This window comes from Budorcas taxicolor, chromosome 1, assembly GCF_023091745.1.
Source record: "Budorcas taxicolor isolate Tak-1 chromosome 1, Takin1.1, whole genome shotgun sequence".
NCBI classification, from domain to species: Eukaryota; Metazoa; Chordata; class Mammalia; order Artiodactyla; family Bovidae; genus Budorcas; species Budorcas taxicolor.
The window spans coordinates 157244587-158398019 of record NC_068910.1 but is presented as its reverse complement, the minus strand read 5'-3'; the positions used below and the strand labels follow the sequence as shown (position 1 = coordinate 158398019).

General features: G+C 37.2%; 1 protein-coding gene, 2 non-coding genes and 1 pseudogene across 3 annotated transcripts; 2 read left to right on the top strand and 2 right to left on the bottom strand.

The window, feature by feature from the left end:
* Nucleotides 1-81612: 81612 nt before the first annotated feature.
* On the bottom strand, nucleotides 81613-81684 carry TRNAC-GCA (transfer RNA cysteine (anticodon GCA)). The gene has a single exon. It is a non-coding gene; the product is annotated as a tRNA-Cys (tRNA).
* Nucleotides 81685-288829: 207145 nt separating this feature from the next.
* NLGN1 (neuroligin 1) lies at nucleotides 288830-1044241 on the top strand. Its single transcript, XM_052661504.1, has 7 exons — nucleotides 288830-289322; nucleotides 289756-289815; nucleotides 518337-518396; nucleotides 524596-524748; nucleotides 1038221-1038433; nucleotides 1041826-1042615; nucleotides 1043419-1044241. The coding sequence occupies exons 1-7, from the start codon at nucleotides 288830-288832 to the stop codon at nucleotides 1044239-1044241; spliced, it is 2592 nt and encodes an 863-aa protein (XP_052517464.1).
* Nucleotides 505669-506107, bottom strand: LOC128068432 (peptidyl-prolyl cis-trans isomerase A-like; annotated as a pseudogene).
* On the top strand, nucleotides 765699-765770 carry TRNAC-ACA (transfer RNA cysteine (anticodon ACA)). Its single transcript has one exon. It is a non-coding gene; the product is annotated as a tRNA-Cys (tRNA).
* Nucleotides 1044242-1153433: the final 109192 nt, after the last annotated feature.

The window sequence follows — 1153433 nt, the reverse complement described above, 5'->3', positions numbered from 1 at the left end:
AAAGAATAGCAAGCTTTAAAGATAGGATATTTGAAAAATTGTTGATACTTTGTAATGGATTTCCTTCCAGATAAATTTTAACAATTTAAACTTTTAGCAGTAAAAGTTTAGCAATATGTAAGGATATCTATTTTAGCACACATAACAAATGTAAACAGTTGTAAAACTTTTCTCAATTTGACAGTTTAAAAAGTATATCTCTGGTTTGCATATTTTACTGCCATTGAAATTGACATTTTAAATTTTTTTGTATTTGCTTTATTTTAATTGAAGTATATTTGACATAATTAAGGTATAAACCATGTTTGTTTGATATATTTATATCTTGTAATATGATTGCTGTTGTAGTTATAGTTAGCACCTTCATCACATCACATAATTATCATTTCTTTTTTGTGGTGGGGATAATTAATATCTAGTCTCTTAACAAGTTTTATGGTTATAATACAATATTGTTATCTGTATTCACTATGTGGCACACTAGATCTCTAGGACTTGTCTCTTAGCTACAAGTTTGTACCCTTAAATAATTTCTCCCTTACACCCCTACCACCACCCAGCCCCTGGTAGCCACCACTTTACTCTTGTTTTTTTATGAGTTTTTTCAGATTTATTTTTTGTTTTATTTATATTCTGCATATAAGTGCTATCGTATAGTATTTATCTTTCTTTGTGTGATCTACCTCACCCATCATATGTTCCACCCACTCAAGCTCCGTCTATGTTGTGGCAATCGGCAGGATTTCCTTCTTCCTCACGCCTGAATACTATTTCCCTGTATGCACGTACCATATCATCTTTATCCACTCATCTGTTGACAGGCAATTAGGTTGTTTCCATGTCTTGTATATTGTGAATAATGCAGCAGTAAACATGGGAGTGCATATATCTCTTTGATATTTTGTTTTCATTTCCTTTCAATGTATACTTCCGTGTAGAATTGCTGGACCATGTGGTAGTTCTATTTTTAATTTTTTGAGGAACCTCTGTCTTGTTTCCATAGTGACTGAAGCAATTTAAATCCTACCAGAAGTGTACAATGGTTCCCTTTTATCCACATCTTCACCAATACTTACTAGGTATTGTCTTCTTGATGATAACAAAATAGGCCTTTTAAATAGACCTTTTGCAAAAATGACATCAAAATGGTTTCCCAAGTGGCTCAATGGTAAAGAATCTGCGTACCAATGCGGAAGTTGCAGGAGATGTGTGTTCAACCCCTGGGTAGGGACGATCCCCTGGAGTAGGAAATGGCAACCCACTCCAGTATTCTTGTCTGGAAAATTCCATAGACAGAGGAGTCTGGTGGACTACTGAGCATGTACACACACACACATACACACACACACACACACACACATATACAAACACACACACACACGTGCATACCTACAGGTGTATATATGCACATACACAAGTAAGAATCTAATATTATTTTGCTTTGACATAATTTCAGTTCAATTCAGTTCAATTCAGTCGCTCAGTCATGTCCGACTCTTTGTCACCCCATGAATTGCAGCACACCAGGCCTCCCTGTCCATCACCATCTGCTGGAGTTCACTCAGACTCACGTCCATCAAGTCCGTGATGCCATCCAGCCATCTCATCCTGGGTTGTCCCCTTCTCCTCCTGACCCCAATCCTACCCAGCATCAGAGTCTTTCCCAATGAGTCAACTCTTCGCATGAGGTGGCCAAAGTACTGGAGTTTCAGCTTTAGCATCATTCCTTCCAAAGAAATCCCAGGGCTGATCTCCTTCAGAATGGACTGGTTGGATCTCCTTGCAGTCCAAGGGACTCTCAACAGTCTTCTCCAACACCACAGTTCATAAGCATCAATTCTTCCACGCTCAGCCTTCTTCACAGTGCAACTCTCACATCCATACATGACCACAGGAAAAACCATAGCCTTGACTAGACGGACCTTTGTTGGCAAGTAATGTCTCTACTTTTGAATATGCTATCTAGGTTGGTCACAACTTTTCTTCCAAGGAGTAAGCGTCTTTTCATTTCATGGCTGCAGTCATCATCTGCAGTGATTTTGGAGCCCCCCAAAATAAAGTCAGCCACTGTTTCCGCTGTTTCCCCATCTATTTGCCATGAAGTGATGGGACCGGATGCCATGATCTTCGTTTTCTGAATGTGGAGCTTTAAGCCAACTTTTTCACTTTCCTCTTTCACTTTCATCAGGGGGCTTTTTAGTTCCTCTTCACTTTCTGCCATAAGAGTGGTGTCATCTGCATATCTGAGGTTATTGATATTACTCCTGGCAATCTTGATTCCAGCTTGTGTTTCTTCCAATCCAGCATTTCTCATGATGTACTCTGCATATAAGTTAAATAAGCAGGGTGACAATATACAGCCTTGAGGTACTCCTTTTCCTATTTGGAACCAGTCTATTGTTCCATGTCCAGTTCTAACTGTTGCTACCTGACCTGCATACAGATTTCTCAAGAGGCAGGTCAGGTGGTCTGGTATTCCCATCTCTTTCAGAATTTTCCACAGTTTATTGTGATCCACACAGTCAAAGGCTTTGGTATAGTCAATAAAGCAGAAGTAGATATTTTTCTGGAACTCTCTTGCTTTTTCCATGATCCAGCGGATGTTGGCAATTTGATCTCTGGTTCCTCTGCCTTTCCTAAAACCATCTTGAACATCAGGGAGTTCACTGTTCATGTATTGCTGAAGTCTGGCTCGAAGAATTCTGAGCATTATGTTACTAGCATGTGAGATGAGTGCAATAGTGCGGTAGTTTGAGCATTCTTTGGCATTGCCTTTCTTTGGAATTGGAATGAAAACTGACCTTTTCCAATCCTGTGGCCACTGATGAGTTTTCCATATTTGCTGGCATATTGAGTGCAGCACTTTCACAGCATCATCTTTCAGGTTTTGAAAGAGCTCTACTGGAATTCCATCACCTCCACTGGCTTTGTTCTTAGTGATGCTTTCTAAGGCCCACTTGACTTCACATTCTGGATGTCTGGATCTAGGTGAGTGAACACACCATCGTGATTATCTGGGTTGTGAAGATCTTTTTTGTACAGTTCTTCTGTGTATTCTTGCCACCTCTTCTTAATATCTTCTGCTTCTGTTAGGTCCATACCATTTCTGTCCTTTATTGAGCCCGTCTTTGCATGAAATGTTCCCTTGGTATCTCTAATTTTCTTGAAGAGATCTCTAGTCTTTCCCATTCTGTTCTTTTCCTCTATTTCTTTGCATTGATCACTGAAGAAGGCTTTCTTATCTCTTCTTGCTATTCTTTGGAATACTGCATTCAGATGCTTATATCTTTCCTCTTCTCCTTTGCTTTTTGCCTTTGCTTTTCACCTCTCTTCTTTTCACAGCTCTTTGTAAGGCCTCCCCAGGCAGCCGTTTTGCTTTTTTGCATTTCTTTTCCATGGGGATGGTCTTGATCCCTGTCTCCTGTACAATGTCACGAACCTCATTCCATAGTTCATCAGGCACTCTATCTTTCAGATCTAGGCCCTTAAATCTATTTCTCACTTCCAATGTATAATCATAAGGGATTTGATTTAGGTCATACCTGAATGGTCTAGCGGTTTTCCCTACTTTCTTCAATTTGAGTCTGAATTTGGCAATAAGGAATTCATGATCTGAGCCACAGTCAGCTCCTGGTCTTGTTTTTGTTGACTGTATAGAGCTTCTCCATCTTTGGCTGCAAAGAATATAATCAATCTGATTTCGGTGTTGACCATCTGGTGATGTCCATGTGTGGAGTCTTCTCTTGTGTTGTTGGAACAGAGTATTTGCTATGACCAGTGCATTTTCTTGGCAAAACTCTATTAGTTTGCCCTGCTTCATTCCGCATCCCAAGGCCAAATTTGCCTGTTACTCCAGGTGTTTCCTGACTTCCTACTTTTGCATTCCAGTCCCCTATAATGTAAAGGACATCTTTTTTGGGTGTTAGTTCTAAAAAGTCCTGTAGGTCTTCATAAAACCATTCAACTTTAGCTTCTTCAGTGTTACTGGGTGGGGCATAGACTTGGATTACTGTGATATTGAATGGTTTGCCTTGGAGATGAACAGAGATCTTTCTGTCATTTTTGAGATTGTATCCAAGTACTGCATTTTGGACTCTTTTTTTGACCATGATGCCTAGTCCATTTCTTCTGAGGGATTCCTGCCTGCAGTAGTAGATATAATGGTCATCTGAGTGAAATTCACCCATTCCAGTCCATTTTAGTTCACTGATTCCTAGAATGTTGATGTTCATCCTTACCATATCTTGTTTGACCACTTCCAATTTGCCTTGATTCATGGACCTGACATTCAGGTTCCTATTGATTATTGTTCTTTACAGCATCGGATCTTGCTTCTATCACCAGTCACATCCACAACTGGGTGTTGTTTTTGCTTTGGCTCCATCCCTTCATTCTTTCGGAGTTATTTCTCCACTGATTTTCAGTAGCATATTGGGCACCTAATGACCTGGGGAGTTCCTCTTTTGGTATCCTATCATTTTGCCTTTTCATACTGTTCATGGGGTTCTCAAGGAAAGAATACTGAAGTGGTTTGACATTCCCTTCTCCAGTGGACCACATTCTGTCAGACCTCTCCACCATGACCCACCCATCTTGGGTTGCCCAGCAGGCATGGCTTGGTTTCATTGAGTTAGACAAAGCTGTGGTCCTAATGTGATTAGATTGACTAGTTTTCTGTGAGTATGGTTTCAGTGTGTCTGCCCTCTGATGCCCTCGTGCAACACCTACCATCTTACTTGGGTTTCTCTTACCTTGGGCGTGGGGCATCTCTTCACAGCTGCTCCAGCAAAGCACAGCCATTGCTCCTTACCTTGGATGAGGGGCATCATTTATTTATGGATAAAACAGTTTTTCATTTATTTGAGATGCTTTTTATTATTTATTTTTTCTATAAAATAAAATCTCTGTGTGTGTTTTCTGTTCTTTAGATATATAAACACACATGTATCTAAAAAATTTTTAAGGCATCTATCATATTGAATAGGTTTAGAAAGACATATAAATGAAGCATCATTGAAAAAACTTTGAAGAAAGAATGAGAAAAATTATTGTAGCAGATAACCTGAGCAATGTTATTGTGGCAATTTAGTAGAAAAGCAAGATATGCAGATTAAGGTAGGAAGGAAAAAGTGTAGCATTATACATTTCACATACTAAACATAAAGATGCTGTTAACTGAGTGTTTACTACATACAAGATGTTGTAAAGTATATTACATGTATTATCTCACTGATTCTAATAAAATCCAGGATCTCCTTTTTACAAATGGGAAAACCAAGACTTAAAAACTTAATTTCCCTTGTCAGAAAAAGTTCAGAGTAGGCCTCAAATCCAAAGCTATCTGACTCCAAAGCCATCATCTTAACTGCTGTGCTATACTACTTTTGTGAGATTACAGAAAACATAAAAGTTTATCTAGTGAGACAAATACTGTCCTGTCCCTGTATTCCAGATGAAATTTATTATGCGGATGTTGAGTAACAATGATGGATAATGTCTTCAACACACACTTTACAGAAAATGGAGTAACATTTTAAAAATGGTCATTTCTTGTATCAGCTTTTGATAACAGCTTAGTTCATAACATTGAATTATAACTTAGTTCAGGCATTTCTATGGACAACAAGGCTGAGACAGTGCAGATATGTTGCTATCTGGGATCAACTTGGCTGAGGAATGTGTATATCATATGCCCATCCTAGGAAGGGCCATAGAATCAGAAAGTAGGGCTTATTTTTTTAAAATTATCAGGTAAATGGCAGATTCTATTAGAGAGAAAAACAAGTCATACAGAAAAGTCAATGTAAATTAGCAGTTATCTGTCTTCAAAACAACCAAGATAGTTTCCTAATGAAAGAGCAGAACTGAGAACTGAAGCTGGGTTGATTACTTGTTCTCTGTATGTGAAACTTTGAGTCATGTGGAATTACACGTAGCGCCAAGTTAAAAAGTGCCAAGATTAAAGGGTTTCAGAAGCCTGATTTACCACTATAGCCCAACACTCAGGAAATGCTGGGCATAGAACATATGTTAGGTAAATATTTGTGCAATAAATTAATTAATAATAGCATGAAAGAATGAATGGAGGATTTCCCAAGGACATCATTTTTTCTAAAGAGCTGTGTGTATCTTTCTGCTCAGTTTTGAGATCACATTAAGAACTTTGATAATATATGAAGATTTGATTATGTTTTCATTTTTATTAATAACTTTCACTAATGGGAGTTTTTCCTTCAGCTAATAATGTAACAGTTATATACATACACTGCAGTAAATTGTTCTTTGTACTTAACATCAATAAATCTTCATCAAAACCATTATAGAATTTATTTTTTCTTTTCACAGTTAAAAAAACGTAAAGGCCAGAAGGGTTAAGCATCTTGTTCTATATTGTACAGCTGTGAGTAGCTAGGGTTTTGTCTGTCTTCCCAAGCCCAAAACCTTTATGATTCTATAAACCAATTATGGAACCACATTTTCTCTATTTTGTGTCTTTGAGAAATGTTAACTATAAATGTTTCAAATTATACTAAAGTTTAAAGTAAATCCTCTTTTGTCATTTAAGGGGGTATATTTAAGTGAGAGAGAGAGATACCAAGCAAAAGGAGAGAACAAGAAATTTCCTTTTTTCTCTTTTCTCCTCTTTTCTTGATTGGCAACTGACTAGCACACAAGGACTACATGAATGTAAGTTATTTTTTTTTAGGGGTAAATCACACAGCCTAGCAAGAATGGCCTTACTGTTCATATGCATGATCTCTGATTTCAAATGAGTACCCAACCCTATTCAACATTCTATATTTCCCTTTTATACTCACTATTTTCAGAAATGTCTACTGTAAATATTTTCTTACTTTTGTAATTCATTCAATCTCTGCTAAGGTACCAAGACATTTCCACCTCCAGATAAGCTCATATTATAGAGAGAATATAAAAGTGATCATATGAGTGTTTTCTCTTATTCCACCACTAAATCTGCCAACAATCCTGGATCTGCTTCCATACTAGTTTTCTTGGGATTCGATGAAGGAAGAGCAAGACATTATGACTTTCTGACTTTAAAATTCATGAAAATATTTCTGTGGACCCTTAAAATCATTTGTCCCTTGAGAAGAAGTAACAACCCTCTCCAGTATTCTTGCTTGGGAAACCCCATGGTCAGGGGAGCCTGGCCAACTCCGCAGTTCTTGGGGTTGCAAAAAAGTTGGACACAATTTAGTGACTAAATCACCACCACCATAAAACCATTTGTAAGCCACTAAAACTCTTCCTACTCTGCTAAAGAGTAAGTGGGCTCTGAGGAAGAGCCTTTCTCACTATCAAATACTAATTCTTCTTAATCATTAGATTGCATATCCTCCCATTTGCTCAAAGAACTTTTTATTTTAGTTTCCGCTTCTCATTATATTAACCACTTTTTTAAATATTGCATTTTTATCACCAGTATGAAAACAAGCTTTAGTGTCTTCTCATTTTAAAACAAAGAACAAACAACAGAACATTTGCTTATTATCTTACCCCTGTTGCTAACCTCTGTTTCCACTCCCATCTAGAGATAAGCTTCTCTTAGTTCTGCCTTTCTTTGAGATCAAACAAATATTTTTAATAATTATTATTTTCTTCTATTTGCTTATAGTAATGCATTATTCTTTTAATTGCTACCCAAGGGACTTTCTAGTATCCTCTAGTATAAGTTGAATACAAATGGTGAAGACAGCCATCCTTGCTTTTTCACAATCTTAGACAGAAAGCATGCAATTTTGCACCATTACAAGTGATGTTAGATGTAGGATTTTTGGTATATGCCCTTTAACCAAAATCAAAGAAGCTATTTCCATTCCTAGTCTGCTAAGGGTTTTAAACACATTGCTTTTCCCACGTTTATTGAGATGATCATATGATTTTCTTCTCTAGACTGTTAATATGGTAAATTGCACTGACTGATTTTCCTCCCATTTTTTATTGTGGTAAAATACATATAAACTTTACTATTTTAATCACTTTGAGTGTACACTTCGGTGGCATCAATTACATTCATATTGTTGTGAAACCATCATCACCATCCATTTCCAGAAACATTTTAATCTTTTAAGATGAAAATTCTGTATCCATCCAACAATAACAATATCTATATTTCCCTGTATCCCCAACCCCTGAAAATCACTATCCTATTTTCTGTATCTATGATTGACTTCTGTAAGTACCTCATAAAAGGAAATACTACAATACTCATCTTTTTGAAACTGGCTTATTTCACTTAGTGTAAGGTTCATCCCTGTTGTAGCATGCTAAAGTTTTTTTAAGGCTGAATAAGACTTCATTGGCGCTTCCTGGGTGGTGCAGTGGTAAAGAATCTGTCTGCCAATGCAGGAGGTGTGGGTTCCATCCCTGGGTCAAGAAGATTCCCTGGAGGAGGGCATGGCGACCCACTCTAGCATTCTTGCCTGGGAAATCCCATGGACAGACGAGCCTAGCGAGCTATAGTCCATGGAGTTGCAAAAGAGTCAGACATTACTTCATAACTAAACAACAAGATTTCATTGAATATATATGCCACATTTTACTTATCTATTCATCCATGGATACTTGGATTTTTTCCACACTTTAGCTATTGTGACTAATGATACTGTGAATACAGGTATACAAATACCTCTTTTAGACCCTGTTTTCAATTCTTTCAAATGTATACTCCAAAGTGAAATTGCTGGATCATATGACAACCCACTCCAACATTCTTGTCTGGAGAATCCCCATATACAGAGGAGCCTGGCAGGCTGCAGTCAATGGATTTGCAAAGCACAGCACAGCACATGGTAACTCTACTTTTTTGAAACAACGCCATATTATTTTTCACGATGGCTGTATAATTTTCCATCCCACAAGAGTTCCAATTTCTCCACATCTTCACTTGTTCTTGTCATTCTTTTTTGATATTAGCCATCATAATGGGTGTAAGATGGTATCTGATTGTAGTTTTGATTTGCATTTCCCTAATGATCAGGCTGTGCAGCACTGGAGCAGCAAGCAGCTGAGAGGAGATACCCCACATACAAGGGCTAAGGAGAAGCCCCAGCAAGACGGTAGGAGGGGCGAATTCGCATTTAGAATCAAACCCCATTTCTGCCAGAGATGCTAAGAGGACTCAAACAAACCTTGTGTGCAGCAGGACCAGGGACCCCACGGAGACTGAGACAGAATTGTGTTTGAATATCTGCTGTGGAGGTATGAGTCAGCAGTGGACTGCCACAGGGACAAGGGCTCTGGGTGCAGCAGACTTGGGTGTGGCATAAGCCCTCTTGGAGGAGATCTCCATTAACCCCACCACAGAGCTGCCAGAACTTACACAGGACTTGGAAATAGACTCTTGGAGGGCATGAACAGAACCTTGTGCACAAGGACCCAGGAGAAAGGGGCAGTGACCCCACAAGAGACTGACCCAGACTTGCCTGTGAATGTCCAGGAGTCTCCAGTGGGTTGGTGGTGGCCTGCTGCAGGGTTGGGGGAACTGAGTGTTGCAGTACGTGCATGGGATCATTGAAGGATGTTGCCATTATCTTCATTACCACCAACATAGTTTGGCCCCAGGTAAATAGCGGCGATTGGAATGAAAACTGACCTTTTCCAGTCCTGCTGAGTTTTCCAAATTTGCTGGCATATTGAGTGCAGCACTTTCACAGCATCATCTTTCAGGATCTGAAATAGCTCAAATAGAATTCCATCACCTCCACTAGCTTTGTTTGTAGTGATGCTTTCTAAGGCCCATTTGACTTCACATTCCAGGATGTCCGGCTCTAGGTGAGTGACCACACCATCATGATTATCTGAGTCATGAAGATCTTTTTTGTACAGTTCTGTGTTTCTTTCCACCTCTTCTTAATATCTTCTGCTTCTGTTAGGTCCATACCATTTCTGTCCTTTATCGAGCCCATCTTTGCATGAAATGTTCGCTTGGTATCTCTAATGTTCTTGAAGAGATCTCTAGTCTTTCCCATTCTGTTGTTTTCCTCTATTTCTTTGCATTGATCACTGAGGAAGGCTTTCTTATCTCTCCTTGCTTTTCTTTTGAACTCTGCATTCAAATGAGTATGTCTTTCCTTTTGTCCTTTATTTTTGATTCTCTTCTTTTCACAGCTATTTGTAAGGCCTCCCCAGACAGCCATTTTGTTTTTTGCATTTCTTTTCCAGGGGGATGGTCCTGATCCCGGTCTCCTGTATAATGTCATGAACCTCCGTCTATAGTTCATCAGGCACTCTAGCAGATCTAGTCCCTCAAATCTATTTCTCACTTGCACTGTATAATCATAAGGGATTTGATTTAGGTCATATCTGAATGGTCTAGTGGTTTTCCCTACTTTCTACAATTTAAGTCTGAATTTGGCAATAAGGAGTTCATGATTTGAGCCACAGTCAGCTCCAGGTCTCGCTTTCGACTATATAGAGCTTCTCCATCTTTAGCTGCAAAGAATGCAATCAATCTGATTTACGTGTTGGCCATCTGGTGATGTCCATGTGTAGAGTCTTCTCTGGTGTTGTTGGAAGAGGGTGTTTGCTATGATTAGTGTGTTCTCTTGGCAAAACTCTATCAGCCTTTGTCCTGATTCATTCTGTACTCCAAGGCCAAATTTGCCTGTTATTCCCATTTTTTCTTCGCTTCTTACTTCTGCATTCCAGTCCTCTATAATGAAAAGGACATTTTTTTTTTTTGGTGTGTTAGTTCTAAAAGGTCTTGTAGGTCTTCATAGAACCGTTCAACTTCAGCTTCTTCAGTATTGCTGGTTGAGGCATAGACTTGGATTACCATGATATTGAATGGTTTGCCTTGGAAACGAACAGAAGTCATTCTGTCATTTTTGAGATTGCATCCAAGTTCTGCATTTTAGACTCTTTTTCTGCCTGTTACTTTGCCAACAAAGGTCCGTCTAGTCAAGGCTATGGTTTTCCAGTGGTCACGCATGGATGTGAGAGTTGGAATGTGAAGAAAGCTGAGCGCCAAAGAATTGATGCTTTTGAACTGTGGTGCTGGAGAAGACTCTTGAGAGTCCCTTGGACTGCAAGGAGATTCAGCCAGTCCATCCTAAAGGAGACTGGTCCTGGGTGTTCATTGGAAGGACTGATGCTAAAGCTGAAACTCCAATACTTTGGCCACCTCATGAGAAGAGTTGACTCATTGGAAAAGACCCTGATTCTGGGAGGAATTGGGAGCAGGAGGAGAAGGGGATAACAGAGGATGAGATGGCTGGATGGCATCACCGACTAGATGCACCAGAGTTTGAGTGAACTTCGGGAGTTACTGATGGACAGAGAGGCCTGGCGTGCTGCGATTCATGGGATCACAAAGAGTCAGACAGGACTGAGCAACTGAACTGAAATAGCAGGGAGGGAACACAGCTCCACCCATCAAGAGAAAATTGGATTAAAGATTTACTCTGCATGGCCCTGCAGATGAGAACAAGACCCAGTTTTCCCCTCAGTCAGTCCTTCCCATCAGGAAGCTTCCATAAGCCTCTTATCCTTATCCATCAGAGGGAAGACACAAAGAAAACCACAATCACAGAAAACTAACCAATCTAATCACATGGATCACAGCCTTGTCTAACTCAATGAAACTATAAGCCATGCCATGTAGGGTCATTGTGGAGAGTTCTGACAAAATGTGGTTATTGGAGCAGGGAATGGCAAACCACTTCAGTATTCTTCCCTTGAGAACCCCATGAACATTATGAACAGGCAAAAAGATAGGACACTGAAAAATGAAGTCTCCAGCTTGGTAAGTGCCCAATATGCTACTGGAGATCAGTGGAAAAACAACTCCAGAAAGAATGAAGAGACAGAGCCAAAGCAAAAACAACACCCAGTTGTGGATGTGACTGGTGATAGAAGCAAGGTCTGATGGCTGTAAAGAGCAATGTTACATAGGAACCTGGAATGTTGGGTCCATGAATCAAGGCAAATTGGAAGTGGTCAAATAGGAGATGGCAAGAGTGAATGTGAAGTAAGCCAGAAAGAAAAACACCAATACAGTATACTAACACATATATATGGAATTTAGAAAGATGGCAATGACGACCCTGTATGCAAGACAGGAAAAAAGACGCAGCTGTCTACAACGGACTTTTGGACTCAGAGGGAGAGGGAGAGGGTGGGATGATATGGGAGAATGGCATTCTATCATGTATACTATCATGTAAGAATTGAATCGCTAGTCTATGTCTGACGCAGGATACAGCATGCTTGGGGCTGGTGCATGGAGATGACCCACAGAGATGTTATGGGGAGGGAGGTGGGAGGGGGGTTCATGTTTGGGAACACATGTAAGAATTAAAGATTTTAAAATTAAAAAAAAAAAAGAAAAAAAATAATAAAACACAAATTTGATCATCTTAAAAAAAAAAAAAAGACTATACCCAAGCTGGGTATAAACTAGCAGTAATTTAGATGAGACAATAAACTTGATGTTTTGAAAAAAAATAAATAAATAAATAAAAGTGTTCCAACTTGAAAAAAAAAAAGAGTGAATGTTGACATTTTAGGAATCAGCGAACTAAAATGGACTAAAATGGGTGAATTTAATTCAAATGACCATTATATCTACTACTGTGGGCAAGAATCCCTTAGAAGTAATGGAGTAGTCATCACAGTCAACAAAAGAGTCCAAAATGCAGTACTTGGATGCAATCTCAAAAATGACAGAATGACCTCTGTTCGTTTCCAAGGCAAACCATTCAATATCATGGTAATCCAAGTCTATGCCCCAACCAGTAATACTGAAGAAGCTGAAGTTGAACGGTTCTGTGAAAACCTACAAGAACTTTTAGAACTAACACAACTAAAAAGATGTCCTTTTCATTATAGAGGACTGGAATGCAGAAGTAAGAAGCGAAGAAAAAACGGGAATAACAGGCAAATTTGGCCTTGGAGTACAGAATGAATCAGGACAAAGGCTGATAGAGTTTTGCCAAGAGAACACACTAATCATAGCAAACACCCTCTTCCAACAACACCAGAGAAGACTCTACACATGGACATCACCAGATGGCCAACACGTAAATCAGATTGATTGCATTCTTTGCAGCTAAAGATGGAGAAGCTCTATATAGTCGAAAGCGAGACCTGGAGCTGACTGTGGCTCAAATCATGAACTCCTTATTGCCAAATTCAGACTTAAATTGTAGAAAGTAGGGAAAACCACTAGACCATTCAGATATGACCTAAATCAAATCCCTTATGATTATACAGTGAAAGTGAGAAATAGATTTAAGGGACTAGATCTAATAGACAGAGTGCCTGATGAACTATGAACAGAAGTTCAAGACATGGTGCAGGAGACCGGGATCAAGACCATTCCCATGGAAAAGAAATGCAAAAAACCAAAATGGCTCTCTAAGGAGGCCTTCAAATAACTGAAAAGAAAAGAAGTAAAAATCAAAGGACAAAAGGAAAGACATACTCATTTGAATGCAGAGTTCCAAAGAATAGCGAGGAGACATAATAAAGCCTTCCTCAGCGATCAATGCAAGGAAATAGAGGAAAACAACAGAATGGGAAAGACTAGAGATCTCTTCAAGAATGAGAGATACCAAGCGAACATGTCATGCAAAGATGGGCTCGATAAAGGACAGAAATGGTATGGACCTAACAGAAGCAGAAGATATTAAGAAGAGGTGGCAAGAATACATAGAGGGCTGTACAAAAAAATCTTCATGACCCAGATAATCACAATGGTGTGGTCACTCACCTAGAGCCAGACATCCTGGAATCCAAAGTCAAGTGGGCCTTAGGAAGCTTCACTATGAACAAAGCTAGTGGAGGTGATGGAATTCCAGTTGAGCTATTTCAAATCCTGAAAGATGATGCTGTGAAAGTGCTTCACTCATTATGCCAGCAAATATGGAACACTCAGCAGTGGCCACAGGACTGGAAAAGGTCAGTTTTCATTCCAATCCCAAAGAAAGGCAATGCCAAAGAATGCTCAAACTACTGCACAATTGCATTCATCTCACACGCTAGTAAAGTAATGCTCAAAATTCTCCAAGCCAGGCTTCAACAATATGTGAACCGTGAACTTCCAGATGTTCAAGCTGTTCAAGCTGCCTTAGAAAAGGCAGAGGAACCAGAGATCAAATTGCCAACATCCGCTGGATCATGGAAAAAGCAAGAGAATTCCAGAAAAACATCTATTTCTACTTTATTGACTATGCCAAAGCCTTTGACTGTGTGGATCACAATAAACTGTGGAAAATTCTGAAAGAGATGGGAATACCAGACCACCTGATTTGCCTCCTGAGAAATCTGTATGCAGGTCAGGAAGCAACAGTTAGAACTGGACATGGAACAACAGACTGGTTCCAAATAGGAAAAGGAGTACGTCAAGGCTGGATATTGTCACCCTGCTTATTTAACTTCTGTGCAGTGTATATCATGCTGGATGAAGCATAAGCTGAATCAAGATTTCCAGTAGAAAAATCAATAACCTCAGATATGCAGATGACACCACCCTTATGGCAGAAAGTGACAAAGAACTAAAGAGCCTCTTGATGAACATGAAAGAGCAGAGTGAAAAGTTGGCTTAAAGCTCAACATTCAGAAAACTAAGATCATGGCATCCAGTCCCATCACTTCATGGTAAATAGATGTGGAAACAGTGGAAATAGTGACTGACTTTATTTTGCGTGGCTCTAAATTCACTGCAGATGGTAACTGCAGCCATGAAATTAAAAGACGGTTACTCATTGGAAGAAAAGTTATGACCAATCTAGAAAGCATATTAAAAAGCAGAGACATTTCTTTGCCAAGAAAGGTCCATCTAGTCAAGGCTATGGTTTTTCCAGTAGTCATGTATGGATGTGAGAGTTGGACCATAAAGAAAGCTGAGTGCTGAAGAATTGATGCTTTTGAACTGTGGTGTTGGAGAAGACTCTTGAGAGTTGTTTGGACTGCAAGGAGATCCAACTAGTCCATCCTAAAGGAGATCAGTCCTGGGTGTTCATTGGAAGGACTGATGTTGAAGCTGAAACTCCAATACTTTGGCCTGCTGATAAGAAGAGCTGGATCATTTAAAAAGACCCTGATGCTGGAAAGGAATGAGGGCAGGAGGAGAAGGGGATGACAGAGGATGAGATGGTTGAATGGCATCAGTGACTCAATGTACATGAGTGTGGGTAAACTCCAGGAGTTGGTGATGGACAGGGAGGCCTGAAGTGCTGCAGTCTATGCGGTCACAAAAAGTCAAATACAACTGAGTGACTGAACTGAACTGAACTGAATGATTAGTCATGTTGAGCACACTTTTGTGTGTTTACTGGCCACTAATATATCTTCATTCCCTTCTCCAGTGTACCACATTCTGTCAGACCTCTCCACCATGACCTGCCCGTCTTGGGTGGCCCCATGGGCATGGCTTAGTTTCATTGAGTTAGACAAGGCTGTTGTCCTAGCGTGATTAGATTGACTAGTTTTCTGTGATTATGGTTTCAGTGTGTCTGCCCTCTGATGCCCTCTCGCAACACCTACCATCTTACTTGGGTTTCTCTTACCACGGTCATGGGGTATCTCTTCACCGCTGCTCCAGCAAAGCGCGGCCGCTGCTCCTTACCTTGGAAGAGGGGTTATCTCCTCACCACTGCCCCCCCCCACCCCCGACCTTGAACGTGGAATAGCTCCTCTAGGCCCTCCTGCGCATGTGCAGTCACCACTCCTTGGATGTGGAGTTGCTCCTCCCGGCCGCTGCACCTGGCCTCAGACGTGGGGTAGCTCCTCTCGGCCACGCTCTGTGCACCGTCGCAGCCACCTGCGCTCTGTCTGGTCCACTGGAGAAGGGAATGGCAAACCACTTCAGTATTCTTGTCTTGATAATCCCATGAACAGTATGAAAAGGCAAAATGATAGAATACTGAAAGAGGAACTCCCCAGGTCAGTGGATGCCCAATATGCTACTGGAGATCAGTGGAGAAATAACTCCAGAAAGAATGAAGGGATGGAGCCAAAGCAAAAACAATACCCAGCGGTGGATGTGACTGATGATAGAAGCAAGGTCCAATGCTATAAAAAGCAATATTGCATTGGAACCTGGAATGTCGGGTCCATGAATCAAGGCAAATTGGTAGTATTCAAACAGGAGATAGCAAGAGTGAATGTCGACATTCTAGGAATCAGCGAACTAAAATGTACTGGAATGGGTGAATTTAACTCAGATGACCATTATATCTACTACTGTGGGCATATTTTAGAAGTATAATTTCTTCTAAAATCCCTTAGAAGAAATGGAGTAGCTAATATGGTCAACAAAAGGGTCCAAATGCAGTACTTGGATGCAATCTCAAAAACGACAGAATGATCTCTCTTCGTTTCCAAGGCAAACCATTCAATATCATGGTAATCCAAGTCTATGCCCCAACCAGTAATGCTGAAGAAGCTGAAGTTGAACGTTTCTATGAAGACCTACAAGACCTTTTGGAACTAACACCCCCAAAAAATATCCTTTTCATTATAGCAGACTGGAATGCAAAAGTAGGAAGTCAAGAAACACCTGGAGTAACAGGCAAATTTGGCCTTGGAGTATGGAATGAAGCAGGGCAAAACTAATAGAGTTTGCCAAGAAAATGCAGTGGTCATAGCAAACACCCTCTTCCAACAACACAAGACAAGACTCTACACATGGACATCACCAGATGGTCAACATCAAAATCAGATTGATTATATTCTTTGCAGCCAAAGATGGAGAAGCTCTATATAGTCAGAAAAAACAAGACCAGGAGCTGACTGTGGCTCAGATCATGAACTCCTTATTGCCAAATTCAGACTTAAATTGAAGAAAGTAGTGAAAACCACTAGACCATTCAGGTATGACCTAAATCAAATCCCTTATGATTATACAGTAAATGTGAGAAATAGATTTAAGGGACTAGATCTGATAGATAAAGTGCCTGATGAACTATGGAATGAGGTTCATGACATTGTACAGGAGACAGGGATCAAGACCATCCCCATGAAAAATAAATGCAAAAAAGCAAAATGACTGAGGAGGCCTTACAAATAGCTGTGAAAAGAAGAGAATCAAAAAGCAAAGGAGAAAAGGATAGACATACTCATTTGAATGCAGAGTTTGAAAGAATAGCAAGGAGAGATAAGAAAGCCTTCCTCAGTGATCAATGCAAAGAAATAGAGGAAAACAACAGAATGGGAAAGACTAGAGATCTCTTCAAGAAAATTAGAGATACCAAGGGAACACTTCATGCAAAGATGGGCTCGATAAAGGATAGATGGTATGGACCTAACAGAAGCAGAAGATATTGGAAGAGGTGGCAAGAATACACAAAAGAACTGTACAAAAAAGATCTTCACGACCCAGATAATCACGATGGTGTGATCACTCACTTTGAGTCAGACATCCTGGAATGTGAAGTCAAGTGGGCCTTAGAAAGCATCACTACGAACAAAGTTAGTGGAGGTGATGGAATTCCAGTAGAGCTGTTTCAAATCCTGAAAAATGATGCTGTAAAAGTGCTTCACTCATTATGCCAGCAAATATGGAACACTCAGCAGTGGCCACAGGACTGGAAAAGGTCAGTTTTCATTCCAATCCCAAAGAAAGGCAATGCCAAAGAATGCTCAAACTACTGCACAATTACACTCATCTCATATGCTAGTAAAGTAATGCTCAAAATTCTCCATGCCAGGCTTCAGCAATACGTGAACTGTGAACTTCCAGATGTTCAAGCTAGTTTTAGAAATTGCCAAAATCCGCTGGATCATCAAAAAAGCAAGAGAGTTCCAGAAAAACATCTATTTCTGCTTTATTGACTATGCCGAAGCCTTGACTGTGTGGATCATAATCAACTGTGGAAAATTCTGTAAGAGATGCGAATACCAGACTATCTGACCTGCCTCTTGAGAAACCTATATGCAGATCAGGAAGCAACAGTTAGAACTGGACATGGAACCACAGGCTGGTTCCAAATAGGACAAGGAGTACATCAAGGCTGTATATTGTCACCCTGCTTATTTAACTTCTATGCAGAGTACATCATAAGAAACACAGGATTGGATGAAGCACAAGCTGGAATCAAGATTGCTGGCAGAAATATCAATAACCTCAGATATGCAGATACCACCCTTATGGCAGAAAGTGAAGAGGAACTAAAAAGCCTCTTGATGAAAGTGAAAGAGGAGAGTGAAAAAGTTGGCTTAAAGCTCAACATTCAGAAAACGAAGATCATGGCATCTGGTCCCATCACTTCATGGGAAATAGATGGGGAAACAGTGGAAACAGTGTCAGACTTAATTTTTTTGGGCTCCATAATCACTGCAGATGGTGACTGCAACCATGAAATTAAAAGATGCTTACTCCTAGGAAGAAAAGTTATCACCAACCTAGATAGCATGTTGAAAAGCAGAGACATTACTTTGCCAACAAAATTCTGTCTAGTCAAGGCTATGGTTTTTCCTGTGGTCATGTATGGATGTGAGAGTTGGAGTGTGCAGAAGGCTGAGCACCGAAGAATTGATGCTTTTGAAGTGTGGTGTTGGAGAAGACTCTAGAGAGTCCCTTGGACTGCAAGGAGATCCAATCAGTCCATTCTGAAGGAGATCAGCCCTGGCATTTCTTTGGAAGGACTGATGCTAAAGCTGAAACTCCAGTACTTCGGCCACCTCATGCGAAGAGTTGATCATTGGAAAAGACTGATGCTGGGAGGGATTGGGGGCAGGAGGAGAATGGGACAACAGAGGATGGGATTGCTGGATGGCATCACTGACTTGATGGACGTGAGTCTGAGTGAACTCCAGGAGTTGGTGATGGACAGGGAGGCCCGGCGTGCTGCGATTCTTGGGGTCGCGAAAAGTCAGACAGGACTGAGTGACTCAATTGAACTGATCTGAATGTATCTTCTTTGGAGAAATGTCTGTGCAAGTTCTTTGCTACTTAGAAGTTTTTCGTTGATTTTTTATCCAAAATTGTTTGACCTATTCTATGTCATAGGTACTTTTTCAATATTAAGGTTAGCTTTTTGATGTTTAGGGAAAAAACAGTGAGATTTCATTGGAATTGCTTTGGATGTGTAGATCAATTTGGAGAGAATCAGGTTAACATTATCGAGACTTTTAATTCATGAGAAGTATTGCATTTTGTTATTTATTTAGGTCTTCTTTTATTTCTGAAAGGAATTTAGTGCACATGTCTTATTTAATGTAATCTATATACTCATTTATGTGTTATCTTTCACCAGAGTTTTGGTTCAGAAGTTTATAAGTGTATAAATGGGGGAGGACTACAATGCTAGATTTTGTCTTTTTCCCTTGCCTCATTTTATACCATTATTTATATATCAAATACTTTAATCTGATGTATTTTTGAGCTGATATTAAATTATCAAGTCTATAGAGCACATTATAAATATTGTTGATTTATTTAGAAATTGAAGATTCAGACTGTGAATAGGTATTCTGCAATTTATATAGAAACAGCCTATTGATAAAAGACTTTTATATCTGTTTCAGTATATTGATCCTCTTTTGGAATTAGATCCTACTTCATCAACACAGATTTACTTTTCAAATCATTAAAATATAAGAAACATTGTCAAGTGCTCATTGGAAATTCCATTTAAAATCTCAATGTAGAGCATTTTGTTTATGTATACCAAGTCATCACATGCCATTGCATATAAATTTAAAAAATAAATAGAGTCCTTCTATTCTGAATAAAACCTCCCAAAATTATATTGCATTACACACCAACATATAACAATGAAACTATATTGTACTAACAGAAGGATCTGCAGTTTGAGGGGGTTTTTTATTTTAAAAAACTTTTATAAATGAAAGTAAACTTTTTATGAATCACATGCACATTCTCTTCTAGTGCTACTAATTGTTATGCTAATGTAGTAGACAAACCAAATAACTAGATTATTTCATCTATTGAATGCATAGCATATCTAAAATTTTATTTTCCATATTAATGGATGTCAGGATAGTACAATTTATTTACCACAAAAGTTAAAAAAATGTGAAGCATGATTATTATAATAGTTAAAACTGTATTACATATTTGAAAGTCACTAAAAGAGTAGATCTTAAATGTTCTCACCAGAAAAGAGAAATGGAAATCATGTGAGGTGATGGAGTGTTGACTAATGACGCTATAGTAATAATTTTGCAATATATCTTGTCATTGCTGTTGTTCAGTCACTAAGTCTTGTCCGACTCTTTGAGACCCCATGGGCTACAGCATGCCAGGCTTCCCTGCCTTTCACGATCTCCCGGAGTTTGCTCACTCATGTCCATTGAATTGGTGATGCCATTCAACTACCTCACCCTCTGTCTTCCCTTCTCCTCCTGCCCACATTCCTTCCCATGCAATATATCATCTTTCCCATGTAATATCCTATCAACACATTGTACATCTTAAATTTATAGACTATCTTATGCTAATTATATCTCAATAAACATGAAAAAAGTCAGCCAAATTAATTAATGTCATTTTCTTCATCCTTTCTTTGCTTTATACTTATACATGTCTCAGGACAAAGGCTGTAATAAGAACATTTATAATTTATATAAGTCTTGGGTAACTTCCAATGACAAGTACTTTCAGTGGTTGAAAATTATTAATATAAAAAGTAAGTTATGGGGTTTAAAACACCCAATTGAATTGATAAGAAATATTATTGAAACAGATAAAAAATACTTTATAAATTACCCATTAGCTGAAAGTAAAGTGGCTTTTTAAAATCACTTAGACATCGTGTTTCATCACAAACAGTTTAAAATCACTGTAATCTAGTGTCATAATTTTTTACACTAAGAAATTTCAAGGAGCAGTTTCCTGTGGTAAATATAGGAAATTTGGTATATTTAATCTTTGTTTTTAATGCATTTTAATGAATATAAATTTGCTTATTTACTTTCTTTGTTAATGGTAATTTGGTTTCCAAACATATATTAATTTCCTATCATTAATTTTAAATGTCAAAAAAGAAAACATTCCTAATCTGACATTCTCTACTTGCTACTTGAAAAAAGCTATTTAAATTTTGTGAATGAGGCATGTTTACTAGAATTTTTGAAATGGAATTAGATACATTCATTTGGACTGTTTTGTTTTGTTTTGTTTAGCCATAGCTTTCTTATTGTGTGTTTTATGTTTTTTAATTCAGGCATTAATTTGATTACTTGCCTTATGGGGTCATGTTAATCTTTTATTCCATTTTAACTGCTTAAGTATTTGTAGCCACAAATGTTTCAATATAAAAATCTGATTAGTCACTCATTTTAACTTTTGTGGTATTGTCATGGTATCTTCTATGTAGCACACTCTTCAGTTTCCTTTGTTTTCCATTTTTGGTTTCTTTCATTAAAGTATCACCTCAGCAGGGAAGCCTCTTGGTGCTAGTTCGAGTTAGTAATAATCTTTCTAACCTGACAGGCCAATGCTATTTTTTGTTAAGAAAACTTCTTTGTTGGCTTATCTGCAAGCCTTAATCAACCATAGAAATTCAAGAATATTGTTTGATGCAAAGATAATAATCTTCTGGCATCTGAAGTTGTAGATGGTTATAACATTTTGTTCATTAGTTATTGATGGGAAGCAATTTGATAAGCTGCTTATGTTTTCTCTGTTGACTAAAACTAAGCATTTCAACTTTTTTATATATCTAAAAATACACCTTCCTTTGAACAAGATCTTACATGAAACTGTAATATTTGAAAGAGATAAAATTTAAAATTGTTCTGGCTAAAACAGGGATGCTTGCTCCTCTTTCAGTCTCTTCACCTTTCTCTTAAAGAAATCCAGAGAGAGAGAGAGTGCAAGAGCACACACATGTGTGAGAAAGGATGAGTATGTATGTTGGTTTTTTTCACTCTGTTGTACTCTAATTTTTGGTATTTCTGTATTACGTGTATAACTTATATGATGAAAAACTATTTTAAAAAAAGAAATGCTGAGGGACCATGTAAAGTAAATGAAAATACTCCCTAAAAGTATAAAAGTTCCTGCATTTTTACTAAAATTTAGATGCTAAGATGTTGTGGTTACTATGATATCTTTGCAAAAGACTGGAAATAGGAGTTGTGTCTAGGGCTGTGTGCTTTAGATTAGCTATCTGATTGGTGTTAGGTGTTCTGCTGAGGTGCCTCTGGGGTGAGAGCAGGAAATGGAGGGAGGATGAGTGAGTGGGGTCCAATACATTCCTCCTTTTTTCAACTGTGCAACTTCATTTTGATCAGTTTATATAGTATATGTCTAGAAAAATACTTGAAAAAAGGTGTAATGAATCAAGTAAAACATGTCCTACAAATTCTTGAAGCCCATCAAGTCTGTAAAGATGACTCATCTGAACAAAAAGAAATACATGTGTCATGAGCAGAATAAGCAGTCTTGAAATAAATACTGCTTATCAATTTTATAAGACTAATTAATGAGACAATTCTTTAATAAGATCAGATACCATAATGACCCAAGATCCATTAATTATTATAGAAAAGGTCTCATTTGCACAGTGAATCTCATCAATTTCCTGAGTCTAAAAACAAAAATGATCAGATCACCTCACATGTTCTTGGAATTTAAGTCCAAAAAAACCCTGAAGTAGGTCAGTGCCAGTTTTCACAAAGCAACTTAATTTTCAAAAGACCTGTAGAATATATTGTCCCCAAAGGAGAGGCTTTTCCAGACACAACTCTTCGAAACTTATTTGCCAGCTCATGTTGGAGTCTCAGAGCTTCTTTGTGATGCTGAGATTATAAACCAGATGCCTCCAATCAAGATCAATTCCAGGAAATGCTGGCCCAGTTTACACTCAAAAAAATACTCAGAACTTTTTGGATTATACCCATCTATTCATGATGAGTTAAAATTAGAAGGAAAGAGGACTTTCTTTAGAAATCATTCCGTGTTTCTCAAAAATCTTCTTGTGGAATCACATGTTTATTTACCCAGGAAAGTATGAGAATTGAAAGTGGATTTATAGACGTTGGTGATTTTTCAGGGGTTCTGATTTCAGCTGGAGGCCTTGATAAGTGGCAGGTGCTTTATCATGACAACTAACTGGCATGTTGCACAAACAGTGTTTCCTCTCTTGTACCAAGTATCTTTCTGATGATATAGCCGGAGAGCTTTTCTCTTCAAATCACAATGATGGGATTTTCTAAGTGGCAGATAAATAGCCCCTTCTGTCTTTCAAATAATCAAGGCAAAACAAACCATCGAGAGAAAGACTCACATGGAAGTTTTAGGGTCAACAACAGTATAAGTAAGTAATGGTGTTAAAGGAAACAATAGTAGCATGAACAGAGCATTCAGAAGAATTAAACGAGATAGAACAGTACAATACCACAGAAACTGAAAGGGAAGAAAAGTGGACAAAGAAAGAAATCCAATATGAAATAGCATATTCACTAGAAATTCTTTCCTACCTAAAAATTAAGTAACTTGTAGAAGTCTCCCTCTGCAAGTTTGCTGCAAGTATAATACTGTAAGAGGAGACATAATTTAGCTGGCAAGATCTGTAGTAATGGTAGACTGTAGGCAAGAGTGTTGGGCCATGAAGTCAAGGAGTAGAATAAGACAAAGACCTCACTGTCTCCAGACCAGAAAACTGTTTTCATCTCTCTAGGGTAGATGGAATGATGGTTAAAATGAACTCAAAATTGTACAATTGTCTTATCCATATCAGTAATGAAATTGAGTACATTTGATTTAACTGCTTTATTTGACTGTAATTTATGTACACTTCAGCAACTAAAGAACTCTTAAATCATTTATCTAAGCCCTTGTTTAAGAATACTAAAGTATGTCTTGGTTTTTAAGGGTGCTTTGCTGTCACATTGATGATAATAACATTTCTGCTTATACTAGAAATGCATAAATACAGTTGGGTTCAATTGCTTTCATATGCTCTAGAATATTGACTGTTTACATTTTCTAGAAGCTAGTTCTACCTCGTTCTATAGAAGTAGCTAGGATATTTTACGTAGACTTTCTTTATCAGTGCCAGGTTCACACTAGACATTAGATAAATGTTTGTTGATGGAATGAAAGATTTATTCTTCCTCATACATGTGAAACTTTTCCATACCAAATGTTAGAAACTGTCACTTAAGGAAATTATTACTAAGTTTAAATAAATGTAGTGCTTGTGTTTTCCTTCTTGACTGAGGTTTTCTTACCAAGAAATTTAAACTGTTTAACTGCTGCATGAATTAAATAAGCTTAGAAAAAAGTTCTTGCATTTTTATAATTTCAACCTATTTCCAAAATGCATTTTGGCTGAATCGACTAACCAAAAGTCAGTCAATGCCTGGCCTAAGTTAACATGGTATGCTTGGTTTTAAAAAAGTAAAATAAAATGAAGTCAAAATAGCACCATTGATTTTAACAGTTGGCATAGCTGATAGCCACAGGGTTTAAGGTCTAAACTCAAATTTGCAAATGCTTCAGGAAAAAAAAAGTGGAAAAGCTACTAGTTATGTTTTTTAAAGTATATAGTTCATGGAATACTGCTTCACCTATCAATTCAGATAATTAGGGAATAGTGATTCTTTTATTGTATTAGCTGTCCAGATAACCTGTTTTAGTAAGTATAGCTTCCTATGGTATGGGGGCAGTGTAACAAGCTGACATAGTCTTTTCAAAATGTCAATAAAATTGTATTTCTTAAAGGTAAACCTAAGCAAGACTTAGTAAGCCAGGCAGTGCCCCCAAGCCAGCCAAGTCAGAAAGGGAATCTTGCATGTTACTCAACTACACCCACGGCAGGTAATTTGCAATCAAGGTCCTGCCACTTCTTCACCAACAGCACAGAGCTTTTACCTTTCCCCTCACAAATTATTAGGAGGGACTTCCCTTATAGCTCAGTTGGTAAATCATCTGTCTGCAATGCAGAAGACCCAGGTTCAATTCCTGGGTCGGGAAGATCCTCTGGAGAAGAAAATGGCAACCCACTCCACTATTCTTGCTTGGAGAATCCCATGGACAGTGGAGCTTGACAGGCTGCAATCCATGGGATCGCAAGAGTCAGACACAACCTGGCAACCTAACCACCACCACCAGAATATCTATATCTGTTGGCTTCTCTACCCCTGGGCAAAGAACTTACCTCACATGTATTATCACATAAGAGGTGGTGTCAGTCAGCAGCCATATTGTCAAACTTCCCCACATTTCCCTGTTGTGACCCTATTATAACTCATCTTCCTCAAATACCATTAGAAGTTAAAAGTGTTAAGCGTTCAGTCGTGTCTGAATTTTGTGACCCTGGGGACTGTTAGAAGTGTTAGTCACTTACTCGTGTCCAACTCTGTGCAACCCAATGGACTGTAGTCAGTCAGTCTCCTTTGTCCATAGGATTCTCCAGACATGAAGTCTGAAGTGGGTTGCCATTCCCTTCTCCAGGGGATCTTCCTGACTCAGGAATCAAACCTGGGTCTCCCACATTGCAGTCAGAATCTTACCATCTGAGCCCCCAGGGAAGCCCCTTTCTTGTTGTTAAAATTGTCTACACTTTGAATGAAGCCAGGGTCCGGCACTGGTGCCTTTGTTAATGCATTTCCCGGCTTTCAAGACTCACAGCTCTTTTAATTAGGGGCACAAATTTAGGTATAGAAAGCATAATGTAAAATTGAAACAGTATGGTAGTATTGCAGTTTCTCCTGCCTAGTGTAATTTTCTGCACAGCTCTAAACTGATCTTGAGGTTACCATATACTAACATACTGATGTTTTATCATTGCCTAACATATTGGCATTTTTATGATGATGTTAATTCAAAGATAATTAAAATTACATTGTTGTGTTTAATTATGACCAGAGGCTCATGAACACACTCATGATTTTCTATTAAAGAACAAACTAATTCCAGCATGGAATATAAACATTCCAGGTTATACAAATAATATTGTGTCTGTAATATTAAATAAGTTGTCAGTGCCTATTTGCTATCATTTCTATCAAAGTCAGTTGTGGATCATTCCACTAGTAGATCTTATTTTTGAGTAAGCGATGAATATCATAGGAAATAGAAAAGATGATTAATATATGGACTCTATCTTCAGGAAACTTACTTATCTAGTGGGCAGATGTATCTAATAAACTAATGAAATACAAATACTTCATACAGAAACCAAAAAAATGGGCACGAGAAGAAGAAATTATGACTGCTCCAAAGTTTCAAGTATCAGTGACTCAGAGAATTAAGTACTGATAAAAACAGATAGGTTAGTAGAAGGAACTGATTTCATGGGAGAGGAGGAGAGGATGAATTTGGTATTGACCATGTAAACATTCACTGTGAATGACACATCAGAATGGAAATATTCAATTTAAAAACCAGTTACATTTTTATGAATCAAAGAGTGGCAATGTTTGACTTGTGTTTTGAAGCTATAGTTATCACATTTTTTGGTCTCGTGATCCCTTTGTAGTTTTAAAAGTTATTGAACTCTCCAAAGAGAATCTTCATATGAGCTATACCTAACATTTTTTACAGTTAGAAATTCAAACAGGAATTTTAGAAATTAGTATAAATAATTTAAAATAATAATGAACAAGTCTTATATATCACCATATTCAATGTATATTATGAAAAAATAACCCCTATTCAAAAAAAAATCAGTGAGTAGAGTGATACTATTTTAATTTTTTGAAAATAGCTTTAATGTGTGGCTTAATAAAAGACAGTTGGATTCTCATGTCAGCTTCTGCATTCAATATGCTGTGATATCACACATTATGTAGATTCTGGAAAACTCCCCTCTAAATTCATGAAAGGATGAGAGTGAGAAAAAAGGCAAATATGCCAAATGAGCATGAAAATAGTTTGATCTTGGTCAGAGACATGCTTTGTATGACTTGAGCCCTTCCAATATATTTACACCTATTTTATTGATCTGAATATGGTATATTTTTGTAACCTTTCCATAGACATTTGAAAATAATTTATATTCTGCTGTGTTTGTATGAAATTCTGTATAAATGCCAATTAGGTCAAGATGGTTAATAGTATTGCTCAAATCTTCTATATCCTTACTGACTTTCTGTAAAATTACTCGGTTATTGTGAAAGCATTGTTGAAATATCTGACTATAATCATGAATTTGTCTACTTCTCTTTGTAGTTTTATCTGTTTTTGTTTGTGCATTTTTAAGGTCTATGATGAAGTATGGCAGTATTCAGATTCGTTCAATCCTCTTGAAGAATTTAACCCTTTATCACTATGACATGACCTTTATTTTCCCCTGCTGTTCTTTGCTTTGAAATAGGCTTTGCTATTAATATAACCACTCCAAGCCTTTTAAAATATTAGTATTTGTGTGTATCTTATTAACATTTACAAAATTTTCACCTATTTTTCTCATATTTAAAGTGTATTTCTTATAGGCAACATATACTAAGGAGTTGCTTTGTATTCAATCTGATGATTTCTATCTTTTAATTGGAATATGTAGACTACTTACTTTAATGCCATTAGGTTTGTCACTATTAGGTTTAAATTTATCATTTGCTATTTGTTTTCTGTTTGTCACATCTATTCTTTGTCTCCTTTGTCTTCATTTTCTGTCTTTTTTGTAGATAAATTTTATACTTTATTCTATTTTATCTCCTTTGGATTATTAATTATAGTTTTTTGTGTGTGTTAGTGGTTGTTTTAAGGTTGACAGTATAAATCTATCACAATACACCTTCAAGTGGTATTATATCACTTAATATACAGTGTTAAAGTCTTCAGTAATAAACTTCCATTTCTTCTCTCCTGACCTTTATGTAGTTATATTTTAGTTTTTGTTGTTGTTTAGTCACTAAGTTGTGGCCCACTCTTTGTGATCCCATGGACTATAGCACTCCAGATTCCTCTATCCTTCACCATCTCCCGGTGTTTGCACAAATTCATGTCCATTGATTCGGTCATACTACTAACCATCTCATCCTCTGCTGCCCTCTTCTCCTCCTGCTTTCAATCTTTCCCAGCATCAGGGTCTTTTCCAGTGAGTCAGTTCTTCGCATCAGGTGGCCAAAGTATTGGAACTTCAGCATCAGTCCTTTCAATGGATATTTGAGTCACTGATTCCTTTGATTCATTCATTTGCTTCATTGACTCATTGAGTCCTTCCAATGATTTCTTTTAGGATTGATTTGGTTGATCTCCTTGCAGTGCAAAATTTTAGTTTTATGTATGTTAAAAAACATACACTACATTGTTATTTTTGTTTAAATAATTTGATTTTAAAGAAATTTACACAAAGTAACAAGTATTTTATGTATTTATTCATGTAGTTACCACTTTCAGTGCTTCTAGCCTTTTATGTTGATCCAAATTTCCACCCAATGTCATTTTCCTTTTATCTGAAGACTGTTCTTAAAATTTCTTGTATATGAGTCTGCTGCTGATGAAAATCTCAGTTTTAGCAGGTCTGAAAAAGTTATTATTCTTCCTTTATTTTTGAAAGTTATTTTTATTGGTTACACAGTTCGAGGTTAATAGTTTCTTTCCTCTCTTGTTTGCTAGCTTGCACTGATTCCAATCAGAAATCTGTTCTTACCATTTGTTTCCCTTACACATAATGTGTCATTTTTCTCTGACACCTTCAAAAATTCTTTTTTCACTGATTTTGATTATGAGACACTTTGATGTAGTTTTCTTTGTATTACTTGTGTTTACATTTGTAGAGATTTCTATATCTGTGTGTTTTTTGTTTTCATTAAATTTGAAAAAAATTGTATTATTAAAAAAATAGTTGTTCTGTCCTTTTCCTCTACTTTCCTTCAGGGACTCCAAGTACACATTTAGTAAGTGATTTGAAGTTGGTCTGCCAAGTAGTCATGATCCAGTAATTTCTTTTTATTTTTTTTTCTTTTCCGCGGGCTGAACCCGCGAGAGCGGCGGCGCGGGGGCGCTCCCCTCGGCGGGGCACTCGGGTTATAGCCGCCGCTCCCCGGCTCCTCCTCCCGCGCCTCGCCGGTTCGCCGGCGCGGGAGAGACATTGTAATGGAACTGGGACCAATCCAGTAATTTCTTAAACGTTCTTTTCTTGGTTTTATCTTGGATAGTTTCTATTATTTTATTTTCAAGTTCATTTATTTTTTCTTCTGTAGTGTCTAATCTACCATTGATCCTACAGAATGTATTTTTAACTTTAGACAGCGCAGTTTTCACTTTTTAGAAGTTCATTTAAATCTTTCTGTCTCTTCCATGTCTCTACTTAGCATGTTTAGTTTTCCCAGTAGATTTTCCAGCTTATGGGATACAGTGATAATAACTGTTTGAATATCTTGATGTGATAATTGTTATAACTGCCAGATGTGACTTGGTTTTGATTACTTTTTCTTCTTCTTATAATTTATTCTATGTTGTATAACTAATACTTTTTTTTATTGAATGTCAGACACAATAAAGTTTGCCGTGTCGGTTCCTGGATAATTTTATATTACTCTAAATGGAGAAATACTTTTTCTCCATTTATTGAGATGTAATTGATATATGTGTGTATGTGCTCAGTCATGTCCAACTCTTTGTGACCCCGTGGACTGTATAGTCTTCCAGGCTCCTCTGTTCATGAGATTTCCTAGGCAAAAATATTGGAGTGGGTTGCCATTTCTTACTCCAGAGGATCTTCCCAACCCAGGGATTGAACCTGCATCTCTTGTGTCTCTGACACTGGCAGGCAGATTCTTTACCACTGCACCACCTGGGAAGCAATCGACATATAACATTGTATAAATTTATGGCGTACTGTGTAATGATTTGAAGTGTTTATCACACTATGGTTTGTTAACTCAACCTTTACTTCACATTTTAATGTTTTTGTTATGGTGAAAATCCTAAAGCTTTACTCACATAGCAACTTTCTAATATATAGTGAGTGCCTTTAACTATAGCCAGCATAGTGTATATTAGATCCCCAGAAGTTATTCATCACATAACTGAAAGTTTGTACCCTTTGGCCAATATCTTCCCAACCCCCATTATACTGTCTCTTTCTATGTATTTGACTTATTTGATTTTTTTTTTTAAGTTTCTACATATTGGTGATACCATGCAGTCTTGCTCTCTCTAGCTTATTTCACTTAGCATAATGCCCTCCAAGTTCCATTCATGACATATATCACATTTTATTTTTATTCATTCAACTGTCAGTAGACTCTTAGTTTGATTCCATGTCTTGCCTATTGCATATAATGCTATAATAAATGAAGGAGTGCAGATATCTAAGGATAGTGATTTCATTTCCTTTAGGTATATACTCAGAAGTAGAACTATTGGGTCATATGGTAATTCTATTTTTAATTCTTTGAAAAACCCCCATACTGAAATCATCAATTCACCAGGTTTTTTCTTGTCTCTGTATCCTGGTTGGTAGTTGTCATCTCTTGTCTTTCTAATAGTAGCCATTCTAACAGGTGTGAAGAGATATCTCATTATGGTTTTGATGTGCATTTCCCTGATAGTTAAGGATGTTGAACACTTTTTTTTTGTATACTTGTTGGTCATTTGTATGGGGGTTTTTTTTGAAAAAAAAAAAAAAGTCTATTCAAGTTTCTGTCATTTTTAAACCAGATTTTTTTCTTGCTATTGAGCTGTATGATTTCTTATTTTAGATATCAACTCTTTATCAGATATATGGTCTGCAAATATTTTCTCTCACTCCATAGATTGGCTTTTATTTTGTTGATTGTTTCTTTAGTTTGATGTAGTCCCACTTGTTGACTTTTACTTTTGTTGCTTTTGCTATTGATGTTATTATATCCAAAACATCGATTGATGTAAAGGAGCTTTTCCCTTAAGTTTTCTTCTAAGAGTTTTATAGTTTTAGGTTTTACATTTATGTCTTTAATCCATTTCAAGTTAATTTTTATAAATGGCGTAAGGGTCAGAGTTCAGTTTCATTTTTCTGCATGAAAATATCCATTTTTCCCAGCAACATTTATTAAAAAGACTATCTTTCCCCGTTATGACTCTTGGCTTCCTTGTCAAATATTAATTGATCACATACATATGGTTTTATTTCTGGGCTTTTGATTTTGTTCCTTTTGTCTATGTGTCACTTTTATGCTACTACTCTATGGTTTTTATTAAATTAGCTTTAAATAGAGTTCAAAATCAGGAAGTATGATGTGCCAGCTTAGTTCCTTCTCAAAATTGCTTTGGCTATTTGAGATCTTTCATAGTTCAATTTGAATTTTAGGTTATTTCTTCTATTTCTGTGAAAAAAATGCCACTGGAATTTTGATAGGGATTGCATTGAATCCATAGATGACTTCGAGTGGTATAAAACATTAATAATATTAATTTTTTAGATCATGAACATAAGAAATCTCATTTACTTGTGTCTTCTTCAGTTTCTAAAATCCCTTGTTTTTTTCTGAGATGCAGTTATTTGGAAATAGTTTGATCTTGGAATTTGCTTTTAAGATTTGTTATGCAAGACTGAGACAGGGCTCAGGCTAAATTTTCTGTTATCGAGGCAAGAGTGTTTTGAGTACTCCGTGAAGTGTCTGTGAATCAAGAGTTCAGTCTGTTTACTGGAACAAACACTGTCTCCAGCCCTGTGTGACTGTCGGGCACTATTCACTTTGTAGCCTTTTGAGTCTCTGGTAGTTTCTTCATTCATGCACTGAACTCCTACTCAGCTAAATGCTTGATGGGGATCCTCTGAAGATCTCGGGGGTTCTCTATTTGGGCAGCTCTTTTCTCTCTGATAGTTGTTTTCCCTGGTTATAGTAGCTGTGTAATATCTCCCCAGACTCTTAACTCTGTATCCTCAACTCAGGGAGTCCCACAGGCTCTGAGTCATTTCACTTTCCCAAGGCAACAGCCTGGATATTGCAGGAGCAATTAAGGAGCTCATATATTTTTTTTCACCTTTTCAAACATTATTGTCCTTTATTTTCATACATCCATTGTCTTGAAAATTATTGTTTCATATAATGTTTCCACTTTTTTTGGTACAAAAATTTTGGCAAGAAAGTTGCACCTTTAATCCCATTTTTGCTAACAGTACCATCAAATTTTCTGTAAAAAGATAGCAATCTTGTCTTCTGCTTTTGTTGCCCATTGCAATGGCTGTTCTCACTTCCAGTACCAATTATTGTATTGATTAGAGACCAGGAGTCACAACAGACACTGTTTTAGTTTGTTTAAGGAAAAATTGTTTTATTACCAGTTGTTTATCAATATAATTGAGAGGGTTAGAAAAGCAGACTCCAGTGAGTGTCTGGCAGCAACTCTTTAAGTCATAGTTACATCATTTCTATATGAATAGTAAAGCAACTTTTACTATTGCAGAGAAATATCAAATCTGTAAGTGCTAACTACTAAACTAAATTGCCTTTGCCATAATCTGCATTCCGCAGAATGGTTTCCTCATGTCCTCTGTCTCCTTCCGCTTTCATTTCTGAGTCCAATTCATGAGGTAGTATATTTAATGGAGAGGTATTTTGGACATAGCGATTAAGAACATGCAACTTAAAGCCATCTGGTTTTAAATTCTGCCTTCAGTGTGAATTTACAGTATCTGTAAAATAGAGAAAAATATTAGTACCTAATAGTACCTAAACAGCAGATTGTTATGAGAACTAAATGTTAAATGCTTAGAGCCACTTTTGGCACACACACACACAAAGGTTAGATAAGAGTTGATTGTTTTATTATTGTTGTTAGCAGCAGCAGTAGCAAGGGAATCTAGCTTTACAGCCTTTTCAGTATAAACAGATCCACTGATAAAATGTCAGAATATCTATCCAGTCCACTGTATTGGACTCCACAGTTCTTCGTACAAGAACAATTACATTCATTGATGTAAACCTAGATTTGGTATAGATATAGATATTAATTTGAATACATTTGTCTTTGAATTCTGTCTTATGAAACTCAAACAGATAAATCTCTGAAACTAAAGTGCCCTGGCCCAGTGTCAACTCTATAGTGAATTAACCAGAACAATATCACCATTTGGGAACCAATTCCCTAGATGGTATTTTGCATATTTTATTTTGTCCCTCCCTTTAACCATAATTGTGTATACATTTGGTAGTAGTAATAAAATAGAATATGACTGAGAAGAATAGGGAGATGAGAAGGACTGTGACTGAGTGAAAAAGGCAAAGTTAGAAGGGATGAGAAATGGGGAAAAAGGACCATACGTCTGTATGGGTTTTTTTTTTTTAACTTCTTTTTAATTTTTTTCAAATTGGAAGATAATTGCTTTATAATGTTGTATTGGTTTCTGTATGGTTTTGAGAGGATAACAGGCAGGAAGGCCAAGGTTCTCCAAACGGAGGAGAAATAGGCTGCAAGTGTCTCTTAAAATTCTGTGTTGCCATGACGACACCTGGTTCCACCTTAACTTAACTGTTCTCAAACCTTGAGCCAACCAATGCATTTTTCTTATGGAAATGTTGTTCTTAAGCTATGTTAATGAAACTATGATTTTGCTTTGGAATTTGTCATTTTTCAAAATGTTTCCACCTAAAGACTAACTTTTTTTCCTTTTCCCAAACCTTGGGCTGATAATAGCTCAACAAACCAATATTCATATCAATTGTTTCATGGCTGGGGGATGACACACCTCATGTCATCCTATCTCAAAAATGTATATTCTGGGAGAGGAGCCTGGTGAAACTCCATCATCCTTGAGGTTTCTCTCTTATCTGATTAATGGTTTTCTAACAGACATAAAACAGCTTGCTAAAGACTATCAGGAAGACACTCTCCATCCCCTTTCTGATGTCTATGTCACAAGCTTTCTCTGTCCCTTTTTCACTTTAATAACAGTCTGCTACACAAAAGCTCTTGAGTGATCAAGCCTGGTCCCTGGTCCCGAAGCTAAATCTTCTTCGGAGATCACGAATCTGACACTGTTCACCATAAGCTAACAGTTTTAAGAATTTTATAAACTAAGTAGTTCCAGTTGGTGACAGTTTAACAGTGGAAATTAATGTAGTGTGATGATAGCTATTGTATTATACAAGATGCAGTGGGAACAGAGAATTGTATTTAATCTTCCTGAGGAAGTTGGAACTAAGCAAACACCAAAGTGACTCTTTAGCAAGAAAGGACTTTGAGGAGATTAAAGATCTGTAGGGTTAAGGCATCAGAAGATACATCATAATTAATAGTGAGTTTATTGAAAAAAAAAATCAGACAAAAGTGACTATTTTTTAAGCAAGAAAAATAAATACATCAAAGAATGTTTTAATGGACAATACAAGAAATGTATTCTTATTTTTTTACAAGAAATGTAGGAGGCAGTGCAAAAATAATTGTTAATGTAAACAGTTATGGTAGCTCAAAGAGCATACATGTGTAAATGTCATAAATGGTTTTGATTTCTTTCTAATCTTTACAATGATGTGACAGGCAAGATGAAATCTAAAGAATTAAAAGTAAAACCAAGCTAAAGCAATGATCTAGCTTTAGAACAGAAAAATTTACTTTATTTCAGATGGATTTTTACGTACCTGTCAGTTGACCCAGACACACTTTATGACAATATAAACCTGTCCTCCATACCAGCTGCTGAGTAACTTCTTTGCTTTTTATCATACAAGAGGTCAGGAGCAGTAGACCTGATTAAAAAAAAAAAAAAAACCAAGATGAAGAATAAGCTTAAAGATTGCTTTTAAATCACACAAGGTGTGTTTATTCAAACATAAATGTGTTTTTCTGGGAAAAGTCTCATAAATGATGCAAATGAGTAAATTAACATATCCATTCTAGCATAAATAACTGTATAATGACTTATTGTAGTAAGAAACTGACAGAAAAAAGAAAAATATTTTTTTACAATAATTATGAACACCAAAAAATATATTTGAGGATTTATAACATGAAAAAGTAAGAGTAAGAAAAATGTTTCTTTCTCTCTTTCCTTTTACCAGAATTGAAAGATTTTTCTCCTAAGCAGCACAGAATTTCAAAGCTCAAGGAGTGTTAACACTGGAGTTAGAATTGGTCAGGAAAGTAGCTGTAGGCAATTTCATTATGCCTCTGTATACCACAAACTTTCTTATAATACCTATTTCATAGTTCTGTATCTCCAAGTTCAATTTACCTTTTACCTTATTTCTTCTAATTCTTACTAAACTGTTAGTTGCTCAGTCGTGTCTAACTCTTTACAAGTCCATGGACTGTAACCTGCCAGATTCCTCTATCCATGGAATTCCCCAGGGCAAGAATACTGGAGTGGTTGCCATTTCCTTCTCCATGAGATCTTCCCAACCTAGGGATCAAACCCAGGTCTCCCACATTGCAGGCAGAATCGTTAGCACTTGAGCCACCAGGGAAGCCCCTAATTCTTACTAATTGTACATAATGACAAGATTTCTTTGTCTTTCCAGTTTTTCTTTCTAATCTGGAGGGCAGTTTTATTCACACTGGTGGGTTATCTCATGCTCTCTGTTCTTTCTCGATGTCTCTTCCTTTCCTCTAACACAAATGCTTGACCTTGTCCATGGTTCCCTGTCTCAAGTCTCTTCCATCTCCTTGATTTCTGGCATCATCTTGCTTTTCTCAAATTTACCTGAGTCATCAGCAAGTTGTCATTTTTGAAGTATGATTTATGTAAAATAGATGCTCAGATTGATGAGTTTTGATAATTGTATAAACTTGTGCAACTACAACTTCAGGAAAGACAATTAACCCTCGGAACTTTCTTCAGGCCCCTTCCTAGCCAGTTTACCACCTTCAAGACATAGTTCAGAAGCATTTTTCTAATACTGAGCGTTAGTTATGCCTACTCTTAGCTTTCCTGTAAATAAGATCAAATAGTGTATACTCTTTTGTGTTTGAATTCTTTCACTAAGTATTTTTGATTTTATCTCTATTGTTAAAATTACCAGTACTTTGTTCATATTTATTTCAGAAGAGTATTCTGTATTGTGAATATACCACAATTTGTGTATCCATTTAACTCTTGATAGATGCTTGGGTGTTTTAGCAATTATCATGGAAACTGCTGTCAATATTCTTAGTATAAACAGATTAAGTTATGTAAGTCTTAGTATAAGCATATTTATTTTATCTTGGGTAAATATTTAATGGTAGGATTGCTGAATCATAGGGTAGATTTATGTTTAACTTTATGAGAAAATTCCAAACAGTTCTCAAAAGCAGTTGTACCATTTTACACCTGCACCATTAAAAAACAGGAGATCCAGTTGCTCCACAAACTTCGCAACATTTATATTATCATTCTTTTTTTTAAAATCTTAGTCATTCTACTGGATGTAATATGACATTTCATTATGATTTTAACTTATGTTTTCCTGAAGATCAATGATTCTCCAAAACATTTGCTGATCAGTACTCAGCTGAAGACTCCACAGGAACCCTCCATAGATACCTAAAGCTCTCTTTCTCTGTGCAGCCCTCTTCTCTAGCGTCCTTGGCCCTCCTTGTTTCCCACTTCCATCTCCTCGACACAGAAAGTTCTCAGCTTCCTGAACTGCAAGCTGGAAACTCTCTCCTGGCAGTACACTGGGAAATTTCAGATTTCAGCTTGTTTTCTCTCTCAGGGTCATTATCTTGTATCACCTGATGTTCAATAACTGATACTGCATTTTTAAATATATTTGTGTAATTCCATAGTTTTTTTAGGTGGGAGTTAAATGTGATTCATCTCGGCAAGAAGGATAATTTCTCCCGTTTTTTTTTTGTTTTTGATCTCCTGATGGTGCTTTCCACTGGCTGAACTCAAGCCAAAGACAGGGGGCCAAAGAGCCAGTTAATATAGACATGTGAGGTTAGTCTTATGCAATGTAAAGCTGGGCAGAGAAGGTCAGAGAGAGGATATGAAGGGCAAATAGAGGATATACAGGATAAATTACCAGTGTGATTTTCATCATAGCCACTTAAGGAAAGCTAGTCTCAGAAATAAACTGAACTAAGTCTTTTGGCCTCATTCTCTGCTTGAAGCATTCCAAGACTGTGCAACATATGATAAGCTCAATCATTCTACAACTTCCAGTTCTGAAAATACATATGAGTTTCCATTTACATGTTTTATTCCAATACATAATTTTGAATAGGTAGTCATTTTGGTTATTTGTTTATGCGTATTATTTAAAACAGAGGGGGACGTTTTATAAATTTAAAAGTTAAAAAGTGAGTCTCTTTTTTTTAGTGGTTCCTCAATATATACGGAAAAGGCAATGGCACCCCACTCCAGTACTCTTGCCTGGAAAATCCCATGTATGGAGGAGCCTGGTAGGCTGCAGTCCATGGGGTCTCTAACAATTGGATACGACTGAGCGACTTCACTTTCACTTTTCACTTTTATGCATTGGAGAAGGAAATGGCAACCCACTCCAGTGTTCTTGCCTGGAGAAAGCCAGGGACGGGGGAGCCTGGTGGGCTGCTGTCTATGGGGTCGCACAGATTCAGAAACGACTGAAATGACTTAGCAGCAGCAATATATACAACCAAATTCAGTATATGTATTCAATATATCCAAATAACAATAATGGATATGATTTAACAAGGATGTCTTTGTGCAAAATACATAGTATACTATTTACAGGTAATTTAAAATTCTTATAATGCTATAAAGTCATTATTATTTTCATGCCAATATCTAGATGAGAAAACTGAAATTAAACTGGTCAAGACTATTCACAAGGATCATATAACAAGTAAGTTGTGGTGCTTAGATTTAAGCCCTGGGCTTTCTGATCGAAAGCCTGTTCTCTTGTTGCCTCTTTCTGCTTCACAAAAGAACAAGAAAAAAGTAACACAAGTTCAAAGACTGTCTTCATTGTTAGAATCCAGGGGAAAAATGAAGAGAAAATTATTCATATTTTCAATTCCAATATGAAGGTTGACCCAAGTGTCCGTTTAGGCAAGCTGCCCAGACTCTACTGTTTCTTCTCTATAACTGCTTCTTTCACTCATTTGGCATCTCTCTCATATTGAACGATGGGTCCACTTTCAACATTTTCTTGCTAGTGAAAGAGGGAAAAAGAGAGTATTGAACTTCAAGTCTTTTATTTTGTTACAGTTATTGAAATATTTTTGGGAATAAAGCCTGCAGAACTGTACTTCAAAAAGGGTTGCTTGGCATTACAAAGTAGTATCATCTATGTAAAGCTGAGAGGATGCTATTTACAAATCTTCCTTAAGACAAATGCATATGATGTTTCAAGGATTCTTTTCATCTTAAAACTGAAATGCTTCTATTTTCTATCTACTACAGCATTAAAACTAACAAAAATAAAAAGCATGAATCCAGCTCTGATTTCCCATGCATTGTTATGCACAAGTCAGTAGAAGCCAGCTCCATCCATATTAGCATTATATGGCCTTACAGACCTATTTGCAGGTGCACAGTATTTTCTATCCATCTGCTGGAAAGAATCTGGAAAGAGGTGTGTGTGTGTGTGTGTGTGTGTGTGTGTGTGTGTGTGTAAATCTGAAATGAAAGAGAAATAACTGAGTAGCTGGTCAATTGTAGAAAAAAGAGAAAACAACCTTTTTTGGACCTGTTTTTACAGGGCAAGGAGAAGGAGAGGGACCTTTCATCATCTTTACCGCAAAGGCCTTAACAATTATCATTACCTGCTACTGACACCAAAATAAATGTCTCAAACAAGTCATAGAACCTGACGCCAGCAAATAGGCACATAGATGTCATATATAAAAAAGTGTCTCCCATGGGAGATGTTCTAGAAGTGAGACCATTTGGGGGATATATTGATCATATTGTACTGAAGTAGAGGTTTGATAGAATACTCAGAAATCCCTTACAACTTTCTTATTTTATGCTCTTTAGAGTTATATGGATTAATAAATAATTCCATCTGTATTACTATCCATTTGTGATGCTGATGGAAATTTCTGTCACTAAGGCAACAGTGTAAGTACATAGCATATTTCTGGCCTTCCCATTGCAATTCACAAAGGAAACAAAATTTTAGAATTGTGATATTTAAAAATCGTTACATTCAACAATTCATCTTACAGATGAGAAAACATAGACTTAGAGAAGTAAATTAGCTTATTAAATGTCCCAGAGCTATCTAGTCATAGACATGGTTATTAAACCATGAGAATTTAATCTAGAGCTCTATCTTCTGCATAATAAAAGTTTGTAGTTACAGTGTACAGGATGGGATTATGAAGTTTACTACTCTTAGAACATCACTATGTTACATTAGCTATTAATATTGTATACATTTCATTGCTCCATCAATATAATGAATAAACTAGTATCTTTTTTCCAGAAGTTGTATGAATATTGCTTCATATTAGTAATTTTGAAGTGATTATATGAAAGGTACTCCATATATTTCTATCTTATACTTCTATGCCTCAAGAAAGAGATGAAACAGATAATTTTCAAAAGCAGAGCATGAGTTTACAGGAAACTTCACTTTATTTGGATATTTATTAGATTGTTCTACTACTAGTAAAGTATGAATAATATACAGTCATAATTTAGTTGCATTACTGATTATCTCTAAGCACTTGGCATCAATAGGTTGTTTCAAACCTTCTTAATTGTAGACTTGATTATCTGAACCAAGGCCTTCTGATAATTCGTGATGATCCTACAACTGACAGTCAGCTGAGTGGCCCTCTGCTCCTTGGAGTTCTATATATTATCTAAAAGAGCTCAACTCAACTTCATGGCCAACATAAATCCAGGTCTCTCCCACGTTTTCTTCAGATTTGTGGAGGGTTCATATTTGCATGATCTCCTCTGTTACCCAACTTTCTGCTTCCACATGTTAATTTCTTACAAAATGCAACACCATTGCCAATTTCCACCCATAAATATAACAATTATCTACAACACCCACTTCTTACAAATCCTTCATGAAATTGATGTGATACAATAGTTTCTGAAGTATTACAGAACTTGGTAATGGGAAAGGGTGAAGTGGTCTTTGCCTGCTGCTGCTGCTGCTGCTAAGTCGCTTCAGTTGTGTCCGACTCTGCAACCCCATAGATGGCAGCCCACCAGGCTCCCCTGTCCCTGGGATTCTCCAGGCAAGAACGCTGGAGTGGATTGCCATTTTCTTCTCCAATGCATGAAAGTGAAAAGTGAAAGTGAAGTCGCTCAATCGTGTCCGACCATCAGCGACCCTATGGACTGCAGCCTTCCAGCCTCCTCTGTCCATGGGATTTTCCAGGCAAGAGTACTGGAGCGGGTGCCATTGCCTTCTCCGGGTCTCTGCCTAGCAGGTGGTAAACACTGTTAAGACTGAAATGAGACTTTTCTGTAATCCTATGGTGTCTTCCCCTGGCTTCCTCTCCATGTGCACTTCTGTCCTTCCCAGGGTTCTTTTTTCATTGTTCCCATTTCCTTCTCATTCTCCTTTGTTGTTATCTCTCTGAAGGGAAAAATAATCTCTCCTAGTTCCAAAGACATTCCAACTTCTGTTCTGAAGTCTTTGAAACACTCAAGATTTATAGCAAGCAGTTATTTATTTATTTTTTTCTAACCTACCAAAGGCAGTTTTCTCCCTAGCAATTCTGGAGTATATTTTATTTATTTATTTATTTATTTATTTATTTATTTTGCTTTTCTTTTTTTTTTTTAAATTTTATCCTATTTCTTTTTTTTTTAAGTTTTTTATTTTTTTAATTTTAAAATATTTAATTCTTACGTGCGTTCCCAAATCATTTGCTTGTCACTTTTACAGTTCCAAAGTACGTATAGGGAAGTTACAAGGGAGCTGGTAATCTAAAGTCAGCTAATGAAAGACCCCCAGATTATCGAGAGTCAAGCCTGGAGCAACCCCCAATAACCAGGAGCCTCCAGATCTAGGAGAAAAGAGATAAAGTTGGGTTTGCAGATGTCCATGTGCCTTCTTGAATGTTATTCAAACTATAATTTTATCAAGACTACTGTGCTTAATAATTTTAATGTGCATAACCTAATAATGCAAGGTGTTACTTTTATAAGAAAACATAGTATTTATTTTTTTAGAGTTGTTAAGTTATTTTATATATGTCATTTTACTTGTGCTTCACAAGAACCTTCTATGACAGATAGGTGAAGAAATATCATCAGGCTTTTTTTTTTAATTAAAAAAAATTTTTTTTTTTTACGTTACAATATTGTATTGGTTTTGCCATACATCAACATGAATCCACCACAGGTATACACGTGATCCCCATCCTGAACCCTGCTCCCTCCTCCCTCCCTGTATCATCGCTCTGGGTCATCTCAGTGCACCAGCCCCAAGCATCCAGTATCATGCATCGAACCTGGGCTGGTGATTCGTTTCATATATGATATTATACATGTTTCAATGCCATTCTCCCAAATCATCCAACCCTCTCCCTCTCCCACAGAGTCCAAAAGACTGTTCTATACATCTGTGTCTCTTTTACTGTCTGGCATACAGGGTTATTGTTATCATCTTTCTAAATTCCATATATATGCGTTAGTATACTGTATTGGTGTTTTTCTTTCTGGCTTACTTCACTCTGTATAATCGGCTCCAGTTTCATCCATCTCATCAGAACTGATTCAAATGTATTCTTTTTAATGGCTGAGTAATACTCCATTGTGTATATGTACCACAGCTTCCTTATCCATTCATCTGCTGATGGACATCTAGGTTTCTTCCATGTCCTGGCTATTATAAACAGTGCTGCAATGAACACGGGTACACGTGTCTCTTTCAATTCTGGTTTCCTCGGTATGTATGCCCAGCAGTGGGATTGCTGGGTCGTATGGCAGTTCTATTTCCAGTTTTTAAGGAATCTCCACACTGTTCTCCGTAGCGGCTGTACTAGTTTGTGTTCCCACCAACAGTGTTTAAGAGGGTTCCCTTTTCTCCACACCCTCTCCAGCATTTATTGCTTGTATACTTTTGGATCGCAGCCATTCTGACTGGCGTGAAATGGTACCTCACTGTGGTTTTGATTTGCATTTCTCTGATAATGAGTGATGTTGAGCATCTTTGCATGTGTTTGTTAGCCATCTGTATGTCTTCTTTGGAGAAATGTCTATTTAGTTCTTTGGCCCGTTTTTTGATTGGGTCGTTTATTTTTCTGGAATTGAGCTGCAGGAGTTGCTTGTTTATTTTTGAGATTAGTTGTTTGTCAGTTGCTGCATTTTCTATTATTTTCTCCCATTCTGAAGGCTGTCTTTTCACCTTGCTTATAGTTTCCTCTGTTGTGCAGAAGATTTTAAGTTTAATTAGGCCCCATTTGATTATTTTTGCTTTTATTTCCAGTATTCTGGGAGGTGGGTCATAGAGGATCCTGCTGTGATGTATGTCGGAGAGTGTTTTGCCTATGTTCTCCCCTAGGAGTTTTATAGTTTCTGATTGTACTTTTAGATCTTTAATCCACTTTGAGTTTATTTTTGTGTATGGTGTTAGAAAGTGTTCTAGCTTCATTTTTTTGATAATTGCACTTATTCATTTGTCTATGACTATGCTGGGTCTTCATTGCTGCACAGGCTTTTCTCTAGTTGCAGCGGATGGCGGCTACTCTGTATTTGCAGCACGCAGTCTTCTCACTGCAATGGCTTCTCTTGTTGTGGAGCATGGGTTTTAGGGTGCTCAGGCTTTAGCAGTCACAGCTCCTGGGCTCTAGAGCTCAAGCCGAATAGTTGCGGTGCACATGCTTAGTTGCTTTGCAGCATACGGGATCTTCCTGGATCAGGGATCAAACCTGTGTTTCCTGCATCGGCAGGTGGATTCTTAGCCACTGAGCCATCAGGGAAGCCCAGTTAGTTCAGTTTTACAGATGCCAAGAGAGTCAGCGATTTTTATACATAAATGAGATTTCAATTTAGTCCTTCCACATTTAGCTACTGTTATTTAACAACTTCTGTATCTAAGGCCATTACTTCCTAAATGGTGACCTCCCTCCTGTCTTGAATTTCTCCAATTCAATCTCCTTTTGCAACCAAAAAAATATTTTAAAAATCCAAATTTGTTCACTGCATATTCTTTTAAAAATTAAGTAATTTATTTTTCATTGAAGTATAGTTAATTTATAATATTGTGTTAGTTTCAGGTGAATAGCAAAATGATTCATATATATATTCTTTTTCAGATTCTTTTCCCAATAATTTATTACAAAGTATCGAGTACAGTTCCCTGTGCTATGCTGTTCAGTTCAGTTCAGTTCAGTCGCTCAGTCGCGTCCTACTCTTTGCGACCCCATGAATTGCAGCATGCCAGGCTTCCCTCTCCATCACCAACTCCCAAAGTTTATTCAGACTCACATCCATCAAGTCGGTGATGCCATCCAGCCATCTCATCCTCTGTCGTCCCCTTCTCCTCCTGCCCCCAATCCCTCCCAGCATCAGAGTTTTTTCCAATAAGTCAACTCTTCACATGAGGTGGCCAAAGTATTGGAGTTTCAGCTTCAGCATCAGTTCCTCCAATGAACACGCAGGACTGATCTCCTTTAGGATGGACTGGTTGGATCTCCTTGCAGTCCTATCTATTTTACATATAGTAGTATATATATGTTACTCCCAAATTCCTAATTTATTCCTCCCCGTACCTCCCCCCTTTGGTAACAGTAAGTTTGTTTCCTATGTCTGTGAGTCTGTTTCTGTTTTGTAAGTTCACTTGTATCTTTTTTATAAGATTCTACATATAAGTGATATCATATGATCTTTATCTGACTTACTTCACTTAGTATGATAATCTCTAGCTGCATCCATGTTGCTGAAAATGGCATTATTTCATTCTTTTATATGGCTGAGTAATATTCCATCATATATACCACATCTTCTTTATCCATTCATCTGTCAGTGGACATTCAGGTTTCTTCCATGTCTTGGCTACTGTAAATAGTGATGCTATGAACATTGGGGTACATGTATACTTTATATTCTTTATTGAATTACTTTAATGCCATCTCATTGCCTGTAAGCTTAAACTCTTTAATACGGCTTATCAGATCTTGCGTGTTCTGCCTCTGACTTGCCGTTCATCTTCCTACCAACTTTTCTCTGCATTGTAGGCCATGTAAAGTTTTTGTGATTCCTCAGTTATACCAAACTCTCCTTTAAGAGCCTTTTAACATGTTTTTATCTCTGCCTGCCAAGTGTTTACCTGTAATCTTCTACCTCCTTCTACTAATTATTTTGTCACAAATTACCTCACCTTTGCAGCTGGGTTAGGTATCGCAAACTATACTTCATTATGGCACCAGACACACTGTAGTACAACTGCTTTTATATTCATTTACCCCTGTGAGTAGACTAGTTATATGAGGACTGTGCCCATATTGCTTAAAAACACTTGAATGAAATCAGTTGTCAGTAAATACCTGTGGGCCAGACCCAGTCCACAAGCGAATAAGATTTTAAATTTTAAAGGTTGGGGTTGGGGGCTGGAGGGGAGAAGGAAGAGGAGGAAGTTATACATGGGCCTTGAAGCTAAAAAATTTATCTCTTTGTGTAAAAGGTTGTCACACTCTGAATTAATAAATGAGACTATGAACATGTTTTAATTTTAAATCCCTGACCCTTTCAATATACCAGGGTCTTCCCCAAATATCTTCCAAATATCTTTAAATCTTTTGATTATAGAAAGAAAGTTGCCATGCCTGTTTTATGCACATTCTAAATGTCAGCTCACCTCATTGATTAATAGCAATAATAAAAGCCTGTGATGTGTACTGCCAGGTTATAGTGGCTGCTAGTGGCATTAACCAGCTTCATGAGACTGATTCAAAAGAGGTGCCTTCTTATATCTGCCAAAAGTATGATAAGCTTGGCAGACTACACAAAAAGTAGAAGAAAACTGTTTTTGAGAGCAAAATCAACCTGGTAATTTTGACTCGCTTATGCTTTGTTTCCCAAAATATGTTATACGTCGATTGAGAGCCCATATGTGAAAGAGAAACAAAGCTTTCATTTCAGTTGGTGGCACATCCTCAACTGTTTTTACAAGGAAAGTGTGGTCTAGGTAGTTTTCAAGGGAAGAAACCGTGTTTTTTTTTTTTTTGCTGCTGCTTTTTAATATGTTTCCAGAACTGTTATTTTAAATAGCTGGCATTGTTAAGGCATTGCACATGCATTCAGCCATGTGCAACTTTATGTATTTTGTCCTTAGCAACCATAGTTTCTTTCTTGTCTGCATCAAAGTGAATATATTTTCCCCAAAATCTTTCACCTGCCCATTTTTCTGCTTATTAGATAAGTTTGCTGCATGATTGCTGATTCTTGAAAACATAATTTATAGATAGGGTGATTAAATAAAATAGACTCTTATTGGTAATTGATAATTCTATTTTGAAAAAATATTGGCCCAAGTGCTTTTTGTAAAATCATGAAGAGATAAATCAGTGTGTTTAGCCACTTCATAACAAAGTGTTTAATAGGCATTGGACAATAAATTATGAATGTTTAAAAATTTTCTTTATGCTATTTGTAGATTTGCTTACATGAGTAATGTCATTGGAAAACCATAGCTTGACAATTTTATACTGCAATGACTTAAAATGTATCTTTTTGTTCACTAGGTTGCTTATAGGAAGTCTATAAACTTTAGGGCATGATTTATTCTCTGCCAAGCAAGAGTAAAACCATTCAGACTGAAAGCCAGAAACCTAGCCAAACCTACGCTCTCAGGATGAGAGGAGGAGTGAGGTATTTGAAAACAATGATGAAATAGATTCGCTGTTGAAAACCCTATTTTTTTTTCAAACTTTAAAATTTGTACTTTGTATTGGAGTAGAGCCAATTAAAAATGTTGTAGTTTCAGGTGAACAGCAACAGGACTCAGCCATAAATATACATGTATCCATTCTCCCCCAAACCTCTCTCCTGTCTAGGGAGGCATATAGCATTGAGCAGACTTTGATGTGCTATTACAGTAGGTCCTTGTTGGTTATCTATTTTACATATAGCAGTGTGTACATGACTTGCCCAAACTCCCTAACTGTCCTTGAGATGTTAAACTTTCTACTGAGTATTTTATGTCTATTTTTTTTCCCAGTAAATCCTCTCAACAACATGATGAGTGGTATACTATTATTTTCGTTACTTTATAGATGATGAAACTAAAGCATTGAGATGTTAAGTAACTTCAAGCACAGACAAGCCAAGTATTGGTAGATAGAAGAGCTGAGATGGTAACCCAAGGTTGACTGACTCAAAGATGCACTTTTACTCACGATATTTTACACAAGTAAAGGCAAAATAAAGCTCAACATGATTATATTTGAAAAGTTAATACCAAAAGATGTAGACTTAGGTTAACATACTATCATCTGGGCAGAGTTACAAATATATGTTTATTATTTGAAATAGAGTTTGAAATCTTTAGTGTTGTTTTCTGTGAGATTTTTAACAGTCTGAATCCCAATTGTAAAATTTCGCTCTGTTTACTTACTCATTCTGAACTTGTGTGGAATCAAGAAGTTGAAATTTTAAGATACGGTGAGAATGCATTGTTTAAGACAAACCAAAAATTGAAATGGATGAATAATCAAGTGGTAAAAATAAAATATTTGTTTGTGGATTAGATTACATGATATGAAATCAAAATGCTAACTGGTGACTAATCTTTTTTCCCCTGATTCTCAGAAAAATTTATATATGCCTAGTTGCCAAGAGGCACTAAACTTGGGTCAATTTTGAACTTTAACATTCTCTTTTGCTTTCACACATGCCCCTTAACTACTTTGTGGGAACATGTATCCTTAGCACCTTGCCTATTCCCTTATAAACTCTGATTTTAAGATTGCCCTGCGTGGCTCATTATATCAGAGTGATCATTTCAGTATTCCCATGTTTCCTGAACTGTCTGGGGCCTCTCAGGACTCAGAAACCTAGTTTTACATTTTTACTAAGCCAAAATTTATTAGGTTGGTGCAAACATAATTGCAATTTCAGACCATGAATTTTAAATCTTTATAACTAGGCTCAACCACATCTGTATTAATCAAAATAGGAACCAATACAATCAACACATGTTGTTGCCAGTGAGAAATGTATTTGTTTATTCCTGTAGCATAAAATTCTGTGCTTTGGAATTTGACAAACTCATGCAAAGCATTTTCTGCCTCCTGCTGATTGTAGAAGCATTTTCCCTGCAAAAAAGTTGTGGAGATGCTTGATGAAGTGGTAGTTGGTTGGCAGGTTCAGTTCAGTTCAGTTGCTCAGTCACGTCTGACTCTGCGATCCCACAGACTGCATCTCGCCAAACTTCGCTGTCCATCACCAGCTCCTGGAGCCTGGTCAAACTCATGTCCATCGAGTTAGCCATCTCATCCTGTGTCGTCCCCTTCTCCTCCTTGTCAACTTCCAATGGCCGGACACTATGCTCCTCATCTTCAAGGCTCTTGCCTCCCTTGCAAAACTTCTTGAACCACCACTGCACTGTATATTCATTAGCAGCTCCTAGGCCAAATGCATTGTTGATGTTTCAAGTTGTCTTTGCTGCTTTATAACTAACTCATTTTGAACTCAAATAAGAAAATCACTCATTTGTGTAACATCATTTCCTTAGTCTAAATAAATATAAAGATAAATAGGAAGTAATAAGTCACTAGCAGAAAAACATAAAGTGATAAGTGTGCATTAAAATGATCTATAATATAACCACATTTATTAAGAGCATATTCCACTATCAAATGGCAAATTGCAACAAAGAAAAACTGCAATTACTTTTGCACCAACCTAATAATTATAGTATCTTTGTTAGTTTCCTATTGCTGGTAATAACAAGTTACCACAAATCTGGTGGCTTAAAAAACACATTTATTATCTTATACTTCTGAAGATCAAAAAACTGAAATGGGTCTTATGTGGGCCAAAATCAAGATGCCAGAACAGCTGCATTCCTTCTGCAGGCACTCAAGAAGAATCTTATCTTTTCCAGCTCCAAGAGGTGCCTGCATTCCTTGGCTCACGGCTGCAACATTCAGACCTCTGTTTTCTTTGTCACATCTGCTTCTCTGACTACTGCTTGCTTCTTTCCTATGCAAGGACATTGGTAATTACACTGGACTCACCTGTATAATCCAAGGTAATCGCACCATTTCAAGATCCTTAACTTAGACACATCTACATGGTCTGACCTTCCATAGTCTCTCCACACCCACATAGTCTCTCCTCCTTCCTTGTTTCAAAAGTTGGGAATAAAGTAACTGATGAAAGTGACTTTACATACTAAATTAGTTTCTCCCCCTGTCTTTAGTGATTTTATTGCTCACCAGTGAATACTGCTTTACACCCATCATAGCCCAAAGGGTCCAAATCACATGTCTTTCTTACATGTGTCTCAGAAATTACTCTGGTATCACAGTCCAGTAAATGGCACTCTGCAAACATAGGACTGAAGTTTGATCTTGCTTTCTTCAAACTTTTAAAACCTAGTAAAATTTTGAGGAAGTCCATCTGTTCTTGAGCATGACCCTTAAATAGTAATTTGGCCCTCCTAAATGTCCATCTCAGAGGTTTGTATTGAAGCTGATGTTTACTGAAATTCTTGGAACTCTAGTTCCTGACCAGAGGTAACTTTGGTCCTTCACCAGATGGTGCATAAAAGAAGATTAATGGGCTCCATACCCTTGATAAATTCTGCATTTTGAAACAGAACTTGAGCTGGAAGATTTTGAGGGTAGGCGTTATCAGAGTCATAAAATCTATGGTGTGGAAAACTGTGCAACTTAAGAAATGAGCTGTCCCCTCTTTCTATGCTTTGTGCCTCTTCAAAAATGCACTGGTGTGCAGAAAATATGAAACGAGGAGAGACTGCTTTGGGTTCCTTAGTGCTCCAGCATTTGTTTCACTTAAAGTTTTTACAGTGTCACTTCATTAATCCCTATTTTCATTTTGTTAGGGAATCATTAACATAGAAAAGCCATTTTATTATTACAGAAACAAGAGAAACTCTGAGAAATGTTTTATTCTTAAGAAAGATTACAGAAGTATATATTATTTCCAACTTTTTGGTTTTTAAAATGAAATAATGGACCTCTATGAATAATGTTTTTCATTTCCTTTAAAAAGAGATTAACCTAGATTCTTTCTGGGAGCTATTGTGCCAGTGAGCCCTTATCAGCTGAGCACTATGGAACCCTGAACATATGGAACATGTTCAATCAACAACCACTTAGTGCCTGCTGTCAACTAGGCATTCCGCTACAGACTAGCACTGCAAATACAAGTAAGACATAGACCCTGACTGCAAGATGTTTACATTCCAGCATAGCTTTCAAATTCTATTCAAATATAAGAATAACACTCTTGCCCAGTGGTGACACCAACTTAAGTAAGTTTGATTTCTCTCTTGGGAAGCTCCAAGTCTAACATGGAAGGAAAATAAGCAAATGAAAAATACAGCACGGAGTGTGTGTGTGTGTGTGTGTGTGTGTGTGTGTGTGTGTGTGTTAAGTGGAAAAGTCTTAGCAAGGACAGGGTCAGCAGGCAAGTGGCCTCATGGGATTCCATGGCTTGGAACAACTTACAATAGTTTAGAATGTGTTTCTCATCCTTGTAGGTCCATGACTAAACACTGAAGAAAGATGATTAATGCATGAAGGGAAGATGATTAACCTCTGAAACAAGGAAATAATAACTGAATTTTGGCCATTTGAGTAAATCATTGAAGATGTTCTTTGCCGTGGTCAGAATGCTCCTAATCCCTTTCTATGTTACTCCTCTTTCCTGTTATGGATAACAATTCCAGTGTACAAGCAATAAACACTGGAGAGGGTGTGGAGAAAAGGGAACCCTCCTACACTGTTGGTGAGAATGTAAATTTGCACAACCTCTTGTTCTTTGTACAAGAACAGTACAGTAGTTCCTTAAAAAACTAAAAATAGAGCTACTATATGATTTACCAATCCCATTCCTGGGAATATATCCAGGGAAAACCATAATCCAGAAAGATACATGCACCCCAATTGTCATTGCAGCACTATTTACAATAGTCAAGGCAAGAAAGCAGACCAAATGTCCATCAACAGAGGAATGGATTAAGATGTGTTACACATATACAATGGGATATTAGTCACTCATAAAAAAGAATTAAATAATAGCATTTGCAGCAACATGGATGGACCTAGAGACTGTCAAACTGAGTGAAACCAGTCAGACAGAGAAAGACAAATATCATATGTTATCACATTTAAAAATGGTAAAATTAATGTATGTATTAATACAAAACAAAAGAAGACTTACAGATATTGAAAACAAATTTATAGTTACCTAAAGGGAAACATGTGGGGGCTGGATAAATTAGGAGCTTGGGATGAACATGCACACATTACTGTATATAAGATTGATAACCAACAAGGATGCACCGTATAGCACAGGGAACTCTACTCAACATTCTGTGAAAACCTATAAGAGAAAAGAATCTGAAAAAGACTGAACATATGTGTATGTGTGACCTAACCACTTCGCTGTACGCCTGAAACTAATACAACATTGTAAATCAACTATAACCAATAAAATTAAAATTAAAAAAGAACAATTCCCAAGATTTATATAGAACATACTAGGGGTTACATATTTACTCATTTAACCTTCAATACAAACTTTTGAGGCAGAAAATATTATGCCCACTTTATAGGTAGGGAAAATGAGACACAGGAAGGTTAGGTAAGTTGCTTAATTTAAGGCTAGGAAATGGAAAAACCAGAATTTGAACTCAGTTTGGGTCTGAAATTGATGCTCATAACTTCTACACTATATTGCCAAGTCTTTGCAAGAAACTAATTAAACAGTGCTTTCGTAGAATAGGTTATTATTGATTAAACTGCAACTATTTCAGGAAGACATGTATCTTCAAATTACATGTTATTTAAATAGCATTAATTTTCAGAGGGTAACCTTGTTTCCCTGTGTCTTATTTCTTGCATCTCTAGATATGCATCAAATAAGAAGTAGAATAATAGAACTCTGAACCAAGTGTTGTGGAAATAAAACAGAGATATGTAAGTGTGGTTTCAAAGCCTTATCAATAGACACATGCAAATTAATGCGTATCTCATTTCTCTTATTCCAGTATGTGCTGTGCTGTGCTTAGTCACTCAATTGTGTCCGACTCTTTGCAACCCCGTGGACTGTAGCCCACCGGGCTCCTCTGTCCCTGGGGATTCTCCAGGCAAGAATACTGGAGTGGGTACAGCTTGCAATAAAATGCATTCAAGTGATGGAGGTGATAGCATATATTGATAAGAACATATTTATTTTCCTCATCTCCTGATTTGTCTGAAAGATCTCTCAGTGCCATCCAGCTCAAAAAAATGGTTATGATCCTTAAAAAACACTTGTATTTCCTTGTGTATATAAAGTTTTTGTCTTGATCGCAAAGTTAATGTTATTTCCCATTGTATCTATCAGCATTAATCTCTGTGTACAATTTGCTTATTATAGTAAAGCTTGCCTGTCTGGAGACCAGACATCCTAAAACCTCAGGCTTTGGTCCAGATCTGAAGACAACTGGAGAAAACATGCACGCATGGTATCACTTTGGCGCATTTCTTTTTTGTCATGGAGACCTATTTCCTGTAGTCACTTGAAATAAACAAATGAACAAGCCTGGATGAAATAAAAACCCAAGTTTAAACCCCATGTTGTTAAGAACCCCATTAGTTCTTCAAGAGGGAAAAAAAAGGTAGACTAAATTCTAGATAAGATGACACTTTCTGTGTGTGTATATAAGAAAGAGTAGCATGCAAAGGAAACAAATAAGTGAGGGAAGAGAGAAATGGAAAGTAATAGCATCTTTTGTCTTACTGATGCTGGGGAAAATGACTGTGAGGGGAGGAGGGGTCATTCATTGTTTCAGGGAATCTTAATTAAAAAGAGCATAATAAGGCCCGAGGGGCAAGATAACCCTAAAAAAATCTGTTGTAGAAATGGTCTAGATACTGAAGATGAGTGGAAGATTAGAAAAAATTCTTTATCTTCAAGTTAGAGATTAATATCAAAATCCATATGAATACCAGTATTTGAACTAGAAAGCGATGTGAAACAGAACCAAACCAAGATATAAGAAAAAGGAAAGAGGAGTTCTGTGAGATAGTTTATAACTCAGCAGCATTTGGGGTTTGCTTTTAGGTCAGCAGGAAGTTTTTGCAATGGTGGATGAATGAATTTTAAAGAATCAGTAATGGGTTTACCTGCAGCCACAGTGGTGATTACATATTAATGAAGTGTAACGTTAGCAGATACTCAAACAGTGATGAGCAGAGCTACTATCAAAAGGCAACATGATGGAATACTTCCTAAATCTCAAATTTTCATTTCCTAACAGTGTAGCCACTTGGACTCCAAGGAGATCCAACCAGTCCATCCTAAAGGAGACCAGTCCTGGGTGTTCATTGGAAGGTTTGATGCTGAGGCTGAAACTCCAATGCTTTGGCCACCTCATGCGAAGAGTTGACTCATTGGAAAAGATCCTGATGCTGGGAAGGATTGGGGTCAGGAGGAGAAGGGGATGACAGAGGATGAGATGGCTGGATGGCATCACCGACTCGATGGACATGAGTTTGGGAGAACTCCGGGAGTTGGTGATGGACAGGGAGGACTGGCGTGCTGAAATTCATGGGGTCACAAAGAGTTGGACACGACTGAGCGACTGAACTGAACTGAACAGTGTAGCATATTTTCACTTCCTAACAAACAAATAAACAAATCTGTTGCTGTCATGTCCAACTCTTGGCGACCCCCTGGACTGTAGCCTACCAGGCTCCTTCGTCCATGGGATTCTCCAGGCAAGAGTACTGGAGTGGGTTGCCATTTCCTTCTCCAGGGGATCTTCCCCACTCAGGGATTGAACCCGGGTCTCCCACATTGCAGGCAGATGCTTTACCCTCTAAGCCACTTCCTAACGGTATAGCATATTTTCATTTTCTGTGCTTAGTTGCTCAGTCATGTCCAACTCTTTGTGACCCCATGGACTTCAGTCCGCCAGGCTCCCCTATCCATGGGGATTCTCCAGGCAAGAATACTGGAGTGGGCTGCCATGCCCTCCTCTAGGATTTTCATTTCCTAACAGTATATATTTTGGCTACCTGATGCAAAGAGCTGATTCATTTGAAAAGACTCTGATGTTGGGGAATATTGAAGGCAGGAGGAGAAGGAGATAACAGAGGATGAGATGGTTGGATGGCATCGTTGGCTCGATGGACATGAGTTTGGGTGAACTCTGGGAGTTGGTGACGGACGGGGAGGCCTGGTGTGCTGTGGTTCATGGGGTCGCAAAGAGTCAGACACGACTGAGCAACTGAACTGAACTGAACAGTATAGAATATTATTGTGTGTTTGTGTGTGTCACTGTGTGTATTAATAACATCCATGCATTAACATTGCAAACCTAAAGGTATCACTGACACTTAAATGCAATTTGCCTTGAAAATGTTATCTTTTTCATTAAAATGTTGAAACCGCTTGTTGCATGTGCCATCAACCCCATGAAGGGTGAGATAATATGTTCAGTAACTATTGCTTAAGATCACTGCCCTGTTAGGTGTGAAGGCCACAAGACCTTGTTTGACTTTCCACCAGCTGCTGCTGCTGCTGCTGCTGCTGCTGCTAAATCGCTTCAGTCGTGTCCGACTCTGTGCGACCCCACAGACAGCAGCCCACCAGGCTCCCCCGGCCCTGGGATTCTCCAGGCAAGAACACTGGAGTGGGTTGCCATTTCCTTCTCCAATGCATGAAAGTGAAAAGTGAAAGTGAAGTTGCTCAGTCGTGTCCGACTTCGCAGTCCCATGGACTGCAGCCCACCAGGCTCCTCCATCCATGGGATTTTCCAGGCAAGAGTACTAGAGTGGGTTGCCGTTGCCTTCTCTTCCACCAGCTACTCCAGGCCAAATCATTGCTCATATTAAATCCCATGGTCAATCACTATAATACTTCCTTGTATATATGTTTAATTCTATTGGATTCTCTCCCTTTATCATCACAAAACAACAACCCTGGTTGAATCTAACTCTTGCCAGCTGTATGCCTGTCTCTGTACAGCTGAGTGTGATTGAAGAGAACACATAGTCACACAGGGTTAAATTCATACTGTAACCTCAAGTAAGTCCTTCATACCATGTCATAATAATATTATATTCCCATAATTTAATTATCTTCTCACTCTTCCAAGGTGAGAGCCATCTAAATCCTCACTTACTCAAAGCATGAGCCATGCACCTGCAGCATCTTCAGCACCTGGAAGGACCTTAGAAATGCAGAATCTCAGACTCCCAGCAGGACTTGTTGAATCTGATTCTGCATTTTTATAAGATCTCTAGGTAACTCATTGGAGAAGGCAATGGCAACCCACTCCAGTCAGACACAACCAAGTGACTTCACTTTCAGTTTTCACTTTCATGCATTGGAGAAGGAAATGGCAACCCACTCCAGTGTTCTTGCCTGGAGAATCCCAGGGACGGGGGAGCCTGGTGGGCTGCCATCTATGGGGTCACACAGAGTCAGACACGACTGAAGCGACTTAGCAGCAGCAGCAGCAGCAGCAGGTAACTCATATGCACGTGCATGAAAGTTTGAGAAGCATTGATCTTCTGACCTCTCTCTTACTCACTCTAACTACCCTGGCTTCCTACTATTCCTAAAATATAACCAGGCACACAGGTATCCCACATGATGTTAGCAGTAAAGAACATGTCTGCCAATGCAGGAGACATAAGAGACATGGGTTCAATCCCTGGATCAGAAAGATCCCCTGGAAAAGGGTATGACAACCCATTCCAGTATTCTTGCCTGGAGAATCCCATGGACAGAGGAGCCTGGTGGGCCACAGTCCATGGGGTCACAAAGAATCGAACACGACTGAAGCAACATAGCACACATGCACAATCAGGCACTCTCCTGCTTTAGTGTCTTCGCACTGGCTGTTCCCTCTGCTTGAAATCCTCTTCTCCTCAGGTATCCACGTGGCTAATCCCACCATCTCCTTCAAGCTTTGTTCAAGCATCAGTATCTCATTGAGTCCTAATTCAACCACCCACATTATTTGAACTCATTCTTCTTGTCATGTGTGACCACCCATTATATGCCCTACATTATTCATTTTCGTTGCACTCATCACTTTTTTCTCTTTCTTTTTTAAATTATGAAAGTATAATAACACATTTACAAGAGACTTGGAAAATACAGAACAAAGTTACATATAATTCCACTATTTAGTACAATTATTTCTTAAGTAGGTAAACTAGGATTTTTAGTTGGAGCTTCAATATCAAACACTCAAAAAATAATGGAATGAATATAAAGAAAAGTAGAAGGATATAGTATACCTGAAAAACACCATAAACCAATTCAACAAGACTAAGATTTATGCAATTTTTACACAAAAGTAGGATACAATCAAGTTCCCATAGACTATAACCTAGGAGACACTCCAGGGACATAAAACAAGGTGCAAATATTTCATGGTCTAAAGGTACTGAAATCATAAAGAGTTTATTCTCTTATCAATGTGGAATTATGTGAGAAATCAATATCAAAAAACACTTGAAAATAACCCACATATTTTCAAGTACAATGTGACATTTACCAAGAGAGATCTTTGGCTTAGCCATTGAAAGCTTCAATAAAATTAGAAGACTGAAAAAACACAGTGTGATTGCAGAGAAGAAACCGTTTAAATGTGAAGCTAATATCAAATGAGAAATTAATATCAAAGGTACTTTTAAAACTCCATGTATTTGGAAATTAAATGTCTACTTTTAAATGATGGGTGTATCCAAGAAGCCATAACAAGGAAAATTAGAAAATATTTGTAACAGAATAAAAATGAATAGAGAATTTATCAGAATTTGTTGCATGCTGCTAAAGCTGCTTAATGCAACTAAATACAATGTGGAATCATGAATAAGATATGAAACCAAATAATTTACACTGCATAAAATGTTGTGAAATTTGAACAAAATCTGTGCCTTAATTAATAATACTGTATCACATGTTAATTTCCTGTTTCTTTTTTTTTAATGACATAGTATTTCTTTATATTCTCAGAATTGGATTAGAAGTTCATTCAAATTTTTTTAATCACTAAGATAATAAATTTTATAGTCTTTTAGCAGTAATATTAGATGCCAAAATACATGAAACTGTATCAAAGTTTTGAGTGAATATAAATTAGAAATATAGCATTCTATTCATACTAAGAGGTTTCCCAGGTGGTTCTAGTGGTAAAGAATCTACCTGCCAATGCAGGAGACATAAAAGACATAGGTTCAGTCTCTGGTTTGGGAAGATCCCCTGGAGGAGGGTATCGCAACCCACTCCAGTATTCTTGCCTGGAAAATCCCATGGTCAGAGGAGCCTGACAGGCTACAGTCCACAGGGTCACAGAGTCTGACACCACTGAAGTGACTTTGCACACACACGTGCATAGGAAGCCAAACAAATGGAATCAGACTTTTTAACATACTATGCTATGTTCTCATTTGTTGTGTAAATCACCTATTTTCTGTCTTATCTCTTGAACATAAAACAGCATAAGAATGCAGTTTTTTGCCAGTTTAGTTCACCAACACATTCCAATCATTTAGATTGGAATAAATATTTGTGAATAAACAAAGGAAGACAATGTGAAAAGGAAATGCCTGGACCTAAGCCCCAATCTTTAAGTCTTTGGTTGGGGCTATCCTTGAGTGTGGTTAGGTTGAAGTATCCTAATTGTGGGCTTCCCTGTTGGCTCAGATGGTAAAGAATTTACCTGCAGGACAGGAAACTAGGGTTCAGTCCCTGGATAGGGAAGATCCCCTGGAGAAGAGAATGGTTACCCACTCCAGTCTTCTTGCCTGGAGAATCCCATGGACAGGGGAGTCTGGCAGGGTACAGTCCATGGGGTTGCAAAGAGTCAGACCTGACTGACTGACCATGTATACATACACACCCTCAATTGTACAAGGAACTAACAGAATTAAGTCCCCATTCCCAATTTTGCTGTTTTTACCTAGTCTGTTTCACCTACTTTTCTTCGTACAGGAAGCTGTATTCTGACTTAATTTTTCTTTCGCTTTCTCCTTTTCCTGAACCCATAGGACTCTGTGATCAAAACATTCCTTTATATTCCAAACCTTTTCAGAATATTCTCTCAACTTTCTTTTCTTACCTGAAAATTGGCTATCCCCTGAGAACACAGATTCTGCAGAACTCTCACTTGGAAGAAGTTTCTACTTTCCTAACCTGCTAACCTCAGATGGTGTTGGTGTCTTCTTTGCTCCCATTAGTGGCTTTCAGACCATTGTTCCTTCTCCATACTGGCAACCTCCCTGCTTCTGTGCAGTCTCACCTCTCTCCCCTGGATTGTTGTTAACCTCCCGATCACTCCACCTCGTGATTTAATGTCTGTGGCAAGGTTCACTGTGCAAGTCTAGATGCAGACTTCAGGGCTCTGGTCTCCATGCCCTCCATAGCCTCAGGGATATTCTCCATCTCTCCACCGCAGCCACCCAGCGTCTGTGGTCACAATGTTGATTTGTTATTTTCTCAAACTGCTTCATTTGTGACATCACTAATCCAAACATCTTACTCTTGGATGACAACTTCCTAAATTTAAATCATCTGCTCATCTACTTCCATTACAAGCTTTCTAGCATTATCAGGATTTTCAGGTGATAGTTCTCTCCATATTCTTCCTGTTAGTCATTTTTTATTGCTACTTCCATCTGTATCTGGTGTAAAGTCCATGGCCCATAACCTTAATCACTCTTTTGTCAAGACCCTGAAACCATTTGCCAGCTACCCAGTCAATGCAAACCTGCATGAACTCAACTAAACAGCTTCTTCTTTTTTTTATTTCTTGAATCCTGCTTGAAGAAACCATGCAATTAAGATTTTTTTTTCTCATTCTGAATTCATATTCATTAAGAACTGATTCCTCAGTACTGCCTTGGAATTCTATTATGTTTTATAGTCAGATCACTTTCCATTCCTTGCAACTATTATTTCGGATGCTCATTTGCTTTCAACTTGATGCTGCTGCCTAATTAATTAAGAAAAAAAGAAGGAACAAGTTTGGTTTTCTCAGTTAGGCTTATGTGACTCTCTGAGCAGCATTCTCTTTCCCCCGGACCTGCTTCAGATGAGGTTATCTACTGTTATTTTTTCTTTTAATTGATTAACAACATTGTGTTAGTTTAGGTGTGCAATAAGGTGATTCAGTTATGTATTTACACGGATCTATTCTTTTTCAAGTTCTTTCCCCACTCAGCTTATTACAGAATATTCAGCAGAGTTCCCTGTGCTATACAGTAGGTCCTTATTGGTTTTCTATTTTAAACACAGCAGTGTGTATATACCAGTCCTAACCTCCCAACTATCCTTTTACCCCCATCCTTCCCCCTGGTAACTGTGTTGTTCTCTAAGTCCATGTGACTGTTTCTGTTTTGAAAATAAGTTCATTTACATAATTTTTAAGATTCTGCATATAAACAATATATGTCTTTTTATGTCTGACTTCAATATTTCATTTCACCTTTCTTTCTCTTTTTCCATACATAATTTTTTAAATTGTATAATTTTTCTTATATTGGTGTCCTATACTAAGTCCTATGAGCTCTAGAATCTAGAACAGTATTTGACACATAGGGTGGACACTCAGTAAGTAAAGTAATGAGTGACCAGTCTACTGTTTCCTATAATTACAATGATAGTCATTCTTTGGTGACTGTAACAGTCACAATGTAATAATGTGACTTAATGTGTCATAATGTAACAATGTGGTTTGTGTTCACTACTTCTCTGCAAGCCTAACAGATACATTGCTATCCCTGTGTTACAAAAGAGTCAGGTTCTGCAAAGTAAAGTTGGGTGTACACACATGCAGGGTGGAGGTATGGCGTAGGCGGTGCACAGAGTCATTTGCTTCTAAGACATTGTCTTGATGGTCTTCAGTCTGCCAACCTTGGGCATATAGAAATAAGAGACGCCACGTCCTTCCTTGAGAAGCCTATAGTCTGGTAGAACAGTCCCTGTATATATATCATTACAATAAACTGGATCATTGGAAAGACACAGTTAATAAAAAGCTTACTAAGGTAGCCCACACATGGTGCACACTTCCCAATGTACTGAATAAGGAGCAATAATCAAGGAAGGATCCTATTGTGGGTGAAGACTCTTATCTCTCTGGTAACATCCTAAGCCATGAGACATAGAAAGCCTCCCTCCCTCATTAAATCCTCTGTGCATTTGCAATATATGTTAGGTATCTCTGATAATTAAATCTACAGTAACAATTACAAAAACAAAGAAGGGAAGAAACAAAAAGACTGTAATAATTTTGAAATCCAAAAAGGAGAAAAACAAAACAAGTGAAGAAAAGCTGTACACACTTTTATTTGTTCTTAATTTAATTTCTTTTTCTTTTTTTTTTTTTTTTCTGGCCCTGTTATAAGGTATGCAGGATCTTAGTTCCTAGTTCCCCAACCAGGGATTGAACCCAGACCCCCTGCAGTGGAAGGGTGGAGTCTTAACCACTTAACCATCAGGGAAGTCGCTGTATGACGGGAAGGCAATGGCCATGTGTGACAGAGCAAATGAGCAGACAGGCGCTTAGAATCAAAACAGGTTCTTGTCCCAGTCCTATAACTTCCTCATTGTGTGACTTCTTTAGGATTCCTAAGCTATCTGTTGAAAACTGGCAATGATAACAAATGCTTAATAATAGTACCAACCTCATAGGGTTGTTGGGGGGATGAAGTGACGTTACCAAGTATGTTGCTTGGCAAACAGTTAATAATGGGAGCTGTTATTATTAATTGATAAAAATATATATCTGATTAATGCAGATATATACTTGCATTAATATTTTCACTCTTAACTCTATCAGAGGCATTCAGAAAGCTTTAGCTCTGAAGAGTCTAAGACAGTGTGGCTCTGGGGTGGGGAACAGGCATCCGTATTTTTTTAAAAGCTCTGCAGATGGTGCTAGCGTAGAGCCAAGGCAGAGCTGCCTCCATGGGCTTAGGGACTGGTGACTTTCAACTCTGTGCAGAAGGGCCTCTGTTTAGCACCTTGGAATACAGATTTCCAGGCCCCTGTTCCACAGTATTTGTGATCTGTGGATCTGGAGTAAGATCCACGAATGATATGATGAAGAGGGAATCAGACATATATTGAAAAGCACTGGATGTTACTGGCTCCCTGTGAATGAATGTGAAGATGTAACTCAAACTCACTGGGAGGGTAAAATATTTTTGTGAACACACATCAACTAAACCATGTGAGTTTTGAAAGTTCACTTCACTGATTCGTACAGACTGAACTCAGAAAATCAGAGTTTGCTCTTCCCAATCATCTAGAAGAATAAGACTTGGAGGTCCCCTCAGCCCCCTGGATTTATTTTTGTCTATAACCTGGAGAAAGTGAATGCAAACAGCTAAGCAGTACCACCTGGGTAGTGCAGGCTGGAAAAAGTGTCAGACTCTGCAATCGTGTTTTCAGTCCAGAGACAAAGCCTTTGTGAGGTAGGACTCAACTCAGAAGCTCCAATAAGCTTTTGTTGAACAGAAATGGATCGGGCTGCCATCATCCTGCCAAAACATTTAATATCCTGTCTTACTACAGCTGCAGCACAGTTCAGAGGGGCCCAGAAATAGTCAGCAGGCACAAAGCAGGACATACAGAGCGGAAAGGCCATTCTCAGGCAATAAATGGCTGTGGCCAGCACTTTGCAGAGCTTCTGGAAGAAGTGCAAATCTTAAATCCCAGAATGGCACAGACAATGACGTAGATATAGGTTATAGGAATACCACTGATGAAGGCTCCAAAGAGCCTGAGTGTAAGGCAGCTCCATGCAGGGAGTTTGACAGTTTTCAGCTACACATTAAAATTGATAACATCTGTTCTGATCTAATGTGTGTCCATGCTCAGTGGCTCAGTTGTGTCTGACTCTGCGACTGTAGCCACCAGGTTCCTGTGTCCATGGGATTCTCCAGACAGGAATACTAGAGTGGGTTGCTACGCCCTCCTGCAGGGGATCTTCCCAACTCAGTGATCAAACTCCTGTCTCCTGCAGCTCCTGCACTGGCAGGCGGATTCTTTAGCACGGAGGCGTCTGGGAAGCCAGTTCTGAGCTAACATAGGACATAAAAAGTGTGGGATACCAAAGAGGTCAGCAGGTGGCAGCACTAGATGATGAAGCGAATCTAAGCGGCCGCAGAGAGAACTATTTCCCTTGGCCCTCCTGGCAAAGGTTTCAAGAAGAGTGTGCACTCACGGTGTGATTATCTGTGGTTTTCAATAAACATTCATACGCTTCTAAAAATTTGTAAGTAGAAAATGATAGTTTTATTCCTTTGCTAGGAAAAGGGAGAAACAGTGGGCTCTTACCCTTGAAAACTATGAAAACAAACACTAATAGTTTTATTAATACTAGGGCTCTTGCCCCCCCCTTTTCTAAATGTAAGGTTTTTATTTTTTAATACAAAGCTTTTCGAATACAAGGGCTCTTGCCCTTGAAAACTATGAAAACAAACACTAACAGTTTTTTGAATAGTAGGCATGGCTATTTTGTAGTCCATTTGTTCCATTATCCTATATGAATCCCTTTGTTTCTTCATGTTTCCATATAGATCATTACCTTAAAAAATCTTATTCCTTGCTAAGTGTGCTGAACTTTGCATAAGCACAGTCCAACTGCTGAGCAGTTTTATGGGGGGGGGGGGTGCTGACTAAAGCAGCCTTTTGGGATGTATTGGAAGAGAAAAATGGAAATTAACTATTTTTGTATAGAATAATTGCTTCAAATTTTTATGCATATTATAATTGTTAGAAAATATCATTGTCCTAGAACCTGCGATTTTGGCAAGCATTTTTAAGAATCTTGGAGGTTGTTCATGCAACAGTTAAAGTTCCCTATGATGATGGCAAGATGTGATGAAAGAGAAAATCATGAGTCATTTTATCTTAAGTTCAACAGAGGGACATGACCAGAAGGTCAATGAGTGATAGCAGCAGATTATAGTGCTACCAAATATTACATACCAAATGAGGAAATATTTTCCACTCAAAAAAGAAAGTAATATATCTAGAGGCAACAATGGTGAGCTAAGGGATCGCCAAAGTCCCTTCTGCTCTCTGAGCTAACAGAACCAGGATGTATAAGATATGAACAGGTTGAGAGATTTTCAAGGGAAGTTATTCCTTGACTTGGTTGTGGTTAGTGTAGGAGGTTTAAAAAAACATTAAGTGAGAAAGATGTAGATACATATTTTTACCACAGAACTAGGATTCTAGAGAGCACTAAGATGGATTGAAAATAAATCCATTTGGGGGAAAAAAAAAAAAAAGGGACTTAAAAGGAAGGAATTCCAGAGTTGTATGCGGATAGCAGGATTGATAAAGGGTCTTGCATTTGCCCAGTGACCAAGCATAAATGACAAGGAACATAGTTAAACTGATGGTCTTATTGATAGGCTGCCATCTTGGAATGACAGTTAAAGCTATTAGATTCAGTATACATATAGTGTGTGTGTGTATGTGTGTGTGTGTGTGTGTGTGCATGTGCGCAAGCACAAACGCTCAGTTGTGTCCGACTATTTGCGACCTTATGTACTGTAGCCCGCCAGGCTCCTCTATCCATGGAATTTTCCAGGGAAGAATACTGGAGTGGTTTGCCATTTCCTACTCTAGAGGATCTTTCTGACCCAGGGATTGAACCCATGTCCCCTGTGTCTCCTGCATTGGCAGGCAGATTGTGCCATCTGGTGTATTGCTGAATTTTTCTGTTTTGGTTTAGCGTGGTTTGGTTTGGGTTCAGAAGGTGTTTTTGTTTCTATCTTTGTTTTTGTTTTTAGGGTGAATTTTCCCTGGGCAATAGAGGAAAATATTTAGCTCTTGAGGTTTTTACCTCCAGGTATAATCCCAGTTGCTCAATACTCTGAACAAGCTATTGAGGACACTGAACTTGGATAAAAACAGCCTTTAATAATTATAGTTCTTTATGAATGGCTGGACTTCCCTGGTGGCTCAGACGGTAAAGCATCTGTCTAGAAGGCAGGAGACCCAGGTTTGAGCCCTGGGTTGGGAAGATCCTCTGGAGAAGGAAATGGCAATCCACTCCAGTACTATTGCCTGGAAAATCCCATGGACAGAGGAGCCTGGTAGGCTACAGTCTATGGGGTCACAAAGAGTATTAGTTCGATTTTGAATTTTTATCTCATTATTTCACTCAAATCCTAAACAATCTAGGAATTTAGATATCATAACCTATTTGAATGATGAAACTATAATAACAGTTTCAGCAAGAGAGACATTCAAGAAATTTGAACCTGTTCTTAAGGAAGGAAGTAGAGAGGTAATAGTGCCTGGATTTCTGCTCAAAGGAAGATTTGGGGAGAGTCTGGTGAAAAGCGTGGCCTAGGGTCATGTCCAGAGAAGGCAATGGCACCCCACTCCAGTACTCTTGCCTGGAAAATCCCATGGATGGAGGAGCCTGGTAGGCTGCAGTCCATGGGGTCGCAAAGAGTCGGACACGACTGAGCGACTTCACTTTCACTTTTCACATTCATGCATTGGAGAAGGAAATGGCAACCCACTCCAGTGTTCTTGCCTGGAGAATCCCAGGGACAGGGGAGCCTGGTGGGCTGCCGTCTATGGGGTCACACAGACTGGGACACAACTGAAGCAACTTGGCAGCAGCAGCAGCAGCACTAGCAGGGTCATGTCAGCAGCAGTTCAGCATCCTCTGCAGAGAGTGATCAAGGCTTTGATGGCTCAAGAATACACTTTTCTCAAAACTTTCCAGCAAAATATTTGAAACAATGAAGAGTATTTTAGTTTCATATTCATCAAAGAGCACATAAACCTGGATAACATGATGGCTGATAGAACTATTGATATATATTTTTAAATAATGGTGTTAAAAGTCCAAGGGATTATATAGCGACCGTGAAGAACATAACTGAAAAATTAGAACAACATCACTTGCCAAAACCTGTAAGCTAAATTTAAGTTACACTGCCCAGGAAATCACTCAGCTTTATGCATTGTTGTATCTTCATTAAAAAAAAAAAAAATAAAAAGAGCAAAAGGCCTCAAATATTTTAGAGGGGGAAAAAAGCCAGTATGCTATCAGACTTATATCTGACATTATCTGCAATGTACAGTAGAAGTTGTTATTTATGTTTCTATGCATCTCCCAGCTACAGTGGGTCTTTTACAACTATGCCTGGGGTAGGGGTATGGGTGACAGTTTTCAGCTCTTCCTCTAGTGACTGAAAGCTTTTGTTCCATAGGATCTAGGGTCTGGGTGGGGCTTCCTGGTTTTCCTGCAGCAAGGATGTTCTTCCCCCCTCCAGCCCTGCACTGATGAGTTCTCCCCAGTCGCCAGTCCTGCTAGTAATCTTTCATTAGCACCCACTGGAAGCCTTTAGAGAAGAGACTGCCAGTGGGTGTGGGTTGCCCTTGTGTCTATGGCTCCCAGGAGTTCTATTATCTAAAAATTGCCTTTAGCAGTTTGTGAATATGTTTAGCTGAATTCTCCTTACCTGCTTGTGTGCACCTGACATCCATCTCTTCCTCTCCTCACTTGAGGCCACAGGTGAAGTGTGCTCACGTTGTCTCTGCTTGCAGGACCTGTCGTCTTTTGGACTTCAGATTACTTAGTTGCCCTACAAACTTAGCTCTCTGATAGTTTCAAGATAATTTAGGATTTTGCAGTTTATCAGGATTTTGTCACTGTTGTCCTTAGTGCAGGAGCAACACTCTTTCCATATTTCTACATCCTAAACATAAACACCAGGCTCTGTAACTTTTCTGAATATTTAATATTTACTACCCTGTTCTTTTCCTGCTATGTTTGGGTGAGGGTCTAAATACTTTAACTGAATTTATCCAGTCTGGTGTTTTTTATTTCTTAGTTATTTTTAGTAATTAAGAGTTACTAAGCAGTCCTGGAAGTAACTGAGTAGTCTTAGAAGAAAGTTACAATTATTTAATATTACAAAATAGTAAATAATAGTAATATTTACTAAATATTAAATATTACTAATATAATGATAATTATATCTACATGTTTTTGAATTTTAGCTCTTATTTTTTGAGTGTCATTTCCTCCTCTGTCTCTTTGACAATATTAAATATATTTCTGTTAAAGTGATTTTTATTTATTTAATTTATTTAGCTGTTGGCTATGCAAGCATGTAGGATCTTAGTTCCCCAGCCAGGGATTGAACCTGTGCCCCCTGCATTGGAAGTGTGGAGTCTTAAGCCCTAGACTATCAGGGAAGTCCCTAATGTGATTTCTAGATTGCTCTGCTATTTCCAATTCACCAGCACCAGCAGTGAAATTGCCTCTTGGATTTTAATTTGTGTTAACTTTCTCAGGAATAATTTTTCACTTCGAGTATGAATTTGCAACCTTTTTTTGAGTAGTTCATTTCTCTCTGTGTGTGCCCATCAGCTGTCTCCAGAAACTGTACTGATGTCTCTATCCCTGGGTGCAGGCTCCAGAACAAGATCTTATTTTTGAAACGTGGCGGTCTTACTGCACGTGTGGTGGCGTTGCACATGGCATCTGCAAGCTGCTGGGTGGCCTGGTGCATGTCCAAGTCGCACAGCAGCTCTTACGCTTCCCACAGGAGCAGACCTGGGTAGGGGTCACCACTGTTACCAGTCATTATCCCTGATGGCTGATCATGGACAGACAGACACACACGCATACATATGCATGTATCTATTTGCTGTTTTAAATATTGATTGTTTCATCATTTCAAACCTGAAGTACCCCTTTACATTACATACTTCAGTACACATTTTATAGATATCTTTGGATCTCATGTCACCAAACAAAAGAAACTATTAGGCAGAATCTCCTTCAATTTCCCATGTCTACCAGTAAAACTATATGGCACTTATCTCCTTGTTAGAAGGGCAATATCTTTTCTCTTAGCTTTAGTGTGTAAGCCCTTTTACATTCTCAAGAACCTATCAATCTTCCCGCTCTTTGTTATCATTAATTTGACCTTCTCTACTATCTTCTTTCCATCAATATTTCAAAATTAATCTCTCCAATAATAAAAAATAAAACAGAAAATAAAAAATACCTCCTCTAACAACAGTTTCTCTCTTCAGCTACAAATCTCCATCTTTCTCTTGGCAGTCAGACTCCTGAGTGAATTTTCCATAGCTGCTGTTTTCATCAACTCTCCTCTCCTCTCCCTGCTGAATACACTTCTATCTGGCTTCTCTTCTAAATGCTTCACAGGAACTGTTTTCACCGAGGCCACCCACATCTCTGCTGGACACTTGAGTTCTCATCCTGATCTTTCTCACTAGTATCGGATACTTTTTACTCAATCCCCACACATCTCCTTTGTACCTAAACCCTAAAATTCTGCTGTTCCTTTGATTCTAAGTCCTTTCTAGTCCTTGTTTACACCCTATCCCTCATAATCTCTCCCAGTCACTCATATAGCTTCAATTACTACACACGTACTGACAGTTTCCCTATATATATCCACACCACTCTCACTCTAGATTCATAATCAATCGCCGAGTTGTTTTTTTTTAACTTGGATCTCACAGGCACTTAAAATTCAGCATGTGCAAATAAAATGAATTATTTTTCTCCCCCAAGCTGCTATTTCTTCAGAATTCTCTATCTTCATAAATGGTACAATCAGCTGCTCATTTCCTAAAGCCGGAAATCTGGAAATAATCTTGAATGCTCCCTCTTCCTCACTTTCTTTGCCATGCCTTGCTGATTCTATCTCCTGAATAGTTTTCATAATTTTCTTACTCCATTTCCACAGCTACCAGTCTAGTGAATATCACCATCATACTGGTGTGAAGATTAACATCACAGAGTGATTAATAACCTCTTAAATATTCTCCTTTCTAATGCATTTATTTTCATTCATTTATTCAGAAATGTTCTGTTTACATGTGCAAGATAACGCATGTGCCAGGCACTCTGGCAAATATTTTGTTTTTTAAAAAAAGCTTTATAAACCATTTTTCAAATAGAGTAAGTGAGAAATGCATAAAAAGTCAATGAGTCAAATAGTGATGCCTGCATCAAGGATACTACAGAAAAGTGCCAGACAAGTTCAGAATAAAAAGTGCTACTCCCTTCTTGAGGGGAAGGGGTAGGAGGTTTCATAGAAAAGGGATATTTGAGCTGAACTCTGATGATTTGGTCTTGAGAGTATTGAGCTGAAAAAAGATAAAAGGAGGGAGTTGTGGAAAGGAAGGAAGGAAAAAAGAAGGAGAATACAGTGAAGTAGGACCTGGAGAGTGCAAGGATGCACTTATTGAATCTGGACCCGGCAAGTTGCTGGAGGATATGCAGTATAAGTCAGCCGAGACGTAACACTGAACGTAATTCCCAGGAATGCATTGCTTCCACATTTCCTACCGCTCTATATATTGCATTTTGTTACAAATGTATAGAGATAGAAAGGGCCATGTATGAAGGTCTTAACAGATTGAAGGAGGAAGGAGATCCCTCTGGCCTCAAAAAATGAGATATAGCCCAGAATGATGAAATGACCTTTCAGAGCACATTACTCATCATGTCCAACAACTTCAGAGTCGCATTTTGTCTGGTTCCTTCCTCCACCTGTGATATTTACGAGAAAAAAATTACTTTTAGGGAATCCTTGTTATGATAGGAGGCTTCATTACCTCTCAGTACCTGTAGGAACAAATATCTACCACCTTCCAGTGATCAAAATGTTTTAGTTATAGCTCTAAGTGGCTGCTACATAAATTGAAAAAAAAAAAAAATCCATAGCATCACCGACTCAATGGACATGAGTCTGAGCAAACTCAGGGAGATAGTAAAGGACAGGGAAGCCTGGTGTGCTGCAGTCCTGGGGGTCACAAAGAGTTGGACGTGACTTAGAGACTGAACAGCTAAGTAACTGCTACATAAAAAAGAAAAAAACTTAGCGTATAAGAATATGGGATTGAGGTAAAACCTCTTCCTCTGCATGATTACAGCCCAAATATCGAGTTATTCTGATACATCTTCCATTGTGAGAGCACTGGAATAAATGTGAAACTGCTGTTTTAGGTTTGCAATCTGGTTCATGAATTTAAAAATTGGAATTATTATTTTAGGTATCAAATATAGTACTTTTATTTCTATGAAACAGAGTAAACGAGAAAGAAATGTGAGAGGGCAATTATCTCTAACTTGAATCCTAAGAGAGTTAAATCATCTCTTGTTTCCTTTGCACTAAATATTGATTTCCTAATTCTGTAAGGGACACTTAACACCTCTATTTATATATTAATGACAGGAAGAACAGTTTTATACTTTCAGCTGAAGGAGATTATTAAGAAAGAAGCACTGGATATTGTACAAGGAAGCATTCTTTTACTTTAATGTAGTCCATAAATTATAATTGAGCATATCTAAAACAATTATAAACAGAGAAATCCACTCTGAACTAATCTTTGCTATTTATATTTAAGTCAATTATTTAAAGAAAGGCATTTTCCAATAGAATTTTATGTTTCCCCCCTCCCCAAATCTATGTAAGATTTTTTTTACTCAGAAGACTAGCTTTAAAATACTCCATTTATTTTTTGAATTTATTCTCCTCATCTTTTTTGGACCTAAAATTTATATCTATCTAATTTTTTCTTAATGCTAAGATAATGTATCCTGTTTTGCATTTTTCTTCTTCAAACAGGCTGTTATCCAAATTAAAAAAAAAAGAAAACTTATCTTTTCCTGACTCTGCTACAGTTTAGAGTTAAAAACCTAATCTTTCTTCCTTTATGGAAGATCTAAATTTTATAAGCTTTTGTTTTTTCATTTGCATCATTTCATTCATTTGTTCATCTATGCATTCAAAACAAATATGCACTGAATTTCAACTACTTTTAAGAGCCAAATCAACTATTTCCTTCTTAATAAAGCCTTTTTTGAAGTCCATTTTCCCCTCTCCTAAGACGCCCTTGATCCTTTCCTTCCGTGAATTCCCATTACTCTCTTTAATTTACTTGCATTGTTTTGTTTCATACTTTGGTTATTTGTATGTGTGGTTTTTTTAACTTTCTAATTAAAAGCTCTTTGAGGGTATAATCTTGTCTCCTGAATGTCTAATGAATTACTTAGACAATTCCCTTCAATGAAGTTCATTAAGTACTTAAAATATTCAATGCATTAGTTTCTAAAATTTATGTTTCATCAGACAGGTTTAAGGAAGGAACTCAAAGTAGCATAAACAAATTGAACAAAGACTCAGAGATGGGAAAGCATGAAATGTGGTTTCACAACATCTAATCCACTTCTGGGCTCCCCAGACATCTTAGAGGTGAAGAACCCGCCTGCCAATGCAGGGGACAAGACGCAAGAGAGATGGGTTCGATCCCTGCATCAGAAAGATCCCCTGGAGGAGGAAGGGGCAACCCACTCCAGTATAATCCCATGGACAGAGGAGCCTGGTGAGCTGCATTCCATTGGGTTGCAGAGAGTTGAATGTGACTAAGCATAAATACACACACACACAGCCTATCCACTTCTGTTAGATAGAAGGACCTGGAAAGGAGCTAATGGGAGTAAAATTGGGAGCGGCATATGGAAAACTATATTACTATGGCCACTCTCCAGAAAGTCTTTTCACCTTTCTTCTGGTAACCATCCCAGGCCTTTCTACATTAGCCTTCACTGTATGTGTTAAGTCCCCTTAGCTGGTGTAGATGTACACCATGTGTCATGGGCTTGGTATAGCAAATTAACTCTATTTCTGGTTGCAGAAAAATGTCCTTCGTATGATTTGTTTTTTCCTAGAGTTAACAAGGTAATTTTCCCTAGGGATGCTGAGCTGAAAGGGCTTTTCTGGAGTTGCTGACAGGAATTCACTCCCCAGAGTCTGCCTGCTAATAAAGCTGAGGCAAGCCAAGGAATGAAAATAAGGGAAAGAAAGATAGTGACTTCAGTCAAGTCTCTGAATAGTCATGTGAGAGTTCAATGCATCATTAACTTCTCAGTTACATATCCCAACAAATTGTGATTTTGATTTTTAGGAGTTTGCTTCTTGTACTTAATTGGACTTAAGTTGAGTTTCTATCAGTTACATGATAAGGGGAGTGGATGATGTTGAAAGGTGGTCTGTATTTTTACTCTCAAGACGGGAGATCACTGAGGACTTTGAGAATCAGGAAATTGGAATTATATTAGCTTTTTATTTATCCATTCTTTGATTATTCTTCTTAACACCAGTGGTCTTTAACTGTTTCTTCTACTCAACCTTTTCCACAGAATTGTTACTAGATTCAAACCAGTTTTACTGTGTTTCAGTTGTGTAACCTTAAATGATTCATTTTAACATGGGACTTCAAATTCCTCATCTATAAAGTGGGGTTAGTAAATTTACCTCATAGGCCTTCCTGGGGGGCTCAGGGGTAAAGTATCCATCTGCAGTGCAGGAGATGCCAGAGACATGGGTTCAGTCCCTGGATGGGGAAGATCCATTGAAGGAGGAAATGGCAACCCAATCTAGTAATCTTGCCCAGAAAATCCTGTAGTCAGAGGAGCCTGGTGGGCTTCAGTCCATGGTTTCTTAGCAGAGTCAGACATGACTGAATGACTAAACAACAAACAAACCTCAGAGGTTAGTTGTGAAGATTAGAATAATAATAATAATAATAATAAATGCGGAGTGACTGAAATAGAGTAAAGGCTCAATGCGAAGTAGCTATATGGTATAGAAAGTAAAGTGTAAATTCTCACTCTTTCCCAATGGGTAAACACTGATAAAGTATTTGCAGTGAATACTTTCATGTCTTATTTTTACATTTATGTGCAGTATTTTAAATTTTTATTAATGAATCTTGGAGTGCAAGGAGATCCAGTCAGTCAATCCTAAAGGAAATCAGTCCTGAATATTTATTGGAAGGATTGATGCTGAAGCTGAAACTCCAATACTTTGGCCCCCTGATGCGAAGAACTGACTCATTTGAAAAGACCCTGTTGCTGGGAAAGATTGAAGGTGGGAGAAGGGGACAATAGAGGATGAGATGATTGAATGGCATCATTGATTCAATGGACATGTATTTTAGTAAGCTCTGGGAGTTGGTGATGGACAGGGAAGCCTGGCATGCTGCAGTTCATGGGGTTGCAGAGTCGGACACGACTGAGCAACTGAACTGAACTGAACTGATTAATGAATCATATATCTAATAAATAGGTTCTTCCTTTGAAATGTTTCATACGCACCATTTCCTTTCCATTCCAACTGCTATAACGCAATTTTTGACTTGAATATCTGGACAGATTTGTTAGCCCATATTGCTTCTCTTTTAGCCTATCATGTATTCTGCTATTAGATTAATCTTTCGAAAGCATGGTTTTTTTTTTTAAATAAATAAGAACTTGCATTTTTTTCTTACTACCAACCACCAACCGCACTAGGTATAAGTTTCTTTGTTTCATCTGCAAAATGTTTCATAAAATTTAACATTAGCTACATACCATTTCTTTACTTTTATTCAGCTCTGTTAGTGTATAATTTACATAAAATAAATTTCATTTGTTTTAAGTATAGAGTTTGATGAATAATGGCTACTGTATACAGGCTTAGAAACATGACTATGATTAAGGTACAGAACACATTCATTAGTCTTAAAAGCTCCCTCATGACCCTTTGACATTGAGAGACTGCCCAATAGATCATGCTATTATAATAGTTTTGCACTTTCTAGAATTTCGTATCAATGGAATCATGAAGCAAACAGTCTTTTTTTAAAAAAATTAATTTATTTTGATTGGAGGATAATTTCTTTACAATATTGTGCTGGGTTTTGCTATATATCAAGATAACTCATCCATGGGTGCACATGTGTCCCCCCTTCCTGAACCCCCCTCCAACCTCTGTCCCTACCCCGTCCCTCTGCATTGTCCACAGAGCACTGACTTTGAGTGTCCTGCTTCATGCACTGAACTTGCCCTGGTCATCTATTTTACATATGATAATATATGTTTCAATGCTATTCTCTCAAATCGCCCCACCCTCGTCTTCTCCCACGTAGTCCAAAAGTCTGTTCTTTATGTATGTGTCTGTTTCGCTGCCTTGCATTTAGGATCATTGTTACCATCTTTCTAAATTCCATATATATGCATTAGTATACTGTATTGGTGTTTCTCTTTCTGACTTACTTCACTCTGTATAATAGCCTCCAGTTTTGTCCACCTCATTAGAACTGATTCAAATGTGTTCTTTTTTTATAGCTGAGTAATATTCCATCATGTATACATACCACAACTTCCTTATCCATTCATCTGCCAATGGACATCAGGTTGCTTCCATGTCCTAGCTATTGTAAACAGTGCTGCAATGAACATTGGGGTACACATGTCTCTTTCAATTCTGGTTTCCTTGGTGTGTATGCCCAGCAGTGGGACTGATGGGTCATATGGCAGTTCTATTTCCAGTTTTCTAAGGAACCTCCTCATGTTCTCCATAGTGGCTGTCCCAGTTGAAGCAAACAGTGTTTTCTGTACCAGTTGAATCAAACAGTGTTAGACTTCTTTCAGTTAGCATGATGTTTTTTGATTTGTTATGTTCTTTTTTTGTTGCTAACTAGTACCCCCTAACTATGCATGTAATATAATTTGTTTATCCATTTACCAATTAATGAACATTTAATAACATGTTTCCAGACTGGGCTATTATTAAAAAAAACAAACAACAAACTGTTACTATGAAAATTTGCCTACCTATATCTGTGTAAACCTATATGTTTATTTCCTGTGGTAAATACTTATAAGTAAAACTACTGGTTCCTAAAACAGATCCTGGCATGTATAGTTTTATTGTTATAAAGTAGCACTAAAACTTTCCAAAGTGGATGCAACATTTTGCATACTACCAGCAACATATGAAAGTTCCAGCTAATATTTAGTCTTTAAATATTTTTACCCCCTTATTATTCTTCTCTTTCTGAGACTACATTATATATGTTTGTTTTCTGTCTATTTTCTCTGTTCTTTACCTAGGATAGTAGATCCCTGACTCTACTGGACAACAATTCTCTCTTTCCTCAGTCTCCTCCATCATTTCACCTTTAAGCTCATCTGCAGAATTTTTAATTTCATATATAGTATTTTTCAGTTCTTGAATATCCTTTGGTTCTTTTTATTATTTATATTTCTCTGTTTAAATAGTTCCTATTTTTTTATGTACAGCAAACTTAGATTCTTTTACTTCACTGAGGATTGTTATATCAGCGGTTTTAAAATCCTAGTTGGCTTATTTCAACATGCAAAATAATCTAGAGGTTGGTCTCAATGATTTTCTTTTTTCTTGAAAATCTATTATATTTTACTAAATTTTTATACATCAGATAATTTTGGATTCTATCTTGAACATCATGAATGTTAAGATATGGAGACCCTGAATTCTATTGTTTTTCCTCCAAAGAGTATTATTTCTTTTATTTTAGCAGGAAATTATCTTGGCTAGATCCCAGCTACAAACTGGGCAATGGCTTCCAAATTAACTCAGATCTATTTTCTTTAAGTGAACTGTTGTGGACCTTTCGCACCAACTGTTGTTTGGGAGTCCACCAAAGACACAGGCAGATAGAATTTGAGCATTCCCTTCACGTCCATATTCTCTTCCTTCAGATTCCCCCTCTTTAACAATTTCCCCTGGATTTGGTCTTCTGACTCCCCAAGCCAAGAAATCACTCACTGGTTTTCCTGCCACACTGATTGCCCCTGGCTCTAGGTTAACAGATGCGAAAAAGGAGAACTCATTCTGCAGAACTCTGTGTGTGGATTCCTTACAAGAATCTTCCTGGTTCTGTTTACCTGGTTCTGTTCCTTTATGTGACTGCATTTTTGTGTTATGTCCAAGAGTTTATGGCTGTTATCTTCAGGAAGGTCAATCTAATAAGATCTTTCACAGCCATTACCAGAAGCCAGTACTTCATATTTCTTAAAAATAGTAGTGTCAATCTAGAAAATAAATTTATTCAGGCCATTAATTCTTCATCCTTCCATCCACATGTTTAACTCAAATTGATCTTATAAGATACACTAGAAACTCAGTTCTCAATTGATCTTTTTCTAGCTGCAGCTTGGATTGCTTCTCTCTTAATCTTTCTTTTTCTTTCTGCTTCCTTTTCTTTCTTCCCTCCCTCCCATCCTTCCTTCTTTTTCTTTCTCTCTTTATTTCTCTTTTCTCTCTGTCTCTTCTATGTTTGTTGAAGTTTTGGACAATTCTTGACATCAAGCACACTAACTTATTTTAACTAATGACACAGAATATCTAAACTTCACACATTTTCAGTGATCTCCAGCTCAAGTATTTTTTTCCTGAACTCTTCCTTAATACAGACTTGACCAACTTGTATTTGAAAGCCATATTCTCATACCTGTTCATTCCTTTTCTGTTCAGGAGAGTAGTGTGATGGTGGTAGTTACCTGAACTTACAATCAGAGGATGTAGTACCAAATTTAAACTTTTATGCCTAGGATCTAATATCTCCATCTATGAAATAGGTATATTATGTGAAATGGCAGGGTGGATGAATCACAGGCTGAAATCAAGATTGCTGGGAGAAATATTAACAACTTCAGATACACAAATAACTGATAATAGCAGAAAGTGAAGAGGAAGAAAGGAGCCTCGTGCTGAGGGTGAAAGAGGAGAGTGGAAAAGCTTGCTTAAAACTCAGCATTCAGAAAACTAAGATCCGGTCCCACCACTTCACAGTAAATAGAAGGGGAAAAAGTGGAAGCAGTGACAGATTTTATTTTCTCAGGCTCCAAAATCACTGTGGATGATGACTGCAGCTATAAAATTAAAAGATGCTTGCTCCTTGGAAGGAAAGCTATTGACAAACCTAGGCGATGTATTAGAAAGCAGAGACATCACTTTGCCAACAAAGGTCTGCATAGTCAAAACTATAGTTTTTCCAGTGGTCATGTATGGATGTGAGAGCTGGACCATAAAGAAGGCTGAGTGCTGGAGAACTTATGCTTTCAAATTGTGGTCCTGGAAAAGACTCTTTAGAGTCCCTTGGACAGCAAGGAGATCAAACCAGTCAATCCTAGAGGAAATCAACCCTGAATATTCATTGGAAGGACTGATGCTGAAGCTGAAGTTCTAATACTTTGGCCACCTGATGTGAAGAGCTGACTCACTGGAAAAGACCCTAATGCTGGGTCTGAAGACAAGACAAGACTGAAGACAAAAGGAGAAGGGGCAACAGAGGATGAGATGGATGGCATCACCGACTCAACGGACATGAATCTGAGTAAACTCTGAGAGATAGTGAAGGCCAGGGAGGCCTAGCATGCTGCACTCCATGGGGTTACTGAGTCAGACATAACTTGGCGACTGAACCACACTCTTTAGTTGATTTAAGAATTAACTACACAGTGTATTATAAATGTGATTTTAGGTTTTTATAATTGCTTCTATAAATTTCAAGTTCTTTAGGGATCAAACATTCTGGGGTGGAAGTGTGGAGTCTTAACCACTAGACTGCCAGGGAAATCCCATATAAATTCATTTTTTTAAGTAATAACAACAAAAGAATTTTAGAACTTAAGAAAAAGAACATTACCTAGATACCTTATTTAAATAATAAAACTCAGGGAAATGAGCAAATGTGAAACCTATGTCATATGTAATAAAATACCATTGACTTTTAAAGAAGCAGATTATCTTTGGAAGTATGGTATCTCTGCTTTAGGAACACATTTGGGGCTAATAATGCCCATTCTAAATATTATCTAGGTTGTTTGCATGTCCTGGCTATTATAAACAGTGCTGCGATGAACATTGGGGTACATGTGTCTCTTTCAATTCTGGTTTCCTCAGTGTGTATGCCCAGCAGTGGGATTGCTGGGTCATAAGGCAGTTCTATTTGTAATTTTTTAAGGAATCTCCACACTGTTTTCCATAGTGGCTGTACTAGTTTGCGTTCCCAGCAACAGTGTAAGAGGGTTCCCTTTTCTCCACACCCTCTCCAGCATTTATTGCTTGCAGACTTTTGGATCACAGACATTCTGACTGGTGTGAAGTGGTACCTCATTGTGGTTTTGATTTGCATTTCTCTAATAATGAGTGATGTTGAGCATCTTTTCATGTGTTTGTTAGCCATCCGTATGTCTTCTTTGGAGAAATGTCTACTTAGTTCTTTGGCCCATTTTTTGATTGGGTCATTTATTTTTCTGGAATTGAGCTGCGTAAGTTGCTTGTTTATTTTTGAGATTAGTTGTTTGTCAGTTGCTTCATTTGCTATTATTTTCTCCCAATGGAGTATTACTCAGCCATTAAAAAGAATACATTTGAATCAGTTCTAATGAGATGGATGAAACTGGAGCCGATTATACAGAGTGAAGTAAGCCAAAAAGAAAAACACCAATATAGTATACTAACACATATATATGGAATTTAGAAAGATGGCAATGATGACCCTGTATGCGAGACAGCAAAAGAGACACAGATGTGTAGAGCGGACTTTTGGACTCTGAGGGAGAGGGAGAGGGTGGGATGATTTGGAAGAATGGCATTGAAACATGTATACTATCAGGTAACAAACGAATCGCCAGTCTATGTCCGATGCAGGATACAGGATGCTTGGGGCTGGTGCATGGGGATGACCCAGAGAGATGTTATGGGGAGGGAGGTGGGAGGGGGTTCATGTTTGGGAAAGCATGTACACCTGTGGTGGATTCAGGTCAATGTATGGCAAACCAATACAGTATTGTAAAGTAAAATAAAATTAAAATTAAAATTAAAAAAATATATTATCTAAAAAAATGAGGGCCTGTGTCCTTTTATTATGACTTTAATATATTTTAGGTAAGACATTTATTTTGAAAATATAACTTTCAACAATATCTGAGCAAATTCCTATGCCTTTATATTCCTATACCTTTATATTTGATTGCTGGGTGAGATCATGATAGTCTATAATTGTGCGCCCCTAAACTGCTACAATATTAACAAATCAAATTGATTGTAACCATTCATTCGTTCATTCAATGATTACAGACCACAAAGAGTCAGGCATATATCTTGGTGCTTATCATACAGTAGTAAACAAACAGACTAAATACTTGATTTTGTGGTGCTGCTGTGCTTAGTTGCTCAGTCGTGTCTGACTCTGTGACCCCATGGACTGCAGCCCTCCAGGCTCCTCTGTCCATGGGGATTCTTCAGCAAAGAATACTGGAGTGGGTTGCTATGCCCTCCTCCAGGGGATCTTCCCTGGAACGAACCCAGGTCTCCTGCATTGCTGGCAGATTCTTTACTGTCTGAGCTACCAGGGAAGCCCAGTTTTGTGGTACTTACTTTCTGGTGCATGTGTGCTTAGTGGCTCAGTACTGTGCAACTCTTTGTAACCCCATGGACTGTAGGCCGCCAGGGTCCTCCATCCATGGAATTTTCAAGGCAAGAATACTGGCATGGGTTGCCATTCCCTACTCCAGGGGATCTTCCTGAATCAGTGGCTGAACCTGTCTCTTGCTTCTCCTGCATTGGTAGGTGGATTCTTTACCAATGTGCCACCTGAGAAGCCCTATCTTTTAGTAAGGAGAAACAAATATAGTCAGGTTATAATATGTATTCTGAAGCAAATGTAGGAAGTTAAGAAGACAGGATAAATGAAGAGGAAAATGCTCTTTTTACATAGTTGAGTTGGTGAAGATATCTTTTGAAAATGACACCTGAGCAAAGACCTCATATGAATGTGGGATGGAGTCATAGAGCCAATTAGGAGGAAGAGAGACATTGGAAGAAGGGATAGTAAACGGAAAGGTCTTGGAGTAAGAGATTGTTTAGTATCCTATAAACAAGCTAAGAGAGATGAAAGATTCAGAAATAATGGTAACACAAGAGAGACTGTGCAATTGCATTATGGGAGGTGGACATTAGTTATATTTGGAGTAAATAAGGGAAAATAATTTCTGATGGAATGGATCTTTGAGGTAGTATTTTTGGAAGTGTTTAGTAGGTAGGGATGGTGGTGGACAGCCCAAGAAAAGAAATCATTAGAATTTTCCTTGGAGACCAACAGATTTTATCTTTTGGGAGAAATGTAGAGACTGGGAAGAGAAGTAATGAGAGAAGCTGAATGAAGATGTGTGGGATTGAGAGTATGTCACATACAGATTTCAGGATAAGGAGCTTGCATTTCACATAATAGGGGATACAGTTTCATTAAGCATTTTCAAGAATGGTTTGATTTGGTAAAGTGAAAGTGAAAGTTGCTCAGTCATGTCCAACTGTTTGTGATCCCATGGAATATACAGTCCATGGAATTCTCCAGGCCAGAATACTGGAGTGGGTAGCCTTTCCCTTCTCCAGGGGATGCTCTGAACCCAGGGATCGAACCCAGGTCTCCCGCATTGCAGGCAGATTCGTTGCCAGCTTAACCACAAGGGAAGCCCAAGAATACTGGAATGGGTAGCCTATCCCTTCTCCAGGGGATCTTCCTGACCCAGGAGTCGAACTGAGGTCTCCTACATTGCAGGCGGATTCTTTACTAACTGAGCTATCAGGGAAGCCTCTTGATTTGGTAAGGACTAGATAAAAAGATGAATTTGACCTTGCTATACAGACTGTATGGAATGGAGAAGGGTTTGTGGATGCACTAGCCTTAGAGACCAGGTGGATTGTGGCCAAATGGATACTAAACACTATCAGACTATGCTGGTAATTCTAAAAGTTGGGATCTGTCTTTTCTGTATTAATAGCATTGATCTTTTGTCCAGGTTATAATAAAACATTGCCAGGAAGCTGAGCAGGTGGTCTACATCGCCACAGTGTGACAGATTATAAGAGTTTATTTTTTATTTCTTTCAGAGCTGAAATATTAATTCTCATTGCCCCATGAGCTTTTTTTCAGTATATTATTTATATTTAACCTATTTTAACTAAAATACATATGTTTATGAGAAATGTTGTAGTAAAATTTCATCTAAGCATAACATTTTATTAATAATTTTTCTTCTGAAGCCCCTTAAAAGAAAAAAAAAAGTGCTAACCTCTCGCTGTAAGTCTTTGGTCTTTTCAAAGAATGGAGTAATATTCTTGCTTTTTCTTTACTTTAGGAGAACTTGCTGTTTAATTTTCTTTTTATATATAATTACTGGGAAAAAAAATCTTCCCACTTAATGACTTTCTAGACTGAAAGCAAACTGAGTCTACATACCACTGTATTGAAGTATCTGAAAATACAATATAATATTCACCCTCAAGCCTACATTCCTTTTCTGATATTTTCATTTTTATTTCTGAGAAAGGAAATTTTACCATCACAACAATTAACTTGTATACATACATTTTCAAAGTCAGTTTCACTACTCCCCTGGTAATTATTTCCCCCCACTTCCACTCAATAGATTGTCTCTTTTGAACCCTTTTTTTCCCCCCCCAGAAAATGCTAATACTTTACATATCTGTTATATTAACATCTTCTTTCACATCTATGGATCAACAGATATGTTTGGGAAATTTTCACAAGGTTTTTATTTGTAATTGACTTCACAGAGAGTTCCAATATTTATTCCAAATAGTATGTAACATGGTAAAAGACCATGAAATTCAGTGTGGTTAATGTCACAACCTGGAAGATCACATGATCTGCAATGTAAATTGAATCCAATTTCTTATATTTTATTGATGCCTTCGTCACCCATTCATATGTTTGTTTCCATTTTCTGTCTCATCTACATTTAAGATGCTCCCTTTCACTAAAATTAGCTAATAGAAGACAGATACAGCCCCATAAAGAAAAGAGAAAAGAGGGAGGGCCTAGGAATTCACTAATAATTCATTATTTTCATGTTATGGGTACCATAAATGCAACCAAATTTCATGATCAGCTTTTAACACTAAGCCCAAATGTCACTACATATATTGAAGTTTGACTCTGTGGAGGAAGCATACCACATAGACACTAAAAATAGAATGAACCCTGAAAAATTAGTTACTCATGTGTCATGAGCTTTATATGCATTATTTTAGATAATCCTCACAACATTCCTACAAAGAAGATACTATTATTATCTGTATTTTGCAGAGGTGGAATATGAGTTTAGAGAGATTTTTGCACCAGGCAATAACATATTAAGTGTAGATCCAGGATTCAAATTAGCAATCTGATCCCAGAGTCCCAGCTCTTAACTGCATATCCATATCCACAAATGAAGAGAAAAATAAAAAGCAAAATTTCTTGGTTTTTTAATTGCTTGTGGGATTCAGTGGTATGGTATGGGTTTATCTCCCTCAGGGGCTTTGATTGAGAAAGTGGAGAAAAAATAGGCAAGAGAATTTGGTTCATTTGCTTGTATTTACAGATAGTGATAAATGCTATTTGTATGACAATTCTATTGTGTTAAAATTCTTGAGTTTTTGCTAGATTAACATAAACATGAGATAGTAGTGCCCAGATGATAAAGTATAGCTGTGAAAAGAATAATGAAAAAACACAATAGAAAATATTTAGAATTAATTATACTATAAATAACAAATATTAAAAATGAAAAATGTTCAGTCATTACCTTTAGGATTCTGATATTAATTTCAATGGATGCATTTAGAATATGGTACCCATAGCCTTGGGAAAAAAGAAAGTATACAAAACTTTATATTCTTTAAATTGGGTTGGCTAAAAAGTTCATTGGGGTTTTTTCCCGTAAGATGTTATGGACAACATATCAAATCATCCTTATTTCTTTTTGAAAAAGAAAGAAATAAGGTTCTGAGGTTGTCATAATGATACCCTCTATCAGGTTACCTTAATTGTGTAATCCCATGAAAGATGAAAGTATTCAGTCAGGTACTTTCATTGATATTGGAATAGATACTTATTTCTCATCTTTTTAAGAAAATTCTAGAGAACTCTCCAGATTCCAGAGATCTTTCACAGGATTTAGATAAACTGGGCAGGGTAGATCTGTCACCAAGAATCAGATATATGTTTTACTTGAATGAAATTTCACTTTCCTGGGAGCAATATCAAAATCTACTATTTGTCAACACATCACCTAAACGTTACTTCAAAAGAAAACGGCAGGGGGAGGAGGGGAGGAGGAAAAGTTGACAAGATACATTGAATTCTAAAACTATGTCAGGAAAAATGCGGTATTAAATTCCTTTTAAGCAGGAGTAATATGTCATACCTAAAGCTGAAACTCCAGTACTTTGGCCACCTCATGCGAAGAGTTGACTCATTGGAAAAGACTCTGATGCTGGGAGGGATTGCGGAAGGAGAAGGGGATGACAGAGGATGAGATGGCTGGGTGGCATCACTGACTCGATGGACGTGAGTCTGAGTGAACTCCGGAAGTTGGTGATGGACAGGGAGGCCTGGCCTGGCGTGCTGCAATTCATGGAGTCGCAAAGAGTCGGACACGACTGAGCGACTGAACTGAACTGAACTGAAAATGTCATATTTAAGACTTTCTATTTTCATTGGTGTGTGTGTGTGTGTGTGTGTTTAGTTGCTCAGTTGTGTCCAACTCTTTGCAACCCCATGGACTGTAGCCCACCAGGCTCCTCTGTCCATGGGGATTTTCCAGGCAAGAATATAGTTGCTTTATAATGTTGTGTTAGTTTATGCTGTACAGCAAAGTGAATCAACTATACATATACATGGTGAAGGTGAAGTCGCTCAGTCGTGTCCGACTCTTTGCGACCCCATGGACTGTAACCAACTAGGCTTCTCCATCCATGGGATTCTCCAGGCAAGAATACTGGAGTGGATTGCCATATCCTTCTCCAAAGAAGGAAGGGGGCACCCAGATATGAACCGGGGACCTCTTGATCTGCAGTCAAATGCTCTACCCCTGAGCTATACCCCCACATATACATATATCCCTCTTTTTTGAACTTCCTTCCCATTTAGGTCACCACAGAGCATTGAGTTCCCTATACTATACAGTAGATTCTCATTAGTTACCTATTTTATACACAGTATCTGTAGTTATATGTATCAATTCCAATTTCTCAATCCTTCCTACCCCTCCTCCCCTCTTCCCCCTTAGTATTCATATGTTTATTCTTTACATGTGTCTCTATTTCTGCCTTGCACATAAGATCATCTATACCATTTTTTCTAGATTCCACATATATACATTAATATATGATATTGGTTTTTCTCTTTCTTACTTCACTCTGTAGGACAGTCTCTAGGTCCATCTGCATGTATGCTGCGTCCTTAGTTGCTTCAGTTGTGCTGGATTCTTTGCCACTCTATCAACCATCCCCAGGCTCCTCTGTTCATGGGATTATAAAGGCAAGAATACTGGGGTAGGTTGCCAAGCCCTCCTCCAGGAGATCCTCCCAACCCAGGGACTGAACCTGAGTCCCTTATGTCTCTTGAATAGGCAGGCAGGTTCCTCACCACTAATGCCACCTGGGAAGCCCTAGGTCCATCCACATGTCTGCAAATAACCCAATTTTGTTCCTTTTTATGACTAATATGTCATATTTAAAGATTATTTTTGAAAATCAGATCATATATTCTGGTTATTTATCATTATTAATTAATGAGTAATACATTAGAGCAACTGCATTCTACGTGTTGGTTAAAGTTCTTTTCTTTGACCTCAATTTTACAGATTAAAGCATACATGCAAATGAGAAATATGAAGCAAGCACTTAAGCAAAAACACTTTTCAAGACTATGTGTCACAGATCTCTCCTAGGGATTTCCTGCTTGTGAATTTTACTCTTATTAATATTATTACAAGTTGCAGTCAGTTATTTCAATGGTTCCCTTGGCAGGCCCCTGTCCCCTAACTCACTTGCATTTAAAATTCACACAGAGAAGCTGCTAGGAGGTGTGTAGGTGTAAACAATGTGGTATAGTGAGTCACACCCGTCACAAAAGCCAACACTGATTAGCTATGATGAATTCTTAAAAATCACCAATCCAGGGGCAGAAGACGTGGGTGCAACCAGCAGGAAGAGGCCAGAGGCAGTGGCTTTGCATTTACACTACTCCCACAGAGGAGACTACAACCAAGACTTTTAATTCGGAGCTTACTCTGCCTTTGGCTGGTGGAAACAGAAATCAGGGGCGAGTTCTGTGGCAAGGGATCTACCAAGGGGGAAGGGAAAAAAAAAAAAAAACTGAAGCATAGTAAAAGGCTGTTGCCTCCAACTCCTCACTCGCAGTCACCAAGACGAAAACGCCTGGAAGGGAAGCATAATGACGCCTAGAACAGAGAAAGTCATCGCATCTGAGGCCTCGCAGCTTGCCTGCCGCGCGGTTCACTCGCACGCTCTGGCGAGGGGTTTGGTGAACGTCACACGTGACGCCGGGGGCCCTTAACCCCTCCTGCCGCCGCGGGCGCTGCGGGTGCTGAGGGCAGAGGATGCTCGGTCGCTGCTAGAGGAGGGAGGGAGGAGGGCGGAACTTGTAAAAGGGAAGGACCACGACCCGCATTAAGTCTGCCACCGCTGGACCCATGCCCCCGAAGCCCAGCCCTACGGCGATTGTGGCTCCGGCCCGGGGGAGGGGGCTTGCAGGGAAGGGACTGCTGTGCAATAAACGGGGCGCAGAGAGAGTGGCGGGGGAGGGAATCGTGGCTCTGCGGGGGCGGGACGGGGTCGGGAGGATGGGTCTAGCTTGATTCAGACTCCTGCACCCAGCAACGCCACAGAGAGGGGGAGAGAGGGAGAGGAGGTTGTGCTGTGTGTGTGCCCGCGTGGGTGCGCGCGGGTGTGTGTGTGTGTGCGCGTGTCTACAGGTAGCAGCGGCGGCGGCGGCGGGGACCGGAGCAGGGGACGCGTCTGCAGCCACCTCCTCGACTGTGATTTTCGGAGGCGACTGCTCACTTAGCTGACGGATCTGTACCCTCGGGAGATCTTCTCATCCTCTCCATTTCCACGCGTCTTAGTCGTCTTCCAGTTTCAAGTGTGTGCTTTGGGTATTTTATTTTTAATGTTTTTTTCCTTCTCCCTCTAAATCTTCTCGGGAATTCTGCATATTGAAGCAGGTGGCTCCTGGTACGAAATCTTTGGATACATTTGGCTTGCCAAGTTTTTTCTTTCCCGTCCCCTCCCGCTTTCAGAGGCATCTGTGGTGCTTTTCTTTTTGGATTTATACGCAGAAAACGTATATATGTTTATATACCGACCGCATAATATATAAATACATAAACGCGTGCCCAAGCGCTGGGTTTTCGTCTCTCTTAGCGACAAAGCGGAATGTTTTGGAGCGGATGGATAACGAGAACAGTATTAACATTCTTTTGAGCCTGTTTTTTCAAAAGGGGAGGGAGAGTGAAGAATTGTTTAACATTCGGCCATCGTTTGGCTGCACACTAAGCATCACGAAGTATTTATGGTTGCAGATCAGGTGCAAACGGGGCTTAGAGAGAAAGGTAAGGGAGCTTCCTGCGTCCACCGACCTCCGGCGTTTTTCTTAATCTCGGGGATTGCCGAGAACTTCCTACTCCTCGCCTCTCCCTCTTCTACCCCACCACCACCCACCCTGCCCTGCTCTCTCCGTACGCTTAACCCTTTTTCTATTCCGTCGGGTTGGGGCGGGGGCGGGAGAAGAGGGTTGCTGGAGGTGTGAACGTCTGTTAGAGTTTAAATGCTTCTCTCTCCCTGCCCCCCCCCCCCCCTCTCTTTCCCCACCTCCTCCTCCCTCCCTTCTCCCTGCCGAGTAACTGAGTTTCCCAATCCCCTTTTAGCTGTTTTAGGAAGTCATTTCATCGTTTTGGAAAAGAATGCTACCTAGATAGCTGTTTTAAACGTTTCTTGGTGCCAAGCCCTCACCTCTATCCTCTGACGAAAATAAAAGCAATAAAAAATGATGAACTTGAACGAACTGGGTGGTTTCTTTAGCACTGGGGGGTCGTGGAACCTCCCAAATTGTTATTTTCCTGTAACGAACAGCCAGTACCTTTAGACGACTCCGCCGCGGAGGCAGCTTCCGTTTCTTTCTGTCAGTTCATTTACTTGGAGGGTCATTTACCAGAGTTGAGCGAGATGGAGCGGAGTCTAGCATAGGCAAAACTACACGACACTTAATTCCTTTTTAAATCCATCCTTCACAACACGATCAGTCCCTGTTTACCTCTGTTCAGGGGAAGCGTTTTCAGACTCGACCTTCTGGGGAGAGGTGGGAACTTGCCCTTATTTTCCCTTTGCTCCTTCCAGCCTCCTTCCTCCTCCGTTCACAGCTCGCGCCCCGGCACTTTGTAAATTGCCCCTTTTGCCCACACCTCCTGGTGGGTGTTCTCGGCTCTTCTCCGCTCCTGCCCCCTCCGTCCTCTCCTTACTGGCGTTCTCAAAGCAAATGCATCCCCTCATTTCCTGGGCTCCCTCTTCCCCCGCCCCGCGCCGCCCCCCGCGCTCCCCACCTGCCCCGGCTCGCCGCGCCCCTCCTCCCCACCTCCCGCGGCGCCCTGACCCTTCCAAGCCCGAGTCCGGGTCTGCGGGCTGGGGGGCGTCGTGTCGGCGCGCCGACGACTCGGCGGCGACGCGGAGCGCGAGGCGCGGTTGTGAGTACAGACCGCGGGGAAGGCGAGCGGGAGTCGGGCTAAGAGGCCGGGGGAGCCCGTCCGAGCCGGAGAGCCCCGAGACAAGGCAGGAAGCGAGAGCGAGGCGCGCACGTCGCCCGAGCTCCGGCGGACGAGTGCAGTCGCCTCCGACGCCTTAGAGCGGCGCCCCAGTCGCTGCAGCCTTTCAGCCTAGAGCGGTGTCCAGGGACCAGAGACCGGGAGCCGAGAAATCGGCAGAGAGGTACCGAAGCGTTAGGGAAAAGATTACCAGAGAGCGGGGAGGGTTTCCTGGCGAAACGCGGAGGCTGAGCAGATGGAGGAACAATGCCTCCTCCTCGAGAAAACCCTCGCTTGAGGCCGGGGCGGAGCGCGGAGGAGCTGTCTCCAGCCTCGGGCTCTCCCTCCCGGGCCCTCCGGCTCGTTCTGGGGCCGGTGCAGCCTCGTAGTTTGACAGGGCTAGGAAAGTTGCTCTTCCCCACATTTCCTGCCAAGTGGTTTTCAGATCTGCGTGGTTCCAGTCAAGATGTCACTCCGTAGATCCCCCGCGATGTGCAGCTAATAGATTATGTATTGTGGGGCAGTCGAGTCCCCGGGCAGAACAGAGAGGGTGTAGAAACATTTCCAGCCTTCTCCTTCGGCTCCTGACCGGCCTGCCCAATGCTTTGTGAGTAGAAATGAAAAGCCACCTGCAGTGAATTTAAAATTATTTAGGTTGAGATTTTCTAGTGGGAATGATTTATTCCAGAAGAGGTTGTTAGAGTGTTATAGAGATGAGGAAAATTTTGTGTCTAATATTTGATTCATTTGTGATCATTCTGAGTCATGAGTAGTTGCTTTCCACAAAGGTTTTATACTATATCTTTTTTCATTTCCAGGACCATAGTGATACATGTAGAATTTAGGAAACATGAATTCGGATAACTAACCCCGGGTCTGATACTCTGCCATTTTATAGATATTTCATATACTTTTTCCTTCTTTTTATACTGAAGCTACAGTAGACTATTTTTGCTTAAATAAATGATCGTGCCGACCATGAGGATTCCAATCATAATTATAAATAGGATCGTAGATATAAAAATATCACTTGGGGAAGGTGGAGGTACATGTGTAAAAGGTATAACATGCCTCAGCATTTCAATGAGCCTAACAGAACACCAGCTTTCAGAAATGAGCTCAGAAGCAAGGGCCATGCACGTACTTAAAATATTAAATGTTAAGTGCAAAACATTAGGTTTACCGTGCCCTTGGCCGAGAATGAATATAAGTATACCTGCTCTGCAAAGTGATTGAGTGATTCACAGAGCAACTGGAAGTTAATCATTACTCAGGCCTTCCGATTACATGGTTTGATGAAAAGAAGTAACTGTTATCTGTAAGCCTAGTCGTTCCAATCCTCTTAACATAAGCAGAAATTGAGGGAGTCAGTCTTTCAGCCTACTGTAGTAGACTTCCTGAAGTGTAGGTTTTAGAAAAGCCCTCTGAAGCAACTCTCCTTTCCATAGTCTCCCTCCTTCCACTCTAAAGTACTTTCTCTCAGTCTTTTATTCCCTTAGTGGGGCTTCATTTTGCGAAAATTTCCTTTATGTTTAGGTATAACATATTTTCAATTACAAATGTCTGAATTGTTTTGAAATTGAAGATGGAATATACATTCACAGAAGGTAGGCTGAGAACTCCATTTGCTACAGGTAGAGTATCTGAATGTTTGATGACTCTCTTCATGGTTGGCTGACTTCCCTGAATCTGAGGTCTCTTCCAACCCTGAAATTCTTATATTTTATTCTATTTTTATTATTTCCACATGGTTATCCAGTGACAGGGTCTGTATCATCCTTCACATTTCTCTAATTAGTTACAATTTTTATAGGATAGTGAATTAGCTATAGCTAGAGAATACAGATATGTAAACATATGCCCCAATGTTATTGGCAACTTTCTGAGGGACAGTATTGATTAGTGGGTATAATTGATAAATACTACTCTGGGTTTCCATGTGCTGAAACAAACCCTTCTAACATTCTTTAAAGCAAAGCATAATAATCATTTATTTCTAGAATTCTTTTTTTAAATTTTTATACAAAGGAATTATTTTATGAATTATCTAACAAATATTAATTTGTAGTTTTTGTAAGCAAAACACAATTGGAATTAGCAGTAACACCAAAAACTGCAACAGTTCAACTACACACTTTTGCCACATTTAAGTATTTTGAAGTTTGGAATCTATTAGAATGTAAATAGAAAGTTATGATTCCTCAATTGTATTTAATTATTTGTAAATGAAATCATCCGAGACCAGTTCACCTAAGTTACCTATTTTTCTAAAACAGGTATGGTCTTACAGATCTTTTATCAGCCATGGCCAGTGGCTCTTTATATTTTGGATGCTAATATCCGTAATTCTGGGGGCACTCAGGTCTTTTCACAATTTACTCCCCAGTCTCCTTTTTTAGATTAAAATACCTTCCACCTGGAATTCCTTCCCAATTTGCTCTTCATTCCATTCACGTTACTCCTCCTTAACCATTTTCCCCAATACTACTTGACATTTTAGGCTTCTGTGCTTTCCATATACTAATCTTCCGTTATGGATTACTTTCTACTCTCCTCTATGCCCCCCTGCCAGATACATCCTAACTGTAGGATGGGAAAACATTTGTTTCTTTAGAGTGCTCTTTTCTCTGTCACCCTGCTGTCCTTACTCTGAGCTCCCACAACATGTTATCTGTACTAGAAGTGGCGCACCTTTCACACTTGCTGATGGTTGGCTCCCTCACTGGAGAGTAAGTTCCCAGAGGTTAAAAAATATACCTAATTTATCATTTCATTCAGAATGCTTAGCTCCATGTTCGAATGTAAAGTAGACCATAAGTGAATGATAAGTGTATTGCTTATAAATACATATGGCTATGAGGCAACAGAAAATCTGGCTAATAATGGATCAAGTAAAGATTTATTTATCTCTCCTAATAATAAAAGTCAGGAGAAGAGATTTGCTCACGCATTTGAACAAGAGTCAGGCTTCATCTTTCGTGTTGGTGGTTTCCTGTGGTCCTAAGATCACCGCTGTACCTCAGGCATCATGTCTGCTTTAGACCCAAGGAAGGAGGGGGTGGGGGAAGCCAACAGGGTTTTCTAGCTCAGGATTTCTCAGCTTTGGCGCTGTTGTCATTTGGGGCTCATAAGTTTTTGTTGTGTGTGTGAGGTGTCTGGTACATTGTATTAGTAGGATGTTTAGTAGTGTCCTTGGCCTCTACTCATTAGATGTGGTAGCACACCCCACCCACTCACCCACCCAATTATGACAACCAGGACTTTCTCCACAAGTTGCCAAATGTCCCTCAGAGGTAAAATCATCCTGAGTTGAGAACTTGAGAATGATTAGAGTCTGGAGGAAGGAAATCCCTCATTTCCTACTTCCCCTTTTTCTTTGCACTGCAGTGTTGGTAAGGATCTGTTTGATTTTTGGTTAATAAATGGGAGAGGGCTCTTGATGAGATTAAAAAAAGAAAAAGTGGGAGAGGAAGGACCAAACAGGCCTTCTCCTTGAGCATTTTGTCTTTCTTGTCATGTGGACATTCTCCCCGTAGACTTCTATACCTACCAGAACTGTGTCAAATGGCTACTTCCAGGTACCTGACAGGTTGGGAAATGTGTCTTTCCTTTGGCATACCACTACCTTGGATTTCAGAATCTATGAAAAAAGAAGGGGAAACAGATCTGGGACTGGAAACTTAAGAGTTTTTGCCACTGTGAAAGAATAATGAATATATAAAAGTTCACCTAAATACTTCAGAATTTAGAAAGGAGAAAAAGTAAAGAAAAAAGTAAATAGTCATAGAAGAGGATAGATGTAATTTTTCCACATGCTAAATATTCATAAAATAACTATGATAAAACTGTGGTTTTATTTTTCCTCTGGATGATAGTTTAATTGGAAAAATAATGAGCAGAATGGAGGCATCTTACCCTTCCTAACTTTGTTTTTTCAGGGGTGTGTCAGAGAGCACCTTGTCTCCTTCAATCTGTTGAATAGAGCAGTAAAGTTTGATATTCATAATTATAAATTAGATAGTCATCAATTATGTTGTCAAGGAAAGAAAATACAGATCTTTTGTTTTAATACTCCTTCCTAAGGCTTGTATAAAGCAAGCACATCCCAGTGATGCCATTTGGTTAATAACGTTTTCTTGTACACAGGTGTGTTAACATGGACTATGGTAACTTTAAATTAGGTTGCTTAGTTATTTATCTCAGTGTAGGCTTTTTTTTTTTTTTTTAAGTTTTATTGGATACAATAAGTATGGCTTCCCTGGTAGCTCAGCTGGTAAAGACTCCACCTGCAAAGAGGAGACCTCAGTTCAATTCCTAGGGTGGGAAGATCCCCTGGAGAAGGGATAGGCTACCCACTCCAGTATTCTTGGGCTTCCTTGGTGCCTCAGTTGGTAAAGAATTCACCTGTAATGTGGGAGACCTGGATTCGATCCCTGGGTTGAGAAGATTCCCTGGAGAAGGGAATGGCAATCCACTCCAGTATTCTGGCCTGGAGAATTCCATGGACTATACAGTCCATAGAGTTGCAAAGAGTCGGACACGACTGAGCAACTTTTACTTTCATTGGTTACACTTATAGGGAAGAATTACACCTTACAAAGATGTATCAGTATTGCTGTCATGACCCATGATCTTATCTGATTACAATTTTTTTCCATGAATTTTTTGAATGCCAGGTTTTGCTTAGTTCTGTGTACAATATAGCAATATAAAATATGATGTTTATTATGAAACTTTTGCATGTAGGCACCAAAATACCCAATTAAAAGTCTAAACAGTAAAGACATCTCTCAGAACAAGAATTCCAAAGTATGCTGCTGCTGCTGCTAAGTCGCTTCAGTTGTGACCAACTCTGTGCGACCCCATAGGATGGCAGCCCACCAGGCTCCTCTATCCCTGGGACTCTCCAGGCAAGAAGACTGTAGTGGGTTGCCATTTCCTTCTCCAGTGCACGAAAGTGAAAAGTGAAAGTGAAGTCGCTCAGTCGTGTCAGACTCTTAGCGACCCCATGGATTGTAGCCTACCAGGCTCCTCCATCCATGGGGTTTTCCAGGCAAGCATACTGGAATTCTAGAGTATACTGGTCCACAGTTGCCTACCTCTGGCAGCCCTTGAACTGTCAGTGCTCTGGGACAGTTTTGCTATAATTTTCTTGGCTCCCAATTTTCGAAACAAACAATATGGCTACCACAGAGCCAAACATTACCTCTTCATATAGTCTTACCCAAAGTAAAAAGAGAGGAAGTCTTCTCGGGGAAATCTCTCTTTTTATCAAAAAGGATTCTTTTTCCCCTGAAGCTATCAGCAGACTTCTGTTTATGTCCAGTGGGTTGCCATTTCCTTCTCCAATGCATGAAAGTGAAAAGTCAAAGTGAAGTCGCTCAGTCGTGTCTGACTCTTCGCGATCCCATGGACTGCAGCCTACCAGGCTCCTCCGCCCATGGGATTTTCCAGGCAAGAGTACTGGAGTGGGGTGCCATTGCCTTCTCCGATTAAAACTGTGACCCATCCAAAGAGCTACATTGCATGACTGGTTTTGATCAACCATGGTCCTTTCCCAGGGCCTGGAGAAAAGGTCTGCTTTTCCCAAGGACATGGCAGTGTTACACTTAAAACCAGAGCTCTTGTTAACTGACAGGAAGGAAGCAATAGTTGTAACCTAGGGCACCTAATATGGTGTGCCATAAATATCACACACCCTGACCTCCTTGAAGTTCTTATATTAATAATATGGAATGTCTGCTGCTGCTTCTGCTAAGTCGCTTCAGTTGTGTCTGACTCTGTGCATCCTCATAGACGGCAGCCCACCAGGCTCCCCTGTCCCTGGGATTCTCCAGGCAAGAACACTGGAGTGGGTTGCCATTTCTTTCTCCAATGCATGAAAGTGAAAAGTGAAAGTGAAATTGCTCAGTTGTGTTCAGCTCTTAGCGACCCCATGGACTGCAGCCTACCAGGCTCCTCTGCCCATGGGATTTTCCAGGCAAGAGTACTGGAGTGGGGTATGGAATGTCTACACTGGAATTAAGTCCTCACACACACACAAGAATTAAGCAGTCTTTGGATCTGTGGATACAAAGTGTATACATGTCAGGCTGCAGGCTTCTGATATAGAATGATTTGCTTTCATAATGTTCCAGAGATTTTTTTTTAAAATATTTTCTGAAGAATCAGAAAATGTAGGAATGGGCCTTACATAGAAGAATTACAAACACCAAATAATACTATATTCCATGTATAAATCCCAAACCCTACATTTTCAACTTATACCTATATATCACATAACAGAAACCATAGTTAAACCAGAGCATGTTCTTCTTAGACATGATCTGTAAGTAGCATGTAAGATCTTCTTACATGTAACAAGCATGTAAGATCTTATCATTTGTCATGTGTTTTTCATATGATCTTATAATTGTAAATTAGAAATGTTATGAGAAATAGCTGAAACTTTTTGCCAGTTATTCTCATGCAGAAGGACTTGATAGCAGTTATGCCCAAATTGAATCACTCCCTGCTTTTGGTACCTGTTCACTTGGAGAGTCTAGAAGAGGGAACTAATTTTTAGCTCACATGCCAGTATCTTGTTGAACATGATAAGTCTTTTTTTTTTTAAACAAGGAAAGCCTTATTTTCATTTTTTTGGTCTGACTCCATGGAATCTCAGAGCCAGTTTTGTGTTCAGTTGAAAAAGGGGTCCTGAATTGTCTCCCTTTATCCTGTTTCATTATTTGAATCCATTCTTGAACTTAAACTTTGATTCAATCAAGATTTGATTGTATTTGGGCTTTTTATCATCAGTTCAGTTCAGTTCAGTCTCTCAGTTGTATCCAACTCTTTGCGACCCCATGGACTGCAGCACGCCAGGCCTCCCTGTCCATCACCAACTCCAGGAGTTTACTCAAATTCATGTCCATTGTGTCAGTGATGCCATCCAACCATCTCATCCTGTGTAGTCCCCTTCTCCTCCCATCTTCAATTTTTCCCAGCATCAAGGTGTTTTCAAGAGTCAGTTGTTTGCATCGGGTGGCCAGAGAATTGGAGTTTCAGCTTCCGCATCAGTCCTTCCAATGAACATTCAGTACTGATTTCCTTTAGGATGGACTGGTTGAATCTCCTTTCAGAACTCCTTTTTATCATAAGCTGCTTCAAATTACTTTTGGAAGGAGAAAGTAATATATACATGTATATATACATGTACAAGAGTGAATGGTATCATACATCACTCAATAAGTGTCTTTTTCCTGAATGAATATATGTTCAGAAACTAGACAATATTGTGTGCAGTAAACTCTGAATTATACTCCCATCAATATGTGCAGTAGGGTTTCAGGGAAGGAAGATGCTGGTGATGTCTGAGTCATTTTGACAGAGATACACGTAGTAATTTGCGGACAGGTGGAAAACTAAGGCAGGGTAGATGGAGGGTGGATAGCTGAAGTCATTTTGCTAAAGTATTTTGCTTTGTGACCAGTATAAAGGGTCAATGAAGCTTTAACACCAAAGCCGCAAGGTAAAAGAGCTGTGAACTAAGAAAGAATGGATCTGATTTCTCTTCGTTTCAAAGCAAATTTTGTGATGGACATTGACAATCCTCTCTGCTACCTCCAGCGTTTTAGAATGTGTGTTCAGAGTCACATCTTTGCATGTCAGTGCTCTATTTTCAGGCTCCAGGCCTGAAGCAGTTTGCCCTACAGTGACCACCTCTGACCTGGGCTCCTCGCCTCCAGGGAAACTGATTTTTGAATTAAGCCTAAAATGATAATTAGCAGCTCCATCTGTGTTTGGGGTCAGCAACAGATGCTTCTACTTTTTAAGAAGGCATATTTGAAAGTGAAAACAGTAATTTTGAGCTTTAAATACAGTAGTTCACATTTTAGTGGGCATGTTTGTATCAGGTAAAGATCATGAGAGGAGTGGGTGTTCCAGGTATTTATCTGACCACCTTTCCACTGGACGTGGCAGTGTCTTGTACTTCACCATACTCCACTGTGACATAATTATGGTTCACAATATTGGCCCCAAGGTACTGCAAGTTCTTGAAGCTTCTCTTAGGGGATAAAATGTTTAGTTACATTTAATACTTTACAAATATTTCATTTAAACAAAGAAACGACTGATTACAGAACACATCATTATTTTACGTGTGCTCTAGAAAGAAGAAACACCCCAATTAAATCGTTATACAGTATTTTTCTACCACTTAGAACATTATACTTTAATAAAGAGCAATTTAGACTTAAATGGATGTAGATTTTCCTAATATATTAATTTTGTGTATGTGTGAAAAGTGTATTAATTCACACATTGGTTTAAGAATTCAAAAAGTTTTGTTCTTTTCAGCTTCTCATTCTTTTGAAGAATTTTTTTGACTGAGTCATATCCATACCCATGTTTTTGCTGACAGTAGTCCATGTGTGTGTTACTGATGCACCCTTTCTTAAGAGTACTTCATGATTGTCTTCAGGATTTCATTCCAAGCAGCTGATAGCTTCTGAAAGGTTTGATGCTGGTGTTATGTTGATCTTGCTAGAATGTGACAATGGGAGATTTTCAGACGATAACCAGCTCTCATGTTTCTTCTTTCAGTTGTCCTGAAATGTCAGGAGTGATGGTAGTCTGGTCATGGCAAGGGAATGCAACCAATTTTTGCATGCAAAGTCAATGGCCTCTGCTGCTTCTTGGCTGTACTGAATTATAAAATGCGTCCTGATTCTAGAGATGTTAAAGGTTAAAAAAATAGTGTGTCAGAGTCAATGAAATATGACAACTTTAATGATATATGCATCCTCACTTTTAAACAACCTAATGAAATAATGATAATTAAGCAAACTGATTAATTTCTAAGCTTTTGGATAAGAGAGACTACCATGTAATTCTTAGCAAGCATGATTAGAATCTGATTTAACCCTTTTTATTCTCTTCTTACCCTCCCAGTTTGCAGTATAGAAAATGTAGCTAGTCTTCCAAATGGATAATGGTATGATTAAAAAAGCATAAGACTAGGAATCAAGAGACCTGTGTTTATAGAGCAGACTCTTCTAATAACCATGTGTGTCACTTCCGGTAATTCCTTCATCTCTCTGGGCCTTGGTTTCAATGTTTACAATATATAGTTGGGACAAATTGAAATTAAATGTATCTTTTGGCCCTGAGAATTGTTTTGCATAAAGATAATCAGTAATAAAGAATGTTCACAATATTATATATATGTATATTTAAACTGGCATTATATAAATATATAGTAATAGAAATATATTTCTCTAAAGTGATATACTTAAGATATATAATATGTGTTATATAGCTTTAAGATTTTACAGCTTTTTTGTGAGGTTTACACGTGCATATCTTATTTAGAACAACTGTGAGCTAAGCAGAAAGTTCAAAAGAACAGAGTTAGTATCGAGGAAACTTCTCAAACATTCTGAAATGGAAAGATTACTGAAAAAATCAAAGCCAAATAAAGGATGAAAAAGTGGGAAGAGGCAAGGTATGATGCATTTTCTATCAAGAACAAAGAAAACTTCCACAAGAAATTAACTATCACTATATACAAATGTTCTGCTTAAAAAGAGAGTCATCAGTAAAAAGCAGGAGGAAATTGGCAGGTAAAAATGAAGTTTCTTTTTTATTTTTTGTTTTATTGTTACTCAACCACATACTACTGATTTTAAAAGATATGAATAAAAGGAAAAGGATTTTCAGCTTAGATCAGTCAGATGCTACTATTTGTGGATATATCTTGACAGTTCTTACTGTGCAGTTCCATAGACAACAGTGTTTCTTCTCTGTATTGTATTTGAAAATTGCCACGGCTCTTAAGTGGCCAGAAAGCTGGATACTTACTTTCTGATAAATAACAAGCTCTCCAAAGGTGTCCCGCTCTCTTTTCTCTCATTGTAGCTGTAGTCACCACAAAGAAAACACGATATTGCCTTTTACCCACCTATTTTGCCATAAAAGTGAGTTGATTTATACAGTATGAAGAAACCCTTCCCTAGTTTTTTCAACTAGATATTCTTGAAACTTTTTTTTAAAAAGTATGGATTATATAAGATAGAGATTCAGTATTGTTGCAAGTAAATTTTTATTGAATGATTAAATTGTTTTAATCCTATATGTAGATCCATTTGTCCACAAGAAAAATATTTGAGATATGAGTATTTAAGATGGAGAATATTATTAATAGTAGAGTCTTAGACTGTAAAATAGGATGTTGAGATTGTGTTTGCATTGCAATGACTTTTTTATGGTTAAAAGAGAAAAATCACAGCTTTGACCCCAGATGATCTGTAATGCATGTTGTAAAAGAGAGTAATTTATTTTTAAAGCTTTCAGTAAATATTCAGTGGTATTTCCAGCTGAGAAACTGACTGGGCCATACTGGTTTTTTAGTCAGTTTTAGGGCATCGTTCTTAAATCGCAGGTGGCAAAACTGAGGTTGAGATAAATGACTTGCTCAGTACATACAATGATAGAACTTGCTTATGTACATGTGTTCATAAATCAATCTTTGTGTAATATCTTCTTGCATCAGTTTTATATACAGGACACTAGTACGTATACCAGCATCATATATGACATATCTGTGATTATAGAGTTATTAGTTTAGAAATATAGGAATTAAGTGCCAGAAGATATAAAGAAAAGAGTTTTATTTTTATGAAGATTTTGTGAAGAAAGTGTTACTTGAAGGAGATTGGAATATGAATAAATGGGTAAGAGGAAGCAAAGCATTGCTTAAAAAAAAAAACAGTGAAAATTAAGAATAGGATATGTGACAGAAGCAACTGGTCATTCTAGAGTTTTTCTAAGGGAAAACTAAAAAAACCCACACCAACCCACATTGAGAAATGTTACTGTAGAAAAGAAAGAAGTGTACTCACTGAGAAAATTCATCTCATTCTGACCTGTGTTCAGTAGTTTGGCTTAGGACCTCTGCAGATCAGAAATATCAATAATATATTTATCCTGAAATAAACAGGTTTTTGGAAAAACTAGTCCATATTGCTTATATAAGAAGAAACTCATTTCTGCCAGAAAATAAATTACATTATTTGAAATGGAAAATACAACTTCCTGAATGTGTGTTTATGCATGTAAGTGATTGATACCAAATCAACTTGAGATCATTTGACTGTTTGTCGTCAAATTCTTATAAGGAGATTCTTATCATAGCCTGCCTAGATAGTGTTTTCTGACCTGGGTTCCCTCTCCCCAGGAAGCACTGGCAACATTCTGTCTCTCCAAACATACCTTCTTTCCCAAGCTCCCTTTCAGTATAATGCTCCAGTCAGTCCTTTCAGATCTGCTGATTATAGCACACTTACTGAAATGTCCTATTTGCTTAAGAGACAGAGGGTCCAATTGGTGCTAATCTGCCTTTTAATACCCAGCAATCATCCTCATCATCACTTAAAAAATTGTTCCATTTCTAAAACCTAAGCGGTGCAATTTCAAGTGAGATATATTCCTCAGTTTCTACTAAATTGCACACGAAATCAACATGTCCCTCCTGACTTTCCTTGAATCCACTCTCTGTAAAAACAGCAGCTCATTTTGGGAATCAGTGGGTAGAATAACCAGCACCCAGGGAACAAGGAAGGAATCAGTCAGAAGAGCATGAGCATGTTTTCTATAGAACTCCATAAACAAGGTCATAATTTCTCATGAATCAGTGCATTACGACTCCGCCAGTCAGAAATACACTGGGAATAGCCTTGGTATTCAGCTTAGAATGTCATTCCCTCACTGGTGTTCTCTAAAACTCTAAAGGAGTATGAGGCTTCACAGAAGCACCTCTCCTCCTGGGGCCCTGTCTGTACCATGCACACCCATAAAGAGCAAGAGAGTGAGGCCGGGAAGATCAGTTTAAATTAGGACCATTGCCAGTGAGATGAAGCCTCTGTTCATGCCAGGTGCTTACCAGAAGAATCCAAGAGGCAATCCCTGCAAAGGATGGGGGATTGAGGAGCTGAGGCATGGGAAAGGGACTGAAAAATGAACAATACTGAGGAAAAGGAACTTATTCTGTCCCACTCTTTAGCCTCATTCATGGACAGACGAGACTGGTACGCTACAGTTCATGGGGTCGCATGGAGTCAGACACGACTGAGCGATTGAGCATGCATGAGCGCTTTAGCCTCAGAGGTGATCCTGTTGCCAAGCAGTACAAAATGTGTGATTCTGTGTAGTCTTCACTCTTTCATTGATTTAGTTTATGTATCTGTCCAAATACATGTGAGAGTTGGACTGTAAAGAAAGCTGAGCACAAAAGAATTGATGCTTCTGGACTATGATCTTGGAGAAGACTCTGGAGAGTCCCTTGGATTGCAAGGAGATCCAACCAGTCCATGCTAAAGGAAATCAGTCCTAAATATTCATTGGAAGGACTGATGTTGAAGCTGAAACTCCAATACTTTGGCCACCTGATGCGAAGAGCTGAATCATTTGAAAAGACCCTGATGCAGGAAATGATGAAGGCAGGAGCCGAATGGAACGACAGAGGATGAGATGGTTGGATGGCATCACTGACTCAATGGACATGAGTTTGAGTAAACCCCAGGAGTTGGTGATGGATAGGGAGGCCTGGCGTGCTGCAGTCCCTGGGGTCGCAGTTGGGCACGACTGAGTGACTGAACTGAACTGATCTGTCCAAAGGGGTTGATATTGTCAACTTCATATGGCTTTCATGAAATAATGTAATATAGCTTAAAAATGTCCAAAAGTGTTACTACCATAACACTCCATAAATATATAAAAACACAGTCTCTGCTTACTCAGTAATAGCCATTTAGTACACATTTTTTATATAACAGGTCAAACGCAGTGCTCAGCATAGTGGAGAAGGCAAAGATAAGTCAGACTCTGTCTCAAGAGATTAACGGGATCTTTCTTTGTGCCTCCTGAGCGTTTGAAATTAGACTGTAGAGTGTTCTACATCATTGTTTTGGCTAATGCAAGGAAGATAATGCTGTTTTTATTTTCCAAGCACATGGAAGGAAGGGAAAAGCATTTAGAAATGGTGAAATTGGTAGCTTCAAAAAAATTCAAGGACTCTATCAGCATTAGAATGTGAAAACATTTGAGTCATACGCTTGCTAGGGAGTGAGTGTTTAATAGGCGCCTTTGTAAAATCTCCAAACTAAGCTGTATCATTTTCTATACATGCATAAATCTCTTAATTACAAAGCAACTTTAATTATACATAAAGTATGCCTCTTCAATCATGTTTTAATCACACATGAAAAAAATGAAATTTATCCCAAAGTTATTTTCTGCATTTCAATTCTGATTTTTAAACTCTGGCATATTCTGTACCAAAAAAAATTGCATTAAGCTAATGTTTATGCTTGCACATAATCCCACACTTTCAAGGCAACACTTAAAATATTCAGAAGAGCTTCACAAGAGGGAGTAGTTTAATTCTGTTGTTGACTCAGAGCCATTGTTCTTCACAGTTACAGCTCCACTGGCATAGGCTACATATGGTCACTTGTTTCTCAGTGTACAGAGTGATAATGCATTAACATTCTGGCTGATGGTGGAAGCTATGGTGTGCTTTAGAGAAGTATATCAAGGAGGATGTACTGCTTCTTGGAAAGAAAGGAGGACAAGATCAACATGGGAGAGTCTGCAGATGGCAGATGGGCTTTGACTAATCACCGTGGCTTTACAATGCGGAGACTGACCTAGGAACCTAGACTTCAAACCTTGGCTGTCTGTGGGTAGAGCTTATTTTGAAAGAGCAGTCATTGGAGACAACTGTGGACCGCAGCCATGAAAGGAGATTTTGCCAACTGCTTCCCCACTGCCATTCAGAGATGCTGTTCTAGAGCCCTCAGTTGCCTCTTGCAAGACTATTTATGACCCCATGTTTGCTCTAATTACTACTATGTAGGTCACAAGTCAAAGTGGAGTCCAGGGCTGGAGACTTCATGGCTCCATGGAGGTCCATTACAAGTACTTAAATAGTTTCTTGGGGTATTAGCATTTTCAGCAACGACAACAAGGATGGGGGACTCTGGCCAGGGTTCAGTGAACATGACTTTTCTTTTACCTTTTGTAGTTCTCTTTGGTATATATGAAGTAAAGGAAAAAAGGCCAAGGAAGAAATTGTGTCTTCCCATATCATAAAAGATGTCAACCTTTATCTAATTGTATTCCAAGTGGGATTGTGTCCCAAGAAACCTTTCAAGTGATGCAAGCCCTCAAGGGCTTCTCCTTACCTTTTGCAGCAACTAATCTGGTTTCCATCTATGGCTGTGAATTAAAAGAAACAAAACAAAACTAGTACTATTAGCAGCACCAGAGGGAGCCACTTGCACAGTTTAGTCTGAAGCATCAGCAAAGCTGACACGAAGGCTTGATATTTAGAAATATTAAGATTTTATTGTTTTTTCTAAAAAGAATAGCAGGAAAGTTGATGATATGTAAAATCTGTTAGCAGCAATTCCAAATTATGGGACTAAAAGCAACCACTTCATTTCTCCCACTTGAAATATTTGCCAATGGTAATTGCCTGGCTGCTGTCCAGGAAGTAAATCATATTTCAAAATGTTAAATAATATTTGGAGCAAGAGGTATTCTCTCTGATCCTGCCATTGTCCCTTTGCAGAAAACTATCAGCAAGTTTGTATGTTTGAAATTTATGCCAGTTTACTGTTTTTGTGATATAAATGATGCCACCAAAAATAAAAATGAAGAATAAAATTCTCCATGCACATTCCGGTGCTCAAACACATACTCTCTGTCTCACACACACGCACACTCATAAACATGCAGACAGACACAAACACATGCACACACATTGTTGCACTAGTGAATTTGTTGTTAAACAATAGAACCAGGGTTACTTTTAGGACATCCGGTGAGCTTGTCTTTGAGTCCCATAGTGGGAAAGAGAAAAATCTTTACCCCAAAAAGAAAATAGAAGGCTCGTAACTTCATTAGCACACTGACCTTTTTTTATGAAGAAACAGTCAAATGCGTACAGTTCTGAGGATAGTCTCTTAAATACCACGCTGACAAAATATTTCAGGAAAATGTATTGATTCCAACTGTCTCATCTTGGAGGGGAGGTTTCTAGGTCTTCTACTGTTTTATCTTTGCCAGTTTTAATCCAAAGCATAAAAACACTGGAAAGGGGAAATTGCTTTAGTTCTTTGAACAAAAAAGGCTTTATTCTTAACAGTCCCCGGCACCCTCTAGCCTTGTCCACATCAGGTAAATCTCATTACACAGAATCACAAGAAAAAATGATTCTATAAAGTAAGATGATGTCTATTGGCTCAAGTATTGGCACTTTCTTGACTTGATTACCATAAAGTCTGCAGTCCATAATGCTGACAATGAATGCTTTCTTAGGTTCCTTTCCAGGTAATAGTCATCTTCTTCAAGACAGTACTTGATTATTTGTGGTTTGTGCTCCAGATGGAAAGGAGAAAATGAGAGTGAGGATTAGTTGCACTTGACTCTCTGACAGTGCTTATTCTTCTTTCTTTACAACCGCCTTTCATTCTCTTCCTGCATTGCCACCCCAGCCAAACTACTCCCTTGAGGAAGTACTCATATTTAATCAGGGGGGAAGTGGCTGAGGGCTGGGGGCAGTTAATGTGATCTGATCTAATATCCTTCTGCCTGTGGGACTTTAGTCATGCAAATTTGCCTCCAAGTCAGAGAAACAGGTATTGCTTACTTTTTGGGTGTTTTTCCTTCCTATCCATCTATCTATCTATCAGTGCATCCCTGTCTATTTTATATTTCATTTTTAAAATAATACTTCCAAATCCTGAAAGGGGGACCACACTCAGGAAAGGATCCACAGGAATTTTGCCATCTGCCAGGAGTCTGTCTGGTGTCCAGTAGCATGTCCCCATGGAGCCTTGGCCCCCAGATGTCTAGAGAAGTTCTGTGTCAAGTGAGAAGGCCTGAATCTGAACATATCAGGTGACCTACCCACTCCATGGGTAAGAAGGGAGAAAGAGACCTCCTCTCCCTGGGAAGAGGACTGGGGGGAGGGGAAGCAGCAGTGGTGGTAGGGTGGAAGGCAGTCATCAAAGGCAGAGGGTTGGTATGAGATTGGACAGAGAAGGTGCCTCAAACTGCCTCAGTGGTGTCTCCATTCTTAGGTTTCATGGGGACGTTTGACATATCAGGACAGGAAACCCAGAGAAGAGGGTATGTAGGACCTGAAATGGTCTTTCTCACACCTTGTTGTCCCCGAGCTATGTCTTACAGCAACATCTAGCTGTGCCACTGGCTTAAGAGAACAAGAGAGGAATGCCTGAACATTGATTTGCATATGAGGAAGCAGGTACTTATTATATTGTACTTGTCTTATTCTATTTGGGTTGCTGTAACAAAAATGCCATAGACTGGGTGGCTTGGCAAACAAAACTTTTTTCTCATACTTCCTGGAGGCTGAGGAACCCCACATCGCAGCACCAACAGATTCAGTGTTTGGTGAGGACTTACTTCCTGGTTCATAGACAGCTGTCTCCTAGGGTCCTTCTTATAAGGGCACTAATCTCATTAGTGAGGACTCCACCCTCATGAGCTTACCACTTCTCAAATCTTTTGCCTCCAAATATTATTACATTGGTGATTAGGTTTCAACCTGTGAATTTGGGAGGAACACAAACATTCTATCTATAACAGTATTTCCTGGAGAAGGGAATAGTTACCCACTCCAGTATTCTTGCCTGGAGAATCCCATGGATAGAGGGGCCTAGTGGGCTATAGTCCTTGGGGTCACAAAGAGTTGGACATGACTGAGTGACTTTCACTCTTATTGCTACTGCTAAGTTGCTTCAGTTGTGTCCGACTCGGTGCGATCCCATAGACAGCAACCCACCAGGCTCCGCCTTCCCCGGGATTCTCCAGGCAGGAACACTGGAGTTGGTTGCCATCTCCTTCTCCATCACTCTTATTAGTAGTATGCAAAAATTTGGGTGAGGGCAGAAGGCAGAATGAGTGGAAGGCCCAGTCTCTGCTCAGGAAAGATTAGAAGGTTATATTTGACTTGGACTGGAGAAGGAATAATCCTCAGACAGCTAGGATACCAATGGACTTCAGAGGGAAGTCAGGAGCTTTCAGTTCAGTTCAGTTCAGTTGCTCAGTCATGTCTGACTCCTTGCAACCCCATGGACTGCAGCATGCCAGGCTTCTCTGTCCATTACCAACTCCCGGAGCTTATTCAAACTTATGTCCATTGAGTCGATGATGCCATCTAACCATCTCATCCTCTGTCGTCCCCTTCTCTCACCTTCAATCTTTCCCAGCATCAGGGTCTTTTCAAATGAGTCAGCTCTTTGCAATAGGTGGCCAAAGTATTGGAGCTTCAGCTTCAGCATCAGTTCTGCCAATGAATATTCAGGGATAATTTCCTTTAGGATTGACTGGTTGGATCTCCAAGGGACTCTCAAGAGTCTTCTCCAACACCACAGTTCAAAAGCATCCATTATTCGATGCTCAACTTTCTTTATAGTCCAAGTCTCAGATCCGTACATGACTACTGGAAAAACCATAGCCTTGACTAAATGGACCTTTGTTGGAAAAGTAATGTCTCTGCTTTTCAATATACTGTCTAGGCTGGTTATAGCTTTTCTTCGAAGGAGCCAGTGTCTTTTAATTTCATGGCTGCAGTCACCGTCTGCAGAGATGTTGGAGCTCAAAAATAAGCCTCTCACTGTTTCCCTATCTATTTGCCGTGAAGTGATGGGACTGGATGCCATGATCTTAGTTTTCTGAGTGTTGAGTTTTAAGCCAACTTTTTCACTCTCCTCTTTCACTTTCATTAACAGACTCTTTAGTTCTTCTTCACTTTCTGCCATAAGGGTGGTGTCACCTGTGTATCTGAGGTTATTGATTTTTCTCCTGGAAATCTTGATTCCAGCTTATGCTTCATCTAGCCCGACATTTCGCATGATGTACTTTGCACATAAGTTAAATAAACAGAGTGACAGTATACAGCCTTGATGTATTCCTTTCTTGAATTTGAACCAGTCTGTTGTTCCGTGTCCAAGTCTAACTGTTTCTTCTTAATCTGCATAGAGATTTCTCAGGAGGCAGGTCAGGTGATCTGGTATTTGCATCTCTTTAAGAATTTTCTACATCTTCCCTGGTGGCTCAGAGGTTAAAGCGTCTGCCTCCAATGTGGGAGACCTGGGTTCGATCCCTGGGTCAGGAAGATCCCCTGGAGAAGGAAATGGTAACCCACTCCAGTATTCTTGCCTGGAGAATCCCATGGATGGAGAAGCCTGGTAGGCTACAGTCCACAGGGTCGCAAAGAGTCAGACATGACTGAGCAGCTTCACTTACTTACTTAAGAATTTTCCACAGTGGTGATCTACATAGTCAAAGGCTTTGTTGTAGTCAGTAAAGCAGAAGTAGATGTTTTTCTGGAACTCTCATGCTTTTTTGATGATCCAACGGATGTTGTCAATTTGATCTCTGGTTCCTCTGCCTTTTCTAAATCCAGCTTGAACATCTGGAAGTTCACGGTTCATGTACTCTTGAAGCCTGGCTTGGAGAATTTGAGCATTACTTTACTAGCCTGTGAGATGAGTATAATTGTGTGGTAGTTTGAACTGAGAGGGAGTCAGGAGCTTTAGATAAGACATTAGAATGACATTGTGTGTTGTGTTACTCTTTGTTTTATTCTTTGTTTCCCTCTGTGATTAGCAGTAAAACCCTTGAAAGGAAAATGACTCTCATGTTTATATCTTCAGGGAGAGCAAGGAAGGAGGATTTGGGGAGCAACGTCTGAGTTTGAAGTCAGATTTGTTGGAACAGGACTGCAAGTACTGAGTAGTGAGTAGTGTTGAGAAGGCTGAAGGTGTAGGACCTAAGAAGATAAACAGTATGAGATATGAAGTCTGACATGGGAAAGGATTCTGGGCATTCTTAGGGGAGAGTCCCTAAGACATCTGCATATGAAAGGTCCATCCTTGAAATCTAAACAAATAAATTGAAATAGAACTTACACTAAGATGCAGAAGGAAACAAGGGGCACTGAAGCAGGAAACTGCAAAATAGAACTTTTCTTTGGTCTTTGGTTCAGTGTCGGTCAAGCTAAATCAGAGTACTTGAAGTATCTTGAAAACCACACTTGGTTTTCAAGCTAATTGTGATTAAAGGGTGATTTTAGATATTTAGATTTAACATTCCTTCAAATAATTATAGTAACTCAGTGGTGTAAACTCTGGACCTTCAAGTGATGCTTTCAGCAGAACCCTCTTGTCAAGTGTAAAATGGGCAAATTTACAGCTCCCTATTATGTAGGCATTGCTATTTAAATCTAAGGAGATGGCAGGAGATTGGAGGGGGGCAATAATTTAAGACAATTGACAGGCATTATATCTCTTTCTCTGATCCTTATTTATTTATTTTTTAGTCCTCGACAAGTAATTTTAACAGTATGAAGACAAACTTTGGTTGTTCCTAGAAGAAGTCAGATGGAAAAGAGCTTGATGCATTGGATAATGCCCTGAACGTAAAGCTGAATGATGTACACATAAGTCCTAACTTTGCCATGTAGTAATGATTGGTGGAAGCTGCTTAACCTGGCTCAGTTTTTACCCATAAGATGGGAAAGACAACATGTCCTTGTCTGTCTCACAAAGCAGTTGTAAGGATCAAATGAGCCAGAGTCTGAAAAGGCAGTTTATACAGTATTAAACTCTTTATGAATATAGGATACTCTTGAATATAGCAGATCAGAAGGCAGCACCCTCAAGTGGGGTCAGGACGTGTAGTGATTCAGAGTATAAGTTTATGGTTAGAGGGGACCATTTGTGAATTCCAGCTCTTCCATCAATTTGTTTAACCTCTCTATGCATCAGTTTCTTTATTTATAATGAAAGATAAAGCTAATTCTACTTTTGGAGCATTTAGAAGTGTAAGAAATAATGTATATAAAGTGCTTGTCAAAGAGCCTGACACGTAAGGGTAAGTAAATAAAATGAATATTAGCTATTACTACATGTGATTATTGTGCTTAACTCTGTTGAGTTTATCTATCTTGGAAGTAATAAACCATTGAACCTCACAGAAAGAGACCTCAAAGCTCAAGCACTATATTTCTGTATAACACCCATGTCCGTTTATCTGGGTATGTAGCTTGGAAGAGGGAAGGGCTGAAATCTCTGTTTTACAACTAATGATGTATAGGAAGTACGTTATTTTTTTCACCTGGGAAACTTGGTGACCTGAAATTTAACGCTGGGATTTATTGTTGGGATCTGTCTGTCTCTCTGTCTAGTTTTATGGGTTGCTGCGTCCTTCAGCATCCTGTGTGCTATATCACTATCAGAAGGGTGAATGAACACACTGATTGTGCAGACCCATTTGGCCACAGTGAAGGAATTCTGAGAATTTCCCATCCCCATTCTGTGGCCCCAACTATGTTTACTTAAGCTGTGAGGCAGCAAAACCCAGATGGTGTACAAAAGAGAAGGGCAGAGGTGTTTCCTTTTACTCTTTGTCTCTGTTTTCCTGTTCTCTGCTATCACCCCGTTTTACTCTTCTCCTGTTCTTTTTTACCCTAGACTTGGTCACGTCCACATTCTTCCCATCCTCTGTCCTTTTCTTCTTTATCATTAGCATATGTAATTTTCTTTCAAGAAACATTATGAATATTATTTGTATATTTTGAATATTTTATAATCTTTTGCCAAATAAAGAATTTTTTTCTTGCAGTTGCTTATGACTTGGCAAGTTTGCAAACAGACGCTTAGAAGTCTAATGAGAGCAAGGGTTATTTTTTACCCTTGTCTCTGTTCACCTTTCCTAATTCCTAGCCTCTGCAGTTCTTTCCCAAAGCTAATGTCAGTGAAGCGATAGCTAGCACTCTAACTGTGGTAAGATACTGCCTTACTGCCTGAGAGCACAATGACATAAACTAGGTTCTTCAAAAGCTCTGGAATTTGAGGATGTGACACATTAGTGATCATTGGCCTTCTGCTTCACTCTGATGTCCCATTCTGATTTTGTTGTTCCTCAGTTGGTAAATGGATACCTGCCTTGTGCAGCTTTGACAGAGACGGGCCCTTGAGCCTTGCCTGAGAGACTGAGGTTCTGCTACCTGCTTTTAGCACCCGCTCAAGCCAACTCATCATCTGTGTTATGATACATGCTTCTCATTTCCCCATCACCTTGCCTGCCCTAACTTTGGGTATCTTATTGCCTCTGATTCCTGTTCTGCCCTGCCCCATGCCCAAGGCCATACTATGCTGTTGCAACCCGTTTCTGTCTGTCTCCTTCACTCTATCTGAACTCCATGAAAGGGAAGTGCTATGGTCCGAATGTTTGTGTCTTTCCAGAATTCCTGTGCTGAAATCCCAGTGCCCTGTGAGATAATTTAGGAAGTGGGGTATATGGGAGGTGGTTGTCATACAATTGGAGACCTCATGACTGCAATTAGTGCCTTTTTAAAAGATGTTTCAGAGTTCCCTTGACCCTTTTGCCTTGTGAGGATAAAAGGAGAAAATCTGTGACCTAGAAGAGGGCCCTCATAGAACAAATCTGGTGCTCTGATCTCAAATTTCCGGCTTCCAGACTGTGAGAAATTTCTTCTAATAAACCACCCACTCTATGATATTTTGTTATAGCAGCCAGAACGATTAAGACAGGCGGCCATGTGGCATTTAGCTTGATATTCCTAATATCAAGCAGATTGGGAGCTTAGTTTCGTGAGTTCTCAGTAAAAGTTTGGAAGACTGATGAACCACTCTGATATCTCCTGCCTCCCCCCATGGTTTGTTGCCACGCTACAGGAAGACTTCCTCTCAACCTCTGCTGGTAACATTTAGGGTTGTAAATGTTATCTGGTGATGATTGGTGATGCTGTGATAGAGAGGGCACCTGAATTTAGTCTCTAAAGGAGAGTAAGAGATTGCCAGTTATTGAGGTCTTTAAGTAGGTAATTCAAACAAAGGCATGGTGCTTTTTGTACCTATGGATTGTATGGTATGACAATCCTATTTTTTAAAAAATCCAGTTATATTTGACTCCAAAAACTTTTGCTGAGACTTATAGCGGGATTCTAGAAGGTATTGCTTTCTGAATTGCATGAGTGAGCTTTAGAATAAGATAGACATGATTTCTAATCCATTCTCTCTTTTCTGGTCATTTTATGGTCTCAGTTAAGTTAACTAACCTCTTTGAGCATCAGTTTGTTGCTAAGTGCCCAGTATGTTGATGTAGGATGAGCTCAATAAATGTTCATTCCCTTTCATTCTTAACTCAGCTTTTTCTGGGCAGATATTGACTTTCTTTCTCAGAAAGTGTGTTATACTTTTCACTAGCAGTTTGATAGACTGAATATTTTAGGTGACTTCAACTCTTTATCTTTTATTCTCATTCCTTAAGCTTTTGTAGAGATTTTTTTTTTTCATGATTCAGATCTTGACATTAATTTCCATGCATGGGCATGCATCTATCTTGATCATTTGTAAAAAATCTTTCTGGCATTTGTAATGCTAGGCTCAGTTCTAGGATCTTGGGCTACAAAAGTGAACTATACCAAAGAGAATCCCTGAGCCCATGGAGCTAAATCCTACTTTTGGGGAGACAGACTATAAATAAGATGAATAAATTATTTGTATAGGGTGTTCAGAGATAATAAGTACCATGAAGAGAAGGCGTGTGGGGAACTTTGAGGAGAGAAGGTATCATTTCAGTTCCAAATCAGACGATCAGCATACATCTCACTAAGAAGGTGATGTTTGGAAAAGACTTGAAAGAAGATCTCTTTAGGTGGAGAGACAGTAGTGCAGAATTCCTGCAGTTGACAGAAATATGCCTGGTGTGAACATGAAGGAAGCAACTAAGGCAGGGGCTGCTAAGGGGGAGGAAGAAAAAAGTCAGAGGTAAGGTCATAAAGTAAGGGAAGTGGTGCCGATCATGTAGGACTTCACAGGCCCTGGTATGGACATTGGGTTTTACTCTGATTAAGATGAGTTGGTTGAAAGATTGTGACTAGAAGAGTGATGGAATCTGACAATTCAAAAGGCTAATTCTGGGACTTCCCTGGTGGTCCAGTGGCTAAGAATCCTACTAACAATGCAGGGAACATGGATTTGATCCCTGGTCTGGGAAGATTCCATATACTGAGGGGCAACCAAGCCTGTGTGCCACAACTACTGAGCCCACGTGCCCTAGGGCCTGTGCTCCACAACAAGCAAAGCCACCGCAGTGAGAAGCCTACACACGTCACCTAGAGAGTAGCCTCGTGTGCAGCAACGAAGACCCAGTGCAGCCAAAATTAAATAAATAAATAACATAATAAAAAAAGATAATTCTGTTTGTGGTGTCAGTAATAGAATATAGGGAAGACAAGTTTTTAAGTGGGGAGACGAGTTACACCACTATTTGCAGCCATCTAGGTAAATAATGTCTAGTGATATGAAAGTGGTTTTTTAAAAAAAGGTTGAATTCTGGAAATACTTTGACAATAGAGCCTATAGGGTTTGTTTGTGGATTAAAAGTAGTTTCCAGGAGAAGCATTGAGTACAGGATAACTTGAGTAAGATTTTTGGCATTAGAAATTGGAAGGATAAATTTGGCATCTCCTGTGATAGAGAAGACTTAGGGTGGAACGGGTTTTGAGAGATGAATTTCAGGAGTTCAGTTTTGGATGTATTGAACTTAGTCTTTTAGGAATTCAAGTAGAGATGTCATTTGGGCTGTGGTACAAAGAATCCAGAGTCCGGGAAGAGATCCAGGCTTGCTATATCTGTGTGTGTCTCTCTCTCTGTCTCTATATCGGTATATATTTGGGAGTTGTTGACACACAAATGGCACTTAAGCCATGAGACCTGAATTAGATCACCAAAAGAGTAGGCAAAGATGAAAGCCCAAGATACTCATTACATTCCCCAGATATATGAACTATGTAATTTTAAGCAAGCCCCTTTTCCCTCTGGGTTTTATCCTTCATCTGTAAAGGAGAAGTAATAATCTTTTCCTCTTAACATAGGAGATTTAAGCGAGATAGTGTGTAGAGAACACATGGTACCACACCGAATTGATTTTGTTCTGTTCTTTCAATGATAACCCAGCCTACAAAGATGACATTGGAGGGTCAAATGAAAAACAAGGCTTAAACAGGGCATCAAAGAGCAGTATGACTTTTTCCCCCCTTAAATCACATTTGCTTTTGCTTTCTCAATTTCTAAATGACTGATTCAGTTCAGAAAATATTGTCTTTGATTACAAAGCAGACCCCTGTCAGGTATAATCCTGAGACTTTGCCCAGTAAAGCCATGTAAAAATTTACATGTTAGTAATGTGTTTACTTCTTACTTGAACACCATTCCAAAACATGAGGGAGTCAAAATTGGAAATAAGAGATAAACACATAAATGCTTGAAAATAATAATTGAATTGTTTAGACTCTGTATGATCAAATTGATGCTGGCATCAAGCATAAAGATTATTATCACTTTAAAGTATACAGTTGAAGTAAGTCTAATATACCTGTAAAAAGTAAAAGAAAACCCAGGTGTTCAAATATGTTTTTAGAATTTTTTTTAGAATAAGTAATTATGTTTCCATGCATTGAACTGTAACATTTCACCCGTCTGTTTTAATTCAAAGCTTATGTCCAGTAATATTAATACATGCTCTTATAATTATAAAATTAAAAATTTTTGTGAGTACAATGTAGTGACATTGAAATCCATTATTTGAAATTAGTACTTTTTGTTATGTGTTTATGCAGAGTGATCTGCATTTTGTATTAAGTATTGTATTTGGACATATTTTTCATTTCATAGTGTATTCCCAGTGGCTGATAAATTACTTCTGTATGTCATTTATGTTACTGAATTTAAAAATCCTATTTAAATTTTAAGTCTAAGAAAGTTTGTACCATAGAAAATAGATTAAATTAGTTTTTCTGATGATTTTTAGAACAGTGGTACTGTTTTTCCAATTTAAAACTATAGAATTAGACAATCATTTCAAAGTTTCAGTTCAGTTCAGTCGCTCAGTCGTGTCCGACTCTTTGTGACCCCATGAATCGCAGCATGCCAGGCCTCCCTGTCCATCACCAACTCCCGGAGTTCACTCAGGTTCACGTTACTAATTGAAATTATTTAAAATAGTTCTTGATATGATCAGTTCAGTTCAGTCCCTCAGTTGTGTCTGACTCTTTGCGATCCCATGAATCGCAGTACGCCAGGCCTCTCTGTCTATCACTATCACCAACTCCTGGAATTCACCCAAACTCATGTCCATTGAGTCCGTGATGCCATCCAGCCATCTCATCCTCTGTCGTCCCCTCCTTTTCCTGCCCCCAATCCCTCCCAGAATCAGAGTCTTTTCCAGTGAGTGAACTCTTCATATGAGGTGGCCAAAGGATTGGAGTTTCAGCTTTAGCATCAGTCCTTCTGATGAACACCTAGGACTGCTCTCCTTTAGAATAGACTGGTTGGATCTCCTTGCAGTCCAAGGGACTCTCAAGAGTCTTCTCCAGCACCACAGTTCAAAAGCATCAATTCTTCAGCACTCAGCTTTCTTCACAGTCCAAGTTTCACATCCATACATGACCACTGGGAAAACCATAGCCTTGACTAGACGGACCTTTGTTGGCAAAGTAATGTCTCTGCTTTTGAATATGCTGTCTAGGTTGGTCATAACTTTCCTTCCAAGGAATAAGCGTCTTTTAATTTCATGGTTGCAATCACCATCTGCAGTGATTTTTGAGCCCCAAAAATAAAGTCTAACACTGTCTCCACTGTTTCCCCATCTATTTCCCTTGAAGTGATGGCACCAGATGCCATGATCTTCGTTTTCTGAATGTTGAGCTTTAAGCTAACTTTTTCACTCTCCTCTTTCACTTTCATCAAGAGGCTTTTGAGTTCCTCTTCACTTTCTGCCATAAGGGTGGTGTCATCTGCATATCTGAGGTTATTGACGTTTCTCCCAGCAATCTTGATATGATAGTTCAACTCAATTCTCCAAATAGTCTATTTATATTTAAAAAGAATGTTTTCCTACTTTCTTAATTATTTGAGTCAAATATAAGCATTTCTAATTTCATGGAAACAGACATTCTCTTTATAAAATTAGTAATTCATATTTTATCATTGTGCATGCTCAGTTGCTTCAGTCATGTCCGACTCTTTGCAACCCCATGGACTGTAGCCTGCCAGCTTCCTCTGTTAATGTGATTCTCCAGGCCAGAATACTGGAGTGGGTTGCCATGCCCTCCTCCAGGGGATCTTCCCTACCCAGGGATTGAACCAGCATCTTCTGCATCTCCTAAATTATCTCTTGGAAAATATAATTCAAATACCAATGCTAAATCTTATGGGTTGCTTAGTTTTATATCATACACAGCACAGAAATGTACAAATTTATAACACTGCTTATAACAATGACTTGCAAATTTATAGACATGGTTTTGTATCCCTATCAGCTATGCAGTTCTTATGTAACAATAGCAGATATTTTAAATTTCATAACAGATAATGTCATACAAGGGGCTTCCCTAGTAGCTCAGCTGGTAAAGAATCTGCCTGCAATGCAGGAGACCCTGGTTTGATTCCTGAGTCAGGAAGAGCCCCTGGAGAAGGGAATGGCTATCCACTCCAGTATTCTGGCCTGGAGAATTCCATGGACTATACAGTCCATGGGGTAGTGAAGAGTCAGACATGACTGAGCAACTTTCATTTTCATTTTCAATGTCATACAAAATATGAAGAAAATGCAGTTTTAACTACATTCTTTAGATATTTTGAACTTCCCACATGGCACAGTAGTAAAGAATCCACCTGCCAAGCAGGAGATGCAAGAGAATTGGATGCAATCCCTGGGTCGGGAAGATCCTCTGGAGTGGAAAATAGCAACCCTCTCCAGTTTTCTTGCTGGAAAATTCAAGGGGGCAGAGGAGGACAGGAGAGAGGACAAAGAAGCCTGGTGGGCTGTAGTGCTTAGGGTCATGAAGAGTTGGGCAGGACTGAGAGACTGGCACTGGCACTTAGATATTTTGTTTCTTTATGGACTAAACATTTTGTACATATTTTGTTTCCATATTAAGATTCAGATTGTTTTCCTCACAACTTTTAAAATAGCTTTTATTATTTTTACTAAATAAGAAACACAAGCTAACTTTATAATCATTAGAAAAGAAAAATCTTACAGTCCTATCATCCTGAGATAACTTGTTTTATCCATTCAATTTGTTTCTGTGACTTTCTTTTGCTCTTTAATACTCTTCTTCTAAGAAATGTGTCACGCCCACTTTTAAATACAAAAATGACCTGTTAAGCTCTGCCATGGGCTTCCCAGGTGGTGCAGTGTTAAAGAATCCGCCTACCAATGCAAGAGACACAAGAGACGTAGGTTCAATCTCTGGGTCAGGAAGATCCCTTGGAGGAGGAAATGGCAACCCACTCCAGTATTCTTGCCTGGGAAATCCCATAGACAGAGGAGCCTGGAGGGCCACAGTCCATGGAGTCACAGAGTCAGATGCAACTGAGCATCCACACAAGCTCTGTGGTAAGTTTATTTCTCATATTTATATGTAAAATATAGGTGACATAATTATTAACTCATGCTTTAATGACATAGTTTAACAATTACTTGATTTTTAAATTGTTTCTAGTTGGTTTTTTTTTTTCTCCTTTTACCAACAGCAAGCATTACATATAGTTATTTGTATAGTTATTTGATTATTTCCCTAGGATAAATTCTTGATGGGAAATTTTTTTGGTGAGGCCTATGCACATTTCCAATTTTTAAATATATATTCCCAGTGTGCTCTCTTTCATGGTGGTGGCCATATGTAATTTTTCTGGCAAAGTTTTAGTGTGTGTTCGTTAATACCGGACATTACATTCTTTGCAATATTTGTCAATTCAGTAAATGTGATCTTCTTTCTCATTGCCTAAATTGGAAAAACTTTGACTACTAATAATGTAAACACTTTAAAATATACTTATTAGCTAAATGAGATTTACTTGCTTTTTCTAATCTATTGTCCCTTTATTCTGTTTATGGGAATATGGATCTCCTTTATGGTTTCTTTCTTTGACTTCAAGTTTAACTTCTGTAACATCAAATTATATATATATTAATATATATTAACCTATATTTTCTTTAGATACTTTTATGTTTTGAGTTTTTTTTTTTACAATTTTTACTTCACTATTTTGAAGTATGAGATAAGGATCTAAATAGCAGTATTGAAGAGCCTATCTTTCCATCCTAATTTGAGATGTGTTTTTTTTTAATGTACAAAATACACGTGCATGCAACTTCTGGACATTTTCTTCAGTTTTGTTGTTCTGTTTATTTGGAGAAACGCTACATTGTTTTATTTTGTTGTGTATTTTTCATAATGTTTATAATGTCAAGTTATACAAGTCCTGTGTATTACACTTTTAAAAATATTTTCTTACTGTCTTGTCCAGTCTTCTGGATGCAGTGTAGCACATTTGTTAAGTTAAAAATAATGTTATTAGAATTTTTATTAACTAGCCAAATGAATTTTTATGCTGTTGAATTTTCAGAAACAGGAACCCAGTCTACCTATCACTTTTTTCAAATCATTTTATACTTTTTATTTTGAAACAAACTTATAGAAGATTGCAAGGAGAAAACAAATACCCATTTTTCTTCAAATCCATTTGAAAGTAAGTTGCCCGTCTCCTCTTTTAAATATGTTAGTGTGCATTTCCTAAGAATAAAAAATAAGGATAAAAAAAATTAAAAAAAGACGTTCTTCTTCCTAATCACAATTTAGTCATCAAAATCAGAAAGTTGACATTGATATGTTACTGCAACTAATTCTCAAACTAGTTAGTTTTTATTAAGTGTTTCAGTAATGCCATTTATAACAAAATGATCCAGTTTAGAGTCATGTTTTGTATTTAGCTGCTATGTCTTTTTAGCTTTATTCAATCTGATACAGTTTCTCAGTTTTTTAATTTCATGACTTTGACACTTTTAATGATTACAGGGCAATATTTTGGTAGTCAGTCAGTTTATTTGATGTTTCCTCGTAATTAGCTTGAGAGCGTGAATCTTTGGGAAGAATATCATAGAAGTGTGCTTCCTGGGACCTAACTGGGAACCACAGCTTTGGGAGGTCAGGAAAGGCCAGAGAATACCACAGAAGAGATCCTGTGCTCTTCATTGCATCCTCTCAGGTAATACTTGATTAAGGTGATTGCCAGTTTTCTTCTCTGTAAAGTTACTCTTTTGCGCTTTGTAATACATAATTATTTTCTTGGAGATGCTTTAACATTACATAAATGTCTCATTCCCCGCTAACTTTTAATTAATTATCGAACTGATTTTTATCAGGATTTTCCCATGATATTCAGCTTTATTTAATAGGGTACAAGTTACTGTCATGTTTTTCTTTCTTATGCTCATATTTGACCAGTTGGAGCACTTCTGGATAGATCTTGTGATCTTTTGACATGTCTCTGTCATGCTTGGAGAAATAGTACCTTGCTTTCTGGCACAATAAGGTGTTCCAGGCTCATCTTGTATTTTCCCTTTTCCAGCCTTGAAGCCAGGTGTTTCTCCAAGGTACACTATTTCCTTTTTCCTCCTTTTTTGGTCATTTACACTTAAATATTTTCCTTCAGTCTGTAGCTCATTCTCTTTCACAAAATCTTTCAGAGAAGAAGTTTTTAATTTTAATGAAGTCCAAGTTATCAACATTGCTTTCATCTTTGATGTTGTCTCTCAAAAATCTTTGTTATACGCAAAGTCATTGAGATATTCTCTTATGTCATATTTTAGGAGTGACTATTTCCTTTTAGAGGAAAATAATATACAAAATGTTATATATTATACTAGTAGTATAGTAGTAATACATAGCACCCCAAATCTGGATACTACATATTACTACTGGAGTGTTACTCCCTCCAGTCTGTCTCTATAGACAGAGCTAGGGAATGTATTCACACACATTTACATCAATATTACTATATTTTTCTACCTATTTAAAATAGTGAGTTTACATTAATACTTCAGATTCTAATCAAGTACCACAGGATTAATTCTGATCTTGTTCCTTTCCATATTTGCAGTTTTCTTATCTGTGAGTCAGGTATATGGCTTCCGATATTCTTAAGATATGTACACATTTGATCAGTTTCCCTGTATGAAGGATATCCCACTGCTGCCACTTCTTCCTCTGTCTAGATATGCTCTCTTCACCCCACCAGTGCTCTGACATTCCTCACTGGGCTGTCCCCTCCTCCTCTCATTTGGGCTCCAGCAGCCTGCATCTGGGCTTGCCCCTCTGTGTAAATTCTCCTCACATGATGCTCTGACTGTTCACACAGGGTGGCCTCCCTATGCAAAACCCCTCCTCAATCTGCCAGGGTCTGACACCTTGCTCTGGGCCATCATGGATCTGGCCCTACCTTACTCTGCTTTACCCAGTTACTTTAGTGAGGAAAAATAAGGGGGAGAGAAGATAGCCAGATTTTTTACATCCTTCAGTAACATTTACACTTAGTTGTTGTTTTCTTTGGTCCGTTCCTAGCTGTTGTATGGTTGTTTTTATTGTGAATACTTTTTTTTTCTATTTTCGATAATGGTGAGTATATAAGAAAGTTTTATTTAATGTTGAGTTTAATCCATAACCAACCAAGTTCTTAAGCTCTTCCATTTAGATTTGATCATTTTCAATTTAGAAATCATAATTTCATCTTCAGATAGTGATCATTTTGCTTCTTCCTCATATATATTTAATTGGGCTTTCTCTGGAACATGAGTTTTCTTATCATTTTATGCATGGAAGTTTTCTTAAATAGATAAAAGTTCTTTGCAGTTGGGAAGCTCTAGCTTAGCTTGCATAATTTGTAATTTTTGGAAAAAAGTTGTTTAAATAAACATTTCTGTAAAATGTCCTGCTTAGTATTAAGATTTATTTCTGATTTATATTCTCATTAATTTACTGTATTGACATATATAAAAGTATTAAATTTAGAATAGTCAGGATTTTTAAAATATTATTTAAGAATCAGCTAACATCCTCTTTGATCATTAAGATTATTTTTCCTTCTGGAATATAGAAGTAGAAATCCATGATTACACAGAATTCTAGAATCTACTAAATTCATAATCCTTAGCCAGAAGGTGGAGGGTCAGGAGGGATGAGAAATTTATGAAATTAAAACTTATTTATTATGATTGATTCATGTTTGACAATTTTAGGCCTACTTAAATGACTCAGAATATCCTTTCATCAAGTTTCCATTCATTTCCTAAAATTTTCTAAAAGTATCAAAAGCATAGCAAAGTAGGTTCTAATTTTCATATTCTTAACTTCTGAACTAATACATGAGCTTTTTGTAGTGGTGGTTTTCAAATTTTAACAGGCTTATAAATTACCTGTGTATGGAGGCTGAGAACTGGCATTTTCATTAAACATTCCAGGGACTGTAGGGTCATGATCCTTACCTAAGAAACACTGATTTAGAGTGGGGCAATGTCTAAATAAATGTTTCAATAAATATGCTTTTGTTCCAGTGGAACAAACAGAAGTGTTTTTTCCCAGTGAGGGTATTGGAATTCACAGAATAGAGTGTATCGTGTAGTTGGAGTCAACTGCACTCCCTATATTTACTTCTTAAAATAGGCTTGATGGTTTTCTGGGACCAAGACCTAAGTTCTGCGAATGTTCTTGTCATTTTTCAGGTTTTTAGGAAAATGGCACTATCTAAAATAGTCTAAAAGGAGTTGCAAAACTACTCTAGTCTTTAGTTATTTATCCAGTTTTTAGTGTTTCAGAAGCTTTCTTCCAGACAAGAGTAAGTTCAAGATTATCTGTGAATAGCTACAAAATATTGGCAGTTGCTTCAACTTTCCTAAGTATAGCATGTGTTTTGGAGGAAATTATTTGGTCATTTAGCTTAATGTAAAACTGAAAAGGTAGCCTGAAGTTCGTCCAGCAAATTTAAATATGTGGGTGTTCAGTTCCGTGTAACTAATGCTCTACTTTCTCTGTTGGTCTTTTTGCTTTCTGTCACTTCTAAGAGCCAGAACTGTGAAGCTGGAGGCCACTCAGGTTCCAAATTTGTGACAAATTCCCCAGGGCTCATTGGAGTGGCAGTAAGTTCTCACAGTTTGATTTCCTTTCAACCATTGAAGTGTTAGAAAAGTAGCAACAAAGACTCCCACAGAAAACAGCAATTCCATTTCCTGACTGTCCGCCATAGTGATGACTTAACTCTTTTGTTCCATAGCTCTTTGTTGTTGTTGTTGAATAATTTTAATACTTTTCTCCATATGATGTATGGTATGGTTTTCACAAACTGGCATAATGCTTAAACTGTGCTTTGAGTGTAGCCAGTGTTTCTCACATTCTTCCTCTGTCTATCCCCATCATCTGCCACAGAAAAGTTGATTTTATTTTTAAAGATTTCTTTACCCTTTTCAGCTGTTACTTTCACTTTAAATATATGATGTTCTACATGTTATAAAGTTAGATACTCTTTTAATAGTATAGTTACGAATAAAAACCTCATGTTCACTGAAGCATTATTTTGTGATATTTTAGCATCAATTCAGTAAAAGAAAGATATTTTAAGAGAAAAATGCAGTATAGTCTATGTATTAGGTCAAGAAAGAAGGGTAACATTTTTAATGAAGGAGCGTATTTATGAGGGGGAAGTAATGACTTTTTGGTTAGGCAGAAACACCAGTACCAAGCTGCTCTGTTTTTTATAACTATGTTCAGAAAACTACTTATCTACAATGAGAAGGACTGAAGCAAACAACACATGATCTCTATTAGTAGCAGTAATATTTTTGTTTTGAACATGTCTAAAAGTCCCTTTTAAAGTAAACTTATCAAATACTAGGCACTTGATGAACAAAAAGGTAGAAATGATTATTATATACCCTTTGCTAAGAAATTAAGAAATCACCTTTAAGGGACCAGCATTAAAAGCAAAACATTTTTTCATCACCATTCAAATATATTAATGAAGAAACATGTAGAATCTATTTCCCAACAATCAAATCATTTCTGAATCTTTAGAAGTAAGCACAAACTGTTACTCATCACACATGTTCTGTTTGCTCTGGTTAATGGCTCCCATTCTTTGGCAAATAATGCATGGCACACATAGGGGTTCTGAAACATAGTTTAATAACTCTGGATTTCCTACCACTCATGACCCATATCTCATAATTTGGGGACCCCTTGCTACAGATATTTCAAATGGATAAAACTCTGTATCTGTGCTCCAGAGAATTGATTTCTTGGCATGGTTTAACTGAATGTGAAAGTGAAAGTCTCTCAGTCATGTCCGACTCTTTGTGACCCCATGGACTATACAGGCCATGAAATTCTCCAGGCCACAGAACTGGAGTGGGTAGCCATTCCCTTCTCCAAGGGATCTTTCCAACCCAGGAATCGAACTGGGGTCTCCTGCATTGCAGGTGGATTATTTACCAACTGGGTAAGTCTATCGGGACATCCCATTGCATGGTTTAACTATGCTTTCCATTAATGCTATAGTACAGGTACTGATTGTTTTCTGTTTATGACCCCACCTCACCCAGATCCATGTTCTGCCCTCTGTCTTGTTCTATGCCCTGAGAGGCTGGCTTTAACCTCTTTCAGCTACATTTTCTCAGGTTTCCTGGACAACTGGCTTCCTGTTTAAATCTAGCAGATGTCAGTCAATAGGAGGAGAATGCAGGGTAGTAGGAGAGACAGTTTGGGTTATATTTTCCCTGCTCTTTCTCTCTTCGGACCATGATTTCTAGCATCCTTCTGTGACTATGTGACTTTTAACAGGTTTTTTTTTTCCACCCTTCTGCTCTAACTGTACTCCAGTAACACTGTGTATTTGTCTTGTTCTAGGTCAGGAGATGACTTTCTTCTGTTTTTCTTCTCTAAAGATGTTGCCACATTTCCTTTTTGATTCCTTTACCCTGTCCACACCTCTATATGTGTCCTCTCTGAAATCTTCTGAGTTGGACTCTGATTCCTGTGTGACTGACACAGCATGAAACAGCAGTAAGAAGCACTACCTGTTCCATTTGATTGTCAAAATTTCATTCTCAGATATGGAAAAAGAGTGGGAAACCTAAGGAAGAGTCTTGAGGCCTAATCTACCTAGCAAATGCTTACATTTGATATAGCTTGACTATTGCTCCCTACTGCTCCTCAGCACCTGCTTTCTCAGTTACTGCAACCAGCTCCTCAGCTGCTGGCATTAACTACCACCCCTGCAGCTACAGTGCCTACTGACACAGTAACTGCTGCTTTCATCTTCTCTCCTACCGCCAGGTCCACATTGGCTAGAGTGATCAGCAGCCTTTTAGGTGGGATGAAAGAAGATAAGACCATTTCAGGAACAATAGTGAAAGGCAGGTGAGGCTGCAGGAAAGCACGGGTTGGAATTCATCTAGCACTCTTGTGGGCTTCTGCTGTAACTTTTGCTTTTAAACCTTGATGAATATGACTTTTTTTCTAATCCCAGTTGTGCCCCCTGGTACTTGGCTGATAGTTGGTTTCCCTATTCTGACCTGACTCGTTATTGGACTTACTGGACTTATTCTCTTCTTGTTTGTGCATTATTTTAAAGATTTATTTATTTTTGGTTGTGCTAGGGCTCTGTTGCTGCGCTTGGGCTTTCCCTGGTTGTGGTGACTGGGGGTTACTCTGTAGTTGTAGCACACGGGCTTCTCATTTGCAGTGGTTTCTCTTGTTGCATAGCACAGGCTCTAGAGCACAGACTCGGTGGTTTGGTGCATGGGCTTAGTTGCTCTGTGGCATGTGGGATTTTCTCAGACTAGCAATTGAAGCCATGTCCGCTGCACTGTCAGACCAGGCCTCCCGGTTCATCATCAACTCCCAGAGCATGCTCAAACTCATGTCCATCAAGTCGGTGATGCCATCCAACCACTCAGCCTTTGTCATCCCCTTCTCCTCCTGCCTTCAGTCTTTCCCAGCATCAGGGTCTCTTCCAGGGAGTCAATTCTTTGCATATGGTTGCCAAAGTATTGGAGCTTCAGCTTCAACATCAGTCCTTCCAATGAATATTCAGGACTGATTTCCTTTAGGATGGACTGGTTGGATCTCCTTGCAGTCCAAGGGACTCTCAAGAGTCTTCTCCAACACTACAGTTTAAAAGCATCAGTTCTTTCACACTCAACTTTCTTTATGGATGTGCTCACATCCATACATGACTACTGGATAAAACATAGCTTTGATTAGAAGAACCTGTGTTAGCAAAGTATCTTCTCATGGCCGCCCCTCCTGACCTTGAACTGGAGTATCTCCTCTCGGCCCTCCTGCGCCTGTGCAGCCACCACTGCTTGGACATGGAGATAACCCTCATCAAAGGTAAGGAGCAGTGGCTGCACTTTGCTGGAGCAGCCGTGAAGAGAACCCCACGTCCAAGGTAAGACAGACCCAAGTAAGACAGTAGGTGTTGCAAGAGGCATCAGAGGGCAGACACACAAACCAATCACAGAAAACTAGTCGATCTAATCACACGGACCACAACCTTGTCTAACTCAATGAAAGTAAGCCATGCCATCTGGGACCACCCAAGACAATTGGGCCATGGTGGAAAGGTCTGACAGAATGTGATCCACTGGAGAAGGGAATGGCAAACCACTTCAGTATTCTTGCCCTGAGAACCCCATGCAGAGTATGAAAAGGCAAAATGATAGGATACTGAAAGAGGAATGCCCCAGGTCGGTAGGTGCCCAGTATGCTACTGGAGATCAGTGGAGAAATAACTCCAGAAACAATGAAGGGATGGAGTCAAAGCAAAAACAGTACCCAGTTGTGGATGCGACTGGTGATAGAAGCAAAGTCTGATGCTGTAAAGAGCAATAATGCATAGGAACCTGGAATGTTAGGTCCATGAATCCAGGCAAATTGGAAGTGGTCAAACGAGATGGCAAGGATGAATGTCGACATTCTAGGAATCAGTGAACTAAAATGGACTGGAATGGGTGAATTTCACTCTGATGACCATTATATCTACTACTGTGGGCAGGAATCCCTTAGAAGAAATGGAGTAGCCATCATGGTCAACAAAAGAGTCCGAAATGCAGTACTTGGATGCAATCTCAAAAACGATAGAATGATCTCTGTTCGTTTCCAAGGCAAACCATTCAATATCACAGTAATCCAAGTCTATGCCCCGAACAGTAATGCTGAAGAAGCTGAAGTTGAAAGGTTCTATGAAGACCTACAAGACCTCTTAGACCTAACACCCAAAAAAGATGTCCTTTTCATTGTAGGGGACTGGAATGCAAAAGTAGGAAGTCAAGAAACACCTGGAGTAACAGGCAGATTTGGCCCTGGAGTACGGAATGAAGCAGGGCAAAGACTAATAGAGTTCTGCCAAGAAAATGCACTGGTCATAGCAAACACCCTCTTCCAACAACACAGGAGAAGACACTACACATGGACATCACCAGATGGTCAACACCGAAATCAGATTGATTATATTCTTTGCAGCCAAAGATGAAGAAGCTCTATACAGGCAGCAAAGACAAGACCAGGAGCTGACTGTGGCACAGATCATGAACTCCTTATAGCCAAATTCAGACTTAAATTGAAGAAAGTAGGGAAAACCACTAGTCCGTTCAGGTATGACCTAAATCAAATTCCTTATGATCATACAGTGGCAGTGAGAAACAGATTTAAGGGACTAGATCTGTTAAATAGAGTGCCTGATGAACTATGGACAGAGGTTCGTGACATTGTACAGGAGACAGGGATCAAGACCATCCCCATGGAAAAGAAATGCAAAAAAGCAAAATGGCTGTCTGGGGAGGTCTTACAAATAGCTGTGAGAAGAAGAGAAGCGAAAAGCAAAGGAGAAAAGGAAAGATATAAGCATCTGAATGCAGAGTTCCAAGGAATAGCAAGGAGAAATAAGAAAGACTTCCTCAGCGATCAATGCAAAGAAATAGAGGAAAACAGCAGAAGGGGAAAAACTAGAGATCTCTTCAAGAAAATTAGAGACACCAAGGGAACATTTCATGCAGTGATGGTCTTGATAAAGGACAAAAATGGTATGGACCTAACAGAAGCAGAAGATATTAAGAAGAGGTGGCAAGAATATACAGAAGAACTGTACAAAAAAGAGCTTCACAACCAAGAAAATTATCATGGCGTGATCACTCATCTAGAGCCAGACATCCTGGAATGTGAAGTAAGTGGGCCTTAGAAAGCATCACTATGAACAAAGCTAGTGGAGGTGATGGAATTCCAGTTGAGCTATTTCAAATCCTGAAAGATGATGCTGTGAAAGTGCTGCACTCAATATAACAGCAAATTTGGAAAACTCAGCAGTGGCCACAGGACTGGAAAAGGTCAGTTTTCATTCCAATCCCAAAGAAAGGCAATGTGAAAGAATGCTCATACTACCACACAATTACACTCATCTCACACGCTAATAAAGTAATGCTCAAAATTCTCGAAGCCAGGCTTCAGCAATACATGAACAGTGAACTTCCAGATGTTCAAGCTGGTTTTAGAAAAGGCAGAGGAACAGAGATCAAATTGCCAACATCTGCTGGGTCATCAAAAAAGCAAGAGAATTCCAGAAACATATCTATTTCTGCTTTATTAACTATGCCAAAGCCTTTGACTGTGTGGATCATAATCAACTGTGGAAAATTCTGAAAGAGATGCAAATACCAGACCACCTGACCTGCTTCTTGAGAAACCTATATGCAGGTCAGGAAGCAACAATTAGAACTGGACATGGAACAACAGACCGGTTCCAAATAGGAAAAGGAGTACGTCAAGGCTGTATATTGTCACTCTGCTTATTTAACTTATATGCAGAGTACATCATGAGAAACGCTGGGCTGGAAGAAGCACAAGCTGGAATCACGATTGGCGGCAGAAATATCAATAACCTCAGATATGCAGATGACACCACCATTATGGCAGAAAGTGAAGAGGACCTAAAAAGCCTCTTGATGAAAGTGAAAGAGGAGAGTGAAAAAATTGGCTTAAAAATCAACATTCAGAAAACGAAGATCCTGGCATTTGGTCCCATCACTTCATGGCAAACAGATGGGGAAACAGTGGAAACAGTGGTTGACTTTATTTTGGGGGGCTCCAAAATCACTGCAGATGGTGACTTCAGCCATGAAATGACGCTTACTCCTTGGAAGGAAAGTTATGACCACCCTAGACAGCATATTAAAAAGCAAAGACATTACTTTGCCAACAGAAGTCTGTCTAGTCAATGCTATGGTTTTTTCAGTAGTCATGTATGGATATGAGAGTTGGACTATAAAGCAAGCTGAGTGCCGAAGAATTGATGCTTTCGAACTGTGGTGTTGGAGAAGACTCTTGAGAGTCGTTTGGACTGCAAGGAGATCCAACCAGTCCATCCTAAAGGAGATCAGTCCTGGATATTCTTTGGAAGGAATGATGCTGAAGCTGAAACTCCAGTACTTTGGCTACCTGATGCAAAGAGTTGACTCATTAGAAAAGACTCTGATGCTGGGAGGGATTGTGGGCAGGAGGAGAATGGGATGACAGAGGATCAGATGTCTGGATGGCATCACCAACCTGATGCACATGAGTTTGAGTGAACTCCGGGAGTTGGTGATGGATAGGGTGTCCTGGCCTGCTGCAATTCATGGGGTCACAAAGAGTCAGACACGACTGAGCAACTGAACTGAACTGAACCGGCAAATAATGTCTCTGCTTTTTAATATGCTGTCTAGGTTGGTCATAGTTTTTCTTCCAAGGAGCCAGCATCTTTTAATTTCATGGCTGCAGTCACCATCTGCAGTGATTTTGGAGCCCAAGAAAATAAATTGTGTCGCTGTTTCCATTGTTTCTCCATCTGTTTGCCATGAAGTGATGGGACCAGCTCCATGATCTTTGTTTTTTGAGTTGTGAGTATTACTCCAATTTTTTCACTCCTCTCTTTCACTTTCTTCAAGAAGCTCTTCAGTTCCTCTTTGCTTTCCGCCATAAGGGAGATGTCATCTGCATATCTGAAGTTATTGATGTTTTTCTCGGCAATCTTGATTCCAGCTTGTGCTTCGTCCAGCCCAGCAAGAATACATACATTTTGTATGTATTCAATACATACACCATCATACATTTTGTATGGTGTACTCTGCGTATAAATTAAATAAGCAGGGTGTCAGTATATAGCCATTATGTACTCCTTTCCCAGTTTGGGACCAGTCTGTTGTTCCATGTCTGGTTCTAACTGCTGCTTCTTGACCTGCATACAGACTTGTCAGGAGGCAGGTGAGGTGGCCTGGTATTCCCATCTCTTTAAGAATTTTCCACAGTTTGTTGTGATCTATGCAGTCAAAGGCTTTGGCATAGTCAGTAAAGCAGAAGTAGATGTTTTTCTGGAACTCTTCTTGCTTTTCCTATGATCCAGCAGATGTTGGCAATTTGATCTCTGGTTCCTCTGCCTTTTCTAAATCCAGCTTGACCATCTGGAAGTTCTTGGTTTACGTACTGTTGAAGCCTGCCTTGGAGAATTTTGAGCAATACGTTGCTCACATGTGAGATGAGTGCAGTTGTGTGGTAGTTTGAACATTCTTTGGCATTGCTTTTCTTTGGGATCAGACTGAAAACTGACGTTTTCTAGTCCTGTGGCCACTGCTGAGTGTTCCAAATTTGTTGGCATATTGAGTGCAGCACTTTAACAGCATCATCTTTTAGGACTTGAAATAACTCACCTGTAATTCCATCACCTCCACTAGCTTTTTCCATAGTGATGCTTCCTAACGCCAACCTGAGTTCGGACTCCAGGATATCTGGCTCTAGGGGAGTGATCATACCATCATGGTTATCTGTGTCATGAGGATCTTTTTTGTATATTCTTCTTCTGTATATTTTTGCCACCTCTTAATACCTTCTGCCTCTGTTAGGTCCATACCACTTCTGTCCTTTATTGTGCCCATCTTTGCATGAAATATTCTCTTGGTATCTCTAATTTTCTTGAGGAGATCTCTAGTCTTTCCCACTCTATTGTTTTCCTCTATTTCTTTGTGTTGATCACTGAGGAAGGCTTTGTTATCTCTTCTTGCTATTCTTTGGAACTCTACATTCAGATGAGTATATCTTTCCTTTTTTCCTTTGCCTTTCATTTCTCTTCCTTTCTCAACTATTTGTAAGCCCTCCTCAGACAACCATTTTGCCTTTCTGCATTTCTTTTTCTTGGGGATGGTCTTGATTACTGCTTCCTATACAATGTCAAGAATCTCTGTCCATGCCCATAGTTCTTCAGACACTCTGTCAGATTTAATCCCTTGAATCTGTTTGTTACTTCCACTGTATACTCTTTAGGGATTTGATTTAGATCATACCTAAATGATCTAGTGGTTTTCTAGGACCTGCAACAGTTTTTCCCAACCTGGGGATCCGGCAAAGGGACTGAGAACCTCCAGGAAATTTTACTTTTGGAGGCAGACTTGCCTGTGAGTGTCCAGGAGTTTCTGGTGTTGTGTGGCTTCATCCAAACAACAGGGTGGAAACACAGCCCAGCCCATCAACAGAAAATTGGCTTAAAAAATTACTGAGCATGGTCCACCTATCAGAACAAGAGCCAGTTTCCCCCAGTCAGTCTCTCCCATCAGGAAGCTTCCATAAGCCACTTAACCTTATTCATCAGAGGGCAGACAGAATGAAAACCACAATCACAGAAAGCTCACCAAACTGATCACATGGATGACAGCCTTGTCTAACTCAATGAAACTATGAGCAATACTGTGTAGGTCCACACAAAACGAATTGGTCATGGTGGAGAGTTCTGACAAAATGTGGTCCACTGGAGAAGGAAATGGCAAGCCACTTCAGCATTCTTGCCTTGAGAACCCCAGGAACAGTATGAAAAGGCAAAAAAGATACGACACTCACGCCTTAGCCTCTGCTAATGCCTTTCTTTCACCACAGCCGTCCCCTACCCTTTCCGCTCCCTTCCTCACCACGAGCACACACTCCTGCTGCTTCCTGGTCTGCCATCCTTGCCTTGCTTGACTCTGCCTTCCCTACTGTCAGTCACCCATCAACGACTGCTACCGTCATCTCTGCCACCGACTCTGCATTTTGCACCAGCTATCAATTTAGCAGTCTGTTTCCTTCTGCAGTTCAGCCCTTAAACTGAACTCCCAAATATCTAGTCCCCACAGATTATGGAGTGCGGTGTTTTAAAATTTGCTTTTAATACTGCAGACAATATCAAGAGACGTTAGTTCTCAAGGATTCATTAGTTTGGGGTTTATAGCAGGTACACATTAATATAGTTTTCTCTTGAGGCAATAGGAATATACCTTTGATCACTGTTATTTTGAGGTAAATTTTGTTTTTATCTTCTTTCTTCCTTTGGACTCAGTTTTGAAACAGAGAAAATAGAGATTCATTTGACAGTGGAGAAAGTCTTATGTCCTGGATACATAAATTGTACAGTAAAGTTTCTATAATGGAAATCCAATTGCCTGGTTAAGACAAAAGTACAGTTTAAATAACGTATTGACAAGCTGAATCATATGCATATTGTCTTTCCTATGAAAATAATATAATTAAAAATGACAGAAATGAAGGAGATGAGCAAATGAAAGAGACCTGCCTACTTTCTTCAGAAAAAATTCTCTAGATTCTGGGCTATATCACTGGGGCTGGGATTATAGACAGACATAGTATGCAGCCTTTCCTAAGCAGTGTGTAACACTTAAAAAAAAATAACATGATCCTACAAAATGAACATGATCCTGATATCTGTTGCTAATTAGGAATCATTGAGAAAAGCTTTTACTTATTTTTATAGTTTTATTTTCAAAGTTTAGGGTTACCATTTTTAAGAAAGTTATAGACAAACTGTAGAAGATTTAGGAAGTATTAAAAATGACTCAAGAGTTTTAAAATGGGAGCTCTGACGAACGCTTAAAGGAATTAGAATTATTCAGTAGAGAGAAAGATGAAGGTACAATTGCCTTCAGGGGATTAATGGGGACCGAATGTTCCTTTTTCTTCTTTGAATGTAAGGAGAGGGAACAGTGATGTATGCTAGTGAGAAAAGTTTAAAAAAAAAAAAAAAAAGACTGTTTCCATGTGGACATTTTTAGAATTCTATTTTCTGAAGTTCTTCAAAAATAGACTTACCTGGAAACAATTTCCAGCATTTCCCAAATTACATTCAGTAGAGACATGGCTTGGGTTCATTTTTCTTAGATTTTCTTGATCAAAGATGCTCGAGAAATGTTACATACCCTATCCTCTCCTTGGATGTAAGCAAGGATGTGGGCATCAGCATATTGCAGGCTCTGAGAAGACCTGGAAAGATGAGCTTGCTGAGGTCTGCTTAATGCTTAGGGAACAATGTTTATTTGCAGAAAGGGAAAAAAAAATTTCCCCCGTAACACACATCTCAGACTTTAGTTTTCTGTCTAATACCTGTTTAGGAAGCACTAGTGTAAAGCTTGGAGAACGAACTTCCAAACCTGTTGAGGCTCACTATTGACTTTGAAGATTATATTACAAAATAGTTATAAACTTATGGAATTTAATCCTAGCAATGAATGGGAATTAAATTAGAAATATGTAGGAAACTATACAGAAGAATTTGGAGAAGGCAATGGCACCCCACTCCAGTACTCTTGCCTGGAAAATCCCATGGACAGAGGAGCCTGGTAGGCTGCAGTCCATGGGGTCGCTAGGAGTCAGACACAACGAGCAACTTCACTTTCACGTTTCACTTTCATGTGTTGGAGAAGGAAATGGCAACCCACTCCAGTGTTCTTGCCTGGAGAATCCCAGGGACAGGGGAACCTGGTGAGCTGCCATCTATGGGGTCACACAGAGTCGGACACAACTGAAGCAACTTAGCAGCAGCAGCAGCAGCATACAGAAGAATTACCTGGAGGTTGCATAATGTCTTATGCTTTCCTTCCTATGAAATATGTGTACCAGGATGGATAATACAAGGGGAAATGTGCTGGTTCCATGCATTTGGAGAAGCTAAAGTTTATTTTATCCTATTAAAAGCGCTCTCTCTGCACCTGCAAAATAGTGTATGTGAAGTGTATGTTAAATCTTTTAAGCCACCAGGCCCTGATTGTAAATGCCTGGATGCTTTCTGCATTAATCTAATTTTAGTATTTTGAAATAAACCTATTTTTATTATAGAAAGCAGAAGTGCATATTAGCCTTTTTAATTTCAAAATCATGACACTTGGATTCAGATTACATAAAAGTATGTATAAACAGCAATTAATTTAAAGTTGGAGGAATGAATATGTCTTTGTAGGCTGGAAAAATGCCAACAGCATTGGAGAACTTCATTTTGTCACTCAGTATTCTTGCAGTGACTTATGTTGAGTGCATTGTCACTTCACTCTTGATTTTAAGATCATTAAATATTTAAAATTTCAATGCTATAAAGAACTAGAAAGGATTTTCAATATATGAAGAGTATTTAGTTATTGTATTTAAAATGTATTGAGTGGTTATTTTTCACCTTTGAAATTTAAACCTTTCTCATTATTTAACCTTTTAAACCTTTTTCCATTTAAACCTTTCTCATTATGTTTTCCATTTAAACCTTTCTCATTACTTTCATTATAGGGTTAACTTGATTTAGTCTCTTCCTTTTAATAAAGTAGATCACATTTTCCTTGTATTCATCTAAAAATAATGTGTAACATGAAAAATGTGCAGTGTTCTCCAAGGAAAGAGAGACTCCTACAGAAATCTACAGAAGGAGAGAATAATTTTTGTAACTTTACTTTATTGCCACATAAATAACTGTATACAGATGTCCTTGTTAAAGGGTTTAAATTTCACTTCAGTTTTCTTGTATATTTTCAGTAATTAATGAGTCAATGTTAGATTTGAAACAACTATAAAATATAGTTTCATGGTTATATGAAAACAAAAAAAATTTATTTTTTTGAAAGGTGATTTATTCTATAAATTTTAACAAGATTTTATGATAAGGATTGGAGAGAAAATGAAACCCAGTGTTCTTGAATTGAAGGATATTAACATTTTGTCTCTTTTTAGTAATAGTTATAAATCTTCTAAAATTTTTACTCTGCCTAATTAATTATAGTATGGCTTGATTGAAAAGCTAGGATATACACACTGTGGTTCAATTGCTAAGTGGTGTCTGACTCTTTGGGACTCCATGGGCTGCAGCATGCCAGGCTTCCCTGTCTTTCACTGTCTCCCAGAGTTTGCTCAGACTCATGTCCCTTGAGTCAGTGATGCCATCCGACCTCTTCTTCTGTTGCTCCCTTCTCCTCCTGCTCTCAATCTTTCCCAGCATCCATGTCTTTTCTAATGAGTCAGCTCTTCACATCAGGTGGCCAAAGTATTGGAAATTCAGCTTCAACATCAGTCCTTCCAATGAATATTCAGGGTTGATTTGCTTTAGGATTGACTGGTTTGATCTCCCTGTTTTGGAAATTAGTTATTTTTCAAAAAGAACATGTAATTTATGCTACCACATAAGGTTCATTATTATTAATGTATGTTTTTAAAATTGGATGAGTTCAGTTCAGTTCAGTTTAATTGCTCAGTCGTGTCTAACTCTTTGCGACCCCATGGCCTGCAGCACACCAGGCTTCCCTGTCCATCACCAACTCCTGGAGCTTGCTCAAACTCATGTCCATTGAGTCAGTGATGCCATCCAACCATCTTGTCCTCTGTTGTCACCTTCTCCTCCTACCTTCAATCTTTCCCAGCATCAGGGTCTTTTCCAATGAGTTAGCTTTTCACATCAGGTGGCCAAAGTATTTGAGTTTCAGCTTCAGCATCAGTCCTTCCAATGAACATTCAGGATTGATTTCCTTTAGGATGGACAGGTTTGATCTTGCAGTCCAAGACAAGAGACTCTCAAGAGTCTTCTCTAGCACCACGGTTAAAAAGCATCAGTTCTTTGGCGTTCAGTCTTCTTTATGGTCCAGTTCTCTTATCCATACATGACTACTGGAAAAACCTTAGTTTTAACTACATGGACTTTTGTTCACTGCTTTTTAATACAGTGTCGAGGTTTGTCATAGCTTTTCTTCCAAGGAGCAAACATCTTTTAATCTTGTGGCTTATTGCTTAGGGAGGAAGAAAGTATAAACATTACTGGTAAGCTGGAAATTTTTTGTAGAGAATAATTTCACTGTTTTTCAGTAGAAAGAATATTATGCAAGTTAAACTCATAACCATTTAGTATTGAACATTGTAATGCTATAAAGAATTAGAAGGAATCAAATTCTTACAAGGTAATTCACTTTTGATGCTGGTCATTTGAACCTACTCATAATTATTCATGGATAGCATGTCACTCTGTAAATAATGAGTTAACTGACCAGTGCACATACTTTCTTGGCTAATAAGCTATAAATGATTGTGTTGATATTTTGGTATTTATTTGCTCATAATTATATAATTTTACCTTGAAAAAATCTTCAAAAAATACAGTTTGAAAAATATAACACATATTGTTCACCTTTTAGCCTATCCGGGAGCTATTATTGGAAAATAATACAAAAATTATTCAAATTCAAAATTATAATACTCTTCATAAAACTCTGATTTAGGACATCTTTTCAGAAAGTTCAGTATCCTCTTTTTAAAGTTATGAAATTTATTTCATATTTGATATTATGTTATATGTCTAATAAAATGATTGATAGATTTCTGTGGCTACTTGTCTGTGTAGCAGAAGGAGAGCAGGCAGTGCTGCTCATCAGAATGGATAGACTCTAACAGCCATAAAATGGAAGATGAAACTTAGGCTTCTGCTTGAGTTAAATGAGCCACTGATGTAATTTCCTGCAAGTCCAGGATACATTTATTCCACCTTTACTACTGCCATTCTCTTCTAATCTTGACAAGGTAACTTTTGCATAGTTCATTTATGATCCATGTATTATGACTGTTACTTTAAGTACAAATGTATAGATTTTAGTCTTTAAAAACTTCCTGCCCCTGACTCTTATCATTTTGTAAAAATAAAATCAAAAGCCCCAAAATCTATCTTGTTTATTTTACTTTCTTCAGTTTGGCTGCCCTGAAGTAAATGGGTAATGATCAAAATGGTTAATATTTGAAAATGGCCTTGTTCTATTATTTTATTTTTTTATTCTGCCTGGCTTCAAAAGCTATATATTCACAACTATAGGCTATGGAATCAGTTCAGTTCAGTTCAGTTGCGCAGTCGTGTCTGAAATCATACTAAGATGATTAATTCATATATATATTATTGTATAGCTTATTTATTTTATTTAAATTATTTAGCTTATTTACTTTAAATTAAACAGCTTATTTAAATTATTTAAATTTTTTTCTTTAGTGTTTTGTTCTGCTTCAGATATGAAAACTATAAGGAAATACATGAAAAAAGAATTACATGAAGAACCGTCATGGTTTCCTGTCAATCAGTGACTTTTCTTTCATCTGATATTATAGTAGAAAGATCTGTTTTATATGCATGACATTCCTAGGTTAGTTAAAATTTAATTCCCAGGCTCAAAATAACTCCTCAAAAAGGCATACATGTTTCAAATTATAGAAACAAAACTTGAGACTTGGAGAGATTAGGTATTTTGCTAGTGATCACACAGCTAGTATTAACAAATGACTGAGCTGACTCCAGTTCTGAACTTGTTGCCCTCCACATGTGGTGAGCTCAGTTGTTACCCTCTGCAGTAATACACTAATTCTTTTAGATCCTGCTGAGGTATGTTGGACAGTTTTCTTCCACACTAAATGGCTTCAGATTGCTAAGCCTTTGGAACCATTGTGTTTTTTATAGATCAGCAGCCTTCTTCCACATTCTTGGTTGATTCCATTAGGGTCTGTTTTCTTTGTGTTTGCACCAGGGCACCTGAGCACTGTTGAAGGAAATCAGAAAACAGAGAAGTTTGGGAACACTTTAAATTCATACTGATCAACCTCAGCTGAGCTCTCAGCATGGCCTAAACAATTCTCCTGCCTTTCTCTAGTGTCCTGATCCATGCAAAAGATTTCAGAGCCCTCAAAAGATTTCTCCACTTTTAGCAGATATTTGATCTGTCCATCCTCCCTATTATTGTCAACAGATGACCCCTCTTTCTGCTTTATGGAGAAAATAAAAGCTATCAGATATAAATTCTTTCAGCTTTCTTGCCAGCATTCACATTCAAATTTCTTCAGTTCAGTTCAGTTCAGTTCAGTCGCTCAGTCATGTCCGACTCTTTGCGACCTAATGAATCGCAGCACGCCAGGCCTCCCTGTCCATCACCAACTCCCGGAGTTCACTCAGACTCACATCCATCGAGTCAGTGATGCCATCCAGCCATCTCATCCTCTGTCGTCCCCTTTTCCTCCTGCCCCCAATGCCTCCCAGCTCAGAGTCTTTTCCAATGAGTCAACTCGGCACGAGGTGGCCAAAGTACTGGAGTTTCAGCTTTAGCATCATTCCTTCCTATGAAATCCCAGGGTTGATCTCCTTCAGAATGGACTGGTTGGATCTCCTTGCAGTCCAAGGGACTCTCAAGAGTCTTCTCCAACATCACAATTCAGAAGCATCAATTCTTCGGCACTCAGCCTTCTTCACAGTCCAACTCTCACATCCATACATGACCACTGGAAAAACCATAGCCTTGACTAGACGGACCTTTGTTGGCAAAGTAATGTCTGTGCTTTTGAATATGCTATCTAGGTTGGTCATAACTTTTCTTCCAAGGAGTAAGCGTCTTTTAATTTCATGCTGCAGTCACCATCTGCAGTGATTTTGGAGCCCCCCAAAATAAAGTCTGACACTGTTTCCACTGTTTCCCCATCTATTTCCCATGAAATGTTAGTGTAGCATTAAAATGAAAGTCATATTTTATTGAGAACTTGCAATATATAAACTGTATTTTATGCATTATGTGTATAGATATGAATAAGCCAAACTAGTTTTCTGGTCTTATGGAGTTATCATTCTATAGTAGAGGCCAAGAATAAACTCCCATATAAATTAAATATTAAAAATAATGTAAAAAAATGATAGTTTCCAGGAAAAGAATAAAACAGGTGTGGGAGAAGGCAGCACTGAATAGGGTGGCAAGGAATGATGTTTCTTGGGCAGCAATACAGCTTGGTGATTAAGAATATAAAGCAAGATCCAAATTCTACCACTTATTGACTGGGAAGCCTTGAGAAAGTTAAACTCTGTTGCTGAGTTTCCTCGGCATTTGTAAAGTTGAAGCCTTAATAAAACCTTTGAAAGATGGCAATGACGACCCTGTATGCAAGACAGGAAAAAAGACGCAGCTGTCTATAACGGACTTTTGGACTCAGAGGGAGAGGGAGAGGGTGGGATGATATGGGAGAATGGCATTCTATCATGTATACTATCATGTAAGAATTGAATCGCTAGTCTATGTCTGACGCAGGATACAGCATGCTTGGGGCTGGTGCATGGGGATGACCCACAGAGATGTTATGGGGAGGGAGGTGGGAGGGGGGTTCATGTTTGGGAACACATGTAAGAATTAAAGATTTTAAAATTTAAAAAAAAAAAACAAAACCTTTATACTAAGGTTAATGTGAAGATTAAATATATGCAGTGTGTTTAGAGCAGTGCCTGGATTGTAGTAATTGTTCAATGGTCATAGCTATTATATCTGTCATAGATCAATTAGCATACTCAAAAGAGTTCAACTGAAGAGAGTTTAATGAGCCAGGTGTTTGTAGAGGTGTGGGCTCAGCTAAGGGAACTCTCAGGACATGGCAGATCATCCAGATAATAGCAACAATAGGAAGCCATTACTGCCATTGAGCCTAAAGGGACAAAGAGAAGCAATGCTGTTACTTACCAGAGGCTATGGGAGGGAGCAATAACTGTGGTTGAGGATCCCCCTTAATAAGAATTGAGGTGACAGAGAAACTCTGCCACTGTTTGAAGAGTGTCTTGAAGTAACTTGAGATGGGAGTGTGGACAATACCTTGACCTCTCTTGTCCCACCCTTCAGTCTCTTGGCACTGTTTACGATCAGGACACCCAGAGCGTTTAGGTGGGGCCATCATGGGAGGTCATCTTTCCAAAGCACGAAACAAGGAAGAGAAGAGTAGAGAATAATTTGTGGAAGACAGTAGATGATCAGCTATCATCATCATCATTTTACTATTTCTCATTAAATATTAGGGGTGGGATAGATTGGGAGTTTAGGATTGACATGTACTCACTGCTATATTCAAATTTATTTTTTAAAGAAACAATTCAGGCTTTACTTCTCAACTTTTTAAGTTAGAGAAGTTGCAATAGTAATACAGAACATTTCTATATCCTTCATTCAGTTACCATTTTTTACCACTTTCTGCCATTTAAAAATTGTCATATTTCATCTTATTTAGTTTACTTTTTTTGATGTGATGTACATATATATTGGGACATTATTGTCATCATTACTAAGTATATTTAGAGCTGAGAAGTTAGGCCATTCAGAGATCAGGGGAAATAGTACCAGAAAGAGAGAAAAGTAAGTATCAAAGCTCTGAAGCAGACTGGCTGCGTTGGTTGTGCAGATTTTGTAGGGTCTGGTATTCACAGAATCTATATTCCCCAAAAGACCTGGGTTCTATCCCTGGGTTGGGAAAATCCCCTGGAGATGAGGTTTTAAATGAGGAAGTGACTTGAGCTGATCTGTACTGACAACTGTACAAAGATAACTTTGGATGCTACCCGGAGACTGAATTTTGGCCAGGGAAACAGAAGCAGAACAGTTGTCACAGTCCTCTGATGAGGGATGATGGTGGCTTGGACTAGAGTGGAGGTTATGGAGAGAGAAGTAGAGTGAATCTGGGTATGTGTAAACTAATGCCAGTAAGGCCTTCTGGTCGACTGATCAAATATGGGACGCTTTGGGGCTGTTGAAAAAGAGGAATCAGGGATCCTTCCAGGTCTTTGATTTAAACAAGCAAATAGATGAGACTGGTATTTACACAAGAGTGAAAGCCTGGAAATAGAAATCTCTGAATTTTGCATCTGTATGGGGAAGGAGGGAGGGAAGGTAATTGGTAATTGTGGATCGGGACAGATGTCTGTGAGGCAAAGAAGTAGACGTATTTAGGAGATAGTGAAGCAGTCAGTGGTGAATTAAGACCTGAAATAAACATTTAAATATCATTGGTATATTGATGGTAATTAAAGACTGAAGTGACTTAGCAGCAGTAGCAGTAGCAAAGCTATGGAAAGTATAAAGAAGAGGATTAAGGATTGAGCTCCCTTTGAGAGATCCTACAAAGACAATATAGGAGACAACATATAGACAACTCTCCTATAGACAACATAGGAGAGTAAGAATAAGCTGATAGTGAAGTAGGAAGGAAACCAGGAGTGTTTGTGACATGAATGTTAAAAAAAAAAAAAAAAAACAGAGAAATGAATAAAGAATATGTGGTACATTTATACAATGGAATATTACTTAGCTATTAAAAAGAAGGAAATAATGCCATTTGCAACAACATGGATGGACCTAGAGAATATCATATTGAGTGAAGTCATACAGAGGAGAAATATTATATGACACCCCTTACATGTGGACTCTAAAAGGAAATGATGCAGATGAACTTACAAAACAGAAGCAGACTCACAGACTTGGAGAATAAGTTTATGGTTGCTAGGGGGAAGGGATAGTTAGGGAGTTTGGGATGGACATGTACACACTGCTGTGTTTAAAATGGATAAACAACAAGGACCTACTGTGTAGCACATGGAACTGTCCAGTGTTATGTGACAGCTGGGATTGGAGAGGAGTTTTGGGGAGAAAGGATACATGTATATGTGTGGCTCACTCTCCTCCCTGTTTACCTGAAAGTATCACAGCATTGTTTGTTAACTGGCTATATCCTAATACAAAATTAAAAGTTAAAAAAATTAAATATTTTCTGAAGTATGATTCTTAAATTTAGCAAAGTGATTTTGTGGAAAAAAACAAAACAAAACCAAAAACCAAAAACAAAAACACAGCAAAACCCAGAAAGAAAGTGATTTAAGGAAGAGGGAATGGTATCTTGTGTCCTGTGGGGCTGTCCATACCCTCTCCTTTCAGTTTCATGAAGCTTTTGCTAAAGTTGATTATTTTTTTGTCTGTATCATTTGTCTTCTCTATATCGAGAGATTGTAAGGGAATTAAGATTTTGTTAGCCATATGTCCTTCCAGCCATAGAAGCAAGGACTTCCTACCCCAACAGGATGTCTTCTGGAATCTGAGACTGAGATGCGTGAGCGAGTTTGTTTTTGCTGTTCTGGTTTCCAGAAGGCTGGGCTTCTTGTCACTTCCATTGCATTGGATTTTCTTCATGTTCAGCTTCCAGCGCGGGAGCTTTCGGTGAGTTGGGCTTCTGCTGCGCTTGGCCTCCACCTTTAGGGGCCGAGCCAAGGTTATTTCAGCCAGGTTAAATCCGAGAAATGGAACCATAGATGTTGGGGGAGTTTGTAATTTCCCTGGTTCTGTCTCACTGCAGCAAAAATTTGAAGCAACGGATGGACCAGTGTTATAGCTCAGTTTTATTTGGCAAGTAAAGGAAAATGCATCCTTGAAGTGTGAGGGTGGGCCAACCCCAAAGACTTGAAGAGAAGCCAGAGGCTCAATTTTTGCTCCTCTTTTTATGTGTTTTTTCTTCTCCTCCTGAGCCTGCCCTACATAAATTGAGCTAGCCAGGAGGGCTGTTTGTTTCACCTGAGGTTCTCACTCCTGTCCTCAGACCTTCCTTTGTTCTATTTTCGTGGGCTTTTCCCTTCTTTGTCTTTTAGCCACTGCCATTCTGGACTCCTTTTTCCTATTTCTAACTTTTCTCTCTTAAAAGCAAAAATTAACCAACCAAACAAATAAAAATAAAAAATAAATCTCTTCCTAAACTCCAGATCCAGCAGGTTCCCCACTGTTCCATATTTCAGTCATTTTCAACAGCTGTCTAAACTCTCCATTTCCAGCTCTTTACCACCCAGGCAGTTGTTCATCCACTTAACTGAGATGTGATTCTTTTGGTAGCAAGTTATTAAATGCCCAGCTATAAGTGACTTAAAAATGATAACTTATTTTTCTACATCAGGCGATTTCTTTGTATACTTAAATATTTGTGTGTGTGTGAGTGTGCACACATGCTCAGTCACTCAGTTGTGTCCAACTCTTTGCCAACCCATGGACTGTAGCCTGCCAGGCTCCTCTGTCTGTGAAATATTTCAAGCAAGAATACTGGAGTGGGTTGCCATTTTCTACTCCAGGGAATCTTTCTGACCCAGGGATCGAACCTGCGTCTTTGTGTATCATGAATTGGCAGGTGGATTCTTTACCACTCTACCACCTGGGAAGCCCCTAAATATTTTTGAAAGTGAAAGTGAAAGTCGCTCAGTCATGTTGGACTCTTTGTGACCCCATGGACTATACAAGTCCAAGGAATTCTCTAGGCCAGAATGCTGGAGTGAGTAGCCTTTCCCTTCTTCAGGGTATCTTCCTAACCCAGGGATCAAACCCAGGTCTCCTGCATTGCAGGTGGCTTCTTTACCAGCTGAGCCACAATTTTTAATTTAACAACTCAGCCGTGTTGATATTATGTGATCTTGGTTTTCCCCTCATGGTCACAAGGCAGCTGCAGTGGATCTAAGGATATATTCTCAGATAGGACCTGTTTTGATCTCTCAGTGTTTCTTTCACATTTCCGTAAGGGATGCCAAACCTTTCAAAAAGCCACCAGCAGAGGTCACTTAGATTTCATTGGTCAGTGCTGGAAAACATTCTCTGCCTATGAGGAAGGCATCTTTAGCCTCAGCGGTGGGAGACAGGATCTGTCAACAAGAAAGAAGAGGGCAGTAGCCATTGGGTAGCAACAGTATGCTCTCTGCAACACCACTGCAGAATGGCTCCCACCAGGCCCCACCTCCGAAGGAGCTTAGATGTCGATTGGTGAGAGCAGCTTCACAGTGGTTTTTAGTTTTTGTTTACTTGATTGCCTTCCTTTTTCGAAAAAAGCCTCTTCCTTTGCCTTCAGCGACATCATGCTGTTCTGGAATTTTTCCTCATGTGTCTACTTTTTAATGGCTTCCCATTGTTCTTAGGATAAAACCAAATGTCTATACTAGCCTACTACCCAAGTTTCATTACTAGCTTACCCTGCCATTGCAACTCTGCCAAATAACTCATTACTCCTGATCTTTTCCCTTAGCTACATGGATCTGTGTTCAGACACTTGAACTGTGCTACCCTGCCTTAGAGCTTTCCTACAGGCTATTCAGTCATCTCCCTGGAGTTCTTCTGTCCCTTTATCTAGTTTATGCCTATTTTCCAATTTCAGTTCAAGAGTCACTTCATCGTTAATATTTCCTGATTCTCTCCACCTGCCCTGCCCCATGCTGCCCTCCTCTTCCAAGCTTGTAGTTTCCTGCACTTTTGCTTTGTTGCATCCATCAGTTTGTGTATTTATTAGATTACCAAAGAATGCTTACTAGACTAAACTACTTGATCTTTAGCAGTATCTGTTTTGTTTACCATTTTATTCTTTGTGCTCAACACATCGCTTAGCTCAGTTAAAATACAGTTGTTTAATGGGTGAATGAATGAATTTCAATGTGTCTTTTCAGTCAGCTATACTCAGTTTTAATTTTCTATTTCCACTTTGCTGAGGATTAACCAAATACCCAAGTCTGTATGTGTGTGTGCGTGTGAGTGACAACTCTTAGTAACTAAGGCACAAACTCTGACATATGTTTGGTTACTCAGAAGCCTTATATGCTAATTTTCTGGTTCTTGAGTTTGTTATGGTAAGCAGAGATTGGTATCTAGACCAAAGAGAGGTCTAGGCTTCCCAGGTGGCACCAGTGGGAAAGAATCCTTCTGCCAATGCAGGAGATACAATTATGATCCCTGGGTCAGTAAGATCCCCTGGAGAAGGAAACAGCAACCCACACAGTATTCTTGCCTGGAAAATTCCTTGAACAGAGGAGCCTGGCAGGAGTTCATGAGGTTGAGAATAGTCAAACACTGTTGAGTGCGCGCATGTGCGCACTCACACACATGCACACACACACACACACACACACACACACACACACATATACAGACCAATGAGATATTACTTAATTTCTTGTTGAAAATTAGATTATGAGAGAGTATGATAAACTTCCCTGTGTTCGTATTTTTCTCTAATAACTGAAGTAATCTGAAGAAATTAATATCTGATTGCACTTAAAGAAGAAAAGTAAAGCCATTACCATAACTATATTTATGATATTTTTATGCTATAATCATATGGCATAAACAGACTCACTTCAAGAGTCTTTATAATAGATTTGAATAAGAGGCAACTCTTAAACAATTTGGAGTTAAACATTCTAATAACACTTTTGTAAGAGTGTCACATACACATTTTAAAATAAAATAAAATAAAATTATAATAAAATAAAATTATAATCAGGGACCTAAAGCAGTTATTCTGGGTTACTGGGAATTTTCAAGCTTTTACTTAAAATAAAAATGTTTTATGTGATGCAATTAATTTTTTAGCCTATGTGGATGGGAATTGGCAATGCAGAATTATATTTGGTTATGAGAATTCTTATATACATACCCTAAATAGTATTTATAAAAATCAATATTTATTAATTAGCATTAATTAACACGTATTTAGAGAGCTACTAATGTAGGCTGGGCAGTGTGGTAATGAGTTGATTACAAATTTCTGAGCTGGAAAATGTGTTTTTATAAGTCATATAGGAATTTTTATGTGCTGCAATTATCTTTTGGACTTAAACAGTGTAATATAGGTATTTTTAGTTATTTGTGAAATACTTCTAAGCTGGTTTTGTGTGTGTGCAAGTGCACAGTCACTCAGTCATGTCCAACTCTTTGCAACCCCGTGGACTGTAGCCCACCAGTTTCCTCTGTCCATGGGATTTCCCAGGCAAGAATACTGGAGTGAGCTGCCGTTTCCTTCTTCGGGGCATCTTTCCAACTCAGGGATCAAGCCTGCATCTGCTGCATTGCAGGTGGATTCTTTACCACTGATCCACCAGAGAAGCAAGCCAAAAATAAGAAAGAGTAATAAATTAAAAAAGCCCACATGTTTCGTAACTAAGACAACCAGCATGTTCTCCAGAAAATTCTAAACCTTGAGTATTTCATTTTTTACACTCTGATATTTCTTCCTCCTGTAATAGTTCAATCAGCTAAGACTGAACTGTTAGAATGTTGGATGTTGTGACTCAAATATTACCTCAGAGTTCAAGAACTCAAGGCATGTTTTATTGATCTTTCTTGGGAACCAATAAAAATAGAAGTCCTAGTCAGTAGAGTTCAGCAATTGATTTTTCATTGATCTTTGCATTGTACTGTTTGCCAAAAGTTAGATGTGGTCTGTATTGCAGAATTTCTGTTTTCTTGGCCCAGACCAAAGTTGGATCTACAAAGGATAAAGAACTGTTAATTTGGTTGTGATCTGTTTTCTTGGTGTCTACATAACAATAAAAGAGAGATTTTCAGGGGTAAATCATCTTTGGGGAAAGGCATTAGTTACAGGCGACTCTGATGTTTCCATAGTGTAAGGATCTGTCTAGGAATTCTTTTTTCAGACCCAGAGTACATTTCTGTCTATTCTGTAACTGTCTTACAGGGTTGAGTTTGAAAGGAACTTAGGCTGTTTCCCCAGGGTCATCTAGACAGCATCAAACGTGAAAATGAATCAGAGAGAAAGGAGTATGAAGAGACAGAAATTACTCTAGAAATTATTGAGTGCCAGTGAGGTCCATTACAGGCAAGTCAGGTACATCAACTCCAAGCAATTAACACCTATATGAGCTTTGATGTAAGGAAATCAATCAAACAGATTGAATTGTCAATGCATGGCTGAAATCCTTGATTCTGATTTAAAAGGATGGTAAAGTACCAAATTCAGTTAGAGCTTTTAGTAGCATTTGGGGAATTTCACAATCTAGCTAACCATATGGTTATCTTGTCCTCTTGGGAAAATATAAGGCTCCTGAGTACACTTGTTCCTCCCACCTCATTTATTTTTGTTTTTATTTTTTGAGCCTTTGCACTAGTAAGACATTACACTGAGTTTTGCATGGACTGCATCATTTAATTCCAACTGGGGAAGATTCTATTCCCATGACCATTACATAGATTTGGAAACTGAGGCTTAGAAAAATTATCAGTTTACTTTGCTCAATTAGAACATCTCCTGCCCCCAAGGCCCAGTTTTCAGCATAGCCCCATGTCATACATGTAGTAGGCATTCAATACATAATTGAGAAAGAGAATAATAACTCACAAGTCAACAGTAATACTTTTAATTTTCAAGTTGGTTTTATCATTGTTCTATACACATTCATGACTTAGCCCACAAATATCGAACCAACCATGATTTGCACTCACAAAGGAGACTAGAAAGATTCACTCCTTGTGTGATACTTTCTTTATACCTTGAAAGTATATTGTTGTATTCTATGAAGAATTTCTCTCCTTCCACTACTGCTCATCCCTTCTCCTCATAGTGAAAGTGAAAGTGAAAGTGAAGTCGCTCAGTCGTGTCCGATTCTTTGCGACCCCATGGGCTGTAGCCCATCAGGCTTCTCTGTCCATGGGATTCTTGTTCTGAACTTATGTAGGGCTTCCCAGGTAGTGCTAGTGGTAAAGAATCTACCTGCCAAGGCAGGAGACTAAGAGATACAGGTTCGATCCATGGGTCGGGAAGATCCCCTGGAGGAGGGCATGGCAACCCACTCCACTATTCTTACCTGAAGAATCCCATGGACAGAGGAGCCTGACAGGCTACAGTCCATAGGGTCTGAAAGACTGGACATGACTAAAGTGACTTAGCACGCACATACCTGTGTAGGTTAAATTTCTTACTACTTCACAGTTGTATGAGTTTGCTCAGTGCCTATATTCTCTACCTGTACAGTGGCCCTAAGAATAATACAGCATGGCATAGCTTTGAGAAATAAATTAGATAAAGCTTGTGAAGTTGTAATTTTCAGACTGTCTGTGGTGAAGGACCGTTTTTGGAAAGAATGTTTTCCTTAAGGAAAAATTAAATAAAAAATCAAAAGAAGTTTTTATGATTAGATTCAGCAGATGAGGTTACTATGTCAAATGGCTATAACATTTTTGCAAAGGTTACTCTCATTTCTGTGCTTGTCTCACGGCAGACTGATAGGGGATAGATCCCTGAATGGTGGTAGTTCCTCAGTGCTGTTTTGAGTAACACTGATGTAAAGCCCATGAGAGTACCCCTGCATATGTTAAATGCTTGAAAAATGTTTGCATTTCCATTGAAAACAAGAAAGGTACCAATGGCACTCATAGTTCCTACATTTCTTGCCTGTTTAACCCTCTTTGTCCTCCCAAACTACTTGTTTCTTTCCAGATTTTCTCCCTTAGATTTTTAACTACTTCTTCTCTTCCTCTGCACCATTATTGCTCTTGTCAAATCTTCCTTAAAATGTAACCCTTTGGCTGGAGGCTCCCTCTTTGTGCATGCGTCTCCTTGGGTCTTCCATTTCATTAGAAGGTCACTTCTAAATCCCTATTACCTAGTCCCTTTTCCCTGCCTCTACCACTTCTACCCTAAGGATTTTGTCTTCCCATTCACTTAGTCTTGTCCGACTCTTTGCGACCCCGTGGACTGCAGCACACCAGGCCTCCCTGTCCAATCACCAACTCCCAGGGGCTACTCAAACTCATGTCCATCACATTGGTGATGCCATCCAGCCTTCTCATCCTCTGTCATCCCCTTCTCCTCCCACCGTCAATCTTTCCCAGCATCAGGGTCTTTTCAAATGAGTCAGCTCTTCGCATCATGTGGCCAAAGTATTGGAGTTTCAACTTCAGCATCAGTCCTTCCAATGAGTATTCAGGACTGACTTCCTTTAGGATGAACTGGTTGGATCTCCTTGCAGTCCAAGGGACTCTCAAGAGTCTTCCCCCACACCATAGTTCAAAAGCATCAATTCTTCAGCACTCAGCTTTCTTTATAGTCCAGCTCTCACATCCATACATGACTACTGGAAAATCCATAGCTTTGACTAGATGAACCTTTGTTGGTAAAGTAATGTCTCTGCTTTTTAATATGCTATCTAAGTTGGTCATAACTTTTCTTCCAAGGAGCAAGCGTCTTTTAATTTCATGGCTGCAGTCACCATCTACGGTGATTTTGGAGCCCAAGAAAATAAAGTCTGTCACTGTTTCCATTGTTTCCCCATCTATTTGCCAGAAATAGATGGGACTGGATGCCATGATCTTAGTTTTTTGAATGTTGAGTTTTAAGCCAGCTTTTTCACTCTCCCCTTTCACTTTCATCAAGAAGCTCTTTAGTTCATCTTCACTTTCTGCCATAAGTGTGGTATCATCTGCATATCTGAGGTTATTGATATTTCTCCCTGCAGTCTTGATTCCAGCTTGATTCCCTCCTTCCTCCAGCCCAGCCTTTCTCATGATGTACTCTGCATATAAGTTGAATGAGCAGGGTGACAATATACAGCTGACGTACTCCTTTCCTGATTTGGAACCAGTCTGTTGTTCCATGTCCGGTTCTAACTGTTGCTTCTTGACCTGCATACAGATTTCTCAGGAGGCAGGTCAGGCGGTCTGGTATTCCCATCTCTTTTAAGAATTTTCCAGTTTTTTGTGATCTACACAGTCAAAGGCTTTGATGTAGTCAATAAATTCTGCCTTCATGGTGAATTTACCCTTTAGCTTTGTTACTGGACTCCCAGACTAAGGTAATAACTCCCTACTGCTCTCTCTCTATGATGATTTTCCTTTGGTTTCAAATTATTTCCTATGCAGTAGTTATTATTCACCATTTTCATATCTCCCTCTACTTCAAAATGATTGCCATTTATTTTTCCTTTTAAAATTTCATTAGGAGTTGATAACAATATTTCAAAGCAAATTCAAAAATAAATGTTTATTTTCTCCTATGTTTTATTTTAACTCCAACAGTGTCTTCTACCCATTCTATTAAAAATCCAGAATCTATCTCTTAGTTTCTTCCATTTATCTATCCACCATTCATCCCTCATCTCTTCTCTGAAGACTCTTTATAATTCTAGTAATGGAGAATTGTTTTATATAAGAAAGGCACAATTTACACCTTGTTCTGATGCTTCTGGGACATTATCTTTGCTCAAATCTAGCTCTGTGAAGAAACCTATTGTTCTTAGACTATGGACTGAAGATCTTTGGGGAGTGCTATAATTTCTACTAGTGATCTGTGATTTTATTGGTACACCCAAGCATTGATATTATTAAATGTTCTGCATAATTAAAATTCCACTTACACTAGTAAGAATCATCTTGCTCAAAAACATCAGTAGAGCGTAATTCATTCAAAACTATTTGAAAACAAGTTAATACAAGGTATAAATACAAGTATGCTTTCTCTCAATTGCTTTTGGAAAATTTCACAACCCATGGTTCTTCCACACCTGAACCCCTCAATTTATCTCCATTTTTTTTCTTAGTTCTCTTCAGTACAGATGTATTACTCCTGCTGCTTGATTCTGTAATGATATTTCACATTGGTGAAATATCTGCCATGATATTTCACATATTTTACATTCTATTCCTCAACTTTCACCACAGATGTTACCATTGCCTTGAATGTTTGTCACTTTTCAGCCATTTAGTATTTGTTTATTACTACTTTTATCATTATTATTATCGTTGTCATTGTCGTCGTCTCTGATTTGGCTTAGTGACTCACTTCCTCCCTCCAAGAAATTGTCTTGAGTAACTTCAGGCAATCTGTTTTCAAAGTATGACCTGAGAATCCCTCAAAGTTCCTGATATCCTTTCAACTGCATATCTGTGTGTGGACAGATTTTCTTGTAATATATCAAGCAAAACAACATATCGCAACAGACTGAGTGCCGAACCAGATATGACAACCCAGCTGTCTTATAATAAGCCCAGCATTAAAGACACTTACAAAAGTGTAAACCAATGCTACTATTCACTTCTCACTGAATCTTTTGATTTGAAAAGTGTTTTATTTTTATAAAATATATATTGTTGATGTATATTAGATTTATTATTTTATGTAAAAATGAAGCAGTAAATACATACTTTAAATGTTTCAAAATTTAATTTATATTATGATAATCCATAGGTGTACCCTAAATATATTACTAGAAAGAGTTTTTGACATACTCCGTAATTTTTCAGAGTCTAAAAACATCCAAAGACCAAAAATTTGAGAACTGTTGTTTCAGGCATACAAGGGGTATTTTGTTAACTATCTGCTCGTACTCTCCAGCTGTATAAATAATAATAAATATTGTTTACTGAGAGTCTACCATAGAGATGCATGTTATTTTATCTCTAACCCATATAATAACTCTGTAAATTAGCTTTCTTATTCTAATTTTACAGATCGTAAACTGGAATTTAAAGAAATTAAGAAATCCTCCAAGTTCTCCCAGAAATTAAGTGGTAGTGTCAGACTACCACTTGATTCCAAAACTTTAGTATTTCTTACTATTTAATACCATCTTTCATAAATGCACGTTATTACTAAAACCACCTCCTGTGGCATGAGTTAAAACTCTATACACAAGGAGCTAATGAACAAAATGATTATTGGATAGATATGGAGAAAGGCAAAGGTTAATCTTCAAATGACCTGTTTATCTTTAGAATTTTTTTTTTTTGAAATTATTTTGAGTTCTGAATTGCCTTCTTTAGACAGTGGGCTGTTGGTTTCACAAATCAATATGTTTCAAAGAATGAACACAGTTCATTCAGCTTTTCCTAGGATGAGCTTTTGAAGCCTAATTCTATATTAATTCACCTGTAGTTGCTTAACTTGATCTGGAAACACTTCATAATTCCATTTCTTGATAATACGCTTAGTCATTTCACCACAGAGAAATTAAGATTTTTCAAAGTTATCAGTGCACAATTAAGCTTTGTTCAATTAACTGGCCTACTGCCATACTTGTAGGGTGCTGTGTCCTGCAACTCAAAAAACTAAAACAGCATCACAGAGGATATTTGTAGACTGAGCCCACATTTAAGATATAGTGCTCAGAAAAAAAGTGAATCATTGATTTTATTTGTTCCTGAGAATTTCGTGGAGGAAGGATCACTGCAGGACTGACTCATCTTGTAGGAACCTTATGTAAATTTGTAATGGAAAGATCCTAGGAGGTGAGACCTATCAGGACAGCAGGGAAAAGAGAAACACCCCAGCTTAATGCACAGAAACACAGTAGTTACCTGAGGAAGGGAATTGGTAAAACAAGGTAATGCATTTAGTTTTAGTCAAATTTGATGTAAAGACCCGACTTTCAAATGGAAATGTCCAAGGAGGCAGTTGGAAATCTCTGACTGAGCTTAAGGAAAGAACAGGATGGAATTTCTATAACTGAACAGTTTAGATTAGAAATGAGATATGAGGCCATATTTCTTTTGAATGGAAATCACAAAGAAATAAGCCTAAAGGGATGACTGCTAAGCATTGTACAAATACTGTGTCAGACTGAAAGATGAAGAAAAGAACAAGATAAAAATGGCCAAAATAAAATATGGGAGACATGCAATTACAATACACAAGTTCAAGTGAGAAAGAATGTCAGGAAAGGATATTTCATCAACAGTATAAACTGTTTCAGAGGAGGTGGAATTAAAAGAGAAAAAGAACACTGTGCTTGTCAACCGGAAAGTCATCAGTGACCTGTGAATTGTTGGTGTGAAGGCTAGATCCTCTAGGAATGAGAATGGAAATAAGATGATAGTTTAAGGAACTGATGGAAAGACAATTGTAAATAAAGAAATGAAAATAAACAGACAAGGTTTTAAAGTAGACTGATGTTGAGGTATGTTCCTTCTATTCCTGCTTTCTGGAGAGTTTTTATCATAAATGGATGTTGAATTTTGTCAAAGGCCTTCTCTGCATCTATTGAGATAATCATATGGCTTTTATTTCTCAATTTGTTAATGTGGTGAATTACATTGATTGATTTGCGGATATTGAAGAATCCTTGCATCCCTGGGATAAAGCCCACTTGGTCATGGTGTATGATCTTTTGAAGGTGTTGTTGGATTCTGATTGCTAGAATTTTGTTGAGGATTTTTGCATCTATGTTCATCAGTGATATTGGCCTGTAGTTTTGTTTTTTTGTAGCATCTTTGTCAGGTTTTGGTATTAGGGTGATGGTGGCCTCATAGAATGAGTTTGGAAGTTTACCTTCCTCTGCAATTTTCTGGAAGAGTTTGAGTAGGATAGGTGTTAGCTCTTCTCTAAATTTTTGGTAGAATTCAGCTGTGAAGCTGTCTGGACATGGGCTTTTGTTTGCTGGAAGATAAAAGCTATCTATAACAAACCCACAGCAAACATTATCCTCAATGGTGAAAAATTGAAAGCATTTCCCCTAAAGTCAGAAACAAGACAAGGGTGCCCACTTTCACCGCTACTATTCAACATAGTTCTGGAAGTTTTGGCCACAGCAATCAGAGCAGAGTAAGAAATAAAAGGAATCCAAATTGGAAAAGAAGACGTAAAACTCTCACTGTTTGCAGATGACATGATCCTCTACATAGAAAACCCTAAAGACTCCACCAGAAAATTACTAGAGCTAATCAATGAATATAGTAAAGTTGCAAGATATAAAATCAACACACAGAAATCCCTTGCATTCCTATACACTAATAATGAGAAAGTAGAAAAAGAAATTAAGGAAACAATTCCATTCACCATTGCAACGAAAAGAATAAAATACTTAGGAATATATCTACCTAAAGAAACTAAAGACCTATCTAAGAAAACTATAAAACACTGATGAAAGAAATCCAAGAGGACATTAATAGATGGAGAAATATACCATGTTCATGGATTGGAAGAATCAATATAGTGAAAATGAGTATACTACCCAAAGCAATCTACAGATTCAGTGCAATCCCTATCAAGCTACCAGCGGTATTTTTCACAGAACTAGAACAATTTCAAGATTTGTATGGAAATACAAAAAACCTCGAATAGCCAAAGCAATCTTGAGAAAGAAGAATGGAACCAGAGGAATCAACTTGCCTGACTTCATGCTCTACTACAAAGCCACAGTCATCAAGACAGTATGGTACTGGCACAAAGACAGAAATATAGATCAGTGAAACAAAATAGAAAGCCCAGAGATAAATCCACACACATATGGACACCTTATCTTTGACAAAGGAGGCAAGAATATACAATGGAGTAAGGACAATCTCTTTAACAAGTGGTGCTGGGAAAACTGGTCAACCACTTGTAAAAGAATGAAACTAGATCACTTTCTAACACCACACACAAAAATAAACTCAAAATGGATTAAAGATCTAAACATAAGACCAGAAACTATAAAACTCCTAGAGGAGAAGATAGGCAAAACACTCTCCGACATAAATCACAGCAGGATCCTCTATGATCCACCTCCCAGAATACTGGAAATAAAAGCAAAAATAAACAAATGGGATCTAATTAAAATTAAAAGTAAAGCTTCTGCACAACAAAGGAAAATATAAGCAAGGTGAAAAGACAGCCTTCTGAATGGGAGAAAATAATAGCAAATGAAGCAACTGACAAACAACTAATCTAAAAAATATACAAGCAACTTATGCAGCTCAATTCCAGAAAAATCAAAAAATGGGCCAAAGAACTAAATAGACATTTCTCCAAAAAAGACATACGGATGGCTAACAAACACACGAAAAGATGCTCAACATCACTCATTATTAGAGAAATGCAAATCAAGACCACAATGAGGTACCACTTCACACCAGTCAGAATGTCTGTGATCCAAAAGTCTACAAGCAATAAATGCTGGAGAGGGTGTGGAGAAAAGGGAACCCTCTTGCACTGTTGGTGGGAATGCAAACTAATACAGCCACTATGGAGAACAGTGTGGAGATTCCTTAAAAAATTGCAAATAGAACTGCCTTATGACCCAGCAATCCCACTGCTGGGCATACACACTGAGGAAACTAGAATTGAAAGAGACACATGTACCCCAATGTTCATCGCAGCACTGTTTATAATAGCCAGGACATGGAAACAACCTAGATGTCCATCAGCAGATGAATGGATAAGAAAGCTGTGGTACATATACACAATGGAGTATTACTCAGCCATTAAAAAGAATACATTTGATTCAGTTCTGATGAGATGGATGAAACTGGAGCCGATTATACAGAGTGAAGTAAGCCAGAAAGAAAAACACCAATACAGTATACTAACACATATATATGGAATTTAGAAAGATGGCAATGACGACCCTGTATGCAAGACAGCAAAAAAGACACAGATGTGTATAACAGAGTTTTGGACTCAGAGGGAGAGGGAGAGGGTGGGATGATTTGGGAGAATGGCATTGAAACGTGTATACAATCATGTAAGAAACGAATCGCCAGTCTATGTCCGATGCAGGATACAGCATGCTTGGGGCTGGTGCACGGGGATGATCCAGAGAGATGATATGGGGAGGGAGGTGGGAGGGGGGTTCGTGTTTGGGAACTCATGTACACTCATGGTGGATTCATGTCAATGTATGCCAAAACCAATACAGTATTGTGAAGTAAAATTTTTAAAAAAATCAATGTGAAAAAAAAAAAAAGTAGACTGATGGATGAAGTTGGAATGATGCATGGTTGACTCAAGAGAAAAATTTCTTTATCTTCAGCTTGTCTGGTCAGCATGTGAAAAATATACCCTTTGAGCACCTGTGCTATATGGCACTCTTCTCGGTGCTTGGAATACACCAGTATATTTTAACCCCGCATCCCTACACTGTGAGGCCTAATGTCTTTTTAAACTACATAATGATCTCCTGGCTTTGGGCTAATTAAGCACAATTTAAAGAATCATATTGTTGTGTACGTGATGTGGTGTGTTAGTAAACTGGCTTCCTGTGGGGAGGGGGACATAAAAAATGAAAAGCCATATTGTACTATTTGATTATTTCCATGGTGTAAATATTATATGATGGCCAGTTTCTAGCTACAATATCATACCACGCACATGAGTTGGGCATGTGCAGAATGGGTTCCTGAGAGCCAGTACAGCCAGACTTCAGCATGGTCCTGGCATGTCTTGTTTAGTGTTCTAAGTATATTGATATACTTCTAACTTGACTTTATTCACCTGTACAGTGGAGAAACTATTTTGCAATTATAGAGATGGAGTTCATTGCTGAATAATTTTGGTGGAATCAAAAACAGGAGGATGCAAGCTATCAAAAAGATCACCTTAATCATAGATCTTTATATGTGAAAATGATTTTAAATTTAGATGTGAAAAACAACAGACAATTAAAAAATAAACTCACAGATGGTAGACAACTTTTAGAAATACTGTAATAACACCTCATTTATCTAACACCATCAGGGGATGAGCTGTTTCACATAAGTGAATTTTCCTATTGAATATAACTTACAGATTTAAGCACTAGCACTTTTTAATTTTAAACAAGTTTTTGTGGAAACTTTAAAAATGGATTAGACAATTCCTTGCCTTCTTTATATTTATAACATATGTTGTGAATTCAAAAATAATATATGATCATTATATAACATTTTAAAATAGAGACATAGAGGATAAAATAAAATCTATTTTTAAGCTCATCATGTAGAGATAATTAATATTAGCATGTTGGTTTATTTCATTTTTATCGTATTTGCATTCATGTTTTTAACAAGTTGAATTATTTTGTATCTAGCATATGTCACATAAATTTATTTGTAAGCACTTTCCTGCATTATTAACTATTCTTGGAATACATGGTTTTTAATGGGTGCATAATATTTCAGCAAATGGATATATTATAATTATTTTAAATATATGCATACTGTTATTTCAGTTCAGTTCAGTTCAGTCGCTCAGTGGTGTCTGACTCATTGCGACACCATGAACTGAAGCACACCAGGCCTCCGTGTCCATCACCAACTCCCGGAGTCCACCCAAACCCATGTCCATCGAGTCGATGATGCCATCCAACCATCTCATCCTCTGTCGTCCCCTTCTCCTCCTGCCCTCAATCTTTCCCAACACCAGAGTCTTGTCCAGTGAGTCAGCTCTTTGCATCAGGTGGCCAAAGTATTGGAGTTTCAGCCCCAACATCAGTCCTTCCAATGAACACCCAGGACTGGTCTCCTTTAGGATGGACTGGTTGGATCTCCTTGCAGTCCAAGGGACTCTCAAGAGTCTTCTCCAACACCACAGTTCAAAAACATCAATTCTTCAGTGCTCAGCTTTCTTCACAGTCCAACTCTCACATCCATATATGACCACTGGAAAAACCATAATCGTGACTAGATGGACCTTTGTTGGCAAAGTAATGTCTCTGCTTTTTAATATGCTGTCTAGGTTGGTCATAATTTTCCTCCCAAGGAGTAAGCGTCTTTTAATTTCATGGCTGCAATCACCATCTGCAGCAATTTTGGTGCCCAGTCCACTGTTTCCCCGTCTATTTCTTATGAAGTGATGGGACCAGATGCCATGATCTACATTTTCTGAATGTTGATTTTTAAGCCAATTTTTTCACTCTCCTCTTTCACTTTCATCAAGAGGCTCTTTAGTTCTTTTTCACTTTCTGCCATAAGGGTGGTGTCACCTGCATATCTGAGGTTATTGATTTTTCTCTTGGAAATCTTGATTCCAGCTTATGCTTCATCAGCCCAACATTTCGCATGATATACTCTGCACATAAGTTAAATAAGCAATATACAGCCTGTGACAATATACAGCCTTGACATACTCCTTTTCCTATTTGGAACCCGTCTGTTGTTCCATGTCCAGTTCTAACTGTTGCTTCCTGACCTGCATACAGGTTTCTCAAGAGGCAGGTCAGGTGGTCTGTTATGCCTATCTCTTTCAGAATTTTCCACAGTTTGTTGTGATCCACACAGTAAAAGGCTTTTGCATAGTCAATAAAGCAGAAATAGATGTTTTTCTGGAACTCTCTTGCTTTTTCCATGATCCAGCCAATGTTGGCAATTTGATCTCTGATTCTTCTACCCTTTCTAAAACCAGCTTGAACATCTGGAAGTTCATGGCTCACATTCTGTTGAAGCCTGGCTTGGAGAATTTTGAGCATTACTTTACTAGCGTGTGAGATGAGTGCAGTTGTGCAATAGTTTGAGCATTCTCTGGCATTGCCTTTCTTTGGAATTGGAATGAAGACTGACCTTTTCCAGTCCCATGGCCCCTGCTGAGTTTTCAATATTTGCTGGCATATTGAGTGCGGCCCTTTCACAGCATCATCTTTCAGGATTTGAAACAGCTCAACTGGAATTCCATCACTTCCACTAACTTTGTTCATAGTGATGCTTCCTAAGGCCCACTTGACTTCACATTCCAGGATATCTGGCTCTAGGTGAGTGATCACATCATCATGATTATCTGGGTCGTGAAGATCATTTTTGTACAGTTCTTCTGTGTATTCTTGCCACCCCTTCTTAATATCTTCTGCTTCTGTTAGGTCCATACCATTTCTGTCCTTTATTGAGCCCATCTTTGCATGAAATGTTCCCTTGGTATCTCTGATTTTCTTGAAGAGATCTCTAGTCTTTCCCATTCTATTGTTTTCCTCTCTATCTTTGCATTGATCTCTGAGGAAGGCTTTCTTATCTCTGCTTGCTGTTCTTTGGAACTCTGCATTCAAATGGGTATATCTTTCTTTTTCTCTTTTACTTTTCACTTCCTGTGTTTTCACAGCTATTTGTAAGGCCTCCAGACAGCCATTTTTCTTTTTTGCATTTCTTTTTCTTGGGGATGGTCTTGATCCCTGTCTCCTGTACAATGTCACAAACCTCATTCCATAGTTCATCAGGCACTCTATCAGATCTAGTCCCTTAAATCTATTTCTCACTTCCACTGTATAGTCATAAGGGATTTGATTTAGGTCATACCTGAATGTTGTAGTGGTTTTCTCCACTTCCTTCAATTTCAGTCTGAATTTGGCAATAAGGAGTTCATAATCTGAGCCACAGTCAGCTCCTGGTCTTGTTTTTGCTGACTGTGTAAAGAGCTTCTCCATCTTTGGCTGCAAAGAATATAATCAATCTGATTTCGGTATTGACCATCTGATGATGTCCCTGTGTAGAGTCTTCTCTTGTGTTGTTGGAAGAGGGTGTTTGCTATGACTAGTGTGTTCTCTTGGCAGAACTCTATTAGCCTTTGCCTTGCTGCATTCTGTACTCCAAGGCCAAATTTGCCTGTTACTCCAGGTGTTTCTTGACTTCCTACTTTTGCATTCTAGTCCCCTATAATGAAAAGGGCATCTTTTTTGGGTGCACTGTTATTTAGGTTGTTTCAATTTTTTTCTTAATTTTATCTTTATGTACTTCTTTGACGTTCATGATCATAGATTCTTGGTAGTGGAATTAGTGGGTCAAAAGATAAGTTGATTGTTTTCAACTTTTAGTGGAATTAGTCAAATTATAATACAAATTGTTCAAACTTTGATCAGAAAGATTATGAAAATTAACACTTCCATAAAAAATGTATAAGAGTAACCATCTATTTGTGTTTTCACCGTGAACAAGTATAGCTATCTTTCTCACTGTTTTTAACCCATGTGCTGTATGTCATAACGACTCAGTCATCATCATTCACATAAGTGCAATAAATGAGATAAGTGAAAGCACCTAGTCTGCTCCCTGGCACAGAGTTATTGTTTAGTAATAGCTTCATAGGTCACAGTTATGGGTTCATGCAATAAAGATTTATTTCTCATTCACATTCAGTATGGGTCAGTGAGGGGCCTGCTGTATGTACTCAAATAGGCATCCAGGCTTCTTCCCTCTGTTGCCTCCACCATCACTTTGGGCCTCACAGTCCTCCTTTCCATTTCTTTTCCCCAGCTTTGTTGAAATGTAATTGACATATAAGAAAGTTTAAGATGTACAGCATGATGACTTGATATACATGTGTTGCACAGTGATTGTCATAATAAGGTTAGTTAACGCCTTCTTCTTACATAATTGCATGTGTGGTGAGAAACTTTAAAGTTTACTCTCTTAGCAACTTTCAGGAATACAATACAGTATGTTAACTATAGTTACTGTGCTGTATAGTGCATCTGTAATAAGTGAGTTCAGTCAGTGCGGTTTCATATTATGGCTGAAAAAACTGAAAACAAAACTTGTTCTAAATGTTATCCGCTGCAGTTCAATTAAAAGTATATAAAGGGAAATTCAGTATGAGTTCTGGAATTGAGGAACTGATCTGAATTGGTGTATGACTAGGTTATAATAGAGCTACTCTTGATTCCATAGCTACTAAATGTGTGGTCTTCATCTGAAAGATGTTTTATAATATTTGTTCTGTATCCATCATAAGGTTATTAGGCTTGAGTGAGATCAAGCATTCAAAAGAAATAAAGGTGGTATCAAAAAATACTAATATTATATTAAATAATATACTATTTATATTTGAAAGCTTTAAATTTTAATCATCTGTATTGCTTTCTATGTGTTGCTGGTTGGTTTGGATATATTTTACACAAAATTTCAATAATTTATCCTTGACATTACAATAGATAGTATAACTTTAAAATAGTTACTGAAACATGTCTTTAAAGAGAGCAAATTTGTCAATTTCCAACTGAGCATTTATTTGGTCACTAAAACGTAGCAGTACCCTTCTGTGTTGTTGAAAGTGAAGTCGCTCAGTTGTATCCAACTCTTCACAACCCTATGGCCTGTAGCCTGCACCAGGCTCCTCTGTGCATGGGATTCTCCAGGCAAGAATACTGGAGTGAGTTGCCATTTCCTTCTCCAGGGGATCTTCCCAACCCAGGGATTGAACCCAGGTCTCCCATGTTGCAAGCAGACGCTTTACCCTCTGAGCCACCAGGGAAGCTGTGTGTTGTTAACTATTAATAGTTCTCCTACTTCCACTTACAGTGATGGCTGTCTCCTCTTCTCTAATGGTTCTTAGGAAAGCAGTTCTGTTACATAGGCTGTAGTATGTTTGCTTGGCTGATTAGTCTCTGTCACTTAAAAATGCTTCTTGACTTGTGGCACTTGTACCCATATCTTTAAAAGATTCAAGAGAATATTCCCAGGGTAGTTGGATTGAAACTGGCATTTGAGGGATGTCTATAATGCAAAATTAAGTCCTCAAACTGTTGGTATTTATATATGTTTGAAAACCTAAAAAGAATCAGTAGCATTTAGTACATCCACAATGTTTTGCAGCCACAGCTTCCATCTTATTCTAGATCGTCCTTATTACTCCAAAGTAAAACCCCTTAAGTGATTTCTCCCTATTCTCCCTACTCTCTGACCCTTCAATCACCATTCCGAATTCTGTGTTTTTAAATGCTTTTTAATTTAGAAATAATTTGAAACTTATGAAAAGTTACAAAATAAAAATAGTACAAAAGACAGCTATTTGCATTTTATCCAGATTCACCTACTGTAAATTTTTTAACCCTTTTGCCTCTTTCTTTAAATATGTAATTATTATAATTGCATATTAATTATAGATATGTATTCTTATATAATTATACCCATGTGTATAGACATATTATAAACCAATTTGAGAGTAATCATTAGATACCTGTGTGGTTTGGACAGATTCCCCTTTAGAACTGACCTGTCCTCTTCTATAGGCCACCAGGGCTGCATCTAAAGCATAGACGTGGCTCTTATCTCTCATACAATCAAAACCCAATAAAAACTCCTTTTTGCCTATAGAGCAATCCACTTTGTATGGCATTCAGTCTACTCTACACTCTGTCTTCGATCTCCTCTCCCACTTCTTCAGTTGCCCCTATTTCCTTGTCTGTCATTAGCTCTATCCATACTGAACTGCCTCTGATTGCCTGTGTTTTGCATTATTTTTCTGGAAATTTTTTCTTGTAGATATATCTATCTCTCTGTCTCCTCGTTAGTTTCCTCCATGGCTCAGCTTAAATGCATATATTTGTGATGCATTATGCTTCCCTGACCTCTTCCCCCGACACATAGAACTTGTAGCATAGGGAATAAAATCGTGGATTTGTTTGGCTGAATCTGGGCCTATATTCTTTAGCCATGTAGTTTTCATAAATTTCCTTGTTGTTTCTTTTGCTGCTTACCTGTAAGCTGTTAGTAATGATAGTACTCATCTCCTGAAGCTGTTCATAGTATTAAATAAGATAACGCTTCTAGCTTCTAAGTGCCTGAAACAGTGTATGTTGTGTGTTAGTTGCTCAGTCATGTCCAACTGTTTGCTACCTTGTGGACTGTAGCCCACCAGGCTCCTCTGTCCATGGGATTTCCCAGGCAGGAATACTGGAGTGGGTTGCCATTCCCTTCTCCAGGAGATCTTCCCGACCCAGGGGTAGAACCCAGGCCTCCTGCATTGTCCGCATATTCTATACCATCTGAGCCACCAGTAAGACTCTGAAGAAGTGAATTTGCTCAGTCATGTCCCACTCTTTGCAGTCCTATGGACTGTAGCCTACCAGGCTCCTCTGTCCATGGAATTTTCAAGGTAAGAATACTGGAGTGGGTTGCCATTTCCTTTTCCCTAAAACAGTATAAAAGAGAGTAATGAGTCAGTAACGTGTTAATTACAGATTTTTGCAGCACACAACTCAGTATATTTTCATTTGTTGTTGTTGTTGTTTAGTCATTAAGTCGTGTCTGACTATTCTGCAACCCCATGGACTGTAGCCTGCCAGGCTCCTTTGTCCTTGTCCTGGGATTTCCCAGGCAAGGATACTAGAGTGGGTTGCCATTTCCTTCTCCAGGAAATCTTCCCAATGCAAGGATAGAACCAGCATCTCCTGCACTGGGAGACAGATTCTTTACCACTGAGCCACCTGCGAAGCCGATATTCTGATTAGTTGTTTATGTATCTGTCAGTCTCCCATGGAAGACTATAAACTTCTTAATGGTTAAGACCTTGTTTATTCTTCTTTATACCTCCAGCCCAGGCTTCAGTAGAGTTCACTCTTGGATAATAAACACTGCTGATTCTATAGGTAAATGCGCTTCTGACAGAATAGGTTGTAAGAGGCATCTTTGACATAACATAAAGCAAAGGTGTAATCCACATTGAGTCTTTAGCTCATAATTGCTTTTGTAATCTCAGCAAAGAAGAAGTCTAATGTTTTTCTAGGGAAAAAATCAAGTGAAAGAGTAAGTTGCTTTCCAGGAAAAAAGAATACAATAGAAGCCTTTGTCATTTTAGCAATTTACTGGAGGAAGACATTACACTTGGGATACTTCTGTTGGTTCAGATCATCCTCGAGGAAATAAAGGTAATTTCTAGGAAATGACTGTAATGCAGTGCAGGTAACAGAAATTGTGAAGGAAACAGATGACAAAGAGACAAAAATTCACAATAAGCTAATAGTACTTCAGAATCATTTACTAAGATTAAAATTTATCATAGATGTACTTGTTAGCTAGGGTGCCGTAACAAGTTATCACAAACTAAATGGCTTAAACAACAGAAGTTTATTGTTCCACAGTCCTGAAGTCCTGGATCAAGGTGTCAGCAGGGCTGAATCCCTCTGAGGGCTGTGAGAAAGAATCGTGCCTCTTACCCAGCTTTTGGTATTTTACTGGTGAACTTTGGTGTTTTTTGGCTTACAGACACATCACCCTGGTCTCTGCCTTCATGTTCAAGGTATTCTCCTTGTATCTGTTTAAAATCCCCTTGTTTATGAGGACTTGTTGTGCTTGTGTTTAGTCACTCAGTCATGTCTGACTCTGCAACTCCATGGACTGTAACCCTGCCAGGCTCCTCTGTCCATGGGGATTCTCCAGGTGAAAATACTGGAGTGGGTTGCCATGCCCTCCTACAGGGGACTTTCCCAACCCAGGGATCAAACCCAAGTCTCCCACATTGTAGGCAGATTCTTGACCGTCTGAGCCATAAGGGCGCAAGTCCTTATATAGACACAAGTCATATTGGGTTAGGAGCCCAACCTACTACAGTATGGCTTCATCCTAGTTACATCTGCAAACACCCTATTGCTTTTGCTGTAGGTCACATTCTGAGATATCGGGGGTTAGGATTTCAACATATAAATTTTGGAGAGACATCATCAACCTTCAGCAAAGACTTTAGAGAATGTGTTTAAAGTTTATTAAAGGCAGAATTTCAATGTGTATGATTTTGTCCTTCTACTGGACTTGTAATGGCATTGTTTTCATGCTGCTTTTTGGCACTTAGGTGTTGAGAACAAACACATTTAATGTTTCTCAACTTGTGTCTATGATACTTGCTATTCCTGTGCACTAGAGAAATTTCCTGTCTAAATAGATAGGTTTATGATTGCTTAGAGATCATGAACCTGAACTTTGCTGAAGCAGGCAGGTTTGCAAATTTTAGCAGTATTGACATTCCAAGAAAGAAGATAATGAATTCCAGCTTTCAGAAATTCAGATCTGATTATTAATGCAGAAGTTAATGGGGTTAATATAAAACTCACCAGAAGTAAAATATTTAGAACAACTGTAGAGCTGTGATAAAATTTAGGGACTTGGGGAACATGCTATCCTTCTCTTAAGAAAAGATAATTAGGTCCAAAATAAAGAACCCTGTATTCTCAGTCCCTAAGCACAGACACAGGATGCTGGTTACATTATACTGTAAGATAAATTTGAAAATGCTTAGCTTCTTAGTGTGCCCAGTGGTAATGTATCTTAAAATTTGACCATAAGCTTTAAAACTGTCTGTTTCTTTCTTCTTCCTTTTTTCCAACAAAGAAACAAATCTTCCCTATCTTCTCTGTTATTTCATCCTTTTCATTATGCCTTTATGAATGACTCCATTGTTTTACCTCCGTACATCTTGACCTATATAGAAAGTGTATAGGTGAGCCATATAGGGAATTGTGTTCTTTATGCAGAAAGAATGTTTCAAGAGAAAAATTTGTAGTTAGGAATTATATTAAATAGTTAAATAGAAAATAGCTTCTTTTAGCAAATTGTATATGAGTTAACCTTGAGGAACTGCCAGTATCTAGCATTGTGCCTTGGGTAGAAGGAATTTATTAATATTGCCAACCTCCTTAAAATTATTAAAATTATCCTCTATTTAATATTTTTCCTGAAAATTAATATTTTTCTCTCTTACTATTATTAATAAAGAAATAGTCCTACCTAGAATGTGAATACAAAAAATGTCACAGGGACATAAGTTCTTAGAGAATTTAATTACTATGCCTGCAGTATCTTGTTCTCAGCGTTTTTCAATTATCAACTTTAAAAAAATCTGTTATTTATGCTCTGTTAAGTTACTTTTATTTAACTCTTGAGTTTTTGACCAAAATAAGATAGTAAGTTGTTTTCATCTGTCCTCTCAGGAATCTTTTGAGTTGATGTATCTCTCATCATGAATAATTGAACAGTGTTGGATTGTAAATTCCATAAAGAATGCAGTATTTCAGAGATCAGTATTTATTTCACAGAAGACAGATATATTGAGGAAGCAAATCTTCTAATTCTGTATAAAGCTTACTTTCAAGTGTACAGTATAAGAAATTTTTCATGTAACCAGAAGTCCAAACCTCTGATAATCAAAGAGTCAGTAAGCACACAATAGAAATCTATTTATGGTCCAGTATCCTTCCTAATATTAAGATCTATGAAAAATGTTAATGCTATCTCTAAGTCTGTGAATTTAAACTGTTACAAAGTAAATACTGAAAAGCTGTATTTATAATTAGTGAAAATTGAGAATCTTTATTATCCTGGAAAGCATAGCAGGCCTTCCTAAAATAATGCCAGAAAACTTCAAAGAAGACATTGTTTTCTCTGTTCATTTTGAATGTTGGCCATTGGGTTAAAAGGAGGGCTGGTTTCCCCAACTGTGGAAAATGAGCTTTGAAGTTCTGTAAATTCTAATTTGCAGAAAAGATGTTTATAATGAATTCAACTTTCTCTGCTTTGACCTTCAAATGTACACCTTGAATACCAGAAAGAAAAGAAAAATTATAAACTTTAGTGAAATAATTGCCACTTAAAGAATTTTAATCTTGAGTATGACTCCTCACATACGTGATCCAACAGGGTCTTTTCCAGAAAACTCTCTCTCACCCCTCCCCTTCAATTTGCCCACTGCCAATGGTCTGTTAATAGGAGTATTATATAATAAAATAATGGATTTCTCTTTGCATTGGGCATTAATTCCTCATCTACTTTAAATGTGTGCATTCACTTTACAGTCCCCAAAGAAATATCCTTAAGTCAGCTTCTCAGCATGTTCTTACTGGTCAGGAGGAGAAACCTGCTGTGTGCTCTGCAGCTGCCAGGATGCCAGCAGGCTAATAACACAGGGCTGCCTTTAACAAGGTGGCAAATCTCCTACCTCTGAAAATTAAGAATGTTGGTCTCTGCAGTAATTTGGCAGAGGGCTGCCTTTCCTTATAAAATTTCTTCCAGGAGCAGCAGAAAGAGTGCCACTATTAGCCTCAAACCTAGAACAAAATAAAGGAAGTAAAAATATATGGTTAACTAGGCCAGGTCTCTAGTGAAGTTTTTAGTCCTGCGTGTATTTTTTCTTCTCCTCCTCCTTCTCTCTCACTTTCCCTTCTCCTCCTTCATCATTTTTTCCTGTTCAAGTTTAGTTTGTCTTCTTTCAGAGTTTTAGAACCACTGTTAGCTAGTATGAGATAGAATCTTTAGTACTTGACAAAAGAAATCATCTTTCTTTTACTTGAAAACAAATTAAATAAACCTGAGTCAGGAACTGATTGAACAAATTGTTCTGGAATTCTTGCATGGCAAACATGCCAGGTACTCTGTGAAATGCTACATCATCCTAAAAAATTAATTCCAATTTATTTCCTAAAAATACCTATGCTTTTATAGATATGTCCAGTTAGGCATACACATAGATGATACAGATTCAGACACATGCACACACACATATATGTAAATTACCTGCACATACAAATATGCAGCATTTAAATGAAATATAAGAACAGAACAGAAAAACAAGAAATCATCTTGTTAATGTTTTACAAGTCATTATGTGTAATTTGAGATACACACACACACACACACACACACACACACACACACAATGATAGCCACAATTTTCCCTGGTTATTTTAAACATAAAATATATGTATTTTTTATTATATGTTCTCATGAAATGGTAGAAGTTAAGTTTAGCAAGTTAACATGGTTTCTGATATTTTGATATTATATGTAAACTAAAAATAGTTTTCAAATTATCTTAAGCACAGAATGAAATTTACTGAAATAGTTACACCCTGGCTAATCAGTTTTCCAAAAATGAACAAATAATAATGATACTTAATTTTTTACTAGTTAACTTAGAATTTCAAGTCACACCTCTATAATTACTAAAATTTATGAAAAATAGAATATAGTTGCAAAGTAATGTTACTGCAACAACTTGTGTTAGTGTAGTCAATGTTATCTACATATGTAAAAAGTTACATATATAATGTTTTAAAAATTTTCTTTAATCATCCCATTGTTTCCTGATTAATAAACGCCTCATGAGATAACTATAATCTGTGTATATGCAAGTGTATATATACATGCCTGAACACATATATACATACATATATATATATATATATTATCACTTAGCATCTGATTACTCAACTCTCTTACCTGCCATTTATATGTAGAATTATTATTATTTTTATTTCCAACTTGTCACCAGTGTGTATGAATTAGAATCAGCTAATCAAAAGCAAAATATCTCATATGATTTACAAGTCTGACTCATTAGAGCAAACCTTTGGGGAGCAAGTACTATATCTTGCCCAGCACTGAATCCCCAGATCCTTACATGATGTTTGATGTAGTGGGAATCTAATAAATATTTGTAGCATGCATTAATGAATGATTGATTTACTTAGTGAACAATTATTACTAATCATTCTTCAAGTGTATGTTTTATCTTTTCTGACTAAGCCCATTACTCTTAGCAAGATTTATAAAATTGAAAAGTGATATAAATACTTTAATCTTTGCATCTGGATAAGTTTCTAAAAGAGATCAACTGGTAAATGTTGTTAGAAATCAGTTAATTGGATCCATTTATTAAGTAAACAAGCCTTGTGCCTTAAAAGAATTGGTATCCATTCCAGCTAATGGGATGAAAGAAAGGAAGAGAGTCATTTTATTCTCTGAGAAATTAGTGAAGTCGGCGTGGTGTTATGATATTTTATGACTGTAGTTCTCTGCCTCCAGTGCCTCATAAATATTGATTACTTGAGAGGAGAGTGAGATAAGCTGGAGAATTACCTAAGGAGAAGGCCAAGAAGAGAACAAAACCCCATGTGGCAGGAAGACATAATTCAATTGAAAGCAAGTGGATGTCTCCCTTTGACCAGCAGAACAGGGACTTTGTCCTCTAGAGACAGTAGTAACGCTGTAAGTTGAAAATAGGTTTCCAGGCAGGTATTAGCAAAAAGTCCAAATTTTATAATCTACATAAAATGATTTTTTTCCTATTAACCTGTATATGAAAGGAAAGTTTGGATATTCTTCGGTGTAATTTTAGAAGTTAAAACCATTAGGTAAGATAACTACATACATATTGTGAATCTGTTTATCAACTCTTTGAAAATTGCTCTAAAAACTGGTGAGTGTGTGTGTGTGTGTGTGTGTGTGTGTGTGTGTGTGTGTGTGTGTATTTTGGTGTTTTTGAGCTTTCTTGATACTGGAGTAGGAATTCCAGGAAGAATAAATAGGATGGGTACAGCCCTAGAGACATATGAGAATATGGGGCATTTTATGAAACTCTATAATTAATAGGTGTCACAGGTTGTGAAAATGGAGTGAAGATACAAGAAGGACCCTAAGATGAAGGGTCTCGTGTGCTAACATAAAGAATCTATACCTTATCGGTCATTAAACTGGAGTGGAAAATTAAAGTTGTATTTTGAAAGGTCATTCTGACATCTCTATAGAGTATGAGTGGATAGGGTTTTATCAAAGATAGAGAAACCAGTAATAGAATATTTCAGTATACTAGAAGAGATAGAAAATTTGTTTACTTGCATGTAGAAGGTAGCATTCATACGTATTGATTATAGATTGATTATGAGTTGGAGAAAGAGAGAAGAATCTAAGGTATTAACTTGAACCAAGGTCATTGTGGGGGCAATTGAATGGATGATAGTGACACTGACCAAGATAAGGAGGGGAGAAGGAAGAACAGAGGCGAGTGTGACTAATTCATGTTTTGATTTGTTGAGGTTGAGGTTTTCTGTAATATCTGAATGAAATGAGCATTGGCAACCATTTGTACATATTGCTCAGAATTCAGAAAGAAGATCTGGACTAGAAACATGGGCATGGGTGTCATTTACATATAAGTGGTAGGTGAAGCTGTGAAAAGTGAGATGAAGCCAAGAATTAAAATAATAATATCCCCAAGAATACATTTAAGGGATAGGCATGGAAAAAGATGCCCTGTAGGAATCTGAGATTGAATAATGAAAGAGGAAAAGCAAAGAGAATGGACCTTAAAGCCAAAGGAAGAGTAAGTTTCAAGGAGTTAGGAATCTATAATGTCATGTGTTGGAGATATACCACGTAAAACAAAGACAGAAAAATGAAAATTGGATTTGGAAAAGGGTATATCAATTTTAACTCTTGCGTATTGCATTTCAACAGAGTAAATAGGGCTAAAACCTTTTGCTAAAGTGGATGAAACAAGTATAGACTATTGTTTCAAGAAGCTTAATTGTGAAAGAAAGTAGACAGAGATGGAAGTTAATATAGCAGGATATGCCATGGAATCTGTCTTTGTTATGTGAAAAAATAAAATGAAGGCTGTGATGGAATGAATTGGTGAAGCAAAGTTTCTGAAATAATGAAAGGAAACCTTTGGTAAGAATGAAGATGAAGGAGGTAAGAAAATAGAGGAGGGAGACAGAGTGGAAGTGGAAGAGGGAGGAGATAGAACTGATACATATTTTAAAATACCAACCCAAAATATCACAAGCAAAAAGGCAATTGATTGATTCTCATCCTTGTGGGATCAGGGCTAGAACTGACTTTCATAAAGTTAGAGCCAGAGGATCAAAATCATTGCAGCTAGCTGTGACAATCATGGTCCTTCATGGTGCTGGTTTAATTCTGCACACAGGCTTTTTGTGTGTCATTAGTTTGGTGGTCTCTGAGAGATGCAGATTTTACTCCTTCCATTTTAGCAACCTCTAGGGAAAAGATTCTTCTGCTCTCAGTGTTGAAATATCAATCCAGAGAAGTTCTCTGCTTGACTTTTCCTGGCCATCTGCCAGAAAAAAGGTGGGGCATTACAGACAAAGGTGGGGGTGGGGAACAGGCTTGACAGCCTAGTTAAGACCACAGGCGATGGAAATGGGATGGGGGAGGAACCATCAAAATTATCTGGGACAAGGAAGAAAAATCAGCTGTCGTCAGAAAGAAGATTTGATATGATTCGAGAAAGGGCGTACGATTGAGGGAGTAAGCACACAATCATCTTTGTTTTTATCTTTTGGTGTGCATGTGTGTGAAGTAGAAAAAGACGTTATAAAAGTGACAAGAATTGAAAAGCCCAGGTCCAGACGGCTTCACAGCTGAATTCTACCAAACTCTTCCAGAAAGTGCAGAGGAAAGTAAACTTCCAAACTCATTCTATGAGGCCACCCACCCTAATACCAAAACCTGACAAAGATACTACAAAAAAAGAAAACTACAGGCCAATATCACTGATGAACATAGATGCAAAAATCCTCAACAAAATTCTAGCAATCAGAATCCAACAACACATTAAAAAGATCATACACCATGACCAAGTGGGCTTTATCCCAGGGATGCAAGGATTCTTCAATATCCGCAAATCAATCAATGTAATTCACCACATTAACAAATTGAGAAATAAAAGCCATATGATTATCTCAATAGATGCAGAGAAGGCCTTTGACAAAATTCAACATCCATTTATGATAAAAACTCTCCAGAAAGCAGGAATAGAAGGAACATACCTCAACATAATAAAAGCTATATATGACAAACCCACAGCAAACATTATCCTCAATGGTGAAAAATTGAAAGCATTTCCCCTAAAGTCAGGAACAAGACAAGGGTGCCCACTTTCACCGCTACTATTCAACATAGTTCTGGAAGTTTTGGCCACAGCAATCAGAGCAGAAAAAGAAATAAAAGGAATCCAAATTGGAAAAGAAGTAAAACTCTCACTGTTTGCAGATGACATGATCCTCTACATAGAAAACCCTAAAGGCTCCACCAGAAAATTACTAGAGCTAATCAATGAATATAGTAAAGTTGCAGGATATAAAATCAACACACAGAAATCCCTTGCATTCCTATACACTAATAATGAGAAAGTAGAAAAAGAAATTAAGGAAACAATTCCATTCACCATTGCAACGAAAAGAATAAAATACTTAAGAAACTAAAGACCTATATATAGAAAACTATACAACACTGATGAAAGAAATCCAAGAGGACACTAATAGATGGAGAAATATACCATGTTCATGGATCAGAAGAATCAATATAGTGAAAATGAGTATACTACCCAAAGCAATCTACAGATTCAATGCAATCCCTATCAAGCTACCAGCGGTATTTTTCACAGAACTAGAACAGATAATTTCAAGATTTGTATGGAAGTACAAAAAACCTCGAATAGCCAAAGCAATCTTGAGAAAGAAGAATGGAACCGGAGGAATCAACTTGCCTGACTTCAGGCTCTACTACAAAGCCACAGTCATCAAGACAGTATGGTACTGGCACAAAGACAGAAATATAGATCAATGGAACAAAATAGAAAGCCCAGAGATAAATCCACACACATATGGACACCTTATCTTTGACAAAGGAGGCAAGAATATACAATGGAGTAAAGACAATCTCTTTAACAAGTGGTGCTGGGAAAACTGGTCAACCACTTGTAAAAGAATGAAACTAGATCACTTTCTAACACCACACACGAAAATAAACTCAAAGTGGATTAAAGATCTAAACATAAGACCAGAAACTATAAAACTCCTAGAGGAGAAGATAGGCAAAACACTCTCCGACATAAATCACAGCAGGATCCTCTATGATCCACCTCCCAGAATACTGGAAATAAAAGCAAAAATAAACAAATGGGATCTAATTAAAATTAAAAGCTTCTGCACAATAAAGGAAAATATAAGCAAGGTGAAAAGACAGCCTTCTGAATGGGAGAAAATAATAGCAAATGAAGCAACGGACAAACAACCAATATCAAAAATATACAAGCAACTTATGCAGCTCAATTCCAGAAAAATAAATGACCCAATCAAAAAATGGGGCAAAGAACTAAATAGACATTTCTCCAAGGAAGACATACGGATGGCTAACAAACACATGAAAAGATGCTCAATATCACTCATTATTAGAGAAATGCAAATCAAAACTGCAATGAGGTACCACTTCACACCAGTCAGAATGTCTGTGATCCAAAAATCTGCAAGCAATAAATGCTGGAGAGGGTGTGGAGAAAAGGGAACCCTCCTACACTGCTGGTGGGAATGCAAACTAATACAGCCACTATGGAGAACAGTGTGGAGATTCCTTAAAAAATTGCAAATAGAACTGCCTTATGACCCAGCAATCCCACTGCTGGGCATACACACTGAGGAAACTAGAATTGAAAGAGACACATGTACCCCAATGTTCATCGCAGCACTGTTTATAATAGCCAGGACATGGAAACAACCTAGATATCCATCAGCAGATGAGTGGATAAGAAAGCTGTGGTACATATACACAATGGAGTATTACTCAGCCATTAAAAAGAATACATTTGAATCAGTTCTGATGAGATGGATGAAACTGGAGCTGATTATACAGAGTGAAGTAAGCCAGAAAGAAAAACACCAATACAGTATACTAACACATATATATGGAATTTAGAAAGATGGCAATGATGACCCTGTATGCAAGACAGCAAAAAAGACACAGATGTGTATAACAGAGTTTTGGACTCAGAGGGAGAGGGAGAGGGTGGGATGATTTGGGAGAATGGCATTGAAACATGTATACTATCATGTAAGAATCGAATCGCCAGTCTATGTTTGATGCAGGATACAGCATGCTTGGGGCTGGTGCATGGTGATGACCCAGAGAGATGTTATGGGGAGGGAGGTGGGAGGGGGGTTCATGTTTGGGAACGCGTGTACACCCGTGGTGGATTCATGTCAATGTATGCCAAAACCAATACAGTATTGTAAAGTAAAATAAAGTAAAAATAAAAATTTTAAAAAAAGTCAATGTCATAAAAGTGAGAAGAATTGGAATCAAATAGGAGACTTGCAAACAGTGATAGAAATTTGCAACTGTCATTGAAGAAAACTGGAAAGAAATCTGACCTGAATAGGTAAAGCAATGGACAATTTGTAGGGTGTTTCTTATATAAGACAGTTGAAAAGTTGCTAGATTTGATTCAGAGAGTTTGGAGTATATTCTAGTGCTGTCATATATTTGTGTGTTTAGGCGACTCCTCTTCTCGAACCCTCTATTATTTTCATTTTTTTTTCATTTGTGCAAATGAAATGTGTAAAGCACATGAATCCTGGGGCTGACCACAAACTGGATATTGCATTATGGATTTGCAGACTCAGAATCAGATGAATGACACTAAAGTGATAGGAGACAATGCATAACTTGCTTCTTGGAAAAGAAACGAATGATGGGTTTCTATTTGAAATTAATATTTAACTTTCACTGAACAGAAAATGTGAAAATAAAGTTCACTTTCCTTTCTCTAGTTTTGAAATATTTTTTAAATGAACATGTTATATTGGTGATGCTCTGCACATATGTGTTCAGATCTGAATAAACCAATGGAAAATATAAGAAGAATAGGTCCAAGATGTTACTCATGGGGTCTGGATAGATATTAAGACAGATTTATAGGAATTACTTTCAATGTCTCATTACATAATTACCCAATCAAGGACATCAACAGGATTTAGTCTGATTAGATTGGTAGTAAATGTGGCAAATTTTCTAATTTATCAATAGGAAATCTCTGGATAATTTGGCTAGGTGATAGTTCTAGCTTTTTAATTATTCAACTTAATTAGTCAATCACTTATCTAGGTCTCTAAGCTCTTTCAGTAAATGTTACTTGAATTTAGTAACTGCAGAGTCTTTGAAACTAAGCTGCAACAAAATTCTAAAATGTTTAGTTAATTTGTTCATCACTATAAGTAAAATAAAATCAATCGGGTATTAAGTAGTTAGTATTTCATGAGCACAGTGAGTTTGTGTATGTGCATGGGTACATGTGTAGGTGTGTGTGTACACAAACCCTTATACTCTACTTATTGTGACAGGTACTCTTAAAATACTTCGCATGTATTAACTCATTGAAATCTTCACCAACATGCCTGGAAGTCGATATTTGTGTTATTATTATTAGTCTGGTGGTAATATTCTGATTTCTCGATGAGGAAATTAAGACAGAAAAAGCTGGTGTTCAAACCAAGATAGTCCAGCTCCAGAATCCATGCTCCCAATGATAAAATGATTATGCTCTAAGTTTTTGCTATTTTAGAGACGTTTTGTACACAGAATTTTATTTTTTTCCAGAATTACTATTTTCCAGTGATGATTCATAGCAGCTACTGAAATATTTGTAGTAAGTACCTACTATTTAAAATAGCATTTATTATTTTTCTGACTATAACGTAATGTGAATCATCATGGGAAAATTAAAAAAAATATTACATATAAACTATCACACACAGCTATGAACTGTTATCAATTTAGTCTATTTTCTTCTGACCTTCATAATAAGACATTAATTTTTTGTTTTGCAAATTTTAAGTAAATTTCACCTTTTTCATTTAACTTAAATATATGGGAAGTGCATATTTTCCTAAATTTCTACATATTCTTTAAGTTTTTGGATAAAACATTTTTATATAGGTGTATCATGATATGGTCAGCATTGTGGCTCAGTGGGTAAAGCGTCTGCCTACAATGCGGAAGACCTGGGTTCGATCCCTGGGTTGGGAAGATCCCCTGGAGAAGGAAATGGCAACCCACTCCAGTACTCTTGCCTGGAAAATCCCATGGACTGAGAAGCCTGGTAAGCTACAGTCCATGGGGTCGCAAAGAGTCAGACACGACTGAGCGACTTTCCCATTTCCCATTCCATCATGATATATTACTTGTCTTGTATTGTTGGGTACTTTGTGAATAATCCAGTATTTTATTTACTTAAATATTAATGTGATGACAATTGTTACACATTTTAGAAAATTTATAAAGGTATTTACTTAGATGTTGAATTGCTCCTTAAAGTATATGAAGGTTTTAAGGCTCTTTGAAAGACATTCCAAGATTTCTCTCAAGGAATATTATTATGTCAGTTTACATTCTCACCAGCAGAGTGTGAAAGTACCCATCTCATCTCATCGCACCCTATTTTCATTTAAAAACACTGGCAGTTTGATGAGTGACAAAATTACATTTCATTGGTACTTTAATTTTCATTTCTATGATATTAATAAAATAAAGCATTTTTATGTCTCATGAATTGCTGACATCTTTTATTATTTATCTCTCTCTTATCAATTTACTCATAGTGACTTTGTTTCCCAGAACCTCTCCACTATTTCTAAATTGTAATTAGTCTTCCACTTTTGTTTGTGGTAGTGTTTGTTGTATTTCACATGTGTGTAATCAAATAAAGTGGTCCTTTATGTGTTAGTTTCAATTTTGATGGCACATATGGAAACATCTTCACTCTTAGATTATACTAATCTGTATATATTACTAGTGCTTTTATATTTTCATTTTTTACAATTAAATTTTAATATGCCCCCATTTCTCTTTTATATAAAGTCTGAAGAGGAGCTCATTTCTTTCAAAGTAATTTCAAAGTACTTTTGAAATTACTAATTTGACATGCAATACAAATGTTTTAATATACTTGATTTTTTCCCCCCCCAGTGTAGATTTACCTGTGTCTTTTGGTTTTGGTAATCTAATCATTTGTATTCCTAACACTATCCCCTCCATTTCTATACCTCTAATGCACTATCAAAATCTTCCTGGATATAGGTTTTTACTTTCTAAGTGAATTATAGGAATATTTTTCTGCTTCTTCACAATATCACGTAGGGATTTCAGTTAAAAAAAAATTGTAAACCCCTTGGTATTTTGAATCCCTAGATAAAGTGGTCATGGGATAGTCACTCTTCTCTTCTTCCTCTTTCTTCCTCCATTTCTTTTCCTTTGGGCATGCTGCCTACTCTCTCAGATAATCCTTATGGTGAAGACTTAGATGACAGCCCCTGTTAGCCCCAGGGAGCCAGGGAGTGAAGGGGAGTGGGTGAACCACAGGAAGTAGTGTCAGTCGCTAAGTAGTATCCAAGTCTTTGCAACCCCGAGGACTGTAGCCCGCCAGGCTCCTCTGTCCACAGAATTCTCCAGGCAAGCCTACTGGAGTGGATTGCCATTTCCTACTCCAGGGAACCTTCCCTACTCAGGGACTGAACCCAGGTCTCCCGCATGGCGGGCAGATTTCCTTACCTTCTGAGCCACTAGGAAAGAAGAGCCCCTAAGGGAGTAGAGTGAGACCCAAAGAACACAAAATAATAGAAAGTCTATCTTGTACAAGAAGATAAATCCTAGGATCAAAGCCTTCTCTGTTTGACCCTGAGGAGAAGCAGCATTAGGGGAAAGTGTCAGAATATGTGAAACAAAATCTCATTTTTACTTTCACTCTTCAGTTCAGTTCAGTTCAGTCGCTCAGTCGTGTCCGACTCTTTGCGACCCCATGAATCGCAGCACGCCAGGCCTCCCTGTCCATCACCATTTCCCAGAGTTCACTCAGACTCACGTCCATCGAGTCGGTGATGCCATCCAGCCATCTCATCCTCTGTCGTCCCCTTCTACTCCTGCCCCCAATCCCGCCCAGCATCAGAGTCTTTTCCAATGAGTCAACTCTTCACATGAGGTGGCCAAAGTACTGGAGTTTCAGCTTTAGCATCATTCCTTCCAAAGAAATCCCAGGGTTGATCTCCTTCAGAATGGACTGGTTGGATCTCCTTGCAGTCCAAGGGACTCTCAAGAGTCTTCTCCAACACCACAATTCAAAAGCATCAACTGAATTTTAACATTTCTTTAAATAATGAACATGTTAATAGATATTATCACAGTACATATCTCAGATGTTTTCAATGACTCTCACAAATGTTTTCATGCCGCTTATAGTTAGAGATATATATCTCAAGTATTATTTCTGCTTACTGTTATTTTGAAATTACAGAAGTTCTAGTCTTATTGCTATCACAGTTAATGCTTTATTTTTTCAAAAGCACACATAATGCTATACCATAAATACAAAAAAAATATTTTGATGGTTGAATTTCAATTTAATTTCTTTGTAATGCTATGTTAATGGATATTTTGAGATGAGGTTTATAGGTTCCAGCAGACTGTCAAAGGGGCTTGTGGCATACTAAAACTAAGAACTTTAGATTGTAATTATCAGTTAGGGATTTGGAGTGAAAGTTGTGGAGAAAAGACTTCATAAGTCTCTTTAGTACTCCTTCTATTTTTTTATTCCTTCACATACACAGGCTCTGTATCACTCAGATGTACTTCTTAGATACTGAGGAAGAGCTGAGTCACTGCCGCTCTCAGAACAGGCATTATGTGGTTCAAGGCAATGGCAGGAAAGAAGCAAGAGTATCATGCTAATTGTTCTTTACTATTTTATCCTTCAGTGCTCTTGAATGGCTGTCTCCTGCTTAAGATGCATACCTGAGCGATACGGTCCTCTTCAGTTTTGGAGTTTCTGTTTTCTCAGTTTCTTTTCACATAAATCAACTTTTGTCTGATTTATCCTAGTACAACTAATTTGCATATTTCATTAATTTTTGTTCAAATAGAATTTCCTTCTTTTTAATGATATCAAATTTTAATTTCTAATGTCTTAAGTTAGACTTTTACTTAGTTTTTAAAATCTACCTTCTTTTTTAGTTATTTCAAATTTTAATTTCCAATGTCTTAAGTTACACTTTTGCTTAGTTTTTTAAAATCTTTTTTCTTTTCCAATATATGCATTTAAGCTTATGAATATTCCTCTGAACACTGTTATTGGTGTATCCTAGAAAACATGTAGTGTTCTTGCTACTATTTGAGATCTCTAATTTACTAATTACCTTTGTGGTATTTTCTTTGACCCATGAATTATTTAAAAGTATATTTATAAATTTTCAGACTATGATATGGAATAGTTAAATATGTGTTATTTGGCTGCAATGTGGTTTGTATATCATTTCTTTGGTAGTAATGATTTTATGTGGTCATTTTTTGTAGATGTTCTATGTTTGTTTGAAATAATACTAATTCTCTAGTTGATCTGGCTAGAATTTTATAATTATTTATTGGATATCATTATTTGTCTTTCCCAAATCCTCTAAATCCTAGCTTTGTTTGCTTTGTCTGTCAGATATTAAGATATCGCTGTTAAAATTGCCAAATTAAATGTTTGTTTTTGTTGATTTCTTATAACCTACTCAAAGTTTACACTGGAAAGATATAGGAGGAATATTATTATGTCTTCCTAGTGAAGTTTTTTTTTTTTATCACTATGTAATTAATTATTCATTTTGATGCTAACATTTCTTTTTGTCACAAACTGTATTTTCTCTGAAAGCAGTATAATTGCAGCAGTTTTCCTAAGTATTTGCTCAGTTTGTTCTTTTTCGTTACTTTCGTTTATATTTTCTGTTATTATGGTTTAGTAATTTCTTTTTTAAACAGCATAGAGTTTATTTGAAATAAACTTTATTAGAGTTTATTATTTCTAATAAACTCTATACTCTATAGTCATTTTAAATAAATTCTAAGAGTTTCAGTCTCATCTAAACTGATGAGGTTATTTAATGTGTACTCATTGTAAATACTGATCTGTTTTAATTTTTTCTTTTTTATATGCTTCCTAATTGCTAGTTTTTATATTATTTTGTTTTGTGGGTGAGTTTTTTGCTTTTTCGTTCTTCTTTCATGTCTTCTATTTGATAACACTTTTGTTCTATTTTGTATGTTTTGTATTCTGTTTTTCAGTATTAAATGAAAGAAATTTTTTTTCTTATCGAAACAGTGCCTGATATTGAACAATAATTGTATCTTTCTAAAGTCTGACACTGTTTCCACTGTTTCCCCATCTATTTGCCATGAAGTGATGGGACTGGGGAGAAGGCAATGGCACCCCACTCCAGTACTCTTGCCTGGAAAATCCCATGGATGGAGGAGCCTGGTGCGCTGCAGTCCATGGGGTCGCTAAGAGTCGGGTACGACTGAGCGACTTCACTTTCGCTTTTCACTTTCATGCATTGGAGAAGGAAATGGCAGCCCACTCCAGTATTCTTGCCTGGAGAATCCCAGGGACAGAGGAGCCTAGTGGGCTGCTGTCTATGGGGTCGCACAGAGTCGGACATGATTGAAGCCACTTAGCAGCAGCAGCAGCAGATGGGACCAGATGCCATGATCTTAGTTTTCTGAATGTTGAGCTTTAAGCCAACTTTTCACTCTCCACTTTCACTTTCATCAAGATGCTTTTTAGTTCCTCTTCACTTTCTGCCATAAGGGTGGTGTCATCTGCATATCTGAGGTTATTGATATTTCTCCCAGCAATCTTGATTCCAGCTTGTGCTTCTTCCAGCCCAGCGTTTCTCATGATGTACTCTGCATATAAGTTAAATAATCAGGGAAATAGATGGGGAAACAGTGGAAACAGTGTCAGACTTTATTTTTTGGGGCTCCAAAATCAGTGCAGATGGTGATTGCAGCCATGAAATTAAAAGATGCTCACTCCTTGGAAGGAAACTTATGACCAACCTAGACAGCATATTGAAAAGCAGAGACATTACTTTGCCGACAAAGGTCCGTCTAGTCAAGGTTATGGTTTTTCCAGTGATCATGTATGGATGTGAGAGATGGACTGTGAAGAAGGCTGAGTGCCAAAGAATTGATGCTTTTGAACTGTGGTGTTGGAGAAGACTCTTGAGAGTCCCTTGGACTGTGAGGAGCTCCAGCCAGTCCATTCTAAAGGAGATCAGTCCTGGGTGTTGTTTGGAAGCAGTGATGCTAAAGCTGAAACTCCAGTACTTTGGCCACCTCATGGGAAGAGTTGACTCATTGGAAAAGACTCTGATGCTGGGAAGGATTGGGGGCAGGAGGAGAAGGGGACGACAGAGGATGAGATGGCTGGATGGCATAACCATCTCGATTGATGTGAGTTTGAGTGAACTCCGGGAGTTGGTGATGGACAGGGAGGCCTGGCATGCTGCGATTCATGGGGTCACAAAGAGTTGGACACGACTGAGTGACTGAACTGAACTGAACTGAACAGGATAAAATCTCAGAATGTTGTTTACCTTTAATGATGATCAAAGGTGACATGAATGCTATGTCACTATTTTTTTGTTTTATTGTTTTAACTTTTTTTTAGGTTTCAACCTCTTTTGACACATAAATACTTCGAATGTCTGCAGAAAAGTTGGACATGACTTAGAGACTAAACAACGATATATATGTTTGGATGAGTCAATTCAGCAATGTTTAAATGCAGAAAGAATTGAAAGTTACAAATGATAGCATTTTGTTGCCTTAAGGATTTCCCATAGATTTGGATGCTTTCCAGCTAAGGTTAAAGTTGGTGTGCATATCTATGGTTCATGTTTCTATTAAAATTATTAAATTGTAAAGATATTAGAATATAATAATTAAGCAATCACAATTACATAATAAGAAATAAAGTAGGCTATTTTATTAAAAAGTAGGATATTTTATAAGCATTTAAAATTATATATTTATTTATGGCTGAGCTGCATCTTTGTTGCTGTGTGCAGACTCTTTTCAGTTGCGGCTGTGGGTGGGGTGCTATTCTCTGGTTGTAGTATGTGGGCTGCTCCGTGGAATCACTTCTCTTGTTGTGGAGCATAGGCTCTAGGGCCTGTGGGCTTCAGTAGTTGTGGTGTACAGGGTTAGTTGCCCCAGGCATGTGGGATATTCAGAGACCAAGAATGGAACCAATGTCCCCTCCGTTGGCAGGCAAATTCTTAACCACTGGACCACCAGGGAAGTCCATGGGAAAATAAACATACTGGACTAGAATCTGTTACAAGTGCAATACAGTTGTCCCTTCATATCCATGGATTCTGCATTCTTGGATTCAAGCAAACTCATATCAAAAAAACATGGAAAAATTTCCATTAAGTTCCAAAAAGCAAGACTTGAATTTGCTGTTCACTGCTGGTTACATAACATTTAAATTGTATTTGTAACTATTTACATAGCATTTGTATTGTTTTCTGGGCTCCAAAATCACTGCAGATGGTGATTGCAGCCATGAAATTAAAAGATGCTTACTCCTTGGAAGGAAAGTTTATGACCAACCTAAACAGCATATTAAAAAGCAGAGACATTACTTTGCCAACAGAGGTCCATCTAGTCAAGGCTGTCGTTTTTCCAGTGGTCATGTATGGATGTGAGAGTTGGACTGTGAAGAAAGCTGAATGCCTAAGAATTGATGCTTTTGAACTGTTGGAGAAGACTCTTGAGAGTCCCTTGGACTGTGAGGAGCTCCAGCCAGTCCATCCTAAGGGAGATCAGTCATGGGTGTTCATTGGAAGGACTGATGTTGAAGCTGAAACTCCAGTACTTTGGTCACCTGATGTGAAGAGTTGACTCATTGAAAAAGACCCTGATGCTGGGAAAGATTGAGGGCAGGAGGAGAAGGGGATGATAGAGGATGAGATGGCTGGATGGCATCACTGACTCGATGGACATGAGTTTGGATAAACTCTGGGAGTTGATGATGGACAGGGAGGCCTGGTGTGCTGCAGTCCATGGGGTCGCAAAGAGTCGGACATGACTGTGCGACTGAACTGAACTGTACTGTATTGGCATCATAAGTAATCCAGAGATGATTTCAAGTATACCAGAGGTCATATGTGAGTTATACGCAAATCCTGTGACTTTTTATATAAGGGACTTAAGCATCCTTGGATTTTGGTATGGGGAGGCTACAAGGGATGATCCTGGAACCAATCCCTTGTGAGTACCAGGGGTGATTGTAATTCATTGCATCAGAGGACCAATAGAAAAGTAGAATAATTGGAAGAATATAAAAGAATAAATGAATCAGTAATCTTTGATTTATCTGCACTGAATTATTAAAAAAATGATATGTGAATAAATTGGTTTTAAGGCATTGAGCAACTAGGCAGCAAGAATAGTATCTCTTCAAATTTGCTGTTGGTAGTAAAATGCAGTTGTTTGTTTTTTTTTTTTTTAATACACTCATGCCTCTCATTTTTAAATTTTGGAGAGATAAACTACCTGAGAAGGTGATATCAGCTCAAATAAAATATTCAAACAATATGAATGTAAACTATAGACTACTATGCATAATCATCATTTCTTGAGATTTTTTTCAAACTTATTTCTCTCTGACAGTTACATAGTCTTTTGGTTTATTTTATAAAAATAATGAAGTAAAATAAACATAATATTCTCCATATGTGGGAATTTAATTTTACTAGTGCAACTCTCTACCTTGGGTTTAAAATATGAAATACTGATATTATAACATGACAATTACAAATATCTTCCTAACAGTCCTGGTAGAAAGAACCTTCTGGATTTTTGAGTCTATCATACAGCTGCAGGTCATTGTCAGACATGTTATTATATATCAATAAATATTTCTTAGATAGTAAAAAAATGAGAGCTCTACTTATTGAGTTTATATTATATGCCATATTCTGTACTAAAGTTTTACATATAGTGAATTTCATTTATTCCTCAATATATGCCTGTAGAGTGTTATCAACTTCATTTTACAAATGAAGAAATTGAAGTTCAGCAACATTAAATATCATGCCCCAGGTTACACAGCTGTTGAGTCACTTGTCTGAGAATTCAATCCAGGCGTGTTTATGAGGTATGAACCACAGTCTCTGCCTTCTGGATATGTGCCATATTTTGCCTGTGTAGTGAAGGAATTCATGCTTCCTAGTTCAAAGAATATAAAATGGATTCATTTCGGCATTTTATAACAGATTGCAATTTGTGCTTAGTAGATGAAACAGCTAATAAAAATGGGGATCAGTTAATCAACAATTTCAGTGTGTACTCTTGTCTGTTGCAAATACCTATGGACTGGATGATGTATTTGAGTTAATTTGTGTATGTCATATTATATAGCTGACATTTTTAAGTATTTATATATATATAAAGCCCAGTGTTTCCTTGGGCTTCATCCTTGGATTTAAAATTTAAACTTAAAAGTTTAATTTTTAAACTTTTTTTGGAAAGTTTCTAAATATTTATAAAATTTGAAAGAAAATTACTATAGCGTTCTATATAGTCACTGCCTCATATTCAAAATTACTACATTTCACCCTATCAAATGATTGTGTAGAATGTTCTACAACGTCGACTTGTCCGTTTGGTTCTTTGTATTTTTTTTAACTTGTTTTTCCAATTTTTTTATGTCTTTGCCAATATTTAGTGTTGCTAGATGGGGATGTGTATGTTTTGGTATTTTGTTGTTTAGTTTTAACCATTGTGGTCAGTGTAGACTTATAGTGACATCTTATTTTGTTTTTACTTTAAATTTAGCTCCTGACTGAAAATGTTGAGCAGTTTTTCATGTGCTAATTGGCCATTTGTAAATCTTTAATGGAGTGTTTCTTTCAGGTGTTTTGCTCTTTTGTTTTATTGGTTGTGTTTTTATTATTGAGTGTAAATGTTCTGTAATATATCCTTGATACTAGTCCTATGTCAGATTTATGTTTTACAGATAATTTTCTGAGTTTATTGCTTTCCTATTAATTTTCTCAATGTTCTTCTTTTTCTTTACTGAGCAGAACTTTTTGATTTAAGGAAGTCTAATATGTGTGTGTGTGTGTGTGTGTGTGTGTGTGTGTGTGTGTGTGTGTGTATATATATATATATATCCCTCTTCCTCTTTTGGTTTTTATTTTTTGTGGCCTACCTAAGAAATTTTGACTACCTTCAAATTATACAGACATTCTATATGTTTTCCAACAGCTTTTTATTTGCATTTTATGTTTAAATGTATGATCTGAGTTATTTTAGTGTATGATATGAGATAGAAGCTGTCTTTTTTTTTTTTCCTGTTATGAATATCCAGTTATTCCAGCACATTTACTGAAAAGACTTTCCCACTATCATTTGATTGCTTTTGCATGTTTGTCAAATATCAGATGACTAAATAAATGGGAATTTGTTTTTGAGCTTGTTATTCTGTATCATTGATCTATTAGCCACTTTTAATCCCGGTATTACTAATATTATTAGCCTTGATTACTGTAGAATTTTGCTAACCCTTGAAGTCAGATAGTATGAATCCTTTGACGTTGCTGCTGCTGCTGCTAAGTCGCGTCAGTCGTGTCCATTGCTATTCCTTGCTAAATTGCTTTCAATGTTTTAGACATTACCATGTGAATTTTATAAGCAGCTTGATAGTTGTTCTGGCTGTTTAAATTCCTTTGTATATACATATAATTTTTATAGTCTGCTTGTCAATTTCCACAAAAAAGCTGTAGGGATTTTATTAATGATAATATTGAATCTATGGATTAATTTTGGAGAATAAATATTTTTTAATTCACAAAATGGAATATTGCTCCATCATTCTTTAATTTATGTCAGCAGTGTTTTGTGATTTTCACTGTCTTGCATAGATCTTCCACAACTTTTGTTAAATTTATCTCTTAATATTTCATATAGTGATGCTATCATAAGTGGAATTGCTTTTAATTTTAATATCATATAAGGTCTTGATCTATATAAATAGAATATTTAACATTGGAAATTTATCCTGCTACTTTTAAAGAATCACTTTCTAGTCTAATAGATTTTGAATCAGTTCTTTATGGTTTTTTGTGCAGATGACCATGTTGTTGTTCACAATTAATGTTTTTACTTTTTCCCTTTCCATATGTCTCATTGCATTATTTTTTCTTAACTGATTCACTGAGTAATATTTCTAGCACAAACTTGCATAGAAATGGTAAAAGCAGATATTCTTGATTCGTTTTCAATCTTAAGGAAAGTATTCAGATTTTCACAATTAAGCAGGTTATTTGCCACAGTCGTTGGTTTCTTAAGAGGCTTAATCAAGTAGGAGTTTATTATTATTTTTTAAACATAAGACTGGAGATATGCTTCTAATTGCATTTATTTGGCTAGTTGACTGTACCAGAGGTTTCAGAAATATGCATTCATTTTTGCACTTATTTCTCAGAAATCTAAGAAATGCCACAGAAGGATATCAATACACATATTTTGTCTTGTTTTAAGCCATATACTTTTAAATAAATGCGCTGTATCAGGCTTTGGAAATTCCGTTTGGTTACTAAGTTGTTGAGACTTTTTTCTTTTAACCATAAAAGAGTATTGAATTTTGAGATTGTTCTTAAAAATACCTATTGATAAAGTCATATTGGCGTCTTTTTTAGTTACCAGAGTTAGTATGATTGATTACACACTGAATTTCAATTATTAAACCAACCTTGAATTGCTCAGAAAAGTTCCATTTCATCAAGCTGTATCATTTTTATATATTGCTGATTTCAATTAGTTAATATTTTGCTAAGGATTTTTTTTTTTCCATGCAGGTTTATAGGTTTGTAGATTTATTTTCTGAAAACGCCCCTCCCTACTTATTTGTTTTGATATTCTATTAAAGTTGGCTTTATAAGTTGTAAAGTTTTTCCTTCTTTTTTGTTTCCTGAAAGTTCTTTTATGGGATTGGTATTATTTCTTCTGTAATTGTTTAGTAGAATTCTTGAATGTTAAGCATCTGGGACTGGACTTTTATTTATGGGAATATTTCCGTTTAATTCAATTTCAGTTTAGTCTTGTATGGCCCTTAAAGACTGTGCCTTTCATGGAATCTGTCCATTTTATCTAAGTTGTCAATTGTATTGTTGTAAAGTTGTTTATATTATTCTCTATTACCCTTAATTTCTATGGTAACTGAGTGATATTCCTTCTGGCATTTCTTGTTATTGTTAATTTGTGTTTTCTTTCCATATTTCCTGATCATACTGATTTTATGTGTTTATTGATTGTTTTGAACTTTTCAAGGAAGAAGCTTTTTTTCTTCCACTGATTTTCTGTATTGCTTTATAATCTCCTATTTCAGATTTCTGTTCTTTATGATTTTTTTACTTTTACTTACTTTAAGGTCAATTTGTTTTTTAAAATTTTCTATTATTCTTAAAATGGACATTTAGATACTTGGTTTAACTCTTTATATATTTTTTTTATCATAAAGACATTTGAAACTATAGATTTCCTCAAAGCACTGCTTTCTGTTTTTTCCCCCTATACATTTTGTATGTTGTATCTTTCTTACCATTTAGTTAAAAATATTTTCTACTATCCCCTGTTATTTTGTCTTTGACCTGTAGATTTCAGTACTTTTAAAATTACTGTGATTTTGTTTTTAAAGGCCAACCACACGGTCTGCCTTTGTGAATGTATCATGTTCATCTGACAAATGTGCTTTCTACAATTTCTCTTCTATAAATATCAATTAAAAATGAAAGGGTTAAAGTTATTAGGCCCAAATATCTTTATGGAATATTTGTATTCCTGGTGAATAAATTCATTTATTATTAGCAAGTGCATCCATGGTAATACTGTTTATCTTGAGGTCTATTTAGAATGCTCAAACTACAGCACAATTTCAGTCATCTTACACGCTAGTAAAGTAATGTTCAAAATTCTCCAAGCCAGGCTTCAGCAATACGTGAACTGTGAACTTCCAGATGTTCAAGGTGGTTTTAAAAAAGGCGGAGGAACCAGAGATCAAATTGCCAACATCCACTGGATCATCGAAAAAGCAAGAGAGTTCCAGAAAAACATCTATTTCTGTTTTATTGACTATGCCAAAGCCTTTAACTGTGTAGATCACAATAAACTGTGGAAAATTCTGAAAGAGATGGGAATACCAGACCACCTGACCTGCCTCTTGAGAAACCTGTATATTATCACCCTGCTTATTTAACTTATATACAGAGTACATCATGAGAAACCCTGGGCTGGAAGAAGCACAAGCTTGAATCAAGACTTCTGGGAGAAATATCAATTACCTCAGATATGCAGATGACACCACCCTTATGGCAGAAAGTGAAGAAGAACTAAAGAGCCTCTTGATGAAAGTGAAAGTAGAGAATGAAAAGTTGGCTTAAAGCTCAACATTCAGAAAACGAAGATCATGGCATCTGATGTCATCACTTCATGGGAAATAGATGGGGAAACAGTGGAAACAGTGTCAGACTTTATTTTTCTGGGCTCCAAAATCACTGCAGATGGTGACTGCAGCCATGATATTAAAAGACGCTTACTCCTTGGAAGGAAAGTTATGACCAACCTAGATAGCATGTTCAAAAGCAGAGCCATTACTTTGCCAACAAAGGTCTGTCTAGTCAAGGCTATGGTTTTTCCAGTGGTCATGTATGGATGTGAGAGTTGGACTGTGAAGAAAGCTGAGTGCTAAAGAATTGATGGTTTTGAACTGTGGTGCTGGAGAAGACTGTTGAGAGTCCCTTGGACTGCAAGGAGATTCAGCCAGTCCATCCTAAAGGAAATCAGTCATAGATGTTCATTGGAAGGACTGATGCTGAAGCTGAAACTCCAATACTTTGGCCATCTCATGCAAAGAGTTGACTTGTTGGAAAAGACCCTGATGCTGAGAGGGATTGAGGGGCAGGAGGAGAAGGGGATGACAGAGGATGAGATGGCTGGATGGCATCACTGACTCGATGGACATGAGTTTGGGTAAACTCCGGGATTTGGTGATGGACATGGAGGCCTGGTGTGCTGCGATTCATGGGATCGCAAAGAGTCGGACATGACTGAGCAACTGAACTGAACTGAATATGGATAATCCTATTATTCTCTTGCATTATATATCTTTTTATAGCTTTTCACTTTGAACTATATCTTTTAAAAACTTAATTTATTTTAATTGGAGGCTAATTACTTTACATTATTGTGGTGCTTTTTTACCATACATCAACTTGAATCAGCCATGGGTGCACATGTGTCCCATCCTGAATGCCCTTCCCACCTCCCTCCCCAACCCATCTCTCTGGGTCATCCCAGAGTACTGGCTTTGATTGCCCTGCTTAATGCATTGAACTTGCACTGGTCATCATGGTAATGTACATGTTTCAGTGATATTCTCTCAAATCACCCCACTCTCGTCTTCTCTCGAATAGTGCAGAAGTCTGTTCTTTACGTCTGTTGTCTCTTTTGCTGTCTTGCATATAGGGTCATTGTTACTGTCTTACTAAATCCCATATATATGTATTAATATACTGTATTGGTGTTTCTCTTTCTGGCTTAATTCCCTCTGTATAATAGGCTCCAGTTTCATCCACCTCATTAAAAGTGACTCAAATGTGTTGTTTTTTATAGCTGAGTAATATTCCATTGTGTATATGTACCCAACTTACTTATCTACTCGTCTGCTGATAGACATCTAGGTTGATTCCATGTCCTAGCTATTGTAAACAGTGCTGCAATGAACATTGGGGTACATGTGTTTCTTCCAGTTCTGGCTTCCTTGGTGTGTATGCCCAGCAGTGGGATTGCTGGATCATTTGGCAGTTCTGTTTCCAGTTTTTTAAGGAATCTCCACATATTCTCCATAGTGGCTGTACTAGTTTGCATTCCCACCAACAGCGTAAGAGGATTCCATTTTCTCCACACCCTCTTGAGCATTTATTGTTTGTAGACTTTTTGAAGACAGCTTTTCTGACTGGCGTGAGCCGGTGCCTCATTGTGGTTTTGATTTGCATTTCTCTGATAATGACTGATGTTGAGAATCTTTTTATGTGTTTATTAACTATCTGTATGTCTGCTGTAGAGAAGTGGCTGTCTAATTCTTTGGCCCATTTTTTGCTTTAGTCTTTCATTTTTCTGATATTGAGCTGAATGAGCTGCTTATACATTTTGGAGAGTAATTCTTTGTCAGTTGTTTCGATTACTATTATTTTCTCCCATCCTGAAGTCTGCCTTTTCACCTTGCTTATAGTTTCCTTTGTTGTGCAAAAGCTTTTAAGTTTAATTAGGTCCCATTTGTTTATTTTTGTTTTTATTTCCATTACTCTGGGAAGTGGTTCCTAGAGGATCTTGCTGTCATTTATGTCAGAGAGTTGAACTGTATCTTTATACTTAAAATGTATCTTTTTGTGGCTGCTCTGCGCTTCCTTTCTTGTTTAATGCATTTTGAGAAAGTCTGCCTTTAATTAAAATGTATACTAGTCCATTATCATTTCATGCAATTTTTATCACATGAATCTGTGCATATTATTTTTATTATTTTTCTGTTCATGTCTTCTTTTTTGATTTTCTTTTTCCTTTTTATGGCTTTCTAGATTATTTAAAATACTTTTAGAGATTTTTTTTAAATTAATTTTTTACTGTACCATTTTCCTTTTCTTGCAGTTCCTGTAGGGATTCCATATAACTCTTCAATGTATTGTAGTCTGTGCATGGATGCATGCTAACTCACTTCAGTTGGGTCTGACTCTTTGAGATGCTATGGACTGTAGCCAGCCAGGCTTCTCTATCCGTGGGATTTTTCAGGCAAGAATACTGGAGTCGGAAACCATGCCCTTCTCCAGGGGATTTTCCAGGATCAAATCTTAATCTCTTCTCTCCTGCCTTGGCAAGTAGGTTCTTTACCAGTGGCACCACCTGGGAAACCCATATTGTAGTCTAATTATAGTTAATATTATATCACTTCACATACACAAAAAAAGAAAGACATCTGGAATCCATAAAGATCAAGCTATCCTTACCCCCACCATCATTTAGTTATCAGTTCAGTTAAGTTGCTCAGTCACATCCAACTCTTTGTGACCCCATGGACTGCAGCACGCCAGGCTTCCCTGTCCCATCACCATCTCCTGGAGAGTACTCAAACTCGTCCATTGAGTTGGTGATGCCATCCAACCATCTCATCCTCTGTCTTCCCCTTCTCCTTCCACCTTCAATCTCTCCCAGCATTAGGGTCTTTTCCAATGAGTCAGTTCTTCACATCAGTGGCCAAAGTATTGGAGTATCAGCTTCATCAGTCCTTCACATGAATATTCAGGACTGATTTCCTTTAGGATGAACTGGTTGGACCCCCTTGGGACTCCAAAGGACTCTCAAGAGTCTTTTCCAACACCACAGTTCAAAAGCATCAATTCTTTGGCGCTCAGCTTTCCTTATAGTCCAACTCTCACATCCATACATGACTACTGGAAAAACCATAGCTTTGACTATACAGACCTTTGTTGGTAAAGTAATGTCTCTGCTTTTGAATATGCTATCTAGGTTGGTCATCTTTTAATTTCATGGCTGCAGTCACCATCTGCAGTGATTTTGGAGCCCAAGAAAATAAAATCTGTCACTGTTTCCATTGTTTCCCCATCTATTTGCCATGAAATGATGGGATTGGATGCCATGATCTTAGTTTTTTGAATGTTGAGCTTTAAGCCAGCTTTTTCACTTTCCTCTTTCACTCTCCTCTTCATCAAGGGGCTCTTGTTCCTCTTCACTTTCTTACACAAGAATAGTGTTATGTACATATACGAGATTATTGATATTTCTCCCTGCAGTCTTGATTTTAGCTTGTGTTTCATCCAGTCTAGCATTTTGCATGATGTACTCTGCATATATGTCAAATAAGCATGGTGGCAATATACAGCTTTGATGTACTCCTCTGCCAGTTTGGAACCAGTCTGTTGTTTCATGTCTGGTTCTAACTGTTGCTTCTTGACCTGCATACAGATTTCTCTGGAGGCAGGTCAGGTGGTCTGGTATTCCCATCTCTTTAAGAATTTTCCATAGTTTGTTGTGATCCACACAGTCAGGCTTTTGTGTAGTCAATGAAGCAGACATAGCTGTTTTTCTGGAATTCTCTTGCTTTTTCTATGATCCAATGGATGTTGGCAGTTTGATCTCTGGTTCCTCTTCATTTTCTAAATCCAGCTTGAACATCTGGAGATTCTTGGTTCATGTACTGTTGAAGCCTAGCTTGGAGAATTTTGAGCATTACTTTGCTAATGTGAGATGAGCACAATTGTAAGGTAGTTTGAAGATTCTTTGGCATTGCCTTTCTCTGGGACTGGAATGAAAACTGACTTGAACATAATATGTCCTTTGTCTGTATCTGCTTTCAAGACTTTTTGTTTCTCTTTGTAGGTTTGGTTTATAATTTGTATTGTTATGTGCCTAGTTGTGTTTTTCTTTTTCGTATATATCCTACGTATTGTTTGTAAACTTCTTTAATAGGTAAATTTATATCTTTTACTAAATTGTGCAGTGTTCGGCCATCAAATCTTGTTATATTTTGTGCCCCTTGTTTGTCCTTCAGTCCTTTCAAGACTCTTATATGTATACTAGACCTTTAGATATCATCCCTGAGGTCCATAAAGCTCTCTGTTTAAAAATATTTTTCTTTCTGTTTTTCAGATTGTATAACTCCTGTTATTTTATCTTCAGATTTTCCTGTTCTTTCCTCTGTTGTCTCCAGGGTATGATGCAATGAATTGTTTTATTTCAAATATTTTATTTTCAATTCCATATTTTATTAGTTATCTTCAGTAGTTGCTTTTTTCTGAGAATTCTTTGATTTTATTTGAATATATATTTTCTTTACTTTGTGCATGGTGATAGGACTTCATTAAATTCTGCTGATTTCAGCCTCAAGATCATTGGAGCATTGGCCTTCATTATTTTCTTGAGAATAGTTTGTGCTTCTTGGTCTTTCATAGGCTGAGCCATTTTAGATATATACTGTACATTGTGAATGTTACATTGTAGAGTCTTTGAGCTTTATTATAATCCTCTGAAGTTTATTATTTTGTTTTTATTGACTTACTTGCTTGGATAGAACTAAAACTTTTTTGGGCTCCAGCTCAAATTTCTGTGTTATTTTTTCTTTCTTCTTTGATGGGCTATTAGTTTTTTTTTTTTTTAAACCAAGGGCCTCAAGCCTAGAGTTGAAAACATAACGGAACTTCTGCTGGGTATTTTTTAAAGTTTCTGCCTTTTAAAAACTTGTGTCTTTTAAAATTTCAAAATACCATATTATTTTGTACTTAATTTATGTAATGTTTATTTATTTTGTAGTGTTTTCCATAAAACTTCAGTTCTATATTATTAACCATTTTATTACTATTATAATAATCATTAAAATTTTTCTAATTTGTATTATTGGTTTTATATATTAACTCTTTCTTTTTAAAATTATCTTTTCTTCTTTTTCTGTAATAGGTTTTAAAACTCTTATTTTGCCCTTCGAGGTTTTGCTAATAAACTGTTTTAAACTTTCAACTCTTGTTGTTTAACGTATCTTTTTTTAATGTTTTTATGCAATAAATTGGAAGAAATCCATGTGGATTTAGAAGTAGACTTCCGTCTCACTTAGTAAGGAGGATTTGTATATGTTTGTTTCATTTTACTTTCTCCTTAATAAATCTATGCTATATATAACACCCATACCCAGCCATCTTCATCTCATTCTTGCAAATATGAACTCTAAACTTATAATCAGAGACATCGTCTTCAGTCATCTTCAGATATATTAATAATAATCATAATAAAAGTAATGTTTACTCTGTGATTATTATGTGAACTAATGGAAGCCACCATTATGGATTTTATTTGAAAGTTTCCTCTTTGAATGCAGAGAAAACTATTTTCTTAACTAATAACCAGGTTCAGTTCAGTTCAGTCGCTCAGTCGTGTCACTCTTTGTGACCCCATGAACCGCAGCATGCCAGGCCTCCCTGTCCATCACCAACTTCTGGAATTTTCCCAAACTGATGCCACCCCACTCCAGTGTTCTTGCCTGGAGAATCTCATGGACGGAGGAGCCTGGTGCGCAGCAGTCCATGGGGTTGCGAAGAGTCAGACACGAGTGAGCGACTTCACTTTCACTTTTCACTTTCATGCGTTGGAGAAGGAAATGGCAATCCGCTCCAGTGTTCTTGCCAGGAGAATCCCAGGGATGGGGGAGCCTGGTTGGCTGCCATCTGTGGGGTCGCACAGAGTCAGACACGACTGAAGAAACTTAGCAGCAGCAGCAGCAGCATGTCCATTCAGTCTAACCACGTCATCCTCTGTCGTCCCCTTCTCCTCCTGCTGTCACTCTTTCCCAACATCAGTCTTCTCAAATGAGTCAGCTCTTCTCATCAGGTGACCAAAATACTGGAGTTTCAGCTTCAGCATCAGTCCTTCCAATGAACACCCAGGACCAATTTCCCTTAGGATGGACTGGTTGGATCTCCTTGCAGTCCAAGGGACTCTCAAGAGTCTTCTCCAACACCACAGTTCAAAAGCATCAATTCTTCTGCCCTTCAGCCCTCTTTATAGTCCAACTCTCACATCCATACATGACCACTGGAAAACCATAGCCTTGGCTACTCGGACATTTGTTGACAAAGTAATGTCTCTGTTTTTTAATATGCTATCTAGGTTGGTCATAACTTTCCTTCCAAGGAGTAAGCGTCTTTTAATTTCATGGCTGCAATCACCATCTGCAGTGATTTTGGAGCCCCCAAAAATAAAGTCTGACACTGTTTTCCCATCTATTTCCCATGAAGTGATGGCATCAGATGCCATGATCTTCGTTTTCTGAATGCTGAGCTTTAAGCCAACTTTTTCACTCTCCTCTTTCACTTTCATCAAGAGGCTCTTTAGTTCTTCTTCACTTTCTGGTATCATCTGCATATCTAAATTTATTGATATTTCTCCCAGAAGTCTTGATTACAGCTTTGCTTCATCCAGCCCAGCGTTTCTAATGATGTACTCTGCATATAAGTTAAATAAGCAGGGTGATAATATACAGGTTTCTCAAGAGGCAGGTCAGGTGGTCTGGTATTCCCATCTCTTTCAGGATTTTCCACAGTTTATTGTGATCTACACAGTTAAAGGCTTTGGCATAGTCAATAAAGCAGAAATAGATATTTTTCTGGAACTCCCTTGCTTTTTCAATGATCCAGCAGATGTTGGCAATTTGGTATGTGGTTCCTCTGCCTTTTCTAAAACCATCTTGAACATGTGGAAGTTCACGGTTCACATATTGCTGAAGCCTGGCTTGGAGAATTTTGAGCATTACTTTTTAGGGTGTGAGATGAGTGCAATTGTGCAGTAGTTTGAGCATTCTTTGGCATTGCCTTTCTGGCAACTGAACAATGAGGAGAATCATTATCTGGATATATTTATTATCAGTGAAGTGCAGTCATAATTTCTTTTATAGTTACCTAGCCAGAAATGACCCAAGGATTGAGACCCTGCCACAGGCTCTACTTTCTTTATATCTGATATAGCATTTAAAATTGTGCCTTGCTTCTGAGACTGCTGGTAGATCAGTGGGTTGATGATGGTTTTTTGTCTTCATAGATGTTTTATGTCTATGCCATCAGTAGATAATTTAATTACAAAGGTATTGCATGATCTTCTGGATAAAAAGAATTCTATATTGAACCTAACTCCACTCTATTATTGTTAGAACAGCCATCTTTGGTGTAAAGCAGTGATTGATATTTTAGTTGATTTTACATCCACTCCTTTTTCTTTATACTTGTTACAAAACATCCAGGCACATTTTCTTAGTTACAGAGTACATATTTTGCCTGCCATTTAACTTGAGTATATAATTAACTTTTCCTGGATCCTATGGCAGGCTTTTCCTTATCTCTGGATAGCAATTAAGAAATATTGTATCCCTTCTTTTTGTAGTACCTACATTATTTATGACAGCTGTACGTGTACCCTATCTTTCCTTTTAAATGTCTTTCCTTGTCACAGTTTGGTGTTGTTGGTTCAGCCCTACTTATTTTTACTCTTTCTCTTTTGTCCTTTCCTTTTTTCTCCTCACCATACTTTCCCTCCTAATTTACAATGAATTCCAATAAAGTTTGTTTTCATTACTTAATTAATTACCTTTCTGCCATTTTGTTATTTCTCCATGTTGCAGATTCTCGCTGTAAAATTAATTGCTTCCCTCCAATTTCAAAGTTCACAATTCTAGACTTTTTTTTTTAGTAGACAGATCTATCTATGCTTTTGTTTTCATCTCCTCTCAACTTCCATGGATTTTGTGCCACCAATTATACTTGGATTTTTATATTTTCATGTCTCTTATGTTTCTTCCTAAAATGATTCTGTTCTCTCTCTTTGAGAATAGAGACCATATGTTTGTCATTCTGTGTTCATTAATCAGTCCTTTATTGATCGCCTATGGTGTGTCTGTATTGTTCTAAGTATCTAGATGCAAAGATGTAGTTCCTGTCTTTGCTTGTGTAGGATATGTACTCTTTCATCCCTCATCTTTACCACTGTCCAGTCCTTAACTAAATACTTTGCAATAAAGAGCAAATTACTAAACTGAATTGCTATCAACTATTTAAGTAGTCTATAATTAGGTATACCTTCACTTAAAATTTTTTGTCATTCTGTGTAGTAAATTTTGATTTAACACAAAATTTGAGCTAAACTAAACTTCCTACTTTATTGAAATTGTAATATTATTTTATTTTTTTAGCCCATAACTGTCACTGCTTGCAGTCCCTCAGTAGTTATCTTAACCTGGCAATTGAGACAGTTGTAAAATATCTTGGTAATTGCTCATCTGTAACAATGCTCACAAAGTTCTTAGAACAGTTTTTCATAAAGTTTAATGTACATATAAATTAACTGAAGATTCTGTCACAAGAAGGTTTTGGTTCAGAAAGTCTTGGGTGGGCCTGGGTTTCTGTATTATGGGCTTTAAAATAACACCTGCTCGTTCAAGAAGTTTCAATAGCAGACTTCCAGAGTATTCTGGGATACTGGGGACAGATAAAGTTTAGATCAATAAATACTCTCCCATTTGATACAAATAAAAATGTAATTTTATGTAAGCTTACAAAGTGTTGAAATTTATACTCATCAAGAAGGCAGCATATACTGCAGGTGAACAGGACTAAATTGAAGATATATACACATGTACTAAGTTTTATTTTTCTCTGTTTTCCTGAAATTTGGAACCAATTAGGTGATAGATATCAAATAAATGAATACTTTTAACCAAACATTGAAAAATCTGTGATGCATTGAAATTGTGAGCAGTGGAGAGATTAGCTATGTGGATTCTTCAGTCAGGGACAGACTAGCCATTCGGATGTTATCTCATCCCAATTAACAGAGATATTTTGATTGTGAGTTTGAAATATGAACATAAATGTGGCTGGCAGAGGAAAGAATAAAAGATTTTTATTTGTGAGAATAGGTAAAAATAGATTGATATAGCTATTAATATTATTCATGTTTAAATAGGATATATGCTTAAGTAGAGTAAGAGTTAAAGAAACACGATTTGTTGTTTTAGCTAGATGTCTTTTAATCTTTATTAATTACTAAATCCCTTCGTAATCCACGCTGAGATTTTGAAGTCCTGGGGCTTCTGTTACTCTACCAGCAGTTTTTTTTTTTTTCCTTTTTCTCATCTTTTCTTTTTTTGTTTTTTCATCTCTTTTAGTAAAGAGTACCAAGTACTTCCAAAACCGCAGAAAAAGAAAGTTATATAGTGCTGTGAGGGCACTGTTCTCCATTAAATACATTTTCTCTGGATAAAGGATTTTTGTTTTCTGACTTTGTCATTGTTCCCTCAGAAAGCCTTATTTATGTTCTCTCCTTGTCTCTATTTCTTGCTATACTGTGAGTGTCATAAAGGTTCTTATTTTCTTGCTGTCCTGTGAGTTTCATGGAGGTTCTTGTTTATTCCAACATCAATTACAAAGCTTGATTTGGGGTGGACACCAAAGACAATATCTGTTGCATTTCAGTGATAATCTTGAGTATGTACCCAACTTCTCAGCTGATGTCCTCCAGGTTTAACTCTTCCAATTAGATATTTCAGAGTTGTGAAAAGGAAATAAGATGACTTCAGAAGTCTAGTAATAATTATTTTGTAAGACCCTAGAAAATATTAAAAATAAACAAGCAAATAAAAACAAAACCCAAAGTCCAGAATTGGAGGGGACTTTCCCCACCTACTTCTCTCACTTAGAAGCTTTCTTTTATCATATGACAATAGTTCCATTTACTATTTGCTATTTATTTTACCACTATAATTAGTGATTTTCAACATTAGATTTTTTTTCCAGCTTTGAGAGATGTGAAAAAAACGTGAATGGAAGACAATTTTTAAAATATTAGTTTTTTATGTTAAGTGCATAGAAAAAAATTCTCAAATTAGTGTAAAGAATAGATATAGTTATACAATTTTTATCAGAAGAAAGTTGGCTTTCTCCTGGCTCATTAATTAAATGCTGAACAATCCTTAAGGACTATTGATTGGAAGAGTTCCAAATGGCTCCCTCATGGCTTAGGAGAGCCTGGCCTGCTGCAGTCCATGGGGTCGCAAAGAGTTGGATATGTCTTAGTGACTGAACAACAACAACTGCCCAGGGCACCCTCATGCCTTAGTAGAGTCATAGCCCTGTAATAATAAGACGGTGAGTCTGAGTACCCCCAGTTTGCAAGTCCATGACAGATGGCACCATTGTATCCTTTCATTAATTCTTGGTTTAATAATACCTGTCATGACCTAAACTTTGAGGTTGCCAGACACTTAATGACTTTAAACTCATACTGTAATAATTTTTCTACAAATATTTTTGCAAGTTGAAACTTTTTCAGTGATAAGTAGTTCATTTTGACAGGATTCAAACTCTGTTATCAATAGTGGATTTCTGTTCTTCAGTGTTCAGAAGTGATTATTAATTTTTTTAGCCATAAACATTAAGCTTGTTCTTGGCAATTTTCCTAGAGACTTGGGAGGAGAGGATCTTATGTCTCAAAATCTCTTAAAGTATATAAATAAATCTCCAGGTCTAAAGGGGGTGATTTCAATGAGATGTGATACCTTTATTCGTGTGTGAACTCTTAAATGACACAAATTAAGTTGATTTGAGGTTTGTGCCATGTCAAGTCGTGTATTTAATAAATGCTTCCAGGGAATATGAACTACTACTCTGATGTTACTACAATTCTTGGTTTTTCACAAGAGAGCTATAAGCTTTTCTAGCTAATATTTTTTTCATGTGCCCACCTATGTTTCAAGTATAGTGTGTGTTGCCAAATATTTAAGTTTATTCTGTATACTGAAAAATATATGGTGTTTTTGTTTTTTCTATGAAATAAGTCACCTGCAGGAGGGATATTAATAATTTGGTACAGAGTATAAATACTAAGTGTAGAACAACTGGGAAAGAGAAATAGCAAATGCCACACATCACTGAATTTTAATCTGCATCCTCTCCTCTGGCAGTACTTATAAGTTTTTACATGACCTTCACAGAGAGGTTTCATGTTAAAACATTTAGAGGAAGCAGTGAGCAGGTTAGCAGCAGAAGCTAAAATGCACTTCAAGTCTTAGAGCCTGCTTATATTTGAGTTGCTGTTTGTTGTAGTTATATAAACTAAAGCTGAATTATACATGAATTACATTATATTTAGTAATTATATATAATTTTATAGACCTTTTACAATTTATGAAGCTTGTGTATAGTATCTCCTTTTTTCCCACAATTAACATGCAAGAAGATATGGATGTTTGTATATATACATTATATATATGTATAATATAATTATATGTACATATTATATTTATAAAAATAGCCCTATTTACAATGAGAGAATTGACACTTAAGTACCTCAAATGACTAGCCTGAAGTTTCATAGCGATTAAGGCCTTTACACAACAACTTGGATACTTAAAATCTTAGTTAAAGCCTACTTAAGTAAATATATAAGAATTAAACAATCTGGCAATGAATAGAACATATCTAATAGCAAATATTTTCTGAGTGCCTACTGTGTGCAAAGCAGTGAACCTCATTTTCTCTTTGCTTAGTGGCACTTTCTAAACTCCTTGGCTGTTTTATAGTTGCATTTTCCATCATTATAAAGGCATGACCCTCTCCTGGGCTTCAAGCCAAATACTGAACAGCATGAGATAATGTGCAAAGGCTTATTCTTGTCATCTGATAATTTATAAAAGCAAAATTGCCCATGAGAAAGATTTCTATAAATATGCTTTACATAAAAATAATGTGTAAAATATTTTACTTTTTGAATTAAACCATTTGTTTTCACTTATATTTTAAGATTGTTCATCAATTTGGCCTACTTAGTTGTTACAGAAGCTGACATTCTTAGTGCATGCCGTTCTCCCTGGGAACGCTTGTCACTTTGTAGGAACCACATTATCTTTTTGAGGCCACCTGGGGATACTTTATTAATTTGTTGGTTTACCAGTCTCTAATTATCCTGAAATACTTAATGCCATTTCCAAAGGTGCTACATAGAACAGCACTGTAAATCTGATACTTGCTAATTTTCACTTTGTGATATCTTACCATGGGAAATTCTGAATGCATATCTAGAAGGCAGTCTTGGCTGGGGTTCTTTCTCCTTCACTTATTATTCCCCATTGAAGACAATTTGTTTCCTTTGCTCATTGAAGAGAAGAAATAACACACAAGAGTAATTGGCAGCAAAACAGGAAAATAGCAACATCAGAAATGTAATAATTAGGAGGCCTATAATGGTGCATATGTGTTGTAAACTGCCAATTAGTCTTGATTATAAGAAATGTAGTTGACTTCAGTTACTGATAATTCCTCTTCCAGAAGATACTGACAACCATCAGTGGTCAGCACAGTTTCTAATATGGCTTTTGTTTCACTGGACCACTATGGGCAAAGCTTTTAAGTTCAGAATTATCATCTGGAGACTACAGGGAATTATAATCCATGTATTTGTTTATTCATGCATAATATAGAACATATTTATACAGCACTTGTTGAATTCATGAAGAAACATATGGCACCTATTCCAAGACTTTTAAACTGATAGCTCATAAGTGTGCTTCATTTCCAGAAATAGTGTTTTGATTTCCTTTGCCTCAAATTTATTTCAAACTTTTTTTTCCCATCAGCTTCAATAACTCAAAATATAGCCTAAAAAGAGAAAAAAATGTAGTTTGTAAAATGCATATCTTGTGGTTCAAATGTTCTGATAGTATGAGGACCCTTGAAATCTCTTGACCTCACATTCATTCTCCACACTAGTCTGCTGCCATTCACAGCCCAAGGTTAAAAAAGACCTGTTTACATCCAACGTTCCCTGTCTTCTTTTCTCACTCACTCTTCAAACCACTCCAGTCCGGCTTCACATCAACTCTGCACCAAAATACATTTTATCAAATAACATCTTTCAGTCCTCTTTATTGTTGATCTCTCAGCAGCATTTGACCTCACTGGCTACTTTCGTTTTTCCTCATCTTTTCTTCCTATCACTCTCATTTCTTCTTTCAGAATTCCCTGCAGGGTTGTCTCCTCAAATATGACCATTTAATGTCAGAGTTTCTCAAGACCAATAACTCCTGGATGTAAACAGATAAGGCACCAATTCTGAATAGCAGGCTCAGAGATTCAAGAGCCAGCTTGATATTTCCAGTTCAGAGACATCTCATACATGTTTCCAGATTAACATGTCTGTAACTAAATAAAGTATACCTTTCTTCTCCCCTCTCTCATACACCACATACACACACACCCCACACGCACTACGCGCACACACTCCTTCATAGCAAGCCTTTCTCTTGTGTTCTGTCTCAGTAAATGGTGCACTTCTTCAACCATTGCTTGAGTCAGAAAATAGGAAAATATGCTGGACATCTGTCTTTTTTCATCTTCTTTATCTCAGTTATACATTTTAATTTCCAAATCTTCCTTGATTTGCCTATTTCCAGTTCTCATTGTTACAAGCTCAGTTCAAGTGACTTACATTTCTTGCCTGGGTTAAAATCTGCAGTGGTTGATGCTCACTGAACTCTCTGCATTAATCTAGACACTGCATTGCAGCCAAAGTGGACTTTTGAAAACAGAGATCTATCATGTAACTGCCTTACTTAAAACTCTATGTTGTTTTAATTTAATGCAATTTAATTATATCTTACAGTTCTTAGGGTAATGATCAAGTGTTTGATACATCCCAAGAAGCCCTCCAGAACATAATCCCTGCTGCCTCTCCAGCTTTACCATGCGCCACTCTTCTCCTGAGTGCCTTTCCGTGTTCCAGGTTTCTTTCTGTCTCAGGACTTTGAGATACTCCATTCCTTCCATTCTGACAACTTTCTGCACCCACTGAACCCTGTCTCATCTTCCTTCACCCAGTGAATAATGACCTGTTCTTTAAAGCTCAGTGAAAATGTTGGTTCCTCAGAAGCCTTCCTGACCATTCAGAATCCTCTTGTTTTAAAGTCTTTTTTGGCTCTCAATTCTTTTCTGTTGTTAAATCTACCACAATTATTAAATAATGGCTTAACTGACTACGTGTTTTGGCCTTCCCAGCTGGCACCTGGTGGTAAAGAGCCCGCCTGCCCATGCAGGAGACATAAGAGATATGGGTTCGATCCCTGGGTTGGGAAGATCCCCTGGAGGAGGGCATGACAACCCACTTCAGTATTCTTGCCTGGAGAATCCCCAAGGACAGAGGAGCCTGGCGAGCCAAGTCCACAGTCTCAAAGAGTCGGTCATGACCGAAGCGTCTTAGTATGCACAAAACTACTTGTCTGAAGTTTTTCTCACCTGCTATAATATATGGTCCATGGGAGAACAAATTATATTTATATTGCTCACTGCTGCACAATACTGAAATAGTAACTTGCCATGAAAGCAGTCTTCTGTGTATATATGTACCAGACTTTATTTTTGGGGGCTCCAAAATCACTGCAGATGGTGATTGCAGCCATGAAATTAAAAGACACTTACTCCTTGGAAGGAAAGTTATGACCAACCTAGATAGCATATTGAAAAGCAGAGACATTACTTTGCCAACAAAGGTCTGTCTAGTCAAGGCTATGATTTTTCCAGGGGTCATGTATGGATGTGAGAGATGGACTGTGAAGAAGGCTGAGTGCCAAAGAATTGATGCTTTTGAACTGTGGTGTTGGAGAAGACTCTTGAGAGTCCCTTGGAATGCAAGGAAATCCAACCAGTCCATTCTGAAGGAGATCAGCCCTGGGATTTCTTTGGAAGGAATTATGCTAAAGCTGAAACTCCAGTACTTTGGCCACCTCATGCGAAGAGTTGACTCATTGGAAAAGACTCTGATGCTGGGAGGGATTGGGGGCAGGAGGAGAAGGGGATGACAGAGGATGAGATGGCTGGATGGCATCACCGACTCGATGGGTGTGAGATTGAGTGAACTCCGGGAGTTGGTGATGGACAGGGAGGCCTGGCGTGCTGCAGTTCATGGGGTCACAAGGAGTCAGACATGATTGAGCGACTGAACTGAACTGAACTGAACTGATGTCATGAATGATCAGATGAACAAGTAATAATTTAAAAGATAACTGGCACAAGTAATATGTTAAAAGATAAAACCACTGATACATGGTAGGAACTTAATAAATGTTTATAAATAAATCAAAGTGTATAATTTTTAAAAGGTACTATTTTTGCTTAAATAAAGAATGTTCATGGAGGTCAGATAGACAACCAGAAGGACTGAGGGTGGGGGTGAGTAGTTCCTAAAAGATTGTTGGGAGTGTCAGAAGAAAGAGGAAAGGATCTGAGCTGACCAAACAAAAACCCAGAAATTTCCATTATAGGGTATGTGGAAAAAGTCAGAAACCTGACCCTGATTACCTCAGATGATGCTGTTGCACTCAGCCCCAGGATATTGGCAACCTGCTGGAAAGGAGGTGTCAGAGTCAAATGTAAAAGGAGAACCAAATTAGGAGTGGAAAGGCACATGAAAGAAGGAACAGCTACAAATTACCAAATGCCTGTTGCAGGCTGTGAAGATGATTAAGACTGATGCTGCCTCAAGAATACCAAAGTTTTGACTAAGTATTGCATTCTATTCAAACGCCCACCTGGGCTTAGTACTTAATACAAATGAGTGAAGTGGCCTAAGAGGCAAACTGGGGTGACCCCTCCTGAGTTCCAGCCTACTGTTTTTATCTGGACCCAGTATTTCCAAGAGAAGCCAAAAATTCATGTTTAAATGATTTTATATTTTTTATATGAAACAAATATTTGGGCCAAGCAAAATTCACTTGCACACTGGGTTTAGCTCATAGGGTATCAGACTGAGATCTCTGATTTCAACAATAAGTCAAGTAGAGACAGTAGATGTGTGTGCTCACTCGTGTCTGACTCTTCGTGAATCCATGGACTGTAACCCGCCAGGGTCCTTTGTCCAAGGGGTTCTCCAAGCAAGAATACTGGAGTGGGATGCCATTTCCTCCTCCAGGGGATCTTCCTGACCCAGGGGTTAAACCTGCCTTGCCTGTATCTCCTGTATTGGCAGGCAGATTCTTTACCAGGGAGTCACCAACTCCCTAGGACAATAGTAATTAGACTATAATTACCATATGAGGAGTACATATAAAGTATTTATTTAAATAAGTCAGATAATTTCCAGCTGAAGAATTATAGAAGACTTTGTGGAGGAAATCACCTTTGAGTTTATTTTACCAAAATGCTTCAGCTTTGTAGCCTCTATGATAGGAAGGAATGCTGATTCAGTTGTAGGAAATATTAGGTCTAAGACCTTCAGAATGTGGAGTGGCTCCTCTCTGCCCTCCTGCACCTGTGAAGCTGCTGCTTCTTGCACGTGGGGTTGCTCCACGTTCAAGGTCAGGAGGGGCGGCAGTGAGGAGATACACCTCATTCAAGGTAAGGAGCAGCGGCTGTGCTTTGCTGGAGCAGCCATGAAGAGATACCCCATGTCCAAGGAAAGAGAAACCCAAGTAAGATGGTAGGTGTTGCGAGAGGGCATCAGAGGGCAGACACACTGAAACCATAATCACAGAAAACTAGTCAATCTAATAACACTAGGACCACAGCCTTGTCTAACTCAATGAAACTAAGCCATGCCCACGGGGCCACCCAAGACGGGTGGGTCATGGTGGAGAGGTCTGACAGAATGTGGTTCACTGGAGAAGGGAATGGCAAACCCCTTCAGTATTCTTGCCTTGAGAACCCCATGAACAGTATGAAAAGGCAAAATGATAGGATACTGAAAGAGGAATGCCCCAGGTAGGTAGGTGCCCAATATGCTACTGGAAATCAGTGGAGAAATAACTCCAGAAAGAATGAAGGGATGGAGCCAAAGCAAAAACAATACCCAGCTGTGGATGTGACTGGTGATAGAAGCAAGGTTGGATGCTATAAAGAGCAATATTGCATAGGAACCTGGAATGTCAGGTCCCTGAATCAAGGCAAATTGAAAGTGGTCAAACAGGAGATGGCAAGATGAATGTCGACATTCTAGAAATCAGTGAACTAAAATGGACTGGAATGGGTGAATTTCACTCAGATGACCATTATATCTACTACTGTGGGCAGGAATCCCTTAGAAGAAATAGAGTAGCCATCATGGTCAACAAAAGAGTCTGAAATGCAGTACTTGGATGCAATCTCAAAAATGACAGAATGATCTCTGTTCATTTCCACGGCAAACCATTCAATATCACAGTAATCCAAGTCTATGCCCCAACCAGTAATGCTGAAGAAGCTGAGTTGAATGGTTCTATGAAGACCTACATGACCTTTTAGAACTAACACCCCAAAAAGATGTCCTTTTCATTACAGGGGACTGGAATGCAAAAGTAGGAAATCAAGAAACACCTGGAGTAACAGGCAAATTTGGCCTTGGAATATGGAATAAAGCAGGCCAAAGGCTAATAGAGTTTTGCCAAGAGAATGCACTGGTCATAGCAAATACCCTCTTCCAACAACACAAGACAAGACTCTACACATGGCCATCACCAGATAGTCAACACCAAAATCAGATTGATGATATTCTTTGCAGCCAAAGATGCAGAAGCTCTATACAGTCAGCAAAAACAAGACCAGGAGCTGACTGTGGCTCAGATCATGAACTCCTTATTGCCAAATTCAGACTTAAATTGAAGAAAGTAGGGAAAACCTCTAGACCATTCAGGTATGTCCTAAATCAAATTCCTTATGATTATACAGTGGAAGTGAGAAATAGATTTAAAAGTCTAGATCTGATAGATAAAGTGCCTGATGAACTATGGATATAGGTTCATGACATTGTACAGGAGACAGGGATCAAGACATCCCCATGGAAAAGAAATGCAAAAAAGCAAAATGGCTGTCTGGGGAGGCCTTACAAATAGCTGTGAAAAGAAGAGAGGTGAAAAGCAAAGGAAACAAGGAAAATATAAGCATCTGAATGCAGAGTTCCAAAGAATAGCAAGAAGAGATAAGAAAGCCTTCCTCAGAGATCAGTGCAAGGAAATAAAGGAAAACAACACAATGGGAAAGACTAGAGATCTCTTCAAGAAAATTCGAGATACCAAGGGAACATTTCATGCAAAGATGGGCTCGATAAAGGACAGAAATGGTCTGGACCTAACAGAAGCAGAAGATATTAAGAAGAGGTGGCAAGAATACACAGAAGAAATGCAAAAAAAAAAAAAAAAAAATCTTCAAGACTAAGATAATCATGATGGTGTGATCACTCACCTAGAGCCAGACATCCTGGAATGTGAAGTCAAGTGGGCCTTAGAAAGCATCACTACGAACAAAGCTAGTGGAGATGAGGGAATTCCAGTTGAGCTGTTTCAAATCCTGAAAGATGATGCTGTGAAAGTGCTGCACTCAATATGCCAGCAAATCTGGGAAACTCAGCAGTGGCCATGGGACTGGAAAAGGTCAGTTTTCATTCCCATCCCAAAGAAAGGCAATGCCAAAGAATGCTCAAACTACCACACTATTGCACTCATCTCACATGCTAGTAAAATAATGCTCAAACTTCTCCAAGCCAGGGTTCAGCAATACGTGAACCGTGAACTTCCAGGTGTTCAAGCTGGTTTTAGAAAAGGCAGAGGAACCAGAGATCTAATTGCCAACATCCACTGGATCGTGGAAAAAGCAAGAGAATTTCAAAAAAACATCTGCTTCTGCTTTGTTGACTATGCCATAGCCTTTGACTGTGTGGATCACAATAAACTGTGGAAAATTCTGAAAGAGATGGGAATACCAGACCACCTGCCCTGCCTCTTAAGAAACCTGTATGCAGGTCAGGAAGCAACAGTTAGAACTGGACATGGAACAACAGACTGGTTCCAAATAGGAAAAGGAGTATGTCAAGGCTGTATATTGTCACCCTGCTTGTTTAACTTATATGCAGAGTACATCATGAGAAATGCTGGGCTGGAAGAAGCACAAGCTGAAATCAAGATTGCCTGGAGAAATCTCAATAACCTGAGATATGAAGATAACACTACCCTTATTTCAGAAAGTGAAGAGGAACTAAAAAGCCTCTTGATGAAAGTGAAAGAAGAGAATGAAAAGGTTGGCTTAACGCTCAACGTTCAGAGAACTAAGATCATGGCATCTAGTCCCATCACTTCATGGGAAATAGATGGGGAAACAGTGGAAACAGTGTCAGACTTTATTTTTGGGGGCTCCAAAATCACTCCAGATGGTGATTGCAGCCATGAAATCAAAAGACGCTTACTCCTTGGAAGGAAAATTATGACCAACCTAGATAGCGTATTCAAAAGCAGAGACATTACTTTGTCAACAAAGTCCGTCTAGTCAAGGCTATGGTTTTTCCAGTAGTAATGTATGGATGTGAGAGTTGGATTGTGAAGAAAGCTCAGTGCTGAAGAATTGATGCTTTTGATCTGTGGTGCTGGAGAAGACTCTCGAGAGTCCCTTGGACTGCAAGGAGATCCAACCATTCCATTCTAAAGTAGATCAGTCCTGGTTGTTCTTTGGAAGGAATGATGCTAAAGCTGAAAGTCCAGTACTTTGGCCACCTCATGTGAAGAGTTGACTCATTGGAAAAGACTCTGATGCTAGGAGGGATTAGGGGTGGGAGGAGAAGGGGACGACAGAGGATGAGATGGCTGGATGGCATCACCTATTCGATGGACGTGAGTTTGAGTGAACTCTGGGAGTTGGTGATGGACAGGGAGGCCTCGTGTGCTGCAATTCATGGGGTTGGAAAGAGTCGGACACGACTGGGTGACTGAAGTGAACTGAACTGAACGGAAGACCTTCAGATGAGAAATCATAGGTCAAGGTCTGAGACCTCTGAGACCGCTGCACTGTAGCCCACCAGTCTCCTCTATGCATGGGCTTTTTCCAGCAAGAATACTGGAGTGGGCTCAGTTCAGTCACTCAGTTGGTCCGACTTTTTGCAACGCTGTGCACTGCAGCGTGCCAGGCTTCCCTGTCCATCACCAACTCCTGGAGTTTACTCAAACGCATGTCCCTGATGCCATCCAACTATCTCATCCTCTGTCGTCCCCTTCTCCTCCTGCCCTCAATCTTTCCCAGCATCCGGGTCTTTTCAAATGAGTCAGTTCTTTGCATCAGGTGCTGTTCCCTTCTCCAGGGTCTTCCCATCCCAGGAATTGAAGCACACCTCTCACATTACAGGAAGATTTTTTACTATCTGAGCCACCAGAGAAGCCCTGAGTTACACTTCGGTTTTTTTGGTTGTTTGTTTCATTTTGGCTTGTTTTTTAGTTTCTAAACTAAAAGCAAGTTTATTGTACCTATAGTCAGCAGAAAAAAGAAATAAAGAATACTCCAGATAAATATTGAAACCTGGCCAGATTATTAAGTATACCTTTTATTAGTAAAATGATGTTTGTTATTTTTTGTTTTGGCAAATGGATTTTTCTGTGATTTTAAGGCATACAATTCAAAGAAGAGAGCATGGAATGCTTGAATGTCAATGAACTAAAGCTGATAGTTACCATTTTATAGCTAGGAAGTTTTTTTTTTTTTTTTTTTTCCTGAAATAATCTATAAATTTCAGACTTTTACAAAATGGGGTTGAATAAATTTTCTGCAACTCTTATATTTAATTCACTTTGTCAGCATATTATTCCAGATATTTAAAGTAAACTCTCAAGACTTTATTGACAAATTCAGTATCCTCTGCTAAATTATAGCATTTCCTTTAATTATGAATTGAAGCACTATAAACACTAGAAGTGACTTTAATTGTGACATCATTACCTATAGAAATTAAAAACTTTTCCTGAGTTGCGGCAGGCATCTCGAATATCATTTTAAGTAATCTCTATTTTGAAATTATTGGTAGTTGAATTTTGTTACTTAATGCTCTAATAGACACATAAAATGTTACCTTACAAATTTGATTCATTTAAAATATTGATGACTATATATTGGTTCCTTTGAAATTCTGTGGGTTTTTAAAATAAATTTTTAAACATTATTCTGGGAAGAAGAATTTATCTTTTACCAGATTTCCAAGTATTCCACATTATAAAATGGTAAGGACTACTGCATTATTCTACTTTTTAAGTTTTGTTATTAATTGCATTTGGAGTTAATTCAGAAAAAAATTTTTTTTCAGAAGGAAACTGCAGTCTTCAAGGGAAGGGTCAAAATTAAAGAAGAATGCAGCAGATCCTACATTTAGATTTAGTTGTTAAAACTTTGGTTTTTTTCACTGTTTTGTAAATTCCTTGCTTTAACACATAATATGTTCTTTTCCATCCCTATCTTGTTTTGTACCCAAATTCTACTCATTTCAGGTTGTAACTGAGATTTTGAACTAGAGCTGAATTCCTGAACACTTGCTACTTCACACTTCTCTGCAGGGAAGTCATTCTTTTGGGCTAAAATCTTCTCTTCCACCATAGGGAATAAATACATGTTTTCTAATGATGAGAAAGAATTAACCTCTGGCTCACTCTATTTTGGGCTGCATAAGCCTATGGTTCTGAATGAAAGGAGGCTGCAAGAAGCATTCTTATTATTTTGTCCCACTGAAGGTGGAGGAGTTAGTTGAGGAATCTTTTCATGGTTGATAAGGGACCATCAGATACCTTCAATTAAAACTTTTAGGAAATAGGGGCACAGTTCCTTTCTGTTTTTAACTAGGATTTGTAGTTGTTGGAACTGAAATTTTCATTTTTTATGGTCATTATTATCCCCTAATAAGAGAGAATATATTTGAATCCTGTGTTTGCTATTGAGAATATAGTCACACTCAGTTTTTCTACCATGCAATAATGCCTTTAAACAAACTAGCAATTGACTGTTTTACTGCATTTTCTAGGTGATTGTTGACTTGTTTTTGTAAATGTAGACATTTTGTTTCATATTATTTTATTGATGAAATTACTTCTGAATGCATTACATCTTTCCTTGCTTTCTTAAAATGTGTTTGTTGAGGTGGTATACACATGCACATCCACAGACACATATCTTGTCTGCATTCTAAAATTTATTTTATTGTGACCATAAGTATTGCATTCTGTTAATTATGATCTACTTTTCCTGAGATTTTCAGATTACCTATAAAGAGAGTAAAGTGTTGGTATCTGGAAGGACACTGGCTTGAAGCAACACATCTGGACTTGATTTCTAGCTCTTCTGTTCAACAGTTTTGTGACCATGGACAATTTATTTACCCACAGTTCAGCTTACTCAACTGTAAAAAGAGGGTATTAATACTATCTCGGTAATCAAATGAAATAGGAGATATGCATTGAGAGGTACATATCTGGTACCTAATAAATGGTAGTGACAGGATTAGTGTGTTGTAAAAATTCTACCTTTAGGACGACTGAATCCTTTGTGCTTTTTTCCTGTATGAAAGATCTGTTAGAGTGCTCTTCTGTCTACTTTTAGTGGACGTAAAGTATATCTCTAGCATATCTCTGCTGAAAGAGTAATTATTGTACCTTGTTGCTCCTTCCTATTGCCTTCTGTTTTTCCTTCCTCGCTTTGTAATTTTGGTTCATAATTTTTAGTGTTATGATTTGCAGTGCTTTCATTTCATAGACAGCATTAGCCAGTGCACATGCTTTTTCAGTTTGATCAATGAACTAATGAATTATTCTTTGAAGCATGCGATTATTTTTTTCTCACAAATCCTGTTGTCTTTTTGGGATGATTTTATGTTGTTCAGAGGCTTTTTTCTTCTTTTCTGCTCTGTCTCTCTTGATATGATAGGAACTACCATGGATAAACAAATGTAGTCTGGGGCTGCCTTCCTGTGTGGTCCTCAGTGCCCCCTCAGCTCTGCAAGTCATACATCTGGGGGGGCATCACTACTTCTACTGTCCCTCTCTTCCTAGCACACTAGAGCTTTGGGGCATTTGTCAGTCTCCTGTGTTGTGTAACCTCCTCTTTTTGTCCTGCTAATTAAGAGAGAAGCCCACAGGTATATAGCGTGCTCCCCCAGGTATATAGTTCTCCAATCACATGAAACTGTTTTCTCCAAGGCAGAGAGCAGCCATAGGGTGACACTGAGGGATGCAGGTTGGGTCCTGGTGGGGCTGAGCACAACACATTCTGGCACCCTGCTCTTGCTCTTCCATGTCAACCAGCCCATCTCCACTGGATGTCTTCTTACTCCTTTTCTCACAATTTTCCTTGAGAGTCTTGCCATCTTCCTGGTATTCTGATGTCATAATTCCATCCTTCTAAGTCCATCAGAAAGATTGTGTTTCTGAAATACATTCAAATTTCTTTTCTACGGGGCCCATATTTAAGAATGTTGGAGACAGGAAGTTAATATTAGCTAATAAAAGGTTTTCTTCTTTTTCTTCCACACCACCCCAAACAAAGGAAAACTCAAATTCAACCTTCAGCTCTAGCTGAGTTAAAACTTACTGTTACAAAAGTAAGTTTGACAAATCTTGATGTTTTCAACATTTAGCTATTTTGAAGAAAGATTTAAAAGCTCATTTTCATCCCATGTGAAGCTTTCACTGTACATTTTTCCTATTACTCTGTCTTTATGAATTTGCATTTTTAAGTCAAATTTTACAGTCAAAAATGTGCTTAAATTATAAATAGTATTTCTATATTCATGAATTTTTCTTTTCAATAACAAGCAAAATTCAGGATATCATAGCAGTGTAATAGCAGTTCTAAACATTTTAGGTAAATATGTGCACTTGGGAATTGTACCTTGCATGAAAGTATAAGGTTCGTGTGGTGGTACTTTATTGAATTTAAAAAATACTAGGAAAAAAATACTGTGGTGTAATTTACTTTTCTCTGAATCATGAATTGATTGTATTCAGGTGTTTTTCATCTCTCGAGTTACTCTTAGAAGAATGGATTTGCTTTAAAAACACTACTGTAAATCTAACTTCAATGTTCAAATGATCCATAATGTGAAGGAGATAAGCATATGGAAGATGTTTCAGTACACAGGACAGAGTTTAGTCAAAGGGAAAGATTTGATAGGAATCACATTCAGCTGTAGTAGGAATTTACATGTGGAGCAGCGTAGCAAGGTAAATTCTTCACTTAGGGGACCCAAATGTAAAGCAGACGTACATAGCCTCTACGTTTGCTTCCTTATGATCGTGGTGGTCTTTCATCACCATCCACTCCTAGGTTTTATTCTGTGCCTCAGTGTGAAAGAGACCTTTTGTTTACTTGCTTCTTTTTGTGGGGTTTTTAACTGTTTTTTGTTGTAAGCTGTTTATTTCTTCAGTAATGTTTTATAATTTCATTCAAGAAACATTTATTCCATGACAAAATCTGGCAAAAGCTGTGTTAGTTTCTATGGAGCAACAGAAACGAATAAGGTATGAATCTGCACTATCTCCTAACCCGCTAGAGCAAATAAACATCTAGGCAACTAAATCACAGAGTGGAAGGAGATGAGGACTGTGACATGTGTGCAGAGGAACAGCGATAAATTGAGTGTGGAGAGGAATATATCTGTATTTCATGAAGAGATTCTTGAAAAGGAGGTGGGTTTATGGTTGCTAGACCTAGTATTCAATTAATAGTTTATGAATAATATGAGTTGTTATTAGATATTTATTTATTTTGTATTCAATCCTGCTAGATGAAAAAATAATAAAACTTTTAAATCTAAAAATTGTGACAGGTAAAAAATGTTTATAAGTATACATGTCATATTTGCATTTCTTTTGGGGGCAATGTGAAGTCAAGTCAGAGGAAAGTGACTATCTAAGGGGCTCTTTTAGGGATAACTAATATTTGAGTTAAATGTAGATAATTAGAGTCTGTCATACAGTATGAAGTAAGTCAGAAAGAGAAAAACAAATATCATATGTTAGTGCATGTGTATGAACTTTTTAGAAATGATACAGATGAACCTATTTGCAGGGCAGGAATAGAGCTGCAGATGTCCAGAATGTACTTGTGGACACAGCTGGGGAAAGAGAGGGTGGGAAGAAATGAGAGAATAACATTGAAATTTATATACTACTATGGGCTTCCCTGATAGCTCAGTTGGTTAAAAATTCCGCCTGCAATGCAAGAGACCTCAGTTCGATTCCTGGGTCAGGAAAATCTGCTGGAGAAGGAATAGGCTTCCCACTCCAGTATTCTTTGGCTTCCCTGGTGGCTCAGCTGGTAAAGAATCCCCCTGCAATGCAGGAGACCTGGGTTTGATCCCTGGGTTGGGAAGATCCCATAGAGAAGGGAAAGGCTATCCACTCCAGTATTCTGGCCTAGAGAATTCCATGGACTGGTATAGTCCATGGGGTTGCAAAGAGTCCGACATGACTGAGAGACTTTCACTTCACTTCAATTTATGTGTAAAATAGATCGTTAGGGGGAAGCTGCTATATAGCGCAGGGAGCTCAGATTGGTACTCTGGGATGTAACTTAAAGGAGTGGGATGTGGGGTGGGAGGGAAGCTCAAGAGGGAGGGGATATATGTATACATATGGTAGATTCACAATGTTGTACAGCAAAAACTAACACAACATTGTACAGCCATTATACTCCAATTAAAAATTATTTTTAAAATTAAAAAAATATATACCAGGTGGATAGAAGACTGCCTTTTATGTAGTAGGAACTATAAAAAAAGTAGATAATTACTTCAAAAGAATATAGTTTAAATATAGTTTGCACCCAAAGACATGTTTAAATTTTATAATCTATCTAGTCAACAGAAGCATGAGGTTTCAAATTGTTAAACACAGATAAGCATTCCTCAGTTGCCCTTTCTTGCCTATGTTTGTGGTTTCAGACAAAACTGATTGACTAAATCTGAATTTTTTTTTTTTTTGAGAATAAGTGAAACAGATTTTGAATAGCTTAGGAAAGGATACTTATTTTTATTATAGTACTTACTCTCCTGTAAGAAGTTCAGCATGTTTTATGGGCTTATCACAGGCATATTTAGAAATCAAACAGAGAAAAGGTTTTAAAGCCATGTTTCACAGTGTTTGTCTAAAGTGCCCACATAGCTATGAACTCAGCCCTAAAGCTGCTGCCATTTTGTGATGGTGGAACTTTAATAAATTCCTGCCTTTTCTAATTGTTAAGTCTGAGAAATATAATAATTGTCTTCATACTAAAAATTGTTAATTGCTCAGTCATGTCCAACTCTTTACAACCCCATGGACTGTAGTCTGCTAAGCTCCTTTGTCCATGGAATTCTCCAAGCAAGAATACTGGCATGGGTAGCCATTCCTTTCTCCAACCCAGGGATAGAACCTGGATCTCCCGGTTGCATGCAGATTCTTTACCATCTGAGCCACCAGGGAAGCCATACTAAGAAAAAGATACGTACAACATGGTAAATCACACAGCTAAATCCAGAAAAGAAAGCAATGAAGAATATGAGACCAGAGTCATTCCTCAACATTCTCTCTCCTCAGTACTGCACAATTTTAGCTTATTATATTTATTTCTGTACAGATTTTATAAATCTCTGTTATCTTTTGGAGGCATAGCTATCTTTGTGTTCCTTGCAATAGATAACATGGTTCTTCCCTATAAAAGACAGTTGGTGACTAATAGACTGAATCACATAAATTGCCCTTTGTCTAGAGTCAGAAATAGGCAAATACTAGTAATATCAAATAGTTCAATCTAAATGTTTTCATTAATGAAAAAATGAATGAATAAATTGTTCTTCCAACTCATAGTCTATAAACTTTTTATTACATAACCTAGAGCTTTCAGTGGATAGTGCACCTTACTGAGCTTTGTCTAAAACATTGCTCTCCAAGCTCTTTTGATCACACAGCCTCATTACTAAAACATGTTTGAAATGATACATTCAAATATATATTCTTATGATAATCCATCTAGTTAGATTTTATTACCATACTAAAGTATTCTTGCAATTCTGTGCATCATCTATCAGTTCCCTAGTATATGCATACCCCTTTTTGTAAACACACTCACAGTTGAGCTTTCTGCTTCTCACAGAGAATTACAACTATATTGTAACTGATTTTCAAAGTAAAATTCTGAATAATTCCAACTAAAAATACAACTTCTATGTAACGCTAACTTCTAATCAAAGTGGGGGAAGGATATTTCTCACATACAGACACATTAATTAAACAATAAGGGAACCCTCGTGCATCTTAGCAGATTCCCCTTTTTGGAATCTATTTTAATTCAATTAAATATGGCCATTTAAAAATTCCAGATCATGTTGTTTTAAATTTGTATCTATTCAGTCTGTCACAAATTACAATATATTCTACCTAGGATTTATGATTTATGAAGTTGATACTGTCTCATAAAATACCTTGAATACTTTAGTACTCAAGTACTTTGAATACTACATTTATTTCTTTTTAAAGATTCTAATGGCATGCATTGTTTAATTCAAATACCTGCAATCATAACCATATGCTGTTTTTGATGGGAAATCTAAGGAAGGGACAGAGGCTTGAACTGGATGATCTGCTAAATTGGGTGATTCTGAGTTTCTGAGAAGGCTTTTAGGACTTGAAGGTCACCTCTCTCAATCTATGCAAGCAATAACCACATAAACAAAAGTATTTTTCTATTTGATTTATTTTTTAAAAAAAAGCATGGAAAAGGGATGCTGGAGGAAAGTTAGAAAAATTGAGACTCTAATTCTGCCTTTAAACATGTTTCCTTTATTCAGTGTGAAGATTGATATCACTCACCTGTCATTTAACTTGATACTCTACTCTTGGCAAGGTTTATTCTCCATTAGGCTCAGGGGGTGATATCATCACTGTCCATATGATTAAATGACACTTAGTAATATGGATTTCCCAAATTGTGTAATATCTTCCTACTGTGTCATCACTATCCCCACTTTATAGCCTTAACACAGGCAAATTTGGCTCTACAATGAAGGGTTCAGATAGATAAATATGAGAAGGGGAGGTTTTAATTTGGCACTGGCATTGTTTAACATTCATAAAAAATTGTTTTACTGCCCAGATGTTGGAAATTTATTAATTATCATATTGGCTCTTGGGCCTGGTTCTTGCAAGAACTGTACTAGATGCCAGAAGCTAAATAACCTTTTGTCATTCTGCTGAATAAAGGATTGTTTGTGCTCTCCAGTTGATGAATTATCTCTGTGCCTTGTCGTTATAAAAAGAAACTCATCTTGTTCACTGGCCTGGCAGGAGATGAGAAGGCCCTAGAGAGAGCACAGAGGATTTTTCCTTTCACAAATCGTATGTAGCATGTATGCTGTGAGTACTGTCTGAAAATGAATGTTAAAGAAGCCAGGACAAAGCATAAAACTTTCATTGTCACTGATAGTTGATATATGATAGATCATTCCAAACTTGCAGGATTAAACATCTGCTTTTGCCTTTACTAAATTATCTTAAACTAGAAATCAGTTGTAGCACAGACAAATGCACTTTTGTGTGTGCTTTGGAAGTAGAGGGAAAACTTGAAATTCTAATAATGCTAAGCTAATACCAATAATTTTATGTTATTGTATCCATTTATGATAGATTTATGGAAACATTTGATATCAAAGAATATCATTGTGTATTAAAGAGAAAAAGCTGTTGTTCCTTAAAATCATTATGTTTCCAGTGAATAAAATGGGTGAAAACCTGCAATTGAATAAATTGCTTTGCTGTTTTTTTTTTTTTTTTAAATTAGGGAATAAACTTTATTTTTTTAGAGCAGTTTTAGGTTCTCAGTAAGGAATGATGCTAAAGCTGAAACTCATTGGAAAAGACTCTGATGCTGGGAGGGGTTGGGGGCAGGAGGAGAAGGGGACATCAGAGGATGAGATGGCTGGATAGCATCACTGACTTGATGAACGTGAGTTTGAGTGAACTCTGGGAGTTGGTGATGGACAGGGAGGCCTGGCGAGCTGCAATTCATGGTGTCACAAAGAGTCGGACACGACTGAGCGACTGAACTGAACTGAACTGAAAATTGATCACAAAGTCCAGACAGTTCTGATATAGGCCCGGTCTCCACATTGACAGTGGGTGATAGCCTCACCCACTGTCAATATCCCACACCACATGGTACGTTTGCTATTAAACATGAACCTACACTAACACACCATTATCACTCAAAGTCCATAGTCTATATTAGGATTCACTCATGGTGTTGTGCATCCTGTGAGTTTGAACAAATGTGTAATAGACATTTATCTACCATTACGGTATCATACAGAAGAAACTGAACTCTCTGTGGTCTGCCTTTTCATTCCTTCCTCCTCTCCCAACCACTGGTTACGACTAATCTTTTTACTTTCCTCGCAGTTTTGCCTTTTCCATGTTATTGAAACCTTACAATATGTAGCCTTTTCAGATTAGAATTTTTTCACTTAGTAATATGCATTTAAGTTTCCTGTGGAAGACTATTTTAAGGCTTTATAGCTCATTGTTCCTTATCTGGAGAAGGTAATGGCACCCCACTCCACTACTCTTGCCTGGAAAATCCCATGGACGGAGGAGCCTGGTAGGCTGCAGTCATGGGGTCACGAAGAGTTGGACACGACTGAGAGACTTCACTTTCACTTTTCACTTTCAAGCATTGGAGAAGGAAATGGCAATCCACTCCAGTGTTCTTGCCTGGAGAATCCCAGGGACAGGAAAGCCTGGTGGGCTGCCGTCTATGGGGTTGCACAGAGTCAGACATGACTGAAACGATTTAGCGGCAGCAGCAGCAGCTCCTTGTCTGTGGTGGTGGTAGTAGCATTTTTCAGTTACCCAGTCGGGTCCAGCTCTTTGTGACCTCGTGGACTGCAGCACGCCAGGCCTCTCTGTCCCTCACCATCTCTTGAAGTTTGCCCAAGTTCATGTCCATTGCATTGGTAATGGCATCCAGCCATCTCATCCTCTGATGCCCTCTTCTCCTTTTGCCCTCAATATTTCCCAGGATCAGAGACTTTTCCAGTGAATCAGCTGTTTGCATTAGATGGCCAAAATATTGGAATTTCAACTCCAGCATCAGTCCTTCCAATGAAGGATTGCTTTCTCTTAAGATGACTGATTTGGTCTCCTTGCTGTCTGAGGGACTCTCAGGAGTCTTCTCTAGCATCATAGTTCCAAAAATCAATTCTTCAGCGCTCTGCCTTCTTTACAGTCCAGCTCTCACAACCATATGTGACCACTGGGAAGACCATAGCCTTTACCATACGGAACATTGTCGGCAGAGTAATGTCTCTGCTTTTCAATGCACTATCGAGGTTTGTCTGGATGTACATTGGTTTATTTTTCTATTCACCTACTGAAGGACATCTTGATTGCTTCCAAGTTTTGGCAAGTATGAATAAAGCTGCTATAAGCATCGAAATATGGGTTTTTTAATGTGTGTGAAATAAGGGTTTAGTTTTGGAGGATAAAACTAAGGAGCACAACTGTGGATCTCATGGTAAGAGTATGTTTTTTTAATGAGAAACTGCCAACTGTCTTGCAAACTGCTGGTACCATATTGCATTCCTACCAGCAATGAATGAGAGTTCCTGTTGTTCAGCATCCTCCCCAGCATTTGGTATTGTCAGTATTTTTAGTTAGACTGTCTAGAAGTTAATCAGTTTTTTATCTTTACAAATTAAATTTGTTGATTTTTCTCTCCTGAGTTTATGTTTACAACTTCTTTCACCTTCTTTTTCTCTAGTTTTTGTTCTTTTCTTCTACCTACTTGGACTTTATTTGCTTTTTTTTCTAGTTTCTAAGGGGAAGCTTAGATTATTGATTTTTAGATCTTTCTTGTTTTTAAATAAATGTGTTCGATACTATAAATTTCCCTCTAAGTGCTGCTTTTACTTCATCCCACAAATTTTGATAAATCATGTTTTTATTTTAGTTCAAATATTTTAAAATTTTTCTTAAGATTTTTTTTCCCTTTGACCCATGTATTATCTACAAATGTATTGTTTAATCTCTGTTATTCAAGTATTTTAGATTTTTCAGCTTCTTTCTGTTATCAGTTTCTACCTTAATTTCATTGTGGCCTGAGAGCAGACCTTGTATGATTTCTATTTTTCCAATATTGTAGTGTGTGTTTACGGGACAGAATGTTGTCTGCTTTGGTGATTGTGACAAGCAATCTTGAAAAAAATGTTTAATCTGTTGTTAGATATACCAGTCATATATGCCAATTTTATCTAATTAAGTGATGATACTGTTGAGTATACCACTGTTCTTACTGATTATCTACCTTCTGGATCTATTTTTAATGGAGGGATATTATAGTCTACAACTATAATAGTGCCTTTATTTCTCCTTGTAGTTCTATCAGGTCTTGTCTTTACTAATTTTGACACTCTGTTGTTAGGTACATACTCATTAAGAATTGTATGTCTTCTTGAAGTATTGACCCTTTTATCATTTTGCATGTCCCCTGTTTTTCCTTCATCATTTGTCTTGCTCTTCTACTGTTAGCTTGTGGACTTAAATGAAGTAATGAGGAGAGAACAGAGGAGTTATGGCTTAAGTTTCAACGTTTATAGTTATGACTCCTACATCTATACTTCTAGCTTGGGTCAATCTGCATAAGCTACAGACCAGCATATTCAAGTGCTTACTGGACAGCACGACTGGGAAATATTTCAGACATCCTGAACTCAATGTATAGAATACTGACTTCAAAGATTTTCTCTAGTTCTTTTTCTGTGTCCCTTAACCTAGTCAATGATATTGGTTCACTGTAGCAGAGAAATATGGAATAATTCTTAACTCCTCTTTCTGATCTCCAATATCCAGTCATCAAATTTTGTGTATTTGAACTCCTTTGAATCTCTTGAATATATTCAATTTCCTCCATCTTTTCAAATTTGTGTTATTTGAATGGAATTGCCATCCTTTTTTTGGCTTCCCTGGTGGCGTCAGTGGTAAAGAACCCGCCTCCCAATGCAGGAGACATAAGAGGTTTGATCCTTGGGTTCGGAAGATCCCCTGGAGGAGGACACGGCAACTCACTCTAGTATTCTTGCCTGAAGAATCCCATGGACAGGGGAGCCTGGCAGGCTACAGTCCATAAGGTTGCAAAGAGTTGGACATGACTGAAGCCACTTAACACACATGCACGTTCGCCACCATTGTCTTCTAATTGGCTTTCCTCTCTCCAGTCTTTCTACTTATCCATTCTTTATCACACTCTGTAAATGCTGAAGTTTCAACCACTTTAAACTTCTTTCATAAAGGGCAATTGATCTCTTGTTTGTGTATACTCAGATTGTTTTCCTTGAATGGAACTCACTCTCATGACCAATTCCTTTCTAGTTATCTTACTTATGTAGCTTAAATGTTGATTTCTCTGGAAATCACTTTATGGACATCCAAAGTGTGTGTCCCTGATGGTCTGTAAGTTCCCATATAGTTCTGTATATTCTGTAGTGTGAAACTTACCGCAGTGTTTCATTATTGTCTGATTAGTTGTCCTCCCTTAGACTGCAAGTTCCATGACACTCCTTGCCTTTTTTCACTATCATGCCTCTGGAATCTGTTTGACATTGAATAGGTAGTCAAAAATATTTTCTTAATGAAGGAATGAAAACTAAGACAGATGGCAGAAAGCATTATAAATAATAGCAGGGATTTTTGTTTATTTGTTTGCACTTTTGAAGTACTTACCTATGAATATTTCTGTTATTTAAACAGGGAAAGGGGATGCTTTTGAAAATGCTTGAAAGGAAAGGAAGGAAGGGGGATGAACAGCAGGAGGATGCTTCTTAGGAAAGAGGTGGAAAGAAACATGTTGGAGAGAAGGGCTATCTCTTACATTAAATATATAAAATAGTTGTTTGTTTATCTTCAGGAGCTGATTTATACTCGCTATACAAAATTCAAAAGTATAACAGATTATATAGTGAAAAAATTAACTTCCTGTGTCACATGTCACACAGCCATCCTTTTCCCCACCCTTGGGATAATCACTGTGATCAGTTTTCTTCTTTTCCTTCTACATACAGTCTATATAATCCTAAACATCTATATATGTTTTTATGTATGATTTTTAAATATATTTTAGAGTCAGCAACCTAATATACACTTTTCTGTGCTTTGTTTCTGCTATTTATCTATTATCTATCTATCATGTGTTCATCAACATAACCTTTTTCTTTTTAAACTTTCATAGAATTCCATTCTATGGAAGTGTCAGATTTTATTTAATGTGCTGCACACTGTGAAAAATTAGATGGTGCTCTGTCTTCTACGATGACAAAGAACATTACAATGTATACCTCACGTAAGCATCATTTTGCTGACATGACATATAAACACTTAACAGAAATATTTTAATCTTAAAAAACCTTACAAGGTGCTTTCATTGGAAACTGCATTAGTTATACTCCCACCAACTGCATCTTCGTTTGCCTTTACAGGCACTGCCACCAAAGCAATTTGCTGCCAGACAGTTGATTTTTGCCAAATTAATCGGTTAAAAAATATCTCATTTTAGTTTTAATTTAAATTGCCGCTAATATACCAGAAAATACAGTGTTCTTTTCTATGTTTAAAAGCCATATGTTGTTGATTTTTTTTTATGATAAACAATCCATATGCTTTGCTCATTATTTTCTTAGTGGGCTATGAGTCTTGTGATGATTTATTTCAAAGTCATATATCATAAATATATATAACAATTATATTTAAATAATTATAACAGTAACTGTAATAATTATATATGTATGTATTCAGTTCAGTCGCTCAGTCATGTTGGACTCTTTGCAAACCTGTGAACCAAGCATGCCAGGCCTCCCTGTCCATCACCAATTCCCGGAGTTTACCCAAACTCATGTCCATTGAGTCGGTGATGCCATCTAACCATCTCATCCCCTTGTCATACCCTTCTCCTGCCTTCAGTCTTTCCCAACATCCGAGTCTTTTCAAATGAGTCAGCTCTTTGCATGAGGTGGCCAAAATATTGGAGTTTCAGCTTTAACATCAGTCCTTCCAATGAACACCCAGGACTGGTTTCCTTTAGGACTGGTTTCCAACTGGACTGGTTGGATCTCCTTTCAGTCCAAGGGACTCTCAAGAGTCTTCTCCAGCATCACAGTTCAAAAGCATCAATTCTTCAGTGCTCAGCTTTCTTTATAGTCCAACTCTTACGTCCATACATGACTACTGGAACCATAGCCTTGACTAGGTGGACCTTTGTTGGCAAAGTAATGTCTTTGCTTTTTGATATGCTATCTAGGTTGGTTGTCATGGTCTTTGTAGACTGGGACCTGGGGACTGAAGTCGATGAGAAGAGGGACGCAGGGGACCCAAGTCTCGAGTGAAACAAGCGTGCTTTATTTGTATAAATGCATGTTTATATATCTTTATACAAGGCAGCTTTAGCCAGTAAAAAAAAAAAAAAAATTGAGCAAAAACAAAGCCAAGCAAATAACAATCTTCAAAGGGCCAGAAAGCATTCAATATCCTGAGTAACAGGGGCATAACTGAAAAGGTCACTGAAGGGAGTCACTGAAAGGAATCCAAGCAGGTGCCCTTTTTCATGATCTCAGTCCTGAGAAGTGCGTGCAGCTCTGCTCGTTCCTGTTTTCCAGGAACTAATAAGGAATAGAGAGTCCTTGAGAAACAGCACACAAAAGAAAAACATTGGATCCCTTAAAGTTGAATGTCCCCTGACAGTTGGTCATAACTTTCCTTCCAAGGAGTAGGAGTGTTTTAATTTCATGGCTGCAATCACCATCTGCAGTTATTTTGGAGCCCCCCCAAAATAAAGTCAGCCCCTGTTTCCACTGTTTCCCCATCTATTTCCCATGAAGTGATGGGACCGGATGCCACGATCTTCGTTTTCTGACTGTTGAGCTTTAAGCCAACTTTTTCACTCTCCTCTTTCACTTTCATCAAGAGGCTCTTTAGTTCTTCACTTTCTGCCGTAAGGGTGGTGTCAACTGCAAATCTGAGGTTATTTATATTCCTCCCAGCAATCTGGATTCCAGCTTGTGCTTCATCCAGCCCAGCGTTTCTCATGATATACTCTGCACATGTTATCTTTTATCTTCTGACTTGGCTATGAAGTTGTTTCCCCTTTGGAGAATATTTTACCTGTGTGTAGTCAGATTTATCAGTTTTTCTTCTACTGCTTCTGAGTTATTTGTGATTTGGGAAGGCATTCCTTGTTTTAAATAATGTTTTAAAAAAATTGCTGTTTTCTTTGAGTAATTAACTGCTTTAAATTTACATCTAAATTTTAAATTCAACATAATTTCCGTTTGTTTTAAAATATGAGATTATATCCAGTCTATTATATCCAAACTATCTTCAGATAGCTTCCCAGATTTTCACAATGCTATTTAATGTATTGATATAACACATATTTTCTTCATTGACTTGAAATCTTATTCTTTATATGTATGTCAATGATGATTTGATCAGTTTTTATATGTGATTTATAGGGTTTTGATTGGATTCAGTTTGACTCTTCTTTCTACTTCTCCACTAGATCAAATATTGTTTAATTGCTAAAGCCTTATAATATATTTTGATATCTAGTAAAGATAGCTCTTTCTCATTAATCTTTTTTTTTAAAACTACCTAGCCTTGATTGTTTATTATTCTTTCTAGTCTTTAGAATAGTTTTTCTGGCTTTTACAAAACTTCTGTTGAATATTATTATTAAAATATATTAACTTACAGATACTAACAACTTAATAATTTTGTATCTTCCTTAACAGGGGCATGATTTTTGTTTTAATCCCTTTTTGGTCCTCAGGGGGTTAAAAATTATTTTCATACGTAGAACTTAAACTTTTTTCTTATATACTTTTCTTATTAATTTATTTCTAGATCTTTGACATTTATTGCTATCTGTGTGTGCTCAGTCACTTAGTCATGTCCGGCTCTTTGAAGCCCCATGGACTGTAGCCCGTCAGGCTCCTCTGTCCATGGAATTTTCCAGGTGAGAATACTGGAGTGGGTTTCCATTGCCTTCTCCTGGGGGTCTTCCCAATGCAGGGATCAAACCCATGTCTCCTGCATTGACAGGCAGATTCTTTACCACTAGTGTCAGCTGGGAAGGCCCATTCTGTTTGATACTACAGTGATAAACATGTGTCATTACACATCTGTCAAAAACCCGTAGAATGTATAGCGCTGAGATTCAACCCTAAAGTAAATGATGGCTTTTCAGGGACAATGATTTGTCAGTGAATGTTCATTAATTTTAACAATTATTGTTGCTATTTAAAGGGAATGTTTTCTTTCATTATTCAGCACAGCTGGGTTTTGTATGCATGCATGAAAGCTATTGATTTCTACATGTTAATTTTTTTTTAATAGTCTGTGATGTCTTTTTTTTTTTTTACTTTACAATACTGTATTGGTTTTGCTGTACATCAATGTGAATCTGCCACGGGTTTACATAAGTTCCCACTCCTGAACCCCCCTCCCACCTCCCTCCCCATACCATCCCTCTGGGTACATGTTAATCTTTTACTTAATCATTGATATTTTTTAATTTCCAGATAAAATAATTATAATAATAGGAAATGATGTATATTCACCTCCCTTTCAATTTGTATTTCTTTCCCCTATTTAATTGTGTTGGATGGTACCTCTTTACTTCTGTCAAAAAAATATATGTAAGAGAAAACATCACTGTATTGCTTCTGACATTAATGAAGGTTTTTCTATTGTAAATTTATTAAACTCATATTATGAGTTTATTGTTTCACATAAATATAGTTATATTTTAGCATAGTAAAAAATAATTTTCTATACTTCTCTTCTTATTAACAATTATATTCATTATCAACAATGAATTTTGATTTACATAAAACCTAATATACTATAAAGTGTAATATTGCTGTATATAATAATGATTTTTTCACTTTAGATCTGTTATGGTGAATTATACTAATACATTTCTCAATATTTAAATTTCTTCACATTTCTTGGGAGAAACCTACTTGGTAGGTAATATGCTGCTGAAATCCATTTGTACTTAGACTGATAGGATGGGAATGGATGGAAAATTATATTGAGATGGGAATGAGCAAATGTGTGTGCTTGCTATTAATATCCTTGTCCATTTTACTGAAGTAAGAGGAGTGATAATCTATTTAATTACCAAATGTTTAAATCCCATGCTAGGAGCAAGGATTGTGCTTAACACTGGGATCAAGAAGATGGGTAGGAGATTATTCCTATCCTCAAAGACTGGAACATAGATGAGTGAGTCAGAAAAACATTCAGCAAATTATAATGCACTGTTGTCAAGGTTCTTACAGTTGCAGCAGCCACAGAAATTCAGGGACCAGGACATTCTGGAAAGTTTGGGATTGTTGGGGAAGGCATAGCAGGTGGTAACACATCTTCTGGTTTAGAAGGACACGTTTAAGGTTTGTTATGGGAAGTGGAAAGAAAGAAACACAGGGTGGCATGTAGGATATCCTCATTTCATGATGATGTGCTGGAGACCGCAGTTTGATGTAAGAGATACTTGCAGCAGCAACAGGGTATGGTTTGCTAGGAAACAAAACAAAGATGGCTTCAGGTAGCCCGCACCTGGAAGGAAGTGCCAACTTGAATTTAAAACATATGTTTTTATAGAGCAAAGTTCAAAAGTAGAATTATTTTATAAGGGCTGAAGGGAATTTGAGACTTATTTCATTTATATAGCTACCGTGTTTGATAGCATTCTTTTCTAACCTGAGAGATGGTACATAAAGCAACCAGGTGTAACCAGGTGGTCAATATACACAAGAAATCAAAGTATACAAGAGTCTAGTGAGGTTCTGGGCATAATGAGCATTTCTCCCAAAACAGGATGAGAATGATTCCACTATGTAAAGAGAGAGGCATTGGGAATAAACACATTCTGATACCATGAGACAAAGAAAGAAATCAGATGAGACTGTGTAGCTAATACTTTACAAATACTTGCTGACTGTACGCCAGACATTCCATGTGTAATATCCCCTAATCTCCAAGCAATCCCGAGAGATAATTTCATAAGTGAAGGGTCAGACACACTGGGCCTCCCAGGTGGCTCAGTGGTAAAGAATCCGCCTGCCAATGCTGGGCATGTGGGTTAAATCCCTAAATTGGGAAGATCCCCTGGGGAAAGAAATGGCAACCCTCTCCAGTATTGTTGCCTGTGAAATCCCTTGTACAGAGGAGTCTGGCATGCTATCGTCCTTGGGATTGCAAAAGAGTTGGAGACGACTTCACTGCTAAACAACAGACACACTACACAATGTGCTTAAGCCACAAGGTTAGTAAGTGACAGAGTCAGGATTAGAACCCGTATCTGGCTGGTTTTGGAGTATAGTGAAACACACAACATCACAAATCTGAAGAGATGGATGCCTTGAGATATCACACAAGTCCTGGGCATGTCCATACCCTGTGGAAGGCTTATGTAAAGCGTGAGATCAGCATGGAGACATGAGTAAGATCTTCCTGTGGGACTAACCTTCTGTCTCTACCAACTGCCTTTGTAAGATCCCAGTTCTCCTTGTGGCTACTATACACCTACCAGTATTGAACACCCAAATGTAGCAGTGACTCTACAAAAGGGTGATAAAGCCTAGATTTGGCACTGTGCTTATAGTCTGATCTCTTGTTCTTCATTAGTTTTTAAGATGAATTCTTTACCCCTTTTCTGATCTCTGAGTTTTACCTGCTCTCATAGAAAGTTTAACCTCTATATATTACATACAACATCCCATACATTAGAACTTATTTCCAGAGCTTCCCAGTTCACTTATTATGAGTCTAATAATAATAATAATAGTGCTTACATAGCACTTATCATTTACTTGACACCATTATAAGACCCTTAGATATTTTAACTTATTTAATGCTCCCAGCAATGCTCTGAGGTAGGAACAGTAGCTTCTCAAGTGCATGCTACAGCCTCAAGACACAGCTCAGTCTTGGCTTTGAGGTGGGGTAGTCTCTGTGGTTCTGGTGGTAGGTTTCACTAGCCTTGTAGTCCACCAACCTCACTTGTGGTGGATGTGTTTTAAAAATAAAAACACTTCCGGAGCTGTAAAGGCCGTGTCAGTCTGTGCTGGTCTGTCTTACTGACTTATGATTATCATAAATAAACATTTTCATGATTAAAAAAAAGAATTAAGGTACAGAGCTTCTCATGGCAGAGCATGATTTGGGCTCAGATCTTAAAATGAAATTAATTTATTAAACACTTTCTGTGTTCTGAGATGCAGTAGGTGATTTATTTGCATTGTTAGCTTAAATTCTCACAGTACTCTGTGAGATGGGTATTATTATCCCCATTTGACAAATCAAGAAAGTGCACATTATAGAGGGTAAAGAAGTTGCTAGTAGGTAGTGAGTGAATCTGGAGTAATTTAAGCATAGGCATGTTTGACTCTAAACCCCAAACTATTGCCCTCCATCCATGTATGGAGTGTACCCATCATTCTGAACTAGCTCAATTCATCCATATTGGGCAGTGAGAGGGGAAGGAATAATGGGCACTGCTGGGTTTGACGGAGAAGGCAATGGCACCCCATTCCAGTACTCTTGCCTGGGAAATCCCATGGGCGGAGGAGCCTGGTAGGCTGCAGTCCATGGGGTCACGAAGAGTTGGACACGACTGAGTGACTTCACTTTCACTTTTCACTTTCATGCATTGGAGAAGGAAATGGCAACCCATTCCAGTGTTCTTGACTGGAGAATCCCAGGGACAGGGGAGCCTGGTGGGCTGCCGTCTATGGGGTTGCACAGAGTCGGACACGACTGAAGTGACTTAGCAGCAGCAGCTGGGTTTGATGTGCTGTCATACTGAATAATCAAGAGAGATGGTAGGGGGAATGAATGGAACAGAAGCTAAACTCACTTAAGGAAGAAATCTTCTCTTTTGGGCAGTAGTAGATACGCAATATCTCTTAGGCAAAATCTATTTGTGAAAGTAATTTCCAGAAGTGAGCTTAGTTGGACTACTTTCAGATTTTAGAACAAACTCAGAATTTCATCGGTTCTTACTGTAGCACTTTTGACTGAGAGCTGCTGGTGTTGGTCTTTTATCAGCAGAGAAAACATTACTGAGTTAATTGTCACTTAAGGTATTAATCTGCTGATTCTTTCATTTCTCACCTTTCTACTTGTAAATCTGGTTTGATGCTAAGTAAATGCTGCTTTTTTGCTATATTTCTGAAGATAGAGTCTAAATAATTACTTCATAGACTATTTCTTTACACTTCATCACTTTTCTTTTGTCAGTTTCTTAGTGTATAATTATATTTAAAATATTCTTTGATTTTAGTTGAAATTCTTCTCACTGCTTCATGTTCTTTTTTAAAAATTAAGCTTCTTGGAATATTTTTGATTGTCTTGGACTTTGCTTTAATTGACATAACCTTCCAGTTTTCCAGCTTTTTTGAACCTTTCAAAATCTTTTTTTTCTTTTTTTCCTTCCCAAATCCTTGTTATTGTTTTGGTATTGGGACCTATATAGCTCTTCAGTTTTAACATATACTATTAGCCTATTCAAAAAATTATATGCTAATATATTGTGACACTTAATTTTCTTTTTTTAAAACAATTTGCAAAAAATTTAATAGACAGTTAAAAATGTTTAACATCCAAAAAAAAAACTTAAAATAATGTTTTAAAAAATAAAAGGCTTTAAATGATAATATATTTTTCCTAATTTATAGAATAAAAATTATAGACATCTGAAAAACAAACAAAAAAAACAAATGTATTTTCATGACTAACTCTATAAAGACCCTATAAAGATATTTTATTTATTTTTTCTAAATATAGACATTATATTATATAACAACTTTATCATAATTTTCTTCTAACATAATGTTTTATATGTGAGGATACATGTATAATATTTATTTTTTCATTAACCTAACTTGGAGGCACACATTTCTATAAATCCTTATAGTTCTCATAAGAACTATACCTTTGCATTAAGTTTTTTTTTTAAAGGCCATTTAATAGTGCATTAAAAAAATTTTTTTTTTAATTTTTATTTTTACTTTATTTTACTTTACAATACTGTATTGGTTTTGCCATACACTGACATGAATCCGCCATGGGTGTACATGAGTTCCCAATCCTGAACCCCCCTCCCACCTCCCACCCCATATCATCTCTCTGGATCATCCCCGTGCACCAGCCCCAAGCATCCTGTATCCTGTATTGAACATAGACTGGCGATTCGTTTCTTACATGATAGTATACATGTTTCAGTGCCATTCTCCCAAATCATCCCACCCTTTCCCTCTCCCTCAGAGTCCAAAAGTCCATTCTATACATCTGTGTCTCTTTTGCTGTCTCGTATTCAGGGTTATCATTACCATCTTTCTAAATTGCATATATATGTGTTAGTATACTGTATTGGTGTTTTTCTTTCTGGCTTACTTCACTCTGTATAATCAGCTCCAGTTTCATCCACTTCATTAGAACTGATTCAAATGTATTCTTTTTAATGGCTGAGTAATACTCCATTGTGTATATGTACCACAGCTTTCTTATCCATTCATCTGCTGATGGATATCTAGGTTGTTTCCATGTCCTGGCTATTATAAACAGTGCTGCAATGAACATTGGGGTACATGTGTCTCTTTCAATTCTGGTTTCCTCAGTGTGTATGCCCAGCAGTGGGATTGCTGGGTCATCAGGCAGTTCTATTTGCAATTTTTTAAGGAATCTCCACACTGTTCTCCATAGTGGCTGTACTAGTTTGCATTCCCAGCAACAGTGTAAGAGGGTTCCCTTTTCTCCACACCCTCTCCAGCACTTATTGCTTGCAGACTTTTGGATCGCAGCCATTCTGACTGGTGCCTGAAATGGTACCTCATTGTGGTCTTGATTTGCATTTCTCTGATAATGAGTGATGTTGAGCATCTTTTCATGTGTTTGTTAGCCATCCGTATGTCTTCTTTGGAGAAACGTCTATTTAGTTCTTTGGCCCATTTTTTGATTGGGTCGTTTATTTTTCTGGAATTGAGCTGCATAAGTTGCTACATTTTGTGTTTAAGCATATAAACTAAAGAATTTTTGGATTTTGTCTTCGTCATTTTTTGTTGCTGTTATTTTTCCAAACACTTTAATGTCAGGACATGTGTGGGAAAACAGGTGAAAATATATAGAAGTATAGTGCTTGAAGACCTTGTTTTTTCAAGAATTTTGAAACTTGGGATAAACAGAAGAGGATATAGGCAAAAGATCATGGTTTGGGTATGGCAAAATCTTTTCTGGAATTTCTTATTGTTGCTTTTTCTATAGGATGTTTAAAAGTGCAAGTATTTATAGTATTCAGTTTTATGAAAAAAATCAATTATCATCTTAAAATTTTTCTTCACTCTTAAGTTATTCTTGTTTACATGATAGACTCAGTTTGATTCATTTTTATTTTTCCTAAAATTTTATTCAATTTTACCAGCATGAAAAAAATACATACACATTACTATAGAAATCATGTTATTAGCCAGTCAAGTTCTCATTTTCTTTATCCTAGCTAAATTTCCAACTACCTACAAATCCCATGCCTCCTTTCATTCAGAATCAAGGTAACCAATTATTTAAACATGTAGTTCTCAACAGATCAAAGATCTTACCTTTGATTGTCAGCCAGTCTAAAGCTCTACCTTACATTTTATTCCTCTAAGCCTCCAAATAGGATATATGATCCTCACCTAAGTCCGCTGCTCTTTTTTGCCCTCATGCCACTCATCTCCTTATAAAATCCTGCATTTCATTATTAGCTTCACACAGATCTGCAAATGGCTGTTTTCTCTTATTAAGTTTCCCTGGGCTCTTCAACTAAAATGGAGCTCTATTTCATAGAAATGCTTTTCTACTCTTACTCTTACTATCTCCTTTCACTTATTGCTTCAATTTCCTCCTCAGTAGATTTCTTTTGAATTTCCTTTAATTTGGTCCCTTAACTCATGAATCCACCAAAGCTACACTTTCAAATGTCGCTAATAATCATTTCTTGTAAAAAACCCAAAGCTTTCACTCTGTTGGATTTTTTTCACTCTTGATTACTTTAGACACATTTAAAACCACTCTTTCTTGCTTATATATTTTTCTCAGCTCTAAGACCCTATGAGCTGTAGATGTTTGAGCTTTCAGATATGTCTTTCAAACTTTAAAAAAAAAATGTCATTTGTCTTATTTGGTCTTTTGAGGACCAACTGTGGATATTTCAAGGTATATACTTCTATTTTCAGGAACTGGCCAAATGAAGGATAATTGGAACTGCATTTACATTCCTAATGCTTTTTTTTTTTTTTTTGCTTTTTTGTTCAGTTTTCACACTTTTCAGAGGACATATCCACTGGGATAAACCATTGCATCTTAAAGCAAACCAGAATTTACCAACTGTTTCCGGAAATGGCAACCCACTCCAGTATTCTTGCCTGGAGAATCCCATGGACAGAGGAGCCTGGTGGGCTAATAGTCCACAGGGTCGCAAAGAGTCGGACACGACTGAGCAACTTCACTTTCACTTTCCTATTTCTAACCCATTTGTCTTCCTGTGTTTCTTGAAGGAATTTTAGTGATTAATTAGATACTATATATTGTCTGTATCACCAGAATAAGTGAAATCTGCTCTGATGTAGTAGTCACTAGCTATGATTGGCTATTGAGCACTGGAAATGTGACTGGTGATTAATTTCACCTGTTTCTTTTTCATTTTTAGATGCAAATGATATATTTTGTATTTGTAGGACTAAATATTAATGAAATCAAATTCACCTGTTTATTTTGGCATTTATATTACTTATTTTTAAAGATTTTATTTATTTACTTGACTGCACTGAATCTTCACTGTTGCCTGCAGGCTTTTTCTAGTTGTGGTAAGTAGGGGCTCCTCCTCACTGGGGTGTGTGGGCTTCTTACTGTGGTGGCTTCACTTGTTGCACAGCATGGGCTCTAGGCATACAGGTTTCAGTAGTTGCAGCTCCTGGGATCTAGAGCATGACTCAGTAGTTGTGGCACATGGGCTTAGTTGCTCCATGGCATGAGCCATCTTCCTGGTTTAGGGACTGAACCCATGTCCCTTGCATGGGTCAGCAGATTCTTAACCACTAGACCACCAAGGAAGCCCTCCTTTGGCATTTTTAAATGCATCTACTAGAAAACTTGAAATTACATATGTAGGGTATATTTTATTTTATTAGGTAGTTCTGAGATAGGTTATGTTATGGTTACAACCCCCAAATCTTAGTGACTCACAGCTACAAAGGTTTAATTCTCACTCATGCTCCATGTCTATTGCAGTTTGACTGAAACTCATTTTCTAAACCCCTCATTTTATAATCTATATTCATGAAACAGCTACTGTCTCAAATTTAGCCAGTCAGTGGGACAGAGGAAAAGAGAAGTCCACGGGTTTTGAATGAATAATGAAATGCTTTAGCCTGGGAATGACTCACTTGACACCTCTATTCCTGATTCATTGATCAGCAAAGTTTGTATGGTCCAACACAGCTATGAGATCAGGAAGTACAACACTTCTATGTCCAGAAGATAGAGAACCAAAATCATATGACAAATAGCATTAATATACTCTACAGTCTTTTGGAAAAGTCTTTGTGATTACTTTTCTCCATTGATTATAGTCTCTTTAATGTAAAAATGACCTCAGTTGTCTATTTTCCCTTAGTTGGCTATTTGCAAATGCTATTTTGGCAATCATTATGTTTTTTATAGAATAATAGAAATAGTTATATAATCTTTAGCAGTACCTTGAATTATTTTCAGTTTCTGCTTAGAATTTACTCATTATTGGGCAAGTCACACACAACTGTTATAGTTCAAATTAAATATGTATTAGAAAATTTAGAACAGAAAATATGGTAATTTTCACTTATCCTCTTTGTTTATAGATTATTATACTCATGATTTTTTTTCCATATTAAAGGACTACACACACACACACACACATATATTTTTCATAGTTCTGTGTTTCCAGAGATGTGTTTCCAGTTTAGCAGAGGCTTCATAGCAATTAACACATTTTCATGAGTTGTAATCACTAGAATAACAGAAAATATTAGATTATTTGTTACCCCATGAGCATGGGGACAACCATTCTTTCTATGAGACATTGCTGGTCTTGGCATTACCTGGTTCTTCTGGAAAATCAAGCCTGTAATTTTATTTATCTAAGTTCACCTTATGCTTTTTTTTTTTCAGAGAGTTGATGTGTTTGAAAGTTATAAATAAACTCAGATAAAGGTAAAAAAAATAAAATAAAAATAAAATCCTATATGAGATGCTCACTCTCCATGAAAGTGACTAGACTATATTTTTGGCACAATCACCTAAGAAAAATCCCATAATATGCAATTCTATAAAAAGGTATAGGATGATAGTTAGAATATCACAGGCTGTGGAACAGACTTTTAGCCAAGAAGCATCTCCATGTCATCATTTGCTAAATGACCTTAGTTAAAGTACTTAAGCTTATTAAGCCTCATCTGCTCTGGAAAATGGGGGTAGTTCTTACCTTGTAGGACTGTTATATGTCTAATCAACTTCTGGCATGTATTAATTCCCCAGTAAATGCTAGTTGTTATGATAAGATCTATAATGTAACCTCATATCCTAATTGGTGACAACATAAACAGCATGTTACTTTTCACAGATAGATTCCTTATATAGAAGTGTTCTCATTAATAGTTTCTTCTTGAGAGCTTTTTCATTTTATTTTGAAATTGTATAATGTGTTCCAATTTGTCTTTTGACCCTGAGTCTTATCGTACCTTTACTATGTTTTCTCAAACACCTTAGGTAACCCTTCATTTAAATCACTGGAGGCATTTCTTCAAGCTGTCACCACAGCTGGGTCTCTGACTTTGATCACTTCTCTCCACATCTTCCCCTACTTTGCTTCTGCCACTTTCACGGCATTTATTACATATGCCCTTCTACTATAGTCTTATGTATAAGAGTTATTGCTCTATAAATTGTAGGCTTTTAAGGGAGGGAACTTTCACAGAAAGAATCAATTAAAAGTAAATGGAAAATACATTCTGTACTAAGATCTTCAATGCCGTTATCTCAATTTAAATCTCTGAAGGATGCAAAAAGGCAGATACTGTGTTATTCCTGTTTTATAGATAAGAGAAATTGAGGCTAAAACAGTTAGTTGTTGTTGTTGAGTCACTAAGTCGTGTCTGACTCTTTGCAACCCCACGGAGAGTAGCACACCAGGCTTCTCTGTCCCGCACTATCTTCTGGAGTTTGCTCAAATTCACGTCCATCGAGTCGATGATGCTATCCAACCATCTCATCCTTTGCTACTGTTTTCTTTGACTTCAGTCTTTCCCAGCATTAGGATCTTTCCCAGTGAGCTGACTCTTCCATTAGGTGGCCAAAGTATTGGAGCTTTAGCTTCAGCATCAGTTCTCTCAGTGAATATTCAGGATTGATTTTCTTTAGGATCGGCTAGTTTGATCTCCTTGCTGTCCAAGGGACTCTCAAGAATCTTCTCCAGCACCACAATTTGAAAGCATTAATTCTTTGGTGTTCAGCTTTCCTTATGTTCCAGCTCTCACATCCATACATGACTACTGGAAAAACCATAGCTTTGACTACATGGACCTTTGTTGGTAAAGTGGTGTCTCTACTCTTTAATATGCTGTCTAGGTTTGTCATAGCTTTTCTTTCAAGGACCAAGCCATCTTTTAGTTTCATGGCTGTAGTCATCATCTGCAGTGATTTTGGAGCCCAAGAAAATAAAATATGTTACTACTTCCACTTTTTCCCCTTCTGTTTGCCATGAAGTGGTGGGACCAGATACCATGATCTTAGTATTTCAAATGCTGAGTTTCAAGCCAGCTTTTTCACTCTGCTCTTTCACCCTCAATAGGAGTACAACAAGACAGTAAGTACCCATAGCAGTACCAATAGGAAGGATTCAAAGCCAAGTGGGCCTCTATCTACAAGTTCTAAACCACTACCCGCATGTCCTGTCCCACCTCTGCTCAACTCCTGTGGACCCCTTCACCCCAGTAACACTCAGCATACTGTCTTGATTCATGCTTTTACTTGATTAATAATTAAATTAAAATGTTTTTAACCATTATTACTTTTAATAGTAGTCAACTCATGTTATTCATGAAAACTGAAGGGATCAAAAGCATCACTAACTTAAGAACCACAGAAAATAATACCTTTCTTTCCATATGTTACATAAAGAAGACCAATCACAGAACATGCTGAGAGGGCCTGTTTAAACTAGGTATGAGCTAACTTCTAAGCTTCAGGGCCACAGTTTCGAGCTTCCTTCTTGGTGCATGGCCTGTCTACACTATAGATAACATTTCCTCTTCTGTCTCTTTATTATCTATTTATTATTTATATGTGTTTATACTATGTTTGAGGTAGCTCATAAAAATACATACAATTTAATAGAATAACAATGAAAAGATGTAAAAAGAAAAATGGAATAAAGGAAACTAAGGGTAAAAGAACAGATGCCAGGAATATGGTTTGTTTCACAAGGACACATCATAAGACCCTGGGCAGTGAGTGGGAAAAGACTGCAAATTTGTTGCTAATCTTTATAGGAAGCCAAGTAGAAATGTAATCAAATGTGAGGTTTAGTGTTCCTAATATGGAAAAGACTGCTTGCTCAGGGGGAGTTTAACATATGCAGGCATGTTTTGGTGTTGTGTAAAGTATCGTTTATTAAATACAACATTACTTTTTCCATGGCAACTTGATAAGTTTTGCTTTGTGTCACAGCAGTGAAACATAACTCACTTATTAAATGGTGTGTATTCTGTCTTTTCACTAAATGCCCATCTTACTCTCTGCGACATTTAGACATCAAGCGCTAAGTGACAGGACTGAGGAAAGAACCTGCAGTATTAAAATACCTTGTAAAATGATGGGGTAAAATGTAAGTAAGATTGTACTTAGTCTACCAAACTGATCAGACTCCAAAACTGGAGTGAGACGGTTGAACCAGACAAAACAGTGACCACAGATGTTGACTTCCTTTTGATGATGATCATAAGGCCTATTTTCAGGATGATTTTATACATTTTTAATACTTGCGCATACTTCAGTGTTGTTTCTTTAGCGTCCATTGCTAGCTTTTGGTTTTCTGTTGTCAAAATAAGTAGGAAAAACAGAAGGTTAACTGAATATGGCACTTTTTATTCCCCCAAAAGGCATGAGATTTGAATATAGCCAAGGAAGTGGACAGATGAGTTTTGACACAACTGAGAATACATTCACAGTCATCAGGTCAGCTGTCTTGATCTGCAACTTATTAACTGATTTACAGAGTCATGTGGCAAAAGCAAAGCACTGTGACTAGGCAGCAGAAGGGGGTTGGAAAATACAAACCCCGCTGCCTCTTGGAATGATCTTTCTGAGTGGTGTTGGGGCCTCCGGAAATTTTGCTTGGCAAATCCCTTTCTCTCTGGACCCCCCCATCTACTATGTATAATGACCTTTTCTATTGTGCCTCTAGAATGATACTAGTTATGTACAAACTTCAGAGAATGAAGAAAATTCACTTTTCCATATTTTGAGGTTCAGAGGAGGATCCTTATTGAGAAGTAGAATTAAAATCATTTTATTGAGTTTATAAATTTGGCATTCTTATCCATTAACACAGAGATGATATTGTTTAGGGCAAATTAAAAATTGGAACATAAAGATTGTCTTTTGATGTCTCAGAAGACAATTGATATTGAGAATTGTCTGTTTCAAAAGACAATTTATATTGTTTAGGGCAAATTAAAAATTGGAACATAAAAATTGTCTTTTGATTTTTCAAAATGTCTTATTATCAAAGTAGATCATGCACACGTTGGAAAAAAGTTTCAAGTAGCATTCTTCTGTTAATGTTTGCTGCAGTGAAAAGCAACTCCAAAATTACAGTGGCTCATAATAGCAAAGGCTTGTTTCTAGCCCATACTGAGCATCTATTGCAAGTTATCTGGGGGCTAGCTCTGAAATGTGTATCCTCATTCTGGGACTCAGGCTGATGATTAGCCCCTGGAGTTTCTGACTAATGTTACAAAGAAAAAGGGAGAGGGTGGTGGATTATGCCCTGGTTCTTAAGGTTTCTACCTGGAAGCGACACATGTCACTTTCACTCAGCTCCATTGTCAGGAAGTTCAGTCCTGCCATATGCTCAGGGGGCAGAGACTGGGAATATTTGGTGAATAGCACTAGTGATTACAACTTTATTGAAAAGCAAGTTTATTTTTAAACTCTTCCTCCTCCCTGATTCTGTCCCCAAGTGACAACCACTTCTGTTTCTGTGTTTACTTTTCTGATGTGTATTTTAAAATATGTTGATATCTCTTTATTTTTTTAAATCCACCTATACATAGTGTATTGATTTCCTGCAATGAAAGGAGAGTTTAATTTATTTACCCTATCAGCCTTCCCTCTGCTCCCTGCCCTTGACCTGTCCCCCAGCTATCTAGCCTTCTTTGGAAGTTAATCGAAGATGGTGGCTCAGAGGTTAAAGCATCTGCCTGGAATGCTGGAGACCCAGGTTCGATCCCTGGGTAGGGAAGATCCCTTGGAGAAGGAAATGGCAACCCACTCCAGTACTCCTGCCTGGAGAATTCCATGGAGGGAGGAGCCTGGTAGGCTACAGTCCATGGGGTCGGACATGACTGAGCAACTTCACTTCACTTATAGTAAGAAGAGGGTATACAAAGAAAGATGAATATATGATGTCAAGGAAAGAGTGGGCTTAACTTAGAAGCACAATCAAATGCTCTCCTACTATGATATCTATACTGCTGGCTTAGAAAAGAGTAGAACAACAGGTTTTGGGTGGAAGACTCTGGGGAATAGGGGGAGTCTATGAAATATAAAGAATGATCAACTACCTGTGCAAAAATGAGAATATGGTAAAGGGATTCGGTAGAGAAATGAAAAAGGATAATTCATTCTAAATGACACTGAAAAGTATTTTCCTTCTAGAAATATAAGGGCTGCTGCTGCTGCTGCTAAGTTGCTTCAGTCATGTCCAACTCTGTGTAACCCCATAAACGGCAGCCCACCAGGCTCCCCCATCCCTGGGATTCTCCAGTCAAGAACACTGGAGTGGGTTGCCATTTCCTTCTCCAATGCATGAAAGTGAAAAGTGAAAGTGAAGTCGCTCAGTTGTGTCAGACTCTTAGTCATCCCATGGACTGCAGCCTACCAGGCCCCTCCCTCCATGGGATTTTCCAGGCAAGAATACTGGAGTGGGTTGCCATTGCCTTCTCCGAATATAAGGGCTAGTGGGTTTATAAGAGATGAAATATAATCCTAGTATATGATTCAAGGTTGCAACTGACTACACTTGGTAGCAGCAACATCACGGTAATAATAATTACTAGGTATGAGAATTTGGAACTAATCAAACTACATAAATATAGAAGTAAATTTAAGGCTGTCAAAACTTGGGTAGAGCAAGGGAGAGGATGAGGGGATGGGAGCATTAATGTCCTTTCTCACTCTGCATAATGGGGAGTCAGTGCATATTGTTTGTGATTCCTGACATTTGAAGTGAAGGTTTAGCTACACTGTTTGAAATTGCAAAAGTATCAATGAAGGGACTGAGCATAATGATTTAATTATATGTATATTGAAAGATTAACTTCCTAAGAAAGGAAGTAAGAATGGTAAATTTTCTGATACTTTGCATCTCTAAAAATGGCTTTATTCTACCCTTATACTCAATCACTAGTTTCATTTTATATAGAATCTTTTTTTTGCATTTATAGTCCATTAGTTTAAATGTTTTGCTCTACTTGTTTTCATACTTGCGGTATTACTAGAATCCACTCTGATTCTTGTTCCTGCATTGGTGACCTATTTTTTTTTTCTTCATAAAATAATTTGATCCCATCCTTAAACTTGATGTTGTTAACTTTTACAAAGATGAATCTATACATGGATATCTTTTTCATTCTTTTACTCGTTACTTGATGAACCTTTTCAATTGAAAAGTCATGTCCTTCAGCCCTGGGGAATTCTCTTCTACTATGTCTTTGATAATTTTTCCCCTACATTTTTTCTTAATGTCTAGTTCTTGAATTCTGGTTAATCAGATACTGGACTTGCTTTTTTTACCTCCTACATTACATATTTTCTTTTATTTATTTCTTTATTAAATATACTTTTACTCTTTGTAGATTATTTCCTTTAATGTGACTTTCATTTCTTGTATTCAACTTTTATTTTGGAAACTTTATTTGCCTTTTTTCCAAGAGCTCTTATTCTTTTATTGCTCCATTTTTGTTGAATCCATTTCTTATTTTATACATTCAGTGTGTTCCTGTATCTTCTTTACAGATACTAATGAAAGCATCTTTTAAAATCTTATTCTATTCTCTAAATTTTTTCTCTCTTTTTTGGAGTTGACTTTTCCATTTGAATAGTTTGATGCCTTTTTTCTCACTTTTTTTCCCCCCCCTTAAATGCTCATTAGTGATTTGTTACCTTTAATGGTTAGAAATGAGTTATACAAGAGTTTCCTAGAAGCTCTGTAGATGTGGACAAGATTGATCATTAGTTTTATCTTTATGGTGAACAGGAAAAAAGCCAGCTATTGTACTGGGCTTCTGTAAATGTTAGATACTGATATCTCTTCTATTTTCTTTAGAGAGGAACTCTCTGATTTTTATTTTTGGCCTGGGATAAGTGATGGCTTCTGGGTAGTTTGCTGGATCTGGAATTCTCTTTAGAGACTTTCATTTAATCTCCCCATTTTTCAGTCCCATCCCTCAACTATAGAATTGTCATTTTTGTCTAAACATGTTGTTGCTGAAGATGTCAGCTATTACACTAAGAATAATTAAAAATCCATGCCACATGTCTGTTATCCTTCCATTCTGCTAACTATAGAATACTTCTCTTCATCTAAATGGTTGTAGCTGGTGTGATTTTTCTTCACAGTTTTGAATATTTTCTGTAACTTTTCTACCTCATCATACTCACATGGCCTGTCTTCTATTTTTCTTTTGCATCAGGTGGTCTAGTACAATGTATTAATGAAAACTCAGTATTTACGTGCATCATTTTATCTAGTTCTTTTGCTTCACTGGCTTTAAACAATTCAGATGAACATATTACCTAGCTTAATTTTGTCTGACTTTTTACTTCTATTTGAAATATCTATTATTGATTTTGTTTTGTTTTTGTTTTTGTTTTTGCACTAAAATGTCAGAAACTATGTCACTGAAACAAAACTATTCATCTAGAAAAAAAAATATTGCTTATACAGCTTCCAGCTAATTTCACAACATATGTTCAGATTTTCTACTTTTGTCTATTAGCATAGCACTTAGCAATGTACTACAAAGATAGCAAAAATGGATACACTGATGAAATCCATCACTTGAATGTGGGGCTTCCGTGACACAAGGACCTTCTTCAAGATAATACTTTATTTTTAGCATTAGTGTCCCTTTTTAACGGAGAAGGCGATGGCACCTCACTCCAGTACGCTTGCCTGGAAAATCCCATGGACGGAGGAACCTGGTAGGCTGCAGTCCATGCGGTCGCGAAGACTCGGACACTACTGAGTGACTTCACTTTCACTTTCCTCTTTCATGCATTGGAGAAGGAAATGGCACCCCACTCCAGTGTTCTTGCCTGGAGAATCCCAGGGACAGTGGAGTTGGTGGGCTGCAGTCTATGGGGTCGCATAGAGCCTGACACGACTGAAGCGACTTAGCAGCAGCAGCAGTCCCTTTTTAAACCAGTACATAAACTCCTGGTGTATATACATATGAGCATATCCATCAGGTAAATAAAGCCAGTTCTTGAAAAGTCCTGAAGTTTTTTGATGATTTTGACAGTGTCTAGTGAGTGGAACGTTTATCAAAAGATAGCAAGCATATTCTGATATTATCTTGTGTTCTGAAACATGACTAAACGAGTTTAAAGTCACATAAGTTAATTTTTTATGAATAGCCACAGAATCTTGAATTTCTGAGAATAAGACATCAGTAAGATTGATGATGATTCATTCACTTATATATGCAGTTAAATGTTTATTGAACTCAAAATCTGTGCTAGTCACTGCGTTGAAAGCTAGAAATAAAATGCCTCTGTCCATGGGATTTCCCAGGCAAGAATACTGGAGTGGGCTGTCATTTCCTTCTTTAGGAGATCTTCCCAACCCAGAGATCAAACCCAGATCTCCTGCACTGACAGGCAGATTCTTTACCTTAAGCCACCTGGGAAGCCTCATAGAATTTGTACATGCTAGTAATTTATTGGATATAAATAATGAGGAAAAACAACTCAGGAAGCACCATATTTCTAGCTTGGGCAACTACGTGGTTATCAGTACCATTCCCTGAAAGAGTACATGGAAATAATTGGGTTTGGAGAAAACCTTGAATCAAGTTTGAGATATATTGAGTTTGAAACACTTGTGGAACATCCAAAAAGAGGCATGTAGTAGTCAGTAAGAAAAATAGATTAAAAAAAAATATGCTTGACCTAGATATATAGATTTGGAAATTTTCAGTATATTGGTGGCAAATTAAGTCATAGAGTTGATGACGCAATCCATAAAGAGACTACAGAATGAAAAGGGAAACAGTCCATAAGAGAAAACTGAGAATCCTTAACATTGAAGACATGGGAGACCAAGACGTCCCTAAGGTCAGGAGAAAAAAACAGGAATGAGTATTACAGTAGAATCGGAAAGAAAGTGCTGTAACACAGATGGAGAAAGTAAGCAAGAGTACGGCATTGATACTGACAAGTCAGTATATGATGAAGAGTATGTTATCTGTTAGATTTAGCTATAAGATAATCATTGATGACTCTGCAAAAATTTCATTGTCAGAGACGAAGCCTCAGAGGTAAGGTAAAGGCAGAAACAGAAACAAATGTGCGCCTCAGAAGACTTATAACTCTAAGAAAGTATGTGAGCACGAGCTTTCTTTGAAGCCCTGTCATTTAAGAATAGAGAGATGTTAAGATAGGTAGATAAACAGATTAAATTTAAGTAAAATTTGAAACTTTCTCACAGGAGTAACCATAAAAATGCATATGAGTTAGAAATCACTGAATCATCTCTCTGGTACACATTAATATGATCAACCAGGACAGTTGGGTCGTGTTATGAAATCTCTGCATTATTGTTCAACTGACAGTAAAATTATAACAAATGTTCAATATCATCTGTTTGAAAATACCTGTACTTATACACATAGGTTGAGCAGTACTCACAAATCTGCAAACAAAAAATTATTCTGCATCCTAAATGAAGAAGAAAATAGATATCTTACCAAATTTCTTAACAAAATGAGCAGGGCTCTTTAAAATATTGTTTTAAATTAATACATTGATATGCTTTAAAAAAAGAGTACACAACTCAAAAAGTATGAAATAAAAATATAACCCCTTACATTAAGTTCCTGGAGGAAACCATCTTTTTTAGGAGAGGTTTATCCACTTTGGTGCACTTGCTAGTTCAATTTGGGGCTAGGCTTGTATTTAAATTGTTCTTGGGTACAATTACTATTTTCTCTTGTGACTTTTGCAGTACACACAGGTTTGCATCTGTCCAAATCTCAGTTTCATACCAGAAACCATCAGACGCTGTCATTTGAGTTCCCGCGCATTTTTAACTACGATCTTGTAAATCTTTTATTCACGCAACAGGATTATAGCCCATACTTTGAAAGAAGTACTTCATTCTAATTAGTTCCACAGCCACCTTTCTTTTAAAAAGGAAATAGTTTCCACACTGTCTCCAAAAGAATGTTTTGGGTCATTATCCCTTTGATAAATGAACTCACCACTGAGCTGGGGTTTCCCAGAAGGGTCTCTATGATGTACAGAAATGCTGTGTTATACATTTTGATCCATGATTGCCCCAATTTTCTCCATTTATCTAATATTATATCCATATATGCAGTCCCAGACCTCCAATGAACCACCCTGATACTTCTCTGTTAATTTTATGTACTTGTTTTTTTCTCAGGTTGCTACTGAACAACATAAGTTCTTCCTTCATCCTAGTTGTATTATGTGACAGCTTTTACGGAATCAGGTTGTTTATGGCAATGGTATGAGAGTAAAGTATTTATAGACAATGGATTAATGGTTTGAATTCTTCCCATGCTATCAGTAAGCAGAAGTTGTTAGGACTCCCTTGGGGTCAGTATAAAATGAAGGTGGTCTGATTACAATTCTAGGCCATTAAGAAGGAGCATGATTTCTATTACAGAGAGCAAGAACAGAAAACTTGGTAAGGAGACCAGACGTCTCCTTTGAATGGCCTGTTAAAACAAAACCTGAACATATTTGAATTTTTCCCCGTAAAGTTCTGTCCCTGGAGTAGTGATAAAATGTTGCATTCTTTCTTCCCAGCAATTTGCTCATACTATAGTAACTTCTCAATTACTGCTTTCCAACAGTGAAAACTCAAAAAGTTTTTTGAGATTGTGTCTATTTCCCTTGTTCCAAATTAATGCCTGCCATAAACAAATGGCACCCCACTCCAGGACTCTTGCCTGGAAAATCCCATGGACGGAGGAGCCTGGTAGGCTGTGGTCCATGGGGTCGCTAACAGTCGGACACGACTGAGCGACTTCCCTTTCACTTTTCACTTTCATGCATTGGAGAAAGAAATGGCAACCCACTCCAGTGTTCTTGCCTGGAGAATCCCAAGGATGGGGGAGCCTGGTGGGCTGCTGTCTATGGGGTCGCACAGAGTCGGACATGACTGAAGCGACTTAGCAGCAGCAGCAGCAGCATAAACAAACATCTTTGGCTCCTCACTTAACACCTGAAGTTACCTTGTTACTGATATTTCTCTGGATCTCATAGCTTATCATCCCATCAATTGATACCTAGAAATCTATGCTTCTCTCTAAAATTAATTGCTGGTCAATATATCAAAGGAGATTTATGTACATATGACCAAGTCAAAGTAGGATACAAAAATATATATTTGATGATTTTAAAGTGCATTCTGTTGTATTAGCCAAACTTGGAAGTTTGCATGCCTTAATATATTACAAAGATGAAAGAGAAAATATTGAGGAAATCAAACTGGGAACTTGAAAAGTAGAGTTTTTATTTGAGATCAGCACTTGAACTTTTCTTTTTAGATCATGTGATGCTTCTGAAGTAGTTACAGAAATAACATCATCTGTCTGGAGAGCAATGATGGTCAGTGAGTTTTAAGACAATTTTCTGAAGGAAAGTATAGTATATGATTTTAGTTTGATAGTAAAGCCTGGACTTTGATATATTTATTACAGGATTCTTCAATTATTTTTTACTATGGCCCACAAAACATGTATTATCTTATATTAAGATCCAGTATGCACAAGCACACTGACACATGTGAATATGTGTAAATATATATGTAAATATATTTAGACCCATATGTGCATGTATGTAATATGAAATGGAGATTTTATTAAATGAGTCTTACTTTAAAATGTACAATGCACAATGCCCTCTGATATATTCTATTTTTTCTGTTTTACTGTGACCATTAAAAAATAACTAATCACATCCCATTAGGTTTACTTCATGCTCAATTATTGGGTTACATATTGAAGTTTGAAAAACACTACTCTTTTGGGGCTTCCCTTGTAGCTCAGTCGGTAAAGAATCTGCCTGCAGTGCTGGAGACCCGGGTTCAATCCCTGGGTTGGGAAGATCCCCTGGAGAAGGAAATGGCAAACCACTCCAGCATCCTTGCCTGGAAAATCTCATGGACAGAGGAGCCTGGTGGGCTGTAGTCCATGGTGTCGCAGAGTCAGGCACGACTGAGCGACTGACACTTACTTACACTTATTGTGATTCCTTGAGAGTTATGAATATATATTTCTGTATTTTGTTCTTCCTACCACAGCTTTAATTTCAGAAAAAGATTTGTCATAAGATATGTTTATGCATTGGGGATTTTTTTAACCACTAACTCTGAATTTCTGTTAGATTAAGGGTACCACATGTTCTGAGTTAAGACTACAAATGTCGTTACTATTACTGTGGGTTAAAATAGCCTTTAACTATCCCTTTTTCACATAACTAGATAATACATCCGGATAAGCTATGTGTTTAAAAGGAGTATCAAGATTTTTCTTTTCACTCATCCCTATTTGTTTCCTGAATAAATGAAAGATTACATCCAGCACACTTACAAGTGCTAAATAGTTCTTAGCAAAAGACAAACACACACACACACACAGACACACACAAAACTTCAAATTTTGGCTGAGCAGAGTGATTACATAGTATCTTTCATGCTGTATATATTTTTAATATAGTTTCAATGAGCCAAAAAAAAAAGTCGCTTTTCTTGTTTACTAATCTATACTCCTGTGTCAATAAAAAAGTTGCCTATTATTTAATACTAAAATTTACTATCTCCCTGAATGAAAAAAAGACTTCCTCTTCTTAAACTATTTACAGGAGGGATGCTAACTCATGCAATGAATGTTTTAAAAGTTTTTGAACCAGTTCTTTGTGATACTTACATTACTAGAGAAGATAACCATGCATATTTTTGAACCAGATTTAGCCAGCTGACTACATTAATCCTGAGGATTTGGAGGACAAAGCAATCCTTTACAAATTATGTTCATATTCCCTTTGCCTGAAAGTAATCCAACATTGTTCCCTCTATTAGAGAAATCAATCATATAGTCTCTCCTAAAAACTAACCCTTCCCAGTGTGCCATGATTGGTGACATAACCGTATCTTCTACCGCAGTGATTAATTCCACAGGTCACTAGCAGGTGATAGTCTTTGAAATGCAGAAGGCGATGAGGAGGTTATGAGGATCTGCGTCACCTGAATTAGACTCTAAAAGGCTGAAAGGAGTCATGAATTCTGTTGTTGGCTTAGTCAAGATTTGCCTTTTCATATCTCAGTTGAACTGATTCTTTTTGCATTTCCCATACAGTATTGTAGTTTGTTATAATTTTTTTTTGGCAAACTTCCAGAAGATTTTTATAAGTGACATGTGAATGGTAGGTGTATTTAATCAATTAAGATGGAGAAAATTTTGTTTTTAATAAATACAAATGAGGTTTCCAGCAAATACCAGTGTAATTAGGTGTTGGGTTCAATAGATGTCATGTTTTGATAAATAGCATGTTTAGGCACGTGCACCTGGTGTCCTGGAAGAAACTTCTGCTTTTATGTCCTCCATCAGTCTTCACAAAGGACTGAAGTTTGGGGAGAGTGGGAAGAGTAAACTAAAGAACCCAAAGGAGTTCATCAACAAGAATAATATTAGATATCTGTCTTATTATTTCCCTTCAACACATTCATCACACAAAATTTTCAAATGACCTGAGAGTCACCATAGTCATCATATGGCCCCTTGATGTTAAGTATATTTCCTAAAACTACTGAAAAACTATCGAAAGTATTTGTTAAATTCTCAAAGTTCACAAACCACATTAGTAACCTGTAAAGTCTTTGTGTGAACATTATGTTACTACTTAGTAAAGTTAATTTTAACTAACATAAACTTTTCTGGTAGGCCAGTGAACTAGAACAGTAGAATGTAAACCAGGATATTATTATCAAACATCTTAGACATTGAGAAGTTCTGACTTACTAAAATATGTATTACAATTTAGTCACTTATAGCTATATCCCATAAGAAATATTTTTTTAATTTAAATTCCCTGACATTCTTCCAAATTTTCTCCCTACACATATTGTCATGAGTCTGAGTGAACTCTGGGAGTTAGTTGGTGATGGACAGGGAGGCCTGGCATGCTGCGGTTCATGGGGTCACAAAGAGTCGGACACGACTGAATGACTGAACTGAACTGAACTGACGCATATTGTCTGTTCTCATTGCAAACATTTCTATAATCAGATTTCTTTACTGTCACTTTATCTGAAAAAACTTTATTCTGGTTCTTTCATCTAATCACTTCCACTTTTGTCTTATCCTTATCTATAACTTTTGTCTTACCCTTATCTATGACTCACAGATTGACTTTGGGCTGGGGTTGTGGACATGAAGTGAGCTGATGACTACAGAAGGTAAAGGAATATCTGTGATAGGAAGTGCCATTTTCAGGTTCTTACCAAAGATTTTACAAATTAAAAAAAAAAAAAAGGAAGTGAAGGATCATTACATTTGGGAAAACAGCACTAAGTCAGCTCAGTGCTAACTTTAAAACACGTTAGTTCTGCTACTGTCTATATTATGGATTCATTAAATTGGCTACATTCTCTTTGCCACTTGGTTAATATGTGAGATTTAAAGAGCTTAAAGCCTGGAATAATTGTTTTGTGTTTTTAAAACTATTGTGCTTGGCATAAATTCTTTTCAATGATCTCTTGTCCTGAGGATTCACACTTAAAAAGATTCTTTTGTCTTTTACATAAAGTTTGGTTTGATATAATCCATCAGTTTTAAGGATAGTTACAATTACTTTCTTCAGCAGAAAATCTCTAATGCATTGATATGAAATCCCTTCCAGAGACAGGCAAGGTTTGCATTCTGATCACTGAATCAAAGCCATCCAGCTTCAAACCCCAGCTTAACCATTTACTACTCAGGTGACCCAACCAAACTATTTCACATTTATAAACTTTTGTTTGTTCATTTATATAATGGTACCAATTGTTCTTATTCAGATTTCTGTAAGCATGACCAGTGATGATACTTTGCAAGAAATAGGTACTCAATAAATGGTAGTAGTAGCTGTTTTATTATTGCTGTCATTAACAAAAGCTCTGCATATGGTTCCTAGGAACTACAGTAAGTTAGTAGTACTTACAATTGATATATAGTTATTTATTATTTTCTGGATAATAAGTTCATTTTCATACTTGTGAAAACACTGAGAATTCTTTTTGATGGCGAAAGTGAGAGCTGGCCACCTGAGAGGAAAGAAAGTCGAACTATAGAAATCAGATTCTTGTCAACAGATACAGGGAGGGTTAGAAAATTTATGGTGATTTTAAATATACCATGATTTTTGAGCAATTATTGGCCTCTAAATAATCCAACATAATTTGAAAGAATATTAATTTCCTAGCTCAAAGCATCCATACTTCATATAATAATTATCAATGGAGAACTAATATGATAGTCTGTAATTTTTCATATAAATTTGAGGGGTTTATATTAAATAGCATCATATTTATATATATACATATATATGCTATTATTGTTTTGCCTTAATCATATGTTTATAAAATACAATAGTGTAGAGAAGCACACTGTATTTTTGAAACTTAATGATTTCTATATAACAAACTTTATTGAGATCCTGTTATTCAAAGTATAATCTGTGGATCAGCAACAAGGAAGCTTATTAAAAATGCATACTCTAAGATTCTGCCTCAGAACTACTGAATCAGACATCGTGTTTTAGTAAGAATTCAGGTAATTCAGTGCACATTAAAGTTTGAGAGGCCTTGGGTTAGATCCCAAAGTTATTCCTGACTTTGGAGGTCTTTATTATCTCAAAATTATAAATAGCTGGAGATTTAGCCTTGTCCATCCAAATTTCCAGAGTGATGGGGATTATCACAGTTAACTAGTTCATTAAGAAAGAAATCCTAATTTAAAAAAAAAAAACTAAGTGCACATAGATATGTATGAAAAGGAAATTATATTAATTACCAAGGCTAATATCAAATCCAGAGCAATGACAAGAGTCTCTCTATATATGAAGGGCTGTCCGTTAGAAAAGGAATTGAAATTACTCCCTGTAGATGCAGAGAGAATTACTATGATCAGTGAATAGAACATATCAGGAAAAGAGATTTTGATGACAGATAATTGAATTGTGCATATGTGCATTGCATTCCTTCACAGGTAATATGTTTATCTCCCTTCCCCAAGCATAGGTTACTCAGTTATCCATCAGGAACATTGTTGAAAGAGTTTCTTGGATATGAGATTTAAACTAAAAGACCTCAGAAGAATGACCTCAGAGGTGACTTTCAACTTGAAAATTCTAGGATTTGTCCACTGAGGTACTAAAAATGCCTGTGAATAATTGGATATATGTGACAAGTGAAAAGAGAACTGTGTGAAATGAACATAAGTAGTGGTTAGGTTTAACAACTAATAAGAATTATCAGCTACACTGCCTGTGCAGATTTAAGAGGCAAATTACATGTTTAACAAAGCCGGCTAACAGAGGTGCTTTCAACTATTTTATGAGGACTTGAAAATTCTTTCACTGAGCCCTCTGCTGGCTGATATGCTGAGCACTAGTGAATTTTGATCTGAAAGGAGACAAAACTTACCCTCTGGGTGTAATCTTAGTTGGTGTTTGTACATAAAGAGAGGTACAAAGAGTGGCAATCAGTTGATTAAGATGGCTCGTGAGAGTTGCAACTTGTTTGGCTCTTGGAAATTTCTTTTTGATTATCTTCTTAATAGCAGCTGATTCAATTGGTGCCATGTGGTGACATTTGCAAATGACTTATCTATTTTAAAATATTTAAGCTGAATCTATTTTCAAAAAATTTGCCAAAATTTATAACTATATAAAGCTTTACAAAGTATAATTGATAACCGGCAGTTTCCTAAACTAAGAATAAAAGAGAATTCACAATTACTTTAGAAGAGAAGCAAACGGAGAAGGCAGTGGCACCCCACTCCAGTACTCTTGCCTGGAAAATCCCATGAACGGAGGAGCCTGGTGGGCTGCAATCCATGGGGTCGCTAAGAGTTGGACACGACTGAGCGACTTCACTTTCACGCGTTGGAGAAGGAAATGGCAACCCACTCCAGTGTTCTTGCCTGGAGAATCCCAGGGACGGAGAAGCCTGGTTGGCTGCTGTCTATGGGGTCGCACAGAGTTGGACACGACTGAAGTGACTTAGCAGCAGCAGCAGAGCAGAAAGTTACTTGACTATAGAGAATCTTTCTTGGTGATGTTATCTGCTGTAATAATTTCTCCCAGATATGTCTTGCAAATTATTATTTGAATTTAGTGTGTGTGTGTGTTTTATATGGTATTAATTAAACTTGTAACAATAAATCTGTTGAGTTTTAGAAAAAAAAAGAGAAGCAAAACAATGTAAAGGTTCCCCTGCTTCAATACGTTTAAAGATAGTTTTGTTTAAGACTGAATCAACAATGATGGTTAATTTACTGTCATTTTTAGGATGCAGCAGTAATATTGAGGGAGAATCCAGCACATGGGGGGAAATACCCCATTGCAGAATGTTTCCATCATCCTCCAAAGTTCCTTTTGTGCTTTTTCTCAATCTCTAACACCTGCACACCCCAAGAAACTACTTTTCTGAATTGAATCACACTTTAATCAGCATGGTTAGTATTGCCCGTCCTTCTTGAAGTTTAGTATAAAGTGGCTTCTTTGAGTCTGAAAGATTCATTCAGGTTGCTGACTTTATCAGTAGTTTGTTCCTTTTATTTATAAATAGTACTCCACAACTTATTAGTTCTCTTGATGGTGAACATTTAGCCTCTTTAAAGTTTTTGGTTTCTATAAATTAAACTGCTATGAATTCTTAAATTTCTCTTTTGTAAATAGGGAGTGGAATTCTAACTCAGTAATTGCATAAATTAAAAAATGTACAAACTGCTTTTCATAATAGTTGAACCTTCTGTATTCCCATTTGCAATGTCTGAGATTCCAGTTGCTCCATATCTTGTCAACACTTAGGATTTTCAGTATTTTAAATTTAAACCCTTCTGGGAGGTATGAAAATGTATTGCATCGATGTTTTAACTTGTTTTACTCTAATAATATCGAACACCTTTTATGTGCTAGAAGAGGGCGATGGCACCCCACTCCAGTACTCTTGCCTGGAAAATCCCATGGATGGAGGAGCCTGGTAAGCTGCAGTCCATGGGGTCGCTGAGAGTTGGACACGACTTAGTGACTTCACTTTCCCTTTTCACTTTCATGCATTGGAGAAGGAAATGGCAACCCACTCCAGTGTTCTTGCCTGGAGAATCCCAGGGTGGGCGGAGCCCTGGTGGGCTGCTGTTATGGGGTCGCACAGAGTCGGACACGACTGAAGCGACTTAACAGACCATTTATGTGTCTTCTTTAGTGAGTGCTGTGTTCAAATGTTTGACTACTTTTTATTGTGCTATTTATCTATATATTTTTGATTGCTTATTATCTTTTCTAGATATAAGTCCATTATCAGATCAGGAAAAATCCCTTTATTGTTAGTTTGCTGATACATATATTTAAATTACAAATGAGTATAAAGTTTGATACTTAGTTTTTCTTCATCAATTGAGATGCTTATATAATTTTTAACCTTTAATTGAAGAAATTATATTTAAAGGTTTTAAAACTTTTTTTGTGCCTCAGTACATATTACATCTTGGCAAATGTCCCGTGTACATTTGTAGTTTTTGTTTTAAATAAATAAATAAATAAATATCCATTAGTTCAAGATAGTTGATACCTAATTCAAGTTTTTTATAGACTTACTGACTTTTTAATATATGTGTTGATTGTTATTGAGAAAATAGGAATAAATTCCATAACATAATTATGAATAGATTTACTTCTTCCTGAAATAAGTTTTGAAGCTCATTTATTAGCTACATGCATATTCAGTTACTGTATCTTCCCAAGAAATTATTTTTTTATCATTATGAAAGGTTATTTTTATCTTTCTTAAAACTCTTTCTCTTAATGCCTAATTTTCATGATATTATGATAGCCATGTTAGCTCTCTTGTAATAAGGGTTTGCATGGCACATGTGTTTCTGTTTTTTATTTTTAATTTATTTATGACTTTATAATTGAAGTGTGACTCTTGTATACAACATATAATCCACCTCACCTTTTAACCTAATTCTAGTCTGTCTTTGAATGATTTAGTCCTCTTACATCCTCTTAAGTCCTCTTACATAGTTATTATAAGATTGTGTTGAAGTTGCCTGTTTTCTTTAATTATTTTGTTTACCTTATCTAATCCTTTTATTTTGTTCCTGCTTTTCTATATTCTTCTAATTGAGTGTATTTCAGCATTCCATTGTACATTTTCTGTTAAAATTTTAGTGAAAACTCTTTGTTTTGGTGATTACTTTAGAAATTGTAAAGTAAATTACTAACTCATCAAAGTCTACCTTAAATTAAGTAATTATTACTTATCTCTTCACAGAGCCCTTTCCCTTGTATTTTTTTCTATTGCTACATTTATTTCTATATTACTAAACCCATGACACTTCATTACCAGTTTGCTTTAATTGTCTTTAAACAAATTGAGAAATATCTGAAACTGCGGTGCACCACCCTTCTATTTCCAAAATTGTAAAATCAAAAAGTCAGAGTCAGCAGTGATGGTAGTTGGTACACCTAATTACAGATGACTTTAATCTAGTTAAATCTGAGTGCCATTGCCAGATCAACTCAGTCTGCTAGAATGCTGAAAGAGTAATCCCTCATATTAACTGCTAAGGAGAAGAAAAAGCTTACACATTGAGATATTTTCGATCAGTCCCTAACAAAACCTCCAAATCTAAGGTCATGGGAATACTATGTGTGATCTCTCAACTTGCAGCCCCTCCTCTGCAACTGCTTTCTTGGAAAAAAATCAGAGGGAAAATCTGATGGTCCAAACAGTTCTAACATTTAGATCTCTTTCAGATATAATACAATTTATATGCCCTACACTATTATCTAAGGCATGGTTGATTTGACCTTCTCTTTAAAGAGTCTGTCTGTCTAAGACAGACTGTTCTATCTCTGTCCAGATAAAGTATTTAACTCAGTGTATAGAAGCTGCTGTACCCATGGTTCACCTATTGAGTGCTTGCTCTTATCTGGAATTTGGTTCATCAGAGCTTCCTAGCAGCTACTATGTTTCATTCATCACACAGAATATTATGAATTTTTATTTGTCTAATTTCTTATTATTATGATGATGGTAGTGAAAGACCCACCAGCAGTAAATACTTTAAATCAATGCTTTCTTTCTCTGTAGGTATAACTAGATAGAGATATATATAGAGATAAAGACTTAGATATAGTCTTAAAGAAATATTTTAGCTTAATATGTGTTTTATGTTCTATGAATGCTAGAAAGCTTTATATATATATTTTATGGCTAGTTAAAGGAAAATTATATATTAGTAGATTTTAAAATAGTATATGAAACATTCTCTCTCATGAAGAGAATACATCTGATCATTAATAAAATACATTAAAGTATATTATCAATTGATTTCAGTGATAACATTATTTTGTCTAGGTCAACTTTATAGTTAATCTGAGCATTATGGTTCTCCTTAAGGCCCTAGAAATGTAGAATTATATGGAGAAAAGAGAGAGGGGCAAGGGAAGAGGGAGAGAAGAGGAAGAAAGATAGGCAGGAAAAGGGAGGACTGACTGGTTATTTACTGTTATAAATTTAAAGCAATCAATAGAATGATTTTTTTCTTGTTCAGACACACCAGTTTTGGGTCAGTGCTAGCTTTTCTGTTGGCCTGTACATTTTGGACTAGATTCTGACACATTAAAATAGTAGACGTTTATAAAACTTGCAGAAAATTTTAGTTAATTGCATTTACCCCAAGATAAAAAGGCAAACACTAGAAATGATGAAACAATTCAAAATTAACTGAAATGCCAAAATAACTTGCATATATATATTCACACATATGTATGTGTATATATGAGAATATATGTTTTGCCAGTAGGTAATGCTGTAAGGCGGCTTAATTCAACCACTAAAAACTGCAGCAACTAAAATTTATTTAGCAATTTACAGTCTAAAAAGTGCACTTACATATGCCATCTTATTTAGTCTGCCCATTAGTGGTCCTTGCTCATCACCCCTTAGTCTCCTTTGTTGGCTACTCCACTTCATCTAAATATTTTAACCCTGGGGTGTTCTGAGGTTCAGTTCTTGGTTCTCATCCTCTGTGTTTCCATTCACTACCTTTGTTATTTCATTCAGGCTCATGGCTGAAAATAGCACCTATATGCTATGGTTTCTCAAAGCTACATCTCTATTTCAGAAAGTGCCTTTGAATTCCAAATTTGTATATAAAGATACTCAGTACTGCCTACTGAACACTGCACAAAGATGTCTCGTAAACTTTACCTAACATATCTAGAGTTGCAATCCCTATCTTGTCACATCTTCCAAAAAAATTTTGTCTGTTCCACCTGTAGCCTCACCTCCTGAGATAATGTTGAATCCACCATTCTAATCACTCAGCTTGTAGTATGATATGTCACAATATTAGAGAAACCTGTTGCTGGCATGGGTCATCTGAGGATGTGAGCTGGCTACAGCACAAGGCTGCAGCTTTGTAGTCATCAAACATTGTGTGATGAGAACTCAGTGTGCCTTCTCAGAGTGAATGGCTGTGCAGTGAAAATTTGAAAACACCTTGGTATTATTGATAATGTACATGCATTTGCTAGTTGAAAAGCATCAATAGGGCCGTTTAGAGATGCTCCAAATTCATCTGAAAAAGTATTGCATGAGAAATTCAGAATAAACAGGTATATCTGTAGGAAAAGCTAAGGTAAGTTGAATATAGGGTAAATAGGCACCAAAAGCCAGGAATGATTTATCTACTATCAGGAGATATTTATTTACATCTAGTGGTAAAATTATATTCCTGAGGAGAAGAAAAGCAACAACTTTATCTAATTAAGAGCCTCTAGCATGATGCAACTTAGCAGCAGCAGCATTAGCAGGACTCCAGCTATTCTCCAATCTGCTTGTATATGTTTGCTCTCAGACAAATTTTTATTTTACTGAGATCTTTGAAAATGTGATAATATTAGGCAACAAGGTCACAGACCTTAGAGTCATCCTTGAGTCTTTCTTTTCTTCATACCCTCATATATTCAGGAAAACTTCTTGGGTCTACCTTCAAAATATATGAAAATCCCACACATTTCTCACCACCTCTATTACTCTCACTGCAGTTAGGGCTGTCAGTATATTCCATTTGAATTTCTGCAACTGGATTCTTCTCACTGGTCTTCCTATTTCCACCATTGTCCTTTTACGTCCATTTTCAGCACAGTAGCTTACTGATTTTTTTTTTTTTTTTCACAAAATAAAACTTATTCTTTCACTGTTATGCTCAGCATCCTGCCAGGGGTTCCCATTTCTCATAATAGTCGAAATCCCTACAATAGCAAATAAGATCCTGTGTCATCTGTCCCTTACTACCTGTTTGACCTCGTCTTCAGTCTCTTTCCCCTTTCTCTCTGCTCCACCAGCACTGGCCTCACTGCTTCTCCATGAACAGATAGCAAGAACACCAGATACTTGTTCTTCTATTTGCGTAGAATTTCTTTCTCCCCAAAAGAAGTTTACCTTTTCAAACACCTCTCACCTGTTGTAGGCACAGGCTTCTCCTAAATTCCTCTGCTTTTTCTCTGTGCCTTTTCTAAATCTGAGTGAAAGGACCACATAGGATATGGGATTAATAATGAAGAATGCAGATTTCTGTTTATCCACCTTTTTCAAGTAGAAAGACATTAATTTTAATTATGCTGATCCTGCTGAGAAATGAATGCTTAAGGATATCATCCTTTTTACTAATCGTGTAAAACATGACATGTGCTTATCAACATTTTTGGTTCTTGTCACCAACTGGGGCCATGGGAGGATTAAACTTTCATGCCTTCTAGGAGTTTGACTGTTACCATATAACTTATTTTGGTCATATGAGAAGATGCTAATGGTATGCTGTTTGTCTATCTAAGAGCTTGTATACAATTATCCATGCTTTCTTCTTCTTCATGAACTCTGAGTTCATGAAAAAATGGAAGTGTCACAAGATGGTTCAGCCTTTATTCTCTGATCACTTCAGTAACTCTGAGGACCAGAATCTCTACTGAAACCTGTTGAACATGGCATGCACAAGAAGTCAATCTTTATTGTTATAAATAATGGGGATTTTAAAGTTGTACTTATAGCCTAACCTAATCTTTTTTGAATAATATGCTATTGTTTTAATTCACTGATCATATTTACCAGGGTTACAATGAAGAGTTCAGAAAGGTAACAGGAATTAATGAGGAAAGTCTTTCATCTAGTTACTATGTATTATCTACCCCTATTGTCTGGATATTGGTAATATAGTGATAAGCAGGATTTCCTGTCTTCATAGAACTTACAGTCTAGGAGAAAATGGAGTCAAGTGTTGGGTAGAGGGAATTATGGGGCAAGCATCCTGCTTAATGGGAAACCCAGCCCAGGGTGATGAGGATGAGGGACCTAGGAGTGTGGCACAAAATTGGGAGGAGATGTCCAGCAAGGTTACAACCAGTGTTAGGTGAGGAACTCAGCAAAGGACCAGTACAACTTAGTCCTGAGAAATGAGGAATGTGAGCACTATGAGGATGTGGAAAAGGGTAGACAGCCAGGTGAAGAATTCAAGAGAGTAGTCAATTCAAAGTCATCTGAGTAGACTGAATAGGGTAACATAGGCTGCAGGCTGCCTTACAGGTGGAGGATGAGGTGGATGCAAAGATGAGAGCAGAATTGTGCAGAGGTGCATCATGGAGTAGGAAAAGTAGCTAAGCAGCAAACTTACATTTTCCAAACTTCCAAATCCCAGGACCTGGGCTGCTGAATTCCCACTTGTTCTGCTGTCCTGAATTTAGAAAAAGAGTGAGAGTACATTTAGAAAACTGGAGCCTTCTAACAATTTTGATGGACCTAGGGAAGGATGCAACTTCCCAGGTGGCACAGTGATAAAGAATCTGCCTGCTAATGCAGAAGATGCCAGAGAAGTGAGTTTGATCCCTAGGCCAGGAAAATCCTCTAGAGAAGGAAATGGCAAGCCAGTGTAATATTCTTGCCTGGAAAATTCCACGGACAGAGGAGCCTGATGGGCTACAGTCCATGGGGTCGCAAAGAGTTGGACACAGCTGAGCACGCATGCAGGATACGGAAGGATAGCTCATAAAACGATGGTGGAATAAACATGGGCAGTTCTTCAAAGAGATGACTTTCTTGTTCATATTGTGTGGGGGAAAAGAGGAAAGTTGTATGATATCTGTCACCACAAGAAAAGGAGGAGCAGTTCCAGAAACATGATTTCAAGACATGGCTCTTCAAATTCCTAGTTCCATGTTCTGTCACAAAAGATAAACTGATTCATACCACCACCTTGCCTGAAAGAAGTGCTCTGACTGACCTGACAGGTTCACATTTCAGCAGAATTAATTGGAGTGAAGATGGAGCAGATGTTACAATGAGAACTTTGTTAAGAGTATAGGTGTATGTATTGAAGAGCATTTCCTTTGGATGAAAGAAAACAATGCCAATTAAGGCTATTTTAAGCATATTAAAATTCCGTGAATTAAACTGATTTTTTCCATTAATTGTGAATAGAGATTTAATCCATCACTTTGTTAATCCTCTTCAAACTCAAAGCAAATAGAATTATTCATAGAGAAAGAAGAAGGGCTGAGAGTAGTGGGATTATGTAAAGAATGGACTATAAGGAGTGAGATATAATAGAGAGATGTAAGGCTATAATTAATGACACTCAGAGTGGCTGAGGTCAGGCAGCTATTACACAATAGTACTTTATTATTTCAAATTAGTCTAGAGAGAGCTTGAAAGCATCCATCACCATATCTTGTTAGTAAATGGGTTAACTGATCCACATATTTCATGCATCATGATTTCAATGGAAAATAGCTTTAGGATGGAGATTGAAGCTACAGATTATAGCTTTCCCCCCAGGCTTTTAATTGCTAGGCATTGTTCTTGACCTTCCCTCACCTCAACTTCAATAGCATTCAGACAAATTAGTTAATTATATGGGTTAGTAGGTCACCCAAACTTGTATAATTGAACAAACCTTATGCAAATCAAGACTAAATTATTTGAGAATTAAATAATGCTTGCAAAATTGGATTCTTTAGTGACACTCATTAGCAGAGTTCTGTGAATCCTTAAATTCAGAAAAAGAATTTGCTTTCTAAAATAATGTCACCCTCTACCCTAGTTTTTATGTAACTGATTTTCTTCTTTCCTTATTTCGCCTTCCTCAAGTATTTTCTTCAACAGCCTCTATATCCTCATCATACAAGTGATTAAATAGTTTCTTGTCTGTGTGCTATTGATAGCTCTGTTTCAGCAGTTATCACTTTTACTCCTACCTTTCAAAATTTATTTGTGTATCTCCATTCCTAGATTGCAGATCCTTTAGGATGAACTGTGGCTTGGGCATCTCTTTACCTCTAGGACTTGGCAGACTGCCTGGTACATAGTGTGTCTTCAAATTTATATTGCTTAAAAAAAGAATGAACAAATAAAACCGTAAAGAATTAAACTTTTTGCTGCTTTTTGAAGACTAAAAAATAGTCACTTATCTCTGTAGGTAAAAATGTAATGAAATATTCTAATATCATATGCTATCATAACATGATAATTATGTAGAAGGAAGGTTTATGGTGAGTTTCATTCTGTGCCCCCATAGTACCTTAAGAAATTAATTTAACCCTTTTATCTTTATCTGTTAAAAAAACATGGTAATACCTATTCCTCTTATCTTTACCTATTCCTCTTATCTAATTTAATCTTTGCTTTAATCTCTCAGTTGAAGAGAACTGAGAATTGAATAATTGTGTGTGTATGTGTGTGTGAAAATTCTGAAAACCATAGCACATTAAACATGTAAGTTTTCCATTGTGACTTTGAAAGTAGTCACCCTCTATCAGTTCAGTTCAGTTCAGTCACTCAGTCGTATCCGACTCTTTCCAACCCCATGAACTGCAGCACACCAGGCCTCCCTGTCCATCACCAACTCCCGGAGTTCACACAAACTCATGTCCATCAAGTCGGTGATGCCATCCAGCCATCTCATCCTCTGTCGTCCCCTTCTCCTCCTGCACCCAATCCTTCCCAGCATCAGGGTCTTTTCCAATGAGTCAACTCTTCGCATGAGGTGGCCAAAGTACTGGAGTTTCAGCTTCAGCATCAGTCCTTCCAAAGAACACCTAGGGTTGATCTCCTTCAGAATGGACTGGTTGGATCTCCTTGCAGTCCAAGGGACTCTCAAGAGTCTTCTCCAACACCACAGTTCAAAAGCATCAATTCTTCGGCCTTTTTCACAGCCTTCCTCACAGTCCAACTCTCACATCCATACATGACCACTAGAAAAACCATAGCCTTGACTAGACGGACCTTTGTTGGCAAAGTAATGTCTCTGCTTTTGAATATGCTATCTAGGTTGGTCATAACTTTTCTTCCAAGGAATAAGTGTCTTTTAATTTCATGGCTGCAATCACCATCTGCAGTGATTTTGGAGCCCCCCCAAAATAAAGTCTGGCACTGTTTCCACTGTTTCCCCATCCATTTCCTATGAAGTGATGGGGCCAGATGCCATGATCTTAGTTTTCTGAATGTTGAGCTTTAAGCCAACCTTTTCACTCTCCTCTTTCACTTTCTTCAAGAGGCTTTTTAGTTCTTCTTCACTTTCTGCCATAAGGGTGGTGTAGTCACCCTCTATAAAATAAGATAAATTAGAAAAGGCAGATTCATCAGTTTCAACAACCTCTATTTAATATCAAGGTTGAATGTTTGAACCTTGCATATATTTTATTATTCTAAATGGAATCATTTTTTTCATTAGAGGTACACTTAATCTCAATAAGTTTGAGATATTGATGAGAAAGATGGATAATTCTGTTTTCTCCCTTTAAAAAAATCTAGTATACACGGTTTATTAAATAGAAATGAGAGATATGTATCATTCAGATAAATCAAATATTTTTATGTTATCCTCCAAATTACTCAAATGTTTACATTTTTATATAATTGAAATCAGAGCACAGATTTAATTTTGAATACTGTTTCCTTCACTTGCATTGCATCTTGAACATTTTTCCATGTTGTTACATAATTCCCTAAAAATATTTATCAAGAATATTGCCTTATCTTACTTAAATATCCCACTAATTCTGGGTATTTTGATTGTTGCTGATTTTGCTCTTATAAACTATATTGCAAAGGATAGCTTTCTAAATAAGTTTTTCTTCTTTGGGATTATTAATTTGGATTAAACTTCTAGACAAGGGGAAATTAAATCACTGGCCTAAGTTTACCTCCAGTAAACACGTATAGAGGAAAGGGAAAATATTTTCTTTCTTAATAAATAAGTCTTCTGTTGAGCATCAACATCTTAAAGCTAAATTAAATGAATGACACATAACAGTCTGCGATATTTCAAGAATAATCAAAACCATTAAGTAACAAAACAAAAAAAAAAAATTTGGGAAATAAAGATAGCTTATCTTCAGGAAAAAAAAAGATTCTAGGATTTATTTCTTCAACACTATGTGTTTGTTTCCCAGTACTTTGGCCTGAGGTGAAAAATGTAAAAGTGCAATGGAAATGTTATGGTTCTTAAAAAGTGCAGTAAAATTGTTCTCCAAAAGGATTTCACACTACTAATGTACTAGTTTATCCTATCAGTTTCGTGAGTGTTGTGTATACTGAAAATATATTTTATTAGGCATAATTTTAATTAAATCATTATATTGTTTACCTTAAAAGCAAAAGAAGTAAAAGAAATCAAGGGCGAATCCAGGATTGTGAGCCTTCATTTAAATGTTTCTTCATAATCTATTATATATTAGATTTTAAAACACACATTTTCACTTCATTTTCAGTGTATGACTTAATCTGTATCCATGTGCATTTGGTTACTGAGGGCATCTATTAAAGTGTTCATTTCAGTGTTCAAATTATATAAAAACTCTTCTTTCTTTTATAGGTATATTTTCAGAGAAACCTATTTTTGCTTTCTTAAAACAGTAGTCCCTTGAGTCTCATAAAGAGTAACAGATAAATGAAACAAAACAAAACAAAACAAAATAACAACTTCTTTTTCTTTCTTTCTTAAATATTTATTTCCCCACCATGGTTTTCTTTCTTTTCTTTTCCTATTTAGTTATCTGTTCTTTTCTTTTTAATGCTATGGGTTTTCCTCAAATGGTTGCTGGTTCTGGTTTTCTGTTCAAATTGATGATTAAAAGATTAGGTTGTTTAATACAGATATCTGGCAAGGTTTTCCTCTTATGGTAATGGGTTTGAGAGCTGTGAATTAGGAGCTGCTGACGCTCATGGTTGCCCTGTTTCCTGGCGGTATGATGCAGCATGTGTAGCAAGTTCCCACTTCCACTGAAATGTATACCATGTTCTCCCATGTTCATGCTTTTTGTAAAAATCACTTAGAAAATAGCATTCCTTCATTCTTGCATTTCTTCTTTCAACAATTTGTTGTTGTTGTGAATTGGTTCAAAGTGCTAGTGAACGTGAAATTCCCCCTCAAAAAGCAATTGGTAAAAGTTCAAGCATGATAAGAAAAGGAAAAGTAAAATTTGACTAAAATTCCTCCCTAACATTGGGAGTCGGACCCATGAGAGGTGAGGTGGTGTCATGATCTCTAGAGTCAGTGCTAGGTTAACTTCTATTTGGTGGATCTGTACAGGTAAGAAAGGTGAGAAAGAGGGCTTTCAAAGAGAACTTTCCAGACAAAAGGAAAACCATGTGAAGAAGTCAGATGTTTGGCATGGTGGATTTTAAACAATCACAAGTAGTTCAGCATGCTTAGAGAAGCAGTGTGTGGCAGGTGCGATGGCTGGACACAAGAGCAGGTGACTGACTTAGAGGGGGTAACCAGGGCTGTCAACGCCCACGTGATCTAGAAGACATTTTAGAGTAAGGGGAAGAGCATTTGATTACGAATCAGGAGATGTGAAGTCACTAATTGAGCTTCTTGGACACATCACTTAGTTATTTTCTGATGTGTTGAAGGAGCAAGTGGCTTTCCAGTGGTGCTCTGAATTGCCCTCCTGTGGATGGAGGAGCACTGGGGCCAGGCCTCTTGCTCCCCTGCCTCCTTCACGTCTACTACATCAATTCTGTTTTTACCTGAAATCGTTTGCCTTATAATTTCATGTATTTTTTTTTTTTTGAGATCTTACCACTACCAAAAATATTCTGAGAACTAAAGGGCTAAGTATCTTGGGTCTTTCTGCCAATTTAGGACAAATAGCAACATGTACTATTAGAAAGACATCAAACCGGGAGTCCAGCATCTGATTTCTACACTTGAAAAACCCTTGTGTGGCCATAAAGAATTTATTTTTCCACCTAGTCCTTTTTTTCAATCATGAAAATGAACAGATATTATCTGCTTTCTTGTCTCAAAACTTTTTTTTTTTTACAGTGGAAATAAAATCAGATAGGCTGAAGTACTTAATACTCAAAACACAACCATGCTTATTGGTATTCTTAAGGAAAATATCACCTATACTGAAAGATGTTTCTGTGTATGAGTCTCATATCAACGATGCTCTTGGCATGAAGGATTTGGTTATTTAATGGAATTATCAAGCTTCTTCTGTCATACTTTTCTTGGTTCAAGTGCCTTTACTTAGAAGTGATATAAAAATCTCTATAGTGGACAATTTTCTGCACAGTTTTCAAGACACATCAGAATGGGTTTTATTTATTTAAAATGTTTATTTTAATAAAAATTAATAAAAATAAGCATTGTGTGGTTCATTGCCCAGTGATGGTAACCCTGTATCCCAGGATGTTTCCTTTTCTGTTGTTCTTTTTTTGTTCTGTTTTTGACTGTAGTGTCCTGCTTGTGGTATCTTAGTTCCCTGACCTGGGATTGAACCTGAGCCACCAAGGTGAAAACACTGAGTCCTAGCCACTGGGTCACCTGGGAATTCCCTCCAGGATGTTTCCTTGAATTATTCATTCCCTCTCCAAGTATATATTAAGTTGAGATACTATGTATGAAGCAAAATGTATCTGTTGTTTATAGTACCTTCCTTAGAAAGCTCTGGAGAGTCAGTTTAGATGTTTGGTTTTTTGATTTTGGCAGTTGTTTTAATAGAGCATTTATAAAACCAACAGACATTCCTCTTATTAATACTGATCATTCCCAATAGCAGAACTTAGGCATGGTTAGGAGACTTTTCTCTGTGGAGGGTGAATAGGGGAAAAGACTGAGGAAAATAGATAATTCTGGCTTTCCACAAATAATAAGGCCATTTTAATATTGCAGATGAGGGAAAGAAAATCTCAGAGGGAGTAAAGTGTCACTAGCACGTGGAGAACTTAGAAACAGAACCTGGATCCATCTGATAGCAAATCCAGTGCACATCACTCTGTGCTAACAAAGTCCAGTTTCATTCAGTTAAATATATTTAATATAATATACACTTATCCCTGGTGGCAGAGCTGGTAAAGAATCCACCTTTAGTGCTCAAGACCTGGGTATGGTCCCTGGGTTGGGAAGAACCCCAGGAGAAGGGAATGGCTACCCAGTTCAGTATTCCGGCCTGGAGAATTCCATGGACTGTACAGTCCCTGGGGGTTGCAAAGAGTTGTACATGACTGAGTGACTTTCACTTGCACACTTATACATTATCTATTGTATTAAATGTATGTTAAAAACAACAGAGGTCGAAGGGTAGTGAGAATAAGACAAGGACGGAGGCAGACCATATTGAGACTTTTCTGTCTTTTGTTATTATTGCTATTACTGTTAATATTTTGTCTTTTACATTGCTTCCTAGTCTACTCAGGGAGAGAGAGGAGAAAGATTTCTTTTTTTTTAATTTTGCTAATATTAGGAGTCAAAAAAATGAAACAACTTTGACATTCTGTCGTGAAATTTCATTTGAAACATATGCAGCCAAAATTAAGATTGATATTGAGTTATATTTTGATTAGCTTGTTTTAGATTTAGATTAATTTTGAAGCTTTTGTTCAAAGCACTTTATTTGTAACCCAGAGTTTTTTGTAAATCAATTAAATACTATCAATAAGAAATACTTTTTGATAAAAATATAGTCGATTAATAAAATAGAAATGTTCATGTGGTATTGGTGAGGAAACCAGATTAAGGAGACCTTGTTGCTGCCTGCCAATGCAGGAAATGTGAGTTTGATCCCTGGGTCCGGAAGATCCCCTGGAGAAGGAAATGGCAACGCTCTCCAGTATTCTTACCTGGGAAATCCCATGAGAAAGGAGTCTGGTGGATTACAGTCCTTGGTTGCAAAAGTGTCAGTCTAAACAACAAATAGGTAAAGGAGTACGTCACGGCTGTATAATGCCACCCTGCTTATTTAACTTATATGCAGAGTACATCATGAGAAACGTTGGGCTGGAGGAAGCACAAGCTGGAATCAAGATTTCCAGGAGAAATATCAATAACCTCAGATACGCAGATGACACCACCCTAATGGCAGAAAGTGAAGAAGAACTAAAGAGCTTCTTGATGAAAGTGAAAGAGGAGAGTGAAAAAGTTGGCTTAAAGCTCAAGATTCAGAAAACAAAGATCATGGCATCTGGTCCCATCACTTCATGGCAAATAGATGGGGAAACAGTGGAAACAGTGGCTGACTTTATTTTTCTGGGCTCCAGAATCACTGCAGATGGTGATTGCAGCATGAAATTAAAAGATGTTTACTCCTTGGAAGGAAAGTTATGACCAACCAAGACAGCATATCAAAAAGCAGAGACATTACTTTGCCAACAAAGGTCCGTCTAGTCAAGGCTATGGTTTTTCCAGTGGTCATGTATGGATGTGAGAGTTGGACTGTGAAGAAAGCTGAGTGCCGAAGAATTGATGCTTTTGAACTGTGGTGTTGGAGAAGACTCTTGAGAGTCCCTTGGACTGCAAGGAGATCCAACCAGTCCATCCTAAGGGAGATCAGTCCTGGGTGTTCATTGGAAGGACTGATGTTGAAGCTGAAACTCCAATACTTTGGCCACCTGATGTGAAGAGCTGACTCATTTGAGAAAAGACCCGATGCTGAGAAAGATTGAGGGCAGGAGGAGAAGGGGACGACAGAGGATGAGATGGTTGGATGGCATCACTGATTCAATGGACATAAGTTTGAGTAAACTCTGGGAGTTGGTGACGGAGAGGGAGGCCTGGTGTACTGCATTTCATGGAATCACAAAGAGTTGGACATGACTGAGTGACTGAACTGAACTGAATTGAAACAACAACAAAACAATTTTACTAGAAGATAGAGCAAGATATTCCATGTTACATTTGATAAACTATTTATTTATCAAAGGCCTGATTTAAATTATTTAAATATCAAATTTCAAATTAAATTTTGTCTACTTAATCAGTAAGTAAACAAAATTAAGTAAGTAAACTTAGTAAGTCAACAAAAATTAATTTGAAATTTGATATTTAAATAATTTAAATCAGGCTTTTGATAAATAGTTTGAAAAATCAATATTGAAAAGCATATTTCTAAAAACAGTTGATCATTTTAGATATTCTGTTTTTAAAAGTCTATGATCAAGGGCAGGCTCCTACTGGAGCTTCTCATTCATACTCATCATTAGACTAATTTGCTTAATGGACAGTCCTGGTTACAAAACAAATCTCTTATGGAAACGTTACTCCTCAAAAAAAGGGAAAAGAGAACAAGACATCAAAGAACATTCACTGGATGCTACAGAAGAATGATTGTTCAACTTTCAAAGGATCTACTGAACTACTCCATCATTCAGCTCATACTTCATTTTGTGCAGCAAAAAATTATGATTGGGTCTTATAAAAGTCTTTGGGTGGAGTCAAGATAAACAAATGAAGCCACATTTTAGATCTGTCATGCCAGTAGCTCTAATAAGAAGTTTTATTGTGATTTGACATACATTTATTGAGCACATGTGAATGTGGATTCTAGAATTTCAGTTACTGTAAAGAAGAGTAAACTTCAGTTTCTGGAATTCTGTTTGAAAAATAGGACAGTTAACAATTCCTGATGTTCTTCCATGGTGACTCAAAGATAATAGATACTAGTTCCAAGAATACATCTTCAAGTATTTTTAGTATCCTATTAGGTAACCAATTTAGACTTGGATCTTAAAACTAATTTAAATTACCTACAGGGTTTCTTACCATTTCCTCTCCGTCATATTCTTTTTCTAATTTGTACATCATTCTTCTGTGGAGAAATTGGAAGCTCGGGTTTAATGCTTTGCTTTTCTCTTGGTCATTTGTTCATATTACCTAGTTGGCTTTGGTTATCTTTTTGCTGTGAAAATATCAGAGAAATTTCTCTTCTGTTATCCTTAGCAGTTTTCAGAAACATCAGATGACTTAGTGTCATTAGGTAATTATATTTTTCTTTCACCTTATTTTGTTGCTCTTCCTTTCCTAGTTTTTCTTTTTAAATACACATCTCAAGCACAAAATTATAAGAAAATCAGCACATAATTATCCTGATTTCTTTAGATTCCATTTTGATTCTTAATCTAGATTCTATATAAGAGAATATTAGAATCATCTATAAAATAATATATGAATTATTTCTTTTAATTTGATTCATACAGTCTGATGCTGCACTATTCAATATGGTATATATAGTTATTGAGCTCTTGAAATGAAATTGGATACCTCCATGTCCAAAATTAGATTTTGGATACTTTGTATGAAAAATTATAAAATATCTCAAGCATTTTTGGTAGTGTTACATGTTGAAATGATATTGTTTAAAATATATTGAGCTAAATAAAATAAATTATTGAATTTAATTTCACCTGATTCTACTTCTTTTTAAAAAATATATGTTAGCAAGTGTAAAATAGCATATGCTGTACACATTATGTTTCTATTGGATAGCATTGATTATTCTCAAAATACTTCTAATTTTTTAGTTAATTGCATTATGTTTCTATTGCTGCTGTAACAAGTTACCTTAAAATCTGGTGACTTAAACAACAAAAATTTATTAATTTTTAGTTCAGGAAATCATCTAAAGTGTCTTGGCAAAGACTGTGCTCTTTTAGAGGCTCTAGCGAGGAATCTACTTCTTTGCCTTTTGTACTTCTAGAGGCCACTTGCATTCCTTGGCTTTTGGCCTTTTCCTCCATTTTTAAAGCCAATGTTGTAACATCTTCAGCTCTCTCAGTTTATCTCCCTGTGATCTCCGATTCTGTTATTACGTCTCTGACTCTTCTGCCTCCTTATAAGGACCCTTTGAATACACCAGGCCTATCTCAAGATCGTTAATCATACCTATACTCCCATATGTCACATGAAGTTAACACATTACACAGTTTAGGATGTGGGAATCTTTGGAGGACCATTGTTTTACTTACGATGTTAACTACATTTATTTTATTTATTTTTACTTTATTTTACTTTACAATACTGTATTGGTTTTGCCATACATTGACATGAATCTGCCACGGGTGTATACAAGCTCCCAATCCTGAATCCCCCCTCCCACCTCCCAACCCATATCATCTCTCTGGATCATCCCCATGCACCAGCCCCAAGCAAGCATCCTGTATCCTGTATCGAACGTAGACTGGCACTTCGTTTCTTACATGATAGTATACATGTTTCAATGCCATTCTCCCAAATCATCCCACCCTCTCCCTCTCCCTCAGAGTCCAAAAGTCCATTCTATACATCTGTGTCTCTTTTGCTGTCTCGCATACAGGGTCATCATGACCATCTTTCTAAATTCCATGTATATGTGTTAGTATACTGTATTGGTGTTTTTCTTTCTGACTTACTTCACTCTGTATAATCGATTCCAGTTTCATCCATCTCATTAGAACTGATTCAAATGTATTCTTTTTAATGGCTGAGTAATACTCCATTGTATATATGTACCACAGCTTTCCTATCCATTCATCTGCTGATGGACATCTAGGTTGTTTCCATGTCCTGGCTATTATAAACAGTGCTGCAGTGAACATTGGGGTACATGTGTCTCTTTCAATTCTGGTTTCCTCGGTGTGTATGCCCAGCACTGGGATTGCTGGGTCATAAGGCAACTCTATTTGCAATTTTTTAAGGAATCTCCACACTGTTTTCCATAGTGGCTATACTAGTTTGCATTCCCAGCAACAGTGTAAGAGGGTTCCCTTTTCTCCACACCCTCTCCAGCACTTATTGCTTGCAGACTTCTGGATCGCAGCCATTCTGACTGGTGTGAAATGGTACCTCATTGTGGTCTTGATTTGCATTTCTCTGATAATGAGTGATGTTGAGCATCTTTTCGTGTGTTTGTTAGCCATCCATATGTCTTATTTGGAGAAATGCCTATTTAGTTCTTTGGCCCATTTTTTGATTGGGTCATTTATTTTTCTGGAGTTGACCTGCATAAGTTGCTTGTATATTTTTGAGATTAGTTGTTTGTCAGTTGCTTCATTTGCTATTGTTTTCTCCCATTCAGAAGGCTGTCTTTTCACCTTACTTATAGTTTCCTTTGTGTTAACTACATTTAATGTTATGCTTCCTTGGTTTGTTTTTTGATTACAATTTTTACAGTTTGGTTTAGGAATGATGATATATTAATATAAGTAACCAAAGGTAAACAGCAACAAGTCTGAAGTGGCATGGTGCAATGGATTCTCATCTATCTATGCCATAGACTGCATGCAGTGTTGCCTTAGTTACATCAGTCATTTGTCTTCTTGGGTTTTTTCTGTTTAGCAAGAGGAGATTTTTGGAGTCTATGCAAGGACTATAAAATTGTAATTCTTTGGGTCACAGTTCAAATGTACTCTACTTCTTTTAATGATTGGTTTGAAACCTGGTAAAATTAATTTCGGCTATATGATGTTTTCTATATCTTTATCAGACTTGTGAATCCTGAGGATATGAATTATGAACTGGTTTAATGTATTACAGAAAGCCAAGAATTATACTTGCTTCATTGTCCGATAGGTAAACTTTCTGTTTTCCAAAACTAATTGACTTATAGTCTATTAACTTTGTGATTTATAAGAAATTTTGCTTTGAACTTTTTTGACGTTATCGTCTCTGCATAATCTACTTAAGCAACTACTTTTTAAAAGCTATTTTTTCTCTTTCCTTCTCTCCCTCTCTTCTAGTAAACTTAGAAATAGAGGCCAAGATTTAATTTTTAAAATAACGAAATATTTATAAGCTTGCTTATTTCTAGGGAGGGTTGGGAAATTTTTAGTGAAAAAGCAAAGTGCTAAAGCTGAAGGTCGCGATTTTTATAATGGATGGTTAAATGGTTGAACAACTTCTTATACACTGGGTGTAATGTGGTTTTATCATTCTGTTTGATTGCATCATTTTATTGTTTGTTTCCAGGTATCAGAAATGATTTTATTCACATACTATCAAAACACAAGCTCTAACTCTGAATACATGTGATTTTAGAAAAACTCATCTTTTTGAAACATTTGTGACATAATTTCTAATTTGATGTAAGTAATCAAAAATTAACTAAAGAGTCAGATTTATGTGCTCACGGATTCTGAGAAGGAGGGACAGATAGACAGAGACAGAGAGAGAGGGAGAGAAAGAGAGAGACACACACAGAAGCACACAGACACACACACCAAGAGACAGAATATCCATTTCCATTTAAGATGTAACTGAAAGGTCTCCTTTATTTAATGTTTTATTTAATGTTCCCTAAATATTTTGGGACACATAGATGATGCTCATTAGATCACTAATTGAACAATGATGAAAATCCAGGCTTGTGTTTACTTTTAATTGTGTTATTAGCATAAAATCCTATTTAGAGAAGAAAGAGTAACCAACCCGTGTCTGCGAAGTCAATGAGATGGCGATGCCATTGGGATAGAACTGAATTTTTTCTTTTCCAGCTTGAACTATAGAACATTAATTTTCATGTGACTTTTACATAATTAGGTCAAATTTTACAATACATTTTACAAATACTGGAAACATAGACTCAAGCTAATATTATACAATAAACTTTAATGAATGATTTACAATAGGATGGTTTCCTTGTTTTATTTATTTGGTACTAAGGGCATGCTTAAGGAATACTTTTAATGCTTATTATAAGATACATTCTAGACTACACTGCAGTGTACTAATATTAATCATGATATGATAGAGTCTAATGCAGCTAAATTACTGCTATGACGATTATGAGAAGATTGGCATAAATAATATTCAATATTACAAATATATAAAAATCTACAATTTTAGATAAATAAGATACCCCATAAAACAATAATGTATTGAGCTAGTGACAGCTGAAATCTTTGAACCTGAAAATGTATTGTTAAGTAAAGAATAATTGTACCAATTAAATATAAATATCAATTGTTTGTTGTTTGGTCGCTCTTTCATGTTCTACTCTTTTGCTACCCAGGCTGCCAGGCTCCTCTGTCTATGGGATTTCCTAGGCAAGAATGCTGGAGTGGGTTGCCATTTCCTTTTCCAGGGGATCTTTCTGACCCAGGGATTGAACCCATGTCTCCTGCATTCCAGGTGGATGCTTTACCGCTGAGCCACCAGTGAAGCCTAAATATCAATTATAGGGTTTTTTTTAAAAGAGCTCCTTCAAAAAGAAACAAACAGATTCTTAATTATTAGCATAGTAACACAAATGTTTGGAAATTTTTAGTAATTCAAAATGATACAAGTTTGTTTTGAAATTTTGAATGCATTTCTGACTTAAGCCCCTGAGCTTTGAACATGTGTTTCGTTATGTCAAACCAGCTTTGATGAAGAAGCCCTATTTCTCTATGTAACAGTCTCATCCTAAAATATCTAGTCTTGATCATTCCTTCCTTGGTTTCCATTACACGTCTTCCAACCAAGAAATATAAAGATGCATCTGGTAAATTTAGCATTGGAGCAGATGTATTCTCCCAATACATGCCTCAAACATTCAGTATCAGTCAACTGTTTTAAGTAGTCTTTTCTAATTAAGCAGAATTGTGTGAACAGACTATTCCTTGTAGAAAGAACCTCTTCGTAAACAGCCACCTTTGCAATAGTTAGGACTTGAAATATTGCAACACTTTTTATCTTTGTGCCTTTCATAATTCCCCATTGCCATTCATTTAGATTCAAGACTTGAGCACTTAAAATGAAGTTATATCAGGGGAGTTCTAAAGATGGTGGAGGAGTATTTTTTCCCCAAGACTTGGTTTTGAAATCTATTTTACAATATTTTATATCATTCTTTTTTCAGACATAGACCAATCTTTCATGACATCTTAAAATGTTTATTATCAGACAGAACTTGATGGATTTGACCTCATCATAAAAGTGTGCTCTTATATCAATTATTGAAAAAAATCACAATTCTGTTTTCATAATGACTCTTGTATTAAAAGCAACAATACTTTCTCATCTATTATTTAGTAGAACTGTGTCATTTCTTTACACGATCCATTTGGCATTAATCATTTTTTGTTTATATTGCAGAAATTGAAATAGGATGTGTAATCATATCTACCCTTGGTTTTAGCACAGCTGAAATTTTAGTGACATAATCAAATTGGAATTCTATATTCCAGTTGGCACTCAAGTTTGCCATTCTTGGCCTTTCATTTCCCATTATTGTTTTTCATAGTAATTTTTTACTTTTCTATTCCATTCTCTGAAGAGAGAGCCCATCCCAGGTAGAGAATACATTTGTTTTCTTCATGTATAAGTCGACTTGTTTCACTCTTTGGTCTATTAAGGCATTCATTCACTGACCATTTGTACTGTAAAGAATATAAAGATTAAGTAATTTTCTATCATCTGTGTAAAGTAAATCATCAGGGAAAGAAGTGAGTTTTATTCATGTTTTATTCTCATTCTCCTACTTCTCCTTCTTTTACTTTGTTACCTGCATGACTTTCCACCCATCAAAAGTGTGCACTTAGATGGTTGGATGATATCACCGACACAATGGACATGGGTTTGGGTGGACTCCGGGAGTTGGTGATGGACAGGGAGGCCAGGCGTGCTGCAGTTCATGGGGTCACAAAGAGTTGGACACAACTGAGCTACTGAACTGAACTGAACTGACTGAAACACACTGAAGATGAAACTTCAGTTTTATATTAATATCTATGTCTCTTCAGTATGCATGGTTAATTATCAATAACTGTTAACCATTTACAGTCAACACATCAATCATCAGGAGCAAATTCAGGGACTATGGTAGTTGTTTGTATTAAAGTCAACTCTTGTATGTTATGCTTTGTACTGTGCCCAGTATGCAAGAGGTATTCAATAAGTGGTTACTGAAAGAATATGTCAACCTCTCCAAATTTCAGAAATATAACTACTACTGCCCTGTGTATTCCATTCTCAAAGGAAATTAAATTGTCCTTTCACTCTTTCTTTATAACAAAGCTGCTTTGTTTATTGCTCAGGAAAACTGTTCTGAATGGTTGACAGTCTGTTGTTGATTTTTCCAGACTTTTTTCCTGAGTTTCGTATGAGTTGAGTTGAGAATATTAACTACGGATGTAGCTTATTTTACTTCTAAGATTGGACTCTCCTTAGTATCCTCTCCTATTTTGCATGAATTATGAAAAATAATGACTTGGAAATGAGATTTCTATTTCTCATATTTCCCATCAACAAAGCCTCCTTATTTGAATTCACATGTGGAGTTTTTAAGTTCTGGAAGGATTTTCTTCTGTGTTGTATTTTAACATAGGGCTACTCTATATTTGGTGGTTTCCAGTTAACTGGTCAGAACTGAACATGATCGACTGATTGCCTGTTTCACAATTTCAGAGACATTATTGCTATATGTAAGATCAAAGGAAAATACCACTCCCCACAAAAAAGGTAGTTGAACATTACTTTTTCCCCCTATTTGAACCACATTTTTTCTTATTTAGGTGATGAGTTTTGCTTGCTAGCTGGAAATTTGTATATCCCTTCAAGAAAGAAATAAGGATCTATACATTTCCAGTTCTTAGAAATATGAAGTACTATAGATTTTTTAAAAAATGCTACATATATTTAAAAACTCTGTATAGACTTCTGTGCAGACAGTAGATTCTGAAATTCTGAACTCCCATACTATTTTTTCACTTCTACGTATACTTTTCTAAATAGAAATTTTCCTAAAACTATAAGGGTTCATAGAAATCATCTAATTTAAATATTTCATTTTAAGGAAATGGTTCAGACATATAATCAATTTATAATCTAATTCTATAAACATTGTGTACTCCAGATTCAGTTTGAGAAAGAATGAATATTGGGTTGAAGCTTCCAATTTCCAATTTCATTAACTTTGGTTCTTTCCAAAGATAAAGTATACCTTGAATTTCAAGCTTATCATTGTCATGCATGTTTATATACTTTTGCCATATATGCATATGCTCAAAAATAAATATAATTATAATCATATACATCATAATGTTTTCAAACTTGATATATAAATGTATCACCCCACAGTTTTCTTTCTGCACCCTGCTTTTGTTGTTGCTGCTCCACATTGCATTTCTGCATGCGGTCATGCTAACTCAAGTAGCTACCGTGCATTCATTTTTCTCTTTTACTGCATGTACTATTACAATATGTGAATATTCTATAAACTCCTTGTTCACTTATATATCCAAAGTTTCTTTTTTTTTTTTTTTTTCCTTCAAGTAATTCTGTACTGGGTATTTTCTGTACATGCATAGAGACACAGAAAAGAATGCAGGAGTGGAGAAATTGGGATTGAGGATGGAAGAATCTTTATTGCTAAACTTCTATCTGAAGTTGTACTATTTTACCTGTCCTTCATGGTTTCTCCACATCCTCATAAGTTTTTCTTATTGCTGGACTTACAAAATTTTGCAAGTTTCATAGTTGTGAAATGATACTTCACCATTTTAACTTGCATTTCTGTAGTAACTAGGAAAATTCAATAATTTTTTCAGATGTTCATTGAACATTGAGAATCCTCTTCTGTCAATTAATCATTTGTTGGCTCATTTTTTAAATAATATTCTTGTCTTTATAGATTTATGAGAATTCTTTAGGTACTTGGATACTAATCCTTCTTTGATTATGTAACCAAACATTGCACAGCAAATATATCCTCTCAGTCTATGCTTTAACTTTCATGATATACATACATGTTTTACATATGCCTAATTTACTGTCTGAATAATTCATCTTTCTGTACTGCCCATATTGCCACCTGGTATTTATCAAGTTTCCATAAATGTGGGGATATATTACTAAGTCCTGTATTCTATTTTCCTGGACTAACTTCTATCTCTGAACCAAAGTTACAATGCTTCAGTCATTGTCATTGTATATTAAACGTTAATAGTCAATACAGAAATTCCCCATACCTTGTTCTTCAAAATTGTATTGACAATTTTTTACCCTTCCCTCTTGCAAACAAACTGTAGAATTAACTTTTCAAGTTCTATGAAAAACTACATGGGCTTTCAATAATAATTACTTTAATTTTATAGATTAAATTACAGTCAAGTCTTCCATCCAGGAACAAGTATACCTGTTAATTTATTTGAGTTTACTCTTTGATTTTTAATAGATAAATTAACCCTGGGTCAAAAGTGACTGCTCAAAGTCACATAGCCAATTAATAACAAAACCAGTGGTTGAAGTAAGATCTCTTGACTCCTTAGTAGCTCTTACACTAAAAAAGGTTTAATTATTTAGTCAATTAGGAAAGAAAATCTTGGAGTCCTTGCAGCTACTACACCCACCAGCAGGAAGGTGAATTAAGCCTCCTGAGTTTACTGGGCCCTTGATAAATCAGAGTGTGGTCAGAAGACTTGCTGTGAAGGCAAATTTCATCCGTTGCCTGTTCCTATTAGATCAGAATCCTCATTTTAAAAAGATCGCTAGGTTATTGGTAGGCACAGTAAAGTTTAAGAGAGATTGCTTACCAAATGGAATCCTGAAATTCATTGCATTTTTTTCCCCTCTAAAACCTGCCATAAATGCATGTATATACACATATATATATATGTGTGTGTGTATATGTATACATATATATACAAATATATGTATATGCTCCTTAGGTTCCCCCCAAAAAACCCAGCATATCTCAGGCACACTGAGGCTTCTTTTGATATCTGTAGTTATTCAGGAAGCAAATACATTTGCTTTGAAATCACTGGCTGTCCCAAATTGGCCTTTTAGCTACTCTATCCCCCCTGGGAAAGTTTCTGTAGGAAAAAGATGGAATACTGAGGAGAAAGAAGCACAGATTCAGTCTTTAAAGTAAAACAAAGAAGAAAGATCAGACGATTTTTTCAAGTAGTCACATACTATTCATGGTAATCTACGGTCAGCCTTCTTGTTTCACTACTATAGCAGCCAGTTATCTACATTGGGGAGGGGTGGGGGGCGGGAAAAGGTGAGGAGAAGGGATTTCAAAAAAAAAAAAAGAAAAGAAAATGAGTCCCTGCAATATCACCTTAAGCCACTAGGGGTATCTTTGTACCATTTTTCATCCTGCACTGATTTGGAGTGGAAACCTATATTAGGGGAAAACCAGGGTCCTCGGCATTTTTTTGCTAGCTGTGCACCCAGAATCCAAAAACATTTTAGAAAGAAAGAATCCACAGTTCTTTTGGTCATCCGAACAGGGCTACGAAATCGCTCTACTGGACATCAGCACCAGGGATTCATTTTTGAGGTCAATTTCCAATCGAGATAAATCTATTGGATTAGTAGGATTATCTGATTGCAGCTGAAAGAAGTAACGTTGTTTGATCATTTGTATTTCTTGCCTGATGCTCGGATTTACATGGAGGTGGCTTGGGGTCCTAAGGATTCTGGATCGTGGTTGCAGCTGGAGAGAAAAAAGGATCAATCGACACGTTTTGGAAGTGTCTGTGGGTGAATAAAAAAAAAAAAGGAAGGGGGGGGCGCAAAACTGGGGTTGCGGCTGCTTCGAGAAGAAAAAAAGAAAACAAATAAAGGAAGCATCTTGAATTGTCAAACAAGAATTACCGGATGCTCAAGATTCCAAAATCAGCGTCTAGGAACTGGTAAATACTTGGAGCAATTCAGCTTGTATTTGACGGCGAAGTGTTGTACAAACTGTCTCCTTGAATTATTGGAAGGGGACTGGGGAAAGATGAGGGGGCTCGCTCTGTGGATTTATCTTACTGAGGGTAAGTTTGGGGTCTTTTATTGGGAGGGGGCTGCCTGGGTCTGTGTGCCGCTGCGCGGAAGGTGCTGCGGACGCGGTGCCTGTGAAATGGGGAGTGAAGTGGGGGGATGTGAACCACCTCGCACATCTCCGGTAGATCTCTAGGGAGCTACCTAGATCGAGCTTAAAAACAGTGTCTTGTGGCGACGGTGGGAAAGCCGAGCAACCCTCCAAGCTCTGAACTTTGCGTTGAAAATCTCTCAGTTGAGAGATCCCTCTTGGATCTAGTGCTTTCTCCTACTGATACTTTAAAGAGAGGAGGCAGCGATGCCTTGGAAAACCTGCATGTGGAGGGGGAAAGCCCAAGTAGAAACCGCTGCTATCTCTGCCGCTGTTTTGGCAGCTGTCTTGGCTTCTAGGGGAATTTTGCAGGGGGGGATTGGCCGTTTTCTTCTTGTCTCTTTCTCCCTTCCCCTTCCATCCTTCCCCTTCCCGCCTCTCCCTCCTCCCCGCCGAACACTGAAGGGTTACAGGTTCACTGCATCGGACGGAGACTGTAAGAGTGGGTGACCGGCCACACATGTTGTCTTGTAATTCACTTGTACGACTTTGCATAATACAGTCCGAGGTAACTTTTCTTCGAGTTGGACCAGTCCAGGAAGGCGTTGCAGCCTTGCTGCCGAGGGCCCAGGCTGGCAAGTGCGCCAGGCAGCCGGCTGTATTGCCAATGCATGCCTGCCCTGGCTGCCTCGCCACTTACTGGCTTTTCTTTCCAACTGAACGGTGCGCGCGTTTCCAGACGTTTTCTTGCTGCTGAATTAAGAGCTTTTTTTTTTTTTTTAAATATTATTTCATTGCTGTCAACAAAAGCTCATCTTTATTTACAGAAGGGAAATCAATTCCAGCAGATGTAATTAAAAATAATCACTCCAATGAGTGAGTATTAATTGACTAAGGAAACTAAAAGTTGCTTTGGAATCCAGAAAGGCATATAATTCTGAATCAATTTTGGAGTCCGCATAGGTTCAGAACAACTACGTAGAGAGAACGGATTTAAAATATGTATGTAGATATGTTAAATGAGTTAAGGCACTCCCCTGCCTTCATAGGCTCCTTATACCTTCAGAATGTTAGTTGGCTTTTCCTATTCAAGGCCATTTCGTTAAATTTTAAACCTCAGTCATTCAGCTGCATTAGACTAAAATGGAAATAGATAATTGTTAAAACAAAAATGAATGATCTACATGTTATTATTTTAAAGAAGAGCATCAAATATTTTTTTCAGGGGTCTCTGTTTATAGACTATGAAATAGATGTAGATACCATATACCTTTATGGTTTTAGCATTAAAACCTCTTCATCGTGAACTAAGCACTCATCATCCAAGTACTTCAAGAATTCCAGATACATCAGACATTCTGGTATTAAAAGAGGAGCCTCACCAAACTTTCTTCTTGGATTTGTGTGTATCTATGTGTTTCTTAAGTCTAAATTCTGAAACAAGATCAATGCCATTCCTTTTTCCTTTTTAAGATTAAATAGCAAAAAATGAAACTCTTGTCTCCCAAGGGTTCTACATTGGAAATGTTATTACTTATTTCTGCAGACTTTGAAGTTTTTCTAGAGATTATAAAAATAGCAAGAAATAGTTCCTGCAGGGGTGTTAGTTTTAAGAAGATATCTCCGAGGCTGGGTTTGCCTTTTAAACACAGCTCTAAGTCATGTGGTTTATGTGCAGCATGAGCTAGAAGAATGGATATTCTGTGTTTTGGTACATTCTAGCCACTGATCATAGCTACACTGTCCACTAATATTAACATCTTTTTAAAAATTTAAGTTAAAACAGACAGCTAACAAATAACAAAATATAATAGTAAATATATCATGAAGGCAAATGGGAGATGGATTAGATCCCTCTTTATAGGCTAGTAGAGAATATAATGTTGAGACTATGAAAGTAGATGGAGAGTATGATATATGAGAAAGGAAGTCCTTGTAAAAGTTAATTTACATCTTTCACAACCACTGACCCAGTGGTAATGGCATGCACAATGGTGCAAAAGCCGGAAGAGTTAGCTTAAAGTGCCTTTGTCATGACTGAACAATATTTTCCTCTGGCAAGAATAATCAATATTTTGTGGCCCCTGTTCCATTTTCTTTTGGCAGTGAAAATGAAAAGGTGAAAACTTTAACCCACTCTGTGGTTTCTACAAGCAGTTCCTAACATAAAACTTTGGTAAACTTTGTAGGTGGTAGATCCACTTTGGAAAGTTAATAATAATAGGAATAAAAATAAATAGAACTATATACCCCCAAATAATTTAAAAGCTACAGTAAACGAAGAGCAACTCACCCAGTTACATAAATGTTCTCTATTATTAATAGAGTGAATTATTTTGAGAACTATTAAAAAACCTGAAGAGTTCACTTAGTTACATTTACTCTACTTTATTCAAATAACATTTTTGGTCTTTTTTTTTTTTTGTCATGACTGTTAAAAAGAACATGGTGGCCTTGATCATCTGTCCCAATTTTGCTACAGAATACACAAAATGTGGTAGTTTGGGGTAAATAAGTAGAAACTCTCAATTAGCCCGGAAAATGACAAGCATGGTTTCTAATGTGTGTGATGAGAAATAGCTTTGGATTCCCCATGGAATAACTCAAGTTGCTTCACTGGAGCTTTGCTGCACCTGTTCCTAGAACCCTTTCATGTGATCTAGCTGGCCTAACATTCAGGGGGGTGCTAATACATTTGCTGCAGATTTGTTTCATGATTTTGAGATATTTAAATACAGTTACACTAATCGATTTTTTTTTAAAGGAAATTTCTCCACTCTTAATTGAAAGCAAAATGAAAAGAGCACTCCTATTTTAATGATTTGTTGAAATTTAACACATGGCATCTCAAAATGCAAATCTTCTGTTTCTTTTGCTTTGTCAAGAAATGCTAACAACAAAACTTAAAACTTATAGTTAGTTTAAAACTTCAGTTTTCAATATTTCAAATTTGCAAAGCCCAGAAAATCTTTGAAAAATTAACATATAGAAGACTCATGATAAATCTAGGGTGTCCTTTTAAATGCTTTTTGAAAGATAATTTAAAATATTTTCAAGTAGCTAATCTCTTAATCTTGTGGGATAGCAACATTCTCAGCTGTTCCTAAGAATAATTTCTTATAGTAACAGATTTGATTACTTTTCCTTTGTTATTAATGACATCACATTGACAATGTCAACTGTCACTCTCTTACTATAGAAGGATATGAATTATTTCTGTCCTCCACCCCCACAAAAAACACCTATATGGTAGCAAATGTGTGAAGGAGAGAGAGACTGCCAACTCTAAGCTTAACTGAAGTTAAGCAAAACTAATAAATCACTCCAGGCATTTGAAATTATCAGACATTAAACTTTTGGGGGATTTTATATGAATTCTTTTTATAACAGTCAATATAATCTCTTCTGTGCCTGTTTCCGTTGCATGTAAGAGAAATTCTAGTCAATGGCGAAACGCTTTACTGCTGCCATTACTGCAGACTTTATAGATGAGAGATGTGTCAGCATGTTAGCTTTAGCAGTAATGCCTCTTTTGTGTGAAACCTTATGGGCCTTGCAGGCACTCTTTCATCTTGACACTCATAAAACGTTCAATCCCCATATTTATTATTTAATTTTCTTCCTATATATAGCAGCCGAGCACTTCAATATATGAATGTGTAGCCAAAAACTGACAGGCAAGCATGAATAGGACTAATGAGTTTTAATAATACACATATTAGGGACTGCTAAAGAAAGTTTAATTAAGAAAAACAAGTTAAGCATGAAATTCATTTTGGAACAAATGTAAGTTAAGTTAATACTGCAGATATAAAATCAAAAACCACAGGGATACATGACAAGAAAGAAAGTTCCAGGTTGAGACTAGACCTACTAAACTCAGTTGACATCTTAGGACCTGCCTTTAAGTTGATGCGCTTGGCTCTGCCTTATGAGATCAAAGAATATACACTATTTCAGACTTTACACTTTACTATAACAATTTCGATTTAATATGTTAACTATATCCAGGCATGTTCTATACCACTTCCCTTCAGACACAGTAGCCTTTCAGTAGCCACACAGTAGCCTTTCACTTTTCTGTGGTCAATTTTCCTAATACCATATATGCCTGCCTAATCTACCAGTCAGAATCAGTGCCATCCCTTTGGGTGTGCTGTAGGTGGTGTTTCAGTTAGAGGACTGTTCATATTATCAACTTACCTGCACCTATAGTTCTGCTTAATTTTGGGCACTTAGAAATAAATTTTAGAGATTATTTATGTTTGCCCATTTATTTATTTGGTGGTGGCATTTTATATCTGGGCAGAAGTTGGAGAAGAGATGGAATACTGGGCAAATATTTCCTTAGAATGTGGTTTTCTTACATTTTGTCTGTATTTAATGTAGGTAATTCTGGAAAGAGGGAAGCAGTCAGGCAATAGCATGAAGGTCTTATACGTGCTCTTCAACAACTGTCTTGTTGGCAACATCTGTTTGATAGGCTAACTTGTTCTTATACATACCTATGTGTAACGGTAGGTTTTTCCTCTTTGAAATACCCAGTGAATATTGAGTCTTTGAGGGGAAAAAAAGAGGTTAGTTGTAACATTTCAAAGTGAATTGAAAATCTTCTTGTCTTTTTTTAGATAGTTATGGTGCATACTTTCATATGGAATACTCCATGCTTGGAAATTTAACATGGTCACTCATTAAATCAATGAATACTGACTTGATAAAAACTAACTTGGAATTATTGTTAGTATAAGTTTTTTCCATAGGACCACCATTCCCCTTATGACAGAACTCACCAGAAAAACAGTGATTACCACATATCACATTGACAAACAGTTGTCAATATTAAGACCTGAAAATCATACTCAGCCATCTACTAGTTAACCATAAGCCTACAAGGAGTAAAGGTTCACTTCAGTAACCATTATGTTTCAAGTTTCAAGTCGGTGCATCTGTCATTTTTAATTTAAATCTATATTACTTAGCTGTCCAAAACTTTACACACATGTGACGTTGTTATCTATCCTTTTTCTTATGGGTAAAAAATAAAGTCACTTAGTGTCTTTACCTCTTTAACTGTGCCAAGTATTCTAATGCATATGTTGCTATGAGATTGTTGCCAAAAGTTTCTGTTATTTAAAGCTGCGGTCTTTAGTAATAAACCTGAGGAATTATTTAATATATGAGTAATGCATTTTACATGCTGCAATAATACAGTGGTATAGCTTATGTAACCTCTATGATGGCAGGGGGTATTGTCTGGCTTTTCAAAGCTATGTGTTTCCCTCCAACACCCAGAATAGTGCCTGACATATTACTTGCAACTGACAAATATTGCTGAATGACTAAAAAAACCTCATCCTAGTCTTGCATATTAACAACTAAATATGTAACTTCTTGCTTAATACCTGATCTCTTCATTTTTGCTTTTAATTTTTCTTAACCTAAGTCACTTGTTACTTTTAATTGATACATATTTTAAAACTATGTGCATAATTCCTAAAGTAGAAATATATTGAAAAGATTGAATTTTAATTAAAGACAAATAAGAATTGAAACTTTAGTGAAATTTTTATGTAGTTTATTTATTGTGATAAGTTATTTTATCAGGACTCACAATATAATAGGATTATTTGAGGTTATAATTTACCAAAATGAATATTAGAGTTACTTTCTGCTGTGTAGAAAATGTGGTATCTCAAGGAACTTTGGAAGCACTAATTCAAACACTTAGAACATGGACAGTAAGATCTAAAATATAATCATGTTTGGCATTTTGGTCATTCTTTTTTCAGTTTTTAAAAAATTTATAGTTACAAGATTCCTATTGTTTAATTTTATTTAAATGGTGAATTCACTTAAACTTATGTGTATATTAAATTCTTGTGTATTCATTGATGTTTTATTATACAAATGGCACATGGATAGAATATTGCTTTGAATTCTGTTATTGTTAGTACTAATAGAACTGTAATATGAAGGGAATTAAAAGATGTGAACATCTGAAGAAGATTGCAAGTATAATCATCTGTCACTTTAGGGCAAAGCTTGAGCTTTAAGCCAAATCAGGAGTGACAGAACCCTTATTGTTGTCTGGAACCTTACATGAAAGGAGTTGGTGGTCTCAGTCCAGTTCCTAGCAGACAGTTACTCCTTAAACAATAGTAACTATAGTATTTGCCAATTCCTGCAGAAACCTAGGAATGAATGGGTATAAAGGTTTAACTACCCCCTCTCTGCTAATCATCCTGCAAGGGGTCAAGATTGACTCACCCTGGCACAGGGCCACACTGAGAAACTTAGCACTGCCTCTGCCAACGTTGTAGCCATTGTCTGGCAGCACAGGATTTTTAAAGAGAACTTCAGTTAAGCAGGGCACCAGGAGTGGCAGTTCTCCACTCTTCCCAGGCACAACTCACCAGAAACAAAAACAGACTTAAACAGTGACTTGAGAAGGTAGCACTGCTCTTAGGTTACGCTGTCTTCACTATAAAGATACTGGCAGGCATACTTAAGTTACTTAAGGCACACTTAAGATACTGGCAGGTATGCTTCTGGACACAATGACTTGCAACCCCAAAGTAGCCCTTTTCAGACAGAAGCTTCAGTTTAATATCCAGGGAAGTGATCCACTCTACCTGGCTGTCTCTCCTGAGCTCTTGAGTGATTATTCATTTTCTTCTAGGAGAGTCACAGCATCACCAATTGGTTTTAAATATGCATCCTGTGGTATTTGACGTATGCATTAAAACAGTTGCCTGTGCTTTTATTTTTAAACATTCTGTTTTACAGTTGCTGTCCTTCAAATCCTCTTAATATCCTTCCACATTTGAAAGTTAACCCTCTTCTGTAGATTTTAAAACAGCAATTAATATGTAGAGATTCTGAGAGTAGGTTCAGAGTAAACAGAAAGTAAAACTTATTTATATAGTCAAATGTTGAATGGATTGTTTCGCATGCATCCCCAAAATAAAATAAAGGGAAAACTCGCTAAAGTTTAGCCATTTGTTGTAATGATGGTCTTAGTAGAAATATTCAGTTGTAACATGCAGAAGGAAATGCTATCACCTTGATCTCTTTTTCTTTCTGCTGTCAGAAAGCTGTTATGGCATCTTCAGATCTCACTTTTTTTTTCCAAATGGTAACAAAATTAGTCACCAGTCTATAAGAACATGCCTCCACATCTCTGCATGATGAGGAATTTTCATTGTCCTTCTATTTATCTTCACCTCTTCTCTGTTTTATCTCCTTTTGCTGCCAAGTGTAATTAAGATAATGCCTTCACAGCGGTCACGTATCACAGTTGAATAAATAAAATCTGATAGTAGAGTTAAGGAAAGAAAAATAATATATAGAATCAATGGGTTAGTCATTCAAGAGATATTTTCTAATGACTTACAATGTAATCAATTGTTCTGGGGATGGTTGCTTTCAAATCAACTGTTCAAAAGCCATAGCCTATCTTCTCAAATATTAAGGCTAACCTGATTGTTATTTTTGTGATTATAATTATTCTCATCATATTTGGGGTAAGATCTCACATCCTGATTTTTTTGGCTTGATGCCTCACCCTTCTCTGAAGTCACACTAAACTCTTTGTTCACAGAGAGGCCCAGGCTTCACAGTGTTTGGGTCTTCTCTTGCCTCTGACAGGATTTGTCCCCTGTCAACTTCCACTCATCTTTCAGAACCCAGTTTACAGATAACTTCTTCAGGACAGTCATCCTTTTTACTCAAGGCTCATTAACTCTCCCCTCCGAGAACTATCCTTCTTTGCAAAGCCTTTATAACTAAGTGGTGTGATTGATCCACATAATGTTTGTCTTCCCCATTGGACTTTTGGTCTCTGAGAGTGTCATCACCATGACTATCTCCTTGTTGGCCTTCCCAGTGCTTGGCACCAAATGATGTAATAATGATGAATAGGCAATCCGAGTTTACAAATTTCTGTGGTGAAAAGCACTAAAGGTTCCTGAAGAAAAAGGCTACAAATGCTTTGAGAGTTGCAGAGAGGGAGTGTTTCTGTGGCTGGGAGGATCTGACCTGACATTTGAATCTTGTTAGTTCTAATGGCCTTGAAGGATCCTGGCTGGAGTCTCTCCAGGCAAAATCTAATGGTAAGAGTATTCCCCAGGAAGGAAGAATCTTGGTAAATAAGTTGGATTGAATTCACTGACCAGGACTCTCAGTGATGTTATTTGTTTGTTTGTTTTTATTAGAATTGTATTTTCACTAAGATAGTTTGTTACCGGGTACAATATCTAGAATATACTTAAACAATTTTTTCCTTGCTATTCTTTAAAATATTTTGTTGGTAAATTTTTTTCTCTTATTACTGTCAAATTTTAGTTTGCCTTCTCTCCTACCATGCTATTTTCTCTGCTGTTTGCTTACGTCATTGGAGAAGTTCATTCAGAGTGGAAGTAGCCCAAGGAGACAGAGAACAAGTAGAACCCTGCTTACATATTCTGTGAAGGCAAGGGAGAGTGGGCTGCAAACTGAGAACCCGCAGAGACCTGCCTGCCCTTCCTTCTGGAAGGGGGCTCTGGACAAAATTGAGGAGGAGGCAGGGTTTATCTTTAAACCCTTTAAATTCTTCTGCCTTATCTCTTTCTATTTGTTGCAACTCCCTACATTCATAAAACTGTGTTCTTTTTTTTTTTTAATTGAAAAATGTTTCAGAGGCTTTGTGTTTCTGATCTTCAGTTTAATTATCTGTTACACAGAGATGATAATTCTCTCTAACTCGTAGTAGTTGGTGCTGGCATTAATGAAGTTATTAATTAATTGATGATCATTGCAGAATATACTTGTCAGGACATTTGTTCTCCATAGCTACATGTTGGTATGGCCACAACATGGGCTATGATAGCACTTGAACTTCCACATGACTAATCCTGAACTTTGATATTCCCATCTATGTAACTTTTGGTTCTAATCCTGTCTTACTTTTCTCCTTGTGCCCTTCTGGTACTGCTTGATTTCTTCCCTAGATTTAGTTAATCTGTTAAACACTAAAATGACCAATTCTTATAACCTTTGCTCCTTGAAATTCTATCATTCTTAACTTGCTTATCCTCAGTCCTAACTTCTGTCATTTATTCTATGCCTCTTGTTATGGAACATTGCTGGAAAAACTTTCAATACCATGCCATCTGCTCCATATTATGCCTGTTAACCTCATATTTCCCTCTGTTGGTGTCCTGTATGTTTTTCTTTCTAAAAATCTCTCAAACTGAGTATGCGACTTTATTGAGTTAGTCTCATTCAGAAGCAAGACGTCATGTATCATACACAGGGCATATTCTTTAAGAGGTAGGGAGTCTTGTCTCTGTCTCTCTCTCTCTGTCTCTCTCTCTCTTTTTTAAGCCCTGTGGTCTTAAAAACGTTATCTTGCCATATAAAGTCTCATTTTCCTCCGTTCAAATAAGAATAATTGGATTATAAGTTTGTTGTGAGGACTAATATAAAGTACTTGAGCCAGCTTGGCAAGTAGCTGTGCTCTCTAATATTAGCTGGTTTTGATGTCTTTTTCACATAAATTTAGATTATATTTAACTATACTTCAAACTGACGTATAAAATATGAAAATAAAACTGTTTTTGGTTTCTTCTCCACCAGTTCGTTTACTGAGGTAATGGTTTCCACATGTTTGTGGTCATATACTACTCTGTTTTCGATAACCAAATCATAAAAAGGATGAAATATATGTTTATAGCTTCCCTGGTGGCTCACATGGTGAAGAATCCGCTTGCGATGCTGAAGACCTGGATTCAGTCCCTGGGTTTGGAAGATCCCCTGAAGGAGGAAATGGCCACCCACACTAGTATTCTTGCCTGGAGAATCCTTCCTGGGCAGAGGAGTCTAGTGGTCTATAGTCCATGGGATCGCAAAGAGTCAGACATGACTGAGCGACTAAACATAGTACATATATTTATACTCCTCCATAAATATTTCTATTATCAGATTGCAACACATACACAAAAATAGACATTAAATAATGAGAAAAAGTCAGGGTTTTTTTTTAATATCTTATAAACTTGATAGCTTCTTTTCATTATTTATTAATATCTAAAGTTGTAGAGATTCTTAAGGCACAGTTCAGAGCTACTAAAATGTATCTGTATTTCCATTTCAAAGTTATCTTCTTCATGTTTTCAAATATTTTTTCTGCTTGTTATTATATATGACTCAGTTCAGTTAAGTTCAGTTCAGTCACTCAGTCGTGTCCGATTCTTTGCGACCCCATGAATTGCAGCACGCCAGGCCTCCCTGTCCATCACCAACTCCTGGAGTTCACTCAGACTCACGTCCATTGAGTCAGTGATGCCATCCAGCCATCTCATCCTCTATCATCCCCTTCTCCTCCTGCCCCCAATCCTTCCCAGCATCAGAGTCTTCTCCAGTGAGTCAGCTCTTTGCATGAGGTGGCCAAAGTACTGGAGTTTCAGCTTCAGCATCATTCCTTCCAAAGAAATCCCAGGGCTGATCTCCTTCAGAATGGACTGGTTGGACCTCCTTGCAGTCCAAGGAACTCTCAAGAGTCTTCTCCAACACCACAGTTCAAAAGCATCAATTCTTCGGTGCTCAGCTTTCTTCACGGTCCAACTCTCACATCCATACATGACCACTGGAAAAACCATAGCCGTGACTAGACGGACATTTGTTGGCAAAGTAATGTCTCTGCTTTTCAGTATGTTATCTAGGTTGGTCATAACTTTTCTTAGTAGTCATTATTTTCAGTCTTGCAGTATAGCTGAGGAAGAGCTTATGCTAGAACTAGGAGAAGTTTCATTTCTGCTCGTTTCTCATCCATATTCTATTACTAGTACTTTCTTTTAATCTGTATTTATCTTGTGGGGAAAACATAATTTAGTAGTCAGTTTTGTGAGGTTTATATTAACTAAAACATGATGAAAAATGTGTAAATGTGCTTATCCAGTGATATTAACTCTAATACATCACCAAACATTGAAAAAGAACAATAACAACAAAATGCCACTCCTGGCAAATCCGCTACAGTGTAGAACCATCACCTTCCCAAGAACATCTCAAGTGCTGTATGCAACATCCAACCATGTGAAGTCACTGTATGAAACCATATATACATATTATCAAGCTTAGTTTTGTTTTCTTTTTGCTTTATAAAACATTATAATACATAGAAGTTCAACTATTTACTTCCCTTCTCTCATCTGGTCCTCTTGTGGTGGGGTATAAACCCATTACTTTGGGGATATCTGCTCCACAGTACTGCCAGTTTAATTCTCTTGTGAATATATTTGATAATACTTTTCCTCTCCTAAGTCTATTTAATGGTTTTTCATCATCCAGTGAATAAAATCCAAACTCTTTAGCCTTTTAACGAAGAGCTTGCTTGATTTGGCAGTAGCCTGCCTTTCCATTCTCATCCAGTGCTCAGCCTCACTTACTCTGTGTTCTGGCCAAACCAAACTGTCCCCTTCTCAAATGTGGCTCCTTCTTTTTCCTTTCTTTCATAGGTCAGGTTTCTCAGGGAAAAAAATAAAAGAGGCTCTGAGATGAAGATTTGCTTGTTAAAAGTTTATTTGGGCTTGCCATTGGGAGAAGCACCTGGGCAGGGGGAACCAGGGAATCGCCACCAACCTCTCCCTTGGCCCCTTTCCACAGGGAGCTTGGGGGCTGGAATGGCCCCTCTGAGTGGGTCTGCATTGAGAAAGGAAGAGCGGACATTTCTGCACTGGTGTGGACTTCCTGCCTTGGAGTGTGAGCTGCCCTCAGGGAGGTTGAGAGCCACACTATTTACTACATGTATTTTCCACTGTTTCTAGAATGTGCCCTCCACCCAGAATTCCTTCTGTGACCATCAGCGTTGGTCTGATTCTTTGAGACCGAGCTAATATTCCTGTTGATTCATGAACTCTGTCCTCTTCCACTAACTCGAAGTAGACCTGTCTCTTCTTTTAAAGCCTAACATTTTTTTTCTGATTGCATACATTTGTTTATTCATTTCATTTTTAATTACTTACTATGTGAATTAATTGCACATTACTTACGTTAAGTGGTCAGCTAATGAATGGACTCACAGGACTCAAATAGTTTATACTCATTGGGCAGCTTTATTACAGGCAAATAGAGCAATAGCAGGAGAAGGGTATGCACTGAATGGGGCCTAGAAACTCAGACTCAGGCTTCTTTGTTCTCTTACTCCTGGGTCTCATGGGATACCCCTTGAACCACCACCGGTGTGAATGTGAAGCATCCTGGTATAGGAAGCCCACAGTCTGTTGATGGTCAGATTCTCTTACAGTGAGCTCTTCCCGAAAGCACATTTCAGTTGCATGGCCAGGCTTGGCCTTTGAAAACTGCTGCACTCCACTGAAACCAGATGTTACTAAATGAAATTTTATGACATTATTATTACAAAATGCAACTCTTAAATCCCATTATTATTACTAAGTGCTGTTACAAGGCTAATATGTTCTGACCTCAAAATAACTTATAGATTCATAGATACAAAGCATTATTTTTCTTTAGTTAATACAGTCAGTCTTCATTATTCCTGGATCTGTATTACAGTTTTGCCTGTTCACTAAATTTTTTTTAACCCCAAAGTCAATACTCACAGTGCTTTTGCAGTCATTCACAGACATGAGCAAAGCAGCAAAAAATGTGAGTCACCACATGAGCGCACTTCCTGCTGAGATTGAGCAAGGTGATGATCTGACTTCTTGCTTCAGCTCCCACATAGAGATGATCAGAGCATGGAGACAGTAGAAAGTGCACTGCAGTGCAAGAAGCTCCAACTCTGGGGTCAGGTAGAAGGGATTTGAATCCCAGCTCTGACATCTGTTAATGAGGTACGTGCATGCTCAGTTGCTTTAGTCGTGTCCGACTCTGTGCGACTCTATGGACTGTGTAGCCTGCCAGGCTCCTCTATCCCTGGGATTTTCAAGGTAAGAATACTGGAGTGGGTTGCCATGCCCTCCTCCAGGAGATCTTCCTGACCCAGGGATCAAACCCATATCTCCTGCATTACAGGGGGATTCTTTACCCACTGAGCCACCTGGGAAGCCCATTAGTGAAGTGGCTTCACACAAGTCACCAAACACTTTTGAGTTTTGTTTTCTCTTTTGTAAAATAAAGAAAACAGAATCTACCAGGATGAATTCATTCATAACAATGTGAAATATCTATATAACTATATATATGTGTGAAGTGTGAAGTGAAAGTCGCTCAGTCGTGTCTGACTCTCTGTGACCCCATGGACTGCATAGTCCATGGAATTCTCCAGGCCAGAATACTGGAGTGGGTAGACTTTCTTTTCTCCAGGGGATTTTCCCAACCCAGGGATTGAACCCAGGTCTCCTGCATTGCAGGCAGATTCTTTACCAGCTGAGCCACAAAGGAAGCCCAAGAATACTGGAGTGGGTAGCCTATCCTTTCTCCAGTGGATCTTCTCTACCCAGGAATCGAACTGGGGTCTCCTGTATCGCAGGCGGATTCTTTACCAACTAAGCTATGAGGGAAGCCCATATATACACGTATGTATACATACACACACACACACACACACACACACACACACACACAGATCCATTTCTCTTTGAGCAATGTGGATTCATATTTCCCAATTCAGTGTTTGCAGTGACTTTATGGCATATAACTATGGTGAATAACAACCATCGGTTGTATAGCATTGGTCAAACTTTAAGCAGCGTTGGTAATAAGTATGTAGTCAGTTCAGATCATTTGCAACCTATGCCTACACTTGGTAAATGATTTTCACATAGATTTTATATGATGGATATAAAAATAACACAAAATTCTTACCCCTGAATAAAAAATTCAGTAGGAGGGGTTAGATTGAACAAATGAAAACAGTCAGTAAAAACAAAGATAGAAAATATGTAGGTAATATTAAAAATAAGACATAATAGGCTATGTAAAGTTAGAAGTTGGAGACACCTTCCTGGGTTCCAACTCCCTGTAATCATATATTTACTGAACACATGTCACATTCCAACCTGCAGGAGAGCCATTTTTAATGTGACGTTTCTTTTCAGTATTGTAGCTACTTGGAAACAATTAGTAGGCTGTACTTATCTTTAAATTCTTGTAAGATTTAGCACAACAGCATATGAATCATAGATAGCCAATAAATGTTTGTTGAGTAAAGAAAGAATTGGATGAATGTGTCCACCTACTGTGAATATTTAATGTTCTAGAAATTTCTCTATATTCTTTCTAGCATCATCCCTGATCTGGGTCACTCAGGAACAAACTAGTTAATGGACCAGGTGTTATGATAAATTAATGCAAGAGATAATACATTCCCATTTTTGATGTTTTATTTAAATGTTGTTTATTTTGTTTTGTTATTTTTGTTATTTTGTTTTATTTTTGTAGTCCCTTTGAAATTGCACATGCCTTAACCAAAGAAGAATAATGAAGGAATTTGTGAGCTAGTTATCTTCACCTACGAAAAAGTCAGAGGAAAGCTAGTCCAGTGTGGATTGATAAGTTCATCTACTTGCCTGGACTGCTGAATAAAGATTTTCTGACCTCATTATTTTAATGTATAATCAATATTTATTATGAAATGCTTCAAGCATGCAGAAAAATGTAGAGAATTCCTCAACAAAGGTGTGTGTGCACACATGTGTATTCACGTGTGTGTATACACGTCACCCAAATTAAGGCCCCATCACAGATTATCATTCATAGTTCCAATTAATCAATTAATCGCATTAATTAATTGCTAGAACTAATTTAATATCCTTTTCTTCTTACCCATGGATAATAAATCATGTGTTATTACATATTCATTCATCTGTGAATAATGTGTAGTTTTGTTTCACATATTTTAAGGTTTATTTAAATAACATTTTCCTGTGTCTAATCTTTGTTCAAAAATTTTAAGATTTATTCATGTTGATATTTAAGTGTATGTTCTTTATTTTCACTGAAGTGTAGAATTTTAATTTGTGAATATATCATAGTTCATCTGTCAATATCTGTTAGTGGACATTTGTGCTATTATAAATTTGGGCTGTTTTTGGTTTCTCATCATTATTTTAATGTAAATGCATATGAACACCCATTCAATGTAAAGTTAAAAAAGGAGAAAAAAAGGTAACAAAATCTTGCAAACCGATCCAGCCACTATGGAGAACAGTGTTGAGGTTCCTTAAAAAACTGGGAATAGAACTGCCATACGACCCAGTAGTCCCACTGCTGGGCATACATCCTAAGGAAACCAGAACTGAGAGAGACACATCTACCCCAATGTTCATTGCAGTGCTATTTACAATATTTACAATGGAAGCAACTTAGAGGTCCATCGGCAGATGAATGGATAAGGAAATTGTGGTTCATATACACAACGGAATATTACTCAGTTATAAAAAAGAAAACATTTGAGTCAGTTCTAATGAGGTGGATGAAATTGGAGCATATTATTCAGAGTGAAGTAAGTCAGAAAGAGAAAGAAAAATACTGTGTATTTGCTTATATATATGGAATTTAGAAAGACTGTAATAACGATACTACATGCAGAACAGCCAAGGAGACAGATGTAAAGAACAGATTTTTGGACTCAGTGGGTGGGGGGTAGGATGATTTGAGAGACTGGCTTTGAAACATGTACATTACCATATGTAAAATAGACGGCCAGTACAAGTGAACGCATGAGGCAGGGCACCTAAACCCAGTGCTCTGTAACCCAGAGGGATAGGGTGAGGAGGGCAGCAGGAGGGGGTTCAGGGTGGGAGGAACACACGTCTGCCTGTGACTGATTCATGTTGATGAATGGCAAAACCCATCACAATACTGTAAAGTGATTATCCTCTGATTAAAATAAATAGTTTTTTAAAAAGTCATAAGAAAGGTAACAAAATCCAAAGTTGCAGTAAGAACAGGGTAAGCATTTAAATTTCTGTTTCTATGAAATTGTCAGAGAATTTACCTAGAGTCTATCTTCTGAAGGAACATAAAACACTTTTACAATTCAATTTTAAAGGCACTAGGATCAATTTTTTTTAAAAGTGTTAATTGTGAAGTTAGAGACTGTATCTAGTGTAATGATCAAAAGGATGGCCTTTAAATTAGATGCCAGTGGGCTCCTGGATCTGCTATTGATTAGCTGAGAACCAGGGCCAAGGCACTAAACCTCTTTAAGTCTCAATACCTTGTGAGTTAAAAGGGAATAACTGTTGAACCTAGTTTATAGGGTTGTTGTAAATGAGGTGTAAAGGTTTAAAAGCTAAGGATTTGGCATATACCAAGGAAACACCAATAAACAGCAAAAATTTCCTAACAACAAATTTGAGAGTCTATATTTTGGCATGCACACACACACACACACACACACACACACACACACGGCTTCTCTGGTGGCTCAGGCAGTAAAGAATCTGCCTGCAATGCAGGAGACCCAGGTTCCGTCCCTGGGTCAGGAAGATCCCCTGGAGAAGGGAATGGCTACCCACTCCAGTATTCTTGCCTGGAGAATCCCATAGACAGAGGAGTCTGGCAGGCTACACAGTCCATGTGGTCGCAAAGAGTTGGACATGAGTGAGCAACTAACACACACACACACGTTTAAATTTTCAGTTATTTAAACTAGCCATATTTGCACATTGCACTTGGGCAACTGTTGTTATTATAACAGTGACCTCTGAAAACTATTTAGGGTCCATACTATAATTCCCTGTACAGGTCAGCCCATGTATAATGGGATGTTTTTGTAACCTCAAAAGCTAAACATTAGAATTTGAAAACTTACCATGGCATGCAAAATTCTCATCCTCTATGATTTGTGTTAAAGTAGCACATTAGTGGGAAACAGCAGCCCTTTTATTTTTAACACAGTTAAGGATTTGTGAGTGTGTAAATGAGAGTTATTTTGTTAGGAACCAAACAAGTACTTTTTTATTATTGATGGGTGTGTAAGGGTGTAATGAATATTTATAAATAACTATCGAAGATTAGGTTGTATAAAATATGGTGTTGAAGACTTTTAAATCCTCACCACAGGTTCTCTTAGGTGTCAAAAATGCTGCATTTTAACACCAAAATGTGACCAGGAAAGACCTAGTTGTTTAAGACCAAAATGCCATCAGAAAACACCTAATTGTGGCCCACTACAATTCTGTGTAAGAATGAGCATTACATACTCAACAGAAATGAGTTTGTGTAGCTAAATCTTCAACAGATGCTGGAGTTCTGGCACAGAAATGGGGTGGTCTAAGCCTGACTTTTGTTTGTTAATGTGCTTTCACAGCAAAGGTATGCGAATTAACACAGACTGAGATATTCTTGAAGAAAGACATTTATTTCCTTATTGCCATCTGTGATGAATTGCTCAGAGCTAAGGGAACACCAGGCTTGAATCAAATCTCCTGCTGCCCTATATAGTTTTCACAGTCTCCTTTTCAATAACACAAAGTCAGGGAAGCCTCACTGCCAGACCAGCACTTCTTCAGGAATCTTCCCATAAAATGACAGGATAGAACCATCTATAATACAAATCAACACCGTTGTTTTCAAACTAAGCACTCTAAAAAGTTCCTTGAACAAGAAAAGACAGATTTGCCGAGTTGTTTGGTATTTTGTAGTTAATGTAAGGTAGACTGTGAAATGCATGGCACTGAATGTTACGTTTTATTCTTATGTGTCTTAAGTTGGTCTGGGTAAACAGTGTCAGATGTTAGATTAGTGTCAATATACAGGATGTTATGATTAGGTATGGTTGTTCTTTAAACTACCACATTCTTTTCTGTATTGTTCCTTTGATTTCTGTCAGATAGTAAGAACATTTCTAATTTAAAATATATTGACTTTGACTCAAAAATTCATTTTCCTGTTGCAAATTTACTGATATTTAAAATATATAGTTTATGTATCCTGCATTGGCAGGTGGGTTCTTTACTACTGAGCCACCAGGGAAGGCCTAAAATATATAACTAGATGGTTAAAAAATCTGCAAAATAATGATGCCAACTTCTGTCTCTTTTCCAAGTTGTGTCTAATGGTAATTTGTCTTTTAAATTCTTGAATCTTAATTGAAGGTGAAGGAACTGTAGCCAGTGACTTTGTGTATACTTTTGAGAAATAGCAAGGAGACTGACCTTATAAGGTTCAGTTCAGTTCAGTCGCTCAGTCATGTCTGACTCTTTGTGACCCCATGAACCGCAGCACACCAGGCCTCCCTGTCCATCACCAACTCCTGGAGTTCACCCAAACCCATGTCCATTGAATCGGTGATGCCATCCAACCATCTCATCCTCTGTCAAGGGTGGTGTCATCTGCATATCTGAGGTTATTGATATTTCTCCTGGCAATCTTGGTTCCAGCTTGTGCTTCTTCCAGCCCAGCATTTCTCATGATGTACTCTGCATATAAGTTAAATAAGCAGGGTGACAATATACAGCCTTGACGGACTCCTTTTCCTATTTGGAACCAGTCTGTTGTTCCATGTCCAGTTCTAACTGTTGCTTCCTGACCTGCATACAGATTTCTCAGGAGGCAGGTCAGGTGGTCTGGTATTCCCATATCTTTCAGAATTAGTTGCACTTAAATGATTATAGTTGAGATAGCATTGGTTTTCTTGTTCCAAAATTATTTTTGTCTATCTGTATAAGATGGGATTGGGCCTATACTTTGTTTGTTTAATAAACATAGTCCTTCTTACAAAGTTTATTTCTAGTCCACTAATTCCCTACCAATATTTTTTTAAAAAGGTTTTCTGCTATTGAGTTCTAATTTTTAGTATATTTGATGATTAATACTGTGGTTCCATAAAATGATTGAGGATCTTCAATAAAGGAAAAATTTAACATAAGCCTTCAGTATTTAAGAAAAAACTGTATTGTGAAATGCTCCTGACACTGTATATTTTGACAAGAGCTGCTTTCTGTTAAATGTGTATAAAGTCAGAAGGCAAGTTTCTCAATATTCTAATACTCAGTTATTTTACCTGTCATCTTACATCAAACCATTATTTTCCTGTGGTAGCATTTAACTCACCTGACTCCAGCCACTATTAATGTATTTCTGTAGCTTGTAAAACATCAAGTTATCACTCTGTCTATTTTAGCTTGTTTGTACTAATTATTTATTTTCATTTTCTCTAGGATATAGACCTGCAGCTAACTGGATTTGATTTGTAAGCGGGAAATGTACAGTCAGTGGCCACTCTCACCACACTGCTACGATGGAAAACAGAATAGTCAATAGGATATGGTCTGATAAATAGTGATGATTGAAGATGCTACTTCAATACACGTGAAATCAATGGAGATACTGGCTGCACGAAGAGCTTTCTGAGCTTTTCTTGACAAACTCGCCTCTAAGAAATCAGAGGTGTAGTCTACCAATATACGGTTTTTCTCAAGTGGATACAAATACCTGTGACTCACTGTAACCAGACAACTGTACAACTAATGTGGGACCATGGCAGTGCCCAGATGCACGTGGCCAGATTATGTTTGGAGAGCAGTCATGGCCTGCTTGGTACACAGGGGGTTGGGTGCCTCATTGACTCTGTGTGTGTTAAGCTGTTTGCTTCACGCTGCCCATGTGCTCACACAAAAATTGGATGATGCAGACCCACTGGTGACTACCAACTTTGGCAAAATAAGAGGGATCAAGAAAGAACTCAATAATGAAATTTTGGGTCCTGTTATTCAGTTTCTTGGTGTTCCATATGCAGCCCCACCAACAGGGGAACATCGTTTTCAGCCTCCAGAACCACCATCTCCTTGGTCAGACATCAGGAATGCTACTCAGTTTGCTCCTGTCTGCCCCCAGAATATCATTGATGGCAGATTGCCGGAAGTCATGCTTCCTGTGTGGTTTACTAATAACTTGGATGTGGTTTCATCATATGTACAAGACCAGAGTGAAGATTGCCTGTATTTAAACATATACGTCCCAACTGAGGATGGTGAGTTTACTACAGGAAAAACAGGGAGATATATTTATATTTCTCTTTTTTATTCTAACGATATTAATTTTTATGTACTGATAGCATGCATGGCTTTTCCTGTTGGCATGTAGACATATTTTACATGCGTGCATGCCGCTCTGTTTATGTGTGTTAGTGTCTCTGTTCTTATTTTTCCCTGTGCCTACTTCTTTTCTTTCCTCTGCAGCACGTATATTTAGGTAGAAATGGGTTCCTAATTTCCATTTCTTACCGAATGACTTCTGAGAAGATGCATCAACATTTCTCCATTGCATGTGCAGACTCAGCGAAGTTGGGGATCTCTCGCACTCAGTAAATGCAGGAGCATATTAAGTTAGATAGTGGTGTTGCATGTTCCGGCGGTCTGTGATGGAGCGCCATGTTATTTTCTAGTCTTCTATTCATTTTTCAGTAAAAAGAATATCCAAGGAATGTGCCAGAAAACCCGGCAAGAAAATATGTAGAAAAGGAGGTATGTATAAAAGTGGAAATAAAAAAATGGGGGAAACAGCTTGCAGAGGAGGAACAAGATATTCTCCTTAAGGATGATTTGCTGATGCTGGAAGTGAATGGCTAGGTGAAACCTGGAATTTAATGAAGGCTGTCAAAGAATAGAAAGATGGTTGAGGAGAGCTCTAGCTGACTAGACATTGACAAAGCTCCTTGGTGGAGCCTTGTGTTGGTGCTGGTAGCATGGGCAGGATTTGAATCTCTGCTTTGAGTTTGGGTATAGAGAAGATACTTAGGTAAATACATTGCCGGCAGGGTAACCAAAGATATTCCTTCCTAGCTCGTCAACTTGGATCTCCGAACCTTTTTTTTTTTTTTTTAACAGATAATAGATTCCTGTTTCTTTTATAGGAAACAGGTCACAAAAACCTAGTTTTTGTTTGTTTATCCTTAGTTCTCTCTGAATATCCTATGGACTTTCTCATATAAGGGTAAATTTGCTGTAACTATTGGGCAATCACCGTTATTAAGTAATGGTATATTTTCCCAGACAGTCTTCCTATTTTCAGTCATTCCTCCAGAAAAAAAAAAAAGAGATTTGCAGCTTTTTATACTAAATATTTACAGTCTTAAAATTGCTTTAACATTTTTATATTTATGTTAAACAATTTAAAACATAGGGAAGAACATGATTCAGAAGCTACAATTAAATCAACCTTCAAATCATCCTCTAGCCAGATTGAGCAAATGTAGACACTGACAGCTGCAAGCTTGCATCTGAATGTAGCTTGTCCACACTCCGTTTTTATATAACATCCAGTAAATCACTCATAGGAGAGTATGATTTTCTCTGGCAGTAAATTATCTAAGTGTTATTTTGACCTTATTATAACTTTGCCGAATTTTCAATCTTCATACAGAAGTCATATTAATATTCTAGTGCTGTACATTCTCTCTCTGTATGCACTTCTAATCTCCTGGCTGGACCAAGTCAGATTTCATTACAACATCCTTGTGGGGTGGGGAGTGTCTAAACTGTTCGTTTTTACTGCAGTTGCATTATCTGGAAGAAGCTTCATATAACCAAGTCCTCAATTGTAGATCAGAAGTATTTGGATTAATTGGAGTTTTGTTTTGTTTTTGTTCTTATTTCTTTGGTTAGACTCATAGAACTGGATTTAACCTTCATTTTATTATTAATGTCATGATTTGGGCTGAAAGAATAGTATACTTAAGAAGGTGGATATGGAGGCAACAAAGATGTTTTAAATAACTAAAAAAAAAGTCTCTTGTTTTTTCCCAAATGAGAATAACTGCAGTAATTTACATGCTTTCAACTAATGTACAGTACTGCAGTAGTTATTATTATGCAGCTTATCAAGTATGTGTAATTAGCTAAGTGACTTTCGCCTCCTATCACAAAGATGTTGATTTACAAAGTCATAAATAAAGATGCTATTGAAGAATGCATAAATAGAGCATAATACATAAAAATGTGTACAATCAAAAAATGATAAGGACATCAAAAGGTAAGCTAGTGAGAAAGTGACCTTTCTTCTCATACAACTTCAGAAGGAAAAGGATTTGTTAAAAAATTATCTTTCATTGTCCTTTAGATTGTTGGTTCCATCTGCTTTATGAGACAGTTGGCAAAGAAGTATGTAAGCTGTGCTATTTACTTTGGCAAACTTTGAACTAATTTATAATTAGCCTGAGGACAAGATCTATAGATACCTACATCAGTCTGTGTTGTTTATAGTCCACATCTATTGTGTTTTTATATTAAGAATTCTAAAAACTTGGTTTACTTTGGTATTCACTATATTATTAATAATTTATGCTTACTTATTTGCTACTTTTATATTATCCTAGAATCTAAATAACAAAAATTTTAATGCAATTTTTTATAATTAATAGTTTTTTTAAAAAAGAAAATAAATTTTAGAGCTAGTCTTTTACATAGAGTAGTTGAAGTTTTTCCCCAAACTTTCACCTTTTTTTTTTCTTTTTCTATCATGAAGTGTCTATTTGGGTCATTTCCAGAAATCATGTTTTCCTGGTTGAAAAATATTAATCATTTCATGTGTATGTATATACAAATATATATATTGCAAATAGACTGTGAGTTCTTCAACAAAATTCTGGAAGTTTATAAAGGATGATTTAGGAAGTATAGGAGTAGTTGTGTTGCATTTTATCTAGGTACCAATAAAATTCTGGCTTATTATTCATCTCTTTTTTTTAAATTGTGTATGGTCATCTGCAGAGGCAGATGGACTCCTACCCTTGTGTCAATCTGTTTATGCTATATTCATTCAAAAATATTCCTTAATTGCCTATTATAGGCACTGTCAGTAATGAATGAAACAAAGTTCTGTCTTCCTATAGAACTTACATTCAAGTAAGTTTACAAAGAACAAATATTTTCTACACTTTTAATGCGTATGAGAGGAAGAAATCTTATTTCTCTAAGAGATGCCTTGCTGTGATTTTTAAATAAAGTCTTTATAAGATTTTTTTCCTGTGCAAGTGAAGAAAAAACCATATTTTTACCAATCGGCTTCCTCTCATTTACGACAGGTCCCAGTTGTACCCTTTAATCCATCTTTTTAAATTTCCCATGATAGTTTTAGCCATATGTTAATTACTCTCTAGATATTTCTTTAGGGTTTTATCCTTGCAAAATTGAAAGAAAGGATTAATGCTTAAAATGAGATGACTGCCAACACTTGGCCACATGGGCAGATGATATGTGATATAAATTGGAATTTGGATATAGAGGACTGACATCTTATCACCAAAACTTTATGAAGAAAGTATATGACTGCCCTTACTTTAGAAATATGAAAGTAGGTTCTGTGAATACTTTTAAATAGTACATGTGTTTTCTCACTGTCCAAAGATTCCAGCATAGTCCTCTTGACTGCAATCAGGAGTAGCTTTAATTTGCTTATGTTTCATTTTTGCATTCTCTAGTTTGCTCTCTCGTGAGAGTTGCCAACAAACAGGAATATGGTCAAATACTAGGCAGTAAACATGAGAAGGAAGAACAAGGGACCCAGAGAATCCACTGGAAATCAATTGGCTTACGGATACCCTAGAGATGTTTAGCTTTGTATTTCTCCAGTACTTTGACTGTTATTTGCACAGCTCTTCTAAGGTGAATGCAGAATCAGTTTTCATTTCTGCACAAGTTTTTTTTTACCCCAGTTTTACTGTGTAGAAAACTAGAATCTCTATATATGGCTCTGGTACAATTCTTGACTCCTTGAGAAGTTTATTCCTGATTTTCATAAATATTTTACTGTTCCATACTGTGTTCAGTAGTCTTTACCTGAGATACTATTGAATTCATTCAAGAGCCTTCTCCATAAAGTTAAGGTTTATTTGGTAGTTTATTGAACATAGAAACTGGTATTTTCCTAATGATATGTGTATAAAAGTGACTACTATTGTTGTCAGTGTGTTTAGGATTTTAAAGGGGAATTGTATTCCAGAATATTCTTTCTTCATGCTTATACAATTTTATCTAATTTCTTTCTTCACTTACCAAATGTTTATTGAGTCCTTACTCTGTGCTGGTTAGATTACCACTCTAGGTCCCCAAAATATATCAATAAAATATAAAAAGCAAAAACATCTTTACCCTCTTGGAGCTTATATCTTAGTGTATGGGACACACTCTAGATGATAAACACAATAAATGACTAAATTTAAAGGGTTTCAAAAGAGAGAAATTAACAGGGTATGGAGGCTTAAGTGTCTTGTGGAACATGAAAATAATAGTGTTGTCCTCTTCGGTAAAGGTCTGAAGGAAATGAAATAAGTATATGAGGAAAGAACACAGCAAAGAGCAAGTACAAAGGTATTAAGATTAATTCTGCCTCCTGTATTTAAGGAACAACTGGGAGTATGGTGAATCTGGAAAGAGTATGGAATGAGAGCAGCAATGATCTTTATATTAAAGAGGTCTTTATATTGACTTTAAATTGACTTCGAATATTGACTAATATATGACTTTATATTAAAGAGGTCATTCTGGCTGACATATTAAGAGTAGATTGTAGAAGAGTATGGAGAAACTGGGAGAGCAAATAAGAGGCTGTTGTAGTTTGAATCAGACATCAGCCGGATCCAGGCACAGACCAGACAAGTAAGAATAGAAGTGGAAGTCTTAATACATTACAGATATGTTTCTTAATCGTTTGGTTATGGACTGTGAAAGTAAATGAACAGTCAGAGAAGATTCCTAGATTTTGATCTGAATACCTAGAAGAATAGACCTTTGACTGTGTGGATCACAATAAACGGTGGAAAATTCTGAAAGATATGGGAATTCCAGACCACCTGACCTGCCTCTTGAGAAACCTATATGCAGGTCAGGAAGCAACAGTTAGAACTGGACATGGAACAACAGACTGGTTCCAAATAGGAAAAGGAGTACGTCAAGGCTGTATATTGTCACTCTGCTTATTTAACTTCTATGCAGATTACATCATGAGAAACGCTGGGCTGGAAGAAACACAAGCTGGAACCAAGATTGCCAGGAGAAATATCAATAACCTCAGATATGCAGATGACACCACCCTTATGGCAGAAAGTGAAGAGGAACTAAAAAGCCTCTTGATGAAAGTGAAAGAGGAGAGTGAAAAAGTTGGCTTAAAATTAAACATTCAGAAAACGAAGATCATGGCATCTGGTCCCATCACTTCATGGGAAATAGATGGGAAACAGTGGAAACAGTGTCAGACTTTATTTTTCTGGGCTCCAAAATCACTGCAGATGGTGATTGCAGCCATGGAATTAAAAGACGCTTCCTGGCCCAGAGGTTAAAGCGTCTGCCTGCAATGCGGGAGACCCAGGTTCGATACCTGGGTCGGGAAGAGCCCCTGGAGAAGGAAATGGCAACCCACTCCAGGCAGTACTCTTGCCTGGAGAATCCCATGGAGGGAGGAGCCTGGTAAGCTACAGTCCATGGGGTCGCAAAGAGTCGGACATGACTGAGTGACAAACTACTAACTACTACTCCTTGGAAGGAAAGTTATGACAAACCTAGACAGCATATTGAAAGGCAGAGACATTACTTTGCCAACAAAGGTCTGTCTAGTCAAGGCTATGGTTTTTCCTGTGGTCATGTATGGATGTGAGAGTTGGACTGTGAAGAAAGCTGAGTGCCGAAGAATTGATGCTTTTGAACTGTGGTGTTGGAGAAGACTCTTGAGAGTCCCTTGGACTGCAAGGAGATCCAACCAGTCCATTCTGAAGGAGATCAGCCCTGGGATTTCTTTGAAAGGAATGATGCTAAAGCTGAAACTCCAGTACTTTGGTCACCTCATGGGAAGAGCTGACTCATTGGAAAAGACTCTGATGCTGGGAGGGATTGAGGGCAGGAGGAGAAGGGGACGACAGAGGATGAGATGGTTGGATGGCATCACTGACTCAATGGACGTAAGTTTGAGTAAACTCCAGGATTTGGTGATGGACAGGGAGGCCTGGCGTGCTGCAATTCATGGGGTCACAAAGAGTCAGACACGACTGAGCAACTGAACTGAACTGAACTGAAGATGGAGAAAAAAAAAAAAAAACACAGAATACTTTTTTGGGGGCACAATAGAAGGATGATGTTTACTTTTGAACATGTTCAGTTTGAGGTGACTCTATCCATGTATAGATTTCAAGGGACCAATTTGACATTCAGTAGAGAGATATATGTGGAGATACAAATTTGGAAGTCTTGTACTTTGGCCACCTGATGTGAATAACTGACTCATCGGAAAAGACCCTGATGGTGGGAAAGATTGAAGATGGGAGGAGAAGGGGACAACAGAGGATGAGATGGTTGGATGGCATCACCAAGTCAATGGACTTCAGTTTGAGCAAGCCCAGTGAGTTGGTGATGGACAGGGAAGCCTAGTGTGCTGCAGTCCATGGGGTCGCAGAGTCGGACACGACTGACTGCACTGAACTGAATTGTGATATAAAAGGTAAAAATTTAAAGTTGTGAGACTGAGAATAAAAGGAATTGAATGAAAATAGAGGAAAGAAAATGATACCAAAGATTCATCCATGGGCCATTCCAACATGAAGAGATCTGGAGGAAGAGAAGGAAGACTATGGAGACTAAGAAAGTGTGACATGTAGATGAGAAGATGAGAAGTAAACCAAGATATTTTTGTTGTCCTAGAAGCTAAGTAAAGAAAATGCATCAAAATGAAAAAGAGTGATTAATGCTACCAAATCAACTTTTGTAAGGTTATGTGGATCTGACACACTGGAGTGGGTAAAAGAGAATGGGTGAAGGTCTGAAATCACTAAGCATAAATAATAATTTTAAGAAGTTTTGCTATAGAAGTGAGCAGAAAAATGGGTGTATTAGGGACCATAGAGGTTGTTTTGTTGCTGTAGGTTAAGATAGAAGAAATAGAGAAATATTTGTGTATAGTTGGAATTAAAAATATAGGAGAAGGATGATAGACTTCTAGAATAATATCTTTAGGAAAAGATGGGTTCCAGTACACAGTTGGAGGTTTTGGATTAAAAAAAGCATACATAGGCAATTTAAATTAGCATGTAGCTAGGTGGAGTCCATGAGTATGAGTACATGGGCAGAAGTCATGGTATGATTCTGTTCTTATTGATCCTGTTTTAATTATTCAGTGCATAACATTAAGGCAAGTGGAGATAGAATTAACATTGTTGAGCTATTTATAAGTTCTAGACATTAGCCTTATTAGTTAATGTTACAACAATCCTATGAAATTCTTATTCCCACTTTATAAATGCAGAAATGGAGCACCAAGAAAGTTAATTATCCTGCCCAATGATATATAATCTGTTATCTGGCCAACTGTATTTCCTTTAAGGAGGTAACTTTAGAACAGAGGGAATAAAACAAAACAGTACAACAGCAGCAACAGCAATCTCATTTATCTGGGATCCCAGATCAAATGGAAAATGAAATTGATGGCCAGTTCACTGCATATTGGAATAAGTACAGCATCTGGATTGCTGGGGACTGAAGATGAATGGGAACCAAGATTAAACCAGAGATATGGCTTCATATTTGAATTAGTACCTTGGACACTTGTGGTTAAGACTTCTGAAAGCTAAACACTTTCAGCCAAAACTGTGAAATGAAGTATATCTAAGAGGGCTGTAAAGTTTTAAAAGAACAGCATCAATTGTCCCATTGTTTACTGACAGGCAGAGAATCTACCGAAGCTGATGATTAAAAGACTATTATAGTTGACCAATTCAGTTTTTCTGGAGAATAAATACCTTTTTTTTCCTTATAGAAAGTTAGATTGAAATTGAAAACATATGATATGCCACCAGCAAAAAGAGCTATGCCAGGAAATAAACCCTCTGTAGAAAAGGCTTCCCTTTCTCTTACTCAGTATAATAATACATGTTTTAATATATTGATGTCACAAATAGAACATACTTCTAGCTTCATAATTATGATGTAATCTTTGCTTTAATTTTACTTTCCATTACAGATTTTGTTGATAATCTTTTCACCTTTCATGTTTCTCTTTCTCTTCTTTTTCTTTCCATGGTGGTATTGGGTTGGTGAAAAAATTTGTTTGGGTTTTTCTGCACAATTTTATGGGTAAACCTGAATGAACTTTTTGGCCAACACAGTACATACATGCTAAGTAGTTTAGGAAATGACCAGCTTCAGAAATCACACCAGTCATACATTTCTTAGTAACAATCACATAATCTTCTTCTGGATTTGATAATTTAAAATTCTGGACTAGATATGGAAGCATAATTTCCAGTCATAAGTCTTCACATAGTCTTTTGTAAGTGGACAGAATACTTTATGTAACACTCCCTATATTAGATTCCTGGGGCTGCTGTAACAAATTGCCATAAACTGTGTGGCTTTATTTATTTATTTTTATTTTACTTTATTTTGCTTTACAATACTGTATTGGTTTTGCCATACATCAACATGAATCTGCCATGGGTGTACACTTGTTCCCCATCCTCAACCCCCCTCCCACCTCCCTCCCCATACCATCTCTCTGGGTCATCCCAGTGCACCAGCCCCAAGCATCCTGTATCCTGCATCGAACCTAGACTGGTGATTCATTTCCTATATGATCTTATACATGTTTCAACGCCATTCTCCAAAATCATCCCACCCTCTCCCTTTCCCACAGAGTCCAAAAAACTGTTCTATACATCTGTGTCTCTTTTGCTGTCTCGCATACAGGGTTATTATTACCATCTTTCTAAATTCCAGATATATGCGTTAGTAGACTGTATTGGTGTTTTTCTTTCTGGCTTACTTCACTCTGTATAATCGGCTCCAGTTTCATCCACCTCATTAGAACTGATTCAAATGTATTCCTTTTAATGGCCAAGTAATACTCCATTGTGTATATGTACCACAGCTTCCTTATCCATTCATCTGATGAACAACTGAGATTATTCTCTTACTGTTATGGAGTTGAGAAGTCCAAAATCAAGGAGTTGGCAGATTTGGTTACTCCTGGAATCTCTGGAAATGGGTCTTCCTGCTTCTCTCTCAGCTTCTGTCGGTGGCCAGCAGTCACTGGTGTTCTCTGGCTTGCAGTTGGATTGCTCCAGTCTCTGCTTCTGTTGCTACCTGGTCTTCTCTGGGTGTCTCCCAGTGTCTCTGTGTTGTCACATGGTCTTCTCACAGGGACACCAATCATAAGATTTATGGCCCATCCCAATCCAGTGTGACTTCATCCTGATTACATTTTCTGAACCCTATTTCCAGATAAGATCATTTCCTTGCTAGGGTTGCTGTAACAAAACACCACACACTGCATGATTTACAGAGCAGAAAATTTTGGTCTCACAGTTTTAAAGCCTGGAAATCTGAGATCAGGACACTGGCATGGTTGGTCCTTTCTTAGGGCTGTGTGGAAGATGCTGTTCTGGGTCTCTTCCCCCTGGCTTGTCGATGGCAATCTTCTCCCTATATCTTCACATGGCATTCTCCCTTTCTCTCCGGAGGCATGGTTGACATGCAACATTATATTAGCTGCAGGTGCACAGCATTATGATTTGATATTTATATATACTGGAAAATAATCAACACAATAATTCTAGTTAGCAACCATCCCCAAACATAGTTACATTTTTTTTTTCTTATGATGAGAAATTTTATGATTTACTCTTACCAACTTTCAAACATATAATACAATATTATCATCTATAGTCACCTTGCCATACCTCACATCCTAGTAACTGGAAGCTTGTACCTTTGACCCCCACCTTCACCTATTTGACCAGTGCCTCACCCCAGCCACCCTCTATCTGGAACCTTTCTTTTATTGTTTTGCTTGTTTGATTTTTTAATTGCACATTTATAAGTGAGTGTTTGTCTTTCACTGACTTAGTTCCCTTAGTATAATGCCCATCCGTGCTGTCTCAAATGGCGAGGTTTCATTTTCTATGGCTTAATAGTATTCTGTTGTCTATTTATGTATCAGTGGATACTTAGGTTGTTTCCATATCTTGGCTGTTGTAAGTGATGCTGCAGTGAACATGTGCGTACATCATTTTGAATGAATGTTTTTGTTTTCTTCAGATAAATGCCCAGAAAAAGAACTGCTAAATTATATGGTAGTTCTATTTTTGTTTTTTTTTTTTGAGGATCCTCCACGTTGTCTTCCGTAGTGTCTGCACCAATTGACATTCTCACCAACAGAGGGCAAGGGTTCCCTTTTCCCAATATCCTTGCCAACAATTTCTGTTAGTTTAGCCATTCTGATAGATACGAGATGATGTCTTGTTGTAGTTTTAATTTGTATTTCCGTGGTAATTAGTGATGTTGAACATCTTCTTGTACGCTTTTTGGTCATCTGTATGTCTTCTTCAGAAAAAATATCTATTCAGATCCTCTACCTGTTTCTTAATTGGATTTTGGGATGTTTTTTTGTTATTGAATTATTAAATTACCCCTTTTTATGAAGATACTAATCATTTTGTGTTAGAGCCCATCCTAATGACCTCCTCTTAACTAATTATATCTGTAAGACCCTATTTCTAAATAGGGTCATGTTCTGAGGTAGTTAGCCTTAGGACTTCAGCACATGAATTTTGGGGTAACAGAGGTTCTAGTTGGACATGAATTCTTTAAGTATACCATGAGCTTTTCCATTTTTTTCATTCACATTGAATCCCAGAAAGATCTCAAGATGGTAATTATACCCATTCTGTAGTTGAAAAATTATGGCTTGTTGGGGTTAAATAACTCACTCAAGGTCACATGGCTGCTAGTTAGGCACGCTGACACTCCTTTTCAAATAAAAACTCAAATTTAACTTGATATCCCATCTCTTCAGTCAAATTTAATTTGCCATCCAGATTCTCTCTTCTGTACTTAGAAGTTTCTTTAATTTGTGTTTAAGTAGTTTTCTATCAAGATTGCATACTATGCATTACTTTAGATACTTTTAAGTGTTTAAGTGTTTGACTTTGTGTAGACAAAATGATTCAGATTTTTTTTTTAATTCTTTGAATTTTAAGCATCTTATACAGATGGTTGCTTACATGCACACACAGTTTTAGTTAAGATTAAGATCTTACAAATTAAAGCTCCGGTAGCATTGATTTTCAATACTGTTTCACTTATCATATTTAGGAAATTGGACCAAGTTCTTTTCAAAATAATTTTTAATTAAAGAGCTATTTCTTTGTTTAATCCAATGCATCTGATATCTATGTAATGATAGCATTAGAGCAATTTAATTATAGCCCACAAGTTTCATTGACACGTGAAACTTTTTATAAAAATCAGTAATAAACAATGACAAAATGTGATACAAGAGCATCTTTCCTCTCTTCTTTTTGGCTCACATTCTGTTTTTCCATAAAACTTCTGGGCTCCTCTTCTAGAATCTTCTTTCCAGCTTCTCTAAGTGGAAGGAGAAAGAGAGGACAGAGGGATAAGTGTGTATAGCACAGTAATGACACAGGGCAAATATAACCCTTTCTCGTTGATATGAAGCAACTGTAAGTATTGCTGCTGCTAGGAAATGAAGAGGGAGCTCTAGGTAAACTTATTAATAATATTTATACTCCCGATTTGGATTCCTTGGTCTCTCAGGTATAGATATGTCCCCAATGAAGGGGGTCTGTGGAAAGAGGAATGCCTCTAGCTAGTGCTCACTCTGCACTCCTGCTAAGTTCCCACTCAGCATCCTCTTCAAGCTCAGCATCCTTTCAGGTAATGAACAGGTCAGGCCTCAGTTTGCAGCTCTAAGCTTTAACCAGAGAATGGATAGGTCCTTTTGGTGCAGTAATTTATAAGCCAGGCAGGTCCTGAGGATTCTGAGCTGCCTCTGAGCTAGGCAGCCACCTAGCCTGCCAGCGCCTCTCTTGACCCACACCCAAGCCTCCACCATCACACACTGCCATGCTCCTTCCCATTCATGGTGCCAGCACAGCTTGACTTTCATTCCTTACACATATAGGGAGAGACTACCTATAGTTCCAAGATTTTTTTAAAAAGGAGGAAGGGATTCTGTTGCTTAAAAAATTCTGGAAGTCATTTATTTAGGTAATTAACTTTATTTCAATGAGAACTGAAATATTTATAAATTTGGATACAGAAGAGGAATTTTTTCTGTAATGACCATTGAAAATATTTTGTATTCCAACTCCAAAAGAGCAAGGATGAGATTTTTTTTTCCACATTTTTAATTTATGGAGATCTTTGGTCATCTGTGCTGTCTAGCAAAGGCTTTTTGAGGGAAACACACATATACACATATGCATACATATGTACACACATGTAAAACCTTGTAGAATATTTCCTGAGGTCTCAGATTGTCATTAATGGAATCTTTGACTATCAAAACAGTGCTTTCCCCTATCGATCTATCTATGTATCTATCTATCTGTCTCTTATTAATTTATTATCTCTTTGGTGTTGATCCTGCTTTGCTCTGTTTTGTTGTACATCCAGAAGACCCTGCATCAGATTTCATGCATGGCTGTCCCCTCTCCCTCTGTCTGAGCCCACCGTAGATAAAACACTCATGTCCAGAACTCAGCTGGAGGCTCAGTATGGCAGGACACATCCTTTGCCCTCAGGGAGCTTAAACGGCCACTGCAGCTGGCAAGTAATAGGAAACACAGGACATTTTTGTTAGTGACCATGTCAGTATGAGCAAGTAAATATAAGCCTGATCTTTACTGAAATCTCAAAACCAAATCAGGGAACGGTTGTTCCTGTGGAAAAAAATAAAAAAGGTAATGATGCTGATATTTGGCACTGTGTTCCCTATAATAAAACATTTAATTAAATCTTTAAATGTGTATGGAACACAAAATATGCACATCAGAATAAAACACATCAGGCATAACCAACACTATAATTATATCAGCCCTGTTGCCTGAGCCCACCTTTGTTGCTCTGCCAACAAGCAGTGGTTTAAAACTTTCTGTCCATCTGTTAAAATGAATAAATAAATAAACAGCCTATGCTGTACCTATACAAATCTCTAAAGCTTGGGAATGCTTTGGCTACTGATACAACAGCTGCTGAGTTTCTGGGCTGCAGGCTGTCTCTCCTAGAGGTAAATTAACAGCTGCTGCTCTGTGGTTCTTTCCACACTTTGGTTGAGCGTCTACTGTCATAGGCCCAGGAGATAACAAAGGTGCATGCATGCGTGCTCAGTTGTGTCTGACTCTGTCATCCCATGGACTGTAGCCCTCCAGGCTCCTCTGTCCATGGAATTTTCCAGACAAGAGTACTGGAGTGGGTTGCCATTCCCTTCTCCAGGGGATCTTCCCGACCCAGGGATCGAACCCGTGTTTCCTACATCTCCTGCATTGGCAGGTGGATTCTTTACCTGCTAATCCATCTGGGATGAAAGGGACATTAAAGAGCTGTTCTCAAAGCGTTCCCTATCTTGTGGGGGTAGCAAATACAGAAAGAGAAAGCAAGGTAGTAAGCACCCTGAGGAAGGGAAGCAAGAAGCATTATGGGAACACGTAGCAGAGGTGTCCATGGTTTAGAGATGTCTTGTGATAGAAAGTTGTCCTTGATGTGAGCACCCAGGTAAGACTATGGTTGTCCCTGCATGCCTTCAAAGGTGACTGTGGCCTGTGCGACCATTTTGCTGAGTAATTCTGGATTAAAATATTTCTGCGTACTTATTTCAAATGCTTATTTGCTTGTTTATTTGTGGATGTGGATATGTAAGTATAAGTGTCTCCACCTTCTTTGCCCTAATAGCAATTATCTTTTGCTATTTTTATCACTTTACCAGGCTTTAGAAACACTACCTGCCAGCTTCTGGGGTACTGAATCTGACCTGTCATGGGTTGGGAAACGAAACAATCACAGTTAAGAAAAAGGAAAAATAAACTTGTTCATGAGATTAAAACAAATAGTCTTGAAATGACTGTCTCTATTACAAGTAATATATAGCAACTTAAATACATTTGTTCAAAGATTTTTTTTAAACAAATTTTATGTTATGAATAACTGAGGCTCTTGAAGATGTAGTCTTTAAGTAAGTGAGGTGTTTCCTAATTGTGAAGCTATAGAAGCCAACCCTGTCCTCATGAGGTGACCCCTCAGGAATGTGTGAAGATATCACTTCCTCCTACTCAGGACACTGCAAACTTATCCTTCCATGTCAGTGTAATCTTTCCTTCCTTCCTTCTCCAAGTCCCTCATCATAATCTAGAATCTCCATAATTTCTTGCCTGAACCACTACAATAGCCTTATAATGGGTCTTTCTATTCCCATTTCTGCTCCTGCAATACATTCTGCACAGAGGGGCCAATGTGATCATTAAAGTCTGAAATCAGTTGCTATGGCCCCTTTCTTGTCCCCTCAGGGGCTTCCTATTTCTTTTAGAATAAATGTAGGACCCCTGACCATAGTCTGTGAGATCCTACATGATGATTCCTGCCCACCTCTGTCCATGTCTTCTTCCATATATTTCACCCTTCCTTTCTAGATTCTGGCCTTACTGATCTCTTTTTGGTTACTGGAATAGCCAGTGTGTGTGTGTGTGTGTGTGTGTGTGTGTGTGTGTGTATGTATGTATGTATGTGTATATATATATATATATATATATATATATATATATATATTTTTGCTTTCTTTTTAAAAAATTATTTTTATTTGAAGGATAATTGATTTATAATATTGTGTTTGTTTCTGCCATATATCAACATGAATCAGCCACAGGTGTACATATGTCCCCTCCCTTTGAACCGCCCTCCCACATCCCACCCCCTCACACCCCTCTAAGTTACAGAGAACCAGATTTGAGCTACCTCTTCCCTCATACAGTAAATTCCCATTGCTGCTGCTAAGTCACTTCAGTCGTGTCCGACTCTGTGTGACCCCATAGGCGGCAGCCCACCAGGCTCCCCTGTCCCGGGGATTCTCCAGGCAAGAACACTGGAGTGGGTTGCCATTTCCTTCTCCAATGCATGAAAGTGAAAAGTGAAAGTGAAGTCGCTTTCAAATTCCCATTGGCTATCTATTTTACATATGGTAATCTATATGTTTCAATCCTACTCTCTCAATTCGTCCCACCACTTTCTGTCCTGCCTCAGGACCTTTGTACTTGCTGCTCCTGTTACCGTGAATGTACCATGACTACGTCTTTTGCAAAGTCTTGGGCAAAATGCCACCTTATCAAAGTAGCCTTTGATGAACATTCTGTTAAGTTAACCTCACCTCACACCTTTCCTCTGGTTATTGTCTTACATCCCCTTGGTTATCTCCTGCATTACATTTTTATCTCTATATGGAATTAGCTTGTTCATTTATGAGCTTACATGTATACTGTCAGCCCCAGAAGAACATTTCTCTTCTTCACTGCTCTATGCTCAGTACTCACAAGGGATTCAATAAACATTATTCCAAAACATAAACATCCTTGAGAAATAATGTACTTTGTTGGAGCAAATCTTTGTCTCCCACCATCTGCATTTCTTTGAGTAATGTTATCATTCTTCACCTGACAGAGCAAGTAAGAATTTATACTGTTTCTCTCTGCTAAGAAATCACTATGTGTTTATGGCTCCCAAAATGAAGAAAATTTCAAAGCCAACACCAGAGTCCTTAACTAAGAAATAACAGGGTTCAGTGGTTCAGTCTGTGACAGATATAACCTGGATTCCATTGCAGGGGCCCTTGGGCCCGAGTGGCTGCCAACAGCCAAGGCTCTTGGCTTTCTGCCTATGCACGTTTCTCCCAGCCTTATTGCCTCTGCACTGAATTTATATTTTAATACAGAACGCCAACAACGCATTTGTGTAATAGGAGCACAGAGAATGATTTTCCTTTTCCAGGCCAGCAGCTTCATTTTCCCTTCCCACCTTCTAATTTAATTTCCTTTCCCTCTTACCCAACTCCAGGTTCCCTCCTGTGACAAATATATTTTCTTCTGTAATTATTTCACTTTCTTTTTCCTTGTTCTACCATCTACTTCTATGATAGGCCTTTTCACCACTGTTTCTATTAAGACATTTCATTTGAGGTTCATTTCATTTGAGGTTATTCAAGAGGCAATGCCTGAGTGCTAGATGAGATAAGAAGAGGTCTAACTGGATTTGCTTAAGGGATTTTCTATATGGTATGAAATAACTCCTCCAGGGACCTGTTCTGGGGAGCTCTTTCCTTAGGATTTAGCCTCCCATTTGGTTAGGTCATGTCACCATTAACATGTTAATGAACCCAAAGGGTTATTGAGCCCTTTCCTCTTTTATTAGGCATTCGCAACTACTGACTTTCCTACAAAAATAAAACAGATATCTCTTTATAAAATGAGGCAAACCAGAGAATGAGACCTTCCAATATGTACAGAATCATAGGCAGAATTGTGGGGACAAAGTTTGTACCCTAAGAGGACTGATGAAGGCATATTTTGAGCCTGATGGATAAGGGGTGCTTAGATTACTGAGATCAGAGAAGGCAGTGACACCCCACTCCAGTACTCTTGCCTGGAAAATCCCATGGACAGAGGAGCCTGGTGGACTGCAGTCCATGGGGTCGCTGAGAGTTGGACACGACTCAGTGACTTCACTTTCCCTTTTCACTTTCATGCATTGGAGAAGGAAATGGCACCCCACTCCAGTGTTCTTGCCTGGAGAATCCCAGGGACAGTGAGCCTGGTGGGCTGCCGTCTATGGAGTCGCAGAGTCGGACACGACTGAAGGGAATTAGCAGCAGCAGATTACTGAGATATCTGGAGAGGTCAGTGACTTTTCTAGTGGATGGTGGAGGCTGGATCTTGGGCAGTTCAAGGTGAAGAGGCATAGTAAGTGCATGGTAGACCTGGAATGTCACAGTTTAGTTGAGAGTGAGAGAAATCTGTCAGTAATATAGACTAAATATGTATTTCAGAACACATTGTAGAGCTGATGAGAAGATGTTAGATTCCTGGTAGGGCTGGCTTCATAGGAGGGTAGTCTGTGCGGTCAAACTGATTCCTGTACTCAGAACAGCTTCACACTTAGTAAAATTTTCTACTGTAGCCATCTTGAAATTTGTAAGACTTTTTGAACAAGGGATTTAATATTTTCCTTTGGCATTGGGCCTCACAAATTATGCAGCCAGTCCTGCTCCTTGGCTTTGCTGGGGTTTTCCCCATTCTGAATACCCATAGATGCTCTTGTAATTCTGAGATATGGTAGAACAGAAGCCCTCTGTGCAAGTTGGAAAGTTTGATTAAAACTGTCAACTATTAAAGCACTCTGAACATTTGTGTGTGTGCCCTTACAGTTCCCTTCACATCTAAGGAGAACAATGGAAAAGGGACATGTTGTAATTTGGGAAAATAAAAGATCTGTTTTTCTCTTATTCCTCTTTTTATGCATTTGTTCATTCTTTTATGAAATGGTTATTAAGCATCTAATTTGTCCTAGGGGCTATACTAGAAACTGAGGATAAAAACTGGTATTTACTGATTTTTTTAAAAAAAATTTTATTGATATTTGCCTGTAAGGGACGATCAAACAAGGAATAATAATGATAATAATTGTTATAATAGCTACCACTTGTGCAGTCCCTGTCATGAGCTAGTCATTGTTTTGAGTGAGTGAGTGAAGTTGCTCAGTCGTGTCCGACTCTTTGTCAGGCTCCTCCCCCATGGGATTCTCTAAGCAAGAGTACTGGAGTGGGCTGCCATTTCCTTCTCTAGGGGATCTTCCCAACTCAAGGATCGAACCCGGGTCTCCTGCATTCCAGGCAGACGCTTTAACCTCTGAGACACCAAGGAAGCCATTTTAAATATTAATTTAATTCTTACAAAAGCCCTACAAAGTTGTAACTGTTAGTTTCCCTGCTTTACTGATGAGAAGTGTGAGACATGGGTAGGTTACATAAAGTGTCTGAGATTGCACAGCTAGAGAATGGTAGAGCAAGGATTCAAAATTAAGCAGCTCAACTCCTTTAACTGTGCCCTTAGTTACTAGTATAACAGATGTCAGAGGTGCTTTGAGGGAAGTAAGTATATAGGTTGTGTGTGGCCAGGTGCTGCCCCAAGGAGGGAAAGGCTAGTTTGATCTTGGATGGGAGCTGGAGAGAAATGGGTTTATAATCATTGTCTTGCTTGAAATGAACTGTGAAGCATGTGGAAGCGGCCCATCTCCTGAGCAAAATGATCTGGGGTGAGGAAGAGGGAGTTTTGCCGGGTAGAGAGCAACATGTAATCAGAGGGTGCATGAGAGAGAAACCTTGATAAGGCAGCTCCCAGATCTTCATGTCCAAGGATTTTGGAGGTTTTATCTAGGTGATGGCGGGTCATTAAACATTTTGAACAAAGGCTTCACCTGATTGGATGAGCACTTTAGAATATTCTCTCTGACAACACTGTAAATTATAGAATCCCTGGTTGAAACACCCCAGCAGAGATGACCAGAGGGCTCGTGTAATGGGTGTTAGTGACCATGCAGGCCTTACCAAAAGCAATGCCTGGAGGGTAGAAAGGAGGAAATGAAGGTTAGAAGATGATTATTGACAACCTGATAGAATTAGCAGGTTCAATGGTATTGGGAGGGCTGAAGAAGGGATGGAGCACAGGATGTCTCACTGCCCAGTGCCTCCCTTCCTGACTTGTTGCCCTTACTTCCCATAACCAGCCATCCTGACCATGCTTTTTCACCAGGACTCAAGAGGGAAAGACAGGATCAAGAGTGAGTTAGAATAAATAAATGAAGTTTGATAAAAGGCAAAGTGTCAATGGCAGAGAGGAAAGATAAAAGGAAAAAAAAAGAGTTGCAGATAACAAATAGAACAGGATAGAACACTGAACAAATTTTTAACCTCTCATATGCCAAATGTGAGGAAAATTGAAAATAATGTCATATATGTAGTGGTGGTTGAGTCACTAAGTTGTGTCCAACTCTTGTGACACCATGGACTGTAGCTTGCCAAGCTCCCCTGTCCATGAGATTCTCTAGTTAACAGTACTGGAGTGGGTTGCCATTTCCTTCTCCAGGGGATCTTCCTGACCCAGGAATCAAGCCCAGGTCTCTTGCATTGCAGGCAGTTTCTTTACTGGCTGAGCTACAAGGGAAGCCTGCCATATATATATATATATATATACAAACACACACACACACACACACACACACACACACAGACTCATACATGCATACACAACTGAGTCATCTTTTAACAATGGAACTTGAGGGAGAGATAAGTATGTCAGAACAAGACAGAAAGAGATGACAGGAAAATGTAATGAGACAGGAGAAAGAATCCTAAGTTTGTAACCTACCCTTGGTTGGAACAAGTATGAAAATGATAAGAGAAACATACATAGACAACAAATCACCAACTGTCAACTAGAAATAGAGTAAAATCTTTTATTTATATGTAGTTTACTAAAAAGAACAGATAGGTGCATAATTCATGTAGCTTTGTATTAATGACTAGACAAATGAACTTAAAATTCATTCAGTAATAACTCAGAAAATACATGTTGATTGAATTCAACATATATTTTTGGAGCATTTATTATGTGGAATGCCTCATGCTAGATGTTGGAATACAAATCTAGACTGTACAAATTAATAACACACACAGATATACACATTATACATACTACACATGGGTACTTAAAATCTAGTAAGAAGGTAAATTATAAATAATCAAGTATATATACTGTAAGACTAGAGAGGTCATTAGGAGAAAGACATGCTATTGATCCTTATAAGAATGTCAGAAATCATCAAGTTGGATGTGAATCAGAAAAGTTCTGTAGAAGAGGTATTATTTTAGATCAGCCTTGAATGATGTCAACAGTCTGTCAACAAGAAAACATGTAGGACTTTTGTCCAGCAAAAAGAAAGGCATAACAGTTAACAGACTGAGGACTGTAGTGTTCAGTTATTTATGTCCTAGAAAATATTGCATTGTAGTGAAAGATCAATACTAGTTTTAGTGAAATGTTAAAAGGCCTAAAAGCTAAGAAGATGAGTGATTTTACTATCAACTTTGTTGTTCAGTTGCTCAGTCGTGTCCGACTCTTTGTGACCCCATGGACTGCAGCATGCCAGGCTTCTCTGTCCTTCACCATCTCCCGGAGCTGCTCAAATTCATGTCCATCGAGTTGGTGATGCCATCCAACCATCTAATCCTCTGTCATCCCCTCCTCCTCCTGCCTTCAATCTTTCCCAGCATCAGGGTCTTCTCTAATGAGTTAGCTCTTCACACTAAGTGGCCAAAGTATTGGAGCTTCAGCTTCAGCATCAGTCCTTCCAGTGAATATTCAGGGCCAGTTTCCTTCAGGATTGATTGGTTTGTTCTCCTTGCAGGCCAAGGGACTCTCAGGAGTCTTCTCCAACTTCACAGTTCAAAAGCATCAATTCTTCAGTGCTCAGCTTTGTTTATGGTCCAACTCTCATATCCATACATGACTACTGAGAAACCATAGCTTTGACTATATGGATCTTTGTTGGCAAAGTAATGTCTCTGCTTTTTAATATAATGTCTAGGTTTGTCATAGCTTTTCTTCCAAGGAGTAAGCATCTTTTAATTTCATGGATGCAGTTGCCATCTGCAGTGATTTTGGAGCCCAAGAAAATAAAGTCTGTCACTGTTTCCATTGCTTTCCCATCTATTTGAAGTGATGGGACTGAAGTGATGGGACTGGATGCTATGAAGTGATGGGACCGGATGCCATCATCTTAGTTTCCCATTAACGATTTTTTGGGCAAGGGATTATGATAAGAAGTGTGGTTTCAGAAGAAGTAAGCAAGGGACAGGAAGGCTGTATGATTGGTTAGATTACAGGAAAGAAGCCTATATAGGAAACAACGGTCCTGTAGTTCATAGGAAAAATGGCTGGCAGTAAAAACAAAAAGGATGATGAATTTGAGAGACATTTCAAAGCAGAGTTAGCAGAATTGGAAATTGATTGCAAAAATATGGGGGTGGACAGTGAGCAAGGAAGCCTTGGCAAGGTTGACTGCAGATTGGTGACTATATGGTCCCGAGGAAGATGAGGCTGTCAATAAATCATATTCCTGGATCTCCTCCATGAATATGATCTTGTGAAATTTTCAGCAAAATTGATCATGGAAATGAATATGCCCTCCTTTTCTTTCTTTTTATCAAAATGAAGGTACAAAAAAAGCTATTTGTGTCATTGTAGTGTGTTCAAATAAATTATTAACCTCATCAAGGCAGAGAAAGCCTCTGGAAAAAATGCTATTTTCTTTTTTTTTTTAACCAAAGAGGAGGCAAAAGATTATTAATATTCTTCACTGAAATTCCTCTACTACTGTCATTTCAGAGCTGGACATAGCTCTAGATTTCTAGACAAGAAATGAATAGGGTACATAACACTTCGCTCAGGAAAAGGCCACCCACTGTCACAGCCTGTGTGAGTATAATTCTCACTGACAAGCCAAGACTGAGAAAGGTATACAAGGCCAATTACACAGACTCAGCCTGTTTTTCCAGCTATTTAACTGTTCACATCAAGTGCTGTGTTTATCTGCATGGAAGTGGAATGGACCCAAAGAACCTTGGAGCAGCATAGCCACTTGTCTTGCTGTGAGAAGTACAGATGGGATCGGGGAGGCTCTTCCCTCAGACTCATACACCTCGCTCTTTAAAATCACAGAAACCTCAGAGAAAGACTGAGACTACAGGATGTGGGATCTAGAGCAGTGGCCAGAATATCTGGTAAGATGAGAACGTGATAGAATGCCCCAATTGCTTTTTGATGCTAGAAGAGGAAGAAAAGTAGTCCCAGGAAAAGACACAGAAAAAAAATCAAATTCATTTTGAGATTTTAGGAAAACGAATGTTTACATTTCTAAAGTGATCATGCTGCTCACTTTTAAGAATCTGAGTCAAATAGGGAAAGTACTTCTTTGGGGAGGATTTCTGAAAAATAGAAAGAGGAAGTAACTAGCCAACCCGATTAGTAAACACAGCAAGCTGCCATATATCCTGCCCAATAACAGATGCAGGCCTTAGGGGAGCTGCACGCCATCTTCCAGATCATTGAACAAATGACTTTCTTCAGTGCACTAATTATGCTGAAAGAGTTAAAAAGAAAAAAGTGTCTAAATGTGTTCTATGCCATGAAATTAAAAAACACTTTCTCCTTGGAAGAAAAGCTATGACAGACCTAGACAGCATATTAAAAAGCAGAGATATCACTTTGCTGACAAAGGGTCCATATTGTCAAAGCTATGGTTTTTCCAGTAGTCATGTATGGATATGAGAGTTGGACCATAAAGAAGGCTGAGCACCAAAAAATTGATGCTTTTTAAATATGGTGCTGGAGAAGACTCTTGAGAGTCCCTTGGCCTGCAAGAAAATCAAACCAGTCAATCCTAAAGGAAACCAGCCCTGAATATTCAGTGGAAAGATTGATGCTGAAGCTGAAGTTCCAGTAGTTTAGCCACCTGATTCAAAGAGCAAACTCATTGGAAAAGCTTAATGCTGGGAAGGATTGCAGGCAGGAGAAGAAAGGCACAACAAAGGATAAGATGGTTGGATGGCATCACTGACTCAATGGACATGAGTTTGAGCAAGCTCCAGGAGACAGTAAAGAACAAGGAGGCCTGGTGGGCTGCATCTATGGGGTCACACAGAGTCAGACATGACTGAGGTGACTTAGCAGCAGCAGCAGCAGCATGCTCTTTTAGAGCCTTTTAAATAGATATCAATAGGACTATAGGAAATTTTAAAATATTTGGTAAGATTTTTTAAATTACTGATCAATTTCTTGTCAGATGACACAAATGTAAAAGCCTATTAATTAATTTTTTTTCCAAGTCCCAGCCTCTTGTAACATCAGTCTCACCAAAGACAACTGCCAAATTAATCTTCCTAAAACAGTTTTAATCATGTCACTGTCTTATGCACAAACATCTGGTGGCTCCCCTTGGCCTACCAAATTAAATGTGAAATCCTCACACTGGCATTCAAAGTCCTTCACAAAATCCCAATCAATCTTTCTTTCCCTGGTATTCTTTACCTGTTTCCCAGTCCATCTTCAACCAGGAGGTAGTAACAATCACCGTTAACTAGGAGACAGTAACAACAGTCATTCTTTTCCTACCTCTCATGCCTCCCCTCACTCATGCTACTCTGTCCTCTCAGCACACATGCTCTCTTTTCATATCTACTTATACAAAGCCAAGGTCACCTTAAATATGATCATTTTCCTGTCTGTCCACTCTAACCTGATCTAAAACACATTCACAATTAGATATCATTCCTCCTATCTTTCCAGCCTTCAAGGACCCCAGTTTTTCTTTTTTCAGTGAAGATTATCACATTCCCTTACATTAACAGAATATCAGACCTGTCCTAATTTCCTTTCGCATCCAACTAAGTGCCTTTACAACAGAGTCACAGGTTCCCCTGCTTCCAACATGCAATCAGTATCGTTGGCTTTCATGCCAAAGGGTTTTCAGGACAAAACAGATAAGAATGATCTAAGCTTCACTGAGATTTATGTTGAAGTCCATGTCAGAGACAGGCCAACAACATGGACAGGGTAAACAAGATGGATAGAGAGGAATAAACATGTCTTGCTGCAGAATGATGATGGGACAGGATGCTAGCACTTGGGGTTTCACGAATAATCAAGTTTAGTCCTTCACACAGCTGAGCTTCCCTGAGAATCAACATTCCCTTGGGCATTGTTGCTGTTCAGTCACTAAGTTGTGTCTGAACTCTTTGAGACCCCATGGACGGTAGCACACCAGGCCTCCTCCATCCCTGGGATTCTCCAGGCAAGAATGCTGGAGGGGTTGCCATTTCCTTCTCCAATGCATGAAAGTGAAAAGTGAATATAAAGTCGCTTAGTTGTGTCCAACTCTTCACGACCCCATGGACTGCAGCCTACCAGGCTCCTCTATCCATGGGAGTTTCCAGGCAAGAGTACTCGAGTGGGGTGCCATTGCCTTCTCCGCTAAAAGAGCATAAAGAATATTATTAGCTTTATCTTTTCTTTTTTCAAACAAAGAAAGGTATGCTAGGAGAATCAGTAGATGCACTTGAAAGGCTGTTTTCTGGGGAAGGGATTGGCCCTCCAGCCTCTTGCCCACACATCAGCTGTGGAAACAGCTCTTGCTGGTTTCATGGCTTCCTATTCTCATTCTGTCACTGTGTTGCTGTGTGACTTTGAACAAGTCATGTTACCTCTTTGGGCCTCAGTTTTCACCTCATCTATGAAATGAGGTTTGGGCTCCATGATCTGTAGAGACATTTTCATATTTCACTCTTTCAGAGTTTGTTTTATAGGAGCAAAGGGAGTTGCAATGGAGAAAGGGTTAATGTTTGCTGCATTTTCTTCTGACTATTTCACTGACTCACCAAGAATTTTAGAGAGGAGGATGAGTTGAATGCCTCACTTCATGTGTGGATTTAATGTAGCGTGAGCTTGTTTCATTTCTTGTAACAGTTTAAATGCCATCTTTAATGTTTTCTTGCCTGCTACTGTTGCTGTTTTTCCCTGTTTCCCAGAAACTAAACCGTTGCAGATGTCTGTTCCCATGACTTACAATGAATTAAGGCTACAACAAGGATATATTTTCTTCTTTATATTTAAAAAGACTAATAATACCAATTTAAATAAATTATCTGTGGTGTAATATTGATATATCTTAGTTTTATCTACAAGGGGATAATTTAAATCAGCTAGCTATGAAGTGTAATACTTTAAAGATGTGAATTCAAGATAGCCACCTTATGTAGTAAGAACAAATAGAGGCTATTTCCATTAATTAGTTAAATCTTATACAGCCTAGAGGGCATTAGACAACCTGTGGTAGTATTTCTAAGACTAATTTATAGCTCATAGGTTGTCTAATTTTTCTTAACTATGGAAGTAATAAGGTTTATAATTCTCATGGTTTAAAAACAATGAGAAAATTTTTTTCTAGAGACTTTCAGTTAGTTTAATAAGCTTCTGAGGATAGCATTATTAATATGTATTTCAGTGAGCATCTTCTTGAATTGCATGTAATTGTCAGAGATTTCATCCGTGTCAGTTTGGTCATACAGATGGGTGAATCAAATAGTCTTTACTCATTTGTCACTTTTCTGATTATATTTAGAGAATCATCAACTATTTTTGGATATATTCTATGATGTTTAAAAACTATTCTGCAGAGTTTGAGTTATTGAGGGGCTGGAGATATCACTGTTAGAAATACCGCTCCCTTTCTCTTTAATTTTGCAGAAAAATGGACAGATAAACTACAACGGTGAAGAATTAGAGTAAAGGAATGATAATACATGCATTAGGACAGTATCCTTGATATGGGTTTTAGAGATAAGCTAATGTGGACTGGCCAAATATTTTTGTTGAAAATGGAAAAACTATTCCTTTTTCCTACTGTCACCCTCTCTCAGACATACATATCACTGCTACTAACCACCCTAGTACTTTTTTGCTCAGATTGCAGTTGAATAAACAAATTTCAATTTCCTTATTGGTTTTAGTATATTTGATTAAGAGGAAACATGTGAACATTTACTCATGCTTCTTTCTACATCTTCTCCCAAGTAGCATTTCCAAATGGGCCTTAGTCTTTCCCTTCTTTCTTTGAGAAGATATAAAATACATGTTTGTTTCGAGCTACAAATGATGAACCATTTACTAAATAATCTGTTATGTACTATTTATGAATTAACTAATACTTTAATATTTTAGCTTTTGATTCAAAATTAAGAGCAGCTGTTAACTAGTAAAATAATAAAGTATTTAAGAAGTATTCATTCTACTTGCCTGATTCAGTCAACTACATCTGCCTCAAAAATCTTGGAATGTTTAATGTAATAAAAGAAGTCTTTAAGGAGTCTACAGATATAAATCAATTGACATTTAACAGAGTTACCAGTTTGAAAACTCAGTACAAAAGTGAAAAAACCTAGTGTTAAGACTATGGACTGTGATTAATATAAAAGATGATAGAAACATCTTTGAAATTTAGTGAGATTATTTTTCTTGTAGCTAGAAATATAGCTTTAGTAATTGAATTTATATTGGCATCTATATCATAATACATTCAAATGCATGAAGCCTCTTCTCTGTTTATAGCCTATAGATCAATGTTGTCTAATAGAACTTTCTGTAGTCATAGAAATGTTCTGTATCTGCTCTGATTGGTATGCCAGCCCCTAGTTACCTGTGGCTATTAAGAACTCCAAGATATAGTTAATGTGACTGAGGAACTATTTAATTTCACTTAACTTTTATTAGTACAAATTAAAATTTAAATGGGCATCTATAATTAACTGCTACCATTTTGGACAGTGAAGCTGGAGCATGAATACTAGTATCACCAAAAGAAAGATAAAGTTTATCTTGGATTTTCACACATGAGTAAAAACTTAAGTGTCTTTGTTTTTATAAATTTTGAATTTAGAAGATAATAGCTAGAAATTATTACAAAAAGTGAACTTACTCAAATGGAATATGTCAAGTATGACTATTTTTAATTTCTGGCACTTTCAGAATAAGATTCTATAAAATTTATTTTAACCAGCTGTTAGCATGATTTTTTCCTTGAAATTGTATCATCACTATTTCAAAATTGAAGTAAAAGATATTCAGAGCAATCTGTAGCATCAAAGTTTATTATTTTATACAGGGTACTCTTGATAATTTTTTTTCCAGAAATATATATACTTAAGAGCATTTTTTTTTGTCATTGAAACTAATGTTTACCAAATTTTCTCTCAAGGGTATGTATTTGGGGTGGGGGGCACATTCCCCCAGCTATTCTAGAATTGTTCTGTAAAAAATGACTTAATCATTTTGAATTATTTTTATTAGTGTTTTTTTTTTTGTGACTCTCAGCTTACAAACTTGTCATATGGTTTGTTTTTAGAGATTTTAAATTGACCATTATAACTGTTGACTTTTCAAATCATTTTCAAAGACTGTACTGATGATTCATAATCTTCATTTTCAAAAACTAACTGTTGCCAAAATGACAAAACTATCCCAGTGGGAGACAAAAGTAGATTTCCCTTGGGAATCTCTTGAAACTCACTGTCTAGGGAACAAAAACATTTTCATAAAATTGGTTCATGTGTAAGCCAGTGTCATCAAAAGTGATATCTTCCTTCTTGCCTTTCTTTCTGTACTTTGATCTGCCATGGTTTTAAGCTGAATGCATTATATAGAAGCATTTGCAATTTGTGATTTTCTAGCATATTAACTTGAGAGCCAAAATCTTATTATTTGCCTTATTGCATCATTTTACCTAGCATTATTTTTGTTGTTGTTGTTTGTTTGTAGGAAATGAGTTCATTGGAGTCTTTAGTACAAAACTTCTTGCTTTAAAGGCTGTTCTTTTGCTCATGATTTTCTTAACAGCAGCTTGTGTTTTTTTTTTTTTCCCCCTAATTTTTAAGATGATTATGTGTCACTTATTTTACATACTCTTTTTTCTTTCTCTCACAAGGACTCATACTTTAAGTTTCAACCAGTTGGCTGTGCATTTCATCCAGGTGAGACTTTTTGTCTGTTACCTGTTCAGCAAAATAAATCGTTCCTAAAAATCTGTTCTCATTGTCTGAATTCTTCGGCTGTCTTCCTGTGAGGCTTTTGTTGATGCTGTACCTGAATCCAGTATTTGCCCTTTGAACTCCTCTTTTTTTGTATCTCTGTACCTTTCTCTTCTATGTGAATGCTCCCTTCTCTTCTTGTCAGATACTGCTCTCATCTTCTGTCATTTACATAGCTGGGAGTTTAGGCAGTGAAAATTAGTTCTTACTGACTTGAGTCTGGCCTGCCTGAATAAGCAAGTTTCCTGAAGCCCCAGGATCATCTGAATGGGCTTGGATTCCTCACCTCTGAGACAATGTTTCCATGTAACATACTCTTCTTAGTGAAGGCTATCTTCCATTCTTGTTTACAGATGTGAGGATGTCATTCGGCATTAATCTTAGGGTGAGCTCACTCATCTTTCACGGGGGAATCCCACAAAATCTCTTTCTCATTCTTTCATTATTACTGTTTTTCTGCCTACAATTCATATGAATTTCCATGCATTTCATGAATTTTAGGTTTTGCCCTTTAACAGTAGTTAATGTGAGCATCCAAGCTGTGCAGTGCCACCTGTTGACCTTGTGATTGGTTCCAATGAAGAAGTCCTTGTAAATATGCACATAAAGAAAGGAATTAAAGGATATGCCAAATGAAAGTTTTAAATATATATTCACTCAATATGTAAAACACTGTATGCAAGTGAAGTCACTCAGTCGTGTCTGACTCTTTGTGACCCTGTGGACTGTAGCCCACCAGGCTCCTCAGTCCATGGGATTCTCCAGGCAAGAATACTGGAGTGGGTTGCCATTTCCTTCTCCAGGGGATCTTCCCGACCCAGGGATCGAACCCAGGTCTCCCGCATTGCAGGCAGACACTTTAACCTCTAAGCCACCAGGGAAGCCCAAAATATTCTATAGTTACGATCTAATAAAATTGAGGAGAATCTTAGAGATACTTTAAGCCATGTCTGCGTTTTGTCATTTGTTTAGGACCTGACATGCCTTTAGAATTTAGTCTTAAGAAGCTAAATGTAATATTTCGGTTACTTAATGAGGTCAAGGCACTTTGTGGAACATTATATAATAATCATTACTACTTTGTAAGCAATTTTAGGATTCCTATAATCCTTTCTTTTTATTGTTCATTTTAATCACAGTGGTAAGGGACATATCTAAGTTGTAGAATAACGTATTGCTTTTGTTTTTTTAAAGTCTTTTATACAGGAGGAGTTAATTATTTCCTTGTACAGGGACCATATTCCCAGATTGGAGTTGATCCAATGTTAATTAAGTTAGCAAACACCATCTCTGAGTTCTTAAAAATTACACTTCAAGAATAGCAAAGTGATCAATAGGCAATTACCTTTTTAATTAACAAATACTTCTCAAATTAAAAAGAAAGATTCCATATTCAGAGACCTAACTAGTCATCATTAGAAAATATATATTTTTGGTTTAAAGGAAGAGTCATGTAATAATAGGTTGCAAAATACCCAATGCAAAGTTATTTGAAACTTGAGAATCTTTAGATGAAGAACTCTCAGCAAGTTGTATATATCAAGTTTCTATTAGGCAACTCCCTTTGAATCGTATATGCATAACTAATCCCTTTATTTCCAACCCCCTTGCATCTTGTTTAATATTGATGGTTTAAACATCTGTACCTTCATTAAAAAAAAAAAAGGCTTGACACTGTTAAGATATTGAAGAAATCAATCTTCATTTCAGACTGTATCAGACTTGTATAATTATAGTTGAAAAAGCCTTCACAATCCAATAAATTCTTCTTTTAACTTTTATAGAAAAATTTTTGTCTAATAGTGTATACCAAAAATTCAAGAGAACTTGAAAAATGCTGAAGGTTAAAGATGGCAGGAGTTGTTGAGAAGGATTTTCTTTTTTCCAGACAAAGAAAAAGAGAAAAAATGCATGTCTTTAGAATAAACTGTGTTTCTCAGTTGCTTATGAGGCATGCCTAGGAAAGTGAACAAGGCAGGGCCAGTCAAGCATAATTAGGAAGCTAAGATGTTTTGGAAGGAATTACTAAGTCTACACAGATGAAGAGAAAAATATTTTCAGGAAGTGCTTAAATGGCTGACATTCTCTCCAAAGGATGAGGAAGATTTTCAAGGCACAAAGCTAATGTTTTCCCTTATTGGCATCATGGAGAGAGAACAGTAATGTTTTTTAAAATAATGAATATGAAGTTCTAGAACCCCTAACTGTAATTATTCATATTCTTACCTGCTTTTCTTTATTTTTGGAGTAAGTATGCTATATTTAAGGAGATAGACCCAAAGACCATTTCAAAATAAAGTTGGTTATAATCTATAATAATAATAATAAGAAGAAAACTTTCTTAAAATATATATGGAGGGCAGTGTTCTGCATTTCCCCCCAAATGAAGTGGTTCAGCATATTCCTTTCAGGTAGTTCCTATTGACCTTTGATACTTAGACAACCTTCTTCTGCCACCAACATTTTGTGCAGTAATCAGTATAACAACATTCATATTTAATATTATCATCCTTCAGAATTTCTCCTTTTCCATAGGGAAAAGCGCATTCCTTTGTGAGGTTCATTTTTGCAATGATATATGTTAGGCACTGCTGCTGCTGCTGCTAAGTCGCCTCAGTTGTGTCCGACTCTGTATGACCCCATAGACGGCAGCCCAACAGGCTCCCCCATCTCTGGGATTCTCCAGGCAAGAACACTGGAGTGGGTTGCCATTTCCTTCTCCAATGCATGAAAGTGAAAAGTGAAAATGAAGTCAGTTAGTCGTGTCCGACTCTTAGCGACCCCGTGAACTGCAGCCTACCAGGCTCTTCCGTCCATGGGATTTTCCAGGCAAGAGTACTCGAGTGGGGTGCCATTGCCTTCTCCAATGTTAGGCACTAGTATTCTTTAAAATTCCTCTCTTATACGTTTCCCTATTGTCAAACAATATTCTTCTCACGTTGTTTTGTGCTCACTCAGTAGCAACTGACTCTGCGACTTTATGGACTGTAGCCCGCCAGGTTTCTCTGTCCATGGAATTTTTCAGGCAAGAATACTGATGCGGGTTGCAATTTTGCACTCCAGCCTTACTTAAATTTTCTTTCAAATGTCATAAATCTTTGACTTTGTTACCTCAGTTAACACTGTATGCAGATATTAGAGTTGTTAGAGGTTGGAGCGGAAGAAACTTAGGAGAGATGGGACTTAAGAGGTGTAGTAAGGAAATGAAAGAGAAGAGGTATGATTTGGTGAAAGTTGGTCCAGATGGGGAGCTTTGGAGAAAATTCCAAGGTAAGAGCCAGTAGCTAAATTGCCTTCTTAGGAGTTGAAGTTGTGGTTTGACAACTTGTCCTTGTCAATGATCATTCCTGCTGATAACCTTGTTTATGGTTTTAGTGACTGGAGAGAGACAAGTCCATTCCGAAAGCAGATTTTTTTTTTTTTTAATTGAATGTATGGTTCGAATCATCATTATTAGCAGGTATCTGTTAAATAATCATTCAGTAAGGAGTATTCTATTAAGCAAGCAGGTAGAGAATACTAAAATGTGGAGAATACAGAGTCTTTGTTTTGTAAAAGATTGTTTATGATATTATTTGTTCATCCTAAGTGTAGATTTAAAAAAATAAATCTTTAGGGCATAACTTTTCTTTCCTTTTATTTTTTTAAATTATTTTGGAACTTGATTTTCCTTTTACTCCTGAACAGCCAAAAACAGCAAAAGACTTTGTGCTTGGCTCCTATGTTTGTATGTTTCTGTTTGTGGATGTTTGGTGATGAGTACATATTTGTGTGAAATATGTATAAATGAGAGAAGGTGATGCTACCAGGAGCAAGGGCTTCATTTCTGTCTTTGTACTTTGCAAATGTTGTTTTTTGTCCCGGGGTTATTTTTGAAGTATAATATTATTTGACAACTCAGTGAGTATAGATATTTGTAGTTACCGATAACCATGGTTACAAGAGTAAATCTAGTCCAACTAGGAGTAAAATCTACTCTGGAATGACAGTGATTTACTTGAGAAATTGTTTCCCAGCAGGCCTTCAGAATAAGTGAAAATGAGTTTCCATCTTATAAATTTCTGGTTATTATTTTTCTTGCATTGTATATTAAAATTATGTTGTGACACAAAAGCCTAGACAATTATGTTTTGGTAATTTATAATTGTGAGATAGAGTTTTAAAATGTTCCTCTTTCATAATGAACTTTAACGTTTTTCTAGTTTCTTAAGCCTACAAAACTTGATCCAGGAGCAGATTTTTTTTACAGCTGGGATATAAACTTTTAGAAAATGGTTTTTATAATAGAAATGCTACCATAACTTTAGCAGTGCTAGGAGGCAGCCTTCAATCTTCATGATTTGCTGACAACATAGAAGTTTGTTTTCAGATGCATCTGCGCTGTCTATCTTGAGCATTCCAGATTGTAGGAAATAAAGTATCTTCTTCTTAGAGAGAAAAAAATTCATTTTGCTGAGGGCTGCATCAGTGGAAATGGGTTTAGTATGCTGTGCATGTCACTTAGTGCTTCTTGAATTTTGCTGGATATTTTGGTTATAACGTGGGGCTTCCTGAGTGGTGGTTGTACAAACATTTGTTCTGCATTATTTTTCCCCCAGAGTGTCTGGAAACCATAGCTATGAAACTTCTAAGAATAGAGTGAAGAATTTCATCTTGCTTTCCTTTCAAAAATATTGGTGCATCCTAATCTTGTGGAAAATGCCTGAAGTTACTCTGAGATTATTTTATCTGAAGGGATGCTTTTGTTGATGAAGTGAAGTGAAGTGAAGTGAAGTCGCTCAGTTGTGTCCAACTCTTTGCGACCCCATGGACTGTAGCCTACCAGGCTCCTTTGTCCATGGGATTTTCCAAGCAATAGTGCTGGAGTAGATTGCCATTTCCTTCTCCAGGAGATCTTCCCGACCCAGGGATCGAACCCAGGTCTCCCGCATTGTAGACAGACGCTATACCATCTAAGCCACCCGGGAAGTCCCGCTTCTGTTGATGGTCTATATATAAACACTCAAAAAATGGCATAAATTAAGTGCAGCAGCAAAAAAAGAAAAAAAGACTGATTTGCTTTTTGTTTTGTCATTTTGTCCTTTATATCAGGTGAAGGCCAGAAAATTCAATCAATCATAGATTTGAATACCAGCTGGCTGTTTGATTTTTAAAAAACTTTATTGGGGTATAGTTGGTTTACAGTATTGTGTTAGTTTAGTTGTACAGCAAAGTGAATCTTTCATGCCTAGAAAAGCTCCAGGAGGCAGAATTTTCTTACAGGTAACTAGGCTCTCCCCATCCATTCTTTCTCTCTTGAGATTAAGAGCCAAGGAAAACAGCTGCCAGATATTTGTGTTTCTCTAATGCTGTAGGTTCACTAGCTACACAGATGGGATTTTGATAACTACAGAGGATTCATTTTGAAGGAAGGTTTTTGTAGTTGATATTCCAAAGAAGGGTTGGGATGAGATTAATATCTACTATTAGAGAACTATGAGTCTAATGGGTAATGAAAGCCTTTCCAGTAGCCAAAAGTTTGTAGTTTGCTCTTAAAATATCCTTAACTTTTGATACCATGCAATATTTGCCATATAAAAGAGATTTATGAGAGCTAACATTTGACAAATTGGGGGATGGGAGTTGGATCACAGAAAGCCGTGTCGGCTACGTTACGACTTTAGCTTTTACTCTGAGATGAGGAGTCTTTGAAGGATCTTGAGCCAAGTATTGTCAAGAGCTAACTTTTGTTGGCTCCTTTCAATCTTAATACTATATCTAGAATTAATATCTTCATAACACGACTGATTATTTTACTGTCCTTTCATAGACTCTAGTTAAAAACCCTTATTTGGTTTTCAATTTCTCTTCATATACTATCGCTTGTGGTTTGACCTCTGCCAGTTTTTTCTAGCCTTATCTCATTCTGCACGCACCCTTGCTATCTGGATTGTGCAGCTATCTGGATTGTGCAGCCGCTTTGTCATTCCTCTAGCATTTCTAACTTTCACTAGGGCAGTTTCTCCCACTGTATGCTCTTAGCCACATATATGTGCACTGCTGCTGCTGCTGCTAAGTCTCTTCAGTTGTGTGCGACTCTGTGCGACCCTATAGATGGCCGCCCACCAGGCTCCCCCGTCCCTGGGATTCTCCAGGCAAGAACACTGGAGTGGGTTGCCATTTCCTTCTCCAATGCAGGAAAGTGAAAGGTAAAAATGAATTCGCTCAGTCGTGTCCGACTCTTCGCGACCCCATGGACTGCAGCCTACCAGGCTCCTCCGTCCATGGGATTTTCCAGGCAAGAGTACTCGAGTGGGGTGCCATTGCCTTCTCCATATGTGTGTACTATTAAGTGATGACACGGGTGTTTACAATTGATCTGATAGGAAATGGGAGATTTTGTAAGTTCCTAGCTTAAAAGTTCACACATGGAAGAAACTTTGGCAAAACTTCTAGCCCAGGAGTTCATGCATGGAAGAAACTTTGGGGATATCTGATTCAAATATTTTTGTATCATTCAGAAATGGCAATGTGGGTTCTATGTGGGTGCCTCCAGTGACAGGCAAAGGAACTGTGACCTATGAAGGAAGTCCAGTCTTTTTGAGCTATTTGAAACAGCTTCTCTGAGACATGAATTTCTGAGACATGAATTTCTGGTGAAATTTATCAGGTAAAGAAAATTAGACTTTCTAGGGCCACAACAGAAAGAAACTTCCTGATTTTCCTTTTAGTTCTCATTTAGCAGTATCATATTATAGAAAAACAGAATATATTGGGCTGGATTTTTGTGGGTTTTTTTTTACTCTTAACTCTTTCTCATCTCCCATAGCTTGTTAAGCTTCTTACATATAATTCACTTATATTAGCTTATATTAAGACAACACTGCAGGGCATTTTTCTGTTGCCCAGTGTAATAAAATTCTGAGATGGTATGATAAATGACAACTTGTCTAAATAATTCCCCACTAGAAATAAAGAAAATCTACTCAAGACTTTATATTGCAATAAATGTAATCTTGCCTAAATCAATATTTTTAATATAAAACATTATAGGCTTAAAAAATTTCAAATTACTTGTAAAATGCATATTTGTTGTTTTTTTTTAAAGCTAAACAATATAGTTTTAGGTAAACCATCTCATTGACCTCTTCCATCTCACCAGATAATTTACAGATATAATAAGTGGAAAATATGGTTAAAAATGAATATTAAAGTTACACAAAATGCCCATTATGTAAATAAATAAATAAATAAGATCTCCTCCCTCATGCTCTTCAATCCTATCCCACAAATATGATTACTGTGAACAATATCACAATCCTCTGTATTTACATATATTTTTGTGCCTTATGTTTTTATATATCTATATTTCAAACATTTATCATGTGAATAAGTATATAATTAACTCTTACAAAACAGAATAGCATAATAGATGTTATTCAGCAATTTTCTATTTTTCAATTAGCAATAAATTATGAACATCCAGCCACATCTGTAATGTATACCTTACTTTTATTTACACTAATTTTTAATACATATGTAATAGGATTTACCATGATTCATTTAAACATTCCTGTCTTAAAAATACAATATATTTTAAGATACATACTAACTATTATTTTATTTAGTACATTTATAATTCAGCTTATTTACTGTTGTTAATGAAAACTGTGCTTTAGGAAGATTTCTCTGTCATCAGTGTGCAGGAGCAACTGGAATTGGGAAAGGAGGTGCACACAAAGAGCAATAAGGTATTTTTTCTCCCTATGATGATCCCAATCTAAGATGGAGAGAGGTAGACCCTGATGGAGCGGTGGAAGGGTTGAAGCTAAGAGACGGAGAAAGAAACAGTCAGGGAAGCGCCCTTGGGATGACAGTAGAACATTTAAGTGGATGAAAGTGCTTTATTACATAGTGCGGGAAGGTTGCCATTGCGACACATATATAGATTTAAATTTTGGATCTCTCCTAAAATATAACTACTTAGAAAGATAAGATTGTTAATAATAAAAATCTGCTTTACTTTTTGCAGAGTCCATGAACATTCCTTTTGCCTAAAAACAGATAGTTATATAATACCATAAATAATAATGAAAATATTTATAGGTTGTTGTATGTTACCATCTGCTATTTGCTTCTTATACACATGCCATCCACACTCCCCCTATGAAGCAGGCATTGTCATCCCTATTTTATTTATGTGTCTCAGAGATGTTAAGTAATTTAAGTTTATGAAGAGTTTTTATCTTTGGAGCAATGCTGATTCTGCAGATAAGGATGAGGGAGCTTCTGTTTCCTATATTAATTCTCATTAGTTCTCTAATGGGAAATAAGGCAAGATGGCTATAGAAGTAGAGTCCTCTCTGTACTTTTGAAATAGAGGTATTGTTGTTCCATTTTTCTGCTTTTGAATGTTTGGGTTTATTTTTTCTGTTTGTTAGAAGAGGAAAACAAGCACAAAGATTTGTAGTGTCCTGATTGTATTTCTAATAGGAATATAGAAGATTTTTCTGAAGAGAAGGATTTCAGACACACTTTTCTCGAATGAAAGCTCACCAGGCCATTTAAGGAACTGATTACAATTTGATTTCTCTTCTTTTGTTTGGTACTTTCTGTAAATAATTTTTCTTTATTATTTTAATTTCTCATTAGTGTTACTAAGTGGAAGACATTTTATATCAATGAAAAGCTTGAAATATCATTCATTATTTCCTCAAAATTATTAAGAGAATTTGTCCATGGTGAGTTAATTATATTAAACATTTTTGAAAGGACTTAGTTTTATGTTTAATAAAATGAGACCCACATTTCTATGGAGTTGTTTTACTATCGAGCCTGTTAATAAATAGATATGGAGAAAAGATAGTGATCAAGAATGTGAGGCTCCTGATATGCAATTCCAAGGAAAAGAAGCACTGTAGTTTATTTATTGGCCATGCAAAGATATCAAGGGGAGAGTGTTTTATTCCCAACTTCTAAATTATTTTAATTTGTTTGGAAAATTGCATACCCTGGTTCTGTGTTTCTACTAAAAAGTAAGAAGGGGCATTAAGAATGACATTTATCAATTGGTTGTTTAGTAGACTGTAATTAATCAGTGTAAGGGGGAAATGCCATGTGTAAATAATATCTGTGATTCCTCCTAACTCACCCCTCATTCCTCAGGTCCAGGAGAACTCACCCCTATTGATTTCCTGAACTCCACATTTGGTTATTTCCTTTAGAAGCCAAAAGAGTAAAGGAAAGAAAGAGGGGGAAAAAATCGCTTCTGCTAGCTGTCTTTTCATTATATAATTAATGGAATGGTGAAGTGATCCTAGTACACTTAGAGGTAACATAGATCCCCAAAGAAAAGTAAAACTTACAGTACCAGAAATACGTGGGAAGTTAAATCCCTAAAAGAAATTATAAGCTGTGTAGGTTACGAAACTGAGGTTCAGAAGTTGCTGACCTTCCGTAAGATCATAATTTGTCCATGACATTTCTCTCTCCTTTTGCCTTCCTTCGTTTTATTGTATTGTTTTGTTAAGCAGAAAAATCCTCACTCCTCATCTTTAGTGTATCTTTTTTTTTTTTTTAATCTCAGACGGGAATATTTTGGGTATGTTATAACTAAAAATTTCTAAGCTGAATAGAATTGAGTTCATGGTCTGGAATTTCAGAACATGATTCTTTTAAACTTTTTATTCATATTTGGACTAGCTCAAAAATAGTTCTAGGGACATTCATTGTTAACGTCATCAGATTTTAAAGATGGATAGGATATTTTCAGATAATACAATGACTCTCATATTTCTCTTGGATTCATACACTATTTGAGTCCTTAATAAATATAATGGAAAAGATAATGATAACAAAATTAGAAATCTGAAATAAAGAATTAGGATGAAAATGACTTCCCATGAAAAGAAGTTAAAAAAAAAAAAGACATTTGGGTGTCTTCTGACAGTGCTATGCCTCAACTAGTGTTAGAAATAAATTCTGAGTTGTTAACTGTATAATTTAAAGAGGAACAGAAGTAAGATAAATTCTGGAAAAATTTTTTTGTCTCTTTGTATTAGTCTAAGAGTGAATAAAGTAGTACAGGTTACTTTAATACATTCATAAGAAATGTGTTATCTTGGCTGAAAACACATACTAGTGATCTGAAACACTCTTTATTTCTCAAGAAATGGCTTGGCTCATCCATCTCTAAAATCTATAGGTCAAGGAAAATAATTAAAGAGGCCTATGAGATGTCTTACTATATTATACATGGAATGATTAGGTGTTGTATCTAGGAGACAGTTTAATATAAAATAGCTTTGGAAATACGCAGTTTAAAATATTAAGAATAATTTTAGTCTCTTCCTACTTTTTCATTTGTTCTGTTATTATAATACATACAGGAAACAATGGTCACAGTGGTCCATAGTTGGCTTCTGAATAACATTCACATTGAATGATTCATACTTGGTATGAGACAAATGGAGGACAGTTTTTTTTTTTTTTTTTTTTAACCACTATTCCCTTATATGTAAGTTTTTTTATATGTTTTTGCTTTGGTCACTATAAAATGGTGAAAGTGACATTTAAAAACTAGTCTAGAAATAGTCAGTTCAGTTCAGTCGTGTCCGATTCTTTGTGGCCCCATGAATCGCAGCACGCCAGGCCTCCCTGTCCATCACCAACTCCCGGAGTTCACTCAGACTCACGTCCATTGAGTCAGTGATGCCATCCAGCCATCTCATCCTCTGTCGTCCCCTTCTCCTCCTGCCCTCAACCCCTCCCAGCACAGAGTCTTTTCCAATGAGTCAGCTCTTCGCATGAGGTGGCCAAAGTACTGGAGTTTCAGCTTTAGCATCATTCCTTCCAAAGAAATCCCAGGGCTGATCTCCTTCAGAATGGACTGATTAGATCTCCTTGCAGTCCAAGGGACTCTCAAGAGCCCTCTCCAACACCACAGTTCAAAAGCATCAATTCTTCAGTGCTCAGCTTTCTTCACAGTCCAACTCTCACATCCATACATGACCACTGGAAAAACCATAGCCTTGACTAGACGGACCTTTGTTGACAAAGTAAAATCTCTGCTCTTCAATATGCTGTCTAGGTTGGTCATAACTTTTCTTCCAAGGAGTAAGCGCCTTTTAATTTCATGGCTGCAGTCACCATCTGGAGTGATTCTGGAGCCCAGAAAAATAGTCAGCCACTGTTTCTGCTGTTTCTCCAGCTATTTGCCATGAAGTGATGGGACCAGATGCCATGATCTTCGTTTTCTGAATCTTGAGCTTTAAGCCAACTTTTTCACTCTCCTCTTTCACTTTCATCAAGAGGCTCTTTAGTTCCTCTTCACTTTCTGCCATAACGGTGGTGTCATCTGCATATCTGAGGTTACTGATATTTCTCCCGGCAATCTTGATTACAGCTTGTGCTTCTTCCAGCCCAGCATTTCTCATGAGGTACTCTGCATATAAGTTAAATAAGCAGGGTGACAATATACAGCCTTGACGGACTCCTTTTCCTATTTGCAACCAGTCTGTTGTTCCATGTCCAATTCTATCTGTTACTTCCTGACCTGCATATAGGTTTCTCAAGAGGCAGGTCAGGTGTATTCCCATCTCTTTCAGAATTTTCCACAGTTTATTGTGATCCACACAGTCAAAGGCTTTGGCATAGTCAATAAAGCAAAAATAGATGTTTTCTGTATCTCTCTTGCTTTTTCCATGATCCAGCGGATGTTGGCAATTTGATCTCTGGTTCCTCTGCCTTTTCTAAAACCAGCTTGAACATGTGGAAGTTCACGGTTCAGTATTGCTGAAGCCTGGCTTGGAGAATTTTGAGCATTACTTTACTAGCATGTGAGATGAGTGCAATTGTGTGGTAGTTTGAGAATTCTTTGGCATTGCCTTTCTTTGGGATTGGAATGAAAACTGAGCTTTTCCAGTCCTGTGGCCACTGCTGAGTTTTCCAACTTTGCTGGCATATTGAGTGCAGCACTTTCACAGCATCATCTTTCAGGATTTGAAATAGCTCAACTGGAATTCCATCACCTCCACTAGCTTTGTTCATAGTGATGCTTTCTAAGGCCCACTTAACTTCACATTCCAGGATGTCTGGCTCTAGGTGAGTGATCACACCATCATCATTATCTGGGTCATGAAGACCCATTTTGTACAGTTCTTCTGTGTATTCTTGCCACCCCTTAATATCTTCTGCTTCTGTTAGGTCCAGACCATTTCTGTCCTTTATTGAGCCCATCTTTGCATGAAATGTTCCCTTGGTATCTCTAATTTTCTTGGAGAGATCTCTGGTCTTTCCCATTCTGTTGTTTTCTGCTATTTCTTTGCATTGATCGCTGAAGAAGGCTTTCTTATCTCTTCTTGCTATTCTTTGGAACTTTGCATTCAGATGCTTATATCTTTCCTTTTCTCCTTTGCTTTTCGCTTCTCATCTTTTCACAGTCATTTGTAAGGCCTCCCCAGACAAGAAACAGTACTATATACCTATTTAAGGCTTCTAATATAATCAGAATTTTATTTTTTATGACCCTTATTGCTTTTACAGGCATTATTTTATAGTTGAGGTATTGTGATACTGTGATGTTATGAGACATGTCTGTGTTGGTCAGATGTTTGTTCTCTGGAGGCTGAGCTCAGGGAAGTGTCTATTATGCTTTAAAATATAGAACTGAGTTGTAGGTGAGAAAGGCATGGGGAAATTATATCATAAATTGTACTATTGTGCAGAGACATTACACCAATATATGTGTGTGCTCAGTCATGTGACTCTTTGCAATCCCATGGACTATAGTACACTAGGCTTCTCTGTCCATGGGATTTCCCAGGCAAGAATAGGGAGTGAGTTGCCATTTCCTTTACCAGGGGAGGGCTTCCCTGATAGCTCAGTTGGTAAATAATCCACCTGCAATGCTGGAGACCTGGGTTCGATCTCTGGGTTGGGAATTTCCCTGGTGAAGGGAAAGGCTATCCACTCCAATATGCTAGCCTAGAGAATTCCATGAATTGTATAGTCCATGAGGTCACAAAGTGTCAGACATGACTGAGTGACTTCACTTTCACTTTCTCCAGGGGATCTTCCCCAGCCAGGGCTCAAACCCTCATCTCCTGAGTCTCCTGTATTACAGGCAGATTCTTTACCATTGAGACACCGGGGAAGCCTAAGGCAGAGACATAAAGATCGTTTCTTTTGTGCATACATCTCTGTATTATGCACATAGGATATAAACTTTGCTGGTGCTTGTGCTTCTCTCTGTCTTTGATTTGCATTTAGTCCTCTGAACCCAGATAAAAATTCACCAGAGATGCTGTTTCATTCCTTACCTTTCTGCATTTGGAAGTGTAAAGTTCCAAAAAGTTCCAAGTTGTGAAACCTTGATGGTAAACCATTCACTGCAGTTGAAGATGTGTGTTGTTAGGTTCACTGGTAGATTTCAATATAGATGTTTTCTTTTCTGCATCCTCGAGGCATCTAAAACTTGAGATAAGACTTTTTTTTTCCCCAGCTAGGATAAAACTCTGGTTTTATGCCACTTCATGTTCATCAGTACAGTTCCTTTTTAAAACAAAACAAAACAATGAATAAATAGATGGGAAAAAGTATATGTTAGAATTTTTCTTTTATGTAGCCATAAAGGTGAAAAACCCTGGGTGTGGTTCTGTTTTGATGTTCCAGGCCGAAGTCACTGTAGTTGTGAAATGAAGTGAGTATAAAATGAGTTTGAAGGTTCTGATTTCATTCTCTAATAGGAACTGCTAAGTCACTTCAGTTGTGTCCGACTCTGTGCGACCCCATAGACGGCAGCCCACCAGGCTCCCCCGTCCCTGGGGTTCTCCAGGCAAGAACACTGGAGTGGGTTGCCATTTCCTTCTCCAATGCATGAAAGTGAAAAGTGAAAGTGAAGTCGCTCAGTCGTGTCTGACTCTCAGCGACCCCATGGACTGCAGCCTACCAGGGTACTCTGTCCATAGGATTTTCCAGGCATGAGTACTGGAGTGGGGTGCCATTACCTTCTCCGTCTAATAGGAAGAGGTAACACAAATTGTTGTAAAAGTAAAGGACAGTAAGTTGGAGATTTGTGAGCATTGTTAAAAGAAGTGTATATAGAGATTTTAAAAATAAAGTTTTAGGAGGTTATTATCTGATATTTTTGTTTTATTTTTGAATAGTTCCCTTCTATCACTCCCTCAGTGTGTGACATCTGCTGCTGCTGCTGCTAAGTCACTTCAGTCGTGTCCGACTCTGTGCGACCCCATAGACGGCAGCCCACCAGGCTCCCCCGTCCCTGGGATTCTCCAGGCAAGAACACTGGAGTGGGTTGCCATTTCCTTCTCCAGTATGTGACATCAGGTCTTTTAATTCCTTTGATATTTGTATGTCTCATTTGTAAAATGAGGCCCATTTTACATGAAGGTACATTATAGGCACACAGAACAGGAATTTATCACCTCACACTAAAAGAAATGTTGCATAAATTGAGGAAGTATAGTCATAACATTTAAAAGTCAAAGAAGTGGGAATTTAAGGAAGAGGCCAAACTTAGCTCTGGGTTTGATACCACTGGTAATTATAAATTATTGCATTTTCATATTTGCTGTTACCAAAGGTGAATCATTCATGTAAAAGATAGATTAAGTGATTTTATTTTTAACAAAAATAGAAAAAAAGAGGAATTGAAACTTTAAAGTGCAGGATTGTCATGCCTTTGTGTTATTTCCAGCCTGTTTTGTGTGCGAAACATAAATGCTGAGGCTTTGTGAGGACTGCAGGGATAGGGGAAGTAGTATTGTTGAGCTTGAATCTTTGATATAACATACTTCACCTAGTGAGAATGCAATTCCACTGTATTTGCTTTCTGACACTAAATGTGAGTGGGACACACTATTAAGAATAAAATAGCTAATCAATAAAATTTTTCCTAGCCATCATGCTCTTTCTGACTCAGGGTTACATCCTAGGGAAATACTACCAATCAACAATCTCTCACATACCTACCCAACAGAGTGAGATAATTGTTTGGGGTCTTATAGTCCTGAAAGTTCAACCAGGCAGCGGACTCATTTGAGTCAAAAACTGAAGTGAAGGTATAGAACTTGGTTTGACAGTAAGCAACATGGCAGAGGCTAAGAGGACATAGCCAGCCTAAATGTTTATGCTGAGTAGTAGTTCTTCAAAATGTATGAATCAAAGTTTGATCAAAATTCATAGAGAAATAGATAAATTAGAATAATCTTCTCTCAATAATTGATAGAACCAGTAGGTAGAAAACCAATGAGAATATAGAAAAGCTGAACAATATTAACAGCCAGTTTGAAATAGTTGACATATATATAGCATTCCACTTAACCTAGAGTAGAATATACATTCTTTTTCAAGGTACACAGAATATTTACCAAGGTAAACCATATTTTGGGCCATGAAAGTCTCAATAAATTGTAAAAGATTAAAATCATTCAAAGTATATTTTTTGACCAACCTTAATGGAATTAAACTAGAAATCAGTAAGAGAAATTCTCTAGAAAATTTCCAAATGTTTAGAACCTAAATAATGTACTTTTAAATAACATATGGGTCAAAACAAATCAAAATGAATGTTATAAGGTATTTTAAACTGAATGAAAAAATGCAATTATTAAAATTTATGATCTACACTTAAAGCACAGTATAGGGGAAGACAGCAATAAATTCCTGTATTAGAAGGTCTCAAATCCATAGCATCAGCTTCCACTTCATGAATCTAGAAAAACAGAAGCAAATTTCAATCAAGTTTAACATAAAGACACACAAAATACTTAGGGATAAATCTGCCAAAAGATATTCAAAACCTGAAAAATGTTGTTGAAAGTAAAAAAGACTGAAATAAACAGATATAACTTGATCATTGACCCAAAGAGTCACTGTTGTTACGGTTTCAGTTCTCTTGCTAATGGTTTGTGGATTCAGTATAATTCCAATAAACATATTAATAGGCTTTTTATTTTTTGAAAAGATTGATACCTGATTCTCAGGCTCATAGAGAAATGCAAAAAATCTGGAATATTTAAAACAATTTTCAAAAATAAGAAAAAAATAGGAGAATTAGTACTACCTGATTTCAAGAAAAATAATAAATTGAACTTCACCAAAATTTAAAACTTCGGCTCATCAAAGGAGCCTGTTAAGTGAATGCAGAGATGCTACACGTTGGGAGAAAGTTTTTGAAAATCATATCTTTATAAAAGACATATCCAGAATATATAATGAAGCCTCAAAAAGCAATAATGAGAAACCAAAACACAGAAAAAAACTGGTCAAAATATATGGCCAAATATTTTACCAAAGAAAATTTAGAGATAAGAAACAAGTACATGAGGAGATGCTCAACATAATTACTTACTGAAGAAGTGAAAATTAAAACAACAATGGTATACCACTACATATGTTTTATAGTAGACCAGTTAAGAAGACTGACCATGCATTGTTAATGGAGGATGTGGAGGAATGGACACATTGCTGGTGGTAAGGTAAAATGGTACAACACTTCGGATAACTGTTTAACAGATACTTAAGAACCTTAACTGACAGCTACTATATATGAGCCTATCATCCATTTGCTAAGGAATTAACCCAAAGAAAAGAAATCATGTGTCTATGCAAAGATTTATATGTGATTTTCATAAAAATCCTTTTTAGTATTAGCCAAAAATCTTAAACTACCATCATCTACTAGCCACCAACAGCTGAACAGATAATCTAATTGAAGAATATTCATAAAATGAAATACCACTTGAGTTCAGTTCAGTTCAGTTGCTCAGTTATGTCCGACTCTTGGTGACCCCATGAACCGCAGCACGTCGGGCCTCCCTGTCCATCACCAACTCCCGGAGTCCACACAAACCCATGTCCATTGAATCGGTGATGCCATCCAACCATCTCATCCTCTGTCATCCCGTTCTCCTTCTGCCCTCAATCTTTCCAAGCATCAGGGTCTTTTCCAATGAGTCAGCTCTTCGCATCAGGTGGCCAAAGTATTGGAGTTTCAGCTTCAACATCAGTCCTTCCAATGAACACCCAAGATTGATCTTCTTTAGGATGGACTGGTTGGATCTCCTTGCAGTCCAAGGGACTCTCAAGAGTCTTCTTGTGGTGGATACATGTTGATGTATGGCAGAACCAATACAATATTGTAAAGTAATTAACCTCCAATTAAAATAAATAAATTTATATTAAAAAAAAAAGAGTCTTCTCCAACACCACAGTTCAAAAGCATTACTTCTTTGGCCCTCAGCTTTCTTTAGAGTCCAACTCTCACATCCATACATGACCACTGGAAAAACCATAGCCTGGACTAGATGGACCTTTGTTGACAAAGTAATATCTCTGCTTTTTAATATGCTGTCTATGTTGGTCATAACTTTCCTTCCATGGAATAAGCATCTTTAATACCACTTAGTAATAAAAAAAAGAGCAAACTATTGATACAGCAACATGAGTGAATCTCAAAATAATTATGCTAAATGGAAGGACCCAGACTCTTTCCCACTGAAACAGTATGTGCTGGATAATTCCACTTGTATAAAACTTTTAGAAAATGCAAACTAACCTGTAGTTATAGAGAGAACATGAATAGCTGCAGGGAAGGAAAACTGGGGATAAAGGACAAAGCATAGGGACTACAAATGGATAGGAGAAAACTGGGGAGTGATAAACTTGAATGCAGTCTTTATTATAGGGATAGTAATGAGTCCACACATCTGTCAAAACTTATCAAATTATGCATTTAGCATATGCAGTTTATTATGTGTCAAGTATACCTCAACAGAGAAATTTTAAAAAATCATTGAGTTCACATCTCTATCTCAAATTCAGATATGCGTTACCATAGGCGTCTTTCTCAACTTCCCACATTCCATATTTGCATATTCCTTCTCTCATAGTGAAAACTGGTTCCTAACAAAATCAGAATATGTACATACACACACACATGCACACGCACACACACACACACACACACACACACACACAGACACTGTTTAGATGACGTCTTTCCCTCTATTAGCATAGAAAACCAAAGAAGTAAATTCCAATCCTTATATCTGTTGTGCTTGAGAAGAGAGGGGTGGTCAATAAATATCTACTAAATTGATTAATGAATGTTAATTATGGCAATCATAAACCTTCAGCATCAGTCTTTGTGAGTTTTCAAAATAAAACAAAATTTTACCTTTAATAGATTAGAAAAAAAAAAAGGATTTGTCATAGTTCTTTTCACCCTTTATAACATTCAGGTACACTGACAGTGTACAACCAGAAAATTGTATTCAGTTCACTTCAATTATTTCTTTTTATTTAGGTGGGTCATGTTATGATTTGATATACAAGTGCAGTAAAGTTGTTTCTGCTTTGATTGAATTTTATGATATACAGGTATGATTTATTTGTTTATGCTTTGGTTAAATTTTGTGATAGTCCTCTTTAATTTACATTTTGAATATGTAAAGTATTTATATGGCCCAAAAGATAAAACATATGCTCAAATCTTTCTCATAAAAATTTCCTTCAACCCCTACTTCTACTTAGTTAATGGAAAAAAAATCTTTCTCTGAATTTCTCAAGGCAAAAAACAAAACAAAACATTTTTTTTCTTATAAACATAGTTTTATTTCTCTTTTTCATTTAAATGAGGCATAAATTCACAGTATCTCTTTTATCTACTCTTTTGCACTTGGCTTTTTTTACCTAATAATATGACTTGGCGGTAACACTCTCTCTTGACATCTTCTTCCTTCATTTTTCACCTAGATAATTCTCTTTCATCATTCTTTAACCAAATCAAGTTTCCTATGGATAGCATTTAGATGGTGTCCACTATTTTGCCATGACAAGTAATGACACAGTGAATAATGTTTTGGATATATTGGTTTTTACCTTTGGAGGATTATCTTAAGGATGAATTTCTGGAATTGGAATGTCTTTTATTGTGAAAGATACTGCCAACTTCCCCTCCACGTGTTTGTCCATTTACACTGCCACCAGTAATCTATAGACTAGTCATTTCCCTACAGCCTTGTCTTTGAGTGTGCTGTCAAAGTTGAAGTTTTACCTATATGACAGATTGGGAATGGTCTCCCATTTGGTCTTATTTACTACGTAGGTTATAAACATGTTGAGTGCCCTTTAATATTTGTTAGGAACAACTGGTATCTTTTTCTCCGTATGTCTCTCCATCTTGGTCAGTCTATGTCTCTGTCTCTCTGTTCTTGATTTTTAGAATCTTTTTTTATTTATTAGGGTGATTTTTCTGTGAGATGAACTGCAGATATTTTATTGCAATTTGTAATATTTTTTCTTTTGGTTCTGCTTATGGTATCTTTTAGAACACAGTAGTTTTCTTTTAGTTGTAATTGAAGTTATCAAACTTTCTTTGTTTTTGGATATTTAGTTATAATTAAGAAATCTTTAGTTATAATTTAGAAACCACACCCAGTTTATAAAGTAATTCATGCACTTATATATCCTTCTAGTGTCAATATAGTTTACTTTCTTTTCACTTAAATGTGTTTCATTTGGAACGTACTCTACATTGAGTAATGTTAAGTGCAGAGCCAATTTGATTGTTTTAAAAATGACTGTCTACTTGTTTCAACATAATTTATAAACTCCATTTTTTTCTTATTGACTTAGAATACTACTTTTATGATACACTAAATGTTCATATATTCTTGAGTGTACTTTCAGTGTTCTAACTTGTTCCATTAGAGTGGCATCATATAGCTTTAAGATTGTAAAGGCTGTAGAAGTATGTTTTCATATGTGACAGGATACTCACTTATTATTCTTATCTAGAATATCTGTTCTTATTTATTCTAGCTATTCCTTCATGTTTATTTTCTTATGTAAACTTTAACATTATATTTTTAGCTCAAAAATGCAGTTAACACTTTTATAGACATCATAAATTATATATTGATATGGTTGATTAAAAGACGCTTACTCCTTGGAAGGAAAGTTATGACCAACCTAGATAGCATATTAAAAAGCAGAGACATTACTTTGCCAACAAAGGTCTGTCTAGTCAAGGCTATGGTTTTTCCAGTGGTCATGTATGGATATGAGAGTTGGACTGTGAAGAAAGCTGAGTGCCGAAGAATTGATGCTTTTGAACTGTGGTGTTGGAGAAGACTCTTGAGAGTCCCTTGGACTGCAAGGAGATCCAACCAGTCCATTCTAAAGGAGATCAATCCTGGGAGTTCTTTGGAAGGAATGATGCTGAAGCTGAAACTCCAATACTTTGTCCACCTCATGCGAAGAGTTGACTCATTGGAAAAGACTCTGATGCTGGGAGGGATTGGGGGCAGGAGGAGAAGGGGACGACAGAGGATGAGATGGCTGGATGGCATCACCGACTCGATGGACATGAGTTTGGGTGAACTCTGGGAGTTAGTGATGGACAGGGAGGTCTGGCGTGCTGGGATTCATGGGGTCGCAAAGAGTCAAACACAACTGAGTGACTGAACTGAACTGAACTGATGGTTGATTGAAGATGGTTACAAATTCTTGATTACTCATACATGAACATGTGGAGTCTAATCTCCCTTCTTTTGAATTTGGGCTGGCCATAGTGACTTGCTTGGCTAGCAGAATGAAGCAGAAGTGTCATTCTGAGGTATATAGGCCAAGGCAGAGAAAGTATCACAGAAACTTTACAGATATCAAGATGTCCCAGACACCATGCTGTGAGGAGGTCCAAACAGCTCCATGGAGAGCCCATATGGACAGGAATCAAAGATACTGGCCAACACCCCTGACTGAATCAATAGGCCCTGCCAACTAGCCAGTCATGTGAGTGAATTTTCTTAGACATAAGTACGTCCTTTAGCCCAACTGAGTTATCCCATCTTATACTTATAGAGTAGAGATGAATCTTCTCCACTGAACCCTATTCAAATTGCAGATTTTAAAGAAAGGAAATAATTACTAAGGATTATTGCTATTTTAAGCCACTAATTCTGCTGTAGTTTATTACATAGTAATATATTGCCAGAGCAGTTACCTTAGAGAGAATTAAAAGCAGATAGCTAAATACTTTAACTTCCTATCTTGTACTAAGATGACTTTAATAACTCTAACTTTCATTTTCCTACCATATTTTATTTAAAAAAAGAATATTGAAAGAGTTGTAGTTTAGTGCATTTAAACACATGGACAATACTAGGAACATCTTATCAAATATTGAGTATGAATAGTATAACATAGGATTTGTCTTAATAGAATAATTTCTAACAATTGAAAGTAATCTGGTTATTAATTTTATCCTATCTAAGTAGTATTCAAGGCAGTTTAAAGCTTTATATAGGTCAGGTCCTTGTTATAACAAAATATCAACAGAAGTAGGAAACCCATAAAAAGAAGGGATTAAATAATTGCATTATATTCTTGGTTCTAAGTTTCATCTTTTTACATTTTCACTGTTTCTTAAATTGAATGCTCTTTGCAATTGGCATGTATGTTTGAAATAGTTGTTTTCCTTCCCTCTAAAGCTATCATTAAATAAAAGAAATGTCTCACGATTGAGGAACCACATCATGAAAGATTTTTCTTTTTCTCTTCAAAATAAAGTAAGAATCTATAAATGTCTAATATCTGCAAGAAGATTCTTCTGGTATTTTGTTTGAAATGGCAAATGTAGGTAGATGTATATCTCCATTCTCCCAAGAGGTGAGGAATTAGTGCATGAAACTATTTTTACTTTAAGACATTGCCTTTCGGTCTCTATGTCTATATAGCATAGAGTCAGTAGAGTATTTAGTGGTCACAGATGCTGAAACCAGACTGCTTGTGTTCACATCCCAGCTCTTCCATAGGAACTATGAAATTTGGGGAAATTTTGACTGTGTGGATCACAACAAACTGGAAAATTCTAAAAGAGATGGGAATACCACACCTGACCTGCCTCCTGAGAGATCTGTATGCAGGTCAAGAAGCAACAGGTAGACTGGACATGGAACTACAGACTGGTTCCAAAGTGGGAGAGGAATACGTCAAGGCTGTATACTGTCACCCTGCTTATTTAACTTCTATGCAGAGTACCTCATGGGAAATGCTGGGAAGGATGAAGCATAAGCTGGAATCAAGATTTCTGGAAGAAATATCAATAACTTCAGATATGCAGATGACACCACACTTGTGGCAGAAAGTGAAGAAGAACTAAAGAGCCTCTTGCTGAAAGTGAAAGAGGAGAGTGAAAAAGTTGACTTAAAGCTCAAGATTCAGAAAACGAAGATCATGGCATCTGGTCCCATCACTTCATGGCAAATAGATGGGGAAACAGTGGAAACAGTGACAGACTTTATTTTGGGGGGCTCCAAAATCACTGCAGATGGTGACTGCAGCCGTGAAATTAAAAGATGCTTTCTCTTTGGAAGAAAAGTTATCACCAACCTAGACAGCTTATTAAAAAGCAGAGACATTACTTTTGCAACAAAGTTCCATCTAGTCAAGTCTACGGTTTTTCCAGTAGTCATATATGGATGTGAGAGTTGGACTATAAAGAAAGCTGAGTGCCAAAAAATTAGTGCTTTTGAACTGTGGGGTTGGAGAAGACTCTTGAGAGTCCCTTGAACTGCAAGAAGATCCAACCAGTCCATCCTAAAGGAAAGCAGTCCTGAATATTCATTGGCAGGACTGATGCTGAAGCTGAAACTCCAATACTTTGGCCGCCTGACGCCAAGAGCTGACTCATTTGAAAATACCTTGATGCTGGGAAAGATTGAAGGCAGGAGGAGAGGGGACTACAGAGGATGAGATGGTTGGGTGACATGAGTTTGGGTAAACTCGGGAAGTTGGTGATGGGCAGAAAGGCCTAGTGTGTTGAAGTCCATGGGGTTGCAAAGAGTCGGACACGACTGAGTGACTGAACTGAACTGCCTACGTCATAGTTTGCTATGAAAATTAAATCAACTAGTATTTGTAAAGCATGCAGGAAAATTCCCTGCATGTATCAAGCATCATGCAAGTGCTTGTTAATTCAATAAAAGTCAGGGAGGACCTTAGAAGGGGCAAATTGGTGTTTTAAGGAGACGATTGATGTTTTAAGGGGAAAAAATGACAAACTGGGCTATAGGATTTATTTAAGCAGCTGCTCTTCATTTACATCCACTCCTGTTCACTTATTTGTAACATCTCTGTAGCAAGTATGAGAGGTGCTTTTGGAAAGTTTCCAAGCCTTTAGAAAGTTCCAAGGTCTAAATATATGCAAACCTTTTTGTATTGCAGCAAGTTGTTCTGTTATGTACACATTTTAGTACAGATGGCTATTTTGAGAGAGTGTAAGCAAAACTGGTTATAACAAATGAATTTTGTATTCTCAAGATTTGTTTTTCTCTCAGTATGTTATCATTTTGAGCTACATTTTTGGAAGCGTATATGACAGGTGTACTTACCAACTGTGCCTGAAAGAATTATGTTTTGAAAAAAAAAAAAACCTAAACTGCAAATCTCTAGCTCCCTGTTCTTGTTTCATGTTGAAATTATTTCTGCATGAATTTGTTTGCTTCCTATTTCTCAGGTGTGTTTATTTATAATTTATACCCTGACTACTTCCCAAATGATTTTAAGATAGTTTTTTAAAGTTCATGTATAATGAGACAATTAAAATAAAAATAACTCAAACTCTAAAAACAACAAAATTTTGTAAAGCAATTATCCTTCAATCAAAAAATAAAGAAATTAAAAAATAAAAAACTCAAACTCACACGAATATTTGTGAGGGTAAGGCTCTCAGTGGTTAAGTACATATGCCTAAAATCTTATTAATTTATATTAAATTCAGGTTTGAACTTCTTGGTAGGCAAGACAAAAACGAACCATGTGTAAAATAGCTAGCTAGTGGGAACTTGCTGCATAGCACAGGGACCTCATCTCCATGCTCTGTGAGGACCTAAAGAGATGGGATGGAGAGGGTGGGAGGGAGATCAAAGAGAGAGGGGTATATGTATAGGTATAGCTGATTCACTTTGTTGTACAGCAGGAACTTATCCTGTAATTTTTTTAAAAAAATAGGGACTAAGCCAAGTTAATTAGAACTGATAATTTTCTTCTTCTTGTCATGAATTTTGAAAAACATTTTTGTGTGTGTGCGTGTGTATGTGTGTGTATAGTTTCCACCAATCCAGGAAAAATATCCTTTATAGAACGTTTACAAAAACTGCAATGTTCCTTATATCGCAGACCACCCTTAATAATAGTCAAGGGTATATCTTGATAATGTCGTTTATTGAAAAGCTCAATTGGCTTTGGGTTTGGGGTTATTTTATTTGTTTTTAGTGAGACCTGGCTGATGTGGCCCAGATATATTGCCTTCTGCTCTGATAACAATGACAATATTTAATGAAGTATTTCTCTAAGGATGGTCTCCCACTACTTGCATTAGAATCACCTGAATAATTAGTTACTTATTCAGGACCTCACCTCAGTCTTAATCAGAATCTTTAAAACTGTTATTTTAATCAAGCTTCTGAAGGAATTGTTATGAACACCAATAATGGCAAATAGCTTTCTTGGAGAAGTAATCCTATGGGGGGAGATCAAAGGGTAATCTAAGCTACAAGAAATTTGAGATGGGAAGACTTTATGCACCACTATTCAAGATTTCACTAGTAAGTTGATTAATTTTACCTGTTTCTTTCTGTAAAAACAGAGGAAATTATTTTGTCTTACATACAAGGAGGCCGTTATGATGATTGTGAGTTAAGTCTCTTCAGTCATCTGACTCTGTGACCCTATGGACTGTAGCCCGCCAGGTTCTTCTGTCCATGGGATTCTCCAGGCAGTAATACTGGAGTGGGTTGCCATGCCCTTCTCCAGGGGATCTTCCTGACCCAGGGACATTTATTGTCTAATGTACTGATGATTGCATTAGATAGTAAATGTAAAAATTCTTTGAAAACCATGAAATAAAATACAGCGAGAGTCTATTTTCATTATTATCATGGAAAACAAATGGTATCATGATCTAACTGTACTAAGGAATATGTATGCCTTTGCGATCTCCTGGTATGTTTGACTCTTGAATTCCACTCACTCTGATATCTCAAGTTAGAGCCTTGAATTCTGGGGATGAGGGAATCTAGGGATCTTTCTGCTTCTTACATATACTTTCAGAGAATCCTGCTGTTTTTAGACTTGATTCACCACCCTTCCAGCTATTTGTTTGCCAGTTCTTGGAACATTTGGAGTTCTACAGTGAAACTGGTGGGGTTTTGACCTTCTCATTGCCAGCTTAAGAATCAGCTTTTTTAGCAAAGTACTTTGTTGCTTGTTTTTTGGATTCTGGCCTCAAAATAATACTGTTGTCTGCTTTCTCTTCTTTTATTATTTTGAGATTTTGCCTCTTTCAAAGGATCTAAATTGTCCTTTTAAGGAGTATTGGAAAGTAGTGAGGACTGCTAATATAAGGTTTTTACTTTGAGTTCAGTATTTTTTTAAGTATAAGTACTTTCTCTTTAAAATCATTAGTTGGAAACCTGATAACACATTCTTATTTTAGAATGTGTTACAATATGTATGTACATTTTGCCATTAGCTAAAAAAAAAAAAAAAAAAATTTGAATTAGTCCACCTACTCCAGAGCCCCAGATTGACTCACTTCATCTTCAGTAACATTAAATAAGTAAATAAATAAATAACAGAGCTTCCTCAGAGACAGAACCACGATCCATGAATCATTTTGAGAAGTAATGGGTGATGATCCTTGTTAGAAACATTCTTCCCAAAAGTTTCTTATTGCTTCATCTTTCTTTCTCATAAAAGCTGATAAATGTGGCAGCAGATGTATGCCCAGATCTGCTGTGGGAGTGATAAACCTAAGTTTGAAAGTGCATAGACACTTTCACCAAAATTTAGGAAAAGGGTTTGAAAGAAATTAGTCTGTAGCAACCCTACCAGTAAAATGTAGATAACTAAGGAAAGGAAAATGGTAAAACTTGGGTCTCTAAATTAAAGTAACTGAACAGACAAGATTGTGGATATATTAGTAGATGCTGTGACTATACATATTTATACCACAAGTCCAAAGCACCACATGCCACAACTGTTAGTATTCAGGGGGGTCTTGGGTCTTCGCAGACAAGGTCCCACTGCTCTTGTTTTCCTTGGGAATAACTAAAGTATAACCTCAATTACTCTTTTGTTAATTCTATTGGGTACAGTTCTAGTAGTTGCTTTATAGAAAAAAAGAGAAACAGCTTGGGACAGACAAGTTTGGATGAGAAATAAGAAAAGTAATCTAGGTTCTCAGTGTGGACTCCAGGATAGTGACCTACAATAATGATATATATATTTTTTTATATGCTAGTGTAATGCTACTTCTGATTTCGATGTTGAAGCATTTTAGCTACTGTAACCTTAATCTGGAAATGGCACAGAACTCTCCTCTTCCCTCAAATAACTTCTCTTGTGTTCACTCTCATTTGTGTGTCATCTTGCAAAGCTGGCAAAAATCCATCAGGTTGAAGAAGGTATCACAGTCTTCTTGCCACTCTGCTTTGGTTCAAAGCTAAAGGTGCCACTGTGCAATGCTGAGCTTTATTGCTCAATCTTGTCTGAGTCTTTGCAACCCCGTGGACTGTAGCCCACGAGGCTCCTCTGTCCATGGGGATTCTCTAGGCAAGAATACTGGAGTGCGTTGCCATGCCCTCCTCCAGGGGATCTTCCCAACCCAGGGATTGAACCCAGGTCTCCTGCACTGCAGGTGGATTCTTTACTGTCTGAGCCACCAAGAAAGCCCAAAGGTGCTGCTAACCTAAGACTTTCTTTCGGATTAACCTTGCCTGTCTCTCCCCAGGGACCTATTTGAAGTATGCAGAGGTATGTTGTTGATTCCAGTTCTAACCATGGCCTTTAAGTGGAGGCCCCAAATTATCTGTGGGGCATGATATCTGTGTGTGGTTTATAATTCTTACAGGACTGCATCTTATATGATTTATACACATGCAGATAATGGAGGGCCGTCATTAAAACATTTGTGAAACTATCCTGTAAAATAATAAAATTATTCAAAAAGAATACATATCCCAGGTAGCCTTATTTGACACTTGTGTGAAGGCAGGCACACAATTATTGCAGCCCTGTGTTTTCCAAGGGAGAAATATAACACCAGGAACGTGAAGCTTAGGTTATCTTATTAGGCAGATGAATCCCTTAACTTCTATTGCTTCTATTTTTATATTTTAACCAAAGCATCCTGGCTTACCATTAGTGTCACTGTGAGCGATAGCCAATGCAACTGATAAAAAAATGTTCAGTGAAAATAAAACACAAATATAGAAGAATTTTAGAGTTCAGAAGGGTGTCAAATTAAGATAAATGTATTTTCATGTTATATTTAATTGTGATGTATAAGCTGTTAAAAACAAAGTGGATTAAAGAACAGACATTTGTATTGTAATTTTTTTGAATAAGCTAGCGGTGATTTCTAAGTCTATTCTATTTGCTGAGTTCTCTTTTTGCCATGTGTCGGCTTTTCATGACACAGCTAAAATGACAATCGCTGCGTGATATAACCATCTACCTGGCGTATACAAGGGTATGTCAGAAATATTAACCACGTGGGAGTCATTTAAAAAGCAAGTAAGTATGACCAGAATCATTTAGCACTTAGAACCTTTCAGAGCAGCGGTTTGAAAAATAGCCTTGGGCCACAGGGTTGTCTTCACCAGCTAACATCCTGGGTTTATTGTATCAAAGGGACACTGTGATTCTTTGATCCCTGACTCACACATTTTAAAGCATAGCTAACTTCAGATCTTGATGTGTGTATTGTTGCTGCTTATTTGTGACTCTCTGGGTTTCTTTTGTGTATCCTTGAGTGTGTTTTCTTCACTGCTTTTTTCATTTGCACACATGTGTTTTTTTAGCTAGGAGTTATCTGTGTGTGGTTCTATATTTTGCCAAAACTCTCTATCATAATGGTCTCCCACCTCAATATGCATCTTGTAGACAAAGTGTGATGCCTGAAACTCATGTGTTTTGTTCTGAATTTACTTAACTTCTTGTGTTTAAATGATAGATAAACAGATTTTCTTCTGTTCTCTGTTGGTTGATGTAGGTCTCCTTTCCTAAGCAGGTAGCAAGAGAAAGTGTGATACATGTGGTAGTAAAAAGAGTGGTTGTTCTTGCCATTCTGTAGAAGCCTCCAACATACGAAGTGTGGAGGCAGGTGAATTATGTTCCACTATGTCAGCCCCAAGCTAAATGGAGCTTTATCTTTCCCACACAGTGAAAGCATCTAGAGAGAATGCAAAGTAGTTTCCATTGTACAATGAATCACTCATTAAAGTCAGTTGACATCCATGGAACACTTGTTTCAGATATCACAGCCATTGGGGCAAAAGCTTGTTATCAAAGAAAAGCAGACTAGTCATACTGGACTAGTCATAATTTTATATTCTTTTCAAGGGAAATACATGCTTGGGGTCACATTAAAGACATTTTCTGTATATGTGCATTGAAATTTATTTATTTAACATAACTTTCAAATCTTGTGTTACAGGTTTCTGATCATATGTTCATTCTTATAACCTCTAAAAAGTTATCAAAACTCTTAAGTTACCTGAATGATTAAGAATCAAAACCATTCTAGTTTGAATCTAGTCCATTCAAGATTAATATCAGAATTCCATTTCAGTGAAAATCTTTGGGATATGATGCTTTATATATTAATTCAGCTTTAATTTACATGACATTAAAAACAATTTTGTGGGATAAAAACTGCTTTAATATATCCTGTCTTATCTGATGCCATTAAAATGCTGAATGTTACTACTGTTTTAAAATGAGAAATTAGAATCAAAGATACATGATGTGCTGTACAATAAAGTCCCTTTGGTGACAAACATTCTGGTTCACATTTTATGAGGCTCCCCAGACTGTTCTCTCCTTACATTGCCTTTGGAGGTATCATTATGAACTGGAAGGAAGTTTGGCTCAGTTTCAGACTCAGCCATTTACTCTTTGTGTGGCTTCAGGTTAATGAACTTCTCTGGGCTTTAGTTTCTTCAGCTGTAAACCAGGAGACTGTAAGAATGCCTTTAAAACATACTTTGACGAGTCTGGAGAGTAAGCATGAATGAGTAGTATCCAGTTAAAGATCTGTTATCTTAGTTCACTTGAGAATGACTGTGCCTTTCATAGGTGTTGTAGCCGCAGAATTGAAGATAAATGAACTAATTAATGAAATATTTAGATGAACAGGATCAAGAGAAGTAAACATAGAATGGTGAGTTGAAAAATTTGTAGAGTTCCTCTAGAACTCCAAGACAAGAAGTGATGACTATGATGATTACAACACTTAATGTTTATTAAAGGCTTCCTACAATGTGTCTTAATAAAAGTGAGTGATATTATTCACATTTTTCAGATGGAGAAATTGAAATCAGAGAAGGCATCTACCTTCCCTAGCATTACATGGCTAAGTCAATGCATATGGGTTTGATCCTATCTATATCTGTTTGACTTCTAAGTTAAGCTCCCATTATTAGGTACAGACCAAACCATGTGGTAAGGGTATATGGCTTACTATTATATTACACAGTGGTAGTGATGGACTAGAGCACTAATAATTCCCCTTAGAATACTGAGTTTGCCTTCTACCACTTGAAAAAAATTCTTTTTGGATTATATATTTAACATATGAGTTCCTAGAGCAGTGTATCACCAGATATGAGTCTTTGTCATGATTAAAGAAATGTATATTGTTCTTTGTCTTTAGCTGACTCTTAAATGCAGCTGTCATTCATGATTATAAATTATCCAGCATCATTAAGTATTGTAATCCAGCATTTTTGGACATTTAGTGAAGGTCATGAGAATAACCATTTTATTGATTAAAAAGAAATGTATCCTGATATAGTTAATATAAAAAGTGATCTACCTATGTGATTTGCATGGTAATCAGAACAAGAAGCATGTGTGCAACAGTATTTGGGATCCTAGCTAATCAAACGACAGCAGCAGTTTTTTTCTAATTAGGTTGCTGTGGCTTGATTGCTGAAGACATTGGTCTGTCAGAACTCAAATGACAAGACTAATGTCAGTGTTTGCACAAGGTAAATTCTTTAATCATTGACTCGTCATTGTATAGTTTATAATTCTGTTACCCTCCCCCTGAAGGAAAAACAAGCTATCTTTTCCTGGTTATTGAAGTCTTCTTTTAGCTCATGCACACTCATGACAAAGGACATTATGGGATCTTAAGAAGAAAATTGTTAAGTCTGTTCAAGTCCATTGTCAAATAGGCCCATCAGGACTAACTTAATAAAGAAGGAATGACAAACTTAAATAATTGCCTTCTAAGCAGAGTTCTGCTACTTAAAAATTCTACTTTGACAAAGTTCCTTTATCTCAGTTTCCTCCAATATGAAATGAGGAGGTTGTACAATTTAAGGTTTCTCTCATCTATGATATCCTAAAACCTGGTCTTCTAAATATGTTTCATTTCATAAACTATATTAAAATTGTTAGAATAATCTATGCAGTTTAAGGCTGATTCAGAAATCCATTTGAAGTATCTTTCAAGATGGCGACAGTCTTATCTATTTTATTCTTTATAAATACTAGATGTTTGTTTTTCTATGAAAAATTGGAGTTTTAATTCATTGTAGTAGAATTTTATTAACCTAATTAGCAGTTCCCAACTGGAGACGCATGCCAGTGTTTGCACAAGGTAAATTCTTTAATCATTTCACTCTTCACTGTATAGCTTATAATTCTGTTACCCTTCCACTGAAAGAAAAATGTCTGAGAATGTCTGGAGACATTTTTGATGGTCAGCCATTGAAGAATGCTACTAGCACCTATTGGTAGAGAACAAGTAAGTGATTGCTTTATATCCTGTAATGTACAGTAAAAACCCCCTACTCCCAATAAAGAATTATCCTGCTCAAAATGTCAACAGTGCTGAGGTTGAGAAACCCTAAACTAGATATGTACTTCAGATGAAAGAGAAACTAGTGAGGGAGTCTTGTTTTGTACCATATTATACAGCATATTACAGGGACAATATATAAATCAATTCATTAACTATTTTAATCGCACAAAGCAGCATTCAGTTGTAAATTTTTTTTCAATTTCTACAAAGAAATACTTGAAATACAGTGGGATAGATAGAGATATTCCAGAGTCGTCAGATATGAATTCATATCCCGACTTAATAATTTGATAGCTATGACTTTGAACAGCTTATTTCTCTTTTTCGAGTCTCAGTTCTCTCATCTGCAAGGTATTTAATTATGCCTCTTTTTATTATTGTAAGATTTAACATAGAGCATTTAAAGGCTTGTAACTAACAGCTGTTTGAAACTGACACACCACAATGATTATGCTAACAATTTTTAAATGAATAGTATGGTTTAGGTAATTGATTTACTAAAAAAATTATGAATCAAAAATTTCTTTGCACCAGTTGTTTGACTTATTAAGGTTTTATAGCAGAAAAGGAATACTGATATATGCTTATGTTTCTTACTGAACCTGGAGAAAAAAACAGGACAAGAACAACTTTCAAAAAAGTTTCTTCCCCATTTTTAAATAATCTATGGAAAAAATAATTTTATATGCTGTAAAAAAGAAAGTACTTGCATATATAGAAACTGGTGCCAAAATAATAAATAGCATTGGAAAGATACTGTAAAGAACTGTGCTGAACAAGAGGAGCTCCCAGAGATATTAAAACCACCCACAAATGAATCAGAAAAAAACTGCACTTGAAAGATGACTAGCAATGTACTGGTAGTTGAGCTGGGAACCATTTTCAACATGCTTCTTTTCTAAAGATTCCATCTTTTCTGCACTATTATGTCCTGTAGCAGTCAGTAATCTTGGTCAGAAAATGGTCAAGTGTAGAGCAATGAATTTATATGCTTGAAAGCCAAGCTCCTGCAAAACAATCAGTTTAAAAATCTGTAAATCAGTACCATTCTTTTCCATTTTGAGCAGCCTTTTTCCCAAAGGAATCCTGGCTGATGAGTAGGAGTGCACTGTTTGAAAGAACTGCGAAGTATTTCTTAGGTGTTTTTCCCCTTTAGCAAGCTGTTGGGAAGATGGAGGAGTATTCAGCGTGAGGTATACTGTCATTATATTTATTCTAGGGCTTTTTCAGCACTGTAATTTGTTTTTGTGCCAGAACAATATGAATTGTTAAAAAATGTATTTCTTCACAAAATGAAACATTGGACTGGATCCATATTGAATTATGCACATATCATAGCTAAGAAGATGGTATTTTCTGAATAATAAAAATCACATCCTTTTGCAAAAACAAAATACTTAAATTCTTCATCATTACATGTTTAAGGACTACTCTTCTATTTGGATCTAAAATGAACTTCTGAAAAGAATTTAATGATGCCCTGAAGGTTCACCTCATCTTTAATTTAGAACACATGACATTCACTATCTCTTGTCTTCCTATTAAGATGCTTTCTTCTGGAAATGAAAATTTTAGAATCAGTGTCTAATTTTTAGAAATGCAGAGTCAGCTTCATTGTACATAGAGACTCTTCTAGAAGGAGTATGACCAAATCATCCCCTTAAGGAGCATAAAAAGTAATGGGCATCTTGGGCTTCCCTGGTGGCTCAGATGGTAGAGTCTGCCTGCAATGCTAGAGACCTGGGTTCCATCCCTGGGTCGGGAAGAGCCCCTGATGAAGGGAATGGCTTTCCACTCCAGTATTCTTGCCTGGAGAATCCCATGGACAGAGGAGCCTGGTGGGCTACAGTCATAGAGGTTGCAAAGAGTTGGACATAACTGAACAACTAAACTTTCACTTTCAATGGGTATCTTAGATAAGGGAAGAATTAAAAGTTAAAAAAAAAAAAAAAAAGCACCAGGTAGAACTAGTAATTCTCTCCTCTGTAATCCTAAGGCAAAGGATAACGAGGTTTCCTGTTACTGAGCACCTACTGAGAGAAAAACACACTTCTGACACTTTCACATATGTTCTCATGGACTCCTTTGAGCCGCCATGTAGGGTGAATGGCACTGTAGTGTGTGTATTTCATAGATGAGAATATTGAGGTGCCGAGAGATTAATCTCATTCAACTAGTTAGTAAAGGTCTGAGTTTGAGTCCAAAAAGATCTCTGAAGTTAATACCCTTTCCTCTAATCACACAGCTTACATTCTTTATTGTTCTTTTATATTTGTTTCTATTAAAAAAAAAACTTTCTCAACCAACTTAAGTCTCCACTGTTGGATGAATTCTTGAGAGTCACCCAGGGTTTGCACATCTTAGTGCTCATCAAATACAATACAGTCAGTATTCAGTATTACTGACTGCCATATGGTTGGTCTTTACAAATATTTGTTAAATAGATACCAAAATTGAAAACATCATCCTTCATTCGCTTAGCAGAAGTGGTGGAATGGCATACCTGTCAAAGCATTTAGATGTTCTGAAGGTCAGTGTTAAGTAAATGTGTGGTTCTAGTTCTGCTGAAATGACAAGGTTTATGTAAATGACACTAAAGATGTCAACATGTATAAAAGCTGCTTAATTTCTGTCTACTTGAATGCCTTTACCAAAAACCCCAGTTCTTTTTTAAACATACATTACTGTAAAACCCCAGTTCTTCAGGTATGTGGTCAGACATAGTGTTTGTCTAGAACATGGGAAAAATATTAATACAAAAATATGTATTTCAAAGGAAAGCATTAACATATACCTAGAAGCAAAGTTATGACCAACCTAGATAGCATATTGAAAAGCAGAGATTTTACTTTGTCAACAAAGGTCCATCTAGTCAAGGCTATGCTTTTTCCATTGGTCACGTTTGGATGTGAGAATTGGACTGTGAAGAAAGCTGAGTGCCGAAGAATTGATGCTTTTGAACTGTGGTGTTGGAGAAGACTCTTGAGAGTCCCTTGGACTGCAAGTAGATCCAACCAGTCCATTCTAAAGGAGATCAGCCCTGGATGTTCTTTGGAAGGAATGATGCTAAAGCTGAAACTCCGGTACTTTGGCCACCTCATGCGAAGAGTTGACTCATTGGAAAAGACTCTGATGCTGGGAGGGGTTGAGGGCAGGAGGAGAAGGGGACGACCGAGGATGAGATGGCTGGATGGCATCATCGACTTGATGGATGTGAGTTTGAGTGACCTCCGGGAGATGGTGATGGACAGGGAGGCCTGGCGTGCTGCGATTCATGGGGTCACAAAGAGTCGGACACGACTGAGCGACTGAACTGAACTGAACTGCACTGATGTGGTGTGTGCTTTTCTTAATGTGCAAATGGAACATATCAACTGTATTTAGAAAATCTAAAAGAGTAGTGATCAAATCCTTTAGGTAGATTATTTTTGTTAGGAAATATGTTATAATTATTCAAATTTAAAAAATTTTTAATTGATTACTAGATTCTAGCCCTGATTGATACTAACATGGGCATTGCCGAAGCTTTTTGTCTAATTATTTTTATTTGTTTTTGATTGTGATGGATCTTCATTGCTTCCTGGGCTTTTCTTTAGTTTCAGCAAGTGAGGGCTACTTTCTAGTTGTGGTGAGAGGGCTTCTCATTGCAGTGACTTCTTTCGTTTCAGAGCATGGACTCCAGGGCACATGGGCTTAAGTTGTGGCTTGTGGCCTCAGTAGTTGTGGCTCCTGGGCTCTGGAGCACAGGCTCAGCAGTGTGGCAGACAGGCTTAGTTGCTCCATTGCATGTGGGATCTTCCCGGATGAGGGATTTAACCCATTTCTCCTCATGGGCAGGTGGATTCTTTATTACTGAACCACTAGGGAAGCCCGAAACATTTTGTTTATGTGCCTGATTTCTTTTCATAAACTCCTGGTGGGCAGGAACAGGCTATTCATCATCATAGGCCTGCAGGTGGTTAATGAGTGAATTTCTATTTTACTATACCGTTGCATGGGAATAAGGATGCAAATTGTGATGTAATTGGAAAAAGCGTCATGCCGGGACTGGAAACTCTAGCTCCAGATCTTCTCCTAAATGTTTCTTGACTTTGAGTTCCTGATAAAATCATGGCATTTCAGAGGTTATGTAAAGTTTTTTTCCCCTTCTGACAGTTATATTCTATTGACATAGATAGACACAAGCCTAAGAATCATCTTCCCTATTAATAGAATACACTGCTGCAATTCTGGACCAAACCATAACCTCTGACCAAAATGTGCATCATTTGAAATGAACTATATTCAGTGAGAGTTAAAAATAATACCGTGAAGAAAGTTGAAAGCATGCTGATGTATTTATTTTTTTTTAAATGTATTGTTTTTGAAGGAAAATTGTGTTGTTAGTTTTGTTTTAATCAGAAGATGTCAGAGTTTAAAGATCTTTACTCTTGTATAGAGATATGACTAACAGATCAGTCATTCCTTAACAGGAACTCTCTTGATGATGCTGTCTCTCTTTGAAAATGATCCCAGTTTTTTCTGAATATGTCATAGATGCATCACTATCCTGAGGGTAAAAGCTCTGCTTCCATCACAAGTTAAAAAACAAAACTACTTTTGTGTGAATATTAATTAAAATGATGATAAAGATGAGCAGTTTATTTATAATATTACTTTTAAAAATTGTATTCTTTACCAAAACATCTTGAAATCCAAGAAGAACAGTTATTCTAAAATTATTAAGAATAGATATTAACAAGCAGAACATCCATTTTCTTGACTCTCTTAAAAAGCAAATGTAAAATAAATACTGTATATTGCTTAGGATCAATTCTTTTGAACATATTCAGAAATAGGAACATTTTGGACTTAAATACAAAAAGTAAAAATAAACAGATGAAATAATAATTAGATTGTGTTTTATATATATTTTATTGTGCATTTTCACATGACAGTAGATTGCAAATGGGCTTCGCAGGTGCTCAGATGGTAAAGAATCTGTCTGCAGTGCAAGAAATGGAGGCTCAATCCCTGGGTCTGAAAGATCCCCTGCAGAAGGGAATGGCAACCCACTCTAGTATCGTTGCCTGGAAAATACCATGGACCGAGGAGCCTGGTGGGCTATAGTCCGTGGGGTTGTAAAGTTGGACACAACTGAGCAAAGGAGCACACACACAGATTGCGAATATCTCTTTATGCCAATAAACATCAAGAAATATCATACTTTTAATGGCTACATATATCTTCGTGTAACAAACATAATTATTTCTTGAACATTTATGGTTATTTCCATTTTAATTTTTTAAGCAATTCCATAATGGAATATGTATACACCCGTAAACATTCATGCACACATACAGCTTTGTGAGCTTTTCAAATTATTCCCTTAGGATATATTCCTACAGGTAAATTTGTGGGATTGATAGGTATGCAACGTGTTTTATATTTTAAAAAATAACTAATTTTAGACTTACAGAAATTTGGCAAAATAATACAGAGATTTCCCCAACACACTCCAGCAAGCTTCTTTTAATGTAACATGTAGTGTAACCATAGTACAATGATCAAAACTAGGATTTTATATTAGTATGACACTATTATCTAAACTGCAGACCTTATATCAACCTCCAATTTTCTCTGTTATGTCTTTTTTTTTTCTTCTGTACCAGAATCTTATATAGGTTCTCATTTGGATTCAGTTGCTTTTTCTCTTGAGTCTCTGATAGTTCCTCAGAGTTTTCTTTTCTTTCATGATCTTGACACTTTTGAAGAATACCAGTTAGTTTTTCTGGAGAATGTTCCACAGTTTTTGATTCGAAAGAGGTTATGCATTCTGGGCAAGAACTGCATCTTTCACAATGCCTGGCACTTAGGGCTTTGTGACGTGCACGTATTTTATCACTGGTAATACTACCAACCTTGAACACATTGATAAGATGGCATCTGCTGGGTTTCTCTACTGTGAAATTGGTATGTTTCCCCTGGTAACAAATAAGTCCCCTGGAGGAGATACTTTGAGACTATTCAAATGTCCTGTTTCTCTTTACCATATCATCACTAATTTTTGAATCCGTGAGTGGATCTTGCCTGCAACAGTCATTACTGCAGCATTTACCTAATGGTGATTTTTCTGTTTCCTTTCCCTCTTCATTGATGCTATACCTTTTAAATGACTTGCTTTTAATTATGGAATATTTCAAAAATGAAATAGTCAGAAAACAATAAATCGGATACCCATGCACTGCCTCAACTTGGTTTAATAGGATGGTAACATTTGGCACATTAACATTAGATCTCTTAGCTTTGCATATAATTTTTTTGTTTTGATATTTCTTTAGAAATAAAGTCTAATAGATATACTATAGCTAAACTTAACTCAGACTATCCTTTCATTCTCTTTCCCTCTCTAGGAAGTTGGCATTTATTAATCACAGTCATTTTTAATCATATACATACATATGTATTTGACCATAAATACTATAAAATATTATACATTTCAATTTTATATCTAAACCCTGTTATACATATAAAACCAAATTTACTTTCCATACTTTTTATCTTTCAACATTAACATTTTGTCTTTTAGATTTATCAGTGTTAATGCATATAGAGGAGAAGGCAATGGCAACCCACTCCAGTACTCTTGCCTGGAAAATCCCATGAATGGAGGAGGTGGTAGGCTGCAGTCCATGGGGTCGCTAGGAGTCGGACATGACTGAGAGACTTCACCTTCACTTTTCACTTTCATGCATTGGAGAAGGAAATGGCAACCCACTCCAGTATTCTTACCTGGGGAATCCCAGGGATGGGGGAGCCCAGTGGGCTGCCGTCTGTGGGGTCGCACAGAGTCGGACACGACTAAAGCGACTGAGCAGCAGCAGCAGCAATGCATATAGACCTAGCCCATTTATGTTAACTGAGTCGATAATATTCCACCTGTTCGAGGAAATACGTTTAAGATTCAATATTTATTCAACACATTTATTGAGCAACTACTATGGGGACCAAGAAATGTTTTGTTCTCTGACTTTAAAGTGGATTCCTTAAAGAGAAAGAGGATTTATATTTTAGTACAGATATTGTAGCATTATCTGTAATAACAAAAACATGGGACCATGAAAACTTAATATTATACTATATTCTCATAAAAAACATATAAAATATAAGGTGATCGTTGTGTTAAGTTGATGGGGGAGTCCTTTCCCAGTGCAAATGTATATCAAATCATCACATTACACACTTTAAATAACTTACGATTTTTGTCAATTCACCTCAGTAAAGCAGAAAAATAATGTTTATCTCACTCATTTATTTATGTAATCCATAAATGTGTGTTTATCATATGTTGTAGGTACTAGGGATGCAATGTTTTTTCCTTAAGAAGCTTACAGTCTAGAAGGAAGATATAGACCTGAATATAATTGAATATAATTAAGTGAATAGTAATATAATTGTCTAAAGACTGTAATTGGATTTTTTCCAGATTATCTTGAATTCAGAAAGTAGGCAGTGATCATCAAATTTTCCTTGTGGAGAATCTAACTAGATTTTATGCAAGTGATAGTTCTCAAATATAAGAAGGCATTTGTCACTTTGGTTGAGGTTTCAAAGAAGAAAAAGACGATGAAGAAAAGAAAGATGTTAGCAGAAATAATGAACAGGGAAACATCCAGCTAAATTAAAGACACATAAAGACACACAGTCAAAGGCTTTTGCATAGTCAATGGAGTAAAAGTAGATGTTTCTTTTTTTCTGGAATTCCCTTGCTTTCTCTGTGATCCAACTAATGTGACAATTTGATCTCTGGTTCATCTGCCTTTTCTAAGCCCCGCTTGTACATTTGGAAGTTCATATATGGCTATGTTGAATGGGAGGTAGGGTAGTGGGAAGGCTGGGATGAAGTGAAGAAGTAATCTTGAATTGCAACACAAGTAGAAATGGTACCTGAAAGGGACTTTCAGTTATTGTAGTTTCCACACGTTCTGAAACTAGGTGTCCCATCAAGAAAGGCAAACCTGGGTGAAACCCTGACTTGGACTTCTTTTTGTGGTATTCCTATGAACAAATCACTTTCTCACATTTTTTTTTTTAATCTTTAATATAGACTCCGGGAGTTGGTGATGGACAGGGAGGCCTGGTGTGCTGCAGTTCATGGGGTTGCAAAGAGCTGGACACGACTGAGCAACTGAACTGAACTGAGCTGATAGACATATTAATGCTTAATTCAAAAGAATGGTAGGAGCATATAGTAGTTGTGGCTAAACTCCATGCGTGGCCTATAGTGTTGTTGTTGTTTTTCAGTCACTAAGTAGTGTCTGACTCTTTGTGATCCCATGGACTGCCACACAAAAGGCACCTGTCCTTTTCTATGTCCTGTAGTTTGAACAAATTCATGTGCTTTGAGTCAGTGATGCTATCTAACCATTCTGTCCTCTTCTGCCCACTTCTTTTGCCTTCAGTCTTTCCCAGAATCAGGGTCTTTTCTACGGCTCTTCACATCAGGTGGCCAAAGTATTGGAGCTTCAGCTTCAGCATCAGTCCTTCCAATGAATATTCAAGGTTGCTGTTCCTTTAGGATTAACTGGTTTGATCTCCTTGCAGTTCAAGGGACTCTCAAGAGTATTCTCCAGTACCACAATTCAAAAGCATCAGTTCTTTGGTGCTCAGCCTTCTTTATGGTCCAACTCTTACACCTGTACATTACAATAAATAAAACCATAGCTTTGACTATATGAAACATTGTCGTCTAAGTGATGTCTCTGTTTTTCAATATGCTGTTTAGGATTGTCATAGCTTTCCTTCTAAGGGACAAGCATATTTAATTTCATTGTTGCAGTTGCCATCCACAGTGATTTTGGAGCCCAAGAAAATAAAATCTGTCACTGCTTCTACTTTTTCCCTTTCTACTTGTTGCCATGAAGTGATGAGACCAGATGCCATGATCTTAGTGTTTTGAATGTTGAATTTTTAACCAGCTTTTTCACTCTCCTCTTTTATCCTCATCAGGAGGCTCTTTAGTTCCTCTTCACTTTCTACTATTAGGGTGGTATCATCTGCATATCTAAGGTTGTTGATGTTTCTCCCAGCAATCTAGTTTCTAGCTTGTGTTTCACTCAGCCTGACATTTTGCATGATGTACTCTGCATATAAGTTACATAAGCAGGGTGATATACAGCCTTGTTATACTCCTTTCCCAATTTGGAACCAGGCCATTATTCCATGTCAGGTTCTAACTGTTGTTTCTTGACCTGCATACAGGTTTCTCAGGAGATAGGTAAGGTGGTTGTATTCCTATCTCTGTAAGAATTTTCCAGTTTCTTGGGATTCACAAAGTCAAAGGCTTTTGCATAGTCAATGAAGCAGAAGTAGATGTTTTGTGGAATTCCCTTGCTTTCTGCATGATCCAGTGAATGTTGACAGTTTGATCTCTGGTCCTCTGCCTTTTCTAAACCCAGCTTGTACATCTGGAAGATCTCAGTTCACATACTGCTGAAGCCTAGCTTGAAGGATTTTGAACATAACCTTACTAGCGTGTGAAATGAATGCAATTGAGCAGTAGTTTGAACATTCTTTTCATTGTGTTTCTTTGGGATTGGAATGAACACTGATTTTTTTTAGTCCTGTGGCCACTGCTGAGTTTTCCAAATTTGCTGGCATGTTGAGTGCAGCACTCTTATCAACATCATCTTCTAGGATTTGAAATAGCTCAGCTGGAATTCCTTCACTTCCACTAGCTTTGTTTGTAGTAACGCTTCTTAAGGCCCACTTTACTTCACACTCTAGGATGTCAGGCTCTAGGTGGTTATGTGGGTCATTAAGAACTTTTTTCTATAATTCTTTTGTCTATTCTTGCCACTTCTTAATCTCTTCTGATTTTGTTAGGTCCTTACCAATTCTGTCCTTTATCCTCCTTCAGATCAGAGTCTTGCCATGGCAAAGGGGTTTCAGTAACTTATCAAGCTATGAGCCATCCCATGCAGGGCCACCCAAGACAGATGGGTCATAGTGAAGAGTTCTAACAAAATGTGATCCATTGGAGGAGGAGATGGCAAACCACTCTATTCTTGCCACAAGAACCGCATGAACAATATGAAAAGGCAAAAAGAGTTGACACTGAAAGATGAGTTCCCATCTTTCACTGAAAGATGGCAGGGGTCCAGAATGCTACTGGGGAAGATCAGAGGGTGAAAACTAATAGCTCCAGAAAGAATGAAGAAGCTGGGCCAAAACGGAAACAACACTCAGTTATGGGTGTGTCTGGTAGTGAAAGTAAGTTCAACACTGTAAAAAACAATATTGCATAGGAACCTAGAATATTAAGTCCATGAATCAAATTGGACATGGTCAAGCAGGAGATGAAAAGAGTGAACATTGATATCTTAGGAATCAGTAAGCTAAAATGGACAGGAATAGGTGAATTTAATTCAAAAAACCATTGTCTCTACCACTGTGGGCAAGAATACCTTAGAAGAAATGGAGTAGCCCTCATAGTCAACAAAGGAGTCCTAAATGCAGTGCTTGGATGCAGTCTCAAAAATGACAGAATGCTCTCACTTTTGTTCTAAGGCAAACTATTCAGGTCGCAATAATCCAAGTCTATGCCCTAAGCACTAATGCTGAAGAAGCTGAAGTTGACTGATTTTTATGAAGACCTGCAACACCTTCTAGAATTCATGCCAAAACAAGATGTCCTTTTCATCATAGGGGGTTGGAATGCAAAAGTAGGAAGTCAAGAGATACCCAGAATAACAGGCAAGTTTGGCCTTGAAGTACAAAGTGAAGCAGGGCAAAGGCTAACAGAGGTTTGTTAAGAGAACACACTGGCCATAGCAAACTCTCTTTCCTAGCAACCCAAGAAATGTCTCTACATTTGGACATCACTAGATGGTCAATACCAAAATCAGATTGATTATATTGTTTGCAGCCAAAGATGGAGAAGCTCTGTGCAGTCAGCAAAAGCAAGACCTGGAACTGTCTGTGGCTCAGATCATCTGCTCCTTGTTGCAAAATTCAGGCTTAAATTGAACAAAGTAGGAAAACCCGCTAGCCCATTCACGTATGACTTAAATAAGATCCTTTATGATTATACAGTGGAGATGACAAATAGATTCAAGGGATTAGATCTGATAGACAAGAATGCCTGAAGAACTATGAACGGAGGTTTATAACATTGTGTAGGAGGCAGTGACCAAAACCATCCAAAGAAAAAGAAATGCAAGAAGTCAAAGTGGTTGTCTTACGGGGTTTTACAGATAGCTGAGGAAAAAAGATAAGCAAAAGGCAAGGAAGAAACAATAACCCTGTATACAAGACAGCAAAAGAGACACAGATGTATAAAACAGTCTTTTGGACTCTGTGGGAGAGGGCGAGGGTGGGATTATTTGGGAGAATGGCATTGAAACATGTATAATATCATATATGCAATGAGTCGCCAGTCCAGGTTCGATGCAGGATACAGGATGCTTGGGGCTGGTGCACTGAGACGACCCAGAGGGATGGTACAGGGAGGGAGGAGGGAGGGGGGTTCAGGATGGGGAACACGTGTATACCTGTGGCGGATTCATGTTGATGTATGGTAAAACCAATACAATATTGTAAAGTAATTAACCTCCAATTAAAATAAATAAATTTATATTTTTTTAAAAAAGAAAGGGTAAGATATTCCCAACTGAATGCAGAGTTGCAGAGAATAGCAAGGAGAGATAAGAAGGCCTTCTTAAATGAACAAAGCAAAGAAATAGAGGAAAACAATAGTTCTGGAAAGACTAGAGATGTCTTCTAGAAAACTGGAGATATGATGAGAATGGCCTAGAGTAGTTTATCATAAATATTAAAGCTATCATTGCTATATTTTTGTGCTATGTTTATTTTTTCCTTATAAACATTGTTGTTTCCTAGATGTTTCCTAGAAACACTGTTGTCATTTTAAGTAGTAAAGTGAATTATTACATGTCTTTATTAAAAATTGGGATGGGATAATGTTTTCTTCATTTTAGTTTAGTTGAGGAAAATGATTACATTCTCTTTTTTCTATGTTATCAACTCTAGTTACTGTGTTATTCCTTGAAGCTTTAGACCTCATTCATCATAAGCTGCAAGTTTGTAAGCTTTAATCAACTTTTCCCTAATTCCTTCACCTCCGACCCCAGGCAACTACTTTTCTACTCTCTATGAGTTCGACTAATTTCTTTTAAGATTCCACTTATAAATGATATCATGCAGTATTTCTCTTTCTGTCTGGTTTATTTCACTTAGTATAACATCCTCAGGACCCATCCATGTTGTCAAAAATAGGAAAAATTCCTTCTTTCTCATGGCTGAATAATATCCTGTTATATCTCTATATATTACATTTTCTTTAGCCTTTCATCTGTTGATGGACACAAGTTGTTTCCCTGTCTTGGCTACTATGAGTAATGCTGTAATGAACATTGGAATGCAGATATCTCTTTCATATCCTGTTTTCATTTCTTCTGGATATATACCCTAAAATAGGATTGCTGGATCATATGGTAGTTCTATTTTTATTTTTTGAGGAACCTCCTTTCTGATTTCTGTAGTGGCTGCACCAATTTGCATTCTCAAAATGATTGTGTTTTTAATTTAAGAAAGAACAGTGTGGTGGCAGTTTGAAGAGTGACTTGAAGGGTCTTAAGAGGCAGTAAGACTTCTTACAAAGGTGTTACATTTGTTGTTGTGTAGAGGGTAATATGGTACAATCTTTTAATATACTGTTTGCATTAGTTTCCTAGGGATGTTGTAACAAAGTACCATAAACTGGGTGGTTTAGAACAACAGAAATTAATTTTCTCACAATTCTAGAGTTCAGAAATCTGAAATCAAGGTGTCAGCAAGGCTGTACTCTCTCTGAAGGTGCAAGAATCTGGTGGTTTTCAGTTTGTGGCAGTATCACTCCAGTCTTCTTATATCAGTCTCCCTGTATGAATGTCTATCCTTCAAATGCCTCCTTTTTATAAAGACACCAGTCATATTGGATTGGGGCCCATCCTGCTCTAGTACGATTTCCTCTTAAATAAATATGTCTGCAACTATCCTATTTCCAGCTATGACTGCATTTTAAGGTGCTGTGGATGAGAACTGGATCTTGCGAATTTAGGAGGGACACAGTTCAACAGATAGTATGGTTCTTGGTGCCTGTAATTACTTAATTATGCTTGTATTCATGGATCAGGCAGTCTAAAATTATTGAGTGATAATCAGGTTTCAACAAAGCCAAGTATAAAATGTTTCCAATATAATTAAAACTATGTAAGAAACATTCATGTATGTGCATGTCTGAAATTTAACATACTAAAAATAAGTGTTAGTTTTGTTATGATGGTAAAATTATGATATTTTCCCCCAAATTGTTCTTAAGTTGATTTATCCTATAAAGAAAGAGAAAGCAGATGAATCCAAAACATAAGCTGATTTATTAAAACTGATTGCTGTTACCTTAGATCTTGATTTCCATGCAATTTGAAAGTGATCATCACTATTCTGAACACACAGAAGAAGCTTAGTAAATGCTTGGTGGCTTGATGTGATTATTAATACCACACACAGCTCAGACATGACATGGAAAGTGACTAGAGGTGGTGAATTGTTTTACAACAGACATTTTATTTTTATTTTAACTATTGACCCATTTCTTGAGGTTGAGAGAGAGAATGTTTAACTCAGTCTCATTTTAACTTAGAGTAAGGAAGAAAAAGTGACGATCATCTTATTTATTTACAGAAGGATTATAAAATATCATGCTAGTCTTTTCTTTCTAGAAAATGTAGTTTTGGATGTCATATAAAAGTGCACCGCTTTCAAGGGTGATGAAATGAGAAATAGAAGTGTGCCATTTTTTAATTATGAGTTAATGGTGGTATTTTCAGAAATTCGGTAAGTAGCTCAGTTTAAAAATGGGCAAAGTGTATGAAGTTATTTTGAGAACAAAATGTCATTACCAAAGGTGTACTTTTTCATATATTGAACTAATAAATAGTTCAGAAAGTCCCTTGCAAATTTATCAAAATGTCATCTTCAGGTACTGGGTTGGAAAATTAGTAACTGCTGGAGTGTGTGACTACTGAAAGGTGTCATATAGGCAGGGGCCTATCAGTTTTTAGCTTCTGGCATAAAGCAAAGATGTTAATCATCACTGTTGAGATTTAAAATGTCAGAAGTTCTTAGCATAAAAAATAAAGGTTAAAAGTTAAGTATCTATGGTAGTGTATATCCCAGTGTGCAAAAAGGAAACAGAATGCTAAAACAGTACTCAACTAATTATTTGAGTACTTAAAATAATACTCAAATTCCAGTGGCTAAGAATGATACAGATGGCAAATGCCTTTATACTATGTAATGGCATATTTCTTAATTTTGTTCTTATAAGATGATATGCCTTGGCTTTTAATTATATAACCAGGCAGAGGGATGGTCAGTGCCCTCTTCACACATATACCATTTATCTTTATATGTGGCTATTCATATGTTTGGGAAAATATAATTTTGCTTTCTTAACAAAATGCTTAGCAAATGGAAGAAGAAGTCTAAAATATTTATTGAAATGATATAGGATCAGACTATTTTACTTTAGCATGTTTATTCACTTGGAAGAGACAAGACCTAGATAGGAAATGACTTCATGCTTTAATGTACCTGCAACACTATTTCTCCTGACACTTTATATTAGGCTTTTTGTTCAACTTCCTAACACTTTCACACTGACTTTACCCATTTGGTCCTTCCCAGGATGCAGATGGAGTCAGTACCTCATCCCACTTGACAGGTGAGGTAAAGAAACTGACCCTCTGGTATTTCTAGTGTCTGACGCAAGGGCAAACACATGCTAATGCTTGAAAGACCTGGGACAAGAACTTGGGGCTTCTAGAGGTCAGGGGTCCACTAACAAAGTATTGTAGATAAGATGATTTATTTAAGTGGAGAATAAGGATTTAAGGCTGAGCAGAGTTAAAGCAGAAAGGAATAGCTTATTTGTAGTCATGAAGCTATACTATTCTCTAAGGTTTGAGCAGAGTAACACTTGGGGTTTATATGCTACCTTTCCTTCAAAGAGAATACAAGAATATTTCAAGTGCTATTAATCTATACCTGTGAGATAGCAGATGGTAACCATTAGAGTAGATAAAGACTGGCCCAAATGCTTAAGAGACCTGTAGAAGATCACTGTTTACAGCACAGTCTGTTCTGACACCTAATGATTTAAAAACCCTTGGATAGTTAAAGATTAAATCCTGGTTGAATTCTCAACAGCTTTGGACATGTTTTTAATATTAAACCTCTGAGAGCCTCTGTGCTGCATCAGTACAGTGGGATGCTGGTAATATGTCTTGAGAAGAGTTGACATGAGGATTGAATGGAAGAGCACATGTAAATTGCCTAATAGAGGTCTGACCTGTTCAAAGGAGCTTGCTTCTTCCCTCTCTCCTCTACCACCTGAGACACTTCTTTATAATTTCATCCTAGTTTACTTTAACCAAAAGGGAAGTGAAGTGAAAGTCGCTTAGTTGTGTCCGACTCTTTGCAACCCCAAGAACTGTAGTCCATGGAATTCTTCAGGCCAGAATGCTGGAGTGGGTAGCCTTTCCCAAACCTCGTTATTATTGACCTCAATACCATATTAATAATACTCCATAGTTTTATCCCAGCTCCCCCCCACCACCATTTTGCTGTGTTTTTTTTTTTTTAATTTTAATATTGGAGTATAGGTGCTTTTCAGTGAGTGTTAAGTTTCTGCTGTATAGCAAAGTGAATCAGCTATATGTATACATGAAGTGAAGTGAAGTGAGAGTTGCTCAGTTGTATTTAACTCTTTGTAGTTTCACGGACCATAGCCTGCCAGACTCCTATGTCCATGGAATTCTCCAGGCAAGAATACTGGGTTGGGTAGCCATTCGTTTCTCCAGAGGATCTTCCTGACCCAGGGATCGAACCTGGTCTCCTGCATTCTTTACCGTCTGAGCCACCAGGAAAGCCACTATGTGTATACATATATCTCCCTTTTTTGGATTTCCTTCCCAGTTAGGTCATCACAGAACATTAAGTAGAGTATTATGTGCTATACAGTAGATTCTAATTAGTTATTTAATTTGCATATAGTAGTGTGTATATATCAATCCCGATCTCCCAATTCATCCCACCCTCCCCTTTCATCCCTTGGTGTCTATATGTTTGTTCTTTAAGTTTGTCTCTCTGTTTCTGCTTTGCAAGTAAGTTCATCTGTTTCTTCAAATTTAGGTACTTATTATAGTGTGCCTCTTTAAGCTGAATTATTTTGTTATTCTCCTTCCTGAAAAAGAGAGGTCAGTGCCACTTTATAACAACATAAATGATTATGTTCATTATTTGGGGACATTTTATTTATTTATTTGTTATAAGTAAATGATTTTATTATTCATGGCACAGAAGGAAACATGAGTTCCAATTTTGCGTTGACTTTCTTTGTTGGGGGATATTTTGGAAGGAAGTAGACTTTCAGGGACACACTGGACATTTTTCTGATTTAGACCTTGTCAATAAGCAATTGGTTGCTCAGAGTAAGGAAATTTGGAATGATTGTTTTATTTTTAAGAACTGTTATGGTATGACAGGGGAGCTGGTTTGTGGTGTATAAAGGTTGATTTTTTTTGAGGACTAAATCGATAGTTTGGGAACTTTTATGGATAATTCAGAGATTTCCATTATCAATATCAAAATTTTTCCTCATGAATAATATGGAAGAACTATGCAAGACAAATGGCATTTTCTGACCCTATGAAATGTACCCGTGGGTAATTGAGAAAACTAAGTTGCCAAACAACATAGAGAATCGAATTTTGAAGAATGTCTCCAAATACAGTGATTTTACTTGAACATAATTCGTGCTAAGGCATTTCTTTGGCAATAATTAGGTTCCAGTCCTAGTTAACCCCTGATGAAATCTTTAATATATGATGATGTGGTTATGTCATCCACATAGAGGAAGAGAATATCTTCCTATTTACTTCAGTAGAATCCTGTCCATTTACTCTGAAATAGTATCCAAGTTTTAAGATATATGTTAAGAGAGGAAGCTTTAAAATATGGCTGCTTTTTGAAATACTGGTCTGGTTTGTCAAGTTAGATACCTGCTGACCATGATTTTTGCAGTAATATTAAAATGTCAATTTTTAAGAAAAAGAAAGGAGCATCAAGCATGATACCAAGTATCTTACCTACATTATTATATTTAGTTCTTAGAATAACCCTGTAAGCTCAGTGATATTATCTCATTTTACACATGAGAAAAACTGGGGCTTGGGAAATATTAGTATGCTGTTAATATCACACAACTAGTTAGACATTTGGAGAAGGCAATGGCACCCCACTCCAGTACTCTTGCCTGGAAAATCCCATGGACGGAGGAGCCTGGTGGGCTGCCGTCTCTGGGGTCACACAGGGTCGGACACGACTGCAGCCCTGGTGGGCTGCAGACACTCTCGCTAAGAGTCAGACATGACTGAGCGACTTCCCTTTCACTTGTCACTTTCCTGCATTGGAGAAGGAAATGGCAACCCACTCCAGTGTTCTTGCCTGGAGAATCCCAGGGATGGGGGAGCTTAGTGGGCTGCTGTCTCTGGGGTCACACAGGGTCGGACACGACTGAAGCAACTTAGCAGCAGCAGCAGCAGCAGTTAGACATTAAGGTGTGATCCCTGAATACAATATCCATTTTTGTTGTTTTTATTTTAATTATATTCAGTCACCCAATAATCATTAGTATCTAGAGATCCATATTAAGGTCATGAAGGTTTGTTTCATTTTCCAGAGTAATAAAAAGTAAATGAAAAGTGTACAATATTAAAATTTTCTTTTGGCAGATTTCTATAAAAATAAAAGAAAACATAAGAACAATCAATAGTAAAATGGTCTTTTCTGAAATTTATTTCCCATATGAGTTATTGGTCATTTTATCAAGCGTGTTTACCAAGACCTTATTGCACGCCAAACATTAAGCATTCACATTATCATCTCAGTTTTACAGATGAGGAAACTGAGGTTTAGAGAGATTAGTTTAAATAACTTACCCAGGTCACTAGGCCTTAACTGGAAAAACTTAACTACTTTGTTAACTACAAATGCACTTAATAGCTTTATCTTAGGCTGAAAAGGAAGCCTTGTAGGGAAGAAATGTGGTGTTTTGAAAACACGATTCAAAGTTACAGAAAAATTTGTTGAAGATATAAGACTTTATCCTTTCAAAAATGGTGTCTGCATAAGAAACTACTACTGGGGAGTTAATTGGGACAACAGTAACTTAAGGACTGAAGCACATTGTTAAGGTAGCTTAAAAATTTTTCAGGGCAAAGACCTTTCTAATAATAATTTTCCCAAAAAATAAAGGTGAATAGGACATATTAAGAGAATTTAGATCGTCTCAGTTGGCATAAGACATAAGCTCATAAACTTGGGGGAAATGATCCAAATTAGGCAAAAATTTCTGCCTCCAGGAATCTGTAATGGTAGTGACAGGACTCTGAGATTTATTTTTGTTGTTAAGAAACCTAATTGTTTCCATGTTTGATGAGGTTATTCAAGTTTGTTGTATTTCTTCATTTTTTACTCAAATCCATCAATCAGAATGCTAACATTATTTTTCCCAAGCTGCCCAGAAGTTTTGATTGGCAGCTATATCCTTTTAATTTGTAAAATGCATTGATTATTAAAAATGATATTTATTACTATTTAAAAATATGAAGCTTTGGATTTAGTATAAAGGAGAAAAGCAATAAAAATGAAATCTTTGTTGATTAAATATTTGGAAATGATTGCACTGAAGTCTATGTGATTTTTTAATGAAATATTTTTATTTAGAAATGGATGAATATCAATAGAATATCCTATTTTTGTTCTTTTTTGGTCTTCAAAATAGTTGATCTTCAAAATGTCAGAATCCCAGCCTCATTTCATTGCACATATATCTCTCAATTGAGCAGCCAGCTCAGTTTCCAGACCTGATCATTTTAATCAGTTTAGGACTTCAGTTAGCAGAAGTAAACTGAGCAGTTTATTAGAGCAAATAAGCCAAAAAAGAGAGAGAGAGAGAAAAAAAAAAAACAACTCTGCAAAGTCCTTACATAGAAGAACTAATCTGAAAGTCAAACAACAGGTAAAGGAGAAAAAAGTGGTGGTAGGTAGAGCGAGTGTCACTTTACCCCATAGTGTTAACTAATTATTTTATTCTTGGCATCTGCGAATACTTTATTAGCTATCATTTATTGATGATAGAAACCAAGCTAGATGCTTTGTAAATATCTAACATTTCACGTTCTAAAAGACATTTGAGATTGGTTTGTACATGAAAAATAAGGTTAAGTAACATGTATAATGTTGTATAGCTTGAGGTTGAACCCATGCTTGCTTGATGCAAAAAACCATGGTCTCTTCTATCATGCCATTTTAAAATGCAGCATAATAAAAGATATAGCAATGTTTCCATGGCGTACTACTCAGCAATAAAAAATAATGAATTGTTGATATACTAAACAAGTTTGATGAACCTCAAGAGAATAATGTTGAGTGAAAAAAAAAGCCAGTCCTAAAAGAGTACATACTATGCGCTTCTTTTTATATAACATTCTTGAAATGGCAAAGCTATGGAAATGGGGAACAAATTAATAGTTGCTAGGGGTTAGGGAGGGAGTGCATGTGGCCAGAGGCAAGAAAGAAGTGGATATTGTTACAAAAGAATAATGCAAAGGATCTTTGTGGTGATAAAATTGTTCTGTTTCTTGTATTTATGCAATTATTACTTTATTCATTTATTTAATTTATTTAAATTTTATTTTTCTTGGCCTCTGATTTATAATGTTGTGTTTGTGTCAGGTGTGCAGCAAAGTGATTCATGTATCAGTTCAGTCCCTCAGTCGTGTCTGACTCTGCGACCCCATGAACTGCACCATTCATATATTCATTCTTTTTTAGATTCTTTTCTCTTACAGGCTATCACAGAATATTTAGTAGTTTCCTGTGCTGTACGCTGTCTTTGTTGGTTGTCTGTCTTGTATATATTATAGTGTATGTATGTTTATCCCAAGCACCTGATTTATGCCCCCCACATATTTCCCCTTTAGTAACCATAAGTTTGTTTTGGATATCTGTAAGACTGCTTCTTTTTGTAAATAAGTTCAGTTGTATTGTTTTTTAGAAGTTAGACTTCACATATAAGCGATAACATGATACTGTCTTTGACTTAATTCGCTAAGCATGACAATCTCTAGGTCCATCCATGTTGCTGCAGATTGCATTGTGTCATTCTTTTCTATGGCTAAGTAATAGTCCATTGTTATATGTCCACCATCTTTATCCATTCCTCTGTTGTTGGACATTTAGGTTGCTTCTGTGCCTAGGCTACTGTGTGTAGCACTGCGATGAACTTTGGGATACATGTATCTTCCTGTTTCTTGACTCTGGTGGTGAATACATGGAACTGTACAAGTTATAAAAGTGCACAGAACTACACACTCACACTGTCAATCCTCACATATACACATGTACACATGTACACACGCATATGCACATATATATACACAGAGAAGTACAAGTAAACTGGGGAAATCTAAATAAAGTCAATGGGTCGTGTTGATGCCGATACCAGATTGTGATATTGTAATACAGTATTGTAAGATGTTACCTTACTGGGTAAGAGTACAGAAGATCTCTCTGCAATATTTCTTTCAACTGTATGTGAATCGACAATAATTTAAAATAAGAAGTTTAATTTTAAAAAGGTAGCAAAGGGAGCATAGAAAGGGAACCTTCAACAAGCTTTCGAGCTTGCTGGTCTTTCCTGCTTTCTAAACAGCCAGGGAGCTGGGGTAGACTTTGACAGACTGTAAATCTGTAAAAGTTCCCAAATGAAAATGGAAAAAAAGACAGCAAGACCTGGCAATGGAACCAGAGCTCTGCTATATTTCAAATGAGTGTAAATATCATGTAAAGAATTTTAGCCAGTCCTTCCCTCCTGGACCCTGACAGTGGCCATTCAGCCCCCAATAACTGCTCAGATATAGAGAATGCACAGGCTATCTGTTTTAGATAAAATGAGCTTTTTTTTTTTGGCTAATAAAGATAGTATGTTAAATGTATAACTGATTTTGTGTATGTAACTTGGCTATACTATTCATATATAGTTATTTATCAGAAAATACATTTAATACAAATGATATTTGTATTGTGAATATGTAGTTGCTGCATACTGTAAATGTTAAGTAAATATCCATCCTTAAGAATGCCTAAATTTTCACTTGTACATCTTAATATACTCCAAACAAGGCAGTTTTTCATGCATTCTTCCCATTATTTTTTTTCATGTTTCTCGCCTGTCTATATGTTGAGTCCTAGGATTGTGGGACAATTTTTCTCCATTTATTAAAATATCTTTAGTATTAAAGAATTAGTAGTGTTAGTATTGTCTTTTACCTTGGGCATAATACCATGCAAATAGAGATAATTAAAGTGTATTGAAATAATTTAAAAGTGAATGGTGAGGAGAAAAAAAAGGGTGAAATAGCATGTATAACTACTCGGAGCATGTTATTTCCAGGAAAGGAGAGGCTACAGAATCAGAGCTATAGGACCTGAGACCCAGACATAGAATATTTCTGAAGCCCTCAGACAGTGCCTTGTTGAGGGACCAGGGCACAATATACAGATGTTCAAACAGTTATGGAGTGAAAGATAGCTATCATCTGGACCAGAAGGGTGGTCTGGAGACCTGAGACTCACACCTAAGGATACAATAGGGAGCCAAACAGTTACAGGATTTTGTCTTTCTCCAGACCTAAAAGTAGTTCCATCTTACATCTGCTTGGAGCTAGGTGCTAGAATAGATTTCTGTCATCCAGTCTAGTCCAGAAACATGTATGAAATTTAAGCTCTTCTTGCATATAGTTCTATGTATTTCATATCTCTTTTGTCTGTCTTCATTGCTTCATTTTCATTTCCCAGAACTTATTAATAAATTTATCATTTAAAGTCTTCAAGTGGCCCTTAAGTTATTTTGGAGAGAATTTGATTTTGAATTCCTTAGCAACAGTTGTTTTGTTTTGTTTTTAACCAAGATGATTTCTTTACAGATAGAATTTTTGTTGTCCAGAGACCACCATATAGACTGGATAGCTTCATAACCAATATATGACACTTACACATTCTGAACACCTAGTCTTAAAAACGTGGATACAGATAGAAATAGAGATGTAAATATCTAAATACTTATATCCATGGGGAAAATATGCTACTATAAATGCACCATATCACTACCAACCAGACACTGTGTGCTAACTACTCACATAACCTTCCACAATCATACCTTTGTTGTATATTAATGTCCACATTTGGTAGGTTCAGAAACTAAACTTTGGAAACATTAAGTAGTTGATTGAAAGAGATACAGAAATACTTGAGGTGGGATTAAATATGATGGCTGACTAGAGCTCTGTTCGTTCTGTGACGTTAAGTGGCTGTTTTCAGAGAAAAAAAGGCCCGATATAATATAATTTAATTTTCAATTGTCTACAATTTCTGGTATAATGTTTAAAACTTATGTTTGGTCCTGTGAATGGAGTATGTGTCATTTTCTCAGTTTTTCCCTTATCTTGTTATATGTATGTGAAAACAGTTATGATATCAGCTGTTGAAACAGTTTCTAAATTGAAATGCAATACATGCAGTCAAACTGAGTGTCCACGGGCCTTTAATGTGACAAGGGTAGTTCATTTTCACAGCATCTCTGATATAGTCATAAAACAAACATATACTAAATGCCTACTATTTATCAGTACTTGCACTACATACTGGGAACAAACACTAAGATGAATGTGACATGGTTCCTCCTCTTAAGGAACTTAATTGGTGGAAGGGATATGTAAGACTTATATAAGAACTATGTCATCAGCATTAGAAGTAATGGAAAGGCCATGGGTTGTACAAGGAAGGGAGAGCTTATCTGTGCCTAGTTATTACAGAACCATGGGGAAACTAGGACAGGCTTCAAGAAAGTGATGATGCTTGACTATGAATTACAGGAGTAGTGGTAATTATCAGGTGGACATCCTTGAGTCATTCTAAACAGAAAATTCATGTCCTGATATTTCAGAGGTGTCGCAATAGTTCACTGTTGCAATAATCACTATGGATTGACTCAAAAAGTTGAGGAAGTGGCTGAAAATGAGCCTTGGAGAGGTACACTGAGGCCAGATTTATCAGGAACTTATACAGTAGTAGCCAAAGGATTTAGTCTTCTTGATGGTGGTAATGAAAACCATTCATGAGCAATATTTTTTAATCAGGAGAATGACATGATCTGATATGAATTTCAAAATAATCACTGTTGGGAACAGCATGGAAAAAAAGATATTAAAAGCATCTGGAAGCAGAATACTAGTTGAGGGGCTTAGATGTAATCTTGGGGAAAAATATGGGGGCCTTCAAATAGTTGAGAAATATAGATGCCAATTCAACAAGAATTGAGAAGAGGGGAAGATTTTAGAGATATTTAGAAGAACATGTTGCTTTGTGACATGTCAGAGTTGAGTAGTCTCTAAAGGCTGGGTAGTTTTATGAATAGAGAGAATATAGTAAGCGGAGCAGGGTTTAGTTGGGAATTAAATAAATTTGATTTAGATATGTTGCTGAGTTTGAGAACACTCTGGAGACCACCAATTAGTTAGTACTGAGCCAGTCTGTCAATACAAAGAATTTCATTTTGCAATGTGATTCAGTCTAGATGTTAAAAATATAGAATTAGATTTTAGAAGCAATCTAAGGTTGATAAAAGACAAGTGGATGAGTTAATTGGGATTTTTGGTAAGAGAAAAATGTGGTTGACTAGGGCTAGTAAAAATGACTAAGTATAGGAAGAAATTGATAGATCAGCAGAAAATGCACAGATCAAGGACTCAGAGATTCCAGGATCTCAGAAAGAATAAAGGAATGAAAGAGCTGAAAATAGTTTAAAGATTTTACAGGTAGAACAATCCTGAGTCATATAGTACTCTGTAGATTAGGGTTAAATGAGTGGGTTGCTGAAACAATTTGGGGATAAATTTTTTTATAGAAGAAGAGAATTAAAAATACTGAGAAGCTGGGGAATAGAGTACATATGTTGAAATCACTCAAAGTTATTACAGGAGTTAGATTGGACAGGAAGATTGTAAGCCAAGTTATTTTTTTCTGTCAGTGTAAGGGAATGATATGAAGATCAGTAGAAGAAACGATGGCACCCCACTCCAGTACTCTTGCCTGGGAAATCCCATGGATGGAGGGGCCTGGTAGGCTGCAGTCCATGGCGTCACTAGGAGTCAGACACAACTGAGCGACTTCACTTTCACTTTTCACTTTCATGCATTGGAGAAGGAAATGGCAACCCACTCCAGTATTCTTGCCTGGAGAATCCCAGGGTTGGGGGAGCCTGGTGGGCTGCCATCTATGGGGTCCCACAGAGTGAGACACAACTGAAGCGACTCAGCAGCAGCAGCAGCATCAGAAGAAATGATTAGAGTGAAGAGTAAAAGATAGTTTAGTGAAGTACTTTTGGCCTCAAGGAGAACAGACTTTTTCCAGAATGAATTCATGTTCTTAAAGTTGAAGCCAGAAGCCAAGAAAATGCCTGGGATGTCCCTTGGGTCTGATGAGAAACCAGTTGCATGAGTACCATGGCTAGAGGCTGACCGTGGATGGCTGAGTCATGGAAACCAGCTCCATGGTTTAAAGTGTACAGCATGTTCTATGATGAAAGTTCTTTGGAAAACAAATGCTGAAGGAACATTAATTATGATTGCCAGTAGTCAGGGAACATTCTACTAAAGATATAATATTGGACTAATACTTGGAAGGAGTATAGGATTTTGGGTGGAGGAAGATAAAGGAAGAAGATGGAGGGAAATACTTCAGAATCACAAATATTTTGAGGCTGCAGTGGAAAGATGAGGATGGAAAGGCTATCTTGTCTTTAAATTATATTTTTTTCTTTAGGAGGAGTATTAGTTTTGTGCTAATTTATGTGAATATACTGCAGGTTTCTTAGAAATTTTATTTACATATTGCATGCTGATAGTTGTTTGTAGAATAGTAACTTAGCATTTATTTGAAAAATAAGAATGCCATTTTAGCAATGATCAGAAATATACTTTTAGTATAAATCATCACTCTCGTAGTTCTAGAAATGCCGAAAAAAGTTTTCTTTAAAGTAAGGGTTGAAAGTTAATAGTGTAATCTTTTGATTAATTTTAAACTTAATCATTAGTTTTTAGAACCATGTTCTCTCTGTTATGATGGTGGTGAATTTTAAAAATTCTAAATGAAATTCATTTTAAATTCTAATTCTGTGAATGTCAAGCAGCAAAATGGATCAAGGTCATCGTCCTTGTGTTTTCTCAGTAACACCATTTTATGACCGTGATGATATTCCAGCATGAATTTGAAACATGTTAAGGGAAAATGATTGAAGGAGAGGAAGTTGGTTGACAGCCCGTCTAGACCTCTGTCATGAGGGCATATGTAAGGAAACAGAAGTAACTTTGGGGGTTGAATTATGTGTGTGTCTGTGTGTATGTATGTATATATAGATATATATTATAATTTAATTCTTGGCCTTAAAATTCTTTGATCTGACTTCATATTTAAATGAATATATATAAAATACATAATATATATAATGCATATATGATATATAATACATATTAAATATACCCACTGAATAGAGATATTTTATATTATATATTTTGTATTGTATAGACACTATATGTATATATAAATAAAATACAAGGCTAAAGACTATTCTGAACCAAGAACTGAAACCGATGCACGCTTTGTGACCCAAATTAATCAATCTGATGCCTAGGAATGAGAATTTGAGACATGGGAAACTGGGTCAGACTTTCTGTTTCAGGCTGCATTGAAAAGAGAGCTAGAATAATTCATCTTAAAAATTGCCCATTTGCTTCATGTTAAAGCATATTTTTCAGGAAAATAATGTTTACCAGTAGGGATTTTATCTACAGTTTTTCATTTGTAATTTGTTAGGCTATCAAATCCGTGATGACAGGATTGACTGTTAACTTTGTATAATTTCAGACTACTCTCCAAAACATATGTAGCATTTTCCATCCTGTGAGCTGAGATAAACAGAGGTTGTTTTATATGCAGAGCACTTTTTTTTTTTTTAACACAACACAGTAAGGAAATAGAAACATGAAATGTTTGTTTCAAGTCAAGTTGCAAAATGACTTTATGGTCAGTGTTTGGGTGTGGAGGAGGAATAGAAGAAGATTGATGTTTTGATGGATAATAATTGACTCTTAGCTGTTCTCCCTCTTCTAAAGGCAAGGATGAATTTGCACTGATGCTTCCTTGCTGTCATTCTAAATAATATATTTCTGTGGCTCAAGCTGTTATCAGTAATTGTAAGTAGGTATTTCTGTGACAGTCAGCCCTCTGGAGCCTGCCTGATGAATCTGTCCTTGGCCCCTTCAGCCCTCCCTGGCTGCCGTACTGGAGGTATGTCTCTGCACTCCCTCCCTCTCAGGATGAGACCCACAGTCTTTTGGAACTGTTTTTTATAATGAACTCCCTGAGTAAGAAGCATTTGAATGCTGATTAAGCGCTTGTGCTCTGGACTCAAAACTGCCGATAACTACATATTTGATGTGTGAGGGGGCAAGTTATTTCAGCTCTCTGCACCAGATTCCTGCACTGAGAATGGGAATGTTGACAGCAACCTATCTCACAGGAATGTGGTCAAGCTGAATGAGCAGGCAAGCAATACCCTTAGCACAGAGCTGGTATGAGCTCAATGAATGCTCAGTACTATACTTATTGTGATATTTGGGAATTCATTGAGCTATTCCACTCAGCACCCTTATTTTTAAAAAATATTTATTTATTTATTTTAATATAAATTTATTTATTTTAATTGGAGTTTTTAGAAATATTTATAAAGGATTCTGAGGTTTGTAAAATGAACTAAGACTGACAGATGATGTAAGCCTCATTAAGTAGGAAACCAAGCTGTGAAGTTTGTGAGACCTGATTTGAACCTGACGTTTGCAACTCTCTTGGCTCCATTTTTCATTTTCAAAATAGTGATAATACACCTTATAGGATTTTGAAAGAATTAGATGGAAAGTATAAACATACCACTTCACATGGCTGACATCGTGAATTTAAGAAATGATAACTATTGCTATTATTAATACTATTTTGAAAATTGTTATTAAATAATTCCTTTTATGAAGTCATCTCTACTCATCTATAACAATAGCTATTACTATATATGCCATGATTTTCCAAAAGATACTTAAAAAACAGTTGCTTATACATCATTTATAAATACATGCCAGCTGCATATTAATACTAAATGGAAGAAAGCAACATTTAAATTTGTTTTTGTAAAACTAACCACAAAAATGCATGCTGTCTGCATACCTTTTAAATTGCTGCCCGAGATGTCATTGGATTATATACTAGAAAGTCATATGTATTGAAACCTGAGGGTTATATCAAATTTAGGTATCTCTTCAGTTGAAGAAATCCACCAAAGCTTTTGTAATTTAAGGAGATTTCTCTAGTATGAGAGAATATTTAGAGATTTTTATTAAATTGTCATCCCTGTAACAGCAACTCTTGGAACTAGTGACAGAGATGAAAGCTGTGCTTTTATTATAGGGCATTCTGTATACAGCATGCATTTTTGTGGTTAGTTTTACAAAAATAAATTTAAATGTTGCTTTCTTCCATTTAGTATTAGTATGCAGCTGGCATGTATTTATAAATGATGTACGAGCAACTGTTTTTTACTCCCTTTAAAATAAAGAGATTTCATTTGATTCGCATTTCTTTCATTTTTATCCCCTTGTGTTCTCAATGGAAGAAATGATCTTTCCTGCATATTTTAGGCTCTTCTTCCCTGCCCCTTCCTCTGTTCCCATGAATTTAATGCTGCTTCATGCACTGTGTGTTTGAAAAGACCACATTTAGTGAGTGTTGCTATTATCTTCCTGGAAAATAGGGTTGAAATTTTCTCAGATCCCACTAAGCTTTCCTTTGCCTGTCATAAATGAGTGTGTAGAATTGATTCCAAATGGAGGGATCTCCCAGGGGCAGAATGATAACCAGTGCTGAGACATGTAAAAGGTAAAGAATTGAGAAAAGACTAGATTTGATAACCTAGGGGTAATAACACAAAATATAGTTTTCTTGTCCTCTTTTTCTCACTCCTCATTTTCATAGTAATAAAGTAATCACTTAATTGGAAGTTAACCACTTCCTATGAGCAAATCATTTATGCTTGACCTCAGATCCATACAATTAAGATGCAAGGCATTCCCTTCACTTGGTTGGAAGGATCAAATAAGATAATGTGTATGGCGGAGGCACAAGATAAACTGTGATGTTGACAAGGGTATGTCAAGTATTATGCTTTGTATTTTGTGAATGTTTGCAAATCTAATCATCCTTTCAACCCTAAGAGGTGCATATTATCACCATTTGGCAGATGAAAAAACAGATACCAAGGATGTGTGTTAGAAATGTCTATAATGTTTGATTTTAACCAAGGTCCAGCTGATTTCAAAGCTAGTGGTTACTGTGTTTGATCATGATATGCAAATATAGGATATTATTTTTAATACTTAATTATATGAGTACTTATTTTATTCAGTGAGTTAAAATTCAAGCTGCTAAACCAGAAAATAATTCAGGGTGATTATTAACTTTTCAAAAGAATTTTTTGCTTTTGATGACACAAGAGTGTATTTTAAATAGAACTTTTTTTCCTAGTGCAATTAAGATACAATTTGATATTTAGAGACTTCATTTATATTCAAATTTCCAGAAACGTGACTTGGTGAAACTGACGAGTCCCTTCAGTGCATTTTCACTTTGAGCTCAAAAAGTAGATGAAACATATCTGACAAGGATAAATTTGGAGGTTAAACATCAGAATCTGCATAGTGTATTTGCCATGTTTTCAGCAGTGTGTGAGTCTGAAGTGTCCCTGAGTAATAAGATGTAAGTGGTGTTTATTGCTCTCATTTAGTTACAGGCCATTAGCTTTCCTCACATCTCGACTTTGAGACCTAGGCCAAAGGAAAATATGCTTGTGATGTCCAAAGAACTCAATTTTTAAAGTGTACTGAAGTGGTCCCATTTGATCTGTGAGCTCATGTGATACTCAATTTAAAACATTTTTAAAGTGATGGTCACTGAGTCAGGTTATTGTTTGCTTCTTTGTTAGTTTTAAAATTATATATTGAGAATTAATATGAAAGAGGTTTTCTGTAAAAGATATTTAAAATTTGAAAGTTGTATGTTGTTTAATGGACTATACATTCATCTCAATGTAGTATTTTTCTGGCCAAAACAGCTGCGACCGTTGCTTAGCTATTCTAAAACTTAGAGAAAAGAACAATGGAATGATATTTCAAAAGCTTTAAAGGTAAATAATCCTTGTCTTACATCAATCTAATGATTCAGAAGTTATTGTTTTTATTAAAGTTCTTTTACATTGCAGATAATATATTATTTCATACTGATAGAACTTAATTTGTGTCATCATTTTAAGCCTCTATGCCTCAGTATGGTGTCAATGAGTATTACCATGATGTTAGCCTTCATTATTAGACTATCTAAGGGCCTTTTTCTTTAATAATGGAAGCTAATTTAATAATGTATGGTTTGTGTTTCATAAAAAGATAATTACAGAATACCCAGTAGTTGCTTCCGTTGAAAATCAATTTAAATAAGTTACTCCCAATATTACAATAGACACAAAATGAAACTTATTGGTAATTACTAACTGTAAGACAAAATCTTCAGAAACCCTGTGGACAAGAAGGGAACAGATTTGAATCATTTTTTATGTATGCTTAAGACATATCCTCAGGTTTTATGAGCTGTGTGGGCTGAGGTTACTAATATCTTAAGGAAATTAAGTGCTAAATGTGTTCTGAATGCACTGATAATTTGAAGTGTTCTAAACACTATGGTAAAATGCTCCTAGGATTCTTCAGTTTAGTTCAGTCGCTCAGTCATGTCTGACTCTTTGCGACCCCATGAATTGCAGCACGCCAGACCTCCCTGTCCATCATCAACTCCTGAAGTGTACCCAAACCCGCATCCATCGAGTCGGTGATGCCATCAGGCCATCTAATCCCCTTCGTCCCCTTTTCCTCCTGCCCCCAATCCCTCCCAGCATCAGAGTCTTTTCAAATGAGTCAACTCTTCGCATGAGGTGGCCAAAGTACTGGAGTTTCCACTTTAGCATCATTCCTTCCAAAGGATACCCAGGGCTGATCTCCTTTAGAGTGGACCGGTTGGATCTCCTTGCAGTCCAAGGGACTCTCAAGAGTCTTTTCCAACACCGCAGTTCAAAAGCATCAATTCTTTGGCGCTCAGCTTTCTTCACAGTCCAACTCTCACATCCATACATGACAGTTGGAAAACTCACTGCCTTAATTAGAGGGACCTTTGTTGGCAAATGTAATGTCTCTGCTATTTGATATGCTATCAAGGTTGGTCATAACTTTCCTTCCAAGGAGTAAGCATCTTTTAATTTCATGGCTGCAAACACTATCTGCAGTGATTTTGGAACCACCCAAAATAAAGTCTGACACCATTTCCACTGTTTCCCCATCTATTTCCCATGAAGTGATGGACTGGATGCCATGATCTTAGTTTTCTGAATGTTGAGTTTTAAGTCAACTATTTCACTCTCCTCTTTCACTTTCATCAAGAGGCTTTTGAGTTCCTCTTCACTTGCTGCCATAAGGGTGGTGTCATCTGCATGTCTGAGGTTATTGATATTTCTCCCGGCAATCTTGATTCCAGCTTGTGCTTCTTCCAGCCCAGGTTTTCTCACGATGTATTCTGCATATAAGTTAAGTAAGCTGGGTGGCAATATATAGCCTTGACGTACTCCTTTTCCTATTTGGAACCAGTCTGTTGTTCCATGTCCAGTTCTAACTGTTGCTTCCTGACCTGCATATAGGTTTCTCAAGAGGCAGGTCAGGTGGTCTGGTATTCTCATCTCTTTCAGAATTTTCTGCAGTTTATTGTGATCCACACAGTCAAAGGCTTTGGCATAGTCAATAAAGCAGAAATAGATGTTTTTCTGGAACTCTCTTGCTTTTTTCCATGATCCAGTGGATGTTGGCAATTTGATCTCTGGTTCCTCTGCCTTTTCTAAAACCAGCTTGAACATCTGGAAGTTCACGGTTCAGGTATTGCTGAAGCCTGGCTTGGAGAATTTTGAGCCTTACTTTACTAATATCTCTGGGTGGTTTTTGAGGCCTTAAGTTAATAGGTATCACTGTTATTCCTTAGCCACTGCATGGAACATGGGCTACCAGGCATGAAGCGAGGAGGATATTAAGATCTATCTATTAGCGATAGGTTGAGAGTCAGTGATTCAAGAATGTGAGCTCTGTGTTGATAGAACAGGCTTCCCTGGTAGCTCAGCTGGTAAAGAATCTACCTTCAATGCGGGAGACCCCAGTTCGATTCCTAGGTCAGTAACATCCCCTGGAGTAGGGATAGGCTACTCACTCCAAAATTCTTGGGCTCTTCTGGTGGCTCATCTGGTAAAGAATCCATCTGCAATGCTGGAGACCTGGGTTTATTCCTAGGTTGGGAAGATCCCCTGGAGGAGGGAACAGCTACCCACTCTGGTATTCTGGCCTGGAGAATTCCTTGGACTGTATAGTCCATGGGATCGCAAAGAGTTGGACATGACTGAGCAACTTTCCTTTTCTTTCACTATGTTGATAGGACAGGGAGATGAATGTCAGGTAAGAACTGATATCCAGGAAATTCAATAATTCAACCTAAGTCAAGATGGGGTGACTCTGAAGCAGGAACTGGAGTTCCCTGTATATTTTATATCAAAAAGGTAAGCATGATGAGAGGGTTTAATGTGGGCATGAACAGATCATTTACTTCTCAACATCAGATATCATCACACAATTGAAATCAAAATAATAATCCTCTCACTTGTTTGAGAAAATCAGAATCCAAAACTCATGAGGGGGATGTGTGTATAGAGGAGGAAGGAAGTCGATTGTATCAAGCTATAAGAAGAGTAAAGGGAAGAAGGAGAAAAAGAGGCATAGCAGATACCAATAATCATTGGACATGCTCACTTGTAGAGGTGGCTAATATTTATAAATTTTAAAACATTTTATAAGGAAATGCATTGAGTTAAAATCCAAGGACCTTGTCATTTTGGTCACACTACACATTGATTTTTCATAGCATAACTCTGGAGCAATATTGAGATAACTGAAGCTGGAGAAATTTTAGCTTGAGTTGCTAAATTCTTGAGTTGCTGAATTCAGAGTTCTCTTAATATTGTATTGTGATGAAGAGACATGAAGTATTTGGTTAAAAATAATCAAGACAAAATAACCCCAATGGTTTAATCAGTGAAAGTTTTTTTTTTTTATTTCTCTTGTTTTAATTTTCAAAAAGGAGATTTAAACTTATTTTATTTCACTTCTGTTAAAGTCAGAGTTACTGTATTCTTAAAGCTTTTGAATTCAAATTATGCTCTGTGGTGATTTCCTAAGGATGGTTAATTTTCGTTTTCATCATTGTGTAAAATTCTGCGAGCCTCTAATCATAGGTATGCTGTTGCTTATCTGTGCTTCTCCTAGTCATGTAGATGAGCTAGACAACTGCACTTCAATGTCTTACATAAAATAGACACTAAAGGACTTCCTCTTAAATTTCAGTGATATATTTGGTATAGTGACATGTGTTCAGGAAGGGTAGTTATAATGGTTGAGAAAGTGTGTGACACTGGGATGTTGTTAATCTATGTATGTTGGGTGTTGCTGTGATTGCCAGGAAACTCCAAATGGAATTGACAATTATGTTGTTTTCCTCAGATTTGGGACTTAGCCATAATTGTGGAAGCATAGTAGGTTACTCTGAAACAGTGGTTCTCAAAATGAGGTTTCTTTTTCTGACTTATTTTACTCTGTATAACAGGCTCTAGGTTCACCCACCTCACTGACTCAAATTTGTTCCTGTTTATGGCTAATATTCCATTGTATAACACAACTTTTTAATCCATTCATCTGTTGATGGACATCTAGGTTGCTTATGTGTCCCCTCTATTGTAAATAGTACTGCAATGAGCATTGGGGTAAATGTGTCTTTTTGAATTATGCTTTTCTCAGAGTATATGCTCAATAGTGGGATTGCTGGGTCATATGGTAGTTTTATTACTATTTTTGAGGAATCGCCATACTGTTCTCCATAGGGGCTGTATCAGTTTACATTTTCACCAACAGTGCAATAGGGGAAGAGGGTTCCCTCTTCTCCACATCCTCCCCAGCATTTATTGTTTGCAGACTTTTTTATGTTGGCCATTCTGACCAGTGTGAAGGGATACCTCACTGTAGGTTTGTTTTGCATCTCTCTAATTATAAGTGATGTTGAGCATCATTTCATGCGTTTATTGGCCGTCTGTATGCCTTCTTTGGAGAAATGTTGGTTTAGGTCTTCTGCCCATTTTTTGTTTGGGTTATTTTATTTATTTATTTTTTTATATTGAGCTGCATGAGCTGCTTGTATATTTTGGAGATTAATCCTTAGTCAGTTGCTGCATTTGAAATTATTTTCTCCCATTCTTACGGTTGTTTTTGCATTTTCATTATAATTTCCTTTGCTATGCAAACACTTTTAAGTTTAACTAGGGTTGAGTATACTACAAAATTACAATAATCAAGACAGTATGGTACTGACATAAATACAGAAATATAGATAAATGGAACGAGATAGAAAGCCCAAAGATAAACCCACACACCCTTCAGCACCTTACCTTTGGCAAAGGAGATGAAAATATACAATGGAGGAAAAACAGTCTCTCAATAAGTGTTTTTGGAAAACTGGACAGCTACATGCAAAAGAATGAAATTAGAACATTTCTTAACACCATACATAAACTCAAGATGGATTAAAGACCTAAATGTAAGGCTGGAGACCATAAAACTCTTAGAGGAAAGCATAGGCAGACTACTTTTTGACATAAATCACAAGATCCTCTTTGACTCACCTCCTAATGAAAATAAAAACAAAGATAAACTTAGTGTACTTGTAATTATACTGAAATGAAACTAATAGATGATATTCTCTACCTATATATGCCTTTTTAAAAACTAATTTTAAAATGATATATACTTCATTATGTAAATGCATGGGTATGGCTTCACTAAATGATAGAGTAGTCAGATGCATATGCCTATGAATAGAATTGCTAAAATGGCTAAAATGCAGACAAATACATGTGTGAGATACAGGCGTTGAAGACACAAACACTATCAGAGCTCTGCTGTCAGTTACCCCATTCTCCAAAATGGTAAGTGACTCTCGATAATGTTCTGAAAAAGAAAATACAAATTGTGTCTGGATTTTTAAAAAATAATTGTATTTGGGACGATTCATATTCCTATTCAACTGTGACAAAAATAAAATTTTTAAATATTGATATGTAAAAAGGGGTTAAGTTATGGGCTCAGATAAGTATTTTTTTTTTTTACATATATATCTCCAGCAAGGTGTTTGAAAAGTGCATAAGCTGAGATTTCAGATAATTTTCCTGTACAGTATTGTTCTTAAAAACAGAACATCTAGCAAGTAGTGCCAAACAATCAATAAGAGGCTCCCAAATTAGAAACAAACCAACATGAAACAGTCTAGAGGGCACCAGCCACTCTAATCGCATACTAGTTTAAAAATCTGAGACTAGTTTTAAAATCTGAGTTAAATTCAAGAAATAGTGTTCTAAGAAAGGTCTAAAATCAACAGTAGGGAATGCAATAGTGAGACATTGTTGTTCAGTTGCTCAGTCATGTCTAACTCTTTGTGACCCCATGAACTGTAGCCCTTTAGGCTCCTGTCTGGAATTTTCCCAGCAAGAATATTGGAGTGGGTTGCCATTTCCTTCTCCAATAATAATACATTCCAGTATTTAAAATGCCTGATCTTATGGGTGTTCTGTGGTTCATACATAGAAATGTATTTGTTGAGTTGTGGACCTAAACTGAGTCTGAGTGAGAGTGTGCTTGGACTTTTCAAGGCCCTTTTCTTCAAATATTAAATGACACTACATGCCACAGTATTTGTTGAACATGTTTTGCAGATCGATAAGTCAAATATGTGTGCTTAGTTGCTCAGATGTGTCCAACTCTTTGAGCTCTCATGGACTATAGCCTGCCAGGCTTCTCTTTCCATGGGGATTCTCCAGGTAAGAATTCTGGAAGAGATTGCTGTGCCCTCCTCCTGGCAATCTTCCCAACCCAGGGGTTGAACCCAGGTCTCCCACATTGCAGGTGGATTCTTTACCAGCTGGGCCATCAGGGAGGCCCATGAATGCTAGAAATTTTGTTATGGAAATTTCCTTAAATACTGATGTAAGGATTTGTTAATGGCTTCCGAAAAGGCAATAGAATCTTCTTAATGTGTTTGTTGTCCTGAGGTAGTAAGTTTTAGTAAGCTTAGACCAAGTTAATGATTCATTGGGATTTGAATTTTGGCCTCGTCAGGGCTGGGAAGCAGAGAACAACTAAAAGGTCATTTGTATTTTCTACTTAATTTTAGTAATACCGTGGAATTAAAGAATCATAGTTACTTAGAGAGCCATTTAATTGGTTTAGTTATTAAAATAAGGGTGTTTATTGAATACTACACATGTGCCAGACACTATGTTATTAAAGATACTGTAGGCAAATCACATGGTCTAACTCATATTCTAACTGGCTGTGTAGGAAAATTACTCTTGCCTTCCTCTACTGGTTAAAAATTAGTTAAACTTCCAATCTGTTTTAAATAGTCTTATAGTCAGTATTCAAAATTAGGCTTCAAAATCTCATGGACAAATTGCTACTTTCTGAAATAAAATTTTATTACTGCCTTTTCCTCCCTAAAGTTGTATCAGGAGTATTTGGAACGGTGTTATATGTGAGACTATGGCAAATGGTGAGTTTCTGCATTTCAGTATCCTGTTGCCAGATTTAGTTGCTGCACCTTCCATGTGAGTGAACCAATTATTTGTGATTGATATTTACAGCTAGTTCAGTTTATGTCCCATCCTGATAGATCTTGATCTCCTCTGACTGACTACACTGGCCCCATTCGGCTCCAAGGAAGTTGGACCCTGGTTTCTGCTCTGATTCACTTCACCTACTTTTCTGGATTCTTCTATATCGTCCTGGTGATTGCATAGCAGGCTCGGTGGTTCTCAACTCAATATCTTGACCATATGAGACAGTGCTTTGCATGTGTGTGCTCAGTCATGTGCAACCCTTTGTGACTCCTTGGACTATAGCCCTCCAGTCTCCTTCTGTCCGTGGAATTTTCCAGGCAAGAATACTGGAGTGGATTGCCATTTCCTACTCCAGGGGATCTTCCCCACCCAGGGATAGAACTCAGGTCTTCTGCATTGGCAAGCAAATTCTTTACCACTGGGCCACTTGGGAAGCCTTCAGATAGTGCTTGCAATCTGGCAAAACCAACCCAAGGGCCTTTATTTGTGTGATTACTTCTTCATCTAACAGTATGAGATTAAGCTGTGTTCCAAGACCATGTGGGGTATCCCATGAGTTGGCTTCTTCCAAAGTTACAGAGACTAGATCGAGTAATGGTAGAGCTCTCAACTAGTACAAGCTCCACTCGGCTCTTAAGGTTCCTCCCACTTACCTGATGCTCCTCCCTATCTTTTGGACAATCTGGAAAGTCACGACACACATCTACTGGAATGGCTGTTCAACTTTAACTTTTTTCCAATATTCTCTGGGGCCAGAAAGGGGAGAGTGGGATTTGGCTCCATAGCCTTTTCCTGTTGACTCTGCCAAGTCTGATCCTCATTACCCTCAAGAGGAGCCAAATTAATTTTGACATATTTCTCAAGATAAAATAATGCAAAGTTTAGATGTACAGAAAAATCAGATTTTGACTACCAAAAGCTTATTTTTATCTCCGTTTCTTTTCCCTTTTTGTATTTCATCTTAAACAAATACTAGTCGTCCTATTCTACCTCGCCCCATTCAATTAGGTGTTTTGGGTGAACTACAAGATAAAAATCCTCTTCACATGATAAAAAAACACTGATAATTTTCAAACTATATCCCCACTAGATTAAGTATTTAGAATACAGTGGTGGAGAGGGTAGAAATGATCCCTACGTTCATGGAGTCCACATTCTATTTGTGGAGAATGGACACAGATAAATAACTATAAATAAACAGAAATGAGTGTACCAAAAAAAAGTAAATAGGTTCTTAAAGCAGGGAATATTGGAAATTTGAAGATAATGGGTGCTTCTAATTTTTTGTTTATATTTAAAGAAAATGAGACTTAGAACTTTAAAAATATTAATCAGTTAGTTACTGGCAGACTCAGGAGTTAAGGCAGAACTCCAGAATCCTTTCTGGTGAACCCATTTCACAGGTGACACTTAAAAATAATAATTATAGTGATTCTGAAGTGAGTGCAAATTGGACTGGTTTGTATAAAATCTTATGCAATTAAATATACTCTGCTCCATTTAAACTAGGCTGCTCACCACCTCCGTCATAGCTTACGTATTTCATACCTTTATGTTGTTTTTTTGTTTTGTTCTGCATTCCTAGATTGTCATCTCCTCTCATTTCTAGGCATTATAATTCTTGTCCAGCTCAGAGACATTCTTATTGATGAATCTAATTCTGAATACCACATCTAGAAATAAGCTCTCAACTCCTGAAATTGCGTCATATATAAATCTCATATATTTTTCACATACTGTTGACATTACTGTTTGGTTTCCCACTGAGTTGAAATCATTCTGTGGTCCAAATACTATATACTATAAATGTATATTGTGCTTTGCTCACAGTTATCAGTAAATGTTTGGTGAATAAATGCATGAAGTATGTAATAAAAATCCCTGATTCTAGATCTAATAGAAATTCCCTGGTACATAAGTGGTTCAAGGGCCTCATAATCTAATCTAGTTAATGAAATATTTAGTTTCTGCTTCTGTTTAAAACAACACTGAATGCATGGAAGAATAAAGCACAGTGAAGCATAAACGCAAATTATGTTTTGTATATGAAGAGGATCTTCCCTGGTGGCTCAGTGATTAAAAAAAAACAAAAAACAAAAACAAAACAAAACAAAGCTGCAATTGAGGAGATGCAGCAGGAGCTGCAGGTCCATTTCCTTGGTCAGGGAGATCCCCTAGAGAAAGAAATGGCAACCCAATCCAATATCCTTGCTTGGAAAATCCCATGGACAGAGGAGCTTGGCGGGCTACAACCCTTGGGGTCGCAAAGAGTCGGACACAACTGAGCACATTATACACTATCCTGCACACTACACAGTTTGCTAAGACTAGTTGTCTGTCCTCCAGCAGTGGTTAGTGAAGGGAACCAAAGACAGAAAGGCTTGAGTTTAAATCATTTTTGAAATTTTGAGTTGAACACGCTGTGGTGCCTTAGAGAAGTACCTTAGGAGAAGTTTTAGAGATTGCAGAAGTGATAACTCTGGAGTTAAATTCATAAACCTGAATGCAGTATTAGCTGTAGGATCTAGGTGATGGGGAGGTAGGCCTTTTGAAGCTGATGATTAGGAATTTTAATTATATTCAAAGGATAATTGGGAGCCATTGTTGGCTTCTGTGATATAACATTTAGGGAATATTCCTACTCCTGTCCTTTGCTCACACCGTTTTCCCAACCGGAAGTTTCTTTTCCTTTCTTCCTACTTCTCTTTAGCCCATTTTCCTTCAAATGCCAGTTCCAGCCTCTCCATCTCTGAAGCTTTTCTTTTCTGATTGATTTAGTCAATGTGCGTTCTGCTTCTCTCTCTATCATTTTCTTTCTCTCACCTGCATCCCATTGCATTTACTACAAAATTAGCACCCTCCCTAATTCTTTATTCTTAATTGATAATTGACTCTTTAAATAGTTTTTTGCTTGTTTTATTATATGGTCACATTCAGTAACCCAGAGTTTCTTTTGTGCAGTGATGGAAAATAAGATCTCTGTAGGAAGGCGTTGTATATTATATTCTAGAATAGATCTGAGTACATTGATGCTCAATCCATATCTTTAAGGAATACTGGGAAAACATATGACCCAGGTATCAACTCATAAATAAATAAATGTTGAAGTTTAGAAGAGACCTTGCATCCTCTCCAGAGCTTATGTTGAGATCAAATATGGAATCAGTACAAATGGTTTCTATTGCACTTTTGACCATGGGTGGTGTTTTCTAGACTGAGTGTATGCTAGATTTACCAATGATCTGAATGATATTGATCTGTCTAAAAAATAAAACAAAATGAAGCAGCAACAACAAATATTTCCTCTAGGTGAAATGTTTTCACTGTTGGAAGTTTTTGAAGAGTTGTTGGCTCCTGGGTGATAATGGACAAGTTGGATTTCTTTTTCCAGAAGGACTTCAGTCATGTGAAAGCCGAGATGGCCTAGCACAATGCATATCTTTATAATTAAAAACAAAATTAATTTCATTGCTCTTGGATGCATATATTTTGCATGCTGTGGATTTAATATATCAGAAATTAGTAGATTTATTTTTCTGGTAGGAATAATTAGTAAAATTCCATGTATAAATAAACTTAGTGTACTGATTATGTCAAAAATTGACATCTTTAAAAAATCTGGCATCATTATAATTTCCTTAATTTTAGTTTCTAGAGATGAGAAGGTCTTATTTAAAGCTAACATTTTGTTAAGCCCATTTTCTTATATTAACCTTGTAGGCATCGTTGCATCACTTGTTTAAGTAGTCCCTGTCTTTTCAAGTATAAAATAAGTAAGCTGTAAACCTTGTTTGGCAGTTACCACTTCTCTGTGCATGGCAAACATGCATTTTTACTCAATTATTTTTTAAAAAGCTATGATATGTTCACATATGTGGCATATAAAGTAACTGATAATTATCCCTGAGTCCCAATTACCATATGACTGCTGTATAATATAGCAAGTGATCTTTGAAATTACAGAATACCATATAAACGTGAACTTTGACTTTTTTCAACCACATTTCTCTGAAGTACAGATCAGACATCTTCAGTGGGTGTCAAAAATCCTTGGTAACCTACCAGTTTAACTTGTATATTATTTTAGAAATGTGTTTGATAGCTGAGATTTACAAGTGCACAGAAAGCTACAGAACCCTGAAGGCAAAGGTGAGCTACTTGAATTTAATATGAACTGAAATGATTGCAGCCATGAAATTAGAAGACGCTTACTCCTTGGAAGAAAAGTTATGACCAACCTAGATAGCATATTCAAAAGCAGAGACATTACTTTGCCAACAAAAGTCCATCTAGTCAAGGCTATGGTTTTTCCAGTGATCATGTATGGATGTGAGAGTTGGACTGTGAAGAAGGCTGAGCGCCGAAGAATTGATGCTTTTGAACTGTGGTGTTGGAGAAGACTCTTGAGAGTCCCTTGGACTGCAAGGAGATCCAACCAGTCCATTCTGAAGGAGATCAACCCTGGGATTTCTTTGGAAGGAATGATGCTAAAGCTGAAACTCCAATACTTTGGCCACCTCATGTGAAGAGCTGACTCATTGGAAAAGACTTTGATGCTGGGAGGGGTTGGGGGCAGGAGAAGAAGGGGATGACTGAGGATGAGATGGCTGGATGGCATCACAGACTTGATGAGCGCGAGTCTGAGTGAACTCCGGGAGTTGGTGATGGACAAGGAGGCCTGGCGTGCTGGGATTCATGGGGTCGCAAAGAGTCGGACACTACTAAGCGACTGAACTAAACTGAACTGAACTGAAAATGATAATATAATACTTAAAAGCTAAGTATAAAGTACTTTTTTTTTTTTTTTTTTTTTGCAAGACACTTTCAACTCTTTAGTTGGATTAGCTCTAATCCTTAGAACACATCTGTGAAGGTGGTCTATATGAACAGGGTTAAATGAAATGGAAAGAAGGCTGATAGAAATAAAGGAGTCATGGTCCCATTAACAGCTACTGTATATAGAGAAAAGCTCTTTCTAATTTCAGAAAGAGCTGATGACACAACTGTCTTTCCCACAGGTGGGGTGGGGCAATTCAGTTGAATCAAATATCTTTACTGTTTCACGCAGTACAAATTTGTGGTCCTGGAGAGTTTGTTACATAATTTCCTCAAGAGGACACTGTGAGAGTGGTTAAGAATTAAAATCATGAGAAGGTGATGTAGGGATCTTTGTAACATAATTTCATGGAAAAATATTAGTGAGTAATTTTGACATCTTGAAGCAGAATAAGATGAAATACTGAGGATCTTGCTATCTTGGAGGTAGTATTTCTGGTGACCAGTGAACCATCTGTAAAGTCAGTCTTCTTAAGGACTGGAAGTAGGTTTTAACTATAAATTTCAAGGTGGAACTGAAATGAAATTTTCCTATCATTTACAGGCAACGAGTGTTTTTTCCCCAAATTCCTACATAGGTAGTAGCAAAAGTCTATAACTTATCAGAGGTCAAAGCAAAGGAGAATGATGGTGCACATAGGAAAATAAAGAGTAAATAACCCACCCACATGTATTCAGATCCAACTTACATTTTATCTTTGGGCCAGAAAAGCAAACATCTATCTGCAGGCCCACTTTCATTCAGGTTGCAGGATTTTAGATTGAGCTCTCTGATAAAGGTCAAAGGGTTTTCCAGATTTATTAAGACTAATTAGAAAATAGCATTTAGTCTGAGTTTAAACTTTATGAGTACTTCAAACAGTACATAAAAAGGTGCTGAAATACTGATATGATATTTATAAGTTAAATTATCTGTTTATTGAAGAGAATTTCTCTAGGCATCACTTTAGCAACCTGCATTTATTTGTACTTTATTGGAACTTTTATTCATATTAGCCTTTATTCTCCTGAATTTAATAATGTGAATTAAATATTTTTTTCTCTAATACTTGCTATAGGACAGAATCATGGATAAATAATACGTGGAGTTGAAAACATGGAAAATAATGAACAAAAGGAAAATAGGAAATTGTGGTTAGGAAGATGAAAAAAATTAGTAAATTTACCAAGAAAAAAGTTGTTCTTGGGTTTTGTTTGGGGTCTCCAGAGCAAATGTTTTCAGGGGATGTTGTATATATTACATTGGAGAACAAGATAAAAGTGATTTGAAAATTCTTATTATGGGTACCTTAATTCATGCATGCTGCAGAATGAAATTTATAAAATATAAAAGAATACACTCTAAGGACCACTCACTGACAGCAAAATGAAGATATAGGAAAATAGTAGGGAAAAACAATCCTAGAAAAGCATGAGGAGAATCCAGAGGAAACTGAATCCTAAAATATCAACAGGGAGTTGACTGACCCTGTTAGTGATTTTGTGAGACATATGTTGGTTATTGCTGGTTAAAAGTGTTATAAAACTGAAGGGGTTTTTCCTCTTGCTTTAAGTTGCTGCTGCTGCGTCGCTTCAGTCGTGTCTGACTCTATGCGACCCCATAGACGGCAGCCCACCAGGCTGCCCTGTCCCTGGGATTCTCCAGGCAAGAACACTGGAGTGGTTGCCATTTCCTTCTCCAATGCATGAAAGTGAAAAGTGAAAGTGAAGTCGCTCAGTCCTGTCTGACTCTTAGCAACCCCATGGACTCCAGCCCACCAGGCTCCTCCGTCTATGGGATTTTCCAGGCAAGAGTACTGGAGTGGGGTGCCATTGCCTTCTCCTGCTTTAAGTTAAGTAAGATCAATTATCAATTATACCTATTTTTTCTATATGTTTAAGTCAGATTCATTGTTAGGGTAGGATAGGACAAAACTTGACCAGATGAATCACCAATTAAATTATACGTAATATAGAGGTGCTAAGCAAGGTGAAAATGATTTGGACACTTGAGGGGCAAGTGGTGTGCTGAAAGCCTGTGAACCATAATGACAAAGTCCTACTTGGTGTCTCAGTGTGTTTGGTGCGTTGTCACATATTGAGGAGTACCATTGAAAACTTCAGCTAAATCGAGATATAAATTGATTCAACGAGTCGTACTTTGTTATTAGATTGTCTTGTGCTGCAAAATGAAGCAACATTGCACAAGGTTTTGTTTGTCAGAGTGTATGGTTGGGTAAATAAGATGTGCTTTTGTGCTTAGTTTCTAATATCAGAGTGAAAGCCTGCCATTGTTACATAGGCATCATTGAAAATATTACTTGCCTGATGGATTTCTGCCTTGATTGTAAATTGAAAAGTAAGATTATTAAATGGAGACTCTCAGCATATGTATGCAATGATCCTGATTGGAAGGTTATTCTCATGTGTAATTTTCTGTTGCCTTTTATTGACTATGACAGAACACACTTGCTGTGTTTGCACAACCAATTTCTGTTAAGAATATGGGCAAAAATGAATTTCAAAAGTGGAAAATAAAAACATATTCTTTTGCCAGCATGCTGCTAAAGTGCAGACAGATAACTGAGCTGTTGAAAACTTGTAGGTTTATGCAATTCTACTATATCTTTATTTGTCCTCCCTTTTCTTAGTAATGATATTGAGACATTTTAGCTTTGTTATTTGACACTTTCCCACAGAGTTGGACACGACTGAAGTGACTTAGCAGCAGCAGCAGCAGAGACATTTGCAGAAAGCAATGACAACCCACTCCATTACTCTTGCCTGGAAAATCCCATGGGTGGAGGAGCCTGGTAGTCTGCAGTCCATGGGGTCACGAAGAATCGGACACAACTGAGTGACTTCACTTTCACTTTTCACTTTTTTGCATTGGAGAAGGAAATGGCAACCCACTCCAGTGTTCTTGCCTGGAGAATCCCAGGGACGGGGGAGCCTGGTGGGCTGCCATCTATGGGGCTGCACAGAGTTCAACACAACTGAAGCGACTTAGAGCAGCAGCAGCAGCAGAGGCATTTAATTATATATGTGGAGTCTTATATGGACTCTCCAACAGGCTCACTGGAAAGGAATCTGCCTGCCAGTGCAGGAAACATAAGAGATGTGGGTTCAATCCCTGGTCAGGGAGATCCCCTGGAAGAGGAAATGACAACCCACTCTAGGATTCCTGCCTGGAGAATCCCATGGACAGAGGAGCCTGATGGGCTACAGTCCACAGGACTGAGCATATGGAGCCTTATAGTCAAAGACTTCCAATGTTTTATAAACTAGTCAATTTTTAAAATATTACATATTTTATGGCCAAATAAAGTTGTCAATAAATAATGTATTTCAAAATAAATTAATTTTTCAGAAGAAAAATAAGGAAGACTATTTATCTTCAGTATCTAAAGTGCTTTGAAAATATACTTCTATAATTTTCAAAATTCTATCAACATGAGCAGTATTAATACAGTCAGACCCCAAGTTTCAAAGGAGTTGTGTCCTAACACTCACTTGTTAGTCAATAGCTTGGAAGTAAAAAAAAATACATATATATTTTTATGTAGAAAATGGTGATTAGGTTCCCAGACTGCCTCACAAAGTCTTTCTCAAAAACAGTGCCACTCATGGGATACATTCAAATCTGGGTTTTATTACCACCCATTAATTGCTTTGAGTTATTGATAAAGTTTTAGTGGCAAAACTTGCCCTCATATTGGAATCTTCTGATGCTGGTGTTTTCCAGTGCTGTTTACACTGGTCTGCTACCTCTGCACGTTTTTGTTTTTGTTTTTTTTTTGATCAGGTATCAGTGAGTAGTCCATACACTTTCTGGTTTAGATATAGGAAGCATATCTGTGAGTCAGTTTTGTCTTTCTCACTCTTGCAGTAAAATCTTGGGCAATTCAATCTCTGACTTGCGCTCAGTTTCTCTCTCTACCTGTAAAATGCAGAGAATAATACCTTTATTATAGGATGTCTGAAAACATTAGAGAGAAAGTTTGTGAAATGCCTGTCATTGTTGTTTCTCATTCGCAAAGTTGTGTCCCCGAGCCAGGTTTCCCTGTTCTTCACTATCTCCAGAGTTTACTCAAACTCATGTCTATTGAGTCGGTAATGCCATCCAACTATCTTATCCTATGTTGTCCCCTGCTTCTCTTGCCTTCCGTTCTTTCCTAGCATCAGAGATGTTTCCAATGAGTCGGTTTTTTGCAGCAGGTGGCCAAAGTTTTGGAGCTTCAGCTTCAGCATCAATACTTCCAATGAATATTCAGGGTTGATTTCCTTTAGGATGGATGGATTTGATCTCCTTGCTGTCTAAGGGACTCTCAAGAGTCTTTTCCAGCATTGCAGTTCAAAAGCATCAATTCTTTGTTGCTCAACCTTTCTTATAGTCCAGCTCTCACATTTGTATATGACTACTGAATAAATGTAGCTTTGACTAGATGGACCTTTGCTGTCAAAGTGATGTCTCTGGTTTTTTAATATGCTGTTTATGACTTGCCATAGTGCCCAGCATATATTGAGATACTTAATATATGGTAGCCATTTATTTGTGAGTTGTGCCTACGTAGAAATTTAGTTCCAACTAACTTGATAAAAAACTGGAAATCTATTAGATTATATATTTCAAGAAAATAGTGAACCATAAAACTGTGTAATGATATAGGGGCAACTGGCCCTCAGGAATAACAACCAAAGATTGAATGCTGACAACATTCTCTCCTGACATTTTGTTTCTGTTTATCTTGGTATCTTGCCTTCAGTGCCTCCCTGAACACTTTAACTTCTCTGATGACATAGTGGAAGAATGACTGTGTTAGCTCCCAAGACTGAACTAATCATCTGTGGCCCAAGAATGGAGTCATTCTGAGCTAAAGTGAACATTCATATGAGAACTATTTATGAGGAGAGAGTAGGCTGAAGTTTCTAGAAGGTGGAAGACAAGTGCTGAACAAACAACCCTGTTTGCTACTCTTCTGAGTCCTTTTCTATCCTTTACCTTCTTTTTCTTTTCCTTTATCTAGGAATATGCCCCATTGACAATTGAAAGAACACTAATTAGACTTGTTTACTTGTTTCTTATGCGATTGAGCCACAGAGACATGTTGCGCCACGTGAACAGAAAATTCTCAGTTTCTGAAGGTATTTCCATGATTATGTGATGATCATTATTCACCTACAAGGAGTTCTACAATATTATAGAATAAATACCTAACAGAGGAACATGCTCTATAGAAGTGTTTTGCCAGATAAGAATAGGATTGTTGTAAAGATATAATTGCCAAAATTTGATAGTCTACCATAGCCACAGAGGAGGCCCAAGTGCATCATCCTTGTCTATACTTATTAATGCTGCTCTTCTCATATATCTTTAAAAATGCCATCAAAAGTAACATTACCACATTGGTTTTGATCATGGGGAAACTTACGTGTTTCTCTCCAGTTTTTATGCTGTCTTCTATTGGCTAACATATACATATTTTAATTACGTATTTTAATTTTATAGCTGTCTATAGAGAATTCTGATGAGAGTCAACATGGTGCTGTGTGAGAAACATAGGTTTGGGAGTAGACCAGTGATTCTTTTCTTTTTCTTTCTTTTTTTTTTTTTTGTGTGTGTGTGGAATTTTTGGAGCTCTGAATTTCCTGTGAAATTCTATGTGACATCAAGGAAGTTACAATATTTTACCTTTTAAACCAAAATTGCTACACATGCAAGTGTTAGTCACTTAGTCCGACTCTTTGACACCTCATAGACGTAGCTTGCCAGACTCCTCTATCCACGGAATTCTCCAGGCAAGAATACTGGAGTGGATTGACATTCCCTGCTTCAGGAGATCTTCCCACCCCAGGTATTGAATCCGAGTCTCCTGCAATGCAGGCAGATTCTTCACCATCTGAGCCACCGGAGAAGCCCTCAATTTCTACATCTGGTAAAAAAGAAAATGCAGTTATAAATAGTGCTTACCTCATAAGATCTTTTGTGAAAAATATAAATAATGCATGCAAAGTATCTTGTACACAGTGTTTTAATATAATTTGGTGATAATAAAGGTTATTATATATGAATTAGTGATGATTTTTGACTCCTGTTATCTGATTTTATGGAATTTTTAAATAAGATTGAGAGCAATATTCAAGTGTCTCTGCCATTTGTTAGATAGGGAGAGGGAAAACGATTTTAACTCTAATTTTCATGTCTGTTCTTCTGTATAGACTAGAATCTCTGTGATTAGAGGGTAAATTATTCACCTTTCAGTGTCACATTTATATATTTTCAGATTACTGGGCCATTTCGTAAATGTGTGTACTGCAATGAATGGTAACTAGTGGACTAAAAGCATTAACATACGGCTTAAGAAGTGAGAAAAAATTCCTTCATGCTTTACTCTAGGTAGTTTACAGACTGTCTGCTTTTTCACATTTTATTGTGTCAGCCCATAAATTATTAGGAGGATCATAGCTTCGTTGCAGGCGATCGTGGATTTGTGGAGATTTGTATTTTTCTGTAGTGATTAGCCAGCCAATAAATGCTACTTGGTGATAATGGTGGTGTTTCTTTTTTTGCTTAAGAATGGAAATTCAGGCAACAAAGGAATTATATTGTAATACTGAGTTATCAAATTGAAGATTTTTTTTTCCCATATACAAGTGAAAATAAAATCAGGGCTCAGGTGTTCTTTTGAATACTGATTCTTCTAATGATAAGAAATAAGAGACCTTTCAGACCATTCCATTAAACAGATTCTGGTAACCTAATGGATTCATGCACTTTCTAATGGGAGAACAACAAAATATTCCCTTTCGATGGTTAAGACTTCACCCACTGACGGAAAAGTGCCTTAAAAGGATAGTCGCTTCTCAGATTCAATTGATTACCATATTAATTCAGTTCTTAATCTATACTTTGTTCTTTATCATACCATGTAGTCCATACAAAATAAATATATCCTCAAAAAGTAGTAGTTTGCATTATAATTTTTCTGTATTATGAAAAAAAAGTACCTGAAATTCTTAACACCAAAAACTACAACCCTCTATCCCTTAATCATGGCCAAATTATTTCTTGGATTACTGTTTGGTCATACTCGTACACCATGGTTAAATCCTTACAATAGCCAATCTTAGGGACATCTATTCATTGTGCCTAACTGTCCCAATTTTACACACTGTCTATTGTGTAAAAAATGAGGAAATTAAGGCAAATGTCCATTCTAAATAACATTTTTAGATGAACTTATCATACATTAAGACTGACAAATATATACTTTGACTGGTAATGTAGAATTACCTTATTTGTTCTAATAATAGTCAAAATATTTCTTACAGCTAATTGAAGGAGGTTATTCTAAAATTAATCTAAATTTTCTTTTATTTAAATTACTATCATTACATTAATTGTGAAGCACATGTGACCTCATGCCTGTAAGATAATTTTAAGAGAACTGTTTATTTTAGCTGTTGTATGTACCATTCTGGGCTTCCTAGGTGGCGCTACTTGCATTCATAGTTGTAATCAAATTGATAATAATATGGATAGTAAGACACATTTCCCTTCCAAAAACAGGACATGGCCTTAAAAGTATGGGATACCTCATTTAAAACACATCTTACAAAGTGAAAGTGAAAGTTGCTCAGCGTGTCCGACTCTTTGTGACCCGTGGACTGTAGCCCACCACGCTCCTCCGTCCATGGGATTCTCCAGGCAAGAGTACTGGAGTGGGTTGCCGTTTCCATCTTACAAAGCCTTACCTCAAAACAAACTCATGTATGACTGATTTAAAACTTTATAGCTATATATTTAAAATGTAGGTACTGCTGCATCTTAATTGTATTCTGTGTTCTACCTACTTAATCTGTTTTTCCATTTCAGAACCCAGATTTCATGATGATTTACCAAGCATGAACATAAGATAAAAGAATCCAAACTAAATGTCATGAATACAGTTAAAAACATACATCTATACGTTTTAGGACCTATCTAAAATCAACCTGACATTAAATATGTCTGTCTGTTCTTGTGAAGCCCTTTTCTTCTTGGCTTGCTTTGACCTAAATTTCCAGCCTGATATTCTTATTCAAATGTGTCATGAGGGCAGCCAGATGGCCTGATTTTTCCAGGTCAGAAGTAAAAACTGTTCTGCTTTCTCATGGATTATTTGAAATAAGTTGCCCTTGCAGTGAATTTAAGTGTCTCAGTCAGCTAAGCAATAGAATGGGAGGTTTAAAGTCAGAGGTCTGAGTCCTCCTCTCCAAAACTGAGTCATCATAACCTCTGTGACCTTGACTTGTTTTTCTGTCTTGAAAAATGGGAATTATAATATGACCAAGAACATTGTATGCCCTAAGAAGGGAAAGATTAATGTAGAAAGGTATAAGAGTAGCAGCAAGTTATTTTTTGAGGAATGGCTAATAGAGACATTGTAAAATGCCTCACAAATAATGAGCTTTCCTGTTCCCCCAGTGGGGAGAAAATTGCGCACTATTGCAAAGTTAGAATATGATATGAAAGGAAAAAGGAAGAAGGATTTTGCTGGTCACAGAGGTACCATTTAGGGCACTGGAGCATCATTTATTAAGTGGACCTTTGTGGCTAAAAAGAGCTAATTCACCTACCAAACTGAGGAAATTTACATTCTTCCCATCTAAAGGATGAGACTCTGCATAGCTAGTTATTCATCTTTAGGGAAATAACTTGGTAAGATATGAGCAATGGAGTAAATCAGCAAAATGAAATGTATTCCCAAATGCCAAAAGCCACATGCTCCTGGGAAATATACTAAAATATTATTGTTAATTGTATATCTGTAAAAATTCTTGTAAATGTACTCACGTTAATCACTACTGCAACAGTGCTCTATTTCCTTAGGTTTTATAACATTCCATTTCTTGGAAAAATACAAGATAATTTTAAAAGCAATCAAAAGAGCCAGATTAGTTCATTTTAATTAAATCTTATAGAAAACTGCCTTGTTATAGCTGTGAACCCTAGTTAGTGACTTTCTCAAGGTGAGAAAAGATATATTCAGACCTTTATATTACTATAAAGTACTTTGTACTCTACAGGTAGAAACAAATAAATCCCACCATCATTAAGACTGTATGAAGGAAGCTGAACAGTAGTGGTTTATGTTTTCATAATGACTTTCTGGTGTTGAACTCAGAACTTCTATCATAGTTGCATGGAGTTTTCTTGGCGTATGCACATAACGAAAGGTCTGCTTTTTCTCTCTAATGCGTCACTTTTAGGCAGAAGCTTGTGTTTGTGTTTTTGGTGTTTAGCTAATACTTGAATCTAACCCAGTCTCCAAGGATTTCTGCCATTTCTTCTGAAAGATAAAAGGATTTATCTTTTGCATGCAAAAGACTTTTCTATAAGAGATATGACTGATATCTGGCAGAGCAATCAATTATGAAGAAATCAGAATAGACTGCTAATGTGTGTATTTGGGAGTGAGTAATAGAAATCTAATAGAAAGCAAGAAAGTTCCAGAAAAACATCTATTTCTGCTTTATTGACTATGCCAAAGCCTTTGACTGTGGATCACAATCAACTGTGGAAAATTCTGAAAGAGATGGGAATACCAGACCACCTGACCTGCCTCTTGAGGAATCTTTATGCAAGTCAGGAAGCAACAGTTAGAACTGAAGGTGGAACAACAGACTGGTTCCAAATAGGAAAAGGAGTACGTCAAGGCTGTATATTGTCACCCTGCTTATTTAACTTATATGCAGAGTACATCATGAGAAACACTGCGCTGGAAGAAGCACAAGCTGGAATCAAGATTGCCGGGAGAAATATCAATAACCTCAGATTTGCAGATGACACCACCCTTATGGCAGACAATGAAGAAGAACTAGGGAGCCTCTTGTTGAAAGTGAAAGAGGAGAGTGAAAAAGTTGGCTTAAAGCTAAACATTCAGAAAACTAAGATCATGGCATCCGGTCCCATTACTTCATGGCTAATAGATGGAGAAATAGTGAATATAGTGGCAAACTTGATTTTGGGGGCCTCTAAAATCACTGCAGATGGTGACTGCAGCCATGAAATAAAACGATGCTTGCTCCTCTGAAGAAAAGTTATGACCAACCTAGACAGCATATTCAAAAGCAGAGACTTTATTTTGCCAACAAAGGTCTGTCTAGTCAAGGCTATGGTTTTTCCAGTGGTCATGTATGGATGTGAGAGTTGGACTATAATGAAAGCTGAGCACCGAAGAATTGATGCTTTTGAACTATAGTATTAGAGAAGACTCCTGAGAGTCTCATGGACTGCAAGGAGATCCAACCAGTCCATCCTAAAGGAAATCAGTCCTGAGTGTTCATTGAAAGGACTGATGTTGAAGCTGAAATTCCAATACTTGGCCACCTGATGCAAACAGCTGCCTTGTTTGAAATGACTCTGATACTGGGAAAGATTGAGGGCAGGAAGAGAAGGGGACAACAGAGGATGAGATGGTTGGATGGCATCACCGACTCAATGGACATGAGTTTGAGTAAACTCTGGGAGTTGGTGATGGACAAGGAGGCCTGGCGTGCTGCAGTCCATGAGGTAACAAAGAGTCAAACATGACTGAGCAACTGAACTGAACTGAATAGGAATCTTAAAATCTAGCCTTTCTCAAAGGTGCCAGAAAATTCCGTTAACGTTTATCCAAAGTTTTTCTAAAGTATACAGTGAGACAAATGTTTCTCCCCAAAGATGTCCATGTTCTAATCTGAGTCTATGAATATGTTACCTTATATGGCAAAAGGAACTTTGTAGATATAATTATTTATTTTTAATTGAAGTATAGTAGCTAGAGATTGAAATGGTTAAATAGCAACACTGACTCAATGGGCATGAATTTGAGCAAACTGCAGGAGATAGTAAAGGATGGGGAAGCCTGGCATGCTGTTGTTCATGGAGTCACAAAGAGTTGTACTCAACTTAGTGACTGAACAACAACAAAACATATACAATGTATGTTAAATACTGCTATACTGCAAAGTGATTCAGTTACACATATCTATCTCTCTATCTATATTTACACATTTTTTAATATTATTTTCTACTATGGTTTATATAGAGTATTGAATATAGTTCTTCCTGCTATACAGTTGGACCTCGTTGTTTATTCTATATATAAAGTTTATATGTAGGTGTAATTAAGTTACAAACATAGAGGAGGGAAGATTATGCTGGATTATCTGGGTGGACTGATGTTGAAGCTGCAACTCTAATACTTTGGCCACCTGATGCGAAGAGCTGACTCATTTGAAAAGACCCTGATGCTGGGAAAGATTGAGGGCAGGAGGAGAAGGGGATGACAGAGGATGAGACAGTTGGATGGCATCACCGACTCGATGGACGTAGGTTTGGGTGGACTCCGGGAGTTGGTGACAGGGAGGCCCGGCGTGCTGTGGTTCATCGGGTCACAAAGAGTCGGACATGATTGAGCGACTGAACTGAACTGATTGATCTGGGTGGACCCAATGTAATTACAAGTGCCTAAAAGGGAGGCAGGAGAATTAGGGTCAGAAGAGATGTAGGAAAGTAAACCAAAGGCATACTGATGCAACCTTGAGCCAGTGACGAGGGCAGCCTCTCAAAGCTGGAGAGGGCAAAGAAGCAATTCTAGATCCCCCAGAAATAGAGCAGCCCAGCTGACCCCTTAAAACTTAGTCTAGTGAATCTGATTTTGGACTTCTGACTTCACAACTGTCAGATAATAAATTTATAGCATTTAAAAATCCCTAAAATTTGTTAGCAAGAAACTAATAGTTGTGTTTTTTTTTTTTTTAACTTTAAAATATATAATTGAGGTTCCAGTTAGAATACAGGGATTCAGACAGGACCCAGAGCCATACTCTTGGTTCTTTTCAAATAACAGAGATAGCATATATCTAAGTGATATAAGCCTATTGCACTGAAGTAACTAAAGCCAGAGGAGATAAATGATCTGTTCAAGGTACACAGCTAGTTACAATAAATGTAACTTATGCACACAGCTAGTGCAAATAAGACGAACTTTGGGGTTAAGTAAAACTGACTACAGATATGTAATTTCTGTTCAACTGCCTCTGTTTCATAATATGAAAATATTTGCCTACAAAAGGCCGTTGCTTAAGAAATGTTTTTATATGTTATGATAAGGAATAGGAGTAAAAGTGGATGTGAGGGTAAGGGGATAGAGGTGGGGAGGGGATCATTTCAGAACAAGAATTTCTACATGTCCTGCTGAATTCAAGACAGGGGAAGCAGTCATGAACTGATAAACCATGACCCCTACCCTCTTGGTACCTGTTAGGAAGGCAGACATAAGCACATAAATAACTTGCAAGAGCAAGATTCTGCAGAGAAGTCTTCAATCACAACATCCAAGCAATGTTTCTAATAAGCTATACCGTCTTTGAATAAGATGATGACCACAAAGAATTTAGTTTCACCAAGAGACCATCATAATTTTGAGCTGTCGTTCTTGCTCTATAGAGATTTATATGCTTTCTCAATGTCTTTAGAAACATACTTGTGTATATTTTAGAAGCCCAGGTTTGTTGATGACACGTTACTGCAATACCATCAGTTTCTATGGAGACACTAACTATTGTGCAGTTAAGAGGGAATAAAAGACTCTTCTGCTTCCCTGTGGCTTTAAAACTGTTTTTACTTGTTTTCCTTTTGCACACATGCAGAAATAAAATTAAAATGGTTTTCTTTTCAAGCAATATTATTTGAATGCCAATGGGATTCTCGTTTATTTTACAAAGATTATAAACATTTACACATTAAATACAGTCCAACAAACAATGAGAGCATCCCTGACCATCCCATTCAAATGGCAAAAATAGTGTTTCCTCTGTATGCTTAATAAATCTAGAATTTTTTTACATTATATTAAGTTCATTTTTAAGAACTCATCCATTAAACACTACCAATAACTTTACCTTTGGTCTTTTGCACAGCTGTGGTGTGTAGATAACTTCCATTTATATTAACCAAAGTTACATTTGCATGCTAGTAGCAAAGTACCCTTTATACAACCCAATTAGTATAAAACTATATGAAAAAATAAGTGTCTTTTCTACTTAAAAAGGGGCATGATGATTCTATTTAATGAAAAAAAAAAAATCACACTGGATTTCTTCCTGGATTCTGATGGATCCAATCTGATTTTTCTTTTTTTGCATCATTCATTTAAAATAAGTTTTAAGATCGTATTTTGTAAATAGCAGATTGGATTCTCTGCTCTGAAGTCTTTTTGCATTGCCTTTACTTACTGTGTGGACCCTCTGATGAATTTTCATTCCTCCTTAAAATAGGATTCTCTGCCTTCTTTTTTTTAAGTTCTATGAAATGATGAATTACATACATATCAGTAAATATTATAGTTGGTGAAGGCGTAAAACCAGTCCTAAAATGATTGTAAGAAAAAAATTACTCTTGAATTCATACATTCAAATATATTTTAATATCAAAGTTAAATGTTAACAGTGAATCCATGGAGATAGTGTCATACTTGGCAGTCTGAGTACTTTTAAGTAGCACAAGGTCTTTCAACATAATTAGCACAGAATATTGAACCCTGCCAGAAGTATGGGGTTCGCCATTAAATTTAGAGGGTTCTTTATCTCTTTCAGTCTAATCATGTGTGCAGAAGACTAATTGTTAATAGCACGGTCTTTATTGCTCATAGCTTTCTTTTATTTTAAATGGAATGGTCTGCTTTGTGAAAAATAATTAGGTTTTATAGGCCTACCTGCATAGAGCCTTTTGTTGAATGTCTTACTGTTTTGCCAATTCAGATCCTGAGAGCAATTAGAGGCTTTGGCGGAGCTGCTCCTTAAATCACACACATATTGTGTTATTGCCTGCTTTTTTATTTTTTACCTGCAGTAACAGATGCAGAAGCTTCAGTTACTTGTAAGTACACCAAGTAATTGTTGGCCAGTGCAAAAGCATGGATTGGGGAGCATAAGCTAGAAACAGGAACATGTTATGTAGGTCTGGCACATGGCAGTGTGTCCTGGTGTCTGATATTATCTCCACAATGCTAATGTTCTCAGTCATAGAAGAATAGTCTTCAACCATGCTCTAAAATAACAAGGTGATGTCATTGTTTGAAATGATGGTCAGAGTTGGTCAGACTGTAGTCTTTGGGGATGTATCGATTTATTCAAACAAAATAATTTACTTGCTCCCATAGTCAGTTGGGAATTATGCGTTGTTCAGTGAGGTAAATAATGGGGACACTTTTCAAAAGTGCTCATAACAGTTGTCACAATCAACATTTCATCTGTGAAATTTCAATGTGTATAATGAATCAGAGACTTCCCTGTGATATCTAATAGAAGCATTGGCAAAAATGTTGCAAAGTTCAATAGTAGTTTGGAGGAATTTATCATGCTGTGGTGGAAAATTTTGCAGAAAAATTTTGGCCATTTGGCCTACTGAGTTTTTCCCTGACACAGAATGATTCAATGAGATTACTGTTAATAATTTAATCATGGTGAAAATCACTGTTGTTTCTAAATTAAAATGCCTGTGTAAACTGCAGGTTATTGCACTTAGAGTTGTTAAGTTAGTGATGAAGAGTTGGTATTCACTTTCCAAGACTCTTTCATCAAATGACAGAAAATTTTATGTGTGTGATGTTGCATTTGCCTTGAACTTAACAGTGCATTTTCTTTTCTGTGTTTTCAGTATGTTAGCCAGCTACCATTTGCTCAGGCAACTCTACTTCTGCTACCATATAATCAATAACAGTCAGAGTACTTTCAATCTTGACAATTTTCTTTAGTGGAAAATTACTTTGCATAGGCTTTTTACCATCCCAGTTGACAAACCAGCTTCACTCAAATCTCCAGTGTCAGGCATTATCAACCCCAAAAAGGCACTGACAGCTTTAGACATATGCAAGTACAAATCAATATTGTTTTTCAACTAATATCCTTTGCAAAAATTTTTTTTTTACTGAAAGAATAGAAACTAGATAAATTTGTGACCTAAATCTAGTGACAAACCTGAAGCTAACTTTGAAAAATCTCATATGAACTTGCAGGATCCACAATTTCAACAGTGAAATATACCAGTCAGGGGTGGACCTGTCATTTTTGATGTAAAGAAATAGGTTGTTGTGAAAGTGTTTTAACAGCAACCAGTGATACCAATAACTTTCTTTCTTTGTCTCCTTCCTTCCTTTCTTCCTTCTCCCTCTCACCCTCCTTCCCACCTACCCACTGTCCCTCCCTTTCTTCCTTCCTTCTCTCTTTCATTTTTCTCCCTGCTATGTAAAGAAAAGCATGGAAAAATGCCTTTATATTACCTGGCAGATTTCATTTTATGTAATGGATTTTAGACAGGTATATATACATATTATTGCTTTGAAGCATCAGTTTAGTTCAGTTCAGTCGATCAGTCATGTCCGACTCTTTGCGACCCCATGAATCACAGCACGCCAGGCCTCCCTGTCCATCACCAACTCCCGGAGTTCACTCAGACTCATGTCCATCGAGTCAGTGATGCCATCCAGCCAGCTCACCCTCTGTCGTCCCCTTTTCCTCCTGCCCCCAATCCCTCCCAGCATCAAAGTCTTGTCCAATGAGTCAACTCTTCACATGAGGTGGCCAAAGTACTGGAGTTTCAGCTTTAGCATCATTCCTTCCTATGAAATCCCAGGGCTGATCTCCTTCAGAGTGGACTGGTAGGATCTCCTTGCAGTCTAAGGGACTCTCAAGAGTCTTCTCCAACACCACAGTTCAAAAGCATCAATTCTTCGGTGCTCAGCCTTCTTCACAGTCCAACTCTCACATCCATACATGACTACTGGAAAAACCGTTGCCTTGACTAGGCGGACCTTAGTCAGCAAAGTAATGTCTCTGCTTTTGAATATGCTATCTAGGTTGGTCATAACTTTTCTTCCAAGGAGTAAGCGTCTTTTAATTTCATGGCTCCAGTCACCATCTGTAGTGATTTTGGAAGCATACCTGAGATCTTTGAATTCTTAAGAGGGTTTTATAGTTGTATAAAGAATCACCTAGTTAAAATATTGAGGGAGTGTTTCTTTTTATGGAAAAGAGATGAAGGAAATAGAAAATATAAGAATAAGTCTAATGTGTAGAAAGTTTCATTTGAACCAGTCTGACATTTTTTATTTTAAATGCAAATGGAATAATTATTCTGTTATCAAGCAGAAAACCTAACCTATCTGTCCTATTTTTCCCTCTTTGGACATTTTGACCACCCAAGAAAACCTTGTTTATATTTATGAAAATTAGTTGTTGTAATGCTGCTTTATGGTCTTCAGAAATCAAGCATAATTAAGAAAAAATATTCTAAAAAGGTTGAGATTATTTGGGTACAGTAAGGTTGAGGAGAATTATGTGTTATGATAACTTATAATAATTAAACATGCTTGTAAGTACTCAAACAATGTTAGTGTTAAGTAGAACCTGAAAGTTCCTTTTAGTTCTACTTTTAGATATAAACATTGTTTATGATTTGGTGAAGACCTTTCCATACTTGTTATACATATGTACATATATTTTATATACTTAAATGTTGGCATGCTATATTTTCTGTTCCATCATTTACACCCTGCAATTGATATAGTGATGATTTGTTCATACATGTACATCTACTAATTTTAGAAAATGATGGTCAGTAATTTATTTTAAAAATTCCATATGATTAAGATTTGGACTGTTCACATTTTCCATTATAGATAATCCTGCTCTACTATTCTACTATATTACTGTTCTGATGCTTTTGAACTGTGGTGTTGGAGAAGACTCCTGAGAGTCCCTTGGACTGCAGGGAGATCCAACCAGTCTATTCTGAAGGAGATCAGCCCTGGGTGTTCTACGGAGGGAATGCTGCTGAAGCTGAAACTCCAGTACTTTGGCCACCTCATGCAAAGAGTTGACTCATTGGAAAAGACTCTGATGCTGGGAGGGATTGGGGGCAGGAGGAAAAGGGGATGAAGAGGATGAGATGGCTGGGTGGCAACACCTACTTGATGGACGTGAGTTTGAGTGAACTCTGGGAGTTGGTGATGGACAGGGAGGCCTGGCATGCTGCGGTTTATAGGGTCGCAAAGAGTCAGACACGACTGAGCGACTGAACTGAGTGACTGGCTGACTATAATAAATGTACTTATGTCTTTGAACACATATTCAGTTACTTCCTAATTATGCACCAGTTCAGTTCAATTCAGTCGCTCAGTCGAGTCCGACTCTTTGCGACCCCATGAACCACAGCACACCAGGCCTCCCTGTCCATAACCAACCCCCGGAGTCCACCCAAACCCATGTCCATTGAGTCGGTGATGCCATCCAGCCATCTCATCCCCTGTCGTCCCCTTCTCCTCCTGCCCCCAATCCCTCCCAGCATCAGGGTCTTTTCCAATGAGTCAGCTGTTCACATCAGGTGGCCAAAGTATTGGAGTTTCAGCTTCAACATCAGACCTTCCAATGAACACCCAGGACTGGTCTCCTTTAGGATGGACTGGTTGGATCTCCTTGTAGTCCAAGGGACTCTCAAGAGTCTTCTCTAATACCACAGTTCAAAAGCATCAATTCTTCTGTGCTCATCTTTCTCTATAGTCCGACTCTCATATCCATACATGACTACTGGAAAAACCATAGCCTTGACTAGACGGACCTTTGTTGATAAAGTAATGTCTCTGCTTTTGAATATGCTGTCTAGGCATGCATGCATGCTAATTTGCTTCAGTCGTGTCCAACTCTTTGCAACTCTATGGACTGTAGCCTGTCAGGCTCCTCTGTCCTTTGGTTTCTCCAGCCAGGAATACTGGAGTGGGTTGCCATGTTCTCCTCATCTCCTAAGTGTAGGTTCCTGAAATTAGATTTGCTGGCTTAAATGTGTTCAGGCCGTTTACACCCACACCATCAATTTAGGAAAATTAGAGTTTTCACAACCTTCATTTATTGTCCTTAACATTTTGTTTTTTTGGCCTGAGTTGCTATGATAGGTTAAAATATATTTAATTGGCTTTTAAATCTACTGCTCTTTTCAGAAGTCAAGTTTAACAGGTATTGCAAACTTATTGATATGAGTATCTGCCTATAGATACTGTGTTTATAGATGATATAGATGTGAATGTAGATATAGACATAGTTATATACTTTCAGATGTAGCTATAAAGACATCGATGTAACACACAGGCATAGACAAAGGCACACATACCCATGCACAAACTTTGATTTCTCCCTATATGCCTTGATTCATCATGGGAAGCTGAGCGCATATTCTGCTATGCTTATTAAATCATGACTGATTTGATTGCTCTTGTCAGAAATCATTTTAACTTCCTCCTTAAATATCTGTGGTGTCCTGGAGTCCTATGGAACATTTAGACTTATCCTATCTTCTTAATTTAATGTAGGCATTTCTCAGCTTCAGTATTAATAGGTACGCTCTCTGGTTGCAGGAACTACATCTTATCCATCTTTCATCCTCCATGGATAGCTTCTGTTCAGTTCAGTTCTGTCGCTTAGTCATGTCCAACTCTTTGCGACCCCATGGACTGCAGCACACCAGGCCTCTGTCCATCACCAACTCTCAGAGTTTACTCAAACTCATGTCCATTGAGTCAGTGATGCCATTGAGCCATCTCATCATAATCAAATAGCTTATGATTTGGCAATATTTACTAATTTAGGGAAGGTAATGTCAGTTTTTTCTGTTTATGAATTCCCATTGTTTTCTGCCACAAGAAGTGTGATTTTTGAGAAATATGGTGTTTTGGAAAAAACAGGATGTGGAATCAGAGAATTTGTCACTTTCTTGCTGTGTGATTTTGAGGCTGTTCCACTTCTGTGAATGTTAGCTTAATTCATCTATGAAATGAAGGTAATAACAATATACTTCCCAAATAAATAATAAATGAAGAATAAATAATAGTTTGACAAGTGCTTTGTTCATTTTTCTGTAATCATAAATATTAGAGTTAAGATGTAAATTTTTATGTCAGTAGGAAGTAAACAAGGAGACTGAGTCCCCTTCTCCCCATGTGTTCACAGTGATGTGAATCTTAAGTACATAAATAGATAACAAGATTCCAGTTATAAATGTTAAACCATATGCATCCATCAGAGATTGTTTAGTAAAAGCTGAAAGAAAAATCAACTCACAAATAGGGTTATACTCTCTTTCCTGTATGATAGAATAGTTAAATTAATGGCTAAATCTAATTAAGAAACTGAAAAATTATAGCACTGCCTGCTGCCAATACTAAACCCAATGGACTGTGAGATAGGAATATGGTAACACTTGAAATTACCTCACCATTGTTGAATATTAAGGCAATTTTGCTACCTATCCTTAGAAATAAAACAGCCCTTGCAATTACACTTTGTAATTTGTTATTGGTTCCAAAATTAACGACTTTTACCGTAATAAATGGATTATCACAGATGACAAAGTACAGTTTTAATTAACAGTGACAGGCAAAATCTCTTATAGTCAGATTAAATTTATATTAGCAATTATATAAGAAATTATATTTTGATCATGACAATTTTACATTGAGGTTAAGAGTATTAATCATATGTAGCCTTACCCCTAACTTTTTGTGGGAAATCAGCAAATTATTAAAGAATTGCAAAATAAGAAACTGTTAAATATGTTCTTCTGGATAAATACACTTTCATAATGACTCAGAAGCTCAGGTTTGAATTTAGAATTCTCTAACTCTTGGACTTCCACCTCAGACCTTTACTGAAGAGGCCTCCCATTTGTTGCTTGAGGCATCACTTTCCCACCCTCTGCTCAGTGTTGCACCGCAAGAAATCATGTGCTCTGATTCTAATAAATTCCTGATGCAACTTCCCAGACCCCAAAGCTCTGTCTTGGCCAACCTTCTGGTCTGGGAATACACATATTCTATCTTCAGGAGGATGGATCAGGAAAGAGTCTTTCAAGGTTCAAGATCAAGTTTAGGATTAGGGCAGGAAATGTCAGAGTTTTATCTATCCTGGAAAAAGTTCTAGAAAAGTATCATAAACTGCAAGTGGTCACATCCATTTGGCCCTGCAGATTCGTTGTCACTTAAGGAGTGTAGAATCGTAGGGAGTCATAGATAGGCCTTGTAAAGTAGAGGGCCCAGGGGCCCACCTCACCTAGGTCAGGGGGTGGTAATGATGATACTTGACACTCTAGAATATATCCCAGAGATACCAATAGATAATGCTACAGATATCTCAATGATAATGATAAGTCTAATATACTAATTTTAAATTTTATACACGTTATATAGTTAAAAAAGAAGATGTGTGTGCATGCTCAGTTGTACCTGACTCTTGCAACCCCATGGACTGAGGCCTGCCAGGCTCCTCTGTCCATGGAATTTTCCAGGCAAGTATACTGGAGTATGTTGCTGTTTCCTCCTCCAAGGGATCTTCCTGACCCAGGGATCAAACTCATGTCTCTTGTGTCTCTTGCACTGGCAGGCAGATGATTTACTACTGAGCCACCGTTTGTATTTAAACCAGTGCATTATGTGGTATATTAATTTTGCTTTAGAAACAAGGATTTTCTATACTATGGTGGGGTTTGTTGAGTTGTGGCATTTTTTTTTTTAACACATTTATAGAGTATGGAGTTATTGAGAAATCTTATATGTCAAAGTTACAGAGTGTACCAATTAATTCATGCGGACATAGCTACAGCTTTGGGTATATGTGCCTGTCAGGAAAGTCTTGGTATTTGTCAAACAGGACTAATAACCAATCCTGTACACATTATACAAGTATGTATATAGTGAGTGAAGTCGCTCAGTTGTGTCTGACTCTTTGTGACCCCGTGGACTGTAGTCTACCAGCCTCCTCCATCCGTGGGATTCTCCAGGCAAGAATACTGGAGTGGGTTGCTATTTCCTTCTCCAGGGGATCTTCCCGATCCAGGGATATAGAAGAACATAAACTATTCGAAGCATATGTATCAAATTGTTAACATTGGTTTACTTGGAGATGAAATCAATATTTTAAAAAGATTTTGTCCTTTCAATTCTTTTGTAGTATATTTAAAACATAAGGCCATTTGTAGACTTTAAAGGTATAAATATCTAATACAGTACTTATATGTTGAAATTTAAGTATTCATCCACCCAACATTACTTTTGCTTCTATACCATGCCAAACTGGCGATGGACTTATCTTTAATTAAATTTGGCATTCAGTAGACACAACTGATCCATAGATTTTCAAATATTTAATGAATGAATATATATTTAACATGTTATTATGAGAAAATTTAAATGAACATAACAAAAGATGACAATAGAAAATATTCGCTTTACATAAAATAGAAAAGGACCAGTACGTACCTTGTTGACTTCTTTGGAATCCTGTAGATTCAGGAATCTCATTATTGTCATGTTTAACATTTCATTTAATACATTATTAACTATATTCCTATCAACATTAATCAAGTCAAAACTAAACAAAACCCTCTGCACTGATTTCCCAGGATTCACTCTTTTCTTTCTTGTTTGACTGTCTTAACAGTCTAACTTTTCAGTATTTAAGTACCAAAACCTAGTTTTGAATGCAGTGTTTCTGAATATTTCCAATTGTCATGTAAAAAAGTGAGTCATATTGCTTAAAGACAATTTAATTTTCTAAACCTTGGTATATGCAGAATATTACGTCTGTATCTCCAGGGATCACTGCATGCCTCACAGTGCACAAGTGCAGTGTCTCAGATAGCAGAGCTTTTGTTAAATTAATGAAAACTTAAATTTATAATTGTATCTGTAATTTTTTTACTAACTGAGATTCTTTTCACAATGAAATCCTTTATACCTGAGACAGTTTGGAAATAATACATAGTTTTAGAGGAATCTAATTCAGGCTTTGCAAACTCGAAAGCATGTATAACTATTGCTCTACATCTGGAACTAACACAACATTGTATATCCAACTATACTCCAACAAAAATTTTAAAAAATAAAATAAATTTCAAAAAAAGAACCAATTAAGTACTATGAAAGAATCAGTTCAGTTCAGTTCAGTAGCTCAGTCGTGTCCAACTCTTTGCGACCCCATAAATCACAGCACGCCAGGCCTCCCTGTCCATCACCAACTCCCAGAGTTAAGTCAGATTCACGTTCATCGAGTCCGTGATGCCATCCAGCCATCTCATCCTCTGTCGTCCCCTTCTCCTCCTGCCCCCAATCCCTCCCAGCATCAAAGTCTTTTCCAATGAGTCAACTCTTCGCATGAGGTGCCCAAAGTACTGGAGTTTCAGCTTTAGCATCATTCCTTCCAAAGAAATCCCAGGACTGATCTCCTTCAGAATGGACTGGTTGGATCTCCTTGCAGTCCAAGGGACTCTCAAGATTCTTCTCCAACACTGCAGTTCAAAAGCATCAATTCTTCGGTGATCAGCTTTCTTCACAGTCCCAACTCTCATTTCCATACATGACTACTGGAAAAACCATAGCCTTGACTAGACGGACCTTAGTCAGCAAAGTAATGTCTCTGCTTTTGAATATGCTATCTAGGTTGGTCATAACTTTTCTTCCAAGGAGTAAGCGTCTTTTAATTTCATGGCTGCAGTCACCATCTGCAGTGATTTTGAGGCCAAAAAAATAAAGTCTGAAACTGTTTCCACTGTTTCCCCATGAAGTGATGGGACCGGATGCCATGATCTTCGTTTTCTGAATGTTGAGCTTTAAGCCAACTTTTTCACTCTCCTCTTTCACTTTCATCAAGAGTCTCTTTAGTTCCTCTTCACTTTCTTCCCTAAGGGTGGTGTCATCTGCATATCTGAGGTTATTGATATTTCTCCTGGCAATCTTGATTCCAGCTTGTGTTTCTTCCAGTCCAGCGTTTCCCATGATGTACTCTGCATAGAAGTTAAATAAGCAGGGTGACAATATCCAGCCTTGACGTACTCCTTTTCCTGTTTGGAACCAGTCTGTTGTTCCATGTCCAGTTTTAACTGTTGCTTCCTGACCTGCATACAGATTTCTCAAGAGGCAGGTCAGGTGGTCTGGTATTCCCGTCTCTTTCAGAATTTTCCACAGTGTATTCTGATCCACACAGTCAAAGGTTTTGGCATAGTCAATAAAACAGAAATAGATGTTTTTCTGGAATTCTCTTGCTTTTTCCATGATCAAGCGGATGTTGGCAATTTGATCTCTGGTTCCTCTGCCTTTTCTAAAACCAGCTTGAACATCAGGAAGTTCACAGTTCACGTATTGCTGAAGCCTGGCTTGGAGAATTTTGAGCATTACTTTACTAGCATGTGAGATGAGTGCAATTGTGTGGTAGTTTGAGAATTCTTTGGCATTGCCTTTCTTTGGGATTGGAATGAAAACTGACCTTTTCCAGTCTTGTGGCCACTGCTGAGTTTTCCAAATTTGCTGGCGTATTGAGTACAGCAATTTCACAGCATTATCCTTCAGGATTTGAAATAGCTCAACTGGAATTCCATCACCTCCGCTAGCTTTGTTTGTAGTGATGCTTTCTAAGGCCCACTTGACTTCACATTCCAGGATGTCTGACTCTAGATGCGCAGTCACACCATCGTGATTATCCAGGTCGTGAAGATCTTTTTTGTACAGTTCTTCTGTGTCTTCTTGCCACCTCTTCTTAATATCTTCTGCTTTAATAGATCGGTACTATATGAGAGTAGTAGAGAAGGAAATGGCTACACACTCCAGTATTCTTGCCTGGAGAATCCCATGGACTGAGGAGCCTGGTGAGCTACAGTCTATGGGGCCACAAAGAGTCAGACACCACTGAAGTGACTTAGCACAGCACATAAGAGAATAGATATTAACAGTCTAAAGATGATAGGGACTCGTGGTTCCTGAGTCGACCTGGGAATCCATACAGCTCCTAAAGGCATCTGTTAGAACTCTTGTGAATAAAGTACTGTGCCAGTGAAACTAAACACTGCTATGAGCTATAAGTTTGAAACTCCAGAACTCAGACTCTCACTTTTCATACACATTTAATATTCAGTGTTTACCTATGGAGATTAGAAGGTACAGAGATTGCCTAATTCTAAGTTGAGAAAACAGGAAAAACACACAATCAAGTGATGCTAACATTTGTAGGAGAAATGATAATATTGATTTTATGGTGAGTACCTGGTATTGTTAAGCTCATTTGGGCCGTCTGTTTAGATTTAAATGACTCAGGATACTGTTTCACAGATATCCCAACTTGGATGTTTTCTGGCTTAAAACAGTAGGGTTATTCATTTGTTTCTGGTGGTAGGGAAGAAAAATTAGTGTGTAACTTGCTTTCCAAGTCAGGGAGATAAAGGACAGTCTCTCAAGTCAACACAAGGAGCATAGGGCTTCCCTGGTGTCTCAGTGGTAAAGAATCCACCTGCCAGTGCAGGAGACCTGTGTTCAATCTTTGATCCAGGAAGATCTCACTTGCCATGGAACAACTTAGCACAACAAGAGACACCACCACAATGAGAAGCCTGCACATGACAACTTGAGAATATCCCCTGCTGTCCACAACCAGAGAAAACCCTGAGCCGCAACACTCAACACAGCCAAAACTAAATATATAAATAAAGTTATTTTTTTAAATGGGGCATAAAGAAAAGAAGTCCCCCAATGAAACAAGACAGTGAAAGCTACTACTTACTGCATGTCTCTTTGCTGACATATAAAGGCAGGCTCTTGAGAAACCTGTATCCAGGTCAGGAAGCAACAGTTAGAACTGGACATGGAACAACAGACTGGTTCCAAATAGGAAAAGGAGTACATCAAGGCTGGATATTGTCACCCTGCTTATTTAACTTATTTTCAGAGTACATCATGAGAAACGCTGGGCTGGAGGAAGCACAAGCTGGAATCAAGATTGCCCGGAGAAATATCAATAATCTCAGATATGCAGATGACACCAGCCTTATGGCAGAAAGTGAAGGAGAACTAAAGAGACTCTTGATGAAAGTGAAAGAGGAGAGTGAAAAAGTTGGCTTAAAGCTCAACATTCAGAAAACGAAGATCATGGCATCCTGTCCCATCACTTCATGGCAAATAGAGGGGGAAACAGTAGCTGACTTTATTTTTCTGGGCTCCAAAATCACTGCAGATGGTGACTGCAGCCATGAAATTAAAAGACGCTTACTCCTTGGCAGGAAAGTTATGACCAACCTAGATAGCATATTCGAAAGCAGAGACATTACTTTGCCAACAAAGGTCCGTCTAGTCACGGCTATGGTTTTTCCAGTGGTCATATGTGGATGTGAGAGTTGGACTATAAAGAAAGCTGAGCACAGAAGAATTGATTCTTTTGAACTGTGGTGTTGGAGAAGAAGAGTCCCTTGGACTGCAAGGAGATCCAACCAGTCCATTCTAAAGGAGATCAGTCCTGGATGTTCATTGGAAGGACTGATGTTGAAACTGAAACTCTAATACCTGGCCACCGGATGTGAAAAGCTGACTCATTTGAAAAGACCCTGATGCTGGAGGGATTGGGGGCAGGAGGAGAAGGGGATGACAAAGGATGAGATGGTTGGATGGCATCACCGACTCGATGGACATGGGTTTTGGGCGGACTCTGGGAGTTAGTGATGGACCGGGAGGCCTGATATGGTTCATGGGGTCACAAGGAGTCGGACACAACTGAGCAACTGAACTGAACTGAAAGGCAGGAAGGCTCATAATGTTCATATTACTAGGTTCAGATCAACAAAGGGTTAAATAAAAACTGGAGGCTGAAGAGACTTGTTCTTTTGCCATGGGATGTGTGTCCACCATTCTATCTTTTACCTGCTCTTATGGGTAACTGCTGGGCTTCCCAAGTAGCTGAGCTGATAAAGAGCCTGCCTGCAAGGCAGGAGACCCCGCCTTGATTCTTGGCTTGGTAAGTTCCCCTGGAGAAGGGATAGGCTACCCACTCCAGTATTCTTGGGATTCCCTGGTGGCTCAGATGGTAAAGAATCTTCCAGCAGTGTGAGAGACCTGGGTTCAATTCCGGGTTGGGAAGACTCCCCTGGAGGAGGGCATGGCAAACCACTCCAGTATTCTTGCCTGGAGAATCCCATGGACAGGAGCCTGGTGGGCTACAGTCCATGGGATCACAAAGAGTCAGACACAACTGAGCGACTAAGCACAGTATGGCATCATGAGTATCTGCTGAGTATGCTGAGTATGGCGGCTGCTTATGCTTGTTACAGGAACTGGCCCTACAAGGTGCTGCTGAGTCCCCATGAAATGGAGCCCAGCTACCTAAGGATAAGGTATGGTTAGAGCCAGAACTTAACTGGCAATGGGACTGTCTGGATGCCACCCCAAAGACTAAGCAACAGCACTTCCCCAGAGCAGCAACAATCCTTGTCCAAGTTTGAAGCGATTCTGAGACCACAGCTCACTGAGTGGGTCAGAGAGTGAGCAATAGAAAACTGTGAGGGCGCAGAACGATGCAGGTCATGTTACTTTTGAATCTGACATTTGTCAAGAGCCATGGTGTATTATTTGGTTCCTGCTTTTAAGCAGCTTTATAAAGTGAATGGAATGTAGATCAGGAAGTAATGGACAGTCTTCTGTGTCTTTGCCAAATAATAATTCATAAGACATGTGGTATATGATAGTGATTTTTTGGTTTTAGTTCACTTCATTTTTATAGTGAGGAAGGTATTATACTTGGATGTGCAAGTATATCTAAGGAAACTGAAATTTAGAGAAGGTGAATTGCTTGCCTAGGAACACATAGCTAGTAAGAAGAGGGAGTTTGTTTGAATTTCAATCCTGTTTGTTGAATTTCAAGCCTAAGCTACCTATTCTTTATTAGCTGTGATTAAGCTCACTACTCTTAAGATTCTGAGTCAATAAGCTTGTCTCGTCTTTTAGCACAGTAGCTAAGCTGTCTGGGTTCAGAAACTAGCTCACCACCACATGTGTGACCTCAAGAAAGTTGTTTTACTTTGTTGGACCTTAGATTTCTCGATATAAAATGAAGATAATAGAATTCAGTTCCTTGGGATCTCATTAATATTAAATGAATTAATACATGGAATGTGCTTAGAACAAATCATGCCTAGCCCATTGTAGCTGATATTGCTATCATATCATTACTATTACTAATTATCAAATACCACCAACCCTACAAGTAAGAACTAAAAAATACCTTATAAATAAAATTTCTTTTAACTTGAAGTATTAAAATTCAAACTTTTAAGTTAAGATGAGCAAACTTAAGTGTTAGTCGCTCAGTCGTTTCCGACTCTTTGCAACCCCATGGACTATAGCCTGCCAGGCATCTCGGCCCAGGGGATTCTCCAGGCAAGAATACTGGAGTGGGTTGCCATTCCCTTCTCCAGGGGATCTTCTAGCCCAGATACTGAACCTGGGTCTCCTGTATTACAGGCAAATTCTTTACCTGCTGAGCCACCAGCGATTTCAACTTTCGAAACAGATTGGCATGGGTGGAGAGAACTGTAAAACAGCAAGAAAAAATGAAAAGGAGAGGACACACAGACATGACGAAAGAGAAAATCAGAGATTATATAGCAGCTGCCAGGTTAGAGACAGTGATAAACCCAAAAACAAAGAGACAGAGTATAATTTAAGAGACTGCTCATCAAGCAATACAATTAAACTGTGATTTCAAGTTAACTATTACTTTAAATAAGATTGCATTTTCATAATTCTAGGCAGAAATCAAAATATTCTCTCTTTGTGCTGATTCACATGGAGGCTGATATGAAACATTACAAAAAACAGCTGTTGCCATATCCCTGGGAATCCTATGATAATATGGAATCAGAATTTTAAAAAATGATAGGTCCTAAATGGGCAAAACATAAGAAAATGTATACTTTATCAGTGTTTTCTTTACTCAATAAACTATTCCCATCTTGGGGTTTACAAATTACAGAGACACATGGTTTCGTAACATAGTTCTCATTTATTTAAAAATGAACTTTACTTTTTCTTTATCTGCAAAGAGAAAAGTGCTAATGAGTTAGTATGTGTAAGAGTAGAACATTTAAGGGAAGGAAAAGGATGACACAACTGTTAGCTTTATTTTCAGATTTGATGCTTAGGACACTTAAAAATGCCCTCCTTTTTGGTAAAATTATAAATTCTTTCCATTTTCAAAATTATAATAATCCTGCAATATATGGCCAGATTGCCTGGCTTTGAATCCCAGCTTCACCACTTACTTACTATATGGCTGACTTTTGAAAATTTATTTGACCTTTCTGTACTCTTTAATGCTCAAAATTCTCCAAGCCAGGCTTCAACAACACATGAACTATGAACCTCCAGATGTTCAAGCTGGTTTTAGAAAAGGCAGAGGAACCAGAGGTCAAATTGCCAAAATCTGCTGGATCATCGAAAGAGCAAAAGAGTTCCAGAAAAACATGTATTTCTGCTTTATTGACGATGCCAAAGCCTTGACTGTGTGGATCACAATAAACTGTGGAAAATCCTGAAAGAGATGGGAATACCAGACCACCTGACCTGCCTCTTGAGAAATCTCTATGCAGGTTAGGAAGCAATAGTTAGAACTGAACATGGAACAACAGACTGGTTCCAGATAGGAAAAGGAGTACGTCAAGGCTGTATATTGTCACCCTGCTTATGTAACTTATATGCAGAGTACATCATGAGAAATGCAGGGCTGGATGAAGCACAAGCTGGAATCAAGATTGCTGGGAGAAATATCAATCATCTCAGATATGCAGATGACACCACTCTTATGGCAGAAAGTGAAGAGGAACTAAAAAGCCTCTTGATGAAAGTGAAAGAGGAGAGTGAAAAAGTTGGCTTAAAGCTCAACATTCAGAAAATGAAGATCATGGCATCTGGTCCCATCACTTCATGGCAAATAGATGCAGAAACAGTGAAAACAGTGAGAGACTTTATTTGGGGGGGGGGCTCCAAAATCACTGCAGATGGTGACTGCAGCCATTAAATAAAAAGACGCTTGCTCCTTGGAAGAAAAGTTATGACCAACCTAGACAGCATATTCAAAAGCAGAAACTTTACTTTGCCAACAAAGGTCTGTCTAGTCAAGGCTATGGTTTTTCCAGCAGTCATATATGGATGTGAGAGTTGGACTATAAAGAAAGCTGAGCACAGAAGAATTGATGCTTTTGAACTGTGGTGTTAGAGAATGCTCTTGAGAGTCCCTTGGACTGCAAGGACATCCAACCAGTCTATCCTAAAGGAAATCAGTCCTGAGTGTTCATTGGAAGGACTGATGTTGAAGCTGAAACTCTAATACTTTGGCCACCTGATGCGACGAGCTGACTCATTTGAAAAGACCCTGATGCTGGGAAAGATTGAGGGCAGGAGGAGAAGGGGATGACAGAGGATGAGATGGTTGGATGGCATCAATGACTCAATGGACATGAGTTTGAGCAAGCTCTGGGTGTTGGTGATGGATAGGGAATGCTGGCATGCTGCAGTTCATGGGGTCACAAAGTGTTGTACCTGACTGAGCGACTGAACTTTTTCAAGGTGTTTAGAATGCTGCCTACACCTATTTGTACTCAATAGATCTTAACTGTTAGCAGTATATATAATGGCATGATTCTTTATCTTTAATTTCATTAAGCGGTTACATATGCACTCCTTAGATACTATAAAAATGTTTTGATGATATTTTATGGCTTTATTCCCAAAAGTCATGGTTTTTATATTTTGTTCCCTCCAACCATGGTAGAGATGGTCAAGGATACAAAGATAAAGGGAATATGACTGGGACTACCCTGGTAGCTCAGATAGTAAAGAATCTGCCTGCAGTGCAGGAGACCTGGGTTCCATCCCTGGTTTGGGAAGATCCCCTGGATAAGGGTATGGCAACCTACTCCAGTACTCTTGCCTAGTGAATTCCACAAACTGAGGAGCCTGGTGGGCTAAGGTCCATGGGGTTACAAAGAATTGGACATGACTAAGTGACTAACACACACAACCTTGATAGAGATGGTCAAGGATACAAAGATAAAAGAGAAATATGAAGGAACAAATAAACTAAGGAAAAGAGGGGTGGCTGTTTGATGGTATATTTGTAACACCAGTTTTTTGAGGATATTAACTTAAGATTCAAATTACATTACATTGGTTGTGATAATTGGTTATAACGATGTTTTGAAAACACTCATATTTTTGTTTTATATCATTAGCTCAGCTGAGAATGTCTTAAAAGAGGAAATGCAAGCGTTGATAACTCTAAGGATATAAATTTTCACTAACTCATTTATAAAATCTTTGTTAAGGACTTTAAAAAATGGCATTTAAGAAAATGGATTCTGTGAGCAAATGACATAGTGTTCAAAATTCTTTTCCATCAGTGACAGCTACAACCCTGGTTGGCCTCTCCAATTCTTGATTTCTTCCCCTGGAAAAAGGTATTTCCATCACAAAGATTGTTGTGAGATTTATTGGACGCAGATTGCTTAGAACTGTGCTTGACACCATATTTGTATTCCATAATTTTAACTATTATATTAATCTTTAGGCTAGCAGAGAAAGTGATTAGAAAAATGCTATTCTTGGTCTCAAACAAATTGCAAGTCAATTGGAGAACACTAAGGAGTATATAGGCTATATGAAATAAGTCAGAAAGAGAAAGACAAATATTGCTCATGTGTGGAATAAAAAAAGATACAAAAGAAGTTATTTACAAAACAGAAACAGGCCTATTGACTAAGAAAACAATTTTACACTTTCATGCATTGGAGAAGGAAATGGCAACCCACTCCAGTGTTCTTGCTGGAGAATCCCAGGGACAGGGGAGCCTGGTGGGCTTCCGTCTATGGGGTCGCACAGAGTCGGACACAACTGAAGCAACTTAGCAGTAGCAGCAGCAGCAGCAGCGGGGAGAAATAGGGTGGAGGAATACATTGGGATTCGGCAATTGACCTGTGCATGCTGTTATATTTAAAATAAGTAACCATCAGGGACCTACTGTACAGCACAAGGAACAATGCTTAATACTCTGTAATAACCTATATGAGAAAAGAATATGAAAAAAGTAGATACTCGTATATGTCTAACTGAATCACTTTGCTGTATACCTGAAAGTAACAGAAATCAATCAACTATATGTCAATATAAAATTAATATATATACACACACATTAAAGAGGAGAGTGAAAAACCTGGCTTAAAATTCAACATTCAGAAAACGAAGACCATGGCATCTGGTCCCATCACTTCACAGCAAATAGATGGGGAAACAAAGAAAACAGTAACAGCCTATTTTGGAGGGCTCCACAATCACTGCAGATGTTGACTGTAGCCATGAAATCAAAAAACCTTGGAAGAAAAGCTATTGCAAACCTAGACAGCATATTAAGAAGCAGAGATATTGCTTTCCCAACAAGGGTCCATACTGTCAAAGCTATGGTTTTTCCAGTATTTACGTATGGATGTGAGGGTTGGACTACAAAGAAAGCTGAGGACTGCAGAATTGATGCTTTTGAAATGTGGCGTTGGAGAAGACTCTTGAGAGTCCTTTGGACTGTAAGGAGGTCCAACCGGTCCATCCTAAAGAAAATCAGTCCTGAATATTCATTGGAAGGCCTGATGCTGAAGCTCAAATACTTTGGGCATCTGATGAGAAAAGCCAACTCAACAGAAAAGACCTAATGCTGGGAAGGATTGAAGGTGCTAGAAGAAGGGGATGACAGAGGACAAAATAACTGGATGGCATCCCCGACTTAGTGGACGTGAGTTTGAGCAAACTTCAGGAGGTGAAGGACAAGGAAGCCTGGCATGCTGTAGTCCATGGGGTCACAAAGAGTCAGACATGACTGAATGGCTGAATGACAGCAAATACATTAAATAGTATATAAGCTCTTGAGTAAACAGGCTCTCACTTCCTAGGTGACTCAGTGGTAAAGAACCTCCTGCCAAGCAGGAGATATGTGTTCAATCATTGGGTTGGGAAGATACCCTGGAGGAGAAAATGGCCACCCATTCCAGTAGTCTTACCTGGAAAATCCAATGGCCAGAGGAGCCTGGCAGACTATAGTCCATGGGGTCTTAAAGAGTTGGACATGACTTTGCAACTAAACAGGCAGCAGCAAATAGGCTCTTGTAACATGCTATGGTAATTGTTTTGCAGGAGATAGAAGTGTGTATAGGTTGCTGCTCATAATGAGTAATGAGAACCCATTTACTCTGTGAATGAAAGATACCTTTCTAGAGAACAGAGTCTGTGAACTAGATCGTGAAAAAATGTGGTTTAACCTGAGAAGAGAGTGGGGGAGGGTATCAAAATTTGAGGGTACAGCACGTTCCCAGGATGCATGGGTGCTAAGTCACTTCAGTCTGTCCAACTCTGTGACCCTATGGACCATAGCCTGCCAGACTCCTCTGTCCAGGGGATTCTCCAGACAAGAATACTGGAGCAGATTGCCATTTCCTTCTCCAGGGAATCTTCCCAACCAAGGGATCAAAACTGTCTCTTATATCTCCTATATTGGTGGATGGATTCTTTACCACTAGGGCCACTTGGGAAGCCCAGGATACTTTGAGAAAATTCAAATTGCATAATATTGCTGGAGAAAAATGTGGGAGTTGGCTGAAGAGAGTACAACTGTTGGTAAAAGATAAAGAGAAAAGTGAGCAGGGGTAAGATCAGAAATGTCTGTTATAGGTGTTAGGGAGGTTAGACTGCCAGGCATTTTCAGAATAACCACATGGTAAGAGTGAAGCTGTGGAAGACTATTCTTTGCTTCCTTTTGGTACAACATAGGGAAGAGGTGGAAGGAAGTTTCTGGCAACCCCTTTGGAAGCACTTCCTAAAATCCAATCAGGAAGTCAGAGTAGCCTCCAGAAAATGGCCCATAAGTGGGGAAAGAAAGAAGTGGATGCATTCTACTCAGGTGGAATCTGAGTAGATATTTCTTCATTTCTGTAAATATGAATACAGGCCTTCCCTCAAATGATTGTTTCATATTCTTTTTCAATTTATTTCCTAAGTATAAATCTGGACATTATAATTTGTTTTGCCCAATAAGAACTTAAAATATTCATGTTTGATGGCCTCCACATAACATAATGGGGCATGTTTCATGCCCCATTCCACAACTATTTCTGCTCAGAATTTATTGTTAAGTCCATGGTTCTGGTACCAAGAGAAGAATAGGAAAATAAATATTCCATTTCTTTTTACCTTGGTCCACAGGCAACAAACAGTTTTCTTGGTGTGATTCATCTCACTTAGTAAAGAACTTCAACATTTGAGGGTCTGGTGTTATACCATAACAGAATGAAGGTAGCAAAAGGTACTATTTCTCTATAAAAGGAGAAAGGTTTTGCATTCTTTTTATTACAAACAACCTTGACTTCAGTTTCTCTTCATTTTCTATCCATTGACCATTATATAGAGTTCTTATTATACTTTCTGATACTGCATTGCTAAGAAAAATTACTTAAATAAGTAGCATGCTTTGTTTTTATAGATGAAAAGTTTATTAGTCAAAAATATATAAACTTTTTCACACACTGCATTGGCTGATAGTTTAAATGTAAAAATAAAATCTTGTTCTGTTATGTTGTAACACTAGGAAAACAGGATTTCAGAGTTATTTCTTTCTTTATTTAGAGTTAATGAATTTTTTCAATTTTTGCTGAACAAAAACAATTTAAATAAGACAGCAGAGAGTTGTATCGTAAATTATTTGGAGGCTTTTTAAAATGCCTAATAAATAAACATGTTTACAATAGATAGAGATATTCATAAAACAATTCTACTATTAATATAAAAAGCTTTGAGTTATTTTAAAAAACAAAATAAAATTGAGTTTACAGCTTTTTATTGGTTTCCTGTCAAAACTGACTACATGCAAGAGCTGTTGAGAGAATGAGTTTGAAGTTTTAGAAAAGGGATTTAAAGGAATTAATCTTTACTGACATTTTTAAATTCTGACTTTAAAATATTTCTCATTTACTGGAAAGATGTCACAGATTTTTTGTATATATTCATTTTACCTGAACACATGAGTGTCAATAGGGTTTTTTTTAATGTATAATATATACCATATATACAAAATATCTGCATTTCAGTTAAAGTATCATCTAGATAAGGCTTCCCATGTGGTGCTAGTGGTAAACAATTTGCCTGCCAATGCAGGCAAGAGAAGTTGGTTCGATCCCTAGGTTGGGAAGATTCCCTAGGGGAGGGCATGGCAACCCACTCCAATATTCTTACTGAGAAAAACCCATAGACAGACGGGCCTGGTGGGCTATAGTCCATAGGGTTGCAGAATCAGACATGACTGAAGCCACTTAGACTGCACGCACATCACCTATACAATCTATAAGAAGTGACTCATTTAAACTCCCGTCTCTCTCTTAGAGCAGCCTAAGCCCTACTGATATATAGCAAGAAAGAGGTAGCAGAATCTCTTTGCCTACAGAAAACCTCAGATGGCACCCCCTTGGAGCTTATCAGAGCCCATTCAGGTTTGTCCTGAGGGGTTACTTGATGCACTGCCTGATTCTCCTTCTTTCTAGGGGCTGAATGCATAGCTTCAACAAGACACCCAACTCCTGCTGACTTAAGAGTGTTATTTTAATGATGATTATAATGAGCTTTAGTGTTGCTGGGAGCCAAATGTATCCTTAAGTCCAAGAGAAAATGCTGCAATCAGAGTGAAGTATAAATGTGGCTTAGATTATTATTTGATAAGTTGGCCTTTTAATTTTTCCCTTCTTCTGTACTCATTTATTGCCTACTGTTCCAAGGTGAATAATCGCCATGCATCTTTATGAAGATATCTTAGCAACGGAAGCACAGTGAAGGCACTGAAAGGACAGGACTGCCTCAGAATGTTTATCCTGACACATTAATCAATGAAACTGTGCCTTTGATCTCAGGACCTGAATTCATTTCTAGTGTTTGATTTTGCCTCCAGCAGCCATTACACGCTACTTGTTTATTAAGTGACTCCAGCCTCAGCAGATGGTTTGTAACCACTGCTAAGCCCATCTTTGTACTGCATTGTCATGAGAAGTTCATTAAGGGAACATCTAATAAAAGAAACTTTAGTTAGACAATTTGATATGCTGATGCCATGGCAATCCTTAGAGTTAGTGGACATTGTGAGTGAACTTTGGTTTTAATAGAATTTGATGTGATCTGGTCTGAAATGCTTATGTTTATCTTCTGCTAGACTTTATGGTTCAAAGATTTCTGGAAAAGAATAAAGGTAAATAGTTTTAATTTTTAAGCTATAAAAATCTCTCAAGGGAAGTACATTCACTTGATATTGCTCATCTATTTTCATACAAAAAAAGATTTTTCCTGCCAGGTAAGACTGGGCGAGGTAGAAAACTAGAGGCCTTGCTCCCCAATTGTGATGTAACAGCTCTTAACCAGTCACTCCCAAAGTGTTTAGAGTATGCTCCAACACATTTTCCATGGTACCACAGTATAGACAATACACAGTATACTAACATACACAGTATGTTAAGAACTGAAAAAATGTGTTTCACAGAATAATATCTTTTGTATCAGACAGTGGACTCTACTTTCTGCTTTATTTCATTGAAAAGAGATGCTGGTCACAAATCACTAAATTGATTTCACCATCCATGAATGGGTCACAATTTGTAAAATTCTGCTCTAGACCACATATTAATGCAACTTAGAATAGAAGGAGGCATAAAATATATTTCTCAAAGATCCTCCCAACTGTAAAAGTCTATGACTCCCACTAGAAAATGCATTAGATGTGATCCTCATGTGGTAGATTCAAATCAATGAATATCCTAAATAGGTCAATGGATGCATCACCTGCCTGGATGATCCCATTCAGTATGAGGCTGTATCTGATGAAGATTATTTCTAAAAGAAGTGTTAAAATATATGAATTTTTTTTAAGAATAGTTTTTAAAAATAATTACCAAAATATGCTTATAAAAATATCTGACACTTTACTGTTATGAATGAATTACGATTAGTAAACTGAATGTGAAAGACTTTTCTTGAATCACTGATACAAAATAATTATCTAGTTGCAGAGCTAAGTTGAGGGTAATTTGTGTAATGAGATTCACTTTTCATACCCCTGTCATTTTCTCTGTCCCCAGGATAGACCAGGCTTGCATGGGAATTTCACGGGGACAGAGATCGTCATGTCTTTTAGCCCTGTTGACCGCTTTTTTCTCCAAAGCAAGGCATACCCAGGCCCAGTTCCATGGTATTCATCAGGCATTTGTTGAGTGTATCAATGTAAATGAATAGGTGAATGGATGGATGAATAAGGCTTTTTTTTTTTTTTTTTTGAGGCTTGCTCTAGGTAGTTTGGAAATAACAACATTGTCTTTTTATCTCTGGTTTTACTTTCTTTTAGTCCTTCCTGGACTTAATTCCCTTATAAAATGCATCCATTCTGATCTCTTGTTTCACCTAGACTAATTCATTATGAGGGACTTCTTACCTGACCAAGTTCCTAACTATCTTCTTTTTGTATTTTCCTCACAAAACTAACCTGCCTGTTATCTTGTTCTTCAGATCATTTAGTTACACACTAACTAATGCTCACTATTTGGTTCTTCAGTCCCTTTAGTTACACATTAATTAATTCATTTTAAAGAATGAACAAGTCTCACTAAAACTCTATAGTATAGGTTTCAGAAGAATTTACATCTCACTCATCTTCCTTCTGGGAGAAGGCATTCTGTTGGATGGTGTTATTAACACTGTCAGAAAGATATGGGAAAATTAAGAGATCATATTTTGTCAGTACCTCACAAATAACCTCATATAGTTTATTTTCATCTTTCCTCAGAAAATACTGACACTATGCTGGGGACAGAGATTAATGAGAAATCCTGAAACTATTGAACTGTTCACATATATATATTTATATACACACACACATACATACACACACACACACACACACACACACACACACACACACATTCCTTTCTATGGTCCAGGAGAGTTTTGTCAAACTGTGGTTGTAGATTTTGGGGTGCTTCTAAAAAGTGTCAGTCTCTGAGTCATAGTCTAGACCTGTTAAATCAGAATTTCTGAATATAGTAACCAGAATCTTTATTTTAAACTATCTCAAGTGGTACCAATGCATGTTAAATTGAAGACCCAAATTTGAAACTTTTATTTTTCATGTTTAAAAATATCTATGATAACTTGTTTGAAGATAAGTTTCAATGTCCCCTTATCCAGATGATCCAAATGTCATTTATTTTTCCTCTTGCATTATAAATGGGCTTTAGGACCACGTGCCATGAAAGCACAGTTTAGTCAATAGGAATGTATGGTGAATTCTAGATTACTTATCAAGGCTTATCAAAAGTCTACCTACATAATAGGCAGAGCCAGCTTTCATTTTATCACAAATTATTTACTTAGGAAAGACAAAAGGTGTTAAATGAGAGGATAGAAGTAGGTGATCTTTTAATCTTGTTTCAGCTCTAGAAAAAAGAATCTTTCATTATCCCACACATTATTTAAGAGTTAAATCCACTAAAGAATAAACACAACAGAACTAAATATTTTATTTGTATCTCTATGCAAATATATTATGGAAATTCTAGACCTTTAGATTTTCCATTTGAGTTTCTCTTCTAGCAAGGAAGGGTAAGGTAATTAAATTTATTCTTTTAAGTGAATAGTGTTGAATGCCTACTAGATAGCAGGAACAATGTTAAGATCCAGAGATAGAGAAGAAACAAAGACTTCATACCTGCTCTCATGGAGCTTTTGCTAATTCTAGGATATGATTAGTTTTGAAGTTAATTTTGAATGATATTGAAGTACAGTTGCAATAAGTATGGTAGTGGTAGATCAGGCCGCCCTTAGGGGTCAAGGAAGGGTGCCTTGAGGAACTACATTCCATCACCGTCCTGAAGTATGAACAAGAGGTAGATGACCAGGAAGAGAGTAAGGAAGAGTATTTCTGGCAGAAACAGCATCAGTGAGGAGCCTATCCTTTCATTTGTAAATGACTTTTTTTGTTGTTTGTTTTTGAGGGTTCATATGAGGCACAGCACATATTTTGTAAGTAAACTTTATAGTTTTAGTTGTACATAACCAATTCCTTACTTTCTACTTCCAAATTTGTCAGTTGACCAAACTCTAAGGTTAAATACAAATATGTAAGAATTTCTAATAAAAATGATGATGTGTTTAAGGGTGCTTGCTGTGTGCTAATTACTGCTCTTAGTATATTTATGAATTACTTTATTCCATCTTTACAACAACTCAATGGGATTTTCAAAGGCAAAACACACTATGTGCATTTCAGGTAATTTATAGAGATTATTAGAGAAGGCCTTGAGATAGTAGAGAATTTTAAAAACAAGAAAATATATTTATTACTGCTAGGAAAATTATAAAATAATTTTGTATCATCTCTGCAGTACGGTAGTCACTCAACCATGACTTACTCTTCTCTCTGCATATCCATTTAATCATTTTAACAGAATGGAAAAGTGGCCCCTATTTGGCCAGTATTAAGTACCAGGCAGGCATTGGTGCCGAGTAGGAGGCTACTATGACTCGATGGACATCGTGAGTATATGCTGGGTAAAAATGAGCCTTTGTGGACCTGAATTAGGTATTTAATTACTAGAGTTTTAGAGTCTTTCATATTTTTCAGGAATCTGTTGTAAAATGTTAAATTTCTTAAATGAAGAAATACCTGAAGCAGTGGCACCTCTAAGGGATTAGTAAAATAACAGAATTAATTGAAAAATTGCTCCAAAGTTAGTGTTTACAGGCTGGATTGGTAGCCTTTTCAGTCTCAGTAGTAAGCTCTGATAGCTTTGTGAATGCCATCACCCTGTACAAGCTTTACTTTTTTATCTTTGCAAGTGGCCTTGGACTGTATTCACATATTGAGCCATGAGAAATGATACTAAGGAAAGTTTCATTGTTTAGGCACTACAGCCATGTCAAACCCAGGGTCTGACAAGTCTAGTACCAATGCGACCCTCACAAGCTTCTCTGCACCTCCCTTTCTTCATCAGTACAGTAAGCATAATATTATCACTATCATTGATAATATTAATACATATCATAAGATTTCTGTGAAGATCCATTCATTCATTCATTCATTTATTCATTCAACACATTTTTAAAAGCACCTACTCTGTGTCAGGCACTATGGCTCTTTTCAGTGGAGGAAAGAAAGACAGTAAACAAACAAAAAAAGAAAAGAATAAATAGTATATGTAGGGAAGATATCACTAATAAAATGGCACTTGTGCAAAGACCGAAAAGAAATTAGTGAATAAGTCTTACAGGGGTGGAGGGAGTGGGATCATATTGGTAGAAGGAGGAGCAGAGGCAGAGTCCTTCACATGAGCATTTGTGACATATTCATAGAACTGCAAGGAGGCCATCATGGCTAAAGCTGCATGAGCAAGGGGGAGAATTTTGCAGAGATAAGTTCAGAAAGATATCAGGATAAGAGCATTTAAGAGCCTTGTAGAACATTATAAGGCTTTTATACCTGTCTTTTACCATATATTGTCACATTTAAGACTGTGTTTCTTTCATCTTTATTGTACATGTGCTGTGCTGTACTCAGTTCCATGCAACTCTTTGCAGCCCCATGGATGGTATCCCGCCAGGCTCCTCTGTCCATGGAATTCTCCAGGCAGGAACACTGGAGTGGGTTGCGAGGGGATCTTTCTGGCCCAGGGATTGAACCCATGTCTCTTCTATCTCTTTCATTAGCAGGCAGATTCTTTACTACTGAGCCACCTGGGAAGCCCATTATTCCATATATGACTAAGGAAGAAACAAACCTTCCATGTAAACAGTAGTATAGTTTTTCAATTAAATATTTTTATTTTCTATTTATTTAAAGAGTTCATTTAGTTTATTTAGACAAAGGTTCATCTTCATGCCATTCTGGCCTGCCACTGGGTCTTGTTGCAAACATAATAGCTTCTAATTTAAACACTGAATCATAATAGAGACTTATTGAAGATGTAAACTCAAGATATGTAGTCCTAATGTTACCTATAATTCAGTTGAAGTGGTGACGCTGTGAGCAGCTATGACCAGGTTTATTCATGACTAAGCTATAAGTGCTGCATCACACAGAGAAGGTGATGGCACCCCACTCCAGTACTCTTGCCTGGAAAATCCCATGGATGGAGGAGCCTGGTGGGCTGCAGTCCATGGGGTCTCGAGGAGTTGGAAAGGACTGAGTGACTTCACTTTCACTTTTCACTTTCATGCATTGGAGAAGGCAATGGCAGCCCACCCCAGCACTCTTGCCTGGAAAATCCCATAGACAGAGGAGCCTGGTGGGCTGCAGTCCATGGGGTCTCAAAGAGTTGGAAAGGACTGAGTGACTTCACTTTCACTTTTCACTTTCATGCATTGGAGAAGGCAATGGCAGCCCACTCCGGTGTTCTTGCTTGGAGAATCCCAGGACAGGGGAGCCTGGTGAGCTGCCATCTATGGGGTTGCACAGAGTCGGACACGACTGAAGCGACTTAGCAGTAGCAGCAGCAGCAGCTGCATCACAACTGCCAGATGGTTGACAGCAAACATCAGACAGTTTTTGATTTCATAGATGAAAGTGTGTTAGTTTCTCAGTCATGTCCAACTCTTCGTGATTCCATGGACTGTAGCCCGTCAGGCTCATCTGTTCATGGGATTCCCCAGGCAAGAAAACTGAAGTGCCATTTCCTTCTCCAGAGGATCTTTCCGACCCAGGGATCAAACCTGGGTCTCTAGCATTGCAGACAGATTTTTTATTGTCTGAGCTACCAGGGAAGCCCCTATATATAAAAAGTAATTTTTATTATTATCAGTTAAATATGGGTCTAGATGCAATAGAAGTTCAGAGGAAAGGTCATTGAGAAAAGGTGTAATAATTTACTTCCAGAATCATTCTTGCACCCACGAAGAGAACAGACTGACTGAAATCAGCAAAGGTGGAGGCAGAGAGTGGGCAGGAAGTTTAATTACAGGGATTCAGAGAGATGGTGGTGATTTGACTTCACATGGGAGTTCAGAAATAGTATGATGTGGTTAGGTTCTTCTGTATTTTGAAGGTAGAATTGACAAAGTTGTTGATAGTTGGATATGAGGAATGAGAGAAAGAGGAGAATCAGAATGACTCTTGGGTTTTGTCTTGAAATTGGGAAGACTGTGGGCAGTCGGTTTAAGGTCCATAGAGAAGGTCAGGAGTCTGATTTTAGACATGATACATTTGAAAATTATTACTCATTCAAATAGAAATGTTGAGCAGAGAGTTAGAAAATGGGTCTGAACTTTGGAGAAGTATAGTTTAGAGATACAAAATTGACATAAAATGACTCTATCCTAGAATAGATGCTGTTTAATACCATGAAACAGGGTAGCATCACCTAGGGCAGTGTTTCTCAATATTTTTGGTACTATCCACACTTAAAATAACATTTTACATCAGGAAGGTACACAGACCTAAGCACTGGGAAAAGATGTATTGCTCCATGGTAACTTTATTTTACTATGTGTGATACATTTTGTTTTTCTTGTCTCCTTTTCTATTTTTGTTCAAAAACCACAAGTTACTACATGCTTCTCACCTTGAAAAACAATGGCCTACAATGACAATGAGAATAGAGGACATGCGAGTTCCAAGGGCTGAACCTTGTAGTTCTTCAGCATTCAAAAGTCTAATTCATATAGTATATGCAAAGATTTTCAACAATGCCTAACTCAAAATTTTAAGTTTTTAAACAAGTTTTATTATCAAAATTTTCCCTCCTCCAAACATTCTTTGATTTATTTATATCAGTCTTACAGTTAGAGGGCTCAGGCTATGTGTGTCTGTGTGTCAGTCACTCAGTTGTGTCTAACTCATTGCAACCTTATGGACTCTAGTCCACCAGGCTCCTCTGTCCATGGAATTCTCCAGGCTAGACTACTGGAGTGGGTGTCATTCCCTTCTCCAGGGGATCTTCCAGACCCAGGGATGGAACTCAGGTCTCCTGCATTGCAGGCAGATTCTTTATTGTCTGAGCCAGTGAGGAAGCCCTCAGGCTATAGTATATAGAACTAGAAATAGGTAATATGTTCATTTTCTATGGTGTATAAGGACTAATCACAAATTTGGTAAGTTAAACAGCATACATTTGTTATTTCAGTTTTGATGACTTAGAAATCTGGCTACAGTTTAGCTGAGTTTTCTCTTTCAGGATCCCCAGCTAAATTCTAGGTGTTTGCCAGGACTGTAGTCTCATCCGAAGCTCATCTGGGGAAATATCCAATTCATAGATTCTCAAGGTGTGGGCAGTATTCATTTCTTTAGATTTGTAGGACTGAAATCCTCAGTTGTGGGCTATCTGATGGGGGTCAGTTTCCTCTCCTGGATGCCACTCCTGTTTCTATTCCTTGACCCTCTCCATAGACAGCTCAGAGCATGTGTCTTGCTTGTTCAAGCATAGCAGGTGAATTTTTCAAGCTCGAGTCCACTAGGAGGACTTCCTCCGTGGCTCAGATGGTAAAGAATCTGCCCACAATGCAGGAGACCTGGGTTTGATCCCTGGATTGAGAAGATCCCCTGGAGGAGGGCATGGCAACCCATGCCAGTATTCTTGCCTGAAGAATCCAGTGGGCAGAGAACTGTGGTAGGCTACGGTCCCGGGGGTTGCAAAGAGCGACTAGGTACACAGTCTACTAAGATGGACTCATATAATGTAACACAGTCAGGAGAATGACAACACACCACCTTTGCCAAACACCATAATATAATCGAGGAGTGACTGTCACTTTTTTCATACTCTGTTGGTGAAAAGCAAGTCATTTGTTATGCCCTTAAGGGGAAAGGAGTATAGAAGGACCTGACTGGAGGTCACTTTAAGTTGTGTCCTCCAGCCTTTGTCCTTTTCATTCAGGTATTCCTCGCAACCTGAAACTTGTAGATAAGAGTGAAATCAGTGGTTCTCATCTTGGTTACGAAATAGGAGAGCGCAAACTAAGGGTCAGGAAGACATGAGCTCTACTGAGTACTTTCACTGTTCTCTGATGAATATGACAATATAATTGCCCTATCAAAACCCTTGTTTTCCCATCTTTAAGATGATGACGGTAGTATCTTTCCTGCATCTTTTCTCACAGGATTCTCATGAGTATGATATGAAATAATTTATGTAAAATCGAATTTTGAGCTATGCAGTAGTGACAATATAAAAATGATAAGGTGACAGTATTCTATGTGGTGATGATTCTACTTTAATTCTCTGAACTCTCACTCGTCACCTGAGCAAATACAGCAATATTATCAATGACCTGTAGCAGTTCACCTTGCTCTAAACCTTATCCATAGCAAGCTCTCAAATATTTTTTGAGTGAGTAAAGTAGGTTTTTCTCTTTTTGGTTTATAACTAGTTTTGTCTATCTTGAGAGCCATAGATAGTTTTACCTTCTTTTATAAAGTATGTTTGAGTTTTAAAGCAAACCAGAAGTGTTGCACAGTTTGTACTAAAGGACTACTTTATTGCTTTTTTTTATTACCTAAAAAATGCAACAAAAGTTTAAAATTAATAACAGTCAGTAACAGGGAATAGGGATAATAAAAGTTATGTTTCTTGCTTCAGAAGCAACTCACTTTCCCTTTGCTTATTAAAATATGAGAAAACTTTCTGGTGATTTATCAGGGGAGTAGAAAAAAGGAGAGAGAGAAAGGGAACTGTTTAAACTTGAAGCTTAAATTTGCTACTCAGCATCTTTCAATCGAGAACAAAATTGGGAATTTGCCTGATTTGGATGGTTCCTCAACTACCAGAAGACACACAGTCATTTTTGGGAGGAGAAAGCAACAATGAAACATTAGGGGAGAAACAGATTAGAGCAGAGCAAATCTAGATACCATGACTATTTCATGGGATCGTGTCAGTTGGTCAAACTGGTAAGCTAAAATGACCATTCTACAAAACCTTATATACAGAGCTGAATCCTCAGGAGAGAAAGATATTTTTCTTTGCAAGACAGTATCCCTTTTGTATTTGTTTAAGTTTTTAAAGTTTCATCAAATACATCTTCCAGTGCTCACCACTTAATAGCATCTTGTCAATATCTCCCATTTATGCCTGTCACTGATCTATCTAAGTGCTGAGTTTTATGCCCTTTTAGCGTCTCAATCAATCTCCTGAAAATGATATTAACACAATCCAGGCTCGCCTTTCACCATCCACTACTTCCAAGTAAAGTCTTCTTTCAATTGAAATTCATTTCAGTAAAAGCCAATTTCTAACCTTTCAACCTAGCTCTCGTTTAGTCCACTTTCCCTTCTTTATCACCACAACAGCATCCACATGTGGCATGTGCTGTGGGCCCCCATTGCACAAACATGTGTCTGAACTATTTAACTTTCATTCGGGGAAGAATTCTGGTGCATTTATGAAACTTTTCTGCCTTGGAGCCTCCCCTGGTGGCTGAGTGGTAAAGATTCTGCCTGCCACTGCGGGAGATGCTGGAGATGCAGGTTCAAAACTGGGTCAGGAAGATCCCCTGGAGGAGGGCATGGCAACTCACTCCAGTATTCTTGCCTGGAGAATCCCATGGACAGAGAAGCCTGGTAGGCTACAGTCCGTAGGGTCACAAAGAGTGGGACACCACTGAGGATGCATGCAGAGTCTGCCTTGGACAACTGATTTAAAGTGCCTTGTGAAGCCCTACTGAACTGTACACTTCAAAATAGGGACGATGGTGAGATTTCTGTTTTGTATACTTTGCCACAATTTGAGAAAATGAAAACTATAAATACAAAAAAAAAAATAAAGTGCCTTGTGAGATGAAGGCAGGATTATTCTGATATAATGTATTTGGCACATTTTTTTGATATTGCTGAGAAAGGATTTTTGCAAGCAAGAAGTGAAGGAGGGCAACAGATGTAATAAACTCGGGCTCAGTGGAGATGAGGTTTCCCATGTAGTGGTAAAAGAAAGTATTTTTGAGTAAATAATTCAGGTCAAACATTGAAACCTTCGCCACTGATCTAAGGAGCTTAGATTCTACGCCAAAGAAATGGAATCACTGATAGTTTAGGGATTATGAGGAACTGTGAAAAAAAAGTAAGCAGATAATCTTTAGTGGTTTATCCTATGATTCAGATATCTTGAGACCAGTGTTACTTTGAAGATAGTTATTCTCATGCTGGTGTGAGGGGCTAAGTTTGGGTAGAATTGGAAGTGAGAAAGACAAATGGATGTGAGAGATGTAGCAGAGAAAAATGACCAGAGTTAGTGACAGATGTGACGAATGTAGAAGACGTGGCTAGACTGTGAGTCCTAAGGAAAACAGAAATACAAAAACTTCCGTAGAAACTGTCTTAAAGGCGAGTTTTGGGAAATGGAAAAATAATATGTTTATACTACAGGTCAGTGTAAACTTTGCATGTATGTACAAGAAGACAGTAAATAACAGAGGTGACTCTTCTTTTTATACTCTGTGGTTTTTGACTTTTTATTTTGCTTAAAGCTATGTGAGACTTTGAATTACTCCAGTATCTAAAGTGGTTTGAATAGCACCCCTTCAAAATTCATGTGAGAGTTGGACCATAAAGAAGGCTGAGTGCCGAAGAATTGACGCTTTTGACTTGTGGTGCTGGAGAAGACTCTTTGAGAGTCCCTTGGATGGCAAGGAGATCAAATCAATCGATCCTAAAGGAAATTAACCTTGAATATTCATTGGAATAATATTTCTGAACTCAACATTCAGAAAACTAAGATCATGGTATTCAGTCTCTCACTTCATGGCAAATAGATGGGGAAACAATGGAAACAGTGAAAATCTTTATTTTTTGGCACTCTGAAATCACTGCAGATGGTGACTATACCCATGAAATTAAAAGGCTCTTGCTTTTTGAAGAAAAGCTATGACCAACCTAGACAGCATATTGAAAAGCAGAGACATTACTTTGCCAACAAAGGTCCATCTAGTCAAAGCTTTGGCTTTTCCAGTAGTCATGTATGGATGTGAGAGTTGGACTATAAAGAAAGCTGAGCCTGAGGAATTGATGCTTTTGAACTGTGGTGTTGGAGAAGACTCTTGAGATTCCCTTGGACTGCAAGGAGATACAACCAGTCAATCCTAAAATAAATCACTCCTGAATATTCATTGGAAGGACTGATGCTGAAGCTGGAACTCCAATCCTTTGGCCACCTGATGCGAAGAGCTGACTCCTTGGAAAAGACCCGATACTGGGAAAGATTAAAAGCAGGAGGAGAGGAGAGCGACAGTGGCTGAGATGATTGGATGGCATCACTGACTAGATGGACATGAGTTTGAGTTAGCTTCGGGAGTTGGTGATAGACAGAGAAGCCTGGCGTTGTGCAGTCCATGGGGTTGCAAATAGCCTGACATGACTGAGCAACTGAACTGAGCAGAACTGATTTACTGGAAGGACTGATGCTGAAGCTGGAACTCCAATTCTTTGGCCACCTGATGTGAAGAGCTGACTCATTAGAAAAGACCCTGATGCTGGGAAAGATAGAAGGCAGAAGGAGAAGGGCGTGACAGAGGATGAGATGGTTGGATGATACCACCTACTCAATGGACATGAGTTTGAGCAAACTCTGAGAGATAGTGAAGGACAGGGAAGCCTGGCATGCTGCAGTCCATGAGGTCACAAAGAGTTGGACACAACTGAGCTATGGAACAACAACATCAAAATTCATGTCCACCTAAAACCTCAAAATATGACCTTATTTGAAACTAGGATCTCTGTAGATATAATTAGTTAAGATGAGTCATGCTAGATGAGGGTGGGCTTTATATCCAAGGACTGGCATCCTTACAGGACAAGGAGAGAATACAGAGATGCACATGTCGGGGAGGATGCCATGTGAAGACAGAGGCAGGCTGTGGTTTGAGGCAGCTGCAAGTCCAGGAACACCATGTACTGCTGAGAACCACCAGAAGCTAGGAAGAGGCAAGGGAAAATTCTTCCCTAGACTTCAGAAGGAGAATGGCCCTGGTGACAGCTGTGTTTCAGACTTCAAGCTTCCAGAATTGTGGCAGAATACAGTTGTCTCCTTTCAAGCCACTAAGTCTATGGCAATTTGTTATAAACACTGTACTTAGCGCTTTGTTTGGATGAGTTTACAGAAATCTATCATGGAGGGCTTATCATTGTATGTTTTTTAAATGAGGAAACCAAGGATTTGAAGAATTTTTGCCCTATGAACACAGTGGTAGTAACTCATGGAGACGGGATTCTTGTAATTAGAGTTTAATTCAGATCCACCAAGCAAAGGCCCTCCCCTCCATTCCTTCAGCTTCAGAGCAACTCCCAGGAAATAAATATATTTCAAGGTTTAAAGGTCTCTGAAAAAAGCATTTTGGATTGAGTGATCAGAATCAGGAATAGGTCCAGGGTTCCTGTCCCAGGTAAGCCATCTTATTCCTGTGCTTCAACTTCTTAGGTTTCTCTGGGCCTCTGAGTCTTTGGGGATTACTTCATTTTGTTTTCACCTTTCCCAATTCTCCAGTCTTTAGTAACTAAAGATTTTTATAATCTCTATTTTTTTTTTTTTACACAGGGACATAAGTTCTGTGGGTGTTTTAAAATACACACACTTCATAAACTTGGATTCTCAGCGAAGCAATATGCAAAATATTTAAGCTTTTTTAATGATTTCTTCTTAATTTATCATAATGTATTTGATGGAATGCAAACCCACACTTTGGAGTTTCTCCTGTTTATAGAAGATATATGCTAGCAAGTGAACTTTTTTCCTTTGGAAGGAAAAATATCACCAAGATTGAATAGAAAGCTTTAAAAATGTCTTTCATAGCCATGCTTATAGTATATATTGAAGGTAAATTCAATTTTTAAATTGCCAAGCTTCCCCCATTATAAATATTTAACATATACATTATTGGATTTATAAATGGGTAAATTGATAATCTGATCAGTTAAATTTTTACTTATTGCCGATCTCCATATTACTGTAAATGCTTTGGAAGTCTCATTTTTCGTTTGCATGTCTCTTCTTTTAAAATACCTCATTTATGGGACTTGAAATTTCTGAGTGGGGTTGGAAGGCAAATTCTCTTCTATTTGTTGTCTACTCTGAATTGTTTTAATACTAGAAAAACACATTGGTTCAAAATACAATCAATGATTACTGATTAAGGCCTACTATTGGCCAGACACTATTCTAGATATTGAGGATACATTGAACAAGAGAGTAAAATATGGTTATATGCTTATGTATATGCATGCATAAGAGATTAATTTGATTAATTCTCTGGGAAATACTAAGATATAAAAGAAATAGTAAAACAAAGTTGTTTTAGGGAAATTTTGTACATTATATTAGTGACTTCTGTTTTAAACTGCCATAACTCATGCTTTGATTTTCTGACACAGTGGAATAGAATGTGAGCTACAAATTTCACCACATGTAATTTAAAATTTTCTAGAAACCATGCTTGAAAAATATATTAAAAAGAAATGAATGTATTAAACATAGTAAAACATATAGTAACTATTTTATTTAACCCAATATATCCAAATACTATCATTTCAGCAAGTAATTAACATAAAAATTATTCATGAGATCATACTTTTTGTACCAAGCATTGGAATTCAATGTATATTTCACAAATACAATATATCTCAATTTGGACTAACCACATTTAAGGTGCTCAAAGCCGCATGTGGCTAGTGGTGACTGTAGGATACAATACCTATCTAATGCCTTGGATTTTTCCTTTTCCTTGCCTTTTTCATTTAAAAGGGGGACATCCTATCTTTTCCCCCCACTCTTTTTCAACAATCTACAAATGGAAAAGATGAGGGAGAAAAGCAAGGATTTATACTTTATCTTCTTTGGTATTCCGATAGAAGCAGAAATTATAGGGTATATTAAAAGGACATTTAAAAAATATAAAGCTAAAAATGTTCATAAGTTCCTTAGAAAAATATTGTTTGGATAGTCAATGTAGTTAATAAAATCTCTTGATATATTGTTTTCTGAAAACAACTAGGTGAATGATATTTTTAGGTTTAGAAATTTAAAGGAATTTGGAAAAGGCGTCAAAGCCATGATATGAACCTTGACAGACTCTTGGCCAACAACCAAGGGATTTTTCTCATTGGAGCAGCTCTGAAGAGGAATTTTATCCTATAACCTGTAACTGTCTTCTTTCCAATATCTACTGTATTGAGTCTCAGATGATTTTTTTTTCTTTTTCTCTGGCAGAATTCAGTACTATTTTATGTATAATTTAGATTGTATTATTACTAGATGGCTTAAAGGGAAAATAGTTTTTTTGCAATTCTTAGTTTCATTTTATTCTTGATTAGTTAATAGGTTTGATGAGTGTTATATAGTTGTTAATATTACAATGAAACCTGGCACTGAAATCTGGAGAATGAAAAGAGAAATGGAGTTACTTTGTAATTCTGTCTCTAATACTTTATAAAATCATAATCAAAGGATAGATTATTTTCAATCTTAAATTTTTACTTCAGAAGTGCTCAAATGGTATGAAAATGTATAACTTTGCATCTTGGGTCCCACTAGGATTATGAGTTTCCTCACTGTGAAATGGGAACCGTACTACCTTCATTGTAGAACTGTTCAGTGGATTAAATGAAATAAACATGTGATGCACGGCATTTGGGGCTTCCCCAGTGGCTCACCTCTAAAATATCAGCCTTAAGTGCAGGAGACACAGAAGATGCAGGTTCAGTCCCTGATTGGGGAAGATCCCCTGGAGGAGGGTATGGTAACCCACTCCAGTATTCTTGCCTGGGAATCCCGTAGACAGAGTAGCCTGGCAGGCTGCAGTCCTTAGGACTGCAAAGAGTCGGACATGACTGAAGCTGCTGAACAGGCATGAACACATACAGCATTTAAGATTATCAAAGCATTGTGTGAATATTAGTAAAGGTTAATTACTACTTCTCCCTTATCATAACCACAGCTTATTTTTTCTGTTAAAAACAACAAGAAAACAAAAACCAAGTTCTTTCCTCAAGCTGAACAACAGGAGATGAAACATTTTTTTTTTCCTTTGTAAGAAAACTGATTTTAAAAAAAGGACTTGGTTTTAAAATATCCATCAAGAACAAAATCCTATTCCTATGATTTATGTAGGCATATAAATTTTTAAGTGAAAAGTGCAAAATAGCATGTATTTAGGTTCTTGGGTCATGACTGATTACTTTAAGTAATCAAAACATCAAAATTGAAAATTTTAAAGATAAAAATACTGCTCTTTGTCAAATATTAATCAAAAGACAGCCACTGAGGAATTAACTCAATAAAAATCGTAAAAGAATAATCATTATAGTCTTAGAATAGCTGATGTATAATTTTTTCAAGAGAAATACAAACTAAACTATTGTCTGCATTTATCCTATTGCACACCTCCCATTTATCATTGGCGAGGATAGTATTTTAAGCTAGTTAAAATAAAGTATTGTCTGTCATTTAAATTGCTTTAAACCCTCTTCACTAGGACCTTAAATGCCCCAGTAGGACATCTTAGCATAACTAGATGTTTTCCGTCTTTTAATTACTATGACTAATTTTTTACAGCTCAGTTACAAACCCTTGAAAATAATGAATATGGTGACACAATCTTAATTATAATGGTGCAAATAGCACCACTCTAATACAGTGTGAGACTTACATTGAAAAGGAATTTCTCCGGAATTGAAGCTCTTCTGATTGCTTTCCACATCACGTTTTAAACAAACACTGTGGTGCTTTAGCCATTACTTGGTTGCCTAGGATACACAGTTAATGTAGCCTAAGATACTGCTACCAGTTAGGCTTTGAGGCCATGCCTGGAAGTGCTGCACGTAGCTGCTTCTTTAATATATTAGATAAATTTAACAGAGTCACTTTGGGAGAGATGCATTTTGTTTAATGAAATAACCAACTATTTTTGAGTAGTTGCATTGATAATAGTTATTTTTATTTTAATTTAGTGTAATCTTCTGTGAGAAGCTAAAAGTGACTGTTTTTAAAACAAATGCAAAATTGATTCAGTGATGTAATTCTCAGGCCATTGTCCAAGAATATAATTTTTTTTTTTGGTTACTGAAATACTGAAAAAGATAACTGGCTATTCACAGGGAGTCATTTCTATAAACTTTTTCTTTTGATAGTTTATTTTGTTGTTACATTGTTATTTAGTCTGTGTGACATATTACAGTTTGTTTTTATTAAGATAGTAAAAGGTTCATATATTATCATAAAATATTATTACAATAAAAATAAACATTAGCCAGATATTTGTAACCAAGTAATTAATGAGAGTATAGATGCAACCACTGAAATGTACATAAATTTTAACATTTGGTATATAAATTATCATATCTTTCAGATTAACAAGTTATCTTTCAATTCCTCTAATAGTACATTGTAAATATTTCACCAAATGTGAATTTGTGATTAAACATAAGATGGAAGTAGAAAGTTGTTTTAAATCATAGGAAAATTTTGGGTTAACTGATTTTTAAAGTTGGTAATGATCTTGCCTTATTCCTATGGAAAATTGAATTGTCCTCTTGGCTGATTTGAATGCAAATCAAATTGGAATTGCTGAGTGGGAAAATCTAGCACTGAACCAGCAGGTGGTGCTTGAGTTATAAGTGCATTTAAGATAGTGATTTATTTTTTTAAAATAATGTTGCACAGCCTTCAGGAATGGTTGCTCTTGTTTTCATTTATTATATAGGAGTCATTACATTTTAGAGGGAAAGATATTATTAATATTTAGTGCTTCTAAATTATGTCTGAAACCGATAGGCTTAACCCCTTTCTATTCTTTCCTTCCCCCATCCCTCTTTTCTCTAATCATTGTTTCCTGCTCAATGTTGTTTCAGCAGTTGTGCTGTCTGGTAGGAAGCCTGAAGTCTTTCCTGCAAAGCAGAGCACCTGGGTGGTGGGAGTGTAATACATTGTTTCTACAGTCAGCTGTGCAAGGAGAGATTCAGGCGTGTTGTCTACAGGTGCAGCCCTTTCTGTATGGGAGGGATTTGACGAGGTCCCTGGCCCTTCATCTTGAAATCTTGGTGTACTTTATGGCTCCAGTTTCCAAATTCAATCTGCTGTGGCTTTCAGCATTTTTTGCCTGTGGTTGTTAACATGCAGAGTCCTTTATTATGATTCTACTTTCTTAAATCCTCAAAACACATATGGCCTGAAAGGTAACAAAGTTATGTCTTTTCACATTTGTTACAAGTACTAGGGAGGGTGTTTATGTACTAAATTTTCCAGAAAAAAAAAATTAACCATTTGGCCAAATTGAATAAGAAATAAAAAATCATTGCTTATTGGTAGATTGTGCATTTTTTAATTGCAATATAGTTAATTTGCAATGTTACATTTCTTTCAAGTGTACAACAGAGTGATTCAGTTATATGTATATATATATATATATGCAAATATGGTGCGTTTTAAAATTAGATCTATTAATTCTATTGAATGACCATAGTTCCTAAATAACAAAGGACATTATACTTCCGCTTACCTAGTGTGATTTCTTTCCATGAGCAAATCAAGTATACTTTACTATTATATTTTAATTATTAAATATTAAATCTAAAAAAGTTCCAGATGGTCCACTACTTCTACAAAAGTAATCAGAGACCGATTTATAATTGCATTAACTTTAGAGGATCCCTTTATGGTTGTTTTTATTAACCAATATTTTGTTTTATAGTATGGATGATTTTAAGGTCCTAGAAGCTTATACATACCATCAGATTTCTGTTTTTGCTTAGGTGATAAACTAAGTTATATTCCTAAAGTAATAGGAATGCTGTTTCTCTACCTATTATGAATTATTTTAGATAATAAACTATGTGGACAGTTAATTCATTTTAATATAAGTAGTCTGAATAGATCACGCTTTTTTCTCTCAAAAAAAGCTCACTTTCTCCTATTTTTTTTTCTGCAGAAATTTTCCTTCTTAGAGTTAATTCTTCAACCAATTGTTGTAATGATTTCTTCCTGAAGTCTGATTAAAAGTGTCAGACCAGTTGTATAAGCAATGGCAGAGTAAAGCAAATAACATAATAGACCTTCTTTCTGTATGATTAACATGGCATCGCATATCCATTTCTTCAATTTTTTTTTCTTTTCCCTCTTAAAATTAAACTTAATACACTGTCAGTTATAAATCAGGCTATGCAAATAAGGATCTACTAGGTCTGTGATGAAAGGAATGAAATTCATTTTGTTTTTGTGAGCTCCATTGGTGGTATGTCATTTTAATATTCTATTTTCCAGGTTCTTATGATTAGGAGTAGACATAGATGCAAAATGTATACATGGTTCATTCAAACTCCGACTGCTATTGAAAAACGTAATAACCGAAATCCAAAGTCCTAATGTTCTTGGGTCCAGGGAGTGAATATTTTGTTGTTTTTATTCATGGGAGCTTATTTTCGTATCCTTTCTCCCTTCGGATCTTGCATATCAGAATCAGTGAAACAAATTTCTTTCCCGGTTCATCTTTGGCTACTTGAATTTACTGCAGAGCTCAAGAAAAGGAATGTAAAATACTCATGAAACAATTCCAGCTTACATCCCAGAGTGCTGCAAATCAAAGGATTAGGAAAAAGACCCCTCTCACGAACTGATGAGAAGGACTAAAATTTCTTACTAGTTCACAAATTATATTTAACTTTTTATTCTTCCACTGCATATAAAGCTTTTCGTCAGCTGGTTGATTCTTAGCACACCAGGCCAACTCTTCTGTCTCAAATCTGCATAGAGATAAGTTTTTAGAGGAGCAGAGTCCCTTTGGGGATGAAATTTGCTTTTGCTATTTTTGTTATTCCTTTTTCACAGGAGACTGTATAATAATTTTCTGCTCTAGGGTCTTGAAATAACATTAAAGATTGACAATTCAGTTAGGCTTGTCACTCTCAGGTCTAAAGTTGACTCATACTGCACTGGGGAATGGTGATGTCCACATGACTTTTTAAAGATACCTTTTAATATGAATATTATTTTTCCAATTATAGGTGGCATTTCAAAATGCTTTTCTTGTTGGTGTCATTCAAATACATTATTAAAATTTTATCTTTGTTTACCCATACTCTCCCTTCAGATGATTTTAGTTTTTGGAGGAGTTCTTAGAAACTTCTTTAGGCAGATACGAAGAAGATGCAAGCACAGAAAATCTGGAAGACTCCATGATTGGAAGTTAGGCAAAGACAAAAGGAAATAGATGCCCTAGGTTAGAGATAGTTGTGGGACTAGAGTAAAAATGAACTCAGCTCAATTCATTTTTAAGCTTTATATTCAGTACTTCATGCAATATATGGAAATGAGAACTCTTTCTACTTTCCTTCAATTCTTTTGTACCTTTGTTTGTTCTCCAGCCTTCTCATCCATAGAAGTGATATTACTCATTGATTTCGTAGTCGAAGAAAGAGGAACTTGGTCCTATGCCCCATCCTCGTTCCCTACAAAGCCCTGCAAATGTGAACACTGAGCTTAGACAAAGCGTATAGGTTCATTATGGACATTTTCTGTGTAATGCTTTGGCAAGCATAATGTCCAAGAAACATAATTCACAGACAGGTTTGTAGAACCAGCATCAAAGGGATGGAGAAGAAATGCAAACACAGAAAGGGACCAAAACATAGTTATGAGATATAATTAAGCCTTCTCTCTTTTGTTTTTATTTCTGAACAAAAACATTTTCCTTTCCACTTCTCATAAAGCCTTCTCCTATGTAGGAGGGATGCTTGGGGGCTTTGGAAGGATTGCAGTGTGAGAAAGGGGTCATTAGAGTAATCAAAATGAGTTTCACTTGAAAATCCACATACCAATACAGGCTTTGTTTTCCCATTGTGTGGTTGGTCTTGTCATCTTCTTTATGGTATCCTTGTCAAATGAGTTTTTAATTTGAATGAAATCTAGTTTATAAATTTTGTCTTTTGCCATTTGTGCTTTTGGTGTCATATATAAAAAGACTTTGCCTAACCCCGGCTCACAAAGATTTGCTCCTGTATATTTTCCCTAAGAGCTTTATAGGCCCTGTCCTTTAGGTCTATGGCCCATTTGGCTTAATTTTGTTTGTGGTACGATAAAAGGCCCAACTTCATTCTTTTATATGTGGATAGCCAGTTGACCTAGTACCATCTGTTGAAAAAACTGTTCTTTCTCCATTGAACTGACTTGATATCCTTGTAAAAAATTGGTTACTGCAAACCTGAGGATCTATTTCTGGACTCCTAATTCTATTCCATCAGTCTGTATGTCTATCCTTTTGCTAGTACCACAGTCTTCCTTGGTAGTAAGTTTTGAAACTAGGAATTGTGAATCCTGTAACTTTGTTGCTTTTCAAGATTATTTTGGCATTTTAGAGTCCCTCAAACTAACATTTAAATTTTAGAAACAGATTACCAGTTTTTGCACACAGCTAAAAGTTTGATAGGATTTAGGTTAAGTCTATAGATCAGTTTGGAAAGTACTGCCATCTTAACAATGATAAGTATTTTGACTGAGGAACATAAACTGGTCTTCCTTTTATTTAGTTTAAAAAAAAATTCTTTCAATAATGTTTTATAGTTTTCAGAATAAAAGTGTTGTACTTTTTATTAAATTTATTCCTAAATATTTTATGATTATTTTATGCCTTTGTAAAGGTGTTGTTTTCTAAGTTTATGTTTGATTATTCATTCAAATGAAAACAGTATAGTACAAAATAGAATTTAGCTTTTATATTGATCTTGTATAGTGCTAAATTGTTGAACTCGATTATAAGTTTTAATAGTTTTTTAATGGAGTCATTATTTTATAGAACAAGTTATCTTTGAATAGATTTTTTTTACTTCTTCTTTTCTAATATGGTGCCTTTTATTTCAATATCTTGCCTAATTGCCATGGCAGAAACCTTTAGTCCAATGTTGAATAGAAGTATCAAGAGCAGATATGCTTGTTTCTGATTTTATGGTGAAAGCATTCAGTATCATTAAAATAGTAAAATTAGTTCTGGGTGTTTCATGGATGTCCTGTATCAAGTTGAAGGCATTCCTTTGTATTTCTAGTTTATTGAGTGCTTTTCTCATGAAGAGCTATAGAGTTTTTTCAAATGAGTTTTCTGTATATACTGAAGTAATCATGATTTCTGTCCTTTATTTTGTTGCTATAGTATTTTACATTAATGAAATCTAAAACCAGCCTCAGATTTTTGGGTTAAATTCTACTTGGTCATGGCAGATGATCTTTTTTAATGTGTTCCTGGATATAATATGCTAGTAGTTCATTTAAGAGGATACTCACTTTTACAATGCAAAACACTTGTAAAACCAGGCTGAAAGACAGATACAGACTGTGTTTCACCCTTGCCCTATTTTCTTTCAACATGTTTGGCATCAGCAGCAAAAATGAGGAGGTACAAATTTAAAGTATTTGATATGAAATATACATGTCCATTGAGCTTCCCTTGTGTGTCAGTGGTAAAGAATCTACCTCCCAATGCAGGAGATGTGGGTTCAATCTCTGGATTGGGAAGATCCACTGGAAAAGGAAATGATAATCCACTCCAGTATTCTCTCCTGGGAAATCCCATGGACAGAAGAGCCTGGCGGGCTACAATCCATTGGGCTGCAAAAGAGTTGCACATGACTTACTAACTAAAGAACAGCAACATATATGCACATTAGTGGCATGGTCAAAGAAATCCATAAAATAACAATTATGTCAATCCTAGCAATCAGTTTATAGCCAGAAAAAACATTTTGAATCTGAATCTAGATGTCCCAGAAAGATATCCCTGCCTCCACTGTAAGATAAGGAGAAAAAAAAAAGCTGTAGGTCTAGATCTATATATCATCTACCTTATCTATTTATCTGTATTTCATATCTATTTATCTATTTATCATTTGTCTTATCTATCAATTATCTTGTCTATATAATATCTATCTTTATCTATGTATGTAATCTTCTTCCCATAAAAATTAAAAGCATTTTTTGAAGAATATAATTTTCTATTGATTTAGCCTTTACTTGGTAGGCAATGCAGAAACATCTTTTGATTGAGGGTGTGCTATAATAGATGTGCAAAATCTGGTTAGATGAAAAGCACACATATCTGTAAAGATTTTAACTTACACAAAAGGCTACATACTAAAGGTCCAGGCTCTGACAACCAACCTAGTAGATCTTCTGGAAAACAAAGGGAAACATTGTTTATCTTGTCAATGGAAAGGACTTGCTTATATTAATTCAGGATTTAATAGCGAGCTAAGCCATAGGGAGCTGCTATCATGATGACAAACGCCACTGGAGTCCTCCGGAAAAGGTACTTCTGATGTAAGAGACCTCAGGGAAAGGTTTCTGGGGAATCCATAATTAAATGTCACATCATGGCAAGGGCAGAGGAAAAAAATGACTCTACTTGGAAAATGATAAAATATGAATGTCGGGTCAAAATATTTTTATGCCTTGTATAAGAGGCTGACTCTGTCTAGTGGCTCTGGACTTCCAATCAAGCAGCTTCAGTGAATAGACTATTTGCTAAGAAAACAAAGATAGTGAATACACTTTAGCTTTGCTAGTTGCTAGTCCCAATAATGCTGATAAAAATTCCTGGATTCTTAGTGGGATTTTTTTCCTTCTGGGTTGATGTCATGTGAAAATTGAATAGAATGATACAACAGTGATTTGTCTCCTAACAGATAGTTTAAAACATACTTGGGATCAAAGAGTTGTACTTGCTTTCCTCACTTTCCCTAATTTAGTTTGTTTATTAAAAAAAATAAAAGGAATAAAGAAACCTACCTTAACTTTTGGATGTGTCTTCTAAGAGAATATTGTGATTCAAAACCAGTTCATTTCTCCAGATGGGTCCAACTCACTGTGATGAACACATAAAATATGAAGGTAGGTAAATTAACACAGAGTACTACCCCTGGGGGCTGCCATAGAAGCAAACAATTAAAATTATTGGGCATCAACTAAATTAGGTAGTTGGAATGGCTTCAGTAATTTTGAACAATACTAGTTTATTCCTACAGTAAGGGTAAGTGAAAAATTCTAATCTTTAAAAAAGTGGTATCTCACTTTCATGACCTTCCTAGGTGAGTTTTTAACTGTTAAAGAACGGACCATCCTTTGCACAAGGTACAGAATGAAAATAGCTCTTTAGATAAATTCATATAAAACCGATATAAAACCAGTGTATTTTGAATAAAACCAGTATCCTGGTCATCGCTTCTCTCTAATCCCTTACCCAACCTCCTTTTCCCAAGAAATGGTGACTGTAAAGAGAAGAATTAATACAGAAAAGGAAAGAGAAATCTCAGGGACAGAAGTAAAATAACACAGTGAAGTTTAGGAACTAGAGAATACAGAAAACAAAAGTAATGACGACAGGCAACAATGTCTAAAGTAAAAATATGTTGTTTTTTTTTTCCCCTTCATACCGCAGTTTATAGGCAAGGAAGCACACATATGTTTAATTCTTGTATAATGGCAGATTTTGGAATTGAAGGAGAAATTAAATGAATAAATTGTTCTCAAAACTAAAACAAGTAGTATGTAGGTGGGAGAGGTAAGGGCTGAGGACCAACACTGACAAAGAAGAACCAAATTAAAGTAGATGAGATGTAAAATCAAGAAGGAATCAGATTATCTTCTGTGACACTTTCAAGGACTAGACAAAAAGTTTGACCTTATAAAACACACTGAATTATTAGCATCCAGAAGCCAGTTAGTAGATTTCAGAATTAGTTACGAGAAAGACTACACAGAAATTTGACTTAGTATTTTATAAACTAAAGTGAAAGTTTAGTCACTCAGTCATGTCCAGCTCTTTGCAACACCAAACCAATAGAATCTAATTAAGATAGTACTTAAGTATTACACCTTAAATATCATAATAATCAAGGCAATAACAATCTATTAACTTGCTTCTTCATTTTCATTAAGTGGCATGTATTGTATTCTTGTGCCTAGCACAATATCTGGTATATAACTGGCAATTGAGAACTATTTCTTGAGTTAATATAGAAATATATTTTATCCAATGCCTTCACAAAATAGGTGATATTGTTGGCTTTCACCAGGTATTACTTATATGCACATTATGTGGCAGATCAAAAGAATACACTGATTTTCTGAGTGGCTGATAATCTTTGAAATGGCATAAATGGGCTCACTGCCATTTGTTCTATTTATTGTGGTCCTTTGTAACAATGCTGCAACTCATGGAAACATAATCATGTTACAACTTAAAAAATGTAAGATACAAAGTCTGAGAAAAGTGAGACAGCTTATATCTCTGAGAAAGTTGAGTATGTATCCATATACCCACCATATCCCTCTATTTCATGCTCCCTTTATAGAAGCTAGCATTCTTGTTCCCTCTAGGCCCTCTGGTGAGCAAGCAGAACTGGGCTCACCTCAATTCTTCTATCAGCCAAATCGCAGAGATGCCTTAGTTTATCCTGTGATGCTCCCCATCCTTTCATGATATAATTTGTTTTGTTCAACTCTCTTCTCTCCAGAACCCCATTTCACTTCCTTTTCTCCAAAGATGACTGTATCATCTTTTTAGAGATGACAATATATCTGTTTTCCCTTTAAAGGACATTGACATTTTTAGTGAAACTAAAGGCTCGAGCAATCATCAACAGAGACACTGGAGAGGGAGGAAGCAAAAGAACTGAGATTCTCTTTTAATATTTTGATGAGTTGTCACTGTTCAGTTCAGTTCAGTCGCTCAGTCGTGTCCGACTCTGCGACCCCATGAATTGCAGCACACCAGGCCTCCCTGTCCATCACCAACTCCCAGAGTTCACCCAAACTCTTGTCCATCGAGTCAGTGATGCCATCCAGCCATCTCATCCTCTGTCATCCCCTTCTCCTCCTGCCCCCAATCCCTCCCAGCATCAGAGTCTTTTCCAATGAGTCCACTCTTCACATGAGGTGGCCAAAGCACTGCAGTTTCAGCTTTAGCATCATTCCTTCCAAAGAACACCCAGGACTGATCTTTAGGATGGACTGGTTGGATCTCCTTGCAGTTCAAGGGACTCTCAAGATTCTTCTCCAACACCACAGTTCAAAAGCATCAATTCTTCGGCACTCAGCTTTCCTCACAGTCCAACTTTCACATCCATACATGACCACTGGAAAAACCATAGCCTTGACTAGATGGACCATTGTCACCGTTCCAGGTAGTAAATATAGAATTTTTCTATTCGTTCCAATTGATTAAATGTAGTTAATGCTATTTCTAAAAAGCTTTGGTTTTCTTAATGAAAGAAAGTGAAATATTCTCAAGTTCCAACTACATGCTATACATGGCTGCAACATGATGTATTAATATATGTGATACCTTATTTAATCTTTACAGTGATTTTTTTAAAGGGTAGTTACTGTATTCCCATTTTACAGATGAGGATACTGAGTGTCAGAAATATTGAGATTTTTTTTAGGGCTCATAACTAGGTATTTTATGGCTATAGCTATAGACCATTATATTTTCTTTCATAAAGCACTACTGACCATATCAGAAAGTTAAGTTTTAATTTTTATATGATATGTTGATGCAACAAATTCTGCCTGAGTTTGGCATACATTTCTCTTCCACTTTTGATTTGTGTTAGATTCCTTTGCAAGAAAGGAAGTCTTGATTTTTTTTTCATGAAAGTGGCTCACTGTTTCAGTGAGGTTTTAGGAACCTGTTCCTATGGGTCCTGTTGTTGCTGTTATTTAGTTGCTAGGTCACGTCCAACTCTTTGTGACCCCACGGACAGTAGTCCACCAGGCTCCTCTGTCCATGGCATTTCTCAAATAAGAATACTGAGGTGGGTTGCCATTTCTTTCTTCAGAGGATCTTCCTATGGGTCTTATTTTAGATAAATTATTTTTTAAATTTGGGTGGTGGATTGTTTGTATTCTACCTGTAAAATTATTTGTACATATTTGAATTTAAATATACTTTTCCCAAAACTTATAGAGATTGCGTGGGTAGACCTATTATTAATAGCAGCAACTTTGCTATAGAAGATCAATTACAGGGCAGTGTTTGATTCCCTCAGAATGCTGTGTCTACCAAAACTTGTATTTTTATTGAGACCTTTCTCTAGATGGAAGCTTTCTGCTGTTGACCCTTAAAGACTAATAATAAACTCACACTTTAGCAATATCTGCAACAGTTGAGTTGTGCAGTCTAAATTTAATTTATTTTATCATTAATATTTGATAGCACCTTTAATATTTAAAATCACGCAAATGTCTAACAAGGAGTAGTAACATGTATAGAATCTTGAGTAGCTTGTCCTGGAGTGTAGTCTAAATCATGTGCTCTGGGAGAATGATTTTGTAGTGACTAAGTACTCATCAGCTCGAGGGACAAATACACCATTTACTCTACCCTGTTATATTTCCTTCCTTGAACAGCTGCTATTTATTATTCATATTACTTCATGTCAGAGCTTTGTAGTATCAAATATATCATAGCAAGTATCCATATCTTTGCCTCCTTCACATAGAATTTGGGAGGAAAAGCAGTTTTTGTTTCTTTTAGAATTTTCTCATCACTGTTTTTCAGTTGGCAATGAAACAGCATTGCCAACATTCTGTCTTCTGTATCTTAGGGAAAAGTGTTTTATGGGGCTACAGGGATGAGATAACAGAATCAGCATGCTTCTGGCCTCTCATTGGGCTGTTAAATGGAGAGGGAGTGGGAAATGTTCAAGAATAGACTCTGAATTCTCTGGGCAGGTTCTCTGTTTCCTCCTTCAAGGTTAACTCCAGCCTATGCAGTTTCGTTGACAACCTGCATAGCCTGGTGCTTGCAGATCAACACTCAGATTTCATTTGTCATTTGTTTAATGTTTAGTATAGTAAAACCTGTGAGAGGAGGCAGTTGTCAACTATGTAAGATTTCTGAACACTAGCACATCACCATTTAAAAAAATTAAAATAAATCAGTTAGGAATTCAGACAAATTTATGTAACATAAAGAGGCACCATGATATATTTAGTAAGGAGTGGTGAAAATGCGTGGATTTGGGGCCACACTGGTCAAGGTTTATGTCTGTGCTTCACATATTTTAGTTATGGAACCTACGATCATTGACTCAATAAAATGAAAATAATAGGACTCACCTTGAAGGGCTGACATGAGAAATATATACCACATCAGGATAATAGATGCTATATGATATGTATACAAAAAAATTTTTTTTTTAATTCCTTCCTTTTCTTCTTTCTTTAAACATTTATTGAGCCCTCTGATGCCATGCTTTGGTCTAAAGACATGGCAATAAGCAAAAGTATGTGTCCTATCTGCTCACAGTGGGTATATAATTGGGTAGAGAGAAGTACAACAAAGAAGCAGTCATACAAATAGAAGCACACTCTCGCTGAGGCAGGTGCTGCAGAAAGGAGGGACAGGTGAAAGCATATTTCAGAAGCATTTGAGTGCTGTGAAGGTCTGGCAAGCCTCTGTAAGGTGGTAATGGTTGATCTAAGGTCTAAAAGAGAACTAGGAATCAACTAAGCATAGTAGGAAGTGAAAAACCATCATCATCCCCATCATTATCATCATCACCACCACCATCATTATCCCTACCATCACCATTATAAAATACAGGGCTCTTTGAAATGTTTTTCCAGAGAAGGAAAGTCCATCTCAATCTTTGCAGTTCATTTAATTGTGCTGTGTATCAGATCCTTGTTTTTCATTCTGCCTTTCTGTATGCATATACCTGCCTTCAGTCACTTTTAGAAGCTGCTGATCAGCAGTGGTACTGAGAGGCTGTTATTAATCTTTTGGCCTATTGATTACTCTGTTGGGGTGAGGCTGATACATCTCTATTCACTACTGCGTATACCTTCCAACAACTAAAATGTCTCTATTCTTCAGCAGAGTTGTGTCAGTCATTTTTGGCTCACATCATGAACTCCAGATGTTCCTAGCATTGTTAACAGGCCATCTGTGTATCCTAGCACTAAACTGAAACTGGAACGTCCAGTTGAGTCAGTGGTGTGCCTTCCTAACAATTCATTCCTGACCCTGGTAGATGAGCTCTATGTACGGGCAAACCATGGCAGACATGTACAGTGGCACTTGTTTTCTTCATTTACCATGAAATGTCTGCAGAATTAGTGACTTGATAATTCAACTCTTACCATGTTTTCTGAATTTAGAGATGTCTTGCTTGTAACTAACGTCCTTATTACAGTTCGGATGAAGAAAAATGGAAAATGTGGGCAGAACAATAGCTTTCTTTGTCCTTTCTTATTTCCATGTACTCATCTAAATATGTTGCCAAAGATCACTTTTTTAAAGTGGTAAATCCTAGGAGATCCTACCTAGTTTATGCTTAATTGGATTAACATTTGGTAATTGGCTAATTTAGTTAAATAAATGGACAATGATGTTTTCTGCATAAGTATATCTGAAATTCTTTTTTTTCCACGGGAAATAGTCGGTTATTTATGTATATATTTATTTATTTTATAACTTCAGACAAACATAGAATTGCCTTCCGAGTTGCATCAGTGACTAGAATAGGGAGGAAAGTAATATGTGTTATTTGAGGACTAAAATGGAATTTTGAAGATCATAAAATCTGTACCTCTTATCCTATACATGAGATTGTGACTTGCCCAAGGTCACATGACAGGCATTTATGGGAATCTGCAAGTATCAGATGAGACATTTGGATGCAATGTGACATGGATATTGGATGGTTCAGTGCCCGGAAACAGCTCCTCCAGAAAAGGAGTCAGGTTTCTATTTATTTATGTATGACAAAGGCATATTTGAGTCATAGTCTGTTAATTTAAAAGAGATTTCAGAGTAAGCATAATCAAACATATTCACATAGATGGGAAAACAGACTCAGAATATTGCTGTTACTTATGTAAGGGCGTATAGATGATTTGCAGTCAGGGCACTGGACTTAAAACTAACTCAATAGTCAATGAATGCCTTCTCTAAGTGACGCATTGTACTAGATGGTGGCTTATGAAGATAATGATAGAATTTGCTCCCTGAAGATTGATGTCTTACTTTTGTAATTCCCCGCCAGCAAAAGAATGGAAGCTTCATGCCCATAATTTAAAAGTTGATCTCAGGTTAAGGGGACCCTATTAAAAGCCTTCAATTTTTCTCATTATTCTCAAGATAAAGTTAAAAATCGTTAACCTAGAGCCTACCTGGTCTTCTATAGCTAGGAATTCCCTTTCTAGCAGTTATAACTCACCTCTCAATACACTCACCTCCACTCACTGGGCTCCAGCCACAAAACCCACACCCCTGTCTAACTCCTATCAGGTCTTCTACAGGCGATTCCCTCTACGCTAGCTATTTCTGCCTCTTTTCAAGTCTAAGTCTAAACGCCCCTCAGGAAAACTGTTCCTGTCTATCTAAATTGTATGAAATCTCATTTGTCATGTTCTCTTATGGAACATTTCAATGATTCCTTTCGGTTCAGTTCATTCCAGTTCAGTCGCTCAGTCGTGTTGACTCTTTGCGACCCCAGGAATCGCAGCACACCAGGCCTCTGTGTCCATCACCAACTCCTGGGGTTCACTCAAACTCATGTCCTTTGAGTTGGTGATGCCATCCAGCCATCTCATGCTCTGTCATCCCCTTCTCCTCCTGTCCGCAATCCCTCCCAGCATCAGGGTCTTTTCCAATGAGTCAACTAGTTGCATGAGGCGGCCAAAGTATTGGAGTTTCAGCTTTAGCATCAGTCTTTCCAATGAACACCCAGGACTGATCTCCTTTAGGATGGACTGGTTGGACCTCCTTGCAGTCCAAGGAACTCTCAAGAGTCTTCTCCAACACACAGTTCAAAAGCATCAATTCTTCGGTGCTCAGCTTTCTTCACAGTCCAGCTCTCACATCCATACATGACCACTGGAAAAACCATAGCCTTGACTAGACGGACATTTGTTGGCAAAGTAATGTCTCTGCTTTTCAATATGCTATCTAGGTTGGTCATAACTTTCCTTCCAAGAAGTAAGCGTCTTTTAATTTCATGGCTGCAGTCACCATCTGCAGTGATTTTGGAGCCCCCCAAAATGAAGTCTGACACTGTTTCCACGTGTATTTCCCATGAAGTGATGGCACCAGAGTGCCATGATCTTCATTTTCTGAATGTTGAGCTTTAAGCTAACTTTTTCACTCTCCTCTTTCACTTTCATCAAGAGGCTGAGTTCCTCTTCACTTTCTGCCATAAGGGTGGTGTCATCTGCAAATCTGAGGTTATTGATATTTCTCCCGGCAATCTTGATTCCAGCTTGTGCTTCTTCCCGCCCAGTGTTTCTCATGATGTACTCCGCATATAAGTTAAATAAGCAGGGTGACAATGTACAACCTTAACGTACTCCTTTTCCTATTTGGAACCAGTCTGTTGTTCCATGTCCAGTTCTAACTGTTGCTTCCTGACCTGCATATGGGTTTCTCAAGAGGCAGGTCAGGTGGTCTGGTATTCCCGTCTCTTTCAGAATTTTCCACAGTTGATTGTGATCCACACAGTCAAAGGCTTTGGCGTAGTCAATAAAGCAGAAATAGCTGTTTTTCTGGAACTCTCTTGCTTTTTCCATGATCCAGGGGATGTTGGCAATTTGATCTCTGGTTCCTCTGCCTTTTCTAAAACCAGCTTGAACATCTGGAAGTTCACGGTTCAGGTATTGCTGAAGCCTGGCTTGGAGAATATTGAGCATTACTTTACTAGCGTGTGAGATGAGTGCAATTGTGCAGTAGTTTGAGCATTCTTTGGCATTGCCTTTCTTTGGGATTGGAATAAAAACTGACCTTTTCCAGTCCTGTGGCCACTGCTGAGTTTTCCACATTTGCTGGCATATTGAGTCCCCTTTAGAGTCACATATATAGTAATAGATATCTATACAATTATTTACTCAAGATCTGTGTTTATCACAAGAAAACAAATAATCCCCATAAACCATAGATCATGTTTCTTTTTGTTTAATGCATCACTTCTAGCATATCAAATGGAGCCTGGTAGTAGTAGGCCATCAATAATTACCTGCTAAGTGTCTGAATAGATGAATGAATCTCTCTTAGAATGACTTGTTACTGTTCTGCTTGATTGGCAAGGGAGAATCGTATTCTAATCTCAGTGGCATGTTTTCTCATAATCTCTTTCAAATCCTGTAGGAGATATTTTTTAATGCACTCATTCATTCACTGAAACACATTTCCTTGTATCCAAAATCAAATACTACACTCCATTCTAAAGCAAGTCACAATCTTGTTTGTTTAGGGAATATTCTTAGGATATGTGCAAACATTGAGGTATGATGTGAAGTTTCTAAAGCAAAATTTTCTTTTTCCTGAAAACATATATTTAAGACCCTAACAGCGTATTATTGATTGATATGCTAACTGATCTGGAAATAACTGCATTGTTTTATTTTTGTTGAAAGAGTCAAGAAGCATTCTATCTGGAAAGGTGCAGTTAATAAAAAATTTTAAGCACTGGAGAGAGAAAACAGCTTATCCCTTAGGTTTACTCTGGCAGCTGACTTCCCTGTTTTTACGGAAAGAGCATTATGTCTGGGCACATTGGCAAAGTGGAAGTTATAATGGAGGAAATGGTATCTACCTAGTATGTGCAGAGCTATCTTTGATCCCTGGTGAGAGCTTCTGGGAAGAAAATGTAATGGTGGGATGGTTTCCCTCAGAGTTTACCTCCAATGTGTTAGTGGAAACTGGTGGGACTTTTCACCTCTGTGTACATATTGACTGTTGTCTTCCCATATCTAAATGAGGGAGAGAGAATAAGAAAAGGATGAATGTAAAGAATTAGCCTCATGGTTACTGACTGTATCTACATATTGTCACTATATCCAGAAATAATTTTTTTTTTAATCAACTTTCTCCCTAAGTGTTGCATGCTCAGTCACTCAGTCTGGTCTGACTCTGCGATCCTATGAATTGTAGCCTGCCAGGCTCCTTTGTCCAAGGCAAGAACTTGGCTATATTTGAATTTCCTATTTGTAGGTTATTATATGTGGGTGTTTAGGGATGGAGAGTTAGCTGAGACATGTTCTTCTTCCCCATAGGTGAAAAGAAATGTGGCAATTTCATCATATATGTATATACGTGTTAGTCACTCAGTGACGTCCAACTCTGTGACCCCATGGACTGTAGCCCACCAGGCTCATCTGTCCCCTTTCTGTGGAATTCTCCAGGCAAGAATACTGCAGTCAGTAGCCATTCCCTTCTCCAGGAGATCTTCCTGACACAGAGATCACACCCGGGTCTCCCGCATTGCAGGTGGATGGATTCTTTATCATCTACAGCACCAGGGAAGCCCAGTTTCATCATAACTATCTTCAAAAAGCCTTTGTGCAATAATGTGGATTATAAGAACACAGAGACAGATAAAGAAATACAGATGCATGCAGAGTGGAAGTGGCATTGGAAAACTGTCAGAATTTCAGCCTATTTTGATGCTTCTATATTTTTACAGAGGTTATAGTACATTTACAATATATCGTCCTCTGAGAAAATGACATGGCCTTTGAAAAATGATGAACTTTGGACTCAAACCTGTCTCTGACCCCCAGCTTTCCAGTCATCATATGTGTGACCTTAAGGAGATTTTTACCACTTCTATAAAATAAGAATGATTGATCTGGAAAGATGGGAGAGAGGAAATGATTACGTACATATGCATGCAAACACTGCCCAGCATGGTTTTGGACCCACACCCAGGACTTACAGCATGGGAAAGTACATTCCTTTATCTTCTATTCAAAGTCAAGGAACAAAGTAGCATTCTTACAGCAGTAGCAAATAGAACAATCTCTTCTCTGTATCAGATGTGAACTATAAAACTAAAAGACATAAAAGTTATAATCCAATTCCTCATATACTGGCTAGTTTATCCATCATATCTCATGTTACCTGAAAGTAACGGCTGAGGGGGAGAATTCTTGTACAGGCAGTTATTGAGGGAATGCTCATGCAAGAAATGGCAGGATAGGGCAGGAGAAGAAGTTAGTAAGTAAGGTGGTCTTAGGGGGAGCTGAACTTTAGCCTGATCACTCCAGGAGCCCTGGAGCAGTAACTGCCCCACAGAGCTGTTCCCATCTTGCTGTATGGGGTTGGGGGGCCTTTTGTCCAATGTGTGAATCATTGCAATGTGTAATATACTGGACAGAGTGGCTCCTGTTTGCCCAAAGACAGCTCTCCAAATAAAGGGGAAACTGTGCCTGTCAGTAGCTACAGAGGAGAGTTCACTTGCCTGATGATGAGGACTAGGCAAGGCCACCACGTTGGTCACAACAGTATCTCATTATCACACTGTATCACACATACCGACCAAAGGAAGACACACATAGGGTGAACTCTGGTCGAGTTCCAAATGAGAAGCTTCCATCATTTTCATAGATACGTTACTCCCCTGATATTGATGGATGATGATCCTTATGGATTATTGTCAACCAAGAAGCTCACCTGAGCCTATTGTATTCAGCATTTTGTTGTAGCTTTATCACCTGGTAATTATTGATTTAATTACTATCAGCCATTTTATGGAAACAGTGACAGACTTTATTTTCTTGGGCTCCAAAATCACTGCAGATGGAGACTGCATCCATGAAATTAAAAGACACTTGCTCCTTGGAAACCCACTCCAGTGTTCTTGCCTGGAGAATACCAGAGACGGGGGAGCCTGGTGGGCTGCCGTCTATGGGATCGCAGAGTCGGACACGACTGAAACAACTTAGCAGCAGCAGCAGCAGCTCCTTAGAAGGAAAGCTATGGCAAACCTAGACAGCATATTAAAAAGCAGAGACATTACTTTGCCAACAAATGTCCATATAGTCAAAGCTATGGTTTTTCCAGTAGTTTTGTGTTGGTATGAGAGTTGAGCCATAAAGAAAGCTGAGCACCAAATAATTGATGCTTTGGAACTGTGGTGTTGGAGAAGACTCTTTAGAGTCTCTTGGACTGCAAGGAGATCCAACTAGTCCATCGTAAAGGGAATCAGTCCTGAATATTCACTGAAGGACTGGTGCTGAAGCTGAACCTCCAATACTTTGGCCACCTGATGCAAAGAACCGACTCATTAGAAAAGACCCTGATGTTGGGAAGGATTGAAGGTAGGAGTAGAAGGGGATGACAAAGGATGAGATGGTTGGATGGCATCACCGACTCGATGGACAGACATGAGTGTGAGCATGCTCTGGGAGATGTTGAAGATCAGGGAAACCTGGCATGCTGTAGTCCATGGGGTTGCAAAGAGTCAGACATGACTGAGCAACTGAACAACTATCAGTAGGGTTAAGCTCAATTTTCAGCCCCCTTCTCCTCTTTGGAGATATGTGGCTCGAAACCATGTGGTGTTGTTTTTTTTCAGTCTGACCAACCCCTGGACCCTAAATACATTTTAACATAAACTATCAGGTGTGATCCATGGGGTCCTCCATGAGTCACTGAGATAGGAATAATGACCAGATAAGAGGAGAAGGGTACATAGATACGTAGAAACTCTTGCTGCTGCTGCTGCTGCTAAGTCGCTTCAGTCGTGTCCAACTCTGTGTGACCCCATAGACGGCAGCCCACCAGGCTCCTCTCTCCCTGGAATTCTTTAGACAAGAATACTGTAGTGGGTTGCCATATCTCTCTCCAATGAATAAAGTGGAAAGTGAAAGTGAAGTTGCTCAGTCATGTTGGACTGTTAGCGACCCCATGGACTGTAGCCTACCAGGCTCCTCTATCCATGGGATTTTCCAGGCAAGAGTACTGGAGTGGGGTGCCATTTCCTTCTCCAAAAGACACTGTTATCACACAGGAAATTCCAAGGATTTTAAAAGGGGCCAGGACAAAAACTAGACCTCTCTGTAGGTGAGGTCAAATTCTTTACTACACATATGTGGTTGTTCTTTTTTAAAAAAGCAGTTTGCATTCTCATAAAGAAAAGATCAGAAGAAACTTCTGGGTTCTGAAAAAGGAGAGGATGTTGGTAGCAGTATAGTTGAATGAGTGGGAGATTTGTGTCTTTGTAACCTCTGGAAACTACATTTGTAGATCAAGCCACCTGTTTAAGACTGATTATTTACTTGGGGAAGTTTTGAGTGCAGCTGAGTGAGTGAAGTCGCTCAGTTGTGTCCAACTCTTTGTGACCCCATGGACTGTAGCCTACCAGGCTCCTCTGTCCATGGGATTTTCCAGGCAATAGTACTGGAGTGGATTGCCATTTCCTTCTCCAATGAATGCGCTGAACAAGTACAGTAATGCAGACTAGAGGAGAACAAAGGCATATTTCAGGTCCCTGAAATGTGACAGGGGCAATCAGAAACAGCATGAGAAAGCAGAGCTCATGCTCAACATTGGCAGGCAGAAGGAACAGGACAAAAATGAAAGTGAAGCTGCAGCTAGGAGATGCTAATTGGCATAATAAGATAGCTACTCCTTGGTCCTGCCTCTGGGTATAGAGAATTCAGGTTGTTTGTATCTCTGATTGCAAACATGTGAAGTCATGGTATGCATAATAGCATGATTAAGTTGTGAAACTGAGTTCAAATGCATGCTTATGTTTTGTTTGCATATATGAGGCATCCTCTCTGTGTTTGATGCCATCATATATCGGTGAACAGAATACGTGGGTATCACTCAGATGTACTTAGAGGTTCTGGTACATGGATTAAACCTCTCTGACTGCATCCCGTTTTGATGACCACGAAAGAGTGTGGTCATCTTTTCCTGGTCATACCCTTAGGCATGCTTTCTTTACTTTTTCACCTTTTCTTTTATTCTTCTACATTCTTTCTGTTTTATTTCTTTTTCTAGGAAGCCAAAAATGCCAGAGCAGAAAAAGAACTATGTATAGGTAGACTGTATTTTATTTTATGCCAGATTTACTCAAGTTAATCAAAGACTAAAAAGTAAAGATGAAAATACATGGTGGAGAACACTACAATTGAATTAAATATACAACTTGTCTCCAAAATTGTTTTGCTCATTTTTTTTAAGTTAAGCATCATCTTGCTATAATTTAGAAAGCAAACTTGGTATAAAGTCACAGGACAAAATAAGATAATTTATGGCCTGCTAGATTTACAGTCATTTTTCTGTATGATCTCATGGTTTAATAATAATAAAGAAAAAGTCTATTGAATAGATGTGTTAGGAGCTGTGTTGGCCCTGAATTGATCAATTTGTCTTTCCTAGCCCTCTGTTTCTACATCTGGATTATAAGGAGATTATCCCAACTGAATGGTCTCTAAGGATTCCATCTAATTGTAATATTATACATTTTACATTTGTGTTACACAGCTTGGGAATTTAGCATGTTAATGACATATTCAATTAATTTAGGCAAATAATTTGATATCAGTAAATCAGATCATAACTAATGATTTCCTTAACAAGAAAGACCTTCTGTCCAAAATAAAAGCTCAACTTTCTAGTTCGAAACACCAATGGTTCTTATTCCACATATAAGACACCATTTCGTAGCTAGTGTTTCTACTCTGGGAATTAATTTTGGTAGTAACAGATACATTCAAAACATTTCTCTTGCAACAAAAGGTATTTATGACCCATTAGACATTGCTGTCACTGGGCTGTGATGATCAATGCATATTAACTAAAAACAGAATGAAATGTCCCTCCATTGCTTGGTTTTCTGAGAGCAACTCCCTTTGTAACAGGGTAAAATTTTTATATTACAATAAAATCTTCTAAACTATATGAAGTTAATTGGAGAGTGGAAATGTTCCTGGCAATTTTTGTATATCTTCCGTTTATTCATGCTCAGTGGAAGGTAACAGTGCCTGAACTAAGTACACTTAATAAAGTTTGTCTCCAGGCTTTTGCCGTGTGCTTTTCCTCTGCTCTGATCAGAAATTTGTCCAGCCTAGTCTGAGTTGAGTCTGATATCCCATTAGAGGCTTCTTCCCGTATGTGGATACTGCCCTGCCCTGACTTACCCTGTACTGAACCAATCTTCCTTATCCCCTGTCCTCCCTCTCTTTCTACACCTTGTAACCCTGCTCATTATTTTGGATTTCATGCTGAAGCCTATTTCATGTTGTTCAGTCGTTGTGACCTTATTTTGCTCCATATTTAATGAATTTTTATTACTACAACAACACTTTTCTCATGTCTTAGACCATAACCTTGTGCTTCCTTTATTTGTTTTAAACTCGAGTAATGAAGTTTCTGGTAACTGTGTGTCCCTGGATTGTATCACCTCTGCAAATTGGAGGTTACTGAACTAAGATAGAAAACTCATTTTCTTGAGTCAGGGTATTATATTTTGTACTTAACAAAACATCAGCTTACAGACTGAATGGGATTTGCCAATTTTCCAAGAACTAGAATGCAGTACAGTACACGTAATAGTGGATCTTACCAAAATAATTTTATATCTATTGAGAATTCAGAATGCACTTCTGTGCCTCAAACGAGTCATTATGCACACTAATTATTATTGTACACTGCAGAAATAGTAGTTAGCAGAGGTTTCTTTTGATAGAAAGGCAGATAAATCAACTTCCCTGTAGTTAATTCTTTAGATGGTACATAATCCCTTTATGCAAATACCAGTCTTCCTGCAGTTTACACTGAGGTTTAAACTCCAACAGAGTTATGATGTGTGGTAGAAAATTCAAAGGCAAAAAAGCTCTTTGTAATGTACTTGACCCTGAGATCATTAGAACATTTCAACACAACTCAACTGCCTGAAGAAAGAACAGTTCTGTTGAGGAAGTACTTTAACCATGGTGGCTGGGGTAAAAAATCACATTAAGCATAATAGTTCCAGAGAACATATTTCAAAAAACAATTGGAAGGCCAAGTTTTCAACCATGTAACAAATATGTTCCTTGAAACTGAATTCTGGTTGCAAGAAGTATAGCTTTGAATTTTAAAATATAATTTTAGTATGACCAAAGTAGTGGTGGTGGTTTAGTCACTAAGATGTGTCTGACTCTTTGTGACCCTGTGGACTCTAGACCACCAGGCTACTCTGTCCATGGGATTTGTCAGGTTAGAATACTGGAGTGGGTTGCCATTTCCTTCTCCAGGAGATCTCCACCCAAGGGTTGAACTTGGATCGCCTGCACTGCGAGCAGATTCTTTGCTAACTGAGCCGTGACCTGTGTAGGGGACTACCTGTGATTGGACTATATTAGTTATAATTAAGTTATGTGCAACAACAGATCATTTGCTTTTTGAAAACAAAAACAGAAATAAACCTGCCATGATCCAATTTCAAATGGCTTAAATATTCCACATTTCCACTCATTGCTTGCCAAGGAGGATTATAAAAATAACATGTTTTAATACACATAATAAAGACATGATGGTCATAATGAAACCACAGAAGTCAGATTGGGACTTGAACCCACTGTCTTTTAATTGAGATCACAGACAGTCTCAGGACTTAGTCTCATTTTTGTAAATGTAGACATGTTTTAGACATGTTGCATCCATTTTTTCAATTCATTCAAATAGGCCTTAATTAAGTTACCTCTGTGAGTGAGAGTCTGCTGTGCTAAGAATCAGACACTGATAAGACTTGCTTCAGTCAAGGCATTAAGAGTCTAGATAAACAAGCCAACACATTTTTTTGTATACAGGAAGGAACTGCGTATTCTTAAAAGACAAAAACAGAAATGAAGTCATGGAAATGTGAAAGTTTAAGAGGATTTAGCAATAAAATATAATAGTTACTAAGCACTCTCTGGGCTTCCCTGGTGGCTCAGATAGTAAAGCGTCTGCCTGCAATGCTGGAGACCTGGGTTCGATTCCTGGGTCGAGAAGATCCCCTGGAGAAGGAAATGGCAATCCACTCCAGCACTCTTGCCTGGAAAATCCCATGGATGGAGGAGCCTGATAGGTTACAGTCCATGGGATCGCAAAGAGTTGGACACGACTGAGCGACTTCACTCACTAAGCACTGTTCTAGGTACTATGCTAACAATTTCATTATCTAATGTTACAATAATCTATTTATTCTTTAATAATATAATATTAGCATTACCTTTTATGAGTCCCATGATCATCCTTGAAGTTTACTTCCTGATTTTACAGATAAGAAACTAAGGGTTAAATAACTTGACCAAACTTTCACATCTAGTAAATCATGAAGCTGTGATTTGAATCTGGTTTTGACTCCAAGTCCTATGATGTGAAAACACTGTGCTTTAATGTGCGTGGTTTTTCACAGCCAGAGAAAAGAATTCTAGGAAAAGTGGCTGAAACATGGTCTCTTTATCAGACAGGTAAAGATCTTATGTACCATGTGTACAGTAATTGTATTTTTCTGATCTTCAGAATTCCATTCATGAATGTGAGTTATTTCCAGGATTATGATAACAAATATCCCTCTTGCCAGACTTCTGAGTTGCCAGTAACATATGTTTTCTGGTTTCTTAAAAATATAGATTTGTATTCTTAATTTTTTTTTTAGCATGGAAAACTTCCCCAGTTTTTTCCGTGAAGTCTGTAGACCTCCTGAGCTCTCTCCTTCCTTCTTGCCCTCAGCCCTCTGTCAACCACTCATTCCCAAAGGCACATCCTGTATTTGATTTGTCAGAAGTAGAAATTCCTCCATGATCTTGTTTTCAGTATACCTCTCTACAATACCAGCTACTTTTTTCCAAGTTTACCCTTGATACCCCCAAATCTTTAAATTTTCAATCCTATTCAGCAATGCACTTGTTGATTTAACTAACTCGTCCTTGTTCTCATCCTATTAATAGCTTCTTTCTCGAGTTTAAACAGCTTACGGTCCATCTTTGTTATCTCTTATCTACAACTATGTTTAATTCTTTACCCTTCTCTTCCTAGACCTTGATTGCTTCTTTACTCATCCTGCTGAACATGATAGGAAAGGCCACAACCACATTGTGTGGCTGGCCACTCTAAATATACTACCGACTTCAAGTGGCTCTCAGGCTGCCCGATAATTATGTTACAGTTCTGTTGTTTATTTTCCTTCCTTCTGTCATTGACCTTTCCTTCCCTCAAATTGTCAATAGTTCTTCTTCAGTCTTTACTCTCAGCTTGTTATCTTGCCTCCTGGTTCAGTGAAAAAATAAAAACAATGAGGAGAGAGTGTTCATGAACTCTCTTTACCTTAGCTTACCTTACCTCGCCTCACCTCACCTCATCTCCTGCCAGCCCCCATCTCCACCCTTATATTGCAAGAAAGGCCAAACCCTTGACTTATATACTAGACATCATCTCCTTTTGTCAACTCCTGGAAAATTTTCCATAACAACCCCCCCTTTTACCACCTTCTGGGTTTTTTTGTTTCCTCTTTACCATCAGCATGTGATCATTTCCATCAGCATGTGAATATGATAAAAGGGCTCAATCCTTGAATTCTTTTTCAAAGCTATGCTTACTGAAACTCCTGACTTTAAATACTGTCTCTGAATTTATAACGGTAAAATTTAAATTTCTACTCCAGGCCTCTCCTTCAATTCAGATATGAATATTTCACGGCCTGTTCTCTATCTCCATTTAGAATTCCAATAGTCATCTCCAGCATGACATGTCCATATGTTTTTTCTTGGCTTCATGATCTTTCTTAACTTAGCTAAAAGCAGCTCCAAACTTCTAGTGGCTCAGATCAGAAATATTAAAGTCATCCTTGACTTTCATCTTCCTCTCACACCCCACATCTTATATGCCCACAAACTGTCTTGGCTGTATCTTCAAAATATATCTAGAATCTGATCTCTTTTCATCCATTCTGGACCAAAACACCATCATCCCTCACCTTCATTATACTTGTTTTCCTTCTATCCTTGCCCTTGTAGGCCTGTTCTCAAGAACCACAGTGATATGTTCAAATGGATGTCATATCATGTTATTCCTTGCCTCAGAACACTTCAGTTGGCTCCTTTTCTATCCAGAGTAAAGACCAAAGTTCACACAGTGGCCTACAAAGTCTTACAAAGTCTAGCTCCTAATACTTCTTTGAATATCTACTTTCTCTCTTATTTGCTTATCATGTTCCGCTACACTGGCTTCCTTGGTCTTCTGTAAAGTAGGCATGCTCTAGCCTTAGGACATTTGTTTACTTGATGTTCTGTCTGTAAAGAATACTTTCCCTCCAATATCTACACGGTGTGGTCTCTCGTTTTTTCTTTTTTTTTTTTTTTGTCTTCACTAAAGTATCATAATATTGTAAGGCTTTTTCTAAACTCTGCTATATGAAATTGCAATGCCCCTTTCTCTTAACAGGCCCTAGTTTTTCCTCTGTCACACATTTTTCCAGAGGACTTTTCACCATCTAAAATACTATATAGTTTACTTATTTATATGGTTTATCATTAGTGTCTTTATTAATGTTTTTGTGTAAAAATGTTTGAATATTTGTGCACTGATGTATTCCCTAGGCTTATTATAGTGGCCTTAAAAGAAATATTGGGTAAATCAATAAATCTATAGGCAATTGTCAGTAGTTTTGTCACAACTCTAACCTATGTAGGAATATAAAACATAAACATGTGGTCCTCCTCTTAGCCCAAGATGGTGCCAAGCTTTCTTAAACATTTAAATGTTGATGAGAAAAAAGTTTGTTAAAAAACATTATGTGTATAAATTGTAGAAGACAGTATAACTAAGGAAAGTCAACATTTTTGCAATACTCAGTGAAGTCAATGATTTAGGCAAAATCATTAATAGATTAAGCCATCAGATGAAAGGTTAATGGAGAATCAGATGTCATCATCTTGACCCACTGTTTAATCTTAGAATTATTAAAAGTAGGACAAACCAACATCATGCGACATATTCACCCTGATATTTTGGGAAATAAAATATGCCACATCACTTATAAAATATCTTTAAAAAAATAAGTTGTACCTGAATCTAAAAAAGTCTTTAGGTTAACTAATATTTTACAAGAAATGTAGATAATTTGAGGGCACTTTAAATGACATCATGATAAGACATATACATTTAGAATACAGGACATTCTAACAAAAATTCTGACTCAGTTTTTAAATTAGGCTAGTGGTAACAAAAAAATGGGTGAGAGAAGACAGTTATAGTAAACTAAATTTAAGATATATAACAACCTGTGGCAATGTGCAGACATTGTTTATATTCTGATTCAAACAAAACAACAGAAAAATGGTATTTTGGAGACACTCAGTGAAATTTGAAAATGGTGTAGTTGTTAAATTATACCAAGGAATTATCGTTGATTTTATTAGGTGTGGAATGGCCACGTGTTTATGTAAATAAAAGCTTATAGATTTCAAAATTGCTTACTGCAGTGTATAGGTATGAAATGGTATGATATCTGAAACTTGCTTTAAGATACTTTGTAACTTAAAAGAAGTAGGACATGATATAAGAGTAACAAATCTTTATCAAACTTGGATGATGGGTGCTATGGACTGAACTGTGTCTGTCTCAGATTCACAATGGCACCCCACTCCAGTACTCTTTCCTGGAAAATCCCATTGGCATCGGAGCCTGGTAGGCTGCAGTCCGTGGGGTTGAGAAGAGTCAGACATGGCTAAGCGACTTCACTTTCACTTTTCACTTTCATGCATTGGAGAAGGAAATGGCAACCCACTCCAGTACTCTTGCCTGGAGAATCCCAGGGATGGGGGAGCCTGGTTGGCTTCCATCTATGGGATCGTACAGAGTCGGACAGGACTGAAGCGACTTAGCAGCAGCAGTAGATTCACAAGTTGAAGCTCTAGCCACAGTGTGGCTTTGGAGATGGGACTCACAGGAGATAATTATCTCCTACAGGAGATAATGGTGGGATTCTAATCTAATAGGATTGGTCACCTTATAAGGAGAGGCAGGCACAGAAGTTTCTCTCTTTTTTTCCCCATGCATTCACATACCAAGGGAAGGTTGTGTGAAGCCACAGAAAGAAGGTAACTTTCTACAATCCAGGAAGAGAGACTGAAAACTGAATTGGCTGGCACCTGGATCTTAGATTTCCGAGCCTCCAGAGCTGTGAGAAATCAATTTCTGTTGTTTAAGCTACCCTGTCTATGGAATTTTGTCATGTCAGCCCAAGCTAACAACGACAATGGATAGAGGGGAATTGATGATATCAGACTCTCTAATGTTATGTATTTAGAAAACAGAAAAATTCTTCTGCTGAAAGTTTCTGACTCATGACAGTAGAAATAAAATGTTATTTAAAATTAAATTCTCATTTTGCTAATCTGTCCCCTAACCTCCATCCAGTTCTTATAGATTGTTATAAGATCTATAGATCTTATAGATTTCCTGTTAATATGTTGTTAGCAACCTAGTGCCTACAAGAGCAAGTCCAAGCTGCTTAGCCAGCCAGTCTTTCCCATAATTAAGCTCTAAATGAATATTTCCAGAAATGCCTCCCTCTGCTTTCTGTTAACACATCTTTATACTTTAGCAAAATAAACTAACTTTATATTACCAAAAATGCCCACTCTCCATTTATATTTGTAATGATTCTTCAAATTCAACTCAATTTTTAAATTGAAAAAGAAAAGTAACTAAACAGTTAACTATTTCCAATTACATGCAGCTAAATAAAAGAAGGCTGTGTAGGTTCCAACAGCAGCCCTTGATTTTTCCTTCCTGGGGAACTGGTAATAACCTTCAATCAGTGTGGCTATGAAATTACTTCTGGTAGAACTATAGATCCTCTCCTATGGTTCTCACTCTGGGAGCCCCATTGGTGCAGAGATGTCTCCAGTTTTCCGTACCTTTACTGATGAGTTAGGAGTTTTGCACTTACAGACATGCAGGATGTTCAGCCCATATTATTGAGAGTTGATTTTATTCTACCTTATACATTTTCTTTCCCTTTCCCATCACCTTTTGTTTCACTTTCTGCCCCCAGGATCTTGATTTTTACCTTGCTACTTCCATATTCTATTAATTCATATAATTATACACACACACACACACACACACACACACACCTTTCATAACTTTGTGTGGATTCCAGTATAGAAAGATTTCATCTATACATCTTTGCATCTTGCTTTTTCTTACTTAACAGCTCATTACAGAAATCCCGCCTCATCAGCTGGTGAAGATTATAACTGGTGAAGACTATAACTTTGTAATAGTCTCAGCAGAGATCAACCACAATTCACTCAACCATTTCCCTAGTGATAAGCATTCAGGTTTCCTCTGCTAGTTTTGCCACTAAAACCCTGTGGGAGTGGAATCACTGGTATGTGTGTTTTAATTTGAACATGTGCTTTCAAATTACTTTCTGAAAAGTTTGTGAAAGTTAACATTTCTGTAAGCAATGTATGAGAGTCCCCTACAACATGGGGGAATGCTAGGCATTATTATGCTTTTGGTCATATTCCATTTATTGGAGAAAATAGTCATATTTAAGAATTGCTTTCATTTGCATTTCTCTCACTTTCCATGGTGGTTCATCATACTTCCATCTATCTATGGCCATTTTGATTTGCTCTGTAAATTTTCTACGATTATCTTTGGCTCATTTTTCTACTGGAATATCAGCCTTTTTTGTTATCTATTTTTAAAGCTTTTAGTATGTGAAAAATAAACTTTTAAAATTATGTGTATTACAAGTAATTGTTTTGGAGTCTATCATTTATTAATTGCTGAAGATATATTTTGTTCATATATGAATTTTAAATGTGTATGTAGTAAATATGTTTATCATCTATTTTTTATCTTGTTTTTAACAAACTCTCAAATATCTAGGTTGTATTATATAATCTCCTAAATTGTCTTCTAAGATTTTTATTGTTTTATAATTGCATCTTTAATCAATGGGAATTGGGTGAGACAGGGAGGGCTCCAATGTATTTTCTTCTAATGGATAGCCAGTTACAACATCCATTTACTAACTACACCATCCTTTTCAATTAATTGAAAAACCTCCTTAGTGATCCATTATATTCCACAATATACTGTGGTCTATTTCTGAACCACATGTGCTTCTTTGTCAGTGGCTTTAAAATTTTACATTCATATAAAATCTTCTCTCTTACTAGTTGGAAGTTCTGTCATCTTGCTTTGGGGTCCCATAAACTTTAATTTTACTTTCTTAAGGCAATTACCACTTCCCACCTCAAATTATAGTTGCTTATATACATGTCTCCTCAATTTCTCTATAAAATCCTTTAAGAGAAAAATCCCCATTTATCTTTGCACTTTTCACAGTTTCTTGAGGAATTTAGAAACTTTGGACATAGTTATTGAATGAATACACTAATTATTAACTATGGGCTTCCTTTATGGCTCAGGGGGTAAAGAACCTGCCTGCAATAAAGGAGACACAGGATACGTGGCTGGGTTCAGTCCCTGGGTCGGGAAGGTCCCCTGGAGTAGGAAACGGCAACCCACTTCAGTATTCTTTCCATGGACAGAGGAGCCTGGCAGGCTACAGTCCAAAGGGTTGCAAAGTCGAACACAACTGAGTGATTTAACACAAATTGTGAAAACTATGAGTTTTGTACAATTTTAGAAGCCTAAAATGATTCTAGTCAAGATGTGGCAGGTTTTTGTTTTCATTTTACTTCAGAAGTTCTTGCTACAGCAAATGGAACTGAACCAAGGAATTTTATTTATGTAATCTTTAATGTTTTATTTGTTGGTGCATAAAACCAGACTACCACCCTTCTTGCATAGTTCATTCTACTATATGATCATTTAGTAAGTGGTTCAGTTTAAGTTTTCCTTAGTATATTTTCCACTTATTAAAGCCATGCATGACACGAATGAGTTCTTATGTCTGTAAGATTCAGAAACCTTTGATAATATTAAAACAAGCCATGGAAAAAATTTGCGTATCTTTCTTATTCACAGTTTTTGAAATGCCAATTTTGCTGTTACAGTAACAAATGACAATCACAGCAACTAAAGTTTCTACTTCGTGAATATGTTGGCATTACACAAATCTTGATATTCAAGTCAGCAAAAAAAGAGTGATTAGCAAATGTTTTCCAGGAGCTACCTAAAATCATACAGCTTTGACTCTGGGCCGATAACAATTGTTATAGGAACTATTTTTGGTAGCCTCTGGGTAAAATAAGATAGTAAATTCTACTTCATTTCCAGCCATTTTGTGAATACACTGGGAACTGCTGAAGGCTGACTCAATTTTACCCATTTTGACATAATGTTTTCTTTATTTATATTCAGCGTATAAACTAAATATAAGCCAATGCGCAAATTTTTAAATACTCAAATTAGCCTGTAATGATCATATTGAGATGGACTCCTTGTGTTTAAAAAACACCCTAATTTGCTTGTGCTGGTGGGGTGCTCAAAGCTCACTGGAGAACCTATGATCTCTTCTATTGAAAAGAGAGACACTGTCTCCTTGGAGGCAGGCAGAGGTTCGAAACCAGGAAGATAGGTTGATCACTTAAGCTGTATTTACTAGCCCTACAGCTAGGCAGAGTGTGATGGGTAAGATGTCAGGGAGACAGTTTGAATAATTAAGTGTGAATCAGAAGTGCAGTTGCATTGGGGTAAAAGTTAAGGGGTCCTGATGAGGCACTCTGATGGTCAAGATTTATGGAACATTGCCACTTTTAAATACGGTTATTTAGCTCATTTTGAACAGCTCTTTCTGAGATTTTTTATTAAATAGATCATCATGTTTCTGAGATTGGGACCCTCCATTAATGTTTTAATAGACTTCATCTTCTTTAATAACCTTCATTTCCTACAGAAATACTTCTAGCCTGGTAATTCCAGAATTAGTAAAAATGAGCAAATAAGGCCTTGGCCATCATTGTATGAGTTGAGTGAATTTTTTTTTGTCCTTGTTACTTTTTTCCTCTGTTTTAAGCTCTCAATTGAAATAACAGACTTTTACCAGGAGCAAATCAATGACAGAAGACCAACCTGATAGCAATGAGCCAAGAAATATCAGCTTAATATCAAAGTCTTTGATTAAATGCTTGGAATGAGCCAACAGAGACATGAGGTTCTCAGAGTTCAAAGCAAAGAAATAATTCCAAAAGCAATTGAAAGTTCAGAGAAAGTTTGAGGGACAATAATCTTATAATCTGCTAGTAATTTTTAAATTAAAAAAAATTTTTTTTGATCTGCTAATAATGTTAGTAATATTGAGTCATTATTCTGATTTAATCCTGATTATTTTATTTATTTCTCCAGGACAGGAAATAAGCCAAGGGGAGTTTGAGGGGTTCTGAGGTGGTTGAGAGGTGAGAAGTGTCCCCCTTGAAAAGAAGGGAAATAACAAAAGAACAGTGTTAAATCAGACCTCAGAGAATGATATTCTCTGACAAGCAAACATGCTGTGTCTAAATTTGACTTTCCTGGTAATGAAGCACATTTGTTTTATAATAAAATGAAAAGCAGTTATTATAACAGTGGGTTGCTAAACATGGGATCAATCTTGTGATGGTGTAAACAAATATTTGTACCTTTTAAAAATATAATACATAAAAGGTGAACAACAAAGCATTTGAGTGATTAAAATCTAAATGAGATAAAATATAACATAGCTATATAAAATATGCAAATGATGTGATCTTTTTCTTCATTTACTATGTCTTAATGGTGGGAGAAATAATGTACTTCCAATTGATACTAAAAAGAAACCATTTTATTATGTTTACTACACAGTGAGCCTGCCTAAGGCATTCTCTAGTTATGTTATACATTATTAACTGTTATAAACCATTACTCTGAAGAGCACCCAAGAGGCCTGTAAGTTAATGTATCTCTTTAAGTGCTTAGCTCACTGCAAGAGAGTAACTTAGACATTGAAAAGTGACTGCCTGTTCATTGACTCTGATTCTGCCAAGATTAGAATCAAGTTTGGTGGGGGTCAGAACATGTTCAGTTCAGTTTAGCTCAGCTCAGTTGCTCAGTAGTGTCCGACTCTTTCCGACCCCATGAATCGCAGCATGCCAGGCCTCCCTGTCCATCACCAACTCCCGCAGTTCACTCAGACTCGCGTCCATCGAGTCGGTGATGCCATCCAGCCATCTCATCCTCTGTCATCCCCTTCTCCTCCTGCCCCCAATCCCACCCAGCATCAGAGTTTTTCCAATGAGTCAACTCTTCGCATGAGGTGGACAAAGTACGGGAGTTTCAGCTTTAGCATCAGTCCTTCCAAAGAAATCCCAGGTTTGATCTCCTTCAGAATGGACTGGTTGGATCTCCTTGCAGTCCAAGGGACTCTCAAGAGTCTTCTCCAACACCACAGTTCAAACACATCAATTCTTTGGCGCTCAGCCTCCTTCACAGTCCAACTCTCACATCCATACATGACCACAGGAAAAACCATAGCCTTGACTAGACGGACCTTAGTCAGCAAAGTAATGTCTCTGCTTTTGAATATGCTATCTAGGTTGGTCATAACTTTTCTTCCAAGGAGTAAGCGTCTTTTAATTTCATGGCTGCAGTCACCATCTGCAGTGATTTTGGAGCCCCCAAAAATAAAGTCTGACACCGTTTCCACTGTTTCCCCATCTGTTTGCCATGATGGGACCGGATGCCATGATCTTCGTTTTCTGAATGTTGAGCTTTAAGCCAACTGTTTCACTCTCCTCTTTCACTTTCATCAAGAGGCTTTTGAGTTCCTCTTCACTTTCTGCCATAAGGGTGGTGTCATCTGCATACCTGAGGTTATTGATATTTCTCCCGGCAATCTTGATTCCAGCTTGTGTTTCTTCCAGTCCAGCGTTTCTCATGATGTACTCTGCATAGAAGTTAAATAAGCAGGGTGACAATAGACAGCCTTGACGTACTCGTTTTCCTATTTGGAACCAATCTGTTGTTCCATGTCCAGTTCTAACTGTTGCTTCCTGACCTGCATACAGATTTCTCAAGAGGCAGGTCAGGTGGTCTGGTATTCCCATCTCTTTCAGAATTTTCCACAGTTTATTGTGATCCACACAGTCAAAGGCTTTGGCGTAGTCAGTAAAGCAGAAATAGATGTTTTTCTGGAACTCTCTTGCTTTTTCCATGATTCAGGGGATGTTGGCAATTTGATCTCTGGTTCCTCTGCCTTTTCTAAAACCAGCTTGAACATCAGGGAGTTCACGGTTCACGTATTGCTGAAGCCTGGCTTGGAGAATTTTGAGCGTTACTTTACTAGCATATGAGATGAGTGCAGTTGTGCAGTAGTTTGAGCATTCTTTGGCATTGCCTTTCTTTGGGATTGGAATGAAAACTGACCTTTTCCAATCCTGTGGCCACTGCTGAGTTTTCCAAATTTGCTGGCATATTGAGTGCAACACTTTCACAGCATCATCTTTCAGAACATGTTAGGAAACACAAAAGGAAGGAGAGGAGGAAAGAGTCAGTTCATTGAAATAGAAGTTCTAATACTGATTTTATGACAATCTAGGCTATCTGTTTCAATAACTGTCACAGAGTTCTCCAAACAATCACAGAATATGGATCTGATATACCCTCCTTTCTCTCCTAGAGGTATGTCTGTAGACTTTTTCCTGCTGAAGTTAAAAGTTAAGTGTTAGTTGCTCAGTCGCATCTGACTCTTTGCGAGCTCATGAACAGTAGCCCACCAGGTTTCTCTCCAGGTCAGAATACTACAGTGGGCTGTCATTCCCGTCTCCAGGATATCTCCCTGACCCAGGGATGGAACCCTGGTCTCCTACATTGCAGGAAGATTCTTTACCAACTGAGCCACCAGGGAAGCTCTTTTCCGTGTTAAAACTGCTGATAAGGATATGATTAGAGATATAGACAGGGTTTGGAGAACTTACTTCCCCTCTTTTCTTCTTCCAAGCTGTTAAACTTATTTGGTTAAAAAAAATTTCTGCACTTCCTATACTGCTAAGAACAGAGATAATTAACTGTTGATTATTTCATGAATGTTATCTTAGCACATGATGTAAGGGAAAAGAAAAGTGAAAGTGTTAGTCACTCAGTCATGTGTGACTCTTTTGACCCCATGGGCCATAGCTGACCAGGTTCCTCTGTCCGTGGAATTCTCCAAGCAAGAATACTGGAGTGGGTAACCATTTTCTTCTCCAGGGGATCTTCACCACCCAGGGATCAAACCCAGGTCTCCCGCATTGCAGGCAAATTCTTTACTGTCTGAGCCACAGGGAAGCCCTGATATAAGGCAGCCCCACTCTGTTTTTGTTCTAGTATACTTGAAAGTACAAATATGTGTTCACTTGTCTGATTGAATTTTTTCTTCATTCAGCAAACATTGTTCATCTATCTACTATGTGCCAGGTCTTATGCAAGGGGTAGGAAGAAAGTATCTATATACAGATAGATATAGATATAAATGTAGATATATATATGTTCTTTTGAATAAAATTGGAAAATACAAGAGAAAATCATAATTTTGGTTTCTTTTATATAACAAGTTTAATTTTGTTTTGATAGGATACTTGTGTTCTTTTTCTTATTTTGGTTTACCTTACTTCATATCTCATTCATTGTGAATTTTCCCCAGACCTGTAAAGCATTTTTCTTTGACAGCATGAAGTTTCTTATGATATACAGTGGAGAAAGATATACAGGAAAATGTGTTTTCATAGTCTAAAACAATGTGAAAGGAAAGTTCCTTTTTTTTTTTTTAATAAAAGATAATTTAATCAGATAGGCAAGAGCCGTTTCTACATTGTGGGTTAAGCAGATTGAGAGAAATCAGTGATAATGTCCCTGGAGAAGTGGTAAATAAAATGATATGCAAAGAAACAAAGAGAAAACTTACCAGTATGAGCAGAAGGTTGAAAAAGGAACTAAAATTTCTTATGTCCTGTTTTGAAATTGAAAACGTTTCCTGTAGCCTTCTCCTTTCTCTACAACCCAAAGGAGGCAGCAAGTGTTTAATAGGGATGGCATCCTGTTTTAGAGAATTTTATGTGCTTTTTTAAAACATCCATTCCATTGGTCCAGTCCACTGTGTTTATTTTCCTTCAGTTCCAGGGATTTTGGAATGACCACTGATTCCACACAGAGACCTACTCTTATGTAATGTGGTTGGTTATCAAGAAAAGTGGTTTTACACACTTTTGCTGTCTGCTTCAATGAGAAAAGAAAAGTGAATTGATATCCATTTCTTTTCAGCACATTTTTTTCCCAGCATATGATTATTTGGTCACAGATCCTTCATCATCTTTGTGTTACATCTGGTGTGTCCTTTAGAAGTAGGTCAGACACAGGGTTTTGGTGGCATAGTTCAACTTGGTGGAAGAGAATACTCTCTATTTTCTAAATTACTATTTTCATATTATTATATACATGTATATATATATATTTGTGTGTGTATATATATATATATATGCACACACACAGACAAATGTAATTTCTTTATTATTGTGTTTTGTCTTTTCTTCCTCTTTTCCTTGTGCTTTTTATCATTCACCTTATTTTTCTTTCTCCCCTCCTCCTACTTTTATTAGTATTAGCATTTATTGTAGCAGTAGCAACAGTATTATCTTCTATTTCTTGAACAATAACTATATATTTGGTGTGTGCTTGTCATCCTATTATATACATTAGGTAGAATACCTAAAGTGTTTTTGTTTCTCCATTTTGCAAGGGTAGAAACCGGAAAAAAGGTTAAGTCACAAAGTTAGTAGAGCATGATCCCTGCATTGAAACTGTTGAAACTAAAATTTCACAATTTGTAAAGTGAATTTGTTAGCTCACAATTTGTTAAGAAAGCTAGCCTCAGTGGATATTGAAAGAAACAAAGGGAAACTTATCTTATAGGTACAAAAATAATAAATATTTCCATTTGTATAATTTAGGGACAAGGTTATAAATTAATGCAGGGTGTGAACTTGAGTTATTTCTGGCTATCATTTTATCATAGAGAGAGCCATTTAAAAACTCCTATGTTAAATGAAAATGATTTATTACCAAAGTTTTATCTGGTTAAACAATAATTTTGAAATTTTGATGAAAAGTTATCTGCTGCCTCTCTCCCTAAAATTATCTCCTTCACTGATGCTCCATTCTTCAGATCAGTAATGGTACAATAAATAGTAATTACAGTTTATCTTGTGAGGGCACTTTAAAACTTCAGCTATAAGTGGCTGTAAATGTTTAATGTATAATTATAATGTGGAAATAAATTACTAACCTGGAAAAACAAAAGAAGGGGTTGGCATGCTTTCCTAAAGTGCTTAACATTTGTCTTTAGACACTGAACCTGTAATGTGAAATTGGTACTTAAAACAATACTGTAAACCTAAAGGAATTTTTTACACTTGATGACCAAGTTATATTTGGCACATAATATACAAAGTATGTTGGTGAAAAAATGAGTGATGGACAAGATAGTTTGAAGTTGGCTTGTGCTTAACATAAAAATATTTTCTAATATATAGGAAATGATTGCCAAAATCTTGGAGTGTACAAAGGTATTTTCAAGGGAACAGGCATTTTCACCTGAAAGAAACTAAAACTAATAGTACTGGATAATTGATTCAGGTAGTCTCAGATACTGACTTTTCAAGATCTCTCCATGAGAAATTTATTATTTGGTTTAAACTATCCAGCTAATTGATTAAATCATTCCATATATGAATACATTGTTTACTAAGTAAAAAGAATGGACACAGTGACTCTCAATTTGGAGAAGTAAGAGACATCTTATTTGATATTCTGACTGTATATGTTTTAAAATTTCTTTCTTTTTTAAATTATGATAGTTTCAAAATCAAGAAACTAGTCTAGATAAATCATTTGTTAAAGTCCAGCCATTAAAAAGATCTTCATATTTGATACAATTGCATCCCTAATCATTTTACTCTCTGCTTTTGAATAATATTATTTTGTAGTTTAAATTGTAATTTTTAAGGTTCCTTTAAACATTTAAATTTTCCTTCTGTTTAAGTTTCTCAATTCACCTCAGTATTATCTAAGTACAATTATTCTTCAGAAATAAATTCCTGCATTGACTTCTAGTTTTTTCCTACCTAAAGTTCTGTCTCAAATTCATATGTATTCATGAAACATTTAGAAAAAAATTATATATATGAAAAAATTATATATATATGATATATATATGAAATAGAAATTAGATAGCCCAATTTGACTTTCCAATACCTGAGTTTTACCAAAAAGAAAAAGGAGAGAGAGAGAAAGATTAGAGTTATGGTTCAGAGTATAGTACTTCCCTGATCCTTTAGAAAATATCTAGTTCCCGCTATGTGAGAGCAAAGATGTTCTTTGTGAAGCTCTTCTTATCTGATAAAGAATGAGTTTATTCATGAATTGTCAGTTGCTCAAGATGGTTCAACAGGATGTGAGAGAAAAATGGCTGAGACAATTCATGCACTAAGCAGTTTTTTAATGAATGAATATCTCCCTCCCCCAATCCTAGTAAACAATCCTGTACAGATTTGCTTCTTGGGATCTTGAGAAGATCTTCATCTCAAGCATAAGGTGTTCAAACTTATGTTTTTTCAAAGGTTTGTGTTCTTCTGTTCTTTCAAAGGTGTTCAAACTCTTGGAATGGTCACCATTCATCAGCTTATACTTGACATATATGTCAAGTATTTCTTCAAGGCTACCTTTTAATTATCTCTTCCTAGTACTATCTATTAAAAATTATTTCCATCAAAATACATTTATGTTTTATTTAATTTTCATCCTTTTACTTATCAAATGCATGTAATAGTCAGTCACAAGTACTAAATTATTTTTTTCAGTCAAAAGCAAAACCACAAACTTAAATTTTAATTGACCGAGTTGGGTCTCCATTACTTTATCTGAGCCTCATCATGGCCCAGAGTCTGAATCAGGAGGCGTAGTTTTGGTTATAATGATTAATAGTGATTTTTCAGCATTAATAATGATCTTTCCCCCATTGATCCATCTTTTTCACAGCTATCAATATAGTATTTACCATAAAACCTTGCCAATATCTTTCAGTGATATTAACTATTTCTTCCAGAGGAAAAACCAAGCTAGTTAGCCTGATTTACCAGGGGAGCTGTAACCTGACCCATTCCTCATCTTCCACCTTTACTTGGGTTATAGTACATGTTCAAGTAACTTAACCGTTGGGCTTCCTGATCTGTGCTTCACTTCTCAACATTCTCCCCAAACATACATACTAGTGTCTTGTATTCCCTGCCAGTCTAGCTCCTTCCCCAAACCCAACTTTCAGTTCAGAAAACTCCTCTGAACTTTTCAGCATGTGCTCCCTTGGCAACTCTTTTGTGTGTGTGTTTCTGTGAGTGTGTGTGTGTGTAAGCTGTCTGCCTTTCTAGGTGCTTAGCTCTTTGAGAGGTGAGTCTGTGTCTGAAGAATCATTTACGAAGATCTACCTGGTGCCTGGCACACAAAATGCAAGTTTGGAGATAAGCATTAGGCTGGTAAAAGAGATCTTGAATGGAAAGAAGAGTAAAAGGTTGAGTTCATGTAATTAACTTCCTTTAGTCAACCACCAGTGAATAAATGGACAAGAACGTCTCATTAGAGTTATGATTTGAACTACTCAAGAGTTCAGAGTTAGTTGGCTTCTGTTACATTCTTCCTCACACCACTCACCCAATTGATAAAGGGTAGTATTTCCCTTATAGGACACGAGAAAAATACCAGTGTTCTTGCTGTTTATAGTTTATGCATGCACAATCTGTACTTTTCACAGCTCAAGGCAGTTGATGGAGGTCCCTAGTTTCTGCTATGTTACAGAGGTGCAGCAAAGTTTGCAAGTTATGTTCTTTTTCCTGGACTTCAGAAAAATGTTGGGCTGCCGTCTCTGGGGTTGCACAGAGTCGGACACGACTGAAGTGACTTAGCTGCTGCTACTGCAAGAGACCTAGAGCAAATTTTTATTTTGCAGATGAAGAAACATTTGCTTATATATCCATCATCCATTTATTAGCTGAAAATGCCAAGAAAATGCCTGATGCTGTGACAAAATTGAGAAAGCTTACTCTTATTCTGGGAGTTCCCTGTTTATTTAGAAATAATGAAATTTAATAAGATAGTTACACAGATAAAACATTTGCAAAATTAAAGCTTTGTGCATAGATGATTGGTGGTTGATCTGAACTGTGGGGTACAAATGAATTGTCTTAACTTCTGTACTTTGCTCTTTCTAAAATTAATAGTTTTTAAAAGTTTTTTAAACTATAGAGTGATATATAAATATTTTCATTACCTCATTGTTACCCTCTGATATTTTACATTTCTGTTGGTTCAATATTAAACCAATATTTGCTACAGTATATCTAAAATTCTAGTCTGGTGTTTTTTCTCATGGACTCCTAATTCCCTTGAGAGAAGATAGGGTGTAATGATGAAGAAAACACCATTTAGAGTGAGAGACACTTGACTCACAATTCTAGTCCACCAATTGTAAGAAATACAACCTAAGACAAATTAATTGCCCTTTCTCTCTACGTTTCCACAACTGCAAAATAGGAATGGAATTGTTCCTCCCATATACGACTTTTAACATATTTAATAAGGCACTGAATGTGATGCAACAAACATGGTAAGCACTCCATAAAACTGGTGAAAAAGTTTGCTACTCTTGTTATTTTGCCACTTATATACCATCTTTATAGATGTCTTTATAGTCGAGTGAACTGGAAAACATGCTGCCAATAACATAACATTCTGGAACTGAACTTGGAGTTCACCCAGGTTACAAAGTAGAAGTCATTTCTTCACTCCTTTGCTCAAGCTGATTCCTCAGCTTGCAGTGGTTTTGCTCCTGTCTCTTACCCCTCAATAGCCCTCTGTTTCTTCAGTTTTCACCTCAAATGTACTTCTACAAAGAAGCCTTCACTAAGACTGCACAGAAAAATTGATTCTCCTTCCCCCTTTCCCCTACCCATAGTGGTTTGCTTTTATCACTCATTTCAAACATCCTGATTTTAAAATTGTCTACAAGTCTATCTTCCCATAATATGATGAGATCTGTAAGCATATGGGGGACGTTTAGCACAATTTTGTGCATAGTAGGTTCTTCTAAACTGAATAGGAAATGAAGAACTTCATTATCCTTGTGACTCATCTTAATTTTGCAGTCATATGCCATCATTTAAAAACAAATCTATAAGCGTAAATGCAGATGTGATGATTAGGGTATTTGAGCACATTGAGGAAATCATAATTCTAGAAAAGTGTAGAGGAAGTAATTTTCTGGACTGGAAAGCAATGGTAAACTTACTCCTTTTTAATTTTATTTGTTATTGAGCTATAATTGACATATAGTATCATGTTAGTTCAGGTATATGTACCATATTTTGATTTCATAGTTTTACATGTTAAAAAATGATCACTGTAAGGGTGGCTCAGATGGTAAAGAATCCGCCTGTAATGCAGGTGACCTGGGTTCTATTCCTGGGTCAGGAAGATCCCATGGAGGAGGAGATGACAACCCACTCCAGTATTCTTGTCTGGAGAATCCTATGGACAGAGAATCCTGGCGGGCTACAGTCCATGGGGTTGCAAAAAGTTGGACATGACTGAACAACTTTCACTTCACTTCAAATATAGTTACCATCTGTCACATACAAAGTTGTTACAGCATTATTAACTATATCCCTTGTACTGTATATTATATTCTTGTGACTTGTTTATCACAGCAATTTTATACCTCTTAATCCCCTTCATCTATTTAACTTATCTCCTGACTCCTCTCCCTTCTGGAAACCACCAGTTTATTCTCTGTATCTATGAATCTGTTCTGGTTTTATTTGTTCATTTGTTTTGTTTTTTGCTGCTGCTGCTTCTGCTGCTAAGTCGCTTCAGTCGTGTCCGACTCTGTGCGACCCCATAGACGGCAGCCCACCAGGCTCCCCCGTCCCTGGGATTCTCCAGGCAAGAACACTGGAGAGGGTTGCCATTTCCTTCTCCAATGCATGAAAGTGAAAGTGAAGTCGCTCAGTCGTGTCCGACTCTTAGCGACCCCATGGGCTGCAGCCTACCAGGCTCCTCCGTCCATGGGATTCTCCAGGCAAGAGCACTGGAGTGGGGTGCCATTGCCTTCTCCCTTTGTTTTTTAGGTTCAACATATAAGTAAAATCCTATAGTATTTCTCTCTGTCTGACTTGCTTCACTAAGCATAATACCCTCTAAGTCTTCTTTATCCAATCATCTATTGTTGGACACTTTGGTTGCATACCTATCCTGGCTATTGCAAATAATCCTACAATGAGAATAGGGGTGCATATATTGGTGTGTTTTTTTGATTTAGTGTTTTCATTTTCTTTGGATAAATACCCAGAAGTAGAATTGCTAGATCATATGGTGGTTCTATTTTTAATTTTTGAGGGACCTCCACACTGTTTTCACAGTGAATACACAAGTTACATTCCTATCAAGAGTATATCCGGGGTATCTTTTGTCTACGACTCACCAATTCTTTTTATTTTTGTTATTTTGGTAATAGCCATTCTAACAGGTATGACGTGGTATCCAATTGTGATTTTGATTAGCACCTCATTGATAATTTGTGATTTTGTTGTTCAGTCACTAAGTTGTGTCTGATTCTTTGTGACCCCCATGGACTGCAGCGCACTAGGCTTCCCTGTCCTTCACTGTCTCCTGGAGTTGGCTCAAATTCATGTCCATTGAGTAGGTGATGCTGATAATTAGGATACTGAGCACTTTTTTCATATACCTGTTGGTCATCTGCATATTTTATTGGAAAAATGTCTCCTCAAGTCCTCTGGTCCTTTTTTTTTTTTAATAGGGTATATGCTATTTTATACTGAGTTGTATATGTTTTTTCTCTATTTTAGATATCAATCTCCTATTAACATATGTTTTGCAAGTATCTTTTTCCATTAATGATTGCCTTTTTGTTTTGTTGATGATTACCTTACTGTGGCTGTTTGATGTATTCCTATTTTTCTGTGGTTGCATTTGCCTGAAAAGACATATCCAAAAATTATTGCTAAGGTTTATGTTAAAAAGCATGCTACCTATATTTACTTCTAGGAGTTTTATGGTTTCATGTCTCACATTTAAATATTTAATTCATTTTGAGCTTATTTTTTATGGTGCAAGAAAGTGGTTCAGCTTCATTCTTTTGCATATAGCTCTCCAGTTTTCCCAACACCATTTATTGAAGAAACTATCCTTTCCCCACCGTATATTCTTGGCTTCCTTTGTTGTAGATTCAGTTCAATTCAGTTCAGTCACTCAGTCGTGTCCAACTCTTTGCGACCCCATGAACCGCAGCATGCCAGGCCTCCCGTCCATCACCAACTCCCAGAGTCCACCCAAACCCATGTCCATCAAGTCGGTGATGCCATCCAACCATCTCATCCTTTGTCGTCCCCTTCTCCTCCTGCCCTCAATCTTTCCCAGCATCAGGTCTTTTCCAATGAGTCAGCTCTTTGCATCAAGTGGCCAAAGTATTGGAGTTTCAGCCTCAGCATCGGTCCTTCCAATGAACACCCAGGACTGATCCCCTTTAGGGTGGACTGGTTGGATCTCCTTGCAGTCCAAGGGACTCTCAAGAGTCTTCTCCAACACTAGAGTTCAAAAAATAAGTTGTAGATCAATTGACCATTAATGACTGGATTTATTTTTCATCTCTTTATTCCATTCCATTTATCAATGTGTCTGTTTTTCTGTCAGTACCTACTGTTTTGATTGCTATGACTTTGTAGTATAGTTTGAAACCAGGGAGCATGATACCTTTTACTTTGTTCTTTCTCAAGATTGCTTTGACTATATAGGGTCTTTTGTGGTTCCATAAAAATTTTAGAATTTTTTGTTCTGTTTCTTTGAGAAGTGCCATTGGAATTTTGATAGGGATATCTTTGACTCTGTAGGTTGTTTCTATTTTAAAAATAAAAGCTAATAAATGGGTAATTTGTGTTTCATTCATGTACCCATTCATCTCTTTCAAATATTTATTGAACATTTAATAAGACTCTAGAATTTGAAATCATCAGTACTAGTTTATTCTCTAGAACTTAATATTGTTAACATATGGTAACATTAGACTTTATAGTTAGAATGTTTACACCTTAGATTTAAAAATAAATTTTGATATATATTAAACAAACTTATTTTATACATGCTGTATTATAAGAATGGAAATCCTTTGAAGAAGATGGGGAAACAAAGTAAAATGCTATAATTCTAAATAAATATACACATTCAGGTATATTTATATACCCATCTTGAGGTAGCTATGCATTCAAAATTTAACATGTTATAATTAACTTGTAGTCATTTTAGTCCTGAATTTAACCAAAAGTAGTAAAGTATAATTTTTTTTTTAAAATTATATCAGATCATTATTATTGACCACATACGGAGCAAAATCCATGGTGCATTTTTATTAGAAACATAAATATATGCTTCAGTTTTTTAAAGGGAGAAGAGATTTAAAAGATTATTAATATATTTGTTTTCCATTTTGTAGATGTTAAAGTTTTGACTAATTTATTCTCACCTTAGATAGTGCACAGTAGAAAGGTTTCTTTTTTTTAACTTGAATAAATTCTTTTTATTATAATGAAGGAAAACCCAAAATTTTTCTCAAGCTTGAGTAAGAAAATTATAGAAGATATTCTTTTTAATAAAGATTATGAAAAAATGAATATAGCAAAATTATAATCATTGTGCTCCTCAGATATACTTAAAATCAAGGTTTATCATATGTTTAAATTAATTTATTTCTTTACAAGTCAATACATTCAGAACTATATAATCTCTTTCCTTTATTTGATTTTAGCTGTTCAAAGTTATAATTAATAGAAAAAAACATGATTATACTGTGGTTGTTGCTGTTCAGTCTTTCAGTTGTGTCTGACTCTTTGTGACCCCATGGACTGCAGCACACCAGGCTTCCCTGTCCTTCACCATCTCCTGGAGTTTGTTCAAACTCATGTCCATTGAGTCGGTGATACCATCCAACCATCTCATCCTCTGTGGTCCCCTTCTCCTCCTCCCAGCTTCAAGATCTTTTCCAATAAGTCGGCTCTTCATATAAGTTGGCCAAAGTATTGGAGCTTCAGCATCAGCATTTCCAATGAATATTCAGGGTTGATTTCCATTAGGATTGACTGGTTTTATCTCCTTGCAGTCCATGGGACTCTCAAGAGTCTTCTCCAACACCACAGTTCAAAAGCATCAATTCTAGCACTCAGCCTTCTTTATACAGTCTAATCTCACATTCATACATGACTACTGGAAAAACCATAGCTTTGACTGTAGGGACCTTTGTCAGCAAAGTAATGTGTCTGTTTTTTAACATGCTGTCTAGGTTTGTCATAGCTTTAAGGAGCAATCGTTTTTTAATTTCAAGACTATAGTCAGCATCCAAAGTGATTTTGGGGCCCAAGAAAATAAAGTCTATCATTGTTTCCATTGTTCATTTGCCATGAAGTGATGGAACCAAATGCCATGATCTTAGTTTTTTGAATGTTGCATTTTAAGCCAGTTTTTTCACTCTCCTCTTTCAGCCTCATCAAGAGGTTCTCTAGTTTTTCTTTACTTTTTGCCATAAGTGTGATGTCACTTGCATATCTGAGGTTATTGATATTTCTCTCGGCAATCTTGATTCCAAGTTGTGCTTCATCCAGCCTGACTTTTCTCATTATTTACTCTATATATAAGTTAAATAAGTGGGCTGACAACATACAGTCTTGATGTATTCCTTTCCTAATGTGGAACCAGTCCATTGTTCCATATCTGGTTCTAACTGTTGCTTCTTGACCTGCATACAGGTTTCTCAGGAGATGAGTCAGGTGATCTGGTACTCCTATCTCTTTAAGAATTTTCCAGTTTGTTGTGATCCACACAATCTTATCCAATCTCTTTTCCATTCCCAGAAACAACTGCTGAAATCAGTATATCTGCCATCATTTCCTATATATTTACATGCCTACTCAAAAATTTTGCAAGAATGTTTTACATGTATTTAAACAAAACATATGTATCATTCTACACCTATTTTCTTTTCCCTTTTTTGGTCTTTTGTACTCTTTAGTAAGTTAACAACTTAATCTATAATGCATTAAAATTTTTTTTAATTTAACATATTTTTGGTTACTATTATGAATGGACAGTTTTCTCTATAATATTTTCTGATTGCTCATTATTTTTATATTTGAAAGCTTTTGATTTTTGTGTGTCAGACCTATTGGACTTGTTATAGTTTGATATTGATTCTTAAATCATCTAAGTAAATGTTAGTATTTCTTATAGATGTTGTTTCTTTGCCTATATTTACATCTTTTTCCCCCTATTTTTGGCATAAAATTTCTCTGTGTTGAGTAGAATCAGTGATGGAAATAATGACTCATTACCTGACAATCATAAAGTAACTTCTTTTTTCCTTTTGTACCTTTAAATCCACTTGGTTGGTGGACCATTTTCTTTCCCGCAGAGGAAATTTATGATAGGTCACACTTAGATTACCAAAAAAAAAAAAAAGTCCCAGACCATTGTAACTGTGAAAATCCCACATTTTATTCAATGTTAAACTTCTGCAGCTTGAAACTGCATCATGTCAGAAGCCTGAAGAAGATGCTGGCGTGTTTTGCTCTTAAGCTCTTCCCATTTCTGCTCCTCTGTGACTCTGATCCTCCTCACTCACTGTGTTCTTTTGTTATTTTGCAGGCTGCCTGACTCTTTCAGCCACTATTTCCTTCCTTCTGCCAGCAGGTTATAATTCCCCTTAATTTTGCATCCAAGGGCATCACTTTGACCTCCTCCTGAAAAAGCTGTTTTCTCTGGCAAAACTCTGGTTGGTTAAACTTTATTTTTAAGGATCCCAGGTCAGCATTTGTACCATGAGTTCCATATTCACTTTGCTGGACGTCTTCACCTTTGGTCTTCTATCAGTACAAGGGCAGTTACAGATCCAACACAGTGTGTTTGTGTTTCCAATCATGTCAGTTCCCATGTCAGGCAGGCGTTGGCACATGCATGCATCCCTACAGGTGGCTGTGACTTTGTGTATTTTACTGTCTACTGCTGCGTAGAGTAGAGTATTTCAAGCCCAGGATGTCCAGACGCAAGTACAAAAGCAGCCGTGATGTAGCTGGTGCTGCTAAGAAGTGCCAAGTGATAATGATGGAAACAAAAGTGAATATATTTGAGGGAGTGCAGTGAGAAGAGGAAGAAGAAATAAGTGAAGAACTGAAAAGATTCACAAAACATGAAAAGGCCAGAAGATTGTCTTTATTTGAGGAGGTATTGTTAGTTTTTGAGTCACAAAACCCGAATGTAGACCAGTACATGAAGGTAGACCAGTACCTGAACAGCAACAGCTGTTCAGAATGCAATACAGTTGCTACCGTGTCGTCTATGATGAGAAATAAGATCTGCTACCCAGACATCACTAGATCTTTTCTTGAGGGTAGATAGGATTGAATCCAACAAGGAACCAGAACCTGTGCCATCAGTATCAGGCGTGAGTGAAATTGCAGCTTGCCCTCCATCTCTTACTACTGACAATCCTTCAACTCTGCTGCTGCTGCTGCTGCTGCTAAGTCACTTCAGTCGTGTCCAACTCTGTGCGACCCCATAGACGGCGGCCCACCAGGCTCCCCTTCAACTCTACCTTCTCCCATCTCTTCTCCCTTCTCCAGTCACTAACTCTTCTTGCCTGTTTACTGGATGCCAGCCCTGTGGTATTATATACTGCTGTACTTTTCAAGGAACTGTACTGTAAGATTAAAATGTTTTCTTTTTTTGTGTTTGTTTTTTATGTATTATTTGTGTGAAAAGTATTATGTCTATTATAGTATAATCTTATACAGCCATTTTTTTTAGTTGGATATCTAGGCTAACTTTGTTGGACTTGCAAAAAAAAAAAATGGACTTATGAACACACTCTTGGAATGGAACTCACCCATATATAGGGTACTTACTGCACAACATTCTGCTCCCCTGCCATAACTCATTTCAGTCAGTGTTTGCTTGTACCTTTTTTCCTGCTCTGCAAGATGAGCTCCAAGGCATGCCTACCAAGGTCTTCAAGTCTACTCTTTGAAGCTACTCATACTGAATAGGAAGAGAGACAAAGCTTTTATCTTCCCTCCTCCATGGGGAGGGGAAGGAAAATGTATCTACATATAAATCATTTTTCCATTTTACCATATAATCAGTATTGTGTTAGGAATCGCAAGCCAGCTATTTTGTCATCTCCTTTCAAAGGTTTTCACTGATGCTCTAGAAGCTTACTTTGGAATTATTTGTTCTTGATCTTGTCTAAGAAAGAAGACATTCAAATGAACATCTTGGTGTTTTTTGTTTTTTTTTTTCTTTAAGTCCTGGCCATTCTTGATTTTTTACCCAGTCTGTTATCATGTTTCCATTAAATGTGGTTTTTAGCACTTTGAATATATCATACCATTCCTATATGGCTTGCAAAGTTTCTGGGAAAATTCAGCTGATAGCCTTAAAGGAGTTCCCTTATATATTACTCTTTGTTTTTCTCTTGCTGACTCTACAATTCTGTCTTCAACTTGAACTTTTGCCATCTTAATTATGATATGTCTCAATATGAGTGTTGTTGGATTTATCTTATTTTGGACCCTCTGTGTTCCCTTTACCTGGATATTTGTTTTCTTCTATGGATTTAGAGAATTATTAGCCATAATTTCATCAAATTTATTTTTAACCCCCCCCTTTCTCCTTCTATGATCCTATGATGTAAATGTTGGTACAGTTGAAGTTATTCAGAGATCTGTTAAACTATTTTCATTTTAAACATATGTTTTCCCTTTTTTGCTGTTCTGATTGGGTGATTTCCTTTATTCTGTCTTCTAGATCGCCTGTGTAGTCTTCTGTTTCATTTCGTCTACTGTTCTTCTTTCTACTGTGTCTTTCATTTCATTTATTGTATTCTTCAGTCTGACAGGTTCTTTTTTACATTTTCTGCTGCTGCTGCTGCTGCTAAGTCGCTCAGTCGTGTCCGACTCTTAGCGACCCCATGGTCTGCAGCCTATCAGGCTCCTCCACCCATGGGACTTTCCAGGCAAGAATACTGGTGTGGGTTCCATGTTAAAAATTCTCATTTTGTTTATCTATTCCTTTTTCTAATTCAGTTAGCATTTTTATCACGAATGCTTTATATTCATTATATAGTAAAATATTTCTATAGTATTATGTTTTTGAGGGATTTTTCTCTTTCAGTAGAGACCAGTTCCTCTGTCATTTCATTTTGCTTAACTTTCTCTTTCTGTATGAATTTAGATGAAACAGTTACCTATTGAGGTTTTTAAGGGGTGTCCTTATGTAGGAGCTTGTGCCCATGCCTATGGTGGAGAGCTGGATTTGATGTGAAGAGGCAGTGTTCCCCTCTGCTCAGTGGCCATCATCTCCATGCTGGGGATGGAGTCACATACCAAGCTGATGGAGCAGAAGTTGTGAGGATCAGATCTAGGTTGCCTCTCTTCCCTTTTGCATCTGTGGTCTTCTCCTAGGACCACCATCCTTGCCCTAAGGAGAAACAGTATTGGAGCAAAAGGAGTCTATGTAGGCTCTTCCCTCATGGGGTGGGTGGGCTGCAGTGCGCCAGCTGCAGACAGAGGCAGTGCCTCCAGTGCTCTGCCTATGCAGGTGCTGGCATTGACAATGGCTTCCATTGGATGAGTCTCCGTTATTCTTTACAGCTGATCCCTCCCTCTGGCCCCTGCTGCCCTCACTCTTTTGTGGAGCAGGCAGGGCCCCCACTGGCTCTTGGTATGTATCAGGATGCAGACTGTCACAGTCCAGCCACTCCAAACGATTAGGACCACCCATGATGCTACCTGTGTAAGTGCCAACAATGGCCATTCCTACTATGATCAGACACTTCCCAGGGTCCCAGATTCCCTCCACATCGCATGGCCACGGGCTGACCTCTCTTCCCATTTGTGGTAATCCTCACTCCAACCTGGAATTGTGAGGTGAAGTACACAGAGCTGGAACACTTACTTGGTTCAGGTTGGAGTCTGTGCTGTGCTCATTGTGGGAAATTGCTCAGCCACTGGAGCAGTCCTCACCCTCTCTGCCCTACCTTGGGAGCATACCAGCATTTACACACTTCTCACAAGTTGAGTACAGGCTTCCCTTTTGTTTTGGTGGCCCTCAAAACAGCCAAAGGGGCTTATCTTCCATGTTACACCCCAGGACTGGGCTGCCCAATTTATAGCTTGAACTGCTAACTCCCCAGGCTAGATCTCTGCCCATGTAATCTTCCTTTTCCTCTGAGCCTCCTCATGGGGCACAGGTTCCACCTGATTTTTTTTTTTTTTTCACTTGCTACCGTCTTCCATGGGGGTCTTTTTTATTGTCTTGGTTGTACAGGAGTCTTTCTGCTAATTTTCAATAAAGTTTTCCACATGTTGATGATTTTTGATGTGTTCATGGATGGAGGTGAATATCACATCCTCCTCATTCACCATCTTGATCAAACTTCAGGACTTTAAATATGAGAAGAAAACTAATTAAATGATTAAAAGAAACTTCCTCATATTTGATCACACTCTGATGATAAATCAAATTCCTGTGGAAGCTATATGAATGAATGAATGGCTTGTTATATTCTTATTTTGTTCTATACACAAAAATGATATGTATGACCCTAAAGTGATGCGGGTCAGGAAGCAATGGTTAGAACTGGACATGGAACAACAGACTGGTTCCAAATAGAAAAAGGAGTACGTCAAGGCTGTATATTGTCACCCTGCTTATTTAACTTCTATGCAGAGTACATCATGAGAAACGCTGGGCTGGAAGAAGCACAAGCTGGAATCAAGATTGCCAGGAGAAATATCAATAACCTCAAATATGCAGATGACACCACCTTTATGGCAGAAAGTGAAGAGGAACTCAAAAGCCTGTTGATGAAAGTGAAAGAGAAGAGTGAAAAGTTGGCTTACAGCTCAACATTCAGAAAATGAAGATCATGGCATCTGGTCCCATCACTTCATGGGAAATAGACGGGGAAACAGTGGAAACAGTGTCAGACTTCATTTTTTGGGGCTCCAAAATCACGGCAGATGGTGACTGCAGCCATGAAATTAAAAGACACTTACTCCTTGGAAGGAAAGTTATGACCAACCTAGATAGCATATTCAAAAGCAGAGACATTACTTTGCCAACAAAGGTCCGTCTAGTCAAGGCTATGGCTTTCCAGTGGTCATGTATGGATGTGAGAGTTGGACTGTGAAGAAAGCTGAGCGCCAAAAAATTGATGCTTTTGAACTGTGGTGTTGGAGAAGACTCTTGAGAGTCTCTTGGACTGCAAGAAGATCCAACCAGTCCATTCTAAAGAAGATCAGCCCTGGGATTTCTTTGGAGGGAATGCTGCTGAAGCTGAAACTCCAGTACTTTGGCCACCTCAAGTGAAGAGTTGACTCATTGGAAAAGACTCTGATGCTGGGAGGGATTGGGGGCAGGAGGAGAAGGGGACGACAGAGGATGAGATGGCTGGATGGCATCACTGACTTGATGGACGTGAGTCTGAGTGAACTCCGGGAGTTGGTGATGGACGGGGGGCCTGGCGTGCTGCGATTCATGGGGTCACAAAGAGTCGAACATGGCTGAGTGACTGAACTGAACTGAACTGAAAGTGATTCTCCAGCAAGAGTAACTATTTTTGCCAACCTACATGCTAATACCTCTACAACCTTTTCTTATGATTCATTGAAGAAGAACTCATGTAGGGAGGCTTGATACATAGATTTTGGTAAAAATGCGTTTCATAACACAACCAACTGAACACTGATCAAACCTGTGACCCTGTCTTTATTTTTGCCATTATCTTTATATCGAAGCCAACAGCATAGACCATACAAACAGGTTTTGATTAATTCAAAGTTTTAAAAAATAAAACCCAGTCAAAATAGAGCATCTATATAATTAAGTAAGCAGTGTTGTTGTTGTTCAGTAACTTAGTCATGTCTGACTCTTTGTGATCCCATGGACTACAGCACGCCAGGCTTCCCAGTCCTTCACTGTCTCTGGGAGTTTGCTCAAACTCATGTCCATTAAGTTGATAAGGCCATCCAACCATCTCATCCTCTGTCGCTCCCTTCTCCTCCTGCCCTCAGTCTTTCCCAGAATCAGGGTCTTTTCCAATGAGTTGGCTCTTCACATCAGGTTCCAAAGATTTTGTGCTTCAGCTTCAACAAAAGTCTTTCCAATGAGTATTCAGGGTTGATTTCTGTTATGATTGACTGGTTTGATCTCCTTGCTGTCCAAGGGACTCCCAAGAGTTTTCTCCAGCATCACAGTTCAGAAGCATCAATTCTCTTGCACTCAGTCTTCTTTATGGTCCAACTCTCACTTCTGTACTTGAGTACTGAAAAAACTATAGCTTTGACTATGTGGACCTTTGTCAGCAAAGTGATGTCTCTGCTTTTTAATACACTGTCTAGTTTTGTCATACCTTCTCTTCCAGGGAGCAAGTGTCTTCATTTCATGGCTGCAGTCACATCTTCAGTGATTTTGGAGCCCAAGGGGTTGAAACCTCAGGCTCCGTCACACAACTGAAATTCATGTTCTCCACTCATTGTTTTGGACAAGTTACATAATATTTCTAGAAATATCAGTTTATTCATTCATGAAATGGAAATAATAACAGTATCTACCTCATGGAGTTATTGAGTAGAACTAATAAGGTCATTCATGAAAGGGTGTTTTGCCAGTGCCCAGAATATAATCGATAACAAGGGGTAACTTTATTAGATTTTATTATAACCATAAAAAGTACTTCAAGTATCCAAAGTAGTGTGTTATGTATTCTGTGAGTTAATCTTCATAAATAAGTGGTAGAATCTACCTTTGAACGTTCAAATGACTTGTTTGAAGAGCATTTACCACTCTTTTCCAAATTTCATGCTGGTCTGAAAGAGTTCATCCAACTTTCTTGTCTATTTCATGAATGAAAAATCGAGCATGTGTTTGTGACTCAGAATGATCATTTTATTAAACAATCAGTACTCTAGTGGTTATAGTACATTCCTAAGGGGTATAATCCTATGAACATTAATCAAATTTATTTTTCAATTAAGGTTTTAAAGTTGACCCTTGGTCCCAGAAAGTCCATTCCTAATTATAGAAACTGGGATTGTAAAAGTGTTATTTCAAAATAGCATACAGTTTCTTTAGTGCCTATTTTTAGTCACCTTTTTTCATGGCCTGTGATCATATGTTTATATTTATAAATATGAATATTATTCATTTGGGCCCACTCTATTTTTTTCAAGTTTTATGAATCTCTTATTTATTTTGAAATTAGACTTTAAGTTACCCAAAAGAAGTACCTCAGTATCCCTCTGATTGTTGAAAAATAAGAAAAATGGAAAAGACTAGAGCCTTGGAAAATATGCCCCAGACTTTATTAGGCAATGATTTTAGGAAACAGAAGTGAATTTTTTGTGTGCCAATGTTTCCATCTTTTTACAGATGGCTCTTGCTGGCAGAGATAAGGGCAGAGGGGAGCCAATAAACTTGCCATCTTTCCCCTAAGAAGATATGAATAATATAACATATTGCTCCTAAAAATAGTTTTTCCTATCATTCTCTACTAATATATGTTTCCTCTTGTTTATCTGCCTTAAGGTTGTCATACAAAGACAATAATTTAACCTCCATATTTCTTGTCAAAAACATTATATCACTATTGAGTGTATTTTGTCTCTCAGTCTTCTCTTTCTTAACAATGAAGTCAGTGCTCTAAAAATGGATGGCAATAATAAATTTTAAGTAGCAGGTGATGTTTGTTCAATAAGCAACTTCAATTACTTCATGTTCTTTAAATAGAAGAACAAAGGTAGAATTTAAGATTAGACATTATAAGAAGAATTTAGCATAATACAGACGAAAAGTAATAATCAATGTGCTCAAAGATTTTGCTATATTACAGTTTAACCAATAATATTTGTAATAATAAAATTATTCTTATATAGTAAAAGGAATCATAAAATTATCCTATTTAATTTGTATACCTAATCTGTCCCTAGGCTAGCATCACATTTAATGTTTTATTTACAATATATCAAATGTTTTAAATAATAATATTCATAAATAAGAGATAGTTTCTTGATGAATTTTACATCAATGATCTGTGGCAATAAATAGGATTGTTGAAACAGTAAGATTTAGATAAGTTAGAAAATTTTGATCTTCTCATTAATTAGACATTAGTTCAAAATTTCATTTTAACATTTTGTTTCTAGAAAATATTATTTGATTGTTCTTAGTTGAGTACACTGTATTGAACACAGACTGAATTTTTTAAAAATTTGTCTTCTTGTATAAGGTGTCAGATAAGCCTCAGAATAAACATTGTAAGTGCTATAATTTAATAGCATGTGGTACCTGTAACTATTTAGGTAGAAGAGATTTGTTTGATTCTTTATTTAGAAGGCATCCAGTTTAGGTGAAATGCTACTTTTATTCAAGTAATTTACCTTAATATTTGTTATTCTTCTTACCAAACCTTTACTGAGTTCTAAAATGTGTCAAGATTTAGATAGTGACTTAAGGTATAAAGATGAATTTGACATGACCCCCTTCCTTCAGATGCTCAAAATATATTGCAGAAACCAGAGAAGCATCAAACCAACTGAAAGCAATATGGCAGGAATGGTTAATGTGGTTTGAACTAATTATTGTGGAACCTAAGATGAATCTGCATATTACAGAAATGATAAACTGATCGCATTTTAGTTAAATAGATTTTGAGAAGAGTTGTCAGCTACAAATCTAACTGTGTGGGTCCCCGGCAATGGGTAACAGACTTTAAGGAAGAATAGCCAAGTATGTAGTCAAACAGCGAAAAATATTTTACTAGCTTTCTCTCTTCAACCACTATTTTTACAAGATTATGTGAAAGGTTCACAAACTGATGCTTCTGTTTAAAAATTCTTTTAACATTCTTAAAAATCTTCTGTCAGATGTTTTTATTTATTTGTTTGTTTGTTTGTTTGCCAAAAAGTGCTATCCATTAACCTGTATGGTCTGTGAGTCAGGGAATTAAAATACATGAATAGACTTTAAAAATTGCATTCATAAAAAGCTACACATTTTCTAGACAGCTGTCCATGGAATATATCATTTGTTTTTTGAAAAGTCCTTATTTAAACTTAAGGTTGACACTTTGTCCTTAATTCACACTGCAATGCTCCTAACTTCCCTACATAATAATGTGAGTTAAGGAATGTATTAGTCTACAGTTGCTAGTGCTGTCACTTGGTTTAAATATTTAACAGTGTAAAAACAACTCTTAGATGTTTCTCTCTGTATGATATAGAAATACATGCATATGTGTGTGTGTGCTTACTGGGATCATAAATGAGTTCAAATGTTATATTTATGTCCTAAATGTGAGTCTCAAATCAGACTCAATAGTGTATCAGCTGAAATAATTGCTATGGTGAGTTCAAGTAATTGGAAGACTTTAAAGGTTCAGAGATTGTTTCTTGAACATACTTTTAAGTTGCCCATCTGTACCTTCAATGTCATGTGCACTGGTAGTAAAGATAATAGTGTGTGTCTTGTTCATCTAACCAGAATGTCATTCTGAGTGGCCATTTTATTGATGTAAAAATTCAACACATTTATCCCTGTGTAAACTTCTCACTAGCATTATAATTAATTGGAGAAATCAAACAGTCATTCAAAGAGTCAGTAGAGATTCTGGCACAAATAAAGTCAAAGCATCATAGAGCAAGAAGTAATCTAAGAAAAGCAAACATTTCAGGGTATGCCTAGAGTATTTATTTGATTTGTCTCAAATGTAACAGCAGTTGAAAATTGTGACCATATGATATTTTGAGTGATAAAAATATATATATTTATGATAAAAATGAAATATTGAGATGAGTGTAAGTGAAAAAGTAAACATTTAACCTATTTCCCCATATCACATAGTGTACTTACTCCCTGCTTTGTTGTTCTTAGTCGCTCAGTAATGTCTGATTCTTTGAGACCCCATGGACTGCAGCACACCAGGCTCCTTTCTCCACGGGGATTCTCCAGGCAAGAATACTGAATTCGGTTGCCATTCCCTCCTCCAGGGGATTTTCCCAACCCAGGGATTGAACCTGGGTCTCCCACGTAGTAGGCAGATTTTTTACCCACTGAGCCCCCAGGGAAGCCCAAGAATACTGGAGTGGGTAGCCTATCTCTTCTCCAGGGGAACTTCCAGACCCAGGAATCGAACTGGGGTCTCCTGCAGGCAGATTCTTTACCAGCTGAGCTACCAGGGAAGCCCAGTTTCTCCCTAGTGAAAACAATATAAAACAGTTTCTAGTTATCCTTTGACGGAATCTCTGTGTGCCAATAAACATGTGTAAGTTTAATTCTTTTCCTTTAAAAATGAGCTGATGCTTTTCATATTGTTCTGAAATGTACCTTTTCTTCTTAATCATGTGTTACATAATTTTAATATCGGATCATATGGACCTATCTAATTCATTTTAACAAATGCCTAAGACTGAATTGGTTCACTGTTAATGGATGCATGGATTTGATGGATGTTTCAGATGCTATTTTTTTTTTTTTTGATCATTTCATTTTGGGAATGACTTAATGATTATGTTGTTATCATGGGCAGTTGGTCATTTCTGAATCTAAAGACGGTTTAGATTGATCTCCATGAAAGGTATTGGATCAAACATGGGTAATATAGTTGCCATCACTACTTAGTGATGGGATTTTGGAAAGGTGGAGTTAACTTACATTGTTTCTGTGATTATATTTATAAAATGGATGTATTTTAAAACAAGATCATCAGCCCTTGATGTACAAGGCGATTAGGAGAACACAGTGAAGCAATATATGTTTCAAAAAAGATGAAGTCCCTTTTAAATGTAAAGTAGATTTAGCATCCCATGCTCTTAATAGATGGAGAAGGCAATGGCAACCCATTCCAGTACTCTTGCCTAGCAAATCCCATGGACAGAGGACCCTGGTTGGCTGCAGTCCACTGGGTCACTAAGAGTAGGACACAACTGAGCGATTTCATTTTCACTTTTCACTTTCATGCATTGGAAAAAGAAATGGCAACCCACTCCAGTAGTCTTGCCTGGAGGATCCCAGGGACGGGGGAGCCTGTTGGGCTGCCATCTCTGGGGACGCACAGAGTCAGACACGACTGTAGCGACTTAGCAGCAGCAGCAGCTCTTAATAGAGTTATATAGCCCAAACGTGGGCTGTGTTATGTGCCTCAGTCATGGAAAAATAACTTCTGGCAATTTTATTTGATTATGCTTCACTTGATCTGAGATTTAAGGGATGTCTGAGATCTCACTGGGCAACACTCAAGACAGTGGATGAATCTGCTTCTACTTGCTCCTTTAGTTACTGTTATTACAACTGGTCCTGTGAGCCCCACAAAAGCAATCCTACTGTTGGAGAATTTTCTGAAGCTTTCAGTCATATTTGTCTACTGTAAGTTGTGGATGGATAGAGAACAGTAAGTCAAATCAGATATGTATCTAGTTGTGTAACTTTGTGACAATTAGGTCTTTGAAAGTGCTAACTAGGATAAAGTACATACAACATCTAGCAAAGTTCCTGACAGGCTCATAGTCATTCAAATGTTAATTCCCTCATAATACGCAGATAACCAAATTAACTGTAATGTAGTAAAGGTAATGGAATTAAAGAAAAATCTCAGCAACTTTGTTTTACTATAAAATCATTAAAAATTTATTGTACAAAACTGAGAAAACTTTGTGTATGGTTCGGTAAACCGATAACTTACTATTGTAGTCGTGAGCATTGCATATTTTCAAAAAGTTCAGTTCCTTCTAACAGCTCCTATTTTATCGAAGTTGATATTTTATGGACTTTTGCTTTGGGGAATAAATAGTAAAATAGCTGTAGGTATTTCTCCATGCCTCAAATGGAGAACAGGAAAGGGAGCAGGTATGGCTTGGCAACTTTTATCCTGTGCTCTAAGCTCAGCTCCTTTTATTTGTATTGTTCCTTACCACCCATGAATGAAATTTGTTACAGGAATTTCTCAAACTATAGCCTTATATCTTGTTACCACACTTCCATTTCCCTCTTTAAGTATTCACAAGTAATTAAATTTCTTTTTTAAAAGAATCTGAAATCACTATCCAATATTAAAAAAAAAGATGAGGAAGTTTTATATTTATGGATACAGAAAAATCTCCCAGATATAGCATTCAGTAAAAAAGAGCAGGGAGCAAAACAGTTAATTTAAAATATTATCCTTTATGTAAAAAAGAGTAAAAAATGCATATAGTTTATAATTGCTCATGGCTGTAGAAATAATTTTCTTGAATTTGCATGGAGAATACAGAAAGAACACACACAAAACCAAAAAGTAGTTACCTACAGGATTGGACATAAAAGGAAGGAACAGGGAGTTACGGGTAGATGAGATGGGACCATGACTTTTCAATGTACTTTGATATTTATTGATTGATTTTTCAACTTTGTGAATAAATATCTATTTACAGGATACACTAAATGAAAAAAAATTTGAAATTCTTAGTAGATATAGAAAAGTGCATTATAAATGGCATGGAGTATAAACCTGAAGGAAATGGGTCTTGGTAGCACATTTTTTTTTACTGTGGCCTGTAACTTAAGACAAGTTACTGAGTCATTCTCCCTGGCCTCAATGTCCTCACCTGCTCCACGGGAACAGGATGCAGTAGGTTATCTCATGCTGTAGATGTCATTTGGGTTTTATTTTAAATGAGCTAAGAAAGTGCATAATCTAGAGCTACTGGATTAATCCCATGGGTCACTGAAAGTATGGAAATCTGTTTTCTAATATATTTTCCATCCAAAAAGTTGTCATAATATTTCTTTGACAAGGTCCCTTTTATAATGTTCTTCTGTGTTTTTAAAAAAGTAGAGACATTGTGTGACATAATTTCTCTTTAAAGTATTTGATTACATAGCAGTTTTCCTTAGAGGAATTTAACTTTTCAACAAAAATTTATGCCCTGAAAGTAGTGATAGAATTTACGGAGCACCAACTATGTGGCAGGTCGTGTGCTAAGAAGATGTAATTTTCACACCAATCCTACAAAAAGTTGCTTTTATACATGTATTTCTTCTTAAGGAAATAGGGCTTAAAGATATTTAGATCACAGAATAGATATTCTAAGTATAACACTTCAGTGTCAACAGATGTATTAGAAAAAATAAGGAAGATGAATATTAACATCTCTCTATGGAATATGTTAGCTGTAGCTCTGTCTAGAGGCAGTAAAAGGCTAGATAATTTCCTTAAGTCTTTTCACTGACAGACTGGGTCTGAGAGAGGGCGTGTATCACGGGAGCTTCTCTTGTCTGCCTGCTCTCCCACAGGCATGCTGAACAGAGAAACAGACAGAGAAAAGTGGACACAACGAGATAACCACTCAGTGATGCACATATAAATGGGAGCAAAAGAAAGACACACACACTCACAAACAAACCATACCCACAGGCACAAAAAGAGAGAGAAAGGGAGCTGCATAGGGGGAAAATGCAGAACAAGATATGCATGCCATCCACAACAAACTCAGAGACAGCCACTATAGAGATACAGTGAGATGCAGTGGGGAGGCTCACAGAGGAAAATACACAAAAAACACAAACAGAATGGGACACACCGTGTCAAAGACATTCAGAAGCAGCAAGAGAGACTCATAAATGGAGACACAGAGAAATAAATATGACATAGAAAAAAAGCAGGTGCCTGGTCAGAGAGATGCACAAGGCAGAGTGAAGCATGCAAATAAGCAGCAAGACATAACTGGGCAGAGTCTCATCCATTCAGAGCCATTTAGACCAAAGCAAAGTGAGTGACATGGAACCCCACAAAAATGAAACACATGTTTAACTGGACAGAAAAACTCACAGATGCTCACACACAAAGAAACAACACAGACAGAAGCAGATGTAACATCCATGCACACAACGATAGACACACACGTAAACAAGGAGAGAGCTGTAGATATCCACAGTCTGTAGACAAAGAGAATAAGACTTCAGTTCTTTATATAATAGTAGTCCCTTGCTTCCCTGGCTCCTGCACTAGACAGAAGGTCAAGAATTCCTCATTTCCCAGGCCACAGATGGTGCTACCACCCTTGGATCACTGTACTCTGTTCCTATTGCATTTTTATACTTCTGTTTATTTCATTATGTTCTAGGGAGTAAATGTCTCTCACTTTTTGATGTTTATCCCCCTTGGATATTTCTTGACAATTTTCACATCTTCCTTATGTTACACTCCTTAATTATTCTAAAACAGAAAGTTCTGAACTGCTTCACACTGGGTTCATTGTCTAAAAATGACCTTTCCCGATTTAGGATTTCCTGCATAGGCTTTGGAGAAGGAAATGGCAACCCATTCCAGTGTTCTTGCCTGGAGAATCCCAGGGATGGCGGAGCCTGGTGGGCTGCTATCTATGGGGTTGCACAGAGTCGGACACGACTGAAGCAACTTAGCAGCAGCAGCAGCAGCATAGCCTTTTTTCTTCCATTACATGCCACAATAAAGTAGATATCCCTGCTGATAGCTGAACCTCAAAGAATCAAAAATTTTGTCAGAATCAAATAAATTTTATTTATTCCTGCCAGTATAGTGTGAAGTACTTTGAAATAAAGATTATTTCTTTAGTAGATTTATAAATATGAAAGCAAAGGAATAGAGCTACTTAGTATGTTTAATGGCACATATATGTTTGCATTGATTTTATATACATATATGATAGTTTTACCTTCTATCTATTTAAATATTCCCACAAAATACAACTTTATTTGGAGTGGGCAACTTTGTTTCTTCTGGACATTGTGTTCTCAAAGAGAAGGCATCGTTAGCCTTGAGCTTGCAGTCACACAGACATTTACAGCTGATATGTGTCATAGCCAAGCACGTACGCAATGTGGTCAATTTTAATATATTTATGGACAACTTTCCATTTACTCTAGTTGAGAGTCAAAACAGGAAAAAAGAGTCAAGATTCCCCAAATAGGAAAAGAATCTAGAACACAAGTTTTCCTCAAATTTTAGCCCATGGACCTCAGTCATCATTAAATTGTTGGATTCTTGGCTGAACCGTGACCAGTCTCAGGAGAAAGGGGAGGTAAGAATTGTAATTTTTAATAAGTTCCTTAGGTGTTTTATGCACATATGTTGGAGAAGCACCGTCTGAAGAACTAAACTGTTCTGATTTTTTATAGGCATTAATTCTGAAAGATAAGTTCAAATGCAGAAAAAGGGCTGTGTGGGAAAGCTTTCTAAGTGTGAATTTTGTACATTGAAATTGTCCTGAATCTATCTATTCAGTTTCCTTTCTTCCTTTTTTAAGATGATGAACCATTTTAGTCTTTTTATGTTCTTGTTCTCTTGTGAGGCTTTTCATTGTCCATCTGCTTAATCGGAAACGTCCAGAACAATTTAGTTGCCTACAGATTTCTACTCCATTTCAAAAAAATCATGTTGAAATTCATTTGCTCTCAATGAAAAGTAATCTTCAGATGAATCACAAAGGATAAATGAACTCTAATTCTGTGCAATTTAAACATCAGATAGTGTTTTTTAACATGGCCAAGAAAAGCTGGGTTTTAATACAAAATAAATACCATGTGTGTGCTCAGTCACTTCAGTCATGTCTGACTCTGAAACCTCATGGACTGTAACCCTCCAGGCTCCCCCGTCCATGGGATTCTCCATGCAAGAATACTGAAGTGGGTAGCCATGCCCTCCTCCAGGGGATGAACGAGGGAGCAAACCTGCATCTCCTGTGTCTCCTACACTGCAGGCGAATTCTTTACCCACTGGGCCACCTGGGGAGCCCAAATACAGATGTAATCCAAGTCAGAGAGGAAATACATAGGGATGGTAACTCAGAAAACACACATTAGAGTGATTATTCTCTTGTAAACGGGATTTATTTATCCAAATAATTCACTACAGGGTTTCAACACTGAAACCTCTCTTAGTGTATCTAAAACTTACAAACATTGATTCATGTGCAAATTTTTGAAACACATCTCTTGCCTGAAGTCAAGTGCATATTTTTTATTGCTTTAAATTTTAATACAATTGTATCCAGTTTTCTATATTAAAAAAAATTCTGTGATATTCATGACGTGGCTGTTTATCTAAATATGAAATATTTCACAAAATCAAATGTGATTTCCATATTTGAAAAAAATGTGCTTTCTGTTTTCATTATAAAAATACTGGAGATTAAATATAAAAGCATTTATATTTATATGGGTACATTTTTTTTCTTCAAAGGCATTCTTGATTGCCAATAGCAAACTATAAGTATTAAGTATGTCATCTTTGATAAGTATTATTATTTTGGACTATCTTGCAAAAAGTAGCTTGATTCGTGGCATTTTAATGGCTTAAAGGGTAGAATGAAAATATGTGGAAGGAGAAATCAATAAAGCATGGGGCCTCTTATCCCTCATTGATTCTTGTAATCCAGTAACTATTAAATACTTGAGAGATAAGCCTGTTTTAAGATGGCATGTTTGTATTTTGAAGATCAAATGCCTTAATTTTGCTCATGGGTTTCCCCAAAACACAGTTCATGCACAAAATAGAATGCAAGCTTTCACTGGTCATGCTTCCTATTATAGATATTCTTAAACTGAGCATCTTAAAGGCTCACTGTGAGTGGGGTTACCCTCAAGCAACTGCTTATTATAGTGTGATTTCACCTTTTAAAAAATGTTACACATTATAAAATAAAGCTAGAATGTCTGAGATGATAATAGAATGAAGAATATTTTAATGTTCAAATAATTTAAAAGCATAATCTCATCCTGAATATCATTCTTAACCTTTCTGCAAAATTTTTTTTGGCATCTTAACTGGGTAAAGTATGAGAATGCTAGCTTGTCTCAAACCTGTCAACTCTCTTCTTGATGATTATTATTACAATGGAAATAAAGAATTGTTATGACATTTTGCTTTTAAATTTTCTGTATTTTTTAATAATGCTACAAATTCAGACCTGACATTTTGCCAAAAATGATAAAAAAAGAAAGTTGTTTTGAAAAAAATTTTCATTTTCAAATCTATAATGGCTAGATATCAAAAGGGTAATGGTTTTATTAAATACATTTGGAATGTTTACTTCTATAAAGACACCATAAAATACCTATTTTATTTTATTGTGCAGTTGCCCTAGTATCAATTAATCTAGTTTTTCAATGTTTCAATTACTATTTTAATAATAATTCTTTATATTTAGTGTGTCCTTAAAAATGTACCAGAGACTGGCTTAGAAGTACCAGATATATTACCAGTTTTTTAAAAAAATTTATTTATTTATTTTTGGCCAAGCTGAGTCTTTGTTGCTGTGCACAGGCTTTCTCTAGTTGCAGCGAGCGGGGACCATTCTCCAGCTGTGCACAGGTTTCTCACTGTGGCGGCTTCTCTTATTGCAGATCATGGGCTCTAGGGCATATTGCACAGCCCTCAGTAGTTGTGGCCCGCTGGGCTCAGTAGTTGCAGCCTGCGGTCTCTAGAGTGCAGGCTCATTACTTGTGGTACATGGGCTCAGTTGCCCTGCAGCATGTGGGATCTTCCTGAACCAGGGATTGAACTGATGTCCCTTGCATTGCAAGGCAGATTTTGACCAGTGGACCACCAGAGAAGCCCTATTACCACGTTTAATATATGAACTTCATAATATTTCTATTCTCAATTAACAGATGGATAAATCAAGGGCCAGGGTTTTCAAGTAACTTGCTTAAAGTCTGACAATAGGGAGGACAGTGGAGCCAGAATGCAGCAACAGGAAATCTGATTCCAAAACTTGTTCTTTATAGACATGTAAGGATGCAAGTAGATTTTTATTTTAATAACTGTCTTAAGTATATGTGGATTTTTTTAAGATAATACAGATACTTTTCTTTTGAATATGTGATGCAGCCAGTTCTTTGTGTCATAACTGTGACCTTTGTAATTGGTAGTCCCCATGATTTATGCTTCACTTACTAATAATTAGGTAATACAAGGCTCCTATGGAAAAGCCTTTTGCAATATGTTCATAGACAGCGTCTTATTTGATTCTACAATAATCTCCTGAGATGGATAGAAGGCATCGTCTTTTCCTTTCTACAGCTAAAGCAAGGGAGGTTTAGAGATGTGAAGTAACTTGAACAATGTCACACAGATTAAATCGTGGCGTTCAACCTAGAACCTAGTTCTTTTGTTGGTAATTTGAGCTCTTTCACTACAGATCTTGGCAGATGTCATTTTGCGGTGAACCATCTCATGCCTGTAAGGCCTTTGGGTACTGTGAGAGCAATTGCTCATAGCTTCATCTAGGCTCTAATGTGCCTGTGCGGTCCTTAGCCCTGGGAGAAAGTAACAGATTTGGTTCAAATGTGATGTTCTCCATCTAAATAGATCATGCTTCCTGACTTCTTCCAGGCTGCTTTGCTTGTATAAAGCTAGTTTCCTGTGTACTCAATGTCTCTGTTAGGGACAGGACATCTATGAGACTCCTTCCTTCTGCAGAGCACAGTACTCACACATGTGTTTATTTTTCAATCCTGTGTATACAGTCTTGTTTCTCTTTCCTCATACCATAGAAGAGTTACTCAGCACATCTTATGCTCTACTTTCCCGCATTTGTAATTGTTTCATTTATGTTTTCTTCATCATTTCACTGCATCTATGCCATGTAACAGATTAGAAGCAGTGTGAGTAAGGAGTCTCAGATTTCAGATATGTATATATCCATCTCATTGAGATTCTCTTGGATTTTAACTGCTATTCTTTTGATCTCCCTGAATGCAATTTTTAAAACATTTTTGTGATATTCTGTGAGGGCATGGAATAGTCCTGATAGTATGAATTTCAGAATAATACATATCTGGGTTCACATCCTGGCTCCTTGTTTACAGAAAAAGGTACTGGATTACTTTTTTTTTTTCCTATTCCCTAGACTCCCTCTCCAATTCACCTGTTAACAGAATAATAATAATCCTGGGATTTGAAATAGTTGTGAGGAGTCAGTGTGATCAACCATGGGGAGTAGTTAATATAGTATCAGTTTTCTTGAACAAGTTCATTAATTTCTATTTCCTAAACTATTAACTAAAGATAATACTACCTACTTCACTACAATAGCTAGTATTTTGGTTGCCTATTTACATTGTATCAAGTAAGCAGTTTGATATTTTTGTCTAGTTCTTATAACAACTTCATAGGTAGCTGTCATTATTAATGTCCTTATTTTACAAACCAATAAATGAAGAAATAGAGAAATTAAGATCAAAGAACTTGTAATTAGCCAAGGCAGGATTTGAACTAGGTAGCAGAGTTCTAGAACCTCTGCTTTAATCAGTATGCTGAACTGCTTGGCTTAGCCTAACTGTTAAAAATATATGAAAATCCATTATTTGTTAGACATAAGATCATCCAGAAAGCTATTTCTGGCGTATTGTCATTGTCAAAATATGGAGCTATGTATAGATAATAGGGAAATTGTTCTTGAGTGAAGAAGTACTTTAACATAGTCTTACTGGATTCTATTCTGTTCTGTTGGCGTTTTCCAACTTTATATTTAAAGATGCTTGAGTAATACAGAGCATAAGAACATTGCGAAAGTCATATAGCTGGTAGATGACTGAGTGGGAATGACCTAATTCTAAGTCCTTTTTCTTTAGAACATGTTATGAAAGGAAGTATATGTGTGAGTGTGTGTGTATGTGTGTGCATATTAAGAAGTTGTTTTGAGTCAATGGATAGGAGAGAGGTGAAAGACAAGCAAAAATTTAACCAAACTTCTCTATGTTAAGCCCTTTCCTAGGTACCTTAATTATTACAACAATGTTTAAGGGGCATTGGCATTGGGCTGGTAAGAATCTATGAAGTTAAAAAACATGTCCTGCTGCTGCTGCTGCTAAGTCGCTTCAGTCGTGTTTGACTCTGTGCGACCCTATAGACTCCAGGCTCCCCCGGCCCTGGGATTCTCCAGGCAAGAACACTGGAGTGGGTTGCAAGTTACACAATCAGCACATGAAAGAGTCAGTATTTGAAACTATATATGTGTGTGTGTGTGTGTGTGTGTGTGTGTGTGTGTGTGTGTGTGTGTGTATCTGTCTCTAAACCTATGTATACAGGCTTCTTGGTGGCTTATGGTAAAGAATCCACCTGCCAATGTTAGTGATGCTAGTTCGATCTCTGGTCCTGGAAGATCCCCTGGTGAAGGAAATGGCAACCCACTACACTATTCTTGTCTGGAGAACCCCATGGATAGAGGAGCCTGGTGGACTACAGGCCATTGGATTGCAGAGTTGGACATGACTTAGCAACTGAACAACAGCAAACAACAAACAACGAAACACACACACACGGGCACACACACACACATATCTGTCTCTAAACACATTCACAATACCAAAAAGTATTACTATATATTTTAGGAAATACATTTAGAGTCATAGGATTCTGGGTTTAGAAATGTCTTTCAGATTAGTCCAGAGGTAATATTTAAAATATCAATTGTCTAGTCAGAAAGACTATCAGCCTATATAGTGATGTCTCTTGGTGCTGGGAGCCCCCTGCTGTGCCAGGCATCAATCCTTTAGTTTCTTAAATCTGCTACACTGAGGACATCTGGGGAAGGGGCTAGAGCCAAAGCATCTGAGGTGCTAGAGTAGAGGTTCCTGGACAATCAGTAATTTGCTGACCTGTACAGAGCATTTTCTGGACAGCAAAAAAGGCAGAACACCCAAGAATTGATGTCTTCCAACTGTGGTACTAGAGAACACTCCTGAAAGTTCCTTGGACAGCAAAGAGATCAAACCAGTCGATCTTAGGGGAGATCAACCCTGAATATTCACTGGAAGGACTGAGGCTAAAAGTGAAGCACCAGTATTTTGGTCATCTAATCTGCATGACAAATCATTGGAAAAGTCCCTGATCCTGGGAAAGATCAATGGCAGAAGGAGAAGAGGGCTTCAGAAGATGAGATGGCTGGATGGCATCACCTATGCAATGAACATGAACTTGGGTAAACTCTGGGAGATGGTGAGGGACAGGAAGGCCTGGCTTGCTGCAGTCCATGGGGCCGCAAAGAGTCAGACACAACTGGGTGACTGAACAACAGAACATTTCACTATTTCATTGGCCTATATGGCTGTGCATTAGCCCTAGCTGCTCTTGCTCTTATTATTTTTTTAATTGTTTAGTTTTTATTTCATAATCATAAATATAACTTTGCAAGCCATCTAAACTTGGAGGGGGGTAAGGAAAATATGGAACGCAAAGAACTGTAGCAAGAGCACAAAGATTATAGGATATTTCAAGCAGATGGGGGTGAAGGGATGCTCTCCTGGGCTACAGAAGGAATGGTCTGGTGGTTAAGTAAAACACATTTCAAATTTATTAGATTTGTCCACAGTCAGCAATGGTGATCTTCTTGCTGGTATTGCGATTCCTGGACCCAAAGCGCTCCATGCCTTCCACAATATTCATGTCCTCTTTCACCTTCCAAAGACCATGTGCTTGCCATCCAACCACGCAGTCTTCGCAGTGCAGATGAAAAACTGGGAACCGTTTGTGTTGGGGCCAGCATTTGCCATGAACAATTCCAGGACCTGTATGCTTTAGGATGAAATTCGCATCATCAAATTTCTCACCATAGATGGACTTGCCACCAGTACCGTTATGGCGTGTGAAGTCACCACCGTGCTGTCTTTGGAACTTTGTCTGCAAATATCTTGAAAGAGATGTGGCCTGAGGGCTTGCTGTTGACAGTGATGTTGAAGAACATGGTGGGGTTGATCATGGCTAGACAGCACGGGAGGCTGTGGGGTGGCGGCGTCTGCAAGGCCTCTTGCTCTTCTTTTAAGTTAGGTTGACTACTTCATTTATCTGCACTTAAATTATTCCATAACAATTTAGTTTACTAATAATATTCACTGTGAGGAAGTTGTTACTCTTAACTTACATTACTTATTTTGTTTAAATTCTGTGATCTTCGTCCTTCCTAGTCTATTGGCTTGTTTTTAACATTTTTTCTAGTTTTTCCATTTAAAGGTGTTTCTATAAATATTCATTTTTATTTAAAGTTTAATTTCGATGACTTCTGAATAAAATACTGGTTAGGGAAGTCCTAAAGGCTTTTAGTTGTAACATAATTATGGTAAGTCTATCAGTTTATGGTTCATTTTAAAAAGATCTATATTATATCTGATACTTCCACACTCAGTTTTTCCATTTTCCTGCTTGTCCTTTATTGCCATGTGACTTATTTTAAAGGAGCTAACTAGGTAAGAAACCTGAAATCTTGACCTAGCTCTGTTTTTGACCAGCTCTGGGGCCAGGTAAAGTCATTTCATGTTCTACTTTTGTCTTGTTGAGGACCTGTGAAGCAAGAGGATTTGATAGTCACTCACTAGGGTCCCTTTCCAGCTCTAGTGTCTGCCCTATGAATCTGGCCATTTGATCACTGGATTCAAAAGTGTTTCTACAGTATCCAGTATAAATTTGACATTTATTGCATCAGGTGAGAAAGAGCACAGAACTGTGTCCCCAACAGATTCAAACTCACATGGTAAGAGAGAGTCAACCCACTTGGGCTTGAGTACGTGGAGTAGAAAGAGTAAAACTGTTTCATTGGGGATCACAGATGATTAACAAGGACAGGCATGCAGGAGACTGGAAACTCACATAGTCATCTCAGGAACACACATTCAGCCACTAGGCTTACCTAGGACTTCAGCATTAGAGAACTTGTCTTCACTGGTTTATTTCCCTGTGAGAACCACTTGGATAATAGGATCTTGATAATTACTGGCTCAATTTATTTATCTAACTTATGGACCTAAAACAGAGTGATGTCCAAGAATCAAGGTATTTTCACAATCAGGTCTTGCTGAGGCATATAGAACTGCATCTTCTTCATATCCTGAATATAGCAGTTGAGGCAGAAACACACAGTAGTACTCCTTTTTTCAGGGTAAAAAATTTTTACATATTATTGTTGAGGAGATGCCCTATGATTATCCGTCTTATTTTCTCCTCTCTGAGTTTGTTATAAATAGAACTTTAAGGAATTAATGCTATGGGATAAAACACATAAGGTGTGAGTGCAAGAGTATGCTTCTATGAAATAGTGACAAGACTTACAATGGGAAGAAAAGCATTCTATTTTTATTATTTGGTTTTTCCTCACATATGTTTGGTAAGAATATTTAACTTATGCTCTCTTAGAAATTTCAATTATACAGTAGAGTGTTATCACCTATAGCTGTAGTTATCATGTTGTGCATTAGATCCTCAGACTGTCTTCATCTTATGAAGTTTTTACCCTTCTCTATTTCTCCCACTCCCAGACCTTACAAACCCTACCACTTATTTTTATATTTTTTCTATACATTTGACTTTTAACCATTCCATGTGTTAATTGACACCATGTAATACTTGTCTGTTTGTCCTTCTGGTTTGTTAGCTTACCATAATGCCCCCCAGGTTCATCCATTTTACTACAAAGCAGACTCTTTCTTTTCTGAAGCTGAGTGATATTCTATTGTGTGTATATATGGGCTTCCCTGGTGACTCAGATGGTAAAGAATCTGGCTGCAGTGCAGGAGATCTGGGTTCAATCCCTGGGTTGCGAAGATCCCTTGGAAAAGGAAATGGCAACTCACTCCAGGATTTTTGCCTGGATAATTCCATGGATGGAGGAGCCTGGCAAGCTACAGTCCATGGGACTGCAAAGAGTCAGGCATGACTGAATGACTAACACACTAATTAAAGGGTGGGGTGGTAAATATATTCACTACATTTTCTTTATCCATTCTTCTGCCGATGGGCACTTAGGTTGTTTCCATACCTTGTTATTTGTGGATAATGCTGCTATGAACATGGAAGTACAGATGTCTCTTTGAGATAATGATTTCATTTCCTTTGGATGTATACTTAGAGGAGGGATTGCTAAATCATATGGTACTTTACCTTTAAACTTCTTCAGAAACCTCCATACTCTTTGCATAATGGCTGTCCCCGTTTACATTCCTGCTGACAGTGTACAGGTGTTCACTGTTCTCCACATTCTCTCCAGCATTTGTTCTCTTGTCTTTTTGATAAGAGACATCCTAAGAGATGTGAGGTGATATCTAATTGTGGTTTTGATTTACATTAACCTGATGATTATTGATGCTGAGAACCTTCTCATGTACCTATTTATCATTTGTAGGTCTTCTTTGGAAAAATGTCTATTCATGTTCTGAATATTTTTATTGTTGTATGCTACAGAGTTGAATGAGTTTCTTGTACATTTTAAGACATTAACCTCTTATTGGATATGGGGTTTACAATTGTTTTTTCCCATTCCATAGGTTGCCTTTAGTTTTATTGATGGTTTCCTTTTCTGTGCAGTGTTTCAGTTTAATGTAGTCCCACTTGTTTATTTTTGCTTTTGTTGTTTTACTTCTGGTATCAGATTTTTAAAAAAATCATTGTTAAGAACAATGACAGAGATGTTTTCTTCTACGAGTTTGTTTCATGTTTTGTTTTCAAGTCACAATGCCTTTTGAGTTTTAATTAATGTATTATTAATTTTTTTTAGTAAAAAATGTATGTATGTTTTTGTGTATGATGTAAGATGGGGGTTTATTTCATTCTTTTGCATGTAGCTGTCCAGTTTTCCCAACATTGTTTATTGAAGAAACTATCCTTTCTCTATAGTATATTCTAGGTTCCACTGTTGAAAATTAATTGGCCATTTATGCATGTTTTTATTTCTGGAGTCTTTATTCTGTTCTACTGATCTGTGTATCTGTTTTTTATATGAGTGCATACTGTTTTGATTACTATAGCTTTGTAATACAGTTTGAAGTCAGTAAGTGTGACACCTCCAGCTTTGTTATTCTTTCTTAAAATTGTTTGGGTTATTTGGAATATTGGAGGTATTAGAATTTTAGAATTCTAATTTTAGAATTTTTTTGTTCTATTTCTGTGAAAAATGACACTAGAATTTTGATAGGTATTGCACTGAATCTGTAGATCCCTTCAAGTAGTATGGGCTTTTAAAAAATATTCTTTCAGTTTATGAACATGGGATATCTTTCCATTTATTTGGGTCCTCTTCAATTTCTTCCATCAATGTTTTATAATTTTTACTGTATAAATATTTTCCCTTGGTTAAATATATTACTAAGAATTTTAATTTTTTGATGGTGTTGTATATCAGATTGTTTTCATAAATTCTCTTACTCATATTTCATTGCTATAGAAGCACAATTGATTTTTATATATTGATTTTGTATTCTGAAACTTAACTGAAACAGTTTATTAATAACTTTAACAGTTTCTATATGTGATATCAGGTCATTTGCAAATACATAGTTTTTGCTTATTCTTATCTGATGGATATATTTTATTTCTTTTTCTTCGCTAATTATTTTGGATAGAACTTCAAGTACTATGTTGGAAAAAGTGGTGAAAGTAAGCATCCTTTTCTGGTTTCTGATCTTAGAGGAAAAGCTTTCAGTAATTCACTACTGAATATGATTTTAGCTATACACTTGTCTGTTATACAGAACTCTTGTTAGCTGAGATAACTTCCCACTTACAATTTGATAAAAGTTTTTTGGTTTCTTTTTTTTTTAATCATGAAAAGATACTTAATTTTTCCAAGTACTTTTTCTATATCTATTTAGATGATCTTTGACTTATATCTTTTACTTTAATAATGTGGTGTCATCACATTAATTTGTGAGTATTGAACCATCCTTGAATGGTTCAATAAATCCTTGAATAAATCCCATTCAATCATGGTATGTGATTCCTTTAATATATTGTTGAATTTGGTTTGCTAAAATTTTGTTGAGGAGTTTTGCATCTACATTTATCAGGGATATTCCTATAATTTTCTTCTCTTGTAGTCTGTTTGATCTTGATATCAGAGTAATGCTGGCTTCGCATAATGAATCTTGAAGCATTCTCTTCTCTTATCTTTTTTGAGAGCGTTTATAAAGAATTGGTGTTGGCTCCTCTTTAAATATTTATTAGAATTCAGATGTGATTTATTTTGGAAAACAGAAGAATGAAAAGATGAAATCTAGAAAGAATAGGAGTGTCTTATGGTTCAGTCTTGGGCATTTAGTCTAAGATAATACAGAATAATGAGATAGTAAACATTGTTAAACAGAGTAATGAAACAACAAAAGTAGTGTTTAATAAACACTAATCTGAACTGTATTTAAAAAAACATATTTTACATGATTTGTTTCCATTTTGAATTTTAAAAAATCTTATTTTTGCTCATGAATTTCTAAAACATCAAAATGAGTGTTAAACTATATTTAGTTTTCATCTGTCTTTATAACTATTTTAAAACTCACAGTACAAAATTGTTATACATGCTTTTACATTCCCATTCCCTTGGAGTGCTTGCAATTTTAGTCTTAGAAAGAGTTGAATGTGTGTATATTTTAGTTGATGATGATTATTAAATCTTTTTCTTTTTTGGTTCACAACTATTGTAATCTACTACTTCGAAAATTTATGGACTACAGGATGACTTGGGAGACAGTCTAGAGTCTGGATAACAGTGGGAGCAACTATAAGACTACTATAATAATTCAAGCATATGGTAACGGTGGCCACAGACCAGGCTAATAACAGTTTTGGGGAAAAGTGACAGGAACAAAATTTCTCTTGAAAAATTAATGAAGTCTGGTTAAGGCAAAAGGGAGGAAGAAGGAATGGTTCAAGATTATTTCTAGATTTATAGTTTAGAAACAAAGAAAAAGCAAAACCTATGATAGGAGTTAAAACAGACTTTGAGGTAGACATGCTGGACATCCCTGATATACTGAGATGGGAATGAAATATCCAAGAAGGAATAGCTTGTGGGCTATATTTTTCTATGAATATAAGAATAATTAGGATATATTAATTTTCTGTATGTTAATTTTCAGGCAAAATAAATCCAAGTATAGATTTAAAAGAAAGCTTTAAGATATTTATAAAATCTCAGATATGCTAGTGTCTTAGATTTCATTTTTTGGTGACATATTTGCAAACAGTAATAGAATAAGATACTGTAGACTCCTTTTCCTGATCTAATTTCTTCTAATATAGCTATTTTTGTCTAATAAAAAATATAATTCAAAACCTATATAAAATTTCCTCTGTCATATTTATTAGAATGACTTTGCCTCTTTCTGATTTTCTGTTTAAGATTCAAATAGAGCAGAGTTTATCAGTTTGTGCTTGAATCTTTTAAATGGCTTCGTGTTGCTTTTAGGATTAAGAAAAAATTCCCCAGACTGAAAGAGCTGCATGCTCGGAATGATGCCTGTCTGTCTCTTCACTGTCATCACCCACTACTCTGTTCTGCACCATAGATGGCAGCCACACTGACCTTCAGGTTCCCTCTCATTTTAAGACTTTGCACGTGCTATATTGACAGCTTCCCACCTACTTACCTATCTGCAGCCTTTTTTCCTGCTTGAGTGAGTGAGTGAGTGAAGTGAGTGAAGTCACTCAGTCGTTTCCGACTCTTTGGTACTCACTTATCCTTCAGTAATTAGGCTATATTGCACTTATTCAGTGAAAACTGCCTGGGCTCAACCAGATCCCCTTGTATAACATCTGGTAACATCAAGCCTTAATATCCTTAACACAGTTTTTGAATATGCACTTATGTGTGTGATTATTTGTTCATTGTTTCTTTCTCTACAAAAGAAATTTTCATAAGGGAAAATGTCTTGCTTTTTTGCCCACCGTATATCTAGAGGACAGAACATAGTATATTAAACATTTGTTGAATGACTGAATATTGGCAGCCATGAGAGGGAAGTTGGACTATTGATGCCATCCCAATCATCTAGCCAAGTTGAGATATCTCTGAGCATCTGATGGCACTTGTATCCTCATCATACTCCAAGTACATCTCTGGATAATACGTGGAAAGCTAGGGCAGTACAGAATGTATCCTCACAAAGTACTGAAGGGTTTATATAGCAGACAGCCACATTGTCCCAGATGGGAAAGTAACATTATTCTGACATTCTTCAAGCTATGCAATATTGCATCTGCATTTTTAAAAAAATCAAACAAATATAGTGTTAAAAAATAATGAGCATGTATAAATTTGGTGATGCTCAGATTAGGGGTTAACTTAGTTTACTTTTTATCTAGTTAAAAATTTCCCCCCAGATTTTATCATTTTTATTTTAGACAGGATTGCTTTTGACTTTAAAGGGTTGTAGTCAAAGTAATTTTATGAAGAAAAAACTCACTTTTCATATAAATATAAATAAGTACTTCTTCAGTTCAGTGTTATTTAAAACACTAAGAACACTATTTAGAACACTCTGGGACCACCCAAAATTGTTCTTCCTCTCTTTCTGGATTCTAATAACAGTGTCTCTTTTTTTCCCAAATGTCATGTATTTTTCCCAGACATCTGTATTCTTCCCTAAAGAACTGTCTGAGGGAATATGTTTTGTGTTCATATTGGCAATTTCTTCAAACACAAAGATAAATATAGAGAATCCTGCTGCTTTCATAACCTTGGAACCCAATTTCCATAGCATTTGTACATATGAACCACTAGCGTAAACAGTCAGCTTATCTAAGGGATACTGCAACGCCATGAATGAGATATTAGTGCCATCAAAATTTGCACAATAGATAGATTCTTTGAAAATTATCAGTTGTTCCAAAGTTTGCTTCTAGTATTTTGTTACAGCTGTTTGCATTGCATTTTAATTTTATCATAATGTGGATTTATGGCATTATTAAAAAATACTTTTTAATTGAAAAATTTTCAGGAAAAGTATTTTCGGTATAATATTTTGATAAATGTTCATATAATCGATTGTTTAAGAAGTGTGATAACTTTAAGTAGTATAATATTAGTAAATTAATGAGTATTATTCCAAGTCAATTACTTTCATGCATTTCTACATTCTTAAGAGATATATATTACAGTTATATTAAATAGAATAAATTTCAGTGGGTAAAATTTAATACCTTTTCAATGACACCAGTTGTTGTAATATTTGATTTCTTAAAGTCATTGTATTTAAATGTTTATCAATTTGGAAAAAAATCAGATGTAGTAATATACTTCTGTTTTTATTTAAACTGTATTGAAGTCTAGTGTTGTCCTCCGTATATTCTTCAGACATAGATTTTTACATCCTTGATCTTAGTATTGTAAATAAATTTGTCCTAACAACATCCCTGAAAAGATTTAGCCTGCTTCCAGTGGCTCCAAAACAACAATGACAACATTCTCAGATTTTCCCATTGTGTGGAAACTGCCTTAGGAACCTTTTACAGTCAGTTTACCTCAAACGCTGTTGGGTAAAGAGGGCAGGGAAAGAGTGCAGCACTGTCTTTAGCCAGGGTTCTCCATCTCCATGATGGTGGCACTCACTGGAGCCTGGAGCTCTCAATAATTCCAGAAATTCCACATGGATTCTCTTAAGAAGGACACATTTCTCATGGACAGCTTTCTGAATCAGAAGCTAGTGACACCCTCAACCTACTTGCCTTTTTTTGTGTGACACAAAGTATGAATAATTTCTGCTGAATTGAACCTGTAATGAAGGAATTTATAATCAGTTCTAATGTATTTGAGACCTAAAGTATATTAGACCTTCATCAAAGGGAATGATAAAAAGCAGCTTTAATGTGGGTGGATAGTAATTATTTCAGTGCTCATAATTATCTACAGTTAACTACAGAGAAATGCTGATATTTTTATTCCTTTTTCAAAATATAAAAGGCACTGTGGTCAGATTCTGAAATGTAAGAAGGCATCATGCATCTTTTGTAAAGGATGATACTTTGAATTATGTTAATGGAAAAGGAACTATTTTGGATTTAAATGAGTTCAAAGTTCATGGTTAGGAGTTTCTGTACCTTTCTTAGTCCTGTTGTTTCACCACTGAATCTATTTATTGGCTGTGGGAGATATAAAATATAGTAATTACTCTCACTTCATTTCAAAAAGACATGCGATCTACTTTCTTATTAACTCTCATAAGAGTTATGAGTGAGTTCCTCAAGGAAGGCAGACCCTATGGAGTTTCAATATAGAATAAATCACTTCCACACTCAGGTTGTAGAGGACTCATTTCCTTTATACTTTGGTGATTTAAGATGCCCATTTAAACTGCTGGTTTTGAAGATGCACTATTTGTAGTTTAAAAGAAGCATAAGCTGTGGTTGGAATGTTGATAATGATTGTTATTTATGATGAACGGTAAATGTTCTGCCCTTTGAGGAAATCACGGTGATCAACTTGCTGGAATGCACAGTCTCTAAATAGTGGTTGCCTATTTTTGTTAGAAAATTAATGACAATTACCCCTTAAAATATTTCTACTTAAAATTTTTAAGCATCAGTAATTACATCAATAGTAACAGATTGAAATAAAGTGAGACAGAGTTGCTAATATTCTAGAAAGAAGAGAGATCAAGGAAATGGTTTTCTTTCCAGCCTGGGAATGATGAATCTTGAGATCATGTAGAGATATTTCTATAATCCATAAACATATTTACTCTAGTTTCTCAGTTTGCAACCCAAAACCTCTCAGATATTTGTTCTTAGCGCCTTTAGGCACATAAGATAAAGGAAATCTGTTTTCTTTCTTTTTATAATCCTTTTTTTTTTTCTTGCTAGAAAATTATCAGCCCTTCTTCCCAGGTACCCTTCAAAAAATCAGATGTGTAAAAAATTCTTGATGTTAAGAAAACCCAACTGTACTTGACCCACTAAAATCTAAAATGCTACTGAAACCCATAATGTGGAAACAATTTAATATCATCCAACAAGATTTTAAACAAAACCTACTAAATAGTATTCACTAGGGTTTCCCTGGTGGCTCTGATGGTAAAGCATCTGCTTGCAATGCAGGAGACCCGGGTTTGATCCCTGGGTCAGGAAGTTACCCTGGAGAAGGAAATGGCAACCCACTCCAGTACTCTTGCCTGGAAAATTCCATGGACAGAGGAACCTGGTAGGCTACAGTCCATGGGATCGCAGAGTCGGACACAACTGAGTTCACTTTCTTTTTCCTCAAATAGTATTCAAAAAATGGAATTCTTTAGTTGAGAAAGTGGCTTAACCCTTCCTTTGAATAGTGATGCGCTCATCTGTTCATGATGCTGAAGCAGTACCTGTATGTTTCTAACCCTTCAGATGTTCCATGTAGGGTATGTATGTAATCATTATCTCACATCAGTTAAGATCATTGCAACTTTCTGAATATGAAAAGTGATTATAAATAATGTAGCAAAAAGCTGGTTCAGCCATTCTCTGTGTGAAAAAGTTCTCCCACAGACATAGTTTCGTTTTCCTGGTTTATCTACTAATATAGACCCAGAGGCAAGATAGCAACTGAGAACTATGTTTGCCATGCAGACAACTGGGAGATATTGTGTTAATAAATTTTAGTTTTTTTGCTATCTTATCTCATGTAGACCAGGAGCTAACAATTTTGTATGTGTGTAAAGTATGTAAAGGAGAAGGCAATGGCACCCCACTCCAGTACTCTTGCCTGGAAAATCCCATGGACGGAGGAGCCTGGAAGGCTGAGTCCATGGGGTCGCTGAGGGTCGGACACGACTGAGCGACTTCACTTTCACTTTTCACTTTCATACATTGGAGAAGGAAATGGCAACCCTCTCCAGTGTTCTTGCCTGGAGGATCCCAGGGACGGGGGAGCCTGGTGGGCTGCCATTATGGGGTCGCACAGAGTCGGACACGACTGAAGTGACTTAGCAGCAAAGTATGTAAAACCACTGACTCTTGGCTGTAGAACCTGAATGATTTCCCAAAGGAATCATGTAAATTGCCTTGGGCACCCTAAGAGGAGAAAGAAAGATATCTTCCAAGAGATATATAGCCACACACTTAATGTAATTGTGATAGGGTTTACGTTTGTCTCCGAAAATTATTGAAATAACACTTTAGCAAAGAAAAACTTGAGCTCACGTTAAGGGTTTCCTAATATAGCCAAGACTTAAGCAAATTAAGTAATTTAGCTAAAATTGGAAAACAGATATGTTTTGGCATCAATAAGAAACTATCCTGTACTTTAATCTGTGTTGTTAACTAGTAAATAAAACCATAATTTTTATACGATATCCTTGAAACTAGAAATGCAAGAAAATGTATTTGTTGAGGTTTATTGATTTATTCCTTTAGGTAATTACAGAAAAGTTAAACATTTTTCTAAGTCTAATATTTTACATGATGTAAGATATTCAATATTTCAAATACAGTTCTGATACAGTAATTTAAAAATCGAAATTAATGTTTTTCTATTTTTCAGAAATGCAGCAACATTGTTGCATGAACATCATATAATACTGAGGACAATTTCTTCATTTAAACAGGGTTATTTCAAGAAATTTTGATTTCTGTGAACTTGCAAAGGAGTGCTACTTGTAAACTGTTGCTTTCATCTAGTTTTTCTTCTCAATGGAATGATTACTTGCAGGACTATGAAATTTACCATTTAATTTACTGTGTAGAGCTCCTCTGTATTGGGAATGGCCTTGAAACCATCACCTTACAACTGAGTAATCAATGGGTCCCTTCTGTTACATCATCAATTTCTCTATGTCCAGTCTTTGATCTTTGCCAGTTATTACTATTTTTCAAGGCTGTCCCTCTGAGCTGATGATACTCATATATGTCTCATTTTTTCCCTTCTGTTTTCTGGGATGGTATTTTTTATTCTCTGAAGGCTGTGATATTAAATGTAGTTTTGAATTATAAACAATACATGGTAATTGCTGAAAAGACTTAGAAATTTCAAAATGTTTAACAGTCCCTTCCTATCAAGTGTGCTTAGAATTAATGCCTGCTTCTTTACTATTTATATTATTAAAATCGACATATGGTGTTCAGTCCTCTTTTTTCCTTCCTTTTTCTATAACTGTTATTTTATGCATGACAAAATTCTCTTGCTTATGGGTATGTGGTTGGCTGTCTTTTAACTTGAGTGTTATGTGTTTGTAATGATTGCTTCTTGCATGAGGATTATGAAATGCCATACAAATTAAATGTTTGTGGAAACAAAAAGAAATGCAGGGCTTCACATGCATTTTTGTGTGCTGAATATGTCAATTATGTGATGCTTAAAATTACTTTCATATGGCCTTTGACTTCCCCTACTTTATTCTTAGCAAATTGATATTGTTAAGAATAATAAAACATTTATTAAACATTCACAGTATTTTAATACAATTATTATCCTAAAACATGACCCATTATAAATAACTACACTGGGCATGAAATTGCACTAGGGCATAATTCATAATATTTCTTAATTGATTATGAAATATAAGCCCTGACTCTGTAACTACCTTAATTATCAACACTGATGTCTACAGTGGTACCTTTGCTCTAACAAGTGATGAGATGATTTATTCATACATTTGTGCAAGTTGCAAAGGTTTTAAATCCATGGCTACTTTTTAATCAAAACACATGGGGAAATATTTGTGTAATGACAAGTAATTAAAAAAAAATCAGTTTTGGAAAATGTGTGACATAAAAATGCGTAAAACCTAAGTGTTAATGCTTTTACAATAAAACAGAAGAAAAAAAAAAGAAAACAAAAAACCCTAAAAATTTTTATATCTCTGTTTTCCCTAATGTTATTGTCCCAAATTAATGAATGAGTTTGGCCTACTTTCTTTATTGTTGTCACCAATTCAAATTAGAAAAGACACTGAATAAATTAAGTTCTTTCAGCTAATAAAACTGTTTGCTTTTTTTGTATGCAGTTGGTATTAAAAAAATCATTTCCTTTGCTTATGATGTGACTTTCAAACCATATGTATTTTTTATGCTGGATATATTCACAAGCCAAATCTGTGAGATATTTTGGGGAAAGGGAATTTTTTTTTTCTCAAACAAAATAGATAACCAACTTTGATGTAATCACTCCCCCACGCTTTTTGGAAATAGTCCTTGAGAATTTTAGTATTTGCACTTATTTTTTCCCCTCAGTCTTGTTTATTCTTGAAATGTCTTTTTTTTTTTTCCCTCCATTTCTCCGTTCTCAATCCTAGGTCCCCTTACAAAGAAACAGACAGATGATTTAGGTGATAATGACGGTGCTGAAGATGAAGGTATTTTTCTCCACCCAACCTATTTGCATGACAAGGGCCTCAATCATTTTTTCCACCCTTTTCTATTTTTTTGCTTCTTGTCTTTTTTTGAAGAGTTGTTTTTAATTCCCTTTTTTGATGTGTTTTGTCTTCTTGCTTGTTGTTACATATGAATATACATTTTTAATTTTTAAAAAAATGAATGTTAAATTTTGATTTTGATGCCAACCATTACAACGTTTTGAAAAGAGGGGCATTTTTTGTTGTTGTTTTCTTGAACTGACTTTTGATATGTTTCATTCCACATTTTGACTGAAACTTGTCCACATTCTTTGAACTAACAATCTCTTCCCTGTAGTCTCTTTGTATGCATTTTGCATGTTTTCTAATCTATGTAAATATTTTACCCAATACAAAATGTTTCACTTTGATATTTTATATTTGTTTAAAAAAAACCACACCTAATAAAGTGAAAGACAAGCTAAAAGCTGATATAAAGTGTTTCTTGAGCAATATAATTTAGGTTAAAAAAATACTGTTTTCTGTTTGTGTGCTTAAATATTACATCAATAATACAATCATATGGATGTGAAAGGCATACACCTATTTAGATAATTGTAATAAACCTTATTTAACCACTTAAGAACCATGAGAAGATTAAATGAATATCTTTTAATATCAAAGGCACATAATTTGAAGATGGGCAAGTAAAATATTCTGAATTTCAGATCGTTGCTAACTATAAGTAATAATGTCTTTATACTGTACTAATATAAAAATTCTTTTCTCTTTCCAACTTTCTTATGACTTACAATTCTGATATACTCTGTACATGTAAGTATTCACTAGATTGATTTGAGATTTCTCATTCCATTATGTACCTTTACCTGGTATTAAATGGAGTGTCTAGAGAGGCCCATTGAGACTTTCAGTTCATTTGCCTCCGATTAGTTTTCTTTTTTTTTTAATGCCACCCTAGTTATGATTCTTATAGAGATGACTAATATAACCTTAGGTTTAAAAATAATTCCCAGAACCTTGGAAATGAAATCTCATAAAAACAATAATGTGGTAAGAAAGATTTTCCAAAACAAGATAATCCACACACAGGCCAGCAGAAGTGCTAGTTCCATGAGGAACAACTATGAATGTGTTCTTACTAAACAATTGAAATTGTTTCATAAAGTGTATATATTTAATAAACTACTTCAGAATAGAAAATTATAGAACCAAATTATTAAATATTTAAAAACTTTATTAGATGTTAATATTTTTATAACATTTAAGAATTATTTTGATTAAATGAAATTTATGACATTTGATTAAATATTCATTTGCCATGAATACTACCAGTGGGTTGAGGTTAAATACAACACAGTCATTAATACTTGAAATAAGTCTTTATAGCTGCCCAGGATTGAATGCTAAATTTAGCGTTGTGAATGCAAAATAAATTTATAATATCAAAAAAAATTTTTGATTTTTTTAACCCTGGTGGAAATCTGAAGAATTAAAACATCAAAGACATTTATTCACCGTGAGGACATGGGTTGTTGTTCCTAGTGCTCTATGAAAACAGCTTACACTTTGGGACCTTGAGACTGGTTAAATCCTCTGAAAATGCTTAGATCTTGGACATTTGTTATCAGATTGCTTGGTGTGTAACTTTGTAAACTCCAAATTTTCCCAGAATACTCACAATGTTTGTTTACATCACATCCCATTTAAAAAAATATTTTGATGGCTGATTTTATGTGCTGCTTTTTTTTGCTTTTGGTAAAAGAGCATCAAGTAAGATATTTACGTGTTTACAAGTGATACCTCTGAGCAACCACAGTGAACTAAGCTCTGTAGATGTAAATATATCTCATAGACATAATTTGAAGCATACTTAACATTTCAAATAACCATTAATAACATCCTAAACCCCAACTTAAATTGGCAGGTAGTATTTAGGTTGAGTATTAAGCCAGTCATCCTAAGAGTTACCAAATCAGTAAATATTTTTAAATACTCAAAAGTGTAGAGTCCAAGAAATCAATCCAGGTTCTTATTCCTCTGTGTTGTTTGGGTAATTGTTTAGAAGATAAGGATAAATTCAAATACCCTCCAGGATAAAAACCTTTGAATAATAACTGAAGTTCATCAAATGAGTAGAGGGCAAAAAACTTCTTGAAATGTCTTTAAAGGTATCAGGGAAAGATTTGATTCACGCAATACCCTCCAATTTTAAATTTGTTAGATGCCCCCAAATTCTAAATTATGGGAAATTAAAAACTTCATGAGTCCCTTAAGAAAAAAGAAACCAGTAAACATGTTCAAGGAGTTATGTGACTAATAATTATTCACCAGGACTGTTAAAGGGAATTATGACTTCAAATATTGGTTGTCAGGCAAAAATAAATCCCAATTGACTGCTCTAGAGCTATTGGCTGGAGAAGGCGGTGGCACCCCACTCCAGTACTCTTGCCTGGAAAATCCCATGGACGGAGGAGCCTGGTGGGCTGCAGTCCATGGGGTTGCGAAGAGTCGGACACGACTGAGCGACTTCACTTTCCCTTTTCACTTTCATGCACTGGAGAAGGAAATGGCCACCCACTCCAGTGTTCTTGGCTGGAGAATCCCAGGGGAGCCTGGTGGGCGGCTGTCTATGGGGTCGCGCAGAGTTGGACACGACTGAAGCGACTTAGCAGCAGAAGCAGCAGCAGCAGCAGAGCTATTGGCACTTGCTAAATTTTTTATTTATCAGAAAGATAAAATAGTTACTAAAATTTAAAATCAAAATACCTATTCAGTTTCCAGTTTGTTAGTTTATAACTTGAAAAAAAATTTTTTTACTGTAAAAATTTTAGAATAAAAAAATCAGCAGTGTGTATAGTATTTCTTCCCACTTAGTTTAAAGACCTAGATGATTAGCAAAACTTTAAGACATTGTAAATAACAGAAAATATAAGCATACTTTAGGAATATTTGTAGTTTTACTAAACCTGAGCTAGTGTTTTAGTCTCTGAGAGTATTCTTTTGATTTTAGTGAGGTCAGTAGCAGCTATTCAGGCAAAGTCAGATATCTTAGGTGAAATGCACTTAATTTCAAAGGGAACATATGAGACAAAGTAGAGGGACAATATGGCTCTAATAAATTAATTATAAATTATTACACCTAATATATTTGCACTAAAGACCACGTGGCTATTCCAAATTTTATTATTAAAATGATGGCGTTAGTTGATAGTATTCAATAGTAGGTTATCTGGTATATCAATTTCATTTATAGAGTCTAGTTCTTTATAAAATCAAAATTTAGATTTATATTAAGCTATCTACCTTTATTGTTATGTTGTTATTTTTATTATAGTTGAACAATTTACTATTTATATTTACATCAGAAAAGACCTGTAGACTATGAAGAAAAGTAAACTCTAAGATGAACCCTATGATAAAATGCTATCAAAAGTAAAGTTTTTAATGAACCACTAAAGGTGAGCCACTCTGATAAAGCACTATCAAAAGCTAGCAATTGTTCTATAGTATAAATATGGCATTTCCCAAATTTTATTAGCAGTACTGAGTTTTTATGTACAAGAATGTTGCCTATGTTGGTGATTAATATACTATCTAGCATTAACTTCAGGGTTACTTCAAGCAAAAATAAATATTGTTTAGAACACAGCATTAGAATGTTATAGAACTTTCTGGAAAAGAACTGCTGGACACATTCAAGTACTTAAGCAAAGTTGAAATCATTGAGAAGTTTGGAAAGACAAATTGGAAATTAGAATCAGGCCAATCAATCAGTAATCCTTTCAAGTCTAATTTTCAAAGAAAACTAGAGAGATGCCACTTAGAATCCCTCCTAGAATCTACTGTCATATTTTCAGTGTATTCTGGCACTGTCTACTCCATTCTGCTATATTAGGTGTATAAGATGTGGCAGGTCTTCTCAATGTGTGCCTGTATTGTTCTCCAGGTGAACAGAATGGTTCTACCAAGATTTCATTACTGTTCACAGTTGGTGCTTTGTAATTCTATGTAATTTTAATTAAAGAAGAATTCTGAAACAGCCTCCCTCTGTGCTACCTCCAAGCATTACAATTAGCAAAGTACAGTGTCTGCTGTGAATAGTCAGTTAATGATTTCGATTTAATAATTTATTATTGCTTCTTCAGTGCCAGCCATACTAGAAAAATAAGCTAAAACTGTGTGCAGTGAACAGGCATTTAAGGAGCAGAGTTTGACACTTTCAGAATTGTTTCTTTCTATAAGCCTAACATCTCTATGAGTTCCCCAAGTCTTACAAATGAATGAATATAATTTTCCCTCTCACGGATTTAAGGAGAAAATACATTTAGGTTTTTTCACTAAATGTAGGGTGTGTCTAGTAGATGGTCTTTATGTCAGAGTATCCTCCTCTCACCACTTAAAAATAAGACACTTCTCAAGTACACATTTGTGGGGAGAAGGAGAGAGTATGATAAACTCATAGTGATATTAGATATTAAGTCAGATTTAAACTAGACATTTAAAAATGTCTCTAAATTCTGCAATTAGCTATTTCTCCAACTTGAAAATCTGGACAAACAAGTTGAGCTACAATTCCTGATTTTAAAATGATTTACATTGAAAAAAATTATTATTACAGTCAAAAAATTGACACATTTCTACTTGTCACCTTTTTAAAAAACAATGTAAAGCAGCCTCTAAATTATCACTAGTTTTTTCAATGAGTTCGTATCATATTAGTCTATTCTGAAAGCTGAAACCTCAATTATTATGATGTAGGGGATTTGTTTGATAAAATATGTCAAAAGCAAAGAAACAAAGCCATATTAAATGACACTTTATTACTATTAACATTAAAAAAGAAAGAAGATTACACACGGTGTAATTTGGTTTCAATTGTGGATAGAAGAGATCATAGGCTATTATATAATAGTGTTTCAAGTATGTACATATTCATAATCATACAGATATATGTACACATATAATATTTCAATTTATACAACAGTTAAAACCTTGTTAACCAATATGGGGTCCCTGGTTGCTCAGATGGTAAAGAGTCTGCCTACAATGCAGGAGACCTGAGTTTAATCCCTGGGTCAAGAAGAGCCCCTGGAGAAGAAAATGGCAACCCACTCTAGTATTCTTGCCCGAAAAATCGTATGGACAAAGGAGCTTGGGGGGCTACAGTCCATTGATCAGACACGGTTGAGTGACTTCACTTCCAATGTTAACCAATATACAATTTAGCATTTTTTGTCTCCAGAAATTAGTACTTTTTTATCATTTAAAATTATCCAGTGTTTCCCTTATATATTATTTCTAGGCCCTGTTGAAAGCTACATAATCATGGTAAATATTTTAGAAAAGCAAATACATTTGATTAAAATTTAGAACTGTAGAAATCACTTCAACTTCACTCTAAACTTTAGAATTGTTCACTTGAACTTAGCTGTATTTTCTCTAATGTCTACATGACAAAATCATAGAGCCAAAGTGTCAGTCAGTTTTCTTCTTTCAAAGGATAAGGATAATTTGAATGAACAGATGACCTGAATGGAACTGAAAAATATCATTTGAATGAAAGTCCCCTAAATGCAACAAAGATAAAAATATAGATTTTTGCACCCTATTGCCTACAATTCATCTGATAGTACTTGAATAGTTAAATGATATTTCTTTCAAATTCAGTAAAATAATGTTATAATCATGTTCTCAAATTGGAGGATAAGTTATTCAATGTAATTATGATGCATTCAATATGAATCTTTACAATAATTAAGATGGGGAAAAGAGTGTTTTATTCATAATAGCAGTGATAGCATTGTCCTTAGTTTTTGGCTCATAAATTCCATAGGAAGTCTAAACAATTGTTAAAAGAAGTTTTAAGAATCATTATCATTCTATTATTTCTTTAATTCTACTGTCACATCAAAAATCAATTAAAAATAGCACTGAAATTCACACCTACTCTCAATTATTCCAAATTTTGTAATTCAGTTTTATAATATTTAACAAAATTTTAGAAAGAAAACAGCAAATATTTATTGCTTTTTTCAGCAATAGATCTTAATACAAGTTGCTTAAGAAACACTTTAACGAAGACAACAATTTAAAGAATTATTTTAAAATCATTCCCTCTTGTTTCTAAATTGGAAAATCTATTCTCTGCTTCATTATGCATGTAGAGGATAAGAACAGTTGCCAATCATTTGTTTTTCAGATATTCGGGACAGTGGTGGTCCCAAACCAGTGATGGTATACATCCATGGTGGCTCATATATGGAAGGGACTGGAAATTTATATGATGGGAGTGTCTTGGCAAGTTATGGCAATGTGATCGTCATCACAGTCAACTATCGACTTGGGGTACTCGGTAAGAAGTTTCTTGTTTTTTTTTTTCAGCATCATTCCATGAAGATTTGATAATTTTGTTTTGATTTGTTTTGTTTTGCTTTGCTTCCTTTCAGTCATTGTTCTATGTTTGCTGATTTTGAAGCAAAATTTTTTATATTTTCAATTAATTCTATAAATGTTCATATATTACTTGACAAAAGACAGCTAGGGTTAGTTTTGGTATTTAATGATAAAAGGTAATGAAATTATTCACATTGTTGAGGAATGCTCTTCTTAGCTTGGCTGTATAGAAATGTGAAAAGTAGCAATGGCAGGGCCTTTCTTAAGAAGAATTAAGTCTCTGGGCAGATTTTTCTCTCTTCTGCATTTCTTTTTTACAATGCTATAAAATTGGCTGAGGTTTGCCAGGAACGTAGAAACTAGTTTATATTCTCTTCAAGAATATGTGTATGGACTAGCTTTGGAAAATGATTGCCTTTGCTGTGTAGGTTTGTTTGTTTTTAGCTTATCACATGCAATTAGAAATATTTTGTTTAGATGTCATTTGTTGAACTATTTGATTTGCAAAACATTCATTGATTTCACAAAGTGTCAATATGCATGTGAAACAAAATCAAACTGTAGATCTTTTGTTTCTTGAAGAAAATTATAGAGCAGTGTTATTATTTAAAATAAATTATCAAGTACCCTGAAATCAGTATAAACTTGCTGTTCTACTTGTATAAGTTTATTTTTTTATAGTATTATCACAATTAAGGAGTAAAAAAATCTGTATCACTTAATAAAACTCCTCTATTTGTGGTGTTTTAAAGATACTTGAAAAGAGTACAATTATTACAAGAAGTTGTTTTTTAAATCTTAATTGATCAAAGTCCTATCTCTTACTATGCACTTAGAAGTTATAATTTCTGTTATTTGGGCACAAAGAGATACTATACTCATTCTTTACTCTGAAACATTTTGAAAGACAAGTTTGAATTATATTCTCCTTCACAATAATTGTTAATATCATTTCTTTTAGCCACATTGGGAATCAGTTTATATTTCTCGTCAGTGCTAATTATTATTATTCTAATCTCTTGTATGTAATCGTAATTCTATGTTTATGCCAATCTCAAAATATAAAAAGGAATAATTTTTGTCAATCAAGGTTGTGTGTTTTGGGGAAGGGGATGTGTTAGCAAAGCGAAGTGAGACTTGATCTATTTCTAGTGTGCTGTTTTGAATTTGGAGTAGGGTGGATAATATAAAAGATACACTCCAGCAATGTAGGTATAAAATATTTCTGTAGCATTGTTCAAATACACATCAGTTCAAGTACCCATCATGTGTAATCATGCATTGCTTCAGATGTTATTATAATTTCACTACATAGGGGTGAATGACCTCACGCCAATGAAAACTCTCCATGTTAGAAGATATATAAAGAGATGTTACTAATAATCTTCTCAAATTAATCTTAAATATCATAGTGTTGTCATTGGTTTCTTAGACAAGATTTGAATGTGAGAATCTTCACTATCTTTAATGCATGTAACTTTAATTATGGCACTGTTTATAGCTAAATTGTCTTTAATGTTTATTATTCTCATATTTTTCTGAATTTCTTAAATTGAAAATCGATGCAATGACTAGTTTTCCAATTGAAAATTCAAAATTAGATGCCAAATTATGGTAATAGTGTTTTCAAGGACTTGAACATCTGCATAGTTATATACAGTGATTTTATTTTAAAAAATCTTTTGGCCATACATTATGTTGCCTATGAGTGGTTATATTCACATAAAGATCTCATAGAATAACTTGTGCTGTTATGCTAGTACAAGTTTCGCCCATTTTTAAAAATTCATTTGGAACTGATTATGACGTGACTTTGATCTTTGTATCCTCTTTAAATTCGTATTCTAAATGATTGGATTTCAGGACAAAAGATTCACCAGTTAAAAAATGACGAACTTGATCTGTATAATGGCAGGCAGTGTTCGGTTGATAATGGATAATTTTTCCAGTGTTAAATATTTGTTCTGGCTCTGCTACATTTAGGATTTAAACTTTAGTGGACTCCTTTGTTCCTCTAAGAGACATCATACCCTAATGTTTATCTGCCCTTTATAGATCTCCTCTCAACATGATAAAGTACTAAACTTTGTTAGTGAAACATTTTTAGGGGCGTTTTGGAACCTTAGCTCTAGAACTGATATTTTCTGGTCACTTCCTAAAATATATGTTGGGCCTTAGAAAAAAGTATTTAAGTGAATTAATTCATGAGGAGTATATTATCAAAACATTTGCTTCAGCATGCTTCGCATGTGTGTTATACCACAACCAGATCAACAGCTAGCTGATCTACCAGGGGGACTGCAACAGTAAAGACTGTAGGGTTTTAGCTGTTGTTAATACTTTGTCTAACAGTAACAAGGTAAGCCAAGTTTTCTTGAGTGTGGGATCCAAAAGTATTGCTATTTAGTTGGCTCTTGGGAGAGTTTGGGACTTTAAGTAGAAAATAAAATTTGATCACATGTCAGAATATATCTTGAGCTGTGTTTTGATTTCAAGTTTTGGTGTTATGGAAATGAATTTTGGGGTCCAATGTATACATTGGCTAATTATGAGACTTGATCTCAGGTGACTGACAAAAAATATCAAGTTGCCTGAAACAGATAATGTAATTAGTTTTGCTTTGAATTTGCCAGCCCAAAGGAAAACTATTACAAGTTTGTTTTAGCAAAAAGTAAAATGTGATAATGTTTCAGTCAAAAATTTCATACAGATATCTAGCAGCCAAGTTCACAGTTAAAGTATTTTATATTAAAAAAGATATTTTGTTTGTTGCAAGGTAGAATTAGCATAGAAGGAAAAAAAATACCTCCAATGATAGCATTGTTTCCCAGCCAAGACCCTGTCCTCGTTTTCTTTGAAATGGTAATGCAGACTATCTCTATCATTGCATTGAAAATGCTATATTGGTGGTGATAAGAAAACTATAATAAGGTTGAAGGAAAAAAGGCTAGAGTATAGAGGATTCTGCCTGCTAACCTACTTCCTCAGGTTCTCTTAAAGTTCTCCACAACAGCATCTTATTCAGTGTCACATTCTTTTAGCAAAAATTTAGACTTTAGTTATATGCATTCTTTGTCCTCATTTTAACTCTTTGTCCTCTGTTATCTAATACATATTATATAAATTGCTCTTTAAAATGTTTTTAAAATAATTATTAATAGTTATTTTTAGTGTTCTATCAATAGTATATGGTTAAAAAATCAGAATAAAAATTGTAATGTTGGAAACAGTGAGAAATGCTTTGATTAAGTGGTCTTAAGAGAGGAAAGTAGTATTAAATAATTCTTTATTTTACATAGGATAAGTATATGTACTTATGGACAAGCATTGAAAGAGAATATGAAATAAATTCTTCTGTATTAAGAGGAGATATGCAATCATTTTTGAAAATAGAAACCATCCAAATATATTTTCAAATCTTAAAAATGGAAGCATACATTAACTAATTTAGTGTTAAAAATGTGTTTCAGCCCCCTCTCTAAATTTAGAATAAATTTATTGTTTTCTAGAGAAAAATAATTTAAAAATTATCTCTGTGGAGATCTTAGACAAATATAAGATTTTTATTTGATGGAAATATAATGATAGTTTTATTTTGATATGGATATTTTAGAGGCAATTATGCATTCATAATTCAAATACGTGATTTATTTTAGAAAAAATTCTCTTAAATATTTCAGAGCTACTGATAATTCTGGACATTTGGCAACCTCTTAGTAAAGGGTCTAATTAAATATTTTGCTTAGTAATCTAATGTCTCTACTACCCATCTATGGAAAAAATAAGTGCTAGTTCATTTACCAGCTATATTTGAAGAATTATATTTAACTAACTTTATAATGTCATGTAAGACTAAGTCAATTAAAACAAACTTTTATTAACATTACTGAATATAAATTTTAATGAACACCTAAGTTGATATTTATTCTATTGTTGTGAGACCTGTTAATTCTTATAAGTATCATGTCTATGCGATAATAATGCTTCAAGTATTATGAGACAAATGAAAGAAATAAATATAAATTTGGAGTTGTTGGTCATCAAATATATAACACTTGTTTCTAGCACTGTATATCTTCTAAGAAGTATAAGAATAGCACAATCCTTGTCTTTAAAGAGTTTTCAATCTAATCGAGGGAGGAAATAGGCAATCAATAAAGAATATTGATATTCTACTTCATATTTTATAATAACATATATTTATTAATTGATTTGTATGTACATGGTCACTTGATATATAAAAACTCAGAACAACAAAGAAAGAAAACATAGAATATCAGATGGATCAACATGATACCATGATGAAATTCTTATTTGAATCTGAGAAGTTTAGCAGATTTGCTAAAGTGTAGGTAATGATCATGATTTAAAAAGAAAAATATATTCATTTAAGTGACTCAATGTTTTGTCATTATTTTTTGCATTTTTAAAATTTGTTTGACTCTGAAGCCTGAAAGAAACAAACTCTAAATATGACCTTATTTTTTGATATATATATATAAAATATAATCAAATATTATATATTGTGATACTAATATCACACTGTCATCCGAATGTGTTATTAGTAGGTAGAAGAGGGAATCAATCTGTCCTTGAAGAGTCAAAGATATTTTCATGGACTTGGTAGTATTTGAGCAAAACTGTGAAGGATGGGATTAAATGAAGAAAGAAGGACATTCTTTTTATTTGTATTTGTTTATACTCTTTCTCCTTCAAAAAATTGGAAGCAATTTGTGACAAACACACACATGTACATAGGTTGATAAAACCATATTGAATATGAATGCATATATTATAGAGAAAAGATTCAGAAATTTAAGCTTTGAAAATATACTGGGATTGAACATAAATATATATTCCAATTGCTTAGAGGCAAAGTAAAAAGGATAATGGATTGAATCTCATAATTGTTATTATGAGATAAAGGAAATGTGTATATCAGAAAAATACACAGAAGTTGTTTTTACAGTATACTACAGAGAAATTTATCATGAGTTGTATGTAATTGGAATACTAAAAAAAAAAAAATAGGAATCCTGTGATAGTCTTTATGCCATTAGAAGACATAGAAATATTCTCAGCATATGTTTATATGCTAACCCTCTGTGAAAGCCAAAGACATCGTGATAAATGTCCACAACTTTTATAGTGTCATTTTAGCAAAGAACTAACCAAATGCAGTTCAAGTAAGACATTTGGTGGTTTCACATTTAATAGACTAGAACTAAAAACCAATATAAAGCAATGATAGTTAACTTAGTCCATAGATTTCTTCTCTCAAATACCAGTTGTGCTAACTGAGTTTTAATAGGGGCTGGATGGTAATCAATTTTAGTTTGAGTGCTTAAATGATCTCCTGAAGTAGAGATATTGTTTGTCCTTTGGAAAAAAAGAAACTTTAGATAGATAGGAGCTTTAGAGGTTGTCAATTCCATTGGTCACTTCTCTATTCTTACCTTATCTCATCTCTCTATGGCACAGGACACAGTTAGCTAGTCCCTTTAGTGTATGCTTGTTTGCGTGATGCCAGAATTTCCTCCTGCCTAACTATCTGCTCCTTCTCAGCTCCTTTTGCTCTTTCCTACCCTGATACCTAAATATTGAAGTGCCGCTACGCAGATGTGTTGGCTCCCTTCCTTACCATGTCTCCATAGGGGAATTTATTCATGGTTCTCAGTTCCGTTCAGTCGCTCCGTCGTGTCCGACTGTGACCCCATGAATCGCAGCACACCAGGCCTCCCTGTCCATCACCAACTCCCTGAGGCCTCCTCAGACAGCCATTTTGCTTTTTTGCATTTCTTTTTCTTGGGGATGGTCTTGATTCCTGTCTCCTGTACAGTGTCTCGAACCTCCATCCGTAGTTCATCAGGCACTCTGTCTATCAGATCTAGTCTCTTAAATCTATTTCTCACTTCCACTGTATAGTCATAAAGGATTTGATTTAGGTCATACCTGAATGGTCTAGTGGTTTTCTCCACTTTCTTCAGTTTAAGTCTGAATTTGGCAATAAGGAGTTCATGATCTGAGCCGCAATCAGCTCCTGGTCTTGGTTTTGCTGTATGGAGCTTCTCCGTCTTTGGCTACAAAGAATATAATCAGTCTGATTTCAGTGTTGACCATGTGGTGATGTCCATGTGTAGGGTCTTCTCTTGTGTTGTTGGAAGAGGGTGTTTGCTATGACCTGTGTGTTCTCTTGGCAAAACTCTATTAACTTTGCCCTGCCTCATTCCATACTCCAAGGTCAAATTTGCCTGTTTCTCCAGGTGTTTCTTGTGATTCTAAATACCATCTATAAATAGTGACTTCCAAACTGCATCTTTAGGACTGACTGTTCCTCAAAGCATCAGACTTATGTACTTCTACCCACTGAGATTTCTAACAATTAATGAAAATCTCCAACTTAATAGCTGAAATATATTGATTTTCTCAGGTCTGCATATTTGTTTTGTACATCTAGGTTATAGTAATTATTGCAGCAACAGTAATAACAATCACCGTCACATTCATTGAAAAATTCCAAAAGCTATTTTGGGCAGTTTGCATAGATCACTTTTTTTTTTTTTGGCTCCCCATTGGAGAATCCAAGGATTTGATTATTAAATTCCCATAATAACCTTATGAGGTAGGATTGTTATTTTCCTGATTTTATAAATGCAGAAAAAAATGAGTAGAGAGGTTAAGTAACTAGTTCATACTCATACAGGTCAAAGAGTGTTAAGTGGTACAACCAGGATTCTAGCCCAGATGGTCTTCTCTTGAGCACAACCCTGCACGGATGGCATTGATACTGCCATCCATCTGGACAAGCAAAGAAAACCTCTGCAGACTTTTGCCGATTTGTCTTTTCTTTAGGCTGAACCTCCAATTCATCAACTTCTCTCAGTGACTTGTTCCAACGTACATCCTGGATCTGTCTCCTTTCCATTTCTCCCTTTGCCAAACTAAGCCAGTTCTCCTTGAGACTCTTATATTATTTATCTCTTTCACTTTTGCTCCCTACCTATAATCCATTCTCCACACAGCAAAATCAAATTCTCTTTGTAAGCCATAAATTATACCAGCTCACTTTTCTGCTTAATACCCTCCACTGGCTTCCCCACTGTTCACTGAGAATAGAATACAAACTCTGTCCCTGCTCTGTCTCACAGAACCCTGTGTGAGGAAGTATTTGTATCACTTAGTATCTGTACTTCTTGTATATGTATCCCTTAATTTGTCTCAAAATGCTCTTCCTCTCTATGCCATCACATTTTGTTCTTCCTACACACCAAACTCATCCCATTTTAGGGATATTATACTTGCGGTTCCCTCTGCATCAGATCTGTATGGGGCCAGTTGCTTATTCTTCTGATTTGGCTTAAAATGTCTTCTTCTTGGAGAGACTGTCCATGTTGATCCAGTCTAAAAAGAGTCGCCGTGTTACAAGTCACCTACCTTTTAAAATTCTCTCTATTCCATTGATCAGTCATACCCAAGTGAGTGAATGAATGAAATAGTCACTAAATCATGTCCGACTCTTGTGACCTCATGGGCTGTATCCCACCAGGCTCTTCTGTCCGTGGGATTTTCCAGTCAAGAATACTAAAGTGGGTAGCCATGTCCCTCCCCAGGGGATCTTCCCGACCCAGGAGTCCAACCTGGGTCTCCTGCACAGCAGACAGATTCTTTACTGACTGAACTAATAGGGAAGCCCATACCCAATTACTTCCTATTTATATTTGAGTTTTAACATTTTATTACTGTCTAGCACTCTGAAATCTCTTTAGGCTGCTTTTAGTCCCCATGTGCTGTGTACTCAGTTGCTTCAGTCATGTCCAAACCTTTGCTCCTCTTTCCTTGGGATTCTCCAGGCAAGAATACTGGAGTGGACTGCCATGACCTCCTTCAGGGGATCTTCCTGACCCATAGATCGAACCTACGTCTCCTGCGTCTCCTGCATTGCAGGTGGATATTTTTACCCAGTGAGCCACCTGGGGATTCTGTTTTAATCCCTGGCACATGGTATTTTCTCGGAAAAGATTTATTAAATAAATGTAAAGTGGATCTGAAGAGTCAATAAGTGCTGATCTGATGTGGTCATGGGGTGGGGGAGGCCAAGTTTGAGGCAGAGAGAAGAGTCTGAGTGAAATCCAGAGGAAGAGAGAGGCTTCACATATTAAAAGATATGAGCAAGGCTAGCAGGAATGCTTTGAGTCAGGGGTGAGCAGTGTCAAAAAAAGGCTAAAAACAGGCAGCAGGTCACACAGCATTTCATTAAAGATTTAGGACTTCCAGTAACAATGAGAAACAATGATAGGGCATTGAGCAGATAAGTGATTAGATTTGCATTTAAAAAACTGTGTTGAGTAGGCCTTGACCCTGATCAAATTTGACATTCTGTTATAGATACAAAAAAAGAACAACCATGTCTTGTGCCTCATTAAAGTGACATGCTTGGTAAATTCTGTGAATGAGACAGATATTTTGCTCATAAAGGGTTGACGCACAAACTGAGTGCTGCCTGACTCATGTGAGCATGGGAATTTGTCTTTTATATGAAGAGCATCACGGGGTTTGCTGTTTTGCCTCCGTTTTTTGATAATGGAAAGAATCAAATCATCATTATGGAGAATTCTACTGAATTCCTGCTTTGAGGAATATGAATTAATATGATCGATATTATTCCAGAGACTGGCCTGTACAAGAAAATGCAATAAATTATTGGGTTGGCCAAAACGTTTGTTCAGATTTTTCCTTAAGATGTTTATGGAAAAACCGGAAATAATTTTTTTCCCAAGCCAATATTGTCTTCTTATTTAAGTTTCTGTGTTGTTAATATGACCTCATTGAAGCTCTTGGTTGTCCTAAAAAAGAGATTAAAAAAAAGAATTCCGTGATGAGGTTGGAAGCATGTGGTTTATGATTTCATTAAAACCAGTGATTTGGAATAAGACCTCAGAACATAGAAGAAACATTTCCCTCATTTCTAGTTACAGTGGTCTGCGACTAGAATTGGACTACTATTTTCAGGTACTCAAAAGGATTGCAACTCACTAGTCCATAAACAAAAAGATAGTGAGTTTCCTTTTCAGACCAGAGACCATAATCTTAACTCAGTTATTAACTTATTCCATGAACATTATTCCATGGACTTAATTCCATGAACATAAGTTACGGCCCACTATCAGTTCCTCATTGTTGGGGGTCTGTGTTACATTGTTAGAAAAAGTCAGACCAAAACCTTCCTTTCTAAACCTCACAGTGAGTAAAAAGAATGCCATTAAACAAATAAAACTATTTTGTTGAGTTGTATTTCCAAAAAGAATAGGCTGTTGAAAAAAAAAATGTTTGTGATAAAATGCAGACTGAAGGATTCTGGAAAGGCCTCTATGCTAGTACAGTTGTAGCTTTTGGTTTGTGTGTCTCTCCATGTATTTGCAAAGTTAAATATTGGAAGATAGATAAATATTTTGAAGTAATTTTAAAAGAGGTAAGATAATTAGAAGCAAAGTAAGTCCTTTGAACAAGCAGCTAGGTTAAAAATACAAAAATCCAAACAAACAAACAGATCACCCACAGTTAATCAGGCAAAGTTCTCTGTCAGAATTGAGTGAGCAAAATTGGTTTGTGAAATGCAAATATACCAGGAAAGAATACCACCGGAGGGACTAGCCCTTAGCTACTGAATCATTAGAGAGCGGGACACTGTTCTTTTCAGAGACAATTCAAGTGTCCTCCTTCATCAGCCTTATATCCCTGAGATAGTCTATGCAAAGTATAAGGCAGTCCCATTATTGTTTTTTTATTATTATTATTATTAAATGGAATGTGCTCTTTTTTTCATCCAGTATCAGTTTTGTTTTTTGTTTTTTTTTCTCTTTGTTCCAAGCAAATAACTTGGGCTTGGATTTTGCTTTGGGGTTTAGTTTGCTAAAGGAGCAAATGATCCTTTCCTTGCTCTGATGAGTCCTCAATATGAGACTAAGTCAGGATTCCCTCACCTTCCCATGACCTAGTGCCAGGGTCCTCAAAATTCCATTCACTTTCACTACTTTGCAATTAACACGTACTGCAACTTTATCCGCCAGAGCATCTCATGAGGTCTTCCTCTTTTTCTTTCTTTTTTCTTTCTAAAGTCTTTTCTTGAACTACTTCATAAACATTCAAATTTTGCTCCTTTTCCTTTGTCTTCCTATTTTTAATTGGTACAATTTAATTTTTTTTTTTTAATTCCTTACATTTGTTTCCATCTTTCTATTTCTATTGCTACTGACTGTTCACCTTGGGTCCCAGGTCTTCCAGCTGAACTTCTAGCCTCTAGATTCAAATTTATATGTAATTTCATTCCACACCACAGTCAGGCAAAATAGCTTATAAATATAAGTATCATTTTTTGCTTTTTTTTTTTTCAGTTTTAATTTTGTTTTTTAGTTTTCCTCTGATCATCGTCTCCAAAAGGTTCTTTTTAACTCTAGGATCCATTCCAGATATTTCCTGCCATTCAGGTCTGCTAAGGAATGTTGCTCTTCTCTTCAGCAAACTGTATCTTTTATTCATTTCTGGAAAGTCCTGTCCACACAATCCAGACTAAATTCTTCATAGCTTACCAGGATCAGTTCCAATATCTTACTTGCCACATTTTGTCCCATCTCCCAGACTCAACTATCACCGTACCTTCTGCTGAGCTAACCCAGGCCAGATCTGTCTCTTCTTTGTGCTTCCATAGCTTTCACTTCGGCATGCGGAAAGCCAATCCTACTTTTTATTGTTGCATGTAATAACTGTTTAATATAGTAGCTGCCTTGCAACCCAAACTTGGTTTTCCAATATGCTTCAGACTAGTAAGTACTCTGTATATATAATTCAAAACTCACTAATAAACATGCAAATTAATTCACTGTCTCCTCTTCTTGGGATATACATATCTTAGGGTACAGACAAGGTGGTAAAGGTGGCTGATGGTTGATGTAGGTAGTGAAGAGTACTACTTATGTGCATACATGAGCCTTGTGTCTAGTGTATATAAATGAGGTTCGGTTCAGTTCAGTTCAGTTCAGTCGCTCAGTCGTGTCTGACTCTTTTCGACCCCATGAATCGCAGCGCACCAGGCCTCCCTGTCCATCGCCAACTCCCGGAGTTCACTCAAACTCACGTCCATTGAGTTGGTGATGCCATCCAGCCATCTCATCCTCTGTCGTCCTCTTCTCCTCCTGCCTGCAATCCCTCCTAGAATCGGGGTCTTTTCCAATGAGTCAACTCTTCACATGAGGTGGCCAAAGTACTGGAGTTTCAGCTTTAGCATCATTCCTTCCAAAGAACACCCAGGACTGATATCCTTTAGAATGGACTTAGATCTTGTTAATGGTAGCAAAATGGTATTTTGCCCCCAGGAGCAGTGGCAAGAAAAGTATCCTCTGGAGAAGCACACTGTGTACTGGTACTGTAATACATGAAAGCTGTAATTTATTGGAAACTGGTAAGTGATTTCTGCATTTGGTGGTTGTGGTTTAGTCACTAAGGCATGTCTGACTCTTGTGAACCCATTGACTGTAGCTTGCCAGGCTTCTCTGCCCGTGGAATTTCCCAAGCAAGAATATTGGAGTGGGTTGCCACTTCACTCCAATATTCTTGCTTGGGAAGTGACTTAGCAGCAGCAGCCATTTCCTTCTCCAGAGGATCTTACTGACCCAGGGATTGAGCCTGTGTGGTTTTACAGGCAGATTCTTTACTGGTGAGCCATGATGGATTCTCAATTTCTGCATCTACCCTGCATTTAATATTTACTTTATTCTGTTTCCTGCTTAGCTTGGAATAAGTAAAAAGATTGGTGCTCGTGAGCATTAAACATAAAAACAGTATTAAACACCAGTCTTTGAATTAAAATATATAAAAATGGCAGAAAGGGTAACTATGGACTCTATGTGTGTAATGGGCTATGCAATCTATATAAATTTTGTTTAACTCAGATTTGAGTTGCTCTTTTGTAAATGCAAGAGGAAACAAAAGGAAAATAGTTTTTGTAATTTTTTTTAGACTTTGCCTTTTGATACTTTACCTATCTTGAATTGATTTACAGGGGCTCAACTATTGCCAAGAGCAGGCAGTGGTGGCTTGAAAGATCATAAACTATTGATTAACTGCATCCTGATCCATTTTTTTGTAAAAGTGCAATTAGGACCATCGGTTTAGATATTATTCTTAGAAAAAATTTGCATATAAGAGACAAGTTATATTTCTCAACTAATAATAAAGTCACCATTTAGAAACTCTTTCTAAAAGAGCTGAGGCATATCCCTGAGATGAGACAGATCCAAGAGAAATATTAATTTCTATTCCAGTATGTGCTAGCTTATTGTATTTGAACTTTGAAAAACATCATCTTTTCCAGAAAAGTTAGTTCTCATAGAGAATATACAACACACTCAAACAAAAAGTTTTTAAAAGGATTTTTGTGTTAATATCATCATAATTAGGAACAGTTTTTCTGATAGAAAATATGTAACTCTTCTTAAGTTATCTAATTGTGCTGGAATTAAGTTTTTTTTATTTCATATTATAAACTTTAAGAAATATTTATTATTCCTTTTAAACATAAATAAAAACATTGCTTCATTACATAATGTTTTCCCTTGAAACATGCCATAATTTAAACATGTTTAAAGTCGTAAGAAACTTTTTTTTTTCAGAGTGTATGTTCAACCCTTCTGTTTTAGGATCAATATGTAATATTTACCAAAGCAGATTGTTTATAGTCTACAGTTTATATTTGGATTAATTTTCTAGAAAAACTTCTTTAGAGGGACCATAGCAAATCTATATAACAGTTCCCTTATTCCAGGCTACTCCACATTGAAATGAATAGTAAATGCATACTTCCATAGTAATGTTTTACCAAGACTTACATAATCTTGATATTTACAAAGGTAATTAGCTACATATTAAATAAACACCTATTTTTACCCTTCCATTTTTAGAAAGTATTTGTGACAGCTTATCAGAGCACATACAATAAAATATGGTTAGATATAAATAATGAATTGAGTTTATCAAAAATAGAAGGCATAGAAAAGGGGAAAGGACATAGTCTCAAAACATTTCCAGAGTTGATAATTTGGGCTCTGAGCTGGGACTCTACCAAGTTTTCTTTAATTCTTAATAACAGAAGAATGGTGAAACATGACTATTCAGAGAAACCAAAGACATTCTAGGCATTAAGTTTTTCAAAAAAAGCTTTTCATGTGTGGTTTCATTTTCAGAGGACAATTACATAAATAGAATTCTATGGTAAAAAACATAAAAATAAACAGCCCAACCCCTGTAGTTTAGGTTTAATCATGTACCTTGTTTTGGTGTGCTCTACTAATCTACATTCATCTGCTCCATGGGTTACCTATCCTCTACCTGTTGCTACAGCCAGCAAAAAAAGAACTTCCAAATACAGAGCAGGTCAGGACAAGGGATGTTGAAAACAAAGCATATAGAGAGATGGGTCCTTAAGGTATATATACATTATATAGGTAAATTTTCTAATGGCTATTTGTTTTGTATGAGGAAATTACTATTGCAGGGGGTGCTCCGCAGAAAGAGAGAGGCAGTGGAACTTCCCTCAGCAAAGCCAAGGGCTCCCTAGGAGAGGTGAGCCTGCTGTCCGCCAACCCAGCCCCTCCGAGAGCGAGAGACAATCAGACGCAATAGGGGTTGTGTCTGAGCAGTTCTGCTTTATTGCTACAAACTCTTGGTTTATATAGGCAAGCAAGGGGGTTCTGCGAGGGACCTCCCATAGTTGCACCAATCACGTTAAAGGTCAAATTATAATATGCCATAGTTACACCAATCACGTTAAAGGTCAAATTATAATATGCCATAGTTGCACCAATCATGTTAAAGGTCAAATTATAATATGCAGATAAGGTCAAGTCGTCATGAGCTTAACAGGAGTCTGTGGTAATCACGCACTGTCCACGGTGTACCGAAGTTAAAAGAGCTGATCAAAAATTTTAATATGGGCCGCGCCCCTGCCTCTTCCGCCGGATGCCATCTTGGCTTCCAACCGCAAAAGCTAGCCCCTTTTTTTTAAGGTTTGCCATGTAGGGCCCCACGTACTATTTTCATTATAATATAATCAATATATATAATTTTCACTTTTATAGTGGCCACATTAAACTACAGAGAAACAGATAAAATTCATTTAATTTTTTTCATTCAGCTTATTATTTTACTCAATCAAATGCTATGATATTTAGGTGGAATAAACAAAATCTTAATGGACATTATGTATTTTTTGTTTTGCAATAAAGTGTGTATTTTACACTTATAGAACATCTCAATTCATATGCTTATTTCCAACAGATAAAGTAAAATGTATTCCTACCAAAACAGTACAGTTGAGTTTAACAGAAAACAGCAGTTGACACTGATTTGTTTTTTAAATTAAATAAAATTTTAAAATTTAGTTCTGTGACACAAACCACATTTTAAGTGCTCATTAGTTACTTGTCATTAGTGGCTACCACATTAGGTACTATTACTCTAGACTGTTTCTTTACTTTTTCATTATACTCTGTTAGGATACATTTTTGAAGCAAGATTCCTCAGCTCATGGTTATATTTGTAATCTATATGCATATGCTGCTGCTGCTGCTAAGTCGCTTCAGTCGTGTCTGACCCTGTGTGACCCCACAGACGGCAGCATACTAGGCTCCGCTGTCCCCGGGATTCTCAAGGCAAGAACACTGCAGTGGGTTGTCATTTCCTTCTCTACTATATGCATATATTATGGTCCTAATATATTATCTATATCATAAAAATATATAAAAGACAAGTTTTAAAGATGAAATGGCATTTTAAAATAATGGTTATGTTACTCATTTTCAGATGCATTTTAAAAGCCATGTGCTTAAAAATCATTGTGATGTTTAAAATACTAGTTTCATACTTTGTCATACAGATATTTGGAAGACTATTTGTAGGATTAGTCTAATGCTTAGTTTTAATGGCTGTTAGGACTGAAAAAGATGATTCACAAAGACACCAAAGTACTTTTAAGTAGCAGTTCATTACTAATCATAGTATATTTAAATCCATACAATAGTCTTGATAATTGTAAAGACTGAATTTTGGTTAATTAGATTTAAACTGTCATGGTTTCTGCTTTGGAATGTAATTGGCTAAGGCTCTCACTTAACAGAAAAATAAGTGCCATTTTGTCACTTTTGTGGCTTATTTGTACTTGTAACACCTTCAATCTGTGGATATTTATTGTAGGAACCCTTTGAAGGCACCTGCCCCCTGTGAGTGCTAGATTTGTTACAATTAGATAATGTAAACAATAAATCCATCTAACTGAGCTGATGTAATGTGCAGTATGCCCTAGAACAACAAAATTAAAAAGGGCATAATAGACTGGTAAGCAATATCCTTCTTGCCCTCAGGAATCTTCATGCACTGTATAGGACAGGTGTATGTGACATGTGCCCTTACCTGATGTGTTTGATCTACAGACCCAGGGAGAAGGCTTCAGTGTCATTCTGAATATCAGAAAAGTTAGATTTCTTTTTCCTTTACGAAAGATAAATGTAAACATATGTTTTGTTGTTTTCTTCCTCCAATCCTTTGGATTACACTGTGACTCCCTTAGGCAAGCACTTCCCATTATGAAGACTACTGATAGAAGTTTAAATGTTCCTTATCATAAGGAGTATGCTTTAGTAACATAATGTACTGATATTACGGTTTGAGTGTTTTTCTTTTACTGACCATTTTTAGTAGTTTCAATATATCTAATATAAGTAACTAGAAATATCTTTCATTGTCTAACAGTGAGCCCCATGGTATTCTTAAAGCAGACTAGAAACTTTATATGGGTTCTTTCAGTTTTGTGAGTATATAAAAACTCCATCCAGCCATCTTGCAGCCTTAAAGTGGACCCAAGTAGCCACTTAAACCTCCTCAAACTGTGCCCAAGAGAAGAGCACAGAAAACTGTGCCAGCCAAAGAACAAATGCAAGAGTGGTGGAATTAGGATCTCTGTTGTAAAAATATTCCTCGTTTCACTCACTTTATAAAAATTCAAATTAGGCTTTATTGCACTTCAGATTATGATACTCTGTTGAAAGGGATTGAGAAAGCTTTTTAGTCAAAAAAGAAAAAAACTTTTTAAGTGATGTTTCAACATGTTGAAAGTTTGAGTTTCATTTATTTTTAAAAATAAAGTCTACTTCTTTGCAAATGTCATTATGATAATGAACATTTAAAAAGATCTTTTTTTCATATTTCATGGTGGGAAAACATAATCATATGACATTTTTCAAAAATTTCAGCTTCATTATGTTTTTTATATCCTTTGCTTGGCCATATCATATTTATAGTGGCTAATATCAGTAAAACGTATTCTGTTATTTAATATTTTTCTTTTTATTCTATTTCCTCCTCAATGTGAGGCCTTTTATCAGTCAAAAATAATTGGTGTTTGCACCTTTCTCTCCAAATCTCAGGAACTTTGCAGCCACATTTATCTCGGATGCTCATCTCCATTTAAAATGATCTTTTTTTATATGGTGTTTGATATGTACTTTTCCACTAATGGGAAATAGATTTATGAAGATTAGATCAAAGAAATGATAAAATTTAAATCACCATTTGCTTCCTTTTGATTATTCAAATTATCAAATGATTTCATTGATCCTGTTATTTCTAAAATACTTGAGGTTTCCCAGGTGAAAGGTTACTAACCTCCCACTCTAAGATAATTTTTCTGTAGATAGCTAAGTGAGAGCCTAATGCTAAACTATGATTTTCCTTCATTACACAGGTCATCGTTCTTGAGCAAAATACAATGCTTTCTGAGTCAAGGGTCTGATGGAAGGAGGCAAAGTTGAGCCGCCTCACTGAAAATATGCACTCAGCTCCTAAATTTATTATATAATTGCACCCGTGAGACATATTTATTCAAAAAGTTGACAAATTCATGCAATTTAATTTCAGAGTATTTTTTTTATTACAAAAAGTACATTGACTATTCACTATGTGTGTGTCTAAACAGAAGAGAGTTTCTCTGTTCCTCCAAATAGGCTAAGTTTTGCTCCAGGAATTAAATCAAAGTATCACTTAATATGACATACTATTTTTTTTTCTTGTTCACTCAAATTCTTCTCCAGATACAGGCAACTCTCTTGATCATCTGTCCTGTGTGACATTTTTATAACTCAGATTATGTCAATTTCAATCTGTGTCTCTGCCATCGCAATACATGGCCTTCTTTTATTCCGAGGCCAGAAAAAGATCATAGAATTGCACGTAGCCTTTTCATTGCCTCAGGTCAAAGTTACTGATGGTGTTGGCCACAACAAGTGATGTGCCTCCATTTAACTGCAAGAGAGTTGGTGCACATCAGGAAGCGAAGAAATATGCCATTACTGTTTCAGTCATGATGCTTTTGTCATTTAAGGCAACACTTAAACTTTATGTGTCTGATTTCTCAGAGATTGATTCTAAAGTTCGGTCTGAGTATATTTCTTTAAAAAGCTCGTTTGCAATTATGAAAACAAGGGCTTCTGGAGAAAATACTGATGATGATTCATTCTTTTGAAAAACAATAATTAAATAGTTAATTTATCCTAAGCTAGATATTGAGGATACAAAGAGGAGTGAAATATGATCTTTCTGCTCTTGAGAAGCTTGCTGATCTGTGAAAAAGATATTTAAACTTGTAAATTCTATTGGTAAACAATTCCTCTCACCTATTCAACAAGTGTTTAGTTATCACCTATTAGACACCAGGTCCTATAATAGGGATCAGGACAAAGTTTCTGGTTCATAGTGATTATATTCTACATGAGAATAAATATAGCGTATAGGCAAATTTAAGTAGTTATATCAGAGAGCAATACGTACTGTGAGAAAGATAAAACATTATGATGCTCAGAAATGGAGTTTGACAAGCTGCTTTAGATTAGGTGACTGAAAAGGCTGTGCAGATTGGGGCTACTCCTGCTGAGACCTGAGGTGCCATCCATTCCAAGATCCTGGGACACAGCATTGTGCAGAAAGACCAAGAAGGATCAAGTTCCTCAAATTGTGATTTGTTATCCTAAAGGAAATCACCCCTGGATATCCAATGGAAGGACTGATACTGAAGATGAAGTTCCAGTATTTTGGCCACCTGATGGGAGGAGCCAACTCATTGGGAAAGACCCTGATGCTAGGAAGGATTGAGGGCAGGAGAAGAAGGGGGTGACAGAGAATGAGATGGTTGGATGGCATCATCGACTCGATGGACTTGAGTTTGAGCAAACTGCAGCAAACAGTGAAGTACAGGGAAGCCTGGTGTGCTGCAGTCCATGGAAAGAAAGTGAAGTTGCTCAGCCATGTCAGGCTCTTTGCGACCCCATGGACTGTAGCCTGTCAGGCTCCTCCACCTGTGGGATTTTCCAGGCAAGAACACTGGAGTGGGTTGCCATTTCCTTCTCTAGAGGATCTTCCTTGGGGTCTCAAAGAATCAGAAATGACTTAGGAACAAGTCTATAGAAAACAGACCAGTGGCACTGGAGCACAGCATATCAGAGTAGACTGATAGAAATAGAATTTGGACAAGGATGCAAAATCTAAGTTACGTAGGGTCTGCAAGATTAGATGAGCGTTCTAGTGAAGAGATGGAAATAAGCTTAGGCTATTTAGGGGCACACAATTGGTTCTTATCGCATAGCTAGGCAGGGGATCAATGAGAAACACTGTTCGAGGAGAAGGGGTGCCTGAGCTGGATTTTAAAGAATGAATATGAAACAGTTGGTCCAGAAGAGTTGAGGGTCAGCACATGCAGGGAACATTAAGCTGCTTATTAGTATTAAAACTGAAAATTAGAGGAGGGGGATCATAAAAATTTATCTGACTGCCCAGAATTTGGAGGTGTGGACGGCAAAAGGACAGCAACTGAAGACTTCCCGTATTTCTTTATAGACCCTGAGAAAATATCAAACAAAATTGTCCTCTTTTTCACATTAACATGTTGGTTATCTAAAGAAAAGAAAATTAAAGGATGTTTTATAGTTTTTATAATCTTCAATTTGCCAAAATCATTCCTATGATTGAAGCTTCTTCATTATATGAATATATAATACAATGATTTGAGTCACTGTCATATTATGTAGACACTTATATAAATGCTTATTAATTTCGACATTGCAGATTTCTTCTTGTGTGAATTCTGCCATGATTTTCAGGACTTAAACTATTTTGTAGGTTTTTCAGAAATTTATGAGATTTGAAAAACTAGGCTGAGAGTTTATGTCCAGAAATAAAGATCCCTTCTATGTGATAAAGATAGGTGATTCTCGGGTAGGAGTCCTTCAACATTCATTCAGCTGATATTCACAGATGACTCTACCATGCTAGATACTGTTCTAGGTACTGAGGACACAGAAGCAAACAAGTAACAAAATTCTCTCCCTTGTTGTGCCTCAGATTCAAGTGAGAAGAGGAAAACAATAACAAAATGAGTAAGTAAAATATGGAGTATGTTAGATTGTGATAGCGCTGAGGAAAAAAAATACATCATAGAACGTAGGTGGGAAATTTGAAAAGGAGTAATGAATCTTAATAGAGTGGCCAGAGAAGGCTTTTAATAAAGATATGATGGAGAGTCTGCACCTCTAAATATCTAGAGAAGAGGGTTTTAGGCAGAGAAGGAAAGCAAAGGAACTGAGCTGCAAGAGGAACAGGAAGATCAGCCTCCAAGTAAGTTAGATGAGCCCTGGGATTGGGATGGGGTGGATGATGCAGAGATGCCGTTGGAGGAAATGTAGCTGCTCCCTGCCCACCCACCCCTGTCCCTACCCTTTGAGTAATATAGAAAGACTTTGAAGAGTTTTGAGCAATGATGCCATGCCCTGAATTACTTTTTTAAGTGTCATACTTTGTCTTCTGTGTTAAGAATAGATTGGAGAGAGGCAAGAGTATATGTAGGGTGAATGGGTGGGAGGCTACTGTGATTACCCAGGTAAAATATGATGGTGGCTCAGACCAAAATAGTAACCGTAGAAGTGGCTGGATTCTGAGTGTTTTGAAGGTAGAGCTAATAGGATTTGAAAGATGGTTTAAAGGAGACAAGAATGTTTCTAAGGTTTTTATTCCTTAGCCACTGAGACAGGGACCTTCCATGTTCTGAGAAAAATAAGGTAACAGGAGGAACAACTTGGTGGTGGTACAGCAGGTGCTCAGGGCTGGATAGCAAATTGGAAATGCCTGTGTGCATGCATGCTAAGTCGCTTCAGTCGTGTCTGACTCGGTGTGATGGTATGCACCGTAGCCCGCCAGACTTTTCTGTCCATGGGATTCTCCCGGCAAGAATCCTGGAGTGGGTTGCATGCCCTCCTCCAGGGGATCTTTCCGATCCAGGGATTGAACCCCCATGTCCTTTGTCTCCTGCACTGGCAGGCAGGTTATCACTAGCACCACCTGGAAAGCTCTGGAAATGCCTATTAGGTATCAAAGTGGAGGTCTCTACCTGGTAATTGGATATGCAACTCTGCAGTTTAGGGGAGAGATCCAGCTAGGAAGAAAAGTTGGTAAAATTAGTGGGTCTTCATAATCCAAATAATCATAATTCCAGGGTTTGTATTCCTTTATAAGATTTACCTGACTTGTTTTCTCTAATCCATTTCATTCATAATTTAATTTTTTTCTTCTGCCCTCTTGTATTCTAGCAGTTAACATGCAGCTCATCTTATTTAGTACTTGGCCTTGAGCATAATTATATATCTAATGGTTTTAAAAATCATCTGTGATGTTTCCTTCTTACCTACAGCAAATAGTTAACTGAACCTAAGCTGTTCCACTGAGTGGCCATACTATTATTTTCAAGATGACTTTTAGTAGGTTATAGAATTACTAGAGTTGGTGTATGTGTCTGTATGTATAGATATGTGTGAATGTGTGCATATGCATATATATATATATTTGTATAATATATATATGTGTATATATGAATATATATATTGAATCAGTTTATCAATATGTTTCCATGTGATGTTTTTATTTTTACTTGGACTTATCTGAGCATGTTAAGGAGATATCTGTTTAATATAGTAACTATGCATATAGTCCCACCTGTCTCCTCAAGGCTTATAATTCTCTAATTTCATAGGTCAATTAATAGGGTTCCCATTCAGCTCCCAGGCTGTCATAACTTATGACATTCAAGCATATGTTTTGGGATGGTTTTAGCCAAGGGAAGTCATGTAGCCAGTGAAGCAGAGAAAGGAAAGAAGATTGCCATACTTGAATCTGTACCATCAAAATGACAAAATAGGTCTATAATAAACAATAGGTTAGTGCTTGATATGCCTACAGCATCAACTCTAATGCACAACAGGCAAGTTATTTATGAAATGAACCTCTTGAAAATATATAGCTATTTTAATATGAACCTCATTTCTATTTTCCTTTCAACAAAACAGTGTGGCAGTATCCATCTATTTATAATACATGGTTGCTTTATTTTTTTTTAACATGATGCCATACTGCTGCTGCTGCTGCTAAGTCACTTCAGTCATGTCCGACTCTGTGTGACCCCATAGACGGCAGCCCACCAGGCTCCGCCGTCCCTGGGATTCTCCAGGCAAGAACACTGGAGTGGGTTGCCATTTCCTTCTCCAATGCATGAAAGTGAAAAGTGAAAGTGAAGTTGCTCAGTCGTGTCCGAATCTTAGTGACCCCATGGACTGCAGCCTACCAGGCTCCTCTGACCATGGGATTTTCCAGACAAGAGTACTGGAGTGGGGTGCAATTGCCTTCTCCTAGGAAGGGTCATAGAAATTCAGTCACGTCACAAATGAAACCCAACTATTTTTAAAAATATCTTTTGTAATATATGCCTTTTTAAAATTTAGGAAAAAATAAAATATGACTTTCTAGAACACAAAGCAGTCTATGTTAGTTTTAGGTATATATTATTTGTAAAAAGGAGAGAGACTTTTCAGTAAAAGATGTGTTTTGTTTGCAACTGATAGTCAATAAAATTTTTTTTGTTAAAATTCTCCTAGAATGATAATTTAAATTTGCAACAGTAAAATTTAGGCCCCCAATTTTTTCTTTGGAAACACATATCATTGTCAACAATCTAAGTCAACAAGTTATTTATTTTAATAGATGTATATTTTGAATAATACACATTATTAGTATATGTAATAATATAGATAGTAATGTATTAATGCAATCCATGGAGTCACAAAGAGTCAGACACGACTCTGATTAAACAACAACAAAATGTATTCAATATTACATGTACAAAAACAGATTCTTTCATCTATGCCATCTCTATCTCCAAGAAGATTTAAAATAACATTTGGCTACCACAGATATGTAGAAAGTTTTTAATCCTGAATTAAAGTCCTGAGACACAATCCAAGTATACCAGATGCTTCCTTCCTGGTAGGAAAGAAGAAGTGGTCATCTGTCTTACTCTTAGTGAAAAAGAAAAACTTAGAACAAAAGAATGAATATAGTTCAATAGACTAAAGGCAGTTAGAAAAATAATTAATATACATAGAAGTTTGAAATCTATGAATTGTTTTTACAGTTCTTTTCTCATTTGATCCTCATAAGATCTTTGTAAATTCAGCAGGGTATGTCTTGATAATTCCAGTTTGTATGTGGAATACATGGTGCTCAGAGATGTTAGCAGGGATGGCTATACTGATAGGTTTACAAGCCAGGCTGGAACCTGCTACCAGGTACTCATTTACGATTAAAACATAAATTCAAAATGGTTAAGGTAAGTCTGTAACATAAATCTACACCATCATGACTACAGAGGCTATTAAAGACACTAGAATGTGTTGGAATATAGCTCTAACTTTATAATGCATAATATATCAAGTCCCAAACATAATGACAATTCTATAATGACTTCAGAGTCTTAAAATGTTATTATAAGTAAGAAATATATTGGAATTTTGAAATATTATTCATACTATGAAGTTAATTTTTCTTGGAGGTTAGCATCATATTACTACAGCTACTATTATTATTACTACATACAATACTATAATAGTAATTATTTGAATATAGCAACAATATTCAGTTCAGTTCAGTTCAGACGCTCAGTCATGTCCGACTCTTTGTGACCCCATGAATCACAACATGCCAGGGCTCCCTGTCCATCTCCAACTCCCGGAGTTCACTCAAACTCATGTCCATTGAGTTGGTGATGCCATCCGGCCATCTCATCCTCTGTTGTCCCCTTCTTCTCCTGCCCCCAATCCCTCCCAGCATCAGGGTCTTTTCCAGTGAGTCAACTCTTTGCATGATGTGGCCAAAGCTGCACAAGCTGGAATCAAGATTGCTGGAAGAAATATCAATAACCTCAGACATGCAGATGACACCACCCTTATGGCAGAAAGTGAAGAGGAACTAAAAAGCCTCCTGATGAAAGTGAAAGAGGAGAGTGAAAAGTTGGCTTAAAGCTCAACATTCAGGAAATGAAGATCATGGCATCTGGTCCCATCACTTCACGGGACATAGATGGGGAAACAGTGGAAACAGTGTCAGACTTTATTTTGGGGGGCTCCAAAATCATTGCAGATGGTGATTGCAGCCATGAAATTAAAAGATGCTTACTCCTTGGAAGAAAAGTTAAGACCAACCTAGATAGCATATTCAAAAGCAGAGATATTAGTTTGCCAACAAAGGTCCATCTAGTCAAGGCTATGGTTTTTCCAGTGATCACGTATGGATGTGAGAGTTGGACTGTGAAGAAGGCTGAGTGCCGAAGAATTGGTGCTTTTGAACTGTGGTGTTGGAGAAGACTCTTGAGAGTCCCTTGGACTGCAAGGAGATCCAACCAGTCCATTCTAAAGGAGATCAGTCCTGGGTGTTCATTGGAAGGACTGATGCTGAATCTGAAACTCCAATACTTTGGCCACCTCATGCGAAGAGTTGACTCATTAGAAAAGACCCTGATGCTGGGAAGGATTGGGGGCAGGAGGAGAAGGGGATGACAGAGGATGAGATGGCTGGATGGCATCAGTAACTCAATGGACATGAGTTTGAGTGAACTCTGGGAGTTGGTGATGGACAGGGAGGCTTGGCATGTTGTGATTCATGGAGTCACAAAGAGTCGGTCATGACTGAGCGACTGAACTGAACTGAACTGAACTGAGCTGAACTGAGCATAGAAACTATAGAATAAAGGGAAATCTGCTTTAGGACAGTAGACATAGACAAGTCTCCTTTCTTTATGACACAATCTGAATTTTAAAAGAAAGTCTGTTATAAAATTATCTGAAGATTGAAAAGCCTTTTGTTCCATAATGATATTCATTAATGTACAATATATTGAGCAAAAGGAATAGCTGTTTCCTGAGATAGACTCCAGTTATCTGAGTCTTAGAACAGAAAGGCAAACTCAGTGACATGCTGAGCATTCAAATTCAAATGTACTCTAAAAAGTTCTCCTTTGTAACTGTATATTAAAGTGTATCTCTATATTAAAATGGTAATTAATTCTTTCTACTGCAGAGTATTTTCCTACCATATTTAATAATATACAACTAAGTTATTTTTCTTTTTAACTGTGGCAAATCCAAAATAAATAAGTAAACAATTGGTTGTTGTTCAGTCACTAAGTCATGTCTGACTTTTTGCAACCCCGTGAACTGCAGCATGCCAGGTTTCAGCATGCCGGCTTCCCCTGTCCTTCCCCTTCTCCTGGAGTTTGCTCAAACATGTTCATTGAGTCGATGATGCCATCCAACTATCTCATCCTCTGTCACCCACCTCTTCTCCTGCCTTCAATCTTTCCCAGAATCAGGGTCGTTTCCAATGACTTGGTTCTTCATAACAGGTAGGCAAAGTATTGAAGCTTAAGCTTTAGCATCAGTCTTTCCAATGAATATTCAGGGTTGATTTCATTTAGGACTGATTGGTTTGATCTCCTTGCTGTCCAAGGGAATCTCAGCAGTCTTCTCCAGCACCACAGTTAAAAGCATCAGTTCTTCAGCACTCAGCCTTTTTATTGTCCAGCTCTCACATCCCTACATGACTACTGGAAAAGTCATAGTTTTGACTGTATGGACATTTGCAGGCAAAGTAATGTCTCTGCTTTTTAATAAGCTGTCTAGGTTTTTCATTGCTTTTGTTCTAAGGAGCAAGCGTCTGTTAATTTCATGGCTACAGTCACCATCTGCGGTGATTTTGGAGCCCAAGAAAATGGTCTTTCACTGTTTCCACTGTTTCTCCATTTGCCATGGAGTGATGGGACAGGATGCCATGATCTTCATTTTTTGAACGTTGAGTTTTAGGCCAGCTTTTTCACTCTCCTGTTTCACGTTCATTAAGAGTCTCTTTTGTTCCTCTTTGCTTTCTGCCATAAGGCTGGTGTCATCTGCATATCTGAGGTTATTGATATTTCTCCTGGCAATCTTGATTCCAGCTTGTTTTCCATCCAGCCCGGCATTTTGCATGATGTATTTTGCATTGAAGTTAAGTAAGCAGGGTGACAATTACAGCATTGACATACTCATTTCCCAATTTGGAACCATTCTGTTGTTCCATGTCTGGTTGTAACTATCGCTTCTTGACCTGCATACAGGTTTCTCGGGAGGCGGGTCAGGTGGTCTGGTATTCTCATCTCTGTAAGAATTTTCCATCGTTTGTTTTGATCCAAACAGTCAAAAGCTTTAGTGTAGTCAGTGAAGCGGAAATAGATGTTTTTCTGGAATTCTCTTGTTTTTCCCATGATCGAACGAATGTTGGCTATTTGATCTCTGGTTTCTCTGCCTTTTCTAACTCCCACTTGTACATCTGGAAGTTCTTGGTTCACATACTGTTGAAGCATAGCTTTAAGGATTTTGAGCATTACTTTGCTAGCATATGAAATGAGTGCAGTTGTGTAAAGTTTGAACATTCTCTGGCATTGCCCTTCTTTGGGATTGGAATGAAATAACTGACCTCTGTAACTAGCCAAAATGTGTATATATGGTATGGTTAGGTTCTGTGCAGAGGAGGAAGGTAAGAAAGGGTGGAGACTATACACCTCTAGACAATGGGTATTCGTTATCTGAAGCTTTTATATAATTTCAAGTTATAAAATAGCCAGTTTGTATTTTTAAGCAGTTTTATTGAGGTATAATTGAAATACTAAAACCTGGGTATATTTAATGGAGATCATTTGGTGAGTTTTGACATATAAATGTATCCAAAAACCATACAACAACCAAGGTATTAATGAAAGTATCAAGCCATCACCTCCAAAGTCTCCTTGTGTCTTGTTGTTTGTGGTAAAAACACTTGATATGAGACTGTCCTTTTAAAAAGCTTTGCAGTGTGTAATATACTATTATTGACTATAGACAATATACTGTACCACAGATATTTAAAAATAATTCTTATATAACTGAAACTTTATACCAATGAAAACAACTCTCCTTCTTCTTCTTTCTCCAGTCCCTGCTAATACCATAATGATCTCTGCTTTTATGAGTTTGTCTATTTTAGGTACTTTGTATAAAGGAAATCATGTAGTAGTTTGTCTGTGTTTGGTTTATTTAATTTGACATAATGTCCTCCAAGTTCATCTGTATTGTGATAAATGATAGGATTTCTTCTTTTTCATTCCATTAGGTGCATATATCCCGCCTTTTTTAATCCATTCATGTGTTGGGGGACATTTAGGTGACTTACATAACTTGGCAGTTGTAAATAGTGCTTCACTGAAAATTTGTAGTTTTGAAATTTTGTAAATGGCATGCTTGCAGTTGAAAAAAAAAATAGTCTTACTTTGATTGGTCAGAATAGGAAACAGTACTATGCAGGTAAGTGACAGAAAGTAATAAAACTGAGTCTAGAACCAGATTTTTTTGGTGTCTGGGTCAAAGCTTGTTCTTTTACATTGTAACATGGTTAACCTGAGAATTTTGTGTAGTCTGACTTTTTAAGAAAGAAAAATTGAAAGATATATCTTGGTAATTGACTATATAAGAACAACATTTTATTTATATCTGTTTTAACTTCAGATTTAGCCAAATATTTAGCCTTGCAAAATAAGTATAACCCCCAAATTTGGATAATTTATATATATCATATTTTGGATAATTTAAATGTGTCATATTTTGTTTGACCAACTGCATATTTATGACATGTTTTATTTTGAAAGTTAACTTTTAGCTTTTACATTATGGTTTGTTCAATTACTGATTTAAGTTATCACATTTATCAAGTAAGAACTTACTTAGTAATTTGGATTCCTTGAAAAGTTATTTTTTAATATGATAAATAACTTTACCAACCCTAGTCTTAAAGTCATCCCACTAGAATGTATGTTTAATATGAACAGGATTTGCCTGCCTGTTTCAGTGCAGGATTCTCAGCCCTAAATCCCTGCCTGTCACAAAGAGACTGTTCAGAAATATTTGTTGAATGAATGTGTGATTCATTGCTGCTTTTCTACAGAACTTGTAAAAAAAAAAGTAGATAATGATGTTGGTAGAGTTTCCGAATATTTCCAAGAACTTCTGAATTGCTTAGAGAGAGAAAAAAATTGGGCTTATTATTGCTGAGGCAATGGATTCTATACTCATAGAGTGAAATTGTCTCTATGTTTGGAATCCTGAGAGTGTGAAGAAAAATATGATGTGCAAGCAGTCGAGGTTGACTGATGCTTCGCATGAAAAGTCTCCCTGATATTGAACTATATTTTTCTTCTGTATATATTCAAGATGTTAGAATGTAGGAATTATTTTTTATTCATAAAACTAATTCTCTTGGTTTAATTTTATATTATCAAAAATCAAATATTGAACAGAAAATGAGATCCTCACATTACTCTTTCTCTTAACTCTTTGAATTGCATGACTACTTTTTCTTTAGAGATTAAGATACAGGCCAGAAACTTATTTAATCTTTAGTTATTGTGAATATATATATATATATATATCAGCCTTTCTTAATTCATTAAGCTTAAATCATGTAACACAAAGTCATTGCCCTGTCTGTCATTTTGTTACTTTTCTTTTATTTTTAGTTTCAAGTCAAACTTGAATTTACCTGTTATATAAAATTGTCATGTTCTTAAACAGCGAGTTTTCACCTTGTGTTGATCTAGGTCAGGTCGTCAGCACAGTGAGACCCTGAAGATCCTCTGAGGGTCTCTAAAAAAAATTGTGTATTTTTTTTTTTTTTTTACTGTGACAAGACCATTTAACATATCTACGCTCTTAACAAATGCTTAAGACTAGGTGGATATTACTTAAATCATCCAAACAGTTGTGACAATCAGAAGGGAAATACGTTATTATGGATGTGCCTAACAGCCCTGTCATTAGTGTTCTCTCTTAATAAAGCAAATGAGGCACAGAAAAATATAAGTAACTTGAAATATTTGCTCTGCCAGTAAGTGACTGCTGTGCACATTGGAACCCAGAGACAACCTGAAGCAGGGATTCCAGCCTAACTTCTGTGATATTTTAAAGGAAAACTTGAGTGAAGGTGTATTTTATACTTAGCTTGACAGACAAATTAAGATTGGAAATTTAGTGATCATTTTTGAAGTAAAAAGAAATGCCTGGACTATAATAAAGGAAATAGTGGTAGATAATAAGTAGGTACATAATGGTAGGAGAGTGTAAATAGAAGGCCATGTACCTACATAGCAAGGAGAATGTGAGGTGCAAATTTGTTCACCAAAAATATGAGCATGAAAAGAAAGAGGATTTGTTGTTTTTAGTGAGAGATATTGTAGGACACCTCATGAACGGATGAAGGGAGGAAGAGTCAAAAGATGAGGCTGTGTTTTTTGATATGCCTGCCCAGTTTTTAATGTTCACACAAGCTGACTTCAACTTACCTGTGCAGCTTCCCTTCCTCCAGCATCTCTGTGAATATTACTGCTGTCACCTCACTCTGAGAATTAGATTGAGGATTATAAACATGCAGAATACTAACAATTATAAACATGCAGATGATTTTGCACTGTAAGCATAGAAGCTACTAGCATTATAGTCATTATTTCCCACTTTTTTCTGTAGTGTCTAAGCAATTCTAAAGTTTTTGGAAAAATTTTAATTCTATCAAGCTATCCTGTTATCTATATCTGCATCTATATATACCAAATCAAATACCAGTCAAATGTGGCAAAATTGTTTGTTGTGGTATTATAAATGGGTCATTATCTCCAGTGTAGAGTTTTCCTCAAATATAGATCATCTGGTGTGACCTTATCCCATTCCACTGAAATGAGAGTATATTTACCCATTAAGGCAGCTTTAGAAAAATTTTGAACCGAGCTCCTAAAATAGATGAAATTGGAGGATTGTCTTGGCGTTCCAAGGGAACGAGGGAAAATTGTTCAGGGAATGGAGGATGAGTTCATTCACTTACAATTTTGCTGATTTAAGTTTGTAGTGAGACAGTGAAGTGGAGATGCCTGATGAGCAATGGCAAACACTGATTTATAGTTCTGGAGGCACCTGTTGTGGAGATAGACATTAGGATGGTTTCCATAGAGGGCATAGCTGAAGTCTTGGGTGCAAATGAAATTGCTAAAGGAGAAATATTGGGGAGTAAAAGGTGTTGAAGGTAAAAACTTTGGGAAACTTCTACATAGAAGAAATCACAACAAAGATGAATTGGCATAGGTAGAAGAGGCACTCAAGTGAAAGGAGATCCAAAGAATAAAACATGATGAAAAATAATGCTTGATGCTCCAAGAAGGCAATGGAAAAATACTGGTAACTTTAGTGGTCATGCATTAGGGAACATGGCTTTTAAAGAATGATAGAGTCATAGTTCAAATGGCAAAAGGCAAAGGAACACATACTTACCTGAGGTTGGGAAGGTGGAGAGATCACACTTGTAGACTGCTGTATCAAGAACTCTCGTAATGAAGGCATTGTGAGGGAAAGTAGAGTGGAGGAAAGTGCTCTGTTTGTTTTTTTCATGTGTTGATGTAGTGTGTGGGTGTGGTTGCATGTGGGTAGGTGTGTTTGGAGGGGTCGTCCTGCGCATATCTAAGGAAAATTAAATATGAAAACAAAAACAATGGAGAATGAGTTTTGATGAGGGACTGAAAGTCTGATGCAACAAGTTCTTGAAACATGAGAGACAGGCTGAGGTATTCAGGCTGGAATCAGAGTACTTTTTCTGCAAATTTAGCAGCAGAGTAAGAGAAGTTTCCAACTTGTGTCATCTGCTTTTACATCTAAATTTGTTGTATTTGGCTGTAAATACTGGAAGGAAGGAACAGTGAATAATAATGTTTTTCATTGTTTCATTCTAGAAATTTTTTAACAGAGTAAACATAGTTCTAGACATATTTGGCATGATCATTCAACATTTGCACTCATTTGACAACTTTTATTGAGTGTATGCTGCTGCTGCTGCTGCTGCTAAGTCGCCTCAGTCGTGTCCGACTCTGTGTGACCTCATAGACGGCAGCCCACCAAGCTCCCCCGTCCCTGGGATTCTCCAGGCAAGAACACTGGAGTGGGTAGCCATTTCCTTCTCCAATGCATGAAAGTGAAAAGTGAAAATGAAACTGCTCAGTTATGCCGACTCTTTGCGACCCCATGGACTGCAGCCCACCAGGCTCCTCTGTCCATGGGATTTTCCAGGCAAGATTACTGGTGTGGGTTGCCATTGCCTTCCCCCTATTGAGTGTATAGTATGGATTATATACTATATCAGAAAAGACAATAAACAAAGTTGTTGCCACTCTCAAGGAATTCACTAGTAGTTTAAAATGACCAAGAGTTATAAAGCAAAGAAGGTTATGATATTGGAATAAAGGCATTATCTTATGATCTGTGGATATTCTTTGAATTGGCAAAATACCTTGCACTTTAAGATGGCATCTCTAGGGAGGAAAAGGGTTTGAGGGGATAAAAAAACTGACATTGGACTATGTGAAAAAGAGTTTCTTGGCAATCATAAAAGATAGTGAATTTCCATAAAATGGTATCTCACTCTTTATTTTGTTCCATGCTCCCACCACTCCTGCTGATATTAGTTGAACAAATTCTATTTTATTAACAGATGTATGATTATTTATGTTAGAACGCATATAATTTTGATGTCGTTGTTTAGTTGCTAAGTCATGTCTGACTCTTTTACAACCTCATGGACTGTAGCCTACCAGGCTTCTCTTTCCATGTGATTTCCCAGGCAGGAATACTAGAGTGGGTTGCCATTTCCTTCTCCCGGGGATCTTCCCAACCCAGGGATTGAGCCTGTGTCTCCTGCATCTCCTGCATTGGCAGGCAGATTCTTTACCACTGAGCTACCAGGGAAGTCCCCAATTTTGATGTAGCAATGTAAAATAAGTCTATGCCCTAATGATCAAACCCTACAATTTCTTTACAGCATCAGTACAAAAGAAGGCTTGCTTTATTGGAACTTAATATATAGCTTGTGTGCTGTGAGACATAAGGCCAAATCCTATTAATATCTGTGTTGCTGTTCAGTCGCCAAGTCATGTCTGGCTCTTTGCAATGCCATGGACTGTAGCATGCCAGGCTGTTCTGGCCTCCACCACTATCACCTGGAGTTTGCTCAGATTCGTGTCCTTGAGTCCATGACGCTATCTGACCATCTCATCCTCTGCTGTTCCCTTCTCCTCTTGCCCTCAATCTTCCCTAGCATTGAGATCTTTTCCAATGAGTCAGCTGTTTGCATCACAGGATCAAAGTATTGGCACTTCAGCTTCAGCATCAATCTTTCCAATGAATATTCAGGGTGATTTCCTTTAGGATTGACTCGTTGGATCTCCTTGCAGTCCAAGAGACTCTCAAGAATTTTCATCTATTTACTTTCTAAAACTCCAGGCTAATTATCTTCTATTAACAAAAGCAAAGAAACAAACCAAAACATAAACACATAAATTCTGAAGTATCTTAATGTTATTATGATGAGAAATTTATATTGTTATATAGAAAAATACTCTTTTCACATATATCTTTAAGATTCAGTAATATACCTGACAGATAGTTGATTTAATCCAGGAGCAATTTAGTAGGATACAATTTAGTAGGAACTGAAAGGGACTGAAATAGAAATTATCTAGTCCAGCTCTTTATAGGTTAAAAATTGAGGTGAGATATTAGAGGGAAATATATTGCTGGAATCTAGTTCTCTTTACTCTCATTTCGAGTTTTAATTTAAAATGTTTTGATATCATAGTATTCGACACTTTGTCCTTTAACCATCTGTTCAGTCATCTCTTTATCAATCACCCCTAGGATAGTAGTTTTCCTGATGGGCAAGAGCTATGCTTTGCTTGTTTGTTACCCAAGTACAAGTACCATGAACATAATTGGTGGTTTGAAAATATTAGTAGAAATGAATGAATGAGCCATCTTATCTAAAATGGATATTTATAAATCCTCCACTCAGGGTTCCATCCATGTTGCCAAATGAAGTCTCATTGACCAGAAAACACTTCCCCCACTCCATTAGATTCTCTGGCCTACAAGGGTACGGTCTCAGCAGGTAACAGGAGACCCAGGGCTCAGTGCTTTCATATAAATTAATCTAGCACTCATATTTTAGGAACATTTCCAAGAAGTTTAGAATGAAAGTTAGAAACATATCTGGCGATTACCTTGAGTGTCTAAAATCAGAGAAGATGGGAGGATGATAGGAAGGACCCAAGGTGAGGAATCCTTATTCAGATCCCATCAACATTACACATTTAATTCTCTGGATACCACAACCCTGACTCTGACCTGGAAAGACAGGAAATCTAATTTCACTGTGTGTCATCCCCTCCCATTTCCACAAATACACTGAATGGAGAGAACCCTGTTGGGGAGAGAATGATGATATTTTACTGAGGAGGAAATTGAAACCTGGGAAGATTAACTCATTTGCTCAAGGGTAACATGAATTATGTGTGCTCACAGTACTACACCAAACTGATACCCCCCTTTCCACACATTAGCATCAATGACCTCAAACTGGTATCACTTACCTTTAGGATGGTAGTTTTCTTGATGGGCATGAGCTGTGCCGTTTATGAGTATGCTGCTGCTAAGTCACTTCAGTCGTGTCTGACTCCGTGCGACCCCATAGACGGCAGCCCACCAGGCTCCCCCATCCCTGGGATTCTCCAGGCAAGAATACTGGAGTGGGTTGCCATTTCCTTCTCCAATGCATGAAAGTGAAAAGTGAAAGTGAAGTCGCTCAGTCATGTCCGACTCTTAGCAACCCCATGGACTGCAGCCCACCAGGCTCCTCCGCCCATGGGATTCTCCAGGCAAGAGTACTGGAGTGGGGTGCCATTGCCTTCTCCAATGAGTTACTAAATTAAATGGAAGCTTTTCTTTTAATAACCATATGAACAGTGGACATTGTCCTTGTGTCTAAATGAATCAAGGAACCCCTCTAGTAAATATCTCCCTGAAGTGTTAATAGTTTCAAACATTTTAAAGCCTTCCTTTGTAATTAATATGTTTTCTTTTCTACTGCTCCATGAGGGCTCCATATGAGGTTTCCCTGGTGGCTCAGTCAGTAAAGAATCCGCAGGCAATAGAGGCAACCTCCTGCAATGCAGGAAACATGGGTTCGATCCTTGGGTCAGAAAGACCCATTGGTAAGGAAATGGCAAACCACTCCAGTATTGTTGCCTGGGAAATCCCATGGAATGAGGAGCCTCCTGATCTACAGGCCATATACAGTTCACGGTGTGGCACTTAGCACCTAAGCTACGGCCATCACCACTACCACTGCTTCATGAGCACACAAGAAAGGAGAGGAAGATGTTAAATTGCCCCTGACATTTAATAATATTTCAGAATAGTTGTCTTAAAAATATATTAAAAGTGCCTATCTTACAGGTCTTCCTTTATCTGATTCAATGTTTAAAGAGCAACTGTTTGAAATGATGAACCTGCAAAAGACAGTTAAATGTGTTCCTATTTTAAAAAAGAAACACTCCAATGAGAAGGTTGTTTAAAAGATATCTTGTGATTGCATTCTGAGATGACAACTGATGAATAGCTTTGTTTTGCTCTTTTTATGCCAGAAAGATTTTTATACATTACTTAGATCTCTCAATGCATTTTTCTCACATCTTGAAGATGGTAGGGTTTTTATATTACTTACAAAATGCAAATTAAACACAAAGGGAAAGCAGATATTTTGATTGAGGCCTCAATTCTGCAAATAAATGTTTTCAACAATGACTGCTACCAGCTATATTAGAAATGTTAGTTTTAAAAACAGTGATTTATTCCAAAGGCAAGTTTTTAAAATACATTAGTGTATTACTTTAGGCACTCCAAAAAAGTATATTCATTATAAAATTAGATTTTAGGAATGTACAGAAAAAGATAAAACTTTTTTATATTATGAAATTCATCCACTTGCACCTTTTCCTGCTTATATTTCTCTAAAATACAGCTTTGATTATATGGAGATGTTTTGGAAAAAATAGCAATAAAGTTAACCACACAAATTATTCCCCTTAAGAATAATATTTTCATGTAATCAGTAATAGAATAAAAGCTTATATTCAATGCCGTGTACTTGTAAGAAACCGTTTATTGAAGATTTGAAACAGGCTAGGTGGATATAATGTCAAAGAGATAAATAAAGTTATTCAGTAAACAAATGTTTTCTGTTCTCAGGAAGCTTACCATCTATTGAAAAGAGTAAAGAACAAACAGGTCTGTTAGATTTCCCTGTACTGAAAATTTACTCTATGCCATACATCTTGTTAATGGCAAGGCATGGTTTTTAAAGCCTTAATATCTGGAATTAGATTATAGATTGTCCAATTACTACCTGTGAGACCCTGAGCATGATATTTAACCCCTTTATCCTTTTCTAGAAAATAGTGGCAATTGTAAGGTAGTTGTGATAATTTAATAAATTGATAAGGGTAAAGATCCTGGAAAAGTGCTTGGTGCACAGTAAGCATGAAATCAGTGTTAGCTATTAGTAACCTCAATCATTATTCCACATTCTGAGGTAGGTATCGTAATCTCTGACAGAGAACTTTGGTGACATTGAGTCTTTCCTGGGCTTCCCTGTTAACTCAGCAGTAATGGGACCCCACCTGCAATGCAGGAGATGTGGGTTCGGTCCCTGGGTTAGGAAGATCCCCTGGAGAAGGAAATGACAACCCACTCCTGTATTCTTGCCTGGGAAATACCATGGACAGAGGAGCCTGACAGACTACAGTCCATGGGGTCACAAAGAGCTGGATACAACTTAGCAACTAAACAACAAAAAACAGCAACCTGAATCCTTATTCCACAGCTACAAGGTAGGTATCATAATCTCTGACAGAGAATCTTAGTGACATTAAATCTTTTCCAAGTCTGTACCCTAGAGAGGACAAAGCCGTGAATTAGTCCCATGTCATATCACAAGACTCCCAATTCCACTGGTCTTCACACTGGTTTTCAAATTAATTTTAATGAAAAAATCTTCAAGTCATATTCCTCACAAGATAGTAACAGTATGAAAGTGAAATGAAAGTTGCTCAGTTGTGTCTGACTCTTTGCCACCCCATGGACTATATAGCCCACCAGGCTCCTCTGTCTGTGGAATTTTCCAGGTAAGAATACTGGAGTGGGTTACCATTCCCTTCTTCAAGGTATCTTCCCAACCCAGGGATTGAACCCAGGTCTCCCTCATTGGCAGGCAGATTCTCTACCATCTGAGCTACCTGGGAAGCCCCAATATATTTTATTTTTACCGCAAATGTCATCTTTGTGAATGGTATAGTGTCTTATTTCATTGTTTTTAACATTAAAAATATGTGTGTATACGTTTGTGTCTACTTGTATGTATAAAGTATATGTATACATTTTATATATATTTATAATATATATGAATTTTTATATATTTAATTTATATATATAAATGCCATTTTCCCCTGAACTGCTATGCTAAGAGAAGATTTGAAGTAAGCAATAGACCTTCTAGAATATCAATCTGCATTTACTGAAGTATAGACAATCACCTTCCAATTTGGAATACTTAGTCAATTTTCTCAGCCAATTTTTCTTGTATTTTTAATAGATATTTAATCTTTATGTGAATTGTTTTACCTCCTATTGGGTTTTACTGAGATGTGAAGTATTTTATTTTCTAGCTGTTATAGAGTTAAACAGTATCTATTGACATTAACAATTAGCTATAATTAACTGCAATAGGTGTGTTTTTAAACCACTTATAAAGAATTGAAAAGCTGTTTTCTAGGCATAAAGAAGGTGTGTGTAGTAGGTGGTGGGTGGGTGGCAAGTTGCACATGAAATGATAAAGGAATTCAAGAGTTCATAACTTCTTAAAATGCAAGAAATACATAAGATATTTCTAATAAATGTTTTGTATAGCTTATCACCTACTCTCCTTGGACTATAGATGATTTTTTTTTAATATCATATAAACTTTACAATAGCTAGCCTATAATTAAAAGATAATTTTTTCATTGGGAAAAGGGTTATATTTTTTCCTTCAACTTAATATTCTTTTGTTTAAATAGTCTATATGTTATACCAGATAAATATGTATTTAATTTTAATTCCCATTGGTTAGTCACTTAGGTTTCTACTGAACTTCATAGATGATAAGACAGAAAATGACAAATTTGACCTCTAGTTGACTCCATGTGTTGTCCCCAGTCATCTGAAACACCTTAAGACCAATCAGTCAAAGCAAGAGACTGCAGAGTGACAGTAGCTCCTTCATCTGAATATGATGAAGTGTTCACATATTATCAGAAGCTTGTTTGAAAATTCTAATTTAGTTTATTTATTAATACTATTTTATTAATAAAAATCTGTAGTGTGCAAAATATTAAAGACTTCTTAAGATTTTTAATTCAGCATAATTTAGGTATGAGTTTCATGCTGTTCTAAAATTGGCTTTAAAGCCAATGCTAATTATTTGTCCTTAGTGAAGCACTGTAGGGCAATGTTGGGAACATGGAAAGAAAAGAGTGTGATATGGTAAAAAGGGTGCTGATTAGGAAACCATCCCTACTCTGGCGATAGCCTCAAGTGTGAATTTTGGTAACTCATTTCAACTATCTGAGGCTCCCTCTTCAAATATAAAATTATGACGTGATTAAACCAGATGATTTCTGTGTTCCTCTATGGTGATGTAATTCTCAGATCCCATGACTATGAAAAATTTCCATTCAATAAATAGATGAGTTCTTTTAGAAGTGTGACTCATAGTTCTTTAATATCACCAAGTATATCTGAGCTCAAATGTAAGAGTCATATATAATAAAAAGAAATATATTAACATAAGCATAATGCTTTGTCTATATTAATGTATTTGTTTTAACACACACACATACACACCAATACATATTTCTTCATATAAGTGTACTACTTACTGTGGAAAACTCAAATGATACAAAAAATATAAAGGGTGTAAAAAGCCCTAAAGTTTTACTGCTCATGAGCAGTCAGTAAAAATAGATTGATAATCATCTTTCCAAACATTAATCCTTGTTTTAAGGCATTAATCCTTGCATATTAAGGTAATATACAATTCTATATAAACTGCATTTTTTTACGCATATACCTATATATGTATGTGTATATTGTTGTTTAGTCATGAGTTGTGTCTGATTCTTGTGACCCCATGGACTGTTACCCCCCAGGCTCCTCTGTCCATGGGATTTCCCAGACAAGATACCTGGAGTGAGTTGCCATTTCCTTCTCCCTGGGATCTTAGCTTTATATTATGATTTAATATCTGATGGGTCAAGACAACTTCACACACATTCACTACCTTTTGTTCATGTACTTTCCTAAGTATGTTCAGAAATTTAATTTTTTTCTGACAAATTTTAGAACGTTTCATCAGATTTAACCTCCTGAAACACATTATAGAATTGTAATTAATTCTGTAGTGAATATATAAATTAATTTTAAAAAGATAAACACTTTTTACAATGTCATTATTTTTTCCCACAAATAAGGCCTCTTCTATTTTCAGATCTTTGATGTTTATTTCAATAATACATATATCTAGGTTACATACATTTGTAATTATATATATATATTACTTGATATTTTAGGGTTTTGTGAAGGTACATTTGAGATTTTTTAAAAATTATATTCTATAAATAATTACTTTTCTGAAGTGATTCCTAGTCACCCTAAAGACTGATTTTATACTTTATAGCTTTTCATATAACTTAAATTTTCTAAGTGAACAATTAAGAATTTGAAAATATTAATAATGTTATCCATGTCTTTTCATACTTAGGTTAACTGGGTGAGGACTAGATGCAAGTTGTTTACTAACAATACTGTCCTTTCATTAACAGTGCTAGGAACCTGGAACCTGCTCAATAAATAACTCTGAGTTTGTTAAAAGATTTTGATTACATGGTTCTAGCTTAGGATTTAAACAAGAGAAGGAGTAGCTGTCACTTTGCTTAATTTCTGGAATACTTCAAAAATTCTACCATTAAACCAGACTTGGTCTTTTGATCAGAGTCACAAGATACTCATGTTAAAATCTTAACTACTCATTCATTTCTTACATGCTAATAGTCTTCTTAAATTAGAACCTAAATTGTATCAAATGCAGTTTGATATCTGTTGGCATTTTTTTTTCTTTTCACATATTAATGTGGTAAATTAGAGTGTTTGTAGTTGATATGCAGGCTAAAACTTACACAGTTTAAAGGACTCTCTTTAAGAAAGGGTACAAAATTGTGAATGCCTAGTTGACTGTGAAAGTGAACAGTTATTTAGAATGAAAAAGAAAAGCTGCCATAGAAGAGTTCTCTAGGAATAAAAGCTTCATCAAATTCATGTTGTTGTGAATTGCAGCAAATTTCTAATGTTTAACTAACCTTTTGTTTCTGAGGTGAACCCTAACTGATCATGGCATAATACATTAGATATCTTGTTTAATTCTATTTGATATTAATTAAAATTATTAAAATTTATATGAAATTGTCTTATAGCATTTTTTCAGGATTTATATATAAAGTTTTAAATCAGTGATATGTTTTGTGAAAACAAATGAAAAGTGTCCTTTCCTTTCTCTGTAGTTTTTACATTCCAGTGGAGCTTAATGTTGTTGCTTATACTTGTAAGTCTTTGTATTGAAATGATCAATAACAACTTGACGAGGTCTATGAAGAAACATTTATAATAGGAACAATATCATTTTAGTTTGAAAAAAAGTCGTGTTTTTATCCCATCAAACTGATGTGGAGAGAGTAAAAAGGTGAAGATATTTACAGATAGTCTCGAGTAAGTTTATTTGTGATCCAGTCTGCCTTTATTATTGCTATTTTAATATAATTGTTTATCAGAAATACAGCAAGTCTTCCACATCATTATACCCATATCTTCTTCACTTTGTATACTGTTCTGCTTTTAAGACACCGCCATGATCACATGTAACCTGCTTCACTAGTCAACTCCTTAGACGTCTTCCCAGATTTTAACTGTATGTTTTAAACACATTGGTGCTGCCATAGTGCGTTAGTCACTCAGTCGTATCCAGCTCTTTGCAATCCCATGGACTGTAGCCCTCCAGGCTTCTCTGTCCATGGGATTTTCCAGGCAAGAATACTGGAGTGGGTTGCCATTTCCTTTTCCAGGGGATCTTGCTGAGCCAGGCATTGAAACCGGGTCTCCCCAATTGTAATCAGATTCTTTACTGTCTGAGCCACCAGGGAAGCCCCACAGAAAGGACAGCAACAAATGACACCTTTCCTTCATAAATTGGTCAGGTAGTAAATTATTTGTGAGATGGAGAGATATTTCTCTCTCTCGATGTTCCCACTGCTAATGAATTTTGGGCTTAAAGAATTGAGTTCAAGTATGAACTTAGAGGTTCAGCACATCTAAAAAGCAAGGAAACAGTTTGAACTGAATTTTAAACAATGTTGATATATTTAAAAAATAATATCCTTAATAACTTTTTCTTACCAACCCAGTCCCTTTTGCAGAATAAGTACTTTTGTATATAGTGCAATACATCTGACATTAGATCCCATCTAAAAAAAAATAACAAATATAGAGTATCCCCAAAGTCTAACACAGGGAAAACTTCATATTTATACTGTAATGTACTGAGTGGCTGAATTTCACAAATGAATTGAATTATAAACTGGTACATCAACTATTTCTTATATGTGTCCACTGAGTGCATTTTGACTAAGAGTCTTTGACTTTGTACTGAATACATGTCTTTTGATAAACTGATACAATCTTAGAAACTTGCATTACTTAACAGATTGTATTTCAGCTTCATATTTTCTTAAGATTTTTTTCTGTGCCAAATGTTATGATTTTAAAAATCAAAATAAATCAGCCCAATAGTATGTTAGGAACTCATGGTAAGCAGTAATAGTGACAGTACCTTTTTTTGAGTTTTAAGTAAAATTACTGTGACAGTCATTTTACAAATTAGTTACAAAAATGTATATACTTTTGATGGTGATGTACCTTGTTTTATACAATTGATAGGTTACACCGCAAACATTTTTACTGATTATATGTAACATCTTTAATGTATTTATAAAGATTACTTGTAAAAACTGATAAAACACTTAAGAAATGTGGAAAACGAAGTAGGTAACTTTTTACCATTCAGATACTTAAGTTCTCATTTTTGGATTTTTTTTTTAAATCTCTCTGAAAATTAGTGTATTGATCCACCATTCACTTTTTTTAGTGTTTCTTTACCTATTCTTCTTTTCTTTTAAAAAACTTATATTTATTTTCATTTTACCATTTTTATGCTATAGATTTTTGTGTTAGATATTTTTTGAAAGCAAAATACACCATTAATATAGGGGAAAAGCTCTGTTCATAATTCAAATATCCATTTTCCTTTATAAAGTACATCAGTATAGCTTTTGAAAAAACAATAGTGACTTAGGAACTCATTTTAATTAAAGTAATCAAATTACATTTGCTACCTTATTTAAATACCCTATAAATACTCTTCAATTGGAATATACAAAAAGGGAACCAGTGCAATTAGGCCAAATGGAAGTTCTACTTCATTATGGCTTTGCCCAGGAAGACCCTTGCCTTTGAAGCATGTATGAAAATAGTAAAAACTGTTAAAAAAAAAAAAGCATAAGTAGTGTGAGTATGAATTTGTGCTAACTCTCTGTGTATATATAATATTTACTCATATCATAACCAGGATTCACTTCTTATGTACAAGATAATGAATACCTTTCAGTTCAGTCACTCAGTCATGTCTGACTCTTTGCAGCCCCATGAATCGCAGCATGCCAGGCCTCCCTGTCTATCACCAACTCCCAGAGTTCACCCAGACTCATGTCCATCGAGTCAGTGATGCCATCCAGCCATCTCATCCTCTGTCATCCCCTTCTTCTCCTGCCCCCAATCCCTCCCAGCATCAGTCTTTTCCAATGAGTCAACTCTTCACATGAGGTGGCCAAAGTACTGGAGTTTCAGCTTTAGCATCATTCCTTCCAAAGAAATCCCAGGGCTGATCTCCTTCAGAATGGACTGGTTGGATCTCCTTGCAGTCCAAGGGACTCTCAAGAGTCTTCTCCAACACCACAGTTCAAAAGCATCAATTCTTTGGCGCTCAGCTTTTTTCACAGTTCAACTCTCACATCCATACATGACTACTGGAAAAACCATAGCCTTGACTAGATGGACCTTTGTTGGCAAAGTAATGTCTCTGCTTTTGAATATGCTATCTAGGTTGCTCATAACTTTTCTTCCAAGGAGTAAGCGTCCTTTAATTTCATGGCTGCAGTCACCATCTGCAGTGATTTTGGAGCCCCAAAAATAAAGTCTGACGCTGTTTCCACTGTTTCCCCATCTATTTGCCATGAAGTGATGGGACCAGATGCCATGATCTTAGTTTTTTGAATGTTGAGCTTTAAGCCAACTTTTCACTCTCCTCTTTCACTTTCATCAAGAGGCTTTTTAGTTCCTTTTCACTTTCTGCCATAAGGGTGGTGTCATCTGCATATCTGAGGTTATTGATATTTCTCCCGGCAATCTTGATTCCAACTTGTGCTTCTTCCAGCCCAGCGTTTCTCATGATGTACGCTGCATATGAGTTGAATAAGCAGGGTGACAGTATACAGCCTTGGCATACTCCTTTTCCTATTTGGAACCAGTCTGTTGTTCCATGTCCAGTTAGAACTGGACATGAATACCTTTAATTCTTTTCAAATCAATATGTACATTCATTCTTTTATTATAATAATGACAGCCAAAGAAGAAAGCTGTATGGGAAATTCAAAATTATATTGAGTGGCAAAAAATATGGAAGTACAGGGAATGAAATGCCATTAAAATTTATGTTCTTTAGGGAAAATACTGTGGAGTAATTGAAACCCAACTGGAGCTCAGAGGACATAGTCCTGAAATAGAGGTAGACGTGGAGAAAGATGTCAGTGCTGTTTTTCCAAGATGAGATTTTGCAAGGTAGTTACCTCCCTGTTTATACTTGGGCTTTCCTGGTGGCTCAGATGCTAAAGAATCTGACTGCAATTATGGAGACCTGGGTTTGATCCCTGGGTTGGGAAGATCCCAAGGAGGAGGGAACGGCTACCCACTCCAGGATTCTTGGCTGGAGAATTCGGTGGACAGGGGAGCCTGGTGGGCTACAGTCCATGGGGTGGCAAAATGTTGAACACAACTGAGCAATTTTCACTTTCACTTTACTTATACCTAGTTGCTCAGGTCTTTGCCAGTCTAGTTTGTTTGTTTCTTTAACAATACTATAAAACCAAAAAATCAGAACAGAAGAGACTAGATATTTTGTTCAAAGTCATGAAGAATTATTCTTCATAGAGCAAAGTGCATCAATCCTGGTATTTTGTATATTAATGCACACTATCATGTTTGTTCACTATTAGAAAGAAGGAATTAAAAGGAAATACAACATAGGCTATCACTTTAGGTGCTTCAATAAACAGTATTTGTCAAGCTGTGGATGAATTCTTTTAGAATCATTATAATTAACAAGTGATGACCATGTTCATACGAGAGGTAATATAAGAAACTTGTATTTTAAAATTAGTCCTATTTGTGTACCAAGTTATTGACTAAAGTTGACTCTCTGGAAGAATAATTGTTCAGTTGCTAAGTCATGTCTGACTCTGCGACCCCATGTACTGCAGCACATCCGGCTCCTGTCCTTCACTGTCTTCTAGAGTTTGCTCAAATTCATGTCCAAGGAAGAATAATTATAGTACAATTAATTTGAAAACATTTTCTTTGCTCAGATTGTTTCTTCTGGATGTTTGCTTGTTGTCATTCAAGTGTGTATATCTAAATAAAATAAACTTATCATTTAAAATTCTCATGAAAATATTTATAATTTTTAGGAGTAAACTGTACTCTAAATGCTGTCTAGTAAATTTCTGTTTTGGTAAGTTAACAAGAAGCTAACTAATGACAAAATACTCTTGATTTTTTAAAATTGAGATGTGCATGTGCCTGGCAAAGGAGTTTTCTACACTAAGCCCTACATATTTGAAACATTAATTTTAGATGTGTCTATGGCAGCATAATGCATTCTTGTAGTCTTCCAAGAAGACTTTGTAATCTTTCCTAAGAGTCACAAATCAAGAGACCTGTTGTATATAAAGTAAAGAATGACCATGACTGTTCAAAGAGAGTTGCCAATACTAACAGTTACCAAATTTCTGTTAATCAACATACATGGCTTGCATGTCAAGAAATATTGTAACCATATTTAACATGGAATTCTAGATAATTCCGAGTATTGCCAGTCATCCTCAATATTGGCAAGGCAACATCCCAATTCAACACTATAAATAAATATGTCAAATATCTTATAACTTATATTATTATGGTCTCAGACTGAAGGATGGGTAGCGTGTACTGGCACAGCACTATGATCCTTTAAAAAGTTAATTTCATGTTTCCTAAATCATGTTTGTTACTTTTAATGAAATAGTGGTGCTGTCCAGAATATTCTCTTTCCCTAAATTTTTATTACCAGATCTTATTTTTCCTACAAATAGCAAAAAGAAGGAAAGATGCTATTTCTCTCCTGTTACTCAACTGTGTCCAATATCAGGACCTTGAGGCATTCCTCTTGGGCACTTTGTCAAGTGTACAACCTCTTATTTTAATGTGAAAAAAAAAAAAAGCTGCTTTCCTCATGTTGCAGAGACTTCTTCACTTCTGTGTAATGTAGTTGTAACATGTTTATGCTGTTGCTATAAGTAGTAATGGTAACATTACCACAAATGGGTAGCATTTTTTAGCTCTTTCATTATACATTATCTACTTGCTAGCCTATCTCATTTAATCCTTAAACCACCTGTGTCTTGAAGATGTTAATCCTGTTTTCCAGCTGAGCGTGACTGAATTTTAAAGAGTGCCGTCTTTGTCTAAGTCACATAGTTGAAATGGAAATACAAGGCAGATCTCTCTCAGATGAAAACTATCTGAATACACATTTTTAAAACACTCGACATTTACCAGTTGTATTTGCCAGAGGTTGAAAAAGAGAAAGTAGCATACATAACTCCTATCACAGAAAATGTAACTTGTAACCAGGAGCTATTGTCTATAGGTGTGACAGTTCCGTCTAAATTAGATCCAAAACAAGCTGTGCAAAAACAGAGGTTGAAGATCCTTCCTGGAATCTATCCACATAAACGCATATGCATGCAGACCCTTCCACAGGGAATCAGAAGAAAATGAGAGTTGTTTGTATGTGGAAGACCAAAGAGTGTTATAAGACTAGAGTGTACGGCAAATGTGGCAAGAGGTAATATCCCTGGAAAAGCCAGACGTTGGCATATGCAATTTCATGACGAGTTTTGTGAGACTCAGTGTCAGATAAACTTTAGAGCCCACATTCCCAGGGAAGTACAAAGTACATGGGGTGGTGTCACCATTCTTTCACACAGAATCCAACAATGCTGTGGCTTTGAGGACACTGGGAACTTGGGAATCTAGAAGACGTTCTTTTGGCATTTTCTCAGGGCATTAGTAAAAAACTAAGTAAAATAAGAAACAAGATCTTTCATGTGGCTCCTGTTTTTATTTAAGACTCACTCTTGATCACTAGAAGTAGTTTATATAAGAATCACTGACTAACATTCTAGAAACATGTAAGAATAACAGCTAAAGGCTTTGAAGTGGGTGGCTTTCAGAGGTATTGCCTTAAGTCAAGCAGATGGAAGCAGAGAGCCATGGTAATTTGAGTTGATCCAAATTTTACTGTTGATCTAGCTTGAACCCACTGACTGCTTCATACCTGGCACATTTGTGATCAAAATCCTAAAACATTACTCAGTATTTCCTCTGTGTTCTAAATATCCCCAGTATTAAGATTTGAAACACTGTCTTCTCAACCTAGGACTTCCTCCCTTGTCAGTCTTGCAGATCTTAACATTTGTTTTCCAAACCCCAGTGTACTTCCAACTTTCTTATTTTCTTACTTTTTTCTTATTTCCAACTAACTTATTTTCTTCCTCTCTTACTTCCCAATCCTACAAAGTGGACACGAAATGAATATTGTTGGAATTGGCAGTATTGAACAAGCTTTGAAAATTGACCTAAAAGTAGCAAAAAAAAAAAAAAAAAAAAAAAAGGAGGGGGCAAAAAATCATGTTACTACTTTGGAAGGAGAAAAATGGGATCAAATTCTTAAAAACTGCAGCCTTAGAAATTTATTTCATTTATTGAGCTATATTGGGTATCTTTAGGACATTACTTTTTTCTTACTTTACTGCCCAAGAACTCCAGGATCCCCTTGCTTCCTATCTCAAGCATATTTTTTTAAAATTAAATCAATAACAACCAAGTGCTAATAATAGAAAGAATATTTTTAAAAAACTGTTTAAATCTCAGTATTACCCTAGGTACAAAAACATTTCTCTTTGTAAAGTGTGTGTGTGTATATATATATATATATATATATATATATTCACTACTGTTTCAATGACCTCATTTTGCAGTTACCTCTTTGTTATACACGTCACTTACACAGTGAGCCTGAAAAGAGATTTCCAGCCTTTATTTTCCATTTTGAAATCTCAGAGGACAACATTGTGCTGGATTTAAAACATGCATGAGTGAAGAAAAATGAGCTCTGTCAGATTGCTCTGCTTTGGACTGAGTCATATATTTTCCCTATATCCATACACCAGACAAAATAGAAGGATAGAATGATTTGTCATTTTCTGTTCTGGGATGTTTGATTTCAGACACCTTTTTCAATGTCTGAAAAAAATGGTTACCTTCTGTTTTAAAGTTATAATCTAGTAATCAAGCCTATGTAGGGCCTGGGTAAAATGGTAAAATTTGATATATCTCAGGGAGCACTGCCATTTGGATAGGTTTCCAATTTCTGAACTCTCTTGTTTATCCCAGTTGTTGATTAAAATGGGTCATGATTTCTATCATCAGTTATCCCATTGTAAACATACAACTTTAATATTGAAAGGAGTGGGTATAGATGGCTCCCATGATAATTCCTAACTCATACATTATTTGATTTAATTTCATTTGGAATGTCGCTTTTAAGCACCGAGCACAAATGAAATTTTTATATGAGACTCCTTATTCATCATTAGGACTAAATTGCATGTATAGGTAGCTCTGGATTTTGCATTACTACAACATTTCTGTGAAGTATTCATTCTAGCTCTGAAAGTGATTTTCAGATCATTTATTCATGTCTTCACAACTATAGAAGCCACACTAGTAATGTCAGTGGTTAATTGAAATCATGGATCATGTCTTAGCTTGAAAATATTTCTACAGCTTTTGTCTATAATAAAACCGACTAAGGTTTTAGATTGGAGAAAATCATAATATAAATTAAAAGTGTTTCTCTCCTTAATAAAAATATATTTAATATAGTGTTTCAGTATGGCTTAGTTTTACTTTGTTGTTGTTGTCTCACTTTGCATAGCAATGAAGTCTGAAATACTTCAGAGGAAAAAAAAAATAAAAAAGAAAGAGAAAGAAAAGAAGTGAATCTTTCTAATTCAAGGGCTCTGGTATTTTATCTAGTTTGACAATAAAGTGATAAAGTATTTTGAGCATCTTCCTAATAACTAACACCATGAAAATGGCATTACGTTCTCAAAGAGCTTACAATAAAATTGTATTTAAAAAAAAAAAACACACACTCTTTTCTTGTTTGTTTTCTCAAAAAAATATACATTTGAGCCTCTTTTTTATTTTCTCCACCTCTGAGACATGTGTAACTATAACCTAGTTACAACCAACCTTATTTTGGTTTTTTTGTTATGCTATTGCTTTGTATCAGTAGCAGGCCACATTCAGTATATTCAGAGAGATCTCTATTCATGTAGATACCTCAGAAAATATTTGTAAGGGCTGTTATTTTAGTCCTTAGGAAATAATTCTGTCATGTGATGTGAATGAGCAAGATAACAGTAAAAGAGACATTTGATAATATTCTTTGAATCCGTGGATACACTAAATAAAATTAGGTAATTAAAATAGCTCTTTCCCTTCCCCCATTGAAAAACTAAATTTTCTTCTCTAGGCCTCAGTTTCTTATCTGTTTATTTAGGAACTTGCACTGGATAATGTATAAGTGGGGTCTCATTTTACGTATTTGAAATTCTGTTTAAGATGTATAGAGCACATACACTAACATTGTCCATTTCATCCAAATTTTAGAAAATTTGGCATAAAATTGTTTATTCTATTTTCCTGATATTCGTAGATCTCAAAAGAGTATCAGCAGTTATGTCACTCCTACTTCCTTTCAGTCTTAATTTTTAAAAATTGGTGTTTCTTTCTTATTTTCTCAATCAACCCTACCAGTTTTATTTGTTTTATACATCTTTCACAGGGTCAACTTTTGGTATTATTACCCTCCACTATTTTGTTAATTTTTCTTGTTATTAGTTGATTAGTTTTCTGCCTTATTATGTTTTGAAGTTTACTTTATGTTTTATAATTTTATTAGAACCTTTAAATTTATTAATTTTAGTTTACTTTTTCTTTTACATTAGTAAATATTTTATTAATATTTAACATTAACACTTAGATGTATCTGAAATATTTTTACAAGTAATATTTAACTTCTGTTCTACATATTTAGAAATTTCCATTATGATATCTTCTTTGACCCATGCATTATTTATATACATGTTTTTTTGAGTTTCTAAATTTCTGAGAATCGTTGCCTACTTTTTGATTTCTAATTATACTGATTTTTCTGAGTGTGGTTTTTAGCTTATTGATTATTTTGTATTTTTCAAATTTTCCTTTGTGACCCATTGTTATTAGAAAAATATTATTTATTTCATTCTAGAGATTCAAAAGTATTTTCTCAAATTAGTAAATCAACGATCAGATACCTTGGAGGGAAAATGAGTGCCATCAATAGACTAAAGTACATTTAAAAGAGTAAACAAACAGCCCTTGTGACAATGTGACCAGGTTGATTCATTAAAAGATTCCAAAAGGCAAGGACGTTTGCATCCGAACTTCTATTCTTATAAAGAGAAATGCTATCTAAAGAGTTGAAATGTGAATAAGGTCAATTCTTCATAAAACTGGTTTTTTTTAATATAAATTTATTTATTTTAATTGGAGGTTACTTTACAATATTGTATTGGTTTTGCCATACATCAACATGAATCCACCACAGGTATACACGTGTTCCCCATCCTGAAAAGCACACTTCAGGACCTCTTGAATATACACAGTGGGGGTTGACCATACAAATGCCACTGTTGTGACATGGATTTCAAGCACAAATCTGCCCTCAAAAAGCATTTAACCTCTCTCCATGGCAGAAGCAGTGGTGAAAAACTACTCAGGCACGATCTGGAAAGGCAAAACCTAGTGTAACTAGAACCACACCTTGTTATGTAAGCTGTATATCATTCTGTTGGGCAAGTCCTTCTATAGAAATGCAGCATTTGTAATATTGCATTTCAACCCCCATCTTTAGATCTAATTTTTGGTCTACCTATACGTGTTATATGACTTCTCTTTCACTTTTCACTTTCATGCATTGGAGAAGGAAATGGCAACCCACTCCAGTGTTCTTGCCTGGAGAATCCCAGGGACGGGGGAGCCTGGTGGGCTGCTGTCTATGGGGTCGCACAGAGTCGGACATGACTGAAGCGACACAGCAGCCCCATCCTGAACCCCCCTGCCCCCTCCCTCCCAGTACCATCCCTCTGGGTTGTCCCAGTGCACCAGCCCCAAGCATCCAGTATCATGCATCAAACCTGGACTGGCGATTCGTTTCATATATGATATTATACATGTTTCAGTGTCATTCTCCCAAATCATCCCACCAATAAGATTCTTCCACAGTGCTTGTCGCCTGCCTTGCTTCAGTAAAAGGGCACATTGAGGGACGGGCCTGTGGGACAGAGACTTACAACTGTCGAAATGCATGCCAGTTGCCTGTACTAGTCAACATAAACATAAATGGGCAGCCAAAGGGTATTTGACATCTTCTTTGAGTTACAATATAGGTTTGTATATATTTTTCTATAGTTCAATTACAGTACACAATTTATACTCTTAACGCTATTATCTGTTTTAAGGTTTTCTTAATTAACATATTATAACATCAGGAAAGACTTAATTATATCTCAAAGTTTGAAGTGCGTGTTTTAAACCTTGGAAGCATACAAATAATATTTATAAAATAGCATACACTGGATGGTGGAAAAGATATGATTTTGAAAGAACAGTGACTACTTCCTCTTTTATACGATGGACTCTATGGATGATGTGTAATTTTGGCAAGTCAAAAGAAAGAAGTAAAAGTCTATATCTTTTTTTTTTAGGTGTACTATTTTAGTAACATTTAAACCAATGTTATGATCATTGAAATAAAATTATAATAGGCAGAGCTTTTAATGTTGAAAGCAAATAATTGTTGAAATAAAATTATAATAGGCAGAGCTTTTAATGTAGCAACATATTGAACATGGCAGATTACATAGACAAAAGCCCTGAAATTTGAAGTAAAACCGACCATTGACTAAACAGAAGTCCTTGGTTGATGACAGACTCTCCGACTCAAGGCAAAGCTGAGGGAGTCAGTAGTGAAGTCCAGGATCCTTAAACGCGAGCAGATATCTCAGATTCCAACCCTTAGATGGTTTTCCCAAGCAGGGAATGTCTATATATCTTAAAGTCTATAAATCATGGTAACCACTAGAAGTTTCTTAAATGATAAAATAAAAGAAATAGCAGAATCCAGAATCGAGAGGTGGAGAGAAGAGAGGGATAGCATTTTTGTCTCCTAAATTTCTTATTTTTCATAATGTTGAGTTAACAGATATTGTTGAATTGACAATTCAGGTATTTGGCATTCATGTGTTTATATAATTGTTCATATACAGCTGTAATATTTTTAATATTTAAAAATAATAAAAGTTAAAGTTACTGCCAACAGAAAAGTTAAAAATAAAACTTTGGATAGTGCAGATTATGTGTGTATGTGTGTGTGCTTCTGAACTTTTAATTTTATAGCCTCTATATGGTTGAAAATATTTAATTATGGGCATGACTTAATAATTTATTTACTATCCCTATATACAGGCAAAGAAACCATCCTATATACAAGCAAAGAAACACTGTTCAGATAATTAACTTGCTACATCTGTATATACTGATATCTGTATACTGATATGGAAAAAGGACTACAATATCTTTATAAGTAAAATAAAAACATACTACATATAATTGTATATATTGTGCTTAGTTGCTCAGCTGTGTCTGACTCTTTGTGACCCCATGGACTGTAGCCCACCAGGCTCCTCTTTCCATGGGATTCTCCAGGCAAGAATACTGGAGTGGGTTGCCATGCCCTACTCCAGGGGATCTTCCCAACCCAGGGACTGAACCCAGGTCTCCCACACTGCAGGTGAATTCTTTACCATCTGAGCCACCAGGGAAGCCCAGCTGTGAATATTACGTATTCTAATTGTTTGAGAATGAAGAAGATACATATATGTTTCTATTAATCAATGCATGGGAAATACTTTGCATACAATGCATGTTTAATCCAGATTTCTCTAAAATGGATAATACATTGCCTATAGCTTCTTTATTATCATTCTTCATATCAGCAACCAGCAGCAGAAATCATTGCTTACTTTTAGGTTTTAGAATTCTGATAAGCAGCTTGGTGCTCCTTTCTTGTAAGTTCTATCTACAATAAAATCCCTTTGAGTACAAGAGTATATAATGGCATTTACTTCCTCAATTAATTTCATTGTGACTGTGCTAGAACTTGTGTCAATAAAGTCATTCTGAATGTCTGTAATAGACAAGAAGCCTCAGTCACGATCAGAGAGAGGAAAAGGGAGAATTGCACATGTGCTAATTTGATGGTTATGGCTTCCGATGAGTTTCCATTTCCCTCAGGCTTTGGACTAAAGCTGAAAGCAAAAGTGAAATGCGAGATGCCGGAGGTACTTTGCTGCTCTGATTTAGCTTAAATTAACTCAGTTACTGACAGGACTGGCACTCCACAGTATGATAGTATCCGTAACACAGTAACCTAGAAGATGAGGTCTGGAAGTCTTCAGGCAGATGAGAACTTGGTCACTTGTCATAGTGTCTTCCTCTTATATTAATAAAGGGAAACTGATCCATCTCTCTAAACAGGCAAAGTTATGTTTCTTTTCAAACTCAAAGTACAACCTGACATTGCTCTTTCTGATATTCTGATGATGTTGGTGAGAGGAAAATTGGAAATGTCTCAAATGGTAAAATCATGATCAGAAAGGAAAAAATGTAACCATTTTGCTTTGGTATAAATAAACTTGTCGATCCAGTAATAGACCGTTGAATGGCTTGTTTAAAGGCAAGAATTTAGTATAGTATTCAAGAATTACGATATTATACTCTTTATTTAATGAGCATAATATGATAGGAAAAATAGCCTCTTGTCTCCATTTTAGAAATGAGGTATAAGTAACATTTATAAATTTGTCCTAGTTCATCGATGTGACAGCTGATAGATGCACATATTGGGAATCTGCTTAGTAGATTATCATTTACTGTCACTTTTAAAATTAGAATGTGATCTTCCATTGTCTTTAATCTATTTGCATCATGATGACAAATTTCTTTCCCTTAAGCAAAATCTTCATTTATCATAAGGCAATTTTACCAAAACGGTTATATACAGGAGGAAACCATAATAGGAATCAATTAGTTTTTGAATTTTCAGACTACTTGGCATCTTGAAAAAACTAATGAAAAATATTTTATTTTTAGTAAAAATGTGACATTACCTTCTCAAAAAAAGTCATATTTTTATCTTAAATATGTAATTATTTTGCCATTAATTTTGTAAGTATGCCATAGAAAAGGCATTGTTGATATATATACAACTGAAACTTAAGTGCAAGTATAATTAAACACTTCCAGTCAGCTCTGATGGTAGGAATCTTCTGTATGGTTTTAAGTCTGCACATGCAACTCTTTTGCACCTATAAAAAGGCTGTAAAAGTAAAAGAGTTCTACTGGTGTAAAGGAGTTATTTTTAGAGGAACTCTGGGTAAATGAGTTATGGAGGAGGGAGATGGGAAAAAAAAGAGCAAAAAGTCTTAATTGCCTTTTGAGGGGAAAAAAAAAATCACACCATTTTGACTGGATATGTGACAATCCTTCAGCTTCTATTGGGAGTATAACAGTAAGTGTATATAGATGATGTTTAACTAATGACACTGTTTAAATTATTTCAGAGTGGGCTATCCATTCAGTTCAGTTCAGTCGCTCAGTCATGTCTGACTCTTTGCGACCCCATGAATCGCAGCACGCCAGGCCTCCCTGTCCATCACCATCTCCCGGAGTTCACTCAAACTTACATCCATCGAGTCAGTGATGCCATCCATCCAGCCATCTCATCCTCTGTTGTCCCCTTCTCCTCCTGCCCCCAATCCCTCCCAGCATCAGAGTCTTTTCCAATGAGTCAGGTCTTCACATGAGGTGGCCAAAGTACTGGAGCTTTAGCTTTAGCATCATTCCTTCCAAAGAAATCCCAAGGTTGATCTCCTTCAGAATGGACTGGTTGGATCTCCTTGCAGTCCAAGGGACTCTCAAGAGTCTTCTCCAACACCACAGTTCAAAAGCATCAATTCTTCGGCGCTCAGCCTTCTTCACAGTCCAACTCTCACATCCGTACATAACCACAGGGAAAAGTCCATTACATGGTATAATTAGCTAGTACCAACTCCAGAGTAAGATTGTGAGTTCAGTATGATATCTGTGAAAAGTAGATGCTACTCCTTATGAAGAGACATCTTTAGCTTTATTTTAGAGACTTGGTGTGAAATAACTATAATTCCAACTGTATTGATACTTAACTTTTATTCTTTGTATTTATTTCAGTTCATCCACACTTAAAAAAAAAAATCTCAGTTCTAAAACTCACTTTCATCCCTTTCATTAAAGTTTTAGCATCACGGTGTACTATATGAGCACTATATACCATTGTTTCAGTGTCTTTTGGAAAGATACTGCCTTACCTCCAAAATGTTCCACCCTCAATGACTGTGCTGTTTTCATGCATAAATGATTATAGCCAAAATTTATTGGACGTATATTGTGCCAACAACCTTTCTAAGTGCTTTGACATACATTAAGTTTATTTCTGACTTCATCCTTAAGAGAGAATCCTGTTGTATTTGCCAGCTTACAAATGAAAGCCTGAGACACAGAGAAATGAAGAAACTTGATGAATGTAACTTTTCTGGGAACGGGAAATTTTGAAGTTTAAATTCAGGTAGCCTGAATCCAGACTTTATCCTGAATCTTAAACATAGACCTTTGATATTTTGAAATACAGACGCATCTTGCAAGGATGACCTTTAATGTGGCTTCTAGACATTATTTATGCTTCTGAATGAATGAAGGAAAGAAAATTTTGATGATTATAAATTTGACATTGGAAGAGAGATGGTTCTTGGGAATGAAGTATGACAAAGAACTGAGATGCTAGAATCTGGGAAACATAAGACCCTTAGTTGACAATTTGATTAGAAAAATATGTAAGTTATCTTACACTCTTTGTCTGAGAAGTAAGGGGTGGTCAACTCCCTCTTCAGGTGACTAGTTTAATAGCACTAGGCCTACACAGTTGAGAGAACCACCCCCCAAAAAACCCAATACCTATGAATACATCTGCTTCTTTTCTTTAAGCCTGACATCTGTTCTTTCATGAAGGTAATTTTGTAGTTTGGAAAGATCTGGTTGCAAGAATATTTTTGTGAAAAACTCTGCAAGTAAATAATAAGGCTACTTATTACTTTGAGAATTTCTAATAGTGGGGGGGGGGGCAGGTATTTGAAAACAGTAATGACAGTAGTTAAACAGAGACTCATTATTTTTCTATAGTAGAAAACTAACAGGAGCTAAGGTCTAGTTCTCTGTATATGAATGAGTGGGTGAATGAATGAATGAATAGATAATGAGAGGGAATGGGAGAATGATGATGGTTTTTTGAAAAAGCAGTCATGTTTGGTATTATCTATTATGAGTAAAACTATTTTAGAAATAGAAATTGAATTTTTGAAAATTGACTTACATAGAGTTGATTTTGTATTCTCAACTAAGTTTTAGTCAATATCAAATATGAAACCTCAGCAGCTTTCAATTGATTTGCTGGGTTTAGACAAAAAAGAATCTCATGGAAGATGTTGTGCCTTTGTTAACTCATAGTCGCTGGAAACATCACTTTTTCAATAAGGCCACATTTTCTTTAATAATATGTATTAGGTTGGCAGTGGAGATTTATACAGTAGAGATGTTAATTATCTAGCATCCTTTCGGGGCCAGTCTTTCTCCTGTATTTAGATATAATAGGGTTTAAATTATTTCGGAAAGATATGCAACGTTTATAATATCTTTATGGGTAGAGGAGTAAAAATGAACAAGAGTTAAAACTTAGAAAATTCCATCATTCAGAACTGTAAGTTTCCAACTATAAATATGGAATGTTTATGTTATATGCACAGTGCTATCTTGCAACAATACAGCCTGTCTATACTGCTAGGAAGATCTGAGTAGCAAATGAAAGATCACTTGGTGATCAATAAAAACTCTTAAAACTGATTTATATATAAGCTGTCAAATGATATTTAAAATGCATTGCTCTCCTTATCAAAGTCTGCAGAGATGATATTAGATACCAGGAAAACAATCAGTCAGTTGTGCCTCCTAAATTTAGTTTCAACCTAGGAAAAATGTGTTTACTCTATTGAACCAGAAAGTAGAAGCAATTTTGACCAGAAGCTTGAGTTCATACATCTAGTAAACAGGCTGTCTTAGATGAAAAGAAATATATGCTTTCCAGTATTGGCTAATTTATATGTTTTTGCACAAGATTACTGTAACTACCAATTTGTGTCATTTATATTGTGGTTTTGGCTTTTATCTATCTTTGATAGATAAACTGATTTTTGTGGAAAATTTTTTACCATAATTGTTTGTCCAATATAAGTTACAAATGTATCTTTCAGATGTTAAACCAAGTATACTAGTTTTCAAGGGAACATACAATCTACATGTATTCTCTTGCTTCAAGGCTTTTTAGTAAGCTATTAGTTCATGTTAATTATCAGGCTGAATTATCAGGCAACTGCTGATAATGGACACTGTGGCCAAAGGTGGTTTATTAGGTGATGGTAGTTGGGAAAATACTTCAATTACTCTTTGAACTGTGATAATGTACACACATTTGATTCCTAGAAAATAGTCACCTGAAGAAGCAAGATAATGGGGACAGGTTGAGAAGTTTCAAATTCAGTTACTAATAATATCTAGAGGTACATACATGTTTTCAAAGTAAAGGAACCATGATTCATTTGTTTGAACTAAGAGTTAGACTTGCTTTAGCTCTTTCAACTGTGGCCCTGGAGAAGGTTCTTATGTGACTTACTGCCATTTTTTAAAAAGTAACTCAATGTCCAAAACCTTAATCCTGCATGGATAAAAGTCCAGATTTTCTACATATCTTAAAACTTTAATGTAATTTTAAAACTCTATCTTTCTAATATTTCCCAGTTACATTCATAAATGCCATGTAATTCATATCTATGTCTTTCTCTTCACATCAGTGATTGAGAAATAGTTAGTAAAACTGCAACAGTTGGAGAGTCCTGACCTTTTAATCAGCAGTTACAGAATCCTATGGGTCGGATTAATGAGAGGAGGGAGAAATAGTTGATGTGGGTGAGTATGGAGAAGGTGAATGTGAGAATCTACAGGGATTGGATACCCAAGTGAAGTGAAGTGAAGTCGCTCAGTCGTGTCCAACTCTTTGCGACCCCATGGACTGTGGCCTACCAGACTTCTCTGTCCATGGGATTCTCTAGGCAAGACTACTGGAGTGGGTTACCATTTCTTTCTCCAGGGGATCTTCCCGACCCAGGGATCAAACCCAGGTCTCCCGCATTGGAGGCAGATGCTTTAACCTCTGAGCCACCCAAGAAGTTAAGGAAAAATATCAAAAGAGTAATACTTTAAATGTTTTATCTGTGTAAGTTCAATTAATACCTATGTCTATATTGATATCATTCAGAGGCTGAAAAGTATCATGTTTTTGCTGCCCAGAGATTCTGGTATATATGGCATCACATAAAGTTTCCTTGGATTGTTGTTTTAAAATAATTAGGATACTGTAAATTACAAAGTTATTTATAAAGTTATATTAATCACTATTCACTGATTAGTGAATAAAACAGCACTTGTACATCTGTGTCCCTATAAAGTGTGGCTTACACATCTTTGAGTCAAGAGTAACATGGTTTTGGTTATGGCAAAAAGAAGGATTCAACCAGAAATCAGGCAGAATCTAACTGTTTAAAGCTTTACACAAAAGAAAGTCTAGAGCAGTGACTGTCAAGCTTCACGAGGCATATCAAACTGGTAAAAATGTGAACTTCCCAGGGTCCTATGGCCACGAAAACTGGTTCCTTAGTTCTTGTGGGAAAAGACCCTTGCATTTTACAAACACCTCAGGTGGTCTAAGGCAGGTTTCCATTGACCATATTCCATATTTTGAGGTAACCTGACTTCCCTGGTGACTCAGACAGTAAAGCGTCTGCCTACAATGAGGGAAACCCAGGTTTGAACCCTAGGTCAGGAAGATCCTCTGGAGAAGGAAATGGCAACCCATTCCAGTACTCTTGCCTGGAAAATCCCATGGACGGAGGAGTGTGGTAGGCTCTACAGTCCATCGGGTTGCAAAGAGTCGGACACGACTGAGCGACTTCACATTCACTTTTCACTTTCAGTCATTAGTTGGACCTAAAGCCGTAATATTTCATGAGGCATTTGAAAAGTGGAAAGAAGAAAAGGAGGGAGGGAGGCAAGAAAGGACAGAGAATTAAGAAAACAGAAAGAAAAGAAAATCCTTGGAAATACCTGCAGTTGGACTAAAAGGCAAAGGTTATCAGTAGAATCTGAAAGAGCACAAGATACTGTCTCTTCTCGACTTAAAATGTCATTTTTCATGTTTTTAAGTATATTTTTACTGAGTGGTGTTTCAGACTTTTAAGGAACATAGCAATAGATCAGAAAAAGTTAATTCCAACTGCAGAGGATATCATTTGGCTATACCGTTATTTTTTTAAGTGCAGATAAATGGTGAGTAGCATTAAATCTGAACTTTGTAGCTTAAATGACAGAATCATGTACTGTTATTGAAATTGCCCTCAGATTTAGAATGAAATAAAAGCAGTTCCTTTTAATTAGTAATTCCTCATATTTGATAAAAATGAGTGATTTCCTCAACATAGAAATGAATATATGCCTTTAAAACCAGTTCCACATATCAAAATGCTACTAGAATGTCCATCAATTTAATGAAAATGGTAAGTAATCTTGAACATTGCCAGATGATGGTATCTAAAATTGCAGATGTATGCTAATTAATTGCTTAAGGAAAATGTTTGGTTTTACTCCCTGGATACCAGAAACCTATAATCTTTTATTGTAAGGAAAAATGAAGGTTCTCTTTAAATCCCTTCCCAGAGCCTACATTAAGACACTTTCTGTTTTTGAATAGGAAATGGATGAAAAAAATCTGTCTGTAGGAAGCTGCATTTATGAGTGGTCAATAACCTAACCTGACCACTTCAGTGGAAACACAGGCTCCTTCATGTGGGAAGAGACCCTCAAACCAGCATGAAAGACGATGCATTTTTCCACTCATGCTTCCCATTTTTGTACTGGCCTCAGTGAAATTATACCTTTATATAATAGTATGCATTATATAATATATGTATATATATAATATATATGTATATTGCACAAAAGCTCTTTGACTAGTGTTTTTGTTGCTGTTTGCATCAGATGCCTGACAGAGGACAAATTACAATTTCACTCTGTATCGAGAATTCCAGCAGACAGAGGCATCTGATTCAGATAAATTAAGCACACATTTGAATGAAAGTCTTTTATTCTAGACATGGCTGACTTCATTGCTAGCTGTGATGTTCAGCAATAGATTCAGAGGCTGAGAGAGAGGAAGTGCTGACCAGTACAAATACATTTCAGTTTGTGAAGCATGTTGGATTATCGGCAAGTCTGTTCAGAATGCATTTCCTACGTTTTAGCAGATATCCTTACTTTTCCATCAAAAATAGCTGGTATTTACTATACACATTACCATGAGTCTCTTAAGGCCTGTTATTATGTTATCTAAATATATTTTTGCCATTATATTTATCTCATTTGAAATTCAAACCTTTAAATAAATTTATTTATGCATATCAAAACCCCAAAACTATAAATTCCATGAAATTAGGGACCAAATCTTTGAAAAAACCTAATAAAGTACATCTCACCTAGTTCTTGCCTGTTGAAATAATGAATACTTAATTAGCTTGAAACAGCTTAGGAAATTAAAAAGAACTAGAAAAACATATAGGCCTAGAGGTTGGTTTTAGATAAAATTCCCTGATGGCACAGATGGCAAAGAATCTGCCTGCGATGTGGGAGAACTGGGTTTGATTCCTGGGTCAGGAGGGTCCCCTGGAGAAGGGAATGGCAGTACACCTCCAGTGTTCTTGCCTGGAGAATTCCATGGACAGAGGAGCCTGGCTCTCTACAGTGCCTGGGGTTGCAAAGAGTCAGAAATGACTGAGCAACTAACACTTTCACTTTAGTGCATCATTTAGCTCCGTGTTTTCTTTTTAAGACTTTTACATATATTTTATTGAAGTATAATTGATATACAACATTCTATTAGTCTCAGGTACACATTGTTAATGGAGAAGGAAATGGCATCCCACTCTAGTATCCTTGCCTGGGAAATCCCATGCACAGAGGATCCTGGCGGGTTACAGTCCGTGGCATTGCAAAAAAGTTGGACACAACCTAGCGACTGAACAACAATAACAAGCACATCATTAAGAATTCAATATCTGTATATACTGCAAAATGTATATGACAATAAGTCTAATTAACATCCCTCACCATAGAGTTATGCTTTTTTTTTAAATTGTGATGGAGGCTTGGAAGATGTGTTCTCTTAGCAACTTTCAGATATCAATACAGTATTATTAACTAGGGTTGATATATTGTATCTTACATCCCCATGACTTATTTATTTTTTAACTGGAAGTCTGTGTCTTTTAACATTTTTCACCCATTCGCCTAACCTCCTCAACCACTTTCCCCACCATGAGCTTTTTTTTTTTAAATTAAAGTATAATTGCTTTACAACGTTCTATTGATTTCTGCTATACAACATAAATCAGCCGTAAGTATACCTGTGTCCCCTCCCTCTTGAACCTCTCTCCTACCCGCCTCATCCATGCCTTCAAAGTTGTCCCCGAGCACCGGGTTGAGCTCCCTGTTTTATACAGCAACTTTTCACTAGCAATCTCTTTTACACATAGTAATGTGTATGTTTCAGTGCTACTCTCTCAATTCCTCTGGTCCTCTCCTTCCAAGCTTGGAGTTTTTGTTAGCTTATTTGTTTTCAGTCTCCACATATAAGTGAGGTCATTGGCTTTTGTCTTCCTTTGTCTTAGCTCAGAGTTTTCTGATAATTCCAGCAAAAAAGGGAACTGTTTAATTTTGCTCTAACAGTCCAATGAAAGGAGTACTCAGGATGAGAGATTTATCTGGTTCTGAATGTAAGAATGTGTCAAGCTGGAAGATAGTTGAAACTGTATAGTTTTTTGAAAGGAACAGAAACAATTTTTATGTTTCTTCTTTCTTCTGTTAGCCCTCAGTGAAAATGGATAGTGTGAAATTAGATATTTACCCACTAAGGATATTACATTGAGGAGCCACCAGAGCCAGGGAGATACTGACCATTGTTTCCCTATGATTTAACAAAATGCCTGGCATATAAGAAGATCTCAGTAAATGCTGCTCGAGTTGAAATATCTCAATCTCAATTAAAAAGCAAGCTGGAAATAGGTCACTGACTTTTGTTCTTCAAAGCCCTACTAGTAGCTAAACATGTTTAAGATACCTGAATCCCAGACAACATGGAATGGTAGAGTCATGTCTGGACCACCATCTTGATAACATATTAATACAAGCTCTCAATTGTTTCAGACCTGCATGTTGCTGTTGTTAATACTTTTCATCTGGTGCAAGAGTGGTCTTTATAGAGACCACAAGAGCATACATGTCCTGTTGCTTTAGGCGAGGTGTGAAATACATGATCATTGCCTTGCTTTGGCTGGAAATTTGGGGGACATTAACTAGAAAATGAAATTTTGAAACTTGGGTGACATTAAAATAAAATATAAATATTTATTATCTCTAGAACTTTTTATTTTCGAATAGTCGTGGCAGTTAACTGAAATCCATGAGAAATAAGTTGCTGAACAGAACTTTTGGCTTATATTTTAATCAAATGAAGACTGTTTGGAAGATCCACCAGGTGAGGCAGTGCCAGCTGCAGCCAGGGAGGCTGGGTAAGGAAACAGGGGACTGTGATCCTGTGGGCAAGGGCATGGGAAGTTGCCTCCCTCTCATGGAAGGCAGTCGTCAAGAAAGTCCCCTGGTCTGCATTAAACAGTCAGGATGACGCTTTGATTTGACAGACTCACTGGCTAGCTCTTTAGTCTGAATTGAACACGTCGGCAATAGCAGGGTCTTTACTGTGTCTTCAGGGTGGGCCTGTGCTAACGATTGAGGGAATGTGATTTAGAATGCAGTATGCATGAGTGCTGTCACTCAGTCGTGTCCAACTCTTTGGGACCCCATCACTGTACCCTTCCAGGCTCATCTGTCCATGAAATTCTCCAGGCAAGAATACTGGAGTGGGTTGCCATGTCCTTCTCCAGGTGATCTTCCTGACTCGGGGATCCAATCTGCAAGTTCTCCATTGATTCATTGACAGACGGATTCTTTACCACTGACTCACTGCATTATAGTCGGAACTAAAATGAAGCAATAATTTCTAGAATTAAAAATGACTTCTGTACTTTCTTGGCTATGTTCTCTTTATCTCTGTAGGCAGGATTCTGGGAAAATGCCTAAGTGATTACTGGATTTGTCCAATGATGTCTTGACTAAAAATTTTGTTTCTTTTTTAAGGGGAATTTGTTTTTCTGCTACTTTTGCTATAGAAGAATGTTTTCACTTGGAGATTGTGTGTGTGTGTGTGTGTGTTAGTATGCTGCAGCTTCTTAGTTCCCTGAGGCCAACCAGAGGGTCCAGCATGGGATTCTTCAGTGTTTGGGGTGAGCACACAGGGGTAGCAGAATGACTGCACTTTTACTCCCCCACTGAGGCCCTGCAGCTCACTTTAAGGATTTTAGTGTTTGGCTTTTATTTGGCTTCTCTAAAAGTAAAATTTTGAAGTGGGTTTTAAAGCTTATAATCTCACTAAGTATCTAGTTTATTTCTTTTCACAAAGGGCTTTTGCCTGAATAATGTCTGGAAATTTCCTTTATCTTTGGAAGCTTTGTCTTTGCTTCTTTATCACACAGGGAGACAGAGAGGATATAGGAAAGTAGGTGAAAGAGGAAGTGAACCAGATCTTAGAGCTTGATGACATGATGTCAGTTACATCATATTACTAAGAAATAACCCAAACCCTGAGGTCAACAGAGCCTGGCACATGAAGGAACTCAACTTGCTAACTGGAAAAATGTATACATTATGGATCTTGAAATATTGTAAGCTAAGGAGATGCTTTAAAAAATTTTATCAACATAATGAAAATTAGCATAGTAAATAATATTCAAAGATTTTATTATAAATTATTTAAATGATGGAGTCATATATAATTCTAGATGTTTGTGTTCTATATTTATATAGAACAAGACATTGTTTAACATCCATGTTTTGTTTTATTGTGTAGTTTTTGTTCTTAGTAAAAGATAAACACTTACAAATATTGTAAATGTTTTTCAAGTAGTCTTTATGTATATTAGAATGTCCTGGTCATCTGTGAAAGCCTAGTTTTCTTAAACAGTCATGACCTGGTTTCAGATATAATATTTTCTTACTTCAGCTACATATCCTATCTCTTGGACTGCAGACTTTGGACAGTGACTATCTTAAGCTATTGGACAATCAAGAGACTTCCTATCCTCACCCCTTCAGAGTGTGTAGACTGTCAGCTTTTTCACTTTTAAAAGAAGATCCTTGACACTCTTTGGTCTGAGACTCATTTGACAATCTGGTGGCTCTTTTCTCAGAACAATATCTTTTGTCGTTGTTTAATCACTAAGTCGTATCTGACTCTTGCAACCCCATGAACTATAGCATGCAAGTATCCTGTGTTCATGGGATTTTCCAGGCAAGAATACTAGAGTGGGTTGGAGTGTCCTCCTCTAGTGAAACTTCCTGACCCAGGGATTCAACCCACGTCTCCTGTAATGGCAGGCGGATTCTTTACCACAGAGTCACCAGGAAAGCGAAAATGTCTTTAATGAATAAAATAAAATATGTAAAATTACGAGGAAAACCAATTATATGAAAATACAAAATATCAAAATATTTTTAAATGTAAAGCTTAAGATTATGTGGGCATTCTTATTAGTCCACTGAATAACAACATTTAAGTTCAGTTCTGTTCAGTCGCTCAGTTTTCTCCGACTCTGCGACCCCATGTATCACAGCACGCCAGGCCTCCCTGTCTATCACCAACTCCCGGAGTTCACCCAAACTCATGTGCATTGAGTAGGTGATGCCATCCAGCCATCTCATCCTCTGTCGCCCCCTTCTCCTCCTGCCCCTAATCCCTCCCAGCATCAGAGTCTTTTCCAATGAGTCAACTCTTCGCATGAGGTGGCCATAGTACTGGAGTTTCAGCCTCAGCATCAGTCCTTCCAATGTACACCCAGGACTGGTCTTCTTTAGGATGGATTGGTTGGATCTCCTTGCAGTCCAATGGACTTGCAAGAGTCTTCTCCAACACCACAGTTCAAAAGCATCCATTCTTCGGCACTCAGCATTCTTCACAGTCCAATTCTCACATCCATACACGACCACTGGAAAAACCATAGCCTTGACTAGATGGACCTTTGTTGGCAAAGTAATATCTCTGCTTTTGAATATGCTATCTAGGTTGGTCATAACTTTCCTTCCAAGGAAAAAGTGTCTTTTAATTTCATGGCTGCAATCACCATCTGCAGTGATTTTGGAGCCCCCAAGAATAAAGTCTGACACTGTTTCCACTGTTTCCCCATCTATGGACCATGAAGTGATGGGACCAGATGCCATGATCTTAGTTTTCTGAATGTTGAGCTTTAAGCCAACTTTTTCACTCTCCTCTTTCACTTTCATCAAGAGGCTTTTTAGTTCTCCTTCACTTTCTGCCATAAGGGTGGTGTCATCTGCATATCTGAGGTTATTGATATTTCTCCTGGCAGTCTCCAGCCCAGCATTTCTCATGAGGTACTCTGCATAGAAGTTAAATAACCAGGGTGACCATATACAGCCTTGACGTACTCCTTTTCCTATTTGGAACCAGTCTGTTGTTCCATGTCCAGTTCTAACTGTTGCTTCCTGACCTGCGTATAGGTTTCTCAAGAGGCAGGTCAGGTGGTCTGTTATTCCCATCTCTTGAAGAATTTTCCACAGTTGATTGTGATCCACACAGTTAAAGACTTTGGCATAGTCAATAAAGCAGAAATAGATGTTTTTCTGGAACTCTCTTGGTTTTTCCATGATCCAGCGGATGTTGGCAATTTGATCTCTGGTTCCTCTGCCTTTTCTAAAACCAGCTTGAACATCTGGAAGTTCACAGTCCATGTATTGCTGAAGCTTGGCTGACATCTACAAGTGGTCTAATAGCAACCATCATTTCAAAGTTGTGATGAGCATAAATATTAATAATATTTTGGCATATCTGTAATGATTATCATGTGATATGACATTACTGATGCTTTCTATTGATAACAGAATTACAGTACTTTTAATACTGCTGTGGTTTATTGCCTGCATTCAAAATGAAACACAATGCAAAATTGCAAATTAGAGGATAGTGATGATAGACATATAATCTTTTTCCTTATCCAAGTTCACAGATTTAAGTTATAAACTCCTGTCATAGAGCAGTAATAATAGTATGATCTCCAGTGTGTAAAAAGGTGAAGTTTTATTACTCAAATTTTTCTAATAAGATGTACATTTTTAGTAATAAATTTGCACAGATCTATCCCCATCTCTTGATTATTCCCTTTTGTGACTAGTAGAGTGTTTTTGAAAGATAATGAAAGGAGGGAGCCATCTGATTATAAATAAAGAAAACCTAACCCAAGCCCTAAGACAGTGCCCTTTTTGACTAGTGGAATTTGAAGCGTTTAAGGCATACGTGCTCTATAGGCAATGCTCTACAGTCATGGTTAGTAGTTCTAGCAAATCATTGGGTTTTGGTTTTCAAAGACTAACGAGTACTGGGGAATAAGCCATGCCTTCTCAGGTATTCCATAGTAGAGCACAGAGTTTTCACAAGCTTCCACAGTCCCTGTCAGACTTTGCCATCTAGGACATGAGTGCCACAAGATAAGTGCAAAAGATGTTTGGCTACTGCAGGAACGTGTGATTTGGTTGAGCTGGGTTCTAAACTGAATGTTTGTGTCCCCCCAAAATTCATGTGTTGGAATCTTAACTCCTACTAAAGGTGGTGGTGTTAGTAGGTGGGGCCTTTGGGAAGTGATTAGGTGAGATGGAGCCTTCATGAGTGGGAGAAGTGCCATTAGAAAAGAAACTCCACAGAGCTTCCCAGCTGCTTCTACCATATAAGGATGCAAGAAGTCTGTGACCTGGAAGAAAGCCTTCACCAGCCCTATTAGGTCTGATTTCTGGCCACAAGAACTGTGAGAATTAATTTTCTGTCATTTTTTTATGATACACAACCTGTGGCAGTTTGTTAAAGCAGCCCTAATAAGCTGAGACACACCAACAGAAATTCACGAATCCACAATTATTTGTTGCAAATATGGCAGTGACTTTCAGCTCCCTCTCACCTCCATTCAAATTTGACTTTCCAGGTAAAATCTGTGTCTGAAACCTTCATTCATAAGATTTGTAGTTAAGTCCTGACTCTGCAGTATATGCTGAATTTCCTTCACCTTTGGACTATTCATTTATAAAATCTGGTCAGCCTTCTAAAAAGATTTGTTTAAAGCATCAGATGTAATAATGCACACAAAGCCATTTATTGTAACTTGTGAAACACAATGCAAATATGGGTAATAAGATCATAATAAACATAAACATACTGAACATTGTATGTGCAAATGAAAACTAATGTAGCAAGACTTTTTATTTATTCAAAACAATTTTAAACAAAAAACATGGCATCACTATTTTTTAATGAGAAAGCACTTTGGTTTTAACCCTTCATAGTCCAAAAATATTCCTGATAATGTCCTACATTTTACAGCATTGTATTTTCAATTGGTTTTAAGATATTAAACAGGCTAGAAATCCTAGATGTTAGGAAACTTCTTTCTAAAATCCGGACAGGAGTCCAATATTTCAATTGAATGCTTTATCTAATGGAATGACAGACTTATTTTCATATGATTAGCAAGCAAAAACTCAGACATGACTTTGTAAATGAAATCTAACTACCCAGTATGAAATTAGAAGACACTTACAAAGAATTTAGTGCAGGTCCATCTGGGATAGATAAGAGGTTTTAAAGCTTAACAGTGCCTGAAAAGCATCTCAAAAAATTCCTGAGAAAAACTTAAAACTGAAGATAGTGATTGATAAATGTGATAATATTCTAGGTATAGTAACAGTGCTGAGGAGCTGAAAAATCAAATTGATTCCCCTGGAAGGCAGGAACATATTAAGAAATGTCAAGTAGGTAGGGGTTCTTGGAGGAAACAAGATGTGTAATTTTTGAACAGTAGGTTATGACACTTGTGGAAATGAGTAATTTTGACAGCACATTTGTGTTGGTTCTGTATCAGAGCAGGTTAAATCACTTTAAAAAAATACCTTTTCCTCTTTGTAACTTAATCACTGAATATTTACATCTCACAGTTGAAATCATTTGAGGAGCTTCATTTTATTTAAAAATTTAGCAAGAATTAATTCTGATTAATTAAAATAATGTTCAGGTGTTTGCAAGTATAAAATTGAAATAGTACCTTTCACTTTAGAACAACTAATGAAAGGACTAAAATTAGACAATAATTGAAAAATTTTAGTGAGATAATGTTGATTTACATTGCCATGAAAGAAATATAGAGCATTTCTAAAAATAGTGTGATTTTAAAAGGTATTATATGATTCCAGAGCTAGGTCAAGAAAACATAAGATATGCCTGGGGCATCTTGTGTTGCCAGAAAATAAAAAGTTCTAAAAAAAATAGGGTTTATCCAAAAGACATAGAAGCTAACCTGAAATAGCTCCCAGTGGCTGAAAGTAGAACAACTTACCCAACAAAATGAATAGCATAAATAAATATATAAAACAAATGAATAATTTTTAGATTATAACCAAAACCTTAAATAAATATCTATACATCCATACTGATAAAAATACATAAATAGGTAAATGCATGAATGGGGTTGAAGTGACACCTTTTTCTAGAGAAGAATTTCAGTGAATAAGTATAGAAAGAATGAATAAGAAAATCACCATTAAACCCCAAAGTAATAATTGCTTTAGTCAAGATCCACCAATGAATGCTAACCTTGGCGAGTTTAAACAGAAACTGGATATTTGTATAGTCTCAAAGTATCCCCTCACCAAATGTGAAATTACAAAGTGAAAAAAAATAGCATTATGATGGAGAATCCTGCCAGATACTGCACTACATTAACCAAGTGATCAAGGTTAACAGCACCAGCAGTGCATAATCATATGACATGCCTCCACTCCACTCACTGAGAAGGGCATCTCACCTGTCTCGTATCTTTGCTAATAATACAGAAACTGAAACTAGGCATGAGGAAACATTAGACAGACCAACTCATGAGTCAGTCAGTTTATGAAATAACTGACCATTACTCTTCAAAGGTATGAAGATCATAAAAGATAAAGAAAGAGAAACTGTCAGAGAAGGGAGGAAGCTAAAGAGACATGACAATTAAATGCCATGTAGGGCTTTGGAATGGATCCTAAAAAAGAAAAATTATGTTAGTGAAACAAACTGGAAAACTTGGATAAATTCTGTACTGTAGGTAATAGTACTCATCCAGATTAATTTTTCACTTTTGACAAATGGTCTATGGTTATATGTCAACATAAACAGAACTTGAGTGTAGGGTATAAGGGAACTGCTATTTTTGAAACTCTTCTATTAAGTCTAAAATTATCTCAATATAATTTTTTTCAAAAGCTGTTATAATAAAACTGGCTTATACAAGTGTAAGGTAATGACTAACAGTTATGTAGCAATATATGTCAGGCACTATTTTAAATGCTTTACCTTTACTAGCTGGATAATTTTAACATATTTTAACTGCTATTAACATAACCATTTTAAAAATGGGAAAACTGAGGCAAAGAGGGGATACATTTTTTCCCAGTCATCCTTTCTGATAATGGTGGACTTAGAACTTCAACTCAGGATTGTAACTCTAGAATCTGTACTCTTAAACCACTGTCCAGTGGTCTCCAAGATAAGTGACTTACCTATAAGAAATACAGCTACTTCACTGGTGTCACTTTTGTTTTAAGCACCTTGGGAATTTATTTTAGAGTTTATACCACTTAAAAAAGTTAACCTGTGTATGCTAGCTAATGTTTGTACTTTGAAAATGTCTTTGGTATTTAAAAAATATTTAGGGTCACTAAGCTAGGTAGTTTTAAATAAAAAGTAAGGTGTGATTTTTTAGTGATGACCCCAGCCATCTTTTGTCTTATTATGGGTATTATTTTTAAATTTTAAAGAGATTTAATTTTGATCACCTTTCTCTAATAAAATGCATGACATGGATACTGATTTGTAACCTGACTTTTGACTAAACTTATAGCATAAATATAATAGCAGTAAATACTAATCTGCATCACTTGCAATAAGAGAAGCATTTAAACCCATGAATGTTTTAGATTTCATATAATCAAGTATACGGGTTTGGATATTTGGTATTTTTTTAAGAAAACAATACTGCTATGAAGACCCTTATATACATATAGTTGACCCTTGAACAATGAGGTTAGGGCTGCTGACACCCCATACAGTCAAAAATCAAGTATAATATATAGTTAGCCTTTTGTATCAGAGAAGGCGACGGCATCCCTCTCCAGTACTCTTGCCTGGAAAATCCCATGGATAGAGGAGCCTGGTGGGCTGCAGTCCATGGGGTCGAGAAGAGTCGGTCACGACTGAGTGACTTCACTTTCACTTTTCACTGTCATGCATTGGAGAAGGAAATGGCAACCCACTCCAGTGTTCTTGCCTGGAGTGTCCCAGGGACGGGGGGGCCTGGTGGGCTGCCGTCTATGGGGTTGCACAGAGTCGGACACGACTGAAGCGACTTAGCAGCAGCAACAGCAGCAGCCTTCTGTATATGCAGTTTCTCTGGATTCAAAGTTCCAAACCTGTGGATTCAACCAAGCTTAAGTGGTAGAAATGGAAACAAATATGTTTATATGTGGACCATTACAAATTTGTGTTACTCAAGGATCAGCTGTAATTTCTTCTATTATTTTCCATCTGTACATTTATTCATTCATCTTTTTTCTCATTCATTCTTTCAAATATATTTATTTTTAAAACTACACTAAAGTCTTTGACTGTGTAGATCATGACAAACTGTGGAAAACACTTGGAGAGATGGAAATACCAGACCATCTAACCTGTCTCCTGAGAAACCTATATGTGGGTCAAGAAACAAGTTAGAACCCTATATGGAACAACTGATTGGTTCAGGATTGAGAAAGGAGTATGACAGGGCTGTCAGCTGTCACGCTGTTTGTTTAACTTATATGCTGAGCACATTGTGAGAAAACCCTGGCTGGATGAGTTACAAACCTGAATCAAGAAAGGTGGGTGAGACATCAACAGCATTAGATATGTGGATGATATCACTCTAATGGCAGAAAGTGAAGAGGAACTAAAGAGTCTCTTGATGAGGGTGAAGGAGGGGAGTGAAAGAGCCAGGGTTAAGACTAAATATTAAAAAGAAAAACAAAACAAAGATCATGGCATCAGGCCCCATTCAGTTCAGTTCAGTTCAGTTCAGTCGCTCAGTCATGTCCGACTCTTTGCGACCCCATGAATTGCAGCACGTCAGGCCTCCCTGTCCATCACCAACTCCCGGAGTTCATCCAAACTCATGTCCATCCAGTTGGTGATGCCATTCATCCATCTCATCCTCTGTTGTCCCCTTCTCCTCCTGCCCCCAGTCCCTCCCAGCATCAGGGTCTTTTCCAATAAGTCAACTCTTTGCATGAGGTAGCCAAAGTATTGGAGTTTCAGATTCAGCATAAGTTCTTCCAATGAACACCCAGGACTGATCTCCTTCAGAATGGACTGGTTGGATCTCCTTGCAGTCCAAGGGACTCTCAAAGAGTCTTCTCCAACACCACAGTTCAAAAACATCAATTCTTCAGCACTCAGCTTTCTTCACAGTCCAACTCTCACATCCATACGTGACCACTGGAAAAACCATAGCCTTGATTAGACGGACCTTTGTTGGCAAAGCAATGTCTCTGCTTTTGAATATGCTATCTAGGTTGGTCATAACTTTCCTTCCAAGGAGTAAGTGTCATTTAATTTCATGGCTGCAATTACCATCTGCAGTGATTTTGGAGCCCAAAAAAATGAAGTCTGACACTGTTTCCACTGTTTCAGGCCCCATTACTGCATGGCAAATAGAAGGGGAAAAGGTGGAAGTAGTGACAGATTCCCTCTTCTTGGCCTCCAAAATCACTGTTGTCAGTGACTACAGCCATGAATCAGAGGACAATTGCTTCTTGGCAGGAAAGCAATGACAAACCTAGACAGTGTATTGAAAAGTGGAGGCATTACTCTGTGGACAAAGGTCCATATAGTCAAAGCTATGGTCTTCCCAATGGTCATGTACAGTTGTGATAGCTGGACTGTAAGGAAGGCAGAACTCCAAAGAATTGATGCCTTTGAACAGTGTTGCTGGAGAAGGAAGGTGAAGTCGCTCAGTCGTGTCCGACTCTTTGCGACCCCGTGGACTGTAACCTACTAGGCTCCTCAGTCCATGGGATTCTCCAGGCAATAATACTGGAGTGGGTTGCCATTTCCTTCTCCAGGGGATCTTCCCGACCCAGGGATCGAATCCAGATCTCCCGCATTGAAAGCAGATGCTTTAACCTCTGAGTCCTGAAAGTCCCTTGGATGGCAAGGAGATCAAACCAGTCAATGTAAAGAGAGATCAGCCCTAAATATTCACTGGAAGCACTGATGCTGAAGCTGGAGCTCCAGTATTTTGATCATTTGATGCAAACAGATGACTCATTGGAAAAATCCCTGATGCTGGGACAGATAGAGGGCAGAAAGAGAAGACTGTGTCAGAGGATGAGATGGCTGGATGGCATCACTGACGCAATGAACATGAACTTTGGCAAACTCCAGGAGATGGTGAGGGACAGGGAGGCCTGGTGTACTGCAGTCCATGAGGTCACAAAGAGACACAACTGAATGACTGAACAATAACACTAGTGTCAGACACTATTCTATGTGCTAGAAGTATAGCAGACAGAAAAGAAGTTATCCTCTATACCCTAGCATGTGTGCTAAGTCACTTCTGTCATGCCTGATTCTGCAACACTATGGACTGTAGCCCACCAGGCTCCTCTGTTCATGGGATCGTCCAGGCAAGAACACTGGAGTTGGTTGCCATACCCTCCTCCAGGGACATCTTCCTGATCCAGGGATCAAACCCTCATCTCCCTTAGCTCCTGTGTTGCAGGTAGGTTCTTCACAGCTGAACCCTCTAGGAAGTCTATCCTCTACCTTTAAGGATCTCATATTCTTTAGGATAAATGCCTGGAAATAGAATTTTGAGTCAACAGTTATATGGATATTAACATATTTTGACTGATTTGCTGCATTATTATCTAAAGAAGTGTGGCAATTTACAATCAGAAATATTTTAAACAGTCCTGGCAAATTGATTCTCCAATATTTTCTTCTCTGTTTTTTAGATTGAATGATTTCTGTTGATCAATTTTAAAATTCACTGAATTTTCATCATATAATAATGTAGAAATTTTATCTTAGATATTATATTTTTCAGTTCGAAAAGTTCGTATTTTGGACAGTGTCTACTTCCCAGCTGATGTACCTTATTATTCAATTAATGCTGAGTATAGTGTCTTTAAATCCTTGAGCAGAGTTATAATAGCCGTTTAAAATCCTCGTCTATTCATTTTTACCCTATGGTACTTCTGAATCAGTCTTCATTAGTTGCCTCTTTATTGAGTATAGATCACATTTTCCTATTCTTTTAATATAATTTGGATTATATCAGTGAACATCATGAATGATATACTGTAGAGTCTCCAGATTCTGTTATGTTCTTCCAAAGATACGCATACCTTTGCGGATGTTGTCCAGTGTCTTCAATTAGTTTTGTGTGGTTTATAATTGCCAGAATTTATAGGTGTCACATTTGAGATAGTTATTCCAATAAGAGCCACTTGGCCATGGCCAGAAGCATAATTTCCATGTAAACTGATTCTTGAAAGCATTTTTTGGATGTATTTTAAAATGCTTTGAACTTTAGAATAGTATTTCGCAGACAAACCATCAGTGGATAGATAAGTTCTCTAGACTTTGTTTAAATTTAATTACTTTGTACCCATAGTCTATAACTAAATATGATTTTTTTCTTTCTAATTTTTAAATCTATATAATCCAAAGAGGTTTTTTTTTTCTCATGAAAGTAGATCAACATTAAAAAATGGTAAAGTTGCATTGCCTTTACAAAGAATTCCTGCTCTGTAATTGACCAGAATTCTCTAGGAGAGATAGAATTATGAATAGATTTTTTAAAAATTAAAAATAAGGCAGAAAAATCAGACAGAAGAGATCAACTTCGATTTATGACTTTTTTTCCTTGAACCCAGTTTCTATTTCTATGGGCATGCTAAAACCACCTGTCCTAATCTTGAAGTTTTACCCTTATGTGCTATTTGTAATGCAGCACATTAGAATATAGATTGTTTCAGATTTATGGCCTGCCCTACATCTGTTCATAGTGATCTGCAGGTAAAAAATGGAAATATAGCACTTTCTGTACTGTCTACTAATATATTGTTAACAGTGAACAATGGGGGAAATCTGATTTAGGTTACTTAATAAGGAATGACAAACTTTGCCATGAGCTGAAATTTTTATACCCACATATACCCTTAACACACAGAGGAAACTGAAAGGAAGTTTCCTGCATATATATATATATATATATATATATATATATATATATGCATAAGACCATACGTTCTATCTGTACACTTATTTTTATCTCATATGAATTAAAATCAAATCAACACATATATAACCTACCAATGCAATAAAAGTCAGCTGAACTGTCACAATGTTCATGGAATCTGAAGATCAGCCCTGTGGAATCTAGCAAATATTAATGTTTTACTGTGAAATTATGTAATGCCTTTTCCCCTGACCTCAATTTTATTCTTAAAAGTGGTTTTTAAAATCAACTCCCCACACAATGTAGAACAATATTCATATCCTGTATTCTGTTATTTTTTCATAAATATATTATATCTAGCCAGCTCATTTGAAGCACTTTATTTTAAGGAAAGTAAAAGTATCTGTACTAGGTTCAGTATGTGATTGAGAAGTGAAAGAATGCATTTATTTTTACTGCTATATTATAGTTTGAAAGCAAAGGAAATATTTTAAGGTATATTGCAAAGCTAAAATACTTAACATGATAAATGCTATATGTTAGCCTAGAAATAGATCCTGTTACATGTAAGAATGTGATATATGTATCATATTAAATACATGATAAATAGGAATTTTAAATCATTAATAGAAAGAAGGTCATTCAATAAGTGATTAAGGGATAGTTATCTAAAGGAAATAAAATGTATGTCATCCTTATCAATTCACTAAATATTCAGTTAAACACTTGAATGTTTTTAAAATGTTAAAAATCAAAACTCAGAAAACAGAGAAAACACAGGGAAGAAAACACAGGCTAAGTATACAGTTTTAAAAATTTGCATCTTGAGTACCAGATATACCCTAATGTGTATTCTACATTTTTAATAGATTCATCAATTTTACCAATTATTATTTGTCTTTCCTTATGAGGACAAAGGGGCTTCACTGACAGCTCAGTTGGTAAAGAATCTGTCTGCAGTGTGGGAGACTTGGGTTCAGTCGCTGGGTTGGGAAGATCCCCTGGAGAAGGGCAAGGCTCCCCACTCCAGTATGCTGGTTTGGGAAATTCCATGGACTGTGTATAGTCCATGGGGTCGCAAAGAGTCAGACATGACTGAGTGATTTTCACTTTCATGTTTACTTTCACTTTCATGAGGACTAAGAGTTTTCAACAGGAGGCAAGTGCAGACAACCCTCTGGTTCTCAAGATTTCCATAGCACATAAATTATAAACAGCCATTCCTTTCTCCAGGGGATCTTCCCAACCCAGGGATCAAACCTGAGTCTCCTGCTAAAGGCAGAGTCTTTACCATATGAGTCACCAGGGAATCCCCCTTAAACTGTACATACAGCAAAAATATTTTAGAAGCAAAAATAATTTTAATAATTCATTTTACCAGTAAAATCTAAAATATGGATAAGTCTAAAGATCAAAATGACAGACAAAATTCTTCAGCTGTGTAAATATAGACTTGGTGTCTCAACTCAGGAAATTTCCTGTGAAAAAAAGTAGCCTCCTGCCTTCACAGTAAGTGAAGTAATATGTGCATGACTGGAGACAATTCAAACTAATAAAAATACCCGTCAACCCCCTGGATGCTTTGCAGTCATGCCATGTTTATGATTCTCCTCATACTGCAAAATAGACTAAACATAGAAGAATTCAAGGAAAAATGTATTTGTAAAAGTATGGCTCTTTTATCTGATTAGATTTCAGTTTTTCAGAGACAAAATATCTTCACACTACTTTGTCACCAGAATAAGTCTTGGGATATTAGCCATCCAGTGTGTATATCAAAAGTTGAATAGTCAAAATTCATCATTACCATTTATTTCTTAAGGCATAGACTCTTTCTCTCATTTCGGGCAAAATTCATTTCTTCATAATCTTTAAACAATATTGTTTGGAAAGATTAAAGACACCATCCAGGAGTGAAAATACATACTTTTTTGATTCTCAGGACTTGATCACATTTAAGAAACTTTAATTGGGGGGACTCTAGTTTTGTTTCTTAGATCACAGTAGCTTTGGAAGCCTAAAGAGTTCAAAATCCACATCTCATACATATTTTCTCAATTTTGTTTCTTTGTCCTCTTTCACCGCTGGAGCTAAATACTGAGTATAAAGTCAGAATCCAGTCAAAATGTGGACTTAACATGTCTAGTAATCATGATAAAATTATTTGGTGAATTTTGTCTAAAATATCAAATATTTTATATTTAGAGTTGGAACAAATCATGAAAATTGTCACCTAGTTCCCATTCTCCACCTCACTAAAATTTTGAAAGCTTTAAGTGACTTACTGAAGGACCGTAGCTAATTAGAGGCAATGTTCTGGCGGAAAACCCAAATCTCTCAACTCCTGTTCAGTGCTCTACCCAACACTTTATGTTGCTACTGAGGACAATTTTAATTCTAATTTTAGTAGTTAGTAGTAGTTTGTCGCTCAGTCGTGTCCGACTTTTGCAACCCCATGGACTGTAGCCTACCAGGCTCCTCCCTCCATGGAATTCTCCAAGCAAGAGTACTGGAGTGGGTTGCCATTTCCTTCTCCAGGGGATCTTCCCAACCCAGGGATCGAACCTGGGTCTCCCGCATTGCAGGCAGACGCTTTACATGGTTAGATTTAAAGCACAATCATTTTCAAAATATACTAGGGAAACATATTTTTTTGATTTCTAAAAATAATCAGCTCTAAAGTAGATTTTCCCATTTTATCTTATTTTAATAACTATTTTTAATTATTAATCTGCTTTTATAAAAATGTCACTCTGAAGATTCGAAACAAAAAAAAACATCACAAAAACACTTTGACTGCTACTGTCATCACCAAAATATGCATTCTTTTCAATGAAGTAATTTATAAACTTTAGTTGGAACTTTCTAAGTGATTTTTTAACTGATATTCTATCTCATTCCTTAGGTAATGCAGATATTTAGCATCAGTAGGAAATATTTATTGCCAGTGTCAGTGGAACATGTTGGTGTATGTGATCTGCATACACGAGACACGGAATAAAATCTTTGTGACTCACAATACCCTCTTTATTCTATTCCCAAGACTCTCAATTATCAGCATATCTGAACCTCCCAGTCCAATAATAATTGATTTAATAATAGCTATCCTAAAGCAGAATAAGATACTGAAGTGCTTCTTAATATCACAGATAAACTAAATAGTGTTGAGCATATTTTTGTATTATGCTCATTTCAATATAGGCTAATCTTTTAAATATATAGTGAATGTATATTATACTATAAAATTTTATGAATATGATTCCTCAGAATGTCTGTCTAAAATAGTAGATAGCAGAAAGTTTTTATGAAGTGTGTTTTTCTCTACATTATATTACTACATGATTTTTTTTCAGGTATTGAAGAGGGCCTTGTGATTTTGAGGAGTATTTCAACTCTGCAGTGTCCCAATTAAAACCAAGACTCAGAAATCAGTCCTCCTTCCATTACTTCATTTGTCATTTGTGCATGGATTATTGACAGCAAATCATTTACAAGACATACGCAAAGACAGGGTTGTCATGAATTAGTTGTTAATCAACTGCTCTGGCTGGAAACATCCTCTTATTAGGGCAGAATACTACATTTCACAACAGCTATAGAAATATTTTGTTTATATTCACTATTTGCATGTAGAATCATTTTGAAACTAAAATTGAAGGCTTCTAATTTTGTGCAGAATGACAGCTATATATTTCCATAAATGTCTGAGCATTTTGATATGAAACAGTTATTTCTCATCTGAAGTCATAATTGTTCACTGTGAAAGTAGGACATGGGGATGAATAATAATAATAATTTGCCTTTCTGAGATCATGGCAATAATAAGCATAATTTTCAGAGCTGCATATAAGCAAAAGGAGCTTTGGCTATAGGCAGCATGACAAGATGGTTATTGAGGGGAGATTTGTGAATTGCTGGCAGGTGAGTTACCCATCTTTGAGGCCATCTTGCTTCTCTGTCCTTTTTCTATATAACTGCCGTCTCTAGCCAGCTACCTGCCACTGCTTTACTGGAGACTGTGACAAAGAAAGCAAAATAGAGCCAGAGTAGGAATCCCAAAGGGTTAATTTAATACGTTTTATTATAAAGCTTGGTGGCATGACCCTTTAGTTGTGACGTGCCAATTTTTTAAGCAATCTGTTTCTGTTTAGAAGGATCCATTTCTCTGGGTTGTCAAGAAGTAAAAAGATTTTTTTTTTTGTTGTTAAATGATGTTTTAAATCCTGCCAATTTTATGTTAAAAAAAGGTAGCTAAGATGGTTGAGACTGAAAGACAGTGAAACATGAAAAGGAATAAAAGAACCCAGCAAACATAAGGTCTGGCAGCAACCATGATAGTTGTTTGGCTGCCAGTAGCAGTAATAAGGACTAGTTGTACTGGTTGAGAAAGCTGTTTAATTCAGATGCATCCAACAAAATACACGTCCTTTGAAAGAGATATGGTGTATAAATTTACACTTTGAAAAGCGCCATCACTAACTCCAATTCTGAATGATTCAAAAAAAAAAAATCTGAATTCCTCAATCTCATAGAGATAAGAGTGTGTCAAATTGCAGAAATCAGGAGAGATTTTGCCAAAAATAAAATGTTCATTGTTTTTGTGTATGTGTGCATGAGCATGTGTCTGTGTGTGTTTAAGTAAAATTGTATGAGTTTATTTGGGCTCAGTATCATTTTTCTGGTGACAAAGTAATCATTTTCAGTTACTCCACTTAGCTATAAGGTCTGTAGAGTAGAAATCTGCAACCAAGCTGTCCCCTTTAGCATTCTGTGTTAACCTGGACTGTGAGAGGAAATTCCTTTTTAAAAGTGATAGTATTACCATTCACACAGGAAACTGTCTTTCATGTGTTCAGACCCAAAAACTGACCCTCATTCCTGGGACCTACCCCTTTAGATTTTCAGAGAATGGTGAGAGGTTTGTTCAGAACCACCCACACATGCTTGTCTGTTTCTTGAATAATCAACAGAATGCATTTGTGAAAAGGCTGCCTGGATCAGAGATGGAGCCTGTGCCTTGGATACAGAGATGCGAGATGCTCCTCAGTGCAAAATCTCACTGACGTTTGTGGATATTGCATTAGCATCGTGCATAAAATGTTCAACTGTCTTACTCTTGAACCCTTTTCCCTGACCCCAGATAAATGCTTTCTGGAGATATAAATGTGTGAAAGGTGGTCATCTATATAAACCTGAAGAAATACACAGAGATAGCATTGGAGGAAAATTGTTATTGCACTCTGATCTTGAAAGAAAATTGATTTATTATTATGAAATAACAAAGTACTCTTAAGGCTAAAACCTTTTTTGCCCTATTTCAACCTGACGAAAAGGTTTACTTTCAAGTTATAAACCTATCCAAAGTGTGGCCTCTAATGGAAAATCTGAGAGCTCCTTCACACATGGCAGTAGCAACCCCTGCACAAATAAAAGACTTCGTTAAAATATGGTCAGATTCTGTGTGCCACAGCAATTTTCAGCTACAGATAGAAAAGGAATTGCTTGCACCTGTAATGAGAGTTAAATTATAAATAACCTTGGGAAAAAATTGTAAGGAAATTAAATATTGAATCCTTCATCATTGAGTATTTATTTTGAAATGGATAATGTATAGACTGGAGAAGAGAAGAGTGGAGATAGGCAGGCATGGCCCCTTTTCTGTTTATTTTCTCCTGCTCAGGACCTATTCTCCGACCAGAGCCTCACCTCCATGTCTAGTTCCGTGAAACAACAGGGTGATACAGGACCACTTGTTCCACGTAACACATAGATGTTCGAACAGTCGATAGGTGATGTCAGTAAAGCACTGTAAACCTTATGGACACAGTAGTAATATTGTACACTCTTTGTTCTTTGAGCTGTTGATCAGATGCAACGGCCTAAATAACCAAAAGTAGCAAATACATTTGTTGATCTCCCATTTCCCAGCTTGAAGCATTGTAGGCTAATAATATCTCCCAAGATTCTCTTTAACCTGATGTGGTATTTTGTTGGATGTTCAAGTTATCTGAATAATCTGAAAAATCATTTAAAATGTTTATAGACAAAAAGCCTTTCAAATCCCTGAAGAATATTGCGTTTGGTCAAAGCACAGCCCTATAATAATTTCTCTTTTTTCTGTACATGATATCTTCGCCCAGTACATCCCTCTTCCACTAATGCCTAGTTTGACCTTTACCTTTTCCAACAAAATTCCCAAATCCAATTTTTTCTAGCTGAAAAATCCACAAATGTTTAACAGCAGGAATGATTTACTCCTGGCCAACGTTCAGGGCCATTTTCCAACCTCCTCAGCACAATCCCAAAATTTACGAGGACAGTGACTGTGAGTGGCCCCCACTGAAGGATCCTGGGGACTCTTCTGAAATCCAACATATTCAAATTTAGAAAGGTTGGTCCTTTCTAATACCCAGTGCTCCACTGGAATCTAATTATACTATCCCTAAATAAACCCTCCAGCTCTGTCCTAATCAAGTCACAGTAATGCCCATCATGCAGAAAAGACCAAATTGCTTCTAGCACACTGTCTCACACCTAGCAGTGAATAATAAATACTTGATGAATGAATATGCAGGAAAGTGCACTAAATAGCAGAATATTCTACAGCCAAGGTCATAGCAATTACGTTTTGGAAGCAGGCTTCATGGGGAAGTAAGTCACCTGCATCAGTGTTCTACTGAATCACAGAGATGAAATGGTTTTGTTTATCACGGAAACTTGATACTTGAAACTTAAACTTCACTTTATCAGTATTTACTTATTTTAAATAAGGGTTTCCCTGGTGGCTCAGATGGTAAAGAATCTGAGTGGAATGCAGGAGATTCGGGTATGATCCCTGGGTTGGGAAGATCCCTTGGAGGAGGAAATGGCAACCCACTCCAGTATTCTTGCCTGGAAAAATCCGATGTACAGAGGAACCTAGCGACAGTCCAGGGGTTCACAAAGAGTCGGACAAGACTGAGCGATTAACACTACTTTAAATATATTTTACAGCGGAGTTTTATACACGTATTTAAATATATTTCTTTGCAATTGCCTTATTTTTATGTATTTTCATTTTTAGTTACCTTTGTTTCATTGCTGGGACCTGTGAATACGGGCTACTTTATAAGTTTCTATATCATGGTCTCCAATAGTTCCTGCCATCTCTGTTTTCATTTTATGCAGCTTCTGTTTTCAGATATGATGCATTCTTTCTAAATGTGGGTTGGCCAGATGAAGGTTGAGAGGAACAAAACAGTATTAGAATTTTCCTGTACATGTTTGGTATACATCATTTTATTTCTACCTTCAGGAGAGCACTGTTAAGTAACTAATAGTTGCCCCAGTTTGCAGATGAGAAAAATGAGTTTCAAAAGGTGTATAACTTCCCACTGTCAACACTGTATTCAGAACTTGGAAAAGATAAAGCAAAAAAAGAAAATGACAGTTAAGAAATGAGAAATAAATAATAGCATCTATTGATTGGAACTCTTACTATGATTTCCACATTGCTACACTATTGTGGGGTCCCTGCCCAGGTCTGTATCCCAGTTATGGCTCAGGAACCACGAGGCAGGAAAATGTGAGGTGACTGAATATGGTGACTGTAGCAGTTAGAGGGGGAGGGGAGTGAAGAGTGCCAGAGAGTTACTGCCATAACAGGCAGGGAGGGCTCAAGCTGCCTCAGAAGTGTTGTTCTTGACAGCCTTAACAGTAGATGGCGATAGTGTACTGCCGTGTAAATTTGGGGCAGCCTCCCCCCCCTGTTTTTTTTTAAATATCTGAAGTGAATCTATATTCAGTCAGTTCAGTTCAGTTCAGTCGCTCAGTCGTGTCCGACTCTTTACGACCCCATGAATTGCAGCACGCCAGGCCTGCCTGTCCATCACCAACTCCCGGAGTTCACTCAAACTCATGTGCATCAAGTCAGTGATGCCATCTTGCCGTCTCATCCTCTGTCGTCCTGCCCCCAATCCCTCCCAGCACCACGGTCTTTTCCAATGAGTCAACTCTTCGCATGAGGTGGCCAAAGTATTGGAGTTTCAGATTCAGCATCAGTCCTTTCAATGAACACCCAGGACTGATCACCTTTAGGATGGACTGGTTGGAACTCCTTGCAGTTCAAGGGACTCTCAAGAGTCTTCTCCAACACCACAGTTCAAAAGCATCCATTCTTTGGCCCTAGCTTTTTTCACAGTCCAACTCTCACATCGATACATGACCACAGGAAAAACCATAGCCTTGACTAGATCAACCTTTGTTGGCAAGGTAATGTCTCTGCTTTTGAATATGCTATCTAGGTTGGTCATAACTTTCCTTCCAAGGAGTAAGCATCTTTTAATTTCATGGCTGCATTCACCATCTGCAGCGATTTTGGAGCCTCCAAAAATAAAGTCTGACACTGTTTCCACTGTTTCCCCATCTATTTCCCATGAAGTAATTGGACCAGATGCCATGATCTTAGTTTTCTGAATGTTGAGCTTTAAGCCAACTTTTTCACTCTCCTCTTTCACTTTCATCAAGAGGCTTTTTAGTTCCTCTTCACTTTCTGCCATAAGGGTGGTGTCATCTGCATATGTGAGGTTATTGATATTTCTCCCGGCAATCTTGATTCCAGCTTGTGCTTCCTCCAGCCCAGCGTTTCTCATGATGTACTCTGCATATAAGTTAAGTAAGCAGGGTGACAATACACAGCCTTGACGTACTCCTTTTCCTATTTGGAACCAGTCTGTTGTTCCATGTCCAGTTCTAACTGTTGCTTCCTGACCTGCATACAGGTTTCTCAAGAGGCAGGTCAGGTGGTCTGGTATTCCCATGTCTTTCAGAATTTTCCACAGTTTCTTGTGATCCACACAGTCAAAGGCTTTGACATAGTCAATAAAGCAGAAATAGATATTTTTCTGGAACTCTCTTGCTTTTTCCATGAACCAGCTGATGTTGGCCATTTGATTTCTGGTTCCTCTGCCTTTTCTAAAAACATCAGGGAGTTCACGGTTCACATACTACTGAAGCCTGGCTTGGAGAATTTTGAGCATTATTTTACTAGCGTGTGAGATGAGTGCAATTGTGCGGTAGTTTGAGCATTCTTTGGCATTGCCTTTCTTTGGGATTGAAATGAAAACTGACCTTTTCCAGTCCTGTGGCCGCTGCTGAGTTTTCCAAATTTTCTGGCATATTGAGTGCAGCACTTTCACAGCATCATCTTTCAGGATTTGAAATAGCTCAACTGGAATTCCATCACCTCCACTAGCTTTCGAATCTATATTATAGCGGTGTAATTCCTGGTCCCCTGCCTCTTGTATACCTGCTAGTTACATTAATGCTTAACCCAGACTGAAATTCAGAACAAAAACAGTTATCTCCCATCCACAACTCTCTGAGAAATCAAACCCCAAAATCCGAGTCCTTTGGTTCTTCACCTAGACATCTCCTAGCACCTCAAAGTCACATGTCCTAAGTGGAAATTATTTCCAGCTCAAGCTATTATCTCTCTTTTCTGACTTTTCTCATTAGAGATACCCCCATCCACCTAGTCACTCAAGCCATTAACTTGGGTATAAGCCTTGTGGGCAATGACATGATGGTTAAGAGCTATAAAGCATATGGGTTCTGAGGTCAATTGTTGTGATTTGGAAGTTGGCTCTCAAACTAACAGTGTGACTCTTTAAATCTCAGTTTTTCCATCTCCAAAATGGATGTAACAGTCATACCATTCTCAGTTTTATTGTGCTAGGAGCATGACATAATTTAGTGCTGAGTGCTTAACGTAGAGGCAGACCTATATAAGCACCAGCAGAAACTACTATTGATGGTGATGTGATGATTAATGATGGTCTTTGACTCTTTCCTTAGTCATCCTCATGAAAGGTTACCAAATCCTGCAAACTCTAAGTATTTTCAGATCTTCACCTTATGTTTATCACTTTACCTTTGTCCTTGATCTTTTTTGGTGTAAACATTATTGTATGGGCTCCTAACCTGTTTCTTTACTCTGATTAAACCAGCTCTGTTTGTCCTTCATGTTGCCCCAGAAGCATAGATATGAGTTTGTTTTCCTCTGCTAAAAATTCCGTAGTAGCTTGCCTATTGTTTATAAATCCCAGACTCCTTTTCATGTCATAGAAGGTCTTTCATGATATGAGCTCTGAATACTCCAGCAACATCCTTGGCCTCGTGCCACTTCCACGCTTTATCCTTGTTCATGCAGGGTTTGAATGAGAAGGAACCAAAGTCATTTCCCCTTTACATGCCCTTACTTGTACCTTTACTCTTGCGTAAAACATCCTGTCAATGTATCCAATTTTCAAATTCCTATTCACTGTTTAAAATCCCATGAAGCACCTCCATGTCCTCTTTCCTACCATTTCCAAACTGGTTGCTTTCTCTCTTATGACACAATGGATTTGGTATTGAGTTCCATTATATCACTATCACAGGGTTTGCAGTAATAATAATGCAATGAAATTAAAAGACGCTTACTCCTTGGAAGAAAAGTTATGAGCAGCCTAGATAGTATATTCAAAAGCAGAGACATTACTTTGCCGACTAAGGTCTGTCTAGTCAAGGCTATGGTTTTTCCAGTGGTCGTGTATGGATGTGAGAGTTGGACTGTGAAGAGGCTGAGTGCTGAAGAGTTGATGCTTTTGAACTGTGGTGTTGGAGAAGACTCTTGAGAGTCCCTTGGACTGCAAGGAGATCCAACCAGTCCATTCTGAGATTTCTTTGGAAGGAATGATGCTAAAGCTGAAACTCCAGTACTTTGGCCACCTCATGAAAAGAGTTGACTCATTGGAAAAGACTTTGATGCTGGGAGGGATTGGGGGCAGGAGAAGAAGGGGACGACAGAGGATGAGATGGCTGGATGGCATCACTGACTCGATGGACACGAGTCTGAGTGAACTCTGGGAGTTGGTGATGGACAGGGAGGCCTGGTGTGCTGCGATTCATGGGGTCACAAAGAGTCGGACACGATTGAGCAACTGAACTGAACTGATCGGAACTGAAGATGATTATCATTATATAGTTAGTCTGGTCCCACTGGATGCCTACATCCAGCACACTATTTTACAGGAACCTGGGCAGAAGCCTGGGGAACTTGTGGAGCATGGTGGCTTACCAAGAGGTAAAAGGAAAGCATGCAAGTTCATCGCTAGACACAATTCATCTCAGAGGTTCAAGTTTATAAGAATGGAATAGTCCTTGATAGCTGACAACTTTTCCAACCACTTGGGATGAGGGAAGGAATCTCCAAGTCATTCACTGTCCTGAAAGATTCTTTAAATTGACTCTCATTCTTCTTTGATGTTCATTAAAGATATACTCTAATAGAAATTTCAGAGTCACACAATGTATTAGCTTTTCATTCAGTTCAGTTCAGTCACTCAGTTGTGTCTGACTCTTTGTGACCCCGTGAACCACAGCACGCCAGGCCTCCCTGTCATTGCTGCCATACAAATTGCCACAGACTTAGTGGCTTAAGACAGCATACACTTTTTATCTTATAATCAAGAAATTAGAAAGTCAGACACAAGTCTCCCTGGGCGAAAATCATGTGTCAGCAGGACTGTGTTTGTAATTGCAGGCTCTATGGTAAGATCTAATTCTTTGTTTTCTCAGGTTGTTGGCAGATTTCAATTTCTTGCAGTGGTGGGGCTGGATTCATTACGAACTACTGATTTTAGATTAGGTCTGTCTGCATATCACATCTGCAAAGTTCCTTTTGCCATGGAAGGCAATGTATTCACATGTTCTTAGGATTAGGGCATAGTCATCTTTGGGGAGCATTATTCTGCCCACATACACAGAACAGAACCCGATAATTATTGTCAGGCTGGTTTGTCTGAGAACTAGAAAAGCTTATGGTATGTAGCCTTAAAGTATCTTTGGTTCTGGAAAACAAGATATCTCCTTTAAGAAGTCTTCTGTATAACCTGTTGTAAAGTATCTGAAAGGACTAGATAGGTTTGCATCTCCAGTGTTAACAAATTTTGGAGGTGGCTTTTGTGAATTCCCCATGCCCTTGGAAGGCATTTTATTTCACTAGTATTTAGGACCTTAGTTGGCATGTGGATCAAAGCTGGAATATGCACTATTGGTAATTCTCTGACATTACCTATGCTTTTCATTCTTGTTTCCATTCCAACCTCAGCATGTAGTTCCCATTCACCGAATGGACATTGGCATATATCATTATAACATGCTTCTCAGCCCTGAAATCTCCAGTTCTTTCAGTCTAGCCTTCTTATCTAGCATCACTCCCACCTTTTCTCACTTAATCATAATCTTCCTCAGCTAGAGAACTTGACTTCAATTCTCATTTCACTCAAATAAATACCTCCTTCCTTGTCACACGCCTTTTTACCTTTCCTTGGACTGGACTGTCATCTGGTGTTCCCAACCTGCCTTGGTCCTGCTAGGAAATACAGCCTGTCAAATTTTTGCCATCAACTATTCCTATCTCTTACCAAATGCTGTTTCCAGAGTCCCCGAAGATCTTATTTGCTAGAAATAATGTTCTGTTATTCACAAGCAAGTACCTTACTTCCCTTTTCCATCTAGCTACTTTTTGAATATCTCTATTCTACTGAACCCATGATTTTTTACTTTTCTGTGTTTTACATATTTTTAAACTCTTATGATCTTTCTGGACTTTTTTGTTTTGCCTCATAATAAGATTCCCCAAGATTCAGCCCCACTCTTTCCCCTTCTGGTGATCCTAATAGAGATCATCACCCATGTAGCACCTTGATGCCTTGTAATAAAATCTTTAAGAACCTACTATTTTCCTAAATAACTACTGTGTTAAATTCAGAGTGTGAGATTTAGTATTTTCCCTCAAAGAGTACTTTTCCATATCATTGCTACCCTTTTCAATGCCTACCAATATAATCATTAAATAAACACACTAGCTAAGGCCCACTGTGGCTCTGTAGAACCTAGAAATTAGGATATAAATATGAATATCTAAGATTGGATAAACTGTTAAGTTACTAAGTATTGTCTAAACATAGTCTCAGTCACCAACAGGCCTGGTTCATCCTTATAAAGAGATTTCACTTTTAGAGTGTGCCCCTTAGGAAATCCAGTGAGAATTTACATTTTGATCTCATTATGTCTAGGTTATGTATACTATCATACTGATAACCTTGTTTGAATGTGAAACGAGTAAAGTGTTTTTGTTCTAAGTAGTGAAAGGCAAGATGAACAATAAATATCTTAACAAGAGTCTTGTTCACTGAACTGGATACATTTTAGGGACTCAGTTCTACAAGGAAGCCATAGATTTCTTCTCTCCGTACCATGAACATCTATCACTCATGTTACAAATCAATACAATAAAATAGCAGGATGTTCTCACTCCTTTTAGGCTGCACGAGTCATTTCAATCAATCATATTGTATATGCCATGGTGTACTGTAAAACGTTAATATTTGGGAAAAAAGAAGTGAAAAGTCACACATAAGAGAAATGCATATTGAGATTATACTGGAATTGCCATAATTTGAAAGAGAAAATATATCTAATGAAAGGTTTTGTCTTAAAAATTAGCTTCTACTGATATTTTGTTGTTATTGGTTAGTCACTAAGTCATGTCCAACTCTTTACAGCCCCATGGACTGCAGCCATCAAGCTCCTCAGGCCATAGATTTCCCATGCAAGAATACTGGAGTGGGTTGACAGTTCCTTCTCCAAGGGATCTTCCTAATCCAGGGACTGAACTTGCATCTCCTGTATTGCAGGCAAATTCTTTACCACTGAGCCTGAGTAGGGCAATCCTCTACTGACATAAATGATCATTTTTCTGTAACAATTTTCTGGAACAATATGTAACAATTTTAAATTTTACCAAAAGATATAAAGTATCAAGATCTTTATTTGTAAGTTAGCCTGTATTTTTTAAGTCCAATATTTTTCCATATTTCAATCATTTAGAGGATTTTATTTTTATAGCTGTACATCTATGCAATTACATTTCATTGTACATTTTTTACTTTACATTTTGCTTAAGCAAATATTGGAAGAAGTTATGCTTTACAGTTTCTCTATTAGATATGGGGAGAAAATTACTGTAGTTTTTTAGTACAGTAGCAGGCAGTGATGTGCTGAAGCTAGCTCTTACTGGTTTATAAAAGCCAATTGCATCCATCTCTCCCCAAATCTGGACACAAATATGTTACACTGAGAACTTATAATGGACCATGGTGGGAATATTCATATCATAGAAATCATCAAAAGCTACAGATCGGGCCTCTTTTTCCAGACGACTGGTTCTTGAGTATTAACCAGCATGCCACTGATGTTAGGGTATATTGTTGTTGTTCAGTCGCTCAATCATGTCTGACTCTTTGCAACTCCATGGACTGAAGCACATCAGGCTTCCCTGTCCTCACTCTCCCAGAGTTTGCTCAAATTCATGTCCATTGAGCTGCTGATGCTATCTAACCATCTCCTCCTCTGTTGCCTTCTTCTCCTGCCCTCAATCCCTCCCTAGGATATCCTCCCTTATATACTTAGCTGGTAGATCTGAGGAGCCAGATAATGTGGTTAATTGGATTGTTTTGTTTTTGTTGTCATCTGTGTGGTGGTTGTGGTTTGTTTTTTAGTTTCCTTTTTTTTTTTTTTTAACAGTTAACTAGGGACTCATCCAATAATGAAGTAAAGCTGTCAGTATGAACTGTGAGTCATTTTTTAGTAGTCGGGATGTGCATTCCTTGACAAGGCACCAACCACAAATAGTTACTATAATAAATAGTTACTTTAATAAACAGACCATCAGCCACAGCATCAATACATTTTCAAAGAGATCCAAAGATGTTGAGCAAGCCGAACTTTAAAGGAAAAAATGAAATTGTTCTGGGGATGATTCAGGTAGAGCTTAAAGAGAACATAGAAAATGATAATAGCAATAAAGAAATCAAGTTTGATCAGTGGGGTGAAAAATTAGTTGTTTCTAAAGATAACAGACTTATTTGAAAATATTACGTGTTAATTCAGTTTAGAGAAAGAACGATAAACATATACTTCTCTGAATCTTTTAGCAAAATAAAATAAGCAAGAAGCCAATTCCATTCCTTCTACTTTCCCTCCATCACCCCCATCTCAATCTCCATGAAACTGTGGGCTTTGTTTATGTTAGTAGAAGCAAAAAGCTTTGAGGTACTGGGGTACATAAGCTTTAAAACTTAAAGGGTGATCTTAGAAAACAAAATTTTACCAGACTTGATACAGAGTCTAGAGTATGCATTAATGATTTTTGTGATTAAAATTAACACAGTGACATTTTTCAAGCTAATTGGTAAAAAAATAACTGTGACTTGTATGAGTAGACTACACTTGTTTAACTTTTTCCAGGAACATTTTGAACAAGGCTGAAAGATGTTACCTCTATGAAACTTCTCAGTTGGGAACATGAGTGACCCTAGGCCACTGCTGTACAGCTGTTAGTTAAACTAGAACAGTGAGATTAAACCAGGCTTGGCAAACTCTGCCTGGTAGGCCAAATGTGGCCTACCACCTGATTTAGATAGCCACTGAGCTCAGTATGATTTCTCCATTTTTAAACAATTGAGAAAAATCAAAGCAAGTATAACTTTATGACATAAAATTTATATGAGATTTAAATTTCCATAAGTAAAGTTTTATTGGAACATAACCATGCCCATTCTCTTATTATATATTCTTATGGTCACTTTCAGGCCATAATGGCAGGGTTGAGTGATTGTGACAGATTATATGGCCTATAAAACCTAATATATTTACTATATGACCCTTTACCTATAGAAATCAGCAGAAGAAATTAACCAAAGACATTTGCTTAAGCTGAGACTAAATTATACTTATTTTTATTTGATGTTTTATTTCCACTCCTTTACTTGAGTAAAATTAACAAAATCAACAATTTTCTTAAGGATTTCAAAGGCCTGTATAAGTAACTATGAAATGTCTAAGCGTGGAAATAAAATGATGCATATGCATTCAACTGAGTTCATAGCAGATTATGTGCTCAGATTTTCCTCTTCCCCTGAGTTGTCTCCAGCCAATGACTCTTGAGCAGCTGGCGGATCTTCCGCTCCTCATGTTCTCACCTCACCAAAACACAGAAGATAAAAGGGCAAAGCTTTTTGGAAATATTAAAAAGAGGTCAGTAAAGATAATGGTCAAGACAGAGAAAATAAAGAAATACCTCCTAATTATATTGTATTCTTTTTTACTAAATGCTGAAAACATTGATTTTTCAAACATGTACTTTAAAATGTGCCCAAGCTTTGTTAACTCTATTTTGGCTTTACTTCATTTATTTAATAATGAAGAGCCCCCAGATGATGGGAATGGTCCTTCTCAAAGTCTGACCATAGTTCTGGGTGCATCTGTTACCTTGTAGATGTGTATATACCTTAATGTCATTGTCCTGCTTATATGCAAATATAGGTAACCAACCAGGTAAAGAAGTCATTACCTCTGGATCAAGGCTGGCCAAATGAAAACAAAAATGGATTTTAAAAACTCATGGATTTCTCCCCATGAAGCCCTTTTTATTACTTTCCTTATAACTAAATATGGTTTTGAATAACCCTATCTTTATTTCTCTGCTGTGCAGGTTTTTATAACTATTTAGGGGTTGTGGCAAGCAAAAGAGGGAATCTAACTTCTCATTGTTAAGAGGCAGGGCTTACTTAGGATTACCTGTCCCAATCCAAAACCATCTTGAGGTCTTCTGAGTTTCAGAGAAAGGCAGATATGCAAAGTACAAAGATTCAGAGACAGAATTGGCACTGAGACAGAGCAAGATTTATTTTGACCAAGAAAGTCATCCTAGTAAATCAATAAAACAATTCAAGCTTAATTATTTTCTCCTCAGCATTTTATCCTGATAGGAAAGGTGTCATATTTTATCTATACTGCATCACAGAAAACTAGATGATTATGAAGTAATTGTTTTAAAGTCACAAACACAATAATTAACATAGCCATGTTTTAGGGCCAAGACTTCTGACTCCAACGTCTTCTCTTTTGCAACTGCTCTTCAAGGAAAACAGCATAGAACTTAAGAAAAGCACATAAGAATGCTGTCTTAGGACATTCTTAGGACAAAATATTCCATTGCTATAATTTAGCCTAGCAAAAGCTAATACATATATTTTTTCCTTCACCTTCCAGAAAAACTATTTTCCAGTTTTTAACATGGCATCATGAAATGCATTAGGAATTCACATGTGTATGCTCTCTGTAAGATGTTCCTGTATATTGTGTGGCCCATCATGATGTGGGGAGGGGAGAAGGAAGAAGCAGGATTAATTACATAGACTTGCTTCTGAAACCAATAACTAAAAAATAGAAATAGAAGCAGAATATTTGGAAGCTGGCATGATTTTTTGTTGTTGTTTGTGTGATTTTTTTTTTAAGAATGTGTTTTGTTTCAGCAGCTTGGCATTTTTCTCTATTGCATGTTAGAGTTGAATAATATAAAATTGCAGTTAAATCTGTTTGCAGTATCATTTTGGAGTTTACTCCATTTGTTAGCTGCCCCCTAAGGAATATTCCTTATTTTGCTTATTCAATGTTTGCATATTTTGTATATAAAACTTAGGTAAATGAGATTCTTATTTCATAGATTCCCTGCAAAGTAATAAAATATTCTATTTTTAAAAACTCAAGTATAAAATGGTGGTATCTCTCTTCATGGTACTCAAGACATTTTGATTTGATCATTTCATATTGGAAACTATGTTGGGAAATGATCTGAATTTACACAGGGGGTTTAACTTCTTTTTCAAGAATAGGCCCTAAAATGGTGTGGAATTTTATTGATTTACTTTGAAAATCACTGCACTGCCCTTCAAGAACTCTGACTGAATTGAAAGGACGTATTGCAGTTTCTGTATCAGAGATGGAGCCATTTGTCTCACAACATTACACAGTATTTATTGAAACTTCAGATACATTTTGCTTGTCTAAAATACAACTTTTATATTTAAGTCATTTTAATGACAAGCTAGTATAAAAACTAATGATCAGATCTTCTGGTATAGGTTTTCTTCTGATAGGTTTGCACTTGGCTTGGCATCCAAAATCTGCTTATACAGATAGCCTTTGAATAAAATGTTAATAATTATCCTAATCAATGCTCAGACTTTTTCAAGAAACCCTCCAGTTTCTCCCCTTCTGCCATTTCCCCATATCCCAACTACTTTTAGCTTGTATAATTTTTCTTTAACTTATTCAAAATCCCACGATTTTCCTATTCTTCTTGGGTGGGACCCATGAAACAGTCCACTTAGGGATTGGACACATGACTGGTCTATGTCTTCACCTTCCTCATTAGAAGATTCAGGATTAGAAATAGCCGATTCTTGGGATTTCCACTTCTTCAGTGGTTAAGATGCTATGCTTCCACTGTGGGGGGTATGGGTTCCATCCCTGGTCAGGTAACTAAGATCCCACATGCCTCCTGATGTGGCCAAAAAAAAAAAAGAAAGCTAATTCTTGACACTAAACGTGATTTTAAGAGAGATTGCATAAGAATAAAGAAAAATGTGGTATCTCAGATTTACAGGTCAACTTGATTCATATAGCAATGTTTTCTAATGGTAACATAAACTTACTTTTTACAAAATGGACTAAGTTAAGATTGTGTTTATTCTTACACATGACCTTTAAGTAACCAGAGCTACACAAACTGTTTTTAAACTGGCAAGCCTCTAGCAACTATAATCTATTATTTGATTTTTGGTTCTTTCAATAGGCTACATAGCCTTACTCTTTTTTGGGGGGTGGATGGTCATTGAGGAAGCTTGGACTAAACATGGAATAATGAATTTTGACTTGTTTCTGAGCCAGCTGAGAACATAATTATAATTGTATTAGACTATAGCTATTCTGTGAACTCACAGTATCTAGTCTAAAGATGATATCAGGGGCATCTATTTACAAAGATTAATCTCCTAACTATTGTGTGCCAGAGTTTTCTGGTGTTGGAACCAAACCAATGGTGAGAATCATTAGCTTATTAAAGAGCTTCTGTGAACCGTGAACTTCCAGATGTTCAAGCTGGTTTTAGAAAAGGCAGAGGAACCAGAGATCAAATTGTCAACATCTGCTAGATCATTGAAAAAGCAAGAGAGTTCCAGAAAAACATCTATTTCTGCTTTATTGACTATGCCAAAGCCTTTGACTGTGTGGATCACAATAAACTGTGGAAAATTCTTCAGGAGATGGGATTACCAGACCACCTGACCTGCCTCTTGAGAAACCCATATGCAGGTCAGGAAGCAACAGTTAGAACTGGACATGGAACAACAGACTGGTTCCAAATAGGAAAAGGAGTACGTCAAAGCTGTATATTGTCACCCTGCTTATTTAACTTATATGCAGAGTACATCATGAGAAATGCTGGGCTGGAGGAAGCACAAGCTGGAATCAAGATTTCCGGGAGAAATATCAGTAACCTCAGATATGCAGATGACACCACCCTTATGGCAGAAAGTGAAGAAGAACTAAAGAGCTTCTTGAGAAAAGTGAAAGAGGAAAGTGAAAAGTTGGCTTAAAGCTCAACATTCAGAAAACTAAGATCATGGCATCCGGTCTCATGGGAAATAGATGGGGAAACAGTGGAAACAGTGTCAGACTTTATTTTTGGAGGCTCCAAAATCACTGCAGATGGTGATTGCAGCCATGAAATTAAAAGATGCTTACTCCTTGGAAGGAAAGTTATGACCAACCTCGACAGCATATTAAAAAGCAGAGATATTACTTTGCCAACAAATGTCTGTCTAGTCAAGGCTATGGTTTTTCCAGTGGTCATGTATGGATGTGAGAGTTGGACCATAAAGATGGCTGAGCGCCGAAGGATTGATGCTTTTGAATTGTGATGTTGGAGAAGACTCTTGAGAGTCCCTTGGACTGCAAGGAGATGCAACCAGTCCATCCTAAAGGAGATCAGTCCTGGGTGTTCATTGGAAGGACTGATACTGAAGTTGAAGCTTCAATACTTTGGCCATCTGATGTGAAGAGCTGACTCATTTGAAAAGACCCTGATGCTGGGAAAGATTGAGGGCAGGAGGAGAAACGACAAGAGGATGAGGTGGTTGGACGGCATCACCGACTCGATAAACATGGATTTGGGTGGACTCTGGGAGTTGGTGATGAATAGGGAGGCCTGGCATGCTGCAGTTCATGGGGTTGCAAAGAGTCGGACACTACTGAGTGACTGAACTGGACTGATAGGGTAATACAGATAAAAACAAATTAAGTGCTGTTAGTACAATGATGAAAAAACTGTAAGAACTCTTGGGTTTTCCACCTAACTTAGCTTTAGTGGATCAGGACATTCTACCCAAGATGAACAACACATATAAATGTCTAGAAAAGTTTAGTGTGGAGGAGAGACTTCTGAAGTACACAATGGCCAGGTCAGGAAGGGCATTGCCTCTTCTATTAAGTTTATCCTGGGAGAAAAGGACACCACACTGATGGACTTTTAGGAAGACTATGGCCTTATCAGATTGAATCTGTAGCCATCCAGGAGAGTGATGATTAGATCTAAGGAAAAGGGATTTCTATGAAAAGGGTGATTTGGAAAGAATAGACCAGGTTGACTTGGCTACCAATTGAATGAAGGAAGGAAATGGAGTAGCCAGGGTTAATCATGGCCTGAACAGATGATGAAGCTTTTACCCTAGATGTATATGTGTGTGTTCATTTGCTCAGTCATGTCCGACTCATTTTGACCCCATGAGCTGTAGCTCCCCAGGCTCCTCTGTCCATGGAATTTTCCAGGTAAGAATATTGGAACAGGTTGCCGTTTCCTACTTCAGGGCATTTTCCTGGCCCAGGGATTGAACCTGCATCTTTTGTGTCTCCTGTTTTGGCAGACAGACTCTGCCAGTGTGCTACCTGGGCTAGAGGTATATATATGTGCTAATAGCTCTTGTATGATAATGATGATTTAATTTTGTGCTTTGACTATTTTAAAAATATGAAAAAAATTATATAAAACATAAAATTGTTTCTTTAAACTCTTTAACAAAGGTCTCTACCACTGCAGTTTCATATTTCCCTTCTAGAAGAGACAGATGGCAGCCGCAGACTGGGAAGAGGTGATTAAAATGTGGAAATTATCAATTGGTGAAGCCAGGGTTACCTCATCAAGGCAGTTGCCTTTGAGTACGGGATATTGGAGAGAAGGTAGGAAACTATACCTGTGGGTATATACCTTCTGAAACAATGAAGCATTTGCTGAAAGCTGGGACAGTTTGTCTTCTGTTTTAAAGTCTCAAATGAGAGTCAGTGTCTGTCTTAGCCAAATTCCTTGAAATACTGTCATATATTTCAGGCAGCTGTAAGGGGATCTTTTATTATATCCTTTCAAATCCTGATGTGCCCTCTAGAAGTTGGCTTTAAAATACTTGTCTTTTTTTCTCCCCAGCACAGACTCAGAAGGCTCTCTCTCTCTCTCTTTTTTTTTCATTTTCAAGTAGCTACAAAGTTTACTTTCGAAGTGGAGCTTTACTGTTTCAAGAAATTTTGAAGGTCTTCGATATGACAGTACAATTTGAACGTTAACATATCCATCTTATGTGACTTTAGGTTGCCAATTTTATCTTGTTTTTTGAAAAATCAAACTTTCTGAGGTTTTTAGTCTGCATATAAATTCTTATTTATTATATGTTTTTTCATTAGTGCATGGACTTTTTAAAATAAAACAGTTATTGATGTAAAAATCTTCGATTTTCATTCTTTTTTTTCCTGTCTCCCTATCTCCCTTTTCTCTATTCAGTTTTGTTCCAACAAATATTTATTCTTGGACTAATACTTATGAAACTTTGTGGGAGCCCTGGAAACACAAATAGAAGTTATTTCTACTGTCAGAATCCCCATTTTTCTTGCTTTTCTCTTTTTAATTTTCACCCCCCCCCTTTTTTTTCCAAATACATCTTGTCTATTTTTTCCTGCCCTGCTTTTCTAAATGGACTACACTTTTGTATGTATGCGAGTAGATAACATTTTTGCCCCATTCAGTTTTCAAGTTGTTTAGTCGCTAAGTTGTATCTGATTGTTTTGGGACACCATGGACCGTAGCCTGCCAGGATTCTCTGTCCGTGGGATTCTCCAGGCAAGAATACTGGAGTGCGTTGCCATTTCCTTCTCCATGGCTCTTCCCAATCCAGGGATTGAACTCGAGTCTCCTGCACTGGCAGGCAGATTCTTTACCACTGAGCCAGCAGGGAAACCCCCGTTTTCAAGTGGGCAAGCACAAATACATGGCATATAAGTTCATGGAATGTTTCCATCCTCAGCATGGCAGCTGGAAAAAGACATGAATGGTACATCTTTTCATTTCTTCTTCTGGATTACTTCTCCTTCTGGGAGGGAATGCTTGGGACCAGATCTGACAGTACAAAAATATATTTGTGTTTGTGGCCTGGCTTGGTAGGCAGCAAAGTGGTAGCAATAAGATTTGACAGAAAAATGCCAGCAGCTGTAGACTAGAATGAGCTCCACTCAATTAGATGAAGGATAGTCTTACCAATACAGACTGCACAAAGCTGGAGAACCTTCAGTGTTTCCAGTGAGGACAAGGTGTCGTCTTTCTTGGCCCCAGAAAAACCCTAATACTGCTGCTTCTGCCATATTCTTGTGGTGAGGATCCTATAAGAACTTTGGAAATGGGGTTTTGCACCCCCTTGTCACCTCCTGACAATAAAGGCAAGTTCAGGTTACCTGCCTGATGCAAATAACTGGTAACAATTCCAGGATCTCTCTCCATGCTTGCTTGAGCTCTCTTTCCCAAATGGACTATCTCCATAGCAGGATGAGGCCTCAGGCCTGCTGAGATCTATTCCTACAGGTTCCAGATTCTATTCATTTTCTACAGATGAATGGCACTGCAAATGCCTTGGTTATTTCTTTATTCTTATTTTGCACAGTGTGAATCTGGAACTTCAGCCCAATTGTAAAATGACTCTAGAGCAGGTAGAGCCAAAAAATTTCATGTTAACTTCCAACCCCAATTTGTACTGCCTGCTTAGAGCACCATGTTAAGAAACACGCCAAGGTTTTGTGCTGGTTCAGTGAGAGAGCGCTGTTCTACAAGGGATATATTCCATCAGCAAGGCAGGGCAATAATGGCATGTGTTCCTGACATTTCCCATTCCTGGCCTAGCACTATCCTAAATCTTTAAGAGAAAGGAAGACAGACCTCTCTAGTGGCCCACCCTGGGGCACACACTGGCCTGTTGGATGCTGTCTGTGAATTATATTACTAGATCTGCTAGTGACGATGGATGTGATAAGAAATACATCATTTGTGCATTTCAAGCAAGCACAGAAATATTTGGTAAAAATAACAGAAGGAATGGATCCAAAAGCACTTTCTCTAGCACATTTGCCTCTATAATTGCAAGGAAGTCTTACTACATAATCTTTTCTTGAAGCAAAATGGATGTCACTGACCCAGTAGGGCTTGGAGGTTCTGAAAACTCTTGCCCTAACAGAAATAAAAATATCTTCCATCAGTTTGTGGGTGCTTCTTGAAATTTAATCATAGAGAACATATCTCTATGATATACTGTATGAATTGTAAGAAATAAATCCTAAATTGTAATAGGATTAAAGAACTCTTGGAGTAAGAAGGAACACTGGGTCATTGATTCCAGTTATACTGTTTTCTCATCAGGGGAACTGAAACAACCTAACCAGCTGGTTCTTCTTCATTTCAAGGGGAAAGAAAACTGGTATTTATTCACTAGCTCCTACCAACTGTCTTATAGATCAGAAGACTTGAAAGCAGAGAGTTTATGTAGTATGTTTAAGATTATGCAACTAGGTTAGTAGCACATTTAGAATTCAAATCTAACATTTTCTGGCCCATAAGCCTGCATGCTCTTTGCATGAGATCACATTGCTTTCTATCATATTATTCTTCCCATCTATTCTTGTCCTTATCCAATTTACTCACTCTATTATCTAATTCTACTGAAATCTGATCTCTGATACATTTGACTTAGTAAACACCTGATAAACTAATTTGTGACTTGTGTTGGGAAGACTCAATGTCTTATAACACTTATTGTATACCTATTTTGTGATAGTCTCTAGGAATAGAAAAGAGAATCCACCCTGCTCTGAAAAATCCCAGAGCGTTACTGCACTGCCACCTATCTGGGGCTTCCCAAGTGGTTCAATGGTAAAGATTCTGCCTGCCAATGCAGGAGACTCAGGAGATGCAGGTTCAATCCCTGAATTGGGAAGATCCCCCAGAGGAGGAAACAGCAACCCATTCCAGTATTCTTGCCTGGAAAAATCCCAAGGACAGAGGAGTCTGGAGTGCTACAGTTCTTGAGGTTGCAATGAGTTGGACACATCTGAGTGATTGAGCATGCATGCATGCGCACATCTATCTGAACAACGTATTGCTTTTAGTAGACAAATTTGTGGTTTAGTTATTGATATAAGTACATTTTCCATCATTCCCAACACAGAGCTAAAACAGTGGCTGTTTCTTTTTTGTTGTTGTTGTTCAGTGGCTAAGTCATGTCCGACTCTGCGACATCATGGACTGCTGTACCCCAGGCTCCTCTGTCCTTCACTATCTCTGGTAGCCCTCCATGGCATGGCTCATAGCTTCACTGGCTTATGCAAGCCCCTTTGCCATGACAGGGCTGTGATCCATGAATGAGGATGCTGCTTTGGACTATTTCAAATCTACTTCTTCTGTAACACTAGATTTCTTTCCCTTTTACCCCTTCTTTTCATGAAATATTAAGAATGCCTACTTTACTAAGGCTCAATTCTCTTTGATTAATTAATAACTGCTTGGAAAGGTATTTGAAAACCTCAAATATGAAGCAAATTGTAAACTATTTTCTCCTATAGCTTTCGGCTCTTTTCCCCTCTAGAAACAGTTGAAGGTCTTTCCCATCATCTGGACCTAGTCATCGTTAAAACCTAAAGAAGAAGAAATGGTGGCATGAAATATCTACTTATTATTGCCCCTGGCCAGGCTCAGCAGGCAGGAAAGATTCAAAACCCAGCAAGCCTATAGCTCTGCTTCATTATAAAGAAATGCCACCACCAGCATTTCTCACTTCACTTTCTGAAAGGATATTTAAGTGCAAGAGTTTTTCCCCAGCAAGCCCTTTTTATTCAGATTGAAGTGTTATGTCAGATGATACCCTCTGACTCTGAGGCACAATTTAAAGTGTGTTGCCCCATTCATTGGTGTAGAGCAATGCATTCTTGGTATTTACAGATTCGAATATTCCACAGAGGATTTCTTTGGAGTCAAGGACAAACACTCTCCTTCCCCATGTCCCTACATTTCTGTCCTTCAGCTAAGTCATTTTCTTTTATTATTCTGTATGAAGAGTTGAGACTACTAAGTTGAAATAAGTTTCCTAGAGATGGTATAACTTGCAATTGCTTCAACTATCTTTCAACACACTATAGAGCTAAAAGAAGCAAACAGTGCACTCTATAGATTGAAATATATGTCAGTTAAAACTATAACAATAAGGGATTAAGGGACTATTTATAGCTACTAAATTTTTTTAAAAAATATTTAAATGTTAATACCATGGCTAGTTTGAGTGCAGTGAAAACATCACACTTACCTGGTCATTTCAGCTCAGAGGAGTTCATCTGAGCATCCTGGGGAGTTCTTGCAATTTTCCAGTGCCAGTCTCCATCCCCACCCCAAACCTTTAGGGATGGAGCAAAAAAAAAAAAAAAAAAAAAGCTTTGTGAAAGTGATTTTCATTATATTTAAAGAGCAACAAAAATGTTTGCATTTCTAAACCTCATAATCTCACTTATGGTAAATTATACACCGAGGAAACCATAATTGAAAGAGACACGTGTACCCCAATGTTCATCACAGCACTGTTTATAATAGCCAGGACATGGAAGCAACCTAGATGCCCATCAGCAGACGAATGGATAAGAAAGCTGTGGTACATATACACAATGGAGTATTACTCAGCCATTAAAAAGAATACATTTGAATCAGTTCTAATGAGGTGGATGAAACTGGAGCCTATTATACAGAGTGAAGTAAGCCAGAAAGAAAAACACCAATACAGTATACTAATGCATATATATGGAATTTAGAAAGATGGTAACGATAATCCTGAATGCGAGACAGCAAAAGAGACACAGATGTATAGAACAGACTTTTGGACTCTGGGGGAGAGGGAGAGGGTGGGATGATTTGGGAGAATGGCATTGAAACGTGTAATATCATATAAGAAACTAATCGCCAGTCCAGGTTCAATGCAGGATATAGGATGCTTGGGGCTGGTGCACTGGGATGACCCAGAGGGATGGTATGGGGAAGGAGGTGGGAGGGGGGTTCAGGATGGGAAACATGTGTACGCCCATGGCAGATTCATGTTGATGTATGGCAAAACCAATACAATATTGTAAAGTAATTAGCCTCCAATTAAAATAAATAAATTTAAATTTAAAAAAAAGAAAAAAAGAAATAATTCAATATAAGGGAAGAACTACATGAGAGGAATTTGGCACTGTTTATTATACATAAAAATTTAAAGAACTTGAATATTTAATGGACAATAATAATTTCTATCCCCACACCCCACACCCACCAGTATAACACCCCCTGCCTATGTTGGGTTTAAAGCCTGTCTAGTGCAGAGTTGGCTCTGAAACCAGGCAGAATGCAGCCTACTGGTGACAGATATCTGATTCTAGTGGGGTTGACAAAGCCAGGGGCAATTAGTATTGATGCCATTACTGAAATTACATTTTTTTAAAAAAGAAACTGCTTGTAAAAGACCAGAAGGAACTAGAGAAAGATGAAAATGATTTGGCTTGTTGAAATAGTGGAACTGTGCAATTGTTTTTCTTTCATTTGAATTCTGTTAACATAATTTTAATGCCTATACAAACCTTTTTAATGGAAACTATTGGCAGGCTAAAGATATATTTTAACTTCATTAATTTGTCTAAAGGTTACAAGTAATAGCATCAACTGGCCAGACTCAAGTAGCTTAAACCCAGTGTCTTAAGAGTCACCATTTGTCTTAAGAGTCACCATGTGTCAAGTATCACAAAGTGCCTCTTCCTATCAGTGGAATAGGAAAACGGATCATTCTTCCATTACTGGCACACATTTGGATTAGGACATTTTCTCTCAAAATGAATGTTATTCATTTTTAGGAAATGACTAGCATATGCATCTTATTATATTAGCTAGTTACTAAGTCAGGAAGTCCTTACGGAATGATTCAAGGCAAGGAATATTTGATTGAAGGGAGTCAGGAAAGCTCAGTTAAGATACAGAAAAAGTCCAGACACTGGCATTTGGTATCTCAAAAAGTAATGCAAACTTCATTTTAACCCTGGGCTTGACTCATTATGAAGGCTAGGAAGCTGTTGATCTTGTGTTTCCGTCTGGATTCTTCTGTGGATAAATTGTCCCTAGGGGAGCAAACTTTATCATAGGACTTCCCCAAACAAAAGCATTGCAGATTTTGGGTCTTTCCTGTAACAAATTTTTTTCAAGAGAGATTCTGTGTTTATGTGTGTGTGTGTGTGTGTGTGTGTGTGTGTGTGTGTGTGTGTGTTCTATGCCAGATATAGTCCCTGGCATCATAGACCTTACAGTCTCATTTTAAGACTCACCTTGTTCCAGCTCCACTACTGATCAATCAGTTCACCTGAAGATGCAGATTATTACTGATGGATTATATCGTTTTTCATCTGTCAGGTCAATGGGTGAGCAGTTTATTAACCCAGAGGCCTCCTAGTTTTAAACCCTTAGGTCCCTGGAGTATTAATCTAGGCACTTGAAACCACTGGGCTTGATACTCAGTTTTTTTCTTCTTTTCCCTGATTGTTGGTAATAGTTGCAGTGAATATTAAAGGCCACATCAGTTCAGTTCAGTCGCTCAGTTGTGTCCGACTCTTTGCGACCCCATGAACCACAGCACTCCAGGCCTCCCTGTCCATCACTAACTCCCAGAGTCCACACAAACCCATGTCCATTGATCACCACATAGATTACCACAGAAAGGCCACATAGATAGATCACCACATAGTTCACTCAGGACTTTACTAAAACACAGATTCTAGTTGAGTGGAACTGAGGTCGTGCCTTAGATTCTGCAGTTCCAACTCCCTCAGGTAGCGCAGGTTGCTTATCCGTGGGCTACCACTGGAGAAGCATGGGCTCAAAAATGAGCCAAACCCTGAAAGACAGACAGAGGAGGAGAGAATGCGGTCTTCCTACAACAAACAGTATTAGCCTTCATTCTCCCTTCCAGTAACCATATGATCATTTTAAGGCTAAAATTTGAAATTTGCTATTATTATATTGTGCTTTTTTGTGATTTTCCTTTTTTCTTTTTTTTCCCAATGCAGGAAAAAAAATAGGGGGAAAGTAATGTAGATAATTCCTTAATATAGGTCATATTTCTTTGGTATCCTTTTATTTAAGTTCTGTGTATAGTATGCAGGGGCCTTCCCAGGTGGCTTAGCAGGTAAAGAACCTGCCTGCAATTAGGAGACACAGGAGAGATGGGTTTGATTCCTGGATTGGGAATATCCCCTGGAGGAGGGCCCAGCAGCACCCTCCAGTATCTTACCTGCAGAACCCCATGGACAGAAGAGCCTAGCAAGCTATAGTCCATAGATTGCAAAAAATTGGACACAACTGAAGTGACTGAGCATGAGCGTGGTATGCAGATTTTCATGCAACTTCAGCATAGATGTATTACTATATTTAAGATTTTTAAATTGCTAAATTTTTATAAATAATATATAAAGCTGTCAACTAACAGATAGGTATCTGAACCAATTATAGATTCTTTAAGCTGCATCACTATCAAAATGATTATTTTTCCCCTAAGTATTTACATAACATACATGTTAGTTGAAACTGGCAGTTTTCTTACCTTCTTAAATTGTTCTTCATCATCTGCAGAATGCGTATCACTACATTATCAGGGAGTATTGGAAATTAAAAGAGAAAATTTACATGAAACACCTTGCAAACAAAACATTGTGCATTGTTGCTAAATATTGATGATTCATTGTTTTCATATACCTTGTCTGAGATCACAATATGTTTTATTGCATTTCACATGCCAATATCAATGAACCTCATTAAACCTAACTATACAAGAGATAGTAAATTAAAAAAACAAGCTCTTTAAACTCACCCTAACTCACCTCTAGAAAGAAGCAAATTGTTATAATATACAGAATTTATTGAGAGTAATCCTCTAAACAATGAAAATGTGCTAATTTTTGAGAAATAATTATTTAAGCTATTACAAGCTTCAGTGCTTTTATGCCTAATATTTTTTCCTCTAGCTTTCCTAGATCTAATAGTTTATCTCAATTACTAAGTGACGCTAATATGTAAGTATTCAAGAGGTGAAATAAATTCATATTAACCTTGTGTAGAATGGCTTCTAAAACAATGATCAAACTTTGTGAAAATACTCCTTAAATATGGTAATCATTTAGAAACACTGACACATGTATCTAATGAGTCAAAAATACTAATTTCCTTTTGCTCTACCCCAATATATGTAAATGTTAGCACACCTGCTGAAAAGGTTGAATCAGAGATTAGCTCAAAACTGTCAAGGAGAATATCAAAACGGCACCTTCTAGGGCATGTAGGCAAACCAAATACTTAGTGGAGACAGGCTAATTTATCATAGTGCAGTTGCGATGGCAACAACAGTTCTTGGTGCCATGTGACCCAAAGCAGTTTCTGTTGACTGGCTCTAATTGACTGTCAGTTCAGCAAAGGTTCCACTGTTTCCAGTGAAAGGGAAGAGAGAGCATTGATACTTGTTGAAAAGGCATAATAATAATAGTGTATCTCAAACCATGAAAGCATCCCTTTGTCTCCTTGACGTTTATTTTTATTCTGGCTAAAGGGACCTCTCTAATTTTTGCTATACAAAGGTCCCTTAGTAATTCACAGATTAAATATGTGCACCTCTGTTTATGAAGCATTCTGTCTATGCCAATAGAGTTGCAAACAAATATTTAAATTGTTTATTATATTAATGACATTTTACTTACAGTGTGCTAAATTTTGAGTGTCATTTTCTAATATTTTGTATAAAATCAAAATAAGTCTGGTTGTATGAAAAATGAGCTAATAATTAAATTTCCCTGCATATCATTTTCTCAAATATAAAAAATGGAGCCTGACAGTGTTCCTCTCTGACCAGAAAGAGCATGAGATCTTTAGGGAAGGTAGACGATAGGTTTGCACATAATTTTTCTTGTCTCCTTTTCACTGTGAATTTTCATTGATGTGTAGGTAACAAGGGCCATAGAGATAGTCACACTCTTTGATTACACAGTTCCACTCTTGGGATTTTATCTTGAGGAAATTCCAATAAAGAGTTCTGTGACACAGGGGAGAAAGAATGAAGTCTGGAATCAGATAGATATGAATTTCAAATCCTGGTTCTGCCACTTGCTCACTGAGTGCCCTTAGGGAAGTATTTTACCTCTGTTAGCCTTGGGTTTCCTCATTTGTAAAATAGGCTAGACAGTATCCATCCTGAACAGTGATTGGGAGCCTTATAAATCATATGTGTTAAGTGCCTGGTCTACGCCTCATGTATCTATCTGAGCTCTCAGGATGCAATGCAGTCCTTCTCAGTACAGCATTATCTGTAAAGCAAAAACTCGGAAACACTCCATATGCCCTGAATTAGAAATATGAGTCAGTAAATTCTCTACGCGTATCAACAGAGTTAACATTGAACATTTTCATACTGAAAAATAGAACTTATGGGGGAATAGTTATGACTTAATATAAAGACAACAACATTACAAATAACAGAAGTAAAATTATGGGCCTTATAATACACTATCATATGAAACAGACTTTTATGAAGAAGGTAGTTTGCTGAATGAAAATAGTATATAGATCTTATGACTATAAGTGATTACTGTATTAATGTGGAACACCTCCTTTAAGGTATTATAATCTCTTTTCAAATAAAATTGCATAATGAAAGAAAAAAAATGTAGAGGTTGGAGCGGCAGAATGAGTACCCTCTACGGCCAAAGAAACTGGGGAGCCCTCTACATATCCCTCTTTCTCTTTCACTTAAGATTCCTTCACCCAAACTCCAATATAGGCACTGAAATGTGGTTCTGCCAACACTTGTGAACATTACCTTTATGTCCCCAGAGCAGTGCTGCTCCAAGTGAGAAACAGAAAAGGCTTCACAAGAAAGAATTCATGTGTGAAAGAACTGCAGTGTATGCACCACGGAGATAGTTAGTGGAAGTGAAAGCAATCTGCAAGATTGATTAAAAGGTGTGGTTCACATTTGGAATGCATTTTCTTTTGAATTTAGAACTTTGAACTGAGATATCCTAGCATGTGGAAGGAACAGCTATAAGTCACATTCTAGTGTTTTCCATAAAACTAAAAGTTCATTATAACTTCACACTAATGACCACAGGAACTGAGAGACATGATTTTCTAGCTGAGTTTTAAAGTAGCAGTGGAGCAGGTCCTAGAGAGCCAGGTTCGGTGCTGATAGCCCGGACAGGAGGGAGGAAGACAGGTAAGAAGGCATTGAAAGAGGCAGCTGGGTGGGTCTCTCAGTGAATGCTGACATGCTTTCCCCTCTCAACATCCTAGCTAAACTGGTGAGTATCCAGGTACTATTGTTTACTCTGGCAAGGACATGCCACGTTTCACCTCATGCAAAAAGTATGTCAAACAGAAGAACGATGCCTTTTAACAGTATTCTTATCAAGATCGCTCTGATTCTAACCCATGAGGTGATTCCTGAAGAGTCTCTGTTGAATTTTCTGTTGCTGCTTTAAAACAGAATATGTATCGAAAAAGATGTAAAAATGTAGACTGGAATTCTGTCCTGCTGGTGTTGGTAACTTTTGTCTCCTTCATTGTTAGGGTCTCCTCTGAAGGCCAGGATCACACCACACTCCAGTGGACTTATACAGTAGACACCAAACAAGGAAACTACACTCCTGTCAAGCACTGTGTCGCTGTGGCTCTCACTGACAAGCTCAAGTGGTCTTTTGAAATTTGGTGGCCCTGTGCTTCCTTAGGATGAGGGTCGTAGTTTTAGGCTGTGATTCTCCCTCCCTAGTTCACCCGTCTCTCCCTCATTCATCTGTCTCTCCCTCATTCATCTGTCTCTCCCTCATTCATCCATCTCTCTTTGTGATCTCACCTCTGTCTTGGATGTGGCTGAGTTCCCATTGCTCTGTTAGCCACAGATTTCTCCCCTCACTCAAATCCCTGGAAAGATCATTTTTGAATCAGAGGCACCCCTGCTCCACTTCAGCCTGTACATTCCCTTTGCCTCTTCAAAAGTTTTAGGTTTTTGGAAAGCAAAAGCCAGCAAGGCTTTTACAGGCTCTGCCTAATTTGTGATTGGCCTCATGCATCCCCAGAGGCCATGACATACTGTCTACTGGGAAAAAAAGGTGAAGGATAACATACAGAGAGAGGAAAAGCAGTATTCTCCACTAAAATGCATACCTTCATAGTCTAGGACAAAGCATAAAGTCATGTGTGTGGTTTTATTGCTATATGAAAGTGAAAGCATAGAGGCATGGAGACAGGGAATACTAAAAGAAACATGAATCAGTAAAGGTAAGATCCCCAGGCTGAGTGGGAAAATGATTTGAGTTCTCTGACATAGGCCCTTCATGCTAATATGAGGTCAGCTCCAGAGATCACTGTTTCAGAAATCAATGTAACTCTTTCAAGTATGTTTTGACCTAAAGTTAAAAGTGTGCCATACTTTGTGTGGGGGGTTGTTCATTAGATGATGTGATTCTATTTGAGCTGGTATTTGAATGTGGCATGAGATTTTATCTTGAATGACATATAATCTTTTGAGTTTTTTTAATAATCAGTAAAGTTACTCATAACATTAATTGCAACTTTTTTTTTTTTAATCATTTACACCTTAACTGTGACTTTGGTCTTTTAGATTAGGTTGTTTGGGCAGCATATTAACAGGGTTGAGATTTCAGCATGAATGTCTTGGGACCTGACTAACCTGACTCCATTCCATGGTTATAGATTAGACCTCTAGCCTCAACCTGTCAGTTTTAAATGCATTCCGGTCTCAAGGGGTGTTTTGTAAGAGTATGTGAACAAATCAGTGGAAATTGATTTCCAATTGGAGAAAGACTCAAATTTTATGACCTACATCTTATGAGTAACCAGTATCTTAGCATATGGAAGCCATAATTAATTCATTTATTTTCAAATGTCTAGATATTTACATGTCAAGAAAAAACAAATTTACATTGCAAACATTGTTTACTCTTGACAGATCAGTGGACTGAAGTCTGTGTCTGCAGGCATGAAATTTGTTGCTCTTGAATAATATCCATTTAAGCTTTTCAACATTTTGTGAGGAGCATGCAAAAAGGGAAAAAAAAAAAAATATATATGTATACACTCTCCTGCTAATGATTCTTTATCTTACAACTAATCAGTAACTTCTAGAATTATTTTCTTATAGGTAATACAGTCATCTTAAATTAATAAAGACCTATTTCATCTGTTAAACCATGCAGATACATAGTAAATGTGTCAGACATAGTTATGGTGAACTGCAGTTTTATAAGCTCAAGTCATGTAATGTGTCATTTGCTGCTCCCCTCTTCAAGTCTGGACTAGCCTTTTAAATTTTTTTAAAGAACCGTAATGCTCTTTTGTCTCCTTTATCACCAATGTCCATGCACCTTGTTTTCCCCTTTGTTTAATGCTCATATTTAATGCCTATCCTAATTTTTCTTATTCCTTTCCCACTCCTTTTTTAAAAATTTTTTGGATTAAGTATCATTTTAGGCTGAATCTAGATTGTGTGGCAACATAGAACATGAATGCCATGAGCATGATTTTAACTTCTCTGAACCTGTTTTCAAATCTATAAAGCTTAAGTAAAGATTCACTCTATCTTAGTATTCTTGGGAGAACAAGATCATTGTTATTGTTGTTGTTCAGTTGTTAAGTCATGTCCAGCTCTTTGTGATCCCATGGACAGCAACACTCCAGGCTTCCCTGTTCTTCACTATCTCCCGGAGTTTGCTCAAACTCATGTCCACTGATTGATTCAGTGATGCATCCAGCCATCTCATCCTCTGTCACTCCCTTCTCTTTTTGCCCTCAATCTTTCCCAGTATCAGGGTCGTTTCCCATTAGTTGACTGTTTGCATCAAGTGGCCAAAATATCAGACCTTCAGCTTCAGCATTAGATAGGCACATTATTAAAACTGGTACAGTCCAAGCATATAGTACAAGTTAATCTGATGATCATCAGACACAGGGGATTTGGGGTCCAATTGCCTTTTAGCTACCTCACTATTGCTGAGTTTAATGAGTGAGCTGTGAAGAACTATGAAGATATCTAATAACTTAATCCTTTGCAACACATCATGAAACAGTAACTAAAGATCTTATATAAGATATATTTTAAAACTTGAAAATTCCACACTTTGAAAGATATTAATATTGTACTGAAGATATAATATCTATTATATTACAAAGCTCCAAACACCATTGGTCAAACATACTTGTAGCATGCTAGAAATAATATATTCATTCACTGACTCATTGATATATTGATCACTATAAGTAGAGTGATATTAGAAACAAATAAATAATAAACTCCAGATTAAGGAAATATATAAGGGAAGCACATAATTATAATGCAATGTAATTATAATATTTAGTATCAAATCACTGGACACATGTAAGAGTTCTTTTTAAATGTTGTCATAATAGTGACAATAAAGGATTGATACCTTGATCACTGATGACCTTCAAGGTAGAAATTTTAATGGAACATCTCTTCATATGTAATTTTTAACTATTGTAAAGCCAAATTTTGTAAACCCCACCATTCAGAAAACTAAGATCATGGCATCCAGTCCCATCGATTCATGGCAAATAGATGGGGAAACAATGGAAACAGCAAGACTTTATTTTCTTGGGCTCAAAAATCACTGCAGATGGTGACTGCAGCCATGAAATTAAGACACTTGCTCCTTGGAAGAAAAGCTATGACCAACTTAGACAGCATATTACAAAGCAGAGACATTACTTTGCCAACAAAGGTCTGTCTAATCAAAGCTATGGTTTTTCCAGTGTTCATGTATGGATGTGAGAGTTGGACTCTAAGGAAAGCTGAGCACTGAAAAATTGATGCTTTTGAACTGTGGTGTTGGAGAAGACTCTTGAGAGTCCCTTGGACTGCAAAGAGGAAAAAACAGTCCATCCTAAAGGAAATCAGTCCTGAATATTCATTGGAAGGACTGATGGGGCTGTAGCTGAAACTCCAATACTTTGCCCACCTGATGCAAGGATGTGACTCATTGAAAAATACCTTAATCCTGGGAAAGATTGAAGGCAGGAGGAAAAGGGGACGACCAGAGGATGAGATGATTGCATGGCATCACCGACTCAATGGACATGAGTTTGAACAAGCTCCAGGAGTTGCTGATGGACATGGAAGCCTGGCTTCCTGCAGTCCATGGGGTCCCAAAGAGTTGGACATGACTGAGCAACTGAACTGAACTGAAAGCCCAATTAGATACATAGTTTAGTGAAGATTACATAAAATGTGTGGATAACAGAGACGAGGCTACCTTTTCATAAAAGTGCGTAAATTTGACCTGACTGTAATATAGAATCAATGTTCTAGTTTATCGCTAAAGGATATCCTAGTATTATGAGGCTAACAATTCACTGGCTCCTTGAGAATACTAAAAACAGATCTAAATGCTTTGATTAGAGTAATGTTTGAAGAGCAAATGAATGTTTTGGATGGTTTCTGGTGATTGGACCAAATTGTCAAAAGAAGCAGAGACCAAAAAACAAACAAAAAAACAGACCTTGTTTTGTGCCAGTTTGGGTGTTGTTTTTTTCTTTTCTCCACAGTTGCAGAATAAGCTGACTTCCAGCAACTACTTAATTGAGTGAGAATGACTTAGAAAGGGAAGGAGGTACACAGTGCTTAAAAACTAGTTCTGGCAAGAAAATCTGAATAAGTGAACTCCAAAGGGATTTGAAGAATTTACATAACAGAAACTAGGAATAAATTTAGAGATGAAGGATCTGATTTGCAGAATCTGATATTGCTTTACTGGATGAGGAAGAAGTTCTTGGATTTTACTATAAAGGAAAATTAAGGGAGATAATTATCCTTTGGATTATTTTGTATTTCTCTGTGTTAATATTTTATCATGACTATTGGAATCAGTCATGCCTGGAATTGAATTGACTGTGTAATTTTAGACAAACTTTGTGAGGATTAGGTACCTCTTTTATAGAAATGCACACATGCATGAGAAGTCACTTCAGTCGTGTCCAACTGTTTGGGACCCTATGACTGTAGCTGGTCAGGCTCCTCCATCTGTGAGATTCTCCAGGCAAGAATCCTGGAGTGGGTTGCCATGCCCTTCTCCAGGGGACCTCCCTAACCCAGGGATTGATGCCTTGTCTCTGACATCTCCCTGCATTGGCAGGAGAGTTTTTTTTACCACTAGCAGCACCAAATACTAATATTTAGCAGCACCAAATACTAATATATATATATATAAAGTATAATATATTAAGGTGACTATTATAAGACAAGGTACAGAATCAGTATTCATTAAATATTAATCTTGCTTTGATTTCTTATATAGATATTGATGCTTCACTTCTTAAGACAATGGCAATGGCTTTTGATTACAAAAGCAGATTTTCTATGAAACAAAGTATATAAACATGACTTTCTTTTTTGCCCTTTAGATTTGTTTAATGACCTAAACAAATCTAAACTCTTTAGATTTCTCATGACCTAAAATGGTCAGTCCTGAGTTCTCTAGTGATGTTCAGACCGTTACTCCCTGTTAGGGAAGATATTCAAACTAAAAGTAAGGCAGAAGCACTGGTCTCCCTGATAACTCCCACCTTGTTTGAGAGGCTTCACATATATGACAAACTGAAATACTATCATCTGAAGTCAGGAAGAAGCTATTCACAAATGTTTCTCACAAAGCGACCTCACATTCTTCAGCCTTTCATTTTTGGTCCCTTATCTCAATTTATTTTTGGTGACTGACATGGAATTTTAAATCAACAGACTGTAGTTCAGATTCATTCACTTTCTTTTTGTTTGTCCTTTTGCAAGTTAAACATATCAATAGATTTATATAGTTTCTCATCTATAAAACTGGTATATGAACACTTCTCTCTAAGGATGTTTTCAGATTTACATGAGATAGTGTTTTAAAGTGCTTATCTCGTTAACACATAGTAAATAGTTACTCATAGGTCTCCGTAGCTTGCTACACATCTCTAGAGGATATTAGAAAGCAGAATGTTAAAATGTATAGAGTGGCAGCCTCTTCTAAGTCATTTGTTATCTTCACTAATTGTTTAAGTTTTCCATTGCTGCTATAACAACCACCAATTTGGAGGCTTAAAACAACCTAAGTTTATTATCTTCAAAAAGTGAAGGTTTTAGTATGTGCATCATGTCTGACTCTTTGCTACTGCAGGGAATGTAGCCCGCCAGGCTCCTCTGTCCATGGTATTCTCCAGGCAAGAACCCTGGAGTGTTGCCATGCCCTCCTCCAGGGGATCTTCCCAACTCAGGGATCAAACCCGGGTTCCCACATTGCAGACAGGTGCTTTACCACCTGAGCCAGCAAGGAAGCCCCGATTTTATCTAACCGTTACAGTTCTAGAAATCAGAAGTCTCAAAATCAAGGTGTTGGTATGATTGCATTTCTTTTGGAAGCTCTAGTGAAGAATATATTTACTTGTCTTTTCCATCTTCTAAAGCTTGCCTTCATTCCTTGGTTTTCAGCACCTTCTTCCATCTTCAAAACCAGTGACCCAGTATCTTCTAATTTCATTTTATCCCTCTGACCTTTGCTTCCATCATCATAACTTCTGTGATTCTCAGTCTCATGGCTCCTCCTTTCCACTGCAAAGACTTCTATTATTTTGTTGTATCCACCCTAATAATTCAGGATGCTCTCATTTAAGTTTCCTAAATTTAGTCACATCTGCAAAATCCCCTTTCTTATATTAATATAATTTTTTTATATTCAATATTCTGGATATTAGGGCATGGATATCTTTGGGAAGTAGGAAAGCTACTTTTGGATCATACAGGGGACATTAAGAGAAATGTTCAAGTTTAATCTTGTTCATATTTAAATTTATAGTATATATCCAAAAGGACATAACAGACGAAGCTTTTATTGGGTTTTTACCATGTAACAGAATCTGTGCCTATTAATTTACACAATTTCATTAAATTATCTAAGCCACATCCATTTTATTAGGTAGGTTGCCTTACCCTGTTTCACAGAAGAGAAAACAGGACTTTTAGGGCAATTTATCCAAAATAGCCCAGCCAGTGGTAGAATCAAGAATTTGAAACAAGCCCTAATAGATGCAGAAGATATTAAGAAGAGGTGGCAAGAATACACAGAAGAGCTATGCAAAAAAGATCTTCATGACCCAGATAATCATGATGGTGTGATTACCAAACTAGAACCAGACATTCTGGAATGTAAAGCTAGGTGAGCCTTAGAAAGCATCACTACAAACAAAGCTGGTGGAGGTGATGGAATTCCAGTTGAGCTATTTCAAATCCTAAAAGATGATGCTGTGAAAGTGCTACACTCAGTATGCCAGCAAATTTGGAAAACTCAGCAGTGGCCACAGGACTGGAAAAGGTCAGTTTTCATTCCAATCCCAAAGAAAGGCAATGCCAAAGAATGCTCAAACTACCACACAATTGCAGTCATCTCACATGCTAGTAAAGTAATGCTCAAAATTCTCCAGCCCAGGCCAACAATACATGAACCATGAACTTGCAGATGATCAAACTGGGTTTAGAAAAGGCAGAGGAACCAGAGATCAAATTGCCAACATCCGTTGGATCATTGAAAAAGCAAGAGAGTTCCAGAAAAATATCTACTTCTGCCTTATTGACTATGCCAAAGCCTTTGATTATGTGGACCACAACAAACTCTGGAAAATTCTTCAAGAGATGGAAATACCAGACCACCTGACCTGCCTCATGAGAAATCTGTATGCAGGTCAGGAAGCAACAGTTAGAACTAGACATGGAACAACAGACTGGTTCCAAATCAGTAAAGGAGCATGTCAAGGCTGTATGTTGTCATGCTGCTTATTTAACTTATATGCAAAGGACATCATGAGAAATGCTTGGCTGGATGAAGCACAAGCTGGAATCAAGATTGCTGGGAGAATACCTCAGAGATGCAAATGACACCACCCTTAGGGCAGAAAGTGAAGAAGAACTAAAGAGCATCTTGATGAAAGTGAAGGAGGAGAGTGAAAAAGTTGGCTGAAAACTCAACTTTTAGAAAACTAAGATCATGGCATCTGGGCCCATCACTTCATGACAAATAGATGGGGAAATAATGGAAACAGTGACAGACTTTATTTTCTTGGGCTCCAAAATCACTGCAGATGGTGACTGCAGCCATAAATTAAAAGACGCTTGCTCCTTGGAAGAAAAGTTATGGCCAACCTAGACAGCATATTAAAAAGCAGAGATATTATTTTGCCAACAAAGGTCTGTCTAATCAAAGCTATGGTTTTTCCAGTGGTCATGTATGGATGTGAGAGTTGGACTATAAAGAAAGCTGAGCACCGAAGAACTGATGCTTTTGAACTGTGGTGTTGGAGAAGGCTCTTGATAGTCCCTTGGACTGCAAAGAGATCAAACCAGGCCATTCTAAATGAAATCAGTCCTGAATATTCATTGGAAGGACTGATGCTGTAGCTGAAACTCCCCGACTTTGGCCACCTGATGCGAAGAACTAACTCACTTAAAAAGACTCTGATGCTGGGAAAGATTGAAGGCAGAAGGAGAATGGGATGACAGAGGATGAGATGGTTGGATGGCATCACTGACTCAATGGGCATGATTCTGAGTAAACTCCAGTTGTTGGTGATGGACAGGCAGGCCTGGCGGGCTGCAGTCCAGGAGGTCTCAAAGAATCAGACACAACTGAGCGACTGAACTGAACTGAACTGACCACTTCCAAAGTTCACACTCTTTACTGAGTTATGCTCTGTCTATAAATCATTGTAATTTAACTAAGAAAAGTTAAAAGTATTCCTATAGCATAAACAATTTTTTTAAAGATTTGTATATTACTTTATATGGCTAATTGCTTACATATTTACTAGTAGTTTTACCTTTTATTGAACTAAAAATGGAAAACATTCAAATAGAAAGTATCTTTCTATTACATATGGAGTTATTAAATATGAACGGTTTTGCTAAAAAGATTAATTTTTCTTTCATAATGGCTAATTTTTTTTAAGAGTCACATAAATTTTAGAAGAAACGGTATCAAAAATGTTAACATGGATGCTGAAGAGTTTTGTACTTTAATCAAATTAGTGTACTGAGATGCTATTTATCTTTTACGTTTTGGTGGAGGGGTCCTACATTGCAAAGTGCCCTGAGTGGTTAAGGTATTTCTCAGTGAGACTGAGGAAAACAGAGCAAATCTTATGTTGCATGAATTCAGCAGTTCAAATATTGATCTTCCAGTCTTATAAGAAAGACTAAACACAACTACTTTAAGGCACTAAAGTGAAATGAAAATAAAATAAGATAATTACTTACAGTTATCAAGTGTTCTATCCTACTTCTGTAGTCATCTAGTCTACTGATATTTCCCCCCAAGTTGATACCAAATGAATGACCTTTTGGATTGAATGATTCTTTAATTACTAAAGCAAGTGTGTTGGAAAGCTAAGTGAAGTGAAGTGAAGTCGCTCAGTTGTGTCCGACTCTTTGTGACCCCATGGGCTGTAGCCTACCAGGCTCCTCTGTCCATGGGATTTTCCAGGCAATAGTCCTGGAGTGGATTGCCATTTCCTTCTCCAGGGGATCTTCCCAACCCAGGGATCGAACCCAGGTCTCCCACATTGTAGACAGACGCTTTACCGTCTGAGCCACCAGGGAAGTCCTGTTAGAAAGCTAGTAGAAATATAAATGTTGTTTCCCCCTTGAGAGTACACATATAATAAAGAGACTCCAAATTTGAGTTGAAAACTAACCTGTTTCCTTAAGATTTTGCCTAAATATTATATTTTATCACACAGAAAAGGCACAGTCTAGCAAAAAGGTTAGCCAGTGTAACAATGCAAAATTGTTCCTAGTTGAAGCAGCCGTGTTACCGTTATACCTGCCAACCCATTTATTTAGCTGTTTTCATCCTCAGCCATTTTTATTATAATTCTCTACCAGATTCAAAATAGGAACCATTAGCTCATCTCATTTTTTATAAAAATGTTGCCATTCCCTAGCCCAACCTATAGGTTTTAAACTGTTTCACAGATTCATTTAGAAGCCACCTAAATGAAGATGAAAGGATTACTGAGAAAAGGAAGACTTAAGTGCTCCAGACCTCTCAACCTATGCCACTCAGAGCTTTTCAGTTATTTGTTTTGACTGAAAGAGAGAGATGGAACGAGGGAGAAGTGTCAGAAAATCACTGTTCTGGCACCTCATACCTGGTTAACAAATACATTAGTAAGTTTAAAATTAACAGTTTGTAGTTTCAAACTTTGAATTATAAATTCAAGGACCGTAATATAAAAGTGAACTAGAATTTAGCATATGTATTTCAATTTCTGGACCTATTGACTTATTTTTCAACTAACATTTAGCTTCAAGTTTGAGACTCAAAATGAATTAAACTGAGAAACACCCTGCAAGCTTGGAACTTACATGGAGTTCACAGGAACTGATTTCACTACACTGTTATTTAATGGATATACAGTAGAAACAGTGCAGTTGACTTCAGTAATCTATGGTTTTGCTTGCAGTGATTTTTTTTTTCTGTGTTCAAATTCAATTGATACTAGGAATGCATCTAGACATTCAAAATGACTTGCTTTCATCCATCTAAAGATTTGATTTATTTTGTGTTGATTGTGATTAAATCTCGTCTATTTTACCCTAAGAAAATAATCATTTCTCAGCAACTCAAATTTAATTGAACTTATAAAGATGAATTTTCACTTCACTTAAGAGATTATCAAGGCATTTTCCCAACAGGATTATATTGTCCTCATTGAAGGAAGCAATTAAAGTGTATATGAATTCTATGACTTGTCCCAATTATGCAGTAAGTAATTATCAAAATGAGAAAAGAAACTAAAGTCTTACCAACTAGTATTTGTTCTCACCATGATGTTTCATCTCTTATATATAGAAACTTTGATGATACAAATAATTAGAAATTGACATTATGAAGAATTTGGTGCTGTTGATCTTTAATAAATGTAGTAGTTGGGATTATTTGAATTGCTTGATTGACTAAAACAGACCCCTAGGACATGATTGTTTTTGTCACTCACTTTCTGTCCTAAGCAGAATATTTTCCTCTGTGCCATTCTGAATATGTTATACTGAAAGCTATAGCAAGGCCTTAGCAACCAGGGTGCTGCTAGACACTTCCTAAGTCTCATGTAATATTTTGGTGGTAGTGATGCTCCTTGATGATTGCTAAATATATCAATTACAAAATAAGGTCTTAAGGAAACAGCCTCATTGATCCAGGTGAATGCAACTAGAAGTGTTTGAGGATGACTATAGAAACAGATTGTCTTCCTGATTTGTAATAAAAACCAATTTGTATAAAAAACTAAATGTTGTTGTTTAGTCAATCAGTCATGTCTGACTGTTTGTGACTCTATAGACTATAGCCCACTAGGCTCCTCTGTCCATGGAATTCTCCAGGCAAGAATACTGGAGTGCATAGCCATTCCCTTCTCCAGGGAATCTTCCTGTGCCCCCAAAAAACATCTTAATATTTATGTCTAATATTTTGGATCGATTTTTATTAATAAACCTTCCTTCAAGTTCAAATGGATAGGATCAGGTAAACATAAGTTGTTTGCCAATCGTGATAGAAGAAAGAAAATATAAATATAGTTCAGGAAATCTTCATGTTTACTAAGGTAAACTCAAGGAGAATTATTTAATCATTTGTTTGCATAACACCTCAAATGAAGGGCTTCCCTGATAGCTCAGTTGGTAAAGAATCCACCTGCAATGCAGGAAACCCTGGTTCGATTCCTGGGTTGGAAAGATCTGCTGGAGAAGGAATAGACCACCCACTCCAGTATTCTTGGACTTTCCTTTTGGTTCAGCTGGTAAAGAATCCACCTACAATGTGGGAGACCTGGGTTCGATCTCTGGATTGGGAAGATCCCCTAGAGAAGGGAAAGGCTACCCACTCCAGTATTCTGGCCTGGAGAATTCCATGGACTGTATAATCCATATGGGTCACAAAGAGTTGGACACAACTGAGTGACTTTCACTTTCAAATTAATGATTAAGGTACATGGCCTAAAGTTTTGGAGGAATTGTCTCCTGGAAAAATGCAATAGTTTAAGACTTTGTGGGGGGTTGGGTACTTTGGAGAGGATTTAATGGCTTATTAGACTTGTGTTTGTGAAAGGTGTCTAGAATGACTCAATACAATCATTTCAATTCAAGTTGTCTTCATATGGGAGCAAAATCAAAAACATTGCATTGGCAGCATGTGCTAGTCAAATGTACATAAACTGACCAACAAATTACAGCACCTTTTCAAATAATTTAAATATTTGTTTTGTCTAATATTGGATTAAATGATAAAACAGCTCAATATGAGAAAAAAGGAAAATCTATTGTCTGAACTCTTCAAACAATGTAATCAAGATTATAAAATCATTTAAAATACCAAGATAAAATAATATGTTGATGAATATTTCTAGATAGCCATCAACCCTGGTGGCTAATGCATGCCACAGGTAGTGGACCAAAGATTATAGAGGCCCATAGTCACATGTTTGTATAGCCAACTTAGTGCCATTCTGATTATCCACTGTCATATAACCAACCCCAAATGTAGCGACTTAACAATATATTTTAGAGTTGTCTCGTGATATTGTTGTTCACTGAGCTCGACTGGGTATTTCTCATTTGGGTCTTATGGGTTTTCAGTCAGACAGTTTCCTTGGTTTTAGTCATTTGAAGATTTGAATGGGCTGAACATCCAAAACGGTTTCTTCACTCACACATCAGATGCCTCTGTGTCCCTCTGTGAGGGCCACTCTTTGTAGCAGAGTAGCATGGACTTCTTAACAAGAGCCAGGAAGCAGAGATGACAAGTCCTGTTCAGCGCTTCACAGATTACATATAATTTGTGAAGCCCAGAGTCAGGTGAAAATCCAGGCTCCCATGTGAAGCACAGGGCCCTGTATGAGGCTGGCCTTGGCTCTATTTAAAGGTATGTCTGCTGCTGACACAGTGTCACTTGAGCGGCTCCCTGTGGAGGAATGTCATGTGCATACAGGGCTTAAAGAATTGATAATGGCCGTCTTAGAAGTAGCTAACTGTAGTAGTTTAAAAAGAAATGGAGTCAATGGCTGACTTTGAATAACTGGAAGATTTTACATTAAAAAAAAAAAAAAATCCATGAGACTTCCCTGTAAGTCCAGTTGTTAAGACTCCAGGCTTCCAATGCAGGGGGAATGGATTCAGTTCCTGTTTGGGGAACTAAGATCCCATATGCCACACCATGTGGCCAAAAAAATTTCTGTCTTCAACTGAGCACTGGCAACCATTTTTCATAGCTGACTAATGGCTTCCCTTTTAGACAGAACATGGAACTTCCGTTTCACACATTCTTTACCTAGCCCACTGCGTATTTACATTACCTTCTTGTCCCCCGCAGGCATTTGCGTTTGAGAATTTTTTGTGCTATTAGCATAAAGTTCTGTTTTGGTTTTTTTCTTTTTAGTGATATAACTCTTTTATAACCATTGTATAAAATTATGTGTACTATTCTAAAGTTTTATATATTTTCAAATTTGATTTTATGTATTTCTTATCTCCCTCTATGGTTTCTCATTGTTTTCCTTTTAAGATAAACTATGGATTTAATTTTTAAAAAAACAGAATTCTTTACTTTGAGTATTTTTTACATGAGTAAAAAATAGAGCTTTGTATTTTCTAGCAAGGTCCCCTTCATACTTAATTTGACATAATATATTTTATTATAGTGGCATAGATTTTTATCTAGTTATTTTAATTATGACTGATCCTTTTCATAGATAAAATATATAATAACTTAGTAAAAGGAATAAATGAGTGAGAAAAAAAATTCTGACTAATAAATATCTTATAAACCTTACCATCTCCCACAAATTTTCAAACCTATTCATATAGAAACCAGGATTTAGATATATGAACCTATGTTAAATAATCTTTATTAGTACTAAAAGTGATTTACAAAGATTCTATATCATAATTACATAAGCAATTGTACTTACTTTATGTTTTTATATACTTAACAGTACTTTTGAAATAAAAATTCTAGTTAAATGCTAAGGAGCTACATTTTTTAACCATTAAAAGACTATGAAATCACAATGCTTTCCTTTTGTAACTTTCACATAATTCCCACATGAATATTAAATGTAAAAATATGGTACAATTAAAATTAATAAGAAAATTGAATGTCTTATGAATGCCACATCATTCACTTTAAACCAATCAACTCAATTTAGTGGCTAATTATTTTTCAACAAATTTTCTTATCTAATATTAACTTTATTAGAAAATATAGCTCAAATTTTAAAAAAGCCTCTTCTCTCCATAAATCCAAACGCATTTGTACACATTCTGAAACTGAGAAGTTATTTCTAGGAAATAGGTAAATGCTTTAGTATTATGTTTTATAAAAGCTATTATACTTTCATAGATTTACTAAATTTATCCCAGTGGGCATTGGCTGAATTTTTCCAAGATAAATTTTTTTTTTAATTAATTGTGCAACTTTCTTCAAGAACTGCAGAGTTTCTTCTCAGAATAGAGAAAATGGCAGATTAGGGGTAAAGGGAATTGGAAAAAAGAAGTTGGAAGTTATTTTTTGAAAATAACTAATCACGTTGCCCTTATTTTCCAATGCTATGTATCTTCCCTGGAAAATAATTGGATTGACTAAGAGTATGACCTTTTTCTGGGATAGCAGTAGGTGTGCAGTCACAGCAGGCAGGCTGCTTGGGGGTTAAATATCATGAGCAAGTCACTTTACCTCTTTATTCTTCAGTTTCCTTATCTGTAAAATGCAAAGACCAATAGTGCCCATCTCCTACGGCTGTTCTGAGATTTAAATAAGTTCATGTATGAAAATCTTTTGTTACAGTGACTGGAAATACTATACATTCCATGGAGATCTTCCCAACCCAAGGATCAAACCCAGGTCTCCCACACTGCAGGTGGATTCTTTACCAGCTGAACCACAAGGGAAGCCCTGATAACTGTGATCTTCAAGCTAAAATAACAAATCCTGGAACTTTTAAGGTTTTCCAAAGGTTTCAGAATCAGTACTTCTAAAGGAATCATTGTCCACCCTGAATGTTGATACACACTTCACTCTAAGATGGATTGTTCTGAGAATGTGACTGCTTTGGAGATAACACACATGTCCTGTTTCTTCTCCTTTTATAAGTGCACTTCATAAAGAACAATATCCATCTCTTGCTACCCAAAGTTCACTGATTTCTGTGGTTTAAAAGTCTCAGGGATGGGTTAAACATCTTCCAAGATGAAGCAATCTTGAAATATTTTAAAATTTTCTGATTGATCTATGATTATGGTATGATTTCCCTTTTCTAGCTCGTGGAATCTTCAGTGTATATCTGATAAATGAATTCAAACAACTTCAGAGCCTTAAACAAAGAAAATTTAGAAAATTGTATTGAGAAAGAGAATAGCTGAGTAAAAAAATTCTTTTACAAGTCAGTTAATTTCCAGTTCTTCCTTTTCAACAAAATTGAAGGTGATGTTAATTGAGTTGTCAGCTGAGATCATTAACAGTAATTTTTATTACAGATTACTATGTGATTTCTGGCACATAATTTGGAAGGAGTTCAAAGAATTGAATGAGACTTCTGTAACAAAACTCTGTTTATTCTCATTTTTTTATTTATGGATATTAGTTTTCTCGGGACTGACATATAAAAATAAAAACTAACAATAAAAATTATCTTGAATACCATCTTATTAGAGCAATAAAAATATTCAGGCTTGAGTACAAGAACTGGTTGTATTAATAGAATCAAGAACCATCCATCTCATTAAGAAATTAATTTCCACTTTATTTTGATTTTGTTTAGTAATTATCAAAACTGATGTTTATTTGTCTTAACCAATAATTATACTGAAAGTTAAAGCTGAAAATAAAATGTTACTACTTAGATTCTCCTGATCACAGGAAATTTTTGCTTTTTTCTTTTTATACACATATTTTTGTGGCAGAAAATTTTAAGAGGATGCTCAACAGAGGTCTTTCATATGTAAAACATTTATTCTATTAAAATACGTATTTGAGGGAGATGTGAAATCAAATAAAAATTCAAGGATAAAAAGCTATGTAAAATACATTAACTGTTTCAGGAAAGGTTGTTGATTTAGTATATTTTGTAATACATCATGGTGCATATTAAACTGATGTGACATTTAGAATCAATCAGATAAAAATAAAAGTTATAAACATTATTTTAAGCTGCCAGTACTTATGGTGTATTGGGAATTACATATTTTCAAGTGTTAAATTTATGAAAAAACATTTTAGAAGTGAAATATATGAAAGTACATAGTTTTAAAAATATTTCTTTATAAGGCCTATGAGCAGATATACCTAAAAACTACAAACTGGTGATTCCTTAAGGGATCATCTGGTTCTAAGATTATATGATTACTTGGAATAAAAAATAATATTTATGTGCATTTAATAAAATTTTAATTGGAATCTTATCCAGAATGGTTTAAGAATATTTAATGTTACAATCTTTCAAAACCTATTTTCCATTTTTAATGTTTATTTTCATGTGGGAATTCTTTGGCAACTTGATCGTCTCCCTAAAATTTAAAAAAGGATTAAGACACAGGTAGAAAAACAAGTAGAAACACACCATGGGCCAGGCCTTTGGGGTTAGTTTGGGGAGAAGAGTAGGAGGGAAGCGGAAGCCAGAAACATTCACTAAAGCACAGTTTATTGTGATAGAAAATGCCCTATATAGATGTTAACAATATAATCCATTTTAAGTACTCAAAAAAATGGCATTTCAGAGAGCTGTATGTAGAAAATGAAAGTAAACCATTGAGGTTCTTTGGGGGATGTTGGTATTTTGACAGGGGTTTTGGACTAACAACATTTTGAAGAAAAAATGGTGCATTTACAAAATTCAAAGAGTGGTAACTGTCTGACTGACAAACCAGCTCAATGCCTTCAGGAATGAGGAGAGAAACTTCTGAGGCAGATGCTTGTTACCAATTCACAACAAGTACAAAACATCGACTTGGATAAAATATAGAATTGTAACAGCTATTATTGTCCAGATGTTTTCTTCAGCTGCCCACCTCACAGGACCACTGTGCTAACCTGGGAGCTGGAGAACTGCAGTCCCATTTCTAGATTCAGATAAAAGAAAGGGAGAACCTGCCGCCAAAGCGTAGCCTATCTATAGAGCAAGGAAGATAATGATGACTTTTCCTAGAAAGAACAGATCATTTGACAAATGTATGTTGGTAAATACATTCTAAAAAGAGCAATTTGAAATATTTCTAGCATAATTTTTAAATTATATTAAATTTTAAAACACACCATAGATTTAAAGTTTGAAAAATATATATTCATAGTTTACATCATAATAAATCCGTACCCAGAGTAAGAAATAGAACATTACCGTTAAAAAAGTTTATTTTTGAAAGTAACATCTATGTCATTCCTCTGATTTCTCCCACTCCAATTAGGATGCAGAGATCTTCAAAAATTGTGTGTCATTCAAAACTTCTCTAACTGTCACTCATTCCTATTTTAGTCCTGTCATTTTCATTAGAATCATGGTGTGTTAAAAACACTAAGATCTTACTATAATCTAGTTCTCTTTAAAAATATTTTTAAAGTGCTCATACAATGAAATACTTCTAAAAATCTAGGTCTAAAGATACATTTTTAAAGTATAATTTCATTCTTTAAATGGTGTGTTTTTGTTTTTTCTGTTTTCACCTTATCTATGAATAATTAGATCAAAGAAGACTACCTTTCTAACTACAAAAGAGTTATCTCTTATATTCTGGAAAACATAATTTAGTTTCCCTAATTGTAACTGAATTATACCGTGAAACCTCATAAAGATCTAGGTCCCCAACTCTAGTTTCCCTAGATAACACTATTGTCTTCTGTTATTTTCCCTTTCTAATCATGAAACTCAAAAATCAATTTCTAGCTTCCCACAGAGATTAAAATGCACCTGAGCCTGCTTTTGCACTTCCCGGGTGGTGAGTGATAAAGTATCCGTCTGCAGTACAGGAGATGTGGGTTTAATCCTGGATCGGGAAGATCCCCTGGAGGAGGAAATGGCAACCCACTCCAGTATACTTGCCTGGGAAATCCCATGGACAGAGGAGCCTGGTGGGCTACAGTCCAGGGGGCTGCAAAAGAGTCAGACATGACTTAGCAACTGAGCATGCACATATGAGTCTGCTTTGTAGGGATTCCTGTTGTCTGATCCCAACGTTGTTTCTCACTAAATTCTGACAATAATCCACTTCAAGCAAAGTCACTTGTTTTGTGTATTCACCATCATCCATCATCCTCTACCACCCATCCAAAATCTATCCATGTTAAAGCAATTCCTTCTCTAGAGTAGTACACAGAGAATTTCATTTCTTTGATCATATGAGGTTTTTGTTACTGGTTCCGTCTTTACTACCCATCATATTTGAATCTTGTAATGTTCTTTTACATCCCATATGTATATGTGATTAGATGCTGCATGAAGGCAGGGAACCACACTCATGTTATAAATTTTATACAACCGAGTATTGGGGAGCATGGATGAAGGCAGCACCCAATGCATTATCAACAAAGGTCCATCTAGTCAAGGCTATGGCTTTCCAGTGGTCATGTATGGATGTGAGAGTTGGACTGTGAAGAAAGCTGAGTGCCGAAGAATTGATGCTTTTGAACTGTGGTGCTGGAGAAGACTCTTGAGAGTCCCTTGGACTGCAAGGAGATCCAACCAGTCCCTCTTAAAGGAGATCAGTCCTGGGTGTTCATTGGAAGGACTGATATTGAAGCAACAATACTTTGGCCACCTGATGCGAAGAGCTGACTCATTTGAAAAGACCCTGATGCTGGGAAAGATTGAGGGCAGGAGGAGAAGGGGACGACAAAGGATGAGATGGTTGGATGGCATCACTGACTCGATGAATGTGAGTTTGGGTGAACTCCGGGAGTTGGTGATGGACAGGGAGGCCTGGCGTGCTGCGATTCATGGGGTCACAAAGAGTCGGACACGACTGAGCGACTGAACTGCACTGAATGCATTATCAGTTCTGACTTTAGAATAAACCTTAACCAAGTGTTTCCAAACCTTAGGACAATCCAGTAATACAGTGCTTACATCATTATAATTGTATTGTAGCTTTACTGTCTGTTGATTTTGGTAGATCATATGCAAAAAGCCAATTGAGTCTTTTCTTACCACTTACCCTTTTAATAAGTTCTGGCAAATCATTTTTTCTCCCGATAATTAAAAATTTCTTTATAGCTTTTCTGGACACTTTGTGAATTATTTAATTTTTTAAATTTTGAATATTGAAAGTCTAGTATACTGGCAAAGCTGAAATATTTCATCAGGTTTGAATTCTCCCCTCTCCCAGCTCAGGTCTAACCGAGGCTCAGGAACTTATGAGAAGAGGTGGAGACATGATCAGTCTTTTCTACAACTTTTTCACCTACTTCACCTCTCTCTCCCTTCACGGTACTGCCATTGACTCTTCCCAGGCTGGAGGAAGAGAGGATGAATAGGAGAGGGCATGAAGTTAGAAAGACCATTCTTGGAACTGTGAGTATGTGTGTATTTTCAAAGAGTAGGCTCATTTTTGGATTGGGGGGAAAAGTGAGGACCATTGAGGGGAACTTGGCCTTCCATTCTCACCTAGTCATTCTGTGTGCCACAGACAATATTAAAGGTTTCTTTATCCTGAGCAAGGGAGCAGCTACCAAGCCTCTGCAGTGATAGGAAGAGGGACTCTGAAAGTCTCATACTTCTCTGAAGACCTAGTCATGCCCAGTCCAGGGCCTTGTATGTAGGAGCCGTACAGCCCTTTTCTAAGTCATTGAAATTCCCCAACATTCAGAGTCACACACAGATTTCCAGGAATACACCTATAGATAGATTTCTGTTGTTTGTTTTTATTGACATGACCAAGGAGTTGTTCTAAACAACTTTTAATATAAAACTTCATATTTTACATGTGGAGTTTTGAGTTACCTATCGTTAACCTTAGGGAGTGGTTAGTGTTCGTATTCTTTTATATGTGGAAACTGAGACTCAGGAATTTAATTTTTTGCCTGGGATCACACACTTAGGACAGAGCCTTTTGAGCCTCTGTTCTTCAGGGTCACCACATAACCTCCTTCAGGGAGCCAGTTAAACTGATGGCATTCCAGTTTGCCTTGTGAAGTGTACTATGTATCCCAACTATGTGATACATTACCTTCAGTGATCGTAGACAAACTATTGAATTTCAGTGATTTTATCTGTTAAAATAAAGTGATATTAATTATTCCTATCTCAGACACTTATTGGAATAATTAAAATAGTTTGTGACACGTATAAGGCACTTAATAGTGTTCGAATTGAATGAAGTTTCACAGATAATAAGATGGCTTTTGTCTTAATTTTCAACTTGAAATCTGTTTTTCTCTTCCCCTGTCATCAATGGAGTGGCAATTAGAAGTACTCTCACAATAGATAATGTATAGTTAACTTCTGAAAGGAATAACCTTTCAAAAGAAAGGTCAGTTATTATTATAGATACCGTTCTTACAGAATTCTGTATTACAGAATATCTGAATTTTCTTGTGAAGGTCAGTTTCTATAAACAAACCCAATCCAGAGGTTTTATATCAACTTGGCATATGAGATACAATCCCTTTAATCCATGTTTCATGGACAAAAGTTAATACAGTTCTTACTTTTCCCTGATATGAGAAGAGCAAAGTGCTCCTTGCATAATTCAATGCTTCACAATGACTTCAGATGGAGGAAAAACTTGTAACAGTTGCAAGATGATCAGCTATCTTCTTGTCATCAGGGGTTTACAATCTGAGCACCATATGGTTGGTGTCATTTATTTTGCATTCCTGCATAGTCTTTCTTTCTTGTAAATTACCAGCTAAGTTGTACATTCACCTTAAAGGAATTTGAAGTATATGGCAGGTTGTCAGATTTGCCCACACGGTATCAGATGTCAGACCACCCACTGAGAGTTTTAATTGAAGTTACCTTTTCACTGAGTGGATGGGAATTATGTGATTTTTGATTCTGTAGTTATAATGGAATATTTTATAGATAATCACTGTCACTTACAAAAAGAGAAGAAAAACAGAGCAACTTAATTTCCCGTATCTTTTCTGGGAGGATCAAAGCTCTTTATGAAAGTGTGTGCACATGTGTGCTGTCACTCAGTCATGTCCAGCTCTTTGTCACCCCATGGACTGTAGCCCACCAGGCTCCTCTGTCCATGGAACTTCCCAGGCAAGAATACTGGAGTGAATTGCCATGCCCTCTTCCAGAGGATCTTCCTGACCCAGGGATCGAACCCACATCTCCTGCATCTCCTGTACTGAGTGAGTGAGTGAAGTCGCTGAGTCGTGTCCGACTCTTTGCAACCCCATGGACTGTAGCCTATCAGGCTCCTCCATCCATGGGATTTTCCAGGCAAGAGTGCTGGAGTGGATTGCCATTTCCTTCTTCACGGGGTCTTCTTGACCCAGGAATCGAACCTGGGTCTCCAGCATTGCAGGCAGACGCTTTACCATCTGAGCCATCAGGGAAGCCCATCCTGTATTGGCAGGTAGATTCTTTACCACTGAATCTCCTGGGAATTCCTTTTTAAAGTATATGTCTATCCAATGAGCTCTTTCAAATTAATTCCTCCCTATAATTCCTCCTGATGACACCTGATAGTGAATGAACTAGCTGATGCTCTTTCAGGAGGGGATCTTCCCGACCCAGGGATCGAACCCAGGTCTCCCGTATTAGAGGCAGATGCTTTAACCTCTGAGCCACCAGGGAAGCCCTTATAATTCCTCCTGATGACACCTGATAGCGAATGAACTAGCTGATGTTCTTTCAGGTAAGAAGTGAATATCTATGACAGCATCTGCACTTGATGCTTTTAGAAATGATGAATGTGTTAGCTAGGAAACTTTGCACCTACTGGGAGACTTACTCTTTAATGTCATCTATCAAAAATGTAAATTGCATATTACCCCAGGGTTGGGGCCAATTATTCTAATTATTGTTGTTTATTATTTTTTATCACCATCAATGTTGTACCTAGTGACTCTGGTAGAAATGTTACAGTTAGAAGAGGAACTGTTATTTTCATATTTCCTAAGCAACATCAATTTGTATGGCTAACATTTTAGCAATAAAAAGCAAAATGTAAAACTGCAGCCTGCTGTGAAGGGAAGTCTACACATTGAGTGAACACTGCAGGGACATACTCATAAATATTCATTAAATAGGGTTTCATTGAAAATGAAATGTAACTACTGAAGGTAACGCAACACAAGTAGGTGAAAGGCTATTACACCTCAGTGAAGGAAACTGGATAGAATGAAATAATCTAAGAAAATGGGATAGAGGTTTTTTGTTTGTTTTGTTTTGTTTTTTAGGATAGAGTTTAGAGCATGCGTTTTGTACTTCAAACTATGAACCAAGAAGATGGAGAGTTAATCTAATTGTCATATTTATCTTGGTGCTTCTGATGCCCAGTTTTCCTAATAAAAGGGAGCAAGGCTTTTAAACATCGTATCCAACATAATCTGAATTTGGTAGGTGGTTTGAAAGTCTGGGGAATTCTCTTGGAAGAGGTAATGAAGCATAGTCTTCTGGATGGATATAGCATTGTTCAAACACTCAAGGTGGCCTGCTTCTTAAAATCTCTGTGGCCTCTAGTAAGTCACGAAGATCTGCAGAAAGATAAGTGAAAGTGAAGTCGCTCAGTCTTGTCCGGCTCTTTGCTATCCCATGGACTGTAGCCTACCAGGTTTATTGCAGTCCATGGGGTTTTCCAGGCAAGAATACTGGAGTGGGTTGCCATTTCCTTCTCCAGGAGATCTTCCAGACCCAAGGATTGAACCCGGGTCTCCCACATTGTAGGCAGACGCTTTACCGTCTGAGCCACCAGGGAAGTCTTAGCTGTTTGTTACCTGTAAAATGCATAGCACTACTTCCTCACTTTCATGGTTTTGTTAAGGAGATGTGAAAGTGTTTTATAAATGATGAAGCAGCATGAAACTATTTATTGTTTTAATTTCCTGGTATTTATTTCAGTATACTTGTGGAGCCTAGTTCCAACCTCAGTAATGGCTTACTTTTATTGACCTTTTTATGTTCATTGCCTGTATTATCTTTACTTGCAATAGATGAATTAATAAGTGAATTCAGATACTTAATTGATAAATATTAAGTGAGACCCTGTTAAATTGCAAGCAACATTCTAGGGGCTCAGGGTAAATCAATAAACAAAACAAACAAAATATCCCACCTGCGTGGAGCCTATTTTTATCTAGGGAATGTCAAAAAAATCTAATGTAACTACATAACAAATTAAGTTTGTTATAGATGAGAAGCACTTTGGAGGAAAATAAATAATGAAGGTGGAATAAGAAGTATGGAGGGTAGCAGGAGTGTAGAAGAGCTGGGTACAGTAATTTCAAGAGACTGGTCATGGAAGCCTTCAATATGCAAATATTTAAAGCCAGACTTTGAAGTGCATGAGGAAGCAAGTTCTGTGGATATCTAAGAAAGACCATTTCAGGCAAAGGAAGCAGAAAGTGCAGAGATCCTGAGACAGAAGTATGTCCCTGGTATTCAAGGAACATCAATAACTCTTGAGGGACAAGGAAAAAGGGACTGTGAGAAAAAATGGATAGAAATAGTGTCAGAGTTAGAAGGCCAGATATCATAGGGACTTTAAGGTCACTGAAGATTTGACCTTTTATTTGTGCATAAATAGAAAAAAAGGAAAGTTTTGACAGGACTTGTGAAAAGATTTGACCTATGTGTTAACCAGATTATTTTGACTTTTGCATGGATGAGTTAGGTGGCCAGTCAAGAGAACATTGTAATAATCCAAGTGAAACAAGATAGTAGATTAGGGAAGAATAGTAGCACTAAGAGGGGTGAGAAGTGTTAAGATTCTAGGTGTCTGAAAGTGAAGTGAAAAGTGAAGTCGCTCAGTGTGTCTGAAGTTCTGCCAATACAATCTGTTCATAGTTTGGATGAGAGGTGTGAGAGGAAAACCAGGCAGGATTACCTGAGCAAATGGAAGAATTGGGTTTCTGTTAACCGAGGGCAGTTTTTGTTTTGTTTTGTTTTGTTTGTTTTTAGTGTGTTTGTGTCTGAGTGAGCATATGAGTACTTAAGGTCAATAAAAGGTAAGTTACTTGCTTATTTTTCAACCAGTGACCAGTATGAGTTTTCCTGTTCCTACAGTTTTTAAACAAGAAATGGTACTGCTTCAAGTTGATTTATGTTATTGTGGCAATAGGTTAGTTCTTAGTTTTGTTTTTTTAAAGGTTGATTCATAAGGAACAAATTAGGCTATACCTCCTTTTTCTGTGTTATTTATCTTGTTATTTATTACTAAGCTACAGAATTATAGAAAAAATATGCTGATTTTATATATAATATGATTTTATATATAATATGATTTATATATATATATATTTTATATATAAACATTTTATACATAATATGATTAATTCCAGTGTGCTAAAGAGCAATGAACTGTGTTCAGTCAGAAAATGAATCCATCTTCAGGTAGGAAATCAGTGAGAAAAAGAGAAAGATTCATATAATTTTTAAAAAATATTGATAGGCTATTTCTAAAGTTAAATCTGGGAGAAAAATAGAAAGAAAGAAATTGACTCCTATGTTATTGTTCAGGGGAACTGTTAAGATAGTGACATCACCCGTGGTTACTGAAGTTTGTTTGTGTCAACAGATTCTTCAGGTTTGTGGTGGCAGGGTGTGGAGAGGACTAAATTGTTGGAATTACTAAACTAGTTTTTATTTGTTAATCTTGATTAGAGTGATGGTTTCATCACATGTTTTATGGGCTAAAGAGAATGAATGAGTTAGTACTTTTAAAGACCAGCTGGTACATGACTGACTGAAGATCAGGGAATAACTCATGTGCACGCAGGACGAGTCAGGTAGCTGTGACTCATCCCAGACACTGATTGCCTCAGGCAGCTACTGTGTTACAGCTCAGCTCATGTGTAAATGTGGGAGTATCTGCTAATGTTCTTTTGGTATAAGCCACCTGAAATCAAGAGAGATTAACATCAGCATAAAAGTGGTTGGTATGATGAATAGTGGTGCCAGTTATTAGAAGGATGCTCAAAGAATCACAGATGTCCTAAACAACCATATCTTGAGAAGGACAGACAACAGGAAGCCTCAGGAATCTTGGGAACCTTAGAAACAAGTAGGAGAGATACTGCTGCTGCTGCTGCTAAGTCACTTCAGTCGTGTCCGACTCTGTGCGACCCCATAGACGACAGCCCACTAGGCTCCTCTGTCCCTGGGATTCTCCAGGCAAGACTACTGGAGTGGGTTGCCATTTCCTTCTCCAAAGCCTGAGAGTGAAAAGTGAAAGTGAAGTCACTCAGTCGTGCCCGACTCTTAGCGACCCCATGGACTGCAGCCTACCAGGCTCCTCTGTCCATGGGATTTTCCAGGCAAGAGTGCTGGAGTGGGTTGCCATTGCCTTCTCCAGGAGAGATACTGGTGATGAGCAAAAATGGGTATCTTGGGAGTTATGGAACAATTAGATGGGGAAAGAAGGAATCAATCATCAAAGAGATGAGATGGCAAACAAGTTAAATATTCAGAGAAACACTGGAGTCATCCAGGGCTGTTTTAGAATTGTATTAGGGAGAGACCCATGAATCAGATGCCAAAGTCTGTAGTGACTGATGGTACCACAGGGGAGAAACTAGAAGTTCAGCGAATGACAGGAGAAAAGAACATGGAAAGATAGTGGTTTGAACACATTGTGTTACAGAGAAAGGACGTGCTTCCCATCACCTGACTTGCAAGTAGGTAAAAATGAGCCTCCATTAAGAATGCTTCACAAAAGCCATCTTTCAGTTAAGGCCATGTGTTAGTGGTGGAAAAGTGGCTCTCTTGGGGGCTGAAAAACATGGCAGGTGTTGGAGACGGTTTATTTAGTTTGCCACAAAATTACAGGTAACTCAGACCCACTGATGCTTGGGAAGACCCCAAGCACTTTAAGAGGGGTCAGATCTGATGTAATTAGCTATTTTTCAGAAATGTGTGATGAGATGATAATGACCATCAGATAAATCAGTGGCGCTTTCTTGTGATATTTTATTTACTTTCCCTTAATGTAGATGCAAATCCCATTAGGCAATGACCAGATTGTTTCTGTGTCTGAATAACATCAAGCAGACTCTGTGCATTCCAGAAATGCTAATCTCACCTATTTCATCTAATCTCAAAATCTCAGATGGTTTTCATGGATTCTATTTTTGGGGGTAGGGGAACAGCATTATGCAGCTCATGTGATCTTAGTTCCCTGAACAGGGATTGAACCAGGTCCCCACAGTGCAAGCACTGAGTGCTATCCACTGGATCTCTAGAGAATTCCCTGATAGATTTCTTTTTCTTAAGATATTTTTCAGATCATAGTTCTTTCTTTAAATGTGTATTGTAATTGAATAAGGATGATTTACCAAATAACAATATGATAAGCAAATTCTCCCCTCACTGAAGGAGAAATGTTAACACCTGAAGATACACAATGTTATATCAGTATTGAGGAAAGTGAATGTGTTAGTTGCTCAGCCGTGTTCGATTTTTTGTAACCCCATGGACTATAAGTCAGCCAGATTGCTCTGTCTGTGAAATTCTCCAGGCAAGAATACTAGAGTGGGTTGCCGTGCCCTCCTCCACAGGATCTTCCTGACCCAAGGTCTCCCACATTGCAGGCAGATTCTTTACAATCTGAGCCACCAGGGAAGCCCCCAGTATTGAGGAGGGAGGTGCAAAAGACTGGATTGTTTTCTAAGAGTAAAATATCATTAGATAAAAAACATATGCACAAGTAAAACAGCTATGAATGAACGGTTTTAAGTGCATCTAACAGTTTACCAGGATCACAAAAATTGGGGGATAGTTTACGTTCTGTGCAGATGAAAAATTATCAGAGCTATTCATTCTACTTTGTCGTTTTATGAAGAGGTTGCAAGGAAAAGTGAATAGTAAAGATTTGCTTTTGAATTATAAGCAGATATTGTGATGAAACTCAAATCGAGATAGTTTTTAAATGAAGGGTAAGAATTATTGTAACTATCCACTTCTCATAGGGCTGCTTGGCTTTCTGGTCCTTTTCTGCAATGGAGATCACATTGTACACCTTATCTTTATTCCTAGCAAATAAGATTTTCCCCTTATCTTATATATCCTGAAAAAGCACATTGTGTAAATAAATTACAATTTCCTTGTTTTTGATTAAAAACAAGGTTTGCATTCTCAAATTGTTTTCTCAGAAAACCTCTTGATGATTCAGTCTCAATCAGAAAATGAACCTTTATTTAGGTAAAGATCAAATCACAGAGCAGGTTGAGTCCATAGTTTTGTCACCAACATGTCCTTATTTAAATATCTGATGAGGTTGAATTTTAAAATCTCAGATGTTTTTCTTCGGAGATATAAGAGGTTATGCATGCCTGTGGCATATTCTCCAATAAAAGAGCCAGGATTTAGTGAAGACGTATGGCCAGTCCTGTTGTAGTTATTTACTTTTCAGTTCATGAAGTGCTCACAGCAACTTTGTGAGGTAAATATTGTTATCTCTGTTGCAGGAAGGGAGACCTCTTCCAGGGCCCAAAACTGTGCTCTTGTCTAACACTCGGAAATGAATTGTCCAAGGAGACACATGTGCTGACAAAGCAAGAGATTTTATTGGAAAAGGGCACCCGAGTGGAGAGCAGTAGGGTAAGGGAACACAGGAAAATAGCTCTGTCATATGGCTTGCAGTCTCGGGTTTTATGATGTTGGAATTAGTTTCCGGGTTGTCTTTAGCCAATCATTCTGACTCAGAGTCCTTCCTGGTGGTGCATGCCTTGTTTAGCCAAGGTGGATGTGAGAGAGGATTCTGGGAAGTGGTCAGACATGTGGTGTCTCCTTTTGACCTTTCCTGAACTCTTCCAGTGGTGGAGGCTTATTAGTGCTATGATAGCAGGACCTCCTATCATAAAACAACTCATGCAGATGGTTTCTATCGTGCCTGACTAGGGTGGGCAGTTTCAATCAGTGTGCTTTCCCTAACATCTCCATTATATAAATGAAGAAAGTGAAGTTTAGTAGTTATGTGTTCTTTCCTAGACCTCAACATTATTCACAAATAAAGCTAGCTTTTCAGACTAGCCATTGCTCTTAAATTCTATGCTAAGTTCCTTCTTTCTGAGAAATTTAGAATCTTTTGCTTTTTAATTTGACTGCCTTAGTTCAGGCCATCATTATTTTGCTGAAATCCAAACTAGTTCTTTAGATTGTGAAGCCTTTCTTGATCTTGCTCATATCAGATCATTTATAGTTAAACCATCTGAGGCTTGTAAGAAGTTAAGAGACTTGCCTAACATACAGCTAAAAAAAACATATATGTATATATCAGAGATGAAGTTTAGCTGCAACTTAGTGGATGAGAGATACAATTCTTAGTTAAAATCTTGGGACAAAAATCAATAATAAAAATCTAACCTAAAACTTATTTTATGTGACATGAAAATATGGAATTTCCTATATGCCCTGAAGGTCAATAGCTGCTGGTTTCATTGGACCCCAGGATGAATGAAAAATCCAGTAAAGCCACTCCTCTACAAAGTCAACCAATTTCCAGCCTCTTGAAGTTCAAAGTGGCTGGTTCCATCTGTTATGAGAATATAAAATCTACATAGGGCATGAGCATACACACACACACACACACACACACACACACACACACACACACACACACACAAACTTTCTATAAAAGTGATTCAGGAAAAAAACCGGGTAAAATCGGAAACTAGAATTTGAATACTCTAACCAGTTTGTCTGAGATTTTATTTTATTTTTGTATATTTATTTTTTAATGTTTTTAACCAACTGTTAGTGTTAAAAGCATTCTTTTAGTAACTAGGGTGAAAAAATTATTAGGACTTATAAACTCTAATGAAATATTGAATTATACCATGAGGGAAGGTGGTAACTAATACGATTTTTAGTCTCCAAAGACATATATCAGTCCCCATGGATGGTGTAAAGACTTCAGCAGTGCTATTCTGAGCTTGTTAAAAATTCTTAAACATATTTTCAAGGGTAACACCTCATGGACAATATTGAACTAGTTGCCAAAACTTGTCATAGACATAGGTTATGTTGTTCAAAATTATCACTCACTTCCTGAAGATTATTGGATCACTGTATTAATATTTCTCCTTTATTGACTATGGCAAAGCCTTTGACTGTGTGGATCACAAGAAACTGTGGAAAATTCTGAGAGAGATGGGAATACCAGACCACCTGACCTGCCTCTTGAGAAACCTATATGCAGGTCAGGAAGCAACAGTTAGAACTGGACATGAAACAACAGACTGGTTCCAAATAGGAAAAGGAGTACATCAAGGCTGTATATCGTCACCCTGCTTATTTAACTTAAATGCAGAGTACATCATGAGAAACGCTGGGCTGGAAGAAGCACAAGCTGGAATCAAGATTGCCGGAAGAAATATCAATAGCCTCAGATATGCAGATGACACCACCCTTATAGCAGAAAGTGAAGAGGAACTAAAGAGCCTCTTGATGAAAGTGAAAGTGGAGAGTGAAAAAGTTGGCTGAAAGCTCAACATTCAGAAAACAAAGATCATGGCATCTGGTCCCATCACTTCATGAGAAATAGATGGGATACATTGGAAACAGTGTCAGACTTTATTTTTGGGCTCCAAAATCACTGTGGATGGTGACTGCAGCCATGAAATTAAAGGACGCTTACTCCTTGGAAGAAAAGTTATGAGCAACCTAGATAGCATATTCGAAAGCAGCGACATTACTTTGCCGACTAAGGTCCATCTAGTCAAAGCTATGGTTTTTCCTGTGGTCATGTATGGATGTGAGAGTTGGACTGTGAAGAAAGCTGAGTGCTGAAGAATTGATGCTTTTGAAGTGTGGTGTTGGAGAAGACTCTTGAGAGTCCCTTGGACTGCAAGGAGATCCAACCAGTCCATTCTGAAGGAGATCAACCCTGGGATTTCTTTGGAAGGAATGATGCTAAAGCTGAAACTCCAATACTTTGGCCACCTCATGTGAAGAGTTGACTCATTGGAAACGACTCTGGTGCTGGGAGGGATTGGGGGCAGGAGGAGAAGGGGACGACAGAGGATGAGATGACTGGATGGTATCACTGACTCAATGGACGTGAATTTGAGTGAACTCTGGGAGTTGGTGATGGACAGAGAGGCCTGATGTGCTGTGATTCATGGGGTTGCAAAGAGTCGGACATGACTGAGCGACTAAACTGAACATTAATATTAACCCTTTAAAGGGAGTAGTTTCCTCTTTTATGTTATTTTTATTTTTTTCCAAGCATTTATTATTTTCACTTGCAAGTGGCACAAGAATTTCTACAAGCAGGGTCATCTAAGCGTCAGCAAACTACAGCCCATAGGTCAAATCCAGCATGCTGTTTATTTTTGTACAGCCCTTGAGCTAAGAATGCTTTTTACATTTTTATTGGTTGAACAAAATCAAATGAAAGATCCTTCAAGACATGTAAAAACTATGAAATTCAAATTTCAGTGTCCATAAATAAACTTCTATGGAACACAGACCTGTTGATTCATCTAATTACTGCTTATGACTGTTATCATGCTACAGTGGCAGCATTGATTAGTGGAAACAGAGACCCTATGGCCTCAAAACTGAAGCATTTAATATCTGGACCAGTGCAATTAAAAAATGTGCCAAGTCCTGATCTAAAGCAATAATTTTTAAGTCTTCCAAAATTATTTTTAATGTGGGAGATATCTGTTTCCTTTTTTCCCCAAAAGGTGAGCCTCCTTTAATATATTTTTATCAGGTCTGTCTCAAGGCCTAGCATATTCATTGTATCAGTAAAATTGGTCATGTCAGCCATCACGATGATTAAAAACTTAATTACAAGAAATATTTTCTTAAGAGAATATTTTATGAACAGAGGCCTGTGTTGAAAGGATGGTCCTGGATATCTCATTTTTTAAAGAAAAAAGTTGTTCTTCTTCAGACTATGTTATAACTGAAAGAGTTTGAATTGACCCAAATTCCTGGGTAGGGGATTCAATCAGTCTTAATACAGTGAATGGGGGTCATTAAAAAAAAATGGGGGTCATTATATCAATCTCGTAAGTTTGTTGTGAATTGTAAATGTAGTAAGTTTTATAAACAAATAGTTTTCAGGGTACTATTTATTCTGATTTGTAATAGATTGTCAGTATATTTTAATCTCTTTCTGTGTCTACTCAAATGCTAGCTGGGCTGTCTGTTGTCTGAAGGCAAAAATCAGGTCTAGAATTCTATGTAACAGCTCTAACAAAATAGCCTGAGTGTTGCATCTTTTAATCTTTCAAATACTTATTGTGGTTTTGTAGTTTATAAATCCAGTTTCTGCATCTGCTTCCTCCTTAAGGGCACCATGTTTCATCCTAAGCATGGCCATATAGGTGTCTACCTCCTACACTTCCTTATAAGTACCGTGCATTTCATGTTTATTACAGTGTGTTTAATTTGCATTATTTCAGGTTCCCACACTATGGGTTTATACATTTCAGGTTAATAAACACTATAAAAGTACTTCTCTCATTTATTCTAGCATTATAACGGTAATGACATCTAAGTAGTGTGACACCATGGTGAATCTGTTTGGGAATTACAATGGCAGATTGGCAACCTGTGGACACTATTATTGAAGTTTGACTGTTGCATTTTCACATATTTTAAATTAAAATTCTCAGCTGAAAGGGTGCCATAAGATTGAAGGAAAATACCTTTAAAATGAAGCAACTTGTGTAACCTTTCATGAATCAGTGTATGAATTCTATCATTCTTTGAGGTTTACAAGATATATGCCTTGTTTTGCTGTACCATAATGTTTAGCATTATGGAAAGCAAGACTTTATTGCCTTAGTTTTTACCCTAACATTGGTGCTTTTGCGTCAGCATTCACTGTCATGTTAGGCGGTTTGTATATTAACAAATTGAAGGACTTTGAAGTGATTCTAATTGTACTCTATCTTTCTTGAATTAGTACATTTCTTTTCATTGTTTAGAAATGCTACAGAAATAAGATATTTTCCCCCCTAGAGTAGTATGTAAAACTGTGTAAAATAAAACTCAGGTGAACACAGAGACATGCATAGAAATATAAGGCAAGTATTCTGAATTAACTTGTACCACAAACTCTCAAATTGTGGAGTTAATAATTTTATTCCTTTACCATCTTCTCTATTTCCATGCTGCAGCTCTCAGACCACTTAATGGGCAAGAAGACCATCAAGACTGTTAGAAAAATGACCAGATTTAAGATACATTGGTTCAAAGTAAGGGCATGAGCTGTTAATTACGAGTACATAACTAACAGATAATGTTAGTTCAATTAATGCCTTTTGTGACTATATTAGCTGCTCAGGTGCCTTTTTGTTTCTTTCTTAATGATAAACTCAGTCTCATAAGTTTATGAAATAATTCACCTATCAGTGAGAGGTGTTCGGGTATTTACAAATGAAACTTGTTTGTCCTGTTAAACCACTAGAACTTTGGAATTCTTTGAGACTGTGGTCCATCTTGACTGTCCATCTTCATCTGTCTTGACTGATACTGCTAGTGTATTTAAAATATCAACGAGGCACAAATTAGAAACTGTATATTATTCTAGGATATGACAGTGGAGAACAAATGAGTATTTAATCATTAGCTTGGTTTTTGCAGTGCTATAGCTTGATAGGAGGGCCAGAACACTTTCCAGATTGAGGGAAGCTCTTACCTCTTTCTCTGTACTCTGCATCCCATTCAATCAAATCCTACAGAGAGAGGTACTGAGAAAAGACGTCACCTCAGGAGCAGTCAGCATCAGTAATTGATGACAGATATCCTTGATGGAGGCTTGCCATGCTCTCCTCCCGTGGACAGAGGAGGCTGGTGGGCTACGGTCCTTAGGGTTGCAAAGAGCTGGACATGACTGAAACAATTTAGCACACGTGTATCCTTGATCGTAAAAGCAGAGTTTAGGGATGGTGATCTGTACCCCACACAACTTTCTACCTCTCAGCTGATTCAGGGATGATGTTTGGGGATGAAATGAGTAAATCAGTATTTCCTGAATTTAGCCGATCAACACAAAGGCCCGATGAACCTATTTTAAAAGTTGAATCTTTTTTTAAGCAATGAAAGTTGAACACAAAACAAAACAAAACCAAAATGTTATAAGATAATGAACCTAAATCTCTTCCCTTATCTAGACTGTATATCTTATTTTAAGAAGATATTAATGTAATTAGTTTTGTATGCCTCCAGAAATTTGCAGTATATGCATATATTTACGTAGCATATGGAAAAATATGTATACAGTAAACACTTATAATCTTTTTGCTGAAATAGATTTATTTATGAGACCATTTATACATGTCTTTTTCTTCTTAATATATTCCCATCTGAGGACCTTTTAAAAATTCAAATATCCAGGCCTCCATAGGTTCTGCTTGAGTGTACCCGGACAAAAAAAACTCAGGAATGTTTACATTTAAAAAGCTGACAAGGTAATTCTAATGGTCAGTCATATTGAAAACTTTGTAATAGGTAATTGATAAGGTTCCTTTTATCTCCAAGAGTTTTAAATTCCATGATATGTCCACATAAACAATAAAACTGTGATAGTTTCATTGGTTCTTCATATAACCACAGTCATTTAGTCTTGACAATTAAATAACTTTGAACTCAGATCTGCTGTGTGCCTTACTTCACATTTCTGTAGAGAAGCATTATGTGGGTTATGTAAAATGCGCTTATAGAAATGAGTCATTAGCAGAATATTTTGTAAAAGCATACCACAAAATGCCAAATGTGCAAATACTAGAAAAATTACAGTTCATGAGGTAGCTTAAAATTTCAACTGGAAATGTTCATCTAACTGTTCTTATGGGCAGAAGAGCTCAACTGTGTTGAACTCAACCAGCAACATTGATTTTCCATGTTCTTCTCCCTTCTGCTGAAAAGAATCAAGTTAAATCCGTAGGGAATGAAAACTAAACAGCTCTTAACATGAAGGTCCTTGTCCTATTACATTTATCTTGTAGGTTAGAATCACTCATTGATCGCTAATCACCTGTGGTTGTTTACACACAACAGTTTCCCTGGATAGCACAGAGCCACAAAGAGGATTATACATACTGCAGGAAGCAATCAATAAAAAAGGCTCATAATGATCTTGCTGAGAGGAAACTGAAAGATTTCCCCTTTGTGACAGTCTGTATAAGTGTGATGGGATTGTCAAAACAGACATAAGGGTTTCCAGCTGACAGAAACATTGTATTTTAAAACATTTGGCTACCATATCCACTTTTCTTGTCTCACTATAATGATATTACAAATGAAAAAAAATCACTTAAAATTTATTAATAGATGATTAAATTCTTGCTTTACATTTTTGCCCAAATAATTATGAAACATGCCATTTGTCACCTTTAGAGTATTATTGGGTTATTTTTGGTTTTGGTTTTGGTTTTGGCTTTTGCTGAATCATCCGCTCGTCTGCATTTATCTTTTGAGAAGCTGGATGATATTTATCTCAGTGTTCTCAGAAAATGGTTCAGTGCCTCTTCAAGTCAAAAATGATGATTTGGTCTTAAACAACAAACACATTGTATATAATCAAGTAAAATATATTGCAATTTATGCGTCAAGCTCTGATCTGTGAATAGTAAATAAAGTCATGGTTAAATTAAAACTCACCTTTAAAAATTTCTTCTATCTTGTAGATTCTGGTCTACAGTATAGATTAGACCTCATTCCCTTTGGAGGAAATAATGGAACCTATTAACTCAATCAGCCTGAGTTTCTTTCCTGAGCTTTGTCCTGAAACATCTATAGGAAACTACAGATTTAATCTGCTCCATTCTGAAAAGCCAATATGAACAAATTAAATTTCAAAATGAATCTTTTGCTCTATCTCCTACCAGTATAATGAAGGAGACTGACCCTTCTGAGAACACTTGCACATAGGGAGACAATATCTCATCTAAAATTCCTTGAGATCTTCCCCTAACCATATCCCTCCTGATTTCATAAAGTATCCTTATACTTTCTGCCCAGATGCTATTTGATAGTGACATAATTCTCAGAAACAGGTTAAGATTATTGAATTTCTGTGTGCATTGTCAACCAGGTGCTCTTGAAACCAGCCAGCTGCTTATTATTATACATTTATAATAATAAATATTGACTTACACTGTATTATATGAATACTGACTATAGATGCTTTAATGATCATCATTTACCACCATTTATTTTCACTGCTTCTGAAACTTCACAATTCTTACCCCATTTTCCATAATTATAGAATATTTTATTTAAAAGTTTTAAACATTACACTTGGTACAGCTTAATAAAAGGGCTTTTGAGGCGCTTTCAGGGGTTAATTACAGGGAGAAAATAGTGGAAGTTGTCTAGCCTATAAATGTGTATAGACTTTGATAGTGAATGTCAATATCCACGTACCAGATAGTTTTGCTTGCTGCTTCAATTATATGAAGATCACAGTATGGAATCATAATTTGCTTCCTAAACTACCCAGGCCTTCCAGAACATTGCCTGAAATTAAATCTTCTGCTTGTGCGCAGCTTATGAAAAATTGAATGGCAGTTCATTTTCACAACACATGACAAACATAAAAGAAATTATGAATTAATGTTAAGCCCTGCTTAGTGAAGTCTTATGAAATTGATGGCACCCTTTGTCTCACTGAAGTCAGGCGTCAGCGATATGCTTAATTAGAATCAGGCGTCACTAAATGTTTCAGAGTGACAGTTTGGATCATCCTGTTGGACCCCCTGCCCCCCATGGTTTGAAGCTTAAAACAAACAGTTGACTTAAAAGGTTGACTAGAGATGCCTTTTCACTTCATGAACTACATTAAACACATCAGAATGTATTATTATGCTGGATGTTCCAATCAACAAAAGCCAAAGGCTTTTGAGGGCTTGTTTAGACAGATGAAAGGATAGAGAGAAAGATTTTTTAAAAAATTTATATTGGCTTATTGTTGTTGACTCTTCAACAGTTTTTCTTCAGTTTCTTTCAAGGGAAAACAAGAAGATGTTAGAATTAACTGTCCTTCTGCCATCGTCTTTGGATTATTCAGAAATCAACTGTGCATTTGATTAATTATTTAGATTTTTTTCTCTTCCATCTTAGCCATTTTGGCATTCATTAGACACAGTAGCAGCAGCAGCAGACACAATGATTGGCTTCCACTTGACACTATACTATGAATACACATACATTATCATTTTTCACCGTGAAAGTATTCTACTTATGAATAATGTCCACTGATGCTATGGGACGCTGGCTCTTTGTTGTTAATCAGATGCCAGCACTGATAGAAAAAGCTGCCCAGTCCTCCACATTTGTAGAACTTTGATCATCCTTCTTTACCCACTAATAAGTGTGTTCTTAGGTTTGGAGTATATTTTTCCAGGGAAATACCATGGTCAAGAATATTGAGGAAAATATATATGTATATTTACATTTATATTTATATAAATACACATTATATATATGTATGTATTTATATAAAACATATTATACATAGACATATATACATATAAATATATATGAATCACTGTCTGTATTTTTGCCAGCCTGTAATGATTGTATTCTGTTTTAGAGCTAAGAACTATATGGTCAGTCAAGTTTCAGTTCAGTTCAGTCGCTCAGTCATGTCTGTCTCTTTGCGAACCATGAATCGCAGCACGCCAGGCCTCCCTATCACCAACTCCCAGAGTTCACCCAAACTCATGTCCGTTGAGTTGGCGATGCCATCCAGCCATCTCATCCTCTGTCATCCCCTTCTCCTCATCAGGGTCTTTTCCAATGAGTCACCTTCGCATGAGGTGGCCAAGTATTGGAGTTTCAGCTTCAGCATCAGTCCTTCCAATGAACACCCAGGACTGATCTCCTTTTGGATGGACTGGTTGGATCTCCTTGCAGTCCAAGGAACTCTCAAGAGTCTTCTCCAACACCACAGTCAAGCTTGCATCTGTTTAATTAACTCAGAAGTAACCCTGGAAAGAGTTGGTGGTATTGGTTTGAAACACAATAAAAAATGTAACACTGTCCTCTGTCATTCACTGAAGACGAGCCTAACAGCCATTATAGGAGGAAGGTAAGACATCTCAGGTTCAGATGATTATGATGTGGTTCAGATTTTACTTCATTTCCAGCCTATCTCAGTCTCATAATAGCACCAGCAATTCTGAACATGTCACATGTTCAGTTCAATGTTATAGTTACAGGAATATATATTTTTTCAATTTGGAGGGGGAGAAGTTTCCATCTATTAAGAGCAAAATGCAGTCAAAAGGGATGTGAAACTTTTGTGCCCATGGACTTGTATTTGACTTGTAATAGACTTATATTTGTTTCCCTTTCTTTCATGGTTTATTACAGCTTCAAATATTTCCTTGCATGACTGATACTTTATTAAAATAGTGGTAGTCATGATAAGGATTAAAGGTACAGATCTGGGAATTAGTGTTAGAACTAAATTTTCATATATTAATTTAATTAAAAGTACAGTTTATTTACTCTTAATTCTCTTTGTGGACTGACAGTGTAGCATATTAATAGCCCTGAAAGTAAAAAAGGGCATAACATTTTCTAAAACATTTTTTCTTTGTAAATGCTTCCATATTAATTACTTTCATCTCTTTATTCTCTTTACTCACTGTAACCCAGCAAGATCCTTGCTGAGCCATCCATCCTTTGTTTGAGTTTCAGAATCAGTTCTTCATATTTCAGTGAGGCACCCATCACTCTTACCAGGATACAAGCCAGATCAGGAAAGCATGGAAGGCTTGAAGTTAACGTCAGTGAAAGGTCATTCACAATCAATTACATTTCAGCTTCCTTAGGTACTTGGAGTCTCTGCTTCTCCTTGAGTTGGGTAATATTTTGTGTTATCTGCTTTGTCAGAGAACTCTAAGAATTGAAAATGAGCCAATAATTGAAGCTTTTGGAGGAATTAAACTTCTTAAATTTGAAGGGTCTTTGATTTTGTTGTACTTTACAAACAAATTTCCTTCCCCACCATCTGATTTTCACATCTCCTACTATTATTGCCTATAAAAGTAAGAACAGCATTTAGGAGCCCAACAAAACTTCCCAAGTGTGAAGCTGTGACATTTTGTTATTCCAGAACCACTTCAGGAAGCAACGTTGTATTTCTACTTAACATTTAATGTTTTGCAGCTGCTAAAGAATTATTCACTGAGTAGTAAAACAGAGGAAAATCAATCTCTTCCTAACATCATTAGTAATAAATATGTTTGCTTATATTTTCCAAGAGAAGTGACAAGAAACACAGATAATGAGCAACTATTTGACAGACAAATGTGCCAGCCAATATTAGACAAAGCAAAATGTAAAATAAGAAACTGAAACATTTTATCATTTCTTATAATAAAACCTCATTTTAAATGTCCAGTTAATATTACCAAAATTTTGGTCCCTGTGGAAGGAGAATTATAAACATGGCAGGAAGAAAGCATTGTACTCCCTTCTTAAGAACAATCATTTCTTGCAAGAAACTATATTTTTTTATTCTATTTTATGTTAATTTCCAAATTGAGCTCAATTAAAATGAATCATGAATGATCATAAAGAAAAAAATACTGTATTAAAAAAAGACAAAAATAGAATTTCTGTCTAAAGCTTTGTTTACACACAAGTCAGTGGAAATGTTCCCCAGCATTCTGTGACACTCTATGCTAGTCTGTAGGGAGAAACTGGAAGGAGCAGCTTCTGGTCCTGGAGAAAGTGATTGGGATGGAATGTTATTAGATCCCTCTCAGAAACCAAGGGTATTCATTACCAAGTGTGGAGTTTAACTAGCAAGTCTAGCTAGGAGGAAAGAGAGATGTGACCTCGTTGATCTCTGCTATTATCAGTTTTGATAAAGCTGGAAAATTGTGAGACTCACTTGTAAGGCCATCTTTCACCTTCTCTGTCATCCCCAGAATATTTGACTACTCCTTTGCTCCTTCCCTGTGTTTTCTAGTCTGATGATTGGATGCAATGTATTTTAATTATTTGTTTTGTATTTTTGCTTCCCCTCCTAGATTATTAGCAGATAGCTCCTTGAAGGAAGTGACCAAGCCAGATTCACATTGATTTATTATATAAGTAAATATATAATAAAGAAAATAATTTCAACTAAAGCTTTACATTTGTTCTGTCTAAGAATTCTATGGGTGACTTTATATTTGACAAACTTGGATGTTTGATAAAACGAGACAGAGGCCGCTTGTGAATAATTTAGATCCTTAAGCCCCCTTTACCTAGCCTTAGATGGAAATTTGATTGGATTGCTTTCATCCAATCTGGGCTTCATTTGACCTGATTTGAAAGTCAATAAGGTGATCTGATAGCAGGATCCCAATATATGCCTCATCTGCTTGATTTCAGGAGTTTTTTTTTGAGAAATTCTGAAATAGATGGTATTTTTCATCACATCTTGGCTTCCTTCAGAGAGGGTGGTGGGACCAGGAACCAGAAATCTCTCCCTGGTGACGTTGGTTGCATCTGTGCAGCTATCAGCATTTCCTCCTACACCTCTATCCTAACAAATACAGTTTTTGATGTGGGTGTAAACCTAATTTCCCTGTGCATAATGTTAGTGCCTCTGGAGTGTGCAGAGCTGGCTGGAATCTGTACTAAGTGGTTTGGGAATCAGGCTTTCCTTGTCATTATTTGCACAGTCTGTAGTATTCAGCTGCCAACCCATGCCACATTATTTTTGTGATGCTTGGTGACAGTCTGTGTTGACTTTTAGCTATGATTCTTGACATAATTTAATGAGCTAGAATGCCATTTTCCCCTGGAAGAAATATGCACATATTTTCAATGCCAATGAAAAGTTGTTTATTTTACACATATATTATTTTTTTGCATCCAGGATTTTGACTCTTGAAATGTATTAACATGATACATTCAGTATGTAAAAATGTACTATTTCCCACTTGCATTTAAAAGAGGTTTGGTCTTCAGCATAATTGAGGGAGGAAAATATACCCCTTTGCTTGTACTAGGCTTGCTTCTTTTCTCCCCTTCCTAATTAGCTTTTAACGAGCTGTCAATCTTCCAGTCTATATGTTGCATTTGTAGAGAAAGGACAGGCATGTGTTGCAAGCTCCCGTGAAAGCAGACTGTATTACTTAAGGAAGGCAGCTCCAGGCTGTCAGGGTGGGTCTTAACGCCACAACTTTGAGTCAAATACAGTCTGACTTTTCCTGGTGCCATAAACCAATGCTGAGCGCTTATATTTATGTGTCTGTGTCATCTGTCTCTTTCCTTAGAGATGGCATCAGCTTCTTCTGCACAGACCCACTTTCATATAACAGGAAAAATCTCACTCAGTGTTTTATTTCCTTCATTAAATTATTTAAAATAATATCTACTGTTTTAGTAGTAGAAAGGTTAGTTGCTCAGTCTTGTCCGCTTCTTTGTGGCTCCATGGAACGTAGCCCACCGGGATCCTCTGTCCATGGGATTTCCCAGGCAAGAGTACTGGAGTGTGTTGCCATTTCATTCTCTAGGGGATAGCCCCCACGCAAGGACTGAACCCAGGTCTCTTGCACTCCTGGCAGATTCTTTACCATCTGATTCACCAGGAAACCCCTATTGTTTTAATAGTAGAAGTAATATGCATTCAGTCTGAAGAAAAGCAAACAACTCACAACTTACATTGAATAAACCAAAATAGCCTGTTATTTCCACCACACTGATAATTAATTTAATATTTTGACGCATTTCTTTTGGGGTCCATGTAAAAGTTTCTGTAGGATTTGTGTGTTTATATACAGATGTTTAATTTTTTGTTATTTGCAGAAATGGTCACATTTTATATTATTTTGTAACATACATTTTTATTAGCAATAGTTTATGAACATTTCTCATGTCAGTAACTGTTACAGTATGATTTTTTATACAATGTCATGTGGCAGTATAGGAATTTACTTAACCTACTGCCCCATTAATGGATATTTAACTCATTTTTAAGTTTTTGCTATGCATAAATTCTCTCTTTGCATCTCCTGGATCATATCTTTAGGACAGATTTCTAGACATGGAACTACCAAATCAAAGGCTACCCTGGTGACTCAGTGATTAAAAAAAAATAAATCTGCCTGCAATGCAGGAGACCCAGGTTCAATCCCTGGATTGGGAAGATCCCCTGGAGATAGAAATGGCTACCCACTCCAATATTCTTGCCTGGAAATACCATGGACAGAGGAGCCTGGTGGTCTACAGTGCATGGGGTCACAAAGAGTTGGACATGACTTATTGACTTAACAGTAACAACCAAATCAAAGGCTAGGTCCATGTTGGATCTTTTTGTATCTATTGCAAACTACCCTAGAGAAAGATGAGCTCTTCTCATGCTTCCACTGTTAAGAATGAGACTTTCTCTGAACTGACCTCTACTCAATGGGACATCCATTATCTTTAATCATTGCCATATGCCAACTGGAATATAGAATCTTTTTAAAAATATTCACATTGGTGAGTTTAAACAGTTCTCATATGTTTAATATTCATTTCATTTAGAAGGAAAAACCAACTTAAATAGTAGCTTACTGTCATTTTTGAAAGAGGGGTTCCTTGAATCACATTGCTTGGTTCTCCACAATGTTTCACCCATGTCATGTGGCCTGGGTGAAATTACCTTATCTTTATAATGCAACAGTGGTAAATACTAATTAGCTGTTAGGATTAATATATTCCTACATATAATAATAATAAGGAAAATAATAATATTATATACATCTCTATGGTACTTTCTACATGATAGGCACTGTCTTTAGTGCTTTACATATGTTAACTCTTTTACTATGTTATAAAGTTACATATAAGGCATTTAGCACATGCTTGGTACCCTCAATAAACATTAACTGTTGTTTTGGTAAATATTATACTTTTCTTACAACATGTGCTACACATGGACTGTTAGGGATGAAAAATGATTTTACTAAAACATTTTCAAATTGTCCACATAAAATTGCTTTAAAATATCTAATGCAGAAGTTTATTGTGAGTAATAATTTAAAATTCATTTTTTGTTTAGTGTATGACAAGATTATAAGAAGGATGGATATTTGAAAAAGTAAGTTAGTAATATCACTATATTGACATATCAAGTGCCAGTACTCAGTGTTCTTACTCATTGTTAGAATTGTAATCTACAGATTACATGGAGTAGAATCAAATAGGCATTTAGTGACTTGGAACAGTGGAGGCAATTTATTTGGATAGTCAAAAAAAAAATGATTTCTCCATTTTACTGAAATGTAGTACCTGCTGCTATCAGAGTTCAAAAACTGAAAGATAAAACGGTTAACTATTTGTTCATTTATTCTTCAAAATCCTGATATTTGGCATCTGGTGGATATGAGTGTGTTTTATTTATTTATTTATTACATTTTTTAGGATAATATTTATTTAACAAATATCCAGTGCAAAACATCATGCTAGACTCCGATATAGATTTTTTTAATGTAAAAATATAATTTGTTCAATGTTATCTTCTTCTGAAGAAGCAATCAACATTACCTGCCTTCACTTCCATTTGAAAAGCACATAACCTTTGAAATAATTGGTTCGTTCTCTGCTGATATTCTTTTTGTTTTAAATTTATTTTCCTGTTTTATAGTAGAGTTGATTTACAGTATTGTGTTAGTTTCAGGTATACAGCAAAGTGTATAAATTCTATATATACATATATCCACGCTTTTTTTAGATTGTTTTCCCATATAGACCATTACAGAGTATTGAGGAGAGCTCCCTGTGTTATACAGTAGGTCCTTATTAGTTATCTATTTTGTGTATAGTAGTGTGTATATGTCAAATCCAATCTCCCAGTTTATCCCTCCCTCCCCTTCCTCCTTTGGTAACCCTAGGTTTATTTCTTACATCTGTGACTATATTTCTTCTTTCTAACTAAGTTCATTTGTACCATTTTTTAAAATTCCACATATAACATACACGTGATATTATATGATATTTGTCTTTTCTCTGATTTAACTTGGTATGACAACGTCTGCAGTGGTGTTATTTCATTCTTTTTTTTTTTACTGCTGAGTAGTGTTTCGTTGTAGGTAGGTAGCGTATCTTCTTTATCCATTCCTCTGTCAATATACATTTAGATTGCTTCAATGACTGTGTCTTTTAAAATTAGTATCAACATTTAAAGCTCTATGAGGCAATGAGGGAGGAAGCATAGATACGGCTATGAGCACACATTTTGGTGATGGAAAAACCTGTCTTCAAACCTCAAGTCTGCCACTTCAAGCTGGCTGGCACTAGAAATGTTACTTAAATTCTCCAGGTTCTAATTTCTTTATTTATAAAATGAAGATATTTACCTCAGAAGTTGATGTGAGAAGTAAATGAGATAAGGAATGTTAAGTGTATAGCACAGAGCCTGGAACATGAAGCACATTACTAAAGTAAATGTTAGTTGTTGATTTTATAATTATTACTATGTGGACAATGCTGAATTATCCAACATGTGTTCTGTTGATGTGTCAAGATTTGATTTTGAGTTATCTGCAGAACATAAATGTGAAGATGATCAGCAGACAAGTAGGTATAGTTGCCTTAAACTCAGTGAGAAATGCATTTGTTTGTCATTAGTGAATATATAGACAGAGATAAACAGTTTCAGGAAAAAGATGGTACCTGAAAACTGGGTGTAAGTAGGCCCCAGGACATAGGAAGAGAATATTTTATACAGAGAGAAAGAGGGAAGTCTATGCCATAGCAACAGGAGGGAAGGTGAAAGATGAGTGTGGGTGAATTCATGAATATTTGTCTATTTGTCACTCCAGTACTTGTGCTTACAAATCTTAAAAAGTAATGTGTTTTGTCTTGATTCTTACTAAAGTTCTATTTTAAAGTGATTATGTGTCTGGAAACTTTAGTTGATTACAAAATACTCGAATTTACTAGCTATCCAGAAAAACCCTAGCCAGAATAAAAGAGTTTAGAGAAACTGATAAATGATGCATTTTAAAAGTTTTTTTTTTTTTTTTAAGAAAATATAAGACAGTTTGTTAGATTTTTAGGAATCATAATTTTATACCCTGGAAAATTTTGCCCAATGGGAAGACATCTTTCTTCACTCTGTTTTTTAACTATAGTAAACCCATGTAAAAAATGGCACTTACATATAGAGAGAAACAGCTAAACAATTAGATAATCAATATAAATGAGTATTTGGAAAAATAACTCCTCATACATTCTCTCTACACTTATAGTTCCCTTCATGTAAGGATAGCATGTTCAGATGCCGTTTATTATAGTTGCAAATTCTCAAGGTATAAATATACTTTCTGAATATATTCTTAATTATTTCAATAATTGACTGCCAAAAGGAGAGCTTTATATATGATCCAGCCTTTAATCATTTTTCTTTCCTAGCAGAAATGATACATTTAAGAAATATAAGACTTCTTAATCTGCAGGGTGGAAAAGAGCAAAACTGTAAATAAAACATAATTAGAAAGATTTATTTTCCTATATGACTTGGGGCATTTTACAAGTTCTACTTCTCCTTATTTTATTTTCAGAAAAACTCTAATAGCCAGTGCTATAAATGTCAATTTATAAACTCTGAAGTAAAAGAAGCATCTGAATTGTGCTTTTGAAATCCTGTCTTTTCTACTTTGAAACTAAATATGATGAATTGTTAAATAACCTTCCATTGGTAAAACCAAGTCCTAAAACTGAAGTCATCCATAAATGTTCAGCTTAAAAAATACTAAAAAATATCTGTATAATATTGTGTCCAAAAGTGAAGTATGACATTGAAATAAGCCTAAAAAAGAAAATTAAATAAAACTAGAATTTATACAAATCTATTACCATAGATTTACCAAAGTGTTGCTAGACTTTAAGATGTCAGAAGGAAATCATTATGTGTTACATTGCTAGATCAATTACCTTTGCAGAATCTAATAAATTTTGCCTTCTGATTTTGATGGATGTTTAACCATCTGCTTCTGGAAAGATTTCCGTTTATAGACCTGGAAAATGCTTCAACAGAGTGCTTATTAAGTGTTAGCAATTGAAAGATACAAATAGGTTTTGTGTGGTTACTGTGGCTTAAACAAATGTCGGGACCACATTTTATAACTAAGAAAATGAAGGGAATTTAATGAATTATTGTTTTTCTTCATTTGTTAAAATGTTCCAAAGAATATTTCATGCAATAATTTATGTTAAACTTTTAAACTGCAGTAATTCAGTGGGAAAAAATGGTAAATACTTTGAAAATTTGTCTCTGTAAATATTAAGATTTTCATTTAGCCAAGTCTGTTTAGCCTCATTTATAATAAGTATTAGTTAAGTATTTGATGACAAAAAAAGTAATTACTGAAAAATTTAAAATATTTTTTCATAGTTACAAAAGCATTTGGAATTGGAATGTTTAACGTTGTGTTATAAATTTAATCATATTAAATAAATGTTTATATGAAAAGGAGGGTTTAGATATATGTATTCATATTCCAACTTATGCTTAAGAAGTCTTAAAAAGTAAAAACAAAAGATGTTTATATAACTAGATTTTAGAAAGAGCTATTTCTCCATCTAACTAGAGAAAATAAATATTAAAAAAATTTTTCCTTGGAAATTTTGTGCAGTCCTAAAATTAGTCTGATAAATTCACATAATCTGATAAAATCAGACAATGGCTAAGACTTTTGCTTGGCATTTTTAACAGTATTGATTAGCATATTAATAATGACCGAAGCCACAACATAGTTGATCTGGTCTCCTCCTATTAGATATAACCTCTTTTAAGAACAGGTATCATTCTGATCTTTGTATATCTTATGACCTTTTTGTGAATTTTAATATATCTTTACATACTCACATAATTTCACCATGGTTTAATGTTGCATCTTGTATAATTCTTTCACAGGATAACTGATGCACATGCAGTAGAAAGTATATGTGTCTGTGACCTAGAGCATTCTTTAGTGGACAAGTACCATACTTGATGCCATACCAGGTGTGATTTACTTTTCTTTTCTGTAAAATAACATTGTAGCAGGAGTAGAATATGAGGGCTGAGCATTCTCAGGGAAAAATACCTTTCTCACTATTTAAGTCTATACACTTCAGGCACGAGAACCTCCTTCCTACACAAACGTAGATAAGCATGTGAGCTGGGACAGGCCAATCAATCTATTGTTGTTCAGTTGCTCAGTCATGTCCACCTCTTTGTGACCCTATGGACTGCAGCACATCAGGCTTCCCTGTCCTTCACCATCTCCCAGAGTTTGCTCAAACGACCTTCTCATCCTCTGTCATCCCATTCTCCTCTTGCCTTCTGTCTTTCCCAGGATCAAGGTCTTTTCTAACAAGTCTGCACTTCAGATCAGGTGGCCAAAGTTTATTGGAGCCTTAGCTTCAGCATCAGTCCTTCCAATGAATATTCAGGGTTGATTTCCTTTAGGATTGACTGGTTTGATCTCCCTGCAGTCCAAGGGACTCTCAAGAGTCTTCTCCAACACCATAAGTTCAAAAGCATCAGTTCTTTGGTGCTGAGCCTTCTTTATGGTCCAACTCACACATCCATACATGACTACTGAAAAAAACCATAGCTTTGACTGTATGGACCTTTGTAGGCAAAGTAATGTCTCTGCTTTTTAATAGACTGTCTAGGTTTGTCACAGTTTTTCTTCCAAGGAACAAGTGTCTTTTAATTTCATGGCTGTAGTCACTGTCCACAGTGATTTTGGAGCCCAAGAAAATAAAGCCTATCACTGTTTCCATTTTTTTCCCACATATTTGCCATGAAGTGATGGGACGGAATGCCATGATTTTGGTTTTCTGAATGTTGATTTTTAAGCCAGCTTTTTACTATCTTTCATCTTCATCAAAAGGCTCTTTAGTTCCTTTTCACTTTCTGCCATAAGGGTGGTGTCATCTGCATATCTGAGGTTATTGATATTTCTCCTGGCAATCTTGATTCCAGCTTGTGCTTCATTCAGCTGAGCATTTTGCATGATGTACTCTGCATATAAGTTAAATAAGCAGGGTGACAATACACAGCTTTGACATACTCCTTTTCCAATTTTGAAGAAGACTACTGTTCCATATCTGGTTCTGTTTCTTCTTGACCTGTGTACATGCCAATCAGTCTATTCCACCTTCAAGACATAGTTTTAGGCAGCTCCTGCCCCAATGAGATCGATAGTCTCAAGTCCCACACTTTCCCTCAACTCTTTACGCTGAGCCATAAAGATGGAAAATATAAGCCTCATAAAGATGGAAAATATAAGCCTCAAGCTTCTGGCAGCCATATTGTCCACAAAAGGAGATATCCTACACAGAGTCCTTGTGACATCCTTTGATTCTAGGATCCTGTCCAGTTTTAACCTAATGCTATCATGGATTTTTTAACTAATAAATGTGGCTCAGTGGTAAAGGATCTGCCTACCAATGCAGGAGGCTGAAGAGCCATGGGTTTGATGCCTGGGTCAGAAAGATCCCCTGGAGGAGGGCATGGCAAGCCACTCCAGTATTCTTGCCTGGTGAATCCCATGGACAGAGGAGCCTGGTGGGTTACAGTCCCTAGGGTTGCAAAAAGTCAAATGCAATTAAGCACATAAACACACCATTGTTTTTGCTTAAGCCTTTTTAAGTTGGACTTATATTACTTGCAGCTGAAATATGTTTGATATAGTAATCTGTATCATGATTGGGGCTTCCCTGGTGGCTCAGCAGGTAAAGAACCCACACAGTGCAAGAGATGGAGGAGACTTGGTTTTGATCTCTGGTTCAGGAAGATCCCCTGGAGGAGACCATGGTGACCCACTCCAATATTCTTGCCTGGAGAATCCTATGGACAAAGGAGCCTTATGGGCTACAGTACATTGGGTCACAGAGTTGGACATGACTGAAGGGACTGATTCTAGGAATCAGTGTACTAAAATGGACTGGAATGGGTGAATTTAACTCAGATGACTATATATCTACTACTGTGGGCAGGAATCCCTCAGAAGAAATGGAGTAGCCATCATAGTCAACAAAAGAGTCTGAAATACGTACTTGGATAAATCTCAAAAACGACAGAATGATCTCCGTTAGTTTCCAAGTCAAACCATTCAATGTCACGGTAATCCAAGTCTGTACCCCAATCAGTAATGCTGGAGAAGCTGAAGTTGAACAGTTCTATGATGACCTAGAAGACCGTTTAGAACTAACACCCCCCAAAAATGTCCCTTTCATTATAGGGGGCTGGAATACAAAAGTAGGAAGTCAAGAAACACCTGGAGTAACAGGCAAATTTGGCCTTGGAGTACAGAATGAAGCAGGGCAAAGGCTAATAGAGTTTTGCCAAGAGAACACACTGGTCATAACAAACACCCCCTTGCAAGAACACAAAAGAAGACTCTACACGTGGACATCACCAGATGGCCAACAATGATATCGGATTAATTATAATCTTTGCAGCCAAAGATGGAGAAGCTCTATACAGTCAGCAAAAACAAGACCAGGAGCTGACTGTGGCTCAGATCATGAACTCCTTATTGCCAAATTCAGACTTAAATTGAAGAAAGTGGGGAAAACCACTAGACCATTCAGGTATGACCTAAATCAAATCTCTTATGATTATACAGCGGAAGTGAGAAATAGATTTAAGGGGCTAGATCTGATAGACAGAGCGCCTGATGAACTATGGATGGAGGTTCGTGACATTGTACAGGAGACAGGGATCAAAACCATCCCCAAAAAAAGAAATGCAAAAAAGCAAAATGGCTGTCTGAGGAGGCCTTACAAATAGCTGTGAAGGGAAGTGAAAAGCAAAGGAGAAAAGAAAAGATATACCCATTTTAATGCAGAGTTCCAAAGAATAGCAAGGAGAGATTTAAAAAAGCCTTCCTCAGTGATCAATGCAAAGAAATAGAGGTAAACAATAGAATGGAAAAGACTAGAGATCACTTCAAGAAAATGAGAGATACCAAGGGAACATTTCGTGAAAAGAAGGGCACAATGACAAACAGAAATGGTATGGACCTAACAGAAGCAGAGTGGTGGCAAGAATACACAGAAGAACTATACAAAAAAGATCTTCACGACCCAGATAATCACGATGGTATGATCACTCACCTGGAGCCAGACATCCTGGAATGTGAAGTCAAGTGGGCCTTAGGAAGCATCACTACAAACAAAGCTAGTGGAGGTGATGGAATTCCAGTTGAGCTATTTCAAATCCTGAAAGATGATGCTGTGAAAGTGCTTCACTCAATATGCCAGCAAATTTGGAAAACTCAGCAGTGGCCACAGGACTGGAAAAGATCAGTTTTCATTCCAATCCCAAAGAAAGGCAATGCCAAAGAATGCTCAAACTTACACACAATTGCACTCATCTCACATGCTAGGAAAGTAATGCTCAAAATTCTCCAAGCCAGGCTTCAGTAGTACGTGCACCGTGAACTTCCAGATGTTCAAGCTGGTTTTAGAAAAGGCAGAGGAACCAGAGATCAAATTGCCAACATCCGCTGGCTCATGGAAAAAGCAAGAGAGTTCCAGAAAAGCATCTACTTCTGCTTTATTGACTATGCCAAAGCCTTTGACTGTGTGGATACAAGAAACTGTGGAAAATTCTGAAAGAGACGCGAATACCAGACCACCTGACCTGCCTCTTGAGAAACCTGTATGCAGGTCAGGAAGCAACAGTTAGAACTGGACATGGAACAACAGACTGGTTCCAAATAGGAAAAGGAGTGCGTCAAGGCTGTATATTGTCACCCTGCCTATTTAACTTCTATGCAGAGCACATCATGAGAAGCGCTGGGCTGGATGAAGCACAAGCTGGAATCAAGATTGCCAGGAGAAATATCAACAAGATTGCCGGGAGAAATATCAATAACCTCAGATATGCAGATGACACCACCCTTATGGCAGAAAAAGAAGAACTAAAGTGCCTCTTGATGAAAGTGAAAGAGGAGAGTAAAATTTGGCTTAAAACTCAACATTCAGAAGACTAAGATCATGACATCCAGTCCCATCACTCCATGGCAAATAAATGGGGAAACAGTGTAAACAGTGGCTGACTTTATTTTGGGGAGCTCCAATATCACTGCAGATGGTGATTGCTGCCATGAAATTAAAAGATAATTACTCCTTGGAAGAAAAGTTATAATCAACCTAGACAGCATATTGAAAGGCAGAGACATTACCTTGCCAACAAAGGTTGGTCTAGTCAAGGCTATGGTTTTTCCTGTGGTCATGTATGGAGGTGAGAGTTGGACTGTGAAGAAAGCTGAGCACTGAAGAATTGATGCTTTTGAACTGTGGTGTTGGAGAAGACTCTTGAGAGTCCCTTGGACTGCAAGGAGATCCAACCAGTCCATTCTGGAGGAGATCAGTCCTGGATGTTCATTGGAAGGACTGATGTTGAAGCTGAAACTTCAGTATTTTGGCCACCTGATATGAAGAGCTGAATCTTTTGAAAAGACCCTGATGTTGGGAAAGATTGAAGGCAGGAGGAGAAGGGGACGACAGACGATGAGATGGTTGGATGGCATCAGTGACTCAATGGACATGAGTTTGGATAAACTCCAGGAGTTGGTGATGGACAGGGACGCCTGGTGTGCTGCAGTTCATGGGTCGCAAAGAGTTGGACACGACTAAGCGACTGAACTGAATTCTACTGAAATATTCCATTGTGTATATGTACGATGGCTCTCACCATTCATCTGCCAGTGGACATCTAGGTTGTTTCCATGTCCTGGCTATTGTAAACAGTGCTGTGATGAACATTAGGGTACACATGTCTCTTTCAATTCTGGTTCCCTCAGTGTGTATGCCCAGCAGTGGGATTGCTGGGTCGTATGGCAGTTCTATTTCCAGTTTTTTGAGGAATCTCCACACTGTTCTCCATAGTGGGTTTACTACTTTGCATTCCCACCAACAGTGTAAGAGGGTTTCCTTTTTTCCACACCACACACCCTCTCCAGCATTTATTGCTTGTAGACTTTTGGATAGCAGCCATTCTGACTGGCGTGAAATGGTACCTCATTGTGGTTTTGATTTGCATTTCTCTGATAATGAGTGATGTTGAGCATCTTTTCATGTGTTTGTTAGCCATCTATATGTCTTCTTTGGAGAAATGTCTGTTTAATTCTTTGGCCTATTTTTTAATTGGGTCGTTTATTTTTCTGGAATTGAGCCTCAGGAGCTGCTTGTATATTTTTGAGATTAATTCTTCGTCAGAAACTAAGCACTTTTGTTAAGGATAAACATAAAAGGAAGGAAAACTCTAAAGATATGCTATATTCTGATACAAAATATATATGTGCTCTCTGTTACCAAGTTTATGTAGTCATAAAAATAAACTTTGATTTAAGAAAGGGACATCATGGAACATCTACTCCAGTCATTTTATAGACAAAATAACCATAGTATCTGCATGCTAAGACCCTTCAGTTCAGTTCAGTTGCTCAGTTGTGACCAGCTCTTTGCAACCCCATGAACTACAGCACACCAGGCCTCCCTGTCCATCACCAACTCCTGGAGCTCACCCAAACTCATGTACATTGAGTCGGTGATGCAATCCAACCATCTCACCCTCTGTTGTTCCCTTCTCCTCCTGCCCTCAATCTTTACCAGCATCACAGTCTTTTCAAATGAGTCAGCTCTTCACATCAGGTTGCCAAAGTATTGAAGTTTGAAGTTTCAGCCTCAACATCAGTCCTTCCAATGAACACCCATTGAGTAATGGAATATTACTCAGCCGTTAAAAAGAATGCTTTTGAATCAGTTCTAATGAGGTGAATGAAACTGGAGCATATTATACAGAGTGAAGCAAGTCAGAAAGAAAAACACCAATATGGTATACTAATGCATATATATGGAAATTAGAAAAATGGTAATGTTGACCCTATATGCAAGAGAGCAAACAGACACAGATGTAAAGAGTAGACTTTTGGACTCTGTGGGAGAAGGCAAGGGTGGGGTGATTTGGGAGAATAACATTGAAACATGTATATTATCATATGTGTAACAGATCGCCAGTCCAAGTGACACATGAGACAGGGTGCTCAGGGCTGGTGCCTTGGCATGACCCTGAGGGATGGGATGGGGAAGGAGGTGGCAGGGGGATTCAGGATTGGGAACACATGTACACCCGTGGCTGATTCATGTCAGTGTGTGGCAAAAACCACTACAATATTGTAAAGTAATTAGCCTCCAATTTAAATAAATAATTTTTTAAGGTGCTTAGTTTCTTTTTAACCTCTATATCTTTTAATGATTAATTATCTGTTCTGCTATTTATAAAACTCATAGTAGATTTGAATTATTAATTTTTAAAAATATTGATAAAAGCAATCAATTGTATTTAACCACATAAATGACAGTGAAAGAAAAAAATTCACACTTATAAATCAGGTTATTGACTGGATTGTCTTAACTAATACCCAAATCATATTATCTTTACCTAAAGTGATTTACCACAAGACACACTTTGTTTAAACTCCCCTAAAACATTATTAATTGTCTTGCAGAAGAAATTTCATTTAAAAAAAAAGGCACTGTCACTTTTTGAACAAAGTTATGTTGACTCTTAAACTTGATTGTTATCCAGATGTGTACAGATATCAAGGTGAGGTCCTGGTTAATGGTGGACAGGCCTGGATTGCCTGATCTGTTTCAGTTGGCATCTGTTTTCCTGTTGTAATTATTAACGGGGTCTCATTTTAATATTGTAAGTATCCCAGTTTGGAGAAGAATTATATAGTCAGCCCAGATACAGCCATCAGAGATACTTTATAGCCAAATGGTAAAAGAAAAGGCTGATACATGAAGTATGAGGGGATATAACTACAAATGGTATATATGGAAACAATATATAAAATCTAAAATATTATCATCATTATATTCTGTAATTTGTGGAAGAAAAGAATGAAAGAAATGTAGATGCTTATTAATGAACTTTGCTATACTCAGTAACTTTCAATAACATATTCCTGAAAAACAGCAATTGAATGTCACCCCCAGCTACTTGTTTTGTCTACATCAGTGCATTGTATAGGAAAACTCGGTGCTAAATGAAGCATTTTTTACTAATCATCTGCATCAGTAGTCACACGAGGAAAGTCTTTCTAAACTAAATCTTGAGATAAATGTAAAATGTTATTATTGTTATAAGCATTATCATTAAAGTGCATAGCAGTATAACCATTTTCATTGGGAACCTTGCATTTAAAATTTATAGAAAATTTGTTTTGAGAGATGAATTTCATTTAGAACTTCCTGGATAAACTGTTAGGTTAAAGTGGAATCAGCATTTTACTAAATCACTTTTGTGTCTTACTTTCTTCATGTATATTATTTTAGTATAAATGTAATACTTCTGAAGGAATAAAAGAAATTAATCATTAATTGATTAGAATTATTTATAATTTATTATTAACCGTATTAAACCACAATAAACTATGTTCAGACACAGTGGGCAAACTAAAACCAAAGCAGCTTTTCCTGGACTTTCTTTTTAAATACACTTCCATCATTTTATTTAGATTACCTTATTCAGCCACATACACATATGCACACAAATATAGGAATGGTGGGCTGGCTCACAAATATGACAGCTATCCACTGAATCTGGATATAATACTGTGTATTTGCAGGATCCATGAAAACCTCTTTAAGGTATCAATGTACCATAGGAAAAGATTGACCAACTTTGTTAGTAAAGGTTTTTAAAGGTTATTAAAGGTTTTCGGTTTCATGAACCATATATATGATCTTGGCTGCAGCTCTTTCATTCTGCCATTGTAGCAGATAGCCACAGATCATATGTTAAAAATAAATGTGACTGTGTTCCAACAAAACTTATTGACACTGGAATTTTATTTTCATGTAAATGTCACAAGTCATGAAATAAAATTCTTCTTCTGAATTGTTCCAACCATTTAAAATATAAAAGCCATCTTAACTCATAGGCCATAGAAAAACAGTCAAGAGGCTACATTTAGCCTGTGAGTCATAGTTTGCTGAGCCCAGTCAGAGAGTATCAACACTGTGCCCTGTCAGAAAGAAAAAATAATAAAGAATTGTGTATGGCACACAACAAACTTCTCAAGTGTGCTTTAAGATAGGTATAATGCTTTGAAAAACAGAGTTGAATTTTTTTCTTTCCTTAGAAAGTACAGAATGTTATAACAGTGGAAAAATTCTATCACAACAGTTTCTAATTGGTTTTTACAAAAAGAGTCCATGATAAACACCCTGTCAAAAGAATGCTTTATTATGTGGAGATATAATGTCAGTTTCATGTATAACCAGCTTCCTTGACAATCAAATAATGCGATAGATAGGTGTGACATCATGTATAGGCATAATCATAGTTTTACTGATAGGTTGGAATATAAACAGGAAACTAGAAAATAATTGCTTGACTTAAACTTCAGTTAAAAATAATTGAAGAAGGACAACATTACTAACATGTGAATGTATTAGGAATATCCTAAAATTGTTGCTTCTATAACTGTCAAGATTTAATCTAATGATGAAGAACCTTGAAAGTGGTTGATATCATTTAATTTATTGGTTAATGAAATTGCTCATTTTGAATACATTTCTATTATATAGATCAGTATTAATAATATAATTATAGACCATTCTAAGTACTCAAATATAGCTTATCATATGAAAGTATAGTTTAGTGCTAATTATTAGCAAAATATGGAATCAATGTTATGTTTTTACTAGTGACATAAATTCTTTTTTAACATGCTGCTGCTGCTGCTGCTAAGTCGCTTTAGTTGTGTCTAACTCTGTGCGACCCCAGAGACAGCAGCCCACCAGCTCCCCTGTCCCTGGGATTCTCCAGGCAAGAACACTGGAGTGGGTTGCCATTTCCTTCTCCAATGCATGAAAGTGAAAAATGAAAGTGAAGTCGCTCAGTCGTGTCCGACTCTTCACGACCCCATGGACTTCAGCCTACCAAGCTCCTCCGCCCATGGGATTTTCCAGGCAAGAGTACTGGAGTGGGGTGCCATTGCCTTCTCTGTATAGAGATCTTAAATGACATTAAAATAAAAACACCTATATATGATGAGATTTTTTTTTCCAACATTGTTATAATATTGTTAGTTAATCTACAGATTTTATCAGATTTCATCAATTGTATCAAGTTACATATTTAAATTTTATTTTTAAAATTTATTATCTAATGTTTGATATTTAAGCATGCTTGAAAATTATGAAGCATGATAATAAAATAATCATCTGTCAACCAGTCACTCAACTGAAGATCTAGAACAGGGTCCATAAACTATGTGCTATATTTATATAGTAGGCAAAATCCAGCCTGCTGGCTGTTGTGGTGAATAAGAATTTATCAGAACACAGTCAGTAGGTAAGGCAGAGATTAAATACTTGAGTCATGTGGTCTGGCCAAGTCCTTCATTTTAGAAACAAGGATATTAAGCAGAGAAATATAAAGAGACTTACCTGAGGTTATACAGCATATTAGTGGTAAATTAATATAAGAATCCAGTTTTGTTTTCTGTTATTTTTTCCTCTTACAATATTCTGCAATCGAAGGAAAAAAGTGAAAGCCAGCTTGTGAACTGAGAAAAGAAAATGACAGCCTTTTAAATTGGCCACACGATCTTTCATTCTCAACATTATCTTCTCCACTCCCGTCCAATTTCCCCATTCTCCTCCTCATTCCTTAAAAGCTAGTGGTAAGCTTAATGTTGTGATTTTAAAAGAAATTTAATTTAATTTAATGTAATTTAATTTATTTGTAAGTATTTCTATCCTAAAATGTATTCTCAATTAAAATGTACTTTCAGTGCAGTTCAGTAGCTCAGACGTGTGTGACTCTTTGCGACCTCATGAATCGCAGCACACCAGGCCTCCCTGTCCATCACCAACTCCCGGAGTACACTCAGACTCACGTCCATCGAGTCAGTGGTGCCATCCAGCCATCTCATCCTCTGTCGTCCCCTTCTCCTCCTGCCCCCAATCCCTCCCAGCATCACAGTCTTTTCCAATGAGTCAACTCTTCGCATGAGGTGGCCAAAGTACTGGAGTTTCAGCTTTAGCATCATTGCTTCCAAAGAAATCCCAGGGCTGATCTCCTTCAGAATGGACTGGTTGGATCTCCTTGCGGTCCAAGGGACTCTCTAGAGTCTTCTCCAACACCACAGTTCAAAAGCATCAATTCTTCAGTGCTCAGCTTTCTTCACAGTCCAACTCTCACATCCATATATGACTACTGGAAAAACCATAGCCTTGACTAGACGGACCTTAGTCGGCAAAGTAACGACTCTGCTTTTCAATATGCTATCTAGGTTAGTCATAACTTTTCTTCCAAGGAGTAAGCGTCTTTTAATTTCATGGCTGCAGTCACCATCTGCAGTGATTCTGGAGCCCCCAAAAATGTTTCCAGTGTTTCCCCATCTATTTGCCATGAAGTGATGGGACCAGATGCCATGATCTTCGTTTTCTGAATGTTGAGCTTTAAGCCAACTTTTTCACTCTCTTCTTTCACTTTCATCAAGAGGCTTTTTAGTTCTTCTTCACTTTCTGCCATAAGGGTGGTGTCATCTGCATATCTGAGGTTATTGATATTTCTCCTGGCAATCTTGATTCCTGCTTGGGCTTCTTTCAGCCCAGCGTTTCTCATGATGTACACTGCATATGCGCTAAATAAGCAGGGTGACAATATACAGCCTGGACGTACCCCTTTTCCTATTTGGAACCAGTCTGTTATTCCATGTCCAGTTCGAACTGTTGCTTCCTGACCTGCATATGGGTTTTTCAAGAGGCAGGTCAGGTGGTCTGATATTCCTATCAGAATACCAGAATTCAGAATTTTCCACAGTTTCTTGTGATCCACACAGTCAAAGGCTTTGGCATAGTCAATAAGGCAGAAATAGATGTCTTTCTGGGACTCTCTTGCTTTTTTGATGATCCAGCAGATATTGGCAATTTGGTCTCTGGTTCCTCTGCCTTTTCTAAAACCAGCTTGAACATCTGGAAGTTCACGGTGCACGTACTGCTGAAGCCTGGCTTGGAGAATTTTGAGCATTATTTTACTAGCATGTGAGATGAGTGCAATTGTGAGGTAGTTTGAGCATTCTTTGGCATTGCCTTTCTTTGGGATTGGAATGAAAACTGACCTTTTCCAGTCCTGTGGCCGCTGCTGAGTTTTCCAAATTTGTTGGCATATTGAGTGAAGCACTTTCACAGCATCATCTTTCAGGATTTGAAATAGCTCAACTGGAATTCCATCACCTCCACTAGCTTTGTTCATGGTGATCCTTTCTAAGGCCCACTTGACTTCACATTCCAGGATGTCTGGCTCTAGGTGAGTGATCATACCATCATGATTATCTTGGTCATGAAGATCTTTTTTGTATGGTTCTTCTGTGTATTCCTGCCACCTCTCCTTAATATCTTCTGCTTCTGTTAGGTCCATTTCTGTCCTTTATCAAGCCCATCTTTGCATGATCTTTGCATGAAACGTTCCCTTGGTATCCCTAATTTCCTTGAAGAGATCTCTAGTCTTTCCCATCCTGTTGTTTTCCTCTAAATCTTTGCAATGATCGCTGAGGAAGGCTTTCTTATCTCTTCTTGCTATTCTTTGAAACTCTGCATTCAGATGCTTATATCTTTCCTTTTCTCCTTTGCCGTTGGCTTCTCTTCTTTTCACAGCTATTTGTAAGGCCTCCTCAAACAGCCATTTTGCTTTTTTGCATTTCTTTTCCATGGGGATGGTTTTGATCCCTGTCTCCTGTACAATGTCATGAACCTACATCCATAGTTCATCAGGCACTCTTACCTATCAGATCTAGTCCCTTAAATCTATTTCTCACTTTTACTGTATAATCATAAGGGATTTGATTTAGGTCATACCTGAATGGTCTAGTGGTTTTCCCTACTTTCTTCAATTTAAGTCTGAATTTGGCAATAAGGAGTTCATGATCTGAGCCACAGTCAGCTCCTGGTCTTGTTTTTGTTGACTGTATAGAGCTTCTCCATCTTTGGCTGCAAAGAATATCATCAATCTGATTTCAGTGTTGACCATCTGGTGATGTCGATGTGTAGAGTCTTCTCTTGTGTTGTTGGAAAAGGATGTTTGCTATGACCAGTGCATTTTCTTGGCAAAACTCTATTAGCTTTTGCCCTGCTTCATTCCGCATTCCAAGGCCAAATTTGCCTGTTACTCCAGGTGTTTCTTGACTTCCTACTTTTGCATTCCAGTACCCTATAATGAAAAGGACATACTTTTTGGGTGTTAGTTCTAAAAGGTCTTGTAGGTCTTCATAGAACTGTTCACCTTCAGCTTCTTCAGTGTTACTGGTTGGGGCATAAACTTCGATAACTGTGATATTGAATGGTTTGCCTTGGAAACGAAGAGAGATCGTTCTGTCATTTTTGAGATGGCATCCAAGTACTGCATTACGGACTCTTTTTTTGACCATGATGGCTACTCCATTTCTTCTGAGGGATTCCTGCCCGCAGTAGTAGATATAATAGTCATCTGAGTTAAATTCACCCATTCCAGTACATTTTAGTTCTCTGATTCCTAGAATGTCGATGTTCACTCTTGCCATCTCCTGTTTGACCACTTCCAATTTGCCTTGATTCATGGACCTAACATTCCAGGTTCCTATACAATATTGCTCTTTACAGCATCGGACCTTGCTTCTATAACCAGTCACATCCACAACTGGGTATTGTTTCTGCTTTGGCTCCATGCCTTCACTCTTTCTGGAGTTATTTCTCCACTGATCTCCAGTAGCATATTGGGCACCCACTGACCTGGGGAATTCCTCTTTCAGTATCCTGTCATTTTGCCTTTTCATACTGTTCATGGAGTTCTCAAGGCAAGAATACTGAAGTGGTTTTCCACTCCCAAAAAATGTACTTTGCTGCTGCTGCTGCTGCTGCTGCTGCTGCTAAGTCACTTCAGTCGTGTCCGACTCTGTGCGACCCCAGAGACGGCAGCCCACCAGGCTCCATCGTCCCTGGGATTCTCCAAGCAAGAACACTGGAGTGGGTTGCCACTTCCTCCTCCAATGCATGAAAGTGAAGTCGCCCAGTCGTGTCTGACTCTTAGCGACCCCATGGACTGCAGCCTACCAAGCTCCTCTGTCCATGAGATTTTCTAGGCAGGAGTACTGGAGTGGCTTGCCATTGCCTTCTCCGAAATGAAACATTAATTCCTCCATAGTGGTCCAGATTGTGTATTTGAATGTTTCTCAACATTTCCAACATACTAAATACACTTGATGTATTTAACATTGTTATGTGATAACACTTAAGTTACACTTAATGTGTTTAACATTAAGAAATGTTTCTTAATGTTTCCAACACACTAAATACACTTCCTATAACATACTAAATACACTTCCTTGGTGGTTCAGATAGTAAAGAATCTGCCTGGAATGTGGGAGACCTGGGTTTGAACCCTGGGTAGGGGAGATCCCCTGGAGAAATAAATGGCAACATGCTCCAGTATTCTTGCCAGGAGAATTCCATGGACAGAGGAGCCTGGTGGGCTATAGTCTATGCAGTCACAAAGAGTTAGACACAAATGAACATGACTAACACACACACACAAATACACTGAAAGAGTGGTGTTCAATTTTATCTGTTCTCTTCAAAATAAAGTATGATGATACTGCTCATGATTGAAGCTTATTGATATATAACATTAAATATAATCTTCTCATCCATGAATCCTAAAGAAGATTTGCAAAACCCTGGGTATTAAATAGCCCACAGATTTCTATGGGGATTAGAAAATTTATTTTCTCCACTAATTTAAGCATATGAAGGACTTTCTTAAGAGAGCTCACTGATTCCTACCAACCTGGATAGTTTTTAATGAGTTAATAATATGCGGAGCATGATGAAATGGTGATTTCAGGCATCCATGTGAAAGGCTGTCAAAACAAAAAAATATTAGTGATATAGCTGCAGGACTATGACGCATGCTATAAAATTACTGAAAAAATAACAAATTTGAAGAGTACTCTATAAGACAAATTTAAATATCTTAGCATTAAATGTGTATGTCTTTCTGAGAAAAATATGGTATTTATCTGTATGGATAAGTTGTTTGGGTTAAACCAACTCTAATTAATCATTGCCTGCATTAAGTCAAAAAGGGCAATATCAGAAAAATTTTTGCCTCCAAACAGATGCTCAAGTTCTACAGATTGTAATGTGTATATGAACATCAAAGCTTATTATATTTTAGGTAGCTATAGTCTATGGGGAACTTCTGAAATATTGGTTTTTGCTCTATTTTATTTTAGATAGATATTCTAAAATTGGATTTTATTTTATTCTTCAGCGATATTTCTTGGTTTTTTTCCCCTTTTTCTCAGTATTACATAAGGCAGTTTGTCTATTTGATTGCCCCTGCCAAATAGCTTTCGCTGTTTTTTCCTGCTTTATAACTCATTAAATTTTTCACTGCAAAACTGAATAAATTGATTTGCCAATTTGCTTTTAGTTTTCATTCTTAATATTAAAAGCATTTGTAGATAAAATTTTAATTTCTGATTAAACCTTTGACTATGCCTTCGAAATTTTGATATGCAGTATTCTTACTGTCATTTTTATGACTAATACCTAAATGGAATTTGTCCCTCTGTTTGGCCCCAACAGTTGTTATGTAGAGTCCTTTTCTTTTAAATTTCAGGGAATTTTGGAATGTTTGCAATTTTATTTCTAACTTTTTTTTATAGTACAGTCATCCCTCTGTATCCATGGGTAATGATTCCAGGACCCTCTTCCTCCTCTGCAGATACCAAAATCTGCAGATGTTCAAGTTCCTTATATAAAATGGTGTGGTATTTGCACATAACCTATGCACATCCCCCCACATACTTACATTTTCTCTAGAGTACTTATAATGCCTGCTGCTACTGCTGCTAATACAATGCAAAAAAAGTGAAAGTGAAAGTCGCTCAATCGTATCTGACTCTTTGCTACCCCATGGACTATACAGTCCTTGGAATTCTCTAGGCCAGAATACTGGAGTGGGTAGCCATTCCCTTCTCCAGGGGATCTTCCCAACCTGGGATCAAACCCAGGTCTCCCACACTGCAGATGGATTCTTTACCAACTGAGCCACCAGGGAAAATAGTTGTAAATACAATGTAAATACTATGTAAGTAGTTTCTGATGCTCAACAAATTTAACTTTTGCTTGCTGGAACTTTCTGAAATGTTTTTTCCAAATATTTTCTATCTGCTGTTGGTTAAATTCATGGTTGGCTGAATTCATGGCTGCAAAACCTGAGAACATAAAAGGCTGATATCTGGATCAGATGGCCTAAGAGCAATCTACTCTTGGAATTTATTCAGGTTTTTTGGTATTTATATATGATAATTTTAAAATACTTTTGTGGAGTTTTAAAGCAAAGATATAGGATATTGTGCATATGCATTCTTGGTTGTGACTCTTCGGACCCCTGTAGCCCACCAGTCTCCTCTGTCCATGGGATTTCCCAGGCAAGAATACATGATTTCCTCCTCCAAGGAAAATTCCTGACCCAAGGACTTTAATTACAAATATATAAAGAGAAATACATTACTTCTATTGTATTAATTTTATTTTTAAGATCTCTGTATATACTTGTCAGTTACATATTTAAGTAAAAACAGAAGCAAGTTATTTTTTTTCCTATGTCTGAAGTTTCTGCCCACTATAAACATTTTGTTTCTTTCTGGTTTAAATACAATATTACTCACTTTGTGAAGGCTTATGCCTGATCTATATGTTGTAGAGATTATCAATGGTACACCATCAATGTCCGAAATGTCACTTAGGTTTATACTGTTGTGATTCCTGTTTTCATGTCAAATTTAGATGTCATTTCCTAATCTGTCTGTTTATTTTTACTTGTCCTATAGCACATACTTTAGGTGTGTTATTATGGGTATCATTTGAACTTGATACTGTAAAACAATTTAATAATATATTTTCTGTTTTTGTGATTCCTTGCCGTTTACTCTGTATACTTTACATCCCTTAGCTATTTGAACTAGAATATAAATAGTACGGACCTATCTCTATACTTTTTTTCCGCTCATCTCCTGCCCTCTTCTTTCTTTCTTTTCCCTTCCTTCCTTTCTTTCTTTTCTTCTGAGTACTGTTGGCTCTGTGTGAAAACAGAAATACACTAGTGTGGAAATAATTGAAAGGGAGCTCAAAAAATTATTACCTTGAATGTATACCGCAGACTTGTAGCAGTTCTTGGGTTTGGGATGTCTTTACCTATTCCCAACTTGACTAATCAAAGCTGATTACAATTTGATTTCTCTTCCATTGCAGGGCCAATTTAGGAGTTCTATAAAATAGTGTCTATACATATGGACTATTTTAAAAATGTTAAAAGTAGACAAGTCATTTGTAGTAGTTGAGATATGTGCATACCTAGTTCCCTTGCATATACTGCTTAAGTTGAAGACAGACTGGCATTAAATACAGATGTTGAATATAAGGTGGATGTAGGTTTCTGCAAACCTAAAGAAAAATCATATGGCAAGACAGAGGACTCAGTACCGCGGAGATAATGATGGTGCCTCCTCTGCAGGTGAGGAAGGATAGACTCCATGCTGAATGGAGGATCTAAATTCAGCCTTCTGAAAATTAGAAGAATTTCATTAGAGAAGCTTCATTAGTATTGACCTTAAAGCTTAATAATGACAGTTCTTATTGTCTACTATCTTGAGCCCCAAAGTGACTTATAGTTGATCTGTCATTCATGAAAGTCTTCATCCTGAAGTCATCCTTCTGTCTTCAGCACCTTAGCTATCTGCTGATCTGAGTAAAATGTGACAGGGAGACAGAAATGTAGTAAGCTGTTTTTTAGAAGTCTTGAGTCTTTGTACTCAGTTCATGAACAGTTTCTACTGAGATCATTTTTAAAAATGAAGTTGGACTTTGAAAATCAAGCACAAGACAGTGAGCTTGCAGCAAAATGAAGTTCGGAATACAGAATTCTGAACTATATATATATATATATATATATATATAGTTATATGTATATATAGTTTTATTTTCTGTGTCTTTGAAGGCATTTTGTAGATCACTATAAGGAGTCACATAAGAAGCTTCTTATTCAAGTGCCATCTTAAATTGAAGGCCTGGTGAAGACAGTATTTCATCCTCTCTTTATAATACAATGTGTTAAGTCAAACATCCTTTTCAGGCTGAGCTTAGTCATCCAAGTCTATTCTTGGTGAACGTTCTACCATGAACTGTCACAGTTTAGTTAAAACTTTCAACATGGATGTTTTATTTCTCCCTTTATTTGAACATTATTGAAACTATTTTTCAATTCAAAAACAGATGCTAGAAAGTCTCAAATATTTCCTAAATAATCATTTCTTTTTCAAGTGGGAAATTTAGTCCCAAAGTTTAAAGTTCTGAAAGGATAAAGAATTTACTATGCAGTAAACTAGGAAATTCTCTATTAATGCAAAAGCATGTGTTAGTTCCATTAACTAACAAATACATTCTTGGATGTGTTTCAGTAACTACAAAGTTATCCTTCAGGTACCCAATAGCCTAAGGGTACTTTCTAATTAAAACTTTGAAAGCTGATGCTCAGTATACCGTATCTGTCTGCAATTCTAAATTAAGTTGGGATCTCTTATGTTGTATTAGTCTATAATCTTTCACTGCTGTGTAACAGTTGAAAAAATGCTCATCTAGTAAATCAGATCAAGTTCAACCCTGAACTATTATTGCTATAGCAAATAAAGTTTGTAGTAGTTATGATCGAGTTGCAATTTATGGAACCTCATAATCCTACTAGTAATAAAAATAATAATTCCAACAATAATAACATTCTTTCATTTATTTCACTCCTGCTGTGTTCCAGGCCTTTTAAATATATCATATCATCTGACTCATGCAACAGCTATGTGAGTTATTCCAATTTTATGATTAAAACAGCTGAGGTGAGAAAAGAGGATGGTTTTAATTAAGACAGAGATGGAAGCCATGAAGTTAAGTGGGGGAGAGGGGGTAAAGGGGGCAGTTAGAAAAGGGGTTCATGAAAGAACTTTAAAATCTTATAAGCAACATTTTTGTAGTTTTATAAATTGCTTTTCTGATGTCTGTGAACCTTAGATAATGTGGAAGATAAAGGAAAACACAGAAGAAAATGAAAATGGCCAATTCTGTCTCACATGTGTCACACTCCACATGCTTAGCAGGTTTCAGGAGAGATTGTGGATTAGTTAGGTGGCATCTGAAGTTCAGGAAAAGAGTGTGAGTTACAGTTTTGAAAGTCATCAGCGTTAATAGAAGCTGAAGTTTCAGGTATGGAGAAGATTTTTTTTTGAGGGGGTGTGCTGTGTTGGGTCTTTGTTGCTGTGTGAGGGCTTTCTCAAGTTGGCAGGGGCTAGTCTTCATTGCAGTAAGTGGGCCTCTCATTGTGGTGGCTTCTCTTGTAGCTTCTCTGGTTGTGGAGTGTAGGCTTGGTAGTTGTGGCACACGGGATTTGTTGCCCCGCGTCAAGTGAAATCTTCTCAGACCAGGGATTGAACCCGTGCCCCCTGCATTGGCAGGCTGATTCTTAACCACTGGACCACCAGGGAAGTCCTGGAGAAGCTAATTTAAAATAACTGTGTAGACTGAGGAAAAAAAAAAAAAAGGCCAAAGATAAAGCATGGGGAAACACTGGTATTCAGAAAGCAATAAAATTAGACATATTAGGAGAATTAAACATTCAAACAGGGAGTTAATACCAAAGCTAACAGAAGAGAGATTTTATGAGCTAGAAATAGTGAAAATGTTGAATTCTGGGATCAAATAAGATAAAACTTGAAGGTATCTAGTGGGTTTGCCAGTTGGTTCGCAGGTGAGCAAGAGGATGTGGACAGAGAGCTCTATGCTCTATTCAGGAGTGTGTGGTAGGTGACTAGTGGGGAAATTAGTGGAAACTTTATAGAAGCAGCATGTGCAGAGAAGTAGATGACAAGGTCAGTAGCTAGAAATTCACAAAAGAATTTTATTTAGAGGGACTTAACCACATGTATTTGTGGAAAGAGAAAATATGGGGACATAAGAGAGAGAGAGGATACCAAAGGAAGATCTTGAAGGAAGATCCATACCTCTCAACAGGATGTCCCAAGAGGCCTTCTTCAGATACTGACATAGGGCCCTAAGTGAAAGGAAGACTAGATGCTGAAACCCAGCCCATCCCTCCTTGCCCAGCCATATCAGCTGGAACAGAGGGTGCTTTTTTGTTAATAGTCCAAATGGGGCTGCTTTTTCGATTTAGTATTCTCAGAAAGGACACCTTTTATAATTCATCCTCCCAGAAATGATGACTTCTTTTTTTGACTTCTAATTTGCGCAAGTATTTCCTAGTAGCAGCCCCATTAGCATGAAGCTGGTAGTTTTGTTTTTATTTCAATTCTCCATGTCATATTATAAAAAATCTTTCAAGATCCAAACACAATTTTAACAGTTACTGTCAAATATCTTATCGAGGCAAGAATTTAGCACACAATTTGAACATCTTTGAACAGCTATATAAAGAAACAAGGTTGTAAGAGTCGGACACGACTTAGTGACTAAACCACCACCAACACCATATACTTTTGTATCTAGATGAAATGTATTTGCTTTTTTAAAAGCACAATAGCAAAGTAGAATCTGTTTGTCATGATAATAACATTTGGTTGGGGTTCCTTGCCCCTTGCAAAGAATTAGTAAATCTGTGTATTTTCATACATCTTACACACAAAATTTTCTTTTCTTTTTTTGTTTTTTAAAAGTTTCATTTGGAGTATAATTGATTTACAGTGTGTTAATTTCAGTTGTACAGTCAAGAGATTTAGTTATACATATGCAGGTATACTTCTTTTATGTACTTCTGATTAGTGAGGGACAACATAGAATCCTTTAGTTTAGGGATCCCCAACTCCCAGGCCATGGACCAGTACTGGCCTGAGGCCTGTTTGGAACCAGGCCACATGTCAGGAAGTGAGTGGTGAATAAATGAGCAAGCAAAGCTTCATCTGTATTTACAGCTACTCCCCATCACTGGCATTACCACCTGAGCTCTGCCTCCTGTCAGATCAGCAGCAGCGAAATAAATGTAATTCACTTGTATCATCCTAAAACCATCTCCTCCCACCACCCACCTGGTCCATGAAAAAACTGTCTTCCAAGAAACCAGTCCCAAGTGACAAAAACTTTGGGGACTGCTGCTATAGTTCATCCTGTTACCCAACTGAAATGACAGAATGTCAGCATTGGAAAGTACCTCAAAGTCTTCTACAGCAATCTTGGACATGTTACATTTGACCACATTCAGAGGGTATGGGACTTGCCTGTGGTCACATAGCTGGCCAGTAGCAGAGCCATACGACTTCTGATTCCCCATGAAGTGTTCTTTCCACTAGATCAGGAAACAAAGACTTAAACTTATATTTTTTGTGGCAGAACGTTAAAGGACTTCTTCACAGAGCACCATGCATATCATATTCACCTTGTATGAGGCAGAAGCTTGAAATACAATCCTCTTGCTTTCTAAACTTGCCCTGCTTGTAAAAGATGGAGGAATCAGCAGTAATTCTGACTTTTTTCTTTAAATTTTTAATAATGATTCTTCCTAAATGGATAGAAGGGGGCATGGTTAAATGTGGCAGTTTGATTTTCCATGATAATCTTATACATTTATGTCCTTGTGTTCAAATAACATTTTTTTTGAAATTTTATGCCAATTTTTTTTTAAAGTAAGAATATTGTTTGAGTTATATTTAACATTTTGAAATAGTGCATGAGGATGGGGTTGGCAATCACATAGACCAGATTTAAAGAAGACCTTGGATTTTGTGGTAGCTATCTAGATATCATATCTGAGTAAGAATAGACACAGTCATAAAGAACTCTTGTATAGTTGTGAAGAGCAGTGTATCTTGGTTTATATTTTTGATCATTATTTTCCAAATGGTGTTTCTTGAATTATTTACAGGTGTTATTTGAATTAAGAAGTCTGCGGTCTATAAATGATGCTATACTTTATTATAACCTCTTGCTACCCTTATGTGAAAATGTATATAGAAATATTCCACAGATGGGAAATATTTTTCTTAGTGTTTTTTTTCCTTTTCCTTCAGGATCTTTCATTAAGTAGCCAAGTTTTAAGACATCATTGGACACAAATGATATCTTTACTTGAAGTAAAAGTCCTCTTGCTGCTCTAAAGAAATTACTAAAGTAGCTGAAAACATAAGACACTTCATTACAGTAAATGCAACTGTTACTGATAATACTGTTAAAAAACTTAAAATATACATATATAAGTATACATATTTTTATAGTATGCATGTGTATTTTGTGTGTTAGGTTTGGGGAAAGGGGCTATCAATACAACTATCTATTTTGAGCCAAGCTTATTCATATCTTAAGGACACTTCAGTTTTATACAATTCAGTAGTATTTAGCTTGTACTCTTTTTGAGAATTGAACATTTTTAACTTTGAGTACTGTAAACTAATACTTGAGATACATATTATTTTCATCACAATTTGGTTTCTTGTCTCTCTCTGTAACAACAGAGCCAGTGATTTAAAATTCCTCATTCCTATGCTCAATATTTTCTGTTGTTGTTAAGTCACTCAGCCATGTCCAACTCTTCGTGATCCCATGGACTGTAGCACGCCAGGCTTCCTTGTCCTTCACTATCTCCTGGAACTTGCTCAAACTCATGTCCATTGAATCTATGATGCCATCCAACCATCTCATCCTTTGTCATCCCCTTCTCCTCCTGCCTTCAATCTTTCCAAGCAACAGGGTATTTTCTAATGAGTAAGCTCTTCACATCAGGTGGCCGAAGTATTGTAGCTTCATCTTCAGCTTCAGTCCTTCCAATGAATATTCAGGAAATACTGATTTCCTTTAGGATTAACTGGTTTTATTTACTTGCAGTCCAAGGAAATCTCAAGAGTCCTCTCCAACACCATGGTTCAAAATCATCAGTTCTTTGGTGCTCAGTCTTCTTTATGGTCCAACTCTCACATCCATACGTGACTGCTGGAAAAACCATAGCCTTGACTAGATGGACCTTTGTTGGCAAAGTAATGTCTCTGCTTTGTAATATTATGTCTAGGTTGGTCATAACTTTCCTTCCAAGGAGCAAACGACTTTTAATTTAGGTCTGCAGTCACCATTTGTAGTGATTTTGGTTCTAAAGAAAATAACATCTGTCACTGTTTCCATTGTTTCCCCATCTATTTGCCATGAAGTGATGGAACCAGATGCCATGATCTTAGTTTTTTGAATATTGAGTTTTAAGCCAGCTTTTTCACTTTCCTCTTTAACATTCATCAAGAGACTCTTCGGTTCCAGTCAAAAGTCTACAACTCTGCCTTTCAAAGCACACTTTCATGCATTCCCCTTGTAGGCGATAACTTCTTTTCCTAAATCTCAAAGTGTGTGAAATAAACCAGTCTGAAGATGCCAAGATATATATATTTTTTGTTTGTTTTGATTTGAAATACTAATATGAAGTAAAATATCAGTCTTGAAGGAACTGTCATCAGAAGTAAATATTATTGTGCTACCAAACAAATAATATAAAGATAATTAAATAATAAACTAGGAAAATATGTGAATTATTTGTACCACCCATTTTTTACATGACATAAAAAATTTGGAAACTTATAATTTAAGAACGTTCAGATGACCCTGCTGGCTGCTGAACGTATATATACATTCCATACACTAACTCTCAATTCAGTACAGTTCAGTAGCTCAGTCGTGTCTGACTCTTTGCGACCCCATGAATCACAGCACGCCAGGCTTCCCTGTCCATCACCAACTCCCGCAGTTCACTCAGACTCACATCCATCAAGTCAGTGATGCCATCCAGCCATCTCATCCTCTGTCGTCCCCTTCTCCTCCTGCCCCCAATCCCTCCCAGCATCACAGTCTTTTCCAGTGAGTCAACTCTTTGCATGAGGTAGCCAAAGTACTGGAGTTTCAGCTTTAGCATCATTGCTTCCAAAGAAATCCCAGGACTGATCTCCTTCAGAATGGACTGGTTGGATCTCCTTGCAGTCCAAGGGACTCTCAACAGTCTTCTCCAACACCACAGTTCAAAAGCATCAATTCTTCAGTGCTCAGCCTTCTTCACAGTCCAACTCTCATATCCATACATGACTACTGGGAAAACCATAGCCTTGACTAGACGGACCTTTATTGGCAAAGTAATGTCTCTGCTTCTCAATATGCTATCTATGTTGGTCATAACTTTCCTTCCAAGGAGTAAGCGTCTTTTAATTTCATGGTTGCAGTCACCATCTGCAGTGATTTTGTAGCCCCCAAAAATAAAGTCTGACACTGTATCCACTGTTTCCCCATCTATTTCCCATGAAGTGATGGGACCAGATGCCATCGTCTTCGTTTTCTGAATGTTGAGCTTTAAGCCAACTTTTTCGCTCTCCTCTTTCACTTTCATCAAGAGGCTTTTTAGTTCCTTTTCACTTTCTGCTATAAGGGTGGTGTCATCTGCATATCTGAGGTTATTGATATTTCTCCCAGCAATCTTAATTCCAACTTGTGTTTCTTCCATTCCAGCGTTTCTCATGATGTACTCTGCATAGAAGTTAAATAAGCAGGGTGACAATATACAGCTTTGATGCACTCCTTTTGCTATTTGGAACCAGTCTGTTGCTCCATGTCCAGTTCTAACTGTTGCTTCCTGACCTGCATACAGATTTCTCAAGAGGCAGGTCAGGTGGTCTGGTATTCCCATCTCTTTCAGAGTTTTCCACAGTTTCTTGTGATCCACACAGTCAAAGGCTTTGGCATAGTCAATAAAGCAGAAGTAGATGTTTTTCTAGAACTCTCTTGATTTTTCCATGATCCAGCAGATGTTGGCAATTTTATCTCTGGTTCCTCTGACTTTTGTAAAACCAGCTTGAATATCAGGAAGTTCACGGTTCACGTATTGCTGAAGCCTGGCTTGGAGAATTTTGAGCATTACTTTACTAGCATGTGAGATGAGTGCAATTGTGCAGTAGTTTGAACATTCTTTGGCATTGCCTTTCTTTGGGATTGGAATGAAAACTGACCTTTTCCAGTCCTGTGGCCACTGCTGAGTTTTCCAAATTTGCCGGCATATTGAGTGAAGCACTTTCACAGCATTATCTTTCAGGATTTGGAATAGCTCAACTGGAATTCCATCACCTCCACTAGCTTTGTGGAGTGATGCTTTCTAAGGCCTACTTGACTTCACATTCCAAGATGTCTGTCTCTAGATGAGTGATCACACCATCATGATTATCTGGGTCATGAAGATCTTTTTTGTATAGTTCTTCTGTGTATTCTTGCCACCTCTTCTTAATATCTTCTGCACTCGGTGATAAGCAGACTTTATGAATTGTTATTTGCTTGCTCAGCAGAATCAACAATGACAATCTGGTAGATTTTAAAAGACAAAAAATTGAACAAAACGCTATAGAAATAGATGAAATATTCCCTTAAAATAGTGTCAATGTCATGCATAGACCTTGCTAAACCCCAAATTGAGAGTGGTTTCATTAAGTAGGATACATTTTGCAAGGTAAGTATACAGAATTGATCTTCCCTGTAGCTCAGACGGTAAAGAATCTGCCTGCAATGCAGGAAACTCGGGTTCAGTCCCTGGATCAGGAAGACCCTCTGGAGAAGGGAATGGCAATCCACTTCAGTATTCTTGCCTGGAGAATCCCATGGACAGAGGAGCCTGGCACTCCACAGTCCATGGGGTAGCAAAGAGTCAGGACAACTGAGCGACTAACACTACTACTCTACAGAAATATGACATGAACAAAGCCTTTATGTGCATGCATGCTAAGTCACTTCAGTTGTATCTGACTGTGACACTATGGACCATAACTCACCAGGCCCCTCTGTCCATGGGATTCTCCAGGCAAGAATACTGGAGTGGGTTGCCATGCCCTCCTTCAGGGCATCTTCCCGACGCAGGGATCAAACCCACATCTCTTATGACTCCCACATTGGCAGGTGGGTTCATTACCACTACTGCCACCTGGAAAGCTGGAACCAAGCTTTACATTTATTCAAAGAGAAAAGTCTCGAACTAAATAATGCCAATGCCAAAACTTCTTTAGTAGATGAATTGGAAATGAATATCTGAAGAAAAACATCACACAGTTTCTGGAACAGTTTTATAAACTTTGCCTGCAAGTCATACTTAACATCTAATAGCAAGACAAGGTCAACAACAGCAGGGTCCTGGGACGTCAGCGTGGAAGGAAAGCTCACTGAGATTCAGATTTACTGGACTGGACATGTGTAAAAGATGGATAACAGCAGGGTGGCAAAGCAGCTGATAGACTAGCTTAAATGAAGTGATTGTATGCACAGTAGGCGAAAGAAGTACTCTAAGGCCTTCAAGCAATATGACAGAACTCCTGACTGCCGGACAAGTGATCGCAGCAAATAGACCATACTGGCCTCCAGCAGGCAGAACCTGAGCGCCTCACTTCCTGTAATCCTGCCGGGCACCTTCTAGGACTCTTGCCTGAACTGGAATAAGGTGACTCTGATGAAATGTTTAATAGTATGTTTTCTCTTAAAAAATACTTTAAATACTTTATTGTACTCATTTTAACACAACTAATATTTCCACTAAAAAGGAGTTCTTGTCAAAATCTATCCTTTGGCATTTTCTTAAGGGCCTTTTTTTTCACTTTTAAGTCACCCTAAACTTTCCCTATAACCTCTGGTTAAGTTTTTACTTTTTCGACATAAACCTGCTAGGAAGTTTTTAATAAAGTGTGTCAAACAGAAAATAAATACTTTATAATCAAAAGATATTCAATAAAAGCTTTACTGAATCCTTGGCTTTCTGGACTCTTGCCTGGAAAATCCCATGGACGGAGGAGCCTGATAGGCTGCAGTCCATGGGGTCGCGAAGAGTCAGACATGACTGAGCGACTTCACTTTCACTTTTCACTTTCCTGCATTGGAGAAGGAAATGGCAACCCACTCCAGTGTTCTTGCCTGGAGAATCCCAGGGCCGGGGGAGCCTGGTGGGCTGCCGTCTCTGGGGTCGCACAGAGTCGGACACGACTGAAGTGACTTAGCAGTAGGCTTTCTGGAAAGTTATCACAGAGTGAACTTTGATGTTTTCTCTAACACTCTACAATTATTGAGAAATCATCTGGAACTCTACACTCTACAATTATTGAGAAATCATCTTTAACTAGACCTAATTGAATAAGAAAAGAATATATAAGGAGACTTAAAAAACAAAATTTGCTTATTACTGTCAATGTATATATAGGCTTATATGTATTTTTCACTTTATTTTTTATTTCCTACTTATTGTGTAAATGAAAATGACTTGAGGATGATTTCAGCATCAAAATGTGACCAAACATAGGGAATAAAAATTAAATTATAAGCAATTTTATTTTTCTGTAATCAAAATCACAGGGACAATATGCCATGTGCTATGATTTTAATTATTTGATAAAGGAATGCAGACCAGTTCATCTGGAAAAAAAAATTACTTCCTAATATTGAATTTTTTATATACTTTATTAAGTGAATCCTTACAGAGAGTTTTAAAGTAACATAATTGCAATGTAATTTTGAAGAATAATGGGAAATTTTCTTCAATATTTTTATGTCACCCATTTATAAAAGCCAACAACTAAATACCATTATTAAATATTTTAGGACTTCCCTGGTAGCTCAGACAGTAAAGAATCTGCCTGCAATGCATGAGACCTAGGTTTGATCCATGGGTTGGGAAGAATGGAGAAAGGAATGGCAACCCGCTCCAGTATTCTTGCCTGGAGAATTCCATGGACAGAGGAGCCTGGCGGGCTACAGTCCTTGGGGTCACAAAGAGTCAGACATGACTGGAGCAACATAGCAAGCAAGCAAGTAAATATTTCAGAGATTATCTAAAAGTTCTATAATTTATACTCTAAATTAAACCATGGACAGAATATAAAAAACGAAAGCAAGAGTTAGCCTATTCCTTGAACAGTCTGTCCCAGATACTATAGATTAACATGAGTGTGTTTTAGAATTAAACTATAGTCAGTACAGGACTAGATTCTGCAGTGAGTCTGAACTGCCAGTGTTCTATGCTGTTGATTCAATAGTAATGCATATTGTTTAAACATGATGTAAGTCTATGTTAGAGCTAACATTTGTTATGAAAATCTGGGAACTCGATTTGTCTTCTCGCCACTTTTGCACAGAGGGGTGCCTCAAGTAGAATGTAAATTGTTACCAAAAAGGAGTTTTGACTCATCCCAAGTAATTGCACAATAATTGATTTCAAATTTCAGAGTTCTGCTCCATGAAGCATGGAGAGGATGGATATTTGTGCTTAAAAAATTTCACCATAAAATAGAACCTTTTATGGCCTATTTTTATAATATCGCTATAATATTTTTTAAATGAAATATATACAGTTATTTTGGAGAAGGCAATGGCAACCCACTCCAATACTCTTGCCTGGAAAATCCCATGGATGGAGGAGCCTGGTAGGCTGCAGTCCATGGGATTCCACAGAGTTGGACACGACTGAAGTGACTTAGCAGCAGCAGCAGCAGCAGCATATACAGTTATTTTAATGCATTAAGTAGGTGCAAAATAGTGTATTGAATTTCTGACAGAGTTTCTCTTTTTAACTCTTTTCATAGATTCTGATATCTAAAATAATAGAAGCAATTTAGTATTTTGTAAATATATATCAATTAGAAAATATACTCTAGTTTATTTAGCTCCTAAGATAAAGGAAGCCCAGTCCTTTTTGCTAAAGACCAATAGAGTACATGTGTTTAGTAGTGGGTGATTCAAGTAAATGTTAAGAAAGGCTTGTAATTGTCTATGGTAAGTATTATGAGAGAAGATATCCAGGGTGCTTTGTAAAAACAGAGGAAAGTCACCTCAGCAGCCTGAGTCCTGAAGGTTATTTCATTGTTAGTCATTCTAGCTAGAAGGGACAGCATTTCACTGAAATTTGAATCCAAATGCAAGAAGCTGTGTGGTTGCAGTCCAGTTGTTTTATGGGTAGGTAGGAAGAGACTAAGGAGGAAGGACATAGAAGCCAAATAATTAGGTCTTCGCTTGCAATGGAAAGAAAGTTGGATTTTATTCAAAATTATAAGTGAACATTAAAGCTGGGACATTTGTAGGAGGAGTGGCTCAGATGGTAAAGAATCTACCTTCATTGCAGAAGACCCAGGTTCAGTCCCTGAATCAGGAAGATCCTCTGGAGAAGGAACTGGCAACCCACTCCAGTATTCTTGCCTGGAAAATTCCATGGACAGAGGAACCTGATGGTCTACAGTCCACTGGGTTTCAAAGAGTCAGACACAACTGAGCAACGACACTTTCACTTCACCTTCAGACTCTGGAGCTACTAGAAGAATACAGCATGGAAGACCTACCTAGATCTGGATTTAAATCCTGGCCTTGTCAGCTAACAGTTAAATGACTTGGGCAAGTTATTTAACTTCTAAACATGTGTCCTTATCTATAGAATACTTGTGTAGTTAGAGTTACTGTGTAGTAGGTTTGGTGATGCTAGCTGCTACTTCTTAAAAAGTAGAATTGAAGACCAAATTCTAGAGGTAATAGAAGGATTGAGCTGACTGGAAAGAAAGGTAGAAGACTAGATTTGGAGTTTGGTGTTTCAGATGTTAAATTTGAGACAGAGAGTGCACATCTAGTGAAAATCAGTTTGTGAGTTATTGGTAGTGGTGTGTTAAATAGCAAAGCTGTGTGAATGGTGATTCACCACTCGTTCTATTGCCTAGAAAGGATTATAGATAGGAGTTAGATAGCAAGATGTTAATGGTGAAAACCTGGATACACTCTCTATTATTTAAGGGATAGTGTGGAAAAAAATAAAAACGATGAAGAATCTGAATGATAGAGGGAACCATAAAGAAAGAACGGGAAAGCGGTGTCAATAAAGAAAGACTCCAGGAAGGGAACTGTTCATACTAAGAATTGCCAATGAGAAGTCAGCTGTGATAAGAACTGAAAAATATCCACAGAAAAGAGCAACTAGGAAATCACTGGCAACTTTCAGAGGGTGAAAAGGGCTAAAATCAAATTTCCACATGATGGGAAGTAATTGAAACTTGAAGAAATGGAGAAAGAATATATAGACTTGGCTGAAAATAGGGAGAGAGAGAAGAGGTCAAGAATATGTTTTTCTAATTTGAGCATATTATCACACCCCATGGAAAGAAAGAGCTGTTTGAGAATAATTATACAAAGTGGTGAATAGTTTGTTAATAGAAATTTTATTTGGAAATTTCCCCTGGATCACAGAGAGGAACAGTAGATGTGAAATCCTAAAGTGAGGTACCACGTCCCTTGTAAAGATGTCAGCTTAGATTTCCTAGGCTTCTCTGAGGCCATGACATGGGTTCCCTTTAGTCACAGGGGCTTCCCTGATAGCTTAGTTGGTAAAAAAAAAAAAAAAAAAATCCACCTGCAATGCAGGAGACCGTGGATAGACTTCCAGGTTGGGAAGATCTGCTGGAGAAGGTATACGCTACCCACTCTGGTATCCTTGGGCTTCCCGTGGGGCTCAGCTTGTAAAGAATTCTCCTGCAGTGTGGGAGTGAAAGAAAGAAAGAAAGTGAAGTCATTCAGTCGTGTCCGACTCTTTGTGACCCTGTGGACTGTAGCCCGCCAAGCTCCTCTGTCCATGGGATTCTCCAGGCAAGAATACTGGAGTGGGTTGCCATTTCCTTCTCCAGGGGATCTTCCCAACCTGGGTTCAATCCCTGGGTTGGGAAAATCCCCTGAAGAAGGGAAAGGCTACCCTCTCCAGTATTCTGGCCTGGAGAATTCCATGGACTGTGTAGTCCACGGGGGTCGCAAAGAGTCAGACATGACTGAGTGATTTTCGCTTTAGTCATAGGGCACAGAGAACTGGTGGTGCCCAACTCAACACTAAGTGCAAACCTCCCTATGCACATCTAGTAAGAAAGTCCCTTCCCAGAATTTGCCAGGGCTAAGGATGTGATAGGATTACCTCTGAACCCGGATGGTTTACAACCAAGAACTGGCATGTAGACATTGGCTCTTACCAAGGGGACTACCTGAAGTGAAAATGAGTAGAGGGGTCGATGGAGAGTGAGCCTCCAGGAAATCAGGAACCATGAAAGGAGCAATTCATGGCCACATTTGACAGCTACAGTGGAAAGTGCCCACCTGGGGAGCTTCTCAAAAACACAGCAAACCAATGAAGATACAACAGGGCTAGAAAACATAAACCGTCTTATAACAGCATTACCCAAGTAAGAATATTGCACTTTCCCTTTCCTAGTGGGAGAGGAGAGAGTTAAGAAACACAGTCTAGGTACTTCCCTGGCCGTCTAGTGGTTAAGACTTCGCCATCCAATGCAGTGGGTGCATCTTCAATCCTTGGTCATGGAGCTGAGATCCCACATGCCTCGCAGCCAAAAAAATAAAACATAAACGAGTCAACATTGTAACAAATTCAATAAAGACTTTTAAAATGGTCCATATTTAAAAGAAAGAAACACAGTCTGCCACATTCCTTTCCTTGGTGGCCTGCCTGCCTGCAATAGAAGTAACTTCAGCTTAGATAAAAGTTTAGAGTTTTGACTATTATTTAGGACTCAACTAGTATTTAGTAGATATAGAATTTGTGATTTAAAGTGATTAGTTTTCTACAAATGACTGGAAAAGTTATTAATTGTTTAGATTTTTATCACAGTAGTGGTGAAAGAGAGGGACTTTTCCATTCAATAAATGTAGAGATGGGAGACAAAAATAAGTTGTGTCATAACTGGATGCACAAGTCTTGCTTATTCAGCTTACTGGTCCATGTTGTTAAATAAGATCCCAAGGGGCTGAGAGTAATGAAGTCTGCATTTGGGAAAACTGAGCTTGAGCAGCAAGCTTTCACATATGTGGAACAGGAGATAAGGAGGGACAATAACAGTTAGATGTAGTTGAAGGAGGCGATGAGAGATCAGAAATAAGTTGGAAGAAATGTCCTATTTTCTTTGGGAATTGATGAGCCTTCCTGCTGAGAGTTAAGATAGTGGGAAAGTGGTGGGTAGATTAAAAAAGACCGAGGCAAATGATAGAGGTTTGGAGTTTAATACAATACTGCAGTGGTTCTCAAAATGCAGTCTATAGACTTGGAGCATAGCGTCTCTTGGTAACTTAAAAAATGCAAAATTATCAGGTCCCAGTGACACCTACTCAGTCTGAAACTCTAGGCACAGAATCCAACAATCTGTGTTCTAACAAACCCAGCTGGTGATTCTCACACAGGCTGTACAGTTTGAGAACCACCCTGGTAAAATAGAGTGCTTTAAAAGCAAGGTTCTGTGTTTACAGTAGAGCAAAGTCATTTGTTAATTCAGTGCCTTTTGCAAATTATTCAGCCTCTCTGTGCATTAGGTTCTTCATCTGTAAAATTAAGATATCTAATAGCAGTCATTTCATAGTATTCTTATAAGATCTATATGACTTAATGCATCTTCAGTCTTTAAAACAGTCTCTGGTATATTGAAAACAAATTCTTATTATTGTGGAAAATAAAATGCTCAGTACTCTTGAAACACCTGGTAGTTCTGATTAATCTAATGTGCTATGCTTTGAGATATTTGCTCCTTTAGGGCATGGATTCATTGTTTTAATCCCCTGCCACAAGACTGAGCCCAGGAGCTGTGTCATCTCTTCCTTTTTTGTGTAATGTCTTTAGTAGCATGAGGCAATGACTCAGGAAATGGGGGAAGAGTGAAATAAAATGTGCAGAGCAATGCATATAGAATTAGTCAAATTCTGCAAGAGTTTTGAGCAAAAACATAACAAATTATTGAGGAATAAGATTATGTTTTGAATTTTTTAAAAAACACTTTAAGCATTTCTTTGAAGAAATACTAGTAGGAGACCATATCCAATGCAGTGACCTGGTGAAGGACAATTTCTGTGTTAACTAGAGAAGCCTAGTTTCTGGTGTATTTGAAAGAAAATATCAATTTGTGTTGATTATTTCCATTTACTTAGAGCTACAGAGCTTCATTCTTCAAGTCTTTAATAATGTTTTCCAAGACCCTTATCCGTGATCATAATATTAGCCACATAGATGATTCCCCAGTAGTTCTGTATTTATTATCAGTGATAAAACTACATCTAAAAATCTCCTATTTGTCTTTTTCTGGTTATACTCTAATAGTTTGGAAATATGTAATAAAATACCCTAATGACTACACCTTGAGAACTGAATCCCATTCTAATTGTTTTGATGCATGGGCTAGCAGGATAATTGATTGACATTAAGACCACTCAGTAAACAGCCAGCTAACAGAATTAGATTAATCAAAACATACGGTAATTACAACTGTGCAGAACAACTTGGAATCTGCAATGTAGCCTCAGGGTAAATAATCAAGTCTGCTCAAAGAGTGATTAGACTTGAAAAGTCTTATCATGCGATTAGGATTAAGAGAGGCTGAAAGATAAAACTGTAAAGTTTTAGGAAGGTATTTGATGAAAGATTTACTTCATTCCTAAGAAAACAGTTCTAGTATTTAGAATAAACATTGAATTTTTAGAGATGTGATTATCATGTATGTTTTTATAACTTTGCTATAAACTTAAGACTTTACATAGTGCTTTGTGTTTTTTATAAAATACATGTACTTTTGAGACCTCAGATTTTGACTCATTCATTCACCTAACAAATAATTCTTAAGCACTTACTATATACAAGGCTCTAGATACACACTATTGAGAAGCGGTAAAACAAGCCATGAATCCTGACCTTTGAAATTAGATTTTGGTGGAGAATTAAAATTTTTATAATTCCAGCTAAGCTGTTTCAAAGCCTAAAAGATGATGCTCTTAAAGTGCTTCACTCAATAAGACAGCAAATTTGGAAAACTCAACAGTGGCCACAGGATTGGAAAAGGTCAGTTTTCATTCCAATCCCAAAGAAAGGCAATACCATTGAATGTTCAAACTACCACACAACTGTACACATTTCACATGCTAGCAAAGTAATGCTCAAAATTCTTCAAGCTAGGCTTCAACAGTTGGAGGAGGCAATGGCAACCCGTTCCAGTACTCTTGCCTGGAATATCCCATGGACGGAGGAGCCTGGTAGGCTGCAGTCCGTGGGGTCGCACCCAGTTGGACACGACTGAGCGACTTCATTTTCACTTTTCACTTTCATGGACTGGAGAAGGAAATAGCAACCCACTCCATTGTTCTTGCCAGGAGAATCCCAGGGACAGCGGAGCCTGGTGGGCTGCTGTCTATGGTGTTGCACAGACTCAGACATGACTGAAGCGACTTAGCAGCAGCAGCAGGCTTCAACAGTATGTGAATCAATAATTTCCAAATGCTCAAGCTGGATTTAGAAAAGGCAGAGGAGCCAGAGATCAAATTGCCAATATCTGTTGGATCATAGATAAAACAAGAGAGTTCTAGAAAAACAACTACTTATGCTTCCTTGACTATGCCAAAGCCTTTGACTGTGTGGATCACAACAAGCTGTGGAAAATTCTTAAAGAGATGGGAATACCACACCACCTGACCTGCCCCCTGAGAAACCTGTATGCATGTCAAGAAGCAAAAGTTAGAACCGGACATGGAAGAATGGACATGTTCCAAATTGGGAGAGGAGTACATCAAGGTTGTATATTCTCATCTTGCTTATTAAACTTATATGCAGAGTACATCTTGAAAAATGCCAGGCTGGATGAAGCACAAGCTAGAATCAAGATTTCAGGGAGAAATATCAATAACCTCAGATATGCAGATGACACCACCCTTATGGCAGAAAGTGAAGAGGAACTAAAGAGCCTCTTGATGAAAGTGAAAGAGGAGAGTGAAAAAGTTGGCTTAAAGCTCGACATTCAGAAAACGAAGATCATGGCATCTGGTCCCATCACTTCATAGCAAATAGATGGGGGAACAATGGAAACAGTAAGAGACTTTATTTTCTTGGTCTCCAAAATCACTGCAGATGGTGACTGCAGCCATGAAATTAAAAGATGCTTGCTCCTTGGAAGAAAAGCTATCACAAACCTAGGCAGCATATTCAAAAGCATAGACATTACTTTGCCAACAAAGGTCCATATAGTCAAAGCTATGGTTTTTCCAGTATTCATGTGGATATGAGAGTTAGACCATAAAGAAGGCTCAGCATCAAAGAATTGATGCTTTTGAACTGTGGTGTTGGAGAAGACTCTTGAGAGTCCCTTGGACTGCAAGGAGATCCAACCAGTCCATCCTAAAGAAAATCAATCCTGAATATTTGTTGGAAGGACTGTTCTGAAGCTCCAGTACTCTGCCACCTGATGCAGAGAGCCGACTCATTAGAAAAGACCCTGATGCTGGGAAAGATTGAAGGCAGGAGGAGAAGGGGACGACAGAGGATGAGATGGCTGGATGGCATCACCAACTCAATGGACATGAGGTTGAGCGAGCTCCAGGGGATAGTGATGGGAAGCCTGGTGTGCTGCAGTCCGTAGGCTTTCAAAGAATTGGACACGACTCAGTGATTGAACAAAAACAAAGTTCAAGGTGAGGAAAAATAGAAAATCCTTAGGAAAAGGTAGAGATAAAATACTAGCAAAGATAAAAAGAAGTGAAAACTTTTGTGGGGACTTCAGGGAAAGCTTTAGGATTGAGTCCCAATTCTTAAAATTTGAACAATCTGTAATACATATTGATAAAAAGAGAAATGTCTTACTTTACACTACTGTCTAAGATGGCCCTATTTTATGTTTTATCCTTCCATAATAATTGAAATTATATATTTGATTTTGTAGTCTCATTGTCATTTCCTAGACACATGAAACTAGAAGTAAAGCCATGATTCTTAAATCATAAATGATCAGTTTTCCACTCTTATTTTGATTCAAGACTCAATAATGTTCTTCTCACATGCCACCCTGAATATTTATTATTAGGTTCAATGAACTCAAACATGGAGGTGACCTATGGTCATATGTTTCTAGAAACAGAACACTGGCTAATGGGATTTATATATTCCCAAGCCTGGGATCTTAAATGGTATCAGCATCATAGAAATGGATTGTACATTCTTCTGAAGATGAGTCTATTTACACCTTCAACTGTCTTCGGATACATCATTGTTTTCTTGCTTGGTCTGAAAATACGTTGGTCTGAAAATAATCTAGTTTTTATCTCACCAATTTGAGGATTCAGGGAAAGTAGAGAATGAGTTCACATGGAGATTTAATGGAGGAGGCTCAACAATGGGGATCTCCTCCAAACCCCTCCCTTTGATCCCCTACACTACTATCCACCACTGTCCTTTCCAATCAGTGAGGAATACTTGACTGGAAAAGAGGCTGTGGGACAGAGAGAATGACAAGACAAGAATTATTGTATGATAAGAAGGTGACAATCTGGTGTTATGTAAACCATGGAATAATACTGGTTCCAGAATGAAAATGTTTTCAAGGAGGGAAAATATCCTAATACTAATACTTAGAAGTGTAAAATAGTTCTTCTAAGCATGACAAATATGTGCAGGATATCTTTGAAAATATGAGAAAATAGAGATTCAGACAGCGTGTTTGACTTACCCAAGGTTGCACAGGCTAGTATGAGCTTTTTTTGGAGACAGTATCTTTTGATTCCTCTTCCAGTGCCCTTTTCTCATGTAACCTGAGTGTCCAGGGCTTCTCTAACCATCTTGTCAACTCCTTCCCACTCTAGTTATCATCTATCATATTACCCTTCATCTTCTTTTTTTTGTGGCATTTTTGTGTTCATGTCATTTTGATTGATTTTCTCATGTTTATCTTTATTCCACTATAGACTAAGTCTCCTAAGAACAATAATATATCCTGTTCACTACTGTTTCTGTGTCTGATTATCACTACTGTATCCCAAGCACCTGACACACTATTGGTAAATCCACAAGAAATATTTATCAACTGACTATTTACTATAACAAAGTGATTGCATGCATGCTTAGTCACTCAGTCATGTCTGACTCTTTGCAACCCCATGGACTGTAGCCTGCCAGTCTCCTCTGTCCATGGGATTAAGCTTTGACAAATCAGGGTAATCACAGCTGAGTGATATATTGATATATTGAGTGCAACCAGAGTTATGAAACTAACATAGTAAGTAAGTAAAGTCGCTTAGTTGTGTCCAACTCTTTGCGACTCCATGGACTGTAGCCTACCAGGCTCCTCTGTCCATGGGATTTTCCAAGTACTGGAGTGGATTGCCATTTCCTTCTCCAGGGGATCTTCCCGACTCAGGGATCGAACCCGGGTCTCCCACATTGTAGACAGACGCTTAACTGTCTGAGCCATGCTGCTGCTACTGCTAAGTTGCTTCAGTCATGTCCGACTCTGTGCAACCCCATAGACGGCAGCCCACCAGGCTCCCCTGTCCCTGGGATTCTCCAGGCAAGAACACTGGAATGGGTTGCCATTTCCTTCTCCAATGCATGAATGTGAAAAGTGAAAGTGAAGTCACTCAGTCGTGTCCAACTCTTTGGGACCCCATGGACTGCAGCCTACCAGGCTCCTCTGTCCATGGGATTTTCCAGGCAACAGTTCTTAAAGATTGCCAAATTCCCACATTTGTTTTTTGTTTTTTGTTTTTTTCTCTTATTTCAGGGCTGCCCAGGTGGCTCAGTGATAAAGAATCCACCTGCCAAGCAGGAGACATGGGTTTGACAAGTTATTCTTTTACTGATTCTCTATCATGGATAAATATGCCTTACTACAAGCTAGTCTCTCCAATTTTTTTATTTTCAGTTAGGTTTTCCAAGCTACACTGAAGAGCACAATTCTGCAAGCGAATGATTCTTTCCATGACATGTGTCCTTAAGGAATCTATGACCTTTCATGTTTCACTATCATTTTCTCAAGTAAACATTAGCATTTCTTTTCATCTTCCCTCATAAATACTGTTTAACTTTTTAATAATTTGATTTTTGGCCACTTGCCGATTTGTTAAGTTTATATGTTGTCACTTTACTGATTTGTATCCAGGTTCTATACTCAATATCTGAGCAGAGAAATTCACTCACATATTCATTCCTTCATGTGTTCTTTCATTTAACAAGTAGGCATTGAGTATTTACCATGTGCAGGTACTATAGATATAATGTGATCAAATACAGTCAAGGTCCTTTCTTCCTCGAGTTTCCAAACACATGCATACACACTCACACAGATATGTCTATGACTACAACCGTGACAAATGCTATGAAAGTGAAAAGTGAAAGTCACTCGGTCGTGTCCAACTCTATGCGACCCCATGGACTATACATTGGAGAAGGCAATGGAAACCCACTCCAGTACTCTTGCCTGGGAAATCCCACGGACCGAGGAGCCTGGTAGGCTGCAGTCCATGGGGTCGCAAAGAGTTCGACATGACTGAGCAACTTCACTTTAACTTTTCACTTTCATGCATTGGAGAAGAAAATAGCAACCCACTCCAATGTTCTTGCATGGAGAATCCCAAGGACGGCGAAGCCTGGTGGGCTGCTGTCTATGACGTCACACAGTCAGACACGACTGAAGTGACTTAGCAGCAGTAGCAGGACTATATATTCCCTGTAATTCTCCAGGTCAGAATACTGGAGTGGGTAGCAACACCCTTCTCCAGGGGATCTTCCTAACCCAGTGATTGAACCCAGGTCTTCTGCATTGCAGGTGGATTCTTTACCAGCTGAGCTACCAGGGAAGACAAATGCTCTAATAGATAGATATCCATGCTATGTGATCCTATAATAGGGCTATTGGACATCACCAAGTAGTTAAGAGAAGGCTTCACAGAGAAAATAACACAAACTAAAATGTGAACCATGACCAGTTGGTAATTAGGCAAACAGGGGAAGAAAACATAGTTCAAATGGGAATGCAGGTGGGGGGGATTGCCTTGATTCAGTGATGAGAGGGTTTATGATAAAGGATAAGCAAAACAGCAATTTACTAGTGTAACCAAAGTTCACAGGATAAATGGGGAGCTTTATCTAAGTTTGATAAGGTTGGTAAAGATTGAAGCATGTAAGATCATCTACAGCATATTAAGAAGTTTCTAGGAAACAACTTAAAGTTTTTTAAGCAGGAATTTAAACATTTCCTATGAGAAGTTAAAGGTGCCAAAGTTGATTTTTAGTGATCAGGTTTTACTGAGACAGAGAATAATGGACAGAGTCCAGACTCTAGGAGCATGAGGGAAGGAAATTCATGCATTCAATTTTGACCATGTGGAGTTTGAGATGTCTTTGAAATACCCAGGAGTAGATGTAAAGTAGGCAGTTGGTTATACAAATTTGGAACTCAGAAGAGTGTTATGGCCTAAAGATATAATTGTATGAATTGATTTTGACTAGCTGATAATTGAATCTGTGAGCATGGATGAGATCACATAGGGAGAAAATATCAAGTTAGAAACAGAAAGATAAGGAGCAGTTTTAGAAGATTGTCAACATTTTGTGGCTTGAAGGAAGATGAACATGCCAACAAAGTTAGAAAGAAGAAGGAAAGAAATAGGAAGAAGACCAGGACACAACTGTCTTGAACCCAAGGGAAGAGAAAGTACCAACAATGTTAGTGTCAGGGGATAAAAGGTCATGACTCTTGTGTTTACAAGTAACAAATAAATGGTATTTATTGACTCATAATGATTATGTCCAGCATTGATCTGGCTTCATATAAGATACAGTGCCACCAAGAATCATATACTTCCTCCTGCTTTCTGTGACATTGACTGTCTTCATCCATGATTGATGGGATGGAAGAATGATTGATAAGGGAATATTAAAGATGGCTTCCAGGAACTTCAGCTGAGCTTTTGGTTAGCATGCAATACTTATAAAGATGGATCCCAAGTTCTAGCTTGTGTATGTGATGACATATTGGCATTTTTCACTAAGATTAATAAAACGATTTTAGCAGGAAATTTTTAATTTGAGTTTAAGAGATATGTGAGCCATCCAATAGGCAGTTAAAGGTAAAAGTAAGTGGTAAGTAAAGTTATGAAAGTGCATGGAATTATTTATAAAGACATAGAGAAACTAAAGAAGGCCTAGCAACTAGCATTGAGAGACCCCAGCATTTAAGGATTAGGTACAAATGAAACAACAAATGAATAAAAATAAAAAGAAGTAGTCAGGAAGAAAGAAAATCAAAAGTATGGGATATCACTGAAGCCAAAGAAAAACAGAGTGATCTGCTTTGTCAAATTATCCTGAGAATCAAGTAAAAACGAGTAAAATAAGGACCAAAAATATTCATTTTAATTAATTGGTGACATTAGGAGTTGTTTCACTAATAAACTAATGGCAAAGGCAGGTGAGAATTAAGTCAGACTGGAGTGAATTAAGGAGTGAAAGGGAAAATAAAGAATGAAGAATGGATGGCAAACTAAATATATATATAACCCTTCCAGAAGAATGAACTGCAAAGAGGAAGAGGTAAAGCAGTAACTAAAGGAGAAAGTGGGATCAGAGAGGTGATTTTATTTGTTTGATGAGACACACTTGGGAATGTTAAATATAGAATGGAATAATCTAAGAGAAAGGAAGAAATCAGAAATGCATAAGAGGGAAATCAACAGATGGGAAGCGATGAGATTCAGAGTATGAAAGGAAGATATTCTAAGGTATAAGGTCACAGGATTATTAAACATGAAAGTTTATTTTAAAAATGACTCAGAGAATCTAGGTTGAATAGGAAAGATGTGAAGATAAGACAGAGTTAATAAGTAAGAAAGGTCTTGCAGAAAGACTCCAGTGAGACGAAGGCTGTTAAGTGTAATTGAGCACCAATATTTAAAGAATGTTCTGTTATAACAAAGTTTGGGCTAATCCTGGTAGACAATGCAAAATTTTTCAAGATAACCATGAGACTGGAAGTCTTACCAAGGTTACTATAGGGACATTATCTTCCTATACAACCATGGAACTATTTTTGCCTTCCTGTTCTAGTCTTTTCATCATATCCTTTTATTGATTGCTTATGTATCTTTCCAGGTAAGTTTAGATTATGAACTCCTAGAATTCTCTCTTTCCTCTTCTTAAGGATACCAAAGTTTTTTTACTTTTTTTTTTTTTATAAAAGAATACTCTATAAATGTGTTCAAAGTACTGAATTGAGATTTCTCATTTACCATCTTAATCATGACTGTATTGATACTTTTGAGGTTAATGTTAAGCTCCCAGGTAGTAGCAATGGCATAAATTTACTTCCATCTCATCTTCTATATTGAAGCATGGTGTCTTAAAGGTAAAAATGTCTAGAAGTAATGTGTTGTTGCTCCTGATACAAACTCACCTACTCAGTAAAAATACAGTGGGTTATACCAGCCAGTTGTGCCTCTTGGCCAAATTTAAATCACTGGAAAGTGAATTGGAGAATTGAAAAATTACTTTATAGGATTAACATATAAAAACTTCATTTAAAACATTAACTATCAAGTAAGAAATAATGTATACAAAACTACATTGATTAAAAATACAGATTATCCTACAATGTATGTTCTTTTACGTTTCCTTCATGTTATTTTCAACTTTCATTTTTATGTAGTTTATGTTTATCATTTTTAATGACTGTAAAAAATGCCACTGGGTTGATGCATTATAATTTACTAAGATATTCCTATTTTGTTTGACATTTGGTTATTTCTATTTTTTTCCTTATTATAATACTTCAAGGAACATCTTTGGAAATATAGTTCTTCTTTCTTGTTGGATTGTTCCCTTGGATATATACCTATGAATATAGACTGCTATATCAAAACATAAAGACATTCATATGATTATTGATATGCTTTCAAAAAAAGATTGTATAATGACACACTCTTCCAGACTCATCAGGTATAAAAGTTCTTGCTTTAATATATATAAAATAGCTTCTCTGTTTAATTTGGTTGGATGGCAGTGGACGTTACTTCAAGTTAGTGTAAATATTCCTCTAATATTTGAGTACTGTAATTGGTTTATTTATATTTTGTAGACTATAAATTATTATCAATTTTATTTGAGGAGAAATGAATTTTTTATCATTTAATCCATACATTCTTCTCCGTCCAGACTTCCACAACTATTAATTTCAGTTATGTCTATTATACATAATTTTACATAAATTATTTTATTAAATTATATAAAATCTTTACTTATAGCCTATATTTAAGACTGTATTAATGTCTGACTCTGGATCTCATAGTCACATGAAACTTGATTTGAAGCCCAGATATGAATCTCTTGTTGTCTTGCTGATGACTTAAACTTCCAGTTTTCTCATCTGGGAATAATAATATCTACAGTATAACAATTGTGGAAGGATTAAATATAAAATACTGAAATGTTCAACAAAGTTCAGCTATTCAATGATTTAAATTATCAGCCAAGCAAGTCAGGATTACTGATTTTATTTTAGATCATTTGTTTTTTATCACCCTCTTGTAGATTCACCAAGCATTTGAGTTGACAGTATTTGAACGGTTTCATACGTTGAATTAAGCTTCCCTCCTGGTGGCTCAGTGGTTAAAGCGTCTGCCTGCAATGCGGAAGACGTGGGTTCAATCCCTCGGTCCGATACCTTGGAGAAAGAAATGGCAACCCACTCCAGTATTCTTGCCTGGAGAATGCCATGGACGGAGGAGCCTGGTGGGCTACAGTCCACAGGGTCGCAAAGAGTCGGACACGACTGAGCAACTTCACTTCAGTGGCTCAAACGGTAAAGAGTCCACTTGCAATGCAGAAGTGAAAGTGAAGTCGCTCAGTCGTGTCCGACTCTTTGTGACCCAGGGGACTGTTGCCTACCAGGCTCCTCTGCCCATGGGATTTTCTAGGCAAGAGTACGGGAGTGGGTTGCCATTTCCAGAAGACCTGGGCTCAATTCCTGGATCCGAACGATCCCCTGGAGAAGGGAATGGCAACCCACTCTAGTATTCTTGCCTGGTGAATTCCATGCACAGAGGAGCCTGGCAGGCTATAGTCCATGGGCTCGTGTAGAGTCAGATACAGCTGAGCGACTGACATACGCATACACACACACACACCGAGAATAAAAGTATAGAATGTTGAATCTTTTTAGTGGGAATGTTGACCAAACACATTTCCATATAAAGTTGTTTTAGCTCAAAGTGCTAGAGAATTTTGGTCATTGCTTATAGGCATCACTGATACACTGTATAGTTCCAGCTACTTCTATGTTATATTAAAGCTGGGATCTTATTTCATTTGATGTATTATATCTGTTGTTCAGTGACATTGGCCAGATATGTCTTCTGGTTTTATACTGCTAGGTAGGGGCAGGTTTTGATATGCTGTTTATTTTAATGTTGTTACATATGTCCTTTTTTAAGAGCGTTAACTTATATCTGTGTTATAGTGTCTGCTCTTTGCATTGTGTACCATGGTACCAGGCATATTTTCTTATATATAATCATATTCTAGCAATAATGCACATATTTATATAGCACTTTATAAATTTTGAAGCATTTTGCAAGCATTCATTTCCTCTTTGATATAATAAATGTTGACAAGTCATACACATATGAATATCATAAATACATAAATCACCTGCCATGATGTTTTCTTTTTATTTCAAGTAAAATTATTTTAATGACATTTTCGTGCCACATTTATGACTTTCGAAACACTCTCACCCTCAAATATTTTAAATCTCTTTTGATATTTACCTCAAACATGTCAGGAACAGAGAATATGTATTAGTGTCAATTTACACATGAGAAAGTTAAGACTCCAAGGCATTAAATAACATATTGCATAGTCATGTGTATAAAAAGTGAAATAAATAGGTCTAGAATCCAGATATCTGACCGTTAGCTCTATTCTAACTATTCATGTGTGCCATTCTTTAGTATGGTATAAATGTAAATGCCAAGAATAAGGCACTCTAGTTTCTGAGAACTAAAAGAAAGTAGACAATTTCACATACTAAGAAGATTTATCTAAAGCAATTAAAAAATAGAAACTACACAATTTATATTTTAATGTTTAATTATTCTGTGCATTTTTTTCTTGAGAAAGAATAAGACTAATGGGAGTAAAAAGAAAATGCTTTTAGGAGAGAAAAAGTAGAATTCCAATAGCCTACTATTCTAACTCTACCACATATCTTTGAATGCTTGGTTCATAGAATTTAAGAACCCACATTTAAGGAGCCAGAGGATGTCATGGATTGTAAATTTAGAGTAAGGGCAGTTAACTCTATAAAATGAAGAATGATCATTCCAGAGAATAAAAAAATAGGAATGAAAAGTAGTAAATGATTGATTAATGGTCATAGTCAGACATGCCCTGTACCAGTTTTGAGCCAAAATGCTTCCTGTCATATTGGTGAGGGTGATCCCTATTGGTAAGAGATTGATTTCATCTCTGTTGCTACTGTGGTTTCTGTGAGGGTAGTACTGATAGGTACCTGGAACATGTAAATAACTTTATAAGTATTATTTTCTCTTTTTTAAGTTAAGTTTTGATTGCAGTTACTTTGAAAACTACATTCCAAATTCTGGCTCACACATTACATTCTTTTGTCATCACCAGACACTTCTCTGTTGCCTCGCAACATGATACAACTCCATACCTGGAATGAATCTTGAAGAGGTATTGGTCACTAGTGAGTAGTATGTGCATAGTTGTCTAAAGATAGTAAATAGAGTTAGACTAACAGAGACACTACTGAAATTCTACTTTTTTCTTCGGAAAAAGTCATTTTTATTTTACCTATTACTTTTATTTTTCTCTCTGAAGGGAACAAAAAAGGAACAAAATAAGAAATAATTAAATTTAAAACTACAAGTTATTGATTTCTTCTGTCTTTTTTTCCTTGGTTGTTTTGGATAAGCTCCTTAGCATATTTCTCATAAACATTGTCAATTTTCTTTTACTTTGTCTTCATATTTGAAGAGGAATGCATTACTTGGTTTTACATGTATTTATCAACTTCCTGATGTTCAAACTGGTTTTAGGAAAGGCAGAGGAACCAGAGATCAAATTGCCAACATCCGCTGGATCATGGAAAAAGCAAGAGAGTTCCAGAAAAACATCTATTTCTGCTTTATTGACTATGCCAAAGCCTTGACGGTGTGGATCACAATAAACTGTGGAAAATTCTGAAAGAGATGGGAATACCAGACCACCTAACCTGCCTCTTGAGAAATCTGTATGCAGGTCAGGAAGCAACAGTTAGAACTGGACATGGAACAACAGACTGGTTCCAAATAGGAAAAGGAGTACATCAAGGCTGTATATTGTCACCCTGCTTATTTAACTTATATGCAGAGTACATCATGAGAAACGCTGGGCTGCAGGAAGGAGGGAATCAAGCTGGAATCAAGACTGCAGGGAGAAATATCAATAACCTCAGATATGCAGATGACACCACCCTTATGGCAGAAAGTGAAGAAGAACTAAAAAGCCTCTTGATGAAAGTAAAAGAGGAGAGTGAAAAAGTTGACTTAAAGTTCAGCATTCAGAAAACGAAGATCATGGCATCTGGTCCCATCACTTCATGGGAAATAGATGGGGAAACAGTGGATACAGTGTCAGACTTTATTTTTGGGGGCTCCAAAATCACTGCAGATGGTGACTGCAGCCATGAAATGAAAAGACGCTTTCTCCTTGGAAGAAAAGTTATGACCAACCTAGATAGCATATTCAAAAGCAGAGACATAACTTTGCCGACTAAGGTCCATCTAGTCAAGGCTATAGTTTTTCTAGTGGTCATGTATGGATGTGAGAGTTGGACTGTGAAGAAGGCTGAGAGCCGAGGAATTCATGCTTTTGAAGTGTGGTGTTGGATAAGACTCTAGAGAGTCCCTTGGACTGCAAGGAGATCCAACCAGTCCATTCTGAAGGAGATCAGCCCTGGGATTTCTTTGGAAGGAATGATGCTAAAGCTGAAACTCCAGTACTTTGGGCACCTCATGCAAAGAGTTGACTCATTGGAAAAGACTGTGATGCTGGGAGGGATTGGGGGCAGGAGAAGAAGGGGACGACAGAGGATGAGATGGCTGGATGGCATCACTGACTCGATGGACGCGAGTCTGAGTGAACTCCGGGAGTTGGTGATGGACAGGGAGGCCTGGTGTGCTGCGATTCATGGGGTCGCAAAGAGTCGGACACGACTGAGCGACTGAACTGAACTGAACTGATCAAAATGTATATCAATTGGCATATAATATAAAAATAGTAAGTTGCTTTACTTAAATCATGACTCCAGGTCACCTTAAAATTTCCCTTTGGCCTAAAATTTCCCTTTGGCCTTAAATTTCTCCAGATCAGTTGTTGAACTGTTCCCAATTTTCCCTGGATGTATGAACTGTGAGTGGAGAGCACTGGTCCCACTCTGCTCAGGAAATGCTACGGATTTCAGTTTTGAGTTCAGTGTGTGCACAAAGGATTAGTGCATAAATTCATTACGCGTTTTTCATGAACTTCCTAAATCAGAAACACCTGAATCTTTGTTTGAAAGGCAGGATCTTTGTCTGATCTATCCCAGATCAGAATCCTTCGTGCTGAATTCCAGGAATTTGACCTCAATGTCCATCTCTCTACCTACCTCTTGGCTCCTATACTTCAATCTCTTTTGGTCTCTGACTCATGCCAAATCTGTTTCCACTAGATCTTGGTGGCTCAAGCAGTAGAGAATCTGCCTGCAGTGCAAGAGACCCGAGTTCAATCCCTGGGTTGGGAAGATCCTCTGGAGGAGGAAATGATAATCCACCCCAGTATTCTTGTCTGGGAATTCCAATGGACAGAGGAACCTTGCAGGCTAAGGTCCATGGAGTTGCAAAGAGTCGGACGTGACTGAGTGACTAACACTTTCACTTTCAGAGTCCACACACAGCTCTTCCTCTGCCTGGATGTCTCATTTCCTGACTTCCCCATGAAGGATTCCTTCTCCCCACTCAAGTCTCAGTTCAACTGTTACCTCTAGACAACAGAACTCGCTGATTCCTCAAAGTAACCCCTACTGTCGCTCAGGAGTTCCTGTCTCATTGACATGTTTTATTTGTATCAAAGTAGTTAGCAATGCCAGATTTTATTTATTTATTTTTGACATTTAATATCTATCTCTTTTTTGCTAAAGTTGAAACTCTACTAGTGCAGGAACTTTTCTATGCTCCGTTCATGGCTGTATTTGTAGGAGGTGCTCCAACAAGAACAGGTAGAATAAATGACTGAATCTTTTTAATAAGCTCCTTAGGTTACTGTCACATATCCTCAAAATTGACACCTTGGGGCTAGAGGATGTCTCAGGACTAGCATATATTTCTCAATTAAAACCAAGCAACGTGATGGCTGAAGTGATTTCCAATTCTTTGGCATAAGCAGATCTTCTCAAAGGCAAATCAAATCTAACTGAACCCCCTAGGAGTGCTTAGTACATCCAGGAGCCCAGTGGCTGTGAAAAAGTTTACTGGCTGTGACTGAAGATCCTAGCTTTGGGTTCTGGCTCTCTGGTTTATTATATAACTTCATTAAAGCCAAATAACCAAAGATTGTAGACTTTAGGGACCTCATCATGACACCTTTTCTCTCATAGTCAAAATTTCTGCATATATCAAATGAGAGAATGAGACCAGATTAGTAATCCATACTAGCTTCTACAAAAATGCCAATTCATTAAAACCTAAATATTGGCTTACTCAAAATAATGCAAGAAATTGCAAAAGCTTGTATGGTACAATAATGTAGGAAATTCTGACTACTACAGCTCTCTCTCTTGGAGATTCAAAATACACATTTGTAATTTTAAAATAATAAAAAATCCTTTGGAAATAAACCTCTATATTATTTAACTGAGCATTCATCAAACTTATCTGATCATAGCACCTTTTCTGATCCTGCAACAGCTTGAACTAACATTCCACAAAATTCAGTTTGAGAAATGCTGGATTAGATTATCTTAAAGCTATCTTCTGGTACATGTGGTCCAGAATTGTCTGGTGCCATGTTATAAGCACGCTTGCCATCCACTCTAGACATTCTGTAATCCCCCTGGGAATGGCTACACATCTGCAGTAAGAAAGAGCTATGATGATTTGAAACTTTCTGCTTTATTTGCTGAAATCACTCATTAGTATCCATAAGGTTTGGAGTGATCCCAGATGAGATCAGCCCCCTTCTGTGGGAGCATGTGCAGGCAACTTTCCCACTCCATCCCAATAAATTCTAAATCTCAGAAAGCTGTGCAAAATTAAAGGATTTCAGGCCAAGGAAACCTTTATCCAGGTAGCAGAAACTCATTCGTGTGCCAGTTGACAGGTTCAGAGAGAAACTTTTGTCTATTTTTATAGAAAATATACATTGAAAAATTAAAACAAGGAGTTTTAAAAAGCTTCCCTTTAACTGTCACTAACACAATGATTCCATACTTCAGATACCTCAAATGAATTTGCTCAAGAGAATGCCTACATATACCTGAAGTCATGCATTTGGTAATAAGGTGATTTATTAAAACAAATACCATATATTACCCCATGTATGTGGAATCTAGAAAAAATGTTTCAGATGAACATATTTTCAGGGCAGGAATAGAGACACAAACATCAGGAAATGATGTGTAGAAACAGTGGGGTGGGATCAATTGGGATATTGGAATTGATGTATATGCACTACCATGAGTGAAATAGACAGCTAGTAGGAACCTGCTTCATAGGACAGGGAGCTCATCTCGGTGCTCTCTGAAGAACTAGAGGAATGGGATGGGGGATGGGGGTGGGAAGAAGGTTCAAGAGGGAATATATGTATATGTATAGCTGATTCACTTCATTGTACAGTAGAAACTAACACAACATTCTAAAGCAGCTATATCCCAATAAAAAAGAAAAAGAAACTATTACATTATGGATTGAATTGAGTCTCCCAAAATTCGTACATTGAATTCCTAACACCTGGTACCTTAAAAAGTGATCTTCTTCAGAAATGAAGTCATCACAGATATAATTAGTTTAAGTTAATAACATTAGGATGAGGTCATACATGGAATAGAGAGGGCTTCTAATCCAGTATGAGTGGTGTCCTTATATAAAGGAGACGTTTGGACAGCAAGATAAACATGTACAGAGGGAATGTGATGTGAAGAGATGCAGGAATAAGATGCCTTTTACACTTTAAGGAGAGAATCCTGGTATAGATCCTTCTCTCACAGCCCTTGGAAGTCACTTACCTTGCCAACATTTTGATTTCAGACTTCTGGCCTCCACAAACATGGGACAATAAATTTCTGTTCTTTAGGCGATCCAATTCTTGGATTTAGTTTCAGCGACCTAACACACTGATACATAGGATCTAAATGTTGGGATCAAGTCTCTTAGTCCTATAGGTACATTTGTCCAATTCTCAGATGAATTCCTCCCTTCAGAATATCAAATGCATGAGTGGGCCTAAGGTGTTTCAGAGCAAGTCAATGAGTGGTCCTCCCCAGACCACTTTGGTTCTTGTCCTCCTAGAATAGCTGGTTTAGCTCAAGTCTTAGAGTAGAGACCTTCATGACATTTCAATGAACTTTCCTTTAGTCTTCTAGAGAATTTTGCTTCAGCTGAAGTAAAGATTGGAAGAAATTACAAATATTTGGAAAGATAAAAGGCAATGAAATTACTTTGAAACACATTTTATCCAGCCTCATAAGGTTGACCAAACAACATTTTGGGCAAAACTGCCTAGATTTTTGAAGTGGATGTTAGAAGTGGGTAATATAGAAAATTGAAACAAATCTTCCTTGAAATTACCACTACCATTTCCAGTGTTCTTTGAGGACTGGCATAATGCAGTTCCTACTTCTTAGCCTAAGGCAGAGAGGTCAGAGCTTGAAACACTACTTGTAACAAAGGGAAGAGTCAAATTGCTCGTTATTAATTAGTTCAGAAGTTACTTCAAATTGACTTTGGCCCTATTATTGAATCAAGAAATTCAAATCTGAGGGAATCAAATGTGGGAATGCTACCAGGTCAGAAAATCTGAGCTCCATTTTTTTTGCCATTAGAAAAGGAATAAGTGCCCATGTTTAAATTCAGTTTAGCACTCATCTTGATATGAGGGTTGACAAAATATGGAAATAATTATAATATGAAAAATATTATATCAAGACTTGAATCCAAAAGCTTGTAAACATTTCCATGACACTTTCTATATTTTGTTTCTCTGTTTGCAGTTCTTTTCTACATCCACTGCCTAGTTTGCCTTAGTGGAGTAATATCATCTGCAACACCATAATTGTCACCATTAACTTCATTTTCACCAATAAAACAGTCATTCAGGGCCTCATCCTCTGAACCTGTGCAAAGAGTAATGTGCAGACCCAGCTCTGCCCTGTGGTTATTTATAATTGTATCATTGTATTGAGTATATGCCATACTGAGATTCAGTTGGACTTAGCAAATGACTTAATAATTCTTTTCACTTTTATCAGGAAAGGAGCTCTTACTGTCGAATTCTCACTTGCTTTGAGAATTAATGAGTTTGCCTGTTAGTTGTGGCTTCACTGTCAAATGTTCCAAATGCCTTTCTTTATCAATACTGATATTTTAAAGTGTATTTTCACTTTTACTAAAGCTTGTAGTCTCTTATTGCCTAGAGCAATAAGAAAGATGCTCAGATACATTTTGGGAAAGCTCACCATTTTTCTATCACCTAAAGAAAAATTAGATACCTGATTACTGAATATGCCCACTTTTGAAATGTAGTTTCATATGTTCATGTCTAATTTTGTTTCCAAACATACGAGAGATCTGGGGACACAAACACTGGAGTAAACAGGAACAAGTATATAAAATACAATCTGTCTAGTCTGATAACCCCTATCAGCAGGCTAGTACCGGAAGTCATCACAGTTTGCTTCTCTCCGTGGGAAAAGAGTTGCAACAAATGGCAGATCCTATTTGAAATGTTCTTTCCTTGTGGGGAATAAAGTTTCTGTGTGACTATGGGACAAGCTCATTCTTAGAAAAGATGAGATGCTCTTTTATATTCTCTCTTCTACCATGCTTCTTTCTGTCAGGCCTTTATTTAAGAAAACCTGCTGTTTTCTTAGAGCTTTCCTTAGCCAATTCTGGGATGAATGAAGAAAAATAAAAAGTTGCTCTGACTTTAACTGGAAAAACCAGAGTGAGAGGGCTTTACCTTCTTCACACAAGCTTACCTATCATGACTTCCAAAGGGTACAAATATTTCTTCCAATAATTATTAATAATGAATGCTTCCTGGAAACAGAGTTGTGCACACCGAAATTAACATTCTTTCCTGTATTTTCTTTGTTCCTTGTACAACTGTCCTGAATTCCACATACCAATAGTTCTGTTTTTAAAATGTATTTGTTGCCAAATATGTTTTATGTACTGCTTTCTTCAACTGAACTGATTGATTCTACTTTAATTTTCCTATTAGATGCACATCTCTTTTTTATTCTTTTCCTTCAGTACCACTGCTCTCTCCTCAGCATCTTCATACCTTCCCTGCCATTTCTACCTACCATCGCTGTCATCTCAATCACCTCTTAGCTTTGCTGTCTCCCTCTCCATCTCTCTGCAATCCACTTTTGTTTTTCGCACTTAGAATGTGGAAGGAAAGATAAGGCAGGAAAGACCAGTCAGCTGATTGGCAAGAATCTTCACGAGGTGGCACCTAATTTGGTGAATGCATCAGGCTTTGGCTCAGCTAACTGCCTTCTGTCACATCTCTCACAGGTTGTCACTCATTAACTAAGCCTGCAAAGCCTGAGGTATAAGGCAGCTGTTACCATAGAATGAGAAAACCCAACACTCAAATCAACTGCTATAACAGCACCAGCATGACTTACACATTCCTTACCTTTAGGCAAGTCTGCACAGGAAATCACATGCTGTACTCAAAACAATCTGAGTCAGTTTTTCTTAAGAAATGATCCTTACCTAAGAGAGCTTGAAGAACTCTTTTCCAGTGTACAGATAACTTTGACAGCAGTGTCATCATACTTCAAACCTGTGGCCAAAACCCCCCGCTCCCATGGGCAGGCTTGAATGGACATTCAAGGATGATTTCTTTTTCCTTTGATGTTTTGTTTTCTCCTTACCTCCATAGCTGAGCAACCTCTTTTGGACTGATACTTCTTTTTAAATTGTGATGACAGATGAGTTGAGTCATAGTCCAACCTAGTAGTCTTCCCCTTTAAGAAGACTTTGTGTTGCTTCATCCTTTCCCACTATAAATGTTAGAATGTGTCCAGCCAAAAGTAACCAAAAATCCCATTCACAGTGGCTAAAACTATAAAGACATTTAAAAAGACGTCTGAGAGTTTGTAGTCTCAGGGCAAAGTATAGAAAGCAGCTCAGTTATGTCATGGAAGACTTTCTTCTCCCACCCGTACTTTCTTACATTCTCAGGAGTTTGGTTTTGCATCTCATGATCCTCACAGCTTCAAGTTGTCATAAAACACCCAACAGATCAAGAAGGGAGGGACAGGGGTAAAAGGCTCTCTACTCTCTCTTATAGGACCTTCACCCCACCTCATCCAAGCTCTCCCTCCGTCTTTACGTTTCTTTGGGCAGACCTGGATCACCAACTCAGCTCTAGACAAATTACTGGCAGAGAAGAACAGAACTGGCATAACCAGTTTAGAATAAGCATGATCCATGCTCAGCAGCTGGGCATATCGCCCAGGATGAGAGTGACGGATGGCTTCTCTTAACTAGCAAGAAGTAGAAATGGCTGTTAAATAGGCTAAAATGAATGACTGCCACACCACACCCCACTGGGTGATTATATAGTTATTCTCTTAGGAAAAAGTGACTTCATTTATTTTTAAGTCTTTGGGTGCTAGGCAACCTCACAATATTCCCCATGTACTGCTTACCTGTCCTTTCTCATCCAAACTCTGCCTGTTAGCTATTTTTCACTCTCCCTATCTCGGGTAACACTTTATAAAGAGAGTCAATAGTCCCTTTATAAAAATACATTTTGTTTTATTTACAAACACACTTAAGATTGCAATTGTTTGAAAATTTTTGCAAACAAGCATGCAGTTTTATGTGACTTATGTAACTCCAGTTAACAATGTTCCATTGCCTTAAAGATTTATTTTTCAGAGAGTCTTAATCTATTTGGAATATTATTTGATGTAGCCAGTATCATGAAAATTGTTTACTGTATTGGCAACTTGGTGATAATGGTAGTTCAAGCAGTATGTGTCTTCTTGAGATAATGTCATTATAATTTAAAGGGGAAATTAGTAAACAACTCACAGCTGTTTGGTATGAAATGTGTGTGTATAGTTATAAATATTCATAAAAATTTTATACTAATAAAATATATTAATTTTATTTTTTCTTAAGAAACATAGCAAAGGATATTAGAATATAAAATGTGCTTTTTGAGTCTGTGTTTTCTTACTTAAAAGATTTTTTAAAGTATATATTCATTTTTAACAAACTTTATTTTTTAGAGCAATTTTAAGTTTACAGCAAAACTATGGAGAAAGTACAAAGATTTTCCACAAACTCCCAGAACCCACACATATATAGCCTCCCCTGTTATCTACATGTTCCACTAGAGTGGTACATTTGTGACAATTGATGAACCTATATTGACACATCATTATCACTCAAGTCCAGAGTTTACATTATGGTTCATTCTTGGCTTGTATGTTCTATGGGCTTGAACAAATGTATAATGGCATGTAATTACCTTTTAGTAGGGCTTACCAGGTGGCAATAGTGGTAAAACACCTGCCTGGTAATGCTGGGGACATCTCTTACAGATGTGGGTTTGACCCCTGGGTCAGGAAGATGCCCTGCAGGAGGGCATGGCAACCCACTCCAGTATTCTTGCCTGGAAAATCCCATGGACCAAGGAGGCTGGTAGTCTACAGTCCACAGGGTCTTAAAGAGTCGAGCACAACTGAAGCGACTTAGCATATGTGCATACACCAGGCTCCTTGGTCCATGGGAATTCTCCAGGCAAGAATACTGGAGTGGGTTGCCATGCCCTTCTCCAGGGGATCTTCCCAACCCAGGGATCAAACCCAGGTCTCCTACAATGTAGGCAGATTCTTTACTGTCTGAGCCAACAGGGAAGCCCAAGAATACTGGAGTGGGTAGCCTGTCCCTTCTCCAGAGGAACTTCCCAACCCGGGAGGCAAGCTGGGGTTTCCTTCATTGTAGGCAGATTCTTTACCAGCTGAGCCACCAGAAATAAAAAAATACTTTTAAAATCCAAATATGTATATATAGTTTGTATGACTTGTGTGCATTTGGTAAGTTGTATGTGGTTCAATATCGTAAATCTATGACTGTATTCAATCTGAAAATATTGTGCCAAATTCATAATTCATTAAAAACCTCTAGAGCAGGGCTGTCCAAATGAACTTCTGAGATGACAGAAATGCTCTGTATCTGCACTATCCAACACAACAGTTACTAGCTTACATGTCTCTTGAACACTTGATATGGAGTTAATGACACTGGGAAATTGATTTCATAATTTTATTAAATTTTAATTAAATTTAAATAGCCACATGTGGCTAGTGGTTACTGTGTTGGATATCATAGGTAGAAGGAAATATCAGGTACAAGGGAGAATATTTCTGTCATATTTTATTGAAGGTTCTAGACACCCCTTCTCAGAGTATGGAAATGGTCTCTAGTGCAATTGACCCCCCACATATCAGAACACACAAGAATTACCTGGAGAGCCAGTTTTATGTAAGCTCCTCAACATCAGAGATGCTTGATTCAGTAGGTTTTGAGTGGGGTCTAGGTTCAGGTCATTCTGATGCAATTGTCTTAAGAACTAGATTTGAAACATACCAATATCATTTCCCCTGCCTGTCCATAACAGCCAGCACCAGAAGCTGCTCTCCATTCAAAGTGCCTTTCAAACATTTCTGTCTCTTTCCTACAATTCATAGTAAGCAATAAATTATCATCTTCCACAACACACATACACACCCATATATATTTATGAATGTATGTTTGTATAATATATATGTATATTAAATATGTATGTATACACACCAAAGGTCTTCCCTGGCAGCACAGCAGTAGAGAATCCACTTGGAATTCAGGAGCCACAGGAGATGTAGGTTCGATTCCTGGGTTGGTGGTGGCCTACTGCAGGGTTGGGGTCACTGAGTGTAGCAGTGCCTGCATGGGACCTTTTGAAATAGATTGCCATTATCTTCATTACCTCCACCACAGTGTGGCCCCAGGCAAATAACAGGGAGGGAACACAACCCCACCCATCCACAGAAAATTGGATTAGAGATTTACTGACCTAGCCTCACCCATCAAATAAGACCCAGTTTCCCCCTCAGTCTCTCCCATCAGGAAGCTTCCATAAGCCTCTTATCCTTCTCCATCAGAGGGCAAGCAGACTGAAAATCAGAACCACAGAAAACTAACCAATCTGATCACATGGACCACAACCTTGTCTAACTCAATGAAACTATGAGTCATACCTTGTAAGGCTACCTAAGACAGATGGGTCATGGTGGAGAATTCTGACAAAATGTGGTCCACTGGAAAAGGGAATGGCAAACCACTTCAATATTCTTGCCTTGAGAACCCCATAAACAGTATGAAAAGGCAAAAAGATAGGCCACTGAAAGATGAACTCCCCAGGTCAGTAGGTGCCCAATATGATACTGGAGATCAGTGGAGAAATAGCTCCATAAAGAATGAACAGACAGAGTGAAAGCAAAAACAACACCCATTTGTGGATATGACTGGTGATGAACATAAAGTCTGATGTTATAAAGAGCAATATTACATAGGAACCTGCAATGTTAAGTCCATGAATCAAAGCAAATTGGAAGTGATCAAATAGGTGACGGCAAGAGTGAACACTGACATTATAGGAGTCAGCGAACTAAAATGGACTGGAATGGGTGAATTTAACTCAGATGACCATTATATCTACTACTGTGGTCAAGAATCCCTTAGAAAAAATGGAGTAGCCATCATAGTCAACGAAAGAGTCCAAAATGCAGTACTTGGATGCAATCTCAAAAACGACAGAGTGATCTCTTTTTTTTCCCAAGGCAAACCATTCAGTATCACGGTAATCCAAGTCTATGCCCTGACCAGTAATGCTAAAGAAGCTGAAGTTGAATGGACTATGAAGACCTACAAGACCTTCTAGAACTAATACCCCCCAAAAATATCATTTTCATTATAGGTGACTGGAATGCAAAAGTAGGAAGTCAAGAAACACCTAGAGTAACAGGCAAATTTGGCCTTGGAATACGGAATGAAGCAGGGCAAAGGCTAACAGAGTTTTGCCAAGAAAATGCACTGGTCATAGCAAACACCATCTTCCAACAACACAAGAGAAGACAACACATGGACATCTCCAGATGGTCAATACCAAAATCAGATTAATTATACTCTTTTCAGCAAAATTTGGAGAAGCTCTATACAGTCAACCAAAACAAGACCCAGAGCTGACTGTGGCTCAGATCATGAACTCTTTATTGCCAAATTCAGTCTTCAATTGAAGAAAGTAAGGAAAGCCACTGGACCATTCAAGTTTGACCTAAGTCAAATCATTACTATTATACAGTGGAAGTGACAAATAGATTCAAGGGACTAGATCTGATAGATAGAGTGCCTGAAGAACTATGAACAGAGGTTCATGACATTGTACAGGAGACAGGGATCAAGACCATCTCCAAGAAAAAGAAATGCAAAAAGGCAAAATGGTTGTCTGAGGAGGACTTAAAATTGCTGTGAAAAGAAGAAAAGTGAATGAAAAAGGAGAAAAGGAAATGCAGAGTTCCAAAGAATAGCAAGGAGAGAGAAGAAAGCCTTCCTCAGTGATCAGTGCAAAGAAATAGAGGAAAACAATAGAATGGGAAAGACTAGAGGTCTCCTCAAGAAAATTAGAGATACCAAGGGAACATTTCATGCAAAAATGGACTCAATAAAGGACAAAAATGATATGGACTTAACAGAAGCAGAAGATATTAAGAAGAGGTGACAAGAATACACAGAAGAACTGTACAAAAAAGATCTTCACGACCCAGATAATCACGATCATGTATTCACTCACCTAGGTCCAGACATCCAGAATGTGAAGTCAAGTGGGCCTTAGAAAGCATCACTACCAACAAAGCTAGTGGAGGTGATGGAATTCCAGTTGAGCTGTTTCAAATCCTGAAAGATGATGCTGTGAAAGTGCTGCACTCAATACACCAGCAAATCTGGAAAACTCAGCAGAGACCACAGGACTGGAAAAGATCACTTTTCATTCCAATCCCAATGATAGGCAATGCCGAAGAAAGCTCAAACTAGCGCCCAATTGCACTCATCTCACACGCTAGTAAAGTAAAGATCAAAATTCTCCAAGCCAGGCTTCAACAATACATGAACTGTGAACTTCCAGATGTTCCTGCTGGATTTAGAAAACGCAGAGAAACCAGAGATCAAATTGCCAACATCTGCTGGATCATCGAAAAAGCAAGAGAATTCCAGAAAAACATCTACTTCTGCTTTATTGACTATACCAAACACTTTGACTGTGTGGATCAGAACAAACTGTGGGAAATTGGGATACCAAATATGGAAAATGGGAATACCAGACCACCTGACCTGCCTCTTGAGAAATCTGTATGCAAGTCAGGAAGCAACGGTTAGAACTGGACATGGAACAGCAGACTGGTTCCAAATAGAAAAAGGAGTATGTTAAGGCTGTATAGTGTTACCGTGCTTATTTAACTTATATGCAGAGTACATCATGAGAAATGCTGGGCTGGAAGAAGCACAAGCCGGAATCAAGATTGCCAGGAGAAATATCAATAACCTCAGATATGTAAATGACACCACCCTTATGACAAAAAGTGAAGAAGAACTAAAGAGCCTCTTGATGAAAGTGAAAGAGGAGAGTGAAAAAGTTGGCTTAAAACTAAACATTCAGGAAACTAAGGTCATGGCATCTGGTCCCATCACTTCATGGCAAATAGATGGGGAAACAATGGAAACAGTGAGAGGCTTTATCTTTTATCTTGGCTCCAAAATCACTGCAGATGGTGATTGCAGCCATGAAATTAAAAGACGCTTGCTCCTTCAAAGGAAAGTTATGACCCACCTAGACAGCTAATTATAAAATAGAGACATTACTTTGCCAACAAAGGCCTGTCTACTCAATGCTATGGTTTTTCCAATAGTCATGTATGGATGTGAGAGTTGAACTATAAAGAAAGCTGAGCACTGAAGGATTGATTCTTCTGAAGTGTGGTGTTGGAGAAGACTCTTGAGAGTCCCTTGGACAGCAAGGAGATCCATCCAGTCCATCCTAAAGGAAATCTGTCCTGAATATTCATTGGAAGGACTGATGCTGAAGCTGAAACTCCAATACTTTAGCCACCTGATGTGAAGAACTGACTCATTTCAAAAGACCCTGATGTTGGAAAAGATTGAAGGTGGGAGGAGAAGGGGACAACAGAGGATGAAATGGTTGGATGCCATCACTGACTCAATGGACATGAGTTTCAGTAAACTCCAGGAATTGTTGATGGACAGGGAGGCCTGGTTTGATGCAGTCCATGGGGTTGCAAAGAATTGGACATGACTGAGCGACTGAAGTGAACTGATATTTACCTTTATTAGTAAAATGAACTTTGACCTTTTCAATTAGATTCTACTTTTTGCAGGTTTTAAGAATCTAGTGGTGACCCATTAAAATGATTTATGGCGCAACAATGTGTTAGGACTCAAGTCTAAAATAAATCATTATCTGTATAGTCATGATGCAGTTCCTGAATGTTTTACATAGGACCTCAGGGCAGAGACACAGAGACAGCAAACGAAGAAAGATTTTTTTGTTCCATTCTGCATTAACCCATGGGCACCCCCACATGGCTATAAATCTGATTCAACAAATGAACCAGTGGCTCTTTGTCTTTTTTAAATGAATTAGGAATAAACCACATAGTTATGGTCTGACTGCCATAAAAATCAAACATAAATGTCTCATTTAAGAATTATTTTCATGAGTAGAATAGACTTATCTTAAAATATGATAATGAAAATCAGTATAATAGTAACTTTTTATGCTGAATGTTAAATGAGTAGTTTTAACACACTCTCAGGTACATTATGTTAGTTTTAATATATATTTTCATTTTGTATAGACCCAGAAAAGGCAAGAATTTATGAATAATACACATATAGTCTAAAGTTCTGTTTATTGTAAAAATCCAAATATTTATCATAGATGCTTAGTCCAAATAATGCAGCAATGTTTGTGCTTATTTGTTAAAAAAAGAAATCCTGAAAGAGATTTCTGTTTACAGCAATCTTAGTCTGTTTTTCTCATGTCGGAATGGCTTTTAATTTTATCCATGTGGGTTACAAATCTGAAGCAATTAAAATTAATGATTGTCTGGTAAAATAGGACGAGGCTATTCAATCTCTGGGGAATAAATGGTTCTTCATTATCACTTATTATTCCTCCTGTTTCTTGTTACAATATGTAAATAAATAGAAGAGGGACACCTTATAGGCATTTTCATTATTTTGATGTCACTGGGACACAGTTTAATACTCTCATAATGAGTGGTCTCCGCACAGTTGGATCCCATGTTCAGTGATATAACATTTTCATCGAGATGACTTGAATATGCAGTGGGAACATTAAACCATCTTACAGATGAATTCCTCATGAGTTCACTTGTATGTGGCCAAGAAAATTCACCCATTTAGTTATTCATGCTGCTACTTGTGGTTTGTAAAAGATACACTACATGTGCCCTAAATGGTCCATTCTGTGCTAACTGTATTTGTAACACATCAGATGGAATTTGGACATAAGATTCATTCTTCTTGTTGCAGAGTAGATCAAGTGTATATACACAAACACATATATATACACACACACAAATCAAATTAAACACTTTTGTTTCATGCTATTATATCTAAATATTACACATAAGTCAATAGAAGTGGATTACATAAAGGATTTTACATGTTTAACTCTTATGGAAAAACTAAAATAAATTAGGAAAAAATATATATATATTTCATATTTTACTTTAAAATTGTGAAACATATAGACAATATATTGGTAGATAGTAGCTTTGTAAGATTTCTTTTGTCTGAATATTTCCATATTTAATCTTGATTAAAAGCAAAAAAGCCTTAATTAGTAATGCATTAACTCTATTTTAAAACCCATTAGAATTTAGCTTTCTATTTTACATCTGATGGCAAAATTTTAAGCTCTTGCATGATTCATTCTTCTTTTACACTGAAATATTTTGTGTAGCAAAGGATCTGGGCAAAATTAGGTGACAGCATTAATCCTTTCTTTCTCTCTACCAGCATCTAACTCCTTGACTTTAAGTTAGAATTAAGGATATGTGCTTTGCCTGAAGAAGATGGAAATTTTTTGTTTTTAAAATTCTTAACAATTTTTGGAATTCCATGAGCACTTTACCAATGTCAAATAATTATAAAAATACAAAGCAGAAGGCTAGATCAACATCAACAGCTTTACAGAGAAAATGTCTGAAGCTTTAACCCTACAAAGAGGAAACAGAAGGAGAAGGATGGAAGCTGGCAGAGTTGGGCAACAAACCTTCAAAAACTATTAGATATAAAAAATGTTGACGTGAAATTGTCTAATGTTTTTTATCTTTCATTTTTTAAACATGCTTATGTCTGTGGATTTTCTTGGACCAAAGAATTCATTTTTTATACTCTTAGTTTCCTAAAGATTATCTAGCCTACCAGCGTATGATTTGCAATATTTGATTGCTTATGAGAGAAACTAAGTAGGACTGGCTTAAGCTAAAAGGAGATATTGTTTGAGATTATTTGAGTGTCATGAAACCCAAAGGCCAGAATGCCACTTCTCCCAAGGAAGGTACTGCAGCCAGGGACTTGGAGTCTGATAGAACTTTCTGCTTCTCTCTATGTGCCCACCCCATTCTTTCTGTAGACCAGCATTCTCTCTTTCAAAGGCTTATGGAATAAAACATGCCTCCCTTCACCCCTCACCTCCTTTAATTTGTGTGTTTCAGATCCAGCTGCAGAAGGGAAAAGGAATGAATGAATCTTTATGAATCTCAGTCCTAAATTCCTTAAAGGCAGACTCTGAGCTAAAATTGGTCATGTGCTTATCCTGGACCGATCATCTGTGTCCGCATGGCATCCTATCGTACAAAATGCTGCAGGGGACTTTCTGCCATGAATGAAGTGAGAAATAAGGAAAAGTTATCATTAGTTGGTCCGACACTCCAAAATGCCCCCTGTTTAATGGTAGACTATTTTGTGTTTGGTTTTTAATTGTAGGAATGACTTCAATTAGTTTCAAACTATCAACAAATATATATCAAGTTCTCAAGGGGAATATATCAGTCTAAGCATTGGTGTATCTATGTTGTCATTTTTTTTTTAATTGAAAGTAAAGTTTGGAGTAGCAAACGGTGTCAAATAGAAAAAATAATTCTTACTCTGTCCAGTGGTTGTGGCTCAGCATCTACAATTTATGTGGTACTTTGCTGCCATTCCACATATATAAAATTATCTCTGTCTCTATTTTAAGATACTTATTGTATATATAACAACAAAGAAATGCTGGGGTTTTGACTTGGCTCTTCTCAAACTTTAAAGTGCATCAGAATCACCTGGAGGGTTTATTAAAACACAGTTTACTTAGTCTCACAGCCAAAGTTTCTGATTCAGTAAATCTGCAGTGCATCCCAAGAACTTCCTTCAGGAATTTCCTCAGCAAAACTACCCTAAAAATGTAAAACATAAGCTCCAAATCCGTGCGCGCGCGCGCGCGCGTGTGTGTGTGTGTGTGTGTGTGTGTGTGTGTTAGTCACTTATTGATGTCCAGCTGTTTGCAACCATGGACTGTAGCCCACCAGGCTTCTCTATCCATGAAATTTTCCAGGCAGGAATACATATAAAGGTTTTCAAATAGTGGGTTGTGACGTGTTAGTGCGTGATTAAATCAAATTAGTGGATTCTTTTTTTCCAGATGAAACAGGATCCATTATATGAAGGCATATTATATTTAAGGTAATTATTACACTATGAATAATAGCATAATATAGTTTCACAATACAGGTCATGGTCATAAAAATTTACAGTAAACTGCATCAAATCATTTTTAGAAGTGGATGAGATATATAAATGATAAAATCTTGGAGTGGGGCTACAGCATACTTTTGTACAAAATGATGATGATGGGAATAGGAATATTCCTATTCAATATTCTGTTCAATAGAGATCAGTTATCCATCAAAGATGGCATGAGAGATTCATATTAATTTATTAGAATTCTGCCTCTCTCGATGTTTCCAAATTCATGCACTTCTGATCTGGATAAAATACACAGAATCACCCATTAAATGTGAATTTTAAACTGTGTTTCAGAATCCTAAGACTGTATTAAGTTTGCTAAGAATTGCAAAATTGAGGCCTATGTGAGAGGGGCTTTTCATTCATAATTCTACTTTAATTAAAGCCCTTTATCGAATGAATTCTAAGGTTAACAGTAGTTCTTGAGTTCTTACTATGTTCATAGCACTATTCTAAGCAACTGTGCTTCTTCATAATGATCCTGTGAGGATTGTAATTTTATCATCACCTCCATTTTCAATTAGGGAAACTGAGGCATGGTGAGTTTAAGTAACTTGCCCAAGTTTTCAGGCTTCTCTAGCCCACCAGGCTTCTCTATCCATGAAATTTTCCAGGCAGGAATACATATAAAGTTCTTAACTTTAAAATGTTTAAGTGTTTAAGTTCTTAACTTAAAGTGTTCCTAACTATTATGCTATAGCTACATCTAATAGCACGACTATACCCAAGCACAAAACAAATAAATCTATTTTTTAAAGTTTCTGATCTAACCACATAATGTAAGAAGGAGACTTTCAAAGCTCAATGAAGTAAAATAATGGAACCAAGCTTCATAGTAGCAGGAGACCCAGGGCTAGAATTGAGGTTCACAGTTGGTTTAGTACTGGTCCCATTAACCAAGAGTCATCCAAGATCTTGCCCATTGTCAATAAACTTTGACTACTAATGTCCCATGGGCAACATAATACCATCAGTGCAAATGCCTCTATGAACTGAGCCACACTGAGATTGGCTGAAGGGATGGGTATGGCTAGCTTTCATGATCTGCAGAACCTCCTGAGAATTATATTCATTTTACAGAGGAGGAAAGTGAAGCCCAACACAGATACATAGCTTTTCCTGTGTTATATTTTAATAAGGAGCATAGGTAGGCTTTACACTTTGGACAGCCAGCCTCTAAAGCATTCATTGCTTTCACCTCATTCACTGATATTTCACTTGCCAGGTCCTCCGTTGTCAAATTAATTTTGAATTTGGAATATGCTTACTTTAGAGTCAGCTTTCCAACTCATGTGTAATTTATCCAAGCTTAAGGCACACTGTTACATCTGTAGAAGAAAACGTCCATGTGCCTTGCATGTCTCAGTAGAGGAGGTAATTAATAATGTTGTGACGTTTTCCACAGGTGGTTAAAATATTGATATATTAAGAAGAAATGGTAAAGTATAATCTCAAAGTCAAACTTCACTTGATTATGTGTATCAAAAAATATCATTTCTATTAAAACCCATTTATGGCAATGTCATCCCTTCCATTCCCAATTAGGTACTCACCACCTACAGTCCATTTATCTCAGAGTCCTCAGAACGTATGTGGACATATGTTCAGGATTAAATCTATTTACACTTTTATTCTCATCAGGAGTCACTGCCATTCCCACTGCTCCTCCCACAGAGAAACCCAATAATCCTGCTGATTTCAGTTCTCTCAAAGCTGCCAACCCCTGAAATACTGGTATATTCTAGACTCTAGACAGAGATGAAAGGAAAATCTTTTACCTTTTGCACCCTCCAACGCCACACCAGACATTATCACGTGGATCTGAAAGCATTATTACCCGTAACACAGTCTATGAAAGTTTCCATACAAACAATTTTTTTCTGCTGCTGGTCTTCAGCTCCTAACTCCTAGCAGAAGTTTTACACACCAAGAGGAAGCATGCTTACTTCTATGATGGCCAGTAACAGTCTTCAGACATAGACCATGGTTTCTTCTGTGGAGATAACAGTCTCTCTAGGAGCCAGTATCTCCAAACATGTGGTGCAGCTCTGAATGTCCCATAAAATCAACTTGGTTACTTGATAGAACAGTTGAACTCCTTAGAGACACAGTTGATTAGTCATATCCATTGCAGAAAAGTCTGACTCCTTGATGTTCTCATAATAGAACTCTGGTTAGTATTTTTCCCAGAACACAAGAACAGTTTGCCCCAAAAGGGGATTTCAAGGAGTTTTAAAGAAAGCTTTTAGATGACACTTTTTTCCTACATTCTACCCAGCAAAATTTTTAAAATTCTGAGTGGATTTTATTTAAAGTACTTGGTCATAGATGACATTCGAGAAGTTCTAGGAGATTATTTTAACTTTGATATCTCTGAATCTATGTCATAAATAACCAGAAATATAATTTTGGCTGTATATCTTATAATAATGGAGAAAAATTACTAAGAATAAGATGATGCAAATAATGAACATTTCAAGAATGTATGTGTGAAAAAATGGTAAAAATCACTGGTTGAAAGAATTAATATAATTTTTTCAAGAATTATAGCTAAAAGGGTACCTTTATTCTCCTGCTGACACTTTGTATTTTAAAATCCTAATAACATTTTGGGAACTTACCTCTTAATTTTCCTTCAGAGCCAGTTTATAAGACAAAGAGATTAATTTTCTTTCTAGTTACACTTTGTTTTTGCACAAAGCTGGATTTAACCAGCATGATCACTATTTTATTCACAAATGGAGCTTCAATTGACATTTAACTAATTCCAAAGAACTGAATCCACCCTTGAATAATGAAAGCATATTACTAGTAAGTACAAATGGTAAAGCATTTCAAAGTAGAGTGGCATCTTCAAAAGAAGAGTGAAAACTTATTTTAAACAACGTGGTAATTGCATGTCTTTCTAAAGTTTTCAATTTAAAAAAATAACAGAAAATTTCTTTTCTAATATAACTAGATTTTTAAAAGTCCATTAAAGCAAGGACTTGTAATAAAGAGTTGCATGAATACCTTAAACATTTGTCATCCCTAAACATATAAATACACATTACTGTGCCAGTCTTTTGATGTAAGACCAACAACTTTACTTTGCATCCTAGTCCATTAAGGGGAATCCTTCACATTCTTTCTTATCTATAATACCCTGACTACAGACTTCCTGTTTCTACTTATTTGGAGTAAAAATCTAAAGAAAATTGCGCACAAATATGAGAAAAAGAAATTCTATATGTTTTCTATCTTCAATTATTATACATATGTACCTAATGTGGCCACTCTTCCCAGATGGCTCAGTAGTAAAGAATCCACCTGCCAAGCAGGAGACACCGGTTTAATCCCTGAGTCGAGAAGATCCCTTGCAGAAGGAAATGGCAACCCACTCCAGTATTCTTACCTGGAAAATTCCATGGGCACAGGAGCCTGGAAGGCTACAGTCCATAGGGTCACCAAAGAATCAGACATGGCTTGATGACTAAACAATAATACCTATTTACAGCAACATATTAGTTTTCATAACAATTACTCTATTCACATTCATCTTCATTGTCAAAATAAATGTTTATCCAGCATAAACAATGTTGGAATACCTTTGCCAAGCAGACAGTTCCACTTGCAGAAGCAAAAGTGAGTGGATGAATCAGAGAAAATCCTACCACCTCCCAGTTCTGTAGGTTTTGGAAAGCTGTCAATAGGTTTTACAGAGTTCAGAAAGATTGATGAATCCACAGAATTAAGTCAAGGTTGTATAAGAAAATTCTAGTACATTGATTGAGAAATTATCTGTGTGTATTATGGTAAAATATGTTAAACATATAGTGTGAGAGTCACATAATGAGGGCAAGAATGCAAAAAACTCATTGGGTAGAGATGAATAGAGAAGAAACCATGACTTCAGTGAAACTTAAATGGTAGATAGGTAAATTTAAATACTTAAGATGAAGGAGGGAAGGATAAAATTGACCTGAAAGGGGCAGTGTGGTAAAGTGTGCAAGTACAGAATGTGTCAGATGTGTTCAGTGGTAGCCAGAGTTAAATTATTAATACTTGATATTAATAATCAAGTATTATGGGGATGGGATGGTGCATGGTCTTCCTTTGGGCTCTTCCAAATCCCAGAAGATATAACAAGCCCAGTCAGGGACTGCCTCTATAGTGTTTGTTATGGCTTAAAAGCAAGCTTAAAAGCAGGCTTAAAAGCAAGATTTAATTATACCAAGAATTCATCAGCAAAAGACTTTTGAAAAGCATGCTAATCTAAGTTTCTATGGAAGATAAAGTAGAAAAAACAGATAAGAACAATTAAAATGGGCTTTCCAACTGCACTAAAAGTTTTAATTTTATCCTTTAAGATTATGAGAATGATTTGAACTAGTTATTTAATGAGTTTAAAACGGCTTATTTTTTTTGAAGTTGTAGCAGTTTATACTAGCGCCATTAACAAGTGCAAATGCTGTACCTGATTTTGGAACACTTCTACTTTTTACATTATTTTAGTTATTTTTTGAAGTGAAGTGAAGTCTCTCAGTCATGTCCGACTCTTTGAGACCCCATGGACTACGTGGAGCCTACCAGGCTTCTCTGTCCATGGGATTTTCCAGGCAATAGTACTGGAGTGGATTGTCATTTCCTTCTCCAGAGGATCTTCCCGACCCAGGGATTGAACCCGGGTCCCCCGCATTGTAGACAGACGCTTAACCGTCTGAGCCACAAAATTCCATTTATATAAACAAAAAAACCATGAAAGAGTAATTCATCTATTTTTCCCATCCCTAAACCTTTGCCCCTGGGCAAGCACTAATCTCTTCTTTGTATCTGTTAGCTTGGTGTGTGTGTGTGTGTATGTGTGTGTATACATATTATGTAAGATTCCATATGTAAGAGAGATGATACAGTATCAGTCTTCTCTGACTTATTTCACCTAGCATAATGCCCTTTAAGTCTATCTATGTTATCTCAAGTGAGTGATAGCTTACGGTGATCCGGTATCTTTTCAAATTAGTGCTTTTATTTTCTTTAGCAAAATGCCTAGCAGTAGAATTTCTGGATCATATGGTAGTCCCATTTTAATTTTTTGAGAACCTCCATACTATTTTTCATACTGTCTGCACCAAATTACTCTCCCTCTGACAGTGCACTAAAGTTCCATTTCTCCACAGCCTTGCTAACACCTGTCATTTCTAGTCTTTTTGATAATAATCCTTATAACAGTTGTGAGATGATATCTAATTGTTTTTTTTAAACTGGGGTACAGTTGCTTTACAACATTTTGTTAGTTTCTACTGTACAACAAAGTTAATCACCTCTCTCTCTCTTTCTTTCTCTCTTTCTTTATACACACACACACACACACACACACACACACACACACACATGTTCCCTCCCATTTGGGCCTCACTCCAACCATCTCCATCCCACTAATTTTTAGAGAAATACAAATCAAAACTATAATGAGATGTCACTGCATATCAGTCAAAATGGCCATCATCAAAAATATACAAATAATAAATGCTGGAAAGGGTGTGGAGAAAAGGGAACCATCCTACACTGTAGGTGATAATATAAGTTGATCTAGCCACTATGGAGAACAATATGGTTCCTTAAAAAACCAAAAGTAGGACTACCATGTGACCTAATTCCACTACTGGGCATGTACTCAGAGAAGACCATAATTGTAGTTTTTATTTGCATCCGGACATGGAACAATGGACTGGTTCCAAATTGGGAAAGGAGTACATCAAGGCTGTATATTGTCACTCTGCTTATTTAACTTATGTGCAGAGTACATGATAAGAAATGCTGAAGCACAAGCTGGAATCAAGATTGCCGGGAGAAATATCAATAACCTGAGATATGCAGATGACACTACCCTTGTGGCAGAAAGCAAAGGGGAACTAAAGAGCCTCTTGATGAAAGTGAAAGAGGAGAGTAAAAAAGCTGACTTAAAACTCAACATTCAAAAAAAGAAGATCATGGCATCCGGTCTCATCACTTCATGGCAAATAGATGGGGAAACAATGGAAACAGTGACAGACTTTATTTTCTTGGAATCCAAAATCACTATAGATGGTGACTGCAGCTGTTATTAATAAAATAATTAATTTCATTAATTTAATGAAATTAAAAGATGCTTTCTTCTTGGAAGAAAAGCTGTGGCAAACCTAGATAGCATATTAAAAAGCAAAGGCATTACTTTGCCAACAAAGGTCTGTCTAGTCAGAGCTATGGTATTTCTAGTAGTCATGTATGGATATGAAAGTTGGACCATAAAGAAAGCTGAGCACCAAAGAATTGATGCTTTTGAACTGTGGTGTTGGAGAAGACTCTTGAGAATCCCTAGGACTGCAAGGAGATCCAACCAGTCAATCCTAAAGAAAATCAGTCCTGAATATTCATTGGAAGGACTGATGCTGAAGCTGAAGCCCCAGTACTTTGGCCACCTGATGCAAAGAACTGATTGTTGGGAAGGAGCCTGATGCTGGGAAAGATTGAATGCAGGAGGACAAGGGGACAACAAAATATAAGATGGTTGGATGTCATCATGACTAAATGGACATGAGTTTGAGCGAGCTCTGGGAGTTGGGATGGACAGGGAAGCCTGGCATGCTGCATTCCATGGGGTCACAAAGAGTTGAATGGATAATTAATGATCCAAAGCATCTTTTTATGTACCTGTTGGCCTTCTGTATGTCTTCTTTGAAAAAATGCCTATTCATATCTTCTGCTCATTTTTAATTGGATTGTTTTTGCTATTGATGTGTGTGAGTTCTTTATATATTTTGTTATTTAACCAGTTATCACATATATGATTTGCAAGTATTTTCTCCCTTTCAGTAGGCTGCTTATTCTTTCTGTTGATGTTTTCCTTTGTTGTGTAGAAGCTTTTTTAGTTTGTTGTAATCCCCCTTTTAAATTTTGCTTTTGTTGCTTTTGTAAAAAGCTTTATCTTTACTCAAAATATAGGGTATGTTTAAAAAGAAAAATATAGGAATCAGAAAAGACTTTGAAAAAGTTATGTATTATTGGTAGCTTTGTAGTATGCTCTGGAGTCAGGAAGTCTAATTTCTCCAGCTGTATTTCTTTCTCAATATTGCTTTGGCTATTCAGAGTCTTTTCTATTTCCATACAAATTGTACATTTTTTTGTTCTAGTTCTATGAAAAATGTAATTTGATAGGTATTGCATAGAATCTGTAGATTGCTCTGGGCAATATAGTCATTTTCACAATATTGATTCTTCCAATCCAAGAACATGATATATCTCTCCATCTGTATGTGTGTGTTTCTGTGTGTGTGTGTGTGTTTTATTTCTTTAATCAATGTCTTATAGTTTTATGCATACAGGTCTTTTGTCTCATTAAGTGGATTTATTCCTGGATATTTTGTTCATTGTTACAATGATAAATGGGATTGTTTTTTTAATTTCATATTGAGAGATACGGTTTCAGCATATGAATCTGGAGAGGACACCAATATGGAAAAGCCTATGGAAAGGGGTACAGCATAAAACCAAAAGGAAGTAACAGGGAATTGAGGAATGGTGAGGCTGGGGTGTCAGGAGACAATTTTGTGAGCCCTTTTGAGGTGAGGAAGATGGGAAGAAGGATTTAGTGTTTCACAAGAGTAATAGGGACATTAATCAGATGAACAGTATCACAAATGTTAAGGACTTATAGGGAAGAGAAATTTGCAAAGGTTCTTTTCCTCTTTTGAAAATAATTTATTTTATTTTATGTTATATATTAAGTGAGACTTATTTTAGACTAATTGATAGCACTACTGAAGTAGAAGAGTTCATTAAATCTTTGCTAATCAGTGAGTGGTCCATATGGACCAGCAGCATTGATATCACCAGGGAGCTTGCTAGAAGTGCATAATTGAGGTTCCTCTTCAGATCTGCAGGTGTATTGTATGCACATTAAAATTTCAGAAGCACTACTCTAAATTAGGAATTCAGGCTTTTGGTGAGTAGATATATATTAAAATAAAATGACTTTAAGAAACCCTTCGTCTCATGTTCTAAATCATGCTTAGCCTAAAAACAAATTTAAAAGATTTTTTTATCTAATAGATATTTTACCTGCAGGAATAAAAAATGGATATTTTAAAATTCTAGCATATCATTTTATGTAAATTTCAGTGTAAAAAATATGGTTTGTTAAAAGATGGATGGGGAATAAGATTTTCAAAGAAAAAACATATTTGTCTATCTTACCTGTAAAGCCTACACAATTAGATGCTTTTCCTTGAGTTAATAGGATATGAACTGTTATTGTTTCACAGTTGAACTTATCAAGATAATAATAATTTTGATGCAAACTCATATTTATAAGTATTTGTAGTATATAATCAAAGATTATATGTACAGTATTTAATGGGATTTATTTGATATTAGCATGCTCTGTAGTAGTTTATACTTTCCATACAACCAAAGAATTTTAATGTTTGGATGGATCTTGTAAATGACTTAAAATATTTCACATTCAATTCTGCAATCCCTTCCTCAATGTGTATGTATGAAGTTTTGAGTATCTGTGTCGCTTAAAATATGTTTCTCAGAATTTAGCTAAGCACCAGATCCACAACAATGATCACTTCTGTTGAACTTAAACTTGTAACTCAATTTGTGTAGCTTGAAGCTTCCTGTTAGCTTTGTTATTACAAAGACCATTTGTAATGGTTAAAATTATGTTTAACCAAAATTATCAGAACCCTCCCATGACTTCTTACCAGTGTTGTCTACCAGGCTAGGCTTGTGCAGTTGAATTTTTGAAAGTAAAATATAGCTGCTGCATTATCAGGTGTTTGGGCATAGGACTGACTTGTTAGTATTTGTCAGGATAAATGTGAATCTTGACTCTCACTTCTCATATCAGCTATGCCTCTATGTTTTTTGCCATCTGCAAATTTTAATACATTTTATATCATTCTTTAAATAATAGACAAAAATGTTCAAACCTAAGGGAGTACACTGCTAAAATCAAGATATTCTTTATTAAAAATTAAATTAGTTTGGAAGAAGGTCCTACGTGAATTTATATTGGCTCTTTCTGTTTGTTAACTTTCTGAATGCAAAGATGCTAATTTTTAAGCAATAAAAAATATTTCTACTTTATATTTAAAATGGAATGATAGTCATCAAGGTTTCAAAATGCAGAAATACTTTCATGTATGTCATCAAAGAACATCTCAGTCCAAATATTAGCATCTGTTGTTTAAACAGAGTAAAAGACCATATCGAGAGACGGTGTAATATGGCCAGATATGGTTACCATGGGAGTCATAACTGGGTCTTAAATTATGTCCGTGTTAAATCTCAATCATAACATCATTTTACTGTAAGACTTTTTAAATTTAATTAACTTCAGATTTTACAAATTATGTCTTTATTACTTCTGGAGAAAATGATTAAAGCCTCTAAAGATTATTCAGTGTATTTAAAATAACAAGTCTACCTGGGTCAAATCTAATAATTAATATTTCCCTAATGAAAATAAAATGAAGATTTCTTCTTGTTCGATAGTATTATATGCTATTTTCATTTATTAATATTACTTCACCTCTCCAATGTGCCTTTTATTCAAGGATATAATCATCTGTTGTAATTTCATCTCTATTTCATTGATGGACAAACTGGGAAGAGGTGTAATGACTTTCCTTGAGTTGTATGTCCCATTAAAGATGAAGGCAGATTTATTATAATCTATGACCTCTGATATAAAATAGTACCTCCATCTTCATTAAATTACTAGTGATCCCTTTAAGTATCACTATTTGAAAAATCCATAAGTTCTGGATTTTTCTTCATCCTGTCTTTAGGTTCTAGTGTAAGTGCCAGAAATGTAGTATATGTTCAGTAAATATTGAATATATTTTGAATATAAATATTCAAAAATATTGAATATACTAACAGACTAGAATATATATGACTCTTTCACTTAGAAAATGATTCCAATTGCAAAGAGCAAATAAATAAACTTTACTTATTCCCTCAACTTGCTCCTGTTTTATCCCTTATGAGTACACAGCATAAGCCCATTGCTTCATTTGCCTTATCTCACAATCCCCCCACCCCCCACCCACACAAACGCATGCTGTTCATTCTTGCCATATGAAATTGTTCATGCTCTTCTTGCCACCTTCAGTGATTTTCTTTTTTACCATCAAACTAAATTTATATATAGAGAAAAAAGAATGACAGTTAAATGTATGTGTGCTGGAGTGAGATGCCCAAGGTCAAATATCTAGCTCTTTGGTTAACCAGCTATGTAACATTAAATACTATACTTCACCTGTGTCTCATTTTCCCCATCGTATAACAAGGATGATGGTAACTTCTAGCTCCTAGGCTGTTATAAAACTCAAATCATCAGATAGCTAGCAAGGTTGACTTCATCATACTTTCAGCTGTAAGGCCTTGTTCTCATACTCGCCTGTGCCATATAATCAAGCTACCTTTTCCAACTTCCATTTTCATCTCCTCCATAACCTACCCTTGTCTATCATAGACCATTTGATAAGATTATCAGTACTGCCCTGGTTGCCAAATCTAATGACCTTTCTAAGTTGGTTCTTCTTTCCCCCCATAAACAGTTTTAAACACCCCAATGACTTTGTAAATGCTTCCTCTTCTAACTTCATAACTCTTTTGAGGATCTTTTTCTACCTTTTTAGATTATATTTCTAGTTCTAAGACTTCGATTACTATTCTAATCAAGAGTTTACCTTTGTAACCATCAGTGTATAGTAATCCAGTCACAAAATTAAATTCAGTTATATTTTCATTTTCATTATTCATTGTCTCTCATTTTTTCTCATGAGTATCTCCTCTGCTCCATCCTCACTGACATTCTCTTTTTTATTATTTTTAATTGAAGGATAATTACCTGACAATGTTATGTTGGCTTTCTTTAACCAGATCCTTAGTTGCCTGTATTTGAAAAGATCTGTCCAATCTCTCTCCTTGTCTTATTTACCTCATGCACAGACATGATCTATGTAAATCACAGATCTAATTGTGTGTCCCTCTCTTGATTACACATTTTCAGTTCTTCCCAGTTTCTGACCAAACCATACCTTATTTTGTCTGTTCAACTGGTTGTGGACTGAGTTGTGTCTCCTCTGAATTCATATGTTGAGACGGTCACTCTCAGTATCTCAGAATGTGACTGTATTTGGATATAGGGCTTTAAAAGAGGTAATTAAGTTAAAATGAGGCCAGTAGGGTGGGCCTATATCTGACAGAACCAGATGCTTTATAGGAAAAGGAAATTAAGACATACAGAGATACCATGGTTGCCTTTGCACAGAAAAAAGATCACGCGAGGACGCAGTGAGGAGGTGGCCATGTAAGTCCAGGGGAAAGGCGTCAGGAGCAACCGAACCTGCTGACGCCTTGATCTTGAACTTGCAGCCCCTAGACTGTGAGTAAGTCCAGGGGAAAGGCATTAGGAGCAACCCAACCTGCTGACTCCTTGATCTTGAACTTGCAGCCCCTAGACTGTGAGAAAATACATTTCTGTTGTTTAAGACACCTTGTCTGTTGTATTTTGTTTCGGCAGCTGTAGCAAACTAATACACACCTCTTAATCCTTCACAGTTTCATGCTTTAATCAAATGAGTTGTTATTTCAATTTCTGTACTTTAGATGATGCCATTCTTTGATTTTCAAATGTTTCTATTCTCTTCCCATCAATCAACAATCTTCTCAAAAGCTGTTTTGTGAAACATCCCCTGAATCCTTCCTGACTGTGACCTCCCGGAGCGCTTTGTTTCACCTTCCCCTATGGCACATACTGCTTTATATCTTAGGATACTTTATAGCTTATCATGAGCATGTTTAAGTCTCTAACAAGCAGTCATTTTCTTGATAAGAGGAACTATGTCTCCTAAGATATGTTTGCATCATCCTCCGTTTTCAGCACACTACATGGGACAGCAGTGCTGAATGTCATGAAACAAGAACTAGTTTTTCATGTTCCAAGGATTTCATATGTGGAATCTCATAAATATCGTAAACTGTAGAAAGCAGGACTCAGGTCTTCTTATTGTACATATACCTGGAGATGCAGGTAGATTCAAAGATAGATAAATCTCTGTATGTACACACATACACTTGTTAATATCAACATGCACGAACAATATGATGCTGGTTAGGTGTGCAGTTTTTAGAAATGAGTTCTCCAGAATGATCAGAATGATTATAGTGGTTTTGCTGGCCCAAATTAGTCTTCACTGGTGGGTTGTGTGTGTGTCTTTGTGTGTTTGTGTGTGTAGTAGGAATATGGGGGATGCCACTGCAGGGTTTTGTAAGAGGATCTTACTTGATGAATGAACCCCAAAAGGGTTCTGTATTAATGTGTTTTTTGCTGGGTTACGTTGTGATTTTTGTTGTTCAGTCTCCCAATTGTGTCCAACTCTTTAAACCCCATGTGCAGCAGCACACCAGGCTTCCTTCTCCTTCACCATCTCCCCAGGTTTGCCCATCTCCATCCTTGCAGCAATAAAGATTTTGGTTTAGTTGTGTCCCCATTCCATCTCCTCTTCATTTCTGCCAGACACAGGTCACTGGAGGGGAAAAGTTAATGAAAGGACCACAGAGTATCCCCTAGTGCTGCTCAGATGTAGCATATGCCTCTACTGCTCACATTTCATTGGCCAAAGCATGTCACATGTTAAAGCTTGATGTCAGTGGGAAAGGAATTATACACCTCCCCCAACAGAGAGAGACCGATTATGAAAAAGACTATATCATTGTTTGATTTTGAAGAAAATATGTGAAAGTAAAGGCAGATACATAAAATCCTAAATTCCCCTTGCTTCTCATCCCAACATTTTTCTCCCCATGTTCTTTTCTGTTTCCGCCTCACCTTTACCCTTGCCATAACTCCATAGAGTTATTCTTGGCTCTTCAGGCAGACATTCAGGTTCGCTTGTACAGGTATGCCCATCCCTAGAGGAGGAGAACGTATCCTGAGTGTGTTCAAAATACTGATCCTCACTCTACTGTACAGCTTGGGCTCTGTACAGTTAGGGAGAAACATAGATTAATGTAAGACAACAGCACTAGGGCCATATCTTCCCTGTATAAACAGTTACCCAATAAGAAGCAAATTTGTTTATGAAACTTAGGGTCCTTTCATGTTCTTGGATATATAGACAGTGATTCTTGGGAAGAATTGAAAACCCCCTTTCAAGTTAGAGCCTTTTCTTTTTTGTTGTTGATTTAATTTCATTCATTTATTCAGTCCCTCGTCTAGTGGTATTGAACATCTATTCTGCGTTACATTCTGTGTTCCACTATGAAAGATGTGGAATAACTGTTAATTATAATATCTAACAGCTACAGAGTTTTTAGTATATGTCAGATACCATTATAAATGTGTTTAAAAATGCATTGTTTCTTGAATTTTTTTCAAAATCTCTATCTAAGAGATAGATACGGATAGGGTTATACTAGAAGAAACACGACTTAGAGAGGTTACATAGCATCGCTACATTTGCTCACTAGCAATTGGTGGAGTTAGAGCCTGAATTAACCAAGGTTTCTTTGACTTCTGAGTCAACACTCTTAAACACTAAGTGTACAATAGTTTGATTCTTCGGGAACCTTATTATCTAGCTGGTGATGAGGGAAAGTAAATAGAATTTGTAAGGTGTGTTTCATGTGTTTTCATAGAGAGAAAAGTAGGAGTGATTAATTTCTAACAGGCAACAGAAGGGGGTACATGGGAATCCTTTATCACAAGGGCAATGACTTATCTGAGCATAAAGGATGGTTAAGACTTCCATAGGCAGAAGGCATGAATAGGTTAAGCAAGATCAGAGAGGTGTGGCCATGTGGAGAGGACAAGGCACAGAACTGGGTGATGCTACATGAATAGGACACTTAGGTTAGAGAAGCTGAGGGTCCCAAAGGACCTTAGTGACTACAGTAGTGGAATTTGGAAACTTTTATGGATGTCAATAGGAAGGTGCTTCCCCTCTAAATCAGTATCAACTTTTTATAAGTATTGTAGGGAATGTGAAATGACAACTTTAAACATGGCTTACAAACAGGACTTCAAAAAAATTTTTAATTCAAACATAATACCTCTGAAGATTAACTCTGTGATGCTTAAGGACAATTTAGTCTCTGAAGTTCAAATGAGCATGAATGTAATTAGCCATGTGCTCCCTCAAAATGAGGATAGATCTGTCTAATGTAGCTTGTAATTTGCCAATTGCATGTAAATCATATTCTCCTGAAAATCACTGAAGTCATATAAAGGATCAGTCTTTTTAACAATATTAAACCAAAATACTGACACTTTTCAATTATTATCTGATTTTTTAAATTTACAACATAATAATACAAAGTGATAAAACTTTTCAATTGAACTAAATATTATTTAAATACTTCAGGAATAATTCTGTTAAGGCATCTGTATGTATAATAGTATTGTCTATTCTATACACTGTGTTTCTTCTGATTTGATTGTTCATTCCTACAGATAGTCACGATTCTTTTGACAGATTTTACATAATGGCTAAATTGCTTATTAGTCAATATCTTATAGCAGGTAAAAAATTGAATGAGAAACCTGAATTAATGAATTAAAGTTGGGCTTCATCAAAATTTCTTGTTTCTGTATGAAAATTGATGAGTTTGTTGATGATTTATTGCATTTTCCATTTGGAAGCATTTTATTTAGTGCCATTAGGTTACCATATAAAATATAAAAAGCTAGAAAAATTGATACCATGTCTCTCTTAAATCTGATGATAGGATGAGAAGGTAAAATCTAAATCTCAGTCTTCAAGGTCAAAGAGGAATTTCTTGCCTGATTCAATTACTATTCAATTTGATAGCAGTAAAGGAGTTAAGAGCATCTCTCTTATAATTTGGCTAGACTTTCATTATAAAAATAGAACACATTAACAGGAAACCATTAAGCACAATTTACGTGTGAATAGCACCCTTGGTAGAAGCTTTGCTTCTGCCATTTACAGGATAAAGTAAAGGTAACCGTTTCACATCAATTACCAGTCACTGCGGACAACATACTTTTATTAACTCTGTGGTCAAAAGCATTCATATTTATATTTTAAGAATGACACAAATCCATTCTTTTCAGTATTAATCTGCGTCTCACACAATTACTGCCCTGACATTTATTGGAGTAATAAATTGGCTTTAGTGTTTGTTGGCTTTTCCCTTCCTTTTGGCCATCTTGCTTTGCTGTATTGTGTAATGTGCCTTCATTTTTTTAACTGACTGGAGGGAAAATGGTTCCAATTTCACATTAGTGAATGTGGCCCATTTATTTTAATTTCCTTGGTACCCCTAAGAGAAAAAAAAAAAGTATAATCAGAGTTTCAATTCAGAATAGTAGCTATAAACACGAAATGCAAACTAGCTTGGGGGTTTAAAGATTCTATTTATTATCAGAGTTTTAGCTTATGTTTCTTGGACCCATAACTGTGCCACAGTGCTTGTAGCTGTCTAATGGTAAAGAAGAGATCCAGGTTCAAGTCTAGGCTGCTTCTCTCTCTGTAACTCTGGGGCCCTGGTAGTTCTGTTAATTCAAGTTTTATTCTGTCATCTGTAAACTGGGGATACTAATAGCTCCTTTCAGAGTTTTTGTAAAAATGTATTTAAATAACAAGTATTCAACAATACTCCTTGAAGCTCACACTGTACTGAAACACTGAGCTAAGAAAGTTTACATGAGCAAACAAAACCTAGAAAACTGTCTTCTCCCTTGGAACATTTCTTTTGCCACACGAGAAAACAAATGGCAATTCTATGGTACAGTGAAAGTGAAAGTCGCTCAGTTCTGTCTGACTCTTTGCGACCCCAAGGACTATGCAGTCCATGGCATTCTCCAGGCGAGAATACTGGAGTAGGTAGCCTTTCCCTTCTCCAGGGGATCTTCACAACCCAGGCATCAAACCCAGATCTATATTACAGGCCGATTCTTTACCAGCTGAGCCATAAGGGAAGCCCAAGAATACTGGAGTGGCTTGCCATGCCCTTCTCCAGCGGATCTTCCCAACCCAGGAATCGAACAGGGGCCTCCTGCATTGCAGGTGAATTCTTTACCAACTGAACTATGAGGGAAGCCCTATGGTATAGAGTAAGTGCTTAATATTTCCAGAACTTTCTATAGGCTGTAACTATAAAATGAGATGGCATTTTTTAAATGCCAAATTGATATCAATATTTCCAGAACTTTCTATAGCTTATAGCTATAAAATGAGATGGCTTTTTTTTTAATGCTGAATTGATAGTTGTAGGGCCAGAGCTTCTCCTGAAAACATCCTTTAGTGCTTCTCAGAGCCCCCAAGGAACCCTCTCTGTATCTCAGAGAACTTGCTAAAGTTCTCACAATTCTCTGCCTCCTTACCCCACCATGACAGCAAGTCTGTGCTTCTGACCTTGTAGTTGATGTAGCCCAGTGCCCCCACAGTGGCCCTGTCCACCTCCCTTAGTACCTATACTCCAGCTTCAGGGAATTCCAGGTCCACTTTACCCTACTGCCTGATAGACAAAATAAGAATTTACCCCAACTTCTTTCTTGATGAAGTCTATTTTTCTACTTGTTATTTTTCTATCCCTTGCGTGCTAAGTTGCTTCAGTCGTGTCTGACTCTTTGTGACCCTATGTACTGTAGCTCACCAGGCTCCTCTGTCCATGGGATTCTCCAGGCAAGAATATTCCACTGGGTTTCCATGCCCTCCTTCAGGGGATCTTTCTGACCAGGGATCAAACCTGTGTCTCCTGCAGTTCCTACAGTTCAGTTCAGTTCAGTTCAGTTGCTCAGTCATGTCCGACTCTTTGCGACCCCGTGAATCACAGCACGCCAGGCCTCCCTGTTCATCACCATCTCCCGGAGTTCACTCAGACTCACGTCCATCGAGTCCGTGATGCCATCCAGCCATCTCATCCTGGGTCGTCCCCTTCTCTTCCTGCTCCCAATCTCTCCCAGCATCAGAGTCTTTTCCAATGAGTCAACTCTTACAGTGCAGGAGAATTCTTTACCGCTGAGCCACCAGGGAAGCCCCTTAATCTGATCTTTTTTTCAGTATGAATGACTAGGAAATCTCACTGGTTTCAAAGGAAATACCATTTCCCACTCAAAGGGCACATGCCCTGACACTCAGCTTCCCACAGAACAATTAACAGAACAGATCAGTCTTGACTAACACTATGGGTAACTATTGTCTGGTTCATGTCATCTTTATCATTTCACCTTCAGTTGGAGGAGTTCTAGTGTTCCTTCTACAGTCCTTGAATAAGTTTCATAGTTTTTAAGTCAGCAACTTGAAAATTTGCAATTCTGTTCTCAGAGAACTGGGAGAATTCTGGTTTCTCTGCCATTGTTTCAGAGAAACCAGGGTCAAATTTTGGTTATTACTCAGCCCTAAGGTGAGAGTTGAGGATGGTCTGTTCCCTTTTACTCATCTAACTCCTGGAATTAAGACTACATTCTGTTTGTCATGTTGTGTGCAGTATGGTTGAGACTGTGGGTACCACTTTCAAGGGATATATTAATAGTAGAGATGCTAGATTTGAATATAACAATTAATCAAGAGCTGCTCTTCTTTCCTCTGAGGATTTTCTATATGATATTGTAGGAGAAAAAAATAATTGCCCCCTTAATCCTTCTGAATTCTTAGCTGAGGCTGCTGTAAGAAGAGGCATATTAACAAGAGAAAAACAAAGTTGATTAACAGGTATATATGTATACCTGGGAGAACCCAGGGAAAAGTGAGTGACTTCCTAAGATGGCTTAGAATTTTAGTTTATATAGTATCATCAGCAAATAATGATACATTTTTGAAGAAATGACAAAGAAAAGCAGTTTTAGGCTTCTAAGAGCTAGTAAGTAGAATATGTTGTATAGATTCCTTTGGTGCCTTCTCCAGACTGTTAAGGTCTAAAATTGCCTCTGGGAATTAAGCTTTGTCCTTTCTGGTAGAGCAAGGAGGAGAAACACCTTTGTAAATTTGTGTCCTCTTTTTAGGAGGGCAGAGAACTTTCTTTTTATCTATTTCTTCTCACCTGCTTTCAACTCAAAAGAATCAGTATGCCAAAGTGCCATGTTTGGGGATAGCACAATCTGCTATACTTCAACATGAAGTTACCAAAGCAGGGCACAAAGTTTAGAGCAATGAAAGTGAATCAGATAGTAAGGAGGAAACACAGGTGCTTTATTGATATTTATACGTGGCAATAAATGAATCATAATTGTCATCTTTAAATATAAAGAGCAGTTTCTGCAAAAATGTGAGGGGATAGTAAATTCAGAAACAAGAATAACTTTAAATTGTGATACACATGACAGATAAGATTTTGCACAAAGTAGTGCCTCTTGGGAGAAGGCAATGGCACCCCACTCCAGTATTCTTGCCTGGAGAATCCCATGGATAGAGGAGCCTGGTAGGCTGCAGTCCATGGGGTCGCTAAGAGTCGGACAGGACTGAGCGACTTCACTTTCACTTTTCACTTTCATGCATTGGAGAAGGAAATGGCAACCCACTCCAGTGTTCTTGCCTGGAGAATCCCAGGGACGGGGGAGCCTGACGGGCTGCTGTCTATGGGGTCCCAGAGAGTCGGACACGACTGAAGTGACTTAGCAGCAGCAGTGCCTCTTGATGAGTCCATTTCTTGGTTAAAGGGTATTTTCTTGGAATGATAACAGACACTTGGGATTTTGAGTGTTCTTGAATGAATTCTTTATTTCTAACAGTGTTCACACTGTTAATACTTTATTATAAAGAATTTGAAAGGCTTTAATGCTGGCATGATTTGCAAATGACTGTTTTTGCCTTCCAAATAACAATATAATTGAGTTTAAGACCAATATGCTCACAGTTGGATGAAATAATTTTTTAGAATGCTGAAATAACAGTATCTTACTAACTCAGAGGCAATTATGTCAGTCAGTGAGTTTATCTTCAGGAAGATCAAACCCAATACAAAGGTGTCAACTTATTAGCTACAAGGTCATCTAGCAGTTATTTAAAATTATTAACGATTGAATAGACCTTAAAATTTCAGACTAAAAGACAGAACCTAAGCATATGTGATGCTTCAAATACGTTCTTTAAGCCAGAGAAAACATCAGATAAATCTCCATTTTGCTATTCTCATTTAAAAGTGGTATTTTCTAAAGGTTATGTTTAATACTGCTATGTGTTTTAAGTAAATTGAAACTTTGTCAAAGACTTTGCAAGTGTTGAAAAGTTAACAAGATAGTTAACAGAGGATCTCAAAATTGAAAACAAACCAAGACCCATGGAAACTATAAAAAATTAAAAATCACCAAATAGCTTCTAAATATCTTAGGATATATAAACCACATTTTTCTATATAAATGAGTGTTATATTTATCCTTTTATTTGTCCTAAATAATAAAGAACAAACTTATTAACATATCATCTTAAACATTTTGCTATATCATCACAAAATTGTCAGATTCACCCATATTTTGCTTAAGTTTAAACCACTCAATTCCTTCCCCATCTATATTGTTCTCTTTTTTTTGTTCGCCATCTGTGGACATTCTCCGTGTGCTTCAAGGCCCTATTTAAATGTTATCACTTTTGGAAGAAATAGTCACCTCCCCCTCACCTGTTACACTTGATGCACACTTCTATTAAAGGTTATTACTGTCTCCCCATACAATTGCATTTCATTCTTTACTTGTATTTCACCATAACTTGTATCCAGAGGAAAGAGATCACACTTTATCTGTCCCTTAATCTCTAATAGCATGTCATAAAAGATAGAGGCTTTAGAGCCAGGTAAACAAGGTAGGATTTTGAATCTTAGATCACAATTATTATGTCTCAGAGACAATCATTCAATCTCTCCAACCCTCTGTTTGCTCATCTATAAAATGAGGGTAATAACCTACCTCTCAAACTTGTTATGGGAATCAAGTGAGTTACCATATAAAGCACCTAGCTCAGTACCTAACCCTGAGTAGAGCCTTAATAAATGATGATTACTGTTCTTGAGGGAAGAGTAATAGAAAGGAGAGTATTTCCAAGTCTGAGTAGCAGTGAAAGTGGAAATGGTCATTAGAAGAAGGGCCAACAAACAAACTGAGTAGCTGGAGAAAATTTCCAGCAACTCACATATTTGAGTGATTTTCATATGGACAAAAACAAGTCTTTTTCACTCTAAGTCTCAAAGTGGTCAGTTTATACACCATATTTTTGCTCTATTTATTTATAGTTTAAAGTTTGCCCTACCTATAGTTTTAAAGATAAAATTCTGTCAAATTACTTTAATTTTATGGCCATCAGTCAAGAAACAGCACATTATATTCTTACAGAACCTGATTGCAAATTTTATGCTATATATAAAATTACTTGAATATTTAACCATAGACTCAATATAACTCTAGATTTTTAAAGAAAATTAGTTTTTATTTATCCAAATCCCTCATTATGCAGAAGTCTATGGTTGGTTCACAAACATTTTAATCAAATTCAGGTCTTTGATGCATACCTGTGTAGCTTAATTTCTGGGTCTTTGATGCATACCTGTGTATCTTAATCTCTGGGTTGTATAGATATAAAAAATCATTTCTTTAGCAACTTGTCAAATACCGTATTTAGCTGAATTCAATTCACATGACTGCCTTTTTAGAGGAATCAGAGATTGGTACAGTCTGTGGCCATTTTATAATGGATTTATTGAGAAGGCCCTCCCTGATTTCTCAGGTGGGAAAGATTGAAGGCGGGAAGAGAAGGTGACAACAAAGGATGAGTTGGTTGGATGGCATCACTGATTCATGAACATGAGTTTGAGTCAACTCCAGGAGTTGGTGATGGGCAGGGAAGCCTGGTGTGCTGCAGTCCATGAGGTCACAAAGAGTCAGACACGACTGAGCTGCTGAACTGAACTACCTGATTTCTCAAGCAGTGAGATTCCATAGATTCATGCGGAAACACCCTTAAGACAAAATTTAAATTGCCTTTAGAGGACATTATACACAAGGTTCTCCTTTCAAGATTGTGAAACACTCAAGTATGTTAATTGGTTTCCCTACTTTTCCTTTACCTCTGCAAACTCATTTGTAGGTTAGAAAGCACAGGAGTATTGCCTTTGATTAAAGTAGCCAAATACATCTGTGTATAAATTAGACCCCATACAAAGTGGATTGTGTTGTATAACTTTAATGTGGATTGTGTGTATGAAGTGTGTATGACTTTAATACCATATTTTTTTTAAATAGGACCAAACCTATAGCAATACATATGTATTTATTTTAAAATATAAGGAAGACAAATAACCTTAAATGTAAACAAATATTAGTTAAGAGGATATCACCACAGCAGTGTTTTTGTATCAAAAATGGAAACTTCCCAATGTCACAAAAATGGAATAATATTTAAATCACTTATTTAGTAACACCAAATACTAACAGTAATAAATAAATAAATATATATAGTTGAATTTAAACAAGGAAATGTGTTCCCAAATATATCTATATATTATGCAAGTAGATTATAAAATTATATGTACAGTATGATGCTATTTTGTTGCAAGTAAACACTTTCAAGATTGCAAATAGAGCTAGAGATAGATACATAGAAAGGCACCAATATCTTCATAGTGAATATTCCTGGATGATAGACTTATTGGTGATTTTTGTTTTTCTTCTTACTCATTCAGGTTTTCTGCTCTGACTATGAATCATTTCATACTAGGAGAAAGGGAGAAATTAGTTTTCACAAAGGAAATAATGCTCCAAAGTTTTAGCATTTAACTCCAAACATTTATTATTTGGTTTAAACAGTTTAAAATGTTTGCATAGGTATATACTAGAATGAATGATTGACTTTACTGGAATATTAAATAGCAAGCATGATAAAAACCATTCTAGCAGTATACCTTGACCCTTACTGTAACTCAGTCCTCAAGGTCTCAAGTCACAAGATTGTATGATGAGTTTAACAATGTTCAATGACCTGGTTGTAAAACTTGAATAAATAGTTTCTAATTTGGAGACGTCCTGTTACTGAATTCTGTGCTCTAATACATCATGTTATGGTAGCTTCTGTTGCTCTTACATTTTAACTCACGGGTCATTTTGAAATTTTTGTTAAAAAGACAAATATCTTATATATCATAAATTTGTAAGTCACACATCCACCTGAACCTGTCATTTACCCAGATTGCAAAGCCATCATGTGTAATTTGTCTCAATTAGCAACTTTATAGTTAGTAATTAACTTTACTGTTAATTGATTCTCTCTGCAATAAATGCTTGAGGAAGTGAAATGAATATGATGTGATTTTTTTGTCAAAGAGAATAATTTAACTTAAGATTTGTGCAAAAGCTGCATTGCCTTGGAAGGACAAATTTTTTTCCTTGCCAAAATTGACACCACAAGATTGATGGGATTTCTATCAGCTCTTTTAGAAAATTGAAAATTACGTCGATAATTTTGGTATTATTTTAATTTTTACTTTTTAATTTTTTTCTCATTAGAAATGTAATTTTACCTAATTTTTTAAACATTGATGTCTAGATCTTGATGTAATACTCTCCCTAAAAGGTGTGATTAAATGTGCTTTCATAAGGAAATCTATTACACTAACAGTATGAGGAAGCCTGTATAAATTTGTAAAGGATTAATTTTATATTATATCTGAGTCATTCACTAATGCAAATGCTAATTTGAAAGCTTGGCTTGTTGTTGAATGACTGAATATATTCCAGTGTAGCAGTTTGAGTTTTGCTCTTTAACATTGCAGAAAAATTTTCCATTTAAAGATCTCATTATGCTTATAAAGGTATGGGAGGGACACATAGAATGCAATTAGAAAACAATACCAGCAAATTAGGCTGCGTATTCTTACATGAACATTTGGAATTCGGAAGTAATCTTGTGTCCTTTAGTTTGTGCTAAACCAAAGATCAGGCGTTGTGGTCTGTGTTTTTATATTGTGTAACAGATTCAAAGAGAGGAAAGGATTTAAAAGTACATGGTCCGGAAAGTGATGAGATGCGTTTAAGAGGAGGAAACCCTTTTACTCTTAAGGTCTCTGACTGGGCCTGAAAATTAGACTTAGGAAGGCAGATTAACAGGAGAGAAGCAGGCACATTCATTTAACGTAAGTTTTATGAGACATGAGAGCCCTCTGAAGGAAATGACAAGCCAAAGAAATGGTTAAGCCTGAGCAAAGAAATGGTTAAACCTCTAGGTTTGATGAAGAGTGGAGAATCATGGAAACCCATGATAAGACAAAGGGTGTGCAATAAGGGAGGTAAACTGGGGGGAAGAGCAAGGACTTCCTGTTTGGAGTCCTCTGGGTGTCCCTCAATCTTCACAAATAGGATGCTCCTTTCTGACCCACACAGGAAGGGCATCTCTCCCGTGAGAGTGTTCTGACCCACTCCAGGGGAGATGAGGGAGGTCAGAGAGTCCTTCCAGCTCCTGCTGTTTCTGTGACCTGCTTCCAGGGAGGGGATTTATGACAACTGAGTTCTTTAGGGAGGCCCTGCTTTTAGGCAGTTGATGATTTCAGGAACTCAAATGCCTTTAGCTCAAAAGAAATCTGATGTCAAAGTGGCTTATTTCCGAGTGTCATATCCTAATTCTCTTCAAGCTTCACATCTTTCCCATGAATGATTTAACCACTGAGTATATCTCTTTATCCTTTTTTTTTCTCTCTTGCTGGCTTTTTCTCCTTGGTTTCTTCCTTTTAATAAACCTGCCCTGTCTCTGGTTTCTAGTAAATGAGTGGATGGAGAAGGGTGGGCAGTGGTGAAGACAAAACAAGATTGTGTGGAGAGAGAAATACATCCACACTGCTTGCAGGTCCCCACAGTACCTTTCTCATATCTCTCGGTATCACTGAAAGATGATTTACGAAGGCTGTTCCTGGTCAGTTATGACGCATTCATGGGTGAAATGGAAAAAATAATGTAATAACATTTCCTAAAGCTAAATATATTCATTTAAAGAACTGCCCTTTATTTTGAGATTATAAAAAATTCTCTCAAGTTAAAACTGTCCTTTTGTTTAATGAAATGGTAGTATTTGTAGAAGAAAGGTTGTTTGCTTTGTTTTTTAATATCTCCTTTGGGGAAAGCAATTAGATGGAAATTCTGTTTTGGTCTCCCAGATATATTTTTTATTCAAATTTAACTATTTTAAGAAACACAACCATATCGGAAGCCAGCTAATAGAAAGTAAAAGAAATAAAAAGTAAGGCAGTTTCTCTCAACATTCAAGTTAAGATGCACACCTGGGAACTACCAGACCCTGTGATTCTAAGTGTGTAGAGAAAACAGATAAATCTTTATGCAGAAAGCCTGAAGAAGTGATGAGAGAAACATGGGGAGAAAAAGAAAGAAATCCAGAGGTCATCACGTTTCTGATTTGTTGTCTCTAAGTCTAGCTCTTCTCTTGATTTTCCTTACATGAAATAATGCATTCCTTTTTTATTTCAATGAGATCATTTGTGTTGGCTTCAGTCACTTGCAAGCAAGAGTGTTTCCAGGTAAAGGAGTTTCTGGAAAGGGCAATCTCCAGTTTCTTTGGAAGGGCCCTTGAACATTTTCTTTCGAGAGCAATGCCCAAGAGCTTGGCTTGGTTATGGTGGTACAAGTCTCAGAGGAGGCTTCCATGATGCTGCCTCTCCAGCTCTAGGCTCTGTTGCTTGCTGTTCTACAGATGGCCAGTAGGTGACAGATATCTCTACCTCCTTTGTGAAATTTCTGGTGTCTCTCTTGGTTCCTGGTGCATGTTTCTTGTTAGGATAAACCTTTAATGTCTAGCACTCCCTCAATCAGATGGGCAGCACTGGGGTCTCTCCTCAGCCCCAATGAAGCAGCTTCTTCTGTTTATTCTGTTTGCTTTACACAGCCTTCTGCTGTGGGGCTGAGTTAAAATTTAACGTGTATTTGTTACTGTGATATAAAACAATCTAGGATATCTCAGAATTGCCAAGTGAAAAGGAGTGTGCTGCTGCTGCTGCTGCTACTGCTGCTGCTGCTGCTGCTGCTGCTGCTAAATCGTGTCAGTCGTGTCCGAGTCTGTGCAACCCCAGAGACAGCAGCCCACCAGGCTCCCCCGTCCCTGGGATTCTCCAGGCAAGAACACTGGAGTGGGTTGCCATTTCCTTCTCCAATGCAGGAAAGTGAAAAGTGAAAGTGAAGTCGCTCAGTCGTGTCCAGCTCTTCGTGACCCCATGGACTGCAGCCCACCAGGCTCCTCCGCACCCCACTCCAGTACTCTTGTTTGGAGAATCCCATGGACATGAACGGAGGAAAAGGAGTGTATGAGCATTTAATTTTCAAAAGCTGTAGGTACAGAAACAAGGTGGTTGGGGGCTTGTATGACTATATTTTCAACACATTATTTTCATATACTTCATATCTTGGGAACTCTTTATTAAAATATGCATAGTATTTATTTCCTTTTTTTTTTTTTTGCCTTTCCTTTCTCTTCTACTGATGTATAATTTTCATACCTCTATTGTTTTAAGGGCAATTAAATAATAAACCTTCCTTAAGTCAGATTAGGAAATTTATTATAAATTTTTGTATCTTTATCTTCATAAAGAGAACAATGTTTTTTGCAGTGAAAATTAATATTAGCATGGTTATTATCCATAGTTTAATAACTAATTTTTAAAGCACTTTAAATCTGTCTATACATGCAGATGATTGATATGCTAATTTTAGAACAATTCAAACTTCTCTTCTGAAGTAGTCACTTGACAACAAACTGGTAATTATGTATGCACCGTAGTAATAATTAAAATTTAAAATTTTCAGTTACTATCATTGACTATACCTCAAGTTGAATAATTAGAGTTGTACCAATATGAGTTTACACAACATAAAAATCTTAGGGTTTTCTTCACAAATAAATCCTAATTATTAGAGGTTTTTTTTCTGAATTATTTAACAATGTCACAACAGAATCCATGCCCAATGAGTACCATCAAGCCAACAGTTATGGCTAGTGGTGAGTTGTCTTGTCTTTGGAAAGATAAATTCTCCATTGCCAAGACACCATTTAAGACTAGCTTGTAGGAAGATGCAACAGAGAATGTAATCTTTAAACACAGCCTAGAGTATTAGCTCTGAAAAGTCAGGAAAGAAATCTTTCAAGTGAAAGTCATGGGGTGAACTGCTGAAACACACTGTCCCTGAATACTGAGACAGAACTAGATGCAAGTTGGGGAAATCATAGTTCTAGCTTCCTCTTCTAGAAGAGCATTCATTTGATATACAATATAGTTTTTGTCCCTGATGCAAAGTTTCTTGAGATTCTTTGAATCTTCTGGATACATTCCAGCTTACTATCATCTTTCACAACTTTACAGGACCTTGAAGGAGACAAATGGGAACTATGCAAAGTGCTGGCAATGATCTCTTTTATAACAGATCAATGTGTTGGTTAGGGGATTGTTCACTTTGCAAAAGTTCATTAGGCTATAATTTTAGGATTGGGATGCTTATCTCTGCATACAGTGGGCTTCCAAGGTGGTACAGTAGTAAAGAATCTGCATGCCAGTGCAGGGGACGCAGGAGACATGGATTTGATCTCTGGGTCGGGAAGATCCCCTGGAAAAGGAAATGGCAACCCATTCTAATATTCTTGCCTGGAAAAATTCCATGAACAGAGGAGCCTGGTGGGCTACCGTCAGTCCATGAGGTTTCAAAGAGTTGGACACTATGGAGCACACATGCATACTCTGCATCAGTTCCGTTCAGCCGCTCAGTCATGTCCGACTCTTTGCGACCCCATGAATCGCAGCACGCCAAGCCTCCCTGTCCATCACCAACTCCCGGAGTTCACTCAGACTCATGTCCATCGAGTCAGTGATGCCATCCAGCCATCTCATCCTCGGTCGTCCCCTTCTCCTCCTGCCCCTAATCCCTCCCAGCATCAAAGTCTTTTCCAATGAGTCAACTCTTCGAATGAGGTGGCCAAAGTACTGGAGTTTCAGCTTTAGCATCATTCCTTCCAAAGAAATCCCAGGGCTGATCTCCTTCAGATGGACTGGTTGGATCTCCTTGCAGTCCAAGGGACTCTCAAGAGTCTTCTCCAACACTCTGCATACTGTATGTTTAAATACACTTTTACTTAAAAATGAAAAAATAATCTAAAAGGATATATTTAATTTACTCCCATAAATTACTAGAAGGGGGAGTAATTGAGAGGAAAAAAAAGGCAAAAATAAAAATAAAAATTAAGAAATAAGAGAGGCACTATTATGCTAAATTACCACATTGGCATATGACTACCTGCAAGAGTTCACATTCTTCCAACACCTATGGTGTGCCAGGAAGATGCTCTGTGCTCCGCATATAACACCTCATTTAGTTCTTCCCAAAACTTGATGAGTTAAGCATTATCATCTCCGTCTTACTGATGAAAAAAATGTAAAGTTCAACAAAGATATATGATTCCAGGGTCCCAAATCTGGTCACTGCAGGAGCTAGGATTCTGTTTGGAGATAGGCTCCTTCTCCCTTCATACAAGGCTTTTTGGTAATCATAGGAGGTCCCTCTTCTCAGGCATCAGAAATGCTGGCATCTGCCTGCCATTGTAAGGGTGAGGAATGAGGTATGGGTAGAAAGGCATGGAATGAATATCATGAAATCTCAAGGGGATTAATGCCCATTACTTCCTTTGAGGTGGAAATCCATCATCGCAGTGTGGAGAGGCACTGCTGTTAAATTCTCTGCAAACAGCCATCTGTCTGAGATCTCCCTGGAGTGGCTGCCATCCAGGACGACTGTGTTGCTGCAGTCTTTGAGTGGTTGGAGCGCTGTAATGTCTATGTTAATATCTGGGAAATAGCAGCAGCAGCCAGACCACTCCAATGGAACAATTCAAATTGGGGTAAGTTTGATTGAGCAAAAACAGTCATGCTGACTGTGTGATGAAGAGGCAGAATTGGTAACAGTGACAAGCCCTGCAGTCAGCAGCTGCAGATTTTATGTGAAGGGCAGACTGATCTGGAAAATGGGAAGGGTTGACTGCCAACAACAGTTTGGGGAGTTTTGTTCTGTACACCCCCCATCCTTTTATACCACTCATCATATGTAGACACTTAGGAAATAAAACATACTTACCGTATCACAAATTGCAGATGAGCATATGTAAATACTAGTGCTGGGAGCAGATAGAAGATAGAACTAGTGTTCATTGTAAAAATCCAAACAGGGCTTTATCTACTACGTCCAGAAGGTCATAACTCCCTGGTGTTCCTAGTAGTGAAGTCGCTCAGTCGTGTCTGACTCTTTGCGTCCCCATGGACTGTAGCCTACCAGGCTTCTCCATCCATGGGATTTTCCAGACAAGGGTACTGGAGTGGGTTGCTATTTCCTTCTCTAGGGGATCTTCCCAATGCAGAAATCAAACCCTGGTCTCCCGCATTGCAGGCAGATGCTTTACCCTCTGAGCCACCAGGGAAGCCCTGGTGTTCCTAGTAGCCCTTTAAGAATAACATGGACTTGACCACAGTTAGACTTCCAGAGTAGAACATGTTGTAGTTGTTGTTTATTTGCTAAGTCATGTGTGACTCTTTTGTGACCCCGTGAACTGTAGCCTGCCAGGCTCCTCTCACCATGGGATTTCCCAGGCAAGACTTGTGAAGTGGGTTGTCAGTTCCTTCTCTGGGGAATCTTCCCAACCTAGGGATTGAACCCATGTCTCCTCTTGGCAGGTGGATTCTTTATCACTGAGTCACCTGGGAAGCCACATAGTAAAACATAAATCATCTGTTAAGTCAGAAAATACTTGAGTATCTGTTGGGTATAAAGCTTGGAGTGATACGGTATTTAGGGGAATAAAAGAGAGAGATCCTATGACTTGTGCCAGTAAATGAGTACTGCATGCAATGAGGACCACAGGAGGACATGGTCTCTCTTCTGGAAAAGTTTATCTTCTGGGTAGGATCAACTATATTTTCAATAATGTGAAAGAGGCTAGGACTGGGAATACTTTAGATTTATGACCCTTATATAACTTCTCAGAGTTACACTTTCCATATCCCACTGAGAAAAATTTTCTCCTTGTATACAAGATAGTCATTTGTAGGTGGTCCTCTGTAGATCTCCCCAGGGCAGTCTGGCAAAAATAGAATGAAATTTTTTTTTAAAAAAGTCATCATTCAGAGCCATGAAAGATTCTGATGTCCTCTATCAGAAGCACAGGAAAGGCTGGTAAAAGTCAGATTTCCCACGAAAGGGCACTATGAATCAAGTCTTTCATAAACATCAATGACTCCTTGAATCATTTTGTCTGCTGATTTGCAATATGAAATCATCACCATACTGTCAATCTAGCTGTAGTTAAACACTTGGCTCTGTAGGAGTGCCATTTGGAGTTTGTGGCATCTTTCATATAAAACTCTTTAGAAGAGAAAATAAACACATTCCATTTTATTAGCATTTAATTGCACAAGATAAACAAATAAAAATTAAATGCCTACCTCTAAATCACACCTGTCATTTTTCACGAACTCACATGGTTCTTTCTTTAGCTCTTTCTGGCTAATAATCTCTTCTTATAGTAATAATAATAACTACTATTTAGTACATGCTTCCTGTGGGCCAAGAATTAGAGATACTTTATTACATGTTATTTAACTACATAGGACTTCCCTGGTGGCTCAGATGGTAAAGCGTCTGTCTACAATGCAGGAGACCCAGGTTCGAGCCCTGGGTTGGGAAGATCCCCTGGAGAAGGAAATAATAATCCACTTCAGTACTATTGCCTGGAAAATCCCATGGACAGAGGAGCCTGGTAGGCTACAGTCTATGGGGTCACAGAGTCGGACACGACTGAGCGAGTTCACTTTCACTTTCTAACTACATTCTCAGTTCCTATTAATCATAGTATTATGAAGATTTTTCTAGAAATCCATTTTCTATGGATTTCTGTGTATTTTTCTAGAAAACTATTGTGAAAAAATAGTTAATGAACACTTAGGCCAAACTTAGATTTCCAAATGAGGGTATCAGTTGCTAAGACTCATTGAGTAACTAGCCCGTAATCTTTCTGATTTACAGTTACAAAGTATGACTTAAACATGATTCAAAAAGCACAGACAAGAAATACAAAGCATAAAGAAGAAAATTAAGATAGTCTGTTCTTTGGAAAATGTTATACACAAAACTGAAAGGAAGGTCACAGCTTAAAAGAAGATATATTCAGCATTTAAAATTGATAACAGGGATTGTTATCTAGAATATACTAGGAATTCCTTTAAATCAATGACAATGCCACAGATTCCAAGAGAAGTCATAGAAGTATGACTTAGTTGGTAAAGTATTTAGGAAAGGAAAGATGCAGAAAGGGAAGCCCAATGGATAATAAACATATAAAATGATGTTTAAACTTATTAGTAAGGAGGGAAACTCAAATTGAAACAATGAGATGCCATTTTTTATCAATCTGATTGGCAAAAACTTGAAAGGAATAACTATCAGGGTTGCTGAGGATGTGGGAATACTTGTGCACTGTTGATAGGAGTGTAAACTGAGTTAGTTTTTCTGAAAAAGTTATTGCTGCAGAGAAGCAGTTATAAGACTGCTCTGTGACCTTGGTTACACAGAAGAACTTAACTATGTGAAACTCCTTTATTTAAAAAGTCACAGAGAGACAGCTACTTGTATTTTGTGGGAAATATTTTCTTACAAGAGGGGAATGAGACCATTTTATCAGTAGCTTTAAACCTTTTACTAGAAATTTAAGTTAGTAAAAAAATTGAAAAAAATTTCAGATATCCTCATTTATTCAGTCTTCTATTCCCAGAAGCCAAACACTGATGTCCACTATTGTGCCTTGAGTGTATTTGATACTAACAGTTTTGGATGAAATTAAGAAAAAAATGTTTTCTAAAAAGTCCTAATTACTCAAAGTGGATGTATAGCTATATGGCTAATTTTAAAAATCATAAGCGAAAAGAAAAAACACAGCTAAAATGTAGACTATATCACAAACCTTACTCATTTAAAGAACAGATAAACCTAGAACCCTACTACATATTTTACACCTCCACTATCAAGCATAATAGAGTCTGAGGCAGGAGCAGCTTAAGTAAAGGAATTAGTAACAAAAGAGTCTGTATAGTCAAAGCTATGATATTTTCAGTACTCAGGTACAGATGTGGGAGTTGGACCATAAAAAAGGTTGAGTGGTGAAGAACTGATGGTTTTGAACTGTGGTGCTGGAGAAGATTCTTGAGAATCTCCTGGACAGCAAGGAGATCAAACCAGTCCATCCTAAAGGAAATCAACATGAATATTTACTGGAAGGACTGATGCTGAAGCTGAAGCTCCAATAATTTGGCCACCTGATGTGAACAGCAGACTCACTGGAAGAAGACTCTGATGCTGGGGAAGACTGAAGGCAGTAGGAGAAAGAGGTGATAGAGGATGAGGTGTTTGGGTGGCATCATTGACTCAAGGAACATGAGTGTGAGCAAATTCCAGGAGAGAGTGAAGGACAGGGAAGACTGGTGTGCTGCTGTTTATGGGGTTACAAAGAATCGGACACAACTGAACGACTGAACAACAACAACAACAAAAGGGGAAATACATAGCTTTAGAATACTTGTCCTGACCATGGGCCACAAGATGTTAAGAATGTTTAACCCAGTTCTTTGCACTTGAGATCCAATAAGCAAATAAAACCCCCTCTATTTATAGCCTATTAATAACAAAGGCAGAACTTGGAGCTAAGTTGCAAGACTTTCAGCTCCTAATCTTACCCTCTTTCTATATTGTGTTGATACTAAATATTTCCAAAATTCATTCATGCTGTAAAGATCATTATAACTCAATTTGAAAATGTTTACTACGTAGCAGTTGTGTGGCAAAAATGGATTGTCCTAGGTTTTCAAGAAGAATATAGCTAGAAGGGTAAGGCAAATAAAACTTGGTTAAGTTAGGTGTAGTTCCATTTGAAAAAACAAATGCTAAAACAGTAATGAAACTTCACCAAGTCTTTGCTGCAATGTAAACTTACACTTATATTGCTGAATAGTATAGCACTCAGCAGAATTTCTTAAAAAATATCATTTACCTAGCTGTCTACTCAAAGTCCTGGCAACTACCCGCTCCAAAATGTATCTTCTTAAACTCTCTAAAGACTTCAACCCTTTTCTCTCATACCATCTTCTTTAATTTTGTTTGTTTAGTTATCTTCTTCATAATATAGTTACTTCTATGCTCATTTTGATCTCTGCAGCTCTCAGTTCACTTCAGTTCAGTCACTCAGTCTTGTCCGACTCTTTACAACCCCATGAACCGCAGCACGCCAGGCCTCCCTGTCCATCACCAACTCCCGGAGTCCACCAAAACGCATGTCCATTGAGTCGGTAATACCATCCAACTATCTCATCATCTGTCGTCCCCTTTTCCTCCTGCCCTTAATCTTTCCCAGCATCAGGGTCTTTTCCAATGAGTCAGCTCTTCGCATCAGGTGGCCAAGGTATTGGCGTTTCAGCTTCAACATCAGTTCTTCCAATGAATATTCAGGACTGACTGCCTTTAGGATGGGCTGGTTGGATCTGCTTGCAGTCCAAGGGACTCTCAAGAGTCTTCTCCAACACCACAGTTCAAAAGCATCAATTCTTCTGCACTCAGCGTTCTTTATAGTCCAACTCTCACATCCGTACATGACTACTGGACCATAGTCATGACTGTGACTATGTCATAGCCTTGACTAGATGGACCTTTGATGGCAAAGTAGTGTCTCTGCTTTTTAGTATGCTGTCTAGGTTGGTAATAACTTTTCTTTTAAGGAGTAAGCATCTTTTAATTTCAAGGCTGCAATCACCATCTGCAGTGATTTTGGAGCCCCCAAAAATAAAGTCTCCACTGTTTCCATGGTTTCCCCATCTATTTGCCATGAAGTGATGGGACCGGATGCCATGACCTTAGTTTTCTGAATGTTGAGCTTTAAGCCAACTTTTTCACTCTCCACTCTCACTTTCCTCAAGAGGCTCTTTAGTTCTGCTTCACTTTCTGCCATAAAGATGGTGTCATCTGCGTATCTGAAGTTATTGATATTTTTCCCAGCAATCTTAATTCCAGCTTGTGCTTCATCCAGCTCGTTTCTCATTTTGTTCTCTGCATATAAGTTAAAGAAGCAAGGTGACAATACACAGCCTTGACGTACTCCTTTTCCTATTTAGAACTAATCATTGTTCCATGTCCAGTTCTAACTGTTGCTTCCTGACCTGCATACAGGTTTCTCAAGAGGCAGGTCAAGTGATCTGGTATTCAGTCTCCCTCAGCGTTTTCCACAGTTTGTGGTAATCCACACAGTCAAAGACTTTGGCATATTCAATAAAGAAGAAATAGATGTTTTTCTGGAACTACTTGCTTTTTCAATGATCCAGTGAATGTTGGCAATTTGATCTCTGGTTTCTCTGCCTTTTCTATAACCATCTTGAATATCTGGAAGTTCATAGTTCATGTATTGTTGAAGCCTGGCTTGGAGAATTTTGAGCATCATTTTATTAGCATGTGAGATGAGTGCAATTGTGTGGAAGTTTGAGCATTCTTTGGCATTGCCTTTCATTGGGACTGGAATGAAAACTGACTTTTTCCAGTCTTGAAGCCATTTCTGAGTTTTCCCAATTTGCTGGCATATTGAGTGTAGCACTTTCACAGTATCATCTTTTAGGATTTGAAATAGCTCAACTGGAATTCCATCACCTCCACTAGCTTTGTTCATAGTGATGCTTCCTAAGGCCCGCTTGACTTCCTATTCCAGGATGTCTGGCTCTAGGTGAGTGATCACACCATCATGATTATCTGGGTTGTGAAGATCTTTTTTGTACAGTTCTTCTGTGTATGCTTGCCACCTCTCTTAATATCGTCTGCTTCTGTTTTTTCCATACCATTTCTGTCTTTTATTGAACCCATCTTTTTGTGAAATGTTCCCTTGGTATCTCTCATTTTCTTGAAGAGATCTCTAGTCTTTCCCATTCTGTTGTTTTCTTCCTACACTGTTGGTGGGAATGTAAATTTGTGCATCACAATGGAAAAAAAAATGAAGGTTCCCTAAAAAACTAAAAACAGTGTTGCCATATGATCAAGCAATCTCACTTCTGTGCATATATCCAAAGAAAACTCAGAAAAAATTCATTAAAAAATGCTTGCACCCCAGTGTTCACAGAAGCACTATTTACAATAGTTAGGACATGAAGGACTCTAAATGTCTATTGACAGAGGAATGGATGAAGAAGATGTGGTGCATATGTACAATGTAATATTAATCATTATAGTAAAGAATGAAATCGTGTCATTTGCAGTAACATGGATGGACCTAGAGATTGTCATGCTCAGTAAAGTAAACCAGAAGAAGAAAGACAGATACCATATGATATCACTTATATGTGGACACTAAAATGTGATACAAATAAACCTAGTTACAAAACAGAAAGAGACTCACAGACATAGACAACAAACTTATGGTTACCAAAGTGACAATGGGGGACAAAAAGAATGCTGGAGTAGCAATGCTAACTTCTCTGAGGTAGACGATTTCAGAACAATAGAGATTATCAAGAATTAAGGATATTACAGTTGAAGGACCTGCTGTGTGTCTAAAATCATGACAGTTTTTCCCACTCAAGTATCCCATTTATTCCTCACAAAAATATAACGGTCGGGAAGCATTTACTCTTTGACTATAAGGAAATTAATAAAATGCAAAAAGTAGCATTGCATTGGTTTCATTTTATTAAATTAATTTCATTAAAACAGGTAACAAAAAACTATCACTTGAAAACTGTAAATAGGAACTCACTGCATCATTATGGACTTTGCTCATCTTATATAATACTGATTATTGTCATATAAGCCTATTGCAAACTGCTGCTCTCAGTTAGGCAAGACACCAAGGATGACTTGTGCTCAGCAGAACCTTTCAGGTCAGCCTGTTGCCTTGTGTGTTCTGTGGTTGGTTATCTTGTCTCGTATGTTCCTGATGCTCTTGTGTCTGTGTCACATGTAATCTTGCTGGCAATTTTGACTGCTTCCCAGTGTCTCACAGCTCTGCCACATGGCTCGATGTTGTGTTTGGTATGTGCTTAGCACATTTCATCTGCCTGCCAAGTTTGCATTTACTCCACTTAATGCAGCTCCTGCCTCGATATCCTGCTACCATTTATCATTCACAAACATCTCACCCTGCAGAGTAGAGCTGGAGCGAGCGTGGCTTCTGTGTTGCTGGGCTGGCTGGAATCCAGGGTCTTGTTGCCAGTGTTATGTGATTCCATTTAATAATAGAAAGGGTGGATGGTGTGGCTGGTGAGACTGCCTGAGAAATCCACATGCTAGCAAATCTACATCCCATTATCACTGCCTTGAACTTCAGTGTTTCAAGCCACTGACTTCATTCATGGTTGCATGGTCCTTTGGAGAGCCAACTGTATATATACATTCTCCATTTAAAAAGTAGACAATGTGTTATTTGGTCTGATGTGAGAAATGGCATGATTTTTTTAAAATATCATTACAATAAAGACAGTGTCATTCATTTTTAAGTATTAAGTGTCAATTCATTAACGTAAGCAAGAAATTAAAATATTACTTTTATAATATAAATATTATTCTTGAACAAATTTTCAATCAACTAAAGAAACTTAAAGCCTAGATTGTACTTTAAAACAAAATAAAAGAAGCACGCAGATAATTTAGCCAGGATATTCATGCCATAGGCCTCCTCTACACTTCCTGGCTTTGCAGATTTATTTTATGCATATTCGTTGTATTTAACACACTCTTAGGTAGTGATTTTTGTATGTCAAATAGTCTTTTAAGCACTTTACAAATATGACAAGATTTAATGCTCACAACATCTGTATGAATTAGATACTATTATTATCCTCATTTTATTGATTAATAAACTGAGACACAAGAAGCTTAAGTTGCAGAAAGTGGAAGGACTGAGAATCCACTGAGGGAGAGCTACTGCATTATCTCAGATGATAACTTTGTCTGTGTTTTATCATCTCACCCACAAGAGTATATCCCCAGTGCTAAATTTCAGTATTGCTTCTAGACAAACTCTTCTTTCTATGGAAATGTATTTTATTTTCTCTAACAAAAAATGGAAGGACACTGTGGATGTTTACTGATTGCAGAGAAACTTGACATGATACAAACAGTTCAGTTTTGGCTCCAAACTAACAAGTAAGTGGGGTGGTAAAGTTTAGCCCATTGTTCAGAGAAACTAAATGTGATTTATAGCATTAAAAGGAACAATATGATGAGAGTTATGTTTTCTACCTGCACACTGACTAGGACCCCTTGGATAAATGGAAAACAACAGCAACAGTGTCAAATGAGTAAGGCAGCCTAGTGTGGGCAAAAGATGACAGACTGGGTACCCCAAGTGGAAGTTCTAGTCTCTCTGATGTCCTGGAATAATTGAGTTATTTTAAGTGTTAGAAGAATAAGACTCCTCAGAGTCCCTTCAACAGCAAGGAGATCAAACTAGTCAATCCCAAAGGAAATCAACCCTGAATATTCATTGGAAAGACTGATGCTGAAACTGAATCTCCAATACTTTGGTCACCTGATAAGAAGAGCCGACTCACTGGAAAAGACCCTGATCCTGGGAAGGATTGAAGGGAGGAGGAGAAGGGGGTGACAGAGGATGGGATGGTTGGATGGCATCACGAATGGACATGAGTTTGAGCAAACTCCAGGAGACAGGGAAGGACAGGGAAAAGTGGTGTGCTGCAGTCCACAGGGCCTCAAAGAGTCAGACATGACTGAAAGACTAAACAACAACAGCTAAAAGGTGTTAGAATATAAGCGTGTAGTTTCTGGAGTCAAACCAAGTCACCAAACCAGCTTCCCCCATTCCTCCCCTTTGAGAAATAGGCGCATAGCTTGTCACTTTATGTGATTTTTTTGACCATCAGCATTGTTCAAGGGTCAACCATGCATCTAGACTGTGTCATCTCACAAAATCCTATTTATAAACAAGCACAGATGACAAAATAGGAAACAGAACTACTTAGATGTTAGCTAAGGTTGATAGTGAAGGGTGAACTTCATTTTGTGGTGTGTTTACTTAGAATAATTAAGTTTTTCAAGGCCAATATGTCACTAATGCTATTTTGCATGTTTTCTTGCCTTTTGCTTCCTCTGAAGTAAACATGTGAAAACAGTAATTAAATAGCCATAGGAGAAGTCTAAAACAGTGGTTTGGGGCATATTAATTGGGTGGTAATTTCAACAATAAACAAGTACCCTTGACAGTGTGATGAAACATTACTGAAGAATGGTGCTTTGAGGACTGGGATTGTAATAGGTTGAAAGAAAAAGTATTAGTCCAAAAAAGTCAGGGCAGAGATGATACCTGATGTTAATGCCTCCAGTAGTAATAAAAATATATTGAATGAATTTTATGGCACAAATACATTTGCAAATATGGAAAATTACGTTTCTTTTTCAAAGAATGTTATGAGGCATGAACCTCCTAAAGAATAATAACTGAAATAAGACAATAAAGAGAGAGTGTGGCAGTCAGTGTGAATCTGAAGAATATAATCCTCACTGGGTTTTAACTCTTATTTAATTTCTGTGAACAAGTCATGGAGCTTTACTGCCCTACTGAATTGTCAGATTTTGGTCAAAACATATTTTAAAAAATCTATTGTCTAGTTGTCCTGTGGCCAGTTGGGCACATCTTACTCATTGTACCAAGCTGATTCATTGAAGGTCAGCCATTATAACTTCACTTGATTCTCAACTCATTCACCATATTGAGAAGGAATTTACCTATATCCTTTGCCCTTCTTGTGATGTGAGACATGTACTCTACCTCAAATATATTCCCATTAGAAGATTCCCAGTAGTAAGCCACTTCTACAACTTCCTATAAGAATAGTCTTCTAATCATGTAAGCACTTATTAAAAATAAAGTTTAATGCCAATGTCTACCATCTTTCTTACAGAAGTTCTATTCAGAATGCTCCTGCATGTGCTCTATAACTTAGGGAATATTCTAAGTTTGCCCACTGGTTTATTAAAAAAAAAAAAATTCTTCCAAAAACAGCTACTACAAAGAGTTAAATTCTTTTGCTTCGGAAAAAAAATTTACTGTTCTGAGTCTAGAGCTGTCTTAAATTTCTTTTGTTTCCTAGTGTTCAGGTGACCTTTCATAACCCCTACATATTCTTAAAGTGGTCTCCTTTCTTGTTGTTTATAAATCTTGAAGAATTAAAGAAACATACTCCAGCTCTCTGAATCCCTTTCCTTCTGTACCCACAATAGCCAATGATGCTTAATTATTTTGTGTTTTAAATGGTTCTATAGTTATTTGTTGTGTGTAACCCTCGAGGCAAAGAACATGTGGTATTTTCCTTATATGTGCTCCACACAACCTATCATAGTCTTGAGCATCGAAAATTGCTCATCAGATGTAAACATAATTCACTTAGCGAGCTCTAGTTGCCTTTGAAGTTGTTTCACATAGTACAAGATTCCTAGGGCATGAGAAAACAAATAGACTCCCTGAAAAGCCAGTCATTTGGGAAGGAGTTACCCAGTCTCCAGTGCCAGTAACCTCATAATTTTACCTTCAGTTCCAGGATATAATTTTTTTTTAACCTCAAAAGGGGTTATCTTATGGGAAGGGCTGTCCAAGATTTCTGTTTCTTTCTGTAATTCCAAAAGCCTTTTCATTGGCTCCAAGTGATTTTTCCCCCTTGAGAATGAAGCATTCAAACGTATCGGGTAAGGAAGATAACACTCAGTAGGTTAGTGCAGCTATTGGAGCTCAGTCCTTGCACAGGACAAAATATGCATACCTGAAAAAATGAGAAAAGCAATGGGGTGAGTTGCAGGACTGACAAGCGCAGCCAGGGTTTCTGGCCATGAGGGTGCGGTGTGTTTGAAATCATTTGTGTTCACAGAGCCTTTGTAACAGGCCTGTGACTGCCTGTGCTTAGGAAGATAAGGAACATTAAGAGGTAACCATTTTCTGCTTACGAATGTGGGAAACTCCAGTAAAATAGGCAGGACCTTCATGTCGCCACAACGGTAGCTGAAAAGTTTGTTGAAGATGAGCTACTGATAAGCCGAGAATAGAAATAAGGCCAATCCTCGGATGTTCCAACCACTTTCCTGAAAATGATCTTTCTGAGGTCAGTATTCACAGTTCTCACAAGTCAAAGGGATTTTTCTCTGTCCTAATTCTCCTTGACTTTCCATAGCAGTTGACTCCGGCTCCCCACTATTTGTGATAGGCTCTAATTTGACATCCAGCCTGCTGTATTCTTCTGTCCTCTTTCTTTTTTGCCTACTCTTTTCTTTTCAGAGAAAAGATGCAGGAGGCTAAAACAGGCTGAATGTCCACTGTGGGTCTACTTCTGATTGGGTCTGTGTATGGTGATGGGAAAGATGGGGAGGGAGGTCTATTATTCCTTGGAGAGGTCAAGGACACCCTTCAAAAGAAACTCTGAGCAAGTGACACCCAACTCCATACAGGAAGAGTGAGGAATGGAAGTTAGGTGGGAAAATATGAGCAGATTCTAGCCTCCTCTGCAAGGGGCCTCCTGTGACCCTGAAAGAGGATGTTGGTGAAATAAAGGATAAGAGGACCAACACACATGACACACACAGTAGGTCAGCTTTGTGCTGGGCAACACATTCATACATTATAAAAAGAATAATTGATCAGCTACATTAAAATTGAAAACTTCTGCTCATTGAAGGACACCTCTGAGGAAAATGAATAGGTAATCCACAGTGCAGCCTTCCCTGGTGACTCGGTGGGAATCCTCCATGCCAGTGTAAGAGAAATGGGTTTGATCCATGAGTCTGGATGATCCCCTGGAGAAGGAAATGGGAAGCCACTCCAGTATTCTTGCCTGAGAAATCCCATAAACAGAGGAACCTAGTAGGTTATAGTCCATGGGGTCCCAAAGAGTCAGACACGGCTTAGTGACTAAACAAAAACAGAGAATCCACATTGTGGGAAAACAGATTTGCAGAATATGTACCTGAGATGTTACTGTCTCCTTTTATCTCAGAAAAATTCTTTAGGAAGAAATTATGATTTCCCCTTTACCAGAAAATGAAAAACAAATCAGAAAATTTCAATTTTTTTTGATAAATTTTATAAAAAACTACAAACATCAATAAAGTTGAAAGAACTTTACAACAAGCACTCCTAAATCTACCATTAAATTCAGTGATTAACATTTGTATACTTACTTTACTCCATATTTATCCATCTATTATCCCTCTATCTATAAATCTATCTTAGTTTTTGATGCAATTCAAAGTAAATTTCAGGTATCAATCAGTACATTTCTGATACTTCAGATGCTTTAATATGCATATATAACCTGAATTCAATATTTTCCTCATAGCTTTTTTTTTTCCTGTTGATACAAAGCACATACACAGATGCACAAATCTTAAATGTATTTTTTAACAAAGTTTTCACAAATGCAAACAGACTGTGTTACACTGACAGCATGCTTCATCACAGTCATTGCCCAATCCAAAGTACAATCACTGGATTTTTTTGTTTTCAGAATAGTTTTGCTTGTTTAGAAATTCTTGTGAAAATAAAGTGAAAGTGAAAGTGAAGTCATGTACGACTCTTTGCGACACCTTGGACTTGTAGCCCACCAAGCTCCTCTATCCATGGAATTTTCCAGGCAAGAATACTGGAGTGGGTTGCGATTTCCTTCTCCAGGATATCTTCCCAACACAGAGATTGAACCCAGGTCTCCTGCATTGTAGGCAGACACTTTACTGTCTGAGCCACTAGGGAAGCCACCAAGAAATTTATGTAGATGGAGTCAAAGTGTATGCATTTTGCCTATAAGGCTTCTTTTATTCAGCATAATTATATTGAGAACTGTCTGTGTTTTTGGCATATTAGTATTTTTCTCGTGTTGAATAGTATTTCATTCTATTATTATTATCCTGTATTCTGTTTACTTATTCTTCAATTAATGGACACTTAGGTTGGGAGGTCATCATCACTAAAGCTTCCATGAATATTGTTGGACAAATCTTTTTATGAATATAAATTCTTATCTTTTTTTGTATAAATACAAAGGAATAGAATTTCTGTGAGTTATTTCTCCAAGTGACTACCATTTTCTGTAAAAATAATATATGTCAGTTATAACTGTTCCACAATCTTCCCAGTACTGGTGTGCTTGGACTTTAATATTATTATTCATTTTTGTAGTGTTTGTAGTAATTTTAATGATTATTTCCTGGATAATAATGATCTTGACTGCTTTTTGGGTGCTTTTTTTTTTCAGCTTTGTATGTGCTTATTGGCTGTTTTTTATCTTTTTTAGTGAGAAGTCTGTTCAAATATTTTTCCCACTTACTAATTGGGTTGTTGGACTTTTTATCACTAGAATGTAGAATTATGTATATTTTGCATAGTTTTTCTTTATCAGGTATACATTTCACAGATACTTTCTCCCACTTTGCCTATTCATTTTCTTAAAGGTATCTATCTTTTGATGAGCAGAAATTTAAAATTTTGATGTATTTCAATTTATCCATTTTTAAATACTAATTTCTATCTTCTAAGAAACTTTTGTTTAGCTCCAAGTCCTATAGATATTTTGTATTTTTCTTTTTGTATTTTCTATTTTTCTTTAAAAGCATTAATGTTTGGATGTCACAATTAGGTGAATGTTCAAATTAATTTTTGTATATGATGTAAAGTAGTTTTTGAATTTTATTTTTTTCCATGTGGGTACCTAACTTTCTAGTACCCTTTGCTGAAAAGACTTTTCTTTCTCTATTGTATTGCTTTGATTCTTCTCAAAGACTTTTACATAAATTACTCAAGATTTCTCAGGCCAAGGAACAAAAGCCAAAAATCACATTTGACTGCATAAATCGGTTTATGTTCTTTCCCAAAACATATATGCCTAATGAAAAATAATGCTAATAAAAATAATCAAAAGTTAATAGTCACTGTGCTGTTTCTTAGCATAGGCTGTTCCACTTAATTTTCAAATCCACTCTATTAAATAAGGAGAAGGAAATGGCAACCCACTCCAGTACTCTTGCCTGGAAAATTGCATGGATGTGGGAACCTGGAAGGCTACAGTCCATGGCGTTGTAAAAAGTCAGACACAACTGAGCGACTTCACTTTCTTTCTTTCTTTAGTTCCTTTTGGAGAAGGAAATGGCAACCCACTCCAGTGTTCTTGCCTGGAGAAGCCCATGGACAGAGGGGCCTAGTGGGTTACAATCTATGGGGCTGCAAAGAGTCAGATGAGACTAAGCAATACTAACTAACACACACACTATTAAATAAACATTTTTTATGATGCTTGCTTAGAAGTAAGGAAGCAAACTTATAGTGGTAGAATAATTTGTTAAAGTCACACAACTCCTAAGTAACAAAACCAAAGCTTAATCCAGGTCCAGTTGAATCTCTAAACTGCATTCCTAAGCAGTGTGCTGTGTCATCCTGAAATGAAGATCAATATTGTTAATCATACATTTCATATGTGAGAAATGACTTAACATTAGGTAGGACTGCTTCTGCTACCTATCAAATAGTCATCTGTGAACCTGCATAATACCTGGAAAAAAGCTGGAATTTCAAACCAGCATTTTTAAAAATAGTATCATGATGGCTTTAATGACTTACATTTTCATGCTTTATATTTTACTTATAGTGTTTAAATAAATCTACTTGCAAATATGATTTTAAAATAGTGTCACTTCAGTTCAGTTCAGTCGCTCAGTCATGTCCGACTCTGCGACCCCATGAATCGCAGCACGCCAAGCCTCCCTGTCCATCACCAACTCCCGGAGATCACCTAAACTCACGTCCATCGAGTCAGTGATGCCATCCAGCCATCTCATCCTCTGTCATCCCCTTCCCCTCCTGCCCCCAATCCCTCCCAGCATCAGAGTCTTTTCCAATGAGTCAACTCTTTGCATGAGGTGGCCAAAGTATTGGAGTTTCAGCTTCAGCATCAGTCCTTCCAATGAATACCCAGGACTGATCTCCTTTAGAATGGACTGGTTGGATCTCCTTGCAGTCCAACTAAAATAATGTAACAGAGGGTAAAAATGGAATGTTGAGATTTTTTTTTTTCTTTGTTGAAACAAAGCAAGCCATTCAGTGCTCTGAAATAATTTCTGTAACAAGAGTTCTGATTTCAAATCAGACTTTCTTGGTTTTAGAAACTCTGAAGGAAGGCATTATGATTTAGAGTACTGCTAGGGTAAAAGCTATTTGTTTGGAGACTATTTGGTGATTATAGTCTTAGTGTTTCAACAATGACCTAAAGAAAAAGGTATTATCTCAATATGTGTGAGATTTATTGCAAGCATATTACCAAGAACTGTACCTACTATTTTGCAAAAACATGAAAAATTGAGGCTCTACACAATATTTTCTTAAATATAATTCAGCGGTGACTTGAAATTGCTTTTATACATATAAAGATGACAATAGTATTTCCTCAAATGGACTCTAATACAGCAGTTTCATTCTTTAAATAATAATGGAAAACTGAACATTGGCAGAATAACATATTTACCCCTGTTTCATTAAGAGCAGGCACCAATGCCTCTAACAGAAGCAAATAGATTAAAAAAAAAAAAGAAAGAAACACAAAACTCTTTTCCTTTGTTTGTGTGAATGTTTATGCATCCTGGAGCTCTACTTTAGTGCATAGGAAATAGGGCTGTGCAGTATTTCTGGGCTCTGCTAATGATCTAGCTGCAATCTCCCCAGTGTAACACTTGTTAGACTCTAGTTACCTCCTGTTTCTGCGTTTGAGCCCATAATTTGGGTTCAACAGGCTCATGCTTTTCTATGTTTACATGGAAAAAAGAAAACAATCTCAGTGCAAACTTCTAAGTATCTCTTTCTTCAAGACTGTATCTTAGAAAATACAGATTTATATCTCTCATATCTTCCATGCTGCCAACATTTTAAAATCAAGGTGAGAATTTTTTAAAATTGCTAAATAATTATATATTTATAAAGTATCAGAGGGTGGATTCCACTGCTAAGCAAAAAAATTGCTTTCTTATTTCTTAGTTTTATTTAGTGTTGTGTCACTTATCCAACAAAGTTTACAAGAGCTAATAGTGAATATCTATGAAAATTGTATAGTATACTTAAAATAGTTTTTGAAAGATTTGAGAGACTTCTCTGGCAATCCAGTGGTTAAAATTCCATGCTTCCAGTGCAGGGGTTGCAGGTTTGATCCCTGGTCAGGAAACTAAGATCCCACATTATGAGCCACATGGCCAAAAAACAAACATCAATCCACTTTGAGTTTAAACAGAAATTGTTAAGAGATGTTATTAATGATTTTTAATGATAAATAATGATTAATCATTTAATTAATGATTAATTAATGATAAATAGGTGGAATTTATAGAGTTTTAAATATTTCTATCTTCATGCTGAAAGAAATATTAGATAAAATAGAAATGTTAAAAAACTATAAAATGTCATTAGATGAGAAATTCTTGTATTTTTCTCTGCCTTTACTTATTTACTTATTTTCTCTGCCTTTATATTTAATTTATAAGCACAAAATAAGATTACTATATTCTGAATATATATTCAGTGCATTCACTGCATAGAATATATATATTCTAAGTGCATTAGAATGTAATCAAGTTGCCCTAATTTTAAATATTGGCTGCATTGTAAATACAAGTATACTTCATTTAATTGCATTTAACAGATATTATGCTAAGAGTCAGACATGACTGAGCGACTTCACTTTCACTTTTCCTTTCATGCATTGGAGAAGCCTACTCCAGTGTTCTTGCCTGGAGAATCCCAGGGACAGGGGAGCCTGGTAGACTGCTGTCTATGGGGTCGCACAGAGTCGGATACAACTGAAGCGACTTAGCAGCAGCAGCAGCAACATATATTGCATTTTTTATAAAGTGAAGTTTTGTGCAACCTAGTGTTGAGCAGGTTTATCAGTGCCATTTTTCCAAAGCATTTGCTTGTATCCTGTTTCATATGTTGGTAATTTAGTAATACTTTTTAATATTTCAGACTTTTTTTAATTATTATATTGGATTCGGTGATATGTGGTCAGTGATCTCTGTTTGACATTACTTCTGTAATTATTTTGGGGGTGTTGCAAACCATGCCTATATATACAATTGACCAAAAATATAGATGGCCAAACCAATAAGATGGCAAGTGACAGATATTGCTGTCTGATCTGACTGCTCTACCAACCTGCCGTCCCCCTAATCTCTCTCCCTCACCTTTGGCCTCCCCAATCCCCGAGACACAACAGTACTGAAATTAGGCCAATTCATAACTCTAAAATGGCCTTTAATGTTCAAGTGAAAGGAAGAGTCACACATCTCTCACTTTAAATAAAAAGCTAGAAATAATCAAGCTTAGTGACGAAAGTGTGTTCAAAAACTGAGGTGGGAAGAAACCCGAGGCCTCTGGAACCAGAGTTAGTTAAGTTGTGAATTCTAAGGAAAACCTCTTGAAGAAAATTAAAAGTGCTACTCCAATGAGTGCAAAAATGATAAGGAAGATATGTATATAGCCTTATTGCTCATGTAGAGAAAGTTTTAAGGTCTGGATAGAAGATAAAACAGTCACAGCACTCCCTTAAGCCAAAGCCTAATCCAAAGCAAGGCCCTAACTCTCTTCAGTGCGGTGAAGGCTTAGAGAGGTGAGGAAGCTGCAGAAGAAAAGTTTGAATATATCAGAATGTTGATTCATGAGGCTTAAGGAAAGAAGTCATCTCCATAACATTAAAGTGCAGGTGAAACAACAAGTGCTAATATAGAAGCGATGGGAAGTTATCCAGAAAATCTACCTAAAATATTTAATGAAGAGTTTCAGCGTAGATAAAACAGACTTATATTGAAAGAAGATGCTATGTAGATTTTCATAACTAGAGAGGAAAAGTCAATGCCCGGCTTCAAAGCTTCAAAGGGCAGGCTGACTCTCTAGTTAGGGGCTAATGTAGCTGGTGACTTTAAGTTGAAGCCAGTGCTCACTTGTCATTGGCTACACCTAGGGCCATTAAGAATTATGCTAAATGGATTCTGTCTGTGCTGTATAAATGGAACAGAGCCTGGATGACAGTACATCCGTTTACAGCATGTTTTCCTGAATATTTTAAGCCCACTGTTGAGACCTACTGCTAAAAAAAAAAAGAAAAAAAGATTTCTTTCAAAATATCAGTGCTCATTGTCAATGTACTTGGTCACTCATGAGCTCTGATAGTGATGTATAGTGAGATTAGTGTTCCTTTCATGCCTGCTAGCACTACATCCATCCTGTAGCCCATGAATCAAGCAGTACTTTCAACTTTCAAGTCTTATTATTTAAGAAATAAATTTCTTAAGACTACTGCTGCCATAGATAGTGATTCTGCTGATGGATCTAGAGAAAGGAAGTTGAAAACCTTCCAGAAAGGATTCACCATTATAGATGCCTTTAAAAACATTCACAGTTCATGGCAAAGGGTCAAAATAAGAACATTAACAGGAATTTGCAAGAAGATGATTCCAACTTTCATTAATGACTTTGAAGAGTTCAAGTCTTCAATGGAGGAAGTACCTGTAAATGTGGTAGAAATAGAAAGAAAACTAAAATTAGAAGTGGAGCCTAAAGGTGTGACTGAGTTGTTCCAATCTCATGATTAAACTTGAATAGATAAGGAGTTACTTCTTATGGATGAGCAAAGAAAAGTGGTTTCTTGAGATGGAATCTACTTCTAATGAAGATGTTGTGAAGATTGTTAAAATGACAACAAAGGCTTTAGAATATTACTACATAAACTTAATTGATAAAGCAGTGGCAGAGTTTAAAAGGATTGACTCCAGTTTTGGAAGAAGTTTTACTGTGGATAAAATGCTATCAAACAGCATTGCATGATACAGAAACATTGTTTGTGAAAGGAAAAGTCAATCAGCACAGCAAACTTCATTGTTGTCGTATTTTAAGAAATTGCCATAGCCACCCCAAACTTCAGCAATCACCACCTGATCAGTCAGCAGTCATAAACATCCAGCCAAGACCTTCCATGAGCAAAAGGATTATAGCTTGTTGAAAGCTCAGATGATGGTTAGACATTTTAGCAATAAAATACGTATTAGTTAAAGCATATATATATATTTAGACATAATGCTATTGCACCCTTAATAGGCTATGATGAAGTATAAACATAATTTTTATATGCAGTGAAAAACAAAAAAAAATTCATGTAGCTTGCTTATTTTGATATTGACTTTATTACAGTGGTCTGGAACTGAACCCACAATATCTATGAGGTACACTTGTATATTTTTATGAAGTACACATTTTTTTCATTTCCCTCAAGTTAATGAGAAGTCAAGATTCCATTACAGAAATTCATTTTACAGTAAACCCCACGATTACATGTCTATTCTATCAAATAAAGGATTACAGTTTGAGCCAAGGTCAGATAGACAGTTCTATATATAAATGAGATGGTGACTGAGAATTGAGATATGGGTTAGGATATAGTGATAGATTGAGAATTGTCCAAATTCAGTTATTGTGTTGATACCATATGCACATACCATTATATTTGCTTGAGAAGATTGTAAAAAAAATTTATAGACAATTCCCATCCTTTGGGATTTTACAATCTGAGAGGAAGGATAAGAAATGATTAAATCTTAAGCATACACATATACCTACACACACAAGTACACAGTATGTATCAAGTAAATATAAAGAACAGCCAGATAAGACAGAGTGTGCCACTGAGCATCTGGAGACCTTGTACCAAGTTCTATCCCTATCACTGTGTTGTTTGTACAGCTAAATATTTTTATTGAAAATGTTAATTTTTTGTTTTATTCTTCCAAAATATTGAAGATAGTAAAAAAATAGATATAATTTACAAGTTATTTCCTTCAGATGAAGGTAATTGATGAAATTTATGTGAAGGAAAAATTTTGGAAGGAAAAATAATTTGAAACCATGTGGTACCCTGGGGTTCTAAATGGGCACTCTGAAATCTGAAGTGGTTGCTATGTGTAGGCAAAAATTGGAATATGAGCTTTCTAGAAGGCAATAAAAAGATTTGATCAAGTTTACCATTTGAAAGATCTAAATAAAGCATTTGCACAAGAAGAAACTCATCTATTCTCAGAACTTGGCAACAGGAGATGTGTTAAACCTACCCTCAAGGAAGAGACATTGTAGGACAGAGTCAGCATCCTCAACTCATCATTGCTACAATACGGCAGACTTCCTGGGGTTGATTCTATGACACCCCTCTAGATGGGCTGCTGGTTTAATATTAACTGATCTAAAAATCAGTTATGTAGTTTTGGGCTGGCCCCTTACCCTTTCCAAGCTTTAGTTTCCTTAGGTGCACAGTGAGAGAATTAGATTGATTTAGAGGATAAATTTCAGCTTAATGTGCCAAAGAGAGGCCAAGTCATTGGTGTCAATGATGGTCAAAGAGTCTCTGGGGAAGAGGTGTGAATTTGGTCACATGTAAGTTGATATCCTCCCAGAAACATTAAAGAGACTATTGGAAGTGGGGTAACAGAGAATGAGCAGGGCTGGAGAAAAACTTGTAGGTAGTATTGTGTGTCACACATTAGAGCTGTGAGTAAAAGAACTCTTCCTGGAGACAGTATATAGGTAAGAGACAAGAACCAATCTATAAAGGAGTATCTGAGAGTCCACATGGAATGCCAGGATTAAGAGATGAAAGAGGAACCAACAAAAATAATAGAGAAAAACAGAGTTCAAGAATTTTAAAAGAATGTTAAATGATGATCTTGTGAATGGTGATGAAAAATAACGCTTAAGGATAAGATACAGTAATAAGTATGATGCAATACAATTAATGAAATCAAATTAAATACATAAAGAACTTTGTTAGATAAAGACTTATAGACGCTAGTTACTACAAAAAACTTTTAAAAGTACTAGGGAAAGACTTATTGCTACAAAGATATTTTACGTTGTATGAATCTGATAAGTAAAAAAGAGAAAGAATACATTAGACTATCATAAACACCAAAAGACAAGCAAAAATTTCTGCACCTTTGAAAAAGACAGATTCCAGCTGACTCACAAATCCAGAATGAAGTTCATGTAAGTAGAAGCACTGGAAATGATCCCCAAGGAGCAAAAGTGACAGGACTAGTGCATGGGGGGGGGGGGCGGGGGGGGGGCGGGCAGAAATGTGATTTTGAGCATCAGAAACAGTGTGGACAAAGACTTGTGAGTGGAAAAGGTTGAGACTTTGAGGAAACACCTAGTAACTCTATTGGTCACATAGAATATTCATATATTGATATAAGGCAGCAGTTATTGATACATTTGAAAAGTTAGATTGAGACACTCAAATGCTGGTGTGAGAAAAGTCAATGTATTGGATGATAGGAAGCTACTGAAGTTTTTGAGCCAGTAAATGGCATGAGCAGAGAAGTTCTTCAGGAAGACACATCCTGACCATAATAGGATAAAACAGAGCAGATTAGAGTCAAAAGAATGGGAAGTCTCAGAGGAAGTCCAGTTGTGGCAATAGCATATGTAGATGGCCTGGACTAGGGGGAGTCACAGCAGGAATGGGAAGAAGGGGATTGAGAGGGCTAGCCAGCACACTTGGCCAGGGATTGAATGTCAGTTTGTAACTACTAGAAAATGACTGTGTGAACGAAGGCTAATTCCCTATCTCCACTGCCATCTTTCTTACTTAGTAAAAATGGATTACAGTGTTTTGCTTCTACCTGTCTCAGAAATGCTGTCAGAACTGATTACACATATTTTCCCAAAGCAATCTAAAGTGCTTTAATTCCTTGGAACTGGACACTATGTAAATACGATTATTCATTATGTATAAAAGAGGAATACAGGATGATGGATGTGCCAAGCCTATACAAGAGGACTGTGTAAGAATATTGAGAGGGAAGGAAGCTGGATAATCAATATGCTGCTTAATGTGGAGGGCTAAAGACATTGGTAGAAGGATACTGAGTGAAAGGGAAATAAAAGAGGGTAATATATTGGGGAGTTAAGACGGATGAAAGACAGTTATGTTACATTAAATAACAAAGAGAAAATGTCAGTTTTATGGATTCTCTGCTAAATATTAAGCAATAAGGAAAAAGTTTAAAAGTCATTTCATTTAGATCATTGGTATGGTTTATGGAAAGAGATGAAATTAGAACAGATTTACATATAGGTGTACATTCTAAATTTTATACCAAAGGTAGTCAGCACTTCTATGTACAGTCACATTAGAGAATAACTAGTGATTAGAAACCAACCATAGAGTTCAAAAGAATGGGCACTGATATATAGGCTACTGGCATTGACATTAAGGAGGCAAATGTAAAGTACTCAGAAAAATCATTTTAGGATCAGGTTTTAGCTGATACTTGTATCAATAACCATGAAAAGAAAGGAATTCAATTCCATGAAACTGGGACTGTGAAATGTCTATTTTTTCAAATTTTCCTAGCATGATTGTGGATCACATTGACCTAATATTTATCACAGATTAAAAGTCTGCAATCAGCTGTTGGAACTTCTCAGGTGACACTAGTGGGCAAGAACCTGCCTGTCAGTGCAGGGCACATCAGAGATGCAGGTTTGATGCTTGGGTCAGGAAGACCCCCTAAGAAAGGCATGGCAAATCACTCTAATATTCATGCCTGGAGAATCCCCTGGCCAGGCTACAGCTGATAGGGTCACAAAGAGTCAGACACGGCAAAAGAGACTTAGCACACACACACGATCAACTGTCAGACAATAATGCATCATTTAGCATCAAATAAGCAAAGTCACTATTAGACAACTAATATTGTGGCTGTTCTTAGAGAAGAGGCTCTGCTTGGGATTAAAAAGGTGAAGTTAATTACGTCAGTCTTTCGGGACTTCCGTCTTGGCATCTTTTTTAGCAAGAGTTTCTTTAAAGTTTTTCTTCTCTCAGCTGAAGGTGTCTTTTTAAAGTTAATTTTTATTAGCGTATAGTTGCTTTACAATGTAATGTTAGTTTCTGCAAAATGAATCAATTATGCATATACATATAGCCACTTTTTTAAGATTCTTTTCCCATAAAGGCCATTACAGAGTATTGAGAATAGTTTCCTGTGCTAATAAGTAGGTTCTTATTAGTTATCTATTTTATATATAGTAGTTTGAATATGTCAATCCCAATCTTCCAATTTATCCCTCTCCCTTCTTATTCCCTGGTAACCATAAGATTGTTTTCTATATCTGTAACACTATTTCTGTTTCATAGATAAGTTCATTTATACCCTTTTTTCCTTTAAAGTGTACTCATGAATGTTGAAGAACATTCTAGAATCACAAGAGGGAAGCTATAATGGTGAAATGGGGACTAGAGTTATTGCTCTGAGGGTGAGAAGTGTTATTTCTGTCTGTTTCTCTGACCAGTTGAGCATGACAAGTCTCATTAGAGAAAGAAGAGAGGGCTAGGCTGAAAGGTTAGATATTGGGAAAAGGCTTGGCCAACTCTGGCATCCAACAGTCAGAAGCATTGTGAAGATACACCCTTCCCAGTGCTTCTCAGGATATTGTTAGTATAATTATCAGAAACTGTAGGTTTTTCACAGGGGTGTAAATGTGTGTGTGTGTGACATCACACACTGATCCCACAGTTTCCAAAAGAGTCCTAAGAGATGCTAATGTTCCTTATATTTCCTTCATAGCCAAATGCAGGAGGTAAGGAACCCAGGGAGGCCTATGATTCCCTTCTTCTGGTTCTGCTGCACCAACTCTGCTTTACATGTTTTACTTGATGTGGTTCCAGGTATTATTACACTAGGAAATAAGATTCTATTCTTAAGATGAAGTAACTAGAAGCTAAGAAATAACGTGACACACCCAAGTTCCCACTGGTTTCCCATTTCGGAGCACCACCTGCAGTATTAGACCGATTTGTAAAGGGACCCATGTGGACTGAATTTCACAGCCCCAGTCTAAGAGACAGAGTAAATGAAGAGTTGGTATGTCCCTCCGAAGAGCTGCCAAGCCTGGGGTTTTATTGATGAGACCGTTCCGTTCTCACCTTTGTTAGCTGGTCAGCCGCCACGTAGACCAAGGAGAGCTCCCTTTTGCTTTGTGTGAATTGGCTTTTACTGTAGTAGAACTAACTGGCTGCAAGGCAGATTTCTTACAATCAATTTGGAATGGCTCTGACTTTCTCTTACCCTTATATGTGGCAATCAACTCTACATGGATGCCTGGAAGATGCTTCAGGGATTGGAGGATGTGAATGGGACAGAATAGCTTATAAACCAGGGCATGTCACAAAATCTAAAAGAAGAAAGTAATTGTAGTACCCAGGGCTATAAGGAGAACTAATGGGATCAGACTAATAGAAGGAGATGTTGCTTGAGAGTAAGTGGCATTAGCCTGTGTGAGAAGCTCAAAAAGAATATGGAATTATGCTTTTTGTGTCATTAAAATATCGATCCCACCTACTCAGAAGTCAAAAGTGTATCCCTGGCAGAGAGATGAACTTTCTATGTTTTTTTTTTTTTTCCCTTTAATTGAGGTGTAATTGCTTTACATTATTGTGCTAGTTTTTCTTTTACAATGAAGTGAATCAGCTATATGTATACATACATTACCCTCCCTGCTGGATATCCCGCCCACCCCACCGCCATCCTACCCCTTTAGGTCATCACAGAGCGCCGAGTTGAGGTCCCTGTGCTATACAGCAGCTTCCCTCATATGCTTTTACTCTATCTAACTTTCTATTTGTCTGGATAAAGATGCAGGGCAATACTGTTGAAAAGAGATGTTGATTTATGTGCTTGACAATAATAGCTCTAGACATGGATTCTCTGCTTTTCTGGTGCCAGTAAAGACCCTCTTCTCCTCTGTGGAGAAATTTAGTTATTCATATAGCATAAACTATTTTACCACTTAGGGCTCACAAACTCCAAGCAAATCTTCAGCAAGATGTTAATTTCTTTTTTTACTTGCAGCCTCACACTCATAATAAGATGTCACTGGACTCTTTTCCCTATGAACCGCTTTATGAATGTGCTGGGTTGGAGATGTAAAATGAAGTGTCATTACAATCTGGGGCAAAGAGAACGCACGTATAGGAGAAGAATCCTCAGTGCATGAGGCTGCAATCAATGTGTAAGCGAGACTGACACAAGTCTGGCCTCTTTTGATAGCATGTTCTACTTTTCCTTTTCCTTCATAAGTATATAAATTATTTTCTCTGGATACGTCAAAGTTAACAAGAAAATTGATGATTTTTTTTAAATTAAGCAAGGGATATACTTGAGAACAGGACTTCCCAGATGGCACTAGTAATAAAGAACCCGCCTGCAATGCAGGAGTTGTAAGAGATGTGGGTTCAGTCCCTGGTCTGGGAAGATCCTCTGTAGAAGGAAATGTCGACCCACTCCAGTATCTTTGACTGGAAAATCCCATGGACAGAGTTACAGGCAGGCTACAGCCTATGGGGTTGCAAAGAATCAGACACGACTAAGCAACTTAGCAGGTTCATACTTGACAGTGGACTTCCTTGGTGGTTCAGATGGTAAAAAATGTGTCTGCAATGCAGGAGACCTGGGTTTGATCCTGGGTTGGGAAGATCCCCTGGAGAAGGGAAGGATATTCCTTCCTACTTCAGTGTTCTTGCTTGGGAAATCCGATGGACAGAGGAGCCTGGCAGGGTACAGTCCATGCAGTTGCAAAAGAGTCAAACATAACTGAGTGACTAACTTCTACTTTTCATGCTTGAGAATACATAATTTGTAATAAATATCAATATTAAAAAACCCATGATGCAAAGTTCACTGGAACCTGTTCATTTTTTAACTTGAAGTGAATAGCCATATTTCTTCTTATAGCATATAATTTAATGCATTAAATAGGGTATTGTACAGATATTTTTTAATATGGTAATAAAAATCAAATGGAACCAACCAAATTTGTATTATGGTGAACCTTGAGGCTAATATTTTACTATGTCATTTATTTAAACTCTCATGTTACTAGTCATTAATAAGAGAATGGTGAGATAATTAGGTGCTTCTAGTAGAGGGTGTACAGTTTAAGCATCTGTGTCACTGAGACTAATGACTGATATCTGTGAGATTTTCAGTACTGCAAATCTGACAACAAAATTCACAACCAATAGACTTCTAGAGGATTCCCAATTTGGCTTAATCGCCAGAGATTATTATATTATAGTACCAACTGCTTTGTGAAAATAGCAGCAATACTCTATCAAAAATGCTTCTAACAAAATAGATGTCACAATTATGTTTTATAGCTAGCTAATCACTACCTTATCCAGGGAGAAACATTACAGAATGAGGCTATTTGTACTCCATGCCTACTCTTATACTATTCCCAAAGCACACGTGTAAGAATTTTTAGAGTTATAGCAATCTGTCAGAGCAATATTATTTTTAGGGGATAGTGTAATGTGGAAGAAAGTACCTTGAAATCAACATTAAAAGCCAAAAAAAAAAAAAAAGAAAGAAAAAGCTTGGGTGTGCCTCCTGCCTTCAAGACTTAATATCATGCAGTGAGGGACGAATTTCTTACTATTCCTGAGCCTCAGTCTGCTCATCAAAAACCAGATTGGAGTTCCTTGTTCCGCTCAGGTTTCAGTGTCATTATGATGATTAAATATGGTGATGAAATTGAAAGAATTTTGCAAACTGTGAAGCAAAATCATTGTTTTAATTTTAAAAATTTATGCCTCTAGTGGGCTTACAAACACAATTTCACTAATTACCATACTAATTATAAGTGCACCTTTTGACACTGCCTATATAGTTTTGACATCATATTTATAGTACGTTTTCCAATTGGTTTTACTGGACTTTTATTAGTTTGAAATCATTCTAAGTAAACCAGTGATGCAGATGCTTAAACTGTACACCCTCACACTCTATGAGAAAGACTCTATGATTATCCCTTCTTTAAAGATGCAGAATTTAAAGCTTAACAAGGTTAAATAATTTGCCCAAGGAAATCTGAGCAAAGACCTATCCCTAGAAATCAGGCTCTTAACCATGATAACTTGCAGCCTATTTTCCTAGAAAAACATTTAGATAATTTACCCTGATGTAATAAGTGTATCAGGTGGTTCCTAATGTCTGCTCTTTCCCCTTTTCATGCTACACTCTCTTTCAAATGTATTTTCTTACTAAGAGCAGAATAGTTTTTCTTGCTCTCTTTTATAGATTCAGGTTTTGGAGGTTCTGAAATCAAGTCATATGGATGGGAACAAAGACAGACTGGAAAATCTTTTTTAATCTTTCCCGTCTGAGAATATTTTTTTCCTTTTATTGAATTATATGTAATACAGAATTATCATTCATATGTCATTTAAACAGTCTACTTGGGCTTTTTCCTACTAATTCAGGGTTATAATTTTCTTAAAAGATAAGTAAACCATACATCTTTCATTGGAGTGGGTTTTACTTTCAATACAAAGGGGAATTCAAAGTTCTCACTATAGAAGTTCTCTGAGACTAGTATATATAATGGGATTTTTATGGTTACTCCTCGAAGATAAATGGCCATTTCTGTTTCTATTTTTCTGTAATGAACCATTTAATAAAACATTAAATTTCTCTATGTCATTTGCTAATAAGCTCAAGTGCTATATTTTAGACTTAAGAAAACCATTCTCCTTTCAGGCATTTTAATAAATTGAGAAACCTTGTCATTTATTATGGTAAACATGAACTTCATCAAATTAATAATAAAGGACTTCTAATTTATCTTTGGTTTGCTTTCATTTTCTTGGGGATGCAGTTTTTATAATATGACTTTTAAGTCATGTATATATATATTTTTTTCATTTTTCTACATTAAGATTAATTATTTGCTGATTGACAGTTTGAGTTGAGTCCTATTTTCCTCCTGCCTAATTACATCTAATCATTTTGTTATCCTTCTGTAATTTCATGACAACTCTACTGAAAGTATTGTGACTGTAGATTGATGTTACACAGCCTCTTATATTCTTGTGATTTAGGGCCTATTAATGGCAGACTGGGGAAAAAATAACAAGAACTTAATTGGTTTTAAATTGGCCTTAAATTGTAATTAGAGGAGAAGAGAAGTAAGTCATAACTTAGGTGTTTTTTTATCACAACAAAATTTAGAGGCATCGATGTGTCGGGGCACTGTTTTTGTGAGGGGAAGGGAAACTTCCTAGTAATTAGACATGTGTTAATGCTGCAGTGCTTAGCAGAAAAAGAAGCCAGCACATGTGAGATGCTGATGAACCTTAATTTGCAGAGACTCTGAACATCTCATACTATGAGTCCAGCTCTAGGTCTGACGATAGCCGGGCAGAAAGGTGAACATATAATTATATATATATATACACACAAAAAACCTTTCACCAAGACACAGGACATAAAATTGAGTTGCTTGGCAACTGGATTTGAGGACTGCCCCTCCATGTAGTTTTCTAATCCTTAAATATTTTTGTTATATATTATTGTTATATTATATATATATACATACATATATATATATACCTCCTTATACATTATTATTACCACCGATAGCCAGCTCTGGCTCAAGTAACCTTGATCCTGCAGTGGTCTTGGTTTGGATGTCCATGGGAGGGCAGTCTGGTTGCCACATCTGTCATCTCTTGATTCTCCAGAGTTGTTTCTGGTCATCTAACTTGCTAAGTTGGGGTCCGTTTTTTGTTCCCTTCAACTGTCCATCTAAACCTGTTGCAAGCCTCAATCAAAAAAAAAAAAAATGACCTTCTAATATGGAGAAGAGTCATCTTCAGTCAAGGGAATTATTGTAACTACATTTGCTGGATATAATTATAAAATTAGATCCCCTGGGGGGGGTGGTAAATTATTTCCTTTAATTTGCTAAAACCTCTTACCTCTTTTACAGTAGAAAGGAGATAGTCTCAGATGATGAAAAGAAATCCTTGTGAAGTCAAAAATAGAAGAAAGAGTAAAATATTTGGATTAGTATTGCTTGCGAGTATTGGATTAGTATTGGAAGGAGAGGAACAGACTAATCAAGTAAGAGGCAGAGGTGAGAACAGGATCCAAGCCTTTAGCTTATTTATACTCTCAAGCTTATCTTGGGAATGACACTTTATAGCTAAGAAAAGATTGCTTCCGAGAGTGAGATCAGGGTAAAATGGCCAAGTGGATGGTTAGGAAGAGAAGAGCTCATCATAATGAAGTCTGCCTGAAGTCATCAGCCTTCCCCTTCCTTGAGGGGGTTCTCTGGGGAGCAGAATACTGGCAGGGTGGCAGCAGCTTTTCTCTCAGGTGAACCTCGCGATGTTTGATCAGCACAGAGCTCTTGCTGAAGTGTCTGCCACACTGGATGCACCCGTAGGGCTTCTCCCGGGTGTGTACTCGCCGGTGCTCACGAAATCTCGTACCGTTATTGAAACTTTTCTCATAGTCCACACACTTGTAGGGATTCTTGCCAGTGTGGACACTCTGGTGGGTGCGAACTCTCCGTACGGGTAGGGCTTCTCTCCAGTGTGGGTTCTCTGATGTATAATGAGACTCAAGCTCTGGCTGCAGCATTTCCCACACTCTCCACCTGTGTAGGTTTTCTCCCCTGTGTGAATTCTCTGGTGGGCACCAAAGTTGGAGGAGTCGTTAAAGCTTTTCCCGTGGTTGAGACATTTAAAAGGTTTTTCTCCCGTGTGGATTCTTTGGTGTCGCGCTAGACTCCTGCTTCTGCCGAAGCACTTCCCACAGACACTGCACTTAGAAGGGTTTTCCTTCTGGTGGGTCAGGCAGCACATGAGACGCACACTCCTTCCAAAGCTTTCTCCATATCTGAGGAGCCGGAAGGGCCTCTTCCCCACAAGAGGCCTCTGATGCACTAGGGCTTTCCCCAAATCTCGAAGCTGAGGCACCAGTCTTCCCTGTCCGATTCCATGAAGGTTTTCCCACTGTCTTCCTGAGATGCAATCCCTTTTACGACATTTACCTGGATCAACATTCTGGAAAACGACCCTTTTAGACTTTTCTATGAATGTCCTATGCTGCTCCATGTCCTTACAGATTACCTGTATTGCATCGTCTTTGATACTACTTGCAATTTCAAAATCACTCAGGTTTTGCAGTAAACCTGGAGGTCCCTGGAATTCTGGTTCTTGTATGATTTCCTCCTCACTCATTCTCCCGCTGCCAATCTTCAACAAGTGCCTCCTGGGAATCCTCCTCAGGTTCCCAGCCTGTAGGTTCCTTAGGTTCAATTTCCATGTCATCTCTTTCTTGAACTAAGGGTGATGGGGGCTTCTTCTGGGGAGCTGATGGGAGAAGCAGATGCCTGAGAGTTAATCAGGGCATCTATCTCCTCGTAGAATCTGCAGGACTCTAGCACATGACTATTTTTCACTTTGTGGTAACTCTTCTGAAGGCTTTTGAACTTGGTCTGGCACTGTTCTGGAGTTTGGAGGAAGCCATACTCTCGCAGCTGCTCAGCCACGGCCCCATACAACTTGCTCTTCCGATGACAGGCTTGCAGCACTTCATAAAACCAAGTCTCATGGAGGGTGTCAAGGAAAGTCTTGGTTTCCTCATAGCCCCTGTGCAAACCACTCAGGTTTTGAAATATGACAGGGCCACCATGAAGCTCAGGCTTCCGGGTAAACTCAACTCCCGTTTCATCACCATCAGACTCCTCTGCAGCTTCTTCCTCCTCCACCATATTGATCTGTTCTAGATCAATTAGCACTGATGCCAGTTCTCTTCAGTTTGGGGAGAGACAGAATCTCCCTTGGCTTATCTGTGGATGAAACGTGCTGCAGGATTCAACAAAGCGCCCATGTCCTCAAAGAAGGCACAGGGTTCTAGCACATGGCCATTTCTCACTTTTTGGTAACTCTTCAGCAGATTTTTGAACTTGGTCCGACACTGTTCTGGTGTTCGGAGGAAACCACATTCTCACAACCGTTACTAATCCAATACCATGACAGTGACTGTGATTTTGAGGGAAGAGAGTTGTAGCTAAAATTTCTTTGCATCTTTAGTGAAGTGACTGTAGAATGCAATAACCATACAGATGGCAAATGTTAACAAGGCAAGTAAGAATATATTTACCGGTATTTTTTATGCCTTCTTTGTCAGGTGAATGAGCTCAGAATCTTTTATATCATTATTCATGTAAAAGCAGGATGTGCATGGGGAATTAGGCAGAGAGGCAGTTTTTATTTTCACAGTTGACTTTTTAGAATTATGAAAACTTCACTTCTTTAACTCCATTTGCTTGTACATCGTTTTGACACATTGTGTAATGAAATTTTATGGCAAAGTAAAGCATTTATACTGGAAAGTACCTGTTTCAGTTAAATTAGATAAAAGCACATGAATTGGACATCATTCCCATTCCACTGCAGATGAATCTCACTTTCACAGAATTTGGAAAAGAGCATTAAGAGTGCTATGTTATAGCACTAATAAAGAGATTTATGTATTTCATCTTGCTTCTTTCATGCCATTTCCCAGAGCCCATGAAATTGCCTGAAACACAATAGGTAAATACTCATAAATATTTGTTGAAGAATTCTTAAGTAAATAGATGAATACTAATCAAAAACTGCTTGACTATATGGCAAGTCAACTTGCACATATATATTTTAAACATTAATAAAATATTATTCTCCCATCACTAATTTTAACTGACCTATTTCTGCCAGAAGGTGTGAGGATAGTCTGGAAATGCATATGTGTATTGCATGATTACTGCAGAAAAAATGTATTCCTTACAGTAATCTATGCCATTTTTTGAAAAATTTTAAAGCAGCAAATTTCTACACAGGAATATCTAAAGCACTGAATTTGTCAATACTTCCTTGTCTATAGATAATTTCTGGTACCAATGGTTCAGCATATCCTTGGGCAAGATATTGAGAATTTTTAAAGCAAATGCCAGGTCTTTCACATTCAACCCTGCAGGCTTGAGGATGAAATGTGAGTAATCTGATCTACAAATATATTCACAAATGTATATAATAGCTTTATGTAGAGAGAATATGAGCAGTTTCCCGTTGCTGTTTAATACTTTTCTGAGCTTCCACAATGTGCCTGGTGCTAACTGGGGCACCTCAATTATTCTCCATCTGTGCTCACTACCAAACCTGCCAGCCATCATACTGCTTGGGCCCTGAAGCCTACAGCAGAGAGCCTGGCAGGGTAAATGGTGCAATCTAGTATTTCTTCCTGGGTAGTCTTGCTAGTTAATCTAGTAAAGGGATCTCTTTGTGCCCAGTATTGACTTAGACCATGAAATAAAGCCATGGGTTAGCCTGGCCTCAAAGGCGACTTTGCATAGAAGAGATACTATGTTGAAATTCCACATAGGAGTATTTTCAGTGCCAATGGGATAGGATGGCTTAAGAGCAAAACTGCTGTAAATGAAGGTGTTCTAGGGGAGTGTGGGGGAAGTTTAGTGATCAAACTTGTGAATAGATTATGAAATGCATCAGCCTCTACTCCCAGTTTTGTTGTTGTTGTTTAGTCACTGTGTCATGTCAGACTCTGTGACCCCATGGACTGTAGCCTGCCAGGCTCCTCTGTCCATGGGATTTACCAGACAAGCATACTGGAGTAGGTTGCCATTTCCTTCTCCAGGAGATCGTTCGTACCTAGGGATCAAACCTGCATCTCCTGCTTGGAAGGTAGATTCTTTACCACTGAAGCTCCTGGGAAGCTATTCCCAATGTTCAGTTCAGTTCAGTTCAGTTGCTCAGTTGTGTCTGACTCACTTCCTATTAAATAGTGTGCTATATCAAATCAGATAGACTTTTCTGCAAAAACCTTGGGAAACCATATTTTTTCTTTAACCTAATAGCCATGCTGCAATCTTGAGACTACAGTTGGTGAAAATGAAAACCTATGACTTCTGGCAATATTTGAATCAAGTCATATGCCTTGTGACTTAAGATGACCCCAGGTTGTTTCATGAGAATCCATTGAAGTGGCAAGCTCTGAGCAGTAAGCTCTACATGGATTATTATTCCTAATTCTTTCAATAACTACCCAGGTTAATTGTTATTCCTAACTGATAGGAAGAAACTGAGGCACAGAGAAGTTAAATAATTGTGCTGAGTTTGCATGGCTATAAAGCATCTAAGCTGGAGATTTGAACCTGGCTGTATATGACAGTATAACTCACATTCTTGTACACACTGCGTCTAAGGACTCAAAGCCCTTATGGATTTAGAACTGATTTCTGTGACTTCTGAATTCTCATCTTTGTCCTCTTTAAAATTGCTGGTGAGTGTGTGGGTTGGAGGAAAAATTACTTAGCTCTCCTAAGGACATAGAAACTAGTCATCATGGTACCACCAATGTTGGACTGCTGCTGCTGCTGCTAAGTCCCTTCAGTCGTGTCCGACTCTGTGCGACCCCAGAGACAGCAGCCCACCAGGCTCCCCCATCCCTGGGATTCTCCAGGCAAGAACACTGGAGTGGGTTGCCATTTCCTTCTCCAATGCATGAAAGTGAAAAGTGAAAGTGAAGTCGCTCAGTCGTGTCAGACTCTTAGCGACCCCATGGACTGCAGCCTACCAGGCTCCTCCATCCATGGGATTTTCCAGGCAAGAGTATTGGAGTGGGGTGCCATTGCCTTCTCCTAGAGGCCTCCAATTCAGAGTCATTTTTATTTTTCATTTCTCTTTCCACATGGTACTCAGTATATACTCTATAAGAAAAACTTGAGTTGGGGGACTATGTTAGGGGGAGCAGTGAATTGGAATGTTTTCCCTTTTCCAGCTAAACCTGAACAAGCCATTCTATCTCATATGTTAGCAGATCATATAACTTCTACCATGTATAAATTGGACTTTTTGAACTGATGTGAAAATAGAGAAAGAGGAAAAAAGAGGAAGGGCAGGAAAAGAGAAAATGGGAAACAAACCCTGGAAATGATTCAAAAGTACAAAAAGAAGAATCAGAACATGTATTCTCCTCTACTTTCCTTGAGCAGTAAGATTTAAAGCAAGTAGAAATAAACATTTCCTTGAGGCTCTTTCCCTTTACTCTCGCTCCCCAAGCAAATGTTCATTTTTCTTGAAGGAGATTGCTGATCAGAATCAAATTCTCCCTTCCTCTTTCTTGCACATCCCATCCTGCCCTACAATTCAACTTGCTTACTCCTACACTTTCAAGATTCCTCCACTTTCAGTCAATCAATCATGAGAAGAGCCATGCTGTAATTTTGTGCTTTTCACATTCTTAACTTACTTTACAATGGGATTTTGAGGTGCTTTTTGCTGGCTTGAGCTGATAAGAAAAAATATATATATATATATAAGAGTGTTGGCTTCTTGAACTTACATCAATGTTGTGAATTATATAATGAAACCTGTCTGGGTGGAATTCTAAAGCTATTATCCTCCTAGCACTGAGACAGGACACCGAAAGAACTGTTTAGGATCTCTTAGCCATTTATAGCTTGATAAGTCAGTTTCTTTTCCTCTTAAAAAAAGGTTTGTTGAGAGCTAGTTATTCAACTTACCACATTGTCAATATTTTGCATTATCAGCCCTTGGGGAACACATTAAATCCTAAGGTATGATTTCTCCATGAGGTTATTCTGCCTCTTAAATGAGGTCTCAATATCTATTCTAGTGGTGTTTGAAAAGTTTTCACTTGGGATCTTCTGTGACCTTGGTGTTGTGTGCCATTTGTGCATCATTAAAAGGTTGTAATGAAGTTCTGCCACACACAGATTGTAAAAGGTCAAGCAGAAAGTTAGGAGCCAATGAGGTTGGGAAGAAAAATTGTGCTTGCTGCAGAAGTTGAGGGATTCATTATATTGATGCTATGGGGTTTTCAGCAGAGTAATAACTGGGTTAGCAATAGAATGTAAATCTTCTCAGCCACTTAGTCTGAATCTGCTTCTTCTTGATTTGTGGGGATATATTTTTAACAGAGTACAAGGAAAGTCATTACACTCAGAGGAAAGCCAGTAGAATTGGTAAATGCACTATAGATGGTTCAGCCATAAAGAAGAGTAGAACTGGAGGAATAAGGCATATCACCCTTCCTAGCTGCCACTCAAAGAATTATTGTCAACCCCTATGAAATAATTGTCTCAGAAGAACTTTGCATAGGTGATTGCTTTTATTCTTAAAAGGATAAACATTGTTGTTTTTAGCTTCAGTAGTCCAGAAGTACAAATATAGCTAATTAAAATGTTTAAAATAATCAACAAAATTAATTAAATGGATTTGAGATAAAACATATTAAAATAGCAGCAGCTTCAAGCCAATTTATTAAGGACCAGTAAGACAGGGTAATGAGGTCCTGACTACTGTAAAAGGAAAAGAAACTCTAAAGTTACTGGTTCTCTACTAAATATTCTCTGGATGCATTTTCTTAAAATGGAATTCTAGAAATTATGTGCAAAAGTGCAGCAGTTGATTGCATGTCTCACAAGCTTACATATGGAGTGAAATAATTTCTTCTTTAAACAAGCCCCAAACCATCTGTTGACTTAAGTCAATTCTCTGAATTTTACTTGGAAATAATTGGAAGTCTAGATATTCTATAAGACTGGCTCAATGTATTTATTTAATTTATTCATGAGGTTTTATGTATGTGTATATGAGGGGAGAGGGATAAGAAACCTTTTTCTTCAGATAGATAAAGAGTCAGTAAGATATGTCATAATATTAAGACTATTATTAGGCATTTCAACTTGACTCAAATTCATTGATTTAATTTGAATGATTTAAAAGTTTTAGAAAAATAAAAAGACTTTTTAGAAGGCTTTGAAATTTGGAAATGAAGGACAATGGAAAGTTACAGATAATTTTTTTCAAAAACTTGTTTTGTTGTAATTATCAACGGATAAAGTATTAGACTAAAATTTATGGTAGAAAAGCTACCTATAGTTTGATTTGCAGTAGGTGGCATTATGTTTTTATAAAAATTGATTTATTTTCTTTATCAAAACTTTATAAATGGCTTCCTGAGGCCAGGTGGAGTTTGAGTATCTCTCCAGTTCGTTTCAGTTCAGTTCAGTCACTCAGTCGTGTCTGACTCTTTGCGACCCCATGAATCACAGCACCCCAGGCCTCCCTGTCCATCACTAACTCCCGGAGTTCACCCAAACTCATGTCCATCGAGTCGGTGATACCATCCAGCCATCTCATCCTCTGTTGTCCCCTTCCCCTCCTGCCCCCAATCCCTCCCAGCATCAGAGTCTTTTCCAATGAGTCAACTCTTCGCATGAGGTGGTCAAAGTACTGGAGTTTCAGCTTCAGCATCAGTCCTTCCAATGAACACCCAGCACTGATCTCCTTCAGAATGGACTGGTTGGATCTCCTTGCAGTCTCTCAAGAGTCAAGGGACTCTCAAGAGTCTTCTCCAGCACCACAGTTCAAAAACATCAATTCTTTGGCACTCAGCTTTCTTCACAGTCCAAGTCTCACATCCATACATGACGACCTGAAAAACCATAGCCTTATCTCTTGCCATCATTCAAATATAGTAATGCCAATATTTTAAAAAAATTTTATCCAAAAATTCTAACTGATTAAATATCAACTAAGAATTCAATGATTTGAAAGTGTTCCTTGAGAGGAAAGCAATAATTGGATGAATGGGAATGTTATATCACAGTCCTTTAGAACTAGAACTTCTATGCTTCATTCATTAATATAGTCTCATTGTTCAGAGGAGATAGATATTTTTTCTATCTAGATTTTTTCTCCAAAATATAAATACTATTGAATTCATTGTCTTTATGGTAAGGAAACATAGTCATTTATTGATATGTTATTTATTACTTTAAAACTGCTTTTTCTATTAAAATTTGTGTAAGCAAAATACTTTGGTTACTAATTTAACACTGATTTAGCATTATAATTATGTGTAATAAATATTGCATTTATTATGTTTGCATCTAAGTATTGCATTATATTAAATACTAATAATAGCATCCAGTCTTTTCTTCGCAGTGGTACCTATCTCATTTGTTTATTCATTTATTCTCTCATTCAACAGTTTCTTAGTAATTTCTCTCTATCAAGTTGTAGTAAGTTTCCCCTCAGAAAAGAGCCTATAATCTAGTAGAGAATTAGATATATAGGAAAATCAGTGCAAGCAAACATGGTAATGTATATAGTGGCAAGTACAAGTATACATATACCAAGTAGAATCATTGTCAAAAGGGTATCTTGCTATATCTAAGAAATCAAGGTGATTGTGAGAAATAAATAAGATAAGGTATGGCATTCAGACAGCATTTATGGCTATGGGAGTAATTTGATTACTATGCGTTAAGTATTTATTGAGGATCTACTATGTGCCACCCATTGTATGAGAGTCTTTAGGTATAAAAATAAAAACGGCAAGTTCCTTGCACTCAAAGTGCTTACTGCCAAGTAAAGGAGACAATAGAAGGATAGAGGAAATAAAATCATTACATCATTCCATAATAATAAATACTTAAATAAAACTATGCATCCTGCTTTTAGCAATCTGCAAAGGAGAGACTAATTATCTTCCTAAGTGGATTGGGAAGACTTTACTGAAAAGATACAGTGGAGGAATAAGAAGCAACTTAGATGGGAGTTTGCTGGACAAATAGAGTTGATCCAAGGAGCAAGAATAAAAAATATACCAATAAGATGGTCTGAAAAATTATGGCAAAGGCACCTAATATTAAAGTATGAATTTCAGGGAAATGTCCCACAGTGAGTTAAAGAGATAGATAAGGTTGATCACACCATGAAATTTCTCAACATATGAGCTATCAAATTCTTCTGAAAGGCATAGATCTTTCTTTTTGATTTATAACATTATAGTTTTAAAATGGCATAGCAAAATAAAATTTCAATACAGTTGTCCCTTGAACAGAATGGTTTTGAAATGCATGAGTCCACTTGTATGCTAGATTTTCTTCAATGGTAAACACTAGAGTACTACACAATCCATACTTGGTCGAGTCTGTGAATACAGAGGAACCATGAGTATGGAAGAAACTCAGAAACCCTGGAACCAGGGCTACCAAGGGTAGATTTTCAACTGTGCAAAGGGTTGGCACCCCTGACCCTCCTGTTATTCAAATTTGAACTGTATATCAATTTCACTCTAAGATATGACAAAATTAAATACAGTTAAGTCATGGGGTCACAAAGAGTCGGACACAATTGAGCGACTGAACTGAACTGAACTGATAGAAGATGCTTTAAAACTCTCTTTTGGGGGCAAACTATTTTTACCAGCCACCAAGTGAAACAACTCCTAAATGGGAGAGGCCATTTATGGATGTCTGATCAAAGAATCCTCAGATATCAAGTAGTGCTGATGGAAAATCCAGGTCTGACTATATCCCCTTGTGAGGTTCTTAACCCTGCCACTCTCCTGCCTACCCCCGAGGGCTCTCTCCCCTTCACTCTTGCCTAGAAACTTTGGACCACTGGACAAAATCCCAAGAGGGATTGTCAGAAGATCCTCTGACCAATCCTGAGGAAATCTGGTACACTGATGGAAGCAGCTTTGTCTTTGATGGAAAAAGAAGAGCCGGATATGCAGTAGTCTCCAATTTTGAGACCACGAGGCTAAAAATTTGCCACCAGGTAGTTCAGTACAATTAGTTGAGCTCATAGCTCTGATTTGAGCTTCAGAGCTGGGAAAAGGAAAAAGAGTAGCCATTTACACTGACTCCAAGCATGCCTTCCTGGTGCTACATGCACATGCTGCTATTTAGAAAGAAAGAGGCCACTTGACCATCCGAGGGTCCCCAATCAAATATGGTGATCAAATCCTTAGGCTCTTGGAGGCAGTCCATCTGCCCAGTGAGGTTTCAGGCTCCCATTGTAAAGGATACCAAAAAGGGAGCACAGAAGTGGCATGAGGGAACCAAGCAGCTGGTCAGGTGGCTAAGAGAGCGCATTACAGAACATGCTGCAGTCCATGGGGTCACAAAGAGTCAGACATGACTGAGTGACTGAACAACCCCTGCCTATGAAAGAGTTCCATTCTGAGGGCATGTTCATAGTCCAATTTGTTCAGAAGTCCAACAAAGTTAGCCTGGTACCCAATTAACACAATCAGCTGTATAATAAGTTTATAATTACTGTACTCTAATAGGTTTATAATCGTTTTCACACAAATAATACATTCAAAAACAAGCACAAAAAATAAAGAAAATATCTTTAATCTTATGGTATAGTATCATGAAAGGTACAGTACAGCAGCTGGCATAGAGGTACTGGCATCAAGTGAACAGGCAAGAAGAGTTACTGACTGGAGGAGGGAGAGGAGATAGGAGATGGTAGAGTGGAGGGATCATCAGCAATAGGAGACAGAGGGCCAGCTGCAATTTCACTCATGCCTGGCTACACATTTGCATCTTTGAAAGTCTGCAACTTGAAGAAGTGTATGTAGGGGATTTACCATAGATGCAGAAGAACTAAATAACATAATTAGTAAGGTTCAGTTCAGTTCAGTCGCTCAGTTGTGTCCAACTCTTTGCGACCCCATGAATTGCAGCACGCCAGGCCTCCCTGTCCATCACCAACTCCCCTAAGGTAGACACTATAAATGTATATTGAAATATACATCATGAAAATAGAAAATATACATTTTTCTCAGGTACTCTTGAAACATTCATAAAAGTTGACCAGTATACTAAGTTATAAAGAAGATCTTAGTATGTTACAAAGTTTTAATAATACTAACATTTTTGTATCAATACATAAGAAAATGAGATATAAACTTTAAAAGACTTTCAACCTGGAAATATCAGAATTATCTATTAAACAAATCCTGAGGAAAAAGGAACATACAAATCCTAATTTGAGAATTTCCAAAAACTAATATAAAACTCCATATATTCAAATCTGTGTGATATAAATAAATCAGTTAACAGAAAATATCATAATCTTAAATATTTATATCAAAAATATGAAAGAATAGTATAAATGAGTTAATTTCTCAACCTAGAAACACAGCAAATAAAAATAAAAGCACTACAAAGAAGTAAATAATGAAGAAAGAGACTGAAGTTAATTAAGTATAAACCAAAAAAAAGGAAGAGATAGTAGACACATCGCATGTTGACATTTTGACACATTAATAAACTAAGCAAGCCACTGTCTATCCAGATCAAGAAAAAAAGAGGGAAATAAAAAATAAAAGGAATTAAAATATATATTACTATATATATGTATTTATATACATAAACATAAATACTGTGAATCAAAGAAAGCAAAGTTCAAAATTTTTTATGTTGACAAATATGATTTAAACTCCCAGCAACATCATCTCTAATGTTTAATATAAAATATTTAAAATATGTTAGGCATGTGAGGAAACAGAAAAGTATGACTCATAATTAACAAAATGACAGTTACAAGAAACAGACTTTGAGAGATTCATATTTTAGAACGAGTAGAAAAGGACTTTAAAGCCATTATTATAAATATATTCACTGATTTAAAAGTGTTCACAATAAATAAATATGTGGCAAAATATCAGCAGAGAAGCAGAAACTATAAAAGTGCACCAAATGAAAATTTTAGAGCTAACAATTAGAATATCTTAAATTTTAAAAATCAACCATAGGCATAAAATGAAACTGTAGAATGCAAAAGAAAAGATTACTGAACTTGAGGATGGACCAGTAGAAAGTACTTATCCAAATAAAACAGGGCAACTTGAAAAAAAAGTGAAGAATTTCAATGTTTTGAGAGACTATGTCAAGTAATCTATGTTACATGTGATATGAGTCCCAAAAAGAGTAGAGAGAAAAAATGGAGATAATTTCTGGAAGAAATAATAGTTAAATGCTTACCAAATTTGTTTTAAAATATCAAGTTATGGATTAAAGAATTTTCATCAATAATACAGTAAATAGAAAGAGAACCTCATTCAGATAGATCCTAGTCAAACTGCTAAAATTCAGTGCTAAAGAGAAAACCCTGAAACCAGCCAAAGGAGATAAAATATCATTCAGTTCAGTTCAGTTCAGTCGCTCAGTCGTGTCCGACTCTTTGCGACCCCGTGAATCACAGCACGCCAGGCTTCTCTGTCCATCATCAATTCCCGGAGTTCACTCAAACTCACGTCCATCGAGTCAGTGATGCCATCCAGCCATCTCATCCTCTGCCGTCCCCTTCTCCTCCTGCCCCCAATCCCTCCCAGCATCAGAGTCTTTTCCAATGAGTCAGCTCTTCGCAGGAGGTGGCCAAAGTACTGCAGTTTCAACTTCAGAATCATTCCTTCCAAAGAAATCCCAGGGCTGATCTCCTTCAGAATGGACTGGTTGGATCTCCTTGCAGTCCAAGGGACTCTCAAAAGTCTTCTCCAACACCACAGTTCAAAAGCATCAATTCTTTGGCACTCAGCTTTCTTCACAGTCCAACTCTCATATCCATACATGACCATTAGAAAAACCGTAGCCTTGACTAGACGGACCTTTGTTGGCAAAGTAATGTCTCTGCTTTTCAACATGCTATCCAGGTTGGTCATAACTTTTTTTCCAAGGAGTAAGTGTCTTTTAATTTCATGGCTGCAGTCACCATCTGCAGTGATTTTGGAGCCCCCCAAAATAAAGTCTGACACTGTTTCCACTGTTTCCCCATCTATTTCCCATGAAGTGATGGGACCAGATGCCATGATCTTCGTTTTCTGAATGTTGAGCTTTAAGCCAACTTTTTGACTCTCCTCTTTCACTTTCATCAAGAGGCTTTTTAGTTCCTCTTCACTTTCTGCCATAAGAGTGGTGTCATCTGCATATCTGAGGTGATTGATATTTCTCCCGGCAATCTTGATTCCAACTTGTGCTTCTTCCAGCCCAACGTTTCTCATGATGTACTCTGCATATAAGTGAAATTAGCAGGATGATAATATACAGCCTTGACGTACTCCTTTTCCTATTTGGAACCAGTCTGTTGTTCCATGTCCAGTTCTAACTGTTGCCTCCTGACCTGCATACAGATTTCTGAAGAGGCAGGTTAGGTGGTCTGGTATTCCCATCTCTTTCAGAATTTTCCACAGTGTATTGTGATCCACACAGTCAAAGGCTTTGGCATAGTCAATAAAGCAGAAGTAGATGTTTTTCTGGAACTCTCTTGCTTTTTCCATGATCCAGCAGATGTTGGCAATTTGATCTCTGGTTGTTCTGCCTTTTCTAAAACCAGCTTGAACATCAGGAAGTTCACGGTTCATGTATTGTTGAAGCCTGGCTTGGAGAATTTTGAGCATTACTTTACTAGCATGTGAGATGAGTGCAATTGTGCATTCTTTGGCATTGCCTTTCTTTGGGATTGGAATGAAAACTGACCTTTTCCAGTTCTGTCGCCACTGCTGAGTTTTCCAAATTTGCTGGCATATTGAGTGCAGCACTTTCACAGCATCATCCTCCAGTATTTGAGATAGCTCAACTGGAATTCCATCACCTTCACTAGCTTTGTTCATAGTGATGCTTTCCAAAGCCCACTTGACTTCCTATTCCAGGATGTCTGGCTCTAGGTGAGTGATCACATCATCGTGATTATCTTGGTTGTGAAGATCTTTTTTGTACAGTTCTTCTGTGTATTCTTGCCACCTCTTTTTAATATCTTCTGCTTCTGTTAGGTCCATACCATTTCTGTCCTTTATCGGGCCCATCTTTGCATGAAATGTTCCCTTGGTATCTCTAATTTTCTTGAAGAGATCTCTAGTCTCTCCGTTCTGTTGTTTTCCTCTATTTCTTTGCATTGATCGCTGAGGAAGGCTTTCTTATGTCTTCTTGCTATTCTTTGGAACTCTGCATTCAGATGCTTATATCTTTCCTTTTCTCCTTTGCTTTTTGCCTCTCTTCTTTACACAGCTATTTGTAAGGCCTCCTCAGACAACCATTTTGCTTTTTTGCATTTCTTTTCCATGGGGATGGTGTTGATCATTGTCTCCTGTAATGATAATGAACCATAGCCAGGTATGAATGAGGTTGGAATGGCATCTCAAACATGTTGAAAGGATGGAAAAGTTGAACCTTGGACTTTATATCCAATGAAAACATCTCTGAAATAAAGGATTAAATAAATGTATTTTTGGATGAATGACAACTGATAGAATTCCTCATTGGCAGACTTGCACTGCAAGAAATGCTAAAAAAAAAAAAAAAAAAAATTATGGTGCTATAGGAAATGACACCAATGAGAACTTTAACCTACAGGAAAGAACAGAGGTCTCTGGAAAATGATACATTGGTGGGAGGGAGAATAGAAGAGACAATCAACTTTTTAAAAATTTCTTTTTAAAATGTCTGTCTGTTTAAAATAATGATTGGTTTTATTCCATATGTAAGTGTAAAATATATGACAGTTACACAAAGGATGGGAAAATAAATAAAATTAAGTTCTTGTGAGGTTTGCATATTTTAAAAGTACTAAAATTTTTTATCAAATAGCATATAAAAATGATGATTTGTGTGTGCACAAGCTACATGTGTGTGTATGTGAGAAAGAGACAGGGAGAGAAAGAAGGAGACAGAGAGGAAGAAAGAGATGAAGCCAGAGGATGTGGTAAAAATATTAATAGATAATTTAATAAAAGGGCTTATAAGTAGTTATTAGTCTTTCAACTTTTTATAGTTTGAAATCTTTAATAATAAAAAGGGAGGAAAGGGAATAGCAAATATAAAGTACCAATAACTGCATATTTTAGGGATAAAGAAGAAACAAACAAGGAAAGCATCTATGAAAAAAATATGAAAGCTGCATTAAGACAATACTTTATTCTTAATATAGTACTGGAATTTAGTAGGTGTAAAATATTTTGGATTAATTCGTTGATGAACAGAAACTTGAGACATGGGAGATTAGAAAGAAGAAAAGGAAAGTAATTCTGAGTATTAATCCACCATCTTAATTTAACAAACATATGTGCATACTGTGCGTGCAAAGTCACTTCAGTTGTGTCTGACTCTTTGAGACTCTATGGACTGTAGCCTGTCAGGCTCCTCTCTTCATGTGAAACTCCAGGCAAGAATATTGGAGTGGGTTGCCATGCCCTCCTCCAGAGGATCTTCCTCACTCAGGGATCAAACCCCCATCTCTTACATACCTTGCACTGGCAGGCAGGTTTCACCACTAGCGCCACCTGGGAAGCCCTTCACATACAGTGTATGTAATTCAGAACATGAACTGTGGTGCCAGATTCATAGTTTGAGTCTGAATTTTGATGCAGTTACTTACAAGCTGTGTTGTTGTTGTTTGGTCACTAAGTTGTGTCCACCTCTTTGGGACCCCATGGACTGCAGCACTCCAGGTTTTCCCTTCCTTTGCTATCTCCTGGAGTTTACTCAAATTCATGTCCCTTGAGTCCAGTGATGCTATCTAACCATCTCATCCTCTGCTGCCCCACTTCTCCTTTTGCCTTCAATCTTTCCCAGCATCAGAATGTTTTCCAATGAGTCAGCTCTTCACATCAGGTGACCAAAGTACTGGGGCTTCAGCTTTAGCATCAGTCCTTCCAATGAATATTCAGGGCTGGTTTCCTTTAGGATTGACTGGTTTGACCTCCTTACAGCCAAAGGGACTCTCAAGTCTTCTCCAGCACCAAAATTTGAAGGCATCAGTTCTTTGGCCCTCAGCCTTCTTTATGGTCCAACTCTTAGATCCACATGTAATTTAACTACTGGAAAAACCAAGCGGAAAGCAGAAACACTTTAAGACATTATTTTAACTCCATCTGGGTAATGTGGTACACTTCTTCTACAATGACGGGCAGTGATCCCATGTCTTCATAATCATGTTTTTTTATAATGCCCTCTCCCTGGATTTCCTGATGGCTCAGACAATAAAGAATCTGCCTGCAATGTCAGAGACTGGGGTTTGATCCCTGGGTTGGGAAGATCCCCTGGATGAGGGCAATCCACTCCAGCATTCTTGCCTGGAAAATCCCTATGGACAGGGGAGCCTGGTGGGCTACAGACCATAGGGACTCAAAGAGTTGGACACAACTGAGTGACTCCACACAACACAGCATGAGCCTGTGTGTGAGCACAGTCCCTGGTGAATATCTTCTAGTGAAGAGAATATGGCTAATGTGATGAGGTTATAAGAGAAAGTGACTTTTGTCTTATCGTTATTCCCCTCCCCACCCCGACCAGCTCTCCTAACTTACTTGGTCTGAGGAAGTTAGTGACCATGTTGTGGTTTTCTCTTTGGAGAGGTTCATGAGATGAGGAACTAGGGTAACATTTGATCAAGCCCCTTGAGGAACTGAATCCTACTAACAACTACATAAACGAGGTTAGAAGCAGGTCTACCCCCTAGTTGAGCATTAAGATGACAGCAGCCCTACTCCATACCTTGAAGGCAGTCCTGATGAGACTCTGAGTCAAAAGATCCAGCTAAGCAATGCCAAAGAGATAATAAATATCATTGTTTGAAGCCATGAAATTTGGAATTAATGTGTTACATATCATAAAATAACTAATACACTTGGCTTTGTAAATGTGTATTTTTACAACAAATTTGAATAGCTGGAAAGTTTAATGATATTTTTGAAATCTTCAAAGGGTTATTACAATAGACTTAATGCCAACTTCACTATATAAATGATTGTTAGTCTAATTATTCATGGTCTCACTAATGTAAATTTGCAGAAGCAGTTTATTCTTTAACTTTTTTTTCTTCTGTTCCCCTCATTTATAACAGATGATCTAGTAACTAAAGTAACTTGAAAATGATGGAGTTTTAAAAATTAAAATATTCTAGAAGAATCTGACACAAATTAAAAAAAGGAAGTTATGTTAAGACACTGTGTTTGACAGGGTATTTGATACTTCAAATCTGTGTAAGTGACCTGTCAACTTATTCCAAGGTTGAATATACTTTTAAAAATTTGTTTTCTTATTTAGTTTTTTCACTGTTGACCATGATGTCAATTCTATCTAAATATAGTTTTTAGATGGATTATGGAGCAAATCTTTGTGTATCTGCATGTGTATATCTTAATTTTAGTTGTCTTTAGGTTTTCTACTGTATAAGGTAAAATCATGTCTCTATGACACCTTCTTTCTTTAAGTGCTAACCTTAAGTTGGTTCTTGTTGTGGGCAAAGTGTGTTTTGGCAGGACTTCATATATGAATGACTTATTTGTATTGAAAATTATAATCTATATTAAAAAAATCAGAAACAACAATCTTTCAAATGATTAGTCTGGTATTTGATAGAAGAAAAAGTTGATAGCAAGTAAGTTCTTCAAATACTCTCTGAAGCTAATGTGTTTTTCTCAGATTGTGATGCTCTTGGTGATAAAAATAATAACATAAAGAATATTTGACACAATCTAAAAATCTTTTTCCTTCCCTATATTCCTAAGTTCTCTGCTTAATAAGCATTATAAATATTTCACTGTTGCCCTGAAAGTAAGGATAGCTGCCAAACATAACTCCTTCAGATAAGGGAAAAAAAATTCAAAACCATAATCTGAAAGGGAAATAGGTAAATAATGATACTATGTTTAAAGTCATCAGAGTTAGCAAATCTTGACCTTTTTTCTTCTGTTGCTGAGAGAAATGAATTTGATAAATTTACCTTTCTACCTTCCAAGCCCCATTAAATTAATCTTATTACAAGTGGGAATTTAGTAAAACTAGAAGGCAATGGCAACCCACTCCAGTACTCTTGCCTGGCAAATCCCCTGGACAGAGGAGCCTGGTAGGCTGCAGTCCATGGGGTTACTAGGAGTCAGACATGACTGAGGGACTTCACTTTCATTTTTAACTTTCATGCACTGGAGAAGGAAATGGCAACCCACTCCAGTGTTCTTGCCTGGAGAATCCCAGAGACGGGGGAGCCTGGTGGGCTGCTGTCTCTGGGATCGCACAGAGTTGGATACCACTGAGGCGACTTTGCAGCAGCAGCAGAATATATCTAGGGGGCATATTTTTACTGACTATAGAGGCAGTCTGAACTGTACTTTTATTTCCTCTGAGTATTCAGAAAGAGTAGATCAATAATTACAAATTCAATATCCAGAATTGATTTTCTTCCATTTTAAATCAATGAAGAGGTTTTTAACAGTGTTTGTTTAGAAAATGCGGTTTAAAAATCCACATGGAAAGTTAGTGTCACTTTTCTTCTCAGTGACATTACAGAGTAAGATGAAGTTTTCATTGGGTTAAAGTAGGCAGATCTGAGTAGAGTTCTATGGAAACAATTATTCTCAGGTCTCCTGTGCTCTGATGGGCACACACTGTCCTACTAGAGGAATTTCATTTGCCAAATTTGTGATGTATCTGTGCAGACCAGCTCTGTTGCCTAGTTGAAGTCATCTATTACACTCTGTGCCAGTGTCTCCAGATATCTAAACTTAGACACCCTTTAAGAAATGGGATAATCAAATTCATCTATTTGAAGAAAATAGTTTGGGGCATTTGAGGAAAAGCTCAAAAGGACATAAATATTAAAGAAAGTAAATGTAGACTGTTCAAGTACAGAGAATTGTCTTGAGAATCAGAACACAAAGCTCTGAAAAAGCTCACCCTAGTTCTTTACTTTGAAGCTCTACAGGATTTCCTCTCAGCAGGCTGGCCTGAGGCAGAACTGGGAAGTAGGTGAAGTTGGAATACATTTTCCCCCCCCTGAGTCTTTTCTTCTAGCGCTACATGTGAATTTGCATCTTAACTGGGATTCCTTGCTTTCCCTACTGGAAACTGACATTTTAGGTGCTATGAAAATAGCTGAGAGGGAAAAGACTTTCTGAGTATGATGACCATTCAGTGCTTCTCCAGATTTGCTAGATAGCAGCTGCCTGCTCTGCCTAAGCACCTAGGGCCCTCTCTTGAGGATAAGGTAGTGAGTACAGTGAAAATGAAAACATATGAAATACATAAACATCTATTGGAAAGCTTCAAATCTGTCCCAGCCCAAAAACATGAGCCCAGTCTGCTAGATATCCTAACCTCTATGGACCCCCCCTTGCTAAAGCGTGTATGTTCTTGATTTGAACCTGATAGGTCTTTTTGCACTTAGAATTAGCAAAACATTATTCACTTATCAGAAATGTTCATGTTGGACTGACTATTTGCAGGCTTTTAAAGTTTGTTTTAAAATATTAATTTAGAAAATGTTGGTGGACCTGAAGAAGTTGTATTTGTTAAAGAAATGATCCTAGCCACAAATTCCCTTTTTTTTTGAGTGTTTTCTCTTTTTTAATTGCTTTTGTTGGAATATAGCCGTTTGCTAGATGGTGTGAGTAGAAAAGAACACACCTGCCAATGCAGGAGGCATAAGAGATGCAGGTCTGATCCTTGAGTGGGAAAGATCCTCTGGAGGAAGGCATTGCCACCCACTCCAGTATTCTTGCCTGGAGAATCCCATGCACAGAGGTGCCTGGTGGGCTCCAGTCCATAGGGTCACAAAGAGTCAACACAACTGAAGCAACTTAGCATATTAGTACACATAGGTGCTTTACATGTTGTGTTAGTTTCCACTGTACAGCAAAATGAGTCAGCCATACAAATACATATATCGCCTCCCTTTTGGACTTCCTTCCTATTTGAATCACTACAGGGCATTCCATAGAATTACCTTTAAACTACCTTATTTCTGCTTCACTTTAAACTCTTAACATGATGTTTACCTAAAATAATAGATGGGATAGAAATGCAATTTTTATTTTTAATGTAAAAAAATCAAGCAAAGCATTTTGTTGAACAGCAGGTACACACCATATTAAGGTGAGTGAAGATGGAGTGATGCCTGTAATATGCCAGGTACTGAGAGAAAAGAGTTGGTGAGATGAAAAGAGTTACTGCTGTATATATGTGTATATATATGTATGTGATTCTGTGCTAAACTGTGGGGTAGAGACGAAGAGGATAACTTAGTTTCACAGAAGGGAATCCTCATTAGCAGACAATGGATGTGCACAGGCTTTGGAAATGGATTAAAAATGGGGTTTAATCTTTCTGTAAAATTATAATATTGAAGTCAGAATAAGTGTAATTTGGCATAAGGCATAGAATAAGTCATATGTTACCTGTAGCAGTACCTCACAGGGCAGTGAAGTTAAATACTTAGGAATAACTTGATTACCTTGGATAAAGGTGTGTCCTGAAGTTTTTAACCAGAGTGTAATGTGATCAAATTGGCCTTTTGGTAATGTAACTGATAACTGGGCACAAGTTAGATTAGAGAGGAAGAGACAGAATGAGGGAAACAAGTTAAAAAATTATTGCAGTGACCAGATAACTGATGTTAGTGGGAATGAAGAGGAAGGGAATACCCTGGGAGATATTTTGAAGATGTAATTAACAAGACTTTCTGTTTATATAAATACAGTACATGAAGGAGGCTATGAGGCCTGTAAGATGCTCAACTGCATGTGTTTCATACACTTTTTTTTCTGTATAAGATAGAAATAAAATTTATATTATCTAAACATATATTTTCTGGAGCAAATGAGTATTTTAAGGTTAGATGAAGAAGGAATACAACCAAGTGAGTTGATAGTGGACTTCCCAAGTGGTGCAGTGGTAAAGAATCTGCCTGCCAATGCTGGAGTGCAAAAGAAATGTGGGTTTGATTCCTGGGTCAGGAAGACCCCCTGGAGTAGGAAATGGCAACCCATCCCAGTATTCCTACCTGGGAAATTGGATGGGCAGAGGAGCCTGGCAGGCTACAGTCCACGGGGTTGGACACAATGGAGGAACTCAGCACACATGCAGGAGTTGATAGAGCTCGTGAAGGTGTGAGACTGAACCACATGGGGGACAGTGTGGGCAGCTCATTGCTTATGCGACTGTCTAGATAGCTTTTGGCCTAGAAGTCAAGAGATAATAAACCACCTTGGGTGTGTCAGAAGAGTGACAAGAAAGTAGTTTGAACCTCATTTTTGTTATTCCTGAAAAAGTTGTATACTAGTGTGGCTGGTTATTAACGCAGGTAGAGAAGGAAAACCTTTCCCTTCTTTCTTTTGAGAGAGAGAGGCAATGTGGAAGGTTGATCTTTTCTGCAACTCTAAAGGGGGAACTAAGACAATAATTAAATGATATAAGACATATTAACCAGAGAAAAACAAATTTAATTTTTTATGTACAGTATCCCCCAAAATATGAGATTCAGAGAAGTAACCAAAGCATTAAGGCAAAGAAGCAATAAATTAGTGTTGGATTGACAAAGGGTTTTGAGCTTAGGGTACCTAATTAGTAAAGAAGTACCAAGGTTAATTTATATAGGCTTTTTGCCCCTGAATTCTCTGTCTCTAGTGATAGAATGTCCTTTTACCTCCTGGTACAGGGAAGGTCTCCCCTAAACATGGGAGATTCATTTCCTGTTTTTAGGAAAACAAAGGAGGATCAACGTGTCCTTTTAGTAACTGCTGTTTCTTAAGTAACTTTAATTCAATATAATCAATATGCCAAAGTGGCATATTTTGGATGGCATATTTTGCTCCTTTTACCACAGGATCTGGAGACAGAAAGAATAGGTTTTGAGTTCCAACTGTTAAACTTCTTTTTATATGACCTAATATCACTAAATCTCAGTATCCTCATTTGTAAAATGGAAACAACAGAGGTTCGCTATAGGGTTTTTGTGAAGATTAAACGAGATAGCTAATATGCAATACTAAGTGTTCAGTTCAGTTCAGTTGCTCAGTCATGTCTGACTCTTTGTGACCTCATGGACTGCAACACACCAAGCTTCCCTGCCCATCACCAACTCCCAGAGCTTACACAAACTCATGTCCACCTAGTCGGTGATGCCATCCAACCATCTCATCCTCTGTCTTCCCCTTTTCTTCCCTCCTTCAATCTTTCCCGACATCAGGATCTTTTCAATGAGATGATTCTTCGCATCAGTTGGCCAAAGTATTGGAGTTTCAGCTTCAGCATCAGTCCTTCCAATGTATATTCAGGACTGATTTCCTTTAGGATTGACTGGTTGGGTCTCCTTGCAGTCCAATGGACTCTCAAGAGTCTTCTCCAACACCACAGTTCAAAAGCATCAATTTGTCGGCACTTAACTTTCTTTATAGTCCAACTCTCACATCCATACGTGACTACTGGAAAAGCCATAGCTTGGAGGAGATGGACCTTTGTTGGCAAAGTAATGTCTCTGCTTTTTAATATGCTGTCTAGGGTGGCATTAATATGCTGTATAGCTTGGCATACTAAATGTGGCATTCAGTAATTGATCAGTACATAAATAATAGTTGCTCTTGTTATTACCATGTTGTTATAATATGGACAAATAAACATAGAATGACGATTTGGGACATGGTTAGAGGCAATATGGAAAGCTGATCTTTTATGCAACTCTAAAGGGTAAACTAAGATCATGAAAGGTGGAATTAAAAAGAACTTAGATAGAAGATTTCTGCCTAAGATTTTTCTATTAACTTGAAAATAAAAGCCTTATAGCTATGCATTATAGTTGGTTATTATTTGCCAAATAATTTATCACATGCACTTCATAATCCCTGACATTTTAATATAAAAGTCTGTATATTAAATAACAAAAGTTTATTATATTAAAATGTCTGAAATAGCTAAATATATAAACTGATAAATTACTATGAAGTTGGTGTACTCATTAAGAGTAAGTAAGGGGCATGGCTAAGATATGGTTTTTAAAAAGAGAAAGTCTAAACAGGAAAACTTCTGAAATTTTTGGTGACTACATGAAAGAATAAAAGGAATTTGAGGCAGCTTCCAGTTTTCTGTTATTGTATCATTTGATATGAATTTTAAAAAAGATGACTGATTATTTGATCCTGAAAGAGAAGTGCTGGCAGAATACTGAAGGACATAGGTATGTATGGAAATAGAGTTAATTTAAAAGGTGGTGCTGAATGCTTAGTTATGTTATATGGAATTTGAGGCAAAGTTGTCTATCCCATGTTAGATGATGTCAGATAGGCAACTGAAAATATGGAGCTGGTGAAAAGGTTAAGAAATAGTCTCAAGCCATTTTGTTCTTTATTAAGTACATGCTTTCTGTGAGAATCCATACTAAGAATTTCTTTTAAGCCATTTATATACCAGTTAGATCTGGTTGCAGGATCAAGAAAGCCATTGCCTTCTAGAAAATTTAGAGATTAGAAGGCATTCAATATGGAAAAGATCTGAATGAATAAATGAGTGGAAGAGGTGTATGGTTGCTAAGAAATGGATACAGTTGTGTTTCTTGGCTACAAAAAGGGATAAATATAGCTGAGAATCTTTGGAAAGTAAGTCTGATGTAGGAAAAAACTTTGGTATTTATTGTATTTAATACAGTTGCACTAAGTGGTAGTTGCTTGCTTTTTTATTCCACAAATGAGAAATTTGAGAGTCAGAGAATTCATTGGCTTGTCTAACATGTTTAACCAGAAAGTATGATATGAGGACTCTGATTCCCAAGGAGAGATTTTATGTCTTTGGGGAAAGGGACAGAAGGAGGTTTGGATCTTCCATGAGCTGAAAGATGGCGTTGTTATATAGGAACTAGAGCAAGACAGCAGAAAACTAACTTTGGCATGATGATGAAGAGTTTGTTCTAAGATTGCCATGTAACAGGTCATCCAAATCAAGATTGGAAAATGTAGGCTCAGGAGTTAAAGGTTGACAAGTTATAATAATAAATCTATGAAAGTGATGGACATATTAAGGGTACTGATGATAAAAGGATGTAGTTCAGTGATATGATCTAAGTTATAACTGGGCAATACAAAATTTGAGACCTGATAGATTGGTAAAGCTATTTAATCGCTTCCCACAGTGTTTTCAGTCCATGACAGGAACAGACAGAACAGACACTGTGGATAACAGAGACAAGTATTGGTGTGGCCACCGTAGCATAAGGTAATAGGTTACTAACAATTGTGTGGGAAGACCCATTGAAGGACTTGACCATAAGAGTCCAAAATAAGTTCATGGCCAGAGCAGCTAAGAAGAAGCTAATGGTTTATGAGTGATTGGGGAATAGATGAGTGAATCATTACCACTGTTAAGTGTTCATACCTCTGCAGGGTATTTGACATAAATGACTCAGATTGAAGACATTAAGATACACTGCTGCTCCCATGTAAAAAGTGTAATATTCCCTTAATAAAGTGAGTGACTCTCAATAAAACATACCTTCTTACGGGGAATTTCATCTGTATCAAAGGGTTCCATTACGTAAATGATTCCTTAAGTTCTGTTTGTATGGTATTACTATGCACAACATGTAGCTCAACTATTAATCAGTCTCAAGAGAAAACAAATCAATAAAAAATAATATTTTAGATTTAATGAGTTCAAGAAACATATATTGTCAGAGATGGAACTAGAAAATATTTAAGTCATGCTATGTGTTTTTTCTTTTCCTGAATGAAAAACCACATAGAATTATATTAGGGATACAGGGGGGCATTCCTTTAATAGCATTTGAATAACAATGTAATCAATCATGAAGTTTATATGCAAAGTTTACATATTTTAGTATTTTATTTCATTAAGATTAAGAGTTTATGCTGCATATATTTTAGTAACTCTTAAGAGATAGAGTTCAGAGTTCTTGGGGGGTGGTCATTTTAGAATATCTGAATAGCGTTGCAATGAGTGTCTAATAAGAGGATATCTATTTGAGCCTAGAGCTGACAAGATTTACCTAAAATCATTTCCTTCACTGGTAGAAAATGCTAAACCTTGAAATCACTGCTTTGGACCAAGACACTGATTCTCTGCTTCAGTTCTCTTCATTCTAGAAGTCCACATGGGTAGCAGTAGAGCCTGAAAGATTTTTTTCCAACATTTTGGAAATCCTCATGAAAACCTTAATTTACTTCTTCACATTTGGCTGAACATATAGCAATCCTAATTTCATGCTAATCAGAAGCTCAGATTAACTGTTAGTGGCATCACTGAAACTTTTAAGATATGATGGATGGAGCAGACTCATTTACTGAATCACATGTCTGGTCATCACAGTGCCCATTTCAATCACTTATTACCACAAAAAAATGCAAAATGAGAGTCAAAGTCTTCAAAAACATAAGGTCTACAGGCAAAACAATAAAATGGTCCTTTATGGGTTAAAAAAAGGCAAAAAAAATGAGAACCGCTATTTTAAAGTACTAATAATATCCCAATTTAAAATGTAAATATTGCCAGGAATGACACAATAATCTGTTGGTTCCCACCTAATACAAAAGCAAAGACCAGTTATCAGTTTGGGGCTTTCCAGGTAGCACAGTGGTGAAGAAACTACATATTGATGCAGGAAATATAAGAGACATGGCTTCGATCCCTAGGTTGGGAAGATCCCCTGGAGTAGGAAATTACAACCCACTCCAGTATTCTTGCCTGGAAAATTCCATGGACACGGGAGCCTGGCAGGCTCCAGTCCATAGGATTACTAAAAGTTGGACACGACTGATCAACTAAACACACACACAAACAACAGAGCAAAAAGCAGAGACCAATACAATATACAGAAAGAATGTCAATCAAATTGAAGGCAATGAAAAGGTCAGGAACAGGACTCTTCTGGGAATGTTTGCAACATAAGGTTATTTGGACTTTAGTGTAGAGAGTGCCTTGAAATAAAAGACTTGATTCCAAAAGGAGGATTGGAGTAAGTGATAACTGCCTCAGACAAGCTCTGTTTAAATCCTGGGGGGCGGGGAGGAGAAGTGAATCAAACAGACTTTCTAAATAACAATTATCACCCATTTTCTATTGACAAAGATGATTACATGCTAGTACTTATTGTTAAGCTTCTGTGGTTTAGGTGTTGCTTATGATTAATGATTTCACACTAATTTAAATTATGTTTATTTTAGTAGAAACATAAACATGAAAAAGAAAATATTTAATTCAAAGCTATTTTTCATAGTTATAACCAATTAAAATGTGAAATGAGTGAACATACTTTCAGAGGTATTATTTTCTTGCTGAAAACATATTGAAAGTCTAGAACAAAACACAAGTATTCAGGATCAGATATGAATTTAACTTTAGCAAATTACACCAGATTTACTTTTCTAAAGAGTAGAAAGCTCAGTCATTGCAGTCCAAGTTGACAGCAGGGAAATCAGCCACATTATCCATAACAAATGAGGTGTAAGCTGCTGGACTTCCTCATTGAGGCCTCACTAGTGGATATAGTCATGGATAATCTTAGTGAGTAAGGACCACAGTGGATCTTCTGAAAGCGCAACTTCTCCCTTCAACTCAGCCTTAAAAACAAGGTTTAAGGAGGCTGAGACACAACCTTGTCCAGAAATATGCTGATGGCCACCATACTTGAGCCAGGAGCTTCTGATCAATCTTAGGGTTGTACAGTGCACAATTCAAAAGCTAATTAAAATTAAAAACTTCTGCACAACAAAGGAAATTATAAGCAAGGTGAAAAGACAGCCTTCAGAATGGGAGAAAATAATAGCAAATGAAGCAACTGACAAAGAATTAATCTCAAAAATATGTAAGCAACTCCTGCAGCTCAATTCCAGAAAAATAAATGACCCAATCAAAAAATGGGCCAAAGAACTAAACAGACATTTCTCCAAAGAAGACACACAGATGGCTAACAAACACATGAAAAGATGCACAACATCACTCACTATCAGAGAAATGCAAATCAAGTTCACAATGAGGTACCATTTCACGCCAGTCAGAATGGCTGCTATCCAAAAGTCCACAAGCAATAAATGCTGGAGAGGGTGTGGAGAAAAGGGAACCCTCTTACATTGTTGGTGGGAATGCAAACTAGTACAGCCACTATGGAGAACAATATGGAGATTCCTTAAAAAACTGGAAATAGAACTGCCTTATGATCCAGCAATCCCACTGCTGGGCATACACACCGAGGAAACCAGAATTGAAAGAGACACATGTACCCCAATGTTCATCGTGGCACTGTTTATAATAGCCAGGACATGGAAGCAACCTAGATGCCCATCAGCAGATGAATGGATAAGAAGGTTGTGGTACATATACACAATGGAGTATTACTCAGCCATTAAAAAGAATACATTTGAGTCAGTTCTGATGAGGTGAATGAAACTGGAGCCGATTATACAGAGTGAAGTAAGCCAGAAAGAAAAACACCAATACAGTATACTAACGCATATATATGGAATTTAGAAAGGTGATAACGATAACTCTGTATGCAAGACAGCAAAAGAGACACAGATGTGTAGGACAGTCTTTTGGACTCTGTGGGAGAGGGTGAGGGTGGGATGATTTCGGAGAATGGCATTGAAACATGTATAATATCATATGTGAAACGAATCGCCAGTCCAGGTTTGATGCATGATACAGGATGCTCGGGGCTGGTGCACTGGAATGACCCAGATGGATGGTATGGGGAAGGAGGTGGGAGGGGGGTTCAGAACGGGGAACAAGTATACACCCGTGACGGATTCATGTTGATGTATGGCAAAACCAATACAATATTGTAAAGTAATTAGCCTCCAATTAAAATAAATAAATTTATATTAAAAAGAAAAGCTAGTGTATACTAGGAACCTTGTTCAATTCTAAACAAACTTCTCATCCATTACTCTTGCCCTTTCTATGATTACCCCCACTTGAACCAAGTACAGTCTTGAATTTAATGGTATGGAACCACAGCAAGATTTATTTACCTTGATGTCTCTCAGAGTGATGCTAACGACCCATAGATGAGTTGTAGGAGCTATTTGACAGAAGAGTATAGGATCTGCCATAAAATTTCATCCCAAATATGAGTGATATTCAAAGAGTGTTTTTATAATAGTTTAACTTAAATTTTAATATTTCTGAGAAAAAAAAGCAATTCCATCAATATTTGAAAAATGCATATTTCCATTTTTTAGTTGTTTAGGGAACCTCCATACTGTTCTCCACAGTGGCCGTACAAATTTACATTCCCACCATCAGTGCTGGAGGATTCCCTTTTCTTTACATCCTCTCCAGCAGTTATTGTTTATAGATTTTTTGATGATGGCCATTCTGATCAGTGTGAGATGATACCTCATTGTAGTTAAATCCAGAAAGAAGGGATATATGTATACATATAGCTGAGTCATTTCACTGTACAGCAGAAACTAACACAACACTGTAAAAAAACTATAGTCCAATAAAATTAATTAAAAATGTGTATTTTCATGCCCTGAGATCTGGAGAAATTTAGGAAATAATAATTTATTTTACTGAAGCATACTATTAAGTTAAGTTATTATACGAAGATAATGATTTTAAACAACATAAAATTTGTTGATTGTGTTTCTTAATCAATCAATAAATAGCAAATCAATTAAAATGATAATCAGAGTCCCTAGATTAGAAACAATTTTGATTAAGTGCTCCTTTAAAATAAATGCCAGACATGATTGAAAATGTCACAAAGTGAATCAAAATTCTTTTCTGATATTCATCTTGGCGGTGTAACCTGCCCAGGAATTACACATTCTAATTAAGGACAGAATGGAGCCACATAAGAGTAGACATTTCTGCAAATTAATATGACTCTTCCTTCAGTTTTTACCAGTAAACCTCATAAGCATTTGTGTATTAAAATACCATAAAATTTACTTTAAGATATTTATATTTTGCAATTAGAACTAAAAAGAGGACACAGAAGTTATCCATATGTAGATTATTTATTCTTGTGTGTATCAGTATTTAGATATGTCTCCATGCAACTGAAAATAAGCCAATAATATCTTAATTTCATTGCTTTAATTAACTTTATCAGTATCAAATCATGCATGGAAATAGCTAATTTAATACTAAGTATATACACTTTACACTGTTCTATGAAGAATCACTGTGGGTGTAATAACATCTGAGATAGTAATTAAACTAAGCAACAGCACTTTATTTTACATATCTCTGCCCACACTCCGTCATTCAGTTAGCTTGTAATTACTAACCCAATTAAATTATAATTTATATTATATTATCTATATTACATAACATGTTATTTGTCCAGTATATATCATCCCTTGTCTCCAAAACCGAATCAGTGAAACATACCAGAATTTTTTAAAATTTTGAAAACAAATTTTTTCCAAATACATTTTGTTCTTCTTAGAAGTGATACAGGCATATTGTAATTCTAGATTTAGAATATTTTAAGATCAGTTCTTTAACCATTAGACCCAATTTTCCTTTATTGGTTTAACTGCTTTGTAGACATCAGAGAGAGAATTTCACTTTCTTCTCATCACTCTATTCAAACTTCAATGAGGTTTCCTGAACACTCACAGTGGGTCTGGATTCTCATCTGATTCCAGGGATTCAGGATGGGTCAGAGAAGATCCAGACAGTGTTCCACTGTGTTCAGCCGAAGCTTTTATCTTGATTAGAAACGCTTCTCTGTGTTCTCTTTGCCTAACAAACTACTATACATCTTTCTCAATACAATTAAATTGTCTTGTCTCCTATGAAACTTTTCTTGAAGCTGCCAGGGAGAGTTAAGAATTAGTTCCTCCCTTCTCTGGGACCATAAAATGAGAGTGCTTGTGTATGTGTGTGTGCCCATGTGTCTGTTTATGTTCCATGTATGTGTATGTGTGCATGTTTCTAAAAGTACTGTGGATTTAAGGTGGATAGCCTAAAGTTTCATTACAAGGATTAACTTGTAATAGTACTGAAATACATTTGAATCATCCATACTCACTGTAATTTACATGATGCTAATGAAAGTTAATATTCAGGACCTCTTATTTGCATAGGCCCTGTGAGGACTCCCTGGAGTAGGATATAGCAACCCATTCCAGTATTCTTGCCTGGAAATTCCATGGACAGAAGGGCCTGAGCGGGGGCTGCAGTCCATGGGATCGCATAGTTGGATGCAACTGAGCAGACGCACAATGTAAATACTGATAGCTACTGGAAGGCTTTTGAAGCATTTGCTTGTATTTCTGGTGAAGAGATCCCAGAAGAAGGCATTTGAATCCCTAATGTTTCAATATTTGGTATGTTTTACTTTCTAGTTCTAAATAAATATTTACTTTGTGCCAAAATTAGTGTTTGGATTTTTTTTTTTTTTTTGCCTTTTTCTTAAAGGTTATATAATCCTCAGTTCAGTTCAGTTCAGTTCAGTCGCTCAGTCGTGTCCGACTCTTTGCGACCCCGTGAATCACAGCACGCCAGGCCTCCTTGTCCATCACCATCTCCCGGAGTTCACTCAGACTCATGTCCATCGAGTCTGTAATGCCATCCAGCCATCTCATCCTCGGTCGTCCCCTTCTCCTCCTGCCCCCAATCCCTCAGGCACCACAAAATCTAAATCATCCTCTTTGGAAACAGCAAAGTAGATGCAGGAGAACTATTCACTGAACTTGTGAGTAAGCTTAACATTTGTTCTGCACTCATCACTGCATTCAGTAAGGTCTTGCCAAGGTTCCATATTAGAGCTATAACATTCTTTGCTTTTTTTGCCCTTGTTTCCTCTTCATATGTAATTTTTGCAAGGGAAGTTTCTGAAGATTCAAAAATAAAGATGCTGTAGTAGAGAAAAAAGAAACAATGAAATCAGAGAGATCAAAATTCAAGGTTCAAGTCCCACACCTACCCTTTATCCACCTAGCCTTTAATCATAACTAATCAATTTAAAATTGCTGATTCCTTATTTCTACATGTATGTAATGCAAACAGTAGTCCCTTCCTGGCAGAGTTTGGGATGATTAGAGATGACATATTTAAAACTTTTCGTAGATCACAGCTAATCAAAAACTGATGTAACTGCCATTAGAATTACTTTCCTCTGAGTAAAAACTGTTTGGGGAAATGGTTTCTGCCCATTTCTCTTTCATAATTCTAAGGGTGGCCATGAAAGAGTCTCAGTTTGGTGCCAACGTACCTTTAACAGCTCTCTTTTGTAGTGGGTAGTTCTGATCTTACCCAACAAGGAAAGACCTCTGAGTGCCATTTTTATGAGAGAGACATGGCATTTCTTAGCTCAGCATATTTACCTTACCCGCTAAAAAAAATACCAGGGAGAAGGCTGACAGAGGGCACAGAATATTTTAAATCAAAACAATCAAACATGTAAGACTAGAAGTTTCTTCTTCAATAACATTTCCTCTATCTGGATGACTGTACATTTTGGATACAAGAGAAAGCTAGTGTATTCTACCTGTATACCCTCCATTCCTTTTCTTTCTTTTTTTTTTAAATTGTAGGATCATGGCTTTACAATGTTGTGTTGGTTTCTGCTGTACAACAATGTGAATCAGCCAAAAGTATACATATATACCCTCCTTCTTGAGCCTCCCTCCCACTGATCCCCTAGCCCACACCCCCCTATCCCACCCCTCTAGTTCATCACAGAGCACCAAGATGATTTCCCTGTGTTCTACAGCTGCTTCAAGAGCATAGCATCACTTGGTCCAGGAGGCTGAGATGATTCGAAACTCTTGGAAATCACTGACAATGGTAACTAGATAATTCAAATTTCTCCTGTCCAAAGCAACTCTGGGCAGTCCATCTTATGAATAATTAACCTACAGAATATTCTGCAGCTGTTAATAGAAGCTGATTTGTTCACACAACTGCATATTTTAAACAAATTCCCCCAAAATGTATTTTTTATGTATCTTATATGTATCAGTTCAGTTCAGTTCAGTTCAGTCGCTCAGTTGTGTCTGACTCTTTGCGACCCCATGAATCGCAGCACTCCAGGCCTCCCTGTCCATCACCATCTCCCGGAGTTCACTCAGACTCAACGTCCGTCGAGTCCGTGATGGCATCCAGCCGTCTCATCTTCTGTCGTCCCCTTCTCCTCCTGCCCCCAATCTCTCCCAGCATCAGAGTCTTTTCCAATGAGTCAACTCTTCGCATGAGGTGGCCAAAGTACTGGAGTTTCAGCTTCAGCATCATTTCCTCCAAAGAAATCCCAGGGTTGATCTCCTTCAGAATGGACTGGTTGGATCTCCTTGCAGTCCAAGGGACTCTCAAAAGTCTTCTCCAACACCACAGTTCAAACGCATCAATTATTTGGCACTCAGGCTTCTTCACAGTCCAACTCTCACATCCATACATGACCACAGAAAAAACCATAGCCTTGACTAGATGGACCTTAGTCAGCAAAGTAATGTCTCTGCTTTTGAATATACTATCTAGGTTGGTCATAACTTTTCTTCCAAGGAGTAAGCGTCTTTTAATTTCATGGCTGCAGTCACCATCTGCAGTGATTTTGGAGCCCCCCAGAATAAAGTCTGACATTGTTTCTACTGTTTCCCCATCTATTTGCCATGAAGTGATGAGACCAGATGCCATGATCTTCGTTTTCTGAATGTTGAGCTTTAAGCCAACTTTTTGACTCTCCTCTTTCACTTTCATCAAGAGGCTTTTTAGTTCCTCTTCACTTTCTGCCATAAGGGTGGTGTCATCTGCATATCTGAGGTGATTGATATTTCTCCCGGCAATCTTGATTCCAGCTTGTGTTTCTTCCAGTCCAGCGTTTCTCATGATGTACTCTGCATAGAAGTTAAATAAGCAGGGTGACAATATACAGCCTTGACGTACTCCTTTTCCTATTTGGAACCAGTCTGTTGTTCCATGTCCAGTTCTAACTGTTGCTTCCTGACCTGCATACAGATTTCTGAAGAGGCAGGTTAGGTGGTCTGGTATTCTCATCTCTTTCAGAATTTTCCACAGTTTATTGTGATATTTGGCTGTTAAACTAGCTCTCTGGTGGACACCTCAACTGACAAATTGCAGTGAAAAAATACATTATTTTCTAAGAAAAATTCCCATTTTAAAGATGAGATTATGGAGAATATATTGTGGGAGGAAATGGAGCATTGCTCTACTTTGAAAGTGTTGCTCAATTAAGATCGAAATGCATCAACTTAGATACCCTAATTTTACATTACTACGTCATTGAAATCTGTGAAATAGCTTCACTAACTTGGTTTTTAAGTGAAACTTGTTTTATTTAAGGGAAGCAGTTAACTTTCTAAGGTTGTGATGCTAGAGTAAGTAATATAAAATAACTCTATGCTGCTGCTGCTGCTAAGTCTCTTCAGTCGTGTCCGACTCTGTGCGACCCCATAGAAGGCAGCCCACCAGGCTCCCCTGTCCCTGAGATTCTCCAGGCAAGAACACTGGAGTGGGTTGCCATTTCCTTCTTCAATGCATGAAAGTGAAAACTGAAAGTGAAATAACTCTATAGACAGTAGCAAATGCTCAGAAAATAGTCGAATAACATGAACAAAGTTGGCATATTTAGATCTTTACATATTTAGATCTTTAGCTTCATTGCTTAACTTCCCTGGTGGCTCAGAGGTTAAAGCGTCTGCCTCCAATGCGGGAAACCCGGGTTTGATCCCTGGGTCGGGAAGATCCCCTGGAGAAGAAAATGGCAACCCACTTCAGTATTCTTGCCTGGAGAATCCCACGGACAGGGGAGCTTGGTAGGCTACAGTCCATGGGGTCACAAAGAGTATGACACGACTGAGTGACTTCACTTTCACTTTCAATAATCAGGCAAGGAAGGCACATTTTAATGTAGCTCAAAATATCAAAAATTTGGTCTCTAGTAGGAACAAAAGGCAAAACCATCTCACAGATGTGCAGTTGCTTTCTACTGAATAACAAAGTTAATTCTAAAGTGAATCCATGAGGAGCCAGCGATGGAGGAACAAAATCAAACAAACATCTACATATGTTGTATAGCCTTATTGCCTACAGATGAAAAATACTCAGTACTGCTAAAACCTTAAGTAGAATATTTTAAAAATCTAATTTATATGACGGATTCATTGTATTGTTAGAAAAAAGTTACTACTTAGTAAGCTTTCCAAGGAGAGCAGCAAATGGAAGACTGTTCATTTTGCTAATTTATTTATAACATGTAATGTTGCAAGAGAGTGACAAGCATGCATGTTAAGTCTCCTTTTTGGAGAAAAGTTTTCAAACAGTCCGTTGTGTTATGTTCTGGAGTCAGCACAGTCTACTCATTGAGGAAAACAGAGGTGTCCAATAGCATATGTTTACAAGCATTAATAGTAAATTGTTGTCCATCTGAAGGGTTCTGGGCAGAAATTTAGACTATATCATTTCTGAAGGCTCTTAAAACACTAAAATTCTATGTGGTTTCAATTATGTTATCCTAGTCATGTATTAACATATATAGGATTCTTCCTCACAAAAAGTATATAGACATTTCAAAAACCAAAACAAACAAAAAAATGGTAATCGGCTAATGGAAAGAGCTTACTCTTTAAAGTCAGAAGAAAGATTAAAACTTAAATCCTGGCTGCCGCTTCCTACCTATGTAACATTAAAGTTATTATCCAATCTTTGCAATCCTGGTTCTTTTTTCATAATTTAATATTAAGGATAGAAATTGTTTTCCCTATTTTGCTTTATCAGAGAAGGCAATGGCACCCCACTCCAGTACTCTTGCCTCGAGAATCCCATGGATGGAGGAGCCTGGTAGGCTGCGGTCCATGGGGTCGCTAAGAGTCGGGCACGACTGAGCGACTTCACTTTCGCTTTTCACTTTCATGCATTGGAGAAGGAAATGGCAACCCACTCCAGTGTTCTTGCCTGGAGAATCCCAGAGACAGAGGAGCCTAGTGGGCTGCTGTTTATGGGGTCGTACAGAGTCGGACACGACTGAAGCGACTTAGCAGCAGCAGCAGCATTTTGCTTTATAGTCACTGAAAAGGGGGCTTCCCAGGTAGCACAGTGGTAAAAAGTCCACCTGCTAATGCAGGAGACACATGAAATGCAGGTTTGGCCCTTAGGTCGGGAAGATCCCCTCGAGAAAGAAATGTCAACCCACTCCGGTCTCCTTGCCTGGAAATTCCATGGACAGAGGAGCCTGTCAGACTACAATCCATGGGGTTGCAAAGAGTCAGACATGACTGAGTGACTGAGCACCAACTGAAAAAGAAATGGACTGGCAATTTATTTACTGCTGTTTTACATTAGAAGCAACATTGGATATGTTATTTTAAGAGAAATTTTATTTCAGTCATACTTTGCAACTTGCTACTCTGAGAGTATCTTGCATAATCCTTCCCCATCTCAAAATCTAAAGAACACTTGTTTTAATATTAACTGTATTTCTGTAAGTGCACATTACTTTTCTTTATTATTTTAGTGAAGCAAAACCCATGATATAATTATGTGTGTGCATGTGTAACAGAAAAATGTAAATGTATTTTTCTCCTCCTTCTTATCTGTCAGATTGCAATACTAATACACTTAGCTAAAGACTGTGCATGATCTCTGTATATTACATCTGGTTCTTTCTACTCTGCTATCATAATTTCTGTGCAAACAACCATTGCACCAAGGCCTACATTCAAAACATGTAGCCGATGGGATGGAGATGCTCAGTCATCAGTTCAGTTCAGTTGCTCAGTCTTGTCCGACTCTTTGCGACCCCATGAATCGCAGCATGCCAGGCCTCCCTGTCCATCACCAACTCCCGGAGTTCACTCAGACTCACATCCATCGAGTCAGTGATGCCATCCAACCATCTCATCCTCTGTCGTCCCCTTTTCCTCTTGCCCCCAATCCTTCCCAGCATCAGAGTCTTTTCCAAAGAGTCATAAGAGACAGAATGAATTAGCCCTTTTCTATCATTCTGGTAGAGAATATAGGTCAGAAATCTGGTTGCTGTCTTGGGCAGTTGGCTGAGTTTGATGATTGTTTCATCAATGGGTGGGCTGCACCTCTCTGCTGTGTACTCAACCGTGAGTTTTCAACTGGACAAGAAAAAGTCTGCATTGCTCCACATTGGTGGCATCAGAGAAAGGCATGCATTGTATATTTATTTGTAACTGGGAAAAAGAGAGATACTTAAATTATAGAAGCCTACCTTGAATTATTTAATCAAATTTAAGGACATTTCTGCCACCCAATTTGTTCATATCAGAGAACAATAGAGGGTTCTAATATGAGGAATTTAGGCTATAAGACTGATACTGAATGTATATTGTAAATATACAATAGATACAGTGTTATTATTACTTGGTTATGGGTGTTAAAATGAGAGCCTAAGAAATCGATTTCATTATTCAAATTATACTTTTGTACTTGCCTCTCTATATAAAGTGAAAACATCAAACAAGTTTAAAAAGAATGTTCAATTAGGAGGTTTTCCAATGAGGCAAAATACACTTTGATATAAGATGTATACATGTATTCTCCATACTTTCTTGATATGACTGCCCATTCTCCCTTTTTTTTTTTTTTTTACTTTATTTTACTTTACAATACTGTATTGGTTTTGCCATACATTGACATGAATCCACCACGGGTATACATGCGTTCCCAAACATGAACCCCCCTCCCACCTCTCTCCCCATAACATCTCTCTGGGTCATCACCGTGCACCAGCCCCAAGCATGCTGTATCCTGCGTCAGACATAGACTAGCGATTCGATTCTTACATGATAGTATACATGTTAAAATGCCATTCTCCCAAATCATCCCACCCTCTCCCTCTCCCTCTGAGTCCAAAAGTCCGTTATACACATCTGTGTCTTTTTTGCTGTCTTGCATACAGGGTCGCAAGACTTTTTAATACACATCCTAATGTTCTTTTACTAAAACTTTATTTAGATCATTGGGCCACGAGGAAATTCATTCAAAAAAAGTAGCAATTAAAAGAGGTAGATTGTAGATATTCTATCATACTTATTCATACTAGCTTTAGCTATCATTCTTTATTACTTTTGGTTGACAATAAGACCAGTATATAAGCAATTGATGCCATGTTATTCAGTCATTGAAAAATATTAATCAGAAGAACTGCATAATAGATTAGAAATGATTTTAAGATGTAATATTAAGTTGAATAAAGGATATATAATAAATCTCAAACATGGTTAGAGCTTTGTTTATAAAACTTTTTAAAATAGGAAAATATACCAAAAGTGGTTTCTTTTCCTGTGTGTGGTAAAATTCTGATCATATTTTACAATTTTTTCTATTTATATACAGTTTTTTTTTTCACTAAACATAGATTTTGTTCTTAAGGGAACATATATTAGATGAACATACATATGCATGATATAGTGGAGTGGTTAAGCGTGTAGATTCTGGATCCAGACTGACAGAGCTTAAGTGGAGAGTCTTCTTCAGCAAGTTGTCTCATCTCTCCCAACCTTCATTTCTTCATGTATGAAATGTGCATACTCATTGGTCTGTTGTGAAAAAAACATGTTAATGTATATAAAGCAATTAAAATAGTGCCTGGCCCATTTGAGGTAATCAGTATGTATTAAGTATGATGGTTAAATTTATAATTTAAAGCAAATTGCAAATTGAGGACAATCTGACATTCAGTGTACTTTGAAAACACATTTAAAATCTATAAATGTATTTATAATATTCAGTAACATCCGGTAAAATTTGGAACATATTAGCTATTTGGAACATAGTTAAAATATGGATTTCTTAAGTCTTTGAATATTTAAAAAATAGATTCGGAAAGTTCATATACTCGTGCTAGTGCCTGTAATTCATTCTTTAAAAACTCTCAAACCCTTGGAGTACTTTTTCTTATTTTGCAACCAGCTCATACCCTGATCTCAATTTTTTTCCTTTATAACCGCACCAAATGAGATAAAAAGATCCTGGTAACAGGGTTTCTGACAAGAAGAAAGAGAGTTGGTAGACAGATTCTTAGGGCAGGGACATAACAACAACTATGTATTGTGAAAAACAACAACAGAAAGCTCAAGAACCATTCATTCTGCAGAGGAACAAACAGTTTCTGGGAGGAAAAAAAAATACTATTTTTTATTTTGCAGTACAGTGAATACAAAAAGATGATACTTCAGCTAAATTTTTAGTAAGTTACCATTCAATTCACTATTTCACAAAGCAGAAACATTTTTCACACATTTTAGAAGATATTTTTTTAAATTTAGTACTTTTGTGTGGGAAGGGATATGGGAAGAAATAATTACATGAAAAGGCTGATTACTTAATTTCAAACAACTGAGTACTAAAACAGAAATTCCAAATCACAGTTTTTTTAAAGTTCTCTCCTTTTGCATTTTTCATATATTTTTCTAAGATTGTACAGGCACTTACTTCATAGCTATAGTCAATTTATTTAACAGTAGTCATTCCTAAAAAAGAGTTGTTAATAAATAGGTTACAAGAAGATTCCATCTATCTTTTCATACTCCATTCTCTCTAGGTTTTACTCAAAACAAAAACAACATACTCTTTCTACTCTCGAAGATGGTATGGAGTGAAAAAGCAAAGGATAAGGGAGAAAGACTCAAAAGAGACCGAGCACATAAATTATATTCTTATATTCTTTGTTCTCTAAGGATTCGGAATACAGATGAACACAGATAACTGAAGTACGGATGAGATGATGGTTGGGTTCATCAATATTCAAAGGAAAAAGTGATTGGAAAGGATTATCTGATCTAAATTAAGAGAGAGTGATGTCAGCCTCTTAATTACTTCTCAGAAAATACTGTTCCTGACATTTAATGCTTCAAATTTTTCCTATAATCTTTGTTCCACTCATGATATGCCATAAAAGTCTATCTTCTATAATTCAATCATGATTCATGTTTTTATACTAGAATGATGAGCTTCAGTCCTGATATCTTACTTAAAGTCAACTTCAAATAGTTAAATAATGTGAACTATCTCTTTTTAAAAAACTTAATAGGAAGACTGAATTGTAATTCATCTTTTTGTCAAAACTATGACTATATTTTCTCAACTATAAAATATCTTTGATTGTAGGAGTTATCACCAAGTTAGAAACAGTCCTTTAAAGAAAAACAGCACTATCATATTTAAGATATATGTTGGTAGTTGGTTGTGAAATGTGATCCAATTTCATAAAATCTGCAATTATAAAAATACAAAAATTATTTATTAAAATTTGCACCTTAGAAATGGTTAGATGGCACATATGTGATCAAGCAAATGTAATAATAGGTTGGGTATCATTGTTATATGAATGCTTACTATATTCTTTGCTTACTGTATTTACTTTGCTGTATATTGAAATTCTTCCAAATGAAATGTTAGGGAAATTATGCTTCTTAGGATGGAATAATTAAAACCTCCTAATTCAAATTAAGAAAAATAGCATTTATTAGGCCTTCAATTACTTCACTGAATTATCTTTCTATTATCACTCGTCTTCCCTGGTGGCATGTGGGAAACTCAGTTTCCATCTCTACTTTTGGAAAATCCTGTGGAAAGGAAATGGCAACCTGCTCCAGTATTCTTGTCTGGAGAATTCTGTGGACTGAAGGGCATGGCGGGCTACAGTCTGTGGGGTTGCAGAGTCGGACACAACTGAGCAGTTACACAGCAACAACAAATCACTCACTCATGTCTTCATGAAGGTGTATTCTCAAAAATTCTCAGATAATTTCTTTGGCAGTATATGTCCTGTCAGTAATTTCACTCTTATCCATTGAGTCTTGTTCAGATCCTTCCTTGTTATTTAAAACTTCATGCTGAGGAATTTTCATAACACACAGCTCTTCTTCTTAAGCTATCTCCACCTTCTAGTTGTATTGTAGTCACTGGGTCTGATTCTTAACATTTTGAGCAAAGATCTTTTATATTTTGTCCTTCAAAGCAGAGGATTACAAAGTGGGAAAGGAGAGCTTGAGGAAGAGAGGGAAGAAGACATTTTTTAATCTTTGAATTAAAAATCCAATTTTTATCTATTTTTTCTATATTTTTATCTATTGTTACATAGCTCATTGAAAGTAAAATAGCTAGTATACTCAGTTTATTGGCAGCAAACAGACTTTAATATATCAGAATCTAAGTTCAACTTTTTAAAATGAATTTATTTATTCTATAGTTTTTAACAAACAGTATTTAAGCTCCTACCTTAGTCAAGTATTTGAATAAAAGTTTCCTATTTACCATTATAGAAAATACTGCCTGTTGATTTTCAAGCATATGAATGCATTTTTGGATTAAATCATTAATATCCATCTGTGTGTGAATTTTTAAAAGTCAAATAGTATATATGTATATACATATATGTGTTCAGTTCAGTTCAGTCACTCAGTCATGTCCAACTATTTGCAACCCCATGAATCGCAGCACGCCAGGCCTCCCTGTCTATCACCAACTCCCAGAGTTTACTCAAACTCATGTCCATCAAGTCGGTGATGCCATGGAGCCATCTCATCTTCTGTCGTCCCCTTCTCCTCCTGCCCCCAATCCCTCCCAGCATCAGGGTCTTTTCCAATGAGTCAACTCTTTGCATGAGGTGGACAAAGTATTGGAGTTTCAGCTTTAGCATCAGTCCTTCCAATGAACACTGATCTCCTTTAGGATGGACTGGTTGGATCTCCTTGCTATACATACACACACACACACACACACACACACACACACATATATATATATATATAAAGAGAGAGAGATAGATATAGTGTAAGGTAATTACACTGACCAAATGTACCAACTTCTTACCTCAACCACAATCACTTGGTCTTTTCATAAATATTTAATGAAGCATGTGTGTGTATGTATATATATGTGTGTGTTTGTGTGTGTGTGTATATATATACATAATTTATATATATATAATTTTGGATTATAGTGACTGTTAAACAAGTGGTCTTAAGCATTTTTTTTTTCTGATTTTTGAGACGTTAATTCAGTTATTAATAGCTTTAATGTGCTGTGCTTAGTCGCTCGGTTGAACCCTGCGATCCAATGGACTGTATCCCTCCAGGCTCTTCTTTCCATAGGGATTCTCTAAGCAAGAATACTGGAGTGGATTGCCATTTCCTTCTCCAGAAGATCTTCCCAACCCAGGGATCAGACCCAGGTCTCCAGCATTGCAGGAGGATTCTTTACTGTCTGAGCCACCAGGGAAGCTGAATAACTTTAATATGTACCCTTAAAGAAAACAGTCATATAATAAAATATTCATTATGACCTTTGAAATTATAGGATAAAAAGCTCCAGTAGAAATTTACAGAAGTGAATATATCATAATATTAAGTTTAGAAAACAGTACAAATTTTATGTCAATATAAGCGACTATATATATCATATACTTGCTTACAATTATTGGAATGGAAAACTCAAATATTTAAATAGCCTTTGTATCTTTGTGGTAAAATTCATTAAAGTTTTTCCTCCTATTTTCTAAAACAATCTCAAACTTTTCAAAATATTCAAAGTATTATTTTATTTGAAATAAATATTTGAAAAATAGCATTAAATAATATATAATACATGGATCCACTTTTTTTTTAATAAATCAAAAGCTTATAGCAGAGTCTCTATAAAGTATATTTTGTATTGTAGTCTTTAATTTTGTCTAGTTATAAACTTTCAAAGGTAAAATTCAGAATCTCTTTTAGCATCCAAAATGCAATTAATCTGGTGATGTGATATAAAATATTTTCTGAAGTATAATATCATTTTTTTCATAGACAAACTATTACTTTTTTTCAAACAATAAGGTAGGAGTTTGTTTGAAGCACTCATCCTCTTAAAGCCATTTTGTTTTATATTTAGCACAGTAAGAGCAAGCTGATCAACCTTTCTAAAACAGTTAGGTGTAGAATTACAAAGCTTGCCAGTGCATGCATAAATTGCAAAAGGTATAAAATGCCTTTATTATCTTAAGCTACATAGTGTGAAAGAAAAAAGAAAATGTGTACTGATGCCAAGTTTTAAGTGATTTAACTAACAAGTACACCCTGCTCTTTCATTCTCACTGCAAGTCCAAGTACGGAGTTTAGATCTGTGCATAGACTCATTCTCTGGGAGTTTTTGTGACTCTGTATCCTGGCCTTTAAATGTAGTATAAAGTTCTGTGCTACAATTAGACCTGTGGACACTATAAAATTAATTTTAGCATGTTTATGTTTGCCCATCTTCCTGTAATACTCTCCCTAAGTGATTGTAAGGATCCATTGCCCCATGATTTTCTCAGTTGAATAGTTATAGAGAAAATTATAGTGATGTATGGAATTCTCTTAATCCCAAGCTACATAACAGAAAAAGAAAGCAAATGAGTTCTCCATCTCAGGAAGGATTTTTTATTGTCATCTTTTGCTGTGTATTCCTGTAGTGTGGTACCATTTGCTACTCAAGGCAGAGACTTTTAAATCATTATGAATGCAAACAAAGTTTTAATAGATTTTACTAAATGATATATATTTACCATTCATTACATTTTGTGTTTTTCCCTATAATGCCATGATGTAAAATAAAGTAATATCATAGAGTGATGGGGGGAAAATCCATTTTGTTTCAAGATTTACTTTGTATTGACCTTAATACCCTAACTTAATAGTTAACTTGAAGAAGCTTAAACAATTCAATCTAGGGGCCAACAGAGGTTCAGATGCCTTCTTCCAGGAGAGAAAGTGGTAAGAATCAAAGACAAGTGAAAATTTAAAGGTGACTAGGAGGGAAAATAGACTACTTAGGAGGCCTCCAGAGAATAAAAAATAAAAACCTTCTGGAAAGTGTCCATTTTGCAACCTTAATTGTCACAATTGAAAGCCTTGCTTATCAAACTGTCCAAAGAAAGAGAGTAGGGAAAGAAAGATCATCAATCAAAGCAAAATGACTTTTTATTGTTTAAAATTAAACAAGTATCCAAATTTTTCAAAAGGAAATAAAGAAGGTGCCTAAAATGCATCACCAAGTGCTGGACCATCTGCAGTGAAGACCCGTTTATGACAGATTTGAAATAGAAGTTGAGGATACCACAGAACAGAACTACAGTCTCTTTTTAAAAAATCAATAGCTTTTAAAATCTCAGATGCTTTCATGGCTGAGATTAATAAAGACCAAGAATCCATCCCGAACACACACAATGACTTCTATTACAAAAGGAAAAATGAAAACGCTACTATTGCTGACACAGTCGATAGATCCCACCTCAGTGTATACTGTACTTTTCTATATTTTTAATTTAAATGCATATAGTTCCAGGGACTGAAGCATGATCAGCATTCTTTCACTTCAGAACATAATGGAAGATGTAGAAGTTTGTCCCATAAATAAACATATAACCTGTCTTGGGTACCATTTTCTTAAAATATTTCCCCTAGAAGCTTATCTAGCCATTCTCAGTATGTGGTTCTTCCTCTAACCTGCCCTTTATTACTGCTTTCCTTCTTTCAACTAGAACTTGAGCAGAATATCACAAAATTGTGCCTTCTGCCTCAGACTCGTGGATGTATAGTCCAGAGTCCACAAAAACAGCAGCTTTCTTAAAAAAAATGAGACTATATTAAGATATTTACATTCAGAGTTTCATAAGCTTAAAGAAATGCACAATTTATAAGCACATAGTCTTTCCCAGGGACCTGAAAATATGTCTTATTCTTTGTGTTTGTAAGCCCTGGGGGCAAAAGGAACCTATACTTAAAAAATTAAAAAGTAGTTAATAAATACTAATCTAACAGATCTTTCAGCAGCATTTTTATTCTTGTTGTAAAGGGTGAGGGTACCAATAAATCATTCAAGAGAGCTCTGCAGTATTCATGTGGAGTGTATCACAGATCCATTTAATCCAGTTATGTTCAAGATGTAATTCTCTTACTGATAGACATCCAGGATTTCTATGACAAATTCACCAAGGCATACAGAAAGCTAAATATGCTGCACGAAATTTACCTTGGAGACTGTATGAACAGACCGTTCCTTCTTTCGAGATGGCATATAGTAGACCCAGGTTCTTGTGATGGTATGTTTACTATATCTAATCATTTTGCTTTAACTCATTAACTGTTTATCAGCCAAAAAGCAGTTCAATAGACAAAGACTTGGTTTTCATTAAGGATCTACCATTTGTCTCGTAGCATAGGCATCCACTCAATCATGAACTTTTAAAATGAGGAATAAAGTAAAAACTTTCCATGCATATAAGACAGACAAGAACCATACAAGTAGAGAGAAATCAGCCTGCCTGTTTTAAAGAACATGCATCTCTATGTGTATTTCGTTTCTGTGTAAGAATCAACAAAATGTTCTCTTTATATAATGCAAACTATTTTGAATTAGAATTTTAAATAGGAAAAAGAAATAAAATAGAGAGTGCCTTAAGAAATGAATTTTTTTTTATTTTTTCTCTAGAAAGCCTCACAAAGATATTTCAATGGGAAAAAACATTTAGATCAATTCATTCAGGGTGACTCGGCTATTTGAGAACCAACTAAAAGCAACTTTTTGTAACCAAACCAATAGAAATCAAGTTGCATATAAGGGCTCATAAGGATTAAAACCCTGAGAGGACTGGCAATATTTGTACATGATCCACAGCAAAACTTAAGAAAATAAAAATTTCTTGCAGGAAATCAGAGCAATTTTCCAGAAAGCCCAGGGATTTCTAACCACTTTCCATTTAAAATGTGGTCCTCAGAACAGCAGTGTAGACATCATTGGGAATTTGGATAGAAATGTCAACCCCTGGCCCTTGTCTGACCCATCCAGGTAATTTTTACTCACTTTAAAGTAATAATCTCTCACCTTCAAAGTTATTTGCCACCTCCTCCAGATTTTCCCAATTGTAAATAATGTTGCAGCCTTGATGCATTGCTAGGCCATCATCTGTGTAGCCTGAGGAAGCATAGTGCTGAAACTGTGAGGCAGAATTTCTCTTTTCCAGACAGCTCTGACCTACCCAGAGCAATGATTGATCTGAGATGAACTGGTAACTGAAAGAAATTAACCTGGAGCTATGAAACCAAGATAAAATTTGTGGTGGTCTCTAATCAATCTGGCAAATGGATTATTTAAGGGCTTCAGTGCTGGTCTTCTCCAGTTAAACTTTTTAAAACAGCTATTTATTTTCATAGGAATCTATTTTTATTACCAGTGCTTCATGTGAGCTGTGCATTTATTCAACTATTATAGAATGTATTTCTACTCTGAATTTTTAAAAATTTCTTAAGGTGATTTATAAATTAGACCTAATGATAGGAAATACTTTCCACTTACTTAAAAGGAAAACCCAAATTAGTATTAAGTTCACCTTTAACCTTGGCCTGTTGCAGAAATATTTGCTTTAGCTAGTATAGTATCTAGCCAGTGACCATATTAGATCCAAATCTTATCTTTCACAGTGTTTTCTTCTTTAAAACTAATAAAGAGGTAAATATTATCACTACTACTGTATTATCACTGCTGTTGATATTATCACTACTATTATAAGGCTCCTCATGCTGTGGTCACTATCATTTTTAATACAGACATATAATTCTCTTTTATTATTTTTATTTTTATCTATGTGCATGGCCTGCAGAATCTTAATTCACCAATCAGGGATTGAACTTGTGCCCCCTGAAGTGAAAACACAGAATCTTAACCTCTGGACTGCCAGGGAAGTCTCTAGAAATATTATTCTTTAACATACTTTGATAAATTATTTATTTTTCCTTTCCTTAGATACTGGAAAACATATTTGTAACAGTGTTAAACTTTGGTTTTTGAAAAGTAGTAAAATTTGTTTTGGGGGATTTTCCTTGAATTTTAGATATGAGACTTTATAAAGTCCACCTAATTTATAATGTCAGTTAAATTTATGAATATGTTTAAAAGGAAATTTATAATTCATTAATTACTAACCAATGGTTCCCCTACCTCTATAAATTATCTAAACTCTAATATTATCACTACTATTATAAGGCCTCTCAAATATGGCCAAGTTCCAAAGTAAAGAGCGAAGTAGTTGAATCTGCTCTGCAAATACTGTGCCAAAGAAATCCTGAAGTAAGTGAGTTGAAAATAAATCTTTTAACTATCTCTGAGGTTTTGGATCTCTTGATTTATGAAAGAACAGACAAATATATTTAAATTATAAATAAAAATATAATGAATTTTAAAAAGCATGAAGAGAGAAAATAAAATGGATATGTTGTGTACAAAGCAGTCCTCAAGTACCTAATACCCCGTTGACTATAGCTATAAAGTGGAATTATTCAGAGAAAAGACCAAAAACAGGTGACTCTTTAGAGCTTTTGAGATAGTAGTGGACGGGCAAATGCAAGGAGGCAGCTATGAGCTGGGAAAGACACATAAGAAAAACCAGAGGGAAGGGTTTATGTGAAGGATTATATATGAGTATAATAGGAAAAAGAGAGAATAATCTCATTTTCAAAATGGAGGGCCATTGCCATTGCTATGACAGATAAGATTTGTTGTCTTTCTAGTGATTATAAGACAAAATTTTTCAGATGGGAACATGAGAATTTTGGTTATCAGAAGGTATAATTTATCCATAGGTACTCTGAGCTGTACTTCTAATTAAAAGCTGTTATCAAAATAAGTTGCCATTTGGTAATTTAGGAAAATTAAATGGAAGTGATAATTTCAGGATCCTGTGTTTCACATTTTTGAGCCAAACCAAAAAGTTATGTTATTCATAAAATTTTTCTCTCTCTCTTTTTCACTTCAGGAGGAAAGGGGTCTCTGGAGCATTTTGGCACGTGTTGGTACATGACAGTTCTGGTCATTTCATAAAGATATAAAGTTAGTCCATAAATTTGACCTTATAAAAAATTGTTCAAACCTCAAATATAATTTTCTCTGTCAGCTGATGTAACTTTAATATTTAGAAAATTCTTTTAGTCAATGTCAGAATAATTTAGTTAATATACATTTATTACTATACATATTTATTAAAATATAAAGACTGACCCTCCTGCTTCCTCTCATCCCCAACAAATACCCATTCTAATGTGTTCCATTGATCTCCTTTTTTTCTCTCAGATGGTCTTCTCTGTGCTCTTATATATCTAAAAAAGAAAATATAACATTTAGTATTATGATTTTGGAATATAAGTAAGGAAATTCTATTTTCCATGGAAACTGAGTTAAAGAAATTTGTCTTTATCACATGGATGTACAAATATGAACATTATCCAAGAAAGCAGTATGAACACTATGTCCTAGTGTTCTATAGTGTCACATAGTGTCCTATATGTTGTTGTTTTTGTTGTTCAGTTGCTAAGTCTTGTCCAACTCTTTTGTGACCCCATGGACTGTAACCTGCCATGGAGATTTCCCAAGCAAGAATACTGGAGTGGGTTGCCATTTAGTGTTCTGTGTAGTATGGGTCTGCTACATTGCAGGCAGGTTCTTTACCATCCAAGCCACCAGGGCAGCCCCATAGTCTGGTATACTGCATGCTTGCATGCGTGCTAAGTCACTTCACTCATGTCGGATTCTGTGACCCTGTGGACTATAGCCTGCCAGGCCCTGCTATTCATGGGATTCTCCAGGCAAGAATATTGGAGTGGATTGCCATGCCCTCCTCCCTGTAGTATAGTAACTCTAATACAAATCTAGGGGAAGCAAGACGATTTTGCATATTTTTTATTTAATTTAAAAAAATTTTTATTTTATATTGGAGTATAGTTGATTTACAATGTAGTGTTAGTTTCAAGTGTACAGCAGACTGATTCAGTTACACACACATATATATATGCATCTGTTCTTTTTCAGATTTCTTTCCTCATTTAGGTTATTACAAAATACACATTTTCTTGAACTTTTTAGTAACTTTATATTTAATTAATACTCTAGAAACCAGTTTAGTTTGAAACATAAATGGAAAGATGGTTACTATCTTTTGTTTTCCATCTAATATGTTTAAACAATTGTATTTTAAGGACTCAATACCTTTTACAGGAACTGGTAGCTACAGGGTAAAGTCATCATCTTGCAGTTTGATCAAAGCTTATGTGGCTTGTAGCTCAAGTCCTTCCATGTCACTTTGCCTTAATGTCCCCATATGCAAACTGAGACTGTTTTTTACACCATATGCTATTAAGATTTAATAGGGATCCATTGGGTTTCATTTTGGTTGGACTCATATTTGAAGGTTACAGTTTCTATTAATCTACACTAAATCCTCTGAAAAATTTTACTTGAAACTTTCATTGTGAACATAATTGTCTCATGGAGTAAATGTGGGATTTTAGGAGGGTCTAGGCTTTACCTCGGAGAAGGCAATGGTAACCCACTCCAGTACTCTTGCCTGGAATATTCCATGGACGGCGGAGCCTGGTAGGCTGCAGTCCATGGCGTTGCTAAGAGTCGGACACGACTGAGTGACTTCACTTTCACTTTTCACTGTCATGCATTGGAGAAGTAAATAGCAACCCACACCACTGTTCTTGCCTGGAGAATCCCAGGGACGGAGGAGCCTGGTGGGCTGCCGTCTATTGGGGGTTGCACAGAATCGGAAACGACTGACCCGACTTAGCAGCAGCAGGCTTTACCTATCTGCTTGTGTAATGCCCTAGGCAATTTTCTTCTCACTGAGCTTCAGATACTTCTTTAATAAAAATAAAATAATAATAATGTCTATCTCACTAGATAATTCTAAGAAATAAATGTATACATAAAATTGTGGAACAAAACTCCACAATTACATTTGAAATAGCAGGATTTAAAATTATGCCGTGTGTTAGATAATATTTCTAAACATATGGCTTTCCTCTTCTTAACCACACAAAATTCACAAGGACTTCACCTTCCCTGTCTCATAGCACAGACCCACACTGATGAGTGGTCACTGCTGCATTTTGTTCATTGAACTCCTGGTCTACTTAATGAGATGCTTCAATATGGGGGAAGTTTATCTTTTCAAAAGAGTCCTTTGTTCTTAGTAAATCCTCTTCCTCTTTCTGGTCACTGGCAAAACTGGCTTTATATCTGACACATACTTTACATCTCCTTTTAGAAGTCTCAGTAATTGCAAATTCCCTAAAATTGACAAGTTCTTAGGGGCCTCAGGATGAATATACATACTGTTCTTTTTGCCTAAAATAATCTTCGAATGCCCAGCTTCTTATTTTTTGAGTCTCGGGTTATACATCATCTCATTCAAGAGAATGTCCTTGACTACCAAATTCAAAACACATCTCACTTATAGCACCCTTTTCTTCTCCCTTGTAGCACTGATCTCACTGTGTAGTTATGTACCTGTTTATTTACTTATTTGTTGTTTGCCTGCTCCAGTTTACTTTGAACTCCATAAGAAAGGGTTACCATGTCTGTTTTGTTTTGCTACATATATCTAATGTAGTACCTGGTACATAGAAGGCATTCAGCAAATGCTTATTGACTAAAAGAATAAAAGGAATGGAGAAAATATAATTTTTAGTGCTTTGTAAAAGTAGAATTAGTCCAGAAAAACTGTCTCAGAAGACTGGATTCAGTTCACTTCAGCTGCACAGTCGTGTCTGACTCTTTGCAACCCCAAGGACTGCAGCATACCAGGCCTCCCTCAGTTCAGTTCAGTTCAGTTCAGTTCAGTCGCTCAGTCATGTATGACTCTTTGCGACCCCATGGGCTGCAGCATGCCAGGCTTCCCTGTCCATCACCGATTCCCAGAGCTTACTCAAACTCATGTCCATTGAGTCGGTGATGCCATCCAACCATCTCATCCTCTGTCATCCCCTTCTTCTGCCTGCAATCTTTCCCAGCATCAGGGTCTTTTCAGATGAGTCAGTTCTCATCAGGTGGCCAAAGTATTGGAGTTTCAGCTTCAGGATCAGTCCTTCCAGTGAATATTCAGGACTGATTTCCTTTAGGATGGACTGGTTGGATCTCCTTGGTGTCCAAGGGACTCTCAATAGTCTTCTCCAACACCAGAATTCAAAAGCATCAATTCTTCAGTGCTCAGCTTTCTTTATAGTCCATCTCTCACATCCATACATGACTACTGGAAACCCCATAGCTTTAACTAAGTGAACCTTTGTTGGCAAATAATGTCTCTACTTTTTAATATGCTTTCTAGGTTGGTCATAGGTTTTCTTCCAAGGAGCAAACATCTTTTAATTTCATGGCCGCAGTCACCATCTGCAGTGATTTTGTATTCCAAGAAAATAGTCTCTCACTGTTTCCACTGTTTCCCCATATATTTGCCATGAAGTGAGAGTTTTTTGAATGTTGAGTTTTAAGCCAGCTTTTTCACTTTCATCAAGAGGCTCTTTAGTTCCTGTTTGCTTTCTGCCATAAGGTTCGTGTCATCTGCATATCTGAGGTTATTGATATTTCACCCTGAAGTCTTAATCCCAGCTTGTGCTTCATCCAGTCTATCATTTCACATGATTTATTCTGCATATAAGTTAAATAAGCAAGATGACAATATACAGCCTTGACATACTCCTTTCCCAATATGGAACCAGTACATTGTTCCCTGTCCGGTTCTAACTGTTGCTTCCTGACGTGCATACAGATTTCTCAGGAGGCGGTAAGGTCATCTGCTATTCCCATCTCTTTAAGAATTTTCCACTGTTTGTTGTGATCCACATAGTCAAAGACTTTAGCGTAGTCAATGAAGCAGAAGTAGGTATTTTTCTGAAATTCTCTTGCTTTTTCTACGATTCAATGGATGTTGGCAATTGGGTAGTTGCAATTGTTGGGTAAACATTTCCTTGTGAATCTTTTGCTAACATTTCAGCTCAATATACCTTAAGCTTAAATTATTATTATTTTTCTTCTGCCTGTACCCTCCATCACAGGTGCTCATACTTACACACTTACTGACTCTTGTAATGGCTGCATCTACCTTTATAGTAAATTTGGTCTGAAAGTCCCTTCTTCATTCTTATGTATATTTGTCTCTTATCTGAAAATTTTCATTAACTAGTGACTAGATTCCATGACTCCAGTTTCTCCATTTTTATATACATGGACAACAAGGAGATCAAACCAGTCAATCCTAAAGGAAATCAACCCTGAATATTCATTGAAAGGACTGATGCTGAAGCTGAAGCTCGAATACTTTGGCCACCTGATGTGAAGAGCCAACTCACTGGAAAAGACCCTGATCCTGGGAAAGACTGAGGGCAGGAGGAGAAAGGGGTGACAGAGGATGAGATGGTTGGATGGCATTACCAGCTCAATGGACCTGAGTTTGAGCAAACTCCAGGAGATAATGAAGGACAGGGAAGCCTGGTGTGCTGCAGTCCATGGCGTCACAAAGAGTCAGACATGACTTAGCGACTGAAAACAACAGCAACAACAATTTACATGCTGATTTGTTGTTGTTGTTTAGTCACTAAGCTGTGCCTGACTCTTTTACAACCCCATGGGCTGTAGCCCGCCAAGCCCCTCTTTCCATGGTATTTCCCAGGCAAGAATCCTGGAGTGGGTTGCCATCTCCTTCTCCAGGAAATCTTGCCAACCCAAGGATGGAACCTGTGTCTCCTGAATTGGCAGGCAGATTCTTTACCACTGAGCCACCTAGGAAGCCCTTATATGTTGATATCTCCCATTTAATTATTAAAACCTTAAGGGCAGGGATTCTCTTCATTATCACAGTTCCTAACATAGTGACATATTCATAATCAGTTCCTGCTTAGTGCTTTTTTACTCACCCTAAGGGACTTCCCTGGTGGCTCAGCTGGTAAAGAATCAACCTGCAAGGCAGAAGACCTTGGTTGGATTCCCGGGTCAGGAAGATCCCCTGGAGAAGGGATAGGCTACCCACTCCAGTATTCTTGGGATCCCCTGGTGGCTGAGAGGGTAAAGAATCCATCTGCAATGCAGGAGACCTGGGTTCAAATCCTGGGCTGGGGAAATCCCCTGGAGGATGGCATGGCAACCCACTCTAGTATTATTGCTTGGAGAATCCCCATGGACAGAGGAGCCTAGCAGGCTATAGTCCATGGGGTCACAAAGAGTCAGACACAACTGAGAGATTAAGCACACACACACACTTACCCTAAGATCCTGTAGTTTTTATACTCCTTTGTAGAGTCAAACTATAATGTGTAATAATGATGAATTATGTTTGTAGAGTTGTTTTCAACATGTCTTCAAATCCTTTGTCTCATAACTTAGCTCTAGTTGGTAATCATTCAAACATCATTTAAAACCTACACTGCTGATTCTTCTCTTTCAAGCAGTCTGCCCTGAGGATATAAGCAATAGTATCTATTATTTATTTTTTTTAAGATTCCTTGTTATACCCTATTAAACCTTGATAAATATCCTCCCTGTGTGTTTCCAGGGAAAATAAACTGTTTCTGCTCAGCTTTCCTTGGCCCTACACACACACAAAGAGTAGAATATGTGTTTTTAAGTAGAAAAGGGAAACAGCAAGCCATTCACAAAGTGTAACATTTTTCATCTCAGCAGCTTTGTGACTTGGTCAGCAGTGGTCCCACCTTTTGCCAAGTAATAGCCTAATCAGAGTGAAAAAAGGCAGAGGGATCAGGCTGATCAGAGGAGACTTGTCTGTAGCATCTAACCATTTCTCTCTTGCCCAAGCAAGGAGCAAAGAGAGTTCATCAGACACGCAGCCTCATATCAAATGTTCTGGACACTTTCTTTGGGGCATTTTTGGATGTTTGACTAGACAAGCCTTTTTCTGCATCAGCAGCCTTGTCAGGCTGTTTCTTCATGGTCAACATGACTAAGATAAGATAATGTATGAGGGTGACTTGACAGGATCTGAAAGATAGACAAATAGACCTTGAATCTGCTGAAGAAGTTTCAAAAGTTAGTTATAAAGGTGCTTTGTGGGAAAAAAAAAAAAAAAAAGGAACACAGGTATGGAGCTGGATTTAGTTCAAGAAGAAAAATCCAATTTTAGTAGCAAACAGGTAGCCAATGAAAATTAAGTTAAAGGCAGTTGTTACATACATCTTGTAGATTACCTGAAAAGTCACTAACAATTGCTGAGATATATGCTAAATTAGATTGCAAAAACACAACAGGGGAGTCACTGTCTTGTTTAAGAGCCCCTATATACATACATATTGTATGTGTAACATTTTACAGATACTACTTATAAGCACCACATTCAGGGAGTAAATTTTCAAACAATTTTGGCAGTAGAATAGTTTTATATGACATTTTTAATGGTCATTGAATATATGATATAAATTAAAATAGAACTGCTGAGATTAAAACAATTATGGGAAAGAATTAGAGACCCCATATACTTAGCCTTCATACCTGTCTCCCATGGTAACCCCTGAAAAGTCCTCTACACAACATGGATTTATTTAATCAAGTACCAATAAATCTATATATTAATACTTAATAATGTAACACTTTCTAAAGTCTAGTAAACAATATAATCATGGAAGTGTTATTTAATAGAACACTAATTACCTGCATAAGTTATATGTCTTACCTTATTTTTATAGCAACAAATCAGAAAGTCAGTAAATATTTCACAAATGTTACTGAATGCAGAGAGACTTTGAGACAAATTTGACAAATGATTTTGAAGAAAATGAGGCTCATCGTGGCTTTCTTCTCATAAATTTTCCAAGGAGGGCATATGGGCAGTTAAAGAACAAATGGTTTTTCTGCATTTGTCATTACACTTCCATTTCCTGGAACTTGCATAGCAAACATATTCTTCCATGTGTTAATCATCATAAGGGTCGTGAAGAATATCAGATGTGATAACAGAGATCAGTACACTCACAATGACCTCAGACCAAAGTAATCCGAAATTAAAAGATCAAAGACCCAATCATACAACTAGACAATGCTCTTTTGCTCAAGCTGCTCATATATTTAACTGTGTTAAAGCAATTTGGAAATACCCACCGTACAGTTATTTGAAAAAACCTTAACAAAATAAACTTCTGTTAACATTTAAATGCCTGAATGGCAAAGCTGATCATACTCTTTGGACTTTAGAGGGAGGTCAGAAATCCTCATCATTTCCACTCCCAAAGAGAAAGAGTAAAATAGATTGCTTCTTTTCTTCATGCCTCAGGCATAGAAGGAATTCTTGGCCTCAGAAATCAACATGATACGAGGGAAGAGAAGTCACACATTGAATACTCAAGCCAATCCAAGTCCAGACTAGTTTTCTGCTTAAAGATTTCCAGGAATCATGCTTACTTGGTTTTGGTACAGAGTCAGGATCGATTATATTTAAACTTAAAAAAGAAGTAGGCAACAAATAGGGATTTTCAAGCATTGATTTATTACTAATCTATGAGAGAGGCATTCAGGGTATAAGTGGACTAGAGTATGGCCCCAGAAACCTAGGAGAAGTAGGTGGATCGTTTAAGGTTTGAGCCTTATTTTTTTTCTCAGTCACTACTATCAGTATACTCTTTCAGGTTCCCGATAACACAACTGCTATATGAAATCCATGTACATTTTTGTAGGCATCGTGGAAATAAGTAATCCTAAAATAAGACTGTGACAGAGTAATTATTAGTATTATCATAATCCTTAATAAAAATAAGTGTGAGTTTTAAAATCAATATCAAAGAGGACATGAATATTGATGATATTTTTTGTTGAGGTAGAGTTGATTTATAATATTAGTTTCAGGTATAAAACATGATATATTTTTATAGATTGTACTCCATTTAAAGTTATTATAATATAATGGTTATATTTCCCTGTGCTGTACAATGTATTCTAATGACTTATTTATTTTATACATGGTAGTTTATGTTTCTTAGTCCCAAACACCTGTCTCACCCCTTTCCCTTTCCTTTCTTCACTAGTAAACATTAGCTTATTTTCTTTGTCTGTGAGTCTGTTTCTGTTTTATTATATATATTTGTTTGTTTTATCTTTTAGGTTCCATGTATAAGTGATGACATAGAATAGCTGTCTTTGATTTATTTCCCTAAGCATAAAACTCTCTAGGTCCATCCACATTGTTGCAAATGGCAATTTCTCATTCTTTTGAAGGGTGAATAATATTCTGCTGCACTTTTTCTTTATCTCTTTATCTGCTGATGATCACTTAGATGGCTTCCCTATCTTGGCCATTGTAAATAATTCCACTACGAACATTGAGGTGCATGTATCTTTTAAATTAGTTTCCTCCCGCACTTTGGCTTTATACTCAGGAGTCAAATTCTTAGATCATATAGTATTCCTATTTTTGATTTTGTGAGGAACCTCAATACTGTTTTCCACAGTGGCTGCACCAATTTATATCCTTATCAACAGGTTATGAGGTTTCTGTTTTCTCCACATTCTCACCAACATATGCTGCTTCTGGTCTTTTTGATGATAGCTATTTTGGTAGACGTGACGTGACATCTCACTGTAATTTTGATTTGCATTTCTCTGATGATTGATGTTGAGCATCTTTCCATGTACCTGTTAGCCATCTGTATGTCTTCTTTGGAAAAATTTCTGTTCAGTTCTTCTGTCCATTTTTTTTGTGGGTTGTTTGTTTTTCTGATATTGAGTTCTATGAGCTGTTTATATATTATGGATATTAATGCCTTATCAGTAGATTGTATTTTTGTTTCATGGGTAGTTTCCTTTGCTGTGCAAAAGTTTTTAAGTTTAATTAGGTCCTGTTTGTTTATTTTTGCTTTTGCTTTCTTTGCCTTAGGCAGCAGATCCAAAAAATATATTGCTATGATTTATGTCATATAAATATTCTGCCTATGTTCTATCTATGTTCTTCTTTGAAAGTGTGATACCTTCAACTTCATTCTTTTTTCTCAAGATTACTTTGACAATTCACAGATTTTTTTGGTTCTATATACATTTTTTCTAATTTTTCTAATTCTGTGAAAAGTGTCATGGTTATTTTGATAAGGATTGCATTGAATCTCTAGATTGCTTTGTGTAATATAGTCATTTTACAGTATTAATTCTTCCAATCCACAAACACAGTATACCTTTTCATTTGTTTTTGTTATCTTCAGTTTCTTTCATCAGTGCCTTATACATTGCCTCTGTCCTTTTCCAAGTACAGAGCTTTTACCTCCTTTTTGAGATTTATTTTTAGGTATTTTATTGCTTTTGATGTGAAAGTACATGGGGTTGTTTTCTTAATTTCTCTTGTTCCTGATCTTAGAGGAAATGTTTTTAGGCTTTCACTGTTGAGTATGATGTTAGCTATGGGCTTATTATATATGGCCTTTTTAATACTGAGATATGTATAACCACTCAGTGGAAAGTTTTTAATCATAAATGGATGCTGAATTTTGTCAAAAGGTTTTTCTTCATTTATTGAATTGATAATATGGTTTTTATTCCTCAGTTTGTTAATGTGGTATATCACATTGATTGTGTATATTAAACCATCTTTGCATCCTTAGGATAAATCTCACTTGATCATGGTTATGATCATTTTACTGTATTGTTAAATTCTGTTTGCTAAAATTTTGTTGAAGATTTTTGCACCTATGTTCATCAGCGATATTGGCCTGGCATTTTCTTTTTTCTGTGATATTTTTATCTTGTTTTGTTATCAGGGAAATGTAGCCTCATAGAATAAGTTCAGAAGCTAAACACTGATGATTCTTTTTGCTTCATAGCACTTGCTGCATTGTATTTGAGTTTGTATTATGTGGAAACTATTCATTTTGGGAAACACAGTTGAAGTAATTTTTTTTAATAGTGAAAATAAGCCTCTTCTCAAATTGATAAGCATTTGCTCTGTTTTCTCTTGACATATTAATAACCTGCTGGCATGGTTCCAGTGAGTGCCTGGTTTCAGCTTCATTAGGTTGACTGAAATTCTTGTAACCTGTTCACAGAAGCTTGTCACCAATCAGTTAGTGTCAATGTTGCCTTCTTCCTTTTTCTGTGTGGATGAGAATTAAGTAAAATTAGGACATCTGACACAGAACATTAAAGAATCATTTGAAATTTAGGAATTCTTGGTTTCATATCCTTTCTCCTGCTTTGCTGAGCAATGACAAAGAAGTTGAAATCTTATCTGAACACACTAATACAAGGTGCCCTTCCCACGATCTCCCTCTTTCAACTGAGTTTAACTCTCTAATTCACCCAGGCTGGGCAGGCTACCTATCTTTTCTATTTATTTATCCCCTAATACTTCATCATAATGCTTTTCACATGGTCCAGGAGCTATGTGAGTGAAAACGGAGATCATGTAACTTTGTCGTTATAACCTCAGAATCTATCCTCGCCTCTGGTCCATTGGAGGCTTTCGATTTTATATTAATATGCCAACATTAATTTTATGAGTGATAAACTCAAGCCATGCCAACAGATAGCACTCTTGATAAATAAGAATGTAAATAAATTATTTTTGGAATGAGGTAGCTCCGCTTCTTCATGCTTCTGCTTTCAATTAGATAACACCATCAAATATCGATAGGAAATTAGGAACAGATGGCATAATTCCCCTACTCTGTCCCTGAAAACCACTGTTAAGAAATCCAGTTATCGTGTCATTGATAGTTCCTTTCATCACATTCAAGTATACATATTCATTTTTTATTTTACAATCCAGATTTCCATATGAGAATTGGCTTATCTAGTAAATTAATTCACAGTTAATTTATGATTAATAAGTATGTGCTAATGTCAACTGAATAGCTTGGACTTCTTTACTCTTGCAGAGAATACATACATTTAAAATGACCTGTAAGGTTTAATCAGAGGGCATAATCCTGACTGGAGTGTTAGGGACGCAATGACAAGAGGTTATGACTATACGTCTACTGCTCCATTACAAAAGTGGATAGGAGTTAGGTTTGAAAATGGATAAAATTTTAATGTGAAAACCCCCAAATAAATATGAAAATCATTATGTTTGACTGAGATGGAATTTCTACTAAGTATTTTGTGATTTTTTTGAATAACATAGCTGATAACAGTGAAACCACTAGTCTATTTTATTAGTATGTCTTTAGGTTTTGTTAGGGGTGATAATTTTTCAGAAAACTTATTGAATTATGTTATTTTAGTGGAAATTCTCAACCCTCTTCTTAATTAAGAATATTTGTTAGAATATTTTTAAATATAATTGAATTGGTAGAACCTATACTAGTGGCTCTACAAATTCAATATATTTGAAATATTGTAACAAATAGGCCTTACAAATAGCTGTGAGAAGAAGAGAAGCGAAAAAAAAAAAGGAGAAAACGAAAGATATAAGCATATGAATACAGAGTTCCAAAGAATAGCAAGGAGAGATAGGAAAGCCTTCCTCAGCGATCAATGCAAAGAAATAGAGGAAAATCACAGAGTGGGAAAGACTAGAGATCTCTTCAAGAAAATTAGAGATTAGTTGTTTGTCAGTTGCTTCATTTGCTATTATTTTCTCCCATTCTGAAGGCTGTCTTTTCACCTTGCTTATAGTTTCCTTCGTTGTGCAGAAGCTTTTAAGTTTAATTAGGTCCCATTTGTTTATTTTTGCTTTTACTTCCAGTATTCCGGGAGGTGAATCATAGAGGATCCTGCTATGATTTATGTTGAAGAGTGTTTTGCCTATGTTCTCCTCTAGGAGTTTTATAGTTTCTGGTCTTACGTTTAGATCTTTAATCCATTTTGAGTTTACTTTTGTGTATGGTGTTAGAAAGTGTTCTAGTTTCATTCTTTTACAAGTGGTTGACCAGTTTTCCCAGCACCACTTGTTAAAGAGATTGTCTTTTCTCCATTGTATAGTCTTGCCTCCTTTGTCGAAGATAAGGTGTCCATAGGTATGTGGATTTATCTCTGAGCTTTCTATTTTGTTCCATTGATCTATATTTCTGTCTTTATGCCAGCACCATACTGTCTTGATGACTGTGGCTTCGTAGTAGAGCCTGAAGTCAGGCAGGTTGATTCTTCCAGTTCCACTCTTCTTTCTCAAGATTGCTTTGGCTATTCGAGGTTTTTTGTATTTCCATACAAATTGTGAAATTATTTGTTCTAGCTCTGTGAAAAATACCACTGGTAGCTTGATAGGGCAGAGAAGGCAATGGCACCCCACTTCAGTACTCTTGCCTGGAAAATCCCATGGACGGAGGAGCCTGGTAGGCTGCAGTTCATGGGGTCGCGAAGAGTTGGACACGACTGAGCGACTTCACTTTGATTTTTCACTTTCATGCATTGGAGACATAAATGGCAACCCACTCCAGTATTCTTGCCTGGAGAATCCCAGGGATGGGAGTGCCTGGTGGGCTGCCATCTATGGGGTCGCACAGAGTTGGACATGACTGAAGCGACTTAACAGCAGCAGCAGCAGCAGCTTGATAGGGATTGCATTGAATCTGTAGATTGCTTTGGGTAGTTTACTCATTTTCACTATATTGATTCTCCCAATCCGTGAACATGGTATATTTCTCCATCTATTAGTGTCCTCTTTGATTTCTTTCATCAGTGTTTTATAGTTTTCTTTATATAGGTCTTTAGTTTATTTAGGTAGATATACTCCTAAGTATTTTATTCTTTTCGTTGCAATGGTGAATGGAATTGTTTCCTTAATTTCTTTTTCTACTTTCTCATTATTAGTGTATAGGAATTCAAGGGATTTCTGTGTATTGATTTCATATCCAGCTCTAGTAATTTTCTGGTGGAGTCTTCAGGGTTTTCTATGTAGAGGATCATGTCATCTGCAAACAGTGAGAGTTTTACTTCTTTTCCAATTTGGATTCCTTTTATTTCTTTTTCTGCTCTGATTGCTGTTGCCAAAACTTCCAGAACTATGTTGAATAGTAGCGGTGAAAGTGGTCCCCCTTGTCTTGTTCCTGACATTAGGGGAAATGTTTTCAATTTTTCTCCATTGAGGATAATGTTTGCTGTGGGTTTGTCATATATAGCTTTTATTATGTTGAGGAATGTCCTTCTATTCCTGCTTTCTGGAGAGTTTTGTCAAAGGCTTTCTCTGCATCTATTGAGATAATATTATGGCTTTTATTTTCAATTTGTTAATGTGGTGAATTACATTGATTGATTTGCAGATATTGAAGAATCCTTGCATCCTTGAGATAAACCCCACATGGTCATGGTGTATGATCTTTTTAATGTGTTGTTGGATTCTGATTGCTAGAATTTTGTTAAGGATTTTTGCATCTATGTTCATCAGTGAGAAGAACTAAATAGACATTTCTCCAGAGAAGACATACAGATGGCTAACAAACACATGAAAAGATGCTCAACATCACTTATTATCAGAGAAATGTAAATCAAGACCACAATGAGATACCATTTCACGCCAGTCAGAATGACTGTGATCCAAAAGTCTACAAGCAATAAATGCTGGAGAGGGTGTGGAGAAAAGGGAACCCTCTTACATTGTTGATGGAAATGCAAACTAGTACAGCTACTATGGAGAACAGTGTGGAGATTCCTTAAAAAACTGGAACTTGAACTGCCTTATGACCCAGCAATCCCACTGCTGGGCATACACACCGAGGAAACCAGAATTGAAAGAGACACGTGTACCCCAATGTTCATCGCAGCACTGTTTATAATAGCCAGGACAAAGAAGCAACCTAGATGTCCATTAGCAGACGGAAGGATAAGAAAGCTATGGTACATATACACAATGGAGTATTACTCAGCCATTAAAAAGAATACATCTGAATCAGTTCTAATGAGGTGGATGAAACTGGAGCCTATTATACAGAGTGAAGTAAGCCAGAAAGAAAAACACCAATACAGTATACTAACACATATATATGGAATTTAGAAAGATGGTAATGATAACCCTGTATGCAAGACAGCAAAAGAGACACAGATGTATAGAACAGTCTTTTGGACTCTGTGAAAGAGGGAGAGGGTGGGATGATTTGGGAGAATGGCATTGAAACATGTATACTTTCATGTAAGAAATGAATCGCCAGTCTAGGTTTAATGTAGGAGACAGAATGCTTGGGGCCGGTGCACTGGGATGACCCAGAGAGATGATATGGGGAGAGAGGTGGGAGGGGGGTTCAGGATTGGGAACTCATGTACACCTGTGGTGGATTCATGTCAAAATATGGCAAAACTAATATAGTATTATAAACTAAAATAAAAGAAAAAAAAAGAATATTAGAGATACCAAGGGAACATTTCATGCAAAGATGGGCTTGATAAATGACAGAAATGGTATGGACCTAACAGAAGCAGAAGATATTAAGAAGAGGTGGCAAGAATACACAGAAAACTGTACAAAAAAGATCTTCACAACCCGGATAATCATGATGGTGTGATCAATGAAGTCAAGTGGGCCTTGGAAAGCATCACTACGAACAAAGCTAGTAGAGGTGATGGAATTCCTATTAGCTATTTCAAATCCTGGAGGATGATGCTGTGAAAGTGCTGCACTCAATATGCCAGCAAATTTGGGAAACTCAGTAGTGGCCACAGGACTAGAAAAGGTCAATTTTCATTCCAATCCTGAAGAAAGGCAATGCCAAAGAATGATCAAACTACCTCACAATTGCACTCATCTCACACGCTAGTAAAGTAATGCTCAAAATTCTCCAAGTCAGGCTTCAGCAATACATGAATTGTGAACTTCCAGATGTTCAAGCTGGTTTTAGAAAATGCAGAGAAACCAGAGATCAAATTGCCAACATCTGCTGGATCATGGAAAAAGCAAGGGAGTTCCAGAAAAACATCTATTTCTGCTTTATGGACTATTCCAAAGCCTTTGACTGTGTGGATCACAATTAACTGGAAAATTTTGAAAGAGATGGGAATACCAGGCCACCTGACCTGCCTCTTGAGAAACCTATATGCAGGTCAGGAAGCAAGTTAGAACTGGACATGGAACAACAGACTGGTTCCAAATAGGAAAAGAAGTATGTCAAGGCTGTATATTGTCACCCTGCTTATTTAGCTCATATGCAGTGTATATCATGAGAAACGCTGGGCTGGAAGAAGCACAAGCTGGAATCAAGATTGCTGGGAGAAATATCAATAACCTCAGGTATGCAGATGACACCACCCTTATGGCTGAAAGTGAAGAGGAACTAAAAAGCCTCTTGATGAAAGTGAAAGTAGAGAGTGAAAAAGTTGGCTTAAAGCTCAACATTCAGGAAATGAAGATCATGGCATCTGGTCCCATCACTTCATGGGAGATAGATGGGGAAACACTGGAAACAGTGTCAGAATTTATTTTTTTGTGCTCCAAAATCACTGCAGATGGTGATTGTAGCCATTAAATTAAAAGACGTTTACTTCTTGGAAGGAAAGTTATGACTAACCTAGATAGCACATTTAAAAGCAGAGACATTACTTTGCCAACAAAGGCCCGTCTAGTCAAGGCTATGGTTTTTCCAGTGGTCATGTATGGATGTGAGAGTTGGACTCTGAAGAAAGCTGAGTGCCGCAGAATTGATGCTTTTGAACTGTGGTGTTGGAGAAGACTCTTGAGAGTCTCTTGGACTGCAAGGAGATCCAACCAGTCCATTCTAAAGGACATCAGTCCTGGGTGTTCTTTGGAAGGAATGATGCTAAAGCTGAAACTCCAATACTTTGGCCACCTCATGTGAAGAGTTGACTCATTGGAAATGACTCTGATGCTTGGAGGGATTGGGGGCAGGAGGAGAAGGGGACGACAGAGGATGAGATGGCTGGATCGCATCACCGACTGGATGGACGTGAGTTTGAGTGAACTCTGGGAGTTGGTGATGGACAGGGAGGCCTGGCGTGCTGTGATTCATGGGGTTGCAAAGAGTCAGACACGACTGAGTGACTGAACTGAACTGAATACTAGTGGCATTTAGAAACTCTCTGACACTTTCACAGGGGACCTTAAAAGACAAGACAACATCTTTCTGAGAATATCCTGGGGTTTATTTAGTAATTAAGTAAACATACAAGCAGACAAGTGTTGTGTGTTTGTGTGTATATGTAATTTTTTAACTGATAACTTGTGGCTTTCACCACCACCAAATATTCGAAGGGTTTCAATTTTTCTACTCTGAGAATGATTTGATGGTTAATGATACAATTGGTCCATAAGTACCACTGCAGAAAGATGCTAGCTACATATAAATGATTATAATTATCCAATTTTCTGAATGTTTTCTTAATAAGCAGATGGGAAATTTCTGTCCATGGCAAGGAATTTCAAAGGCTTAATCATTTCATTTTTGTAACTATTCAAAATTTCAAGTATAGCTCTGTTTAGAACTTAGAAATCATTCATATTTATTCTTCAGGGCAAAAATTAGTGAATGAATGTGAATAAGTTTGGACGGTCTACACACCAAACAGAAAAGTAAAATCTTGGCAGTTTATTTGATCAGTGTAGATTGTCAAATGGAATATTAATAGCCAAAAGGAAGCCTTTAAAATGATTTGGCTTTCGATCTGCAAGGAATTGTTTTTCTGTATTAATATAATATATGTGAATCCTTTCTATCAAGCTTCTGTTAAAAACAGATAATTCCTCTAGTCACTCATCAACCTTTTGAATAGTCAATCATTAAATCCAAAATGATTTCAATTGATATGAGTATAGGGCACAATTATGTAGTATTTTGGAGTCAGTGTATCCAGCTGTGAATAAAATCACAGTGTATAATGGAAAATCTCTGCTCTGGGTTTACAAAGAAAGCAGTTAAAAGGGTAACTGAAATAGCTCCTGGGGTTTCACAGAGAGATCAAGTCCTGATGGAAGTGGTCAGAGGTGTGGCACAGCCTCTAATTAGGAACAAGGATACCCACTCATTATCACTCCACAGCAGCTCCCCCTAATAGGCAGTGATTCATTTTCAGTGGATGAGTGGTACATACGTACAAGCATAACTGCCCACAGTTCAGTTAGTGTAGCTCTAAGCTTATGTCTGGATTAGCTGTTTTATCTGTCTTTCCTCCAGGTATTTTCTCTGCAGCATATCACTGAAGTGGTATTAACATTCATCTGATTAAAATCAAAGCATTTCCCTATAAATGTTGGACCAAAGCAAATGCATTCACAGGAAATATAAAAAGGAAATTTAAATACAAATCGCATGCATAATGCTGCTAATTTGTTACTACTTGCAGTAAAGCTCTTAATGAGATTATCCAGGATTGGGTCTGTTTCCACTGAGAGTTTCATTAACCCCCCTAAATATTTTTCCTTTGTTTATGCGAAGTACTGAATATATTTGATTATCTATATTTTACATCTTGTAATTCAGTCTTTGCAAATTTGTAAAACTTGTGTTTATCATAAAAGAAAATTCAGATGTGCATGATATAGTTGTTCTTTGTATAAAATATATATACATGTCTATGTCTATTTGCCTGTATACGTACTTAAAAAATTATTCGGTGAAGGTAAAAGGTGGAGGATATTTTTCGAATTCAGGGAATTCGATGCTTCAAATGCTGTTTCAAGTGAGGAGAACAATAAGAAAATATATAAGAAGTTGGATGTCTGGTAGTCTCAGTTTTATGCAGTCCTGTTCAGATGAGATACACTAAATAGAGTACAGAGTACTGTAGTACTTCTCAGACTTTCATGCGCATCTGAGTCACTTAGGCTTCTTGTTAAAATTTAGATTTTTGATAAATAGTTCACTGTGAGCCCCGAGTCTCTGCATTTCTAACCAAATCTCACAAAGGCTGCTGCTCCATAAATTGATAGCATTTTGAGTCGCAAAAGGATTGTCTGTTAAACTACTAATAGGTAGGATGATTTCCAGTTTAAAGAACAGAGCATAAGGCAAATGAGTGGTATAACCAAAATCCAAAAAGTGAATAATGTCTTAAAATACCTACGCCATTCGAAAATGTAGAAGCCTGGCTGTGCATTTATCAGGAATCTTAGCTTTGATAACTTGAATAAGATCTCATAAATAAACGAAAATGCCACAAAATGAAGATATCAACTAAGTTGGGCTCCCTGCTGGGAAATTCTGATAGTTACTCATATTAAAGATAAACTGCTTTATTAAAACTGGACATTTCTATTAAAACCAAAAGCAGTCCTTAAAAACAACTGTATAAATCAAAAGAGAAAATCAAGGGAAAACAGTGGGAGTTATGAAGCAGACATTTTAGTTCTAGTTCTGCCATGGAACCAGCTTTCATTATCTATAAATTGAAAATGATAATTATGTGATCCAAATCTCATAAATGTGTGATGAAATCTGAATATGATAATCCACATGTATGCATTTTGAAATCATTTATAACGTATAAGTAAAACATTTTTAGAATTGCAAATGTTATTTGCTGCTGTAGATACCAGGCCATGATATATGCCTTGTGGTATATGTGCTAATTTGGAGTGTTTAATTTTGTTTATGATCTCCAGATTTTAACACACATGAGGGAGAAACTGGTCAATTTTATTTGGTATTACATTTTCAAAAATGCCCTGGTTTCATCCGAAAATATGCTTAGAGATTCTCTTGGCTCAGATTCCATTCAAATGGTGTTAATGTTATTCATTCTCACTGAAGTCTGTCCCTAGGGTTCTGGGATTAAAGGAGAGAATGTAGTTCCGTATCTGGGTAAACAGCTACAGAAAGTGATTAAAACTTATTAGTCTTATCAGTAATTATGTTGACTTGCAATATATGTGCCATCATTTTAACCATTTAGTTAAACATGGTAAGGAAATTGAGAAGGAAGCTTTAATTAATCTCAGAAGTAAAAAGTTCAAAAGAATTTGCTAGCATGACATAGGCACCTTGGGAAAAGAAAACTTACTGTTTAGTCAAAGAGAGCTAAAATGTGAAAAAAAAAAATCTGTGAAATTAATTCTCTCAGGCAATGAACTTGTGTTCCAAAAGTTGCAGTGTTTCTCAGTGTTCACTTCTGGATGCGATGTAGTGCCAATGTGTTTTGCTGAGTTGGGGATTTCTCATGGCAGCTGTCAAGGTTGATGTATCATCTTTAAAGATGTTCCTTAAAACTTTGCTCTGACCCCTGGCTACTCTTAGACCTTTCTGTGGATCACAGAAGGCATACTTTAGTTTATTCAGGTTTTGCATTAATTGAGTATGGAGTTTGTGTTTCTTGTTGAGCAAAAAAAAAAAAGTTAAGACAAATCTTCCTTGAGTTTTCCAGGATTTCACTTAAAATGAAAACTCACAGTGTAAGCTTGTGCTGTCATTGCTGCTCCCATTTTGCTGTGCCAGACTCTAGACAACTCAGGAATCTTTCAATATGGGCTAAATTTTGCATAAATCAACAAATCTCTATGTTAAAAGTGTTCAGTTGTATGTACCACATTATAGATTTGTGGTAAATGTTTATAAATGGATAAATGACTAGAAGAATGACTGGCCAACTGACTGACTGAATGAATGGATGAATAAAGACATATTATTACCTGTCCTCAAGGGAACAAAAGTGCTTTTACTCTAAGCCATGCTGTATGTCAGAAGTGCCCTAATAAATAAAAGACAATAGGAGCAGTGAAGAAATTGCAGTTGCTTTTAGGAGGATATCAGGAAGTACTCACAGAGAAAAGGGTGCTTGAATAGAGTTTCAACATGTAGAAAGTTGTGAGAAGAAATGGCATTTCAGACAAAGGGCATGATCACTATATTTTCATTGTACAATAAATATCTTAGTAAATAATATGTTCTGTAACTTTAAAAAATAAAGAAAATTTCTAAAATTGAAGGCAGACGTTCAGACTTTTTACTCTCTGAAGAGGGCTTTGTGGTTGCCATTTTTTCAATGACACAGGTATTGCTGACTGTGATTTCTCCTGTGTTGATCCACACTTAAACAAAATCACAGTCAGTCTTTCTTTTCCCTTTTGGTTTAGCTATTGAACATTCATATGTGTGTGCAGTGGGGGAGTGAGATGTTCATTTTTTTCCCCTTTGCTTCTTAATATAATCATCTCGTAAAACTACAGTTAAAATTAATAAAGATCTTTTTTCTAAAATTAGAAGGATCTATTTGCTTTGACAAGTTCTAACTGTTTATAGTGTCAGATTATTTTCAAAATATTACAGATGTGGAAAAGGGGTAGAATTAGTTTTGAGTAAAATTATGGCTTGTCGGCAGATAACACAATCAACCTTTCAAAAGCAAACACCTCTTTCCAAGTATAGTTGTTAGGAAATGAAAGCTTTATTCAAATGCTAAATAAGAAAAATGAGGATGGGAATATAAACTCCTCTGGAAAAAAAAATAACAAAGAACAGTATTTTAGGCATGGTTTTCAGAGATTTCCAACTGCAGGTGCTGCCTAGTTGTTGATTGGTTCATAGGATGGCCTTGATGGTGTTGATATCTCATCAAAGTGGGGAATTCAAGTTAATGACAGCTAATAACATGATTGAATGGTGCCTGATCTATTTGAGGATGGAAAATCGATAGTCTATTAGATTCGTTGGAGAAGATGGGGAAAGGAAAGCAAGCTGTATTTGCCTTCATCACCACGGCTACACTAATTAAGCACGGCCTTTAGATGGAGAGGAGCCTGGAGAATTGAACTGGTAATGAGATTCAGGCTTGAAGTAAATGAAGCAACTTCACCATAAGGCACACTGACAGACAATTAAACCTCTTTATCAATGCAGCTTTCATCCAGAAAGATAATCTCATATGGCAGCTATAAAATAAGTGGGGGACCAGGAGGAACTGTAAATCTTTTTCTCAGCTTGCAGTTGTTCTTACAACTTCCACATTGTTTTGACATTTGGGTTTCTTTGCATTAGAAGTTAGTCATAGTAACATTTCATTTTGTTACATGGAGCTTCCTGGTGTGTCACATTTGTTGAAACGTTTCAAGGAAGGTTTTGATTAACTATAAAACTGATTAGAGATAAAAAGCAATTTCCTCCAAAAATTTTGGACTGGAAAGGGAATACTATAAACAGTACCAATAATCATTGTTAGTATTTCAAAACTCCTTTAAAAAATATTTCAAAGCAGTTAATTTTATAGATAAAGGCTCATTTTTGCTTATCCAAATATCACCTTTTCCTCCAGTGAAAAATTCTCTGTTGGGAAAGACCATCTCAGATAGTCAGAGAATCTTCTCATCTAAATTTCTAGAACTGGAGTAGATTTTATTTTATTTTATTTTTGGCTTTTATTTTATTTATTTTATTTTATTTTATTTTTTTTAATTTTAAAATCTTTAATTCTTACATGTGTTCCCAAACATGAACCCCCCTCCCACCTCCCTCCCCATAACATCTCTGTGGGTCATCCCCATGCACCAGCCCCAAGCATGCTGTATCCTGCGTCAGACATAGACTGGCGATTCAATTCTTACATGATAGTATACATGATAGAATGCCATTCTCCCAAATCATCCCACCCTCTCCCTCTCCCTCTGAGTCCAAAAGTCCGTTATACACAGCTGTGTCTTTTTTCCTGTCTTGCATACAGGGTCGTCATTGCCATCTTTCTAAATTCCATATATATGTGTTAGTATACTGTATTGGTGTTTTTCTTTCTGGCTTACTTCACTCTGTATAATCGGCTCCAGTTTCATCCATCTCATCAGAACTGAATCAAATGAATTCTTTTTAATGGCTGAGTAATACTCCATTGTGTATATGTACCACAGCTTTCTTATCCATTCATCTGCTGATGGACATCTAGGTTGTTTCCACATCCTGGCTATTATAAACAGTGCTGCGATGAACATTGGGGTACAAGTGTCTCTTTCAATTCTGGTTTCCTTGGTGTGTATGCCCAGCAGTGGGATTGCTGGGTCATAAGGTAGTTCTATTTGCAATTTTTTAAGGACTCTCCACACTGTTCTCCATAGTGGCTGTACTAGTTTGCATTCCCACCAACAGTGTAGGAGGGTTCCCTTTTCTCCACACCCTCTCCAGCATTTATTGCTTGCAGATTTTTGGATCGCAGCCATTCTGACTGGTGTGAAGTGGTACCTCATTGTGGTCTTGATTTGCATTTCTCTGATAATGAGTGATGTTGAGCATCTTTTCATGTGTTTGTTAGCTATCCGTATGTCTTCTTTGGAGAAATGTCTATTTAGTTCTTTGGCCCATTTTTTGATTGGGTCGTTTATTTTTCTGGAATTGAGCTGCATAAGTTGCTTGTATATTTTTGAGATTAGTTGTTTGTCAGTTGCTTCATTTGCTATTATTTTCTCCCATTCAGAAGGCTGTCTTTTCACCTTGCTTATATTTTCCTTTGTTGTGCAGAAGCTTTTAATTTTAATTAGATCCCATTTGTTTATTTTTGCTTTTATTTCCAGAATTCTGGGAGGTGGATCATAGAGGATCCTGCTGTGATTTATGTCGGAGAGTGTTTTGCCTATGTTCTCCTCTAGGAGTTTTATAGTTTCTGGTCTTACATTTAGATCTTTAATCCATTTTGAGTTTATTTTTGTGTGCGGTGTTAGAAAGTGATCTAGTTTCATTCTTTTACAAGTGGTTGACCAGTTTTCCCAGCACCACTTGTTAAAGAGATTGTCTTTACTCCATTGTATATTCTTGCCTCCTTTGTCAAAGATAAGGTGTCCATAGGTGTGTGGATTTATCTCTGGGCTTTCTATTTTGTTCCATTGATCTATATTTCTGTCTTTGTGCCAGTACCATACTGTTTTGATGACTGTGGCTTTGTAGTAGAGCCTGAAGTCAGGCAAGTTGATTCCTCCGGTTCCATTCTTCTTTCTCAAGATTGCTTTGGCAATTCAAGGTTTTTTGTATTTCCATACAAATCTTGAAATTATTTGTTCTAGTTCTGTGAAAAATATGGCTGGTAGCTTGATAGGGATTGCATTGAATTTGTAAATTGCTTTGGGTAGTATACTCATTTTCACTATATTGATTCTTCCAATCCATGAACATGGTATATTTCTCCATCTATTAGTGTCCTCTTTGATTTCTTTCATCAGTGTTTTATAGTTTTCTATATATAGGTCTTTAGTTTCTTTGGGTAGATATATTCCTAAGTATTTTATTCTTTTCGTTGCAATGGTGAATGGAATTGTTTCCTTAATTTCTTTTTCTACTTTTTCATTATTAGTGTATAGGAATGCAAGGAATTTCTGTGTGTTGATTTTATATCCTGCACCTTTACTATATTCATTGATGAGCTCTAGTAATTTTCTGGTGGAGTCTTTAGGGTTTTCCATGTAGAGGATCATGTCATCTGCAAACAGTGAGAGTTTTACTTCTTCTTTTCCAATTTGGATTCCTTTTATTTCTTTTTCTGCTCTGATTGCTGTGACCAAAACTTAAGGGTGTATAAACCCAAACCCAAAACAATAAAGTAAATGGTAACTGGATCATACTTATCAATAATTACCTTAAACGTAAATGGGTTGAATGCCCCAACCAAAAGGCAAAGACTGGCCGAATGGATACAAAAACAAGACCCCTCTATATGCTGCTTACAAGAGACCCATCTCAAAACAAGAGACACATACAGACTGAAAGTGAAGGGCTGGAAAAAGATATACCACGCAAATAGAGACCAAAAGAAAGCAGGAGTGGCAATACTCATATCTGATAAAATAGACTTTAAAACAAAGACTGTGAAAAGAGACAAAGACGGCCACTACATAATGATCAAAGGATCAATCCAAGAAGAAGATATAACAATTATAAATATATATGCACCCAATATAGGAGCACCGCAATATGTAAGACAAATGCTAACAAGTATGAAAGGGGAAATCAACAATAACACAATAATAGTGGGAGACTTTAATACCCCACTCACACCTATGGACAGATCAACTAAACAGAAAATTAACAAAGAAACGCAAACTTTAAATGATACATTAGATCAATTAGACCTAATTGATATCTATAGGACATTTCACCCCAAAACAATGAATTTCACCTTTTTTTCAAGTGCTCATGGAACCTTCTCCAGGATAGATCACATCCTGGGCCATAAATCTAAACTTGATAAATTCAAAAAAATCGAAATCATTCCAAGCATCTTTTCTGACCATAATGCATTAAGATTAGATCTCAATTACAGGAGAAAAACTACTAAAAATTCCAACATATGGAGGTTGAACAACACACTTCTGAATAACCAACAAATCACAGAAGAAATCAAAATATGCATAGAAACTAATGAAAATGAAAACACAACAACCCAAAACCTGTGGGACACTATAAAAGCAGTGCTAAGAGGAAAGTTCATAGCAATACAGGCATACCTCAAGAAACAAGAAAGAAGTCAAATAAATAACCTAACTCTACAACTAAAGCAACTAGAAAAGGAAGAATTGGAGAACCCCAGAGTTAGTAGAAGGAAAGAAATCTTAAAAATTAGGGCAGAAATTAATGCTAAAGAAACAAAAGAGACCATAGCAAAAATCAACAAGGCCAAAAGCTGGTTCTTTGAAAGGATAAATAAAATTGACAAACCACTAGCCAGACTCATCAAGAAGCAAAGAGAGAAAAATCAAATCAATAAAATTAGAAATGAAAATGGAGAGATCACAACAGACAACACAGAAATACAAAGGATCATAAGAGACTACTATCAGCAGTTGTATGCCAATAAAATGGACAACGTGGAAGAAATGGACATATTCTTAGAAAAGTACAATTTTCCAAAACTGAACCAGGAAGAAATAGAAAATCTTAACAGACTCATCACAAGCACGGAAATTGAAACTGTAATCAGAAATCTTCCAGCAAACAAAAGCCCAGGTCCAGACGGCTTCACAGCTGAATTCTACCAAAAATTTCGAGAAGAGCTAACACCTATCCTACTCAAACTCTTCCAGAAAATTGCAGAGGAAGGTAAACTTCCAAACTCATTCTATGAGGCCACCATCACCCTAATACCAAAACCTGACAAAGATGTCACAAAAAAAGAAAACTACAGGCCAATATCACTGATGAACATAGATGCAAAAATCCTCAACAAAATTCTAGCAATCAGAATCCAACAACACATTAAAAAGATCATACACCATGACCAAGTGGGCTTTATCCCAGGGATGCATGGATTCTTCAATATCCGCAAATCAATCAATGTAATTCACCACATTAACAAATTGAAAAATAAAAACCATATGATTATCTCAATAGATGCAGAGAAGGCCTTTGACAAAATTCAACATCCATTTATGATAAAAACTCTCCAGAAAGCAGGAATAGAAGGAACATACCTCAACATAATAAAAGCTATATATGACAAACCCACAGCAAACATTATCCTCAATGGTGAAAAATTGAAAGCATTTCCCCTAAAGTCAGGAACAAGACAAGGGTGTCCACTTTCACCACTACTAGATTTTATTTTAAACACAATGCGAGGAGAATGGGTTTTTGTTGGCCGATAAGTGTTATGAAGAATGGGCACATATAAAATATACTATTTAATATTATAAAAATAAAATAATATCAATCCATCAGCATTTTGCAAAAGAGATATGCTTTTTAATCTGAGGCCTTTTGTTATGTTCTGGTGTGTTAGTGTTATGGTGAACTGCTGCATATAACATAAAAATATTATCACCTATGAGAATCACACCAAAATCCCTCACCAGCTATATTCTTAGTGTAGTTTGTACTATGTGACATAGCTGTGCATTTACGTATAAAGTTTCTAGACATATGTCTTAAGATTTGCGGGGAAATAGCTAGAGCATGACAACATCTTTCTTTTTTCTTTCATTTCTCCATGATACCTAACATTATGAACTTCACAAAACATATTTATCATTTCCTTTTTCTATATATTGGTTATTGGTAATATTTCCTAGCTTAGTTTTGGTGTAAAGGCAGAAAAATAAAAAGGCCTGGCTGTTTCATCTCATAAATCATGATACTTCACTTTATTTTTTGTTTACTTATATATTTAATACAATTTCCCATTTCTCAGCCTTTCACAATGGCTTCTTATTTCGTCTTTCAGCATTACAAACCATCCTTCCTCAAGCTATTGTTATTTCCTTATTTCTTCTGCAGTTGTTCGTTTCCTTCTATCCATGTTGTATGGCTTGGCTGTTTGAGCTTCAAAAATATTATAGTAATGCTTCACTTAAATTGAATGTGTGAGCTTTAGAAATATTATAATAATATTTCACTAGAACTATTTGACTCAAAAGCTTTTACTGAGTACTTGTAGGATATGGTGTGCTGGGGTATATTCATCCAGGGATACAGATATGTGCAGTCATTCCTTCATTTACTCAAAAACCATCTGTTGAACTCAGTGTTTTACATGTGATGAATACCAAGGAGCATAGCACACTGGGTATTCAAAGATAGTCTTACTAGGCATACATTCAGTCTTTGCATATTTATAGCATTTATTTTTGCTGTAAAATACATGGATGGTTGCATGGCATCATCGAATCCAGGGACATGAGTTTGAGCAGTCTCCAAGAGATGGTGAAGGACAGGGATGCCTGGCATGCTGCAGTCCATGGGGTTGCAAGGAGTCAGACATGACTGAGCAACTGAACAACAACAACAAAAAATTATTTTAAAAATTTAAAATACAATATCACATAATCAAAGTTATATATATTAACATTAAATATAGTTTAAATAAATATGAAAAACATATAGTAAATATATATTTGATGAGATGTAGTGGTACAAAAAATTTTGAGGTTTTTTGGTTTGTTTGTTTGTTTGTTTACTTTGTTCTTGCTCAGAAGTTAAAAGTTTCAGGGAGGAAGTAGGATTTGAGTTGAGTCTTGCAGATGAGTAGGCTTCCCTGGTGGTGCATTGGTAAAGAATCCACCTGTCAAAGCAGGCGATGCAAGAATTCTGGGTTTGATCCCTGGGTCAGAAAGATTCCCTGGAGTAGGAAATGGCAACTCACTCCAGTATTCTTGCTAGCCTGGAAGGCTATAGTCTATGGGGTCACAAAGAGTTGAATGAACTGAGCACATATACACTTGCCGAGGTTGTTGTTGTTCAGCCTCTCAGTCGTGTCCAACTCTTTGCCATCCCAGGGACTGCAGCACGCCAGGCTTCAGATAGTAGGAGTTTTGTAAGTGACGAAGTGGAGAGACGCCCATGTTCATGAAGTCCTGCAAGTCAGCAGGGTTAATGTTGGTTTCTTTTGGCAGGATCATAGACTTCGTTGAGATGGTTGGCATGAAATTGGGGTCAGATTACAGAGGATATAAAGTACCATGACTGAGGAGTTCAAACATTATGCTGCAGCCAAAAATTTCTTCTGATCAGGACATTATATGACATTATGAGTTTTCAGGATATGGCTTGTGGTAATTGTTGGAAAGAATGTGTGTGTTTGTGTTCAGTCACTCAGTCATGTGCAACTCTGCAACCCCATGGACTGTAGCTGGCCAGTCTCCTCTGTCCATAGCATTTTCCAGGCAAGAATACTGGAGTGGGTTGCCGTTTCCTCCTCCAGGGGATCTTCCTGACTCAGGGATTGAACCTGCCTCTCCTGAACTGGCAGGTGGATTCTTTATCACTGAGCCACCTGGAAAGACCGTTGGTAAGAATATGCAGCATAATTGTGTTCTCAGATTATACCTAGCAGCAAAAAAGTGAGGATTCATTGAGGAGACCATTGCATAGATATTTGTTATTCAATTGCTCAGTCGTGTCCAACCCTGTGACCCCATGGACTGCAGCATGCCAGGCTTCCCTGTCCTTCACCATTTCCTGGAGTTTGCTCAAACTCATGTCCATTGAGTCAGTTATGCCATATAACCATCTCATCCTCTGTCATTCCCTTCACCTCCTGTCCTCATTCTTTCCCAGGATCTGGGTCTTTTCCAATGAGGTGACTCTTCGCATCAAGTGTCCAAAGTATTAGAGCTTCAGCTTCAGCATCAGTCCTTCCAATGAATATTCAGGGTTGATTTCCTTTAGGATTGACTGGTTTGATCACTTATAGATATAGGTGAAAAATAACATACACTTGTGTCTTGGTACGTAAGGTGGAGTAAAAGAAGAAGAATCAGTAAGAGGGAGATTGGAAAGTTTAATTCATGAGTTAACGTGTCACTGGATGTGGAAGGTGCTAGAGGGAAAGGAATTGAAACTGACTGAGTTTCCAGACTGACTAGATCAAAGGGTTTTATTGTCAACTTAACTGTGTTGCCAGATTGTTTTCATTCTGGGCAAGTATCTTCATATTGAGAGAATTATTTTCTTTATTGGATATGTACAACTCTTAAAAATATATTTCCACCTTTTAAATTTTAGCTAGTGAATTCCTGCCGTTTCTCCATTAGAAAATAATCGTACAGAGGACACTTAGGGGCCCTTGGAAATGTATGTCATCAGTGACATAAGCTTTGGAGCTATTGTATGAATGGCTACAATACTCCACAGCCATAAAGTGTGTGCTGGGGCACATGGGTAAACTGCTCAGGAAAGTGGAGGCTCAGTCTTGGCCTCAGATTCTTGAACCCCTGAAAACAGTGCAATAACTGCTATTGGTTGGATATCCATACTGCACCTGACCGACTGATAAGATCTTTACAAAAGATATCATAGTCAGTCCTTGGAAGGAATCATCAGTCCTCTTTCACAGATGAATAAAATGAAGTTCAAAAGGTTAAATCATGTGACCAAAATCTCACTACCAGAGTCATGGAGAAAGGATTTGAACTGATGTTAGAATCTAGTCCTAACTTAAAATTTGTAAGACATTGTTTACTTTTTGAACTTAAGGAGTTCTTTGATATATGCCTACTTCTTTGAGAACATAGCATTATTCTATGTATATAATATTTTCTCAAAAATTCTAGTGGTTAGATTTTTCTATTATATGCTGAAGCTAAAATTTTTCTATCTGATTTCATCCCTCAATATACCTGGGTCTAGAAGTAAATTATAAAATTTATCATACATCCATACTCAAGATTCCTCAAAAAATAGTCTCTTCTTATCTTTTATCATCCTTTTTGGAATTATTTTACTTCATTTCACTTATTCATAGCAGCTAATAGCCATGGATTTCTGATACATCATACTTTTTAACAGAACATTTTATTTGAGATAATTGTAGATATAGTTGTAAGAAATAATACAGAGGTCCCTTGTTACCTTTACCCAGTTTCCCACAATGATAATATTTTACAAAACTATAGTAGAGTATCTCAAGCAAGATATTGATTTTGGTACAGGCAAGATAAACAATAACAGCATCACCACAAGGACCTCTTCTGTTTCTTTTTAGAGCCACACCTACTTTCCTCCAGCTCCACCCCATCTTTAATCCTTGGCAGCCACTAATCTGGTTTTCATTTCTATAATTCTGTCATTTCCAGAACACTGTGTAAGTGTAATTTTGTAAGTAAGATTGGGGATTTGCATTTTCACTCAGTCTAAATCTCTGGAAATTAATACAAGTGATATCATATTATATTTCTGCATACTAAAGTGTAAGCCATATCTTTATATTGAGTGGATCTGTGTATTTTATAAGTGTAATATGTTTATAGCAAAAAAAGTCTCTGTAAATTTTTAATAGACATGTGTATACAGTTGCATACTGAGTATTTTAAGTAACCTTTACACTGAATTGTCTTATTCTTCCTAAGCATTTAGAATTAATTGACTTATTTGGAAAAAGAAATGAAAAACAATTAAAATATAAAACAGATGTCTTCTAATAATTTAAGCTAACATTATTGTACTTTGGGGGTGATTTGTCCTTCTGGGGGAACTTGTAAATGATAAGCTCCTTTATCTAAAGTTTTAAAGGTATTTTTCCCCTATGTCTATCTGCAGTCCCCTTTTGAGTAGGCATTATTTCTTGTTCATCACTTTCTAATTTGGATTTAACTAGCTTTGAAGTCATTGTTATGTTCTGCTGAATAGACATATGGCTTTTTTGGAGTTGCTCCTCAATTTTTCTTCTCTATGCCTAACTTACAAGGACTCCTTCCTCTTATTTGACCATGCATGTTTTAATAACCTACTTAATTTTCATAAACATTTTATTTCACCCATACTGTCAAAAGTTCTTTCTTTTCCTTTGAGAGTGTTTTTCTTTATTGCTGACCTAAGACTTTTGAAAGAAAGTAACATATTAAAAATGTTTCTTTATCCCTCTTTATTTGGGCTCAGTTGAATTTTTATCCAGCGTGGAAAAGAGTATTAGCCATTAACGTGTTGTACCTTATTGGAATATTTATGATAAGCAAAGACGTGATGATATTTTAAGAATCTAAAGATTCCTTTCAGGGTTACATTCAATGTTACTCTCTAGGAAAAAATTCTTTGAAATTTAAATGTGGAATCCTGTCTGCTGATGCTGTAGCATTCGTGTCTGAAGTAAAAATCATAAGCTGGCCATAAGTTCCTGAACCATTTCTCACTTGGCCGACTGAAAAGGCAAAGGACTTTTTGTGAATTAAAGACATGCTAAATAACTGCAAAAACAACTAAAACATTGCCTTCACAGAATTATGTGAAGTGTTCTACCTTTTCCAGTTTTCGGAGTGGTATACACTTAATTTATCATTTTTAGAAGTACACATTCCACCAGTGCATGCTTCCCCAGACTTGTTAAAGCCTGAAACTACCGATGTTCACTTAGATGGCTTCTTCTCAGTGAACATTTCCCTGACTGGTAGTTATTTAATTCTCTTTTCTATCAGGTACTGTGCGACATTTCCCTGTAGATTTGTACATTCTTTTCCATATCCCTACCTTCCTAATAAACTAATCATAGCATTCAGTGTGGCTGTTTGCATTATTGCTATAGATGAGTTTTATTTCTATGTAGATATTTTAAAGGGATATTTATTTCCTTGTAATTATTTTTTCGGGTAAGGTTAGATATAATTCTTCTTGTTTGGATCTAACATCCATAAGAAAAGTTTAAAAACCTGAAATCAATGGAAAACAAATGTTTTTAATTTTTTACTAATTCACTTTTCAGGTTTTTTTTTTAATACATTGTAGCAATGAATGAATATTATCAAAAGAGAGCTGTTATGACATTAACTACAAGGACAATGCCTAGCACATAGTAAGTTCTCAAAGAATAGTTCAGTGTATGAGCAAATGAATCAGAGAGAATGTTTGCTTGATGTAGACTGCCAAAACATGTCAGTTTGACCAAGGATCCTAGTCAACAATGTTATTTTCCTATTATAATGGCTGTTTGCTTAAATTATTGGATGAATGCCTCAATTTGTCAATGTATCTTGACTATATAAACACAGAACCTTAGAACATTTTCTTTTACTCTCAGGAGATCCAGGGTAAAATGTTGATGGGGTAGACAAATTTAAAGCACTGATCAAGGAAATGTATTATTCCAGAGGATAATCCTTTTCTGACTTTTGGTAAATAGTTACTGCTGCTTCTTAAATGTCACATTCAGAAAGACCCAAGGCAAGTGCTGAGAAATATTTATTGTTAGTCCTTCTTATACATGCTTGGGTACCACCTGACACTGAGCAGCAATAACTGTCTCCTCATGAATCAGCTGGAGTAGATCATTTTTTAAAATTATCATCTTTTTTAAAAATGCTTTTTAAAAATCTAAGATTCTGTGATTTTCTTAACTATCAACTATTACTTCCGTTAATTACTAAAGGCCAGTCTAAGAGGGGAAGTACAAACTCATATTCCACAACGTGGCCAGGTAAGGTAGTGAAGTGGGCCGGGATATGTCAGTCCCCAGGGAAAACAGTAGCTGCTTCTAAGCTCTGATAAGTCACATATAAAAATGCAGAACAAGTATCTCCAGCTCATACGATTGCTTCAGAGAAGCTGAAGCTTTGAGTTTTTATGGAAACTCTCATCTCCCAATCCTTAAATATGGAAAATTATTTCATGTGTTTTTAAACCCACTATGATCAAAGCAAATGAACTACAGGAAGATACATAATATAGATGAAGCTTAGCAATATATTAAATATAAAATAAAATTCCAAAATATTTTATATTGCCTTTTTAACTTTTTGTAGAGTAAAAGTTATAAAAATATACTTTTAGTGGATATTATACATATGCAATAAAACTCTAGAAAAAGGAGAATGATGAATACAAGTGATATAGAATGGTAATTACATTTGCTGAAGAAAGGAAAGGAATACATTAGATACATGTAATTAAAATCCTGTCTTATGGATTGAATAGAGGGTTCCTGAGTGCTGTTACATTATTAAAAATAAAATATGAATAAATGAACACATGAACTTACTCATAAACTTATAAGGAAAACATGTCATAAGGAAAAGGTCAAATTCTTTTCATATTTAGTCTAATTATAAAATGTATTAGACCAAACTAAATGCATGTTTTGTTGGATATACCAGTGAACCTAGTCCTGGAACTACCAATTTTCAACCTAAGAGAAAACCAAGCTAGCAAGATGATTATTATGTAGGTGAGAAGCTAATATGTAAGATCAACAGTGGTTTAATAGAATGACTAAAGAAAGGTCACAAACTAATATCTGAATATTTGCCAAATTAACATATAGGCAGTCAGCATTAGATAATGAAGTAGAATAATCTCTAACTATTTGGAAAGATGTATGTATGAGGTATAAGAACTGAGTCTTAATGTATAGGTAGGTGGTTTATATGTAGGAACGTAACAAGATCAAACTATCCAGCTGAAAAATAAAGCCAAGTGGATATTAAAATAGATATATAGATAGATATTAATTTAAACTTTCTCTTACTCCATTGCCATATGTATAATTTTTAAAAAAAATACTCCGTATACCTCAGAAAGCTGTTATGAGTATAAGAACCAATTCCCAAAAGAAGAGTTTGAACTTCATGGATACAGTCATTAAAGTAAATATAGGAATAGTCAGTGTCAATATTGTCATTATATTGAAGTGATCAGTGAAATTCCTGTTTGTCTCTTCTTTTTTAATTCAGTGCTATTGGTGGCTCAGGTGGTAAAGAATCCACTTGCAATGCAGGAGACCTGGGTTCCATCTCTCGGTTGGAAAGATTTCCTGGAGGAGGGCATGGCAACCCACTCCAGTATTCTTGCCCAGACAGAGAAGCCTGGCAGGTCCCCCACTCCATGGGGCCACAAGGAGTCAGACACAACTAAGTGACTAGGCACAAGTTTCAATATTTGCTAAATTCACTCTGTTCTGCTCACTGTTCAATAGATTCAGGACACAGATTAACTGTCCAGGTTGGATACAGAATGGACAGTATATCTCCAGTTGTATTGAAAAGTCATTCTAAAATGTCACTTATTACTCCTGCTTCTCTATTAAAGGGCTTCCCTGGTGGCTCAGAGGTTAAAGCATCTGCCTGCAATGCAGGAGACCTGGGTTCTATCCCTGGGTCAGAAAGATCCCCTGGAGAAGGAAATGGCAACCCACTCCAGTATTCTTGCCTGGAGAATCCCATGGACGGAGGAGCCTGGGGGGCTACAGTCCATGGGGTAGCAAAGAGTCAGACACGACTGAGCGACTTCACTTTCAGACAGTAACCAAATAAATTAATGACTTGGCTTTTTTCTTTTTTAGTTGAGCCTCAAAACAACTTGATACAAACCACAAATCTTTATGGATAAATATAAGCAAATATGCTATCTCTATAGAATATGTATATATAAAACTATATGTGTACAGAGTATTCTCTATAGCTTTTGATTTTTCACTTTCAAGGGATATTAACATTATCATAGAACAGATACATTAGTAAGGAAAGGAAGATGAGAAAAATCAAAATAGAAATTATTCTACCCCTCATACCAGATAACATTTGCTTTTTTATGTTCTATACCATGTGCAAGTGCTTTGAATTTTTTTTTATTTGAAGGTGGTAATCTTAAGGGCATCTGCTTATCAACACTTTATAAAGCTCCAAAAGACACATTTTCATATGCAAGTAAATTATGGTATTAATTTCATACACTTTCAAAAAATTGATCTTCAAAAATATCAAATGATAACATATAGAGATTTTGACTTCCTAAGATTTCTGAAGAAAAATGGTAAAGTGAAAGCAGTGCACAAAACATTTGCTTTATTTCCAGAATAACAAAGTTTTATGAGACATATTCTTTATTATTTAATTCAGATATATTCTTTTCTAGTATTTATATGGCAACCCACTCCAGTACTCTTGTCTGGAAAATCCCATGGACGGAGGAGCCTGGTAGGCTGCAGTCCAGGGGGTCGCTAGGAGTCGACATGACTGAGCGACTTCACTTTCACTTTTCACTTTCATGCATTGGAGAAGAAAATGGCAACCCACTCCAGTGTTCTTGCCTGGAGAATCCCAGGGACGGCGGAGCCTGGTGGACTGCCGTCTATGGGGTCGCACAGAGTCAGACACGACTGAAGCGACTTAGCAGCAGCAGCAGCAGTATTTATTAGGGTAAAGTGTCAGTAAAAAGTTGTTTAAAACTTTGTGGTACTATTACTTTCTTATAATTTGCACATCCCTTACTTTGAAAAGTTGAAAGTGATAGTTGCTCATTTGAGTCCGACCAGGCCAAAATACTGGAATGGGTGGCTGTTCCCTTCTCCAGGGAATCTTTCCAACCCAGAAATTGAACCCAGGTCTCCCACATTGCAGGTGGATTCTTTACCAGCTGAGCTACAAGGGAAGCCCTCAGTTCAATTCAGTGGCTCAGTCATGTCCAACTCTTTGAGACCCAATGACTGCAGCACTCCAGCCCTCCCTGTCCATTACCAACACCCAGAGCTTACTCAAACTCGTCCATTGAGTCAGTGATGCCATCCAACCATCTCATCCTCTGTTGTCTCCTTCTCTTCCCACTTTCAATCTTTCCCAGCATTGAGGTCTTTTCAAATGAGTCAGTTCTTTGCATCAGGTGGCCAAAGTATTGGAGTTTCAGCTTCAGCATCAGTCCTTCCAATGAATATTCAGGACTGATTTCCTTAGGACTGACTGGTTTGATCTCCTTGGTGTCCAAGGGACTCTCAAGAGTCTTCTCCAACACCACAGTTCAAAAGCATCAGTTCTTCAGTGCTCAGCTTTCTTTATAGTCCAACTCTCACATCCATACATGACTGCTGGAAACCCCATAGCTTTGACTAGATGGACCTTTGTCAGCAAATAATGTCTCTGCTTTTTAATATGCTGTCCCTATTCCCTAGATAAATGAATTTAAATCTATTTTTTTTTGTCCTGAGAACTTTGCAACAATTATTTCCATAAAAACAAATGAAGATGCTCTGTGTTATTTTAAATATGGTGATAGGAACTAATGAGCTTAACTTCTACACAATTAAACAATTGGAGCTCAGAATTAACCTCTCTAGGTTTGCATCCTGGCTTTGCCATTTATTAGTTGTGTGACCTTGGAATAATCACTGAACTACTCTGAGACTCAATTTAAATATTGGATGTGGATCTGGATGCAAATAGAAATTATGTCATAGAGCTGTCATATAGATTTATGTGGTACCTAATATTTAGAAATATATCAATACTTTAAAATACTTCTGATATTTGATAAGCCCACTGTTAAATTTTTATATATCAGTCCCTGTACATCGATGAATCAACTTAAATCTTAAGGGCTGGACATTTGAAGGGTTTATATCAACCTTTTTTATAATCACACTATAAATCTTTGGAAATCAGGATTTACAACACCAGTTCAGACAAAACTTAGCTACAATACAGCTGAAGTAGGTGCCACTCTAATAAAGGTAATTTTTCATTTTGCCAGAAGCTCTCTTCTCTAACTTTATCTCCCTTTCCTTCCCTATTTTTAGGTTGAATGGTGCAAAGACTAGCTAGACATTTTCCAATATGTTTAAAGAAACTACTCTTGTGCAACAGAAATTTATTTCTACATCATATTTATTTATACTGAGGTACCAGTTTTAATTCTTCAGTTTTGTACATGCGCAAGCTTTGTTTTTTATGTCAGCTGATCCAACCTGCTTGCATTTCTTTTCTTTTTTACCTGTGTGGCTTTTAGGGTATTAGAAGTGTTTAGGCATTTACGTTCCCAGAAATGCAACTTACAGAAGCAAACATATGTCATAAACATTAAGGGAGAGACTTTATGTAACTCATTAAAATACCAATCTATGAATATCAAGTTAAAGCCCCCCATAATATGAGTGAAGTTGTAAAAGTGATCTCTTCTCTCATTTTGCATAATCCTCTCTTTTAAAATGGCATATAAACAGTTTCAAAACTCCCAGGAGTGCTCTAAATATTGTAAAGTGGTTGCTTCATACCAGTTTATCTGATGCCTCACTTATGAGGCTTTCAGTTTCAACTCCATCAAGTCACAAAAATAATTACTGTGTCAAAAACAAGCCACAAAATATAAATAAGTTTTCTTTCCTTCAAAATCTGTTTCCTCTTAAATTACAAACTTGGTAAACATGATTTTACTCACTTTCTAGTTATGTTTATCACATTTATATTGTGCTTCATAGTTTACAGGCATTTCTAAATTATCCATAAAGTGCTGTTATCATTGTCTACCTCAGAGATGTACCCAGCAAGCAAATCTTTTTGTCTAATATTCATTTTTACCTTGGCCAGAAGGTTCTAAGAATGCTTGTAGGTCTCCTCTCTCAGTGAGTAGGGTCTTCCAATTTACAATCATCTCTGACTCTCCAGACCTTAATCTCAGAACTGTACTACAAATTAGTATACATCAGTTTTTATCTTTTAAAGGCCAGGAAACTGCAATTCAGAGTGATTTGCTTAAGATTTTGAAGCCAATAAAGAGTAAAAGTTTGAGAGGAACCTAGTTTTCCAGACCTTAATAGAGACATCTATGCTGCCTAGTTACAAAAGACTGTTGATTTCATTGATATTAAAAGTTGTTTTGTGATTGTAGACTGTCTCTGTCAAAATTGATTATGATTTTTGTTTTTTTCTATTTTCAAAGTAAAAATTAAAGTCAGCAGAGTATGGTCAATGGAGCAGTACACTGAAGTTAGATTTGGGTTCAAATCCTGGATAGCTACTTGCTAATACTGTGACCTTGAAAGTGATATAATTATCCTGAATTTATTTATTTGCCAATGAGAAGATTAAATGACAAAACTAACTGACTTAGATAAGACAATTATTGGCACTTAAACTCAAAGTAATAGCCCTTATTCTGTAAAATAATAAATAAATAAAAATGTGGGAAAAGGGGATTAGCCATCAGACAGTATCCTGGCCTGGTTCTTCATATCACTAACTGCTGTGTGACCTTGAACAAATCTTGCTGTCTGGATATTGTTTTCCTCATTGGTTAAACAGATAAAAACCATATTACAGAATCCATATAAAGATAAATGATTCATGGAGAGGTCCTTTCAGCAGAGAGCCTGGAGGTCATGGAGATAACTTTTGAATTCCTGAACCAAGAAATTAAAGGTATAAAAAAAGTCTAAGAATAGGTGATAAGTGAAAGTGTGGCAAGGTTAACTTAGAGACTGGGCAAAGATAAAGGAAGCCTGGGGCTAGTCTTCCATCTTAGAAGATGTAATAAAAAGAAAGACCCTAGGGTTTGAAAGCTTGGACTATAATTTCTTCCCTACCTCTAATTTGGTATGGAGCCCTAAAACTGTCAAGTAACTTCTCTGATCTTCAAAGCCCTATCTGCTTAATGAAGATATAGAACTGGATGGCATGTAACCGTGGTCACCTCCAGCACTGTGGTTCTTTATGGCCATACATCAGTTGACAGCATCATAAAATATATTTCCCAAGACACTTAATATTTTTAATATTCTACTTTTAGGATTTTAGGGTAAGGGATGTTTTAGGGTAAGGGATGTTTTAGGGTAAGGGAATGAAATATTCCCATATGAAATTCTGTATATGTCATCTACCTCCTAAAAGTTTACAAAAGAAGAATTTCTTGGGATATTAAACATCTAGAAAATACAGCACAGAAGAGAAATTACTAACCCCTCAATTCCCAAATTTTGTAGCCTCCATGGAACTTGTATCGGAGAAAGAAATGGCAACCCACTCCAGTACTCTTGCCTGGAAAATCCCATGGACAGAGGAGCCTGGTAGGCTGCAGTCCATGGGGTCGCTAAGAGTCGGACACGACTGAGCGGCTTCACTTTCACTTTTCACTTTCATGCACTGGAGAAGGAAATGGCAACCCACTCCAGTGTTCTTGCCTGGAGAATCCCAGGGACGGCAGAGCCTGGTGCACCGGCATCTATGGGATCCCACAGAGTCGGACACGACTGACACAACTTAGCAGCAGCAGCAGCATGGAACTTGTATAATCACTTTTATAAGTGTTGCACTGGACAATATAAGAGCTTTGGAAAACAGTCAAATGTAAGAGATTTTTATCATTATCATTGTCATCAACATCACTCCCACCACCACAACCGTCATTATCAACAACATCAACATTCACACTGTCTTGCATTTATGAACACTTCTATCTATATACTGCAAAATGTATTATTGTTGTTGTTGTTTAGTGACTAAGTCATGTCCGATTATTTTGTGATTCCATGGACTGTATTCTGCCAGGCTTCCCTGTCCATGGGATTTCCCAAGCAAGAATATTAGAGAGGGTTACCATTTTCTTTCTCCAGGAGCTCTTCCCAATCCAGGGATTGAACTCATCTTCTACATTGGCAGGCAGATTCTTTACCACTGAGCCACCAGGGAAGCCCTCAAAATGGATTGTGACATGTAAAATTTTGGGTACTCACAGGCTAAAATAGCATTTGGAAAATATGTCCTCTACATCCCAGAAAGCTGACTGTTGATTTTGGACTTCAATATTCACTTGGTTCAAGTGTAGAATTAAAATATTCTTATGAGTGCAATTGTCATTGCACTCATCTCACACACTAGGAAAGTAATGCTCAAAATTCTCCAAGCCAGGCTTCAACAATACGTGAACTGTGAACTTCAGATATTCAACCTGGTTTTAGAAAAGGCAGAGGAACCAGAGATCAAATTGCCAGCCATTATTTGACCTGCAGTATATCTGAATCTGCAGGGCAACAGGCCTTGTTGTTAGCCATTCACTTCAGTGACTTAATAGCCTGCAGCTTTCAAGACCCTGTAACTTATACACTAGGAAGTGCCATAGAGCCAGGGAAATTCAAGTTCAACTTGAATGATACTTTTAGAGTCAACTGGGTAGCCTTGCATGTGATCTATAGTTAGTAAAACATGGAGGGTTCAGGCCAAGTACATGTGCTCATTATTTCTGCTGTTCTGGAGCAGTGACTCTGACACCATTTGAAAGAACAAAAGCAGTGACTTCTGTCTGAGAGCCACTTGACCTTTTCAACTCTACTTGACCTCCACTCTGTTCACAGGGCCTATGTGGAAAAAGTGTGCCTGAAAGTGCTGTTGTCTACAGCAGCATTTTATTTTGAGATCACTGACCAGTCACATTTCCACCCAATAGGGTGATCTCTACTTTATGTGAGAAGATTGTCAGTAGGGCACAGGGCAACATTGCCACATCGGTTCCCATCTGTATTGTAGACAAGTTGGCAAGTGTATGAAATTAGCTAATGCAGTGATTGGGGCTTGTGTTTCAAATAGCCCTAGAAACTAGTTCTAAAGTAGGCTTTCAGCACAGGGGGAAAAAATTAAAGCTTTTGCTTCATAGCTATGGGAATAAAACTTAGTCTTGAATAGATCTTGAATAGATTCATTTCTGGATCTTCAAATCTTCTCAGTTTTCACCACCGAATATTTTCATCAAATATAAACAACTAGTTTTCACTTTCAAGCTTCAACATCTCTAGGATCTTACACAATGAGAACTATATGCCCAGTTATTAAGCACTCATCATTTAAGGTACATGGAATTTTATGGGGACAAAAATTATAGCTTAGGATGTACTACTAGAACAGATGTTTCTAATTCCTTTACTTTGCAGAACTAAACCTACATGCGCATAAAAAATGAGTAACTGAACTCACTATTCTTGCACTTGTCATTTTCTTTTTTAAATTAAACAGACTTTTCTACTTCTAGTTTACACCCGTCTCTTCTTTTACCCTATTTCATACATGTGGAAAATGTTCCCATCTTTCACAACTAAAGACTAATCTTTCCTCTCTTGGAAATCCCTTTTCCTGTAGACTGGCTCTTGATCTTGCTGCCTTGACCTGTCCCATGGAATAAAAGGAATAGATAAAAAGAAAAATGAGTAAATGTTTTCCCCAAGCCCAGTCATACTGCCCATTTGCAGTCTCCATAGTGAAAGTCACTCAGTCATGTCTGACTCTTTGTGACCCCAGGGACTATACAGTCCTTGGAATTCTCCAGGCCAGAATACTGGAGTGAGTAGCCATTCCCTTCTCCAGGGGATCTTCCCGACCCAGGAATCGAACAGGGATCTCCCACATTGCAGCAGATTCTTTACCAGCTGAGCCACCAGGGAAGCCCTCAATCTCCATAAAAACATTGCAAAGTGTGTAATGCTGCCTGTGTTTAATTGTTTTTTCTCTTTCCAGAGGTAACCTTATTGAGAGCAGAATTTTTTCTCCTAAGATTTTAACCCATTTTGAAAACTTGTTTTTTTTTTGCATGTTCTGTAAGAGCTTGAGCATGAAGGAAAGGCTTAATAACCATAAAATAAAAATAGCAGGTTCCTACAAAAGAAATATAACCTTGTCGCATTTTTTCTTGCTTTAACTGAAAGCAAGGTTGTGCCCTCTGTTAGCTGAAAATCCACCAGGATCCCTTAGTCTTTTATTATCTTCTACCTAGAGGGGGAGATTATTTTTTTCCACATCTCTGATGACATTTTCAAAATAATCCTTGTTCTATAATAACCTCTTTGGGGAGAAGGAAAGAATGCAATTTATGACATCCCTATGATTATCATGTGGCAAATTTGCCCTTCAGATTCAACAATGACATTGTTTTTAAGCCAAAATCTAGAGCTAGATCTTCTAAAGCAAAGATTGCTTGCCTTGGTTTCTCCCTCACATGAAAAATGCCTAGCCTTGCTTAGTTGATGGTTTCTAAATAACAAAGTGAAGAGAGATTTCTCTTCTTTTTCCTTTATAGCTGGATCTGCCATACTTGTTACAAGAAGGCAATGGCACCCCACTCCAGTACTCTAGCCTGGAAAATCCCACGAATAAAGGAGCCTGGTAGGCTGCAGTCCATGGGGTCGCTAAGAGTCGGACACGACTGAGCGACTTCACTTTCACTTTTCACTTTCATGCATTGGAGAAGGAAATGGCAACCCACTCCAGTGTTCTTGCCTGGAGAATCCCAGGGACGATGGAGCCTGGTGGGCTGCCATCTCTGGGGCTGCACAGAGTCGGACACGACTGAAGTGACTTAGCAGCAGCAGCAGCAGCTGCCATACTTACACAACGCTGATAGAGTCTGTATTCACATATGTACCAAATTTTTTTGTTTCAGCATCAAGTTATTTAAACATAAAAATGATAAATACATACCCTAACTTTCAAATGTATAAGGAGAAAGTTTTTTTTAAATGGTTAAGGATGCATTCAAATATCCACCAGTATTTGAAGATAATTTGGAGCTCAAGGATGGGGATGCCAAATGCTACCACTTATACATTTACATAGTTGAGAAGTGTAACTGTAGATGTTTAATCTGAGATAAATTCACCGAACATGAGGCTCTCTGGTATTGACTCCACCTGTAAGGGAAAACTATATCTTTCTTCCCTTTTCTCAAGACTTCTGAGACCAGATGAGTGGGGATTTTCCTACATCAAGCAATTCTTTAGTTCTCAGCAGACAACAACTGGGTGTCCTACAAAGTTAATTCTGATACTGTCTACCTGCAGAAATCCCTCAGATTAAGGGCTCAGTCCTGCAAGAGTGCCCCCACTGCAGATGTCAATTTCAAATTCAGACCAAACAGCTATAAATTCAAGTTTGCACAATTCCCTTCTCAGGTTTAATAATGTACTAGAATGGCTCACAGAACTCAGGGAAACATTTACTTACATGACCTGATTTATTATAAAAGTGAGCTACCTAGAAGCAGCCAGATGGAAGATGTGCATAGGGCAAAGCATGGCAGGGGTGGGAGATGTGAAGTTTCCTTGCTGTGTTTGGCTATGAAGTGAAAAATGTTAATCGCTCAGTCTTGTCCAGACTGTAGCCTTCCAGGGTCCTCTGTCCATAGAATTCTACAAGCAAAGATGCTGGAGTGGGTAGCCATTCCCTGTTCTATGGGATCTTCCCGACCCAGGGTTCAAGCCCAGGTCCCCTGCATTGCAGGCAGATTCTTTACTGTCTGAGGCACCAAGGATGTCTGCAAGTACATCCTTCCAAAACCTCCACATATTCCCTAACCCAGAAACTCATCAAATCTTCTTGCTTTAGAGTTTTTCTAGAGCTCAATATTCAGCCTTCTCTGCCCTCCTACTTTCCTTGAGACAGTGGGTGGGACTGAGAACCCCTCCAGTAACTTGGTCTTTCCAGTGACCAGCCTCATCCTGGGCCTATCCAGGGACCCCAACTAGTCACCTCATTAGCATGTGCTCCAAAGCTCCCTATGAATTACAGAAGACAGTCCTATCACTAAGGAAGTTTCGAAGGTTTCAGGTGCTCTGTCCTAGGAATCAGAAACAAACACCAAATATATTTTTTGATATACCACACCAGCTAACCAGGATTCATAATTTGGGATTCCAAGGCAAAGAGAGAGCCACTTGTACATATATTTTGAAGATGAAAACCAGTGGCAAAGGCAGAAAAAATGATGGCCTCCTGAACACTGGAATTCATTGATGGTGAGTTACCAGAGATTAGCGAGCTCCTGCAGCTGTTGCGGTGGTCAAAGATTTCTGCCCCTGGGCAAGCAGTGATGAATTTGTTGTCAAGTGGCTGGTTTGTTTCCCATTCTACCTTGAGATCACTACCATATTTAAAAATTTTTTTCTTCACCATCTCCTCATTCTTATAGTGCTTTTTTAAACCTTCTTGCCTCGTAGTCATAAATATATGTATTTTTTCCCTCAAGCTATTGTAAGTTTGTTTTCTTTTTCTGGAAAATTTTCTCTGAAAATTTCTATTTCCATTGTCATTAGTGAAGCTTTCGCTTTCAGTCCTCATATATGGGTGAATATCATAGCTGGAACCCACATGACCCGTTCTGCCTATAGCTGATGTCTGGAGAATCTGCAGTTACTTCCTAATGACTCCTGCACTAATCAGCACTTGCCCTTGACTTTTAAAATCTGTGAATATATACTATGTACTTCAATGGCCTTCCCCTCCCACATAATTTAGGGGCTTTCCTGGCGGCTCAGTGGCAAAGAATCTGCCTGCCAATGTAGGAGATGTGGGTTCAATCCCTGGGTAGGAAAGATCCCCTGGAAAATAAAATGGCAACCCACTCCACATACATACTTTGGCCCATCTCAAGTCTTATCTCATTTATGAAACATTGTGTTATGAACTGAGTTGTTTTCACCTACAATTAGTATGTTGAAGTTCTAACCCTCAGTTTGATTATATCTGGAGATAGTCTTTGAAGGGTGAAAAAAAGAAAGTGAAAGTGAAGTCGCTCAGTTGTGTTGGACTCTTTGCAACCCCATGGACTGTATCCTACCAGGTTCCTCCGCCCATGGGATTTTCCAGGCAAGAGTACTGAAGTGGGTTGCCATTTCCCTCTCCAGGGGAATCTTCCAGACCCAGGGATCAAACCCAGGTGTCCCGCATTGTAGGCAGTCACTTTTACCATCAGAGCCACCAGGGAAGTCAAGATAAAGTAATCAAGATTAAATGAGGACGTAAGAGTGGGCCCTAATCCAATAGGATTGGGACTTTGTAAGAAGAGGAAGAGATTTCTCGTATATATACATAGAATGAATGCTCTAAGTTCTAAGAAGGAGAAACACATTATTCTATAAAAGCGTGTAGCAAAAGAACCAAGTTTAATCTGCATAGCCTGGAGTTCCTGGAGGTTTCTCTGAAAAGTTTAAGTTGTAACTTAAAATTTCACAAAGAATTTACCAGGCGAAGAGGTAGACAGTAGGTGCAAAACATCTGACTCAGGAAGGAGCTTGGGTATTTGAAGATCTTAACAAAGGATAGTCTATCTGAAGATTATTGAATGTGATGGAGAATGGCATGAAATGAAGCTGGAGACATCCAAGGCAAATTACAATGTGGCTATGCAGGAAAAGGCAAGATTTTTATTCTAAGAGCAATGAAAATCACTGAAGTATTTAGAAGTATGATATGAGTAGGTTTATCAGTTGCTTGGGGAAATTGGTATGATATAGGACGTTCAGGTGTGGACATAGTCCCTTTGGGAACTGGTCAAGTAGACAGTCAGTGGAGGTTTTGAATAGGGAGTTATATAATCCAGTTTGGGACTCAAAAGACAGTTTGAAGTCTGAAATACCTTTGAAGTTGTCAGAATATACGTGTGTATGTCCATGAGAGTCTATAGGAAGAAGGTACAGTGATCAAAGAGGCAGGCTAAGATCCAGCACTGGGTCCTGAAAAAAAATCAAGAAGTATCCACAGAGATAGGAGGAAAAATTAAGACTGAAATCTCAGGTCACAAGGAATGAAGATGTTTCAAGAGAGCTGGCACCAGTAATACTGTCAAAAATTGTGAAGGTTGTTTAACATGAGACAGAAAATGCCCATTGAATTGAATAACACAGAGGTTCTACTTTGGGGCAAACATTAGGCAAGGTGTTTTACATGTAGCTTTAATTCTCAAGTGCAGTAGATGTTAATGTCATGAGGCAGATGAAGAAACTGAGGATCAGAGTTCAAGGTCACACAGTAAGAAAGGGTGAAGGCAAATCTGGCCTTCATGATGCTAAAGACATGGAGACCTATACTTCTATTCTGCCACTTAGCCCAAACCAGTTGTGTTAGTTTTGTTGTTGATGCTTGTTTGTTTGTTTTGGTATTAAAATCAAGGCCACAGAACTAAATTCTTTTTATTCTCTTACTGCTTTATGTGTATGTAGTAGCCTTGTCTCTGCCACTGGATTTATAACTTTGCTAAGGGCAAGCACTAGAGCGTACTGTAGAGGAAAGAAAATAGACTTTGCAACCTAACAGACCTGGGTCACAGTTTAAAAATTATAATGTCCATGAAGTGTCTTGTGGAGTGACAGGTACAGATGAGCCAAGTGTTGAATGCGACTTTCATTATTTCTTTGTATCCCTTTCAGCCCAATGTGCTGTACAGAGTAAGGTTAAATAAATATCAGATTTAATTCTTAAGGTACTTTAAGTGATAATAAATTCTTTATCAGTTAATTGTACCCATCATAATTGCTAATTTAGTTTAGCAGTCAATCCACTCCCAATAATGAAAACTTGCCTTACCATGGGACTGAGAAGAGAAGAGAAAATGAGATTTTCAGCCTTTCCTTAAACCTGTGCAAATGCCATGTTGGAAAACTAGACCCCTGAAAATCATGAACCCCTTGGTAACAAGTTCTGTGATTTCTCTAAGATGCCATCTCCACTGTACCTAATCTAGCACTAGGCACATGGTATTTACACAGCACTTACTAAAATAAAATATACAAATTGCATGTTGATGAGATTTCGTGGCCCCTAAAGACATTAAAAGTTTTCTTTGCTGAACTACAAAATGTCAGGTGTTAGAATGGCATTCTAACTTCCTAACTACTATCCTCACTTCTCTTTGTAATACATTTATATATAGTTTACATGCATGTACAATTGGGCATCTTATCATCCTTTCCAAAAATGTCATGAAAATAATACAATTTCAAAAGTTATTTTTGACACATGAACAAGTTAAAAATATTTCTTAGACTGGAGCCAAGGCTTAATAAGTACTTTTATCACCATGACTCATCAAACAATATATTAGAATACTCTGTGAGTATTATCTGAATAGTTATCTGAATGGTTCAATCATGCCCAAGTATGTGGAAACTTATGTGGGACCAAATGTAGATGCATAAAAACTCCTCAATTGCCTGTTTTCCACCCTTTCAAAGCTTTACAAATACAGTAACAAACACATGATCCAAGTCTGTGCTCATTTTCTTTTATTTAGGTATCATAAGAACATAATATTTTAAAACCACTTGATTCTTTGTTATCCTTCAATATTTTCTGGAAGATTTACCTGTGATTGCTAATTTTCTGGAGTGACAATAATATGTTTTGGATCATGTGAAGAGCTGTGAACCTATGCTGTTCCCTCCCTTATCCTGTGCTCCTGCCAGACTGGTCTCTTCAACATCTTCAAACATGCCAGTTCTTCTATCTTCCCCTGAAATGACACATGCGTCCTTTGCATCCTACTCTGGAAAATCCCCTCCTTCCAAAGCTCAATTCCCAGACTTCCCTCTCTAAGAATGTACATGTATCAGAGACTCAATAGAGGCTTGAGTTGAATTTGATAACAGACAGCAATTTTCTTCCTAACTTAATTCCTCATGTACTATTAAGAATGAATAAATTGGGTTTATTAGTATCTCTTTCTAGAACTTGAATGAAGATATGCAAACTGCAGGTGTATTACAGGCATCTCAAACAGATTAAATGTTTACAGGAACCAGGCAGTTACAAGAAATGAATATGGTGTTCCTGATGGTCAGAATGTAAAGTGGGGGTGGTAGAGGCTGTGATAAAACTAAAGAGCATATACTTATATGAAGCAGCAGCACCTGCTATTTTTAGCTGATTTTTGCCATACTTTGCTCCATCATTTACTTAATGCCTAGAAGTATGCCTGATATGTAGTAGAACCTCTATACATATTTGTTGAATGAATGCATGAATGAGAAACCATTGCTTCCAAATCTCCCACTTTCTCAATAAAGAAGAGAAATCCAAAATTTGTATTGGAACATTAACTTTTTAACTTTGATGACAAGTACATTAAAATGAAGTCTGCTCTGACCAAATCCATCTACAGACCACAGTTGGTCAGCAGTTTACTACCCATCCTATATTTGATTTTAAAGGGGGAATTCGTTTTTAATAATTTTATAAAGGGTAATAATTCAGGCAATATTTATAGCTTCTCTCTGGCTGGAATTATCAAAAATAGAATGGATAGAATAGATAGGAATTAGACTTAACATTTTCTGAAACATTTTCATCTGGATTCTCGCTTGATCCTTACAACAGCTCAGTTAAATGGAAAGAAAGTTACTTTCACCTCCATTTAACTGCCTTCGAATACATCCAGTCTCTTCACTGCTGTTCTGATTGAATGGTGATTATTTATTGACCCATTTTAAAAGCAGCCCCAAAGTCAGTGTAGTTCTCGTCTTTGTACATTTAGTCAAACTGACTGACCTTAGAGAACCCCAAGCACAGTGCTTTTATCTACTCAGTTGGTAGCTTGTCACTTGTCCATTTTGGGACGAGCTATTTCAGTGGCTTCATAAAGGAGCCACCTGCCTGGACATTCAGGAAGGCTGGGTTCTTTAGATATGGTGCTGCATAAAGCAACCTGAAAAGAACATCATAAAGCATGTCCTGATTCCTGCCTTCCTCACTGCCTCATCTAGAAAATGTGTCTACCTGCCAAATACAGCAGGATCAGAAAATCAAAATAGAAACAGGAAACAAAGGAAATTAGAGAGAAATTTATTTTCAGAGTGTGTCCTTTCACAGGTACATGAAGAGCAAAAGAACTACTCTATCTGTTTGAGTCTATTACCTAGACATTATAGGAAACAATCCTCAGTGTAGACAAGTTCAAACACGTATGGTTAGCCTGTTGTCAGATCTAGAAATGAGAGACTTAATACAAGCAGATGAGTATCATTTAAAAGTAGATGACTTTCCACTCTGATTACATCTTAATTTGGTTTCAGAAGTCTTGGTCTGCCCAGGAAATTTTCTATTCTGTACCTTCATGACTTAGAAATGGTGAGGGCCAATCAATGTTTTCTCTCAGAACTGAAAAAGGTAAGGTATCCCAGACAGCTGGTATGGAATGGATGAATCAATGTGTTTTAACATACTACCTGTTCCTCCTGTTCCCCAACCAGGTATCTAAAACACACACACATTCATTCCATTGTAAAGAGGGGGTAAAAATACCCACAGGCCACAACCTACATAAATTCTTAGTAAAAGCTAAGCATTCTCTTAAGTTCACAAAGATGAATTTAGCAGCCAAAGTGCAGATAACACTTGAGTTAAAATAGACATGTTAGGCTCCTTGAAGACTTCAGCATTTTTTAATTAATTTTTTTTGGAGATAGTTGCTTTACAATGTTGTGTTACTTTCTGCTGTACATCAAAGTAAACATCAGATACACACACACACACACACACACATATATATATATATATATATAATTTTTGGATTTCCTTCCCATTGAGGTCACCACAAATGACAGATGTATAAAATGTGTTGCCTAGAAAGGTAGTAAGGACTTCACTATCCTTTCCTAAATAAGCCATTAGGATATATGGAACTCAACAGGTTAAAACCTGCTGAAATGTGTTCCATACCTGGACACCCATTTGTACCCATTTCTGAAGTACCTTGTTGCCTGACCATCACAAAAATTAGGTGTCTTTGCCTTTGCTGCATTCTGCCTATGATGTAAAAAAAAAAAAAAAAGAATTTCCATTTATAGTCTTTTCCAGAGTTTCTCAGGACAGAAAGTATAAGCTTCCTTGAATTTACAATAAAATGATGTATGATAACATTTATGTCTACTTTCCAATTAACCTTTGTAAAAGAATTTGGTTTAAGACTTGCTTTTGTTGTAATATAGCATCTGGTAGCCTGAGGTCTGTAGAAAAATTCTGTGCCTCTGATTACTAGAAGAGATATTTACTAAACAAACAGACCATTGAAGGTGATGTCATAGCTAGCTTTCTGATAAGTTTGTACATGTAAAGTGTTCTAAAAACTAAACTTAGGCAAAATAAAATTAACTTGTCAGATTTAGACAAAACAGAATTAGATAGCTAAACATGTAGCAATAAGTAGAATAAACATGTATTTCAAGTAGTTATTTTAAATGTAAGTCTTTTCACTTAGCAATTCTGCATCTTGGAATTTTGTGTGAAGAAATTATAGGACAGTGCCCAAAAACTGAAATATAAGAAAAATCACTTCTATACAGTTCACAACAGTGAAAACTAGTAGTGCCCTGTGCCTTTTGAAAGATTATTATTTAATAAATTATTGTACCTCTATATAATGTAATCATTAATGATAATATAACACAGAAAGAGGACACAGAACGATGTCCGTCATACACATTAACTGGAAAAGCAGATTACAAAATCAGTATAATAATCTAACTGCATTTTTTCTTAAACTATATATGTAAAGAAAAATATCTTGAATGATAAACACCAAAGTATTAGAAAAGATTATGTCTGGAGGGTATAATTAGGAGTTATCCTTGTTTTTCTTTGTATAATTTCTGCTAATGGCATACCCAATTTTTATATTGAGACAAAGGAAAGGAAAATAAAAGAAAGCATCATATTTCTATCTTAAATCATAAAACTAGAAAACAAGCTTGCAAAAAATCACAGACTGACTATAAACCAGTTGGTAACTCTCAAATTCACAAACTCAGGTTTTCAGATGAGCTGTGCTTCACACCTCAAAGACTCCCATCCCTCTGAATTCATTCAATCCTTGATTTTGGTGGTGTTAAAAAATGATCTGAACTAGAGGAAATTAACGAATTCTTTCCATTCTAGAAGATGTTCTTTGTCTTCCTAACTTACTAAGTTACTTTTCAGTTCAGTCGCTCAGTCGTGTCCGATTCTTTGCGACCCCATGAATCTCAGCATGCCAGGCCTCCCTGTCCATCACCAACATTATTTCAGACTTCAAAGATATTTGCTGTGTTTACTCTCCCCTCCTGTATTTCTTGTTTCTGGTAGGCAATTCTAATACACTTGCTATCTAGTTATTCCAGGTTCCCACAGAATAAGTAACCAACAATTGATGAAGACCACCAGAGTGGTCATAATGACAAACTGTAAAGTTATCCTCTTCAAACTTCCCTGAATCTTTGAACAATTTTTCAAATGTCTGTCCCACAGAAGCAAGTATGTTCCTCTATGTAGTTCCTCTATCTGCTTTCTGTGTGTGTGTATGTTTTGTTTTTTGGTGTTTTTAAAATTGAATTATAACTGATTTACAATATTGTGCCAAACCCTGGTGTACAGCAAAGTGACTCAGTTTTACACACACATACGTTCTTTGTTTAATATTCTTTTCCATATGGTTTATCCAGGAGATGGATATAGTTCGCTGTGCTATAGATATTCTACTCCCTGGTGGCTCAGAGGTTAAAGCGTATAGAGTAGGACCATATTGTTTATCCATTCTATGCTGTTCTGGAGGAACAACTCTCAAAATGAGTTCAAGACAAAAACATTTTTATTAATGGTCTGGCTTTCTCTTTACACTTCCTCTAGGACATCACTTGTATCTCTAATTGCAGTAAAAAGTGCTGAGTAATCCCTAGTGAAACAGTTGATTCAAAGATAGATCACTAGTGAATGCTAAAGCCCTTATGTGGAAGTTGAGGGTAGGGAAGTGCTAACAGAATAATGTAAGGTTGCAAGGTATTATTCTACAGACTGCTTGTTAATTGCAAGTGGGAAAACTTACTTTCACTATGGAGAAATCCTGTGGGAATCACCTTAACCAAGAGATCAAATTTAACTTTATTACTAGTGGGATTAGCTGACATTATATGCCTTTTGACTTGAAGTAATAAGAAGTAACAGTATTGCTTACAGAGTATTCTTGCTTGAGATTGTTTAATTTAAAAATAACCAAAGCCTTAGATCTAACTTCTAGTTCACTGGAATTGCAGAGGACAAAGGCACAGATTAACTCAAACCAGAAGGAAACAATCAGAGAAATCCAGACTGTAAGCCATTCTACAAAGCAATTGGCCTGGTCTTTTCTAAAAATCAATATAATGGAAGAAAAAAATGGTAGGGGACTACTCTAGACATAACAAACAAAGGCAATATGGGACCCTTTATTGGATATTGGTTTTTAAAAAAGAGTTGTAACAGACACTTTAGTGACAATTGGGAGAATTTGAATTTGAATTGGATATTGGGTGATATTACAGAATTATATTTTTAAGTGTGATGTTTTAAGTGATAGCAAAATTATAGCTACATAAGAAAATATGCTTATTCTTAGAAGGTGAAAACTGAATTATTTGAGGGAAAGACTTATGTATGAAATTTACTTTCAGATAATCCCTCTCAGAATGAAAGAGAAAATAAGAGAGCAAGAGAGAGGACAAACAAATATGGCAAAATATTAATAACTGTTGACTTTAGATGATGGGCATATGAACACTCATTTTATTATTCTCTCAACTTTCTGTTGTTTGAAATTTTTCATAACAAAAAGGGGCAAAAAGGAAGGTTAAACCAAAAAAATCAAGCCTTTTCTAGTAATACTTGGCATTCTGATTGTATTTGTAAACCTGTATCATAAAGATAGGATATTTAGAATTTTTCTTTCATGGTTCTTTTAAAACTGCTTCAGAGAAAATAGTTTGAATATTCTTGTAAGATTGTCTGTCTCTTGAGGGATTCATGGATTTTTATTTTCCCAGTCTGTTTGTAACCTCCTATAAAGCTTCTGGAACATTTTGGATTAATCATCAGTAAACATTTACTAAGCCCTTCCTGGAGTTCAAGCACTCAACTAGTTACCATAGGCTTCACAGTGTTCAGAGTAGATTCTGTCACAGCCTCAGGTGTCAGGAAAAAGATTCTGTTCTTTATCCAGTAATGAGATTATTTTAAGTGATCTCAACAGGAAAGTCAATAAATGATTGATATGTTCTAGGTATAATACTCAGTACTCCTTGCCAAGACTAAGAGAACTGTAGGGAATGTTTACCCAGCACAAAATAAGAATCTGCTAGGGTCACTCTGTCCTTTGGCCATAAATAAGTTGGGTTCAAGCTCTAGTCCATGATTTGTGGAAAGTCCAGCACCTCACAAAGTTTGCTGTGAATTCCTGGGCACCATACATTCTCACTGTCACCTCAGACTCTCCTCATCTTCTGCTAGTGAATTCATTCAGTTCTTGTTCCATCCATGTCAGCTCAGACCCACTCCTTGATTTTTTTATATGAAAACAAGGATTTAATGATTTATGGAAATTTTCTGAGATGTCATGTGGTCCATAGCATTAATTATATGTTGGAAGGGGAGAAATGTAGAGCTGAAGGAAAAGCAGCCAAGGAATTAAAACCTTCACAGATCATTAAAGAGCCCAGATCTTATCCTGCTTCCTTATCTTTAGGTTGAGCCTTTCTGGAAAGACGTCTTTCTATCCTTTGACATCTAGATTCCAACTGCTTTTTAGGAAACTCCATCATTTTAATTTCTCTTTCAGGAACCATCTCTGCTTTCCCAACAGTACAAGTCCCACACCTAAGAAATTCAGGGTGAATTAATCCCTGGATCACCCTCCAGTTAATTCTTAGAGAATGTTGTCTTTTGAATCAAGCATAATTTTAACTTTGGTTGGGAGGTGGGTGGAAGGTTCAGTGCTGAGGAGATGGAGGATGTGGGGAGAGGCTTTGGCATTCCCAGCCAGGCGAAATAGTTTATGACGGACAAGACCTCCATCATAGCCTTATCGCCAGTGGAGACCTTCCAAATTACTCCTCCAACTGTACGAAAAAATTCACACACTTCTCAAAGATGAACAATAACTTTCTAGAAGCAAGTTGTCAATCCCATGAGATAAAACTTTTCCTTACCTGCCTTTCTAATTATCAAGGCATTCTTTCTCACAATGAAATGAATATTTCTTATTACAAAAATAGTGATTTTTAAAATCGTTCTCCTACCAACTGCCCCAAACAATACATGCCCCCCAATACCATGAGCCTACACAACCTCACACCACAAGCACATACACACCCCCACTTTCCACCCCACCCACCCACCACACACTGTTTTTATTTGAGCCTTTTTAAGAATTGGAAATAGACCTGGGTAGCTCTTTTGGTTATTCCAATACCCAAACAAAACTTTGCAGCCATGACCAATAACTACTTAGACTGTTAATAATTTCTTAGACAAGGCTTTCCTCAGTTTCGATCTTGAAGGGGAAGGAAGAGGACAAATTATTTTATTAAAGCTATTGGAAGGCATGGCTGTGATTCAAGAACAGAAATAGGAGAATAACCTGAAAAGTGGTCAACAGACTGAGAATCAAAATGACCATATTAGAAAGTGGTGAACGAGAAGGTCAGTTTGCAGAACCCTGAAGAATGAATAGATTATGAAGGACTGGTGAAGTAAAAATGGACCGAGTTTTTACACAGTCTATAAGAGAAACAGGAATAAATAGGAAAGCAACGTGGCCCATCTTGTTTGGTTATCACCCCAATACTTCCATGTACGTGAAGCCATATACTTAGCCAAAAATAATTAAATAAATAATTTGGGGCATCTTTATAATTTAAATTACAAATCAACCCTTGAGCATAGAAAAGCTATATTTCTTTTTGAACCTGAATGAGATGTCCTGTCCCCTTCCTGACTTTGTACTGAGAGGCTGAGAAACCGACCCCATAGTGGGTGCCCAGTATGACACTGCATAAAGAGACTGACGCATGTGAAGCAGTAAGGGAAACCTGATTTATCCTCATTTTTCTGGACAGCCTCAAAGCAGCCTGTAGCTTCTAAGTAAATGACTTGAAGCTAGATAGTGTGGGCCCTGGCAATTCTGAAGAAACTCTTAAGCAGTCCCAGAAGTGAAGATTGGATCAATTTATTATACACAGTGAAATGCTACCTGACCAGTGAAGGAGGAGCTGGGTGCCCAGGCACAAGCAGAGGCCAGAGTCTAATCCTGCCTTCCTAAATATCAAGCAAATTCTCCAAAGGGTATGAGGGAGATTCAGGGCTATACCTTCTTGTCTGCCTGGAAGAGTTGGTGCTCCCCCTGCAAGAGCTTGCTATTTATATTTTCTTTTCAGAAATAATCATAGCTACTTCTGATATAAAGGCAATTTAATGTTCTGCTAAAGTTCTGAGATTATTAACACCATTTTCCTAATGTCTTTATTATAATAGCTATCATTCTGATCATCCCACTTGTAACATTATTGTTTCTTAAGATTTCTAATGCATCTTAATCAGACATATGGTTTCCTAAGTTAACCACTTTTGAGGCAATTTCATGAAGATATATTACTCAGAACCCTTATTTCAAATCATATATTAGGTAAATATCTGAAAATATTGAGTAAGTGAACAAGGCTACAACTTTTATTTGTATTTTCTTTTACAAATAAAATTGTGAGTAGTTGGCTAGAACATCAGAGAAGGTAATGGCACCCCACTCCAGTACTCTTGCGTGGAAAATCCCATGGATGGAGGAGCCTGGTAGGCTGCAGTCCATGGGGTTGCGAAGAGTCAGACACAACTGAGCAATTTCATTTTCACTTTTCACTTTTATGCATTGGAGAAGGAAATGGCAACCCACTCCAGTGTTCTTGCCTGGAGAATCCCAGGGACGATGGAGCCTGGTGGGCTGTCATCTATGGGGTTGCACAGAGTCAGACAGGACTAAAGCGACTTAGCAGGAGCTAAAACATGCAGTAGGTTTGTTTTCTGTTATATCCTAATGGCAAGCAGATAACAGGAAGGTGTAACATTTTTTCAAGGTAAATAGTGTTGAATATGCTTGGAGAGGGGGTTAGTTGCCTAGAGAGTACATTGTTGAAAGCAAATATTTTTCTAACCTTCTGAAGGTTTCAGTGATTCCTATTAATAATCCAAATATATTTTTGAAATAGCAAGCTCTATTATTGTTTACTCTCGTTCTAGGTAAATGGGCTCAATGTTTTAACAGTTTTGACTTTTAAAAGTATATTCTGTCATCTCCAGATTTTTCACAGAAAAAAATGTACACACATATGGGGTTCAAAATATAGCCTATTAGATGCAAGGGTATGCAGGGTCCAATGCTGAAATAATCACTGAGATCATTGGCGCTTTAGCTGAACTTGAAATTAAAATTGAAGTTTATTTGTTGCTAAGTATATAGCATAAAATTTACGGATTAACAAGTATCTTGACTAAGTAATCCTTATTTTAAACTAGTAGCTTCTAGAAAACCCAATTTTAAGATTCAGACGTACATCAAATATGGTGAAATAAATAGAACTTACTATTAGTGTTTCTTTAGAAGTCAAAATTCATTAAAATGAAAAGTGACTGTTATTTGCAGACTACTTTTACATTTTGTAATTCTACCATCCTTTTGTTTTCTCAACAAACATGGCTTATTTCTAGTCTAATATGTTTAAAGCTATGCACATATGTAGGGTGCTTTGATCTTTGCTCAATCTGAAAATAACTCCAAAGTTGCAAGATTGAAATAGTCCAAAATTGCAAGATTGAAGCAGTCCTCAATTACTGAATATTTTGCAACTCACAGGATATGGCATATATCTGTAAATGTGAAAATATGTGTCTAATGTTATCGATGGAGTGTTTACATGAATATTTAGAACAGGAAAATAGAGCCACATTGCAATACCTACCATGTTATTGGTGTTTGTTACCTCCACTTTTCAGATGCAAAAGGAACCAAGTCCAATGAATACACAAGACTGTTTTCATGAACCCTAATGCTAAACTTGTGTTTCAGTAGTATCAAATTTGGACTTAGGTCATTGAATTCTGTGGCTACAGAGCCAGGTAAAATATAGGGAAAACTTTATACTTAAGGATAGACAGAGCAACATTGTTCTGAACAGTGGAAATTATTCAATTACAATTTTTTTAGGAAAAGCATACCTGCCTGATTATTAGGCAGGTATATTATCAGGTAGGTATAGACTGCCTGATTATTAAGAGGAAGTTGGGGATGGGATTCTACTAGAAGAAAGGGAAAAATACTATTTTCTTGACATTTTTCGCTAGGTTCAGGAGAAACAACTCAGTTTACCATGAATAAACTGGCTCTCTTCCATTTGAAAATATGTCTTCTCTAGGCAGGTCAGCTTTTCATAAGACTTTAGCACAAGAAATTGGATTCCTGTATTGGAAAGAATACTCTGGGCTTCTTAAATATCTCTAGGGTCAGACAGTATGATAAAGGGGCTATCACTCAGAAATGTAATAGGACCTCAAGGCCATTTTGGTCCCAGCCCAGACTGACCACTAGCAGAGCCTGCAATAATCTAATCCTGAAGTTGTCCTGCTGGGCAGCTCTATGCCTGAGGCTTTAACCAGATACATATTACTATGTATTAAGGCACTGTTTTTCATCTCTTGGTTAGAGAGAATTTTAATGAAAAATTATTTAGTAAAAACAGACTTTGAAAAGAAAATAGTGGGAGTTTTCAACTGAAGATACTCTTATCTCAGTGAGAAAACTTCTCCAAAGATACTGAAAAGAGCAGGCTTGATGATGCTCATTCATACATCCATTCATTCAACAAACAACTACCAGTGTGTCAGCTCTCAGCCAAGTTTCAGGTGCTGTGTGGTGAAGAAAATACAGTCACTGCCTTTATGAGAGTTAAGGCTTAGTCCTAACATTCTGCTAAAGATGTTAAAGTGTTACACTCAATGTTTGAAGATGCATACACTATCTTGAAAATATTAGGTCAATGCATTGGCTCCCCCACTGTCCCCTCCCCATCACCAATGCTATGCTGTATTACTTTATCTTAAAACAATGTGTGTGAGTGTGTATAATTATAATTTATCTTGTCAATAATGGAACCAATTTTCCCCTGTTCAAGTGAAGATTTTGCAGGAGAAATGTGATTTCTGCCTTTTCCTTTGGTCTCTAGCAGAGTAGAATGCATTTTCTCATCAGACATGCATTCTCTGGCATTAAAACATGTATAATATCATATAAGAACAAATCACCAGTCTAGGTTCGATGCAGGATGCAGGATGCTTAGGGCTGGTGCACTGGGATGACCCAGAGGAATGGTACAGGGAGGGAGGTGAGAGAGGGGTTCAGGATGGGGAACACGTGTACACCCGTGGCGGATTCATGTTGATGTATATGGCAAAACCAATACAATATTATAAAGTAATTAGCCTCCAATTAAAATAAATAAATTTAAATTTGAAAAAAGAAATGCATTCTTATTTCTCATCAGAAAAGAGGAGAAAGATCTCAAGGTTAACGTTCTCATCATTTTTTTCTTGTCACTTATTGATTCAATTCAAGGAAATTGTTACAGATTGGTTAAACTTGTTTTTACTTTTAGTGCAGCAGTGTATTCATAGTAACTCTATAAATGTCTGATGATTATATTCATATAAAACTTACCATTGTGTGGGCAGCAATTCTTAGTAGGAAAGAAGAAGATGAGCCACATCTAGTGCTTGCCCTCCAAGTGCTTAAAATGATGAGAATTTAATCATTATAACTAGAGAAGAGTCAAGGCCTTTTTACTAGAAAAAAAGAAAAAACTACAAATACTTACTATTCAAGATATTTTCTGTAAAGAATTATTTCACAAACTGTTCTAAAGTCAATTATACTCTAATTAAATGCATAAGAAATCAATTTAAGTTATATCATTGGTATACAAGGATATGTAACAAAGTTAAACAGGTAGCTTTACTGCAGGATTCAGTGTATTAATTGCTCCAAGGATTCTAATATGCTAGATTTCCCAAACTAATTTGACTGTAGGATCTATTTTTTCTTTTTGGAGTACGTATTAACTTCAGCCTCACAACACAGTTCCACTGAATAGTTTGAGAAATGCTGCTATAAATTTTATTTCTTTTAATAGTACCTCCTAGAGTATTATCCTACACGATCTAAAGGAAAATGAAATAGATCAGCAAGCATACCACAAAAATCACAAACAAATATGAATTACACAGTTTCTTAAGGCTGTGTAAAAACATCATTTTGCAGCAAAGAGGAATTCTTTAGGAGTCATTAACCTAGGTTTTGATCTGGACTCTACCTAATTTACTTTAGGAGTCACTTACCTAGGCTTTGATACAGACCAAATGACTGTGGTAGAGAATTTGGGCTTCCCTCATAGCTCAGTTGGTAAAGAATCTGCCTGCAGTGCAGGAGACCTGGGTTCGATTCCTGGATCGGGAAGATCCCCTGGAGAAGGGAATGGCAACCCACTCTAGTATTCTTGCCTGGAGAATCCCATGGACAGAGGAGCCTGGCAGGCTACAGTCCATGGGGTCACAAGAGTTGGACACGACTTAGTGACTAAAGCATCACCACCAAATGACTATGGGAAAGCGTGTCAGTTCTCTAAACCTTAGTTTTTTCGTCTGTTCTATGGGGATATTAATATCTATTTTGATGACCTTGCTGCATGATTGAAACTCTCAAACAAGTTCATGGGTGTGAAATAACTTTCAAAATTCTCGCACAGAAGAACTATTATTTTCCACCAAAAATACTATGTGTCATTGAATGTCCTGGGATGACAAAAGACTTTAAATGTGCATAATTAATCAGTACAGACATATTAATTTTGACATTTCATTGGGTAAAACAAGAGAATAGTCTGTACTATTTCAGCTATTTTACATGTAGGAAAAGTTAAATACTGAAAAGTAAAGTTATTTTCTCTGATTTTATTGTGCAGAATGGGGCAATAACATCTATTTCAGCTTCTGATTTCAAGAAAGAAACAAAAACAGGTTTACTTGCACATATGGTGCCCAAACTGTTCTGGAACTCATTCATCTGGTAGTATTTGGTCAAGTGTCATTCTGCTTGTTAGCACCATTAGCACAGAAGAAATTGATTACTCCAGTTGGACTGTTAATCCATTTGACTCAAAGTTAGAATTGACATTGTTTTCCAACCATTCTATCTGTTAATTTATAGGCATCATTCCCAACACTAGGAAATCTCAGGTCCCCTAAAATCTAACATAATGTTTAATATAAAACACAAATGACTTGACATTGGGGTATATAAAATAGTGTAATAGATAGCAAGTTTGGTCTCAGTAGAATATGCCTGTTTGCATGTGTGCATGCTAAGTGGCTTCCCTCATGTCCAACTCTTTGGTCTATAGCCCAGCAGGCTCCTCTATCCATGGGATTCTCCAGGCAAGGATACTGGAGTGGGTTGCCATGCCCTCCTCCAGGAGATCTTCCTGACACAGGGATCCAACCTGCGTCCCCTGTGACTTCTGGATTGCAGGCAGATTCTTTACCACTGAGCTACAGGGGAAGCCCATGTCTGTGTATGATTTATAAAAATACATGTAAAAATATATGTAATATAGTAAATATATATGTATACAGTTTAAAAAATATATATATATGGAAAGTGCTTGAAATTTGGTATAAAAATTTAGTTACCAATGAATATGATCTCCTGTTAATTCAAGTTACTTGAAAGTTTTTTTTTACCAAACTTATGCAAATTATTTTTAAAGAGGTTAATTTTTACTTCCTTGAGGCCTAACTCTAAGTTGCAATTCAGAATGATATCATTATTATTTTAATAGAAGTATAGTTGGTTTACAGATTCTATTAGTTCCAGATATACAGCATAGTGATTCATTTTGTTCAGACTATATTCCATTATAGGTTGTTGATATCATTATTAAGTTACAATTATTCTATAGTTACTATTTTTTCTCCCCCTTCCCCCTTACATTCACTCTTATTACTAACTTATAGAACTCTTGGCTTAATATTTAGTTTATTCTGCATAATGGTATAAATCTAAGTGGTTTTATGAGTTTATCAATTCAACTTTCAATCTTTATTTCCTCAACTTTTGGTGTTCACTAAAATATAAAACAGGAAGGCCAGTTCAGTTCAGTTCAGTTGCTCAGTCGTGTCCTACTCTTTGCAACCCCATGAATCACAGTACGCCAGGCCTCCCTGTCCATCACCAACTCCCAGAGTTCACTCAGACTCACGTCCATCAAGTCAGTGATGCCATCCAGCCATCTCATCCTCGGTCGTCCCCTTCTCCTCCTGCCCCCAATCCCTCCCAGCATCAGAGTCTTTCCCAATGAGTCAACCCTTCGCATGAGGTGGCTAAAGTACTGGAGTTTCAGCTTTAGCATCATTCCTTCCAAAGAAATCCCAGGGTTGATCTCCTTCAGAATGGACTGGTTGGATCTCCTTGCAGTCCAAGGGACTCTCAAGAGTCTTCTCCAACACCACAGTTCAAACACATCAATTCTTCGGTGCCCAGCTTTCTTCACAGTCCAACTCTCACATCCATACATGACCACTGGAAAATCCATAGCCTTGACTAGACGGACCTTAGTCGGCAAAGTAATGTCTCTGCTTTTGAATATGCTATCTAGGTTGATCATAACTTTTCTTCCAAGGAGTAAGCATCTTTCATTTCATGGCTGCAGTCACCATCTGCAGTGGTACTATGTAAAAAAATTAAAGCACCTAGTTGATTAATTTCAGACAGTAAACTTGAAACATTTTTGTTTATTTGAACTTAATTATCCTAGTTGTTTTATAATCATGGCTAAAGCTTGTATAAACCAAAGATATTTTCAATACCCAGTCTCAAATTCTTGTGCTAAAAAATTAGATTCTATATTCTACTAACATTATTATATTATTGCTTAGTCAATATCTATAAGCCAGATACAGTTTTTTTAATGAATTGACTTTTTTCAGAACAGCTTTATAGGTTCACAATGAAATTTAAAGGAAAGTACAGAGTTCCCATGAACCCCTGTTGACAGATATATACTACCTCCTCCACTATGGCCATTCCCCACCAGAGTGGTACAACTGACTTGTTACAACTAATGAACTTCACTGACACGTCCCAATCTCCCAGAGTCCATAGTTTACATTAGGGTTCACTCTTGGTGCTTTACATTCCATGAGCTTGGACAAACATATGACAAGTATCTACCATTGTAGTATTACACAGAGTAGGCTCACTGCCCCCAAAATTCTGTGCTCTGCCCCCACTAAGCCCTGGCGACCACTAAACTTTTTTTTGTGACCATAATTTTCTTTTTCAGACTGTCACATAGCTGGAATCATCCAGTATGTAGCTTTTCCAGATTGGATTCTTTCACTTAGTAATATGCACTAAAGTTTCTTCCATGTCTTTTCATGACTTTGATAGTTCATTTATTTTTAACACTGAATAATATTTCTTTGTCTGGATGTACCAGAATTTATCCATTTCCTCTGGAAAGACATTGTGGTTGCCACCAAGTTTTGGCAATTAAGACTAAAGCTGCTATAAACCTTTGTGTGGAAATTTTTGTGTGGATGTAAGTTTTCAGTTTATTTTGGTAATTATCAAGAAGCATAATTATTCAGCTGTATGATATGAATGTTTTAGTTTCATAAGAAACAGCCAAACTGTGTTCCAAAGTGGGTATCATTTTTCATCAGCAGTGACCAAAAATTTCTTTTGCTTTAAGTCACTGTTAGCACTTTAGGCTTTGGCCATCCTAATAGGCATGTAATGCTATCTCATTGTTTTAATGTGCCATTCCCTAATTTTTTTCATAAACATTCACAATCTTTTCATAAACTTTCTTGTTGTCTATACATCTTTCTTAGTGAGGTGACTGTGGAAAGACTTTTGCCTATTTTTAATAGTGTTATTTCCTCATTGTAATGTTTAAAGAATTCTTTTTAATGTTTTGAGTAACAGTCTTTCTCTGTTGTGTCCTTTGCAAATAATTTCTCTTTGTTCATGGCTTGTCTTCTCCTTCTATTGACCAGATACTTTTCTTCTGTGGAAATATTAGCTATATTTTTCATGTCATTTGTGATATATTATTTCATCCAACTTAAAGACATCCAGTATTTTCGACAAGCAAAAAGTATTTATATAATTTTAAACACAGAGTTGATCCATGGTTTCTTGCCAGATAATCACTTTATATGCTAACTTGACTATTTCTAATCTATTTTCTTAGTTTATTTTAGACATGTTCATTTGAGTTAGGTTTCAAGAGATATTTGTAAGATATACATAATTTCTTTCACATAGAACTTGAGTCAAATAAATAAATCTTTATGTTTAAAGTTTTATATTTCAGATAACCAGTGGTAAAATATATACTGTAGGCTAGAGGTACTCCAAGTGTTTTATATGTGTTATTTCATCCAGCCTTCAAAACTCTATGAGACAAGAACTGTTATTATCCACATTTTATGGATGAGGGTATTAGCCAGAAAGAAAGTAACTTTCTGGAGGTCATATGACAGTTCCTGGGCTGCAAAAAGTATTGTTCATACTCCAGCAGTATAGTCCAGAAACTTGGGGCTGAACTATTCCATCCCATTAACAGTGGGTCATATTTCTCCTTCTGCAACATTAAAAGTTGTGATTGTTCATGGCTGGTAGTATCTCCTTTAGTTTTCTATCTGGTACGTGATGATCAGTTTTTAATCAGCAATTTTTTTTACAGAGATTAAATTTTAAGGAAAGAGCTGAGGAGGAAGAATAGGTTACCTCATAAATTGTACAGGCAAAAGTTGAAAGTTATTTTTTTATTAACTTATTTAGAAAAAATATGTATATTAGTTAATGACTCAATTTTTGGGGATGACATTAAGAATTTATTTTTAATCGCTACATTAAAGAATTATCATTTATTATTTCTGCAATAATTAAATAGCCAAAGAGTACAATTTGAGTAAAAGCAAAATCTTAAAATACATATGGTAAATGTTGCTTAATGGCTTCTTAGCTCATTTTATAACTGTTGTTACACTTCACTTAACATTTTTCTGGTCTTTCTTTGGTAATTAAGTTCTTCTGGCTTTCTATACCATTTAAGTAATAGTTGTGGTTTTTTTTTTTCTTTTACTGTTTTTCACTAAATTAACAAGAAAAAGACATTTCTTTAATACAAGCAAATTATTTTTCACAGGGTTAACAGGAATAGGATTATATCCTTCAGGAAATTTATGAGTAATTTTCCTATCCAGTGATAGAATAGATGAGAGGAGCATTGCTCAAGTGTCTCCTGATCTTTCATCTTGTCACATTAGGATCCATTAGATGCCAAAATTCAAAATGCCTCCCATTAAGAAAATAAAATCACGTGTGTGGATGGTCAGCTATTCAAGGAAGAGCAATGGGTACAGGAACAGGAAACTCAGTTTGATGAGAAAATGGTTTGAGTCACTGAAGATATAAATAAATCCAAGTACAATCTAAGGCCCTTATAGGAATGAAACATAAATACCTAAAAATGTCTCCTTCATAATATTCTGTAGTTAGTACATCTGTGATACATATCAGCTAGTAATTCATTAAATGAACAGATCACTATGTTCAACACCTAGTAAGTGTAAGATACTATCTTATTTTTAGCACTGAACTATATAGACCAGGTACCAGTTTAATGAAGCCTGCCGTCTGGTGGGGAAAGGGAGAGATAAATAATACACAGATCATCAATAAATGAGTAAGGTGATTTCAGATGGTGATAAGTATAAAAAAATAAAGCAACATGAATACATAGTGACTGATGGCCAATTTAATACATAAAATGTCATTATTTATATTATTTATTCCATGTTTATACCACATATATAGAACTAAAATACACAAATGCTTAAAATCTAGCTTTAGAAATAAAACACTGAATCCTCTGTGTACCCTGCTGATCTCAGCTTCTCCCCTACCACCACATCTAGAATTTGCCACCATTTTTTAAGTTTGTGATTGTCATTTGCTTGATTTTCCTAGTGATTTTAGCACACACATATGTACCTGACAACAGATTGTCTAGTTTAACATACTTACAATGTTACAGAAATGAAATCATGGCTTTTTCCATTTGTTTGCAACTAGATTTTTTTAGGTCTACATTTTGTTTCTGATATTCATCCATGCTGATGCATATTCATGCATTTTCAATGCAATGTATAATATTCCTGTGTGTGAATTCATCAGTGTATTTATCCATCCTGCTCTCTATTGACATTTGGAATGTTTTCAAGTTGTTTGTTCTCTTCTTGTTTCTATTACAGCTATGATAGTGCTGATTATTTTTAAAATCAGACTTAATGTGATGCAAAGGTGTTTCTCTATGGGTATGTCCTTATATGTGGAATTTCTGCATCACAGAGTACATGTACTCAAATTTTCTAGAAACATTTTTGTTCTTCAGGTAGTACCTATGCACACTAGAAATGTGACCGACTGAACACAGAATGTTCCACACAAAGAGAATACAAGCAAAGGCCATACAGTAGGATGAGCTTGGTTTTTCTAAGAAGAGAAAGAAAGGCTAAAAAGCTAAAACATAGCAAGAAGTCTAAAAGCTGGGACAGGGCTAGATCTAATAAAGTATTTTGGACATTTGAAATAGTGATCAGGATGAGAAGCACATGATTGTGTGTACTATACCTAATTGTCAGTAACCTTCAAATATATATACATGAATTTATATCAATAATATATGTTGATAATTAGTATTAATGGATTATAACATAAATGGGTGTATTATATAATGTATAATATATGTCATTATATAGTACAAAGATATAAAATAATTTATAACTTATAAAATAATAATTATATACATTTTACACTGCCACAGACTACATAGAACATGGAGACAGTTGAAGCCACAGTTAGCCACTGGTAAATTTGTATTTTATGAAAACTCCAAGTTATGAGACCAGAGTAAGGAGAGCCACAGAAGCAAGAGTGCTATGATTGTTGTTTGGCCATAACTTAGCAATTATTAAATCTCATTGTTGGCTCAGACGATAAAGCGTCTGCCTACAATGCAGGAGACCTGGGTTCGATCCCTGGGTTGGGAAGATCCTCTGGAGAAGGAAAGGGAAACCCACTCCAGTATTCTCGCCTGGAAAATCCCATGGATGGAGCAGCCTGGTGGGCTACAGTCCATGGGGTCGCAAAGAGTCGGACATGACTGAGTGACTTCACCTAGCAATTATTATTCCTGCAATATAAGATGCAATTGCTCTCTCCCAAGATGTCACCTCTAATCATCTCTCTGCTCTAAATGGTTTGGTGGTTGTGTACTCTGGTTAAGAATTAGCAAGCAGAGATTTGTTTCAGAATAGAATTTTGCTTTCTTTATTCAGATGAGATGCTGATGGAGATGACTGGGGTTGAAAGCCTCTCCCCGCAACACAGCCCTTTGCACATCCACAGAGAAATAGTATGAATTTACGGTCAAGTTATTGGTTCCCAATCTGGCCCCCTTACACAGAGGGTGGGAGAAAACTGAAGAAAAAGGTAGACCACTTCAGATTGGTAGGTGGCAGATTTAATTTGCAAGGAAACCTCCTCAGGAGGCTGGTCATGGACGGCCAGAGGAAGAGTAGATTGTTGCACCTGCCTACTAGAATCTTGAAAGGGTACATAGAGACCTTACTTGGGTTTGGTCACAAATACCATCCAGATGGTCTCAACAGCATGTTGCTCTCAAGTCTGTGTCCTTGAAAATGGCTCCCACTGTGGGCACAGTGGGCAGGATGTATATTCCAAGGACAGTAAGCGAGTGAGGAGCCTCTGATAGCTCAGGTCCAGTTCTCAGAACAAGGCGGTCATGTCCTCTCAATTACCTCTTCCAACAGTTATTTAAACCTCCAATGTGTTTATTTTTCTCCATCAGATATGAGTTTAGGATGTTTTAACAAACTCTTCATAGCAAAAATTAATTACTGATTAAACAACATCTACAGACTGAATACAGCAATATTGCTTGATTAATTAATGTGTCTACCTTGTATTCATAGAAGAAATAAGGCATTTAAGATAAAATAGAAAAAGTAGGTAAACAAAAGGTGTCAAAGAAACACATTGCACTTTAAAGAAAAAATAAATCATCAATCTTCAATCTCTGACATTGCTGCTTGCATTTTGCAGCACATTGATTGCACCATAACATCTTATGGAAAAACCCAGATAATTACATTCTCTGTTTTGAAAGACTAGAAAATACCCTGAAATTTAAGATATTAGCATTATTCTTAGTTTGTAAAATTATAATGCATTGTAGTACTTTTTTGCACCATAATGCTAAAGTACATAGTTACAACATTTTAAAAGATATTCAAATCTAAGCTCCATATCTACCTAAAATATTAGCACTGTATCATTCAGTACAGTTCAGTTGCTCAGTTGCATCTCACTCTTTGCGACCCCATGGACTGCAGCATGCCAGGGTTCCCTGTCTTTCACCATTTCCTGGAGTTTGCTCAAACTCATGTCCATTGAATCAGTGATTCCATCCAGCTATCTCATCCTCTGTCGCCCCCTTCACCTCCTGCCTTCAATCTTTCCCAGCATCAGGGTCTTTTCCAATGAGTCAGCTCTTCACGTTTGGTGGCCAAAATATCAGAGCTTTAGCTTCAGCCTCAGTCCTTCCAATGAATATTCAGGGCTGATTTCCTTTAGGATTGACTGATTTGATCTCCTTGTAGTCCAAGCGGCCCATAAGAGTCTTCTCCAACACAGTGATTCAAAAGCATCAATTCTTAAGCGCTCAGCCTTCTTTATGATACAAATCGTGCATCAACATGTGACTACTAGAAAAACCATAGGTTTGACCATACAGACCTTTGTTGGTGAAGTAATGTCTCTGATTTTTAATAGTATGCTATCTAGGTTTGTCATAGCTTTTTTTCCAAGGAAGACGTGTCTTTTAATTTCATGGCTCCATAATCTATAGCGTATTCTTTTCTTTAGTAGGGTTTACATAAAGCAAGTTTAAGAAAGAAAGAAAATTCAGATCATGGAAACTGAGCTTTAACAACGATGAAAAACACCTTTTTAAGAGACTGGAAAACTTGATTCTTGAAGAAGCAGACATGATTCTTCAAGATGTTTGATAGATGTAGCTTCCCAGTGACCCCCCTGATAATTGAAATTGCTTTACCATTCATTCCCAGTTACAGAAATAGCATTCCAGAAGTAGCCAGTATTTTTCATTCATGCCAAACTACAGCTAATGCCATAGACTATTAAATTGAACCAGGCTGTGTGTAAGGATGTGATGAGTAGCATCTACATATTGCCATTACCTGAAGAAGCGCTCTTTAGACTGAGGGAAGACAAATCATGCATGATGGGGCCTGCATGAAATCAGAGCATAAGGGTGTCCCCTACAGGCCTACTGAGGTACAGAAAATTGTTGCCATAAAGAAGTGTAGGCTCCCTTTTCCCAGCTCTTTTGATTTTAACAAAAGGGACTGAAAAATCCGGATTTTTGTGTGATAGCTTCCTTTTTCTAGATTCTTACAAATGATCTTTAAGACATTGCACACTATCACTAGCTGGATCTGGCCCATGAAGTGCCAGTTTAGAGGCTGTGATATAATTCAGCATGAAGATTTATACCTGCTGAAATCAGAGAAAGGGAGGATATGGGAATTAATTAGATTATTGTGAATAAGAGTTTCTTAATATATTTGGAAAGACCTCCACTTCAAACACTGCATATGAATAATGCATGATAATGAGATGAATATTATTGTACTTTAAACATAAATGTACTACCACATTAAAATAGCTTCTAAATCCTCCTCTTGTTCTTAGTTGCAGAACAAATTTGCATGCCCCAATTACCAACATTCTGGTGTGCATTTAGCAGAAGAACACTTCTACAGAAGAATGTGTGTCATTCAGTGAAGAACGTGACATAACAGGCTTTCAAGCTACTAAACTGAACAATGAATTTTTAATTTTGTCAGTGACAAACATCAGCTATTCTCCAATTTGTTTAAGGAGTATGGGTGTCTTCCCACGTTTGCATTGTTTTTCTAATTTTAAAAAAAAGACCTTAGGAAAATGCATCATTTATGAATGCAGTTTTTCTATTCAGTTTCAATAATATAGATTCCAATCAAAAGTGACATAATATACCCTGGACAATCTTACAGAAGCCATACATTGCTTATAGAAGTTGCAGGATGAGAGTAATTATTCCTAAATGGTAGGTACTTCCCCATTACTTACAGATGCATAAATAAATAAATACAATCTTACAACACTGTCCCCAGCTAATTTGGAAATATATAACAAATTGCCATGATCAAATAGCTACATTTACATTCTTTCCTACTTCCTACTCTTTTGCCTATATTCCTTTAAATTATTTTCAGTAACATATAATTAGTACTCAGCAGCATAACTGAATTTACTAGCAGATAATTGTGTCGTCCCACTTAAATACATAGATCTTGATGATTCAGATACCATCTACACAGATACATGTAGTCTGAGAAATTTTATGTTATAAATCCAAGTAGGATTATTAAAAAGGAGTTAAAGATATTAAGAATTATTGAAGACTCTATAATGACTCTTTGTATGGTTTCAACCCTTCATTTATTCATCAGCTATTTACTTAGCACCTGCTATAAGCCTGACTGGGGTACAAGTGTGTACAATGCAAACAGTAAAGCTTTTATTACTTATACTACACATTTCCAAGATTATACTATTTTGCTATTATAGACCTACCAAATGAAGTACAAGTTGCCATATTATACCATTTGAAACCTGGTGCAACAGTACATGAGCCCATTCTGACATTTCCCCCTCCTCTTCTTCTATGTGTACGAATAGAATATTTACATTTGCAAGGACCCAGTGAATAAGGAAGTTCTTAAGGTTTGACTTCATCCAATAGTCATGACCTCATCTAGCTCTCATACGTTTTATATTTAATAAAGAGTAAAATCTTTCAGAGTAATAGTAAACCCATCCCTGATTTCTACCAGGGTTCCATTGGCCAGAATTGGATCACAGATATGTCCTGGCCAGAAATATTGAGCAAGCATCAGTAGCATCTGCCACACTTACTTAACATTCTTTAACACCTCAATTTAACATCCTCTCTTAAATGTTCATCTTCCCTCATACTACTCCTTTGAAATATCTTCTTCTTCTGACATCACCTGTTAAAATCCTACATTTCAGTAGCGAACTGAAACTTGTCTTGAAGTCTACATATGCCTCTCCTTCCCAAGAGAACTCCTGTATTTTAAACATTCAGTCTGTCACCACCTTCTTTTCTAATTTTTAGGCTTTGTTTAATAGTTATTAGCATGCATCTCTTCTTTTGGTATCAAATTATAGACATCTTTGAATGTAAGGACAGTTGTGTTGTTTTGGTCCTTTTTTTTTTTTTTAATGGCTTTAAAATCTTTTATCACCTTCCTAAATGATATAGGCACTGAACAAATATTTCTGAATAAATTTTTAAAAATTTAACCCAGAGAATTCTAAAAATATTTGAAGGGAGTTACACGTCAAAACCTGAACAATATATGATAGATAAAAGGTCGTTTGTTTTTAACGACATTTTCCACATTGCAGGTGCTCTCCTCTTCCTTTAAATTCCCTGGGCCATAGACATGTTTTCCCCAGGTCTGGAAAGATTTCTACTGCTCAAGTAATTCTCTCTTTCTTTTCTAAGTGTATGTCTAATACAGCGAGATTGTAATATCATGTATTGACAATAGCAGCCTTTACACTTCCCTGGTAGCTCAGCTGGTAAAGAATCTGCCTGCAATGCAGGAGGCCCCAGTTCAATTCCTGCACTGGGAAGATCTGGAGAAAGAATGGTTACCCACTCCAGTATTCTGGCCTGAAGAATTCCATGGACTATTACATGAGGTCAGGAAGAGTCAGACAACTGAGCGACTTTTACTTTCACTTTCAGAAGCCTTTACACATAAAAATCAACAAAAGTAATTTTCGTTTTGAAATAGTGAGTTATATAAAAGAAGTTCATTCCTCACTTTCACTTATACAATCTTAGAAATATACATATATTATATAATATAAAAGCAGTTATATATACATATATAAAACTTAAACTTATATATATATATATATAAACTTAAAGTTTTGAAGTAGTTACCAGTAGCCTGGTAACTCAGCTGGTAAAGAATCCACCTGCAGTGCAGGAGACCCCCATTCGATTCCCGGGTCGGAAAGATTCGCTGGAGAAGGGATAGGCTACCCCTTCCAGTATTCTTGGGCTTCCCTGGTGGCTCAGATGGTAAAGAACCTGCCTGCAGTGCAGGAGACCTGGGTTTGATTCCCAGATTGGGAAGATCCCTGGAGGAAAGCATGGCAACCCACTCCAGTATTGTTACCTGGAATCCCCATTGACAGAGGAGCCGGGCGGGCTACAATCCATGGAGTCCCAAAGGGTTGGACATGACTGAGTGACTAAGCACAGCACATATAAACTGATCAATTGGTCTCTACTTGTTAATATTTTTAAATTTTACTTTCTTCCTTAATCACCTCCTGACAATGTCTACATGCATTTGAAATAGTTGCTCATATTGAACATGCTGGTCATGTGCACTATTATTCAAATATTCTTCAGACATCTTGGCCATTGTATGTGTGTGTTTGCATTTCTCTAGAATGTTGAATTGTCCTCAGGCTTCTAAGTTAGAACATATTTATATTCCCAAATAAATTTCTCATCAGAATTTATCTCAGACAGATTAAGTTTTCTTGAATCTCTATAATTTATTCTTTGTAAACCATAGTCTTCAGAAAACAAGCACAGCTTGGTGTAGACTTATTCAGATCATTGCTATGTTGATGGATTTTTTTGTGAAGTCTAGTTTTTAAAAATATTTTTGCATCAAGGACTGAGTGACTGATTTAAATGAAATATGCTCCCTGAGCCATTGGTATATTAAATGAAACCCAGATATTCCTAAACTCTTTGGACAGAGTTCCCCTTCTTCTCTTTAATGGATTCCCACACTTGGTTACTGTTGTTCAGTCACTAAATCCTACACTACATATGGACAAAAGATTTATTTCAAAAACCCATTTCCTAGTTAAAAGTTAGCTGAGGAAAAAAAAAATCTCAAACATTTATTAGAATTTTTGGACCTCACAATGTGAATAGAAAAGAAAATGATTATGAAGGAAAGAATATACATATAAAAACACCTCTGTATATCAGCTCTGCCATCAAAAATTTAAGAAAGAAATTTATTATTTATCATATATCAGATGCAAATCAACTGACCAAAATAGGTCTAATTTTTATATTTTTCTGAATTGCAAAATATGCAGTGGTGGAAATAAAATTATTAGCTAAAACTCTAAACTATGTAAAGAAATGTAGAGCTAAACTTTTCATCTAGGCTACCCCAAATGCATCATATACTAATCACCTAGCAAAATATAATATCTACCTACCTACCTATCTGTCTATATACAAACACATAAATATATCATCTGAACCATATTTAGCATACTTAGGATTCTTCACCAGAAGGAAAGAAAAGCTGTTCTCAATTTCAATTAAACAACAAAATAAAGATGAATAGTACTTTTTTATTAAATATGTTATTTTTAAAGGACACATCACTCGGGCCTGGATACAAGGTATTCACTGAAAATCCAGAGAGTTCTATCATATTATGAGACCACTTTTAAAACTTTCATGTTCAACTAAGAAATTCAGATAATTAATGTAGTATGATGATCCTAAACCATCTACTTCTGTATACCCCCTGCTATGACTACTGTCTGTTAAACATACAAAAGCCAGTATGGTCATTTTTAAAAGTTTATCAAATCATTTTACTTATATGCTTATAAGTCTGCAATAGATTTTCAAGCATATAGAATAAAATGTGAATTCTTTGCCAGTCTCTACTAGATTCTGTATCATCTAGCCCTAGCTTCCCTTTCCAACTTTACCTCATTCCTTTCATCTCGCTGTCTGACTACACGCCAGCCAGCCTTAAAACACCAGCTCATGTCTTTGTCTTCCACTTGGGCAACTAGGTTCTTCTAGTTGGTGACTTCTCCATCTATCTTCAAGTCTTAGTTTAAGTGGTTCCTCTTTGAAGAGGTTTATTTCTGATGCATCATTCTCTTATGTGTTCCTCAACATGTCATAGGACTTTCCACAATTTGTAATTTTGACAAATTATGAAGGCTGCATTTTATGGACAATGGTCATGTACTTAGTATAAGCAAGATAACATTACAAAGACCATTTTCAACTCAGTTTCCCTCAGATTAAAAAAAAATATGTAGGAAGACATGGTGATATTCATTCTCCCACACATATTTAAAATACCCATAGGTATAGATATATGTAGTGTTTTGGTTACAGAGAAAATTACACTGAAGACAACACATAGTCTGGCTGGAGATCTTATCTTTTTTCTTTATTTCTAATGTCAGTTCTACAACTTAATAATTACATTCACCCATCCATCCATGCTTATGCTCAGTCATGTTCAACTCTTTGTGACCCTTTGGACTGTAGCCTGCCAGGCTGCTCTGTCTTTGGGATTTTCTAGGCAAGAATACTTGAGTGGGTTGCCATTTCCTCTTCCAGAGGATCTTCCCCACCCAGGGATCGAACCCACGGGCCTGCATTGCAGGTGGATTCTTTACCCCCCGAGCCATTAGGGAAGCCTAATTACATTATATTTTGCTTAATTTTTCATGATTTAGCAACAGTAAACATCTTGAAATGCTCACAATTTCATTAAATATAAATTGAGTTGAAGATGGTATATCCCATGTACAAAATAAAAGTACAATATGTTGTAGAATATATGTTTTTTAAGAAATAAACTGAACTTTGAAACATAAGGATTTAAATTTTTTGAATGCTATTTATATTTTTATGTTTATATGATTTTATGGAGTAGCATTTTCAATTATCAAACCTCAGTTGCCAAATGGTTATTTTTAAGTTTTTTGTTCCTTTAGCAATACTACATTATAGTAGCTTTAAGTATTTGGACACAGTCAAATTATCAGTATAATTTGGATAAGAAATAATGGATGAATATAAATTTAATCACTTCATTTAACAATGCAGATAACATGAGTGAATTCATCTAAATTTATTCCCATAAAAGCATCACTATTTTTCCAAATGCTATCTAATTCAACATGGTTATCTTTGTCATTTACAGAAAATGAACTACAACCTAGCCAAAATAAAATATAACTGTGATTCATTTCCATATGTGGTTAGTGGCTAATGGCAAAATTTTGAAGGTAACTCATCTTCAATGAATTATATTAAGTTATTAGAAAATTAAGAAGGATCTAAAACTATCATTATTCTTTAAGATGGCATATTTTTCTTCTCAAAGCAGAAATTAGCAGAAAGATCCCAGGCAGAACATGGTTCATAAAAGAGAGAGTTTATGCTTCTAAGAAAGTCAATATTAAACTGATTTTAAATAAATTTCTTTAAAGAGTGGTAGTATAATATACTTTAGGATACTACAATGGAAAAATGAGATTGCATTTCTGTGGAATAAGGGGTGATTTTTCCAACTTAATCTAGGGCTCTCTGTCCTCAAATAAATTGTTCCATGGATGACGTAAAGTAAGTCGTATGGGCCTTTCTACACAGGGTTTTTCAAATCAAGCTTTTGTGAAAGAATATTACTACAAGGAATTTTACTGAACCAGAAAGTGTAAATGAAGGATCATTGGTGAAATGTGTTGAGAGGAGGGAAAAATGTGAAATGCTGCCGAGCTAAAATGAACTTTGTTTTGTCTCCAGGGCAGTCCTGACTTAATGAAATGCAGCTATGAGTAGAATAAATCAGCCTTTGCATAGAAGGTTGACAGTGAAAGCACTTAAAAAGAAAACACAATGTCCCCAAGATAGAATCTTTGTGTGTATATGTTTGTGTATATGTGTTTGTGTGTGTGTGTATAAAAGATTTTCATTTTCCTTCCTAAATATATTTGAAACATTTTTGTTCCTAAGTTATTGAGAGATCAAAAGCCCATCATTTTAACATCAAATGGCATAACTTGAATTTCTTTTTTTATTAAAAAAACTTGCCATTACTATGTCTTTTTTCAAAGACAAGACTTTGGTACTCTAGGTGGAGGCTGTTTATGTTTCTTTCTTTCAAGAGATGCTTGACAGCTGTTCCCTGGAGAGAGGAGCTCGGACTCTTTAAATTTTTATTAGGCTTCGGTATTTGAAATTTGGAGAGTAGACATTAGCCTTTGAGGTGCAGCGTTTGATGGTATGAATCTTTTAAGCTGTAGTACTATGAGAGAAAATTTTAGAGATTTGCTACAGACCATTTGTCAGGGGACAATGAGGCATTTGTGAACAGTATACAGTGAAAATATGCTTGCAAACTTTTCATTAGACAATATAGGAAAATGTTACTGATGTGTTTTTCAGGTTTCAGTGATATGTCAAATAGCATAGCTACTGAGGATGTAATGGATTTTTTTTTTAACCATTTAGTTCTCATTCTCACACAAGTCTCCTTGGCTAGAGTTGTTTTATATTATAGAAGTAGAATATAGCACAAATTTTAATGAAAATAAGCAGAACATGCAAAGTGAATAACAATGTATCAAAATGAATTTAAAAAATAAGGGTGGCAAGAGCTAGAATGCATGTGTGTGTCCATATTTGTGTGTGTGTGTGTGTAATACAAAAGAAGCCTTGTGTGATTTCCAGAGAGCAAAATAGACCTTAGTGAAGTCCATTTTATGCACATACAGAAAGGAATGTTATTCCTTTATTTTTTTTTATTTACAATGTTTCCATCTTCATTTGTAATCTAGTATTTCCATGATAACATAAACTTGCAGGAGGCCAGATTCAAGGCACATGTTGATTATTTCAAATAGCAGGGTACATAGGCTGTGAGAGGAAAATTCACCAGCTTTAACCAGCCAAGGCATAAAAAGCAATGGTAAGAATTAGATGAGAAAAGGTTGTTTTTCTTTTAAAAATACCATCATGCTCTGCTTCTCTTCTTCTCAAAAGCCTGTATGGGGTAAAAGCAGCTAAAACATGCTATATGCTGGATAGTGGCTTTAGGTACACCATTTAAGGCAGTCAACTGCTGTAATACTATAGTAAGCCTTTTAAACTAACAGCTGTTCCCCAAATAGTTCATTTCTCTGGGAAATATATTCAGGAGATATCACAATTAGGGTCTGCTGGGCTCCAGGAAATGTGTTCACCCTGTTGCGTGGAGTTGTAGCTCAGATTGCCATAAGCAAATACCACGGACTGGGTGGGTTAAAGAGAGGACATTTATTTCTCACAGTTCTGGAGGTTGGGAAGTTCAAGTTGCCAGCTGATTTGGTTCCTTGATGAGGGTGCTCCTGCTGGCTAGCAGCCCAGTCTCCTTCTCACTGTGTCACATTGTGGGGATGGGGTTAGGGCAAAGGGGAAGGGAGATAGAGACAAAAGAGAGAAAGAAGAGACAGAAGGCAGAGAGAAAGACTGAGAGAGAGAGAGAGGAGCTATCCTGTTATCTCTTTCTTAAAAGATACTACTTCCATTATGAGTGTCCCATCTTCAGGACCTCATCTTAACATAACTATCCCCCAAAGGCTTCCACATCCAAATATCATCACATTGCAGGTGGTTATGCCTTCAACACGTGATTTGGGGGAGCTACACAATTTAATCCATAGCACCTGGTTTTCTTTTTGACCTATTTTGTTCTTTTTTTAAGGTTTTTATTTATGGATTTATTTTTGCTGCACTGGCTCTTCATCGCTGCACAGGCTTTTCTCTAGTTGCGGCAAGTAGGGGCTATTCTCTAGCTGTGATGTGTGGGCTTCTCACTGCAGTGGCATCTCTTGTTGTGGAGCAAAGGTTCTAGGTATGAGAGCTTCAGCAGTTTCGATTCCAGGCTCTAGAGCCCAGGCTTAGTAGTTGTGGCCCATGGGCTTAGTTGCTTAATGGCATGTGAGATCTTTCCAGATTAGGATCAAACCCATGTCTCCTGCATTGGCAGGCAGACTCTTTACCAAAAGCCCCCTTGTTTTGTTCTTTTAATGCTCCTAGTTTTCTGAATAAAAATAATATGATCAAATTTGAATGGAATATTTAGAAATCCTTTTCATTCAGTGACTTTATCTAATTAGTCATCTGTCAATGAGAAGAGTTAGATTTTCTTATAAAATTATGTTATAGGCTAGAGAATAAGGTTCAATTTACAGAACATGATTTATACATTAAAGGTAATAGTTTTGAGAATGATGTTAAAGACATAGTCTAACATAAGGAGGGCATCTCACTTAAGGAAGTCCTTGTACTCAGAGGGAAATTTTATCTGTAATATGCAAGTTTGAAAAAGTATGAAATTTGTCATTTTAACAAAGTCTGATTTTTGCACAAAATTTACAGTTAATGCCAAAATTTAAAACAAGTTAATGTTTGAGAAACATGTATGGAGAGCAGTATTTTTTATATGGGTGTATATGTATCACATAAGGTGAGAGGCTGGGGAAGTGGGAGGGGGTGAGGGGAGCTAGGACAGAGTATATGTCCTATAGTTTGATAAAGCCATTAATCAAACTATCAAGACTTGGTACAGACATCAGGCTCACTATGCCTGAGCTCCTTAACCCACCTTAGAAATCAACCTCCTTCATTCTTCAGGCCTTTCTGGCAAACTTCTGTGTTAATCTAGACTGTGGTAACAGCTGCTCACAATTCCTGGATGCCTTTACCTTTTTGTAGTCTTCCTTTTTAAAATCTTGTTTCTGAAATCTCCACAATGTACATGAAAGACATAAAAATTTCCTTTCTGTAGGGTAGAGAAGAATTCCCTCCTGAGTAACCACTGAGTCAACTCAGGAACAGCCAGGTTGATACTCATCCAGTATGCAGTGGACATCATTGTATTGGTTGTAAAAATAGCTTGACTAGCTCCCTAGGGAACGGCTGCTACCACAGAAGTAAGACTTCCTATTCTTTATCCACAGTTCTCCAGATTTATGGCACTCTGAAAACCAAGTGTGAAGTAAGATACTTGAGAGATTTTCACCCTTGCTGTCTGTACCTGCCTGACTACAATTCAGTTTTTATCCATATTTAGAACTGATAAGAGTCACTCAACTACCAGCCAGCCAACCAACAAACCAACCAATGAAGGGCCAAATCCAAGGAAATAGTAATTTTAAGGGCAGTTTTTAATTGAGAGAAACACTTTTTTTTTTTTAATTCAGCTCTAAATCTGATAAGACTCACATGCTATTCACTAAATACACAACTCAGTTTTATAAAGCCCAATCTATTCTGATTATGCAGACATGAAAGATAAAAAAAGAGAAACGGGATCTAGTGAAATCTGGGAGTGGAAAAGAGAAAGAAAGCTCAATAGGGAAAATGATTTTGGTGGAGAGAAATATTTATAAAGAGAAGATCACACAGAAGAGCAAAAATTTAGAGAGGCATGAAGAGACAAATTCTCTACGCTATGAGGCTGATGTGTTAATCGAGTTAGGCTGCTGGTCTGACTCCAGTTCATTTGTACTATAACCATCAAAGGAAGTGATCACCTGTTATCCTTCTCCTTTGAAATTGCAATGAGCTTCTCAGCAAGTATACACTAACCATTGCTCTTCAACTCTTCCTATTACACTTAGTTTAACCTTGGGTAGGCATTTAACAAGGTGCCATGACAGCCTCCAAGGAGATTGATTTCATTCTCTTAGATACATTGTTAACATCCACAGCAATATCATTTCATAGATACTTTGGATGGACCAGATGAAATCAATTTCTTATGGAATCTTCTTTTTCATGCAAAGAAAAGTGTTCAGTTTGTTTCCTGATTTTAGCATGGATTCTTTTTGTTTTACCCAACTCCAGAGCCTTCAGATAGGCACACACACACATAAGCACAGGCTTTACGAACAGAATCCAATTCTTGTTTTTTCTTCTTTTTCAGCTTCTATTTGTAAATAACTTCAAACTTACAGAAGATTTATGAAAATTATATGAAAAACTTAAAGATTTTTCAAATGTTAATATTTTACCACATTGGCATTCTCTCATTATTTTTTACCTCAGTCATTTGTGAGATCACTGTAGACCTGTAGATCCTAATGGTTTCTTTCTCCAAATGCTTCAGTATTTCCACCCCTCCAAAAAACTAAAGAAGAAAGAGAGAAAAAGAATTTTTTTTACACTTAACTATAGTAATCAGTTATTTAAATACTATTTCTACTAGTAAAATTGTTTGGCATCCTTCACCACCAAAATACTGTATTTACAATAAAATCGAGGTTAAACATCTGTTTTTTTTTTAAATCTAGCATTTTTTTCCCACAAGACATTTACTTGAGTTGCTGACATTTCATTTTTTCATATTCATTTCTCACTGTCACTACTTTTATTCAACATAGTATTGGAAATCTTAGCCAGAAAAATTAGGCAAGTAAAAAAAAAAAAGAAAAGCTCATCCAAAGTGGAAAGATCATCCAAATTGGAAAGTAAGCAATCATCAAAAAGCAAGAGAGTTCCAGAAAAACATCTATTTCTGCTTTATTGACTATGCCAAAGCCTTTGACTGTGTGCATCACAATAAACTGTGGAAAATTCTGAAGGAGATGGGAATACCAGAACACCTGACCTGCCTCTTGAGAAACCTGTATGCAGGTCAGGAAGCAACACTTAGAACTGGACATGGAACAACAGACTGGTTCCAAATAGGAAAAGGAGTACGTCAAGGCTGTATATTGTACCCTGCTTATTTAACTTCTATGCAGAGTACATCATGAGAAACGCTGGGCTGGAAGAAGCACAAGCTGGAATCAAGATTGCTGGGAGAAATATCAATAACCTCAGATATGCAGATGACACCACCCTTATGGCAGAAAGTGAAGAGGAACTAAAGAGCATCTTGATGAAAGTGAAAGAGGAGAGTGAAAAAGTTGGCTTAAAGCTCAAGATTCAGAAAACAAAGATCATGGCATCCGGTCCCATCACTTCATGGCAAATAGATGGGGAAACAGTGGAAACAGCCTCAGACTTTATTTTTCTGGGCTCCAAAATCACTGGAGATGGTGATTGCAACCATGAAATTAAAAGACGCTTACTCCTTGGAAGTAAAGTTACGACCAACCTAGATACCATATTAAAAAACAGAGACATTACTTTGTCAACAAAGGTCCATCTAGTCAAGGCTATGGTTTTTCCAGGAGTCATGTATAGATGTGAGAGTTGGACTATAAAGAAAGCTGAGCACAGAAGAATTCATGCTTTTAAACTGTGGTGTTGGAGAATACTCTGGAGAGTCCCCTGGACCACAAGGAGATCCAGCCAGTCCATTCTAAAGGAGATCAGTCCTGAGTGTTCATTGGAAGGACTGATGTTGAAGTTGAAACTCCAATATTTTGGCCACCTGATGCAAAGAGCTGACTCATTTGAAAAGATCCTGATATTGGGAAAGACTGAAGGTGGGAGGAGAAAGGGACGACAGAGGATGAGATGGTTGCATGGCATCACCAACTCAATGGACATGACTTTGGGTAAACTCCAGGCATTGATGATGGACACGGAGGCCTGGTGTGCTGTGGTTCATGGGATCACAGGGAGGACATGACTGAGCGACTGAACTGAACTGAACTGAACTGATTCACAGATGATATGATATTATATACAGAAAACCCTGAAATCCCCATTGAAAACTGTTAGAACTAACAAAGGAATTCATCATGTTGCAGAATACAAAAGCAAAACCAAAAAATCTGTTGTGTTTCTATATGCTGAAATAAAATGAAATATCAGAAAGAGAAATTTTAAAAAGTCTCATTTAAACTCATTTAAAAATGCTTACAAAATAGTAAAAAAAATTGGGAATAAATTTTATCAAGAGGTGAAAGACCTATATATTAAAAACTAAGATACTTTAATGAAAGAAATGGAAGAAAACAAAAATAAATGAAAAGATACTCCATATCCATGGGTTATGAAATTTTATACTACTAAAATATTCATACTACTCATAGCAATCTACAGATTCTGTGCAATTCCTATCAAAATTTAAGTGGCATTTTTCATGGCAAGATAAAAATAAATCTGAAATTTGTAGGAAATCATTAAAGATCTTGAATAACCAAAGCAATCTTGAGAGGAAAAATAAACCTGAAAGCATTACCCTCCCTGATTTCAAACTATGTTGTAAAGCTATTATAAATCAGTACTGTATTAGTGTAAAATAAACACATAGATCAATGACAGTCAATAGAGACCCCAGAAATAAACCCACACATATAAAGTCAGTTAATATATGATAAAGGAGACAAGATATACAACAGGGAAAGTGAAAGTGAAGTCGCTCAGTCGTGTCCGACTCTTTGCGACCCCATTGACTGTAGCCTACCAGGCTCCTCTGTCCATGGGATTTTCTAGGCAATAGTACTGGAGTGGATTGCCATTTCCTTCTCCAGGGGATCTTCTCGACCCAGGGATTGAACCCAGGTCTCCCGCATTGTAGACAGACGCTTTACCATCTAAGCCACCAGACAGTCTCAAATAATGGTGTCGGGAAAACTGAACCACTTGCAAAGAATGAAACTTCACCATTACACAAAAATTAACTCAATGTAGATTAGAGACTTGTATAGAAATCCAAAACCATGAAACTCCTAGAAGAAAATATAAGTAATAATCTCCTTGATATAGGTCTTGGTGACAATTTTTTAAATAGGACACCAAAAGCAGACGCCACAAAAGTGAAACTGTTAGCCAAGTGGACTAAAGCAAACCAAAAAGCTTCTGCAAAACAAAGGAAACCATTATCAGAAAGAACAACCAACCTACTGAATGGGAGATATATCTACACAATATATACAATATCAGATATCCAAATAGTTGCACAGAATCAGACACTAATGAAGCGGATCAGCATGCACAAAATATTATAAAGTCAGTTTTTGTTATTTAATTGACATTATTTAGAATCTAGCAAACTGGTGGAAAAAGAGCTTAGTATCTACTAAAGATACTTTTTCTACCTAGGAAATTTTATGAAAAAAAGCTATAGAGCTAAATAATAAAATAATAGAATACTAATTTCAACACTGTGCATGCTGCTTAGAAATTTCAGCTATCCTGATGGTAGTAAGATCTTAAGTAAATAGGCCTAGTTTTCTGATGAATAAATTTATAAACTGAGGAAGAGACTGTGCTTCCCAGGTGGTGTTAGTAGTCAAGAACCTGCCTGCCAATGCAGGAGATGTAAGAGACACGGGTTTGATCCCTGGGTTGGGAAGATCCCCTGGAGGAGGGCATAGCAATCTATTCCGATATCTTTGCCTGGAGAAATTCATGGACAAAGGAGCCTGGTGGGTTACAGTCCATAGGGTCGCACAGAATCAGACACGACTGAAGAGACTTGGCATGCATGAGGAAGAGACAACCATTTTGAATGTTTTAAAAGTAAGTTTTTAAAGTTTAATTGTTTTTCTTTTTATTATAGCATATTTTTCTTTACATTGATTAAGCACATGGCTTTAAAATAACAATCTATTAAGAAAAGCTGATTAACATCAAATGTTTGTACCTTTACATAAAATACTTTTGAGACACATGAGGAATACTTTATGCCAGGCTCAATTTCTCTCCATATGTATATTTCGTTAATTCAAAGACACTTTTCCCCCTGTATTTTGACTCAGAAACCTTACAGTTGGTGGCATCTTACAATCACCATGAACTAGACAGCAGTTTTGATGTGATTATCACTGACTCTGATGTGACTTGGCCATAACTGTTTATAGTCTGTTGTCATTTTGGTTGAGTCATGTGTGTTACAGGAGATACGCAAGTGAACTTTCATTATTATCTAAAGAGTCTTCCACAATAAAAAAAAAATATATCATTCAGTATTTAAAAATAAATGAAGAAACACAAGGCATTAAAAAGGGTGAATTCTTATTAAGCTATAATGAAAAACAGTGATAGCTTACAATACCCAAATGTATTCTTAAGAGAAATTCAGGAATGACTGATTTATTGCTTCCCGTCTTGAGTATATCCACAGGATGTCAGGGATTCCCCCTACTGTTGAGAAGTTCAGGATGTTAATAGCCATGGACCAAGATTCATTATGTGTTAAGGAGGACTTTGAGCGCTAAATATTTCCACATTTCTTCATTTCTTTTCTCTGTAAAATCTCTTGAGCCTGTTGATGAAAATTTGCACAAATACAAGCCTGAGACATTTTCACTTCTATGAACTGTCTCTTTTGTGTTATTGTTTCAAATAAAAGAAAGCAATGCTACAGTACACCAATTTTTAAAAGCACTAGAGTTCTAATTGTCATCTTTAATTTTCCTTAAGCCCGATAAACAAGGTGTACAGATTAGATCAGAAATTCTCAATTTTTTTTCTGCCACAACATAAACCATGGCAAACACTCCCATAAATCTCTCAGACTGTGACAAAACACCAAAACTATTTTGTTAAAAAAGGCTCTTTCAATGTGATCCAAGATTTTCATCGTTGTGAGCTTCAGCTTCCATCTGCTTCCAAAAAATCAAGAATTCTAGGGATAGAAGGGCTTAGAGGACTGATTCAAATCTGCATCCAATCCAGGAATCTTCTGGCATGTAGTTCCACAGTAACCTCAGCAGTCATATAAAAAAGCAATTAAACCTATTTCAGAATAATACAGTACCTAAACTGAGGAATAACCTGGCCTCTAGTATCTTGTCCTATGTGTTCCAGCTATGACTCTCTGAGAAATGTAACATGATTGCCTTGTACCCCTCACCCACAAATAGAAGCAGGTCTCATATTCTTTTTAGGACTTTTTTTCCCTTCCCTTGTGTCTATTTACTCAATTTCTCTGTGCCTTACTAACATGAGATGGCTTCCAGATTCTCACCTCATTCTTTAGTTTGTCAAAATGAAACATCTAGATCCACATCAAGTAATCCATGTATGGACTGGGTTTGATGGGGCTATAAACTCTAATCACAAATCATTCTCATTTCCTTAACTTCCAGAACAGTTGCCTCATTCACTAAGAAATTCATCTATAAAACCATATTTTTGTTCTGCTTTATAAGATCAACCGCTAACAACTGAATGATATCCAATTCTGTATCATGAAATTGGTTTATTGAATTTATCCAAGATTTTGTATTTCTTCTTCTAAATTTTGCTTCATTATTTTCCAAAGAAACTATCAGATTGTCCTCAATGATAAAATGCCTATGGAACCTGACAAAGTATTTGCAGTAACAAATGTGACAAGTTTAAATCATTCTTAGGGCTCTTCTGCCATCTTGTGAATATGCAAACTCTCCATGGCTTAACATATAGGATGTTATAATAACCTGTAATTCAGGGCAGAGGCATCTGATTAAATAAGGATGAGGGAAAGCAAAGAAAAAAATCACTTTAATTCTTCAACTGTTCTCTTGTCAAGCATAGGATTAGGTATATGATTTATCATTTTTTATTGACACCCAGTCCTGAGAGGAAGATATATAGAGATCTGTTGTCTTTGTACTCTACCATACTGGATTTAAAATCTGGGAACTTAGGCTTACATCTTTTTCCCAGCATTTGCTAGCCATGTGTTATAAGCAAGTTCCTTGAAACTTCATTTTATTTTTTTACTATTTATTTTTTACTTTACAATATTGTATTGGTTTTGCCATACTTCAGCATGAATCCGCCACGGGTGCACACGTGTTCCCAATCCTGAAACCCCCTCCCACCTCCTTCTCCATACCATCCCTCTGGGTCATCCCAGTGCACCAGCCCCAAGCATCCTGTATCCTGCATCGAACCTAGACAAGCAAGTTCCTTGAATCTTCATTTTAAAGTGGAGAACAAATGAGACTAAACCTTACAAAGAGAAGTCTCATTAAGTGCTATTTGTATTAAGATTATTACTAACTATAGGACACCACTATCTACTGCACTAGAATATTTTCTATTAATGGGTAGGAATGGGGAAAACACCAACCTTCTTTTGAAACTTAAGTATTTTCTTTTTGTCTCCTTTCATGAGATCATCGTTCATTACCCAAGGTTATTTCTAATCTCTCCAATCAAATGTATGTTTTTTCTCTAATATATAAGGAGCTTCCCTGGTGGTTCAGTTGGTAAAGAATCTGGCTGCTATGCAGGAGATCAGGGTTTGATCCCTGGGTAGGGAAGATCCCCTATAGAAGAGAATGGCTACCCACTCCAGTATATAAAGTAAATCTCCATATGAATCAGAACCTAGAAAGCTTTATTTTCTTTTTTGTATATCTTTTAAGTTTTTATTCACTTTTCCATCAACATTTCTCATCTCCTACAACCTTTAATAAGATCTCTGGAGACTGAAAAATAAAATCCAAACAGTGCTTTCCCTGGAATTTCTACTTCTTTCAAAACTACTTTGCTTTTGTGCTCTAGTAAAGGCATGCTACAGTGCAGAGCAGCACCTGGATGATCCACTGCTGTAATCTATCAGCAGGGCTCCCTGGCTCCATGACGAATTGTTGTATTACATCATCGGCCCAGAGGCTGACAGGAAAGAAAGTGCTTCAAACAGACTTCTTTCATAAATTGTTTTAGTTCCAATGAAAGAAAAAATGATTCGAAAGGGTGTAGATGAGTAGGAAAACTTACTATACCTTCAGCTCTGCATTGAATTATATGCACGTGAGAGCAGCCACCAAATATTTTCAGTTCTCAAGATAGAATTTTGTTTTTGTTTTAAAACAGTGAAACCAGCTAATGTGCGTAAGTGACCACCATATTTGGAAGAATCTCAAAGAAACTTTGATCATCTTAATTAAATAACTTTGATTTTTTCAGTAACATTTTTTAACCATTTATCATTAATTAATTATTATTATTATTTTTTTTTACTTTACAATACTGTATTGGTTTTGCCATACATCAACATGAATCCACCACAGGTGTACACGTGTTTCCAATCCTGAACCCCCCTCCCGCCTCCCTCCCTGTACCATCCCTCTGGGTCATCCCAGTACACCAGCCCCAAGCTTCCTGTATCCTGCATTGAACCTGATACATGAAAGTTAGTTGCTCAGTCATGTCCAACTCTTTGCAACCCACAGACTGTAGCCAACCAGGCTCCTCTGTCCATGGAATTCTCCAGGTGAGAATATTGGGATGGGTTGCCATTCCCTTCTCGAGGGGATCTTCCCAAGGAAGGGATTGAACCCAGGGCTCCTGCACTGCAGGAGGATTCTTTACTGTCTGAGCCACCAGAGAAGCCCTTCCCACCAGGAAAGCCAGCAGGGAAGCACAGGCATGTATGCTGTTGCTCTATTAACCCAAATGTTTAATTAACAACTTTCAGCATTCTGTATCCTTACCAGGTAACAGATTTATCACTGAACTTAAACATACCTGTTTATATATTTACACATGAAAAATGTGAAACAAAAATGTGCATTCTTATTAAGGGAAAGAAATCATGGGCCATGTAATCTGTGTACTTGATATTTAGTAGGGTTTTCATAAGTTTGTTGAAAGAATTGGTAGACAGCTATATGATTAAATCTCTCATTTCTTTTTCTAAAGAAATTGGTTTGAAATACATAGGAACATCACATATTTTAGAATGGTGAGTCAAATGTTTTTGCAAACAAATCAAAAAATATAAAACTTTATGAAAAATAATTTAGAATCATGTGTCTATTATCATCAGAGAGTTGTATGAAAAACATGAATTTTGCAAGATTTAATGTGTATTTTAATTTGCCTACTCTGTTGTTTTTTATCCTAAATTAAATAGCATCATGAACAAAATGAGTTTTAGGACAAAGTCTGTTATATCTATTATCCTGAATATGCTCCCTCTGCATCATTTTTCAATTGTAGAATTTGCTCGTTGAAAATAAATAGCTGCACATTATGCTATGGTCAAAGAGAACTCTGATCTAGAATGTGCTGTGTGCTCATTCATGGATGACTCTTTACAACCCCATGGACTGTAGCCCTCCAGGCTCCTCTGTCCATGGAAAGTTACATGCAAGAGTACTGGAGTGGGTTGTCATAATATGTGCTTGTAAACTAATTTCTACACTTTTCTATTTAATAACTCATTTAGTGTTTTTTAAGAGATCTTTTACACTGAAAAATTAAATATTAAAGTATTTATCTTCCTTCTAAGGCCACTAATAAAATAGGCTGAAATGAATTCATAAGCATTTTTCAGAACTCTTATAATGCCAGCACCTCAAATATATTTTACTTTATTTTGAATTTTCAGGTATTACATTATTCCCAAATTTGAAACATTTAGTTATGTCAATAGACTTCTTTCATAGGCCCAGAGCTCTCCTTGCCACCAGTTTCTCACCTTTCACTCCAAGTTTTGTGGCCTTGAGAAGCTCACATTCCACATGTCAGGGTTACCTGCTTGGGTGCCAGGGCTTCAATTCTGTGATTCTTCTCCCAAATGTTTATTTCAATGCCCAATGAATCATTCTGGTCAATGTAATAATGTCTTCGTAATTTACTTGCTGAACCCCACAATTTAATGAAATCTTATATAGGGTTTATGTTCAGATATTTGGATCTTTCGATGCCAAGAGTTTTCCCAAGGCTTTCTGTCTCTTTGGAATCTCTTCTAATCTTTAAAATATCCACTCACTACTTAAATGGCATGGATATTGCACAGAAGATTATCGTTAAAATTCCACTCCCAGAATCCTGTGGCATCTATTAACCCCTTCACTTCTCATGTGCAGAAGGCATTAGTATTTATAAAGTGCCTCAGTATTTGATTACTTTAAATTATTTGTGAGGTATCACAAATCTTTTCCACCATTTTCAGAGTGAGGAAAATGAGACTCAGAGGAGGTTAAAAGACTTGCCCTAAGTAATATAATCCTAGTATAGTCCATGCTATGCTAGATATATTTATAATGCCTTCTTAACACCTCTGCCATGCTTGCCATTGGCAAAATTGCCAATAAGAAAATCTTTGAAATATTTCTCTTCTCCCACCTGTGGTGAAAATATTAGTCTTTCCCATTTGCTGCACTCAGTATATGTTTCCTATATTAAATCCACATCCACAGCCACAAACAAGTCAGGGAATACATTATTATGAGGGTTTGTACTTAACACACATCCATGAGTTCTGTTTTGGAGTCAGATTTCTGGCTCTGAAATCAGTTTTGTTGAATATTGTATTTTACTGTGTAATTTAGAAGTCAGGCTGAGAAATAGGAAAATGCAACTATATATATTTAAGTGGAAAATACCCTTCTCCTTTTACCTTACAGTACCCAAGTAAAGCTTCATTAAATATATTTATATCAATTAAATACAAGAAGCAGTCAAATAAGAATTTCCTTGAATCTGCTACCTACAGAAACATTCAGAATTTTTAGAATAAAATTCATCATACAATATTTAAAACTGTCTTAAGTTAACTATAGTTGTGCACAGATATAAATAAGATAAATCACTAATAGCATTTTAAAAATTCTAGCCATCCAGGGACTGCCATGGTGGTCCAGTGATTAAGACTCTGTGCTCCCAATGCAACGGGCACAGGTTCAATCCCTGACTGGGGAACGAAGATCCCACATGCCATACAGCATGGCCAAAATAAAAATAAAAATTCAAATCGTGATGTATGGGAAAACAGAATTCGGCATTTATAGTGAGAAGCTTTTCTGCAGGCCATCAGCTGTTAAGAATCCCTTTCTCTAATGAGCAGACTGCCTCCTTGGGAAGGAGAAAGCCATTACAGCTTAGTATTCTGAATTTTTTTTTTTTTTTTAAGGAATGTGATAAATTGTTTTGTATGCTCAAGTGCAGAATAGTGAAAGAATGGTGAATGATGACTTTGTGATATAGATTGCTGTCCAAAGGGAACAGAACAGAGGCCAGGTACATCATTTTAATTGGACCTAAAAATCAAAAGCATACACTTGAAATGCAAGTTGTGCATGCAATCGTACAGACACTCAGGCACACTCACAGTTAATAGGGATATCATTTGGCTATAATTTATATGCGTAACATAGGGACGGTAAAGAATTCCTAGTGATGTGTATGACTTGCCTCAACTGAAAGATGACTCAGGTTTGATGACTCAGAACTAATCCATGCATGCTTTTAACTGTTCAGTGCTAAATTTTATGGAACACATCAAAGAAAGAGTTACGAAGTTGGGCGTGAGTAGGAGATTTTTATAATCTGACAAGCTATAAATATTTAATTGAAATGATGCTATTGTACAACATAGAAATAATTTAGAAAAATATACTGATTTAACTATGCACTATACTGAACATTTGGAAAGTATTTCACAATTTGGGGCTATATAGACGCTCTACTTCAACCACAAATAGATTTATGGAAAATATTTGGAAGGAAATATATCAAGTCATTATTTTTCTCTGACAGAAGGTATTTAGAGTAATGTTTCTGCTACTTTTTGCACTTCATTTCTCCCCAGTTACATATTTTATAGCTTTTGATTTTATAAAACTACTTTAAAAATAGCTAAGTAGAGTACTAAACAACAAGTAGAGTACTACATTTTAAAATCTACTGAAATACATTCATCTGTATTATGATTAGAAGGAGTGGCCATACTGATTGGTGATGAATTCTGATTGACTCCTTCATTCATAAGCTACATTACTGGTTTTACAGATATATCATATGTGATAACTATGAAAAAATAACTAAGTACAAGGCACTGTCTTCAGCAAGAGAGAACACTACTGAAATTTATGGAACACAATTGTTTTCAGTTTTATAGATAAGGAATAACTATTTGGATACCAAGTAAGAAGTGGTTCATATATTAATAAGTCTAAACATTTTTTTAAATGCAAGATTTTTGATTCAATATACTTCCATACAGTCAATCATTTACTTATGACCATTCATTGTGCTATATTCTTAATAAATATGAGTAGTATTGACTATAGAAATAAAAGCATTGTTCAGTTCAGTTCAGTCACTCAGTCGTGTCCGACTCCTTGTGACCCCATGAATTGCAGCACACCAAGCCTCTCTGTCCATCACCAACTCCTGGAGTTCACTCAAACTCATGTCCATTGAGTTGGTGATACCATCCAGCCATCTCATCCTCTGTCAACCCCTTCTCCTCTTGCCCTCAATCCCTCCCAGCATCAGAGTCTTTTCCAATGAGTCAACTCTTCACATGAGGTGGCCAAAGTACTGGAGTTTCAGCTTTAGCATCATTCCTTCCAAAGAAATCCCAGGGCTGATCTCCTTTAGAATGGACTGGTTGGATCTCCTTGCAGTCCAAGGGACTCTCAAGAGTCTCCTCCAACACCACAGTTCAAAAGCATCAATTCTTCAGCGCTCAGCTTTCTTCACAGTCCAACTCTCACATCCATACATGACCACTGGAAAAACCATAGCCTTGAGTAAACGGACCTTTGTTGGCAAAGTAATGTCTCTGCTTTTGAATACGCAATCTGGGTTGGTCATAACTTTTCTTCCAAGGAGTAAGTGTCTTTTAATTTCATGGTTGCAATCACCATCTCCAGTGATTTTGGAGCCCCCAAAAAATAAAGTCTGAGACTGTTTCCACTGTTTCCCCATCTATTTGCCATGAAGTGATGGGACCAGATGCCATGATCTTTGTTTTCTGAATGTTGAGCTTTAAGCCAACTTTTTGACTCTCCTCTTTCACTTTCATCAAGAGGCTTTTCAGTTCCTCTTCACTTTCTGCCATAAAGGTGGTATCATCTGCATATCTGAGGTTATTGATATTTCTCCCGACAATCTTAATTCCAGCTTGTGCTTCATCCAGGCCAGCATTTCTCATGATGTACTCTGCATATAAGTTAAATAAGCAGGATGACAATATATAGCCTTGACGTACTCCTTTTCCTATTTGGAACCAGTCTGTTGTTCCATGTCCAGTTCTAACTGTTGCTTCCTGACCTGCATATACGTTTCTGAAGAGGCAGGTCACGTGGTCTGCTATTTCCATCTTTTTCAGAATTTTCCACAGTTTATTGTGATCCACACAGTCGAAGGTTTTGGCATAGTCAATAAAGCAGAAATAGATGTTTTTCTGGAACTCTCTTGCTTTTTCCATGATCCAGCAGATGTTGGCAATTTGATCTCTGGTTCCCCTGCCTTTTCTAAAACCAGCTTGAACATCTGGAAGTTCACTGTTCATGTATTGCTGAAGCCTGGCTTGGAGAATTTTGAGCATTACTTCACTAGCATGTGAGATGAGTGCAATTGTGCAGTAGTTTGAGTATTCTTTGGCATTGCCTTTCTTTGGGATTGGAATGAAAACTGACCTTTTCCAGTCCTGTGGCCACTGCTGAGTTTTCCAAATTTGGTGTCATATTAAGTGTAGCACTTTCATAGCATAATCTTTCAGGATTTGAAATAGCTCAACTGGAATTCCATCACCTCCACTAGCTTTGTTCGTAGTGATGCTTTCTAAGGCCCACTTGACTTCACATTCCAGGATGTCTGGCTCTAGGTGAATGATCAAACCATCGTGATTATCTGGGTCTTGAAGATCTTTCTTGTACGGTTCTTCTGTGTATTCTTGCCACCTCTTCTTAATATCTTCTGCTTCTGTTAGGTCCATACCATTTCTGTCCTTTATCGAGCCCATCTCGGCATGAAATTCTCCCTTGGTATCTCTAATAAAAGCAAAGTCACAATTAATAAACTTTTGCCTTATTCTTCACGTTGGAATCAGCGTTTAACCATGATGTAGTGACATTTCAGATAAAAATACTGCTTGGTCATGCATTTGACACATCCTGGGAAAGTAGAAGAATGAAGGAGGAGAACACCGGCTCCAGAATCACGCCCAAGATGGATTCTCAACTCTGCCACTCACTAGTTTCATGAATTTGCCAAGTTCTTTAATCTCCATTTGCTTCAGTTTTCTCATCTGTAAAATAGGTACAAAAAAGATAAAGGGCTTAATATTTCCTGACACAGTAGGAAACTTATGATGAAAACAATTTTTATAATCACTAGTGATTTCTACAAATTATGGTTGTTGATAAAGGAAGTTCCTGTATACTATGCAAAGTATTTGCAAATTATTTATAAAGTAGGCAGTGTATTATTTATTTTGTATTTTCCACTTAAAATGCTATCTCTGTATTCACAAGAATAAGCAGGAAGAAGAGCAAAGTATCAAGCTAATCTAGGGCAAAAGTTTTTTCCGTTAATCTATTCGGATAAGTGACCCACAAAGCATGCCTTCTCTTTTTACTTGATTTATAGTTATAATTTCCTCCATTCTCCACACAGCGTGTGTAGTCAGTCTAGGTGTTATTCAATAGACTTGTTCCAACATCTACTGTGATTGATTTATTTAGAAATACCTCCAGGCCAAAATGAGAATGAAAATAAATGGAACAGATGAAAGTGCCCTGCTGCAAGCAAGAGCTACAAATTGAGGTTAAGAGTAATTGCTTTGGCATAATTGTTATTTGTAATCTTAGAACAAATGCAAATCTCCTATTAGGAGCAGTAAATCCAGTGCTTAAAGTAGAAGATGAGTATTTCACTGCCTAGCAATGGGAAGCCATAGCTGAATGCTAAATGGAGTGACAGAATATTTCCTCAGGTCCTTCACTTGAACTAATAATGCAGGGGATACAGTGGATACAGGAGTTTACCTCAGAAGATGAGGCTCGAGGTATGATTTATTCCCTTTATGTATTTTTTTTCCAAAACATGTTATAAAAGCTTTGTGTTTGCAACCTCTTCATGCGTTCTTTCTCAGAAATACTTTATACTTATGCTGAGTCTGGCTTTCATAAAGCCTGATGTGCTTTTTATGATTATGAGTCTTTACACCTTCATCACTGAAGTAGATGATAAGGTGAAGTTATTATCTTTATTTTAAAGAGATCAGAATAGAAATATTGAGAGGTTCAGTGACTTTCCCAAGGTTATAAAATCATTCTGATAAATCTGGAGAAAAGCATAAAGTATATGTAATTCAAGTTCATTTCATCTACCATATCATTGTTTTTCAGATCATTTTTTAAAGTCGGCAGGTAATTATTAGTAGTGAAATTATGATAATCATAGTGATAAACTAAAGGTTGTCATTAGATTCCTCAAATATTCAAAAATTGCAGGGCCAGGATTATGATATAAGAAAGACTGTATTTATTTTTAAATGAATTGCTTGCCTCACAGGAGAATAGTATTTTAAACTATTCAATTAAAGCTTAGATAGGATTAAATTGAGTTCTTGGCTACATAATAGGTTATGAAGAATAAGTGAGATTTCAAGGTCCATGTGTACCTACAAGATTATTTAGAAACAAAGAAGTTTCAGAAAAGACTTGAGTAGATAAAACTGAATGTGTGTATTTGAGAAAGTAATGAGTACAGTGGAAGAGAAAATATATTGAAGTGTTGCAATTGAGTAATGAAAAACATCAGTATTCAGACAGTTTCTGGTATATACATAGTTAGGGTCAAATGTCAAGTGGATTTTTTTTAGTCTCCCTAACTGATCATACCATCTTAATACTATTTGCTAGATGTTGGCAAGAAGAAAGGTTAGTGTGATATAATTGTATTTTAAACTTAAAACACTTATTTTGTTGATTTTTAAATCGTGCCTTGTCGACCTTTGAGAGGAAGGAGGGCAATGCAGAGCCCATGGCAAAGCCAGAGTAGTTACACTGGTTTAGGCAAATGTGTGTGTTTCAACTCTAGAGAAATGCAACATGTCTGGGAGTTATCTCCCTAAGAGTGCTACCCAAAGGTGATCTCAGCTTTCCCACAAGATCCTTACTGGTTTAAGAATAGAATTTTAATTTGAAATCCATTTCTAAGGGGCAACATTCACAAAGCCACCCTCTGACACCTTCTTTTAACATATGACCTCCTCCCTCCAATAGAACCTACATAGGAAAGCTTTTGATCTGCGCTCACAGTTAATCATTTATGATGCCCTGGATGGGGAGGGACATTTTTGCCAAAACAGTGATAGAGTTATAGTAATATAATCCCAAGCTGATTCAGTGAGACCATCTATTTTTCTTTAATAAAATCAAAGAGCTGTCAAGCACTATTTATACCCCCTGCTGCCATTTCTATATGAAAAGAATGCAGCCCCTTCTTTCAATCTAGTAAGAAGGCAAAAAAGTCACAGAAGAGTTAGAGAGGAAAGAAAAATTAAATACAATGCAGAAGTGAGAGAGCCTTTTAGCATACATTAGGGAGATGAGAGTAAAATGTCAAGGACACTAGTATCATGGGAATCGTTCCCTCGGGAAAGAAACCAGCCGTGACTGAAGGAAGGTTTGCAGCTTTATCACCTTTTCTTTCTCTTTCTTGTAGTCTACAATGTATTGTCCAATTTTTGTGTGAATCTGACCTAGCTGAATGGTTACATTTAGCTAACAAAGAAAATTAACAAGTGCAAATTTATTTTTGAGCAGTTTGTAGAGAAATGTCATGCAATTATAGCAAAAACAGATGTGGCATTCAGAAATATTTTACAGAATACAAATAGCTTTAATGAAGGGGCAAAGGTGCTAATCTTTACCCTCTTAAAGCCTAGTATTAATCTACTAATGATTTATACATATAAAGCCAATGTGGGAAAATCCTCACATAATTTTATTCCTATGAAGATGGTAAATCTCACCTTCATCATCATTTATATGCCTCACCCCATAATTAAGAACCAGTTAATTTAAGATAGTACATCTATTCTCTGAGTGCCTACTCTGTACCAAGCATGATGTCAATGACCAAGATGTTTATAAAAATAGATAATATTCCTTACTGCTTAGAGATCATAAGCAAGTAGAAAACTCAGACTATAAGAAAGAAAAAGGGCAGCCCATGAATTATAAGGTACAAAAACCTTGGGAACTGTGGAAAAAGAATACGTGTTTGCTACTTTAAAAAAAAGAGAGAGACGGAGATATTTAAGTGGGTTTTGAAAGATCAGCAAGAGTCTAACAAGTGATTGGAGTGCAGAGAAAACAGATTTACATTTGATTTATTTCTTTGCAGACAAGGAGCAAGATTTCACTAAGTTTTCCTGTTTTCCATGTGAGAGACATGGTTTATAAGAAATTACTGTGTACCTTGATCTGCAATAACTAGATGAGTGACACTTCATAACGTTATTCACCTGTATTTTTCAGTATAGCAAACCTCCTCCTGACACAGCATTCTGCTGCCACATGGAACAACATAAATTTACTGAATAAACCCTCTGTGCTTACTCTGCAAGGCATTCTCTGTAAGATTTCCTTTGTATTTTGGAATTCTACTTCTAGCCTCCGATCTTATCCACTGCACGTATGCACATATACCTGGCTATTTATTAGGTCTTGAGAGCTCTTTGCGGGAGTTCCCTCTTCTGAGAAGCATTTTCTGAAATCATCCATTCCAAATCTAGATTCAATATTTCTCCTTGGGGCCACCAGCCCATGGCTGTTACCTTTATCAAATCACTTCATTCTATGTCAGTTGTCAGTTTGTTTTTCTGTGTCCTCTGTTGGGCTGTAAATTCCTTGAGGGCAAAGACCAAATAATATTGGATAAGCCTTTTAATCTACAGCACCTGGAAAAGAGCCTACCCTCTGGAAGGTACCAACTCAATAAATAATATTTGTTGGCTGGGAAAGAGAAAAGTAGAAAAATGTAGAAAGAATGACTCTGAATAAACTTGGGATCTCATCTGATCTTTAGTTGGCCAGTAAAATCATAGGTGATTATATTCACCTCACCCATAGGTCATGTCTTTCTCTCACCTTCACTTGTCGTATCTGTAATGAGCATAACATACCAATCTTTCCTTCTAGATATTTCTTTTCTCTTGCCTCTTCTTCTTTTTTTTTAAATCTCTACTAACATTGCCTTAATGCAGTACATCATTTTTCACCTGGACAATATTGCAATAAACTCTTAACTGGTCACCCAGTTGCAATAAATGTCTATTAAACTGAAATGGTTGAATTGCTTAAAGTCACACTCTTATTTTGAAAATAAATCAGCTAGCAAGTACCTGCTACCCACCAACAATAAGCACTATTATGTGCTTTGGGGGAGTCAGAAGAAGCAGAGCATAGAAACTACCACTCTACTCCCAAACCACTATAATGTGGGCATGGAGAACCATGAGAAAGTGCTTCTTCAAGTGCACCATGCATACAAATCACCTGGGGATCCTACTGAAATACAGATTCAGTAGATCTTGGTTGACACCTGAGATTTTACATTTCTGATAAGTTCCTGGGTGATGCTGGTGTCACTGGCTTATGCACCGTTCTTTCAGTAGAAAAACATTAAAACCCATTAAGTGACTTAGAGTGGCCTTATATGAAGATTCTAAGGGCAAGTAGAGTTCAGAGGCAGTAGGAGATAAAATGAGAAAGTCTCCAAGTTGAGATAAGAATATATGCTAAGAAGACAGAAGTTCATGCCCTATTCCAAGTCAGTTGTTAAGACTTGGCTCATTTCTCCTATCCTTTCTAAAACCTTCCTTGAATCTCCCCAGTATAATCACACTGCTATTCTTTCTCCCAATTCCTTATCTGTCCTCTGAACTGCACTCAGAAAGATCATTCTAAAATACAAATCTAATTTTGCCACTTGTATATCTTTCCGTCACCTGCTGTATAAATTTCATACTTGAAAATCCATCCCACAACCATGCCCAACTCTCTAGCCACACTTCTCACCACTCCCACCGCATGGAAACTGTTGCCAGACTTTACTGTGAGCTGCCTTATCCTTGCTTTTCACAGGTTGCACCCTTTGTTGGAAAGCCCAGTTCCCATTGTCTGTCCTGTTCCTCTTTGTCTTGCCAGGCAGAGTTAGATATCTCAATGTCTCTTTTAGTTCCATAGTACATAACACAATATCACATTCATTTGTTTTATTTCCATTGATGCCATTACCCCCATATGAGCCTCTATTTGGAACGATCTGAAATTCATCTTTCTTTGCATTTCCTACCTAGAAAACTTTGTTCAAAATATAGACAGTGCTTCAGTAATTATTGGCTAAGAGAATGAATGAATGAATAAATTCCAACTATTCATTCAGCCCATCCTAAGGGAGATCAGTCCTAGGTGTTCATTGGAAGGACTGATGCTGAAGCTGAAACTCCAATACTTTGGCCACCTCATGCGAAGAGTTGACTCATTGGAAAAGACCCTGATGCTGGGAGGGATTGGGGGCAAGAGGAGAAGGGGATGACAGAGGATGAGATGGCTGGATGGCATCACCGACTCGATGGACATGAGTTTACATGGGTGAACTCCGGGAGTTGGTGATGGACAGGGAGGCCTGGCGTGCTGCGATTCATGTGGTCGCAAAGTGAAAGTGAAAGTAGTGAAAGTGAAGTCGCTCAGTCGTGTCCGACTCTGCGACCCCATGGACTGTAGCCTACCAGGCTCCTCCCTCAATGGGATTCTCCAGGCAAGAGTACTGGAGTGGGTTGCCATTTCCTTCTCCAGGGGATCTTCCCAACCCAGGGATCGAACCCGGGTCTCCTGCATTCCAGGCAGACGCTTTAACCTCTGTCGGACACAACTGAGCGACTGAAGTGAAATGAACTGAACTGAACTGAGTTACTACTAACAGATAATTTAGAACAGCATTAATAAACAAAATCAGTGCCTATTGTGATGAGCTTTCAGTATGCTGAAGATGTAAATGTTGGGGTGAAAAGGGAGGAGAAAAAGAAGTAAAGGGGGGAAGTGCTAGGAAACACTACAACAGGAGCAGGAAGACAAATATTTATCGCTTCTGCATTGTCTGTGTTCCCTTGCGCATGCCCGCATATGCACATGCCATTCATAATTTAAGCTGCCCTAAAAAACGCTACCAAGTTTAAGCTCATCTCCAGAAATCAGCAGAAAAGGCAGGAAAGTGTATGATCACTCCTTCTTTGCCAGGTCACTTAATATTTGCCTAAGTCCTGAAAGTTATGTCTTGGATATTGGATTGAACTGAACTGAAAGGTCTCATGGTGAGAACAATCAATGTTCCTCTTATTTACAGAAGACATGGCTAGGCTTATGGACAACATATGTGAATTATTATTTTTCAGTTGAAAGTGAAGCTCAACCTTGAATGTCAGGGATCAATTCAAAGATGGTTCCAAATAAAAATAAAGCATACCTCATACCAAGTCCTGAAAAAAGCCACATAAATGATCACATTGGTAAGAGAGAAAATATATTTAGCATCTTTTCTGGACCACCACTCAATAGAAAAACACAAAATTCAAAAATATTAGACATAAAGATAAGCAATCAGACAGATGGAAATGTAAATCAGACCATTTACATTCAATAAACTATATTATCAAAATTATTCTTACTCAGAACTTACATGATTAATAGGAACTGACAACGAGTAAAATAACTTAAAAGTATTTGGTCTATCTCACCCCAAACAAAAAGCACTAAACCAAAAATTAAAGTAGCAAAATCAATAGAACTTTCCCTAGTGGCTCAGCAGTAAAGAATCCACCTGCAATAAAGGAAACATGGGTTCAGTCCCTGGGTCAGGAAGACCATCTGGAGGAGGAAATGGCAACCCACTCCAGTATTCTTGCCTGGGAAATCCTATCCACAGAAGAACCTGACGAGTTCAGGGAGTCACAAGAGTCAGACATGACTTAGCACTAAAACACCACCACCAGAAACATCAAGGGGAAGTTATATGGTGGAGTATTGTCACATTACATAAGGATTAACCTCAAGGTTACTTCATATTATTCTTCTATAGCAATTAAACATATGTAATTTTCCCCATCCCCAAAATTATAACATTACTTTTCTACATCATCCTTCATTTTAATCATTTTTATCCCCAGTACTTTAGACTGCTTACCAGGTTGTAAGTTCAATATGGATTGAAGCTGAACAAAAATGATTTGTAATAAGTTACCATATCAGTCAATCAGAGCATCTACCTGTATTCCAAGTGTTGCAGTGAAGGACATAGAAGAATAGAGAACTTGGACACTGCCTTCCTTCCTGGGCATTAAAATGTAGACAAAAGACAATACTAATAGTTGAAATATTGAGGAACTGTGGAAGCTAGTAAATACACTCTATCATGTAGCTCAGAAGACAAGTGCCAGTGGGATTCAATGTTCAGAAGTTCTACAGTTCAGGCTTGGTTTTATGGGATGGGGATAGAAAGATGAGAAAAGACTTTAGGAGGAGCTAGATATAAAGTGCAGAGCAGGCAATGGCACCCAATTCTGTACTCTTGCCTGGAAAATCCCATGGACGGAGGAGCCTGGTGGGCTGCAGTCCATGGGGTCGCTAAGAGTCAGACATGACTGAGCGACTTCACTTTCACTTTTCACTTTCATGCATTGGAGAAGGAAATGGCAACCCACTCCAGTGTTCTTTCCTGGAGAACCCCAGAGACAGAGGAGCCTGGTGGGCTGCCGTCTATGGGGTCACACAGAGTCGGACACGACTGAAGCGACTTAGCAGCAGCAGCAGCAGTAGCAGATATAAACTGAAGCCCAGAGTGAAGAAATGTAAGGAGGCCTGTAGGAGTAAGGTGCCTGTAGCAAAACTAACATTTAAGGAGGGCCCTTTTGAATCGTGACATGTACAACCTGCCCAACTATATTCAGAAGCCGTACTGTAAAGCTCCTTGAATGCACTGTGCTGTTTTAAGTCTCCCTCAACTCACTTGATTCTGTCCTTTGAGACCCAAATGTCTCTGCCTCTATGAAGCCTTTCCAGATCCTCAACCTTCTATCACACTCTGTACATCTATTAACAATTCTCTCCATAGTCCATGATTGTATATATTCAAGCCTACCAACTTCTCCACTCCCTTCTCCACATAATCTAAAACAGCACTGCTTAGTACTGTGATGATGAGAATATTTCCGTCCTTTCCAGTGCAAGAGCCTCTAGCCACATTGGCTATGGAGCACTTGAAAGTTGGCTGTTACAGAGAACATGAACTTTTTATTTCATTTTATTTTAATAGATTAAAATAAAAAATTAACCAGCCACGTGTGGCTAGTGGCCACTGTATCACACAGTGAAATTCTAAACTATGTGCTTCTTTTGGGAAAGAATTGTTTATTATCATCCATGTATCTCAGTGTGCTCAATTGTGGTATTTATTCAAGAAAGTTTTGCTGAACGAATGCTCAAATCTGAGTGGATCTCAGTGTGTTTTAGACAAAGTAATGAACACAAATATTAGATACATGAAACATTTACAAATCTTAATGACACAATAAGCATTGAAAGATGAGAATGGAAAGTAATGAGGAATGGAGGTATATTTTTAAATAATTATTGGCAGTAGTAGCCTAGAATAGAAATTAACAACAACAACAAAAAAACAGCTGAAATACTGGAACTCCATATAATTTATATGTTTAGGACAGTAAAGACTATTACTCCAATGCAAGAGACCCACGTTCCATTCCTGCGTTGGGATGATCCCTCAGAGAACAGAGTGGCAACCCACTCCAGTATTGTTGCCTGGAGAATTCCATGGACAGAAGAGCCTGGTGGGCTACAGTCCATGGGGTCACGCAAACAGTCAGACATGACTGAGCAACTAACACACACACATCCTCTTATTTCATACTTTCTTCATTATAGCTAAGTCTTCATAAACTAAGCTTGACCTCCTTGAGAACAGGGCCTTTTAATCTCACTGTATCTTCAGATCCTAACATAAAGTCTAGAACATAATAGGCGTTCAACAAATGTTTATTGGATAAATGAAATGAATGATAAAATAGGAATTAATAAAACTAGCAGAGCTGATGCTCAGAAAAGAAAGATGGTTACTGCAAAGCTCCTAAGTGACTCTCATCAATAAATCATCCCATGGCATCTATTGTATGTTAGCATTTACACCTTGTGCTTGAGAAACCTGTAAGTTATTTCAAGTAACTTTTCCTAAAACAAAATCACAATTATCTTTTTCTCCCTGGCCCCCATCCATTGTTCTATACAGTCCGATTGATTTTAGTTTTACGTTTGGTGTTACCCTCTTTGGCTCTTTCACTATTTTAGTATTTTTGTGATCTTAAGAGAATAAAGTTGAGTTTTTTTTACTTTCTCCTGGTTGGCAGTTAACCTATGCAAGGAGAAAAATGTCACCATAGACTAATCAGAAAAAATTGAAGGAATTTTGCCTAATGCTTGAGCATCAAGCCTGACGTGTTGACTAGCGTATCCAATTTATCATTTCTGATAGATTAGAGTCTGCTTTATATTTGCCAGCCAACGCAGCTTCTCAGAGCATAAGTTTTTACCGTGTCATGTCAGAAGGTATTATTTTCACTTCTCTCTCAAGAAGTGCCATCATTACCTTTTTTCTATCATCTAAGAAGCTCAGAACTCAATATGAAAGCAAGTCTTTAATTGTGATTGCTTAAATAAGACATAGTAATTCCAAAGATATTTACTGAGCACTTACTATCCAAGACCACGATCTAAGTGCTTTGAGGGATATAGAGGTAAATAGTGCATGAACTGGAGAAGGCAATGGCACCCCACTCCTGTACTCTTGCCTGGAAAATCCCATGGACAGAGGAGCCTGGTAGGCTGCAGTCCATGGGGTTGCGAAGAGTCGGACACGACTGAGCGACTTCACTTTCACTTTTCACTTTCATGCATTGGAGAAGGAAATGGCAACCCACTCCAGTGTTCTTGCCTAGAGAATCCCAGATATGGGGGAGCCTGGTGGGCTGCTGTCTATGGGGTCGCACAGAGTCGGACACGACTGAAGTGACTTAGCAGCAGCAGCAGTGCATGAATCTGCACTCAAAGAATATATGGTCTCTTCTGAAACTTAAGATATCTATCTATTTATATACTTTATATAATATATATATTAGTTACAAAGCAGAAATGAATACATTTAGTACAGTTGTTTAGAGCAGAGCCTTGGATTTTTATCTTGTCTCCAGAATTAGAGGATGTGTAACATCAGACAAGATGCATTAACTTCTAGTTTTATTTTCCTCATCTGTAAAATGGAGAAGACAGATTTTTGTCTCTGGATTCTTGAGCTATAATCTGAATAAAGCCAAACCCCCTGGTGGGGGATGATCAAGGCCAACTATGTTCACACCTTAACATGGTTCTGACCCTGGCACATGGATGAAACACTTAGCCAGTATCTGGCACAAAGCAAAATGCTTTCCAAGTTTAGAGAGATGTTTTCGCTGTATGGGTTACCTGAATTTTACCTGAGACAGAAAAACCAATAGAATTGGAATGTAAAAAAATGCAAAGGCAAGGTGTAAGGAGAAGGACATTGACTGTACATAATCATTCCAAAGGCCAGGAGATTGGCATATTATTAATTTTCTTAATAATTATATTTATCTAAGTATTAATGCCTTCAGAGTATGAAGCACCATGCTAGGTGCCTGTGGGAGGGATGGCACAAATTTAAATGCTCTCTACTGTTACAAGGGTAATTAACTAGAAGAGGAAAATGTGTACAAACATAATGGTGGGGTATAGAAAAGACAGGGGCCACAGAAAAAGGACATAGAGAGGGCGAAGTGTGAAAGTAGCCAGTTTTTAAAAAAATTTTATTTGAGTATGGTTGCTTTACAATGTAAAAATTTATGCTGTATAGCAAAGTGAATCAGCTATATGTATATATTTATCCACTCTTTTTTCAGATTCCTTCCCATTTAGGTCACCACAGACCATTGAGTGGAGTTCCCTTTGCTATGAGTAGGTTCTCATTAGTTTTCTATTTTATACATGCTGCTGCTGCTGCTGCTGCTAAGTCGCTTCAGTCGTGTCCGACTCTGTGCGACCCCATAGACGGCAGCCCACCAGGCTCCCCTGTCCCTGGGATTCTCCAGGCAAGAACACTGGAGTGGGTTGCCATTTCCTTCTCCAATGCATGAAAGTGAAAGTGAAAGTGAAGTCGCTCAGTCATGTCTGACCCTCAGCGACCCCATGGACTGCAGCCTACCAGGCTCCTCCATCCATGGGATTTTCCAGGCAAGAGTACATAGTAGTGTATATATGTCAATCCCAATTTCCCAATTCATCCAACTCCTTCTTTCCTCCTTTGGCATCCATATGTTTGTTCTATACATCTGTGTCTCTACGTCTGCTTTTCAAATAAATTCGTCTGTAACATTTTTCTAGATTGCACATTCTTTATATCTCAAATCAGCACAGTCTTAAACACAGATCCAGTCCTATGGAAATAATGGTTGATTATTTTATCCTCATATGGTAGGTAGATAAGGGGCCAGAGAGAATAAATTCAAATCCCATCCCAGTGACATGCTTAAAAGCTCATATCCAAAGACTGGGGATTTGTAAACACAGAGCAACTTAGTGGAAATTTAGCAACCATGACAGGGAGTTAACCAAATCCAACAGAGTTCCAAAACACCTGCATACTTTAGGAGGTGGGGCCTCTATCTGGAGAGCTTCTTAGAAGTCATGAAATGATGGCATTAACTATTTCTAGCTCCACCTTGGCTTGATGGACTCCTGGGAGAAATCTTCCCTAATCCCTAACCTCTACTCATGGTTCTCTCATTAGTAAAACTGTTATTGTGGGTCTACCAGGACGGTGGGCTCCTAGATGCCAAGGATAGTGCTTCAAATGCCTTTGTATCTTCCACACTAAGCTCAGCTCTTAGGGCATAGTAGGTACTCATTACATATTATTGAATGAATGTATTCTAGTGTTTACTCGATAGTAAAATTAAAAGACTTGTAAAATAATTTTAAAAATAACTATTTGAGTTTAAGGATATAAATACTTAAATGATATTTATCAAAGAGAACAAGGTTTCAAAAGTAGAACTAACAGCTGCCGAATGATTTTAATAACAAAAATGGCATTTGTGATAACATCATGGCATATTTGTATTGTGCTTCATGCTTTTCCAAAGTTCTTTTGGTTTACAGCTTTGTATTTTTATGAAATATGGTAATTTGAATTTGTAGAAATATCTTTCTCCAAGAAATGTTTCAAGAAAAGGAAAAGGCACAAAATAATAGCCAATAATAGTAAACATAAAAACAGCAATAATGTCAAAAATACAAGCTACCTTTCACTGAGTAGTTGATATGTTCCAGCTAGTGTAATACATACCTTTCATGGGCCATCTTACTTAATCCCCACAACAATCCTATGAAATAGGAACTGTTGCAAGCTCCCTGCTACCATGGAGGGAACTCAGAGTTATAAATCAGAAGGAATGTCAAAGATCATACAGCAGTAAGTTAGTAAGACCAGGATTGGAATCCAGCTGTGTTTATCCCGAAGTCCTTGCTATTAACCAACCCACTAAACTACCTGCATGTGTGCTAAGTCGCTTTAGTCGTGTCTGACTCTCTGTGAGCCTTTGGACTGTAGCCCACCAGGCTCCTCTGTCCATGGGATTCAGCAGGCAAGAATACTGGAGTGGGTTGCCATTTCCTTCTCCAGGCGATCTTCCCCACCCAGGGATCAAACCCACATCTCCTATGTCTCCTGCATTGGCAAGCGAGTTCTTTACCACTAGTTCCACCTTCCCACTCCTAAATAACAATAAGAACAACAACAAATACTATTTATAAACCCATCCCTCATATGTTCTGTGTACTGGATCTTCATTGTATTATTTATCCTCAAAACAATAGGAAGCTGTAGGTTTGATTATTCTGTATTCCAGGTGAGAGAACCAAGGCTTAAGGAATCTTGGCTCCTTGCCTGTGTTTACAAACCTAGTCAGTGGTAGAGAATGGACTCAAGTTCACTTCAGAGAGTCAGCAGGGTTCTTGTTCACCAACTGATGTTAGTGGAATTTAAGTATCCTGGTAAGCAGGAAATTATTATATTTAGAGTATGTGAATTCTTACTATAGCTAGAATAATATACATACTCTTGACATTAAAGTCAGATCAAATACAATTTGCTCTTTACACAATGATTAGAAAGGCACTTCAGAATCTTGAAGTGCCTCGTCATCATGCCCATAATTAGCATATAGCAATATTTTTTAAGTGCTGGCATTTGAACCTTTGGGCCATTCAGCCTCTGAGTATGTGGGAGTTAGCTTGAAATATTTTCCTTTACTGAAACAGTGCCTGAGTAAATAGTTTTGAAATCAAGTACTAATGGAAGACCAGAGCAAAGAGTACTTGTAATCCAGCCCTACACCCTCACATGAGAGAAAAAATATCACCCTTCCCTAGTGGAATGGAAGCAGTATGGGACAAGGGAAGCATAGCTCCAACGTTCTCAATTTTCTAAATTACTCTTCAACACCTGTTCATTTCATTAATTGTGCATTCAACTACCACCTTATTTAAGTAACTGTCCAGTTCAGTTCAGTTCAGTCACTCAGTAGTACGTGACTCTTTGCGACCCCATGGACTGCAGCACGCCAGGCTTCCCTGTCCATCATTAACTCTCGGAGTTTACTCAAAGTCATGTCCATCGAGTTGGTGATGCCCTCCAACCATCTCATCTTCTGTCATCCCCTCCTCCTCTTGCCTTCAATCTTTCCCAGCATCAGGGTCTTTCGCAATGAATCAGTTCTTCACATCAGGTGGCCAAAGGATTGGAGTTTCAGCTTCAGCATCAGTCCTTTCAATGAATATTCAGGACTGATTTCCCTGAGGATGGGCTGGTTGCATCACCTTGCAGTCCAAGGGACTCTCAAGTCTTCTCCAACACCACAGTTCAAAAGCATCAATTCTTAAGCATGCAGCTATCTTTATAGTCCAACTCTCATACATGACTACTGGAAAAACTATAGCTTTGGCTAGATGGACCTTTGTTGGCAAAGTAATGTCTCTGCTTTGTAATATTCTGTCTAGGTTGGTCATAACTTTTCTTCCAAGGAGCAAGCTTCTTGTATTTTCAAGGTTGCAGTCACCACTGCAGTGATTTTGGAGCCCCAAAAAATAAAGTCTGCACTGTTTCCATTGTTTCCCCATCTATTTGCCATGAAGTGATGGGACTGTTGCCATGATCTTAGTTTTCTGAATGTTGAGTTTTAAGCCAGCTTTTTCACTCTCCTCTTTCACTTTTATCAAGAGGCTCTTTAGTTCTTCTTCACTTTCTGCCATAAGGGTGATATTATCTGCATATCTGAGGTTAATTATATTTCTCCCAGTAATCTTTATTCCAGCTTGTGCTACATCCAGCCCAGCACTTCTCATGACGTACTCTGCATAGAAGTTAAGTAAGCAGGGTGACAATATACAACCTTGACGTACTCCTTTCCCAATTTGGAATGGGTCTATGGTTCCATGTCCAGTTCTAACTGTTGCTTCCTGACCTGCATACAGATTTCTCAGGAGGCAAGTCAGGTGGTCTGGTATTCCCATCTCTTAAAGAATATTCCACAGTTTGTTGTGGCCACACACTCAAAGGCTTTGGCATAGTCAATAAAGCAGAAATAGATGTTTTTCTGAAACTCTCTCACTTTTTCGATGACCCAACGGATGTTGGCATTTTGATCTCTGGTTCCTTGCCTTTCTAAATCCAGCTTGAGCATCTGGAATTTCATGGTTCATGAATTGTTGAAGCCTGGCTTAGAGAATTTTGAGTATTACTTTACTAGCATGTGAGATGAGTGTAACTGTGTGGTAGTTTGAGCATTGTTTGGCATTGCCTTTCTTTGAGATTGGAATGAAAACTGACCTTTTCCAGGCCTGTGGCCACTGCTGAGTTTTCCCAATTTGTTGACATTTTGAGTGCAGCATTTTCACAGCATCATCTTTTGGGATTGGAAATAGGTCAACTGGACTTTCCTAGGTCAACTGGACTTCCCTAGCTCAGCTGGACTTGGAAATAGCTCAATAGTTGGAATGGCTCAACTGGACTCACCTCCAGTAGCTTTGTTCATAGTGATGCTTCCTAAGGCCCAGTTGACTTCACATTCCAGGATGTCTGGCTCTAGGTAAGTGATCACACCATTGTGATTATCTGGGTCATGAAGATTTTTTTGTGTGTACTTCTGTGTATTCTTGCCACCTCTTCTTAATATCATCTGCTTCTGTTAGGTCCATATCATTTCTTTCCTTTATTGTGCCCATCTTTACATGAAATGTTCTCTTGGTATCTCTAATTTTCCTGAAGAGATCTCTAGTCTTTCCCATTCTATTGCTTTCCTCTATTTCTTTGCACTGATCACTGAGGAAGGCTTTCTTATCTCTCCTTGCTATTCTTTGGAACTGCATTCAAATGCATGTATCTTTCTTTTTTTTTTTCCTTTACCTTTCACTTCTCTTCTTTTCACAGCTATTTGTAAGGCCTTCTCAGACATTTTTGCATTTCTTTTTCTTGGGGATGGTCTTGATTCCTGTCTCCTGTACAATGTCATGAACCTCCGTCCATAGTTCTTCAGGCACTCTTTGTATCAGATCTAATCCCTTGAATCTGTTTCTCACATCCACTGTATAATAGTAAGAGATTTGATTTAGGTCATACCTGAATGGTCTAGTGGTTTTTCCTACTTTCTTCAATTGAAGTCTCAATTTGTCAATAAAGAGTTCATGATCTGAGCTACAGTCAGCTTCCGGTATTGCTTTTGCTGACTATATAGAACTTCTCCATCTTTATCTTTGGCTGCAAAGAATATAATCAGTCTGATTTTGGTATTGACCATCTGATGATGTCCATGTGTAGAGTCTCCTCTTGTGCTGTTGGAAGAGGGTATTTGCTATGACCAGTGCATTCTCTTGGCAAAACTCTATTATCCTTTGCCCTGATTCATTCTGTACTCCAAGACTAAATTTGCCTGTTACTCCAGGTATTTCTTGACTTCCTACTTTTACATTCCAGTCCCCTATAATGGAAAGGACATCTTTTTTGAGGTGTTACTTCTAGAAGATCTTGTAGGTCTTCATAGAACAGTTCAACTTCAGCTTCTTCAGCATTACTGGTTGGAGCATAGACTTGTATTACCGTGACACTGAATGGTTTGTCTTGGAAATGAACAGAGATCATTCTGTCGTTTTTGAGACTGCATTCAAATACTGCATTTTGGACTCTTTCATTGACTATGATGGCTACTCCATTTCTTCTAAGGGATTCCTGCCCACAGTAGTAGATATAATGGTCATCTAAGTTAAATTCACTCATTCCAGTCCATTTTAGTTCGCTGATTCCTAAAATGTCGACATTCACTCTTGCCATCTCCTGTTTGACCACTTCCAGTTTGCCTTGATTCATGGACCTAACATTCCAGGTTCCTGTGCAATATTGCTCTTTACAGCATTGGAGTTTAGTTCCATTGCCAGTCACACCCACAGCTGGGTGTTGTTTTTGCTTTGACTCAGTCTCTTCATTCTTTCTGAAGTTATTTCTCCACTGGTCTCCAGTAGCATATTGGGTATCTACCAACCTGGGGAGTTCATCTTTCAGTGTCCTATCTTGTTGCCTTTTCATACTGTTCACAGGTTCTCAGGCAAGAATACTGAAGTGGTTTGCCATTCCCTTCTGCAGTAGACCACATTCTGTCAGAACTCTCTACCATGAACCACCCATCTTTGGTGGTCCTACAGGGCATGGCTTATGGTTCCATTGAGTTAGACAAGACTGTGGTCCATGTGATCGATTGGTTAGTTTTCTGTGATTGTTGTTTTCAGTCTGTCTGCCCTCTGATGGAGAAGGGTAAGAGGCTTATAGAAGCTTCCTGTGGGAGAGACTGACTAAGGGGGAAACTGGGTCTCCTTCTGATGGGCAGGGCCATACTCAGTAAATCTTTAATCCAGTTTTCTGTTGATGGGTGGGGCTGTATTCCCTCCCTGTTATTTACCTGGGGCCAAACTATGGTGGTGATGTCCATGTGTACAGTCTTCTCTTGTGTTGTTGGGAGAGGGTTTTTGCTATTACCAGTGTGTTCTCTTGGGAAAACTCTATTAACTTTGCCCTGCTTCATTCTGTACTCCAAGGCCAAATTTGCCTGTTTTTCCAGGTGTTTCTTGACTTCCTACTTTTGCATTCCAGTCCCCTATAATGAAAAAGACATCTTTTGGGGGTATTAGTTCTAGAAGGTCATGTAGGTCTTCATAGAACTGTTCAACTTCGGCCTCTTCAGCATTACTGTTTGGGGCATAGACTTGGATTACCATGACAGTGAATAACGGTTTGCCTTGGAAATGAACAGAGAACATTCTGTCATTTTTGAGATCGCATCCAAGTACTGCATTTTGGACTTTTTAGTTGACTATAATGGCTACTCCATTTCTTCTAAGGGATCCCTGCCCACAGTAGTAGATACAATGGTCATCTAAGTTAAATTCACCTATTCCAGTCTATCTTAGTTCACTGATTCCTAGAATGCAATGTTCACTGTTATCATCTCCTATTTGACCACTTCCAGTTTGCCTTGATTCATGGACCTAACACTCCAGGTTCCTATGCAATATTGCTCTTTATAGCATCAAACCCTGCTTCTGTCACCAGTCCCATTCACAACCAGGTGTTGTTTTTGCCTTGACTCCATCCCTTCATTCTTTCTGGAGTTATTTCTCCACTGATCTCCAGTAGCATATTGGGCAACTACCGACCTGGGGAGTTCATCTTTCAGTGTCCTGTCTTTTGCTTTTTCATACTGTTCATGGGGTTCTCAAGGCAAGAATACTGAAGTTGTTGGCCATTCCCTCCTCCAGTGGACCACATTCTGTCAGCAACACAAGCGAAGACTCTACACATGGATATCACCAGAGGGTCTACACTGAAATCAGGTTGATTATATTCTTTGCAGCCAAAGATGGAGAAGTACTATACAGCCAGCAAAAACAAGACCAGGAGCTGACTGTGGCTTGGATCACGAACTCCTTATTGCCAAATTCAGACTGAAATTGAGGAAAGTGGGGAAAACCACTAGACCATTCAGGTATGACCTAAATCAAATCCCTTATGACTATACAGTACAAGTGAGAAATAGATTTAAAGGACTAGATCTGATAGACAGAGTGCCTGATGAACTATGAATGAAGGTTCATGACATTGTATAGGAGACAGAATCAAGACCATCCCCATGGGAAAGAAATGCAAAAAAGCAAAATGGCTGTCTGAGGAGGCCTTACAAATAGCTGTGAAAAGAAGAGAAGAGAAAAGCAAAGGAGAAAAGGAAAGATATACCCATTTGAATGCAGAGTTCCAAAGAATAGCAAGGAGAGATTAAAAAAGCCTTCCTCAGCGATCAATGCAAAGAAATAGAGGAAAACAACAAAATGGGAAAGACTAGAAATCTCTTCAAGAAAATTAGAAATATCAAGGGAACATTCCATGGAAAGATGGGAACAATAAAGGAAAGAAATGATATGGACCTAACAGGAGCAGAAGATATTAAGAAGAGATGGCAACAATACACAGAATAACTGTACAAAAAAGATCTTCATCACCCGGATAATCACGATGGTGTGATCACTCACCTAGAGCCAGACATCCTGGAATGTGAAGTCAAGCATGCCTTAGGAAGCATCACTACAAACAAAGCTAGTGGAGGTGATGGAATTCCAGTTGAGCTATTTCAAATCCTGAAAGATGACACTGTGAAAGTGCTGCGCTCAGTATGCCAGCAAAGAAAGGCAATGCTAAAAATCCTCAAACTACCGCACAATTGCACTCTTCTCACATGCTAGTAAAGTAATGCTCAAAATTCTCCAAGCTTCAGCAATACAAGAACCATGAACTTCCTGATGTTCAAGCTGGTTTTAGAAAAGGCAGAGGAACCAGAGAACAAATTGCCAACATCAGCTGGATCATCGAAAAAGCAACAGAGTGCCAGAAAAATATCTATTTCTGCTTTATTGACTATGCCAAAACCTTTGACTGTGTGGATCACAATAAACTGTGGAAAATTCTTCAAGAGATGGGAATAGCAGACCACCTGACCTGCCTCTTGAGAAACTTGTATGCAGGTCAGGAAGCAACAGTTAGAACTGGACATGGAACAACAGACTGGTTCCAAATAGGAAAAGGAGTACGTCAAGGCTATATATTGTCACATTTAACTTATATGTAGAGTACATCATGAGAAACGCTGGACTGGAAGAAGCACAAGCTGGAATGAAGATTGCCGGGAGAAATATCAATAACCTCAGATATGCAGATGATAACACCCTTATGGCAGAAAGTGAAGAGGAACTTAAAAGCCTCTTGTTGAAAGTGAAAGAGGAGAGTGAAAAGTTGGCTTAAAGCTCAACATTCAGAGAACTAAAATCATGGCATTCAGTCCCATCACTTCATGGCAAATAGATGAGGAACAGTGGAAACAGTGGTTGACTTTATTTTTCTGTGCTCCAAAATTGCTGCAAATGGTAGCTGCAACTATGAAATTAAAAGACGCTTACTCCTTGGAAGAAAAGTTATGAGCAACCTAGACACCATATTAAAAAGCAGAGACATTACTTTGCCAACAAAGGTCCGTCTAGTCAAGGCTATGCTTTTTCCAGTGGTCATGTATGGATGTGAGAGTTGGACTGTGAAGAAAGCTGAGCACCAAAGAATTGATGCTTTTGAACTGTGGTGTTGGAGAAGACTCTTGAGAGTCCCTTGGACTGCAAGGAGATCCAACCAGTCCATTCTAAAGGAGATCAGCCCTGGGATTTCTTTGGAAGGACTGATGCTAAAGCTGAAACTCCAGTACTTTGGCCACCTGTGAAGAGTTGACTCATTGGAAAAGACTCTGATGCTGGGAGGGATTGGGGGCAGGAGGAAAAGGGGTTGACAGAGGATGAGATGGCTGGATGGCATCACCGACTCGATTGATGTGAGTCTGAGTGAACTCTGGGGGTTGGTGATGGACAGGGAGGCCTGGCATGCTGCGACTCATGGGGTCACAAAGAGTCGGACACAACTGAGCGACTGAACTGAACTGAAACTATGGTGGAGGTAATGAAGATAGTGGTGACTTCCTTAAAAAGGTCCCATGCAGGCACTGCTATACTCAGTGCCTCCAACCTTGTAGTAGGCCACCACCGACCCATTCCTGTGCCAGAGACTCCTGGACACTCATGGGCAAGTCTAGGTCAATCTCTTATAGGGTCAATGTTCCTTTATCTTGGGTCCTGGTGTGCACAGGTTCTGTTTGTGCCCTCCAAGGGTCTATTTTCACAATCCTGTGTAAGTTCCAAGAGTCTATTTCCCTAGTCCTGTGTGAGTTCTAGCAGCTCTCTAGTGGGGTTAATGGCAATCTCCTCCAAGAGGGCTAGAAAAAGCTTCTCCATCCTTCAGATCTGTTTCATGTAAGTAAAATTTTTCTAGGACCATAACAAAGGAAAGAAATTTTGGTTATGTGAAAGTACTTGCCATTTCCTTTAAGGTACTGAGATTTAAAGTATGCATCTGTCCATCATTCTTCAGCAGGTTTCAAAATCTGCTGTGTATTATCTTTTTTACAATTAATAAAACTCATTACACTGATAGTCTAGTTTATGTGAATGTGTTTTATCCAAATATCTAGTATCCATAAGTTGTTTATTTTCTATATCCCTAATGTAATATATCAAACAATAACTCATTTGTCAAAGGGAGACAGTTCATTAAAATTCAACAACCATTTGGCCGGGATAAAACAGCAATAGTATAAAAATTGATGTTGCAAAACTTAACAAATGAAGAATAAGGAAAGTGCAAATTAGGAAATTGCAGACCTGCCCTCTAGGACCATTTTTGGGTCACTTGTCTGAATTTTAATATTACAATTGTTTTATAAGAATTGTCTAAGTTATTAGGCTAGGAGGGAAGCCAATTTATAGCTAGGTGACTTGACTATCAGGGGCATTCAATAAATGAGAAGACGATGCCACCTGGGACTTAAAGAGTAGAAAAGGTACAACACTTGAGCACTGTGTTACAATTCAGTTTTAAGAAGTGAATTATCATGTGACTTAGAAAGCATGTTTTCTGCTTTGTTGAGTGATATTTAAGTAGCATGGTGAATAAGAGTTCTAGAATTTTGTGTTTATTATTTCAAATGCAATTTTTACTCCATATTTTTAAAAAGAAAGAAAGTATCATGTGAAAAAATAGCATCTACTAGAATTTTGGACTATTTAAAAAGCAAAAAAAGAAAAACCCTCATCCTATTGTGAAACTTACAACACTATAAAAGGTGGCAAATTTTAGGAAAAAAAGAAATGGAAGCATGCAACTTTTTAAGGCATTCAGAGAAGTACAGTTTTAATTAACAATAAAAGTTCATAATTATATATAGTATATACATAATGATAATTATGTAATTATATATAAACTATAAAAGATTATTAAAACTATAAAAGATTATAAAGACGTCAGACATTTTTAACATGGGTTATGTTTACCAAGGGGCTTCACTGGTAGTTCAGCTGGTAAAGACTCCACCTGCAATGCAGGAGACACCAGTTCCATTCCTGGGTTGGGAAGTTCCACTGGAGACAGGATAGACTACCCACTCCAGTATTCTTGGGCTTTCCTGGTGGCTCAGACAGTAAAGAATCTTCCTTCAGTGTGAGAGACCTGGGTTTGATCCTTGGGTTGGGAAGATCCCCTGGAGGAGGGCATGGACCCACTCCAGTAATCTTGCCTGGAAAAGCCCCATGGACAGAGGAGCCTGGCCAGCAACAGTCAACGGGGTCACAAAGAGTCAGACATGACTGAGTTGTCCACTAAGTGCAGCACAGCACATGTTTACCAAGATTATGTTTTTCTCATCATTAGTATATTCATTTGTGCATGTGTACACATTTAAGAATAAATTTTAGGTTTATTTACAGGTACTGGTTTATGATTTTTTAGTTGACTGTATGTTATTGATACCTAAATACCTTAAACTCTCATCACTTTAATGGTGTCTGTACATTTCCAAAATTCTTTCCCGTGTGCCCAAACAGGCTCTGATCTACATACAGTCATCAGGGAATGTCACTTTTGACTCCTCAGATAGACAAAGCAACTGATTTTCCAGAAATCTCTTTCCAAAGACAAATATTAAGGGTTTCATTGGAGCAGAGATAATCTGATACTTGAGGTGATTTTATTCTGTTCTCTTTCTGTTGACAGTAATATATATATAATAATAATATATAATAACTAATTTAGATAATAGTTATATACAGCCAACTAATAAATCATATTATAAAACTTTATAGTTATATAACTGTACATAATTATGTTATTTATGTATATCATGTATTATATATAGTGTGTGTTCTTAGTCAATTCTGACTGTTTGCAACCCCATGGACTTTAGCCCACAAGGCTTCTCTGTCCATGGGATTTTTCAGGCAAGAATGTTACAATGGGTTGCCATTTCCTACTCCAGTGGATCTTTCCAACCCAGGGACAGAACCCAGGTCTCTTGCATCGCCTGCATTATCATTCGGATTCTTTACCACTGAGCCACCTAGGAATAGTAAATAATGCATATTTATATATAAAATTTATAAATTATTTTATATAAATTCATTTGCATATTTATGTTATATATCATATAAATCCATATTTATATTTAAACAATAGATAAACTTACATAAATATTTATGTATATTTATAAAACTTTTATTTTCTACATACACCCAATACATTACACTTGTTTTTTCAGTTAATAGAAGCCTTTTCATGGGTAAAAATGGCATGCTTTGTGAAAGGAAGCCGAAGTAGTCAGACTTGTTTGGTCCTTCATGGACCAAGTTTTTCTTAGAAATCTGCTTTCTGTTCTCTCTATGTTAATTGTAAGGAGCTTTTCTTATGCAAATAAACAGATCTATACAGTGATCTATACACTAACACTATAGGGTATACATCTATACACTAATCTATACACTAACCCATTTTTGCCCTGTCAGAGTTCCACCTGCTGTTAGGAGACTGCTCTATTATGCATGTGAAAAGAAGTATTCAAAGTACAGAGTGTAGTTGTTTCTTAGTATTACACATAGTGAGTTATACAGCTATGCTTCCTTTTAAGCTGTTAGTCAAATTATGCAACTAGTAAGCAAAAGACAAATGAGCAAAGCCATTTTTACTTCCCAGTTTTGTTCTTGACAGAGATCAAAAAGGGAGGCTGACTTGCAACTCTATGACGTGTCATTATGTGAAATTGTGTCCCCAGACAAAAATGAGGCTAAAAATCACATGTTGTTTGATAGTGTTCATGTACTTGTTTGCATGACACCTCACTGAAACTATGAATAAAGTGCTGACATGCATTGCCTGCTTAGCAAAAATACAATTGTAATACCATATCAAGAAGTGTAATCATTAAGAATACTGAAATGGTGTATCCCAGGCTTTGGAGCTCAAACCTACGCTTTCAGATTTTGGAGCTTTGGAGTTTTTTTTTTTAATCAATTTCAAAGGTTTATCTTCACATAAAATAACCTGAGTGTTTGAGCATCTATAAAATTTCCTTCAAGTAGGTTCCTTAATTAATCCTGCAAATAAGGTCTACTAGAACTACTTGTTTATACAATATAAACAGGTTTATTAAAACAAACAAATGTGTTTGTGGCTTATTATACTTACACTTTTATACTTATTATACTTTAATTTTTCTATTGTGCCTAAACCTCTGAAATTTAAGTTTGTGTTGACCATTTAACAGGATATCCAGAGAAGTTATATGTTTTACTTTTGACAGTGTCAGATGATGAAAAAAACAGACACATTGTTTTATTTGAAGAGATCATAAAAGATATGCTGTAATAGAATTTTTGAAAGACAGTAGAGAAATTTTATCTTGAAAAATTCAGTCTTGAACAGAACCATTGTTTACTCTCTTAAATTTTTGAAAAATAATTGAGTTCACTCAAATGACCAGAGCTTTTTAAAATTAATTTATTTATTTTAATTGGAGGCTAATTACAGTATTGTAGTGGTTTTGCCATACATTGACGTAAATCAGCTATGGCATGTGTCCCCCATCCTGAACCCCCTCCCACTTCCCTCCCCATCCCATCCCTCAGGGTTGCCCCAGTGCACCAGCTTTGAATGCCCTATTTCATGCATCAAGCTTAGACTGGTGATCTATTTCACATATGATAATATACATGTTTCAATGCTATTCTCTCAAATCATCTCACCGTTGCCTTCTCCCACAGAGTCCAATGATCTGTTCTTTACATCTGTGTCTCTTTTGCTGTCTCGCATATAGGGTCATCATTACCATCTTTCTAAATTCCATATATATGTGTTAATATACTATTTCATTATTTTTCTTTCTGACTTACTTCACTCTGCGTAATAGATTCCAGCTTCATCTGCCTCATTAGAACTGATTCAAATGTGTTCTTTTAATAGCTGAGTAATATTCCATTGTGTATATGTACCACAGCTTTCTTATCCATTCATCTGCCAATGGACATCTAGGTTGCTTCCATGTCCTAGCTATTGTAAAGAGTGCTGCAATAAACATTGGGGTACACGTGTCTCTTTCAATTCTGGTTTCCTCAATGTGTATGCCCAGCAGTGGAATTGCTGGGTCATATGGCAGTTCTATTTCCAGTTTTTTAAGGACTCTCCACACTGTTCTCCATAGTGGCTGTGCTAGTTTGCATTGCCGCCAACAGTGTAAGAGGGTTCTCTTTTCTCCACATCCTCTCCAGCATTTATTGTTTGTAGACTTTTTGAAGGCAGCCATTCTGACCAGTGTGTGAGATGGTACCTCATTGTGGTTTTGATTTGCATTTCTCAGATAATGAATGATGTTGAGCGTCTTTTCATGTGTTTGTTAGCCATCTGTATGTCTTCTTTGGAGAAATGTCTGTTTAGTTCTTTGGCCCACTTTTTGATTGGGTCGTTTGTTTTTCTGGAATTGAGCTGCAGGAGTTGCTTGTATATTTTTGAGGTTAATTCTTTGTCCATTGTTTTGTTTACTACTATTTTCTCCCATTCTGAAGGCTATCTTGTCACCTTGCTTATAGTTTTCTTTGTTGTGCAAAAGCTTTTAAGTTTAATTAGGTCCGATTTGTTTATTTTTGCTTCTATTTCCATTACTCTGGGAGGTGGGTCATAGAGGATCCTGCTGTGATTTATGTCGGAGAGTGTTTTGCCTATGTTTTCCTCTAGGAATTTTATAGTTTCTGGTCTTATGTTTAGATCTTTAATCCATTTTGAGTTTATTTTTGTGTATGGTGTTAGAAAGTGTTCTAGTTTCATTCTTTTACAGGTGGTTGACCAGTTTTCTCAGCACCACTTGTTAAAGAGATTGTTTTTTCTCCATTGTATATTCTTGCCTCCTTTGTCAAAGATAAGGTGTCCATAGGCTTGTGGATTTATCTCTGGGCTTTCTATTTTGTTCCACTGATCTATATTTCTGTCTTTGTGCCAGTACCATACTGTCTTGATGACTGTAGCTTTGTAGTGTAGTCTGAAGTCAGGCAGATTGATTCCTCCAGTTCCATTCTTCTTTCTCAAGGTTGCTTTGGCTATTCGAGGTTTTTTGTATTTTCACACAAATTGTGAAATTATTTGTTCTAGTTCTGTGAAAAATACCATTGGTAGCTTGATAGGCATTGTATTGAATCTATAGATTGCTTTGGGTAGTATACTCATTTTCATCATATTGATTCTTCCAATCCATGAACGTGGTATATTTCTCCATCTATTTGTGTCATCTTTGATTTCATTCATCAGTGTTTTATAGTTTTCTATATATAGATTTTGTTCCTTTAGGTAGATTTATTCCTAAGTATTCTATTATTTTCATTGCAATGGTAAATGAAATTGTTTCCTTAATTTCTCTTTCTGTTTTCTCATTGTTAGTGTATAGGAATGCAAGGGATTTCTGTGTATTAATTTTATATCCTGCAACTTTACTATATTCATTGATTAGCTCTAGTAATTTTCTGGTGGTGTCTTTATGGTTTTCTATATAGAGGATCATGTCATCTGCAAACAGTGAGAGTTTTACTTCTTCCTTTCCAATCTGAATTCCTTTCATTTCTTTTTTTGTCTTTGATTACTGTGGCTAAAAGTTCCAAAACTATGTTGAATACTAGTGGTGAGAGTGGGCACCCTTGTCTTGTTCCTGACTTTTGGGGAAAGTCTTCCAATTTTTCACCATTGAGGATAATGTTTGCTGTGGGTTTATCATATATGTCTTTTATTATGTGAGGTATGTTCCTTCTATGCCTGAATTTTGGAGGGTTTTTATCATAAATGGATGTTGAATTTTGAATGACCAGAGTTTTTTGCCTGCTTGATGACTAGTCATTTCTTTGGGAACATTACTTTTTCAACTAGTTGTTGAAATGGTACTTCTATTCCCTGGATCATGATTCTCCTCTACCTCTATTATTTTATTTACTTATAGTAAAGGAACATGATATTTCTTAATCTAATGTCAGATCACTTTCTAAAAGTTCCCCCAGTACCAAATATGTAAAACCTTAATTTGAGAAACAATCTCTATTGTTTTCTTACATACATATTCTACCTATCCATTTTCAGTGCTTCCAACTAAATCAATTTATTTAGATTATATCCAGAACTAAAGCTAACTGTGCTGCAAAAAAGCTATTTGTAGAGAAAAAACTATTTTTTGAAAAGAAATTAGATAATAGGTATAAACAGATGACATAGACATAGATATAAACATCAATAGATTTAGCACTACCTTTTAAAACTGAAAAGAATCTTGTAGATAATAAAGTATAACCTCTTCACTCTAAAAATACAGGAAAAAGGCCCAGAATGTTTCAGTGACCTATTCAAGGTATTTTTTTATATTCCAGTCAGAGCTGGATGCAAACACAGAAGTACTGACATTTAGACTACTTACTTTCCATCATATATGATAATTCTTGGAATTTTATGTTCAAAACAGAGTAAACAAGCAGGTTTATTGTTTTGCTTGTCTGGAAAATGGAGCTTTAAAAGATATTGATGGCATTTCAGAGACATCCTTCTTAACATCAATTATTATTTTATCATTAAGACACAAGTTAAAAAGCTGCAGTAAGTATACATATGAATAATTGAAAGTTTATTATATGAACACTCAAAGAGATAATTAATAAACCAGAGAAAGACACTGCAGATAGTAGGTGGCCAATTAATCTATGAGCTTGTACATCCAGCCAACACAGAGTTTGAATTTAGACTTGAACTTAGTGGGGCCTTAGAAATCTCCAGGAGTCAGGTTTGTTGATTATACAAGACAGGTCAAGCATCTGTGTACAAGCAATATCCCTCTCTGATGGACCACATCCTCTTGATTCCACATGATTCATCTAGGTTAGAACAGACGTCACTAAAGAACAGTGAATATAGAAAACACGACCCAATTCTTGGAAACCATCAGTGAAGCAGGCTACAGTTTAGAAAATAATTCCCTGTATCAAGGAAGATGAAGTATAATCAGAGGTCAAAATGGAAATCTACTAATGTAGAATGGCCAAACATTCACATGGTTTGGGGATCAGCTGCTGTTCAGTGAGCTCATTTCAAGTTTACCAGGTGCCAAACCTGGAGAGTAAACCTAAATCTTGGGGCCCGAATATTGAAGCTCACTGGTCTTCTAATCCTCTGCCAAGATGAATGAGGATTCACTAGAAAAGAAGCTCGAAACTTGTGTAAGTTGAATCTTCAGCAGTATATAGATAGACTATTCTAGAAAGCATAGATTGACAATAATAAGCTTAAAAACCAGTTCTTAAATTGATTTTCATTAATGTAATGCATTCATTTAAGTAGCATCATTTCCTTCTCAAATGCCTATTGTGTACCTGGCAGTATTCTATAAACTTTTCATTACCTAGGATTTTGTCATACTCAGTTATTATCTCCAGAACCTAACATAGGTTTATAGCTATTGATAAATCAGAGGATGATACTATGTATCAAATTTTCTCTTATTTTACTCACTTATGGGTAATCTGAAGCTCTTCCAGTAGTTATCCAAAATTATACTTACTTAGGTTTTCATGAATATTCATTTGTAAATTAAAGTTGAAATTCATTTTCAAAAGTCCTCAATTTGAATTTATCATTTTGGACACACCTCATATGCAATATCAGTTAAAATGTATATATGTTTTAAAAATTATTATAACCATCTACTATAACTAATGATCTTAACTTTTCATGCACAGAAGTTGCTATTTCATTAAAGTTTTGGTATATTTTTATAGAATTGACTCTTTTCTATACATTTTCATCAATCACAGGTCAAAACATACCCAGACATCTTTTGGGGTTTATTTTCTATAAAAAAATACTCATTTGACATGACTTACAATTTGAAGAATAAATCATCTAGATTTTAAATAGTGGCAAATAATCATTATTGTCAAGATCTACAGTGTATAAAAATTGTTAACACATGGAGAACTTCATATACACCAATTTCTATCCTAATGATTTAAACATGTTGACTTTATTAATCTTTATATCAGCTATATGAATAGGAACTGTTGTTATCTCAGTTTTACAGAAGAAGAAAACTGAAGGTTAAGTAGCTTTTCCTAAGGTCTTTTAGATTGCAAGTGGAAAAGAAGGAATTAATTAGACCACTTAGGTGGTCAAGTCCCTGAGTTCATGCTCTTAATGAATGTTTTATTTGGTCTCTCTGGAACAAAATCTCTTATAACATTTTCTTGTTACTGGGAATGCATGAATTGCAAAAATCATTATCCTTTTCTGCCATCAGTTTTACTGATATGTTGCGCAGGCCATGACCACAGAAAGTGGGAAAATTTTATGTAAACAGTTTTGACAAATAGCACATAGGACTGAAAAAAGGATACTTTTCAAAAATGTAGCACATGTGTTGTGATCTAATGATGAGCCAAAATTCTTGTCTGTCTTGAGGCCACCACTAATAAGCTAATGAGTTTTTCTTTAGCCATTTCTTCAAGACTATAAATTAAATACAAGAGACGTAATCTCTGGTTGCAGGCAACAGAAGACAACTCTGACTACCCTAAGCAAAAGGAAATGTACTGAAACAATAGTAAAAAGCCACAGAATGACAGGAAGACTGAAAACCCAACCTTGGAAATGCAAGAACCAAGTCATATTGGTGGAGAAATAAGGCAGAACTTTAGGTCCAGTTTATATCAGGTACAGAGTGTTCAGAAGAGCCATACCACAATGAATGAATTCCAATATTTTCAATCTGTGTGCCACTCTACTCAGATTCTAGATTCAAATTATAATAAAGGAGGACAGAATTAGTTTCACTTCAAAAACATAACTCTTCCTCGGCTAGGAGAGGGAAGGGACTAGAATACAATCCTGCTAGACTGTTTAATGAAGACAACATACCTTTCCTAATGACCAGTGAGCTTGCTATTAGACAATGGAAATGGATATGGGTAGTCAAAATCCCACAAAAATTCATGGTTGCAATTTTGAAAATGATTACCATTATCTTGTGTGTGTGTATTAATCTTTTGTGAAAACTGCTTTAAAAACATCTTTTGTTAAAATATTTTTCTAGCTATAACAGTAACACATATTCTTTATAGAAAACTTTGAAAATACAGAGTTACCTGTCATCTCAAGAATTCTCTAGTATTAACATGCTAATGTTTTCTTTTTTTTCCTTCCTACAACCAGTTATGCATACACACATATATCTATACACTATATAATAAAAGAGCTTCTCTGATGGCTCAGATGGTAAAGCATCTGCCTGCCACATGGAACCTGGGTTCAATCCCTGGGTCAGGAAGATCTCCTGGAGAAGGAAATGGCAACCTACTCCAGTATTCTTGCCTGGAAAATTCCATGGACTGAGGAGCCTAGTGGGCTACAGTCCATGGGGTTGCAAGAGTCGGACACGACTGAGTGACTTCACTTTTTTTCACTTTCATATAATAAGAAATTGTGATGATTTCTCTAATTTTGCCCTGTGTATTTGTCACTTGCTTAATTATCATTTCTATATGTCATTAATCTTCAAAAACATGATTCCATTAAATAGGTGATTAGAAGTAATACACCCATTCCACATTGCTGTACATTTTGGTTAACAAGTAATGATGATAATAGAATAATGAAAATGAGACAACTAATATTTGTTGAGCACCTACTGTGTGTCAGGCATTCTGCAGAGTGCTCTACACCGAACCCCATTTACAGTTGTAGAAACTGAGACTTAGTGAGATAAAATTCCTAAAGCTTAAAGAGCTAGTGACTATAGGCCTAAGATTTGAACCCAGATGCTTTTCTGAGCCTGGGTCTTGGGTTTCTACTTGTGCTTTATTAAATAGAATATGATATAATCCTCACATATAAATATTTTTTACAGCTTATTTACTTGAGATAAATTCCTAGATGGGGAAATTATTGAATCAAAGATTATGAAAATTTGCAAAGCCCTTGATATATTTTGCCTCCACAAATAGACTAATTATCACTCTTCCTGGAAGAATATGAAAATGTTCATTTCATAACACTATTCCCAAAACTGGACATTATTGCTTAACTTTCCAAATTTGACAATTTTAAAGAAAAATGGGATCTTATTTTTATTTGCATTTTTAAATAATAACAATACTGGCTATATTTCCATTAATTATTTTTATCTTTATTGTAATTAAGTGATATTCACTGCACCATATTTATCTAATGCCCACACTTCCCCCTCTGAGGTATTATTTAATGACAAAAATAATATGGTTGGATTTTTTTTTTTTTCTGATTTGGTCTTATGATGAGTTGTACACCCTCAACACATGGAGCAGCTTTGTGGGAGTCCATTTACCCTTGCTATAATGAGAGTACATAATGCTGTGACCGTGGATGTACACTATGTGTTCCTCATCTGTAAAATGGCAACAAGAATAGCACATGTCATAGGTTTGTTGTGAGGATTAAGTAAGACATAAAGGACTTAGGACAATATGTGACTCATCCTAAGTGTTTGTTGTTGTTCAGTTGCTCAGTCATGTCTGACTCTTTGTGACCCCATGGACTGCAGCACGCCATGCTTCCCTGTCCCTCACTATTTCCGGAATTTGCTCAAATTCATGTCCATTTTGTTGATGATGCAATCTAACCATCTCATCTTCTCTCATACCCTTCGCCTCCTGCCCTTCAATCTTTCCCAGCATTGGCGTCTTTTCCAATGAGTTGGCTCTTTCCATCAGGTGACCAAAGTATTAGAGCTAAATGTTTATAAATATTAGCTACTATCAGTAGTAATAGTACCAAGAATGAATGTGGATGTATGGTCAGGGCAATATTTTCTAATTCTGGGAGATCTGAACTAACTAGCAGAAGGAAGCAAATCCACAGTGTGGAACAATTGTCCTAGAGTTCAGAGTCTAGGAGAGTCCCTCTCAGAGTGGTCTTTTCACTGCACAGACAACTGTGTCAATGAATGAATATGATAATTGAGATTTGCCATGAACTTAGGACCAGAGATGGAGGGGCTGTCAAATATATGCCCTGAATGGCTCATGGAAAGAAAGTGTCCACATTTTTCAAATTCTACCATTTCACTTCTTCAGAAATTGATATTTAAGTGACATTCACTATGGTGATTACTGTGTACCAACACACTGTTCTAGGAGTTTTCCAAGTATCCCAGTTCAACTTAACAAAAATATACCTAACAACTGCGAGGGAGGTCCTGTTATTTACAGAACAGTGTTATTGACAGAGGAGGAAGCAAATGACATAGAAGTTTAATATCTGCCCAAAGCCCACATTAGAGTCAAGTTAGTCTGGCATTTTCTTCCCTGCCAGTGACCTGTTTCAGGACTTCTAAGCATGGAGACCTCTCTCTGGAGACCAAATTTAATAAAGGAAGTCTTATAGTTCCTAATCTGGCTTGGGTTCCAATACTAATGCACCAGCAGCCCTGAGTTTGAGCCTTCCTGCCTCTGCCCTTTACTCATTAAGTCCCCTTGGATGAATTACTTAATTACCTGTTTCCTCATCTGTAAAATGGAGATAATAACATTTACCTTGTAGTGTCAACGCTGAGAGGAAAGGTAACTTTTCAAGCTCCTAGCACATAATAGTAATTTATAGTTATCCTCAAGACACTAGCCACTCAGCTTCTAAGACTTGAATCCTATGCTCCCAACTCAGCTGGCTCAAAATAAGCACAGAACTGAAGTCTTCATATCCTGACCCAGAAACAGACTTCCTCCACTGCTTCTGTCATTTGTACATCAACTGTAAGGCAAGTGCTTACTGTGCACAGGCTCAACTTACATGCTGTGGAAGGCATTAAGATTAATCCAACACTGATTCAGCCTTGAATGTCCTCCCAGTCTATCGGTTGCAATGAGGTATGAATTGGTACACATAGCAGAAAGTGATCGATGCTTCAGTAGAATAAGATTTCAGAGCAAGTGCTATAAACGTTGAGGAAAGATTAATTTCAACTAATAAAGGTCACAAGGTAACAATATTAACAACCCTTTCCTTTTATATGGGCTTTTATCTGGGACTAAAATCTCACTCCAGCCTCCCTCTCAGCCATTAAATTGGGCAACTTTGTCTTACTTAACCTTAAAAAGACCAGTTAGCCTTCCTCTCTCTGGGATTTCTCCTCAGCCATCAGGAGAAATATTCCAATTGCTTGAGGTCTAGAGTACTGATAACCTTTTTTCTCTCACCTAGAGAAAGAGTATCCTCAGAATCTGTAAGTGTTCAGTTCCCCAGGGTAGAAATTGCTTCATTTGTTCTTGCATCTGCTAAGGTCTCTTTTCCTTAGTGGCCCTGTGGAGACTGAGTCCAGGTCTCTTGCATCTTCACTGTTCTCCTAACTACACAGCATCATCTCTCCTCAGCAATGGAGGGCTACTGACAGCTTTCTCACCCCATGTACAGTCAGGTTAAAATTGCAGTCTGGAGATTCAGGGATTGATCATTTGGATGGATAAGGTTTAACGAGTAAGAATCAAGATGTCACAAAATCCTCAAGTTCTTCTCAGAGTTTAAATGCAAAAGGAGAGGACAACCTTGAAAGAGATTTCTCACACATAGATAGCTCCCATGGGGGTTTCCATCCACTCTCAACTAAAGTTTGTGCCTATGACTGAACTGAACAGGGTCTGCTTGCCTACTCACAGTAAGGCCAATCTACTGACACCAGATTGTGAAGGAAAATACACCATTCAGTGTAAGGTGGCAGAAAAGGAGTCTGGGGCAGCTAATGCTCAAAAAACCCCAGTTCCTCAATGGGTTTCAGGAAAGCACTTTTAAAGGCCAAGTAGGGAGGCTAGTCATAGGGTTTGTGATCAGCTCCTGCACAATATTATGATTGGTTGATGGCAAGGCAACAGGGCAGTGTCAGAGGGATTAACATCAATTCTCTGGCTTTAGTAACTGGTCTGGGGGCTATAAGCTCATGATCATCACGTAGTTAACTAGTCTGGGGGCTATAAGCTCATGATCATCACGTAGTTAATGTCTTCCATTTGGTAGAGGTTTTAACATCTATAACATAATACAAGAAATGTGCTTCAGATATCGTTACCAGTCCTCATGGCCCGACTACTAATTGTGTTGCTACATGTTCACATACTTTCATTCATTCTTAACTCAGGCTTTTGTGACTCAGGGGAGGCCTAAGAGATCACAGTTTTTCTATAAACAAGAGGTAGGCAGAGGACATGGGGGGAGGGGTCTGTCCCAGGAAGACCCCATAGTGTCCTGCTAGGTTACATGTCTAGGATGTGAGGGACAGAAACCTCATTAGATGGACAAGATCATGAGACCAATATGACGGTAACATGCCACTGCACTTTCCGTGGTTCTCCTTTACCTAATTTTCCAAGACTTGTTAAGTGAAGTTTTTTGTTGAAGGCAGCTTTTTTCCCCTTTGTGTTCTCTTTTTCCTTCATATTTCTTCCTACTCATTTTCTCTCTCTGCATATTATTCTTTGATCATCCCTTCTTTACTCTTATGCTTCTTTCTTTTCCCATTTCTATTTCTTCGTTTCACTTCTTACACTCTCAATTCACTTCTTTTTCTCATTTTACCGTCTTGACATGTCCTATCTCTTGTTGTCTCTCTACCTTTTTTCTTATCTGTCTCCCTTGATACATGTCTTGTGCACACAATACCTATGGTACCTGAAGAATTTGGGATCAAATGACCTGGGTCCAGCACAGATCTTCTTGCTTCATTAAGCTATATACGAAGGCTGGTTCCCAGCTCCTGTTAATCATGTCTATTTTCAACATGAAAGGCTGCTAATGATCTAGCAGGTTCACTGTGTAGATGGAATCCAATTATCTGCTGTTTGTTGTCTTGTGCCTGCCAACCATGCACATGTGGTAAAAATAGTGTGCCTACTTTATTCCTAAGCATAAGAATGTTTTTCCACTTTAAAAAAAAATGTAAAAAACCCCACAAAACCTGAAAAAATAGTTTTGAAACTCAAAATACTTTATCTAAAAGGTCAGAGATTCAATGAAATTCTATTCTTTTTTCCTTGTTATTCAAGCTGCCATTTTTCTGTAATGTTAACTGTGGTGTGTATATGTTTTCAACCTGAGTTCTTTCTGTTCCTTGCTATTAGACTTTGCCTTCAACTCATAATCCTGCCTGCTTTTCAGAATGTTCATTTTTCCATGGCAACAGAGATGCAGATGAAATATTCTGGTGTTACTGCAGGGAAAAAGTAGAAGAAAACCTGGATATGACTCATTTAAAAAATCTGTTATTTGAGACTAAATATCTGCAGCAGTAATAATAGAGGCTGGCCCTCATGAAGTCAATGAGTTGCACAGAGGTGGCGGAGGGCAGGATTCTAACCCTCAGTGAGTGGTGATACATGCCAGTCAAGTAAATTGTCCTTATTTTTCTGTTAGAACTCCTGGGCGTTTTTTTTTTCTTTTAAGAGATAGAACACTCCCTTAACAATTTTTTTGCAGACAGATTTGAAAGTGTCACTGAACAGATATGTGTATGAAGGGCTTACTTATTGAAGCACACACTTAAGATCTCCTCCCCTATGTTTATTAGTTCTTGGCATGGGGACTGCCTTTTCACATCCCCACTAGCAGAAATTGCCTGATGCTGCAGTGACCTAGACAAAAGAAGTAATTTTCTGGCCCTGTGCAGTCTGGCAAAGGTTATTATTCCAATTGCTACTGAGGATTTCCTTCACTGAAGGATGTCTAGGATTCTTGTTGGAGGGTCGTGAAGTGGGCAGAGAGTGACTGGAGGATGCAGGCATTCACCCCTGCAGGTTAGTTGGTTGCACATTTGTTTTTAGACAGCTCAAGGCGGATGTTTCCTGTGGTGCTTTGTCTAAGGACTTTCTTCTGTTGCCCAGGGCAGTGTTATTCCATCAACAGCCATGCTGTTTCAGCTGCAGAAGGCAGATACAGATCTGATTCATCCAGAGTAGCCAGGTATATGAAGAAAATGGATGAAAGCCCACAGAACACTCGTCTGTACCCTCTTCTCCAGCATTACCAATACAGGAAGCCAGGTTACATGAATACAGACCAAGAGTTGCGGAATGCTCATGAAGCAAGGTCTTGAAAGAGGCAGAATGTTTTCTTTATTAAGTTTTTCTCTACAGAATTTCTAGAATTGAATGATAAAGCTGTGTGGCTCTTCTCTTATTATTAGAGACAATCCAATCATTCTTTATTTTTAAAAAACTTCCATAGCAACACAAACACAAAACAGATTTTATGGGTAGATATTATAATTTAATTCAGATAATATAGAACTTCTTTTGGAGTCATTATTTTAAAATTGTAATGATTGTGCAGGTATTTTCCTTAAAGCAATAATATTAAGATTTTTAGGGAAAGGAAGTAAAGTATATGTTGCTCAAAATATATTTTTATATTAAACTTAAGAGACAACAGACTTATAGCTACATAAGTTAAATTAAATCAGATACTAATCATTTATTGAATACTGTTTGTTTCTTCAAATCTCTAATTTTTTATAGCAGTGGGAGGTTTTATTTTTTTTTTAAAGCTTTTGTAAAATTAGCATATTATTAGTTCAAGTCTTTAATGACTTCTAATGCCAGAGCAGTTTTGTTGTTCTTCTTCTTCTTTAAGGACAATGAATCAGAGTATATTTTAGGATTTTGCAGCACTCCAGACTTGTTCCCAGAGAGAGAAATAGTCTCCACATGTCAAAAAAATTTTAACTTAAAATATAATGAAGCAAAAGCAAGGATTAATTGTGTTTTCACTTATACAGAGAAATCCTTATTGAAAGTTTCAGCTGATCAGTCACTGGATTAGTTCATAAGATAAACTCATTCATGAATGGTAACAAGTCCTTGTGGTTTCAGCGGAGTGTGTCAGATTCTGTTGCTATTTTCTCCACTAAATATATAAATATTTTTTCCTAAATAACAAAATTAGAAGTGAAAGTTCTGAGATAGTAAAAGTTCATGAGGAAGCAAAAACATGTAATCTGATTCACTGGATTTGTATCTATGCATGGTAAATTATAGAAGATTATGGCATTTCTATGACTAACACCCAAGAAAAGCTTCACAGATGAAGACTAATTTTTAATGTGGATACTCTTTCATGTCTACAACAGTTTAGGATATCATCTGACCAAAATTTTCCAACTTTTGAATTTCTAGACAGGCAAAACATTAAAATACATATTAACTAAACTTTAAACAGGTTTTTTTTTTTAGATGCCACCTGTAAATCCTTCTGGATTATCTACCTCCAGATAGCATATCTTAAAGTCTGAAGAGGTTTATTAAAGAAGGATTTAAATGTGATTACTGGTAATGAGTTGGCAGAAATGGAACTTAGAAACTAGTCACATGATCATATGGTCGCAAAACTTCTTGATCCAGAAATTATGTAATTGTGCTTAACACAAACAGTTAACAAATTGTTGTGTCACTTTTATTAATTTCTATATGATTCAAAATAAGAAACCATTTTTATATGTTCAACAAATATTTCAAGTGGCATGAAAATAAAATTGTGGTAATTTTACCCTTAGGAAGTCACTGAATTCCTCTCTTAAGAAAACTAAGTTATTGAAAATAAAGCCCTTGAAGATTTAACATTGATTCTGTCATATTCTCCTTTCAGAATACAATTAGCCTGAGGTTAAATATGGGCTTCCCTGGTGGCTCAGCGGAGAAGGCCGTGGCACCCCACTCCAGTACCCTTGCCTGGAAAATCCCATGGGCGGAGGAGCGACATAGGCTGCAGTCCATGGGGTCGCTAACAGTCACACACGACTGAGCGACTTCACTTTCTCTTTTCACCTTCATGCACTGGAGAAGGAAATGGCAACCCACTCCAGTGTTCTTGCCTGGAGAATCCCAGGGATGAGGAAGCCTGATGGGCTGCGGTCTATGGGGTCGCACAGAGTCAGACACGACTGAAGTGACTTAGCAGCAGCAACAGCAACAGTAGCAGCTGGTGGCTCAGAGGTTAAAGTGTCTGCCTGCAATGCAGGAGATCCGGGTTTGATCCCTGGGTCAGGAAGATCCCCTGGAGAAGGGAATGGCAACCCACTCCAGTATTCTTGCCTGGGAAATCCCATGGACGCAGGAGCCTGGTGGCCTACAGCCCACGGGGTCCCAAAGAGTTGGACACACTTTCACTTTCAAAGCTAAATATTATATCTTTACAATTTTCAGAAAGAAAATGAAGATGTTTAAAATTCTATTGCTATTACTTCAGCACTTCTTTTATAATTAGTCAGTTGTTGTTGTTCAGTCAACCAGTGGTGTCCGACTCTGTGACCCCATGGACACAGAGGCCTGCCAGGCCTCCCTGTCCCTAACCATCCCCTGGAGTTTGCCCAAGTTCATGTTCATTATTGTACATGTACACCATGTACAATTAGTCTGTACAACTCTCCAAATATAATAATAAGTTAAAATTTTAACTTTCAGTTCAGTTCAGTTCAGTCTCTCAGTTGTGTCTGATTCTTTGCGACCCCATGAATTGCAGCACACCAGGCCTTTAGTTAACATTAAAAAAGCAAAGTAACTGTATTTTTGTTACTGCAAATAATATTGTAATGCTTATATTATAGTTGCCATTTTTTTCCTCTTCTATTATGGTTTATTTATAGGATATTGAATATAGTTCCCTGTGCTATACAGTGGGACCTTGTTGTCTATTCATCCTATATATAATAGTTTCATCTGCTGATCCTGAACTCCCATTCCATCCCCCCCTCCCCAACCCTTGGCAACTACACATCTCTTCTCTATGTCTATGAGTCTGTTTCTGTTTCACAGATAAATTCATTTATGTCACGTTTTAGAGTCCACATATAAGTGATATCATGTGATATTTGTCTTTCTTTCTGACTTACTTCACTTAGCATAGTAATCTCTAGGTCCATCCATGTAGCCTCAAATGGCATTGTTTCATTCTTTTCTTTATTATAGCAGCCATTTTTAAAGTTTTCAACTCTTCAAGAGTTTTATATATTATTTCAGTCATAGTATCTATATATGTGCAGATCTCTTGCCTTTTTAAAAATTATATTACCATAAGCATTTGGAAGTTAAATTTTATAAGAGTTTAATAATGAATTAAACCACCTGAAGGTATGTCCCTCTTTCTAATTTCTATGATTTTCCATTTAAAAAGATACTGAGACAGATGACTATATATTGTATACATAAGTGAAGTCGCTCAGTCATGTCCGACTCTTAGTGACCTCATGGACTGCAGCCCCCAGGCTCCTCCATCCATGGGATTTCCCAGGCAAGAGTACTGGAGTGGGGTGCCATTGCTTTCTCTGAAATAATAAATTTAATAGCATTTAAATTCTGATTGTAAAATACATACTCTTTTGATTTTAACATGCTTCCGCAATATATTGTAGAGAAGAAATCTGTTTGAAAAACTGTGTGGCTTTAAAAGTCTTCTTAAACTTAAGTCCAACCTTAGAAGGTTCATGTGAAGGTAACTGAGGTTACTACATGTAACATACTTCAATATAGTGCCTGGTATCCAGCGCTCAATAGGCAGTGGCCATGATTATTTTTATTAACTATTTTAATCAACATAGGTAGGTGAAGTAAATATGGAAATCATGTGATTAATTCAGTGAATATAGAACATAGGAAAACAAATGGAGCAACCAAACAGACACCTCTGTTGTTAAAGTCCAAGTGAGTCTACCAGAACTCTCTAGCTAAGATGATCATATTCGTTTCAGGTCAAAAATAAGAAAGTAAAAGTGTTAGTTGCTCAGCTGTGTCTTACTATTTGCAATCCATGGACTGCAGCCCTCCAGGCTCCTCTGTCCATGAAATTCTCCAGGCAAGAATACTGGAGCAGGTAGCCATTCCCATCTCCAGGGGATCTTCCTGGCCCAGGGATCAAACCCAGGTCTCCTGCACTGCAGGCAGACTCTACTATCTGAGGCACAAATTTGATTTCAGATCAAGAAATGCAGAGAATTCCCTGCAGTCCAGTGTTCAGGACTCTGCATTTTCACTGAGAAGGGCACAGGTTCAATCCTTGGTCAGGGATCTAAGATCCTGTAAGCAAACAAAAATAAAAACATAATCGAAAAAAATTTTTAAGGAAAATGCACCATGCAGTCTACAAATAATCACAGGTCATCTCCTGAGCAGATACCTCCAAAGGCTTTGAGGAGGCATCGTGATTCTTTTCTCATTGGTCCCCTGTTTGTCTGTGATGAGAGGGAAGAACTCAGACAGTGTGCTCCAGGCTCACGTCAGCTCTCAGCCACCAAGGTCAAGGAGGCAGATCCAGGTCAAGGAGGCACTATCAGGCATCATAGAAGCAGGGCCAATAACTGGCAAAAGTATGAATTGTGTTTTAGTTAGAACACCCTTTCATCTTTCCAGAGAGAATCCCTTTTACCTCACACCACTTCCCTTGACTTACAGACTTCCTGTCACATCCTTTATTTCCTCAGACTTCTCATCACTGCTCTCCACTGAGGTCACCCACTCCGCAAGGAAGATAGGAAGGGGGGGACTTGTGTTCTAGCCTCATCCCCTCACTGCTGTTCATTCTGAACTGCTTTGGACACCTGTCAATCTTCTAGAGAACTTGCCTCCTGCAGTTTCTCAGGCCTTCTTTTCAGCTCCTGGTGAGATAAATGCAGGCTAAGATCTCTGCTGAGAACTGCTTTCTGGACTTTTCATCTTAACTGGCATTCTGAAGTCCTGTGTAGAAAGGGAGAAAGAGCATTAGAACCCAGGCAGCACCAAATGTTCCTATTCTTGTGAAACGATAGGCTTTAGAGGGAAGAGGTAAGCCTTTATTTACCCAGCAAGACCTAGTACAGGGCTGGAAACAATATGATACTCAATTGGCCTGAGCCTCCTAGATTATTCCAGAGAACCTATTTATAGTTGGGAGTGTGAAACATGATTTGTGTGTATTTGGCTTATCCTCCCTTTCCCTGGGGGCTTCCCAAGTGCTGCTATTGGTAAAGAACCCACCTGCCAATGCAGGAGACATCAGAGATGTGGGTTCAATCCCTGAGTCAGGAAGATCCCCTGGAGGAGGGCATGGCAACCCATTCGAGCATTCTTGCCTGGAGAATCACATGGACAGAGGAGCCTGGCGGGCTACAGTCAGTGCAGTTGCAGAAAGTCGAACATGACTGAGGGACTTAGCATGCACACACTCTTTTCCTAGACCCTGGACTGCTTTCCAAGTTACAGTGGGAAAACACATCAAAGACTTACAATGGACTCCTGATTTAGGCTTTTGTGGGAAATGTGAAAGGATATTAAAAATTCTTTTTTCTCTTTCCTCTTCTTCCAGCCTGATGATATTTGAAAAATGAATGGTGCTTGTTTTGAGTGTTTATACCTCTGGAGAACCAAGTGGGTCTGAAAAAAGTGAACAGAACAGTGAATAAAAACTACCTGGGTGCTTGGGCCTAGTGGGTTGGCATTCAGACTTGCAGGGATTGCATGAGGACTCTGCATTATTTTGTATAGCTCATCCATGATTAAGAGGGCAAGACTGGGAAACAAAACATGCTCATAATTAACATACTTGGCCTGTGTAACCTTCAATTCTACCTCCCAGCATAAAGGCCATGCCCAGATCCTACATAGAATGAGACTCCAAAGGATTCTTAGTCTCAGGCACTGGGCCTGGCATGAAGTACGCATGCAGTAGTGTAGTGTAGTGCTTGTGTGTGTGTGTGTGTTTGTGTTAGTTGCTCAGTTGTGTCTGATTCTCTGCAATCCCATGGACTATAGCCCACCAAGCTCCTCTGTCCATGGAATTTCCCAAGCAAGAATACTGGAGCGGGTTGCCATTACCTTCTCCAGGGGATCTTCTCAACCCAGGGACCAAACCTGGGTCTCCTGCATTACAGGTAGATGCTTTACCATCTCAGCCACCAACTACTGTACAAATGATCCAGTACAAGGATATAGACAGAATACAAGCAATTCTGTTTTCAACTCAGTGAGAAATAAAATGAGCATTTTTATTACAAAGAAATTGATTCATATTATCTTGCCAAGCTTAGTGTGTGAACTGAATGGCTATTATAATCCCCATGCATATGGCTCCTATACATGGGTAGCACAAGCTATGAGAAAGTTCTACTAGAGAGATATTTTGTACACCAGGATAATTTTCTTATCCTATTTTCCAAGCAAGACAGTCAAAGAACTGTCCTCAAAGACATTTGCTTATACTGTCTCAAAACTATTCATTTTTTGTGTGTATTGCTGCCTGACCAAACTATAATCTCTTTTTCCTCTTTGAACCCCTCATGGTGCCAGGCATAGAAATTTACGCATTCTATGCCTTCAGTAAAAGTTGAATTAATATTCTTGTTAGAGATGTATAAATGAATTTCTCTTAATTCAAATATATGCAAACTAGAAGTGTGTGCCAATTTCTAACTGGTAAATAATGTAAGCACTGCTTGTGTTTGCTTTGCTTTCTTTGAATACTGCCTGTATTTTTCAAACCCCTTGACACATTATAAAACAAAGCTTTAGCAAACGGCAAATCAATTTATTTTAAAGAAACTTCTTAAGAATGCCTTTTGGGGACATGAATGGATGATATAAAAAGGGCATCCACTTGCCATTTTTTTCCAGATCATGAAAATATTGTACATTTCCAACTCTATGCTTCTGGCCTGACCACCCAAAGGAAAGCAGCAGTGTAACTTTGTATTCTCATTTCAAATTGAGGGTAGTCTGTGGGAAGTGGAAGACATGGTTGAATTTTATCAAGTCAAACTTTATTTCTCTTCACCAAATTTGCAGTAAATCTACAAAGCAAAGAGCAGGGTGAGGGTGATCCAGTTTGCTCCCACAGCGTAATAGTGAGTTTATTCAGACAAGAAGGGGAAATAAATGGTAGGTCAAGGCAGATGATTCCCCATTACTGTAGCTGACATGACTTCCATTCCAAACACCTAATTTAAATCTGATCACAAGGACTTCGGAGCTAAGTCTTGGATCAGATATAGTCTAAGCTCTCATGGAAAGTTTGCCAGTCCTCTGAAGTATTGCTGACACAGAGCTTGCCTTAGGTAGCTTTCATTTATGAATCTGATGGCCTATCCATATGTTGTCATCTAATGTGTACTATTATTACAAGATAATGCCATTAAGGGTGAAAAGGGAATGAAAATTTGTCAATCTCGAGAGTCAAGAAAATAAGCACAGTGCCTAAAACCTCAATTCAATCAGTAAAATCCCAAAGGAAATCATCAACTGCCCTAAAAGAACTTAATACTCTCTTTTCTTGTCTGTGTTTGTGAAGGTCTTTAGTACATTTGCAGCAGGGAGCAATGTGTGCCTTAGCCTAGTGATATAGCAAGTGTGAAAAGTGATGGAAGTGTTAGTCATCAGTCAGTCGTTTCCAACTCTTTGTGACCCCTGGGCTGTAGCCCAGCAGGCTCCTCTGTCTATGGAATTTTCCAGGCAAAAATACTGGAGTGGGTTGCCGTTTCCTTCTCCAGGGCATCTTCCCAACCCAGGGATTGAACCCAAATCTCCTGCTTTGGCAGGCAGATTCTTTACCACTGCACCACCTGAGGAGCCCTATATCATTTAGTGACATAGGCAGGTAGTAATTCTATGTTTTTAACTGAGGTGCTGCTACTTTTGTTTTGGTATTTTGTTAAAGTCTTCCTTCATCTTTCCCTTTGACAGCACCATTACTCTCTGCTTCTCTTGTATTACAACCTTTAACCCTGTGCATTATAACACATAGTTCAAACCATGGTACGGAAGAACATCACAAAGTTTGTTGTTACTAAATTCTTGTCAACATTAAAATAGTATCCACTGTATTTTCCAGTAGATCTCTGCATCACACAGGGGTAGACGTATTCCTCCAGGTAAATGCTTAAAGAAGTGGTTAGATCAGATGAGATACGTGTTGATTTGAGGAGGCATCTTGTCACTCTGGAGAAGGATGATGTTCATGACACTAGTACATCCCCACTAGCTACTCTCGTGCTTGTCCAGCTTTCTACCCTTCATCTCCTCCTCTGCTCACCCAGGCTGCTATGCGTTGAATTGGGAACCCGGGCATTATATCTTTTTCTAGACCCACCAAGGTCATTTCCACATTTAGGGACTTTGTTTCCTCTTCCCGAAATGCTCTTCCCGCAGATCATCACATGGCAGGCTCCTCCTTAACGTTTCCACCTGAACTTATATATCATTTCCATAAATTATATTGCTTACTAGTCCCCAGCCCCTTTCTTACATGCTAACACCAGTTTTTATCTGTCACATCCCCTTCTTTGATATTCCTCATTTTACTTTTCACCATCTGAACTTACATTTATGTTATGTGTTCCCTGTGTATTTCTCTCTTCCCCGTTGTGAAAGATCTATGAGATGAACAGCCCTGTCTCTCTTGCCTGCTGTTGTATCTCCAGCTCCTTGAAATACCTGGTTGTTGTTGTTCAGGCACTCAGTCATGTCTGACTCTTTGCAACCCCATCAGTCGACTGCAGCATGCCAGTCTTCCCTGTCCTTCGCCATCTCCCAGAGGTTGTTCAAACTCTTGTCCATTGAGCCAGTGACGCCATCTAACCATCTCATCCTCTGTCGGTACAGAACAGGTACAAAACAAATATTTCTGGAATAAATTAATATGCCCTTCAAAGAGTACTATAGACAGGTTTAACAAGGTGACTGGTGTTAGCAAAGGTGGGAGGGGCTTTGCCTATTTTCCCCTGATGACTAAATTTTCTGTTTCCTGAAATGTCGTAGAAATGAGAAGCTGGAAAGAGCTTAAGGTACAAAGAAAATGAGATTCATAGTCTCTTGACTAATAATTGACAAACCTGAGACTAAGTTCAAAGTCTTTGTACTGTTTTCCTCTCCCTACCAGTCCCTACCTTAAGAACTGAATTCTAGGACTAGCTTTATTACAAATGACATTTTTCATTATAGAGAAGATTATTTTCTATACCTGCTATAACAGATTACCTCAAATTTAGTGGATTAAAATAGAACAAAGTTATTAACTTATAGCTGTACATGTCAGAAGTCTGACACAGGTCTTCCTGGGCTAAAAGTAAAGTGTCAGCAGAACAACATTCTCTTCTCAAGGCTTTTGTGAGGAATCCATTTCTTTGACTTTTTTGGCTTCTAGAAGCCAGCCCTGTTCCCTTATTCTAACTTCAAGGCAGCAACAACTGGTCAAGTCCTTCTCACACCAAATCGTTCTGACCTTTTCTTTCTGCCTCCCTCTTCTACATTTAAGGACCCTTGTGATCACCCTGGACCACCCTGCATAATCTAAGATAATGTCCTAATTTTAAGACCAGCAAATTATTCATCTTAATTACATCTGCAGCGTTTCCCTCTGTAACATATTCACACATTCTGTGGAATAGACTGAAAATTTGGGAGGAGGGCACATTATGTGCATCATTCATCCTACAAGAATCAATATGAAAAAAATTTTTGATAAGTCACACTTTTTCAAAATCACTATGGTTTACCTTTTGGAGTATGTGACACCATTTGAATTGTAGGCAATTTTTGATATTAATAAAATTCTGCTGAAATAGTTGCCTATATACATAGTTAATTTTTCTGTTAAAGTATAATTTTCCAAAAGGTAAAAATAGGAGTCTCATATAAGTTTAAGATAAATATTTTTCTGTTTCTTTTTTAAAATTAATTTAATTTGAGGGTACAATATTGGAGGGTACTTTTACAAAATTGTGATGGTTTTTGCCATACATTGACATGAATCAGTCACAAGTGGACATGTGCCCCCCATCTTAAATCCCCCTCCCATCTTCCTCCCCACCACATCCCTCTGGGTTGTCCCAGAGCACCAGCTTTGAGTGCCTTGCTTGATGCATTGAACTTGCACTGTATATCAGTTTTATATATGGTAATATACCTGTTTCAGTGCTAGTCTCTCAAATCACCCTACCCTCGCCTCCTCCCACAGAGTCCAAAAGTCTGTTCTTTACATCTTTGTCTCTTTTGCAGCTTTTGCTGCCTTGCATATAGGATCACTGTTACCATCCTCTTTGATTCAATATATATATGCATTAATATACAGTATTTGTGTTTCTCTTTCTGATTTACTTGGATTTACATTAGCTATTCTGAAATGTATAGTAAATTGTTGTAAAACTAGCTTATAGAAACAGATAATTATTAGTGAATTCTTAATCTCCTTTGCTATGTGACAATAGTGGTCCCTAATAAAGGTGTTAGTAAGTACATAACACATTTATGGGACATATTGTAGTGCTATCTCTTGAAATAAGGCTTATTTCTTTAAGAATGGACCCATACTCAAGTCCTTTTGGTGTCCTTTTGGTTATCTGAGATGGCAGATTCCAAAACATTCAGTTGCTGAGAAAGCTTTCAGATTTTTTTTAAATTGTAGAATAACCCAGTGAACATTTAGAAATAGTCTTGACTATATATATAGTATAGAAAACACAAAATATAGTGGCTCATTAAAAAGGTAATTATTCATTTCTCAAGTAAAAGAAATTCAGAGATAATCTGTAGGGCAGATCTATGGTTATCAGTAACCCAGGATTCTATAATCTTAGCCTCAGTTCCTTCTAGAAGGTCATTTTACAATCCAGGATGCCAGCTTCTTAGAAATTACACAAAATCCTTACATTAAACACCATTGTCTAAAGTTTCCTGGGAAATATATTGTTTTGATTGGATGCATGGATGCCCAAAATCAAATCAGAACAAGAAGGGAAAAATTAATATTCAGTGGCAATGAGGAGTTTCTGCCATGTTTAATTAATTGTTTAAACTGTTAGAATCTAATGGAATTGACAGGGAGCTCAAATCAAAGCTAGGGCTTCTGAATTTCAGGTCCAGCTATTATTAACTAGGAGTTTTCCCTGGTGAAATGACCTGAACCTTGAATCTCAAATCCTCATTTGACTTAACAGTGAACATATCTTGGGTTTCTTCTAGGTAAAAATTCACTGATTTTACACTATCATGTATTTATTTATAATAAAACATAAAATTTATATTTTCCTGTTTAAAGAATCTGCCTGCAGTGCAGGAGACTGGGGTTTGATCCTTGGGTTGGGAAGATTTCCTGGAGAAGGGAATACCAACCCACACCACAATTCTTGCCTGGAGCATCCCATGAAAAGAAGAGCCTGGCAGGCTACAGTCCATGGGGTCACAAAGAGTCAGACACAACTGAGCAACTAGATAGATTCTTATAATGTTTCTTTCTTGGCCTAAGAAACAAATTATGGTTGGATTTAACTATTATCATGTAAGGTTCTGGAATGCTCACGACATAAACTAAAAGGGTTTTTTAAGATATATTTAAGCATATGAGCACCCCTTGTTGTCCCACTAATAAAATTGTGATGCTTTCAGAAGCCTGTGCATAAGTCTCAAAGCAAAAACTCCTATTTAAAATGGTATCTCCTGCCTATGACTGATCCAACACACTGAATACTTTCTTTACTCTGAAACTTTGAGGACTATTTGCATATCAGGAGTATAAATTTTAGCTAACCTAGCAGGAGGGAGAGTATTTATTTTGCACTGAGAAAATTTTGTTTCAGGAGGAGTGAAGCTATTTGACTGATGATTGTCATCTTTTATATGCCTTATAACTGTGATAGATGGCATGAGCTTCGGTGATTCATAATGGCATTTGGAGGCCTGTAAAAAAGCAGCTAATTCAAATGAAGGAGTCAGTAAAACATCACAGCAAATGTAGGTCACAGAAAACCATGGAACTCTAACAGAAGGGCAGTGTGTTGCCAATGAATATACTCGAGGACAGTAAAAGAAAAGTATTTCTACGCTCATCACTGGATCCAAATAAAATGGTGCTTTTATCTTTCCTACTCCAGCTTCCCAGTGTGACAACCTTTCTCCTTCCATTCCTTTCACTCTTGCAAACCTTTACCCCACAGAACCTAGTGGTTTTATGCCTTCCTCTTAAATATTCAAATCTTCTTAATATTCAGAGGAGAAAACTGTGACACAGAGGAGATTCATGAAAATCCCACGGGTGAAGTTTTGGCAGTACAGAGATTAGAAATCCAATTTTACTGGATTTTCAATTCACTTTCAATTGCATTGCAGTGTTCTTTAGTAATTCCTGTTAAATTGTGCCTTGTCCAGGTTTGGGGATCTGGTTAGTAGCTGAGCTGAGGGCAGACTCTAGACTCCTCCCATTGATTCCCTATAGCTCCCTCTATACCTCCTGTCATCAGCAAATGGATTTGCATTCCAAGAGTTTAAAAAGGCTCCATGGAACCAGTGAGAGAGACAGACCAACTGAAGGACACAGGGCTCCCCCAGCGGTGACAGGTGGTAAGCCAGCTCAGGTCTTTCAAACAAGTTTTGAACTCATGCTCTGTAGCATGCACTATGCAAGGTGCTGAGAATTTAAGGGCGGTAAAAAATCTCTTTTTCCATCTGCCAATCATGTTGGCCTTGAACAAATGGGTAGATGGAAATGAAGAAAACTGTGTAAGGAGCAAAATTGCAGAAGAAGAGCAAAGATCTACAAGAGCACATAATACTTTAGGCTCTCAGCCAGTGATAACTACCTCCATGCCATGTACTCATCGATATATGCAATACTTAGGATATAGTTTAGATATCAGATTATGATACTGGGTCAGCTCAAAAAACCCTGATACAGGATTAGGTAGAGTTGCTGGATACCACACATCCCTTTCCATCTCCAAATACCTTTCCCATTGACCTGTCAGGTACCTGAGTCACATCCTTAGTAGTATTGCTTCTGCTATATCATTTTCTACTGAAGGTCTTATTGTAATAGACATATATAAGTTATTCAGATATAACATTTTAACAAATCAGGTTCTGTATTGGCGTCCTAGGGCTGCCACAGCAAAGCATCATAAACTTAGTGGTGGTTTTTTGTTACTGCTTTAAGTACTTTATTTTTTAATTTTTATACTATTTTTAAAGGTTACTTTACTTTTCATTTACAGTTATTATAAATTATTGGCAGCATTCATTATGCTGTGCAATACAATCCTAAGCCAATCTTATACCCTGTAATTTGTGCCTCCCCAATACTGGTAACCACTAGTTAGTTCCCTATACCTGTGAGTCTTCTTCTTTCCTGTTTTATTCACTAGTTTGTTGTATGTTTTAGATCCCATATATAAGTGATATCATAAAGTATTCATCTTGTTTCTATCTGACTTATCTCACTTAGCATAATGCTTTCCAAGTCCATCCATGTTGCTACAGATGGCAAAATTCTGTTCTTTTACATGATATAGTAGTATTCCACTGTGGCTTTTTCTCTCACAGTTCTGGAGGTTAGAACTCTGAAATCATGTTTGACAAGATGTAATTAATTAATATGAGGTCATATTCCTTTAGGATGGGCTATAAATTCAGTATGACTGGGATCCTATAAGAAGCAGACACAGGAAAAGAAAACTTCATGAGACATCAGTGGTAGAGATTGGAATTATGCTGCCACAGCTGAGGAATACCTAAGGCCACCAGAAATTGGAAACGGCAAGCAAAGACCTCATGTTAACTAACTATACTTGTTATAACCCTATTTCTATATTCTGAGGTAATAAGGGTTAGGACTTCAACATATCTTTTGTGGAGGAGACACAATTCAAACTGTAACAGTTTTCCAATAACACATAAAGTTGTTCATCAGGTTAGTGGACCTTACCCAGCTAGAAGCAAGAACTCTGGAAGAATGATAAAGAAAGCCAGTAAGTTTTTCTGAAGCGAAGGGGAGGGTGAGAGGACAGGGAGGATATGTGCAGAATGGAATGAAGCCAGAATGGCAGTCCCAAGTGAGGTGCAATGACAGACAATCCTTGGTCAACCAGAAGACCCCAGAACCATAGCATCAGAGGGGGAAGGGGCACCACAGGATTTGCCAGCAAAAGGAGTGAGGGGGCTGAGGAAGACAAGCCTTACCTACTTCATAAGTTTGCCTGCACCAGAAAATAAATGAACTTTAGATGCAGAGTTTTGCAATTTAAAGTAAATGAAGTCGATGAATAATTTCCTCAGAAAATTGTCTTTGGGCCTCTCACGGTTCTTTTATGGCTTACTCTGTTTTTTTCATGGGAAAAATTAAAGCTTTAGACAAGCTGAATCCATACCACTTAAGTTCCCTTTAAATAATCAAGCAAGGTTAAAATGAGAATATTCATGGTAATAGAATCTGCCACCAAGGGAATATCACTTACCAAGAAAACTATGACTAATATCATTCTTTGACCACTCCTTACCTTCCTGAGAGTAATAAGGTAAAATTGCAGTAGGGAGGATTTAAGACAGACAATAAAAATGCTCCCAGTACAGTTTTTTTTTTTTTTCTTTTTTTTAAGTATTGCTTCATCATTTTTTCTTGAGGGAGATTAAGGAATAGGAAGGAGATTATCAGAGGTGGTTGAAGTGCAATGCTGCTTTACTTCACTCGCTCTTATAAAATTTTTTTAGTGTAGCCAAAATATTTCCTAGCACAAATACTCTTTTTCTTTGCCCATCAGCACAGAGAATTGCTTTTTCAATAAACAGCACTTATGTCCTTAAGAATCTCACCTCATGTAGTTTTGCAGCCATGTTGTGGTGTGTGCGTGCATACTAGGTCACTTCAATCATGTCCAACTCTTTGCGACCCAATGGACTGTAACCCTCCAGGTTCCTCTGTCCATGGGATTTCCCAGGCAAGAATACTAGAGTGAGTTTCCATTTCTTCCTCCAGGGGGTCTTCCCGACCCAGGGAGCCAACCCATGTCTCCTGCTTTAACAGGCGGGTTCTTTACCACTAGCACCACCTAGGAAGTCCCCCACTCTCATGTTGTGGACCTCCTTCAAAAAAGTCAGCCTTGGGACTCCCCTGATGGTCCAGTGGTTAGGGCTTTGCCTTCCAATACAGAAGATGTGGATTCAGTCCCTAGCTGGGGATCTGAGATCCCACATGCCTCATGGCCAAAAATATAAAACAGAAGCAATATTGTTAATAAATTCAGTAAACACCTTTAAAAAAAAAAGACATCCTTGTCTTTAGAAAACTCATATGGGAGCTGTTTCACTTCAAAATTAAGACCACTCTGAAGAGAAGTGGGTCAGAACAGTGTAATTAAGACATTGCTCATTAAGCCTTGTACTAGAAAAGTTACCAACATTTCCCAAGTTTTATTTTCCCCCTTAGAATTCATTGTAACTGTAGTTTCTTGGTTCTTGATGTTCTCTAAGTTTCCCACTCTGTGCAGGGATCCAGCTGACAGTAGCCCTTTTTCTATTGTTTGGAAGCACTTCATCAGTTCCCTAAAGTGGGAGGCTTGCCTCTGGCTGTTATTGCCATTTATTGAGATTGGGATGATGCTTGAGTCCTGACAGAATAATTTTGGTTTATGTTCAGCTGGTGACTCATTCTGACCTAGATCATTTTCTGCCATATTTGCTCATACTCAGTCTTCCCTCTTTCAAGTAAGTATGAAATATCCAACTTTATTTCAGGTAACTTGTCATGATACCAAAAGATGATTCCTTATTTTCTAAAATGCTGGCAAATACTTTTATATTAGTCAGAGTTCCACAGAGAAACAGAACCTATAAAAGAATTTATATATTTATATATATATATATATATATATTTTTTTTTTTTTGGCTCATGCAATTATAGAGGCTGAGAAATCTCAAGATCTGCAGTCTATCTGCTGGAGACCCAGGAAAGCTGACAAAGTTCTAGTCCAAAAGCCAGGAGGCACAAGTTCCAAGAAGAACCAGGGTTTCAGTCTGAGTCCAAAGACCAGAAAAGACCACCTGCCCAGCTCAGCAGTCAAGCTTTCTTACTCAGCACTTTTGTTCTACTCAAGTCTTCAGTTGATTAGATGGGCCCACGCACGTTAGGAAGGGAGTTTCCTAGGTGGCTCAGTGGTAAAGAGTCTGCCTGTCAATACAGGAGACAAGGGTTTGGTCTCTGGAGAAGGAAATGGCAATCCACCCCAGTATTCTTGCCTGGAGAATCCCATGGCCAGAGGGGCCTGGTGGGCTACAGTCCATGGGGTCGCACAGAGTCAGATATGACTGGGTGACTATGCACAGGCATGTTATGGACGGTAATATGCTTTACTCAGTGTACTGACTCAAATGTTAATCTCATCTAGAAAGCATTAATTTAAGCAATACATCCAGAGTAATATTTGGCCAAAATGTCTGGGCACACCATGGCCCAGGCAAATCGACACATAGAAGTAACAATCGCCGCTGTTACCAGGGTCAGATAGTGCCATAATTAAATAGTTTGTTTGGTAGACCACTCTGGAATAGGAACCAGGACCCATGAAAGACACAGATAAGAGACTGTGAAGGATCAGAGTGAAAATGCCAAGGGTTTTAAAACTATATAGATTGGGTTTGGACCCTGCCTCTTCTACTCTTCAGTTGGGAACGTTATGCAACTCTGTACTCTTCTGTGTCTCTATCTGTAAACAGGGGATTATTAAAGCTGTTCCATAGATTTGTACTGAGACTTGCACTTGAGTAGTTTTCAAGATAGGGTTCTTAGATCATATCTTACACAATCAAATAATTATAGGAGTTACTTGCTTAGGCAGATTCCTAGATCCCGTCCCTGAAGATTCTGATTGAATAAATCTGGAATGCAGCCCGTATCGCCTTTTTTTTTTTTTTTTTTTGACTGCACCGGGTTTTTGTTGCTGAAATGTGTGCTTAGTTGCACTGCAGCATACGGGATCTTAGTTTCCCAACCAGAGATCAAACCCACATCTCCTGCATTGGGCGGTGGATTCTTAACCATTAGAGCACCACTGAAAACCCCAGATCTCTGACATTTTAGCAAATGTCTCAGATCCTACTAAGCCTGCCAAGCCTAGAAAACCACAGCTGTGAGATTTAAGGGTAAACCACCTGGTACGTGGAAGGAGTATAACAAAACAGATCCTGGACAAAGCATTAGCTCCTTGAAAACAGGAATGATATCTGTTTACTCTTGTATTCCCATTAGCCCAATGCCCTGACACACGAGAGATCCTCAGTAAATGTTTGTTAATATGGTTGGTTAGAAATCACTAGTCAGAGGTGGAAGCAGAGACTGGGAGAATCAGAGAATGTTTGATGCAAGTGAAACAGCATAAAAGCAAAACATCCCATCAGAAAATAAGCAGGATGGCTGAGTGCAGATCAGTTTTCCAGATGTCAACACTAGCGGGAAAAACAGCCATCTGGTATCAGGTAGAAGCCATTAGGAAGACAGTGGAAAGAAGTTAGAAATCTAGTGGATACCATAGCAGGAAGGAACCAGGCAGAGAGAGGATGAAAAACTCATTGGCAATCAGGATTAAGATGTCTACAAAATCTGAGGGGCAAGACACCCTAAGTTGGAGAGCAGAGAGTGTGCTCTGAGAGTTTGAAGCAGAAAATTTGATCACCTAGCAGAGAGTGGGAATTTGAGGGGAGATTCTGGTAAGCAAATCACCAGAGGTAGGTGGTTTCATGGATGGTACTAGCCTAAATCAAAATTTAAAACACACTGAAGGAAAATAGAAGCATCACTAGATGTATGATAAAAGACAAATTGCACAGCCCTATTTAACTCAATCAAAAAGTTAGTCGTAAATTTGTATGGTGATCCCCTGAACAGATGCACCTATTGGGACCCTATTTCACACACTCTCCATCTCTGATCTAGACTTAGGAATATATATGATTAGTGTTTTATAGCTGGAGCTATCATGGTTGTTATTGGAGTCATAACCAAGCAGTGATTCGAGCCTTAAGAGCAGAAAGACAAAGGTATTCTTTTCCTACACTCATACACTTGAAGACAAATTTAGAGGAATATAGCATTATTTCAAAAATAATAGTGAATTGACCATGTGAAAATGATCTTACAGATTTGAGAAATATACCTGACATATGTGTACATAAAGCTTTATTCCTCTTTCATTTTACATTTGATTACCTCAGACATTATCCATAATGCTGCATGGATCCATTTTCCTAGTCTTATCATAATACAGTTTTCCAGGGCATCGCTTTACACATGATTGTGCTTTCCCAGTACTTGAGTTATAGTCTCATATCTTATTATGCATATGAAATATTTAGACAGCAATTAGCCCAACGATTCAGTGTATTAATTACTTGATTTTTAGGAAGTAACATGCCAGCAATCTACAAAGAAAACTACAAAATAATTCTATGTCAATATAAGCAGCTTTTGTGTTTTTACAGATAAATCCATTACAGGGAGTCATTCATGGGGAATAAATGGCAAGCAAAAATAAGATTTACCAGGGTAAAGCCCTAAGGGTTGTAGAAAACACAGGAAAATCCAATTAGAACTGCAGGGAGTTGGTTCAATCTCTTAATCGGCACTGCAGCACAGCAGATTAATATTATTGCCTACTATTTAAACTTTATTACTCCATTTTTCTGTCTGTGGTCCTCTGCTTTGCCAGCCCACCTTGAAAAGATGGCAGGCAGAGCCGTATAATACTTTTTATGGCCTTGGCATCAGCACTGTTTTGTGGCTTGAAAGATAAGTACCATTCCAGAAATGATGAGATGAGGAAGCAGGGGACACTTTAGCTTGTTTTATAAGCCAGAGTGTGGGGCTTTTGCACCGCATTCTAATCACGAAAGCCATCAACAGGAGCACTTTTCCAGCTCCTACTGACTGACAGTAGAGTTTACAGGAGTCATTTTTTTATAGCATTATCCTCATAAAGTCAGAGGCAGCAAGAGACAGTATCTACAGCAAAGACTCCAAATGTGTGAGGGTCCTGGGTTCCAATGGTAAGTTACACAGATTTACCAAATGACCTTGGGCAAGTCATTCAACTTTTTGGTGTCATGAACAATCCTTGAAGTTTATTTAGAACCAGTTTCCTGGATAAGAAGTACTTACATAAACATACGGGCTTCCCAGGTGGCTCAGTGGTAAAGAAGCTGCCTGGATGTAGGAGGTGCAGGAGACATGGGTCCGTCCCAGGGTTGAGAAGATCCCCTGGAGGAGGAATTCTTGCCTGGGAAATCCCATGGACAGAGGAGCCTGGCGGGCTATAGTCCATGGTGTTGCGAAGAGTCGGGCATGACTGTGCATGTGTGCACAAAAACATACATAAACATTTCTTTTCTGAAAATGTCAAGCTGTCTGTCTGAGTTTCATCATCCTCTCTTATCTTTTATAAAGACACTAGTCATTGGATTTAGGGCCTGCCCTAATCCAGTATAACTTTATCTTACTATACCTGCAAAGACTGCTTTTATAAATAAAATCACATTCTTAGTTTCCTGGTGGACATAAGTTTTGGGGAAACACTATTCAACCCTCTTCAGTAGAATTAAATATATAGCCCTAAACCTTTTAATATTTTGATGTAAGTAGACATAAGTATTCAAATAATTTAAATCATAAGTTTTTTCATTAATGGGTTACTCCATATGCATGTTAAATACAGATACAGTTTGCTTGACTTTATGGTATGTTAACTCATGCAGCAAGTGTTAATTTTGTTTGAAACCTTTTAGTTAGCTATAATAAGAAGATGGTGTAATTCCTTCTTGTGCTTTATTTTGCAAGTACTTCAACTAACAAAAGGCTTCCAGACTTAAGAGCACATTCTTCTGCTCAATATAGAAACTTCGTAGCAAACGTCAGTCTGATTCAAAGTTTAAAAAACTGATAAATTAAAGCCTTCTCCCTGCCTCAAATCAATGGGTGCATTATTTCACACAGTAAACAGATGTAGTATGTGGCTTGCAAAGTAAATAATTTATTTCACAATCAGCATGGTTCTGTCTCAATCACTTTTTTTGAATAAAAAGTTCCTAGGTTATAGTTGGGGTCCATTTTGCATTGGCACAAAAACTCATTAGATTCAGCTCAGTCAATATAGCTGGTCAAATAAGATTCCTGTTTGGGCAAGTGAAGTTTTCTTTTCTCTGAGTTTACAGTTCTCTTCCATTTTTCAGGTTCACAGGACACATGTAAATGTAATCTCTTTTCTGCACACCACTGAAACATTTCTTTCTTCCATTTCTTCCCAGGTGTTGATTAGACCATCCCAGTTGCTGTTTGTATCTATTTTACTGTCCAGAGTTGTTGAATTGATATAAATGGAAGTGTTTATTTGAAAATATCACTTTTTTCCCCTTATCCTTTTTATATTCTAAGGTCGTACTTTTTAAAGTATACCACTCATATTTTTTTTCACCTTTCTAAAATCAATTCTCACATTTCATGGAACTTATTTGCCAAGATTCTTACATGGCTTGTGCCACCAGAGAGAAGAGTAGCCAGTCTTGAATCCTTCAGGGGTTTTATATCTTTTCCATAAATTACCAAGAATATTTTACCTTCTCCTAACAGGGGTTCTCACATGGATCAAAGAGAGTTGACAATTTCACCTTGTTCCCACTGACAGAATGTCTCACATCTCTTTCCCTTGCCTTCCTAACTAAATGTGTGCTTTACACTCCCTTTGTGCCAAATGGGTGTGCCCCTTCTGCTTTTTGTATTTATCATTAATCTAATCAATGCCTCTTTTGGTCCTTGGTGATAAGTTCCTACGGGGAAAGTTCAAATCTGTGTAGTTTTTTGGCATTAAACCTAGAAAAGTATCACAGTAAAGTTCCTAACAAGTCCCTTCACTTTCAGTTTCTTTTCCTACCTTCCTTCCTTCTGTCAGTCTGTTAATACCTCCTTCTCACTTTGCCGTTTCCTAATCTCACCCACTCACCTGCCTCCAACCAACCTGTCCACTGGCATCTCTCAAGTCAGTATGTGCAGTCAGATGTCTTTGGCCAACTTCTAAATATGTATCCTAGATCCAGAACAAGTGCTCTGTTGACAACTGAATAGCTCTCGAATACCTTTCCAAGATGTTTTTCGAACTTTGTTGATTTCTTTCCACAGAAATAAAGGCATTTTGCATCTCAAATCACAAAAGTATACCCAGAGACACAAAAGAACTGCATGCGTTGGTGTTCCCATTAACATGACCATAATTAAACAAATCATGACCACTTTCCAAATTGTCTTACTTCTATTTTCTCTTGGTTTGGGGGAACCTAATATAGAAATGCAAAAGTTATTTTGGGCTTTTCTCTTCTGCATTTCTTACCAAATTGGCCACAAAGTCATTAGCATAAAATTCTTAAATATCTCTCCAGTTTAACCCCCACTCTATCCCACTCCAATGCTTCGGCCACCTGATGCGAAGAACTGACTCATTGGAAAAGACCCTGATGCTGGGAAAGATTGAAGGCAGGAGGAAAAGGAGATGACAGAGGATGAGATGGTTGGATGGCATCACCAACTCGATGGACGTGAGTTTGAGCAAGCTCTGGGAGTTGGTGATGGACAGGGAAGCCTGGCCTGCTACAGTCCACAGGGATGCAAAAAGTTGGACATGACTGAGCGACTGAACTGACTACCCCACCACATAGACTATTATTGCATGATAATCCCAAAAGTTCTGCTTGTCTTTGTCTGTCTCATGAAATTCTAACCCACCTTTCATATTGCTGTATACATTATTTTTCTTCACCTTTGTTTGCTTATCTTTCTCCTTCCATGTTTCAATCACTTTCTAGGTTCTATAGATAAGCAAGAAATAATGCCTCTCCTGAGTTACTTACAATGCAGAGGAGGAAACAGAATTGTAAACTAATAGTTACCATACTTGCGTGCTCAGTCATGTCTGACTCTTTGAGAATCCAGGGACTGTGGCCCTCGTGACTTCTCTGTCCATGCAATTTTCCAGGCAAGAGTACTGGAATGGGTTGCCATTCCCTTTTCCAGGGGTTCTACCTGACCCAGGAATCAAGACGTTATCTCCTGTGTCTCCTGCATTGGCAGGTGAATTCTTTACCTCTGAGCCACCTGGGAAGCCCAATAATTACCACACATGCATGTGTGCTAAGTCACCTCAGTCATGTCCAACTCTTTGCGACCCTATGGACTATAGCCCACCAGGCTCCTCTGTCCATGGGATTCTTTAGGCAAGAGTACTAGAGTGGGTTGCCATGACCTCCTCCAAGGAATCGTCCCAATCCAGGGATTGAACCCAAATCTATTATGTCTCCTGCATTGGCAGGTAGGTTCTTTACCACTAGTTCTACCTGGGAAACCCAATAATTACCATACCAGATATAAACTATTCTAGAAGTTTGAACAGTTTCAACACCTCAAAAAAGGAATGACATGTAAATCCTAAGGAACCGTCAGACGCTAGAGTCGTTGTGTTGAGGCAGTAAATGTAGACACGTACACTCACTTGGCATCGACCACATGTTCCTTTCCCTTTAGGAGGTGTGTGAAGCTAACAACTGTTTTGCACTAGTCTTTCATCTTTGGAAAGTCACTCAATTATTTTTCCAAAATTCCCAGGATTTTTCACAGAGCAGCTTTGAATGTCACTGATGTACCTCTGTTTAAAGATAGGGAATCTGAGGCCAAGAGCCAACAATTAATGTGTCTAAATTCAGAGAGCTCAGAGGTTGAATCAAAAGGAAAAACCAAACCTTCCAAGTCATAGCCCATGGTTTTATTTTAGGTTTGGGGCAGGTTCTTACTTGTCTCTGCTGCCCTTTTCCCCTTTCCCAAAACAGAAAATGACAACTGTCTTAAGTATCTCCCTAATACTATACCTGACTTGGGAAGGGCTGTCTATGCAGTCTGAGATGTTAGTTACCACATAATAGTCTCAAAAACATCCTAATACATAGGTTTTGGATCTTGCTTGAAATATTAATGGAAAATATAGTCTTTTTCTACAGACAAACAAAAGTATGCCTGGGACTTTAAAGGGTTTTTCAGATGCCACTAAACCCTTCCAGGGATCCCACAGACATTCAGTTTTTGTAGTGGAAAAGGGGAGAAGAAATTCAATAACCAGCATCTGGTCCAACCAATTTGCAACATAAATAACCAAAGTGATGCATAATGCCTTGTACTGTTGGTCTGTGTGTATGTGCTTAGTCTCTTTAGTCGTGTCTGACTCTGCAATCCACTGGACTATAGCCTGCCAGGCTCCTCTATCCATGCAATTCTCCAGGCAAGAATACTGGAGTGGGTTGCTATGCCCTCCTCCAGGGAATCCTCCCGGCCCAGGGATCCATTCCATGTCTCCTGTGTCTCCTGCATTATAGGCAGATTCTTTACCACTGAGCCACTGAGGAAGACCATTGGTCTATCCCAGTATTATTAGATTATTCTTGCAAGTCAGAAATATAAGCCTGCAGAAAAACAAGTTTTATAATTTGGACCATGAATTATCTTCATTTTTGGAAGTATTTTTTTTTAATGTTTTGGGGGTTTTTTGTATCACTGTAATTAAACTCTAGAGTAACAAGACATATTACACATATCAAAGAAGAGATTTCTGGAGCACAAATACCAATATGAAATACAGCAAAAGAGCATAGTGATCTTATTTTATTAGAAGTTGTATAGACATGATCACAAAGTTCCATATAATTTTCTCCTTTATGCTGAATGTCATGTTTCCTATATGAAATAAAATTGAAATTCACTAACAATCGCCAAGACTTAATTATCTCCTGGATCATCAAAATCTGTTCAAAGAGATGATTAAGAGACAGATGGCTGGAATTGTCTCTGTTATGAAGAAAGCATGGAAGTTTTTTATGAGCACAGCTAGGAAATGATCATGGATGCCAAGAAAGTATATGGTTTCTAATTAAAGGTATATACTGTATCTGCAGGGAAGGGATGGAATATTAGCTATTCCTCCCTGGTTATCTAGGTGTATATGTGACCATCCATTTCTCAGACAATGCAGGACCCTGGCCTAGCTGAGTAGGAAGAGTTAAGCAGGTCATACTGTGAGAGGGATTTTCTCCAGAGTTGTGTTTTGTTTTGTTTTGTTTTTTCCAGGTTCAATTAGCATGACACAGCAGTGGTAATTTTAAATTCTAGTCTGTATGTGACTTTGCAATTGCTGTAACACTGGGATACTATTAAAGAATATATAAGATGCTTTTAGGCTAGTTTTTGTTGAGCTCAGCTTTTACTAAACTCACGATGCATCGAATTTTATTACTTCTCTACTTTTTAAGTATCTATAACATAAGAACCAGGTGCTATATGTCTGTTACTCAATTAAAAAGGGCTATATACCATCCACTAAAATTTAAAACAACGCTAAAATGAAGAAGTGACTTGCTGAAATGTTCCTTTGTGAATATTCCCCCCATATCTTGGGCTGCCTGATTGTGGCCATTCTATCCAAATTGGCAGTTCAGGGAATTATTCACTTCTGGGGTAGTATCTTTTTCCATTTGTCCCTGATGCAAAGGAGCACGTGTGTTTTAATGAAGTTACATCTTAAAGATCTGGTTATTTATTACTGGTATACAGGAAATGAAAGCAAGTAGAGCTAGGATCCTTGACTTTAAGTGATTCAAATATTGAAAATAATTCTAGACTAGGTCTAGTAATAATAGGCAAGTTAAGCGTAATAAAGAGTACTTACATAGGCTTTATTTAAATTTATAAGTGGGAACAAGCAATTGTTACACTCACCTGCCAGGTTCACATGGATGTTCTGTGAAAAACGTAAAGTAATATTTATTACCAGTACAATTAACTAATTGAACACAATGGTAATTTTAAACACAATGGATTCATTACATCAACCAAATGCCTGTGCAATTGTAAGGCTAAAGCATGGCCACCCAAGGGAATACTCATTCTTCCTACTTACTGGGGAAAAAAAAATAATAATAATATTTCTACTATCCACTCCATTTTAAAGATTAGGAAAATAAATGGAAGTTCACAAAACTCATTTGAATGATGGCAGAGTTGCAAACACAATTGTTTTCACTTCTATAACCTCTATTTTTTTACAAGATTTTTATTTTTTAATGATTTTCAGCAGTTCAGGAGAGCAGATACTGATTTCCATCTGTAGAGATATTATAAAACTCAATGGCATGTAGAACAACTACATAATCTGTAATCTTCTCTTGATTTATCTACAGTACATAGTAGTCATACCACATAATATACATTGGGTTGGCCAAAAAGTTTGTTCGAGTTTTCTGTAAAATGTTACCCAAAGTCCCAATGAACTTTTTGGCCAACCCAATAATTATTTTATTTTTACTGCCAATTATTTTATTATTTACCAATTAGCTAACTGATATCAGTTCTATTTTGTTTTGGAAGATTTTTTAAAATATTTTAAATTATAATTTATTTCTTTTTAATCAGAGGATAATTGCTTTACAATATTGTGTTGACTTCATTTTTTTAAGAGAGTGTAATTTTCATAATACGAAAAGAGCTTCACAATTCATCTAGCTCAATCTGTTTATTTTATAGATGAGAAAACTATGACCTAAAAAAGGCAAAGAAAATTTCTTAAAGACTAATAGATGTCTGGTGATAAATATGTCAAATGCTGGAACCTGGATTTCAAACCATCTTTCAAAAATATTTATTAAACTGTGTTATTTAATTAATGCAAGTGAAATTATCTTCAAAGTACAGAGATGGAGAAAGAAATTAATGTTATCATAATCTAATATTTATTTGTTATATAAACATACCTGGTGTATTAAAAATACAATTCTCCTGGTTGCCATTAAATTTGGTCATTGTATGAGCACAAATAATAATCAGATCTGACATTATTTGCACATTATATATACTTAAGTGGTTTGTAATATATATTTGTATATATATTTATGAAAGTTCCTACATCACATTTGATAATGGTAAGAAAGTTTTATATTACCTCAGAATTGTTTTTTCCCTCTCTTTCCTTATATTGAAATCATTACTCAATTGGCTTTTCCAAAGGGAATTCCTCAGTTAATTATGTAGGTATTTATTAAGATAATTGACTCATGAAATTAAGATTACCTTTGTTCATTTGATTTTGGAGGAGCACTAGTGTAACAAAGAAACAACCTTGCCGTTTGCTACATTTTTCCAGTGAATGCTCAGGAAAGAAATTAAAATGATGCATCATCAATGTGTCTTCCTGTAAAGTCAGATGGAACAACTTTTGCAAATCAAATGTCATGCAGTTCCACATAACAGAGATTTGGCTCAATTATGAGTTTAATCATGGTCCTATTAGCACAGATCATTTACTTTTATCCCCAGAGTGGGTCACTCAGTCGTATCCAACTCTTTACAACCCCATTGACTGCAGCACTCCAGGCTTCCCTGTCCATCACCAACTCCCAGAGCTTTCTCATGTCCATCAAGTTGGTGATGCTATCCAACCGTCTCATACTCTGTCATCTGCTTCTCTTCCTTTCTTCAATCTTTCCCAACACCAGGGTCTTTTCTAATGAGTCAGTTCTTCACATCAGGTGGCCAAAGCTTTCCAATGAATATTTAGGACTGACTTCCTTTAGAATTGACTAGTTTGATCTCCTTCCAGTCCAAGGGACTCAAGAGTTTTCTCCAACACTACAGTTCAAAAGCATCAATTCTTCAGCCCTCAGCTTTCTTTATGGTCCAACTTTCACATCCATACATGATTACTGGAAAAACCATAGCTTTGACTATATGGACCTTTGTAGGCAAAGTAATGTCTCTGCTTTTGAATATGCTGTCTTGGTTTGTCATAGCTTTTCTTCCAAAGAGCAAACGTCTTTTAATTTCATGGTTTCAATCACCATCTGCAGTGCTTTTGGAGGCCAAGAAAAAAATCTGTCACTGTTTCCATTGTTTCCCCATCTATTTGCCATGAAGTGATGGGACTGGATGCCATGATCTTCGTTTTTTGAATGCTGAGTTTTAAGCCAGCTTTTTCACTCTCCTCTTTCGCTTTCATCCAGAAGCTCCTTAGTGCCTCTTTGCTTTCTGTCATAAGGATCGTGTCATCTGAATAGCTGAGGTTATTGATATTTCTCCTGGCAATCTTGGTTCCAGCTTGTGCCTTTATCTCCAGAGGCACGTATTTGCAGGATACTTTCTATGTGGTAGGGGCTAAGGCAGAGAAGGCAATGGGACCCCACTCCAGTACTCTTGCCTGGAAAATCCCATGAATGGAGGAGCCTGGTAGGCTGCTGTCCCTGGGGTCGCTAGGAGTCAGACACGACTGAGCGACTTCCCTTTCACTTTTCACTTTCATGCATTGGAGAAGGAAATGGCAACCCACTCCAGTGTTTTTTCCTGGAGAATCCCAGGGACGGGGGAGCCTGGTGGGCTGCCATCTATGGGGTCACACAGAGTCGGACATGACTGAAGCGACTTAGCAGCAGCAGCAGCAGCAGGGGATAAAGAAACAAAACTAAAACCATCAGTGTATTTTCTTTACCATGTATATTTAAGGGGATAACCATCTCACACGCTAGTAAAGTAATACTCAAAACTCTCCAAGCTAGACTTCAGCAATACGTGAACCGTGAACTTCCTGATGTTCAAGCTGGTATTAGAAAAGGCAGAGGAACCAGAGATCAAATTACCAACATCCTCTGGATCATGGAAAAAGCAAGAGAGTTCCAGAAAAACATCTACTTCTGCTTTATTGACTATGCCAAAGCCTTTGACTGTGTGGATCACAATAAACTGTGGAAAATTCTGAGAGATGGGAATACCAGACCACCTGACCTGCCTCTTGAGAAATCTGTATGCAGGCCAGGAAGCAACAGTTAGAACTGGACATGGAACAACAGAGTGATTCCAAAAAGGACAAGGAGTACGTCAAGGCTGTATATTGTCACCCTGCTTATTTAACTTCTATGCAGTGTACATCATGAGAAACGCTGGACTGGAAGAAACACAAGCTGGAATCAAGATTGTCGGGAGAAATATCAATAACCTCAGATATGCAGATGACACCACCCTTATGGCAGAAAGTGAAGAGGACCTAAAAAGCCTCTTGATGAAAGTGAAAGAGGAGAGTCAAAAAGTTGGCTTGGAACTCAACATTCAGAAAACGAAGATCATGGCATCTGGTCCCATCACTCCATGGGAAATAGATGGAGAAACAGTGGAAACAGTGTCAGACTTTATTTTTGGGGACTCCAAAATCACTGCAGATGGTGACTGCAGCCATGAAATTAAAAGACACTTACTCCTTGGAAGGAAAGTTATGACCAATCTAGATAGCATATTCAAAAACAGAGACATTACTTTGCCAATTAAGGTCCATCTAGTCAAGGCTATGGTTTTTCCTGTGGTCATGTATGGATGTGAAAGTTGGACAGTGAAGAAGGCTGAGCACCAAAGAATTGATGCTTTTGAACTGTGGTGTTGGAGAAGACTCTTGAGAGTCCCTTGGACTGCAAGGAGATCCAACCAGTCCATTCTAAGGGAGATCAGCCCTGGGATTTCTTTGGAAGGAATGATGCTAAAGCTGAAACTCCAGTACTTTGGCCACCTCATGTGAAGAGTTGACTCATTGGAAGACTCTGATGCTGGGAAGGATTGGGGGCAGGAGGAGAAGAGGATGACCGAGAATGAGATGGCTGGATGGCATCAGTGACTCGATGGACATGAGTCTGAGTGAACTCCAGGAGTTGGTGATGGACAGGGAGGCCTAGCGTGCTGCGATTCATGGGGTTGCAAAGAGTCAGACACGACTGAGCGACTGAACTGAACTGAACTGAACTGAACTGAAAATATCTTTTAGAAAATAAGTGTGACATAGATGCTATTCAGCATGGGGTAACTACATGGTTGCCATTTTTAATTCCTCAGTGATATGCTCCTACAAATAAAATTCCATTTGCTCTTTATCTACATCAAGTGAAAAAAATATCATTTCAAACTACAGCATAAAATGTGCCCTTCCTTTCCACAGCTCTTCTTCAGAGTATGCCCTGCCCCCAGTAAGCAACCTGTTGATGAGATAATAGTATGATTTTCCTCATCTGCCAGATTTCTGTGGGAACCAAGAAATAGTACAAATATTCACTATGTAAGTAGACTATTGTATTATATAGATTGTAAAGCAAATGCTGATAATTTCCTGGAGGGTGTTACTGTGTAGAAATTAGGCTGTAGGTTCTGCTCCCATTGAAGATCAGCAATTCCATGTTTCCATAGCACAACAAGTAAAGCAGTGATGTGGTTCAGGGGACAGGCGCCAACCTCAAACTGGATTTTGATTTCTAGCTCTACCACTTACCAGCTATGTGACCTCGGGTAAATTAGTTATCTCTCTCCATTTAGCTTCACCACAGTAAAGTAAGATTAATTATAGCTTCCATTAATATAGAATTACTAAGAAAATTAAATGAGCTACTATTTCTAAAGGACTCATAACAGACTTTGGAGACAGAAACTGAAGCAGAAAGAAAGTGTGCTTTGGTGCCAGACCAAAGGTAGGTTTTGGTAGGCTTTAATTATGAGTCTTCCATGCATTAACTGTGTGACCTTAGGCAAGTTTCCTAAAAGTTATGTTTCAAATGGAACCAAAATGGAACTGAGATCTCCATCAAGCCCAGCTCATAATATATGTATCTCTGTGTTCAGCTGTTCAGTCATGTCCAATTATTTGTGACCCCATGGACTGTAGCCCATCAGTCACCTCTGTCCATGGGATTTCCCAGGCAAGAATAATGGAGTGGATTGCCATGTCCTATTTTAGGGGAACCTTCCCAACCCAGAGATTGAACCCATGTCTGCTCATGATATATACCCACCTAATCCCTTGCCCCTTCTTTTCAAAACTCTCAGTTTACAAATTTGCAACAATATCAAATTATATAATTCCCACACTAATAAAATTGAAATGAGATTTGTTTTAGTAGCTTGATTTGAGGCATAATAAACTTTCCTTCATATCTTTGTCTTAGGCAAAGATCTCCTGCCAATGAATACTAAAAAAAAAACAAAAAACAAAAACAACTAGCAGATATCCATATTTGTACAATTTGCTAATTCATTCAAAGAAGTTATCAATAAGAATGAAGCAAAAGATTATAGTAAATTTTCATTTTATTATAATTGTGATTATGTGATAATGACTTTTAGAAGAATTTCTTTTGGTAGGAAGGTGACTACTGATTCTTAGGCCTGATTTCCCTAAGGCTGATACTGTTGTTTTTGTTGCCTACATATGGGAACCTATCTCTCCACTCTTATCTGAGCAGAACATCCTTGAGCCTGCAGTTCTTGTGTGATATTGATTTGACAGGAAACACCCTCTTCCTAAACGGATGAATTAAAAGAAGTTCAGTGACGTCCTTAAATTACTTCTCGTTAACATTTCCCCCCATTTTGCTACAGTCTTCAGATACATTTTTCCAGAAGCTTTTCCTACACTTGAAGGCCTCCCATGTTCATAGGTGGCAATGTAACCAGGTGCAAATGAGACACCCTGATGTGTCTTGAACACCCACCATGTATACAGCACCTTCCTCTGCACCTTTTGAGCCTTTTGTCATTGGAGAAGTATAAAACAGAAAAAACTGCATGCAACCTCAAAAGCTGACTGAGAATTGAAATGACTATTTTCCTGGAAAATTTCAATCAAGAAAGCTTAAATGTATTTGTGAACAGCATGAAAAAATTTGCATTCTCACTAAAAAATCAAAGAAACACAAATTAAAAGAAAATGAGATGCCATTTCACCTCATGAAGTTATCAAAGATGATTACAAAAATTATAATACCTGGTGCTAAGAGTAGGAGAGTGAGATGGATCTAACATTCACAATTACCAGTGTGTAAAATGATATGAAATTTTTTGAAAGAAATGTCATAATATATTATTGTTGTTGTAGTTGTTGCTGTTCAGCTGCAAAATCATGTCCAACTCTCTGTGACCCCATGAACTGCAGCATGCATATATCTACCTTAAACTATGAATAGAGCTCTTCCCAGTGTTTTCGCTGTTAAAAATCTAAAGGTGATCAGAATATAGGAAAAAGTGATTCTTGTGCAAAGGTGTTTTCTTCAGCATTATTTGTTTTGGTGAAATATTGGCATCAATCTAAACATTTAAGTATAGGGATATGATTATGAGATTATAGTATACTTATAAGACAAAATATTACCCTGTTTACATATTATACTTTGAAATTACTTTGATAGTGTAGGGAATTATTTTTGATACAATTTTAAATGAAAAAGCCAAATGAAAGTTGTACATGTTGTGTATATAGATGTAAGAAATTCTCCTATCATTTAACAGTTGGTACTCAAGTGAAGAAATGTTGAATAATTATTTTCATGATCATAGTTTTCTTCTTCTTGATTTTCCAACAATGGCATGTATTGCTAATACTGGCACTTAAATACCTTTTAAAACTACAGAAATATGATTACAAATGACATTATGAAGCCCAGCAAAGTATTTTAAAATATTAGCATGTGATTGACTTACGGGAATTATTTTAATCCCTATAAAATTCTGCCCATTAGGGCATAATGTTTTCTGATACTTTCCCCTTTCATATCAGTGTCATATCAGTAAAGCTTCAATACTTTGGCCACCTGATGCCAAGAGCTGACTTATTGAAAAAGACTGATTCTAGGAAAGATTGAGGGCAGGATGAGAAGAGGGCAACAGAGGAAGAGATGGTTGGATGCCATCACCGACTCAACGGACATGAGTTTGAACAAGCTCCGCAAGACAGCGATGGACAGGGAAGCCTGGTGCACTGCAATCCATGGGGTTGCAAAGAGTCAGACACCACTGAGCAACTGAACAATAATGATAACAGTGTCAACTTGCTGTCCAGCAGCAGCTCAAAAGCACATCTGACCTGTTGCTAAAGTTTATGCTGCTCCAGCTCTAAGGAGAGCTTTGTGAAAGCTTCTGCTGTATCAGTCACAGCACAGCTGGGTTAATGGAATATTCTGCCCCTTAGCAGAATATTTGTACTTCTTAGGAGCTCAGAGAGAATTGGGTGTTACTCCAAGGAAGAGCCAACTAGAGCCAAGGGTAGTGCATGGTATTGAGAAATCACCCCAGTGAGAAGTTACTTGTTACTATGTCTGGAAGCTTCTAAATGTTGAGTAGCTTTATATATGACAGTTATAGCTGAAAAAGTATGCAAATCTGCCCTCTGCTTTCCAAAAACACACATTGAATTAGGTGTCAGAAAGGCAGTCCTTCAGAGCTGACCATTTATATCTCGGGCATTCTGAGATGTCTCTTTCCTTTCCACCCCTAAGTGACCTCTTTGCCAGTTTACCACTAGTTTATTTAAATCTAATTTTAACAGGTTACCTGGAATAGTCTTTTTGTTTATACCTTCTCGCTAGATATAATTGGTATTAGTGTCCCATTTCACTCTGAAAAATGTCCTAGTTTAGTGAAGGTGTAACCCCTGAAACTATGCAAACATACCTCGAAGAGTAGCAGATTAAATGTTTACTTGCAACAAACCGTCTACTATTTTCCCTCCTCATTATTATGATTTTTGCTTTAGGTGACATCATTCCGCACTGAGAGTAATCAAATAGCCTTCTAAATAAATGCTCTCTCTCTGGCCTTACATTTCTCCAATATACTTTACATGTTGATGCCAAACTGATAGAAGATTCATGTAATCTCCTTTTCACCCTGCTTGTTAAAACCTTGCCTCAAATCCTCATGGTGTAAGGTTAGAAGATAAGAAGACCGTACATATGATCCTTCATAATACAGCTTCAACCAACAACATAGAAAATACTCAGTGAATATTGGCTTTTGCTCTTATTATCCTGCAAAATCCAGCTTTATCATTTTCTCCAGGAAGCCTCCTCAAGATTTCTTATGTTGCATCACTGTTTTCTACACCTTGTATTGTTATACTTTTCATGCTATATTTTACTATAGGTTTGGGTTCCTCATTGACTGGCAAAGACTGGATGTTATTTGTCTCTGTATTGCCAGTGGTGGTGGTGGTTTAGTTGCTAAGTCACGTCTACCTCTTTGTGACCCCATGGACTGTACCACACCAAGCTCCTCTGTCCATGGGATTTTCCAGGCAAGAATACTGGAGTAGATTGCCATTTGCTTCTCCAGGGAATCTTCCTAATCCAGGGATCGCACCCGGGTCTCCTGAATTGCAGGCAGATTCTCTACCAACTTTGGCACCAGGGAAGCCCAAGTATTCCCAGAGTACCTAGGAATAGGTATGTAGGAGTGAATTTTGAGTCAAATGAAATTTAATTTTTGATTGATGTTCATCAGTCTTTCCAATGAGTCAACTTGCTAAGGGTAGATTTACAAAAAGGAGTGGAGAAAATTAGGGCCTTAGGAGTCTAAATGTGGATGGCTGCTACTGCTAAGTCACTTCAGTCGTGTTTGACTCTGTGCGACCCCATAGACGGCAGCCCACCAGGCTCCCCTGTCCCTGGGATTCTCCAGGCAAGAACACTGGAGTGGGGTGCCATTGCCTTTTCCAATGCATGAAAGTACAAAGTGAACGTGAAGGTACTCGGTCGTGTCCAACTCTTAGCGACCCCATGGATTACAGCCTTTCAGGCTCCTCTATCCATGGGATTTTCCAGGCAAGAGTACCACATGGCTAACTCATGACAAGAAAGACATACTGATGGTAGAACTGGGCAGAGGGGAGGAGAGGGTGAGACGTATGGAGAGAGTAACATGGACACTTACATTACCATATGTAAAATAGATAGCCAATGGGAATTTGCTGTATGTTTCAGGAAACTCTAACAGGGGGCTTTGTATCAACCTAGAGGGGTGGGATGGGGAGGGAGCTGGGAGGGAGGTTCAAAAGGGAGACGGTATTGTATACCTATGGCTGATTCATGTTGAGGTTTGACAGAAAACAACAAAATTCTGTAAACCAGTTATCCTACAGTAAAAAAAATTTTTTTTAATTAATTAAAAGAAAAACAAAAGAAATACTGATGGTAGAAGTGATGAGAGATAGGTAGTCTGGACAATAGACTCTTCCACAATTTCCCAAAGAACTGTGCCTTCAGTGTTCAAGATTGCAGGCTGCCAGCAAGACAGCATAGAGGAATGGCATTGTAGGAGAATTCTGGTGGCTCCCATCTCCTCTGCACAGTATCACTTTTCCCTAAATAAAGTGTCCTTAGACTCATGATTCCTGGTCTCCAGGGCTCTCATGCCTTTCTGTCATTCCAGAACCCCAAACTGGGATGCTGCTGCTAACTGAAACTGGCTCTGCCAGTCTGGCATGCTTCCACATTTGCCTATTTTCTTATCCTGGCTCCACCCTTAAGGTTCTTTTTCCTGGTGATTATATAGAGAAAAAAGTCCACCTTTCTAAGACTGGGTTAATCTTCTTTAAACTATGGAGTTGTACATTCCTTGGCTTTATAGCATAGTGATAGCTGAATATTTAGAATGCATATCCTCTTGAGCCAAAGAAATGATTCACAATTGTGGGAATTTCAGCCGAGAGGAGTCCTGCACTGAAGGTGACATTTAGTGAATACAAATCTCTGAAGAGTGGCCACCTGGACCACCCCAGCCATGTACTTCTTTAGGAATAATGCAGTCTCAGTATTTATTACATCTGTATTATATACTGATTTCTAGCATATTTTTTGTTTTGCCTATGACAGATTAGCATATAGTTTCTCTTTCCTTTTATTCTTTATTTGGGCCTCTAAACTTTAATTCTCTATACTTTTTTTTCAGTAAACTACTTTCAATTTAATGTGAATAAAAGAATATGAAAGTTAGCTTTGCCCCACTGAATCACTGTTATGCATTTAGCACCAAATTAATGTAAAATAAAATTGTGCCATTTATAACTGCAATTTTTAAATATGTAAGATAATCTCTTCCCCCAAATTATCTTATATTTTGAATTTTTAAATAATTTCCCTTCACATTTCTTCCTTTGATACATGTTTTATATCCCATCCTTCTCGACTTTGGTAAAAAAAATAATCAATTGTTCTTATCACTCTAATGACAGCTAGTTTGTTTTTAGTTAACACATCAACAAACCAACATGTAAGAGCATTTGATCTGAATTTTCTCAACCTTGTCACTGACTTGGGCTGGGAACTCAGATTTCATATGCTCTGAATGGCACCCCACTCCAGTACTCTTGCCTGGAAAATCCCATGAACGGAGGAGCCTGGTAGGCTGCTGTCCATGGGGTCATGAAGAGTCGGACACGACTGAGTGACTTCCCTTTCACTTTGCACTTTCATGCATTGGAGAAGGCAATGGCATCCCACTCCAGTGTTCTTGCCTGGAGAATCCCAGGGACAGGGGAGCCTGGTGGGGTGCCGTCTCTGGGGTCGCACAGAGTTAGACATGACTGAAGCGACTTAGCAGCAGAAGTTTGATATATCCCCTAAATTCATTTAGAAATCTACCCTTGAGAACATTTAACCCAATGAAACTGGGAACTAAACAAGGATTGCATGGATGTGTCCATGTTCACGCTCAGTTGTGTCCAACTCTTTGTCACCTATGGACTGTAGCCAACCAGAATTCTCAGTCTATGGGATTTCCCAGGCAAGAATACTGGAATGGGTTGCCATTTCCTCCTCCAGATCTTCCCTACCCAGGGATCGAACCTGAGTCTCCTATGTCTCCTGCATTGACAGGCAGATTCTTGGCTGCTGAGTCACCTAGGAAGTCCCTAAACAAGGATTATCTACCTCTTAACCCTCCTTGTTATATGCAAAGTCTATAACTCCAACTCTTTCCATTCCCACCCCCTGAACATTTCTTCTTGGCTGAGACTTCAGTTCTAGGGACTGCCATATGACCCAGCAATCCCACTGCTGGGCATACATACCAAGGAAACCAGAATTGAAAGAGACACGTGTACCCCAGTGTTCATCACAGCACTGTTTATGATAGCCAGGACATGGAAGCAACCTAGATGTCCATAGGCAGACGGATGGATAAGAAAGCTGTGGTACATATACACAATGGAATATTACTCAACCATTAAAAAGAATGCATTTGGATCAGTTCTAACAAGGTGGATAAAACTGGAGTCTATTATATACAGAGTGTATATAATAATATATACAATATAATAATATAAGTCCAAAAGAAAAACACCAATACAGTATATTGACGCATGTATATGGAATTTTAAAAGATGGTAATGATGACCCTATATGCAAGACAGCAAAAGAGACATAGATATAAAGAACAGACTTTTGGACTCTGTGGGAGAAGGCAAGGGTGGGATGATTTGAGAGAATAGCATTGAAACACGTATAATATTACCATATGTGAAGTAGACCACTAGTCCAAGTTCAATGTGTGAAATAGGGCACTCAAAGCTGGTGCACTGGGACAACCCAGAGGGATGGGATAGGGAGGGAGGTGGGAGGGGGATTCGGGATGGGGGACACATGTACATCCATGGCTGATTCATGTCAACATATGGCAAAAACTACCACAATAATGTAAAGTAATTAGCCTCCAATTAAATAAATGAATTTTAAAAAATAGGGAATCTGTTTTAATTAAATTGGGAAGTCCTCCTTAATAAACATGATATTTTATTGATGTATGTGTCCTTTGTGATTAAAAATGAGATTTATGATTGCTACTTGAAGTTCGAAAGTTTGGATTTGTTAACTTATCCTTTGAATGATAGTAAGATAGAATATGTAAAAATATGAACGGCTTTATTCCAAATGGAATAGTGTTTTCTTACAAGGCAGAACTAAGAGTAGTAGTTAGTCATGTTCAACGCTTTGCGGACCCATGGACCATAGCCCACCAGGCTCCTCTGCCCTTGGAATTTTCCAGACAAGAATACTAGGGAGGGTTGCCATTTCCTACTTCAAGGGATCCTCCCAACCCAGAGAGAGAATCCATGTCTCTTGTATCTCCTCCATTGGCAGGGGGATTCTTCACCATTAGCATCATCTGGGAAACCCAACTATGATATAGGTGTGTGAAAAGAACTTGTGTTCTCTGCAGGGTGCTTATGGTTCACTACAACCAAATTAATTCAACCTGTAACCCATAATTCAAATCATATAATTCAAATTCTCTGTGTCTATATATATTTCCTGCTTAGTCTCTCAAATACCCAGTTACATAAACGTCTTTTAAGTAATTGTTCTTTTACCAGCACATTAATTTTTAAAATTGTTATTTTTCTAGGAGGCTTATTTTTATATGTTTTAATGTTATTCTCTTTGTCATGTAAATATTCATGACAACTATTTTCATTGTAAGTTGTAACTCTGGTCCAACTGTGGATTTTTTTCTTTAGGAAAAAATATAAATATATGTTATTTAATATTTTTTTTACTTTTCCTTTATCTAAATATACTACTGCCCTCAAGGCTTGCTTTTAGTTTCTTTACCTTATAATGCTTTTATGTCCAATGACTTTTACATTTTTTACATGTTGCTTGTAATCAGCATGTTTTTGGATTTTGTTTCTTAATCAAACAGAAATTCATTTTTTAAAAGTAGAATTTATCCTACTTAGATGTATTATCATTGCCACTCTGCTTGGCCTTATGTAGCTTAGTTTTAGGGTTTTTTTTTTTTTTTTTAATTCTTTATCTTGGTTAAACTTCCTAAACAGTTATCTTTATGTTCTTAGTTTTTGTTGTATGGGTCCTGTGAGTTTATTTTTAATTTTCCAATGAGGACAATTGTTTCTAAATCTATAGAAGTAAATGCACATACACACTATGCTTTAAAGAGTGAGTTCATTAAGTAATTCATTCAACTAATATTTATTGTACACATACTGTATGCTAGGAAGTGTTTTAGGCAGCTGAGATACATCAATAATTAAAAGTCAAGAAAACATAGAACTTGAATTCTAGTGAGTTGCTTTCAAGGAGTTAGTTATATTATAGTTAATTCATGGGTAAACTCCAAAATTAAAGTCTTTTTTGCTTTCCTAATTTAATGTGACTAACTTTAAATACTATATCTTCACTTTTATTTGCTTTCCTCCCAATTTAAAGCTCTGAAGGAGGAAATGGAAACCCACTCCAGTATTCTTGCCTGGAAAATCCCATGGACGGAGGAACCCAGCGAACTACACTCCATGGGGTCACAAAAGAGTCAACCATGACTGAGCAACTGAGCACACACACAATTTAAGGCCTTATTAGTGTAATCTACTTGTTTAAATCTAAAATACATTATTTTTATTTATAGCTTAAACAGCTTCTATTCCAGAAATGTTTTATGTTTTGTTCATCTATCCAAAACTACAATTACTAAGAGTGTTAACTATGTTTAACAAATTTACATCATATCCAGTCATTTAACTGGGCTTCCCTAGTGGCTCAAATGGTTAAGAATTTGCATGCAATACAAGAGACCTGGGTTTGATCCCTGAGTCAGGAAGATCCCCTGGAGAAGGGCATGACAACACACTCCAGTATTCTTGCCTGGAGAATCCCATGGACAGAGGAGTCTGGTGGGCTAAGTCCATGCGGTCATAAAGAGTTGGACATGACTGATGTCCTTTAATGATACATTTTTCCAGTTTTTAAATTCTGAGTTTTAATTTGTCATTCAATCATTTGGAATGCATCTTTAAATAATATCTGCAGAATGGACATAATTTCTGAGCCAAGCATATCTGACATTATCATTCTATTGCTTTCATGTGAGTAAATATTTATTTAGGAAAAAAAATTTAAGTCATAGGTTGATATACTGAAAATTCAGTAACACCTTTTCTGTTTTCTAGTTCATGTCTCAACTTGTCAGGCTTTTATTCCTTTGTGGGCAACTTTTTTATCTATACAGTTGATGAAAGGATGTATTAATTGTCCTTGTGATTCAAACATTTTATTCTAGTAGGTGTTTATTTATTTGTATCTTTTTATTCTAGGCCATTATAATATTCATTTTTAAACTCACGGAAATACCATCCTTGTACTTGAAATTTTGCCTTGTTAATGTGTACTTGATATTTGCCTTCTTTAATAACCTTGATGATGTGTTCCTCTAAAATGTATATCTACAACTCTAAGGTTACATAGTTATTGTCTCAAACTCTAATTTCTTTTCTTTCTTTTTCTATCTTTGTCCTTTATTCTCTATTATAGGGGAGTTTAAGTTTTTCTTCCTCCTTCAAGTTTGCATTTTCAGTACACACTTATTTTATCTTTATAACTGCCTAATCCAGCTTCACATACTATATACATTTTTGTACCCTATAGAGAGTATAAAATAATACTGTCCATATTTGTTTTCCAATCCCCTTAGTAAATAATTTATGGAGATAAGAACTTTTTCTCAGCCATGCTGATATTATTCTCTATCTCTTTCTCAATATCTCTTTAATTTTTTATTTTATTTTCAAATGGGATGTCATCTACACTGACTGTATGCTTACTACTCACTAGGGTGAATGAAATGCTTTGGCTCTGATCATCAATAACCTACCTGGGAACTGATTACATTCCCATTTCATACCTACGGCTAAAAAGCAGAGTGAAGTGCTGCCCAATCTTACATCTTATATGAGAACTTACATCTTTGCATCTAGCATGTTTGTGCTGTGCTAATCTTCTCTTGGCCCCTCGTATCTAGAACTTTTGCAAGAGAGGGTCATGACAGTAGAGGTTAAACCTTTGGATGCACCCATGCATGATGTCAGTTACTTTTTAGCTATTAATATTTTATTTATGACCCAATAAATTCCCTTTATTGTTGCTTGATTCCTTTAAACATCCCTTTTATAAATTAAAAGAATCCTAGCTAATATGATAGTTATTATATCTCTATGTGTTTTAGCATGTTGGAGACAGAGGCAGTCCATAAAATTGTAACTGCTGAAAACTATGTCAAGGACAGTGTCCATCAAACAGCTGTTTAGTCTTAGATCCAAGAAAAGAATTTTGCCAGTTGAAAAGTTAACTGAGTAGGACTAAGAACAAGTCATAACTTGTAATTTGACAAATTCTGGGTCTGGATATCATGCTCAAGAAAAAATAAAGGAGAAAACATCAAAACTAAAAATATTTTCCCATTTAAAAATACTACTAACCGAAAGAAAGTTATCACCATGATGAAAATAAAAAAGCAGACCTCTGAAAATGATACAGAAGCCAGAATATAATTATAGAAATTTGACATACTTCCTAGAATGTATAATGTATTACCTCTGAAACAGAGGTATAAATCAACTTGGAGAGAATAGATTGAAATAAAAAACATCAGGCTGATATTTAAAAATGGATGGTGAGATAAGGGAGGATATCAAGAGAATTAAATAATAGTGACAGATTTTAAATCCACAGTGATTGATGTTAGCAAAGAGTAGAATCAATACAGTAGAAAACTGATTCATTGGCACAGACATAGCCATGCCACACATGGGTGCCCACTCATTTCTGATTCTTTGTGACACTGTACTATAGTCCTCTAGGCTCCTCTGTCCACGTGATTCTCCAGGCAAGAGTACTGGAGTGGGTTGCCATGCCCTGCTCCAGGGGATCTTCCCGATCCAGGGACTGAACCCATGTTTCCTGCATTTCTTGCATTGGCAGGTGGATTCTTTACCACTGGGAACAACCTGGGAAGCCCTACTGATAAAGAGGTTATACTTTAAAAGCCCACTTATAGTATAGGGGGAAAGGAGAATAGAGTTGCAGTGAGGAGGGAGAAAATAACAGGTATGATATTAAAAATACAGAAAACTAACTTTAAAATAGTAGAGTTTTCTAAGAAAGATATAAAAATTGGAACAGAAGCATAATGAAATGTATTATGGAACAGTTTTCTTGAGCTGAAAAAATGAATATCCCAAATAAAAGAGCCTTCCCTTATTATAAGCAAAGACTAAACATAGATACCCACATTCAGACAAGTCCTAAAACTTTTTTTTAATTACAAAGACTGAAAAAATTCATACTGTCATCTTGTGTCTCCCCCAAACAAAGTATATAAAACAAACAATGAAACCAACACAGAATACCTAAAAGAAACAAAAAAATCACACTGGCCCCAGCCCTGTATCCAACTTCTTTCCAGAAGACAACACAAGTTTTAGGCAAAAACATCATGGCACAAGGACAATATACACAACAAAATTCCTATTCTCAGACATTCAAGGGCTCAGAATTAATACCACACCTGCATCACCTTGAAACAAAGTAAGAATTCAAGTACATGAAATATGTAAGAGGGTTAATGGTTCCTCCCCTACTTTGTTTGGTCCCAACTCAGGAATCCAGGTAGGAAATGTCTTGTCAGGGCAATTCTGCAAACTGGGGGAGACACTAGGTTCTCCGTTTTTCCTCAGCTGTTTCTCTTCTCTTTCCACACTTCACCAATTTCCAAAATGTGTTCTTTGTGCGAAATCTTCTACTTTACAACTGAGATGGCCTTGCATGACTTATTCTGGTATCTACTTAAAATAATAAGTGCTATCCTGGACTAACAGTTGCTAAAAATGACAAAAACGAGTCTTGAGAGTCACACAATGCTTTGAACACTGCATCTTTTTTTCTCCTTTACTTTTCTCCTAAAAAAACAGAGGTGAATAACATCCTATTATAATCATTTTAATTACTAGAAAATGTAATCATAACCCTCCTTTCTTTGGAAAATTCTCATTTTATAATGTAAGTCATAGTTTTTCTGTCTTTTTAGTAAGAATTTTTTTTTTCCATTTTATGTTTTTATTTTCTTCTTCTTCAGGTTTCAAGTTTTCTTTAGTGTACTGCTTTTTTTCATTAAAAAAAAAAAGACAAATTTTAAATGTAGTTCTCATGCAAGTGGAGATGAGATCTGGAGTGTTCAGGATGGTATGGCCTTAGACTGTCATGCAATAGAGAGATGAATGCCTAACCAGGTGTTGACCTTGGACTTCTCAGCCAGGAGACCTAGGAAACAGTTTTCTAACCAACATTCAGGGATACATTTATCTGCCATTAAAAAAAAAGAACATCTTCCTGGTATTTAATGTACATAAGAGAACAAACACACCATGGCTCTTGTCCTGAAGGATCTTACAGTCTTTGGGGAAATAGGTTCTAAACCAGTAAGCCCACCTATACACACATCCTTGCCAATTTGACTGTGTGCCCAGCACAGCAGCTCAGCTCCATGAAGTCATCTTTAGTCTAGTTTTTACAGCAGAGTATGTTGGGGTTGAACATGGACTTTGGAGTCAGAGCATCTAAGTTCAAATCCAGACTGTACTACTTATCAACTGTGTGATTTTTGAGCTGAGATTAGTAATAAGATTAATCAAGATTCAATAAATCAGCATTTGTAAGTTGCTTATACTGCTTAGCATATTGTAAATGATCTGTAAGTATGAAGTGAGTAAAATCCAGTTTGATCAATTTTATGATCAGTTCCAAGTTCTCCAAGAGGTTTGTCATAGTCTAACTTCCAGACTTGATTTTTATTGTCATTTAAAGCATTAAAGCATTTTGTTTCTCCACATCTTTTTCATTATTTGAGGGAAAGTTGAGAGAGGGTATGTTGGGTTTGTTTAGTCACCTACCATTTTTAATCACATATCTTGCAAAGCCGAATAGAATGTTTAAATAGGCCCAAGCCATGGGGGTATTTAAATATCACTTATAGACATTCCTAATTTCTAAAATAAGTATGTCCTTTGTGTACTGCTTCAATAACGCTTTGCTTCAAGGAAGAGGAAGATTATACTTAAATTCCTCCTTTTAACCATGTCTATCTTCTTGGATCTAAGGACTTTACTGGCTTTTTAGGCTTTTGGGTGGGAGGGCTGGCGATATAGTTAGTTTGGCAATGACAGGTTTAAATGAACAGAGTCAGCAGTATAAATAAGCTGCTGCCACAAAGCAAGATTTCCAAACCAAAGAAAAATCACATTTTCATGACTGAATTTCAGAAATTATTACCTAACATTAAATTAGCCAGGTCCCTACCCTTGGGCTTCCCAGGTGGCACTTGTGGTAAAGAACCCACCTGCCAAAGCAGAAGACATAAGAACACAGGTTTGATCCCTGGGTTGGGACGATCCCCTTGAGGAGGACATGGCATCCCACTGCAGTATTCTTGCCTGGAGAATCCCATGGTCAGAGGAGCTTGGTGGGTACAGACCATAGAGTTGCAAAGCGTTGGACACGACTAATGCACCTCAGCACACACATACTTCCCCTGGGCCTTTTCTTCAAATCCCCCTCTGTATCATTTTTTATATCTCAACCACTTTTTAAACTTTTCTAATATGTTCTCTTTTCATACTCTTTGTGGGGTTCTTGTGGCAAGAATACTGGAGTGTTTTGCCATTCTTGCCTCCGGTGGACCACAGTTTGTCAGAACTCTCCACTATGACCTGTCGTTGGTGGCCCTGCCCAACATGGCTTATAACTTCATTGAGTTATGCAAGCCCCTTTGCCATGACAAGGCTGTGATTCATGAAGGGGAACTTCCAGATGTACAAGCTGGATTTAGAAAAGGATCTCTGGCAGACGAACCAGAGATCAAATTGCCAACGTTCATTGGATCATAGAGAAAGAAAGAGAATTTCAGAAAAACATCTACTCCTGCCTCATTGACTACATGAAAGCCTCTGTCAGTGCATCACAACAAACTGTGGAAAATTCCTAAAGAGATGGAAGTATCAGACCACCTTACCTGTCTCCTGAGAAACCTGTGTGCAGGTCAAGAAGCAACAATTAGAAACAGACATGGAACAATGGACTAGTTCAAAACTGAGAAAGGAATAGTCAAGGCTGTATATTCTCACCTAGCTTACTTAATTTCTATGCAGAGTACATCATACAAAATGCTGGGCTGTATGAAGCACAAGGTGGAATCAAGATTGCCAGAAGAAATATCAACAAGTTCAGATATGCAGATGATACCATTCTAAGACATGGAAGAGGAACCGAAGCACCTCTTGACGAAGATGAAAAAGGAGAGTGAAAAAGCTGACTAAAAACTCAACATTCAAAAAACTAAGATCACGGCATCTGGTCCCATCACTTCATGGCAAATAGACAGGGAAAAAGTGCAAATGGTGACAGATTTTATTTTCTTGGGTTCAAAAATCACTACAGATGTTGACTACAGCCACGAAATTAAAAGATACTTGCTCCTTGGAAAGAAAGCTATGACCAAACTAGATAGCATATTAAAAAGCAATGACATCACTTTGCTGATAAAGGTCCATCTTGTCAAAGCTATACTTTTTTCAGTAGTCATGTGTGGATGTGAGAGTTGGACCATAAAGATGGCTGAGCACCAAAGAATTGATGCCTTTGAACTGCGGTGCTAGAGAAGACTCTTGAGAGTCCCTTGGACAGCAAGGAGATCAAACCAGTCAATCCTAAAGGAAATCAACCATGAATATTCATTAGAAGAACTGTTGATGAAGCTGAAGCTCCAGTGCTTTGGCCACCTGATGTGAAAAGCCAACTCACTGGAAAGGATCCTGATGCTGGGAAAGACTGAAGGCAAAAGGAGAAGGGGGTGGTGATCAGATGTTAGATAGCATCACTGACTGAATGGACATGAATTTGAGCAAACTCTGGGAAGATAGGGAAGGACAGGGAAGCCTGGTGCTGCAGTGCATGGGGTCACAGAGCGTCATTCATGACTTAGCAAGTGAAGAATAACAAATATGTCCTCTGACTCCCCAGGTGGCTGGAGCTAGTAGTAAAGAACCCACTTGCCAAATGCAGGAGACTCAGGAGACCCAGATTCGATCCCTGGGTTGGGAAGATCCCCTGGAGGAGGAAATGGCAACCCACTCCAGTATTTTTGCCTGGAAAATCCCAGGGACAGAGAAACTTGGCAGGCTACAGTCCATGGGGTCACAAAGAGTTGGACACAACAGAGCCCCACACACATGCACACACATACTATGTTCTCTGAAAGTCATATGAGGTTGGTAATGTTGTAGGCTCTCATTAATTACAGTGTAGCCAATTCCTTATTCTTAGAAAGAGAACCACGAAATACTTGTTACAGATAGAAATAAACATTTAAAAGTTCTTCTGGGATCCTGTATGAAAAGTGACCTACAAAAATGACAACTGCCCTTAGCTCACAGGGTCAACCCTTGTTAATGCAATTAGCCCGGCAAAGTAGCTTCATTGTTCCCATGTTTGGCCTTCAGAAAACAATGTTGCACAAAAATTAATATGTTCAGTTCATTGAAATTCACGCCCCTAATAAGTGGGACAACTCACCTTAGTACCCAGATTGTCTCTCATGTTAGGCCAAGCTCTCTGACACTTCCATCATCACAGAAAAAGGGGGAAGTCAACTTGCTTCACTTGTGTTTAATTGTGGTTTTCCATCTTTTAGAATAAATTACTAACAACTGAAAGTAGACCATTTTCTTTCCTAAAAAAATAAGTGCAGGTTTTCTTAATGTTTTGCTTTGTTGTTGTTGTTGTTGTTGTTTTCAGATAACTGAAGAAGGGAAAGAGAGTAATGGTTTCAGTTAAGCCATTTTTAGTTTTTTGTCTTCATTTAATGTTTTTTAGCTGTGTCTTTAGACACTTCAAGAAGATAGTACTGATTTGAGAACAAAGAATCAAGCAATAATCCTCCTGCTTAATTTGTGGAGAGTTTAAAAAGGTCAAATATTATGCACAAAATTTTCTACATGATAATCATCATTGACTAAGACATAAATTTTTAGTTTAGAGAAAACAGTAATTAAGAATCGAGTCCCTCTTTACAAGAAACATCACATTTTCTCATTGTTGACAGTTAGTTATGTGTACTCATTTAGGTGAAAAAACCAATACAGAACATTTGCATAACAATATTATCCCCCTCAAAACGTCTTTTTATTGTTACCTTATTGAAGAAAATGCCTTTTAATGCTGAGTAATACTGGAAGACTTGAAATAAAAGGAAAAAAAAGTGTGAAGAAAATAAAACAATAAGAGGTGATTAAAATTGATTATTACTGCAAAACAGTTATGGTTTAGAGAATTTTTAAGAGGAGAAGTCATAGATGTGCAAAACAGGTATATTGAATCTTCTAAAAGGCAGATTTAGAGTGTTGTTGGTTTCTGACCAGATACTAGGACAAGAGGTGACAGAGAGACCCCCATTAAAATGCTTGGTGAGCACTCCAGAGGCCGCCTTTGAGTTAATCGGTAATTTTTCACAGACGACATCTAATCTATGAGTATAAATTACTTTGCACTCTTATTATTCCTTAATTGAAGTGCACCAATGTGAAATTGCCATAGATGTCGCAGGAATGATTCTAGCCCCAATTAACTTGGGTGGAATTGAAGTCCTTTTTTCCCTGAACTGGGACTATTGTCTGACATCTTGTATTTATTTAAATTGTTGCTAGAAAATTAGATGGAGGATGTGTGTGACTAGGTGTTTTATAAGGATGTTCTGGAGCCAAAAGAGCATCTACACAATCTATTTCTATTTTAATCCATACCCTCTGATGCAGCTGTTTTGTGTAACAGATGTACAGCCAGCAGTAGCTTAATCTCCCTAGATTCCATTTGGGAAGTGTAGATTCATAGCACTCTTTTTTTTTTTTTTCAAAGTGGCATTTAGAGTCTCGGTGATTTACAATTCAAAAGACAACCACCCTTATTTTTAACTAATTCTCCTACATAGCTGCTGTTGTTTAATATATGAAACATGACTTAAATTTTCTGTTGAGATTGTGGGGAAGGGCAACAAGAGTTAACTCAATATTAGGCATTCCATTCTATCAATTCTGAAAACTGTTGGAAGAACATATTGCCAATAACTGACAAATAATAACAGGCAACTGATTTAAAACTATACTCTTCTATTTTCCCTAGCCAGTATTATTTAGGAAAATATTATTGGTTGAACAGCTTTTCCCTGGAATTAAAAAACATGAGAAAAATAAATCTGATCTCTAAACACAGATAACTGAATAGATAAGAGATTCAATTAACCCTGCAAAGGCTATAAATAATGATGACATTGTTTCCCAATTCTTGATATTACTAGTAAATATTATTTACATCAAGTAGTATACCTCTAGGTGTTTTCTGAAAGTGAGTTTCAAAAGCTCTCTATATGAAAAACGTGATCAGTTTATGTTTTGATTCAAATAATCTGCTCAATTTCTTTTCACATTTTTAACACATAACCAACTCTGAATGTTGTCTACAAAATCCCCTATGACATGAAAATGTCATGTAATATGGTAATGGAACCTAACTGGCATTACTTGGAGATTAATATCAAAAGTGGTTCTCACCTTAACAAAATTGTGCCCATTCTTAATTCAATTCAACATATATATTTATTGAATGCCTATTATGTGACAAAGCCCTAGGGATACACATCAGGTGACTCCTAGACTTTCAATAGTCATTGATGAGATTATTTAGCTAGTCCCAAAACAAATATTTTAGAATGAGAATAGTGCTAACCCTGGTTCGGGCTTGCTGAGATTAGAAGAAACCTAAAAAACCTAAAAGAAGTAAGAAAATAGCAAGATTCCCACCACACACTTACTTATCTATTTGGCCAAAGTCAAATTTAATGAAAATAAAATCATTGCTCTTTCAATCGTATTGGTTGTTCTATATGTGATTTTCTCTCTAAATCCAACTAGTTATAATTGTAAAACCAGCTTTCCACACACAGACAAAATCTCGTGGGAAGTGGTGAGGCTATGCTTCAGTAAAAATCTCCTTGGGATGACCCTAGTTTCATTTTTAATGAAATCTTTTCCTTGATTCTAGAGGAATTACACTCATGAATGAATGGGTGCATAAGTTCCTTGCAATAAAGAAAAATGGTTCTTGATAATCATCAGATGGCCACAGTGATGAACGGATCAGTAGAAACCAGAGAGAGCATGGTTAGTCTACCTTAAGAAGGTGATGTGTAAATTGAACTAATTCAACTTAAATGCCCATTGATCCTTAACAGTGTTGTGTCATGGGCCAGGTAGGCATTTAGAATAGAATAATCCTCAAGAACCAGTAGTTCAAGAGCCTATTTAATTGGAGCATTTCCAAGTCTGAAAATTGATACATCTTAAGTATTCTCTACGTTCGGAGAAGGCAATGGCACCCCACTCCAGTACCCTTGCCTGGAAAATCCCATGGATGGAGGAGCCTGGTGGGCTGCAGTCCACGGGGTCGCTAAGAGTCGGATACGACTGAGCGACTTCACTTTCACTTTTCACTTTCATGCATTGGAGAAGGAAATGGCAACCCAGGGAATCAGTCATGCATTAAGGAAGATTGTATATGCTTCTTCATAATGCCACTAAAATTTATGAGTCATCCATGTATTTAGGCCAATTTAGAGACCAGCATTACAGGTGATTCTCTAGTCTTGACAGTACTGTGTCCATTTTCAGTTCAAGTCCATGGACATTTATTAAGAGCCTAGTATACAGTAAGCCTTATGAATACACAATTCCTAGAAATTGTAAAAATAACCTTGACCTCAACAGACTCACTACTCACTGAGTTTCTTTTTAACATGAGTTCTTCAACTTTATCTGGTATTTTCAATGTCTTTGAAAGAAAAGACCCCCTCCATTTCTTTCTTAAAAGTCTGTTTCTCAAAACTTATACAAAGGACCTTGTGACAGGTCTCTCTCACAACTTTACCTCTTAGTCAGACTTCTCATCTAAATGGTTTTATCAATGCAGCTGAGAGGTCTCTCCAATCTTTTAACTTTACTCACAGTTTTCCATAGTTCCTGGGTAGTAGACAGCTGTCAGCCAGACCAACTTGCGTTCATCATTCACCAATCAAGTGGCTCGGCTAGGAAACGAGATAGCGAGCTAATGCCAAGAGTCCATCACAGCTATGGCAGGAAGTCACAAACAGCCGTCTCAGCCAGAAACCTCCCAGCTGTTACAGGCTAGAATTTCAGGCTGCACAGCCGCGGCTTCTGCCCTGCTTTGTTCCGGTGTCTGACCTCCTCTGAATGAGTCCTGAGAGTGTCTGTAAACGTGCCTGAAAATTTACAGATGTGTGGTGTATGTAAATTTACATAGTCTTGAAAAATAATTATCCACAGGACATGTTTTTAGCCTGTGTCTGTACACAAGAAATTAGCAGACCAGGAGTGCCTCAGTCCTCCACACTGGCTGCAGTAGTGAATGAGGTGGCCCACCGCACTATAATCCCATATACAGCCTCAATATTAGAGCTCCTTATATTACTTTAATGCTATCAAATTCCCCATCCTTGTTTCTCTGCCCTTTACTTTGTGACTTTTCCATGCCCAGAAGATTTGTGATGGCCCTCCATACAATGGAAAGCTTCAGATGAAAGTCGTAAGGAGCCCTCAAGGGAATATAACAATTGTATTAGTGCCCGTACATTTGTCTCTCAATGATACAGCCTTAGACTCCGAATAAGATGTTATACATCTAAAGTCTTATTTTCTAGGCATTATAAATATGCCTGTTGTAGGTAATACCCTACTCCACTCTTACCTTTAATATTATGTACTACTTCATTTAAGAACAGCAGTAACTTGAGACGAGCATGTCTTCCTTCATTTTTATTATAGTGTGATTGTTCTAATTATGTGTGTTCCATATCCCCATGCCTCTCTACTCTCAGTGCCTGATGCTGTGCCTGTCACTTGCTCCAATACATTTTCCTTTGAGCTGAACTGTATGTTCTGAATATAATTAAGGGAGCCCCCTCCCACCAGAACCATATGGTCCTGTATAGAAGATATGAAGAATGATGCACTCAGGGCAAAGATCCAGTGTCGGTCTATTTAAGTTGCTCCTGACAAGGGAACATAGCCCTTCCTGGAAATAAGACTAGACAGTTCTGACCCCGGGGCTCTGACTGACAGCGGTTTCCTTTGAGATGAGTGCTGATATCAAGTGAAGCTAGTTCACATTCCCTTTAAAATTAATGTAGTAATGAATGAGTACTTTATCCACTTACCTACTTTATGAAAAAGGAGTCCTGTTCTACTTATATGAAATCTGAAGAAACCACAAGTCATTATCCTGGAAATACTTTTGATGAAAGACACATTTTCTATGGAGTTATGTTTAAAACCAGAGGAGTTTCCCACACTTTCCTTTTTTGCTTAGTTATTTTTCTCTTCTCTGATTGTGCCTTTGTATTATAAGAAGGAGACTGCTGTGTTTCATTGTCACAAATGGATCATGCATTGGTTCCAATGTGTGACTATAGAAAGGAGAAGATTATATTATCAAGGAGGAAATGGGGGTTATGTCGGTTGGATGATTTGTTAAGGAGAAAAAAGTTAAGTGTTGAAAAGAGGAATGCTTAGAAGCCCAGGAAAAGTCACCCTTTAGGTTGCTACAGAAGATGTAAAGAAAGATCATACATACAGGCAAACTTCTTTATCAAAATATTAAGTGCATTTTTTTTTTCAAGACAAAACCTTTAAGTCTTACTTTTTCATTAACTCACTAGGTGACCTCACACTCGTATCTACTAGTCAGGGTCATTATCTAGTTAAATGAAATGTGACATGTAAAGTACCTAAACAAGAGCCTAGTGTAGTGTAATGTTCTCACTAAATTCTAGTTGTGGTACATAAGACAAGAATTATTGATTGCTTTATAATAGAATGGGCTTCCCTGGTGGCTCAGATGGTAAAGAATCTGCCTGCAATGAGGGAGACTTGGATTCGATTCTTGAGTTGGGAAGATCTCCTGAAAGAGGGCATGGCAACCCACTCCAATATTCTTGCCTGGAGAATCCCCCCATGGATAGAGAAGCCTGGCAGGCTATACGGTCCATAGGGTCACAAAGATTCAGATACGCCTGAGCAACTAATCTCATATAATAGAATGATGTCATTGTTTTAGTTGCCTAGTCGTGTTCGACTCTTTTGCAACGCCATGGACTGTAGCCCATTAAGGCTCCTCTGCCCATTGGATTTTCCAGGCAAGAATACTGGAGTGGGTCGCCATTTCCTTCTCCAGGAGATAGTCCTGATCCAGGGATTGAACTGGTGTCTCCTGCATTGCAGGTGGATTCTTAACCACTGAGCTACCTGGGAAGCATATAGAATAGGTATTACTAAAATCCATGTAATTAGTCCATATTCTGGAATGATCATATGTATGTAATTTATTCTAATATATATTAAAATATTTTAATTTTATTTGGTGTAAAATAAGGTGTTTATTTGTGTGCAGGGTAAAGAGTTGTAAAAGAAAAAATGGCACCTTGAGGAGTAAGAATCTAATGCAGAGTTAAAATTTCAGATGGTAAAGAAAACACAAGTAGGAGGACACTGACATAACTGAAAGCCTGGAGAAAGAGTCTGGGGAAAAAAAAAGAATAGAAGCATGACCTGGCTGAAACAGGCTGAAAAAAAGAGGAGAAGGAGGTCATCCTAGTGGAGCAGACTAGGTGCTGGGCCTAAAAGCTGAGTTTGAGAAATTAACATTCTTTACTTCTGATCGCAAATAATTAAGAGGAGCTGTGGCCCAGCTCAGGAAAGGAGCAACTGCAACCTAGGATCTATATAATCAAATATTGATCACCCCTTCTTACCCTCTGAGCCCTACTTGTTCCTCTGAGTGAAGTTTCTCTGGGCAGAACCTGACATGCTGTTTTTAATAAGGAAAGAGAATTTTTTGTTTTACCACTGGGTACAGTATGACCATACCAGCTCAGCTTAGTAGGAAATTAAGGTTTGCTCCATTGCCAAACTTATACCTATAACTGGAGCCGACTGCTTTTGTTGAGTCAGCCCCTCATGTGCGCTTTGGTAGAATTTTTCCTCTTTGGTGCTAGCAATATTCCAATTTCAATGTTAAGAAACAAAAGGCAGTCAAGTATAAAATACAAAACTGCTATTTTTATAATTCTAAGATATTTACAGAAATGATTAAGAACTAATGAAAGCTTTACAAATAATGTACATTTAATTGCAGGGTATAATTTATTATTTATTTTCTTTGTAAGAATGGTGAGATGGGGAAAGAGTCTAAGCCTGTTTATACACAAATATAATCCTGAATGATTGGAGGAAGCGTGTTGGGTACCCCTTGGGTCAGCTACCCTGAATTCTGCAAAACACAGAATGCACCTCTGTGTGAATTAGAAAAAGGCTCCCTCTACAGGCTGACTCCTTTGTGCTGCAACAACTTCCTCACTCAGGTGGCTCTGTTAATGAGTAACTTTACCTCACAGAGGTAGAGCTGGTCAAATGCAATATGCAAGCGGCCTTTCCTCTTAGAGATCAAAAAAATTCTTAGCATACTGCATAATGATTTTTCTCTTGGCATGGATAATAGGTGAAAAGCCTAAAGAGCACGTTATTTTCTGTAGAATAACATTGCTTTTGCTATAATTAACTTTATTCAAATAAATTGCAAATTAAACTACTATAACTTGGCTCTGACCAACAAATATTCATCTATATTATGTATTTATCCATTTATATAAGAGATGGGAAATAGATTCATACAATGGAGGCAGGGAAAAAAGCTGGATTATTTTGCCTGAGAGTATAAAGATTTTTCTTGAATATCCTGCCAGAAGAAGCTGCCAGATGTTTTCTATCTTCTCTGAGTACGGAACAAAAAGAAACTAGCTTGCACTATATAGGTATTTCAATTCTGAAAAGAATTTCCTACCAAAAAGAATAATAAAAAATGAGTTGACAAGAGAATTTTCTTTCCAAGGTAGCTAGAACTTTAAAAGTAAGATTAAAGATTTGATTTCCCTGCATTTAAAATTCAGTTTTCCCTTTCCTTTGGAAATATAAGGATAATTTATAGATAATAATAAGCATTTTTCACTGCAAGAAAAGTTAATAAAGGTACATAGAATAGACTTCATATATTCATTTTTTGTTGTGGGAGAATTGATTTTTTACATGAATAAATACCCCTGTTTTTCTAGAATAGTTAAGGGCAAATATAAAGTAGTCTGGAAAAGAGGTCGGAAGGGTAAATAATTTCATATAGCTAATTTTCGCCATCATAATCCTATAACCCAAAACACTATTACATGGGAATTGTTGGTTAGTAGCACAAAAAGAAGAGTGAACATGGACAATGTAGCTACCTTTTGCAAGCATAGGGCTTAGAAGATAGGAAAACTGGACGTCTAAACAGCTGTGTCACATCAGGCAATTTATGTTCAGTCTCTGATACTAGTTTCTCATGCCTACAATTACGCGATGACATTAGTTACTAAAGTTACTTCCAGCCCTAATATTTTGGGTAGGAAATTCTTGCACTCTTTTCCTTTAGGACATCAGAATTCTCAAGTTTTAGTGCACATGGAACTCATCTGGGAACTTGCTGAAAGTGCATATTCCACCCACAGGCATTCTGGACCCCTTGCCCAGACATTCTGATTCAGTAGGTAGATTCCTAAGAATCTTTTTCATATGCTCTCTCCATGTGAGACTGCAGGAAGACCAAGAAATACATTCAGGAAACATTTGGATAAAATTAACTTTCTGAATAACAGGAGACATGTCTGACTAGACTTTGTACATTGCATAATTAGCAGTGCATATGTGCTAAGTTGCTTCAGTCATGTCCAATTCTTTGTGACACTATGGACTATAGCCCACCAGGCTCCTCTGTCCATGGAATTCTCCAGGCAAGAATACTGGAGAGGGTTGCCATTTCCTTCTCCAGGGGATCTTGCAGAGTGCCTGGCAAAAAGTAGGTGCCCAATGAATGCTGATTCAATGAGCTAATTTTCATGAAAAGATTCATATTTGTGATATGAGTTCATCTCCACGATTATCTGATTCTCTAAGAGAAAGAAGCTATTTCTACTGGAAGATAGATGATATATATACGTTCCTCAGAAAACTCCAAATTGATGCAGAAATGCTTTGTAACTTACTAACTTAGCAACTTTAAGTCATACTTCTCTTCAATATAACTCCCTTCCCATCCTCAAAGCAAAAGAAAAAAAAAAAGTGAGTTCTCCACTTTCATGCATTTCGCTAAGTGGCATAATAACAGAATGCTCTTTTCATTCTGAAAAAGGACTAACTCTTTACATTAAAGTGTAAGAAAATCAAGTTGTCACTTCAACCCGCAGCAACTGTCTCTTCCAGCACCTCTGCCAAATGTCACCCTTCCTCTCTGGGATTTGGTTCTCCTAACAGGTCTGGGGGAGTCTGCCTCGCTGCACAGCTTGTTACATCAGTCTCTGTGCCTCCAAGTCTCTGATCCTTTCTCATTTCACTTCATGTATATTAATACAGAGATTAGTTTCACTTTTTTCCTGAATAGCTAATCACTTGGCAGCCTACAGCCTACTGTGGCATGGCAGGTCAAAATCAGCTGAAAAGGACAGTGATTTCAAGTTGGAAAATATAATACTTCATGAAAACTGCACCCAGGACAGGACCTCGGACTTGTCACCCAGACATGAAAGATTTATTTTCAATTACAAATCCAAGATTAATGCCAGGGCACCCTGGGGGAGATTCAGATCACTGCTTCTTCTAAATTGACCTTCTACTTGTTTCAATATTTCCTTTGCTATTGAACAGCATCCCATGACCCTCTGAGCTGAAGATCCATATTAGCTACTATAGGAATTGCTGGGCTAGGAAAACTTTTGAAGAATTTCTTTAACTGAAGGCCAAGTTACATATAGAATTTCCTCCACAATGAGCCTTCACTGGTTAATGCAGCAATAGATTTGAGGCTTCAGGCAGTATTTCTGATGGATTGCAAGAACCAATATCACCATGTCACTTAGGCTTCAGTAGAATCCAAAAGCAAAGAATTATTCCAGTTTTCAGTATTAGGTGGATTTATGGTTAACATCTAATCAAGACTTATCACATGTCCTTTTGGCGTCAATAAATAAGATTACCCGAGGCCAGTTGCTGGTGATGCTACTTTGGACTCTGGAATTAGGATATTCTGGGTCCCTGTTCTAATGCCTTTATGTACACTTAACAGCCACTCTAAACAGCATGCCATATGACCCTAATCTAGAGTTCACAAGCTTCTTTGAAGAACCACTAATTGAAACTAAGAAAAGTTAGGTTTACAAAATATATGATTTAAAATTTGGGAAATTTGGATTATCACTCAAGCTTAATTAGAGGTTTGAGTATTGGGAAGTAATTTGGTGTGGTTTTCTTTGTATTGTAGCTTTCACTATTTTTAACCTGAGACATTTCTCTTTCAACATATTTTTAGACCATTTGCTGTAGAATCATTACCCATGCTTGGTTTCTGCCTTTAAATCTAACTATAATTATAAAGTGAAGTCGCTCAGTCGTGTCAACTCTTGGCGACCCCATGGACTGTAGCCTACCAGGCTCCTCTGTCCATGGGATTTTCCAGGCAATAGTACTGGAGTGAATTGCCATTTCCTTCTCCAGGGGATCTTCCCAACCCAGGGATCGAACCCGGGTCTCCCACATTGCAGACAGACGCTTTACTGTCTGAGCCACCTTGTGTTAGAGGAAAGTTAACATACTGCCTTCACAAGGTTTATCTCATGGATGTTCAGTTTTTCCTCAGTGGCTGTTTTTCCTCAGTAGCAGCAAGAATGGTGCTAGATTTTTCTGGTTTTTGTAAACCAGGATACTCCAACTACATACCTATTTTGACTTGCGTTAAAAAAATCATTAATTCTCTCTTGTCGTATATATTTTTAACTGTTTTTTTTCTGGAATTAGAAGTGCTTAGAAATAGGCATCTTTAACTTCACAAACATTTCTTGCATATCTGCTGAAAGTACGGTACTGAGCCCCGTCTGGGGATAGGATCAAACAAATGATTACAGTCCAGTGTTAGGACATACCTACAAAGGAATGTTCAGAGTAAACTGGGCATTGAAAGGAAGATGGGCTAATTGTGTCTGAAGTTCTCCCAACAACAATATTTGAGCTGAGGCTTGGAGATTGAGTAGAAGTTGACCATTTAAACAAGCCAAAAAACAGTGGTCCTCTGCAGAGAAGAATCAGTGGGTGAGAGTGATGGGATCAGAGCCAGGATCCCACTAACTACAATGACTGTAATATTTTGGTGAATTCGGAAATTTAAAAAAGGGAATATTCAAGATTATTATAGTTCTTAGGATTTTTCTTTTTTAAAAAATTTGTTTTTAATTAGAGGATAATTACCTTACAATGTTGTATTGGTTTCTACTGTACAACATGAATCAACTGCGTGTATACGTATATCTTCTCCCTCTTGAGCCTCCCTCCCACCCCCCTGCTCCTGTCCCACCCCTGCAGGTCATCACAGAGCACCAAGCTGAGCTCCCATACATCAGCTTCCCTCTAGCTATATGTTTTACACATGGTAGTGGATATGCGTCAGTGCTGCTCTCCCGATCCATCTCACCCTATAGGCTTTTTCTTAAAAGAAAATTTTTATTCAAAAATGACAAAGGTGGTTCTAAATGTATTAAACATAGTGTAGAGATGCAGGTTCGATTGCTGGGTTGGGAGGATGCCCTGGAGAAGGAAATGGCAACCCACTCCAATGTTCTTGCCTAGAAAATCCCATGGACAGAGGAACATGGTGGACTGTCGTCCTGTCGCAAAAGACTTGAACATAACTTAGTGACTGAACAACAATATTAATATTATCTGATTCCTGGGATATTTTGACAGTCAACTGAGAGGTACTATACACATTAGCTACATACTCCATCAGGCGAGAGAGCAGAGTGGTAAAAGTTCTACTGCAAAGTTCTTTCATTATTTATGGATTAATTATTTCATGGAAAGTTTATTCAATGGTAATTAAGTGTTAGGAACACAAAGATGGCCTCTGTTTAATCAGGGAGATAGGCCGATACACCAGTGATAATACACTTTGGCAAGAGCTCAGATAGAGGTAACCCAGAGATTGGTTGCTAAACCATCTTGTCTACATGTTTCCTATCTTTTACAGTTTTCAAAGTGCATTTGAAGTGTTCAGAAAAGGAGTTGTTTCTCTGCCCTGCCCATTGCCTTTATTTTGTTCTGTTCGTATCATCTAGGTAATTCAAAGTTGAAATTGAAAATTTGGTGAAAGTGACAGTCACTCAGTCATGTCTGACTCTTTGCAACCCAGTGGACTATACAGTCCAGGCAATCCTCTAGGCCAGAATACTGGAGTGGGTAGCATTTCTCTTCTCCAAACTATCGTGCGATTTCCATAATCCTCAAACTTTGTCATTAAAATTATTTTTAGCTAAGGAGAATTATGGGCTTCCCTGGTGACTCAGCTGGGAAAGAATCCACCTGCAGCCCAGGGAGACCCCAGTTCGATTCCTGTCTCCGGAAGTTCCCCCAGTGAAGGGATAGGCTACCCACTCCAGTATTCTGGGGTTTCGGGGGTAGCTCAGATGTTAAGAATCTCCCTGCAATGTGGGAGACCTGGGTTTGATCCCTGGGTTGGGAAGATCCTCTGGAGGATGTTATGACAACTCACTCCAGTGTTCTTGCCTAGAGAATCCCCATAGACAGAGGCGCCTGGTGGGCTACAGTCCATGGAGTCACAAAGAGTCGGACATGACTGGGTGATGGAGCACACACAAGGAGAGTTATAGATTTATTTTTGCTACCTGTTTTGTTTGATGCGTGCATGTGTGTTTATGTGTGTGTATAATGGGATGTTGATACTTCTATATGTGATATTAGTGAGATTATTTAGTGTTGTTCCAGATTAGCAGTTTTACCTTATTGTTTTCCACTTTTTTACACAGTGAGATATTCCTATATTCCAAAATTCAGGATGCCTCAGTTTCTATCTTTTGAAAGTGCTAAAGCTTTTTCTAATCTCTGTAATTATTCTATGTAACCTTAATTAACATACTTTACCAAATTTCTTTGTAAATTTACTTAGTTTTGTAATTACTAAAATTTTTTCATTGCTTTATATATGAAAAGGCTATTCAAAATTTTAACTAAAGAGAAGTCAAAGAACTCAACTATTAGTTAGAGATTTCTTGCAAAAAATGACAATTAATTGCACCAAAGAGAAATAAGACTGTGCTCAAAGATTATGGAAACATGTCAAAATGACATTGGAAGCAATATAGAGAAGCTTCCATTGGCCAAATGTGGGACCATCTAAGCATCAAAATAAATAATAGCAGTAAAAGATTTGGAGAAGGCAATGGCACCCCACTCCAGTACTCTTGCCTGGAAAATCCCATGGACGGAGGAGCCTGGTAGGCTACAGTCCATGGGATCGCGAAGAGTCGGACAGGACTGAGCGACTTCACTTTCACATTTTACTTTCATGTATTGGAGAAGGAAATGGCAACCCACTCCAGTATTCTTGCCTGGAGAATCTCAGGGATGGGGGAGCCTGGTGGGCTGCCGTCTACAGGATTGGTTGGACAGAGTCGGACACAACTGAAGCGACTTAGCAGTAACAGGTTATAATCCCCAGGATATAGGAAGAAGCCATGAGACTATACTGCTAAGAATGAAGGAATGAATGAATCCAAATCAGGGAGAAAGAAAAGCAGCCAATTCCATCTAATAATAAAATGTGATGAATTTAATTCAAATCAACCAGTGCCCCCATTATGCTAGATTGAGATAAAAAAACATTATATCTATGATTTTTCTGCCCAAAATTCATAACCTGAGGAGGTATAATCATGAGGAAACACAGCATATAAACCTTACTTGAGGGACATTTTACACCATAACTGACTTATATTTCTCAAAAAATAAAGAAGTCAAGAAAAGCAAGTTCAGTTCAGTTCAGTTCAGTTGCTCAGTTGTGTCTGACTCTTTGCAACCTCATGGACCACAGCATGCCAAGCCTCCCTGTCCATCACCAACTCCTGGAGCTTACTCAAACTCATCTCCATGGAGTTGGTGATGCCATCCAACCATCTCATCCTCTGTCATCTCCTTCTCCTCCTGTCTTCAATCTTTCCCAGCATCAGGGTCTTTCCCAATGAGTCAGCTCTTTGCATCAGGTGGCCAAAGTATTGAAGTTTCAACTTCAACATCAGTCCTTCCAATGAACACTCAAGACTGATCTCCTTTAGGATGGACTAGCTGGATCTCCTTGCAGTCCAAGGGACTCTCAAGAGTCTTCTGCAACACCACAGTTCAAAAGCATCAATTCTTTGGTGCTCAGCTTTCTTTATAGTCCAACTCTCACATCCATACATGACTACTGGAAAAACCATAGCCTTGATGAGATGGATGTTTGTTGACAAAGTAATGTGTCAGCTTTTTAATATGCTGTCTAGGTTGGTCATAACTTTCCTTCCAAGGAGTAAGCTGTAGTCACCATCTGCAGTGATTTTGGAGCCCCCCAAAATAAGGTCAGCCACTGTTTCCACTGTTTCCCCATCTACTTGCCATGAAGTGATGGGACAGGATACCATGATCTTAGTTTTTTGAATGTTGAGCTTTAAGCCAAGTTTTTCACTCTCCTCTTTCAGTTTCATCAAGAGGCTCTTTAGTTCTTCTTCACTCTCTGGCATAAGGGTGGTGTCATCTGCATATCTGAGGTTATTGATATTTCTCTCCTGAGGTTATTGATATTTCTTGATTCCAGCCTATGCTTCCTCCAGCCCAGTGTTTTTCACGATGTACTCTGCAGATAAGTTAAATATGCAAAAATGAGAAAAGCTAGGACAGACCAACAAACTGTCTGAAATTGAGGAGATTAAGTGAAAAACTAAATTCCATTTGTGAGTCCAGATTTGATGGGAAAGAGATTGAGAGGGAGGGAAGGAAAGGTGGAAGAAGAGAAGGAAGGAAGAAGAGAGAAAAGAGTGAGGAAGGAAGGCATTGGGTTGTAGGAAATTTGGGTGAAGAGATACACAGTAATTTTTCATTCTGGTTTTTAAAAAGTTTTTGTAATACTGAACGTATTCAAAAATAATGTAAATCATTAAATCAGTCAGATTACCTTTTAATAAGGAGCAATATAGTAAAAGCAGCACTTAGTAAAGACCAGGTTTTGCTAGTCATAGCACAGAACGATGTGTATCTTCTCAAATAGTCTATGATGGTAGAAATAAAACAATCTGGCCTTATTCATGTGAAATTAAGTTGTATTATCAGGTTTCTTCATTGCCCAGACTTTATTTCCTGTCCTTCTCTTTTTTATCATTTGTGTCCTCAGGGATCAGCTAGTGTGGCATTGAGGAACACAGCCTGCCTCCTTCCTCCTCAGATCGCAGCTCTGTGCTATTGACTGCTGCTGCTTGTTTTAGGACAGTCAAAGTGACTCAAATATCACTTGTTTTAAATTGGGTTTTGTTTTGTTTTTTGCTATTTCATCCCACAGGTCAAAGTAAATATGTGCAACTAATATGTGTTAACAGTTTTGGTAACTACTCTATAATAGTATTTTTCTGTTTTCACATAGGCTTTGCCCAGGACAGTCCTATTTTAATTCCTTTAAAATTACTGCCACCCACTTTACCTCTAAAAGCATTTTCCCCAGAGGTTGTCTGCTGAGAGGGTTTGCTCCTAAATTTTCACTCTTCTGTTGCCATCAAAGAAAGACAAACAGTTTCATTTGGAAAGTTTAGTGGTTGGTCTCCATGTGGTAACAGAATTGTAATTTATTAATTCCTGTTCAGCAAACAGGTATAGCATGGCCATTGGGGGTGGATGGAGTGAAACATTCAGCTCAGAAAAAATGTAAGAAGATGAGCAAATTGTAAATATAAATTATAATTATCAAGTACATATACACACACATACTACATAAGAGAGACCAAAATATACGTTAGACAGTTAGATATTTATAAAAATTTGTATAGCCCTTACTGTTCCTGAAACAATATAGTATAGTTCTAAACTCTGTAGTAATTCCTGCCGCTGCTGCTGCTAAGTCGCTTCAGTCGTGTCCGACTCTGTGCAACCCCATAGACGGCAGCCCACCAGGCTCCTCTGTCCCTGGGATTCTCCAGGCAAGAACAGGGGAGTGGGTAGTTCCTGAAGCCTTTTCTTTATATGGCAGCCATTGTGGGTCCCTCATTGTAAACTATGCATTTAAATCACTAGCCACATTCCTGCATAATTAAGGCAATTAAACAGTGTGATTTCTTGTCTGTGGACCTTTTAGAAAGGAGATTTCTGTTTTATCACTTCTTAGTGAGAAAGATTATCCAGAAAACAGAAATTTTGTCAGTTTTGGTAACAGGTTTCTTCTCCAGATTGAAAGACATAAGCACTGCTGCTGCTGCTTCTAAGTCACGTCAGTCGTGTCCGACTCTGTGCAACCCGATAGGCGGCAGCCCACCAGGCTCCCCCGTCCCTGTGATTCTCCAGGCAAGAACACTGGAGTGGGTTCCCATTTCCTTCTCCAACGCATGAAAGTGAAAATTGAAAGTGAAGTCGCTTAGCTGTGTCCAACTCTTCGCGACCCCATGGACTGTAGCCTACCAGGCTCCTCCGTCCATGGGATTTTCCAGGCAAGAGTACACAATAGCCTAATTCAAGGAATGTTGGATAAGCTTTTCTTGACTCAGTGACCAAGAAGTGTGAACATGGATGATGTTTTACCCAGCATCTTGAACCCTCCTTTAAAAAATAATAATAATAATTATATATATATATACATATATATACGTATATATATATATATTTGTTTATTTGGCTGCACCAAGTCTTAGTTGAGGCATGCAAGATCGTTTGTTGTGGCACATAAGATCTTTAAGTTGTGGCATGTGGGATCTAGTTCCCCGATGAGAGACTGAACCTGGACCCCCTAAATTGGGAGCACAGAGTCAGCCACTCAACCTCCAGGGAAGTCCCTTGAGCCATTCTTATAATGGGAATAGTAAACATAATTCAGGGCTAAGCAAATCATGGTCTTTTTCCTCTCCATTACTATCTATTTACAAAAGAAATTGATTAAAATAAATATTTTAGTCCTGTTTGGCCGAAGGAGTCACAAAATGTTAAAATTAGATTATAATATAGAAGGATCAGTCTCATCTATTGACCTTGGGCATGTTGAAAATATTGGGAATTTGGGGACAAAAAATAAAATATCTACAGGTGTTTTCTTTCCATACATCTTTTAGCATTCACCTGCTTTCCCATTGTATTCCTTCATGTTTAGCTACCAGGAACAAGAGCCTTGGTCAGTAACACAGTTTCCTTTTCCCAAACATGGGACATTAAAAAGCAAATTATCTCACAAGAAACAAGCCAATGTACCGAAATATACAAGTTTAGAAATACCACTGAGTAATATGATATTAAGATATCAGTGTCATTTCAGAGCAATTTTTTTTCTGGAGGATATACACAAAAAAGAAATTATTTTGACTTTATCCTTTGTTATTTTCCGAGAAGAATTTGGACAGTAGCTCTCAAGAGAACACAAAAACAAGGAAGCTAGCTAAAGATGATGTATAATTAAATATACTATATGTATTCTTTTCCCCTACTCAGACCCCAAATTATCCAATTTGAGGAATTTTTAAGTCATCATATTTTAAACAATCTTGACTCAAAAAATAAAGAGAAACTAACCAATTATATCTTAACATAAGGGTTTTATTTTGATATTACAGTCTCCCCTCAAAACAGAGTATTTTTCAAAAGTGAGTTTGGTGACAGAATATAAGGAAAACTTGTTTGCTCCAAGGCTGAGCACCTAGTCAGAAAGATTGTGTGAATGTAAAAAGAAAAGAGTATCTAGGATAAGTCAGTGACATGAGTAGAATACAGAGACAGAGTGTAAGGGAAGAATTGACCGGACTTAGCACCTAGGAAGATCAGGAGAGTTAGCACCTGTGATTTCTGATTGGATTTTTAGCCAGAGAGTTTGAGGTTATTAGTCACACAGTTTTAAATATCTTTATGTTTAAGGTGCCTAGGACATAGTCTTTTACCCAGTGATTTGTTCCATTAAAAAAATTTTTTTAATATAAATTTATTTATTTTAATTGGAGGTTAATTACTTTACAGTATTGTATTGGTTTTGCCATACATCAACATGAATCTGCCACGGGCATACACGTGTCCCCCATCCTGAACCCCCCTCCCTCCTTCCTCCCCATACCATCCCTCTGGGTTGTCCCAATGCACCAGCCCCAAGCATCCTGTATCCTGCGTCGAACCTGGACTGGTGATTTGTTTCATATATGATATTATACATGTTTCAATGCCATTCTCCCAAATCATCCCACCCTCTCCCTCTCCCACAGAGTCCAAAAGACTGTTCTATACATCTGTGTCTCTTTTGCTGTCTTGCATACAGGGTTATCGTTACCATCTTTCTAAATTCCATATATATGCGTTAGTATACTGTATTGGTGTTTTTCTTTCTGGCTTACTTCACTCTGTATAATCAGCTCCAGTTTCATCCACCTCATTAGAACTGATTCAAATGTATTCTTTTTAATGGCTGAGTAATACTCCATTGTGTATATGTACCACAGCCTTCTTATCCATTCATCTGCTGATGGACATCTAGGTTGCTTCCATGTCCTGGCTAATATAAACAGTGCTGCGATGAACATTGGGGTATACGTGTTTCTTTCAATTCTGGTTTCCTCAGTGTATATGCCCAGCAGTGGGGTTGCTGGGTCATAAGGCAGTTCTATTTCCAGTTTTTTAAGGACTCTCCACACTGTTCTCCATAGTGGCTGTACTAGTTTGCATTCCCACTAACAGTGTAAGAAGGTTCCCTTTTCTCCACATCCTCTCCAGCATTTATTGCTTGTGGACTTTTGGATAGCAGCCATTCTGATTGGTGTGAAATGGTACCTCATTGTGGTTTTGATTTTCAGTTCTCTGATAATGAGTGATGTTGAGCATCTTTTCATGTGTTTGCTAGCCATCTGTATACCTTCTTTGGAGAAATGTCTGTTTAGTTTTTTGGCCCATTGATTTGTTCCATTTTTTATGCTATGATTTAGTGCAATTTTGGAGAATTGATTTTAAGGTTTTTTTAAGATGCTATAAGATTTCTTTTAATTGTATATAGAGGTGGTTAAGGAGATAATTGACATGCTTTACAGTATTATACAAACACAAAACTATTTGACCAATCTTCCTGAGTGATTTAAATGATGCAACTAAAACTAGAATTATAGAAGAGATACTACATTTAGTTATTGTACAGATAATTTATTACTACTTTTTATTTTTACATGTAATGTATTGAATGCTCATTATTAGTAAATCAGTTTTTGTGTGAATGTAGAGATTTATTTGACTGTAACTGGACTCATTCAATATTATTTCAAGAGGAATTAAATACAAACTGTGGATTTTGCACCGTGTCATAAGTTATATTTAGATATCAGATTTTGATCTGAATGTATTAGATCTATATTTTGATATAGAATTATAAGCAATAAACTACCTAGAATGTATTCTTATTCTCTTAATCAACCTCTGTTTGTCTCACACACACACAAACACAGACACACTCATATCTCCTTTGTCCTTCAAGAGTCCTTTCTATCTAATGCACAGTAATCCTTCCATAATGTTGTTTTCAGGGTTCATGTCATCAGCCTATTTTTATAGATCAAAACATTTATAACAAATTCCTTCAGGAGTTTAAACTAATGGTTCTGTATTATACCAAAATTCACTTAATAGCAAATAAAGTAAAAGAGTTCCTTGTCACTTTTTTTAATATTTTAATATACTTTCATATATATGAATATTGCATATTTGCAATATTCTTTTATGTAAGAAGATATCATGAAATTTTCCTTAAATTATTATGTAGATTCAATAAAAGATGAGTTAACCAGAAAGATATGTGTCTTTGGAACCTATTTTTTAAAACTTCCATCTCAAGAATGATTTAATATTTCCAGGATTGTACACACGCACACTCACTTACCTGATAGACTAGGAATTGTCCTTTTGTTTCTTAGCATTTGGGTCTTGTAGGAAAAGAAAGACTAATCATTTGTATTTCTTAGTGTTTTTCAAAATTATCCAGGAAGATTTGACTTCATCTGTTTCCCACAATGACCCTAAAGAATTTCTGGTTCATATATCCATTCTGAGAATGGATTGAGTTATTCAGTCAAAAGAGATTATTATCACAGTCTTGTTTTCACAAATGTAATTGACTTCATGTTTTTCAAAAAAGTAAATTAGAGGTATATTTTAAATTGAATAAAATAATTTTTATCACAAACATTGAACTATTATGTTAAGTTTCTATAATGGGTCTTCAATAAGAGAATAAATCCACTTTTTAAAGTTAATTAGTTCCATAAACTTACAGAAATTGGAAAATACATCCCTTAATATACTTAATCAATTGCTATATATCTCTAAATATTTTCCATGTAATAAACTAATAATCTATAAAATAGAATCTTTTATAAAATACTTTTTCATTTATATTTTAGGGAAGTAAAATTTGTCACCCCAAAATGTGTCTTTGGAATGAGGATTATTTTAGGCTGTTTATTTTTAAGAAACAGAAGACTCAATAAGTCTTCCTTTTACTTCCCCCTAAAGCTGCCTAAAGAATTAGATAAAAGGGCCCATAACAGGAAGTGAACTGTCCCCAGGGATAGCTATGAAGAATATCGGCTCAATGTGGTAGGGAGAGTTTAGCAATTCATATAAATTAAAGTCAGCTCTGTGTCCCATGTCTCTGCTTGGTACATCTTTTTAAAATTTAATTTAATTTTTTAAGTTTTAGTTTTTTAGTTTTTACAATGTTTTGCTGTTTTCTGCCATACAACAATACAAATCAGCCATGATTTTACATCCATCCTCCTCCTCCTTCCCTCCCTCCCAAGCCTCCCAAGCCACCCCCCATCCCATCCCTCTAGGTCATCACAGAGCGCCACCCTGGGCTCCATGTGCTATACAGCAACTTCTCACCAGCTATCCATCTCATGCTTGAGAGTGTAGATATGCTGATGCTGCTTCCTCTCCTCATCCCACTCTCTCTCTCCCCCACTGTGTGCACAAGTCCATTTTCTCCATCTGCATCTCCATTCTGCCTGGCCCATCTTCACGTGAATCTCCTTCATTCCCTTTGAAGTCCCAAACCAGCATCCTCTTTTGTCTTTAGCTGAAATGGCATTTAAGGTGAGGGCTTCAACCATTTTGGCAAAGTCTTCCCGAGTCTTTCTTATGTATACATGTTATTAAAGTTTATCTATTGGTTCCTTCAGAGATAGCATTTCTTTATGGAAAGGTCAGCAAGGTGATTTCCCTTAGCTTCAAGAGAGTCAAATTTATAATGCCCCAGAATCTTAATACTAAAACAGCAGATGAAAACATTGTATTCAATAGTTCCTGAACATAAGGTTCACTTTTATTTATGCTGAAAGTGAGGAAGCCACACTGCTTTCACAACATTCCAAAATTGTGAGGTACTCTGAAACCATGTCTCCTATTAGTATAAATATTAGCAGTTTTTCCCTTGGCTAAAGTACAAGCCACTGTAAGAGTGTATAATTCAGTGTGTTGGGCTGAAGTAGCCATAAGTAAAGGTGCTGTCTCAACACTATCAAAAAGAGTTGAAGTAGCAAACCCAGCACAATATTTCCCATTGTTACCTTTTAAATACGAACCATCAGTGAACCGTGAGAAGTAAATGTTACCCAAAAGAATTTTCTGTAGATCATCAGGAGGAGTCAGGAGGTGGTACATCAGCATTAAGCAGTTGTGAGGGACCTCATCAGAGACAGAGGGGAGAAGAGTAGCAAGGTTAAGGTTGTTACAACATAGAAGATTCATGTGAGGAGCAGTTAACAAAAGAACTTCATAAGACATGAGGTGGCTGACAAAGAAATGTTGAGTGTGATGACAGTGTAGGAAGGCTTCTACTCTGTGGTATACAAAAATAGTGAAAGGGGATAGCAATTTTCTCAGTGGCCTTAATCAGAAGGGCAGTAGTCGTAGTGGCTCTAAGCGAAGGGGGATATCCCTGTGCCAGGGGGTGATTTGCTGGCTACTCCATGCATGGGTCAGTGGTGCTCCCCGTGTTTACGAGCGAGTACATCCAAGACATTCATTTCCTTTTTATATATAAAAAAAAAAAAGAAAAAGAGAATCTGGTCATTAGGATATCCAAGGGTCAGGTAAGTTCATCAAACTCTTCTTTAAGGCCTCAAAGGCTATGTCATCATCCAGTTCTTCCCATAAAATTGGGTCAAGGTTGTTATTGTTGAGAAAAACATATAGAAATTTGGCCATAAGAGAGAAATTTTGGAATCCATTTTTGGCAGTAACTGACTAGCTTAACTCCAGGAGTTGGTGATGGACAGGGAGGCCTGGCATGCTGCAGTCCATGGGGTTGCAAAGAATGGGACACGACTGAGTGACTGAACTTAACTGAACTGACTAGCTTAAGGAAACTTCAGAATCGGTGCTTAGTTTTGGGTTTAAGGAAATTTAAGACACCATGAAATCTATCTGGATCTAGGTAAAGCCCTTGTTCTATTAATAACATCAGATGCCCTTAATATCGAGCCCAGGTTTGAACAAACTGCAATTTTCCCTTGGAGACCTCATGTCCCTTTAAGGCTGAAAGTCTTAGCAAGTGGTGGTTCCCTTCTTGTAAAAAGGGTTGAAGAAAGCCAGGAAGCAAATCTCCACATATTGCACCAAAGTAGAACCTCTGAGGAACTTTGTGTCATCCAGGTCATCCTTCAGGATTGATAATAATAAAAACTCTCAGCAAAACCATCAGACATTATTTTACTGGCTAGGTGAATTGTTTTTCTTCCTAAGTGAAAGCAAAGAGTTATTGGCTACCGTCAACAACTGGAATACTAAAGAATGTGCCACATAATCAATTACTGTAAAGGATTCCCTTCCAGAAGGAGTGGATATCAGCAGAGCATAAAGGTTGAGAATAATAGGGTGTCAAGGCATAACAATTTGTTTATTGCTCAGAGGTCCTGGACAGACTTTCAGCTTTGGCTTTTAGGTTTTCTCATCAGTAAAATGGTAGTGTTACAGGGACTAGTACAAGGGACAATGAGGCCTCGAGCCTTGTAATCTTCTATTATGGGCTTCATGCCTTCTTTACGGTAAGGTATTGATTAATTCTGGGGAAAGATTTTGAGGGATCTATTTGAACTTTTTTTTTTTTAATTTATTTTTGGCTGTGCTGGGTCTTAGTTGCTGCACGCTGGCTTTCTCTAGTTGTGGATCGCTGGAGCTTCTCTTGCTGCAGAGCCTGGGCTCTAGAACACCTGGCTCAGTAGTTATGGCACATGTGCTTAGTTGCTCCACAGCATGTTGGATCTTTCTGGTCCAGGAATGGATGCAACCCATATCCCCTGCATTGGCGGACAGATTCTTAACCACTGGACCAGCAGGGAAGTTCCCATCTGAATCTTAATAAGAGATGTAATATGGAATTACCAACATCAGTTGATGATTTACCCATAAGGAAGGTGGTAACTGATGTACTAGGGCCAAAGATCAGTGTTTCCAGAATCAGCCCTAATATCATCAGAGACAGAATGAATAAAATATGTCAAAGGGTAATTAAATTCCACTGGTAGGTTACTTTGATGATTGCTGTAAAGTTCTGGAATTGTCGTCCCCTTTTGGGAGAGAGCAATTCTGGCATGATTCTTCTCTAAGAAGTCTTGACCTCATATGATGTGTATCTTTCAAAGGGCCTAAACAAAGGCAATAGATTCAGAGACAGGAACCTCTTGAGGTTCAACCCCACTAGTTGAACTTTTTAGTATTCCAAAGCAGAGCTGCTTTACAGGAGTGTGTTTGAACATGGAGAGTGTGACTTAGGACTGGAAGAGATTCATCCCCAATCTGGAGTAATATTTCTCCAAGCCGATCAAGAGGGAGGGTTGGGAAGAGCCCCTGTGGTCCTTTGGAGCCCCGTCATTGAGAAGTGAAAGGAACATAGAAAGGCAGGTTGGAAAACTAAAGGTGCCTACAGCACCTAAATTTGTAACAATCTCTTTTTCAATTTCCTGGCTCTTTTCAATAATAGAAGAAACCAGGGTGGTTTGGGTTTTGTTTGTTGTTGTAAGTCGTATCCAACTCTTTTGCGACCCCATGGACTGTAGTAGCCCTCCAGGCTCCACTGTCCATGGGCCTTCCCAGGCAAGAATATTGGAGTGGTTTGCCATTTCCTTCTCCAGAGGATCTTCCTGACCCAGGGATCAAATCCATGTCTCCTGCATTGCAGGCTGATTCTTTACTCTGAGCCATCAGGAAAGACTTAGGTTTTGCTTAGGGATCTTCATTTGCTGGAGCTGAAGATTAAGAATGTTGATGTTTTTCCTTTTAGGTGACTCATTTAGAGTGAGAGAAAGCTGGCTTGTCAGATTAACTAAATCAGGAGTGGATGTGGTTTTCCATTCCATCCCGATTCTTTTTACTGGAAGAAAAGGTCTCAGTTTAACCCATTCATAAATATAGAGTTTAAAGTTACCAGGATAGAATCAACATCTGAAAGAAGAAAAGAATTTTCTCTAAAAATAATCTGAAGTTGATGTTAATAGTTATGATCAGTTTCATCAGATTTTTGTGTGCAAGCCTGAATTTTGTCCAATCAACAGACTTAGGTAAATCCCTAGGAATTGCCTGATGAGTCACCGGTGATTGCTTGAGCCTGATTAGATAGTAAAGTAGCAGGCTGCTCTTTCAGTTGTAATTCTAGAGACCTTTCAATTAGCAGTTTTCATCCAGTAGTGGGTCTGGCCTTCACCAACAAACTTATGAACTAGCTGATATAAGTCAGATAAACCAGGTAGGTAAGTCTGAATGACTATATTAAATTCCTTAGTAATTCTGTGAGGATTTTTTGTTACTTTGGGAAAATCTTTGACTATGGTTTCAAGGAAAAGGGAAGTTTGGCAAGAGAATTAGTGTGGAGGAATTTAGCTTATAAAGAAGGTGTAGGTGATGTAAGATCTTCCCTGGAGGCTCAGTGGTAAAGAATTTGGCTGCAATGCAGGAGACCCAGGTTCAATCCCTGGGTCAGGAAGATACCCTGGAGGAGGAAATGGCAACCCCCTCTAGTATTCTTGCCTGAGAAATCCCACGGACAGAGGATCCTGTCAGACTACAGTTCATGGGGTTGCAAGAGTTGGACACAACTTAGTGCAACTAAACCACCACCACCACCAGGTGATATAGAGGGAAGGAGGAATATGGCACCAGAGGCAGGTCCTGAGACAAAGAAGGCAGGGAAGGAGCATGAGGTTTTAGAAGCATTGGAAGGACTGATGTTGAAGCTGAAACTCCAATACTTTGGCCACCTGATGCGAAGAGCTGACTCATTGGAAAAGACCCTGATCCTGGGAAAGATTGAGGGCAGGAGGAGAAGGGGACGACAGAGGATGAGATGGTTGGATGGCATCACCGACTCAATGGACATGGGTTTGGGTGGACTCCGGGAGTTGATGATGGACAGGGAGGCCTGGCATGCTGTGGTTCATGGGGTCACAAAAAGTTGGACACAACTGAGCGACTGAACTGAACTGAATCTTCTTTGTTTTTTCTTTTTCTTTCTTTTTTTTTTTTTTCTGCCTCAATTCATCTTAAACATCTTATTTTGCAAAGAAGCAATTTTAGGCTCCTGATAACATTTGGAAACCTGAGAATACCAATTAAAATAAGTATTACATTAAGTTTCTGGAAATGTTGGATTATTGTCCAGTTTGGTTTTAAGAAAAATGAGTTTGGGGATTTAAAAAATTCCCCATAATGGCCAGTGATACTCTAAATCACGTTTAGTTAGGTTGGTCCATTTGGTTAGAAATATGCCTGAGGAAAGACTATAGTTTTTAAATATAAAATTGGCCAGACTCCCTGTAAATGGGCATGCTCAAAACTTTAGATAGTAGGGATCCCATTTCTCAAAGATTTCTACCTAGAGTAAAAGGATAATTTTCAAATAGCATAAACATCTCAAGCAACTCAAATAGCTCAAACAGCCTGCAGGTCTAATAACAGCCAGTTCAGAAGGAACACTCTAGTTCTGAAGGTCTGCTCAGTACAGCTCTAATATAACAGCCCAATTCAAAGGGAATCAGGCCAAAGGCTTAATAGCACAGTGCCAATAAAATAGCCCCTCTTCCAAAAGGAATTGAGTCAAAGGCTGAACCCACACAGTTATAATGAAGCAGCCCCTGATCCCAGTGGAATGAACCAAAGGCTAGCCAATTCCAGGAGGAACAGTCCTACCCCCTGTTCCAGAAGGAATCCTGCCGAAGATGAGCACAGTTCCAATTCAAGAAGGCCAATTTCAAAAATCAGGCAGATGCCAAATAAGTACTCGCACACATACAGAACAAAGTCTTAGCCAGAAAAGAAGTGAAGTGAAGTGAAGTCTCTCAGTCGTGTCTGATTCTTTGCGACCCCATGGACTGTAGCCTATCAGGCTCCTTTGTCCATGGCATTTTCCAGGCAATAGTAGTGGAGTAGATTGTGATTTCCTTCTCCAGGTAGCCAGAAAAGACATAGTCTTAAAACAGATCCCCAGTAAAGACTGGAGGGCTTCAAAATGCAAATAGGGCAGAAGCTTACATCCAGAAGAAAGACTAACTCTTAAATTCCAGGGCTGACAAGAAAAGCAGTGAGCAGCAATGGGTTCAATGTGAGCATCACACTTGTCTACCATCACTAGCCTGGAAATCATCAGGGATCTTCTCTGGATCTCCATGCAGGGCACCAAAATGTTGACTTAAATAGACTGCCAGCAATTTCTCCAGTAGAAATGGGTTTGCTTGGGATCAACAAAGAATTGCAGTTTGGGGTCTACAACTGTGGCGAGCCACATGCCAGTCCCCCCACAGCAAAGAGAGAAGGACATTTTTTTAAAAAGGGAAAAGGAATGTGGGAGCATATAGTAAACAAAGAGTCTTTTGGAGGACTTTGAAGAGTTTGAAGTATAGAGGCTTTTCAGGGACTGAGTTGTGAGAGTCTCTCTGGCTGAGCTCTTGCCAGGCAAGGAAAGCTTTTCTTCTGTTGGGCTCTGCTATTGTCACAGTGCATGACAGCTCCCCTTTCTGACTTCCCAGCTCTATTTTAATTGAGGTTTCTGTTTGTCAGTTTTACACTATCCATCTCCTTTTTTTAAATTGCCTTTTCTACTCTGTCAGTTTAGATCTTTGTAACCTCTCCCCACCCTCATTCTCTCTATTAATCAACATATATTCCTCTTCACTATGAAATGGAGCTTTGAACATTAGAGAAATATGAATCTCAACTCTTCAAGAATCTTCAAATGTCCTATATTGTTTTCTAACTTCTTATATTATCTCAGTTTATCATTTTGGGCATTCTAAAATGTAATCTCAAATTATATCAGCTACAGTGATTCTTAACCATGGCACATCATCAATAAATATGTGCATATACCTATACATACAAAGAGTTGCATATAATTTTATGCACAAGTCTTAGAAAAATACCCCTGTTCTGTGTCCTCATATCCTGCCAGTCTACCACACATACCTGAAATTCCAACCATATTAGACCACGAGCATCTTGAGGACTGACAGTTTTTATGCAAAAACACAACCTCATACACCCCATGATGCTGCTACTGCTACTGCTGCTGCTACTGCTAAGTCGCTTCAGTCGTTTCTGGCTCTTTGCGACCCCAGAGACGGCAGCCCACCAGGCTCCCCAGTCCCTGGGATTCTCCAGGCAAGAACACCGGAGTGGGTTGCCATTTCCTTCTCCAATGCATGAAAGTGAAAAGTGAAAGTGAAGTCGCTCAGTCGTGTCCAACTCTTAGCGACCCCATGGACTGCAACCTACCAGGCTCCTCCATCCATGGGATTTGCAAGGCAAGAGTAGTGGAGTGGGGTGCCATTGCCTTCTCCACACTCCATGATACTATCTCAAATACCTCCACCAAGTAAGTCAGCCCCTAGAATGTCTCTCTTGAGGTCTTTCACAATGTTTTCATTCTCTCTTTACCTGATACCTGATACCTGTTACCTGGATAGCTTGGGAAACATTTGGGGAAGATAAATATCATTTTCCAGATTTTAGTCTCTGCTATTCTTCCTAAAGTAAATTAGTTTATTCTGGTGGCAAATCATTTTTTCCCTAAAGAACCTGGGTTCTACTCATCTTGATGAAAACAGGTTTCAATTTTATTTAAATTTTATATCTGTTTGACTCATGTCAACTCAAAAGAGTGTTCTTTGATGTCTTTTGATTTCTATTTTCCAGGTTTCTTGAGCACAGGGGATCAGGCTGCAAAAGGAAACTATGGACTCCTTGATCTCATACAGGCTTTAAGATGGACTAGTGAGAATATTGGATTCTTTGGTGGTGACCCCTTAAGAATCACTGTTTTTGGATCTGGCGCTGGGGGTTCATGTGTCAATCTGCTGACTTTATCCCATTATTCTGAAGGTAACCGTTGGAGCAATTCAACCAAAGGTATTATGCAGGTTGCAAATTTTGACAATTTTGGTGTCTGCATGCCACCACCATCAGTAGTATGTGATGCTCTGTATATATCTCTGTTTAAACTAAATGTTAGAGTGAACTCAATAACTGTTTCAAACTTTGTTTCTTCAGCTTCTCTATGCATGTTTAAATTTTTGTCAAACTCTTTTCTTTGTTTCCTGTGGAGCTTGGTATGGATGCCCTTACAAGCACATTTCAGAATAATTAGCATTACAGTAATGTTTCTCTCCTCCAAAGGGTGATTTTGGGGAAAATCAAAGATGTTCACATTTCTGTTATGTTGATTCAGTAATCAAAATCAAAGACATGGATTTTTAAAAAAATTATCGTTTAATGCAAGGCTTGTATATAATCCATTTTCTAGATGGTAAACTTTTTTAACCCTTTACTAGTATGAAGATAATAAGGAAGCGGTTGTAAGCTAGTTCATCTGAAAACGTCATTTTCACTTGTCTGAGTAGAGGACAGACATTTGATTATCTTGCATGCATGATCCAAAATTGTCAAAGCATTAAGGTCACTAGTAGAGCTTTTGATTAAAAAGAAAAATATGTTTGATTTTGTTCTTTTTCTATTTTCAACTCCAAAAATGTTATTTTTTCCCCCTGAAGCCTGTCAAAGCAGCCTGGAGCACTGAGGCTGGTTAAATCCATGAGATATTGTTTTTGCCTCCATTTTCTGGCCTTGACATCTTTTTTCCAAAATGCCTGTGCAAGGCTTATCATGCTGGTCTTTATGAACTCCCACTTTACCATGAGTTTAGTCACCCATTCTTATAGCATTATTAATTTGAAATATCCACAAGAACAGTGGTGTTTTGTTGGAGAAGTCTATAAAGTGAATATTTTCTCTCCATTATACATACAGAATAGATAGGAAAAGAGAGAATACATATCAACATAGACCATCTTATGTTTTCTGCTTTTCCATTGTCAGTTTATAGATATTAAGAAAGTATACACTGTCAGTTTTAAATCATGAAGCTCGTCAGCTTGTAAGACTAAGTTTTAGGATATGAGCACCAGACACAGAATATTTGTTTTTGGCATCAAAGACACATTAACGTCAAATTTCAGAATAACAGTCATTAAATGAGTTTATATATTTGGAGGATCATATATTATTATTGACTTAATTTGTAGACATAGTTTATATAATATCTCACTTGTATCAGTAGAGTTCTGATTTGAGATAACAAAATGACACATGTATGAGAACTCTTCCAAAGTATAGAGATTTTGGTCTTCAGTGAAATGACTTATTTTGAAATAATAAAGTTTGTTGTTTTTTTCCTTAATTGAACAGATTAGAATGTTCTAGCTTGAAGACTATACTAATGCCAGTACTTATCTAGGATAACATTAGCCAATCTTTTCAGACTTCTTAGGGTCCTTTGGTCTCAAAGGGTATTTGCACTGATTTTTTTCTAAACTTTTTTTTCTAAATGTAAAGTGAACATGGGTATCAAAGCCATTTTCAGCCAGTATAAAACTAGCATTTTCTAAAGAGATGAATCAATTACTTCATCAGATAGTGTTGCTATTCATCAATCAATCAATGTGGTAAACAGTGGCAAATGGCTGTGTAAACAGGTGAAAACATAGCATTCCATCACACACACTCTTCAAGGAAATCTATCCATGCCTGGCTAGATAAATGTACTTACGTGTGATCTAGTTCTAAGCTTACTTCTAGTAACAAAGCTGCCTAAATTGACCAGGAGATGCTCAGAAGGGGTCTTGGAATCATCAGGCTAATTTTATCTCCGTTACAGACATAGACTTTAAAGTTTGGGAACTTCCCAGAGCTGCAACAATTCTCAGGCCTGTAACAATAATGCATACTAGCACTCTCACTAATGATAAAATATGTGGATTTTCCCAGTACCATTTAGATGGCATATTTCAGACTATATTAAATGTGATATATGTATTTTTTGGGTGTATTTAGTTAACGTCATTAAGTCCCTATAATGGGAAAGAATCTTATAGATGTCTTATTTTAGCTATAAAGTTTTTAAGCAGTAAAACATTTCTCTGAGCCAATGTTGACAAGCACAATTTTAAAAAGTTATTCGTACTATAGGTATTCTCTTTGCTATAGCAAACTGAAAATATTTTCATAAAGATGTCAGAAATCAAAACAAATATTTATTAGTATTGTTTGGCTTTTTGAATATTTTATAATTATCTGGAAACATTACAGGCATTTTGAATACGTATATGTGTTTGTAGAAAAAAAAGAAAGCTTTGCTTCTAATTTAGTCATTACTTTAGCACCTTTGTGAAAAAGAATTCTTATACGTTAACACATATGAATGATTGAGCATGTGTTTGAATAGCTGAAATACAAAGCTATGTTTGGAAATTGATAATAAAGGTAATTTTTAAAATAGAATAGATAAATTATATTTTAAAAATGAGAATTTTATTAGAAAATACCCTAATAAGTAAAATTCATTTATAAATTTGAATGGTATGCAGCTCTTATCAAGCTGCATATGGGACCATGATTTATAATCTTTAAATGTAATTAAATGAAAAGCAATGGACCATGTACTTTTCATCTTTTATGATAAAATATAGCAGTGCACGTTCAACAGTGGAAAAACTTAAACCACCTCCCGCCCCCACTAAATCCTTCTGCTGATGGTTTTCTCTTTAACCTAGTGAATACACTGCAAATGTTATATCTTCCTCAGAAAGATGAGTATTCAACATACTGTGTCTAATATAAAGAGTTGGAAAGAGTATGTCTAAAGTGATATTCTGTTTTGTGTGCCTTTAAGGCCATCCCCAGGGTATTAGCAGATTCCCAGTCCCAGTAATTATGTAAACATATCAACAATTGTTTTCAAATAAATTCTGATTAAAACAAACACACAGAGCCATTTTGAAGAAAGATACATGCAGCCAAATTGGAGGAAATATCCTCAAAAGACTTACAAAGTCTGATGTAGAGCTAAAGGGGAGAGAGCCCCATCTGGTTGGCTGTGACAGTAACATAGGTGTTTACATGCTGAGCAAATGAATACTTGAGACTTCTTTTACCACTACTATTTCCACATTCTCCATTTCCCTTGTTTACTCTTTTTTGAGACAGTGCACAATTTAGATCTCTTTCTTCTCAAAGCAGCTGCTACTGAAAGCAGAAGACTCTAATCCATCTTTCCAATTCATTGTACCCTGGGGATGAATTTGTGTACCTTCTCTTAGGCAAAAATGTCTCTATCTCCCTGTTTCTTGAGTCATATCTGGGTTTTTATATACACATCTCAAATATCAGATTTGATTGTTTTACCACAACATTATTCAAAGGTCATCTGAAACGTTTTGTTATTATTATTTTTTTTTTCCCTATAGGACTCTTTCAACGAGCAATAGCTCAAAGTGGAACAGCCCTTTCCAGCTGGGCTGTTAGTTTCCAACCTGCAAAATATGCTAGAATGTTGGCCACAAAAGTTGGTTGCAATGTTTCAGATACAGTAGAGTTAGTGGAATGCCTGCAGAAGAAGCCTTACAAAGAACTTGTTGACCAAGATATTCAACCAGCACGATACCACATAGCCTTTGGACCTGTGATTGATGGTGATGTGATACCAGATGACCCTCAGATACTGATGGAGCAAGGAGAGTTTCTCAACTATGATATAATGTTAGGAGTTAACCAAGGGGAAGGATTAAAATTTGTTGAAAATATAGTAGATAGTGATGATGGTATATCTGCTAGTGATTTTGACTTTGCTGTTTCTAATTTTGTTGATAACTTATATGGATATCCTGAAGGCAAAGATGTTTTGAGAGAAACCATTAAATTCATGTATACTGACTGGGCTGACCGTCATAACCCTGAAACCAGAAGGAAGACGTTATTAGCTTTGTTTACGGACCATCAGTGGGTGGCACCAGCTGTAGCTACAGCAGATCTTCACTCAAATTTTGGTTCACCCACCTATTTCTATGCCTTTTACCATCATTGCCAAACAGATCAGGTTCCAGCTTGGGCTGATGCAGCTCATGGAGATGAGGTTCCCTATGTACTAGGAATACCCATGATTGGACCTACAGAGTTATTTCCTTGCAATTTCTCCAAAAATGATGTGATGCTGAGTGCTGTCGTAATGACATACTGGACAAATTTTGCTAAAACTGGGTAGGTACCTAAGGAATGAAGTTTGCTATACTTTAGTAAAAATATCCTCTTAAGCACTTAAAATATACATCTTTTGTGTCCAAATGATTTAATTTAATAGGTTGATGCCAATGATATTTAAGTTCTTTTATTCAAAATTTATATTTGTGGTGTTTCAGAAATCACTGCTTTATTCTTACTTTGTAAAGCTTATTAAGAAAGTCTTTTATCTTTATTGCATTACTCAATTAAATTTATTTTGTTTCTTTTTTTAATTACACAGGATTTATTATTATTATTCAATAATGACAAGTTTTATTTTATAGAGATTTTCAGTTTACAGTACTGTATGCCTTTTGATCCTCCCAAGTACCTTGTGAGGAGAGCAGGTCAAATACCATAATTCCATTGTACATAAAAAGGGCCTTAGGCTATGAAAGTTTCACATAGATATATTCAAATATCTAGTATATAACAGCATTAGGACTCCAATCCTCACCTGCCAATTCCAAATCCCAACTTTTCCCCACTGCTGTCTCTGCTATCTTGCCTATGAGAAAACTCACTGGTACTTGAATTTTTTAATCTTTGGATGTGTAGCAGTCCATGGGTAGAGAGAACAAGAAACTGAGATTTACTCAAATTATGTTATCAAACATTTAACAACCTGCCTGAAATGGAATTGCTATTTCTAAATTAACCCAAGTTATATTAAAACAGTCTAAAGCCTTGCTGAGTTACCTCTTCAATTAAATGTTAAACTAGTGCTGTTATGAATTTTTAAAAATAAAGCAAATTTCTTTGTCATAATTTCTCTTTTCTAGTGACCCAAATCAACCAGTCCCTCAAGACACAAAATTCATCCATACCAAACCCAATCGCTTTGAAGAAGTAGCATGGACCAGATATTCCCAGAAAGACCAACTTTATCTCCATATTGGATTAAAACCAAGAGTTAAAGAACATTACAGAGCCAATAAGGTAAACCTCTGGTTGGAGCTGGTACCTCATCTGCATAATCTCAATGACATTTCTCAGTATACCTCGACAACAACTAAAGTGCCATCAACTGACATCACTTTCAGACCTACAAGAAAAAATTCCGTACCTGTCACATCAGCCTTTCCCACTGCCAAGCAGGATGATCCCAAACAACAGCCAAGTCCATTTTCAGTGGATCAAAGGGACTACTCAACAGAGCTGAGCGTCACTATCGCCGTTGGAGCATCACTGCTGTTTCTGAACATCTTGGCCTTTGCAGCCCTGTACTACAAAAAGGATAAGAGGAGACATGACGTTCACAGGAGATGCAGCCCTCAGCGCACGACTACCAATGATCTGACCCACGCACAAGAAGAGGAGATCATGTCCCTGCAAATGAAGCACACTGATTTGGATCATGAGTGTGAGTCCATCCATCCACACGAGGTGGTTCTCCGGACCGCCTGCCCCCCAGATTACACACTAGCTATGAGGAGGTCACCTGATGATGTTCCCTTAATGACACCCAACACCATCACAATGATTCCCAACACTATACCAGGGATTCAACCCTTACACACATTCAATACATTTACTGGAGGACAGAACAATACTCTGCCCCATCCCCACCCCCACCCCCATTCACATTCAACAACCAGGGTATAGCCAGATAAGAGAAACAAACTATTTTTTTGATGGATTGCAGTAAAAGATTGCTGAAGATTCCTTGGCTTTCAACCTACAAGACTCTTACTATTTAAATAAGGAGGAATATTATGTGAATATACATATCAAGAACTTTGGGGGTTTTGAAAAAAAAAAGAATTGTACATATATACACAAATCAACTTTAAAAGTGAATTTCAATTGCTTGAAGCAATTGTTCTGAATGATACTTTTTCATTCACATTCAAGAATTAATTTTTTGAAGATTTATGTTACATAATGGAATTAGGCATGTGGAACACCAAACAGGAAAGAACTATGTCTGAAATATAAAATATAAAAATTTTAAAAATAACCATGAATATGCACAAGGGACACACCAATGGAATGTCAGATAATTTTCACCAGTTTTTATTTGGAGCTGTTTTATTGTGTAGACCATATTTACATATTTGGATAAGTACACAAAGCACCAATGCTGTTAATGGCCTTAGCGGAGGCTCATGCTGAAATTTGCCAGTAAAACAAAGAAGTTTAAAGACTGGCAGGTACAACATTATCACATAAGTGCTGTCAGTATAAAGTTGTGGGGATAAAGGAAACTGGATATTTTTAGCACGATGTGCATGATAATTTATATGCTTGGTGGCTGTGCTACTGATTAAGCCGTAATTAAAATTCTTCTCATCCCATTGAAGTTTTTAATAGAAGCTTCCTCCATCAATTGGCAGAAACTAAAGAAGAATTTAGGGGGCAAAAGTAATTACAATAAAATAATTCACAGTAGTTTTGATAATAGAAGGAATTAGTTACTAAATGTATCTGAAGAAACTATAGGTATAGTGGTGAATACTCGCTGATATGAATCCCAGAAAAAAAAAAAATTTCCTGTGTTTTTAATGTTCTTTTCATTCCCATCTAAATATTTTCTAGAAATATAACCCTAATCAGACATACGTTGCAGAATCTATAATTTGCTGTGGTTTTTGTTATTCTGTATTTTGTTCCTTTGGGTAAGGTGAAGTGTGTCCAAAGAGTAACTTGCAAGTCTTTATGATCTAAGGATGCCCCAAATTACCACTCTGATTACAGTTCTCAGTTCATTGATTTACTCATGTTGCATGACAAAATGTTTACTGATAATTCAGTATAAAGTTATGTCCCTCCTCACGTCACTTATCTTTCTCACTGAGGTTCCTTCACTGGAATTTACTCACACAGTCTCAATAGAGTGCAACGTAGATAAAGAACCTAGAAGGACCGTCAACACCTGGAGGATTGTAGTCTTACACGTACGTGTGATTTTAAATGAATATTCTAAGACCACAGAAAACTCTTCATCCCCTTGTTGTTTACCAGTAACAGTATATCACAGACCTTTCCAAATGTTTGTATATGTAATCAGATGTACATTTATATTAAAAAAAATCGAGATGGACTTAAAGAGCACATCCTGATAAATACTTTCTCTCTTACCTGTACTATATTTCTATTAGACTAAAGTTATGTGATTTTTTTTTACATTTTTTCAGATGACTAGCAATTTTGATAGTTTGTAAGATAATGCAAAGAACTTTCTCTGACAAACTAACTGCAGTAACAGAAACCTTTCTTTTCAGTTACTCTTTTTCAAGAATGAAAGCTTATTATACAAAAAAAAAAAAAATTGTATACTACTTGATGGAAACAACTTTGTACATCTTGGCCATGTCATTGGTCATTGCGTGAAATAAAGATAATAATGACTATTAGTCCAATGCTAAGAGACATGATCTTTGCTCATTAAAGAGCTAAAATGTTTATTGCTGTTTTGTCTTTTTTTAAAAACAAAAAAAGAAGAAGGAAAAAAACGAAACATGACTGTCTCAGAGAGTCATTTCTCTAGACCAGTCGGGTTTTTGAAGACATGTAGTTAACTTCTACAGAAGACACACTGTGTATTTAAAGTCAAGTGTCATCTAAAATGAAACTGATGAAACATTAATTTTATTATGAATTTATAAGCCCAGGAACTCATGAAAAGTATTAGCATTGTATTTTTTAATACCTTTTCTTGTGAAAGTGGCATGGAAATAAAGTGTGCCAATTGTTTTCAGTTAGAAACACATGGTCCAGTTCTGATCATCAAGAAACAGGTCTACTGGAAATAAATGTACAACATTTATGAAATACAATATCTAGGTTCCCAATATCAGGGTGATTAAATTCCCATAAAGTAATGGATAGAAAGTTATCATTCTAAGAAAATTTTAAAGTGCTGAGCAAGACTTTAAGCTAACAATAAAGATAAAAATCTTCTATTTTGAGGAATTTATTTACTTATAATTCCCCCTTCCAATTATTAACTATCAGTAAAATGTAGATGTTGCTCCATAGCTTCAAATAAAAATCTGTTGGAAGAAAAAGAAGTCTTCAAAATCCAGAGCGGTCTATGTTCAGTTTTTGCCTGATGTGATTATGCTTTTAGGCTGTGAACTGCCAATGTAAACATAAAGAATTGTTTTGCATCTTAAATATTGTTTAATCAGAAAACTGTCTTTTACTATATTGATTAAACAAAAGATAAAGACAAAAATAGAAATGAAAACAAAATAAGATATAAATGAAATCTTTCATATGCATTACTTCAGTTAGCAAAATCATTCTATTTTAATGATGGCCTTATTTATATCTACTTATCTGTTGCTCTAAACTTATCTGTTACTCGATCTACCTAGCTATCATAACAGACATTTATTTTATACTAATTTAGGGAAATGACCTAGGGAAACAAACTATAGCCCTATTTTGTTTTTATTAATGTAGCAAAAACTTTGTGGAAGATAAAGCAGCTCTAAGTTTTATTACTGTTTGAGGCCATGATGTCGTCATTGTGAGCATTAGTTTCTAGTTTTATATTACAGCAGCTACTTTTCTGAATGTAAAATGATGTCCCACAATAAATAGAATATGAAGAGCTGTTTTTAAAGCTGAAAAAAATTTTAAATGCAATAAGTATTTTGAATAATGTTATTAGATTTTACCCAAATGTTTTAAATATATTTATTTAGATGATGATTTTCTTTAGAAAACAAGTCACAAAATTAAAAGAATATTTTTGTCATCACATATTAATTCACACTTCCCTTCCTGTGCTGAAACTACAAATAGCCAAGGCTGCTTACAATTTATACAAACATTAAGCCAAAATTAACTTTATTTCATTGTCTTCAGTTCAGTTCAGTTCAGTCGCTCAGTCATGTCCAACTCTTTGTGACCCCATGGACTACAGCACTCCAGGCTTCCCTGTCCCTCACCAAATCCCGGAACTTGCTCAAACTCATGTCCATCGAGTGGGTGAGGCCATCCAACCGTCTCATCCTCTGTTGTCCCCTTCTTCTCCCACTTTCAATCTTTCCCAGCATCAGGGTCTTTTTCAGTGAGTCAGTTCTTCGCATCAGGTAGCCAAAGTATTGGAGTTTCATCTTCCGCATCAGTCCTTCCAATGAATATTCAGAACTCATTTCCTTTAGGATGGGCTTGTTGGATCTCCTTGCTTTCCAAGGGACTCTCAAGAGTCTTCTCCAACACCACAGTTCAAAAACATCATTTCTTTGGCACTCAGCTTTATTTAGAGTCCAATTCTCACATCCATACATGACTACTGCAAAAAAGAAAGCTTTGACTATATGGACCTTTGTTAGCAAAGTGCTGTATCAGCTTTTGAATATGCTGTCTAGGTTGGTCATAGCTTTTCTTCCAAGGAGCAAACGTCTTTTAATTTCATGAGTGCAGTAACCATCTGCAGTGATTTTGGAGCCCAAATAATAAAGTCTCACTCTTTCCATTGTTTCACCATCTATTTGCCATGAAGTGATGGGACTGGATGCCATGATCTTAGTTTTCTGAATGTTGAGTTTCAAGCCAACTTTTTCACTCTCCTCTTTCACTTTCATCAAGAAACTCTGTAGTTCTTTGCTTTGTGCCATAATGGTGGTGTCATCTGCATATCTGAGTTTAGGGATATTTCTCCCAGCAATCTTGATTTCAGCCTTTGCTTTATCCAGCCTGGCATATTGCATGATGTACTCTGCATATAGGTTAAATAAGCAGGGTGACAATATACAGCCTTGACGTACTCCTTTCCCTATTTGGAACCAGTCTGTTGTTCCATGTCCACTTCTGTTCTTTCTTGACCTGCATACAGATCTCTTGGGAGGCAGGTAAGGTGGTCTGGCATTCCCATCCCTTTCAGAATTTTCCACAGTTTGTTGTGATCCACACAGTCAAACGCTTTGTCATAGTCAATAAAGCAGAAGTATATGTTTTTCTGGAATTCTCTTGCTTTTTTGGTGATCCAACAGATGTTGGCAATTTTATCTCTGGTTTCTCTGCCTTTTCTAAACCCAGTTTGAACATCTGGAAGTTCATGGTTCATGTACTGTTGAAGTCTGGCTTAAAGAATTTTGAGCATTACTTTGCTAGTGTTTGAGATGAGTGCAACTGTGCAGTAGTTTGAACATTCTTTGTCATTGCCCTTCTTTTGGATTAGAATGAAATCTGACCTTTTCCAGTCCTGTGGCCACTGCTGAATTTTCCAAATTTGCTGGCATATTGAGTGCAGAACTTTCATAGCATCATCTTATAGGATTTGAAACAGCTCCACTGGAATTCCATCACCTCCACTAGCTTTGTTCGTAATCTTGACTTTGCATTCCAGGATGTCTGGCTCTAGGTGAGTGATCACACCATTGTGGTTATCTGGGTCTTGAAGATCTTTTCTGTACAGTTCTTCTGTGTATTCTTGCCACTTCTTCTTAATATCTTCTGCTTCTTTTAGGTCTATACCATTTCTGTCCTGTATTGTGCCCATCTTTTATCTTTGCATGAAATGTTTCCCTTGGTATCTCTAATTTTCTTGAAGAGATCTCTGGTCTTTCCTATTCTATTATTTTCCTCTATTTCTTTGCATTGATCAGTGAGGAAGGCTTTCTTATCTCTCCTTGCTATTCTTTGGAACTCTGCATTCAAATGGGTATATCTTTCCTTTTCTCCTTTTCCTTTCACTTCTCTTCTTTTCATAGCTATTTGTAATGCCTCCCCAGGCAACCATTTTGCCTTTCTGCATTTCTTTTTCTTGGGGATGGTCTTGATCACTGCCTCTTGTACAATGTCATGAACCTCCATCCATAGTTCTTCAGACACTCTGTCTCTAAGATCTACTTCCTTGAATTATTTGTCTCTTCCACTGTATAATCATGAGGAATATGATTTAGGTCATACATGAATGGTCTAGTGGTTTCCCTTACTTTCTTCAACTTACTTCTAAATTTGGCAATAAAAAGTTCATGATCTGATTTCATTGTATAGCTATTACACAAATTATTGTCAAATATTTATCAACAGTTTAATGTTGTTTTAGAGAATGGGATTAGCAATATAAAAGTAACAGTTCTCATGGTTTTAAATTTTTGTTGAATATGTTGACTGTGAACAAAATCTACTTGACTACTACAGATTTCTCGTGAGTTCCATTATTAACTGTAGGAAATTGGAAAATCATTTGCTATAGCATGAAAAATACCCAGCTTGAATCTGGAGAGATCATGCTAATAACTCAAAGCAGAAAATTTGAGTAACATATAGATTATTTTATTCTTCATTTCAAATTTGAAAGTTGACCAAATAATGCTTTAATTCTAATTTTTTTGATCTGTACCACATGAAAGCAGCAGTGAAATTTTTAAAAACAATCAACCATACATAATACTAAAGAATATAGCAAGGATGCCAGTAATCTTCTTACAGAAAAGAAATGCCAAAACTCAATTGTTTTTTCTATAACATATTCTCCTCATTTATTTCACCTCTTGACATATTTATAATGACACATGTTAATGTAATGAAAAGATTCAAAGAATGTGGTTTTTTGTTCCAGTTTTAAAGACACTGCTATGTAGAACTTACTGGGATTCTTTTCTTTGGCGAGTTTCACAGAAATACTTTCACAGGGTAAAATGATAAATGGAGTTCTTAGGAAGCTGTCAAATATCATGGCAATCCTCTGAAGTTTGTTTTCTTCTGTGTTATTGGTTCAAAGTACTGGCCTTCCCCTTCATTTTTAGTAATTAGTTGTTATAGACTATCACTTTTTAATGTGAGTGAAAATTAGATAATTTGGTTATACTTGTGAAAACATGCTCCCAAATAAATTCAATTAATGGGCACTTCCCTGCTGAGATTTTGTTATCATTCATTTAATTATCTTGTCAAGCTTTATTGTTACGACAGTTGCTTTGGTTTTTTAGTCAATAAACTAAGGGAATTTCTCCAACAGCCTTATACCTCTCCTGCACTTGATATAGCAGCATGCACTACAAATTTCCATCAAAAGTCACTAAGAAATTTCCTACTGAGGTGACGTATTTAGTAACCAGCTTGATTATTTTTCATAAGCATTCTGATTTGGTTTTATTCTGACACTTTGCTGTATTTGTACGCAAGCCAGAAACCAGCTCAATTTGAAAAAGTTTGTAGCATCTACGAAGTAGAATAACCATGTGCAGGGCATAAGTGCCTTTCTTCTAGGATTTTATTTATGAATATTATTGTCTTTTTTTAATTTGCAGCTCCTAATAATTCAATTTAAAAGGTATAATTGGATGACCATCTTATAAGTTTTCAGTAAGAAAATTGTATTTTAAAAAGTCTTTTCTTACATTTAGTTTGATTTTTGTATGTTACCAAATGGGTCCAAATGACTTCTGGACAGAGCAAGGTGAGTTTCTGGATAACAACAATTATTTAGCATTTTATTTAATGGTACATGTAGAAATTTAAATCTATAGCAAACTTTTTCTTTCAAATAAATAATTTTAATGTAAAAGAAGTCTGAGTTGTCAGCAACAATTATAAATCAAACAGTTATGTAATTTTTTCTAGTCAATCATTATATATACCATATGGTATATATGGCTTAGGAACTATATGGTTTATAGAATATTTATGATGGCCCTTTCAGACTCATATATTTACAAATGACAAATGACATTGTATTAATATATCTCTCTATATATGTATCGATGTGACAGAATTTAGTTCTCTGAAAAGTCAAGCCAAAGTGCTAGCAGTTTTGTGTTGAAATGAATGATAATAATTAGAGCTTTAAAGAAACTTGTACAAATACAGTTACAAAAACTCAGCAGATGAAATTAAAGCAGAGAAACTATTTTTGAATGCCATATCCAGAATTGATATCTGTATTAGATGGTGTGTTTAGAAGGATTTTAGTGTTTTTGATTCATCCCTCTCTGCACTTATCATTAGCATATTAATGGGACATATGTCATGTTTTTTTTAATAAAAGGCCATTGGGTTGTCATATTTCAGTTTGTGTTTTGACATCCGTGGCTTTCATTAAAACAAATTCATCATCACAAATAAATATTACCATGTTTTCCAAGTTGTGTTGGCCATTTTTAAACTCAGAAATAATTTTTTTCTTTGCTTGACACACCCCAAAACATTTCCAAAATAAATGTTTCCTTGCAACTTCTTTCTATTGCCCACACATATGCTGACAGTTCTGATTTGATGGAAACAATGATATTTTATGATCTGTTCACCTCTTGGTAAAGGCAGGGAAAGAATTTGGAGAGTAAAGTTTGGGAACTTGGATATAGTTGTTACACAGCTTGTCAAAAGAGAGAGAAATGAGAAAAAGCAAAAGGGGAGTGAGGAGCTGAAGGAGAAAGAAAGGAAGAAAAGCTTCTCAATTTTTAATTTATGACTTCTTGCCTCCAAATAGTTGCTTTTAAAAGCAGAGTTGTATGATACACAGGGATTTGAACAAAACCCATTAAACCATAATTTATTTTCCTTAGAGAATAAGATTAATCATAATTAGAAAGAGGCGCCAAGTTTAAAACTTGACCCAAGTCTTGGTTAAATTGTGTCAGTAGATAAAATCACAAAATTTTATTTTGTGTCACAAAAATAAAATCTAGAGAGAGATATTTCTAGCCTTGTACAATCTAATCAGTAATGATCTTGGTAGGGAAGACTAAGTGAAGTGTGGTATCTCTCATCTGAATATTGCCCAAGATGGAAGTACAGTAAACAAATAGGACATCATAGAATTTCCCTATGCATGGTCTAAAGACCAGTATTTTCAGACTGTTAAAAATGGTTGTCATTGCTTTCTTTGCTGGTCTCTGTGGCCACATATGTATCAGTACCAAATAAACAGTTCAAAAACACATTTTCAGAGTATTACTTTCCATGAAAGGATTTTGATGTTTAGTAGGATTTCATGTTGGTATTATTTCATTTTCTCATTATATTTTTACATTTCCTTACAGGCGAAAGAATGTTATTTTTAAATTCAAAAAAAAAAAGTCCCAAATATATTCTGTAAATGTGCATATGAAAGCAATATTTTCTAATGGAGTATCATACTTTAAAGACTTTTGTACTGCTCCCATCCTGGAAAGTTGCTTTGTATCTCCCTTTAGACATTTCTATTTCTCTCCTGAAAACACTCAGCTTCCCTCTCAGAGTGGAATTCCTCTACTACGGGAAATCTCCCCCGCCCCCCCCAACTCCCAGTTCCTGCAGCTTCCATTCAGATGCCTTCTCCCATTTTTATTTATGGCTTCTTCTTCAAAGATGTGGAATTTGTGGGGAAAGTCTTCAATTCAGTTCAGTTCAGCTCAGTTGCTCAGTCGTGTCCGACTCTGCGACCCCATGAATCGCAGCATGCCAGGCCTCCCTATCCATCACCACCTCCCGGAGCTCACTCAAACTCACGTCCATCGAGTTGGTGATGCCATCCAGCCATCTCATCCTCTGTCATCCCCTTTTCCTCCTGCCCCCAATCCCTCCCAGCATCAGAGTCTTTTCCAATGAGTCAACTCTTCACATGAGGTAGCCAAAGTACTGGAGTTTCAGCTTTAGCATCAGACCTTCCAAAGAACACCCAGGACTGATCTCCTTTAGAATGGACTGGTTGGATCTCCTTGCAGTCCAAGGGACTCTCAAGAGTCTTCTCCAACACCACAGTTCAAAAGCATCAATTCTTCGGTGCTCAGCTTTCTTCACAGTCCAACTCTCACATCCATACATGACCACTGGAAAAAACCATAGCCTTGACTAGACGGACCTTTGTTGGCAAAGTAATGTCTCTGCTTTTGAATATGCTATCTAGGTTGGTCAATAAGCAATGCCTCAGGCAAGTTGGAAGCTAGTGACCACCAGTCAAGCAATGAGAGAAATTAGACATCTATTCACTCACCAAATGGTATGCAAGGTGTGCCAGACAATGTGCTGAGTGTTAAACACATGAGCCAACTCTGTGATTTACCCAACAACAAATAATAATTACCACACCAGGAATAGGTTTAAATCCTTAAACTACTCAGATTACCTTCTGTGCTACCAACTATACCACATTATTATGCAACATCTTGTTTTCTCTCTCTGATATGTCTCAAAATAGTAAACATAAAACATTTGTTGAGTTCCCAGAAATATATGAGTTCTGTTGAGCAAGTCCATCAACAGAGGCAAATGTATAACAATTATTTCTAATAATAAAACTGCTATATCTATCCTGCGTCAGACATAGACTAGCGATTCAATTCTTACATGATAGTATACATGACAGAATGCCATTCTCCCATATCATCCCACCCTCTCCCTCTCCCTCTGAGTCCAAAAGTCCGTTATAGACAGCTGCGTCTTTTTTCCTGTCTTGCATACAGGGTCGTCATTGCCATCTTTCTAAATTCCATATATATGTGTTAGTATACTGTATTGGTGTTTTTCTTTCTGGCTTACTTCACTCTGTATAATCGGCTCCAGTTTCGTCCATCTCATCAGAACTGATTCAAATGAATTCTTTTTAACGGCTGAGTAATACTCCATTGTGTATAAGTACCACAGCTTTCTTATCCATTCATCTGCTGATGGACATCTAGGTTGTTTCCATGTCCTGGCTATTATAATCAGTGCTGTGATGAACATGGGGGTACATGTGTCTCTTTCGATTCTGGTTTCCTCGGTGTGTATGCCCAGCAGTGGGATTGCTGGGTCATAAGGGAGTTCTATTTGCAATTTTTTAAGGCTTGGGGCTGGTGCATGGGGATGACCCACAGAGATGTTATGGGGAGGGAGGTGGGAGGGGGTTTCATGTTTGGGAACACATGTAAGAATTAAAGATTTTAAAATTAAAAAAAAATAAAATAAAAAAAAATAAAAAAAAAAAAAAACAAAAAAAAAACTGCTATATCTAAAGTCACCCTTTATTAGGCCAAAATAAATCATGGGATACAAAATATTCAACTTGAAGCTCATCTGATCCAACCACTTAACTGATTTCTTAATACTCTTCTACAGTCCTAACGTGGTTGTCAACCCTATCTAATACTATCAGTCTGGAATTCTAAAGCAGCCTACTACGTATGGGCCTGTTTAGAATTTCTTCCTTATTATGATCTACTGTTCCTTTTTGTTTTAAGTCTGTTATTATATCTTCCATGAATCATTTTCTTCTCCAAGGAAAATTTTCTATTTTCAATACATCATTCTGAACACTATTTTTTGAATATGCTACCAAACTTTTCAGAAAGTTTGATGTCAAGAGTTGAACATAGCAAACCCTTCAAGTACAGGTTGATCTCTATTTCATAGAACACCACTATAAATATTCTCAACGTAGAAACTATTTTTAAGTATAATTTATGATGGTATTACCTTCTTTAGTGGTCATAGTACACTAGCAATTCAGACTGAGACATTTTCCCTATTAAGACTCTTTAAAATCTTACACACATACAGCCATTAAGAAAATTCTACCTTTATCTTGTCCTTGATAATTTGTTTACCTCATCTTTAGGATATTGAACACCATTAAATGCCACCTGAAAATCTTTCCATCCAAGAGGAATGAAATCCATCAAAATGGTAAACTTCCTTCTTTCTTGACCCAGACCATTAACAAATGCACTGTCCAGACTCAGGATGAGTACAAAGCTTTGGAGTAATAAGTATAGAAGTAGTATGTATAGTACTGAGAACAGTAGTAGCTACATTTGCTGAGCGCCTATTATATTCTAGGTTTTATATTTACACCCCAGAGCAAACTGCCACACACCACCCTCAAAGCAGCCATCAGTTGTTTTCCATGCACTTATTCATTAAATAATTATTTAAAAAATATTAAAGATCTATTACATGTAGGTCATTGAGCTATTTATGACAGAAAAGTGAATAAACTATAGCATGTGTACACCCATTAATAACAACTAAATGATTTAATTCTTCATGTTGTCTACACATATAGCCAGAGACATTATCAGGTAAATTTCAAGAACTGATTTTCTTTCATTTAAAATATTTGAATGGCATCATAGTCATCTTTACTAGGAAACTTAGGGTAATTGCTCTATAACTTCTATTTAAAGATTTCTGAGTGGCTAGCGCTTTTATGGTAAATGGTATCATAGAAAAAGAATGTGGTTCTGCCACTTTAATACTTTGCCCAATTCTTATACTAAAAATCTGTCATAGTTTAGATGCTGATTTAGGCCAGGCAACTGTAGTCTTCAAATGGGATTGTTTCATACAAAAAAATGACTCATGAACAAGGTAAAACAATCCAAATAGAATAATATATTTTTAAGTAATCATCTCTCTCACTTCAAATCCTAATTCCTTCCCCAGAAACATTGACAGTTACTAATATATATATATATATATATATATATATATATATATTCCTACAAATATTACATTCATATATGAATAATGTGCAAATGTGTATTGCCTATGTGTGGACGTGGAGGAGAAAATGTATATATTCTTTTTTAAGTTATCTGGAAATGCTCCACAGGAGCATGTCATGTGTCTGCTTTATGAGATAAAGTAAATAAATAAAACTGTTTCAAATTTATCCATGAATCCAAACTAATCAAAATTGCATCAGGGTATGTTTGTTTGTTTCCAAACCTTAGATGGGTAAAGATCAAAAATAACCAAGATTATTTTGAAGCAAAAGAATAAGGAGCAACAAATTCACCTACCATAATTCAAGAGTTGCTATTAAGCTGTTTTAATTAAAATACTGTAGTATCGATTCAGAGGTACAAATGGAGAATAATAGTGAACTCATAAACAGATCAATGAAAAAGGAGGAATTTGGTGTATGCCAGAGCAACATTACAAATCAAGAGAAAAGGAAAACTCTTCAGCTAAAAATGGCTATCTGCATGACAGAAAATTATCTCTATGTCACACTACACTCAAAAAGTTACATAAATTTAAGATATAAATGTGAAAAGCAAGCTTCAAATGTTTCAGACGAACATATAAGAAAATATTGTCATGGCTTGAAATAGGGAAGAATTTATAAAAATAGTATACATCATAAAGGAAAGGATAAGAAATTGGAATTAAAATCTCAATACATCAAATAAGATTTTTTAAACAATTTCAAGCACATCAGTTCAGTTCCGTTCAGTTCCGTTAAGTCGCTCAGTCGTGTCCGACTCTTTGCGACCCCATGAATCGCAGCACGCCAGGCCTCCCTGTCCATCACCAACTCCCGGAGTTCACCCAGACTCACGTCCATCGAGTCTGATGCCATCCAGCCATTTCATCCTCTGTCGTCCCCTTTTCCTCCTGCCCCCAATCCCTCCCAGCATCAAAGTCTTTTCCAATGAGTCAGCTCTTCGCATGAGGTGGCCAAAGTACTGGTACTGAAAGTAAATATTTAGAGCACATATAAGCGATGAAAGATTAATTAACACATTGACTATAAAGCTCCTGTAAATTAATAGGAAAGCAACAACTCACAAGTAAAAAGGGGCTGATAAAATACTGTGGATTGAAAATGTGTCTATTTCTTCCCTCTCCCTAATCCTCACAAAAACAAGAGATGAAAAATACATACATCTATCAGAACAAGAATAGAAGAAGAGACTAGGATTTTTATAAAGCTTTTGGAAGATAAAAATTAGATAAAGGACATTTAGGAAATAATAAAATAACATAAATCAGCATTAGAAAAGTTGAAAAGTGCTTTAATAGAACTCAGGAAATAATGATAAATAAAAGAAAAATGAAGGTTAAATTAAACACAAGAGCAAAGACTGCTTTAAGAAGCTTTTAAAAATTCTTAAAGGGAAATAGAGGGTAAAAAGGAGAAAAAAAGTTCATAAATAAAGATGAAAAGAAGGAAAAAGGAAAATGATTCAAGTATAAATGGCAAATAAGGAGGTAGACAAATGAGACTCAATATATGTGTATATGGAATCTTCTTAAAAGAAAACCGAAACACAGAACAAAATTAATACAATAAAAGTGTAATTTCAGAAAATGTAGTAGAAAAAGATTTGAAATTACATTTTGAAAGAATGCTCTGAATACTGGAGAAAACTGATAAAAATGATATTAAGACATTTTCTGTTTTAGTGAGATTATTAGAAATAAAAGAAACAACTCTTTGGGTATTTATATCCCGGTAATAAGGTCAAATTTTTTATGATGGAGACTCTCATAATGAGGTTATCATCAGACTTTTCCAAAGCACTGTTTTATGCCAGAAGAAAATTGATTATCATAGGTAATATGTTCAAGGAAACAGAATGTGAGCCAATGATTTTTATATTCAGACATAAACTAACTTTACTTAAGATACAGCTATGAAGGCCATAGACAAACGATTAACAACATTCAAGAACTCAGGGAATATTTTTTCCATGAACATTTCCTGAGAAATTTACCAGAAAATTATCCCAGAAAAACAGAAAGAAGACATTGATGTAAAGACTGATGTTGAACACTATATGTATATTCACTCATATGACTGTGACTAAATGAGGATTATAAAGTAGAGAGTACATTGGACAATAGCTACATGCTTTGACAATGTAAACATAATACAACTATAAAAAATGTGAGGAGAAAAAAAAATGTGAGGAGAAAGGAAAATCACTTGCAAAATTTTCATTACTTTCAGCAATCATATTAGGTTTGGTAATAGTGCTATTGCTACACAAATTTTTACCTGTGTAGTGAGGGTTACAGCAAACAAACAATATTGTGATATGCTAATCCAATCATTTCCACTGTTTTGAGAACCAGTAAAGAGATGGGAATACCAGACCACATGACCTGCCTCTTGAGAAATCTGTATGCAGGTCAGGAAGCAACAGTTAGAACTGGACATGGAACAACAGACTGGTTCCAAATAGGAAAAGGAGTACGTCAAGGCTGTCTGTTGTCACCCTGCTTATTTAACTTCTATGCAGAGTACAGCATGAGAAACGCTGGGCTGGAATAAGCACAAGCTGGAATGAAGATTGCCGGGAGAAATATCAATAACCTCAGATATGCAGATGACACCACCCTTATGGCAGAAAGTGAAGAGGAACTCAAAAGCCTCTTGATGAAAGTGAGGGAGGAGAGTGAAAAAGTTGGCTTAAAGCTCAACATTCAGAAAATGAAGATCATGGCATCTGGTCCCATCACTTCATGGGAAATAGAAGGGGAAACAGTGGAAACAGTGTCAGACTTTATTTTGGGGGGCTCCAAAATCACTGCAGATGGTGACTGCACCCATGAAATTAAAAGACGCCTACTCCTTGGAAGAAAAGTTATGACCAAACTAGATAGCATATTCAAAAGCAGAGACATTACTTTGCCAACTAAGGTCCGTTTAGTCAAGGCTATGGTTTTTCCTGTGGTCATGTATGGATGTGAGAGTTGCACTGTGAACAAAGCTGAGTGCCGAAGAATTGATGCGTTTGAACTGTGGTGTTGGAGAAGATTCTTGAGGGTCCCTTGGACTGAAAGGAGATCCAACCAGTCCATTCTGAAGGAGATCAACCCTGGGATTTCCTTGGAAGGAATGATGCTAAAGCTGAAACTCCAGTACTTTGGCCACCTCATGCGAAGAGTTGACTCATTGGAAAAGATTTTGATGCTGGGAGGGATTGGGGGCAGGAGGAAAAGGGGACAGCAGAGGATGAGATGGCTGGATGGCATCACCGACTTGATGGACGTGAGTCTGAGTGAACTCCAGGAGTTGGTGATGGACAGGGAGGCCTGACGTGCTGCAATTCATGGGGTTGCAAAGAGTCAGACATGACTGAGTGATTGAATTGAACTGAACTGAATCTTAATGTGGAAGGAAGGATATGTTGATGCAAGATAGAACAGGTTAAATAAAAGTGCTATGGTTTGGATTTTAAAATGGAAGTGTCAGAATAAACAAAAAGTTATGCAAGGAATCATCAAGTCAGTAGCAATGAGCAGCTCCGGAGTTTGAATTGTGGTCTTCAAATAATGTTCACTACTTTAAAAGCAAACAGAGAGAGAAAGGAGAAAGAGAGACCTGGGGAATAAACTGTAACAGATGAATCTGGAACATCTTGCCAAAGAATTCTATAAATATATCTGAAGGACTCAGGAGTCAACTTGAAGATCTCACTATCTAAAGATGGGACAATGTGAATATTGATAAGGATAATTTCAATTGATCAAAATTCATAAGTCAATAATAGATTTAAAATAAAAGCTCTTCTGTCACTTATGGATAATAACTGGAGTTCAGTTCATTGTTTTGAAAACTGATAAATAAAAAGAAGCATTAAAGAATTTGTCCTATCACTCCTCTGTGAATTATATTACTAGGTAGCCAAATTGTAGATGCAAAGAATTTATTCTTTATAGAATTATTTCAGCCAATAAAAGAAGGATGATTGTATTACAATTTTACATTTTCTCACTTCTGATAAATTAATAGTTCTAACTATTGTGCATTAGTATCTTTATAAAAATAGAAACAACCTGTCATGATGTGCCTCTGGATGGAAATCCACCAACTCTGAAGAAATTTTGCACCCAAAAGTAGACCTGGATCTGATTCAATCTCTAGGTGCAACTACTGAGAAGTATAAAGGTCAAAAGAGCAGTTAAACCATATAGGAAATTTTCTCAATTAAAATTTCTGCCTTCTTCAACAAAAAATTGCAGGAAAAATTGTGGTGAGATATGTAGATTAAAAGAAAACTTTAAAAAAACTAGAAAAGTGCTTAAGAAAGTATCCTTGGGTGAACAAATTATAAAGAAAAGCAAAATGAATCACAAACACCAAAGATGGTGTTAATTTAAAGGAGAGAAAAGAAGTTGTGATTGGGATAGGGCATGTGAAGGACTTTTGAGGTGTGCTAAGCTCTGTTTCTCAATCTGGGTGGTTTTTTCCAGAGTATTTTTCTTATAATGACGTATTATTAAACAAACACTTATTTCGTGAGGTTTTTCTGCACCTGTATCATAATTTACAATGAAATAAAAAGAATTGCAATAAAAGAGGTAATACATGAAAATGTTTCAGCCTTAAAGGATATGATTTTATTAAATGAAAGAACCTACTATTGCCTAGTGTAATGGACAGGGCACTCCATCAAGGCATATAGTCATGAAATGTCAGGGCATCAGAAGAAAAGTTTCTAAAGCTTCTAGAGACAAAGAAAAGGGATCTCAACAGCAGCGCTGGAAATGGAAGACATTGAACAAATTAATGATCTACTTAGAATTTTATATATAAACAAAATATTGATCCAGGTGTATCAATTCAAGAAGTCATGGCTTCAGGAGACAGAAGGAGAGAACAGACAGAACAACTGCTCAGGAGACCAGAAAACAACCAGTACAGCTCAGATGTGTCACTGGGGACCATGAGAGAGAGGTCTTGAATATAAAATGGAGTATTTGCTATGTTTCAGCATGTAAAAAAAAAAGAAAAATATCATTGGTATGGACTTAAATTTTTTTTCTGAACTTGAGAAGGATGTAGAAAACTCAGAACAAACAGAATGATCATTGTTATTACAGAAAAAAGCAAAAAGTATTATACAAAATGTAATCCTAGAACATCTGTTTGTTCACATGAATGGAAATACACACTTAAGGGATAATTCTTACAAGCAGGTTGTAAGAATAAGGTTGTATCAAAGGATATTTTTTCTTATTTGACTATTTCCTGATTGATATTCAAAGATGTTATACAAACATACACTCCCACCAACAGTGTATTAGAGTACCCATCTCCCTCCACTATGGCCAAAAATGCAACTTTTTTATCTTTTCCATTTTAATATGAGTGAAAAGTCATTATTGTATTAATTTGTTTTTTTAATTGAGGTAAAACATCTTTTCTTATGCATATAGACCATTGTATTTCTTTTTTATATTAAATGTCTTCCTTTACTTTGTATATTTTTCTGTTTATTAATCTCTTCTTATGGAATCGTAAGAGCTCTCTACAGATAAATAAAATCAGTACTTTTTGTCATGTGTGTTGTAAATAATTTTGCTCAATTTTCCTTTGAATTTTATGTTATTTTGTGCTGGGAAGAAATGAGTGTGTTTTGTTATTTAAATGTGTTAGTGTTTCCTTTGTGTTTTCTGGATTTTGTGTCTTGCTTAGAAAGACATTTCCCATTCCAAGAATTTTTTGTTAATTTGCTCATATTTTCTTCTGTATTTACAGCCTGGTTATTTAAAGTTTAATTTTTTTGATCCATTTAAAAGTTATATTGACATAACAGGTAAGGAGGAATTAGCTTTATTTTTTTTTCCCCAGGTAAGTCAAGATTTCAGGCCTGAGTAAAATGGATGCTGTTGTAAAACTGAGAACTTTTTAGCTTTAGTTTCTGAAATCTACAAGACTGTAGAAGAGCATGTAGAAACCTCATGTGGATTGTTCCTACCTCTGTCTATCTTGTGTGCTTATGACTAAAACCTGCTTGTTGCCTTAGTATGTGACATCTTACATCCAGATGGGAAATCCCCAAGGAGTTTAAAACCATCTAGTCAGTGAAAGGGAGGTCCTCTGGCTTATGATCCCAGTCCACAGAAAGGCATCATGGGGCTTTGTGTTATTAAGTATATATGTTTTATAAATACTTCACATCTACAGACCATATTTTCTAACTACCACTTACTATTAAACTAACTTAAAAACAACAAGTTTGCAGAGTCTTATAATCAGAAAAAAATCAATAGTAAGAAAATAATCTGTGACGGGTAAGTAGTTTGATCTAGACTGGAGTCAGAAAAGACCAACAACAAAAGTACACCTTCACCTGCCCCTGGTTTTACAAACCTAAACCAGTGCCTGATAGACGCTACCACAGAATTGCAAGGAATTTCTACCAAGTAGGGTATCTTAAAGACAAAGGTGTTTGTCTTAACAACTTTAAGATACACTATATATACTATCATGTATCATAGCTAGCTAGTGGGAACCTGCCGTATAGTGCAGGGAGCTCAGCTTGGTGCTCTGTGGTGACCCAGAGGGGTTGGCTGGATACGGGTGGGAGGAAGATGCAATAGGAAGGGGATATATGCATGCATACGTATATATATACACACAAACACATACATATAACTGGTTCACTTCATTGTATAGCAGAAACTAACACAACATTGTACAGCAACTATACTCCAACAAAAAATACCCTAGGTGATGGTCTTGAGTTTCTTCCCAAATTATACAGCAACAGACAGTTCTCTAACCACTTTTCCTCTGCTACTGATAAAGATCTTATTTAATTGTTTCTTTATTTCTTTGTCCACTGCCCAAGATGTCTATATCATCTCTAATTCTCTAGCCATCTCTATTTGAGGTTGATTCTTGGAACCCACACTATTGTTGTGACTTATTAGTATGTTTTTTTTACCTTAAGTCCTAAAGAGCCTAGGAACAGCAATTAGTTATTTTACAAAAAAGAAGAAAAAACTAAACGGAAGTGATACAGGAAAGGTTCCACATTAGAGGTGGAGAATATCTAATGGAAACTATTTTTGTTCAGATTTTCATGAGGCTTTTAGCAACATGAGTGAATTCATGCAATGGAGCTGTGCATGTTTTTAAAAGTGATGAAAGGATAATTGTGTATTGTGTGAATAAGACTGTATATAGAAGGAACTCTTTAGTTGATGATCTAAGTACACTTAGCATTCGTTATATCTTATGTCTACAACAGGTTGCCATTCTACACTGAGACTATGTCATGTTCCAGACAAAATGAAAGAGCTTAGGGATATATGCACAGTTTAGAATAAAACATTTTGGAGAGTTAGGCGAGAAAGAGAAAGGGAAAAAAACTGGGATGCCCAGCAGATGTGAAAAGATACGTTAAGGAGGGAGGGAGAAGTTTAAGTAATATTTTCCTCTGGCAACCAACAGTTTGAACATAAGAACACATGTCTGTTTCAAGAGCTGTAAACCGCTGGGAAAGATTGAAGTCCTGAATAATTATAGCTGAAGCTGATGAATCATCATCTTCAGAAAAAAAAAAAAATCTAAAGAGGGAGGAAACAGTCATCAAGATGATATTCATTAATTAGGATTCAAGCTCTTCTATTTCCTCCTTGAATTCCCCACAGTTCAAATTCTACGTTAAGCTACATTTTCGATGTCCTAAATCGGAAAGTTCTTTTTACCAAAAACTAAGACATATAAAACTATAGCTTTATATACATTTGACATGGAGATAATTATGCTCATCTATCAGAAAATACTTTATCCTTTCTTTGCTATGCTATTGTTCTTGTTAAGTCACTGTCATGTCTGACCCTTTATGACCCCATGGACTGCAGCCCACCAGGCTCCTCTGTCTATGGGATTTCCCAGGTAAGAATACTCGAGTGGGTTGCCACTTCCTTCTCCAGAGATCTTCTTGACCTAGGGATAGAACCTGAGTCTCCTGCATTGGCAGGTAGATTCTTTACCACTAAGCCACCAGGGAAGCCTTTCTTTGCTATGTAGACCAGCAAAAACAGTAAAATGGAGAGGTGAATCAAGACTCGACATTAGTTTTCTCTTGTGAGGACTCAGCCTTGACTATCTTGGTCAATCATTAAACTACTCTTCTGTGTATTAGATAAAAAGACCCATCAGTTGCATTTACTTAGCTAAGGTCACTCCATTGCCAAAACTGTCTTCAACCTAGTCTACACAAAACTAGACTGTGCTGAGTCTTTTCTTTAGCTGGCAGCAAGTGGGGCCTACCTGTAGTTGCTTCTCATTGCAGTGGCTTCTCTTGCTGCTGAGCACAGCCTCTAGGTCGTGCAGGCTTCAGTAGATGAGGCATGTGGGCTCAATGGTTGTGGTTCCCATGCTCTAGAGCACAGGCTTAATAGTTGTGGCTCATGGGCTTAGTTGCTCTGCGGCATGTGGGATCTTCCCAGATCAGGGATTGAACACATGTCTCCTGCATTGGCAGGTGAATTCTTCACCACTGAGCCACCAGGGAAGCCTCCCAATTCCATTTTATAGTTTTCACTCTCAATCACTCTAATCTGGATGCTAAAACAACCTTGAACATAGTCTCCAAAATCCCATATGGTCCAACTGCTATCAATATCAATAAGTTTCTTCATCTTCTTCTCCCAAAGGCCTGGACTTCAATCACAAAGAAATGTTCTCAAGTTCTTCAAATGCACTGTGCTGTTTGTGCTCTGGGTCTTTAAGCAGACAACTCCATCTCCCTGCTCATTGGTTGGCCAGCTCAAGGTCATCCCTTAGGACTCAGCTCAAATGGCACTGGACACCTCCCTTTGCTCTTCGTGACTTCTAAAAAGGCAAAAACTGGGTTTTCTGCTTTATCTCTGCCACAACATAAATCACACTTTACTTAATTGTTTCTCTGTACCCTCATCAAGGCTGTAAACTCATTGAAGTCAGGGACCATCTTCTTTTCAGTTTACTCCCTGAAATTACTGCTCAGTTCAGATTTGGTAAAAGAAAATGACATGTAAGTCCCTGAAAATGTCTTGACTACTCTACCTCCATGATTTTTCACCTGTGATTCTTTTTGCCAAAATTTTATCCCTACAAGTTTAACCTTTGTGCAGTGACCATGCCTTAATCTATTGCAACGCTGCTTATTCTTCTAGGTCAGACTTGGTTGTTCTCTCTCTCATGAGCATTCCCAAATCAGACCCACTAAAATTGATCCAAGTTGTATCCTAGCCATGTAACATGAAATACACAGTTTTATCATGTACTCAATCTCTGTTTTTTCCTCCCCAAATAGAAGAATTAAAAATAAGGACTATGTCTTAAAATACTTGTATTCCCCAAATCATCTCTCACAGTGTTTTGCAGAGTCAGTGCTTAATATATACCAAATGAATTATTGTAAAATAATTTCCCAAAGCTATAAATATTTCTGTTTTCCCTCTAGAAAATATTCAGTAATTGTACGTTTCCCCCTTGTAAATTTCTTAATCTGTCCCTTTCTGACAAAGTATGTGATTTATTTCTCTATATTTCCCTTACCAAACTGCAGCAGAAAGATCCCTCTGAAGATCTGGTGGGAGCAATAGAAGTGCATAAATAATTTTGTTCAGTGCAGGTGAAATTATAATTAGAATTCTCATCTCCAAAGACTCAAAGATCCCCACAGGAACTTTGCTCTCTTCTGTCTAAGAGCAATGTGGAGCACATGGCCTTTTCATAAAATAACTTTTAAAAATTGATTTATTTTAAATTAATTAATTAAACTCCAGTGCAAGGGCTTAGTTGCTCCCCAGCATGTGGGATCTTAGTTCCCTCCCCACCAGGGATCAAACTTGCATCCCCTGCACTACAAGGTAGATTCTTAACCATTGGACCACCAGGGAAGTACCACACATGGCCTTTTAATTTTTTTTTTTTCTCATCACCAAAGTGAAAAAGTTCAACTGCCCATATTTCAATTCTCCAACTCAAATCAGGCATGATTTGTAAAGTCTTCCCTGGCTTCTCCTTTTTATCATTCATTTTATTCTATTTATTTGGCTATGTCGGGTCTTAGATGCAGCATACAAGATCCTTGGTTGCAATGTGTGGGATCTAGTTCCCTGACCAGGGATTGAACCCAGGGCCCCTGCATTGCAAGGCAGATTCTTAATCACTGCATCACCAGGCAAGTTGCTTCCTTGGTTTCTTTAAGTCGGAAGTATTCACCTTCCAGCTCTATATACACAATGCTGTATCTATATCTTTCTTATGACAGTCAGTTCTTTCTGCCTCATATTTTTGTAAATATGTATGCCCATGTCCTGTATCCCTTCTGAAGTGTGAGTTCCTAGACAGAAGAATTTTGCCTGATTTGCTATTCCACTCTGCCCATAGAAAAGTGCCTTGCATTTATGTGTTGGTTCTATAGCTGATGTTATCTGTTTAATGGTATATTGTATGTATATAAAGATTATGTGTATAAATATAGTACATACATAGAGTGCCCACATTTGTATCTTTGCAGGAGAACTAGTGTCTATATTAAGCCAGTCTGGTGACCACTGTAAAAGTGAAAAGATCATATTGATGTAATTAATATCTTAATTGCTGTACCAAACTTATTTTGGTGCCATTATTCTCCCTCCTAAAATGTAACAAAAATCTCAAAGAGAGTTTTAATCGTATGTCTTAGATATCACCTCATTCCAAAGCCTTCCCTGATTCCCAAAGAAATTTTTATTGTATTTATATAATAATATTTATATAATTATATATTTATATATACTATATATATTATTATATATAATATATATAATTATATTTATATTTATTATAATTACACAGCAGTAATTACAGAATATATATAAAATAGCTACCCACTCATTTCACTGCTTTGACTCCTTGAGGACAGGGATTATATCATCATATTGACTCTTGTGTTCATACTGCTTTGGATGGGCAGAATAATGTTCACATAACCACCTCTGCCTCCAGCAAAGACCTCCACATCCTATTCATATGTTACCTAATATAGCAAAAGTTACTTTGTAGATGTTACTGTGTCATGAATTTTGAAATTCAGGAGAAATTCGGAGACTTCAGGAGAAACATAGTTCTGCCCACACCTTGATTTTAGCCCAGTGAGATCCATATCAGACTTCTAACTTCCAAAAGTAAAATAATGTTTCAATACACCAAATTTGCAGTAATATATTATAGCAACAATATAAAACTTATGCAACAATAAAACATGGCAGGTGACTCATCAATATTTGTTCACTAAAAGAACTATAGGATATTACCTCTGAAAAAATGTCTGGTAGAGTTAATGGATGTGGGGAACAAAGAGGGTGTGCCTGTGAGAGAAGGGCAGGTAAAGCAAAATTTCCCATTACTTATTGACAGTGGGATTGTGAGATAGGTGCAGGTAAAAAAAAAAAAACCCAAACTCCCCATTTCATGGTTTAGGCAACTAAATGGATAATGGAAAATATATAAGGAAGGGTTATGATCTTAGTTTGGAACATGTTTGGAATTAGGGTCACTATGGGACAACCAAATGGAAATGTCCAGGAGACAATGAAAAATTTGGTCCAGGAACTCAGAAGATTCCAGACATGATCCCGTAGCATTGGAATATAAGGTTAGAATAGCAAAATAACTGGAAGACTAGAATGGCAGCATGATGCTTGTTAAAAGCCAAGGGAAGCCAAAACCGATTCATCAGGAGAACATTGGAATGGGCAGTTGAAGGCACTTGGACTGGGAAATTAAGTCATCAAACTGATGCTTTAAGAAGGTTCGTGTGGTGATCTTATGTAAAACAGATTGGTAGTAAAGGCAGAGATGCCATTTAGACTTTACAGATCGCTTTCAAAGACACTTTCCTATTTTTCCTAACAGCAGCCTTCTGAAGCAGATAAGAAAAAGCATAATCAAAGGCCAACTTTTTGTTTTATCTTCATAATACCATTTGCATCATATTGGTGATTATTGCAAATTACTTTTAGAGCTTTACATCTAACTTTCTTACTCAACTTCTTACTCCTCTAATCAAGGCATTAGGGTTCTTGGTCAAATTCCTAGTCTCTAACATTTAGGATCCGTTTAGTTCAGTTCAGTTCAGTCGCTCAGTCGTATCCGACTCTTTGCGACCCCATGAATCACAGCACACCAGGCCTCCCTGTCCATCACCAACACCCGAGTTCACTCAGACTCACGTCCATCGAGTCCGTGATTCCATCCAGCCATCTTATCCTGGGTCGTCCCCTTCTCCTCCTGCCCTCAATCCCTCCCAGCATCAGAGTCTTTTCCAATGAGTCAACTCTTCACAAGAGGTGGCCAAATTACTGGAGCTTCAGCTTTAGCATCATTCCTTCAAAGAAATCCCAGGGTTGACCTCCTTCAGAATGGACTGGTTGGATCTCCTTGCAGTCCAAGGTACCCTCAAGAATCTTCTCCAACACCACAGTTCAAGCGCATCAATTCTTTGGGGCTCAGCTTTCTTCACAGTCCAACTCTCACATCCATACATGACCACAGGAAAAACCATAGCCTTGACTACATAGGCCTTAGTCAGCAAAGTAATGTCTCTGCTTTTGAATATGCTATCTAGTTTGGTCATAATTTTTCTTCCAAGGAGTAAGCGTCTTTTAATTTCATGGGTGCAGTCACCATCTGCAGTGATTTTGAAAATAGTCTGACACTGTCTCTACTGCTTCCCCATCTATTTCCCATGAAGTGATGGGACCAGATGCCACGATCTTCATTTTTTGAATGTTGAGCTTTAAGCCAACTTTTTCACTCTCCTCTTTCACTTTCTTTGGAATTGGAATGAAAACTGACCTTTTCCAGTCCTGTGGCCACTGCTGAGTTTTCCCAATTTGCTGGCATATTGAGTGCAGCACTTTCACAGCATCATCTTTCAGGATTTGAAACAGCTCAACTGTAATTCCATCACTTCCACTAGCTTTGTTCATAGTGATGCTTTCTAAGGCCCACTTGACTTCACATTCCAGGATGTCTGGCTCTAGATTAGTGATCACATCATCATGATTATCTGGGTCGTGAAGATCTTTTTTGTACAGTTCTTCTGTGTATTCTTGCCACCTCTTCTTAATATCTTCTGCTTCTGTTAGGTCCAGACCATTTCTGTTTTTTGTCGAGCCCATCTTTGCATGAAATGTTCCCTTGGTATCTCTAATTTTCTTGAAGAGATCTCTAGTCTTTCCCATTCTGTTCTTTTCCTCTACTTCTTTGCATTGATTGCTAGAGAAGGCTTTCTTATCTCTTCTTGCTATTCTTTGGAACTCTGCATTCAGATGCTTATATCTTTCCTTTTCTCCTTTGCTTTTGGCCTCTCTTCTTTTCACAGCTATTTGTAAGGCCTCCCCAGACAGCCATTTTGCTTTTTTAAATTTCTTTTCCATGGGGATGGTCTTCATCCCTGTCTCCTGTACGATGTCACGAACCTCATTCCATAGTTCATCAGGCACTCTATCTAACCGATCTAGGCCCTTAAATCTATTTCTCACTTCCACTGTATAATCATAAGGGATTTGATTTAGGTCATACCTGAATGGTCTAGCAGTTTTCCCTACTTTCTTTAATTTAAGTCAGGATCCTAGAAAATCAGCATAAATAAATGATTATCATCCATATAAAATATTTTAATCCTTACACAAACCAAGTTGTCCTGAGAAGGAGTGGGGAGAACATTGTATTATCATTAAAGGGTATAACAAAATATTTCCGTAAAATAAGTCAAATCAGATGCTTTCGTCACAGATAACTGTTTCCAGAAGAGCCATATTAGGCCAACTTTGTTAACCAAGTGAAAGCATTTGGATGAACCAACTCAAACATTCTCCAGAAGGTCTCTGATATGGCACTTCAAGATTTCAATTTTAACTCTATCAAGGCTTTAAAATCACAGAGCTTAAAGATCACACACTGCAATGAAAGAGTCTCAGGGGCTATATTTAGGTGCTATTAAATCACCAGGAATGATTGGGTCAGAACAGGAGAAAGATAACTGACAGAATGCTCAGGTAAATCAGGTTAAGAGCTCAAAATTTCTCACCATTACAATTCTCAGTTCAGTTCTCACCGTTTGATTTATAGAAGGCGGCTCTGAAGCATTCATATGAATAATTCAGCACTTACAGACACAAGAAACAATGTAGGCTTATTTTCATATGGATTAAAATAAATTCTAAAGCTGATGTTACTATGACTCAAGCTCAACCTGGAGTTCAGTTTTGACTCATGACTTGTTTTTACGTTATCATTAATCCAGATAAACCACTATTTTCAAAATGCAAATTTTAGCAACTATTTAAAGGATCCCAGTGTTTCAGTAACCTATAAATGGTCAACATGGTCTAAAGCCATCTTGCTCAAAGCGAGGCCTGAGGGCCAGCAATATAAGCACACATGGGAGCTTGTTAGAGAAGGGAAAACTCGTGACTTCCTGGGAATCTACAGAATCAGGATCTTCATTTTGAAACAAGATCCCTAGGCAATTCATACCCACCTTAGAAACTTGAAAAGCTCTGATCTAAAGCACAGAAATTTCAGAAACTGCTTTGAATTTTATCTCTTGAAATCCTTCCAGCAAACATTTCTGTGACATCACAGGAGTTCCAAGCCCTTTAAATTTCCTATTTCTTTACTTCTGACAGTTTCCATGAAATCATAAGTAGTCAATCATCCAAATGGTTTCCAGGCTCCTTGTACTAGAGGATCGTTGTTTAATGCATATGAGGGTTAATTTTTTTAAACTAAACACACTTCTTACTTAACTATACACTTGCCACATTTCTTTTTTTCCAACTTAATTTGTACAGATCTTAACAAGGGAGGAAGAGGGGATGCAGTTGGCAGAAAGAATGTGTTGGGATGAAGTGGAATGCATTACAGGTCAGTATCTTTTTCTCCCGGTTCCACTTCATGGGTAATAATTTCAATTACTGAATGTATGATTTTAACCAATTTATGTTAGCTAGATACTCACTCATCAGCAACAGATACATCTCTGAAATTTAATAAATTACCCACAATTTTATTATTTGCATTTCCTTACTTGGAGATGGCTTGAGTGTGACATTTCCTCACCTATAGGTCAGGTGAGCAGAAGTCTTTCTTGCTGTGTTTTGGGAGTTTTTTAATTGTATTTTTTTTTAAACTGTTTATTTGGGTATTATTTTTGTTTGTTTTGATTACGCTGCACAACATGCGAGATGTTAGTTTCCCAGTCAGGGACTGAACCCATGCTTCCTGTGTTGAAAGCCCAGAGCCTTAACCAGTGGACTTCCAGAGAAGTTCCCTATGTTTTGTTTTTCTTTTTCCTATACAACCATCAGCTGGTTCTGCAGCAGATATAGAGCAGATTGGCTGGTGTGGAACCTTCCTGGGCTACCCTGCTCTGTCTACCATGGTCATCCACTGGTCCTAATTCTTTCTGTTGCTTTCCATGTCCATCTCAATGATTCTCCATCATCAGGCCACTCATTGGAATCATTCATCTCATCCATGTCCTCACTGTCCTCTGAGTCTCCTCTCTCTCGGCCATCCTCCTTCTCCTTCTTATCACAGTGGTCTGAGTCTAGCTTGCCAAAGAAACACCAAGTTTCTGTTTTTCTGTGTGATGCTCTGGAGCCAGGCTTCATGCTGCCATCCTGCAGCTGAGCCTGTCTCCTCCTTCCAGGGTCCATCCAGATTTAACCACAGTGTCTCAGTCACGAGACAAGAGTGATGACAGCTAGGTGGACATGGCCCCCAGAGAGCCATATGGCCTTGGTCAAGGTGCTTAACCTCTGTGGACCTCAGTTTCCTCACTATACCAGGAAGCAGAAGTTCTGCAGTGGTATCTTAGGTTATGGAGTCTGCGTGGTAACAGGATGATAGCAAGTGAGTAGTTTCCGGCTTCCTGCAGGAATGCGCAGTCTCAGCCCAGATTTTAAGCACAAAGGAATGTGCATACACCTAGATTCAGGAGGCCTTGATTCTACTCCTAGTTTTGTTACTATTTTTAATCCTTTGCCAGCTGTGTGGTTTTGGACAATCCTTTAGCCCATCTAAAGCTCTGTTTCCTAGGGAGCATGATGGGAAGGGAAATCTTCACTTATATTCAATGTCAAATATGAATCATATGTCTTTACATCCATATATCACACTTTCTTCCCAGCAATTCTGTAAAATTAATTGTTAGCCTTAATATGAGAAAAATGCAGCTTTTAGAGAAGTTAAAGAATTTTTCCAAGATCTCATAGCCTGTAGATAGTGGAGAAGGAATTCAAACTCAGGTCTGGCTAACTCTTAAGACCGTGGAAAAGACCATGCACTTTTTTTTTCCTTTAGACCATGATAGCCTGCTGATATAGGATGTTGAGATATCCAAATGAGTTTTTGTAAATTAAAGAGTTTTTTAAAAGCGAAACATACAGGAAGATGAGATTGCAACATTTTAACTAACTTCATTTTTTGTTGTATTACAAAAACAAAAAGTCTCAGCCTCTGCCCCAAAGATATTGATAGTCTGGCTTTGAAAAAACCTCATAAAACAGATAATGAATATATTCTGTCATATATATTCAGTTCATTGACTTCAGTATATAGTAAGAGTGGAGTTTTGATTTTGCAAGTGGTACAAAGATGCATAAAATAGGCACCTTCCCTCAAGGAAGGAATATCACACTATCGTGAAGTTCATAAGAGCAGAAGAGTTTGTTGCACAACAGGACAGAATGAAATGAGCATTAAACAGTGGTCTAAGAAGCATATCCAGGGAGTACAAAGGAGAAAGCACTGACCAGGCGCACCAAGGAAGACTCTAGAGTGTGCCACTTTCAAGAGTCTTGAAAGGTGGGCAAAGAATGTGAGAACACATTCCAAGCTGAATGGCCTGAAATGAAAAGGCACAGAAGCTTGAAGGCATACATGTGAAAAAGTGGAGTTGAGGTAGTTACATCTGAGAAAGAAATGATCCTAGAGAGCAAAAAAATAGAAAGACTTAACCACCTTAACCTATAACTACTTAGTATTGAGATCTTGACAACATGCCTGCTCCCCTTGTTTTTCTTTTCAAATTAAGTGATGTCATATCTGAAAGAAAATAATTTGTTACATGGTACAATGGAGAAAATATATGGAATAAAATTTTCTACCACGTAATGTGCTAACTACAGGTACCAACAGTAAAAGCAAACAGGTTAGGAAAAAGCAGGGGGTTCCCAAAGAAGAAAATTTGTACAAAAGAAGCAGTGTTTGTGGTGGCCTTAAATGATAGGTTAGGGATGACTAGCTAGAGAGGAGGAAGAATTGAAGGAGAACGCAGGTGATTTGTCATTTCAATCATGCCTCCTTGCCTGACCCAGTTTGCCTGAGTGGAATTGTGCAAACAATTGTGGAACGTCTCTGCCACCGTGAGTACATATTGCTGTGGTTAAGTTTAAAAACCCATGAAATGAAGCATGCTACAATGAAATAGAGTGTTTTTCAGTTTGTCTTTAAAGTTCCTCCTTAGCAATTTATGTCTTCTCTCCAAAAGCTTAGAACAAATTTAAGTTCATTTCTTTTCTTTTCTTTTCTTTTTCTCTCACATTTCAGTGTGAATGGTGAACATACAAGTAGAAAATCAGGCAACCTATATTTTAGACTTTTAAGGATATTATGGTGGCATTTGGTTCTTTACCAAAGTATATATGCTATTAAATAAAAATCATAATAAATTATATTAGAAGAGTTGAATGGAAATATAATGAGCCCAATTAAAGTAGTTCATAAGTGGCTGCTAGAGGAGTGTACTGGAACACTAACTGAATGATCCCCCAAATAAATAAACATTAGTTAAGTCTATATTAATTGCTCTTGACAGAGCCTAGTGCATGTTCATGTTCAATCACTAATTAAGTTGATAGAAAAACTTTTCTTGTATTTATGTGTGCATGCTCACTCATGTCCAACTCTTTGCAACCTCATGGACTGTAGCCCGCCAAGCTCCTCTGTCCATGGAATTTTCCAGGCAAGAATACTGGAGTGGGTTGCCGTTTCCTTCTTCAGGTGATCTTCCCAACGCAGGGATCAAACCCGTGTCTCTGTGTCTCCTGTATTGGCAGGTGGATTCTTTACCTCTGGCGCCACCTGGAAAGCTATTGTATTCATAGGCAGTGTTAATTCCTTTTAACATTTAAAACAATATTCTGGAAAAAAAAAAAAGTGAAAATGTATTAGTTTAATTATTTTTGTCTCTATTTTTCATTTCAATAATTACCTTTGTGAACCTGAATCCAAGTGCTTTGAGCACTGGCATGATAAGAAGTGGATCAGAGTCTGCATATGGGCCTTATAACCTACCAAAGGCAAACCAACCAGATGCAAGAGAAAACTGACCTGAGAAAACCAGCTTAGATATTCCAAAGACGACCTTGTTTCACCAAGGTCTACATCTTGCCCTGGATACCAGGAGCATTAGGAAGTCCTCTTGTTCATTCAGAGGGAAACCCAGATTCAGGTCTTACTAATGAGCTAGTAAACCGTTTGCAAAGTAAGTACTCTGAGGGTTTCCCAAGTACACCTACTTGAAATTGAGACCAAAATTTGGTTAACAGGGTGCAGAAAATGCACACTCCTTACCTAACCACTCAAATGTGGCTGTCCCATCAAAGACATCCTCCTCCCTTGGTGTCCATTTCTTCCAAGAATCTTTTCCAAATCCTCTATAGATCCAATGGCATCACCCTCTGTCTTTCTCTCTACATTTAGAGGTCCATTTCCATGACTTATCCAAACCTGGTTCCTAGAACCTCAGCAAGGTCTAAAGTCCAAGTCAACTAGGTTCGATCAGCAAGACAGAGACCCTGACATGTAGTTTCCCTGTCACAATCACAAATTGTGAAGTATCTCTTTACAGTTGTTCACCCATGAATGATCTCTGATCTCTCAAACAAGAGCTCAGTTCAGTTCAGTTCAGTCGCTCAGTCATGTCTGACTCTTTGCCACCCCATGAATTGCAGCACGCCAGGCCTCCCTGTCCATCATCAACTCCCAAGTTCACTCAGACTCACGTCCATCAAGTCAGTGATGCCATCCAGCCATCTCATCCTCGGTCGTCCCCTTTTCCTCCTGCCCCCAATCCCTCCCAGCATCAAGAGTCTTTTCCAGTGAGTCAACTCTTCGCTTGAGGTGGCCAAAGTACTGGAGTTTCAGCTTTAGCATCATTCCTCCCAAAGGAATCCCAGGGCTGATCTCCTTTAGAATGGACTGGTTGGATCTCCTTATAGTCCAAGGGACTCTCAAGAGTCTTCTCCAACACCACAGTTCAAAAGCATCAATTCTGCGGCACTCAGCCTTCTTCACAGTCCAACTCTCACATCCATACATGACCACAGAAAAAACCATAGCCTTGACTAGACGGACATTAGTTGGCAAAGTAATGTCTCTGCTTTTGAATATACTGTCTAGGTTGGTCATAACTTTTCTTCCAAGGAGTAAGCGTCTTTTAATTTCATGGCTGCAATCACCATCTGCAGTGATTTTGGAGCCCCAAAAAATAAAGTCTGACACTGTTTCCACTGTTTTCCCATCTATTTCCCATGAAGTGATGGGACCAGATGCCATGATCTTCATTTTCTGAATTGAGTTTCAGGCCAACTTTTTCACTCTCTACTTTCACTTTCATCAAGAGGCTTTTTAGGTCCTCTTCACTTTCTGCCATAAGGGTGGTGTCATCTGCATATCTGAGGTTATTGATATTTCTCCCACCAATCTTGATTCCAGCTTGTGCTTCTTCCAGCCCAGCGTTTCTCATGATATACTCTGCATATAAGTTAAATAAGCAGGGTGACAATATACAGCCTTGATGTACTCCTTTTCCTATTTGGAACCAGTCTGTTGTTCCATGTCCAGTTCTAACTGTTGCTTCCTGACCTGCTTACAGGTTTCTGAAGAGGTAGGTCAGGTGGTCTGGTATTCCCATCTCTTTCAGAATTTTCCACAAACAAGAGCTAGTAGTTAGGGTACCTATGACCTGTCCATGAAGCCTAGTTATAGAAGGTGAACTTTAAGATGTCAGTAAATGCCTATATTAATTTCATTGTTTTTGGAAATGTCCTTGCTCAGGTAATCCTTCATGAATAAGTGATCCTGTATCATCTCTGGAGATAGATTAATACTTCCCTGGTAGTCCACTGGTTAAGAATCCACCTGCCAATACATGGAACACGAGTCTGATCGCTGATCTGGAAGATCCCACATGCTGTGGGATAAGCCCAAGGGCCACAACTACTGAGCCGGCATGCCTAGAGCCCATGCTCCACAACAGAAGAAAAGCCCCTACTCACCAAAACTAGAGAAAGCTCACTCACAGCAATAAAGACCAGTGCAGCTAAAAGTAAAAAATAAAAAAATTTTAATTGAAAAAAAGAAGAAAAACTGAATTGACTGACCATAGGGAAGGTTGTCCCCTCTCCTGACACTTAGGAGAGGGACTTGGACTCCCTGTATTTCATGTTGACTTGCTCCCTGATGTGGCTATCATTCTCTTTTCTTGAGTGATTCTGTTCATTTAGATGGTACACATTTGTTCTCATGCACATAGATGAAACTTTTCTAGGATATTTATCAATCAGTTTTCTGATTCTATGAATCACCTGGCAATCTGATCTCCCAGTTTGCCTATTTGGATTTTTCTTTTAAGCCAGTGTTTAGTTTTTGTGGGAGAATTGCCTTCATAGGATGTAAAGACACAAACAGTACCAAAAATCATGTAATGAAAAACAGCAAACAGTCAATATTACCTGGTTTTTCTCTCCAGAGAAAATAAATTTCAAGTCTTTTGACTATTTTATATGGTATTTTCCTTTATATTTATAAACATACTTGTACTATTTCTTTTACTCTTCAACTTTTATTTCAAAAATTTTCAAAGCCACAGAAACACTGAAAAAATGGCAGTTTTCATTGAAATCTACCAGTTGATAACATTTTGCCACTTCTGCTTTATGCTCCTATCTCTTTTGACTGTACATCACACGTATTATGACACTTTACAACCAAATACTTAAGCACATGTATTCTAAAATAAGGGTATTTTTATGCCAAATGTCTTCTTGCTTTTTAATTTTTTTTGGCTGTGCAGGGTCTTTGTTGCTGTGTGTGGGTTTTCTCTAGTTGTGGCAAACAGGGGCTACTCTCTAGCTGTGATGCATGGGCGTCTCATTACAGTGGCTTCTCTTGTTGCAGAGCATGGGCTCTATGGCATGCAGGCTTCAATAACTACTAGCTGCATGAGCTGTAAAGCAACGGGCTCAGTAGTTGTGGCACACGGGCTTAGTTGCCCTTCAGTATGTGGAATCTTTCCAAACCAGGGATCAAACCCATAACCCCTGCATTGGCTGGCAGATTATTAGCCACTGGATCACCAGAGAAGTCCTCCTCTGGCTTTTGATCATACTGTTTAAGGAACTCAGAAGCTACATTAACAGATCCCCAACTCAGAAATAAAAGGTGGCCTAGTGGAGCATATCCATTAATCATTAGAGAAGTTTTATTCCTTTACTTTCTATTAGCACCTACCTGGTTCACCTACTTGACACCACAGAATTTGAATATAATTCCTTGCATTCTTCTACCTATAATACTTTTTTCCCAGAGAAATTATGAGTTCTATTTCCATTGCTTCGCTTCAAACTTAAGTGCCACATCTGCTTTTTTCATCTACTATGTCCAGCTGATTTGTACAAGTGGGGACCAAGGAGGACCTCAGACATACTTGTAACTACAGTAGAATGACATTAAGCAGCCCCAGGCTCTGATATGAGATGTTCTTTAGGCCTTCTTGCAAATTCTAGACTTACCTTCATCCTAAAAGTAGGATGATTTTCATTTCCCTTTTATAATTTTTGGTGACCACATCTCTTCTGTTCAGACTTTCCTTTGGGGCCAGTAGAGATCCAAATTCTTTATAATGATGCTTGCTGAGAGTGTTTGTCAATGTCTATCTGCCTTTCTTGATCAGGGAAAATATTTGTTTGTCTGTCTAGTAAGAATCCCTGCTTTCTTGCAACTTATAAAAGAGCAATCATCAGCTTTTCCTCACAATAATCCTTCTACTCTGAAAATTTTGGCCCAAGTTTTTTAGCTTGGCTTTTAAGTCTGCCCACTCATGTTTTATTCGTATGCCTCTCTCTATGGGCGGAGTCAGAAAGACAAAGATCATCCCAAGCATTTCTCTACCAGAGGAATGGTTTTCTAATTTTACTTTAAGTGATAGAAGGAATACCTTTTTATAGTGAAAGTGAAATTTGCTCAGTTGTGTCCAACTCTTTGTGACCCCATGGACTATACAGTTTATTTTCTCTAAGAGAAAACCAAAACTATTTCTTCCTTCCTGATGAGAACTTCAGCTATCCAATTTCTAAAGTAAATATTTAATAAGTCCCATAGCAAATGTTGTAGACAGGATCAGAAACAACTGCTTTCTAAAACATACACCTCCATGGGCCTTTCCTGGTGGTCCAGTAGTTAAAACTCATGCTTCCACTGCAGAGGCACAGGTTAGATTCCTGGTCGAGGGAACTATGGTTCAACATGCTGTGCAAAGTGGCAATAATAATAATAATAGTTAAAACCAAACATTTCATAAAAGAAGTGATAAAACTTCAATTTGTTTAAAAATATAACACATAGACCTCACTTACATGAAACTTGAAAATCATTTACACAGAGAACAAATGTAAAATTATCATAAGAAGAAGTGGCAAATAGTGGTACATTGGTGAGTTCTAAATACTTACGATGGAGATAGAGAAAAAACTTTAAAATTAGACTTCACAAGAAACACTTTAGTTTTAACCTCACAGGATTACCTCGAAACTCTAATATGAATTTCCATAGTCCTGTTTTTCAAAGTGTTCCACAGATCAACAGTCTCAAAATTCCCAGTGTATGTGTTTAAAATGCACACTTTCCATCTCCATCCTATATGCTTCCCTGGTGGTTCTCACCCACATTAATGTTGGAGAACTAATATATGAGAGAAGAAATAGTAGAGTAATCATTTGAGAGAAAGGATTTTACAAACAGAAAACATTGATTACGACTATGAAAATGACAATACATATCCATGTGTTTGGAGATGAGTGTTAAAACAATATTTACTATTGAAATGATGCAGTGTCCAGGCTGAGAATCATTAATCCTGACTGATCCTCACTGAAGCCAGGTGATGGAAATATGGCATTATTATTATTTTATTTCTGTATGCATTTTAAATTTCCCATACTACAGAGTCTTTTAACATGTTGCTACGTATTGTTCCCCAAATAAGAAAGAGACATTGGCCATAGGGTGACTTATCTTTCTTTTCACATGGTGAACTAAAAAAGATTAATCCCACTTGCCCTGAAACCACTTAGTATACCTCTGGTTGTTTAGTTTCAACTGAGCTATATCTGATTAAACACACACCAGATTTGTATTTGAAAGAATTTTTTCTTTTGAAAACAATATTCCAGATTACAGTAGTCATTTAAAATTATGTTTTTTTAGTTTCTTGACATTTCTCATCTTGTTTCCAGCAGCACTTATTAATTATAACTACTCTGATATGACATCACCTTTTATTTTCTGATCTTTTTCTCTCCCACATGACCCTGTCTCTCTTGAAAAATAAAACTCTTACTTTGGAAAAGCAACTTTAATATCTGGGATCAGTGGAAAAGGTCATGTCTCATTTATTAATGTGTTGGAGTCTTTGTCCCTTTAGTCTTTTCTGATCTGAAGAAAAATAACTTCATTTTTTTTTCTACTAGCCCCAAATACTCAGAGGCATTGAACTCTTAGCCTCTCTATGCCTGGTAGCTGCTTTTTAAAGGGCTAAACTCTTCTTAGATTGGTTTCTACAAGTAAAACAATTTGAAGTACATCTATAAGTTTTATGAGATCAATAGACTAGTCTACACAGGAGATGGCAGAATGGTACTGAGAGTTGTCCAAGCCACAACTTTCTTTCAAACAGCTCAACAGTCTTTACAGGCATCAGCAAGTACGAACTGATTGATATCTCCCACCTTCTGCAAATCACACTGCTGTGTAAAGAAATGGAAATGGGTTAGCTTAATCAAAGTCAAGATTGGAACAGTCTACAGCCGTGAATATAGAAATAATTCATGATTTTTTAAAAAAAAAGCATTATTATGAAACTATATTCAAACTTTTCATCCAGGGACATTTTTAAAGGAGCCGGGAAATTAAAAAGAAGGAACCAAGAGGAAAAGAGCTTAAGTAATAGAAAATATTGTTTGAAAATCAACTAACTTCTTATCAACAAAGACATAGCTAAGTTGTTTGGGGGAACACACTTTGCCTCTCATGTCATCAGTGGAGCATGTTGGCTGTGCTTAATCAGTACTGAATGGTGATGATCTGAGCTTCTTCAAATGTTAAATCATTTCTATCCAAAAATATATTGTCTTCATAAACAAGCTAAACTAAATTCTGTTGTTTAGGAGTGTAATCTTTGGTGTGAAAGTGAAGTTGCTCAGTTGTGTCCGACTCTTTGCAACCCCATGGACTTGTAGCCTACCAGGCTCCTCCCTCCATGGGATTCTCCAGGCAAGAGTACTGGAGTGGCTTGTCATTTCCTTCTCCAGGGGATCTTCCCAACCCAGGGATCGAACCTGGGTCTCCCGCATTCCAGGCAGACGCTTTAACCTCTGAACCACCAGGGAAGTGAAACTAATCAAACAAAGCAAAGAAGATATTACTCTAGAAGCTGGATCAGTGGGCGCTTCAAAGGGGAGACAAAGAGTTGTCTTTGGGAACGTGGATAAGGGCTTCAGGGTGCTAACAACATTCTCTTACTTAAACTGAGAGATCACCACACAGGTACTGGTGCATACAAAATTCATCAATATATATATTTATGTTTTATATATTTTTAAATGGATATTGTATTATACAATTTTTCTTAAATGTTTCAATAAAACAACTACCCAAGAGGATGTGATTTATACATCTGGTTTATTCACCATGGTTCTGACTGATCTGGAACAGGAACCAAACCAGAATTTTCAAGAGCTAGTTCCACTGTTTAAGAATACTATATACAGGGAGTTCCCTGGTTGCTTAGTGGTGAGGATTCCAGGCTTTCACTGCTATGCATGACCCAGGCTCCATCCCTAGTCAGAGAACTGAGATCGTGCAAGCTACAAGATGAAGCCAAAGGAAAAAAAAGAATATTATGTATTGAGAAAGATTATGTATGTATGTATGTATGTATTTAAGCATGCACTTTCATGTACATGGTTTTCTTTCTTCAGTAAAGATGTATCTACAGCAACATTTCTGGCATCTAGTTAAACCTATAGGAGCCCACTTTTGTTTAATATTTCCAATTGAACTTTTCTTGGTTTGAGTACCAGTAGTTTTAGAATCAGGCTTCCTTGGTGGCACAGACAGTAAAGAATGCCTGCAATGCAGGGGACTCAGCTTTGATCCCTGGGTTGGGAAGAGCCCCTGGAGAAGGGAATGGCTGATCACTCTGGTAGTCTTGCCGGAAAAACTGCATGGACAGAGGAGCCAGGTAGACTACAGTCCCTGAAGCTGCCAAGAGTCGGACAGGACGGAATGACTTTGAGAGAGAGAGAAAGCCTTGGGATCTCTTTATATTCTTTCATAATATGACATCACATTTCCTAATCTGCTCTTCTAGACTGTCTTCAGTAAGTTCTCCCAGCTAAATACCCAAGGACACTGGGTGCTCACTCCCAAACATGAGGTGAAGCTACTTCTAGAAGTCTCCTCAGGTGCTCCCCAGCCCAGGCTACAGAGCTTAAAGTTCAGGTATCATGAGTGACTTATCCATGACTACAAAGCTGGAGACAGACTGTTTGAGCCCAAGAGTAGTACTCTTATCATATCTCAACCTAATATAAATCCTATTTGACTATGCAGATAATGCATTTAATTCTGTTTTAAAATTTTCTAATCACTATCCATAAATTAAGTTCAATAGAATTTATAAGAACTGAAACTTGAGCACAGACAGACCCAAGGAAGTCTTACCCCACCAATATCATACCAAATACAGAGAGATGAAAGCAGAAGAGAAAAAAAAAATCAATGTTTTCTAAAGAATGCTTCATTTGCGGTTTCAGTGGGAGGTTGCTAAAATGAAACAGAAGAAGATATGCTTCTTTAGCACAGAGATGGATTAAACTCAGTCACCTAAATAATCACTTAGTTACTTTGTACTACCTTACCATCTCCCAAGCATCAAACTCAGTCACCGTTCTCAACTCCTTTCCAAGCATCCCACAACTTTTCAGTATAACCTCTTTTTATCCTGCCCCCTCTCATTTAATCAACTTTTCTCAATGTTTCCCAATTCTATGCCCAGGACTTTTTTTTTTTTTTATTCTCCAGCTCCCAATGCTGTACAGTGTTCTTTCATTCAGAGCTACTTCTGAAATAAAAAAGAAGACCCTTCTGGAGCCTAAAATCAGTGCCCCCAAGGAAACAGTGAAAATGCAGGAATTTTAGGGTATGGAGTGTGTCCAGACAGAGTGAATTGTTACCATTTCAGTCACTTTATGGAGGTGCTGCCTGCTCCATGCACATGGCTATGTGGGCTGTCAAGGACCGAAACTTTGGCACAAGAGAGTCTAGAATTCTTGGAACCCAGACATCCATGAAGTAACCACAAGAACCCTAAATTAAATATTTGAAAAGTCTTGAGATAAAAATTTTATTTTCCCAATGTAAGACCATGGTAAGTTATTATAAATAATTTACTTGGAAGTTACTATAAACAATTTACTTGGAAGACAAAATATTTGTCTGAACCATCAGTGGAAAGACGAATTACAAAAAGAGCTCTTGGTGGTGTAAGGTTGGTAACTACTACTCCAGGGAACAAAGATTTAGGCTGTTTGTATTCTGCACAGAGGCTAACATACATGAGAATGCTATAAATATTAAACAACTACCTTTCAGAAGTGACATTGTGGTGAGTAGCTGGTACTTTGAAAGTGATTAACAAGGATTTCGAAAAGAAATTGTTGATCTTCTATTACAGAATGCTACTGCAAGTAGACTCCATACAGCATCAATTGAAGCATTATAATATTACAGTTACAAGCCCTACAAGATTTGGAGGAAACTGATGTATCAATTACTTTAGTGCCGGCAATGAAATTGGTTTATGCATGGATGTACCTGTTTATTGTTGTTAGGGATTGGTTGGTTTGCTCTAGGAAACAGGCTACATTTGCTTTCTTCTTAAGGTTGAATGAGATATTTCATAAAACATACTCTGAACAGGTGTGTTCCTAACAGTTAGTCTGTTAAATATACCCTTGGATGGCATGAGTTCAACTAGTATCTCTGCCACATCTATGAAATGAGAAATGTTGGGGTCATTGTTTAACTTGTCTGACCCTCTCTCTGATCCATAAGGGTAATAATAAGGAGTTGAATATCACAGTACATGTGAAAAAACTGTATTCTTCCATAGTATGAGCTCACATTTCTTTTCATAAGCTTTCCCAACCAAGTTACCAAGGACACTGGTGCTCTTGTTTTAGTACTCTGTGAAACCATTGTTCTTCCCCATGAACTTCTGTTACATTATTAGGTATGCTCTTATTCTGGTCAGGATCAAGAGAGTATTATCAACATGATTGTCACCAAAACAGCATGTATCAATTGCATCAGAGTCAAATAAATTTGATGTAAAAGCCTGGTGGCTCAGATAGTAAAGAATCTGCCTGCAATGCAGGAGATGCAGGTTCAATCCCTGGGTTAGCAAAATCCCCTGGAGACGGCAACCCACTCCAGAATTCTTGCCTAGAGAATTCCATGGACAAAAAGAGCCTTGGCAGGCTACAGTTAATGGGGTCACAAAGAGTCAGACACGACTGAGTGATAATAATTTCATTTCATTTTCAAACAAATATAAATTCCAAATTTAAACAAATTTAAATATAGCTGGGAATGTCTATTTGTGATTAGTAGGCATAAAGTCTTGCCAAATCTAGACATGTAAAAATTAAAAAGGCAAAGAATATGTAAGTATACACAAAAGCCTTTTCTGACAACAGATAAACCCTTTCATATATATAAATTATTGTATTAGTATAAAATATTAGATGATAAATGCAAAAATGAAAATTAACAATAAAGAAAATTATCTTTGAAATCTGAAGCAAATTGAAAAACAATTTCACATATTGGTTTTACAAGTTTAAACTTGCTTTGATTGCTGTAGGCTAAGTAATATACAGTGAATGATGAATATATGTATGAATTTTACAGATTTCTTCCTTTTATCTTTTCCTCTGGCTCACTGTCTATTCTAAACTTTTTCTAAAAATTTCCCAGTCTTTTAGATCACTGAGAGAAACAACAACAATATAACATTCAGAGAATTAAGAGGTCAGCTACCTGCTTTATTTGAACAGAGGTTAATGCACAAATGTGCTGCTTCTCTAGAGCACTAAAATTACCAAAATCCATATTGCCCTCAAAGAGGAAAATAAAATAAAGCAGTTGCAAATAGGTTGAAAACCGACAATTCCTGTGCTAGCTGCTCCAGGGATATGGTATAAAATTGACTTTTGTAATGAAGTGTTATTCATGTCTTCAAACACGGATTACTTGTTGTGCCTCCTGGGGTGAAACGGATGTCACTCTCTTTTCAAACCCCGTGCTTTGTGCTGGCTTTCTGAATTCAACACTTATAGCATGCAGTTATTCCTGGTGCATATGTTTATTGGTCAGCGATGTTACAACACATCTGACACCACTAATATTTCAGTCCATCAATTTATTTACTGATTTGGAAAACATTTATTTGTACCCATAAGCCATCAGGAAACTGAACTAGGCACTGTGAAGACTATTTAAAAATGTACCTTCAATGTACTCCCAAACCAGGGTGCTGTGTGCAGCTGGATAAACAACTACTGAAATGGAGAGGCACCATATGAACCCTATGGTCCTTGCTCCCCATTCATGACCTCAGCCTGCCTTTGTCTGTGGAAAAACTTTAGCCAAAGAATAAGTTTATTCAGAGAAATGATAATATGGAGAAGCAAAGGAGACCAAGTAATAGTAATTTAGTCATTAAGCATAGTCAAGGACCTTTAGTTCCTTCTCAAAGGCTATAGATAATATTCTGAGCTATATGCGGTGAGATATCTTATAGATACTGAAACCCCCACCATGTGAAGTTAACTACATGATGACCAGGCTGAAGCCATGACTTAAGCTGCTACAATTCCAAGAACTGGCCTCAAGAAATGGGAAAAAAAAAAAAAGACACAATCCTAGAACTGAAGATTTGTTGTTGTTCAGTCGCTAAGTTGTGACCTACTCTTTTGCAATTCCATACTATTGCCTGCGAGGCTCCTCTATCCATGGATCCATGGAATCCCCCAGGCAAGAATACTGGAGTGGGTTGCTATTCCCTTCTCCAGGATATCTTCCTGACCCAGGGATCAATCCTGGGTCTCCTATTTGGCAGGCAAATACTTTATCATCTGAGGCACCAGGGAAGAGCACACCCTAATGTAAATCATAGACTTTAGTTATTAATAACAATAATACATCAATATTTGTTCATCAGAGTGACAACTGTACCACACTAATGCAAGGTATTGGTAGTAGGGGAAACTGGGAGACCAGGAGTCATGAGAAACTGTAATTTCTGGGGAATTTTTTTGTAAACTTAAAACTACTACACAATAAAGTCTATTTTTAAAAAGAAAAATGAGTAAAGTTAATTTTAATAACATACTCAATTTTATAGTTCCAAAGTATTATTTCAATGGTAAATCAATATTTTTAAAGTATTAAGAAAAAAATTATACTTTTGTTCATACTTCATATTTGTAATTCATTAGCTACATTTCAAGTCATTAATAGCCTCATCTGACTAATATCTACCATATTTACAGTACAGGTGTAGATAGAGTAATCTTAATTGTTAGAACAGATATTTATAGATATATTAAAAAAAATAAAGGTGGGAAAGGGGTATTTAAGGCAGCCTGTGGAGAAGGAAATGGCAACCCACTCCAGAGTTCTTGCCTGGAGAATCCCAGGGACAGCAGAGCCTGGTGGGCTGCCGTCTATGGGGTTGCACAGAGTCGGACACGACTGAAGCGACTTAGCAGCAGCAGCAGCAGTGGGCTTTCCAGGTGGCTCAGTGGTAAAAAAGCAGATAGCCAATGCAGGAGACGTGGGTTTGATGCATGGGTCAGGAAGGTTTCCCTGGAGAAGAAAATAGTAACCCTCTCCAATATTCTTGCCTGGGAAATCCCATGGACAGCGGAGCCTGGTGGGCTACAGTCTGCAGGGTCACAAAGACTCAGACACAACTGAATGACTGAGCACGACACGTGAGACAAGAAAGGCTCCAGACTGAGGAGGGCTGAGCTGGGAATGGAAGGAAGTGGGAGTTATCTGTGAAGCACAAACCACCAGGCAGAACCAAGGCAAGGTTCAAGGCTAAGTTCTGACTGACTCAGTAAAGACATAATGAACTACACTTCGATACAGGAAATTTATTACTTATATTGACAGTGAAAGAAAGAATAGCTAAAAATGCCAACTCCCTCTTTGTCCTACATACCAAAAAGGGTGACAGGAAAACAAAAAGGTGCTGGTTGACTGCTATATGAGGTGTGGGATACCCCATTGCTTGACTCAATTCTAAACTTGTTAAGTGGTTTTATGCAGCTTACTCTGAAGGAGATAAGACAGAAAGCCTCATGCTTCATCAGAGGTGATGAGAAACTATCTCCCAGCAGCCTCTCAGGGAAATAGAGAGGCAAGTGAGAGATGACCTCATCACAGCTCCTCATCCTTTCAAGTCCTGGAAAGAGCAAAAGGCATTCTGCCAAGACTCAGATTAGCTGTGGCTAAAGATTTTGCCTGCATGATCTATGTGGATGTGTACAAGGTTGCCAGGGCACCATGGCAGAACTACATTATTGAGAAAGAGAAAGAATAGAAGACACCTAAGAAAATAAAACAGCATCCAGAAAGGCAAAAGGGTGCAGTGTTTTGTTAGAATACAGTATGTGATATAGGAACCTTGAAACTTAGGCACAGACTAGCCTTGATGGATCTTATAAATCTTAATGAGAGTTTTCTACCCAAAGGAGTTTTAAGAAAGAAGGATTGGATCACTTTTAGATATTAGAAAGCTGATGCAACTTCTAAAGTCTGCTCACCTAAAGACTGTACTCCACAACAAGAGAGGCTACCACAATGAGAAGCCCACACACCACGATGAAAAGTAGCCCTGGCTCACAACAACTAGAGAACTCCAGTGTGCAGATATGAAGATCCACTGCAGCCAAAAATTAATTAATTAAAATTAAAAATTAAGAAAAAAAAGGACCCTCTGACATCAGTGTAACATAAGAATTGAAATGGACTGGAAATGAACCAGGGGCTGCTGGAGTAGAGACATCTTGGGGGCCAGCAAAAGCCAAGCATCATCAGTACGTATGATGGTTGGAAAGAAACACTGACCAATCCATAAACCGTGGCCCCTGTAAGCAGGGAGGGAAGGCAAAGGGCTCAGTGTCACATGTACCATGTTCCATTTGTCAATAATCCAATTCTTCTGTCTTCCTTTTCATGTTGTAGATTTTGACCTTTTCAGGATTGCTTCCTCCTCACTTTGTGCTAATTAATGGAATTCCATCACTTGGTCTTGAAAAATGAAAGTCTGAACAGACTGGTGCAAAAGCTCTCAGGAAGACTAGAAGGAAACATTGTTGCATGTTCCCTTAAAAGTACAGAAAAGCTGGTACTATTGTGTGTTTTAAAAACACTAGAAAAAATTGTGTTTAAAAAAACAGAAAATGTTTCTTCTAAGAGTAGTCTGGCAAATATCCAGACTCCAAATTTTGGTCTGCCTGCCCATCCTCACCCAGGCCTTTGCTGAAATGTTTTCCTATCATTGCATTTTTTGACTACTTGATTTAAAATTATGATCTGCCTGGGCCCCTGCAAAATATCTTCCTGCAATTCTTTTCCATGGCAATTATCCTCATTAACATATATTTTACCTATTTTATTTTGTGTTTATTTCCACTAAAACACAAGCACCACAAGTTCCTGAGTGCTGTATTCCCAGTGTGTTTAGAAAAGTACCAACTACATTGTTACTAAATGAAAGAAAAAAATTAAAAAAGAATATAGACAGAGGACTTTGTGGTGGCCGAGTGGTTAAGAATCTGCCCGCTAATGTAGGGGACAACAGGTTCAATCTCTGGTCTGTGAGACTAAGATCTCACATTGTTGTCCTTGCTTAGTCCTTAAGTTGTGTCTCCAGGGCAACTAAAATTCCCCATTCATCACAGCTTCTGAGCCTGAGCACCTAGAACCTGTGCTCTGCAACAAGAAAAGACATTGCAATGAAAAGCCCATGCACCACAACTAGAGAGTAGCCCCTGCTTGAATGAATGAATGTATATATATCAGTTCAGTTCAGTTCAGTTCAGTTGCTCAGTCATGTCTGACTCTTTGCGACCCCATAAATCGTAGCACGCCAGGCCTCCCTGTCCATCACCAACTCCCGGAGTTCACCCAAACTCATGTGCATCGAGTCGGTGATGCCATCCAGCCATCTCATCCTCTGTCGTCCCCTTCTCCTCCTGCCCCCAGTCCCTCCCAGCATCAGGGTCTTTTCCAATGAGTCAACTCGTCACATGTGGTGGCCAAAGTATTGGAGTTTCAGCCTCAGCATCAGTCCTTTCAATGAACACCCAGGACAGGTCTCCATTAGGATGGATGATGGTTGGCTCTCCTTGCAGTCCAAGGGACTCTCAAGAGTCATCTCTAACACCACAGTTCAAAAGCATCATTTCTTCGGCACTCAGCATTCTTCACAGTCAAACTCTCACATCCATACACGACCACTGGAAAAACCACAGTCTTGACTAGACGGACCTTTGTTGGCAAAGTAATGTCTCTGCTTTTGAATATGCTATCTAGGTTGGTCATAACTTTCCTTCTAAGGAGTAAGAGTCTTTTAATTTCATGGCTGCAATCACCATATGCAATGATTTTGGAGCCCCCCAAAATAAAGTCTGACACTGTTTCCACTGTTTCCCCATCTATTTCCCATGAAGTGATGGGACCAGATGCCATGATCTTCATTTTCTAAATGTTGAGCTTTAAGCCAACTTTCACTCTGCTCCCTCACTTTCGTCAAGAGGCTTTTTAGTTCCTTTTCACTTTCTGACATAAGGGTGGTGTCATCTGCATATCTGAGGTTATTGATATTTCTCCCACCAATCTTGATTCCAGCTTCTGCTTCTTCTAGCCCAGCATTTCTCATGATGTACTCTGCAAATAAGTTAAATAAGCAGAGTGACAATATATAGCATTGACATACTCCTTTTCCTATTTGGAATCAGTCTGTTGTTCCATGTCCAGTTCTAACTGTTGCTTCCTGACCTGCATACAGGTTTCTCAAGAGGCAGGTCAGGTGGTCTGGTATTCTGATCTCTTTCAGAATTTTCCAGTTTATTGTGATCCACACAGTCAAAGGCTTTGGCATAGTCAATAAAGCAGAAATAGATGTTTTTCTGGAACTCTCTTGCTTTTTCCATGATCCAGCGGATGCTGGCAATTTGATCTCTTATTCCTCTACCTTTTCTAAATCCAGCTTGAACATCTGGAAGTTCACGGTTCACATATTGCTGAAGCCTGGCTTGGAGAATTTTGAGCATTACTTTACTAGCATGTGAGATGAGCACAATTGTGTGGTAGTTTGAGCATTCTTTGGCATTGCCTTTCTTTGGGATTGGAATGAAAACTGACCTTTTTCAGTCCTGTGGCCACTGCTGCATTTTCGAAATTCACAGCATCATCTTTTAGGATTTGAAATAGCTCAATTGGAATTCTATCACCTTCACTAGCTTTGTTCCTAGTGATGTTTCCTAAGGCCCACTTGACTGTACATTCCAGGATGTCTGGCTCTAGGTGAGTGATCACACCTTCATGATTATCTGGGTTGTGAAGATCTTTTTTGTACAATTCTTCTATATTATGTGATTCCATTTATATGATGTTTCAAGACAGGAAAAAATATTTACTGATGATACATATCAGAACAGTGATAACCTTTGAAGAAGATAATAACAGGTAGAGGGCATGAGAGGGTTTTCTCTGGTGCTAACTATATCTTGGTTCAGGCAGTGGTTACAAAGATGTGTGCTATATTCTTATGACTTCTATACTTTTCTGTATCTGTTAGATGTCAACTAAGTTTACCTAAAGAAGTTGGGAAAAAGACAAGTCTGCCTAGCAGCTGCTTTACTGTCTGCTTAGTTTATTGACTTTTTTGCATCACCATTTCTAGATGGCTGTTCCCCCTTGAGATTCCTCCTGCATTCCCAGCAGGGAATAAACAGAAAAGTGAAGGGGTAAAGGGCTTTCTCGGAGTAAGACTTCACTTTTCATTATGAAAGAAAGCCCCTGCTCTGGGAACTATCTGTCACTGGGTTACCTGGTTACTCCTGTGATAAGTATTTAGCTTTGAAGCCCCTATAACAGAGATACTAGAAGTGCATTGTTCAGGAGTCAACTTATCTCTATACAAGGAAAAGAAATTTGAGAACAATGTTCTTAATAGTGAGCATTTGTAATGTAAAAGGAAGATACCAGAACCCAAAATACTTTGAACCGCACATCATTAACTAACCCCATATTTGTAGGGCATGTGTTATACCCCAAGCTACTTCATGCTTGTTACTTCCAACCAGTTCTTTGGTATCTCCACCAGGTCTCCTCTGATCAAGAGATCTGAACCAGGTGTGAGCATCCATGTCTTATGCACAAGGCTTAAAGACAGGCAAGTGTGACCCTTACTACTCCCTTCTCTGAACACATCCACACTCTTGCACGACATCTCATGTTCTCCCAGGCCTATTCTACCATATGCCATAAATGAACAAATATTGTACAGCCCAGGAAAAACAGCCAGCACCTTATAATAACTATAAGCAGAGTATAATCTTTAAAAATTGTGAATCACTATGCTACGACTTTCCCTGGTGGCTCAGTGCTAAGAAATCCATCTGTCAATGTGGAGACACAGGAGACAGGGGTTTGATCCCTGGGTTGGGAAGCTCCCCTGAAGAAAGAAATGGAAACTCACTCCAGTATTCTTGCTCAGGAAATCCCACGGAAAGAGGAGCCTGGTAGGTTACAGTCCATGGTGCTGCAAAGAGTCGGACACGACTGAGCACACATGCATGCATGAGGCACACCTTAAATTTATATACCATTGTACATCAGTTCTACCTCAATTTTTAGAGAGGGATTTTTTTTTTTAAATATTTAAAAAATGGATGGATGAAGTCAGAGATAACCAAAGCCCTTTCAAGAAAACAGAACTGTTCTAGGGTCAGCAGCACTTAAGTCTAAAACCTTAAAGATTTTATCCATCAGAGGAGGATGTGATCATGCATAGTGAAAAGACATAGTACACAACAAATGACATCCAGGGTGTGCTAGGCACACCCAGCAGTTGTTCTATTAAGTAGGTGGCAATGAAAGGAAACACCATGTAGTATAGAGGGGAAGCAGACTGACTTTGCATCTATCAAAGCTAGGTTCAAATTCTGTCTCATTAACTGCTGCTTGTGATATTTAGAGCAGGTTATTCTGGGACATTCCATTTTCTTATCTTTAAAATAAGACTACTAATACCTACTTCATAGGGTTTTGTGAAAGGAAATCATGAAATAAGGCACATAAAATGCCTATCGTAATGCCTGACTCAAAGTATACACTCAATTTTTTTTTTATTTTAGTTATTTATTATTTTATTTTATTTTTTTTACTTTACAATAGTGTATTGATTTTGCCAAACATCAACATGAATCTGCCACGGGCATACATAAGTTCCCATTTCCGAAACCCCCTTCCACCTCCCTCCCCATACCAACCCTCTGGGTTTTCCCAGTGCACCAGCCCCAAGCATCCTGTATCCTGTATTGAACCTAGACTGGCAATTCATTTCTTATATGATATTATACATGTTTCGATGCCATTCTCCCAAATCATCCCACCCTCTCCCTCTCCCACAGAGTCCAAAAGTCTGTTCTGTACATCTGCGTCTCTTTTGCTGTCTCGCATACAGGGATATCGTTACCATCTTTCTAAATTCCATATATATGTGTCTACACTCAAATATTTTGAGTGCAGTAGACTGAATTAAAAGATGGCCTCAGAGATTCCCTCCTCTCAGGTAACCACCGCCCCTTGAATGTGCCAAAAAACATGATGGAGTTATCAGTTGTTTTGTAAGGTTCCTAATCATGGACTTCCATAGTAGTCTGGTGGTAAAGAATCTGCCAGCCAATGCAGGGGACACAGGTTTGAATACTGGTCTCAGAAAGTTCTACCAGCTGTGGGCAACTAAGGCCCTGCACCACAACTAGCGAAAGCTGAACAGCCTAGAGCCTGCAAACCACAACAAGAAAAGCCACTGCAATGAGGAGCCCATGCACGGCAACTGAAGAGTAGCCCGGCTCACTGTGACTAGAGAGGGCACAAGGCAGCAATGACGACCCAGCACAGCCAAAAACAACAACAACAACAACAACAGTTCCCAATCCAGTCGACTGTAAGTTAGCCAAAGAGAGATTATCCTTAGTAGGCCAGGCACAGTCAGGTGAGTCCTTTAAAATTAGGAGGATTCTCCTGCTGGCTTCAAAGACTAAGCAAACTGCCACTTTATGAGGGGAGGTGGCCATGTGCAAGAACCTGAGGGCAAGATCTAGTCTGAGATTGGTCCCCAGCTGAAAACCAGCCAGAAAATGGGGACCTCTCAGAACTACAGGGGAATAAATTCTACCAATAACCAGTGAGACTAGATGAGGACCTCAAACCTCAGGTGAGACTATAGCCCTGGCTGTTATCTTGATTTCTTCATGATGAGACCTTGACCAGATGACCCAGTAAACCATAATCAGATCTGACTCATGGAAATAGTAAGATAATAGATCTGTGTTGTTTTTTGCCACTAAATTATGTCACTTTGTTACGCAACTATAGAAAAATAGTTGTTGTTGTGATATCATTACTATTAATATAGCTAAAATCATTTAACTATGTTCCTGTTTCTGAATCTAGGCTCACCTCAACATTCTGATAATGTTGGCATCTGCTATGGCTTATTTATGAGCAGAGAGTGCTGATCAAGCTAACTACGGAATATATTTGATATTTACACTTCAAGTCAATTTATTAGTAACACCTGGGATGTCACACTTGTAGTAAGGAATAATTGAACTGATAATCACTCCACTTTTTACACTTGTTTTTACATCCAGTCAGTGTAATCCGACTCATATACTGGTTAAAGTCTGAGGGTCACCAAGGAGGACTAGTTTTAATCTTTGTGGTAGATGCTCAACAGATATCCCACTTGTTATTTTAAAGGGTTATACCAAAGGATCATATTTTCTATTCAATTAAGTGTGATTGAAATGACACTAATCACTTTCTGACTGAGGCAGTAAAAAGCCTAAGCTTCCCAAGTGGTGTTCATGGTAAAGAACCCACCTACCAATGCAGGAGACATAGGAAACACAGGTTTGATCTCTAGGTTTGGAAGATGAGCTGGAGGCGGGCATGGCAACTTACTCCAGTATTCTTGCCAGGAGAATCCCATGGAGAGAGGAGCCTGGTGGGCTACAGTCCATAGTGTTGCAAAGAGCTGGATACAATTGAAGCAACTTAGCATGCACACAACGAAAACCCCATGAGAAACCTCCATTTTTTATCTTCTCTGGCGAAGCCATAGGAGGAGACCACGTGTGCCAGATGATACAGGTACGAGACGGTGAAGCCACTATCAGCCTATGTCCCTGATAGCTAAGTGGAACAAAGCTCCATATCAATCCTCACTGAACAGGCAGCATGAAAGAGAAACAAATTTTTGTTACTTGAGTATCTAAGTTCTCATAGTTACTTTGTCACAATAGCAAAACCTAGACTATACTAACAGATTAAATAAGAAGAAATCAATTAGGAAGGGTCACTCATTTCAAGTTTTCTTTCTTTCTGTGCCCTGTATATCTCTCTTCTCTTCTTTATCTAATGTGGATGGTTTAATAATATTGAGACACACATGACTTCCTGTTTGACTGACTCTTTTCGCACTAGTAGGTAAATAACAGGCTAAGTCTGATCCTTCAGAATCATGCATCTCCCATGATTGCATGGTTAAAGCCATAACAAAAAAAAAAGTATCAGTTTGACTATCATATTTCGTGTGTAAAAACTAAGGTTTGGCAGCAGCAACTATATTTGCAACTGATGATTGGAAAACATTAGAAGATTTAGGGATCCTGGCTGTATTTCCTTTAGAAATGACAACCAGAAGCTATCTTTATTTTGCTCATAATTTTTAAAAGCAGCCTTTTAAATGTTTCACCATTAAGTATGACATGAGCTATTGGCCAAAGTAGATATTGTTTATGATTTTAAGTAAGCATTTTTCTCTCCGAGTTTCCTTAGAGATATTCTCAGGAAATAACTTTGGATTTGACAGAGATGACCATAAGGCTTCTCTCATTTGACAGTTTGAAGTGATAAATTTGTTAGTGGATTTTCTAAGTTTAAATCATCCATATTTCCTAAAATAAATTCTACTAGGTCATGATAGATGATACTTTTTAATGCAGAGTTGAATTCTATAGGCTAATATTTTGTTTATAATTTATACATATATATTGCTCAATGATATTGACCTAGAGCTTGTTTTATTATTTGCCAAGTTTGGGTATCAAGGTTTTACAATTTCAAAAATAAATTTGAATAGTTTTCTCCTTTTTAAAAACATCTGTAACATATTATATGGTATAAGCATTATATGTCTTTTGAAGTTTTAAATAACTGACCAATATGGTTTTTCCAGTGGTCATGTATGGATGTGAGCGTTGGACTGTGAAGAAAGCTGAGCGCTGAAGAATTGATGCTTTTGAACTGTGGTGTTGGAGAAGACTCTTGAGAGTCCCTTGGACTGCAAGGAGATCCAGCCAGTCCATTCTGAAGGAGATCAGCCCTGGGGTTTCTTTGGAAAGAATGATGCTAAAGCTGACACTCCAGTACTTTGGCCACCTCATGAGAATAGTTGACTCATTGGAAAAGATTCGATCTGGGAAGGATTGGGGGCAGGAAGAAAAGGGGACGACAGAGGATGAAATGGCTGGATGGCATTACAGACTCGATGGATGTGAGTCTGAGTGAACTCCGGGAGATGGTGATGGGCAGGGAGGCCTGGCGTGCTGCGATTCATGGGGTCGCAAAGAGTCGGACACGACTGAGTGACGGAACTGAACTGAAGCCATTTTATTCCAGAACTATGCTAAAATAATTATTTTATATTATAAATTTCCCTGTATTTTTCTAATTACATTTTTATAATACTCCTGCTTCAAATTGACAATGTATATTTTTCCAGAAAATTATCCTTTCATTATGATTTTAAAATGTATTAAAACTTTTATTCACAATTTGTATGGAAATACAAAAAAACCTCAAATAGCCAAAGCAGTCTTGAGAAAGAAGAATGGAACTGGAGGAATCAACCTGCCTGACTTCAGGCTCTACTACAAAGCCACAGTCATCAAGACAGTATGGTACTGGCACAAAGACAGAAATATAGATCAATGGAACAAAACAGAAAGCCCAGAGATAAATCCACGCACCTATGGACACCTTATCTTTGACAAAGGAGGCAAGAATATACAATGGAGTAAAGACAATCTCTTTAACAAGTAGTGCTGGGAAAACTGGTCAACCACTTGCAAAAGAATGAAACTAGAACATTTTCTAACACCATACACAAAAATAAACTCAAAATGGATTAAAGATCTAAACGTAAGACCAGAAACCATAAAACTCCTAGAGGAGAACATAGGCAAAACACTCTCCAACATACATCACAGCAGGATCCTCTATGATTCACCTCTCAGAATACTGGAAATAAAAGCAAAAATAAACAAATGGGATCTAATTAAACTTAAAAGCTTCTGCACAACAAAGGAAACTATAAGCAAGGTGAAAAGACAGCCTTCAGAATGGGAGAAAATAATAGCAAATGAAGCAACTGACAAACAACTAATCTCAAAAATATACAAGAACTCCTGCAGCTCAATTCCAGAAAAATAAATGACCCCATCAAAAAATGGGCCAAAGAACTAAATAGACATTTCTCCAAAGAAGACATACGGATGGCTAACGAACACATGAAAAGATGCTCAACATCACTCCTTATCAGAGAAATGCTAATCAAAACCACAATGAGGTACCATTTTACACCAGTCAGAATGGCTGTTATCCAAAAGTCTACAAGCAATAAATGCTGGAGAGGGTGTGGAGAAAAGGGAACCCTCTCACATTGTTGGTTGGAATGCAAACTAGTACAACCACTATGGAGAACAGTGTGGAGAGTCCTTAGAAAACTGGAAATAGAACTGCCATATGACCCAGCAATCCCACTGCTGGGCATACACATCAAGGAAACCAGAATTGAAAGAGACACATGTACCCCAATGTTTATCGCAGCACTGTTTATAATAGCCAGGACATTGAAGCAACCTAGATGTCCATCAGCAGATGAATGGATAAGAAGGCTGTGGTACATATACACAATGGAGTATTACTCAGCCATTAAAAAGAATTCATTTGAATCAGTTCTAATGAGGTGGATGAAACTGGAGCTGATTATACAGAGTGAAGTAAGCCAGAAAGAAAAACACCAATACAGTATACTAATGCATATATATATGGAATTTAGAAAGATGGTAACGATAACCCTGTATGCAAGACAGCAAAAGAGACACAGATGTATAGAACAGTCTTTTGGACTCTGTGGGAGAGGGAGAGGGTGGGATGATTTGGGAGAATGGCGTTGAAACATGTATAATATCATATACGAAACGAATTGCCAGTCCAAGTTTGATGCATGATACTGGATGCTTGGGGCTGGTGCACTGAGATGACCCAGAGGGATGGTATGGGGAGGGAAGAGGGAGGGGGGTTCAGGATGGGGAACACGTGTATACCTGTGGTGGATTCATGTTGATGTATGGCAAAACCAATAGAATATTGTAAAGTAATTAACCTCCAATTAAAATAAATAAATTTATATTAAAAAATTAAAAAATTAAAAATTAAAAACTTTTATTCTTTTACTGTCTTTCTTAATTTTAATTTTATTGATTTTTTTCTTAACTTGAACTGTTAACTTACCTTAGTAGTTACTTAATCTATCAAGTCAGATTTAAAACATAAAAACTATTGCATCTGTGGTAATACAGGAAATGCCTCATATTGTATGAGCTTGATTTGTAGTAGTATCTGTTGATAACATTTCTAAACTTTCTGCCCAAGACTCCTGGTAATGGCAAGATGACACCTTAAATTATTAAATACTATTAAGTGATAATAACACATTATAATTTCACATAATATAAACAGAAAATTATCTCTGGATTATTTCCTAACAAGTGGGACACCAAAAATCATGCAAGTTATAATCAAAATATGGAGGAGAGTTCAAAGAACATGTTCTGCTTATTGTCAAAGAAATATTATCCTGAGAACGAAATGGAACAGATGTACAACAGTGATCCCCAACCCTTTTGGCACCAGGGACTGATTTCTTGGAAGACAATTTTTCCCCATATGAGTGGTGGGGGAATGATTTGGGGATAATTCAAGTGCATTACATTTATTGTGCACTTTATTCTTAATCTAATGCCACTGCTGATCTGACAAAAGGTTAAAAAGAAACATGGCTCTAAATCACAGTGTTCATTTTATAACTTTTTTTTCAAAACACATCTAGAGCATAAAGCAAGATCAACATGCACCATATAGTTATGAAGCCAATCAAAATACAATGCAAAGAGTAAAATGAGAAATAAAGTCTTGCTAATTTAATTAAAGTTTAACATGAATGGACTGGCAATTCAGATGCACAAAATAAATAATCTATATTTATCAGGACAGATATTCATAAGACCTCAGTCCTCTAAAATGTCTGGCAGTATCATTTATAGAATATTATCCTTGGAATATATTAAATTAATAATTTGAAACTTGATTCAAAATGAGCTTCTTGATATCATTCCATTCTTTTCAGTAACAGAAAGAGAGAGAGAGACCTGTGGGTATCCAATTTGTTTTCATGGAACCAAAGGATTATGACAACTCAAATACATCATGAAAGCTACTTTTCGATATTAGGTAACAACTTCTAAGAATGCACTGGACAAACTAAAAGGTACAGAGATACCTCAGCAAAGGCCTAGACTCTACACTTTCAAGTTAAAATATATTCAAGAGTTACTGGAAGGTTGACATAGTAAAGTAGAAATTATGATATTTGATGTAAAAGTCATGTGAGTTCAGTTCTGTTCAGTCACTCAGTCATGTCCAACTCTTTGTGACCCTGTGGACTGCAGCAGGCCAGGCTTCCCTGTTCATCACCAATTCCTGGAGCTTGCTCAAATTCATGTCCATCGAGTCAGTGATGCCATCCAACCATCTCATCCTCTGTCGCCCCCTTCTCCTCTGCCTACAATATGTCCCAGCATCAGGATCTTTTCCAGTGAGTCAGTTCTTCGCATCAGGTGGCCAAAGTATTGGAGCTTCAGCTTCAACATCAGTCCTTCCAATGAATATTCAGGACTGATCTCCTTTATGATGGACTGGTTGGATCTCCTTGCTGTCCAAGGGACTTATCAAGAGTCTTCAACACCAAAGTGCAAAAGCATCAATTTTTTGGTGCTCAGCTTTCTTTACAGTCCAACTCTCAGAACCATACATGACTATGGGAAAAACCATAGCTTTGACTAGATAGATTTTTGTTGGCAAAGTAATGTCTTTGCTTTTTAATATGCTGTCTATGTTGGTTATAGTTTTTCTTTGAAGGAGCAAGCATATTTTAATTTCATGGCTGTATTCACCATCTGCAGTGATTTTGGAGTCCAAGAAAATAAAGTCTCTCACTGTTTCCATGGTTTCCCCATCTATTTGCCATGAAGTGATGGGACCGGATGCCATGATCTTAGTTTTCTGAATGTTGAGTTTTAAGGCAACTTTTTCACTCTGCTTTTTCACTTTCATCAAGAGGCTCTTTAGTTCTTCCTCGCTTTCTGCAATAAGGGTGGTATCATCTGCATATCTGAGGTTATTGGTGTCTCTCCCAGCAAACTTGATTCCAGTTTGTGCTTCATCCAGCCCAGCATTTCACATGATGTACTCTGCATGCAAGTTAAATAAGCAGGGTGACAGCTTATACAGCCTTGACATACTTCTTTTCCGATTTGGAACCAGTCTGTTGTTCCATGTTCAGTTCTAAATGTTGCTTCTTAACATGCATACAGATTTCTCAGGAGGCATACATAGATACAGATGTACTCTCAGTGAAGAAAGAATTTGAAATGGAAAAGAAAAGTGTGTTTTGTGCACCTACAGCTTGAACAGATGTTTGGGAATAATCGGGAGTTTGGTCACTGATCACTCTGAGGCTGGATAAAGAGTGGCATACATTTCAAATAATGAGAATTTGTATACCAAGATAGAGGAGTAAAAGTTTGTAAGTGACTCTGATGTGCAGGATGAATCAAGGAAATGACTGGGTACAGAGAGTCCAGATGGAAGTCTATTGTAATAGTCTTGGAAAAAAGAGAGAGAGAGAGCCCTTGATTCAACCCATCTCATCAAATATCTATTGAACAATGACTATGTACCAAGCACTCTTTTAGCTGTTGAGGTTAAAATTGTGAACAAAGTAGTCTAATGTTCTTACCCTCTTGTGAATCAACTCAGGGCAAAAGCAATGGGAAAGAAGACAATGACAGCATGAGATATTGGAAAGACTCAGTTGACAAGATCTTAATATTGATGTCAAGAAAAGGGAGAATTCCAAGAAAATTCCATGCTTAAAACTCAACATCCAGAAAACTAAGATCATGGTATCTGGTCCCATCACTTCATGGCAAATAGATGGGGAAACAATGGAAACAGTGACAGACTTTATTTTGGGGGGCTCCAAAATCACTGCAGATGGTGACTGCAGCCATGAAATTAAAAGACGTCTGCTCCTTGGAAGAAGAACTATGACCAACCTAGACAGCATATTAAAAGGCAGAGGCATTACTTTGCCAACAAAGTAGGTCTGTCTAGTCAAAGCTCTGGTTTTTCCCGTAGTCATGTATGGATGTGAGAGCTGGACCGTAAAGAAAGCTGAGCACCAAATAATTGATGCTTTTGAACTGTGGTGTTGGAGAAGACTCTGGAGAGTCATTGTGGAAATATATTTCATTTATACATCTCATGCTTCTTCAGAGAGGACTCTGGAGACTCCCTTGGACTGCAAGGAGATCCAACCAGTCAGTCCTAAAGGAAATCAGTTCTGAATATTCATTGGAAGGACTGATGCTACAACTCCAATACTTTGGCCACCTGATGAGAAAAAAACTGACTCATTTGAAAAGACCCTGGTGCTGGGAAAGATTGAAGGTCGGAGGATAAGGGGATGACAGAGGATGATATGGTTGGATGGCATCACGGACTCGATGGATATGAATTTGAGTGAACTACAGAGTTGGTGATGGACAGGGAAGCCTGTCATGCTGCAGTCCATGGGGTCGCAAAGTGTCAGACATGACTGAGCAATTGAACTGAACTGAACTGAAACCCAAATAACAGATGAAATAGAAAGACCATTGATAAAGAAGGAGCAACTTATTCAGCATATGTTGAGTCCTTCCCAGTGCCAAGCGCTAGGGACATAAAGATGAACAGGAAGGAGCACCATTCTGGATATGTGACTGCCATGATGGGACTGGCAGTTCTGGACAAGCTAAAGTTCTGATTCAGGAAGGACATCCTTGTGAAATATTCACCAAAACATTTGAAAAGTTGGTTTTAAAATTCAAGGGAGCAGTTAAGCAAAATCTGATTAGGAAGTGATTTTTCTAGTTACCATAAATGAAATCACTGAGAGAAAAATAATAGAAGAGGCAACAGCCAAGAGAAAAACTAGAACACTGATATTTATATGTATACATTAAGAGGAAAAAAAGAAGACTAAATTAGAATGGTGATAGAGATGAATATAAAATCATAGTGAAGGAGAAATGCTGGAATATTATGAAAGTGATATTAATCTATATGAAAGAATCCAAAAGTAATCAGTAACAAAATGGGCAGAGATTAGAAGATAAATAAATGTATCCATTCATGAGAGGAAAAGCCAGAATACAAGGGATTGTTTGTTAAAGATCAGAAATGGAGAAATTTCATGTAAACTACTCTTTTAAGAAAACTTGAAGGACTTCCCTGGTGATCCAGAGGTTAAGACGTTGCATTCCAGCAAAGAGAGTGCAGGTTCGATCCCTATTTGAGGAGCCAAGTTCCCACATGTCTCATGGCCAAAAAATCCAAATATAAAACAGAAGTAATAGTGTAACAAATTTTCAATAAAGGCTTTAACAATGGTCCACATCAAAAAAAAAAAAAAGAAAAGAAAAGAAAAACTTGGTTGTAGATGAGTAGTCTACACAGGTGATGCTAGTCTTTTGAGGGAAAATTTATTAACAGAGATTTGAGTATGTTTATAAGCTGAAGGGTAGCAGAGTATGCCACCCCAAAATATGTCCTTTTGGCTTATGGATTATTTTGAACTGATTATTTCAAAAAAGTGCAGACACAAAAGAAGTTCTGAAAATAGTAGTCTTTTCTCTTTTGTAAGGGAAATTTGTATTAGAAAAGGGGCCTTACCAGGGTTTAAAATTGTTCTTGCTGCTGCTGCTAAGTCGCTTCAGTCGTGTCCAACTGTGCAACCCCATAGACAGCAGCCCACCAGGCCCCCCCGTCCCTGGGATTCTCCAGGCAAGAACTCTGGAGTGGGTTGCCATTTCCTTCTCCAATGCATGAAAGTGAAAATTGAAAGTGAAGTCGCTGAGTCGTGTTCAACTCTTCACGACCCCATGGACTGCAGCCTACCAGGCTCCTCCATCCATGGGATTTTCCAGGCAAGAGTACTGGAGTGGGTTGCCTTTGCCGTCTTATCTTCCTGTTAACCTGTTTTTTATTATATGGGGGTTTCAGCCAAGAATCTAGAAGAGTAGAGGAAAAATTATTTTCTTTCCACTACAAAACTAAACAGAAAAAAGTAGTAGACAAATGGAAGAACCAAAAGCAAGAAATTGATGAGACATGATCATTTGGAATCTGGGCCATACTGAAAGGTATTAAGCATTAATATGATAAGGCATTTCTTTTGTCAAGCAAGCAGGGGATGCTGTATGAATATATTAGTACTTTGAGTTGCAGAGACGAAAGCAGAGGGAGTTTATGTATGAGAGTTTAGGTTTTACTCTATAAAGGAAGAGGAGGGTCATATGCCATTTCTTCAGGTGATAAGGTTGATGAGAAAGGTGATGAAGGTTATGGAAATTTTTAAAATTACCACATTTACCTTCCAAGAATTTAGCAAAATTCAAGACCCTAGAATTTAAACCAAGAAGGAAAAGAAGAAACTATATAGAAAAGAAAGGATATGTGCCGAAGGAGATACTGAAGAAAGATCAGAACTTGAAGAAAAAAATCTGCCTTTCAATTCATTGAGGGGCTGCTCAGAAAAAAAATGTGAATTGGAAAAGAAAGAAAGAAAGAAAAAGAAAATATTTCCTGGGAAAAAATTCATATGGAAATGCAATGGTTAAGAAAAACACCCTGATTTATGCTTCATTCTCTATGAATAACCATGTCTATGTATGGTTTCCATCTATATATGGCCTCTATCTATAACCATACTAGCCAAATCATGCTCTAGAATTCACTTTGATAATCATCATGTATTATCATCACATATATTTTGAAATTAATAGATTTCAGTAACTACACATGGTTTAGATATCAAATGAAACTCTGCTATTAAAAAGCAAGGTTTTTATCTAATAGTAGAATTAGCAGGCATGAAAATTTGATAAATTATAGTGGTTTCTGTGAATGGGTAAGTAAAAGTGAAGCTGGATATTCACATTCATTTATTACCACAATTACTGCTACTAATGGCAATTGAAAAGATTTATTTGCATTTCACCAGGTCCTAAAGAGTATCTGATGTTGTATCTACTACCTTGTTTTATTAAAAAGTGGCGTAAGGGCTTCCCTGGTGGCAGTGGTAAAGAATCTGCCTGCCAATACAGGAGACATGGGTTCAATCTTTGATCCAGGAAGATCCCACTTGCCACAGAGCAATGCAGCCCAATGCCACAACAATTGAGCCTATGCTCTAGAGCCCGGGAATTGCAACTACTGAGCCCACGTGCCAAAACTGCTGAAACCTGAGTGCCCTAGAGCCCATGTTCTGAAATCAGAGAAGCTACTGCAATGAGAAGCCTGCACACCACAACTAGAGAGAAGCCCTGGCTCACTGCAACAAAAGCAAGCCCAGGAGCAGCGACAAACACCCAATACAGCCTAAATAAATAAAATTATTTTAAAGGAAATGGCAACCCACTCCAGCATTCTTGCCTGGAGAATTCCATGGACAGAGGAACCTGGCAGGCTATAGTCAATGGAGTCCAAAGAGTAGGGATCGACTGAGCAACTAACACTCTCACTTTCAAAAAAGTGGCATAATCATGAGGCAAATTTAATTCATTCCTGATTGCAAATGTCTTAGTTGCAATGTACACATTTCTTGTTTAAAATGTTTAATACTTTCCAGAACAAACAGGGTTTAATTTAATTATGGAGTGAAAATAAAATATGAATAAAATTTAAATCACTAGAGTTAAATTTTAAAAGATAAAACAATCCTATATTCAGAGTAACTCTAAAAAATTGTCCTAAAAAACAGCATTCTTTTTTAATGTGTCTCTCATTATGATGCTATTTTTTATATTTCATTTCTCGTTTCTATTCATAAATTAAGATTTTGGCTCTGTATTCAGGCTTTAACTGATGATCCCAAAATACAAGGTCTATTTCAGCATGAGTGTAGAGTCTGCGGGCTTCCCTGGTGGCTCAGATGGTAAAGAATCCACCTACTATCAGGAGACCTGGGTTCAGTCCCTGTGTTGGGAAGATCCCTTGCAGAAGGGAATGGCAACCCACTCCAATATTCTTGCCTGGAGAATTGCATGGACAGAGGAGACTGGGGGACTTGAGTCAATGGGGTCACAAAGAGTTGGACATTACTGAGTAACTAACATACACACATGGAGTCTGCAACACTTTTTCAAGCTTTGTTCCATGATCATTATTATGTATGAATAAAAGGAAAATGCAGTCAGTATTCCTGATTTTGTTGTTCAGTAGCTCATGTCTGACTCTTTATGACCCCATGGACTGCAGCACACCAGGATTCCCTGTCCTTCACTATCTCCCGGAGTTTGCTCAAACTCAACCGGAGATTGAACCCATGTCTTCTGGACTCCTACACTGGCAGGCAGGTTCTTTACCATTAGCGCCACCTGGGAAGCTAAATATTCATGATACTTAACCTCAATTAAGAATGCCTTAAATTTCCTAGTGCAAACCTAACAAACTACAGCACAGATAAAAAAGATAACATTTTTTTGTTTTGTTTTCTTTGATAAAATTTTTAATAATGACACAGGAAGTCATTAAAATTCTGTAAGAAAAGTGATTTCTCTATCACATATGTATATATATATATACATATATATGTAGATTTTGTTTCGTGTTTCTCATCTGAAGTAGCTTTTCATTAATTTGTCATTTTCTCAGATTTAGTCCTCAAATATTTTCAGAAATTCCAGTTTTCAAGTCTGAACAATGCTAGATATGCCAGGCTATAAAGAATACATGTGGACAGACTGCCAGGATCAATATAGAGATGCTGAAGTCATAGTGTTTCTTGAACTTTTTTCTACTGATTGGAAACATCAGAATCACTATTAAAATGTGTATTCTTGGGCTCTCTCTGAGACCTATTGTGCCAGAATTTCTTAGGATTGACAGACAGCAATCAGAAAATTTAATATTTTCCCCAGGAGATTCATACATACTTAAATTTGGAAACCACCACCTAATGTTGTGTCATAGTTTGTCAATTTTCACAATCATGGGGAGATCAGATCAGTTCAGCTCAGTCGTTCAGTCATATCTGACTCTTTGAGACCCCATGGACTGCAGCACACCAGGTTTCCCTCTCCATCACCAACCCCCAGAGCTTGCTCAAACTCATGTTCATAAAATCAGTGATGCCATCCAACCATCTCATCCTCTGTCATCCCCTTCTCCTCCTGCCTTCAATCTTTCCCAGCACCAGGGTCTTTTCCAATGAGTTAGTTCTTTGCATCAGGTGGCCAAAGTATTGGAGCTTCAACTTCAGCATCAGTCCTTCCAATGAATATTCAGGATTGATTTCCTTTAGAATTGACTGGTTGGATCTCCTTGCAGTCCAAGGGACTCTCAAGAGTCTTCTGCAACACCACAGTTCAAAAGCATCAATTATTTGGTGCTCAGCTTTCTTTATGGTCCAGCTCTCACATCCATACACGACTACTGGAAAAACCATAGCTTTGACTAGAGAGACCTACTTTGTTGGCAAAGTAATGCCTCTGCTTTTTAATATGCTGTCTAGGTTGGTCATAGCTCTTCTTCCAAGGAGCAAGTGTCTTTTAATTTCATGGCTGCAGTCACCATCTGCAGTGATTTTGGAGCCCCCCAAAATAAAGTCTGTCACTGTTTCCATTGTTTCCCCATCTATTTGCCATGAAGTGCTGAGTTTTAAGCCAGCTTTTTCACTCTGCTTTTTCACTTTCATCCAGAGGCTCTTTAGTTCCTCTTTGCTTTCTTCCATAAGGGTGGTGTCATCTGCATATCTGAGGTTATTGATATTTCTCCCAGCAATCTTTATTCCAGTTTGTGCTTCATCTAGCCCAGCATTTTCCTTGATGTACTCTGAATATAAGTTAAACAAGTAGGGTGTCATATACATCCTTGACATATTCCTTTCCCAATTTGGAACAGCCTATGGTTCTATGTCCAGTTCTAATTGTTGCTTCTTGACCTGCATACGGGTTTCTCAGGAGTCAGGTAAAGTGGTCTTGTATTCCCATCTCTTTAGAATTTTCCATAGTTTGTTGTGAGCCACACAGTCAAAGGCTTTGGTATAGTCAATGAAGCAGAAATAGATGTTTTTTCTGGGACTCTCTTGCTTTTTCTATAATCCAATGGATGTTAGCAATTTGATCTCTGGTTCATCTGTCTTTTCTAAATCCAGCTTGTACATCTGGAAGTTCTTGGTTCATGTTGTGTTGAAGCCTGGCTTGGAGAATTTTGAGCATTTCTTTGCTAGCGTGTGAGATGAGTGCAATTGTGCAGTAGTTTGAACATTCTCTGGCATTGCCTTTCTTTGGTATTAGAATGAAAAGTGACCTTTTCCAGTATGTGGCCACTGCTGAGTTTTTCAAATTTGCTGGCATATTGAGTGCAGCACTTTAACAGCATCATCTTTTAGGATTTAAAATAGGTCAACTGGAATTGCATCACCTCCACTAACTCTGTTTGTAGTGATGCTTCCTAAGGTCTACTTGGCTTCACTCTCCGTTGGAAGACTGGACAGTGATAAGAAGAAACAGGTTGAAAACTGGATTGAAAATACTTGACCTGAAACATAGACCATTATAGAGTTAGCCACCTACTTTTGGGTCAAAAAAATATATTCTGGTAGACAGAATTCTGAGATGACTTCCAAGATGCCCCCTCCTTGGGGTACATAGCCTGTGTAATCCCTGATAATATGACTATGATGGATTTTACTCTCGTTATTGGATTACATTAGATGGGACCGTTGATTTTGAGAAAAAAATTATCCTGGGTTAGCCTGACCTAATCAGGTGAGCCTTTGAAAGAAAATGGGCTCTTCCCAAAGTTTGTGATTCAATATGTAAGAGTCCCAGTTGCTAGATTTGCAGATTAACAGAGCCATGTGGCAGTCTCTAGGAGCAAAGAGAAGCCCCCACATGACAGCCAGCAAGGAAACAGGGTCTGTGGTCTTATAACCACAAGGAGTGGAATTTAGCCAACAAGCTTAATGAAAATGGAAACAAATTTTCTCCCAGTCTCCAAATGAAAAAGAGCTGGCCATCAGTTTCAGTTCTATAAGACCCAGAACAGAGAATTCAGTCACTCCACATCCGAACTTCTAACCTAAAATAAACTGTGGGGTAACGAATGGATGTTATTTTAAGCTGTTACATCTATGATGATTTGTTTCACAACAATAGAAAACTAATTGATACCCAATTGCACCAAGGTGACCTGATCTGTGGTGACAGGTGTCTATCTGAACCTAGCCACTGCTATGCACACATTGATTTCTTTGAACCTCATCCACAAAAAGAGATTGGTGTAATGAACCAGTAGATTTTACATATCAAATTAGGTTTATAAAATCGCTAAGATCTGCTGTGTCTAAGTTAAAAAAATCATTAAGAAATTTTTGATAGGAAGAACAGAATCCCACATACAGTAGTTCAAAACTTCCCTATCAGAAGTGATTTTTAAAACCTCTGTTCAAGTTTATATGTTACAATCAACATTACAAGGTAGATTAATATTTTAATCACCATTACCAAAGGGGCATAATAACTTAATTGGAGTTGATGGTCCAATATTGTGCACTAAAGCTGCCAGCTTAAGACCTCATTCTCAGAACAATTATTTTTCTTCACCAAAGAGAATCTCATGAATCCATCTATTTAGCCTAGATAAATGAATTTTTTTCTCTTAATGTGTCCATGAACAACATCTACTTTCCGTTATTTCTTGTGGTCATACAAGCATTTCATTGAATATCTCTATAAATATTTCCCACATGCCATATCTCCTGTGATGACTTTGCAATTCTAATAAAGTGATTAGAACTCCTTATCCTTGCTGTGGCCTCTGCTAAATGATGTGAAAATGCCCCTCCTGCTGGGGTTATCCCGCCAGCAAAATTCAAATGGCCCACCAACAAGTGCATCTGTTGCTATTTGACTTTCCTTGCCCTTGTTACTTTTTCCTACTATTCTATGAGATCTTTAATTTTCCCCTTGAGGCTCTAAATTCCTTCTTAATTATTTATTTGTGGAGAATATCTTCTACAGATAAAATCGGGTTGATTGGTCTTCTGGTTTTCCTCTAATTTTTGGAGTTTTAACGTGTCACTCGCTCTTGGAAACCTCACAGCTTCCTAATTAGTAGGTGTTCAAACATAACAGGGTCATCAGATTTGGCCTACATATTCATTGTATTTGATTATGAGTCCCAAAAATCCTGATTAACATGTGTACATTTGTGATCTTGATGGGGATAAAACATGGCAGTGAGTCGGAAAAACAAAGTCAATAAGATTTTGACAAGTAGTTTCACTAAACACAAAAGGTAATTTAGAGTGCCAGAACATTTAGGCACTAACTGTTAAATGTTTCATCAATCTTCAAGAAATGTTAAAAACAAAACTGGGTTCGGTGGAAGTTTTTTGTTTTGTTTTGTTTTTTAGCTTTCTGATTCATATGTTTCACACTGATGAAAGAAAACCTGGGACTTCCCTGGCGGTCTGGTGGTTAAGAATCTGCCTGCCACCGCAGGGTACACAGGTTTGATCTCTGGTCACGGAAGACTCCACATGCCTGGGGCCAAGCCTGTGCGCCACAATTACTGAGTCAGTGCTCCGCAATAAGAGAAGCCAGTGCAGTGAAGCCTGTGCACCTCGATGAAGAGCAGCTCCACTTGCTGCAGCAACAAAGACCCAGCACAGCCAAAAATAAATAAATGACTAAAATTCTTTAAACGAAAAGAAAAGTCGGTCCTTTGCTGATTTTGCCTTTAGTCTCATCCTCTGGTAGCAGGACCTACTTTTCCTTTGGGCAGAGAGCACTTTCCCATTCAGACTAGGGATCAGACAAGGCTGAAACTACCGACTCCTGGATCCACCCACTGGTGGCCCAGTCCTGGCTAACAGAGGTCACATCATACTGACCACAGTGGGGAATGCCTCCCCACTGTGGACCAACAATATTCTGGGGACTTGCATAAAACTATTGGGAAAGATAAGCTGCTGTTTTCTCTGGGGTTTCCACTTGGGTTGAAAAGCCTGTGAAACTGCTGTTGACCCAATTCGCTCTTATGCAGCACAGCTTGCCTGACACTGGCAATCACCTGAGGACAAAGCAGGACTGAGAAGAAGCTGAAGAGTGTAGCCGTTTCGTTGCTCCATCCTCTGGCAGCCAGCCAAGCTTGAAGGTATACCACCCCCAGCCTTTTCAATTACTTGAGTTAATCAATTCCCTTTAATGGTTAAGCCCCTTTGGGCTGCATTTTCAAACTTGCCACTGGCAGAATCTTGCTTTACAGAAAAGGTCTCTCTCACAAAAGTTAAATTAATCCAAGACTCTACCCTTTGAATTTAGTAAAAAATGACATTATAAAGCTAATTTATTGACTTAATAATTTGTGAATGAAATACAATCAAATTCCCGATATATACCTTTGGTGATTATTTTAAGTCATAACTATTACATCGTTCGAATTTTTCCAGTATTTAAAAGTACTTCAGTGATATAATCTCATTAATTCTTACAATGTCCTTTTGAACTAGCCAAGGGACAGGTATGCTTATCTAATAATATAATAGTCCTATTCTCTCTTGCAGTTGACACATTTCAGTGAAGGTTGAATGACAAAGCACGAGGTCATCTTTATAAGAACCTCGAGAAAACAGTAATTACCTCCCTAATGATGTAGGTAGGATATCACTATGGAAATCAGAATAAAGATTCCAGCACAAATTCATCACCTGTGAGGAACTGTGTGGCCAATAGAACTTTTAATAATGTAGGTAGATGAATATAAATTACATGATGCATATTATATGCACTATATAGATATTTAATCAATGAATTTTAATGAAAATCCTTCTATTTTTACTTCATTACGTGTATATTATATGTAAGAAAAGTAAATAATTTATAAATAACTAATATATTTATTAAATGGTTACTGTGCATATGTTCTTATAAAATGTGTTTTTAAAGTATAGAAAATATACCTTATTTAAAATATGCTGAAAGTAAATTTAAGTTTTCCCCATTATATTTTTCCTCACCATACAAAAAGTGTGCTTTTTTCCCCTCTCAATAAATAGTAGCTATTTAGATTCCTAAGTAAAGCAAGCTTGGGGTAGAAGATATTCCCACATTGCTAAATATTTTTCTTATTAAGATTCAAATTATATTTTAATTTTTTAATAAAAATTTTCCTAAAATATAGTACATTATCCTGACAATTTCATCTGCTCTTGGTGACTGAGTGGCCTCCTCATGGGCATCCTTCTGGGTTATAAAATTTTAAGTGCTTCTGGATCTATTAAAATATGTAGAGTTGTTTAAACACAAATGCTGTGCTTTATGAATTCATATGTCTGCTTTTGCTAATTTTCCATTTTTTTAAAAAATTTGGTGGAATTTGTGTAGCTTGCAATAAAATCCTTTTTACTTGAGTAAATTTGAGTTTCTATTACTTATTAGGTATTTTAGGAGTGTTTACAGGAGACATTTTAATACATAGCCTTAAAAAAAAATTATATAACCCAGCAATTCTACTACTGGATATAATCCAGCATAGGACAATGTTCAGAGAAGCACTATTCAGCATAGCCGAAACCTGGTGATAAAGCTAATGTCTATTGAAAGTAGAACTGATTCCTAAATTTTAGTATATTTGTTGCAGGAAAACCCGGTGCAAGAGGATGGTCATGTCCCACATCTTAGCAAGCTCCTGGAATGACCTACCAAGTAAGATTTATTGGCTTCTTGTAGGAAAGAATTCAAGAGCCAGCGGTGGTGAAGTGAAAACAGGTTTATTGAAAGAGATGCATCTATAGGCAGAATGCAACCTGCTGCCTCAGGTGAGAGCAGTCGAGGTTGTAGAGGAGGTTCTCTTTTGCTGGCTGGGTAATTTCATATGCTAACTAGATTATTCCAACTATTTTGAGGAAGGGGTAGGGATTTCCAAGAGCTGGGCTTCTGCCCACTCCTTGGCCTTTTATGGTCTGCCGCTGAACTGTCATGGCGCCTGTGGGCGTATCCTGTAGCATATGGTAATATATTACAATAAGTGCATAACAAGGCCCAAGGTCTACAGGCAGTTGAGCTTTCCATGATCTTGGATCTAATCGGTTCTAACCAGTTTCTGTTCTAAGTTTGTCTCAACTGGCTATGCCATTCTTTAAGGGTTGTGCCCTATCCCTTTCCCCTCCTGCCACATATCATACAATGGAATATTGTGTATCCATAAGAAAGGATTAATGTCACAGAACAATACGGGCTAAAATTGCCAAGCAAAATGTCGCATCAGGGAAGCTGGATACAAGAGAGCTTTCTGTGAGGAAGTTTGTAGGGACTGGAACGGAACAAGGTGGGGAATGCTGCGGTGCCTGGTGTCACTAATACTCTGGTTCTTGACCTTGGTCCTGGCTCTGCATTGTGAGTACTTTATAAAAGGTCATTGAGCTGTGAGGGATTGGGGGCAGGAGGAGAAGGGGACGACAGAGGATGAGACGGCTGGATGGCATCACTGAGTCGATGGACGTGAGTCTGAGTGAACTCCGGGAGTTGGTGATGGACAGGGAGGCCTGGCATGCTATGATTCATGGGGTCGCAAAGAGTCGGACAGACTGAGCGACTGAACTGAACTGAACTGAACTGATGGTGTGTGCATGTTTCTGCTTGTGCTTTATAGTTCATCAAAATTTACTCAAAAATGAATTAGGATATATGCTTTTATATCTTACATCACTTTCAAAGCACATGTATTATTTCATTTTATTTATCCATTTTATAACTGTTCATTGGTCAGTTTATTTTCTGTCGTTATCCAGGTAACAGGCGAGGCACTGGAGATGCAGCACAGATTAAGGTAGATGTAATCGCTGCTTGCATGGAGTTTACACCCAAGTCGGTTTCATGCTCCCCATAACATTCCTGTAAAGCAGGTACAGAAGTTATGATCTTTTGAGTTTTGTTTGTTTATGTGTTTGTTTGTTTAAATAAGAGACAGTTAAGCATTCTTACATGCTTTAGAGAAGACCCCGTTTAAGGGCAGCAGATGCAGAATGTGAGAAGGAAGGAGAAAAATTTAAGTCCCTTGAGGAGGATGTGAGAAAGGAACTCAGAAGCAAGAGACAGGGAAGAAAACTCCAAACTGCAAATTATCATTGGTCATGTGCAGTTCATTAGCAGAGCATGGACGAGAGCCCAAAAACCTGACATCTCAACCACATCAAATCAAATTTCTCTTCCTCCTGGCCACTTCTAGGATGACAACACATACTGTTTTATATACATGTGCTTGCATACATGTGCATACACATATACTCTAAATAATAAGCCTCATTTCTGTGCACATAGTTCACCATTATCCTCTGGTGATGTGTTGTATTCCCCTCAAATAAAGAGGCCTGCACATAACTGTCATTCCTTAAAACCGGTGGAGGTCTTTACTTTCTCTGACAGTGGGGAGAACCAGAATGGAAGAGAGGGAAATATGAGAAGGGTCAGAAAATAGAATAATGACAATAATAGAAAATAGGGAGGAAATTCCTCCTTGTAAGCCATTAATTGAAGAATAATTTTCTAAATATCTTGGGATTTGTCATCAAAATGGTTTCTAGGAAAGAAAAGGACTTGTGTAAGAGGCAATGCCTTGGGCCCCTAGGAGAAGGTTCCTTTATGTGTTAATCCATGTCCAACAAACAGCAGACAGGGAGATGGATTTAATTGTTTGAGAAGATTGACAAGGAGGAGTGCCTATGAGGGAAGGTGAGGAGGAATCAGGGGAAGAGCCATTTCCAAGGGGCAAGAGGAGGGAGCATTTATCAGAAGGCTGGGAGAGCACCATTGCTATAGGAGAGTACCACCAGACAGAAGCTGTGGTGCATTTAGCCATGCTAACCCATGACCCCAGAAGGGATGAAGGCAGGGCAATAAATACCTTGAGCTCACTTTTGGACACTGCTTCTGTTTTTGCTGGTGTCTCCCACTGAGGAAACTAACCAGCAGTCAGAGTGCACCAGAGCCCGCCAGCGTGATTCATCCATGCTGACTTCCTAATAGAACAGCTGGAGCGGGGTGCTGAGTGGAACAGTAGGCACATTCAGCAATCGATCACTACAGATATGCACAGTATCTATCTTAAAAAAAAAAATTATCTTTGCTCCCTAAGTGCGATGTGTCTCTATTATCCTGTTGCTCTCATCTCCTTCCAAGAGAGGCTTCTTGAATCTACTCATTGGCACTGTCTTCTGAATTCACATTCATTCCTTTGCCCACTTCCCTCTGGTTTCCACTCACTCCCATCACTCACTTGAGAGGGTTCCTCCTAGGCTCATCACTAAACTCTTACTTGACATTTGCACCATCTCAGTCCTTATTTTATTTGACCACTTTTCAGCATTTGATCATAATAATAACGCTCTTTTCCTTGAACCAGCTTTTCTGTTGTTTTCCTCTTTTCTTCATCTTTTCCTTATTAGGTTTCTATAAAACCCGCTGCTATAACAGGGCTATATAACAGGGCTGCTATAACAAAGCACCACAAAATATGTGGCTTAAACAAAAAGAAACTTTTTCTTTCAAATTTCTGGAGGCTAGAGTTCCAAAATTAAGAATGGGAGGGCCATGTCCTGTCCAGGGGAGGGTTCGTGCTTGCCTCTGCCTCACTTCTGGTCGCTGCTGGCGATCCCTGATGCTCCCTGGCGTAGATCCAGCCTTCCAGTTTCTGCCTCTGCTGTCACATAGTGTTCTGTGTGTGTGCCCTCTTACATGGATTTGAGTTATATTGAGTCTAGGGTCCACTCTAACTCAGAATTGCCTCATCTTAACTTGCTTACATCTACAAACAACCTATTTCCAAATATGGTCACATTCCTGGGTTCCCAGTGAACATGAATTTTGTTGTTGTTGTTGTTGTTGTTTTTAGTATTAAGTTTTTTATTTTTTTAATTTTAAAATCTTTAATTCTTACATGTGTTCCCAAACATGAACCCCCTTCCCACCTCCCTCCCCATAACATCTCTGTGGGTCATCCCCATGCACCAGCCCCAAGCATGCTGTATCCTGTGTCAGACATAGACTAGCGATTCAATTCTTACATGATAGTATACATGATAGAATGCCATTCTCCCATATCATCCCACCCTCTCCCTCTCCCTCTGAGTCCAAAAGTCCGTTATACACAGCTGCGTCTTTTTTTCCTGTCTTGCATACAGGGTCGTCATTGCCATCTTTCTAAATTCCATATATATGTGTTAGTATACTGTATTGGTGTTTTTCTTTCTGGCTTACTTCACTCTGTATAATCGGCTCCAGTTTCATCCATCTCATCAGAACTGATTCAAATGAATTCTTTTTAACGGCTGAGTAATACTCCATTGTGTATATGTACTACAGCTTTCTTATCCATTCATCTGCTGATGGACATCTAGGTTGTTTCCATGTCCTGGCTATTATAAACAGTGCTGCGATGAACATTGGGGTACATGTGTCTCTTTCAATTCTGGTTTCCTCGGTGTGTATGCCCAGCAGTGGGATTGCTGGGTCATAAGGCAGTTCTATTTGCAATTTTTTAAGGAATCTCCACACTGTTCTCTATAGTGGCTGTACTAGTTTGCATTCCCACCAACAGTGTAGGAGGGTTCCCTTTTCTCCACACCCTCTCCAGCATTTATTGCTTGCAGATTTTTGGATCGCAGCCATTCTGAATGGTGTGAAGTCGTACCTCATTGTGGTTTTGATTTGCATTTCTCTGATAATGAGTGATGTTGAGCATCTTTTCATGTGTTTGTTAGCCATCCATATGTCTTCTTTGGAGAAATGTCTATTTAGTTCTTTGGCCCATTTTTTGATTGGGTCGTTTATTTTTCTGGAATTGAGCTGCATAAGTTGCTTGTATATTTTTGAGATTAGTTGTTTGTCAGTTGCTTCATTTGCTATTATTTTCTCCCATTCAGAAGGCTGTCTTTTCACCTTGCTTATATTTTCCTTTGTTGTGCAGAAGCTTTTAATTTTAATTAGATCCCATTTGTTTATTTTTGCTTGTATTTCCAGAATTCTGGGAGGTGGATCATAGAGGATCCTGCTGTGATTTATGTCTGAGAGTGTTTTGCCTATGTTCTCCTCTAGGAGTTTTATAGTTTCTGGTCTTACATTTAGATCTTTAATCCATTTTGAGTTTATTGAATTTTGTTGAAAAACTATTCAACTCAGCACAAGATCCTCTCTTTCACCTTTTTTTCAAAGCACCTACCCTTTCATATCCCCTACTGTCCTATTCTGCACAGGTTTTGATCACAAACGCCTACAAGGAAGCAAACACATAACAAAAATGAGTGATATGCTTCTGTTATAGGAACAACTAAAAATCGCCTGCATTGTGAATAGCAATTCACCCTTGATCTAAAAGGCAGGTGGTATGGTGTGTGGTCAGCTGAAGAAAGCATGTCCTATTCTACAAGTGACAGGCTGTTCAGGCCTACCTGAGTGTTACCATTCAAAAATGCAGGATTAGTGTTAAGTTGATTTTGTTTTTAAGAAAAAATAAAAATCTTGATTTTCATATAAAATCACTTACAAAATGATTCAAAAATAAATAAAACAAACAATAAAATGTACCTAAACATGGGGAAGCACTATGCAGATCAAACAAGGGTCATTTATGTGAATGGGCACAGGTCCGGTTTGTCATCTATTCTATAGACATCTCTCTGATGATGCTGAGAGTTACTTAGGATCAGTGGTCACTCGGTTTTTAGACTGCCTGTCTTTCTAGTTGTGGAGATGTAGAAAGAACATCATAATGGACAGTCATACTTGTCTATTCACAAGAATATAAAACTTCATCTGTCAAATATTAAATTCAATGTTTCCCACCATTAAACCTGCCTCTCTCTCACAGTCTCTTCCTTGACAAATGTCAAAGTCATCTCAGATTTCACACTATCTCTTAGCATATATATTATACCCATCCAATATCTTTTAAATCTCTCAGATGAATTCCCCAAATCTCTCAAATGAATCCCCTTCTCTCCAGCTATTTAAATACTGCTTGTTTTATGTCCTGTTCTAATAGCAGCCTTTATATACAAAGCACTAATTCTCTTTTAAATAAACATGTTATCTCATTTAATCTTCATAGTAAGAGTGTGATAGTGTCCTAATTTAGGTTCTAAACTAGAGCATGAGAAAGGTCTTAGGTAAGAAAAGCAGAAGTAAGGAAGGGAGGAAAAGCCAATATAAGATGAATTGCTATGATTGCCGCTATTGGCAACAGGAGCAGGAATATCTGAGAAATGGACAGGAGGCCTCCAAGAAATGGCCATCCAAATGGTGAGAGTTTGAGGCATTTACTATAGCTGCTCTCCCCCTTTGTTAGAGGACTGGCCCAGGGCCATGTTTGTTTTGATTGAGAGCTTCCTACCACCCAGGGAGATACACAGCCTACACCAGAGTTGATCTACTACCAGGGCAAAGTGAGTCTGAGCTCACATGAACTATGAAGCACAGCTTCAGCTAAACCCAAGGTAAGCCAAGGGAGGTGATACAGAGCACCAACGCATCTGCTTCTGATGAAGAAAGTAAAACTTTGAGAGGTAACACAGATTGAAAAGCAACCAAACTAGGATTTATATTCAAGTCTGACTCCAAAGCCTCTACTTTTAACTCCTATGTGTAAGAAGTGGGGCTTCCCTGGTGGTTCAGATGGTAAAGAATCTGCCAACAACGTGGGAGACCCAGGTTCAGTCCCTGGGTCGGGAAGATCCCCTGGAGAAGGGAACGGTTACCCACGCCAGTGCTCTTTCTTGGAGAATTCCATGGGCAGTGGAGCCTGGAGGGCTGCAGTCCATGGGGTCATAAAGGGTTGGATACTACTGAGTGACTAACACTAACTAATGTAAGAGGTTTCAGGCAACCTTAAAATTACAAGGCACAGTCCCAAAAACTGGCCTCAATTTTTATACCAACTGTAAGTTTGGCAGTGTGCAGTGGGGTGGGGATAGCAGTGTCCCAAAGTCATCATCAGTTTCAATAATTCACTGAAACGACTCATAAAACTTACTGTCTAGGAGGGTTCTAAATGTAAGCTTCCTTGGTCTGCTCCCCATGGAGTCAGGATGCATTACTTTCCCAGCATCAACTTGTGGCAGTACTCATGGAGCACTGCCACCAAGAAGCCTTACCCAAGCATCAGAATTCATCATTTTTATTCTGTTCCATTACATAAAAGACTGACTTTTTTTTTGCCACGGCTTGCTGCATGTGGGACCTTAGTTCCCCAAACAGGGATTGAACCCTTGCAGCCTGCGGTGGAAGTACACACTGGACTGTTGGAATTCTCTACATAATATTGATTTATTCCCCATGTCATTGATTTCAGCCTCCAGTTTGACTGATACCACATGACTAAATCACATGATTGGTCTCCCTGTCATAACTAATCTTGACCTTAAGATTATAAAATATGACTGGCCTTATCCTAGAATCTGGTATGGCCATCCCCACTCTGAACAAAGATACTCTGCCTAAAAGCGTCTGCCTACAATGCAGGAGGCCCATGTTCGATCCCTGGGTTGGGAAGATCCCCTGGAGAAGGAAATGGCAACCCACTCCAGTACTCTTGCCTGGAAAATCCCATGGACCAAGGAGCCTGGTAGGCTATAGTCCATGGGGTCACAAAGAGTCGGACACAACTGAGCGACTTCACTTCACTTCACCACCAAGAAGCTCAGGGCAAAAACCAGACCTCTTATGGCCATGCCAAATTCTTGAGTATATACTATGAAATATGATTCATGATTCAGAATAAATCATGGCCAACAAAATATAGGTCTGGTTTTGTCTTTCCTTCCTTGAATAGCTTCAGTGGCTCTCATCACCTTCTGAGTAAGATTCATTCCCTTCAGAATGGCATTAGGTACGTGGAGATATGACCTCTGTCCACCTTTGCAACCTCATACTATGCACTCTTTTCTTTGTACCCTATAGCCCTTCCAAACCACTGGAACTTACCCTAATGACTCTGTCCTGTCCTTAGCAGCAGCCTCACTAGTAAAAATGGATAATAGTATATAGACATTCTACAACAACAAGAAAGTTACTTTTTTTCTCTGAATGAGATTAAGACAAGGTCCTGTGACCTATATGTGTGTGTGTAGGAGGTGTTCCTTGATGAAAATTCAATTGAAGAGGAGAGAAGACATGAGAGAATAGGAGAGAAGGATGGATATACTCTCGTTTAGCAGGTAAGTGGAAGAAGTAGGATTAAGGTTCCACTTCTCTTCCACCATTTGGAGCAGAAACAAAATGTTCAGACTTCGATCAAACTCTCCTAATTGTGACCCTTTCTTGCCTCAGAACTTCTGAAGATGCAATAGCATCTCCCCTCAAAACATATGCACAAATGCACACATGGCTATGCTTCAAGACTCCATTCCAAATGTCTTCCCTCACCATCATCCATGCCTTCTTTCCTCTTTAGATGTATCACTCCTCTTTCTCTTTATTGCACAATACTATCTGAACAGTTATCAAGCTGAATTATGACTGTTTGTATGTTCTTCCTGTATGAGCTTTGCAAGAAAATAGACCATACTTTTTATCCCTACACCTTTATCATCTAGCACAGGGCCCAGTAACAGTGGGATAAAAATTTACAGACTACATGAGCAAATAAAGAAGGAAAAGAGAGAGAACGGCAGGAAAGAAGAGAGGGAAGAAAAGAGGAAGGGAGGGAGTATTGAGAAATCATTTGGTTTGCAGATAAGCAGAGGAGGAGTTAATGTCAAGTCTAATAGAATACTATCCCTTGAAACCCCCAATCCTCAGCCCCAAAGCAGCAACACTGCTTCTGATGGCAGAGTTTAGTTAGCTCAAGGATAACACAAGGCATAAGCTGAATGACATTAAACTGCTCATGGGTTCATGCCCAAACCAATTCCCTCTGCAGGGAGGTAACATTTCTGTAGTCTTCTATGGCACTTTGAGAATCTCTCCAGGCTACAGTGGCAACAGATTTAGTAGACATGAGGGAACTAGCAGCACATCACATGAACTGAACTGGAAAATGTCCTGGCCAATTAACAGCAAATGTCTGTGGCAATTAACAAACAGCCTGGGAACAAAGACTATCTACATTGTTATAGTCAGTCCTGGAATGTTTATTGTCTCTTCTTGTCTTTGGTTTTATAGTTTCAGCATTTGAAAGATGTATATTCCACTCTTTCACTAGTTTGTAAGCTCCCTCGAGGACCTAAACCCATCTAATACATCTTTTTATTCACACAACACCTAGCACAGTGTTTGACTCAAAGTAGGAGGCCATAAATATTTTTGAAATAAACAAAAAATTCTACCCTATACTTGAAGCTATAGTTTGTCTCTTGCTACTGGGTGTCCACAGCACAGCATGAGTATATAAATTAGTGTGGCTTAAACATTTCTCCATACTTTTTAGTTGCCTTAATCAAAATCAAAATAAAAACAAAGTTAGGTGTCTATGAGGAAGGAAATTTAGAGGTTATTTAGTTCAAATCTCTCCTTTCAGATGAGAAACCTCTTATATTTTCTCCTCTAACATAATGGAGCTAAACTATGGCCAGACTGTAATCAGAAGCCCATCTCCAGACCCTCAGTCTAGTGTTCCTTTTTTTTTAACAGCAATTTTTTTCTCACTACTTCTTTTTAGTAATCAAGACAACAGGGTATTTTTATAACAATGCTTACGAAAACAGAAATCACTTGAGTCCATTTTAGCAATTTTCTCACTAACATACATCGACTAACTTTGAACCTTTGTTAGTTTTCACTCAAGATCCCCTTTTAATGGTTTATCATCAGGCTTCCCCCCATTTCTCTGAAAGAATAGAGAACAGCACCCAAGGTCACTTTTTCCTTCTGATTTCTCCTGATCTATTTCTGATTACTTCAGATCTACAAATTGATTTCCTCTCAGTTAACCTTAGAGAAAGAAGTGTGCCTTCTCTTTCTCAAGGCTAAACTTACCATCCTGGCACTTGATCTAATTCTTGTCAATATCCAACATATTTGTTCTGTAGTCTAGCCACACTCTCTCCTGAAACCTAGACCTCTCTCTGGCTCCTGACACCACAGAAAGGCTGAAGTTTTGTCCATGTTAAAGCTCCTGATCCCACCTACTTAAATAACTACTGTAAATTCTACTCTCACTTTCTCATTCAAATATTTTGAAAGGATGCACTCAATCTCACTTTGTTAACTTCATTCATTTTTCATCTCACTACAATCTGTCTTCCCACCCCTCCTCACCCCAGAATACCACTAAAATGGTTGTGTCCAAGATCTAATAATCTGCTTTCTAATAATCAAACACAGGGGAAATTTCCAGTCTTAGGTTACTGCCTCATTCTCTTCATCTCTAAACATCTCCCTATTCTTTCAGTTCGCATGACCTTGCGTTCATTTGATCCCCTGAACTGCTTTTGATTGTGATTACTTTTTTCCCCACTCTTAAAATGTCACTTTCCCACAACAAATATAACCATGATTTCAACTACAAATATATACTGATGGCCACCAAGTCTGTATTTCCATCTCAAACAGTTTTGATATTCAAATATAGGTTCATATACCTACTTAATGGATTTCATGTTCATGCATGATAAGTACCACAAAAACTCAGTTCATCTTTGATGCTATCCTGCACTTATACATAGTGTAGAATGCCAGCGAAATGTTATATGTGGGGTCCAAGCATCGTGTTGATTATAATTCAAAGTCACATTATTGTAAGGTTAATTTAAAAGTCATGTTATAAAATTGTAATAGGCACAAAGGTAAAGATAGTGAAACATATTGAATACAGATGGCCATACACTGACTGAAAAAAGGCTCAAATAATTAAAAGGAATTCATTTCCCAACTCTTCCTTGCTTCATATTCCTCCTTCCTGTTTTGTTTCCTCATGTTCCTTTTTCCCTGGGCCCAGGAGGAGGATTGGAACCAATCATAAATCCCATTATATCCAAATTCACATTATGGAGCAAATTTGCTAAATCTTCTATCTTACCTAGTAGTATCACCATCAACTTAAGTGGTTCACTTAGAAGAAAAACTTGGGGCTGATTCTTATACCCTCTTTTTATTACTCTCTGCATCCAGTTAGTTAACAATTCTTGAAACATGTACTTCTTTAGAAGTCCTTGAATTTGCATACTGCTTCTGTGTTCTCTAATCCATGCCATAATCCTTTCCTGGGCTACCCAAACAGCCTTCTATCAGGTCACTCTGCCTCCAGGTGTGTCCCTCTCAAACCTCAGAACTGAAATTCTAGAGAAAATTTGAAGTGCTAAGGCCCTCTCCCTGATATACATCTCACAGTCCTATTTAGGATTTCAAAACAAAACATATCCAGATTTTTCCAGGAGCTTGTAATTTCTCTGCCTAGAATCCTGTACCACCCCATTGTTCAACTAAGACTCACCTCTAATTTAATCTATGAAGTCATCCCTGTCTTTCCTCTTCCCAAGGAATACAACTGACCACTCCCTATTTTGGGCATCCACTTTTTATATACAGGCATCTATTAAAATATTTATAATATTTCGTTATACTCAGTCACTTACTTTTTTCTTTTACCCACTAAAATTGCAAATTTATTGAGGAATGGGGCTAGATATGGTTCAGCCCTGGGTATAGTTGGTGGATATAGATTATAATTACTTTTTAGACTAAATTATTTTTTATGCAGTATATAATATATCTCAAAATTAAAAAAACAAAACAAAGGGAAAATAAAAGAGATTACTAAGGTCATCTGAAAGACAGAAGTCAAATTAAAAACAAACAATAGATAGGAAAAGGGAAATATGATGAACAGTCCTCAATAAGGAAAAGAGTCTGTGTTTGCTATCACTGTCTAAATTGTGATCCCCTCTTTTGAAGAGAATATTTTGCATATTTTCAATTTTTTTCCCATCTAACAAGCAAGAGGAAGCTACCTTGGCTGAAATCATACACAAACACTAATCATTCTAAGTAAGCATACAGAAGAGAAACTAGTAAACACATGAAGCAAGAAGTAAAAGAGAGCATTTCCCCTCGAAATAAATTTATAAAACCCTCCAAAATTATTTCAAGTGATTATTATATATTAACGACCTTACTCATCATTTTATTCTTTCAATAGTCTTTATCTCAGACCTGTTAGGGAATAGAATTCTGACTTTACCCTTCTATTATAATTTAAATCATAAAAGCATACATAATAAATATCCAGATATTATTTTTTTCATACTTTGCAAATATCTATTTGAAGACATGGGAAATTTTTATAGGAGTTAAGTGTGCTAATGAAAATTAGGTAAATGGTGGCAACTTGAAATTTTCTCTATAGAAAGAGCTTGTGAGCAGTAATTTGGCTGGAATCAGACACTCAGAGACTCATCAAAGAGATTTGTTGGCCACACATGCTCTCTGTTTTATTGGCACGACTGTTTGTTTTGGGGAAAGCTTAAGGAGAGGAGTGTGGCTGATAAAAACTGTGAACGGGATAAATCTTCTCAAGCCATCCATGTGTGCCAACACTAAACACCACGTGTACATGGGTTGTTGAGATTTTGGTTTTGTTTTTCACTTTATGAACATACCCAAAATCACAAAGCAAGAGATATAAGATTAAAATATCCAAAAATAAATGAGTGATCATCATTTTCCAATTTCTGAACTGAAAAAATTAAAAACATATAAAACGACCATGGTAGAAATTAGTGTAAATTTTTTTTCATGCTATATTTAAAGGCATAGAAAAATTAGTAAAGAGCCTGAGAGCCTGCCTCTACCTCCCTCTCTGATGATTGAGCAGTATCTCTCATTCCATATCACTTGATTTGAGTGAAAGATGCATTGCCTGAGGAAACATTTTGAAATTATGGGATACAATGTCCTAAAGTCCACTGAAGGCACAAGAGAATGGATAGGATCTCTCGCTTGTCTTGGCTTTTATTTGAACAGAATTTGACGTGTGTGCCATCAGAAAATCACACATTTTCCCTAAACAATAATTTTTACCCCCTAAACTCTTTTTAGTTGTAGGGTAGCATAATGTGACAGTAAGTGTCTCTAAGTACTAGTGGAACCAAATTACACTCTTGAGACTAGGCGTGCTCTGCCTGTTGATGGCAATGTCCCTTTTCTGTCATTCTTCCTCATCAGCTGTCCTGCTAAATTGTGCGGTGAGTAATGATTACAGGGTGATATTTAATGAAAACTCTACCCATAATTCTGAGCCAAATGTGACCCCTACTATTCTTCTACTATTAAGGAAAAATTACCCATTCCTCATGGAATTGCGGGTGCCAGAGACCTCAAGTTGCCAAAATATGCCAGTAAACTATTCAACTTTTTAAAATTTCTCAACATAGAAGTGCTAATTGATATAGAAATGCATAGGAAGTAAGAGATCTGACTCTTGGGAAAATTAAATATAAATAACTTTGCTTCCACTAATTTGGATGAGAGTTGCAACACCCTTTATAACTAGCTTTTATATATGGCATGAAATGAAGATGCCAAAGATTAATGCTGTCCATTTCAATGGCCAGCATGTATCCAAAAGACAAATATATAAATCTAAAACAAATAGAAATGCATTGCTTAATTTCTGCTTATCATTCATTATACAATTGCCAGGAAGTTAGCCGTTACATTTTGCAAATCCATCACATCTTAAATTCAACTTGGAAAAGTTCCTTCTTCCATTACTGTATCACTTTTATGGACCTTTGATGTCTTTCATGGTAATCAGTGCTGGAAGATCTACTGAGAGAAAGAAGATGAATGTATTCTACATTATTCTCTAGTTTTTTTTTTTTTTTTTCAGTAGGGGCTTTTATTAATGTAAGGTAAGACATTGTACTTGCAATGACCATAATTCTAGCAAAGAAAAAATAAGTTTAGGGTTTCTAGCCACCTGTTCCTTGATATAGATAAAGTAGTAAGCAACTTGTAATTTTTCATGATGCCCAAAGCCTAATGTTCTTAACTTTGGAAAAATGTTCTAACATCACTTTGGAAAACAAATCTGATCTGTAGTAAATGAATTTTCTGGTATTCATAAGCTTCACATATACTTTCGTATGTCTCGTTCAATACATATAATCATACAGGGAGTAATAGCAGCACATATAAGGAGTAGAGTTACAATGGAGCAAATGATTAATCTGAAAAAGGGAAAGGAATAAAGTAGGATGTGAACATGGTCCAAAGGCATCATGGTGGAGATGACTACCTTGAAAAGTAACAGGTGTTTGCTATATATGTATATGATGATCTGAAAGTATGTCCTCACATTCTCTGACACTCCTCATATCTCTCATCATGAACATGATTTGTCCTTAGTGACTCACATCTAATAAATAGAATGCAATAGAAATTATACTGTGCAACTACTGTAAGGCTGGTCCTAAAAGATGATGTAGCTTCTACCTGACTCTCTTGTTCATTTAATACATAGATAGTTGAAGGCACAAGACACCACATAAGAAATCTGACTCTCCTGAAGCTACTATTCTGGAGAGATCAATTCAAAAGGCCACATGGAGAAATGCCCAAGAAGCCAACTGTTTCAGACCCTTGCTGCTTGACTCCTTTGAGCCCAGGAACCAGACATGTGAATTAACAAGTCTCAGACAATTCTAGTTCCAGCCATCATCTGGTTGCATCCACAGGACAGACCTCACAGCGAAAGCGACACCTAGCTAAGTACCACCACCTCTCAGGACCACTACAAGTGTTGGCATGATTTATTACCCAGTAGTAGACAGCTAGAATGGTAGACAATGGGAACAACCTGTGAAAAACTATGGAGGCTTAAATTACCTGGGTTTTTTCAAGCAGAAACAAGTAGCTGAGTATGGCCAAAAGACAGAGTATGAGTCAGGGCAAGGTGAAACACAAGATTGAAGAGATTCAGTTCAGTTCAGTTCAGTTCAGTTCAATCGCTCAGTCGTGTCCAACTCTTTGCGACTCCATGAATCGCAGCACGCCAGGCCTCCCTGCCCATCACCAACTCACGGAGTTCACTCAAACTCATGTCCATCAAGTCAGTGATGCCATTGAGCCATCTCATCCTCTGTCGTCCCCTTTTCCTCCTGCCCCCAATCCCTCCCAGCATCAGAGTCTTTTCCAATGAGTCAACTCTTCACTTGAGGTGGCCAAAGTACTGGAGTTTCAGCTTTAGCATCATTCCTTCCAAAGAAATCCCAGGGCTGATCTCCTTCAGAAAGGACTGGTTGGATCTCCTTGCAGTCCGAGAGACTCTCAAGTGTCTTCTCCAACACCATAGTTCAAAAGCATCAATTCTTTGATGCTCAGCTTTCTTCACAGTCCAACTCTCACATCCATACATGACTACTGGAAAAACCATAGCCTTGACTAGATGGACCTTTGTTGGCAAAGTAATGTCTCTGCTTTTGAATATGCTATCTAGGTTGGTCATAACTTTTCTTCCAAGGAGTAAGCATCTTTTAATGTCATGGCTGCAGTCACCATCTGCAGTGATTTTGGAACCCCCCAAAATAAAGTCTGACACTGTTTCCACTGTTTCCCCATCTATTTCCCATGAAGTGATGGGACCAGATGCCATGATCTTCATTTTCTGAATGCTGAGCTTTAAGCCAACGTTTTCACTCTCCTCTTTCACTTTCACCAAGAGGCTTTTTAGTTCCTCTTCACTTTCTGACATAAGGGTGGTGTCGTCTGCATATCTGAGGTTATTGATATTTCTCCTGGCAATCTTGATTCCAGCTTGTGCTTCTTCTAGCCCAGTGTTTCTCATGACGTATTCTGCATATAAGTTAAATAAGCAGGGTGACAATATACAGCCTTGATGTACTCCTTTTCCTATTTGGAACCAGTCTGTTGTTCCATGTCCAGTTCTAACTGTTGCTTCCTGACCTGCATCTAGGTTTCTGAAGAGGCAGGTCAGGTGGTCTGGTATTCCACAGTTAATTGTGATCCACACAGTCAAAGGCTTTGGCATAGTCGATAAAGCAGAAATAGATGTTTTTCTGGAACTCTCTTGCTTTTTCCATGATCCAGCAGATGTTGGCAATTTGATCTCTGGTTCCTCTGCCTTTTGTAAAACCAGCTTGGGCATCTGGAATTTCACGGTTCACGTAGTGCTGAAGCCTGGCTTGGAGAATTTTGAGCATTACTTTACAACAGAAACCAAATCATGGAAGTCCTTGTAATTTATGCCATAGAGTTTTGTGTTGGAACCAGTGGATATTCATCCATATTTTAAACACATCTATTTATAAAGATTAATCTATTACTTGTGAAAATGTTTCAGAAATATTATTAATATTCTGTCAATATGAATACTAGCAAACACAGACTAGATTGTCAGTTTAAGAAATTACATGCTCTGTAAGTGTGTTTGTTTTGCTGGTATGCATCCTCTTTAGTCTCTGGAAAGTCTGAAGAACTAACTGCTTAGATTAGCACTTCACTTTACTGAAATCAAAGCAACCCATCCTAGATAATGGCTTGTCTCGACATATTATCAGTCAGGGGTTACTTTCTAGTCAGCAGCTTCAATGGCTCTGGCTTTATTTAGAAACTTTTGTGTTTCCCTGAAATGCTTCATCTGAGCACTTTGTGCATGGTTAACCTTTTGTGCTTATAAAGATTACTTAGAGTCTTTAATTATAAGAACCCTGAGTGGAAGATTAAGTTAACACGTTTACCAAGCTCACACAGCTATGTAGTACTAAGACCGAAAAAAAAAAAAAAAAAAGATCTACACATTTTTTCGATTAGTGATTCTTTTTAGAACACTTTTGACAGGCCAACTACTGGCCATGTTGGAAAGAAACTAGAATAAGGTGGTATGGTGCTTACTGCTTGATTACATCTATTTCCATAGAAATACTGCTAGATTTGGCAAATCCTGACATTTTGATGATCTATAGTTGTAATTCAAAATTATATGTTATAGAAAATATGTATCTCATGTTCATAATACACAACAGAGGTAGAAAAGAGCTTCACAATGTAAGGTTTACTCACTTTATATATTATATATGTATATACACACACTTATTTTCATATTGAACTCCTACATTAAAGGGCATTTGAAAAATGAGAGTAGAATGGGATTAGGTTTGACTTTTTCTTTTTTGTCTCTGAAAATTGTTTATTAAAACATAAACCAGACTTCTCTGGTGGTGCAATGGATAAGAACCCACCAGCCAATGCAGGGGACATGGGTTCGATCCCTGGTCCAGGAAAATTTCACATGCCACAGAGCAACTAAGCCTGTGCACAACAACTACTGAGCCCACGTACCTAGAGCCCGTGCTCTGCAAAAAGAGACGCTACTGCAATGAGAAGCCCACACACCACAACAACGAGTAGCCCCTACCTGCCATAGCTAGAGAGAGCCTGTGCAAGGCGGTGAAGACCCAGCACAGCCAAAAATAAATAAATAAATTTAAAAAAACACACAAAGCAATGGACAGTGAAAACATCCTTCTCTTTTTTAACTTCCTGGTAGGAGTAAGGTGAGGCCTAGAAGGGTTAGGGGCAGATGGAAACAGCGCAGAAGGAAAGAAACTCTACCTGCCCCTACTGCTTTCCTGGAGTCAGACGTGTTCAGTGCCTCTCAAATTTTGGGAAACGCCATATTATAGTGAAACGACTATTAACTCTAAAAACACTATCACACGGTGTTAAATGGGGCTTGTCCTATTGCCTCTAAATTTCAGCTGAAGCCCCAAGGCCGAGAAAAATGGATAATGGATACCTCATATGTTCTAGAGAAAGGGGTTAGACATATCCATGTGGTACTAACTTAAGACAGCAAAATCAGTGCAGCAATGGACCCCTACTTCCTAGCTATATAAGAGAGCACTAGTACCTCAGAGAGGGTAACCAAGGTAGCCATCAGCCTTGTCGAAGTATGCCCCCTTCCACACCATGATAAGTCGGAGGAATAAGATAATTGACGTAAATATTAACAGTGTCTTAAAGGGGCACACTGGGGATCTCACTCCCCAGCTGGCTATGTATTCCCAGGACCTATACAAACATTGAAACTGGTCACTGCCTCTCACATGAGGAGTACAAAAGGTGGGAGGATGGGAGGATGTGGGAAGCAAACTGCACTTAGATGGTTTTGTGACACAAGAAGATTTGAGTTCCTTCATGGAAAATGGATTCCTTTGAAGGCAGGGTTCAAAACCTACTTCCTGTGGGATGGTGGGCATCCCACAGGAAGAAGCTGAAAAGTACCTTGCTGTAAGAGAATTACAGTTTCACTAAGTCAGCCAGAACATGAATCCCCTGTTTCAGACAGCATTTAGAAATTTGCCATCAAAGAGGACATCAAGAAATGAACTACAGGGCCTACTGTAAGAGAGACATTGCCTTTTCCTTCTACCCCATCTTCCTCCAGCCCCAACTAAGCTGATCTTCCCCTACCCCGGTCAACAGACACACACACAGATACACTGGAGCAACCAAGTGCTGAGGAAATGCAGAGGAGTGAAAAGCCACCAATCAGCAGCTCATTCCAACCTCTGATGCCCAGCTCCTACCTCAGCTATGGCAGGGGAAGAACTTTGAATAAGATGAATGTTTGAAGGTTTGTTTTAAGAAGAATCTGACTTGGTAATACCTGGAAATCAAAAGTAGTCTTGAGCTGCAAGTGACTCAAAAGTTGTACAATCTCCTATCAAGTGATGGGGACAGGCAAAGGACCTTTCTAGAATGCAAACCTTGAAGAAAAATGTTGTGTTCTGATTATAACCTATCAGAATATCACTCATGCAATAAAGTGGTTACATACAGAGAAGTCTGAATACCAATACTGTCACTTCAGATTTGTTTGAAACCATCTTCCTTTATGGTAAAGACTGAACACAGAAGAAGAGAGCAAGAGATAATTAGGTGGCTGGATGGCATCACCAGCGCAATGGACATGAACTTGGGCAAACTCCAGGAGATGGTAAGGGACAGGGAACCCTGGCATGCTGCAGTCCATGTGATCACAAAATTCGGACATGACAAGGTGACCGAACAACAACAACAATCTTCACTTTTAAAAACGGAGTAATGAGATCTATACCATAGGCTGAGAAATAGCTAGGTAATGCATCTATAACACGTAGCACAGAATTTGCAATAATATTGTTTCTTCTGACTTCTGTTAGTTGCCATACTTAAAAAAGAGAGATAAGGCAGCTTATACTTAGGTTGCTCACTTAGAAGCTGAAAATCAAAATAATAAAAAGGAATGAGTGACATACAAGCCAATAACATATTAAGAACCAGATTTATTAATATGATTAAGCCTCAAACTTGAATTTATTAAAGACTAGAACAGCAGCAGCAGAACAAAATAGTTACAAAATTCTTATTATCTGCTTAAAGGAAATTTTCCTGTTCTTCAAGAGAGAGACATGCTTTTGGGGTGCTAAACCTTAAAAATAATTTTATTATATAAAATATCCAAGAGACTCCCCTTTAATTTATACTGGCTAGAGAGTCCAAAACTATATAATCCAATTATATTGCAAAAGTTCTTTTTTGGGGGTTGGGGGGAGGTCTATATTTGAAATTCAGAAAGATATTAAAGATCAGTCCATAAAAACTGTTTAAGTACAATATGGCTTTTTATGGTGTTATTTTTATTCTCTGAGTTCTACTTCCTGGTAGAGCAGGGATCTTGAATATAATACCCTCTGTGGAGGGGTGGGGGTGGGGGACAGGGGCACTCATGCAAACTCCTGCACAGGAACAAGAATTTTTTTTTAAATCTCTTTTTCTTGTGATTGATTAAATCTATCTTCAGTTCTCTTCCTGTCTCACAGTGTTGCCCACCCAGGCCTAGCCCACAACAAAGTGTTCCATGTTTTAAAATTATTTGCTTTCTTTTCTCCAAACAAAAATTCATATTGCCAAGGCCCAGCTGAGTTTAGGAGGAAAGTAATGTTATAGATGAATTCATGAAATGAAAGTGTTAGTTACTCAGTCATGTCCAACTCTTTGACCCCATGGACCTGTAGCCCACCAGGCTTCTCTGTCCATGGAATTTTCCAAGCAAGAATACTGGAGTGGGTAGCCATTTCCTTCTCCAGGGGATTTTCCTAACCCAGGGATCAAGCCCTGGTCTGCCGCATTGCAGGCAGATTCTTTACCATCTGTGCCACCAGGGAAGCCCCAGTGAATTCATACTAAAATGCAACTAGCTAAAACCCATTTACCATTCCCATAAATGTTTGCGATCTTACCAGGGTGTTCATTTTTGAGCCCATACATTCTAATTGCAAGAATTTCACAAAAATGAAATAAAAAACAATACCTAAGCTCAATCAGCATGGCCTGTCCATTAAAGCTCTAAGTCTTTGTATAGCACCCGTGCAGTGATTTCCTAAGCTGAAAGGACAGAGAGGCAGGGAGAGCAGTCATTTTATTTTCCATGTAGTGTGGCTTGTGGGATCTTAGTTCCTAGACCAATGACCCTCAGCAGTGAAAGTGTAGATCCTAACCACTGAAACACCAGGGGATTCCCAAGAACAGTCTGAAGTGGGCCTTTCTCCTTTGAAGATTGACTTCTTTTATAACAAAATCTCATTCAATATATACCTCTCATCTATATTGTATTTTTAATTAAGTTGGATCATTTATATTTCTGAGTATACCTAAATTAGTAATAATTAAGCTAAATGAGAAATGAAAGGCTGCAAAATAATAATCTCACTGAAAAAAAAAAAACTATTTGTCAATTGAGAATGTGCTATGAATTATCTAGGACCAAGTATCATCTTAAAAATGGAGAGGCCCACAAAGCAAAGATAATACATTCTCTAAAGGAGATTTATATTCCTGTTTTTCCCAAAATTTTCAGTGTTTTGGAACAGACAATCAGTCTGTTTACTTACATGTGAATTATGATTTTCTGAGCATCTAAGCTCTAAATTTAGAGAATTTTAAAAGGAGTGAATTGTTCCTGCCGCCAGCAATGCTGACAGACTCCAGGGAGTTAAACAATAGAAGGAGCAATGAGATATTTGTTAGCTACCGTTGATAACAGCATTTCCCCCTGTGAATTTAGGCATTTTATTTCATAAAAGTTGATGTTTACTTGGTTGGGGCAAACCATTGTTGAAGTGGTTTTGAAACAGAAAGAACTTCCTAAAATTACTCTAATTCCTCCTCATTTTTTAGGGGTTGCCTGGTCTGATGGCCCGACAAGATGGAAGTTTGGATTCTAATACTGTCTGTTAGTAAACCTTTGTGTGTGCATGCATGCTCAGTCACCCTAGTCCTGTCGTACTCTTTGTGACTCTATGGACCATAGATCTCCAGGCTGCCCTGTCCATGGGATTCTCCAGGCAAGAACACTGGAGTGGGTTGCCATTTCCTTCTCCAATGCATGAAAGTGAAAAGTGAAAGTGAAGTCACCCAGTTGTGTCTGACTCCTAGCGACCCCATGGACTGCAGCCTACCAGGCTCCTCCATCCATGGGATTTTCCAGGCAAGAGTACTGGAATGGGTTGCCATTGCCTTCTCCGGATCTGACAATACAAAGATAATAATAACAAACCAAATACAGTTGAAAATGATAGTATGCAAAGGATTGAAACATGCTTGGTAGATAAGTTTCACCATGTTTACAATTGAATCAAAGAGTTATAATGCCATAGACAGAAGGGAGCAGGATCAAAGGAACTTATGTTCTGACCTAAGATTATTTTAGAATGTTTATAAAAGAAGCTAGCAGAAAGGAAGAGAAAGAAGATGAGGCAGGTAAACTGGCTAAAAGTGGCAAGAGAGAATGAAATCTGGAATCTGATAACAAAATAAGCAAAGGTGAGTCTCCTCAGTAGAGAAGACTGTTTTTTCCTAATTATTTTAAAAAATTATTTGCTTTTCCTAATTAACTTTTCAAAAAGTTATGCAACAATTGTTTTCTTTCCTCTCCAGGAGCTCATTGACTCCTTTTTTTGTTTGAAGTTCTATTCTACCTAATCCGTACCTTTACTATTCTAGTGTCTCATAATGTTTACTATTAACCATCAATGAAGACTTTAAAAGAGCCTGCTTTAAATGCAAATATTTAGGTTTTACAAAAGTACTCTGCTAATTAAGTTGGTATTTTTATCTTGTTCTTTTCGGTTTCCTAGGTAAAAAGTTAGAAAAGATATCCCCAAGTGGTAATGCACTTTGCAAAGCACAGTTATATTAGAAGACATGTATTCCCATGGAAATGAAATGCACCATAACAGAGGTTTGATGTAGGGAAGGACATACTTTGACAAATTCATTTCTCAGTCAAAATATCTGCTCAAGCTTTGAGAGAGGAATCACTAAATCCATCTTAAATTAAATAATACCCTACTGACAAACTCCAAGAGGGTAATATTCAATTCAACTGGAGTTTATTTGATACCTGACAAAATGATTGGATCTAAGACAATCACAGACTACTGAATTACCCAGTGAAGAGTATACAGGTCTTGGTCTTTTAACACAAGGAAAGAGAGTTTCAGTCAATTTGCCAATCACTTCCTTAGATAGAGCCTCCCATTTTGGATAAAATGTTACAAGTAATGGAAGTTTTGCAAGTTAAGGAGCAGCTCTGCTTAGAGAAACAGTACTTGAAAGACTAAACCATAATGTAATTTAAATGTGATATCTGATGGAAACAGTTACACAGAGTACCATCACAAGCATTTGTCTTTGTAGTCTTGTTCTGAAACAATTCCAGGTCAGTGTCTTCTGGACACCCCATGATGAGGTAAATGATAAGAACCCATGCAGCTTAGAGCAGGGAGTCTGTAGCACTTCTTCCCCACTTGGAACAAATGAGCCCTCCCAGTTTCAGTCCTCAATGGGGATGAATATAGATTGGTTTTCTACTTGGACCTAATGTTGTGTGAGCCACCCCGCCAGAGCTCCTAGCTCTTCCTCTGAAAGCAAGCCCTGTGGGACACCAATTGACCATTTCCAGTGAGGTTTCACGGCCTTACTTTACAACTCCAGTAGATTAGAAAGTCAGTACAATCCTACTTAGAAAGTTTGGAATAATGCTGCCAGTTGATGAAAACACCTGCTTTCAATATGTAAACAACCTATTCTAAATAATTCTGGAAACAGTTTGGCTTGTAGATAAAGCTATGCAAGCAAATGAAGACAGGCAGAGGTTTAGAACCAGAATTGGATGCAGGAGTACTAAAAGGAAGGATAATGTCAGTAGCTGGGTGTTAACCATTCCTAAAATGCACATATATGAAACTCAGTGTTGAACTGGAAATATGTATTGAATTGGAAATATATAAAAAGTTAGGATTATTAAATTAACTGAAATTTCAAGTAATGTTTAAATAGTTTAATATTTGCAAGTTTCTGCCATTCTGATTTCAAGAATTCAACTAAATCAAAACCTCTTTCTGAATGTAATGATTTTAGATTTTAGGTAAGTACAGATTATATAGTCCCTATGAACATTATCTTGCACATATGCCATAAGGGATTAAACAAATTTATTATTAATTAGTTTATGGTAAAAGAGCTTATTGAATCTCCTTATTATATTTATTGCAAGAATGTTGTGAGAACCCAAGAAAGAAATGTCTCTTGAATCTTGCTTTCAAGAGAACCGGGCCTTGTCCTGAATAAGCAATTTGCTATTTTACGTATGCTTGTATTTTCTAGGAGTCTTGTAACAGTTTATTCTCTGCTTTGACTGCTCAGAAACCCAGAAGAAATATGCAGACCATCTATGGCAGCATTAGAGTATAAGATGGAATTTTTGTACTAACCTTACCCTGGAATTAATCTTATTTATTCCTCCTTATTTATTCAAATTCTTCATCTACTTACTTTTTGAAACCATATATCAGTGTGATCTTATGGATATTTATTGTATAGTTTGGGTTATATTCCAGCATTACTTTGTGTATCTTGATGTTCTATTTTTTGCAGTTTTGGCCACTGAGAGCTATTTTAGTTGGTTCTTTGGTCGCATGGACATGTCCTATTACTGTAGATGTTATTGTTTCATTGTTGTTTCTGAACACTTCCTTACTTTCTGGCACTCATTGATTCTCAAGGATCATCTTGTGTGTTTTCTCTCCAGTTCTAGAATCAACCATTTCTCTAAGCATCCCTGGATACTTTTATGGGAGAATGGTATTGGAAACCAGGATCTGAGCCCTAAAACATTCCATTGTTTCTAGTTCTGCTTACCTGACAGAACAAGGAAATATATGCGTGTATACTAGCACATATATGAACACATAGCTATAAATATTTCTACATGTAACCATATAAACTGCTAATTGTTTGGCATATTATACCTTTAACTCTTACAGTGACTTCATGATATAAGTTCCATTTGTATCCCCATTTTATAAATGAGGAAACAGATGTAGAGGCCATAAGAAACTTACCCTAGACCACGCAACTTATGAAAGTCAAAAATGTAGTTGTTTTTGTTCTATGTTTGTATAAATTAAAAACCAAGTTATAAAGTAAATAGTGTGGGAGTTTCATAAAAATTTAAACATAAGTTTACCATCAAAAGTGAATCAAAGTGAAGTTGCTCAGTCGTGTCCGACTCTTTGCGACCCCATGGACTGTAGCCTACCAGGCTTCTCTGTCCATGGGATTTTCTAGGCAATAGTACTGGAGTGGATTGCCATTTCCTTCTCCAGGAGATCTTCCTGACCCAGGGATCGAAGCTGGGTCTCCTGCATTGTAGACAGACGCTTTACCATCTGAGCCACCAGGGATAAGTCCAAGTTTACCATATAGACTGATAATGCCACTTTTAAGATCTTACCCAAGGAAAATGAAATTATTTGTTTACATACACAAATACGTACATGTGAATGTTTATAGCAGAATTATTCTTAATAGATAAATTGCAGAAATAACTCAAGTGTTCATGTATAAACGGATAAATGAAATGTGGTTTATCCATATAATTAAATGTCATTTGAAAAAAAAATAAGGAATGAAACGCTGATACCTGGTACAACAGGGATAAACCTCAAAAATATTATACAAAGTGAAAGAAGCCAAAATAAAAGATTACTTATTGTATGATTCTATATATGTGAAATGTCCAGAAAAGGCAAATCCAAGAAGACAGAAAGTTGATTAGTATTTGCCTAGAGCTAGAAGTGAGAATGGGAGTAAAATCTAAATAGACACAAAATCTTACTAGGTGATATAGATGTTCTAAAACTGGATTATGGTTTTGTCTGTACAATTCTACACTTAGGAAACTTGTTGAATTGTGCATTTCAGAGGAATTTTATGACTTGCAAGTTATACCTCAATATAGAAGTTTTTATTTATACATTTATTCATTTTTAAGTATCCCTTTAATATCATAGAGAATATATCAGGTTTTAAATTGATTTTTTATCTTTGGCTGTGCAGGGTCTTTGCTGCTACCTGGGCTTTCTCTAGTTGTGGTGTGCAGGGGCTGCTCTCCAGGCGCCGTGCAGGGGCTTCTCACTGCAGGGGCTTCTCTTGCTGCAGAACATGGGCTCTAGGTTGCTCGGGCTTCAGTAGTTGTGGTGCATAGGTTTAGTTGCCCTGCGGCATGTGGGATCTTCCTGGATCAGGGATTGAATCCATGTCCCTGTATTGGCAGGCAGATTCTTAACCACTGAACAATCAGGGAAAGTTATGGACAGAAGTCATAGTTGCACAACATTTGAATGTACTGAATACCACTGATTTGTATATTGTATGTTATGGGAATTTCACCTAAAAAACCTAAATAAATATAAAGTTTGGACACTGCCAAAATGTGTGTTTTTTGTATGTATTTTAAGTTTTTTTTTAAATGATGTTCTTTATTCATATCGTTACTTCTACATGTGCAACTCATATTCTTTGTATAAAAAGTAGGAAATAAAAAAGGACAATAACCTATTATTAATTTCTCATTATCTTACTGCCTAGTAATAATTTCATTTAATTTGTGGGAATATATCCTGCCCTTCTTTTTTCTATGTGTTTTTATCAAAAATGTAATCCTACTATATACATAGTCCTATAACATGCTTTTGCAGCTTAACAATAAACATAAATATCATCTTATTCTAACGATATGTCATGGTTTTGAAATTCAAAACCCAAATGCCCACCTCACTTAAAGGTAAAATCCACTCTGTGGGAGACAAAATGGCCATTCCACCAAATATAACCTGAATCAACATTCTCTGTATGCCATGTGCTATGGACTGAATGATGTGCCCCCAAAATACATATGTTGAAATACTGACCTCCAGATGACTATCTTTGAAGATAGAACCTATAAGGAGATTAAGATTTAATAAGGCTTACTAAGGCTTATTAAGATTTAATAAGGCTTCCCTGGTGGCTCCGTAGGTAAAGCATCTGCCTACAAAGCGGGAGACCTGGGTTCGATCCCTGGGTCGGGAAGATCCCCTGGAGAAGGAAATGGCAACCCACTCCGGTACTCTTGTCTGGAAAATCCCATGGACTGAGAAGCTTGGTAGGCTACAGTCCATGGGGTCGCAAAGAGTCGGACATGACTGAGCGACCTTCCCTTTCCCGAAGATTTAATAAGATCTTAAGGGTAGGCCCTGATCCAATATGATTAGTATAGTGTCCTTAGAAGAAAAGACAACAAAGCACTCTCTGCTGCCCTCTCTCTCTCATCCCACCACATGAGGATGCTTCTATAAAGTGGTCATTTGCAAGCCAGGAACAAAGCCTTCGTGAGAAACAAGATTGGCTAGCATCCTGATTGGGTGTTCCCCAGTGGTGTTAGTGGTAAAGAACCAACCTGCCAATGCAGGAGACATAAGAAATACAGGTTTGATTCTGGGTGGAGAAGATCCCCTGGCGGAGGGCATAGCAACCCACTCCAGTATTCTTGCCAGGAAAATCCCATGGTCAGAGGACCCTGATGGGCTACAGTCTGTGGGGTCTCAAAGAGTCAGACATGAATGAAGTGACTTAGCACAGAATCTTAATAGCCATCTCAACCTTCAGAACTGTGAGAAAATATATTTCTATTGTGTAAGCCACCCAACCTGTGCTATTTTGCTATTTCACTGCACGCTGACAAATATGCCATGTTTTCCAGTCAGTCCTAGCTCCTGGACTAGTTAAACTGTGCAACAGCCCTTCCTGAGTGTGAACTATTATGTTTCAAATACTGTACTAGGTACTTTAAATATGTTACCTCTTTTTATTCATAGAACTGCTGGAAGTCATTTTACAAATAAGGAAACCAGGATTCAGAAAAGAAAACTAACTTAGTCAAAGTCACACAGCTAATAAATGCCAAAGTTTGAACTTGAACCCAGGTTTGTTTGATGGCAGAGGCTTTGCACATGCCCTGAGACTGCTGAAGCTGAGATTGAGCTAAATATTAATAGTGTACGATATATTTCCAGCATAAAATTTGACGTAGATTATACTTTTATTGATCTCCCACTGTGTGCTAACTACCATTTATTTATGAAAGGCCTTAAATGCCAGACTGTAGTGTTTTTATTTTAGTCCAGAGGTTAGCTAAACATTTTTTTTTCCCCAAATTTCTATAAAGGGCAAGAGAGAGTGAAAATTTTAGGCTTTGTGGGGGATTCAGTCTCTGTGGCAACTACTCAACTGCTAAAATACAAAAACAACCATTGGCAATGAGAAAATAAGTAAGCATGTTTGTATTCTAATAAATTTCATATATGAAAACAGACAGTAGGTTGAATTTAGTTATCAGGCCATAGTTTACCAACCCTGTTGTAGCCAATAGTAAGTGATTGAAGGTACTTGAAAGGGATTTTATCAAAGCTGTATTATTTTAAAGGATAGGTTTGGAAGTAATGTACACTGTGATTTGGGGAAGGGCAAAAATAGACGCAGAGAAAGCTTGAGAAGACTAAGACTCAACAGACTCGATATAAGGTATAAAGAGAAAGAAGAAATGTCCATCAAACGAGTCTGTCAAGTTTTTAGATCAAATATTAGTCCCCTTTAGAACTCAAAAAACCAAAGAGTAAGGGTGTGAAAATGAGGATGATGCTGAGGAGCCATACTTCACAAATTGCCAAACTCTAAAACACAAAGCTGGGTTGATGAATTAGAATAAAACTATTCATTTGCAGTCTTCCCTGGTAAGAGACAGGAACTGGGCCCCTTATTTCTCTCCATAAAATCCTCTTTTATAAAATGTTGGCACAGCAATTTCCTTGTGAGGCAATGACTGGGCAGAGTGGGCTACACTGTTCAGTAGACATAAAGGAGAAGACTTGGGATTTTATTTGGTCAAGATCACCCAATTAAACATTATTTTATCTGAAAAAATATATAAAACACATGAGTTTCTGTCTACATGATCTCACAGCCACAAACTAGAAAGTGAATAATCCAGTTAATGAGCCATTTTTTGTCTATGGGATGCACAACATTGGTTTGATTCATATTACTTTTAAATTAACCAGCTGTTTAGGTAATGTGGTGCAAAACAACTGACATCCCAAACCATCCATTACTTCTTCCAATTAAATTGTATTGCCTTATAACTGTTAGCAAAAGATCATTCACTCATTTGTTCATGCTTTGTTTACTGGTTAAACACTTAGTGAGCACCAGTTGTTTCTCAGGACAGGGTACTGAGCTTAGTAATAAAGAAAATACAGAGATGAGAGAGACTCAACCTTTGCCTATGAAGAGCTTCCAACCTCAGAGGGGACATAATACAACAAAATGAATATTGATAAAAGACAGAATGTGATACTTCGTGTACTGATTTAAAAAAATATCAGGTGCTTACAACCCACAGGCATTCTCTTTTTGAGGAAAGAGCTCTTGATACAACCCTGATATAGCAGATTCAGGTCTGAGCATTGTCACTAACTGGCTTTTGGCATTTGCTTAGTCACAGCTTTTCTGGAACATAATATGCCCCTCTAGGAAAGGATCTATTATGTTAAATGTTTGTTAGTGCTTTTTCCCATGAATACTATCCTAAGTTTCAATATTTTAAGTTGGGAAAGAACATGAATCAGGGTACATTTCAAAGGATAGAGGAAACTTTGATTAAAAATGTAGAAATATGGATGTTCTTGAAAACACAAGAATGGATCTTGATGCATTAAGGAAAAAAAGATTTATTTATTTATTTTTGGCTGCACTGGGCTTTCTCTAGTTGTGGTGACTGGGGGCTACTCTTTCTTAAGGGTCTTGGGCTTCATTAATTACAGCACATGCGCTCAGTAGTTGTGGTTTGAGGGCTTTAGCACCCTGGCTCAGCAGTTGTGGTGCATGGGCTTAGTTGCACATGTGGGATCTTCCTGGACCAGGGATCAAACCTTTATCCCCTAAATTGGCAGGTGGGTTCTTTAACCACTAGAAAGCCCAGGCATACTCTCTAAATAAAGGTAAGCTGCTGCTGCTGCTGCTAAGTCGCTTCAGTTGTGTCTGACTCTGTGTGACCCCATAGACAGCAGCCCACCAGGCTCCCCCACCCCTGGGATTCTCCAGGCAAGAACACTGGAGTGGGTTGCCATTTCCTTCTCCAATGCATGAAAGTGAAAAGTGAAAGTGAAGTCATTCAGTCATGTCTGACTCTTCGCAACCCCATGGACTGCAGCCTACCAGGCTCTTCCATCGATGGGATTCTCCAGGCAAGGGTACTGGAGTGGGTCGCCATTGCCTTCTCCTAAAGGTAAGCTACATATAAAAAGAAAACATAATTATAACAATACTTACATTTATAGGGTAAATATCTGGATATAGAATCTGTTCAGAAAACTGGAAGGAGGCATGAGGCTGAAAGCAGATAGAAATATCAGTTTCTAGTATTTGGTGGGCAAAAAATGAATTCTTTGGGTCACCCACTTTTCTACATAGAGTACTGCATGGGGAGAGGAAAAGCATGGGTGTGAAAGGCTCTCCAGTGCAGGAGGTGGCCTCCTGACAGGTCAGCCCTGAGTACTGAGAAGCTGCAACAGCATCAATGACAGAACGAAGCATCCTTGCTCCCACAGCACAGGGCTACTGGGAGAAGGCACAGGTAATTCTCAGATTCAGGCTTCATACTTGGTGTGTTACATGCAGTTAGGACAACCTTATGGAAATCTCTGGGTTAATCAAGTGAGTGAAAATTATAAGGGTGATGGGAATCTGGAAGTTTAATTCATAGCAGTATCAGGAGTGAGGAAAAAGATCTTCAGTTCAACACTTGTGCACTAGTTGTTAAGGATTTGTTTGTTTTAGCCACCCAGAAGAGCTTGTGGGATCTTAGTTCCCTAATCAGGGACTGAAACCCCGCCCTTGTCAGTGAAAGCGTGGAGTCCTAATCACTTTTCTGAGTTAAAATTAGCAAATCAGTCTCATTTACAGCAGCAAAAACAGGAGTTTTCCAATTAACATGAGCTTTGGAAACTTTGGAAGTTTAATAGTATGAGAGACACTTGAACAATTGACCCTTTTTCCTGAATTTCTCACTAATAACGAATTTTTTCCCAAAGGAGAAGGCAAATGTAACAACTTCAGAAACTTCTGGGACTAAGTGTAAAACTAGTAGCTGTGGCCTAACCTAGGCTTTGGTGGTGCATACTGCTGCAGATATAGGTCTATGTGCCCGGGATCAAGTCTGTGGCATGGAGGTTTCTGTAAGCATGAGTGGCCATATGTTCTTTCCCCCAAACCCTTGCAACTCCTTGTTCCCACCTCCTTGGCCCTGTCTTAGAAGCACTCATAGCCTGAGCCCAGTCTTCTTGCTCTCTGAGGTATCCTCAGCATCTGAGCAGGAGAGATTGAGGTAAAAATTGAAGTCAATCCCTGCAGGCCTGGATCGTGGGATGTGCCCAAGGGGAGCAGCACAGCATCTTGTTAAATGACTCAAGGGCATTTTGGGAACAATTTAGGAGGACTGCTTTGTGGGAGATTAATGACCTGAGGAATCATTTAAAAGAGCTGTTGGTTAACATGATCATTACTGTTTCAGAGCCCATATGCCTCTCCAGTCACGATAGTGAGAAAGGAGTCTGGAAAAAATGGTCAGACTGTGAATTCTCATACTGTTAATTGTTGAACCAAGAATGATCAATAGACTGCTTGTAAAGAATGTGTAGAGTTCACCTAGTTAGATTTGTGGAGTGGATATTACCAGATAGGCGTGCATACGAAGTCACTTCGGTCATGTCTGACTCTTTGCAACCCCGTGGACTGCAGCCCGCCAGGCTCCTCTGTCCGTGGGATTCTCCAGGCAAGAATACTGGAGTGGGTTGCCATGCCCTCCTCCAGAGGATCTTCCCGACCCAGGGATCAGACCCATGTCTCTCATGTCTCCTGCACCGGCAGGCAGGATCTTTACCACTGGTGCCACCTGGGAAGCCCAGATAGTTAGGTGAGTGAGGATAAAGAAAAGAGAGCTTTTATCTGAATAGCAAGGTCTCATCCATTTTAAATGATGCCTCAGGTTCTCTCAGGAGGCCCTGCTTTGAAGGGCCCCAGCTGCTCAGGAAGCAGTGGTTGTCAAATCCAACCCACAGCTTCTCAGTGCTCATCTCTAAATTGAAGGCTGCATGCTATGAATGTGTTGCTTCTTAATGGAGATCTGATCCCCACCCCTACCCACTCCTTCCTTTGAAGGACAGCCTTCCCTTGTAGCTCAGTTGGTAAAGAATCTGCCTGCAGTGCAGGACACCTGGGTTCGATCCCTGGGTTGGGAAGATCCCCTGGAGAAGGAAATGGCAACCCACTCTAGTATCCTTGCCTGGAAAATCTCATGGACAGAGGGGCCTGGAGGGCTGCAGTCCATGAGGTCGCAAAGAGTCGGGCACGACTGAGTGACTAACACAACAACCCACCCACTCCAGGCTTGATAACCCAATTTTTTTTTTTTGCTAGGTCGCTTCAGTCGTGTCTGACTCTGTGCGACCCCATAGACAGCAGTCCACCAGGCTCCCCCATCCCTGGGATTCTCCAGGCAAGAACACTGGAGTGGGTTGCCATTTCCTTCTCCAATGCATGAAAGTGAAAAGTAAAAGGGAAGTCGCTCAGTTGTGTCTGACTCAGCGACCCCTTGGACTCAGCCTACAAGGCTCCTCCATCCATGGGATTTTCCAGGCAACAGTACTGGAGTGGGGTGCCGTTGCCTTCTCCATGATAACCCAATAGGCTTGCTATTAAGGCTAGGCAAAAGTGATAGAAGTTAAATCCTCTGCAAGCAAGCTTCAGCCAATGAAGAATACTCACCCTTCTCTTCAGGTAATTCTAAGACTCCCAGATTTCCTTAATGGAATTACCTTCCAGCAGCTCACAGTTGTGACTTGCTTGATAACTTACTCTCTATCGCCTTCCTTCTTTTTCCTGTCTACTTCCACCTCCCCACTGACTCTCAGCCTTTGTCTCAGTGTTTGCTTCTAGGAGAATCCAAATAAAGACATTCAGGTAACACACCTTGTTATACATCAATCTCAAATATTTTTTGTTGTTATTGTTTTTGGTGTTTGTGCCTAAAGAATAGAAACACAGGTATATATGTTCTGATAATTTAAATACAAAGCCTTCCATATTTTTCTACCCCTTGGCCCAAAATAGGAAGAAAGGGCAGGAAAAGTGTGTCATTTCAGGACACAACTTACATCTTACCCATCTGATGCTCATCTGAGCATCCTCATTAAGAGAAAGAGGGGAATAGGAGTCTCCAGCTCCTTAAAAAACTTGCTGATCAAAGTTGAGTATCACTCTGGAACTTGTTAAAATGCAGAATGTCAGATCCCTTCCAGACCTACTGAATAGGAACCTGCAATTTTTTAAAGCAAGATCTCCAGGCAGCTCATATGCACATTATAGTTTCAGTGTTGCTGCCCTCAGACACATGGCTGTGGTCTTTTGGAGGAAGAAAAGGCAGTATTTCTATCAGCAGATCTTAGCAGCTGCAGCTCTCTGCTTAGATGTATAGTGTATCACTGCTGTGGCAAGTAACCCAAGAGGAGTCCTTGAGTTTCCGTTATATGCGGTTACCTGGGTATCGATGAGATTTTTCCACTTGCCACCAGGTGTAACAAGCTGTCAGGTGTAACAATGTCCTCCAGCCAAAGACTCAAGATCACAGGTAATTGAAAAAGTTGAGTTTATTACCGGTTGCCTGAAGAGAGAACACACATCATGGGGAATCCTGGGGTGTCTCAGTAAGAGAGTGTCAGAAAGAACTTATTAAAGGATTTGGATTTTGGTTGAGTGATTTTGGAGAGGGTCCAAAGGAAGTAGGGCTTTGCTGTGAATTGGGTGCTGTCAGAAAACAAGGATAATTCTAGAATTGAGTGTCTTATAAAATCTTATCTATGGGGAGGACAAACCAGAGTGAGGCTAAAGTTATCATGGTAAAAAAACCACAGAAGAAAAGTGAAACAGGAGATACCAACCTGTTTTTTTGTTTGTAGATTTCAAATCCCTTTTGCCACATTTTAACACCTTTAATTTGCACCTAGGGGATAAAGATGCATACTATTTGTAGACTGAAGAAGATTGCACTTGGGTGTGTGTGCTGTGTCTGACTCTTTGCTACCCCATGGACAGTAGCCCCCCAGACTCCTCTGTCCATGGGGTTTCCCACACAAGAGTCCTGGAGTGGGTTGCCATTTCCTCCTCTAGGAGATCTTCCTGAACCAGGGATTGAACCCTCATCTCTTGCATTTCCTACACTGACAGGCAGATTCTTTATCACTGTGCCACCTGGGAAGCCACTATTTGTACAACATGACAAGCCAACTACTTTCTTTAATGCTCAACACAAGAAACAGTGAAATGTTCTACAGTTAAAAAAAAAAATTGGTTGTGTTAGACTCACTGAAGAATAGTATCATTCAATAGTTTATAGAAAAAAAATTGATACTATGCAGTTACTGTATTATCTTATTGCCTAAATATACATGGTAAAGAAAACAATGTCTCTACTCTAATACAGAATAGCAGAAAGGAACAGACAATAACAGGTAAACAAGATAAAACTTCAAATAGTGAAAGTGTTATAAATAAAATAAAACATGGTGGCATATTGAAAAATAGAGAAGGGGGCTGCTTTAGTTAGTTTAGTAGGGAGATCAGAACTGAGACATGAGTGAGGTGAAGAAGTGGGCCGTGTGTAAACCGGAGGGAAGAGTCTCTGGACAGAGAGAACGTGCTTACCAGCAATTGGGGTTACTGCTTTTAAAGTTTACTAATATGATGGATGTAAAAATCATACAGCTCATTTTTTTAAATTTACATTTTCCTTACTACTCGGGATGTTTACACATGTTTAGTGTTTAATGGTCATTTAGATGTGCTCCTGCATGAACTGCATTTTAATATTCTTAAATTTTTTTCTACCAGGATATTTATTTTCTTACTGTCAATTTATATGGATTCTTGGTGTAGTAGACATTAAATTTTTACCTATCATATGTTTGTTTTAAATATGTTTTATTCTCTATAATTAGACTATCAGCTTTGTTTATGGTATTTTTTTTCCATGCAGCATGTCTCAATATACCTTAATATATTTATATAAGGGCTTCTCACATGGCACTAGCAGTAAAGACCCTGCCTGTCAACGCAGGAAATGTAGAGACATGGGTTTGATCCCTGGGTCAGGAAAATACCCTGGAGGAAGGCATGGCAACTCACTCCAGTATTTTTGTCTGGAGAATCCCATGGACAGAGGGGCTTGGTGGGCTACAGACCAGAGGGTTACAAAGAGTCAGACACAATTGAAGAGACTTAGCAAGCATGTTTATACAGCTAAATATGTCTATCTTGTACCCTCGCTTGTTTTCAGGTTTTATTTGCCGGATACCTCTTCAACAACTCTTTATTTGCCACATCGCACCTTCTTTATGACATTGTTTCTTTCTATTTGTTTTTGGCTGTGCTGGGTCTTCGCTGCTGCTGCGTGGCTTTTGCACGAGTCGTGGAGAGCAGGGGCTACTCTCTAGCTGTGGTGTGTGCTTCTCCTCCCGGCGGCTTCTCGTTACAGGGTGCAGGCTCTCAGGCCTGTGGGGCTTCGGGAATTGCTGTGTGTGGTCGCATAGTTGTGACTCCCAGGCTCTAAAGCACAGGCTCAACAGCTGTGGTACACGGGCTTAATTGTTCTTTGGCACGTGGGATCTTCCTGGATCAGATGTTGAACTTGTGTCTCCAGGATTGGCAGGTGAATTCTTTACCATTGAGCCACTAGGGAAGCCCATAAACAACATATACCTTTTTTTTTTTTTTTAATGGCAATTTCTGTGTTTTAGTGTCATTTCTTTCTTGCCTGGAAAATGCCATGGACAGAAGAGCCTGGTGGGCTGAAGTCCATGGGGTCGCTAAGAGTCGGACATGACTGAGCGACTTCACTTTCACTTTTCACTTTCTTGCATTGGAGAAGGAAATGGCAACCCACTCCAGTGTTCTTGCCTGGAGAATCCCAGGGAAGGGGGAGCCTGGTGGGCTGCCGTCTATGGGGTTGCACATAGTCGGACACGACTGAAGCGACTTAGCAGCAGCAGCAGCAGCAGTGTTATTTCTATCTTTAAATGAGAAAATTCAGTCCATTCATGTTTAGGTAATAACTGATATAATTGATTTTACTTCTTTCATATTACTTTGTTTCCTACTTACTTCACCATTTTTTCTTTTTTCTTATTTTTCTACTTATTTTTTTTCTGATTTTTAAGTTACTGTTCTTTCTTTACTTGCTTCCTAATAACTTAGTTTTATTTCGTTTTTCTCTATTTTCTTACCAACCATTGCCATATTTTAAGACATTCATAACAAAACATATATCAATTCCAAAATATAAAAACAAGATGTCAATTACTCCTCTCAGCATGGATGTCATAATCCCCAGCTACTTCTTCCTCCAATCCCCTAAAATAAGAATTTAGTATGCTTTTACTTCCCACCACACTTCCCTAACCAACCAATCCCTACTTTTTACTGAGATGGTTTAGTACTATTGGTGTCAGACTGTTATGAAATTTTCCCTAGAAATATATTTTCTAAATTTAGAAAAATCTAATTATCCACCTATGTTTCTATTTACCTATCCATCCATCTGCCCATCCATCTATTCATCTACTTATGTTTCCTTTTCAACTCTTCTTTTGTAGGAGATCTCTTCAGATTCATTGCTGAGATGTATCTTCTCTCATCCATTGTCTTCACACAAAATAAATGGAGAGAATTCTCAATTCCTGCACCTTTGCAGAAATCCTTCCTTCTTTGTAGCAGGTGATGTCTAGGCTGGATTATACTTTCAGGTGTCTATGGTTGTAATTCCACTAGCTTCCTGTTGATAAATTCAATGTCAATCTGACTTATTTTATTTGGTAAACAACTTTTTCTTCCCATCTGCAGTTTGTAAAATGTTCTCTTTATTTTAGAATCCATGGATTTTATCATGCTGTGTCTGATTTGTCTTTCTTCCTTAATCCTGCATGTAATTTGATAAACCACTTCAATCTTGCAAAGTCCAGTCTGACTTCAAAATAAGACATTTTCTTCCATTGTTTTGAAATTAATTTTGCTTTCTCTAGCTATTCCTTTTTTCTTTCTCTAGAACCCATATTATTTGAATTTTGGGATTCCTGACTTTATTGTTTTTTGATTTCCATTTCTTTGTGTTTTTGTTTTGAGACTTTTGAAACAATCTTCAAGATCGCTCATTCAAGTCTTAACAGTGACCATTTCCCCTTTAAAATTATCTATTAACTTTTTAGTTCAAATACTAGATTTCTCAATATTTAAATAATTACCTTATTTACCTCTTGAAAGATTCATTAGACCCCTTTAGCAGTTCTTGGTTAAGAATCAGAACCACCATTGGGGGCTTTTTAATCTTTTCAGTGGGCTATGAATCCGGCTGCTAATACAAGGGTGATAATACCACCTGCAAAGGGGGAGGCAGTTGTTTCTGTATCTATGGGCTTCTCAGACTTTGATATACCTGTATGTCACCTGGGAATCTTGTGGAAATCCTAGTTCTGATCCAGGAGATCTGGGTTGGAGCCTGAGATTCTGCATCTCTATTAAGCAACAAGGTGATAACACTGCTGCTAGGGTCACAGACCACACTATCCATAACAAGGGACTAGCGTGTACCAGCCAACAGTCTGTCAGTTCCAAGTGTGGAAGCATCACAAAAACTTCTAACTGCAGCCTCCTCTTATGCAAACATTAGCATTTTCCAGGCCTAGCTGTTACAAAGACTCATACCACCTGTTTGACTTTTCTGCTGGATGATCGAGACCAGTTGGTTTTCCCAGGAACATTCATCTTTCCTCCTGAGATTTGTGGCAAACTCTCTCCAGAATTCACAGCGTTTTGATAAGCACTTTGTATCTCTTCATTTCTGGTCTCCAGAGTCATCCTAAGGCCAGAAGAACAAAAGATCTTCCATTTCCTTCCATCTGCTCTTGGAAGAGCCAAGGCCTGGCTTCTACCCTCCAGGCCCCCAGTCAGTTGTCCAACATCGTTTTTCTCATGAGAGGTAGTTTGCTATTGATATGGACTTGGGGGGTATGTTCAAATATCATCTTCACATGTACATACACAAAAGCATGTACTACATATTTTAAACCAGAAGGTATTTTTTTGTGGTAATAAGGAATATATCCATATTTTAGAAGTTTAATATCTGTAAGTCTGATCTTGGCTTCTAGAAAGAGTTCAGATTTTAAGCAGAAAAAAAGAAGAGAAAGATCAGATAAAATTACATTACTGAGCTGTAAGGGCAAAGAGTTAGCTAGCACTCTGTTAGAGGAGACTCCCTTTGACATTCCACTAAAGAAAGTCAAATGATGTTTTATACCTTGAGGTCCTGAACAATAGAAAGAGAAAAAAAAGAAAAAAGTAACTATAAATTGAAGAGAATTCAGAACCACTATATTCTCTAACCCTTCTTTCTTCTATGAGAGGACCTGGACATAGTTGGGCATACGGATAAGTCAGATAAATGAGAATGAAGTTTGTCCATCAAGTTTTTCCCTTCATGCCCTCCAGAGAGTATGGCTTCATCTTTGTATCTTTCCCCTGCACTGCAAAAGAGGAAGTCAAACACGTGCCGTGCGACAGTTAGCAGTCTTCCTTTATTTTATGTCTCTTAATTCCTGGAGATGTCCAGGCACAACTTCCTAAGATACTTGATCTTTTTCCCAAAAAAGGGAACTATATTTTTCATATTTGTAATAACTGGTTAAATCAACAGTGATGCACTTTTCATAGAAATCATTTGTACACTGTTTTAATAAGTTTGGTCTGCATGGTGTACAAGGGAGCCAAGCAGCTGCAGGCAGAATGAACAGGATTGCTATGAAGTGGGGAAAGGTCTCCCTTAGGAAAGAGCTATGCCTTTAACAATGTGACCTAATGGAAGCACTCCAGACATAAAAATGCAGACTTCCCAAGGCATGAAGCTTTCATTCTTCTGTAACTGCCATGGTGAGAAAAACTCCCAGAGAGACTGTAAAAGAGCAGTGGTGTTGTCATTATCATTCCTGTGTAAAGAGGAAATCTTTTATGTCTAAAGATCTTTTTTTTCTATTTCATAAGATATATCTATTTGAAAACTTTTAAATATGATTTTAGGACTCTGCTTCCAACCAATAGACCAGCTCTAATACAGTAAATACTCGATTTCAGCTGCTCAATGAAGGTCTACTTAAATTATTTTCTTATAAAAGCTCTAAAGATCATCTATTTACAGCCTTGATATCCCTTCTGGAATGCAATGGCACATGTGTGAATAAACAGCAGTACAGCAAAATGTCATGAACCTATGGATAATAAACTCTTTAGTGATGAGAGCTCGTGTGTTAAGCTATATTTCATCTACTACATTGAGGACATAATCTTGAGATGATAGATCTAGAAGAAACCTCTGGAGGCTATCAGATTTACACATTTCTTTTCAAACATCTCAGCGTTATTCAAGACTGATGGCTGTTTTCTTCGTAAACATATTCCAAGACAGAAACCCAACAATTTTTAAGTTTTTGAAAAATCATCTACCTTACAAGAAGCGCTTCTATTTCTCCATCTAAAATGACATTTTAATAACTTTTTTTTTCCAAAGACTGTGGCATTTTTATTTTCTAGGGGAACCAGGGACATAAAATGAGGAAGCCGAATCTCGGAAAGAGTGAGCAGACAAAGCAGAACTTTGTCTTCTGACTGCTAGTACTACACTGCCTCAAAAATGAATGAAAACATAATGCATATAATATTATTTTTAAATACCATCATTCCTTACTATTCACAGTGAATTCATCTTTTAATTTTCATACCTTTCATTCTGTCACCTTACCAGCACAATGTAAGAAAGGATGAAAAAGGAGTACATAAATGCAACACAGATTTTTTCAAGGTATTCTGCAATTGGTTAACACATTCTCACAAGAGAAAATTGTTTAATCCAGACTGTTTTACTCATAGGCAAAGTAAAGAGCTGGAACTAGATAATTTCTAACATGCCTTCTATTTTAAGACTATTTGAAACAATTCAGTTTTGCATTATGAAAGTTTTCCTAGTACTTGCAATACCATGCAAATATCCAAGGCTTCATGATATCTACCTTTACCAAAGGAAGCTGACAGAGCTTTACAGTCTAGTGAAATGGTATGCATAGAAAAGATCCCTTTGAACCTGGACTGTGTTTCTTTAATGTTATGGATACAGGATTTACAGTTATGATTTTATACTTTGTTTCCCAGTTCCTTTTTGATATCCTAAAAGTCTATGAAAAATCAAGGTCAGTCAATCCATCAGAGATCAGTACAATAATCATCTGCAAATTACAACTCTTTTTATACTTCAAAGTTCCTCTCCCACCCTCAGGAATACATATAATTTCAATGACATATTCTTCATAAACAGAACACAGAAATGAATGGGACTTGGGGAATGGATAAGAATTTGCCTTTGAAAAATAAGAGGCTCTCAAGTTGCACATTCTTATGGTAATATGCACAGAATGAAGAGCATTATGGGTCTCTTGCATCTTGCAGAGGGATTTCTTTCCTTAATGTAACTAAGAATGGCATGCTGTCTCATCCCTATGGTACAAGGACAAAGACTAGAACAAACAACGTCAAAATCTTTACTACCTCCTCCAATTTTTCCCACTCTCTTCAAGGCTTCAGTTTCACTTCAGCCATCAAATCCCCATGCTGTCAACAGATGGCCCAGTTTTAGAATGCTCTTATAATAGAGTCTCCTGACCATGCTTTTCTCAACTTCTTTCCCACATGCAAATCTCTATCATCACTCATTCTAAGTTTTGCATTACACAGAGGACATCATCAGGGCTTAACCGTCAGACAGATCTGCCCAGGTCCATCACTTGTGCAAGTTATTTTGTGTTTTCTTAAACTGGGACTAACACTTCCTCCAGAATATATCATAAGGATTTGAGATTAAAGTATTCCTCTCTATACAAGGATGCTTAGTAGACTGACTCGAGTTGACGCATAATATATGCTAACTAAATGACTGTTGTTCTGATCGCCAAAGAAAGTATCTTTCCTCTTTAGCAAGGCTAATTTCTCCCATTTTTTTTAGGATCATCATATATCCTCCACTGCTTCTCAGCTTTATAATTATTAAAACAAACTGCCTCCTGGGCTCTCAAACATGTTTAGGTATACCATTTTTAGTGTACAACTCTGTGAGTTTTGACAAATGTGTACTGTCAGGTAACTCCCACCATGTTAAAAAGAAAGTTGAAATAACTCCCCAAATTCCTATGTGTTTTCTCCTCATCCCTGCTGCTGCTGCTGCTGCTGCTGCTGCATTGCTTCAGTTGTGTCTAACTCTGTGTGGCCCCATAGACAGCAGCCCATCAGGCTCCCCCATCCCTGGGATTCTCCAGGCAAGAACACTGGAATGGGTTGCCATTTCCTTCTCCAATGCATGAAAGTGAAAAGTGAAAGTGAAATCGCTCAGTCGCAATGCTATGGACTGCAGCCCACCAGGCTCCTTCATCCATGGGATTTTCTAGGCAAGAGTACTGGAGTGGGGTGCCATTGCCTTCTCCGTTTACTCATCCCTAGATACTGGCAATCTGTGGCTCATTTTCTGTTTCTTCTGCTTTGCCTTTGCAAATATGTTACATAAATGGAATCATGTAATATGTAACCTTTTGAGCCTAACTTCTTACATTTAGTATAATGGTTTGAGATTCATTCATTTTGTTACATGGATTAGTCATTTGTTCCTTCTGAATAGTGTTCTACAGAATGGTCACATCATAATGTGTTTTCCAGTTGTGTGTATTCTCCATTCTCCAGTTGAAGGGCATTTGAGTTATTTCCAGTTTTTTACAATTGTGAATAAACCAAAGTGCCAGGAGCCAGCATGGGAGATCCCACCCATGGCAAAGGTCATGAGGAAGAGACCTGACGGGCAAAGGCGAATCAGAACTCGAGGGACCCCGTGGACCTGCTCAAACATCTACCCCAAAACCAGAATCGGTCTGTCTTACTATTTCATGCCTCTCACGAACACCTCCGACATTAACAGGGGGCTAAAAAATATCAATAACTTCAGATATGCAGATGATACCACCCTTATGGCAGAAAGCGAAGAGGAACAAAAAAGCCTCTTGATGAAAGTGAAAGAGGAGAGTGAAAAAGTTGGCTTAAAGCTCAACATTCAGAAAACAAGGATCATGGCATCTGGTGCCATCACTTCATGGGAAATAGATGGGGAAACAGTGGAAACAGTGTCAGACTTTATTTTTTGGGGCTCCAAAATCACTGCAGATGGTGACTACAGCCATGAAATTAAAAGACACTTACTCCTTGGAAGAAAAGTTATGACCAACCTAGATAGCATATTCAAAAGCAGAGACATTACTTTGTCGACTAAGGTCCATCTAGTCAAGGCTATGGTTTTTCCAGTAGTCATGTATGGATGTAAGAGTTGACTGTGAAGAAAGCTGAGTGGTGAAGAATTGATGCTTTTGAACTGTGGTGTTGGAGAAGACTCTTGAGAGTCCCTTGGACTGCAAGGAGTTCCAACCAGTCCATTCTGAAGGAGATCAACCCTGGGATTTCTTTGGAAGGAATGATGCTGAAGCTGAAACTCCAGTACTTTGGCCACCTCATGCGAAGAGTTGAGTCATTGGAAAAGACTCTGATGCTGGGAGGGATTGGGGGCAGGAGAAGGGGATGACAGAGGATGAGATGGCTGGATGGCATCACTGACTCGATGGACGTGAGTTTGAGTGAACTCCGGGAGTTGCTGATGGACAGGGAGGCCTGGCGTGCTGTGATTCTTGGGGTCGCAAAGAGTCGGACACGACTGAGTGACTGAACTGAACTGATCCCTGACCACCTTTCTCTAAAGAAAATCAACTTAGAGCTCTAGTTAGTAAATCTCCTGGGCATAATAAGAGTGTTCCAATGCAAACCCCTCTGATGACTTTCTAACTTGCCTGACAGGTTTATCTGGACTTTTACAACTACGCTTGTGATTGTTTACAGCCTCCCAACCGCGAGAGGCATGGGAAGCTTAAATAAAACCTTTTGGGGAGTTAAGAAATTATTAGAATAGTACTGGTGAAGGGTCTCATTGTTGAGCCAATGTTTGCTGCCAAGTTTTCATATTGTGTGCATTAATTAACACAGTTGATATATAGAAATATAAGTAGTGGCCTTGATATTAACAACACTAAGCCTTGAGATAATAAATTCTTTCCCTGTTATAGCTCACTGCACCTTTGCCCTATAGGAATGCAACTTTATCTAGTGCTTTTGGAGAATGGTGCCTGACTTTAGAAAAAACACTTTTAGAGAAAATAAGCTTTCTGGTTAACTAACCTTTATCAGAAGAAAGAGTCATAAAATGTTAGCAGGCCTCCTGGCCAGAAGATGATGTAAATCACCTAAGACCTGTATGTACAGATAAGCATGCAGAAAGAAAGCCTGGTCTCGATAAGGGTCAGGGCTGCTGACCCTGCATGCCTCTGCATCTTCCATTATTCTCTATGTACAACTTAAGGTATAAAAGCTCCTTTTGAAAATAAAGCTGTGGGCCTTGCTCGCCAAAGCTTGGTCTCCCCATATCTTTTTTTCTTTCTTTCAGGCTGACTCCCTGGAGCACAGGGGCCCTCTGAGTTCACTTCTCTGCCCAGGCTTCTAAGACTCACTTGAGAAGGTGCCCAAGGTGGGGCTCCTTCTGCGATTCGAGAGGGCGCCTGTGGCCTAAGTGAACAGTGCAAGTCCTATGCTGGGGCTTTATTGGCTTTCTATGTAAACCAAGGAATATCAGCCTCTT

What these genes read in the sequence shown, in the direction of transcription:
- NLGN1 (XM_052661504.1), top strand. Translation starts at nt 288,830, where the DNA reads ATGGCAGTGCCCAGATGCACGTGGCCAGATTATGTTTGGAGAGCAGTC. An exon ending in ATACGTCCCAACTGAGGATG is followed by an intron (nt 289,323 to 289,755) that starts GTGAGTTTACTA and finishes TTCATTTTTCAG; the next exon opens with TAAAAAGAATATCCAAGGAA. An exon ending in CTATCGACTTGGGGTACTCG is followed by an intron (nt 524,749 to 1,038,220) that starts GTAAGAAGTTTC and finishes TCTATTTTCCAG; the next exon opens with GTTTCTTGAGCACAGGGGAT.